Source organism: Tursiops truncatus, chromosome 5 (genome assembly GCF_011762595.2).
Source record: "Tursiops truncatus isolate mTurTru1 chromosome 5, mTurTru1.mat.Y, whole genome shotgun sequence".
NCBI lineage: Eukaryota > Metazoa > Chordata > Mammalia > Artiodactyla > Delphinidae > Tursiops > Tursiops truncatus.
In genome coordinates, this window is record NC_047038.1 from 134,083,455 (window position 1) to 135,201,421 (window position 1,117,967).

The 1,117,967-nt window shown below is 42.2% G+C and overlaps 8 protein-coding genes, 4 long non-coding RNA genes, 1 other non-coding gene and 2 pseudogenes across 63 annotated transcripts; 4 read left to right on the forward strand and 11 right to left on the reverse strand.

The window, feature by feature from the left end:
• Positions 1-299: 299 nt before the first annotated feature.
• Positions 300-130,122, reverse strand: LOC141278717 (uncharacterized). The gene is made up of 3 exons (XR_012331786.1): positions 128,058-130,122; positions 127,715-127,903; positions 300-468 (listed from the first exon to the last, which is right to left on the reverse strand). It is a non-coding gene; the product is annotated as an uncharacterized lncRNA (long non-coding RNA).
• Positions 130,123-151,902: 21,780 nt separating this feature from the next.
• LOC117312455 (uncharacterized) lies at positions 151,903-245,027 on the reverse strand. Its single transcript, XR_004526795.2, has 7 exons — positions 244,860-245,027; positions 219,278-219,350; positions 218,009-218,132; positions 206,442-206,504; positions 202,528-203,619; positions 201,808-202,036; positions 151,903-153,365 (listed from the first exon to the last, which is right to left on the reverse strand). It is a non-coding gene; the product is annotated as an uncharacterized lncRNA (long non-coding RNA).
• A 27,615-nt stretch (positions 245,028-272,642) lies between these two features.
• RAPGEF2 (Rap guanine nucleotide exchange factor 2) lies at positions 272,643-517,667 on the reverse strand. 9 transcript variants are annotated; one of them, XM_019926378.3, is made up of 30 exons: positions 517,537-517,667; positions 437,311-437,381; positions 431,529-431,585; positions 416,655-416,738; positions 390,813-390,888; positions 388,777-388,944; positions 386,461-386,478; positions 328,127-328,258; positions 318,417-318,594; positions 312,353-312,489; positions 311,567-311,725; positions 305,203-305,355; positions 304,771-304,935; positions 302,096-302,203; positions 301,800-302,003; positions 301,591-301,699; positions 300,858-301,104; positions 295,955-296,112; positions 295,127-295,367; positions 292,381-292,764; positions 290,378-290,589; positions 290,165-290,288; positions 289,546-289,569; positions 288,272-288,495; positions 286,632-286,826; positions 283,124-283,276; positions 280,326-280,551; positions 278,780-279,339; positions 276,187-276,459; positions 272,643-274,720 (listed from the first exon to the last, which is right to left on the reverse strand). In XM_019926378.3, the coding sequence occupies exons 1-30, from the start codon at positions 517,603-517,605 to the stop codon at positions 274,695-274,697; spliced, it is 4,935 nt and encodes a 1,644-aa protein (XP_019781937.2). In that variant the 5' UTR covers positions 517,606-517,667; the 3' UTR covers positions 272,643-274,694. The 9 variants fall into 9 exon arrangements, with proteins under 9 accessions (XP_019781937.2, XP_033713299.1, XP_073661706.1 ...); XM_033857408.2 differs by having other exon boundaries at positions 386,461-386,553; XM_073805605.1 differs by lacking the exon at positions 517,537-517,667 and adding an exon at positions 456,343-456,474.
• A 385-nt stretch (positions 517,668-518,052) lies between these two features.
• On the forward strand, positions 518,053-711,523 carry SPMIP2 (sperm microtubule inner protein 2). 20 transcript variants are annotated; one of them, XR_004526792.2, is made up of 8 exons: positions 518,053-518,640; positions 519,019-519,162; positions 521,419-521,567; positions 540,829-541,003; positions 541,131-541,450; positions 580,946-581,079; positions 631,109-631,167; positions 642,320-646,280. XR_004526792.2 is itself a non-coding variant. In XM_073805614.1 (5 exons), the coding sequence occupies exons 1-5, from the start codon at positions 581,324-581,326 to the stop codon at positions 708,177-708,179; spliced, it is 585 nt and encodes a 194-aa protein (XP_073661715.1). In that variant the 5' UTR covers positions 581,088-581,323; the 3' UTR covers positions 708,180-711,523. The 20 variants fall into 20 exon arrangements, 2 of the variants coding, with proteins under 2 accessions (XP_073661715.1, XP_073661714.1); XR_012332207.1 differs by lacking the exons at positions 540,829-541,003; positions 541,131-541,450; positions 642,320-646,280 and adding exons at positions 651,171-651,329; positions 656,517-656,643; XR_012332206.1 differs by lacking the exons at positions 540,829-541,003; positions 541,131-541,450 and having other exon boundaries at positions 642,320-642,786; positions 643,697-646,277.
• TRNAG-UCC (transfer RNA glycine (anticodon UCC)) lies at positions 607,583-607,655 on the reverse strand. The gene has a single exon. It is a non-coding gene; the product is annotated as a tRNA-Gly (tRNA).
• Positions 651,798-787,760, reverse strand: FNIP2 (folliculin interacting protein 2). Of its 13 annotated transcripts, XR_012332201.1 has the most exons (20): positions 751,166-751,922; positions 729,402-729,528; positions 726,397-726,525; positions 723,416-723,516; positions 722,375-722,446; positions 720,318-720,418; positions 720,061-720,150; positions 718,467-718,538; positions 707,085-707,214; positions 695,515-695,716; positions 695,129-695,217; positions 692,837-692,983; positions 692,549-692,718; positions 687,615-688,719; positions 686,655-686,811; positions 671,994-672,194; positions 668,321-668,436; positions 658,794-662,517; positions 657,880-657,998; positions 651,798-656,317 (listed from the first exon to the last, which is right to left on the reverse strand). XR_012332201.1 is itself a non-coding variant. In XM_033857414.2 (18 exons), the coding sequence occupies exons 1-18, from the start codon at positions 787,542-787,544 to the stop codon at positions 666,359-666,361; spliced, it is 3,192 nt and encodes a 1,063-aa protein (XP_033713305.1). In that variant the 5' UTR covers positions 787,545-787,760; the 3' UTR covers positions 662,918-666,358. The 13 variants fall into 13 exon arrangements, 10 of the variants coding, with proteins under 10 accessions (XP_033713305.1, XP_033713304.1, XP_033713308.1 ...); XR_012332202.1 differs by lacking the exon at positions 668,321-668,436; XR_012332203.1 differs by lacking the exons at positions 668,321-668,436; positions 671,994-672,194 and having other exon boundaries at positions 751,166-751,924.
• On the reverse strand, positions 782,262-787,166 carry LOC141278830 (uncharacterized). The gene is made up of 2 exons (XR_012332216.1): positions 787,040-787,166; positions 782,262-782,502 (listed from the first exon to the last, which is right to left on the reverse strand). It is a non-coding gene; the product is annotated as an uncharacterized lncRNA (long non-coding RNA).
• A 583-nt stretch (positions 787,761-788,343) lies between the features above and the next one.
• LOC109548523 (uncharacterized) lies at positions 788,344-807,652 on the forward strand. Of its 3 annotated transcripts, none has more exons than XR_002174604.3 (4): positions 788,344-788,569; positions 789,233-789,375; positions 791,259-791,351; positions 806,718-807,652. It is a non-coding gene; the product is annotated as an uncharacterized lncRNA (long non-coding RNA). The 3 variants fall into 3 exon arrangements; XR_012332218.1 differs by lacking the exon at positions 806,718-807,652 and adding an exon at positions 800,514-801,007; XR_012332217.1 differs by lacking the exon at positions 806,718-807,652 and having other exon boundaries at positions 791,259-792,767.
• Positions 807,653-808,484: 832 nt separating this feature from the next.
• LOC117307528 (mitochondrial carrier homolog 1 pseudogene) lies at positions 808,485-810,352 on the reverse strand (annotated as a pseudogene).
• Positions 810,353-819,779: 9,427 nt separating this feature from the next.
• Positions 819,780-840,400, forward strand: PPID (peptidylprolyl isomerase D). Of its 3 annotated transcripts, XR_004526796.2 has the most exons (11): positions 819,782-820,030; positions 821,326-821,466; positions 824,393-824,499; positions 826,713-826,901; positions 827,746-827,868; positions 828,033-828,139; positions 830,025-830,166; positions 831,851-831,937; positions 837,310-837,361; positions 839,262-839,304; positions 840,034-840,104. XR_004526796.2 is itself a non-coding variant. In XM_033857418.2 (10 exons), the coding sequence occupies exons 1-10, from the start codon at positions 819,946-819,948 to the stop codon at positions 839,537-839,539; spliced, it is 1,155 nt and encodes a 384-aa protein (XP_033713309.1). In that variant the 5' UTR covers positions 819,780-819,945; the 3' UTR covers positions 839,540-840,400. The 3 variants fall into 3 exon arrangements, 2 of the variants coding, with proteins under 2 accessions (XP_033713309.1, XP_033713310.1); XM_033857418.2 differs by lacking the exon at positions 837,310-837,361 and having other exon boundaries at positions 819,780-820,030; positions 839,409-840,400; XM_033857419.2 differs by lacking the exon at positions 837,310-837,361 and having other exon boundaries at positions 840,034-840,400.
• Positions 840,401-840,738: 338 nt separating this feature from the next.
• Positions 840,739-875,857, reverse strand: ETFDH (electron transfer flavoprotein dehydrogenase). 7 transcript variants are annotated; one of them, XM_073805618.1, is made up of 14 exons: positions 875,678-875,813; positions 869,105-869,240; positions 863,849-863,993; positions 863,077-863,306; positions 861,024-861,105; positions 860,460-860,578; positions 858,148-858,225; positions 851,094-851,240; positions 849,754-849,894; positions 848,421-848,564; positions 844,862-845,030; positions 843,028-843,210; positions 842,528-842,749; positions 840,739-841,112 (listed from the first exon to the last, which is right to left on the reverse strand). In XM_073805618.1, exons 3-14 carry the CDS (start codon positions 863,976-863,978, stop codon positions 840,949-840,951), a joined length of 1,809 nt encoding a protein of 602 aa, XP_073661719.1. In that variant the 5' UTR covers positions 863,979-863,993; positions 869,105-869,240; positions 875,678-875,813; the 3' UTR covers positions 840,739-840,948. The 7 variants fall into 7 exon arrangements, with proteins under 7 accessions (XP_073661719.1, XP_073661718.1, XP_019781910.1 ...); XM_073805617.1 differs by having other exon boundaries at positions 869,105-869,247; positions 875,678-875,812; XM_019926351.2 differs by lacking the exon at positions 869,105-869,240 and having other exon boundaries at positions 863,853-863,993; positions 875,678-875,857.
• LOC101325376 (protein Hikeshi pseudogene) lies at positions 866,619-869,094 on the reverse strand (annotated as a pseudogene).
• A 200-nt stretch (positions 875,858-876,057) lies between the features above and the next one.
• Positions 876,058-879,648, forward strand: C5H4orf46 (chromosome 5 C4orf46 homolog). Its single transcript, XM_019926358.3, has 2 exons — positions 876,058-876,546; positions 877,913-879,648. The coding sequence occupies exons 1-2, from the start codon at positions 876,346-876,348 to the stop codon at positions 878,066-878,068; spliced, it is 357 nt and encodes a 118-aa protein (XP_019781917.1). The 5' UTR covers positions 876,058-876,345; the 3' UTR covers positions 878,069-879,648.
• A 3,178-nt stretch (positions 879,649-882,826) lies between these two features.
• On the reverse strand, positions 882,827-978,971 carry RXFP1 (relaxin family peptide receptor 1). Of its 2 annotated transcripts, XM_019926350.3 has the most exons (18): positions 978,672-978,970; positions 946,750-946,887; positions 925,943-926,041; positions 922,003-922,108; positions 921,240-921,311; positions 917,902-917,973; positions 912,664-912,735; positions 912,503-912,574; positions 911,850-911,924; positions 903,402-903,473; positions 901,467-901,538; positions 897,559-897,630; positions 894,462-894,533; positions 893,370-893,441; positions 891,321-891,550; positions 888,823-889,233; positions 887,906-888,124; positions 882,827-884,931 (listed from the first exon to the last, which is right to left on the reverse strand). In XM_019926350.3, exons 1-18 carry the CDS (start codon positions 978,718-978,720, stop codon positions 884,630-884,632), a joined length of 2,277 nt encoding a protein of 758 aa, XP_019781909.3. In that variant the 5' UTR covers positions 978,721-978,970; the 3' UTR covers positions 882,827-884,629. The 2 variants fall into 2 exon arrangements, with proteins under 2 accessions (XP_019781909.3, XP_073661716.1); XM_073805615.1 differs by lacking the exon at positions 946,750-946,887 and having other exon boundaries at positions 978,672-978,971.
• LOC101318701 (large ribosomal subunit protein uL14-like) lies at positions 953,132-953,590 on the reverse strand. The gene is given in 1 exon segment (XM_019926349.3): positions 953,132-953,590. A coding segment is annotated over 1 exon segment (423 nt). The 5' UTR covers positions 953,555-953,590.
• Positions 978,972-1,117,967: the final 138,996 nt, after the last annotated feature.

Below are 1,117,967 nucleotides of genomic sequence, written 5' to 3' on the forward strand. Positions count from 1 at the left end.
CAATGAGTGAGACACAGTGCCTCTCCTAAAGAAACACACAGACTTACGGGGATGGCACACGTTGGATTGAAAAAGGCCTGTTTCTCCACCTAAAGGCTATCGTAGTGCTCTTGCTATAGAAACAACAGCTCCTTCAGAGTTGATCCTAAGTGAGGAATATAAGGAAGCCTTGACAATGAAGACAAGATTCCAGCTAGGATTTTTCAGGCTAAACGTGAGTTTACTAAGGGAGAAAGAGAACTAATGAGAGAGTAAAGAGTCTGTACAATGACACTAAATAAAAAATGGGGCTTACCTGGTGGCGCAGTGGTTGAGAGTCCGCCTGCCGATGCAGGGGACACGCGTTCGTGCTGGGAAGATCCCACGTGCCGCGGAGCAGCTGGGCCTGTGAGCCGTGGCCGCTGAACCTGCGCGTCCGGAGCCTGTGCTCCGCAACGGGAGAGTACACGGCAGTGAGAGGCCCACGTACTGCAAAAAAAAAAAAAAAAAAAATAGTCATGTCCTCTTGGCCTGTCTGGGGAGCAGACACATGGGGAACAAAACAACTTTAAGAGCGGAACTGGTTCTCATTCAAATGTCTTGTCCTTACAGAGTGGGTGTTTTACATGTCACTCTGAGGCTGCCCAATGGTCCAATCACATGGCCAGGCCACAACCTATAGCCCGTGAGTCTAGCAGGCTCACAGCCTTCCATATGCCCATACCAAAGTGTCCCCGACTGCAGCAAGCCCTGTCCCAGCACGACGACAAAGGCAAGCAGGAGTGTGTATAGGTAATGCATCGATACCAGTAACACCGCAGCAGTCGTGGGCGCCGTAACAGTGGAGGCTCAGAGGGGCCCACAGGGACCCGCCCATAGTCAGACTTGGGCAAGGGTCCCAGTGGTGATGGCCTCAGACCCCAAACCAGACAAAATTATCTGTTTTCTCCTCATCCTGGTGCAGGGGTTGCAGGGACCACACACAGTCACTTGTCTGCCAGTATCTAGTAAGCCCAAGAAATGCATTCTCCCGCACCTACCCTCTGAACTCTAACCTTGGCATAGGGCCTCTGGTCACTCCTGGGGACTGAGAGCCATCAGCTTAATGTTTATTATTAAGGGTTTATTTTCGAAAGCCAAGAGGTCTGGACAGAAGTGAGTGAAGTCCTCAGACTTATTCCCAGGCCCCCAGAGAAGGGTGGAGAGAACACCCATTTCAGTTACAGGGGCCACCTGTCAGGATGTGGCCACCAGTTCTGTGGGCAAGGGAGCCAGTGGCCCAGCCACTGGCCCACAGAGGCAGACAGCTTCTTCAGTCTGATGTCGCAGGGCAAGTTGGTTTAGAGGAGCCCCTGCTTCCCCAGTGGGGGTGCTGCCCAGGAGGCAGTGGCCACTGCTTGCATGCTGTTGTCTTGGAGTGGCTGCTGTCAGGGTGTTCTGAAGAGAGAAGGTCTGTAGTACTGTGACCCTCTCCTTCACTAACTGGCAAAATTACCTCCAGAGGGGATCTGATTAAGTCTTTAAGGTCTCTTAGGGACCACCGTGCAAAGCAATCACAAAGAGTTCTGCACTTTTGTTCCCTTATGAAGTTCCAACAACTTTCTGAACTGCAGAGAGTGCACCATGCCCGGGATGTGCTTAGGGTTACTCAGCTCATGGGAACCCACTGACCATCTCCAGCCCCGCTGGAGGAGGCTTCAGGCAGTAGATGAGGAACTGCTTCCATAGCTTTTTCTGAGCCCTTCTCTTGTATGCCTGATCTGACTCACTGGGCACGTTCAGCCAGGATCGAGACTGAAGAGAAGACCAAACGTTCCCCCCAGCACCAAAAACACATGTGCAAGTGCCCTAGCATCCTCCAAGAATGGCACACAGCTTCTGCAAGCACTTCCCAGGACCCTCTGGCAACATGTCTACAGAACCCTCGAAGTCTTGCAGGCAAACCACAAGCGTCCCTCTAGAATGCCCCGTGGACTCGTCTAGCAGCCCACAAAGGTGCCCGCTGGGACTGTCAGCCTTTTTGGTCTTTCTGAACGGCCTTATGCTTAATCCCTTCACGAAGTCAATTCATCGGGCGAGGTGATCTGGAAAGAGCTGAGCTTTGCCGTGTCAGAGTAGCCAATCAGAAACAACGAGCGAAAACGGAAGTATCAGTAAAGCCTTTCATCGTTGTGAGAGTGTAAGAGGCTAAAACCAGAGAAAGGGCCAACTGTCCCCCTGCTCCGTTTCCTCCCATGAAATAGCGTCAATCAAGGGTCAGGTGGCTCAGCACGGAAGTACAGGTTGTCCCCCTGTTGAGGGAGCCTTAAACAAAAGGCTCCTGCGTATTTCTGGACCCAGAAGGGAAGCGGGAGGGGGAAAGGCAGCAGTGGAAAAGTACTGAGTATTGAGTGAGAGCGGGGAAAATATCTTCTAGTTTCCCCAATAAGGTGAGGTCCAAATGTAGGCACCTGGGATAGGAATGCAGACAGCATAAGGATGTGGCCCGCCAGGGGAGGCCTGTGTCCTCAACGGCAATGCATTGATTATAAACCAAGCTTCCTCTCCGAGGCCTGCCGGATCAGGACTGAAAAATCACACACATAGGTTTTCTGGTCAGGAACCAGACTCTTCAATATGGTTTGCTAAGAAATTAAATTTTTATCCTATAGGTAATAGCAAGCCAAGAGTTTTCAAGGTGAGAAATGCCATGGGCTGCTTTGATTTTGCTTGTCTTAATTGGAATTATGAAGCATAAGATGAAGTGGAGAAAAACAGTTAAGCAAAGAGAGACATTTGCAATAATCCAAATTCAATTCTGAACCATGACTGTGATAAGACGATATATAGAAGTATTTAGGTAAACAATTCAAGAATGATTTCAAGGACCACCCTGGTGGCGCAATGGTTAAGAATCCTCCTGCTAATGCAGGGGACACGGGTACGAGCCCTGGTCTGGGAAGATCCTACATCCTGTGGAGCAACTAGGCCCGTGTGCCACAACTACTGAGCCTGCGCTCCAGAGTCTGCAAGCCACCACTACTGAAGCCCGTGTGCCTAGAGCCCGTGCTCCGCTACAAGAGAAGCCACCGCAATGAGAAAAGCCCACTTACTGCAACGAAGAGTAGCCCCCCGCTTGCTGCAACTAGAGAAAGCACGTGCAGCAACGAAGACCCGATGCAGCCAAAAATAAATAAATAAATAGAATGAATTCAATAAGAATGAATCCAACAATTGGATATGGGAGATAAAAAAGGAGTGAATAAATAGGTGCTGATACCAAGCATCTCAGCTTAGGCGATGGGGTGCTGGGGCTCTTTAGTAAAGATGGAGAGCATCAGACCAGCAGGTTGGGAGAGAAATATATGATTGGGTGAAAGCTAGTGCAATGATCTCTAATCGTTTTGACAGCCAAATAAATATTCCGCCTAAGGCCTGGAGTTCATATGAGAGTCGGAACCTATAAATTGATCTGGGAATCTACAGAAAGATGTTCACTGGTTATATGCCAATTATCCACATAACTGAGTGAGAGACAAGCGTATGCCATTCTTATCTGAATATTTAGAAAAATCTAATTTTCAGCTTGAATTTTACGAATAGTCACATATTTCTTCATTTTAGCTATTGGGGTTCAGGGTGGGCCTCCTCCAAATATGCCACAAAATCATACTGATTACTTTGAATTAAAGTCAATTAAGAAATGGCCAACACAAGAGGGACACTCTGACCCTCCTTTCTTCCTCCCTGAAAGCAGGAAATAAACCTCCCCTGTGAAAGGTGATCTCCCTGCGTCTAGAGGTGGAAGGACATCCTTACTGTCAGAGACAGGGAAATTGGGTGGAGAAGCCTGTATAAACAAACCATATTTGTTTTTAAATTTATTATCCCAAACCCAAACACTGTTCAGATTCTTCACTAATTGAGCACACGAAGCCTAAGTTTCTTTGTCCTGTCAGTTCCTCACAAATGTATTGTTTCTTTGCTTAAAAAGTATGAAAGCTGCCTTCTTTGACCACTTCTTAGGTTCCATTTTTATAACACCTCCATGAGCATGAATTAAAATTTATTTCTTTTTCTCCCATTAATCTGGCTTGTGTCAATTTTATTATTATTCCAGCCATAAGAACTCAAGAAGCGTAGAGAGGGGAATTCCCCCCTTCCCATACTATGTTCACAACAACTTTAGAGAGAATGACCATCTAACTATGAAAATGGCTCTCGACAAGAACTGTGAATCATTATTATAACATATCTGTAAAGTAATGGAACAGATTTACTGGCCAGTGGTGATAAATAGATGATAGATAGATAGATGTATAGATAGATGCATACAATGTGTGTATATATACACACAGTAAATACTACATTCAGTACGCATTGCATACCATGGCATCAGCCTAACCACTTACCAAAGACATAAAATTGATTCAAGAAAAAATTTAAGGGAGAGAAGAATTGTTTCCATGATTTACTTACATTTTACATTGCTTTAACACAGAACTGTACTTTCCAGAATTAGCCAATTACTCTGAACAACCAGCAATGACTTACTTGGGTGGCCCGGTTCTAGGCTTATATACCCTTCCTCCTAATGCCAAAGCTGTCTTTGCTTCTTACTTGGCTTACATTCATCAGAATGTTCTTTTCTAACAATTGTAACTATAACTTAATAATCCCCATCTTAATTTGCTCAGTTTTCTTCTTTCTCAGTCATCAGTTTTTCTGTAAACCATGCTTTCCTCTTGTGGCATCTTTAGTCTTGTCAACCTTTGAACTTGTATATATCAGCACTTATACTTAGTGTCATGTGCTACCTGAGGGCAGAGATCTTGCCTTATTTACTTTGTATTTCCAAAAGCTGGGTCAAATAAGTGTGAATAAATGAATGCAGGATCAACAAATTAAAACTAAACCAGGAGTTTTAGATTCTTAGCTCAAGATACTGCTTCTTTATTTAAAAGTTGAATTATTTTTATTCAAATAAAATCCATGTGCTGTCTTGCATTTGGTAACTTGGTCATACTTTTGGAGGATGGAATCCGAAAATTATTCCTTAATTCTGAAATTAATATACAGATACCAGATTTAGATTAACCTATATCTGAAAAATGTTATCAAATAAAAATCATTAAAGAGATGCTTTGTATGTTTTTCTTTAAAAGAAAAAAAAGAGAAATGGCCGTTATATTTTTAAGAGTGAATAGTACTGAGATAAACTAAGAAGAGGAAGGCAATATGTGCTTTAGACTGTTGTTTCCGATTTCTGAAATAAATTTTATTCTCATAATCCAGGAATTAAAACTGTAACAAACTGGGCTTCCCTGGTGGCGCAGTGGTTGAGAGTCCGCCTGCCGATGCAGGGGACCCAGGTTCGTGCCCCGGTCTGGGAAGATCCCACATGCCGCGGAGTGGCTGGGCCCGTGAGCCATGGCTGCTGAGCCTGCGCGTCCGGAGCCTGTGCTCTGCAGTGGGAGAGGCCACAACAGTGAGAGGCCCGCGTACCGCAAAAAAAAAAAAAAAAAACTAACAAACTGAAACTGATTCTGCCTAAGCAAAACAAAACGGTATAAATAGTTCCCCTACCAAAAAATGTTTAAATTTTTCTTTCACCTTCACATTTATTAATGTTCCTATAAAATAGATTCTCAACCTTTGAGTGTATTGGTGTTTAATTTACCTTGGAAGCTTATGTATAAATATTCAAACAGTAAGAGAAAGAGAGGGCTTGTGGGATTTGGATGTGTGGTAATACAGCATTAACCTTACAATGGAGTTTCAGAAACTTTCTTCCTACAGCATTTCATGGTGGTTATAACCATCAAATAAAATTGACAGGTTGCCAACACTGTAAAAATCCTATACAAATATAGGTCATGGTATTCAACCCCCAGTTATGTCTCTTGATAGCAATATTTCTGAGCTTTCAATTGGTTTAAACTCTGTTTTGGAATGTCAACCTGGGTTGGCAGACACTTAGAACAGCCTGACATAGAAAATCAAAGCTTAACAAGACGACTCAGAAAGCAACAAACCACAAGGGCCTCATTATCGCACCAAATATGTAACTATCAATTCCTCAGCAGAGGCCCTTACCTGATATGGTTTTGAACAATTTCCTGGGGTCGATAGGGCAATAAAAGACTCTGGGTCTATGTTCCTAAACCAAGTTTCCCACGGAATAGTAAAATGACCCCATTTATCATTTGGTCTGTTTGTCACCCACTTAGAATATACTATAATCAGACACCCTTAGTCTACTACAAGAAACCCATTCTGCACTCCATCATGATGAATGGCTCACCCTAGACTTCCCAAGCTTTCCTCTCTTGGATCAGAGTCACACGCATAGTTGCTCTCAAATGGATGTCAATTAATCTAGCGAGCGGGGGAAAATAACTATCAGTCAGTTTGGGGGAAAAAAAAAATCAATTAACCAAGAATTTTAAGCATCTTTTAAGTGCTGATCTTGGTGTAAGGCGATGCTGAGAGAGAAAAATACAAGTTTTAGATACAGTCCCTGCCCTCCAGAAGCTTATAACCTAACCGAGGAGAAGCATAAAATAAAAAGCAAGGTAAGTGCTAAACTATATGATACACAAATAAGAGTTAAGCGAATGTGAGAAGAATAATAGTAAAACTACGAGACAGGCGATTCCCAGAACAGGAGGATTCCCTACAATTCCATCTCCTTTCCATTTTCCTGGCTTCCGTGTTATGCAGCACCACAGCATGTTTGTTTTAGAGACTGCCCGGTGGTTTCACATCTACTTACTGCTATTATTTCTAATATCTTAAAACTGAAGCACTTTGAAACCAAAAAGACTTACATTTGTTTAATTACATGTTGACAGGTTGTGGTTTTAGAAGATAAATATTTTCTTTATAAGTTTTAGTTTAGAAATTTTGAATAAAAAGTAGCTTTAGTCAACAAACACTGAGGCACCTTTAGAGTAAGTCCTAGGCAAAATGAAGGTGGTAAAAGTCCGCTCTGCTTCCTGGAAACAAGGCATATTAACAGACAGCTGAGACTAACGACAAACGTCATCTACTCTGACATAAGCCAGAATGGATCCAAATTGGCTGAAGACAGATGACACTCATTCAAAACGTTGAAAAGAAAATTCAGTCCACAAAGAGAAAACGCCTGTCGGGCCTTATAAATCCTGTTTCTAGAGCTTAAAAGGAAAGTAACTCAAATGGGATTTATAACATAGGTACGTACATACAACTCCTCAAGAGACTGCTTCTAAGAAAACTTTTTCAGCATTACACAGATGCAGTTCCAAAACTACCAAAACTCAAGGCCATTATTTCAATTAGGATTTGATATTTAATTGAGAAACTGAAACACCAAAAGAGGTTCTTGGAACTGAGTTGATTATAGCCAAAGGGATGGGCTATTCACTAATTTAGTCAGTGGTTCTTTGTAAGTATGTGTTTCTGTGTGTGTAAACTTTTAATCATTCTGAAACTCCAGTTATAATCATCCAACAATGGGATTTAATTTTAAACAATGGCAGATATTCAGTTAATGGTTTCTTTGTTAAAATAGTGTGAAATTACACAGTAAATTTACATCGTAGATTCTAGGACAGCATCACAATTTCAGTGACCTCTTATGATGAAGATAAAAAAGGCATTCGAAAAAAAGTTTAGATATAATTAGTATTATCATCATCATTATTATATTATTTTGGTCCACTAATGTTGAGAATTGGCGGAACTCCTACTAAATTGTTGCTCTTTTCCAAGGGGAAGGTGGAAGGACTTCCGCACAAATGTTAAGCATATGGGTATTTTGAGAGGATCAGTGTTAACAGTGGGCTACAGAACGTAGGTAGACAATCCGGCTTCATTCAAGGCAGTGATCTGGGAACAAAACGTCTGAAAACTTTCCTAGAAAGCTAAAGTTTCCCAAGAGTCAAGGAAGGGTCTCCTGGTTTGTCGATGTTAAACAAAGTTCTTCTGGAAGGAAGCAGAAGAGAAGGAGCTAACATTTAATGGCAGGAAACGAAAACAGAGCTGGGGCTAGAAGCGCTAGTGCAGATGTGAACACCTGACATTGGGGGAGACTAGGACTTATTCCCGCTAAGCAAGACCTCAGGGAGTAGCGTAAACAGGTGGGGTTTCCAAATCCCCTAAGAAATTCCTGCCCCTGTTAAAGTTGGTTCAAGTCAGTTACTGCATGCACCACTTTTTTTTTTTTTCCTTTACTGTGGGATGGCTATAGCCAGAATGTCTGTGACCACATGAAAATTAAACCCTAGTAGCAAAAATGCTCCTTTCTGTTTGGGGGAGCAAAGTGCAAAGGCCTCTGTGAAGCAAATATCTTTCTATTTTAGTTTGGGAAATTCAGCCATCATAAATCTCTATCTAGTTACCCAGAAAGTGAAGTTGGGGAAAAAAGTTAGGGCAGGGGGTGGGGTGGAACCCTCTTTTAAAAAGAGAAATAAGTCCAATAGAAAAAAAAACCTATGGTTACCAAAGGGGAAAGGTGGGTGAGGGATAGAATAGGAGTTTGGGATTAACATAGACACACTACTAGATATAAAATAGAGAACAAGGACGTACTGTAGAGCACGGAACTATATTCAATCTTCTACTAGCCTATAAGGGAAAAGCATCTGAAATATATATATGGAAGAGATGAATAGGACAGGCATTTTCCATTTATAGTTTATCCTAGTGCTGGAAGATTATGAACAGTAGTAAGCACTGTTTCCTAGAACAGAGAATGTACGGCAGAAGATGTGGACTGGTCCCTGCTTTTGTTTTCGGTCTTATTTAAATCCTCTCAAAGCTGCATCTCTATCACACAAGGCATATGAGAGACTTCTGGGCATTCAGCAGGACCTCTGTCTGAGGCCCAATGGGAAAAGTTCACCCCCGGAGCAGGTGGGCAAGCAACTCTTTCCAGGAATGAGCCTTAGAACTGAGCTAAGAAATTATACTCTAACTAAGGCCCTCATGGAGTTTCTCCACACTTTCAAAGCAGGAGATTTGGGAATTAAGTCAAAGGAGACCTGAAAACTCTGGCTTTCCTGAGATTCCCCAGGTTTAGTCCTGAAATTCCTAGGTCCCAGGAAATTCTTCAGCCCTGGGCAACCCGGGAAGGTTGGGTAGGGGCGTGTAAGTTACCGAGTTCCACTTTGTGCCTGGATCTCCCTCACCTATGATTTAAGCGGTGGTTTGTGAAACAGTTTTGAATAAGGATGCAACACTTTTTTTTTGCTATGAAATAATATGGAGAAAGCAGTATTGCCCAACTAACTATTACTAAAACGATCCATCAAGAAAGAGCTGTCTTATTATGAGAAAAAATGCCATGATTTTGTATCAGGGAGTGATAGAAGGTGAGCCTTGCTCTGCTACACCCCTACTTCAGGGGCTTTGGAAGTTTCAGTGTTTAGATTCTTCTCCTTTATAAAGGGATGAGAATTTGGAGTAGAGTGTAGGTGGTGAGGGGAGCAGACAGCCAGCTGAAGGTTACAAAGCTGAAGGATGTGGCCCCTCTGTGAACACCTCCCCATCCCCAGTAAAAACTCCACTGATCAACGCGTGGTGAGACCTTTGTTCTTGTGAATCTGGAGAAGCGGCTGAGTGTGAAAGCCAGCCAGCCCTGTGGAAGTCAAGATCAAAGACAGAGGAACCTGGGGAAGATAGACTCACACCTGAGGACTGGAGTGTCGGCCTCCACAGGCCAGTGAATCTGTGTCACTCCAAGAAGGCTTTTGCTCAAAATGTCATCTTTCAGCGATCTATCTCCTTATAACCGGATACAAAATAGCCACCACATATTCCCCTCAACTTCTGTCCTTTTAACCTGTTCTTATTATTCTTCCCGACACTCTTCTCCACTTGACATATAGGGAGTTCAAAATGTAATACCCAATCCTTATCCTCCCACGTTTAGATCAGATGGAAAATTAAAGCAAGGAAAAAGAGGATCAATTTCAAGACATCAACTTTAGTGCTGATGAAGCCAATAGTGGGTCCTCTGCTCACCACCCCAGCAGGCAGCTGGTTTGGATGTTTTGTGGAGCTTACCTGTCCCAGTGGCTGCTGCACAGTGCTCTGCTGCAGGGCAAGGAAAAGAGCGAATCTCCACTGTGGAGAGAGGCCAGGAAAGTCACACGGGCTTAAGCTCACCCGTGGAAATACGTAAATGGGAAGGAGGTTACAGCTCCCAAAACATTGTATATTCATGACTTGTTTAAAATGTAAGCTCCATGAGGAAAGACTTTGTTTTGTGAACTAATGAATCCCCAGTGTCTAGAACAGGGTTTGGCATTTGCTAGGTATTGGATAAATTTTAGTTGAATTAATAAATTCACTGGAGAGAGTCTAATTAATTCCAACCAAGGGGCAGTGAAGACCTCAGATGACATCAGGAAAATGTGAAGTTGACTTAATTAAGAAACATTCACATTGTGACATGGTGATGTGCTACCCAGATCCTCCCTCAAGGAGAAACTAGCTCCCCAGCTGCAGAGAATGCTTTCGGCAGACAGCCTGCAGCCATTAGCTGCTTCACGGTCGGCCTCGGACAGCCAGAATCAGTCTTCCCAATGCGGCTCACATCTAGCAACTGAGCAAATTGGGAGTCTAAGAACCTGCTTATTCTGAGACATTGCAGATCTCCTCTGATGGGCAGTAATTGCTCTGCAGCATCCCATCGGGTCGGCTGAGATTTTGTCAGCCTGCACCGCGGTCCAACATTTCTCTCTGCCCAAGCCTTCCTCCCATCCCCTCCTCTCATAGGTGTTGAGGCTTAATGATAACTTTACATGCCTAATTCAGTTCTCTGCATCTGCTTCTGGAGAATACAACCTGTGACTGCAGAGAAACAGACACGTCAGTGTGGACCCTGAGGAGAGACGTCTAGGCATGGAGAAACCTTTTTGGAAGGGACTGCCATACATGGACACCAAAACCCTAAGAATCCATGCTGTCCTCTGGGGGAGAAGAAGTGTAGGAAGTGAGAATAGAAGTAAGAAATAGCAAGAGAGAATCTGAGGAAATACCAACATTTAAGATGGAAGGCAAATCCACAATGTAACACACTGACCCAGGAAGATAGGACGGAAAAATATACACCATATTTGGCACTTAAATGACTTTGGCATTCTTGAAGAGGGGCCATATTTTAGGCACTGCACTGCGAACTGCGTGAACAAGTAAAATGGACAGTTAAGGGTAACCTTTATTCTCAAGAACTCTGGAGGAAAGAAGAGATGGCTGCTACAATGGGAACAAACAGGTGACGAGAGTGTTGCTGGGCAGAGAAGAAACATAACAGTGAAAAGCAGATGCATGAGGGAACAGAGATAGTAGCCAAGATCAAAAACAGCCACGGGAAAGAAAGTGACAGTCTCTGCCAAAAGTGACACGGAAGAGAAGAGCGGAATGTCGGCCGTGAGAATTCAAGGGGGAAAACAAAAACACTTCTGTAAAGTAGACAAAATCAGTAACAACTTATAGAAAGAACCCCTTTAGGAAACAAGCACTGTTCCATCCTATGGAATATACCTAAAACAGACTTTTTTTCCTAAATGGAAAAAAAAACCCAAGGAGCTATACAAATAGGGCATCATCAAGCCGTGGAAACATTAACCGGCTGCTGGTCTACTGGTGCAGACACTACGTCTAACAAAAAGGTGATATTTTGTGGAGAGGTCAAAGTGCACTGGAGATGCATCTGTGTATCACCTCTAAATGTCACGATAGGCATCTGCTCCTTGATTTTTTCTTTCCCTTTTTCTTCTTTTTATTTTCTGTCGACAGAATTTTTTAAATATATATTTAGTTACATTTTATATAGAGCAGTGCACAGTTTAAAGTTTTAATGTTTGGAGAACAATTTAACTTACCATCTTAAGCTGATCGAATCACATAATTAAATGTGTAATGCTTCAAAATGACCTGTTTCTTTAACGAGGTATGGAAATGTTAGCCAAGTATAGTAAAAATTTTGTATATTACCAAATGTGTGATCAATTTTTATGTGGGACGGATGGTGGGAAGAGGGGAAGAGACATATTTTAAATTCTTCAGGTGCTTTGTTTTTTCTTCAGTCCCCACAGTTATAGAAAATATAAAACTCTTTTTCTCTGAAAATTGGATTCTTTTCAAAGAGTTCCTTGTATTCTTCCCTCTGTTGCCTAATACCCCGAATAAGCTGTTTTCTTAGGTAGCATTCAAAAGGTGTCCCCTCCAAGACTCCAGTCACCTGACTACTCAGTCAAAACTAATTTAGATGCTGCTGTGAAGAAAATTTGCAGATGGAATTGAGGTTACTAATCAGCTAAGTATAAAAATAGAGAAATTAACCTGGGTGGGCTCAGTATAATCACTTGTGCCTTTAGGAGCATAACGGGAAGGCAGAAGGGTCAAGCCAGACAAATGCCGCAGGAGAGGAAGTGGACAGAGGGATGAGGCAGAGGGAGTCAGAGAGATAAAGTGTGAGAAGGACTTGGTTCGTCATCGCTGGCTTTGAAGGTGAAGGGGACCATGAGGTGAGGAGCGCAGGAAACCGCTACAAACTGAGAACAAACACCACTGACAGCTGCAAGGGAACCTCAGTCCTACAATCACAAGGAACTGAATTCTGTTGATAACCTGAATGAACCTGGGACAGGATTCTTCTTTAGAGCCTCCAGAAAAGAATGCTGCCTGGCTGAAATCTTGATTCTGGCCTTGCGAGACCAAGCCAAGAGACAGCTGAGTGAGGCTGTGCCCAAATTCTGACCTGTGGAGACTGAGATAATAAATGGGTGTTGTTCAAACTGCTCAGTTAGTGGTCGTTTGTTACTGCAGCAATAGGAAACGAGTGCAGCTAATGACCAATTAAATAGCATTGCAATTTTTACTCCCAATTAAGTCTTTCCTGCCCTGTAGGTGGACTCTTCATTCAATAGTTCTTGATTTCAATCTCAATTTGTCTAAACTTTATTATGCACCACACATAATGCATTTAAATTGACAGGTGTTGTCTCTCCCTTCATAACATAAGAAAATCACTGTCTGTGCAGTGCAGAATAATGAAGTTCTATCACTGATACCATTGGAAGAGCAATGATCTATGAATTGAAAACATAATTGAAAACATTAAGTGATAAATATGAATACCAGTTAAATGCAGCCCACCATACTCTGCATGGGATTAATTATGAGTTTATCAAGCACCTCTGGCATCACTTAAAATTCCTTGGAATCCACTAAAATAACCCAACTTAAACGGAACTGAAGTATAATCTGTAAAAAGAGCAGAACTTATAATGAGAGTACAGCTTTTATCATTTAAGCAAAACTTTAATTTTTAAGGTTTTAAAACACTAAGTGGTTTTCTCACTCCTTGGCAACAGAGGTGAAACATTTTGCATGAACACGTTGAAAGAGAAGCATTACAGCTTGAAAATGATGTGTATAATACTTCCATTCTGAATGCAAGGAGATTGTTCCATGACTGTTCAGTTCATTCCAGGGTTTCCTATCTACCTTTAGTTTTTGTTAATCTTCTGATTCTTGATTCTAAATCCAGGATGCTACTAAGTATGATAATCTCTTAAACATAGTCCATTAATATCCTAGTGGCCACTAGAAGATGAAAATGCTTATGTTATTTCTTAACCATCTTGAAAGAAAAGAACAAATGATGTCTGACTCCATCTATTTGGAATTAATTGACTGTCTAATGAGCCATTCTATCTTTAAATATAGTTCACTTTGGGCTGATGGCAAATAATTAACATGATTTGGTCTATAAATGTCAGCATTCCACATTCTCTCATATTCTTGTGTTTCATTCCAATATAACAACTTGCCTCAGCTACATTTTTTTGCTGACTGGGAAAGTCACGGCCCAGTGTTGCTTTTGCAGCACACTTAACTCTTTGGTTTTGAATAAATATTAGTCATTCCAATGGGAGAGCATAATGACAATGCTAAAGGCAACTGCAAATCAACTATACCTTCTCTGAGCAGTCAAAAAATAGTTAAGATGGTTCTTCCTTGGTGCAACAAGATAGACACTGATTAAAATAGACATTCCTAATGAGCTTCAGATGAGCTGCCAGGTGAAGCACAAGGTCCTATTATAAGATATTATATCCTATTTGGATATGATGTGAATTTCCTTGAGTGAAGGGCAGTAGGATGTAATGAGAGCTGACATTGGCAAGGATTCAATTGTTAAAATACCGGATTTCTTAACTGTATGTTTAAACCATAAAAGATGCTGCCAAAACATTGAATCACGAGGTTTAAAAAAATCAGCTCGTTCCATTCTTGGTCTTTATCTAGGAATCACAGGGCCCTGAAACAGTGTGGATAATGGTTAAAGACTTGGGCTAGGAAGCCAGTCCCATCCAGGTTTGAATCTTTTCACCACTTTCATTAGCTGCATGATAATGGTCAGCTTATTCAAACCCTCTGGGCTTCAGTTTTCTTGCATTTAAACCAGGATGGTACCTCCTGCTTAGGAACGTTATGAGGACTAGATAAGACATGGTGTATAAGGCACATAGCACCATACTTCGTACATAGTACCTGGAAAATGGTGTTTTTCAACACTGTGATCATTCTTACTACTATCATGCTGTTGTGACAGAAAGAGAATTCTTTTAGGAGCTGAGTCCTTTAGCCACTTGGAATATACCTTTCCATCTCTAAAAAATAGTAAAACCACAAAGTTGACTGTGCAATTTAAGTGACATAATGTAACAGGTGCTCAGTGAATGTTAGTTTCCTTATTTTTCTCCTCTGGCTTTTTTTTTTTTTTAATCAAGGTCCATCATTGATGCTAACGTGGTACTTGGTGGTGCATGTTCCCTCCGAGGTAATGCAATTGCATTTTTTCACAATAGAAATATTGGGACCCAATTCTTAACCAAGCAATGGTTATGCTAGTAATTTATGCTACTATGGTAGATTTCATGACTCATATATTTGAGGGATCAGTCCTTTCAGAAATTCTTCCATGTTGCTTTCATGGATTTGCCTTTGGTAATTTACACACTTTCTCCAAAGAATTTTTGCCATTGGCTAATAGTCCTTTCCACTTACCCAACACCTCCTACCTTACCAGTCAACTGAAACATTCCTGTGAATCAGTCACTTAGGATCTGTCAAGGAGGGAGAAATTTCCCTCTACCCTTCTAAGTTCTTCTGGATGATCTAAGAATTCAGTTGACATGAGACAGATTAAAGGGAGGAAGTCAAAGTTCAACACCATGTGTACATGGGAGAGACCCAGGAGAACTGAGTAACTCGCAAAAATGGCCAAAGCCCTCACCTTAAATACCATCCTCAGCTAAAGACAAAAGAGGATGTTGATGGGGGGAGGGGAGAGCCAGTTATGGGAGGCGACCCGGAAAAGCACAGTAAACAAGGGTATGGTTGTTACACAGCTTTCCATCATTGCCTTCCCCACTGAAAGGAGTTTCTACAGGTTTGGTCACCTGCCTCTTCCTGGTCCATCAAGGGAGATACCTTTACAAATGGAGATTTCCCTTGTAAATGTAAATGTTTCTTACAAAAGTGTAACTCCTACTTGGTTTTCAGAGTTTTTCCCAAGTCTTCTGTTTCTTAGAACATAACTAGCTTAAAATAATTAATATGCCACAGAGACATATTTGGGTGGCAGATTCTGTGCCGCCACAGATTCTAATCCTACGGTTGTTTGACCTGTTTAATTCCAGTGACTTTCAAACTCCATTAAACACACACACACAAACACACACCTCATCTGGTTTAAAACTAACTCATTCTTTTTCTTCCCAAACCTACCCCTCCTGCCACGTGTTTCTTCTCCATTAATATCACCACGCAGTTGCCTGAGCCTGGAACTTTGGAGCCATCCTTAATTCTTCCACCACCATCCTTAGCATAACCAATGAATGACCGAACATTATCAGACATTTACAAAAATTAGCTCCCAAATCTATTCTCTCCTTTTTATCACCTTTGCTACTGTCTGAGGTTGAGCTTTATTATTTATTATTTGTTTTTGTTTGTTTTTAACCTCAACTACATTTAAACTGGACTCACTACTTCAACGGTCAAATTCCTAAGAACCACCCTTCACATAATTAGAGAGTATAACTTTGGACCTTAAAACTCTTTAGCAAATGCCCATTAACTTTAGGATAAAATATTGCACAGTATACAAAGGCTTCACAACCGCGTCATAACCCTTCCGCTTTCTGTTACCATCTCTCGTGAATATCCTTTGCTCCTATCATGCTGAATCATTTCCTTTCTCAAATATCATTGCACTTAAAGCATCATTACTTGGTAACGTGTATAGTCTATTCCTAGAGCATTAGCTCTTTAGAACAAGACCTCTCTGTCTCTGTCTCTGTGTGTCTCCAAATATTCATGATACATAAAGCATTTTTAGAGCAAATAAGTGAACTATTAAATGAATATATGAATAGATGACTTTTAGTAGCCTATGGTGTTATACAATAATAAAAAGACAAGGTTCTTTGCTCTTCCACGTATTATTTTAGAGATTAGTAAGGATATACATTAATCTTTATTATAAAAGATGAAAACTGTCTACTGAAAAAAAATGCACAATGTGAGAGCTGTGAGTTCAGTTTTATTTGGGGCAAAAGGAGGACTAGAGCCTGAGAGACAGCATTTTAGAGAGCTCTGACAAACTGCTCCCAAGAGGTAGGAGGGGAAGTCAGTACATATTATATATGATCTTGGTGAAGGGGATACATGCAATTAAGCACACATCTCAGTAGAAGTTTGCTGCTAGTCACGAGGAACAGATGTCTCTGTTAATGATCTTAGTGCTCTTTTGGGTATGAGAAGATGCAAGAAATTGGGTTCATAAACTCTTCTCCCCAAAATATCTAACATCTGAAGGCCTGTTCTGCCAGTGTTCCCAGAGAACAGAGGGCCTTATTCCTGATCTCTGCCCTGAACTCCTTTCAGGGGGTGTTAAAGGTCAGCAACTGCAGTGGTTAATGACCTAATCCTTGTAGAGCCAGATGGCGACTAACATTCTTTAGTTTGCAAAAGTAATAAGCTCCAAATGATAGATATAGATAAACTGTCAGAAGCTTGAAAGGAGAGACTGTTTACTCTTTTCCTGGAAGATAAAACGATGAGAGCAGAAAAGATTTTGGAATGAGATATTTGCGTTCAGCCTTGAATGCGACATACACTTTGATCATTAAAAAAAACAGGGGTGGGGCTTCCCTGGTGGCGCAGTGGTTGAGAGTCCGCCTGCCAATGCAGCGGACGCGGGTTTGTGCCCCGCTCCGGGAAGATCCCACATGCCGCGGAGTGGCTGGACCCGTGAGCCATGGCCGCTGAGCCTGCGCGTCCGGAGCCTGTGCTCCGCAACGGGAGAGGCCACGGCAGTGAGAGGCCCGCGTACCGCAAAAAAAAAAAAAAACGGGTGGATTTTTCTAGCATGACCCTGCGCTCCCTCACCCTCCCCCACTGTTTGAGGAGAGTGGATACTCCGTTGGGTAAATGCGGTATTGAAATTGTAGAAGAGCAGTGGGCTGTAAGGCAAGTTGGGTTCAGATTGTGGATTCCATTCAATTTTATGCTAAGGAATTTGAACACTTTTAGGCAGGCAGTTAAAATAGCTTTATGCCTCATTCTGACAAACATGGCAGTTTCTCTGAAGGAATCAATTAAATGACACGGTAAAAAAATGTATAGTTTCGCACTAATCGATAGCCTAGCATTCTGTAATAAACATTTTGTCCCTTGAAATTCATCTTACTGCTTGTCTCTGACAGATAGGGACTGTTTCAAGTGTCTCTTTCCTCCCAGACTTTCTGGGGACTTTTCTTCAGTTAACTTTTATGGGGTACAGAGGATTCGACCCCAGTAAGATTTCTTTGAATTTCATACACAATTTTATTCCAAATACACTGACACCAAAAGCACCATCCGGCTTTGTTTGGGACTCAAAAAGCCTAAGTGGTTGTGTTAAAAATCAGAAAGATGTTTGTATTCTTCATGCCTAATCCTGCCACTACCTTTCCACTACCTTGGATGAATTCAACCAGCTTCTTAAACAACACTGCCACCTCCATGACCTAAGTATAATTCCTTTACAGCATGTCGGCTACATGTCTTAGGTGAACCTGTAGTGATTAAAATTTCATGTGTATTCTGTCATTTTATTCATGTCTTCTTTCTGTTTAATCAGTCTGTTACATTTTGATGTTGAGTAAGTGAATAAGATGCTGCGTTATTAATATTTCCCAGTTCGTCAAGCATTCAAAGTGCAAAACGAATTCCAGCTTGCAAATCCAAAAGAAATACAAGACAGGCTGACTGCTGGAAATGGGGCTCTGGGATGGGGGTCAGTGGGAGGAGGGGAGGTCTTTTAACTCATGTTCTACTAGAGCCCAGAAGCTTGGAACTTAATTTCCTGAATGATCGAACTATATTTATAACAATAACTAACATTTACTAATTCGTATATACCTGAAACTAGTTATGTTCTTTAAATTCATTGTCTTTTTAACACTCATTAATTCTAAGATGTGGGTACTATTTTTAGACTAGTAACCAAGGCTTGATTGTAGAGTGAGTTTTCCCAAGGATGCTCTATATTTATATCCCCCTGTTGATGCTTAGAGCCAAGGCCCCCAAGACCTTGTGGAAACCAGGTTAGAATTTTTATGATTCCTGCTTCTTATATCTTTTGCCTTTCTATCCTTGGCTTTGAACCAAGATGCAAAAGGCTACAAAATATTAATATATTGTCTGAAAGCAGATGAGTTTTCAACAGACATCAGGCAGCCTACAAGGCAAACCTACCAAACAATGACGGTTGCAGACTATTGCTTTAGCTACTATTGGAAGGAATTCCAAATGTTATCAGTTTGGAAATAAGATTAGTGCTTCCATACTATCTGTTGAACTACATGTGGAAACTTTAACGCAAAGCCTTATATGACATTAAAGTGCAAGCGTAGGCACAGGAAGAGGATGAATGGCAGACACAAAGTGACCCCATCCACATTTAATAAAACCAGAGCAGGCTGAATGGAAGTCTGCAGTTCCCAGTACCTTCTGCAGCTGGGAACAGGTGTCTCTTCTTTTCAGCACTCACTTTCCTTGCCTCTGTTTCCCCTACAAAGCCATTTGGCAGATATATGTGTTGCAGCATCGAAAGGAGCTAAACCAATTTCTGAAGATTATACGGTATGAGGGGGTTCCAGATTATGACCATCACTGACTCAAGATTTGGGTGTTAAGATGCAGTAAAAGGTAGTACAGAAAGGAATTATTAAAGTAGGGTAAGTCTAATGGTTTTTGTTCTGTGATATAAAGAAGATTCTTTATCAAGTTCATTAGGCATGTGAATGATAGTTGTAGGATGTAGATCTAGGTTCAGAACAAATAAAGATGTCTTTGTATTTATCAGTTATCTATCTGGAAACATCACATATCCAGATATGGAGGTGAAAGTCCTGAAAATTAGGTTGTAATTCAATGACGCCAAGATTTTTTCCGTATAAAGACATTTGCATCTCCAATAGCATACTGATATTTTTTTCTGGCACTTTTAAATGCAGAGATGCTAAAAATTACAATTACACTCTGAAAAAGAAATAGGTATAAATCAGAAGCAGTTCAAGAATGAGTCAAATTCAAGCTCCAAGCCATCTTTCACGTCACTTTCATTTCTATTTTAAACTCATTGTTCTTTCTTAAAGACACAGTCATTCACATAGATCAGCTCTCTGATGAACCTGCAGTGTCACCGAGTGCAATATGACCAAGTCTTAGAAGAGTTCCTTGTGTGAAGTTTATCACTCAATGAAATATTTATATATTCAATTACCTGTGTGATGGGTTTAATTAAACCTTGCAGAACAACTAGAATATCTTGTCTTCTTTTGCCTTTTTGGTGATATTGATGGAAGTTATAAAAATATATCATACCCCAGAAATATTGCATAAACACTTCACATATATTCAAGTTAAGGTGGTCCTAATAATGCAACTTATTGACTATATACATACGTGTCCTAAAATTGCTTTCATAACCACCAATATAAAGTTAAGTAATTATGTAGGCCTCCTTAATACTTTTCTGTCCTGGATAAATTTAATTTTGCCTGTCTCAAAGAAAAATGTTTTACTAAATTAAATTCATTCATGAAAAATGATCAAAGCAAGAATATAATTCAATTACATTTCTCAACTTTTATAAATAAATATATTGCATTGCATTTATTTATAAATAAATATATATGCATTGCATTTATTTTCTTCTAACAAATGTTATCACTATAGTAGAAAAGTGTACCTCCAAATATTCAGTTTTCTCTTATATTCTTTAAAAACCTGTAAAGATACAAGCCTGTTGAAACCGTAAGCCTTTGATGGATACCAAAAGTCAGCTTTTATATTTTAAATCACTGATGAGTAACTATACATCGTCTTGTGTATTGTTTGACACATTCATCTCTTCAGTGGAAAGAAACAAAAAGAAGGTAAGCAGTGAGTAAAAATGGATAGCAGAAGATTTGGAGATTTCAAAGCCTGAAATCTGTCTTCCTGACACAATTTTAAAACTCTGTTCCTCAATTACTGTTTTAGAAAGTAAGAATAGTCATTTTGAAACTAGTATTTTGTGAAAACTCGGGCAAAACATCTATAAAGTGATTTCTTTCTAAAGATAGTCTCATTTGCTAGAGGTGAGAACTTTTCGGCAGAATATTTTTACGGATGCCTCTATATATGGCCTTAAGATTAAATTCAGAGGCCCATGCCTCTGGATTGTGTTACACAGGAATTACGAGGAAATCCCAGTGGTACTTCTAGTAATTTAACCTGTGAAAATGGTTCAAGATAAACCTGTGCTACAAAGCTGTAAATTCCTGAACTCTTAAATGCAGTGTCTTTCATCACTGAATTCTGGTGCCCAGATTCTCAATAATTGTTAGTAGTGTGTGTTTCTGTTGTTGTGGTCGTGTTGGTGGTCCTTACATAGAGTAACAACCATTAAGTACTAATTACGTGCCAAGGACTAAAGACGTTTTTCTGTGTTGTTTTGTTTGACCTCTCTAATAACAATACATGGCAATTAGATACTATTATCCCCACTTTACTGATGGTGAAACTCAAAGAAAATAACTAAATTGCCCAAGTCACACAGTTTCTAGGCAGCATAGCACAAGTCAGCCTGCCTCCATAGGATGCTCTTTCCAATGCATCTTACTGAGTTGATGCATAAGGCCACCCTAGTAATGCTCCAGTGTAGATGAGACAAAAAGAGTTTGTCATTCTGATTAAGTATAAAAAAAGAAAACATTTGAAATAATCACCAATAAGCCCTTAGAGCCATGCCTTAGTGAATCAAAGCCATCTACTCTACAGTAGACGTGAACCTGATTAATTCCTCAGTAGCAAAGGCTAAATCATGCCCTGTTGCTATAACAGAACTAATACCAGCCATAAGGATAAACAACAGTCTTAAGTAAGGACAAGATGCGGTATTAACTGATTTCACCATGGCGCCTCTCTGGAATCCATAGACAAAGGCTAAAGGGAGGAGGTGGTGAGGTTTAGTAAATTAATAAAATCTAGCTCTACTGCATTTCAGCCAAAGCTGAGTTTGTCTCCCAATCCGGTGAGAGCCATTGTCACCCCTACGAAAAGCCACACTCCAATCACTTCCCACATTTGTCTTCACACGTGCACCCTCTAACTGACGATCTGTCAGCAACATCAAACTTACTCTGACCAGATCTGTGAGTTTTATAAGAGACTTCAGAGATTTGCTTATTTTTCTAAGGAGACCAGCTTCAACTCTGCTGATAATGTGTTTTCTTTTGAAAATGAGCAGACAGGCTGCTGGAATCGTCCCAGAATCCACACCAGCTGACAGCTCCAACTTTTTAGGTCCACAGTGCCCACTCTCCAGCAGGTTTAACTTCACGGCCAGCTCGGGCAAGTAACAAACAACTGCAGAAACAGTGACAATGCGGACGGAGGGCTGCGGGAAAAGGACTTCACAAAAATGAGAAAACTAGAATGAGGATTTAGAGGCAATAGTAACTGAAAAGGAAATCTTAAAAGATATGACTGAGACAGGTCTACATAGAGTTACACACACAAAAATTTCTTGAAGAAAGCCATTCAGAAAATCATATTTTAAGGTTTCTTTCACAAGAAGTAAGGAGACAATATTTTAGGACTGATCTTGTGGTCAAGCAGCAGAGCCTCAGAATCCTTCTGAGCATTTTAGTCCTGGAAACCATGATGCACTGAGCATGGTTAGTCCTCAAAGTACTAAAGTGCCACATTTCCTCTTTCCCATCTGGCCCACTCATGCCTGAAGTAGACCTACAATCACTTTGCTCCCTCCCTCCACATAACTAAAATACCCTTGTATGTGCACAGCTCTGAGACCTTAGCCACCAACATTCAATAGCAGATGTATAAAAGGTCAGATGTCAAATTATCTTTGTCCTGAGACATGACTTCATCAGTTCTGACCACAAATGCTGTTGTCAAACCAATTTTGGGTCTGCTCACCCGACACGTAGCAAAGCAGATCTACTGACACTGGGCTGTGGTGAAGGAAAGTACAGCGTTTATTGCAGGGCCCAGCAAGGAGAGCAGGCAGCTCATGCTCAAAAGCCCCCCAACTCCCTGATGGTTTTCAGGGAAGGGGTTTTACAGTCAGTGTTAGAGAGAGGGTCATGCGGTGTGTGATCAGCTTGTGCTCAATTCTCTGGTTGGTGGTGAGATAACAGGGTGGTGTTTCAGGAATCTCAGTCATTAACCTTCTGGTTCCAACCTATCTGGGGTCTACCTGCCAGTGGTCAGCATGCAGTTAACTTCCTCCACCTGGTAGGGGTTTCAGTATCCACAAAACAGCCTAAGGATATGGCTCAGGATATTATCTACAGCCCTTCAGGAGGAACTAAAGTTCTTTGACCTTGTTTTATGGCTAAACTGTTATTATTTTGTCTTACTTTTTTCCCAATGTTTCTGAATTTTCTCACCAATCTGATTAAATTTGCTCTTCGGAACTCAGGGAAGACCTAGGAGGCTAAAGCTTTCCTGCAAAGAAGAGGCAGGGGACCTGGGATGTCTGTCCCCGAGAAGGCCCCTCAGGGTCCTGCTTGGTTCCAATGCTACAGTTTTCCATCTCAATCTTGCAGGACTCTCTCTCGCTGCTGCTCATTTGACAACCATGACATTCTTACGTAGTCTAAATGATACCAAAATCAATATCTCAAGAAGTCTTGAAGAGCTTAAGAAATCATAAGGTGTTCCTTTGAAATCTGAGGGGGTGTGTACACTTGTTCCCAAAGCAAAGGAGTGGTCCCACCGCCCTCTGCTATAGCTCGGTAGTGGTGGGAATCCGTACAGACTGTTCTATGTACGTCAGCACCATGTATTTTTAGGCAACACCTGTAAGGCCCCTTCTTTGCTGTTGGATATTGACTCCCACAATCCTTCAACTTCATCCCTTTCCAGTCCTCTTACAGCATCCCATCAACTATTATAAGCTGAGTTATTAATACTTTGTTTTTAAATTTTATTTAAGTTTCCATTTTGCATGGGGAAAAAAATGGAGGAATTTCGCACAAAAATCACTGAACAGGGAGAGAAGCACAGAAGATTTCAGACCCTGCCTCCACCCCGATGTAGGAAATGTTTTCCAAGTCCCAACAAAGTGAAGAATTTGAGGTACAGACTGAGGGATTTATTCCCCATGGATTCTGTGGGTAAAATAGACACATTTCGGAACCTTTGAAAGAATTTTAGCTCTGGGATCATTTCAACCTCAGGAAACACTGGGAGAGAGTATCCTGATTAGGCTGCCACCAAGAGATGAACATGGCAACAGCCAGGAGGACGTTTCAGCGGTCCTTTCACCCGTGGACGCTAAGGACAGAGCACCAGCGTCCAGGACTAATTTAACATAAGCAACAGACCCTGAGGTGGTGACTAATGGAAATATTGGAATCGGTGTATTGCAGTTCCTGAAAGAGTATGTACAGGCTTCATTTAGGGAAATTTGTGCTAGGCTGACACGTCATCTAAACAGCTACTATCCTAGACAAAAAAAACTTAAAATTCCTTTTAGCATTTAAAAATGAAAGTGAATTTCATTAAAAGTGAATTTTAATTCCCTTTTGCACTCTCCATATTGGTCTCATTTACACTTGTTATTGTTTCCGAACCCATCATACTTTATCAGAACAAGTTAGACGTTAATAAACCCTCTAATAAAGATTGTTTAAATGCCAACTTGATTTAAAACGAAGATCAACGGAGAAAAGCCCACCACCGGCACCTGGGTTTTGAAAGTAGTTGGCAAAGACAGATTTAATACCACAACTGTGGAAAGCAGGATGGTTATGCTTCCAGGTCCCATTTTGCTTGTGGCCAAGAGAAAGCACAGAGGGGTTATGCAATTAGCCCAAAGTCACACAGCCTGTCAGTGTCAGAACTCAGATGGCCTGTGTTTAGCCCACCGGGCTGTACTCTCTGCCACTGTCATGATTTACTGCCCTTTTCATTCTCTCCGCCAATTGCACACCAGAATGGCTAGGTCTTGGTCAAGGACCAGCCAGCACTGCTATAGGTACTGCTCTGTGAACTTGTTCTCTTTAACACTCCAGGGAGAAAGAGGAAGTTTTCATTACTATTGATTTGCTCCTTTGCTGGGTGATGTGCTGTCAAGTGAAGAGAAAGGTACGACCAAGAGTAAGGACTCAATCATTTCAACCCTGGCTCTGTCTGGGGCTTGGGGCAAGGGCCTCCACATTACAAAGCTTCAGATATAAAAGGAAACTCAGAATGCCCATGTCAGCAGTGCTTGAAAACATCGGGGATTTTGTAATATTAAATTGGAAAGGATTTATCAAGGTTAAATGGTTTCCACTTATTACTCGTATTATTAGTATCCTGACGCTTTAATACTACGTTGACTGGAAAGCAGTGATTTGAATTCTTCAAAGAATTTTAAGTCATTGAAGCAACATGCCTATGGATTCACCGAATACTCCTCTTTTTTTGCTTAAGAAACAAAGCATTCTTGCGAAGACACATGTAAAGGTATTTGCTTCAGTTCGGAAGAAAAAGGCTTTCTAATAAGATGCCAAAAAGGTAAATGAGACAACCCTCAGAAGTAGACAGAGATTTATTGCCAAAAAGAAAGCGGTTCTGGCTTGGGTATTTTCATTTTCACGTATGGGTCAAAGTGCTTTCCAGCTTCCTAAATCAGAAGTGCTAATAAAAGATGTAAAATCCTTGCTTTTATGACTACGATGGTACTTTAGCAAAACTCTTCCTTGATGCTTGCGGAGGTGAAAATTCTTCTCTTCAACTCTAAACATGGTTTTAGATGTCTCTGATTATTTGTAGATGTGGTTTTGTGTTCATTTACTTTTTATAATTCATAAAAAATGTATAGAAACCTAAAACCCTTACGTTCGATTCTTACATCCAAATGGACTCCTTTACTGCCCGCTCAGTCTGTGAAAATCGGCTCCCTTGGCCGGGCACCTGCAGTGAATATTCACAAAGCTGCAGTTCACCAGGCCACCATGAAATGGGTCCTAGGCAGGATTCCATTGCAAAATAAGCCTTGACTCCCTACCAGCCTGTCAGCGCAAAAAGTAGTGAGCATTTTTAGGTGCGGTGACAGGACAGCAAGAAAAAAGAACCTCAGACGGTAGCAGGAGAATCCTTGAAGGATAGCTGGATTAAGAGTCTGAAATCGGGCTTCCCTGGTGGCGCCGTGGTTGAGAGTCCGCCTGCCAATGCAGGGGACACGGGTTCGTGCCCCGGTCTAGGAAGATCCCACATGCCGCGGAGCGGCTGGGCCCGTGAGCCATGGCCGCTGAGCCCGCGCGTCCAGAGCCTGTGCTCCGCAACGGGAGAGGCCACAGCAGTCAGAGGCCCGCGTACCGCAAAAAAAAAAAACAAAAAAAGAGTCTGAAATGTACTGCTAATGTTGAGAGTCTCCCTCTGCTAAGAGTATTCTTAAGTCCTCAGTGCTATTCTCTTATTTCTTCCTTCTTTAGTTTGTACTTTTCATGAATAAGATAACAGAAGTCAGGAAAAGAGGGTGACGGTAGAGCTTTGTTTTATTGCTTTTTTTTTCTCTTTTTAAGAAAAAAGAAGTCCTGTTAGCCTTACCCCCTTTGCCCAATGTCTGTTTGTCCAACTGCAATACCCAGGATCTAATAACTCCAGTGAGTGAATTTAGAGCTCCAGCAAACATACTCTCCTTCTTGTGCGCTTGTGGAGCAACTGTTATCAAATGAGCCCAGTGCCATAAACAAGACAGATAAGTGCCTTCCATCCCCCAATTACCCAGGAGTAGGCGGAAAGCCGAGGGCCAGCAGACCGGATGGCAATCCTAAAGGACGATTTAGAGTCAGGTCACAGAACAGAGGGCTCTGGAGTCATTCGTAACTGGACTTGCTACCAGGTAGCCATAATGGTTTTTCATCTTCTGTCAGATATTTCAGGGCAAATTACAAGAGAAGTAATGTCTTTTAGTGGCGCATTTCTGCTTGACAGGGTTTAACGTAAGTGTTGAATATAGTAAGTACTCAGATGATTTTTTTCATCAAATCAGTAAAACTCTTCTACCCGACTTTCCAGCATCAGTAACTTTTCTATCCTACCTCTAACTGACCTCAATGTGTAAATAGATTTTCAAATTTGAGGACCCAGATTCTCAGAATTGGGCGTCTTTTTTTATTCTGGTCTATGCCAAATTATTATTTACGTACCAGTTGGAAAAAACTCCATCAAAGGTCATGCGATCAAACTAGGAAAGCAGGTATGTAACCAGTCATCTAGTCTTGTGTGTGTGTGTGTTCATATACGTGCATGTCCATACACATAAATACATTATACACGTATATGATATGTTATGATATGACAGTCCGCATATACATGTTATATATACACTGAACACATTTATATATCCTTCCCCATAGCCATGTCCCTCTTTCCTCACAAGGAAAGCAAGAAAGCCCAACTGTAACACTTACCCACGCTACACAAACTATATGTTCCTTACTTCACTTCCTTAATCTTTGCGTTGAGAGAGAGGTTCCATCTTACCTTCCATCTGTCATGTTAATAATATATAAGCAAAAGATATGTTTGATCTGTTTCACTCTCTCATGCCCATTCCTGGGAGGCCATTTTCCTTCTGCTTTGTAAAAAGCCAGCTTTTCTTCTCATCTGTTTTTCTGTGCAAGAGAGACTGCAGCTTTTTACACAAGATCAAGGCTGACCAAATCATCAGTATGAAGAAGAGGCGTGTATGAGATTGCTGGTGTTTTTTCATACAAAGGAATTCTGAGTTTCGGGAAGTACCCAGGGCCCAATAACACTTTCTACCTTTTCCAGAACTGAATGTATATGATGTTAACAACTAACACCTATTAGTTAACAACTATTTCAGCTTCGATTACCAGTCATAAAAATGGCTTGCATATGCAGAGTCAGAAAGACTTTGCTTTCACAGAAGGGCCGTCACCACTCATCGTTGGTAATGGTTTCAAGTGGACCAAGTGTATAATTTGTAGTGTTATCTGCTAAAAAGAGAGCAGACATGCGAGGTTGCACAGGGACAAGATTTCACTCCAATCAGCATGTGAGTTGGATACATCCTAAAAGCCCAAGTTGATGTAGGGTGGTCCATCACTCATATCAGCATTCCAGAAAGTCATTGAGATTGTGTTTTTTCTTTGAATGGGCCTCAGACAATGAGTGGTTCAAGGCAAACTGAAGTTGTGAGGGTCCATACCAGATAAATTATATTGAGTCACAGAGAAGCTGGTTTCCAAGGTGTCCTCAAATGACTATTGCAAAGTAATCAGAACTCACTGACAAGAATAGTTTGATTTGATCCTGAAAATAAGAGCTTGGGAACACAGAGTGGTTTATGGTTCCCAAAAAGTTGGCCCAATTTTATCCACCAACTTCGTACCAAATCTCACCTGAGATACCAGATACATCTACATTTCTGGCACTAGCAACTCTGGAGCTTAAAGGGAAATCTGCAACTTAGAGAGAACTTTATCAAAATTGGTTAAGAGCATGAGTTTTGATATGGATGTGAATACCATCTTTGCTGTTTCTAAGTTATGTGATTTCAGTCGTTTTTTAACTTGCCTGTAAATCACATACTAAAATATGGGGCAAAATGTATACCCAGTAAATGGTAACTCTTATAATACTGTTTTAAATAGGTCTGTTTTAAATACCCCTAGTCCAGATCTAGCTGCAATACTAAGAAAATCAGAACAGTGAGACTTTAAGATGTAGTTACAGACTATCTAATTTTGCAGGGAAATACATCTTATCAGGACTTCTTTGTTCCATTTAATAAAAAGGAATTATAAACTTACTCTAAAGGAAATTCTGTTTTATTGATCATCATCATCTTTCCTTCTTCATCATTGCCCTCTACTGAATATTCAGTAAGCACTAATATACATTATCTTCTTTAATCCTTACAACAAACTGATTAAACAGGTATTTTTACTCACCTTACATATGAGAAATTTGATGCTTAGAGAACTTAGCTCACTTGCTTAGGAAAGCACAGTTATTAAGAAAGAGTATAAAGATCTTACAACCAAGCATTTCTCAATCCAAAGACCAAACATCTTAACTATATAAGATACAGTCATCTCACTGTATCCGTGAGGGATTGGCTCCAGGAACACCACCTGCCATACCAGAATCCACAGACGCTCAAGTCTCTTATACAAGATGGTGTAGTGTTGGCATATAAACTACACACACACATCCTCCTGTATACTTTAAATCATCTCTATATTACTTATAATACCTAATACAATGTAAATGCTATGTAAATAGTTGCTGTTGCACAGCAAATTCAAGTTTTGCATTTTAGAACTTTCTGGAAATTTTTTTTTTAAATGTGGAATATGGAAACTACAGATCCAGAGGGCTGATAGTACTTTATCCAGTGGTGTGTTACATATCATGAGAGAGCAGAAAGTAACTTACTGCAGATAACGTTAGGTCTTTCTTGCCTAAAGGATGATGCCTCTACCTTTTTCTTTTCATTCTCAAGGATTTTACTACCCATAATCCATGATTTCTTTTGTGTGGAATACATGTATCGAGAGAAAAAATATAAGGGCAGTGTTTCTTTGCCCAGCACAGTTGTATTTTCTTTCAGTAACTGGACAGTGCTAACCAGCCATCTATTCAGAAGTAACCTTTTTCTAAAACACTGGCATCTTGCACTAGCCTAAAGGTATGGCAGCCCTGAAAGCAAGCACCAAATCTGAGAAGTCACTTGTTTTTATTTGTGTTTTCTCTTCAACTGGCTAACTCTTAGTGGGAGACAGAGGGGCTGTTCAGTTTCATTATGTCAAGACTGGGGGCACAGACCTGCTCATGGCTTACTCTTGAGTTCTAAATTATATTCGGTTGAGGAAGGGTAAGGTGGTGCGGGGAGGAAATGCCCACTCCTCTTTTTGTCAATTTTCACTGCAACATCAAGCATGAGGCAAACAGTTCTAAGTAGGTTCTTTGTCATTTGCATACCAGTAATTCTTCTTTATGGGTAACAGAAATGCTGAGCTTTCAGAATCAGGGAGCTTTTCTTTCCGTCACAGGCAAGCGATCTATACTACCTTATTGATTTTCCCAACCAATTAATCCATTGATTTTTCTCACCTATAAAAACAACAGCAACACAAAAGCATGCATGTCTAATGGGAAAATATGACAAAAATTAAAAGTCAGCTATAAATAAAAATAATTAACAAAAAATGACACCTACTGATATTTGCATTTTCTCAGTAGCTTTTTTTCCCCATGTTTTTCCAACCGAATAGTTCACAGTATGTTGCTGAGGCATAACAAAAGTCATGAAAATGATATAAGAAACTCCTTGGTAAGAAATAAAACTACAGAACAAATAAGAGTTTTTATTTGTGTACATTTGGCTTCTAGTTCAAAAGTTTATGGTTTTCTTTTCACATTCAGTTGACGCACAACTATATCTCAGGCTGAAAGATCTAAACTACCGCCACTCATGAATTGTGAAGGCCAAGACGTTTGGAAATTTTACTGGATTTATGACCTAGAAAAACAAAAATACAGCAGGACAAAGAAATGAATGGAACTATAAAGCAGGTTTGAATCTATCTTGTAGAAAAAAGGAATGAACTAAAAAGTTAGAAGATTCTAGAAGTTAAAAATTCTGGGCAATGGTGACTGACCAAGTGGTTTAGGTGAATGAATGTGTCGATTCATTTCTGACTAACTAGTTGTTCTGTTTATCTTGCAGCTTTGCTTAAGGAAGATAGTGCAGCAAGAGTTCCAAAAAGGCTTTGTTCAAATGTCAGTGTGTCACACATGTAAACTATAAGGCAAAGATCACATCATCAGAGAAAAATATGTTTCTTACTCTAGTAAGCTCTTCCATCTTAATGATCCTTAACTACTAAATACCACACTAAGCAATCTAAAATTTTTAATCTGAAATAACCCTGGAGGCATATATGTCAACTTCATAGTGATTATCCGTCTTGTGTAGGAAACCCTACATTACATGAAACATCAGAAACTAAACAATTTTAATGGTCCAATCACAGAGATCTTCTACTAGTTATTATCTCAAAATTATAAGATATTAGAAGATAACTGGCTTTCATAGAATGAAATGCCCATTGATTAGAAAGGCCAGTGTAGCTAAGAAACAGTTCATGCCCGATCTAAAGCAGTACCCACAGAATTGACAGGAAAATCTAACAGTAGAAATGCCATACAGCTAGCATCTTTGGATATCGGTGATTAATTGGACCTGTGGACAGTAATGTGGACTAGTGGAGGAGTGCAGAATGACTCTCATTATTCCCGTTTAGGTGACCAGGTAGACGGCAATCATATTTTCTGAATTAGGTCACACAAATAGAAACAGATTGGGAATGGAACATAATAATTCATTTTGGAATGTGCTGTGTTTGAGCCACCTGTGTGACATATGGGCGTGAAGATGTGCAGTGGGGAGCTGTCTGTATCAGTCAGGAGCCCAGAAGGAAAGTGTGAATTTAAGACATGCATTTGAATTCATCAGCGTATGAGCAGTATTTAAGTCACAGAATTGGGTAAAATTGAACAGGGAGAGCACGTAGACCAAGAAGAAAACAGGCTAAAGCCACACCACCACCACCAACAAACACCTGGAGAATACCAGCATTTAAAAACAGAGCATTTAAGGAGACTAAGAAGAAAAGTGAGCCAAAGAAGAAAACAGGAAAGTAACAATGAGGAGGGGACAGGAAGAGGACCAGACAGAGTACAAGAGAGGGAATAAACCTGTGAATTAATTTAGTGATTGTCCTAATCTTCTAGGACTGCTATAACAAAACACCACAGACTGGGTGGCTTAAACAACAGTTATTAATTTTCTCATTCTTGGGCTGGATGCCCAAGATCGGGGCGTTGACAGGTTTGGTTTTGGAGGCTCCCTCCCTGGCTAGCAGACGGCCACCTTCTCATCATTGCTCACATGGACATTTCCCTGTGCACGCACATCCTGGTGTCTCTTCCTCTTCTTATAGAGACACACGTTATATCGGATTAAGGTCCCATTCTTATGGCTTCATTTAATCTTAATTACCTCTTACTTACCTGTAAAGGTCCTATCTCCAAATACATTCATGTTGGAGGTTAGGGCTTCAATATATGAACTGAGGGGACACAATTTAGTCGACAATAGTGGTCAAACCTTTATCGAATGCTATCGACAATGCTTGTGTCCCACCAAAATGCATGAGTTGAAACCTAATCCTGAATTTGATGGTACTTGGAAGTGGGGCTCTGGGGAGGTGATTAGGTCCTGAGGCAGAGTCCTTATGAATGCAATCAGTGCCTTTATAAAAGAGGCCCCAGATTGCCCTCTCACCCCTTCCACCATATGAGGTTATAAGGAAAGCATCTTGAACCAGGAAGCTGGCTCTCACCAGACACTGAATCAGTTGGCACCTTGATCTTGGACTTCCCAGCCTCCAGAACTGTGAGAAATAAAATTATACTGTTTATAAGCCACTTACACTATGGTACTTTGTTATAACAGCCCAAATGTACTAAGATACTGACTATTCATGGTTTATAAAATAAAATCCAAATTCCTTAGCATGGCATAATGATCGTTTACTAAATTGTCCCAATCAACTTTCCAGTCCTGTCCTCCATACTTTCCCTACTTTATATCCCATAGTTCAATTCCACTGGAGAAATTTGCTTTCTCCTGATTATACCTTATGTCTTTATGCCTCTGTACTCTTTAGGGTCATCTTCATTCTCTACATGAACAAATCCTAGTTCTCTTTGAAGATCTCCCTCAATGTCACTTCTTTTCAAAATACTTTCCTTATCCTTCATAGCAAGAAATGCTTCTCACATCTATGCTCCTTCTTCATTTTGTTCCCATGTCACAAAGTATTTATTAAATTCTACTATAATCACTTAGCTCAGCTAAGGCAAACTATTGATATATCTTACTCATCTTTTATAAATGTGTCCTCTAGTGTTCTTCCAGATATATACCAGGTGTTTATTAAACATAAGACAGTAAATAAATGAATGAATAAAAAAGAATAGTTAAATTAATGAACTGCAACACTTTCCATAATGAGTTATTTCTCTAATTTTGATGTTATTAAATAGAAAAAATACTCTGTGCAAATTTTCATACAATATGAGATTAGTGTTCAACTGCTTTAGATAGTCACAATTTATTAAATATCCACAGTGCAAAAACAAAATAAATAAGTAAAGCAAAAATACACTGTGGTAGGGGTGGTAGAAAAATTTAGAGATTATCACACAAAACAAAACATGATCTGAACCTTAGCAGATTTATACATTAAAGGAGAAGTAAGTCAAATTGCATGCTGGGAAAAAAGTACAGGACCAAATTGTATTATTTTAGAGCCTACTTCTTCCATGTTTAGTTCACCCTGTTCTGTTACCCTGAAAGGGAGCATTGAACCTGATGAATTTTAGGGAGAGGTTCTGCCTGGGTTAATGATCTATCATAGTTCTCCTCAAGTTCTTCAGTATAGGAGCCCAAAAACAGGACAGCATCACCCAGTTTAGCAGAAACCAACCTTTATGTCCTGACTTTAAAGCAGTTACGAAGCTTCAGCTACCTGTACATACTCTATTAATTAGGGATGGGATTATTTATCCTTCCAGGAATGGACACCATCCATGTTCCACACTGTTGAGGCAACACCTAAAAGGTGTAACAGTACAGGAGAAATCCAAGGTGGAGGCCCAAGGAGCTCATCTCACTCAGTCCCAGAACCGGGACTCAGGAAACCCCACTGTCCTAGTCACTATCCTAGTGTCCCAAGTCACTGGCTGTCACCTCATGTTCTTGGAGATACATTCACTCTCCAGGCACAAGAGCACAATTACTTCTTATACCAGCTGATTTCCAATTCCAGCCATTAGCTCTGATGTGATCGTCTCAGAACAACTGAGACAAGACTAAAACCATGCGTCATTTTCTCCAATAATCCTCTCTGCCTCTTTGATTATTTTAATGACAGAGCATTGAGGCTCAGACCACAGAATTTGCTAAAAACATCCTACTGAAGAATAGCAGGACTTCTCCACTGTTATTTTTAATACAGTACTATTCAAGTCATTCTGAACTTCAAATAAAATGCTACATATCAGTGTCTTGTTTTTACCAAAGCTGAGCAAATTTGTCAGCAGTGATTTTCTTCACAGCTGCCGGAGTAATCATTCACTCTCCTGTTCAAAACACTCTCACCATGTTGCATCTAAACTCCATGTGGGCTGGAAGGCACTACAGGCTCTGTTACCTGTCCACTGTTCCCACCATCACCCCTTACTCTGCTCTAGGGTCATTGGAGCAGCTCTTCCAAGATGCCATGCTTATTCTTACTAGGGGTCCCCACTGCCTAGAACCCTTTATCCTTCAAGCTTTATAATGCTCATTCCTTCACTTCCTCCAAGTCTTTGTTTAAACATCACTCCCCCAAAATACCCATTCTAAACATCCTGCCTAACACACACACACACACACACACACACACACACACACACACAATCATGTCATTCCCAGTCATGCAATCTGCTTTTATCTTCATAGCACTAAGCACAGTCATATTACATATCTCTGTACTTCTTTTTTTTTATCTGTCTCCTCTTCTAGAAGTAAGGTCTTAAGAGAGCAAGGCCTAGAACAGTGCCTAACACATGGTAAACACTCAATATTTTTAAAATAAGTAATGAATTAATAAGAGAATTTGTGCTTCAAGACAAAGAAGTCGTACAAATTTGTCCAAAAGTCATGCTCCTTCAAAATAAAATCAGAAATATGTACAGTGTTCTATGAAATTTGACATTTTCCAAAGGAAAAGATGGAGAACACAACGAAAGCTCACATCCTCCGTTGGGGTGTAGTGAGGAGTCAGCATTAATAAGACCGTGGCAACGATTCCCCCAGGAGACAACCAGCCTATTGGCTTAATCAGAGTTTTTGAACATTATTCTATTCTACATCCATGTAAATGTATAAAAGTGCCACATGGTCCTGTAAATCAGCTTTAGGTAGCAGAATTGTGGCAGCCATGAACAACATCGTTTCTGTGGAAGAGTCTTTTCCTGCTCAGAGGGTTGGAAGTTTATGGCTCACTGAGGATTCTACTCATTATCCTCTGGGTGGTCTGAAATCCTGAATTCACTAGATAACGAGTCAACCCTGATACCATCCTGGGGTTGTCATATCAGCAGGAATGTGTGGAAATCATAATCAGAGAATCCTTTCTCTCAAAAGGACCAGAAGTGGAATTTGCCTTGGAAAACATATCGACCTTATAGACCTTTAATACGTTCTTAGTCCTCTATTTTCTCCATCTACCCTCATAGCAATATGATCAGAGTTGACCTATTAACTAAGGCTGAAATATCAGAGGCACCTGATGACTGCTATTCTCTCTGCCTTCCAACCTCACCAAAACAATGTCAAATTCCATGTGTCTCTCAGGACAACCCCACCACATATCTCATTATACAACTTGATTTTGCACAAAATACATTGGCCACAACAACCTAAGCACCCACTTTAGGAAACTAAAGAACAAAGCTCTAAAACAATCAGAAGAAAGGAAATAATGAAGAATTAGAACAAAAAATCAATGGAATTGAAAACAGTAAAACAATAGAAAAAAACTGATGAATCCAAAAACTGTTTTTTTGAAAAGATCTATAAAATTGATACTTCTATGTGGGCTAAACAAGATAAAGAGAAAGAAGATATATATTACAGCAAATAAAGAGGGGGGTTATCACTACTGATCCCATGCACATTAAAAGGTTAATAAGGAAACACTATGAACAACTCTATACCCACAAGTTTCATAACTTGGATAAAGTGAAACAAAAATACAAACTACCAAAATACATGCAAGGACAAGCAAATAGATATGCCCATATCTATTAAAGAAATTGAATTTTATTTTAAATCCTTACAGAAAGAAATATCCAGGGACAGATGGTTCAATTGATTAACACTACCACACATTTTATGAAGGAATAATACCAATTATCAACAATCTCTTCAAAGAAATAAAAGAAGAAAAACTTCCCAAATTATTTCATGAGTCCCACATTACCCTAATATCAAAACAAAGACATTACAAAGGACCAATATCCCTCATGAACAGAGACAAAAAGTCCTTAACAAAATGTTAGCAAATCAAACCCAGCAATATATAAAAAGGGTAATACATCATGACCAAGAATGCAAGGCTGATTTGGCATTCATAAATCAATCGAGGTAACATCTCATTACACACTGAATAAGAAAAAATATACAATCATATCAATCATTGCAGAAAACCATTTGAAAAAATTAATCAACTATAATAAAAACTTTAAAAGAAAACTAGAGTATAATGACTTAATAAAGGTTATAAATATTTAAAAAAATAAAACCTTATAGCTAATATCATATTTTGTGAAGAGAGACTAACACTTTCCACATAAGATCAGGAATAAGGCAAGGATATTCTCTTTCCCCATTCCCATTCAACATTGTACTGTAAGTCCTAGCTAATTCAATAAGACAAGGAAGAGAAAAATAAAGGTATACAAAATTTAAAGGAAGGAGTAAAACACTCTTTACTCAAAGATAACATGATTTTCTGTGTAGATAGCCTGAAAAATTACCAACAGAATGGGTAGCCAACAAAAAAACTCCTGAATGTGAATGTGAATACAGCATGGTAGCTGGATATAAGGTCGATTTTTTTTTTTTTAGAGTCAGTTGATTTTCTATATGTCAGCAAAGAAAAATCAGAAAATTAAATTTTAAAATACCATTTACAATTGTACCAAAAAGATAAAACAACAAAATACTAATGAAAAAAATCAAAGAAGATCTAAGTAAATGGAAAGAGATTTTGTGTTCATGGATTGGAAAATTCAACATAACAAAGAAGACATCTTTTTTTCCCAAATTGATATATCGATTTAATACAACCCCATCAAAATACCAGCAAAATTTTGGTGGTAACAACAAACTGATTCCAACATTTATAGGTTAGTAAAGCGAACACAATACAGGAAAAGAAGAACAAAGTTGAGAGACTCACACTAGCCAATTTCAATATTTACTGTCATGCTATAGTACTCAAGAGAGCACAGTAGGTGAAAGAACAGACACGTAGTTCAATGGAATAAAATAGAGAGCTTAGAAGATAACCTCATACAGGTAAAGAAAACTGATTTTTGACAAAAGCAAAAAGGCAATATAATATATATAATACAAGGATAGTCTTTTCCATAAATGGTGCTGGAATAATTGGCAGTGCATATTTTTTTAAGACTGAAAGAAAGAAAAAAGAAACTAGACATAGACCTCACATTTTACACATATATTAACTCAAAATATACCATTGACCTAAATGTAAAATGAAAAGTTATAAAACTTCTAGAAGACATACAATAAAATCTGCATGACCTGCAGTTTAATGATGAGTTTTTAGATACAATTTAACACCAAAAGCACAGTCCATGAAAGAAAAAATTTATAAGTTGAAACTTATTTAAGTTTTTAAAAAATTGCCCTGCAAAGAACACTGTTAAGAGAAGGAAAAGAGATCTCACAGACTAAAAAAATTTGCAAATCACTTATCAGATAAATGAGTTGTATCCAAAATATACAAAACTACATAATAATAAAACCTCTTAGACCTTAATAATAGGAAAACAACTTAGTTTCATAATGGGGAAAAATAGTGAACAAGCAACTCACCACTGAAAATATACAGATGGTAAGTAGACAATGAAAACACCCTCAACATCACTTACAATTAAGGAAATGCAAAGTAGATAATAATGACATACTACCGCACACCTACGGGAATGGCTAAAATCCAAAATCTGGCAGTATCCGTTATTCATGGATATATGGAGCAACAAGAACTCCCATTTATTGCTGGTGGGAATGCAAAGTGTTATAACCACTTTGAGAGCTATTTGGAAATTTCTTATAATGTTAAACATAACTTTACTGGCAATCAACTCCAGGTTTACCTAACTGATTTGAAAACTTATATCCACACAGAAAGCTGCACATGAATGAATTATGAATCAATTTTATTCACCATCATCAAAAACTGGAAACAACCAAGATGTATTTGAATAGATGAATAAATGAACAAACGATGGTATATCCATATAATGGAATACTACTCAGGGATGCAAATGCATGAACTATCAACCCACAAAAACATATTACTTAGTGAAAGAACCTAGTCTGAAAAGGCAGCATAGTTTATGAGTCCTTTTATATGACATTCTGAGAAAGACAAAACTATAGAGAAGGAAAACCGGTCAGTGGTTGTCAGAGGTTTGAGGTGAGGGAGGGGTTGACTGGGTGAAGCAAAAACGAATTTTTAGTGCTGTAACTATTTTGTACGATACTATAGTGTTAGACACATGATGCTACGCACTTGTCAAAACCCATAGGATTTTTCACCACAAGAAGTAAACCTTAATGTATACACACAAACAAATAAAAAATCAAGGAGATCAGGGATCCCAAGACGGAATACGAACTGTGGCAAGAGCATCTAGCTCTATCACAAATGTGTGATATGGTTTCACTGATGAGGATGGGGGAGATGTTTCGAAGTAAGTAACTTTGGAAGTGAGTGGAGGAACAAGAAACTGTGTGTAAGTACTGTATTCCAGTAGCTAAGATTGTTTCTTACGGGGGTATAGGTTAACAATCCTAAAACTGTAGATGTATGCTGGAATTGAACAGTAAGTACGTAGATGGCAGATGGTGGAACCAGGAGCCTCGTCATTGGAGGGGGAGTTTACAGAGAAGTAAGGGAGAGGTTGGAAGGACACATGTGGTCATGGATTACATTTCGTGCTGTCAGTATGAACTCATGTTTAATTTAATATAAATAAAGATGGAGAGATATAGGAATATATACGTATATGTATAACTAAACCACTTTGCTGTACTCCTGAAACTAACACAACATTGTAAATCAACTCTACTCCAACATGAAATAAATTTTTTAAAACAAGAATAAATAAACAAATGGGTGAGAATAGACAAATGTCCTATATAGAAGAATTCCAAATAATTTATGTAGATATAGATACTGCCCCCTCAAGGGGGTGGAACATCACTCCCTGGTCTTTAAGTGTGGATTGTGCATAGTGACTTGCTTCCAAAGAATACAGTAGGGAAAGGAGACAAAAAAGGTAACTATGGTGGAAACTACTGTGGGCAAACACTACCTGAGCCCGGTGATCAAGGTTAGCATCAAAAGTGATAAGTCATGTTGAGAACATGTACCCTTGGTGTGATTTGATGCAAGTGTCACTTAATCTCTATGATCTTTCTCCCACAACACATATCCCCAGTCTATTCATGGGAAATAGAAAAGTAAGACAAACCCAAACTGAAAGGCATTCTACAAAATATCTTAGCAGTACTTCTCATTGAAAACAGGGCAAGTCTAATAACAGGGCAAGTCACAGCCAAAACTATCTCATGGAAACGTAACTACTAAATGTTAACATGGTATCTTGGTTTGGATCCTGGGACAGAAAATGAAAGAAACTAAAGAAGTTCTAAAAGTATGGTCTTAGGTTAATAATAATGCATCAATACTGGTAGGCTAATTATGACAAATGTTTCAGACCAAGCTAAGATGTTAACAATAGGCAAACAAAATGCAGAATGTAAGAGAACTCTCTATACTGTCTTTGCAACTTTTCCATAAATCTAAAATTTTCCTAAAATAAAAAAGGTTATTAAAAAATACATTGCCCTTATATCCAGAAAAGATGAAAACTCTAATTTGAAAAGATACTTGCATCCCAGTGTTCACAGCATCAATATTTACAATAGCCAAGACATGGAAGCAACCAACTGTCCATTGACAGATGAATGGATAAAGAAGATGGTGTATAGATATAGATATAGTTATAGATATAGATATATAGATATATATAATGGAATATTACTCAGCCATAAAAAAAGAATGAAATAATGCCATTTGCAGCAACATGGATGGACCTAGAGATTATCATACTAAGTGAAGTAAATCAGACAGAGAAAGGCAAATATCATATAATATCACTTACTTGTGAAATCTAAAAAAATGATAGAAATGACCTTATTTACAAAACAGAAATAGACTCACAGAGAGAAAACAAACCTATGGTTACCAAAGTGTAAAGTGGGTAGGGATAAATTAGGAGTTTGGGATTAGCAGACACAAACTACTCTATATAAAATACATAAAAAGCAAGGACCTACTGTATAGCACAGGGGACTACATTCAATACCTTGTAATAACCAATAATGGAAAAGAATCTGAAAAATAATATATATAAATATATGTGTGTGTACATATATACATATATATCTGAATCGCTTTGCTGTACACCTGAAACTAACACAACATTGTAAATTAACTATACTTCAATTTTAAAGATGGTTATAAAAAATTCATTGCCCCACTGGTGTTCTTAAAAGTTAGGCACAAATTCAAACTCAACAGAATATACCTCCAATTTTCTAGGAACCAATTATTCTCATTCTCTTTTCCAAGTGAATTATTAATAATAATTTGAACAGAGGTTTAAAGAGTTTTACCCTAGATGTCTCTTTTGTTTTAACTAGGAAACTCAAATATGCACACATATGCACAAAATGTTATACATAGTATATTCTTTTTAAATTATTATAACAGGTGTGTTTAAGAAGAAAGAGTAAGAAGTCAAATCTTATCATTTACCTTGAAGAAATGCCCTGATTTGAAGAGTTCTCTCAGAGATATTTTTTACATCGTGTACTGGGTTGTATATTGTCCCCTCAAAATTCATATCCACTAGTAACCTCAGAATGTGCCCTTATTTGGAAATAGTCTTTGAAAATGTAATTAGTTGAATTAAGATGAGGTCATCCTGGAATAGGGTGGGCCCTAATCCAATGATTGGATTCCTTACAGGAAAAGGAAACAGACACACAGTGAGAAGAGGGGAGTTAAGAGACAGAGAGAGAGGCACAGAGAGAGAGAGAGAATGCCAAGTGACACTGGAGATAGAGATTGCAATGAGAGAGATTGCAATGCAAGCCAGGAAAAGGCAATTGGCAACCACCAGAAGGAAAAGTCTTTCCCTAGCAGCCTTAGAGATCACCACTGTCCAGCCAATCTCTTGATTTCAGAGTTCTAGCCTCCAGAACTGTAAGAGAACAAATCCCTGTTGTTGTAAGCCACCTAGTTTATGGTAATTAGTTATGGTGGCCCTAGGAAATGAATGCATACAGATGCATACGGATTTGCAGGGTGGGCTGTATACCAGGATGAAAATGGTGCTTCTGTCTTTCTCAGAGCTCATTCCTGTGTTGTATTTCTTTTTCTCCAGCAGTTCCAGACTGCTGATGGCTGCAGGAGTGTTGAAATGAGCACCGATTCTTGATCTCAGGCAACATTACATTATCATTATCTTCTCTTATCAGGCCTATCTCGGCTCCTCATCTCTGACAAGCAAATGGTGCTGTTTGGATGAAGACACTTCCATTTAATTAACAATTCTTTTCATAAGTGAATTCTTTTCTTTTCTAAGCCCAAGAGCCTAATTTTAGCTGGTTAACCTCATTATCTCCACGAGATCACTTTGGTGAAATTCTAAAGCGTCTTTCATTTACTCTCTCGACAAAAAGTAAAAATACACACCAGACAATCATATTAAGCTTTCTCCTCTGATTAAATCTTTTATCTGAAGTTAATATGGCTTTTACTTCTCCGGGAGTATATAAAGGGTCTTTTGTCCCCGTCTTTCTGACACGATATTTTATTTCTCAAATCCATAACGTGCTCCTAGTATTCCATGATAGTCTGCTGGAAAAAGGTCAAACCTAATTTTTCAGTCCTCAGAAAAGAAGGCCTTGAGAATTGCCGTACTTTTCCTCACCCTCATTCCTATTCCCTTGCCTCTGGAATTGTAAGATATATTAAGATAAATAGGAAAGAAATGAGTTTTTAACGGTGAGAGAGCCTTTTCAGCAAGGTATTTGAGTTCGTACAGTAGAGAAGAGATTTCATAGCTTTGCTGAGACAGAATCACTGGAAAGTACAAGTCCTCTTTTGATTCGAGGTGGGAAGCAGGCTGTAATTGCCTTCAACCAGAAACTATGGAAGGTAAGTAACAAGGTGACATTAAGATTCTCAGGAATGCTGGCCGTTAGTTTTACAGAAAAGTAATTGCAATAACCTGCTTAGCATTTTCCTCCCAATCTTCTTGAGATTGACGCTAACAAAATGAGACCTGACAAATAAGTGATACCCTTAACAACTCCAAACTCCCTAGATAACAACCTTACTTTTGCTTTCCAACTCTTTTCTGAATTGCTCATATTCATGACAAGCCATAAAATAATTCGTTTTTCACGTCCCACGGTTCAACATTTATTTGGTATTTGTATACAACAGAATTCAAAGTAAGCTGTAAGTGTTTGATATTAGAATACAGGTAGGATATGCATCAGTAAACACGAACAACCATACATGGGCTAAGAGTAAGCATCAGAACTCATTTCTGTGTACGCTTGGAATAAACATATGCAAGTAACAGCAATTACCATCTACTATGCCTGTGCAGAATCCGATGGGAATTATTATTTCCACCTCTGTCAATAGTCCACTCCACTGTTGTTTCTGTTTTAGTTGGGGTTCCCAGAAAACAGACTTTTAGAAGGAAATTTGCTTATGGGAGGTTTACCAGTTATTATTACCAGGGGAGGAAGTGAGGCAAGTGGGATTGGGCAGAAGGAGACATTGAGTTCTGATGCAGTCTCAGAAACGGCCTCGGCCAATCTCACAGAGAGCTCTCAAGTAGGTCTGGCCCTTCGAAGATGCCCCAAGGTGAAATCAGGGACTTTGTAACCCTATATTAATGCATCAGTAGAAGTGGCTGCTCCCGGGTACGTGGTTTAACCCCAGGCGAGACAGCTCTCTTTCCTTTTTCAAAGGCAACTGGCAGAGTGGGACTCAGCGGAGGGACATCGACACCTGGAGATGAGGCTCACCGCCCTGATGGGGGGACTGGACGGGGAATCTTTGCATCTACCAGACCTTCCCATTGGTTCCCAGCTTTTGTATCTTTCTGTTTACTTAATGCCACTCCCATATCCTATTCAGCTGCCCTTTTCTCTTAAATCCAAACACCCTTTTACAAGTCTTGGTCCTGATGGCTTACTGCTTATCCATGTCCCTAAATACTCGCTGACCCTGCCAGTCCTTGCCCAGGACTCTCATTTTCTTCCAGCTGAGTGTGGTCCATAAGGGACCTGGTGCATCCCTAGAGGCGGGGAAAGAGGAGGTCCTGTGACTGTAGTGGATGCAGCTCGTGTCCCACCTGTAAGCCCTCATCCCTACCATTTCACTTCCCATGGGGTGAATTCCAACTGTCAGCCCCGTATTTTCATTGCCTTATGACTTTCTCTGTTTTCCAAGAGCTCATTTTGCCCACCTGTATGCAAACCAGGGAGGCCCAGGAGAATCTAAACCAATGACTGAGGAAAACTGGAATATAAAATACCTCAGATCTCATGTTCCTTATCTGGAACCGTGCTGATGTGTATGTCCTGCCCTGGCTGTCAGATTTCCCCAGTGGGATCAAACTCCAGTTACCCACAGTGGTGACTTGGTTATACACTCTTTGTTGGAGGCCTTCCCTTCCCTGTCATACTTCTGCATTCCCTGATGAAGTTTTCTGGGATCCCCTCCCAAATAAACTACTTAAGTCAAATCCTTACATACAGGCCTGGTTCATGGATAGGCTAACTCAAAGACAGTTATATTAGTTCAAATGCATGCACCCAAAGGGACAAATTTTAGGTGATGACGGAGGAGAGGAGTAAGGGGAAAAATAAGGAGATGAGGAATTTATAAGTGAAGCTTCAAAGAATGAAGTTAAGATAGGAAAAGATGTCAGAAGAGAAAAATACCAATATTTCAGAAGATTGATGATTGATATATTTTTTTCACCACTACATATTTTGGTTTAGAGACAGCATACTCCTCAAGTAACCGTTATAATGAGATTTACAGACATCGTCATTAGCCACCATCTCACCACCAATAAATAAATAAATACATAAATAAATAAATTTTGATGTATATGTCAGTTGCAGGTATCCCATGGTCAAGAAACAAAAAGATAGATCTGTGTCATAAACACGTGTTGTTTATTAACTGACCAGCCTCAAACCCTCCCCTGTTAGTGCCATTCCCTCTCTTTTGGGGGTCTTTGTGTAGTATCTTGCAGGGTAGCTCCCACCTCCCACTATGGAAGCAATAGCTTTCTCTCCCAGCTCTGGCACAGTTACTGAACAGGCTTGTCAGAAGCTCTCTTCCTAGACTTTGAACCTTGAGTCACCACACTGATGTCTTGGGGCTGCAGGTCACATTCATCACAGCGTCAGCATTTGGAACACAGTGTTTCCGCAGCGTGACCACACCTGTGGATCCTGCATTGAGGACTTCCCAAGCTCCTGCCTATTCTTCCAATGTAGCTTTCAGCCTCCAACCAATTCGACAAATTCCTAATATCCATTCAATAAATGGCATTTTTGCTAAGGGAGGTAGATTAATGCAGATGTACCAGGACGATGTAGCAGCCAAGAGTCCCTCAGTAACATGGGGAGTTTGGGATTGGTTGCCTGACCATGATGGAGAAGACCATGGAACTCCTGTAAATATTTCTATGAGACCATTTAGAGCTCCCTGATATATGTCATTGCCAAGCTTTGATCTTCATATCCTTCCAACATATTCCCTTAAGGTGTTTATTTATTGTTCTCAATAAATATGTATTAAATCTCTCAGAGAAATCTAATACATATTTTAAGTTATAAATTTATATGAGTTTTATAATTTATCTACATCTAAGTCCACATGATATTTTTAAATAATTCTATTAAAAGTAGTTATTTGTGTAAACCTGACCTGAAGCTCAAATTTTTTAAATTTTTTTTGAATATTATTTTATTTTATATTTTTTTATACAGCAGGTTCTTATTAGTTATCTAGTATATACATGTCAATCCCAATCTCCCAGTTCCTCCCACCACCACCACCTCCGCCCCCTCACTGTACTCCCTTGGTGTCCATACCTCTGTATGTCTTTGTGTTGCCCACCAGAGAGTTAGCAGAGAGAACCAGAATCTAGACCTGTGGGATAAAATGGTCACTTGTTTGTTTGTTTCAACTTTTCCCACCTTTATGCACTGTGAGTTCACATGACACCTGTGGTTCCTTGCCAACGGTTTTAGTTCACTATATCCTCTTGCAAAATCTCAAATATATAGGGATTATTAGCTAGTATCTGCCTTCCTATGACCCACCTTATTTCCCTCTCATAGGAGTTTTGTAGGTATACTATATACACAATAAATGAACAGAACTAAAAATAAGTAAAGAGCCAATTTAGACCTCCAAGTAAGTGGAAACAATGCATCCCATTAAAACAAGAAAATGTTGAGAGAAGAAAGAACGATAGTTTACTTTGGGTCAGAAATGGTCAACAACCTCTCTCCCACACCCACCCCCAAATCAAGACCTAGAATTGGTGTGGGGTGAGCAATGGGGCTTCACTGGAGAGATTTGGAAGAATCCTCTTGGACTTCAAATTCTTAATGAGTCTCTCTACGCTCTAGTTTAGGCTAAGAATGTCCTCTGTCTTTAGGAAGTTTTCAACCCAGAAACATGGACGGTGAGGGCGGAGAGCAGAAGAGAGGAAGCAGAGAGCAGAGGGCTGCATCCTCTGGAGACTCAAAGGCAGAAACAACCTTGGCGGTTCCTTTCAGGTCTCGGGCCCAGCTCAGCCCATTAAATAGAACAGGAGGGGCAGTCAATTTAGGTGAAGGTTGCCTTTAGAAAAAGGCATCATGCTGCTGCCTGCGCTGCTTTTTCTACCCAGAACACAGCCCACAGCACCTCGTCTTCAAGACTCAACTGATGCTGCATCTTTCTGGGAAATGTTCTCTTATCCCTCTTTGTCTTGGTTAAATGTCCCTCCCGAGTGTCTCCACTGTACCCTACTTAAGTATCAATCTTCTTTTAAATATACAGACTTCACTCCTTGAGGACGGGGACTACATCACATCTTTTGTTTCTCTAAGAACTAATGTAATCGTGGATGATGTTTTTATAATACAACTGTATTTTTATTTCCTAGTCTCCCTTTATACACCTTCAGCCAGGGAAAGATTTCTCTTCGCCGGAATGAAAACCCTGGTAGAACTTATGGCTTTTTGCTGACTCTCAGACGAACTTAAGTGAGAATTATTTCAGTACGTTCATTAAAATATACATCCAGTGCAATAATAAAAACTTTGAATGTGAGCTGCATTTAAGCCTTCGCTCTTCTAGCAGCTAGGTCTAGGCTCGGGCAGGCAGCTGCCTTCTGCAGAGGGGCATAAACAGTCTTTCGTTGTCTGCTTTCCTCGTCCGACTCTCTGTCTACACCTTCTGTGTCCTCTACAATTTGAGCGCAGGAGAACAGAAGGAAACATTCTGCACAGAAAGTTTGACCGGCTTTGTATTCTCTGGGCACAGTGGGTTTAAAGTGGACTTTTTCTCTCCTAAGTGATTTCATGGGTTTGTGGACATGCTCCCTCCCCCACCACAGAGGCCCTCCAACTGCCTCTCTCCACCTGGCTGTTCCCCACCAGCTCTTGTCTTCTTCAACTTCTGGCTTTTTGGTGGTCACTGCAAAGAGTACCTGTCTGTTGCAATCTCCTTGCCTTCTGGTAGAAAGTTTTGAGGGGAGAACACCCTTTAAATTGAACCAGGGCTGGCATTTCCAGCACAGCATCCCCACTGAAAGAGAGTGGAGTTTCTTCAAGTGTGACACCAGCTCCCTCCTACCTGCCTCGGCCTTAGACTGATGGCGGCAGCCTCCTGCCTTGAGATGGCTCCGCCGCGTCTGATATCATCCATCCCTCTTCCATAACACCTGGAGACACCTACCAGCTCTCCTGGAGAGCACAGGTTTAGAAATACACCACCATCACCCCCACCACTACTCTGAAAAATATCTTCAAAGCTCCTTCATTCAATATCCATTCTTGATAATTTTATGAGCTCAAAGTCAGTCAGACATTTCAAGTGTATGCAATTGAATCTTGATATTGCCTCTAAAAATTCTCTTTTTCACCTGGACCTTTACATTGGAATGTAGATGTGGTATCCCAGTACCTCAGTCAAATGTCCAATTTCTCCTGCTCACCAGCAGAGCAAATGGCACCTAGTAGGCACTACTCATTTCTGAATGAAAAGGTGTCCATTGTATAACACTCTTTAGAGCGTATAAGTTGTCTCCTCTAGATTTTCCAGAAAGGACCTTCTAGATTTAGTACTTTTTGCTGAGTTAATTAACAGGATCCGTATCCTATTATAATCGACTTCTTCGCAAAGGCACCTAAGAGTCACTATCTTTTTGGAATAACTGCAATCTTTTCTTACAGCTTATCTCCCAGCAAAGCCAATGCTACAACTTTTGCTTCCTTTTCTAAGTGATGACTGAGCGACTTCTTTACACAGACCTTGAGCCTCACTAAATCAGGCAAAACCAAGGGCAAGGGATTGAATGTGTACAGGATATGCAGAGGAGAATTTGAGGTTGAGAAGACTGAGCAGATGACAACTTTTGAATTTAAATGTTTCCAACCAGAACAGGCTATCATGTGCACTGAAGGCAGATTCATATGCAACCCCTTGAACTTCAGAAACTAAAGTTACCTGCTAACCCAGCATAACTTATATATGGCGCACTGAATTCATCGGCACGTTGAAATACCTTTTAAGATCTCTATTTTTTTCATATATTTTCTTTTGAATAACTTAACATCTGTACCAAATTTTCCCCTGTTCCTCCTAATTTTATGTTCAATGTGAATGCCTAGTATAAGGAGGCTATATTTAGAAAATTCTGAACGCAATTATCTCCTTTTTCTTTGTGATTACCTTTATGAGTATCTGATCTTTATCTATTCAGCCAAAGGCATCCATTGGCCTATGGAATAAGATGAGAACTTTTCAAATAAAGAGTCTAAAGGGGAGAGGGGAAAGCCTCGGCAATACTTTGCCTGTAAAACAAAATAGAATTTTGCAGGAAGAAAATGTCTTACAAAGTGTGATGTTGGGTGGTTGTTTTGAGAAAGGATTTTGAAGATACTCTGATTCCTTCCCCTTTAGCAGCGTAATAACGCTTAAGCCTGGAAAGACACAAATCACCCTATACTCTCCTAAAGTAGAGAAAGTACCCCTTATTCTTGGGAAAATGAGACCATACGTGTTATCCTACAAAATAAGGTAACTAGAAAAGACGTATGCCTTCTTCTGTTTCAAGGAGATTATTAGAAAGAGAGAGAGAGAAGAGAAGGGAAAACAAGTTTTCAAATATCTTCATCCAAGTATCCTTCCCTGGGATTTCATTTCGGTGAAAGGGAAATGTCTTTGATGGTTTGGGAGGTATTCATGTAGCACCCCCCAACCCAACCTTCTATCTAAGAACGTGAAAAGACACTCCCTTTCAAACTGCTCTAAACCAACCCAAGGGGCAGCCATTTGATTCCTTTTTGGGTGGATAAAATCCAGAAGTATCAGCTTAAGGAGGCAGCTACAGAGTCTATCTTAGGAAAGTAGAGTGCTTTACAGCAAGAGCTGCATAAGAGAAACCTATACCCCTACCCAGGCTTGGGCTGAAAAGAAGTAACAGCAGAAGTTCACAGAGGCCCATGTTTGAGGTGCGATGGAGCTTTGCCCAAACTGAAAGTGACCAACTCACAAGTTACATCATCTGCAGAACTGAACTGCAGATGCCAACATGACAAACGTCAGCCAGGTGGACCTGGTCCAGGAGACAGAAGGCAGCAGTCTATCTCCCACCCTAGGAAACAGAAGCCACAACCTCTCCACAGAGATTATTTACTCACCATTCTTAGAGATGACGAAAGGTCATCAATTCAGAGGTTTTTTTTTTAAAAAGTGGGTCTAAAACACTATTTCTACCACTTTTCTTTTATTTCCTCTAGGTTCTTTCAGAGTTTTTCATGGTTACAAAGCATTTTAATGATTACAACTGAACTGGATGACTATGTTTATAATTAGTTAAAAATTGACCTATTAAATCAAAAGACTGTGGTCAATTCATGTATTTGAAGACCATCAACCCTCCTATCGCTACACAACTGTTTTATAATAGACTGTAAAGAGTAAACAAACAAAAAAACATCAGGGTCAATTGCTACTGTTTTAACAGGACTCTTTACACTCTCTTATCCTACAACCAAGATTTGAGAGAGGAACTCACGTTCTTTTAGCTAACTTTTACTGAACATGAAACTGATCAGGACCTTGTGGAGTTCCTGGGCACAGAAGCCTTTCCATGTCCCCTGTCTCTTATTTGTAGGGAACAGAGTCCAGCTTCCATGACCTTCCCTGAGTTCCAAAGGGCAGATTCGAACAAAGGGCAGACTGCTAATCAGGGAAGGGAAAGGCCACAGAGACAAGGGGGTTGCAGCTACGAAACAACAGTGCAGCCTTGGGGCAGGGTCCTGGTTCCACATCAAGGGATACACAGCACGATATCTTGAGCTCATGACAGAACTAAAACCCCCAATAAATGGATGATGCTAGCATTTTTCAGTCCAGAGAAGACCACCAGTGACCAGATTAAAGGAACCAGAGAAGCTTATCAAGAGACCACCTGAGACCAGATTAAAGGAATTCAGGCCCTACACACACCCTAATTTTATCAGCAATCCCAATTGAACCACTGCTATAAAACTCCTCACCAAATCCTCCTGATTGCGACACAGCTTTTGAGGCAGGGGTCCACTGTGTCCCCCCTTTGCCTGGCAAAGCAATAAAGCTGTCCTTTTCTACTTCACCCAAAACTCTGTCACCAGGCAATGGTGCACAGATGTCAAGTTTTCAGCATCAAGCACTTGACATAAACAGGACACTGTGTATTGCACTTTCCTTGCATATTCTCATTAAATATACTCATTCAATATATATTTTTCGATATCAACTATATGCCAGGGACTGTGCTAGTTACTGGGTAAAGTCCTATACTAGATAGTATCTAGTCAGATGCTATTTCTGTCTTCATTTGGTTTCACTTCTCGTGGAGAATACAATCAAAAAAGAAAGCAAACTGATAAATAATAAAATAATTTCAATTATAGGTGTTATCATAGAAACACACGTGAGACAAAGAGAATCCCACACTAGGGTCTTCTTTATTTAGGACAGTCAGGGAAGGGCTCTGAGGAAGACATCCTTAAACTGAAGTCTCATGTTAGAAAACCACATGGAGAGCTGGGGTGGGTGTGTGGCAGGGAGTGGGAGAAAGCATGCCATGCAAACATCACAGCTTATGCCAGACGGTCAAGGCCAGAGAGACCATGGAGGGTCACAGAACTGAAAGAAACACAGTTGGCTTGTGTGCAGCGAGCTTGAAGGGGTGTAGCAAGACATAAATTTGAGGGACTTCCCTGGTGGTCCAGCAGTTAAGACTCCATGCTCCCAGGGGGCCCAGGTTCAATTCCTGGTCAGGGAACTAGATCCCACGTGCCACAACAAAGATCCCACGTGCGACAGTGAAGATCCCACATGCTGCAACTAAGACCCAGTGCAGCCAAATAAATAAATAAAACATTTTTTAAAAGACACACATTTGAAAAGATATGACCCAGAGAGTCATAAAGAATCCTGTGGGCCATGGTAAGAAATATGTATTTTATATTAAACTCAGGGGAAGCCCTTAGAGAATGCCAAGCAGAATGTGATCCAGTTTAGATGCTAAGGGTCTCACAGCTGCAACAATCTGGAGTCTGCATAAGAGGGACACAACAACAGGAAAAGGCAGGCTAGACTACAGACGCTGAGGGCAATCTAGGCAGGAGATGACTGTGGTTTGACAAATGAGCTGGTGTTGGAGGCGGAAGGAGAGAATAGAGTTGTATTTTGGAAATAGAATCAGGACTGTTAATGGTTCAGGGTCGGGGTGTGAGGGGAGGGCATGTTACCGAACTGAACTTGGGTGCACTTGCCCAACACACAGCAAAACTAATCCACTGACCCCAGGTTGTGGTGAAGGAATGTGCAGCGTTTCTTACATGCACCAAGCAAGGAGAACAGGCAGCTCATGCTCAAAAGACCCCAACTCCCCTATGGCTTTCAGCAAAGGAGTGTTTAAGGCAACATGTGGAGTGAGGCCTGCAGGGTGCATGATTTTCCTTTGGTTGCTTGGTGGTGAGGTCACAGGGTGATGTTTCAGGAATCTTCACCATCAACCTTCTGGTTCCCACCAGTCTGGAGTCTACATGCTGTGGTCAGCATGTAGTCACTATCCTCCACCTGGGCAGGGTGGGTCTTAGTCTCTGCAGAACAACTCGAAGATATGTGTCAGATTGCTATTTATATCTCTTGAGGAGGAACTAGGACTCTGTTTTACCTCTGAACTATTTTCATTACATTTCTTGCCTTGTTTCTGCATTCTCTCACTTCCCTAATTAATAACTGAGTTTGGAACTCAGGGAAAGGCTAGGAGACTCAAGGCTTTTTCTACAAACAAGAAATGGGGGAAATGGAGGGGTTTTTGTACTGGGAGGGCCTCACAAGGTCCTGCTTGGTTTCCATCCCACTTTTTCTTTGACACTCCTCAATCCTGTGGGGAACAGGGGCAGGACAAGAGAGGGAATAAAGTTTCGGATAGACGTGTACACATGTTATATTTAAAATGGATAACCAACAAGGACCTACTGTATAGCACAGGGAACTCTACTCAGTATTCTGTAACAACCTAAATGGGAGAAGAATTTGAAAATGAATAGCTACATGTATATGTATAACTGAATCACTTTGCTGTACACCTGAAATGAACACAACATTGTTAATCAACTATACTCCAATATAAAATAACAAGTTTAAAAAAAATCATAAACTCATTTTAAAAAAATCATGAACTCGGCAGGGGAACTCAGTTTTAGGGGGACTCAGTTTCTGGAAGAATCAGGGTGAAAAACAAAGAGAAATTTGTTTGGTATGGTAAATTTTAGGTATCTGTGAGAAACCCAAGTGAAAATAAATAAATTTAAAAATTAGCGATGCAAGTCTAAAGCACAAAAGAGAGGTATGTTGTGGAGACATCATCATTATCTTAAAGACGGGATTAAAATCCCTGAAAATTGATGAGATCCCCAAAGAAGCGTCAATAGTAAAAGAAAGAAAATAGAAACATTGCCCCAAACAACTCACGATCCTTTGAAATAGGTATTGTTATATATTATTTCCATATCACAAGATGAGGAAACTAAAACTTGGTAAAGGTTATGTAGTTTGCCCAAAGGTTCTGCAGCTATTAAGAAACCCAAGGCACATTTCAGTCTACAGCCCAAGCTCTGATTCAAAGTAATTCAGACCTAAACTCCAGCTGAACAAACAAACAAACAAAACCAATCAACCCCCATCCACTGGCCTCCTAATTCTACCTTTCTCATATAATTTGATTACAATTTACCCAAAACTTCTTAAGCATTACGGGTTATATATTTAGTACACTCCCTAAATTTAAATCTGTACATTCCAGAAGACAGAACCATTTGGCTCTCCACATTCATCTATGGAGAAACCCTACTTACTAGTTTGTTACAAAGTGAAAGAGTTCATTTTCTATAGAGACAGCATATGTGGTTCTAGGTATCACTTTATGCAGCTGCCACTATATTAATGATGAAGTTAAAAGACGACCATTGCTGTTTCTGGTTTTTTTAATTAAAAATTAGCATACAGAGAGTGATTATTGACTTGTGTTTTGCAGAAAGTTGAATAACTCATCATTAAAATTTCGAGCCAGTCTAACTTAAGTTTAATATATACAATGGATTGCACACATTTGGTATTTATTTCTCAAATGAAATTTGAGCAAACATGAAAAAGGTCTGCAGTTCTTTTTCTTTAATTCACAGAAGTTAATAAGGTTTAGAAAAGTTGTAAAAAGGTCAATCGTGATTTTAATTGGAAGATTTCATCCCCATCCCATTCCAAAACCCAGTTTAGTATAAATGTAATTCTGCAGGCAAATCTTGCAGAACAAGAATCTGAAGGAAACTCCGCACAAATATTCTTCAGTTTTCTGAACAGAGGTGCCACAATCACACTCCTACCAATTCTCATCAGTGTAAACACAGGCCACCTCATGGGTGTAAGAAGGTATAAAGATGTACTGCCTTCTTGACATTTGGAGGACTGAATAGAATCACATGCGCAGGACTTCTTTAATGTACAATGCTGCCTACGATCGTTTATAAAAATCTGTTTCCCACCGTATAATAAATCTATAAATTTGAAATATTCAGAGTTGTATAGGTATTATAAAAGCTCCAGAAACTGAAAATCTGGTGTTTGATCCAACAACTTTCATATGGTTCGATGAATGGCAACAAGTACAGTAAAATACGAGCATTTTGGCCCCCAAAAGGAAGATGGAAAATGTTACTAAGCCTGAACCGGTCACATGGGTACACGCAGTAACCTACTGTACACAGGTAACACATCTTCAAATGCAATCCAGTAGACCCACTCTGGCTCTGTAAAATGCACATGCACAGGAACAAATGTATCACACTGGAAGCACAATGCATTATTCACAAACACACCCCAAGCATTTCTTACAGATTTATGGGGTAATGTATATGGAAACATAGATACATCTCAACACTTCCATCCCATTCCAACTACCTTAAACTCACATCACTCTAACCAATGTACTCTAAAGAGTCAACCTAAGACAAGGAAAATCTCTATGACTTATTGTTTAAAAAATAATGTTTTCCAAAAGATGAACTCAACCTTATTTAGGTAGGCAAAGATTTTTAATATGGCATTTGAGCAAGGTCAATCTTTCTTGTAAAATTAAAATCTTTTGCAAATATTAAACTTAGTACTTACAATTTCCACCACCTCCCAAATAAGAACAATGTATTTATGTCTAAGGAATTTTATTAGTAAAAGTAAGTAGAGCAAAACAATAAAAGGAAAGGATTAAGTTCCTCTGACTCAAGGTAATGCAACCGTGTTTAACAGCAAGTGAATTGATTTTAATTTTGTTTTTGCAGAGGGAGTGATGACTTCTCAGGGCATTTCAAACTTTAACAAGAATAGTACATTCAACAAAAAGAATATATTTGTATCTCCTCATCTGAGATTTCTATACATATCATGGGATCCCTAGCTGAAAGAGTTTTTATTTTATAATTTTAGAATCACTGTACATAGGAGTTAAATCTCATGCCTTTTCAAAGCTTTAGAGACTCTATCAAGAAATAAAGATGAAATACGTTAGAGATGTGTCGAGAGTTTGTACCACGCTTCTGAGAGTTGTGTATATTGCTTCTTATAATTCAGATTCAATGTAAAGAAACACTTCCTGATACTGATTTCTTTGATATAAAAAGTATTCCTAAAAACAAGCAGTGGATTTCTCACTCTGAAGCCTTCTAAACACACTATTTTTCTTTGTGACTGTGTACAAATGGCCTTGTCGATGGACAAGGAAATTACTGGATCAGTCTCTAAAGTAATGAGAAAACTCCCTAGTCCAATTGCCACAAACTATGTTATTATTTTATAGTCCCAAGTGATTCCAGGTGATCTTCCCTGGTTCTTTTAGAGTTACTATGCCATTGTAAAAAAGAAAATGATAGTTCAATTATTACGGATGTTTCTCTTCTATTTTATTTTTTTTAATTAAAAATAATTTATTTTTTTACAATATTGCTTCTGTTTTATGTTTCGATTTTTTGGCCGCAAGGCATGTGGGATTTTAACCACGCCCCCTGCGTTGGAAGGCGAAGTCTTAACCACTGGACCACCAGGGAAGTCCCAGATGTTTCTCTTTTAAAAGCCGTCTATTATCAGATGTTGCAATCACAGAGAGAAATGATTGTCTGATTCAGTTTTTCTTTGTTTTCTTCTCACAATGATATATATAGCATGAGATCAAACCTGAATATTGTTATTTCCTCCCACCCCCAAAAAAATTACACACAAAATAAAATTGATAAGGAGTGTATTTATCTGTTCGAAGGGGGGATAATCATTCTGATGGTTAATCATGTGAATGATGTTAAGAGCTTAAAAATGAAGTGAGTAGAAAAGCCAGAATTACCCTGATTTTTGAAACATTAATACTTAAGTCCACATGTCATGCATACAGACTCCATACTGAGCTTTGTTACCCCTTTTGTTCAAAATCCACTGTTTTGTGTAGAAAAAGAGCACAGTGATGAGAGTCATATATTTACAACACCTTTCTGGTCTATAAGACTTGAACAAATGGGGGATTCGAGTCGAATTTGAATCAAATAGAGGATAATACAAGTTCCTTAAGGTCTTAGGAACAAGGAGGTAGTGAATCCATGGATAGAAAGTGGTTAATGCTACTATAGGGCTATGGGGCATCAGACTCAAGAGGATGTTTAGTCAACCCCCATATTAGTGCCAATAATTCCTGAAGTAGCCTATAAATAAGAAAAGTCTCAAAAGCAAGACATTTCACTTGGAGGGAGGTACAGAGTTTTCCATTTGAATAATAGTTGGTTCTGCTACATTATACCAAAGATGAATAGAAGGACATGGATGCTTTGTGGCTGAACCATCTAGAAAAGAGATTTTCATATTTTGAGTGGAAATTCAAACTCCAGGGTTAAGAGGACCCTTAGCATCTGTGCTGCTGGCACCACCAAACTGAGAGTTAGCCTGGGCGGTGTCTTTTAAGTGGCTTTGGAAAGGCCCTCACCCAAATTATCTCCCAGAAGAATGATTCTAATAGTTCAAGTTCTAGCAACACAAATCCAATCTCTGCTACTCACTTGTCGTGTGACCTTGGGCAAGTGACCTAAATTCTTTAACCCAAATGACGTTAAGATGAAATGAAATACTGCATCTGAAGCACTCAGGAGTGCCTCGCACATATTAAGTATTTTAATAAGTGTGTTAATAATGAGATGTTAGTAAAACTCCATTCAGCAGAATGACTCTCCAGAGAGCAATCAATTTTGATAGAAACAGTGGGTAATGATCAGAGTGGAGAAAACCAGAACAGACAGACTGTAGGAGGAAATTAAGGGACTAAGGAGAGGGCAAAAAAATAGAGAGAGAGGGAGACAATAAAACGTACTAGAAAAGAAAAGCTGGGCACATAAAAGGAGAGACAGAAAACATGAACTACTAGATTTAATCACATAAAACTCAAAGGTTTTTTTTCTGAAAATACATCATAAACAAAATTAAAAGAATTATAGATGTTCTCAAACTTGTATTATGTTATTAATAGATAATGTGCATTTCCAGGAGATAATAATAGGATACAGTGTATAAGAAAGAATAATTATATTCTTAAATTCTATTCATAGGTTTTGGGGACTTTTTCACTGTCTTCTCTTTGTCTGTTTTGTAACACAAACTCATACACCTCCTGCAACAGTGTTCTATAAAAAATGAGTCTGGGAAACCACGTGGTAACATAGTGGTCTGCAAAGCACTTTAATTATACATTCATATCAATGAAAATATTTGAACATGTTTTATTTATATACTTTTTAATGTATTTGCTTATTTATTTATTGTATTTGTCACAGGAGGTTAAAATGAGATGCTGTCTCAGTCTCAAACTGAAGACCCAAAGACCAAACATAGAACAGTCTGGTCAATTACTTCCATATTCCACAGTGAAGCCTAGACCAAAGAGGCAGAATCTTAAAGGAAGTGATCAAAAACCATTCTCCCAACCTTTACCCCTACCACATGTTGACTAAAAGAGACTTCAAGAGGATCAAAAGACAATGTCCTATTGTGGTTTTGACTAGCATCTGCCTGATGATTAGTGATGTTGAGCACCTTTTCATGTGTCTATTGGCCATCTATATGTCTTCTTGGGGAAAATGTCTATTCAGATCCTCTGCCTATGTTTTAGTTGGGTTGTTTGGTGGGTTTTTTTGATATTAAATTGTATGAGCTCTTTATATATTTTAGACGTTAACCCCTTATCAGTCATATCACTTGAAAATATCTTCTCCCATTCAATAGGCTGCCTTTTCATTTGTTGATGGTTTCCTTCACTGTGTAAAAGCTTTTAAGTTTGATTAGGTCCCATTTGTTTATTTTTGCTTTTGTTTCCTTTGCCTAAGGAGATAGATCAAAAAATATACTGCTAAGGCTAATGTCAAAGAGTGTTTTCTTCTAAGAGTGTTACAATTTCAGGTTTCGTATTTAGGTCTTGAAGCCGTTTTGAGTTTATTTTTCTATATGGTGCGAGAAAATAAAAAGGAATGAAATTCTGCCATTTGCAGCAACGTGGATGGACCTGGAGGGCATCATGCTGAGTGAAAGAAGTCACACAGAGAAAGACAAATACTGTATGTTTTCACTTAAGTATGGAATCTAAAAAATAAAACAAATGAATATAACAAAACAGAAATAGACTCACAGACACAGAGAACAAACTAGTGGTTACCACTGGGGAGAGGGAGAGAGGGAGGGGCAAAATAAGGGAAGGGGATTGAGAGCTACCAGCTATTAGGTATAAAATAATTAAGCTACAAAGATGTAGTGTACAGCACAGGGAACATAGCCACTATTTTATAATAATTTTAAATGGAGTATACTCTATAAAAATATCAAATCACTGTGCTGTACACTGAAACTAACATAATATTGTAACTCAATTATACTTCAGTAAATTTTTTTTTTTTTTTTGCAGTACACGGGCCTCTCACTGCTGTGGCCTCTCCCGCTGCGGAGCACAGGCTCCAGACGCGCAGGCTCAGCGGCCATGGCTCACGGGCCCAGCCGCTCCGCGGCACGTGGGATCTTCCCGGACCGGGACACGAACCCGTGTCCCCTGCATCGGCAGGCGGACTCCCAACCACTGCGCCACCAGGGAAGCCCTTCAGTAAACTTTTTTAAAGCAAATCAAAAGGTAAGTTTGACCTTGTCCCCAGGAGTTGGTGGAGTCACGTACTAATGCCAGACTTAGACCCACGTCTGGGAATTTTAAAGGCAAGTGATTGGGGGCTGGTTAGCTGGTTCCTGATTAACAAGGTGGCCAGGGCATCACTGGAAAGCAGCTGCAGCAATGGTAAGTTAAGGGAGCATGTTTATCCAGGGCCAAATTCTGAATCCACACAGGGTGCCAGCCTGGGGCTATGGGACCTCAGTACAAACGGTGGACAGCCTGATGCCCAGGGCCTGAGGGAGAAACTGTAAGCAATCAGACCAGGAGACCTGATGTTCACATCACAGGTAGTACAGAAGAGTCTCTGGGAAACCCATAAAAGCTCCACAAGAGAGAAAAAGAATAGCTTTGAACACCCAGCAGCCCAGAGAGCATAAATGCCAGAATGTAACAGTCCACAGGTAAGTAAGATCTTTGCTGATTTCCACCTTCCTTTCCTCATCCAGCTCTGGGCTCCCTTCTCCCACCCAATCCTGAAAGATCCAGAGGCGCCTCCTTGGGGATGGAGGAGGGCTGGTTGATGAGAAAGGCGAGATGGGGTGTAATAAAGGGTCCCTCAGGGGACCATCTCCTTCTCAGGTTTCCAGCTGAAGCCACCCTGAAAGGGGGACGGGGAAACTCTAAGTTCAAAAGAAGTTGAAAGGGTATTTATTGACATCGAGCTGGATGTTTTAATTACTGAAGTCAGTATCTGTTGAGATTAGAACTGATCAGAGAAGTTTCTATTACATAAAGAGCTACCAGAAAACGATAGAATCTGGTTGGAATTCCATCCAGGGTAGACAAAGACGTGACCCACAGAGCAGATTCAAGGAAAGAGTGGGCAGGAAATAAAGTTGCTTCTATGAATGTGCCTCTTTCCCACATGTACTAGTGTTTTAATATGTTATATTTATTTTAAAATATATACACACAAGAGAGAAAACATAAAGGAATAAGAATGACTATAAAACAATGTTTTAAAAATAATTATCTTATTTAACAGTATAAATTGAGCACTCATGACAGTTTTCAGTGACAGAAATATGATTGAAAATGTTTTATTTTGGGCTTCCCTGGTGGCGCAGTGGTTGAGAGTCCGCCTGCCGATGCAGGGGTCACGGGTTCGTGCCCCGGTCCGGGAAGATCCCACATGCCGCGGAGCGGCTGGGCCCGTGAGCCATGGCCACTGAGCCTGCGCGTCCGGAGCCTGTGCTCCGCAACGGGAGAGGCCACAGCAGTGAGAGGCCCGCGTACCGCAAAAAAGCAACAAAAAATGTTTTATTCTTTTAGTAACTTTGGCTTAGCATTTTACAATTCGGCAATTCTGGTTGTAAATCCAGTTTGTTTTCATTCTAGGTTTGTTAGCAAGCATAGCTGAAAAGAATAACTCAAAATCTACAAGTGGAAAAAATACGTTATTATAGTAAATCATGATATTTTTCCATCTCACCTATCTTTCGAAAGTTTTTGCTGCAATTCAGCAAATAGATTTTCTCTGATGTCCTTCAGTGGTCTGGCAAGCTCATCATAAATTTCTTTATTTAATCAAATGGTCATTGAGCACCCACTGTACGCCAGGTGCTTGCTTGGTGCTGGAGATACAATCGTGATTTTAAAAAAAAAAGAGTCCCTGTCACCATGGAGTTCACGGTGTAGTGAAGGAGATGAATATTAATGAAAATCATCTGTAAATTGTCCGGTGACACCTGTGAAGAAGCCAGAGCGGAAGATTTGTGTTTCTGTGAAATCTATCTTAATTGAGATGCTCGGGAGGCCTCTCTAAGGATGCTTGAGCTGAGATCTGAAAGAAAATCGGAAGAAGAATTAACTGAGCAAATGCTGTTGTCATAGGGGGACACAACGGTCCCATATCAAAAGGAATGCTTTTCATTTGTATGTGTTTTTTAATGTTTTAAAATACACTGAAAAAGCTTTATGCAAGCTTTAAACAGTTAAGAAAGACCTGTTTTTACGTTTTTCTTTAAAGAATGAAGAGAATTTTTATAGGCAATGCCATCATTTACAGGCAAAGAAAATCACATAATAATAGAAACATAAATGGATGAAGGATAGTTATGATTGACCTGTTAATTGATATTCTCCTCTCTCTCACCCTCTCTTCCTTTCTCTGTCATTCGTCCTATACTTATTTTCTTCTCGTCCCCCTCACTATCTCTCTCATGCTTACGCCACGGACTGTCCAGAATACTAAGTAGTCTCAACAATCAGTGTTAAAACAGCCACCTGTCACCCGGGCCCGAGAGGAGAGTGAGTGATTCTCTCCTCCGAGATCTCAGTTTGTCCAAGGACCACAGCAATCATCAAGGCAACAAGACAGCCTGAAGCTAAATGAAGATTGTTTTCTAAAGGCTGAAGAGGAGTGAGGCCAAATAAAAGGCTCTGAAACAAGACACCAAACCCCTGGAATGAAAATTTGACATTATAGACTTTCACAGTGTTGTAAAAATTTGCAGACACTGATCCGTCCTACCCAAAGCTGCCGAATTAATCTTGCAAAAGTACCACAGGGGTATCAGCGCTCTGGGCTCCCAACAAGAATGATGCGCTCTGTCCAGGACAACGCACGTGAAGAAGAATCTGATAACTGGATTCAAACAAATGGAAGTGAATTCTGGAGGGACAACTCTGGAAGGAAATAGGAAAGGCTTATCACGCTAAGGACAGGGGACAAATCTGTAACTCCGGAGACGCACAGGAGAGGCAGGTAGTTTAAAGAATTTTTTTTTTCATCAAACTAAATGGAGTAGCATATTACTATCCATCCTTATTTTATAAAGAAAAGTGCCCAGTAAATTAGAAAGCTATTTGTGTTGAAAATTGATTGTAATTTTATCATTTAACATATGGTTTGGATTTCAATTTGTTTTTAGAGAACCCATAAGCATGACGTTTGTACTTTTTCTCAAGTGGTATAAAACGGTATTGTGGCAATGCTGTCCTGAGGAAGCTACTTATCTGTTCTTTAATAGAGTCTGTCTTCTAAAATTCCAAATACAATCACTGTTTTCCTTCCTAAAAGATATGCTTGTGTTATCACAGTGCTTTAATTTACCTCTACCAAATTATACTTTAATTTGAACCCCATCAAAATCTTCACTGCCTCATTTTAGTTTTATTAATTATACTTTTCCTTCCATTATCCACATAGTCACTGCTTCTGAGGCAAGTCAGAGGTGAACCCGGCTTACAATGATGTTCTCATGAAAAGAACAGGTTATCGGTTGTTAACTCATAAGAAAACTACGTCAATAATAAATAGAACATTGATTTATCATCTCAAACCAATCAGAAAGGCCATCATCTAAAAGTTTACAAATAAATGCTGGAGAGGGTATGGAGAAAAGGAACCCTCTTGCACTGTTGGTGGGAATGTAAATTGGTGCAGCCACTATGGAGAACAGCATGGAGATTTCTTTTAAAAGCTAAAAATAGAATCACTAAATGATCCAGCAATTCCACTCCTGGGCAAATATCTGGAGAAAACTCTAATTCGAAAAGATACACACACTCCAATGTTCATAGCAGCACTATTTACAATAGCCAAGACCTGGAAACAACCTAAATGTCCATCAACAGAGGAATGGATAATATGCAATGGAATACAACTCAGCCGTAAAAAAGAATGAGATAATGCCATTTGTAGCAACATGGATGGACCTCGAGATTATTATACTTAGTGAGGTAAGTCAGACAGAGAAAGACAAATGTCATATGATATCACTTATAAGTGGAATATAAAAAAAAAGATACAAATGAATTTATTTACAGAAGAGACATAGATTCATAGACATGGAAAACAAACTTATGGTTACCAAAGGGGAAAAGGGGGAGAGGGATAAATTAGGGGATTGGGTTTGACCTATACACACGACTATATATAAAATAGATAACCAACAAGGGTTTACTGTATAGCACAGGGAACCCTACTCAATATTTTGTAATAACCTATAAGGGAAAAGAATCTGAAAAAGAATAGATACAGGTATATGTATATGTATAACTGAATCACTTTGCTGTACAGCAGAAACTAACACAACATTGCATATCAACTATACTTCAGTTAAAAAAAAACAAAAATAAAACTTCATTCACCACACGCAGGCCAAGTAGAGAAGCATTTAACCATTGCGCACCTGCCCTTCACCTTTCACTTAGTTTGAGTTTTTTTTTTAACTGTTCTTTTTGTCAGAAAACTCAGCTCATATTTTTATTGCTTCCTGCCTTCCTTTGACCATGTTTCCTCGCCTCTGTCGTGCTGAAATTCACTGCCCTCTTACATTCAGTCATTCATCCACATCTAGGCACTCCTGTTCTGCCTGCAAACAGGATTTTGCTAACATTTTCTCCTTAGGTTCCATCCATTATTGCAATTATTGCTCAATCTTCTTTCTGCATCATTTTCAATGTCTTTAGAGTTCAGTACCCATTCATTTTCTCTCAACTTTTCCTAATTGCTTACTTTCACGAGAAAAGTAAGGGAAGGAGGATTTTTATTGTTGTTGGTTTCTTTTAACAAAAAAATCAGTTTTTACGGAGGATTTGTATTTCCACTTTGATGTACAGCCAGACAGAGTGCCCTATTGAAACTGGATGTTTTTCTATAAAAAAAGAGCACACAAAGCTACACTTTCTTATGAAGAGAATCAGAATCTACTAAACTGCAGAATATTCAAAACCGAGAGACCTCGAATGACCTTTAGTCCTACGCTGCTATTTCACAAATGAGGGCAAAAGAAAGCCAACAGCTACTGATCCTTTTTGTGTGTCAGGCTTTGTGTCTTGTGCTGCTCTTGTAATTGTTGTTGTTATTCTTTTGTACTTGTTAACAAATATATCCTCATAATCATCCCAAGAGTTAAATATTCAATTTAATACCAGAAATATTTACGGAACACCTCAGTGTCTCGTCCTAAGGAGAAAATAAGAAACCACCAGGCAAGAAGCACCTTTTATTTTCCACGTGCTCGATACCGCATTTCATTTGTCACACTTGGACACACACATTATTGATCCATTTTGCAGAAGATGAAACCGAGCCTCAGGGATATGTAGTCACTCACCAAGGATCACAAAGCTACGAAGAGGCAGAGGGAGAATCTAAAACTAGGTGTGTCTCAAGCCAAAGTCTGTTTTTGTTTGGTTGGTTGCTTTTTGCTTTTACCATTCAGGGCTGTCTGCTCAGAATAAGCACAACCATGTCCATTTCTCAACCAGATGACGCGTGGCTGAAGAGGTCCCAAACCAAATGACAATCTGACCTTCTAAATTCTGACCTTCCAGCTTTGCCACCTGCTTACCTTCATTATATGGACCATTGTACCTGTGTTGTGACTGGTGGGGCATCCGCTTTGTGTGGGTGTGATATGTTTAATTAATGCATTGGTGATGTTATCAAAACAGAAGAGAAGAGGAAACAGATTTGGGTAATGAATTTTTAAGGACCCCCCCTTTTTAAATTAATAACTATCATTATTATTTTTAAAGATATAGCCTGATACTTATTCCACTAAACAAAAGTCTCTCTCTTTTGTAACTTTCCTTCTAGTGATTTTAGTTACTTTTACCATTTTCTCCACTCCCTCACTCAGTAACATGGGATTCATCTTTCTGATCCAAGAATGTCTGCTGCTTTTCCCTTAACAACAACTCACTAGTGTTAATGACATAAAGTCCAAATGCTTCGCTCCTTTATTTTTTGGAGAAAAAGAATAGCAAACCATTACTTCAAACTTAAGAAGTCTCTTAAACTAGATAATACTCCTTGCGAAATACCTATCAAAAACAAAATCCCACACATTTAGTTTAGGTCTTGAACCTCTTGGTAGTTAAACATTATTGACTCAGTTCTGTCGTATCTACTCTGCCTGTGATATTAGATCAAGACAGTTGGGTTAAAAGATTTTCCTCCTACGTGTTATCAGTCTCAGGCTATTAAGTTGCATTGGCACAAGTGCTTCATCCTGCAACCACGTGAGAGAAGGTGTACATACACACTGATAAAAAAACAAAAGACACTTAGATAACACAGTTGTTATCTGCTCAAGGAAAACATTTCTGTTTACCTTATCCTGGTCAAGTGGGAGTTCCCTGAGGGAAAGGATTTTGTTTTAATCATTCATACCTGCTACTGCTATCATATATTATTTTTCACAACTTTCAGGAACTAAAGAGGTTGAGGAATGAATAAAAGCAGAAGGGAACTAACTTCACTCATTTAATGCTTTTTTTTTTTTTTTTTTTTTTTTTTCCGGTACGCAGGCCTCTCACTGTTGCGGCCTCTCCCGTTGCGGAGCACAGGCTCCGGATGCGCAGGCTCAGCGGCCACGGCTCACGGGCCCAGCCGCTCCGCGGCATGTGGGATCCTCCCGGACCGGGGCACGAACCCGCGTTCCCTGCATCGGCAGGCGGACTCTCAACCACTACGCCACCAGGGAAGCCCAATGCTTATTTTTTAGAATCTACTCTGCCTCAGAAACTATGCTATGAACTTGACTTACATGATATTTTTTGTCTGCATAGCAAGTTTGAGTTGGGTTTGGTTAAACCACTTTTGAATAGGAAACCAAGTCTTGGGATGGCTTTGCAACTATTTCTAGGTCATACACTTAGAAAGTGGTGGAGCTAAAATTTGAAGCCAAGCCTGTCTATCTCAAAAGTCCATGCTTTTCCCATCTCACCAGGCTCCTTCATGCAAACAAACAAAACCCATAAATGTAAATTACTTACTTTATATTGATAAACAATATAGACCCTTATACAAACCACTTACCTAAAATTGCATTACTGAACACCGTTATATAACTAACAACTATAGTCTGAGGCACTCAATAAAATGATAAATTTATTAAAGGCTTCCGTCTTGCTGAGTCTGTCTCTGTCACCTCATATACATAACAGTCTGCAGTGAAAACTGTAACAGCTTGAAGGCAAAGAGCCTGCACTTACAGATACCAGAGTTATTGCAGGAGCTAAATCCAGACACACGTTTCCACAGGATAGACAGATCTCCACCCTCTCCCCTAAGACAGGAACCAGCCAGGCTCTTCACCTATCCTTGGGCACTGGAATAATATGTGGTAGCAGCAAACTTGCTTAAACAACACACTTTTCCCTCAAGGGTAACACCCAATTGAAGAGGGCCTGCAATGGCATTTTATAGCTTACTTGCTCTAGCTTACTTGCTCTCCCCAGGAGTGAATACAGACGCATCAAGTTGACTTGTTTATTTTAGGAAGGAAGTCGCCCTATAAATACTGGGATGGTGGTAACACAGTCCTGGGTCTGTCCCAGGCATCCTCTGATGCAGGCGGCCAAGGGCCCAGAGGAGGGACGGGTTCCAGGGAAAGGCTCCTGCAGGAGGAAGACAGTATGAGATTTGAAAGAGGGCATAGAGAACATCTTCTTCAACACTGATCTTTCACAAGAGGAAGCAAGGCTTAGAGAGGTCAGTCGACTTTCCCAAGATTGTTGACACGTACGAGGCACAGTCAGTTCTCAGATGCCTCCAGCTACATGAAGCACCTGAGAGAGCTCAGGGGAAGGTAAAGCTCAAAGCCCAAAACCCAAACGGAGACACTAGCCAGAGCCAGGTTACTGAGTCTAGCTGATCTGATTGGTACAACTCTACAGAAAGCCAAAACAATTTCCATTAATACTCCAGAGGTTTTCAATAGTTCATGAGGCATTTTTACTTTTCAACTGACTTTAGTTTACACATAGTCTGTTTTTTATTTTTCACTCTCCTTCTGCTTGTTTGTTTTTTAACAAACCAGACTATTTTTCTGATCCAGGGTCTGCACACCCACATTTCTCAAGAATGTACATCCCTGTTTGGTTTCCTTTCTTACAGAAGGGCTCTATGGAGAATATCAATCTCAAAGAACGAAAACTGAGTCTCTTATCCCAATGATATATTCATCTAACGTGGAGAATACAATTTCTGTTGAAACTATTCAAAATAAAAAGTAAGAAAATGGAGAAAATGATATCAAATGGCATATCTTATATTTTTCAAAACTGCCTGCTATTGAAGTGAACTGAATTAACCATGTGTCTATTATCTTTTCTCCAGCTTCATCTTACACTGCTCTCAAACAAACATTCTGTGTGATTGTAAATTATCTGCACCTTAAATGGATATATTTGTCTTTCTCAAAAAGAATTGAAAGATTTTTACTTCCACATCTATGCTCATCCTACACACCCCACTCCAGCTGCTCCACATTTTTCCAAAATCCATTGTATCTACCCCATTTCTACTTCCATATTTATGCTCGTTCCATGCTCTGCCCTGAAAGACCAATCTTTTAAATAGCCACGTCCTACCCAAATGTTACTGAACACGTGGAAGATGACTTCTTTTCTACGGCCTTTATCAGACTCTCAAACCACAGAAACCCCTCCTTCCTTTCTATATCAGTAGCACTTATCATTTCTGTCATTTAATTGACGCTTAGGAAATTCTACCTGAATTCAGTAAATACAGGGGACATAGCCCACAGGATATACTTTGGCCTTTGACATCAGTGTCAGTGTCATGGAGAGTATCATTATTATAGTTATTGCCTTTGGGGTAAACAGTGATATGAAACATCATTACAGTCAGATGGAGCCAGAGAAGAAAAAGACAGTAAATGCCACTTGGTAAACAAGGAGTCTGTTTGTTCAGAGGAAAGGAAGTTGCTGCTGGGCCAGAAATCTGGTCATCCTCCTGGACTCCTCCAACATTGTCATCAGGATGCAATTAACCATGGCTGCTTAGTATTTCTCAAACCTAAACCCCAAACTCTTGCCCCACTGGTAGCCATGTTACTCATCCCATCATTCAAAACATATTTATTAAGCATCTACTGTGTGTCAGGCACTATTCTAGACGCTGGAGCTACATGGTGAATAAAAAAATTAAAAAAATAAAAAAATAAAATGGTTGCCCTATTGGGACTTATATTCTAATGAAAGGAATCAGATAAAAAATAATAATAATAGCAAATTATAAAATATATGGGAAGATAATAATTTCTAAGGGGGAAAATGAATCAAAAGAAGATAGTGCCTACCGAGTTCAATTTCTCACTAGGATGGCTGGGTAAGAGCTCTCTGAGAAAGTAGAAGTTCAGTAATTATGGGAGGAGCCAGACCAGCAGATATCTGACAGAAAAGTATCCAATTCCAGACAAAAGGAACAGAAAATACAAATGGCTAGAGTTGAGGACAAGCGTGTCAGGTTTGAGAAGCACGTGGAAACCGGTGCAGCTGAGAAGTGATGAGCCTAGGAGGAGGTGACGTCAGAGGGGAAGTGGGGGAGGGGGAGGGGTCACTAGAACTCTGCGTCTACTCCGACTGCAATAAGGATCCACCCCAAGATTGTGAGCTGAGCAACGATGCCATCTGACTTGTATTGTTCTCTAGGGAGAACAGACTGTAAAAGGGTCTACAGTCTGTTGTAATAGATTAGGTAATTCAGAACAATCTTCCTCCTGAGAACTAGAAGAGCAGGATTAAAAAAAAATCATGGGGCTTCCCTGATGGCGCAGTGGTTGAGAGTCCGCCTGCCGATGCAGGGGACACGGGTTCGTGCCCCGGTCCGGGAGGATCCCACATGCCGCGGAGCGGCTGAGCCCGTGAGCCGTGGCCGCTGAGCCTGCGCGTCCAGAGCCTGTGCTCCGCAATGGGAGAGGCCACAACAGTGAGAGGCCCGCGTACCGTAAAAAAAAAAAAAAAAAAAAATTCTCCGATTTAAAAACAAAGACTGTCAGACTCACTTTTTTTTTAATGCAACTATATGCTGCTTAAAAGAGATGCTTTTAAAGTATATGAACGTAGAGTGGCTGAAGTAAAGGTAGAAAAAATATATATCATATTTTCTGGTTACCTATCAATCACTTCTCACATTTAAAAAATCCCCTTCTACTTCTACTCTACGATTACGAGGCTGGGATCCCGCAAACTACATTTCTGGACTGCCAAATGGATTTCTGTTAGTTTTCCAGTAAGAGTCACTAGAGAGAATTTGCAAGGTCAAAGAAAGGGGGAAAGGGCTGACTTCCCGTATTCCTATTTGCATTAAGAGTGACCAGTGTTAGATGGTTCCGAAGTGGCAGGCCAAAGCCGTCAGCTTCCACGGACTCTCCCAGAAGCAGCCTCATCAGGACCCTCAGCAGACCGGAAGGTGCTGGGAGAGCTGGATCTGGGGTCTGAGCAACAGCTCCACTGACTGCTCCTCCTTTCCTGAGTGGCTCCATTTCCCCCCAAGATCTTAGCAGCAGCATCTCTCCAGGGCTCTTCCTTTCACCTCAGCTTTGTTTGTTTGTTTGTTTGTTTCCCAGGCTAAGAATAGTAGCTGCTTCCTACAGGTATCATCTCTGGGTTACCTCAGTATTCCCTCTAGCACGTCAGCTCTCTAAACCTATGTGACCAATTCCCCTCACTAAATCTCTTGCTTGAACTATCTAATGGTTTTTTTGTCTTCCTGACTGGAAAATTGGTACCATGAAAACACTAACCAAAGGAAAGCCGGTATAATAACAGATGAGGTACACTTAAATGAAAAAGCCATACTAGAAATAAAGAGATATTTTATAAACAGTAATGCACTACTAAAATATTACAATTCTAAATACATATATAACATGTCCTCAAAACTTATAAAGCAAAAAAGAACTAAGGAAAAAGCTAGGCAAATCCATAATTATAGTGGTAGGTTTTTTTTTGTTGTTTTTTGGGGCTTTTTTTGCGGTACGCGGGCCTCTCACTGTTGTGGCCTCTCCCGCTGCGGAGCACAGGCTCCGGACGCGCAGGCTCAGCGGCCATGGCTCACGGGCCCAGCCGCTCCGCGGCATGTGGGATCCTCCCAGCCCGGGGCACGAACCCGCGTCCCCTGCATTGGCAGGCGGACTCTCAACCACTGCGCCACCAGGGAAGCCCTAGCGGTAGTTTTTAACAAACCTCTTTCAGAAACTGCTAAGAAATAATTAAATATTGAAATGAGTTGGGCAACACAAGATCAGAAAGGTGGGAGCAGGAGGAAATGACAGAAAAGCGAACTTGGGGTCCTTTGCTGTGTCTAAGCAAGAGATGATGGAGGAAAGCTTTAGGGCTGTAGCTCGTGGAGGTTAAGAGAAGTGGTTGGTCTCTGTGTCTGTGAGGCTGTTTCTGGTTCATAGATGGGTTCGTTTGTGCCATATTTTCGTTTCCACATATAGTGATATCCTATGGTATTTGTCTTTCTCTTTCTGACTTACTTCACTTAGTATGATAATCTCTAGTTGCATCCATGTTGCCTCAGATGGCATTATTTTGTTCTTTTTTATGGCTGAGTAATATTTCATTGTATATACAAACACATCTTCTTTATCCATTCATCTGTGGATGGACATTTAGGTTGTTTCCATGTTTTGGCTTTTGTGAATAGTGCTGCTGTGAACATTGGGGTGCATGGATCTTTTTGAATTATAGTTTTGTAGGGTTATATGATCAGACTTGTGGTTGACAAGGGGGTGGGGGGAGGGAGTGGGATGGACTGGGAGTTTGTGTTTAGTAGATGCAAACTATTACATTTAGAGTAGATAAACAACAAGCGCCTACTGTAGAGCACAGGGAACTGTATCCAATCTCCTGGGATAAACCATAATGGAAAAGAATATTAAAAAAGAATGTATCTATGTGTAAAAGTGAGTCACTTTGCTGTACAGTAGAGATGGGCCAGCATTGTAAATCAACTATACTTCAATTAAAAAAAGAAAGAAATTTTTTAAAAAAGAGAGAGAGAAGTGGTTGGGTTCTTGATATATTTCAAAGGCTGAGCCATTGGTTGTAGACTGTGAGAGGAAGAAAGGGGTAAAGATGACATGTAGGTAAATGGAAGGATGGATTTGCCATGGGGTGAGCTGTGGTAGACTTTGTGATAGTAGGTTTGGGAGAGAGGATGGGAGTTCCGTTTGGACATTTGCATTTGAAATGTCTCTGATTTCTTTCTGTATTTGGTCCCTGCTTCCTCTTCGGTCTTCCCTCTCACCCCTCAGTCCCTTGCTCCTTGCTTTTGCCATTCTGAGCTAGTTGCAGCTCTGCAGCCTCTTTCTTACCTCCAGGTCTTTTGCACACCGTTCTTTATACTTGGAATATCTTCCCTCTCTTTGCCAGCACAAGTGGATTCATCTTTCAGCCAAGTAATCGTATTCTCCAGGAATCTTTGCATCCTTTTATATGCTACCACGATCCTTACGTTTACCACTGTTGTACCACTTATTCTATATTTTAATTTCTCAGTTATTTCTCTGTTTCACACACAAAACCAAAAGCCTCCTCAGGGGCAAGCAGCAAGACCTGTATGCACGCCTGACCCAGAGGTGCCTGATACATTCCTTAGTGCTATGAAAAGCCTTTTCTATAGATAAATTCTCTAGTTAAGACACAGAAACACTACTGTGAGGACATATGGCTCCCCAAAGACTGGAAAGCACAGCTTTAAATCTCTCTTTGTGTGTATCCTGGAAATTTAATTCTGAGGTATGAAGCTATCACATAACAATTGAAAAAAAAAACTCACTGAAAGCCTAGGATACACATTAGCTTTTGAATTGGATACACCTTGTACACTGTCCCTCCACGTGTGGATTCGTGGCGACTCCTACTAAAAACGTGCAAAAATGTTCTTTACTTCCTTTGGTGTAAGGGATGTATAATGTTTTCTTCTCAAGCGTATGAAAATAAGGAAGCTAATTATGAATAGCATTGTCAGAAATTTTCTCCTACAGAGAAATAAAGGATCCCATCGTCACCGGAGTTTGAAAACTGAAGTTTACTTTCCTGACACGGTTGGTTTCCGACGTTCCCGTAGAACAGCACTGCAGTGATGCCTGCTGTGTTGACATTTTAAGAAACAGGGGTCTTCTCTTTCTGGCCACTGCTTCAAATCTTCCCATTTGACCACAAACCTGCTTCATCTTTCCTAGGTAAGGCTTGCCACCTAGATTCCATCTAACCAGCCAATGTTTCTCAGATTCAGAGAGGCTGTAGCTACCTACTTCCTTAGATGTGAAAAAAAGATGAATCTCCAAACAGACAAGCACACTTGAGTTGACGCTGAAGGAAGGGGCTTTCACATCTAAGAGTCTCAGATTTGGAAGAAACCTTGAAATTAAACTTTCTATTTCAGGAAAAAAAAAACTACTTTCAAAGCTAGTACATTCATTTTTTCATCTAATTCATAACCCTAATGATAGATGTAAAGGGGAAAAAGCAACAGATGTTATCCAGAAATTAAACCTAAACCTCCTGTTCTTAAAAGCTTATATAGCTATGCTTCATAATTATTTTGTATTTTTTTACCGTATATAATTTTAAAACCAGGTAAATGGCCTGTATCAGTCTAATTACTGCATGCCTCTTGTTACATTCACCCCTTTGGGTAAGAATTACACATCTGGCAGAGGTGCGCTCCTTGCTGGCTTTATACAAAACATCTCCAAAATCCAACATTCCTTTGATGTTGGTGTTTAGCTTTGTGTTAGAGAGCTCAATGCGAGGGAGAGAAAGAGGTAAGACCAAGACGAGTCCTAACGGAAGAAACCTATCTCACAAGAGTCTATAACAAGAAGCAAAACAGGTGTGTTGCTAAGCAAAGTATTTTTTCTACTGCCCTATTCATGCCCTTTTCAAACATCTCATTTATGAGTCCAAAGCAGATGCCACTGCACTGTTTTGTAAGCCAGAGCTTTTCTATTTAGTCTCTCCCTGCTCCTTAGAGATCTACATGTTGCTGGGTTTTGTTTTGTTTTTTTCTCCTTAACATACTAAAAGCATAATACGGATATGGAACACTTCTTAATTAGAACATAAAGATCTTTAATTTTATATGCAGATTATTTCAGCAATATACACTTATCCAAAGAGTAGACATTTAGTAAAAGATGTAAAGTCACTGAAAGAGAGGAAGATACTGTCTTTAACTATTAAAAATTGTTCAGGGCTTCCCCGGTGGCGCAGTGGTTGAGAGTCCACCTGCCGATGCAGGGGACGCGGGTTCGTGCGCCGGTCCGGGAAGATCCCACATGCCGCGGAGCGGCTGGGCCCGTGAGCCATGGCCGCTGAGCCTGCGCGTCCGGAGCCTGTGCTCCGCAACGGGAGAGACCACAGCAGTGAGAGGCCCGCGTACCACAAAAAAAATAAAATAAAAATTGTACAAAGGCAAGAAGGAGAGTAAAAATGTATTAATGTGTGCCCTAATGAACATTTAGAAGAAACTGGGGGAGGAGGCATGGGAAGGTAATGATCAGGAAGTAAAGGCTGGCACCAAGCATCCCTCTCTTGTGGACCAAGAATTCTCTCTGCTCACATAAGCCTAGATCAGATTTCCGTTTCCTTTGTTTTTTTAACTTTATCATTCAAGATATTTTTAACAGATTGCATACAATAAATTTTTCGGCCACTATCAATTTTCTGCAGCCAGGTGATTACACATGGTATAAAATAAATGGTAGAAATAAATGTTTAAATTACATCTCGATGTTTTTGGATATGCTGCTTTTATCAACATTTATATTCTATTAGGAAAAATTGTAGAAGCATCTGAAAAGAATTCTAAGCCCCAGAGTTCTTGTCAATTCTATTATTTCAGTCAAAGGCGATGCTCATTAGAATTACAAAACAAATTTATGCAAAAATAAGTTTAAATCCATCCAAAAAAAATCTGTTACTGAACCTAAAATTGACTTGCCTATGTTCTGAATTAAACATTTCAGTCAAGTCGTACAAGGCCTGTTAAAGCAATACATGACCAGATCTGTCATGTTATTATGTCAAATACAGCAAAGATCTATAGGTCAGTCATCGGACTGTTTGACTTCTATTTTCTGGATAGGTGAAACCTCTTAACTGAATCCTACACTTAATTATCCCCAAATCCCAAGCTATATCTTTTGATCCCTATCTCAACTTAAAATTAAATTCATTTTCTGGAGTTCCGTGTGAGTTTGCTTCAGGCTTGACTTCAGGCTTTATGAAGAGCATTTACTATTTGCTTGCTGACCACATCAGTGTTTCTGATCCCTGTGGGTGATTTCCACAGGCTGGAGGTGTGCTGGGAAGTAGGAGAGCGAGGTGGACTGGAGGATGATTTCATGCAGCAAAACTCAGCACCCACACACTTGAAGCCAAAACAAATATTTTGAGTAAGAAGTAACCTCCTGGATTCAAGTAGCGCATTTGATGTGAGGATACAAGGATGTCTGACACGCAGGCCGTTTCTAATCTTCCTGCAGCAGTCTACTTCTGGACTAAGTGCCCCTACATTGCAGAGACAAAACTTGATGGTGGTGATATAAATGGTGAGTCCACCCTCATGTACGTATGTATTTATTTTGGACAACACTCCAACTGATTTTTTGCTGAAAGTGAATTGTTTTCTCGGTTGAAGTTCATGTCCAGAAACAGAGAATGATGGCAGCAAGCCCTAATCAAAGCCCTCCAAGGGGAAAGGGTGGGGGAGGGATAAATCAGGAGGTTGGGATTAACATACACACTACTATGTATCAAATATATAACCAACAAGGACCTACTGTAGAGCACGGGGAACTCTGCTCAACATTTTGTAATAACCTATAAGGGAAAAGAATCTGAAAAAAGAATATATAGAGATAGATATATGCATAACTGAATCACTTTGCTGCACACCTGAAACTAACATGATACTGTATATCAACTATACTTCAATTTTTAAAAAAAGTAAAAGAAAAAATTTAAAAAAGCACTTCAGCATTTTTTGTATTAAAAGAATGGGGGGAAGGAGGTAGCACTGAAAGGAAATAGGTCTGCGTCACAGAGTAGAAAACTGACCAACAGGCTGTAACACCCAGTAGGAATTAGTTACCCTCCATCCCCAAAGTTTAATGGTCTCTGAAATTTCCACCACTGCGGATGACGCTCCCTCGGCGTCTGGAACTGACACTGCCCTGCTGTTTCCTACCATTTTCGTTACCTTCCTCTGCTGGGTGCTAATCAGAATCCCTGGATATAGAGTTTGAAAAACTGTATTCTCCTATGCTACCAAAGCGCGATTTTTATCCAGGAGAAAGAATCTGTGCCTCGAAAGTTCTTGTGCCACATGTTTCCTCTCTCTGCACGGTGAGGACAGCTGCGTGCAAGGTGGTTTTCTCCAACTTCCACTTAAGTATGTGTGAACCACAACTCTCTCTGTCCAGCCCAGAATATTCTCCAGGTCCACTTTATCAACATTCTACTAGATACCTGCACTTACATGTCCCATTGGAATCATAATCCCCTAACACAGGGGTCCCCAACCCCTGAGCCACAGACCTGTACCTGTTAGGAACCAGACTGCACAGCAGTAGGTGAGCAGCGGGTGAGAAAGCAAAGCTTCACCTGTATTTATAGCCGCTCCTGGTCGCTCTCGTTACCGCTCCGCCTCCTGTCAGCATTATGGTGAGTGGTATAATTAGTTCATTATATATTACAACGTAATAGTAATAGAAATAAAGTGCACAATAAATGTAATGCGCTTGAATCATCCCGAAACCATTCCCGCCCCTCGTCCGTGGAAAAATTGTCTTCCACGAAACCGATCCCTGGTGCCAAAAATGTTGGGGACCGCTGCCCTATCACACACACACGCACACACACACGCACACACTCAAATTTGTGTTCGTAATTCATAGTTCTTGTCTCAGACACTAGCAGTGATACCTGCCCATGTCACCCATTCCCTACCCTAGGAGTAATTTTAGACATTTCTTTACTATGCTCAATGAAGCATGAAGTTCAGGTAATTCTATCTTTTGACAATCTGTATTTAGTTCAGGATCTCACAGATTCTGATTTGGATTTACTGAAGGATCCTTCTAACTGGTCTCCCCAATCTTGAGCAAGGGACATCATGGTACTGTAGGAAAAGTGGTCACTTCCTCTTTGACTGGCCTGGGTAAGTGATTTAATTTTTCTCCTCCTGGAGGAAAAATTATTAAAGTAGGTAAGCAGGTAAAGCACCTAGTACTGTACCTAGAAAGAATAAATACTTGCTTTTTTGTAAATCAACTATACTCCAATAAAAATTTTTAGTTAATTAATTAACTAATTAAAAAAATAAACACTTGCTTTTTTGACTTCAGAGTGGGGAAGCCTTCATGCTGTTTTCAAAATGATTCTTCTAAAATGCAAATCTTACTTTATGCAATTCACAGTGATGTCATTTGCTTATAAACCTCTAGTGATTGTTCAAATGAAGCTAAAAATCCATAGCATGGCATTCAAGGCCCTTCATGCTCCACTCCTGCCATTTTTTTCTCATGGCCTGTCTTTACACCAGTTCTTTTGCAAATGCCATCACTTGTTTAAGAATTAGTTGGATCAAACTCCATTTACTTGTGCATGGTAAGGCTACCTTTGTTGTCTGCTGCCCCCTGCCGGCCACGAAGGGGAAGAGGCAGCGCTGGCTCCTACCCAAAAGGACACACCTTTATAATTAATTCCAAGCAATGATCCGCTTCGTATAAAAATGTATTGGAACACACAGGGCTGATTTTACACATACTTTTCAAAATTTTTCAAAGTGACATGAGCAGAATAGCAGAATGAATTCACAGCCAAGTTTTCTAAGCCATTTAGTACTTTAATAATGACGAAATATGTCACCAGGGCCTCAGCCTTCATCAGAGTTCTGTCTGTTCATCTCAGAACAGGACTGAGAAATAAAACCCTGCTTTTCTTTACGTGCACCCCCTAGCGCCTTGCCACTTAAAGGCGAGCCCCAGGACAGAAGAGAACGTTCATCTTGAAACGTTCTATCTTTGGGGTTTGTTTCCAGAGGAGCTCCTGGAAGCTTTTTGCTGCTAGAGACTCCGTTAAAAAAAGGAGCCCAGGGGCTTCCCTGGTGGCGCAGTGGTTGAGAATCTGCCTACCAATGCAGGGGACACGGGTTCGAGCCCTGGCTGGGAAGATCCCACATGCCGCGGAGCAACTGGGACCGTGAGCCACAACTACTGAGCCTCCGTGTCTGGAGCCTGTGCTCCGCAACAAGACAGGCCGCGATAGTGAGAGGCCCGCGCACCGCAATGAAGAGTGGCCCCTGCTCGCTGCAACGAGAGAAAGCCCTCACACAGAAACGAAGACCCAACACAGCCAAAAATTAATTAATAATTTTTTTTTAAAAAAAGGAGACCAGACCTCTTCTTCCCAAGGCTTTCAGGGTGTCCTGCAGGGAGAGTTGCACCACCCTTATACAATGTGTTACATATAACCTTCTTTATCATACTGAGGTCGAAAAAGATAGGCCGGTATAAAAACTAAGCAGAACCAATTTTTTTCTGATAACATTTTGGTTTGGCTTTTTAAAATAGCCCTACTCATTCATTTGAATTTATGATGGGACCAGATGAGAGATCCCATATGAGCAGCATGTAATTATTGTATTAAAAAGAATTTTAGATTTGCCTTAAAAGGGATTCTGATCACATAAAAGTATTTTTTAATTCTACCCACGATCCATAAAGTCTATTGATAATAAATGTATTCAATAATCCATCTTTCACAGTCAGGTAATCTAGATGTTTTCTTCCTATGACGTCAGTCTACCAAATGCTAGGTTTCATTGCTCATGTAGCAAAGTAATATTTCTAAACGTTAATCTGTGCAGTTTACATTTCTCATCCTCCCAAATTCACTGCCCACTCTCCCATTAGCCTATTTCCTGCTTATTTCCTCAGATGAAGGATGTGAGGAGCAGAGGTCAGAGAAAGGGGCAGTACTCATTTTTTTCTAATTTTTGTTTTTGAAATGACAAACTCCTTAGAGGAATGTGAAAGCAAAGACAAAATATTTGGGGGCCATATATTTTTTAAAAGATTCTACAGGTGAGCTGGAAGCAGGAATGGGGAGGGACAGGAAGAGAAAGGGATAGAGAGGAGGAATTTATAACAGCACAGATGAATATGGTTTCCAGATAAACACTTCATGAAACCTGCCCCGCCAGGAAGACAGGATAGCTGGAAATTAGGGTCTGAGACCCAAGGGCATAGAAGGCCAGAGCATCTTCCCTGGGGAGAGTCCTCATAAGCAAGTGTGACTGGAAAATATATTCAGCTACGCTGGACCTATGTCACTAACAAAGCATGAGGATAGTGGAATGATTCTGTGTCTCCAAGAAGAAGAAGCAAAGAAGCCAAGACGTAACGGGACTGGGCAGACGAGTCCCAGGGACACCTCAGCGTGAGCTTCAGAATCAAAGATCAAGGTTCACATGGGACAACTGATATCTCACTAGATCTTTGCACAGGCAAGCACCCTCCCAAATTTCATGGAATTTTGTTAAGCCACTATCATTTCATTTCAAGAATTTAGATATCTATCCTGAGTGGAAGATTCTGGAATTGGCTAAGATTAAGTTTTTCCCACTGTAGTGAAATAGGTGTGTGAAATAAACATTAGGTTAAATTTTTAAAAATAATAAAAAGTAAATCTATTTTTATGTGAATTTGCAACACTTACAGTTCATTAAACCTTCTCCATTCATTTGAATCCATTCAACATTCTCATTCTTTGTTAGAACTCATCACCATGGACAGAATTTGTCGTCATAGCAGAAATATTCACTTTGCGTAGGACATTGAGGATATGTTGAATCAGATGACCAGAGTCGCAAGTTTTATGCAATGAAATGTGTTTCTAATTTTTTAGGAGATTTAGGGAAAGAGAATATTAAGGGAATAACATTCTCGTAGAAATCCATCCATCTATAACAATGCATTTCTTCCTGAGTGTCAGAATGAACATATGGCCAGCTCAAATTTCTTCAGATGACTGAAGTGATGAATATTTGAAACAAATGTGTAAAAGCACTGCCACAGCTTCTGGTCCTGTAAGACAGGACTCATGGAGTCCAACTAATTGATCCAGTGTTCACATGCATATCTTCTTTGAGCTTTTAAAAATGCCGGAAGTGTTTCAAAGTTTGAACCACTTACTAAGCATCCAAAAAAAATACTAATGTTCCACTTCAGAAATGATAATTAGAATGATATTCTACCTTAGATTGCACTGCTGTTCTCCATCTCAGTATCCTTAGATATTTCAAAATGTTCAATATGTTAAGAATGAACAAGAAGCTTAGGTAGGCTGGCACAGTTTGCAAGTAAGACTCACGAGGGCTGCTTCCTCTTTTTAGCTACAGACTCTTTTCTTCCACAAGGGGAGAAAAGATCTATTTGACACATTGCTCAAGGATTCTTTTATTCTGTCACTTTTCAAGCAGAGAGTAAAAACTACCTTTCCTCTTCCCCTACTAATATATTTTGTTATTTTTCCATCAGCCCAGGAGTCTGAAAATCTACTGAAAGTTGCTTTAGTGCAACCACATAGGAAACTACATTTTCGTCCTGAAAGGAAAAAGAAAGTTCATTTCACGGTGAAATATATGCTTTATATAGAGGCATATACTATATATATATATTTTTTAAGATATGTATATATTCTATATAGTGTGTGTACAAATATAAATGTAATATATATACACAATACATGTTTGATATGAAACTTCTAAGAACAGATATTTTAACATGTAAAGTAAGGAGAATAATGCAAGAGAAGTTGGAAAGTGAGAACACAGAAGGAAGGACTATATCCCAGATTACATGTTTTGATAGACATTTGTACAATATCAAATAGCATGCAAAACCCAAATTTTAAAATCAGAGCTTTCTATTTCACTGAATGATATATCCAGATCATGAAAATATTTAAGGCTTAAAGTTAGAGACAATTTAGTTAACATCACAGCAAAAAGGCTTGAAAATTACACTAGCAGAAAGAACGAAGTATGATGCTTTGGTGGAATATTGACAAAAACACATTAATAGCCTCATAATATATGGGTTTCTTTCTGGTACAAAGCAGTCAGCAAGGAGTTTGTATTGTAAACTCTTTGTAGCAGATTGTACAGCAGGAGCAATAAAAATTCAGAAGTTTGCAATAAAGAAGAAAATATTTCCAAACTCATTGCTAAAAGCACATTGTGGATTTCAAAAGAATATAAAAGATCAACACATCCTGACAGCAGAGCTTTAAAAGCCCATGTCTTAGAGGAGCCCTGGATTCCTGGGGCTATTCTAAAGGCCTTCCTTTTATTGTTGATTTTCACCAATATAATCAAAATCTTGTGCCAAGATTCAAATTTTGTTCAGTCCAATCCCTTTTAGCGGAAACTGATAAATGTTCTAATAATAAATGAAATGTGAGGAAGTACCTAATTAATATATTTGGTAAAAATATCTATATTTTATAAAAGTAAAAAAATAATAATTTCCAGTGGTTCCAACGGTTCAGCTTTAACATTTTTGTTCCTCTCAAATATACAAACATAGCCTCTTGGTAATATACAATCCTGAAAATATTACCTATAACCCATACATCCTAGTGATGTTAGGGAAAAAGCCTTTAGTCCACTCTATTTTTTAAGTAAATTATTCAGAAGGTTCAATATGTTCTAACTATTATCCTTACAAATTGTGCTTCAACTGCATGACTAATTTAAGACTGAGCACAATGAAAACATAACAGTGAGTCATGAAGTAACCCTAGTACAATTATAATCCACTCCATGAAAATAAAAAATGTCACTGATCCTCCTTCCTCAAAAGCTGTACAAATTGAATACTAAAAAAATTAACACATCAAAATCTACCACTTTTACTAGACAAGTGACTGTCTACCCATAATTTATGAAGGGCCTTTGGTTTAGACCTATTATAAGAAAATATAACCCCTTCAAAACTTCCCAAATTAAATAGCACAAATATTTTGAAAGATATTTAAGCATTAAAATCTTCTCAATAACCACAGAAAATAAAAACAAAAACACGTAGAGCTAAATAATCTGACTATCCCATTGATGAAAATGCATTTAAATAAGAAATTCAAAATGTACTTCCTTAATCTCCCTTAGCAAATTAATTGAAGTAATTTGTTGTTAAATAGAGAAATATTACCATTTATAGTAACCTCCCACCATTTATAGTAACCTCTTCTCTAAATAGTAGAAATAATACTCATATATTTAGAAACAATGAATCGAGAATTAAATCAATGTTTCAACATAAAGACACACTTTAAATCTTAATTTTTCAGAGTTATTTTCCTAATTTTAATCCATATGTAATTATTTACAAATACCTAATGTCATATTAAAACAATTATCAAAAGTTTTTTACAGCTTAATATTTGAGATTTTTTTTCATAGCAGCTTACTGTTTGAGTCACCTTAGTTATTCATATGAAATATCGCTTCTTTTTCATTAGATGTGCTTGCAAGAAATTGTTCCTAAGATTTCAGTTGACTTGTAACTCTAAAGCGCTAATTTTTCTCAGCTTGACAAGTAAACATAAAAGTCTTTTCTTACCGCCTATTGAATTTTTTGATAGGAAATAAAACATAAAAACAATTACATGTTGCTCCAGGCAATTTGGAATCAGTTCAGTGGTTCATTACAGACCTGAAAATCCCCAGAACTCCAGATGAGTAGTGTATATCTAGATTACAAAATTAAATACAAACTTTAAGGGGTCCGTCTATGGAGATATGACATCAAGCTCTTGATATTGATCTGTGCCTTAGATCATAACAGTTACAAACTAATTGCTGTAGTACTTCATTGTCACTCATGGATGTTCTAAGAAAACTTACTCAAGTGGAAATTCTAAAATTTAATCTACCATAATGTATATATATTTTTTTAATATTTATTTTATATTGGAGTAGATTTACAATGTTGTGTTAGTTTCAGGTGTACAGCAAAGTGATTCAGTTACACATATACGTATATCTATTCTTTTTCAGATTCTTTTCCCATATAGGTTATTACAGAGTATTGAGTTCCCTGTGCTATACAGTAGGTCCTCGTTGATTAGCTATTTTATATATAGTAACATGTAATATTAATCCCAGCCTCCTAATCCCATAATATATTAACACAAATATCTCAAGACAAGACCTACTCTCAACTTATATTTCACTTGATAAGTAAGGAACTTATACTGATCACATAAATGCAAATCTATCTGTATGGATAAGCAATAATACTGTATGACAAGAGCTACAATAGCTATAATTCATTCACTTTCCCAAACAAAATAAGAATTTTCTCAGATTTAGAGCTGTCCCTGAGCCCCTACCTTTCATCTCTCCATAAAAACAAACATCCCCCCGTATAGACTCATCCCTGAGTCCTACTGATTCCTCCACCCTAATGACTCTCCAATCCATCCATTTGGCTCTGCTCCTATTGCTTTATCTTAGTTCTACATTACCTCTTGCTTACAACATTGCAATTGTCTGGTTTCCATGCCTCTAACTTCTGCACTTCCTGACACTGTTCATAATTTTAGTCAGGGTGAGCTTTCTCTGACCTCAGTTCTCTCCTTCAGTTTCTCTCTGCTCCTTATGGTATCCAGATGCCTAGAACAAAATACAGTAACATACAAAGCATCCATGATCTGGCTGGTCTCTTCACCTTTATTCTCCCCAAAACCATTTCATCTTGTGTTCCATATTTTAGAAACTACTTCTATTTTCTTGAACATTCCAGACCACATCATGCTTCCAAGTTTATGTTGCATCGTTTGCCTATAGAATTCTTCCCTCTCTATTCCATTTCACCCACCACCATCTCTCTGAGAAATAAATCCATTCACAACTGCTCAAGAAATCCAGAGTAGAAGTGATCATCCTTTCCCAGTAATGCCCACTGTGCCCTGTACATATGCCTGCCAGAGCCTCAGTAACTCTGAACTGCAGACTTGCAGGTTTTGTCTCCCTATAAGTTCCTTGAGGATGGAGACTGGGTCGTGTTCATCTTTGCATCCAAGGACCTGGTACAGTGCCTGGACCACCACACTGAGTCAGTGTTTATTGAATGAGCCACTGAATCGATAACACAAAAGTTTACTCTGTCTTTCTGAACAGATATCTATGCCAAACTACATATAGAAATATCTCTCAGAACTACACACTAGCTTAATAAAGAATGATACTGGGCTTCCCTGGTGGCGCACTGGTTGAGAGTCCGTCTGCCGATGCAGGGGACACGGGTTTGTGCCCCGGTCCGGGAAGATCCCACATGCCTCGGAGCGGCTGGGCCCGTGAGCCATGGCCGCTGAGCCTGCGCGTCCGGAGCCTGTGCTCCGCAACGGGAGAGGCTGCAACAGTGAGAGGCCCGTGTACCGCAAAAAAAAAAAAAAAAAAAAAAAAAAAAAAAATTGTGAACAAATGAAAGCCCTCGTTGACTTCTGAACATTACAGTAAAATGGGAATTATTGGCATTACTTTACACGTGCTGATGCAGAGGTTAAAATAAGTCATTTACTCAAGGCTGAGACAGCAAGAAAGGCACACCGCCCCCCCCCCCAAATCCTCGACTGCTGGACTCAAATTCTGCATTCGTTCCATTATTGCACTTGACTCTTACTTAATTTGAAAAATTACTATAACTGAGTCTTAGTAGTGCCTTCTTATAGAATATTATTGAAAGATTGAAGTAAAGTCTGTTCTATGCCATGAACTATCTATGTGTCCCCAGGTATATAAATACTTACCAGGAAGTTTCCTCACCTAATCAATAAAGTGTTTAGATTAAATGAGTGCTATGACTTCCTCAAATTCTATTTTTTAAATTGTAAGATCGGATAAATCAATGCAAATGTTGATAATAAAAGAACTTAACTTTGAAGGTATTGCTATTGGATCACAAATTTCATTAGAAGACAGGAAGATATAACTGAAGTTATTCATAACATTATATTAGAAAATGAGAGGGCAAGTTATATCAGGCTAAAATTTTGGAAACAATACTAAGATATATTATCATTATTTCCTTTTAGCCCATTAAAAACATGAAATTACACTGACTGCATTATTATGAGGCTGTTAATATTAAGATTATATTTTGTCTTTAGCCAGCATAATTTTGGTGATTATTGTTGCCACTGCAAACACTCCTTTCAAACTCTAAATTTCTTTTATTGTTGTAGCTAAGATTCTGATTAGCAGTCTTTTCCATAGGATAACTGGAAGATCTTGGCTATTAAAGAGGAAACTTTTCACTGTTTTTACATAAACTCATTGTTATTCTCTGAGACCCATAGAAGTGACACAGTAAGTCCTTATTGGAAGGTCTTATATTTAAAATAGATAGTTATACTTTTCTCCCTTGATAATTTAAACATGTTATTTAAAAAAGCAAAAACCGAACTATTTATGGAGCAAATTTTTCCCCTTTGTTTCAACTCACCAGCTTCCTCACCATGCTGAAGAGAATCAGGCTAATGGTACTAGGTAGCAGCTATTTAATAAATAATTGTTGAATAAATTAGTAAGTAGGTAGCACAGAAAGAAAATATACTCCAGGGAACTAAATTAGTTCATCTTCTAATTTAGTACCAGTAGTTTAGGGAAATTCATCAACCTCTATTTTTCTCATTCATTCATCAATCCATTACTTCATTCAACGGTATTTTCTCATTATCAAACCAGAGGGCTCAGCCCTAGAAATAGACAGAAGAATAAAATAGAGGTTCTTCTTGGCTTAAGAAGGTTACTCTTAAGGCAGAAAAATATGAAAACACGATGTTACAATTGCTATAATACAAGTATGTAGTTTCCAAACATAAGTGTTATTAATACTGCTTCTGTGAGTGTCAGAACACTTAGGAAAGACAAAGGAAGAAATAGTTGAGCTTGCTCTTGGAAGGAGAATCCTACATGAGGAAAGGGGAGAGAATTCTGGACAGCCGGCAGAGAGGGTGCAAAGACACAGTATTGTGCAATAATAGTGGCCAGAAATTAACATTTGACCTTAACTGACGCTTGCTTGGGACCTGATGCATTAGTCTTCTCCAGCTGCCATAACATCATACTGTAGACTCGGTGGCTTAAATAACAGAAATTTGTTTTCTCACAGCTCTGGAGGCTAAAGTCACAAATCAAGGGGCCAGCCAGTTTGGTTCTTGGTGAGAGCTCTTTTGGCTTGTAGATGAACACCTTCTCACTGTGTCCTCACAGGGCAGAGAAAAGCCACTTACAGTGCCTTTTCTGTATGGGGATCAGCGCCCCACCCTTATGGCCTCATTTAACCTTAACTACCTCTTTTTTTTTTTTAAGGTTTTGTTTTGTTTTGTTTTTTGCCCGTGCCACGTGGCTTGTGGGATTTTAGTTCCCTGACCAGGGATCGAACCCTGGCCCTTCAGCAGTGAAAGCCGGATCCCAACCACCAGACCGCCAGGGAATTCCCAACCTTAACTACCTCTTAAAAAACCCATCTCCTCATCCAGTCACATTGGGGGTCAGGGTTTCAACATATGGATTTTGGGAGAGACACAATTCAGTCCATGGCACGTGGCGTGGAAGAAAAGTGATGCATACTGTAACTCGAAGAGGAAACTGGGGCTGGACTGTGAAAGGCTTAGCTTCCATTTTTATTTAGCTAAATTTGCCAGTTGGGTAGACTTAGCATGGCTGAATGTCTGGGAGGAAAAGAAAGTCCACTCAGAGGCAGATGAATAGGCTGGGGAATGGAGATTAAGGAGTCATGAAGGAGGCAAGTTCGGTGGGACTGTTCACGGCTTGTGAGAAAGACGCACACTGAGGACGATGCCCAGGTTACAGCCTGGCAAATGGAGGGGCTGATGGTGATGCTTTTCAGTGAAGCAGCAGATGCCGGATGGGAGCAGAATTGAGAGGGAGACACTGAGCAAGTTTGAATATGATGACCCTGAGCTAATGTTGGAGTTTACCAGATCAGCGTATCTTATGGACAACTGAATGTACTACTCTGGAGATCCCAAGAGAGAAGAACCAAAGACAGAACTCTGTGGAACATTTAAAGTATAATAAGAAAGAGGAACCTAAGGAAACTAATTTGGAGGTCCTGAGACGTAGGAAAAGACCCAGAGAGAGTGGTGGCATGAAGGTCAAGGAGAGCCCCATTTCAAGAATGATGTCTATCTCAAATGCCTTAAAGATGTTACGTAACACAGTGGGAGAGTCCTTCCACTTCCTCTCTTGAGGTCTGCCTAACTGCAGGGAGTATATATTCTCTCCTTCTTCTTCATGTTCATTCAAGGAGAAGTGGCCTGCTACGATCCAGCATTGGTGCCTGGGTGGGGAAGGTGTTCTAACTCAGAAAGGAAGTATTAGCAAGTCCTAGTTGGTCTCACAATTAGCCATGCCCTTCAGTACCTGCTTCATCTGTATGTATGTTGATATGTTGATCCCTATTTGCCTAATTTCCATTTCTCTCTCTCAGATGGTTACAGACTTGGATGAAAAAGAGGGGTGCTCTTTAGTGGGTCGTCTCAAACCTCCAATTTTAAAATTGAGAGAAACAGGATTTGTGGGAAAAGTGATGCTTCCACAGCAAACCTCAGGGAACCCAAGGGAATACTGAGGATATTTACAAGGAGTTAATTAATAGGTGCACATGTGGCGGCAAAAGCACTTGGCAGAAGCCTTGTGTTTGAATGCATCACAGAGCTAATCCACTGTAAACAAGGTTGATTTAGCTTTCAGAAAGTATTTTAATGGGATTTAGTCTTATGTGAGCTTCCTCGTTGAGAGCACTAAAATAGGTTCCTTTAAGAATTTACACAACTGATGTATATTTAGACGGACTCGGGTAAGGTTTTTTAGGTCACTTTTAAAAGACGTATCCTCCACACACCCTTTATTGTCCCTCATTCACGCTCTGAAGTCCTGAAAGTGTCCTCAATTAGATTTCCAAACAATACTGTAACCAGCATATGTCCCGAGTGAACGCATTACACGGTTTGCCAGGATCTCTGAACAACCGCCACCAGCCCGCTGGTTCACTTAGGACAAAGGTGCGCTGCTGGGAGCTTCCTTTCCGACACAGTGAGTTTGAGTTCTGACTTCCAAACACTAAGCTGACAGCTTCAGTCCCTTTATTTTTTCCCCCCAAATTTAACTCACACATTGCTCATGAAAAACAAACATTCCACCCTGTAAGGAAAACAAAAAATCCCTCCAAATAAGCTGCCTATTCTCTGCCTCCACTTTGAGAAGCTACTTTAATTGGATTCATTTCTTCTCTTTCTAGAACCCATGTCTTCATCTTTGTGCTGCTTTCTTGCTCTCTCTCCCTTTCTTCTGTCTTTAATTATATACAAACTATCTCCCCTAACAAACTGCCCTGGGCTTTTCTGTCCCTCTAACTACTTGACTGTTCTGTCACTTTCCCTTTGTTCTTCCAAATTTACCCCAAATTTGTTGTCTATATCCCTAGCTACAAATAATTCTCCAATTATAATTCTTCCTTACCTGGTTTCCACTTAGACCATCAGTGTGTTATCATTCTTTGTGCCAAGTAGATGCTCAATAACTATCTATTAATTACTAGGAATTATTTTTTCCTAATCCATCCAAACGGGGTGATATAATTTAGGTTAATTACATTTTGGCATGAATACACCTTAAACTTACACAATGTCATTTGTCAATTACGTATCAATAAACCTGAAGGAGTGAAAAAAGTAATTAAACATTAAAAACACATCAGTATAAATTGATACAGCCACTATGGAGAACAGTATGGAAGTTCCTTAAAAAACTAAAAATAGAACTACCATATGATCCAGCAATCCCACTACTGGGCATATACCCTGAGAAAACCATAATTCAAAAAGACACACGCACCCCAATGTTCATTGCAGCACTATTTACAATAGCCAGGATATGGAAGCAACCTAAATGCCCATCAACAGACGAATGGATAAAGAAGATGGGGCACATATATACAATGGAATATTACTCAGCCATAAAAAAAATGAAATTGAGTTATTTGTAGTGAAGTGGATGGACCTAGAGTCTGTCATACAGAGTGAAGTAAGTCAGAAAGAGAAAAACAAATACCGTATGCTAACACATATATATGGAATCTAAAAAGAAAAAATGGTTCTGAAGAACCTAGGGCCAAGACAGGAATAAAGATGCAGATGTAGGGAATGGACTTGAGGACACGGGGAGGGGGAAGGGTAAGCTGGGACGAAGTGAGAGAGTGGCATGGACATATATACACTACCAAATGTAAAATAGATAGCTAGCGCAGGGAGATCAGCTTGGTGCTTTGTGACCACCTAGAGGGGTGGGATAGGGAGGGTGGGAGGGAGACGCAAGAGGGAGGAGATGTGGGGATATATGTATAGCTGATTCACTTTGTTATACAGCAGAAACTAACACACCATTGTAAAGCGGTTATACTCCAATATAGATGTTTAAAAAAAAGAAAATTAATGACTCTCATTGACTAGAAAACTGTTATAAAAACAGTTGAATCTAAAAAGGTGTGTGGCACAAAGTAGATGCTCACTGAATCAATGGGCATATTCATGATGGACATGATTTAGCACACTTCTTAGCCAAAGTGCTGAAGGACTTGTCCCAGCCTCACATTTCTTCATGTACTTTGTATTCATTGATGGTGAAAAAACACAGTCTGTTCATTTGTCTGTACCACATCAAATATGAAAGTGTTTTCTTAAAGAAAAAAAAAAAAAACACTGAGATACATTCACCATCTTCTTCATTATTAGCCTGCATCACAAGTGACCAGGCTGTTGGGTACACAGTAAACATGGAGACCAGACTGACCACTGGGAAAGCTGGTATGTGGACAGAGATGTCCAACAGGGTCATCAGTTCATGAAACAGGAACAGGGTTATTTGGGGGCCCCATCACAATCTGATTACTGACACCAGAAAGGGTTTCGCAAGTGAGAGAATTTGTTGTCGGCCAAAGGAAGGCGATCAGAAAACTAAGATCAGTAATTAAAATAAACAATGACCAATGAAAAATTAAGACAATTACCTAAATAATGCAGACAAGCTAATATTTTTGGCAAAAAGGAAAAGAAGAAGTTCAGGATTGGCTCTCTGCAATCGGCACAGATAAATATTCAACTTCGAGGCCTATCTATAAAAATAAAACCTCAGCTTTTATTTCCAAATGAGGGTTAGGTCCCCTGAGGCCACTTAGAATCTTTACAAAATTACAATAATAATTATTAAAACAAAATTTTGATTTCCTCTTAAGAACTTCTTTAACATGTCATAAGTAGTTATAGTCAGGGTGAGTAAAAAGCCACCGATTTTAAGTACATCACAAATGCAGTATCTACTCATTCATTCAGTAAGTGTTGCCAGAGCGTCTCCCGGGACGAAGGGCTGTGCTGAGAGGGAGTATACAGACATTAAGACGCGTACTTCTTTCCAGGCAGATGGAAGCAAGAAGACAGGACCCATAAATAAGAGCAACACATGGAATTTTCTAGATCAGAGGAGGGAGGGTGCTTTTCTCCCACCGTGGCAGCTACAGAGGTGGGAAAGGCATCACTGGCGATTTAAAAATTGGATTTGTAGAGGAGTTTAAAAATTAGTAAATATTTAAGCTTGTAAAAACCTGGAGGTGGATATTCTCAGCAAAGGACGCAATGTGAGCACTGCGAAGGTGGTGGAAACAGAGACTGTGTGTTTACCCAAGGCGAGCCATTTTTCCTGGAAGATGGAATTGGAGGGAGCGGGCTTGGGGCGTGTGGGAGCGGGTGTGCCATAGGGGCAGAGCCCGAGGACTCACGGTGCCTGAAATGGCAAGCTCCTCAACGGAACGTTATTTACATACAGCCTCGAAAGGTCAGAAGTCTTTGAGCAGAAAAAATTAACTAGATCAAATCTGTGTTCTTCCTATGCATGCTTTTTAAGAATCAAGGTTTCTTTTCCAAGTAGTGTTGCTAAATCTTAAGATTCAAAGAAATAAAACTAAAACAGGAAGAACGACATATCATTGTGTTACTCTATGCCAGGCACAGGGCTAAATCCATTACATGCATTAACCCATTTAATCTTCATAAAGCTGGAAGTCTTCGTTGGTTGGTCCCATTTTTCAGATCAGAACGCAGAGGCAACAAAGCTAAAAAGAACATGCACAGTTTCACCCCGTTAAGTGGCTGAGCTGTAATTTGACTCAAGGTCCGTCAGACTCCAAAACTCATGCCCTTATCCACTATGACACACTACTTCCCAGTGTTTTCATTAGGTAACATAAGTAAAGATACTCGGAAGATTGATACTTTTCTACCACATTTAATGGAAAGAAATGGCTGGGCTACTTTCAACCATCAATTTTCCATGTAACAATTTATGTGACAACACTGATATATATCCTCGAGACTGCTTACAAATATGTCTTAGAAATAATTTCCCTAAACACACATTTCCTAGACTTTTATAATGTATTTGAAAATTAAAATATTGATTTAATTCGTGTACCTTGATGATCATCTTGCTTCACAGAACTGCAGTTTTAGAATGCATAGATTATTCTTCCTCCAGAGGGGGATATCTAATCAAGCAAAGACCTCTAGCCACACACAAATTCTATTTGGTTCCTTTTTATATTTTGAATAATAAAAATAAGGTATATGTTCTGGAATAACTAAACTTCTAAAAAATTACATTTTAAAAATATTTTCAAGGTGCCTCCTGTTTCTCAAGCATTCACTATTACCAATTAATCAGAAAACCACAATGTACCTTTCTGCTTTATCTGAATTAATTCTAAAGGTTCTGTACTGCTTTACAGCATGTGATCAGTTTACTAATGTAACCACATTGAAGATTCCCATATAAAAGAACCAGAAGTAAAATATTTGGGGTGTTAATGAAGTAACTAGATTCTAGTCATTTTTATATTCTATATTAGAAAAACAAGAACCTTTTTGCCGAAGAAAAAAGGTCACTTTCTGTGTCTAATTATGAGACGCAAGGCACAGAGATGATGACAGTCAATGTGATAAGTGATGAGTTGTGTGGCATGCCATCTGCTGGTCCCCTATCCCTAGAGCTTTCTCACTGATTTTTCCCCATTTCCTTGGGAAATTCCCCAACTGTAGGTTTCACCAACTCCCCTCTAACCACAGCTTTTTGTGTTCTTTTTGTTGCCTAAGGGAGCTGTGCTGAAGGTTGCACCAATCGATCTTGTTTCTACTCAGCAGAGAAAAGACAGCTCTACAAAGCACCGCTGCTGATTTGTTCTTGTGATCTGCAATTGGCTTGTTTTCTGATACATTTCTTGTTTGTCAGGGCCTCTGTCAGACGTTTTGTATTTATAGCCTCTGGGGTGACCAAGTCTAATACAGTGTCTTCTGCTAAATTTTGAATCAAGATCACTCCTGACATTTACTTAAGCATGGCACTGTCCAATACGAAGCTCATGGCTCTGCCTTTTGTGATAGAAAAAGGAGGAGACAGCTTTATATTTTATTAACATAACAAAGGGCCACGATTTCACTCCTCACCTGTGCCACCTTTTCTGGTTGTAATGGACCATAAGCTGAATCATACGGAGTTCCTCCTTTGGGGAGTCTGAAAAGAGTATAAAATAGACTCTGCTACTTTTAATGTCATTAAGAACCTGCAGACACTGATAACTACTATTTAAGCTCATGATTTGAAAAACGAATACAAAGTTAACGTAAACAATGTATTCTCATTCCTGGGTAATACACATACCTCCTACACCCTGAGCTAATCTATTTCATATTGTAAAAGCAGTCTTTAGCAAGTTCAAATGCATCCTTATAGGAGGCATAAAACAGATTAATAAAGCCCTCTGGTAAGTGACGATGTTGTGTCATATTTCAAAGCAAACAAAGCTTTTCTTGAAATTCGAAATTTATTTTCCCTTCCTGGACTGATCGATTTACTTAGACCATATTTCACCTCACTAGGATATGAGAAGACACTTGATTAAAAGTAAGAACACATAGTTGTAACACTGCAGTGGTTTGAAAATAAGAAGCCTGAATGTATAAATAGGATGCGCTGTGTCTTGGACAAACAACTCATCTTTTATAGAAATGCATATTTTATGAATATATTATATATGTATATATGTGTGTAAATATACATAAGACAAAGGGATAAACATTTACAAGAAAATGAAAATCAAAGATTCACATTTGCATGATCTGTTCACTAAGAATTGGACATGAAGTCACTCTCTTAAAGAACACATTCTAAATATATCCTTTACTTTTAAACATTGTTCTCTTAATTTTTTCTTATTTACTTTTTTTTTGAATTTTTGAATTTTATTTTATTTATTTTTATACAGCAGGTTCTTATTAGCTATCCATTTTATACACGTCAGTGTATACACGTCAATCCCAATCTCCCAGTTCATCCCACCACCACCCCACTTTTCCCCCCTTGGTGTCCATACATTTGTTGTCTACATCTGTGGATTTTTTCTTATTTACTTCTATGACACACTATGTTTTTTCTTGAAGTTGTTTTCTAAACCTAAGCAATCTAATCACACGTTCTCTGTTGTCTCTAAAATTGTGTAGTGTTTGAATGTAACAAAATTATTAAATTCAGATCTTAAACAGCATATCTACTAAATAACTCTTCATTTGCACAATTGGTGCACACCAGTTGGAGTGAAATAGAGGTCCTTTGTTATGTTAATAAAATATTAATTGAATGAATTTTGACACTTTAGTTATTCATTTCATTGGAAGCTTCATTTCTTCAGCAAATTTCTACACTACTTTATGCCATATATTTTCCAAGTGCTAAAGTTAACGAAGTTAAATATTATCTCATAACGTAAGGAAATGTAACTGTTATATAGGGGAAAGATTTTTTATTTGTGTATATAAAAATTGGTACCAACTTCCTATAGTCAAATTCTATTCGTTGTACTTTTGTGAGGACAGTATTAAATTAAGCCAACCTCTTCTCAGCCCCAAGAAACTAAAAACCTCACAATTCTTTGATATAGTTAAAAGCAGGAGAAAACATTTAACAGTAAAAATAGTTGTTTGGACCAACTTTTGGCTAGAAAAATAGTTGTTTGGACCAACTTTGGGAAGAGAAATATTCTTCTATGCCCACAATCCATAAACATAAAAGTCCTTAAATTTTCAAAGTATTTTCTGATGGCAAGAGAGGAAAAATAGAGGGGATACCGCAGAATGACATTTGGGGAGAAAGGATTTAATTGTTACATTTCTATGAGAAAAAGAAATTCTGCTTCTGTATCAAAAGAAACACTTCCAGCTGTTCCATTCTGCCTTGTGAGCTAGCTAGGCAAACCACCCACCAATTAAATTGGAAAGTAAGATGGAATTGACAGAGAGCAGTAGTTACCTGCCATGGTGTATTCTAGAAGATGCTTTTAAAAAATGCTGGTGCTTGGGCCCCACTTCAGAGCACCTGAATCTTGGAGGCAGGGGGTGGGCATCAGCATTTTAAAAACCTTCCCAGGTGATTAGTCTCAACTGACCACTCCCTAAATCCGCTCTTAAAAACTGACAAAGCATCCAAATACCATTTGATATCACTTATATGTGGAATCTAAAATATGACACAAATGAACTTAACAATATTTACAAAACAGAAACTGAGTCACAAACATAGAGAAAAGACTTGCGGTTGCCAAGGGGGAGGGGGGTGGGGGAGGGATGGAGTGAGAGTTTGGGATTAGCAGGTGTAAAATATTATATAGAGAATGGATAAACAACAAGGTCCCACTGTATAGCACAGGGAACTATATTCAGTATCCCGGGATAAACCATAATGGAAAAGAATATGAAAAAGAATGTACATATATGTATAACTGAATCACTTTGCTGTACAGCAGAAATTAACACAACATCGTAAATCAACTACACTCCAATAAAAGTTGTTTTTTGTTTTGTTTGTTTGTTTCTTTTTTTGCGGTACGCGGGCCTCTCACTGTTGTGTCCTCTCCCGTTGCGGAGCACAGGCTCCGGACGCGCAGGCTCAGCGGCCATGGCTCACGGGCCCAGCCGCTCCGCGGCATGTGGGATCTTCCCGGACCGGGGCACGAACCCGCATCCCCTGAATCAGCAGGTGGACTCTCAACCACTGCGCCACCAGGGAAGCCCCAATAAAAGTTTTTTTAAAAAATTTACAGAGCGTCCAAAGCAGGGAGGACAGCATAGCCAGTGTCCGTAATACCCAGAAGATGAGCGCATGGACTTAGCAGCTTTGCAAGAGATAATGGAGGGAAGATACAGGGAATCCTGGTGATCTTAAGGGCCCACGAATTTCATTTCATGTATATTAAAAAAAAAAAAAAAAAAACCCAAAAGCAAAGACTCTACTCTGAGTGGAAAAATTAGCAAACATACTTGAGCACAATCAGAAAAGGCTGCATGGACCCCATCAGGGTTTCTAGGGAGACCCGAAGATGCTGCAGCCGCCTAAGCCCTCCCCTTCAGCATCTCAGAGACACCCGGTGTCATCTCCTTCCAGAAAGACAGAAACCCAGCCTGCAGGGAAACACCTGCAGGGAATAGAATTCAAATTGAACAGGTCAGGAACATTGTCAAGTTCATTGCTGGATGTGAAGGGGGCCGAGAAGGTGGATCTCAGGTCTGAGGACACATCTGCACAGAGAGGCCATGTTTTCAAACTTTGGGGTAACAACCGATGAGAAAGTCCTCAAGCAAAAACCCACATCTGCCCAGGAACCTGCTCCTGAGAATACAGCAAAACCCATCACGAGCCATGAAGAGAAGGGAGTATTCCCACCCAAACACATGAAATGATATCCTGAGAACAGAAGGAAAAAGCCTTGATTGACGTGCTAACGGACAATGAAAAGACCACAGTAAAATATGGCTGCAATGGAGAAGAAAACTGTAACCTAATATTAAATATGAGATAAAATGTTAACAAAGGGGTAGAAGTCATGAAATTAAAGCATAAATCAAAAATAGAAAAGATAAGAAAAAAAAGTGCCTAAACATCAGGTAAGGGTGCAAAGGGAGTTGACAGAGCTCAGAAAATAAAGTCATTGCTTAAATGCTTTTTAAGGTTAAAAAGGAAAGAAAAATAGCCTGACTGGAATTTAATAAAGGGAGAGGTTGTTCCTCTTCTATTAAAAATGAATCAGAATTCTGGAGAGGGTGTAGAGAAAAGGGAACCCTCCTGCACTGTTGGTGGGAATGTAAATTGGTGCAGCCACTATGGAGATCAGTATGGAGGTTCCTTAAAAAACTAAAAGTAGAGCCACCATATGACCCAGCAATCCCACTCCTGGGCAAAAAAATCCCAGAGAAAACTATAATTCGAAAAGATACGTGCACCCCAATGTTCATAGCAGCACCATTTACGATAGCCAAGACATGGAAGCAACCTAAATGTCCATCAGCAGGTGAATGGATAAAGAAGATGTGGTAGATATAGATAGATAGATAGATAGATAGATACAATGGAATATTACTCAGTCATAAAAAAGAATGAAATAATGCCATTTGCAGCAATATGGATGGACCTAGAGATTATCATACTAAGTGAAGTAAGTCAGACAAAAACAAATATCGTATATCACTTAAATGTGGAATCTAAAAAAAATGATACAAATGAATTTATTTACAAAAGAGAAATAGATTCACAGACATAGAAAACAAACTTATGGTTACCAAAGGGGGAAGTGGGGGGGAGATAAATTAGGAGTTTGGGATCAACATATACACACTAATATATATAAAATAACCAACAAGGGTCTACTGTGTAACACAGAGAACTATACTCAATATCTTGTAGTAACCTATAATGGAAAAGAATCTGAAAAAGAATAGATACATATATATGTATGACTGAATCACTTTGAAACTAGTACAACATTGTAAATCAACTATATTTCAATAAAAAATAAATAAAAATAAATAAATAAACCAGAGACAGTCAGTAGATAGCCTGGGTTAGCAATAAGGCTAGGAATAGAACGTCCCCTTTCAAGTAGTTTATATTAAAAGGGCTCTTTTGCCCAGTTGGAATCCATAAATCGCCTATATTATGTAGCACTGGACACACCTGAGGGCAACAGTAATAAAATTAAACAATAACCATGATTAAAATATTCTAATAGCTCCCCTGACTGGGCTGATTACACAGCTGAGCTCGAGGCTTTGCATACGTTATCTCACTCATTCCCCGCAGTCACCCCTGAAGCCCATTATTCATACTCGTTGTACAGAAGGAGAATCTCCATAAAGAAAGTGAAGTTTGCATGTCTTGAGCCTGTTTGTTGGTCTTTGTCTTTATATTACTATAAAATATCTGGATAGATTTTTAGGACATTTAGTAGGGCCAGGGGCTATGTCATGCACACAAATTTTATTCTGGAAGACCCTTCAAAGCAGCTGACAATAAGGTAAACAGGCAGACCTGAGTATCTACTGGCAGGAGAGATGCAGTATTTGTATTAAGAGAGTGACGCCGAGAAAATTAATGGGGATTTCAGATCTGAGCCCTAAATCAAAAGTCACAGACAGACACAGTAAGGCAATCACCTGCAACTGAGTTGCTTCTCAGAGGGAGTCCGTCTAGAGTGCTTCAGGCTGAGTTGCCACCGAGATTTACCCAACCACAGATGGCTAATGAATTTCTAATGGAAGGCCAGTTAGACCAGCTAGCAAATGCAAAATCCTGGAGGAGAAGTGTTAACATGAATACAGCGGTTGGTGGTTGAGGTGTTCTAGCAGCTGCTACTGTAAATGTGGTCCCTGGGAGTCAGCACATGGCATCAGCCAGGTGCTTGTTAGAAGTGCAGGGTTCCAGGCACCACCTCAGATCTACTAGAGCTGACTCTGCACTGTAACAGGATCCTCAGGCAATTCAGGTATCTATGAAATTTTGAGAATCACTGTTCTAAAGGACATAGGCGATTAGGTTTGGTTTTGTTTTGCGATACAGTGAAAATTTTCACAATAATCAAAAAATGGAGTGTTCATAATTTACTCATCCATTCAATAATTATCCTTTTAAGTGCTTACTCTGTGCCATGAACTATCTGAGATGCTGACAATAGAGTACTGAAAGACAGGTAAGCTTTTTGTGCTTATAGAGTTGAGGATCTAGGAGATAATAAAGAGATGAATAAAAAAGTTGAAAGGATAATAAATGCTGTGAATGGAGAAATACAGGAATACATAAAAGCAGGACCTACCTAAACTCAGTTTTTCTCACCCAAATTTGGGAAATAGTTGCGGCTTATGCAATGTTTCTTGGAGGTACACGGGGCGGTCTGTCTGAAACCAATGCTGCTTGATTTCGCTTCTAAGTCAGCAGGTCAGTTTCACCTCTTTCAACCTCTATCATTTGACATCACCAGGACACAATCAAGTAAGAGACTGGGCGGGCACATCCCAGGCAAACACTGAGGGAGCCTTCCATTCTGAGAAGCATGGTTAGAACAACAATACAGGAACTAAAGGATTAGCCACCTCTGGTGATACAGAATGAAAAGGAAAATGCCTTCAGATAGCTCTTACAAATAGGTAGCAGCATGGCCTACAGCAGCGGCAGTTTTGTATTGAAATTTCCTTTGGCTGAAGTATTTACCAGCCACACTTTGAATGGTATCCCACCTAGTGCAGTAGGCTGTGTGCTCTACGGGTTCTCTCTGTGGATGCGTGCTTCTAGCAGGCCAAAAAAGCAGCATGGAATTGAAAAAAATCTGAGCTCACTTGTGCTGTGTGTAAGCTTTCAAAAATGACCTAAACTTTCTAGAGAGGAATCAGTGAATGAGTGTTTACATAAAATAACCATTTTCATCAATTGCTTCCCTTACATTGTTCAACATGATGTAGAAAGACTTAAAGGTAGTTGGATTTTCATTTAAAGCTCCAGTCCCTTTTTTGTCAGCTCTGTGATGCTGAGAATGCTACCTATCATCTCTGAACATCATTTATTTATATCTATAAAATGTCAATAATCCCTGCCTCCTGAAATAGTTGAAGAAACTAAGTATGAATAAAGCACCTTTTAAGTACCTAGTACAAAGTCACAAAATCAAGGTGGCTTTCCACTGCCTGTCACCTGAACTCGAGCCTGGCATTTCCAACCTCCCTAAACTAGCTATCTGGCTTTTCAGAGAATTCCCCCAACTTTGCAAAAATTCAGTTGAATTCAAGCCCCAAGTTCAATTTATATGTCAAGAATTCTGTCAAGTACAAGGAATCCAATGATCAATATTCAAAATGACATGGTTCCTATTCTTGCACAGTTTCTATTTTAGTGATGAAGACAGAAATGCGAATAGATAATGTCAATAAACTATGGAAAGTGCAGTGATAAAAGTATAATCAAGTTTCTATGAAAGCAGGGACGTTAAACTCACCGAGAAACTCACTTAAGGAAAGTGTTCTGCACAGCAGGTGATGCTTGAACCAAATTTCTAAGGATGAGAGAAAAGTAACCAAGTAAAAACAGATGTGGGAAGGACTTTTTTAGATAGAGGAAAAACACTAACTAAGATGGTGTGATACAAAACAGCACAACGCATGCAGCCAACAAACACAGTGTTACTGGAGCACACACACCTTTGGGGCATGTGTGAAAGATGGAGGCAAAGGGACAGTGGGCCAGATTTGATGACACGTTAAGATGCATAGACATGAGAGAAAACCACTGAATGATTTCTACGAAGGTGGTAAAGCCAGATTTGCATTTTGCATCTATCTCCCGAATGTCCGGATAGAATACCCATCCCCGATTCCGGCATTGCAATTCACAGATGTGTCTCCAAAACGTGAAGGCATGTCGAGAGTTATTCATTATTCATAAGGTAGGAACGTTTATGAAACCTTTTCTTTAAAAAATTATAATAGAGCAAAGTAACCATCCTCTCAATTATGTCTCAGTAATTCCCTTATTTTCTGACACGTTTTTCCAATTTCAAGTTGGAAGTCATTGCTAATATTCGTCATCATTTTTCACTTACCTTCTGATATGCTTCTCCAGTAGGGAAAGAGAAGGGCAGGCTCAGAGCTAACATGAAATTTGCATGACTCTGGGTAAAGCCCTGAGAACATGTCCTAAAAATAATGGTCTTTGTGTGTCAAGGTGGGGAAAAAAATTTGAGGGCCATTGGTAGTTGTTATGGAGAACGAGTGAATTGCAGGGCCAAATTTAGAGACAGAAATTATTCTAAGAAATTGTAAATCTTCCACAGTTCTCCGTGTGCTTGTCCCAGCCTTTGCTTACGTGGTTCTCCTCTCTGTACACACACTTCAAATGTTTTTCCCCTCCTCCTGACACTCCAAGCCCTATCGACCTTTAAGGCTCAAACAGTAATCCTTCTACCATTATTCCAAAGGTACCAATATTTTCTTCCTTGTGAGACAAGCTACAAAGTCAAGCGTATTATCATCAGACAGCACATTTGCTCTCCATTTGTTCTGTGTGCTTTAATCTCGTCTCCTCAGCTAGGTTTTCAAGTAGTGTAATGTTGGAAATAATACTTCTGCTTCTTTCTCAAACCTTCAAAGGGCAGGCATTGTCCAGAATCAATGGAAATTCCATTTGGCCCTTTAACCCTTTCACCTTTTCTCATAATATGATCTTATCATTTTTGCTATATGACAGAAAGACAGAGAAGATGGATGTGGAAGATTGTGTCCAACTAAGACATTCCATAGCTCAAGAATCTTTCAACCAGCAACTCCCTAGACGAAAAAAACGGTATTTGTAGGGGATCTGCTTTGCTTCTGTAGGTGGGGGAGGAAAATATTTATTTAGTTTTGGCTACTGCTTGTTTGTTTTGGCAACCAGGATTTATCCCTACCACTGTCTACGTTCTTCCTTGAATGTCAGGGGCTAGAAGCCCAGGAAATATCTTTCTCCTACTTTCTTGGTTCCAGAGCCTAAATGCAATTGACATTCTGCCAGTGAGGTAACTTTATGTGAGATGTGGGAGAAGAAGAGAAACAGAATCCATTGCCTTTATCTTCCAGAAGCAACGGTGAAGGGATGCATGGACTTTAGCAGATGTGAGGGTTTACACGGCCTTCAGATGTCACCTGTTTAAGTTCCCGCCTGATAGAACCCACCTGGATGTGAATGGGAAACTATGAGTAGATGAGGGAGTTTCCCAGTGATTCCTGAAGATAGTACATCATCAACTTCCTGATTTTCAGACCATACCGAAAGTTCATGCCACCTTCGCTGACATTCCCTACTCTGGCCCTTCCAGTGGTTTTACAAGGCTTTCATTCACTCTATTAAATCCCTTTCTGCTTGAAATACCTACAGTGGCTAATCCTCACTGATTCACAGTCATCCCACTAACATAATAAAATTCTCGTCTTGATAAAATCATATTTGCAAGGGAACCAGTATGGATGGCTTTATGAGTTTCACTAGGCAACTTTTTGATCTCCCTTAATTTCCAGAATTTCTTGTATTGTCTAGTTGTGCAATCCCCTTCCTTGAGTAATTAATAGGGAAATCCCTAAAATGGATAGAACTTATAAGTATGTACTTAGAAGGGCAACTGAAATAAGGAGCTAAAGTATTGTCTTCCACACTGAGAGCAGCCTTGGGAGAAACAGAAAACAATACATAGAGAAATTAGTGACACCACCAGAGCAGAAATGGGTAGATGGAGGCTCTGGGACCCAACCAAGAAAGAAAGGGCAATCGTGGCAGCTGGCTGTGCTTGAGAAGGTACCTCAGCGATGAGTCATCAGCATGCCTCGCCCCTGGAACCAGGCGTCTTATGAGTCAGCATCCAACCCAAGGCTGGGTATCTCTACTATCCCAGAAGAGTCCTTCACAAACTTCATTTCTTCATGGGGACTCTTTCCTAAGGACTCTGATTTTAATGTCGCACACTATTCTCCCCTCACTCATTCACTCCTCCAACAATTGGTTACCTGTCAAATGTAAGTGTCGTTATAAACACTGGGCACACTCTGGTGAGCAGTCTTGACAAAATCGTTGCCCTTATAAAGCTTGTATTATGGTGTAGAAAATAGATATCCCACAGGTAAACAAGTAAAATAATTCCAGAATTTAGTAAATGATGCAAAGGAAACAAACCAGATGATAGGTTGATAGCAGGGTGGGTATGAGAGGAGGTTAATTTAGGTGTGTGGTCTGGGAAAGCCTCTCTGATGAGGTGATATGTGAACTGGTATCTGAAAGGTAAAGAACCAGACGTACAAGAGTGGAGGAAAGAATGTTCCACTCTTCGGCTCTGGACAAACAGCATGAATAATATCAAGTGAAAGGCCCTTGAAAGAGCCCAAACTATGTTTTAAAAGGAGGAGAGGGCTTCCCTGGTGGCGCAGTGGTTGGGAGTCCGCCTGCCGACGCAGGGGACATGGGTTCGTGCCCCGGTCCGGGAAGATCCCACGTGCCGCAGAGCGGCTGGGCCCGGGAGCCATGGCCGCTGAGCCTGCGCATCCAGAGCCTGTGCTCTGCAACGGGAGAGGCCACGACAGTGAGAGGCCCGCGTACGCAAAAAAAAAAAAAAAAAAAAAAAAAGGAGGAGAGCATAGTAAGTGAGAGGTAGAGTGTTGTGAGAAGCCAAATAGGTAAGGAAAGCAGGGTCTTTATCATGTGAAGTTGCAATGGTCATTGTGCAGGAGAGACTTGCATGCATTTGCTTTTTCACACACACACACACACACACACACCCCTTCACATTCCAAAGCCAGTGCTATGCTTCTATCTCTGCAAAAACAGCAAATAAATCCAAATAAAAGTTGCTCTAACACCACTTCTGGTGCAAATCTCACCCCTGTGCAAGGCAGCCAAAAACAGTCTACATCAAGACAAAACTGGGAAGGTTTATACGTGAATGCAACTGAAAATTACCAACCTGAGCAGTAGAAAACAATACATTTGTGAATTCCATTATTTCATCCAGGCTTGGCAGGATCTCACCCTTTGTGACAGGGAGTCATCGGCAAGACCGTATTGCTTAATAATGGTTTCCAGTGTGTCCTTTGTGTATTAGTCGTCTTCAAAAGAAATACTTTTATATCATTACTACTATATTTTATTACAAGATAAAAAGTCTTGTGGCCCAAGTGGGTCTGACTAAGGCCTCAGTTCTTACGTCAGGCGTCAGAAGTCACCAAAGTGCTTTAAGCAAGGAACTGACATGATCTGATGCACAGTTTTAAGAAAATCACTGTGCTGGGTGGAAAAGACTGGAAGAGTGTAGTCTAGTTTAGAGAATTTTCCAATAGTCTAAGCAATGGACAAATGTTTCCTGGATTAAAATAACGGCCATGGAAGTGCAGCACAATTTCTATTTTAAGTAGAGATGACATACGATTGTTTGGATATAGAAGGCAAGAAAAAGGAGTAATCAAGCATGACTACTAGGTTTTAGGATTTTCCAAAAGGTGGGATGATTATACCTTTTGCCAGGATGGGGACGGTTAGGGAAGTGTAGGGAGGGCTGAGAAGACAGAATATCAAGAGGTCTTTTTTAGATATGCTCCATATATTAGCGTGGTGTGCTAGCAAATGTTTGACATTTGTCAAATCCTCCAGGTAGAAGAGCTATGCAAATATATCTCAAACACAAGTTTATTATAAATTTTACTCCCACAAAAATGACAGCTTACAATTTGCAAATAAAAAAATATAAAATACCATTTACTGTAAAGACCATACAGTGTTGTATGCTTTTTATTTTAAAAAATTACTCGGCTTTTACAGGGCAGCCACAGAGAAGGTAAATAATTTGATATCAATCACGTTTGGGATTTTGACAGTTGAGGAAATAAAGGAAGAACAAGGCAGAGAAGTTTAGATCGTTGCAGAAACTATACTGTGGACGCTCTGATGGACGCGAAGGAAGCAAAGATAAGAGGAGGAGGATGGGAGAGCGCTTTAGGATGGCGGAGGAGTAAGACGCGGAGATCACCTTCCTCCCCACAGATACACCAGAAATACATCTACACGTGGAACAACTCCTACAGAACACCTACTGAACGCTGGCAGAGGACCTCAGACCTCCCAAAAGGCAAAACACCCCCCACGTACCCGGGTAGGGCAAAAGAAAAAAGAATAAACAGAGACAAAAGAATAGGGACGGGATCTGCACCTCTAGGAGGGAGCCGTGAAGGAGGAAAGCTTTCCACACACTAGAAGCCCCTTCGCGGGCGGAGACTGCGAGTGGCGGAGGGGGAAAGCTTCGGAGCCGCGGAGGAGAGCGCAGCCACAGGGGTGCGGAGGGCAAAGCGGGGAGATTCCCGCACAGAGGATCAGGGCCGACCGGCACTCACCAGCCCGAGAGGCTTGTCTGCTCACCCGCCGGGGCGGGCGGGGCTGGCAGCTGAGGCTCGGGCTTCGGTCGGAGCGGAGGGAGAGGACTGGGGTTGGCGGTGTGAACACAGCCTGCAGGGTGTTAGTGAACCACGGCTAGCCGGGAGGGAGTCCGGGAAAGAGTCTGGACCTGCCGAAGAGGCAACAGACTTTTTCTTACCTCTTTGTTTCCTGGTGCGCGAGGAGAGGGGATTCGGAGCGCTGCTTAAAGGAGCTCCAGAGACGGGCGCGAGCCGCAGCTAAAAGCGCGGACCCCAGAGACGGGCGGGAGACGCTAAGGCTGCTGCTGCCGCCACCAAGAAGCCTGTGTGCGAGCACAGGTCACTATCCACCCCCCCCTTCCGGGGAGCCTGTGGAGCCCGCCACTGCCAGGGTCCTGGGATCCAGGGTCAACTCCGGGAGAACGCAGGGCGCGCCTCACGCTGGTGCAACGTCACGCCGGCCGGCGCCTCACGCTGCTGCAACGTCACGCCGCCTCTGACGCCGCAGGCCCGCCCCGCACTCCGCGCCCCTCCCTCCCCCCGGCCTGAGTGAGCCAGAGCCCCCGAATCAGCGGCTCCTTTAACCCCGTCCTGTCTGAGCAAAAAACAGATGCCCTCAGGCGACCTTCACGCAGAAGTGGAGCCAAATCCAAAGCTGAGCCCCGGGAGCTCTGAGAACAAGGAAGAGAAAGGGAAATCTCTCCCAGCAGCCTCAGGAGCAGCGGATTAAAGCTCCACAATCAACTTGATATACCCTGCATCTGTGGAATACCTGAATAGATAACGAATCATCCCAAATTGAGGCAATGGACTTAGGGAGCAACTGTAGACTTGGGGTTTGTTGTATGTGACTGACTAGTTTCTTATTATTATGTTTATCTTAGTTTAGTTTTTAGCACTTCTTATCACTGGTGGATTTGTTTATTGGTTTGGTTTCTCTCTTCTCTTTATTTTTAATTACTTTTTTATTTTAATAATATTATTTTAAATTTTATTTTATTTTATTTTACTTTGTTTTATTTTTTCTTTCTTTTTTCCCCCCTTTTCTTCTGAGCCGTGTAGCTGACTGGGTCTTGGTGCTCCGGCTGGGTGTCAGGCCTGTGCCTCTGAGGTGGGAGAGCTGAGTTCAGGACATTGGTCCACCAGAGACCTCCTGGCCCCACGAAATATCAAACGGCGAAAATCTCCCAGAGATCTCCATCTCAACACCAAAACCCAGCTTCACTCAACAACCAGCAAGCTACAGTGCTGGACACCCCATGCCAAACAACTAGCAAAACAGGAACACAACCCCATCCATTAGCAGAAAGGCTGCCTAAAATCATAATAAGTTTGCAGACAGACACCGCAAAACACACCACCAGATGCGGCCCTGACCACCAGAAAGAAAAGATCCAGCCTCATCTACCAGAACACAGACCCTAGTCCCTCCACCAGGAAGCCTATACAACCCACTGAATCAACCTTAGCCACTGGGGGCAGACACCAAAAACAACGGGAACTACGAACCTGCAACCTGCAAAACGGAGACCCCAAACACAGTAAGTTAAGCAAAATGAGAAGACACAGAAACACACAGCAGATGAAGGAACAAGGTAAAATCCCAACAGACCAAACAAATGAAGAGGAAATAGGCAGTCTACCTGAAAAAGAATTCAGAGTAACAAAAGTAAAGATGATCCAAAATCATGGAAATAGAATGGAGAAAATACAAGAAACGTTTAACAAGGACCTAGAAAAACTAAAGACCAAACAAACAATGATGAACAACACAATAAATGAAATTAAAAATTCTCTAGAAGGAATCAATAGCAGAATAACTGAGGCAAAAGAACAGATAAGTGACCTGGAAGATAAAATAGTAGAAAGAGCTACTGCAGAGAAGAATAAAGAAAAACAATGAAAAGAATTAAGGACAGTCTCAGAGACATCTGAGACAACATTAAATGCACCACCATTCAATTTATAGGGGTCCCAGAAGAAAAAGAGCAAAAGAAAGGGACTGAGAAAATATTTGAAGAGATTATAGTTGAAAACATCCCTAATATGGGAAAGGAAATACTCAATCAAGTCCAGGAAGCACAGAGAGTCCATTACAGGATAAATCCAAGGAGAAACACACAAAAGACACATATTAATCAAACTATCAAAAGTTAAATACAAAGAAAAAATATTAAAAGCAACAAATAACATGCAAGGGAATTCCCATAAAGTTAACAGCTGATCTTTCAGCAGAAACTCTGCAAGCCAGAAGGGAGTGGCAGGACATATTTAAAGTGATGAAAGGGAAAAACCTACAACCAAGATTACTCTACCCAGCAAGGATCTCATTCAGATTTGACAGAGAAATTAAAACCTTTACAGACAAGCAAAAGCTAAGAGAATTCAGCACCACCAAACCAACTTTACAACAAATGCTAAAGGAACTTCTCTAGGCAGGAAACACAAGAAAAAGAAAAGACCTACAATAGCAACCCAAAACAATTAAGAAATTATAATAGGAACATAGATATCTATAAATACCTTAAATGTAAATGGAATAAAGTCTCCAACCAAAAGACATAAACTGGCTGAATGTATACAGAAACAAGAGCCATATATATGCTGTCTACAAGCGACCCACTTCAGACCTAGGGACACATACAGACTGAAAGTGAGGGGATAGAAAAAGAGATGCCATGCAAATGGAAATCAAAACAAAGCTGGAGTAGCAAATCTCATATCAGACAAAACAGACTTTAAAATAAAGACTATTACAAAAGACAAAGAAGGACACTACATAATGATCAAGGGATCAATCCAAGAAGAAAATATAACAATTGTAAATATTTATGCACCCAACATAGGAGCACCCCAATAGATAAGGCAAATGCTAACAGCCATAAAAGGGGAAATCAACAGTAACACAATCAAAGTAGGGGACTTTAACACCCCACTTTCACCCATGGACAGATCATACAAAATGAAAATAAATAAGGAAACACAAGCTTTAAGTGATACATTAAACAAGATGAACTTAACTGATATATATATATATAGGACATTCCCTCCAAAAACAAAATACACTTTCTTCCCAAGTGCTCATGGAATCTTCTCCAGGATAGATCATATTTGGGGTCACAAATCAAGCCTTGGTAAATTTAAGAACATTGAAATCATATCAAGTTCATTTTCCAACCACAATGCTATGAGACTAGATATCAATACAGGAAAAAATCTGTAAAAAATGCACACACATGGAGGCTAAACAGTACACTACTAAATAACAAAGAGATTACTGAAGAAATCAGAGGAAATCTAAAAATACCTAGAAACAAATGACAATGAAAACACAGTTACCCAAAACCTATGGGATGCAGCAAAAGCAGTTCTAAGAGGGAAGTTTATAGCAATACAATCCTACCTCAAGAAACAAGAAATATCTCAAATAAACAACCTAATCTTACACCTAAGGAAATTAGAGAAAAGAGAACAAAATACTCCAAAGTTAGCAGAAGGAAAGAAATCATAAAGTTCAGATCAGAAATAAATGAAAAGGAAATGACGGAAATGATAGCAAAGATCAATAAAACTAAAAGCTGGTTTTTGAGAAGATAAACAAAATTGATAAACCATTAGCCAGACTCATCAAGAAAAAAAATGAGAAGACTGAAATCAACAGAATTAGAAATGAAAAAGGAGAAATAACTACTGACACTGCAGAAATACAAAGGATCATGAGAGATTACTACAAGCAACTATATGCCAATAAAATGGACAACCTGGAAGAAATGGCCAAATTCTTAGAAAAGCACAACTTTCCGCAACTGAACCAGGAAGAAATAGAAAATATAAACAGACCAATCACAAGCAGTGAAATTGAAACTGTGATTAAAAATCTTCCAACAAACAAAGGCCCAGGACCAGATGCCTTCACAGGCAAAATCTATCAAACATTTAGAGAAGAGCTAATACCTATCCTTCTCAAACTGTTCCAAAATATAGCAGAGGGAGGAACACTCCCAAACTCATTCTCTGAGGCCACCATCTTCCTGATACCACAATCAGACAAAGATGTCACAAAAAGAAAACTACAGGACAATATCACTGATGAACATAGATGCAAAAATCCTCCACAAAATACTAGCAAACAGAATCTAACAGCACATTAAACAGGTCATACACCATTATCAAGTGGGGTTCATCCCAGGGATGCAAGGATACTTAAATATACCCAAGTCAGTCAATGTGATACATCATATTAACAAATGGATAGATAAAAACCATATGATAATCTCAATAGATGCAGAAAAAGCTTTTGACAAAATTCAATACCCATTTATGATAAAAAAAAAAAAACTCTCCAGAAAGTAAGCATAGAGGGAATGTTCCTCAACATAATAAAGGTCATATATGACAAACCCATAGCCAACATCATTCTCAGTGGTGAAAATCTGAAACCATTTCCACTAAGATCAGGAGCAGGATAAGGTTGCCCACTCTCACGACTATTATTCAACATAGTTTTGGAAGTTTTAGCCACAGCAATCACAGAAGAAAAGAAATGAAAGAATCCAAATCAGAAAAGAAGAAGTAAAACTGTCACTGTTTGCAGATGACATGACACTATACATAGAGAATCCTAAAGATGCTACCAGAAAACTACTAGAGCTAATCAATGAATTTGGTAATGTAGAAGGATAAAAAATTAATGCACAGAAATCTCTTGCATTCCTATATACTAATGACGAAAAATCTGGAAGAGAAGTTAAGGAAACACCCCCATTTACCATTGCAACAAAAAGAATAAAATACCTAGGAATAAACCTACCTAGGGAGACAAAAGACCTGTATGCAGAAAACTATAAGACACTGATGAAAGAAATTAAAGATGATACAAACAGATGGAGAGATATACCATGCTCTTGGATTGGAAGAATCAACATTTTGAAAATGACTATACTACCCAAAGTAATTTACAAATTCAATGCATTCCCTTTCAAACTCCAATGGCATTTTTCACAGAACTAGAACAAAAAATTTCACCATTTGTATGGAAACACAAAAGACCCCAAATAGCCAAAGCAATCTTGAGAAAGAAAAACAGAGCTGGAGGAATCAGGCACCCTGACTTTAGACTATACTACAAAGCTACAATAATCAAGACAGTATGGTACTGGCACAGAAAGAGAAATATAGATCAATGGAACAGGATAGAAAGCCCAGAGATAAACCCATGCAAATATGGTCACCTTATCTTTGATAAAGGAAGCAAGCATATACAATGGAGAAAAGACAGCCTTTTCAATAAGTGGTGCTGGGAAAACTGGACACCTCATGTAAAAGTATGAAATTAGAACACTTCCTAACACCACACACAAAAATAAACTCAAAATGGATTAAAGACCTAAATGTAAGGCCAGACACTATAAAACTCTTAGAGGAAAACATAGGCAGAACACTCTATGAAATAAATCACAGCAAGATCCTTTTTGACCCACCTCCTAAAGAAATGGAAATAAAAACAAAAGTAACTAAATGGCACCTAATGAAACTTAAAAGCTTTTGCACAGCAAAGGAAACCATAAACAAGACAAAAAGGCAACCATCAGAATGGGAGAAAATATTTGCAAACAAAGCAACTGACACAGGATTAATCTCCAAACTATACAGCAGCTCATGCAACTCAATATCAAAAAAACAAACAACCCAACCCAAAAATGGGCAGAAGACTTAAGCAGACATTTCTCCCAAGAAGATATACAGATTGCCAACAAACACATGAAAGGATGCGCAACATCACTAATGATTAGAGAAATGCAAATTGAAAGTACAATGAGGTATCACCTCACATCAGTCAGAATGGCCATCATCAAAAAATCTACAAACAATAAATGCTGGATAGGGTGTGGAGAAAAGGGAACCCTCTTGCATTGTTGATGGGAATATAAATTGATACAGCCACTATGGAGAAAAGAGTGGAGGATCCTTAGAAAACTAAAAACAGAACTGCCATTTGACCCAGCAATCCCACCACTGGGCATATACCCTGAGAAAACCATAATTCAAAAAGAGTCATGTACCACAAGGTTCACTGCAGCTCTATTTACAATAGCCAGGACATGGAAGCAACCTAAGTGTCCATTGAGAGATGAATGGATAAAGAAGATGTGGCACATATATACAATGGAATATTACTCAGCCATAAAAAGAAACGAAATTGAGTTATTTGTAGTGAGGTGGATGGACCTATAGTCTGTCATACAGAGTGAAGTAAGTCAGAAAGAGAAAAACAAATACTGTATGCTAACACTTATATGTGGAATCTAAAAAAAAAAATTTTTAAATGGTCTAAAGAACCTAGGGGCAGGACAGGAATAAAGACATAGATGTAGAGAATGGATGTGAGGACATGGGGAGAGGGAAGGGTAAGCTGGGACAAAGTGAGAGAGTGGCACTGACATATACACTACCAAATGTAAAATAGATAGCTAGTGGGAAGCAGCTGCATAGCACAGGGAGGTCAGCTCAGTTCTTAGTGACCACCTAGAGGGGTGGGATAGGGAGGGAGGAAGGGTTATGCAAGAGGGAGAGGATATGGGGATATATGTATATGTATAGTTGATTCACTTTGTTATACAGCAGAAATTAACACAACAATGTAAAGCAATTATACTTCAGTAAAAATGTTTAAAAAAAACAAAATAGAAGGAGGATGGAAAATAAAAATGGATATAAATGTTATTTTATTTTTTTAATTAATTTTTATGGAAGTATAGTTGATTTACAATGCTGTGCTAGTTTCAGGTATACAGCAATGTGAATCAATTATATATGTTCCTATATCCACTCTTTTTTAGATTCTTTTCCCATATAGGTCAGCACAGTGTATTGAGCAGAGTTCCTTGTGCTATACATTAGGTTTATTAGTTATCTGTTTTATATAAAGTATTGTGTATATGTCAATCCCAATCTCCCAGTTTATCCCTGCCTCCCTTACCCCCTGGTAATCTTAGGTTAGTTTTCTATATCTGTGACTCTATTTCTGTTTTTTAAATATGTTCATTTGTACCACGTTTTTAGATTCCACATATAAGCAAAGATGTGGTATATATACAATGGAATATTACTCAGCCATAAAAAAGAATGAAATAATGCCATTTGCAGTGACATGGATGGACCTAGAGATTGTCATACTAAGTGAAGTAAGTCAGACAGAGAAAGACAAACACCATATGATATCACTGATATGTAGATATGAAATTTTGGTTGGATTAAAAGATTTTGGGAATTGGGAAGTATACTAGAATAACTGAATTGGAAGAACAGGAACTGCTGTAAGTATGCACATGGCAAGGTCTAGGCTATACATGACCATGGCAGTGGATGACCAAGGTAGGTGGAGAACAGACCTTTGGAAATGAGAAGAGTTATGATTTGGAAGACCAGGCTGTTGAATGGCTTCTCCATGTGAATGTGGAATTGACTGTGAATAATGACTGCATTAAGAGGAAGATAACAAAGAGCTGGGAGCTAAATTTTTCAGTGAATGAGAGGAATCAGGAGGTTGTTAGACGTTGTGGTTAGTGAGTGTTGTAAACTTCAAAGAAACTAAGATATTTGAAGGAGGAAGGAGGAAAATGAGATGCATGTGACACTGACAAGCAGATATAATATCTACTCCACCTCTTGACCCTGGGAGTCATAGAACATGAGAGATAGGTAGATAGGTGGGCAGATAAAGTGACTGATAGACAAATGTGTTTCTTCTGATGGCAACTTTGTATTGTTGGTACAACAGGCTGAGTGATTTCTAATGATGGTGATGTATAAACCTTGTGGGTTACAATTCATCACTGGATAGGCTGAGAAAATTTAGAGTGCTAAAAATATTTAAAAGCTTACAGAAAACCTTCTAAACTATAAAACTGAGGAAAATGGAGTTTGATTTTTCAAAAGCAAAATGTTTCTATATAAAGATTATTTAAAAGTGCTCCGCCACAAAGGATAACAGAAACTGAATTACAAGTGTCATGCGTCGTTTATAAAATCAACCTGAGGCACTATTATCATAAAAGGTAAGGAACCAGTAGAATACAATACAAAAAAGGATGAAATAAGATTATAATTTGAAAGCTTTTGAAAGGTAAATGTTTATACACACTTACAAGGTCACGACATTATTATGAAATGCAAATTGAATATGAAAAAAGGGATTAGCCTTCTGGCACTTTCTTCTCTAGGTATATTGTTTATTTCTCAGCTCTAAGCTCAGGTTGGAACAACAATCTGTCAAGTATTTAGGGTCCCCAGCACAGCGGGGTGCACAAGTATTTGCAAAAACAGGTTCTGCCTTTCTGAGGTGGACTAATTCTGTACAAAAATTATTAGAGGGAAAAAACCCAGCCTGTAGCCAACTACTAAGTGGTGTGGTAAGACCACAAGCATAACACAGATTCAGAAAAGGTAATAATCATTAGAAGTCAGAGTGAAACTAATTAGATCATCCTTACACTAAACTTTGCCCCTCAGTCTAATGACTTATTTATGTGACTGTCATTAGTAAGAGCTCTTAACACGTGAAAAAGAAAGTAAACAAAACTAACTAGAAAAATACAAATGAAAGCACATTTTATCACTCTTCTGACAAAAATGTCCCTCTGCAGAGTTTTCTGCTCAGAATACCAACAGTAACTGATTTTTAAAAAAGACAGTCCAACTAGCAAAACAAAATATCAATGATTTGCACTGTTTTAACTCTCACACCAGTAACTGAGAAACCTTCCACGATCAACCATTAATTCACCCCAAAAGGATTTATTGAGTACCTACTTCATACTGAGTATGAAGTATTTCTGGTGATACTCATTCAGCTTAAGATACAACCTCTGCCTTTCAGGAATTTAGAGTCTAACTGGAAAATATGATTAAAACAGATGAAATGTGCAAGACAGTAAATAAGCAGGTTTTCTCTTTTTTCAAATCTGACGCCCAATAAACTCACGGTACAGCGTTTTGTTTTTTAAGAACTGAAAAGCAGGGGAAAGACCTGTAAAGCCTAAAGGACATGAGGAAGGCTTCAGGGAAGAAGTAGAGACGAGGTTGACTTGATTTGGATAAGCGAGAAGGCAAAAACAACACATAACACAGAAGAAGTAAACAGTGAAGAGACCAACTTCTCAGCCAAAGATGGTGTCCTCCATGAAAAATGATAGGGAACGCGTGTGAGTCCTCAAAAGTCCACAAAATAAATACGATGCCTATTCTAGACTTTGACTGAATGGCAAGTGATTTGCAATTATTTTTTAGGTGAACACAAGTATGTTATGGATTATAATGCAAAACGTGTGGACATTTTATAAATGACAGATGAAAGCTTGTTCCTTGAAATCATCTCAGAACATGAAGTAATGGACCAGGAACAATAAGGCAGTGTGTCAGAAAATACTGCAAATTACTTATCAGGAAAGATAGAATTGGGTCCGGCAGTGGTCAAAGTATACGTTTAAATGAAGGAGATACAGTGATATGTAAGGAAAGAAGAAAAGAAACTGAGTAAGTAGATCATTGAAGCCAAATAGAGGATTTTTGCGTCCTGGTACTCTGCCAGCTACTCCCTGAATTACATTAGATTTAATGTGCTAGAAATGTGGAAAAATTTAAAGTCTCCAAACGGAAGATATAACATAATGGTTAATCTGTCTCAAATGTACAGGACAGAATAGAACTGGCCATGGAGGTAGGGGTGCCTTGGGAATGCTACAGTCTAGAAGATTATTGCAGTCGTCTGACCTTCCCCTGGTGAAGACATGGCTTAAAGTGACTCACACAACAACAATAAAGTCTGAAGAAAACAGGGATAAGAGCATTATGAGATAAACATGAGGACTAATTATAATAGAATTGTAAGTTTTATATAAATCTCTCAACCTTACTAATTAAAACAGCGTCAGGTAGTAGGAGATAATGCAGCTAATTAGATGTTGCATTTACATAATTCAAAAAGATACATGCACCCCAATGTTCATAGCAGCACTCTTTACAATAGCCAGGACATGGAAGCAACCTAAATGTCCATCAAATGAGGAATGGATAAAGAAGATGTGGTACATATATACAATGGAATACTACTCAGCCATAAAATAGAATGAAATGATGCCATTTGCAGCAACATGGATGGACCTAGAGATTATCACACTAAGTGAAGTAAGTCAGACAAAGACAAATATATGATATCACTTATATGTGGAATCTAAAAAAAATGATATGAATGAACTTATATACAAAACAGAAATAGACTCACAGACATAGAAAGCAAACCTATGCTTACGAAAGAGGGATAAATTAGGAGTTTGGGATCGACATATACACACTACTATGTATAAAATAGATAACCAACAAGGACCTACTGTATCGCACAGGGAGCTATATTCGATATTTGGTAATAACCTATAAGGGAAAATAATCTGAAGAAGAATACACACACACACGTATATAACTGAATCATTTTGCTGTACACCTGAAACTAACAGAACATTGTAAATCAACTACTTCAATTTAAAAAATACAGATGTTGCATTTATACTTTCTGTCTCAGCAATCTCAAGCAAGAAACATGTAAACCTAAGACATCTCTACGGCCCCTTTGACATTTCCACTAGATTTCCATGGACACGTGTATCCTCACCAGAAGCCAGAGGTGGGAGCCGGAAGCAGGCACTGCTGCTTGAGGTTGGTTCTAGGAAGAGGGTCACCGCTCGCACAGGGCTGGCAGCTCATTAGGGGAAGGAAGGAGAGACGGCTGGTCTCCCTGGTCAGCTCTGGCCGCTGCATTTAACATATTCCCTGGTGAAAAAGGGGAAGTAACCATGGCCTGATGGTCCACACATAGGCCAAGGCTATGAGCCTGTCAGGCTGCATAATCCTATTAATTTTGAAAGTGAGAGCTTAATGGTCTGCTGCTTACCACCTGTGGTTGATGTCAGTGCTTCAGTAAAGGAGAAAAAAGTCAACCTGGGGATACTGATCTTGAAGACTGTGGCTGCCTCCAGCTGGGCCCCTTAAAGAGAGTGTTGACAATTTTATTATAAACCTCTCCTGGAGGGGTTTCTCATTTTCATCTATAATTTGTCACATATTCACAGTAATGTGACTAATAATTTGCTTAAATCACTTTTGCCATATTTTTAAAACAGAGAAACCGAAAGTGGCTTTTTTAGAGCAGCTGAGATCACAGGCTTGTTTTTTGGCATAAAAGCAGTGGTGGGAAACAGGGAAGAGAGACAGAGAGTGATTTCAGCAGCTTTTCACCAATTTATAGGAGCCTGAGCCTTCAGCAGTGTAAAAAACATTTGGTAAGACTTTTAAGATTCAGTTGTATAATTTCTCCTTCCCCTGTGAATCTCACTGATGTCACACTCATACTTCCTCTGGCAAAACAGAGGATGAATCAGGACCTTCTCCCCTCCAGGCATAATGAAGCCAAGACCATGGTATATACCAGCATATACTGGAGAAAGAGTAGGGTTTGATTTAACATTAGAAAATTCACCTGTCATGGAAAATAATGACTCATGTCACATGAAGGTCAGACAGGCAGTAGGTCCAGGGTAACACTGAATTCCAGCATCTTTTACAAATCATTTGATCATTGAAATAAAGTAACTATTTATTTACTTTATTTAATAGTAAATAAAGTAATAGACTGTTTCTATTTAATTCCCCAGTGTCTTCCCTCATCACTCATCCTTTCTGTCACCAAACTCTGGACACTGTGACTTTTCATTGGTCACCTAAAAGGTCCTTTCTCTTTCCTGCCTAGAATACTCTTTGTCTTTCTTAATTCCTTTTCATCTCTCAGGTCTAAGCTTAAATGTTATTCCCATACGTACTTTTCCTGATCTCAAAACCTAAATAAAATCCCACCCCCATCCAGCTTTACTAAAGCATAATTTACAAACCATAAAATTCTCCCATTATCAGTGTGTCAGTCAATAAATTTTAGTAAATAGATGTAGTTTTACAAACAGCACTCCCATTCGGCTTTGAAACATTTCCATTTCCCCCAAAAGTTCTCATATATCCATTTGGAAGCAATCTACATTCCCAGAACCAGGCCACCATTGATCTTCTTTCTGTCTCTATAGTTTTATCTTATCTAGAAACTTCATATACTATACTGAACCACTTCATGTGTTTTCTTTCACTTAGGATGTTTCTGAAGTTTACAGGTGTTGTTACATGCAACAATATTTTGTTCCTTTTAATTGCAAATAATATTCCCTTGTAAGGATATGCTTCATTTTGTTTATTCATCAATTGGATATGGACATTTGGTTTGTTTTCAGTTTAGAGCTATTTTGAGCAATGCTACTATCAACATTCATAGGGATGTCTTTGTGTGGATAATAGTTTTCATTTTTATTAGGTAAATACCTAGAAGTAGAAATGCTAGATAACATGGCAAGCGTATGGTTAACATTTTTAAGACATGATACATCTACTTTCCAAAGTAGCTCTGTTATATTACCTTCCCACGAACTATATATCAGCGTTCTAATTATTCCATGTTCTTGACATCACTTGCTATTTTCTTTTTAATTTTAGCCATTTTAGAGAATGCAATGGGTATGCCATTTTGGCTTTTTTTTTTCCTCTAATGACTAACAATGTTGAGCATATTTTCATGTGCTTATTTGCTACCCATATGTTGAAATGCCTATTCAAAACATGTGTCCATATTTTACTTGGATTGTTTTTCTTCTTATTGAATTGTAAGAGTTTTTCATATATTGTGGATACAAGTTCTTTACCAGATATACTCAAGATAGATCAATATATTCAAGATATACTTTCTTGAATTCTCTGGCTTTTCTGCTTTCTTACTAGTGTCTTTTTAAGAGTAAAACTTGACTCTTTAATTTAAAGTCCAGTTTATCATATTTTCTCTTATATATTATGCTTTTGATGTTATCATATCTAAAATTTCTTCGTATAACTGAAGATTACAAAGATTTTCTCATATGTTTTACACTTACAGTGCTTACATTTAAGTATGTGATCCATTATATGTTAATGTTTGTTATTGGTGAGTTAAGAATGTAAATTTCCTTTTTCGTTGTTGTTTTTTCTCTTTTTCTTTGCATATGGTAACCAATTTTTCCAGCATCATTTGTAGACAAGTTCCCAAAAGAACTACCTCGCACTTTTGCCAAAATCAATTAACTGTAATAATGATAAGTCAAAATCATGGACACCTATATATTCCGTTTTGTAAATAACAATTACTGATAAATGCAAGACATTTATAAATGCAATACAAGCAGACATTAAAATGTGTATGTATTACATTTGTTCAATAAACAAATAATTGGTGTGTATTTACAATGTAGGCAATCTTGACAATACACAGGCAAATCATTCATAAAATCTGCTGTCAAAAACATACCATCTAGGCTCAGAAGTGACAAGGGTTTCAAGAGGACAAACATGAAGTGGATATTCAGGCAGGAAGAGGCTACCTTTAACTGAGGATATCTGCATAGGCTTCTCAGAGACAGTGACCTTCAAGACAGAACTTGACAGATGGGTGGGATCTGATTCTGTGGAAATAAACTGAAGGGCTTTCCAAAATGAGGATCCAGCCTGAACACAGGCAAAGAGACAAAAGAGTAGGGAAAGGGGTATTTGGGTGATATATAGGAAATATCCAAAAGAGGCAGACAGTAACATGGGAAAATAAATCTGAAAATGTTAGCCCCAGGCTAAAGAACTGGATTTTATTTTCTGAGCAGTAAGAGTTATTTAAGGTTTATGAGCAGAAGAATGTTGTGATGACACTCATAGCTATGCCTGCACTAGTAAAATGAAACTGTTAAAAAAACACCTACCATCTTTTCTAAAAGTATTTAATTTCACTAGGAAATACTGTAATTCAGTTCCTGCTCTAAAAGTTCCTGTGCTTATTCTTATCTTGACACCAGTTAAATTAGATTAAATGAATTCTTTAGGTTTGAGCATTCTTTTTTCTTGAAGTGTACTCATCCATTCATTTAATATGTATATAGACATATACATTATATATATTACTTTAAAGATATGTGTAAGTACCTTCTATATGATGGGTTATGGATACATATTGGTTTAAAAGGGGGGAAGCCTGTTCTCAGCCTTCATGAAGCAAATTTACACACACACACACAAATTTGCATACATTAACTACATTAAGAGCAATAACATATTTAAATAGACCTTAATATTTTGAAGACTTCTTTCACATATACATTAACTTATTAATCCTCTGAAAACCGTTTTAGAACAGTATTACAAGCCTCACTTTACACAAGAGATCATTGAACAACACAGGATTAACTCGTTCAGGGTCATAAGGCTGGAACATTAGAAAGTCAGTACTCTAACCCAGATCCTTCTGATTCTAAGCCCAGTAATCTTGCCACGGTGTTTAAAATTTTTAAACTATAGATTTGCTTCTAAATTAACATGGAGAAATTTCAGTGTCTGGCTTAATCTACGGTATGATGTGCAACACGGAAAAAATAGTCTGTCCATTTTGGTATATGTTTTAGCCAACTTATTCTCCATACCCACACACCCCAGCCCAGCTCTCCCAGCCCTGCTTCCTACACACGCTATAGGAGGATGCTTAACAAACACCACTCAGGTCTAATTCTGACTGCTTACCTCTGGGTCACACATGAAATAGCTCCTACTCTGAGCAGGGAGAAGATTTGATCTATTAACAGACCAGTCATCTGTCAGAAAGTCTGGGCTCAGCCCAAAGCCTCTCAGGATAGAGAGATAAGAAAGACAGAAAGAATAAAATGAAAGCCAAGAAAACCTGGAGAGGTCTGTAAATAGGTCAAAGATTTTTCATTGCTTCCAAACTGGTGAATTTGGCCCAGACATACATCCTTAATTCAAGAAGATCAGTCTCAAAGGAGATTCATTCTAGATAAGTGCCAAAATGTCCAAGTTTAATGCTTTCTAAAATAAATGATCATTTTGCAAACCCACAAGTTTACTGTCACCATGATACTGTGATTCAAAGTCAGTCTTAGGGAAATAGACTTTTTTTAGGTAAACCATTTATATTTTGTTAGAAACTTTTTAAGGAAATTTCTAGCAATACCAATGGTATTACATGAGAAATTTATTTTTAAGTAAAGTTAACCTTTCCACAAAGAATGCACTAAGAATTCTGCCAGGATCATAAAGTCTATACGCAAGTTGTCATGTTTCTTCATTTTTCATTTGTACTATTTTGAAGTATTCTTAGAAGCAGGATCCAAATAGCATAATCTAGATCCAATGGAAAAGAAAAAGTTAAAGGCTACACCTCATATGTGACGTGGAAACAGAATCCTAAGAAACTATTAAGTGAAAATTGTCATAGACTATTTGACACATTAAAAGGCTTAAGAGGAGTACAGATTCCTGAAGAAAATTATTTAAATGAAACTTTTTTGCATGTAACACTTTCATATCTAATAAGTGTGTTTCTTTTGATATAATTATCATAACAATAACAATAGCCTCTAAATAGAGGGGGATTCATCTAATCTAATCTAATCTCTTCTGGGAGATTAAACTAATTAGCATGGCGTGATCTCCAGGTAGAAATAGGCACATCAGTTTTGGGGTGTTTTTTGTGTGTGTGTGTGTGTGTTGTTGTTGTTGTTTTTGCCATACGCAGGCCTTTCACTGCTGTGGCCTCTCCCGTTGCGGAGCACAGGCTCTGGACACGCAGGCTCAGCGGCCATGGCTCACGGGCCCAGCCGCTCCGCGGCACGTGGGATCTTCCCGGACCGGGGCACGAACCCGTGTCCCCTGCATCAGCAGGCGGACTCTCAACCACTGCGCCACCAGGGAAGCCCGAACTGTTTGTATTTTTATTGCTGGGTTTTCAGAGTTCTTTATATATTCTAGATACAAGTTCTTTTTTTTTTTGGCCACACCGAGTGGCATGCGGGGTCTGTATTTTCCCAACCAAGGATCGAACCTGTGCCCTCTGCAATGGAAGCACGGAGTCTTAACCACCGGACCGCCAGGGAAGTCCCTACAAGTTCGTCAGATATGTGGTTAACAATTATTTTCTCAAGCACATAAATTTTATAAAAAATAAAAAATAGGAGAATGTTGACATGACACATACATAATTACATTATTTCCTCCAGGAAACATCCAATCTAATCAATAGTCAGAAGTTCTGAGGAGAAATACAGAGACCCACTGGGACTCACATGGAATCTCAGGGTTGGAAACAATGATAAAGAGCATTTTAAAGCTGAAAAATTCCTACCACATTTTATCATCATTCCCAAGTTTAATCTCTTTGTGGCACAGTGACTAAAAGCGTCAAGCACCTAGGAAAGCTTGTTTCTCCATCCCATTCCTGTGAGTGATATAATGTCAGGAGGTGGCTCTTTCGCTGAAATGTGTTTTCTAGATATGACTCCATTATATCTGGTTTCACAGAATACCTTAAGTCTAGAGAGAGTAATATTTCCAAACTTCTTCTCATGACACAATGTAAATATTGCTGTTGCTAACGTCTTCTGACTTTGTTACAATCACTAAAAATAAACCAACTGAAATTTTACATCAGCTAAAACTGTATTTCAAAATGGCATACTAAGTCATAAAATCAATTTAAATTCTAAGCTCTACCTTAAAATCCTGTAACACTTAAAATATAATTCAAAATTAATCTCTTTCTTCAAATGTTATTGTGAAATAAAGTCGACTTTTAAAAGGGTTGGAAAGCATAAAACTCTTGTGGTTCCGTTGAAAGAGCACTTTCACTTTCCTTTTTGGTAGAGAATTCATGCATGAGGAGATTATTGGACGTACACTGTCAATGTATGTCCTGTCATTGCCCCCCGTCACTGTTTTTGACATTCAAATTCATATCCCCTTCACATAAATGATAGGTTAAAGAAAAATTATATATGGAATAAAAATGCAGTTTAGGTAGAAGGGAAGTTAATACCTTGCTTATATAACACTATTTGGTTGAGAAATGTCATGAAGGAAACTGGTTTTCTATTTATATACTTACATTTTATTTATGTGAGTGATGCTATTAGGTAGATTCAGCACAAAAATGCCAGTGAATGATTTTAGAGCGTGTGTACGTGTATATCAAATTTATTAGGGTGGAAACAGTGATATGTTTGCAAACAATTGACATAGAATGTCTGAACATCGAGGGGTGTTCACAAGAATGTGAGTCAAAACAAAGTAGCCAAAGTCCAAGGCAACTTCAGAATACAAAGAAAACAATGAAAAAAAGAATTGGAAAATTGAATGGTTCTTGCATCTGGGGACAGGCACCTGTGCTACCTGGTGACTAAAAACCAGGGATTGTTCTAAAACTGAGAACAAATAGTGGCAGTCTGCCATCTACAGGCAATCAGGTGATTTTCACCAGTTTGATGTATTTGGAGCTAGTCCCTGACTCCAGACCCACAGGGTTGGAAAACCTTCCCTGCAATTCAACTTCTATAATTTAAAAAGGGGGAATCCGGGGAAGGGAAGTGGTGGGGGTGGGATTACCAGATGCAAACAATTATATATAGAATGCATAAGGTCCAACCATATAGCACAGGGAACTATATTCAACACCCTGTGATAAACCATAATGGAAAAGAATCTGAAAAAGAATGCATATATATGTATAATTTAATCACTTTTGTGTACAGCAGAAACTAACACAACATTGTAAATCAACTATACTTGAATAAAATAAAATTTAAAAATAAAAAACCCATAAATAAACAAGTTAGAAAATATAAAGGGGGAGTTTTTTCTTCTGAGAGAGATTAAAAATCCTTGGGTAGACGTCAGGAAGGAAACCGTATTCTAATACGTGACAAGTATGGAAAGAGAGCTGTTGCAGGCTAAAAGCCAAATTTTATGGTATGATTGTCTGTGTCAAGCAAAATTCAAGCCAAATAAAAACATCCAGAATTAGACAATTCTGTGGGATTGAGTTTGTAGATGTACTTGACCTCGTTAAAGTCGAACAAGATGGGAGGTAAAGTGCAGCCTGGAGAAAGAGCCACGATGATAGTCAAGAGTTATTCTGTATTTCGTTTAAAATGAAAACAAGATTTTTTTTTTTCCCGAGACATCTATGACTAAGCACTCTCAAAATGCTTTTAAGGTATAATTCTACAAGATGAACTGATCTTTCTACTACTGAAATATTATAGTTTTAGTTTTAAATTTCCAGAAACAATAAGGAACACCCACATGTTTCACTGTTTCCTGTGTTTTGTTTGACATTGTTTCAGTTATTCAGATCAATAAAGAAACAGGCTGAGGTGAGCAAATGTGATAAAATGTAATTCAAAATATAGTTTAACAAAAAACTGAAGTTTATTTCTTTCCCATTTTACTATTTCTCACTTGGCATTAACAGCATCCTGTGTCCTAGAACAGAATAAATAGGATGTGTTCACACAAACCTGACAATTATACGGTGACAAAACACGTCTAGTGTGTCACCATTCACAAAGACATTCTAGGTGGTGTTTTTGCTAAAAATTATCACTCTAGGCAGTCAGTTTAAATACATAACATACAAAACTTTTAGGGGAAAAAAAACTAGGAAGAAATCTTTAGTACCTAGGGCTAAGCATTCTTAGATTTGCCACAAAAGGAAACATCGACGAATTAGACACCAAAATTAAAAACTTTTGTTCTGTGAAACATTCTGTTTAAGAGGATGAAAAGACAAAAGGCAAGCTACAGACTGGGAAATGTATTTGCAAATATCTGAAAAAGAACTGGTATCTAGAATATGTAAGGAATTCTCAAAACTCAACAATAAAAAGAATCCAGTTAGAAAATATGCAATAGACATTTAACCTAAGATGATTTAGAGATAGCAAATAAACACATAAAAAAATGTTCAAAGTTATTAGACTTTAGGGAAGTTAAAATTAAAACCAAAATGAAGTAAAACTGCACGTCAGAATGGCTAAATTTTTTTTAAAAGTAACAACAATAAATGCTTGTGAGGATGTGGAAAGACTGTATCTCTCAAACTTTTCTAGTGAGAAGGTCAAATGGTACAACGATTCTGGATAACGGTTTGGTAGTTTCTTATAAAAATAAGCGTGTAATTACCATAAAATGCAGCAACTGCACTCCTGGGCATTTACTGCAGAAAAATGAAAATTTATTCTCCTGCAGAAACTTGTAAATGTTCATAGCAGCTTTGTTTGTAATACCCCTAAACTGGAAACTACCCAAATGTCTGTCCATGTGTAAATAGTTCAATAAACTAAGGTACATCCACACCATGGAATACTACTCAGCAATCCAAAGGATGGACAATTGGTACATGCAACTTGGAAAGATCTCAAGGGAATTAACTGAGTGAAAAAAAACTCAACCCCAAAGTTTACATACTATATGATTCCATTTGTGCAACATTCTTGAAATAACACAGTTATAGAGATACAGAAAAGATTAGTGGTCACCAGGGTTTTGCGAGTGGGAAGGTGGAGGGGAGGTGGGTGAGGAGGAATATAGGTGTGGTTTTTTGTTTCGTATTGTTTTGTGGTACGCGGGCCTCTCACTGCTGTGGCCCCTCCCACCGCGGAGCACAGGCTCCGGACGCGCAGGCTCAGCGGCCATGGCTCACGGGCCCAGCCGCTCCGCGGCATGTGGGATCTTCCCGGACCGGGGCACGAACCCGTGTCCCCTGCATCGGCTGGCGGACTCTCAACCACTGTGCCACCAGGGAAGCCCCTAGGTGTGGTTTTAAAAGGGCAGCATAAGAAATCATTACAGGGATGAAACTATTCTCTATCTTGATGATGGAGGTGTGGTAGTATGAGAATGTACACATGTGATAAAATTGCATAGAACCAAAAGAGACATACACATACACACACACACACACAAATACATGTAAGACGGATGAAATCTGAATCAGTTCTGTGGGTTGTACTCAGTCGATTTCCTGGTTATGATATTGTACTATTGTTTTGCAAGATGTTACCATTGGGGGAAACTGGGTGAAGGGTACATGTGATCTCCCTGTATTATTTCTTACGATCACATCTGAATCTACCATTATCTCAAAATAAAAACTTTAAGTATCAAAAAATAAATGAATAATAAAAACAACTAATAAATCACATAATTCAATAAAATAAAAAATATAGTATATTCTGAAGCAAACTCTCAACTTTCTTATGAAATGTGCAGGACTCGAGTTGGAAAAAAATGTAGCAAGACTATAGGCAACCTGTAGAAAATATATATGTATACTTATTTTCAAAATCACACTCTATTAAATCTTTAAAAGATTTACTCAGGGCTTCCCTGGTGGCGCAGTTGTTGAGGGTCTGCCTGCCGATGCAGGGGACATGGGTTCGTGCCCTGGTCCGGGAAGATCCCACATGCCGCCGAGCGACTGGGCCCGTGAGCCATGGCCGCTGAGCCTGCGTGTCCGGAGCCTGTGCTCCATAACGGAAAAGGCCACAACAGTGAGAGGCCCGCGTACTGCAAAAAAAAAAAAAAAGATTTACTCATAGGAATTCGAAAGGATTCACCTCTTCTACTTTTCCCTATTTGTTGCTTGAAAGTTACTAAAATGGGACAAACTATTAATCACCCACACAGTGGGGAGGAAGAGACTTCCTATGCAGTAAAGACAACCCCAGGTCTGAGCTGAGACAGCTCTCTACGCTTAGAAACGTCTTTTTGCAAGGTCGGCCCTTGGCTGGCATCTGGGAACTTGGGTTTCAAGAGTGTTCCCATGATTCTCTAGAGATAAAGGTGGCATGCTGAGCCTAATCTGTTTGTACAAACAATATGGTTTGTGCAGGACACCTGCTTTTCTCCTGGCAGTCTAGAATTCAGGTATGTGCTCAGCGGAGGGTGACCTTGTGACCAGCACTGATAAAAATCCTGGGCCCTGAGTCTCTATGCAGCTTCCCTGGAAAACATTTGATCACCACTCAGTGCTGGAGGAATTCAGCATGTTCTGTGTGACTCCTCTGGGGAATAACCCCTGGAAGCTTGGGCCTAGTTTCCTCTGGCCTTTGCCCAACCTTGCAAATAGATATTTCTAAGCGTAGAAAGCAGTCTCAGTTCAGGCCTGGGGTTGACCCTTTACTGCATACTAGGTCTCTTACTCCCTACTGTGTGAGTGATTAATAGTATGTCCCATTTTAGTAACTTCCAGGCAACAAATAGGGAAAAGTAGAAGAAATGAATCCATTTGAATTCCCATGAGTCAATTGCTTAAAGATTTAATAGAGAGTGCTGTCAGAAATACGTATACATATATATTTACTGCAGGTTACAGCTAATCTTGCTACTTTTTTTTCCACTCAACTCCTGCATATGTCATAAGAAAATTAAGAGTTTGCTTCAGCGTATACTGTGTGTTTCCTCTTTGCTTTGTAGCCTTTTGCTCTAATAAGTCATACCCTGAGTATATCCTGAGTCCTGTAACTCAGAATAGTCTAGAATCACTGAACCTGGTGGTGTTGGGGACCTCTGACTATTTGGATAATAAAGAAAAAACCCTGGATAATCTTTCTAATCTTGTTGGATGGCTAGATACATTCTGTTAATAAACCAGATTTTCTACTAAAAAACTCCCATGTTGAAGAACCTTTTGGAGAATATATCAACATTCATGAGCTTTTTTTTTAAGTGGCCATATTATCAATCAGTGCTTTGAGGTGGTGTCTGCAGTGGGACAAACCCATATAAAGAAAGGGACAAGCTCTCCCTTATGACCTAGAGTTCTCAGTCCAGCAGGGCCCTCTTCCAGTCTCCAATTTACTGATCTGAGATGACACCCTGGTAAGAGGCACATCAACATTAAAAATGTGTTTGTGTAAATCTTACCAAGGCTGCCTAGGGATTAGATGAAAGCCTCCCTATGAATCTCAAAATAGCCTTGCCAACTTTTAACTTTGCACGTAGGGATGCGACTTTATTACTTAAGCACTTGGTTAAACACACCCTCTCATCCACATCAAACACGGCTTTCAAGCACCTTTCTTTGACCATCTCTCCTCTTATCTCCAGGTGGCATGGAGTTCACAGTCAGAAACAGTTTTGAAGAAGGGCAGGAACAAAATACATTTCAAAATATATAGGACTAAAGAAAAAAACATATAAGACTGGAAACAAATGATTTTTTTCTTTACGGTTATTACATTAGAAGATGTGTGGGGTAAAAAGGAAAAAAATACACAAATCCTGGTGACCTTATCTATAGAATAATGTAAAGAAAAACTGACCCTTACACTGACTTCATGCCTGTCCCGAGATTTCGGGAAAATGACAAATATATTTGAAAACAAGTCCAAAACTGTGCTGGAAAAACAAGGGAGGATGTTATCAGCGGATGAAAATAAACACTGGAGAAACCTACATCCAAACACAGGGAGAGTCAGGGGCTTATCAGAGATGCTTCCTGGTAGTTTTGGGAAATAGTTGGGTGAGCGGTGACGACAACCCACGTGCACACTTTCTCCTAATCCCGCTGCACCTGGTAGGGAAGCTCCAGAGACTGGAAGCTCCAATCCAGCTTTAACAGCAATGAAACAAGCATTTTTTTTTTTTTTTTTTTTTTTGCGGTACGCGGGCCTCTCACTGCTGTGGCCTCTCCCATTGCGGAGCACAGGCTCCGGACGCGCAGGCTCAGCGGCCATGACTCACGGGCCCAGCCGCTCCGCGGCATGTGGGATCTTCCCAGACTGGGGCACAAACCCGTGTCCCCTGCATCGGCAGGCAGACTCTCAACCACTGCGCCACCAGGGAAGCCCAGAAACAAGCATTTTTAATGAGCATTTTTAACTCCTTCATAGATTTCTCCATTCGTTCAGAACCTATAAAAAGAATCAATGACTTTGAGATCTGTGAGTCTGTTTCTGTTTTGTGAATAAGTTCATTTGTGTCATTTTTATTAGATTCCACATATAAGTGATATCATATGATATTTGTCTTTCTCTGTCTGACTTATTTCATTTAGTATGATAATTGCTAGGTCCATGCATGGTGCTGCAAATGGCATTATTTCGTTCTTTTTTATGGCTGAGTAATATTCCATTGTATATAGATACCACATCTTCCTTATCCATTCATCTGTCGATGGACATTTAAGTTGCTTCCATGTCTTAGCTATTGTAAATAGTGCTGCAATGAACATTGGGATAGGAAGTGATAAATTAGGAGTTAGGAATTAACAGACACACACTACTATATAAAAAATAGGTAAACAACAAGGACCTACTGTATAGCACAGGGAACTCTACTCAATATTCTGTAATAACTTATATGAGAAAAAAATCTGAAAAAGAGTATATATATATATATATATATTTATATATATATATATATATATAACTGATTCACTGTGCTGTACACCTGCAGCTAACACAACATTGTAAATCAAACATACTCCAATAAAAAATTTTTAAAAAGGATCAATGAGGTTGGCAATCACACATCACACATTCTCTCCATGCTTTACACGGAGCCCACACAGCGTTACACTTACAGAAGTGTAGTAAATGCTAAATGGTTGACAAAAAGAACTTTAATTCTTTCGTCAACCATTCAAAAAATGGTCACAATTGACATTTTTATATGCCTGACTTCTCAACATACATCAATAGGCAGGCCGTGGCTTACAAAATATTTTTCTAAATTATTTTAAACACATGATTAGCTTACATGTAAAAAATTGCTCTAAAAAAATAAAGTGATAGTGTTAATCATAAAGTGTGGTGGATACGAATGCTACGATTACAACTGCATTTTTCATATAATTCTAATGAAAGTAGTTTTACGTATAATAATCTCAAAGAGCCACAAACTCTTAGCAAATAAAAAAATATTCTTCCTTTCCCTCTGGATATATGAGGAAGATAAAGAAGAAAGACCTCTTTTTCTTTCTTTTCTTCCTTCCTTCCTTTCTTTTTTTCAGTAAGCCATCCAACAAACAAAACAAATATTTTGGCATCTTCTTTATAGCAGGCCCTGTTCTAGGCACTGGAAGACACCATGAGAAAAGTAGATAATGTCCTTGCTGCAGGGGAGTTTTCATTCTTGAGAAAGGTGTTTTAACTAAGATTAGGTCTGGCCTTGAATGACCAAAAGAACTAAAAAAGTGGAAAACACAAACTTGTAAAATGTGTTTGCAGTCCAGGACCAGTTATGGTGTGGTAATTATCAAGCAGGTCTACCAAGTATGGTTGTACAGGTTCTGCACTGCATGATTCTGAAGAGTGTCATTCAGATCATAGACACGGTAGATTTTTATTAACAGGTTTACACAGATGGAAGCAGATTTCCTCAATGAGGTATGCCTGCCATCTATTTCAAATTCCCAAAGGCACCGTCTCGGGTAATGAAGGACCCATGACACCCTCATCTTGTGTCACTCCGGCCAGCTCTACAATTCAGCCCACAGGAGAGAACAGGACACACTCCTCCCTTTAGGCACACTTGTGCTCACGTCTGTTTATCAGAACTTAGAGACATAACCCCATCAAGCTACAGAAGAGACTGAAAATGTGGTTTGTTCTAGGCTGCCATATGTTTAACCAAAGATCACAATATTTTCTGGTTCCTGTCAAAATATGAAGTAGAATAGCTGCTACTCTCTCCCTGAAAATAAACCATGGAGAAGTTATACACATTCATAAACTTATACATGGCAGATCATCAAGTTTTTAAATTGTATTTGAGAGTGCACACTTAGGGATAGCTTTATTTCTCTGTGTTGCCTACAGCACTGTGCAAAAAATAAGCACTCAATAAATATTTGATGAAAGATTGACCAATTCCACCTCCTACTACATCGTACTAGAAAGAGAAAAATTACGCTGCCTGGTAATTCACCATACGCCTGAAGACTGACATCGTCACCTCTCAAATTTATCTTCTGAGCCAACTAACTAATCCGCTTTCCTTTATCTCTCCTTATTGATTCAGGTGCAGACACCTTAATTACCTTCTAGGCATTGCTACAGACTCTTTCCACCCGGACCACATGAACAAATATGATAAACCCAAAAGCCTATTAATCCGTAACATAGATTACCAGATTGCATCAACTGTCTCCAACAGAGGGAAAACTCTGTAGGCATTTGTCAGCAAGGACCTGGGATGAAATTTGTTTTATCATTGTTTTAGGGAGAATATATGTGGGTAGAAATGTAGATTGGTGCAGCCACTAGGGAGAACAGCATGGAGGTTCCTTAAAAAACTGAAAGGAGAGTTGCTATAGGATCCTGCAATGCCACTCCCGGGCATATATCCAGACAAAACTATAATTCGAAGAGCTACAGGCACTTCTGTGTCCATGTCAGCACTATTCACCACAGCCAAGACATGAAAGCAACCTAAGTGTCCATCAGCAGAGGAATGGATAAAGAAGATGTGGCACATATAGACAATGGAACATTAGCCATAAAAAAGAATGAAATCATGCCATTTGCAGCAACATGGATGGACCTAGAGATTATCATACTAAGTGAAGTAAGTCAGAGAAAGACAAATATCATATGATATCACTTACATGTGGAATCTAAAAAAAAAAATTACAAATGAACTTATTTACCAAACAGAAATAGACCCACAGACATAGAAAACAAACTTATGGTCACCAAAGGGGAGGGGGGGCATAAATTAGGAGTTTGGGATTAACATATACACACTACCATATTTAAAATAGATAACCAACAAGGGCTTACTGTATAGAACAGAAAACTATACTCAATATTTTATAATAACCTATAAGGGAAAAGAATCTGAAATATAATAGATGTATATATATATATATATATATATATAAATAACTGAATCACTTTGCTGAACACCTGAAACAAACACAACACTGTAAGTTAACTATACTTCGATTAAAAAATAAAAAGAGCATATATGTTCAATGAAGGTTTTTGCTAAATTCTTTCTTAGAACTTACTTGCTTTTGGGCTTCCCTGGTGGCGCAGTGGTTGAGAGTCCACCTGCCGATGCAGGGGACACGGCTTCGTGCCCCGGTCCGGGAAGATCCCACATAACGCTGAGCGGCTGGGCCCGTGAGCCATGGCCGCTGAGCCTGCGCGTCCGGAGCCTGTGCTCCGCAACGGGAGAGGCCACAACAATGAGAGGCCTGTGTACCACAGGAAAAAAAAAAAGAAAAGAAAAGAGCACTGAGTGAGGTGGTCACTTAGATTTCTCAATAGCTAGAGACCATTTTTTTCATACCAGCAAGAGACATTGTGAATCCAAACTGCATTACAACTAAAATACAGAGTATTACGTACCATGAATTTTTACTTGGGAAGAGTTAAAAGCTTAAATTTAGGGCTTCCCTGGTAGCGCAGTGGTTGAGAGTCCGCCTGCCGATGAAGGGCACACGGGTTCGTGCCCCGATCCGGGAAAATCCCACACGCCGCGGAGCGGCTGGGCCTGTGAGCCATGGCCGCTGAGCCTGCGCGGCAGGAGCCACGCCCACTGAGCCTGCGCGGCCGGAGCCACGCCCGCTGAGCCTGCGTGTCCAGAGCCTGCGCTCCGCAACGGGAGAGGCCACAACAGTGAGAGGCCCGCGTACTGCAAAAAAAAAAAAAAAAAAAAAAAAGAGACCCTTGTCATCATAGAAGTGAAATGAAATTCCCAATCATTCTTAGCCTCCTTATCCTTTATGAAATGCTACTTTAGTTTAAGATAGACCCTATGCTTTACTGTATAAGCTTTGTTGGCTGAGTTGGAATTCCTGATCTAAAATACAAATATGTACATTATCAAAGATTTTTTTTTTCTTTCCTCTGGGTCACTCATGGCTTTAGCTAAAATAATGTATATGAAACCAAAAATATGAAACTTCCAGGCAAAGCGTAAACAGGATCTTAATTTATACTTACTTTCCGACGCTTGTAGGAAATTACACTGAAACAGTGAGAATGATCTCACAAGCCATCACACACCCACACATACACACACACACACAAACCCAACACATTCTCATATCTTTAGAATTTCCCACTTTATTAAGTACTTAACTATGTCATGTTAAATGCATAGTTTGAAATATAAATACACCGTTTGGACGCATTATTTATGTTCATCTGAAACATTATATCATGTTATTATGATAGCTAGTAGGTAACTTAAGGGTGTCCTGTCAGAGCTCATGGGTGTGTGTGTTGAAACACATATAAGAAAGGTAATATTGAATAAGGAGAGTTAGCATTTAGTTCCTTAAATGAAATTATCCAAAAACAAATAAAAAGTAGCTATAGATACATATTAAAACTACAGGGTCACCTCTTGTGTCCTTTGCATTTAAAAAATATATATGCCTGCTGTTATAAACTCTCATGTACAAAGTAGCCTTCTGAACTGTGATTACCTACTTTTCCTTTTAATTATAACAAACATGTATTCACATATTTAACTTTTTTTTTTTTTTTTTTTTGCGGTACGCAGGCCTGTCACTGTTGTGGCCTCTCCCGTCGCGGAGCACAGGCTCCGGACGCGCAGGCTCAGCGGCCATGGCTCACGGGCCCAGCCGCTCCGCGGCATGTGGGATCCTCCCGGACCGGGGCACGAACCCGCGTCCCCTGCATCGGCAGGCGGACTCTCAACCACTGCGCCACCAGGGAAGTCCTAATTTTCTTTTAAAATTTCACTACCAACAAGTTTAAATAGATACTTGATTTCAGCAAATAGTCTCTTATTCCATTTTCCAAATTGTCAAGCATTGTACTGTCCAACTCCAGAGCAGTCAAATAATATCACTTCAGGCTTATTGTCTTCCAATCTGCTTTCACTGCTTTCTGCTCACCTACTGCTTCAGCGATATGTTGTAACTGGTTGCTCTTAGGCAATAGTTTTTCTTCTCATCTTGTCATCATGAGAACAATTCAGTGTACCAAGACACTAGAAATTGAAAGACTTAGAATACAATGGTATTGTAACAAAGAAATGTGTTTATATAGACAACCCAAAGCCAAACTGCCTGTGTTGAATCCCAGCTCCTCTGTGTAAAAGCAAGTTTGCTGGGGGCTGTCCATGGTTCTGTCTCTTCACCTGCAAAAACAGGAATAGTAAAAGTATAAACCTCATCGTGGTATTATGATGATTAAATGAGTTAATGTTTTCAAAGCACTTAGAATACTGCCTGGCATTTTAAAAGTGCTATATGCAGACTCACAGATGTAGAGAACAAACCAGTGGTTACCAGTGGGCAGAGGGAAGGAGGGAGGGCAAGATAGGGGTGGAGGGAGAAAAAGGGTTACTATGGGATTATATGCAATCATGTGTGTAAAACTTTTGAAAATTGTACAGCATTACAGAATTGAAAGAATCTTTCAGTCAATTTTTTAAACGTTCCAATAAATGAATAAAAATTAAAAGTGCTATGTTTAAGTTAATCATTTAAATGGAATTAAATTAATAAATAAACTAAAACTGTGCGACATCACCTTCATGTGCCTTCCTTCCACTTTAAATGTACACACACGCACACAGTCAGGAAAGTGTTTTACCAAGAAAAAAATTATAAGTACTTCACTAACAATCTCTATTAGTTAAATATCAGTGAGTTATTGGCAGAATTCCTTCCTCGAATGGCACCGGATGACAAGAGCGTGTAATTTGAAAAACCAAGTACTATTTCCAATGCACGTCAGAGAGATTCCACCCTAGAGTTGGATAAAACCACAGATGGGCAGAGCTGCAACTATCTCTTCACACACACAGCAGGAATTTATGAGCAAATTTGCTGGCTTTTTTTTTTCTGTTGCTGAAAATTCATGACACAGTAGGAGAGATATTTTTTACTTTAGTTAATGATTTCTTTGTGCACCAAAATGTAGACTAGAAAAAGAGAAAATATGTTGTGATCAGTACTAACAGAGTAGCAGCTATGAATGCAGCCGTAAAGAGTCTAGCTACTCAAATTCAAAAGTCTGTTCCTTAATGCCAATTACCACATTCCATTAATCATAGAGAACAGTTGACACTGCCTCCTAATCTTGATTCAACATTAAAGGAAATTGTGAAAAATGTGAATGAAATGAGATTGCGCCCCTGAGCATAAGTATTTTCAGGCTGCCCAATAAAAAAAAAATAGACAATGATATGAGATCCTGCTTTTTCCTGTTAGAGTATGCTGGCCATTAAGAGAAAAGATGTGCATACAGGTTGGGGAGTGAGGGAATAAAACAGGGTGTATACATACACACACACACACACACACACACACACACACACACGATGAATTCCCTTGAATAGCCTAAAAGTTGTCACTTCAGAATAGAAAATATTAATAATCTCAAGGCTAGAATATACTAAGCAGACTGGACTATAAAGAAAATATTTACTTACTCATTAGTGAAAGTAACCAACGGCTAGTTACTAGGCGTGTTTCTCAATAATTTCAAAATGCATCAGAGAACACGAAGAATGCTTTCCAGAGCCAAATCCATTAGTTTTGCTTACAAAGCACTTTCCTATTACCTTCCAGGTTGAAAACCATTCAGGGCTCCAGGTGTGATGTACTATAGTCATCGTCTGTCATAGAGCCTAGAACCAGAAGTGTCCATCCACAGTATTCAAAATTTGGGTCCATCGATTGCTTCCATAAATGATGTCCTTCTAAGTTAGCTTTTCTAACTTTGTAGCAATAACTACATGTGGCAGATTCAATAATTGGCCACAAGACTTCACCCCTCTCTGCGTCCAACCCCCTGGGATGGCCTCATTTTGGGAGAGGAGGGTAAATGTTTTATTCTCAGCCCTTGACTTTGGTCTTGACCCTGGGACTTGTGTTGGTCAAATAAGCAAGAGTGTGATATGAGCTCGTCCAGGGAGGCACTCCTTTTTGCATGTCTGCTGTCTTCACAAGGAGAGCACAGGATATCCACCTGCTGGCCAAAGGAAGATGGAGAACACATGCAGCAAAGCAACCCCCGCTGACCCAGGGAGCAAAACACCTGTAGCAGATCCAGATGCATAAACTGGTGGCGAACAAAAGACTTATCTGGTACACCACTGAGGTTTTCTCATTGCATGCGCCATCATTGTGGAAAGAGTTTGCTAGTGAAAACGTGCCATTGGAAGATCTTTCGACCCTGGTTATGGCTCAGCAAACCGAAGCAGGTATTTTGTTTGAAAGATTAAAAGCAGTATAATCCCTCTAACTGATTTTCTTTTTTTAGTGTTTCTCTGTCTGACTTATTTCACTTATTTTTTTTTACATCTTTATTGGAGTATAATTGCTTTACCGTGGTGTGTTAGTTTCTGCTTTATAACAAAGTGAATCAGTTATACATATACATGTGTTCCCATATCTCTTCCCTCTTGCGTCTCCCTCCCTCCCACCCTCCCTATCCCACCTCTCCAGGCGGTCACAAAGCACTGAGCTGATCTCCCTGTTTTTAAAAAGCAATTATTATCAACAGTATTTTAAATCTTGCCTTATTTTATTGTTTTTAAAGTGTGATCATTTTTTTTCAATTCACCATGTGTGTCAGCCTATTAAGTAGTACAAAATTACTCAAAGTATAAAAAAACACTGAATTTAAAAGTTATGTCAAGTATAACTTTAAAACGTATAAAAGTCAGGTACCTTTTGTGCGTGTGTGTGTGTGTGTGTGTGTGTGTTAGTTTCAGGTGTACGGCAAAGTGATTCAGTTATACATATATATGTGCTTTCTCAGATTCTTTTCCATTATAAGTTTTTACAAGATATTGAATATAGTTCTTTGTGCTATACAGTAGGTCCTTGTTGTTTATCTATTTTATATACAGTAGTGTGTGTCTGTTAATCCTAAACTCTTACTTATCCCTCCCCTCCTTTCCCCTTTGGTAACTGTAAGTTTGTTTTCTATGTCTGTGAATCTGTTTCTGTTTTGTAAATTAATTCATTTGTATCATTTTTTTAAGATTTCACATATAAGTGATATCATATAATATTTGTCTTTCTGTCTGACTTACTTCACTTGGTATGGTAATCTCTAGGTCCATCCATGTTGCTACAAGTGGTAATATTTCATTCTTTTTTAAAAAGTCAGGTACGCTGAGTTGCTAAGTTAGCAATCTCTTTTCATACACACACACAGAGTATTACCTTAAATTGTTAGGAGGAAAAAATTCCCAAGATTTTTCCTGTGCATATATCACCCTTATTTAATGCCGTATGTTAATCTTACTTGTGTGTGGATAACCTATTTTTACGTGAAAACTGTCCTAAACAATTCAGAATTACTCCTCGGAAATCATACAAGCAACCTGATTCCATTTTTGTACCTGCTGCTACGGCAATGCTTTTATTCTGTCTTCCAGTGTGTGCTCTACAGCTAAGTATATAATTGAATTTATTCTCTCTACCACATGAGCCAAACTGGCTTTGATGGTTCAGATACTTTATTGAAGACATTTGATGTAACCATATGGGATATCAAAAATGACTAGAGTAACAGTAGATATTTCAGACACTTCAGATTTTGCTGTATTTTCACATTATTCCTGATGTATTTGAAACCATGTTTCATTTTCAGGAAGCTTAATTGTTTTGTAAAGATTTATGTAAAATGCAGAGACCAATTATTCTTCATATTTTGTTGTTTTCTTATATTTATTATGAGTTATTCTTGGTGATGAAAAGGGAGGAGAGTAAAAAGTGATGTTTAAAATCTTCAAACTCTCGACTGTATGAAAATTCCAAAATATATTTTATAGCTACAATAAAAGTTAACATTTTCAGTGGTATAAAATCCAATACTTGTTCTGGAAAAAATATCACTCAAAGTCTGACTTCACTCAATTAGACACATCCTTTATTAAAAGTTGATCATTTATCCCCAGAATTTGTTCCACTACATCCACAACTCTGAACTACCTAGACCCTAGATTTATTGCTGCTGTTAGTGGTGTTTTTAATCAATACAAGAGGGCAAAAGCTCAGAACAATTCAAAAATTTTTTTTTAATTTTTGCTCTGTAACTCATTTTATCAAGTTCAGAAGACACTTAAACAAATTGATTGGGAATTCCCTTGTGGTCCAGTGGTTAAGAATTTGCCTTCCAATGCAGGGGGTGCAGGTTCGATCCCTGGTTGGGGAGATAGGATCCCACATGCTTCAGGGCCAAAAAACCAAACCATAAAAAAGAAGCAATATTGTAACAAAGTAATAAGGACTTTTAAAGTGGTCCACATCAAAAAACTCTTTAAAAAAAACAAATTAATTGATTTTTCTGTGTTCACTAACATGTACAATATCATGATATTCTATCATACCCACCCACTGGATTGTGATATATGATACATGTATTTGGTCTAAGACTGGGATGCCAGGAGGTACATTTTTATCAAGAGATTTTTTAAATTCTTTTCACAAGGCACCTTCCCAAGCACTTTACACTCCCCAAAATCTATGAGCTGGCTTGTTTATCATCCCCATCATTTTACAGACAAAGAAACCGACACTCTGACAGGTAAATTTGCCCAAATTCAGATGGCTCACGGGTATAAACCCAGGCAGAGTGCAGTTCTCCCCTGCACTCTGCTATACTGTCTCAAAAATAAGAACAAGAAGATTAATAATAGCTATGTGATGTGTTAGGTATGGTTCTGAGTGTAGTACAGACATTCATCTTCACCGTAGGTATACTTATTATCCCATTTTAGAGACGAGAAACTTGCCCAAACTCACATAACTAGAAAGATAATTCTGTGGGTATGAATTGCTGTTTTTCTCTTGTGTTTTCCCCCCTTCCCTTTTTCCTGGAAAAGCAGTCTCTCCTTAATGCGCCCTTTCCTATTTGCTTATATTATAGGTTGAAAAGTAGAATAACCTTGATGAGGGGAGGGGGTTTCCTTTGTTTTGTTAGTTTGTTTTTTGTTTTCAAAGGGTAACCCCAATGAGGAGATTACTAGCTCAGTAGTTCTGAGGTAGAAAGGAGAAAGACAAAAAGAGATGAGAGCAAGGGACTTTTCACAACTGGGAAAATGAGAGAAGACTGTGGGTTCCCCAGAAGGGGAAAACATCCTTTCATTCCCACTTGGGGTCCTCAGGTACACAAGTACTCAGAGAGAAAAGAAATAGCATGTGATCAACTGAGGGACCCAGAGAAGGCTGAGCAGAGGCTCCCGCACGCTTAGCCCTGACAGATGTGCCCACCGAGCCCCCAGCATGGCAGGCCTCTCATTTTCAAGGAATCATGGCAGCTTGGACATCACTACCCATGTCTAAAGCACAGAGGGACCTCCTCTTCTGTAGGACTCTGAGTAAGACCTCTAGTAATTGTCCCATGATTAGGTTGCAGATAAAGAAAGAACTGAGCTTGCATTTCCTATCATTTGAAGTTAGATTTACTTAGTTTTAGAAAAAGAGCATGATGTACTATGACTGGCACACTGAGGTTCTGGAGGAAACCATCCCAGCTGAACTTAAACTGTGTCCACGTGAGAAACTGTGATGGGTGTTCCAGCGCTTGGGTCCAAAGAGAGTGTCTTTTCTTACCTAAAATTATGAACATGTATTCTGATTTCTGGACGCATTTCCAAAAATCTGTGTAAATCAACTTTTTATTTCAGGAGTCCACTGATTTCTAATATTCCAAAATGCTCATATCTATTCTCCCTAACACCATTTTGAGAGAAAGAATTTGAACTGTAGTGAGACTTTTTAGGAAACCATTTTGCCAAAATACAAATTCCTGCTTTTGAAGCAAAGAGCCAGGAACAATCCTGCAAGTAATTCTAGACTTTAACCTGAAGGTGTAATAGCATAACAGTAGAGTTTTGATTTTAACTGACGATAGAAATGATGAAAATGCCTGCATTCCATGTGTCGTCTATACGAATAAGCTCCCATAAAAACTGAAAAACTACTTTTTTGTAACTCTGCCCCCTGACATACTGGAAAATGATCTATCTATAATTATCTTCTCTTTTCCCCCAACCCAAACAACTTTATGATTTTTTAAAAGCCAGATAGGAAGAAAAAACTTTAATATTGTTGCTTCTTGGTAGAGTTATTTAAAATAATTATGTACAAAGTTTTTAAAATGATGGACAGATTAGGCACACTGCTAGAGCAGAATATGTGATAGGGATAAATGTTTCTTTGTTTTCCTGTTGAAGATCTTTCTCCATGACAAGACACAGCTGTCAAGGCTTCAGCAGAACTCTGTGTTTTTGGCAGGGAAAACAATTACAATCTGAGGTTTGCTGACTCCTTTCCAAATATATAGCTCCCTCTTCCATAAAGGTAGCTGACACACTGCAGAAACTCCAAACTGAAAACCAAGAAGACACCTCTTGTTTCTGGAAAAGGTATGTCAAGACATCAATTTCTTCAGTCAGAAACTCTCAAAGTCAGTTACTTAAAGAGATGCTTTGAAACTCATGATATGTTTTTCAAAGGGCTAGGAGACACAATGGTTTCTATTATAGATCCATGAACAAATGTTTTTTTTTTTTAAATTTGTTCCTAAGCAAAGATACACATTTCTAAGCCAAGATGACAAACCTCAATTGAGGGATGAATTATGAAACAGTTGTGATACATTTGTTGTCACAAATCCATCAAAAGTTATTATGCTTGTGTGTGTCAAATATCTCCAAATGTACTTATATCAATAATTTCCATCAGGCTATGAAGTCCTTATGTGCTGAGTCTATTTTCAAGGTAAAGTGTTAATTATCATTTAGGTGATGGCGCCCTGTGTTCTAAGTCAGAATCATGAGTACCTGGTGGGGAAGTAGTTTAGTATTCTTAAGTTTAGATGGTTGTTTTTGCTTTTGTTTGCCTGTTTTGCATCCCTTAGTGGTTTAGGCACATGGACATAGGGAGAAGTGGCTGGAATGTTGCAGCGATTAAGAAAGTCTGGATGGAGGGCTGTATATCACTGCCATGGACCACAGCAAGGTCTCGATGAGAAAGATGGGATTCTGGGTGGTAGGTATGTGGTTTGCTTAATTGATTTTGGTTTAGTTTTAGTTTTAAGTTTCTTTGTTTGGTGGGAGTGAGATGAGATAAAAGAGGTTTTAAAACTCTACTACAGATCTATTCTCTATTCTAAGCAGGTGGTTGAAGTTATTCTCCACTCAGACATTTCAATAGTCTGAGCTGCTTCAATATCTTGTTGAAACTGATGTTAGCTAATTGAATTTCTATGGCATCCATGCAGAGAGGTTTTCATTCTGTTGCAAAGCAAACCAATTAGAAGGCAGAATCTGAAAAGCTGGCTTTTTGGTAGTCTAGTAAATCCCAACATTTGGAAGAAGAATATATCTGATAATGTTTAACTTACATCTTTTTTCCTGATTCTTAAATTGGATTTGAGTTGGCTTATAAGAAAGGGTATACTTATTATAAGGCTGTTAAGAACTATACATATAAAACTCCAAGCCATTATATATAGGTAGAAATAAACATGGTAACCATGAAATCGAATGCAGTAACTCTGAGCTAGCATGACATTTAGCTCTGAACTTTCCCTGAAGACAAAGCAAAATTAGTAATGCAGCCAATTCTGTGTGTTTTATTTATTATTTGATAGACAAAAGCATTGTGGTCCTTTAATAAAGAGAATTTTTCTTTACGTTAACTCCTAAAATCGATTTCATGGAATTCTTGCCTTTTAGGATTCCAGGAATGGCATCATATATCAGTGACCCTTGTCTTGGAATCAATAGGAAATTGACTTATAAAAAAGTTTAATGGTCTCTTATATCATTTGAATATACCAGATATTTGCACTGAAAGAGACAGAGAGAAATATCAAAAGTGAATTTATTATTTTCTTGGAATATCATGTTGTAGATGTTTAGATTCACTTAAGCACCTAAGAATGGGATGTACCCATCCCAGAAGCAAAGTGAACGCTATGCCTACAACGATCCCGTTTCTGCTATGCTTTTCTTCCATGAAGAATAAACTCTCTTGAGCCACTTCAGGAGGGAAAAATTCATGTAGAGTGCTGAATTGAGCAGTGATTTGGAAAGTAATGAATTATTGAAACCTCACTCTGTTCAAGTGTATTTTGAAGACCAAAATCGTCATGGATATCTCACCTTACAGGGGGTAGGGTGGGGAGACATGGCAATAAAATAATAATTGTTTACCAAATGAGAACTTTTCAGCTACAAAAAAAATGAGGCAGGGCTTCCCTGGTGGCGCAGTGGTGGAGGGTCCGCCTGCCGATGCAGGGGACACGGGTTCGTGCCCCGGTCTGGGAAGATCCCACATGCCGCGGAGCGGCTGGGCCCGTGAGCCGTGGCCGCTGGGCCTGCGCTTCCGGAGCCTGTGCTCCGCAATGGGAGAGACCGCAGCAGTGAGAGGCCCGCGTACCGCAAAAAAAAAAAAAAAAAAAAATGAGGCAGAAATGGGTAGAAGAAAAATTTCCAAGAGTATTTTTAATAAGATGTTTTAATATTTGGACTCCTCACAAATGTCTCAGCTGACTTTTTTGTAAGGAAGCCTCAGTACCCTTAAGTGTGTCACCAGCAGACAGCCCTGGCATCTTTTGTTGACATCCTAGGTGTACCACCTCACTTCCCGGTTATAAGACTCTGGACAAGTTATTTAACCTGTTGGTTTCCTCACCCATAAGATGAGAAAGATTACTAGCTCCTCAAAATTGCTGTAAATATTAAATAAGATAATATACAGAAATCACAGGGCACACATTAGGTGATCTATATATTTTTGGTTTTTCACAGATAAAGCTGGAAAATCAACTTTGAACACCAATATTCTGAACTATCTTTCATGACAGATCACAAATTATTTTGTGACAACCTCACTGAATACAAAATTTTTTAAATACCTCCCTCTTCTCATTTAAAAAATCCAGTGGCTAAACAAAGGACTCCTTAGTAGATGAAACCAGAAAACAGATTAACAGTTTGGAAAACAAAATAAACGTGAGCTTCATTACATATAACACACCAAAATAATTTTTACGGGAACCATCCATAAGGAAAATATCTATCAATGAAAAAAAATCTTCTACAAATTGATGAAATAGAAGAAATTCTAATTGATAGATCTAACTGTATAAAATTGTAAACTTTGGATCAAAAAACCAAAAAACTAATTAAAATGAAATAAATTAAAAATAATTAAGCATATATTTCAGCTCCATATCTATCCTTAATATAAAAGGCATTCATATAGCAATAATAACAAATTTAAAACCCACATAGAGCAACATAATAGGCATAGACTGATGAAAAAGACCAAGGTGGGTTCCTAGCCAGCATCTTTTTCCCTCTTCTTTCTTCCCGTATTATTGTGTGTCTCCTCTGTCTCTTCAGAAATTTGTGTTTTGAGGAAGGCTGAATCTATTTCCAAATTTAGGATGGATTCTGACTAGTCTGAGCACACCAAAAGCTGGCTTTTTGTGTCTGCTTTTGTCTCAGGAGTGGTCTATATAAATATGTTATGGAGCTAAAATCAATGTGTCCACAGGACTGGTTCATTAGAAGTCTCCAGGGGAGAATCCATTTCTTCGTCTTTTTCCCTTTCCTTCTTTCTTTCTTTCTTTCTTCCTTTCTTCCTTCCACCATTTCTTTCTCTCTTTCTTTCTTTCTTGGAGTATAGTTGATTTACAATGTTGTGATAGTTTGAGGTGTACAGCAAAGTGATTCAGTTTTATATATATAATATATATTCTTTTCCAGATTATTTTCCCTTACAGGTTATTACAACATATTGAGTAGAGTTTCATGTGCTATACAATAGGTCCTTGTTGGTTATCTATCTTATATATAGTGGTGTGTATCTGCTAATCCCAAACTCCTAATTTATCCCCCGTCCCTCCCCTTCCCCTTTGGTGACCATAAGTTTGTTTTCTATGTCTGTGGATCTACTTCTGTTTTGTAAATAAGTTCATTTGTATCATTTTTTTTAGGTTCCACATGTAAGTGATATCATATGATATTTGTCTGGCTTACTTCATTCAGTGTGATAATCTCTAGGTCCATCCATGTTTCTGCAAACGGCATTATTTTATTCTTTTTTTATGGCTGAGTAAGTATCCCATTGTATATATGCGCCACATCTTCTTCATCCGTTCATCTGTTGATGGACAGTTAGGTTGCTTCCATGTCTTGGCTATTGTAAATAGTGCTGCAATGAACATTGGGGTGCATGTATCTTTCCTTGTCTTTTCCAGCTTCTAGAAACCAGCTTTGTTCTTAGCTTGTGGCCCCTTCCCGGCGTCCTTCCCATCTCCTGCTTCCTTGGTCACATCTACAATGGGCTCTGTCCTGCTCCCTCTTATAAGGACTCTTGTGACTGGAGACATCAGGTCCACCCAAATAATCCAGGATAATCTCCCCATTACTAGATCCTTAACTTAATCATAGCTGCTAAATCCTTTGTACCATGTGAGGTAATATATTTACAGGTTCCAGGGATTAAGATGTGGAAAATCTTTAGGGGATCATAATTCAGCTTACGACACTCAACTATAAGAGCTTTTTAACAATTCATATGCAGAAAGATCAAGGGACTTTTCACAAGGCACCTTCCCAATCAGCTAGAAGGACCCCCGAGCAGCAGCCCAAGCTTATCAGAAGGAAAAGAGGCATTTGCCTGGCTCCCTGGTGCTGGTCACCTAAGGTATTCAGCAGTTTCTCCAAGCAGCTTCTACTACTCCGCTAAATTCAGGCACCCTGTACCAGACACCACGGAGCTTCTCCAGCTCAGGGTCCAAGACCCTTTTCCTCCTGCTTCCAGCACGGGGACCTTCTCTGCCCTGCTCTCTGCTGGATTTAATGCAATAGTGTGAAGTCCACACCCTGCTTCCTTCACGGCCTCTCTTTAGTTCATAAGAGTCTTTCTTCTCTTAACAGAATTCATATCTTGCAAATCAAAGTTTGCTTTTTCAAATCTAGTTTTTCTAGCATGAGTTTCAAAAGCCTACTTCATGCTTTACGGACATCCCATTTTGTCACACAGGGTATTAAAAAGAAAGATATTCAAGGGTCGAAGTTTAGTAAAATTAATGCTTTTTACTGCCTCAAAAAAAAAGTCTACTTTAAAAATTAAAAGAACAAGCTGAACGTTGTTTCTAATTCTCAGATCAATCCTAATGCCTCTGGATAACTTGCAGGGCTATTTACGAAGAGGTACAAAAGTCCACGGAGCTCTCACTCTATGTCAGGCACAGATCTAAAGTCAACGAGAAAGAGCAAAGCCTAACGTTATTCCAGAACGTTCTTTACCTTGGTCAATTTTGCGTCTCTGTCAAGATCATTTTCTCTTATATTTGTGCTAAATCCCAAGAGCTAATAACAGTGCATCCCATTTGAGTAAATTCAGTTTAGGAAGATATTTTTCATCCAAATCAGGTAGCGGAAAATGAAGAAATGACTGATTTTCAAAACTCTCATTCTTGCACGTTCTCCTTCCCCCTCCCACCTAACTCTGAACTCCTAGGGAGCTCTCCCCTTCATGCGTTTCTTGGCTGTACCAGCATCGGAGTACGAGGGTCTTCCCAGTGACCCCTTGCACGAGGTGATGGGGGACAGGGAGGCTATGCGGGTCTTCCCAGCGACCCCTTGCACGAGGCGATGGGGGACAGGGAGGCTATGCGTCTGCTTCATGTTCATCCCTGGCTGCCTACCACCACCAGTCTACTCCTGTCTGGCCGCCAGTCCCAGCAGCCTATGACTGGCTCTCCAATGAAACATTCGACGGCACAGCTTTCTGGGATGGGTAATGCCATGGGGGCAAGGCCACCGCCTTCCCTTTGGCCTCGTCCTTGGTCTCCACGCAGCCCACCGAGGCTGATTTTTCTTTCGTTTTGTCAGTCTGCTGTGGTGACAGCACGCCCTGCCTCCTCTAGTTCCAAAGCTCACTGCCTACTCCCAGGCAACCCCATCTACCCTCATCCACCTGCTGCTGTGGACTCAGGCTACTCCAGCTACGTTCTCCCCAAAGACCAGCGTTGAACCCCCACACCGTGAGAACGGGCCTTTGGGACACCTCTAGGCCCGGAAGTGGGCACCATCCCCTGGGCTTAAATTGCTCCCAGTTTTCCTGAGAAATACTTTGGAGCACTTCTTCGCAGCAGGAAGAGTTGAAAGCTGCCCTCCATCGTCCAGTGGCTGGGCGGGATCACGCTCTAGCACTATTTTTTCTATAATCCCTGCTTTCTGGAAAGAACACTGTCTTCCAACGAATTTTCTATTTATGCTCCAACTTGGGGAGGGGAGGGTGGGAACAAACGTGGATCTCTCTTACTCAGTTTTATCTCAGGGCTCAAAAGGGGTCACTGAACCCTACCATCGCTTTTCTCATTTCTTTGTGCGCAGTAACCCAGAGTGCAGGATGGTTACAGAGAACTCAAAGCAAACACAAGAAATTAGCATAGTAATTAAGCCATACACCAATTAATTTTACGCCTTTGTTAATATTTTTGACTTTTCAGGCTATTGAGGTTGTAAACTAACACGTTATAGAGAAGAAAGCCTTGCAAAGCCCTGAATGTCCCAGGAATCACTTCTCCGACTTACCCTCCTTCTCCTACATGTACTCCCAAGGTGAGCTTATCCAGAATCAGGCTTTAAATCCCAACCATACAGTGGCAGCTCCTGAAGGCCCAGACTCTCCCTTGAAGCCCAGACTGGGGTGTTTAAAGACCTATCTTTCATTTGTCAATTAGTTCAGCAAATATTTATTGACACTTACTTTTTGCAAGTCACAGTTTCCACACTCCTAGGAAGAGATTGATTGCTTTACAGTCATGGTAAACAGTAACAACCAGAACTGGATTAAATTTGTTTGCTCAAATCAATGACGACTCACATCAACAAACCTGCTTCTGAAAGCCAGCCAACCAGGGCCGTCCTCCCGCCTTTTACATCCAGCCAGTGAGGGACAGCCTCACGTCAATGAATACATTTCTGGAACTCAGCCTGTCAGCGACATCCCATCCCAGTGACCAAGCTCCTTGACACTGAAAGTTCACCAATGCTTGAATTCCATGCTTCTCAACAATCCTATATAAGATCAGCAGTCTTGTTTGAAGAGACTTTGCCTAACAAACATAGCTCTCCCTTTCTTAAGTAAGTAATAAAGTCAGCTTTTTGATATAGAGCTGAATGCCGATCTCATACTTCAGGAGTTGAATAAATGATTGAATGGTGACACATTAGCTATGCAGAACCAACATAGGATCAACATAACTACTACAAAGATGAGAAGGTACTACTAATTACTCTCTCCTAATGCTTTTTAATAAAACACAGAAGGAGTTTGAATTAATCTCAGAGTGCCTGATGGCAAAATTCAAGTTTATTATGAAAGTCTTCCTATATGGCGACATCTAGAGCACACTGAGTGTATTACAGTATGGGGCTGCCTTAACAACGTATCACAGACTGGGTGGCTTATCTACTAGAATTTTATTTTCTTCCAGTTCTGGAGGCTGGGAGTCCAAGATCAGAGTGTGGACTGGTTTGGTTTTTCCTGAGGCACCTGCCCTAGAGGTGAGAAAGGATCAGTACCAGGTGGCCAGGTACAAATCTCTTCCCAGGGAACCAGCCGTAAGAGTCTTCACTTGCTTGACATTAAATTAGTGTTTTAATGAATTCAACCAGGTGCTTTCTTCTTGAAGTCACATAACAATTACTAGACAATGGACTCATCGAGGAGAAAGAAAAGCCCTCGGATCCTACATGATATGGGCAAACCTCGGACTTTGTCACTAACAGGTCTGCCATTCAGATCTCCAGAAACAATCACCTTAACCGTCAGGCACAGAGAGTATAAGAAGTGTAGAAGGCTGTCATGCTGAGGTCACGTATCTAAGGGCATCAGTGCTTCATAATCCATCTGTGCTGGAAGACCAGTTTTGTTTGCCTTTATGTTCACTTCGTTTTTGACATGGGTGAACTCATATTTTTGGTCTATATCATGTTCAAGATGAGTCCACTCGTATGCTAGGGTGTTTGAACAATGTCAGATTGCCATAAAATGTTTCTATTCACTGGTTCTGAATCTCCCCACTTATCTTACTGCAGACTGGTAACTTATCTTACTGTGGACCAGCCCGGGTCCACAGACTTCACTGTGAGTAGCACAGCTCTGTGTAACCAGTCGCCACTGGAAGGAGGGTGAGAACCTTACTGCATCCCACGTCTGTCTCACCACAGAACAAAATGGAAATAGGTGAAAGCCTTTTATCTCACGGGGGTTTAAACACTTAAAACCCACCTCCCTGACATTAGCAAAGATTAACATGGCAATCTGCCCTTATCTCTCAAGTTTTTTTAAGAATACATCTGAAATGGAAAGGGATATAACTCTTTAACATAAAGAAATTCATTTTCTGGGACTTCCATCGTGGCGCAGTGGTTAAGAACCCGCCCGCCAATGCAGGGGACACGGGTTTAAGCCCTGGTCCAGGAGGATCCCACATGCTGTGGAGCAACTAAGCCTGCGCGCCCCAACTACTGAGCCTGCGCTCTAGAGCCCGCGAGCCACAACTACTGAGCCCGTGCACCTAGAGCCTGTGCTCCGCAATAAAGAGAAGCCACTGCAATGAGAAGCACATGCACCGCAACGAAGACCCAACACAGCCATTAATTAATTAATTAATTTTAAAAAGAAATTCGTTTTCTAAAAGCCATCTCTTTTTGAAATTCTGAAAGACGTGTTGGTGGGTCAGCGTTAGCTCAGCAAGTACTCATTTAGGACATACTACACGTTCTAGGTTCTGCACCCGACCTTGGACTGGCTTAGCCTGTTGCTGAGGCTTCCCTACTTGAAATCCCACCCAGCAGAAGAGCAGAAGGAGAACTCAGTCACTAGAAGAAAAGTCCCAAGGTCCCTAGTAGGTCTGCGAGGATCGTTCCTACAGCCACACTACCAGTGGGAAATAATCGATTGCTGAACTGCAAAGAACCCGTTCCCCCAGCTGCTGTGAGCCAGGCTTTACTGCCATCGTCCTGTGGGAGCACATCAACCTTCAGGTTAAAACTGCAGGCAGGGCCCTGCCTTTGTTCTGTGCAACGCACAGGTTTAGACAAACAACTTGAGATTTCACAGTGCCACATATCACATCCATGGATTAGTGAAGTGTTTTCGCAACAGGGGCCATATTTTTAATTAAAGAAGGAACATTCTCCTGACCAGCTCATTTGCTTGAAGTCAACCGATCGCTCTTTCAAACTGTTTGTCAGTTTGCTGGCCAATAACCAGTCTTGTGCATTTCATAAAGATGAGTTGTTTTTTCTGTTTTGTTTCGTTTTTCATTCTATTTTCTGGCTGCACCACACAGGATCTTACTTCCCCCATCAGGGAACCCAGACCCCCTGCAGTGGAAGAGCAGATTCTTCCCTGCTAGGGAAGTCCCAGGATAAGTTGTTTTTGTAGGTATAGTAGTTTGTATCTGCTAATCCCAAGCTCCTAATTTATCATGAGGATGCGTTTTGACTCTCAGATATTTTTTGATGACCAGTCATAATTCCAAATCTTTCCTCAACGATGGAATAAGATAAATGATAGCCAATCATTTGTTTCCGTGGCACAGTCTACAGGCTGGCTATTTTTAAGGAGAGTAAAAAGATATTGGTATAAAATAACCAAAAGTTAACTCCATATATAGAGACATCTTGAAGGGGAATCTTTCTGAGAATATGTGATAAATATTCTTAAAGAAAAGCCATGTGTGCTATATGTTTTTGGCTAAAATGAAAGTTTTCAGAAGTGGGACTTCAGGATGGAATGCATGCGTAGCTTAAATTTTGCTTTAACAAATTTTAAATAACTTAAAATTGCATAAAGCAAGAGCACCCAATTAGCTACTTAAGAAAATGAAACAATGACAGAGTCCCAAATTTTAAATCACACATGAGTTGCCCTAGATAAAGTAAAAACCCATCCACACTTAGAATATTATACAGACATAGACATGGATTTATAATGTTTGGTATGTTGGAAATACCATGAGAAGATTCTTGATACAATGTTATGAAGAAAAAGCATGATAAAAGTATCTATTTATAGGACAGTTGCAACAAGGTTAAACAAAATGGGATGAAATATGCCAACTTAAGAGCCAGTGCTAATCGCAGATTAGAAGTATTCAGGGTTCAACACTATTTTTTCCCTTAATAGTCTACCCTGCATATATTATTTTTATATAAGGGGGGAGGGGAGGAAGGGAGAAATGAACTTCATTCAAAAAAATAAAAGCAGAAATTATAAATTGGTAAGAACAAAAGCTGAAAAGGGAATGATAATCTTTTTTTTTAATTGGCTAGGAAATAAAAACCTAAGTAGACTATAATTGTTTTTAAAAAAGCAGACTAATTGGGCAGTGTCAAGTTTCAAAATGTAACTGTGTCCCGTAGAGGAATCCAACTAACTTTGAGCAAAGTTTCCAGTAGTTCTTAGCTTCTCCCCACGTGGTGCCTTTCTCCCAAGTCTTAGGACACTGTTGAGAAGTTTTCCTTTGCCAATCTTTCAATAGAAAAGCAAATTAAGAATTTGGTTTTCTAAGCCCATATACTAATCAGCAAATATGCCTTAACAACCTTCAAATTGGCTTAGATGGACTTCCCAGGACAGGGTCTAAGGAGCACAAAACTCCCACTTTCCTTACATTTCCCTCAACCAGGAAAAAAAAAAAACGTTCTCACACTGCGCTTCATTTTCATATTTCAACTAAAGAAAAATACGTTAATAAGTCTGAATTTAAACTTACTCTCCGTCATTTAGATTTATCCTCTCCGCTTTATAGCACATTCCTAAATGTAACTTGTAATCCTGATTCCCAAAGAATGCTTAATATGTTTAACAATATTCCCAGAGTCTCTGGAAATCTTATCCTTATATTTAGATTAACTGGCATGAAGCCATTTTATGTAAATTCAATTTATATTTAAATCAAAAGAGACTATGAATCATATGAATAAAACAGGTCTTATAGTAATGCTCTGATATTGGCATAAATAATACTTTGGCTAATGCTTGATGTGTTAATAATAATAAAATCTATATTAACAAACACTCTCTCCATGTATCAGATGTTCAGTTAAAGGTTATTTCAGTCTCCTGCCAGAATCCTTTATGATATTCAATATCAATTATTATGGCAAAATTGAGATTACAGATAACGAGAGAAACAGTGATTCTGTCCTGGAGACACTGAGCCCCTCTTAGTAGTGGTGACGTGTGTTCCCTGGCGCTATCTTTGAAGCAGGATCAGACTTTGAGCGGGAGATAATCCAAACACCTGTCTCCCATTTAAACACTGAAAACCATTTACATACAGGGTGACGACTTCTCATTAGAATATCCCTGTTTGAGCTGTCAGATGATTGCACTTTGACAAGGAAAAGTGTTACCCTAAAGTAGCAGTGTCTGTAAAAAAAAGTCAAAATCCAAGATAATTTAAAGTAAAAATGTCTACCTATTATTTACAAAAGAAAGAAAGATCAAAAGACTTGCAAGAAACATTATCACTCAGGATTATTGATTTCTGGGAGAAATGAACAAGCAGTTTCATGACAGAAAAGTGCTCTAACAGTCTAAAGCCAGATTTAGTGTAGTCTGTCAATTTAAACAAGTACTAGTATCAAATTTGTTATTTCCCTGAGTTCTAATAAGCATAACAAAAAATGTGATTTTTATTAATACATATAGGTATATGTATTTTTTGCTACTTCATAATAGATCATGTTCAAAACTCCTATAAGTAATGAGAATTTAAAAATTTACTGATTAAAATGCAGTGAGTTAACAAATCAATTATATCATAAATGCAAATTGGTAATAATAACATTTTCTAAGTTATATATATGTTTTAAAAGCAATCACTTCCACATACACATAATAGCTAATGTAATTTAGTCTTCATAAAATGTAAAAGAAGGAATCATGTCCAATGGTCCCGAATTTCCCTCAAGAATAATGTGTCTTCTGAGAGCACTTCCCAGCCCTCCATTACTAATGCTTTACCCCTTGTTGTATGCACAGGGCACTTGGCCTGTCCCTGGGTGAATAGCTTTTCCCTTCTCTTGCACTTCTGCCTTTGCCAGAGAACACATCCAATCCAGCCTGCTGGAGGCTGAGAAGCTCTTGTTGTAGGACTCAGTCACCCTACAGCCAGCGTAGATCAGCCCCTGAACATGTGAGAGATCCCAGCAAAACCCAGAAGAGTCGCCTGCTCTACCCCTGTCTGATCTCAACGCACGAGAAATAAACGCTTCATACTGTGTACGTCTGGCCCTTTACTGATCAATTGCTAAGACACCAAACTACTAAACAGGTGAACATTTCAGAGACCTTAATACTAAATATTAAGGAAGTCTTATCTTCCAACAAATTACAATGAACAAGTAAAAGGCTGACATTTTCTGTGTCCAAAGCGAGAATCTGGTATTGTCTCCTAAAAAAAGGAATATCCTTTACATAACGCAATATTGCAATAATTATTTTTCTGTTCATTTCCAGCTAATCGTGCTAGACTACTGCCTCCAAATTTTATTATTCTTTACATTAGTTAAATTATAGGCCCCTGTGAGGGAGCCTTTATATGTGTGTGTGTATATATAATATATATATATATTATTCTTAAGGGAGGGAGAGTTATTATTTTATTGTAATTCTATGTATTCTTGATATTAAAGCAATGGGCCCAATATGATTAGACTTCATCAACTAAGTTATGTAGAACCAGCTTGTTTTCCTATTTTAATGTCTATTTTGTTTGGTTTGGGCACAATTCTGTCTGAATTAGTTGCTTGAGCAAAAGATCATTCCATTTTGGGTCACTGGATTTCTAGAGGCGTCAGTAGGGCTGCTAATAGATTTAATATTTTTAATGCTCAAGACAATAAATCTATGCAACTGAGTTTAGAAATTATTTCAATTAAATACTTTTGGTGAATGGAGTATGTACGTATATTTTTATATAAACCTGTGTACCCACCGACAGTCTTATTTGTATGTACACCCTTAGAGAGCCCCTTGGCTCTGAGGGTGATTAATAGAAATCGTTTGGGAATATCCTTTAGGCACCTCAAAAGCAGCATATCCAAAATAAACCACTTCCTGCCATAACTCGTTTCACGTCTCCTTTTGTCAACTCAGTCGTATTACTATCTTTTGGGCGCAGAAGCCTCTTTCTCTCCACAATTCCACACCATCGAAAAGTCACAGATTCCTGGACACTGCCTTTCATCCCTCTCCTATGGATCCCTAGCTCTTTATTTCCACTTGTGGAGTATTAAGTCAGTGTCTCATCATTTCTTTTTTCTCACATTTTTTAAAAATGTTATTGAAATATAGTTGATTTACAATATTGTGTTAGTTTCAGGTGTACAGCAAAGTGATACAGTTATATATACATTCTTTATATATATACAGTTTTTATATATATAGTTACATATATCTAGTTTATATATATATTTATATATATATATATATATTCTTTTTTAGCTTCTTTTCCACTATAAGTTATTACAAGATATTGAGTAGAGTTCCCTGTGCTCTACAGTAGGTCTTTGTTGGTTATCTATTTTATATATAGTCCTGTGTATACTCTAGTCCCAAATCATCATTTCTTACATAATTCTCCGCAATAATTGTTTCCAGATTTCCATGATTCTGCTTTCCCACCCCTCTCAATCTTACCCCCACTCTAAATCACAAACATGATCGAGCTGTCTTGTCACATTCTGAAAACCCTTCAAGAGCTCTCCATGGCTTACCCTCGCACTGACGTTCTTTATAATCTCCCAGCCTGTAGTATATGTATGACACGACCTTCTACCCCTCACCTCTCCCTCCCCTCCGTCCTTGGAAATTACCTATCCACTGCACTGCATAATTCTAGTCCTTAGGTCCTTGTCCTTCCACATGTGCCAAACCATCTTTCCTGCTTTTTCATCTAGTCTCCCCCAGCTCCTACTGGTACACCAGCACTCAGTGGAGACATTAACTCCTCCGTGGAAACCTCCCTATGCATTCTTGGTCAGAGACAACTTCCTTCATGCGTCCCACAGCATCCTCTAGAACAGTGGTCACATGAAACAGTATCTTTGAAGGAATGAACACTCTGAAGAGCAAAACGTTGTACATACAGCTTTCTTCAGCCTAAAGGTAATTAAAAATCATCATTTGTTACCACAAGGATGTTAAAACTCAGATAAATACAGCAAGGACAGCAAAACAATCATGACAAGGAACATGTGCTATTTCTCAGGCTAAGTGCTTTACACAGATTATTTAATTCTCCAATACTCCACTGAGTCTTACTGTTATTATCCCCACATTATAGATGAGAAAACAAAGACTCAGAGAGTAAGTCTGATAACCCATCCAGATAAGCAGAGCTGTTGGCCATTTTCTCAGGAAAAGACTCACCGGTATTCCCTCTGACACTCAGGAAGGACAAGGATGTTGTCTAACCTTAAACATCACAGCAGAAGGTCTCAGCAGGCTGCTTCATGCCACAGGCCTTGTATTTGACCTTTGGTGCCTCAAGAAGAACAAGATATATGAGGTCTATGAGTTCGCTTCACCTACGCACTTTTATCATCAAAACCATGGGTGAGTCCCATCAGGGACTTTGAGTCAGCGTGCTGTTCAGTGAAAATGAATTTTGAATGAGTTTGTCAATAGCTCAGAATGAAACATAAATCTTTGAACCTAATGCAACCAGTTCTGATAGAGATAGAGTAGGATAATTAAATAGTTTAGAAATCCCACTAGTGGATTAAAGACAGAAAGGGAATTTTAAGGAATTTTGGGAGACTGTTCTAAGCTAGTGACCACTCAAGAAAAGAATCCAGTAACGTAGCAACAATCTACACTACTTTGAAGGAAGACCAGTGCATTCAAGCACAAGGCACACTCAAGCCAAAAACCCTGATAGTTAAAACACAAGACAATAGACATGGGGTCTGAATCTTGTGAAATGAAGTCAAGGAGTTAACTGTCCTTGAAGAGTAGTGTTTCTGCATGTAGCCAAGACAGGAATACAGGTGAAAGGGGAAAAAAATCAGGTGAAAGGGGACATTATACCAAAACATGAGATGAATTACCATATTTTAGTCTACTTCACCATCCTTTTGCTAATATACATATCATTTAAATAGCACCATGACGATCCTGGTTAGACCATATAGGGTCAAAGGAGAAACTAATGATGTAAACCTTGACGTCTCTCCCAAAATGAGGAAGAAGGTGGTCTTCTCCCTTCCCCACTTTCTCTTTGATTGTAAAAATGTAGCCCTCTTTGTTCTCAGGGCTGTGCTCCCCTGCCTGCCTGCTTGTACCTCTCACAAGCATCCTACGTTAATAAACTCACTCTTCGCCCATCACTTTGCCTCGCACTGAATTATTTCGGCATCGAGACAAAGAACCTGAGCTTCAGTAAGTCCTGACACCAGGTGAGCAGTTTCAATCAGACTTCCCTGGTGGCGCAGTGGTTAAGAATCCGCCTGCCAATGGAGGGGCCACGGGTTCGAGTCCTGGTCCAGCAAGATCCCACATGCCACGGAGCAGCTAAGCCTGTGCACCACAACTACTGAGCCTGCACTATAGAGCCCACAAGCCACAACTACTGAGCCTGTGTGCCACAACTACTGAAGCCCACGCACCTAGAGCCCGTGCTCCGCAACAGGAGAAGCCACGGCAATGAGAAGCCCGTGCACTGCAACAAAGAGTAGTCCCTGCTCACGCAACTAGAGAAAAGCCCGCATGCAGCAATGAAGAGCCAACGAGCCAAAAATAAATTTGTTAAAAAAACAAAAGACTGTGGGTTCAAGTCCCAATCTGAGGTGCGGCTGGGTTTGAGTCCCATCCAAGGAGTGCATTTTTAGCTCTGTATTTGTCTTACTCTCGATTGATATTTTTATTTTTTATGTATTTTTTATTGGAGTATAATTACTTTACAATTCTGTGTTAGTTTCTGCTGTACAATGAAGTGAATCAGCTCTATGTATACCTCTATCCCCTCCCTCTTGGACCTCCCTCCCCCCCCCATCCCACCCATCTAGGTCATCACAGAGCACTGAGCTGAACTTCCTGTGCTATACAGCAGGTTCCCACTAGCTATCTACTTTACACACGGTAGTGTATATATGTCAATCCTAATGTCCCAACTTGTCCCACCCTCCCCTTACCCTGTGTCCACATGTCCATTCTCTATGTCTACGTCTCTATTCCTGCCCTGCAGATAAGTTCACCTGTACCATCTTTCTAGATTCCACATATATGCGTTAATATATGATATTTGTTTTTCTCTTTCTGGCTTACTTCACATACCTAGAGCATGACAGACTCTAGGTCCATCCACATCTCTGCAAATGACCCGATTTTATTCCTTTTTATGGCTGAGTAATATGGTGGGAATGTAAATTGATACAACCACTGTGGGGAGCAGTATGGAGGTTCCTTAAAAACTAAAAATAGAATTACCATATGACCCAGCAATCCCACTACTGGGCATATGCCCTGAGAAAACCATAATTCAAAAGGACACATGCACCCCGATGTTCACTGCAGCTCTATTCACAATAGCCAGGACATGGAAGCAACCTAAATGCCCATCGACAGATGAATGGACAAAGAAGATGTGGTACATACCTACCATCGATTAACATTTTTTAAATGTACTTTGACTACAATATTACAGTTGCTGCTCTGTGCATTTGTCTGTATTCTATTGAGACAAATGCATTTTTTATTTATTTTTATAGTTATCTCTTCCCTTCTTCCTGTGAATAAGTCGAATCAGGAGACCAAAAACCTCCCAGTTTTACTCCGTTCAGCTGAAGCCCTTCCATCTGTTGTGGCTTTAAAACACTCCAAGTGTTTTCTAGTCACGGTCACGATACAGCAGAATGATACACCTCATACACCTCAGCCATGCAATTTTAAAAAGAGAGAGAGCAAGAAAGAAACTGCATATCACGTTTCTATTGTCAGATGCCTTCAATGTGATGAACACATACTGCACACTGGTGAGCTTCAAACGGTCACTGAATAGAAAGCTTTCTTCTTCCTTTTTTCCTGTTCAATATGGCATTGCAAGCTCATAACATTAAAGTTCCAGCGATGGCCTTTTATTCATATACTCCTCCATTTCTTCTTTCTTCATCATTCATTTCTTTATTCAGAAATTCCAAACCAGAGTGAGATAATCAGTAAATGAGTTCAGCAGGGAGAAGCAAGGCTACCATTTGAAATAATCGTTTTAAACAGTCACCAGCCACACTTAAGCCTCTGAGTTTTAACAAGAGCTTCAGCTCCACAAAAAAATCAGCTTGACTTCATCATTATATTTTTACTGTCTCGGTGCTCTCAGGTCCCAGCTTAATGAAAGACAAGAAATAACAAGGCATTTCTTGGGAAAGCCAGTCCTCATTTTTGCTTTGCATATGAAAGCTTATCCCAGAATGATGGATCAGCAATTGAGGCTGGAGACGGGCAGAGGGGCTCACGTCACACTTTTGAAGTGCTCCAGTGCTAACCCAGCCTCAAACATCCTTTGATATGATGTGGCTCAGAAGTTCCTTGTTCCCTCTCTCTACGCTCAGTGGTATTTTATCCAGGCTGCTCTGTGGACTCTTCATCCCGCTCTTCTCAATACCTGCTGGAAATGAAAGGAAGCGATTGACTTTTCCACGAGTCAAACTGCCGTCTGTTAAGGGTGTTCTTACCCCCTTTAAACCTGCTTAGGAAGCCAGTCTGCTGCTTCCTGCTTTCTTCCCCAAGCTTAACTGGAGGCATTAACTAAGCCACGAGGCTTCATAACTTCAATCTGATAGGCTGCCAGGACAGAACAGGTAGAGAACAAGAAAGTGAACCACAGCAGGAAAGTGGACAGAGTCCAAGTGTGAGAACACTTCCCCAGTTGGCTGGACCATTCACATCCAGCAGAAATAGATTGTAATCATCATAAGAACAATGTCATCGTCATATTCCAAACTGTGCGTGACAGCACTACCTTTTTGCTATAAACTCTCTGTTGGCCACATTGTAGCTAGGAAATCATCTCTAAATTTGCTCCTTCACTGCAGTCGACCTGTCAGCCACACGGCTCAGAAGAAAAGGGAGGAAAAAAAGAAAGAAAGAAAAATACAATACAATAAAATAAAGTTATTAAAATAAAAATGTTTTAAAGATTATTAAAAATAAACAGGTGAAAAAAAAAGAAAGAGAGAGCAACCAAACCAAAAAACAAATCCACCAATGATAGCAAGCACTAAAAACTATAGTTTAAAAAAAAAAAGGAAAGACAGAACCCTAGGACAAACGGCAAAAGCAAAGCTGTACAGACAAAATCACACACAGAAGCATCACATACACACTCACAAAAGGAGAAAAAGGAAAATATATATATACATATGTAAAAAAGGAAGAAAGCAACAAATCAATAAACAAATCTACCAATGATAATAAGCCCTAAATACTGAACTAAGATAAACATAAAACCAGAAACAAATTAGATGCAGAAAGCAAACCCCAAGTCTACAGTTGCTCCCAAAGTCCACCTCCTCAATTTGGGATGACTCGTTGTCTATTCATGTATTCCACAGATGCAGGTACATCAAGTTGATGGTGGAGCTTTAATCCGCTGCTCCTGAGGCTGCTGGGAGAGATTTCCCTTTCTCTTCTTTGTTCACACAGTTCCTGGGGTTCAGCTTTGGATTTGGCCCCGCCTCTGCGTGTAGGTCGCTGGAGGGCGTCTGTTCTTCGCTCAGACAGGACGGGGTTAAAGGAGCCGCTGATTCGGGGGCTCTGGCTCACTCAGGCCGGGGGGAGGGAGGGGCGCGGAGTGCGGGGCGAGCCTGGCCGGCGTGACGTTGCACCAGCCTGAGGCAGGATGTGTTGTCTTGGGGAAGTTTTCCCTGGATCACGAGACCCTGGCAGTGGCGGGCTGCATAGGCTCCCGGGAGGGGAGGTGTGGACAGTGACCTGTGCTGCCCACAGACTTCTTGGTGGCGGCAGTAGCAGCCTTAGCATCTCATGCCCGTCTCTGGGGTCCACACTGATAGCCCCGGCTCACGCCTGTCTCTGGAGCTCCTTTAGGCGGTGCTCTGAAACCCCTCTCCTCTTGCACCCCGAAACAATGGTCTCTTGCCTCTTAGGCAGTACCAGACACTTTCCCGGACTCCCTCCCAGCTAGCTGTGGCGCACTAGCTCCCCTCAGGCTGTGTTCACTCAGCCAACCCCAGTCCTCTCCCTGGGATCTGACCTCCAAAGCCCCAGTCTCATTTCAGAGCCCCCACTTGCCCCAGCAGGTGAGCAGACAAGCCTCTCAGGCTGGTGAGTGCCGGTCGGCACCGATTCCCTGTACAGGAATCTCTCCGCTTTGCCCTCCGCACCCCTGTGGCTGCGCTCTCCTCCGCGGCTCTGAAGCTTCCCCCCGCCGCCACCCGCAGTCTCCACCTGCGAAGGGGCTCCTAGTGTGTGGAAACCTTTCCTCCTTCACAGCTCCCTCCCACTGGTGCAGGTTCCGTCCCTATTCTTTTGTCTCTGTGTTTCCTTTTTTCTTTTGCCCTACCCAGGTACGTGAGGCGTTTCTTGCCTTTTGGGAAGTCTGAGGTCTTCTGCCAGCGTTCAGTAGGTGTTCTGTAGGAGCTGTTCCACACGTAGATGTATTTTTGATGTATCTGTGGGGAGGAAGGTGACCTCTACGTGTTACTCCTCCGCCGTCTTGAAGCTATTCCCTGCAGTTTTCTTAATGGAGACTGCTCACTTCATGAAGTGTTAAATAAAGTTTGTTTGTATCTCCTAAAATATCTTCTTTAGTCATTTTTTAACTCCTTGGACCCCCTTTCTTAAGAGAGAGGGAAACTTCCACAGAGCAGGCCAACAAGCCTCCCTAGCCATGCTTATTCCTGAGTCATTGGCAAAGGGAATAGAGCTATCAGTGTTGTCTTCTACTAATCAGAATGGTGCTTGGTGCCGAGGAGGGTACCCCTCCTGCTCTCCCAAGCAAATGGAGGTCCAACATCTGGAAAATTTCAAAGTTCTGTTTGCAGGGATGGGAGACAAGGGGAGCTTGATAGTCAACCAAATGAAATCAGTCCCATGTGTACTTTTTCTCAGATTTTCCCATTTTAAGGAATTGAATCATAATTGTAATTGGTGGTGGAAGTTCACTCTGATTAGGTAATTATCTTCAGCAAGAGCAAAAAGAATGTTTATTTATTAATTTAATCAATGCCTTAAAAATGAGCTAGGTGCTAGAGTAACATAAATGATGGTCCCTGCTCTCACAGAGTTTCCACTATAGTAGAGGAGATGGAGAAAATGTTAGCCAACACATGAGAACATAAACATAATTGGGATGAGTGTGAGGGATATGAAAACATACATAGTAAGAGGATAATATGGGGAGGAAGCCCTGGAATTCTGTGGTTCAGAATTCTCTGGGGAGTTGAAGATGAAAGGAAGTGAATAGAAAACAGTATGCTGGGCAGAAGGAAAAGCATGAGAAAGTCTTGACACAGGACAGAGGGTGTCATGTGTGAGAAGGGACACTTTCTCTTCTGACTCAAGAGAGAAGAAAGCAAGAATGGTTCCAGGTGTAGGTAAGTGGCAACAAGCTGAGAGATTCCCCTTGAATACTGTTGGGAAGGAAAAAGTTTCCTTTCTTCCCTTCTAGGATCTCTGGCTGGTCTGCTAATTAAGTGACATAAGACAGATCAACAGGAGAAAAACAAATTTAACTATATCCATGTGAGAGCCCCACAGAGACATGAGACTCAATGGTAGTCAGCAACTAATGTTTATATACCACCCAGAGCCAAGGAAAAAGGGGACACGGACCTGAGGCTGCAAAGAGGAGGAGGATAAGTCACAGGAAGATGAGAAAAGCAAGCGTTTCGTAGACCAGTGTTTGCCCTGCCATGCAGGTAAGTTCTTCTGATGCAAGAAGTTAGTTCTTCTGATGCAAGAGCTCTGGAAATAGCTCTCTTTCTGGTACAGACCCCCCCCGTCTAAATTCTTTTAGGCAGTTAAGGGAGAAGTAACAAGCTTTCCCTGAGTCTGCTGGGTCTTAAATGCCTTCACCTCATAGCAATCCACAAGCCAACACGGCACATTTTAGGGTGGCGCAGTCTGCTTCCCCTCAGTAGATCTTATCTCTTTCATGAAGATATTGGGTGACTTGCCTTAGTTAGCAGAAACCAAGACAAACCGATTTTAAAAGGAGTATCGTAAAGCTCCTCTGTGGGAGGAAAATATCTTTTCCTCTCTCTTCTTTAGTTCTCCACTGGGAATCCTGTAGCAAGAGACAGATTAACAGCATACAAATTTATTTAATATAAGTTCTACATGACATGGGAGTCTTTATAAGGAAACAGAGACCTGAAGAAACAGTTAAACCTGTGTGGTTTTTTGCTAGGCTTGATCAAGGGGGGAAAAGTCATAGAAAGATATGACAGGACAAAACTGAGCTAACTGTAGTAAACTGGGAGAACGTTAGCATGGCCTGTTGGTTCAGATCCTGTTACCAAACACAAGTTCACGTGCCCCACACAGAGTGAGGCCAAACAACCCAAAATGTCAGAGTTTGGAGCAGAGAAATATTTAGTGCAGGGCCACGCAAGGAAAACGGGTGGTTCATGCTCAAAATCCCCAAACTCCCCAATGGCTTTGGGGGAAGGTTTTTATAGGTAAACTTTGGGGTGAGGGCTGCAGGGTGTGTGGCTTCCTTCTGATTGCTTGGTGGTGAGGTAGTAAGGCAGTTCTCCAGGAATCTTGAGCTCAGCCTGAAGTTACCGTCCTCTACCTCGGTGGGAGCCTTAGCTCCTGCAGAAGAACTCAAAGCTATTGTTATGTATATCCCTTAAGGAGGAACCAGGATCCTGCTTTAATAGCTGCACTATCGTTTCTTGATTTCTTCTCCTTTATTTCCGCGTTCCCTTACTTCCCTGATTAGTAACTGTTGGAATCTGCTCTTTGGTACTCAGGAAAGTCTAGAAGGCTGAAGCCTTTATCCTGCAAATCAGAAACTGGGGACCAGAGAGGTTTTTGTGCTCAGGAGGACCCCACCGTGTCCTGCTTGGTTTTAGCCCCTCCCTGAGTTCCTTTTCTTCTTTGGAGATAAGGATGCTCCTTTCTTCCGGGCATAAGAAGGGCATCTCTCGCATGAGTGTTTCATGACTTGATTCAGGGGAAAGTCAGAAAGTCCTTCCTGCACCTACCACGTCTCAAACTCTCTTAGCTCGAAATAGTCAACATGCCAAGTTGCCAGACATTAGGGTAATGTGTCCTAAACCCCATCACTCTTGTGGTAGCCACAGAATGAGAAGTGCTCCAAGAAAGCAGGGCAGCCCTGAGGACCTCCAGGACTAGAGCTAGGAATTTAGAAAGTATCAAGACTCGTGGGCTAGCCGGGACCTGGGCATCAGGTTCACTCTCTCAGGGTTTCTCCTTGTGAAGGGTGACATTGCTGGAGGCATGTCTGCAGGCAAAAGCTTACAATCCCACAAAAGAGAGGAAGTGGATAATTCCCCATCACTTTCATCCAGAAGACAACCTAGCTTGGCACATGACTGAATCAATCACTGTGGTCAGGAAAATGATACTGACTCACTGTGTCACTGTGTCATGAAGAAGGGGTCTGCCACCCGAAAGGAGGGAAGGGTTTCATTACAAACAGTCTTTTCCAAAAAACGACTCCAGTGTGGCTGATAACTAGATACACTCCATATTAAAAAATTATTTACAATAAGAAAAATCCTCTACAATTCCTGTACTAAAGTTCTAAGTCATCTCACAAAGGAAAAATCGATAAAGCCTTAAGCCAGTCTCAGCTTGGAGAAAAAGATTCTTTCACTGTGTCGGTCCTATGATGCTAATTTGTCTCATTCTGTGTTCCAGTAGATTCCATATCCCACACCAGACTTTATCCAAATTCTCTCTCCTTGTGCTTATCTGCAAATGCTCAAAAGTCCACACTTGGTTTCTTTTTTTTTTTTTCGTTACGCGGGCCTCTCACTGCTGTGGCCTCTCCCGTTGCGGAGCACAGGCTCCAGACGCGCAGGCTCAGCGGCCATGGCTCACGGGCCCAGCCGCTCCGCGGCACGTGGGATCCTCCCAGACCGGGGCACGAACCCGCGTCCCCTGCATCGGCAGGTGGACTCCCAACCACTGCGCCACCAGGGAAGCCCCACACTTGGTTTTTACTATAGATATTGCTGCTCTTAATTGTCTGCTCCACAAATTGCAAAATGGAACAGGACGAAATTATACATACGATTACGGATGGTCAGCCTTGATCTTTATCATTAAATTTGCTTAGTTTTGAAAGTGTTAATAGCTTTTCTAACAGAAAAAGACCCTGTGACTAACTATAAAATTTAATTTCAATTGAGATAGCACCACCTGCCGAGTCATTATGAGACGATGCAATTCAAAAAACCCAGCAAGCAAAAAAAAAAAAAAAAAAACCAAGCAGGCGTAACATTTACTTGGAAGAGTCAGAGACTGAAGTAAGAGGTCAGATTCTCACTTGTTATTTTTTTTTCAGCCCTGCCTTCACCCACTGTATTGCAGTTTTCCAGAAAATGTCAACGTCTATGGCTTCAACATTTCAAATGTATTCACAAACCTTGTAACATAAAGGCTTAGCTTAAGAATGTAGACTAGAACGAAAATATATTAAAATATTTTACTGCTTATCCTTTCATGTGTCAATGAAAAATTAATCAGCCTAAGAAAGAAATGGAAAACTTTATTCAAGCCGAATTTGAGAATTATAACCCAGGAAGAGCATCTCAGAAAGCTCTGAGAACAGTTCTGCCTATTAAGAGTCAAGGCACAGGTATATAAGATTTTGGAGACAGAGTGCTGTACATCAAAAGATGTGTTACCGGCAGTTTACATAACCCACATCTAATCATCATCGTGGTAGGTCATGGGACCCCTTACAAGATCAGGAAAGAATGTTGTCTCTTAAGGAGTCATCTTGTTGATGCTAGGAGAATGTTGCTAGTTATGATTGAGCAAAGGGCAGAGAGGAATTTATGTTTAAATTTTTTTTTTGTCTTGCCATAAAATATGTTTTATTTCACACGTGCTGCATGACTTTCTTTAAAAGTTGACAGAAGTATTTGCACATTTGGAGAAAAGTCCAACAAAACTTGAACAGTAGAGAAAACATGTGACCACATTCTAGAATTAAAAAGTTGTTTTTCCTTTCTTCCTAATTATTGCAAATTCACAGTGTAGCTCCACCCAGTCTCCAGGAATGGTTAAACCTTTTGGCTAAGGGAAGTATTTAATGGTTGTTCTCTACAGCACATTAAAAATGATTCCCTACACCTTTAACTATTAGCTCAAGTATTTGGTTCAGAAACCACAGCCCTGTTTAGTGTGACCTCACTGGTATGGCATCTGGGCAATTATCTTTGAGATAATGAGCCTTTTCATCCATAACTGAACAGCAGCCTCTCTCGTTTGGATTGCAAAAGATCAGAGGCAATCTACTGCACGCCAGGGTGCCTGCCATCCCCTTTGTATCATACCTTATTTTCAAACTAACCTTTCATATTCTGAATTAACGTGTCTTCAGGTTAAAAATTAATGAATTCACTTTAGCATCATTTGGGGGGATAATAGGCACAAAATATCATCCAGACAATGCTTTGCATCCTAACACCACAGTCTAAGGGAAGGACAACAGTTCCATAAATTCTTATGGAATTTTCTGACGCATGTCAGAAATGACGCATGTCATTGGCAGATCCTGATTTGGGTTACTCAGGAAAGCAAAGTCTCGCGACAGATTTAATGATACAGCATGCTAAATGCTCAGCTGGCATTTTGATGTAGTCTCGTGTTGTTCAAAACTTAATTTGGAGGTTACCAAGTGTTTATCAAGCTGTGATAATAAAATCCTTAACTTTTGCCATCAGCCACTCCTCTCGATCCATTGCTGCCTTGCAATCTCACCTATTCCTCAACGCTAAATGCGTCTTACCTTCCTAGGTAACGCTAAATGAACATGAAACACTTTCCTCCAAGGGTCAAGCACTCCTCCCCAGAGATCTGTTGGAAACTCATTTCTCTAAAAGACTCTCTTCGTGAGGAAGCTTGAGATGGATACATTCCATGTAGGTCTCTAGTTAAAGAAAAAATTATTTAGATACTTTTTAAAGATGGTACAGAAGGTTTTATTCAGGGGGATCCTGCAATGGGAGTCCTGCAGTAGGGGATAGTACCAGAAGGGGGACCCCTTCCAGGACCCAAGAGTGGGCTCTTGTGTAACACTTGAAAATGAACTGTCCAAGGAGACACACGTGCTGACAAAGCAGGAGACTTTATTGGGAAGGGACTCCTGGGCAGAGAACAGCAGCGTCAGGGAACACAGGAGGACTGCTCTGCCACATGGCTCAAGTCTCAAGTTTTATGGCGATGCAGTTAGCTTTCCGAGTTGTCTCTGGCCAATTATATTGCCTGTGCCCATATTTGGTCTGATTCAAGGCCCTTCCTGGTGGTGCTTGAATCTCTCAGTCAAAATGGTTTCCAGCGTGAGGGTTTCTGGGAGGTTGGCAGGACATATTATGGGCTGTCTCTTCCCTTCTGTGGCCCTTCCTGAATTCTCCCAGTTAGTTTTTGGTGGCAGCGGCATGTTTCTTATGGGGACTTCCTGTTGCGAGACAACTCATGCAAGTAGTTATTATCATGCCGGGCCAAGGCGGGCAGTTTCAGTCAATGGTTCCCTAACAAGGAGAGACTGAGCTCAACTCTGAATAGAACAAAGGCAAGAGAAAGAGAAGACTTACCACCAAGGAGCAGTGTAAGGCCAGTGGATGGAAAGTTACTAAGAGGAAACATCTAGGCTAGAAGGATCCTTACTAGACTGACTCAACGTTCTTGTTGAAAGTAGATCAGAGTGGGAAACCACCTAGGGTGGGGGATGAGGAATTTGATCAGATACAGAGGATGAGGAATTTTTGCTGAACTGATTTAACAGAATTCTTGATGAACCTGAACTAAGCCATCCAAGGACAGAGCCCAAGTTCATGGCCTAGTCAGTTGAGGGCTCAGAGAATCCTGACTCAAGCTTAGTCAGAGGAGAGAGTTTTTGTCAGTATTAAAACTTCTTCAAATAACCTTGAAATGATACAACAATCGGTTCTCTTACTGTTTTTTGTTTGCCTTGACTTCGTAAGAAAGGAGGAACGCCAAGAAAAGGGATGCTATCCACTCTGTCACTATTCCCTTTGACTTAGTCAAGTTACTTTTGGTTGTAAGACACAGAAATCCACTCAAATTAGCTCAGTCGCAAGGAGGAATTTTCTCTAACAGGACTTAATGTAACCAAGCCTCATAAAGAACTAGATCCAAGACCTGGGAAGAGATCAGAAAGCAAAGCACCTCTCCCCACCCCATGTTGTTTTCTACATGTTGGTTTTTGTCTCTAAGAGCAAACCTGACTTACCCACTACGGTCTGCTATTCACTACTGCTCTGAGCTGCTTTTGCAAAGAAAAGTGACAACATGCTACCAAGATGATCGCTGTGGCCCATATCTATGGTCAGGAAGGTAAGGATTGATTCTCTGAGAAAGGGGTCGTGGCCCAGGCCACCAAAACAAGCTGTCCCACTGCATACGCACAGTCTGCTTTGCGGCACTGAATGCCTGCAAACCACTGGCACTCAGCCTAGCAGATCCAGCATAAATGATGAAAATTCAGGCGTGCCAGAAGACGAAACATTAACAGATGACCATATATATGGCCGCAACTGATATACTTTTATGCCACCTATAAAGACGGTTTGTTCCTATACCCAACTAGAAAAATATTTGACACTGATTTCGCCATTGATGAGCTTTACATTTCCTAAGGAAGGAAGTTGGAAAGAGGAAGCAGAGAGAATTTTGCTCTCTCCATATCCAAGAGAGACCTATTGCTATGAGTCTCGTACATGCAAGCAAGAATTAGGTGTTAAATTCAGCTGCAATGATGGTAATGCATCTTAAAAATCACACCCAGAAATCTGGCTGATTAAGTCACATAAAATTCACGTAACTGGGGCTTCCCTGGTGGCGCAGTGGTTGAGAGTCCGCCTGCTGATGCAGGGGACATGGGTTCGTGCCCCGGTCCGGGAAGATCCCACATGCCGTGGAGCGGCTGGGCCCGTGAGCCATGGGCGCTGAGCCTGCGCGTCCAGAGCCTGTGCTCCACAACGGGAGAGGCCACAACAGTGAGAGGCCCGCGTACCGCAAAAAAAAAAACACGTAACTCCTTTGCCCTTTTAAGAAAACTTGTTTCTGTCAACAGCTAATCTAATAAAAGGTTTTTGCTCACATTAGAAGTTATTTATATGCTTATTTTATAATTCTAAAACATGTGGCAGTAAAGTACAGGCATAGCCTAAAATAACTAGAAAATGTTAATAGTTGATTAACCATTAAATCTAGAAAGAGAGCCAGGGAAGAGAGATTCTATTTTAATGCAGTCAATTTAGAGACTTCACTCTGTTTCATTTCTTCTTTCTTAACAATAAATTACCGCTTTGGGCTATTACTTTTAAAGACTGTTGAGTTGAACCTTGTAGGGGTTATAACTTGGCATTTTAAGAGACTTTTCCTTTGAGGAGGTCAAAGTATGGGAATTAATGCTTCACTCACTTACAAGAAGCTAAGCTGTAAAGGAAAGATACACACTGAAGTCTCAGGAAATTCAAGGTCCGTGGCTGAATGCCATGTACACGTGATATGGGGGACACGACTACATCTGTTTTATACGTGATACCAGGTTCTCCTACAGGTAACTTTAGCTTTTACAGGAAAAAATTGATTGTATGCAATATGAAGTCAGATTAATATTCATTCTGTGACATTTCCACAGTGGGAAATATTGCACAATTATTCCAGTCCCACCTTCTACGGCTTTCCAACCCTTGGAGAAAACTTGGGCTTTGAAACCCATGACATTCGTGAATCATTCCAAAATGTAGATCCCATGGTTATGGGTCAAAAGCACAGAGTACCAATCTCATGCTGTAAAGCTAATTCTTTAGCTTAGTGGTTAATAAATAATTGATATTGTGTTAGAGTTCCTGGACTCGGTACAATGCTCACTGGGAGTTTATAAATCATTACTTTCCAATTGCTGGACATTGCACGAGTTTGTTGAATAAGCCAAAAATGCCACATTCCCATTCTTTCCACCACCAATCAAGGAACCTCAACCTGACCCCATCAGGTTGAGTGTGGTGTTAGAAAAGTGTAATTCTGCTATAATAAAAATGGCAACTTCGGAGAGCAGTGTATCATATATTTGACAATGGCTATGCAATCTTAATGTAAATATTTGACAGTGATGAAAATTAAAATATCCCAAGCTCTGAAAAATCTCTTTATTTGGGGGAAAATTTTTTTTAATCTTTTTGGCATTCTTTAAGCAATCAGTATTTAGTACTTCCTTTATAAACTATGTTACTTTCATAGTTACAAGGAAGGATGATCATTTTTTTGTTTTGTGTTTTTTTAACTAATCAAATAAGTAGCTAATTTATATTACTTGCCCCCTGCAGGCATTTCATTACCACATTGAAAAGGTGAGAAAATAAGTTATTAATATGCATGGATGCTTTCGTTAAGCAATTTAGAAGGGTATATACAACAGGAACCCTTTCCAGATCTCCACCACCCAGAAGCTAAGCAATTATATTGAAATTCCGCTATTTAACCTTCATAAATGAAGTAACCCGCATAGCTAACGTTAAATGTTTGATTTAATTTACTTGCACAGGTAACTCACTGCGAAGGCATTTAACCTTAAAGTTAATGATATCAGATCTATCCCACAGTGTACGTGCCTCCAATTGCCTTCTACAGCCCTGCACAAACTAATATCATGTCCTCATTTTACTACCATCGGTGGGCAGGAGGGAGACATTACCCTCAATTATAACCTGCATAACACCTTTGTCAACTTCAGCCGCCTTCCACTTCAAGAACAGTAGATGAGGGAAGCAGGGGCAGGACCAGATGACCTCGGAAAGCAGATTCAAGGAGAAACCTCTCAGAGCCAAGCGGGAAGGTCTGTTTCAATTGTGTCTGTGCCAGAAGGGCTTCCTTTTTCCTTTTGATATTTGTACCTCAACCACCTTTAGGAGGCGTAGGGTTTTGTGGGGGGGGGGGGGTTTGGTGTGGGGGGGTGTGTTTCTAAAGGAAGGGAGTGACTACAGAAGTACTAGACATCTTTGGAGAATTTACCATCATCTCAGAGGGGGAAGACCTTTCTAATCATGATTTTAAATCTCAGAAGTCCTAAGGTTGTTAAGTGGATACATCTAGCTACCTACATAGCAAACACTTCTGCATGGCGAGATTCACCAAGCAAAGTGAAAACACATGAAAAACTGGAGGAAAAATACAACAATGTCATAAAGGTTTATCTTCCATTTAATATATGGAATTTCTATGAATCAGTTTCAAAAATCTAATAAGACATCAGAAAAATGGCAAAAAATATGAACACACAGTTCACTTTCAAGAAATAAATATCACTCTTAAATGAATGAAATAATGCCCAAGTTCACTCATAATAGAAATATAATGGTACTGAATAAATACCAGTATTTATTATCAGACTGGCAAGGATCCAGGGGTTTAATAAGGTAATGTAGGTGGCACAGAGCAACAGACACTCTCATACAGTGCTGATGAGTCCACATTTTCAAAAGTTATAGGGGGATAACTATCAGAATCAAGATTTGAATCCAGATCCGTCTGCTCCAAAATGTCTTCCACCACCAGCTACCTGATGCTGAATACATAGAGCCTGAAGGTGACTCTGAATAAACCTCTTGTCTCTAAGCACACATTAATTACCCAGTTTGATTAAGGTGGCTTGAGATGATCTGTACCAAGTATTCCAAAGCACTTTTGTTACTGAGTCCAAGCGCACTCTGCTTGCTGCAAGACAGGCCAATAAATCGGGAGATGAGATGTTGAGGCAGGGAGTAGCAACTTTATTCAGAAAGCCAGGCGTCTGAGAGGATGGCTGACTAGTGTCCTAGAGTACCATCTTATCAGGGTCTGGGTGCTAGTTTCTTTTATAGACCAGAGAAGAGGGAGGAGGTGAGGAAGTAAAGTAAAAAGACCATAAGTCTTGCAAAACATCTCCTGGTTTGACCAGCCTTGGGAAGCGGATGTATTAATTTCTCCTTTCTTGCAGCCATTCACAAGTGGGCAAGGGTCAGAATGTTTCCCTGTGGGCTGAACAAAGGCACTTTAGTTTAACATTTAGGCAGAGGAGCAGAGTTCCCCGACAGAGGCCATTATATATGCCAATAGCTATAGACAGCATCCTTTTAGTGATTATAGTAACGAAAAGCAACAGAGAGCAAAGGTTAAAGTAAAAGAAACAGATCCAACATGGAGTCAGATTTTGTTCTTCCCTGTTACACTTTCTCTTCTGAAAATAGAACAATGTCCAATCTAGTAAAAACTGGTTATTTTCTCTTAAATATTTACTCTGAAACTGCACAGACCTGTACTCTGTTATTTGCTACGTTTTTACCTTTAAATCTTACCTATCTGCCAAACTAAACATAAGGCAGCACATACAAATCCAGGAACAGTACGAAGACAGAGCATCAGGACCCCGGAGAGCTCCATCGAGTTTCTGCTCGCCTTCTGCAAGCTGCAGAAAGCTCTTCTCCCAAACAAAGGAAATTTTCTACATTACGGTCACCCTGACCCACAAATACAGAATATGTCCCACAGGTCAGTGAACAGTTAAAACAGGGAGATACAAGGTCATCTCATTTTTTTTTTTCTTTGAGAAACAAAATGAGGGGAAAGTAAAGGAAGGCAAATGCTAATTGTGCTGAAGAATTAGAATGCAGGAAAGTTAGACATGAAAAGTTATGCTTCCCCTAGTAACTATAACTTGGCCTATTCTATATAAATATAACAGCAAATGTAGTACATAAAATACTGTCATGTGTGCAAGGAATGAATAACCGTAGCTGGGAGGATCATAATTTTGACTTTCTTGACTTTTAGGAGTTTAAATTCTCAGCCACAATGGTGCATTAATACATACAAGTTTCTTAACCAACATCGACTTAATTTTTGCCACTCTCTATGCAACCGACTTCCGATTTTTCTTGGCACTATGTAAGCTAAAGCAGTCACATTTGAACACTGACCTTCCAAATTTGATTCTGATTCAAGTCTTGACCTTTAAGGGAAAAATGGAAGGAGAGAGTATTTTATCCTGGGCCTCATTAAACAAGGGAAAGAAAGTGAGGGCAAAGCTTTCAGCTGTGCGTGATTGTTAAACAGTGGGGGAATGCAGAAACTGCTAAATGAAACAAGTCACGCATTGGGCCAGAAACAATGCTGAAGCGTTGTCGTTTAAACCTGCACACTGCTGTTTTGTATTTAATGCTGAGGGGTGTTTACAATGCTGTGATTGCTTGAGAAAGGTTAATCCAGATGCGTAAAGGAGTAGCAGTAAATGAGCTCACACCAGCTCTTTGCAGTGAATATTTTAATAACCATTGTGAATCCGTGTCAGCAGTGCAACCATCAAATGAAACGGGAAGGAAAGCAAATACTACCCTAAAGAATGAATTTTGATTTAAAATCGAGGCAGAGGCATTTTCATTGCCCTCTGCTGTAGTGATGATGGGGTGGGAAACCGTTTTCATCAGAGGAAGGTGCTGTTTTTGAGCTCCTGTGTTCTCAACTCACCATCCTATTTGTGAACTTGAGAAGTAGGGAGGAGTGAAAACCTCCACTCATTCTCCTTCCAGTTTTCATTTAGTTTCTTTTCCCCCATGAGCTTCACACTCTAGTAGCAATTCCCTCCTTGGAGAGTAATACCTTGCCTCTCCATCAGCTTATGTCAAAAACTATTCAATATTCTAAACACCTCCAACAGGGTGCATGTTCTTGTCTTATTTCCTTCCCTGGAAAGTATCTGTATTGATCTCTCCAAAACCTTGAGGCCAAATGAAAATAGCAGGAAAGGCATTCTATGAGGGGGAAATGCAGATTTGTACTGTCCCCTCCATTTTTATCTTGCTTTCCAGAATATCAGAGCAGACACAGCAATATTGGAAATTCAACATTAGTTTCTTTCTTCTTTCTTCCCCGAGGCTATGTTAATAGCAACCATTTGTGTTCCTGCCTTTATAACTCCAGGACCAAAGATCAACCAAAGTCATTGTTTCGACTTTTTCCTTTGAAAGAACCACTGCCCAACCCATTTGTAAAATGCAGATTCCCCCCTCTGTTGTTCCGTGATTTCTGTGAATAATTACTTCAAATTTGCTTGAGTTCAATTTTTTTTTTGCTCAGTTCATGATTTTGAACTCTGTTAAAGAAAAAATTATTCAGACACTTGTTAAAGATGGCAAGACAGACTTTATTCAAGGAGGGGTCTGGGAGTAAAGCAGAGAAATTAACCTCAACTCAAAACACAACAAGGACAAGTGGAGATTTATAGCCAAGGAGCAGGGTGAGGGTCAGTGGATGGAAAATTACTAAGAGGAAACATCAAGGCGAGGGGGATTCTGGCTAAACCGACTTGATAGGATTTTTGCTGAAGGCGGGTAAGGATGATAGGATACCAAGAGTGGGGCTTAGGAATTTGATCAGATCATCAAAGGTGAGGAGATTTTCGATGAAATGACCCAGCAGGATTCTTACTAAAACCTGACTAAATGGGCCAAGGACAGAGCCCATGAGCAGGTCAAAAAGAGGACTTAGAGGAGCCTAAATCATGTTTGGTCAAAAGGGAAAGTCTTGGGGGGGATCTTGAAGATGGCGGAAGAGTAAGACGCGGAGATCACCTTCCTCCCCACAGATACACCAGAAATACATCTACACGTGGAACAACTCCTACAGAACACCTACTGAATGCTGGCAGAAGACCTCAGACCTCCCAAAAGGCAAGAAACCCCCCACGTACCCGGGTAGGGCAAAACAAAAAAGAAAAAACAGAGACAAAAGAATAGGGACGGCACCTGCACCAGTGGGAGGCAGCTGTGAAGGACGAAAAGTTTCCACACACTAGGAGCCCCTTCGCGGGCGGAGACTGCGGGAGGCGGAGGGGGGAGCTTCGAAGCCGCGGAGGAGAGCGCAGCCACAGGGATGCGGAGGCCAAAGCGGAGCGATTCCCGCACAGAGGATCGGTGCCGACCGGCGCTCACCAGCCCGAGAGGCTTGTCTGCTCACCCGCTGGGTCGGGCGGGGCTACGAGCTGAGGCTCTGAGGCTCGGGTTTCGGTTTCGGACGGAGCGCAGGGAGAGGACTGGGGTTGGCCTGGAGTTGGCGGCGAGAACACAGCCTGCAGGGGGTTAGTGCACCACGGCTAGCCGGGAGGGAGTCCGGGGAAAAGTCTGCACCTGCCGAAGAGGCAAGAGACTTTTTCTTACCTCTGTTTCCTGGTGCGTGAGGAGACGAGTTTAAGAACGCTGCTTAAAGGAGCTCCAGAGACGGGCGCGAGCCGCGGCTCAAAGCGCGAACCCCAGAGACGGGCGCGAGCCGCGGCTAAAAGCGCGGACCCCAGAGACGGGCGGGAGACGCTAAGGCTGCTGCTGCCGCCACCAAGGGGCCTGTGTGCGAGCACAGGTCACTCTCCACACCCCACCTTCCGGGAGCCTGTGCAGCCCGCCACTGCCAGATTCCCGGGATCCAGGGATAACTTCCCCGGGAGAACGCACGGCGCGCCTCAGGCTGGTGCAACGTCTCGCCGGCCGGCGCCTCACGCTGGTGCAACGTCACGCCGCCTCTGCCGCCGCAGCCCCGCCCCGCACGCCGTGCCCCTCCCTCCCCGCCGGCCTGAGTGCGCCAGAGCCCCCCAATCAGCGGCTCCTTTAACCCCGTCCTGTCCGAGCAAAACACAGACGCCCTCCAGCGACCTACACGCAGAGGCAGGGCCAAATCCAAAGCTGAGCCCCGGTGAGCTGTGAGAACAAAGAAGAGAAAGGGAAATCTCTCCCAGCAGCCTCAGAAGCAGCGGATTAAAGCTCCACAATCAACTTGATATACCCTGCATCTGTGGAATACATGAATAGACAACCAATCATCCCAAATTAAGGAAGTGGACTTCAGGAGCAAGATCTATGATTTTTTTCCCTATTCCTCTTTTTGTGAGTGTGTATGTGTATGCTTCTGTGTGAGATCTTGTCTGTATAGTCTTGCTTCCACCATTTGCCCTAGGGTTCTATCCGTCCATGGTTTTTTTAAAAATTTTTTTCTTAACAATCAATTTTAATTTTAATAACGTTATTATACTTTACCTTCATTCTTTCTTTCTTTCTTTCCTTCCTTCCTTCCCTCCTTTAGACAACGAATCATCCCAAATTGAGGAGGTGGTCTCTGACAGCAAGATTTATGATTTTTCCCCATTTACCTCTTTTAGTGAGGGTGTATGTGTATGCTTCTGTGTAAGATTTTGTCTGTATAGCTTTGCTTCCAACATTTGTCCTAAGGTTCTATCCATCCCTTTTTTTTTTTCTAAATAAGAATTTTTAATTCAATAACTTTATTATACTTAATTTTATTTTTACTGTATCTTCTTTCTGTTTTTTTTCCTTCTTTCCCTCCTTCCTTCCTTCCTTCCTCCCTCCCTCCCTCCTTTCTTTCCTTCCTGCCTTCCTTCCTTCTTTGCTTCTTTCTTTCTTTCTTCCTTCCTTCCTTCCCTCCTTTCCTTCTTTCTTTTCTCATACTTCTACTAATTCCCTCTACTTTTTCTCCCTTTTATTCTGAGCCGTGTGGATGAAAGGCTCTTGGTGCTCCAGCCAGGAGTCAGGGCTCTGCCTCTGAGGTTGGAGAGCCAACTTCAGGACACTGGTCAACAAGAGAACTCCCAGCTCCACATAATATCAAACGGCGAAAATCTCCCAGAGACCTCCATCTTAACACCAGCACCCAGCTTCACTCAACGACCAGCAAGCCACAGTGCTGGATAACCTATGCCAAACAACTAGCAAAACAGGAACACAACCCCACCCATTAGCAGAGAGGCTGCCTAAAATCATAATAAGGCCACAGACACCCCAAAACACACCACCAGATGTGAACCTGCCCACTAGAGAGACAAGATCCAGCCTCATCCACCACAACACAGGCACTAGTCCCCTCCACCAGGAAGCCTACACAACCCACTGAACCAACTTTAGCCACTGGAGACAGACATCAAAAACAGCAGGAACTACGAACATGCAGTCTGCAAAAAGGAGACCCCAAACACAGTAAGATAAGCAAAATGAGAAGACAGAAAAACACACAGCAGATAAAGGAGCAAGATAAAAATGCACCAGACCTAACAAATGAAGAGGAAATAGCCAGTCTACCTGAAAAAGAATTCAGAATAATGATAGTAAGGATGATCCGAAATCTTGGAAATAGAATGGACAAAATGCAAGAAACAGTTAACAAGGACCTAGAAGAAATAAAGATGAAACAAGCAACGATGAACAACACAATAAATGAAATTAAAAGTACTCTAGATGGGATCAATAGCAGAATAACTGAGGCAGAAGAACGGATAAGTGACCTGGAAGATAAAATAGTGGAAATAACTACTGCAGAGCAGAATAAAGAAAAAAGAATGAAAAGAACTGAGGACAGTCTCAGAGACCTTTGGGACAACATTAACCGCACCAACATTTAAATTATAGGGGTTCCAGAAGAAGAAGAGAAAAAGAAAGGGACTGAGAAAATATTTGAAGAGATTATAGTTGAAAACTTCCCTAATATGGGAAAGGAAATAGTTAATCAAGTCCAGGAAGCACAAGGAGTCCCATACAGGATAAATACAAGGAGAAACAGGCCAAGACACATATTAATCAAACTGTCAAAAATTAAATACAAAGAAAGCATATTAAAAGTAGCAAGGGAAAAACAACAAATAACACATAAGGGAATCCCCATAAGGTTAACAGCTGATCTCTCAGCAGAAACCCTACAAGCCAGAAGGGACTGGCAGGACATATTTAAAGTGATGAAGGAGAAAAACCTGCAACCAAGACTACTCTACCCAGCAAGGATCTCATTCAGATTTGATGGAGAAATTAAAACCTTTACAGACAAGCAAAAGCTGAGAGAATTCAGCACCACCAAACCAGCTTTACAACAAATGCTAAAGGATCTTCTCTAGGCAAGAAACATAAGAGAAGGAAAAGACCTATAATAACGAACCCAAAACAATTTAGAAAATGGGAATAGGAACATACGTATCGATAATTACCTTAAATGTAAATGGACTAAATGCTCCCACCAAAAGACACAGGTTAGCTGAATGGATACAAAAACAAGACCCTTATATATGCTGTCTACAAGAGACCCACTTCAGACCTAGAGACACATACAGACTGAAAGTAAGGGGATGGAAAAAGATATTCCATGCAAATGGAAACCAAAAGAAAGCTGGAGTAGCAATTCTCATATCAGACAAATTAGACTTTAAAATAAGGACTATTAAAAGAGACAAAGAAGGACACTACATAATGATCAAGGGATCGATCCAAGAAGAAGATATAACAATTGTCAATATTTATGCACCCAACATAGGAGCACCTCAATACATAAGGCAAATACTAACAGCCATAAAAGGGGAAATCGACAGTAACACATTCATAGTAGGGGACTTAAACACCCCACTTTCACCCATGGACAGATCATCCAAAATGAAAATAAATAAGGAAACACAAGCTTTAAATGATACATTAAACAAGATGGACTTAATTGATATTTATAGGACACTCCATCCAAAAACAACAGAATACACATTTTTCTCAAGTGCTCATGGAACATTATCCAGGATAGATCATATCTTGGGTCACAAATCAAGCCTTGGTAAATTTAAGAAAATTGAAATTGTATCAAGTATCTTTTCTGACCACAACGCCATGAGACTAGATATCAATTACAGGAAAAGATCTGTAAAAAATACAAACACATGGAGGCTAAACAATACTCTACTTAATAATGAAGTGATCACTGAAGAAATCAAAGAGGAAATCAAAAAATACCTAGAAACAAATGACAATGGAGACACAACAACCCAAAACCTATGGGATGCAGCAAAAGCAGTTCTAAGGGGGAAGTTTATAGCAATACAAGCCTACCTTAAGAAGCAGGAAACATCTCGAATAAACAACCTAACCTTGCACCTCAAGCAATTAGAGAAAGAAGAACAAAAAACCCCCAAAGCTAGCAGAAGGAAAGAAATCATAAAAATCAGATCAGAAATAAATGAAATAGAAATGAAGGAAACAATAGCAAAGATCAATAAAACTAAAAGCTGGTTCTTTGAGAAGATAAACAAAATAGATAAACCACTAGCCAGACTCATCAAGAAAAAAAGGGAGAAGACTCAAATCAATAGAATTAGAAATGAAAAAGGAGAGGTAACAACTGACACTGCAGAAATAAAAGAGATCATGAGAGATTACTACAAGCAACTCTATGCCAATAAAATGGACAATCTGGAAGAAATGGACAAATTCTTAGAAATGCACAACCTGCCAAGACTCAATCAGGAAGAAATAGAAAATATGAACAGACCAATCACAAGCACTGAAATTGAAACTGTGATTAAAAATCTTCCAACAAACAAAAGCCCAGGTCCAGATAGCTTCACAGGCGAATTCTATCAAACATTTAGAGAAGAGCTAATACCTATCCTTCTCAAACTCTTCCAAAATATAGCAGAGGGAGGAACACTCCCAAACTCCTTCTACGAGGCCACCATCACCTTGATACCAAAACCAGACAAGGATGTCACAAAGAAAGAAAACTACAGGCCAATATCACTGATGAACATAGATGCAAAAATCCTCAACAAAATACTAGCAAACAGAATCCAACAGCACATTAAAAGGATCATACACCATGATCAAGTGGGGTTTATTCCAGGAACGCAAGGATTCTTCAATATACGCAAATCTATCAATGTGATAAACCATATTAACAAATTGAAGGAGAAAAACCATATGATCATCTCAATAGATGCAGAGAAAGCTTTGGACAAAATTCAACACCCATTTATGATAAAAACCCTGCAGAAAGTAGGCATAGAGGGAACGTTCCTCAACATAATAAAGGCCATATATGACAAGCCCACAGCAAACATCATCCTCAATGGTGAAAAACTGAAAGCATTTCCACTAAGATCAGGAACAAGACAAGGTTGCCCACTCTCACCACTATTATTCAACATAGTTTTGGAAATTTTAGCCACAGCAATCAGAGAAAAAAAGGAAATAAAAGGAATCCAAATCGGAAAAGAAGAAGTAAAGCTGTCACTGTTTGCAGATGACATGATCCTATACATAGAGAATCCTAAAGATGCTACCAGAAAACTACTAGAGCTAATCAATGAATTTGGTAAAGTGGCAGGATACAAAATTAATGCACAGAAATCTCTGGCATTCCTATATACTAATGATGAAAAATCTGAAAGTGAAATCAAGAAAACACTCCCATTTACCATTGCAACAAAAAGAATAAAATATCTAGGAATAAACCTACCTAAGGAGACAAAAGACCTGTATGCAGAAAATTATAAGACACTGATGAAAGAAATTAAAGATGATACAAATAGATGGAGAGATATACCATGTCCTTGGATTGGAAGAATCAACATTGTGAAAATGGCTTTACTACCCAAAGCAATCTATAGATTCAATGCAATCCCTATCAAACTACCACTGGCATTTTTCACAGAACTAGAACAAAAAATTTTGCAATTTGTATGGAAACACAAAAGACCCCGAATAGCCAAAGCAATCTTGAGAACGAAAAAAGGAACTGGAGGAATCAGGCTCCCTGACTTCAGACTATACTACAAAGCTACAGTTATCAAGACAGTATGGTACTGGCACAAAAACAGAAAGATAGATCAATGGAACAGGATAGAAAGCCCAGAGATAAACCCACGCACATATGGACACCTTATCTTTGATAAAGGTGGCAGGAATGTACAGTGGAGAAAGGACAGCCTCTTTAGTAAGTGGTGCTGGGAAAACTGGACAGGTACATGTAAAAGTATGAGATTAGATCACTCCCTAACACCATACACAAAAATAAGCTCAAAATGGATTAAAGACCTAAATGTAAGGCCAGAAACTATCAAACTCTTAGAGGAAAACATAGGCAGAACACTCTATGACATAAATCACAGCAAGATCCTTTTTGACCCACCTCCTAGAGTAATGGAAATAAAAACAAAAATAAACAAATGGGACCTAATGAAACTGCAAAGCTTTTACACAGCAAAGGAAACCATAAACAAGACCAAAAGACACCCCTCAGAATGGGAGAAAATATTTGCAAATGAAGCAACCGACAAAGGATTACTCTCCAAAATTTACAAGCAGCTCATGCAGCTCAATAACAAAAAAACAAACAACCCAATCCAAAAATGGGCAGAAGACCTAAATAGACATTTCTCCAAAGAAGATATACAGACTGCCAACAAACACATGAAAGAATGCTCAACATCATTAATCATTAGAGAAATGCAAATCAAAACTACAAGGAGATATCATCTCACACCAGTCAGAATGGCCATCATCAAAAAATCTAGAAACAATAAATGCTGGAGAGGGTGTGGAGAAAAGGGAACACTCTTGCTCTGCTGGTGGGAATGTGAATTGGTTCAGCCACTGTGGAGAACAGTATGGAGGCTCCTTAAAAAACTACAAATAGAACTACCATATGACCCAGCAATCCCACTACTGGGCATATACCCTGAGAAAACCAAAATTCAAAAAGAGTCATGTACCAAAATGTTCATTGCAGCTCTATTTACAATAGCCCGGAGATGGAAACAACCTAAGTGCCCATCATCGGATGAATGGATAAAGAAGATGTGGCACATATATACAATGGAATATTACTCAGCCATAAAAAGAAACGAAATTGAGCTACTTGTAATGAGGTGGATAGACCTAGAGTCTGTCATACAGAGTGAAGTAAGTCAGAAAGAAAAAGACAAATACCGTATGCTAACACATATATATGGAATTTAAGAAAAAAAAAATGTCATGAAGAACCTAGGGGTAAGGCAGGAATAAAGACGCAGACCTCCTAGAGAACGGACTTGAGGTTATGGGGAGGGGGAAGGGTGAGCTGTGACAGGGCGAGAGAGAGTCATGGACATATACACACTAACAAACGTAGTAAGGTAGATAGCTAGTGGGAAGCAGCCGCATGGCACAGGGATATTGGCTCGGTGCTTTGTGACAGCCTGGAGGGGTGGGATAGGGAGGGTGGGATAGGGAGGGTGGGAGGGAGGGAGACGCAAGAGGGAAGACATATGCAAACATACGTTTATGTATGACTGATTCACTTTGTTGTAAAGCAGAAACTAACACACCATCGTAAAGCAATTATACCCCAATAAAGATGTTAAAAAAAAAAAAAAGAGAAAGTCTTCATCGACTCACTTTTTTAAATTAACTGCATAATTTTAGAAAATAAATGGAAAATATGACCAGGCATGTTCAATATAACATATTACTCTGATGTTAATATGCATCGCAAGCAAATGTATTTTTGCTACTATGATACTATTGAAACAGGAGGGAAGGGGGCAGGGCACAACCTTTGAAAGAATGACATAGCCGGAGGACATGACATAAGCTGATATGAACAAAATGGGTCCAAGATAGTGGACAAGTCACTTCCACTAGACCCTGAACCTCAGTATACCCTCGCCGTAACACATCAGCAAGCTAAATGACACACCACAGGCACCATGACAGTTCCAGGACCGATCATAAAGATCAAAAAGTGGGCGGAGGCCCAGTTCCTGGAAATCCCCGCCCCTTCCTGAAATAGCTGGAATACTCTTCGCACTCATTAGCCTATGAAATTACCCACACCTGTTAAAACTGACAACCCCATACCCTGGTGCCTTTGTCACCTTCTGAGATGGCCCATACTCTGTCCGTGGAATGTGTTTCCCCCAAGGCTGCTCTCACCTTCTGAGATGGCCCACAGTCTGCCTGTGGAGTGTGTTTCTCTCCAAATAAACCCACTTCTTACATATCACTTTGTCTCTCACTGAATTCTTCCTGCGATGAGACATCAAGAACCTGAGCTTCATTAAGTCCTGAAACCAGGTGTGTGATCTCAGTTGGAAGACTGTGGGTTTTGGCCAGATTCGAGTCCCAGTCACGTGGGTCCAAGTCCCAATCTGAGGTGCACGGTTTCACTATGATTTTTATATCCATGATTATTTTCAAAACACATTTTATTAGTAAAAACATTCCAATATCTCCTATGTAAAGCAATGCCAAAACTCCAGGGAAAGAAATAAAACCCCTAAGCAAATTAGATAATTGACTTATTATCTGAATAATAAATTAATAAAAGCTTACACTTATAAAGTGTTTTATATTTTATTTTCACATACCTAAATACTACTAATTACTTACACTTACGAGGTATTAACAAGGGTCAAGCCCCCTACTGAACACTATAAATATTATCTCACTTAATTATTTTTAGATAGGCACTATTATCATCTTCATTCAGGGAAAACTGAGGCTAAGAGTATTACAGAAATTAGAGGTGTTAGAATTAGAATCCAAATTCAGACGTGCAGTGGGTTACTGAAACTGAGCAGGACCCTGTGGGGCTCCCAGATACAAATCCTTTCTGTGTCCCTCATTTCTTGTTTGCAGGAAATAGGCTTCATTCAGCCTCCTTGACCTTCCCTGAGCTCCAAAGGGCAGATCAAACAGTTGCTAATCAGAGAAGTGAAGGAATGCAGAAACTAAGGAGGGGCGGTCAAGAAACAATAGTGCAGTGATAAAGCAGGGTCTTGGTTTCACCGTCAAGGGATACACAGAACAATATCTTTGAGCTCTTCTATAGGAACCAAGCCCCCCACCCAGGTGGAGGGTGGTAACTTCAGGCTGAGCACAAGATTCCAGGAGCACTGCCCTGTTACCTCACCACCAACCAATGTAAAGAAAGTCACACACCCTGCAGCCCTCACCCCAAGTGTTGCCTATAAAAACTTTTCCGTGGGGATTTCCCTGGGGACTTCCCTGGTGACACAGTGGTTAAGAATCCACCTGCCAATGCAGGGGATGGGGGCTTGATCCCTGGTCTGGGAAGATCCCACATGCGGCAGAGCAACTAAGCCCATGCACCACAACTACTGAGCTGCATGCCACAACTACTGAAGCCCGCATGCCTACAGCCCATGCTCTGCAACAAGAGAAAACACTGCACTAAGAAGCCTGCACACCACAACAAAGTGTAGCCCCCCACCCTTGCTGCAACTAGAGAAAACCCCGCGTGCAGCAACGAAGACCCAAAGCAGCCAAAAAAATAAATCATTTTTTAAAAAAAATTTTTCCCTGAAAACCATTGCGGAATTCAAATTTTTGAACATGAGCCACTGTTCTCCTTGCTTGGCCCTGCAATAAATCTTTCTTTGCTCCAAACTCCAACGTTCTGGTTTGTTTGACCTCACAGTGTGTCAGGCGTGCAAATTTGCATCCAGTAACATCACTGTGGTTTAACACACATTCGTAATTTCGTTTGATCTTTTGTACATTCCTACAATACAGTTAGAGCAAATCTTATTTCTGCTTGACAGATGTGCAAACTATAGAAAGAGACAGAATGACATAAAAGTTCATCCAACTAATATAGATAAAGACTGACATCCAGGTACATGATTCCTGTAAATACACTTGTCTTTTAACCATTTCATGTGCTTTAGCTATGCATGGTTTAAAGGTCCTTTTAGTCATAACTGTGAGTTCGTATTTTGAGAAATTTAACTTCATAACAAACCAAAAAAGGGAAAGTAAGATAAGCTACCATTGCCTATCAAACTGATTCAAATACTAATCTCATCCAGAAACGCCCTCACTGTCACCCTGGAAATAAGGTTTCATCTGTGCACCCCATGGCCCAACCAAGTTGACTGATGAAATTAACCATCACAACTCCCGAAAGATGACAGAAGACTTTGAATTCCTAAGCCACACTGGAACTAGAGGAAAATGGTAGCTTGCACTATATCCAACCTGGACCTTGTTTTTGTTAACAAGGGGCTCCTTAGAACGGCTTATGGGCTCTCAGTATCCTCCACTCTCTCTGCACAGAGTAGACTGCAAGCCTGGGGAAGGCGGTTTCAGGTCCTGGGTATTTTACACATGACTGCAGGGTATTCCGAAGTCCTGACTAAGGGAAGCACAGGACTGCTCCCTGCTCAGAGCTCACCCCGCACACCTACCTCCTCAAGGGAGAAGAGCGCTGACATGTAGTGTCAGAGACAAAGAACAGCAAGTCCTCCCAATTCTACTTTCAAACAAAAATCCCCCAAATCCCAAATCTGACCTCTCATCACTTCTTCCACCAATACAATTCAGATCAAAGCCATCATTCCTCTCCTGGATTTCTGTAAATACTTTCTATCTTCCTGTTTCTGCCCTTGAACCCATATCATCTAATCTCAACACGGCAGCCAGTGTGTCCCTTTAAAATATGTTCTATGATGTCATTCCTCTGGCGAACATCCTCCAATCAATTACCAGCATGTTCAGAGTAAAATCCACAGTTTATACTAGCTTTCAAGGTTCTCTGTATCTGCACCCCACGTCCTTCCTCTCTAACTACCTCTCCTGAACTCCCCTCCTAGCATCCTCTCCTTAAGCCACATTGGCCTCTTTCCTCTTCCTTGAACACACCAGGTAGTTTTCTGGCTCTGACCATCGAACCGTGGTTCCTACCCCCTGAGGGGAACCCCTTGCTCCCTCCCATAGCTGCAGGCTTGGTCCCTAACTTCCATCAAGACTCACCCGCTCTCCTCAAACAAAACAGAAAGTACCCCGGCCCCCGGCCCCCCCAGCCCTTGTCACCTCGCACCGTGCATCTCCCTCACCTCACTGTCTTGTTCTCTATTCCCTTTATCACTATCTGCGCTTACATATTTACACGTCCGTATGTTTACAGACTGTCCACTAGCCTAAAAGTTCCGATAACTATTTGCTGACTGAATAGAAAGTCTCTAGAAAAATGCCATTGCCTCCATTTCAATATTATTTCCACTCACCCTCTACTCCCGCTTATACCCGCTTCTGTATGAGTAAGCCTCGTTGCAGCAATCGGTCTAGGTATCTCTGAGCCCGTCCCGTGCTTCAAATTTTTCTTTTTTTGCTTTCATGGCCACCAAATATTAACAACTCTGCATGCCCTCAGGGAGCCACCTCTCTCCTCATTTGATGACACAGCCCTGCACACAAAAGGAGCTCCGTTACTATATGTAAAGTGACTGAAGATGGCAGCTTGCCAGCATGTGCTAACGAAACACATCTCCTGTCCCTCCCCTGCAGCCCGCAGTTGACAGGGCATCCAGGAGACCTTGCACCGGGCCTGACACAAAAGTTATTGTTGAAGAGGAGGCTAAGATGAAATTGGATGAGTTTAGGCTCAGGGCAGGTGGTGTGGAGGGAGGACCTTGCAGTACACCAAGGTCATTTATGAATGCAACTGTCTGAATCACTTATTCTACAAAGACTGTGCCACTGGGCTCTGTCATGCTAATGGGATCCTATTTGTAAGAAACAGGAATGAATAAATTCTGCAAAATAGTACACATCTGAGAACATTTGCTCTCTTGTCCTCACATGGACAGAAGCTTATCCTGGCCCAAAGAAGTAAGTCCAAGAACAGAGGTGTTTCACCTTTCACTTGCATGGAAAGAAAGCACACAACGTTTGGCTAACTTTTACAGAAGCTTCTGCTTCTGCTTACAAGCTGGATATTTGATGTGTGCAAAGGTTATTGCAAAATAAAGAATATGTCATGAAAAGGAGGCTCCTGGAGAAGGGTTCAGAAATACTCTCAAATACAAGCACACACGCTCTATTAAGTCCTGCGGACGTGCTGTGCAGACTGTGTCTGCAGTTAACACATCTGTATTGTACACTTAAAAGTCTGTAAAAAAAAACAAAGTCAGTGAAGAGAGTCACTGCTGATGGGAAAGTAAACTGGTGCAGCCACTATAAAGAGCAGTGTGGAGGTTCCTTAAAACGCTAAAAACAGAACTACCGTACGATCCAGCAATCCCACTCCCGGGCATATACCCAGAGAAAATTATAATTCGAAAAGACACACACACCCCAATGTTCATAGCAGCACTATTGCCAATAGCCAGGACATGGAAGCAACCTAAGTGTCCAGTGAAAGAGGAATGGATAGAGAAGATGTGATATGTGATGTACATACAATGGAATATTACTCAGCCATAAAAAAGAACGAAATAATGCCATTGGCAGCAACACGGATGGACCTAGAGATTATACTAAGTTTAGTAAGTCAGACAGAGAAAGACAAATACCATATGATATCACTTATATGTGGAATCTAAAACAAAGTGATAGGGAATTCCCTTGCGGTCCAGTGGTTAGGACTCGGTGCTTTCACTGCCGGGACCTAGGTTTGATCCCTGGTGAGGGAACTAAGATCCCATAAGCTGTGTGGTGCAGCCAAATAAAATAAAAAAGATACAAATGAACTTATATACAAAACAGAAATAGACCCACAGACATAGAAAACAAACTTAAGGTTACCATAGAAGGTGGGGAGGGATAAATTAGGAGTTTGGGATTAACATATACAGACTACCATATATAAAGTAGATAACCAACAAGGACCTACTGTATAGCACAGAGAACTATACTCAATACTTTTTTTTTTAACATCTTTATTGGAGTATAATTGCTTTACAATGATATGTTAGTTTCTGCTTTATAACAAAGTGAATCAGTTATACATATACATATGTTCCCATATCTCTTCCCCCTTGCGTCTCCCTCCCTCCCACCCTCCCTATCCCACCCCTCTAGGTGGTCGCAAAGCACCGAGCTGATCTCCCTGTGCTGTGCGGCTGCTTCCCACTAGCTATCTATTTTACGTTTGGTAGTGTATATACTAGAGAATGGACTTGAGGATATGGGGAGGGGGAAGGGTAAGCTGTGACAAAGTGAGAGAGAGGCATGGACATATATACACTCAATACTTTTGTAATAACTTTTAAGGGAAAGGAATCTGAAAAAGAATAGATCTACATATTGTTTGTATAACTGAAACACTTTGCTGTATACCTGAAACTAACACAACATTGCACATCAACTACTATACTTCAATAAAAATTTTAAAAACCTCATTAGTTAAAATTAAAAATCTGTAAAGAGGGTAGATCTCATGTTAAACATTCTTATAACAAAGTTTTTAAAAAAGGACACATGATTGTGGGTCCACAGGTGCATGTGATTGTGTTGTTAATAGTAATTTATGTTGATTAAAAATTCTGGGGCTTCCCTGGTGGCACAGTGGTTGAGAGTCTGCCTGCCGGTGCAGGGGACACGGGTTCATGCCCCGGTCTGGGAAGATCCCACGTGCCGCGGAGCGCCTGGGCCCGTGAGCCATGGCCGCTGAGCCTGCATGTCCGGAGCCTGTGCTCCGCAACGGGAGAGGCCACAACAGTGAGAGGCCTGCGTACCGCAAAAAAAAAAAAAAAAAAATTCTGTAAAACAAAATTAGTTAAGTACTTCCGTTGTTGCTAAAAGAAATTTTACCAGGGAAGAAAATGTGGATTCTCAAAAACTCTCTGTATTGCACTGGGAACTATAAATTCCAGACTGAAAAATCATCTAATACACAGAAAATGGGAAGAATAGGGTGAGAAAGGCAAGTAACTGCTGAAGAGGGATCTTAAAACTGCTTTGACCTGAAAAGCATTTCAAAAGCAAAGCAAGTGACTTACAAATGTCAAGAATACAAATGTAAACACGAATGTAACAATATATTTGGGTCATCTATTTTCCTCGATCTTTCTGACGGCAGTACCATCTGGAGACTCGGTTTGACCAAGGACGTGAGATCTTAAGGAAAGTTAGACACAGACACCGAAAAGGCTGTTCATGAAATTATTCTGTTTCTTTCATGATTCTTATGCTGTTTTGTCATTGCAGCAAAGAGGCGACTGAAAATTCGAAAACTGAAATTTTCTTTTAAAATTCTAGGTGTGCAAAGTTATAATAGAGAAAATAAATTAAAGTGTATAAGATTCTAGTGTGAAGTATGGAGCAGTTAACATGTGATTTGTTCATTCAGAGGATATTATTGTAGGAGAATCAAGAAAATACTAATAATATATTGCAATCATTCACAATAATGCTAGTATTCCTAGGAGTGTTCTTTTTTTTTTTTTTTTTTTTGCGTTACGCGGGCCTCTCAGTGTTGTGGCCTCTGCCGTTGCGGAGCACAGGCTCCGGACGCGCAGGCTCAGCGGCCGTGGCTCACGGGCCCAGCCGCTCCGCGGCATGTGGGATCTTTACGGACCGGGGCACGAATCCGTGTCCCCTGCATCGGCAGGCGGACTCTCAACCACTGCGCCGCCAGGGAAGCCCTAGGAGTGTTCTTTTTTATTGAAGTATAGTTGATTTACAATGTTGTGTTAATTTCTGCTGTACAGCAAAGTGATTCAGGTTTACGTATATATACATTCTTTTTTTAATATTCTTTTCCATTACGGTTTATCACAGCATGTTGAATATAGTTCCCTGTGCTCTACAGGAGGACCTTGTTGTTTATCCATCCTATATATAATAGTTTGCATCTGCTAATCCCAAACTCCCAATCCATCCCTCCCTCCACCCCCTCTCCCTTGGCAACCACAAATCTGTTCCGTAGAAGTGTTCTTTAATTTATAAATTTGAAATTACAAGTAAACAGATGTGCTTCTAACCTCAGCACAAGTAGGATCAAGAGACTTGAGAAGTAGAGAGCAAATGTAACTCAAGTTTGCACCCTCCTTCCCTTCACCCAATCACAGAGACTCAGAACAGCCTCTGAGAGTCCCCTGAAAGGTGTCACAAGTGTTTGCAGAGACTCTGGGGAGCACCCCCGGGTACCAAGACCACATCGTCTTAGTGCCCTGGCTCCTCTGGGCACGCTGCCCCCTCCACAGTGAATAGCTCCCACGTCACCTCTTGCTTTGCTAGTCTGCCCTGAAACTCCCATGCTGTCCACCGGGCATGGCTGTCATTTTCCAGAAGGCAAGGCTGGACATTCCCATCACTGGCAGCATGGGCCCCTCAAAATGCAAAACTTGAGGGGCAATGGGTGGCAAAGAGGAGGGGATGTCTTCACCTTCCTTTTGTGCCACATTCTCCAAGACAGACCTCAAAGCACCACTGTTTTTGCCCAGACCTTCCAGAAAAGTCCTTCACCCAAAAGTTCTCCAGGCCCTTATCCAAACAGACCCTACACTTTCCAAGCTGCCTGTCATCTTTCTCACACAAAAACGTCATCAAGTGTCTGGGGTCTGATCCAGGGAAAAAGTAAGAAAGAGATCCCACTGATACCAGAGCTGTGAGTTATCAAAAGACCTCCAGATATCTAAGCGATGCTGAATTCCTCATGGAAACTAAAGACTGGCCTTCTCGTGCTTTTCTACATGTTCCAGTTTTAACATAAGTACCAAGAATGTGTTGATTTACATACCAAATGTCTCAGAGAGATTTTAGTTAAAATAGCTTTTTCTGATTTAATTTCTTTGTAGATTTTTTTTTTTAGCCCCTCTCTCCCTTGGGATGTGTCCATTGGTTCATGCGGCATGGCTAGAGGACGCATATTCCTGAGGGAACCCTGGCTGTTCTCATCAGGGCTCACCCCTATTTTCATCCCCATTCGTTCCTCACTGAGCCAGGCTATCGAGCCAGCTTCCACATTTCACTCCCTCTTCATCCAGTAGCAGAGATTCCTTTCATTTGCAAAATGCTCCTTAATCCCTTACTTGAATATCCTCCTGGCAGGTCCCCCCAGCAGACCTCCAGGCACCCCTCACAGTGCGAAGGTGCGATCCTTAGATGGAGATATCAGATGAACCACACAACCCGTTAAAACAAAAAGGTGCAATTCGTCACATTCAGAGAAATATTTGAAGATTGAAGATTCTGGGTACTTTGGGGCTTTCTGAGGATTATAAAGTCTTGTTATTTTTAAGTGACCCATCCGATCTATCGAGAGTTTATCATACCAAATGTGACTGAATTTTTATAGCCTATCAGAGAGAGAGGAACAGGAAAAGCAGAGCTGACAGGAAGTTAAAGTTGGGACACAAGGGTTCTGTGTCCACCGATGCCACTAAGAAGTTCTGAATGTGGGCAAGGCTCTTACACTCCCTGGTCCTCATTTATCAATAAAAGGGTGGGGCTGAGTGATTGTCAAGGGCCTTTTTAGTTTTAACAATTTATGTCAGTAATAATATATGGTTCTCTACCGAGAACCTGGAAAAGGGGGCTGGTCGTATATAAAAGATAGAACCAGAGCTGTTCCTCAGCTGGTGAGATGATTGTACCCAGCGGGGGATTTGGGCAAAAGGCAAAGTGGTTTTCGAGCTGACAGTAAGAGTGGGGAGGCTCTCAGCCAGCAGGAAGGCCAGAGAATGCCATTTCAGTGCAAAATTTATCTTGGTAACGTGAAAACTGACACACTGTCCAAACAATGGTACTTCACTCTGTATAATCCATTTAAATCAGATCAAGGCACTTTCTCAGAACTCTAAAATACCATGTGTATGTTAAAATTAGCTTCAGAGATAACATTACCAGTATGTTCTTTGAGATTAAAGGGCAGTTTAGAGCGATTCCAGCTAATTTTAAGAAAGAATGCATCTGACTTCGTGTAGTTTCCTATTTGGATTAGAACGTCCTTTTCTTAAAATGTCATCTTTTAGGCAATGGATTTTTCACTTAACCCCAGTGAATGCCAACCATGTAGGCAACTGCTAAAGCCAACTCGACTCAGCCTTGCACGTGTAGGAAGCCAGCAATTGAAGGGCAGGAGAACCAACACTTAGAAAGCGGTAACGCTTTGGGGGTTTTGTGGAGGAAAAAGTAAATTCCTTGGGTTTTGTGGAGGGAAAAGATACACGTATAAGCACGCACACATACGCACACACACGCACACACACACAGACACACATTCTCGGTCTTCCTGAAAAATGTTTTGCTATTCTTCAAGGATTCTAAAGAGATCTCTAGGGCCTAAGGTGGGAGTATTTGAACCAGAAAAAAACAAAATGAGTCAAAGATCTAACAGGGCTGATAATTAGCCTCATATAGGCTTGTAAACCTTAAAAAGGCAAAGATGTGTTTGGATTTATAGTAACACGTACATAACCATCAAAACTGGGAAGTCCAGACACAATGGTAATTTATGTGGTCAGATTTGCCTTTACTCTTCAGAACTCTTTACGGTTGAGGAAAGAAAATTGGGATTCAAATGTGAATTTCATGTTTTGTGGCACCTTATTAAAATTATAATGAAAAATTAAATGCCTCTTCTTGGAACTTCAGTATATAATAAATTGCATAAAAGGACAAAAAAGTACACGGGAGAAAAAGTGCAGTCCGGGGTGAACACAATTCTATGATCACCGGTGTCAGATCTTGTAGCATTTTCTCTACCAAGAGAGCCTCTAAGAAAATTATCAAGTACTCCCACATAATAGAAAACAGCATTTCATTCAATCCATCACCCCCACGGGTCAGAGGTGGACAGAGGAACCTAAACACTTGGTATATTATGCATCTAGTCGATCACAAGTTATCTGCAGAATATCCCTTTTCTGACATTTCAGAAAGGTCAAAATTCTCAAGAGCTTAATGGGAATGTTAATGTCTTTTACAACTGTATGGCCACTCGGTTATGCTGAATCCTTCAAAGGTCCCTGGGACTATGGAAAATGAATGACAGTGACCTTGAACATCTGCTGGACTCTAGTCCAGAGAGTAAGGATAAGAGAAAGGGAACAAGACTTCTTGAATCTTTCAAGAAATTATATAGTTGCTGTTAGTAATATATACAGTGCTCTGTTCACATCTTCTCTACCTTGAGATGTGTGTCCTAATATGCGATTTTATTACATTGAAACATTTATGTGCAACATTTCAGTAGTCTTCTACTCAGGTGTTAAGATGCGGTGTAATTACGATAAACATTGGCCAGTGCGACACCTGCCTGGAATGTTACACATGGAAAGGCTGAGAGATGCAATTAGACATTTGACTGCAAAACGTGAGCAGGATGAATGCACATTTTTGCTTTTAGGGTTTTTTTAAATTTTTATTTTGAGAAAAATAATTGTTTAGCCTCTTTACCCAGATTCTCATCCCTTTCACTCAGGTCTATAATAACCCTCCTCCACTTCAGAAATACAAAGCATCCGATGTCACGTATTCTATGAACTCATAACTAGCAAAATAGATTAGGCAAATTTGTTTCAGTTAATGTGCATATCTAAGCTTTGCTGTAACTATTGTTGAATGTTTCATTAGATAACAAGGGAGAATTTTACAATGTCATTTTAGACTTTCCATATTCCAACTGTGATAGGCGGCCACTGGTATTTAGAGAACCTTAAATCCTGCTTTCTTACTCCTGACCTCTGTCCCCATTCTCACTTCATAAAACAGGTAACCAACGAGGACCTACTGTATAGCACAGGGGGCTCAACTCAATATTCTGTAATAACCTATATGGGTAAAGAATCTGAAAAAGAATAGATAGATAGATAGATAGATAGATAGATATAACTGAATCACTTTGCTGTGCACCTTGAAACTAACACAACGTTGTAAATCAACTATACTCCAATAATTTTTTTTTTAAAGTAAGTCAAAACCAGTTGATAGTATATTCCTTTCTAGTCTCTGAGAAGAAACCACTGGAGCAACAAATTAGTTACCTGATGTAAATAAATAAAAGTGAACTTTGGACTTCCCTGGTGGCACAGTGGTTAAGAATCCACCTGCCTGAGTTCAGAACTATTGTGAGCAAACAAGTCCTGTTCCTTTTCTCAGAAAGTCTGACCTCTAAAACTTCCACCATTGGGGCTTCCCTGGTGGCGCAGTGGTTGCGAGTCCACCTGCCAATGCAGGGGACGCGGGTTCATGCCCCGGTCCGGGAAGATCCCACATGCCGCGGAGCGGCTGGGCCCGTGAGCCATGGCCGCTGAGCCTGTGCGTCCAGAGCCTGTGCTTCGCAACGGGAGAGGCCACAACAGTGAGAGGCCCGCGTACCGCAAAAAATAAAAAAATAAATAAATAAATTTCCACCACAATGTGTGTCCCTGAAGAAAGCACTGACAACCCAGAGGCGCTTCCCATCCCACCAGGCAGTATCAACAGGAAACGCTGGCCTTTTCAGCATAGCGTTATTCAACTTTTATTCACAGCTGTCAACTACACTGTACTGCAATGCGGACAGCGTTTAAGTAACCTATTTTTCTTGCCTTGTCGAATCAAATTGTGAGTGAAATTGTATTGAATTTTGAAATGTTCTTGTTACCCACATGTCGTTTAAACTCTGTGTAATTCGTATGATGGTCATGAAAGTTTAGTGAAAACATATGGAGGAAGAAAATTGTTTCCATTTTTAGGACTTCGGAACTATTTTATTTTTAATGAAACCATGAATGTTAGGAGTGTTTTTCCTCTTTCACAAGTCTCTCCAATGTGCCAGAAATAAATGATGAACAGGTAGAAAGTAGTTGTTTGCTTCTTTAAGTCTCCTAACTAAACCAAATTATTGCAGCAGATAAGACATTCTGCTGTTGGTTGAGTATACAAGTTAATTAATTTCTGTACGTCTTCAAGTGCAGTTTGCTGCACAGAGGTAGTATTCTAATGATTTGAAAGAGTTAATACAGACACCTAAAACTCAGAGGGAATAAAATACCTGTTGTGTTCCTACTCTACAAGCTCTGAAGTTACAACACTCAACAAGGAGATTCCCACTAACAAGGAGACCATTCCTGTAGCAGAGATAATCATGTAAACAAAAGTTATATTGTGATGCACTAATAGCTGCATATAGGGTAAAATAATACATATTACCAATTTAAAGTAATGTCAAGCAGCGCTATGTGTGTTTTAGATGTATTAACTCATTTAGTTTTCAAAACCCACTAAGAATGTACTATTATAAGCACCATTTTACAGGTGAGAAACTGAGACCAAAAAAAAACAAAAAAAAAGGTTTAAATAACTTGTCAAAAATCACAGCCAGCAAGGGTCAGAGATAGAATTTGAGCCAAGTGGTTGGATACCAAAGTCTTACTCTTTACCACTGCTATAGCTGGTGCTCACTGATGCTGTTGAACAAATATTGAAGTTGGAAACACGGGCTTGCTTTGGCCAATGATAAATGAGCAGCAGTGATGTGTCATTCCCACTGGAGACTTTGGGAGACAGGTGATCATGGACATGTATACCAAGTAAAGCTTCCATTGCGAGGGTGCCTGAGTAGTTACAATGAGCAGAAAACTCCTGGGAACCAGCATTTGTGTCGTATAGGTGAGAATTAAAGACTTATTACATTAAGCCTATTGAGACTTTGTTTCCGGTGGATTTGAGGTTATTGATGTCTCACTGCAAAAAGAATTCAGTGAGAGACAAAGTGATAGGTAAGAAGTGGATTTATCTAGAGAGAAACACACTCCACAGACAGAGCGTGGGCCATCTCAGAAGGCGAGAGAGCCTCGAAGTATGGCGTGGTTAGTTTTAATGGGCTGGTAATTTCATAGGCTAAAGAGTGAGAGGATTATTCTAATTATTTGGGGGAAGAGGCAGAGATTTCCAGGAATTGGGCCACTGCCCACTTTTTGACCTTTTATTGTTAACCTCAGAACTGTCACAGCGCCGGTGGGTGTGTCATTTAGCTAATGTGTTACAATGAGCGTATAATGAGGCTCAACGTCCACTGGAAGTTAGCTCTCCTGCCATCTTGGACCTAGTCCGTTCTAACCAGCTTTTGTCATGTTTTATGGCTATGTCATTCTTTTAAAGGTTGCGCCCCTCTCCCTTCCCTCCTAATAACTTTGGAATTATTCACTACTACCACCCTGACACAGACATACTGCCTATACAATTATGAGGTTCATTCAGCGTCACTTAATCCAGTTTGGAGAGGGGATTCAGAATGCATATGACTTACCCATGGAAGGCAGGACCCAGGGAGAGAAAAAAGTGTAAGCAAAGACCCAAAAGCAAAAAGAGCATGAAGCTATCAAGAACTGCAAGTGGTTGAGAGGACTAAAGATATTCCCATTAGGATAAAGCCATAAAGTGCACAATTATTCCCATATAATTTGACTTGTTTAAGAACTGATTTTTTTTCTATAATCCATTTTTTAAAGTCATGGTAAATAAAGAGTTCTAAATTACTTATTCATTTCTATACTTAGTGATGTCAAAGAATCCTTCATTTCATTAAGACAAGTGTTGGGGGCTTAATTCTGTTTCGTTGTTGTCACAGAATCACAACAAAATTTTCCAATGAGACTAATTCTAAGCGGTCATGCCAGCTGTTAGTGGCGGAGGATAAACTTGCAAGGTCTCCTGATTCCCAGTATTTTTTGCTTCTTCCTCGTTCCACTTTTAATTTTTATTTCAAATTTGTAGGTGAGCCAGAGTAATTTGGTATATTACTTTAAGGACGTATTATTATTATTTTAAGGACGATTATATTATTTTAAGGGTGATTCACAAACTGTTAAAATATTCGCTGATGGTATAAATACAAAGGAGCCCAATATCCCACCAGGAGGCTTAGGGTTCCAAGTTGTAGAATAATTCCCGTTGTTCTGCAGGCTTTGGTGATTTTTTTTCACTTTGTGTGACAGGTAATGACATTATGAAAATTGCACTCATTATTTCTACATTTTAGGTACGTATTATACCCTTTGATAAAGGCACTTTTTGTCTGATTAAAGATGGACATTTACTACTTATTTTTTCATATATGGAGACCGACATTTCTTTCTCAGTTGGTACAAATCACCTATGAATTATTTAGAAAACTTTGCCAGGATAAACTACCTTTGCTAAACAAACATTGCTTTGAAATGGGGTCACCCATGGCAAATTGTATTGGGATGATGTGAAAGACACGCGTGTTTACAACAAAAGGGCAGGTGTAATCTAAGGGTGATGAAAGCCAGCAAGATCTACTTTTTTCAGCAGCAGAAAGTTTTGTTGAAATCTCAACTTGGGTCAGAATCTGAATCTATCTCTACCTCTCTTATGTGCAAATCCAGCCCTGTAATTGCCTATACTCTGCTATTGCCTTCCTGGAAAATTGGAGAATTGATGCGATGTTGATGGAAGTTCTACAAGGTGAAAAAAAAAAAAGAGTTAAAAAAAAAACAGTGAAAGTTTCTATGAATATAGAAATTCTTTCACCATAGGTTTCTTGAGAGTGTCACTTACCCTCCTAGATAATGAAAAGCTGTTACGTATTCTCACACTTTCTCTGCATGTTGCCATCAGTATTACTACTCTCCCTCCCCTTCACACCCTTCCCCAGACACATGCACACATGTGCATCACTTTTTGTATTTTGCACATCACACAATACTTTCATTCAATCACATTTCCTTTATAAGAGCTTCTTCAAACAATCTCTAATTTTACCCATCTGGTCATGCAGTGTGTCTAAAAGTCCATACAGTTCATTTTTCAGAATGTTGACAGATTCTCTTCCATTTCAGCTGACTTTTTTCCCCTGAGTCAGCATTTCCCCTCATCTATGCATGAATACTGTCCAGGAAGAGAAGCTGTGACTACAGCCTGTACAGAGCAGCCTTAGGCTCTTCCTTGGGAGTGAGTTGGACATAAGAAAATTTAAAATGTTCGTGTCTTTTAGCATATAATACTAAATGATCCATTTCTGGTCATTCTACTTTCTGATTCAGTTTCTAAAGGCACGTTGCTGTGAAAAACAAAGAAAGTTTATAAATAATGTGCCTCATTTCCTTGCATCTCAGCAGAGAGAAGAAAAGATTGAATGAAACTTCTTCAGTTCTAAGGGAAGAGTAAGCCAGGTATCCATGTCCGTAAATTCTAATATTTGAAATTTTTCATTGAAGGAGTCTCCCTCCTCTGAGATCCTTCCTCATTTCTTCTTTGTCCTTCTCTGTCTTGCTCCTACTTTGGGAACCTGACGGATATAAGATTACATCACCCTGGACAGCTAGCTCTTGCTAGTTGACTTTTTTACTTTTTTTTATTTTTTAATTGAACTATAGTTGATTTACAATGTGTTAGTTTCAGGTGAGGAGAAAAGTGATTCATTTTTTTTTCAGATTCTTTTAGCTTATAGGTTATTACAAAATATTGAGCATAGGTCCCTGTGCTATACAGTAGGTGTTGGTTACCTATTTTATATATAGTGCTGTGTATATGTTGATCTCAACCTCCTAACTTTTCCCTGCCCCACCCTTTCCCCTTTGGTAGCCATAAGTTTGTTTTCTATGTCTGTGGGTCTCTTTCTGTTTTGTATATAAGTTCATTTGTATCATTTTTTTCCAGATTCCATATAAAAGTTATATCATGATATTTGTCTTTCTCTGTCTGACTTACTTCACTTAGTTTGAATCTCTAGGTCCATCCATGTTTCTGCAAATGGCATTATTTCATTCTTTTTTATGACTGAGTACTATTCCATTGTATATATACACCACGTCTTCTTTATCTGTTCACCTGTTAATGGGCACCTAGGTTGCTTCCATGTCTTGGCAATTGTAAATTGTGCTGCAATGAACATTGGGGTGTATGTATCTTTTTGAATTATGGTTTTCTCCAGATATATGCCCAGGAGTGTGATGGCATCATATGCTAACTCTATTTTTAGTTTTATAAGGAACCTCCATACTGCTCTCCATAGTGGCTAGCTGACTTCTGATTGGGTTCAAACAATGGGCTTTATTAGCAGAAGGAAAAGAGGTTGAGGTATTTTGTCCCCTACCTACACATTCTGGGCCACTTTTACAGCAGTGGTTGCATCATTTCGTGGGCTCAGCTACTATCTGTGATTCCGTTTCTTTAGTTCCATCTCACGCTGGGCTCTGTTGATACTATTTCCTCTCCTTGCCAATTCAAAACTAAAAATGCTATTACTGCTGTTACTAATGTCTTGGTATCTCAACCAAGTTCTTTTATTTGGGTTCTCTCACCCGTACACCCAAATACACACATCCCTGTAAGTACTCTCTCCATTAAAATATCTTGCATCACTTAAGTTAAATTTTGTTTTCCACCAGGTGCTGGCTGGTATAATCAGCTTACTTGGTTACTGTGTAAATTACAAGTGTCACTCCAGTGGAAGCTACTGCCAGACAATCATCTTAAAAGAGTAAAGCAGGGCTTCCCTGGTGGCGCAGTGGTTGAGAGTCCGCCTGCCGATGCAGGGAACGCGGGTTCATGCCCCGGTCCGGGAGGATCCCACATGCCGCGGAGCGGCTGGGCCCGTGAGCCATGGCCGCTGAGCCTGCGCGTCCGTCCGGAGCCTGTGCACAAACACGGCCTGGAGACAGATTAAAATGAGCAAAGGACTCGCCCACATCCAACGAAGATGGCAACACTTAATATTGATACTGGTCCCTTATCAGCAAAGAACTTTTCACAAGAATGGAGTGGGTGGAGAGGTAGGTAGGGATTGAAAGGAAGCAAAATTCTGTTCCTGGGTGATGTGACGTTACAGATGATGACCAGGTGAACAAGAGGGTGTTGCCTCTGGAACATAAAGGTATTAGCAACACAATAGTTACATTGCACAGTGTGGAGCTGGCATGGGTGAAACTTTCTCCCTTCAATCTTTAAAATTCTTTCAGTTTATCAAGGTTCAGTTCAAAGCGCAGTCCTTTCTGAACTTTTTCCTGACTAAATAAATCTACTAAGCACACAGCACAGGTGAGAGAGAGACAGACCAACTATTTTTAAACTGAGACATAATTGGATCTGCTGCTTCATGTGGCAGCTTTCAAGGCAGAGCCTTTTGGGGAAATGTTACTAAATAGAAAAATACTTGTGGCCATGTGGGAGTTCATTTTGAGCCTGCCCCCGAGGTAAATATCACCTAAAGCTCAAAATTGTGAGGCACAGATCATATGTATGTAGAAAAAATTCTAAAAGTTCCTCCAATTCTCCTCTTAGCTGTACTTAAAAATTAATTGGTAGAGTAATGGATAATTTTTGTTATTACAGTCAATTCATCCAACAGATAAAATAACCAAAATAACCAACGTCCACAAAGAAAAGTAAATGCCTACAAACAGACTAATGAATCACGTTGGATCAAACTCGTGGCTTCAACTGAGGGTCGGTGTAACCCAGGGCAGGGGTACAACCCTGGAGCCAGGTGCTTGGGTTTGAATTCTGCCTCAGCTGCCTCCTGGCTGTGTAACCATGGGCAAGTCACTTAACAGTTCTGGGCCTCAGTTTCTGCATATTAAATAGCAATAATAACAGTATATGGTCCATTTGGCTATTGTAAGATCAATGAGTCTAAATTATGTAAAGTTCTCGAAACCCTGCTCAGCACGTACTAAGTGTTATATAATTGTTAGCCATTATTAGTAGAATCATAAAAGTAAACTTTCTAATTTAAATGATTAAGAGATGGGATAAAAAAATCATTCAAAGGTTCACTTTTTTTAGGAGTATGGAGAACTGGATTCAAGTCCTCTGCCATGCTTACACCTATGTGATCTGAAACAAGCCAATCTTTCCTTCAAGTCTCTTCTATAAACATAAATAAATAATAAACCTGAATGATAACTTCTACTGTGCCATGTGTAGGATAATCTGTAAGAGATAAGACCGGTTGAGGGGTATACGATTTAGGAGGCTATTTGAAGACAACCCAAAGGAGAGATAAGTGTCGTTTGAACCATACTATTGGCAATTTAGATGGTGGGAAGTGTTGGGATTCAAATTTGGGGGATTTGTGGAGGGGTTGAACAGGAGAAGAAGGAAAAGAGAGCAACCCAAGATATTCTTTCGGTGTTTGGCCTGAACAACCTGATGGATGGTGTTGCCTTTAAGGAAGATGGGAGAGAAGCAGCTTTGGGGAAAGAGAAATCAAAAGTTCAGTTCTGGACGTGCTCATTTGAAAGTTCCAATTCACACGGACATGGAGAGCAGACTGGTGGTTGCCAAGGGGGATGGGGTGAGGGAGGGATGGATTGGGAGTTTGGGATTCGCAGATGCCAACTATTATATACAGAGTGGATAAACAACAAGGTCCTACTGTAGAGCACTGGGAACTATAATCAATATCCTGTAATAAACCATAATGGAAAAGAATATGAAAAAGAATATATATATATATGTATGTATGGCTGAATCAGTTCGCTGTGCAGCAGAAATTAACAAAACATTGAACATCAACTTACTTCAATTTAAAAATATTACAAAAAAAAAAGAAGAAAGTTCCAATTCAATATCCAAGTGGAGACTCAGGCAGAGAGTTGGATATGTGAAAATGAAAATCAAGGCAGAAGTCAGGGGTCAAGTTATAAATTTAAGAGTTATCAATATTTAATGCTTTCCCAATATTTAGTTAGAGAAGGTCCAAAAAGAGAAGAGGGTCAAAGACCAAGCACTGACTGAATCAGTCCGACATTATTAGAGGTCCAGCAGAAGCCGGCAAAAAAAAGTACTGACGAGAAATAGCCAGGAGAGTGTGGTACCACAGAAACCAGGACAAAGACATTTCCAGAAGCAGCAACACTCCAGCTCTGGACATCAAAGAGTCCCTTCTTGAATACAAAAGAATGTCTGTCCCCATCCTAATTTTAAAACAGCCAATTACACATCATTTGGTCAATGAAAACAGTTAGCTAGATCTTAAAAGTTAGATATGTGTTGTCAAGTGAACGAATAGCTATTTTGGTTGAAAGCAGCTCACCATTTGCGTGTTGAAGACTGATTGATGTAACAGAATCCCACTGGAAAGAGGCGTTCTTCACCATCAGGACAGAGCCACTGTGAGTGTGACTGATACAAGGAAGAGCCAGGAGTCCACACCCTGAATTCCCCTGCAGCAAGCACAGCTGCTTCCCCTCTGCTGCGTGTTCCGATAGTTTCCAGCAGCTTCCAAAACCATTTAGGAACCCGCAGTAGCCAGCAGCTTCCAAGATCACTGCCAAGAGCAGAGCAATTCTGTCTGAACCAAGCACACAGGAGGATTGGGCAGAAACAGCCCCTATCTTTATTGGGCACATCCGGCACAATTCTTATGGGAATGTGCAACTCAACTTGAGAATATAAGTTTTGTTTAGAAAGATAAAAGCAAGTAAAGATTTGCACTCTGAGGAAGCAACTTTTAAACAGAAAGGCACTGAAACACTGCAGAACGTGCATGACAGACTCAGGAGCCCAGGACGCAGCATTAATGATGCTCTTATGGCCTCATCTCTTTCCATTTGCCTCCCTTCTTGGAGCCAGACCCCTAACACGATCTGCTCTGTGGTTTAAGCAGTGTGTCTGCAAAAACGACGTATCCTGAGGCCCTGTGTTCGTGTCACTCGAGAGAGATTTAGCGGACTGGATGGGCACACCGTCATCCACCAGAGGGCTGATGGCAGTACTCAGCATTTTTGTAGCTAAGATGTTAAATAAACAATAACTAATAATAATGTTGCCAAACTCAGATCCAGCTGCTCACTGCTCAAAAATCAATGCTTAAGAGGCAAGTGTTGGGAGAAAGGAAAGTTGCTTTTAATCAAAAAAGCCCCACAGTCTGGATGGAAGGTGATTCAGTGTCCCCCAAAACCAACTCTAAAGATTCTGCTTGGCCATTAACCTTTTTAAAGGGAAAAAGTGAAGTACTCTCAGTTAATCATTGAGATACGGGGTCAGAGTCGTCACCATCTCCCATTGTTTGTAGACTTGTCAACCCCTCGTGATTTTTCTTTATTATATCTTTTTTTTTTTTTTTTTTTTTTTTTTTGCGGTACGCAGCCTCTCACTGTTGTGGCCTCTCCAGCCACTCCGCGGCATGTGGGATCTTCCCGGACCGGGGCACGAACCTGTGTCCCCTGCATCGGCAGGCGGACTCTCAACCACTGCACCACCAGGGAAGCCCTATCTTCACTCTTGACTCAAGCTCAGAAGTGGTATGTGGGGTTGGTGTCGGTAAGTCAGAGTCCACAGAAAAGGTGACCGGGGCCTGTCGCTCCAGCATGTAGCACAATGTGTTTTCCACCAGCGATGCCGTTTTGGACGAATGCCCTGGCACAAGTCAGCAGCATGGATGTCCCCTGCTCTGCTTAATCACTTCAAGCACCTTCTCCAAAGGGCACCATACTCTCCCAGGAAATATGGTCTATTTTAAAAGCCAAAGGAAAGTGAATTTTCCGTATGGGTGCAACTGAGAGGGAACAGGCCTGCCCAAGGCCAGACCAGGGCAGAAAAAGGCTCTGTGTTTTGTTGTGATTTGTTTTCTCCGCATAAGCACATCCGTCTCAGCATGCTGCACTTTCATTCCTACAACCGCAAGATCTTTTCAACCAAAAACCAACCATGCATGCACGCTGGTTCCTCTCTCTGTCTCACACACACACACACACACACACACACACACACACAGACGAAACGTGGCTCTGACTCCTCTTGGCATAAATTTTGGTTCAGCTTCATTAGGCCAACCATCTGGGTCATTTCAATTCTGTTCCCAGTCCCGAAATAATTGCAGCATCTGAACAGCCGTTCCCGCAATGCCACCTCTCCCTTTCCCCCTCCCCACAACCAGCTGCCCAAGCGTAAAACTTCGTCAAGATAATGTTTGGGGAAGATTGGAGACGTTTTTTTAATCCACCTAGGATCAGACAGTCAGAGCTCACCTCCATGTTGGTCAGAGCAAAGCCCGTTCTGTCCCAGAATAATTACTAGGAACCGTGTATTCTCCCCCCCCACCCCTGCTCTGAACCCTCTGAACTCTCGGATGTGACTAAGCTCATAATTGGGACGGCATCCAACACATAAAATGTGAGTGCAATTTCACCTGCATCCATCCAAATTGTACTGAAACACTTGCGAGGGCCTTTGGCCTCTTCCTGACTGCTGGACTTTTTATGCCAAGGGACATGATGAGAGTTTAGGTTAACATAATCACTTGCAAGGCCCTAAGACTCCCTAAGCTTGCAAAGGATAAGTGCTTAATGTATATAGAAATATAATTGTTGGAAGACACAATCTATGAAGTCCTTCTATTACTGAGCTTTTAAAGTGTGGGATTTTAAAAGTTGCAGAAAATAAAGACGGGAAATTCGTAACAGATTCACCAGCCAATTACTACACCTGACCACGGCCAAGTAAAAGTTGTCTTCAAAGATGTAAGTAGCAAACGTATGTATACCAAGGGGGGAGGGGGGTAGGATGAACTGGGAGAGTGGGATTGACATATATACGCCGCTGGGTATGAAGTAGTAACTAGTGAGGACCTGCTAGTTCTGCACGGGGAGCTCTACTCAGTGCTCTGTGGTGACCTAAATGGGAAGGAAATCCAAAAGAGAGGGGCTATATGTATACGTATAGCCGATCCACTTTGCTGTACGGCAGAAACTGACACAGCGTGTAAAGCAACTTTACTCCAATTAAAATAAGTCAAATTCAATTAAAAAATAAAGATGTAAGATAAAGACTATCAGAAGTAAAAGGGTTTCATTGTTTTTGTTTTGCTTGACTGATTTCTTAAATATCTTTGCTTCTTCCTGCTGCCTCATTTATTCATTTATCCAGCCAATATTTATTAATTTTTCCATATTTGTTACCACCTGCTAAAAGCTAAGGAGAAACTGTGAACCAGCCAGACACAACCCCCACCCTGACAGAGCTTATGGCCGAGTAGAAGATACAGAACAGTAAGTAAGATTTTACGATATAGCGAAGTAACCGTGCGAAAGTGAATACAAGGTGTTATGGAAACTCTTAGGAAGAGTAACCAACCCAGTCTCGGGAAGTCATAAAAACATCTCAGGGGATGAGAAATCAAAATCAAAATCAAGGATTTTGATTAAATTGGCATAGTCAAGACCAGGAAGATAAAGTGGACACACGGTCAGTATATCTCCAGCCCTTGTCTTAACAGGCGAATGAACACAACTTGAAACACAGGTGACCTATCAGATAAAACACAGGTACCTATCAGATAAAACTTGACGGATGGAGAGAATTGTAGCAGATAGGCTTGTGTCTGTGTCTGTTCAGGATATAACAGAGGACCATAGACTAGATGACTTAGAGAAGAAACATGTCCCACAGCTCTGGAGGCTGCAAGTCCAAGGTCAGCAAGCCAGCCTGGTCCACTGAGGGACCCCCTTCCTGCTCACAGCCTCCCTTGGCCTTCCTTGGTGGGTGCACAGAGGGAGGAGATCTCATGTCTTGTCCTCTTTTTGTAAGTGCATGAATTCCTTCACGAGGACCCTACGCTCATGACCTAATCTAATCCCAATGACCTCCCCAAACCTCCACCTCCAAATACCATCACATCAGGGCTTAGGGTTTCAACATGTTAATTTGGGGGGATGCAAACATTCAGTCCATAACAGTTGGGGAATAGGTATTCCAGGCAGGGAAAACACTGTATGTGCAAAATTCAGGAGGTTGTAGAGATCAAGGCTCATTCCAGGAATTAAAAGTGACTGTGGGCTTCCCTGGTGGCGCAGTGGTTGAGAGTCCGCCTGCCGATGCAGGGGACGCGGGTTCGTGCCCCGGTCCGGGAAGATCCCACATGCCGTGGAGCGGCTGGGCCCGTGAGCCATGGCCGCTGAGGCTGCGCGTCCGGAGCCTGTGCTCCGCAACAGGAGAGGCCACAACAGTGAGAGGCCCGCGTACCGCAAAAAAAAAAAAAAAAAACTGGAGAAAGCTGACATTCAAGAGATGCTTGTGAGATGGAACTTGGCTAATGACTGGATATTGGGGAAGACAGATTTCTAGGAAGTATTTAGAACTTTAAACATCTTTTTAAAGAACTTTCAGGAAGCATATTTTTTTTATCAAGACTTGGTCATCAGTTGGACCTAGAGATGATCATACTAAATGAAGTAAGTCAGAAAGAGAAAGACAAATACCATATGATATCACTTATATGTGGAATCTAAAATATGACACAAATGAACTTACCTGCGAAACAGAAAGAGACTCACAGACATAGAGAAAAGACTTGTGGTTGCCAAGGGGGAGGGGGTGGGGGACTGGGAGTTTGGGGTTAGCAGGTGCAAACTAGTATATACAGAATGGATAAACAACCAAGTCCTATTGTATAGCACAGGGAACTATATTCAATATCCTGTGATAAACCATAATGAAAAAGAATATATATATGTATAACTGAATCACTTTGCTGTATAGCAGAGATTAACACAACATTGTAAATCAACTATATGCCAATAAAATTAAAAAAAAAAAAACTTGGCCATCAGTGAGATTAGCTGGAATCTCACAGTCTCTCTTGTGTTTCTGAGAGACTTTCATGAATTCTAGTCTGTCAACATCGTCAGTAGCACAATGTTTTCCCAGGGAAGACAGTAAGCCCAACATGGCGGGTGGGGACAAACCTAAGGAAGCAAGAGGTATTTGCTTCCCTCACCCTCCACATCGTCTAGCTCTCGCTTTGCCTTCTGGGGCCCCCCACCCTCTAACCACGGAGGGTCTGACACTGACGCTGGGGTCCCCGAGCTGCCCTCCAGCCTTGCTGTCTTGGACAATCCCCGACTCTTCCGTGCTGCTCACATCTGTTCAAAGGCAACTAACTCTCCCCTCAGCCAGCTGCTGGGTGGGAAGGAGAGCTAACATCAGCCCCACAGGTGATAGCACTTTATCCTTATACCACAGTTTTAAGTCCATCGCTGGCTGACGACGATGTCACTTTTATCTGAACCTACGTTTGCTCATCTAAAAAGTTAAGTCATGGAAGTAGATCAGAGGTTATGCGTTCACATGCCTATGGGGGCTGAGTGTGTCCTGTGGATGAGCTATGCAAACCGGGAGTCAGGTACCGGGCAGAGGCGGTCTCCTCAGGGACCTCGCCAGTTCCCACCAGTATTCAGCTTCAGTAGACAGCTGTCCTGCAGGCTCAGTGTGGACACACCTCCACATTTTGTCAAGAGAATCTGGATATGCAGATTTTCTATGTAATTATCCAATTTCCAAAAATTTGGCAGTGTAACTAATTCAAACTTCTAAAATTTGTGAGCCAGCTCCGTGGAGGCCAAAAAAAACACAGCTGTCGGCCAAAAGTGGCCTGGGAATGACCGGTCGGCACCCTCTAGATTGGACAATCTCTGAGGCTTCTCTCTAGCTCTTTAACTGTGGGGAAAATCTGAGATGTTTTCACCTTCAGGAAGTAATCCTTAAAACTGTGGAATTCTAGACTCCAGAGCAGACCAGAGGTAAACGTAAGTTTGAACTATCAGGTTGCTCTGAGTGTCCTTCAAATTTCAGCAAATAAATACTTCATCAATATATATGATTCACTTCATTTTTGTAAGGTTTGAACCTGTCCAATGTGGTGAAGGCTGAAAGTGGTCATTTCTAAGACTAAATTGTTGCTTTTATCTTGACCCAAATTTAAATAGAGTTTAGCTATGTTAAAATTAATATCATCATATGTATAACTGAATCACTTTTCTGTACACCTGAACCTAACACAACATTGTAAATCAACTGTACTTCAATAAAAAATCATATAAATTAATTAAATTAAATCAATATCATCAGGGTAATGTTATATTAAAACAATGTGCAAATAGATTTTTTCCAGTTATGAAACATGAGAATAATAATAAAGGGTCTTTGTTAAATTACCAAGCTTTTGTTACTTCTCACATTATTTATTTGCTTTGTTTTATTTTGTTTTTTAACAAATTTTACTCACATACCCTGTCATAGTGAATTTTAAAAGCCTCTGATCTTAAAGATCATCTATAAAATGTGAGAAGTGCTAAATATTCTTTATTTGATGCTGTATGTAAACCACACTAACATTCCTTTCCTTAAGTAAAAGGCAATATTGTAGATCGAGGATTTTGATTAAATTGGCATAGTCAAGACCAGGAAGATAAAGTGGACACACGGTCAGTGTATCTCCAGCCCTTGTCTTAACAGGCGAATGAACACAACTTGAAACACAGGTGACTCTTGCTCTGGTCTATGAGACAGTGAAGGGAGCTTCTCAGTACTTAAATATATGTGTGGTCATTTGTTATTACTCACCATCCTCTGGGTTAGCTGGGCAGTTCCTCTAGTCTGGGCCAGCGGGGCTAATCTCTGTGGTCAGCTGATGGCTCTGCTGAGGCTGGATGGTCCAAGATGGCCTCACTCTCACGCCTTGTGTAGACAGGCAGTTTGGTCTCAGGGCCTCAGCTGGAGGCTGCCTCTGCTCCATACGCTGTCTCACCCTCCAGGAGGCTCACCCATCCTCCTTCCCAGACTGGACTCAGGGCTGCAGAAGGAGGAAGACGGGGCAAGCCAACTGGCTCATCCTAGCTACACACCAGCCCCTGTTAGTATCTGCATTTGTAACTTCTGAGCTACTCCAAGTTCTCTCCTGGTCTCTGATTAGGCCGTGTCTCATAATGTCCCATTGGCCTGGACCTCAGACCTGTTCCCTCTCTACCCCACACCCCTACCCCCCTCCCCAGACCTGTCAACAGCACAAATGACCCCTCTGCACCACCTCAGGAACTGTGCAATTTTGTGAGACCTTCACTACTTCAGAACACACATCTTTTTTTTCTTCTTCTTCTAAAGCTGCCTGTGTGGTATGAGGCACCTGGTAAGGCTCTCTCTTCTCTGGATTTCATGTGGACACAGGTCTCTATTTTGTTTGGATGTCCCTCAACTTATCTTCGGTTTTGACCATCACATAGACAGTCTTGTTTGAGACCCAAAGAGCTACGGCACTGGATTCCTTCTGAGAAATTCAGGCCTCACCTGCTTCTATCCCTTCTATCCTTCTCTTTTGATCTTCTCATGTCAGGAAGGTCCTTTTCTTGACCAGCAGGAAAATTTTCTTAAATTGTATTCTCCACCTTCTTTTGCTCTGTGCGTTAAGCTCTATAATGACTCCTCCAAGCATTGGCTCAATAGCTTTCAATTCAAGTCCTGAAGAAGGTCTGTTCGCAATGGGTCAGCATGAGGTCTAGAGGTCAGGCTCAGAGCTTCAGTGTTATGACCATTCAAGAGCTCAGACAGGAAGACCTTATGACCGTTCTCTCTCCACCAGAGGTTATCTGATAATGGGGAAGAATGAAGTGGTCATTTTCAAGATAAGCTAATCATGGCTTCTATCTTGGCATACGTTCAAATGGAGTTTAACCACATTAAAAATTAACGTCATCTGGGTGCAACCATGTGCAAATAGATTTTGTGCACTTATGAAATTTGAGAATGAAAATATAACGCCAGGTGTTTTTTTTAATGCCTATAAAATGACTCTAATAACTTTGAATTGACATCTTAGGCGGCCTCAGTTCAGATTGTTTGCATATATTCGTAATGCTCTAGAGTCCCTGAGGGAGAAAAAAGAAACATTTACTCAGTCACCACTTTGCATGACATGGTGTTTAATTCTGTTTTCCAACTTGTTCAAAACACTCTCTTGGAATAGCTGAATAGTTTCTCTAAATCATACTTGTAAATTGTTCCTAAGAAGGCAAAGGCTTTAGCATGTTATTTTTATAATCTATACATCTAAAGTTATTTAAATATGAGTGTTATAAAAGCATAGAGGTAACTGGCCAGGAATTTCGTGTCAATTTCCTAAACTTTATGACTTCAACCCAGCCTAGTGTGTGCACCATAATTTGTAAAGCACCGTTAGCACAGATGTTATAAGAAAAGTCAAGGAATGTTTCAGAGGTGGAATCCTACCATTGAATACCACTGAGCCTAATGTTTACTAAAACATTTTTGCCTTGGGACTTCCCTGGGGGTCCAGTGGTCAAGACTCTGTGCTTCAACTGCAGCAGGCACGAGTACCATCCCTGGTGGGGGAACTACGATCTCACAGGTCGCGCGGCACGGCTGGAAAAATAAAACATTTTTGCCTTTTGTTACATGCCATCACTAAGTTATTTTTCATCATATTGTTGTGTGTTTTTTTATCTGGTTATAAGGACCCAGAAATAAAGCATCATTTCTGGGAAGTAAAGAGAAAATACACAAGAAGCAGGAGGGAAAAAAAAAAAAAGCAATCCAAGGGTTTCTTAGAAAACAGGCATCCATAGAAACATAGTATCTTGAAAACAGAGATGACAGACCTGCTGTATGCTGACCTCAGATCCACTCTGGGGACCACATGTATGGTGGTGACCATGAGGGTCATTCAGATGGAGGAAGGATTGAAAATGATACCACGCTTAAAAAATCAAAAGACCTCTGAGAGATCGCAATGCATTTAAGAGAGGAGACTCAGAGTGTGGTGGTTAATTTTATGTGTCAAATTGACTGGGCCAAGAGATACCCAGATAGTTGGTAAAACATTGTTTCTGGGTGTGTCAACAATGTTTTAATGTTTAATGTTAACATTAATGTTTTGATGGCATTAGCCCACTGTGTCCCACTTTGCCTGGCAAAGCAATAAAGCCATTCTTTTCTACTTCACCCAAAACTCTGTCTCCGAGATTCAATGTGTCGGGGTACAGAGGCCAGACCTGGCTTTAGAATCAGTAGACTGAGGAAGGAGTATCATCCTCACCATTAGGTGTTGTGGGTGGATGACATCTAATCTATTGAGGGCCTGGATGGAAGACAAAGGGGCAGGAAGGGGTGATTCGCTCTCTCCGAGCCATCCATCTTCCCTGCCCTCAGATATCGGCCTTCAGACTCCAAGACCTATACCGTCCGCCCCTGATTCTTGAGCTTTTAGGCTTGGACTGGAACTCACACCACCACCAGCTTCCCAGGGTCTCAGGCCTTCAGCTCAGACTGAACCACACCACCAGCTTTCCTGGTTCTAAGCTGGCAGACGGCAGATCGTGGACCTTCTCAGCCTCCGTAATCACGTGAGCCAATTCTTACAGGAAATCTCCTATGGGTCTGTTTCTCTGGAGAACGCTAACACATGGGAAATTCAGAATAACGCCCTTCAAATGTGGGAAGTACCGTCAGGGGAAGAGAAATCAGTCTTCCTTTATTGACCCTGTAGGCACAGAGGTTTTTTCCAGCCAGCCGTAAGGCATCTCTTACAGGTGGAGACGTAGAAAGACCCAGGGGTCCCCATCACGGTAACGTGCAGCCCCGGCAAGGCCACCAGCTGACAGAGGTGCCGTGGAAGGAATCTGAGCATCAGACAGGTGATAGGAACGGTTGAGTTTTAAGTTCCTTTATGTCCTCTGGCCTGAGATTTATAGTCAAACAGCACGGGTGCTGGGAGCATACATCTACCAAACCTGGGCTCTGTGAAGCCCAGTTTTACCCTCATCCTTAAAGTGCTGTCCACATCAGAGGGCCCCTTTGTGGGTTATCAGACATTCACAGAGTCAGTGAGCGCTCAGGGCAGAGGCAAATAGAGCACATTCGCAGGAAAGTTCCCTGCTGCCTTTACGACGAATCCATCCCCTTGAAGGTCCCTCAGAGAATGATTCAGGAATCCAAAGACAAAGCATCAATGAGGACACACCTGTGTTTACGGCAGACGTGGAAGAGCAAGAGACTGCAGAGCAGCGGCAAGAAGAGAAGAATCATTGTTAAAAAAACCCGGCCATCTGAACTTTTTTTTTAATGTTTTAAAAATGCATTTTACAAAAACCTTTGAAACACAAGGGGTCAGGAATCGTTTTTAATGTTCTGCGCTTGAACGTGGCAAAGGCAGCCTAGCTGGAGGCTGGGCTCTCTGGTTTGCGTCTCTGAAGTCGGATCGATGGCATCCGACGTAGCAGAGAGTTTCTCCCCTTCTGTCTCTTCCATCCTCGTGGACCCCAGTTCCACCGACTCCATGCAGGGCCCCAGAGTTGGGCCCAAGGTTTGCCCCTTTTATCCAGAGGAAAACGTCCTTTCTGAGAAGTGCATTTCTGTTTTTCGGTTTTGAGTGAGGGTTTTGAGTGGGTTCTGTGTGTCCCCGGAGGACATCCTGCTACCTCGCATGTGAGCATGTTCGGCCCGGCGGTTCTGCCGCCGGAACGCACGCGCCTTCTATTCGTTTTCTGGTTGTCGAGTGACCCCTGCTGGTCACTGGGAGATGTTGCCGCCTTCCCTCATCTTGTTTCTAGTTAAATTCAGTCATCCGGCTGGAACTGCTCGGTTCACCTTTGTTTAGTTGTGATAGCTTCTATGAATACCTGTCGTGCTATAAATGTCATTTTCATCGCATTAAACTCAGGGTTTTGAAAACCGCTCCCCATAAAATGGTGAAATTCACAGCAAAGGAAAACATCTCTGTGCTGGTGAATCTTAACGATTCAGTGATCTCATGCTGACAGAGGAGATGACAATTTTTATATTTTCTTGAAAAATACCAGTCGGCAACAGACACGGGGACTGATACGTTTTGAAGCCCAGCTGGCGGCACAAAACATTTGCTGAGCCTCGCGCGGTTGCTCCCATCGATGGAACATCTATAGCTACCCAACCATAGAGCAAGGTAATCTACGGCTTACGCAGCAGAAAGGATTACAAATGAGGCTAAAAACATCCCAGCATTTCAGAAGTCAGCAGCCTAGCCTCCCTGGACCTTTCTGTCTGTAAAGCCATTGGCGTTTTTCTATTGAATAATGTTTTGTTTAGTGCACCTACCGTGTAAAAGACTTGAAATAGGGCAGGGAAGAGAATGGGTAATAAACAGAAAATAGAATACCGCCATAGGTTAGCTGCAACAACATTAAATCTGTATATTTTGAGCCTCTTACCTGCTCGTATGTGTTCAATGATTTATTTCAGTGGAGGTCAGTGTCTTCTACTGAGATTCTCCTCTGTTGTACAGTGAGAGAAAAAGCGATAGCATATACTTAATTACCTTAGTATCGTAATGACCAGCAATCCCCCTCCAATAACTCACTGTGAACAAAGCTACACCTTTAAAAGGATTGTACTGTATACTCTTATGGAAACTAATAGCAGCTCACTTTAGCCAGAGCTGAGATGGGCAAACTTTAGCTCAGCCAATGACGTAGGTCCCTTAAGTCTCTTTGGAGGAAATACGAGCGGCGACATTTTCAGTAGTCTCAGAGGTCAAAAGGAAAAGAAGATTGGATACTCATTGGCTACATGGATGTGTGTGTGTGCATGTGTACAAATGTTCCGTATACACAAATACTCACGCATAGATGTCCAGACCCTAACGTGAATGGAAGAATCGTACTGATAACTAAATACGTTTATGGGATTTGAACGAGGCGTTGCCTGTTGCCTTGTGATTTTCCTCTGTTAAATTTTAGGCACGTATAGCATATCACCTCCCTCTCTTTAGACTTTGCAAACCAAGCTATTATTTCTTCTATTTATTAGTACTTTCTCTTGAAAGGCCAATCCTCCACAGACGCGGAAATACTTTTGTTGTATTTTTTCTTTCCTCTGAATTCTCATCTCTGTTTGCCTTCAACCTGGCAGTGAAATGCCTCAAAGTGAATACAATACCCCAGGCTTTTTAAAAAGTCTTCAGGACTTTCTAATAGTAAAGACCTTGCCTGGGTTTGAAAATCAGCCTGTTTAGAAAACAGTAAATTCATAGCTTTATCCATTGAAAGTCTTATCACAACTCTCCTTTTTATTTATTGGCATGGCTTTTTCTCTCTCAAAGATCTCGTTACTTTATGTGGTTCTTACAACATCTTGACCCTTTCAGTCGATGTTAATTTAACTAAATATTTCTGCTTCTCTGTGTATTTTCCCTTGAAGTTCTCATTTTTTGTTGATGTTCTTTCTGTCTTTTAACTGTTCCTTTTGTTCCATTTTCCAATACTGCAGGGACCCTTAGAGCTTGGAGGAAACATTTGCAAATTTACACTGACTTCCTGTTTATTTATGGCTCTTTCAGCAATGTTCTTTTCTTTGCAAGGAGCTCAAATTCACCAGCAAGAGCTAAGGTCATACTCAAAACATACCTCTGATTTCAACCAAAGAATAAAGGGAGAATAAAAATTGAAAAATATTTTAAGAATCCTAAAGATACTCTGACTCGATTTAAGGTATACATTATAAGGTACATTGTTCTTTTTTGCAGTGAAATGGTGTGGTCTCTGGATGTATCTCTTTTTCCACCCAACTTGAGAATTTAAACTTTGTTCAGTTTCACAAGATGAGAATTCTCCAAATATCGTGGAATTTACCTTAATAAAAAAGAAAACAAACCCTGCTCGTTCCTTCATTTTACAGTTTTTTCCTTGAGGGCATCACCCGAGGACATCATCTAGAGTATCACCTGAGGGCATCACCTGAGGACACCATCTGGAGTATCACCTGAGGGCATCAGTGGAAGTCTGCTGGACAGTCCGTATTGGTGGCGCACCTGACTCAGCCTGGACAGTGGCTAAGTGTCAGTGCTGTTTTAAGGCTTTGGCTGTTTTCTTCTTCTGACTAAGGTACAGCTGTTTCCTCATCTTAGCTATGGCCAGGCTTTACAAAGTCTGTATCATCAAGTTTTCACTTTTAGTGTAAAAGTATCTTATGGTTGATGCCATTGTCTGTTCCTTTTATCTGGCAGATGCCTAGGTAGATAAGCTCCTGAATCTGAGGTCACCTGCAGACCATCCTGTGCCTTCAAATACCGGGTGAGTGGAAAGGCAGTTGAGTCATCTCCACCCACTTCTGTAGATGATTTAGTGTGAACTCCAATCATTATCTCCATGATGGTCTTCACGTCTCTACTACTGGTTCCAAACACCGAGATAGAATCACAGACTTGCACAGCTAGAATGGAGCTCAGTCCAACCCCTTTACTGTATAAAAGGACTAAAAAGTAGCTAAAGAAGTTACGGGATTGTCCGTGGTCATGAACGTTGGCCAATGACATAGCTAGAAAAGTATCAGGTCTTTGTGAATTTATATGTATGGGTGGGTAGATGTTCGTGCAGAATTTACCACAGACAGCAGACAGTCTGAGCTCTTCACAAATCTTGGCTTTTATAACCCTTATAGCAGCCTTCTGAAGTAGATACTCTGATTATCTATCCAATTTCAAAGATAAGGAAACTGAGGTTCAAAGAGGTTAAATAACTTTTTCAAGGTCATGTAATAGGGAAGAACCTTTATGTTCTACTGCAAGTTCATCACTAAAGGGATGTTGCCTATAAGCTTAAATTATACATAGTGGCCCATCTCTGGGACACCTGCCTCCCAGATAATAAGCATGAAGCTAAAATACCTTTGTTTAGCTCACAGGAAACACCCTGACCAGGCCCACCTGTGAATGGCTGCAGGAAAAAAGAAGTTCACACATCTTCTCTGGAGTCGTGCCGGAACCAGGAAATGTTTGATTTTACTGCCTCTCCTTTTAGCTTAAAAGAAGCTTGGGGGGGGCGAGTCCACGAGGCGGGCCGCGCGCGCCGGGAGTGTTTCAGTCCGGCCCCCGGCTCACTGTGCTCGCCTCACGCCGGCCCGAGTTCGCAGCAGCGCTGGGGGCCCCGGGCCTGTGACCACAAAGTGGGAGCCGGGGGCCGGACGGGAGCGCGGCGGCGGCAGCTGAGGCCCAGGCCAGGCCCCCTCCCCTCAGCCTCCCGCCTGCCCGTCTGCCCCGCCCCCGCCGGCGGCGCCGCGCCCCTCCCCCAAGCGCCAGACTAGCGCGGTGCGGGGGCCGCGCGCGCGAAGACGTGGGGGAGAAGCTGGAGCTGAGGCTGGAGTCGCTCCTGGGGACGGAGCCCGCCGTCTACCCGTGGCCGCTGCCGGTCTACTTTCCTGAGTTTCTGGGAAGGCCTGGTTTCCCCAAAGGAACGATTTCTTGTAGAAGTCTGAAGGTCTGACCCAAGAAAAACAAATCCAGTACAGCCGATGAATTGAGGACAAGAAGGTTTCCAATCAGATTTTTTTTCCTATTCTGGAGCCATGTTTTTCAGGTGTCAAACAATTTTCTAAGTCCTTCTCCAACTCCTAGTCCCTAGTGAGTGTGCTTTTACTGTGACAGGGTTGAACAGCCCAGACAGCAAGGTGTCTGAAGATGAAGACCATCACATGGTTGAGTAGATCAGATACGTGAAGGAAATAAGTAAGTTTCCTGAGTTTCAACCCTCAGATTGGGAGAAAATATTTGCAAATGAAGCAACTGACAAAGGATTAATCTCCAAAATTTATAAGCAGCTCATGCAGCTTAATAACAAAAAAACAAACAACCCAATCCAAAAATGGGCAGAAGACCTAAATAGACATTTCTCCAAAGAAGATATACAGATTGCCAACAAACACATGAAAGAATGCTCAACATCACTAATCATGAGAGAAATGCAAATCAAAACTACAATGAGATATCATCTCACACCAGTCAGAATGGCCATCATCAAAAAATCTAGAAACAATAAATGCTGGAGAGGGTGTGGAGAAAAGGGAACCCTCTTGCACTGTTGGTGGGAATGTAAATTGATACAGCCACTGTGGAGAACAGTATGGAGGTTCCTTAAAAAACTACAAGTAGAACTACCATATGACCCAGCAATCCCACTACTGGGCATATACCCTGAGAAAACCATAATTCAAAAAGAGACACGGACCACAATGTTCATTGCAGCTCTATTTACAATAGCCCAGAGATGGAAACAACCTAAGTGTCCATCATCAGATGAATGGATAAAGAAGATGTGGCACATATATACAATGGAATATTACTCAGCCATAAAAAGAAACGAAATTGAGCTATTGGTAATGAGGTGGATAGACCTAGAGTCTGTCATACAGAGTGAAGTCAGAAAGAGAGAGACAAATACTGTATGCTAACACATATATATGGAATTTAAGAAAAAAAATGTTATGAAAAACCTAGGGGTGAAACAGGAATAAAGACACAGACTTACTAGAGAATGGACTTGAGGCTATGGGGAGGGGGAAGGGTAAACGGTGACAAAGCGAGAGAGAGGCATGGACATATATACAGTACCAAACATAAGGTAGATAGCTAGTGGGAAGCAGCCGCATAGCACAGGGAGATCAGCTCGGTGCTTTGTGACCGCCTGGAGGGGTGGGATAGGGAGGGTGGGAGGGAGGGAGACGCAAACGGGAAGAGATATGGGAACATATGTATATATATAACTGATGCGTTTTGTTGTGAAGCTGAAACTATCATACCATTGTAAAGCAATTATATTCCAATAAAGACGTTAAAATGAAAAAAAAGAAGCTTGGGGGGCTTCTCTGGTGGTGCCATGGTTGAGAGTCCGCCTGCCGATGCAGGGGACACGGGTTCGTGCCCCGGTCTGGGAGGATCCCGCATGCCACAGAGCGGCTGGGCCCGTGAGCCATGGCTGCTGAGCCTGTGCTCCCAAAAAAAAAAAAAAAAAAAAAAAAAAAACGAAGCTTGAATTCTAACTCAGCCAAGACGATTCTTTGGGATGGTAGTCCACCATCTACTGGGTCTACTGGCCTTCTGAATAAGGTTGCTCTTCCTTGTCCCAGCACCTCATTTCTGGTTTTATTGGCCTGCTGTGTAGCAAGCAGTACAAGCTTGGACTGGGTAACAATCACATACCTGGTAGGTGGCAGAGCAGGGAAGGAAACCCAGGCAGTCTGGGTCCCAAGCCTGGTCTCTTAATCACTATCTTTCACGAAGGTCAAAGTCAGTTACATGTCATCAAGGTGTCAGCCTGTTCCAACTGATGCGTAAACTACTGAGCGCAATATGAAATTAATCAGTGACGTAGCCACTCAGGGGAGCAGCCCTGGATTTTATGTCCTGAACGTACTGCTAACAAATCTACTCTGTCCCTTGTGTACACATTTCATCTTTCACCACATTCCACTCAAGAGCATTATTTTTCTTCCACTTAACCCCTCTTTGTCTCTAACATATTCTCTCTCTCTCTCTCTCCCACCACCAACACCTCACCCCCCAACACACAGTCTCTGTCAGAGAGATACAGGGAGAATCTCTGCCCTCATCTGAGGAAACTGGCCTCCAAACCTAAAAAGAAGTAGTGAAAAATCTAGTTAAATGTAATATAATGTAAGGTAAGCTCTCGGACCATTTCTAAGTATAAATGGAAATTAGTGGAAAACTAGACTTTTGTGACTTCTTACTGCTGCATAACGAATTACTTCAAAATTCAGCCATTTAAAACAGTAAACATTCATTGTCTTGCAGTTTCTGTGGGTCAGGAATTCAAGAGTAACTTACCTGGGTTGTTCTGGCTCAGGGTTTCTCATGAGGTTTTAGTCACGTTTCACCTGGAGCTGCAGTCACCTAAAGTTCTCTGAGAATTTGTCTGAAATTAGATTTGACTGAGGTTCACTTATAGAGCTGGTGAGTTTGTGCAAACTGTTGGCAGGAGGCTTCCGTTCCTCACAAAAGGACTTCTCCGTCGGGTCTCTTGAGTGTCCTAACGCAACCGTGGCTGGCTTCCCCTTGGGTGAGTGACTCAAGCATAAGCAAGGCAGAAGCACTATCTTGGATGACGTGGCCTTGGAAGCCATTCACCATAACTCCTGCTACATTTTCTGGTTGAGAAGAAAGTCACTAAGTCCATTCACATTCAGAGTAGGAGGGTGGCGGGATTAGACTTACCTTTAGTAAGGAGGGTTAAACCTGTCTATTTAGTAATAAGCTCTATTGAGTAAATATTAAGCATATATGTTTAAAACACTATTTAAGCTCCTAGATTTTAAATATTCCTATCAGCAGTATATGGTTTTCAAACCTTGGCTGCTAATTCCTCTCTCCAATTTTCCATAACTTTCCCCATTCCAAGTGACAGAGCGCTGTTGAAAAATGAATCTCCTGGGTAATTTGGGGTTCAGCTACACAGCACAGTGGCTCCTGAATTGACATCCATGAAAATCAATTTTAATCCATTCATATGTGGCTAAGTAAAATATTTTATGAGGTACTAGATCAAACATCTGTTCCATTTCTTTCAACTACGACTTCAGTAATTGAATTATTTTTGGAAAAGCAATCACATGAGTTTCTCGTAATTATAGACTGTTGATTTGTTCATATTTCATGTCCCTTACAACACTTAAGTGAGCAGGTTGTTTTTCCTACAAAGCACTTGTTCCATTATTTTACTAGAAGCTAAAGCAATCTTATGTACCCAAGTGACTTGCTTCTCAATTGAAATCTGTTTCTTAAGAACAATGACAAACTAAGAGTGTTTGTCTTATTGTTCCAAAACTGAACATGTATTGCTCTTCTGGTTGATTGATTTTCACTGCTAGGAAACAACAGCAGGCGTCCTCAGAAATGTTTGTTTAAGTAAAGCAAGAATCCACCAAACAAACATCATTCAGATAAACAGAAAACACTGCTTCCTCTTGCTGCGTCCCCAGTTGGGTTAACAGAATAACAAAAGTCAAAGAGTCAGTGTATCTAATTAGATCAGACAACGTATTTCAGTGAAAAAGTAATCAGATCCGATGTTTAGCTCATTTGCTCACTCAACAAACATTTGTTATATATCTGCAGCGTACTGAGGGGGAGAAGTCAAGATGGTGGAATAGGAGGACGTGGAATTCGTCTCTCCTCACAAGTACATCAGGAGCACATCTACAAATGGAACAGTTCTCACAGAGCACCTGCTGAACATTAGTGGAAGACTTCAGACACCTAAAAGGACAAGAAAAATCCCCTCGCCACTGGGTAGGATGAAAGAAAGAAACAAGAAAAGAGGAATCGGGAAGGGACCAGCAGCCCTGGTGGGGAGCTGAAGGTGAGGGGAGGTCCCCGCGCTCAGAGAAACCCCTCACAGCAGGGGAATCAGCTGGGACAGAAAGGGACCTTCAGGAGATTGGAGGGGAGTGCAGGAGATGGTCTGTGGAAGACAGGACAGAGTAAGAACTGTACACATGGTCTGTGCTGCAGCACTGCACACCCCAGCCTGTGTCATGAGTCTCCCGGTGCGGAGGGGGACTGGGTGCTGGAAAGTGGGGTGTGGAGTGTGGACCCAGGGAGGGGACAGCTGCTGGCTGTGAAGAGGCAGCCTGAAGGGACAGGAGTAAGGAGCTCCACAGTCAGGAAAGTTTGCGGAAGCAGCCTGGGACACCACAGAGGCAAGGCATCACTGTTGAGTGGCTCGCAAGGGGTGGGCCGCCACCACAGCCCCCTTCCCCACCCACTGGCCTCTTCAGCCTCCGTGGGCACTGGGAGGGACTCCCACCAGAGCAAGTGCGCCCCGGTCTGTCACAACTGCCTGATAGTCCCCACCACTGCAGCAACTCGCACACACACCCCTCGTGGCCGCCGTACCCCTGCCCAAACTGAGCGTGTAAGCGTGCCCCAGTCAGCCGCTGCTTATGCTGCTTCTCGCCTGGGCGTGGAACAGACACCTGAGAGTGGTGCACATGCAGAGGTGGGGTCAACACCGAAGCAGAGCCCCTGGGGCAGCGCGACTAAGGAAGAGGGACGGAAATCTCTCCCTGCAGCTGCACACGCCGTGGATTAAATCCCCGAGACTGGCTTGGTAAACCCTGCATCCGTGGAATATCTGACTGGACGGTGAGTGCCCTCACAACCAAGTCTCGTCTAGCCTCAGCAGCAGTGGACTCTGGGGGCAAGTACACGTGGGGGTTGGGCCACGTCACAGTCTGAGCAGCCCCCACCGTGCCCACAGCAGGTCCAGACACCAACCTAGAGACATTGGAGGGCCTCCTGGGGAGGCGGGGGCTGGCCGTGGCTCACTGTGAGGACAAGGACACTGGCAGCGGAGGCCCCAGGAAAAGATTCTTACTACTGTTATTCTTTATTTTGTTTCTTTCATTTTGTTCAGTTGTTGTTGCTTTTATTATTTTCAATTTGTTATTTATTTATTCCTTTTTAAATTCTGTAATATATTTCCTATTTTTACTTTTTTGTTGTTTTGTGGCTTTTTCCTGTTCTTGCTCTTTGTTTTTTTGTGTGTGGGTTTTTGTTGTTTTTGTTTTTTGATTGTTTTTCTGTGGTTTATGTTTCCTTTGCTTTTTCATAGCTTGCCTTCTGTTTTTGCTTTGTTTTTTATTTTTGTTAGTTTAGTCTTTATTGATTGTTTTCATTTTGGGGTTCTTTGTTTAGTTGTTCTCTTGTTTTTAGTTTTCTTTGCGTTTTTTTGTCTTGTTTAGTTTTTTGTTTGTCTGTTTCTTTATTTCTGTTAATTTGGCTTTGTTTTTATCATTTGTCTTGGGTGTTGTCTGTTTTCTTTTTTTGTGCCTTGTTATTGTTGCTGTTTGTTTGTTTTAGTTTTTGCTAATTGTCTTGAGTTTTGTTTGTCTATTTCTTTCTTTTCTTTTTTTTTTTTTTCTTTTTCTTTCTTTGGCCATGCTACACAGCTTGCAGACTCTTGGTTCCTGGGCCAGGGGTCAGGCCTGGGCACTCGGGGTGGGAGCACTGAGTCCAGGATGCTGGACCACCAGAGAACTCCCAGGCCCAGGGAATATTAACTGTCATGCACTCTCCCAGAGGTCCCCATCTCAACACTAAGACCTGGCTCCACCCAACTGCCTGCAGGCTCCAGTGCTGGACACTTCACACCAAACAACCAGCAAGACAGTATCACAGCCCCATCTATCAGCAGACAGGCTGCCTAAAGTCATACTAAGCTCACAGACACCCCAAAACACACCACCTGATACAGCCCTGCCCATCAGAGGGAAAAGACTCAGCTCCATCCATCAGACTGCAGGCACCAGTCCCTTCCACCACAAAGCCTACACGAGGCCCAGGACCAACCTCACCCACCAGCGAGCAGTCAACAGAAACAAGAGGAACCACGACTCTGCAGCCTGTGGATAGGAGATCACAAACTCAGTAAGTCAGACAAAATGAGACAACAGAGAAATATGTTGCAGATGAAGGAACAAGGTAAAAACCCACAAGACCAAATAAATGAAGAGGAAATAGGCAGCCTACCTGAAAAAGAATTCAAAGTAATGAACATATGAATTTGGGGACACAAACATTCAGTCTATAGTACTTTTCCTCTAATGTCAGAACAAGACAAGAATGCCTATTCTCACCACTTCTATTCAATATAGTACTGGCCAGTGCAATTAAGCAAGAAACGGGAATAAAAGGCATCTAAATAAGAAAGGAAGAAGTAAAATTATCTCTACAGAGGACATGATCTTATATGTAGATAACTCTAAAAAGGCCACACACAAAAAAAACCTATTAAAACTAATAAGTGAATTCAGCTAAGTTTTGGGATACAAGATCAACAGAAAAAAATCAGCTGCATTTCTTTTCACTAACAACAAATTATCCAAAAAAGAAATTAAGAAAACAATTCCATTTACAATAACATCAAAAAAGAATAAAATACTTAGGAACAAACTTAACTATGGAGGTGAAAGATTTGTACACTGAAAACTATAAAACATGGATGAAAGAAATTAAAGAAGACCTAAATAAATGGAAAGATATCATGTGTTCATGGATTGAAAGACTAGATATTGTTAAAATTTCCATATCATCCAAAGCAATCTACAAATTCAGTGCCATCTGTATTAAAATTCCAATGACATTCTTTACAGAAATAGAAAAAGCAATCCTAAAAATCACACCATGAAAGACTCTGAATAGCCAAAGCAATTTTAAGCAAAAAGGACAAAGCTGGAGGCATCCTTTGTTTCAAAATACATTACAAAGCTACAATAATCAAAACAGTATGGTATGGCATAAAAACAGACATATAGGCCAATGGAACTAGAGAGCCCAGAAATGAACCTGTACATATATGGTCAATTGATAATTAACAAGGGTGCCAAGGATGCACAATGGAAAAACAATAGTCTCTTCCACAGATGGTGCTTGGAAAGTGGATATCTACATGCAGAGGAATGAAAGTAGACACTTATCTTACACCAGACACAAATATCAACTCAAAATGAATTAAAGATCCAAATGTAGGACCTGAAAATGTAAAACTACTAGAAAAAAACATAGGGAGAATCTTCTTGACATTGGTCTGGGCAATGATTTCTTGGATATGACACCAAAAGCACAAGCAACAAAAGCAAAAATCAACAAGTAGGATGATGTCAAATGAAAAAGCTTCTGCACAGCAAAAAAAAAAAATCATCAACAAAATAAAAAGGCAACATACAGAATGAGAGAACATATGTGCAAACCATATATCTGATAAGGAGTTAATCTCCAAAACATGTGAACTCCTACAACTAAAAACCAAAAAGATAAATATCTTGACTTTAAAAAATGGTAGGATTTGGACACGCAAAGGACACATAAAAGGCTAGTGAGCATGGGGCTAAGAATTCCTGACATAGTGAATTCATAAGAAAGGGGATCATATTTTAGAATAATCTGTCACAGGATATGCATGACAAACACAGAATCATTTTTGCTTGGCTAGGCTAAGAGCAAAGAGTTTTGGAAAGGGAATACGAGAAAACTAAAAGAGAAAAGTTGTGAGATCAGATCGTGAGGCTAAGGAGTCTGGGCGTTAGGCAATGTCCACATTTTCCAGCAGGGAAGGGACGTGCCAGAGCTCTGCTTCTAGAAAAGTTTATATGGGAACAAGAAAAGACTGGCGAGGGAGCCCAAACAGGAGGTCGCCGCAGAAATAACAAAGACCTAACACGGGCTTAGTCACCTGGGTGAGGAAGTAAGTATTTCAGTCAAGGAACCAGACTGCCCAGCGCGTAGGAGGTGCGAGGGCAAATAAAATCAGGCAGATGAGAAGCATTGGAATAGGGACAGCCTGAGAAGGTAAACAGACGAGACAGGCTAAGAGCGGCCCCTCCACTATCCAGATGAACCCCTGGACCTCCCTGGATCCAGAACCCCTTCATTTATCAGAGAGAAGTGAGGCAGCTGGGACATTTACCTGGCCTCCCACTTTGCATCTTATGATTTAATATGATTGCCCAAGGGCAAGTCATTGTATGTTCTTGAGCAGGGAAACAATGAGATGAAAGGGATGGTTTGAAAATATGAGCCTGTCAGCAAATACCTATTGTAGGAATTACTGTGTTGATAACACTCTCAGCACAATGTCTTCCGGGTCGTATTTTATATTCTTAGGGAAGCCTTTGATACACACTGACGATGAAGCATCTATCAGTGCTGAGGATAAGCAGGACGTTTCTCTTGTAGAAAGGATAATGATGTAATTGCAAAATGGATTCAGATGAGAATTTCAAAAGCGGCACTTAAAGGCAGGGAATGGAAACTACACTCGTGAACCATTCAACAATCTCAGAGATACGGCTACTCTTCATTTATTCAACATATTATTGAGCGTGGCTTTGGGACAGACGTAGTGCTGGGTGAGGAATCCGGTGCTAAGTCAGACGGATAGGGGCTTTTCCACTGTGGAGCTTACAATATGGGAGAGACAAATAAACATACCTATTCAAGCTGCCGGCAGCACCGTGAAAAAACACCACGATGATGAGCAGTCGGCGGATCTGATTTAGGTTGGGAGGTAGACATTGGCACATCTTCCACGAGAGAGCAAGGTTTAGGCTGAGACCTGAAGGATGAGAAGGAGTCTGCTCGACCAAAGTTAGGGAGAAGAGCTGGGAGAGGAGGGGAGACTGACGGGGAGTGTGTCGTGCGGAAGGTTGCTTCCAACCTCGGCTGCGTGGGGAGGTGCTGCGCAGTTCAGCTGCCCTAAGCCTCTGCAATCACCCGCAACCCCCGCGGGAGGGTCCGTAGAGGGAATGCCATCGCCGACCCACCAACAAGTGGGACTGCACCCCTGACTCCTTCTAGATCTGATGGTCCCCACAAAACTCCTCCCCCCCAGTGTTAACATGGAAGTTACCTGGATCTTGGAATATTGTTTTCATTCATTCCTTTTCTTAAACATCATTTTGAAAATAAATAAAAAGTAAAAAACACCAAAGTAAAAGAATCTCCAAAAACAAAGAGTATATACATGTATGTGTCTAACTGAATCACTTTGCGGTACACCTGAAACTAACACAACATTGTAAATCAACTGTATTCCAATTTTTAAAAAGCTAAAAGTAAAAATGAACCAAAGTATTTGTACACTGTTTAAATATTATACAATGTAGGTATCGGAAGTCTTCCTTTTCCATACCCTTTCCCTGACATTCAATCCTACTTCTACAACCCTCTTTCCTGTTGACACATTGTGCATTTCCTTGTCAATTTTTTTACTGTTTACTCAGACCTGATTTTTTTTTTTTTTTACAAATGACTTTTCACATCACCTTTCAAATATAAAAGATTGTCTTTGTGCATTGTCCCAAGATGTATATACTATATCACTTATTTTCAGAAAGGGAGACCAGCCACCACAATTCAAGGGAAAGAAGTTCTGTTATCAGCCCAGTGTCTTCCTCACCACAGATTCAGAACCAATAAAAGATCTACTTAGACTGGCAGCAAGATTATCGGCAAGCAGCAAGGTAGACCAGAAACCAGACATCTGGGACAGATCAGTTTCTTGTGGAATAAACTGTCCTTAAGATAGACATATAATATTAAAACCCGAAATTGTATTCAGAAAAGTAGAGTTTAAGTTTTAAAATGCGATGAGTATTATATTGTGATGATGTGTTTGGAAAAGAAAGAGAAATTTAAAATATCTTCGTGTAATAAATGGTTGAGTATATAGCCTTTGCTTCATAAAAAATGTTAACATACCTGGAAGAGTTACGGCACGTGTGGTGAATGAATGAAATAAAGGCATTGGAAATCGATTCTATGCCCAGTATACCTAGTAAGAAACAGGAAAAACTTAATTAGAAATTTCAGCATGTGAAAGAACAATGCGCAAATAGTGATGGACATTTGTTGTCTATTAGCAGGGAAGAAAAATGAGAGAGACATAGGCCCAAGTATGATTAGAAAAAAGTTAACAAGCAAACCACATTGACTGTCAGGCTAACTTTAACGCAGATAAGCTCACAGGTACACAATGCTTTACATGCGCTTTCACATACTTCTCCAAATCCCTCTCCTCTTAAATTCTCACTGTCCAAAATCAAACTAGACTGTACTGCACCCTCCCCCTCTCCACACCCTCGCTTGTAACCAAGCAAAGCCACTTTAATTGTTCAGTTCCTCAGGAAAGCGGAACTTCTGGTATATTGGGGGTATGTATTTATCATTTTACTTTGAGAACAGCAGGTCTTGGAGTTTACACGGCGAAGTTAATTCAGTACATCAGGGCTTACACTCAGCATTTCCGTGAATCACGAGGAAATAATCTGCGGTTGCAGGAAACTACCACCAGAGGGAGGGTGTGAGCCATTAAAGAAGGGGCTGAGTCCCGGAGAACCCCTTCGTTATTAAAAGAGCAGCTGGGGAGCTTCCCTGGTGGCGCAGTGGTTGAGAGTCCGCCTGCCGATGCAGGGAACATGGGTTCGTGCCCCGGTCCGGGAGGATCTCATATGCCGCGGAGCGGCTGGGCCCGTGAGCCATGGCCGCTGAGCCTGCGCGTCCGGAGCCTGTGCTCCGCAACGGGAGAGGCCACAGCGGTGAGAGGCCCGCGTACCGCAAAAAAATAAATAAAAATAAGATGGCTGAATAAGTGGTGAGGGTTTTGATAGGTGGAAATGAGGATGCCTTAAGTGGGTTCTCCAGTAAAGCAGAGCCTGAGGCAGGGAAGTCCTTGTGCACTATTATTCTATTATTGCTGTATCCGGGAGCAGAAGGGAGGGGCGGGAGGAGGAAACAGGGAAGGGAGGGGAGCCCGTGCGACGGTGTTGTTGAGTTGACCACTGCTGTGTGCAGCTCCTTGCCGCACCTGTGGGGCAAAATGCATCTGAGGTCAGTAGCGTTATCTTGCGGAAGTGGAAAGGGGATTCTGATCTCCCCTTGGTCAAAGGTCCACCCCCAGGATGTGAATTTCCAATTCCACCAGCATTTCCCGGTCGCACAGGCATTTCTAGGAGATGGCAGTGACTGACAAGTATTGTTAGAGTTTGGTTTCAACGGGCTCGTGGATTTGTAGCTTGACTCGGTAAGCACTGGGGAACTCCAGGGATATTTTGAAAAGAAAAGCAGCATAGTCAGAGGGGACCCTTCCCCGGTTGTATGATTTCGCTGTAAAATCTCATTATCTGCCGAAGTGAAATATCGGCGCAGATTCCCAAGCCGGCCCTTGACTGCAGTAGTGGTCGTACAAATCCACATCTCGTGAGCACCGTGCTTTCTTATCCATGATTTCATCCGCCTCTGTGCAGCCCGTGCGACACAGGCATTTCCATTTCCAGAACAGGCAGCATCAAGCAGGACCCATGGAAGATAGTGAGGTTGGAGTGTCAGAAGCTAAACTTGCACAACGCATGAGACTGGCCTGGGAAGTTTTGTTCAGGTTGAGGTCACTCTCCTTTCTCTGGGTTGGGCGGGGGGGGGTTATTGCTTCTAGGAAAAAACCAGAAGGATAATATTTTGGTCTCCCTTGGGGACTTGGGGGTTCTGTATTTGGAGGTTCTGCTTTCCCTCCCACCCTCTTATCTGCACAGGTTCCTGGGGTAGGTGTCAGCCTGGCATGACCCAGCCAGACGGCTGAGGCATTTGCTGCCAGCATCTCCCAGGGGCATAGGACAGACTTGTTCCTGCCCACGGGTCTCTTGACTACCTTCAGTGTGGAACAAAATCAGGGGAAATAATACATACATTTCATTTGTACAGCAGTTTATAATACAAGCCACTTGTCCAAATGTTTCCACATTTAATCTCCGCTGCTTTCTAAACCATTCTGATTTCCTAGCCCCATATTCCTCTCTGCTGTCAACTTAAATTACTTACATTTGGCTCCGTGGCGTAAATGAAAAAACTGGAAAAGGCAACAGTCCTGACAAATAATAGTCCTTACCTAAGATTGTTGAGGAGATTTAATGAGATAATATATAAGAAGTGCTTAGCGTAGTACCTGGCACATAGAAGGTCCTCAGTAAATATTAGCTACTATTTTTATTATCATCATGGTGTTGCTGTCTTCGGATAGTATCCTAATCTTTAGCCATAGTCGTCATAGTAGTTGTATCGTCAGCATCATCACTGGTCCCGTTGCAAACCTTCTAGAACTAACCCTAAATGTTAGGAACTCATATAAAGTGTCTTTCTCAGTATCTAGTATAGAGCGGCTGTCTTAGTCTGTTTGGGTTGCTGTAACAAATACCATAGACGGGCTGGCTTATAGGCGACACACACCTGTTCCTCGCAGCTCTGGCAGCTGTGCTGTCATGGAAGCTGGTGTCGGAGTGCCAGCACGGTCTGACTCTGGAGAGAGCCCTCTTCCGGGTCACAGGCTTCTGACTTCTCACTGTGTCCTCACACGGCCAAAGGGAACAAGAGGACTCTCAGGTCTCTTTTAATGAGAGCACTAATCCCATTCCCGAGAGCTTCACTCTCATGACCTCATCACCTCCCAAAGGCCCCTCCTCGGAATACCATCCCAGTGGTCATTAAATGCCAACATATGAATTTGGGGGGCGGGGGAGGGGACAAACATTCAGGCCATAGCAGTGGCAATATATGCTCCAGCCACCTTTCTCCTCAGTAGGTTCAGGTGCTCCGCGGCGTGTGGGATCTTCCCGGACCAGGGCTCGAACCCGTGTCCCCTGCATTGGCAGGCGGATTCTTAACCACTGCACCACCAGGGAAGTCCCTACAAATGGCCTTTACAAAAGGATAAAAAGGGACTTCCCTGGTGGCGCAGTGGTTAAGAATCCGCCTGCCAATGCAGGGGACACTGGTTTGAGCCCTCTTCCGGGAAGATCCCACACGCCACGGAGCAACTAAGCCCGTGCGCCACGACTACTGAGCCTGCGCTCTAGAGCTCGTGAGCCACAACTACTGAGCCTGCGTGCCACAACTACTGAAGCCCACGCACCTAGAGCCTGTGCTCTGCAGCAAGAGAAGCCACCGCAGTGAGAAGCCCTCACACCACAACAAAGAGTAGCCCCCACTCACCGCAACTAGAGAAAGCCTACACTAAGCAACAAAGACCCAACACAGCCAAAAATAAATATAAAGAAAGAAAAAAAAAAGCTTGTGATAGCCAGAATTCTAAAATGACCCTAGACTCCTGCCCTGTGATATACATAGCCTTAGTAATCCCATCCCCTGGAGTGGGCATGAGAACTGTGAATTTGATAGGATAGCCATTCCCTTACATAAGTTACATTACAAAGCAAAGATGATGGATGGTCCCTCCCTTGGTGGCAATATGTTCCCTAGGACTCTATCCATGCAGAACGAGGTGAGCCATTCTCCTGCCGACTTTAAGTCAGTAGGCTACCGTGTGGTGGGCCACGTGGCACAGAATGGCATGGGTTCTGTGACCTAAGAGGGTCTCCCAGCTAAAAGGCAGCAAGAGAATGGTGACCTCAGTCCTACAAGCGCAAGGAACTGAATTCCGCAGCCTAAGTGAGTCTGGAGGTCAGCCCTTCCCAGGTGAGCTTCCAGATGAGAACACAGCCCAGAATCCACCTCAGTTCAGGCTGGTGAGACCCTGGGCAGAGGACTCAGCCCACCTGTGCCCAGATGCCTTATCCATGGGAAGTGAGGTCATGGATGTTTGTGGCGTGAAAACCACTAAATTGGTGGTAATTTGTTATAGAGCAGTAGAAGCGAATACAATGCTCAACCTCACTCGCAAAAAGCGAGTGAGCTTTGGGGCTTTAGAGCGTTAGAGCTCTATCAAGATACTTATTTACTTGTCAGCTTGGCAAAGAGAAAAAAAATAAAAAATATGCTATGTGAGTAAGAATATGGGAAATAGGCATTCTCATAGATCAGCAGAGACAGATAAATGAGTATAATTTCTGTGGACAGTGATTTTAAAATATCTAGCAAGATTTTTTTTTAATACATTTATTTTATTTATTTATTTTTGGCTGCGTTGGGTCTTCGTTGCTGCGTGCAGTGCAGGCTTTCTCTAGTTGCGGTGAGCGGGGGCTACTCTTCGTTGTGGTGCGCGGGCTTCTCATCGCGGTGGCTTCTCTTGTTGCGGAGCACGGGCTCTAGGAGTGCGGGCTTCAGTAGTTGTGGCTCGTGGGCTCAGTAGTTGTGGCTCACGGGCTCTAGAGCGCAGTCTCAGTAGTTGTGGCACACAGGCTTAGTTGTCCGCGGCATGTGGGATCTTCCCAGACCAGGGCTCGAACCTGTGTCCCCTGCATTGGCAGGTGGATTCCCAACCACTGTGCTACCAGGGAAGCCCCTCTAGCAAGATTTAAAAACACATCCCTCTCTTCCATCAAGTTTGCTTGTAATTTATTATGGAATACATCCACAAACACGGGAAAAGGTTAAGATACAAGCTTCTTTACTGCAGCGCTTGTTTGTAGCAACGAGATTAGAATCACCTATGTATTTCTCAACAAGCACCTGGTTAGATAATTTTGGGTACATCCGCAAAATGGATACCCTGAAGCCATTAGAAAGAAAGAAAAATTATTTAAGTTTAGATATTGAAAATATTCAAGATGTATTTCGAAAGAGAAAAGAAGCTATGTTTAATACAGGGTGTAGAATAATCTACCATTTTTGTGGAGGAAGAAAAGGAGAGGCGAGAATATATTGGCTTACATATTACAGTAAGTCTCCTACAAACAAAAGAGTTGTTCTGAGAGCGTGTTTATAAGTCCAATTTGTTCGTAAGTCCAACAAAGTTAGCCTCGGTACCCAACTAACACAATCAGCTATGCAGTACTGTACTGTATAGGTTTATAATACTTTTCACACAAATAATGCATAAAAAGAAAACAAAAAATAAAGAAAACACTTTTCATCTTACAGTACAGCACCTTGAAAAGTACAGTAGTACCAGCTGCATCACCACTGCTTGCTTCAAACATCCTGGGCTTGAAATAAAGATACTGAACTACTCTATACAGTACTGTACAGTAAAGTACACAAAAGCACAACCACTTGTAGGAGATGCACGCACGTGACAATGTACGCCAGACACGTGAACTAACTCACATGGTTGGACATGAGAACACACATTCTCATCTTTGAAAGTTCACAACTTGAAGGTTCGTATGTAGGGGACTTACTGTACATAAAATATCTGTGGAGGGCTTGCAAGAAACTGATATCACTGGTTGTCCCAAGGAAGTGAATGGGGAAAGGGTGTCATTGCTGCAGGAGAGGAATGAAGAATGTTTACTATAGGCTTTTTTATACACTCTAGATTTTGGAATCATGTGAAGGTATTACCTATGAAAATATTAAAAGACTTGGAAAGCAATATGCTTTTGTTGACCGGTCCCCTGGAGAAGAAAACCACACACCTAGAGAGGCCAGAGCCCCCAGAACAACGCAGCCCACGAGCAGTGAACCATACAAAGCCTCTGTTGATGAATGGGTTTTTCTTCTAATCATTAAATATTGAAAAACTCTAAGCAAATTATGCATTAAAATGGACAAGGACATGGGCAGCTTTTCAAACACCAGTCACAGTGAATAATTAAAGTTCTCTTGGATCTGCTAAAGCAGATGAGCCTACCCTGGATCTGACCGGTCCAACATGGGAGGCATTTCCCTCGTGAACAGCACGAACCACCACCCTGGTAGAGTCTGTTCCCTAAGGTGAGGTCCAAGGTTGTCTGTTCCTGATCATACAAAGGGAATTCACAAAGCTTTACTGAATCGGTGTTCAGGAAGAGGGCCATCCACAGGGCAGGAGAGAGAGAGAGAAAGCTTATTAGAAATTTAGAAAATAAATCAAAAGATGTCAGTTAAATGCAGAAAACAGAGCCTGAGGCCCCAAGGTGAAGGTCAAGACCTTAATGAAGGCTTTTCCATGGAAGTGTTCACCTAATGTGTCAGTGTTCACCCAAATCAAGGGTATGATGTGACAGGCCTGGGAGGCTTGCTCTGTGTGTGTGTGTGTGTGTGTGTGTGTGTGTGTAAAAGGGAGATATTTTTAGAAAGAGACATGTTGGCAAGCTCTAATTCTATTCCAGTGGAGAGAGGTTGCCGGTACTTAGGACGATCAACTGTTTAAGACAGCAATCGTGGCACAGCAAGACCTAAAACCCCACATAATAATACAGCGCATAGTAAGTAATCATATACATGGTATTACTTTAACAGAAAACACGAAAATAGCTGTCTTTAAAATTATTTTGATTCTATAGTATTTCCTTTTCTACATTTACATAAATGCTAAATTATAAATTATTGAAAGAAAACAATAGGATTAGTTAATAGTGGCGATTAGTAGAAATTAAGAGTAGGGCTAATGAAAGAAATAATATGCATGAGAAAAACATGACAATGATTTTGTGTTTCTGTCCTCTGCTACAGCAATTCTCTTTTTTTAGGTATTTAAATTTTGTAGGTAAATTACTGTGTGGTTTTAAGATACACGCGTGTACGACTTTTTTTTAACCATCTTTTTTTTCTTTTTTTTTTTATTGGCTGCAAGGCTTGTGAGATTTTAGGTCCCCAACCAGGCATCGAACCTGGGCCCTCAGCAGTGACAACGCAGAGTCCTAACCATGGGACCGCCAGGGAATCCCCACATGTACAACTTTTAAAAAGGAGATAATAAATACAATATGGCAGTTTCCCATATTTAATAAAAAACAGCAAGGACATGTTTCTTTCTGTCCCATGATACCACAGGAGCTTTACTCTTTCTGTTTCCTTTTCCAATAATACTTTTCTGAGCTGCCCGTGGCCTTTGGGACATTCTTCTTTCTCTTTTAGGTAGTGATGAAAATAGGGTCAAATTATACTCCAATAAAGATGTAAAAAAAAAAAGAAAGAAAGAAAGAAAATAGGGTCAAATGCACAATTCACTTTGACTTGCTTCTCTGCTCCTACCAAGCCCACCTTCCACTGATTCCTCGAATGAGTCTAATGTGAGCACATTCAGCTGAATAGCCTCTTGACAAACACATCTGAGTAGAGAGAGCTTGGGATTTTGTCTACTAGCAGTAGCAGGGTTTTAGCTGTAGGAATGCGCTTCCAAATCTCCAAAACTGTCCACCCACTTTGTATCTACAGGGTCGTGTAGGTAGCCCAGGAGTTTGCCAGCTGGGTCCTTTGCATCTACTAATTTGTCATACAGGCTCTTCCAGGTCTAAAATGCCCTTCACTGTAAACACATAGGCACATCAGATGTCACCATAAGTGAAACTCCTGTTTCTCAGGAAAAATGGCTTTGAAGCACAGAGGTCCCTTGAACTTTGGATAGCAGAGTCGGATTCCAAGTAAGTTACAGTTTTAGGGAATAAATCAAGAAGGTTCTGCTTAACTTGGCCGTTCTCTTCTGGAGACTTCATTCTGAGTTTTGAAGCAATATTTTTTCCAAAGAAATCAGCCTTTTGGGTTTTTTTTTTTTTTTTTCTATATGAGTTTTGGTTTCATCCCACACAGCACTGAACACCCAGGTGCGGTCAGCTCATCCTTATTAAAGCCTCTCGTGTGCTTTGGAGAAACAGCACATACGTTCCTCTTTGTAAAATCCTTTCTCCTTTTTTACCCTCAGTGTATTTCCCAATTAGAGGAAGACACTCTTCTTGACCCAAACTCTAAAAAGCTAAAGTGGAAAATGTGCTGATTTCACAGCAGACCGATAGTTTTACATTTTCTCTGTGGCCAACAACTCTGACACCTGCTTGTGGACACATGTCTGAGGGGCTAGCTCCTTCCGTTTCTGCACAAAATCTCATGAATCGCTTCTGTGCATTTTGAGAAACTGAAGAGTGACCAAAACCTTTCATTACAAAGGCCTCAGTGTCACAGGAAAGCAAAGTACAGCCATCTTATCGGTGTTATATACAAGGTGTGCTGGACGTTTAGCCGGTAAGAAGTTTATGGATTGAACAGAATTTGCCAACGTTTACATTTGCGCTGTGGAATATGCAGACGAAGGAGCAAAGTCTAGTCTGTTTTTAGGCAAGGTATCAATAATCTTTTCTTCAATATTTTCTGTGGTTTCATGAAGGTGATCTTATTTGCAAAGCAGAAATAGAGACACAGACGTGGAGAACAAATGTATGGATACCAAGGGGGAAAGCGGGAGGGTGGGAGGAACTGGGAGATTGGGATTGACACATATACACTATTGATACTATGTATAAAATAGACAACTAATGAGAACATACTGGGAACAGGGAACTCTACTTAGTGCACTGTGGTGACCTGAATGGGAAGGAAATCCAAAAAAAACGGATATATGTATATGTATAGCTGATTCACTTTGCTGTACCGCAGAAACTAACACAACATTGTAAAGCAACGATACTCCAAAAAAAATAATTAAAAAAAATCTTTAAAGAGTTTAAGAAGATTTGAAACTCCATTTTCTGAATCAAAGTACCTAAGTGGTAGCAGGAACATTTTCTGTTGCCATGGTTCAACACATGACGTGATACACTGTAGAAAGCATGATTGTTGGTGCAATCTGACAGAATCAGCTCTACCCTGTAAGGGGTCAAAATATCTGTTACCAAAGTTTCCCTTTTTGTTCAACCATTAGACATTTTAAGTTGCAACCTCCACTCTGGAAATGTGATTTCACTGGGCTTCACAGAACAATCAATGGAACATTAGCCATAGTGTTCACTCCTGTAGAACGCCCAAGCTAACCCAATGGCAAATATTTTCTCATGAGCGTTGGTGCCTTTGGGGGAACTAATCAAACTTTTCATTGATTTAGAAGTACTTGCACAGCTTATCCCAGACTTGTGAGAATGGAGCTCCAGATGGGGTTTGATGAAATAAAATTTATATTTTAAGGCAGGACAAGAAAAAATTAAACATAAAATTCTCTCTGTGTGCTTGTTTGGACCCCCTCCCTCCCCATGTGCAGGGGGCCTCTGCATTACACATTACCCACAGCTCCTCAAAGATGCGGGTGCCTGATGACCTTAAAGATCAATTTTTTTTTCCTTTCTTTGATGCTAGCAATGTAACTTCTTAAAAGAATAGCCTTTAGGGCTTCCCTGGTGGCGCAGTGGTTGAGAGTCCGCCTGCCGATGCAGGGGACATGGGTTCGTGCCCCGGTCTGGGAAGATCCCACATGCCGCGGAGCAGCTGGGCCCGTGAGCCATGGTCGCTGAGCCTGTGCGTCCGGAGCCTGTGCTCCACAACGGGAGAGGCCACAACAGTGAGAGGCCCGCGAATCGCAAAAAAAAAAAAAAAAAAAAAAAAAAAAAAAATTAAGCTAGCTCTATCTCAGTACAAAGCATAGTCAATCCGAAATCAAAGATGGACAGTTAACACTCACGATTACACACAGTTATGTTTCACACTGTCAGAAGGAAACAAAGCTGGACACTAGTTAGAGTAGTGTAGGGCAGATTTAATTCAGTAATTCTACAATGGGGGAGAGAACTCAGTCTAAACTCAGCTCAACTCTGCCAAAACAAAAGGCAGGAGGCTTCTGAAATTCTGGGATGAGCTAAAGGAAAAGCTTTGAGGGTTCAAAAGGGGGAAGTCCATGTGATTAGCCACCTGTGTGCTTACCAAATTCAGGCTCCCACCCTCCACAGAGGCTCCTGACGCTTACATTTCAAAGGGATGACCCGGGTTCTTGAGAAAGACGTCTCTGGGTTGTAAAAGATATATTGCAACAATAAAAAAATGGTTGTGTTCAAGGATGAAAAAAAAAAAAGATATATTGCAAAAGGATAGAGAAAGGATTTATGATTTCAAGGTTTTTGTTGTTTTTTTTTTTTTAAAGGAAATGCTTCTAAGAAAAGGGAGGTCAAGGGTCCATAGGGAGGTATTGGCTGGAACAGACAGTAAATCCTTTTGACAGTGCTGGGCTTTCACAGGCAGATTCTTAAGGCAGCTGGAGTCATCATCTTAGGGACGTGACCTTGAGCTGTTAGAAACTAGACTCGTGTTTGTTCACACGTCCTAGTGTGGGGACTGGATGAAGCCGCTGGTGCTGAGAGCCTGCAGTTCTCATGGGCCAAACTGAGGCCTGGTCAAGAAGAGGGGGCAGAGGAGCCCGATCAGTTTGGTCAAGGAGAGAGTCTCTGTCGCCACTTCTTGTCCCACAAATCATGACTGTGACAGCAATTACGGGAGACGGATAATCCGCGCCACATCTGTTCAGCACTGAAATTATGTTGTTTTCAGTCCCTATTTGGGGGTGGGTTTTGCGCTTTTCTCCCAACCTGCATACCCACTGCGGAAAACCAGGACTTTTGCACCCCAGGGAGGGGCTCCAGGGAATCAGGAGTGTCTGTGCTATAACCAGGACAATCCCAGGTAAACGCCCCCTTGCCTCACAAGCCAAGAGGGATTCAAAAGAAGATTGATGTCACGTAGGATCCTGGGTGATTCAGTATCTGCCTTGGAAAATGCAGAGTAGAGATTCAACGAATGAGGAGTGGCTGCTTTGCATGCCCTACAGGAAGACACTGGGGCAGAGAACATGAATTTATTTACCATAAAGCGGCTGGCAGAAGCAAAGAGGCATTAGCCTGGGTCAAGGGAGCTGCTGGTGAGAAATCCCAAGAGACGGAGTCCAGGAGGGACCACGAGGAAAAGAACAAGCTTTGAACTTGGGCCAAACCCAGAGGAAACCAGCATCTGATCAGAATGCAGACCCTTCCTCTCTCCCTGTCTCCTGACCACATCCCCTTTCCTTAAGCAGGAAGAACTCATTTAGTGTCAGTAGAATTGAAGTTTTACTATTAATGCAACGGGGCATTTTAGTTATGGACCAGGGCTTCCTGGTGGTGCAATTGTTAAGAACCCGCCTGCCAATGCAGGGGACACGGGTTCGAGCCCTGGTGCAGGAAGATCCCACATGCCGCAGAGCAACTAAGCCCGTGCGCCACAAGTACTGAGCCCACAAGCCACAACTACTGAGCGCACACGCCACAACTACTGAAGCCCGTGCGCCTAGAGCCGGTGCTCCGCAACAAGAGAAGCCACCGCAATGAGAAGCCCACGCACCGCAACGAAGAGTAGCCCCCACTCGCCGTAACTAGAGAAAGCCCGTGCGCAGCAATGAAGACCCAACACAGCCAAAAATAAATTAATTTATTTTAAAAATGTTAATTAATTGACTAATTAATTACTGACCAACCAACATTTTATTCCCTGAGTGCGAGGGGAGAAGGTATGGGAAGTGCCCTAAATTTCATTCGGTGGGTAAACTACTTCCACTGAGTAAATTCCCACTAACAATGAGCAACAAACATTAATTTGCTTTCCGATTTGACCGACCCCCGAGAAGGCTGCGAAAATTACAGAGAAAAGGTGATTTGTTAAGGGGCAAGAGACAACTAAGGGGCTATTCTCATACAATAACCCTCACAATGTCACATGCATAATTCATTCAACAACTGCATAATAAGCACCACAGTCACTTAACATTGTAACAAGAGCGAGGGATGTAAAGATGGAAAAACACTGCTCTCAAGGACCTTAAGGGTAGAAAGGGTGACATGCAAATATCATCATCCTTTCCAGCAGTGGCTCTGCGACAGTCCAGTTTTTATTGTTATTCCACAGATTTAAAGTTCCTAGTCGGCACACACTGCTTCCCGCCCCCCATCCCTGCTTCTCAGGAGGGCAAGGCTGAGCAGAAGTGCTGGGAGATTTGTCTCTATTTAACTCTCTCCATAAATGGCCGGAAGATCCAGCCTGGAAAGCATGCCCTTGGGCACCACAATAACTTGTGAGGAGTTTAGCATTTTGCCAAGATTTGCAAGAACAAGAATGCAAGAGCGTAAGACTTTACCGTTCAAGCCAGCAAAGGCCAGCTTGGAAAATTTTCAATGCAGCACATTTCATATAAAACGAAACCTATGGCTTCAGCAGATCATCAAGCCAAGAGCAATGTTTCCTCAATTAAAGAGGATTGTTCTGGAGCAGATGCTTACACTGATGAAACAGGCTCCTTTCGTACTTTTTATTTATTGTGAATTTTTAAAAGTTTTTATTGTTATGTGCTTGACATTAAATTATTTTAATGCTATTTTAATTGTTTTCCCCTAACCCTCTGTTTTCTAATGGAATTTAATCTTGCCAAAGAAAAAATTACCAGGTACTCTATTTCCTAGAAACCCAACCTCCATACCAGCTAAGAGAAGGCAGCTTACCGTATATTTCCAACCACAAAAATTCTTGGATTTTATTGACAATTATATTTTCACTCTATTTGCAAAGAGCCCAGCCCAAAAATCTTTAGAGCCAGAACTACCTCATTAATTTAAGACAACAGCTTGTATGTTTGACTATCGTGTTTTCTTTTTTACAAAATACAAATCATCAGAAAAAACTGTACAACGATTTTTTTCCTTTTAATTTGAGTCAAATACTGTGAGTCAACTGATGCCCCTAAATTCATAGTACTGTGTAGTTACCGAAATGACCAGTCTGATTTAGGAGACTCTTTATGTTCGGATACTTCCCAATTTTACGGCTAAAAACAGTCGAACCATAGACCAAGATAGTCCCTGTTGTTACTGATACTTAATACTCCAGACACAGTACCGTAATGTCGAGCATCCTCAAACCTCTTTGGCTTCAAGGCTCTAAAACTGATTCAACTCTTTATTGTGCAAAGAAAAAGATTCTGAAATGATGAAATATCAGCGCTCAAGGTACAAAATGTCAAACCCAGCTCAGTGAAGCATATTATATATACGTCACGTAAGTGATCTAAATGGTTATATTATTGGCTCTCAACACTTTTACTGACGGTCTACTGCAAGCAGAGAATTACATGTAACTGTTCTGCGGAGAGCGAGATTATGAAGAGGACACAGTCCCAGTTGCTACAGTTCAGTGAGGGATACAGACATGCGCAAATAATTAGAATATGAAACACCCAGAGTTTGCACGGCAGTGCAAAAGCAATGAGACTGGAAATTGGAGTAGGCCCGGCTATAGCAGTAACCAGCTGTATAACAGTGAACCTAATTCAGAGATTCTCTGTAATATGGTTCCCTAAGATGCCAAATGAGGTGCTGTATGGGCTGTTCCAGTGGTCTCCAAATATTTTGAATTGTATACATCCATCAATAAAAATTGTTTATATCACACCTCCTGTATTTATTTATAATGATGTGTATGTGGCATTTTAATTAGCTTGGGAGGTTTTTTTGTTTTGTTTTGTTTTTAAAAGGCCAGGATCCCCACCAAATGAATTATATCAGGATACCTGGGAGTGGGGCATACACATAGGTATTTTTTTTTAAGTCCCCGAAGGCTAGAAGAAGACACAGATAAGCAAAAAAGAAAAATTAGTGTAGACTTTCAAATGTGTCGCAAGTGCTATGAAGAAATTTGATGGAAGTAGCAAAAATAAAGTGGAGGTGCTTACTTAGATAACCATGATCCCAAAAAGATGACGTTTGCAGGATGAGAAGAGGCTACCCATTAGGACCTAAGCTGTGTGGACTGTGGGTGTGTAGGACAGGGGATCGGACAGTAAGAAAATTCAAAACAGAGGGAAAAGCATTCAGACAAATAACAGGAGAAAACATGACGGAGAGAAGGAATTAGACACAGCCTGGTCCTCCAGGGCCCTTTAGCCAGACCCTGCCTATCACATGAGCCGTAGAGCCGTGTGTGTTAGATGTAAAGTGGGTATAAGGTGTACGGACCGGAACTGGATCATTTCTCTTTTTCAAAAAATAATTCTGATAATTCAAAAAAGTATCTGTAGCAATGATGGCACAGATCACTGAAAAGTAGATTTTGATATTGTGAAAATAATGTGGTGTTTTTTTTTGTTTTTTTTGCGGTACGTGGGCCTCTCACTGCTGTGGCCTCTCCCGTCAGGCTCCGGACACGCAGGCTCAGCGGCCATGGCTCACGGGCCCAGCCGCTCCGCGGCATGTGGGATCTTCCCGGACCGGGGCACGAACCCGTGTCCCCTGCATCGTCAGGCAGACTCTCAACCACTGCGCCACCAGGGAAGCCCCAATAATGTGTTTTTTAACAAAGAGATTGGAATAAAGCTTACTCTAACGCTGAAATTAACACACATTCATTTTAAAAGAAAATATTTAACATAAATTGTATCAGTGTTTATGAATAAAATGCAAAAATGATTGTTAATGATTGGTGCTCTTCAAGTGAGCTTAAAAATGATCTAAGACCTTTATCCAAATGTGTCCTGGAGTAATAGCTATATTAATAGATTGCTGGTGTCTGAAGATCTGAAGTGTCAGTAGAATGTATTCAGCCATTTAACACATGGTTTAGACATTCAGGATTATGCATGTAGAATTTAAGACTATGTTGAAAATTAAATATTAATTTTAATATTTGGTTTGGAAAAGTATGTTATAATGTTTTCACTTTCAAAAAAACTATAAAAGTGAGTCAGTGGGCTTCCCTGGTGGCGCAGTGGTTGAGAATCCGCCTGCCAGTGCAGGGGACACGGGTTCGAGCCCTGGTCTGGGAAGATCCCACATGCTACGGAGCAACTGGGCCCGTGAGTCACAACTTCTGAGCCTGTGCGTCTGGAGCTTGTGCTCCGCAACAAGAGAGGCTGCGATAATAAGAGGCCCGCGCACAGCGATGAAGAGTGGCCCGTGCTTGCCGCAACTAGAGAAAGCCCTCGCGCAGAAACGAAGACCCAACACAGCCAAAAATAAATTAATTAATTAATTAATTTAAGAAAAAGCGAGTCAGTGAGTGTTTCAAAAGGTGAGTCACATGGCCTGATGTTCATTCAAAGAAAATATTCTACATATACTTAGCTTGAATATAGGCAAACCTTTTAATTCATCAGTTTTGAAACAGGAGGGAAGGAGGCAGGGCACAACTTTTGAAAGAATGACAGCCCGAGGACATGACATAAACTGATTAGAGCCAAATGGGTCCAAGATGGCAGATGAGTCAACTTCCACCGGACCTTGGGCCTCAGTATACGCTCACTGTAACACATCAGCAAGCTAAACGACACACCCCCAGGTGCCATGCCAGTTCTAAGACATCAAAAAGTGGGTGGTGGCCCAGTTCCTGGAAATCCCTGCCCTTCCTAAAATAGCTGGAATACACCTCCCACTTAATAGCTGATGAAATTACCCACCCCCATAAAAACTGACAACCCCATTCATACCCTGGAGCCTTTCTCCCCTTCTGAGATGGCCCCCAGTCTGCCTGTGGAGTGTGTTTCTCTCTAAATAAATCCACTTCTTATATATCACTTTGTCTCTCACTGAATTCTTTCTGCGATGAGACATCAGGAACCTGAGCTTCATTAAGTCCTGAAACCAGGTGTGTGATCTCAGTTGGAAGACTGTGGGTTTTGGCTGGGTTCGAGTCCTGGCCCCGTGGGTTCAAGTGCCAATCTGAGGTGCACGGTTTCTGCTTCACTCCTAGGTATAAACCTAACAGAAATGTGTACATATGATCTCCAAAAGGCACGTGCTAGAATGTTCATAACAGCATTCAAAGTAGCTGAAAACTGGAAACTACCCAAATGCCCATCAACAGTTGAGGGGATAAATAAACTGGTGTATTCGTGTAATGAAACCCTATACACTCACGCCACCTGACAACCGACAACTACATGCAACAACACTGATGTTCATACAAACATTATGTTGAGTGAAAGAAACCGGGCATAAAAGAGTAATACTATATGGTCCGTGTCATATAATGTACAAAAATAACTCTTCACCTGAGAAAAGGGGTCAGGGGGTATGGTGCACAGGGCATTTGAAGCCCAGGTTGAGAATCAATGATGGAATATAATAGATACTGTAAAGAAACAGAATCTCTCAAGGCTGTATTTCTGAGTGTAGCTAAAGCAAAATATTTTCCTGTATGGATACAGACATAGATATATATAGATCATATATGGATACAGATCATATAGTCCTATTTAAGAGAGTGTGTTTTCAAAAGGAAAAAAAAAAAGGGTGTGTGCTTTCAAAGGATTAACACCTAAGGGCAGAATAATTCTACCCAGAGATTTTAAAACTCTTCTTTTAAAATAAAAGTGTTTTTTGTTTTTTAATACTACGTGCCTGGATTCCCAAGAAAAAACCAGAGTCGTCAGAAAGGGCTAGCGGAGGTACCCGCAAAGGAGGTTCAGAGAGGAAAGTCACAGAGGCCGAGGAGTGTCATAGGACTGCTGGCAAGGCTCTCTGTCCTGTGAGACCCACTCAGCTCCCTGATGAAAACGAGGCTTCTGCGTCCAAGGCCGACTGTAGGAGGGAAATTGTTGGTCTGACCTGAACATTCCTCCACCCCCTCCCAGTGTGTCTGTTACGTCTGTTCAATGGACAGTCTAAATTTATACTTCCATCTTTGTAAGCCAAGTAAATAGTAGATTTTTTCTTAGAAAATGTCCTTTCGTGTGCTTGCAAATTAAGATTCTTAGTTCACAAGGCTGCAGGTAAACCCTGGACCGTGCTGAATTTACCTCGGTGAATATATTGTTTCATCAAATCTGTTCACCATCCATTGCAAGAGGCACGCCTGCACTTTAATAATGCCTTTGTTTCTGGGGTGGAGTGGAGCTAGAAGGCTAGCAGGGGAGAGAAGAAACACCACCATGATGTGAAACGTACCCAGCCATTGTAAGCTATGTCTCAACATGTGCAACACTGAAATATGGAAAAAAAAAAAAAAAAAGTACATCTTAGAATCAGGACGACGAATTCCTTGCAAGCCCCTTCCTGTTTCTTTGTCTGGTGACCTCCCATTGTTTGGGCTTCCCTTTCACGTGGTGTCACCCCTGATCTCTCTAGCAAGGTCTCTCAACCTTTTACAAAGATTCAAAGAGACTGCTTCCCTGGGCAGGGATCTTTTTCCTCTTGAATGTTTCCTCTGGTATCCACTCCCTCCAAGAGTCCCTGTCAGGGCGCCAATGCTGCTGGGCATCCACTCTAAGGCGCTATTTAGGAAGGCTGCCCGCAGCCCCGCGGAGGAAGGGCGGGGTGGCTCGTCTGTAGTTGGAGGGGAAGAAATACAAAGGCTTGCTAAAAAGTCCTTACTGTGGATACGGCCTCCTGGGACGCAAGGAAAGCAGGCAGATGAACCTGGGTGGAGTCACGAGAAAATGGAACGGCTATTTTTAGCACAAGTGCCTGGCATTATAAAGGAGCTGCAGACAAAGACTTAAGCGGGGGGAGGGGGAGGACGGTGGCTACAACTGTGAGCTGTGTAACACAGGGATGGAGGAGAAAATAACTGCTTCCCACGTGTAACACACAGACTTAGCAGGATCCTTAGCTATTACCCTGGCGAATCAACTATTTTTAACCACTGCATTGAGATCAGTATTCAATTGTTTAGTGATTAGCCAGGATTGCAACTAATAAAATGTCCAATTCCACACTGTCCATTTGTCAGTCCTTGTCTAACCAAGAAGGACCTTGTGGGGCTCCTTGGTACATATCCTTTCCGTGTCCCCCATTTCTTGTTTGTAGGAAACGCGCTTCATTCAGCCTCCATGACCTTCCCTGAGCTCCAAAGGGCAGGTTCAAAGTGTTGCTAATCAGGGAAGGGAGGGGCAGTGAAGAAACAATGGTGCAGCCTGGGGGCAGGGTCCTGGTTCCGAATCCTCAAGGCACACACATAACAATATCTTTGAGTTCTTCGGCAGGAACTAAGGCTCCCATCCAGGTGGAGAGGCCAGGTTTTAGAAACTGGCCGCTTCCTCTTCCAGTCTCTTCAGACACTCACTCTTAGAACCCAGCCACTGTACTGTGAGGAAGACCAGACCCGCTGGATGGGCGCACGTCTATGTCCAGTTTACAGACCTAGCTGAGGTCTCAGCAAAGAGGCAGGATCAACCGCCAGACATGTAAATGAAGAATCTTCCATATGGTAACAGCCCGAGCCATCAGGTTACCCCGAACCTTCACATCTTTCTGATTGAGGCCCCAGACATCATGGGGTAGAGGCAGAGTATCCCCATGTGCTCTGTACAGATTCCTGAGTCATGGAGTCCATGAGTAAATTATTAATCCACTAAATTATTAATTAAAGGTGGTTTGTTAGCAGTGACAGAAAACTGGAAACTTCCCTATATTTCTCTAGTCCTTTGAATCCTCCTACTAACATCACCCTACACACACAGACACACACACACACACACACATAGTCACTAACATCACCCTACACACACACACACACACATGAGAAAAGTGAGAACTACTTTTCTCACTCTCAGGAAATAACCTTATTTCCTATTTTCCATAAAAATAAAAACATCAGACTAGAACCCTCTGCCTACTTCTACCAAACATACCACATTATTTACAGCTCTAGCTATCCTTCTATTCGAGCTGGAAAGCTCTTCTCCAAGGTAATCTGAGCAGCCTACAGGGGAAGAGTGGAGGATGGAGATTCAGACTTACTTTATCTTGAATTCAATCTTTCCCTCCCAATTGAATCCTTCCCCTTCCTATTTAAACATGTCCAACTAGTTCTCATTAAAACTAATGCGCACACCTTCCCAGAGCCTACACTCCAGCCTCTGCCCTGTCTCTTCCTTCCCAGAACCATCTCCCTTCTATCTTCTCACTCACTTTCCTGACATCTCTAATCTGGGTCTCACCCCATTATCGCTTTTTTAAAAAAACTTTTTATTTTATGTCGGATTATAGTTAACAAAGTTGTGTTAGTTTCAGGTGTACAGCAGAGTGATTCAGTTATACCTATACATGTGTCTATTCTTTTTCACATTCTTTTCCCAATTAGGTTGTTATAGAATATTGAGCAGAGAAGGTCCTTGTTGGTTATCTATTTTAAAATATAGCAGTGTGCACATGTCAATCCCAATCTCCCTAACTTATTCTTTGTTATTGTTATTGGTTTTTTTTTTTTTGCGGTACGCGGGCCTCTCACTGCTGTGGCCTCTCCCGTTGCAGAGCACAGGCTCCGGACGCGCAGGCTCAGCGGCCATGGCTCATGGGCCCAGCCGCTCCGTGGCATGTGGGATCTTCCCGGACCGGGGCACGAACCCACGTCCCCCGCATCGGCAAGCGGACTCTCAACCACTGCATCACCAGGGAAGCCCCCTAACTTATTCTTTGGAAGGATTCTCACTAATGTCACAAGAGACCTCTACTCTGCAAACTCCAGTGGATGTTCTGGGCCTCCTACATGATACCTTGCGCTGCTGCAACAGTGTTGAGCATTCCGTCTTAGTCCGTTCAGGCTGTTACAACAAAGTACCGTAGGTGGGGTGGATTAAACCACAGACATCTATTTCTCACAGTTCTGGAGGCTGGAAGTCCAAGATGAAGACACCTACAGAACCGGCGTGTGGTGAAGGCCCATTTCCTGGTTTGGAGATAGCCATCTAAGAGGCCAAGAGAGCTCTCTGGGGTCTCTCTCTTAAGGACAGTAATCTTACTCACGAGGACTCCACCTTCATGACCTCATCACCTCCCAAAGCCTCCACCTCCTAGGTCCGTCACGTTGGGGGTTAGGATTTTAATATACGAATTTTGGGGGGACACAAACATTCAGTCCATAATACCCTGTTTCTTTTTTTTTTAATTAATTTGTTTATTTTTGGCTGCGTTGGGTCTTCGTTGCTGCACGCGGGCTTTCTGCAGTTGCAGCGAGCGGGGGCTACTCTTCGTTGCAGTGCGTGGGCTTCTCATTACGGTGGCTTCTCTTATTGCAGAGCACGGGCTCTAGGCGTGCGGGATTCAATAGTTGTGGCACGTGGGCTCAGTAGTTGTGGCTCGCGGGCTCTAGAGCGCAGGCTCAGTAGTTGTGGCGCATGGGCTTAGTTTCTCCATGGCATGCGGGATCTTCCCGGACCAGGGCTCGAACCCGTGTTGGCAGGCGGATTCCTAACCACTGCACCACCAGGGAAGCCCTACCCTGTTTTTTAAAACATTGTTTTCCACTCCTGATTTTCCTCCAACTGCCCTGACCACCCCTTCTCAGCCGTATTTCCTGGCTCAGTCTCCTCTACGGAGCCATTAAATTTTGGAGTTCCTCTCTTGGCCGCTCTCCCTCTCACTATATACTCTTTTCCTGGGAAATCTCATCCACACCCTTGGTCTAATTACCATATAAAAATCATAAATTCAGGGCTTCCCTGGTGGCGCAGTGGTTGAGAGTCCGCCTGCCGATGCGGGGGACACGGGTTCGTGCCCTGGTCCGGGAAGATCCCACACGCCGCGGAGCGGCTGGGCCCGTGAGCCATGGCCGCTGAGCCTGCGCGTCCGGAGCCTGTGCTCCGCAACGGCAGAGGCCACGGCAGTGAGAGGCCCGCGTACCGCAAAAAAAAATCATAAATTCACATCTCCAGCCCACATCTCTACTGTAAGATATAAACCCTTAGATCAACTGCCTATTTAACACCTATATTCCCCTTCAAACCTGGTCCTCTTCCAACATCTCTTGTCTATGTGAATGTACGACCATCTGTTCAATTATCCAAGCCCAGAAACCTAGCAATTATCCATAATATCTTCCTTTCTCCCCTCCCCCCACTATATTCAGTTTCTCACCAAATCCTATCTTACCTACTAAATACCCCTTGTAGCCTTTATTTTTTAATCTACCACTGCTCCATTCCCCAGAGCCAGAGGGATCTTTTCAATGAAAATATGATCAAGTCTGTATAAAACAGCTTTCAGTACCTCTCAATATAAAAAGCAAACTCTTGACGTGGTTTGCAAGCCCTGTATGGTCTGTCCTATGCTTCTGGAACCTTGCTTTACTTTCTCCCTTCTGCTGGAACCACCCTGATGTTTAAGCTTCTCGACATTTCCGTCCCTTCTACCACAGGGCCTGTATTCAGGTTTATTTATAGCTTCTGCCCAGAACATTCTCTAAATCCACACCATCCAGTTCTTCCTTACTCAATAGACTACAAGCTTCAACAGGCAGAAGTCTTATCCTTTTACTTGTCACTGCACTCCTAATGCCCAGCACAGTATTTAATAGATGTCTAAAACATATCTGTCAAATGTATAAATACGTGTGTTTGATCTGGTAAAACACCTATATGTCAAGAGATACTAGGCAGTCCAAAATGCGAGATGGGGCCCAAGAGAGAAGTCAGAGCCGGAGAAGTAGGTTTGGGGATAACCTCCACGGAACTGTCCTCTGAGGAAGGGAAATGTCCACGATTCCCTAGGGACAGTGCAGAATGAAAAGAGAGTCAAGAACTCACCCTTGAGAAATATTTTCATTAAAGGGTTGGGGCGAAAGGCCAGCAAGGCGATTGCCATGTAGTTTTGTCATGAGAGCAAAATAAGACGAGCGGAGGAGTGAACAATTCAGGAAGGAAAGTGTAGTTAGGAGGGTCAGACACTATGATGAAGCATTGAATACGAGTGCTGAGGTATTGGACCTGGAAATTAGGAGGCGGGGGACCAAGTAAAGGGTGCCAATGAGAAGTCCCCGTCAGAGTCCTAAGAAAGGGGCATTAGAAATAGTACAAATCTAACACTCTGTTTAAAGCTCTAAGCTATGCTAATCCTTCACTATAACGTTAAACTCTTCTCATCCTTCGCGTATTTTCTTTAGCAAAATGCTAATAAACACAAGTTCCTTGTATGAGCACATGGGGGTGTAGAAAAGGAAAAAAATATTTTTCTCTCTACCCTCAGAGGTCCCCCAGCTGGGGCTTTATAAATTAAATGGACAAAAAACAGATTAACAAAGAAACAAGCAGAAGTTTATTAACATGTGTATGGCGCATACACGTGGGAAAACTCGGCAATGGATGGATAGAATCTGGGCTTATCTAGCATCTTAACAAAAGAACAGTAAACGTTTAGAGAAGTGATGAGACAAAGGACTCGGGCTTCCCTGGTGGCGCAGTGGTTGAGAGTCCGCCTGCCGATGCAGGGGACACGGGTTCGTGCCCCGGTCCAGGAAGATCCCACATGCCGCGGAGTGGCTGGGCCCGTGAGCCATGGCCGCTGAGCCTGCACGTCCGGAGCCTGTGCTCCGCAATGGGATAGGACACAACAGTGAGAGGCCTGAGTATCTCAAAAAAAAAGAAAGAAAGAAAGAAAAGGACTCTGAGTGTCTAGGATGGCAAGTTGTGGAAGGTAAGTACATGTGGAAACTAAGGAAAGATAAGGGCTTGTTTCAGCCAAGTTTGTTATGTAGATTCCTCTGATGCCATCTCTGAGCTGATGAGGGTCTAGAATTGTCTCCGGTGTTTAAAACCTCTGTCCTTCCTAGTGGGGCGGGAGGGCACCTTTACAAATTGATGTCCCACTATTAGGCAGATAAGGGGAAGGCAGAGAGTTTTTCTTATATCTGCTTCCGAATTGCCTTCAACGCAAAAGAATCCTAATGTCAAAGTGGTGTGCTTTGGGGTGGCCTATTCTGCTACTCTTCAGGGGAAATGTAATAAAGGTCTCGTCAATGAAAAATGAATCCGTCGATCTAAGAAAGAAATGGAGAATTTTATTCAAGCCAAATTTGAGGATTACAACCCAGGAAGAGCATCTCAGAAAGCTCGGAGAACTGTTCCACCTGTTTGAAGCCAAGGCACAGTTATGTAAGTCTTTTCACACAGAGGACTGCACATCAAATGATGTATTTACTGACAGCTTACGTGACCCAGATCTAAGCGTCATCGTGGTGGGTCATGTGGCTCCTTAGAAGATCAAGAAGGAATCTTATCTTTAAGGAGTTGTCTTGTTGATGCTGGGAGAATGTTGCTGTTCATACTTGAGCAGGTATTCCTGCTGATGGGGGAGGTCTGGTCCAAGCATAAGGCAGACACACAATGCACAGTGTGGGGAGAGAGGGGGCCAAAGGGCAGAGAAGGATTTTTTATGTTTACATGTTTCTTGTCATGCCATTAAATACGAATTTTATTTCACAGATTGTATTTGCTAGGGTGAGGGCAAAGCGGCTGTAACAAAGATTCCAAGAGCACACTGGCTGAAAGGCTAACTAAGTTGATTTTGTCCTCATGTAATAGCTCTATGAGCAGCCAGTTTGGGGAGAATAGTTCGGTTTTTTTCAGTCTCACTGCTCCATCATCCCTTACACCATTGTCAACCCCTGCACAATCAAAGATGAATCGACCTTCAGACTAGATTCCAGCAAATGGGAAGGAGAAGCAGAACGTAGGAGAGGCCCTGACCAAGAATGGCTCACGTTCCTTTGGCTAGAACAGTTACATGTTAACAGTCATTGTGAACTTCAAGGAAGGCCGGGAAATGTGATCTAACAGGCCAGCAGTGAGTGTATCATACCTGCCTGAATATGGAGAAATGGATAATGGATGTTGGCAGGTGGCTGGTAGTCTCTCAGAGCCCAGCTCTCTGGACATCCACATTTCTGTGTGTTACAGCAGGCAGGAAGCTAGATGTGAGCAGAGAAAGGGGGGCAGGGGCCAGACGGCAGGAAACCACTCATCTTGTAAACAGCGGGGGTCCTCGGGAAGACAAAGGAAAGCAGGAACCTCCAGACTGACAGGAAACCACACATTGTGGGATGATAAGTGTCCCGGAGACACGCAAAGAAAGGTGGGGAAAGGCGAGAATCTCCAGCGCCCGATTGTAACCTGTTACCCTTTATGTTCCCATTACAGTGACATTAACCTTGCAGATAAGAAGTTCCCATCATGCACCGACGCCATGACACCTCTGATCAAGTCTAAATAAGGACAAAGTCCCTCCTCCCCTCGGGAAGGTGGAGCTGGATGAAAAAACCCAGGGCAGCGGTCCTCACCTGTCTGCCCCCTCTCCCTCTGACAGCATATTCTTTTTTTTTTTTTTTTTGCGTTATGCGGGCCTCTCACTGCTGTGGCCTCTCCCATCGCGGAGCACAGGCTCCGGACGCGCAGGCTCAGCGGCCATGGCTCACGGGCCCAGTCGCTCCGCGGCATGTGGGATCTTCCCGGACCGGGGCACGAACCCGCGTCCCCTGCATCGGCAGGCGGACTCTCAACCACTGCGCCACCAGGGAAGCCCGAATTTGAGGTTCTTGACGTCGCGTCGCAGGACGAATTCAGTGAGAGACAAAGTGATAGGTAAGAAGTGGATTCATTTAGAGAGAAACACACTCTACAGACAGAGTACGGGCCATCTCGGACGGGGAGAGGCCTTGAAATATGGCGCGGCTAGTTTTTATGGGCTGGGTAATTTCATAGACTAATAAGTGGGAGGATTATTCCAACTATTTTGGGGAAGGGGCGGGGATTTCCAGGAACGGGGCCGCCGCCCACTTTTTGACCTTTTATGGTCGGCCTCAGAACTGTCAGGGCGCCGGTGGGCGTGTCATTTAGCTGATGTGTCACAATGAGCGTATAATGAGGCTCAAGGTCCGCTGGAAGTTAAATCTTCCGCCATCTTGGACCTAGTCGGTTCTAACCGGTTTCGTTACGTCCTAGGGCTATGTCATTCTTTGAAAGGTCGTGCCCTGCACCCTTGCCTCCTGTTTCAGGGGGGCAGGAAGGGGCGTGCTGAGCCAGATAAGAATGTTGAACTTTATGGGAATAAGAGTCAGAGTCAAAAGGATGCCCTGGAGGACTTGGGCTTCTGGCCTTGGCGGTGACTGAAGCGAGCAGGGCAGAAGTCCGGAGGGATCTGTCCTGGGGTCTCCTGTGGGCATCAGTTCTCCCTGCCCCTCCTTTGCGGGGCGATCTCTTAGGTGACTTGCAGTGAAGACAAGGGTTGGGGGATGTTATCAGAACCCCTGGATCCTTATAGCTCAGGCCAGGAGGGGGTCAGAGCCCCTCCACACTCCCACCCTCCCCACGCTGCCAGCTGTGAAGAGCGGAAACAGAGGAAATGGGGCTGGGGTAGAGCGCGGGGGACGGGCAGGATGTGTAACTTTGAACGGCGCAGGATTTTACTAGAGAAAAATACAGAGAACAGTGAAATCGATGTCCCCTTAACTCAAGCGTATGGACAGCATAGCCAAAAAGGGAGCAAACCCAGCAGAGCAGGCAACGGGGCGTGGGGAGAAGGCGAGGACAGAAGGAAGAGAGGGTGGAGTGGGAAAGGGGGTGGGGGGGACACGAAGGCCCCCCTGCTCACCGGACCCCGCGTTCCCGGAGACCCTAGAAAGGCCGGCTCTGTGGTCTGGCGGCCCCCGCCCCATAGCCCACATCACAGTGACGGTCGCCTCAGTGCTGAGCGGTCCCCACGTGCTCTGCCTGCCCCCGGGGCCCACTGGGACCTGAGGACCCACCTTCTGCTCACACGTCGGGCGGCCGGCTCCCGTCGGGGTCTCCCTTGCCTGCCCGGCGGAGGGATGTGCACGGACGACTTACGGCCCCTGAGCTAAATCCCTCCCCATCCACGTTGCCTCAAAGGAGCGGGGCGTCTCCCCAGGCCCTGCAGCCCTTTCCCACGAAGCCACCTTCTAAGCAGTGACTTACCTGCCTCGCCAGCCCACACCCAAGGCTCCAAACAGTAATGGTGACATCTCCAAAGTCCTCACTTCATTCCGAGCCATTTCTCAGCATTTACAAGTGTGGTAGTACGCAGCAGCTGTTCTCAAAGAGATAGGCGCTACCGGGGTCCGCAGCCGCTTCTGGAGGGGAGAGGGCGAGTTAGGGGCACAGCCGCGCTCACAGGAAACACCCCCAGGGCACACATTCCCCCTCCACAGGTCCCCGCGTGTTGGGAAAGGCATCAAAATCCTCGGGGGAAATTTCCCTGTGATGAAAAACGGCTGCCTCATCCAGTGGCATCTCTGCCTGAAACAGGATCTAGATTTTGTTAAAGGGAAAAAAAAAACCAAGCCTGTGAAAGGGTTTCACGTGTTAGTCTAATTTTAGAAGAGCATTTGACACAGTTCAGAGGGAAACAGTTGACACTTGCTAGGGTAATTCAAGTTAGTTTGACGGCAAACAGATTCCCATTATGCTGGGAAGTCAGACAGCCCCGTCTCAGGCAGAGACAGGCAGTTAGAGTCTGTCCTGAGCATCATTCCCATCTCCACACCCTCTACTCAGCACCGGAGCTGGCAGGACGGCCCCTTCCGCACCTAGACCGCGGCCGAGTCACCCAGGGTCTCCATCTTCCATTCAAGGGAGTACAAGCCCGTGGACGTGAATAGCTCAGTCCGCAGACTCCCTTTGGCTTGGAGGCATCATTATCTAGTTTTTTCCTTTAATTTTTAATGGACTATAGTTTATTTACAATGTGGTGTTAGTTTCAGCAAAGTGAACCAGTTAAACATATACATATATCTACTCTTTTTTAGATTCTTTTCCCATATAGGTCGTTACACAGTCTTGAGTAGAGTTCCCTGTGCTATACAGTAGGTCCTTGTTGGATATCGTGTGTATCTGTGAATCCCAAACTCCTTGTTTATCCCTCTATTCCCCCTCTCCTTTGGTCACCATAAGTTTGTTTTCTATGTCTGTGGGTCTATTTTTATTTTCTAAATAGGTTTATTTGTATCTTTTTTTTAGATTCCACATACATGTAATATCATATGATATTTGTCTTTCTCTGTCTGACTTACTTCACTCAGTATGACAATCTCTAGGTCCATCCATGTTGCTGTAGATGGCATTATTTCATTCTTTTTATGACTAATATTCCATTGTATATATGTACCACATCTTCTTTATCCATTCATCTGTCAATGGACATTTAGGTTGCTTTCATGTCCTGGCTATTGTAAATAGTGCTGCAATGAACATTGGGGTGCATGTATCTTTTCAAATTAGAGTTTTCATGTTTTCTGGATATAAGCCCAGGAGTGGGATTGCTGGGTCATATGGTAGTTCTATTTTTAGTTTTCTAAGGAACCTCCATACTGTCCTCCATAGCGGCTGCACCAGTTTACATTGCCACTCACAGTGTAGGAGGGTTTAAGGAGAGACTCTTGTCCCTAGATTTGCTCAAGAGTTATTGTGCTGAGACCAATCTAAGGATCAGTGGATCAGCCAGGCTTTGTCTCTCCAGAAGCGCTTATGGCAGAGAAGAGCCGGCGTGAAGGCGCTGACCGGCCTGCGTGTTCAGGGTGTGTCTCTTCTGAGTCTCCAGCTGTCTATGCTCATGATGTGTTCTTTTAAACAAGATGACACTTCACCAAGGTAGGACATGGCATCTAAGTTACAGCTGAGGTGAAACACGCTTTGCCTCTTTCCGGGAAGCTTAGCCCCTCATCGCTTTCCCGCTCACGGGCAGCAATGGGCAGCGATGGGTGACGCCAGTGTGCTGCAGACCTACATCTGTCTTGTAACTGTCCTCAAGCTTGTTCTCCCCAGAGCCAACATCTGCTCACGTCCAAGAACGTGAACTTCCAAAAGCCAAAGTCAATAAATAAAAGAAACCTTTCTCCATGGCTCACAAGTGGATTTTCCCAGCTATAAAAAGATATTTCAACGGACAGGAAATAGTTTCCTGACTGACACACTGTCTCCTGAGAGGAATTTTAACTTCTCGTCTCTCCACATTTCAAGTCGGCTGGAGAATCATCCCACCATCCTTAGGCCTCCTAACGTGCTTCTCATGGGTAATTAGATGATAAAATCATGAACACCATGATCTAATCTGAACCTGAGGATCCTTTTAAGTCATCCAACCCCTGGGAAATCCCCATCTTTACCCCTAATTAGAAATGTTGTTTTAATTAGCTCAGAGAATAAGGTCCAGGTATACTTGGAGATCGTTTTCCCCAAATAGCTGCTAGTAGTTCAAGTGGCAAAATATTTTTCAGTATTTGGTCCATCTCAAAAAGCTCCGTTTAATTCAACACGGGTATTCGTTTCCTAGTCCTGCTATAACCAACGACTACAAATGTAGTGACTTCAACAGCACAAGTTTATTCTGTTGTGATTCTGGAGATCAAAAGTCTGAAATTCATTTTACAGTGAAAGGTTGGTTCCTTCTGGAGGGTCCAGGGGAGAATTTGTTCCTTGCCTTTTCCAGAGGCCGCCTTGGCATCCCCTGCTTCAGAGTCACAGCACTCCAAACTCTGTGCCTGTCTTCTCATCACCTTAATCCTCCTTTGACTTCTTACATCCCTCTGATAAGTGCCCTTGTGATTCCATTTAGAGCTCCCCCAGACCATCCAGTACATTTCCCCATTTCCAGATCCTTACCTTAATCACTCGGTAAAGTCCCTTTTGCCATATAAAGGAACGTACACAGGTCCTGAGAATTAAAAAGCAGGTAACATTGGGAAGCTGTTATTCAGCCTCAGACATATGGCTTTCATTCCTTTTGAACAAGGTGGACCAGCCTGCACTATTTTTTTTAAACAATGTCTTGTTTCACACATTACAGCATGGGTCGATTGATAAAACCTAGTTTTCGCTATCTGGCGGGCAGCCTGCACTATTTTAATCGCTAACCTGAAATCCTGTCCTTTACTCTGATTTTCCTCAGTCACTCTCCTCTAGGACCCCAAGACCTCATAACAATAATTCACTCGTCATGGCAAATTGTTCCCGTTCACAGAAAACTAGTTGTGTTAATCAGAACTCTTTCGGTGGCCAGTGTAGCTCAGTTTACACTGGCTTAAGTTAAAATCCTAATAATAAGTATTGGCTCACAAAACTGACAGTGCAGGGGTAAGGATGGGCTCAGGCCCAGAGGGAAGCAAGGACTCGATTACATTTCCAGGAATGTCTTACGTGCACCGTCTGTTTGATTTGCTTTCTTCTGGGCTGGCTTTTTCTCAGGCAAAGGCTAATGCTTCTCAGTGTTTGCCAAAAAGTGGCCACCAGAAGTTCCAGGCTGCAGTCTGCCAGCTTGGCCACCCTAGCAAAGTGTTACCAAACACAGGCTTGTGTGCCCAATGCGCAGTGAGGACAAACGAACCGAAACGTCAGAGTTTGGAGCAGGAAAAGTTTTATCGCCGGACCATACAAGAAGAATGGGTGGCTCACGCTCGAATAAAACCCCAAACTTGCTGAAGGGTTTCAGCAAAGCATTTTTAAAGGCCAGGTGAGGGAGGGCACCCCAGGGTATGTGATCAGCTTGTACACAATTCTCTGATTGGCTGATGGTGAGGTAATAGGGCAGGGTCACAGGGGTTCACACTGTCAATGCTTAGGCACCAGTAGGTCTGGAGACTACTGGCTCATGATCATAAGTAGTTAATTTCTTCCATTTGGTGGTGGTTTTAGCATCTGAAAAACTCAGGAAATATGCATGAGATACTATTATCTGGGTATTTCAGAGAAAAACTACAACAGAGGATATGGGGGAGGGGTCTGTCCCAGGAAGGTCCCATAGGGTCCTGCTCTGTTACAGAAGAACACACTACCTTGTTACTAAAAGTTCCAGAGAGAATTCTCCTGGACCCGGCTGAGGTCACAAGCACATCCCTGACCCAGTTCATCACTAGTGGGTCATGGTGCTCTGATTGGCCAGGCTGAGTCATGTGCCCTCCTTAAAGCCTAGGGTGAGCATATATATGGTCCAGGTCACATAATAGAGGGGGATGGATTCCCTCACCCAAATGAAGGTGCAATGAATAGGAGACATGGATAATGGCCAAACAAAATTAACATGCCCAGTACACCCGTGTCGGACCCAAGTGTCACCCTCTATGCAGAGCATCTAATGATATATCTAGACAGTCTCTGAAGGCAAAATAGCCATTGCTTCTTCTTCTTCTTTTTTTTTTTTTTTTTTTAGGTTTCAGGTGTACAACAGTGTGATTTTATATTTTTTATGAAGTCTAGTTGATTTTACTATGTTAGTTTCAGGTATACAGCATAATGATTCAGTATTTTTACAGATTACATTCCAAAAAAAGATATTACAAGAAAATGACTATAATTCCCTGTGATATTCAATATATCCTTGTTGCTTATCTATTGTTTACACAGAAGTTTGTCTCTCAACCCCATACTCCTAATTTGCCCCCTCCCCTTTTTTCTCCCCTTCAGTAAACACTAGTTTGTTTTCTATATTTGTGAGTGTTTGTTTTGCATATATACTTATTTGTATTATTTTTCAAAATACACATATAAGTGATATCATATAGCATTTGTCATTTTCTGTCTTATTTAACTAAAAATAATATTCTCTAGGTCCATCCAGATTGCTGCAAATGGCAAAATTCCTTCCTTTTTTTAATAGCTGAGTAATATTCCACTGTGTATGTGTGTGTGTATATATATATATATATATATATATATATATATATATATATATATAAAATACATCTTCTTTATCCCTTCACCTGTTGATGGGCATGTGGGTTGCTTCCATATCTTGGGTATTGTAAATAGTGCTGCTATGAACACTGGGGTACATGTATCTTTTCAAATTAGTGTTTTCATTTTTTTCCAGATAAATACCAAGGAGTGGAAATGATGGAGCATATGGTTGTTCTATTTTTAGTTTTCTTAGGAACCTCTATATTGTACTCCATAGTGGCTGCACAAAATTACATTACCACCAACAGAGTACAATTGTCCCCTTTTCTCTACATCCTCTCCAAAAATTGTTATTGGTAGATGTTTTGATAATAGGCATTCTGACAGGTGTGAGGCGATACCTCACTGCTGTTTTAATTTGTGTTTCTCTAGTAATTAGTGACGTTGAGCATCTTTTCATGTGCCTGTTAGCCATCTGTATGCTTTCTTTGGAAAAATGTCTATTCAGGTCTTCTGCACATTTTTGATTGGGCTGTTTTTTTTTTTTTATATTGAGCTGGGTGAGATGTTTATATATTTTGGTTATTAATCCCTTAGGCAGATGAAATGATATTTTATGTAGAAAACCCTAAACTCTCCACCCCAAAATTATTAGAACTAATAAATGAACTCCGCAAAGTTGTAGGATCCAAGAGCAATATACAGAAATCTGTTGCATTTCTATACACTAATAATGAACTATCAGAAAGAGAAAATAAAAAACAACCCCATTTAAAATCACATCAAAAAGAATAAGATATCTAGGAATACATATAACCGAGGAGGTGTAAGACCTATATTATGAAAACTATAAAATATTGTTGAAGGAAATCAAAGATTATACAAAGAAATGTAATGATATCCCATGCTCTTGGACTGGAAGAATTAATATTGTTAAAATGACCATACTACCCAAAGCAATCAACAGATTTAATGTGATGCCTATGATAATACCCATGACATTTTTCACAGAACTTGAACAGATAATCCTAAAATTCATATGAACCACAAAAGACCCCAAATCACCAAAGCAATCTTGGAAAAAAAAGAACAAAGCTGGAGGTATAAAGTGTCCAGTCTTCAGACTATACTGCAAAGCTAGAGTAATCAAAACAACATGGTACTGACACAATCACAAATACCTAGATCAATGGAACAGAATAGAGAGCCCAGAAAAAAACTCATGCACCTATGGTCAATTAATCTATGACAAAGGAAGCAAGAATATGCAATGCAGAAAAGAGAGTCTCTTCAACAAGTGGACAGCCACGTGTAAAACAATGAAATAAGAACATTCCCTCAAACAATATACAGAAATAAACTCAAAATGGATTAAAGACCTAAATGTAAGACCTGAAACCATAAAACTCCTTTCTAGGCAGAATACTCTTTGACATAAATTGCAGCAATGTTTTTTTTTTTTTGGATCTGTCTCATAATGCAAAAGAAAAAAAGGCAAAAATAAGCAAATGGGACTTATTTAAACTTAAAAGCTTTTGCACATAAAGAGAACCATCTAGAAAATGAAAAGACAACCTATGGAATGGGACAGAATATTTGCAAATAATATAACCCTAACCATTGCTTCCTAAATCCAGATCCTTACCTCTGTCTTTAAGCTACAGTGTCAATCCGTTGTTTGTGGAGTCTCAGATAACACTGGAGTGAGGAGGGAAATGATCTTTTCCCATATGCCTAGGGCTGAATCATGAAAGGACTATTGTTTTACTAAAATGACCAAATACTCTAGGATTGCAAAACCACATCACAAAAATCTTAGCCCATAGTCAGATCTGTAAACCCTGGGGATATTTAAAAGAAAATAAGCAATTCAGTTGTCCAAAAGATCAAATAACAACAATGAAAACATGATGTTTAGAGCACAATACTCTCATTTCCAATAAGACAGAATGGTATGAGTAATTGAACCAAAGTCTCTTGATTTTCAAAACTCACCTTACTAAATGAAGTAAAAAGAAACCAATAAAGCTTTCTATCCCATAGCCTTTAAAGGCCTTTACAGTTGATCTTCACAAACTAATCCTTAGACTCTTGAAGTCAAAAAACTATTTCTAGATAAGGTATTCTCTTTTCATCCAAGAGTAGATATATCTTCTTAGTTTGATTTAAATTTTTCTCTTATTCAGAAAAGATGACCTAGAGAAATAGGAAAAAATTATTACATGGATAAAGGAATCTGCAAAATCACAGTCAACACATTTTTCATGTTGATATTTGTTATTTCTATTATAAAATTATAGTCTTGGTTTCTAACCATTTCTTTGTTAAATGATCATAACATGTAGTATATAATCAGTTACATCAAGTGTCTGCTGAATTATGGAGCCAGGCTGGAGGAGTGCTGCTTCCCTCATTTTCCTGTTTTGAGTGACAGAATTTTATTGCAGTTTTTAGTGGGGATCTAACTTGCCCAGTGGGAATAACTATGAGAATAACAAAAGGAGTTTTGTAATGAGCGTATCGTATAAACAACTGAAAAGTTAACAAAAATAACTAAACCTGTATTACAAAATGAGAATTATATATAATTGTAATTAACTCAAGTACATAGGATGAACAAGAAATAATAAACTCTGAGATTTTGATATTCCAGCTCTTCTTAAGAGCTGGTCAACCTGTGACACAGTTAAAAGTATTTTACTCTTTTCTGATTGAATATTTTCTCTTTCTTGTTTTGGGGTTCTTCTGTTTCTTTCTAATTTTAAAAGAAGTCTGCATTTTTTAGCTTACAGTTGCATCAACTTGTAATTTTAAATATGAGGTATTTATTCTCTATCTAAATAATTTAAAAAATTTTTATTTTATATTGGAGTATAGTTGATTTACAATGTTGAGTTAGTTGCAAGTGTACAGCAAAGTGATTCAGTTATACATATACACATATCCATTCTTTTTCAGATTCTTTTCCCATATAGGTTATTACAGAATATTGAGTAGAGTTCCTTGTGCTATGCAGTAGGTTCTTGTTAGTTATCTATTTTATATATAGTAGTGCGTGTATGTTAATTTTTTTTCCCTTCAAAACATTGTGTAAAATCCCTGCAATGACCTGTCTGCCACTGGGAGTGGTCCTTCTCTGTCACACTATGGGAAACCCTAGTAAAACAAGGGGGCCCTTGTTGTAGCAGGTTTCTGCTCAGAGTTGCAATTCAACCAGGAAGCAAGATACTTTTTAAAGGGAATCCAATATTTTCTTTCATATATTGAATAATACTGAAAGAGACTAAAGACTAGGAAACTCAGCAGCCGAGTTAAAACAATCCCCAAAGGGCAAGGAATAGTAGATCCTTTGCAGAGAAAAACAAAATTTTCTGGAGCCAGAGAGAGGTAAATGGGAGAAGGGAACAAGGAATATTACACAGCACTGAGGCTTGTCCGTCATGTTTCTACAACTATCGACACTGGTGTTGCAGCACATTCTGCTGTTGTTTCTTGTTCGAGCCTGTGAGACATCAAATAAGACAGGATTAGAAGGGGTTTTACAGCCATCTGCTTTTTGTGAAGAAAAAAATAACTTCCAAACTGACTCTGAAGTAAAGAGTCTTCCCCATTGACCAAAAATCACGTGTGCCAAGGCAATTTCAAGGAAAGCCATTTGTGCAACCTTTTTGGATGCAGCAATTCAAACATTTACTGTTTAATCATTCACAGAGCAATGAGTCAGAGCACAGTCTGGAGCTAGCCTGGCTGGGTTCACATTCTAGTTCTAAGCAGTCTATCTGCAACTTCAGCAACATGCCTTCTTTTCTGTGTCTCAGCGTCTTCATCTGATAAGTGGTGAGAATAATATTATGTCTCACAGGCTTGTGACAGATCAACTTGTCCCTAAATGTGACTTGCTTACCCAAGTGCCTAGCACATAGGAAAGGCTCAGTGAACCTCGGTTATTACCATTCATGTCCACTCTCGTGGAGGCTACATAGACACAGTGCTTTTGGACGTTAGGATGTTGTCTACTTTTAGTATATTCACAGTGTAGAAAGATTTCTATAGGCTCTAATACACATAACATTGTGCATTTCTGGGTTCACAAAAAAGTATTTACTTAGGCTAGAAAATCATTGTAACGCTAAGAGCCTCCTGCCAGCAAAAGATTGCCTCTCCTAAGACAAAGGCTAATGTGCATAGATGTTGTGTCCATAAATACCCAGGGTAAATTTTTGATTGACTTTACCATCTGACAGACGCATAGCTGGCCAGTGGTCTACTTTTCCCAAATCTGAAGCTGCTGCAGTTCCAGGCTCTGGGAACATGGGATTTGGTGCTTACATTCCAGTCTGGAATTCCAGTATTGACCCCAGAGCTGTGTTGGGTCAAGACTCAGGCTCCATGGTCATCTGGTCATGGTCCTGTTGGCCCAGGTTGCCTCCTTAGACTGCTTGACATTACCAGGTTTAGAGCCTCATTCAATGTTACCACAGCATCAGATGCATTTGGTTAACTCCAACTTGCTGGTTCTGAAAGTGGCCATGTTTGTGGACTTTAATGCTTTTATTGCTCTTGGAAGCATCTGTAGTCTCTTTGCTTGTTTTCTGCTCCAAATTTGGACTTCGGTTTTTCCCTCTGCTCCAAGCCTTCCATCCCAGGTAACAGCCTCACACTTATCTCTTATCTCCAATAGAAAGTAACAGATAATATGATGAATTAGTGTTCTTAATTTCATTGAGAAATGGTTAACGTAAGAGTCTTGTATAGGTTCCATTCTATCACCAAGTGTGGGTAGGTCAGTCCACGTTTTGAAATCATAGTTTTCTTATCTAAGGTTTGATGCAGTTTTGAAAACATACGCATTTCCTGCTTTTTCACCAGGGTGAGGGTGTTCCTGTCTATTTCTATATTTCTGAGAGTTTTTATCATGAAAGGGTGTTGAATTTTGTCAAAATGCTTTTTCTGCATTAATTGATATGATCATGTGATTTTTTTATTGTGTCTGATAATATGGTAAAGTTTGCTTTATGACTGAAGATATGGTCTGTTTTGGTATATGTTCCATGGGTACTTGAAAATAATTTGTATTCATTGCTGTTGGGTGGACTGCTCTATAAATCACCAAGTGTGATTGGTGATTTGATTATAAATGTTGATTAGATCCTGTTGGTTGAGGGTGTTCAGTTCTTTTCCATCCTTGCTGAATTTCAGCCTAATTGTTCTATCAGTTGTTGAAGGAGGGGTGTTGAAGTCTCCACCTGTAATTGTGCATTTGTCGCTTTTTCCTTTCAGTTCTATCAGTTTTTTCTTCATGTATGTTGAGGGTCTGTTGTGTGGTAGACACCTGTTCATGATTGCTGTGTCTTCTTGGTGGATTGATTCTTTTATCGTTATATAATATCCTTCTCTGTCTCTGGCAATTTTATTTGCTCTGAAGCCTACTTATCTAATATTAATATAGTTAATCTTGCTTTCTTTTGATTGGTGTTTGCATAGCATGATGTAAATTTTCCCATCTTTTTCTTTCAACCTGTCTATATTGCTATGTTTGAAGTGAGTTTTTTGTGAACAGCAGATAGGTGGATCAGGTTTTTAATGCACTCTGCCAATCTTTATTTTTTAATTGGTGCATTTAAGCAATTTGCATTTAAAGTAATTATTGGTATGGTAGACTTTAAATCTGCCATTTGTTTTCTGTTTGATCTGTTTTTCATTTCTTGGTTTTCTTTTTCCTTCCTGCCTGTGTGTTACCTGAACATATTTTAGTATTCCATGTTGGTTCATCCAGTGTTTTTGAATGTATCTTTTTATGTAATTTTTTAGTGATTGCCAGGTATTACATTATATATTCATAACTTGTAACCATCTCCTGGTATCATTATTTTACCAATTTGAGAGAAGTATAGAAACCTTATCTTTATGTCATTTTACTCTCCCCCATTTATAAATGGCTTAAATCTTTTTCTGTATTCATTCAGAACCACATCTAGCAGTATTATGACTTTTGCTTCAACTCTCAAATATAATTTGGGAAAAACCCAAAATCAGAAAAAACAATGTTTTACACTTACATCATATTTACTCTTTCCATTGTTCTTTCTTCCTTTCAGATGTTGCAAATTTCCTTCTTTCCTCATTTTGTTTCTGTTTTGAGAACTTCTTTTAGCTGTTCTTTTAGGGTAGGTCTATTGGTGAGAAAGCTTATTAGTTTTTCATCTGAGAATGCCTTCTTTCCTCTTCATTTGTGACGGGTATCTAGCTGAGTATAGATTTTGTGTTGACAGTTCTTTCCTTTCATCACTTCAAAAATGTTGAGTCACTTCCTTATGGCTTCCATGGTTTCCCATGATAAATGTTATTCAGACGGTTTTTCTTACACAGTTAGGATACCATTTCCCTTTCACTTTTCAGCTATTATTTCTTTAAGTGCTTTTTCAGCTCTGTCCTCTTTGCCTGCTTCTTCTAAGGACTCAGATGACAAGAATGTTAAATATTTTGTTATAGTCCCAGAGGTCGCTGAAGGTCTCTTTACCCTTTTCCAATCTATTTTTCTCTCTTTTTCAGATTGGGTAATTTCTCTTGCCCTGTCTTCAAGTTCACTGATTCCTTCCTCTATCCCCTCTATTCTGCTGTTGAGCGTATTCACTGAGTTTTTTATTTTGGTTACTGTATTTTTCAGTTCTAAACGTTTCATTTCTCTTTTTATGTCTTCTGTTTCCTTGGTGATACATTCTACATTTGTTTGTTTCAAGCACATTTGTAAAGCTTATTGAAGCATTTTTATGATGAATCTTCTAAAACGTCTATCAGATAATTCAAACATTTTTATCATCTTAATGTTGGCACCTATTCATTGACTTTTTTTCATTCAGTTTGAGATCTTCCTGGTTCTCGGTATGAGTGATTTTCTAGTAAAACCTAGACATTATATAATGGGAGTCGGAATTTCTTTAAATTTCTGGTCTAGGTAATTTCTTGTAGAAGGGCAAACAGAAATGGAGGTTGCACTGCCTCCTTCTGGAGATGGGGTGGAATTTCAGGTTCCCACTTGATCTTCATTGACACCTGAGGGGAGGGGCTCCTCATTACTGTTGGGAGTCCCTTTCCTACACTCAGCCTCCACTGCTACCTCCCTGTGAGAGGGGTCAAGGGGCCTTGTTACTGCTCCCCTCATGGCCTCCACTGACCTCATGGCCTCATTACTACTGGGTGGAGATAAAAGTCTCAACTCTCCAGCCAGCCTCCTCTGAAAGCACCCCAGCAAGGAGGGACAGGGCATCTCATTGCTGTCCATACTGCCAAGTAGGTGTGGAAATCTACGTGGTCCCCGCTGACACTGCCTGGGAGGGAGGAAGGTCCCAGCTCCTGCTCAGTTTTCTCTGGCACTAGACCAGTGGGGGTTTTAAGGGCAGGTTGGTGCCACTGCCATTACAGCCTGACAGCCTGAGTTACAACAGTGGAAACTGGCTTCCCACCTCAGCCTTTGCTGGCATGGGTAAGGCGGGGCTCCATTTTTTCTGCAGTGTTTCCCTGCAGCAGTGCGGTTACTGTCTAACAGTTTTCTGTCTTGCTAGTTGCCCATTTCTTGGTTCTCTGGCTACAGAGCAGGCTTGTTTTGTTTGGTCCGGAGTCACTGGCAATTCTGGGTTGCTGACTTCTTTAGCTCCAAGTCTGGGATATGTGAGGCAAAGAGAAAACACCAGGGGCACAACACCTCTGGTCCTGAGGTCTCAAACCAATCTGGTCCTGAGAAGAACCAATCATCTGTTGGTTTTATATAGAATGTCAGGGTTTTAGTTCTACTTGGTGGAAGGAGTAAGGAAAACACATTTATTCCATCTTCCCAGAGGTAGACTTTAAAAAAAATGAAACTGCAGTAAGCTACTATAAACACTAGAGGTCTCTTCTAACATACTTATAAAAAATTTTTTTTTTAATTGAAGGGAGGCCAATTTTCAGCATTCTCAAACATAATTCTGAAGGACTAAATTGGTGTTTTATTTTCAGTTCTTAAATATCCAAATTTTCTTAAATTTCATCTTGAAAAAAATCAGCTTTATCTAATTATTTTCTCAAGATTACATTATTCAGTGGAAGAGGTTATAGGCCTGAGTAAACTGTGGTTTTATTATTATTCATCCACATTAATCAGTTTATTTTTGACATGTTATGTTCATTAAAATCTTTGAAGTAAACACATCACTGCCTGTAAAGACATTACTATCTGAAACTACAAAGTAAAACTTAAAAAGGTTTCAGAATTTTGAAATTAGTTCTATTATTTATGTATCTTTCATCAAAAAACATTCATTGAAAACCTAAATTATTCCCACAGCTTGAAAAAGGCAGTTCATACACGCACACAAAAACCTTTCCCATTTTAGCAAATCTTGTCAGCTGGAGTGGGACAGCAGATGTCACAACACTTGGATTTCTAAATTTTTGTTTACCAGATGCAAACCAAAAAATGAGTTAAATATTGCATCTAGGAAAACGGAATTCTTGGAGCTATTCCCATTGACTGTCAGCTCCCACTGGCAGTGTTGTCTGCTCGTAACCTCTCACCCACATTCTTTCATCTTCTTTCAGAATAGAGTGATCCATCTTTCCAAGTGTCACCACAGAAATTCAAATGGGAACTCTTCATGCCTTTGGAAATGCAGATTATCATTCCGGTTCAAGTGTAGGTAGAGGTCATAAACTGCTTCTCTAGCTGTGTTCTCTATCAGCCTTTGGCCGTCTAAAAATTTAAAACCAATTCTTCACCTTCAGATAGAGGTATTCCCATGATGTCTACCTGGACCAGTGGGATTTTACTATTAAATCTCTTCCATATTTAGAAACCAAAAATTACAATAACAAAACACAGATGCCATTTTAAACCAAGCTTCCCTGAACTTTTGACCTGGGTGCTTTTGTGAGTGAAGAAGGTGAGGGAAAAACTGACCTTCTTCCAATAGAAAACTTTTCAGTTGCCTATTATTTATAATGAGTGGTCAGTCTTGACAGCTTAGGAAAAAGCAAAGTCAGAACGCTGCATAATGAAAGACATCCCCGGCGTTCACTGAAAATGATACACGTGAAACAAAGGCAGATGCGCCTTATGCTCAGGGAGCTCCAGAATGCACCTGCTGGAGTTTTCCAGTGTCTTCTCCCCCTACTTCCTGCTGACTGACTGCTACCTGTCACTCATCCACAGAAGCCAACACCTGTCTCACCTACTTCACGGAGAGTCTGGAGGAAGGAATGAGATAAGAATGAAAGCAGGATACGGAAAGTCCAAAGTAATATCCACGCTTTCTCTGTGAACAGACTGTGGTCATTGTACTCTGTCAGCTACTTTTTTTTCAAAGCTGGAAGGGACATTGCTGAAGCTTGGCTGGCAGTGTGGGGGAGGGAAAAATAGAACAACATATAAAAAAGCACAGAAGTCTAATTTAAAGCACTGAAGGAAACACAGGTGGTGTTCGTACAGAGTAAGAGGAGAGACTGAAGAAAGAAACACGATCCAGGTCCTGAGTAGCCTAGTTTATTTCAAAAGCAGTGTTTTCTTTATGCGTTAAAGACAGGAGGCCACAAAGTGCTTCTAAGCAGAAGAGGCAAATGAATCGATTTACAGTTCAGAAAGATCTTGCTAATGGTTCTTGGGGGAGCAGCTGACAGTGGTGAGACTGGAGGTCCCGAGATGCATTGGAAGCCCATCACCAGAGTCCAGGAAGGAAATGTGGAGTCCTGAGCTAAGGCAGTAATGGTGGGAACAGAGATACTAGGGATGTTGGGTAGAGAGAACTTTGGATGCTGGTTCTGTTTAGGAGAGAAAAGGCAATTGAGGATGACTCTCAGATTTACTGATGTAGAAACTGGATGGATGGTTTTAGGTGTTTTGTTGTTGTTTAGCATTGTCTTCTCATAAACCTCTAAGAATAATTTTGATGTCACAGTTTTCCTAAACTGTGTGAAACCAAGGCTCCGCTATGCACTTGTGCTTATGTGAAGCTGTAAATCACCTAAGCCTGATGTTATCTATAGGATAGACAAAATTCAGCATTCAAAAATAACTGAAAAATGAAAGCACTTTGTGTTAAAATGACATGATGTCCTGAATTTTCTTCAAAAAAATCCATCAAGGGAGCAGGAGTATATGGGGTTAAAAATGAAATAAGATTACTTATCTGTTAATAATTGTTGAAAATGATCCTGTGGAAGAGTGGCAGAATACTATCCTCTCTATCTCTCTGTATGTTTAAAAATTTACATAATGAATATTTATTTTAAACTAATTAAAAACAAATTAAACAGATGCACAAGTTTCTTAAAATTTTCTGAGGAAATTTTGTTGCAAAAAAAAAGCAAGAGACGGACTTCCCTTGTGGCGCAGTGGTTAAGAATCCACCTGCCAATGCAGGGGACACGGGTTTGAGCCCTGGTCCAGGAAGATCCCACATACCACGGAGCAACTAAGCCCATGGGCCACAACTACTGAGCCTGCGCGCCACAACTACTGAGCCCATGCATCACAACTACTGAGCCTGCACTCTAGAGCCCACGAGCCACAACTACTGAAGCCTGTGCACCTAGAGCCTGTGTTCCACAACAAAAGAAGACACCGCAATGAGAAGCCTGTGCACCACAACGAAGAGTAGCCCCTGCTCGCCGCAACTAGAGAAAGCCCACACACAGCAACGCAGCCAAAAATAAATAAATTTATTAAAAAAAGAAAAAAAAAAAGCAAGAGAGAACTTCCCTGGTGGTGCAGTGGTTAAGAATCCGCCTGCCAATGAAGGGGACACGGGTTCGAGCCCTGATCCGGGAAGATCCCACATGCCACGGAGCAACTAAGCCCGTGCACCACAACTACTGAGCCTGTGCTCTAGAGCCCACGAGCCACAACTACTGAGCCCATGTGCTACAACTACTGAAGCCCACACTCCTAGAGCCTGTGCTCTGAAACAAAGAGAAGCCACCGCAACTAGAAGCCTGCGCACCACAACAAAGAGTAGCCCCCACTCACCGCAACTAGAGGAAGCCTGTACACAGCAACGAAGACCCAATGCAGCCAAAAATTAATTAATTAATTATTTTAAAAAAAAGCAAGAAAATACCATTCTGGTAATTAGGTAGTAATGGCAGTTCAGTATTCTAATCTCTCTGAATTTCCCATTAAAAACAATCAGAGCAACCAAGAAGCAAAACCAAAGACAAGGATCTACTAAGTTACTGTTGATGAGTCCCTGAAAAGCATGGTAGACTATTCTGAGAACAGCGGCAGAAATGGAGGGCCCTCTGCAGGCCCCACGGTGCAGAAGGTTCCAGCAGGGCTGCAGGAAGACTGAGGATTCTGGATCCATCCAGGAGCTGCTGCCTATGAATCCCTGACGGTGACAAACCGGACCAACTCTCCATGGCAAAGCCCTGCACTGAGGACAAGATGCTGAGAGCAGAGTCCTCACTGAGTAGGGCAGGAACAGTAGGGGAGAAGGAAAGGGGAGGTCCAGATGACATAGGAGACAGATGGGCTCCAGGTTAGACATTTACAGCCAGCCTCCTGTTTACACTTCCAGATAAAAATAGCAACAGGAGCAGGGTAGATAGCTGGACTTGGCCTCCTGTGGACCCTTAAAGATAACAGTCAGGGCAGGGGCGGAGAGGAACCGAGTCCTGCTCATATAAAACATAAAGAGACCACATATTTCTCATTCTCAAGGTCAAGGAGACCTTCCCAACTACACATGTGCAGAAAGTCTCCTCAGGGGTCAAAAGGGAGGGGCACCACCCCATAGTAAGTGATGTCAACCTACCCACAGGCCTCTTCGCTAGGATCCATCTTGACTAAGAGATGTGCTCACACAGGGGAAGACCCTGAGATAAACCAAATATAGACTCAGAGCCAGACAAAGGAAGATGACTGGCCAGAGGAAACCCAGAAGAACTGCCCCATAAAAGTGATTCAAACTACCAGGGGGGCGCGACTTTCTCTCGAGTCCAGCCTTGTGAGCCTATTCACAGGTACTCTTTTTCTTCCTAATAAACACTTTACTTGTTTCACTACTTTCGGTCTCTTTGTGGAAATTCATTTCTATAAAGCCGACAGGCCAGGGCCTTGTTACTAGCCACTGGCCCTCGTGGTCTAGTTGTTAGGATTCAGCGCTCGTACTGCTGTAGCCTGACTTCAATATCTGGTCGGGAACCAAAATCCTGATTCAAGCCCCTGCAGGCTGAGGCCACCTGAGATCACAGATAAGATCAGGGGAGAGGAAGTTCACTTTCTGAAAACAACAAAACAGAGAGATCTAGAGTCATGAAGTTAGAAAAGCTATCCTGGCTCATTCATCCCTCTTAAAAAGACAGAAATACTCCTGTCACTTCAAAATGAGCTGCAGAAAAGGATTTATTAAATCTCAAACCAAGATGTTATTATTTGAAAAAGAGAACTTGGAGTATATTAAATCCTTACGTACTGTGAAATAATGCCAGAAATTCAAGCTCATGCAATGAATAAGAACTTCAACTTACTATTTCAAAATATCTTAAAATAATATAAGGAAAACTATTATAAGCTTTGATAAAAACATCAAAAACCAGAATTTTTAAATTGCATAAATACGAGTAGAAAAAAAAGTGTTAAATGAAAAGTGAAAGAACCCAGAAATTATTTTGAAAAAAATCATTTGAGAAACAACGATAAACCAAATGAAACACAATAACAAATACAACACAAAATGCTTTAAGGGAAGCAGAAGACAGCAAAGGAGGTTATTTTTAAACATCAAAAGGAAATGAAGAAAGAGACAAGAAGGATTTGACAGAAAGTGGTAGCTACAGAAAACAGCAAAAGAAGATCTAATGTGTATTACAGGGGGCCTCCGAAGAGGAAAACCAAATAATTCAAAAGAACAAATGCTGAAATCCAAAATTTAACAGAACTTTCTTTAGGGAGGATGTGAAACTACTGAATGTGCCCCCTGCTTGTATGAAATAGTAGCCAACAACTCACAGTACAAGATTTTTTCTAACAAAGCTATAACTTTTCAGGGGGGAAAAAAGTATTTTAGGCATCAATGCAAAAAGACCACAGTATAATCAGCCCTCCAAACCCAAGGGTTTCACATCCGCAGATGCAACCAACTTCGGATCAAAAATGTTTGGAAAAAAATTCCAGAAAGTTCTAAAAAGCAAAACTTGAATTTGTCACACACTGGCAACTGTTGACATAGCATTTACATTGTATTTACAACTATTTACAAAGCATTTACACTGTATTAGGTATTATAAGTAATCTAGAGAATTTAAAGTATATAGGAGGATGTGCTGAAGTTAGATGCAAATACCATACCATTTTATATTAGGAATTTGAGCATCTGTGGATTCTGGTATCCAAGGGGGGTTCTGGAATCAATCCCCCGTGGATACCAAGGGACAACTGTACTTAAAAGGAAAAGAAACTCAGTTTATCATCAGATTTTGAGTTAGTACTACGGTATGCAAGATGATAATGGCATACTCTTTAAGACGCTCAAGAAAAGGGAGCTAGGGATTTTAGATTCAGTCAAACTAAAGCAAGGACTTTCCCCATGAATCTTTCCTAATGAACCTTCTAGAGAACTAACTTCAAACAACCAAAATGACCAGAGAAACAGTATTATAAAGATGGTGAAATATAGCTAAGATTGTGAGCCTGGCTCCTACCTTCCAGGAAAACCTCTATTATTTTGCACCAGACCACAAACTTCTGCCTATTTCAAGCAAAGGATTGTTTGCTTTTGTGGTTCTGACACTTCTAGTTTAGATTCAGACAACTAAGTCAACATTTACCAGATTTCTAGGGAAAAACATTTCTGGAAGGTTCAGGACACATTTCAAAGAATGAAAGTAACATTTTAGCAAACTGTAGAAAATTAATACTTACTGCTGCCCAATAAATTACTCCTAAAACGTAGTAACATAAAACAACAAATAGTTTCTGTGGTCAGGAATCTGGGAGCAGCTTAGCTGTTTGGTTGCCTCTCAGGCTCTCCTGCTGCTGCAGGCAAGTTGTCCACCAGGGCACCAGGCACCTCAAGGCTTCCGTGGAGCTGAAACGTTCTTCCAAGCTCACTGGCGTGCCTGTCGGCTTCACCACCTGGGCCTCTGCCGGGGCTGCCTGAGTGGCCTCGGGGCCTGGCAGCTGGCTCTCCCCGAGAGCTGTGTGTGCTCCAAAAGAAAAGCAAGAACTCAAGACAGACGTTGCCGTCTTTTATAACCTAACCTTGGAAGTTACATGCCTTCACTTCTACCATATTCTATGGGTCAGACAGACCAACATCCATCATAGAAGGGGACACAAGGGTATAAGAACCAGGAAACAGAGATCACGGAGGGCTGTTTTGGAGACTCAGAGATGTAAATTTCTCAAAGTCACATAACTGGAAACGGGAAGATTTGGGTTTTAAACCAAGATCTATGTGATACCAGGAACTATTCTATTTATAATATAGTCAAACCAAGGTGGAATGTGGATTGTTAAGGTTCTAGATCTTCCTCTTATAATGAGACAACAAGAAAAATGGAACTAACTTTTCTTAAGAGTCTCATATCTCTACTTTCCACAGATCAATGAGTTTCACCTTGTCCTCAAGTGACGCTGGATGTCCACACTCCTTCAAATTCACCCTAACAGCTTAGCTGTTCGTCATTTTCAAGTAGAAACTCATAATTTTCATGTGTGACTTCCGTCTACTTGTTTTTAGTAAGGAAGGATCAAAATGGTCTGGGTAATAGGAGCCCAAGCTAAATTTTAAGGAAGTGGTTTCCAACCTTTTTTTGTTGACACATTTCATTATATGTCTCAGTTTGGGCTGCTATAACAAGTTACCATAGATTGGGTGCTCATACACAACAGAAAGTGATTCCCCACACTTCTGGAGGCTGGAAGTCTGGGATCAGGGCAACAGCCTGGATGAATTCTGGAGAGAGCTCTCTACCCGGATGCAGACTGCTGAATTCTCGCTGTGTCCTCATAGGTGGAAAGCAGAGAGAGGCGGCAAGCTCTCTCCCGACTCCGACAAGGGCACTAAAGGCATTCAGAGGACCTCACCTAATGCTGACTGCCTCTCACAGGCTCCTCCTCTTAATATCATCACAGAGCAGAGTATTCATTTCAACATATGAATCTTGGGGACACAACATTCAGTTGATAACGTCCACTATCCAAATCCGAATAAGCAGTTATTCTTTTGGAAAAAAGTTATGTTCCATGGAAAAAAAGCAGCTGGTTACACTTATGCTCCAACAACCCAGAGTGCATTTTCCTTTTTAAAAATCCACTTTAGGGCTTCCCTGGTGGCGCAGTGGTTGAGAGTCCGCCTGCCGATGCAGGGGACGCGGGTTCGTGCCCCGGTCCGGGAAGATCCCACATGCCGCAGAGCGGCTGGGCCCGTGAGCCATGGCCGCTGAGCCTGCGCGTCCGGAGCCTGTGCTCCGCAACGGGAGAGGCCACAGCGGTGAGAGGCCCGCGTACCGCCAAAAACCAAACCAAAACAAAACAAAAACACAACAAAATAAAGCATTTTGTGAAGCTGTAAAACTGTGCCTGCTGTAAGCGTCCACTGTTTCCTTTTTTCCCTTTTAACTTACCTCCTTCCCCCATACCTCGCCACTCTATTTACGCCCATTGTTCCTCGCCTGCGCTCACACACAGAAACACACACCTCGTCTTCTCTCTCACACTTAAGCCGCATCAAACACATTCACTGCTCTTCCTGCACAGCCAGGAGCTTCTCAGAAGACAAACACCAGTCTGATCTGAGAAAGTAGTGAATTAACTTAGTGAAACGGCGATGCCCATTGCCTGTAATTGTTTTAAAGGGGGAAGGACAACATCTTATTTTGTTGGTGAGATGGAATGAACTTTCTCCAGGCTTCTCTGCGGGGTGATGAGAGGAGGTCTCGAGCAAGAAAGGACGGCCACACGCTTCACCTGATTTGGAAACGCTGGTGTCAAAGACTCTGAAGACTGGGCAATAGAGGATTCACACTGAGCCTGAGGAGTTCATGTATTTACACATTTCTCTGACGAGAACCACCCTTCAGTAAGACATGGCTCAGCACCAAAGATTCCTGAAAAAAGGAACTATTTTCCTAAGTCAGGGTAGGGGGGCGCTGAGGGGATGAAGGAACTATTTTATGGTAGAAATAAATGAATAGAATATTCAAAAGAGAAAAAAGCACCACAATGGTTAATATATATTATTCATTTCTAACCCACTTGATTCCAAAAACACATTTAAAGTGCTGGTTTGCAATCCCGCTACTGGGCATACACCCTGAGAAAACCATAATTCAGGAAAAGTCATGCACCACAGTGTTCACTGCAGCTCTATTTACAGTAGCCAGGACATGGAAGCAACCTACGTGTCCATCAACAGAGGAATGGATAAAGAAGATGTGGCGCATATATACAATGGAATATTACTCAGCCATAAAAAGAAACGACATTGAGTTATTTGTAGTGGGGTGGATGGACCTAGAGTCTGTCATACAGAGAAAAACAAATACCGTATGCTAACACATATATATGGAATCTAAAAAAGAAACAAAGGTTCTGAAGAACCTAGGAGCAGGACGGGAATAAAGAGGCAGATGTAGAGAAGGGACTTGAGGACACGGGGAGGGGGAAGGGTAAGCTGGGACGAAGTGAGAGAGTGGCATGGACATATATACACTACCAAACGTAAAATAGATAGCTAGTGGGAAGCAGCCGCATAGCACAGGGAGGTCAGCTCGGTGCTTTGCGACCACCTAGAGGGGTGAGATAGGGAGGGTGGGAGGGAGACGCAAGAGGGAGGGGATATGGGGATGTATGTATACGTACACCTGATTCACTTTGTTATACAGCAGAAACTAACACAACATTGTAAAGCAATTATACTCCAATAAAGGTGTTAAAAAAAAAAAAAAGCAATTCAGGTCCTTCCCCAGAGTCACACAGGAAAAACTCAAAACCAGGCAGTTCAAATCCTTGTACCCAAGAAGAACGGTGACAGGACTGTGAGAGAAACCTTGGTATCTATTCACTTCAAAGCTACTTTTTTGAAAAAAAAAAAAAAAAAAAAAATTTTTTTTTTTTTTGGTTTGTTTTTTTTCGGGAACCTGCATCCGGCAGACTCGGTCAGGTCCCAGGACTCTGGAAGTGGTAAGGATTTTAGCAGAGGACGTCTGCCCTGTCTCCTGGCTGGCAGAGGGCACGACAGCAGCACATGGAAGGTGGGATCACCAGTCTATCCTCCCCTGCGCCCCCCATACTCCCCGTCAGGAAAGTTCCCGGGAGAAGGGACCCTCAGAGAGTCGGGGCTCTCCACCCGCAGGCTTTCATCCTCCTGGAGTGCCTTTTTGAGGTGAATCTTAGAAATTCCTCATAGTAAATGTTCTTTTCTGGCCTCGTTTTGCGTGCCAGGAAAGAATTATACTTTTCTTAAAAAAAAAAAAAATTATAATTGTGTGGGGCTGTGGCTTAACCTTCCTACTCACCTTCCCTGTCTGGCTCTTTCCATTCTATGTACTCACTCTCTGCTTGGCTATTTTGTTTCTTCTATGCTTTTGGTCTCTCAAAGCGCTATAAAAAAAACAAACTCCCCAGCTGATCCGAGATCACACCAATTCTGTCATTGAAGAGAAACCCTGGGGTCCATATGGCTAGAAATAGCTTGGTTGGATGTAGTGATTTGAAACCTAGACAGTGACATAGAAGAATGAATCAAACATGTGCTGGCAAATGCAGTGGATAAGCCACACGGCCTCACCAGGGACTGTACCTCGTAGGGTGGACACCCCTTCCTCAGCGCATGCATCCCTTCCCCACGGATGCGGGAGGTGGAATGGAGACCACTTGGGGCTTTGAGTCCCTGGACAAGAACCCTTCTTGACTTGGTTTTGAAAACCAGTATCATCTTCTCTTTTCTTTTCAATTTTATATTGGAGTACAGCTGATTAACAACGTTGTGTTAGTTTCAGGTGTACTGCAAAGTGATTCAGTTATACATATATATGTTGTTTTTTATTTTTCGTATTCTTTGCCCTTATAGGTTAGTACAAAATATTGAGCAGAGTTCCCTGTGCTGCACAGTAGGTCCTTATTGGCTATCTATTTGGAATATAGTAGTGTATGTTCATCAAACTCCTAATTTTTTCCTCCACCACTCTACCTCTGCCCCCCGTTTCCCCTTTTTTAACTGTGAGTTTCCACATCTGTGAGTCTGTTTCTGTTTTGTAGATAAGTTCATCTGTATCATTCTTTTTAGATTCCACATATATAAGCAATAGCATATGGTATTTGTCTTTCTCTTTCTGACTTACTTCACTTGGTATGATCATCTCTAGGTCCATCCATGTGGCTGCAAATGGCATCATTTCATTCTTTTTTATGGCTGAGTAATATTCCATGGTTCAAATGGATACATGCACCCAATGTTCACTGCAGCACTATTTACAATAGCCAAGACATGGAAGCAACCTAAATGTCCGTCGACAGATGAACATAAAAATCAGCATCATTTTCTGCAATGTCTCCATCTTTGTCAATGTAGCTTCTTCCACTTTACGCACTCTGATTAGGAATTTTAAGTCTCTTAAAAGTCATTTTTTTTCGATGCCGGGGGAGGGGCTTGATTTTACCTTTAATTTCTCATGTCCCGTTGGACATCAGGTTCTACTGATTTATATTTCCCTTGAGCCGTCTTTGTTCATCCCTCCCGTCCCGACCCCATGCCTCCCGGCCTGGGTGACCCCCTTCTCCCTCACTCAGCTTTGCGACCTGTACTCCAGCTGAATCAGATCTTCCCTCCAGACCATTATCTCAGCACAGATCCTTTCTTCTGCTCTTTCCCTTCCTTTTTCCTTTTTATGAACATTTATCAAGCCCCTAAAACAACAAATACAATCTCTGTAAAACATTTTTGTCCTACGTAATAGCACACTCCCTTGCTCATTCCAACCAATTTCTCAGTGTCTCCAAATCCCGAAGCCTGTCTAGTTAGGCGTGTCTCCTCGACGTCCAGGCATCGCGGAGACCTCAGGGGCAGCCAAAGACTCTCCCCTGGATAACTCAGCCTCTGTCCATCTTCCATTCATCTTCAGCCACACAGAATTTAGCTCCTAGACAGTCTTTTATTCTTTGCTCCCTTTTGGTTAATCGTAAATCCTTGCTAGCCTTGTCGAGAGTCATTTATTTGTCCGCTACACCTCAATAAAGAAAATAGAAATATGTTCAAGTTAGTTGACTTCTGAATATTCACCAGTACCGGGCACAGTTATAGACGCCCTTCAATAAATGCATGTTGTAGAATGTACACCCCTAAGAGTGAACCTAACGTCAACTGTAGAATGTGGGTGATAAGGACGGGTCAAGGTTGCGTTATCCATTGTAATAAATGTACCACTCTGGTGGGCGATGTCAAGAGTGAGGGAGGGGAGGGGTATATGGGACTCTGTACTTTCCACTCAAATTTGCTGTGAACCAAAACACTGTCTAAAATATAAGTGCTTTAATAACAAATACATGAATGCATGTTGGCTGATTTTGACTGTCCAATCTATCTATAACTGGGCCCTCTAGCGGCCCCGATAAGACGCTCATTTACTAAAACCTTTAACACTATCCCAGGCACTGTTCTAGATGCTGAGGACAGTGCTTACAGGAGAGGAATGGCTCTCCATTCGGGTTTCAGGAACAACAGCCCAGAGAGCCCAGCTGCGAGGACAGGTTCTGAGGCTGCACATTCATGCTGGGGCAACGATGCCCCAGCACTTGGTTGTTCCCCAAGAAACAGGTGTCTGCTGTTCTCGGCTTTGAATGCCCCTGCCGTCGACCCCTCACTCTCCCGGCCTCGTGGCCCCCCTCTCTTCTTACTCATGCTTCTTGCACTCTCATCACTTCTCTTGTCACACAGCTTCTGCACCCTGACTGGGTGAGCCTTTGATCTTTTTCACCTTCGCACAGAAATTCCCCAAAGAGAATGTGATGAGTTCAATTTGGTTTCCTTTCCCTACCGGTCACTGTGCTCCTTTCTAGGACCTTCTTCTAGACGGCTAGCAAGCCTGGACTGGCAGCTTGTGGGCCAGGCATCTCATATCTTCGATCTAGCTGTGATCAAGGCTGCTTGGTAAGGTACTCATTTATGATCCTGGGATCCCTCAGTTAAGTTTTCCCCTCTCAGGTCTGAGAAATGGGAGACCTTCAGCCAAAAGAAGGCTATAATTGGAAGGCACTTTGGTTCACTTTAGTGATATCTGTAAGTACCTGGCATCCAGAAAAGTGCCTGGATCACAGGAAGTGCACACGAGTGAAATTAGCTCATTAAACCACACGTGGTAGGTTTGTACGTACTTTCATCTTCATGCTACACGTGGCTAAATCAGTTTTATAGTCTTGTTTGAAAAAAAGGTTCCCATCTATATAAATTAAGGAAAACCTCAAATACTGGGATATACTTTTACTTCATTGGTTCCCATCAGACCACACCGCATGTCAACGACTTGGTCAGAGTTAATATTATGAAAAGTTCCTAAATTTTATTAAACTAGCTACGGAAAAAAAAAAAAAAAGGAACTAGCCTTGACTTTTGAAGTGTTGAATACCCTACGGTGAATTTAGTTCACTAGTTTTTCTCTTCTATAAAAATTGGTCGTTTGTAAATGTACTTCAGATACTATATTCTATGCTTAATTTTTCCCATAATGAAAATGGTTAGGATCGTACTGAGTGCCCATAAAATAAAGCCTCTTCTAAGATTCTTTAACCTTGCATGCAATGTTTTGATCGCTTCTATACATGTCCCTGTTACGTGGCCATGGCTCTGTAAAAATTAACTGGGCAAGTATCATTTCAAAACATAGGCAGGAGTCTTATTGCACTTGCCTTGTCCTTGGCTGAGATATGAATGTGGAAAAACGTGCAATTCACAAATTATTGTTTCGTTCCAGTCAGTGTTTTTGTCTCCCTGTCGGCTGGGTAAACCCTCGTTCACTGTAAGATCTTTCTGAAGGGCCCTGGCCCCTGGCTGCAGCCTGTCCTACTCATTTACATCCATTACTGCCCCTTTCAGCCTCCACTGGCCGACAATCTTGTGAGTATTTGCAAGATCATTCGCTTCTCCAATCAGCAGCTTGACCCCCTCAGCGCTACACTTCCTTTATTCTTTGAGTAACAGGGGATCAAGGACTCAGAGAGCTTCCTCTTTTTCTTCGGCACGAATAGAAGTGAGAAACACATTCCTTGAGAAATACATCAGCACACAGACCTACCAGGTGTGTTGATACACACCTTTTCGGCAGCCTGCATCCTTTGAGAACATTTTGAGAGATTATCAGTGGCTTGGTGATCAAATATATTAAAGTACAGATGAGCATGAACTCTACACCTCCCAGAAGAGGGAAGGAGTTAAAGCTGAGGAAAGTATTTGGAGGGCTTTAACCTGCATGTATGGAAACAGAACCAGGTCCGTTTATAGTCTTTCTGATTAGAGAGGAGGGCTTTCTGCCATATTCCTACAACGTGGCAAACGTCTGTTATTAACATGACACAGAGTAAACTCTGTCACTACCACTGATCACATCTGATGAACACATACTTCTTACAAACCTGGAGTGGAGTCTTTGCTACTTAAAGGTAACCTAAAACATAATCGCGGAAGAACAGGCATCATGTCTGATTTGTCATTTTCCTTTATTTTTAGCAGAATACAAAAAGTGATGAAGAGGTAATTCCTCAAAACATCAGATCTTTAATATTTTTCAAAACACACTAGAGAGGGCTTCCCTGGTGGTGCAGTGGTTGAGAATCCGCCTGCCAATGCAGGGGACACGGGTTCGAGCCCGGGTCTGGGAGGATCCCACATGCCGCGGAGCAGCTAAGCCCATGTGCCACAGCTACTGAGCCTGCGCTCTAGAGCCCACGAACCACCACTGAGCCCACGAGTCACAACTACTGAAGCGCGCGCGCCTAGAGCCCGTGCTCCGCAACGAGAAGCCACTGCAATGAGAAGCCTGTGCACCTCAATGAAGAGTAGCCCCCTCTCGCCGCAACTAGAGAAAACCCGTGTGCAGCAACGAAGACCCAACTCAGCCAAAACAAAACAAAACAAAAACAAGCTTTTTCAATGACAGAAATTTAAGGAGAGCACGGGTTGCTGTTGTGATAGGGCTTCCCTGAGCGAAGGGTTTTATAGTGAACAGATGATAGAGGCAGACACGTGGGAACACATGTGTCCACACGGGGCACCTGCCTTCTGAACAGGTACAGCTGAAGCTACAGGAATGGTTTTCATTCTCCAAATGGTTTTGGTGGCCAGATTATCAAAATTTACTCACCAAGGTAGCACAAATGCCTCAGGAAGAGTTTTAAGTTTGGCCATTTTCCCTTTAGCATCAGGACTGAACGCCTGCCATCCTTCTAGACGCCTTCTCATTTCCTCACATTTCGTGCTCGTGTTTCCACAGCCTTGCCACTCCGCCTTCTGTGGCTTCCGGGTGGGTGATGGACGGGACTCTTATTAACGCCTGCTTGAGGATAAGAAACAATCCTTGATTTCAAAATGTGCTCGACAGGGTTGCTGCTTAACTGATTCTCACCTTTTTAAATGTAAGTGCCCTTCTCACAGACCAAAATATTATTCAGACCTATCACGCATTAGGACTCGTAGACAGAACAATGATATTTGATGTACAAGTTCCAAATCACTTGCTAGATTGTACTCTTAACTTAGCGGCCATGAACTTGAATGTATATTGGGAATCAAAAATATTATGTCCCATAGAGATGTTTATTGGAAAAGAATTGGGCAGAGACAGATGCTACGTATTCGATAGATACATAGTGATATCGTAACTTTTCACTGAATCTCAAACACTATGAATTCTGGACACATGAGTGATATTAATTTCTGTTAACATGAATGATATCAATTTCTTTTCTCTGAATCAACAGAAAGCTACCTAAAAGAATAGGCTATTTGGGCAGTTTTAGGCGACATCGTCGGTCTACCCTCAGTGCCCTGTGGACTCGCGCCTGCAGTGAGATCCAAGGGCTTTCTTACGCTTCAGTACGAAAAAGCATGCACGAGTCGTTAAGAATATAGGCAAGGCATTATGTTATATTTATTTATTTTCCAGCTTGTACAAACTGGACGTAGAAGCATAAACATAGTACATTTCTACCATTTTCAACAAAAATATAACCAATATGTACAATTATTGTATTAAAAATACAAAAGGGATACAGACTCCACCAATGTCTTTCTAAAAGACATACAGGTACAAGTAGTATCAAAAGTATGAGGAAATCACCAGTTAATTGTACATTCTGCACTTGACATCACAGAGCGAACTGAGGTTACAGTCCTATGTTCTACGGTGACTTAATGCTTAGATAACATTTGTGCGACTTGTGTAGAGCAAGAGTTCTGTCTTTCTAGATGCACGTGAGGTCCACGGCCTAGAGGAGAAAACTGGCAAATAACGCATCTTACATGTAAAATTACAAATGCATCATTGATAATGTCATATATAAGCAGGTAGACAAATGCCATGATACAGGAGAGAATTATTAAATAAAGCACTGACATTGCTTTGATACAGTGAAAAAACACTGCAATTTGACTTTTAAAATTGGAAGCTATTTACGTTTATCTACTGATCAATATGATCAGCTGAATTTAATGGAAAAAAAATCCAAGACCAGCAGTTCCTCACATCTGAGTACTACTCGGATTGGCAGCCTTCACTTTTCCGGAGTCTGTGCAAAAACAACACAAAAATAGACTGGAGGGGTCATCTCAGTCCTTCTGGGGTTAATAGCAGCTGTGAACACGTGGTTGCTACACTCAGGCCTTCTCCGTCTCGGCGTCCGTAAAGCCACTTACGGGTCAGTCTTCGGCGACCAACCCGCCTTGCAAACAAAGGCTGGCGGACCGCACTGGGTTCTGGATCTTTTGATCACCTTCACGTTAGAGGCTTGTTTATTCCCTCATGGCGACTGATCGATACGGGGAGGCTGTCTTGGAAGAGCAGTATGAATAGCTGGCCTTCGCGCCAACACCCCGAGCTGCTTTCACTGCAATGCTATCCAGTTATAAACGTGGCTCTTTGAAAACAAGCAAGAGAATCCCTAAAGCTAAATAAACAGAAATCAAAGAAACATAATTTAAAAAAACATGGGGTTTGCCGTCTGTCTCGATGGAGCAGGACACGCCCTCGGGTGACACTGCCCTGTGCTCCACAGGCTCAGACACAGGACGCAAGAGTCCCAGTTCCCTCCCCGGCCATGTGCAAACAGTTGTAAAGAAGAGCCCCAGCCCCTGGGGAAGGAGGGGCCGGGGGCCTTAGGGTCTAGGTAATTGGCTAACATCTCACGCTTCCAGGATAGGGCGCTTCCCAGGCCCGGCGGGACACAGGAAGCGGGGCTGTGGGCCGGCCTTCCCTCTCCCCGGTGTGACCACACCCTGTCCGGCATATTTGGTTTTTGAGAAACCCCGGCTGGCAACCCTACTTAAAGGTTCAAAATAATACTGTAAAATCATTAAATGGATATAATATTTACTCTCTGAACACAATCATTAAACTCATTTAAAAGAAAAGAAAAAAAAAACCCAAAAAAACGGAGGAGGGCACTGTAAACAAGCGGACAAGCATTTGTACTCAAAGGATTTCATTGTTTTCCTTTGTCTTCCTTGGTGGGTTAAAGACCCCAAGCAGTTCCATGGCTGGCTTTTCTCCCGATTCCAATGAAACCAAGTGCTAGGACTGGATTGAAATCTAAAAGGAAGATTTTTTTAAAAACTCCTTCCAGGCGTGGAGAAATGCAGCCAGAGTGACTCATGGGTGGTGATGACCTTGGAGTCTGGAATGATGCTGTGTGACGTGGCAGGCGGCCACAGGAGCTTGGAGACGCTGCGCTGTGCATTCAAGCAACAAGGCGGAAAAGTGCCAGGGCGGTTTCTTCACAGTATTTCACATGCAAAGGGGACAGGAAGAAGGAGGGAAGGAGCCCCATGCTGCTTTTAAGGCAGGGAAGGAGGCAAACGGGTCCACCATCCTCAGAGTGTGAGCTCCAAGGCTCTGACGCTAGGGGACGTCTTCTTGTGCTCTCCTGTGGGTGGCCAACACGGGTGCAGAGGAGCCCGTGCCTCAAACCGCAGACACTTGTTCATCTTCTGCCGACGCAACCACGAAAGAAAGGAAGAAACAAAAGAAAAATCAATAAGCGAGCAAGTCGTTTTCTTGTGCTTAGAGAGAACGTGTTCACCGACGTGCTAAATAAAAATACCACAGCTATGTTCTCTTAGTATAGGTCACCTAAGATCCTCAACTGTTTTTCTACCTAATGATTAATCATAATAAAAAAGTTTAAGGGGCTTCCCTGGTGGCGCAATGGTTAAGAATCCACCTACCAATGCAGGGCACACAGGTTCGAGCCCTGGTCCGGGAAGATTCCACGTGCTGCGGAGCAACTAAGCCCATGTGCCACAACTACTGAGCCTGAGCTCTAGAGCCCACGAGCCACAACTACTGAGCCCGTGCACCACAACTACTGAGCCTGCGCTCTAGAGCCCAGGAGCCACAACTACTGAGCCTGAGCTCTAGAGCCCACGAGCCACAACTACTGAGCCCGTGCACCACAACTACTGAGCCTGTGCTCTAGAGCCCAGGAGCCACAACTACTGAGCCCGTGCACCACAACTACTGAGCCTGCGCTCTAGAGCCCATGAGCCACAACTACTGAGCTCGTGCGCCACAACTACTGAGCCTGCGCTCTAGAGCCTGTGCACCCCAACTGCTGAGCCCGCGAGCCACAACTACTGAAGCCCACACGCCTAGAGCCCGTGCTCTGCAACAAGAGAAACCACCGCAATGAGAAGCCCGCGCACCACAACGAAGAGTAGCCCCCGCTCGCAGCAACTGGAGAAAGCCTGTGTGCCGCAACAAAGACCCAACACAGCCAAAAATAAATAAATAAAATAAATAAATTTATAAAAAAAAAGTTTAAAATAAAGTATATGGGATGCACATCTTTAAATATACATACCCACTATAAAAATACATTGTATATTTACTGACTGGAAACTCATGAATGATAAATTCATTGAAAAAAGTTATAAAACAACACATGACTTCTTAAGTAATGTACACGTGTATACATATAAAAAAGTCTAGAAGGATATTTAACAAAATGCTAATGGAAGTTATCTGCAAGTGGCAGGATTACAAGTAGTTTTCATGAATTGTGTTTTGCTTCTTCCTATAATGATTATTTCCAGAATAAAACATGTTAAACTCAAACCTTAAAAGCAGGAGGAAGGAGGGGGGCATGGTCTCCCCCTTCAACCTCACCCCAGCACGGCCAGCTGGACTCGTACAGAGAAGGCAAAAGAGCTCTAGAGAAGTGGGTTTTTCCAACAGACTTTCATCTGGGACTCATAGCATTTCCTCAGAAAACCGAGGATTAGGAGGGAAATGCACCCATGCCCACACGGTATTACAGGGGACCCCTCCGCAATCTTTAGTTATTTCTCCAGCCACTTCGGAAAGAGCAAAACGCAACCCAACGGCTGGCACCAAGGCCTGGGGCGGGCGTGGAACCCCGGGCGGGAAGCAGGGCCTCTGGGGGAAGCGCATGTACCGTCCTCCTCGGTGGCAAGGCCCGGGGGCGCGCAGGGGCCGGGGCGCGGGTCGTCGCCGGGCCGGTGCCACTGCGGCCGCGGGGTGGGCCTGGCGCCGCCCGGGGCGGGGGTCTCGGCCGGCCGGGCCAGCATCCTGGACCGCTGCAGCGCCACGGTGTAGTCCGGCGGCTTCCGGGCGGGGTGCGGGTGGGCGTCGGGGAAGTCGGTGATGGGGATGCCCACGTATCCCGGCGGGGTGGGCGGCGGCTCCCGGTAGCGGCCCTCCTTCCTCGCTGCGGGAGGGAGAGACAAGGCGCCGCGGTCAGCATGGGAGGGCGGGGGAGCGCATCCCAGGCCACGTGCGCTCATCGGGAAGGAGGACGGACGACCAAGACGAACAGCGCCCACGGTGAAAGGCGTGTGGGGCTGTGCGCAGGGCGGGGCGCACCAAACCCGCCACGCACCGGGTCATCTCCGGCGGCACAGGCAAAACTAAGCAATCTAAGTACCTGTAACTCTCACCGGGTCACCGCAGAGCGACTCTACCTGTCACGCAGTAACCAGGCTAACGCCCAACCCTGGGGTTTACTGGAAACACGGAGCAAAGGGAACAGAAAGGTACCCAGTCCCACGCCTGCAACACGGGAGTGGTGCCTGTCAGCGGTTCCCTCCGATCTCCCTGCCCCGGGGGCCAGGCGAGCTGTTCTTCTTTGCTGGGCCATCTACCCTCACCAGGCAGAGAATCAATCCCAGGTTACTTTCAAGTCTTGGGCCTCACTTCGGAAAATAGGGAATCACAATAAATTTGGAAGAACAGTACAAAAAATGATGCAAATTTCAAAACTTAAAACCATGTGCATGTGAGGTATGTATTTTTCTTGAAGTCCTTTTATATTAATTTCATGACAAAACATGAATCTGTAAAGGCAAGTAAAAGCAAAGTTTTATTATCTTCAACTTTCTAAACTCAACTGTTAGGAACTTAAATCATTCTTCTTGCCTTTGCAATAAAAATTCTGTGTATTAGTTTGTTAAAAGAAAGTGCTTTTCTATTTGCAATTGCCAAGACGTGGAAGCAACGCGTGTGCCCACCGACAGATGAATGGATACAGAAGATGTGGTACATATATACAATGGAATATTACTCAGCCATAAAAAAGAATGAAATAATGCCATTTGCAGCAACATGGATGGACCTAGAGATGATCATACTAAGTGAAGGAAGCCAAACAAAGACAAATGTCTTATGATATCACTTATACGTGGAATCTAAAATATAATACAAATGAATTTATACACAAAGCAGAAACAGACTCATAGATTTATGGTTACAAAGGGAAGAAAAGAGGGGAGGGATAAATTAGGAGTTTGGGATTAACAGATACACACCACTTTACATAAAAATAGGTAAACAAGGATTTACTGTATAGCACAGGGAACTATATTCAATATCTTGTAATAACCTATAATGGAAAATAATATGAAAAAAAAATATAATTGAATCACTTTGCTGTACACCTGAAACTAACACAATATTGTAAATCAACTATACTTCAATTAAAAAAAAAAGTGCTTTAAAAATTGCAACCTAAGAATAGGTGTTAACTGTCTTCTCCTTATTCATCTTGAAAAGATATTAAACTCGACATCCACCCATGACTGCGTGATAAAATAACTACAATTTCCCTACTAATGAAAGTGATGTCTGTGAAGATTATATTCCAGAATTTCTCACTCTGTATCCTATGACGTATCCCTACACTTTATACAGACATTGAACGTGCCATAGAGAATATATCCCGATAGCACTGAAGGAGCATAAGAGACTTCACAACAGAAACAGCAGCAGCGAAGTGATAGTGTCTTTCATCTACTTATGAACTGCTAACTAGGCACTAGTGTTTTGCAGAGATTTCGTTTAAACCTCATAGCAACTGCACTGGTAGAAATTATTAAATTCATTTTACAGATGAGGAAACGGACACTGTTTAGTGCCTTGCCCAGTGTCGCAAAGCTAGGAAAGTGGCAAAGCAGGGATTCAGACCCACAGCCTGCCTGACTCCCAGGCTCTTACACACTACCTTATCTCTCAGCACCCTCCTCCTTGTTCTATCCTGTGCAGAGGGAATCTGTCTAGCACAGAAAAATTTACCTGCATAACAAACATCGACAGAAGATTTTTAAATATGCAAAGGGTAAAGTTCTAAATATACAATTCAAGGGAACAAAATACAATAGTAAAACATTTAGAACAGTTCCAATTAAACAAAAAAATATTCTTCCTCTAGAGAGAATGGCCATCCTTCCTGATAATTTTCAGCTGAGAAGATCAACGTCAGAGCAGGTAACACCCATAAGGACAACCTACTGATCCCGACAGCTACGGTGCATGGAAGGTTGACTGTTGCAGGGTATTTATAAGCACCTGACCACAGAACCTGGAGTCTTAGCCACCATTCATTTCAAAACCTGAGTGCACTGCTAACTTGGAAGGCCTACACGGCAATGGGTGGGGCAGAATGAGGAGGAGAACCGCAAACACATGCTTTTACTTTTGAAATAAGTCAGGGTGCAGCCACGACCCAGACAGGACAGAGCCCGCGGTCAGCTTACCGATAAGCCCCTTGGTGGCGCTGGGCGGCACGGCCACGTGGGCAGCCATGGCGACGGGCTTGGCTTCTTCGGCGCTCGCAGACATCATGCTGCTGCTCTCAGCTTCGAGGGAAACGTCCTTCCCCCCCCTGCGCTTGATGGTGCCCGTGTCCCCCTCCGAGTCTTCTCCCCAGTACCCCGTGGAGGAGGCCCAGCTTGCCCGGGACTGGGCTTGATCGAGACTCTCTCGGCTCTGACTCTGCCTGTTGTACTTTGTGCTGTGGTCGGAAAACATGATTTGGTCCACGTGGCTGCTCGAGGCCCATAACCCTGCGGCGTCCCCTGAGTAATCGAAGTGAGTGTGCCCGAAGGGGAGCGTCTCCCAGCTCCTCTGCTGCTGGATGGTCTGGATGTTGTCGTGGGAGCCGCTGGAGCACGACGTCCAGCTTCCTCGGCCGCTGTCGGCAGCGTCAAGTGAGGCTCGGTCCCCCTGGTCTTGGGAAAGCTCCTCTGTGCTGGGAGAAGAGATCACTGTAGCTGCAGCGTACAGGCCCCGGCTCTCAGACAGCGGTGCACAGGACCTAGGCGGCCAAAGGGAAACAAAGAAAAAAAAATAATAAAGAGAAGAGGAGGGGAGGGGAGGAGGGAGGGGGGCCAGAAAAGAGGGGAGGGGAGAGGGAGGGGACAAGAGAGTAGAGGAGGGGAGGAGAGGAGAGGGGAGGGAATGGGAGGAGAGACGGGAGGGGAGGGGAGGAGAGACGGGAGGGGAGGGGAGGGGGGAGGAGAGGGGAGGAGAGGGGAGGGGGGAGGAGAGGGGAGGGGAGGGGGAGGAGAGGGGAGGGGAGGGGGAGGAGAGGGGAGGGGAGGGGAGGGGGGAGGAGAGGAGAGGGGAGGGGAGGGGGAGGAGAGGGGAGGAGAGGGGAGGGGGGAGGAGAGGGGAGGGGGAGGAGAGGGGAGGGGAGGGGGGAGGAGAGGGGAGGAGAGGGGAGGGGGGAGGAGAGGGGAGGGGGGAGGAGAGGGGAGGGGAGGGGGGAGGAGAGGGGAGGGGAGGGGAGAGGAGGGGGGGGAGGAGAGGGGAGGGGAGGGGGGAGGGGAGGGGAGGGGAAAGGCCAAGATTGTTAACTAATAATTCTGTGCTAAAACGCAACCACTGTTTGCTCGAAAGGCGGCCTCCTTTCCTTCCAGAAAGAGGATTAGGCCCCACCAGACTGAGCGACAGTGGCCACTCGGCCCTGTCCAGTTTCCTCCCCTGTGACGTCACCACAATATCAACACGGGGGAAAGGAGCACTGACCTGCTTACAGTAAAGGAGCACTTTCCTTACAGTGTTCACTACAATCTGACTATTTCGGGAAAGCAGCTCATTGGACTGAGTCGCCCCCTGCCCTCAGCGCAGAGCAAACGTGTCCCAGCGCAGGACGGACCTCACTGGGAAAGCAGTCTGCATGACGCTTCGTGATCGGGAAATGGTGAGCGTCAGAACTGGGCTGGGAGAGCACCCCTGGGCGTCCCGTGAACAGCCCCGCACACGTGCAAGAGAGGAGCGAGCACACGGACGAGCCCCTACCCCAGGCTGCACTGGTCGGGCTCCCCCGCCGGCCGCCTCTCCGGCCGGCCTGCGGCCAGGCTGGTCTCCACAGTGCCGACCGATGGCCTCTGGCGCCGTTCGTCGGGCAGCGAGACGGGCAGCGAGTCGAAGGAGGAGTTGCTGACGATACTGGACCGTGAGGAGATTTCGCTGTGGCCGGAATCTGAGAAGTTATCCACGGTGCCACTCGGAGCCAAAGTGTAGCCTGCGTGGGAAACACATCAGTCCTTAGACACCGAGGGTTCACGGCGTCCAGCTGACGTCTCCTCAGTAGCAAAACCAGAATGCAGGCCATAGGTGCCACCGCGGAACTGGGGAGAAAGCACTCTACTTGGGGACTGAGCTACAGTCAAGTTTTACTCAATTGCAGTTTAGTGTGTTTGATGAAAGTTTAGAGAGGAAAAAAGAACACACTGTCGTATGACCCAGGAATGGATGCAGACGGGATCACGGCACGACTAGACGCTGCTCTCTGAACTATAACTTATACTACATTAGTCTATGTAAACGAAACTATGAAGAATGACTAGGATGATATTTAAAAGTATGGTTTTCTTCTCAACCTGCAAAGTCAGTAGTAATTTTGTTTTCAATGGAGTTTTCACTTTTAGAACTTTACAGCATAGAATAACTCCACTGGAAAGATCTGCATTGTATTTTTATTTTTTAATGTTGGGTTTTTGTTTTTTTGAATTAATTAATTTATTTATTTTGGCCACGCTGTGAGGCATATGGGATCTTAGTTCCCAGACCAGGGATCGAACCCGTGCCCCCTGCATTGGGAGCACTAAGTCTTAACCACTGGACCACCAGGGAAGTCCCTGTATTATGATTTTTTTTGGCGGTACGTGGGCCTCTCACTGCTGTGGCCTCTCCCGTTGTGGAGCACAGGCTCCGGACTCGCAGGCTCAGTGGCCATGGCTCACGGGCCCAGCCGCTCCGCGGCACGTGGGATCCTCCCGGACCGGGGCACGAACCTGTGTCCCCTGCATCGGCAGGCGGACTCTTAACCACTGCGCCACCAGGGAAGCCCCCTGCATTATAATTTTAAATGGACACGTATGAATAAGAAATAAGACTTGAAGAAGATATCTTTGGATTTTTGCCATTTGATTTTTCAGCATTAATAATATATTGGCTAAATCACATGAAAGCCAATTGTTTTGAAGGACATAATGTACAAAATCTCCATTTTTCTCCCTGGACCGTCACTATGTCTAAACAGATGTCCATTTTTTGGCCTGAAGGACCCTTAACTCTTTGTTGCTAAAACTGAAAGTCACAAAGGAAGAGAGGCTTGTCTTGACATCTTTAACAAAAAAATCCAAATACTCCTTTCTCAGTATTCATTTATTTTTTACTGATTTTATATGATTATATGTACCCAATGAAAACCTAATAAAACAATGCCATCTAGAGCACCTAAATGTTGCTGATTTACTCTCTGAAGAGTACTTCCCCATCCTTTCAGTAAATTATGAATTCCTGATTTATTTTTTTAAAAGGTTGCACAGGTCTTGATAAGATTTCACGTGTTCACCTATGAAATGTCTTCTTATAAACCACGCTGCAGGTTCTGACAGACAAGATTTCAAACCCTCCCTGAACAGTCTACGCCCCACTCCGCAAAAAACAAAATCTCTAGAGAAATAATCCCTCAGGTGGAGCATGTGGCATGGGGAGGAATCGTCCCAGTTTCCTCAGCTAATGAGATGACCCCTTCCCGTTTTTCCTGCTGGCCCACCTATCCCGTAGGTCCGTGGTGCACTGTTATTCTTGCTACTGTTCTCGCTTCCACGAGAAGATGGGGAGCTGGTTTAGTCCAACTGCCCGCAGCCAAACGATCTCAGCTGACTGCCACTGCCACCCAACGACGGACGAGAGAAGAATTCAGACGCACCCACTGAACAAGGACTAGAGACTGATACCCCCATAGAACGCACACATGTCTGAGACAGCTGAAAAGTAAAGCAGGAAAGATACTTGTTGTGCCGGTGAAATCTAACAACGGATTAATCTCTTTGGCCTCGTCTAGTGAAAACTGTCCTGGCCGTTTATTACCGGCTTACTTACGCCCATTCAATTATAGGGTGGGGAGAAAGTAACCCCGAGGTTATGCAGCAGAAAGTGATCTAGTATTTTAAGATAAGAAAGCATTAATATCAGAAGGAGAGTTTGAGTGCCTAAAATTTAATCTCCTTAAAAATAAAACAAGATAGCAACAAAAAAGATAATCCAGACTCATGTTAACACAATGAAAGATAAATCAGGAAGATAGTAGTTTTTCTTATGTTTTTATAGGCCTCTACTCTGTGATGAATGCTATGTAATTATATTTAGTTAGAACAACTGTTAGTATAAAAAGAATTATTTCCACACTTACAATCAGTAAAAAAATGAATTTTTGAAGGGGCTTATATAGTTATATAAGCTTGACACTATTTATTTATAACTATAATATTAAAAAGTACCAAAATTCTTCCAAATTTATAAACTGAGGAGAAAAAAAAAATCCATTGGGTGTTACATATCGTGTCTTTTTTTTTTGGCGGGGGGGGGGGGGCACTTGTGTGGCTTGCAGGATCTCAGTTCCCCGACCAGGGATCGAACCCACACCCTTGGCGGTGAAAGCATGGGGTCCTAACCACTGGACCGCCAGCAAATTCCCAAGGTCATTTCAAACGACTCTAATGTCAGAAGTGATGTAATCTCTAACTAGAATTGATCCAGCTGAAAGCACAGGTCCCCATGAAGGAGAAGAGGGGTCACCCAGTCACCTTTCCTTGGCGAGCTCTGCGGGGAGGTCGGCGGGGAGGAGAACCGGGAGGACGCATCCGATACCGTGTCTTCTGCCGGCCTCTTGTGGCGCTCAAGGCTCCCTTCTTCAGACAAAGCAAGAATCTTCTTTAAAGCTTGTGGAGAGTTTATACCTGTAAGAGAAAGAAAATGATTTCAACATGCATTTCCAAGACTGAAAAGACTACCGTGAAGAACAAAACCACTTTTTTTGTGTTAAGATTGAATGTCACATGTCGTGGCAGGTTGTTTCCAGGCTCGATGGTCTCTGTACTCTGCCCGTGTAAACAGTGAGATCGCGGGGGCACCAGGTGCCCACCGTGTGTCTGCTGACACCTGCCGAGGACCAGAAAGGCTGCTGCTGCCATTCCACTCTGGGTTCCAAACCGCGACCGCCACCCTCTTCAACAATACATCAGGCAGCGATGAAGAAACAAAGAGATGATCTGGAAATACTCTGGGTTAGGGTGAGAGCGGCGCAGCTCAGAAGATTTATCAGAACTCAAGTTTGGGTTGGGAACAGGTATTTTGGTGGTGTTGGAAAAGTTAGCTCATGGGACGTGGGAGTGATGGAAGGAAAGCCAAGAGCCCAAAGGAAGTAGCGAGAAAACAGACTGATGGAGCGCTAAGAAATCAGGCCAGTATTTGATCAGTAAGCGGATGACAGAGAAGGCAGGAGGGGACCCAGAGAGTGCCGGGTCCCAGAAGCGTCCTGCAAGCCACCGGGGAGGGCTCCCAGGAGTGCGGTAAAGGGGCGCGGAGGGGGAAGCCATCCAGCGCAGCGCCAAGTGCACGATCTAGTCGGATGACGTAGGGCGGAAGAAAAAGGATTCCATGTGCCAATACCAGGTGATTTTTCCCCTAAAATTTTACTTTCAGGAATGAGGGAGTCACATTAAGAGATGTTTTCTAAGCCTCATTATGAGGCACTCTCAGTTACCTCATTCTGAACAACAAAGAGACCGGAGGGAAGGCATTACAGGTTGACACTACCTCAGTGAATGTTAGCTTTTATGTTCTCAGACTTAACAGAATCCATTAAAAAGGAGGCAATGAAATTTAACGGAGACCTAATTCTTCATTTCACCTCAACACCTGTAAGTGTGCGATACTACTTTAATACAATCTTTTAAAAATGGCTTTTCAAGCAATCTTTTAATTACGTGTGCAGATACTGATATATACAGGGTACATGAAAATACCAGCTACACTAAAGCTACACGAATGAATAGCCTTGATTTGGAAAAGATTTCCAAGCCAGCATCATTCACAGATTCAAAAAGTGCTGCCTTCAAACAGTGAAGATGGATGTGAAGATGCTATGCCTCAGAAAAATCTGTTCCACTTCAAAAGTAGCTCTAGGGATGACGAAGACACTGAAGTGAAAAATACAGGAAGTATTCAGACAAAATTTATTTCATGAATGGGGGTGGGCCCAGCATCTCTAAGTTACTATGTTATATTCTGTGACTTTAAATGTGAAACTATCCTAAGAAGACACATGACTATCCCATCCGCATTTCTAAAGGTCATAAATTCAAATAGGCCTAAAAATATTGGAGAGAGAGTCTCTCTGGGGAAGGGGGCTGGGGATGGCTTTCCATCAGGTACACCTACATGGGGGTTAACAGGCTGTGTCCATATCAGAAGCTCGACAGAAAAGAGGCAGTAGAGGTCGGCTTACGGGGGACTTGGGAATATAAGAATATTAACAACACAGTGGAGAGACTTCCCTGGTGGTCCAGTGGTTAAGACTCCACGCTTCCACTGCAGGGGGCACGGGTTCAATCCCTGGTCGGGGAACTAAGATTCCGCATGCCGCGCAGTGCGGCCAAAAAAAAATAATAATTTAAAAAAAAAACCAAAACAGTGGACAAAGGAACACTAATTCAGTTCACTTGTGATAGGGGGAACAATGTAAGTATTTTTTTATTTTTGGCTGGGTTGGGTCTTCGTTGCTGCACGCGGGCTTTCTCTAGTTGCGGCGAGCAGGGGCTACTCTTCACTGCAGTGCGCAGGCTTCTCATTGCGGTGGCTTCTCTTGTTGCGGAGCACGGGCTCTACGCGCGTGGGCTTCAGTAGTTGTGGCACGTGGGCTCAGTAGTTGTGGCTCATGGGCTTAGCTGCTCTGCGGCATGTGGCATCTTAATTCCCCGACCAGGGATTGAACCCCCATCCCCTGCATTGGAAGGCGGATTCTTTACCACTGGACCACCAGGGGAGTCCCTGCTTTGGCTCCTTTACATTCACGAACTGACTGTATTTTCCTCCCAAGTTACAGAATCAGTGATTCAACAAATGAGAGTTCGCCTCCAGACGAATCATTTCACTTAAAAATATTCCGCCTAAATTCCAGCAACTCACTGATCATAAGGCAAAGCTAGTTTAAACAAGGTATATGGACAAAACAGCCTCTGTACTTGTTAAAAATTAAATGAGTAATAGCATAATTTCCCCATGGCATGCCTTGCCTCCACTGCTATGACAAACGAGCATGATTAAATGAGATGCTCTATGAAAACAGTCCTTCTCATGGGTAAAAGTAAAGTTTAACTCTGTGAACATTAATGTCTTATAAAGAGGGAACAACCAGAGGGACATTCAAGTATACCAGACGAAGTTACCCGTGATAAGTATCGCTTCCTAGTCTGAGAAGCAGGCAGTGAATGAACAGCACCAAAAGAGGGTTGTGGGTTGTTTGTTTTTTTGTTGTCGAATTACACGAGCCGTCTGTATATTTTGGAAATTAAGTCCTTGTCGGTCACATTGTTTGCAAATATGTTCTCCCAGACCAAAGGTTGCCTCTTCTTTTTTTTTCTTAATATTTATTTATTTGGTTGTGTTGGTATTAGTTGTGGCAGGTGGGCTCCCTGGTTGCGGCTCGGGGGCTCCTTAGTTGTGGCATGAGAACTCTCACTTGCAGCATGCAATGTGGGATGTAGTTCCCGGACCAGGAATAGAACCCGGGCGCCCTGCATTGGGAGCGCGGAGTCTTAACCGCTGTGCCATTAGGGAAGTGCCCACGGGCTGTCTTTTCGTTTTGTTTACGGTTTCCTTCGCTGAGCAGAAGTTTGTAAGCTTCATTAGGTCCCATCTGTTTATTTTTTGCTTTTATGTCCATTGCCTTGGGAAACTGACCTAAGAAAACACTGCTACGATTTATGTCAGAGAATGTTTTGCCTGTGTTCTCTTCCAGGAGTTGCATGGTGTCCTGTCTTCCGTTGAAGTCTGTGAGCCATTTTGAGTTCATGCTTTTGCGCCGGCCGCGAGGGCGTGTGTCCTGACGTCACTGATTTGCATGCGGCGGCCGTCCAGCTTTCCCAGCACCACTCGCCAAAGAGACTGTCGCTTCCCCACCGCATGTTCCCGCCTCCTTTGTCAAAGATTAACTGACTGTAGTCACACAACAGTGTAATTCAACTCTACTTCAACAGAAAGTAAATTAAGAGGGGAAAAAAAAAAAAAGTGTGCGCGAACTTAGTCACCTACCGAAAGGCGGGAGATCCCGTAGGGGCACTTTCTTCCGCGAAGGATAGAGGGGCACGGCGGGAAGCTGCAGCCCCGGGCTGGGCCTCTGTGACGGCTGCGGAGCCTGCGGCGGCGGCTTCGGCTGCAGCCCTGCCCTCGGGGCCACCGGGGAGGTGTCGGCCTTGACAGGCTTTCTGTCACCGGGATTCTTAGGCACTGGTAATTGTTCGGTGTGAAAACAGAACGAGAAGTTTAAGAAGTTAGTGGCCACACACGGGATACTTTTACAACCGCACGAGCATTTCCTACAGTTAGAACACTGAAATATGTATCTTTTTTTCCCCTGTGGCCCATAGATAAAGGAGAGAAACAGGGGCGGGCGGGGGGAGAGCCTCCGTCACAGAAAGAAGGCGCGACGGAACCAAGATTCACTTTATGAAACAAGCCGTCTCAAGAGATGATACTGTTTCAAGTACCACATTTAAAAAGAAACGAAAAATGTGGATAGCTCAGTACGCTGTACGTATGTCTACGAAAAACACAAACCTATTATACAAGCTACAACAGGAAGACCACTAGGAATTATTTTTCTAAAATGACACCCAAAATGTCTTGACATATATGAGCTTAGTTTTAATTTAGCAGATGATACTAGCTGCAGTCTTGTCACTATCAAATTCTCTCTCCAATGGGGTAGAATTATCTATGTTGCTAATAGCAGCCAATACTCCTTGAGCACTGTACTGAGTGTATAATTCCACGGCAGATGGAAAGCAAGCCAATTTAACAGGGCAATTAAATGCTGTATTTTAAGTGTATTAATATTGAAGACAACTCAATGACTTCCTTCCCCCATCTTACACATAATGGAGCTCAAGTAACCGGCCTAAGGTGACACTGTTAGTACAAGGAACAAACAGGATCTGAACTCAGACCCCTCTCCCTCTTGAGGACAAACTCTTCACCATGACACACGGTGCTTTAAGAGTGTCCTGGGTACGTCTGATAACCTGAATCTTTCTCAAATGACCTAACATTTAAGTCCTATAGAAAGTATCTTCAAACTTGCCCATAAAAGACCCCAAAGTGTCCTAAACGGAAGACGCCTCTGTCTTACAAATACGGATGCCGAGAAAGAGAACGTAGCCCCCGTTTCTGGCCTGGCCGGACTTTCAGAGGCTGGGGAGCTACACATTAGGCTGAGCTGTGGTTCCCTGTGGAGAATTCCTGCCTTACACGTAGCTGAACTCATTGCCAAGTGCCGGCCGAGCTGAGGGGGTCAGAGGCAGCCAGCGCACCTAGCTCTGTGCCGCTCCCAGGCCGCCCATCACGTGGCAAGTATCTTTGTGAGAGAACAAGGGATGCAAATGGGAGCTGCACCTGCCCCTGTGTCCCCTGACGGCACTCTGGCTGCGTCGGGATGAAACCAAAGCCGGTGACCCCGAAGAAGCCTACGGTGTCGTGGTCCCCATGCGAACCCCGCTGGGCACGGACGGGGCTCAGCCCAGGACGGCGCCGCGCGGTCCCCAGAGCCGCCTTCAAGGGAAAGGCGAGCGTGTCTCAGGATGCTAGCTCCCCCTGGGCCCAGCCCTGCTTTATCCGCACAGGAAACCAATCTGCATTCCAGCCGGACCCGGCAGCCACCTTAAGGAGAAACTCACATGTGTTGGTGGCCGGCTCGCACTGCAGGGATAGCGTCTGGAGGCTCTCCTCGTCCATCTCCAGCTCCAAGTTGGACAGGTACTGCTTCACCTTTCGGGCCATCTGGGCGTCCTCGTACAGCTTTTTGGCATTGAGAAAGGAGCTACGACGCACCCGCTTTTTGTGACCACCTGTCTGAGCAACGTCTAGCACTGTTGCGTTTGTACTACCCTGGCTGAGAGACCTGGAAGACGAAAAGGTAGAGCTGCAGCTCGCCCCAGCATGGGATCCCTGTATCTCCTGGAAACGTGCCGACACGCCTACAAAGAGTCTACGTTCAGAAGGCCACATGCCTCATTCTGGTAAGTAAACTTTACAAAGGAATAGAGAATCATACAGATCAAAAAAATTTTCTTCAAGTTTGAGAAGAATCCTACATACACTCTACATACACATGTATGTTTGGCACTTGTTCTGTTCCAACTAGAAAATTCTACTTTTCGCCTCTATAGAGCCTTCAAGGCAGCTCTCTCGTAGAAGCCAGCAAGTAATAATGATTATATGTCAAAGCTCATGCAAGAATAAACACACAGTTGCAATCATTAAGAGTGACATTAATCTTTTTTGTCCTAAAGAGGATGTCTTACATAAATTTAAAGAAATTACAATGTTCACGATTGTTTTCTTATTGCTTGGGTTAAATGTAGTGAGTTCGTCAAGTAATATGGTCAATCTGTTAATAAAATGGTCATGCAAATGTGAAAACACATGTATGGAAACTAGCACATGAGGTGTTAAGAATTATTTTGGAAAAGAGTCGGTTTATAGGATGAAAACAGTAGTTAGTTGAGCTGTAAAAAATTTAGTTTTAACACCGAGGGGCACCTTTTGTACGACATAGATTTACTTCTCAAAAATCTGTGCAATAGCGTTTAAACTGCACAATTTTTCCTTCTGACGTCCTTTCTCCCCTCACCCCAGGTTAGATTTTTCTCATTTCAGAACACACAAATTATATTAAAATGAAGTCTTTCTGAAAGCTCAGGAGTAGGCCTGGCCTACTGCTCCCCAGAACAATCATCAATCATTTCACAGCTCTCTTGGGTCATGACCTCGAAAGCAAAAGCCCCAGTAGCTGAAACTTGAAGTCAGTTTGCCAACTGAAATTCTGCTAGAGCAAGAGGGTTAGGAAAAAAATGCAAAAATGCAAAGCATCAGAAAACACAGCAGGTAAGAAAACAATGCCACGAGCGGGACGAGAACAGTGTGGGTGTGCAGTGTCCCCGCCACTTACCCCAGACTCCTCCACTTCTTCTTCCTGTAAGTGAGAGCCGTGGAGGTTGAAGCATGGGTGTAGAGAGAGACAGAGAGATCACAAGCTCAGAAAGAAAGGACTAGACTTCTGGACAAGCAGTACTAGAAGCCCACAAACCTCCTCACACAAACAACTTGACCAGCAACGGTTTTCTGGCTCAAAAGACAAACATATGTAAATATTTGCTTCTAAAGACTTCTGTTCTCTCCTTCACTGCATTCATCGTTCTCGGCTACACTGACGGCTAAATCCCTTGTGTGGGCAGTGAGACAATACTGTTCGGGTTGTTACATATTTTAGTTCATACTATCCATTACACCTTTTAGCTCTGCAAGTCAGCGTTCTGAAAAATAAAAATAGCTGTGCCTCACGGTCAATGAAAAATGTCAGAGGGACCAACTGTTTTCACGACAGCCCACAGTGCACTGGATGTGGGATCACAGTCATTCCCAATCAGAGCTCGACGGAGATTCCCCACACAGCCTGGTACATGTCACCATGCTACAGGCGGGCCTATTCAAAATCTTCTCGTTTACTAGGAAGCGCTAAGCTCAACCTTCTCTAACCCCGCGAGCACTGCTGAGGGGGACACACTCACCGAGTCCTGAACATGAGGGCAGGGTCCATGTTCACAGAGGCCATTCGGCCAACGTGACGAATTTCTTTTGCAATCATTCTTAGCTTCTCAAAATTGACCAGCCCGTCAACTTTGGAGTCGTTCCCTGTAATTGGCAAAAAGGAAAAGGGAATCACATGGCATTTACCCGACGCCTCCACAAGTGGAGACAGAAATCCTCCAACTTACACTTACCCTCGTGAAGGAACGTGAGGTCCTTCTTGATCACCGGGAACAGGGGGATGATGGGAGGCTGTAGGTTTTGACTGTTGAGGACATTGCGGTATTTTGCCATGTTTCTGGAAGGATCAAACAGGTCTTGGAGATCCTGAAACAGCTTTTCGTATTTATTGGGAAGTTTTTCCCAGGTGGTTCGCAGTCTTGCCACCGGTGCCAGGTTTAGGCCGCTGAGGCGGAAAAAAGAAAAGCGGTCTAAAATTACATGCCTCATCCTTACGAAGTAAGCAGAAGAGCATGCTGTTTATTTCTTAACATGTAACAGCTCTGTGTGAGTGCTGTGTACGCAGAGCCAAGTACAGGATTCATAAGAGTGTTAATGACTCTGGGTAATGAGACCTGAAGCTGGAACCAGGGACAGGGCCGAGGGGTTTTACTCTTTTTCCCTTTACACCCTCCCGGTCTGTTTACTGTGGGCAGAACAACTGGAATGCCAGGTGTCCTGAGGGCAGGGCTGTGTTTCGTTGCTTCCTCTCCGTACGTAAAGTGCTTGGTGCCAAGCAGCCGTCTGATAAAACAGACGGGACAAATATCCTAGAGTTGTAACATGAAACAAAAGCCATAAGAACAGCAAGAGTAACAGATATCGTACATTGACACATATATGTGGAATCTGAAAAAACTGGTATAGACCATCTTATCTACAAAGCAGAAATAGAGACACAGACGTAGAGAACAAATGTATGGATACCAAGGGGGAAAGCGGGGGGAGGGGAGGAATTGGGAGATTGGGATCCACATGTAGACGCTATTGATATTATGTATACAATAGACAACTGATGGGAACCTACTGTAGAGCACAGGGAACTCTACTCAGTGCTCAGTGGTGACACAAATGGGAAGGAAATCCAAAAAAGAGGGGATATATGTATGCGTATCAATGATTCAGGTCGCTGTACAGCAGAAACTATCACAACATTGTAAAGCAACTATACGCCACGTAGAAAAAAAAAAAAAAACCAATAAGAGCATGATCAAACTCCTAGACAGAAAAAATGACTAACTGAATCATCACCATCAACGTCAATATTGCTCATTGTTTCGGTCTGCACTTTCTTCCAGCCTCAGTCTAAGCACTTAAAAGGGAAGAAAAGTAACATCTACTAGGCATCCCCCTGCTGTGTGCCGGCTGATGGAACGCCACATACGTTGTGTCATTTAGTCTACTTGATAACTCTTTGGGTCACTGTTATTTTATAGAGAAATAAACTGACTTTCAGAGAAGTTCAAATAATTTGCCCAAAGTCACAGAGCTAAAAAAGTGGTGAATATAAGATTTTCTGGGCTTTAAATTAGCATAAAAGAGAATGTTTTTTGAAGTACAGCTGATTTACAGTGTTGTGTTAGTTTCAGGTATACACAGCAGAGTGATTCATCATACACACACACACACACACACACACACACACACACACACATCTATATATATCTATTCTATCTATATATAAAAAGAATATATCTATTCGTTTTCAGATTCTTTTCCCTTATAGGCTATTACAAAATACTGAGGAGAGTTCCCTGTGTGGCACAGTAGGTCCTTGTTGGTTATCTATTTTCTATATAGTTGTGTGTATCTGTTAATCCCAAACTCCTGATTTACCCCTCGCCAACCTCTTCCCCCTTTGCTAAGTATACATTTGTTTTGTACGTCTGTGAGCCTGTTTCTGTTTTGTAAATAGGTTCATTTATATATATATATATATATTTAAGATTCCACATATAAGCAATATCATATGATATTCGTCTTTGTCTGGCTTACTTCACTTAGTACGATCATCTCTAGGTCCATCCATTACAAGAGATTTTAAATTAAGGATTAAGATTAGGATTCAGAGAAAAAGAATCGTTCCATATGATGCAATTAAAAACTACTACACTCACACAGAGTCTATGGCTTTCAGGGATTGATGCATGTTTAAATCTGCAAACTGAATCGAACCTCACGACAAATATGCTCTTACCTGATGATTGCAAACATGGAGTTAAAATTCTTGCACTCCCTGCAGTGCAGAGCGATCTTGATGAAATGCTTAATGGTCTTCATCCTCTTCAGCTGGTTCGTCTCCCGCAGAATCTCAGAGGCTACCCAGAACGTCTCCTGGTTAATGACCTCCTCGAATTTCTTCAGGTTGGCACAGCTGGTTTTCGATCTGAGCTTAAATAAATCATCGATATACTCAGTGGGTTCGATGTTGCGGAAGAGCTCAAAGTTCCGCATGGAGAGCTGCGTGGCCACCTCTACGGTGCTGAGCTGCAGCAGGGAGATCTGACTCTCTCTCAGCAGCTCCTGAGCATCTTCATCCGAACAAAGGGTCTCTGTCTCCATGTTGTTTTTCAAGTAATACCTGTGAGAGACACAGAATTCAGAGCCTGAGCAGCAGTCTCACGATACTCCTTGAAAGAACGATGCTGTCTGCTGAACGGTGGTGAGAACACTCCACTGAATGACGGAAGGACAGACAGAGAAGGCAGCAGCTCCTCGGTCACCAGATCACAGAACCCGGCCCAGAGCCACCGACAGAAACTGACGCATCACATGGAATTGCATCTGTACCAGGTGCAATCCATTTTGTCTTGTCCTTCCCTGCCTTCTAGATTACCTTTTTTTTGCTAAAAAGGACAGAAAATAGCTAAATTTAAAAAATTTTCAGTTTAAATAATGAAAAAAGCTCTACGGAAGGAAACAGGAAAGATTGATCAATCCAACCTATTTATTCAAATACCAAAGAAACCTGTAAGCTATCTCCCTCTATTTGATCCTATGAGGAGAACGATCCTAAAAATAGATTTTAACGTTCAAATATCTGATTTTCATGAAAACCCTCCAAGTAAGTGGGACAGGTATTATTCCTATTTGTCAGATGAGGAAACGGAGGCTCCCAGAGATGTACGCCAGCTGTAGAGAGAAAACTCAGGGTTAGCGCTCCTTTCCCTCCGTTAAGTGACTTGACAAAAACAGAATCCAGATGTTTACCCTGTGATTTTTTTTTCCCCGATTTTATACAAAGATGCTCTCCTTAAGCCAGATTCCATAAAGGAAGAAACAGAATGAGCAGGGTGGTCCTGCTAAACTGGCCTTCTGCATATATCGCCGAAGACACAGACCTCGGGACCTTGACACTCACAGATTTCACGTTCTCAATTTTTTTTTTTTTTTGGTGGTATGTGGGCCTCTCACTGTTGTGGCCTCTCCCGTTGCGGGGCACAGGCTCCGGACGCGCAGGCTCAGTGGCCGTGGCTCACAGGCCCAGCAGCTCTGCGGCATGTGGGATCCTCCCGGACCGGGGCATGAACCTGTGTCCCCTGCATCGGCAGGCGGACTCCCAACCACTGTGCCACCAGGGAAGCCCACGTTCTCAGTTTTGATTACTCATGAAGCCCACGATGTGAATCCATTTGCAATTTTCTTGAATACTGACTGTGAATCATGACTCTGCACCTCAATGAGATTTGGAGAACTCCACCAAGATCACACATAGGTCAATGCATATTCAAATGATAACGAGACAATGGGCCTCCTAAAACAACCCTACCCACTAGTGTCAGGGCTGGAAATAAAGTGAAAGTGAAGAAGACAAAGGAAGTTATAGTTGACAGCAAGAACGCAGAAGCTCTGAATGAATTAAACCAGCTTTAGATGCATAACACGAAGAAGTCAAGAATACAATGAGGGCTTCCCTGGTGGCGCAGTCGTTGAGAGTCTGCCTGCCAATGCAGGGGACACGGGTTCGAGCCCTGGTCTGGGAAGATCCCACGTGCCACGGAGCAACTGGGCCCGTGAGCCACAAATTCTGAGCTCTGTGCGTCTGGAGCCTGTGCTCCGCAGCAAGAGAGGCCGCGACAGTGAGAGGCCCGCGCACCGCGATGAAGAGTAGCCCTGCTTGCCACAACTAGAGAAAACCCTCGCACAGAAATGAAGACCCAACACAGCCAAAAATAAATAAATGAATAAATAAATTAAAAAAAAAAGAAGACAATGAAACACTCCGTATGGCAAGAAAAAAAAAAAAAAACGTGACTTATGAAAACAATTTTCAGTAAGTGCCGAATCTAGTCATTATACGAGAGCCAAAACCGAACTTTTTCAACTTTCCCTTATTTGTGATTTGAGGCTATCAATGGAAACACCATTCAAGAGGCTGACAAGACCCCATACGATATTTTCCTACGAGTACTGTGTGACAGAAGCGCTCTGAAGACCAAGCAGCAGCAGACCACACTCTGAGGCAAATGAGCTTTGGTTCCAGAGTTAAGAAGGGTTTTTCATAGTGTTATGAACAATAACAGGCAGTTTCAGCCAGCCACACTGTCACAGACATCTCCGCGTAAACAAACGAAGTTCCTGGAAAAGTCCGGTAGGCAGGAGCGGGTGACAGAGGATACTAGTGGAAGATGTGTTTGTGAAGGTGCGTCTGCCAGGAGAAGGGAGATGCCCTCCTGCGCGTCCTTATGGGAGCGTGAGCGCTGGCCGGCAGTGACAACGGTCAGGTCACAGCGCCCTTGTTTTGCACGAGCTCCTAAGAGATCCTTGCGAGGGGTCCACAGTCTACTGTGTGCATTTCCTTTGATACGGCAATGCTTGGTGAATGGGGAAAATCTTGCTTTTAATCTGCAACTTATTTTAAAAACCCTTAGAAAGCGTTCACCAGACTCTGGTGTGGGTTTAAGGACGGGGTAAAGAAATCCGACAGGATAGATGACGTCTACCTTCCACTCAGCTGTATTCTGTCGGCGAGTTTGGAAAGCTGATCCGGAAGTCTCCTTTGTTTGATCACTCCCTCTGGTGTGACAGAGACCTCACAGAGTGAGTACTGATCCGGGGTGGTGGTCACAGCAAACTCTCGGATGGCCTGAATGACCACCTCCTTCGCCGTGGTGTCCTTACTGATCATGATGTATCTGCTTTGCTGGTCAGCCTTGAAAACCCTTAACACTTGATCTGGCAAGTCTGGGGGAAAGAAGAGCCAGGAGAAAGGATTTCAGGACCTGGCAATACAATTAAGGAATGCAACCTGAAAGCGTCTCCTCAGAGAAGATGATGCTAAACTGTCATCTCTCCCTTACTTCAACCCTCCTGCAAAGATTCACTTAGTCAACATACAGGCACGCTACATGAACACATCTGCCTAAAGATAGTCACATTACCCAGAGACAAAGGCAAACAGATCAGGTCCCAAGAGCGGCATGCAGGGTGGTCAGGCTGGCATCTTTATTACACTGAAGAGCCCAGGAAGCTGACTGAAAATATGCCTCTGAACTCTTTATTTAACATGACCTGGTGATACCTGCATGGTACGTGCTAACTTCATTTTAGGAAAAAGAATGCAAGTTCAGAGAGATTCATTTGCACGTGGGCATATCAGATTGGTCTGAAGAATAAAGATGAACCGGTTCCAGCTGTTGGAAATTTACATTTTATCCTGACGTTTAGCATCTGATAGAGTCCATGCCACGCCGAGAGAGATACACACAGCATTACCGTTATGTCAGGGGAAAAAGAGACGAGAAAACAAAAGCAGTGTGGGCCACGCTTACCAGGAGTAGCACTGAAGTCTAAGATGCGATGATGGGACTGCAGTAAATCAGGGTTACTGGATGATAAGGTTCCACTGACGGGCAGCGCTGTCGGGATGTGCTTGGTCTGCCTTAATCCGACTATGCTGTCATCCTGAGACTGACCAATCCCGATGTCACTGAACCAAGAGGAAAGGTAAAAGGTTATGACTCATCAATAGATAGTGTGCACGGACAATGAATAAACCGTATTTCAGAAAACCCGCAGTTAACGTACAACTATCATTAATAAATTCGGTTGCAACTTGCAAAAGCAACTACTGCTTAAGTGTATCCAACTCATGTTCTTAACTGCGTAGCATGTTTCTCTAAAACCTTTGCCTTTTTAGCTTAAGACAAATCATAACAAATATTAGTAGTTTCTGAGTACAGACATATATTCAGAAAAGATAAGCCCTAGTAAGTCATGGAAATAGATTTAAGAAAAAGCACATTTTTAAAAAGGCATTCAGTCACTCAAATGATGACTTCTGCCTCAGAAGGGTAAGTTGTTTTATAATCTTAAAGAAATGAAGAAATTGAGTAAAAAAATGAATAGAGAAAAAAACATCCAAACTGTCCCAACTTCATTCTCCAGTGTTTCAGAGAAATAAATGAGATCATGATGGAGTCAAATGTAAAGAAAGCTTGACACAGACATTATTTCTTAATTATACAGAGCCTAAAAAAGCAGTGGTGCATGGTGACATTTCTTGGCATCAAAAAAGAGGCAATGGAAACCCAATGACTCACTTTCACTTTGAACTCACTACTCAAAATTTCTAGTTCTACGTTTAAGCTCCCAGAGAAATACTACTTACTATGGATAGCTACAAACTCATTTCCATTTATAAAAGCCTGGGGACAACTCTTGAAACATGGTTTAATAATACATAACATTATTTCTAGATTTGAAGGGCCAACTGTTTCCAAAACAAAACATCAGAATGAATCGATAAGCACAAACAAACACGAAAGAAGTAGAACACAAGCGAATGGTTATAGCTCTGACCAATCTCTATAAATACCTTGAACAAGGAGAAAGAAGATCATACTAAGGTTGGGATACCAACCAAGGTGCCATAATTAAGACACTTAGAAATCAGTTAGGCTTTCGGACATGACAGCTTGATCAAAATAACTACCAAAATCTAGCAGCATTCGTCCTCTTTATTTGGGAGGGAAATGGAAATTACAGAGGCAAATAAGCAAGCACAAGACCAAAGATGATTTTAGTGTAAATTTTTCAAACTTCATAGGTAAATATCATCCAGCGATCCCACTCCTGGGCATGTATCTGGAGAAAACACTAATTTGAAAAGATACACGCACCTCAGTGTTCATAGCAGCACTATTTACAATAGTCAGTTGTGGAAGCGACCTAAGTGTCCATCAACAGATGAATGGATAAAGAAGACGTGGTATATAAACAATGGAATATTACTCAGCCACAAAAAGGAATGAAACAATGCCATTTGCATCAACATGGATGGACCTAGAGATTACCATACTAAGTGAAGTAAGTCAGACAGAGAACAACAAATTATCTATGATATCGCTTACATGTGGAATATTAAAAAATGGTACAAATGAACTTATTTACAAAACAGAAATAGCCTCACAGACATAGAAAACAAACTTACGGTAACCAGAGGGGAAGGTGGGGAGGGATACATTAGGAGTTTGGGATTAACATATACACACTACTATATATAAAACAGATAACCAACAAGGCTGCTTAGCCTGAGGAACTATACTCAATATCTCGTAATAACCTATATGGGAAAAGAATCTAAAAAGTAGGTATATATAAAACGGAATCACTTTGCCGTACACCTGAAACTAACGCAACACTGTAAATCAACTCTATTGCAATTAACAGTTAAAAAAAGATTCAAAGGTAAGTCCACAACAAAATTAAATTTCCATTTAAGTGCATAGAGGCATGTATCTACAGACAAAAAGGATTCATGTGCTATGCAACATTAAATAAAACCTTCACATTTTTAGCGGAATTTTATTTTTCATCCATATAAACCAGGCTTTACTGCCAAAAATATTAGATGTCATACGTACATGAGACAACTGCTATGGACTCAGACCAAAGACAGAGCCAACTGGGCCTTTGCTGGCCCAGATGCTATCAATCCTGGCGCACTCGAGGCAACCCCCAACGAGCAGCCTTCTTCCGAGCTGTTTCTCAGCAACGTTTCAATACCAAGCATGATGATCTAACGCTCTACTATCAGCTGTATCTCTGCCGTCCACAGAGGCAGGGTTACTCTTGGACTGAAACTACTTTATATTAAAGGCTTAGTTCAGAAAGGTCCACATCCGAGCACATTCGCTTGTTGCTGGACCTCTAGAACTCTCTCACTGCTACTGAGATTTTTTGTCCTTGGTTAACTTTATATGTAGTCTGTTGGTTTATTCTCTCTTACCTCAGGGTTCTGCAGTCTTTCTCCACTTACCCGACAAACAGACCCGAGCTTTACCAGCCTCCTGCCCACCCACCCCATAGTCACATCACTTTTCCGGGCCTGTCCTTGTCAGGCTGCCACCATCCAACATCTTAGGTTCTGTGATACTGATAATGTTTGAGAGAGAAAAAAAAAAACAACAGTATATCTGGAAGATTCATCTGGGACTTCCCTGATGGTCCAGTGGTTAAGAATCCACCTTCCAATGCAGGGGATGTGGGTTCGATCCCTGGTCGGGGAACTAAGATCCCACGTGCCGCGGGGCAACTAAACCTGCATGCCACAGCTAGAGAGAAGCCCATGTGCCACAACTACTGAGCCCGCGTGCTCTAGAGCCTGCGCACCGCAACTACTGAGCCCGCGTGCCACAGCTACTGAGCCCACGTGCTCTAGAGCCTGCGCACCGCAACTACTGAGCCCACGTGCCACAACTACTGAGCCCGCGTGCTCTAGAGCCTGTGCACCGCAACTACTGAGCCCGCGTGCCACAACTAGAGAGCCCGCATGCCACAACTAAAGAGAAGCCTGCAACGAAGAGCCCACATGCCGCAATGAAGACCAGCGCAGCCAAAAAATAAAAAACAAATTTAAAAATTAAAAAATAGAACGTACTAGAAGATTCATCTGCTTGACTACTTTGGTAGCTTTGTCAAAAAAAAAATCTTTCTAAACAGATGCTTATTTCTAGGAGAGAAAAGTTTTAGTAGTAACTAGTATTAAATAAAGTCTATCATACCAATATAATAGATCCTACAGTTTACTGAGCCTTCTTTTAAATATAACTATTCTTTTCATTTCAATTACATTACATATATGGATTATTTCAAATAATTTTCATAATAATATTTAATATTTCATAAAAAGACTTAAATGAGTCATCTATGTTCTTCAAAGCAAATTTAAGATGTTTCCTCAGTGCTTTAAAAATCATCATGTCTAATTATTATCCTTTTTTCTTTTCTCTTTTCTAGCTTTTGAATATCTTTCTAAATACACAGAATAACATTATACATAGTATTCTCATCCTGGGTCCTTCGCCAGCACCCTGTACCGGGGATGGATTACGTCCCAGCTCTGACATGTCACGTTTCTATTAATACTCGGCAGGGTCATGCTGACTTGTGTTCGATTGTTTTAAAGGTTCATATTTAACTCATGGTCAACTGACTCTAAGATTTTTTTTGTTGCCGTCCTGCTAATAATTCTACGTTAAAGTAACTGAAGTAACTTTTCTTATCTACTTAAAAATGAGCTTTTCATCAAGAAGGGTCACTTAAAAAATCGATTCCTATTTTCTATAATGCCAGCAGGCCTAATCCACTGTCTCTTAGAAACTTACTTGGTACAATCATGCTCTCGAGTCTATAAATAAAGCCGTCTTACTCACTGCTTATCCTCAGGACTCTGCTGTAGCAGTCTTTTCTAGCTGATATGAAACCACCAATCATTATAGTTTAATGGGGAAAACACAAGTTTGACACTCGACCCATCAACAGCACATCCTAGACCATATCTCTCTAATCTTTGGATGAAAATTTTATCTGAAGTGGAATTAAAAAAAAATGCTCGATACACTCCTGAATGCTTACATGTGCTGCTCCTCTGTAGGACCCATTAGATTATCAAAGAAAGAAAATAACCTTTATGTTTTCAGGTTCTCTCTTACACCTCTGTAGTTTGAGGAATCAATAATAAATGAATTTGGGGCCCCCGTGTAATTTAATACTTTAAAGAATTTTGGCTGATGGTAACTGGGTTTTATAGAACACCCACAGACCCAGAAGGAGCTAAAATGAAGACAAAAGCAAGCAGACAAGCAAAGCTAAAAAAGTGCGACACCTGCAACTTTGTCTGGTATGAGCTCCTGGCGTAAGTAAACAGCTAAGAAGAGATTCAAGAATACACCTGACATTCTGACTGCAGAGCCCACTGGGAGGAAGGAAAGGAGTTCTGTGCTTGGTTGGTGATGTCTTGGCAACAGTTAAATAACTGAAAACAGGAGAGAGAGGAAACAAGAGAATGGCAAGCGTGAACGGAACCAACTGGGAGCAGCCATGACCTGACTGGCACACAGCAGATGCTGATGGTGGAGAAGACACCCAGAAACAAAGAAACAGGAGCAGAAATGACGCCACACCATGGCGGAGACAGGAGCAAACACACATTCTTGCCTTTTAAAAGTCCAAATGAGAAACAAAATATTTCAATGAAGATCGGAGTGGGCAAGTAAGTGGCAAAAATGGGATTAAAACAAACTTAATTGTTCAATATCGCTTCTAAGATAGCTCAGCCACAAAAGCTTGAAAACATTTTTTACACTCATGTGCAAACACGTTACATCACCACCTCTGCACGTCATATTAACACAATAACATAATGTACAGAAAACTTATACAGACACTTACTTATATGGTTTTTGTGGCAAGATACTAATCCGAGTCTTGTCCAGTATCTTTTTTAGCTTGTTCCTTCCCCCAACAGTGTTGGCTTTACTTTTCTTATTTACTTTTTCAAGTCCTATCACCTGTTCTACGTCTACAGCGAGATCTGGAATGGAGTAGCGACTGGCCTTTTTGATGTCTCCAATTTTAGGGAGGTGAGGGGCACCATTTCTCTTCTCTTCTGACAATCTTGTTAGAAGTTCTTTAAATACTAAAAAGGAAACAAACACCGCAAAACGCCCATTATAAGAAATCTGAACAATTCAAAGGCGATTGTAGAACTTGGAAATATTATCTAAGTGCAGACTTCAGCTACCAAAATGGTAATCTTGTAGAAAAACACTACTCCAATGAACAAATGACACCAAGAATCTGTTTTTCTATGTCTTCTGTCACTTCTACTCAGATTAAGTTAAACTAGTACACTCTTTAAATGTATAGATATTTGAAATATTTATCCATAAAAACATCGATAAAAATAATGTTATGGTCCTCAAGTAAGTAGATTTTGATTCAGATCTAATTATACACTTACATAATTCATTCCGTATCTATGCATTTTACTATAAATTTTCAATTCTTATGATGTTTGAATGATAAACATGACTTTTTTCATGATTAAGACCTAAATGTTAAAAAAAAAAGACCAAAAAAAAAAGGAGAAAAATGAAAGTATGCAAAAATGTAAACCACTTACCAAATAAATTGGTTTTCACAGTGATAGATAAGTGTGTGTTATTTCTAAGAATTTCCATGGCTTTTGACAGCTGAATGTTTTCAAAGTTTTGACCATTTACTTCTAATATCTAAAAATAAAGTTATAAGATTAATTTCAGTTTCCCAGTTGACTGAAGGAGAAAAAGACACCAGTATTTACCCTTATGTTTGCATTCAGAAATACCATACCTGGTCCCCTCGTTTCAAGCCTGCCTCGGTTGCTTTGCTACCTGAATCTACACTGTCAACAAAGATTCCAAATCCTTTCTCTGAGCCTCCAAGCAAGATGAAAGGCAAGGGAGCTTCTCGGGATGGTTTTGTGAGTGTCATCAATCTTCTTTTCGCTTTAGCAGCACAAGCAATATTTAACAGCCTTAGATGTCCACCCATTTTCTACAAGAGTTCAAAAAGAGTGGTTTCAAAGATGGGCTGAATCAAATGAACTTAAAGCTGATGGTTTATTTTTTAAAAATCCCCAATATTACCTCTCTTTCCAGATTATTTTCAAATTCTTCTAGAAATCGAGTCATCGCAGGATCCCCTTCGAAGTCATTGAAGTGATTATTCACCCACAATAATACTACCCGTGTAACCTGCAAAATCAATGATTTTTAATAGGTTTTCTTCTTTCTAGTGCTAAAAATTTACGATTAAAGTCATTTCAAAAAAGTTATCCAACAAACAATTTACCTAATAACAATGAGCAAGAAAGGTAACAATAAAACTCTCAGATTTCATTCATAAGAGGATGACCTTCTAAAAATATACAGTAAGACTTTGAATGTGGACTTTACGCTGTTTGACCGAGAAGGGTTTTGAATCTGTGAAGGATGGTAACTAACTTTTATCTTGCTTCATCTCAAAATATATTTGAAATAGGTCACAACAAAAACTATAATAAAATCAAAATAATACAAAAGAAGACAGAAACTTTAACATCTACAATTGTGCAGGGAAAATGAGTAGCCTTTTCTTACCCTGCACACATGTTTTCACTGAGCCCTACACTGAACTTTATACAGAATACACACACTCACAGCTGTGGAATATTAGCTTTGTACCAGCAAGAACTGTGTGACCGTCATTAGACTATAAGTTCCATGAGGATGACAACTTTACCTGTTATGTTCTAAGGGCATCCTTAATATTTATAACAACATCTAATTCTCAGTAAAATTTTACTATATGAAGTGAGTATAACTGCAACTTTAAATATAAAAGTACCTGTTTTATTTTATATGAGTTTAATGTTCTATATCTTGAATAACAAGATCAAAGAAATTTTCCATAGCATTGTTTTCAAGCATTAACTAACCTCTTAAAGTGGGAAAATTAAGCATGCCATTCTAGCAGTAAAGAAACAGAGTAGACAGTATACAGTTAATCTTCAAACTGCAGTTAAAATACTGCTTATAGTTAGTACGCTGTGACAAATTATAGTATATAACCTGACTAATCACTCAGGAGTCAACTCTTGATATTTATATTAATTTTTATCATTTATTTCCACTAACGTCCATTTTTCAAGTTTAGGAAACCCAGATGACCATCTCCCCTGAAACTATATCCTTAACACCTGACCTTTTCATAAAATTAAAAGTTTGTAGCTCAGAAGCCAACTTAGAAGTCTACTAGCCATATTCCAGGTTAGAAAAACGAGATTCGTAAATCATAAACTGAATACTACCAACTACCATCACAACAGCTTTAAGATGCACTAAGAGACTGCTGGGAGCCAGGCCCTACACGGGTATTCACCTTCACAGCAACCCCAAAAGGAGGCTGATTACTGTTTTACGAGTAAAGAGATGAGTAGCAGGAGGGTGAGATGACACAGACGGTAAATGGCAGAGGCAATGCTAAGGCTAAGGACCTCGGCTGAGGTCTTCCATGCCTGTGACCCTCAGATTATGAGATGAAGAGCATTACTGTCCAAACGATTGCTCTAGGGCCATGGGTGAGTCAGCGGAAGGGCCAGCACTGGAGCTGGAGGCCTTTTTTTTTTTTTTTTTTTTTGCAGTACGTGGGCCTCTCACTGTTGTGGCCTCTCCCATTGCGGAGCACAGGCTCCGGACGCGCAGGCTCAGCGGCCATGGCTCACGGGCCCAGCCGCTCCGTGGCATGTGGGATCTTCCCGGACCGGGGCACGAACCCGTCTCCCCTGCATCGGCAGGTGGACTCTCAACCACTGCGCCACCAGGGAAGCCCTGGAGCTGGAGGCCTTTTGCTAGTGCCCAGTTCTGGATTTGTACGCGCTGACTCTCCTAAGTCGGCCTCATGGAAACCAGGCCGTCACGTGGAAGGAGAAATGAGTACAGGCCATGAGTAACTCTCAAACCTCACAAGACTAGGTACTTTATCACCCACTCTGGCCTTGAAAAAGAGCTTGACTCAAGAGCTGCTGAAGAGGGTTTGTTCAGAATTACATGCCTGGGGCCTACCTGCCCGCGATGGTTCTGAGGGGATGCTGCTCGGGTGCCAACTGAAAAACTGTAACTTATGTGGTGTACACTGGCCGTCCACTGAACCAGAGGATGCAGATTCCCGTGGAACCCAGGTGATTGAGGGCTGTGTTTTAACAGAATTTGCAACGGAACTAAAGTTTATAAACATTTGCCGGGGGGGAAGGGAATCAAGATGGCGGAGGAGAAGGACACAGAACTCACCTCCTCCCACAAATACATCAAAAATACATCCACACAGGGAAGGATTCTCACAGAATACCTGCTGAAACATTTGCTGGCTTATGTATCGGCCTTGGCGTTAAAAAGAAAAAAATTTCTAGGGACTTCCCTGGCAGTCCAGTGGTTAAGACTCTGCACTTCCAATGCAGGGGGCGCGGGTTTGATCCCGGGTCGGGGAACTGAGATCCCACATGCCACATGGCGCGGCCCAATAAGTAAACAAACAAATAAATAAATTGCAAGCCCAAGAGGCAAGGCTTTACAACAAAAAAAAATTCTAGGGCTGAACTTAGAAATCTATAACAAGAACTGCTATGTGTATCACCTTGTTTTTTTCTTTTGGCTTAAGAAGTACATTCTCTTATCCCATCAAAATATTTTGAACATAAGTGGCATGACAAATATACATTAAAGTCTCTTTAACTTTGTATCTGAATGTTTCATAGTTGAAAGGAAACTAAAACGCAACTTCCAACCTTATCCCTGAGGCTCGGGTCATTAAACCACTCCAACAACTTTTTGCCCACTTCCATCGGGCTGCAGAGGAAAGTCCTATAGGTCAACAGGAAGTCCTCTATAAACGTCGGATCCACCACCGAATGCTCTTCCACCAAATGCATCGTTAATCTTTCTGAGGTGCCCTGCAACAAACCAAAGGCGTCACCAGCATCCCGCATGAATGGCATCTATATGGTACCTTGATTTCAAACCTTCAGCCTGAGATGAACTGGACGGTAACATACACAATAATGACTAAGACTGCTGTTCTTCAGGAAAGATAAAGATTTTTTATAATTGCTAACATTTAAGAGAAGTTACGCCTAAAAACGGAGTGGGGGCATCTTACACTGTCCTAACGGGTACTACCTAAACCCTCCTGCCATGGGGCAGAGGCGTGTTTGTCTCACCTTGATGACGATGTGCCCCTTCCTTGTTCCCGTTCGATCGAGCTCTCGGTGTTCCTTCACCATGACGATCTCTCCTTCCTCTTCAACTTTTTGCATGTTCTTTTCTACTTGGTTGAGGATACGGCAGTAATCTTGCTGGGCTATGCAGACAAACTGGAATAAAATGTAAGTCACATGCTAATGATAAAGTGCTTGCGAGAGACCTATAGCAGCGCTAATGATTCAGTGTTTTAATTATTTAACACTGACATTTTCCCATGTCTCTCCCATACTTTCTAAATGAGGGCAGTAATGAACCTTAATCGGACTTCTCTACTTTTTAATGTATTTCCTCCTCGGTCAAGAAAAGTTTCATTTTTAGAATATTTATATGTAGTTTATATTAAAAATCCTAACAATGAAAAATATCGGAAGATAAAATTAGAATAGTTCTTTCTCACCACTCCCACCCCCCAACCTGTGACACTTAGAAAACACTGGGGGAGGAGAGTGGACTCTTAGAATAGATATTAAAAAGAAAAAAAAAAAAAGATTGGCTATATGTACATGTATAACTGAATCACTTTGCTGGACACTGTAAACTAACACAACATTGTAAATCAAGTATACTCCGATAAAAATTAAAAAAAAAAAAAAAAGAGCACACACAACTGTGGGCAGAGCAGCAAAAAAGCTCTGGAGAGTCTATACGTGGTCGTTGAAGTATCTGTTAGAATTATGGCCCTAGCAGAAAGGAAGAATATGAAAAGAATTCAGAATAGGATGATGTTAATAATGGATTGTAATCCACTCCATCAGGGTAGCTGCTGGGTGGTCTTTCTAGTTTAAGACTTGCAATGTGCAACCTGAATCCAGGGGACTGAGCTAAGGGACCACGCCTTGTTTTAGACTGTGATTTTTTGCTATACTATCAGGGGGCAGGTACAAACCTGGGGCTCTCTGGCGCTTAGGAAATCCGAGCATGCTAACAAAATTGCTTGTCAGAAGAAATTCTCTTACCTGCCCCAACCCTTCCTGCCTGTGGCTTCTAGGGCCAGGCGAACTGATTCAAACCCCAGCTTTACTACCTCTCACTGTGGGATCCTGGGACAATCACCCGGTGGGCCTCATTTTACCATCTGAAAAGGTGAGATGGTCCTAAGAGCACCAGCCTCATAGGATCCTTGTGGAGGCTGAGTGAGATAATCCAGGTAAAACTCCTGAACTGTGCTAGGTATACAGTATGTGCTCAATAAATTCTATTATTTAAAAAATAGATATTAAAACATAATTATCATTTAGTGGGCTTTAAAAATTTGAAGACTTTCAGAGCAGCAATTTAAAAATAAAGATGATCTTAATAAAAGATAACAAAATTCAAAGATACCCAAGCAGTAGATATAACAAATTTGCTAATTATAATTGATAAAAGAAATCATTTTAGAAAGTCTGTTCCAAAAAGGTCCACAAAACAAGCCACATACTTGTTAAGCTCAAATCATTATTCCTCATAACTGGTATGAAGGTTAATCCTTGCTCTTTTAAAGAAAAAGTTAACAGAAATATGCACATGAAGCAATTACTCCTCCACGACCCCAGAAATAAAAAATTTCAGGGCTCAGGGCAAACCATTTAATTACATTTCTTAGTAGTTTTAAAGAAAGTTATGAATGAATTCTAGAAATCACTTGTTACACAGATTAGCCAGAGGCCAGTGAGAAAGCAACAGTAGATTCGTAAATAAAAATTACTGTTTTCTCTGAATTTTGAATAATTTATTCTCATTTTAAAAATCTGTTAGGAATGAAGAAAGGATGGACATTTCTTTTTCTCCTTTAAGGTGAAAAGATGAAAAGAGGGAATGGTTAAATTATAATGTACGTAAGATAAAAGATGCTACAGGCATCTAAAATCATATTTTCATAGGACGTTTAGACTTCCGGCTCAATATTCATGATAACACATTAATTTTTAAAAAAAAATTTAAAACCAAATATTGTAATAATGATTTTAATGACAATGATGACATTATTATCATCATATTGCAGTAGCTTTATAAGAACTTTCTCACTTTATCCTCCCAACCAGCCCATGAGGAAGGTACTACTATTATCCCCGCTGTACAGATGAGGAAACAGCTGTGCATTCGGCATGCTAACGTAACCAATGTCTCATAAGTACATGCTTGCTAATTAAAAAAAATTATACATGCATATCAGAATCCTGGCATCACAAAAGGCTAATAATGATTATTTCTGAGCAATGCCATTTACAAGTGACTTTCATTGTTTAATATACTTTTCTATATTTTCCATACTTTCTGCATAATCAGTAAAGCTTTTTTACAGAAGTAGCAGCAGCAGTTCACACTCAAGAATGAGCATACTATGATATTAAGTTTCTTCCATCAAGTTGATTGATATCATCTCACTAATTTTTCTATTAAGAGTTTAGAATCAAAAAGTTAAAATTCGAAAAGCATAGGCTTTTGTTGTAAGCAATTATGGATGGTTTAATAAAATTTTTTTAATGCCAAAAAACCCCCTACAGACTCATATCCTTAACACTGACGACAGGTGTGTGTATGTTTAAAATCTATGGTCCTTAGTTTCTTGCCTCAAAAATATTTTAAACTTTTTTCTTTTTACAGGGTGGCAAAATTGTTCCCCAGGTCTCCAAATAATTTTAGGTGTTCTTTCTTATACTCATTTTTAGAGAACATAATTCTATCATTTATCTCCTAAAAAAGAAATGTATCCCTGAGTTAAAACAAGTAAGTAGAGAGATAAAAAGAAAATGCTTTCTGAAGAGAAATGTACTAAAATTAATCTTCTTGACTAAGGACTTAAAGAAATTAGAATTAAGTTTGATTTGAAATTCTTAGTGTCTAGACAGACATCCTTGGCATTTCTTCTGCAGCAAACTGAAATACCATCCAAAAAGGAAAAAAGAAAGATGCCCAAACTGAATTTCTAATATGGCCATACAGAACTGATATCTCAAAAGAAATAAATTTTACAAGAAAATATTTATTTTTTATTAGCAAATTTATTTTTGCTTTAAGAAGTTTTTAGGTATAACAGGAAATTTATAGGAAAAATGTAATTTTTAATTGGTATGATGAAACCAGTTGAAAATTTGTGAGTTATACACATAATTGTTTTAGTGAGGTTTTATACTTTCAGACAGGTGTTCACAGGTGAAAGTCCTGTATGATCTTGGCACTCTGATATGAAATAAAAATTCAAGCAAGATTTCATCTATAAAAGGACAATGATTTCATTTCATTTCTTACGTCCCAGGATAATTTTCTTTTGGGCACATGACCTCACAACTTTTATTTAGTAAAAATATTAAAAATGATAAAAGAATGAAGTAAAGTTAAACTTTTATCAACATACAAAACAGTCAGCTTTCACTATATCCATGCAATTGCTTTCTCCTCCAAAACTACTGCTAAAATTCAAAGCATCACTAGCTCTCATGCTCTCAAGAAAACATGAGTCTAACAGATTTACCTTAAGATATTAGATCTGTTTAAACTGGTACTTTGCATCTGCAAGGGAGTTCATACCTAATTGTTCACACAGGCATCCAAGTGTTCCCTCCCCGCTGAAGGGTGCAGGGCAGGGCGAGGCCATGCCTGGGTGTCACTGGCAGGCCCTAGATGTAGGTGGTGGAGAGAGGAAGGGGAGACAGAAGTAGAAGAGCGGGAAAGAAAAAGAGGGACAGGCAGAGGGAAAAAGAAAAGGAAAAGGCATGGATGGGGAATGGAAAACCAATCACCTGGTACCAAAGGACATCTATGCCTGGCCCTGCCCTTGTCCTTCAAACCCAACAGGGAACAAGAATGGGAAGAGGAGGGGACTTCCCTGGTGGTCCAGTGATTAAGACTCCGTGCTTCCACTGCAGGGGGCGCAGGTTCAATCCCTGGTTGGGGAACTAAGATCCCACATGCCGAGTGGTGTGCCCCACCACCCCCCCAAAAAAAAGAGAGAAAAAGAAAAAGAAAAAGAGAATGGGAAGAGAGGCACACAGAAGGGAGCAGGGCAAAACACAGTGCTGAGCACTGAGCACATCACAGGACCCAAACAGACAGAAATAAATGTCAAACTGAATCCACTCATGCTGTGTCCTCAGGCTGAACTTGGGCTCGACTCTATACACTACCCAAGATGTATTTTGGGAACCCACTGAACTGTAAGGAAATGAGGGCCAAACCTAGCCAAGGTTGCTTCCTCTTGGTAAAGGGAACACCACTTTCGTTCATTTCATTCAGTAACCTTTGATTGCCTACAATGTGCTCAGTACAATGACACCCTTGTGGAGATCACGCTATGGACAAAGATGTGATTCTCACTGTTTAGTTCTCCCAACAAGAGGAGGATGTGGCACGCGCACTTCCTGACAAATAAATGACATTTTAGCAGCTATACGCTAAAATGCTATATAATTTAATGCAAACAAGCATTTGCATTAAAATATCTAAATTCATTCTCCATGCCTGTTCTAATATGGAGGGGGGGAACGCAGGGCCTGAGATGGGTGGGAATCACAGGGGTGATTCTTGAACCCCTGATTTCACGTTCCTTTTACAACGTGTGGAGAGGCCTGCAGGGTGAGAAGTGTCTGGCAGACGCTGCACCCTTGACCCTCTTTGTACATCCGGGAGTCTCGTATCAGGAACCACAGGAGCCTAATACTACCTCAATCAGAGTTTTCGTTTTCAATTAGCGTTTTCTCTTGGCGTCTACCTTGATGACTGTCACTCTGGAGTTTCCGCTGATTCCTCATCCAGCAGAGAGATGAACTCTCTTCCTTACATCTACCTCCTCCTCCTTTCCCAGGACTCCCAGATAAATATTTAACGTTACCTGCTACATCTGACACTACTTCAGCACTCTTGGAATATTAAGTCATAATATTTTTATCAATTATTCTGAGACATTTCTATGCCTCCTATATCACTTCAGTCCCAAGATTACAAAATTTCTAACAGAAGGGGTTGGCCAATTATGAGGCGCTAGTGTAGTAGCTGAATCCTCAGAAATAAAATCGCTTTTACTCGCCCTTTAAGGACAGAAACGGACCCAGATGCTCTAGTGATCCGGACTTGCAGAAGGGCCCAAGGAGAGACTGTGAAGCAATAACAGGACAGAGAAACCTTTAACAATTTTCCAGTTCGTTTTGACTCAGTTTGGCTTTATTTTTTTTGGAATATAATTCTGAAGCTGAAATATCACATACGACCCCTTTTAACATTTTGAGGCCAAATATAGACTTTGAGATTTATGTACCATTCTGTTTTCCTCTATTTTGCCAAATAATTGAGAGCTGGCTATATTAAGAAAGCTCTTCTGGCATTACATATTCAAAAACTGAATTTATAGCCTTTTTTTCCCTCTCTCTATGGTGCTCACTGGAGGAATTATTTAGCAAAATTATTCTCTAAGTAAGATGATTTTATTTATAGCCATGGTCATTTTTCCTTTTAGTAAGTAAAACGCTTGAAATGAAAATTTAAATGAGCACTATTTTATATTTATCAGACATTATAAAAATTCAATGATGTTCTTTTAGCATAAACTATATTCAGATGACGTATTTTAGACTGTAGACAAATAAGTACAAGGACCACTTAACATTAATTAGTCTAAGTCAACTCTTTTGGTTTATTTATATTAAAATATTTTATCTTTCAAGGACAATTTTTTAAGACATAAATTATAAATACTTAATAATGATAAAAGCATCTTAAATTTTTTTTTATACTAATATAGAGGTTACCTGTTAGATCGATCTAATTAAATTTCACATTTGGTCTCAACATTCTCTCTATTCTTTTATTAAATGCTTTTAAATAATGAATATTAACATAACAGCAATACTGACATTGTTCTTTTTATTAGCAATCATTTCTTTACTATCAAGTGTTTCTACTGATTCATACCATGATTAATTTTCATGACTTCTAAAATCAATTCCATATCTTCCATGTATTTAAATAAAAATACTGTGTAACTGTATCACAGCATCTTTACTAACCTACATATAATTTCTTTTCATCATGGGCATTTTTACTTCCATATTTTTTGTTGACTAGACTATAAATTATTATTGATGGAAATTAAAAATACTGTATTTATAGAACACCTGTTTTTTAATAGAACACATTTACAGAATGCTTAGCTCTGTGGAGTCCAGGTAACTTTAGGGGAGATTTGTTTTTAATTTCCTGGAGTGTGATAACACTAAAAGTCATAGTTCTACTTTAAAATCTTCTTTATAAATCTAAAAGATGACCTGTTTATACAGGATGAAAAATCTTACCTCAACTGCATACGTAAATTCTTTATATTAAGCATAGAATAATGACAGTTTATACCTGGCAGTCATCCACCTTTGTCCTCATCACTCCTTTCATGTATTCCTTGTCCATAGTAGGAGAGACACCGAAACTATTTCCCATACATAGTATTTCTGCTTTTCCATCTGGGTAAGTCACTTCCACAGAACCATTCAGAATCACTGACCAGGAGTCCAGCTAGTTCCAAAAAATGAAGACAAAGCAGAAAATATAACATCATGATCGTGAAGCTGTAAATGCTGGAACGGTCCCTAAAAATGATTTACATCTTTTATTTTTTAAAGAGGGAACAAATAACCCAAGTACAGCTGACCGTTGGCCAAGTTCACAGAACCAGAACTAAAGCACAGCCATGGACCCACGGGTTTCCAGGTGCCTGCACAGCACTCCGCTCTCCTAATGACTCTAGCTGTTCCTCTCTTAAACGACACTAGGGAAAAAGTGTCTTCTGTTCCCCAAAACACATGTAAACAACATAAAATGATCACCACAGCCTTGATAAGAACAGCACTGTGTTCTGACAAGAGGCATACTATTATGAACATTTAAGTTGCAAAATCTGAAAAGTTAAAATGTCAAAAATGTTTCTACCAGTATCATCTGGAATACCGCAAATAATAGAAAATAAAATAATGAACTTGGAAGACTCTGACACAACGAGTGCATCATAATTCCCGAATGATTGAAACTTATTGCTGCCCATGGTTTGTAAGGAGGAAACAAGAAGAATGGGGTTTTTGTTCGTTTGCTGCATCGAGCGAGGCTCACATAGAGACGTTATAAGTGGCAGAAATATTTCCTAACCTCTTCACCGTTGTTTAACACGATGGTCCCGGCTCTTTCCACCACTGCAAACACCATCACAGCACAGAGCTCCCGCCTCACCGACATCGTCATGTTGGCAAAAGCCGGCAGCTGGTGCATGAATTCAAGGAGTTGTTCTGAAAAGCAGAAGGCGTGTGAAAAAATGACAACTATTTCCCCAAACAAGCATTCAGAAAGAATGCTCTACGCCTCTTTCTTTTTAAATGTCCTACAATTCTGCCTGGTGAATAGTACAAAGACTTTAAATTATCTTCAGCACACGCTGAATTTCTTGCAGGTACACGAAGAATTCTGTCACTGTGGAAATGGTGACATTTCCTTGTTGATTCAGGAGCAACAGGACACAGTGCAGTTCAAATTCCAGTGGGAATGAAGAAATTAATAAACTTCAAATGGGGAATTTCTATTGAAAATGAGCTGTGATCTTATTAAGGCTTATTAAGGGATGAAATGATACGCTGAAATGAAACAGAGCTCTGACAATTCTCTAGAAAGTCAGTAGGTCCATTCCGGTGCCTCTGGGGCGAGGGGATGCCCCAAACACACAGCAGAAACAACCACCTTCACTCTAAAGATGCTCCAGGATTTAGAAACCAGGGAATATCCTTCTGTGGGTCAGACAAATCCATAAAAACTAATCCATTAACAAGTTTACAACATTCTATGATAAAGGCGAATGAAAATGGATATATTATCTCTGATCCCACAGATGGACGAAAACACAGTTTGCTCACTCTTCCTATGGGCAATGCTGTGGACAAACAGCTTCTTCTTGGTAAGAATTCCTTACTAAGTTCTTTCCTCACTCCTCACCATGGCTGTAAGAGATGCATGGTTTCTTTTTCATTTCACAGGGAGGAAACCGTGTGGCTCAAAGGCATACAATTAGGAAGTGGCAGTGACACGATTCAGGACTGTGTCTCCATGCTCAGGCTGGGCATCACAGGTGGTGATAAAGACCACAGGGCGTGTGTCAGCCTGTGAACACTTACTAGCTGAATTACTTTGGGGAAGATGATTCATTTCCTTAAGGCGTGTTTCTCTCATTTGGAAAAGAATGAGATAATACCCACCTTACTAGACAGTTCTGAGGATCAAAAGGAATGAAGATGATAAAGTCCTCAGCAGAGAGTAGATACGCAATACATGAGAACTGCTGTTATTACCATTATTATTATATTCATGGTATCGTTCAAACTTTTGGCTAAGTAAAAATTCTACTACATTTTTCTTGTCTGCACATAATGATACTGTCCCTGTGCTCATTCCTGCTCTCTATTAGGATTTAGTGACAAGTTTTATGTTGTTGGATATAGTTTGTTAATTGCAAAAACAATGTATAATATAAAGATATGTTCTGTGAAAACATGACTTTTCCACAAGGTCAGACTAGGCGGTGTTTTCTGGTCCAGGTTGGTAACGTCTGTTCTGCTTAGGCCCTACGTCATCCCTCCTGTACAAGACTTTTCATTACGGGGGTGGCTCTGGTAATCAGAAAGAATAACAGTGATACGTGGTACCCAGGGATTCTGTCCAACAAGACAGCGTTCTTCAACTTGACCCAGACCGATGCGTCAGGACATCAATTTACTGTTGCAACCAGCATTTTTAAAAGAGTAGGAGCGAGAGTATCAAAGTACATCAGTTACAGAAAGAATAAGTTCTGTTGAGTGAAACTTTCATTTCTGGAATGAGAAGATGTGTTGGTGTCCCGTCATAAAATATGTTTATGCCTGAGGGCAGCTATAAGGCAATTCTGAATAGCACCGCAAGAGATGACCCATACCTACTATCTGCGGGAGGTGCGACTCAGTGTTTTACAAATGCACTGGCTTTTTGACATGAAACGTAAAGGCAAATGAACAAATCGTGGTCCTCTGGCTGGCACACCCCCGTTAGTTCTGCTGTTACCAGCCTCTGTTCTCTTCGGCTGTCACACCCCACACTCCTCACTGTAAGGTATTAAAATACTAGCTATAGGTATTAGAACACCATTTCATTTTTTTCCTCTCCTAGTAAGAGCTAAATTTCCTTGGACAAGAAGAGATGCACGCTCTTAAGAAAAATACGAGACCAGAAATTGTCAGAAATGTTCTAAATTTAACATGTTTAGCCAGTAACAAAAGTCAAATTACCACCACACACGATAGGAGAATATGAAGCATATGAATATGAAGTATAAAACGTATTCACTAATACTTGCAGCAATGATTTGAAGTGCTTGCACGGACAGTTGTCTTGCTTTCTCGCAGTTTCCTACTCCATTAGTGGGTCATGAAATCAATTTGTGATATGTGAGTAATGATTAACATTAAAAGATACAACAGAACAGAAAATATCTGTGTATCACATATAAGGATAAATAATAAAGGAGACAGAGAAGATAGAATAATAGTAAATGTATATAATTCTCCAGGCTCAGTTGAAAAATTAAAAATAAACAAACACTTAACCAGACAACATCCAAGTATTTTTAAAACTCTCAAAACTCAATAATGGTATCACTGGTTTTGTGATAGCTTGTACTCTATCATGTATTACACTGGAGGACTACAGCAATTAAAAAAAATAAAGAATTTATATCACCAATCTTTAAAAAAATAATAAATATAAAATGGAAGCATTTGACTACAGCAGCTCAACATAAACCCTGATGATGCCCCAGGAAGCATAGAGTTACAGGGATTATGTCAGCCAAGAATTCAGAGCGTGGAATGAGCACTGAGATAGTTCCCAGGACGTATGGAGAGAAGCAGTGTGGAAGGGAGAAACAGGACAGCTTTATTCTACACGGCTTGGAAGAATCTGTCTGGATAATACATTAATGTGATCTATCTTACTTTGTTAGGGAAGAAATATTCCTGTTTATGAAAAATATTAGACATCCAAAAAAACTTTTTTCTAGTCAATGTAACACAAAGAAAAGTTAAATAATCAACTTACAGACACCAGAAGCTTTAGTCAATTCAGAAAATTCTTATCTTATTGCTTTGGTTTAATTTTATATAAGAAATAATTAATATTAAGATTTTTTTAAAAAACCTGTGGATTTGTATGTGTGTGTGGTACACCAAGTGGGGAAAAAAAAAGGAATTCTTTGAAAGGGATCAAAGTAGTTCTCTACCTTAATGTGTAAAGGCCTCAAAACCAAAAATATTAAATTTGGAACCATTCAATAACTGAGTACCTACAGAGTTACGAGTTGAAGCGCAAAAATCAATAATGTCCCTTTCTTCAAAGTACTGAAACAAAGGTATACCCAAGAATCTGTGGGAACCCAAAGGGAATTCCTGCAGTTTTAAAAACATGATTAAATATTAGCAATTTTTAAAAATTTAGTTATTTATTTTTGGCTGCGTTGGGTCTTCGTTGTTGTGCACGGGCTTTCTCTAGTTGCGGCGAGCGGGGACTACTCTTCATTGCGGTGTGTGGGCTTCTCATTGTGGTGGCTTCTCTTGTTGCGGAGCATGGGCTCTAGGTGCATGGGCTTCCGTAGTTGTGGCATGCAGGCTCAGTAGTTGTGGCTTGCGGGCTCTAGAGTGCGGGCTCAGTAGTCGTGGCGCACGGGCTTAGTTCCTCCGTGGCATGTGGGATCTTCCCAGACCAGGGCTCGAACCCATGTCCCCTGCATTGGCAGGCGGATTCTTAACCACTGCACCATTAGGAAGTCCCTAGACCTTATCTTTCGTGATAATGATTTACTATTTTAAATAAAAATATATTTTATAGGAGCAAGCATCTGAGTTATCACTGTTTACAAGCGTATTGGCAGTATTCAACTGTAAGTAATTCATCCAGAGATTATATCGACAAGCACACTAAAAAAAAAAAATAGTGTGGTGTTCATTTGTAGGAATCAGCATAGCTCTTGCTTTCTAGAAATTCTGAGAGAGAAAACTTCTCAGATATGAAGTGAAAGTCTTAAATTTCCAAGAATAACATGCTACATGTATTTGCATAATCGTAATTTTCTTCCATAACGATACTAACATGAGCATACTCAAAAAAGGATAACCTCCATGTCAATCTGTTCATAAGCAGTGTTCAATCTAAGTTTTTAAAAACCATATGAGCAAGGATTCTTAAGATGGGAAACCAAACACACTTCCAATTTCATTCTCTCTTTACAATAAAGCGATTTTGAAAAAGAAGTAGAATCTTGAAGTCAAACATGTGGTTGCCGAAGGGGAAACATAGGAGGGAGGGATAAATTGGGAGACTGGGATTGACACACACACACACACACACACACACTACTGTATATAAAATGGATAACAAACAAGGCCCTGCTGTATAGCACAGGGAACTCTACTCAGTACTCTGTAATGGCTTATACGGGAAAAGAATCTGAAAAAGAATGAACATACGTATATGTGTAACTGATGCACTTTGCTGTGCACATGAAACTAACGCAACATTGTAAGTCAAATATACTCCAATAAAAAGTTTTTTAAAAATGAAAAAGAAGCGGGCAAGGACAAAGAGGATAAGGGAGTGGAATAAATTTTGGACAATGGAAATCAGATGAACGTGTGGTATCAGTCTGGAGGAAGCTAAACCCTACGTCTTCAGGGATGCAACAGGACCACTTCACTTCATGCTGCGGAAGCCTCAGAAGACTTGTGTCTAAGAGCACGTCAGGACCGGGGAGTGGACCAGGTGGAGGAGGGGGTGGGCTAACCTGAGGAGGCACAGGGATGGGCATGTGAGAAGCAGCTACGTCCTTTCCTCCAACAGAAATCTAGAGGTTAATGCCCCCGGAAGGGTGACGGCAGAGGCACTTCTGTGCTGGGGGTGCAGGCGCGGCTGGCTTCCCACCACCTCCTTCGGGTCTGAACTTCTAAAAGGGCATTGACAGTCCTTCCTTCCTAAAACAGCCCCCTGTTCGCTGCACTCCCCGAAATATCTCCCCCACTTTATTCCTCAGACCCCAGCAGGACCAGGGCTCCCTGTTTTGTTCCCACTGGTCTGCCAGGACCTAGGAAACCTTCAGGCCACACAAGGCGCTCAGTCACATCCGCCGATGACCGAATGCTCACTCCACACAGCAGTCATCTCTAAAGAGCTAGCGATTCCCATCAATGGCTTTACTTATATTTTAGATACCTAATCCAAGGTTCTGGTTTTCCATCTTTAATTCCCTAGCATACGTGCAGTGCTTAAACGGTACAAGGGCCTCCTCATACATGATATTGGCTCCCTTAAAACACAAGCAACCGGCCACTCACAGACGATGATGCCCATACTGTCCTATATCTAATCCCACTAGACCCAGTTCCTTGAATTTCTTTCAAATACGTATTGGCCCCAAAAGAGCCAACGGTGTGGAAGAGCAGACAATCAGTTTCCAGAACTACGGAGCAGAGATGCTCTCAGAGGAAGCTGCTCTCACTGCCCCCGGAATCTAAGGAAGGAGCAGGGCCCATCAGGCAGGCATGAATGCTACGGCACCATTACAGTCAACTGTTGCTCTGACGGCAAAGCCGGGTAAAGGCGACCCCGGGGAAGGAAAAGTGGACACAAAGCCACTTAGACTCTTAACCTGAGGGCGCACTTAAAGCCTCAACCCCCAGGTTCACGCGGGGCTCACTTGACATTCTGCTCTCTTCTTCCCCTGAGGCTCACCTTCCTACGGAACCAGAGAAGAAGAAAAGTCATTTGCATGACGGTTTTCCCGACCACCACCCGACTGATGTTCACACAAAGAAAAACTCGAGCTTCCTAGAAATAGTGCGCGCAAGACGATTAATAGAAGTAATAATGTTTGGAAGACTATGTTTATTTTTTTTGTCCAAGAGTAAGCCAAGGAACGGCTCGTGTGGAGGCTTTTATTAGCAACTTTTATTAGCTGTAGTCTCCTGAAGCTATGGCCTGAGTAAAATTAATTGTTTCAAAAATGTTTTCAACAACAAATGCCAAGGAACACTGACTGATACATTAATGACCTTTCAGAGCCTACTATTCTTGGGCTCCGTTGTATTACACAGTCTTACCTCTGAATTCTTTAAATTGCTATGAGATTCGTTTTCTCGCCCAGACTTACCGATGTCATCGTCTGTCCTGTCGATGGGGTCTTTCTCCAGGCAGTCTCGCACGATGTCCCTGCTCATCAGAGGGTCCGAGGCTCTCTCGATGTCCTCTTCGTCATCATCATCTTCAGAGTCCACTGCTGTCTCCGGTAACCCACTCAGGTCCATCTCACCAGCCTCACTTTCTGTGGCCTTAAAACAGACCCCAAATAAATAGATAGATGTATAGACAGACAGACAGACCAACTTTCTTAAGGAAATCTTTTGTGCCCAAAAGAAATAAAAACAAGTCTAGTTCGAAATATTGTTTTTTCTCATATTAACTTTCCATAACTAAGTTACACGTATTCAATGTTAACAAACAGTCGTGCACTAGGCACTACAGAAAAGAATTACTTCAACAAAATATGAGTGATTTTTATCACTGCTGGAATTTGTAGTTAGGATTAATGACTATCAATAATTCTGATTACCTGTCGTACGGCATTTGAAACATCGTAGAATAAGAAAAAGGCAGTATCTGTTTTCACTCCATTTTTCAGAGAATGGCTTAAGCTAAGAGCTTAAGGGTGACAATTAATTCTGAACAATTCCTTCCCCCAAAGAACAGGTGTAGACTTATTAATGCCAAGAAGACTGAACCACTTCTCTCTTATTAGACAGTCTTTGTGAAAAAGTGAATCCCAAATCAAAGGTAACCTGATAACTATGCAAACAAAACATTAATAATTACTTTGATGACCCCAGTGTCCACCCTCCAACTATACATCACCAAAGGTGTGAAAGACCCTACATGCCTGTAGGTGACACAGTCTTTCTTCCCATTCCTCAACACCGCTGAGTGCAGCACAGACCGAATGTCAAGTCATCAAGATCAAGAAAGAATGAGGCAAACGTAAAATTAGCTCAGGAACGTCTGAAGGAACCAGGTATAACAGGAATGAAGAGAAGGAAGGAAGTCTAAGAATGCTGCTGTCTTTATTCATAGCTGCAAATCTGTAGCTACTCTCTAGTGCTGAAAAAATGTTAAATAAATGCAATGACCCAATCTCTTAAATTTTTTAGAATTTGTTTTTAATTCTGGAAAGAGACTCCAAGGCCTGTTATGGTTCTGTGATTAAAAACAAATATTTAGTCTGAATCAAGAGTCACAAGTTTCAAAATGGGCTCTTCTGCTGAGCTATCTCAAGTACAGATGTGCTATCCTTTCTAGGCTATTCTATATGCTTTTGTAATGATCATCTCAACCATCATGTACTATGTATCATATTGGCCTCATCTGACATATGTACCCAGAATTTACTAACTGCTTGTTAGTAAGCAGTAAGCACACTAAGAACGAGTACAATTAAGTATCAACTATATCCATTTTGAACATCATAAACGTGGTTTTCCAGATAAAATAGTAAACGCTTAGAAACGCTTTACTATAAGACTATTAATTTTGTAGAAGACATAAAGTTGACCAACTTCAAATAACTCACAGTCCACATGATTTTCAAAGACAATAAAGACATCTTATTTTGAAGAATAGGCAAATACAGATTAAAATAAATAAATGAACGATGAAAATATAAAACGCTGAACGTAATAACAGAAAGCCAACACCAAATACTGACAATGTGCCAGGAGCTCTGCTCTGAGTGCTTCACATGCATTGACTTGTTTAACCCTTCAACAGTCCTATGAAGTGAGTCACTGACTTTTACTATTCTCCAAACATATAGGTAAAAAGAAACTATTTCTCCAAGATCATGTTGCTGGTAATTGTGGAATCAAGAACAGAGCCAGGAATTCCAGCTCCAGAGTCATAACTACAACCTAATCTGCCTCTTTGTAAGAGATACTTAACACATGAGTGCAGCTTATAGAAGGATCTATACTTTTTCTATCATTTAGTTTAAATCAATGTTTAAAGAATAAATTGTATTATTTAAAAAATTTTTTTAAGAACACATATATTTGTTTGTTTTGGCTGCTCTGGGTCTTAGTGGCGGCATGAGGGATCTTCGCTGCCGCGTGTGGACTTCTTAGGTGCGGCATGCAAACTCCTAGTTGCGGCACGCACGCAGGATCTAGTTACCTGACCACGGATTGAACCTGGGCCCCCTGCATTGGGAGCATGGAGCCTTACCCACTGGACCACCAGGGAAGTCCCATATTATTTTCTTATCAACAAAGTTTCAGCTTTCTGAAGTCTTGGTTTATATCATAGAATATTTAATTCTACATTTTGAAGCAATACAAGTATGTGTTAATATTTTCTGAAGTTTAACAAAAAGAATTTTAATCACATTTCAGTTCCTTACGTACGATTTCCTGAACATACATTATACCGTACGTTGTAAGAATTATCACACATTATAAGAAAAACCTATGGGGAAAATAGTTGAAGACAGAATACCTAATGAAGACAGCATGAGTGAAAATGGAAAGTCTAACCTCTACAAAAGCTCTTTCAGCAGTGGCCTTAGTGAATACTGCTGCTTGGGTAGGACCACGGTGAGCAGAGATGCTCCAGGTGGGACAGCAACATGGCCTTGCAGCCAAGGCCGGAGAGTTAATTAATTGTGGCACACTCAGCAGCGCACCTCTCATTTATGATTTTTTTAAAAACCGAAGTATAGTTGATTTACAATGTTGTGTTAGTTTCTGGTGGACAGCAAAGTGATTCAGTTATACATATACACGCATATTCTTGTTCATATTGTTTCCCATGATGGTTTATTACAGGATGTTGAGTATAGTTCCCTGTGCTCTACAGCAGGACCTTGTTGTTACCTATTTTATACACAGCAGTGTGTATCTGCTCATATCTCTAACTTAAATCGTCTCTAGATTCCAGAATGACACTGAAACAGCACTGGATGTGATACGGTATGCCAAGGCTGTGAGCAGAGAAACTAGGCCAATATTATTGTTATCACCACCTTATTTCTAACGCCTACAAATGTGACAATTTGCTAATGGTTGCTATGAGTACATTTTCACCTCAGTTTCATCTTAACATCAAAGATTATTATTCATCACCTTATATTTTCAAAGATACAATCAGTCCTCTATATCCACATTCTTTAATATTAGCCTAGAGTGAAGAGGAACTACTGAAGATAAAAATAAGAACAAAACACTTTTAAGTAATATAGCGATATAGCTTAAGGTTTTTCTTAACTTTTAAACATCTAACGTATGGTAAGAGATGAAAGATATATTTTACACCATCCCAAAGAAATCATTCCTATCATTTAAATGAATGATATTTAAGTCTTAAATAGAACAAAAAGATTTTCCAATGTGAGTTGGATTAATCTCTCCAAAACTGAACCCACCACCCCATCTGTGTAAACAATCATTAGTTGTTTTCTATTCCTGTTATGTGTATTCCATTGCTTAAGAAACTATTCATAAAATAACATTTATGAAACCAGTAACTTAGAAGATTATTTTTATTTAAAATAAATACCCATGTTTTAGAGACACAAATGTAGAGTACAACGTATGGACACCAAGGGGGGAAAGCAGGGGGGTGGTGGTGGGTGGGATGAACTGGGAGGTTGGGATTGACATATATACACGAATATGTATAAAACAGATAACTAATAAGAACCTGCCGTATTCAAAAAATAAAATAAAATTCAAAATAAAATACCCATTTTTATTTTAAAATACTACAGAATTTCTTTTAATAATACATCTTAAATAGAACTCAATGAACAAGTTTTTGGGAATCTACTAATTTCGTGAACAATGAGACCCTTGGAGACTGAGTGGAGTCCAAGGTTTAGTGAGCACTGACTGGTCTGTGGCGGGTGGGGAGAGGGCTAAACCTGAGCGCGCGGAACCTGGGACGCACTGGATTTACATCCGCTGAATGAACAGACAAAGCAGAGGTTAGTGGTTCAAATCTCAGCTCTAGCATTCATCAAGAGGCTTTATCAAAGTCGCTGATCCTCTGTAGACCCAGTTTTGTCACCAGGAAGCTGGAGTTACATTTCACCATTCATAGGATTGTTCTTGGATCGAATATGGGGAAAGAAAGCCAGTTAACAGGCCACATTAAAGTCCCTTCCTCAAGGGGACACGTTTCCACCTCTGTGCCGGCATCCCTCTACCCCAGCAATGAGCCTTGCACGCAATTTACACTGGCAGAATTTGCCAAAACACTCCCCCCCAACACTCTGTTAAATATCCCAACCCCTTACACACTGTAAAAATTTCCCTCAGGCTAACTGCACCCATTAAGTTCTGGCTAAATGGCTCACACGATAATTATAAAAACAGTGATTCTATATTGAATGACTACTGTGTACCTAGCACCACATTTGATGCTTTTAGTACATAATAATCTTCATATCAATTCAGCAAATTAGGATTATTACCACTATTTTCCAGATGAGAAAACACGAAGGGAAACTAAATAAATTGTTCAAAACAAAACAAAACCTAGTAATTGTGCCAGGACTCAAAATCGGGTCCAACCAACACAAACTACTAAATACTTTGCACTATAATACTTCACCCAGTTTTCCAAACAGACTGTCTTCATAAAGAAAATAGTTAAAATATAATAAAGTAATAAAATGTGTCTTGCTTTGCTAAGTCATAAAACATAAAATTTACATTTGTATATAAACATAAAACACTTGCTACTTTCTAGCTTCCACCAAAGTACAATATTACTGAGATAATGCTAGACTTTAAACCCTTTCATTCTCAATAAAGATATGCACACACTTTATATTTAAAAGGTATGTAGGTAATGTGGGATTAACATATACACATTATTATATATAAAATAGATAACAAGGACCTACTATATAGCACAGGGAACTATACTCAGTATTTTGAAATAACCTATAATGGAAAAGAATCTGAAAAAGAATATAAATATATAACTGAATCACATTGCTGTACACTTGAAACTAACACAATATTGTAAATTAACTGTACTTCAATAAAAAAAAAAATAAAAGGTATAGAACAATGTCATTTAGGCAAAGAACTCCTGTTCTAAATTAATTTACCTTCCACATATATAACATAACATAGATTTAGGTGCACATTACAGCTAAATAGTATTATTCTCAAAAAAAACTATTAATATTCTCAGATCAATGCTGAGAGCGCTATGATTTATTTAAATAAAAAGGGACTAAATATAGTTTGTTATTATGAATACAGTTCTTAAAACCAGTTTATTTGGCATTTTTAAGGATATCAAGTAAATGAAGAAACTGAGGAAATATTAAATGCCATAAAGCGCTAGTGAAGTGTTAATTTAAAAAAAACAATGTAACTACTACACGTTTATCATTAAGTACTTAAAAATCATTTATGAAAAAGCTTTTTGCCTATTAAATATCCCACACCCACACATATCCCCATGTTTAGGAGGGCTGCTTTATAAGTAATCTTGAAACAAACTTTGTGCAGAATTTCAAACATACGTATGTAACCCAAATAGCACCTGAGTCAGACCCTGATATAAATTTAGGCTAGAAATTTATGTTGAAGGCTAACGCTGATGCTAATTTAACTGAGACAACAAAGTGAGTAGGCACTGCAGACAAAGCCATATATATGCATAAACTATGAAAATATATTTGGAAATAAGTATAATGCTTGCATTAAATCCAGTTTGTGTATCATAATTTGTGCTCTTCCTAATTTTACACTAGGAATTTTTTTAAAATTTCAATATAGGATTTACCTAAAAGAGAAGAACAATTCTTTAAAGCTTTTAATGTAAATTGTTAGGTTTCTTTCCAAAAGCTACAATCCTAACAGGTATAAGAATGTCTATCTATAAATATTATAAGAAAGTCTGTGCTAATTTGATAGGAAAAATAGTTTCATATTTAAATCCCCATATACTCACTTATGTCTTAAATATTTATTTAAGGTATAGACACGTGCATGTTCTCTTCTGCAAATTACCTACCCTTGTCCTTTGAATATCGTTATGCTATGAGTGAAGTATTTTTCTTATAATTTGCATGAGTGAGTTAAAAGTCTGACTTTAAATCTTTGTCTCAATTGCTCTTTAATTATTAAAAGTTTTGATCATTCATTACACCATTAAGAGTTTGCTAACTCCTGGGAATCCCCGGGCGGTCCAGTGGGTAGGATTCGGCACTTTCACTGCTGTGGGCTCAGGTTCGATCCCTGGTTGGGGAACTAAGATACCACATGCCCTGCGGAGCAGCCGTAAGTAAGTAAAGTAAAATAAGTAAGTAAGTAAGTAAGTAAGTAAGTAAATAAATACTTTCCAAAAAAGAAAAAAAAAGTTTGCTAACTCTTTATCTGGAATTTAATCTTAATTATGATACGAAGTATGGTCATTAAAGTGGGCCCCCCTCCCCCAAAGACCATTTACTGAATAATCCATCACTTCATTGATTTGAGGTTTCCTCTATTCCATATTGCATGCTTACACGTGAATTTCGTTTTGCTTGAACTCGGTTCCATCAGTCTGCCTACTTTCGTAGTTGTTTGCAGTCCACCCAAGTCACTGCTCTGATAATCACGCCACTTAACCAGGGCCTTACCGTGACTGGAAATTGCATTGTCTCGTGTCACCAGCTTAGGCACTCTGCTTTCTGTCACCAGTAGCCTCCCGCTTTTCAGCTTGCTTTCCTTGCCTTCCAAGGCAGCCCTTTTTCAAAACAAGCATGTTCCTCAGTCTTCCAGGCTCTCTGAGCTTTGTGCCTGGCTCTCACACTCCAGCTTCTGCCCCCTAGTCTAACACCACAGTCCCATTCCTTCCACGCGTCTTTCCTGAAGGCCTACGACTTCCTGGCCCTATTCCAGGCTCTAGAGAGAAGACGAAGACAAGACAGAGAAGTCCCTGCCTCTTGAAGCAGTCATGCTGGGGGACAGACCTAACTGAGAAAGTGACAATCACTTCAATTAAAGTCTAAAAGACCAGCCAGGGACGGGACCAACATGTAGGACCTGCGTTTCAAAGGGTAAGAAGGGAAGAACTCTCTGAGAAAGCGGTCCTTGGAAACGAAGGCCGAAAGGGATCAATGAAGGCCGAAAAGGAGAGAAAATTCTGGACAGAAGGCCTGCAAAAACAAAGCCCTGCGTTACGAGGAGCCTGGCGTGCTGTGCTGCTCCGTCTGTCTTTCCACTACACTCCTTGAATCAAGAGGCGGTCCCGGGGGAAGCCGAATCTTTGCTTTCTTTGTGCTCACTGTGGAGAAAACTACTTACCAGGGCAGAGGGAAATCACTCTGTATTTGGGGGCACCTACCCAGCTGAGCCTCCGATGCTCTGGTCAATTTGCTCCCCTTCTCTCCAAAATTATGATTCCAAAATGTGTCTCTCCTTGAGACTCTCCACCTGCCAACCCTCTCACTCTTTGCAAAGAAGGAACTCAGAGACACCAGGCAGAAACTCGCTCAACTCCCAAACTCCCCACTCCAAATCCACCATCACATGCCCCTGTTAAAAGAGAGGAGGTTTCTTTTCTTAAATAAGCTAGTGATTCCACTTTGCTCTTGAATTCCTCTCCTCCAACTCTCTCAGAAAAATTATTCAAACTTTTTCTCTCCGGCACATGGCATTCCATGACAACCTCTTTGTATCCGTCTCCTGAGCATTTATACTCGCTCCAACGTGACAGCTTCCTCGAAGTCAGAACTGGATGCATGAGAAAGGGGTCGCCATGGGAGACAGCTGCCCATCACTGGAGCCGCTCAAGAATCAACCTGACTGACAGGAAGAGAGCAGAGGATTCAAACACAAGACTGGTCGCCAAACCAGGCGCATCTGGCAGATTTCTTCTCACCTTCAGAATTTCTGATTTAAAGACAATAGGGGATCTCTAGTCAATGTTAGTCCTACAGTCAGTAACCAAATCCTTAGTTACATCTATGGATTTTTCCTTAGGAAGGATACAAACTTACCAGGCTACATGCCTGTCATCAAGTTTGAAATGGACAGCTGTGAAGCTCAACTAAAATGAATCAAAATACGCAGGGGTCCTCTTTTCCAACGACACCCCAAGATAAAGCCGGACTGCAGACTGCAAACTCCAACCCCCATAGAACCAGGTGGAGTTCTCACCACGGTCTGGATCCTCAGACAGCCTGATGGGGGCTGGGGACAGCCAAAGTACCATCAAGAATCTCCTCACACCCTTCCCCAACCTACCCAAGGTCATAACACATAAAGCTAAAGTTTCCCTCAGAATACGCCTCCATAACGTATACAAACGACTCACTTCATTCTTATTATAAATTTACCTTCTAGCAGGCTCCATTCAGCCTGGAATTACACCCGAAGAACAGCAGGGGTAACTGCTACAACCTCAAGCTGTGTTCCTACTACAGGTCTTTAAAGCACGTGATCATCTCAAAGTGTAGAAGACAAAGGCTCTATCATGATGTTTCAATTAACAGAAGCTAAAGCACAACTTTTACTTCTACCGTTCATTGTTCTATTATAAGGGATACTCTTGAATAAATGTTCAAAAAATCAACTTCTAAAAACAGGCATTATGCAAGGCGGGGGGAATAATTTTACCCTGATCCACCACCTTTTCCTCCTCGAACATTTGAAAATGGGACTACTTCCTACCGATTTAATTACAAGTTAACATTTAATGCCTCAAAGTAGAAACTTGAAAAGTTACTTTAAAGAGCCAGATCATTATGTTTCTTTTTGCAAAATAATAAAAAAAAGTTCTTAATCAGCTGAGAATCTGCAAATAATTGCATTTGTGGCTACCACTTATTAGCCAGTGAGCTCTCCACAACACCTGAATTATAGAAAAGTGGGTGCCTAATGCCTCCTGAAAAGAAAATTAACTTTCTAAGATCTACTAAATTTAGGACTTAAACAGACATGTTTTGCCCTGATGGTATTCTGTTTAGATACTTTTAGGAATTTTTTAAAAAAACAGAAACTGAGCGCTGCCTGAATGTATCAATGATCCTGAAACGCTGTAATATTGTTAGAGAAAGGTTTTATTGCGGTCATCTCCTATCACGATTCCTAAGGAGCCTAGAATTATACTTTGCAAAGTGAGTATTACATTCTTTTTGTTTGAAACCATCTGAAATCCCGTATTAGCTGTAACAAAAAAAAAGGACCTTTTTTTGCATATTCCACTTTTCCTAAATCTGCATTTTCTAAGCCAATGAACTATTCCTTAACAATTAAAATTATTTTGCTTTAAAAACATTTTTGAAATTCCATAATTCTAGTTTTTCTATCCATCACTATCATAAGAATTTATTTGAAACATGTAAGTCTACAGGTAATAAAAATAATGCAAGAAAAATAATTCAGCGATCGAATCTTAATAATCTCTTCCTTTTGTCACACCCAAGACCTTATTAAGAAAAACTTAGTATGGAAGCATAATTCTGAAGTCTTCCCCTACAATTTTGTTCAAGAAAGGGTCATCGACCTAGTACACCTACAGTCAAATATATTTACAGTCCGGGGACACATTTCCATTGTAACCACTCCATTTAAAATTCTGGTAACTGGTAATAGCAGAGGCAAATGCATTTAGACTGTCGTTCGACTTCCTAAAACAAACATACAACATACTACATGTCTGTGTGAAGCATAAACATTACCATTTTATGCCCATGTGTGCACATATAACACACACACACATATTTACCTTTAAGATTCTATCCATGAAAAATCAGAGAACTCCTCAGAATACATGAAAATGAAGCGAATGACAAGGAAAACACCTTCCTACCTGGTAGATATCAGAAAGACTGCTGCTTCCAGAATCACTGGTGATGCTACATCCTGAGTGGCTGGAGGAGACGTGAGTCACCTGTGGGTGGAGACTGTCGGTGAGGTGTAGCTTTGTGAAATCTGCAGGAAGCTGGGGAAGGATCAGGAGAAACTGCGTTACAGCTGGAACCGAGAACGCCAAGCAGGCGTCTACAAATTGTGTCACACTCTACTCCAGGCCAGGAAAGGTCCTTCATTTCTTAAATTCACCATGACTAAATACTGTCCTATTCACCAAAAATCACAAAATGAATTTGTAAAGTTTATGGGCATTCAATGAGCCTTAAATCATACTAAATTCAACGCTTAAGTAGGTGGGTTTGGCGGTTAAGATTAACCTGGTGAGCACTGAATTCAATGAGCTACAACTTTCAAATTATACACCAATGAGCAAATTAGTCTTCTACTATTTGTTAGCCAGCAAAGTGCAACTTTGTGGCAAGAGACAGCTTAAATAAGAAAACAGATTTGAGGTTCATGTATGCCCAAATGATGTTTAAAGGTTAAAAAGATGAGCATCTTAGAACAAAGTGTATTGTTATACAAGTAACTACACAGGCACTACGGAGAAAACAGGAAAGTATGCTCTCGGAGAATGCAGAGTCGAGAAGGTTATGGACAACATTTACCTATCACAGACACACAGATACTACCTGTTCACGTTTAAACTCCAAATAAAAATTGCGTCTATTGAACAGATTCCCTCAGCATCCCCCAAGTGCTTCTATCACCCCCCCATACAGCAGAGAAAATGCACTGAAAAAGGAAACATTCACCCATTCAACAAATATTTACTGAGCCCTCTTCCTCTTACTATGTGCTAGTTAGTGAATGAGATGCTAAGAAAACGCTGCCCTTAAAATCTTACACTCATAAGTTATTAGCAATTCTTTTGAATTCAAAAGGGCACTATGTATCTATAGCATCACACTTAGAAGACACTACTGGCCAATAATAAACCTGACATTTCAAAATATATGCTGACACCCTGCACACTGATATCTTTCTTTCCTGCTGGCATACTGATCCGATTTGGCTGCTGAATAATAAATAATAAAGACTAACTGTTAAAATCAAACTTAAGGAAGAGCTTGCCTTGGCAATACTGCCTTCTCTCCCGGGACCCTCATCCCTCCTCCCCTTCCAAAACCAAGATGCCACTTCACAGTTTAGAGTAAGTCCCACAGGGGACGTGATGCAGGTTCCTGACACCCACAGCCATTCAGACCTGACTCAATAAACAGATTACGACACTTAATAGTACTGAACACACGGATGGACTTGGAAGGCATTGTGCTAGGTGAAATAAGTCAGACAGAGAAGGGCAAACGCAGTATGACATCAACTACATGTGGAATCTAAAAAAGTATAACAGGGCTTCCCTGGTGGCGCAGTGGTTGAGAGTCCGCCTGCCGATGCAGGGGACACGGGTTCGTGCCCCGGTCTGGGAGGATCCCACATGCCGCGGAGCGGCTGGGTCCGTGAGCCATGGCCGCTGAGCCTGCGCGTCCGGAGCCTGTGCTCCGCAACAGGAGAGGCCACAACAGTGAGAGGCCCGCATAATGCAAAAAAAAAAAAAAAAGTATAACAAAGTAGTGACTATAACAAGAAAGCAGCAGACTCACAGATACAGAGAACAACTAGTGACTAGTGGCTGCCAGTGGCGGGTGGAGGAGAGGGGTGGGTATGGGCTGGGCTCAAGGATGTACTGTACAATGTGGGGAATATAGCCTATATTTTGTAATAACTGTAAATGGAAAGCAACCTTTAAATTGCATAAAAAATAAAAAAAATTAAATTAAAAAAATTAAAAAAGTGAAATTATACCCCTTCAGAAAAAAAACCATTTAATATAGTCTGCATAGAAATAATATTTTTAACATCATGGGAGACAAAGTATACAAAGAAAAGATTTAAACATAAATTTATTGGAGGGCATATAAACAGATGCTAAATAAACAGATAAAAAGGCACATGTTGGAGAAGCTCAGAGAAGTGAGATGTTTATGCAAATGTGTGAAATCATTGCAAGAATGATGTATATCTCACTATGAATGTTTTTTTAACTGATAATTGAAGATGATTTGAAATAGATAAAAGTGGGAAAATAACAATTTCCCTGCAAGGAACAGATAGGCGAAACCCCCAAATTTGAGAATTTATATATTTTATTCACAATGTAGAATAGCGAAATATTTCCAGGATTTCTTCAGGAACAGTCTGAAGACAAAAGTTTGCCAAGCTGTATTTTACTTGTAGCTGAGTGATACACGTCAGATAGTAAAACAATGGGTTCAAAGCCAGGATAAACACCCTTCCTCATCTTGGCTACGTTTCGTTGAATGCAGTCACTCACCACAAAAGGCAACTGAAGAACCAAGACTCCATAGCTCAGCGACTTTAAAAGGCATCAGTCGATACAGGTACTTACAGAACAATAAACTGATTTCTACTGATTATCTTTTATAGAGATGACTCAGGTCGACATGTGCCACACAGTGTGATTTTTAAAACTTAACTTGAATATGTCAAATAAAGATGTATCCATCTGATGAAGTTTTACTCACCAGACAGTTATTGACTCAAGTCTCGCAGGACAGTGTCCGTCAACTGGTCGTCTTTCCTGACTAAATGCACTGTGGGGAAAGCACAGCAGCCTTCGAGCTCTAAAGCTCTAAACAGATTGTGGAGTGTGAACAGACAGTCCACAATCTATTCATCTACGCTCACTTAGACCCCAAAGAGCAGAATTATGTGGCTTTGTTAAGCTAAGAACCATAAAGTCTGCGTGTAAAGAGAAAAGAAGAAACACTTTCATTCTTAAGAATTCAATTCTACTTTAGAAATACTTATTAAGTATCTGCTATGTCAGACACTCTGTTAGGTACAGGAAATATCAAGGTGAGTAAGACACCCCCAATTCCAAATGTAAATTCTACTACCTAAAAAGTCATTGTAGTAGGTGTCAGGCACAATAGAAAAATAAGTCAAACATTGTTTGTTTTTGGCCACGCTGCACGGCTTGCAGGATCTTAGCTCCCTGACCAGGGATCGAACCCCGGTCCCCTGCAGTGGAAGCGTGGAGTCCTAACCACTGGACCGCCAGGGAATTCCCTCAAACATAGTTCTTTAAACGTGACTTTTTATCTCCCCACCACCACTTGTGTTCTTTGCAGACAATGAAATGATGTTAAAGTTAATGCATATAAAATTCAGTATTAGCTAAATATCTTTTTGTATGAGAACAGATGCCATGCTTGAGAAAGCTTCGCATTTCTCCCCATAGATGGGGATGAGAGTCCCATGATTAAACGCTATCAACAGGCCACGGCGGCCAAGGCGGCCAAGGCGGCCAAGGCTGTGGAATGGGAGGGGTGTGGAGCTTGTCTGCCGCAAGAGAAGAGGGCCTGAAATGCACGGGTGCGGCCCAGCCTCATACTCTGCAGACTGGAGACCTGAGCCCAGGCCTAAGGGAAGCGGCTCTTTCAGAGAGAAACGAACCAGCCGGGAACTGGGAGTCAGGGTGCAAACACAGGCACAGGCACCGCGTTCAACCTCAGGGCAAAGGGGTAACACCGAACGCTGGGAGCCAGTAACTCACTGTCGGAGCAAAACATACCAAAGCAGGGGGCCACACGCCAAGGACAAAAGACTCACTTGTCCCAGCTTTTCTACGCTTGATCCAGGGCCTTTTTAAGTTACTATCACCATGCTGTTCAATCAAATTTCCGATTAAATGGAGCTGGGAATTATCTTGCGGCTCTAGCCACCACTTATAACAGAAATTCTGCTCAACAATAAGAAAATTTTTTGAAGCTGGGGCTATACGCAGTAGCTACCTGAATAAAATTAAATAATAATTAAATAAATTAAAGGGGAAACTAATATATTTTATACATTTTGACCTTAACACCAATACATTCAATATTTAACAGCAATTCATTACGAACGCAATTCAAGGAAATCTCATATTTTTCTTGTTGTCATTGAAATGCTTTTATTTTCCTATTTGATTGTATGAATATATCACTGCTCACATTTTTCCTGGGTCAAGCAATCTATATTCCTAAAGACAGGGCACTTGTGAATCACAATTGTAACAAACTAGTGTCAGGCAAATGACTGAATCACAGCTTCACCAGAAACACTATTAATTACATAAGAAACAACAATGGTAATACGTATTTAAATCAGATTCTTAAATGCGTAAAGTAAGCATAAACAATATTAATCCCAGTTTTGTAAAATCTGGGTATCAATTAAATGGTAGCTGGTTTTGTTTTCTTTTTTGGGAGAAACGGGGTGCTCTAACAATTAGCTTTAAGTAAGAAGTACTAGAGAAGACTTAAGGCTCATATAGGAACAGGCATTTGATAGCCTTTGGTTTATTAATTAATCTAATGATTGGCATTCATAAAAGTACCGGCTAATAAATGAACTCTGTTTTGAACATAAATTCAGTGAGTGAGGACGCCTTGGAATCTCTGACACCGCTAAACAAATACTTTGCTGAACTGGTAAAATTCCTCAAAGTGGTGCTAACATAGTAGAGACCAGGGCATTTCCCTTCTTCCCCTTCCTTCTCTCCCCCCAAAAACTTCTTAGGTTTATGTTTTCCAGCTCTACAGGAAGGGCTGGTATACCACTGGTAATACATTGGTACATTACACTGGTGATGTAATGGAAACATAGTAGAGTTGTATGTCCCATGATGCATTAGCATCGTAGGACTGCTGAGAAATCCAACGGTTCAAAACTAAACAAAACAAAAAAACACTGTCACCATCAGTTGAAATTTACCTCACTAAAAATTTCCCAACGAACCCCAGAATCACTTTTATTTCAAGAAATTGCTACAACAGAACACACAAGGTTTGGGGTAACGGTTAGAATCTATCCAATCCTCCCTGACAGTTCACCTTGAGTAACAACAGTACTAAGGTAAATTGAGTATCACACTCAGTGACTGAACGCCAGCTTCGTGTTAAGACACAACACTAAGAATTTACCCAAATGAGTGCTGTTCTCCCCAGGTCATCCCTGGAGCTCTGTGAGCGCTTTCCACACTCATATTTTTAGGCTCTGAGGGGAGGAGCTGGTATGTTCCTGGACACATTGCCCATTTTTTCCTGAGGTGCCAGTGAAAATACAGCCTCCTCTATTTCCCATTCATTCATCATTTATTAAAGACCTGTGTGGTGAGGATTAAGTGAACGACTGGGTAGAAAGCACTCAGAGGAGAGCCTGGCACCCAGAACCAGACAGAAGGGTGTCGGCCATGAACCACCACGTGCAGATTCGCGGAAGACACAGGGGCTCCCAGCTGTGCATTCCTGCATCTGGAATCTAGTCTGGATGCCAGCAGGGACGGAGCTGCTCTCAGAAAGGGCCTCAGGGGCCAGTCATCACCCAGCTCCAGACACTGTTCCTTCAGCCACGGTGGGACTCAGGTTGTACTTTAAAAGCAAGTCATATTTTCTCTCTGTGTACACACACACACAGCTTTTCTTTTACTAAAACTGATCTTTTCTAATACGACGAGTTCCGACACGCTCTGACCTATTTCTACATACAGCTTGCATAGGCAGGAATATTATTTGGTAGCTCGTTTTAAAGACCACTTTATACTGTGGTCAACTTTTATTTCTCTACCCCATAATATTTCTTTAGGAACACCAGAAAAAGTAAGCATTTGGACTCCTGAATATTATTCATCAGAAATCATTTTTACTTCTCTCACATCCCATTAAGACGTGCTCAAGACCCAGGACTCATCCTTGAAATAATACTTCATCCATCAGTACTCCACAAAGCAAAGAGAAAGATTTCTGCACAGTATACAATTTCTTTTGTTTGTAAATATACATAAAGGCAAGAAACAAAGCTTTCCCCAAAGGGTCATGAGATAATAATTTAATAAACTGATAGATTTAATAATATTTCTCATTAAAATACATGTAGACATTTTTAAATATTGGTATGACTATGCTTTAAAGGAACGAACGGTTCAACAAAAATTTGCTTTATATTTACTGGAGAAACTTGACAAAAGATTAGCAATTTGTAAGAACTTAATATTCTCCCAGCTTCCTGGCAGGCTCAAAAGACGTAAGTCTCATTGTACATATCAAGTTATCTTCTGTTCAACTTCCTGCTAAGTCAAGCAACCCTGAGCAAGTTGATTAACTTCTGTGCACCTTAGTTTCCTCTGTAAAATGAACGTAACATTGTCCAGTGACTAAATGAAATAACTTGTAGAATCCACCTGCAGCTGTCTCTCTCCCTTTCCATTCCCTCTGCCATTTTTCCATCTTAGGTCAGATAGTTTCCAAATTCAATGGAAAAAAAAAAAAAAAACTAACTTATTTTTGACACTCTCATACCTAATACCACCATTATAGTACTTTACTTATTATATATATTTCCCCAAAAACTCTACATATTATATTTTATTTTTTAAATATTTTTTGATGTGGACTATTCTTAAAGTCTTTTTATATGTTAGAAATATCTCGTGAAATGTGGTGGTGACCCAGCCCTCTCCCCAGGGCAGAAAGGCTACCCGCATGTTTTTTAGGGTTGGTAACCTATGAATGAACCATAAACTTCCTTGGCTACAGTGGCATGAATTACAATCTGAAATTTAATCCCTACATTTATGAAATAAGGATAAACGGAACACAAACAGAACAACTCGGACCCCTGTTGAGGAAAATAAATAAGCAAAACTAGTAAATTGACTGAAAGGCTGTCAGTCACACGACTGATGTTTTCAAGCAAATACCTTTAAGAAGCCTTTTCTATCGGACATTCATAGAAAGCACTGAATAGGAAACTCATGTGAACTTCACTTCAAAACAGAAAAGTGGAATCCTTTAGTATGAGGAGAAAGTGTATGATCTAAGTACCATCTATTCCAAGATGTAAGGCTGTGTAAGGCAACAGTAAGGTCACCTGCACACCAGTCCTGTTCTTACAAGAATCTCATGAAGTAGGTTATTATTATGACTATTTTTATTTATTTACTTATTTATTTATTTTTGCGGTACGCAGGCCTCTCACTGCTGTGACCTCTCCCGTTGCGGAGCACAGGCTCCAGACGCGCAGGCTCAGCGGCCGTGGCTCACGGGCCCAGCCGCTCTGCGGCATGTGGGATCTTCCCGGACCGGGACATGAACCCGTGTCCCTTGCATCGGCAGGCGGACTCTCAACCACTGCGCCACCAGGGAAGCCCTATTATGATTATTTTAGATAAGAGGAACTAAGACACAGAAAAGCTATTTGCACCAAGATCACACAGTGAAAAGGTGGCAGAGAGAGATTCCTGGCTGCCTGGCCCTGTACTGAATACACTTAAGCATTGAACTTTACTGTATTTATGGACTTATTGGTTGACTTGAAAACTCTCATGAATACTGATGAAACTCTGAAATGTCTACTTATATCAATTTACTAATGTAGTTTCTTGTACAAATTTCAAAATCATATAGAAAAACAGTCATTTAAAACAATTTCTCACTTTCATAAAACAAATTAAAACTTGACATCTGCATCTCCAATGTCAACGATTCTGACATCACACTGCCACTTTCTGAGTCATCCAATAGAGTTTTCATTCCTTCTAAGTTGTTTGAGATGCACCACTTTTTGCATCTCTTTGTGATATACTGTGCAACGTTAGTGAGGTTGATTTTTCATCGTCTTGTAGGTTCTTTACAAAATCATTTACTATTTATAAGCTAACCTTTAAAATGTTATGGTAGTAACCAGTATTTGCAATTCTGAGATCACATATCCAAGAATCATTATTAAATCTGTGTAAAACTTCTTTAACTCCCTCATCCCACGTTCCACGATATGACCCTTACAACATTCCAAGCTAGCATTGTTTGAGGTCATTACTGCCTTATGTTCCTTACTGAAGAGTACTTTTTCTGTTTAAAAAAAAAAAAAGGTAAAATGAATTGAGAGAGAACCTCATAATGTAAGAGACAAAAGCAACTCCTTCTCTGGTAGTTAACTCTTGCAGAACGAAATCTTGCCTGATATATTATACAATACCCCTAACATCTGACAATCAGAGAAAAAGTATGTGGGTGCAGGCACACACACAAATAAGTTAGTCAACTAATGTCATCACCTTAAAGAAAGACACCTGGCACAGTGAGAATAGTTCTATAATAAATATCAGAACCACTAAAAGTTTGTCCTCTGAAAGACAATTGTAGTTTTTCAAAATGAAAATGTTTATCTGGGACCTAAAATAAAACAAACTATATAATCTTCCACAGAAATACCGAGGTAGTTAATTAACATGTATGTATCACCAAAGGAAATGTCCTGTATCACCAAAGGAAATGTCCTGTTGTCTGTTAAAAAAAACACAGTTTTATGATGGTTTTCAAGTGACAGGCACTCCATTCTCACTCCAAACACACACACACACCCCCCCCATATAATCCCTTTTCCTTTTCAGTTTATTTGCAGCTATCAATAACCAGTGATCTGAAAAGCACACCTTTTTCTGAGGAATTTCAAAAAAAATGTCTAGATCACTTAGTCCAAGATTTTTTCAATAAAATACATGGCAAATTTTGGCACTGAGTCAGGTAACTGAAAAGTCACCTTCTGGGTAGCACTTCACCTACAGAAATCCTAACCCTATGTGCACACTCTCCTCACGTGAGGAATAATTCCCCCATTATCTGGGGCACACGTGTACCTAATGAGCAACGTGGTGAACATCTGATGCCTCTTTGTTCCGATACTTATAAAGAGCCCAGATACTGCACTTCACGGACGGAGAAACAGAAGGTCAGACAGCTCAAGTGGCTTGTCCAAAGCTCCCAGGTCCATGGCTCCAAAATCTTCGCCCATTGCACTCTGCATCTGGACTCTAGAAATGTGTTATTTGGGGCCATATTCTAAGCCAACTGTGACACCCATCTGCTCCCTGATTTAAACAGGAAATATCCTAAGAAACTTTAATATCACCATAGCTTCACTGTCTAATACAAAAACCAACCCAATAAATATATTTTTTAGCAAAATTGGTGATTATCCATATAGTAATACTGATCATCATATTCTACAGTTACTAAAACTTGAGTTCTCGTGTTTTCCAGGACCACATGGGATCGGTGCTCTGGAAGTGGAGACCCCTGGAGATGGAGGGGAGCCGCTCGTGATAGGAGAAGGCAGTTTCTAGGACCAATTAGACAACAACTCTGATGAGCTGCAGAGGGACGGTGGGCAGTTATCCCAGCTGTAAGAATGCTCAAGGGAGCGTGGAGGCGGAAATGAGCCTTTAAAGCCAAGGAAAAAAGATTCCTATGGGATCCACGGATGATCCTAAGCTGCCTTCTTTTTGAACAAAAATAAATAGTTGGTTTGGCAAGAAAGCCTCACTCAGAATTAAAGACATTACCCCACAAGTAATGTTTAACTCTTTAAAAAAAAAGTTATAAAAGCCACGTGACATCCAAACACAAATGCACTTAGGTCTCCATACAATAAAATGCCCAAAAATGGCTGAGACTGGCGAGCTATTCACCAATGTCCTCCTCTTCCAGGGAGTACAGCTGGATTGCATTTCCCAACTTCCCTTACAGTCACATAGGTGCCCATACAACTGACTTCACGCCTTCAGGGTATGAACAAACAGAAGTGATGGATGCTGTGCCTACGCCCTCCTTACATGCATCTTCTACAGACCCGCTGAGACCTTCCCCTTGCATCAAGAGTCTCTGTCGGAAGACAACAGAAGCTTTGCGCCGAAGGTTAGACAACTGAGCCATAACGTGGAGGGGCCTGGATCCCTGGATCCCTGCTTAGAGGAAAACTGTCCACTAAGTGATCCAGAGTACTTGCTTCAGATCTTATGCAAAAGAGAATAAACTTCTATTGTATTTGAACCCTTGTGTTTTGCTTGGTTTGATACAATGGCTAGCATTATCTTAACTCATACAGATACAAATATGATGATACTCTTTTGTGACCTGTCTGCAAAAAATCTTCCACAGTGAAATTCTCAGTTCCTTAAGGAGAAGTAGGTAGGGCTCTGATGACACCCTGACCTCACAGTGCTGTGTGCAATTTGGATAAAATCAACATTAGAGCTCCTTTAGTCAGTCAAACACATTTATTAAAAACCCACTTTATGCCAGTATGCCAGGCACTGGTCCCAGTTTTCTAAGCCAGCAGCAAGTAAGATAAACTCCCTGCTCTCACAGATCTTACAAATAGCGGGCAAGATAAATAATAAAAGATTAACGAAGAAAACTGTCAAACAGTGATAAGTGCTGCATTCAGCAAAGATTAAAAGAGACTGATGTGACAGAAGGATGATTGGGGGGACTTCCCGGGTGGTCCAGGGCTAAAGAATCCGCCTTAGAATGCAGGGGACACGGGCTCGATCCCTGGTCAGGGAACTAAGATCCCACATGCCGCGGGGCAACTAAGCCCGTGCGCCACAACTACTGAGCTCGAGTGCCTAAACTAGAGCCCGCGTGCCGCAAACTATAGAGCCCACGCACTCTGGAATCCGCACGCCACATCTACAGAGCCCACGCACCCTGGAGCCTGTGCACCACAACTAGAGAGAGAAAACGTGCACGCCACAACTAGAGAGAAGCCCGCACACCACAACGAAGAGCCCACGCGCCGCAACGAAAGATCCCACATGCCTCAACAAAGATCCCGTGTGCTTCAGCTAAGATCCAATGCAGCCAAAGATAAATAAAATAAATAATAAATAAATCTTTAAAAATAAAGGGATAGCCAAGAAAGACTGAAGATGTGACAATGTGATGAGAAAACTGGTTTTTATATTCTCAGTTATCTCCTAAAGGGATAGTTTTAATCATACCACTTTATTAGATATATATACTAGGTATATATATATATACACACACACATACACCTTATAGATCTATATCTTATACACACAGACATACATACAAACTATATATTAACACATACTTATATTTCATATATTTATGAAGCATATGTTATATTTATATTTGTCTTTATGCAAAATTGAGAGAAGTCTAGTATATCCCTAAGTCAAAGAAATCCAATTACTAAACATTTTATGAAAAATTATTGGGCTCTTCATGCAGCTTCAAAATGAAATCAACTAAGTATCACAGTCCCTTAGGAATCAAAGACAGTATAAAACAGGTTTGGATTTGTTCACTGTCCTATGAGTCGGAGAGCACTCAGTCAAATTTCAAGATGCAAAATATTACACAATGGAAATATAAGGCTTCCAAAATAATTATTTGTCCTCCAAAAGTACCGCTTAATAGGTTCAAGGGAAAATTAAGTCTAGAAGCCACCTACTCTGTCAACTGATTTTGAGTACAGTACTCAAAAATTTATTGAATAGACTGATTGCTCAGGAAAAAAACATTTCTATTGCAATGTAAGCTATACTCTTTTGAAAAACAGGAATTCATGGGGCTTCCCTGGTGGTGCAGTGGTTGAGAGTCCACCTGCCGATGCAGGGGACACGGGTTCGTGCCCCGGTCCGGGAGGATCCCATATGCTGCGGAGCGGCTAGGCCCGTGAGCCATGGCCGCTGAGCCTGCGCGTCCGGAGCCTGTTCTCTGCAACGGGAGAGACCGCAACAGTGAGAGGCCCGCGTACCGCAAAAAAAAAAAAAAAAAAAAAAGAATATGTCACACAGAGATAAGTAATTTGAAAACTAATAAAGCAGGACACGGGATATAGAGGGTAGGAGGTCTCACTGCTAAGGGCTAAGGTGTCCTCTGAGCAAAGACCTCAGTGGAGTGAAGGCCTGCACCTTGCAGGTACACATGGGGAAACGGGTCCCACGTACAAGGCCATCAGGGGCACAAGCCGAAGACACGGTGGCCTTGGCGTGTTTTAGGAACAGCTAGGAAGTCAGCACCAGCCCTGAGAAGCCCAGAGGGAATCAGAGCAGAGAGAGACGCCACGGTGAAATCATGTGGGCAAGCTGTGGGACTGACGCTGGATCTCATCCTGAATGGGATGGAAAGATCGGGGGTTCTTAGCACTCACAATACATTCATCACGAAGTTAAAACATTTTCCTAAAATGCTTAATGCAGATATATATTACCTTTTGGAGAAATATTCAATAGTAATTCCACATAACTTGAGTAAAAGATGTTCATTACAACTTGTACCAAGAGGCCATTGACAAACAAGGACCTCGTAGCTCATCTTACTTGATGTCCCACAGGCAGTGACTCAACTGTGAAGCCCTGTCTGTTCTAAGTCATGGTTTCTGGGTACACTGGCTATACAACTTTATTTACTGAAAAATCCCACCCTGTTCCTCTTATATCTGTGTGAGACACACACACACACACACACACACACACACACACACACACACACACACACACACACACACACACACACACACGAGACTACCTAGAATTCAAATGACACCTCAGATTCCACCGCTAATGTTTCCATTTCTAGATTTCACTCAAACACAACCACAACTGCCGCTTTTCCAGTGATGAGTATTACAACTTCGCTAGACAATAATCTTTAAATCAAAAAATAATTATACGTCATCCCTCTTAAGTTACTCACACAAAATAGTGGGCATTAATTTTATGTGTCTAGAATATCAGCTTTTCCTTTCACTTCAGTGATAAACATATTCATTTTGGCATTTATTTCTAAGGACTTCAGTGATAAGACATCTAATTTAACGTCTACTTTCAAGGGCTTTGTGTGTCAACCCGGGCACACCAGATAATTTCATTGCTTTAGCTCTGTCTAGAGGGCACTGGGGGAGAATTAACTGAACATCTGTGGTGCATTACTCATTGCCCAGGGCCATCAAGAATATATCCCGCATACACTGCATAAAGGCTAATAGATTTTTCTTTTCCTCCGCCTTTCCTTTTTGGTTTGCTTGTTTGCTTAGACTGGTAAACCTCAGACACCATATCACCTGGTGACGAGTCTGAATGACTAGGACACAGTTGAGCGCGTGTGACCTCATAAGGAGACTCCTTGGTAATACCCTCACTTCTGTCAATGTGCCAGCATTTCTCGTGACCTTCTCGTCATCTCCAAGGATTTATTTACCTAATCAATTGATCAACTGTCTCAGGTAGCACATTCCTCCTAAACAAAGACCAACATCTAGTATTCTAAAAAGCTTTTACTTTCCTTAAACTTCAACTGCTTTCTCTGAACTTTTAAGCACGTATGTGTATGCATATTAATTTATTAATCCCAAGTTTAAATCAGGGAAACAGAATCACGTTAATCAAGATACACTTAGGGAATCTTACAACGGGTTTCATATAACCTGTGGTGTCATCAGTGCGTGCATGCGCGTGTGTGCCCACACACGCGTTAACAACCTGAAAATGTCCTCTACTATAAACAGTTTAACTTCCGCAGCCTAGAAGTTTCAAAGGCTCGATTCACCTTCAGCAGAAACGAGAACTTAGAAAATTAGCCAAGTGCCCACTGTGCGTGAGACCCTCTGATGGGGATTTACATACATTCTCCTACTTCATCTAATGCCACTGCACCACCATCGTCCTGTCTTGCTTCCTACAACAATCTCTTGTTTCCCTTTTATTTCTCCACGTTGCAGCTCAGTGAACTTCTGGAAGAGGATAGAAAAACTTGCACCTGATCACGCCAATTCCTGGCCAGGAGCCTGTCAGCGACCCTCTTTACCGCAGGGACAGGTTCACACCTCCGACCACTGCACGCACCTCTTCTCCTTGTGATCTCTGCACACCCCTCTCAGCTCATTCTCATGCCACACCCTGTCTCTCTCTCTCCTCTGCCTCTGCTATTACTTCCTCCTAGCAGGGCGCCCCTGGGCTGCCTAATTCCTGAGCTCCCCTCCTGGAGGTGAGACGTTGTCGTCAGAGGTTCCTGTGTCACCCAGAGCTCAGCCGCCCCTTACAGCAGCTGCTGCTCTGAACATCCCAGCCTTCCCAGAGTTAAGTCCAAAAGGGAGCATGGCTGCCTTTCCTTCACCCTTTCCCTTGCCTCAAAGGGCCTGAAATACAGTCTGTGCTGAACAGACACACACGTCACTGAACGATTAAGCTGAGTTCAGAGCTGAGGGTACTGAGGCCGAGAGAAAATGAATCAGGATGGCCTCTCCTGTCCTAATTCAACAGCCACTCCTTTCCGCCAGCAATTACAGGTAAGACTGCCAGAATAAAGCGAAATGACAAGGAATAGAAGAAGGACGAGATTATACTAAACCTAGGCTAACGGTAAGCATAGTTAAGCAAGGTATTCAGTTTGGATTTCCTCCAAGTCAGGACAAAACTTGTGGACTCAAAACTTTTTGAGTTCCTGTCTGTATAGATTCCAACAGAGAAGCCTGGCACATGAAGAGTGTCTGAACTCTCCTCAGAATTGTAAGGTTCATTCATCTACTCAATTATTTAACAAGTATTCACGGACCGACTGCAACGAGCCAGGCATAGTTATAGGAGCTCGTTATCAGGCAATGATGGGCACTGGCAAAGCCCTGCTCCCTGGAATTTTTCCTTCTGGAGGCAGGAGGCTTCAGGGTGGAAGGTGAAAGAAGCCATAAGTAATGATAAACAAATAAAATAAATGTAGATATCATCAGTACTATATAGAGAATACTAAAGGGGGCGGGGGGAGTGATGCAATGGACCGTGATAGCTGGGACTGGCGAGACTACTTAGACGGGGCACTGGGAAGGCTGCTCTGAGAAAGTGATATCCGAGATGAGAGGTCAATAAACACAAAGGATCCAACCAAACGCGATCCCGGGGAGAGCCCGACAGATGGAAGGAATAGAGGGCAAAGGCCCCGAGGGAGGAAGAACCTGGGGATGCTCAGGAAACGAAACCAAGTTCAAGGTTACTGGAGTGCAGAGGGGTAAAAGCAAGCTCAGAGTAGTAGGAACCAATCCTACTACAAAGGAGGCTTGTTAAGGGCAATGGGAAGCCACTGGGCTTTTAAACAGGAAACTAACAGGATCCAGTAACGTTTTCCAAATTATTCTGGCCAGTGAATGGATAAAGAAGATGTGGTACGTATAGACAATGGAATATAACTCAGCCATCGAAAAGAACGAAATAATGCCATTTGCAGCAACACGGATGGACCTAGAGACTGTCATACTAAGTAAGTCAGATGGAGAAAGACAAATACCATATGATATCACTTATATGTGGAATCTAAACTATGGCACAAATGAACTTATATATGAAACAGAAACAGACTCACAGACTTAGAGAGCAGACTTGTGGTTGCCAAGGGAGAGGCTGGCTGGGGGAGGGAAGGAATGGGAGTTTGGGATTAACAGATGCAAACTATTATATATATATATATATATATATATATATATATATATAAAATAAACAACAAGGTCCTACTTATAGCACAGGGAACTATCCTCAATATCCCGTGACAAACCATAATGGAAAAGAATAAGAATAAGAATGTATATATGTGTATGACTGAGTCACTGTGCTGTACAGCAGAGATGGGTACAACATTGTAAATCAACTGTAGTTCAATAAAATAAATTTCTAAAGAAAGGTAAATCATTATGTCCAGGTGGTGGGGAGGGAGAATAGAGACGGGGAGAGAGTCAGGATGGAGTGGGCTGTGCCTTTGGGACCACAGCAAAACAAACTTAACAGCTTTCAAAACCTAACCTGGTCATGTTTACAGGGGCCTCTGCAATCAACTGCTTAACTTTCTCAAAAGATAAAATCCCATCTACGTAAAGTTCCATCAGGGCGATCACCTATGTGTCTCTGATTGCTACAACACTTTAGTAATTAGTTCTGGCCTCCTCTAAGTTATGTGGGTACCTGACGAAATTTCCCAGGTACAAAGGGTCAGATTATAAAAATATTCAACTTCTTACAGAGTGGTAATTTATTAAATATACTAACAAGATGAATACTTATTTTGACCAAGTTCCTAACCAGCGATTCGCATTAGGAGGTCATAAATTATAATATGAAATTGTAGAAACAATACATGGCTATATGCAAGCCGTTTGTGTGACCCAAGAAATCATCGTGATTCCTTGTAGCTTAATTTTCTCACCAGTGTGGAGTAGACATAACAAGGTCTATCCTGCCTGTCTCACAAGGCAGCTCTGAGAACAGACGACCAACGTGAAAGAACTCTAGTAATATAAAGCATTATGCAAATGCAAGTTTTTGTATAGTACAATTATAGACCTGGAAGGATTTTTAGGGATTTATTTAGCATCATCTCATTTCTCAGTTGTGGGAATTGATGTCAAGAAAAATGAACTCGTTATGGCACTGTCAAAACTTGAATCCAGATCTTACTTTCATATAATAAAAAAATTAATTGGAATATTTTCCAAATTTTCTACAATGTAAATTGTGGCATTATTATTTTTAAACAAGTATTCTGAAAAATAAATACTAAAAGGGAAAAGTAAATTGGAATTCATTATTAATGATCTATTATGTTGCATAAACCAAAATTAATTTTAACCTCAATTCCATGATTTATGTATATTAAGACAAACGCTCTTAGAAAAGCGTGTAACTTTCATAATGTTAGACAGTCAAGGTCCCACCATGTAAAAACACAAGCAAGTACCTTGACCTGGTTTGGGCACTGAATTATACTGAAGGCCTTCAAAGATAGTTTGATCTTTCATATAATCCATATTAATATTCCTTCTAGGTAGAATGTCCAAATGCCTAAAACTTCGTATCAGCCAAAATTCCTAAACAGTTATCCCAGAAAGTTTTAGCTGCTTAGGTGAATAATATTTATTTCCTTATTTTATGTAAATGTTAAAGAACTACATGACTTACTATAACAAAATGCTGATAGTTAGCAATGTTAATTCTAATTTATCATTACGATTGCTAATGTAAATATGCCTTCAGTCTTTAGACCCTATTCAGTTTCATCTAAGTCTATCTAGCCATAGGGGGGACAATATCTTCTCAAGGGGAAACAATTATCTACTCATTCTGATGTTTGTCCATATCTGCCTTACTGTACTTTTTAGTAAATCATCTCTCACACATTCAGTAAATATGTACTAAATGGCTTTTTCATGGTAAACATATCCTAGACACGCCAGGTTAAGTGCTGAATCTCATGGATGAAGTCCCTGCTTTCATGAGGCTCACGCTTCAACGAGAGACACTTAATAAATAAGCAGTAAAAACATAAACAACAGCAAGAACAACATAAACATAATAATAAATGCTAGGCGGATACTTCTTAAAATGTGCTGTAGGGCTTCCCTGGTGGCGCAGTGGTTGAGAGTCCGCCTGCCGATGCAGGGGACGCGGGTTCGTGCCCCGGTCCAGGAAGATCCCACGTGCCGCGGAGTGGCTGGGCCCGTGAGCCATGGCCGCTGAGCCTGCGCGTCCGGAGCCTGTGCTCCGCAACCGGAGAGGCCACAGCAGTGAGAGGCCCACGCACCGCAAATACATAAATAAATAAATGTGCTGTAACAGAAATGCCTGCGTGGCTACCCCAGACTGGCCTGGCAGGAGACTCCCCTGCACCTGGGATCGGAGCGTCTAGGTGCAGGCCAGGTGAAGGCCACAGGAGACTGAATTCGGGCAAAAAAGAACAACCTGTGGAGACTCCATGGCTTGGTCCGTTCTATGAACATAAGGAAGGTCGAGGAGCTGAGGGAAGTGGCTAAGAGAGGAGACCAAGATGAGCCCAATTCATGCACAGCTTTGCAGGGAGGGCGGATTTTATTCTAAGCACTGGAGAATTTTAAAAGAAATGACATGGTCTGGTTCTGCTTTTTTAAGATACGGTGGGTTGCTTTGTGAAGAATGGCACAGAGAAGGGCAAGATTAGAAGTAAGGGGGACGCCAGGAGTCAGCGGGAAGCGTCCAAGCGAGAAGGTGCTGATAGCTTGGACCAGGATGCTAACGATGGAGGGAGAGCCACCAGCAGGAGGGAGGGATAAACAAGACTTGCGGAAGGGCACGGAGTCTGGGCCACCCGAAGAACCAAAGATAATTCGCAGGTCTGGGGTCTTCATCTCTCGGTAAAGGGTAACACTAAGGACGGTGAGGGGAGGAAACCTGGAGAACCATGAGTGTCTGCGGCCTGCCTGGCTGGTTGGGTTGGTGGTTGGGAGAACACTGAGAAGTCATATTTTGGCTGTGTCGAGTCCGAGGTGACAACTCTACTCAAGGCTCTGTAATGGCCTATATGGGAAAAGAATCTTTAAAAAAAAAGAAGAGTGGATATATGTATTATACGTATAACTGATTCACTCTGCTGCTCCCCTTGAAACTAACACAATATTGTCAATCAACTCGACTCCAATAAAAAGTAAAAAAAAAAAAAAAAAAAAAATCCGAGGTGACAACCTCACAGTATCTCGTGGGCAATGGAATAAACAGTCTTGAATTTTGATTATAATCAACCAGCGGATGTCTGGTTTGTGGGGGGAAACTTTGTAAAAGTTTTCACCTGCTCGTTAAGTGCTTCCAGGTTAATATTAGTACATACAAAAATAATAATAAATGATGATCAAGATGGTTATGATAATGAGGAAGAGGATATTTTGATCCATCCTGTGATGAGCTGATGATTCTTGAAATCAGCAAACAGATGGGGTAATAAGAGGTAAAAGGTCTCAAGTTTTCTGTCCCTTTTGAGCTAAGCCATTAACTGTAAAGGTGTTAGATACATACTAGCAAAAGCATGACAAAAGAGCCCCACAGGAATGTAAAACAAGAATTCAATTATATTTTAAAGTAAAGTTAGCTTCAACATCTAGGATTTTGCTCATAGACTCTTTTAAAGAACTTGAGAAACACCTAGTGGCCTCCTCCTAATGTATGAACCTAATAAAAGTTCAGCTGAGGTATGAACTTGGTTAGATGTTTGCCATCTCACTTAATGTGCCCGTATAAATGAAATCAGTTCCTTAATGCCTTCGGTTTTATCAACAGGATTAAGAAACCTCCTGAGATAGAAATCTACTTCCTCTCATGTATCAATTCAGAGAACTCACTTGAAGATTAGAGTCGAGAAACACGAAGTAGTAACCAAGACACCAATGACAAAACCTATCGAGCAAACCAGATAAACCCTAATTTCTCTTGTGTGGCCTCCTGCCTTGAAAGCCATGGTCCTCTCCGTTACTCTCTGATGCATATAAGCTAGATACCTTCCCATCGAAGTAGATATATGCATATCCTAACATATGAATGAACAAGGCTTATTCTAATGTATTCTACCAACGATGGGAAACTGGGGAATGAGAAATATATTCCAATTATAGAAACGTGGAGAATAAACCATGAAGTTTTGGAGGTGAAAAATCATCTCTAGTCCATGCAGAAAGAGTGAATTAAGACATCTTTAATTCCAAAGTGAATAAGTGACAAGGCGAAAGGAAGGGAAAGGTGACACATGACACAATGGCCAAGAATTCCAGTTACTGATGGTTCAGATCTTATAAGACGTTTTGAAAGGAATGGAACAAAACAGTAAGATTTAATCACCTTTAACTCAGGGGAGGGGGGATGGGGTGTCGATCTGAATGAACACCTGAGAAGTCAGGTACGACACATCCCCATAAGGACACTGCTTCACTAATCTCAGTGCCAATGACTGGCGGTGTGTGTGTGTGTGTGTGTGTGTGTGTGGCAGGGATGGGGAATAGGGTGACAATTGACTACATCCTTAATATTTCCAATCTGAATCCTCCTTAGGGTGGTGAGAACCACCAGGTACCTTAGGAAAAAGTCTTGAAGTGTTCTATTTCACAGTTCCTGAAGGCCCCCTGGGGTGATGTGTGTAAGCAGCAGCTTATGTAAGTGTCTTCCTCGAAGTCAGGGGTGGGACCGGAAAACACTGGCGACGTGAGGAGAGCATGTTTAGCTGATACGGTTAATACACTCCTGCATCAGAAGAAGGGCAGGGCCCTTTCCCAGCTGATTTGGGGAGAACGGTTCTGAAAGAACAATGGCTATTCTGGTGCAGATGCTGTGGGGAGTAAGAAAAGGGGCCAATAAAGCCGGATTCAGGAGATTTCATGCCACTTCCCAGTAAAGAAACTTTAGCCTGAAGTTGGTCACTTCTCTTAAATTGAAATATCAGTGATTCCACTGAGGAACAGCATGACGTGCAGTGTATCACACTTAGCATATAAGAATGGCAGTGCTCACACCTCCTCTGGCACTGAGTCTCAATTTTGATGGCATGCAAATTTTGGGGAGAGGGAGAATGAACTCATGGCTCAAGAATCTGGCAACTGCTTGGATTTCACTGTAAAGAAGCATCATTAAGAAGCTAGGAATCTGAGTCACTTAATATCAGGCTTCAGCTAAATTCTTAAATGGTTACATAACACCACTAATTTTTAAGAACAAGAAAGGGTTTTTTGTTTTTTTTTTTTAATGTCAGGGCTTTAGGATTTCCTCTGTTTTTCATACTACAAAAATGTCCTGTCTGACCCTTCCATATATGTAGATATTGCTTATTGCTTTTTTCTTGACGAATGAAAGCTTTCTGCATCTTCAGATACAACCCATCATTAACCTGACTCTCCAAGCTCACGACTTTCTTTAGGTTAAGTAACTCATCTCTCTATGATAATACTTCATGTTTACAAAATCAGGGAAAATATGAAGAATTCCACTGCAATAATTAAAATGTCACTGAGATCCCAGCTGGTTCACACACTATCAAAAAACTGAATTAACAATTATAAACCACGCCTCAAATCCTGGAAGCTTCACAACACACAGATAACACATCTGAATGAATAACAAAAGTTTTCACTCAAGCTGTGACATGTTGACATGAAGTAGAAATAGATTTTAAATTTTGGAAAATGAATAAAGGAAATTTTTGAAAATTCATTTAAAAAATCTTTTGAACTTCTATATGAATATCTTCCCAAAATTAGCTATAGTAAAATCAGAAAAACAAACATATCAGTTCTATGCTTATTAGTAACCAAAGGCATCCTTTCTGTGAGAACAAGTAACACAAACAACTAACATTAATTTGCTTAGGCTGCAAGAGCTTCTTTTCCCAGAATTTTTAAAAAGATGAAAAAACAAAACAGATAAAAGAAGATATCATAACTTAATACATGACACTGTCTAGAGCAACCAGAGCAAATAACCATGTTCTTCTTACATACTCAGCATTAAATTATCTTTCACAAAGCAAAAGGCATTTTTTGAACCGATAAAGCAATATGTACAGTTAGAGGGACAGAACTCCCACATCCTGGCCTTTAAATTGTTCTTCTTATGAGACAGCAGCATTTATGAGCCCATAATGACTATTTTAAATCCCCTGAATCACATCGCAATAGAAAAACACTGTGTAGCATGCTGTATAATGGCATATTTAAATATGACCCAAAATTCCACACTTGTATAATCTATATTAAGTTGTGAGCAAATACAGGCATTTCTACCTTGATCGTTTCTCTAAGCAAAGGTTAACTAGAAGGGCCAGCCTTAGGAAGAAATAGAATACATACCATGATATAGTCTCTTTCGTTAGAAACGGCAAGAAGAACAGATTTAAATTAAGACTTGGTGTATAAAAGCTGAAAGCATAGAATTTGTATCCACATAATGAACTGATGTCTCCTCTAAAGACGTCAGATTGCTGTTCAGCTAAACTATCTAAAAATACCTCGTTGCAAACACAGACACACACACACACACACACACACACACACGCGTGCGCGCGCGAAATGACTACAAAGACAGGTCTTACTAAGCAGCTCTGCTTGCACAAAATCACTTAATAAGTGGGGAAAATTTTTTAAGTACTTGTGAAAAATTGAACAGGAATTTTTCTTAGCAACGATGATCTTTTATGAGCTATTTTGAAAACCAGTACCAATTTGTAAAAAGTAGTTACTGATGGACCTTAAAGCAAATCATAATTGATCTAAAGATGTCCAACAGAGAATCATGTTCTATGAACTTAAAATTAGATAAGGGAAAATACACGTCTGAATCACTGTCAACATTCTATTTAAAAACCAAAAAAGGGAAATCTTCTGGCTGGAAAAGTGGGAATCTAGTTCACGGATGCCACTGTGTACAAGGTCCTGTGCCATATATGGAACCCCCCAGAAGCAACCTGAGGTAGGCGTCATGAACAGCGCTTTACGGACTAGGAAAATGGTTCAGAACATTCAAGTCATCTGTTCAATGCCACACAGCTACACAGAGGAGATAGGTCTCCAACCCACAAAGGGCTGACCCTGGAGTACTATAATCTAATGTCGATAACTGACACCCACATAGGCTTTAGAGTTTGCAAAAAGACTCTGAAGACATTAACTCTTTTTATATTTTCCTCCTTTAAACCTCAAGTTTTTCATCTGTAAGACTGGGAGAATCTCACCTGGCTCCTAGTATCATTTTGATGATTGAAGAAAATAATATATGTAAAGCACTTAGTAAAATAATGTAGCTATTACCATAATCATTTAAATTCATGCTGTGGGGAGAGTGGTATTATAATCATGATCTCCGCTGTGAACTGAGAAAACAGGAACTTCAAGACGTCAGATGACTTGCCTCATGCTGCAGAGCAACTAAGCCCGTGCACCACAACTACTGAGCCCGCATGCCACAACTACTGAGCCCACACGCCCAGAGCCCGTGCTCCGCAACAAGAGAAGCCACTGCAGTGAGAAGCCCACGCACCGCAGCGAAGAGTAGCCCCCAGCAGCCCCTACTCGCTGCAAACTAGAGAAAGCCCACACGCAGCAACGAAGACCCGATGCAGCCAAAAATAAATAAATACATACATACATACATACATACATAAAATTTAAAAAAAACGACTTGCCTAGTAGCTGCGCAGCTAGTCAACATCAGAACAAGGACTCAAAGCAAGGTCTTGGTACATATTTTATTGTTCTACTATCCAAAAAGCTAGCTGAAGTAGTTCCTTCCTTCCTAGTACTATGGGGAAAGGCTCACAGTTGAAATGAAGGGGATTTTGCTTTAAATGTCCTTATCAGCACGCCTGACGGTGTCAGGCACTGGGCAGCGGTCATAAGTGAGTTTTGCTGCACGTGACACTTTCGTGTGCCTCCCTTTTGCTCTCAGGCTCAGGCTAACACTTCAAAGACACTTGTCAACTTTACTATAAAGCAGTTGTCGGCAATATCTTTTTTCCACAGCATCTTTGGATGACACTTGAAGGAGGGAACAAAATAGAGAGAAGCACTAATACGTAGTAATGAATATATCCATGGCTAACACAGCCAGTACTTGATACATATGCCTTGAAGGATGCTCTCTAACCCTGCCTGGGATGAGGAAGCCCCGCCCACCCTCCTCCTTACAAAGGATGGCTACTGAACCCAGGGCCAGTAGCAGAGCCAAGACAAACTGTTCTTTTTTTTTTATATTGGAGCACAGTTGATTAACAATGTTGTGCTAGCTTCAGGTGTACAGCAAAGTGATTCAGTTACACATATACACGTATCTATACTTCTTCAGATTCTTTTCCCATATGGGCCAGCACAAAACATTGAGTAGCGTCCCCTGTGCTATACAGTAGGTCCTTGTTGGTTACCTATTTTAGATATAGCAGTGTGCACACGTTAATCCCAAATAAGTAAGTAAGACAAAGACAAGTATCATATGATATCACCTATATGTGTAATCTAAAAAAAGAATGATACAAATGAACTTATTTACAAGACAAGACTGTTCTTTTTTTTTTTTTTTTTTTTTGCGGTACGCGGGCCTCTCACTGCTGTGACCTCTCCCGTTGCGGAGCACAGGCTCCGGATGCGCAGGCTCAGCGGCCATGGCTCACGGGCCCAGCTGCTCCACGGCACGTGGGATCTTCCCGGACCGGGGCAGGAACCCGTGTCCCCTGCATCGGCAGGCAGACTCTCAACCACTGCACCACCAGGGAAGCCCCAAGACTGTTCTTAATGCAAGGAGAAGCATCATCACTGGATACCAGGTCACTTCACGATGGCCGTGTGAAGTACAGCCCCCTACAAGTCATAGCTATGTTCCACAGTCCCAAGGATATGTGTTACAGCGATAAAGGCTAAAGAGATGTCAAAATTGTAATAAAGATGGACCTAATTATTATTCACACCTGTATTTTAAATGTCTAAGTGCTGCTAAGTCTGTCTGGCTGAGAAAACTCTTTCATCTGGCTATATGCTAAAATTAGCTCCTTATGAATTACTTATCTACCTGGAAACAAATGAAGACAGCAATCATATCACCCAAACAGTAAGTCAGAAACAGGATTCTTTTCTATAGTCAAGTCTAAAAACAGAGTAATTGTGAAAGACCTCTGGAGAACCACACAGATGGGAAATGTCAGATAAGCATGGTGACCTTCCTGTAAAAAGTTGCATTAACAAGAGAAAACTTTCATGTAAAGAGTTATTCTTCAGTACAAAACTGTATTCTTACCATTCTGGCCAAACTTGAAGGGTTTATTTCCTTCAACATCAAAGCACTCTATATTCTATGGTAAGAATGGTAGTTACTACATCACGCATAAGAAATCCCTTTGAAACTTACACTAAAGAAAATCAACTGGGAATGTAGGGGGAGGAATAACCTGTTCTCAAACTGTCTGATGAGAATTATAATCCACGGGACACACAGAAAACAAGGAATTGGTCCAATCCTCGGCAATGATGTAGGATAAGCAAATTTAGGTATTTCATGTAGCTTCCAAAAATAGATCTGCATGGGCACACGTGTGTGGGTGTGTGTGTGTCTGCACGTACAAGGAGAGACTGCCACTGGCTCCACCATGTATTAGCTGTATTACTTTAGGAAAGTTACTTTACCGCTCTATGCCTTAATTTCTTCACATATAAAAAGGGGATATACTTCTATTGTAGAACATCGCCTAAGAACACAGAAAGCCTTCCACTTTAGCTAATGACATTATTGCTACTGTTTTTTTACTCTAATATTGAATAATCAACGGAAGGTTGCTTGCTGAGTATGGAACTGTAGAGAAAACAAAGCGAATCAACTCAAGGACACGTCGTCTAAGCAAAGGGAAAACCTAACACACAGTCTCTGACCCACCTGCGTGACAGATTTGATTCTCCTTACCTTCTGGATAAACGACATCTTTAAAAGACCTAAGAACTGTGCCTGTGATGGGCCATGCATAGCTCTAAGCCTTTACAGATTTTACCTCTAATCGTCACACAACCATTTATCTCCATGTGACAAAGGAGGATTCCATGTAATAGAAAAGCTAAACACTTAGCCAGCATCACACAGCGAGTGGCGAAGCCAGAACATAGACCCGGGCTCCTGGCTCTGCAGCCTCGCTCTGACCATGAGGCTACAGTTCTTATTAATCCCTTCCCTTCGTGTAACGAGGGTTACAGCTGGTCAGATGACAGCCTTCATGATCACAGGTACAAACTATTTCCCACACTGGGTTGTGTGTACAGACAGGTCTCTAGGAGCAGCATCGTCTTCTCACTGAGAACCACCCCCCCCAACCCAGCCCCTGATAAGTCCTGGGAGGTCCCGCAGATCCCTGGGTAGTTATTGGGTTGGCCAAAAAGTTCGTTCGGGATCCCCCCATAACGGCTGGGGAAACCCGAAGGAACTTTCTGGCCAGCCCCAATATTTCAGTGTATTTCAGGATTCGGTAGGTTCCTACCTACCTACCCTCTGGGGTAGGACCAACAGCATTCTATCAATGATGAGAGTGTGGCATTGAACATGAGAGCAGGGCACCTCCAACCCCGCTTCACCTTGGGCTTCTACTCTTCTATCAGGATGACTCTGGTGCTCCACTTAAAACCTCCAAATCCATCTGCCTGAAACGCCCTTGCCCCCCACGTCCAACCTTATGCACCTGGTGGGCTCCAGCTGCCCGGCACATTCCCTGCCCACCCCACCCCCATCCATAAGACTCCGGGCCTGTGTCAGCGGGTCGCTCTCTGCTACTAGTCTGTGAGCAGGTCTAAGACAGGAGCCAAGACGTCCTCACACTCAAATACTCGAGACCAAACACAGAACACAGTTCCCTCCAACAAGTCATCTGGCATATCTAGTTCCACAACTGTAAGCCCACTACTCTTACTGTAATATACAGATATGGCTACATTAAGCACACCATTATACTAACGCAGCTAATAGTACATTTCACAGATTCTAAGGTGCACAGCTTCTTTTTAAATTTTAACATCTTTGAAACCGGGATCCGTCTTACAGTCAATGAAAAGAAGATCCTGGGTCCTTGGAAGTCAAGTGAACTAACCCCCAGTGCCTTGCACTAGCCAACTATGGGCAGATTAAGAGATGGTGTGACTACCAGCCACCCTAAAGGAAGCCCTAACACAAAGCCCAGACTTCAGAAACCAAAATCGGGAACACGGTTATCCCACATCACACTTTTACTTCCTTACATTTTACTGTTGATGGCTTTCTAACTACTACATAAATCGACAGCATGAGGCCAAAGCTCTCTGACTTGACATTCAAAGGCCTCTGCTTCATCAACCTGCATCTCCCAGCTGCCCCTCCATGCCGGCCACGCCAGCCATACCGATCCACTCACTGTTCCTTTCTTAAAAAAAAATAAATTTATTTATTTATTTATTTTTGGCTGCATTGGGTCTTCGTTGCTGCGCATGGGCGCACGGGCACATGGGCTTTCTCTAGTTGCAGTGAGCGAGGGCTACTCTTCGTTGTGGTGTGCGGGCTTCTCATTGCGGTGGCTTCTCTTGTTGGGAGCTCGGGCTCTAGGCACACGGGCTCAGTAGTTGTGGCACATGGGCTCAGTAGTTGTGGCTCGCGGGCTCAGTAGTTGTGGCTTGCGGGCTCTAGAGTGCAGGCTCAGTAGTTGTGGCGCACAGGCTTCGTTGCTTTGCGGCATGTGGTATCTTCCCGGACCAGGGCTCGAACCTGTGTCCCCTGCACTGGCAGGCGGATTCTTAACCACTGCGCCACCAGGGAAGTGCCCTACTCACTGTTCCTTAATTGTACACAGACACTTTCGATTCACTGCTTTAGCTCATTCCTCTTGCCTTGCAAAAAGCCCCGTTTTCTTTTCTCTTTACACCTCGCTTGTCTCCTACCCCTGTTTGTGGCACAGCTCAATTCTTATTTCCTTCTTCATCTACTTGAGTCACAAATGACATTCCTGCCAGGGGGCTCCTATGTATTTTTTTGGTCCTACTGCTCACCCAGCATTTAAATATATGTTACTTCCAACCAGAGGCAAAATTTTCAAACCATATTTTTAAATCACTTTTATAGAAATCTAGATAAAACCCACAAGAAAACATTCAAAATATATTGTTTCATTATTAATTTTCTCTTTTCAAAAGGCAATAGGTAGAATATATAATTTCAAAATGGACAAAATTAAACTGAGATTAAAAAAGGACAAGAGTAACGTTAATAACTTTCTGTAATTTTTAATTAATTTTACACTAATTTTTAATGTATTTCTTTTAATCCACAGACTTTTCATATCAGTACAGACTTACTTCTTACTAGCTACTAATTTAAAAAGTACTCAGTTTATTTTGACACTTTATTCCACTAATATTGAAAGACACTTTTGTTAAATGAGAACTACAGCCTCTATTCTCCTCTTCTATTCAAAGACAGACCTTAAGTAGTTTCTTGCTCTGAGAAAAAACTGAGAGGCATTTAGGTTACCCACAGCTCTTTTTCTAGAACAAAATGAACTTTTCATTTAATATCACTACTATCAACTTCTGTGATGTTTGCTTCTTCAAAGACATTCTTTAAATCTTACTTATATCAGTTTGTTAATTTTTTTCGGGGGGGGGGGGGCAAAACGAAAACAGGATAATGAAGGGGAAAGAAGTCTGGAAATATGCCCAACCAGAAGGAACACAAAGGATTTCAGTGGTAAAAGACATGCTATCCAGTGGAATGGGAAGAGGAAAGGAATGTTGTCACAGGTGTTTATATCAATATTTTCTTTAGCTAAGCTATTTGAAAGTTCACTTCTTTTTCTTTTGACATTTTAATGTTGACTTTTTGTATCTTAAAATTTTGCATCCACTTCAAGAAAAGCACAATGGTATGACTACAGTAAACTTTATTAAAATCACACTGGATTCTTTCTTTCCCATATTGGAATGGAATTCTAACAGTAACTAAAGAAGGTTTTAAGTAAGTAACTTTTCCCTTAATTTTATGTATATATTATATATACTACATTATATATAATACATATATCATGTTGTATATTAATGTATATTATATGGCAAACTTTAAAACTATAAAGTAGACAAAGCGGTTCATGATAGTTACAACGTGTCTCTTAAATAAGTTGTCCTTAAATATACCTTCTACATATATTTGGGGGTTGGGAGAAATCTAGAACAAATATCAGTGCCAGATTTTATGCTATGGTATAATGTAAACAACATTTCTGGGACTTCCCTAGTGGCCCAGGGGTTGGGAGTCCGCCTGCCAATGCAGGGGACACAGGTTCGAGCCCTGGTCCGGGAGGATCCCACATGCCGCGGAGCAGCTGAGCCCGTGTGCCACAACTACTGAGCCTGTGCTCTAGAGCCCATGAGCAACAACTACTGAGCCTGCGAGCCACAACTGCTGAAGCCCACGCGCCTAGAGCCCGTGCTCCGTGACGACAGAGGCCGCCGCAATGAGAAGCCCATGTGCCACAATGAAGACCCAACACAGCCAAAAATAAATTAATTAAATAAATTTAAAAAAAAACATTTCTACAATAAGAGGCTATGTATCAAAATGTTACCAATAGTTTATCTGGGTAGTAAAATTGTGATTCTTTTTCTGTCCTTGTCTTCATCTGTTTTCTAGTTTTTCTTTAATAAACACATGTATAGCTACATATTTTTTAAAATTATAACTAATGAACAAAACTAATAAGGGACAAACCACAGACCAAACTGACACCTTAACAGCCATAACACAAAACAAGCACTGAAATTTAGCTTAGCTATTCAAAGGGTAACTCTTTAAATAAAATAGTTCCATATTTAGGTAAATTTTATCCCTAAAGTAGTATGATTTTGACATTTGATTGTTTCCCCAAGTGGAATGAATTTCAGTAAGAAATAGGAGGCCTTATACGTTAATATTAAGGTATTATATTCATATTTTTAAATTGCCATTTAAAATAAGCAAAGTATACTTTTAAGAAAACAAGTAAGTCTAAGATTAATTAGCCATAAAGAAAAAGTTAATTTCATCCTTCACATTCTCAATTACTGGAAACCTGACATGTAAATTGTGCTCATCATTCAACTTCTGCCAACCTCGCTCCATCCCCACCAACCCAGATGCTGTAGGTCCAGTGACCACAGAATCCTTCCAGATTCTTACTGACAACTTGAAGCAATCTTTTTCACCAATATTAAAGGTACTATGAACGTCTCGGTTTCAGAAAATTCAGAAAAACTACATGCCACGGCACTCCCACTTAACTCCAAATTTTTCTTAATTACTGAGAAAAGTAAAAAAGAGAGCGCTTTCACTATTAAAACTTAGAGTAAAAATGTCAGGTTGAACCCATTCTTTTTTTCCTAGCAGAATAGAGACAATCAAAGGTTACAATTCCACGCCTTTTTTACAGTCATGTTTCACTGTCTTTTATTATGAAAGGTGTGAAGTTGTGCACTAGAACTTAAAATTAGTGAAATGTTCACCTATCGGAGATAACCCATAATAAGGTGCTCCCTCATAATCTGTATTTTCAAGATCTTTAAATTAGAGCTGTAAGAAAATAAAATGGTTATCAGAGGAGGTTACACATATTTTCAGATATCTCTGAAAATTACCCTCTACCAATACATAACAGAATTCTAGCTTTTTCTACATACCTAAATTAGAGATGAGATTCTGGATTAATCATGTTTACACACACACACACACACACACACATGCATGAAATACATGCATACCTAAGGGGGGTATGTTTTATTTTATAATCAAACCAAGTCAATATTATAAACCAGTAATGTACTTCTTCGGAGTTCACGAAAGAGGAATATGTACCTTACTAACTCAGAAGTGTTTTTCAGATTGTCACTTTATTGATCAAAAACTGTAAAGTGAGTCCATGCCTATGATGTCTCTGAGAACAGCCTTTGTAATGAGCAGGTAGTGTAAGTGATAAAGAGGATGTGGTATTACTGATATGAAGTGAGGAGATTTGAAGCACGTGGGAAATATCTGTGTAATGACTTTACAGAAGAAACACTGATTAGGGCTTGACCGGTACGTTATGCGGATATGGCATGATCACAGACTGTACAAGTAAATAAGATCATTACGTATCATATACACACACGCCATGTGTGTATGTGTGTGTGTGTGTGTGTGTATATATATATAGAGAGAGAGAGAGAGAGAGAGGGAGAGAGAGAGAGAGGGAGAGAGAGAGAGAGGGAGAGAGAGAGAGAGGGAGAGAGAGAGAGGGAGAGAGAGAGGGAGGGAGAGAGAGAGAGAGGGAGAGAGAGAGAGGGAGAGAGAGAGGGAGGGAGAGAGAGAGAGAGGGAGAGAGAGAGAGGGAGAGAGAGAGGGAGGGAGAGAGAGAGAGAGGGAGAGAGAGAGGGAGGGAGAGAGAGAGAGAGGGAGAGAGAGAGGGGGAGAAACACAGCATAACATAAAAGGCCCATGCTGGAGGTTTGGTCAACAAGAAGAAATGGCGGAGGTTGACAAGTGACCAGTTCTGCGTGGCCAGGGTGTTTCTAGACCGGCAGGGCCCAAGGGCCCAAGAGGCCAGCGTGCGTGCTACACTCTACGTGATTCAGTGCGGGTGCTCTCTTGCATCACCTCTTTACGTGCTTTAGCGTGTAAATGTGCATTTATGGTCTCTTGTATGTTTTTGAACAAGCTTCTTATCTATGTTCCCCAAAATAGACACTTTTACTTAACTCGTTCTGTGTAACGCCTAAGATAGTACTAACAGCCCTGGCATTTTAATACCGTACATGGAAACAACCACAAGCATGTGTCAGTCAGACCTCCGAAAATAAAGACCATTTCTTAATGATGAAGAGAAATGAGGACGTCAGAGAAAGCAAAGATCTTAGGACGAGGAAATTGAACAGAGACCTTGAGGAAATTTACTAACTTTCATTTAAATCACACACACACACACACACACACACACACACACACACACACTCTTGCACCCCGCTCTCCCTCACGAGTATATCTCTATGTATATAACAACACTCATTTTCTTTTGTTTAAAAAAATTTTTAAAAGCTCATAACTAAATCATAATCCAAATAAAATATATGGATAAAGATAAAATGGTCATTTGATCTAAGTAGAAAAAATTTTCAAAAGTTTAGAGAAGGGGCTTCCCTGGTGGCGCAGTGGTTGAGAGTCCGCCTGCCGATGCAGGGGACACGGGTTCATGCCCCGGTCCAGGAAGATCCCACATGCCGCGGAGCGGCTGGGCCTGTGAGCCATGGCCGCTGAGCCTGCGCGTCCGGAGCCTGTGCTCTGCAACGGGAGAGGCACGAGGCCCGCGTACCGCAAAAAAGAAAAAAAAAGTTTAGAGAAGATTGCTACAGACCTGACAGTAGTAAGTTGCCTTTTTTTTTCACTAGGTACATAAAGTAAGCACTAAAAGGTACTTCATTAAGGATTTAAATTAAATAAAAATAATTTTTACATGATTATTAAGCACAGGAAAAAAGAAGGAAACTCAACCAACACTCTTCAAAGAATTCTTAAACAGATTACCTGAATAAAATATTTAAGAGTATGGTCAGGTCTAAAATCAAGGAAATGGACTAAAGAAATTTCAGTTTATATTTCAGGGATAATTATATCTACATGACCAAATTTACAGAGTATTTATTTTGGTTTAAATTTAACATCAGTATTTCAAACATATAAAGTATGATATTTTAAATGAGAAATAAAACTGTAACTTTAGTCTTACTATGGTTAAATAGTTAAAGAAGAAATACTTGATATTCTAATAAGATGCATTTTGAGCATTCTTTTTTTAATTGATCATTCTCTTTTCCAACTAATCTTAATTGATTTTATTTTTATGTAGTCTATATTTAAATCGATCATTACCAAACAATGTTTACAAGCAAGGATGGAAAGTCTGCTTCTTCTTTTGACTAAAAGTAAGGATTGTTCTTTAATATGTCCTACAATGAGATAGAGCTTTTTTCAATCTTATACACGCAAGTTGTGTATGCAATGCGTCGGCAAGTTCTTAAAATATATTTCTTTACTTCTAACAGGGTAAAAAGATCTATTATTTGTTGCCAGGGTTTCTTGGCCCAAATCCAAGGCAAGATGACCTTGTCCTTGAATAAAACAATAGGATATTGCTTCCTCTCAGGCCTCTGTTAGGTAGCACAGTGGAAAATCTCCCCAAGAGATAGTAAGAGATAGTTTATTTCATCTCGGGAAATATATCTGTCATAATAGACAAAATAAAGATCAGATAAAGAAGAGGTAGAGTCTTAACCCAAAAGAGGTGTAACTTAACACCTATGATTAATCTTGGTGCTATTTTCTACCCTGCTAAGGAAAATGCGTCAATCAAATTATATTAAAAAGACGCTCTACCCAATGTTTACAGACAAGGTCAGATTGTCATGGTAGGATGAAAGCAATTTTTTCAAAATTGAGTTTCCTTGAATCTTTTCTAGTTAAAGACAGGAGGAGGGTGGGAGGGAGAAGGAGGTTACACTCCTTCGCTGGATCTCCATATTATAGTCATTAATTTGTCAAGTGTCCTAACACCTTCCTCTCTGTCACCTGTGTTGACCTACTCTCGCTGACATAATCTATTCCAATAGTGATGATCTCATAACCTTCTAATTCCTTATATCTTTGGACCCTCACTTGCTATTCTTCCATCCTACAAAAGCCTTCTCTATTCTGTACTCTTAACAGTTGATAAAGAGTTCTGAATTCCAACCATATTCTTCACACCTGGTATGAGGAAGGGGGAGACTTCACTCCAGATACGATGTCTCATCTAACCGCAGAGACCAAAGCAATTACCACAATTAATAAAATGAAGAATTACATATTAAGTGGCACTAAATCATTATTCAGAGGAAGCAGAGAGAAATATGAACAGAAACAAGGAGCAAATGAAAGTCAAGCACAGAGCACTGTAGGCTGAAAAATCGGAAAAGAAAAGGGGCCCTTAGCATCTGTAATCAGAGCACCTTGTCCTAACCGAAAAAAGCACAGTTGGGAAAAAAATATGCTCCTAAGCGAGAGAATGTAGATGACAGAGGTCCTCGGTGACCAACAGGAAGTCCGACTCATGAAACGATGACTTGTGGCTACAGACGAGCCAGGGCCAGTGTGGACTTCAGAGAGGTGGTCGTGAGCAGAAGTCGGGCTCCATGGCAGATGCAGACTCTACCAAAGCAGAAATGGGGGCGTGGAACAGCCAGGCTCAGGGCTGCCCACGGAGCACAGGTGGCCACGGTCAGGCCGTCTGAAGTTACAAAGGGAGCAGAGGAAGTTGAGGCATCAAGTTTATGCTTAAAGAGTTAAGCAGCAATTAAAAATGAGAAGGTACTGGGCTTCCCTGGTGGCGCAGTGGTTGCGAGTCCGCCTGCCGATGCAGGGGACGTGGGTTCGGGCTCCGGTCCGGGAAGATCCCACGTGCCGCGGAGCGGCTGGGCCCGTGAGCCATGGCCGCTGAGCCTGCGCGTCCGGAGCCTGTGCTCCGCAACGGGATGAGGCCACAACAGTGAGAGACCCGCGTACCGCAAAAAAAAAAAAAAAAAAAGGACAGAAGCTTATTGACTGCATCTATCAAATAGTTTTATAAAACTATTTTTTTAAGTTTGTAAAATAATTTTGATCATGATATTGTTGCCCTTTTATATGAACTTGGAATGTCTGTCACACATACCAGGAAAAACAAGAGTAGCCAAAGAAAAGCAAGCATGTTTTTCAAGTCGTGTATTCCAATAATTCACAGCAGCTCTGATAAGTAGACAATCCAAACACCTGATTTAGACTAAATCTAGCCACAGAAGGAGAAGCAGTACAGGGTGGTGGTTAAAGCAGGGCTGTGAAATCAGACACACCTGGGCTCCAGTGATGGTTCCACCACTTACAGTCCTGGGAAAAAGGTAGTTTTCAATCTCGCTAAGCCTCATTTTCATCATCTCTGAAAAGGTGATGATAAATCTTTCTTTAAAGGGTTGCTGTGATAATTCAGATAATATGTAGTACATAGTGCCTGTCATACAATAAGTGCTCAGTAAATGATAGCTATTGTTGTTTATTCCCTGCATTCAAGTAGGCATTTTCTTACATGAACCACTTTTTAAAAGTCATCATTTCATCACGACTGAAGTCTCATTTATTATAAGTACAGCGCACTACATATATCAATAATTTCTATAAAATGTGCAAAGGAAAACTAGATGATCAGTTTGATAATACCAAGTTGATTTAAGTGATTCATGTAAAAAATTTACAAAGTTTCTAAGTCATCGTATATCGCACAACTTTCAAAGGCACGCTGAAGGCACCCTCCTCCCGCCAGTTCATCTGAGGTGGGCAAAAAGGCGGGGGGGCGGGTAGAACACGGAACAGCTGGTAAGTGGAGCAATGGCCCTTTCCTGTCACCCCCAGGTTTTCCGCAACTTCTTAAGCCTGTGCAGCTTTTCTTGTGTAACATCTATGAACAGTCTGTGCCACTAGTGTTCCAGAGCAGTCTTTTTGAAATGGAGTTTTAGCAAACATTTTTTAACGTTAATAATCTCCTTTTATTGTCGAAAGCCCCCAAATCACAAGGCTCCCCTGGAGACGGACTGAGCGCCAGGCGGCACTGAGAACAGAGCCCAGTGCTGGGGGCCGTCTTGGCGACGCACAGGTGTTCACACCTGGCCAGGTGGAACCGCGACAGGGAGGAGAGGTGACAAAACGTATACAAGGCACTAGTGTAAAGGGTACATGGGGCTTCACTAACCCGAATTCATTCAGATGAGAAAGTCAGCAGTGTTTACTGTGCACCTATTAAGCGCCAGCAGCTGAGAGAACGCACGGCGCCCGACAGGGAAAGAATAAAAGCCCGTGAGATCTGAAAGATTCTCACAAAGTAGAAAAACTGAGTTTACCCCTGCTCAACCACAGCTTCAAAAAAAGCCCCCGATTCAATGTCGTTCCTTTTAGTATCTCACTCACTTCCGCAGTCAAAGCCACTTAAAAAGCCACAAACTTCTCCAAGAGGCGAAAATGGAAGTTATCTGTGACGTTACCAAACTTCACGCATTTAAAATGAGCTCTGACATTTCCCTCGTAAAGCCTCATAGGTCAGAAGAGGGGTGTCCCACTCATGTTTGCTCAACAGCTCTTTACTGAGTCACCTATTATGTGACAGCCAGGACACTGTTCTCCTGTTCACCTCCTGCATGAAATTAAAGTCTTAAAGGTCTGCTCGTTAACCAGCAAAGTCTACATAACCAAAGGCCTCATCAACAAGGACCACGCAGCAAGATCCTGAGGGTACCAACTGACAACCCTGCCCCAGAGGATGATCTGGGCGGCGAACTCCAGGACCTCAATTGGTAACAGAAATATGGTGGGAGATACCACTGACACGCTTTCTAGATATCACTTGACTCAAAGCTATTTTATGGCTAGGGTTACTTTTGTCAAAGCATTACCCTGGAATTCACTAAAACGTAAAGCACGTGTCAGGAAATAAATACGCTTTACGGGACAGGCATCCACACACTATTTGGTATTACCTGGCCCAACTGCTCCTTTTCATAAATCTAGTCCTACTTTTTCCTCCCCCGCCAGTAAACTATTTTCTTTGTTCATTAAAATTATATTATTATTAATTTCAGTACCCCCCTCCTCCCATTCTGAGAAAGGACATGTGAAAAAGGTAAACCAAGAGCCTGTGATTTGAACTTTGCTTCTAAGGTTCCTCAAGTGCAGTGTAAGTAACACACCTCACTGGTCCCTGAAAAAATCCCGAGTGCAGAGGAGCTTCACGTCAGAGGCCCTGTTACTAAAGTCTAACTAGAGTAGAACTTCTCTATAACGACCTTTCTTATTAGTGAAATTAAGTATAAGGCTGGTCTGCTTTTGGATCTGATCCGAAGAGATTTAATTAGCGAGGTACCACAGGAATCTCATTACGAGGGGGCTGGGCTCCAAGCCCCGCATCATAACATGCCTGCAACACAGCCACTGCCCGGGAACATCCCACCACTCTCTGGGCGTGCAGGGCGATGCCTCATGGGTAGCTTCATCTAAGAAAACCTCTCGGATTTAGTTAACAATTTTGTTCGTGATGGTGAACAAAACCAAATTAGATCCATAAACCTAGGCATCTAAATATTCTAATTCATGTCCTTCTGTCTATAAATTTTCAAAGCCTCAGCGATTTATCTCCATTTTCAAAGTTTAACATCTCAATCTTTTTAGCATACATAAAAGATAATTCCTGTACCCTAACAGAGTACTTGCTAGAGGCCAGAATATAAAAATAGGCATTTAAAAATACTTTAATTACTATATAAGCTGCCTAAATATATGCATTTTCATTTGGGACATTTAAATATATATATGAGACACACACATATGAATTAGTGTGATGGCAGAAAACTTCCAACATGGTGGTATAAAGGCAGCAAAGTGAGAATTCACATTCCTAGAACAGGAGGCTCGGACTTGGTATTAACCATAGAAAAGTGTTTCTCACAAACAGCAGTAGCTGCCTATGGGATTTCAGCGTGACAAATGCAGAGCTGACTCATGGGATCAATTATAAAGAAGCAATACTTGTGGCATGAAAACAAACAAAAAAATTCTGTGTTCTCATCACCTGTTAATTCCTGTGAAGAAGTCAGATGAGTCCCACTGATGGTTTTATTACCAAATCAATAACCGAAGCTCTCCTCCCTCCTTCAAGCCTACATGTGAATTCCGTACCACAGACGCCTGTGCCCAATAACCTTTTCATGATCTCTCATTAAATTCAACGATACAGATATTTTTACGAGACTATTCAAGTGCTGAGTTAAAGCTGAATTGCCAAGTTTTAATCTCTGATTATAAAAATCAGCCGTCCGGTGTGTCACAATGTTTGTGATCTTGCTTTAAATGGACTGCTGGTCTTGTTGAAAAAAATGGTTAAATCACAACAGAATGGGAAGAACAAGCCAGCTGTAACTTACCCTCCCTCCTCCAAGCAGACTCTCAGACCCTCTAGAAAACATGCCTCCCCTGAAGAGACACAGCGATCATCCCCATTTTAAAGCCGTTCCCTATGACGCAAGGTGGAAGCACAGCGGCATTTGAGGTACTTACTGAGTGTTTCTCCTGCTGGCCCATAACTCCATGGTTAGCTGGGATTGCTAGTGGTTTCATAATGAAGAAACATATGCTGGACTGAACTTACACATCATGTACCAGTCTCTCATGGATGCCAAGTCACCCTTGACAGCACTGAATTAAAGGAAAAACGAAGAAGAAAGAAAGAAAAAAAAGAGGAGGAGAGCCAGCTGCAGCTTCAAGTCTCACTACCGGTGAGCTGAAAACCCTCATACTTGTGGACCAGAAAAGGGATCCGCACGACCCTGCCGGTCTCCATTTTTATAACGCTGAAACTCTAGCCATCTCCGGCTACGACGAGACTGAGGAAACCTTATCCAGCTCTCAGTCCTCCCGGAGAACAAGATCATTTCTGAGACCGAAGAACGAGAGGCAAAAGAAAAGGGGGAAAAAAAAAAGCTAAAATGGCTGACTGCACACAGACTCCCCTCCAAAAGGCTTCCCAGAGAATGATCTCGGTCAGGGTGGTGGAGGAACCGGTCTTCAGCACTCAGCCAAGCATTGTTAATACTCTTGTCTCATTTGCAATCACACATACGGACCCCTTCGACCAAGGAAGAAAGGAGAAAGAGAAAGAAAGAAAGAACCAGGGCAGAGCGTGTGAATCGGGACCTCCTCCCTGGCTGCCAGTGATGCTGACGGAGCGGTGACCAGTCATCTCTGTCCCACTCCACTAACCAAGTTTGCACAATTAATCTCGGCGGCATGACACTGATGGACATTTGATCTAATGATGTCTGTCCCTTACACTCAACACAAGCATGACTGCCAGCAAGAGAGTCACTAACAGAAACACGGCACATGCACACACACAATCTTGAGAAGCACGAGTCTGAATGCAATACACCAATATAATTACATTATTGTGCTTACTTTGGAGGACCATGGCTGCAGGCAGTTGGCATAGCAACGCACAAGGAAAGCCATTTCCTGGGTAGAGAGAAAGCTTCCTTTTCTAAATAAAAAATTCCTCTTAGGAAACAGGCGGCATTGCTGCTTCCTGCAGAAAGCAAGACACTGGAGTCTGTCTCTTAACCTGCAAGGCTCACACTCAATGCAGTTCTAGTGATGTAAGTGGATTTCTCTCTCGCCCTCCCTCTCCCTATATACACTGAAATATTCAGCTCAAACGGTACACACATTCCTTAAGGCTCGCCCCCTCCTCTACTTAACCATTTCACTCATTAAGGTAGCAATGGACAATTCAGATAAAGTAACGAGCTCTTGCCTGTATTTTATCAGCGGCTGTAGGTTAAGCAAGTCTCAGAGGGATGGAATCCATTGATTGCTGACTCCAAATAATATCTCTGAAGACAGGGTGGGAGAGCAGAGCAAGGACTCACTTGAACAGCTTTGAACTAAAATATGGTTTTTCACCAAGGGGAATAAACAGGGATGGCTGTGACCTCGTCCCCACCCTCGAGTATCACCGTGCTGGAGGAAACAAGTACCCACCAGAAATTCACAAAATGCAAGCTTTGTATAAATTTAGAAGGTGTGATTTTTCACAAACACCCATACACACACTCGGGCACACACACACAGCACCTTGCAAATTATATCAAAATAAACCCACTCAGGTTTTTTTTTTTTATAAAAACCAAATCAAACTTCTTTTAGAGGTAGAAAGTTGAAATTTAATAAGGTTGTGTAATGCTACCACACTGAATTCCACCCGGGTTAGTAGGTTATTGGAAAAGACAGCATTACTGTTGACATTTTAGCTTGGAAGCCCTGGTCCGGTTCTCATGGTCGCATCTATCTATAAACGGTATCCATGATCGAAAACAGCTATGGAAAATCTAGCTACTTGAGTACCTGACTTTGGAGCTGCCCGTACCCGCTGCTCCCTAAGCTGGCTCCCACACCACCTATTCTCTTTCCTCTCCCTGCACACCTGAAGGCAGCCAGGCCCTCCACTTCTCGATCTGGCATCCTTCTACCCCAGCATGCCCCTTCCACAGACTTCTTATATCATCCACTCAACCTCTCGGCCACAACTAGAGGTTCTCCACTTTTCTTTCTTTGCGGTACGCGGGCCTCTCACTGTTGTGGCCTCTCCCGTTGCGCAGCACAGGCTCCGGACGCGCAGGCTCAGCGGCCATGGCTCACGGGCCCAGCCGCTCCGCGGCACGTGGGACCCTCCCGGACCGGGGCACAAACCCGTGTCCGCTGCATCGGCAGGCAGACTCTCAACCACTGTGCCACCAGGGAAGCCCTCCACTTTTTAATATGTTCAGGTCTCTCCTGTCTCAGAAACAAAACCAAAACCGGAAACCTTGCCAAGATCCTACATTCTCCCGTGGCTACTGTCTGACCTCTTCCCCACTTCACACCCAAACCTCTGAGGAATCACCGACTTTGGTTCCGTCACTCCCTCACCGCACCGCCCTCTCAAATGAAGGACCACCACGGTCTTGTTATAATGCCTGAGACGTCGACCAGTCACCCTAAACACCCTTGTCCACATCCGATCCGTCACAGTGTCCCACTAATTACGTCTCTACCTTCCCTACAATTCAGATTTCTCTCCATCTCCGCTGCTACCATCCCACTCCAATCATTATTTTTTGCCGCGAAAACTGCAAAAGTCTCCTTACTGAACTGTCTGGATTCAGTTCTAACCTCGTCCACTCAACCCATTTGACAGACTGCCTCTGAGATCTCTGAAAAACTAAAATCTGGTCATTTCATCTGAATCCACTGAGCCCCCTTTTCCAACCCAGACACACGCATGGCTTCCCACTGCTCTCAGCGCACAGACTACAGCTCTTGTGGTATCTGCAAGACCTGCGTGTCTTCAAGACTCACCCCACACTCAGACCCTCAGGTAACCTCAGCGGCTCTTGCTTCCTTGAAGGGGCAAGAGGACTTTTCACGTGTTATTTCTTCTGCCTTGAACTCGCCCTCACCCTCCCTTTCCTGATCGCTCCTACGCCACCCCTCAAAACCCACTGGTGAAATGCCCTCAAAACTACCATCATGTTGTATATCACTCTCCTGTCATGCCGTGAGTTCATGCTTAATCACGAACTTATGTGCAATTAGTGTTTGCTTTTCCCCTGCTACACACCCCTCTCCTTGATGGCTGACACCATGCTTGCCTGCGTGCCACTAGACTTGCAGTGCGTAGCACGCTACGTGCTGTATACAATCAACACTTTTTGAATGAATGAAACCCCCAGCGACTGGGAATGGACATTAGCAACACCATATTTGATCCTGTAAACCAGTCCCTAACAAAAAAAGTCCCAGATATTTTTCTATAACAGACAAATGAATTATTTAAAAGTAAACAGTGCTGTTCTTTGACAAAGGGAAAAGGCAATATGATAGAGCAAAGAGAGTCTCTTCAACAAATGGTGCTGGAACAAATGGACATCCACACGCAAAAAGCATCACATCACCTAGAAACAGGCCTTACGCCACCCACAAAAATTAACTCAAAATGGATCACAGACCTAAATGTAAAACGCAAAACTGCAGAACTCCTACAAGATACTGAGAGGAAACGTAGACAACCTTGAGTACGGTGACGCCTTTTTTGATACAACACCAAACATGATGCGTGAAAGAAATAATGGGTAAGTTGGATTCACTAAAATTAAAAACTTCTGCTCTGGGGCTTCCCTGGTGGCGCAGTGGTTGAGAGTCCGCCTGCCGATGCAGGGGACCTGGGTTCGTGCCCCGGTCCGGGAAGATCCCACATGCCGCGGAGCGGCTGGGCCCGTGAGCCATGGCCGCTGAGCCTGCGCTCCTCAACGGGAGAGGCCACAACTGTGAGAGGCCCGCGTACCGAAAAAAAAAAAAAAAAAGGTAAAAGCTAGAAGCAACTCAAGCGTCCATCTATGAATGAATGCATAAACAAAATGTGGTATATACATATCAATACGATGGGATATTCGGTCTTAAAAAGGAACAAGATTCTCTAACGAGCTACAACAAGGACACGCCTTGAAGACACTGTGCTAAAGTGAAATGGTTCAGTCACAGAAAGACAAGCCCTGTACGACTACACTTGTATCAACTTCACAGACAGAAAGGAGAACGGTGGTGGCCAGGGGCTGGGAGAAACGAGGAGTCATGTTTAATGGGTATGGAGTTTCTTCTGGGAAGACGAAAACGTTCTGGAGATGGATGGTGGCGATGGCTGCATGATGAGGTGAATGTACTTAAAGCAACTGAACTGGACCCTTAAAAACGGTTAAAATGATCCATTTAAACGTTATGTGTGTTTTACTACACACGCAAATAGAGCCAATGGCAACTCAAGAACTACGTGATCAAGCGGCACAGCTTTCCCCCATCCAGCCCATGCCCCACAGGCCCACGCGACGGAAACCTGTCTCCAAGGTGAAGTCGGGTCACCTCCATGCTGATGGCGGCCGACCTTTTAGGGGAAGATTTCGCGTTGCTCGTCTTTGCAGAAAAACCTGTCACCTCTCTGGAGGAGGAAACTAACCTCATCGGGGACCCTGAGAGATGAGGTCAGAGTCGCACATCCTCAGGCACTGATGCTCTTCTGTGCTGAGACTGGTGAGATTCCTCTCCCAACCTGGCTCCCCGCCTACAACCTACACATTGCAAAACTCATGACTGCAGTACTGAAATTTTACTATCCCTACTACCTTGTACAATGAAATACAATTATACCAGGTTATAATATGCCAAACATAAAATACGAACTGACGATTTAAGAGAATCCCATATTACAGATTTTACACAAATAAGAAAAAAATCACCCTTAGGCTGATTTTGGTTCTATTTACCCTATTCCTTAACCATCTAGATTCAGCAAATAGCATTAAATAGATCCAGCTAGAAAAAGGACCACGTAACAGCTTTCTGCCTAAGAACTTCTAAATTATCAGCAACAGTGACCCAAAGGATAGATCATAACACAATTCAAGACGTTACTTAAGCCTTTCCAGGCTAAATTTAAACCCATCATATTCATTTACACTTTTTTCCACCTAAAGTATGCCCTTTTTAATGACTATGAAATTGAGAAAAATGGTCTGTTCTTCTCAGTAATTATCAACCACATTTAGGATTAATACGTGTTTATTTATGTAGGGCATCTATAGTGTTTATCCACAGATCTCCAAGTGCTTTGCAAACATTTAATTAAGCCTGGTCAGCACCCAAGGAAGCAGTAAAATAATGTATTCGTCCTTTCCCAGAAAAATTAAGTGTATGAGATTATAGAGTTAGTAGTTTGGAAGAGCACAAAATAGAACTCCAGGTTTCTCATATAATTTACTTTATCCACTATACGTATGCTGATTGCTTTCCCTCTTCTCCCTTCCCCAGAGGAAAAACTACAGAGGTTGGAGAAAATCTCTTGGAGAGGCAAGAAGAATTTATTCTTCAATATCTGGAAACATAAAATTTTACAAATTTGCACCCTAATGTTTTATTGTTCATCAAAGAAATGACATTTTAAAGTGCTATTTTCTACACCACACCAAACCCACTGAGCACCAAGCCAATGCAAAACTGTGCAAGGTACGGTCAGAAGTTTCACTTCTCTTTTCCTAAACCCAAAACATCCCATTAGTATTAGGATTTCTTTCTAAACAAAACAAAAAACAAAACAAAAGAAAAGTTGATCATCTGACAAATTCTTTACACTGTAATTCATCCCTACATTTCACATAATCTGTTTCATCCTCGGGTGAACTTCAGACAGGTCCTCCCACACACCCTCCTCACAGAGGAAATTGGGGCTAGAATTTTTATTTTTTCTACTCTGACCAATAAAAAGGTACTTCAGGTTCTTTATTTAAAATAATTTAATTACGAAATAAAATGAGAGACACCAACACTGTGCCTGATACGTAATAACTGTTGAATACACATCTGAGTTTAATTTAAATGAAGGCTTTAGAAATACTAGGAACCATTACTTGAATTAGCACTTAAAAAGATCGAATTGTGAGTCCAAAAAAGATCACCCAGATATACTCTAAAGATATATTCAAAGAAATCTTTAGGCTATGTCTTTAATTAAAAAAACCTGTCTGACAACAAACTGCTTATGTTGCACCTGACTCATAACTGGAGAACTAATGTAACCTGTCTATAATAAATATGCTCACTATTTACGTGGGCCACGTTAGAAGAGAACGATTAAAAGATGGCATGAAATGGGGAGTTCCCTGGCGGCCCAGCGGTTAGGACTTAGCGCTTTCACCGTCATGGCCCAGGTTCAATCCTTGGTCACGCCCCCCCCCCCCCCCCCCGCCAAAAAAAAAGATGGCATGAAATGGAGACATGCAGAAAAACAAAGAAAAATAAAGAAGGCTGTAAGCGAGTAAGAAATTCCAACATACAGAACGGGGCTTTTCAAAATGCACAGACTTTAACAGCTGATTTCGCAAAGCTTACCTCATTCCCAAGAACCTGTTTTAACGAGACCAGACTTCACCTCAAAATGCTCAGCCTCAGAGGGGAAGTCCTTGTACACTGGTTGCCAATCATTTCACCGCTTTGTCTAAGGACGAGGCCTGAAAGTGGGCTCCTGACTTCAGTATTTCATAGAGTACCACTCCAAATATAAATAGCAATTACTGGGCTTCCCTGGTGGCGCAGTGGTTGGGAGTGCGCCTGCCGATGCAGGGGACATGGGTTCGTGCCCCGGTCCAGGAAGATCCCACATGCCACGGAGCGGCTGGGCCCGTGAGCCATGGTCACTGAGCCTGTGCGTCCAGAGCCTGTGCTCCGCAATGGGAGAGACCACAGCGGTGAGAGGCCCGCATACTGCAAACAAAAAAGCAATTACTATCTTTATTACTAATTTGGCATGTAACCTATTCCCTTATGTTCCCTTATGTTTGCACGAACACAGCAGTTAATTATCACTCTTATTTTTATTTAACAAAAAGAGAAATACTGACCACAAACTGGAATGCAAATTAGCTGAAAGCAGGGACCATACAACATTTCATCTCATATTGCCAATGATAAAATGTTTTGTCTCTCGTACTTAACACACAGTAATTGCTCAAAGAATAAATGCATAAGTAATTCCACTTACACATTTTCAAGAGTAACCTGTGAAGTAGTATAACACCAGCTTTATTTTAAGCTGAGGAAGCAGACATAGGATAGTTGTGCAACCATGAAAGATGTCCAATTTGCTTACTGACAGAATGAGGTGTTTTAAATAACGTGACAGGTGAAAAGAGTAGATAAAAACCAGCAAATCTAAATTTAACAGTGTACCACGTGTACCATCAAAGTGTCACTCTTACAAGTACAGGAGAGGGAAGATCAGGCTGGAGGAACAATTCGTAGCGTGGGGGGGTGGGGGTGGGAGGTGGGAGGGGCTATCTGTAAAAGGGAGCTGGCCCAAAGCTCCAAGGTGACTGAAAACCCTAATAAAATCTCAGGTTACATTATCAGACACAGAAGGCCCAGAGGGAGGGGGACAGGAAGCTCTGCTATAGCCTATAGCCTGCATGTGGTTTACAGCAACCCATTCTAGACATCATGACTTAGGACAGATGATGAGTAACTGTAATGTTCAAACAGCAGAAGATCAAGATGATAAGGTGTTCAGAAGAGTTGTAAGAAGTTAGGAATGTGTAACCTAGAGAAGAGGCTGAACAGAGCAGGGTCTCATTAAATATCTGAAGCACACTTACATGGAAATGGAACACGAATATTCATTTGTGCTGCTTTAAGAGATACCTAGAACCACAGACTAAGATACAGACAGGCAGATTTCACTAAACATAAGGGAAGTTTCTTAATAATTAGGCCTTTCCTACAAGCAACGATAACTGCTATGATTTACAAAACCCTTTCTCTGTACCAGGCGGTAGGGTACAATTTTGACACACGTTACGTATGCACTGTCTCACAAATATCAGTGCTAAGTGTAACTAAAAATCTTAAAGCAGAGGATGAACGTCAGTGATTACATAGAAAAAAATAAATTTTATTAAGTGGTTTGACTGGCAGATTCCTACAATCCTTTTACGTTCTTAAAGTTATCCTAACTATATGGCTGGTCCCAAACGTTAGCTAGTAGCAAGATGGGGGTAGAGGGGTAGTATTTCCATTCAGATGGTCTATCTTGGGATAAGATTTCCTGGTGGTAACTATCCTTTATCCTGAAATCTTTATCTTCCTACTTTGGCAGCCAGAGAGGAAATATTAAAATGCCCTTACTTTTTAAAAATTATAGTGATAATTGGACAATAGTTTAGAGGTTTTCTTTTTAACATCGCTTACTCTGCAAATTAAATGCTGTCAAACTTAGAAAAAAAGGTTAAGTAAAAGGTGTTTTTCTTAATGGTAGCAATAATTTGAATTATTAAAAGTCCTACATAACTACATCATCAGTTTTACAGAAGGTTTATAAACCCCCTGATATTATTTGATATACATTTTCAATATTCTTAAATACTACCAGAACACTTCCAATATTTTCTGGTGCAGAAGTTAGTAATTTTGTGGCGGTGTTTTTTTTTTTTAAATTTATTTATTTATTTTTGGCTGTGTTGGGTGTTCGTTTCTGTGCAAGGGCTTTCTCTAGTTGCGGTGAGCAGGGGCCACTCTTCATCACGGTGTGCGGGCCTCTCACTGTCGCGGCCTCTCTTGTTGCGGAGCACAGGCTCCAGACGCGCGGGCTCAATAGTTGTGGTGCACAGGCTTAGTTGCTCCGCGGCATGTGGGATCTTCCCAGACCAGGAGCTCAAACCCGTGTCCCCTGCACTGGCAGGCAGATTCTCAACCACTGCGCCACCAGAGAAGCCCACTGTGGTGGTGTGTTTTTACCTCTAAAAATGATGACTACCTTTAGACAACTGTAAGTTGTTTTAGTTCGTTAAAAAGTCATACTTACAAAAGATCTTCTGGCAAGATTTGGCTTGTTACTTACAATATTAGTGGACCTAACTTTTAAAATACACTAATTACATAGTTATGCTCTGTTGTGAAACAGTACTGATGGCCAGTGAAAACCCATTTCTGTATTGGAATGAAGCTAGAAAGGTTATTTAAATGGGGGGGGAATGCTGTGCTTTATTGATGAGGGATGCATGGTTCGAGAGGGGAAAACACCCAGTTGCAACAAAAAAGACTGATGAATCAACTAAAGCCTACTAGAATGGACATTCTGTGCTCTGGCCTCTTTCCTTTAAAGGTATTTAAATTGTAGGCATTTAAAGTGGGTGAATTATATGATATATATTATATTTCTTTTAGATCAAATTTAAAGTTTAAGTAACATAAAAGCAATATATGTTAAATTCATTTTTAAAAATAAATAATGTTCTGTATCAGGGACAGAGAAGACCTATGTCTTTATTTGATTCTGTGACCATGAACATCGAACACATTACTTGACACCTTTGACCTTAGGAGGCTTATCTCCTAACAGTGGAGATGCCATCACCAAACATTCAACGCTGCAGAAAAGTCTGATTGACGAAATACACGAAAAAGCACGCTGACGACTGGTATATGTCATAAGGATGCAATAAGGGTTGATTTTATTCCTTCCAAGATATTCTAAAAATTCAGCTGCACTCAAGGTTTGGGCAACCCATTAATTAATGTTGTATTGATGTGTTAATGCAGGTGGATCTGTGATGCCTCTCCTAGAAATGTTAACTAACGCTAATTCTGGGAGTTTGATCGACACCAGCATGGAACCAGGACACTGCTGAGGACCTACCGTAACAGCAATACACACTGTGCAAAAGGTATACAAAGGCATACGTGATACTGTCTGCTTCCAAAGACTCTCCTGACTCTTCAGGAATTTAATTTTAACAAGCATATTTTCATTTTTTAAATCTGAGGTTTTCAAATAAATATGTATAAATTTTCATAATGGTTCAATAATCTTCACTCTAAACAAAAATAACAGTATTTATAAGCAGCAGCATTCATCAGTGGACTTCACGACCAGGAATAGAACTGTGACTGCCCATCTGATGTAATTAAATATACTCCAGACAGGAAATGCTTCCAAGTAAATTTGCCTGGAAAATAATTAAATATAGAAGAGACTGTCTCAATATAGAAAATATTTTAGATGCCACAGAAATTTTTTAAATGTTCCCTTAGAGAAGAAGCCAGCCTCCCACCATGACCACATGAGTTTAAGATGACAATATTCAATCTTCCTTCTCATAAATAAATGAATAAACAAACAAAGCCCAAACCACCCATCTAATTTCTCCCTCTCCTTAAAAGCTCTGAAAAGGCAAACAGAGTATTTCACCCTATTCATATTTTAGTTGCGCTTTGAAATGGTCAATTACTACCATGCTGGTATTTTTAAAGGACAAGACTAGAATATTTCACTGTATGTCTCAGACAACTATAATTGTTAGAACTGCTCACAACTGGCCAGATGAATCACAATCACGGAAGATTATACCTCCTGATTGTGCCATAAAGTAGCAGTTCACTGTATTAACACACAACCATAAATCTATAATGAAACACTAAACAGAATAAGTAGCATTCACTCATTCATTCTACACTTAACCCCCAAGACAAAGTGGGACAGGACAGGAATACAAGAAATCAGGTATGACCTTCAGAAATCATCCTGGTTAGTTCAATAGTGTGGTGGACATAAGCAAAATGTACTGTGCATCACATGAAATGGTTACTAAAAGGCTGCCTTGGAGCAAATGTATAATAAAACCTATTTTTCTTGATGGCTTGTATTTTATAGGTAATGCTTTTTCAAGGAGGTGAAGCCAAAAAAAAAAAAAAAATCTGTTGGGCCAAAATTTTACAACCTACCATTCAATTCAGTGGACTTTTTAAAAACAAAAACCAAAACTAATAATGCCATTTGCAGCAACATGGATGCAACCAGAGATTATCATACTAAGTGAATTAAGTCAGAAAAAGACAAATACCATATGATATCTCTTATATGTGGCATCTAAAATATACCACAAACGAACCTATCTACGAAACAGAAACAGAATCAGGGACACAGAGAACAGACTGGTGGTTGCCAAGGGGGAGGAGGGTGGGGGAGGGATGGATTAGGAGTTTGGAGTTAGCAGATGCGAACTAATATATATAGACTAGGTAACGCCAAAGTCCTACTGCATAGCACAGGGAACTATATTCAGTATCCTGTGATAAACCATGACGGAAAAGAATATGAAAGAGAATATATATACATATGTATAACTGAATCACTTTGCTGTATAGCAGTAATTAATACAACATTGTAATTCAACTATACTTCAATAAAAAATGAATTAAAAAAATATCATACACACTACCAGAAAGCATGGTATTTACAATAAAGATAAAAATGCGGTAGGGAAGAAAGTGAGACAATCACCTAAAGGGGGAATTTCTCTAAGCGCGAAGGGATGCAGGAATCTATAGTGACCACTGACCTCATAGAATGTACAAGTGGACATTTCAGCTCTTACCAGGGCAAACTTATCATCTCAAAGTTGGGAGCGGGAAAACTTCCAGTCCCTTCCCCAAGGCAGCGCTACCCTTTCAGATATTCTGCTGCAGTAGCTGATTACTGAAGCACACCGAATCTCAGAGCACCATTATGAGAAGTAAACCACATGTTGTGATGACAAAGGAAACCAACCACTGGTGTCTTAACATAAGCAGGACAAGTGGAAAGAGTGAAGGCAGCATATTTATTTAGACCAAAAAGGAAAAAGGGAGCCAGTAAAAAAAGAAAAAAAGATACTCAAACTAGAGGATAGCAAAGATATAATTCGAGAAAAATAGTAAGAAGGTTAGAGAAGTTTTAAATACATTGCGAGGTACTGTTTATTTATTTCGCACTATCAAACTGAAACAATTTGTAATACATTACATTATCCTGAATCTAAAGTATTAATCACGCACAGGAGGCTGTTGAAATTACTCCTGGTGAGGATCTTTTTTTGAGGGTATGGGAGTGGGTGAGGACACCAAAAACTAGTCTTATCGGTATTAGCATAAGACCAAAAACTCAGCTTTAAAGGTTGTCTCGGGTTTCCCTGGTGGCGCAGTGGTTGAGAGTCCGCCTGCCGATGCAGGGGACACGGGTTCGTGCCCTGGTCCGGGAAGACCCCACATGCCGCGGAGCGGCTGGGCCCGTGAGCCATGGACGCTGGGCCTGCGCATCCGGAGCCTGTGCTCCGCAACGGGAGAGGCCACAGCAGTGAGAGGCCCGCGTACCGCAAAAAAAAAAAAAAAAAAAAAAGTTGTCTAACACGCTCTTTACAGTTATGATTAGGTCATACTTTCATATCACACAAATGTTTGCATAAAAAGTTTAAATATTTTATAATTCCACATAATGGCTCATAATTGTCTTAATAGGGAAGAGGAGGCAGAGAACTTTCTGGGGGGAAAAGGGGCTCCAAAGATAAACTTCCTAAAGAGAAACACTCTCTAAATGAGAAATGCTAAATAAATTAAGTAAAAATACGTACCTTTAAAGATTACTACAGTAACTACAAAAAGGACTGCTGGTGACCATCCAAACCAATTAATTAATATATTTAAAACCATTATTTAATATAAGGCATTTTAAAATTCTTCTGATTCCATCCCAAGTTAGCTTGAGGGCTTTCCATTTTCTCCTTGTATCTATGAGGAGATTAAGCAGCCAAAAGGAAAAGGAAGTAAGGGGAAGAATCACACAGGAAACAAGGTCGGGGCAGCCTCATAGGTTTGCAAGCTCAGCCGTCTGCAGGCCCTGCTCTCAGAAGGGTCCTGCACTTGGTTTTTTCATGGAAAGCTATTTCTGTGGGAAAGAACAAAAAATGGACAAACTGTGGTTACTGAGACTAGGGTACTTGGCCGATATTTTCTTGAAAATGGACAAACTGAGCTTGTCACTTCAAGGAAAACAGCTGACAGCACTTTCCCAAGGATAAAATTTTAGCTTTCAAGTAAAAATTAGACATTAGGAAAACATGTCCAATCCCATAAGCTTGACAGCTTCCCAATAATTAAGGCCTTTTGACATGAGACTGGTAGTGATACTAACAAATGTGATTTTTTTTTTATATTGCGTAACAAGCCAAAATTTGGAAGACCTAAATTCAGTGACGAATGCATGACGTTATAAAATCACACATGAATAGAAAGACCCATTCGGCGTGTAAGTAAGGCGGATGGGTTTTAATAAAAGAAAAATTTTAAAAGCTGACTGACAGAGTGTTATGTCCCTCAACACAACAGCAGGTGTAAGGAACTACCGTTTGTCAAACTTTGGTGTAGTGTATCAGGAAGATTATTTGAAGAAGCTGTTAAAACTCTCCTCCCTTTTCCAACTACCCATCTGTGTGAGGCCGTACTTTATATACTTCAGCCAGAAAAGGACATCACAAAAGACTGAATACAGAAGCAGATATGAGAATCCAGCTGCCTTCTACTAGGCCAAACATTAAACATATTTGTAGAACTATAAACCACCACCACCCTTCCTCTCACTTTTTCTGTTTTGAAAATATAGCTACCTCTCACTAAAAAAACCTTTATGTTAATGTATAATGGGTTTATTATGTTTAATTAACCAATGAATACATATTTTTAAGTTTCTCAGTTTCAATTTTTAATATGCCAAGTAATGATGTAGATAATTCATATAAACAAAAGCTGTTGGAGCCCTCAAAAAGTTTTTTTTCCTTAATAAGTGTATTTATTTTTTATTTTTTTATTTTTATTTTGCGGTACGCGGGCCTCTCACTGTTGTGGCCTCTCCCGTTGCGGAGCACAGGCTCCAGACGCGCAGGCTCAGCAGCCATGGCTCACGGGCCCAGCCACTCCGCGGCATGTGGGATCTTCCCGGACCGGGGCACGAACCCGTGTCCCCTGCATCGGCAGGCGGACTCTCAACCACTTCGCCACCAGGGAAGCCCAGTGTATTTATTTCTTTATTTTTGGCTGCATTGGGTCTTTGTTGCTGTGCACGGGCTTTCTCTAGTTGCGGCGAGCGGGGGCTACTCTTCGTTGCGGTGCGCACGCTTCTCATTGCGGTGGCTTCTCTTGTTATGGAGCACGGTCTCTAGGCACGCCGGCTTCAGTAGTTGTGGCACACAGGCTTAGTTGCTCCGCGGCATGTGGGATCCTCCCGGACCAGGGATCAAATCGGTGTCCCCTGCATTGGCAGGTGGATTCTTAACCACTGAGCCACCAGGGAAGTCCCTCTCAAAAAGTTTTAAGAGTGTAAACAAGTCCTGAGATGGACAAGTTTGACAGCTGCTGCTCTGAGATGAACCAGAAAATGATCAGCCTCTTGGCTCTTTGTAAAAACCCAGTTGTCGGCTGTCCTTAGATTCCTTTAAGATAAAACCCTGTGAGGTCCTACCTCAGCTGAACCTTCTAACAGCACATCCACTTGCAGGAAGGCTAGCTGCTCACACCTTCCCCATCTAACTAAAGTTAGTACCCAAAGTTAGGCAAACTTTCATGCCGAGGAGGAATAAAAAGACTGCAGTGCTTGTTAAGAATGCCCATGACCGTCAAGGGCATCGAGGGCATCAAGACTATTGCCGAGGCCCAAGTATTCTCTTCATCACACCTGGTTGGGATGTGCATACTTCATAAAGTAACAAACGGCAAAATGATCTTTTTCTTGAAAACGTTCCTGAGTATTCCAAAATTCCTGATGATTCAAACAGGTTTTTGAAGGTTCGGTTTAAAATTTCGGATAAAGAAGTGGACGGAAAGTAGACGTACACGAATAATTAGTGCGAGGGAAACGCTACAACTTACTTTGAGATTTTAACCTTATTTTCTAACACTCCTAATGCCTTCCGGATCGTACCAAAGCCACAGGTGACCAATTATCACTGTTATCCTCACAGACATCTGAGTAAAAGTCAAGACAGCCTGAATACTTTCTTTTTCATCTTCAAACCTTTCCCTTCGGAATTCCTCCGCCATTTATCCCAATTAGCGATTCATTGCTCAGATCCGGCCCACTCTGTGGTCACATCATTTCTCCTCTAGGCTAGCAGTTCTAAACTCTGCGTCACATCCAACCACCGCCAATATTCCACTTGAAAGTGAGAAAGGAAGACACAGGAAAAAATAAAAGGCTACTGACCCCATACTAAGTTCATAAGAAATTGCTCTAATACAATTGTTCAGTAAGCCTTTTATTTTTTTCAATAGATACTATAATTATTTTTTTTCCTAACTATCTTAAAGTTATTTTTCAGCCTATGTGTAATTTAAACTATCACAAAGGCTGTGAGGTACACCTGTGAACTGGGTATGTTCAAGTCAGTCATTACTACTGATATTCTTACTACTACTGAACTGTATACTTAAAAATGGTTAAGATGGTACATTTAGTGTTACATATTTTTTAATAAATTTATTTATTTATTATTATTATTATTATTTTTGGCTGCATTGGGTCTTTGTTGCTCCGCGACGGCTTTCTCTAGTTGTGGTGAGCGGGGCCTACTCTTCGTTGCGGCGCGCGGGCTTCTCACTGCGGTGGCTTCTCTTGTTGCGGAGCATGGGCTCTAGGTGCAGGCTTCAGTAGCTGTGGCACGTGGGCTCAGTAGTTGTGGCTCGTGGGCTCTAGAGCACAGGCTCAGTAGTTGTGGCGCACGGGCTTAGTTGCTCCACGGCACGTGGGATCTTCCCGGACCAGGGCTCGAACCTGTGTCCTCTGCATTGGCAGGCGGATTCTTAACCACTGCGCCACCAGGGAAGTCTCAGTGTTATATGTTTTTTATAAAAGAAAAGAAGAAGAGTTGAATTATGCACTTTAAATAGGTGAACTGTATGGCATGTGAGCTGTAACTCAATAAACCTGTTATTTCTTTAATCTGTAGTTTGTTCTTAATTAGTTTCTGTAAAAGAAGGGGAAAAAAAACTTTCCTACTGAGATACGGATAATGACTACTTTTTGAGAGGATAAGGAGGAAAATTTATACACAAAAATATGTACAAAATCTAGTAGACATTTAAAAATTATTTTAATATGAATCATTAAAATTTTCCTTTCATGAGTGATGTCAACCTAGCACCCATACATCGAATCACATGCTAGAGTTTCTTCCAGAGGTTGGTCAACAATATCTTCTAGCTAATAGAAAGGTATTTCAGAGTTAATAATGTTTTAACACAGGATTCAAAATCAAAAGAGAACACTTCTAGTCACCCAATGTTTCAAATAGTGAAAACAGACAACTTAGAATGGATCAGTTAATTGTAAAAAAGGTCAGTTCAGCACTGGTAGGAAATAGGTCTGAATATCAAAGTAGATTTTTCCAAAGAAAAGAGACATTTTTCAAATCAGTGTGTAGCACTGCAAAATCTCATGGCAAAAAAAAAAAAGAAAAGGAAAGAAAAGAAAAGGAAAAATCACATAAGAAATGAGATGGCTGAAGATGAAAGGATTGTTGCTATTGAGACTAAAAGTTAAATTTTAGCCAAATATATTTAAAACATGAACAGGCACAGAGAGAGCCACCAGTGTTCACAGTTAGAGGCAGGACAAAGTGGCAGTGATCTTTCTGACAAATAAATTGCTTGAAATATTGCCATGACATGCTACACAACACCCCGATTACTTTCAATTTCCAAGTGCAACCAAAAGATGGGTCCAATTATGACATCAATACAAGCTTTCTTTCAGAATGGAATGAAAGAACAGTAAATCCCAGTGGCCACGGGAGTTCTGCAGCAGCGATGATGTCATATATAAAAATAGACATCCTCTAACAGAAGCTGAAACTTGTGTAAACAGCACACTGCACACTATTCTCAACTGCCTTGCATGAATTTGCAATGCATGCTGTTAATAGCACGAGATTAATCATTTCATATTTTACACTATTTCCTGATTTACATTTCAATTTCTAAACAGACTCTATGGTGTAATTTCTCAATCTGTATAAATTAAATCAACATAAATACCTGATTATAACTGCAAGAAAGAGAAATGGTCCCCCCAAAGCAAGGAGACAGAGACCACCGCAGCAGCTCTAACAGGCTGCATTTTGCCAGGAATGCAACGCTCTTATGTCCACCTATTGTTCAAAGACCTTTCCGCAGGAAGCTTTCGGCAGGATTTTAAAATGCAACATGGTCTAGGTGAGGAGGGGCTAGTAAACCTGCTGAGAATAAGCATGAAAAGCAAAGGATACTTTTGCCACTTCTCTTTAAAAGACTCTCTGATGCAAATATAAAGACTTCGGGGTATACATACAACAGTATCTACCACAATGTGGGGAGGGCAGGTTTGTATCTATCACTCCTATCAACAGTCTATCCACATCCCCTCTTTCCCTTCTTTACTTCCCAATTCATTTCTTTTTCACATTTCTATTGGGCTTTCTTGGATTAAAGAAGATTTTCCTTTGAGCAAAGACAGTAAGGCCATTCAGGAAGCCACGTCGGATTCCTCAAGATGCCTGGCTTTTGAGCCTCCACGGTACCTGGATTTCCCTCTATCTTAACTGCCGTCGATTTATCTGTATTTTGTGCGAGGCCATAAAGTCAACGGGGGCAGATTCTGCCTGTCCTGTAGACCTTTACAGCCATGGAGTCCGGCACAGCCCTGAAACAAGGTGGGCGCTCAATAATATTCATTAAAATAATAAAAACATACAAATGAAAATACTGAGCTTTCCTCCATGATACAAGGAACAGAATACACAGATTTTCTGAAACTCCATCCTATTCTAATTCACAGAGAGGGACTGAGGACCACACTGAAGACAACGGCTTTTGATTTAATTAAGCAAACAAACGCCTGATGAAAGATGAAGAATAAAAATATTCAAGTAATTAAGAAATTTCCCCATACTTGAATAATTTCTGTATATGCACATAAACAGATTTTAAATATCATCACTGAATAAATTAGTCAAGTGGGATATGAACTGTTATAAGTTAAAATCTTAAGACCTTAATATTCTAGGAAATTTAGTAGACACACAAGTCACTGATACACAACACATGCTCTTACTGTTAAGTAGCATATATTGGATTAAAGTAGGAAGACCTCAGTGAAAAAGTAAAGAATAAGTGACAAAGCAAAGCCGTAACATGAGGGAAAATATTGCCTATTTCTAATGCGAGAACAACAGCTCATGTCAAAAAGTCTAATGTCAAATAAATGTGCATAATCACACAAACACTGTAATTTTCTCATGTTTCAATATTTAAATTTTTTTGAAATTAACCTACTAAGAAGTCCTTAACTGAAGATGAAACCAACTTAAATCAAATCCATCACTTAAAAAAAAGTGATAGATTATATTCAGAGATATATAAGATATATATAACTTAGGAATGATTACCATTAGAAGAAATAGTACTTGTCTTATATTATGAAGAATAACCTTATTAAAAATAGGACTCATTTTCATACGCCTCATATAAGAATCAACCTTATTACATTGGTGCTACGTTAAAGATATTGTATTATCGCTGACTATGATAAAAAAATTAATTCCATGATGTTTTTGTAATATTACATTGTATTTGACTTAGATTATATTAACTTACTTTTATGCAGTATTTTTATTTCTTTTGTACACCTGCACCAAGAACTTTAAACTAAGCCTGACCTACAGAAAAATTCAATACATAATTATTAAACGGTGCCCTGAAGTGTATATTCCCATTGTAGAAAAGGATTACTAACAGAATGTGTGGGAAATACCTTTTTCTATGACCGATGGGTTCTCCTTATTAAAAGTTTGCACTGATTGGAAACTTTATAAATAAGTTTTATGTTATATTGTGTTTGAATCCTCCTAATTCAAATTTGTATAAAGTAAAGCCACACTTTGGGGGGTAAGTAGGAGTGGAGGTGGAAAGTCAATCGGAACCTCAAAGAGTGGAGAGCATTTTAATTATGCAACCAGCCCTGGAACGCTGCAACAGTAGGAAACGTCAGTCGGTACACATCACCTCCACAGTTTAGACGGGACAACTTTTCCTCAGTCTTCAGTCTAATATCTCTGTACAATTTTCACACTTTCTAAACGAGGAAGAGAGCAGAGCTGTTTTTTTCTTTTTCCCATAAAAAAAAAAAAAAGGAATAAAAAGATGACAGAACAGGTATGCGCAGGTACGTGCCAGCTTCCCCATCCCGGCATCCAGGTGAAAGTAAGAAGGCCCTTCTTCCCTTTTAAGTCCTCTCCCTCTCCTCTCCATTCTTATTATGGAACTCACATTTCCCTACCCACCCAAACTTCTAGAATAAATTACACATCAATGCAGACGGGGCCTGTAATTAGGGGTAAAATAAACAGGTTCCCCCCCCCCACCCTATTCCGAGCCTGTCGACAAGGTAAACCTGTCCAAAGTCCCAAGTCAGTCTAGAAATGACCCCGAATTCCCCAGCCTCCGCCGGGAACCTTAGCCAGGACCTGACTCTGCCACCTGCCTCTCCCCACTCAAAGACTGAAAATTCGTGCCGCATCCTGTTTTCTGGCAGTCTTAAACACAGCCTCAACCCAACTCATCAAAATGTAAGAAAATGCTAATGAAAGCCATCTCCAATCTTGCCTTCTCACTGCATTTTAAAATGCTTATTCTCTGCAAACCTCACACACTTGCCTTGAAAAAGTGACCTGAAAGCACTCTGCATGGACTGTGCGAGTATTCGTGTTTCTGAAGAAATTACTATCATCTGTCTTAAACTGCTGCAACACGTCTAATTTTTAAAAGCGTACATAAGGTATACATCATAACCCAGTGCACTTTAAATTCAATTCCTACTTCTACATGGGAATTAGACTAACCTGTCATTTCTCATACTGAACAAGAGGACTAATTACATACCGGTGTACCTTTTAAAATATTAAAGTTATATACGTTTTAAGTATACATGTACTAGATAAAAGCTCAAAACACTGGCACAATTTAAAAAATTTTTATACAATTTTACAAGAATCTTATCAAATTTAAAAACTATCAACATTTTTTAGATTTACCACATCACTGAAAAATTAGCAGCGCTTCTAAAATAAAATACAGCTATTATGTCACCTGTGACATTTTAATATGCATTATATTGTATAGAACGTAAAGTAATGGCCTTATTTTAATTTGAAAAGTTATACAAATATTTCGTGTTTTCAGGCGAGGTTACTGTAATGGCCAAAGACATTACATTGACAGTAGCCTTCCACTAATGTGAATTAAATTATTCATGATCTTTTTCCTGGGCAATAAGAAGACACAACCATAACATTTCACTAGTTACTTAACCAATTAGTTTCCAGAGATAAATGAGTTTTTCTTCCCTGACTCCAAATTCCCTGATAACCCCAAATTGGACCCAAAATTTCAAACGAGTAATGCTGAAACCGTAAATTAGTCATATATTGGCATGAAACAAATGAGCAAAGATATTATTATAGGCCTCAATTAAAATACAGAATGAAATAAAAGCATGAAATCTGGTTAAAAATCAAGCGCAAATAAGAAAACGCAAGCGAAGTGTAAATTCTTATTTCCTTTTTGACAAAGCCTTTATTCTGACTAAAATTTTACCAGTGGTCTCCCAAAATGCTCTCACACTGGGATTCCTGAAATTTAAAGCTTTCACCTCTAGCCTTTAAAATGTAGATGTCTAATGGATTTCCCATAAAACTTACACACAAAGAGCAGTTAAACACCCACGATGCCTATCTGCCTGCCTTTCTCTCTCCATTTCTTTATGCGCCAAGCAGGTTAGGTAAGAACTGTGCTCCACTCATTCTTAAAAATACGTAGTCTGCACTTGTATTCGTCCCTCAAAGAAAGTGAGCAATTTGTCCCTAGGTCTGCACAAATAAAGCAGCCTGTGACATCAACCAAACCACTGACCGTTTCAAAGTTGTAAGGGGTTTTACTAAATCAGGGCAAAATACAAAAGAACAAGACGAAGCAAAACACATCAATGTTATAAACTCATTAGTTACAATGCAAATTCACAGATGAACTGAGGTTAGTATTAGGAGACCACACACAGATTACAATACCTGAGATTTAGTGCATTCCTTTGAGCCAAAATGAAATGAGTGCCATAGAGGAGGAAAGGAGAAGATGACATTATCAGACATGCTACAGTACATCTGCCAAAATGAAGATCAGGTTAAATCAGGTTAAGAATGACCATACAGCACTGGCTACATGTATGATGTCCTTTATGTTCCTTAGCCATGCACCTGAAATGCACCTGCAACCATTTAGGTCGCCTGTGAAGGAGGACCATGCACCTTCTCAACCAACTTTGCACCCTGGCTCCCACCTTACTAGGGTTCTTGCAAAAGGAGTATTTCTGCTCAGAATAAGTAAATGTGACTTAGGGCTAATTGTGTTGTTTTCGTATGTTAAAATCATGTACTTAGGCAAAATAATAATTATATAAATAAAATTAAAACACAATTTGCATGAAAAGACGGGATTCAATATTTAGAATTATGACACTTGTTGCCCATCTGAACTCACTTAGAAAAATTAACACCACCATGTCACGTATTAGCAAACTGGTACCTGATCCATCAGTGAGCAAGTGAAATTTTTCACCCTAGTACTGAATTTTCCCTCATAAAAGTACCTGTTGACCAGGTAAGACATTTTTTAAAACCACTAAAAAAAAGGAATTTTGAATAATTTTTAAAAACTACACGTTTACAAAAAAATCAGATTAAAAAGGGGGAGTCATGTAGGGGAGGTGGGTGAAGTATTACATAAAGGGGGAAAACATGGGGCTAGGAGAGAGAAATAATTATAAAATGACACCCCCCAACTTAAATGGGACAAATATAACTATAAAATCAAACCAATCAGCTTGAACGCTAAATCTTTAGTAACCCACACTGCCGCTAAATATCTTGGTGTAGAATCTGACTTGGAAACATAATTCCAAAGCAGAAAGAGTATTAACAATATTAGTAGGTTGTACTAGTAATGTGTACAACTATTTTTAACCCATAGTTCCTTCTTCCACGATGCTACATCGACACTAAAAATACTACCTTCTTGTATAGACAATGGTAACAAAAAACCTTTCATAGGTTTTTTTTCAAAAAAATACCAAGGCTCTGCAGCAGGCAAACAAAGCTGACTTTATGATGAGCAAAAAGCAACCCTTTGCAAATGAGCTCAATGAAATGATTCAACTATGAAATTCATGTGAAATTAAAATTGTGCGCATGGGCAGTGAGAGGAGCAGGCTGAGAGCTGGTGGCCAAAACTGCTTGAATATTCAAATACAAAGGGCTCTCAGAAATAGAACACATCAAGTGCGGGTATAAGATGCATCCCTCCAAGTTACCAGAAAATTAAGTACATAGTTTTAAGTCTATATACATTTTCCCATGCGGTTTGCATTTATACTTATTTGCAAAAAGAAAGAAGAGGATACGGAAGACAAACAAATAAGAAATGTAAAATAGTTGTCGTTTACCTATTTTTATTTTTTCATATGTTTATTTTAAAATTAATTTCACGAATGAGTGCTCATTTAATGGTATTGTAAGTATAGATGAACCATATTTGACCTTATTATGACATATGGAAGAATTCAAGTTACGTTCTTCTTGAAAACAGAAATCCTCAAATATATTTGCCACTATTCTGGGTGGGCCACCGGGGGACATGGACACAGCACAGCTGAGCAGAGAGAAATGAGTGAGAAAAATAAGGCTCCCAAACTGACTACGCTGGGGTCTTGTACAAATCAATCATTATCTGTGCCTCGGTTTCCTCAAACATAAGAAGTAGTTTCTTCACCTAATATTTACGGAATAAATGACGATCAAGTGGTGAAAGTATTAAAGAGGACCTCTGAACCTGTTAGAAATGCTTCAGACCATCTTTACACTGGGATTTACAGAAGCATCATTTCAAATTATGCTCTCACTTCATCATATTAAAAACAAAAAATTCTCAGATAATATTCTCACAATGGTATGAAGATAATAGGTAATTTTTAAATATCTAACTTTTGAATAAAAAACAGGTATGATACCCGTCACTGGGGACGGTGAGGGAAAGGGCAACATTTTAGATTAAGATCAGAACCTAAAAATATCCCAGTTACAACTGTACATGATGACCACAAAGCTGATCCTCAGAGACCGTGTTAAGAAATAAAAAGGCTAAACAATGCCTTTTGATACCTTATTTCAATGCTCCTTAAACTATTCATATTATGTGTTTCCAGAAAAATCTGCACTTTGAGTAAGTATACCACAGAAAGGAATTATTCATCAAAAATGGAAAATGTATGCCCTTTCACAAAACTCCCACCAAAAAGCTATAAAGATAATTATTATACTTGTGTAACTTACCGTATGATAGCCTCTAGGCAAAGGTGGTTTGCCCACAGGATAAGGATCCACAGTGTCGATAATCGTTTGTCTTTCCCCTTTCTGGTTGATTTTTCTAAATCTCCTTCGAGACTGTCGATGAGAAGCTTGACGCTGAAAATATTCTTCATTTTCATCCATATAGTCTACCTGAAATAAAATCCCCCAAGATTTCATTTCTTCAAACACCATGTTCCATATTAAGATTAGATGCAGAATAAAACTTACGGATAGTCTACATTCATTCACTGTGCAAAGACATTTGTAGACAAACTATCTCGACAGACTTCAGATGTTTCTGAACTTCCCTAGAACTAACTGGTTCTGAGTAACTTTTCTTTATAAAAGAGAAGAGGCATTTTCAGTTCCACTTAGGACAATATGGGTAACTCCTGAATTTCCTGCAGTCTCAAAGGGAAGGATATTTTCAGTAGTCTTTGTTCTGATTTATTAATGAAAGATCTCACAGGATACATCACCATGCATTATGAAAGCAACTGCCCCATTGTCTTAACTAAAGCACAAAAACTCTCATGAAGTAAATCTGTTTAAAAAGAAAAAAAAAAAACACCCAAATCCCAAATGACTCAGACACGACTACTGGCAGAATGACTTTGGTAGATTACTTAAGAGCTTCTCTTCCTACTTTCATTCTACGGATTCAGTTTCTTTTTTCTTTTATTATAAATAGCATTGTTCTCAAAACATAATTTCCTCATTTTAAACATTTAGAAAGTGATGAATGGACTAACAGAAGAAAAGTTACGTTCGGTTAGTCCCCGTCACACTTACATAATGTATTGCTCACAAAAGCATATTTAGATTCTAAGATGGTTCTCACACTGACAAACCTAGCAGTTAGCATCATATGGACAAGGACAAAATCCTCAAGGAATTTTGGAGATCAAAAATCCTTCAGATCAACACAAAATAGCAGTAACAGAGACCAAAATCTCGAGGGAATATCTAAAATGCTTTTCAAGACCTGTGGCTGGAAAGCCCAACGTATCTGCCTACATTTTTCCACTCCTAAATCTTTACTCACCACCATGCCACTTTCTCACTTAACAGTACATTTTGGGAAATTTTACCAAAAGTTTTCACTAGCTTTGACGAGGAAGTTCCCATTTCTGACAAATTCCTCTCCTCCATCATAGGGAAAAAACCTACATCTCCTCTGAAAATAGATGTATAGGCATTTACCAAATATTTTATTAAATATGAATAAAAAGCCTCCATCATCATCTATTTTAGGCCATCATTTATTCAAAAAGTTTCCTTGCCCAGATAGATGCTGGATGGGAAATATTATGCACATCAGCCAACTGAATGTCTCTACTGGGCACTCCCTCCAATCTTATTTTTGTTGCTGATTTTTTTAAGGGGTCCATAGTGTCCCGTCTTAAAATCATTTTTATATAGTAAGGAAGAATGTGACAGGCTTTTCTTCAAGCATCAGTAAAAATAATTATGTTGCTAATATCTCTTCTAACGTTATGTTTTTTTGCATATGTCTTACCTCAATATATTTTTTAAATCACACTATTCAATTAAAAAGAGATAAAAATCTCAACAGAGTATTTAACCAGCATAAAAGTCCTCCAAATTTCTTTCAGTTAGATAAAGGAAGTGAACTGATTTCCTTATGTCAATTGTTGCCTGAATATATATCACTGTGTCTCATTTAAAGTATCTCACTCATTCCAACCAATATTTGGAGAGCTAAAATCCTGCAATTCCAAGATTCTCTCCAAGTTTAAATTAAATGGCATTTTCATAGACTGATTTATAAAGTTCAAACACCAAACATTTAGGTACGTGACCCTTTTAAACTTTCTTTTTCATTATTTGAATCCCGTAAATAATTATAATGATTATGAATTAAAACTCAAAAAGTTATGAAATAAATATACCTAAAGTTATGAAATATATAATACACTATTATAGGTAGTTTGTGAAAATACTTTTATTTCATAACTTTTTTTAAGGGAAAAAAGTCTTCACAGAAGTGTTCTTACCACAATCATTTCAGAAGGCTCTAACACAATGCATTCACAGCCACGCCTAAAGCTTCCTGCAGAACGCTTGCCAAAACTAGAAAGAAAAAAAAGATTTAAGTAATACAAATTATGAATTTAAGCTAACCCTTCAGATGAATAAAAACAAGGAAGAAAACAACTATAAAAAATACATACTGAAGAAAGAGAGCTATCTCAAACCATTATTACACAGAATGACAAGGAACCATTCAAATTTTTAAATCTCAGATATATTTTTCTGGAAAATTCCAATATAACGTTTTTGAATTCATAATGTAAGTAATGAAGAATCATTATGAATGTGTTTGGGGTTAGGCTGTTTGAAACCACACCCAGGCAGGTGAAGATTTAGAATATTCTAACAGGGGTGGGAGTTGGATCAGTGGCAAACTATAAAAATATCCAAAGTATAAAATGCATATAATCCTCTTCTATAACTTAATTTGCTTAGGTTAAACATTTCTTTCACTTAAAAATGTAGTTATTTTTCAAATCAACTTATTCAAAATCAGTTTAAGGAAAAGGTATTCAACTCAGGGCTTTCAGCTACACAGTGACTTAAGTGGACATGCATTCCCAAAGCCCCTTTCCGCGTGAACACTGCACTGCCGACTGCAGACACGGCACCTCTGCCCCATCTGTGGAAATACCCACTAGAGCAGATTTATTCTCTCTGGCATAGCTATATGCCAACTAGAGCTATGAAGAGTTCTAAGTAGTCATGACTTGTTCTGCTAACGTACCACCTACCTCTGCTCATTCACTACTCCAAAAGGCCTCCCTTCCCTCCAGTCAACATCTTAGTACCCTTTTTTTTTGTGGCCACACCGTGCAGCATGGGGGATCTTAATTTCCCAACCAGGGATCGAACCCGCGGCCCCTGCAGTGGAAACGCGGAGGTACGGAGTCTTAACCACTGGGCTGCCAGGGAAGTCCCAGTAATCATTTTTAATCATTTTTGAGAAAAATATGAGGAAAAAACGCTTCCAAAGAGCTATTTTATCAAGCATTTTTTCCCCAAATCAATTAGACATTTGAGCGGCTCCTATGGACATTCTCATTCCTTTTATAACTCTCTCTACGTCATGGTAGTACACAATGTTTCACATATTAGAACCCAACTTGGATTAGGAAAAAAAAAAAGTCATGTAAGATGAAGAGAACAAGAAAGTCAACGTTCTCAGTCTATCAGCCTGTGACCTCTAGCAAACCAACTTGACCATCCTCATAGTCTAAACTGTACTCATTTTTAAGGTTATCGGGTGAGCCCAGGCCATCACTGAAGTCATTTCTTGCTCCAAAATTGTTTCTATGAAAATCAAAAAGAACCATACTTAGCATATCTGAAAAATCCTTCAAAAAATATTCATACATACATATTCTCACAACCATACATATTGAAGTGCTTTTTTTAAGTGGAAAAAAATCTACCAAGAAAAATAAAATAATCTTATCTTCTTTGTCATGTTATTTCACATGCAATTAAAATGACCTAAATTTTTACATATTCTCCTCTTAGTTTACAATTAAAAACCACTAAAGTTGTGGAAAATTCTCAACACACACAAAAATTTGCTTCTGGTTTTTGAAACTACCTACTTGCAATTTAAGTTTTTACAATGAAGCTTATAATTTAATGATGCACTACAAACTAAGAAATAATCTCAGTGTGTTAGTAAAATATGTAGCAGGTTTCATGCCATCATTGCCCGTTGAACCCTGTTATAGGACTAGGTAAAAACATATATTGTATGTTTAAGTTTTATCACTAAATAAAATAGCATTAAAATCTAAAGAAAATCATGTGACTCTTAAGTTTTTTCTTATTTTATTAAATTACAGAACCAGACAAGCTTCATAATCATAATGATCGAGTGGTTTTCCTTTTTTAAAATTTCATGTAGTAAAAAAAAAAAAAGTCAAACGTCTATAATGCATACAGTGTTCAGATGACAACTTAAAAGATAAAAACTGCTAGAATTGAGTTGCTCACAAATTTTAGCAACAAAAGTAGTGACATCAACACGAATAAACTATGTGGTATTTGTTTATTTTATGCCTAATTCTAGTACCAACCACTCCGTACTCCAGAATTAAGGCTGTAAAACCCCTTACCCATCAGCCATTAGTTCAACAGAACTTTACGGCTGAGAAGATATTCATGTACTTAGTTGCACTCACACTATTACTCTAGGGATGAAAAGTGTGCATCCCCTAAGATGAGCTACAAAAAATATCTCTATGCCTTTTGCAAAGTGAGCTGCACTAAAACCTAACAAAACTCTCTTTGAAGCCCCAAAAGACTCAGGTTCTACTGACCATCACAAAGATGTGAACCATAGGAGAAAAAATAGACTCTTGTCAGGTTAATTCTTTGAATACATTGAGGGGGAAAAGGCAAATGCCCAGAGAACCCACTCCAGCAAAAGGGAGAATAAATTATTTCATTTATCCAAAAATCCACTGTTTCGAACACAGCCAAGAACCCAGAAGGAAAGAGTGGCCTCAGAAGAGCTAAGGTGCAAGTCATGAACGCACTCGCTGGGGCCTAATGACAAGGTCCCTTGGCTCTTAGCTTACAAACCAGAAGCTGTAAGGTAGGAATGGTCAGGGAGGAATCAAAAACGTCACCTAGAAACCCATTCAGCCCACAAAATACTTCTGCTTCTACTCTCTGATTCTTTGAAACAATAAATATAGAAACAAAGGTTAAGTAAACACCATTATTTACTAAGTTTTAAAAAATCTCTGACCAAGTTCTATATAAATAAACTGTTTTAAAAATACAGTCCTGGACTCAAGGCTCTGGGGGGACCTAAATGGGAAGGAAATCCAAAAATGAGGGGCCATATGTATACGTATAGCTGATTCACTTTGCTGTACAGTAGAAACCAACACAACACTGTACAGCAACTATACTCCAAGAAAAATAAATAAACACATAAAAAAATTTTAAAAATACAGTCCTGGAAAACTTTAGAGATAAAAAAGGTAACTGGATAGAGACATACAGCAGGTAAGATCTCCCACAGATGATATTAAGACCAAATTTTTAAAATATTTTAGATGATTTAGTAGGAAGAAATGGAGAGAAATCCTCAGGTGTACAAATGACACAGAGACGTTTAGATAGTAAAGCACAAAACAAAGCCAGTAAGAATAAAGTACAAGCCATTTTTATAAAGTTTTATGTGCGTATAAAAAAGCAGGAAGGACCCAACCTGCACAAGGAAATATTCTACGTGAAAAGTGATCAAATGCACAAAGTGTGTAAGATAAGATTAAACAGCAAAGAGTTCTCATGTTTCAATTAAAAGTCAAATGAAAACTAGAAGTCTTTCAAGGCATTAGCACAGTAAACTGCTAACATAATAAATAACAAATAATAAACAGAGATACACCTCAAAAGGATGGACACACTAGGAGAAATTAAAAATGAAAATTACTATACATACCCTTATAGAAAACCACATAAATCGACAATAGAGCACTGCCCCAGAAAAGTTTCTAAGGGGAAAAACACAAAGCTAAAAAGTTTCCACCAAAAAAATTAAGGGTAGCCAAAGGGCTTTCTGTGAAACCAGAGGCACAAATTGAAAGAACACTTCATTCAATCTTATTAACAGCAGCTGAAAGTTGGTATCATTTAAATTTCTAAAACCATGACTTAAGGAATTGTAGAAATGATACAGATTAAATAAGAACTTGGTTAACTTAAAAAGTACACCTACAATCCTTGAGGGTTTTAAGAAAAGTCAGAAATAGATAAAGATTGTTCCAAAGCCATTTGCCTAAATTCTCCTCCAAATGTTCCTTGGTGCCACTGTCAGAAATGAAGTTAGTCCTATCAAATGCATTCTTTTTTATTATTAAGTCTTAGAAGAGACTACAAAAAGTGATCTACAAATTTGATGCAATTCCCATCAAAATACCCCAAAAATAGTTTTTGCAGAAAAGGAAAAACCAATCTTCACATTCATATGAAATTGCAAGGGGCCCTAATTAGCCAAAACAATCTTGAAAAACAACAGTTAGTGAACTCACACTTTTAATTTCAAAACTTACTACAAAGCTGCAGTAATCAAACCAGTGTGGTAGTGGCATAAGGATAGACACATATGGACCAATGAAATAAAACTGAGAACCCAGAAATAAACCCATATCTATGGCTAATTTTGACAAAGGTCAAGTTCATTCAACGGGGGAAGAACAGTCTCTTTAACAAATGTGCTGAGACAACTGTATTTCCACATGAAAAAGAATGAAGTTGGACCCCCACCTCTCATGACATACAAAAATTAACTGAAAACAGATCACTGACTAAATAAAAGAGCCAAAAACCATAAAACTCTTAGGGGGATAAAAGAAGGGATAAATCACCATTACCTTGGATTTGACAATGGACCCAGAGATGACACCTAAAGCACCAGCAGCAAAAGGAAAAATAAATAAACTGAACTTCATCAAAACTGAAAACTTCGGTGCATTGAAGGACATTATCAAGAAACTGAAAAGATAATCTACAGAACAGGAGAAAATATTTGCAAATCATATATCTGAGAAGGGTTTAATATCCAGAATACACGAAGAACTCCTATAGCTCAACAACAAAAAGACAACCCAATTAAAAAAGAGGCAAAGGACTTGAATAGACCTTTCTCCAAAGAAGATATATGTATCAACATCCTTAGTTATTAGGGAAAAGTAAATCAAAACCACAACGAAGCTACTCACTCAAGTTGCCCACTCTCCCCCCAAGAGTGCTTAATAAATCCTTGCTGTGCTTCCTCAAAATAAAAACAAAACAAACAAAAAGACAACAAAAAACACAACCAGATACCATATCACACCTGATACTAGATGTGAATGAGATATTAGGATGGCTATAATTTAAAAAAAAAAAAACGCAAAGAATGCAAAAAATGTTGAAGCGGATCTAGAGAAGCTGGAACCCTTGAATTTTGCTGTTCAGAATGTAAGATGGTGCCGTCACTGTGGAAAAGAGTTTGGCACGTCCTCAAAAAGTTAAACACAGGATTAATATAAGACCCAGCAATTCTACTCCTAGATAAATACCCAAAAGTATCAAAAACATGGACCCAAACAGATATTTCACTGCAGCATTATTTGCAATAGCCAAAAGGTGAAAACAACACAAGTGTCAACTGATGAGTGGATAAACAAAATGTGATATATACAATGGAATATTATCCAGCAATAAAAAGGACGGAAGTTCTCATATATGTTATAACATGGACAAGCCTTGAAAGCATTATGCTAAGTGCAAGAGCCAGTCACAAAATGACAAATATTGTAAGATACCACTTATGTGAACTATCTAGAATAGGTAGATTCATAAAGACAGAAAGTAGACCTGAGGTTTCCAGGGGTTAGGGAAATGCAAAGTTACAAAGTTTCTGTTTGGAGCTATGCAACGTAAGTTGTGGAAATAGGTAGTGATGATGGTTGCACCACAGTGTGACTGCAATTAACGCCACTGAATCCTACACTTTAAATGGTTAAAGTGGCATATTTTACGTTATGCACACACATGCGCATATCCACATTTTTTTTTAAGTATATAAGAGAAACTTATCAAGAAGATTTGTGTGTTTGTTTTAGTGGTTTTGAGTATTTTGGCAAAATTCAGGACTGGAATAAGAAAAAGGAGTGATTCCACTTTGACCAAACAAGAACCAACCTTAGGGGCAAAGGAAGAGTTAAGTTTGATGACTGAGCTATACCATTGATTAACTTGGAACCAATCTTTTTCTACACTGATTTAGCAATGAAGTGATAGAGGTCATGGGTGAAAGAACTAGGAAGATACAAAGACATGGTAAACAAGTATTACTGAAATATCTGAAATCAGTTTTTTAAAATTTTTATTTTATATTGGAGTATAGTTGATTTACAATGTTGTGTTAGTTTCAGGTGTACAGCCAAATGATTCAGTCATACATATACATGTATCAATTCTTTTCCCATTTAGGTTATTACAGAATATTGACCAGAGTTCCCTGTGCTATACAGTAGGTCCTTGTTGGTTATCTATTTTATATATAGCAGTGTGAATGTGTCAATCCCAAACTCCCAGTCTATCCCTCCCACCCACCCTTCCCCCCCTGGTAACCTGAAATCAGTTTTGAAGAGTCAATTATACCTACATTTTCCTCTGATCCAGCATTATCCCATTTTTTATTTTATCCCCGGTCATAAATGAGGGCGTCTCCCTGCCCCGCGTCCACATATATATGAAGAGAGAGGGAGAAAAGAGAGAGAGATGCACACACACATACAATTTTGTTTCCTATCCCTCTTCCAAATACTCACTGGACACGTACTACAGAATCAACATGAACTATGTAATCAATACAGAGCTTACAAGAAGCTCACTAAATATAGCCCCTATTCTTAAATAGTTTGTATTCCATGGAAGATGACCACACAGAAAGTTGTGATAACAGGCAGAACAGCGAGCGCCAAGAGTTTAATAAAAAAGAATGTCATATTTGCTGCCTACAGTGCATCTCAAAAACAAAATGCAGGCTTCCCTGGTGGCGCAGTGGCTGAGAGTCCGCCTGCCGATGCAGGGGACACGGGTTCGTGCCCCGGTCCGGGAAGATCCCACATGCCGCGGAGCGGCTGGGCCCGTGAGCCATGGCCACTGAGCCTGCGCGTCCGGAGCCTGTGCTCCGCAACGGGAGAGGCCACAACAGTGAGAGGCCCGCGCACCGCAAAAAACAAAATGCATTTCTTGAATGTCAGAGCTGAGAAAAAACTTGAAAATCATATAGTACAGGGTCTCTTGGCATTTTTTCCTCCAGCTTCTCACCTGAAAGTATGTCAGAGTCCAATGTGCTACATCAAAAGCCCTCAAATATTTCTATTTAGGAAAAGGCCCCCAAGTGCTTGTAATATGTATGACCCACCATCCTCCTCTTCCCACGAGAACTGTCCCTCCAGTTCAATTTTCATTGCGTAAGTGGAGAAACTAAGCCAATCTACCTAAGAGTAGGTTAAAAGAGATGCCCCAAATCACCATCAGACTCCATCAGCCAGGGTTCTGGGATCCCACACCGACCTGACCCTTCCTCTGACTTTCTGCTATAGCCCTTTTCCACACTCAATAATATAAGAACTCTGGTCTTTGGTAAGCTTGCCATGTACAGGGAATAATTCCCAGACCTCCTCAGGAACATTGCTATAGTGCATCTCTTATACCAGTCAAGCATAAACCCAGTGACAAGTGGGGAACAGAGCTCTGTGGGAAGGTGGATTCTCAGAAGCTTGCTCACTCACTGGCTAGCTGAGTGAAAAAGACAAGTCAGCTGCTGTAATTCAGAAGGCAACTCGAATTCAGCAGAATTACAAATGACCATCAAGAGCCTGAGGGTCACCCTGGGAGACTCAAAGATTTAAATGTCAAATCTATAAAAACCAAGCCTCTTCAGGCAGCTGCCGCCAGAAATTCAACTACTAGCACATCTGCTCCTTTGAAATGGCACTCAGAATACGACGCACCAAGATAAACAAAGAGACTTTTAAAATTTAAACTCAATCTTTAAAGTGACACAGCTTTTTTTTAACTTTGAATTTAAACGTAAAAAAAAAATGATCCCTGTCTTCTGGTAATTTCAGTCTTTCTATGTACATGGGCATTTACATATAAGATACAAATATTAAAATACATATATAATAACTGTCTTTCAAAAAAAGATGTAGGTAACAGTTATCAGTGAGACGGTCTGAATACTTAAAAACCTGTTAGCCCTTCCTCTACTTGATGCCAGCCTTTCACAAAAGGCCAGAAAGTTAGAAAGAGATGCGGAGAAATGGAGAAGTACGGTTTGTGTGTTTTAAGAACGCTGACAGGCTTCTGATTCTACAAGGTGTGAACATTTAATGACTATAGTCTTTAAATCCTTCTAAATTGTTTTGTAAAGGTATGGTGTATAGCTTGGCTTTCAACTATTAACCTCAATGCAATTTCAGAATGTCCCGATAATCTTACACCAAACAACCAAAGGTGACAACTAAAAGTGACGCAGACTCACTTTGCCATCAAACTATTGGTTCTCTGCGCTATTTAAAAAAAAAAAAAAAAGGTTAATAAACTCCCAGCAACTGATTAATGAAAAGACCACCTGCAGCACAACAGAGTATTACTAAATGCTCATATTCCCCCAGTAAAACTAACTGAGGAATGGTTGCTCCAAAGACAGTTTAACAATCCAGATTTTCACTCCCATTAAGTTATTTTAACGGAACAAATTAAAAATTAAGAATTACAAATTGTTCCTAAAAGTGAAATAAACTAAGTTTAATATTTTTACAGGTGCAAAATGGAATGACTTGATAGTACCCACAATATGCAGACAAAAAATTTACTGAAAGTAATTAGTCTTCTACATAATGTAAAATAGAGAAAAACATTAACAGCCTGATAAACTTTCAAGTTCAAGGCTCACAGGAAGACAGCACCAATGCCTGCAAATATAAAATCTTACCTAGTTTTCACAAATACCCACAGGCTGTGATTCACCGGACAGGGTTTTGCAGGCTCCTTCTGAGGGAAGGCCACCCTGTCCTGCGTTCCTGTGACCACATTTTCCCCATCCAAGTTGAGTCATGAGCACTTGCTGTGAGTGTGAGTTTCCACGAAAGGCAGTCGCTGAGCACGGAAGCCTCTTCCGTCAGTGGCCCTAAGCTTGCCCTTTGTATGGGCCTCCGCATTCCTGTGGTACGTCAGAACTGCCCAGTGGAATGCAACTCCTCAGTATTGGAATGTAAACTTTTTCATGTCAGGCTACATCCAGAGAGGGAATACACAGCAATCACACCGTGACTACACTGGTAGGCAATCCTAATTTACAAAATGATTGAAAACGTGATTCTCCGAGATATCCATTTTTCATATCTTCATTTCTAGGAAATGATAAGCAGTTACTAAAACCTAAAAAATGTCTGGCCTGATGCTCCTAAACCAAAACCAATTCATTTATTTAGGACTTACAAAAAATACTCACATGCCCCTGTCTTCAGATAGCAGAATAGCAATACACATTAAGAAAAAAAAAAAATCTAACGAGTAACTGCTGATGCAATCGATTCCATTCTCAAAAATCAGTGGACTCCACAGGAATACATTTAACAGAAGAGGACAGTGGCTTTAAAGACATCATAAAAATGCATTTAATCTTTTAAAAATATGTTGTCCTCACTCATTAGTTTAACAAGCAAAAAAAAAGTAACAGCTATTTAAAACAAAAACATACACACACCAAGTACACACAGAAGCTGTGTGTGTGAACAGGCTATTTCAGAACTAGTTGGGAGAACTGAACAGACAGTTTCTTTCAAGGCTCATTTAGAAGTATTCTAACAGTCATCACCCTGCACAGACGAACAGAGATTGGCTCCTCTACACAGCGAATCTCCACATTTTAACCTTCGCTTATAAAAACAGAGCGCAGGAAAAAAAAATGACAAGCGAAGCCTCAGAGCTATGTTTTCTCCCCCTCTGTTCATTCCTCAGTAGCCTGTGATCTAAGTAACTACAGAAGTACTAGCCATCTGATACTTATGCTGTTAACATTTCAATCCCTTAAAACCAATCTAACCTGCACTGGCTTCCATATCTTTGAAGCAGCCGCAACAGTGCTGCCTCGCTGTAGAGGAGTTGGGTGTCTGCAGCCTCGAGCCCGCCCCATGGCCCCCGTGTTTTCTCCGGCTGAGTCCACGCGGCTGCAGCCTGTGCTCGGAGCCTGCATTCCGCCTGATGGCCAATTTCCTGCTCCGGTGACCCACCCACCCTCCGGGCTGCAGTTCTGAGTTACGCGTGTTGTGCGGGCACTGTTTCCGCATACCAGCCTCATGACCTCAGCGGCAGCCTGACAGACACTCTTTATCAATTTCTATTCATTACCCACTCTCCGAAGCCAAGGGCACGTAGGGAAATCTGCCATGTCTGCTCTCCTCTGAGCCTTCAAGGTCAAACGCCTAGGTGGGCTCGGCAACACAATTTTGTTATTAAAATGTACCCGAGCTCTACTACACACACGGCTCTCCACCACCAGAGGGATGCTGAACTGTGCACCTGGCTGGAATGATTACCGTGGAGAAGACGAGCATAAATTTATATCAAAGCAACATGGGAAAAGTTGCAAGAGGCTGCTTTTGCTCTTATTTTTCCCTTCTAGAGAAAAAAGGTGGCTCTTACCTCAGCTGTACCGGGGTGAAGGGAGCAAGCAGTTTTTGTCTCTTGCCACAATCTAAGCAGCAAAGGCCAGTGGTGTGGTGATGACTACACTTTGGTGGTGTCTATGTCCTCGTGACCAACTGCTGGGGAACAGCTCAGCTAAACTGATGTGCTGCTATCAGTCTACTCAGTGGCACAAACAGGCCTCTCTGCTGATGACAGTGCTTTGTACACAGATGGCAGCTGATCAGTTTGCAGAAAAGTTATGGTCCATAACAGCTTTCCCATCAGCTTCTGGACACATGCCTTATCCAAAATGCCTTTGTTAAATCTTCCCCGTTTCATTGTGCAAAGCACACTGTGGATGAGCTGAAGAGGCGAGGAAGCTCAGCTCTGAGGTCTTATTTTAAAATAACCTGATTTTTGGACTTCCCTGGTGGCGCAGTGGTTAAGAATCCACCTGCCAATGTAGGGGACACGGGTTCAAGCCCTACTCCGGGAAGATCCCACATGCCGCAGAGCAACTAAGCCCGTGCACCACAACTACTGAGCCTGTGCTCTAGAGCCCAGAGGCCACAACTACTGAGCCTGCATGCCACAACTGCTGAGCCCGTGCTCCACAACAAGAGAAGCCACCGCAGTGAGAAGCCCATGCACTGCAATGAAGAGCAGCCCCCGCTCACCGCAGCCAGAGAAAGCCTGTGCACAGACAGCAACAAAGACCCAACGCAGCCAAAAATAAAATAAACACATTTATATAAAAAATAATAATACAATAAAAGAAAATAACTTGACTTCTGTAAAATTCATTAGAGGTAAAATAAACAATTACATGAAGAAATAACTGAACAGACCTATGTAACTTGTTAGTGAGAAAAATGGTAGATGAATTCAAATGAATAGTTCAGATTCATCCTAACCAGTAAAAACCTGAATTGATCTCAAGAATCAAACATTCAAATAATGGCAACAGAAACATCTGGTATTCTTTAAAGGCTTATACGAATGGCACCCAAACCCAGCCACCAGCCTCCCCCAAATCTGGTATATGTCATAAAAGATGTTGAAATAGCACACATGTCTTTATGAAATAGGACCTAAACAATAATTCAGGTCACTTGAATTAATACTGCATTCACAAAATTCTTGGAAGTTAAAAGAACACATTTCCAAGAAAGGAAAAGCATAAATTCACACATATGTGTGATTTCTTACAAAGATATCAAGTAATAAAATGTCAATTTATTGAATTCAACTGCATGGAATGTGGACATTTTTCACAAACCAAACTTATCTTGTTTCCCCTTGTTTTGTAAATAACCGTTCCTTCTAATTCTACCAACAGTAACCCTGGCAATATTGTTTAACCTGTTTCAGATCTGTTCTTATAGACTGAGGTAGTTAAAAACCTAGTATGTATCATCAAAAAATATTTAGGAATATAGTTAATGAAGGCTGTGTATGACCTGTAAAACTACAAAACTACAAAACTACTAAAAACTACAAAAGGGGATGCAATCCTACAAAGGAAAATAATAGAAGATCTAAACAAATTATGAGCTATACCATGTTCATGGTTTGGAAGGCTCAATATTAAGGTAGTAAACCTTCCCAAACTGATCTACAGATTCAATACAATTCCAGTCAAACCCTAACACTGACAAGCAGATTTCAGAATTTATATGGAAAAGCAAAGACATAGAAGAGCTAAATAATTTTGATATAGAACAAAAGTGAGGGATTTATACTACAGGATTTTTACTATAAAGCTACACAAATAAAGATAATGTGGTATTGGTATAAGAACTGACATGTATCGATAGATCAATAGAAGAAAAGAAAGAGTCCAGAAACAGACCTGAAACAAATTTGGTCTACTGATTTTTAATAAATGTGCCAAGGCAACTTAATGCATAAAAAATGTTCTTTTCAATAAATAGTTCTGGAACAGACGAATATCTGTATCAAGAAACATAAGCCAAACCTCAACCCTTACCTACACCATACACAAAAATTAAATCAAAATGGATCTCAGGCCTAAATGGAAGAGCTAAAATTATTAAATTTCTAGAAGAAAAACATGAGAAAACCTTTCTGACATCAAGTGAAGAAGAGATTTCTTAAACAGGATACCAAAAGTACAAACTATAAAAGAAAACACTGACATAAATGGACTTCATTAAGGTGGAAAGTTTTTGCTTTTAAAAGACACAGTTAAGAAAAAGGCAAGCCACAGATTGGAAGAAAATTTTTGCTAAATATATCTAAAGAAGGAATTGTACCCAGAATACATAAAGAACACACTCAAAAATAAGACAGTCAATTCAATATTTTTTTAATGGGCAAAATCCAATTTTTTAAAAAAACTGTTTGAAACGGGTAAACTAACGCTTCAAAGAAGATATGTGAATGGCCAATAAACACATTAAAAAATTCTCAACAACACTAGTCTTCAGAGAAACACATAATAAAACCACAGTGAGATGACCATCACATATATGCTAGAGTGGCTAAAATTAAAAAGACGGACAATACCAAGTGTTGGAGATGACGTGGAGCAACCAGAACTCTCAAAAACTGCTAGTGGGAAGGGCAAAATGTTACAGCCACTATGGAAAACAGTGTGACAGCTTCTTATAAAGTTAAACATCCATTTACCACATAACCCAGCAATTCCACTCCTAGGTATGTATTCAAGAAGTCATGAAAACATACGTCCACACAAACAGAAGCCCAAAACTGGAAGCAACCCAAACCATCAGTTTCAAACTATGTTTTGTAAAAATTAATACTACCTCACTTACAAAATTCAATAGGATTTATAATATCTGGCATCCCCTTTATATAAGAATTGGCAATATATTGCATGACTTGCTTCAAAATAGGACTGGAATGGGCAGTAAAGCACAAGTTTAGTTGTCAAAGTCTGTCCCTATAGCCTTCTGACATGATAAGCATCTCTTTTTTTGGCTCTGTATTCCCCCTATTTACCTGCCCCTCCACCCTCCCCTCCCCTGCCCTCCCCTTCCCCCAAAGCTTTTCAGGTGACTCAATGCCCAGATCATGTCTTCATATTCCCTGCAGCTCCCCTGTCTGTCAAAGCACGAACCATAACCTGCCCTAAAATCAAAAATACTCATTTCACCTCTAATATCCACCCACCTCAACCCTCTGGATTAGGCTGTAGCTGTCAAATGCATCACACTGCCAGACACGCAAGTTCAAAGCATCTTTTAGTCAATCCTCTCCCTTATCTATAATTTCAGTCACTAAATTCCATCATCAGTCCTCCTCAACTACTCTCACATCGAATTCTACTTCCATGAAAACACTGGTCAGGCCCTTGACCTTGGCTAACCAAGGCCACAGAGATGGGGTTCCTATCTCCAGTCCCAGCTATATGGCATCTTCCAGGGTCCCCTCATTCACTCATCTTAAAACTCCAGTGCTTACACATTGGTTCCATGGTCATTAGCCCAGCTGCTCAGTTCAGATCTGACTGACCAACTGCTTGTAAGCTTTGAAAACAGGAGTATAAAGTCCAGCCCAGATCGTAGTGACTGAAAACCTCCAGAGCCTGGACCTCAGTGCCGTACCCATTCTAAGCCAGGTGAATCCAGTAACAGGCCCAGTTCAGTCAAACCTTTCATGTTATCTCCCAAACATCTTTATTGCCAAATACAAGGACTCTAAACAAGGTTTTTTCTACGTTTTGTTCCACAAGCACATTCTTAGAAAAGTTAAAAAATACTTCTCAGGCTTGAGAGGTTATCAGGCAGCTCTTCTCCATTTACTCGAAGGACAATAATTACTCTGTACTCTGACATAAATAACCAAAAAAAAAATCTCTGCTTTTAGCCACAATGATGCTTCCATACACAAAATTAACCATATATATATATATAACTATATATAATATAAACTACATATAACTATATAAATTAACTATATACAAAACTAACATACAAAAGTTTACTTAATATATGTCAATATTACCTCAATTCTTTTTAAAGTTCACTTAAATAGGATAATGATTATAAAACCTTGAAGATCCTATGCATTCTCTGTTTCCAAAATTATATATTAGTTAAAATCCAAGATGAGGTGACAAAGTGGTAAATTGAAATGGTCTCAAAATTCTGAATAAGAATTAATTATTATTATTATAGACTATAAAAACTACCATGGCAGCAGAAAATCTCTGATACACATACATACATACTTATATACATTCTGGATATGATTTAGACTGATGAAAGAAAATAGTTTTCCTATTTGTAAAACTGAATTAAGTATGAATACTTAATGGTGGTTTTCTAACTGCACCCTAATGAACCAAAATATAATAATAAAAAAAAAATACAGGAAAGTGTTGGACAGATTTTGGCCATGGCCCTAATTTTAAAAATTATCTGAAAATGTTTAAGAAATAACGAAGATATCTTAATGAAACCGACACACTAAGCAGTTTACAGAATTAAAACGTAGAGTGAGTCATCAGTAAAAGATAATGTAAAAATTATCCTTAAATGTCTGACTCAAAAAAAAACTTTGAAAAGCAGAACTAAAAAAATCCAGTTATTTGATGTTTATGTAGATCTATATAACACATGAACATTCAATACCAGAAATTATATTTTATATTTAACAGCAAAAGTATCCAACACCTATAAAGCCATAAATGTGTGGCAAAAATATCTAAGGAAATAAATATTTTTAATATTTTGAACTTACAGTTCAATATTCTAATCAGTAATAAATATTAAGCTGGCAGCTTTTAAACCCACATTATATTTAATTAAATTCTAACTTTTATAAAAAAGGCAGTGATATACATGTCTAAGCTATTATTTCACTTTATTTAAACTATTTCTTAATTCTTGAAGTACTTAAAAAATTTTTTAGTACATCTAAAAAATAAAGTGGGGTTCATAGTACAGAATAAATTCATTTTCTTTAACGTTCAAATATATGACTGGTGTTGTCTATTATATATAACATGTACCTATATATGTAATTTTATAGTCATAATAATTTTATAGTCAATGTAAAATAAAATAGAAGGTCCCTGAACTATGGTTAACTGGAAATTTTATTTTAATAGATATTCCAGTTTTACCAAGTATAATTTGCTTCTTCTATGAATCTCTCTCTTAGCGACAGCCTTACTCTCGTCATTTTCTGTCAGTGTCCCCAATACTGAAAGCATATTTCTTTAAACAAAACCCAATTTAGTTGCTATGTATTTTAAGACACTTTGAATTCATACAGGTGAAACAGTAATTCACACACCCCTCCAAACCAACCCTTCCCCAAAATAAGTGTGCACACACAAGGGTTGGGAGTTCCTTTACGCTTAGCAGCAAACAATTCCAACATTTTACAGAGAAAAACAATACTGTATTTCATTGACGCATGCATGTCAGACTTGAAAACCTTTATGAAATATAATATCTACTTTTGCAAGAGAAATCCAAACATCACTGCAAATACGGACTTCCAGGATGAAATCACACACTCAGTTATACGAGGACCATAGATGACTAAACTCCCCGACTGAAGACTTCAAGCATCAGCTGACCTGTGATACCACATCATCTCTACACACAAACACATCAGAGATCTTCCTTTGAAGGCTACTTACTTTGTTAGGACACCACCAACGCCAGTAGTCCAAGGACCATGGAAGCCTGACTTACATGTACCGCTCACCTGCGAAGCTGTAGTTATAGCAACCAAATTCCCAACTGGACCCAGCCACCGAGCTCCCTCTCTAGAGAACAGTACTGCTCTGAGGATCGGGTATCACATCGGAGTATGGTCTAAATGATGCTAAAATCATGTTAGCTGTCCAAGATGAAGATGCTGTGTACTGGGGCAGAAAGTATAGCTGATACCCAAAGGGGGAATGCTTTGGTATATCCCACTGTATCTTTTAACGTATTTTACCCTATTCCTTTAATTTATACATCTACCTTATTGCAAATTTAACACAGCACTTATTTACATCAAGTGCAACTAAACTCTCCCTTCGACAGCATCAACTCTAGTCCAACCAAGCTCACATTTATTTCAAGACGTATTTGCCTTATTTGGAGCTCCTTCCCGGCGCTTCCTTAAAATCTTTAATATATATGTTTACCTTGTGTGTGTGTGTGTGTGTGTGTGTGTCCTGGGAATACTTGGACTTGAGTCAACCTCAGGTAGGACAAGTGGAAGTTACAGATGATGTAACAGCTGAAGGAGAAAGGTACAGGGCTGAGCAACAGACACCTCTCGTAAAGAAAGGTAACTGACAAACTAAGAGAGTGTGAGGGAGACTAAAGAGGCTGCTGGCTGTCTGTTCCAATATCCATTCTCCTCTTTCTCCTTAGAACGATATTTTTATGTTATTATTTTCAGGGGCATAATTCATCTCAGAATAAAAGACTACATGCCTCAGGCTCCTGGGCGACCAGAAGCGGCCATATGACCACACCTGGAAAATGTGATGTGAAGAGAAATGTTGTTTCAAAGATGGAAGTTAACTTTTTTGCTCGTCTGCCTCTCCCCTGCTTCTAGCTCCCACTGCAGACGTGATGGCTGGAGCTTGGCAGCCAGCCTGTGCCCTGAGTGGAAGCTATGAGCCGAGAAGAAGGATGGGGACCTAGGGCTGTCCTGGCCGTGGACCTTCAGGGTTCTCTTACGGGAGAGAAAAAGTAAGTAGCTCCTGCTATGCTCGTACAACTGTTTTATGCAACCATTATTAATAATTTCACTGTAATTAATACAGACGGCGAACAAACGTAAGATGCCAGTAAGATGCCATCCCAGTAAGATGCCGTCTGCCCTTTCCCCCTCCCACGCCCTGCACGGATGACGCGGTACCTCCACCCCGGGCTCCCTGCACCCGTCCTTCCGACACACTGCAGCCCTGTTCCCTCCCAACTCTTCTCCTCTATACTAACCTGACTTCCAATAAATCATAGCTTATTACAAGTGATTTCTAAAGGCATTAATTAGCTTAGCATAGTATTGCTAAGCTCCTTTTTAAAGTGATTTTTTTAAAGGGCACCTTAAAAATATAATCCTGAACCAGTACGATTCAACGAATATTTACTGAACGCCTGCTCTGTGCTAGGCACCGGGGAAGCAAAGATGGACAATACAGCCCAGGCCTTTAAAGACTCTCACAGTTGAGAAAGCATGTGGTTTTCACAGGTGAGGAGGGGTGAAGTGGCCGTCCCAGCAGAGGGAGCAGCCTGGCACGTCCTGAGCTGCCCTGCACACCTCGCTGCAGAGGCTGGGTTTTATCTGTTTGGCGGCTGAATGTCACTTAAGCTCCTTAGGCAAGGGATCAACAAGCAAAGCGTGAGCTTTTAAACGATGATATGGCTTCATTCGGAAGCAGTCCTGAGGGCAGGTGGGGAGGTGCTCTGACAACTTAACAAAGGCCCTGGCGGTGGTGACCGAGGCAGGTGACTTGACAGGTACGGTCATTCCTAACTCTGAAGGGTTACTTGCTAAAAGAAAATGAAAAGCAACTGTCAGGAGAGAAAAGAGAGGCCAGAACTGAGACTCAAAAAAATTTCTAGAGTAGGTGACAAGCTGTTTATGAAGCCATCAGAGATGGAATTCCAGACACATATCCTCAGTCCCAGTGCCTGGGCGCACCCGTAAGCCCTGCTCCCCTGGCCCCGTTACCGCGTCCCTGGCAAAGCACAAAGCCAGCAGTGCCCACACCCACCTGCTCCACACCTGCCCCCAAACACCTGCTGGGCGGTGGGCGGAACATAAACGACCACATCTCAGTGACCACTGGATTAAGTGGGCACTCAACACTCCCTTTGCTTCACCACCTCCCTCTCTGTCAAAACCCCTCAGCGCCCACCACTGGGCTCCCACACCCACCCACGGATCTGTGGCTCTGATCGAGAGCACATGAAAGGGTGCAGCGCTCGCCCTCCCTCCAGAGCCAACACCTGCCCCGTTGCAGGCTCCAGCCACTTCTGCAACAAGGCCCCTCCTTCCTGTGCGAAGCCCTCTCTGCTGGGTCACTGCCATCCACCCACAGACACGCTCTGGCTTCTTCTGAAGAGACAAGTCCCCGTGGACCTACACCTACCACCCTGCTTCCCCGGCTCCTCTGTACAGTGAAATTTCTGGAAATAATGCAACTTCTCTTTCTCCAGTGCTCATCTGCACAACGAGCTCTACCACTTGACTGAGACGGGCTCACTCAGGCCACCTGTGACCTGCAGGTTGTTAAACCCAAAGTCACATCTCCAGTCTCACCCTACTGATGCTCCGTGAAGCAGCAGACGAGCAGACCGCCCCCGCCTCTCTGCGCACAACGCCATTATCCCTCGGCTCTGGGGACCCACAGCAGCGTCTCCGTGTGTCAGCACCACGGTCCAGGCAGGCACGTGGAGGCTCGATTACATTTGTAGGGTGGCTGAGTAACACAGAAGGAGACGCATATAAACACCAGCAGCGGAGCCACTCAGGACAGAGGGCAGGACGGAAAGGCTCACTCGTACTAGCTAAGCATCCAGCTCCCTCAGAGACACAACGAGTAGCCGAGGGTGAGGTTTGATTCTGGACATCAGCTCCAGTCATTTTGCTCTTCGCTATTGATCACCCTCGTGGCAAACATCCTCCTGAGATATGAACGTGTTAGGACACTATCCCTCCTAGGGATTAGGTATAACAGATTAATATTTAAAAGAACAATACAGTCCCCATTTACTCTTGATAACTCTCTGTTTAACTTAATAATTACTTAACCTATGAAGTAGAATGCTTTGGTGATCTGATACAGATATGTCAGCTTAACTGCTGCTGGGCTGGATGTGGAGGAAATAACTGTAGAAGCTTGAGGGAAAACAGTCAAGTCCCAGAGGACCAGCTCGCTCTCACATTCTCTCTCTCTCTCTCTCTCTCTCTCACACACACACACACACACACACACACACACACACACACACCCCTTTATGCATGTAGGTGTATATTTTAATCCAATTATACATTCAGCTATACATATGTTTCCATGTGCAGATCAAATCGAACATTTTTAAGTTAGAAGTTAAAATAAAAGTACATTTCTGTGACTCCATGCCTAACCAACTATTTCATTAACTGGTCAATGACAGGTCCAGTCACCTGCTTCTGCAAAACAATGTGATAACGGACTATACAAAATAATGGCCGAGATAAGTAGCTCCTATTAGCCTTACTCTGCTGTTAATCCACTCACTTTAGGTCACTCCAAATAACCATTAAACAGTCTTATGGTTTCTCTTGGAAGTAAGGGAGGGAAGGAGGGAGGGAGGATGTTTCCAAGAAATACAAGAAACTTCTAACAGCAAAGAAATATAAAGAAAACTAGAAAAGCGTATTATCACCTCATTTAATCCTGTTATAAGTTACTGGTGTCTCCCCATGTGAGAAGGCATCTTTTATCTTATCTCCTCATTAAGACTCAATGAGGCAGTTTTCAGATGATTCCGTTTTCCCTTTGGCTTTCTACTTTTCCCATCCCGTCTTCCACAACCACGCTCTCCCTCTGAGCCTAATCTGTGCCGCCACTGTTGGGATTTTGCCAACACCTGGAGGTAAACCTCACCTGTAATGGACAACTTCCAGAACTGATCCCCGCTTCTCTTCACACCTTTCGGACACATGCCCAATGAGGGCGCCCTTCCACGACACGCGAGTGGTTTTTAAGACGCCATCGTCCATCTCCCATAGGGCATCACGTGACGAAACGAATTTGTGCCCCTTCCAAGCATACGATATTCTAATCCTATACAGCCCTTTACGTGGAATAAGGAATATTTAATTGTGCCTTCAGTCCCTACCAGAGAGACAGAATCATTCTCCCACCGTTTCACCTTCTTTCACTCCTGCGAACAACTAGCGAGTTCTCTGAGCAATCAATTAACCTGCCATGTCGCACGGGCAAGCAGAAAGGAGGCCTGCGATGCTTCATCTCGAGCAGCTCATTGTTTGTCATGTGAGTCAAAATGAGGAGAGTATTTCAGCCTCTCAGAACTGATTAGTTAAATGTCTTGTCTCCCCACTTATCCTCATCATAGCTGCCAGCTCTAATTTAAAATGTGATTATCACGAGTACCGTGACAAAATTTTAATTTTTAAATTGTGGGTGTATTTGGTATCGGCGGCAGAGGAACACTAACCGTAGGGGGACACAGCTACTGCGGTGCAAATCAATGCTGCACGCCCTTCTCCGACGTGTGCCAGTGTTATCGGAGACCTAAGGGACCAGCGGCCCTGGGCTTTCCAGCCACGCGATGCAGCTTTGTAAACTGGGCTCTCGTGAACGGCACCATCGCTGACGCTTGGCAGCTCTCCACGCCTGGAGCGCACATCTATCCCAGACAAACAGTCCTCCTCTCGTGGCCCTACTCGAGCTCCTACACATCTTTGCACTGGCGTTCTTGACGCCTACTTCCGTGCTGTCACTCATGCTCTTTACTATGTTCAGATTTCCTTTCCAACCACTGCCCCACAGTCTGAACCATCAACGCAACCCAAAATTCACTTCCTCAACAGCCACCCTCGACTACCATCCACATGCATTAAAATACCCCTGTCTTTGGGGGGATTTTGCCTTCGCTGTGGCCTTTGCTACACCAGTTCACGCTGTACCGTTTAATGACCCCTGGGCAATTTTTTCATGTTGCACATACGACGGCCTCGTCTCCCCAGATCTTCCCCTTCAGCCTCACAGGCCCTACCCTGGTACTGCATTGCTATGAAGGGGAAGAGACTGCGTACTGATTGCTCTGAATGTGAAAAATAGAGACAGTTTTTGACTGTCAGAGCAATAAAAATATTATCTACTTATGATTAAATATGGTGTGCACGATCAGTTCTATTAAAAGGCCTTCCTTGGAAGCCTCTATGATAAAATTGATTCTACTGAGAAAATCAGATTCAATGTTTTAGTAGGAGTGTTTTTTTTTCAAGATTGTGACTAACATAAATTCAAGAAGAGTCTGTCTAACAATAATGCTTCACATCTAAAACATCTAGTGTACCCTTTTTTTTGCAAATAAGTATAAAAATGATTGCTATATTGGTAGAAAAAGATTCCAATTCCATGAGTTAATATGCAACCTAGGTAAGGGAATTTCCCGGTGGTCCAGTGGTTAAGACCCTGCGCTTTCACTGCTGAGGGCCTGGGTTCAATCCCTGGTCAGGGAGCTAAGATCCCGCAAGCCGTGTGGTACAGCGAGAAAAAAAAAAAAAAAACAGAACAACACACTTAGGGAAGCTATTTCCTTCTCTAATAAACAACCCAAACAGCAAGTTGAAAGGTTAGAAACACAGTCTGGGCCTATCTTTACTACCTACATTATTGCATAGAATTATCAGCCTTTCAAAGAAGTCAGCAGTCAAAAAATAACATTAATCTAAGTTACTATGCTGTGACTTTGCTATAAATAGGCTTCAGCACTGTGGGGCACTTTTGAAAGTGAGAAGATTTAAGAATATAATAATGTCTATTACACTTCCTTAAATACACTGATTTAGAGCACATTAGGGCAATAAACAGTATTAGTATTTTCCTGCCCATTGTGTACAGAAAACCAAATGTTCTTTTAAAAACGATTTCTAAACCTGCACCTTCAGCTAAGATAATTTTCCTCTATCAGTTCCCAGCCCCAAGGCTGCTGCAAATGATGCCTTTGAAAAACTTCTTCAAGACACTTCGCTACCCTCTGCCCGTCACTGTCTTAAGACACCCATCTACATACCACGACTGTGGACGTGAACAGCAGGGCACAGCCTGGACCACAACTGCTAACTGCTCTGCTTACAGGCTTGGAAAAACACCTACCGTTTCTCCCATTTCTATGTTCATCTATGGCAAGTGTCCACTCTGGCCTTTTCCTCAATGAGAATGAGAATAGCCTCTGCTGCACTGCTACCTCACCTTTGCTCACCCGCCTTCTGCTCATGCAAAGACACTGAATTGTAACAACGGCATTATACGCAACACTGTAAGTGACATGACAGCCACCTGTGCAAATATCCATGTTTCACAACTCGGTAAATTTCTAATAGGTTTACAGTAAAACTCATAAAACATCATCTTCTCACTGACATGGCGTGGACCGAGGCAGAGTGAGTAGGTTGTCACTGACAGTCACAAAGGAATTCATAAGCTCCACAAATGTTAAAAATCTCATCAAGGAATAATATTCATGCTTGAATAACCAAAATACAGAACAACCTTTACCTGTCTAAAAATAAAAACGAAACCATAAAATGCTGGCCTAAATGTCAACTGAGGAATTCAATAAAGCTCATGAAATCTGGAAGCCAACCTGCAGCGTACACCACCCTTCCTACTGGATGATATCACATGTCAAGGCAATTTCATGAGAATTAGTCAAAAATGTGAAAATGCTGTCCAAAGTGCTTTGATCCAAAACTAACTGTTCGGGGTGAATTGCCCGTCAAAATGAGTTGAAACTTTCAAGAGAATGGTCAGGTTACTTATTATACATAAGGATAACCAATTTCCAGGCTACCATGGTAAATGGAGAGAGTCATCTGTGAACTAGTTGTTTTATAAAACCAGACTGCTACTAACACCTCGTCCACATGACGCTTCAATCAAATCTCAGTGTTTCCTGGAGGAAAATACGTAAGAATCACTGATGTTAACCTTTCAGGTAGGACCAGCAGAGGGCCCTTCTTACGAAAACAATCTCAGGACTGTCCCTAAGGCAACATCTCCAAAGGAAACAAATAACTCGGACGCAGCAAAGGTCACCAGGCGCAACGTGAAGAAATAACCTATAAATAGCGCTGGCTTGTCATTCAGTCAGAAACACCATCCCTTCTTCACCCCATTACAGCCCTGACTCGCCGGCATTTGACAGACAGCCAGAGAAAGAGTAACGCATGACATCTTTGAAAATAATTAGACGTGGACAGCCAACGTATTCATCAAACAGGCCTGAACTGCAAGTCCTCTTTCTTGTAGAACAGCAGTTTTCTGAACACTGGGTTCCCGTTCCACGAGTTAGGACAAGCTGTCACTTGAAGCTGATGACGGCTGGTAGTCAGGAAAGATGGCCACAGGCTCCTGTGCCGTTCTGGGGACCTGGTCTATAGATTTCATTTGTACAACAGACCTTGTATCACGACGTCGCTAACCTCGGTTCTCTCTAAGATGCATAAACTTCAAATCACATTCCTTATACCATTATTTATAATAAAGAGTATCAAAAACTTACTCTTTACAATTATTAACCAAACCGTGGAAGGTTCAAATAACTGAACATTAAACAGACATCCTAATGCGTAACGAGTAAGCCTTTACAAAGAGTTTTTGACATTAATGAGTCAAGCGAATACATACTCTTTAATTGAAATTAGCAAGACATTAAGTTGTTTATAAAGTATGCTCTTAAGTATGTAGAACACATACATGTAAGGCTAGATAGGAAAAGACTAGACTATTAAAGGATGATTACCTTGGATGACGGACTTCAGAGGGTATTTTTCCTTACCTTTCCCTTTGAGCATTTATATAGCAATTATCATTGCTTTTTACATTAAAATTATATGTAATTTTAAAAACATGCCTATGCTTAAATATTAGCTGCCTCTACCCACCTCCAAGTTTGGAAATAGAGTCAGAGCCCCCAGAAAGAGAGCAAATAGTAGGTCCTGTGTTTGAAGGAAGAGTGTTCTATTCAACTCCTCTGGGAAACAGAATCCCTGAATGACCGGACTCATTCCCAGGGTCACACCAAGCCTCCCGGGCAGAGTTCGAGGATGGAAAACCACCCACCAGCCTACACTGCCAGAGTTTCCTCTGTTACAAAACGCAGGTAACATCTTGCCAAAAATGCAAAACCTCATTCTAATCATGTGAGCACATCACACAAAACCAAACTGAGGAACATCATAAAAAACACCTGGCTCTTCGAAAATATCAAAGTCCTGAAAGATAAGGAAAAACTGAAGAACTGCCAGAGACTGGAGGGGACTACGGAGCAATAAAAAATAAATGCAAGGCGGGATCCTACAGAGGAGCTTGGAACAAAGTCGGTGAAATTCAAAGATCTGTAGATTAGCTCACAGTACTGCACCAAAGTGAATTTCCTGGTCTTATTCACTGTATTGTGGTCACACAAGACGTTATAATTTTAGGAGAAGCTGGATGAGGGGGTATATGGGAACTCTACTATTTTTTGGCAATTTTTCTGTAGGTCTAAAATTAGTTCAAAATTAAAAGTTTAAAAAAGAAATGCAGGTAACAACCATACCTACCTCAAACGACAGTCATGAAATTAAATGATTTATATATAAGTAAAGCTTTTCAAATGATGCCTGGCAGACAGAAAGCACTACCTACCAAACCCTTAGCTACTGTTCTCTCATCATTTTAGTACCACTACAACTACGACTTCTGTTTACGACTACGACCGGGGCTACTACCATCCTGTAAGTACTGCTACTGCAAGAGCAACAAACAAACAGGCAATGGCTCTTCCCTCCCTCAGGGGGCCATTCTCCAAGCAGAATAATGCTTGCCGAGCTGATCTGGGAGGAGGACGAGAGTGGGGAGGCCTGGGAACCACGCCGGAGGCTTCTCCCATCGGAGACGCCACCTCGGGCCTCCTTCCTGCCACCCGGGCCCATCCTGCACCTCGGCAGACCGATACAAATGACCTCTCCCCGTCTCGCTTACTCTTCTTACAAAAATTTCTAAAACACATTCTTCACATGTCCCTGACCCATTCTGAATGATTTATCAAGAATGTATCTTAATATTTTTATGAGAGGGTTAGGTTATAGAAGGTGGGGAGCGGAGGGGCATAGATTGCGATGCTGTGATAAATTTAGTCAATTTATTTACTCAGTAATTTTAAATAAAGATACTTAATCAGTTAAAATCTTTAAATCTTTAGTCAAAATAAACATACTTAATTGTGAAACACACACAACGAGGGGGAAAAAAATCACTCCCGAAACTCAGTGGTTCCAGGGACCCTCAGGAACTCGCACAGGGGCAGTGCGCTGGTGGCAGGGGAGCCCTGACCCTCTCTGGCCACAGCTGCTTGGAACTAGGTAACCGCTGCCCCGGCCCCACCAGACTGTGGCCTGAAGATCCGAAGAAAAGACATGGGCACGGCCGTCAAATGGTGCAAGCTTTAGGGACACAGGCCATAAACCAACAGTCAGCACCCAGGAGCCAAAGTCCCAGGGAGAACGTCCCCAGGGGTGACCTAGCCCCTGGTTTCTGTTTCTAGTCCCACGTGGGCCCAGGGAACCCTCTCGGACTCTCTTTAGACGTGTATGAGAGGCAGTTTTCATTCCCTCTGAACACACGAGTCCTCAACTAGCCGGGTACGTCCACGTAACACGTCACCAGCACGTCCTTTGTCCTTGCCCTTCGTTAAAGAGGTTGAATCAGTGTTTACAACATAGAAGAGTCCTTTCTTAAGATTTATATACCAACACCCCAAGGTGCTGCCTTGCTTTGTGTCAGCAGAACAGGAAATCCGACGAGAGAGGAATTCGGGAAGAGAACTCATTCTGCAAAAGGGTTTCAAGCTCCACGGAAACTCTACTCCAGAATGTCTATGCGATACCTGCTTCGTGGCAGAAACATGGATTCCTTGATGAACACGGAACCAGAGAGGAGGATGTACCAGCAGGTCCCAATATCATCAGGACTGAAAAGAAAAGATAATAACATCAGATGATTATCTCCAACAAAAAAAATAAAAATCATAACATACAAAGCACACAGTATCCATGTTACTCGTACAATCCTGAAGAACAATGACATGTCACAAAGCACACACCTAAAATACCATCCTTCAACTACTGGAATTAAAAATTATTTTTCACACCTAAATAAGCTAAAGATATTTATCAGCAAACTTAAATGTTTTAAACGTTCATTAGACCTATAGCACCTACCATTCCAAGTTTTGGGTTTTAGTTTCATTTTTTTGAGCTGAAAATACTTTCCCTTGCTTCACAAAACAAAAATACAAAGAGGCAAACAGCGGACCTGAGCTTTCCCACCCTTTGCCCCGTCTCCCAAGCCCCTACATTTCTCCACCACACTCGCTGGCATCTTTCAGAACTTCCTCATGCACACACAGGGATGGACATACATTCTTACCCCTCCGCCCTCTCCTTTTTACAGAGAAGATGGCACGCGCTACAGAGCTCTTGCCTCTGTGCTAACGCAGAGATCTTTCCATCAGGAGACGGCCGTCTCGTTAGATGTGCCTTATTTGACTTAAGCAAGCCCCCACTGCTGGTCATTTCAGTGGTTTCTCGTGTATGCAGTTATTTTAAAAGAACATGAAAACTGTGATGAGTAAGCTTATAGCTCCAGGAGTAACCTTGACTAGAAAACTAGACCTGCAGCTGCTGAGTCAAAGGGCACAGACACTGTGACTCTGATAAATAGCGTCGCGGTGGTTAGTTAGTAACTTCTGTGCCTACCACCTTCCCACGGCCTTGCAAGTAGAGTCTGTCTATTTATTTAACAAATGTTTAACAATTTCAGGATGAAGTCTGTTCTAGGTGCTTAGGATACTTCAGGAAACAGCAACAAAGATCCCCACCCTCGTGGAACTTGTATTCTGGTGGGACAGTCCCCATAATAGACAATAAATATAACAGATCAGTAAATTATAAATCCATGCTCTGGGAATAAGTTACCATAGGGCAAGGAAGATAGGGGTGGGGTGTTATAATTTTAAACATATGGTGGACAAGTCTCGTTGAGAAGAGCAGATCTGAACAAAGGAAGCGAGTAGACAATGGCTCCCGAGGGACGAGGATTCTCGGCCAAGGGAAGGGGGATGCGTGCGGAGGCCACAGGCCAGGCAGCTGGGCAGGGTGGCCAGGGGTGCAGTTGAAGCGAGGGCTGAGGGGTGTTCCTTCCCTGAAGCTGTCTATCACACTTCGGGGTTTTTGCCAATCTGCTCGATGAAAACTGTATTTTAGTGTACTTTTTTTGGGCTGCGTTGGGTCTTCTTTGCTGCACCTGGGCTTTCACTAGTTGCGGTGCGCAGGCTTCTCATCGTGGTGGCTCCTCTTGTCGCGGAGCACGGGGTCTAGGCGTGCGGGCTTCAGTAGTTGTGGCATGCAGGCTCAGTAGTTGTGGCTCACAGGCTCAGTAGTTGTGGCTCACGGGCCTAGTTGCTCCGCGGCATGTGGGATCTCCCCGGACCAGGGCTTGAACCCGTGGTCCCCTGCATTGGCAGGTGGATTCTTAACCACTGTGCCACCAGGGAAGCCCTCTTAGTGTTCTTTTATTTTTCTTCTTTATTGTAAAAGCAACTTTTTTCTTATGCTCATGAGGCCTACCTATTTCTTTTTCTGTGAAATCAGTTCATAACTTTTAACCAATTTTCTAGAAATCATGAGACTTTTTCTTATCTAGAAGCACTTTATACAAATTAGCATTTTGAAGCCATGAGCTGTGACAACCTTTTCCCCAGTTCGCTGCTTCTGTTTGAACTTTACCCTGATTTTGCCATGTCTTACGTTGTTTTATTTTATAGAGGCAAGTTTATCAAATTTATTAGTCAGGATACAGGCTCAGCTACTATGAAAACAAAGCAGAAAGCCCGACACAGCAGTGGCTGAACAATGGAGGAGCCCATTTCTCTCACACGTGTAGTGACAGCCTGGTGTCGGGAACCCAGGCTCTCTCCCTGTGTGGCTCGCTCACCCCGGCCCGTGGCCTCCATCTCAGACTCTAAGGGGCAGGTCCTAACCCACACCTGTCCGCATTCTAACCACTAGCAGGAGGCACACAGCCTACCCCACCTCTTCTACGAGGACAGCCTGGAAGCTGCAGCCCAGCAAACCACATGTGCGTTGCAAGGCAGTCTTCCGCAACCTATGCCAAACCTTTTTACTCTCTTTTTTCCTTTTGGCACGTGGATTCCAGAAGTTGCCAAAGACCACCAAGTTGAATTTAAAATTCTGAATAATTAAGTTATTTAACACACTAATCAATATCACCTAATCACTTTCATTGCTATCTGCTTCCAGAGCAAATCAGCAGCAAGTCACTGCTTCCTCCCAAGCCCGTTCTTTACCAATTTCACAACTGCTTAGTCCTCAATAGCAAAGCCTCAAGAAAACATGAAGGAAAATATTGTCAAATAGACTTTAGTTCCAACGAAACCATCAAAGTAAAATGATTTCTCAAATGAAAATGCAAAGTACTTCAAAAAATAATTTATACCCCTTTCTCTCTAGTGCTTAGTCATGAGCTTTTACAATCAACAATCATTCACCTAGGACTTCCCTGGTGGTGCAGTGGTTAAGAATCCACCTGCCAATGCAGGGGACATGGGTTCGAGCCCTGATCCGGGAAGATCCCACATGCCGCGGAGCAACGAAGCCCGTGCGCCACAACTACTGAGCCCGCATGCCACAACTACTGAAGCCCGCGTGCCTAGAGCCCGTGCTTTGCAACAAGAGAAGCCACCACAATGAGAAGCCTGCACACCGCAATGAAGAGTAGCCCCTGCTCGCCACAACTAGAGGAAGCCCGCGCGCAGAAACAAAGACCCAACACAGCCAAAAATAAATAAATAAATTATAAATAAATAAATTTAAAACAATCATTTACCTAGCTTAGGGGAAAAAGTGTACTTGTCTTCCTTAACATAAGGTCACAGCATAATTATTCATTCTGATTTCTGTCAAGTAAAAGTGTCAGATGCAAAAATAGTTTAAATTTTTTTAACAAGTAATAAAACACTGAAATAAAAAGAAGAAAAAAGGAATTATCTTGTAAACTTTTAATCTACTGTTGCACTTACCACGTTCCCTTTATCACCAAAAGATTGGTCAAGAGAAATGAAATCTAGTAGGAAATCAAGGTTGATCACCACTAACTAGACATGTGAGCAGAGCTGTACAGAGGCTCAGTAAACACCAATGACCAGCCCGTAGTTGTTATCATGGTAAGAAGCACAATAAATGTCACCATGGTCCAGATGAACTGTGACGCAGAGAACATAGCAAACATTCCCTGGCTTTTTAGTTATTCAACATCTGTCCTTTTTGAAAGTAAAATTACTATGGACAAAATGAACACAATGTAAACTCAGCTTTCCTGGAGCTGAACAGAAAACACGCGTGAAGTCAAAGGCAACCCATGTCCAAAATGGATAAAACACTTGTGACAGCAAACAGTCTGGCCCCCCGAATACCCACCGATTACCCTACAATTAGGGCTGACTCTTCGTCTCAGGAGAGCCTTGGTAAAGATTTAAGGAAGTGAAGAGAAGAAACTGGTCCCCCATCTCTGTCACTTACTATAATTTCATTTGCCTGTTTCTCTCCCTTTTCCAAAAAATTCAAATCTTAACTCCCAAGAGCTGTGTCTGCCGGTGGAGGCATCTGCAGAGAATGACCATTCGAATGCTGACTGGATCTGGTGAGCGTCTACTACCTGCCATGCCAAATAAAAGTCACGATGTCTTTATTAGTGAGGTGTCTCTTTTAAAGATTCATGTCTTGCAAAAGCAAACTAATTAGAACTAAGAATACAAAAACAGTGAGTCTCATTTTAAAGATGCTCTGGAAACAGCTGTAAGCTAGAGAAACACACCCCCTCACCTTTCACACCCACACCCCACAGGACTCAGGTTTGGTTTCTGTTCTGAAAATTCCTCGTTGTGAGATACCATCATAAAATCTGTTTAACTCAGTCTTAATCAGCCAGAAAAGTGTCCTGACCTCATCTGAAACCACTGTGCTATCTCATTTAGCCTGTTCTGTGCTTTCCCCTCTCATGTATAATTACACGTCAGGCAGGCAAGTGTTTCAGCATGAGGCACGACCCTTCCCTTCAAGGTCTGCAAATACGGCCCTTCTCACAGGGCACCTGTCACCTGTGGGGCTCTATAGGTGCCAAGCGACGACTGTTCGTTTTTTTAAAGAAAAGATGTAAAGGAAATTACCTAGCAGTAACAGCATCAAACTTGTCTACACTTAGAGGGGACGCAAAATGAATCCGAGATCTTGCTTGCAGACACACTGGCGATGAAGCTGGCTAACAGAAGACTGATTAGTGTAATAATTATTATTGTTCATATTACCTACGACTAATACTGAGACTTGATTCTGTCTAGTGGTCCTCAAGCTTTAACGTACACGAGTCCCCTGGAATGCGAAGTAAAAATGCATGTTCCCAGGCTCTACCCATCCCGCCAACACCCCAGAACCTGATCAAGGGTGGGAGAACCATCACGATGCCGTCTAAACAAACATTCCAGGGGATTCTTATGCGTGGGGGCTTGTCAAGTTGAAAAACCATGAGAAAAACTGCCTAGAACTCAAGCCCCAACTGGAACAAATGGCAGGGGAAAAAAACCCCAAAAAATGACAACTCTGTCAACTGTCGATACGACGTTTCATTCGCTAATGGCATTTAAATTTTTCTCAAACAGTTGTTTTATGTTTTAAAACTATGAGCTAAGGAGTTCCATCAAGGGTTGTTGAAACAATAAAAGGTGAATCTTGGAATAACTCTAACTGACCATTTCCAAGTAACTTTAGTCCTGTATCACCAGTAACAGGTAGAGAAGAGAAGCCTAAAGATTAAAGGGGTACATCTAGCAAAACAGGACTTGCCAATCTCTCCCATCACCAAAATGACACTTAGAGACGACCTGCAAGTGTCAGACGGAGCTAAGAACTCCAACGGACAAATGATTTGTGACACCAGCACCTCCCCGCGCTACAGCTGGCAAGATGAAGCCCAGAAGTGCGGCCCTCTGCAAAGCTCCTGTTCTGATTTCATCCACAGGGACGCAATGAATCAAGGCAAACGAAACAAAACAAGCAAACAAAATATAAACAGTCCATCATAAAATGATCGATGCGCCGTGCGATCAGAAAGAAGGACCCTGAAGCCATCGAGACCGTCCAGCCCTGCCGCCCACTCCTCCCCGGCTAAACCAAAACGTCCCGTGCAGCCTGGGGACGAGAGGCCTACGTAACCTGCTCCCACGCTCTCCCGCCTGCCTTGCCTCTACTCCTCAGCCCAACCCCCCTCCTGGGCGGCACCTGCCCACCTTCTAAGTCACCCCACACCCCGAAGGAATGGCTCCAACACCACTTCCTCAAAAGGTCTTCTCACTTACTGTTTCCCACACTCCAAAATGCGTGTTCAAATTTAGCCTGTTCTGGGTTTTCTCTGTCGATTTCTCATCCCTGAGCTTCCTAGGGGTCTCCCTCCACCTGCACGGGGGGCTGCAGCTCGTGGGAACGGAGCAGATCTCAGCAGCATCTGCTCAGGGAACTGAGACCAAGATACACCTCCGCTTATAACCCTCAGTTCCTGGACCGGAGGAAGCCCAGCCCCACTAGCCAGCACCTGGAAGCAGCAGTTTGTTGCCGAGTAAAGAGCCAAGGTTTGGGAACACACGTTCTTTCACACCAGCCGTGCGGTCCTGGTGACGTCAGCCCCTGGGGTTCTGGTTCCCCGACCGTAAAACGGGGATATTAGTCCCTCTTCACAACGTCACTCTGATGTAATGACACGGTACGTATCAAGCACCTTGCAGAGCAGGGACATAAAACACTGCTTCTCTTCCTCTCTTTCCCTCCCTCACAACCCACCCTGCAAGGGTCAGCCTACACCTCTACTCTCTGCTCCGAACCCCAGCAGATCCTGGGCTTCAGACGCCCTGCTCAGCCGTCCTCCACCTTTTCCTCCACATAGGCCTCAAGGCCTTTGAAAAAACTTGCTGTTCCCACTCCTAAAGGGTACCTTCTGCCTAGGAAACGCATCACTCGCCCTTTGAATTCCAGGTTAACGACCACTTCCTCTGAGAAACGTTTCCGTATCTTCCAAATAAAGTGAGTCTCTCTGTCCTGGGTTCCCAGACACTCTGGATTTGCTCACACGAATCGTTTACCTCGGAAGCCTTCTCCCGTTAGCTCTTAAACTCCTCTAGCGCCCCAGTACCCCCAGCAGACACACTAGGTATGGCTCGACTGGCACTCAGACATTGTATTAACCAATGTATTAACAGCTGAATAGACACCAACTCAGATATGGTGTTAAAATGACTGAAAGTCAAAGACGTGAGTTTCAATTTACCAGGGACTGGAGAAATGAAGCGAGGCTTAAAGAACGTCCTCAGCAATACCCTAGAGGTGCACAGGGTGGCAGTGTCTCCCCACGAAAGGGCTGCGTGTGCAGCTGCGCGGTCCCCGTTAACGAAGCCGGGGGAGAATGAACACGAGGGACCAAGTCCAAGTTGACAAGGGGGTTGAAAGGATAGTAAGATAATACATCACAAGAAAACAAATTAAGTCAGCAAAGGCGATTATGCGAGCGCAAAAAAGCAACTTGGGAAAAAAGCTACAGTTGAAAAAAGTTATTCAGTTATACTGAAAAAAGTTATTCAGTTGTTAATACAACGTGAAAACTTAAGTGGAGCCCAGTTGGCTAAAAGGCTGCGGGGGGGTGGGGGGAAAGGCGGGGGAGGGGCTCTGGGCAAGGGCACACGTGTCCTAGTGGACGCGGAGCTGACACCCACCTCCTGCCGGCCACAAACCGACACCTAACCCACGTCTCTGCGTGTGTGTTTGCAGGGGGGCGGGTGAGTCAGCCAACAGAAACTGAAGGAATGGTCCCCAAGCAAGAAAACCCAAACAGTCTGGGACCAGAAATCGGTGCCCAAGGAGGGCGTCGCGGGTACGGGAAGGAGTTCCTCCCGGTGAGCAGATGAGGGGCAGCACGGCATTGGCACGGCACAAGGGCCTGTGGTAGAGAGCACCCTGCGGCGCTGCATGCCGGCGACAGCTACGGCGGCAGCAGGGCCCGGAGACGCACGAGGCGGCAACCGCGTGGGAACAACGGCGGGCAATACGGGCGGAAACGCCCAGAAACGGTGGAGAGGACGCCCACTCAGGGAGAGGTGGGGGCACGCAGCCGCGTGGGCCAACACGCGTCAGGACTCGGGGAGGTTTAGAAAGAGAGGCTGCATTCTATTATATATACGACCCAGATGCCACGCCACGTCCAAACGACAAAGCCGGCGGCACCTGGGAGAGATGGGAAAGGGATTCTTACCACCCGGGCCTACCGGCTCCACATCTCGAGCTGAGAAGCCAGATGGGCAATAAAACGAGGACCATACAAAGTTCCACGAAGTAAGTGGAGCCCGCTAGCAGGGAACCCAGAGGGACAGCCCCCCGTGACCACGGCTAGGAGAGCACCCGTCTCTTTCCCTGTATCTGCTGTCCCAGCAGCGTCATCCAACGGAAGGATAAAACCAGAAAACAGAAAGTCCGCCTAAATTTCTCCCTCCGCACAACCCCCACCCCATTCTGTGGGCTCCGCTCGGAAGCCTCTGCTGAAGTTCACGGCCTCGGTCTTGGCCCCCTACACTGTTACTAGACTCCTCTCACCGGCACAGACTTGTACTGTCAAATGTACAGTTATGCCGATAACCAAAGCAGGAAGAATTTTACCTGTTGACAATAAATCACCCTCTACCCCTTTCCTGGGAATCCAGCAGTTGATTCAGTAGGACGTGGCGAGGCCCTTGGGACAGAAGCCTGTCCAGCCCTCTTCCCACCCTAACGGCTACTGCAATGGATCCGAGCCGGATTTCCTATGAACGAAGTGTTCCAGGGCTTAAAACAGAAGTCCTAACAATGGCCACCTTCCAAGATGCAGATGGCTTTTCAGATACACAATAACTGTACTCTTTTTCACAAATACATGACATCACTTCTGCTACTGGGTTTATCAAAAAGTTTAATAATTGTTTTTCTTGCTCCTCTGATGGGGCTCTAAGCTTTAAGCTCAAAGACAGAACATGCCTTATGTATTTCTGTACGGCCAACGGCACAAAGTAAGCTCACAAGAAAAGTTAATGCAACATGGCAAGTGTGGGCCCTGACAACACCAGGTCACGGTCAAAAGAAAGGTGAAGTGCACACACCCGCAGGATGTACTCAGGCATGAAGTGTAGAACGTATGATAGAAAGAGCTCTATGGAGAGTTAAAATGTACATTTCTGACGTACAGAATAGCAATACTGTACTACAAAATTATGCACTTCATAATATTTCATCACAAATTCTCACACTTATGAAAACAACACATTTTAAAAGTGGAGGGTAACTTTTTGTTCCATTTCCTGAAAGTTCTACATTGTAAGGAAGTTACTTCACTTTTATCACTTAAAACTCTGAAGGAAAAAAGCATCATTTTAACATGAAGTTTTTCAGAAAGTTCTTAGCCTCCTCTCAATAAATTATAGGGGCTAGACCAACAAACAGGATAAATCAGTAACATCAATAAAAACTCCAAGAACTGATGGAAATACTGAGGCTATTTCAGCTTTATTTTGAAAATATTTTATTTTGAAAATATTAAAGTATTTTGAGAATATTTTTGTTTTGAATAAATTAATATTTTGAAAATATAGGGGATAAGTGGACATAATTTTTTTAACTGTGATAATTCACTTAACAAGCAGAGGGAACAATATAAAGAACAATACTAAAGAATTAGTAAAGCCAAAGATTCTATAGACTCACTGTGCAGTCTTTCTTAAATTTATAAAATCCATTTTAAAAATGAAATGAGGGAGTGATGTCTTGGGAGTTATGAAGTTACTCAATAAACTTATTTTTGAATGAAAGAAAAAAACTCACTACAGATTACATACATATGGCAATCCATCAGTCAATGATTCAGCTAGACTGAGGGCAGAGGGCTACACCCAAGGGCTCGACGATTTCTCAAATTTAAGACAGCAGCCCAAATGAACTCTTCTGAAAACTACCAATGGGTCACGAAATTAATTCACAAATCTGCATCTTTCAGTTACACACTGCAGTTTCATTTGCACGACAAACCTGTCCCTCTTCTACAGAAAACTGGCACCCGAATTGCTAAAGAGAACTCGGACATCCAGAGACTGACCAAATTCACACCAAATCCGCCCACCCACTGCCAAGGTCCCAGGTGATGGGAATGGCACTACCAGCTCACAAGCACCGTGACCCGCAATGACTAGAAAGCATAGGGAGAGAGCTACATGTTACTATAAACACCTATAGTTAAGAGGAGTTCAGAGGTTTTTATTCACTAAGTAGTTTCACAGAGAATTGATAGGAAGAACCGAACACCTAACCTGCAGTCGGCTGTTTTACCCAGAAGTCAGGCCATAAAGAAGGTCTCTTCCTGCTGATCTAGCAAAGGAATATATTCCTTGAAATAAATGCAAAAAATGACAACAGAGAACAGACAAGATGCAAATGTCTACGCTGGGCACGGCACATGTAAATCTGAACTAAACACAGTCCCTGCCCTGATGGAGTTTACAGACTAAATACATTTGTTAATGTTTTTATTTTACTACTCTTTCACTCACCACAAAAATAAAACATTTTCATTCAAAGACTAACAGTAAATATAAAAATATCATTATTGGCAAGAAAGCTTCAAGTATCGCCATATGTACGTAAAACAATCTTAAGTCTATTTGTGGGTATGCGCGTATCCACGCGTGCCTATTTGAATTGTCATACTTACACAGAGCACACGTGTACATCACAACACACCAAGCTCAGGGCTGAGCACCTTTATCCTACAAGTCTGTGCAAAGGCTAAGTCTTTAGAGTGTCATGCCTTCAAGTCAACGAAAACCTCAGGTTTCACCTTTTCCTTATACACACGCACAAGCACAGTAAACTTATGGAAACATGGACACTCCAAATAGTGGTTACATATTGCTGGGGAAGAAAGGAAGGCAGATTTGAAGTATTTTGTCTCCTGAGGGAAAATAAACAAAAAAAGCAAAGCAACCTAGGTAGTAGGTAGTGCTTTTGTAAAAATTTTCTTAAAAGACTACGATGCAGATGGCATCCCTGGTGGTGCAGTGGTTAAGAATCCGCCTGCCAATGCAGGGGACATGGGTTCAAGCCCTGGTCCGGGAAGATCCCACATGCCGTGGAGCAACTAAGCCCATGCGCCACAACTACTGAGCCCGTGAGCCACAGCTACTCAGCCCAGGGGCCTAGAGCCCGTGCTCTGCAACAAGAGAAGCCACCGCAATGAGAAGCCCGCGCACTGCAACCAAGAGTAGCCCTCACTTGCTGCAACCGGAGAAAGCCCGCGCGCGGCAACAAAGACCCAACTCAGCCCAAAATAAATTAAATAAATTAATTAAAAGTAATAAAAATTTTAAAAATTAAAAAAAATTAAAATAAAAAGACTACGATGTAAAAGTAAATAAAAGCTTGGCCACATCCGAAAGGAGAAAGCAGTACAATAACTGGGTATGGGCCAGAGCCCAGGAGAGCTTCCTAAGGACGGAGACACGGCACCTCACCCCGTGTGGGAAACAGGGCGGGACCCAGGGGGTAGGAAGAGCAACACTGCAGGGAGGGCAGCTCTCCCTCCAGGAGGGCAAGGGGACAGGAGCACAGGCAGCTCTGAGCCCAGATGGGCCACTGGAGGAGGAGGGGCACGCGGAGCGGACAGGGCGCGCTGCAGTGGAAACAGGAAACCCAGCCGTGGAGTGAAGAGACCAGTAAGCGCAGGCAGAGGGGCAGCTGGGCCGGAGGTTCGGAGGTTACAGATTTCAGTGAAAATGCCTGAAAAGACTCCACGAGCCTCCACGCAGCTTCCTCTGAAAAAGGAACAATTTCCTCTCCTGCAATAAGGGGAGATAAACCCCGTAACAAAGTGCTCTGAAAACTCTTCTGGAAACCAAAGCATTCAGTCCGACCCGTGCGTGGCAATCGGGCCCACGGTTCAGGGATACCCGTGTTTAGAGAGCGGCTGTGTGTGCAGGCGTAAAAAAGATATATCTGAATGGTCGAATTTCTGATCTAAAGGTTTTTAGCACTTTACATGTAACTATATATTAAACTGAAATGGTGAGGATGGCTGGCCATTAAAGAGAAAGTAAGGAAAACGAACGCACTTGTTTATCTCCTTTCTTAAATTCTCTAAAATAAGTGCCTCAGGTGAAATGAGTATTATCTCACTTAGTATTTCCAAGCTAGCAAAATACCCAGCATCTAACAGATAGCAAATGAAAGAAAGGCAGAAATTACCTGATGTTCCTGTCCACTGTGTAAAGCTCAACTAATCGTACCTAATTAAATGGGCAAGTCTACACTTTAAAAATTCCGTTTTATCAGAACCACAGCTCTCTCCTGAATCACAATATAATTTTAAAGGGCATACTGTTTGTCATACTGTTCCTGTTAAAACAGTAACACCAGGGGAATTAGAACAGTGCTGTCATCATTCCTTCCTAAAGAAAGTTTAAAGCAGCTAAAACACTGGGAGAACAAAACGTAAATTACCAAAACAGTGAATGGAGTGAGAACGCTGCCCGCGGCTGACATTCCTGTGCGCCGACCATGTGCGCCCTGCTCTACCTCCTTCACACCGAGCCCTGCATCTCAGCCTCACGCCAGCCGGAAACACTGAACCCTGTGATCACTGTGTCCCCACTTTACAGGTAATAAAAAGGAGGCACAGAGGTGGATCAGAAGAGTACTGTATTTACCTGGTGAAATTACTGGAATCATAGACTCGGAAGTCACCAGCACGCAAACATAATAAGGAAAATGAATACTCATCTCTTGGTCATAAAACAAAATTCTGAAAGTCTTTGGTATTTCAACTGCACTGTTGTTCTCCAGGCTCAAGCACAGACTCATTTCCCCCTAAGAGGTCATGACAACAGGTCCCAAAAAAGAGGGGTGGTATTACTAAGTTATTGCAGATTTATATACACCCCAAATACAAGAGTTCTTTAAGTTTCAAAACCGCGCTTACACCGACTGTTCAGAGCAGAGACAAGTCTGTTCAAGGATCACAGAGGAAAATCCTCCCACTACCCTTCAACACAAGCTTGGTCAGATACTAGGAATCTGACTGAGGGTATCTGCACTTAGTCTCTGAATTTTTGGTCATAGGAAATCATGATCTACCAAATACCCATAGATTCTTCATTGCTTAGGAACACTGCCACCTCATTCTCATTAGTCCAAAACAAACAATTACTGCAGTCAACTCTTGCTGCAAACTCCTGAATGCATTCAATTTAGGATTATCCAAGTCACGGCTTTGCATGATTCGCAGGGCTCCTATTCACCGTCTAAACTGACTTTAAAAAGAGAAAGCAAATATGTTTAAAACACTGCAATCTCCCTTCCATTTAAATGAATAATAATTAATAATTGTCAGGAAGCCGGCACAATGTGGGCAGAAGTGCTGGTGGGTTTCAGGGGCCGCCACCACCCCTTGGGGAGGCCACCCCAGGGAGAGATGCAGTCCTCGCACCTGCATGCACACAGCATCATTTTCTACAGAGGCATGAAGAAGGCTGGGAAATGCTGCTGTGTGGGGGGCAGCTAGGGCTGCAGAGTCACCAGGTCTGGGCACAAGTCCAGATCCCGAGTTGAGCAGTGACACAGGCCTCAGCACCTCATATCTAAAACGGGGGTGATGAAAGATCTACCTGCAAGACGGCTGCAAGGAGGAATGAAATCAATGCACACAGAGCACGGATTTGAGTGTGTGGGACGGACGAAGGGCTTGTTACACGTTTGCTATTGCCTCGTCTTCGACACGGCCCAAACCATGTTTCAGAGGGAAAGGACTGAAATACACGTCAGTAATATTCATCAGAGATTGCCAACCCTGACAGGTGTACACCCGTTAAACGGATAGCTTTTAATTGCTCCTGAAAGAGGACAAATAGTCTTAAGTTATTTACATCATGATTCCTTCAAGGATAAATATGTTAAGGGCATTGGCCCCTGGTGTGAGTTTTCTCATTACCACTTATGTCTGGGTTATTTACTGCTCTTATCTATTGCATGTATATTCTCTGAAGCCCTAGATGGATACTGACAGCCAAGAACCATCCTGCATCAGATCCACCCATATCTTCTACAATCCATCCGTGATGGCCCCGTCCCTCCATCTGCCCAAGTTCAAGCACTGTCACCTCAGATGACTGCAATTCTCTCCTAAAAGATTTCCCTGCCCGTCCACTCAACCTAATCCACCCTTTGAGGGGATGTGTGGGGCTGGGAGGCGTCTGGTCACAACATTTTGCTGCTTGAAAACTGGCCGCCTACCTACAGACTAAAAGAGACTTAAGAAAGATAAACAACCAATAAACAACCTGTACCAAAAACAATTTGAGACAAAGAAATTTGATTATTTTCATGATATGAAAATTATTTCTTAAGGTTTGATGATAATATTGTGGTTAAGTGTTTTTTTTTAAGTCTATCTTTTAAAGATAAAAACACATATCAAAACAATGATGGCTGAATTGATATGTCTGGATTTACTTCAAAATAATCCACCGGAGGTGGAGGAAGAGATGAAACATCATTGCTTGTCAGTCGACAACGTGGCAAGGTGAGTCCACGGGGGCCCGTTTTACTACTGTCGCTAATACTGTGAACATCTGTAATTTTCCAGAATAAAATGTAATTGAGGAGGAAAAGCACTTATTTCCAGTTGTCTAAAGAATCGAGGATGACTTTTTCAACAACACATTCACACGCAAGTGTGACTGTGGCCTGCCCCTTCTCCTGACTCCACACACCCCACGCCATGCGCTCTAAACTGGCCGCACCGTTCAACACGTGACGCCAGGCCCCTCCCGCTCTGTCCCTGTACACACAGTGCCTCCTGCCAAGAAAGTCCCACGAGACCACCAGACATGCTAGGAGATCCAGGGCAAAGGGCCCCTTCTCCGAGACCCTCCCCTGCACCCCTCCTGTACAAACCTATAGTCTCAGCTATTCTGGTGGGTTAGTTTTCATTGTTGCTTTCCTTTTTTCTATTTCTAACTCCCTCAAAAGATTATAGCCACCCTAAGGGCAGAAGCTGTATTTTATTTATTTCATTAAAGAGTCCCTATAATATGCATGGAAAATAGTAATTACTGAGTGAGTGCCTTGAAAAACAGGAAGGAAAGTCAACAGAACAACCGTCATTCACAGCAAACATTAACAAAACAATATGTCTAGTAAATCAGAGCTTAAGTATCTGTAACACACCAATATTTATCTACTGAATGTTTATCACATTGCTTAAAAAACTAGTTGCCATTTTTTCAAGGAGTATGTTACAGATCTTAAAAGGAACATCAATATGATTTAAAGAAGAAACTTTCCTTTGGAAAGACTCTACACTATTTCTCATTTCATAAAAGTCAAAATACTCCATAATGTGAAACACTATCTCCAGCCACACGTGAGTAACATATAGATGCTGATGTGAACTTATCAGCAAAGGACTGAAATAGTTGAAATGCTTCACATTTCTAAATTATGCAATAAAAGTTAATGCAAAATTAAGGCAGTGCTGACTTGACAAGGTGCCCCTAGTACTTCTTTGATACTTTAAGGACATCATCTAGCCACTGCATTACACATTGTGCAAAGACAAAGGAAACACCTACTAGTATAAAACTTCATTGGCTTCATGTCTTTCATATCTCACAGTTTCACACATTAACCTGTAAAACAAAAAATAAAGACACGAGTTCATCGTTTGTCATGAAAAAACATACTAATAGTTTAAAAACATAAATGAGACATTATGTAGAAAATTAACATTACTTTTATGAATTGTCACATTCATTGGCCTCAAGATAAATATTTGTGGTGCCTAGGTTAACAAAATAAAATGAAATCTGGTAAAGAGATGCTAGAAAAGAAACATTTTGTTAGATGTCAGCTTCACCTAGTTTATTTCATAGGGAACAAAATTGTATGTGTTTTATACTTTGTAAATGACATGTGGACAAATTAATGTTCTCCAAGGTAAACAGAAAGTGAGAGAGAACCTGAAAATTAGAAAGGAAAACCTACTAACTTAAAAAGTGATAACATAATTCACAGTTTAACATTAATGTTACTTAACAGTATGGAATTTCAGACAAAAGTAGGCTTTTATTAAAGTGCGTTTTTTTATGACTAAGGACTAAATGAATGCTTTACAACTTAAAGATTTATTTACTTCAAATGATTCATCCCTGAGGAAAATAAACTATGAAAATTATAGAAAACATGAATAAATGTTTAAATATTCAAAATTACCTCAAGAGCAGCATCTTCAAAAAGCATCTTATTATATTAAGCTCATGTAAAATTTCCCAAAAGTTACAGAAATGTAAAAGAGAAAAGGATTATTCTTCTTAAGAAGGAACTAGGAAATAGAAAAGGCTGGCTGTAAAAGTGACTGTTTCGGGCTTCCCTGGTGGCACAGTGGTTGAGAGTCCGCCTGCCGATGCAGGGGACCCGGGCTCGTGCCCCGGTCCGGGAGGATCCCACATGCCGCGGAGTGGCTGGGCCCGTGAGCCATGGCCGCTGAGCCATGGCTGAGCGCGTCCGGAGCCTGTGCTCCGCAACGGGAGAGGCCACAACAGTGAGAGGTCTGTGTACCGCAAAAAAAAAAAAAAAAAAAAAAAAAAAAAAAAAGTGACTGTTTCAACAGCAGTGCCATTTTGGTCAGCGGGGCTACCAGTCCCCATCTGTGAAAACACTGGGATCAACACACATCCACCTTTCCGCTGTTTGCACGCTCTTGATTTTTCACTTGAAAACGACCCTCCTGGGTTCTCTTTTGCCTTGAAGCAGCACCCTGCTTCAAAGGCCCCCTCAGCCTCTCAATCCCTTACCCGAAACTTCCACTCAACTCCAGAAGGTAGCATCGAACCTTGAATACACATCATTAAACAAAGTTTTAATAGACTGCATCGTACCAATTCTTCCTAGGAAAGGATGAGAGACACAAGGAATGGGTCTAAAAATACCAGGTGTTTAAATTATGTAACCGACTCTGCCCTGTTTCCTGTTACACCCTTTTCACTGGATCCTGGTCCTTCTACGGTTGACCCTGTACTCCTGCAGGCTCACCCCTCCCACACCATCATCCGTTTCCCCCTCTCTCCTAAATCACTTCCTTAATACACAAACACACCTTATGCCCACTGTGTGGGGAAGGAGACATGCTTGGCCCCATATCCGCCTCCAGCTACCATCCATACTCCGCTTTTCCCGCAACAGAAATTCTCCTTTTAGAGCTGTCTACGGGAATACACCGTCTCCATTCTCTCGCCCTCCTCCCTCTCCTCCATCACTGGGTCCCTGAAACTCAACAAAAAGGGGGGTCGGGGGGAGCTGCTGGCGGCCTAGTGTGTAGGACTCCGCGCTTCCAGGGACAGGGCCTGGGTTCAATCCCTGGTTGGGGAACTGAGCTCCCACAAGCCGTGTGGCCAAAAAACAAAAACAGCTCTGAGAGTTGTCAGCTTCCTCTGTGTTATCTAAATCTTTTCTGACCTTGCATTAATGCCACTTCTCAGCAACACATGATGACTCCCTTTTCCTTACAGCATTTTCTGCTCTAAGTCTCCTGGTTTTCCTCTTATTCGTCATTTTTTCAGTCTCCTTTGGACTCTCTGCCCCTCTCACTCCTCTACCTGACTCGAAATGCATCGCCTCCAGGGCCTGTCCGCCCTCTTCTCCTCTGCACCATGTAACATCATCCAGTTTGTGATTTTTTTTTTTTTTTTTTTTTTTTAAGTACGTGGGCCTCTCACTGTTGTGGCCTCTCCCGTTGCGGAGCATAGGCTCTGGATGCACAGGCTCAGCAGCCATGGCTCACGGGCCCAGCTGCTCCGCAGCATGTGGGATCTTCCCGGACCGGGGCACAAACCCGTGTCCCCTGCATCGGCAGGCGGGCTCTCAACCACGGCGCCACCAGGGAAGCCCCAGTCTGTGATTTTTAACGTAATCCGTAAGCTGATGCTCCAAAGCCATGCCCCACACCTAACCTCTCACCGTGACACCACGCATCCAAATGCCTACTCGGTGGAATAACCGCTCCATGTTCAAAACGTCCAACAGATCTTAAATTCCTTCCCCCCAAATCTGCTCTCCCACAGTCAGAACCCAATCGTCTAGGCCAAAACCTTGGAGTCGCCATCCTTGACTCTCCTCCCTCTCCTTCAAATCCCATCTTTCCGCCACGTTCTGTTTCCAAAATCCACCCTCCCAGGCAGACCACGTTCACCACCTGCCAGTGAAAACCCAGTCTCAGCCACCATCCCACTGTCATCTCCTACCAGGACCACACAGGTAGATTCTGAGTCTGTTCTGCACACCTGTTGTCCATTCTCCAGACATGACGTCACATCACCTCGCACCTGCTCTTTTTAAAATTTATTTATTTATTTATCTATCTATTTATGTTGGCTGCATAGGGTCTTAGTCACAGCACGCGGGATCTTTCTTCCTTGCGGTGTGCGGGCTTCTATGTCACACCTGCTCTTAATCTCCACTGCCTTTACATGAAAATCCAAACTCCTATCCTTGAATACGCAGCCCTGCGCTGCTGACTACACTTAGCATCCTTAAGTTACTCTCCCACGGCCCCTGCCTGTTCCCCCCGTGGGCATCGGGGGCCCAAAGGCACTGCAGGGCTCTCCGCACAGCTGAGCCAACCCAAGTGTTCCCTCCTTTCAGCCACAAAGTCAAAGCAGCCGAGCGTCCATTCTTACCACGCCCGACAGGCTCACATCTAAATCCTGTCTGCCCCACTAGGAACAGCAGGGGCTTGGTCTAGTTCACTGCTGTTTCTTCATGGCCTGCCTGGATGTCTAGCAGGTAGTAGGACTGCACTGGATAACTGCTGACTGCATAAAAGAACTAACCTAGCGCCACGAGAAAATCACGATAAAATCGTCTATAGGACAATGTTCTAAATAAATGGCAACAGTACCAAAATGCTTTTTTTTTCTTTAAACATTGTTAAGGAATGTTTCATCACAAGCATACTGATCTTCCCTGAATTCCTAAAGAATATACTAGCCAGATTTTAGTTGTTCCTTAAGGTCTAAAACTGCCTGTATAATAATAATTACGCTCATCCATAATGCTAAAGAATCTACATGTATACAAACTCACATACATAGAACCATATATATGTTATACTGTATATAGGTAGTGTACATATATATATATCCATGTATATGCACATACATATAACCATATATGTTATACTATATATGTGTAGTATGTATACACGTATAAACACACACACACATAACTCAGCAGGCTCTTGCTTCCCGCACTGAGTGGCCCCAGTCACTCTGCTCTTTACAGATTCTTGGGCTCCACTCCCACTGGACCTTCCTCCTCCCCTCTGCAAATATGCTGCTTCTGACCCACCTGTATGAAGGGAGTAAACCTTAGAAAAAAAATGTTGTGTGGAAAAGACGTACAGTATGTCAGTGAGGACCTGGAAACCTTTCCATTGTATAGAGTGTGTGATCTTACAGTAACACAGCCAATTAACTGCACGTCACCAACTGCTCAGGATCAACGCACTGCTTGCATACGGACAGCCCCGCGGTGCACAAAGTGAGGCTCCCACAGTGGAAAGCCTCCCCTCCTTCCTAGGAGACCAGTGTTCCATTGCCCAGCACTCAATAAACAGACCTGGACAACCTTGAGGAAGAGCTTTTTTTTGCTAAAATTGGATAACTGTATTGTGTGGAAGTCTTAACTCTTCTCTATTAATCCCAGGGGTAAAATTTTATTTATAAAATTCAAAGGAAATAACTTCTCTAAATTAAGACAAGACGTACTTTTCCCAGAAAGGGTAGTTATTACAAAGCAGTTTATCCAAGTCATCGAGTTTATCTGTGCTTCTTTTCTTGCTATTATTCATTCTGCTATCCTGATCTTCTTCTAAAAAAGGACTCAAGTTAGTTGATGTCTTGCATAAATATGAGAAACAAACGACTTTTTGACACAAGCAGAACAAGAGACACATCTTAAAGGTGACTCCTTGTAAGTTCACGCCAACAAAGCTGAATTGTCTCCAAAATAGACTTCTTTAAGGTCTAAGTCTGCTAAGCTACACTGTTGAAGTTGTCAGTTGTTTCTAACCAAAATTTACTTGTGAAATAGCAGAAAATGGTTAGTGGGTGTACAGGGCTTTATTGTATTACCTCTACTTTCGTAATCTTAAAAATATTCATAAGATGTATTAAAATTTTCCTTTTTCTATTGCACCAAATTACTATTACCTAAGTAATTTTATAACTACATATATAGACACACATTATATAATCGATATATCTGAATATTATTGAAATATTATCCATGTGTAGTCATATGCATATGGCAATGTGACATTTATATTTTCATATTAATTAATTCATTTGCGTTTGCAGGTTAACTGCGTTCAATTAAACAGACAATTGGCACTATAATTTTTTCCTAGGATAGCTGTCATCAAAAAACATAAAATGAAAGTTACATACTTTAGAAATTATCCTTGCTTTAATTTGAGCCATCTTCCAAATTCCCAATGGTTTTGCTCTTTCTAATAAAACTTTAATTTAAATCATTTTCATTACAAATTCAATTTTAGAAGTATTCAATCCTCTTGACACTTTTTTCAATTAACAACTAAATATGAAATTGACATGCTCACAAATTAACTAGTATTTAAAGAGTAAAGGGGAAATACACAGAAAACGTATTCCTTTCATAATTAAAAACTGCTGGTATCAAAAGTAGCTGGAGACAACAAAACTTTCCCATAACGTCCTAGTTGGCGTTTATATGTAATGCATCTTCCTAAGGTCCTTTATTTTCTATTCCAGTTAATCACTGGATTATACAAGATGTTTCTGATCTTTTAATGTAAGCCCAGATAACCATAAATAAGGTTGCTGTATCACTGCACAAGAGAAGTGGTAAGATTTTTATATGAATGGACTATATAAAAAACAACTATGGTTATAAACTGAATTTCCCAGAAAAGGGCAGTCAACTTAATGCAATAAATATGTTATATACAAAGACCTAGAACATACTAAAACAGTGAACTGAATCATTCTTGGAACAGTTAAACACATTCTGGTTTCTTATGTAGCTGAGTGCTAGGAAGTAGATTTTTATTTGCCAGGATGGCAAATAATGCTCCTTCGGAGTATTCACCAAGTGGTGTTTATTACTTCAGGTGGGGAGGGCAGGGAGAGGGACGGGAAGCAGAGAGGCGATCACTACGGCAGAAACGTCGGAAATTATTATATGGATGTAAAACTTACAAGGCCAGATGAGGCAGAGTTTTCACAAGTCAGTCATCTTTAATCCTACTTCTAAACAATAATAAATAATCACATAAAATCCAAGCATGCTACTGTTATTCAGATTAAAATGCCTTACCTAAGCTGGTGCTCCCTCAGGTTGGATAAGGCTTCCATACCATGTAAATAGGAGTACACGATTTCCAGATCCTGTTTGAAAAAGAGGACAGAAATTATTAAACTTGTCGGGAAAAGGGGCTTCTAAAATAAGGCATTATATTAACAGACCAAATTTAAAATAGCTTTTCTTTAAATACAAGCTTTTAGACATCAAAAATCACATTATTCAGAGAAATGCTGGACTGCACAAAATGTCATGCATCACAACTGCCTTTGGGATACATAGAAAGGCCATTAAAATATAAACTAAATTGGCTCAAATTTACAAAAATAAATTCCTCATAAATTGTTATCACCTATTTCCCAGCTTTTACATCAAAATATCAAATGCCAAGTTTTAATTTTAAAGTATAAATATTTACCAATTCCACCATTAAATGATTTTCTTAGTCAATATAAAATTAATGCATGTTATTTCATGCCTACACTTAAAAATGAGCATGAATTCAATTGTTTTCTATTTTTACCAAATGACATTTCTTATATGCAGAAATATTTAAATTTAAATATTCTCTTTTAGAAAAAGAGACATGCCTTGCTTTTCCAGATCATATTACAATACATAGAAAAAAGATTCATAGTTATTCATGAACGTTTAGAACAGGTAAAAATTCAAAATCCTGTTTATATTCATTTATATGCAAGTCAGCAGGGAATTAGTATTTTTTTTAAATTAAGGTATAGTTGATGTACAATATTATATAAGTTTTGGATGTACAAAAGTTAGTATTTTAAGACTCCAATGAGGGGGCATCCCTGGTGGCGCAGTGGTTAAGAATCTGCCTGCCAATGCAGGGGACATGGGTTCAAGCCCTGGTCCGGGAAGATCCCACATGCCGCGGAGCAACGAAGCCCGTGCGCCACAACTACTGAGCCTGCGCTCTAGAACCCACGAGCCACAACTACTGAGCCCGAGTGCCACAACTACTGAAGCCCACGCGCCTAGAGCCTGTGCTCCGAAACAAGAGAAGCCACCGCAATGAGAAACCCGCGCACCGCAAGGAAGAGTAGTCCCCGCCCGCCGCAACTGGAGAAAGTCCACGAGCTGGAACAAAGACCCAATGCAGCCAAATATTAAAAAAAACAAACTTAAAAAGACAGACTCCAGTGAATATCTAGCAGTTTCTGATCTCAAGAATACAAATCTACATTTACTCCGCCCCCAAATCTTAGCCAAAATGTAAAACAAATGTATTTTAAGAACTTTGTAAAATTACCCTTTTAAAATAATAGCTCTACTGAGATATAATTCACACATCATTTTCTTTTCTTTTTTTCTTGCAGGGGGCCACAGCCGCACTGTGCACAGGACCCAATCCAGGAAGTGGGCATGACCCTCCCTGGCCCCTGGCTCCACCCGGGCTGCCGGACTCGCCAGAACTCAAGATTTGTCACTTGTGGATAATTCCGTGGTTTGTGTTCGTCCATCACCACCGTAATTCCTGAACATTTTTACCACCCAAAAGACAACCCCGCACCCTGTAGCATTCACTCCCCATCCTCCCTTCCCCCAGCTCCTGGCAACTGTTAATCTGCTTTGTGTCTATGGATCTGCCTATGCTGGACATTTCGTGTAAATGGAATCTCACAAGGGAAACACACGACCTTTTGTGACTGCCTTCTTTCTCCTGGCCTAATAGCTTCAGGGTTCATCTAGGCTGCAGCAGGTAACGATATGTTCCTTTGTATCACCGAATAGTACTCCATTATAGAGAGACGCCACAGTTTATCCGCTCATCCACTGACGGACATTTGGGTTCTTCCTACTTTACGGCCGGTACGAATAATGCTCTTGTGAATTCTCATGCATACGTTTTTGTTTGCACATCCGTCTTCAGTCCTGATGGGTATATGTATACCTGCGAGTAGAACTGCTCATTCGTATGGTAACTCTGTGTTTAGCTTTTCAAGGAACTGCTGAATTGTTTACCTAAGTGGTTACATCACTTATAATCCTATCGGCAAGGTCTAAGGACTCTTAATTTCTCCACATACATTCTTGTCAACACTAACGTCTGTCTTTTTTATTTTAGCCTTCCCAGGTGTGTTTGAAGGTGTTGATTTGCATTTCACTAATGACCAAGGGTGCCGACCATTTTTCATGTGCTTATTGGCCATTCGTACATCTTTGGGTAAATACCTATTCAATTCTTTGTTCACTTTTCTTTTCCCCCAGGGGTTATTTATTCTTTCTTTTCTTAACATCTTTATTGGAGTATAATTGCTTTACAATGTTGTGTTAGTTTCTGCTGTATAACAAAGTGAATCAGCTGTATGTATACATATATCTCCATATCCTGTCCCTCTTGCGTCTCCCTCCACCCTCCCTATCCCACCCCTCTAGGTGGTCACAAAGCACCGAGCTGATCTCCCTGTGCCATGCAGCTGTTTCCCACTAGCTATCTATTTTACATTTGGTAGTGTATATATGTCCATGCCACTCTCTCACTTCGTCCCAGCTTACCCTTCCCCCTCCCCGTGTCCTCAAGTCCACTCTCTACGTCTGTGTCTTTATTCCTGTCCTGTCCCTAGGTTCTTCAGAATCTTTTTTTTTTTAGATTCCATATATATGTGTTAGCATACAGTATTTTTCTCCTTCTGACTTACTTCACTCTGTATGACAGACTCTAGGTCCATCCACCTCACTACCAATAACTCAATTTCATTTCTTTTTATGGCTGAGTAATATTCCATTGTATATATGTGCCACATCTTCTTTATCCATTCATCCATCAATGGACACTTACGTTGCTTCCATGTCCTGGCTATTGTAAATAGGGCTGCAATGAACGCTGTCGTACATGTCCCTTTTTGAATTATGGTTTTCTCCGGGCATATGCCCAGTAGTGGGATTGCTGGGCCATATGGTAGTCCTCTTTTTAGTTTTTTAAGGAACCTCTATACTGTTCTCCATAGTGGCTGCACCAATTTACATTCCCACCAACAGTGCAAGAGGGTTCCCTTTTCTCCACACCCTCTCCAGCATTTACTGTTTGTAGACTTTTGAATGATGGCCATTCTGACCGGTGTGAGGTGATACCTCACTGTAGTTTTGATTTGCATTTCTCTAATGATTAGTGATGTTGAGCATTTTTTCATGTGTCTGTTGGCCATCTGTATATCTTCTTTGGAGAAACGTACGTTGAGGTCTTCTGCCCATTTTTGGATTGGGTTGTTTGTTTTTTTGATATTGAGCTGCATGAGGTGCTTGTATATGTTGGAGATGAATCCTTTGTCAGTTGCTGTTCAGTTTTTAATTGGGTTATGTATCTTTATTATTGCATTTTAAGAATTCTTTATGTGCTCTGGATAGAAGACCCTTATCAGGTACATTATCAGTAAACACTTTCTCCCTCCCTGTGGCCAGTCACCTCCCTTGGATGGCGCCCCTTGAAGCACGAAGTCCCTAATTTTGATGCCGTCCAGTTTACCTACTTTTTCTTTTCTGCGTATGCTTTCAGAGTCACATTTAAGAAACCATGATCTAATCCAAGGTCACAACAATTCATTAATATATTTGCTTCTAAGAGCTTCTTCTTCCACAGCTTTAGCTCTTACGTTTAAGTCTACAATCCCTTTTAAATTACTTTCATATTCAGTAAGGTAAGGGTCCAAGTTCACTCTCTTGCGTGCAGATATCCGGTTATCCCATCACCCTTTGTTAAAAATACTATTGTTTCCCCAGTGAATTGTACTGGTGCCCTTGCTGAAAATCAGCTGACCATAAATGCCAGTGTTCATTTCTGGACTCAGATCTATTCCATCGGTCTGTATGTCCATCCTCGTTCCACGACCACTGTCTCACTTATGCAGCTTTGGAGCAAGTGTGAAATCAGAAACTGTGAGTGTTCCAGCCTTATTCTACTTTTCTGCGTGCCTTGTGTTCACATTTGAATTTTAGAATCAGCTTGCGCATCTCTGCAGAAAAGCCAGCTGGGGTTTCAATAAGGGTTGCACTGAATCTGACGATCAGTTCAGGTAGTACAGCCATCATAACAGTATCAAGTCTCCCAATCTATGACATGGGATGTTTTTCCATTGAATTAGGTGTTCCTTAATTCCTTTCAACTATGTTCTCTACTTCTCAGTGTACAAATCTTGCACTACTTTGGTTAAATTTAATCTTCTCTTTTGATTAAGAAAAAATTTCTGCAACCTTAGGGATACCTTTGAGAATAGTTCAAACTATGTGTGCACTTAGATTTCATGTATCAAGGGCACAGGGAAGGGACAGTGGCTCACAGAATAACTAGGTAAGGAATTCAAAACCTTCCTAAGAGGATTCCAAGAAGGTTTTCAGCCTAAAATATAGTATTGTACACCTTAAAACAATATTATGATGTGTTAAGAGGAAAAAAATACCTCATTTATAATTCTCAATTGTCCCAATTTAAAATTTATTAATACTAGAAGTTTAAAGTGTCGCCCTCTAATGGTCAACTTTCAAATAAACTGATGGACTTTAATTTTATTCATCTGTAGCTTTGTTATTTCCCATAAGTCTTTTAAAAGCTATTTATAGATTGAAATCTAAGTCTAGACCTAAAAATGCAATACAAATAAGAAAGCTAAAACGAAACCTTCCCCGCCATCCAGTTACCAGAGTGCATTCCTAAAGCTAATAAATCCCTTCTTTAGACGCAGTCGTACCCCAGTCTTAATATTCTACTTGCAGGTAGGGAAAGCCAACAAAAATGTCCTAATTAATGAGTTTTCTTTAATACTTACAACAGAAAGTCCTTCTGAATAACGCTAAGGTTCACATTCTCTGTTAGGTATTACAAACATGTGCTACTGCAGTCCTTACATAGTACAGAAGGCCACCCTCCCATTTCTGAAGAGCTTATCATCTGAATCTAACACGAAAGTCTTACACTTTTTTCACTGAAATACCAATCAGCCCCTTACAAGCTGTCCAAGGCCCACAGTACTTCCATCTAAGCAAACAGACAAGACGATTATGTTCATTAACCTTCATCGGGCAAATATAATAGTTACACTGACCAAAAATGTCTATTTAGGAAAGGAGTAGAAAGAAATAGGGGTTTTCGAAAGCTGGGGAAGGCAGAAGTCTGAAAGAAACCTGAAAGGAACAAGAATCTGGAAGATTCGAGTCAGAGTGGAGGAAAAGAACAGCCCTAACCTTTCAAAGACAACAGGCCTGGACGTAACCGAGTGTCTTCTCCTTCAAACCGGCAAAGCAGAAGCCAAGTAAAGAGGCACGTTCCTTGATGCTGCAGCACTTCATATTCATCTGTCGCTCTCTAATGTTATGGGGTTTCCTAGCTGGACGAGGGCACCTTCCTGGATAAGTTATGATGTCACGCCCATTAGGAGTGTCAGCACTGCGCCCATACACTTAGCAACTTTGAGTATGAATGCATAACCTGCGTGATTACACAGAATCTATCTATGAACAATAACTACTACCATTATTTCTTCATCTTAAGACAATATGCGTAACTAAAACCTGCATATTCAATACGGCTGTTTATTAGTTCATAAAAACGTGCAGGACCACTGCGTGCCCTAAGTGACAGGTCAGGAAGCTGTTTCAGGGCCTGTAATATGCACTGAGCGTGTGCGTTACACCATTACTGCAGGAGCAAATTTAAAATGCAGTTTGTCCTTCTGTCTGTGTGTAGCTGCATAAATAAAACACCTGCACCGCACATAATCCTGATGTTTGGGGGCAGAGTAAGTTTAAACATGTGTCTGTCAAGCAATACAGAACCAAAGAATCTGGTGCAACTGTGTCGCGTATTTTAGATGTGTGGCCAGACCATGAGCTTCTTCAATGAACTCAACGATTACGTCCAGAGTTTCTCTATTACTCTTAGAAGAAGTCATCTCAAAGGAAACTTTTACCTGGTCTATGCCACGAGGAGCCTGGAAACTCGAGGCGCAGACGTCATTATTCTAACACAAAGCCTTCACGCCGAAGGCTGGTTCATCTAGCTGGAATTAGACGACTTTACAAATATATTCCACCTCAACCTGAGATCTCTTCTTTGTAACTAACAGAAGGAACAGTAAGAAACTGACATCTAGACGGCAGGCAACAAACAAGTCCATGCAATGTTTCACTTGGGACCAGCACAGGTTTGGGTAAGTAGGAAAGCTTAGGAAACAGGCATCGGGAAATCTCTGCTCTCAGACTCCAAGGGATGAAAGACAACTGAGCAGAGATGAGCCGGGGAGATTGCAAACTAAAGGAAGGCCGGCCGTGTAGCCACACTTCCCTGCAACACAGAGCCTGGTGGCCAAATAGCAGGTTTACCAGTGATGAGGGATTGCAGGTGACGTGAACGACACTGGAAGGCAAAAAGGAACACACGTTTTCTTCTTTCCTAGGGGCAAGGTAGATTGGGCGGTATTCTGAAATAGGCAAATATGGCCTTTTGAATCTTCTTATCAATTTTTTTCTACCCTCTCCCCAGGTGTCCAGCGACCTCGCATCATGCCGTCACTCTGGGCGCCCTGCCTTGGTCTAGAAGCTAAAGGGAGATGATGTGAACACAAACGTGAGTGCTCCCTAGGGCTTTGCCGCATCTTCCCCGGGGACCTGTTGGTCAGCATCTGCATTTCCACAGTCCAAACAAATCTCTAGGTGGTAGGAGATTTCAGAAATGAAATACACCGGGGACGCGAGGAAGGAGACCCGGGGACAGAGGCTCTGCCGGGAGCTGCCTGGCCCCTCCGAGCTCGCCCCTCACGCTTCCTCCACTTTCCACGTGGAGGTTTCAACCCTCATCTCCCCTTTGCGGTTGGCCTTTGTTAGAATAACCCAGGAGTTGGTAAGGAACGGCCTTCACCCAGCAAGGGACCAAAAAGGCACAAGGGTGGGTGCTGAGGAGTGCTGCTGCTCAAACCAACCCGGTATCTGCCGCGTGGGCAGCATCTCAGAGCAAGCTTCCTCGTAAGGGGAACAGGGAAGTGCGTGCCCTTCAGGGACTTACACTCCTGGGTTCTTTTTTTGTTTCTCTCTCTACACAAATGAGACATTCAGAGTGAAGTTATGTTTCAACAAACTTGACTATAGGGGAAAAAAAAAAAAATGCTGCAGCACTACATCACCTAAAGCATCAAACTGTGTCGTTTCTGTCCAGAAACCATGACCTGCAAACAACTTGCAAACCTCCCCACTGCACCTCCCAGGGCAAATAAAACCCATCTGACTATTACTATTTTAAAGGGCCCTCAAAAACTATAAGCTATTTCCCGCCCCCCCCCCCCAATTCTCTAGTCCTGGATACAAACAGGAACAGATTGCTTTAACCAGGAAGCAGCGTTTTTCAGAACAATAGGCCTTTTCTAGAAAGGACATCCTTTTTTAAAAATAGATGTTATTTGAAGGCAGAGAAAAGTCATAAAACCACTGTAGCCCAGCAGACAAGAACACTGACCGGCCAATTGGAATGCAGTTTTCCATGAAAAAGACTTTTTTTTTTAGTCCCGAATGTAAACAATGTATCTGAACCCAAAAGCATCCTCTACGTCGTTTGCGAGAACGACTGTTCACAACCTAAAGGATCATCTCGCCCAGAGCGTGTAAACACAGCCCAGCTCAACCGGAAGAAGCCAGGCACAGCTCCTACATCTTGGGCACATTCTCCAGCACCTCCTTAGAGGCTCACTGAGGGTATAATCGGCTTCAGAGCAGACTTACAATTCACCGAAAACCAGGTTTTAATTTCCTAGCTTAGCAGCATGGGGACTGGCTAACAACTTACGGTCTATTTTAACACGATCTTTGAAGCGCTGAAAGAGGAGACGCACCCTCCACCCCCCCCCCCTCCACAGACGCATATTTTGCACTGCACTGTGAGAAAGAATATATCCTTTTCCTTTAAAGTGAGTTTTGTTTCACATTATGGAGCTACGTATTTGAACTATAACCAGAAGCGAGGTGGTCAAAGGTACAACCTTCCGGTTACCAATTTTTTAAAACAAAAAACAAGTACGGTTGATTCCTTTAAAAAGACTGTATCTCAGGCTTCCCTGGTGGCGCAGTGGTTGGGAGTCCGCCTGCCGATGCAGGGGACGCGGGTTCGTGCCCTGGTCCGGGAGGATCCCACATGCCGCGGAGCGGCTGGGCCCGTGGGCCATGGCCGCTGGGCCTGCGCGTCCGGAGCCTGTGCTCCGGAAGGGGAGAGGCCACAGCAGTGAGAGGCCTGCGCACCAAAAAAAAAAAAACCCAAAAAAAACACTGTATCTCAATCACATAAAAGAAGCGAAGGCCAAGCCCGCGCTAGAGCTTGCAGCCTATGGAGGCCCACGCGGTGAGGGACCTGGGCGCCCTGCCTGCCCCGCCGGGACCAGGAAGCATGCTACTGAGCCAACTGCTCTCCCTCGTCAAGACAAGAAGGTACCGCAGCCTTCCTGGCCAGGGACCACTAGCAAGGAATGAGAGTTAGTTCTGAACGATATTAACAAGGAGGTTAAAAGCTAGACTATCCAAGGCTCGAGCTCAAGGCCACGGCGCACGGGGGAGGGTCAGAAGGGGGAGAGGTCTGCACACTTTGCTGTGTCTACCGACACGGGGGTAAGCTGAAAAGTTTTACCTGGGAGAGGCCACACTTCTTTATGCTGAAACACGTAAAAGCCATCCTCGGACAGATAGTGGAAAGAACATGAGCGCTGGTGTCAAATGGAGCAGAGCCCAGGCCGTCCTCCCCACTGCTGCCCAACGTGAGACACTGCACGTGCTACCGAGACTCTGTCCGCACACCAGCATGACTCCACCTACTTGGCTGGGCTGTGTCACCAAAATGACATACCGTTTCATAACGACACACGGCACATACAGACCCTTGAAAAGTGGGGTAGCTGATTTCCTTACCTATGAGATCTGCAGACAGGCACACAGGAACGCCAAGAATTACAAAATTTTAAATATCCCTGAAATTTATATACATCAGATTTTGTATAAATCACTGCATCCTTTTCATATGTATCTCTATCCAAAAAAAAAAAAAAAAAGTGAATTATTCATGAAACATGTCAAGGGCCCCTGGATGGCCTGCTGTATCAATCCAGCTTTTACATCCGGTGGGACCGGAGCGGGGGTGCCAGCCGCCCGCAGAGCACAGACCTGCTCGCACTTCTGAAGCTTGTCGCCGCCTGCCTCCAGGGCTCCCCTGGCTGGCTTCCCAGGAGAGCCCCCCGTCACCGACCCTCGCACCCCTTCCATGCACGCGGCCGGCAGCGCGTGGTGCAGGCCAACACAAAGCCCCTCACACCCCCTGCCTGCAGGGACCTCCCTCCTGAGCCCTCACAGCCTCCCGGGCGGCAAACCCGCACGGGCACCCCACGTGCGCTCCGTGCAGCCGTTTCACCTTCCGGGGGCACCTGTTATCTCCTCGGTCAGAGAACAGACACCCCAAAGTCACTGCTTTCTTTCACACCTCTTTCTCATCTCTGCAACAGGGAAAGGTGTTCTCAGCCCCGGTACCCGGACAGACTGAGGCAAGCGTGCACACGGCCACCAGGCGGCAGAGCGGACCGGCGGTCCCTCTAGGCCTGGGTCTCACAAGGCGCGCCCACTGCTCGTGCACGTGTAAGTAGGAGACTGGACCTTTACAGCATCCCTGAGGGTGGCTCAGAGACCACGACCATCCTTTCTCCTCCGCTCCTAATGAAAGGGGACGGGGGACAGGAAACGGGCCCACCAACACTCCCATTAAAGTCACTTCATTTCTACCATCCCGAGCAGGGAGAAATCTTATTTTAAACCGGGTACCGCCCTCAACCCTACACACCCTGGGAAAGAACCAGAGCGTTTAAAACAAAGATGTCCAATCACTCCACTGCTGAGCTGTCTGGGGCCCTCTTGCCTCACACCCCAGGAAATTACATCATCACATAGTTCAGGGAAATGTAAGGAAAAATCCATGGTGGAGTGCATGACTTTCAGTAAAACTTTTTTTTTTTTGACGTGTCAGTACCAGTTTATTAAATGTGACAAGTGTACCATCCTTGTAAAATATTAATAATAGGAAAAACTGTGTGGAGGACATACGAGAACTCTCTGTACTATCCTCTCAGTTTTTCTGTAAATCTAAAACTGTCCTAAAAATAAAGTTTTTTTCTTAAGTTTTTATTGGCGTATAGTTGATTTACAATGTTGTGTTTTAGTTTCTGCTGTACAGCAAAGTGATTCAGTAAAACTCTTAAGTTTGTTCTTAAACAGCAATTTCAACCCTAAATCATATGAAGGCTGTTTCTGAGCTTACTAATTTATACCCGAAAGGAAGACAGTCCCCCAGAGCTTTGATTTCATTCAAATGCACATATCAAAATGCAGAAAAATAAAAATGTTAAAAAAACAAAAACCGCAGGAAAACCTGGTGATTATATTACTGGTCATCTAGACTCAGCCTGGATACCTTCCTTCAGCCCCAGGCTCTTGAGCGCTGCATCCTTACAAGACACGTGGATGAGGAATCCCAGGAGTAAAACATACAGGTTCAAGCTATTGTTTGTCCAAAATTTCCTCAGATGTTCCTATATCTTTAAGAGAGAGAGTGTTTGAACAGTTCCTAAACTTGAGACAGGGATAATTATAAGGTAAGTACCTCTTGAATTAGCCATGAAAATTACAAAACAGACCTCGGGGTTAAGCAGAGCGCAGGCTGCCACGCCTCCTCTGTTTCTAGCTGGCAGCAGGGAGCCCAGGAGCCTCACACTACAGGGGAGATGAGCTGCAGAGGCAGAGGAGTACTTCCTACATTCTAAGGAGCAGAGGACGTATCGCACGTAATCCTCACCCTCACTGAAGAAAACGTGAGAGTTAAATGATTCAGCAACAGCAGCCATCCGGTGGCAGCTCTTATGCTCCTAAATGGGCAGCGTCCTGTTTAGCAACCGAGACACTCGTTACGCCCTTGCACTCACCGCCGTGTCCGAGGGGAAAAGAGCAAGTAAGTTTGGTCTGTGAAGGTTAAAATTTCTCATTAGAAAAAAATCAACAATTTCATTGTAACTAAAAACTCATCGGGCGGACAAATAAGAAAAATATCAAGTGTCTAAATCAGTCCACAATTCCTGTTTTCAAGGGTCAGTATGTGTATTTCCACTTCAGAACAATGCCCATGACCAAGCTGACACCTCCCCCGAATCCACATCTGTCTGGCAGCGGGAACAAACATCACAACAGATCTTCACTGTGAAGTATCTACTTTATTTTAATCCCTCAGACTGCAAAATGTGTCGTCAAATTTGAATTGCACGGACACAGATGAACGCACTAGAAAATGATTTGCCGTGAACTGAATGCCAGTCTGGTTTTTGTTCTCCGTGAATAAGTGAGCAGGCAGTGAATGAGCACATTTTAAGTTAACATTTAAACATCTGATTAAGTACAACCGGAAAGGTCAATCAGCTGTATACATACACACATGTGCGCGCACGCACACACACACACACACACACACACACACACACACACACACACACACCCCTTCCGCCCCACCCCCACCCCCAACTAGGATAAAATGATTCCTGGACCATCTTCCCTTTCAATTTAAAAAAAAGAAAGAAAAAAAAAAGCCAAACATGCCCCTTCCACCCAGTTCTCCTCTAAGGACACAGTTACAACCTTGCGCCCAGTGTGGCACTCGTTCCCCAGGGATGGTCTGGCTCGGGTTAAGCCCTGCAGGAACCGAGCGGGTGCGGATGGGTGGAGGGGGCAGAGCCCACCGAAAACCTGGGCAACAAGGGCCCAGGGCTGCAGAACTACCCTCAGGACGCCCCCAGTTCCAAAGACCACCTAACTGCAGAGGCTCCTTGAAAGGTGTGCATTCGGAACCATTCACTGTGCCAGCCTGAGCATCCCTACAGGACTGGGTTCGCACAGTCCTGGCATAACAGAAGCAAAGCAGAGCAGGTCACTGAGGACACGGGCTGTCCACAGCCTCTTGGCAGAAAGGAAGCACTCCCGTATGAAAGCAGGTTTTAAATATAGAAAACGGCATTGCTGCTATTTTTCTAGGACAAAAGACAAAAATAATTTGACATATGTTTTTCCCATCTTGAATGTTTTACCGAGGAGTCAACCACCAAGAGCATTACTGATTCTCAAACTTTTTTTATTTCTCAAGCGGACAGGAGAAGCACATGCGAATGTTCTACCTAATCAATGAAAGCCTTCCAACTATGTTCATCAGAAATGAACTAAACGCTAAAGACATTTTAGATACTGTTCGAAATTGGTCTCTTTCAGATCTGTCCATAAATAAATAATTCTAATCAAGTGCTCCACTGGAAAGCACAGCAGGTGGTAGTTTCTGAAGCATCCTACCTTTCAATCATGTTTCAAACTCTCCTTGGAAGTTAACATCTAACATCATTACCTTATAGCTGTCCTACTGCCCCCGACTATACAGGATGTACCACGTGCGTCTGACAGCTTAAATTTGTGGATGTGTATATTTGATCTATACACTGGACTCCATCACATTCATAAATAAATATCATAAATCAAGAGCCCTTTGGCCGGGCTTCCCTGGTGGCGCAGTGTTTGAGAGTCCGCCTGCCGATGCAGGGGACACAGGTTCGTGCCCCGGTCCGGGAAGAACCCACATGCCGTGGAGCGGCTGGGCCCGTGAGCCATGGCCGCTGAGCCTGCGCGTCCAGAGCCTGTGCTCCGCAACGGGAGAGGCCACAATAGTGAGAGGTCCGTGTACCACAAAAAAAAAAAACAAAGAACCCTTTGGCCATCAAAACAGCAATGCTCACACACACACACACATACACACACACACACATCCCCGGAGACCTCGAGCATCATACCAAGACCCTCCAGAAATCAGGAGGAGACAAAGAGCCCTCGGTGAAGTCGGTTATGATGGGGGAGCCGTCACAGCCGGAAGGGGGATGAGAAGGAAGGTGGGAAGGCGGCCCCCAGCCCCATGTTTCCTAAACTGCTCAGAACTCAGAATGCCTGGCACTCCAGGGCCAGTGCGATAAAGGGGAGGTGGCTTTGCTGATCAGCTACTTCATCCTAGAACCAGAGGATCCACACAGGAAGAAGGAAAAGGAAGCTGTGAAATTTCCTTTTCCTGGTAAAGGACAAATTTCAAAGAAGCCTCGAGGAGGGGTTCCAAACGTAGGTCCACACGAAGGCCTTCTCTAGCATGTGGCAAAGTGAAAAAACAAGGGTGCTGTACGAGGTTCTGGACGAGCCAGAGGGGCTCAGCTTAAAGAGCTCAGCTTTGGGGATCATCGCCACTTTCACATGCTTCTTTTTGCTTCTATAATGTCATCCTTTGAAACCATATTGATACTAGGTGACGGTAATTCATTGTTCGAATATCGTTAGTAGAAGAAGTCTGTTGTAATTGCCCACATTATGTCGGCACCTCAATTTCTGAGCGGTGGTCAGGAGGGTCAAGGGTCTCACTCGATGAAACCTAAGAACCTGGGGCACCCACTTAGGTGAGCCTGCCGCTAACGCGGGAATGAGGGGTGACCGCAAATTCCCCAAACTATTCACCTCTTACTTCCAGCTCTCATTCTCAAAACTTTCCGGAGAAAAGCACACTAGGTATTTTGATCCTCCCCCCAAAAAGAGATTTTTCAATAATTTTTATTAAAGAAATCTCTAAACATTATAATCTTCTGGTGGAATGCCGGGCCTTGGAATAGAATGGAAAATTTGCAGAACATGTAGCAAGATGCTCTGGGCAGGGCAGGCGACGGGGGTGCACCCTGCGGGCACCTCTCCTCGGACCCTCGGCTCCCCAGTCCTGGCTCTGCGCTCCCGGCAGCCACTCAGCCTCTCTGTGCCTGTTTGCTCACCTGCAAACTGGAGAGGATGATGGTATCTAAAGGAAGATTCACAAAGCTCCGAGGACCGAGCCTTGGCAAAGAGCAGGCACCTTCTGAGCCCCAGCTACCATATTTATCATCCACTTTTAACAACAACGATGGCAATCTCAGGCGGTCGGGTGCCACAGGGCGAAGGAGGCATCAGGAATTCTCCGGCCACGCTGCAGAGACATCCAGGCGACATACTCGGAACAGCACTGTAGTTTTTCCTTTGTGTCTTCTTAGGCGATTTCGGGTTTTAAAGTACAACACAGTGCTGCAAGAAGTAGCGAACAGCTGGACTTGAAAATAAAGAATCCTAAACACAGCTCGTATTTTTCCTAATACCAATGACAACTGCTATTGAGTCCCAAATTTCAACAGAGAATGTGGGGAGAGAAGAGCCCCAAAATCTGTTTGTTTAGACGTTACCCTTCCCCTGGCTCACAGGGAAAGCCCAGGCATGGAAGACTCGCTGTGCACACAGCCCCGCGCCGGGCGCCGTCCTGGAGACAGTTCAACCAAATGCTGGTCCTCAAAGACACACTACGATATGCAACAGATAACTAATCAGAACCTAGCGTATAGCACAGGGAACTCTACTGCGATAAACCAGCATCTATATACTGTGGTATATCAATATTCTGTGATAAACCATAACGGAAAAGAATACGAAAAAGAATAGATACATGTATCTGTATAACTGATTCACTTTGCTGTACACCTGAAGGTAACACAACATTGTAAATCTACTATACTCTGAAAAAAAAAATTTTTTTAAAGATAATCAACAAAGAAACAAGAAGGAAAAAGAATGACACTCCATCTGTTAGGACCCATAAACTCCCTCACAGATGACTACAATGTGAGATAGAAACTCAGTTGTAAGCCACAGGCATCAGAAAACAAGTTTTCTAATGCCCAAACTCAACAAATGCTCTGCGCCGCTCCATCACCACTGCCAGCTGTTCATCAGAAGGTTTATCTACACCACATCACACACATTCTCCTGGGGGCCCGGGACCCTCACACAAACACAGTGAACTAATGAACCTCACCCTTCACGACTTGCCACTGAGTACCTACCATGCACAGGAACATGTGATTAGACCCTGCATTTAGCTTCAAGTCCTTTGAGCACTAGAAAAAGCAGTGTCATTCCCAAAGTAGATCTTTATTGAGTTATTTAAATTTATTACAGCTCAATGATAAATTATACAGCAATGCCCTCTGACAAAAAGTCAAATAAATTTGCACGCCTCTGGGGATGAAACCCAGCTTGACAGAACCACCGGCTAGGCTGAACTCGGGGGGCCTGAGCCCCCCACTGCCCTGCATCCAGTCTACTGTCAGAGCCAAGTGTCAACAACAGGATGAACTGGGACCGAGCCAGGCAGAGGAGAAGGGGAGGCGGGGGCATAGCCGCTCCCTCTCTGGTCACAGGCCGTGCACCACCATCCTCAGTCACTCCCAGCAGCTGACCGTCCCCAGAGGCTACATATGCTTGAAGAACATCTGTGTGGCCAACAGGCACATGAAAAGATGCTCAACATCACTAATCACGAGAGAAACGCAAATCAGAACTACAGTGAGGTACCACCTCACACCAGTCAGAATGGCCATCATCAAAAAATCTACAAACAATAAATGCCGGAGAGGGTGTGGAGAAAAGGGGACCCTCTTGCACTGTTGGTGGGAATGTAAATTGGTGCAGCCACTATGGAGAACAGTACGGAGGGTCCTCAGAAAACTAAGAATAGAACTACCATACGACCCAGCAATCCCACTACTGGGCATATAGCCTGACAAAACTATAGTCCAAAAAGATACATGCACCCCAGTGTGCACAGCAACAGTATTCACAATAGCCAAGACATGGAAACAACCTAAATGTCCACCGACAGATGAGTGGATAAAGAAGATGTGCCATATACACACACACACTCACACTCACACACACTCACACTCACACACACACACTCACACACACTCACACTCACACACACACACACACACACACACACACACAATGGAATATTACTCAGCCACAAAAAAGAGCAAAATAATGCCATTTGCAGCAACATGGATGAACCTAGAGATTATCATACTAAGGGAAGTAAGTCAGACAAAGACAAATACCATGTGATATCACTTATAGGTGGAATCTAAACTATGACACAAATGAACTTAACTACGAAACAGAAACAGACTCACAGACATAGAGAACAGACTTGTGGTTGCCAAGGGGAGGGATGGATTGGGTGTTTGGGATTAGCAGATGCAAACTATTATATACAGGATGGATAAACACCAAGGTCCTACTGTATAGCATAGGGAACTATAGTCAGTATCGTGTGATAAACCATAATGGAAAACAACTTGAAAAAGAATGTATCTATATATGTATAACTGAATCACTCTGCTGGACAGCAGAAGTTATTTAACACATTGTAAATCAACTATACTTCAATAAAATTTTTTAAAACCAGAATATCTGAAAACACATTCTTTTTGCATATTATCACTAGCAGTTATTTCTGGGAGCTTTTGGCTTTTGAGAACATCCAACATTCACCCAGAACTACGCCTAGGGAATGAGTTGGCCATATAAGCTCCAGCGGGATCAAACATAAAATACAATTACATGAAGTAAAGAGGTACCTTCCCTGTGGGGTTCACTAAGCAACTCTAATAACACCACCATGATATGGTCTAAAAATGTTCCGAGCAACAGCACGGGTTTTCATAAGAACTGTGTCACTTGGAAATGTGACAAATGTTAAGGATATTATTTAGATATATTAATCCCTGCCTTTTAAAAATTTCACTTCATTACAGCTAACCCTCATTTGGAGTGGAAAACGTCAGTAACTCAAACATTAGATAATTATGGAACTAAATCTACTACATTAGACTACTTGTCCCTGTGTATCATTTTCCCCTCCTTAACCTTACGGCAGATAAAGACTACCTGTTACATTTCTTATTCTTCTGGGCCCAAGGCGTTGTTTTATTCGGGAAGGTAATTATTAGATGTCACTGAAGTGACCCACATGTAACCTTTGAAACCCCTTACTTCATAATGCCGGTGGGGATTCCACCAGCTACGCATACAAGTCTTGCCCAAGGGGGCCAATTTTACCTTGTGAGTGAAGCACTGAGTGCACAAATCTGAAACGCAGAAAACAGTCTGGTAGCACTGATCACACCCCCAAACACTCATGTCCACCCTGCCGTCAGTATTAGCACCCTGAGCGAAAATGAAATGTTTACACATTTTAAAAGAACGGAAAAAAAAAAAACCCAGAATGAATACTTTTTCTGCTTCACCACCCCTTGTGTCTTTTCTGAAATGAGTAAGCCGTTCAAACGTCCGCACGGAATCACACAAGCAACAACCACACCCCCAGATTTTTCAGCTCTCAACACTGTGCTCTCCCCACCCCCTCCAATTCTCTTCTTAGAAACGCAGAGGTTTCCCACTGACCCTCCTTCACCTGACCTTCCAAAGTCCTCACAGCAGCAGCTCTGTTTCCCTTCCAAGGTTCTGGAGTGAGAGGTTCATCCCTCTTACCCCTTTTCTCAACTATCCAGTTATTACACAACCTTTTAGAATCTGATCTTTGCCCTTCACTTTGCTGAAATCCCTTTCTCAGAGATCACCAAGGATCTCTTTCAAACAAATTAGCATTGCCTGTTCCACCCCGTGCCTAGCACTGTTCTAGACGGTAGGGATTCACCAGTGTACAAACCAGGCAAAACCCCCTGACCTGTGGACATGCGGGTCCAGTGGGAGCAAAGGGACTGACTAAGCAGAGTGTCGAAAGTGTTAGACAGTGATGAGCAGTCAGAAGGAAAGACAGCAAAGGGAGGAGAGCATGACACGTCAGGGGCGGGACAGCACTGCCCACCCCTCCCCCTGGGTCTCCCGGGCCCCTCAAGGGGCTCTGCAGGCTGCACGGGTCTCCCCAACGCCAGGACCGGGCTGGTCCTCGAACCTCACTCTCCTGTATAAGAAACCGTGTCTGCTCTCGGCCCATCTTTACAAGTAACCCCGCGACCCTGACTGCTCTTACAAACCACCAGTCACCCCCCGATCGGTTACCTTCTGAAGCTGCTGGAGCATCACTTCAAATGGTAGCTGAAATCCACATCATATTCACCCCCAAAGACTAGCTACATCTGACCTCCCCTCTTCTGCCACAGGTTCAAGGGGCCCAGCTCTTCCAGTGAAAACCTGAGAAGCTATCTTCCAACTTGTCCTTGCTCCTTGTAGCGGCTCTTTTCTCTTTTTTCACACATTTAATTAGTTTTTTCAATCCCGTGAAGCTTCCTGTCACTCTTTTTTTCCGTTCTATTTCCAATGGCATGGGCAGTTTCAGGGCTTTCTTCCCTTTTATCATGCATAACACAAACAAAATAAGGGGCCCTGGACAGCTTTAGAGAGGCTGTCACCTCCACCAGGGGAACACTTTCCTGGATCCCCGATTTGCATCTTGTCACACAAGCGGGTTGGGTGCCCCCCAGGTCCCACTCCAGCCTCCTCCCACTTCCTCTGCCCCAGCCTCCACTGGAGGCTGCTCTGTCTCCCAGCCTCCTGCCCGCCATCCTGATGGGCACCTCCACTCACACCCCCCAGGAGGCCTTTTCGGGCCACTCTGCTGCACGCTCCCCTCCCCTCTTCTCAGTCATAAGCAACTGACCAGATACGTTCGTTTGTACCATTGGTATTTTTCAACATACACATGAAACACCTGCAGCAACAGGGCAGTACGAGCAATACTGGGTAAGGCCGTATCCCGGGGAGGGACCCTATCTCGTACCTCCCTCCTACTCGCCTTCGGCCCCAGGAAACGGCTAGAAGTGCTGGATTCTGGAACCCGAGCAGCAGAAGGCCCCGTGGCCAGCTGCTGGGGTGAGGCTGGTCCTGAGGCTCAGATCGCTTCACAGCGTGAGGCACCGAGGTCCCGATGCAGGAGGAGGAGCAAAGGCGCGTCTGGTCACCGCTACCTGCACAACGCACGCGCCTCTCCTCCGGGGGGCACCCTGGACCTGTGCACACACCCACCTCCACGTGCCTCCTGCCAGAGCTGCTAAGGCCTCCAGTTCAGGCCTCTGCTCTTCTCCCGACATCCCTGGAGGACTAACCCATGACTGTCCGCTCCTACTACCAATTTCTTACCTTGCTTTCTTCAATTCTTTTGTTTGTGGCTGTTTTCTTATCCCCTGTGATTTTTTTTTTTTCAAATCTCCCACAATATCCACTGCTTACGCAGTTTGGCGGTACAATGGCCAACATGCTAAAAAACAAAAACAAAATACCTGCTTCTATACTCAACCTGACATGAGTTCTTCACTGATGATAACCTGAGTTTGAAAAACTTCAGACAGAGAGCGGATACATTTAATTCTATTCATGTATACATATATAATACAGAGAAAATCACTGCTGAAACAGATCTGAGCCCTACATTTTCCTCTGAGTTAAAAATATACTGACTTTAAAATAACAGCTATATCTGAAATTCACATGTAACCAGGCCTCCTGCAAAAAAAAAAAAAACCAGCTACACCGGAAAGAATTAAAACTTTGCACCAGGTGGCCCATTTTAAATGTCCTATTTGAGGCAACATTAAACAAGACTCCTTCACAATAAGTCATCATTTAATTAATATCCAAATACCTTGAGAGCCAATAATAGTTCAACAAAATAGCTGGAAATCAAATATCAAATATAATTACTCACAGCTGGCTTTATTCAACTGATGTCATATTAAATAAACTTATCCCACAGACCTTCTCCCCTCCCCCCAAAGGGAAACAAATTCCTTCAAGGAACATAGAAGGCTCTTTGTGTTAGATTTTTTTCAAAGTTTGCAGAATATATTCTAGTATTAAAGATTTTCAGCAGGAGTACATAATATTAAAGATTTTCAGCAGGGTACACTTGTTTTCTGTACCATTCTGTGTGTTTGCAATATTTCAGAGCTTTGGAGCCTTGTTTTCCTTAAGACTAATACAAAAATAGCAAACCAGACTAGGTCACAAAACACAATGGACATCTGTACTTTTATGATCTAGCATTCAATTTACTGTTTGGATATTGGGCTGCATTATTTTTGTAGAGATGTTATGTCTCTACAGCTTAGTAATAAAAATTACCAACAATATTGGTTTCAAACCTATTGTTTCAAGGCATTATTTAAATCATTTGACTGTACCACCCATGTTATATGAAGGGTAACTTATTCCTTACGAACAATAACAACTATCTATTATATGCCAGGCATTGTACTGTATGGTCTGCATCTATCATCTCTAATTTCTGTAACAATCCCACATGCAGATACTTTATATCTAACAATTGCCAAAGGAAAAGAAATCAAAGATAGTGTGCAAACTGCTAACCCCACCTCACACATACACACACAAACTCCACAATAAGCGAGATGATTACATATCTGCTACAGCAGAATTTTCAAATCCCAAACAGATATTTCCATACTCATGCCTCTCATTCAAATTCATTATCATATTCCCAGATTCATTCATATTCTCTCCCCCCTCCCTCTCCCTTTCTTTCCCCTTTAAGAAAGAAAAAAACAGAAAGAAAGAAAATTACGGGGAGTGACACATGGTATGGTTACCTAACCAGCAAACTTAAAACTAAAGGAATACGTACTTTAATGAAAACTTACCATTAGTCCTAGTGTTGTTTCAAACTATGATATAACCTTCCAGAAATCTAAAATTAAGTGCATGCTTGTAGCATTTTGTATTTAGAAATACAAGTCCAATCACAACAGATCACTTTTAAAAAATGTTTGTCACTTTTAAACTACTATATATCTTGATGCAAACCAAAGTACTACTAATTATACTCAAAGCAAGTGGCACCCTCCAGGGCCTAAGGTTCAAGCTTTGGTCATCTTACGTGTCCTACTGCTGCTTCACACTCACCCGGACGCCCGCCACGGCCTCCACGGTTCTCTGTCCACTCTTTCCACATCCTCTTTGACCGTTCAGCACATCCATCTCTACATCTTTTTAAACTACACAGCATTTAGCACATAATATGCCCTCAATTAAAATGTGCTGAGTCAGTGAACAGAATGTTTCTTCCAGTGCGCTGAAAAAGGTAATTCTCGTTTTCATGCCCACTAAATAATTTCAATAAATTAATTTTAACACCAAATTTCCTTGGATTGCCTTTGACAGTCTCACTGGATTGATTCAACGCATGGATTTTAAGAAGAATGAACGTCATTTTTAATCAGATATTTCATTTTTGCATGTAACACCAAACTGTTTTCTGCAACATATAATGTAAAAAATATGGACTTAATGCAGCATTATTCACAATAGCCAAGGTATGGGAACAGTCTAAGTATCTGTGGATGAATGAACAGATCAAGAAAATGTGAAATAGATATACAGGTGTGTATATATAATCACATTTTATATCTACATATATCTATATCTCTCACATATGCACATACATATATATAATGTGAGATTTTATTTATCTATGTGTAATGGAATATTATTCAGCCTTTAAAAAGAAGGAAATCCTGTCATGTGCAACAAGATGGATGAACCTGGAGGGCATCATGCTAACTGAAATGAGCCAGAGAAAGGCAAATGCTGCACGGCACAGTATCACTGACATGTAGAAACAGAAAGTGGCAAAGTGGCTGCCGGGGCTACAGGGTGGGGAAAATAAGGAGAGGATGGTAAAGGTCCAAACTTGCAGTTATAAGATGGATAAGGTCTGAGGATCCAACACGGTGGATAATGGCTGACAACCATAACACGGTCCTAACACGGTGACTACGGCTGACAACACTGCACAGTCATGCTCAGTGGGGGGTTGGCAGGGCGTGGTAGTGGCTGCAGGACCCCCGCAGGTACTAAATCCAGAGATGCTCGAGTCCCTTATATGAAATGGTGCAGCCCAGTTGACCCTTAACAACAGGCGCTTTCGCTGCACAGGTGCACTTCCACTTGGATTTGGTTCACTAGATCCGTACTACAGGTCCACAGGCTCTGAGGCTCGTTGAACCCGAGTACGTGGAGCCACAGGTGCGGGGGGCTCCGATGGAGGGTGGGCACCCCTAAACCCCTCATCCTTCAGGGGTCAACTGTATTTGCATATAACCTAAGACTAAGCCATCTCTAGATCACTTTAATACCTAATACGATATAAATGCTATGTAAATAGTGGCCACCACTAGGCAAACTCAAGTGTTGCTGTTTAGAACTATCTGCAATCCTTTTTCTGAATATTTTCTACCCTTATTTGCAGAACCCACAGATACAGAGGGCCGACTGTATGGCATAACTGAAATGTGTTAAGAGTAGAACTTACATATTCTCAAAAACAACAAAAAAGATACAGATGTGAGATGATGGACATGATAATTACCTTATTGGGGGAATCTTTTAACATACAATGTGTAGGTTAATCACCAGCATTTCAATTAACATACAATGTGTAGGTTAATCACCACCATTTGTTTAAAAAAAATTTTTTAAGATAAAAAAGTAAATTCTAGAAAAAAAGTATAAATTTTTTTTAAAAAAGTATAAATATTTTTTAAGATAAAAAAGTAAAATTCTAGAAAAAAAGACCTACATTTTGAATGCTCTTTCACATTTTTATTGAACTTCTACAATCTTTCTTTATTTGCATTATTCTATCAACAAACAACCAATCTTACCCCCCCAAAATAAAGTAAGCATCCACAAGCGAAAATAACCATCAAGATAAAGCGCTTATTCAATATTCAATGTTTACACTTCACAACAAAATAACATCTCCATGATTAACTCTCATTATATGAGGGACTAACAGGGTGTTATTGGGGTTTTGGGGGAGGGAGAGAGAAATTCCACTACAGTTTTATACATCTGTAAAATAGGTAGTGATGACGCACAAAATTATCTGAGTAGAAGAAACAGTTTTGCCGTAAATAAAAAATTACTGAACCACTTACTTCAAGCACTCACATCTTCTAGTAATTAACCACCTTTTCTGGAATAATATGGTACAAAATGTTTTAAATTAAAAAGAAATTAACTACTTTACACAGCTCACCGAGTGGTGCACAAATCATCAGAAATGCTTCCTATTTGAGGGGGTCTTGGGGAGGCAGAGGGCAGCAGGGAACAGAAAAGATCAGAGTTCCAGGCCGCTGCCTACATGCTGACATTTCAACCATTTCTTCTCTCCCTGAGTCACGTGATGAGACAAAAATATTACAAGGCTAACAGAAGCGTCTGCAGGAATGCGTACTTGAATGTGCCTTGCAGGCTGGCGCAGTGGGTGAGAGACGGCCCTGGTGCCAGACGGGTGCAATCCACAGCTCTGCCCCGCACGTGACTTTAACTGTGGACAAGTTGCTTAACCTGAGAAAGAGTTCCATTTGAAAACATGGTGAGAAAACTAATACGTACTCAACCCACAGGAGTTCTGCGAGGATTAAATGAGACGGTGCCACCCTTAGGTGCTGGGTCCATGGCTGGGAGCACAGTGTACACGTGTGGGCGGTGTGTCCATGGCTGGGAGCACAGTGTACACGTGTGGGCGGGATTTACGCAGGCGCTGGTCCAGGTTCATTCCTCTATACAACCAGCCCGAAATTTAAGGGCAAAGACTTAGGTGTATGCCTCCCTGGAGGTTGAAAATTATCTTCTAATAACAATTATGATAGTTATCATAGAGGAATTTTTGCAATATACACAGAGAGACCCAGATTTTTCATAAACACTTAAAAATTTGTTGAGACAGCATAAAAAGGAGAACGAAAGGTTTACAGTTGTTTGCATGCTGAGTTCTGAGGGTTTTTCTCTCCAGAATTTTATAACACTTGCTCTAAAAAGATGAGGAAAGTTTAGAACATATCTGGGAGATAATCTGAATTACCATAGCTCTCAAAAAACAAGTCTTAACTGCCTCTATTAAGCAACGATTAGATTTCTGAAACAGATCACCATCCTGATTTATTCATCAAACCTAACCACACACCAGGGATCAAATTTATTATGTACGAGATAAGCTATTATGCAGGGCTATGATTAACGAACTACCACAACCGCCACCACACCTAAATTATTTCTTTCAATCAAAGAACACTTTCACAGAAAGAAAAACTACCAGGGAACTACAAATTCTGTATGATCTGAAAACATAATTTAACTATGTTAAAAGAAAACTATCTTCAAATACAGCTAAGATCTCTTCTAACCACTTGCTTTCTGAAAGCAATATCGCAGAAGAAATTCATTACAAAATTCAGTTTTTCTAACAGAATCTTTCATTCATATTAAGTAGTCAATCCCTGAAAACAATTGAAAAAAAATCTATCTCAAAATGTTTAAAATGCTACACAACAATCCACTTTTTAAGTTTACCCCCAAGATTTGTTTAAACCATATACTTAAAAGAATGTCCTCACACAAATGGCTATCCTTTTTTCCTCTTTCACGTCCTTTCTCCCCACATAATTTATATATTATCTTTGGGGGGAAAAAAGCATTTATGCATTCAAAACCTATAGCTTTAAAGAACTTTAATTTCCAACTAGTTCCAAATATGTGAGCACAAGGAATCAGCAGAAGACTAAAAATGTAGCATAGGACAAACTATAGAAGAAACTGTTGCACTATTTTTACCTTTTAAACCTCAATATGGGTAAGTAAAACCAACTTGAATATGAATTCCTGCCTTGTACTCAAAAAGTTTCATTGTTAAAGAGAAAAAGATGATTTACAGGATTACGTAGATAGAGCCTACATTCCAACTTCACTTAAACCAAGTCCACTTCCTTTTGGAGTCACTGCTTTAAAGCACAAAATAGCAGATGTTCACCCAGACAGCTTGCTACCTATAGAAACAGATGCATTACACACATATTAAGGATATGCACCTGCCTCTAGTCTAAGCTCTGTGGGCTGCATTGCAGTCCACTGAAGCAGACTTTCTTCACGTATGCGCTGTTAGAATAAATGCAATGAACACCTTCCAGCCATAGTCCCAGCACTACAGGGATGTCCCTGTGTCATGAATGGGGCTTTAATGACATGGGTCTGAGGCTTGGTTCTACCATTACTAGCTGTGTGACCTTGGGTAAATTCCTCAACTTTCCTCATCTGTAAAATAAGGATAACAGTTATGTCCTTCATTCGGTTTGAAAGAGGGTTAAATCTGCCTAAATATTAGCTATTGCGAACATTTCACATAGCCATGACTATCAGAAATTGATGCGAAATAACAAGGAAGAATCAGTCAGTAAAAGGTACATGTCATAAAATAAGTAACATTTTAAAATGAGGATAGACAGACGTGTCATCTACGGTTTACCTGACACACACACACAAAAAGACTCTTCAAAGTCTGCCCAGCTAGAATACTAAAATAATGTTGACAGTTTCTTCCTGGAAAAATCCTTTTCAATTAAAAAATAATGTAAGTGCACAATTACTACGAATCCAAAGCCATATTTCATACTTAGGTATCAGAGTTAAAAGGGATTCTCCTTAAAAAAAAAAAAAAAAAAAAAAAAAGATAATGTCCAAACACCCTATATACAATGGAATATTATTCAGCCGTTAAAAAGAATGAAATAATGCCATTTGCAGCAACATGGATGGACCTAGAGATTGTCCTACTGGGTCAAGTACGTGAAGTACATCAGAGAGAGACAGAAAAATATTGTATGATATCACTTATATGTGGAATCTAAAAAAAAAGATACAAATGAACTTATTTACAAAACTTTAACAGATTCACAGACTTAGAGAATGAACTTATGGATACGGGGGGCAGGGGGGAAGGACGGGGGGAAGGGATAGTTAGGGAGTTTGGAATTGACATGTACACACTGTTATATGTACAACAGATAACCAACAAGGACCTACTGTATAGCACAGAGAACTCTGCTCAATATTCTCTAAAAACCTAATTGGGAAAAGAATTTGAAAAAGAATAGAAACATGCATATGTATAACTGATTCACTTTACTGTACACCTGAAACGAACACAACATTGTTAATCAACTCTACTCCAATATAAAATAAAAAGTAAAAAAAAAAAAAAAAAAGGAGGGGGGATTCTCCTTCTTTGCAGATGGATAAAAGTCTGACCAGAGGGAAATCAATACTACCTGTGTTATCCTTGTCTCACAATTTCCACAGAAGCATTCACCTGGGGATCTGAAAACAATGGGGTTCGTTCCTCCTAAATTAAGAAAAAGGAAAAAAAAAAAAAAAAGAAAAGAAAAAGGATGCAGCTGCTTCCATCCGGGACTAGGATGCTGCTATACAAGTTCAGAACACCATTGTTCACGCTGTCAACTAAAATTACCCCCATGCTTCTAATGAAGAGTTGAAGTTGTAGAATTTTTATATTCTGCTAATTTTCTTAAAAAGTAGCAAAACTGGGCTTCCCTGGTGGCGCAGTGGTTGAGAGTCCGCCTGCCGATGCAGGGGACGCGGGTTCGTGCCCCGGTCTGGGAAGATCCCACATGCCCGCGGAGTGGCTGGGCCCGTGAGCCATGGCGGCTGAGCCTGCGCGTCCGGAGCCTGTGCTCCGCAACGGGAGAGGTCACAACAGTGAGAGGCCCGCGTACCGCAAAAAAAAAAAAAAAAAAAAAAAAAAAGGAGCAAAACTGTTTAAGCCATGAGAAAGTACCTAACAAAAGAGCAAAGTAAACCACAGAAAGCAGTGAAGGGTTGATAAATAAATGGGCTGTTCCACCACGGCCCAGCCAATGCACAGATCCTTTTTAAATAGCAGATCATTAAAAACTCTGAGACTGGAACATGTAATGCCTCAAATTTAATTTGTCATATCACAAACATAAAGAATCTTGCAGTGGTCAAACTTGATTCCGGAATATCGTTTTTAAACAGACCCTGGGACAACAAGAACAACACTGTGTGTTCTCTTGGAAATCTCCATAAGGTTGACCCCATTACGAGTCCTGAAATCAAAAGAAAAGAATTTTCCCCACACAGATTCAGGCAACACGTTTTCCCCAAGAGAATAATAATGACGCCATGCCACTTCTGCCATATAGTGGAATCTGAATTTACGAATTCTTGTTTGTCAAACAGAAGGAGGACGGTGCAGAATGGAAACAGCTACATGACCCAGAAGGAAAAAGGCTGAAGGAGACACTGCAAATGACAGAGGTGGCAGAGGGTAACAATTAAGAGGAAGTACCTTGGCATCAGAACCCAGCTGCAGTCCTGGGACTTACCCAACTGGTAAGACTTACCCAACAACTCTAAGCTGAAGTTTCTGTAAACTGAAGATAATACCTACTTGACAGTGCAACTGTGAAGATGAAATAAGTTATATAAAGCACTTACACGTTGGCTATCTTATAGCTGTTGCCACTGTTTCAAATTTAAGGGAAAAAAGGATTAGACAGACTCCACAGTGCCAAATAAGACTGAAACCTTCCAGCAAGATGCCCAATGACAATTTCTGGTTCCTTTAAGATCCCAGGTCCAATTTAGCAAATACTGCTAATAAAATTTCATCCTTCTCGGATTTCCCTGGTGGCGCAGTGGTTAAGAATCCACCTGCCAATGCAGGGGACACGGGTTCGAGCCCTGGTCCGGGAAGATCCCACATGCCGTGGAGCAACTAAGCCCGTGAGCCACAACTACTGAGCCCACACACCACAACTACTGAAGCCCACGCGTCTAGAGCCCATGCTCTGCAACAAGAGAAGCCACCGCAATGAGAAGCCTGCACACCGCAACGAAGAGTAGCCCCCGCTCGCCGCAACAAAGACCCAATGCAGCCAAAAATAAAACACTAAATTTTAAAGAACAATTTCATCCTATTCGGTAAGATTAAAATTGTACAAAATGAGCAAACTGAAAAGACTAAGTTTTGTGTGCTTTTCAAGCTACTTTTGATGCTCACGTGAATGACCAGTAATCTCTGCTTTTTTTTTGCAACCACCAAGGGTTGCCATCAGTACTTACTTACCATTCCCTCTCCACAAAGAAGAGAACGTTTGCACAAAGTGTCCAATAAGGAACTGTGTAAACGACAGGTGTCCTGTACTTAAAAGTAGAGGGATTTAGGTAGGAAATAGTTGGATACCACTGACAACCTTTTAAGTGCTTTCTTAAAAAGCAAATGACAAGGTAAAGGTGTCATTTTATTGACATAAAAGGTAAAGGTAAAAGGTAAAAAAGATGGTTTAGGTACTGCCCTCATGGAAGAGTGGAGGTTCACTAGATAGTCGTCTTTTTTTTAATATTTATTTATTTGCCTGCACCAGGTCTTAGTTGCAGCACGCAGGATCTAGTTCCCTGATCACGGATCGAATCTGGGCTCCCTGCCTTGGAGGCGTGGAGTCTTAACCCCTGGACCACCAGGGAAATCCCCACTAGACAGTCTTCAAGACCTGCAGCTTCAGGGCACAAGAAAGAGAACCAAAGGACAGTTAACATGCTTCCCTTCGCTTCTTGTCCAAATATACTCTGTATCTGTGTCTGTATTTACACCTAAGTAATAATGTTTTCCCAGAAAGGAGAACAATGAGAGAGAAAAGAGAACTGAATTGCAGCTCCTAGGAAGTTTTGTTGGGTGGGGAGTGAAGGGAGCAGAGGATAAACAGGAACTTTCCCTCTACCCACTTTTGGCAAAAATGCAACACAGACACTCCTAAGAATAAAAATTATAAAGACTTTCTGTTTTACGTGTATCCCTTTTAAGAAGAAAACATTACGCACGTTCAGTATAACTCTGAAACACTGGATAAACAAACTGGGCGAACAATCACTTGGGACAATCAACTTTCTAAATGCAACGACTACACGTACGTACTCTTTGCTATTTTTACTACAGAATTTCATTATGCTCTGCTGTCACTGCCCCTGCCTCTTTCCACACCCCAACTCCTCCAAACCCCAGGTTCCCTACCCTACCCTTCTCACCACTGCCACTGACACAAGGAGGAAAGGAAAAACGGGGTGAAGTGGCTTCAACTGCCTAAGGGATTGTCCTAAGAAAGGATTCCTTTCTTAGAGAAATGCATCTCTAGCAGTAGACATATGTGGGAAGGTCTTTTAAAAATTCCAGATGGAAAAGCTGACATTTGAATGGACAGGGAAAGCCACTGCAACACAGAAATTTAAATTATTTCTTAAGTTTCCCCTCCATCCTAAAAAACGGACTTGGTGAAAAATTCCTTTTCACAAGTAGATTACAGACACCAAGTGCAACAAAACTGGTAGTCTTGTAAAACCTGTTCTTCCAAAAAGCCATTCATTCGTCTTGGTTAACAGGTACAGTCAAGTTAAGTCAAAGGCATGACTCTGAAACCCTAGAAACCACTTTAAAGGGTCATCGGCTTGCAATTCCCAAACTGGAAAGTAAAGAATACAAGAAACACATAATTCAGCAATACAAGGAGTATCGGCCATCACGGGCGAAAAACAGGAATGCTGTCTCTCTCCCAGGTGCTCAGGCACCACCCCTGCACTGGAACACCCTCCAGGCCAGCATTCTTCTCGCTATTACATCCTGGTCTCATTCAGGCTCACTCAGCTACAACCACCAGAGGTCCTGACGAGAACGGGGAAGCTGCAGTCCTCACCTCATGGTTCATGGAGTCTGCAGAGCTCGCCGACATTTACAGATCATGAAGTTCCTCATGAAGATGTCTTTCCCTCACCTTGAATGGACAACGCAAGAATCTTAACCGGCCAAATAAGGTGGACAGCCAATGAACCAAGCTACATGCCAAGTGGGAAAGATGGTTCCTAAACTAACTGATCATCCATCAAAGTGAGCTTCTCAAATAATACATACACATGCCTGAGCCCCTCTCCAGCTGCGCTAAATCACGGACTCCAGAGAACTAGGGATCCATTCTTCTCACAAGCAGAACGTGTCTCCCCCAGACACCCCGTCAAGGAATTCTTGTCATCAGATGAGTTTGGGAAAAACAGAAGGGAACACTTGAAGGATCACTGGCTTCCTATTATGTGCAATTGGGTTCCTTGTCAAAAGCACCTAATTATCACTGTCCTTGATAATCTTATGGTGTTGGATGGCATTTTGAGGGCAGAATTTTCATCTTCCAAACAGGGTATAAAAATCATGGTTTCTGTTTATGGTAAGTTAGTTTAATAGCTATGATACAGCAACATGAATAACCAAAGATGCCATAAACCAGTTAAACAGAAAAAGCGTAAAACATCTTAAGGGTTATAGCGAGCTCCTGCCTAAATTTCTGGAATAAATGTATGTGAGTATTTGTCAGTCCTTCAGGAGAACAGATACACAGCATCTTACAGCATGGTAACAGTAGCCTGACTTGAGAATCTGAAAGCCGGGATTTCAATCTCAGCTTTCCTACAAAGAAGCAAATTACCAAACTCCTCTTGAGTCTCATTTATAAAAAGGGGTAATAATGATTTCAGAGTTTTACCGTTACAATTAAGTAAGAAATAGGTGTACCATTAATAAAAAATGACTTAACATATTTGAGCACTTACCTTATACTAGACACTATTCTAAGCTATTCCAGCTACTGTTTGAAGCAATCAAAAATGTGTATCATTAACTTGAATTATTTGTTTATAATTTCTCCTCAGCTCTACCCAGGTCTTCGCAAGATAAAATGCAGCCATCATCCAAACTCAACACTGCATTCGACAGCGTCAAAAATCATAAAAGCCACCTGTTTGAAAAGGATCATTTTCAATCTTCAGAGCAGTCTTAGGAGGTAGGTTCTTTCATTATCCCCTATTTTACAAATGAGGAAGTTCAGACAGGTTAAGTAACTTGCTGAAGATCATAGAGCTTGTAATCTAGCGTCCTTAACCACTATGATAAATTAAGTCTCTCCAGCATACAACACTCAGAATAGATTTTAGTCCTTTCTCCCAACCTCCACTAATTCAGGATCCTGGGTGGTAAAAACAGATCTCATGCTTCCAATTAGGTTTAATACACATATTTCTTCCCCGGAACATTCAATGGAATTGTCTCCTTAAGCCATTTACCCTCCGCAGCTGGTTGAGCAAGGATACCCTGGTGTCTCTTTTTAAGTCTATGTAAGCCTGAACTGCAAGCTTAGGATGCTTTCTGCCAGTGTTTACTTACCCTTTATTATTAATAATTATAATTTATATTTGTAATTAACATAATCACCATTTCGGCTGGACTACACTCCACTAATGTTATACGAAGATAGTAGTAATAACCTAAGAGCAAGCACAATTACTCTGCCTACTTCTGCAATGTTTACAGCGCTTTAGATGACAGCAATTCTCAACAGGTGAGTTTGATGCTATTGAATCCAAAAAATGAATTTGGATGATGGCTTCACTCTTGGGAAGAGTTGAGTAGACCTGCAAAGGGGAAATTATAAACAAAAAAGAATTCAACTTGATAATATAAATTTTCAATTGCCTGAAAAAAATGCGAATGTATGTTTTAATGAAGTAGACCCTTCTCAAAGGTTTCAGAGTGAGGAAGTTAGAAAGTGACCATTTTCAAAGTAACTATTTAGCTCATCGTCACTTTGTAACAAGGTACATGACAAGGAAAATATTTATTGTTTTTCAAGATCAATCATATTGCTCTTACTTTTAAAAATGACTCAACCTTGAAGTATAAGGATGCCTTTACTAATTGAATGTCAGGTCTGCCAAGACACAGAACAATACTCTTTTATTCCTTGAGAAGGAATCAAAAGACGTACTTGAGAATTGTCACATCTTCTGCAGTACTGCTCAAACTAATTCCAGGAGTTTCTGCTGTTCTAAAGAGAGTCAATTCAGGTGGGGAACAACAGAATACTGCCCAGTAAGAGCCCTACTAGAGAAACAGATAACATCACCCGTGTTCCGCTACCTGGAAGCATCTCACAAAGAAGCCCATTATCTTTTTTCCATTAAATATACTTCTTCTCAAGATGGAATTATATTATTGAACACTCCTACCCTTGTTCAAGGCCAAAGGGAAGAAGAAATGCCTTAACATTTAATTTTCTAGTCCTCTTAGATCTTGTCAAAACAAGGAAGAGGAAATAAAAAAGGTGCAAGAGGTTGATTGTCCGTCAAAATGGAAAATTAAAACTGCTCAGCTGGAATTCCATATTGGCTTTACGTGCCAAGTTTCTCAACTTTTCCCCACTCATCTACACTTCTGGAAAACTTAAAAATCTCGCTGACTCCCCTACTATATAGTTTAAGACTGTCCCCTATTTCCAATTTGAGAACCACTGTAGCCACAGTTTCCCCGTGTTAATTTCTGCAGTTTATGTTACGGAAGTTATAGGATTATTGGAATCCCAAATATCAATTTTTTAAATAATGCTGAGTATTTCACCCCTAAAAATTATTGCTTTAAATAAATACGTAGGCTACTGAAAAGCAGTGTGTACCATATACTTATAATAGATTATACAAGTGGTTGGCTCTCTAGGCAAGCAGAACTGTAACTATGGCATGTGGATTACCCTCACACATTACTATCAAAACTGAACATCTGTCTCCACCTCCTTGGTCTAACGTAGAATTCTTGTGAAGCAGTGTGGTGACTTGCAAAGGAATCTGACTGAGATCCAGAATCAAATCTGAGATCCTGAGCAAGTCTTCAATTCCCTCTGGGTCTCCGATTCCAAACGTGTCTTTCATAAATGGTTAAACCAAGCGTCTCTAAATTCTAAACTCTCCTTAATCACTAACTCAGCCTCCTACCCATCTCCAGAACGCGTCCTGTACAAATTATCAAGTACATTAACATAGCCAAACATCAATCACTGGATCTTTCTTAAATGCCACATGCTGTCACCACTTTCTGAAGCAACATGAATTAGAAACAAAGAAAAAACAAGAAACGAAGGTAACGCGAGTGCAATGAGCGATTACATAAGAACGTGATGGTAACCTGAGTTCAAGGACATGAGGACACTGCATTCTCCAAAGCGCGAAGACAACTCTATGAGTGAAAGGATTTCAAAAGATGGAGACGCAGACAGGACGGTACCGGTTAGGCAATACTATAAGGTGCCTTCTTTACCTGTGAGGAGTACTCAGGGGTCAGGTAGGGAGAGAATGGGCCTCTACTGCTGTCCTTTCCAGACCCCACTGCTGCCTTTGCACCAGGGTACTGAAGCCCACTGGCACTTCTCGTGCTAACTCTAGGGGGCAACCCGCTAACCGGCTGCTAAGACAAACTCTCCTCTGGGCTTCCAGGAGACAAAATGCCACTTACTTACAATTATACCACCATGTGTTCATGGTTACAGAATCATAAAATACTAGAATCTCTCCAGCTCCTCACTTGATAAGCAAACTAAAGCTTAAAGACATTCATCAACTTACTGAACACGGATTCCTTACCTAGCCGGCCAATCAAGGCAAATATCCTTACTGGCTACAGTATTATGGACTCAGAGGCAGAAACATGTTTAAAAGTTAAAACACACACATACAAATTAAGCATCTACTGTATACCATGCCAAGCACTGAAATTTATGTGTTTCTTTCCAATCTAAGGTTAACTAATTCACAGTTTCATTTAAAACATCCATTACAAATTTGCACAGTACCCCTTCCTTGAACAGCCTACAAGAATTATAGAAATAATTTCCATGGAATGGACATTTTCTCAAAAAAGAGCAAAGATCCGATTTCAGTAAGTTTAAAGGAAAAAAAATGCAAGGGCAGAGAACGAAATGCTACACATGCCAGAGAAAATCTAGCCAGTCCTGTGCTGATGTGGAAGCCCTCACCGTAGAAAACTGTGAAGAGTTCAGCTGAAAGAAGAAATGAGACCCCCTATTTTTGCTACACTTCTAAATTATTAAAGCCACCAATATGGACATCTACTTTAAGACTCATGCTGGGACTTCCCTGGTGGCACAGTGGTTGGGAATCCACCTGCCAATGCAGGGGACACGGGTTCGATCCCTGGTCTGGGAAGATCCCACATGCCCCAGAGCAAGTAAGCCTGTGCGCCACGACTACTGAGCCTGCGCTCTAGAGCCCACGAGCCACAACTACTGAGCCCACGAGCCACAACTACTGAGCCCGCAAGCCACAACTACTGAGCCCGTGCGCCTAGAGCGCGTGCTCCGCAGCAAGAGAAGCCACCGCAGTGAGAAGCCCACGCACCGCAGCGAAGAGTAGCCCCCGCTGGCCGCAACTAGAGAAAGCCCATGCACAGCAACAAAGACCCAACGCAGCCAAAAATAAATACATTTAAAAAAAAACTCATGCTAAATGCACCAATTTCATTCATGATTTTGGATCCTCAAAGCAGAATCACCTGGTAAGTCTGGGTCTTACTGTATCTTGTTCACAGAATGAGGAACTGTAACAGTAGTTCTCCAACCTGTCCACACATTAGAATCACCTGGGGAAACTTTTAAAAATCCGGTGCCAACCTAAGGCAGTGTGTCAGGATGGACCGGGTTGTCACTATTCTTTCATGTCAGCGGGAAGATCTGTGATGGGCACCTGGCGCCTGGTTTGTAGCTGCTTGATCGACCCTCTTTAGAACTCTTGATTCCAAACTCCAGCCGGCTTCCCTGGGTGGAGACATCTGACACATGTCTCTGTAGTTTGCAGCTGGAGAGAAATGCATGTTCGTGGGACTCATGCAAGGAGGGGTGACTTGGAAGCCTGAACCCCAGCTCTCTAGCCCTTGCCTACGGATACCTCTCCTGCTTTCCCTCAGTATGTCCTTTGCTGTAATAAACATTCACCATGATGATTTAAAAAAAAAAAAAAAATCTGGTGCCGAGGCCACACTCCAAATCAATTAAATCAGAATCTCTGGAGGGGGGCTTCGAGTAGTTTTTTAAATCTCCCCCAGATGTTTCCAATGTACAGTCAAAAGAACCAGATGATGGCTAGGGTCAATCTAGCTCCAAAATTCTACATCTAAGTCAACTCTGATAATTCTAATGCTAATAAAGGCTAGTTGCCGTAATTAAATCAGCTGTTAAAGACAGATAAAAGATTACTGAAAAGCTATAGTAACTCATCAACATAAAAGTGTAAACAATCAAAGTGAATGGCATATAACAAGCATTCAAATATTCACTAACCACCTAGATAGCAAAACCTAAAATTAGAAAGTGAAAATAGAAGACAATTTGAGACAAGAGCACATTTAAGATATATAACACTTATGAAACTTGATTATAAATACATGAGTCCAATGGTAATTTCCCTAAGTTTCCCTAATCAATAAATACTGTCATAAGACCTTAAAAAGACATACCAAAGAATCTTTCTCTCAATAATCTCCTACCATAGTTGATGTTGAAAATAAAAGTCTTAGAGATGAAATTCTGTGCCTCCTTACCAACATAAAAGTTATACAAAAGCCCTAGTGTTGGGCTTAACTTTTCTCATCTTCTTTATGGGTTTTCATTGTTAATTCATGCTACTCTGTAATTTGTCCCTCATATCCCCCAAAAAGGAATAAGAACAGCAACAAGAAAATTGAAACGATGATGTATGGTTGACATGTTTTATTCTGGTTGATCTTTTCTTGAGCACTAGGTCAGAAAAAATATAAAATGTATTCTATCGTAATGCTTCCTAATCATAAGCATTAATACCTGCTTTTGCAAAATGAGACACATTATGTTCAGTAACTGAATTATTTTAAAATGAAATAAAATAATTTATTAAATAAATAAATAAAATAAAATAAACCAGACGACTGCACTATAATAGTGTGTGTGTGTGTGTGTGTGTGTGTGTGTGTGTGTGTGTGTGTGAAGAACTAGAATAAAAGCCAGGCTGTCTAGATGGTTTGTGGTCCTGATCGAATCCATTAACTATTCTGGGGAACATGGACAGGACACTTAACTTACATTGAGCTAAATTTTCTTACCTGAAAAATTAAATAGAATAATACAACTTCTTAGCTCCTCTGTCACACATAAAATTTAAGCAATGCATAAACTATGTCAGAAAGCCTGGGCAATTTTACTTAAATGGTCACCTTGAGGAACAGAAGCTAAATAACTCCTCTATTGCATTCTACCTTTGCCATTTCTTGTCACAGGGCTGAAAATATTCCTATTAAATCCACAGGTCCCAGAGATGGTGTTTACTGCTTGGGTTTAGGACCACCTGGTAATTAAGATGGGAAACAGAAAGGGAAATAACCTTGGGATCATTTCCCTATTTTTATTATAAAAACATCATATAAATAATACTTACACTAATAGTAGTTTTATTTAAAGGAAGAAAACCTACAAGGTCCTTCATCGCCGTTCACACTGAGCTTGTTTGTGGTTTCCCACATCTATGACAATAAGATAATCAAAGTAATTCTAATAACACAGTAAATAACTTTCAAAACTAGTTCCTTGAAAACTTACATCAAATACTATTACATTGTTAGAAAACTGCCTTACGCTAGAAATTAAAGTTCTCTATTTTTATTTAGAAAAACATTAACAGGGTATCTTACGGTCCAGAAGTGATGATTAACTCTTCAGTTTGAATATCTCTTCTTCTGAAAAATTATTAATATTGTGAGTGCAAAGGCCAATGTGGAAATCCATGCATGTGAACTCCCCTTTCATAATAAACTAAAGAGCAAAAGAAAATTACCCCAGCTTGTAACTTATTAAACCCCAAATGACAGATATTCAAACATCTCTTCATGCATGAAAAAAAAATAACTATTCTTTAGGGCAGCAAAAAGGTGGGCCTAAATTTTCATACCAGGAGAGTTAACAGTAATAAACATAATAACTTTATATGTTTGTAAGAAAGAGGAGACTTCGGGGCATGCACCTTGTCTAATCTACCTACACAACTTACAGACACTCACGTCTGCGCCTAGAGAGACACCAATTTGCCTGAGGAGCATACCTTTAACATCAAAATTTTAAGCTTCACACACAAGAACATTAAATCTTTTGATACAACACAAAGCTATACCTATGTACATCAGTACGCATACACAGGTATTTATATCCCAGCTCTGTCCGTGAGAGGACCTAGAGGAAACACCCCAGAAGCAAGGAGCACACCCAGCACCCAGATCTTAGTTTCTCCAATAAAAGGAACCAAGGGTCCTCAAAGAAATGGCTGATTCTAAGACGGTGGGGAAAACACAGGATGCACCTGGAGCGTTCGTAAGTACCAGAAAGTAAGAAAGCACTCAAGAAAAAAAGAAGATGAAGTCATGGCAAATGAGCACAAGCGCTTCAATGCCGAGCAAGAAAATAATATACTATTAAATTATAACCCGAAGTATAAAATCAATATCCCTGAATCCATACTGACATAAATAAAGGAAAAAAGAAATATAAACGAGGGAGAAGAGGTAATCTTCCTTAAAGAAGAATTCCAAATTATTTACTTAGATGCTTCCTCCATGGGCGGGAAATGGGGGGGGGGGACAGTTAACAGCAGAGAAATCTGAGGCATCACCCCAGCCAGGTTATCAAGGTCAGCATCAACTGTGACAGGTCACGTGGACAGGACGTACTCTTTTTTTTTTAAACATCTTTATTGGGGTATAATTGCTTTACAATGGTGTGTTAGTTTCTGCTTTATAACAAAGTGAATCAGTTATACATATACATATGTTCCCATATCTCTTCCCTCTTGCGTCTCCCTCCCTCCCACCCTCCCTATCCCACCCCACTAGGTGGTCACAAAGCACCAAGCTGATCTCCCTGTGCTATGCGGCTGCTTCCCACTAGCTATCTACCTTACTTTTGGTAGTGTATATATGTCCATGCCTCTCTCTCGCTTTGTCACAGATCACCCTTCCCCCTCCCCATATCCTCAAGTCCGTTCTCTAGTAGGTCTGTGCAGGACGTACTCTTGATATCACGTGAAGAAACAGCGCTTTTCCTCCGTGGTCTTCCTCCCAGAAACTCAACATCCACAGTCCAGTCACGAGAAAAACATCAGACAAACCCAACTGAGGGACATTCTACCAAACAACTGACCATTAGTCCTCAAAAGGATCAAAGTCATGAGGAACCAGGAAAGAGCGAGAAACACAGGTCAGAAGGGGCTGAACCCCGAGTGGGGACTGAGTGCAGTCCGACGTCCTGGCTGGTCCTGGAACTGGAGTGGCATTCGTGGGAAACCAGCAGAACGCGAACGAAGTGGAGAGCTGACAGTAATGCCCCAGTGCCGGTGCTTCGTTTTCACAAGTGCATCACAGTAACCAAGAGGTGACAAAAGAAGAAACCCAGTGAGGCATACACAAGGGCTTGCTGCACCGCCTCTGCAACTCTTCTGTAAACCAAAGTTATTCCAGGATGAAGAGGTTACTTCTGAAACAACTGTATCCACGTGGACAGATGGATCCAAAAACTACTTCATGACACAGTTGAAGAGATACAACAATGCAAAAGGACTTCGTAGGTTCAGGCCATGGACACCTGGCCTCGGAATCTTTGCTTCTGGACTCTAGTTTGGGAACAATTTACAGACTAGAAAGAAACAGTCATCATTTCAGAGACCTAAAAGGTTACACCACAGACCCTCTCCTTTCATCTTAACCACATCAGGGATGGAGACCTGGTGATTCCTCACCCTCAACACGGCCTCTTCCGTGCCTTTAGGGGCAGAAACTTGTTTCCTAAGTTAGTCTTTTCCCACCCTGTCAATTTCACACAACTGCTATATCTCTGAAACACAAAACCTGAAAACCTCTGATAACACCCTACTTTAAACAGACACCACTCACACACACACACACACAGTAATAGCACAGAGTAATAACTGATCTTTACTTACCTCACACCTTCCCCAAACATCTTAACTCTCTACCCAAAATAATGTTTCCCAAAGCCCACAATACTTTGGGGGTTGTTTTCTTTGTTTTTTCAATACTTTTTATCCTGGATGGGATTGTGAGCTCCCCCCAAAAACAGAAAAGAGCAGTTCTTATTTATTCAGATTCATCCTCCACCGTCTAGCCGTGAACTTTATGGATAACAGATACCTAAAACGTCCTTTAATTTTCTTTAAAAAAACAAGTTTCCACATTAAATCAGTTTGAAAATCTCAACAACAACAACAAAAAAACTTCTCAACAATCAGTTAACATGTGCTCTGTTCAGACCGCATTCAAATCATCTTTTCAACTTCATATCAAATCAGATGAGCAGCACCAAACTGAACGAGACGCTGTAGGTAAGCCAGTATCTCCGACTGCAGCTGTGAGCAACTGCAGGGCCACAGGGAAAAAAAGAAGCCAAACAGCCACATGGTAGAACTGAGCGCGCTCTACAGCTGTCATGGTGTGGTCGACCTTTGGAAGCAGTATTTATGCTCCATCATAAAGACGCTCACACCCAAGTACAGGGAACGGGAAAAGAAAGCACGGGATAGATCTCTGATTTATCTTCCAACTGTTGGCAAAATCAGGAGCAAAGCCAAGGCGTAGTTCCACTGCCTGCTCAGATTTCATTACTTGACGATCACACCCTGTTTTTCTTGCCTACCAGAGTGGCAGCAGCCAGCCCACACCTGACAGCAACCTGCCAAGGACCACAGCACCAAAGGAGGAAAGGACGGGACGGGACGGGCAGTCAGCTGCACAGCAGCCCAGCAGACCTGGCCCTGAGCTCCGGGGCCAGCACCAGATTCCAAAACAACCCGCACACCCTTGACCTTCATTACTGGTGGGTCCACGTGTGTAAAGTCGCCTAACTGCTAAACTTTATCTGTAACCCCAAATTCAGTCCTCGAGGCCCCTTCACGGTCATTCAGGTACACGTGCAGGGCAGTGAGAAACGTGAGTCATCCTCTGTGCAGGGGGGGAAGAAGGCAATGCTCCCCGCCTTCTCGCGGCAGCTCCTGTGCTGTGCACAAGAGTCCTTGACGAGGTATGTCTTCTGTCACGGTTTTCCAATTTTCGTGCCGTTCCTATTGGTGATTTCACAGTTTACAGGCCCCCAAGCAGGATGCTGAAGTGCTATCTGGTGATCCCAAGTGTAAGAGAGCTGTGACATGGCTCAGGGAGAAAATACACGTGTCAGGTGAGTTTCGCTCAGGTATGGGTGCCTGCAGTTCACTGCTCGTGAAGCAACAAATTTATATCGAGTGAGGAGTCTTTAAACAGAAACACACAAAAAAGGTCAAACACTGATCAGTTGACGGAAAGGTGACCAGAGGCTTGCAAGAAGCTAGCCGTGTATCTACTCCGGGAGCAGCAGTTCAGTACTGGCCAAGTCAGTGTTCTCTACGGAGTCTAGCTCCCGTGAACACCAGATACATAAATACTACCCATAACAGTAACAATATAACTAGTAGCAGTAAAACCAAATGACAACGAAGAATTAGTGCTACCTGATGAACCTGCTCCTAGGATTTGCAAAATCCAGGGCAAAAACAAATAAAAGATTCTAAGTAAAAGGACTAGGATTACAGGGGCAATTTTCTAGATCCAAATAACACCTCCCCAACTGCTTTTAGAATAGCATTCATTTTATAAAGTTTTAAAGTTATGTTCTAAGTGACACCTGTTTGCGATAACAATTCTCCTATGAACTTCTATTATGGTTCTAAAACAAAAAGGGGCAAACGTACCAGATCCTAAACAATTCTGTTCTATTGTTTCCACAAAATTAGACAGTCTAACACTTAAAGCAAGTTTTGAGCACTCATATTACCCATACACATAGAAATGACCTGTTTAGGGGAAAAAATATAATTCTCTAGTTCTTTTTCATAATTTACGTAAAACAAGTCTCTTATTTTTTTAAAAAAATGAGAGAAAAGAGGGACAGATGGTAGAGGGAAGAAGAAAAACTACAGCTGAAATTTTAACTAAATTTGCATTTTTTCTTTTTTTTATTTCTTTGTGGTAGGTGGGCCTCTCACTGTTGTGGCCTCTCCCATTGCGGAGCACAGGCTCCAGACGCACAGGCTCAGCGGCCATGGCTCACGGGCCCAGCCGCTCCGCGGCATGTGGGATCCGCCCGGACCGGGACATGAACCCGTGTCCCCTGCATCGGCAGGCAGACTCTCAACCACTGCGCCACCAGGGAAGCCCTAAATTTGCTATTTTTTAAATGTTCACAATACAGTTTTAAGAGCCAATTTTACTTTATTCAATGGGTAGGTATTCCAGCTCTTTTTTCCCTCCTCTGCTCTCCGTATTTGTCCCAGAGTGTGTTCCACAATGCTTTGCAAAGGGGTTCCTAGTCACGTAAGTTTAGGGAACACGTACTCTACCCTCTCCCATGGTAGAGAGGCAGGGTGCAGACTTGAAAATCAAGGGCTCCAAAAATGCTGCAGGAAATAAATTTGTTTAATCCAAGTTTAATTCGGACCCAAAAAATAACTTGATCACAACACCCTCTTTTTAAGAAACATAGTAACAAATGTCTTAAAATGTCAACATTTGATAAAATAGACTATAGGGAAAATTATATAAAATAAAACAGTATGTTCTTTGAATTAGGTTTACTTTTGTTTCTTCTGCACTTGTTCTTGACAGTCCGACAGAATACAACCAGTAAACGGAAAGATGCTCATTCCACTACCGAGAAAATCGAATATGGAAGCCAGGTTCATTCCTGTACCCCAATGCCCAAGTACAATCAAGAGAACCATGAAAAACTACAGTGAAATTTCATTTTAACTGGAAAGAGTAGGCATTCAATAGGTAGTTATTAAACATGGACCCCCATATGTTTATTAGTTGCTTCAAAGTCTTTAGAGGCAAAATGGAAATAAAATCAGGAAAAATAACTGGAAGCAGCATTCATTATAAGTAACCCCCCAAATTAGTAAATCATCTTATAGTTTGACTTTCTCTTTATTAAAATATAAGGATGATTAAGACTAAAAACTTCCCTGAATGTAAGTATAAGAAACGAGCATTTACAGTTTTTAACATCTATTCTTTCTTTATTGAACCTCACCTAACCACCTACTCTAAAATTAAAGAATAAGCTCTAGGATTCAATAAAATCTACTATTTTTATAAATACTATTAAATGTAAATGCGGTTTAATGGCTGTTTTTCAACACTAAATGAGTGATTCTCTAAATTTTCCAATTCGGTAAAAGCAATGTAACATTTTCTGATATACATCTCATCTAACACCTATCTTTTCTGTCTTTAAAATTTTGTAAATTAAGCATTTCTAACCTTTTTTTTTTCAATTCACAAAACACGTCTATTGTAGAAAAATGTATATAAGGATAGGAAAAAATAAGAACGTTTAAATTATCTGTAATCCCTTCATCCAGTAATAAGATTTTTTAAGGACTTCTGAGGGGCATTTATCAGGTACATATGCCAGGCACTGCAAAGAACTCTCTGCTTTTCATGTAGTTCAGTCATCCAACTACCTGTAAATTGGCAACGGAATGTCTGTAAACAAAACTGAGGCAGGAAGAGGTTAGGTGTCTTGACTAAAGTGACACACCCAGCGAGGAGCAAAGCACAGACTTGAACACAAGTCTGCCGAGGTGATTTCTACTCCCGTGTACACACGAGCGTGTGAGTGTATTTTTAAACAAAAATTCGCGTACAATACACCTTCTGTTTTGTAATCAGCTTTCATCACTGACATCTACTATAAATATCTCAGGAGGTAAAAGACCACAAGATCATCTTTCACTCCAAACTCTCTATTCCCTCCATCAAGCCACTCATTTCAGTTACTTAAGCACCTGCTGTCTTCTTGACTTTAAGCAATTCTGCAATATTCATCTGCCACTTGATAACATGTGACCAGGAGCAAATTAGCTGACCTTTCTGAGCCTCTTAAGGGTGCTCTGAAAATTACGTAAATTTAAAGCAGTAGCTGGTGTATAAATTAACCCCTAAATGGCTGCTTGTTCAAATATCCTTAATTGCTATCTTACGATAAATGTCCAGAAAGAAAAAAGTTCTTGAGTCAAAGGCCTGTATATGTTTAAGGCTTTTAGTGCATATTAACCAAGGACCCTCCAAAAACATAAAATTGACAAGCCAACCATCGCTATAGAAAGTACCTATTCCTTAAAACCTCCAAGAAAACTGGGTATTATCCTTTTTCCAACTTTTCCCCAATTTCATGAACAACAACAAAAAAATGCTATTTCATGCAAATTGCATCTTTAATTTCTAGTGAAAATCATTTTTTCATATATTTTAGGCCATCCTTATTTCTTCTTTTGGTATTTTTCCTTTTCTTTCATTCACTATTGACGGGTCTGCCTTTCTCATTGAGTTCTTTAAGGACAGTATCCTTAATCTTGCAAATAATACTCCCCAATGATGCTTACGCACTAATCTTTAGTTTCAGATATAAAGAGTCTGGTTAACAGCCCAGTAATGTGGAAAAGAAGAAAAAAGAAAAAAATTCAGATTAATGTTGTAAATGGTGAGTCTTTAAAAAAAAAAACAAAACACTTTACTTTGGAACAGTTTTGGCAGTTTTTGGAAAAGCTGCTATAAACATACACGTGCAGGTTTTTGTGTGGACATAAGTTTTCAGCTCCATTAGACAAATACCAAGGAGTACAACTGCTGGATCGCATGGCAGGAGTATATGAGTTTTGTGAGAAAACGCCAAACAGCCTTCCACACCAGCTGCACCACTATGCTTTCCCACCAGCAACAAACGAGAGTTCCCGTTGCCCCTCATCCCTGTCAGCACTGGACGTTCTCAGTGTTCTGGACTTTGGCCACTCTAACAGGTGCATCGTGGCATCTCACTGTTCTAATTTACATTACCCTGATGACACTGATGTGGAACATCTTTCCATATGCTTATTTGCCGTCTGTGTATCTTCTCTGCTGACTAATACTTCTTAAACTTGTATGTTCTATACTTGCACTATGCAATATGGTAGTCACTGGCCACATGTGGCCACGGAACGCCTGAGATGTAGCTAGTCCCAGCGGAAATACACTGTCAGTGTAAAACGCACGCTGGCTTTCTAGGAGTTGCCATGAAAAGAAGTGAAATCTCTCGATTTCTCCATTGCTTACATGCTGAGATGACAACATTTTTGGATACACTGCTTAAGTCACATTTATGGCACCTGATCTGTTTTGAAGTTTTTAATGTGGCTACTAGAAAGTTTAAAGCTACACGTGTGGCTTACCCATCAGACAGCACTGGTCTACATATACACTGTATTCTGACAACTGTATTAGGCAAACACTGAGTCCCTCAGCAGTACTTTCTGAATAGTATTACAATAATAAGGAAACAAGAAAACAAGTTGTTATCACTAATTATTAGAGAAATGCAAATCAAAACTACAATGAGGTATCACCTCACACCGGTTAGAATGGCCATCATCAGAAGATCTACAGACAACAAATGCTGGAGAGGGTGTGGGGAAAAGGGAACCCTCTTGCACTGTTGGTGGGAATGTAAATTGATACAGCCACATGGAGAACAGTATGGAGGTTCCTTAAAGAACTAAAAATAGAATTACCATATGACCCAGCAATCCCACTACTGGGCATATACCCAGAGAAAACCATAATTCAAAAAGACACATGCGGTCTTCCCTGGTGGTGCAGTGGTTGAGAGTCTGCCTGCCGATGCAGGGGACATGGGTTTGTGCCCTGGTCTGGGAAGATCCCACATGCTGCAGAGCGGCTAGGCCCGTTAGCCATGGCTGCTGAGCCTGCGCTCCGCAACGAGAGAGGCCCCAACAGTGAGAGGCCCACGTACCACAAAAAAAGACAAAAAAAACAGACACATGCACCCCAACGTTCATTGCAGCACTATTTACAATAGTCAGGTCATGGAAGCAACCTAAATGCCCATTGACAGACGAATGCATAAAGATGTGGTACATACATACAATGGAATATTACTCAGCCATAAAAAGGAACGAAATTGGGTCATTTGCTGAGACGTGGATGGATCTAGAGACTGGATGGATCTAGAGTGAAGTAAGTCAGAAAGAGAAAAACAAATATCACATATTAACACACATATGTGGAACCTAGAAAAATGGTACAGATGAACTGGTTTGCAGGGCAGAAATAGAGACACAGATGTAGAGAACAAACGTATGGACACCAAGGGGGGAAAGCAGCGGGTGGTGGTGGTGGTGGTATGAACTGGGAGATTGGCATTGACATGTATATACTAACGTATTAAATGGATGACTAATAAGAAAATAAATAAGTAAATAAGAAAACAAGTTGTTTAACTAAGTAAAACCACCAGTGAAACTTGAACAAAAGTATTTAAAAGGTTACAGTTTTGCTTTCTCTATAAATCCTAGACCCGCCAAGATGTTACAAGCAGTTTCTTGCAATAGCCACGCTGTTACTGATAATCTTCTGCAAAGATCAAGAACGTCCTGGAATCTGGCCAAGCTACAAGTAGCTGGGTAAGATGTATCACAGGTCAGTTTCACTAGGTTGAAGAGCTGAAGAAAGAAATGACTGGAGGGTAACTAAAACAATTTTTTAAAATTTTAATTTAATAATAAGATGAACTGAGTCTATTAGAGAGAACCAGAGAACAGATTAATGACAGCATGAGACCTAGCTTTAGCCAAGTCGAAATTAAATCAAGCAAGTATTTATTGAGTTCCTCAATAAATACTCAACACTCAACAACGTGGCAAATGAAGAGTTACAGAGAAATAAAACAGAAGAACATGCTAAGCATCCACTGCTAAGGAACTAGATTAACGATGCTACAACGGAACTCTAGACACCAACTCAAATAAATGGACCAGATATACGTCCACATGAAGAGACGCAAACACTACGGCTGAGAAAAAGGCAAGTCGCAAAAGGATGTGTGGACAAAACACCAAATCACAGCTTGTAGAGATACACATGGAGCAAAAGAAGAAAAACGTGGGTTCAAGGACAAATTCTCAGCAGTGTTGGGTCCTCTTCTGAGAGAAAGGAATATGAGACCAGAGAAGGAAAATAGGGTCTTTCCCTACGCTGTTCCACTGCTTCTATACATGTCAGACAGACACACACACACACACACACACACACAGGAAAAAAGAACTCAAAGGAAAGAAGGCTGCAGAAGAGGCCCACGGGCTTCTGACTACTGTAGAACAGTTTCCTTGAACAGACTCTACACATCTGGACCGCCCTCTGCTCCCACAGCCCCCCGCACACAACCCAAGGCCATATTCTCCGCTGGAACTGGAGGCTGCATTTATAGTGTCTAAAGGTCTCCATGGCAACAACACGGTCTGTCAAAAAGGGACACATTTGTTCAGAGTCAGAGAAAATACTTTCCCCCCAAAGCACCCTGCCCATCCAAAAAAAAAAAACCCAGAAACACCAGCTCCATATAACTCACCCCCATCAAATACTAACTTGAAAGCAATCATGTAAGATGTGATGGAGCGCTACGTATTATACGTATATCCCTGCAGCTGTAAAAAATTTATAAAATTAGATCTGAGCCCTGAGTCAAGATAAACCACTATATCATATGGTTCTTACAAATCCCCCTTTTATTAATCAACTAGTTATAGGCCCAGTGGAGTATTTTGTGCCAGAAAGTATATTCTCCATGAGTACACTGTAAGATGGAAAAAATAGACATTCCAAACATCTATTTTTTAAGTCTCTCTCACTTTTATGGGTTTCCATTTAGTGTGGGAGTCCTCACATAATCTTTGGGGCCCGAACAAGGGAAAATTAAGATCTGAACCTAGAGCAGCACAAATACCAACACTTTTCACCAACAAAATTAGAAGAAATGGGTATTTATTGCAGAAAGAACAAATGTCTTCTTAATCCTTGAAAAGCACTCAAGGAAAACTGTTTAACATTTTAAAACAAACAGGTATTTATTTTAAATTCACAAATTACATATACTCCTCATGATGACTAACTTGGATACAGCCTAACACAGTGCTTGAGAGTGTAAGTTCTAGAACCAGAGTCCCTGGATTCCAACACCAGCCCCATCACCTACAGTGTACACAGCCCTGACAAGTCACTGCACTTCCAAAGCCTCTTCCCATAATGTGTCCTTTACATAGTGTAGGTGACGTGTTTTACACAGGAAGAATTCAATAAATGTTTGCTATCAGTTATTACTACTTCTAAGCTACAAGACTTTTTAGAACTAACCATTGTTTTCTGTAATTTAAAATACTGAGACACTGAAAACCAAAAACAGGGGCTCTTTTTAAGAATCTATGTTTTAAGTGATTTTTTTATTTATTAGCAGTAAGCTCGCTTGGTTTACCCTTTTATGGCCACAAAAATTTCATATTCTTTTTCTTTTTTTTGGTATAAACCATGAAGTATTCTGATAAACCAACCCTTCCTCCACAACAGCTGTTGTGTGAAACCGACTCATGAAATGCAGGCACAAAAATGAAGTATCTGATCATCTGGGTCCATCCACTTGCCAATGTACCAGGAGGATTTTTCCATGCTACAACTTGTCTTCAAATACTGCAAATAAATTACTTATTGGTTTTGTTAGAAATCATTCATTACGTATGAGAAAAATGTTCCTCATTTTGTAAAAACTGTAAATCCATTAAACATCTGATTAGAACAAAAAGGAAAGAATACAAGATACTACCATGATTTTTAATGTTCTGAATGGCGTTAAGGCATCTCTTTTTGCTTTTCAAAGAGAAAAATAAATATCCAAATTAAGTCATATACTTCAATTGTTCTAGATAATGTTTTTTGTTTCAAAATAAGAATGCAACTGCTATTCCTATGATCTTAGATGTACAGTGTGGAAAAATGCTTGATCACATATATTCAGAAGTTTACAGAAAATTCTTTCTGTCTTCCATTCTGCACATATACCCTAACAACACTGATACAAGCACTTCTCTTACGTTACATTTTTATGCTATGTTATATTGTCATGTTAGCATTTCTCCTATGAGGTGCTGGCTGGGCTTTCAGGATCCCATAGTTTATTGAGCCTGTCTCCCCTTAGTAGTAAGCGTTTCTTATTGACATACAGGTAAAACTGATTAAAATTACTTTCCAATACTAGCCAGCAAGCACACACAAAAAAGTTCAACTTCACAGAATTAAAGAAATGTTGTCTAAACACTACAATACAATTTTTCACTTCTCAGATTGGCAAAATTGGAAAAGTTTAATGGAACTCCATTGCTGGCATGGATTTTTATACACTGTAGTGGAAATATAAACTGGTGCAGCTTTTTCAATGAACCATTTGGCAATATCTATCAAAATGTTAAGTAACATATACTTGGACTCCGTAAACCACTACCAGGAATCTAATCTAACGTATCTACTCAAAAAAGTATCCACAAACACATATACGCACAGACATAGGGATGTTCGCCACAGCACTATTTGTAAGGGGACATGCAAACTGGAAACACCGTGAATGTCCAACCTGGGGGAACTAGGACATAACTGAGGATGCACAGGGGCATCTGTGCATCCCCTGAGCAGGAAACATTGTTTAAAAGAAAAGGCAAGAACTGTGTGTACAGACGACTCCACTTGCTTAAATTAAATCTTTTAAATCAAAATATGCTGTGGGATCATAAAGCTTTTTTTCCAAGTACATAAAAACTTATTAGAGACTTTGGGACGGTGGTATCCAGGAGGGAGACAATTTTACTTATATCGTTTTAAATTAGGGTCTAGGGTGTTTGCATTTTTTTTTAATTAAACAAAAATGCTTCCAGGGAAAATAAATCTGAGGTACAAAATTTATCCTGCATCACTGCTTACAAGATCTTCCATTAGGTGTTACACTGGCATTATCCATGTTAGATTTTCTCCTCCCAGCCCCCATCTGCTATCCACCACGCTGGTTTTGATTTCGTTTTCTCCTTATCTGCTACAGAATCAACACAGAGCCCATCCTCATATGGACACACACACACACACCCCACCCCGCACCCCGCAATGAGACGAGTCCTCCACAGCACTCCCTGGCCATCCAGTTCTCCACTGTCCCAGCCCACAGCCAATCCTGAATCCTCTGATATTGTTCACACTTAAAGCTGTCACTGCACAACGTAACATTTAGCAATTACAAAAGAAACATCCCCCCAATATTTTAAGAAATAGCAATATTACTGGAATTAATACGTAGCTTCCAAAAACAAGTGTCTTAAAAGAGAAAGGTAAATTCAGGTTTGCGTGCTCTGTACCTGCTGGATTTCCAGGGGCGGGGGGCCCTTTTTAAATATAACAGCTGGCATTTTCCTCACTTTCTTGAATATATATAAATATAAAAACATGTGGTATACTTGACTCTATGAAAGTATACTAACCATTCTAAATTATACCAGAACTATCTCTGCCTAAAATGAAAAAATATCTCCTTGCAGCATAAAGTGTTGAAAACATGGCTGAACACCCCAATGGATTTCATCAGCGAAAATCCAACTGAATTAACTTTCAAACCTTTGATCTGCAACATGCAATCCTAGCAAAGATTTATCATCATAGTAGTGAGGAAGAAAAGACCACCTGACACTGTCAGATCCAGCGTTCGCAAAAAGATCCTCCTAATGGTGAAATACCCCGTTGAAATTTGCAGAGCATGGGCCTCCATTTCCCTTTCAAAAAACCTGCATGCATTTCCTGTTTACTGGATTTCATTCTTCCTGTTTAATGACTCCCCCCCACCCCTGGTGTGACAAAACCAAAAACCTGAAGGAATCTATTTTTAGCACTGACATTCACTTAGGTATTTTCTATGTGATCAACAGGATGCAAAGCTGTTTATGCCTGACAAAAATCTGCCTGCTTTGTTCACTATCCACGTGCTGATACTGAACAAAGGAAAATCTTTCAACAAATCTCATTGAACAAAAGATAACTTGAGAATAATTTTGAGCTTAATATCCCTCCAGTGTTATAATTCGGAATTTTAAATTACCGGAATAGCCTGTAAGGAAAAAATTACAAGTGCTCTGTGTATATTGGGCATATATGACAGTTCAGGAAACACTGCTCAAAATGCTTAGTAACTTCTTTCGTCATTCTATGCTCTAAATGTATGTACGCTTTACACTGGGTAAGATGCTCTCTCAAAGCCCTAAATACTACAGGATTAACTCTGAAACAAGATTGTAGTAAATGTATACAAGAGGCCACTTTCGATAGAATCCTTTCGATAGAAGGAACTCTGGAGTCTGTGATGGGATACCTGCCCGTTCAAGTTCCTTCTCTCTTTTCCACGCCACCTCATCACCAGACCCCCAGCCTGTCGTACGAATTCTCCTCCTATGGGCAACCACCCTCCTTGGGCCGTGAGCGCCCCGCACTGTGTCTCCTGCACCTGCGTATCCCGACGCGCCTAGCGGCACAGTGCCACGCACACACATGTGTGCTCTACACCTGGCATGTGACAGGGTGCCTGGAATGCACAAGTGTGCGCCTCGCAGAACTTTACGGTTACGACTTATGATACATTCAACAAAAATGCTGCTCGTCCAGGTGCACCAAACCGCTTGAGACTCAACGTCCTGGAAACTGACAAGGCTCCTCCGCCACACCTACTTCATCGCATGCTTCTCTGGAAATCCCCTTCGGGTGGGCGTTCTGTCGGGCGTCCTTGCAATGGAAAATACGTGGACTCCCCAACGTAGGACCAGATGGCTGGTACCCTGGTCCGGTTATCTTTGGTTCAAATGGTCTCAGAGAACAGTAACAAAGGGAAGAGATACAGCTTGAGAGTATTACACTGCTTTTCCTAACACTTTCAATCAACCAAGTCAAAACATAAATTCAGAATCCTCTTACCTTCATCATTTAAAACACATATGAAGCTGAGAGGAAATTTTCCCCCAAAATGGAAATTCTATTCCTTCACATGCATCTTTCCACTTCCCACATATTGTTAACGAACCCACCACAAGGGGAGTGAGTCCCTTTACTCTCACTGGCATCCTAGAGTCTTTATTCAACTCCAGATTTGAACAGAGTGGAATTTTAACAACAAAATTTGGCTACATCCTAAGGTATGAACTTACTCTTACTTCTCCCCCATACCTGCCTATACTTCAAAAGCTGAGAAGAGACAAAATTTTATTCCATGCAGCAGTAAAGGGACTTCCCCATGGTCCAGTGGGTAAGACTCCACGCTTAAATACTCTAGAATGTAAGCACTTCAGAAATTTAAACTACCCTTCCCAGTAAACCTAGATCTTTGCATTTGTTTTTCACAAATTCATTCTCCTTTTCTAGAACGACGCCTCAGGTACAAATACCTTTAAAAGGTGTGTTTTTTGTTTTTTCCACACACAAGGGAAATGCAGTGTAACCCCAGTATTTAGAGAGGCAACCATGGTAAACGTCATGAACTGAGCTGTGTTCCCCCAAAATCCATATGATGAAGCCCTAACCCCACTGTGATGGTATCTGAAGATGCGGTCTTCAGGGGGTAATTAGAGTGAGATGAGGTCATGAGGGTGGAGCCTTGGTCCAATGGGACAGGTGTCCTTATCGGTGAGGGAGAGACACCAGAGCTATCTCTTGCTTTCTCTTTCTCTTCCCCGCCCCCACGCCCACTCCCAGCCTGCGTCCCCACAGAGGAAAGCCCATGGAGGACACAGCAAGACGACAGCCCTCACCAGAAACCCAATCAGCCGGGCCCTTGATCTTAAACCTTCAGCCTCCAGAACTATGAGAAAACGAATTCCTGTTGTTTAAGCCACTCAGTCTATGTTATCTTGGTGTGCCAGCCTGAGCTGACTAATACAGTAAGTTTCTTAAATCCAGCAAAGTCAAGCCACAGTAAGTTTCAAAAGCACATGAAAAAAATAATATATTTGAACAGAACAGAGCCAAAATAGTTACTACAAAAACCCTCACTTTTTCCAATTGCAAATGACTTATGATGCATATACAGTTAGCTTCTTCCACCGTCTAAGATTAGAAACCAGCGGCCATCAGGGACCAGAAGCTGGAGTTGAGGTCAGCACTTTGGATGCTGGCCAGGAACTGAGGTCGTGAGAGGCAGCATGGACACCCCTGGCTCAGCTGCACGCTCTCCCCTTTAATGCTACTTAGTCCCAGAGACCACTGCATAGGAAGGGTTATCAAACCTCCTCATGGGGCTTCCCTGGTGGCCCAGTGGTTGAGAGTCCACCTGCCAATGCAGGGGACGCGGGTTCGTGCCTCGGTCCGGGAAGATCCCACATGCCGTGGAGCGGCTGGGCCCGTGAGCCACGGCCGCTGAGCCTGCGCGTCCGGAGCCTGTGCTCCGCAACGGGAGAGGCCACAACAGTGAGAGGCCGGCGTACCACAAAAACAAAACAAAACAAAACTTCCTCATGACTTGATAAAGTTACACTATTATACTAAAGTTCATTTGAAAGAAAATAATGTACACTTCAGATCCCAGAAACGATTATTACAGTCAAACCTATCACTAGAGAAAGCAGCATTGAGATTTGCACCTCAAATCTACTCACCAGGTATTTATGAAACACACTCCCCAACGTGTGCTAGGCACTCTTGTCACTAAGAAAGTACGAAGATTTTTCTAATGACAAAGATGTCAGGTGTGAGTCAAACAACATCAGAGCTTTAAATCTCCAGCCCTGTGAACTCCAAACTACTTCCTTGACGACAACTCTGGGTCACAAACACGCATCCCCAACTCTACTCGTGCCCAAACCGAGCTCCTGATCACTATCTCCTCAATCAACCTGACCTTCCCCAAGTCCTCTTCGCCAATAACCATCATCCCCATCCCCCCAGGAGATCCGAAGTCAGGTGTGAGGCCCCTCGCTCTCCATCCAAATCTAACAGCCCTGGTCTGCCCTACTTTCGTCGTACACACACCGTGGCCGCAAGACCACTTCTGCCTCCCACCACCTGCAGCGACGGCGTGAGCCCCGGACTGGCCTCCCTGTGCCCACTGCCTCCCTTCCGCTGACCTCCGCCCCCCACCCCGCGCCCAGGCGGACCCCACCACGCCTCTACCCAACGCCCTCCCACAGCCCCAACAAGCTCAGAAGGAGCCCAGAGTTCCTGCACAAGCCGGCCTCCTCGCCAACCTGACGTCAACACCTTCCGCGTGTCACTACCTCCCGGCTCCAGCCCCGAAGTCCCCACCCTCGCCCGCGAGATGCCCCCTAGAAGGTCTCTGACGTTTCCCCTCTCTGCCCCACAAGGCCGACTCCGACTCCGTCCTGCCACTCAGGCCCTCCTCTTCAAACAGCGCTTCGTCATCGGTGAAGCCTTCCACACGTGGCCGCGCTCACCCTAATTTTTCTCTATGATACTTCGCAACACCGCACCTACCGTACATACAGTCTCTGGTTTGCGAGCCTCCCCTCACTGGCGCGCGAGCTCCGTGTACCAAGCAGAAAGGTTTTGCTGTTCCCAGCAGCATCCTCGATGCCTGAGACAGCGAGTGGAACACAGCAGAGCCCTGACAGACATGTGCTGAATTAATTCATTTCTATTACAAGGACTCATAGGAGTAGTGGATGTTTACTGGTATCTGTTAAGGTAAAAATATTTCTGCAGTGGGTTCACTGTAAAAGGAAAAAACTAAAATTTAAAAAAAACCTGCCTCAATGCAAAAGGTTCCTGGGCCAGACCTCCTGCCCTTTCCAGGCTTTCTGTGTTGCCACATCCTGGTGTTGCAAAGGGCCTTTCCCTAAGTTTGTCAGAAAAATCACATTACACAGGGAGCATTTCAGCAATAACAACATATTTTTCTGAGAACATATCTGCAAAACTATAGTGGAATCTGGGGAAAATACAACCTTCTCACACTTCTTAGAACATATCCATTTGTTACATAAATGGGGAAACTACAGCCCTCTAATGTTATATAAATTAAATCAGCATTTAAAAATATACTGATTTGCATTTAGCCAAAACATTAAAACGAGGAATGACTCTGCTACAAATAAAAATCATTTAGGAGAACTTTGCAAAGGTACAGAGTGGCATTCAATCTGATAAAGAACTTGTATCCAGAATACAGAACTCTCACAACTCCAGGAAAAACACCTAATTTTTCACAACGATAAATGCAATATGGTATCCAAGATTGGATCCTGAACAGAAAAAAGACATTAGTGGAAAAACTGGTAAAGCACAAAATAAAGTCCATAGTTTAGTGAACAGTGTTTTTCCAGTATTAATTTCTTAGTTTTGACAAATATACCATGGTTCTAAAAGGTGTAAACAGTAGAACCTGAATGACAGGTATACAGGAACTCTCTACTATTTTGGTAACTTTTATGTAAATCTAAAATTATTTCAAAATAAAAAGTTAAAATGGGGTGGGCAAAATATTTGCAAAGACTTACCAAAGAGATGTGGATGGCAAATAAGTAAATGAAAAGATTCTCATCATTAATCATTAAGGAAATGCAAGCTTGTACATGAATGTTTATAACAGCAGTACTCAAAACTGTACTTAGAAACAACCCAAATGTCCATCACCTGATGAATGGATTAACAAAATGTAGTATGATGCACTATGATTTGGCCAAAAAAAGGAATGGAATGCTGGATACATACTACAACATGCATTAACCTTGAAAACATCATGCTACATTAAAGAACCCAGTCACAAACGTGGAGTAACTAAGCCCGTGCACCATGACTACTGAGCCTGAGCTCTAGAGCCCACAAGCCACAACTATTGAGCCCACATGCCACAACTACTGAAGCCTGCATGCCTAGAGCCCGTGCTCCACAACAAGAGAAGCCACCACAATGAGAAGCCCACGCACCGCAACAAGAGTGGCCCCTGCTTGCCGCAACTAGAGGAAACTCGTGGGCAGCAACGATGACTCAACGCAGCCAAAACTCAATAACTAAAATAAATTAAAAAAAAAAAGAAAAACCTACCAAATAAAGAAGCCAGGCACAAAAAATTACATATTATTCCATTCATACGAAATATCCAGAATAGGAAAATCTATAGAGACATAAAGTAGATTCACGGTTACTTAGAACAGCGCACAGTGAACCGGGGGTGACAGCTAAAGGGCACAGGGATTTTCTTTCTCAGGTGATGAAAATGTTCTAAAATTGTGATGACAGTTGCACATACCTGTAAATATACTAAAAACCACTGACTGTATACTTTAAATGAGTGAATAGTATGGTATGTGAATTATGACTCAATAAAGCTGTTTTTTAAAAAACATAAGATAGCACTACCTACCTATTAGATGGCTTAAAAAAATAAAATCGACAAATCTAAGTGCTGACTAAGATGTAGAACAACTGGAAATTTCATGCACTGTGGATGGAAATACAATACCACACAGCTGCTTTGAAAACAGAGTTTGTCCGTATGGACACCAAGGGGGGAAAGTGGTGGGGGGGGTGGGGGGATGAACTGGGAGATTGGGATTGACATGTATACACTGATGTGTACAAAACAGATAACTAATAAGAGCCTGCTGTATAAAAATAGATTAAATTAAATTTTAAAAAAAGAAAAAGAAAACAGAGTTTGTCAGTTTCTCATAAAGTTAAACAAACATCATATACCCCAGGAATCCCACACTTAGGTATTTGCCAAGAAAGATAAAATGTATGCCCACATAAATACTTACACATGACTGCTTATAGCAGCTTTATTCATAACTATCAAAAACTGGAAGCAACTCAAATATCAACTGGGGATAAACAAATTTTGGTACATCCATACAATGAAATACTACTCAGCAATAGAAGAAGAAACTATTGATACATGCCACAGCATGGCTGAATTTCAAAAGCATTCTGAGTAATGAAGAAGCCATACAAAAAGATGACCCACTATACGATTCCACGTACGTGACGTTCTGGGAAAGCAAAACTGCAGGGAGAGACATCAGACGAATGCTTGCTGGAGACAAGGCTGGTCAGAGGGGACCGAGTACAGATGGAACGAGGGAACTCTGCAGGGTGATGGAAATGTCTTTACGTTGACTGTGGTGGTAGTGGTGTGATGACACACGCGTTCAAACTCTTTACACTCGAAAAGGTTAAATCTTACTATCGATAAATGATATCTGACTTTTGTAAAAGCTGCATCCAACTTAATTGCAAGTTTTTTTTAAAATTCCTAATATAATGTTGGCAGGAGTGTAAACTGCTACTACAATAATTATCGAAATTAGAAAACGCAGTAACCCTTTGGCTCAGCAGAAATTTACCATGTCACATATGGAAGGAATATTTGTCACAGCATTGGGAATACTCTGTACCGGTTAAACACACACACAGACACACATACTCACCCTCCAAGGGAGCTCTTCATGTACTGTTCTAGAAAGATCCCCAAATTATATTATACTTTAAGTAAATAGGCAAGGGACAGTGTGTAGGTATGATTTGGGGGTTGGAGGAATATATTTTGTATGGGTTTGTACATGGATCTCTAAAAAGAAACCTTTGGAAGAATAAACAACTAAAATCACCCACTATCATTAGGGATTAGGAATCACGCAGATGTGGAACAGAGGAGGGAGTTAAGACTCTCCACTGTATACCTTTTTATAATATTTGATATGTGAACTATGCAGAAAACTAAGTAAATAATATTTAAAACACTGATTTTTAAATATATGAAAGTACAAATTATGAACACTTCTGGAATGCCGAAAACATCCCAGAGACAGAACATGTTACCACGTCCACTTACAATGCAAGTTAAATTTCAATCACCAGAAGAAAATGAACAATCCACTAGGAGACTGTGCACTTAACCTTTCTTTCTGACCCCAGTACCTCTCAAAAATAGAAGAAAATGAGGAGTCTAAGAAACAGTAAAGGATGTTTTGGAAGGAAAAGATATGATTTTTTTTAAAGGAGCTGTAAATGAGAAAACTCAGATTAAAAACAAAAACCAAGAACTTGTTATACCTTTGAAAACCTCCTACCTTTCTGCCCTAGAGTGCTGTGCTCTTCCATCCTTAAAGTAAGGGTATTTCCTACATCTTGTAAAGACAAAGGGGAACAAGCGGGGCTTACTGCCACAGACACGAAGTGACCAGTCTCTGCAACTGAATGACTTCAAGACATATTTTAACACAGATGCACTCCCAGCACCACCAGAGCATCTGGATTTTAGCATTTCAGAAGCACTTAAGACTCCATAAGATCTCACATTCCAGAATCTATCAATCTGTCTTTCATTATATAGTCGAGACCATGAAGTACAATCATAAAATGGTGTTAGATGTCAGAGAAGGTAAGTAGTATCTCTGTGCAAGATACAGGCTTATGAATTAGTTCTTAGCATATCTGGATAATTTCTGAATGTTTCTCAATTCTGATCAAATTCCAGTTTGATTATCCCCTTTCTGAAATAGTGTAGCCAGACAACAAAACTCACTTATGAGCTAAGACATCCTCATGGCAAGTTAGAGAAGCAGACGTACCAGGAATGTTTTAACCTTCAACTTGCTAGTTCTGAAGACTGTAACCCATTCAAATCCTGTCCCTGGTAGCAAGCGCCCAAACCTTTCCCCTACCTTTGCCAGCCAGCACTGAAAACCAAGGCTCCCAGCTACGCTCCCAGATAGAAAGGCTATGTAGTAACGTAATTCCGTGTGGAAACTTCATGAGCGATGGAAATAAGAGGTATGTCAAGTCTGTGTTTCTGACAAACCAGTAGACGCCTGGCTGTGCTACTGCTGAGAAAAACTGGTTTCTCCTCCCTTCCCCACCCCAGTACAGAACAACTTGAAAGGCATCAAGCTAGCCCACACCAAAGCATTCCTCATCAACTGGCAAAAATCCTAAATAATGTAGTTGATTATTAAAAACAAAATGAAAAAACGGACCAAAAAAACTAAGAACCAAAAACCCACAGCAACTAATCAGAAGAAGATATCAAGATCATATGTTTATCATGTTATTATGTCACATGTTATATAAACTGGATGGAGTACTGAAAACGAAGAAAAAAGATAATACGTTTACATCCTTAACACAGTGTCCAGTGACAAAACTGTCAATAAATATTAGATGCTATTAAAACCATCATATGAAATTCTGTATTATTTCAGATGAACCTGGCGATTAAGACAAGCTACTTAAAAGAAAGAGTTAACATAACAATAGCTAACATTTACTGAGACTTATCTATTTGCCAAGTACCTGGATTTGAGTTAAAAGTAGACCTGCCAGCCCCACCCTACTAATTCCAATTATTTTAAAAATTAAAATTATCTACTTTTTTTTTTGGCTGCACTGCACAGCTTGCGGGTTCTCAGTTCCCCAACCAGGGATCGAACACGTGCCCCCTGCAGTGGACGTGTGGAGTCTTAACCGCTGGACCACCAGGGAAGTCCCAAAGTTTTAATAAAATTAGATTTTAGACCTGAAGCTCAAATCTGAAGTACAACTAACCAATTCAAGCATTTTGAATAAAGAGAAAGACCTTAAGCAAATCGCAATTTCACTTCGTAACAGTCCTTACTGACGACAGTACAGACACTGACACCCAATCCTACCGCAGGAGTCTGGTAGAGTGGAAAAGTATGGACTTTGAGATCAGACAGTTATGTGTCCTTAAGCAAATGACTTAATCTCTCTGTATCTCAGCTGCTTCTTCACTGGTAAGTTGAGGACAGCATCTCCTGCTTAATTGGGTTGATGTAAAAACTAACTAAAAAAGTGAGAAAAAACCTAGCTGACTCTCTGGCACATAATAAAGACTTAATAAATGTCAATTGCTTTTACATATCTTCCCTCAGTTGTTCTTTCTGAGTTACATTTTCCCTAAATATAAATGAAGAGCAAACAACACACCTCAAAGTATTATGTATTACTACACTGATGACAACTTGAAGTCACTAACATGGGACTTTCAAAGGGGCTGCATCACAAAAGTAACTCTTAATTAAGGATAACCAGAAGTGTAAAGGTCCATTCACTGTTGCACCTTTCAATGGGGAACATTTATATTATGAAAGTAATTCCAATTCCTCTTCGAATTCTTCAAAAACAGTCATGATATTTCTAGTCCATATTCTTATACGTGTTAACACTCTTATGCAAGTTTCTGGCTATAAGTCTAAGTTCACAGAGCATTCAAATGTAAATACACAATGATGACAAACTTCAATAATCAGAAAAGAAAATCGTATCCATTCATAGCACTTAATTATAAAGCTTTTATTCCAAAAATATGTATTCTGATAAACACTCTTAGAAGAGAATATATATACATGTTCCACATATGGAAAGATTTTGCCACTTTTGAGTACTTTTGAAAGTGAAAAATTTTCAGTTCAGCTTTTTTACTCAACATAAAACAATCAGAACGACTTGAGATACATTGGTGTAGATGAGTTGTTACACAATGGTTCTTTGAAGTCTGAAAATGGTTCAACAAAGAAAAGCTCTTTAGAAAACTCAACATGAAGCCTATGCTTCTAAAATGATCCAGATAACTATTAACCTGGACAACCAAATAAAGAAATAATTTGAAAACATGGTTTTACTGCCTCACTCACACCAAAAAGAGGCATACTTCTATAAATACTACTAGCCAAATAGCAAAAGGATCTTAGTCTATTAGCTTTAAAGATGACTCACAATTTCCACTGACACTAATACTTTTGTTGTGTCAGTGATTGTAATGTCTTACACATTACTGTAGACTTCTCCATTTGAGAGGCACTTTCCTCATATCTTATGCTCATTTAACCCTTAACAGACATCCTGGAAAAGAGGTAAGGCAAAATAGCGTGCTCTGTTTTACAGACCAGAAAAATGAGGCCCAATGAAAGTTGCCAAGGTCGCTCATAGAATAAAGGCTATCACACCAGCCCTCTCTCCCAGCTAGTCTTCCTCATTTGTTTTTTCCCCTCTTGGATCTTACAAGAGATTAAATATACAAGTTAAAATACTGTCGGGGGGCTTCCCTGGTGGCGCAGTGGTTGAGAGTCCGCCTGCCGATGCAGGGGACGCGGGTTCGTGCCCCGGTCCGGGAAGATCCCACATGCCGCGGAGCGGCTGGGCCCGTGAGCCATGGCCGCTGAGCCTGCGCGTCCGGAGCCTGTGTTCCGCAACGGCAGAGGCCACAACAGTGAGAGAGGCCCGAGTACCGCAAAAAAAAAAAAAAACAAAAACTGTCAGATCTGACTTAAGAAAGGTTACCAGGTTACAAAAAGTTCAGAATCCAGTAACAGCAAATGCATACATACTCCAATAAAATCCAAGGCAACAAATTGAAGTCCGAGGCTTAGGAATACATAATGTCATGTCTAGAATTCAGGTTTTTACTTTTGACTTGCTTCTGCGAATGACCAAAGTCATCGTGACTAAGTAAAATTTGAATCACTATTACCTAACCAAGCAATACTAAGAATCAACTGTGGCTCTGTCTTAAAATAATCACAATCCTAAATTACGTTATGCTCAAATAGTAAAAAATAACTTCCTAGGAGCTAAATTTTAAAATTGTACCAAATTGTGTTGTGCCCCAACAGTACTGCTTATTGAATTATAATAAGAACGTCTGACACGCACTTCATATATTTAACTATTTATGGAACGTTAAGGTATTATAAAACACCTTGGAAACACAAATGTCAATAAGATAGTTTCACCTTCAAGGAACTCTGCAGTTTAAAATAGGGGACAAGGTACACTGAAAACTAAAAACACTGATGAAAGAAATTGAAGACACTTATAAATAAAATGGAAAGATATTCCACACTCATGGATTGGAAGAATTAATGTTGTTAAAATGACCATATTATCCAAAGCAATCCACAGATTCAATGAAATCCCTATCAAAATTCCAATGACATTTTTCACAGAACTAGTACAAATAATTCTAAAATTTTTATGGAACCACAAAAGAGCCCAACTAGCCAAAGCAATCTTGAGAAAGAAGAACAAAGCTGGAAGTATCACATTCCCTGATTTCAAAGTATATTACAATGCTACAGTCATCAAAACAATATGGCATTGGTATAAAAACAGACACACAGATCAATGGAACAGAATAAGATGACAAAAATAAAACCACACATACATGGACAATTAACTTACACCAAAGGAGCCAAGAACATACAATGAAGAAAAGACAGTCTCTTCAATAAATGGTGCTGGGAAAGCTGGAAAACCACATGCAAAAAAATGAAACAAGACCATTATCTTTCACCACACACAAAAATTAACTAAAAATAGACTAAAGACTTGAATGTAAGACCTAAAAACCATAAATTCCTAGAAAGAAACACAGGCGGCAACCTCCCTGACACTGGTCTTGGTGATGTTTTTGGATCTGACTCCAAAGGCAAAGGAAACAAAAGGAAAAATTAAAAAATGGGACTACATCAAACTAAAACCTCTGCAGTGAAGGAAATCATCAACAAAATGAAAAGGAAACCTACTGAATGCTAAAAGATGTTTACAAATCATGTATCTGACAAAATATACAAAGAACTCATACAACTCAACATCAAAAACAACAACAACAAAAACTCACAACCTGATTGAAAAATCAGCAGAGGATTGAACAGACCTTTCTCCAAAAAAGAGAAACAGACGGCCAACAGGCATGTGAAAAGATAATCAACACCACTAATCATCAGGGAAATGCAAATCAAAACCACACTGAGATACCACCTCACATGGGTCAGAATGGCTTTCATCAAGAAGACAGCAAATAAGTGTCAGCAAGGATGTGGAGAAAAGGGAACCCTCATGCACTGTTGATGGGAATGTAGATTGGTACAGCCACTGTGGAGAACAATATGGAGATTCATGGAAAAATTCAGATTGGAACTACCATATGATCCAGCTATTCCACTCCTGGGTATTTATCTGAAGAATATAAAAACACTAATTTGAAAAGATACATGCACCCCTGTGTTCACTGCAGCGCTATTTACAATAGCCAAGATGCGGAAACAACCTAAGTGTCCACCAATGGATGAATGGATAAAGAAGATGTCGTGTGTGTGTGTGTGTGTGTGTGTGTGTGTATACACTATACAAACTATATACACAATAGAATATTACTCAGCCATAACAAAGAATGAAATCTTGCTATTTGTGACAACACAGACGGACCATGAGGGTATCATATTAACTGCAATAAGTCAGATGAAGAAAGACAAGCACTGTATGATTTCACTTATATGTAAAATCTTTAAAAAATGAACAAATAAAACAAAACAAAGACAAACTCACAGATACAGAGAACAGACTGGTGGTTACCAGAGTGGAAGGGAGGTTGGCGGGTGGAGGGGCAATGGGTGAAGGGGGTCAACTCTATGGTGATGGATGGTAACTAGACTTACAGTGGTGATCGTTTTGTGTGTAAACAAATATCAAATTATAATGTTGTACACCTGAAATTTATACAATGTTATATCCAATTTTACCTCAATAAAAAAATAAATAAAATAGGAGATAAGATGTGTATTCCTAATAATTATGAAATAATTACCAGAGGATAAATGCCTTACAGAGAAGTATAAGTTAAAATCAGTAAGAATCTCATAAAGAAAAATTCAATCTCTAGCTCAAGTGACCAGAAAAAATCTTTACGGAGGAGGAAACATTCAAGTTAGTCCTTTTAAAATACCCAGGATAGGTCTGAAAGGAAGGAGAACAGTGTGGAATAAAGTGTGACTAGCCTGGGTAAAAAGGAAGGAATCCAAAGCTTTGCTTGTGGGACACAGACAAGGGCCTGAGAATGAGGGCAGTGAGAATGAAAAGAAGATCTATGAAGAAAAATAAACGAATGTTTTCTTTCCCAAACTCCATGCTTAGCTTTTTACAAAATTAATTCAAAACATAGGAGTTTACCCAGAAGATATTGCAAGATTACTGTTCTTTGTGGTTACAAGTATCACTCTTGGAAATTACCATCCACATGAATGGGTTCTACTTGATGATGAGAAATGAGGCCTTAGGTTATTTTCCTCTGACATACCACCCCTAAATAAATAGGTCCACAGCAGCATTTCTTTTCCTGTACTCTTGATCTTCTAATCAACTGAGAAAAGTAAAAATGAAGGGAAACATATTAGGGCCTAGCGCAAAAGCAGAGGGGAAGGATAAGCATGGGTTCCTATTAACATTTTTTAATGTGCTCATTTTCACAATCAGCAGAGGGGCGTGTTTGTCTAATAAATTAAGAAAATTCTGAGAAATTCTCAATCTTCTGAAAGAGTTGATAGAGAGTAGCCACTTTTTTTTTTAATCCTTGGACAAGGGAGAGTAAATGACATTTTACAATAAAAGTCATTTAACCAGGACTCCCCTGGTGGCGCAGTGGATAAGACTCCGAGCTCTCAATGCAGGGGGCCCAGGTTCAATCCCTGGTCAGGGAACTAGATCCCACACACATGCTGCAACTAAGAGTTCGCATACCACAACTAAGGAGCCCACGTGCTGCAACTAAGGAGCTTGTGAGCCACAACTAAGGAGCCCAGGAGCCACAACTAAGGAGGCTGCCTGCCTCAACTAAGACCTGGCCCAACCAACCAAATAAATAAATATTTTTTAAGTCATTTAACCTATTGAAAATATAAAGAAAACTGTAAGATATACAAAAGGCCAGATTTTAAGTTATGGATGAGCTCTTTCTTCTTACTTCGAAAAAATTTCACCCAGCTTGATGAGAAGTATGGCGTGCTTTCTACCAGACTTTTAAAGATATCTAGGAGATGCTAGTTTCTTTTCTCTTTCCCCCATGCTATTTTGTATTTTCTTGCAACCAATTTGAAGGTAACTATTGTTTTCCTAAAAATTGATTCAATATGTTTAACATCTACTCTCTTCCTTAAAAAAAAAAAAAATCACAAATAGAAATATTCAAAATACTGTACAATATGCCTGAAGTTTTAAATGAGTTTTCAGACCTTTCCAGAAGACCACATTAACTGTTTTCATAGACAACTGAGGTGACATCTGACAGTACGAAAATCGATTATCTTCTAAGGATAAGGAAGGAAGGAGAGTAAACACTAGGAACATTTCTATTTGGGAGTGAGGAGTTCTGATACTGTATATGTTGATACACTGTAATAAGTTTTTCATTAGCATTTTCTACAAAGTTTCGCTGAACACTGGCAAGACTGTTGCAGTTTTGGAGCAGTCAGTGTTTCTCTCTTGAACCATGATGAAAGCACATCCTTTCAACTAAGTAATTTCACTTCTAACCCCCGAAGGCTCACTGGAATAGTCTCTTTTCTTTACTCACATTGATATAATTAATTACCATAGATGTACAGGTTATCATCTGTTAACTAACTGTTATTTTGTAGCAGTAAAATCATTCTTGATTGCAAACTCAATGGAAATGAGGGTATCTTTGAGCACAATGCAAAGTTGATTAATTAAGCAGAGCACCCAGCGTGTGCCAGGGACTGGGGACCTGGTGTAGCTGATGGGCTTAAATAATTCAGTTTTGTTTTATTTTAATAACAAAAGCCTAACTCAGGAAGAGGAGTTTTCTTAAAACTTCTCATCTAACTCCAGATTTCTTGAAAACCTAGAAAAAGATCACAGACACAGTTTCAATAAAGTCAGGCTGGAAAACTGATGACAACAACCTATACCATAATATGTCCTTCCTGGGAGCAAAGTTGTGTGACTCAGAAAAACAATACTGGATGAATATTAACAGATGAACAGTAATAAAGAATTATACGCAGTGCCTTTAAGACTTTTTATGAATAGTTATGTTAACGTCATTGTGGAATTCTTTCAGAGTGTATTTGTAAACAGCACCAGGAGATAACTTTATTAGAATGACTAAAGTCCTAGTTCTTCTCTGGCTACAGCTAGAAGGAAAAAAAATAATTGAAATGGACAAAACAGCTTTGTTTTTGCAGCATTTAAATAACAGTGAAACTAGGCTGAGGTGAGTCCCCTCCACTTCATTCCTTTCTGTGTAAAGATACCTCCTCAGTGAAATGATTACAGACTTGCAATTATAAAAGGCCGATTAAATCCTTGAGCCCTGAAATCAGTTGGAAGCTCTCAGAAGTGAGAGTCTAAGGCAAAGGACAAACTTGCTGTAAAGACCCAGACAGCAAATGTTTTAGGCTCTGCAGGCCATACTCAGCCTCTGTAGCATGAAAGCAGCCACAGACAACTCGTAAAGAATGAGCTTGGCTGTGTCCCAATAAAACTTTATATACAAAACCTGGCTACGGGCTGGATTTGGCCCAAGGGCTACAGTTTGCTCACCCCTGATCTAGGGGATTCAATTTTCAACAGTTTGCTGGCTCTGTCCCTGTTGCATGGGGAAATTCACCAACTACTCTTGGTATTTATTTCCTCTACTCAGGAGTCTCAAACTAGATCAGGAATTTTCAACATTTTTTTTAGTAGTAAATCTCCTTTTTCTAATCAAAATTAACGGTGGAGGCTAGGCTAGATTTCCAGGACTTCCCAAAGGCCCCTGAAAAGCCTCCAGGTCTGTGAGACGACGACAAAACCACCGGTCACCTGATTCTAAGGTTCCACTCGGCACCGAGAACCAATACTGACCAATCTGTTTTCCTCAAGGTCTCTCCCTTCAGGCATCAACAGGTGAGGGAAGCAGTCTATGAATTACAGGCCTTTCAGATGCTCCACAAATCACACCATTCCCTTCCGTAAAGAAGAACGTTACGTGACAAAATTAAAAATTACAAAGTACAGGTGAAAAGCAGAAAACAATGAAGTTAGATTCTACTCTATACATGTATTTAATTAAGATGTCTTTTCCTACAAATCTGTAAAAATTTTACCCAGAATGAATTTTATTACAGCTCCCTCTTTTCTAAAGTTTTATATATAACCAATAAGTAAGATTTCGGTGGAGTATATTTAACCTGTTTCAGAAACCACCCCTCAAGAAGTTACTATATTTGCATGTAAATCATTCTACAATCTATATAGTCATGTCTATTAAAATGGGTCTAGGCTAACATCTCTACTTGGTAACAGTTAATCAGAAAATTAGTTCTAAATACTAGAATTCAATTTAATTTTATAATTTAAGTCTGTCATTAATTTAAACTGCTGTCCCTCACCATAGTCAAAAATCTCAAAGTTAAAAAAAAAAAAAAAAAGGTACTGCAGGGACTTCCCTGGTGGTCCAGTGGTTAATAATCCACCTTCCAATGCAGGGGACGCAGGTTCGAGCCCTGGTCGGGGAACTGAGATCCCACATGCCGTGGAATAACTAAGCCCATGTGCCACAACTAGAGAGAAGCCCGTGTGCTGCAACTAGAAGAGCCTGCACATCACAACTAAGACCTGACACAGCCATAAATAGATAGAAAAATTTAAAAAAAAAATTTTTTTTTAAAGGTACTGCGTAGTAGAACAAAGGTGTCACAGGAGCTCAGAGGAAGAATTTATACTCTGTTAAATGACAGTGAAATATCACATAAGTAACTGTTCAAAATACCAGCACCAAAGTGATTAAACTTATGGGGAGGTAACTGTCTGATACTCAAGAAAAAACAACTTTGTTCCACAAAGTTACACGTTTCTATAAAGGAGGACTTCAGTGTGACAGAAACAGAACCAAAAATTACCGCTCCTTTCAGCTTTTATCCAATTCGCTATTAATGTGGAAGTATATAATTACTTTTTCTGCTGTATCTCAAATTCTCAGGAAAAAAAAAAAAAAAGATCTAGTCATTAACCAACATTTATTAGCTCCAGTTCTGCGCTATGCTGTGCGCCAAGTCATGAGCCTTAAAGATGAATAGCAAGTCCCAGCCCAGTAAGCTCTCTAGTGAGGCAGACAGACACCTCGCAAGTTAATCCATTTTAAATGAAATCGAGGTCCTAACTTAAGACTCCAAATTCAGGCATATTTTAGCCCCCAGCATCCCCCCCAAAATACATCCTACAAAAAAACACAGAATGTTTTAAAATGACAAATACCCTGACTCTTTCCAATAACATTTCTAGCCATTAGTTTCTGACAGTAAATTGTTTAACTGGCCCCACTACACATAAGAGCAGTTTATCTACGTAAATCTTGACTGCTATCATAAAAAGCCCATAATTAAACATAACGAATGCTCTAAGGCAGGACACAGGGCATACTTAAAGTTTTAATATCAAAGCTAGCCTTGTATAACATTCAATATGAAACCACTTTTCTCAAAGACATAAGTTTATGATACAAGTATGAATTCAACTAATTACAGAAAACTCTAAACAGCTATCGTTCACAAATACTTTACATACAAAAGTATATTTACTTATAAAATGATGATGATTCAGCCTGTGGGAGGAATGACAGTTAAATTGAAAACTTAAAGGTCCCAGAAAAATGACAAAGTATTACTACACACAGAAATATCAGAACACAAAACTGGAGCACATAAGAAATGAAATAAAATTTTAAAATAGAGTAAAACTGAAGCAAAAAGAATTTATAAAATATAAACCTATGTTTTACTTTAAATCAATAGTTACCATTTAGAAATATTTATATTCAAAAGTTACACTGTTATATTTATATATAATGTTCATGCAATGCTATTTTTACCTCTATTTTCAAAGGAGACTGTGCTTCAGAAAATTAATAGTCATACATCTAATCAGTGAACTAAGAAGTTGAATATATCTATATGACTCCAAAACTGTAGCTACAGTAATGTAGCTCTATACATTACTGCAAGACCTCTGAAAGTAAGACTTCCAAAGAGGTCTCCTGAGAATCGCCACATACACTTATTACAATCATCTGTTCCCTATGCAAAGTAAGTTGGACAAATACTATGGGCTCACAGCACTTATTCATCCTCATCTTCTTTCCTGCCTTTCTGCAATATCGAGGCTTAACAGCAAAATCCTCACATTTCCAGCCTCTTTTGCAACTAGAAGTAGCCAGGTGACCAAGCTCTGGCCAAGGACAAGTACCTGGAGAGGGTTTTCCTCCAAAAGAACCAACTCTTACCGAGAAAAGCACTCTCGGCCTCCTCCCTTCTCTCCTGCTTGGGGTGCAGCCATCATCTTGGGACTTTGAAAACCAAAATCACTTGCCAAGTAGAATGAGCTAGTTTCCTTAATGACATCCTTGAACCTCTGTATCAAGCCTGCACTGCCTAACTTCAGATTTCTTATTATGTGAGAAAAATAAGCCCACCGTTAAGCCTCCATGTGTGCAGTTTTTGACAACCTTCAGACTAATGCAACCCCCGCACAATCAAGTCTATCAAATACTTATATATAAACCACTTTGGTGAATTCATCATAAGATATACGAATGATGAAATATTACCTAAGGGACAAATGAATACCAACTGCTGAAAAATAATAACTTAATAACAAATATTAAACACTCCAGCCAGAGACTGTTACAGAACTTAAATGTACAAGAACATATTTAACCTTTACAACCATTTGAGGTTGGTAACGTTACCACAGTCGCCCACGGTAAAATTTTAAGAATCCTTGACAAAAACAGAACAATATGGTGAAACAGAGCTAAATTTATTTATTCTGAGATTGTGACCTATTTTTATGATATTAAAATGTCCTTTCTTTTATGAAATGAGAATAGTAGAGAGTTTACATCCCTTTTACATTTACATTACATTCATTTTAACATGCTGACTTGGCAAAATAGGTGACAAATCAATATCAGGACCCCAGAGTTTTATGATTTTTAAAAGTCCCTGAAATCCAAAAGCCTGAGACCCACTGAAGTTAAGTAACCTGCCCAGGAGCACAAAGCAGTCTGTGGTCTGGACACCAAAGTCCAGGGTCGTAACCACCAGGTTAGATAAAGGAAATGCACTAAGTAAACTCAGACTTAAAGATACAAATGTATAACTACGGAGAAAAAACAGCCATCCCACAATATATCAAGTGGGAACAAGGACTTTTAAAGTGAAATGATTTTACCATGCTGCCTCTCCCCACCACAGACACAGAGTTTCCTCTAACTGATGGAGATTTAAACCACACCAGAGAAAACGGAATCAAGATAGGAATTCTCACCCATTCCAACTTAGATGACGTTAGGTTTGGAGATTCATATTTGGGGATAAAGAACTTGTGGGTCGGGACTTCCCTGGTGGTGCAGTGGTTAAGAATCCGCCTGCCAATGCACTGGACACGGGTTCGAGCCCTGGTCCGGGAAGATCCCACATGCCGCGGAGCAGCTAAGCCCATGCGCCACAACTACTGAGCCTGCGCTCTAGAGACCGCAAACCACAACTACTGAGCCCGCGTGCCACAACTACTAAGCCCACGAGCCACAACTACTGAAGCCTGTGCACCTAGAGCCCGTGCTCCGCAACAAGAGAAGCCACAGTAGTGAGAAGCCCGCGCACCACAACGAAGAGTAGCCCCCGCTCGCCGCAACTAGAGAAAGCCTGTGTGCAGCAACGAAGACCCAACGCAACCAAAATAAATTAAAAAAAAAAAAAAGAACTTGTGGGTCTCTGCATACACTGCCTGCCTCTAAAGAAGTCTTGTGTTTTCCCAAATTGAAGGCGCAGGGCAACGCGTGATAACATCTGCCCCTAAAGCTAGCCTGCCCCTTGGTTTATTCCAGCTCTTACAAAAGTAAGGGGAGCCGACACGAATGAAGACTAGAAAAAACTGAAATGCAGTCAAATTCTTCTTCACCTCAATTCTTGGCATTTCATGCTACTGTGTTTCAATTTCTTTAACTCATGAGTTTTCAAAATCCATCTCTAGTTGTTTGCAAATGTATAAACTTGATCAAGCAGTTTCTTAATACCATAACTAAATAATGTTACTTAGCCAAATATTTCCAACAATTTGACCAAGAATTTTCTAAAATATTTGAGTGTGCTTAAAAGAAAATGGAGTTTGCAAGGCTACATAATGTAGCTTACGGAAGAAATCAGAGATGTATTGCCTTGAAGACTTCAAATAGTTACTTATATACAGAACAACTGGACAGATGTTAAAGTGTTAATAGACACCTACACATTTTCACTTTTTCTATTTTATAAGATTTTAGTTACTTCAAAGCCTGGCCAGCTCTTTTCTTTTCCACTTGTGCCCGCAAATGCAATTTATTACTGAAAACATCAAACAGAATAAAAAAATACATTAAAATATAGAAAACAAATGGTTTTTATCTTTATAATTGAAAATAGTAAATACCTCCCAGCTTACATTTTATTTATTGTTATCTCAAATGTTAGGGCCCATAGTTTTTAATCCAATCTTCCGGTACCAATTTCAGTTACAGGGGAAAAAAGTACACACTATACAGAAACAACATGCATTCTTCAGAATTTACCACACACAAAAAAAGAACGGTAGGTGGCTATGGGAGGAGTGGGGAGGGCAGCTGGCTTTATAATTGAAATGCAAAGGCATTTATATATATACATGGAAAAAAGGTTTGTAGAGATATTTCTACCTTGAACTGCTTTTAATGAAATGCTGCACACACAGCTTAGGTCTCCCCATCTGCAGCTGTAATAGTGCCTCCGACCAGCCTCCTTCAACACACCCTGCCATCCCCTTCCCTCCCTTCCACCCCCTCACTCCTACCAAAAGTAACAACTGAAAGGTTTGTTAAGTTCACAGGAAAGGAAAAGGAGGGAGACTCTACAAACTTGATTTCACCTAGACTGACTTCCTTAAACTACTATCACAATTTCTTTCCTACTGTGCTTCATTGTATCTCCTACACATTTTTTTCTTATACCAAATATTCCCATTTACTTACATTCAGGATCATGAAACCGTCACACCTGGTAAAATACACTGCATTTTTATGTGAATATCTACAAGATTCAGGTAGGAATAAAGGTGAGTTAAATGTTATTATTTTAGCTCTTCTTGTCCATTTATTTATAAGCTTGTGTGTATCTAAGCTTCCTCTAATATATTGTTTCAGTCATGTCACTAATGGTCCAACATACGCAAAATATTTAGCTGAAAGGTACTGAGCTCTTCATTAAGATTAAATCAGGAAAAAGATTATTTTCAAAAATATCTCAATTTGGTGGCCCCTTGTCAGAGTCACAATAAAATTCCAAAAGCTGGGTTTGTTTGTTTTTTTTACTTTTAATTTTGAAATAACTTTAGACTAAAAGAAGTTATTAAAAAAAAAAATAGTTCAGAGATCCCACAGACTCTTCATCCAGCCTACAATTCATCATCCGAAATAACCGCAGTAAAACTATCTATTCAAATTCACCAGCCGTCCCACCGTTTATTTTCTGGTCCAGGTCCTAATCCAGAATCTCACAGCTCATTTGGTTATCATGCTTCCTTAGTCTCCTCCAATCTGTGACTGTTTCAGCACTTCATCCTTTCATAAGGTGAGCACTTCTGAGCACTAGCCATTTTGCAGAGTGTCCTAAAATTACGTTTGTCTAGTGTTTCCTGACACTTCAGTTGAAGGGTTTTTTAGTGAGAATACCACCTCAGATGCGCCCTTCTCTGTGCATCATGATGTGGATATGTCTTGTGACATAACTTTGATCATCTAGTTAAGTTGGTGTCTGCTAGTTTTCTTCACTTTAAAAGTACTGATTCCCCCCTTTGTAATTAATTACTTAATCTGCTGGGGGAGACACTCTGAGACTATGCAAATATTCTGATATCTGACACATACATTTCTCATCATACTCTCACCCACTAAGTCTGGCACCTACTGATTCTTGTTTGCAACAATTATCACTGTGAGGTTTGCCTACTGGTGATTTTCCATTTCCATCATATCTTCTACATTTTTTATTGGAATTCTACCATAACAAAGAGCTGTCTCTTCTCCCCTATTTATTTATTGGATAATTTACTTATATTGGCATGAGCTCATGGATATTTTTTCCCCCAGAGGCTATAATCCGTCTTTATTTTGTTGTTCAAATTGTTCCACTGGGACTCCTTTGTAAATACACTCACTAGACTTCCTTCTGAATTGTAAAACGCCACTTCAGTTGGGGAAGATCAGGTAGTTTCTTTGAATGAGGTATGATCGATGGTAAGACTACCTTTACCACTTACATCATGAACAACAACAAAATCTATGGAAGAAAACTGTATATACTGACATATCCCCAGTGTGTTACACCCTCACAACTCTTGCTCATCCAAGACCTAATGATCTTTGGTCTTCATTTTACACATATTACTACGGAATTTTCTCATCATTGTCACTGTTTAAATCCACCTAACCTTGTGCCACCCCCAATCCCAAATAACTTTGGTATTTCAAGAACACAGCCCAGGGCTTCCCTGGTGGCGCAGTGGTTGAGAGTCCGCCTGCCGATGCAGGGGACACGGGTTCGTGTCCCGGTCCGGGAAGATCCCACATGCCGCGGAGCGGCTAGGCCCAAGAGCCACGGCCGCTGAGCCTGCGCGTCCAGAACCTGTGCTCCGCGACGGGAGAGGCCACAACAGTGAGAGGCCCGCGTACGTCAAAAGAACACAGCCCAAACCACTCAGAGACAACAGTAGCTACATTCATTTTAGCCAAAAGGTAAGAAGCCATAATTATGCCGAGTGAAAAAAGCCAATCCAAAAGATCAAATAGCGTACGATTCCATTTACATAATATTTTTGAAATAACAAAACTGTAGCAATGGAGAAGAGATTAGTCCTCCCCAGAGGCAGAGTTGGGGGAGTAACTGTGTCTATAAAAAGGCAACAAGAGGAATTCTTGTGGTGATGGAATTCTTCTGCATCTAGACTTTATCAATGTCAATATCCTCATTGTGATATTACGCTACAGTTTTGCAAGATATTTGTAATGGAAAAAACTGGGTAAAAGGTTCACAGGATCTCTGCATTATTTCTTACAATTGCGTGCGAATCTACAATTATCTCAAACTAAAAAAAGTTTTTTAAAAAAGATAATGCGTTTCAACTCTAGCGTGAATACTCAGAAGAGATAAGATCATCACCATCGTTCCCTAACCCTTCAGATCCACCGATTGCTAGCTGGCTTCTAGGAAAGTGACTTCCAGGCCTCCCTAGAATAACCAGCCAACAGCTAATTCTTCTTCAGGGTCTCTTCTTTTCCGATTAGCTTTTACATTGGGAGGGACAAATACCACCAGCTGGAGAAGAACACAAAGTTGCCAAGGGCCATAACTGTTGGTTTGTCAACTGAACTACCAGCAGTTAACAGGGTCAACATGTAAAATCGGATTTCAATTCATTTAGCTCATATTCAATACTTGAGAAGTTCTAGATCACTTTCAATGTGTAGGAGGCGAGCAATGAGAACTGCGGGAAGAGGGTTTTAGTTCCAACAACAAAACAAGGTCCTTTTTCAAGTCACACCAACCCCTCCAAAACACTTTTTACTGCCTAATGGGGGTGAAGGCACAAAAATAAATGGCGATACCAAGAGAATCTAAAACGCACTAAACCTCCGGCTCTACAAAAACGAACCCGGCCACCACCAACCACCCCAATTGACTGAAGAAGAAAACACCTGAATACAGCAGGAAACATACTTCGTAACAGTGCAGTAAGTCCTAGTTAGTTAGCAAGTGAGACCAGAGGCGTTCTTTTCCTGAAAAGATAAACATTCTAACAGTCAAAATAACGTGCCACACGTGTACACGCACACACGTGTACACAGGATATGTTTCCTGAAATCCACCGAATCCTGCTTAAACCATTGACTAAAACTTGAATTCAAATTAGTTGTCCTAATGCTAATGAGATTTCTGGTGAATCACAAATAGTTTGAAGCAGGCCTGTGTTCCTTTGTAGCCACCAGTCTTTGATTAGTAAAAGGAAGTAGCTATTCTTTCTGATTCCCTAGTTCTTTGCTATTTAGAGTACTGTATCTCTGTTGTAGAATACAGCTTGGTACCTTAGATTGAAAAACTTTTTATACACTAGCTCTTTTATATAAAAGGCAGAGACAGTCATCCTAACAGATGTGTTTCTGATATTTTTCTGTACAAATTTCACATGTTGAAACACTGTTACGCTTTCATATAAATGGGTGCTCTATGCAATAAACTTTGCAGGTAAAGCAAACAAGAAAGTAATAATAATGAGCCAATCAGCTTACTTTCCCCCCACGAAGGCTGACATTATAACCACTGAACATATTTTTACTGACTGTATATATTCCAGCTCTGACAAAGCTACAAAAGACCAATTACATGTACTACAAATTGCTTCTCCTTCCTCATTTCAACATTAATTTATGTAAACAAAAAACGATGTAGGGGAATAAGGAACTGCCCTCACAGACTCGCTACAATCGTTACCTCGTGCCACCACAAGTCAACTGTGAGCTTCAATTCAGATGTTCCTCGACTCCTGCAAAGGATGGAATGCTGGAAATCCCATTATCATCACAGATTAAGAAATACTAATACACTTAGCATAATGATATGAGAAATTAGCTATTTCATATTAGATTCCGGAATGGACATGGAAAAGACATCAAAGTTTAAGGAAAAATAGTGTAAGTTGAAAAAATCTTGAAAATTACGTAAATTATGGGGACTTCCCTGGTGGCACAGTGGTTAAGAATCTGCCTGCCAATGCAGGGGACATGGGACCGAGCCCCGGTCTGGGAAGATCCCACAGGCCGCGGAGCAACTAAGCCCATGTGCCACAACTACTGAGCCTGCGCTCTAGAGCCCGTGAGCCACAACTACTGAAGCCCGTGCTGCGCAACAAGAGAAGCCCGCGCAAGGCAAGGAAGAGCAGCCCCTGCTCGCCGCAACTACAGAAAGCGCATGCGCAGCAACAAAGACCCAACACAGCCAAATATAAATAAATAAATAAATTTATACAGAAAATTATGTTCAACAACTTGGACTTTTCTCCTATGAACTGAGAAATGGCCATCTCCGCCAACTGCCGTGACTAGGCTGCACTGGCGTAAACGTGTGCACGGCATGACACGATGAGCAGCTGACATGAACGTGCACACGTGCAGCCGGCCTGTCCAGCAGAGTGGATATCTCCGCTGTGTAGCTCGGGCTCTTGACCATCTCCACCCTGGAGGTCAGACCTCTGCTTTAACAGAACTCCAGTCTCCTCCCACTCTCCACAAATCGCAAGCTTCTAAGGGACACGTAGCGTCACTTTCCATCCCCCACTCAACCCCTTGGCTCCAGGCGCACTGAACAAAGGTCCACACTTATTTCCTTACAACCACCTGTGCAGCTTCTGTGACCTTGGGTTCGCCTGGAAAATCCTTCATAGCCTCCTGGTCCACTGGTGGGTGAATTTCTACTCCCCTAAGACTTAATACACACCCACCTAGGAAGTCCCCAGACTCAATACACACCCATCTAGGAAGTCCCCAACCTCAGCAGTGCTGGCCTAGGACAGCTGTCACAGCACTAATGAATCACTTCCTACTTATGACATGATAGATTGGTGAGCTGCTTGAGGGACAGCCGTCTCAATGAACCCCCAAGGCCTGGTAAGTAATACGTATTTCATTAAAATGTGATAACAAGAACTATTATTAGGCACTGCACTCAACAGTAAATGTACGTTCTTCCATTTCATCCACAAAACAACTTCAAGAAGCTATTACCCACATTTTACAGATGAGGAAACTGTTAACCAAAAATGGGGTGAGAAGGAACAGCCCATATAATACAGAACTATCACCAGCGGCCACATTTCCATAACTCTACACTAGTCTAGATCAAAGTTCTTTGAGGCAATTACAGTTCCTTTTCACTACATATTAAACTTACAGAATATGTAACAAAGCTAAAAAAAAAAAGTTTTCAAATGAGTCAAGAAGGCATAGTCTTTCTGTGTTTTGAAAAGTTTACTGTATCTTTATTTCAAATAGCTCATTTAGGTTGGAAGCATATGCCACTATTACTTTACATAATATGACTTTAAAAGACTTGAATTTCAAACATCACCCAAGGCAGACCTTATTGTGTTCATTTAACTCCCCCCAAAATCCACCTGGATAAAGTTTTTTCAGGGCAACAGTAAATTTTTAAAAAACAGAACAGACTTGTTTCAAGGTGGAGGGGGGTAGGGGAGGGATGGATTGGGCATTTGGAGTTAGCAGATGCAAACCACAGAGAACGGACAAACAAGGTCCTCCTCTATAGCACAGGGAACTCTATTCAACATCCTATGATAAATCATAATGGAAAAGAATTTTTAAAAAAGAATTTATATATATGTTTAACTGAATCACTTTGCTGTACAGCAGAAGTTAACACAACATTGTAAATCAACTATACTTCAATAAAAAGAAAAAAGAAGCATGGCGAGTCTTCATAAATAAGCTAAAATGACAGTGCTAGGAGGTTATAGCTGGTTTTGTTTTTATTTTACGTCCTTTTTCGAGAGGAAGAAAACCGCCACAAGTTGGCAACCAGGAAGTCCTCTTAATTTTTTTTTAATTTTTGTTTTTTTGGTTTTTTTTGAGTGTCTGTGAAAGCCCGGGGTGGGGTCTGGGAAGGACTGTGTTAAACACCAACCTCAGGAAGCACTGCAGTTGGAGAGATTCATTTTGACCCTCAGCCAAGATACGCAAAGCTAATTATGGAACCGTTAATTACTAAATGTTTAAAAGGTTATTTGAAGGTGACTAAGTTTCCACCGATATTGCAAAAGAATGTTAATAATTTTTACCATAAATTCAAGTCCTCGCTTGTTCAGAGCCACATGCTAATACAGTTTGAAATTGGTTTTTCAGACATAAATGTGTATTTTTTTAACCTCCAAACTCAAATATCATTGTTACGAAAGCTAAATACGTGTGGCCAGTCATTACCTCGCGAGCCATGCTTTTCAAAAGTGCACCCAGACCATTTAGTTGTGTTTTACGAACAAAAACTACTTAAGGAACAAATTATTTATTATTAGAGCCCCCAAATGAGCCAAAATATAATCAAACTGTAAGTTGTCAGATGAAAATATAAGACTGCTCATAAACTATGATAAAAAAGAGATGGAAAACTTATGTCATAGACACAATTCTTCCACTGGATTTGAAAGTTAAATATTCATCAGAGATACTCTTTTGTGCAGATTCTCATAACTTAAAGTTCTCTGGGCTAAAGGCACTTTTCAGCCCTCTCATTATGACTCAAGACACATGCTACTGAGTGACTTCTGCAAACAACTACGTCTTGCACTGTTAAGAGCTCTCCAATGACAAATTCATGATTTAGCAACTAAATCACAAGGTGTAATAGCCAAAAAAAAAATTTCAGTCGTGAAGAACAAAGTAATATTACTAGGAAGGGATGAGGCAGCAGATTTTACACAAGCCATTTTAAAAAGTAACTTTTACAACTAGCTAAAAACACATCATAGTAAATCTTTAAAGTAGAAGAATATTCTGCAATAGATGTTTCACCTGAAAAACTAAAAACAGGCATTTATACACTCTACCTAAGCAATCTGAAAGGGTCTGAATCCAATAAGTTAATAATATGGTTTAGAAAAATCATTTTATTGTTTAAAGACTTGGGGGGAAAGCTGTTTGTAATTTATTTACATCTTTCACTTCACTTAATTGCTTAGGTGACCAAGCTTCCCATTTAAGTGATTAAAGACACAAACCCCAACAGTTTAATAAAGCAGTTACTTAAGAGTCCTGTTTTTCAACAGAGGTGCACTGAAAAGTATTAATAGAACATTTAGTGCTCCTTATTTTCAAGGAGGTTTGTTATTGAGAATACAGTGCCCCACTGACTAGAACTTAGCCACTTTCCAGACACACAATATGGGACACACATTGGATTAAAGATGGCTTTTCTTGTCCTCTCAGAATATCAGGTGAAATAGTGACAGCCCCTGAAATATGAATATGTGAGATTTAGCTAAAAATTCGAGTGACAATTTTGTTTCTCCTTGCCATTCCCCCTCTAGTGACGTGCCTAAACAAACGGGAAAATGGGTTTCCATTTTCCAGGTGGGCATGAAAAGCCTCCTAATTTCATAACACTCTTCAAAGTTCCTGTGTTTGCACTGAGGCTCTCCCCACCCCCCAGATTCTCTTGGAGCTAACCTCTTAGGTTACACGAGTGACAGCACGATTACTTATAGGCAACTGAGTGACCTTGTACAAAACCACATCTTCACAGGGTTTGGGAGACAAACTGGGTTGGTAGGGTTAAAAAAAAGAAAAAAGAAAAAAGGAAGAAAATGAATTTAACAAAGAATATTTATACATTTTCCTCTTTTAAGGCACCTTTCTCTTGCCTGCCGTAAGAATCGTACAAACTCCTTCACCATATCTATCCTGCGAAACAGAAGGAAGCATGACAGCAAAACTCCCCTAATTCGTATCCGTCTGTCCGTATCAAGTTTATTTCATAACTTGGCTTTTATATTACAAACTTCTAACCCTCGAGCACTCAAGAGAAAAGACAGGGCAGAAAAACTTCCGGCCCTTGCATTCACAAAGCACTCAACAGAAAAGGCACCTGCCACCAAAACATTTTTTTTTTTAACTTTTGAGTAAATTTCAAACTTTCAGAAAAGTAATTATTTTTGACAAGCCAGGTGAAGGTGGAAAACATTCACATTTCCATCTACTTTCTCTTTAAAATAATAAATAAACACGTAGGTCCGCATTAGTAATAACCAAGGGAGCATCAGTGTTAATAGGGTGGGTACTTATGAATGTTCCAAATGTTTGGTAGGCTTCTCTAAGGTGACTGGTTCTCTGAAGGTTTGGTGGGGGAAATGTGCTGCTTTCGGACGGTCAGCGAAGCGTTCACGTTGCGGTGTCAGTAGCAACTGGCCCACTTCTGACTCGGGCCAAGCTCTGTGCTGGTCGGTTTTCACTCTGCTCTCCACAACCGGCACGTCAACAGGGAAATTTAACAGCTCATTTCTCTGGCACAGTCAGCACGCGGTCACAGTGGAGGTTCTGTCTCTTCCAGTTTTGTTGGGGGACACACACCCCCCTCCACCCACCTGATAGCAGGTTTGGAGTCATTGCTATTCTAATCAACCAACCGGAGATTCCACTTCCCGGCTCTCTAACTTCCACTCAAGGCCTCTGACATCATTTTCCGACCTGCCTTGCTAGGTTCTAATATTCTCGGCATGTGTGATTTCACTTGGCACTTCAAACACTGAAAGGGATCGAAACATTTCACTGAAATGGGCTCCTCCATCACACTGTGACTGAGAACGTGCGTTTTCAGCTGCAGAAGACTGACTGACTGACAACTTAAAACCGACAGGAGATGCAGAAGGCACATGAGAAGCAGTGCAACAAGAGCAAAAAGCAGGACCTTCCTCGTTTTCGATAAAGTAATCCTTTGGATTAGGAACTTTCTGGAGACACTGTGAAATGAATTTGCCTTGCAAGATTACCACCCATATTCCACAGTCTGGTAAACGAGTGCAATCTACCTACGATCCCCAGATGTGCCGGCTCCATCAGAAAATAAATGAAAAACCAAAAACCGCACCAGGTGCCATTCCTGGGCCTTGTCCAAAGGCAGCCAGTGGAAGCGTCTATTTTATTCTCTTTGCCCCGCATTAAATAATGACAATCAACAGCAGAGGAGGAGAGCCTTTGGCTCTGAACAGATGGCATCCAACACCTAACAAGCGAAGCAACTCTTTCAAGCATTAGATCCTAAATGTCTGATGGTCCCAAGGATCAGTAGGGCTTATTTGTCTTAAGACGGTTGGCAGCAGGATCCCCTGTAGTCACCATCCCGACGCTTAGGAGCATGCGTCATTATCCAGTCAGCAGCTAAAAGCAAAAAAAATCAAACCACCACATTTTTATAAAATTTCCCCCTCTCTAGTCCAACTTGAGACGACCAGATCCACCACCATCAGCAATTCCTCTACTTAAAGCCAGAGAAAAATAAGCCTGAAGGTAAACGAACGTATGAAGGTTAACAAACTTATCTAATTTTGACAAGGTTGTGCAACACCAAAAGAATCCGCAGGGTACCCTTCCCGGGGCTGTATCTGAATATGCCTGCTCTGCAGTTCTGTCTGCAGTTGAAACTAAAAGCACTAACCTAGCTATTCAACTTCCCCCCCACCAACCCCTTCCTTGCAAAGCGGCATCACTTTTCCAAATAAAAAAAAGGAAAAGAAAAATAGTAAACACACAAACATGTCAACCTTTTACTTTAGAAGACCAGCACGGGTTCGCGTTCCGCAGAGCCCTGCAAGTTTCCTCCTACACCTCTGCAAACGCCGAAGAACTCTGTAGGTACCAGGGGCCACAAGCCGGGGGAGGCAGGGCGCCTGCGGCCGGGGTGGGGGTGGGGGGCAGGAGGGGCCGGCCGAGGGGAGGTGACTGCCCCCCGCCCCGAAAGGCTCCCGGGCCCCGCGCTAGGCTGGGCAGAGGGGACGCTCGGGAGAGACCTCCCTGCCCCGCGGGGCAATCGCAGGAGAAGATCGGTACGGGGAGAGCAACGAAAAGGAGGAGAAGATCCAGAAGGGGGAAATAACGCCAGGACGGCCAGGGAAGACGCGGAGACGCGAAGCCCCTGGAAGCTGGGGACCTGACGCGAGGCGCGGGCGCGCGGGGCGAACGACGTGGGCAGGGAGCGCGCAGCCGACGCGGGGCTCACCTGGGGGGTCCTCTCGGCCGGGTTCTTCATCACCGCCTGGCGGAAGCTGTTATCCACGTAGGACGCCATCTCCCCCCGCAGCCCGGGCCGGGGCCGCTCCGCGCCCTCGGCCGCCGCCTCCCGGCCCAGCGCCGCCGCCGCCGCCGCCTCCGCCCTGCGCGCTCCGCCCGCCTCGGGCCAACCAGCCAAACCGCGGCGGCGGCGGGGCGGGGGGCGCGCGAGGCCCGAGGGTCCCCGCGGCGCCCGGCTGCCGGGAGCTCCCGCTTCCTCCGCCTCCCCCGCGCCGCGCGGCCGGGAAGGCTCCCCACGGGCCCGGGCTCGACACGCCTCCCCGGCTCCTCTCGGGGACGGCGGCGGCTCCTCCCGCCCCCCGCCGGCCTGAGTTATTTTTAGGGAGTTCGAGCGGCGGGGAGGGGTTGGCTGGGGCGCACGGGCCTCGCGCTCCTCCGCGCGCAGGGCCGCCCCCTCCTCTCGGGGGCTCCGGGAAGCACTCGGGGGCGCCGCGGCCAACGTCCGATGACCGGCTCAGGTCAGGGCACTGCGAAGCCGGGTCGCCTCGGCCGCCGTCCCCGCCGCCGCGCCGCGGCTCCGTTTACTGCGCTTGGCCGAGCCCCCCGACGGCTGCTGCATCCCCTCGGGCCGCCCCGCCGCCGCCGTGCGCTCCGCCGCCGCCCCCCATCTGCACGCGCGGAGCGGCCAGAGCGCTCCCGGCTGCGCGCTCGGCCCGCTGGCTCTCGGCAACTTTGTTCCCGGGCTGCGGGCGCGGAGGGAAGGGGCCGCGGGCACCGGGTCCGGACTCCTGGCGGCGGGCGTCGCGCACAGCCCCCCGGAGAGTGTTTGGGAAGCGGCGACTCCCCTCCTCTTCCCCGCCTCTTCCTCCTCCTGCGCCCCCGCGCCGCCCCGCCGCGCTCAGGGAGGAAGCGGCCTCCGGGGCCGGGCGCTTTGTGCTGCAACCATGGTGAAGAGCGAGTGACGGGCCGGCGGCCACTGGAAGCGCGCCGCGTCGGCGGGGGCGGGGCGTCCCGGCGCCGGGTCCCGCCCCCGCGCCGCCCGCCCGCCAGCCGGCCGCGCCCTCGCTCCGGAGCTTCACCTTCGGCGGCCCAGGTGAGCCGCGCGCCGGGCGCCCGGGGGTCGCCGCGCCCGGGCCGGGCTGGAGGGGGCCCCGCGCCACCTGGCCCCGGGGAGGCGGCGCGCCCCGGCTGCCGGGCGGAGGGCGCAGCTTCCCCTCTGGTGGCTCACGCCGCGCCGCCGGCCCACACCCCACGCGCGTCCCGGGGGACCTGCAGCGTCGCGTCGCCCCTCCAGACTGCCCCTGGCGCCACGCCTCGGCCGCCGGGGCGGCACGTCGACCCGGAACAGAAGCCCGGCCCGCAGCTTGGGCCGCCCTGGGCAGTCGTTTTGAACCCAGGGGTTGGCTCCGAGTCGCTCCAGAGGCGATCAGTCCTCTAGGGATTTATTTGGCTTATCCTTAACTTTCTGCAGGGACAGCGTTCCTCTCCTGCCTTCCATGCTCAGCAGGGCACCTTCAGACACTTAAATGACCAAGAAAGGAGGGAGATGGAAACGTGCCAGTTCAACCCTAGACCAAACACCACCCCCAGACGGGCGAACACTCCAGATTTAAAGGTGAGACCCGGACAGCAAGTTATGTGACATAAGCAGAAACACTGGCAGATGTGGCTTGGCACGAGCCGGGTAAACGTCCAGACCCCGGATCCGACCCGGAGTCACTTGGTGCAGAGGCACTAGGACAGAGCCCTTTAAGATGTCACCAGTCCTGCTGTGTCCTCCCCCCTCACACGCCCACCCGCGAGCCAGGTCGAGGTGTGTAAGGCCAGCCAAGCAGCGGGAACAGCTCTGGAGTCCTGGTCCTAGAGCTTGATTATTTTTTTTATTTTTTTATTTTTTGGGTACGTGGGCCTCTCACTGCTATGGCCTCTCCCGTCGTGGAGCACAGGCTCCGGACGCGCAGGCTCAGCAGCCATGGCTCACGGGCCCAGCCGCTCCGCGGCATGTGGGGTCTTCCCAGACCGGGGCACGAACCCGTGTCCCCTGCATCGGCAGGCGGACCCTCAACCACTGCACCACCAGGGAAGCCCCTAGAGCTTGATTTTCATCTGGCTCCCCTTCCCCACCGGCATCAAGTTCGTGCTTTGCTGCCTCTATGGAGGCCGCACTCAGAGGAGGATTGCTACTTTGAGGACCTACCACGCTGAACACTTTTCAAATTTTCAAACATAACTTTTTCGACATCTAGTTTATTGTAAACACTTGGAATAGGTTATGAAACGAACGTTTTAGGGTCCCGAAGTCACCTGTGTGGCATTAAACAGATTGTGTGGCTTCCAAGAGATGGGACCGTCCTGGCCGAACCTCCTGAAACAATCTTACAAATTATCTCTCTAGACCCTTGATGTTACCCTGTGCTCCAATGCTTCCCCATATTTCTCTCGAAGCCCTTAGTTGAAACCCAGCATCCAATTCTTTATGACCTAGAGCACCACCACCTTGAATAAGTGCCATTACAGCTCTGTGAAGAGAGAAGAAAAGTCAGATCCAATGAAGTGAAAAAACATACCTGACATCTCCATCTGGTGCCCGGTAGACATCTCAGAATTCACCTGTGCAAACCAGGCTCCAGATCTCCTGCCCCAGACATGCCCCAGCCACAGACTTCCACATTCCTACTAATGGCATCTACCTCTGTCACCCCTTGCCCAGGTGAAGAGCCTTGGTTTCTTTCTTGACTCTTTCCTTTCTCTTACCAACCCCCCCACCCCGGGTTTCAGTAAACCTGTCAGCTCAACCTTCAGAGTGCCATATCTGGAATCTAACCTCTACCCACCACCTCAATGGCCATGACCTTGGTCCATACCAGCGTCAGCTTTTGCCTGAGCTTTGCAGTAACCACTTACCTGGCCTCCCTCTTTCTGCCCTTGCCTCCAGCACCAGGGAGTCGGGGTGAGTCTTTTCACTCCAGCTCCTGTCATTCCTCTGCTAAAAACAACAACAAAGGGCTTCCCTGGTGGCGCAGTGGTTGGGAGTCTGCCTGCCGATGCAGGGGACACGGGTTCGTGCCGCGGTCCGCGAAGATCCCACATGCCGCGGAGTGGCTGGGCCCGTGAGCCATGGCCACTGAGCCTGCGCATCCAGAGCCTGTGCTCCGCAACGGGAGAAGCCACAACAGTGAGAGGCCCACGTACCGAAAAAAACAAAACAAAACAAACAACAACAACAATAAAAAGTCCATTAGCTCCCCACCACTTTTTTTTTTTCAAGGTCCTTATTTATCATGGCCTAAATGACCTATACACCTGGTTCTCCTTCCCTCCCCACCCCCGCCCCTTTATCTCTCTGACCTCATCTCCTACTATTCTACCCCCTCCTCATTTCCCAGCCACACTGGCCTCCGTGCTGCTTCTAGAACACAGCAAGCAAGCCACAGTCTCATGGCCTTTCCTTCTGCTGTTCCGCTGCCACCTGAATTAGTGACCCACTCCCCTAGGCCACCAGAAAACCAAACCAAACCTCGAATGGTGTTCCCTCGCCTCCTTCATGTCTTTATTCAAGTGTCACGTTCCCTGTATCTCCACATGCCCTGGTTCTCTCCCTTGCTTTGCTTACCACCATCTGACATACGACGGATTTTACTTACTTGATTTATTTATTGTGTCCCCCCACCATAACGTAAGCTTCCGACGTCAGTGATTTTTTTGTTCCTTTTGTTCACTGCTGCACCCCACAACGTGATGTAAATGAATGAATAACTATAGTGCTACCTTGTATGTGTATGGAACTGATACGTACATTATCTCTGTTGGGGAAGGGGAGGCTAGGAGAGAAACGTAACCTCTCTGAGCCTGTTTTCTCTTCTTTTAAAAGCAGATGAAGATGGCCTACCCTGAAGATTTTCGAGGATCCAGGAGAATCCACGCCAAGTGACCGTGACTTGTAAAGCGCTTGAACCACGGTGTGTGCTCAACAAATGGTGGTTATTTTTAAGATCGTCCTCATCATCCCAACCCTCTGAGGTTAGTGGAACGGTTATTATCATTCCTGTTTACAGATGAGGTAACAAAGACTAAAATAGGTTATGTGACTTGCCCTAGTTCCAGGCCTGCCTGGAAGTTTGGAAGGGCCCAGGGCAAGCTAATGTAGACCCCATCGTAAATGCCTAAAGCTGTAAATTAACTGGAACACAGTGTGGCAGTGACTATTGGCGTCCGGCCTGAAACTCACCCCATTTTCTTCCCATCTCTGCTCCATCATGTATTACAAAAAGGCTCATACGCGCGAGGACACCCTAGCCTGCGCACCATACCCCTCACAAAAGCTACCCCCTGGCGATTCCTCCAGCCTTGGACAGTCAGGCCTGGAAGTGGCAGGGCAGTAAGTTCCAGGGCCTAAGGTGTTCTGAAAGCATGGAATTCCTTGTCCCATGGGGAGGGTGAAGCCGGAGCAGGGCCCCTCAAAGCCTAGGCAATGGGCAAGAACTCAACTCACCCAGGCCGCACAGCCAGAAAGCTGTGACTTACAGATGCAAACCCAGCTCTTTTTGTTCTGAGTGCTCTGCTGTGATACTGAATTGCCCCAGTGACCTCAGGCGAGGCCTAATAGTATGTCTTGTCCACCAACAAAATGACTAACTCGCTGTCAACCTCTAAGCTATCATTTAATTTCAATTAAAGTTAATTTTCCCGCTACTTATAATTACTTATGTAAGTACGTTAATAATGCCATTCGGCATCTAGGACACCTGGTACTTGGCATGCATTGCTTTGTTTTATATATTTTATATAATATATTTTATATAATAAAATATATAGGCTAGGTGTTTACAGTCATCTTTTAAAGTGAGTAGATTTTTTTTTAATTTGTTATTTTTTTATTAACATTTGAGCACCAACAGTATGCTGTGTATACCATGGGTGACAGAATTAGACACAGACCTGCCAGTTTGCCAGTTAGCCTAAACCAAACTGCTCCGGTAACCATAAAGTAAGCCATTTATTATGCTGCTTCATAAAGGCACGTATAAAGATGATAGCTTCTTTGTTCTGTTTCTACAACCATCATATTATCTAGAAAGTCCTTAGGGGATAGAGAGACAGAACACTGTGTTTTAAGTCTAGAAATGCATTTCAAGTTCTGGCCTTAATACCATTCGACTTGTAACTTCAAAAAGCCTTGATGATTCCAACAGTAAAACCTAATATTAATACATCTCTAAATATATTATATAGGTTAGGTGTTTACAGTCATCTTTTAAAGTGAGCAGATTTTTTTTTTAATTCCTATGGGTCCAGCTACAACATAACAGTAATACTGATACATCTACATCTATCTATCTATAGTCATTTTGTTCAAAAAAACGCCTTGAACGTTCACTGTTCCGTCAATAAATATTGATATTTATTGCATGCTGTCTACTAGGTACTGATCTCTATGTTTGGAGTACCAATGGTGGATAAGACAACCGTGCTCCGTTTCCTGGCCTTGTGGGAGCTGACTCTGTGTGCCAGGCATTTGCCTCATTTACTCACCTCATCTAGGAGAATGGCCAGGGCACTAGGATCTCTTGTCTGAGAACAATCTGCACTGTTCTAAGACAAGAGATCCCTCTCGTTACCATCTTGTCCAGCTGTTACCACTGTCTGAAAGCAAGGTTTAGAGCTGAGAGGGGTGGAGTTCTAGTAAAGGTGTTCCTCCCATGAATCGGGCTCCTCCCAGACAATTTTTATTCACATTGTTTTGCAGTTACTTGAATCTCAGGAGAGTGGAAGGCTATAGTTTAGACACTGTATCGCTTTCAACAGAGCACACTCCACTAGGAAATATTGTATCTACCTGCAAATAGCATTCCAGAGTCCCTGGTAGAGAATACAGTTACAGAGCCCAGGGAGAGACAGTGAATACATAGCAGAGAGCTCATGAAACAAGTTAGATGAAGTGTATCGAATACACAATTAGACTCAGACTCTTAGGTTTGATTTTATAGGAATCCTAATAAATTCAGAGCTGAGGATGTTGTCACATGAGTAAGAACGATGCTAAATCTCGATGTGTAGATATTTTGGACTTGATTCTAAAAGAAGAAACCATTTTTTCCTAATCTATCAATATTATGACCTTGGTTCTGCCTTGGCCACAAAATTAAATAAAAATATAAGTCAGAAATATATATTTGAGCTAACAAATAAAACTGTTTTATCCGGTTACACGATTGCATCCTGCACCCTGACATAACCACTTTCTTCTGCTGATATGTTTGCATTTGAACTATTGGACCAGTGGGAAAGCACAGCCTTCTTTAGTTCCTGATTGTGAGAAAGCTGATGCGACATTTCTTAAAGGAAATGCGTTGTTAAACTTTTGATCCGCTGTCAATTCCTTCCATTGTTGCCTAGTATTTGGCATTTATTTTTATGAATCGCCCTGTGGAACTGTAGTGCAAAATCAGTCTGCCAATTTTAAGGAGACCTCTAAAAGGGTTTAGGTAAAGTCTGCAGATTCAGGGGTTTTTTGTTTGTTTTTTTTAAGCCTGAAAATAGGTAAAATTAAGGACTTCAGTTCAAAACCTAACGATGTAATTGCCACTACACAGTCAATGAGTGTTTAATGCATAGATTTTAAAAGCCCATGCTGGATATCATGAATGCTTAAATTAATTATGCAGAGAGAAAAAAAAAACCCTTCCATTTCAAACATGCACAATGGAACATTGTATAAAATTGTATCTGGGTTTCTCCAGTTATGTTAAGGTGGTTGCATACAACTGAAATTACATCCACAAGCGCACTGGTATGCAGTGCAGAATTTGTAAATGTGTTCCAATGAAGAAAAGCAGCTACAATTATCACCAGCTCTGGTCTCCAAGTGGTATTCAAGGGGAAAGCAAGTGTGCTATAATACAGCTGTCTGCTGTAAGAGCTACAAAATCAGACAAGGTCTGTGAGGGGGGGAAAAAAAAAAGCAGTATTCTTGACCAGCTGTGATTTTTTTAAACACCAATACTAACAATCATTCTGAAGTCATGATTATTTAATATTTGTTAAACCCAAGACTAGTGCTAGACACCATATGTACATAAACAAAGACCGAGAGAGTCTGTGTGTTGAGCTTGCAAATCTAAATTAGGCAAAGGAAGTGAAGGGCAAACAAGGGCGTGGGAAACATGCACTAAGGGCCCGTTTGGAAAAGGAGGCTATTTTGTTGCATTGTATGTTAGTTTTAACTATCAGAAGGTGCGTTATTTCGCAGCACAAAAATTTAAAGGAGGGAAGTCCGGAGTGGGGAGCGGGGAGCACATTGCCTTTATGGGGGTTGAAGGAGGAAACCTTCAATATAAAGATATATCAAGTTAGAGACCTGAAAGAGGAAAGCACCAGTAAATGGCAAAAAACAAGACAAAACTAAAAGCAAAAAAACTCTGACCATTGGCTGGGATCTGATACAAGAAGCAGTAAAGATAATAGGTGAGCTATAGCTCAGAAGAGAACCTTCCGAGCCCTGGAGAGGCACATCACGACGGCCCTGCCCATCCTCAGTGTTCTTATATGAGCATTTTACTTATCACATAAGTATGACCAGTGATAAGTGCTGGTAAGACATTTAAGACTGAGTTTGCTTCCGTCTCATGCTTACCTCACCTACGAGGAATGAGCCTGTGGCATCATAGCTGTCTGTAAGAATCCAAAGGTAATTAAGTCAGGGTAAAGACCGAGTAAACTCACAGTACTCCACCCACACCTGGTTGGGTGCGTCAGGGACGGGGCTGTTGACACAGAAGATAGCATAGAAGTGATTGGACTAACAGAACTTTATCACGTTGCTGCAGGGGGAAAAAATGTCATCTTTTTCCCAGTGGAGTCAATAAAATGCAGCTTTATAAGGGCGGAGCGGAATATATGATATAGTGGGAAAACCTTAGAATCTACTATCACACAACCTTGAATTTGAAAGCCTTTTCTGATAGACATGAGCTCTGTGACCTTGAGGAAAGAGCTTAACCTCTCTGAACATTAGTTTCTACCTTTGTAAAATATAGTTTAAAAATATCTTTCTTGCTAGATTACTAAGACAATGACTCAAAACAGGATTTATAAAAGTAAATATTCAGGAATTCCCTGGTGGCCCAGTGGTTAGGACTCTGCACTCTCACTGCCGAGGGCCTGGGTTCAATCCCTGGTCGGGGAACTGAGACCCCACGTACAAGCTGTGCGCTCCAGCCAAAAAACCATTTTTTTTTAATTTAAAAAGTAAATACTCTTTCTCATCTCTCCCTTCCCCTTAAAGGAATAGCTTTAGTCAAAGAATATTTATATGGCCCTTCAAATTTCTAGGAAAGAAAGATTTTAGGTTAAAAATATATTGACCTAATTGACTTTACATACAGAATTTTGAACTTAGAGATAGTTCTTTTATTTAGTCTATTTTAGTAAATAAACTTTAATTACTTATAGCAGGTAGCCCAGAGCCTCAAAGGTAGATAATGTTTTACCTGGGGCAGTGGTTCCTAGCTGGGGATGATCAGTAGTTTCACAAGGCTAAGAGTGCTGGCAGAGCTAGGCAGGGCTGCTGCCTCCAGAAAGAAAGCCTTCCGCGCTCCACAGGGCGGAATAGGAGCTGCTTCTCAGATGCATCAAACCCAAGTCTGACGGCATCTCTGCTTTTATCAAATAAATGAAAAACCAGAATTGACTCTTACAAATATTGAATCTATTGCCAGGTTTATGTCCATCTCAAAAAGCAAGGGATGACTGCCATCTACTAATCTGTGTGTTATTGTCCCATTTTTTTATTGTCCCATTGTTGTGTCAGAATTATTGTTTCCAAATATGAACATGTGAAAATCTGCACCTAGCACTCCAACGACTAAATCTAAAAAATATGTGTAAAAAATTAAATGAACCAGAGATCCCATTTAATTACAGACTAAAATTCACAGTGGTATTTTTTTTAATGTATTTTATTGAAGTGTAGTTGATTTACAATGTGTTTATTTCTGCTGTACAGCAAAGTGATTCAGTTATACATATACATATTCTTTTCCACTATGGTTTATCACAGGATATTGAATATAGTTCCCTGTGCTATACAGTAGGACCTTGTTGTTTATCCATTCTATATATAATAGTTTACATCTGCTAATCCCAAACTCCAAGTCCCCCACCCCCTCCCCCTTGGCAACCACAAGTCTGTTCTCTACGTCTGAGTCTGTTTTATAGATACGTTCATTTGTGCCTTATTTTAGATTCCACGTATAAGTGATACCATATGGTATTTGTCTTTGTCTGACTTACTTCACTTAGTATGATAATCTCAGGTATCCATGTTGCTGCAAATGGCATTATTTCATTCTTTTTGTGGCTGAGTAATATCCCATTGTATATATGTACCACATCTTCTTTATGCATTCATCTGTTGATGGGCATTTAGGTTGCTTCCATGTCTTGGCTACTGTGAATAGTTCTGCTATAAGTATTGGGGTGCATGTTTCTTTTTGAATTATAGTTTTCTCCTGATATATTCCCAGGAGTAGGATTGCAGTATCATATGGTAGCTCTAGTATTAGTTTTTTTAATATATAAATTTATTTATTTTCGGCTGTGTTGGGTCTTCCTTGCTGCGCGCAGGCTTTCTCTAGTTGCAGCGAGCGGGGGCTACTCTTCGTTGCGGTGCATGGGCTTTTCATTGCAGTGTCTTCTCTTGTTGCGGAGCACAGGCTCTAGGTGCGTGGGCTTCAGTAGTTGCGGCATGCGGGCTCAGTAGTTGTGGCTCGTGGGCTCTAGAGCACAGGCTCTGTAGTTGTGGTGCATGGGCTTAGTCGCTCCGCAGCACGTGGGATCTTCCCGGACCAGGGCTCAAACCCGTGTCCCCTGCATTGGCAGGCGGATTCTTAACCACTGCGCCACCAGGGAAACCCCTATTATTATTTTTTTAAGGAACCTCCATACTGTTTTCCATAGTGACTCCACCAATTTACATTCCCAAGTGGTATGTTTGTGACAGTTGCAATTCGCATATTTTTAACAAATTTTCAGATCAAATCAATCTGTGCCTTACCTGGCCCATCATGGGCCAAAGAACGATGCTCCAGGAGCTCTCCATGGTCTCTGCCCAAGGTTAGTGGCAGGGTTACAAGCTGGTAACCGAGTAGAATCTGTGCAAACTTAACTTGAAGCATTTCTTCCACCCATTTATCTTTATGGTGATTTTAAACACACACACACACACACACACACACACACACACACACACATCAACATCTATGGCAATTTGTGAATACAAAAGCACTGCAGAATTTTGAGAACAGATGCTAGCAGCAGCACTGACCCCGGGTCCTAGGCCAATTGGTTTTCTCCCGACAATAATACTACAAGAGATCTCAGCAGAGCACCTGTTTAGCTCTTTGTGTGATGAAAGCATCTGCGGTCTACGCTACTATGTCAGATGCAAATTTCTCTGTGAGTCTCTTTCCTGGGACCTGTCAATATTAGAGTGCATTCCTTTTGCTGGCCAAGATATTCCTTTGACCTTTCTTTAAACACAATGAAATGGGAATTGGAGAAAATAAAAACTTTCTGAAAGGGTTTCAATTCTTCCTCCCCACCCCTACCCCTGGTCAAACAAAGTGCCAAACAATGTCCAGACCATCCCATTGTCACTACACGATTTCTGTCCTTGCCGAGAAGTGGGATTCTTTTGAAGGACTCTGGGTCCAGGGTTGGGCCAACTCACGCAAAGCTGGAGACAGACTAAACCGGGTCAGTGACCTCTGTGAACGAGGCTAGGCAACCACTGGTGGTAGGGAGGGATAGGAAGCAGGGTATGAGTGCCGACCACCTTCCTCGTCTTCTTTCAGAAAGAAATTGCGAGTCCATGGCGATATCCAGTCACAACTCTCATGGTTAATTCGGGAAATGTTGGAAACACGAATCAAAAGGCACTAGCAGCCCTGGTTTCTAAACAAAGAGCTTTTCGGCAGGGAATGTCAGATGCTATATATTCTTTCTCATATGCAGCTCACCCTCGGGAGGGGGGCACTGAGTCCTGGGCGTATATTGTGCAAGAAAAATTAACACAAGCAGTGAATCCCATCTTTTCTTGTGGAGATCAATAGTCATTACCGAACAATGCCAGGACTCTCAAAGACCATTAAGTTTTTTCCGAGGGATTTCCCCAGATGGGCTCCTGGCAATTCACTTATGTAACTAATAACAGTGGCTGACAGGTATTGAGTGCTCGCCATGCCAAGCACTGTTCTGTGTCCTCCGGATGCACCGTCGTAATCGATTTTCCAATGACCCTATGAGGTGGCCACTGTTACCGTACAGGCGTTACAATTAGGTGGAGCTGAGACTTGAGGTCCCCGAGCCAGGAGCTGAACACATGCTCTCGGGTGCCGAAGCGCACGTGTTCAGCCCTCATTGTGGGGTTCTCAGATCTTCCTTGGTTTACTTCTTAAACTTAGAGCAAGAACCAGAATTAACCATTTGATGGTAATTAAGATGACTTTTAATCCTCAGCCCTATTTTCTTCTGTCCCTGGGAAATGTGACATTCATGACAAATGTGATGATACCAAACCTGAATTCCAGCCCAGACAATGCCCCAGACCTCCAGGCTTGCCCACAGGACATCTGCATAAAGATGTACGCAGATACCTCAGAATAGGCATGGCCAATAAAAACAAATGAAGTACTTAGGGCTACATAGCAGAGCTGTATGCAGAAAACTGCAAAAACTCTGATACAAGAAATCGAAAATGTCTAAGTAAAATAGGGAGGAATACCATGTTCATAAATCAGAAGACTCAATCTTAAGATGTCAGTGTTTCCCCACTTATTTTATTGAATCCGTGCAATGCCAGTCAAAATCTCAGAAAACTTTTATGTAGGTATTGACAGTCTGATTCCAAAATTCACATGGAAAAGCAAAACACTTCTTTGGTCATAAAAAATGACCAAAGTTGAAGGACTCACCTTACCCAGTTTTAAGACTTACTATAAAACAACATTCATCAAGGTGAAGGATAGGCACATAGACCAATGGAACACAATAGAAAAACCGGAAATAGACCTGCAAAAATATAATCAACTGATTTTTGACAAAGGAGCAAAGGTAATTCCATGGGGAAAGGGGCCTTTTCAACAAATTGGGCACCCATGTGCAAAATCGACACGTTCAAATTCAAACTCAGTATCTTTCCTCTGAAATCTCTCTCCAGGTGTATCCGTATCTTGGAGGATGACATAACCTTACACCTAGTTGCTCAGGCAAAACCAGGCATCATCTTTGACTCACTTTCTGACTTTCAGTCCCTGAGTTCAATCCTTAAAATTATGTTGAATCAGGGAATTCCCTGGCAGTCCAGTGGTTAGGACTCCATGCTTTCACTGCTAAGCAGTGGGTTCTATCCCTGGTCGGGGAACTAAGATCCCACAAGCCGCATGGTGTGGCCAAAAAAAATGTCGACTCCCTCATTAAATTATGTGGAATCGCAATGCAATCCTCCCTGCCCCTCTACTGCCATTGACCTAGTCTGGGCACTCGTTCCCCTGAGCCTTATCTCCTGTCTCTGATTCCTCCCCCCGCTGCACACACACACACACACACACACACACACACACACACACACACGCATACACACGCAAACACACAATGCCTCTGAAGGAGCAGCATGGGAATTTCAGAGTATTCCCACGCAATTAGCAGAGGAATCTATTGCTTTCCTAGCACCATTTGCAAAAGTGATACCTATTCAACATTTTTTAAAAGAACATGTTGCCATGATGCTTTTTATGAGAAAGATGAAAAGACATGACAATTAGTCATGTTGAAAGAAGGACCATAAGTTGTATAGAGAAGTCAGGCAAGGGTAGGACCCCTTTACCCTGCAGCTGCCTCCGAAGTGCAGGCCCCATCTTTCGGTGGGTACCCAGCCAGTGCCTGGCTCTTCCCCCTGGCTTGCTCCCCTCCTGTTAGAAACTGCCTGGGCCTTTGCACAGACGGATCTTTGAAAAAGGCAAATCGATCGTATAATCCCAAAGCTGAAAGCCCTTCCTTCAGTGGCTTTCTAACACTTACTCCATAAGATATAAGTCCCTTGTTTCTTATTCCAGAGCCCTGTCAGGTTTTCTCCTCCGCCACTTTCCACCCACATAACTTCTATTCCAATCATTGCTAACAATAGGGTCTACAAGGATTTGCCAAACTCTCTTAATTCCTCAATGCCTTGTGTATTCACCTCTCACCCAGAAGTCTCTTCCCTACAAGGTTCACCTGCAAAATTCTTACTCCTCTTCAAGGCCTTCCTAAGCAAAGGTCTGTGGGCAGGTGACGTTACATAGCAAGATGGAACAAGTGTCCAAGACGCATGAGTCCTAACCTAGATTCTGTCTTGCTACATACCAGCTGCTTGTCCAGAGGCAACTCACATGCCTCCCATGAGCCTCAGGGCCTATTTAAATGGAGACAGTATTAGCTAGATAACATGAGCAAAGCACCTGGGAAGGGAGTTTATGGCCATGGCAAAATGTTTCAGCCGGGCAGACCTGTTAAAATATTTTCCCTGAGATTTGTATTGATATGTCCAGGCACCTTTCCTACTAGTAATTTGTTTGACTTCTGCCAAATCCACCGTCCTTTACCCCTGCTTAAGTATAGCTGTTGTAGTTAGGACTTTCCTGGTCTAGGACCACTGTTGTTCTTGTTGCTGTGACCATCATTGTTTATTATTGTATCATTATCCCCTGATTCCTCACCGTTCCTCCGCACACACACCAGGTAGTGCAGGGCTTCTCACTCTGTGCTCCCAAAGCAGCTTATATGTACCATACTTACAATACATTTTTTTTTTTTTTTTTTTTTGGCGGTACACGGGCCTCTCACTGTTGTGGCCTCTCCCGCTGTGGAGCACAGGCTCTGGACGCGCAGGCTCAGCGGCCATGGCTCACGGGCCCAGCCGCTCCGCGGCATGTGGGATCTTCCCGGACCGGGGCACGAACCCGCGTCCCCTGCATCGGCAGGCGGACTCTTAACCACTGCGCCACCAGGGAAGCCCACAATACTTTTTACATTATTCTATAATCATGTGTTATACAACTACCTCTCCAGGTGACCCTGAACTCCTTGAGGACAGAGCCCGTGTATTTTGTGTGTGTTCTGAGAACACTGGACCTGGCTCAGAGTACGCCGTCACTAAATTTTTAGTAATTGGATGAATAAAGGAAGAAACTATATTTTATTGATTGGGAGAGAATAAGAAATATTGCTTTATTGATTCCTAGCAGTTTCTGAGCCCCTAGAAAGCTGATGTCGTAGAAGAAATTCATCAAAAGAAACCAGTTAGCTGGCTTTTAAAGGGCTGGACTTCCTCAGAAAGCAATGGGCATTTGGCCAGTGCCTTCTAGGGCCGACTGAACTCAGGTCTTCATGTGTGTGTGTGCCTAAATCCGTTTATCTGAATGATCTAAAATGACTGAAATGATCTTCAAAGCTTACATTTCTTTGATGAATCTAATGAATTAAAGCTATAGTCCTCCAGCTATCTTACAGACCACGGAAAACCCCCAATCCTAGCTCCATATAATATCAACTGTGTTTCTTTTGATTCTTGGCATTCTAGTTTGAGTGATTATGTCGTTTCTCCCGTATGGAAAAGTTGAAAAAACAGTACGTATTCTACCACATTTTTGTCACATTTTGAATTTTCTCTCTAGCTCTAGCTCTGTCTTTGTCTCTCTCTCTCTCTCTCTCCCTCCCTCTCTCCCTCTCTCTCTCTCTCTCTCTCTCTCTCTCTATATATATATATATATATATACACGTTACACACACATTTTTTTTTTTTGCTGAACAATTTGCGAGTTACAGACATCATGACAGTAAACCCCTAAATATTTCAGCATACACTTCCTATTGATGAGAACATTTCCTATGAAATCACAATACCAGTACAATTCCTAAGAAATTTAATTTGATTATATCTAAAATTTGGTCTCTATATTCAAAGTCTTTCGATTGCCCCTAAGATACCTTTTTATTGTTGCCAATGCTTCCAACCATTATGCATTTCATTTGGTTTCTTTTCCCTTTTGAAGGAAGACTAAAGGAGCGGCAGTGGACGCATCTTCATGTTTTGAGTGAGCAGAGACATTTAGACATATTATTGCTATTTATACTAGAGATGGTTTGTAGGGGCTCCAGCAAACTGAGGACATTTAGAGGTGTGTCCATTACTAGGGAGTGTTGAGTAACAGAATAGACAGACTAAACAAGTACATATTTAGGGCACCAGCATAGCAGGGACATTTAAAAATATATATTTTGAAAGAATTCAAGAGAAAGAAAGGGGAAAATGAAGGAAGGGAGGGAGGGAGACAGGAGAGAAGAAAGAAAAAAGGAAAAAGTGTCAGAAGGAAAATCAGAATTTGTTGGACTCTATCCTATAAATTAGTGGGTTTTTATTGTTACTGTTGTTTAGAATCACATATGGGGATGAGGCACTGTGGGTTTTTTTCAGTGTTTAGGATTTTCTTTTTTTTTTAATTTAATTTTTATTTGATATTGGGATATAGTTAACTTACAATGTTGTGTTAGTTTCAAGTGTACAGCAAAGTGATTCAGTTATACATGTGCATATATCCATTCTTTTTCAGATTTTTCCCTTATAGGTATTACAAGATATTGAATATAGTCCCCTGTGCTGTACAAGATTATTTTATATATAGTAGTGTGTATCTGTTAATCCCAAACTCCTAATTTATCCCTCCCCCCAACCTTTCCCCTTTGGTAATCATAAGTTTGTTTTCTCTGTCTGTGAGTCTATTTCTGCTTTGTAAATAAGTTTATTTGTATCATCTTTTTACATTCTGCATGTAAGTGATATCATATGATATTTGTCTTTCTCTGTCTGGCTTACTTCATTTACTATGATAATCTCTGGGTCCATCCATGTTGCCGCAAATGGCATTATTTCATTCTTTTTTATCGCTGAGTAATATTCCACTGTGTGTATATACCACATCTTGTTTATCCATTCCTGGTGTTTAGGATTTCTAAGGGTCTGTGACTGGGGTCTGTGAAAAGACAGCCCAGCATGATCTGGTGGCACCTGACCTAGCCAGGAACAATGATGTGTGGTGACCACATTGGGAAGATGATATCAGCCAAAAAAGTGTCTAAGTTCAAATATATGCTTTTAAAAAAACAAAATATAATTTCTTATACGACAGGATGAGTGGTAGGTTGTCTCCAGGTAGATGCAGGGTGAGTTCAACCCTGTTTAACCTCAGGTGTCAAGCATTGTTCTGGTTTCTATGAGTAAGTTTTGTAACTCAAAATCCATTTGATAGCTTTGCCCTGCATATATCCAAACTATAAGATTGCTTCACCCCCTATAGAAATAGCGCATAGGGCTTCCCTGGTGGCGCAGTGGTTAAGAATCCGCCTGCTAGTGCAGGGGACACGGGTTTGAGCCCTGGTCCGGGAAGATCCCACATGGTGTGGAGCAACTAAGCCCGTGCACCACAACTACTGAGCCTGCGCTCTAGAGCCCTCAAGCCACAACTACTGAGCTCGTATGCCACAACTACTGAGCCTGTGCACCTACAGCCCGTGCTCCACGACGGGAGAAGCCACCACAATGAGAAGCCCACGCACCGCAACGAAGAGTAGCCCCCACTCGCTGCAACTAGAGAAAGCCCGCACGCAGCAATGAAGACCCAATGCAGCCAAAAATAAATTAATTAATTAAAAATAAATTTAAAAGGGAGATAACCTTCTAAAAAAAACAAAAGTGTACAAACTTTTGTAATCGAACCTCTCCTCTAAGCATACCTCTTCATTCTACACAAAAAGATAATTCATCCTCACTTGTTTTCTTAAATTTGTAGGTAGCTAACTAGTTCATAAAACACGGCATATTGACAGGACCTAATCCTTAGTTTTTTGACCAAGCAGCTTTGAGTAACTTCAACGAGTTCCTTAAATCAAAATACCAGATTTCCCTTGCGGTCCAGTGGTTAAGATTCTGCACTTCCACTGCAGGGGGTGCAGGTTCGATACCTGGTCAGGGAAATAAGATCCCACATAGTATGGCCAAAAAAATTAAAAATAAAATAAAATAAAAATACCATAGTAACATTTACTGCACTTATTGTATGTAACTGCGTAGTTAAACTGGGGAATGTTGTCCCCTGTGGTTCCAGAAGCACTTTAAAAGTAATGGAAATTACAGTGCACTCTGGAGAGATTGATGAGAATGTTAATTAAAATCAACTTGTCCTAGTATTCATTTTTCCAGAATTGAAAAGGATGATGAGTATGGGAAACTGACATGTTTTCAAAATGTGACTGCTTCTCAAAGCTATGCTTTTAAACAAAGTCTAATGAACCTTCAGAGAAGATGATTTCTCTGAGAACATCACATTTTTACCTCAAAAAAATTACATGATCATTTATACTTAGCATACATGAGGGTCTCCGCTGAATTAATGAAATATGAAAGAAAGAAGGCAATTTCTGGCAGTGTCTGTGAAATCTGTAGCATTTCATCTCCCAAGGCGTGGCCTAGTCATAGTTTTACTTTGATGCACACAATACGTATTAACATTGACAGGAGTTAAGCACACAATTTAAAGGAGAAAATTGTACCATTTTGAATCCATCTCCCAGATGATTAAAAAGCATCAAAGAACTACATTTAAATAGAAATATGAATATAACTTAAAATACCAGGAGCCAAGAAATTCAGCTCTGATGATGCTGTCAGGAAGCGGGTGGGGTCACGGAGATTCACAAGTTTCATGTCATAGCTAGTCAGCGCTTGAACTGCGAAATTGCATCAGTTATTTACCTGCCAATTCACAGCCAGAATTGTTCCTGAAACCTGGTTTTCCTTACGAGCAGATTAATTTCATTTAGGAAAATGTAGTTGAAATTGTTTTTACTAAAATTATATGTATTTTATTTGAAGATAATATTTCAGCACTTCACCAAATACCATTCTTTTTTTTAACCTGTTAATTGTTTTATCTATTAATATACATGAATTATATAAATGTATTATTAAATAAAATGATTGAAAAGTAATTGCACAGATAATTCAAAGAGGAGAAAGCACATATAGCTGAAAAATAATTGTAAAAATTTTCAGCCAACAGCATATATAGTTCGTCCTTCCAAATTTGCCGTCTTGCTGCAAATACTAGAATCCGAGGATGCCCAAGTTCCTTATATAACAGGGTGTAGTATTTGCATAAAACCTATGCACACCCTCCCTGATACTTTATGTATATATATATATTTTTTTTTTTTTTTCTTTCAAATACCGTTCTTAACTTCCCAGTCCCAGTCCTGAGACCCTTCATCTTTTCTGAACTCGTATTTGGTCAGCCCTCCCCCCATAAGGTCCAAATACAAAACAAAGCAAAACACACACACACACACACACACACACACACACACACACACACACAGAGGAAAGGTGAATTGTCAGATTTACATTCTCCTTCCTTCTGCTCGATTTTTTTCTTCAGGGTTTTTTCTCCTCAATTAGAGTAGAACAATTTTTCAAGTGTGCTCGTGTAAGCCAGGTGCATTACTTGTCTGTGTCGTGTCTCAGTGGGGACATGACGGGAGGAGATGGGAAAGTCAAGATTCTAGCATGCTGCACACTTAGAATCCCAGGTGCTTCTTGAATCATCATTTCATTTCTAGAAATTGATTATTAGGAAATAATCATGATGAATTGGGCGATTGGGATTGACGTGTATACACTGATGTGTATAAAATGGATGACTAGTAAGAACCTGCTGTATAAAAACATAAACTAAAATTCAAAAAAAAAGAAATAATCAAGAGTTATTTGCAGCACTGTTTACAATAGTAATAAAAAACTGATAACAGGGAATTCCCTGGTGGTCCAGTGGTTAGGACTCGGGCTCTCACTGGGGGGGAAGGGGAGGTGGAGTGGCCAGATTCAATGCCTGGTCTGGGAACTAAGATGCCACAAGCGGTGCAGCACGGCCAAAAAAAAAAAAAAAAAAAGTGATAACAATCTAAGTATTCAGCAATAAAGGGCTTATTAAATAAATTATGCCAAAGCAATACAATAGAATACTATGCAGCTATTAAAATCAGATTTTCAAGGTTTATTAACATGAGTATATGCTCACATTGTATTTAGTGAGAATAAAAAAGTAGGCTCCAAACCTAAATTTACAATGATCTCCCAATTTTTAAAATGGGATAGATAGATAGAGACATAGAAATAGAAACAGGGGCAACTTTCAGGCACTTCCTTATATAGAACATCAGATGAAAGCAGAGCCTAAAATGAAATTCAGTATTCCCAAAAGTGTGCTTTAAATGCACGGTAGAGCCCTGGCTGGTAAAACCAACCAATTTACCAACCAAAGGGCAACCACAAAAATTCCAAGTCTTCTTGACGAAAAATCAATGTTTTAATGCATCCATTTGGCTTTTAGATGACAAATTGGTTTATCAGTTGGAAATATTGATCTAGTAACGAGGTCCTGTTTGAATTGTGTTGTGACCGGCTCTGTCCCCGCAGGGAATGTGAGGGGTTTGTCTTTTTACTGCCAGCCTCTCCCGTGGTGTCCTACCCATGGATCCCTCACGCTTTCTTCACCTCTTCATCCCCATCCATCCTCTGCTAAAAATTGCCAGGCTTGGAAAGGTTCTCGAAAATTCATTCAGCCTAAGATAAAGTGCTGACTAGCTTAAGTACCTTCATGGCAGGTATTTGCATTTTAGTAGGGGAAGAGCCCTGAATCCCTCAAAGTTTCTCCACTGGGGCACTATTTGCATTTGGGGCGGGGCTATTGGAGGGCCGGTGTGAACGCCCCACCCCATCACCCTGAAAACCACAAAGTTCATGTAGGTCCGGGATCATCGTGTTCTATTCCGGACACTGGCTGATTGCCTAGGAGTTCATTTGTCTCAAGAATATGTACTGGGGACGCACTCCAGGCCAGACACCGTTCTGGGATTTCAGAGCGTCCTCTGGTCCTCACGATTCCTGCACAGGAATCATGAAATAAAACACATAAGACACTGAAGACTTCATTTAACAGAAATGATTCATACGCTGTTCACTCTAGTTTTTTTTTCTCTCTAATTTTTTGAAGCAAAAATTAAAAACAAAGGTTAGATTTAACTTGGAAAGCTCCACCTCACCAGGCTTCTGCTTTCGTTCACATTTAAAATAATATTTTTAGAGATACCTTGACTTTTGTGCCTTGTCATTTACCTGTGGACTTGAGACTCCCGATCACACCCCCTCTGTAAAATGAACAAGGAAATTAAAGCGCCACCTGCTTGCCACCACAATAGATCATCTGCGTATCTCGGTTTCAGTAGTGCATTTGAGAGGATGACGCTTTGTTCCATTAAATTGGAGCCTCTGTTTTTTTTTTTTTTTTCTTTCTCCCAGATGTTAATAACCACCACTCTGTTACTCAAGAGGTTTTGTCTAGGTAATTAAAGATCTCTTCACATCATGGTTGAATATAAAATCCTGAATGAGTCATGCAGTGAACTTGGGTCTTTTGAGTTTAATGAGGTCAGTTTTAATGAAGGAAATTATTTTTTTGATAAATTTTAAAACTGTAAAAGAAAAATTCAATTATACATTCCTAATATAGCCACTTAAAATAGAATTTAAGCTTATTCAGTAATGAGAATAATTTGTAAAAACTATTACAAACCTCAAAGTTCAGGTTAAAAAACAAAGAAGAATCCCCCTAGAAACACTCTCCTGAGAGAAAAACTCATTAAAGGAAGACTGTTTATTTATTATTGTTCATATGTTATCTTTTAAAAAAATGGACATCTGGATTTCACCCCAATTTTTTTTGTTTTAAATAGTGAAGTGTATTCAATTTGGGGATGAAAATAATGTTTATTTTATTTTTATTTTTTAATTAATTAATTTGGCGGCATTGGGTGTTTGTTGCTGCGCACGGGCTTTGTCTAGTTGCGGCGAGTGGTGTCTGTGCTTTGCGGTGCGCGGGCTTCTCATTGCGGTGGCTTCTCTTGTTGCGGAGCACGGGCTTGTAGGTGCACAGGCTTCAGCAGCTGTGGCTCGTGGGCTCTAGAGCACAGGCTCAGTAGTTGTGGTGCTGAGCTTAGTTGCTCCGTGACATGTGAGATCTTCCTGAACCAGGGCTCAAACCCGTGTCCCCTGAATTGGCAGGCGGATTCTTAACCACTGTGTCACCAGGGAAGTCCAATAATGTTTATTTTAACATTTTAGCTGTTTTCTTAATATAATGGTTGTTCCATTAATATTCTAGCGATGACACATTACATTCGTCTTTCAACTGATAGAAATAAGAACAATTATAAAAATAATCCAAAGTAACTGTGAAATCAATTACAGCCTGCTGTAAGCTGTATAATAATAACATAAACATATTGATCCAGAATTAAAACAGTAGGTCAGAAGAGCGATCTATTGGGAGTCAATATTCTATAATCATCAGGACAAAGTTCGGAAGCAGACGGGCTGGAATTTGAAAATGGGCTTAAACACTTATTAGAAGTGTGACCTTGTTTTAATAATCCCCTCTGAGCTGCAGGTTGTTCACTTGTTCACTTGTAAAATGGGGGCAATAGTACCTAATCTTTGAATCCAGTTGTTGTGAAGAATTCAGTGATGCTGGCAAGAAATGCACTAGAGAAGTCCCGATCCATCCATATATGTGTGAAAATCGATGGAACTTTTCATCATCAGAAAAGCCTCTATTGAAATTCAATATATGCCCTGGGACGTATTTTGGACAAATTCTTAGTCCAGATCATTTCCCAGAGGGGAAAATGATCGGATTGGGAGACAGCGTATGGCAGTGGGGTGTGCAAAGAGGGGAGAGCTTTGCTTTCTTCTCATTTTTAAATTAGCAAGTGTGGTTAGGTATCAATGACTAATAGTGGTGTTTTGGTTTTAATGCTTTTAATGTACTGTTAATGCCCTGGAACTTCACTTATTTAATTGTTTGGTTGAGAGAGCCTGAATGAATGTGAAGTAGAATAATAGAAGAAAATTTATTTTTCCTAAACATAGTACTTCAAGAAAAGTACAGAGGCAGCACAAGAGACAAAAGGGGCATTTATTCCATCATAAGAGCATCCCACCTGCCGCCCCCTTGGCTCTGTGTTAATAGTATTTCCCTGGCAGCACCATTGTGAGGCTAACTAACAAAGCCCTTGAAAAGATAGGAAATGGTGTGTAGCTATTAATAACAGTTTATTTTCCTACATTTAGAAGTAGTAAGCCAACACAACTCACCGCTTTTCATTGTAATTATCAAAGGACCTCTTTTCAGTAAAATTCTACGTGTAGTTTTAGAGCATTTATATCATTATTGATGAAGTGGTTCTCTGGAGAACTTGGGACACGGAGTTTATAGGATTAACAATGAGCCTCATTAAAACACCGTAACAGAAAAGACAAGATCGAGAAATAACTACAAAGGAGGGTTGGGGAACATTGGGAAAATATTCCCCAAGGAGAGGATGGGCAAGGGAGACATCCAAATCCAAGTTGTCCTCAATCTACCAACTGCTGTTTTTACTCTTGAAATGGGTACTTGTGAATTCACTTGGAATTTACAAGAAAATATTCCTAGGGAACCAACGTTAAAAATGGTGGTTAGGTCTCTCGCAGGCCTTGTGAAACCACTAACCCCCATGTAGCTGCACCAAAGAACACTCCTTCCCTGCTGTTCCTGAGGGCTAAATAGCGACATTCCAACCTGCTGCCAGGATGCTGGAATATCTCCCAAGCTGCCAACCCCATAACCCCCCTAAAGTAGTTTCCTCCAGTCTCCTCTCCTACTGGGCCAACACAGAAGAAGAAGTCTTTGGAATTCCCTGTCGGTCCAGTGGTTAGGACTTGGTGCTTTCACTTCGGGGGCCCGGGTTTGATCCCTGGTCGGGGAGCTAAGCTCCTGCATGCCACGTGGTGTGACCACATTTAAAAAAAACAACAACAGAATTCTTTCCCTCGTGATGACAAAAGAAGAAAGAATTCTCAGGCAGCCAGTGTTAACAGGAAGGGGTAGTGACTGACATTTTAGGGATGTTCAAAGTTTGTTTTCAGGGCTTCGGAAAGGCCCACACCAGGGACTTGCTTCACTTTCTTTTACAATAAGTGTGTCATTGCTGCCCTGTGTTTGGTTGAGTTTATGGAAATAGCTGCGTTGCTTGTTGATCGTGAGAGGTGGGCACATAATAGCATCTATAAATCCCAGGCTACCCCTCTGCCCAGCCCTCTGTCCTCTGCAGAGCCTCAAGGGGAAGGTCACCCTGGACCACTTGAACAGAGAGGTCCCACCAGCCACCTCACAAGATCCTCTGATGACACAGCCTAACACAACCTCCTTTACAGTATTCCAACAACAACCGAAGTCAGAAATAACTCGGACATAACGCTAAAAAATAAAGTAAGCATCAAAAGCTTTTCTTTTTCTCCCCTCAAAACATTAGCATGCAAATGAGTTAGCTAGTAGTCACTAGTAGCTTTTTCCCTGCAAAATTATTGGCTAATTATACCAATTATTACATTCTCAGCCTATCAGGCCATGCTTTGTTCATCGAGAGGCAAAAATGTTCCCTGGAGCCGATCCACAGGGCAACAAACGAAGTCTGTTTGGGTGGTTCTTTCTTGCCAGGCGTGCTCATGGTCCGTGCTGACCACGGAGGCCTGGCCTCGGTCCACAGTGAATGGTTACAGCTCATCATTCAGGGTTCTTCAGAGATGAGTCCTCGTTTGGCATCTCTCCCTTCTGAAGCATCCATAAAAGGAAGCCATTGCCGCATGAACGTGGACTCTCCGACGCACAGAAGGATCGCCCTTATCTTTCAGGACGCTGGAAACCCTGATTGCATGGGTATGGACACATGTAAATGACAGAGCATCCTTCCCTATACACTGTGCTACATTTCATACAGTCATACTGAGGGCAGTCTAACCAGATTAATGTCTTCAAAGTTAGCAAAATGCTCACACATCTGTCATTTGGTTGATATGAATAATGTCCAGGCATTAAAACTTAATCCCCATTCAGAAAAGTTTACTCCATATAGATCAAAGCTTAGTGAACTATTAAAGCTTTTTTAAACATAAGTTTAGGGTGGAATTGTCAAGATTCTACCAGACAATATGATGGGACTATTAGAGTGAATTTCAAAAAAATAACTTAAGACATATTTACATTTTATCATTTGCCAGTGTCTATATTATTTTAGAATCAATTAGACACTTGATGACTTTTGATGTTCAAAGTTTTCCTGACTCCTCTGTATTCACTGTATTATAAGTGTAGTCATCATTACATTGTGGGTTTTTTTTTTTTTTTTTTTTTTTGTGTGGTACGCCGGCCTCTCACTGTTGTGGCCTCTCCCGTTGTGGAGCACAGGCTCCGGACGCGCAGGCCCAGCGGCCATGGCTCACGGGCCCAGCCGCTCCACGGCATGTGGGATCTTCCCGGACCGGAACACGAACCCATGTCCCCTGCGTCGGCAGGCGGACTCTCAACCACTGCGCCACCAGGGAAGCCCTACATTGTGGTTTTAAACCATTTGATAGCACAACACACTGTAGATTTTTATCTCTGATTTTCTTCCTCTCTCACAGTTTTGGTACAAATGTTCTGTTTATGGTCGGGCATGGTAATTCAGTTTTGAGGCAGGTTGTAACAAGAACCATCTGTCCTTTTCCCCTATCTGAGTCCTTCTGTCATGATTAATTGTTGTTACCAAAAAAAAAGTACCACCTCTTTGCTGGAGTTTTGCAAGAGGCTGCAGCCACTGCCTCTCTTTAGAGTAATGGAGCTTAAAATATGACATGCTTTGTTCCCCGTGGCCTTAAACACCCAGTGTCTGCTATCGTGGTTCCCAAGGCTTCCAGTAGATTGAGAGAGACGAGAGACGGGTGGAAACCACTCTTGGTAACATCAGACAATAACAAGATGGAGACAAAATTGAAATCGTTACTCAAGGATGTTCCGCTTTGTATTAGGCATTTTGGGTGTCTGCCTCGTAGGGAATAAAAAACAACTGAAGAAAGTAATATACGTATCATGTTCACGTTGATACAAATGAGCTCCTGAAGAGGATGAGAAAATGCTGATATGAAATGCAGCATGGTATGTCAAGGTTTGGTAGAAGTTAAGTTAAAAACACAAATCCACATTTCCTAAAGACCTCTGTTGTTGCTTAATTTCAAAAGCATCTGAAGAGAAAGAGAAAGGGGCCAGAACTAGGATTTCATTTTTATTAGAAGGAGATGCACTCTAGGAGGGACCAGTGTGGGAGGGAACCAAGGAAGAGAAAGGTCTGCTCAGAGGTGTTGCGTCATTCGCCCTGCAGCTCCCGCTGCAGTTCGAGTGGAAGAGTGCTGAGTTGTGGTACAAATTCTCAGAAACGCTGCCCATTTCCTAATTCAACCAGCATTTATCCAACCAGGATTGGATCTAGAGAAGGGGGAAGAAGATGCAAAAGGGATGGAGGATGTTGTTGCTTTTGTGTTCAGTCGTCAAGGAACTTTAAACAAGTTGGGAAACAGACGTGAAACCTAGGACAACCATCTCAGCCTCTAGTGATGTGCTTTGTTGGACCACAAGGCTCCCTCCCTCTTTCCCAGAAATCCCCTTTCCTTAGTCTGCCCATCTTTCTGAAGTCCTCCCTGTTAGAGCCATCGTTCCTACTCAGGCTTTCTATGTAGGAAAAGATGTAGAACACACACACACACACACACACACACACACACACACACACACACACACTGAATCCCCATAAAGCCCCTCTTACAATATAAATATGTTACTTACAAGGGCTCATACAGTTCCAAACATTTTAGTCTTGGTATAATGCCAAACAAGGTTCTCAGGAAATGAGACACAAGACGTGAAACAAAAATATAGGTAAAGAAAGAAAACCAGAGTAGTCCAGAATAAGATGTGGGAAGTAGCCAGGGGGAGTCATGAGATTGATAGAGTGAGTTCAAACTACAGCTCCAGGGCTTCCCTGGTGGCGCAGTGGTTGCGAGTCCGCCTGCCGACGCAAGGGACACTGGTTCATGCCCTGGTCCGGGAGGATCCCACATGCCGCGGAGTGGCTGGGCCCCTGAGCCATGACCGCTGAGCCTGCGTGTCCGGAGCCTGTGCTCCGCAACGGGAGAGGCCGCATCAGTGAGAGGCCTGCGTACCGCAAAAAATAAAAAAAACCCTACAGGTCCAGTATACAGGAGCATTTCAGTGCCAATGTGATAAAGCTGGACTTTGGCTTATCAAGGGTGAAAAGGCAAAGGAGGCGATTACCAAGAAGAGAATGTTAAGAACCTGGCAGTCACCTTCAGACTGGATCAGAAGAGGTGGAGACTGCGATTAGAGAAGTCAGTGAGGAGGCTCTTGACTTCTTCAGGAACAGAGAGACAAAAATACCTGAATTAAGTGATGTTATCATAAGAATAAATTAATATTTTGAATAAGTGTAATATGCTGCAGGGACAGATTGGATATGAGAATTGAGGTTTCCCCTTGGGCAATGATTCCCAAGTTTTAATGTTAGGTATCTGTGAACTGGTGATGGTGCTGAAAGATACAGGACACTGGAAGAGATACCTAATTTGGTCAGTGGTGGCAGCATGGTGAGATGTTACCTTCCTTTCTAATTACTTTTTTTTTCTGCTTTTGTTGAGATGTAGTTGATATACAGCACTGTATAAGTTTAAGGTATACAGCACAATGACTTGATTTACATAGATTGTAAAGTGATTACCACAGTAACTTTACTTAACATCCATCATCTCATATAGATACAAAAGAAAAAAGAAAAAGAAAAGTTTTTTCCCTGTGATGGGATCTCTTAGCATCTACTCCTGAAAACTTTCATATGTAATACACAGCAGTGTTAATTATAGCTATCATGCTGTACATTACATCTCCAGGACTTATGTATCTCATAACGGGAAGTTTGTACCTTTTGACACCTTCATCTAATTCCCCCTCCCTCTCCCCTCCACCTCTGGTAACCACACATCTCATCTCTTTTTCTGTGAGGCAGTTTTCTTGTTGTGTTTTTTAGATTCCACATATAAGTGAGATCATGCAGTATTTGTCTTTTTCTGGCGAATGTTACTTGAAACACTTCTAGTCACATAAGCAGCTGGACATTTCCTGTTGCCTTAGGACCCAGGACTGAGTTTTCAGTGAGATATGGAGCAAAAGAAACATGAATCTGCAAGCCACAGAGATTTGAAGCCTTGAGAGTAAATGACCAGCAAGACCAGAGAGCCGAGGACAAGTTTCCTTGGAATGTTCATGGGAAAGGACTGAGTCATCATAACTGAGGGGAAATGGATAATCAGGGAGATGGAAGGAAAGTGAGAGCAAGAGCTTTAAGTAGGGTAAGATGATCAGTGGTATGAAAGGCTCGTCTAAAACAGTAATTTTTTTCTCACCCTATAATCGTTATCTCCAGAATATAGAATTCTGACAGATGGTCTCTTAGTACTTTGAAGTTATTCCACTGTCTTTGTCTTCCATTGTTACTGTTAAGAAGTCCTGTGTCATTCTATCCATCACTTCTTTGTGGGTAATTTGTCTTTTTCACTGATTTCTTTTAAACTATTCTCTTTGTTTTTATTCTGAAATTTCACTGAAATATATTTTTCCTTATACTGCTTGGGACTCACTGTGAATTGTGAGTCTGAGGATTATGTCTTTAGCGATTCTAAAAGTTTTTCAGATATTATCCCTTTAAGTATTACATGTCTCCCATTCTCTTGATTCTCTCTTTTAAGAGATGCAGATGTTTTCTAAGGGTAGTTGTGAGTTAGGCCTTATCATTTTCCTCTTCATCCCACTTTCTGTCTCTTCATCTCTGCACGGTAGAGTGTGGGTCACTTCCTCAGACCTGAATTACAGTTTACCAAGTCTCAGTTACGGTCTTTCACTTTCCCATTGGTATTTCATTTCAATTCCTTTTGTTTTTCATATTTATAGAGGCTGTATTTAATTATTTCTTCCCAATCTATGTGTTGGATTTTCATAGACTCTTATTATTTTCTCATATTTTAGAGTCTTTCTTTTATGCTCTTAATCACATTATGTCTATATTTTTGTCCCTATTTAATAGTTCTGTGTTAGCTGATGGTCTTAGGAAACTGAATCCTTCTTCTTGTTGTGTCTGCTGACTCTCAAACTTGGTGAGCTGTTTCCTTGTGTGCACTGTATTCAAGAACCTGTGTTCACCTTCAGCAGGGGAATCCCTCACATCCTGAGCGAACAAGCTGTCCCTTCCAAACAGCTTTATGTTTGTTTCTTCCAGGAGCCTTAGGTGACCCTGTCCAGTGGAGCCTATCACTGGACAGGACCAATTTTTACATCAAGTTTTCAACTTACAGATACTTGGCCCAGGCTGATGGTATATTGGCATTCAACAAACTACCGTCTCTTTTTGTAAATAAAGTTTTATTGAAATGCACACATGCCCATTTGTTGACATATTGTCAACAACAGCTTTTCTTCTCCAAGGGCAGAGGTGAAGAGCTGCAGCAGAGACTGTATGGCCCACAAGTTGATAATTTACTATCTGGCCCTGTACAGAGAATGCTTGTCAACCTCTGGTATAAATTCAAATCCTAAACCAGAGTAAGAGCAGGTAGAAGGTTACAGAGTCTCAGGGGAGAGACTAATTTTTTCCACTCAGAGTCCAAGCTGACGAGTTTCTTTGTTCACTGCATGTGCTAGTTGGGAGGTTGCCTTTGTTTTTGTTTTTACAGTCCATACTTTCACTAAGAACATAGCTTTTCAAGGTCCTGAACTCATGCAGATTTATTGATTCTAACTCTCTCTCTTGTATGAGTCTAGAGCCTAAGGGCCTCATATCCTGAGGACATTTAAATCCAAATTCCTAGATGCGGGACGGCACATTTTCCTGCCACACCAATGCCCCTGCACAGCACTGCTCCACTCACAACTCCTATCCTAACTGCTCAGTTTTGACTCCTGCAGATATTACTTATAGATCAGCTCTGTATTAGGGGGTTTTTTTTTTCCAGCAGTTATGGGTGTTTTATAGCAAAATATTTCTCAAATTATATAACAGGTCATATTTCTGAGAAATAAAAGTTGTGTAAAATGTAACTGGAATCTTGGAGGACTGAAAATTTTTAAACTTTACTAAAAAATTTAGAATATTGAATAAGACTATTTCTGTGGAATCATAAAGGTGAAAGCCCTTTAGGAAAACTGAGAAAGGAGTGAGCAGTGAAATAGGCACCTTGGCACAAGGATCGGAGGCCACATGGCAGAGGGGACCCTGATATCAGACTTGCCCCAATTTGAATCCTACCCATGTAACCCTTAGAAGAGGTATTTAACTTCTCATAGCCTCACTTTCTTTATCTGTAAAATCAGGATAATAAAGTCTATAGCAAACTATCAATATATGACCCTTGCAATGAATGTGAGTGTGTTACAAAGTCTTTAGAATATTAGTCACTCTTCAGAATACCCCTCTCCGGCTTCAAAGGAAAGAAAGAACCATGTGGCGTATGTAACAGCAAGTATTTCGAGCTGAATTTAGCCACTGTCATTTCCATGGCAACTACTCTGAGAAGAGGGGCAAAATACATAAAGATGCTATCGAAGATTTATAGTCACTTATCTGGAGTCAGCTTCGTAATTCTCAGGGCTCTGAGGGAAGGCATTATCTCAAACGTGTGGTAGTAAAAACTTATAGTTATCAGTTCTTTCCCTTGGAAAGCTACTTAGTAATTTCCAATTGTTTAGCAATCTGGCCTCATTTTTTAAAAACTTAATTATTTATTTTTGGCTGTGTTGGATCTTTGTTGCTGCGCATGGGCTTTCTCTGGTTGCGGCGAGCAGGGGCTACTCTTTGTTGCGGTGCGCGGGCTTATCTTGTTGTGGAGCACGGGCTCTAGGTGCACAGGCTTCAGTAGTTGTGGCTTGTGGGCTCAGTAGTTGTGGTTCGCAAGCCCGAGAGCACAGGCTCAGTAGTTGTGGCACACGGGCTTCGTTGCTCCGCGGCATGTGGGATCTTCCCGGACCAGGGCTCGAACCCGTGTCCCCTGCATTGGCAGGCGGATTCTTAACCACTGCGCCACCAGGGAAGTCCCTGGCCTCATTTTTTAATCATGCCTATGCTACTGTCTTAGAAGGGTATCGGATTGGTATAAGTAATCTGTCTGAGTCTACTCATTAGGTGGGCAACGGGAAGGGAAACTTAGCCAGAAAATACAGGGTGAGGACGGAGGAGATGTTAGGGCTTGAGCAAGGAAGGCAGGGTGCTGGTTCAGACTGTGGTGGTTGGGAAGTGTGGTCCAGCCTAGAAGGAGTAGCATAACGGGGGGGAGGGAGAAGAGGAGACCCTTTGTCCTGTGCACAATGCAGCCCAGTGCTATTCTGATCGTACGAGGGGTGCAGAGCCAGTGTGCGCGCTTTGTTTGCATCTTATTTATCCAGATGGAGCATTTTTCTCTCAGTAAAGAAAGTGGTGACTCATTTCTCCAATAAATTCTTTAGCTCGACTTTGTTTTCAGGCAATCTTTTCTGATACGATTTTTCGTGGTGTGATGCAACTCACAGAAGACACCACAAATCATTTTCCCAAATGAGTTTTCTCTATCTTGCAGTAAGTTAATCAATCAGTAGTTCTGTTTTTTAAACCTTAGACTTGTTTTCAGTTAGAACCTATTCAATTATAATGAATACAAGGATACAAATCCCCTTTGGTTATATATTTTGTCATTTCTAAACACATAATTAACATGGTGTAATTTCACTTCCAACCATGCCAAGAGAAACAGGAAAGCAATATAGTGCTTGAATACTTTGTCTATAAAATACAAATACCCTCAATCGTTATGAAGCTTTTGTTCTGTAGAGAAAAATGCCTTTCAAGAAATGGACTACATGAATAAATTAATTAAGAATATCAATTTTATTTACTATGAAAAGATATTCTTCCTCATGGTAGGAAATGTAGGTTATGATGAACTTATCTAGAAACATCCAAGACATCTACACAGAAGGTAGAGAGTGACTTCCACCCACCCCACCCCCCTGTTTTGTTTTTTTTGTTTTTTTGCGGTACGTGGGCCTCTCAATGTCGTGGCCTCTCCCATTGCGGAGCACAGGCTCCGGACACGCAGGCTCAGCGGCCATGGCTCACGGGCCCAGCCGCTCCGCGGCATGTGGGATCTTCCCAGACCGGGGCACGACCCTGTGTCCCCTGCATCGGCAGGCGGACTCTCAACCACTGTGCCACCAGGGAAGCCCCTCACCCCCTTGTTTAAAACAGGTGCTGCAGCTGCGTCTCTACTCAGTGTCAGATACTCAGAATCAGCTCTGTTTGCTGCAGACTGAAGGCTTGTGCACCCTCACCCTAATTCATATGTTGAAACCCAATCCCCAATTCGAGAGTATTAGGAGGAGGAGCCTTTGGGAGGTGATGAGGTCTTGAGGGTGGAGCCCTCAAGAATGGGATTAGCACCCTTATAAGAGAAGATGAGCATCTATGAACCAGGAAGCAGGCCCTCCTCAGAAACTCAATCTGCCTACTTATCTTGGACTTCCCGGCCTCCAGCACTGTGGGCGATAAGTGTCTGTTGTTGATGAGCCATGCAGTCTACGGTGTTTTGTTATAATGACCTGAAAAGATTAAGACAGAGTTCTAAAAGAAAATCTGCTTAGTGAGGAACCAGCAAGACACCTTTGTCAAATGGCTCAGCGCTCTGTACTAGAGAGCGGGTGAGTGCAGGGGTGGCCTCCGTTTACATGAGCAGGTATAAACTGAAACACTCTCAAAGGGCCCCTGACCAAATACACCTTCCCGAGAAGGTAAACTTCTTTTTGCAAATAGCTGCATGCATTATTAATGCAAAGATACAGAACCAAATAGGAAACACCATGTTGTGTTACATGAATGTAATTTGAGAGGTAATCAGTGCTTCCTTTTAGACCCTCGGTACAGATGTGTATCTCTTCCACGTGTAGGACTTGATTTGAAAAATCTATACAACTTCACAGGTGAAAGAGAGTTATCTCAATGGAATTAGACTAAGACATTTTAATGAAAAGAGCTTTAAAGCAATATACATGTCTAAACATTTAATGTAGTTTTTGTAAATTTGGAGGTAGTTTAATTTTTTCAATATGATTAAAATAACAATTTGGGGGAGGAATCCCTAAACATTATAAATGTTAGAGAAAAGGTTAACATTGTTTCTTTGTTTTATTTTTTTCTTTTTTTGTTTTGCGGTACGCGGGCCCCTCACCGCCGCGGCCCCTCCCGTTGTGGAGCACAGGCTCCAGACACACAGGCCCAGCGGCCATGGCTCACGGGCCCAGCCGCTCCGCGGCATGTGGGATCTTCCCGGACCGGGGCACGAACCTGTGTCCCCTGCATTGGCAGGCGGACCCTCAACCACTGCACCAGCAGGGAAGACCCTAACGTTGTTTTTAAAACAATCCTGCCAGTAACCATATTTGAGTAAGATAAGAGGGAAACTATTCATCTGTGTTTCAAACAAGAAACAGTGAAGAATTTCAAGAAGATCACTGACACCAGAAGTAGAATTTTCCTTAGAAATTATTTTCTAGCTTACTTCTGTCATTTTTCTGAATAAAATAGAAGACGTGCGCTTCCCTGGTGGCGCAGTGGTTGAGAGTCCACCTGCCGATGCAGGGGACACGGGTTCGTGCCCTGGTCTGGGAAGATCCCACACGCCGCGGGGCGGCTGGGCCTGTGAGCCATGGTCGCTGGGCCTGTGCATCCAGAGCCTGTGCTCCACAACGGGAGAGGCCACAACAGTGAGAGGCCCGCGTACCGCAAAAAAAAAAAAAAGACGTAATGGAGAAATTTCTTTTAAACACTAAATGAGCATTGAGATAGAATAGCAGTGAAGCTACTTTTGTTTCCATAGCCATTTCTGTCTTTGAAATTTTAGAGACAATTTACTTGAAATGTTTTAAAATGTTCTAATACATTTTTCTGTTTCCACGTGGTGTTTTTGCCTTGGCAAAATTTGAAGGACGCAAACCCCTGACACATTAAGCATCAATCACCCTCTCCTAACCATTTCTCAAACCAATTTTGTTGATTCGAAAATATTCACTGTTCATCTTGGTATTCAATATTTATTCACCAACTCTTATTAATAATACACAGTCATAAATGACAAATATCCAAGTTAACGCTCTTACGGCTGTCTTTTGACATTATCCCTGTAAGCACCTAAGTAAACACCTAACAGCTAAAGCTTAAGGAATAAACTTCAATGAAAAAAGGCAAGGAAAATGCCACCCTCCTAAAGACAAGTTTATTTATTTTTAGAGTACGATGAAGCTGAATAACTACTACCCTCACATCTTTTTTTAAATATAAAAATATGTATATATATAACAAAACACAACTAATCTGGAAAATGGTGAATAATCTAATTTACATAATAATTTGTAAACATTTTCAGCCCAGCTTTCAGGCTGTAAACTTCTTATTTTTTCTCAGTACCTTCCCTTTTGTTGATCTTTGAAACAAAAGCATTGAAACTGGCTTTGCAAAGCTACCCTCACATCTTTTTTTTTTTAATTTAAAAATATGTATATATATAACAAAACACAACTAATCTGGAAAATGGTGAATAATGTAATTTACATAATAATTTGTAAACATTTTCCACATACAGTTGCATGAGATAAAGGGTAGACTTTGAAAAAAACAATCACTCATATCAATGTTAATAAGCTACAAATAGGATTAAACTCCTTTCATCATAAAACAGTTGTTGAACCAACAATTTGAGGAATTTATTCCTTAGGTATCTTTTGGGTAAACTGTATTTTTTTTTCCCCCCCATGATGATTTTTTTTTAACATCTTTATTGGAGTTTAATTGCTTTACAATGGTGTGTTAGTTTCTGCTTTATAACAAAGTGAATCAGTTATACATATACATATGTTCCCATATCTCTTCCCTCTTGCGTCTCCCTCTCACCCTCTCTATCCCACCCCTCTAGGTGGTCACAGAGCACCGAGCTGATGTCCCTGGTCTATGCCTACCCTCACATCTTATGCTGCAATTATCTTTGTGGGGTTGAGTCATAAATAGGTAAACTTAAACCAAATGGTAATTTTTCCTACATTTTTATCAACTTTGGGGGGAACAGACTATTTAAAATGTAATCGGTCTGAATGAACTGAACATAAATGGATCAATAACAGATGGTGAATCAGTTTTCAAGACTAGTCAAGACAGTGCCCTGAGGTACAGAGTTTACTGGGGAGAAGTTAAAGGAGAGGGTAGTGGGGGAAAGGGGTTCGGGAAAAAGGCACCAGACATGAGTTTGAGTCTCAGTTCATCTGCATGTCAATTTCCTTGCCTAAAAAAGGGGGATAGTTAAATCTTTTGTGCGTGTATAAATGGCCTGTGTATCATAATGACTAGCATGGAACAGATGTTTTAAAATAGTGGCTAATGCACTATGGAAAACAATCTGGGGTTTCCTTAAAACATTAAAAATAGAGCTACCATATGATCCAGCAATCCCACTCCTGGACATATAGCCAGAAGAGAGGAAAATTCTAACTGGAAAAGATACGTGCACCCCAGCGTTCATAGCAGCACTATTTACGATAGCCGGGACATGGAAGCCATCGGCAGATGAATAGATAAAGAAGATGTGGTATATAGATATGTGTACACATGATGGAATATTCCTCAGCCATAAAAAAGAATGAAATAATGCCATTTGCAGCAACATGGATGGAGCTGGAGAGTATCATACTAAGTGAAGTAAGGCAGACAGAGACAAATATCATATGATACCACTTACATGTGGAATCTAAAAAAGAAAAAATTGATACAAATAAACTTATTTACAAAATAGAAATAGACTCACAGACGTTTGGGATTAACATATACACACTACAAGGTATAAAACATAACTAACAAGGACCTACTGTGTAGCACAGAGAACTATATTCAATATCTTAGCCTATAATGGAAAAGAATCAGAAAAATATATATGTATGTGTAACTGAATCACTTTGCTGTACACCTGAAACTAACACAATATTGTAAGTCAACTATACTTCAATTTTTAAAAGAACAGTGACATTATTAATAAGAAAAAATACAACAATTGAAATTGCTTTTGCAACTAAAGCCTATTATCTTGGTTTCAAATCCGTGTAACCCAAGCTTTCTAGGCCAGAGCAGCCCGGCAGGGGACAATCAAGGGATAACTACTGCAGAGGTAATAAAATAGCGTCGTGTTTGCCGTTCCTCGCACTGCAGCCGCCGCGCCTGTTTCTGTGCTCTGGCAGGACCGCTGGGTGGCCCCGTCTCTCCTTGGCAGGCAGCTGTGGTCCTACTCTCTGCACATACACCTGCGTGGGTACTGCCCTGGTGCCCCTGCTGATGTGTTCTGTGCTTCCCCGCTGTTGCTGGGCTCTCTGGTCATGCCAGCCTCTGTGCCGTCGCGTGTCTGCTGACGTTGGGTCCCCTGCTCTCCATGCTGCCATGCTCCCCCCGTCAGTCATAGACAGTCACCATTTCCCAGAGGGAAGGCCTCAGTTTCCATGAGGCTCCTGGTGTTCGTGCTCAGTCTTTTAAGCGTTCAGTTCTCTTACAAGCCTGTCATCCTGTTCAAAGAATTCACGGAGGACCCACATCTCTCCCTGCCCACCATGAACGGGGCGTCTTGGGATCCAGCCTAGGGCCAGCTGTGGCCCCGGTGTCAGGGTGAGGCAAGTCGCGCCTGAGGGTCTGGAGGGGAATGGGCAGAGCCACTGGGGCCTGGGGCTTGGGCGGTGGTGGGACCCGCCCAGCAGAGGCCAAACTCCCCGGCCCTGCCTCTGGTCTGTGGTCCTCCGGCTGCATGCCTTTTCCCCCAGCTTGCCCTGTGTTGTCAGCGCACTCAGATACCTTACCTGTACTTAATACTACTCCACGAGAGGAAGTTTGGGGGCAGGACTTACATCCGGCCAAGGCATCTCACGGCTGAAGCTTATGTTAGTTGGTGTGCTTTGCGCGGGATGTAACCGCAGGATAACCTGCACCTGCCGCCCCAAAGTCCCTCCGGTTTGGAACTGTTAACAGCCCCGTCCAGACACAACTGTTCAGAAAATGCTTGTCTTCCTGGTCTACGTTTTCTTAGCCGCTCTTCCTTGTTCAAGCTGCCATTGTTGTTCGTTGTTTTCCCCCAGCGTCTGGGGCATAATCTCTTCCCTGTTTGGTGCCGGGCTCTAAACCCTGGGCTTTGGGTTCTGGCTCTGTCCGTCTTTGTCCCACCCTGACACTGGACTCCTCCCTGAAGGTCCAGCCCAAGTCCATTTCCCTCTCTGACCTGGCTGGCAAAGTTGGAAGTCTGTGTTAATCCCTTTTACGGCAGCTTGGGAACGTACTCGATTCCTCCTGGACATTAGCTTGGCCCGCCCAGGGCCTGGCGCCCTGTGCAACAGTCGGGCCTGGCAGGGTTCACTGTGCCATGCCCTGCACGCCTGGGGGGCCCCTGAACCCCACCTTGGTTCTGCATGGGCCTCGAAACCACTGGAGAGGATGCTCATGCTTGGTGCCCGTGCTGCCTCGCATCCCAAAGGCGTTGGTCGGCCCCTACAGTCAGGCACTTGCACACCTCCCGTGGGGAGGGACGCTGCCCCTCCAGTCCCCACCCCGTCTTCTGGAAGCTGTCAGCTCTGTCTCCTCAGTGAACCCTGTGATGGTCACCCCTCCCAGCTCTGACGTTATCTCCCCACGGATGCCTTCACAAAACTCATCTGCCTTTTAAAATCAACTCTTAACCTTCACAGTTTGATTTGACCCCATATTTTATCAGCCTAGATTCACAGTCATTCCTTAGGATATGGAGCCTCAGGAAAGCTTGCTCTCTGGGGTCTGTGACAAAGAATAGACTTGGCCCTCAGACTCTCAGAGGATTCCAGTGCCCAGGGAAGTGTCACCCTGCATTGTGTATCGTGCAGACTCATATGTGTATCTACTGGCAGCTCTCTTACCCCTGCCATTGTCTTTTCTCTCTGTTCTCCTTGTGCTGAGCTGTCCGAGGATCTACGTCTACATTCACGTTACCCCTTTCAGAACATAAACTCTCACAGATTAGGTCTATGTTCCAGATGTGTTAGGCTATACATGTGCAGCAACATGGATGGACCTGGAGATGATCACACTAAGTGAAGGAAGCCAGACAGAGAAAGACAAGTACCATATGACATCACTTACATGTGGAATCTAAACTATGACCCAAATGAACTTATCTACAAAACAGAAACAGACTCACAGACATAGAGAACAGACTTGTGGTTGCCAAGGGGGAGGGGAGGAGGGAGGGATGGATTGGAGTCTGGGGTTAGCAGATGCAAACTATTACATATAGAACGGATAAACAACAAGGTCCTACTGTAGAGCACAGGGAACTGTGTTCAGTATCCTTGTGATAAACCATAATGGAAAGAATATGAAAAAGAATGTATGTATACACACACACACACACACACACACACGCACACACACACAATTGAATCACTTGGCTGTGCAGCAGAAATTAACACAACATTGTAAATCAACTAGACTCCAATAAAATAAATTTTAAAAGATGTATTAAGCTATAGGGCATCCATCACAATGACATTTACACTTAGATTTTAAAAAACTGCCGTATATTCATTATAATCGCTATCCTAAAATCAAATTGGGAGGCAAATTAAAGGTATTATTAGCCATTTGTGGGTCAGTATTTTACTTTACATAAAACTATGAAGATAATGGGTAGGAGCGTGCTTTGTAAAACACTGTTCAAGTTATTCAGTCATTCCTATACCATTGTTTTTTCATAAATGTGCCAGTTAAAATGAAAAAGTATACTATCCTCTTTGTTATAATTATGCTTTTAACCAGAAATAAGCCACTCTTAGCCATGTTTTCACTATTTTCTTTATAGCTGTTCGTTTTCTTTATCCTGTAATAGCTCTGGTTCTGCAATGATAGTCATAGACTCACATGCCTGAAAGAGAGTTTAACGTTCTTACCCTTTTCTCTAAGTTTAGGCAGAGCTGCCCTTAAGCCTATTCAGAAAGAAGAAGATATACACCGTTGAAAAAAAATGTGAAGTACATGTTTTCCTGCTTATAAGTATGAGGCATACATTTTTAAAAAGAAGTTCTAAAAATTAAAAAATAAAAATAAATAAAAAGAAGTTCTATACCTTCCCTTCATTCAATACCAGACATTTCTGGTTTAACAGTATAAAGAAGGATCAAAGACAAAACAAAACAAACAGAAACTGTATTTCTTTTGCTTGTTCTTAGCAGAAGAAGCGCTGATTGTGGTTTGACACGACTCACCCTAGTTGCCTCTGGCTACAACCACGACATTTAGAAAATAATACCATTAGAAGATGTGTGCAAAGCAAAAAACAAGAGTTATAAAGAAAAAAAGCCCAAGGCAATACAATGACCCTTTCCATGTTATTCTCCTATGCTTACTAATTGAACTAGTGACTTAAAAAACTAATTACTAGTTACTTAAAAATTATAATGATATACTCAGCTTTTTTCCATATAACATTGCGTCATAAATATTTCCATATTCTGACATGGCACTGGTATCTTTCATTTTAATATTAACACACAGTTTGCTTCAATTGAAATAGCATCTTTTTAAAATTTATTATTTATTTCTGTTTTATTATTATTTTGGCTGTGCTGGGCCTTCCTTGTGGTGTGTGGGCCTTTTGTTGTGGGCTTCTCTAGTTGAGGTGCGTGGGCTTCTCTCTAGTTGCAGTGCACGGGTTGAGTTGTCCCGTGGCATGTGGGATCTTAGTTCCCAGGGATTGATGTCCCCTGCATTGGAAGGCAGATTCTTTACCGCTGGACCACCAGGGAAGTCCCTGAAGTAGCATCTTAATCTGAGTTTCCAAAAATGAACATTTTCAGGACTAGGTCTGTAATTTCAAATTGCTTTTCTAAATGATTCTCCTAGTTTCTCTACCCTTAGCCAAGCACAGGTGCTCCAGCACGGAATGTTTCAGTGATTTTCATTTGCACTGAGTTTGGAATAGGTGTCTCTGATGTGATTAATCTTTTGGAAACCAAATAAGAGGGAGGAAAATGTCACCTCAGCTGCTGTACACATCAGATTATTTTAACACTCAGATTAATTTCAGATTATTAGAGAATGATGTAAAATCTTTTATGAGATCATCAGTTATCAGATGTCGTAAAGGGCAGTTAGGAAATGAGAACACTGCTCCTTGCCTGCTCACGGCCCCGTCTGAAAACTTTTCTCTGGAGGCCCTTTGATAAACATAAGAACTGAACACCCTAAAGGTTATTCTGTCTTTTCTGATTACTGTATTTCTCCCTTGTTGAAAAAACCTTCAGTGGCTCCAACTGTCCATGGATAAATTCCAAATCCTGAGACCTGGTTCCGAGGCAACAGAAAGGACACAGGGACCGTGGAATCCCCAAAGGAGCACAGGCCACAGACTCAGAGGACCCAGATTCACGTCCCACCCCTGTGCTAACACTTAACCTTGCAATTTACTCATCTGCACAGTGAGAATGATAGTATCTATTTTACAAGGCTCTGCAGAAGATTAGATGAGAATTCATTTGAAGGACCTGGAATGAAGGGCCTCCTGGACGGACATGAATTCCTTTCTTTCCTCTCCAGTCTGGGCTCAGCCTTCTTTATCCCACCCATGGTGGATCCCCGAGCCCACCTGTTCCTTTGCTGCTTCTATACATCTGCTTTTCCTCATGGTTTCTCCATCCAATGCTTGTTCCTCAGATCTCTACAATCCTACTTAAGACCCATGTAGGAAGTCTTCCCAGGCTTATCTCCCCAACTGAAATGGACTTGTCTCCTGTAACAGCGTCTGCCTCCTAGCGTTTATCAAGTTCCTGTGTGATGACTGTACACAGGGCTACACGTGCCCCTTGGAAATGGAGCCTGTGTCTCAGACCGCGATACCTGTGTATCCCTTCATCACCTTGCATAGTGCCTGGTAAATAGGTGTCTGTTTACTGTTGGCTTTATTTACTTCTATCCTGTTATATTCCATGCCGTTTTCCCCTGCCCTCCTGTCTCTGCCTTTATGCCTTATATTTCATATGCAGGGACATTCATCCCAATAAGCAAATGAAATGACGGTTGTAAGAAAGGGAGGGAAAAGAATACGAGCCTTGTCAAAGAAGCGGCTTTTACGCGCCTAAACCTGTCTGCTTTGGGATGGGAGCCAAAGTCAGGGTGCCCAAGACTGTTCCAGTTCTTTTTCATTTATTTATTTTCTCATTAGTCATCCATTTTACACACATCAGTATATACATGTCAATCCCAATCTCCCAATTCATCACACCACCACCCGCCCCCTGTGTTCCCCCCTTGGTGTCCATACGTTTTTTTCTCTACTACTGTGTCTCAATTTCTACTCTGCAAACTGGTTCATCTGTACCGTTTTCTAGGTTCCACATATATGCGTTAATATACGATATTTGTTTTTCTCTTTCTGACTTACTTCACTCTGTATGACAGTCTCTAGATCCATACACGTCTCAACAAATGACTCAATTTCGTTCCTTTTTATGACTGAGTAATATCCTATTGTATGTATGTACCACATCTTCTTTATCCATTTGTCTGTCGATGGGCATTTAGGTTGCTTCCATCACCTGGCTATTGTAAATAGTGCTGCAATGAACATTGGGGTGTTTGTGTCTTTTTGAATTATGGTTTTCTCTGGATATATGCCCAGTAGTGGGATCACTGGGTCATATGGTAATTCTATTTTTAGTTCTTTAAGGAACCTCCATACTGTTCTCCATAGTGGCTGTATCAATCTACATTCCCACCAGCAGTGCAAGAGGGTTCCCTTTTCTCCACACCCTCTCCAGCATTTGTTGTTTGTAGATTTTCTGATGATGCCCATTCTAACTGGTGTGAGGTGATACCTCACTGTAGTTTTGATTTGCATTTCTCTAATCATTAGTGATGTTAAGCAGCTTTTCATGTGCCTCTTGGCCATCTGTATGTCTTCTTTGGAGAAATGTCTATTTAGGCCTTTTGCCCATTTTTAGATTGTTTGTTTGTTTTTTTAATATTGAGCTGCATGAGCTGCTTATATATTTTGGAGATTAATCCTTTGTCAGTTGATTCATCTGCAAATATTTTCTCCCATTCTGATGGTTGTCTTTTCGTCTTGTTTATAGTTTGCTTTGCTGTGCAAAAGCTTTTAAGTTTCATGAGGTCGCATTTGTTTATTTTTGTTTTTATTTCCATTACTCTAGGAGGTGGATCAAAAAAGATCTTGCTGTGATTTATGTCAAAGAGTGTCCTTCCTATGTTTTCCTTTAAGAGTTTTATAGTGTCCGGTCTTTCTTACATTTGGGTCTCAAATCCATTTTGAGTTTATTTTTGTGTATGGTGTTAGGGAGTGTTCTAATTTCATTCTTTTACATGTAGCTGGCCAGTTTTCCCAGCACCACTTATTGAAGAGACTGTCTTTTCTCCATTGTATATCCTTGCCTCCTTTGTCATAGATTAGTTGACCATAGGTGTGTGGGTTTATCTCTGGGCTTTCTATCCTGTTCCATTGATCTATATTTCTGTTTTTGTGCCAGTACCATATTCTCTTGATTACTGTAGCTTTGTAGTATAGTCTGAAGTCAGGGAGTGTGATTCCTCTAGCTCCGTTTTTTTCCCTCAAGACTGCTTTGGCTATTCGGGGTCTTTTGTGTCTCCATACAAATTTTAAGATTTTTTGTTCTAGTTCTGTAAAAAATGCCATTGGTAATTTGATAGGGATTGCATTGAATCTGTAGATTGCTTTGGGTAGTATAGTCATTTTCACAATGTTCATTCTTCCAATCCAAGAACATGGTATATCTCTCCATCTGTTGGTATCATGTTTAATTTCTTTCATCAGTGTCTTTTAGTTTTCTGCATACAGGTCTTTTGTCTCCCTAGGTAGGTTTATTCCTAGGTATTTTATTCTTTTTGTTGCAATGGTAAATGGGAGTGTTTTCTTAATTTCTCTTTCAGATTTTTCATCGTTAGTGTATAGGAATGCAAGAGACTTCAGTGCATTAATTTTGTATCCTGCAACTTTACCAGATTCATTGATTAGCTCTAGTAGTTTTCTGGTGGCATCTTTAGGATTCTCTATGTATAGTATCACGTCATCTGCAAACAGTGACAGTTTTACTTCTTCTTTTGCAATTTGTATTCCTTTTATTTCTTTTTCTTCTCTGTTTGCTGTGGCTAGGACTTCCAAAACTATGTTGAATAATAGTGGTGAGAGTGGACATCCTTGTCTTCTTCCTGATCTTAGAAGAAATGCTTTCAGTTTTTCACCATTGAGAATGATGTTCGCTGTGGGTTTGTCGTATATGGCCTTTATTATGTTGAAATAGGTTCCCTCTATGCCCACTTTCTGGAGAGTTTTTATCATAAATGGGTGTTGAATTTTGTCAAAAGCTTTTTCTGCATCTGTTGAGATGATCATATGGTTTTTATTCTTCAGTTTGTTAATACGGTGTATCACATTGATTGATTTGCATATATTGAAGAATCCTTGCATCCCTGGGATAAATCCCACTTGATCATGGTGTATGATCCTTTTAATGTGTTGTTGGATTCTGTTTGGTAGTATTTTGTTGAGGATTTTTGCCTCTATATTCATCAGTGATATTGGTCTATAATTTTCTTTTTTGCAGTATCTTTATCTGGTTTTGGTGTCAGGGTGATGGTGGCCTTGTAGAATGAGTTTGGGAGTTTTCCTCCCTTTGCAATTTTTTTGGAAGAGTTTGAGAAGGATGGGTGTTAGCTCTTCTCTAAATGTTTGATACTATTCAACTGTGAAGCCATCTGGTCCTGGACTTTTGTTTGTTGGAAGATTTTTAATCACAGTTTCAATTTCATTACTTGTGATTGGTTTGTTCATATTTTCTATTTCTTCCTGGTTCAGTCTTGGAAGGTTGTGCATTTCTAAGAATTTGTCCATTTCTTCCAGGTTGTCCATTTTATTGGCATACAGTTGCTTGTAGTAATCTCTCATGATCCTTTGTATTTCTGCAGTGTCTGTTGTAACTTCTCCTTTTTCATTTCTAATTTTACTGATTTGAGTCTTCTCCCTCTTTTTCAGTCTGGCTAATGGTTTATCAATTTTGTTTATCTTCTCAAAGAACCAGCTTTTATTTTTATTGATCTTTGCTATTGTTTCTTTGTTTCTATTTCATTTATTTCTGCTCTGATCTTTATGCTTTCTTTCCTTCTGCTAACTTTGGGTTTTGTTTGTTCTTCTTCCTCTGGTTCCTTTAGGTGTAAGGTTAGATTGTTTATTTGAGATTTTTCTTGTTTCTTGAGGTAGGCTTGTATAGCTATAAACTTCCCTCTTAGAACTGCTTTTGCTGCATCCCATAGGTTTTGGATTGTCATGTTTTCATTGTCATTTGTCTCTAGGTATTTTTTGATTTCCTCTTTGATTTCTTCAATGATCTCTTGGTTATTTAGTAACGTACTGTTCAGCCTCCATGTGTTTGTGTTTTTTACGTTTTTTTCCCCTGTAATTGATTTCTAATCTCATAGCGTTGTGGTCAGAAAAAATGCTTGATATGATTTCAATTTTCTTAAATTTACTGAGGCTTGATTTGTGACCCAAGATGTTATCTATCCTGGAGAATGTTCTGTGTGCAATTGAGAAGAAAGTGGAATCTGCTGTTTTTGGATGGAATGTCCTATAAATATCAATTAAATCTTTCTGGTCTATTGTGTCATTTAAAGCTTGTGTTTCCTTATTAATTTTCTTTTTGGATGATCTGTCCATTGGTGTAAGTGAGGTGTTAAAGTCCCCCACTATTATTGAGTTACTGTCGATTTCCTCTTTTATAGCTGTTAGCAGTTACCTTATGTATTGAGGTGCTCGTATGTTAGGTGCATATATATGTATAATTGTTATATCTTCTTCTTGGTTTGATCCCTTGATCATTACGTAGTGTCCTTCCCTGTCTCTTGTAAACTTCTTTATCTTAAAGTCTATTTTATCTGATATGAGTATTGCTACTCCAGCTTTCTTTTGATTTCCATTTGCATGGAATATCTTTTTCCATCCCCTCACGTTCAGTCTGTATGTGTCCCTAGGTCTGTAGTGGGTCTCTTGTAGACAGCATATATATGGGTCTTGTTTTTATATCCATTCAGCAAGCCTGTCTTTTGGTTGGAGCATTTAATCCATTCACGTTTAAGGTAATTATCGATATGTGTGTTCCTATGACCATTTTCTTAATTGTTTTGGGTTTGTTTTTGTAGGTCCTCTTCTTCTCTTGTGTTTCCCACTTAGAGAAGTTCCTTTAGCATTTGTTGTAGAGCTGGTTTGGTGGTGCTGAATTCTCTTAGCTTTTGCTTGTCTGTAAAGCTTTTGATTTCTCCACTGAATCTGAATGAGATCCTTCCTGGGTAGAGTAATCTTGGTTGTAGTTTCTTCCCTTTCATCACTTCAAGCATATCATGCCACTCCCTTGTGGCTTGTGGAGTTTCTGCTGAGAAATCAGCTGTTAACCTTATGGGATTTCCCTTGTATGTTATTTGTCGTTTTTCCCTTGCTGCTTTCAATTATTTTTCTTTGTCTTTAATTTTTGCCAATTTGATTACTATGTGTCTCGGCGTGTTTCTCCTTGGGTTTATCCTGTATGGGACTCTGTGCTTCCTGGACTTGGGTGGCTATTTCCTTTCCCGTGTTAGGGAAGTTTTTGAGTCTAATCTCTTCAAATATTTTCTCTGGTCCTTTCTCTCTCTCTTCTCCTCTGGGACCCCTGTAATGCGAATGTTGTTGCATTTAATGTGGTCCCAGAGGTCTCTCAGGCTGTCTTCATTTCTTTTCACTCTTTTTTCTTTATTCTGTTCCACAGCAGTGAATCCCACCATTCTGTCTTCCAGGTCACTTATCCGTTCTTCTGCCTCAGTTATTCTGCCATTGATTCCTTCTAGTGTAGTTTTCATTTCAGTTATTGTATTGTTCATCTCTGTTTGTTCTTTAATTCTTCTAGGTCTTTGTTAAACATTTCTTGCATCTTCTCAATCTTTGCCTCCATTCTTTTTTCCGAGGTCCTGGATCATCTTCACTATCATTATTCTGAATTCTTTTTCTGGAAGGTTGCCTAACTCCACTTCATTTTGTTGTTTTTCTGGGGTTTTATCTGTTCCTTCATCTGGTACATAGCCCTTTGCCTTTTCATCTTGTCTGTCTTTCTGTGAATGTGGTTTTTGTTCCACAGGCTGCAGGATTGTAGTTCTTCTTGCTTCTGCTGTCTGCCCTCTGGTGGATGAGGCTATCCAAGAGGCTTGTGGAAGTTTCGTGATGGGAGGGACTGGTCCAAAATTTATCTTTGATGCTACAAGTCAGGGTATTGGTTACGCTTGGAAGCAGGGCAGTGCATGGAAGGGGACAGAAGGAGCTTCTGGAGTGCTGGCGACATTCTACTTCAGATGTCTTCACTATATTCCCCACAATCCTGCAGCCAGTCTTCAGTCTTGTTGATTGGATTCCCTAGAAAAGCCAGACATCAGATCACCGTGGAAATTCAACTGTTCCAGTTCTATCGCATTCCATTTATTATTTATACGGTGCATATTGCTGCAGTCTCTGAGTGCTTTACAATGAAATACAACGTACCTCTGGGAGGGAAAAAGGAAATGAGGAAGGGGGAGGGAGAGGTGCTGGAACATGGGTTATCTCTGTGAGCTGGAGAGATCTAAGCTGACACGAGCGGGCCCTCCCTGTGACACAGGTGTGAGCAGTGTATTGGTCACTGTCAGTGGCATAAACTCGCATCGGGAGCTGGAAGCTAGCCTCTGCAGAGCAAGCTTTCTTTATCCTTGGCTTGAAAAATGCTCGGTGCTCAGGAAGGGAGAGACCCCTCCTTCCCGGGTACCCACCTGAACTTCTGAATCTGGTCAGAACACAGTTGACACTGACGCTTACCGTATAAAGCTTACCCTCCGAGAATTGTTTTTATTCCTTGTGGCAACAGAAACTACAAGGACGAAAGCTTTCTTCATACGGTGCAGTTTCGCGTGGCCTTTGGAAGTCCTCAAAGGGAAGAAGGGAGGGGGTCAGGTGGTGGCACCAAACATCACGGACACCCACGTCTTGTCATTCCTCCTGCCAGCACACGCGCCTCGGGGCTCTAACGCTTGTCTCCCAGCTGAATCCTTCACGAACCCCTGGTGATGCGCCCTTCCTTAAGGAGGTCGAAGGGCATTGCTCCTGAAGTAGGAAAGCATTCAGACGCTTTGACCCCAGAGCCCCACGCTTCTGATGGCTGTAAATGTGGCCATCCGGCAAACTCAAACTCTGTGGGGTGGGAGAGGCTTCGATAGGCCTTTTCAGTCCTGCAGATTTTCTTGGGGAAGCCTTGGACCTGGGGAAGAAGTTAAATCGCGATGGTTGGTGCAGGGTGTCCAGTGTCGTCTCGAAGGATTAAAAATGCTGACTCCATTGCTGGCAGAGCAGCGGCTGTAGAGATTATTATGGTGTGAAGCATTTTCTGGAGGAGTGATGAGGGCAGGGTGGGAGGGGCCAGGGAACCAGACCAGGAAAGACGTCAGGGCCTCCAGCGAGAAGCCAGGAGGGTCTGGGGATTCAGCCACTCAGCTGGACAAGGACAGAGGCGAGCGGGCGCAGCGCTGAGAAGTGGGCGGCCTCTGTGCTCCACATACCAGGTTTTCAGAACCCACGTCTCCAGTGGTTTCCCACGATGTGTGTAAGGTCCCTCTGTAACTGCCCACCTTTCAGTAAAGAATGTCAAACACGCTGCTTTCTGTTCGCAGTGCATGCAGGCAGGTTAGGGGAGAAGGCATCTGTGTGTGGGGAAGTGGACTGGAGAGAGAGGGGTGTCAGCAGAAGAGGAACAGGCTGCTTGTGGTCCGGAGTGAGGGGACAGTGCCAGCCAGACGGGCCTGTGGAGCCTGGAAACAGGATCCCTGGGGTCTCGGGATCGTGAGGAGTTAGGGCTGCATTTCCGCATCGCTGTGAGATGGGGGAGGGATGGGAGTGAGAGTGGATCATTATTATACAAATTTTAGAGTAGGAGTTGAGCGGACATGGTGATAAACTGGAATAAGAATGGCTACAGTACGGATCTGTTTCAAATCAAAGAAAAGAAAGAAAACAGGAAGGAGGGAAGGAGGAGGGAGGGGGGTAAATCTCTGCTGGCTTTGCTCCGGTACCATGCACGGCTTTAGTCTGTTGAGAACGAGCCCGGGGCAGGGAGAGCCTGTCCAGGTCTCCCAGGAATGGCTCTAAGCAGTGGGGAGTGGAGAGGAACTCAGAAACAAAGCACACCTGGAGCTTTCGGGAACGATGCTAGATCCCTGGAGGGAACCTGAAGGGGGACGTGTGGGCCAGGTGAACCCACGGATGCGAAGTGCTGGGTCCCGGGTCCTGGCCATCCTCGTGTCCTTCTAGGTGCTATTACGAACTCAGAAATCAATATATTAATGATCCATCCACGTCTGTTTGTATTTTTAAAAGAGGGAGCGTACAGCAGATAACACTTAACACCACAGAATGACCAACAAAATGTTTGGGCAGCCACGCAGTTCTGCCGTTCTGCATGGACTCGGTACCTTCACTCGAATAGTTAAAAAACAAATGATCCTCATGACAACCCTGTGGGGACGGACGGCAACATCACCCAACCCACACCAAAGGAAGGTCAAGGCTTACATCTGCAAGGTTACACGTTTAGAAAGTGGAGGAGCCCAGTCCTCAGCCCCATTTTCAGTCTGCTTTACCCATACAAATGCGTACTTACAGTCTGTGGCACTGGGTAGATAGATCCTTTATTATGTGCAGAAGATGTGTGTGTGTGTATGTGTGTGTATATGTACACACGCATGCATGTGTGCACATGTGCATGTGTGTTTATGTCTGCATGTGTGCCTGTATGTGTTTCATGTGTGCCTATGTATGTGTGCGCATGCATATTGTGTACATGTGCGTATGCCTGTGCGCACGCTTGTATGTGCGTGTGTACACGTGTGTGCGTGCATATGTGTATATGCGTGTGTGTACATGTGTGCATATGTATGTCTGTGCATGTGTACGTGTATGTACGTGAGTGTTTGCGCGTACTCCCCTGGGAGGCTTCTGCCTTCAGTCTGTGTCCCTGGCCCCTCTCGGAGTTCCTCCTGGTAAAGGGGGTAAAGGTGATGCCCCGAGTCTGCACCCCCTGCCCACGCCTTTCTCTCCAGTGGACTCACCTAGTCAGGATGTTTGCCCCGGATTCCTCCTCTCTTTTGCTGCTCTCCCTCCACCTGAGTCATTTTCAGTCTTTGGGGGAAACGCTGGGAACTCAGGTGGAGGCCAGGGAGGCTTTAACATCCTGATTGGGGGGGTGAGCTGGGTGGCAGGTAGTTAGAGGGGGTGGAGCAGGGAAGGAGGAGGAAGGGTGAGGAAGCTCCCGGCAAAGCACCGCCCCTGAGACAGGAAATGAAAGGATGGAGCTGACACACTCAGTACATATCAAACAGCAATGAAATAGCGAGGAAGAGGCCACAAAGACGTGGCGAGAAGCGCTCGGTGGTCTGCTGTCTCCTGGCACACAGCGGGGGGCTAGGGCTTAACACACCTCTGCCGACACTGCCTACGGCTTTGCTTGGCTGGGAGAAGAACCTGAGTAATGAATCCAAGGCCGATGTTCTTGCTGTTATGGAAACAAACAAATGGTGGAATAAAAATGACAATAAAAGAAAGATATTCTCTGCATCATTCTAAATAGATGTTACATCTCATGGCAGATAAGATTTCATTAATTAGCAGCAATAGATTTTGGAAATAGCCACGGTGTAAATGGTCTCTGCTCTGCATTTGGTAATGAAAGTGTTTTTGAATGTGACACTTTAGTCATTCAGGCAACAATATTTCTTAGCTCCTATTGTGTACCCTGGGGGGGAAGCAGGGAAATGGTAGAGGTAATCTTTTTTTTTTTGAGCAGCTTATAGTCTACTGGTATTAGTTGTGCAAGGACAAAGCTCCCCCCCGCAAAAGCCCATCTCAAATCTAACAGTTTCAAGCAAAAAAAAAAGAAAAGCCTTTTCCAGAAAACATAGCACTTTGCATTCATCTGAACATAATTCAAGCTACATTTACTAAAACTCTTGCTACCCTGTTATACAGCCAGTTGGTTTTATGTTTCTGCAAGAAAATTCAAAGAAGAGCATTTTCTTGGAAGCCTCTTTAAGATTTTAAACAGTAAATTTATACTTATGTGATCTTAAGGCTGAGTCTGGGCTGGAGGTTTCAATGACTTATACACAGTGATCCTTGCTCCTAACTCACATGTCTCTTTTCACCACCCATCTTTGTTCTGATTATTGTCCTCACACTGCCATGAATTGCAAACATATTTTATCTATTAAAAATGGGATCACTTCTCTCTCCCACTCACCAGGCCAACACTTAAGTTAGGTAGTCACACCTGTCTGCCACTTCTCAAGCCTGCCGGGGTTACCAGTAAGCACAGATGGTCAAAACATAAAACAGAGCAATGGTAGCGCTAACCCAGTAAGAAGAATGAAATCCAGATGCTGCCAAAATTAAGAGAGGTTTAAAAAAAAATAGGCTTGATTAATGCCACTGTTAACTTTAGTTTCACTGCCTTCCCAGCTGAGTCAAAAAAAGCTGATGTGCTGATACCAAGGGACATCTTTCAGCAAGGCACAATTTTTAAAATAACGTCTACGTTAATTGATGTGTTATCAAAAGACTGTCTTCTTTCACCAAGAAGCTTTAATCCTAGGAGTCAGAAGTAGCCTATACCCCAATGCACATTTCCTACCAAGGTTTCTCCAACGTTAAATCTACTTTTGTCTCTTCTGTGACAGCTAAAATAACAGGGCTGTAATGCAGTATATATTTGCGATCTCCAGGGCATCTGTGGAAGTCAGACCCTATTTTCCAGACAGACACAAAATTCATGTGGCTTTTAACTCATTTTTAAGTAGATCCTGACCTAATATAAAAAATTGAGAACAGGTGACCAATATTCCCAAAGAATCATAAAAATTCAAAACATTCTAAAGAATAAATACCTTCAAGGAAAGTTGACTGAAAATCCTAAGTTGGGATCAAATTTAGTGACTGTTTAAAATCACTTGGTCTGCATTCCATTCTTTAATCAATCTCTCTGAATCTCGATATTATCTATACATTTTCAAGCTTCTTTCTTACATCATCTCAGCGATTTTCAAAGCTATTTATTGTGGTGCTTTCAGGAAATCAAAAATGCCCGAGACTTTTGTGTGTAGTGAAAGAAAACACAGAAACAAAAAGCTTAACAGGTCCAGCTGTGCCTTCTTGTTTGTTGTTTTTTAAAGCTAATCTGTGTTGAATGTAGACTCCATTGAGATATGACAAATTGATGTTACTTTATCTTTCTTGACAGTGGTTTTTTTCAGAAATCCCTATCATTTTAAAAAAAGTTACATTAGAAAACTGTTGTATTTTCTTTCTGTGAAAATTCGTGATGGATAATATTTTGTTTGTTTGTTTTTGTTTGGTTGTTTTGTGTTTTGCGGTACACGGGCCTCTCACTGTTGTGGCCTCTCCCGTTGCGGAGCACAGGCTCCGGATGCGCAGGCTCAGCGGCCATGGCTCACGGGCCCAGCCGCTCCGCGGCATGTGGGATCTTCCCGGACCGGGGCACGAACCGGTGTCCCCTGCATCGGCAGGTGGACTCTCAACCACTGCGCCACCAGGGAAGCCCGGATAATTTTTTATAAGTATAATGAGCAGTAAACTTTTGACATCTATATTTTAAGGAATTCGAATCTTGTATTTCAACCTAAAAGCTTATGTTTTATATTCTGACATTAAATAATGTCTTGAACTCTTTATCATCTGGTAAATTATCTCAGTTCTTTTTTTAATTGAAGTATAGTTGATTTACAATGTTGTGTTAGTTTCGGGTGTGATTGTCTCAGTTCTTAAAACTATTAGTTATTGTAAGGAAACTTCTTTGACAGTATCCTCATAAGCAAACCTAAGGCATTCTCAGTGAGGGTCCTTCTGCAGGTTTAATTGGGGGGGAGGCTGGGGGCGCCCCCTCCCCTTGTCTGCCTGAACGTGGCTCAGAAATGCCTGCGGAAGGGAAGTCGGCTCTGAGCTTGGTTAAGGACAAGAAGAGAAAGCCCAACACTGCGGATGGAACTCCTTTAGGACCCTCTCCAGGGAACAGGGCGTTTGGGATGCCCTGCGTAGGAAGCCCGCTCTGGAGGAGCAGCGCAAGGACGCGCCGCCCTGAACTTGCACTTGGGCATCTGCTGGCGTCCGCGCTCACCAGGGAGCATCCCTCCCGCCCCTTCGGGCTCAGATGGGACGGGCATCTCTCCCGTCTGAGACAGAGGCCAGGTCTGTCCTCCAACACCACGCTCTGGCGGATGGAGGAGGATGTCCGAGGGTGACCTGAGCCAGTTCGGGGTCGGGGTTGGCGGGGGCGGGGAGTGGAAGAGAAGGAACAGCAGTTCCTCTCTGGACCACAAACATCAGTTTAAGAAGAACAAGCGTCTGTGCTGCAAGGTAAGCACACCAACGGGTCAGCAGCATCTTGCCCACGTGTTGGGAATTGCAGGACTTTTACTTTTCCTCTTTGTTCGTTTCTCTATGACGTGCTGTCATATCATGGTTCTCACGTGTGAAACCCTCTCTTGTACGTTTTAACTTATTTCGGATCATGCAAACCTCAAAAAAAGGAGGACAAAAATCACAGAACATCCCGTAGCAGGGCGGGCACACTGTGCTTTAAACGCCCTTCCTGTCCACGTGGGCTCCACCCTGGTTTTTCCTGCAGGGCTTGTCTGGCAGATGCAGGGACTTCTCACCAGGATTTTTAGTTATCTAGGAGCATCTTCGTATTTTTCAGATTACCAAGAGTCTGTTGTAATGTGACTCCGTGACATGTTAAAGAGACCAAGACAGATCGCTGATGGAGGCTGCCTAGGAATGGATGATAAGCATTGGCAGATAAAAATGCAATCCGTCAAGTCCTGGAACAAGGCAGGAATCAGAAGAATGCTTTTCAATTTTAAAGTCTAGTGTAAATTTTGGAGAAGATCAGAAGGAATTTTTAAACTATACAGTTAAGGAAGAAAAATATTGCTTAAATAGATGAGCAAATGGTTTTAGACATAAATACGTGCATGTATGTATCTATATATTGGGGGAGGTTCCTTCCTTATTAGAATTAAATAACTTTTAGTGTGTATTTGGAGTTATTTAGGAGTTGATTACTTAGTTGGTCAATAGTAACAACCTACTTTTTATAGCTCTTAAACAATTACTTTAGCTGTACACCTGAAACTAACACAACATTGTAAATCAACTATACTCCAATAAAATTAAAAAATTTTAAATTAAAATGTACAAGAATTGATGCTTGCTTTAGAAAAACATGAGTGATGTTGCTAGCGTTTCTAAATGGCAGGTTCCAGAATACTAGTGGTCTAACAGGACTGATAGGATCCCGGTCACTAAAAGTGGAAGGCTCCAGAAGGCCCCAGAAAGTACAGGAATGAAAGAGTGAGACAAGCAAATATCCAAGTCTGGATAACTTTCAACTCTCTACCCACCAACCCCTGCCCTCCCACGCCCACCTCACCCCACCTCTTCAGCGGTGAGTCAGTCTCCCAGCCCTTGGTATTCGTACCCTTGTGGAGTGCCCTACCCTTCAGGGTGGCTGGGCTTAGTGACCCGTTTCTAGCAGATAGAATGTGGCAGAGGGATGGGATGTCACCTGTAAGAGTGGGTGGCACAGTGGCTGTGGTCCCTGTCTTGGGTGCTCCCTCTGTCTTGTGGTCCATCTGGAAAGAGCCAACTGCCACGTGAAGAGGCAACAAACACGGCCCCGGAGCCCTTGAGGAACCAAATCCTGCCCTCAACCGTACTCTTAACACCAAGTCTTCACCTGAGACCTCAGCCTCAGCTGACACCTTCATGGCAACCTCCTGGGAGACCTTGAACCAGAGGCACCCAGCCAGGCAGCTCCCAGGTTCCTGACCACAGAAACAGCAAGATACTAAATAGTTGTTGCTTTAAGCCATTAAGTTTTGGGGTCGTTTGTTATGCAGCATCAGAGCTAATAGCCTGTTTGTCCCTATCCAGCTTCCACCTTCTCTAGCCCACGTCTCTCCCCCCACCTCCCGCCCTGTCCCTTTTTGGGCTCCCCTCACACATTCCTTTACTTCTTCTGTGGGACAGTTTAAACCATCTCTGCTTCATACACCCCTTCGGGCCTCACCCTCAGGGCTTCCCCTTCCTCACCTGAAATGGCCCCAAAATTATAAAGTACAAGAAACTCTAGTGCAGGCTGCTGTAAGCATGGTTTTCAGCTTATGTATTTTTCTTTTTTCAAATTGTTTATTTATTTTTTTGGCCATGACACATGGCATGCAGGATCTTAGTTCTGTGACCAGGGATTGAACCCACGTCCCCTGCAGTGGAAGCGCAGTCTTAACCACTGGACCACCAGGGAAGTCCCCAGCTTATGTATTTTTTAAAAATTTTATTTTATTTTATTTTTTTATTGAAGTATAATTGATTTCAGCTTATATTAAGAAACTGTGAATCACGCAAAATAAATAATGTATCTGTGATTTCATCAACTTAAAAATACTCTCGCTTTGGTACATTTTATAAAGTTGAGATTAAAACACCTGATGACTAAATAATCAATTCCCTGATTACTTAAACTTTTTATAGTAATAAAACAAATTATTTTAAAATATGTTAGTTATTTTTGGCCTGCCATTTGATTTGGGTTATTGCTACATGTTACTATGGGGTGTCTGTACCCCAAATCCTCAGGCTTGTCAGCCTTCTGGGCTCAGCGGTTACTTCAGTACCCCCAGTAAAATGTCTTTAGATACATAAAATAAAAGGCCTTTATTTAGATAAATTAATGTTATTTATCATAAATTATAAGTTTATAAGTTTTAATTTATAAATTAAAATAAAATTAATTTATTAAAATTATAAATTACGAATTGAATAAATTAATACAATAAAACATTTAAATAAAATAAAATGCCCCAATAAAACCCCTTTCCCTCAGGTTGTGGACATCCTTCTCTCAAGATTTCAGAGGACACCCTGAAGGTTTACTTTCCCATTTGTCTTGTCTCTCTGGAATTACCCCTCCTCTGCAGCCTGAGGTGCATTTCCTGCTGAGTTTTGCTCTACAAAGGGCCCTGTCCTGCTTTCTTCAACTTCCCCCAAAGGCCACCAACACAGGCTGCCGAATGGAACTACAGCCAAGCACAGACAATAAACAACTTAAAATTGAAACGAGTCATTTGCTGAAATCAGACTTCACCAGTTTCTCGGACAACCAAGCACGTGGAAGCATCACCACTGCCCTTCTGGGCGCGTGCGCCCCGCCCTCACTGGCCTCCCAGACTAAAAAGCCTTCTCTTCCAGCTTGTTGTTGTTTCCTCTAGTCCAAGAGCCCCCAGACCCACTCCTCACCACAACTTTCATTTTCCTTGACACAGGGCATTTTAGTTTGGTGGTGTTCCAGCTTCTCCCATCTAGGGTGTGTGGGAGTAAATTTGGGGTTGGGTTCAGCTTCTACCACAAGGAGTTCCCAAACCCACCACGTGTCCTTTCCTCGAAGCTGTCATCCTTCTCCGCTCAAACTGTTCCTAGACATTTTAAACAACATTTTTAAGTGTTACATTAGAGTTTAATAAAAAGATTAAGCTAAAAATCCTAATAAAATATACAAGAAGAAAAGTTATTTTCCCATTGACATCTAAATGGGATTTGCTAAAAAATGAAGTTTTTCAAAGAAGTAGGGTTTTTTCTTAAGACTATACCAAACACTTGTACTATAAACCAGTGTATAATCCATTTCAAGTGAGAGATAACAGCTATTTTTATTATTAAAAAACTTTTTTATTGAAGTATATTTGATTTATACAGTGTTTCAAGTGTACAGCAAAGTGATTCAGTTACACATATATCTGTTCTTTTTTATATTCTTTTCCATTATGGTTTATTACAGGATATTAAGTATCGTTCTCTGTGCTATACTGTAGGTCCCTGTTGTTTATCTATTTTGTATATAGTAGCATGTATCTGTTAATCCCAACCTCCTAATTTATCTCCCCCATGGTTCCCCTTGGTAACCAGAAATTTGTTTTCTATGGCTGTGAGTCTGTTTCTGTTTTGTAAATAAGTTCAATTGAATCTTTTTTTTTTTAATTCCACGTATAAGTGATGTCATAGGATATTTGTCTTTGTCTGGCTTACTTCACTCAGTATGATAATATCTGTGTCCATCCAGGTTGCTGCAAATGGCATTATTTCATTCTTTTTTATGGCTCAGTAACATGCTATTTTTAGATTATTTCTAATTATCAGACCCTCTTTGAGGATCCATACATTTGAATGCTCTTTCTGTGTCAGGGCAAATGATTGGCAAATACTAAGAAGCTACGTCGACTTTTTCAACATCAAAGGTCAGACATTGGGGCTTCCCTGGTGGCGCAGTGGTTGAGAGTCCGCCTGCCGATGCAGGGAACACGGGTTCGTGCCCCGGTCTGGGAAGATCCCACATGCCGCGGAGCGGCTGGGCCCGTGAGCCATGGCCGCTGAGCCTGCGTGTCCGGAGCCTGTGCTCCGCAACGGGAGAGGCCACAACAGTGAGAGGCCCGCATACCACAAAAAAAAAAAAAAAAAAAAGTTCAGACGTTGAAACGAATCTTGGATTGTAGAACTGCTGTAAATGATGCTTAGTCTCCGGAAACTAGATGAAAATAAGACGCTGAGCTTCAGACATTTGTCCAGGTTTAGAAGAACCTGTGGAAGCACAGATACTCTCGATGATATTTCATTGCTTTCCCCCCAGTAAGTATAAGTACTTACAGTCCATTATAGAAATACATTTGCTCGCAAAGGTAAGAAAGGTAGGTTCCTGGCTGTGCTCTGGGGAAACCACCCTCTGCTGCTGCCTTGTCATTGCGTTCAGTGTTTTCAAAGGGAGCTGCGACTTTCTCAGGAAAATAACTGGCGAACTGGATGAAGGATAGGAAAAATGGAGCTGGGTGGAGGGAGGGTGCTGATGGAGGGAATTTTCTACAGTAGATTTGTCCCGGCAGGAGGAAAGATTAAGTACGGCAATGCCCTGGATTCGACAAAAGACCAGGGGGGCTGGAGGAGTCTCCAAATCACAGTGCCGCCCCCCCAAAACCCACCCAGTCAGTAGTGTGCTCTGAAGTCATCAGAAGAGCTGTCACCCCAGATTGTGTTGCTCTTTGGGGCCCAAGAAAGTCTGTTGGAGGCCTTCCAAGGGAACATGTCATAGAGGAAGGGACTCGTTTCCTTCCCCCTGCATCCAGGAGTCTGGGTCTGAGTTGCGGTACAGAGAATGGCATGGCAGCCAGGAGCCCACCAGTGGTTGACGTTGCTGGGGAGGGAAGAGTAGAATCCCACTTTGGCCGGGGCCACTGTGGAGAGGGACGCCTGCTTGCACAAAAATGATCTGCACAAGAGCCAAGGTAAAACGTAAAGCCTGTAGGAGCGCAGAGAAGGGAGTGTGGGCATTTGAGGACCTCTGGAGACCTGTGCTGGTGGAAGGGGAAGAAGAGAACTTTGGAAGGGGGTTGATTGTCTTAAAGGCAAAGATGGGAAGGGTATTTGCCAGGAACATTTAGGAGGGAATGCTACTGTTACAGGCTGAGAAGCTGCAATAGCACCCAGATGGGAGAATTTCACTCATATTCAAAGTAACCATATTCATAATTCTGATAAATATGTTTATTTATTTTTCATTTGAAATCCTTATATTGTGCTTTTTAAAAAAATTTTATTGACGTATAGGTGATTTACAATGTTGTGTTAATTTCTGCTGTACAGCGACGTGATTCAGTGGTACCTATATATACATTCTTTTTCATATTCTTTTCCATTATGGTTTATCACGGGAGACAAATATGTCTATTGAAGATCAAACTTAGATTTCATTTCTACAACTCAGAAATAATTAACCAGATTTGGAACCCCACATTCTCTGTTATGCACAACTGGACCAGACTTTGACACTAAACTCTCTGGAACACACCGACCTCCACAATAAACCAGGGATAATAATTTTGTGTCATAGCACTGTTGTGCAGACAGTGAAAAAACTTTGGAGTGAGAGAGAGGCATGGACATATATACACTATCAAATGTAAAATAGATAGCTAGTGGGAAACAGCCGCATAGCACAGGGAGATCAGCTCGGTGCTTTGTGACCATCTAGAGGGGTGGGATACGGAGGGTGGGAGGGAGACCCAAGAGGGAGGGGATATGGGGACATATGTATATGTATAACTGATTCACTTTGTTATAAAGCAGAAACTAACACACCATTGTAAAGCAATTATACTCCAATAAAGATGTTAAAAAAAAAACAACTTTGGAGAAAGTGTTTTGCACAGTATCTGGCATGCAGTTAAGTGTCCAGTGATATTTGTTCACTGCTCAGTGAAAAAGTCTTCACCAGAAAGTTGAACTAGTGGCAGAAGGAAGACCGCATAAACCATTAGAGCAGAACTGCAAGGGCTGTTGACATCCACAGTGCCACGCACGAGAAAAAGAGACGACAGATTCTTGTACAAGGTGGAGCAGGGAGAAGAGCGCCCTGAATTGAAGACCAGGCGGGTGGATTCGTCCTGGCTCTTCCTCCGGCGCCCCTGCGCCGTGGCTTAGCCCCTCAGCTGGCCTCTCCCACGATCAGATTGCTCGAGCGGAAGCCGAGGGGCTCTGTCTCAGGAGTAGCTACGGTCCCTTATCACAATAACAGTTCACACATTTGTAAGGTATCACCCTATGGTTGCTAAAGCACTTGCTTTAATTATTTATTGTTTCTCCATGTAGAGTATAGCAGTTAGGGGATGGCAATTCTAATGTGTTGTGGTTTTAATTTTCTAAACGGTGTTTTTATAGAAAAGGCATGTATACTATAATCCCTAATTATATTAACTACAACCGTGGGAGGTCAGGTTGATTGGACGGGCAGGGAATAGCATCTCTGGTGCCAACTTACCCGAATTCTAGCTACATGAGTAAGATGAAGAATACAGACACTTTCGTGAGCTGGTCTTGAAAGCCCAAATATAAAAAGAAAGGTTATGATGGTCACACTTTATTGTTTTATTTACTTATTTTCATTATTTATTTATTTTATTGAAGTATAGGGGTTTTTTTAAACATCTTTATTGCAATATAATTGCTTTACAATGGTGTGTTACTTTCTGCTGTATAACAAAGTGAATCAGCTATGCATATACATACTTATAATGTGTTAGTTTCAAGTGTACAGCAGTGATTGAGTTATGCATTTATATATATATAATATATATTCTTTTTCAGATTCTTTTCCATTATAGGTTATTACATGATATTGAGTAGAGTTCCCTGTGCTATACAATAGGTCCTTATTGTTTACCTATTTTATATATAGTAGTTTGTATCTGTTAATTCCAAACTCCTAATTTATCCCTCCCCCCTTCCCCCCACTCCTACTATCCCCTTTTGTTTGTTTTCTATGTCTGTGAGTCTTTTTCTGTTTTGTAAATAAGTTCATTTGTGTCAACTTTTAAGATTCTGCGTATAAGTGATATCATATGATATTTGTCTTTTCTGTCTGACTTATTTCACTTAATATGATAATCTTGAGGTCCATGATGGTCACACTTTAAATGTATATTAGTCACATGTATTTTCTAAGGGAAGAACGGGGAGAGGCCAAGGTAAGGGGGAGGTGATGAGACTAATATTACAGAGAATATTTACTGCATACATACTACATAGTGTGTCAGGTATTGTGACAAGCATTTTATATACGTTATTCCCTTTGCCCTATAGGGAGGGAGGCACAATTATTCTCATTTTACAGAAAATCAACTTGCCAGTGTTACACAGAAGACTGTTGGGATTTGAAGCCAGGTCTGTATCTCTATTCCGTGAGTTTTCCAGATTGTTGCCTAAAAACAGGAATGTAGGGAAAGGACCTAAAATTATTTGGCGCTTAAAAGTATAAAGAAAGATTTACTGGTATAGGGGTGGCAAAGCTCCCCAGTTTGCAAAGTGTGCTTAGTAATAGGGTATTTGAGCATTAATTTTAGCAAGTACTGACCCTATATTCACCTGGAGATAGGTTCCGTTGCTGCATCATGGGAGTTTCTAGTTTGTATCACTTTCCATCATTAACTGTGTAGCTGGATGCGTTCCCAAACACTGGAACAGGCGTTTTTGCAGCGCCTGAGCACTGGACACTGGCCTGCACAGCTGCACCGTGAAGCAGTTTTCAACTCTCAAGTAACTGTTACATTAGCAAAGCAAGACAATAGCCAACGTTTCATTTGTGCCGAGCAGTAAACCCTGAGCTTCATCAGAGGAGGTTGCGGCTGATTCATAAACAATAGGGATTTTCTCTAATTGAAGAGCATCTGCTGGCCACAGGAGATCGTCGTTAATCCCCTCTAATGAGTTCAGAAGCTGTCGCAACTTCTGATGACAATATGGGCTTCATTTTAACTGCTTGGTTATCCTGTCAGCTCCACACCGAGTTAACACCATCGCTTTACCTACTGGCCTTGGTTTTCTCTCTTTCTCTTGTTTTCCGTGTTTTATTTTGTGACCCTACTACTCACGGTCACCCAGGCTGGATAACTGGGGTCCTCCTGATTCCTTACCACCTAGATTCAGCGTGTTTCCCGAATGCATCTCTTCTCCGCTCCCATCACCTCTGCCTTGGCCTCACCTGTACTTGCCTGGACCCCCGTCCCCAGGCTCTTCTCCTCAATTCGGTCTCCACCCAGCCAGGCATCTTCCATTTAAACCCAAGACTGACCAGTCTCTGCCTGTTTGAACCTTCAGGGGTCCCCGATGCCTACAGAATAGAGTCCCTGCTCCTGGCATGCCTGGACGAGCCCCTTAGGCCTCCTCTCCCCTCTCCCCTCTTAGCCATGACCGTCAGCAATGCTGAACTTGTCTTTCTGCCATGTACAGTTCTGTGGGCTGTGTCTCCCCTCTGGGCCGTTTGCTCAAGCTGTCCTCTTTGTTCCAAATGCCCTTTCCGCCCACGCCATCCCCCAACCTCCCATCCCTTGCCTGGGTCCTCATCATTCTTTGAGACACAGTTCAGACGAGAGCCTCGCCTCTGTCCCAGGAACGGCAGGTGACCCTCCCCTCTGTCCCCATGTCTCCAGGAACAAACTAGGTGTTAAATGTATTCCCGTAGCCATCACTGCCCTTCTGACACTTTACTGTGATTCTCTGTTGGTGTGTCTGTTGTCCTTCTTTGGAATGTTAGCTCATTCTTGTAAAAGTAGACAAAGCTCGGCTCCTGGTAGTAAATTACACAAGAGGGATGACCAGAAGGTCTTAGAAAATCATGCAAATAGCTCCTAAATATACGAAAGGATGTTCCGTCTCGCTGATAGGAGAGGAATGCCGATTACTGTTTGACCAGTTCTTACCTGTCGTAAATCCAGAAGTTTGACAACATACTCTGTGGGTGGGGTCATGTGGAAATAGGCATTCTCTGACATTGCTGGTTGGACAACAAAATGGTACAGACCTATGGCGGGGGGGAATTTGGCAGTATCAAGCTAACGTATATATGCCTTACCCTCTGGTCCAGGAATGACACTTCTAGGAATCTATCCCAAAGATGTACTGCAAAATCAATGAGAACATGTTTGCAGAAACCTATATTTTATAGTACATTTTATAAGAGCAAAAGATTGGAAACAGCCCATATAACCATTAATAGAGGTCTCGTTGAATAAAGGGAAGGTGGAAGAACACGTGTTTAGTTTGCTACTCTTTTTCTGAGAAAGGGGAGGATATGATTATAAATATATTTTTCTTTTAGTTTTTACAAGTTTTCCTATAAGGAGAAAGAAGTAACAAGATGTAGATGACAAAGATAAAAGCTAGACTTCTGTAAATATCCCTTATTTTAAGAATTTTACTTTGAAACCATGTAAATATTTTACTTAATTACACAAGAATTTTTTAATCCCTAAAAAATGAAACAAAACTAAACAAATGAACCTAAACATGTACTGAGTCGGTGGAAAGATGTCCCAAAGTACTAACTCTGATTTTTTCTCCTCTATTTTTCCCTTCCCTCCAGCCTTTTGCCATCAGAATCACTGACCCTAAGCCCACAACAGATTGAAAAGTTTGTAACAGTCTCTGAGGCAAAGTGGAAGCCTGCGTTCCTCAGGATGGGTTAAGGGGAGGTCCTGGGCGAAAAGCGAGATCTTTATTTCCTGCTTATTTTACTAAAGAATTTCTTTTTGTCACTCAGGTTCCTCCTTCCTTCTCTCTCCGCATCACAAAAACTGCAGTGAGAAACCAAAGGGGCGGGCCCCTGACTTCCAGTAGGAGGTTTCACACTTGGAAAGTGGTAGTTCTGAGGACACAAATAGGGAAATTTCAGAGAGAAGCCTAAGGCTGGGGCTGGAGAGCCCTCGACCATAGTAACAAGAACTGGTTAACCCCAGAAAGGGTAGGAAAGCTTCTGACACTGCAGAGGTAAAGAAGAGTGCCATGCAGGGCAGATCAAAGAAGACCAGTAGACTTGCCCATGCTGGGGGAGTAGAATCAGCTTCTGGTTAGAGGGTTGAGGGGTAAAACAAGAAGCCTTCCTGTGTAACACGTTTGCGACTGGACATGTTACCCAGTCCAAGGTCGTACCGCTCACCACACAACAGGCCAAGAAATCGGGACACAAGGTGTTGGGGCAAGGAATAGAGATTTTGTTCAGGAAGCCAGAGAAGATGGGGGACTAGTGTCCCCAAAAACCACCTGCCCCAACTTAGCAGTCAGGCTGCTTTTATACTAAAATGGGAGTGGGCGTGGCTGATTGTTGGAAACGTCTTGGTGCCGGAATCCTTTGTTCACAACTGTCATTCTCTGTTCTGCAACATTTTATCTCTGTATGAATGGAAAAGTGTTTTACCCTTAAAGGTCAGAGCCTTCAGAATAGGCTCTCCTGTATATTTCAGGCTAGAGGCAACATTGTTTCACAAGGTGCAGAACCCGCAGGACTCAGCACAGGCAACAGAGCACAAGGCTTAGAGCTACAGGGATAGACCTGATGCGGAAGCAGGTTTGCTCTTCCCTGTTACACATCTGTGCTGTCTGGCCACCACAAGTCATGCCCTCCAGGAGTTGGTGGGGGGCAAGATGGTTATTTGGGATCTATGCCTGTGAACAGAAAGAGACTGAAGCAGGATTGGGCAGAGGAAGAAGCCGAACTGTGGTGAGGGCTCAACAAAGCCTCCGCTCACCGGGTGAAAAATGGTCCCATGGCAGGTGGAAACATCTGGACTTTATCCCCTCACCTTACTGAGTCTTCTGACCATGCTGCCCCGAGAGGGCTTGCCTCAGAGAGAGACACCACGAGAGGGACACAGCCCGCTGCAGCTAAAGCAGCCCCTGAAGGAGCTGACAGCTGCAGGCTGTCTACTGATGGTATTTCCTGCAGCTGGGGCACAAGTCTTTCCTTGGAGGGGGACTTGGGGGTTATATCCCTTTGCCACCAGGCTAGCAACCCTCTTCATAGTTAATGTAGAGTGTTTTTACTGTAATTTCTCTCAACAAACAAAAGGCATTACGTTTTCAGTAAAGAACTCCATATATTTAAGGTTGAATTCAAAATTGCTGTTAGAATCTATATTCCATGGATTATCAGGTGGTCAATATATTTCTGGGCAGGCTGGAATTAGCTGTTGGCTCATTTATTCATCTCATAAACATTTCTTAAGCATCTATTGCATGACAGTCTCTGGAAATTGAAATATGAATAAAGATGCTTTTCCCCTGAACTGGGAGTGAGATTCTAGTAGGGAGGCGGACAAAATAGATAATTGAAACAACGTGGTAGCAGTTTAACAGGTAGGTATAAACAAGACGCCGTAGAAGTTAAAGGGGCGTGAAGGAGCCAGTGGTCAGCTCTGTCTGCAGGCATCCTCCTTGGAGAGGAGGCACGGGCTCTGACTCTCAGAGGACAGAAATATTCACATAAGAACATTATCGGAAGAGCAAATGAATGGGTAAAGGCTCAGAGGAACGAAAGAGCATCACACGTGATGGGAACCACAGATAGATTAATATGACCAAGGTACAGATTGTGTTTAAGGACGTGTTGAAATACGGGGCTGGGAAAAATGCATAAACAATGATCTTATTCATTTAAAATATAATTTCTAATTGTATTTTGTCTAGCCAGCGCTTCTCAAATGCCTCTAACCGTGGTTTGTGATTTTTGTCTGTTCGGTTTGTGCAGTGACAGCCCTCTGCAGAACATTCCTTGGGATATGTTGGAAGACAGTGTTGACTGAGGCTGCCAGGTCTGTGGGGACGTACGGCTGCTCTAGATCTAGAACCTGAACAGGTCTCTTCTGGACTTGATGTTGACAGGTAAGGAAAAGACTGGATGCCGCTCCTGGGGATGCTACAGCTGTGTCTTGTCTGTTCCTGGAGGCTGGAACACTGAGCTGTTAGAAGGAACACCCTGCCTTCCTGTCATAAAGAGTCCCTAGCAACCACCTAGTTCGGGTCACAGACAGGGAGAGGAGAGACAGCAGAGTCTTTGGCTGTTTCTGGTGCAGATAAACTGGTGTGAGGAAGCTGAGAAAGAAAATCCAGTAGCACAGCTACAACCATGGCAGGTGTATCCTTTCAAGAGCCAGTACCGACCACAGTGGGGAGGCGGATGGTTTTTACAGGTAAAGGGCTTTTGAGTGTCTTTCACAAGGAGAGTTAAGCTTTCTTTACCCCTCACCTATATGACGCTCACGTGACAATGGACATGAGAACGAAAGAAACATGTTTATTTTACACGATTCTGTTACTCTTATGCACTCAGTCTGGGCGTCGACACCAAGCTGCCGTGAACAGCTGTTCCCGTTCTCACGACATCTGAGCTAACTTCCACAAAGGAATATTTTTGTATCATAAAGTTTATGTTTTGTGTAATGGGGGCTGCTCCGATGTTGATAAAAAGTATACTTGTGATCAAATTTTCATTATTACTGATTTAAGTTTCTTGCATTTTTATACGCTTTGACATATTTGGTTGATAAAAATTTGATTAGCAGGACGTGTAGTAAGCTCAGTAAAATTGTCGGCTGGCATCTTGTTCCTTCAGCTTGCTTTAAGTGATTTGGGTGGTGTGTGTGTGTGTGTGTGTGCGCAATTATGTGTGTGTATAACTGAATCCCTTTGCTGTATACCTGAAACTAACACAACATTGTAAATCAACTATACTTCAGTTTAAAAAAGTGTAGTTAAATAGAATATGACTAATTGTGATGTCTGTAAGAAATAAACCACGTTTAATCTCATTTCCTTTATATTTTAAAACCACAAGCCTATTTTTAAGCATGCCGCTTGCTCATCTGTAAATTCCCCTCCAATCATGAGAAGCCTGGCTCCCACCCGTTGCCATCCGTTCACTTAATTGTTTAATTTTCAGTATATGTATATACACGTATCAGAATCGTTAACCAGTTCTCCAGGGGAGAAAACCTTATCAACCAGAGTACGGCGCTTCCTTGACGTCCTCTTGCCCTTGGGCTTACAGGCTCTGCTCGTTTCCAAAGTTACTTGGGTCGGGACATTTCCCCAGCCCCTCCAGTGAGGCTGCTTCATACACCTGTAATGCAGTTAGATTCTCCTGTCACTGTCTGAATTGTCCTGGAATTCCCTAAACTCCTAAATGATTTTTTTTTAATTTATTTTATTGAAGTATAGCTGATCTACAATGTTGTGTTGATTTTTGCTTTACAGCAAAGTGATTCAGTTATACATATGCATATATATTCTTTTTTATATTCTTTTCCATGATGGTTCATCACAGGGTATTGAATATAGTTCCCTGTGCTCTACGGCAGGTCCTTGTTGTTGACCCATCCTGTATGTAATAGTTTGCACCTGCTGACCCCACCACCCTCCCAGTCCATTCCTCCCCTATACCCCCACCCCCTTGGCAGCCACAGTCTGTTCTCTATGTCTGTGAGTCTGTGTCTGTTTCCTAGATAAGTTCCCTAAATGATTTTTTGAAATTGTATACATCAGGGTTTCCTCTTTGTGCTGTGAAGTCTACAGGCTTCCACAACTTGGTAAGGCCGTGTACCCACATGACAGTATCATACAGAACAGGTTCACCCCTCTAAATGTCCCTGTGCTTCACCGACACACTCCCCACTTTTCTCTCCCTGAGACCCTGGCACCACTGATCTCTTACTGTCTCCATAGTTGTGCCTTCTCCTGAAAGGCCTAGAGCTGGAACCACACAGTGTGTTGCCTTTGCAGACTGGCTTCTTTCACGTGTCAGTAGGCACTGAGGGTTCCTCCATGTCGTTTCATGGCTTGGAGTGCTCATTTATTTTATCACTGAATAACCTTCCGTCGTATGGTTGGATCATAACTGTTTACCTAATCATCTTAGTGTCTTGCGGTTTTTGGAAATTCTGAAAAAGAAACTTCTATAAGGCTTTTGCATGGGTATGTTTTCAACTCAATTTGGTAAACACTTACTTAGCAATGGGATTGCTGGATCACGTGGTGAGACTATGTTTAGCTTTGTAAGGAACTGCCAGACTGTCTTCCAAAGCAGCTGCACCACTTTGTGTTCCCACCAGCAAGCAGAGAGCGAGAATCCCTGTTGCTTTGCACCCTTGTCAGCATTCGGTGTTTCTTATTTTTTACCTGTAGCCAGTCTAACTGGATGTAATTACATCTCACTGTTGTTTTAATTCCCTAATGACCAATGATCATATACTTACTTGCCATCTATATGTCTTCTTTGATGAGATGTCTGTTCACAATGTTTGCCTATTTTATAATTTTTTTCTTATTGTTGAGTTTTAACAGTTCTGTATATATTTTAGTTACAAGTCCTTTATCAGATAAGTGTTGCTTGATAGAGCACAAGTTTTTAGTTTTAGTAAAACACAAGGAATCAATTTTTTCTTTCATGGATTGTGCTTTTGATGTTGTGTCTAAAAATTCAAAACCAATTCCAGGGTCCCCTAGATTTTTCTCCTTGTTTTCTTCTAAAAGTTTTTACTGGTTTGTGTTTTCATTATATCTATGATCCATCAAGGTGATTTTTGTGTCTTTTATTTTATTTTTAATTTTTGTACTATTTATTTATTTATTTGGTTGCTCTGGGTCTTATTCGAGCAGGAAGGCTCCTTAGCTGCAGTTTGCGGGCTCCTGAGTCATGGCATACGAACTCTTAGTTGCGGCATGCATGTGGGATCTGGTTCCCTGACCAGGGATTGAACCTGGGCCCCCTGGGAGTGTGGAGTCTTATCCACTGGGCCACCAAGGAAGTCCCCTTTGTCTTTTAAAGTTTTCGTTTCCGCCAGCTAATTGATTTCCTTTTCGCTTTAAGCCAGTTTGGGTTGGCTTTTCTGTCACTTCCAACTGTGAAAGAGTCTTAATTGATACTTGAAATTTCTTCTAATCTATGTCAGTGTGTACTTAGTTTCATGTATTTACGTAGCTCAAATTCTTGTCACCTTTGATAGATTTAAGGTTTTTCATTATATTGATACAAAATAATTAACTTCATATTCTCCTGTATTTTATATTTAGTCTCCAAATTTTCTCTTATAGTAAAGCTACATGAAAACTTTTGGGTAAATTATTTTTCCCTTTCTGTTATTTTCTTGTGGTATATTTACAAAGAGTGGAATTAGGTGGTGAAAGGTACAGACTCCTGTTGAGGCCACGAACTTCAGAGGATTGTATAAAATACTATGAACAATGTATTTGTATTAAAAGCCTGCAAATAGTTTTAAAAATCACTTTTACTTATTTATTTTTAAAATATTTATTTATTTGGCTGCATTGGGTCTTAGTTGCAGCGTGTGGGCTTCTCTCTAATTGTGGTATGCAGGCTCCAGAGCGCGTGGGATCAGTAGTTGTGGCGCGCGGGCTTAGTTGCCCTGCGGCATGTGGCATCTTAGTTCCCTGACCAGGGTTTGAACCGGTGTCCCCTGCATTGGAAGGTGGATTCTTTTTTTGTGTGTGTGTGTGTTTTTTGCTGTACGCGGGCCTCTCACTTCCGTGGCCCCTCCCGTTGTGGAGCATAAGCTCCGGACGCGCAGACTCAGCGGCCACGGCTCACGGGCCCAGCCGCTCTGCGGCATGTGGGATCCTCCCGGACCGGGGCACGAACCCGTGTCCCCTGCATCGGCAGGCGGACTCTCAACCACTGCGCCACCAGGGAAGCCCTGGAAGGCGGATTCTTAACTAATGGACCACCAGGGAAGTTCCCCATTTTTATTTATTTTTGATAATGGAGAGGTATATATCAATCTTTTTTTGATACAACTTTTAAACAGTTTGTTATGGGGCTTCCTTGGTGGCGCAGTGGTTGAGAGTCCTTCTGCCGATGCAGGGGACACGGGTTCGTGCCCCGGTCCGGGAAGATCCCACATGCCGCGGAGCGGTTGGGCCCGTGAGCCATGGCCGCTGAGCCTGCGCGTCCGGAGCCTGTGCTCCGCAACGGAGAGGCCACAACAGTGAGAGGCCCGCATACCGTAAAAAAAAAAAAGTTTGTTATGACTCTTTTAAAATATATCCCACTTACCTGTTACTTATATTCAACAATTTATCAAAATGTTTCCACATTTGATCACATAGCTTTTTTCTTTTTCATTTGCTGAAATATTTTAAAGTGAATTCCAGATATTCTATTGATATTATTTCACTCCTATATGTTTCACTGTGCATCTCTTAAAAAAAGAACATATTCTTACATAGCCACATTGATATTATCACACCTAACAAAATTAACAACTGTCCTGTGACATTATGTAATAACTAGTCCGTGGTAATATTTCCCTCATTGCCTCTAAAATGCATTTTTATGATTGATCATGAAAATACAGATTCAAGCTAGGTCCATACATTCATTGCATTTGGTTGTGTTGTCTCTTTTGGTGTCTTGTAAGCTGGTATAGACTTCTTTTTTTTTCTTATTGCAGAAATTGTGTCAGTCATCCAGTAGAAATACCCAACATTCTGGATGTGGCTACTGTCATGTCATTTAACGTGTTCCTCTATCCTCTGTATTTTCTGAAAATTGAATTTGGCTGCTGAGTCTTGATTTTAGTAGGTTCAACCCTTTAGGGAAGCTTGTTTCTTGAATGCTGCTGTGGTCAACACATCACACATTAACTTTTACGCAGGTCAGATGTTACAACGTCAATTTCTCTAAGGCCCATCACTTAGGACCTTTCTAAGTTATTGGAACTTAGCCTCTTTTCCCTCCAAGTTTGGAACTGATCTCAATGGAAAGTCCATGTTCTTATAAAAGTGTTGGCAAAAGTGGGTATGTACCCTGGTTAGGCAAATGAAAAGTGGATTTGCTGCATATTTTATGTCAAATATTGCATAGTTGCAATAAAAACATAGAAAATATTTTGTCACTATTAATAACTAATGTAAAAACAATAAAATATCATGAGAAATAGTTTAAACAATTACCTCAAATGCTGATACGTAAGGAAAAACTAACCAGATTATAAGAGGATGAGAAAATAGCTGAGAAATTTTGCAGCAACTTTGAGGGTGATTTCAGAGCACTTTTAAGAGTTTTATAGTGTTTTTATTAATGTCTAATTTAATTTAAAAAATCAAATTTTCCCTTTTTTGCCATAAGTGTAACACTCCTCATACTTATCATTGGTAGCTATAATTGTTTTAATTTCAATTTCTTTCATTTCTAGTGAGGTTCCATTATTCCGTGAGACAATTCACACTGTATATTTACTCAGTGTACTGTGACTACCGAACTAATCTGACCACTCATCAAGTTTTATTTTTCTAACCAATTTTAATATTTTTCTACCCAATTTTAATATTTTTCCCTTTAAAACATATTTCAGAAAAAAATTTGATTCTAAATTTTTATCATAGAGATTTGAAATCCAGTGTAACAAATAGAAATTGAATCCCTATTGAATACTAAAAAGTTGTCCACAAGCTTCGGAGGATACAAAAATGAACAGGAATAAGATGTTTTCTGTCTTCTAGAAGCATGTAGAACATTATAGGTTATCCTGTTATCTTATTTAATCTAAATATCCATCACAGGTGTCCCCAGAGTGTAGTGTGACATTGAAAGGAAACACAAACCCAATTCCAAAGGCCTTGAGTCAAGTAAAAGAAGTGGGAATGGAGGACCATTACCTCATTGGACGCTCCACAAGCTACGCCCTGTGCTTTGTTTTCTTTTGTCTCCTACTCATTTCTTTTGACTGTCATAATTAGAGCACAGATTGTCTCCTCCATGATGGATAGATCTTAGATTTTATTTATTTTGCAACTAATAAAGGGATAGAGATTCAAATGTCCGTGGGTCCAACTTTGAAAACTTTAAAAAGTTGATATGTAACATATACTCTAGTAAGTATGTTCGTCTAGTGTTCAGCTTGATAATGTTTTACAAAGTGAACACACTGATGCCTTTACTTTTTAGATCAAGATCGTGAATATTTTCATCATCCTAAAATGTTCCTTTATGTCACTTCCCAGCCAATCCCACCAAACTCAAACTGTTTTTATTTTTATAATCCATATGTTTTTGATAACTCTGAGTTTAATCTGATAAGGTAAATTATTGTCTGTATTTTTAAAACATTTTATTTGCTGGCTTATTCTTTCATGTAAGTTTTATTATCACTTTGCTAAGTTTTATTACATAGTGAAGAGATTTTATAGATAATGTTATTTTGGCATTACAAAGGTCTTACTATGAAAACTAATATCATAAACAAAATTCTGAAGAGATCTTAAAGTATTTTAGAGCATGGTTATGTATTTTTACAACATCTGTTTGCAAACAAATGATACTGCTTACCCAATTCCAGGTCCCATGCTGCTTTAAAGTTACAAAATTACATTTAAAAAATACATTTTTTTCATTCAGATTTTTAAATGAATTCCCACGTGGTCCAAATTGAGAGATTGATGGGATTATTACTATGGGATGTTAAATTAAAAAGGCACGTTCCTAGAGGGGTGGGATAGGGAGGGTGGGAGGGAGACCCAAGAGGGAGGGGATATGGGGACATATGTATATGTATAACTGATTCACTTTGTTATAAAGCAGAAACTAACACACCACCGTAAGGCAATTATACTCCAATAAAGATGTTAAAAACAAAATGGCACCATAACAGATAATCTAATTTAACCCATCATTTTTCAGATGACAATACTGAGGTTCAGAGAGCTAAGTGACCTGCTTCAGATCACACAGCTTTAACCTCAAGGTCACACAGCCTTGATCAGAAGGACGGAAGCCTCTGCCTGCTTCTTGTTTATATGATGTATTTATGTGTGTTATATCCAGATTACTGACTAAATAAATATATTAATGTATTTTTTTCAGCCATCGTAGATCTACTAGAAAATCTGCATATGTAAACCAGGAATATTGCAGAATTCCACCTTATAAAGGAGTGATCACAACATGGGACTTCTGTTAGAAATATATTAGAATTGGAAATACTGTCTAGGAAATGGCCAAAAACCAATATGATGAATGAAGCTTTAGTGATGGGAGAAGTACATAAACATGTATGTGATTATGAACAGCTCGCTCCATTAGTCTGGGTTTCAGACCCATTTATTCATCTTGGTTTTTGCCTTGTGAAACGGTCACACTCATAGTCATGTCTCAAATTCAATTATTTTAAAAATAGAAAATGACTTCACACAGAAATGCCAGTGGTTTCCTATTTGAAGAAAGAATCAGATAGTCCTGCAAATTCAGCTTAAGTCTCATCCCTATAATTCAGGAAGCAAATACGTCCCGTTTTAAAAAACTAATTCATGACAAAAGCTTACACATTTTAATGGGCTGACACACTTGGCTAATCTGCCTTTTATTCTGTAGTCATAGTGTGTGATTTGCCTGAATCATAATTTATCTACAAGTGAAAGCAGTTTCAAGTCAGTCCTACCTTAAATTACTGATCATGTGAATCATCACCAGTGTGACTCGCAGGAAAAAAATATTAGTTGCTGGCATCACTTTGAAAAGCATCTAAACCAAGCCCTTAGAAGAGGACTTCTAAGGACAAGCTTTGTCTCATACTCTATTTTTCTGTTTTGGGGTTTTTTAAGACAATATACACCTTTATTGCATGAAGTAAGAGGGAAAGGAGAAGAATTGATTAGCCTTTCTGGGCTTTGATTTGATTTTCCAAAGTTGACACTTTGTAGGTTACATTAGTATCGCTTCCTTAAATCAGGGAGAAATGCTCAGGATTAAGCAAAAAATGTTTTTTGCTTTTGAGACAGGGCTTGAAAAAATTATTTTGTCAAAGATCAGTGGATAGTTCTGTGTGCTAATGTGCTACCTGTGAGGAAATCAACATGAGAAGCCTGCTTCAGGAAGCAGGGCTGTCAGGTTAGCTGTCATCTCAGCTGCTTCTCCTAACCCTTTTTCTTTCTTTCTTTTTATTGGAGTGTAGTTGATTTACAATGGTGTGTTAGTTTCAATTGTACAGCAAAGTCATTCAGTTATACATACATATATATTCCTTTACAGATTCTTTTGCCATACAGGTCATTACAAGATGTTGAGTATAGTTCCCTGTGCTATACAGTAGGTCCTTGTTGCTTATCTATTTTATATATAGTAGTGTGTACCTGTTAATCCCAAACTCCTAAATTTTTCCTCCCCCTACTTTCCCTTTGGTAATCATAGGTTTGTTTTCTGTGCCTGTTTGTTTCTGTTTTGTAAATAAGCTCATTTGTACCATATTTTTAGGCTCCACATGTAAGTGTTATCATATGATATTTGTCTTTCTATGTCTGACTTACTTCACTTAGTATGATAATCTCTAGGTCCATCCACATTGCCGCTAATGGCATTATTTCGTTCTTTTTTATGGCTGAGTAATATTCCACCGTATATATGTACCACATCTTCTTTATCCATTCATCTGTCAATGGACATTTAGGTGGCTTTCATATCTCGGCTGTTCTAAATAGTGCTGCAGTGAACATTGGGGTGCATGTATCTTTTCGAATTAGACGTTTCGTCTTTTCCAGATATATGCCCAAGAGTAGGATTGCTGGATCATATGGTAACTCTATTTTTAGTTTTTTAAGGAACCTCCATACTGTTCTCCATAGTGGCTGCACCAATTTACATTCCCACCAACAGTGCAGGAGGGTTCCCTTTTCTCCACACCTTCTCCAGCATTTAATGTTTGTAGACTTTTTTTTTTTTTTTTGGCTATGTTGGGTTTTCGTTGCTGTGCGTGGGCTTTCTCTAGTTGTGTTGAGCGGGGGCTACTCTTTGTTGCGGTGCTAAGGCTTATTGCAGTGGCTTCTCTTGTGGTGGAGCATGGGCTCTAGGTGCGTGGGCTTCAGTAGTTGTGGCACACGGGCTCAGTAGTTGTGGCTCGCGGGCTCTAGAGCACAGGCTCAGTAGTTGTGGCGCACGGGCTTAGTTGCTCCGCGGCCTGTGGGATCTTCCCGGGCCAGGGCTCGAACCCGTGTCCCCTGCATTGGCAGGCGATTCTTAAGCACTGTGCCAACAGGGAAGTCCTCGTAGACTTTCTAATGCTGGCCATCCTGACAGGTGTGAGGTGATACCTCATTGACGTTTTGATTTGCGTTTCTCTAATAATTAGTGATGTTCAGCATCTTTTCATGTGCTCATTGGCCTTCTGTATTTCTTCTTTGGAAAAATGTCTATTTAGGTCTTCTGCCCATTTTTTGATTTTTTTTCTTTTTTTTTTTTTGATATTGACTTGTATGAGATGTTTTGTGTATTGTTAGTTGCATAGTTTGCAAAAACTTTCTCCCAGTCCATGCATTGTCTTTTCCTCTTAACCCTTGTGACCGCGGTCTTCTTATCGGTAATTTGAGGCTAGTAGTGCCTGCTTCATAGCATATTCTATGATGATCTAATGAAAGTGCTTGCATATAATAAGAATTCAGTGACTTTTTTAAAAACTAATTTATCCTATTTATTTTCTTGAGAAGCTGATTATCTGAAGGGGGTAGGAGCTAGGAGAGGACACAAACATCATCTTAGAATCCTATTTTTTTTTTCGTAACAAACCAGCCAAGTACACATTATTTCCTAAAGTCTTAAGCCATAGGTGGGTTTTTAATGGGCACAGAGAGAAATAATCTAAGACTATCTAAGCCGTGGTTTCTAAACTTCAACGTGCATGAGAATCGCGTGGGGAGTCTTGTTAAAATGCAGATTCCGAGTCCAAAGGTCTGGGTGGGCCTGAGAGTCTGCATTTCTGCCAAGCTCTCAGGTGATGCCTGTGCTGCAGGAACCATACCTTGAGTGGTGAGGGTCTGAACTCTTCTGGCTCTTACTGTTGTGACTTTGGACTAGCTGTTGGACTAGGACCTTGGACTCTGCGCCAGTTACACGGTCTATAAAATGGCATTATTAGTATCTACTTCACAGGGTTGCTGGGAGTTTTAAGTGAGTCAGTGCGCAGAGAGTACTTAGACCAGTGTCTGGCACGTGGTATTCTCCATATCTGCATTAACTATTATCATGTGACATAGATCACTAGCAATATAAACTAGTAAACTGCTGGCTATGGGCCCAGAACACAAAATATATTTTTTAAGCTGCCAACGATTGGCCTTTGGGATTTTCCTATAAACCTGATGTAAATACTACTAAGGAAAACAAGTTCCATTAAAACAATGTTGTGATAGAATGGCAGGTTTTAAAAAAATGAATTAGTTCATTAATTTTACTGAAGCATAGTTGATTTACAATGTTGTGTAATATAGAATGGCAGATTTTGGAATACTACCTTAAACCACATGAATTCACGGGACCTTGGTTTGGAAAACAACCCAGCATCCCGTGGTCAGGAAGGATAGAAAGGTCCCCTTCGGGGCCCTGGGTGGGAAGTCTTACCCTTTGTCTGTCTCCCTTGGGTCTGTCCCCCTCCCCTTTCCTGTCTGCTGCAGGAGGAGAGGCAAAAGCACCTTCCGAGGCACCTGCCCTGTGTGATCCTAGTTGATTTCACTCACAGCCAGTGAGAAAGGGTAAAGTTCCTGCTCTCTAGCTGACCCCAGCTGCCAGCAATTATCTCAGAAACGGTGAAACCTACCAAAGGGCCCTTCTGACCACAGATACCATCTTTGAGAAAAATACACTCCAGGGAGGAGTCTGAGACAGATTGAAGACTGTCCAGGCTTTTAAGAATAATAGCACTGAAAGAGGCCTCAAAACGCTTCTGTGGTCGCATCATTTCTTTGGGGCAGCACTTTCTAAAATAAAGGAAATAATTTCTGGAAGCTACAGAATTGCAGGCGAGGCAGTCATTTGAGAAGAGGAAGTTCTGTATCTGGGGTTGAACTCGACAGACCTGGCAAGGAGCCCCAGCACCCCACTTCCAAGCGGGGGGCTAGCAGGACTGACCTTCCCAGACAAGGACCTAGAGCAGCCTGAGGAAAGCTTCTGGTGGAGGCAAGGCGAGCTCTGGTTTCTTTCCAAGCCTTATTCTTGTCAATCAAGGGAACTGCACTGGGGATGGAGGCGGGGAACCCCGAGTGGCTGGAATGAGTGCAGCACCTCCCAGGTTTGCTAAACAGCGATCAAAACTCACCAGCCCGTAATTGGGGGAGGGAGGGGGCTGCTGAGGAACTGGGGAGAAACAGTGCGCCTGGAAATAGGAAGCAAATCCGCTTTCTGCCAGCAATACTAAGACCTCCCCGCTGAGGACTCTGAACTAACCAGTCCCAGATCTAGGGCACCGATTCTCAAAATGCAGTGTGCAGAAGAACCGCTTATGGAGACGTTTAAGGATGCAGAATGCCCCAAATTCTGAGTTAGCTTTTCTGGGGCCTTGGAACTTGCACTTAAAGAAGCACGTGGAGAGACTAAGATGCAGGTGGTCCACGTGACACTTTGTGGGAAACACGTAGACCCTTGGGCAGCAGGCACTGTACCTGTTCTACCCCAGGAAGGTCACAGGTCCTCCAAGGCTGGAAGGTCTAACTGGACTCTAGTCAGCACAGAAGACTCAGCTCACGAACATTGTTGTGTTCTTTTGTTTTTGTTTTATTATATTGGAGTGTAGTTAGTTGATTTACCATGTTGTGTTCGTCTCAGGTGTACAGCAGCAGAGTGATTCAGTCACATATCCATATATCTATCTACTCTCAGATAATAGGTTTTTACAATGTAATCTAAAAGTTTTTCAATGTAATTTAAAGGCTCATAATTTTTTTTAAAAAGCTTGGGAACATTTGTATAATTCAAATTCGTGTGTGTTATATCATTCTGTAAATGATCGTATAAAACAAAATATGTCTTTCAGCCCAGTGGATTATGGCACTGATGACAGGATAATTAGGAATCTGAGTAGTCAAAACTTATGCAAGCAAAGCTATCTGAGGTCAAGATTGTTGATGGCAATCGGGTTAGATGAATTCTTTGTTCATAGCAAGGAAATAATACCTCCCATGTCTCTTCCTTTTAGAGATACCAAACTCTTTCAAACTTCAATTCACAAGCTGAGTAGCCACCCTCTTTTCATAATATGGAAGCAGAATGAAGTAGGCATGCTAATCACGTGGGCTACATAAAGATGTTAAAAAGCACAGCCTTTGATTCTGCGATCCTAGGGACTGACGCAGTAGATCTCGTTCATTTCCTTTCCTGGGGATTGTGCAGCTGCTTAGGACGCGGGCTCCACTGCTGGACCACACTCCCTCCCCATCACCTCCTCTGGGAACACATGGGGGCTGGGTGCACACCGACATCCACACACATTCTCAGCAGAACTCACCCGAGGACTGGCAACCCCTCTTATCTGCAGGGATTAAACAAGTTACCAGTTCCAGATCACAGCGATTTCTTCCTTTCTTTTCTCAATTCCAATGTCTTAGATTTCCTTGAAATGCCCCCCTCCCCCAAAAATGATAGCTTATCATTGACCTTGGCATATAATTAATTACTCAGAAGAAAAGACTGAAATGACAGTTTGTGGTAAATCCCCAACTTTGTTGGAGGAGAAGTGCTATGGAAATACCATCTGATTGTATGGATTTCTGGTGTAAGGACTATAAAGTAGGAAGTTATTTACACTAGTCTGTATATTGGTCAAGAACCCCATTAATCATTGTGGTATTTTTAAGAATATTTTTTATAAATTTATTTTATATATATATATATATATATATATATATATATATATATATGTATAGGCTGCGTTGGGTCCTCGTTGCTGCATGTGGGCTCAGTAGTTGTGGCTCGTGGGCTCTAGAGCGCAGGCTCAGTAATTGTGGCGCACGGGCTTAGCTGCTCTGCAGCATGTGGGATCTTCCCGGACCAGGGCTCGAACCCATGTCCCCTGCTTTGGCAGGCGGATTCTTAACCACTGCACCACCAGGGAAGTCCTAATCATTGTTAAATAAATAGTTCCTGCTGCTCCCCACCCAGAGGGCTCTGAGGATGCAGCTCGTCCACAATCAATGCGGGAGATTGAAAGACTCTGCCTTTGTGATTTGGGGTCTGAGCATCTTCATGTGGCTTTCTTCAACTGAGAGTCACATGCCTCTCGTTACACTCTTGTCTTAGTGGCCTTGGAGGATGGCTTTGGAAGACTCAGATATTCATACACAACAACCAGCCTTTAAGTCTATCTTTAAACATTATCTCCAAATTTGGGTGGGAGTTTTTCCAGCCATTTTTGTGTGATGATATAACGTAGACAAAAACTGTATGTGTAAACATTCACTTCATCGCTGTGAATCACCTAAAAAAAATTGTGATAAAATGACCATAACATAAAATGGTACCCTTAAAATTAAAAAAAAAAAGGTAACTATTTTAAATGTACATTTCTGCAGCATTAAGTACCTTTACACTGTTGTGCAATGGTCACCCTCATCCATTTTCAGACTGTTTTCATCTTGCACAATTGAAAGTCTGTACCCACGAAACACTCGCTCTGTTTCCCCCTCCCCAGCCCTTGGCAACCACCATTCTCCTTTCTATTTCAATGAATTTGACCACTTTAGTAATCGCATATAACTGGAATGAGATAGTATCTGTCTTTTTCTGACTGGCCTGTTTCACTTTGCATAATGTCCTCCAGGTTCACCCATATAGTAGCTTCTGTCAGGATTTCCCCTTTTTAAAAGGTTGAATAATAACCTTTTGTGTGTCATTAGAGACTGGACTGTTCTGCCACCAAATTCATTTGTTGAAGCCCCACTCCCCAATGAGCCTTCTCTGGAGACAGGTCCTTTATGAAGGTAACTAAGGTTAAGTGAGGTTGTAGGGTGGGACCCTAATCCCGTGGAAGTGGTGTCCTTATAAGAAGAGGGACCCCAGAGCTCTCTCTGTGTGTGCAGAGGAAAGACCGCATGAGGACACACAGAGCAAGGGGCCTCGCAAACCAAGGAGGGAGGTCTCACCAGAAACCCACCCTGAGGGCACCTTGACCTTGGACTTCCAGCCTCCAGAACTGTGAGAAAACACATTTCTGTTGGTTAAGCCACCTAGCCTGTGGTATTTTGTTATGGTAGCCCTGGCAGGCTACACACACACACACACACACACACACACACACACACACACCACATTTTGTCCATCTGTCCAGCCGCTGATGGACACTTAAGCTACGTTACCTTTTGGCTGTTGTGAATAACGCTGTTATGAACACGGGTGTACAAACACCTGTTATGGTCCCTCCTTTCACTTCTGGTATACACCCAGAAGTTGAATTGCTCTGCTGAATTTTTTTTTAATTTATTTATTTATTTTTGGCTGTGTTGGGTCTTCGTTTCTGTGCGGGGGCTTTCTCTAGTTGCGGCGAGTGGGGGCTACTCTTCATCGCGGTGCACGGGCCTCTTGCTATCACGGCCTCTCTTGTTGTGGAGCACAGGCTCCAGATGCGCAGGCTCAGTAGTTGTGGCTCACGGGCCTAGTTGCTCCACGGCATGTGGGATCTTCCCAGACCAGGGCTCGAACCCATGTCCCCTGCACTGGCAGGCGGACTCTCAACCACTGCGCCACCAGGGAAGCCCTATGTTGAATTTTTTGAGGAATCATCATACTGTTGTCTACAGCAGCTTCACCATTTTACATTCCCACTAGCAATACACAGTGTTCTAATTTCTCTGTATCTTTCATTTTTAAAACATCTAAGTATGATATTTTGGTTACTGGGAAGAAGCCGTGACCACTAAGTAATAATCATAGGCCTGGGACCACTGACCACCTATTCAAATGTGTCGGTTAATTTGCTTTCCTGGAAGAAGTAATGCAACAGTACACAGTATTACTTTCGAGGGAGGGTTCGAAATAAACGGGAACATATGGTGCCATGTTACGTCAGCATTGCTTCATCAAAAACTGTTGTAAAATTCTGCGGTGCTGTAGATTCCCCAGGGTCGTTCGTGTTAAAAATAAAAAAGTCACACACACCCCCCTTCCCCAGCAGTGGCTTCATCTGTGTCAACAGAAACCTATTTTCTAATCTTTCCTCTCCGGGTGGTCTAAAGGTATCCGATCAGATACCATCTGGGACTTCCCTGGCAGTCCAGTGGTTAGGACTCCGCACTTCCACTGGAGGGGGCGTGGGTTCAGTCCCTGGTGGGGGAACTGAGATCTCGCATGGCGTGGCCGAAAAAAAAAAGCTCAGATATCATTTCAGAAACCATCCCCCGAACTGAATGATGGTGTTTGTGATCCTGATAATCTCTGCTTTCAGCGTCACATTTCCCATGATTATGCAGCTCATAAACAGAATTTAGGAATATGTTTCTTCATATAGCCCGTAAACTCCTCTATGCCGAGTAGAACGTCTTTATAAAATATTTCTTTATCATTTTCAATTTTCATAGATCTAAGTGGCCACTGGAGGAGTAATTTTCACAAACACAAAAGTAATTAACTCGTAGGAAATGGAAAGAACCAAAACTTTGTAGTCATGTGTTCCAGTATAGTATCAATACCCACTAAATCCTTCAGCGAATCTGGGATCACGATTAAAGCTTTTAATTATTCTATACCATTCCTAAACTGCCTTTTTCTGCACCCATTGAAGAATGTGGGTATGTATTTCAAATATTTAATAGCTACCGGGGAGTCTGAACGTTCCCTAGGAATTATTTACAGTGACTGCAGCATCTTTATTTCTCAGGCTACTTCAGCTGAAACGCACTGAGGTAAAACTGGTGAGCGAGAGTCAATATTTAACTGACACTTCACTTGGACATTTTATTCTAGTTTCAAGCTTTGATGTTTAATAATTGACTGAGGGAGGGGGGTAGGGGTTAGCTCATTCTGTTCAACAGTTTTCTGAGTGATTTAAATAGAGGAAGAGCACACTGTTAGGTTTGCAGAAGGCATCAACCTCGGGAAAGAGAGAGAGAGTGAAAATTCGATGACAGTTTGGGTTGTAAACGATAATATTTTAGAATTAGGGCTGAAATGAACAAGACTGTAATTTGACAGGAAGACATATGAACCTTGCACTTTGGGTTAAAAATTCCGTAACACAGGTAAAGACTCGGTAAATCGTGGTGTGATTGGTTGGTGCGGAGTTTGTAGCTGACTGTAAACTCAGGGTGAGCCCAGAGGTGAGCCCAGAGGTGAGCCTGGTTGCCGACGAAGCTCGCGTTATCACGGAGGTCTCTGTTCCACAGACAAGGGGGTCACACGTAGCCTCCTTTTCAGTGATGAGGACCACGTTTTAAGGCAGACGCTGATGAATGGGGCGGGGGGCGGGGAGGCATCTGAGCGTCATGTCACGCGAACAACACCGGAAGGAACTGGGGAGCCCGATTTGCAAAAGAACCTAGTACGAGCCTTTTCCCGTGTCCGACAGATGGTCCCCTGAGAGAGGGATTAGCAACTGAGATTCAGATTTCAGACCAATGTGAGACTGTTACAGAAAAGGCAGATTTCAGCTCAACAGAAGAAAGGATAATTAGACCCGTCCAAAAATAGAATGTGCTTCTGCTGCTGGGACAATTCTGGCAGTTGGATGAATGCCAGCAGTGGGAGGGAGCCCTACCTAAGGATACAAGGTTATACCTGCTGACCAGTCCCAAGCCCCAGAACTCTCTGGAAATGTGTGCCTCTCGGCCAGTACTGTGGGTGCCGTAGCTGGCTCTAGGGCTGTAGTAATGGGACTGCCAAAGCTACGGGCAACCCAGGTGGATTGATATATACGCTAATGCAACAGAACATCTCTTTATTTTACACGGGAATGTTGCTCTGGTCTCCACGGCAGAAGCCACCAGAAATCACAACCAGTAGCACTTAACGATTCATTCTCAGAGCCTCTGAACAGCAGCTGAAACATGGAAATATTGGAAGATGGGTTACCTTTCCCATCTTCCCATGGGAGTAGTAGCTTGGGGTCCTTTCTTGATTCCAGGAATATATGTTACAAGCTCAAAGGCTCTTAGATGGCCCTAAGAATCAAAACACCATGTTGCTGCAATGGCATCATTTCATTCTTTTTTATGGCTGAGTAATATTCCATTGTATATATGTACCACATCTTTTTGTTGTTGTTGTTAGTTTCTGCTTTATAACAAAGTGAATGGACCTGGAGATGATCATACTAAGTGAAGTAAGTCAGACAGAGAAAGATAAATATCATATGATATCGCTTATATGTGGAATCTAATCTTAAAAAATGATACAAATGAACTTATTTACAAAACAGAAACAGACTTACAGATATCAAAAACGAACCTATGGGGCTTCCCTGGTGGCACAGTGGTTGAGAGTCCGCCTGCCGATGCAGGGGACACGGGTTCGTGCCCCGGTCCGGGAAGATCCCACATGCCACGGAGCGGCTGGGCCCGTGAGCCATGGCCGCGGAGCCTGCGCGTCCGGAGCCTGTGCTCCGCAACGGGAGAGGCCACAACAGTGAGAAGCCCGCGTACCGCAAAAAAAAAAAAAAAAAAAGAATCAAAATACCAATATTGTTAGTGTCAGCACACTAGCTAATATATGTTAGAAGTTACTGAGCTCCTCTGCTTCTTCAGAAACAACAGCCTGGTGTAAGGCAGTGGTTCTCAAAGCCCAGCAGGCGTCAGACTGGCTTGGAGGGGTTGCTAGGACACAGAGAGCTTGGCACCACCTTCGGAGTTTCTGTTTCAGACCATGTGAGGCGGGGCCTGAGATTTTGTATTTTTACTAAGTCCACAGGTGATGCTGCTGTTCTTTCCAGCTCTGCATTCATTGACCTCAGATTGGTAGTTTGAAATTGGCCACAGTGGCAATATTTACACCACGGGAATTGGTATAAATTCTGAGAGCTGGTAGTTCAACGTTTACCAGTAAACCATCCCTGTAGACTTAGAGCAGACAGAAATTATAGGATGATCGAATGTCTAATGCAACACTGCTCAATTCACTTCATTCATGGATTTAATGAAGGTTCCCTGAGCCCTGGCTACGTAACCAGAGCAATATTTTTTTAAGCAATATTGTTTCAATTATAATGCGTTGCAAGGATTTACCAAGAATGGAGTTCATGAAATAAAGCGTACTCTTGGATTAAAACAATGAAATATGGTTCCATATATTAATTACTTGCTGTAAGAAAAAGTCAACATTTGATCCATTTCATAAACGTGTATTAAAATTATAAGTGAAAATGAACATAGACTAGTGATTCTTAAATGTACATATCGATTCACCATTATCATCACCATCTAATAACACTCACTGACTCGGACTCATAACCTGCTCTAAGTTTATGATGATCTCATTTAATTCTCATAAAAATCTGTCATGTAGATACTGTTACACCCGCCGCACAGATGAAAACCCAAGTCACACAACAGACCCATGATGCTTGTGTGTCAGTGCGTGTGGAGCCTCAGGCAGTCGTGGGTCAGGTGATCTCACGTGGAAAGTCCTGGAAATCTCAGATACAGCGTTTCTTGTGTGTGTGACTTAATGAAATTTTTTAAATTTTATTTTATTGAGGTATAGTTGATTTACAATGTTGTGTTAATTTCTGCTGTACAGCAAAGTGATTCAGTTGTATATGTATATCTATTCTTTTTCATCTTCTTTTCCATGATGGTTTATCACACGATATTGAATATAGTTCCCTGTGCCATGCGGTAGGACCTTGGTGTTCCTCCATCCTATACGCAATAGTTTGCCTCCGCTGACCCCAAACTCCCACTCCATCCCTCCCACCCCCGCCTTGGCAACCACCAGTCTGTTCTCTGTGTCTGTGAGTCTATCAAATACAGTTTACTGATGACAACTATATTTTTATTATACAATCACTATATTTTTAATACATTTTAGAAGAAAACATTGCTAGCATCAGCGCTTCCACAACACACTCCTAGAACACTGGCATTGCAGGGGAAGCTATGTAAACATGGGCTAAATGGCATTAAACTATAATAGCCTGACCATCCTACGTCTCCTCTTTAGAGCTGTACCTCCCAAGAGGAGACCCCTCAGCCCTCTTCTGTGGTGTGTGGGCATCATCAAAGTGTGCCACTCTGACTCCTGTATCTCTATGCTACCAGCAGGTTCACCTGCTGTGCTTGACACATTTTTTATTTCTACATCCTTCTGAGGTTATTATCAGTCTCTGATAATCGACTGACGTTACCATATCAGGCTGACTTCAAAACCTTCTGTCTTTAAGATCCTTTTGTGTCTGTTTGATCCCAATGACTGCAGATCCTGGGGATTTCTGTTTGTCACCACCTAGATTGGCTACAATCCGTCCGTCATGCTCACTGCTTCGTTCAGAGGCATCATGTGACCTAACCCGAGTATTATGTGGAGTGAAAACCTAGATGCTCTCAGGCCGTGAGCATGTACAACATGTCCTGTCGGGAGTGTAATCTCACTTTAAAAGGATCCAACTGTGAGCAGTCAGCCACAGAAACCTGGGCGACAGGTTTGAGGGATGAGCAAACAAGTCTAACTGTAGTTGCAGGGACAGGGCGTGGTCACATAGCCGCGCAGCCAAGCCACTAGCCCTTCCCCTGCAGAAACACGGTTGCTCACTGCAGTCTCCTTTTGGTCATCTGAACAGACGCTTCGGGACCACGTGTGTCTGACTCTTCAGCCAGTTATGTGCCCTGAAGACCTCGCCCTCCCTAACAAACATTGCAACAATTTCCCCAGTCGCCACGCTTACAATGATCCACCAGCTTACATACCATAGAATTTCACAGGTTTCCAGACTCCACACCAGCACTGTTCAGTAAGAATCAAATGCAAACCACATACGTAATTCAAAATGTCCCAGTAGCCACAATTTTGTTTTTGTTTTTTTAATTGGGGTGTAGCTGATTCACAATGTTGTGTTAGTTTCAGGGGTACAGCAACGTGATTCAGTTATACATACACATATATATCTCTTCTTTTTCAGATTCTTTTTCCTTATAGGTTATTACAAGATATTGAGTACAGTCCCCTGTGCTGTACAGTAGGTCCTTGTTGATTATCTATTTTGTATATAGTTTTGTGTATCTGTTGATCCCAAACTCCTAATTTATCCCTCCCCCCATGTTCTCTTTAGAGAGGAGTATTTTTCTGTCCACCTTGACAATGGGAAGAAGATTGTAAGGTCTCTTTTGTAGAAGAAGAGTCTTTTTCGTTTTTAGAGTAAGATTAAATCTGATGTCCATCTGTTTGGCACCATGATACTTCCTGTGTAATGTCATTAATCATTTCTCAGTATCATAGTTCAGGGCGTCACATTTCGTTATCTCAGGCCTAATCTTGTATATTAGCATTAGCAGAGAGGAAGATAGGGCAGGGCAGAAGGTGATGGAAATAGCAGAAATGGGTAGAAGGTAGACAATATGATAATAGCCAACCGCCAGACATCTGCTGTGTGCCAGGTTCATGTATAGACACGGCTGACCTAGCCTACGTACAATAGCTCCGAATTCTTACAACAACTGCACGAAGTCGTTAGACGTAGTTTCATTTTTCAGATAAAGAAACTGAGCCTGAGCAGCAGTCTTTTGAAGAAAGTGACGAACCTAGTCTGAAATAGAATCCAGATGAAGTATGGCCCGTTCTCTTCTCCCCACACCATGATGCCTCCCAGTAAAGCAAAACAAATGAAAGAGGAAATGGTTTGCTGTTAACCAACTGCAAACCGTAAGACACATTGAATGAAAGGGCAGAGCGTGAATGACACAGAGCGTGATGTAAACTTGGTGCGGAGAAATAAAGCATTTCATCACTTTCCTGAGCGACAGAGACGAGGGAACAATTGAAGAGGCAGTGAAAGCAGTGGTGTCCTGAGGTGATGACAAATACGCTTCCACAGAAAATGAAGTTTCAGAGGAACAGTGAAAATGGAAGAAGTAGGAAGGACTGAATGTGTACAAGTGAGAAGTATGATTAAGAGACCAAAGCAGACAGAAAAAAGTAATTCGGGTGACCATTACATCAGTGGCATTCGAAGTTTTCTGACAGCAGCCCAGAGTAAGAAATATATTTCACATAGGGACCCAGTTAACTAACACTGTGTGTGTGTGTGTGTGTGTGTGTGTGTGTGTGGGTGTGTGTGTACCACTAAAACACAGGTGCAAAGGGAATTCCGTGGAGAAAGGATAGTCTTTTATTTATTTTTTCATTACAAATATTTTTTTAAAGTTTTTTTGTTTTTGTAAAATAAGTTTTTACATTCTTTTAAAAAATACTTATTTAATTAACTTTATTGGCCGCGTCGGGTCTTAGTTGTGGCACACTGGGTCTTTGCTGAGATGCCGGGCTTCTCTCTAGTTGTGGAGCGTGGGGTCCAGAGCACGCGGGCTCTGTAGTTTGAGGCACGCAGGTTCTCTCGTTGAGCTCAGTAGTTGTGGCGGGCGGGCTTAGTTGCCCCGCAGCATGTGGGATCTTAATTCCCCGACCAAGGATGGAACCTGCGTCCCCTGCATTGGAAGGCAGATTCTTGACCACTGGACCACCAGGGAAGTCCCCCATTTCAAATATTTAAAAAAAAATTTATTTTATATTGGACTGTGGTTGATTTATAATGTTGTGTTAGTTTCAGGTGTACAGCAAAGTGGTTCAGTTATACATATACATGCATCTATTCTTTATCAAATTCTTTTCCCATTTAGGTTATTACAGAATATTGAGCAGAGTTCCCTGTGCTGTACAGTAGGTCCTTGTTCTTTATCTATTTTATATACAGTAGTGTGTATCTGTTAATCCCAAACTCCCAATTTATCCCTCCTGCCCACCTTTCCCCTTTGGTAACCATAAGTTTGTTTTCTATGTTTGTGAGTCTGTTTCTGTTTTGTAAATAAGTTCATTTGTATCATTTTTTTTTAGATTCCACATATAAGCGATATCCTATGACACAGTTAGGAGGATAAAAATACAATGACAGACTAGAAGAAAATATTTGCAAAGTGCATGTTGATAAATGACTTGTATCCATAATATGTAAATAACTCCCAAAACTCTCCGTAAGAAAACAACCCAATTAAAAAATGGGCAAAAGACTTGGACCCTTCATCCGGGAAGATGTACAGATGGCAAATCAGCACAAGATGCTCAACGTGATTAGTCATAAGAGAAGTGCAGATTAGAATCGCAATGAGATAACCACCACCCACTTATTAGAAGGGCAGAAATTAAGACCAACTCTATCAGGTTTGGGCATGGATGTGGAGAAAGCTCTCAGAACACTGCTGGTGGGAATGTAGAATGACGTGACCACTGAGGGGAGGCGTGTGGTAGTTTCCTAGGCTGACGCACCTACTGCATATGATCCAGCTGTTCCACTCCTAGGTGTTTACCTGAGAGAAATGAAAGCATATGTCCACACAGAGATCTGTACACAGATGTTTATAGCAGCTTTATTTGTAACCGCCCCAAACTGAAAACAACCCAAAAGTCCATCACCAGGAAAATGAATAAACTAACTACTGCGTATCCATACAAGAAGATACTATTCAGCAGTAAAAAAGAATAAACTATTGGTACATGTTATAATAATATGGATGATCTCAAAATAATTATGCTTAGCGTCAGTAGCCAGACAAAAGAGAGTGCATGCTGTTAGGCAAAACATTCTCTGACATAAATCGTACCAATGTTTCCTTAGGTCAGTCTCCCAAGGCAATAGAAATAAAAATGAAAATAAAGGGGATCTAATCAAATTTACAGACTTTTGCATGGCAAAGGAAACCATAAACAAAATGAAAAGACCACCTATAGAATGGGAGAAAATATTTGCAAATGAAGCAACTGACAAAGGATTAATCTCCAAAATATACAAACAGTTCATACAATTCAACAACAACAACAAAAGAACCCAATAGAAAAATGGGCAGAAGACCTTAATAGACATTTCTCCAAAGAAGACATACAGATGGCCAACAGGCACATGAAAAGATGCTCAACGTCACTAATTATTAGAGAAATGCAAATCAGAACTACGATGAGGTATCACCTCACACCAGTCAGAATGGCCATCATTAAAAAGTCTACAAATAACAAATGCTGGAGAGGGTGTGGAGAAAAGGGAACCCTCCTGCACTGTTGGTGGGAATGTACGTTGGTGCAGCCACTATGGAGAACAGTATGGAGGTTCCTTAAAAAACTAAAAATAGAATTACCACATGACCCAGCAATCCCACTCCTGGGAATATACTCAGACAAAACTATAATTCAAAAAGATCCATGCACCCCTATGTTCATAGCTGCACTGTTCACAATAGCCAAGACATGGAAACAACCTCAGTGTCCATCAACAGAGGAATGGTTAAAGAAGATGTGGTACATATATACAATGGAATATTACTCAGCCATAAAAAAGAATGAAATAATGCCATTTGTAGCAACATGGTTGCAACTAGAGATTATAATACTAAGGGAAGTAAGTCAGAAAGAGAAAGACAAATACCATATGATATCACTTATATGTGAACTCTGAAATACGGCACAAATGAACTTATCTATTGTACGAAACAGACACAGACATAGAGAACAGACTTGTGGTTACCAAGGGCAGGGGAGGGTATGACTGGGAGTTTGGGATTAGCAGATGCAAACTATTACATATAGAATGGATAAACACCAAGGACCTACCATATAGCACAGAGAACTATATTCAGTATCCTGTGATAAACCATCATGGAAAAGAATATGAAAAAAGGATGTATGTATGTGTATAACTGAGTCACTTTGCTGTACAGCAGAGACGGGCACAATGTTGTAAGTCAACTATACTTCAATAAAAATTTTTTTTAAGAGAGTGCATGGTATATGATGCCATTTATATAAAATTGTAGAAAATCCAAGTTAATTTACAGGAACTGAATGCAGATAAGTGGCTGCCTGGGTGTAGGAAAGGGCAGGGAGTGGGAAAAGGTAGAATTTCCAAAGGCAGGTGAGAAAATTTGGGGGCGATGGATACGCTTTTTACCTTGATTGTGGTGGTATTTCGTGGATAGGGCTGCCAGATTTAGCACGTGAAAATATAAGGCACCAACTAAGCTTGAATTTCGGATAAAGAATATTTTTAGTATAAGTATGTACCGTGCAATGTTTGGAACATACTTATACTAAAAAAAAAAAACTTAGTGTTTATCTGAAATTCAAACCTAACTGGGTGTTCTGTATTTATGTGGCACCCTGCTCATGTGTGTACATGTTTGTAAGACTTAAACTGTACACTTTAAATACATGCAGTCTATTGTATGTCAGTTGCACTTCAACAAAGTTGTTAGAAGAAGAAGAAGAAATTGTATTAACCGAGGAAGATGTGAGGATTTTCCTAGGTCCTCTCGGCGTGGCAGCCATGCCAAGACCAAAGTCCCAATGTCACTGTCCTCCTGTCCAAGGGCTGTCCTTGCTGCACCAAGTTGATTCGAGAAGAAAAGGTTTGCTCGCAGGGAGGGGAGAGTAGATCCCCAAAGTAAGGACATGCAGATATGGACAGATAAGGAAATTTAACTTAGTTTTTTTTTTTTTTTTAATTTATTTATTTATGGCTGTGTTGGGTCTTCGTTTCTGTGCGCAAGCTTTCTCCAGTTGCGGCGAGCGGGGGCCACTCTTCATCGCGGTGCGCGGGCCTCTCACTATCGCGGCCTCACTTGTTGTGGAGCACAGGCTCCAGACACGCAGGCTCAGTAGTTGTGGTGCACGGGCTTAGTTGCTGCGCGGCATGTGGGATCTTCCCGGATCAGGGCTCGAACCCATGTCCCCTGCATCGGCAGGCGGACTCTCAACCACAGCGCCACCAGGGAAGCCCCTTAACTTAGTTTTTAATGTATAATCTCTGCTCTCTGGCTTTGTGAGTCTAGTATTTCACCTGTTCACAGACCCATTTTAAAAGCAAAGTGCCACAATGTAGTGAATCTGTTCTTGGAATAAACGAGGACTTGTTTCATTTCAATCCCCTTAACTAGTATCTGGGAACACTGCCAGTTCCCTGGCTGGCTGAGTAGAAAAGGGTAAAGGTATAATAAAAAAGATACAAAAATGTATAGAACGGGTAACTAACAAGGCCCTACTGTGTAGCACAGAGAGTTATATTCAATATCCTGGGAAAACCATAATGGAAAAGAATATAAAAAAGAATGTGTTTATATGTATAACTGAGTCACTTTGCTGTACAGCAGAAATTAACACATGTAAATCAACTATACTTCAATACAAATTGTTTTAAAAGATACAAAAGTGTAAAGAGTACTTATCTGTTGATTACTGCTTACCTGGTTTTTTACAATTAAACATTTCTCAATAATCCCAAAAGCGAGTTCCCATGTTTTTCTTACATCCTACTTTCAGCCACTTTAAAGCCATTTTTACTCACTTATTATATAATTTACAAGGTGGAGAAACACCACTTACTAGTCTGAATTGCCCTGGTCTAAACTGAAGTCACTTACTGCCATCTAGAAATAAACAATCCTTTCCTGCTGTCCTGTTTATCCAGGGGATAGAGAAGGAAATGGCCATATTTCATGAAGGCTAAGAAGTGTTATTTTCATAAATTACATGTTAACTTGTCTGTGATGTGCCTTGCTGTCAATGCCTACATTTAAAGTAGTAAGTTTCTTTTCTTTTCTCTTTTTGAAGCAAACCTAGTATTAAGTCGATGGTGCATTTTACAATCCATAGCAGCTGTTTCCACCCAGCCCAGAGTTAGTTAAGCTCTTCTCTCTGGATTAGGTGGTAATTACCATCATTACTCAGAGCACGAACAGAGCAACGCATACCCGTTTAGCAGTAAACCAGTGTCATTCTTACCTCGTGTTTTTTTTTTGTTTTTTTTTTTTTCCTGCGGTACGTGGGCCTCTAGCTATTGTGGCCTCTCCCGTTGCGGAGCACAGGCTCCGGACGCGCAGGCTCAGCGGCCATGGCTCACGGGCCCAGCCGCTCCGCGGCATGTGGGATCTTCCCGGACCGGGGCATGAACCCGTGTCCCCTGCATCGGCAGGCGGACTCTCAACCACTGCGCCACCAGGGAAGCCCTCTTACCTCGTGTTTTAATTTCCAGTGTATCTGTATCATTTATCATCCCACCCACTTTTCTATTTTTTATCTGCACTGGCAGGTTAACTATATTTGCATCTCCTCACTGGTCACTTACACAACTCTAATAATACGAAAATCAGTGATCACAGAGTCAGAAATGAGATGGGCCAAATTAACACCAGCAGAGTAGAATAAAGCAACGCTTTCTCTGGGACCTTTTGTACAAATAAAAGGTAGGCTTTTGGATGCAAAATAGTGCATTTCAATGAAATACTAATTTTTGCAGTGATGCACTCAACTCTTTGACTCTAACAAACGGAGAAGCTTTCTGTCTAAAATACGCATGGAGAAAGTGTCAAATAAAAGGCAAATACGAGACACACTCCAGATCAGAGGATAGTCAACTATGCCCCGTGGCATGCAGGGTCTTAGTTCCCCGACCAGGGATCGAACCCGTGCCCCCTGCAGTGGAAGTGCAGAGTCCTAACCACTGGACCACCAGGGAAGTCCCTATGGCTCGTTTTTGTGCTGCAAAGACAGAGCTGAGTTGTGGTGACAGACAGGCTAAGGCCCCAGAGTCTGAAACATTTACTCGCTGGCCCTTCGTAGCACAGTTTGCCCACCTCTGCTCTAGCTCAGAGGGCTTGGGAGCAACACGGCCCTCTCTCCCCTGCATTTTGTGAAGGTGAGTTCTGACGGGGCCCCTGGCTGGCCTTCATTTCTCTGTTTCCGTGTAAAGTCATATCCTCATGCGTGAGAGCATAAACACCAAATGAATTATAATTCAGCATGTGATCGAGAACCAGATGGTAGTGACTTCAAATCATTGTATGTGGTATTAAAAGTAGATTGTAAAGCAGTAAAAAAAAGTCGCATTGGGTGTGTGGTTTCCTTTTTTTCTGTGAGGAGTTTCCCTAAGTGCTCTGTGTCAGACGAGTCAGGGGCCTCACATCCCACTCCTTTCCAGGGAGCCACCGTCTTGTTTGGTTGCATAATTTGGCCTCATATGACTCAGGGTTAAACCCTGATTCATTCATGCCAGGCTCTGAAACCCCAGTCCTCTTCCAGTGCTTGGTTTTAGGAAGAGATAAATGACTCAGTTCTGACCAATAAAATGAGAGACGAATTCACCTGTTGTTTTCGAGGAAGGGCTTCTCCACTGGTGAAACGCACACAACCCCTCTTGGGCATTATGGTACCTGCATGATGATACCTGGAGCTGTGACAGCCTCCTTGGAGCCTCAAGGGGAGCTTGCCTGAAGGCGACCTGGTACCCTGAGGATGCAGAGCACGACCTGGGAAGAGTCTATTCTTCTGAGGACATCGCTGGGCATTAAGCAAGCCCAGCTTCCTCAGACCTCAGATCTTACAGTATGACACAATGATTTTTCTTATTATTTAATTCATTTGTGATGACTTCCTGTTACTTGCAGTGCCCTGGTGGGTTTTTATTAGTTTTACATACGTACATCTTAATATTTTTTCTCATGGGAACGTCTGAGGACTGTCTCCATGAATGGTAAAGAGTTCCTTATAATAAATTGACTATTTTACACACATTTATACAGGAAAATTCCAAGTCAAAACCAAACCAAAACAATGAAACCTATTTATTATTTTTTTTTTGTAAATTTATGTATTTATTTATCTTTACCTGCACTGGGTCCTCGTTGCTGCGCGTGGGCTTCCTCTAGTTGTGGCGAGCGGGGGCTACTCTCTGTTGCAGTGCACGGGCTTCCCATTGCAGTGTCTTCTCTTGTTGCGGAGCAGGGGTTCTAGGCACGTGGGCTTCAGTAGTTGTGGCATGCGGGCTCGGTAGTTGTGGCTCGTGGGCTCTAGAGCGCAGGCTCAGTAGTTGTGGCCCACGGGCTTAGTTGCTCTGCGGCATGTGGGATCTTCCGGGACCAGGGCTCGAACCTGTGTCCCCTGCGTTGGCAGGCGGATTCTTAACCACTGCGCCACCAGGGAAGTCTGAAACCTATTTATTATTATCTACTTAGATTTTGTCTTCAGGTGAGATAAACATGTAGAGAATCACCTGGTTGCAGTTTTGTCAAGATGAGTCTGTCAGCTTTACTTTTCAAGTAAAAGTCCAGAGATGTTTACAAAACTTTTTGATCCTGCCTTTTTTCTGTGTTCCCATGGAAAAGTACGGAATTTTATACTTTTGGATTACATCAGCAACTTAATGTTAAAGTAGTCGATCTTTCAACGAATATTACCAAGCATTTGCTTAGTGCACTGCACCGCCCAGGATACTTTGGAAGCTTGAAGCAAATAGAAGACAGTTTGAGTCTCTAAGGGACCTAACCCGGGGCTGCTTGACAAGCAGAGAGACAAGACACGCTCCTAAAATAGCTGGGGACCCTGACCTCACACATGAAACACGGACCAAGCTGTACTTCACCGCTTCAGGGAATAATAATGTCTGTCCCGAGAGCAGACAATGCTGCTGGAGGAGGAGAAGGAGGTCTCTTTAGACTGTATGGTGCACCTGTCTATTTGGGATTATCCTCTCATCTAGGGGTCACCCACCTGGGGATGCTGTGTCTCCTTCCTTTCCATCCGTCTGATTGAGATTCCTTCTTTACATCTTTAGTCGTAGACGATCTTTCCTGCTAGCCTTCTGGTCCTTTGCCTCCATAGTTGCTCTGTAAATAGTGGTGATTTTGGCGTGCTGGTGGTGGGGGGAGGGTAATGAGATCAGGGCCTCCCTACTCCGCCATCTTCCAAACGCATATCGACAAACTAAGTCTTCCAGGTCATCCGATGGTTAGACCTATTGAATAATTGCACGAATTGCATTGGAATACGGAGTTTAGAACTGTTCCTGTCCATGAGTCCACTGTGCGCCAGTTCTTAGAAATGGAGAGTCCCGTGCACATTAGCAGTTATAACAATTATCATCTCCTCTGCTTTCCCCACGTGCATATGTCAGATGTGTCCCTGAGAGTTTGTTTCGTATTTCACATCCCTCCCTCTGACCTTTGCCTTGTCTGCTTCCCCCGACTAACCCTGTTGTTCTGCACGGCACGTCTGTAATGGCCAATTTATACCCGTATTGTCAACATGTTTTCAAATAAGCGTGTTAAAACACTCACTGCCGTGTTCCACTCGAGGCCTGTCGATTTATTTCCTTGGTGTGTTTCATTTGGGTCACTGAAGTGGAGAATTGGCTCATGAGGCCGTATTATGGGACGAAGTGATATCGCCGTGAGCACTCATCCTTCTCTGTGCCGCCAACTATTCAGAATAAATGTTGTGAAAAGCAGCCCTTTCTCTGACCTTACCCTGAACTGTCGAATCATGAAGTCCAGACGAGGAGGGTCTAAGGCAGCTCTGGAAATGAGGTTGCCTATAGATATTTAAAGAACCGCTCGTTTCTCCCTCAGCATGGCTTTATGTACTTCCCATCTTATGATGGAATTCTTTAATTCACTTATTCAACAAACAGTTCTCTTCAGCATTCAACACATGCTTCTTGAGGACCTACTATGTTCCAAGCCTTAAGACTTTACAGAGATTACATGTGTGTATATATCGTATCTATATATATAATTCAACCATGAGAAAGAGGACAGCTGCCATTTGTGACCACACGGATGGACCTTGAGGACATTATGCTTAGTGAAATAAGTCAGACAGAGAAAGACAAATACTGTATGATCTCAGTTATACGTAGAATCTAAAATGCCACACACTTAAAGTGTAGAATGGTGGTCACCAGGGGCTGGGAATTGGTGGCATAGGACAAATGTTGTCTAAAGGTACAAACATGCAAAGAGTAGCAAAGAAGCCTAGAGCTCTAATGCACCACATAGCGAGTAGGGACAACAATATGGTATTACTATCATCAGACTTGCTAAGAGACTAGTTTTAATTAGTCCAACCACTAAAAAGAAATGATAGATGTGCTAATTTTCACTACAATGGCGATCATACTAGAATATATAAATGTATCAAATCAACATGTTGTATACCTTAAATGTACACAATGTTATATGTCAAATCTATTTCAATTAAAAAAAGTTTTTTAGGTGTTCACAGAGATAAATAAAATATACCCTTTACCCTCTAGGAGGTTACAAATGGAATAGATCCAATAAGTATGATATTTTTAAAGGTGAAATAGACTCCTGTGAACGCAGCATGTTGAGTGTCTAATTTTTTTTTTAATGTTTTTTTTTCGTTTTTTGGGTTTTTTTTTTTGAGGTACGCGGGCCTCTCACTGTTGCGGCCTCTCCCGTCGCGGAGCACAGGCTCCAGACGCGCAGGCTCAGCGGCCACGGCTCACAGGCCCAGCCGCTCCGCGGCACGTGGGATCCCCCCGGACCCGGGCACGAACCCGTGTCCCCCGCATTGGCAGGCGGACTCCCAACCACAGCGCCACCAGGGAAGCCCGAGTGTCTAATTTTGACTTGGGATTAGGGATGTTTTCCAGAAGAGGTGGCACTCACAATAAGCCTTGAAAGATGAGTTCTGATTGTAAGGAAAGGTGAAGGAAGGTAAGACTCCATCAGTAGGCTTGGCTCAGTTTATGAAGACACTAGTCAGAAATCCTAGGAAATTTGGATGAAAACAATTACAGGCACCATTATAGAAAACCATTTCATGATTTTTAGGAGAAGAGATATGTTCTTTTACCTCCATTTTAGATTCCTCCCGGCAGCAGCGTGGAGGATGGATTGGATAGGAGAGAAGCTAGAGCTAAGAGTAGTTAGGAGGTTACTGTGAGAAGCCAGATGAAAGAAGCTGAAGGACCGTTTACAAGTATCACCGGCCTCTCAAACACAAGAGAAGCTCCTTGAAGGCAGGGTCTCGGCTTTGTTCGCTGCTCTATGCCCAGCACTTGGAACGGTGCCTGGTGTACAGTTCAATAACTATTTGTTGAAGGAATGAATCAATCGGTGAGAGAATAAAGGAATGAGTTCGTTAATTAATTGAAACACTGCAAATGCAGAGGAGAGAAGTCAGAAAGAGACATCTGCCTCAGGATGGAACTTTCTTTTTCTATTGACACATGCCGCGGCCCGGCCTTGCCGAGTGTTGGCAACAGGTGACGCTTGTTGGGAAGCCGCCAGGATTCGCCGGTCTGGCCTCTTCCCACCCTCCGTGGCACCTGCTGCCTTTCTGTCCACCATCATCAGAGGTTGGCAAACTATGGCTCCTGGATCAAATTTGTCCTGCCCCCTGTGAGCAAAGAATGGTTTTTACTTTTTCAAATGGTTGGGGGGAAAAGCAAAAGAAGGATAATAGTTTGTAACATGTGAAAATTACGTGAAATTAAAATTTCAGTGTCTATAAATAGACTTTTATTGGAACCCAGCCACTCCATTTGTTTACATAGGGTCCATGACTGCTTTTGCCCTAAAGGGCAGAGCTGAGTAGTTGAGACAGAGGCTGTATGCCCTGCATGCAAAGCCACAAATATTTCCTCTCTGGTCTTTTACAGGAAAAGTTTGCCAACCCCTGATCTAGAAGAGCTCTCAGGAAAGGCTTGGAAGTTTATTCACAATAAGAAATAAATCATTTATCAGTGAAAGCTCCTAAAATATATTTAAAAAAATGTAACCGGTAAGACAAAGCATCAAATTAAAACAAGAAGCGAACAGACAAGAAAGAGGAAGAGACACGAATAATAATATTGCTGTATCTTATGTGCCAGATGCTCAGATAAGCACTTCTTTCAATAAAATTATTTCCTCTCCTTCCAGCAAGGCTACCAGACAGGCATCACTATTCTTTTTTTTTTTTTAACCATTTAAAAAAATTGAAGTATAGGTAATTTACAGTGTTGCGTTACCTTCAGGTGTACAGCAAAGTGATTCAGTTATACATACACACACACATATGTATATATTCTTTTTCAGATTATTTTTCGTTATAGGTTATTACAAAATATTGACTGTAGTTCCCTGTGCTCTACAGTAGGTCATTTTTGGTTATCTATTTTATATATAGTGGTGTGTATCTGTTAATCCTATACTCTTAATTTATCCCCCCCTTTCCCATTTGGTAATCATAAGTTTGTTTTCTATGTCTGTGAGTCTATTTCTGTTTTGTAAATAAGTTCATGTGTATCATATTTTAGATTCCACATATAAGTGATATCATATGATATTTGTCTTTCTCTGTCTGACTTACTTCACTTAGTATGATAATCTCTAGGTCCATCCATGTTGCAGCAAATGTCATTATTTTGTTTTTCTTATGGCTAACATTCCATTGTGTGTATATAATACGTCTTCTTTATCCATTCCTCTGTCGATGGGCATTTAGGTGGCTTCCATGTCCTGGCAGTTGTGAACAGTGCTGCTATGAACACTGGGGTGCGTGTGTCTTTTTTCATTTTAGAGATGAGAAGCCTAAACTCAGAGGCTGAATGATGTTCCCTGGGTCACAAAGCACAAGACAAAGCCAGGATTTGACCCTACGGTAGTTTAGCTTCAAAACCACATCTTCGACCGTAACTTGAGAATTTCAGACACTGATGAACAAGCCACGCTGGGCACTTACAGGGGAGACAGGATCTACCCGCTGGCCGTGAGATCACAGTTTCTCCAGGGCAGGAAGATGCAGAAATGAGGACCCATGAAGCCTGGCACAGATGTAAATGGAAGTACCTCTCCTTCCCCCATCGTGACGTGGCTCCCCTGGCAGTAGACCAGTGCTGGGCAGCTCTGTTTCAGGATTACAGCTGTGGGTTGTCCCCTTGGAGCTGGTCTTCAGGTGTTGACAAGAACTCCAAAGCAGATGGGCACATGAGGGTTTTATTAACCCAGGAGCTGTCAACTTCATGGCTGGCAAATGGGGGCCGGGGTTTTGGGGAAAACAATGAACGACCCAAGAAAACGTGCCATAAGATGAAAAACAGCTAGGAACACCCTAAGGGACGTAGCAACAATCGTCGAACAGAGATGATAGCTCTTAAAGGAAAAACAAAGCGACCGTGGATTGGACAGGAGTTGGAAGTTTGACCTTGAAGCAGGGAATCGGATCCAGCAGAGAGTCTCTGGAGGTTGAGGGTTAGGGGAGGGAAAGATGGGTCATTTAAAGCCAAACACCCGTGGAACTGCCCATCAGGGAAACCCCATGTCTGCATTGCTGGCCGCGTGGTGAGAGTGGATTTTTTGGTTAGGTGAGCATCAGGCCGGCTCCAGGGGACGGCTGTGAACCTGGCCCACTGCAGACAGTGACTCTCAGCTGCCTCTGCTGTATAGGCGGGTGCCTGCGTCAGCTATGCAGCCAGGGATGGATGTCCCAGAACTTCCTGTGCCATTCACGCTGCATCACGCTATTTCTAAAGCACACAGGAGTACATGGGGTTTCAGGAAAGTCCAGTGACTCAACTGAAATGCCACAGGGAAGCTAGATTCTCTGGGGAGCTCCTCTCCCCACCCTTGGCTTGTAGAGCACGTTCACTTTCTACGATTCTGTCTAAAACGAAGTGTTTAGACTCAGCTGTCAAGTAATTGCTCTTTTAAAAAATGTGGTCTGCAGAGTGACAAGGAATAACTACAGATATACGTCTGCTCTCACTTTTGCAATAGTGTGAGGTGACGACAGAATTTTAGCAACAACCGAAAATTACATGGAGGATCAATATTTTCCCAAATCTGCTGGTGTCTGCAGGATGCATACAGGTGACCCAACGAGGAAAAGGATCCATGTTTAGATAAGTTTGGGAAACGCTGGATTACATAATTGCAAACAGGTTAATTTACCGCAGGATTTCTCAGAACTTTTTTTTTTTTTTAAATAAATTTATTATTTATTTTTGGCTGTGTTAGGTCTTCACTGCCGTGCATGGGCTTTCTCTAGTTGTGGCTGAGCGGAGGCTACTCTTCGTTGCGGTGCGTGGGCTTCTCATTGTGGTGGCTTCTCTTTGTTTTGGAGCACGGGCTCGAGGCGCGCGGGCTTCAGTAGTTGTGACACATGGGCTCAGTAGTTGTGGCTCGCGGGCTCAGTAGTTGTGGCATGTGGACTCAGTAGTTGTGGTGCACGGGCTCAGTAGTTGTGGTGCACAGGCTCAGTAGTTGTGGCTCATGGGCTCAGTAGTTGTGGCTCATGGGCTCTAGAGCGCAGGCTCAGTAGCTATGGTGCATGGGCTTAGTTGCTCCGCAGCATGTGGGATCTTCCCGGACCAGGGCTCGAACCCGTGTCCCCTGCATTGGCAGGCAGATTCTTAACCACTGAGCCACCAGGGAAGCCCGGATTTCTCAGAACTTTTAACACACTTTCATGTGCTGGGACTCTCTCAACAGCAAACGGATAGTGTTCTCAAGTGTATTTGACAATAGAGAACCCCCAGTTCACGCCTAGGCTTTGTCATGGTCACTCACAGGAGCAATATTAGGGGAACATTTGGGAAAACACCAGCCTCAAAATACCCTGAACTTCCAGCAAGACTAATACAGTTGTAATTTCATGCTGTTTGGAGGAGATTGCAAAATTTTCCTTATGGCAGGAGTTTTGTAGGTGAGCGCTCAACACCCGTCACATTGGGAGAGAAAACAGTTTTTCATGCTTGGGCCATCCTATACTTTACCTGAGTGAGAACCTGGGGCCACGACGGGTCCGTCACGGGAAATGAGGCACAGTGAACATGCAGGCGTCATGGGAGCCGCGGTGACTGGGAAGCTGGGGCAACATCTGCCCCAAGCCTGTGTCTGGGGAGCGATTTCTCACATTTTCAGCTCCCTTGGAAAGCTTGGATGATGTTTCCAGGCACAGACTTGTAACCACACCGACCACTGCATCGGAGCATGTGGTCAACCCCCCGCCCACCTGTGCTCCCTGCAAACCCTGAGCTCCACGACCCAAGACAAAATGAGAGGGGCCACGGGGTCAGGAAGGGCCAGGTGACACCGTGACCACAGCACAGCCTCTGCCTCCAAGGTCTGGGGTTCACCTTGGGTAAGAGGAGTGACGTTTCTTCTTTGTGTTCCCCAACCTGCCCAGACAATCCTGCAGCCACTTTGGTTCCGGGACTTCCGAAACTCTTCCTGGGCCAGCAGATCACTGTCTGTTCTAATCAGGACCATTCTGGCTTCTCTTCACATGTTCACGTCATCAGCTCTCAACACCAAGTGTATGGAAGCCATCTTTTCCCACACCTCCTGTTATTTTTGCTTCACCCACTTCCACAATTCATTGATTCCTTTGTTCATTGTCTTACATTTAAAATACCGATGTTTATTAAATGCCCCTGCCTTTGGGCATCATCCGTTATGAGCTGTCCTCATCTGACAATTCTCTCCATCTTCCCATGGCTTCTAATACATTTGGGGAATTTTCTAATCCTCATTTCAGGATTTTATCTCTCTAGATAAAACATCTCGATGTCTAAAGACCAACATCCTGCAAATGTGGTATTAGTGAGGAGTTTTAGTGTAAAGACTGTGTCTCCTATTCGACAGCCAAGACATGGAAACAGCCTAAATGTCCATTGACAGATGAATGCATAAAGAAGGTGTGGTACATATATACAGTGGAATAGTACTCAGCCGTAAAAAGAACAAAATAATGCCATTTGCAGCAACATGGATGAACTTAGAGATTATCATACGAAGTGAAGTAAGTCAGACAGAGAAAGACAAATACCATATGATATCACTTATATGTGGAATCTAAAATACGATACAAATGATAAACTTATTTACAAAACAGAAACAGACTCACAGACATAGAGAACAGACTTGTGGTTGCCAAGGGCGAGGAGGTTGGGGGGGATGGATTGGGAGTTTGGGATTAGCAGATGCAAACTATTACATAGAGAATGGATAAACAACCAAGTCCTACTATAGCAGACTTATAGCTATAGTATAGCACAGGGAACTATAGTCAATATCCTGTGATAAACCATCATGGAAAAGAATCTGAAAAAGAATGTATATATATATTTATATATACATATATATGTGTATGTATAAGTGAATCATTTTGCTGTACAGCAGAAATTAACACAACATTGTAAATCAACTATACTTCAATAAAATAAATTTTAAAAAAAGAACGTGTCTGTATTAAGTTGGTTGTAAAGAAAACCATGAGACAGCCTGTCAGCTCATTAGCTGTGACTCTGGACAAGTAACCAATCCTTCTGGGCCTTGTTTTCCCCACCTATAAACTGGGGGAAATAATACTCCCAACTTCACTTGGTTAATACAAGGAGTAATTGAATTAACATATCTAAAAGGCTTATGAGAGCACCTAGAATGTAGTCAATGACATACAAGCATTAGCTGTTATTATTTCCACCATTTAGAATAAAGCATCTTAGAATAAAGTGTGGAGATTTTTTCAAAGTGTTTTTTTCTTTCTGTTTTAAGGCCCAGATTATGTAAAGGACCATCTCCCTAAAGTTGCTCAGCATACTTCCTATATAGGAGAAAAGCGTCCTGCATTAGAAAAAACGGGAGATCTCAGATATTTACAGAGGCCTGCCTCAAAGAGAAGCTTGCCGGCCAAATATAAACCTGAGTATGTTGGTGACATTGGTTGGGGAATACCCGTGTGTGATTTTATCAACAACACCAGGCTTCAGACTGGCCTTCACGTTAAGGTATTTTTCTTAAATCTATGCTCCTCCTTGCACATTGTTTTCTGGCTTGAAAGCTTTCTGAGTTTGCTTCCGTAGGAAACGTCATGTTCTCGACCTGTCCTTGAGAAGCAATGGCATTGGAGTTTTTGCAGAAACATGAGTGTGTGAATAAAGGTACTTGCTGCTATCACTCCCTTCGTCCCTTAGTGCCGGCAAGGAGAGGTGTGAAGGGAATGAAGCCGAGGGCACTCCAAGAGCATTTGCACTTGGCTTTGGAATGCATCCAGATTCCCATCTACGCTGTGACATTCACACACGCTCCCCCATCCTTGCAAGGCTTGGTGAGTGGGTGGTGGTAAAGCAGCAGCCTGTGCTGCACTTCATCCACCAACCTAGAAACCAGCCCCAGGGCTTTAAAACCCGCTGTGTGGCTCATGCCTTTAAATCAGACCATCCAGGGCACGTAGTCAGAGGGCTCTTAGAAAACCTGTCTGTCTCCGTTTGGTGATGTGGATGTGGGCGTGACCCCACACGTTCTCCTCTGAAACAGGAGAGAGCACGGATGATTTTAGAAGCAAAATCTGAGAATTCAGACTTTATTCCCAGGTGAGACTTGGCCTGAAAATATGTATCAACGATGCAGTAACTGGATTTCTTAAGGCAATATAGTACAGCCTCATATAGTAAAGGTTAATAAAGGAAAAAGCCTTTTTCTGGCCAACCCTCGGCAAGTACAGGAGAGCAGCTGAGAGCTCAGTCTTTGAGGTCAAGAAGGGTTCCACTCCTGCCTCTGAGTCAGGTCCAACTCTGCGACCCTGGGCTTGAGTTCATCTCCCTGGGTCTCCATGCCTCCTCTGCCCTGTGGCAGTGTTCGAGTGCCCACTTCCTAAGACCACCTGAATTCCTATCCCACTCCTGCCACCTGCTAGCTGTGAGTGGCCTTGGCCAGTTCCTTGACCTCTGTGCCTCTTCATCATGAATCTGAGCATTTGCTTTATCAGGCTGTCGTGAAGAAACATTTGTAAAGTGCTGGGCACCGTGCCTGGGACACATCAAGGCTCTATGTCTTTTATGGTTCTTAACTTCCCAGCATAAGGTTTTCCTAGTTATGTACAAAACCCAGAAAGTGAAAACCCTTTTAGGTTAAGTTAGGAATAAAAGAGAACTTTCCTAATCTGACAACCTACAAAAAAACAAAAAAAGCCTATAACAATAGCAATACTGAATGATAAAACATTGAAAGCATTTCTCTTTAAGATCAGGAACAAGACACAGATTCCCCAAATCATGATTTTTCCATTCGGCTTTGTACTGTTGGTCTTAACCATGGCAGTAAGGGGGAAAAAAAGTATAAAATGTGTAAGGATTGAAACGGAAGAAGCAAAGCTATCATTATTTGCTAATAATATGCTTGTCCATGTAGAACACCTCAAAGTATAAGAGAATTTGGTAGTCAACAGGATACAAAATCCAGGTATGAAAATCAATTTTATTTTTATATATGAGAAACAGACAGAACATGCAATAAAACAGGATACTACTTACAGTGTCATCAACAGATAAAAAGTACGTAGGAATAGATCTTAAAAAGGGATCTGCTGGCACAACATTGTAAATCGACTGTACTTCAACAAAAAAAAAGATGTTCAGCACACGGAGAAAAACGATAAAACTATTGAAACAAGATCTACATAAATGGAAAGATATATCATGTTTATGAATTGGAAGATTCAATATCATAAAGATGTCAAATCTATCAGATTGATAAAAGTAATTCCCATGCAATTACAATAAAAATCCCAATTTTTTTTTTCTGAAAAAAAAAGACTCTGTCTTAGCATGATTCTTCTTATGGCGTGACTTCTAAATACGAGGGCATGAGGAACACGCTCTGCATGGTGCCCGGCACGCAGTTGACGCCCCGATTTCAATGACTGGGACTGTGGTTTTGTACTTAGTGCCACTCAGGGCCAGTGACACAGAATGAGGGCTCAGGTTCCTAAACTGGGTCTTACTCCACTCAGGCGATAAAGATGAAGATCAGAAACCTGATTCGATATCAAAAGTGGCCACCAGTGAGAAGAGGACAAACGCAAAGCGAGGCAGCCAGTTTGAACAGAGTCCAGAACATCTGTTGCCTTGTTGCTTCTCTCCAGTGACGCCGGGCTTTTGTGCACAGCCCTTGATCTGTTGCCCATCTTGAGTGTGTGCAGCTGTGAATGCAAGATTCCCATCAGCCTCAACTTAGCCTTCCAGGAAGGGATTTATTCGGTTTCTTTTGATGGAATTTCACAGACGGCTCTAAATCCCCGCTCTGCGTGATAGCGCGGGCCTCTTAACCCTGGTGGGACTGCGTGTGAGGCATACAGAGACCTCCACCCCGCCACCCAACCCCGTGGCTCACACAGAAGCTGGTCTTGTTTGGCATGGGCTCTGAGGACTTGTCATCTGTGCATTTGCTTGGCCCCAGCATTTTGACAGTAATTGTTTTCAAAGATGTACTTATCTCAGGTAACGATCTTAAATCTTAAAGGATTCCTCGGACTTAGAACTTTATCATGAGAGCAAAAAGATGCGCTGAGAATGACTGTACATACAGGTCAGGAACCACATATGATTTACCCACCAGCTAAGGCCTAGGATTTGTCACCAAGACTGCTCACCTCCCCCAACCCTGCACCCAGGGCCCGCTTCCATCCCCTGCCCGTCAAGGTCAGCTTCTGAGTCAAGCCCCAGACTTGGATACCTTATCAACGCAGAGCTCCAGGCAGCCCCTTCCAATCAATGAGACTCGGCTGGAAGTGACGTTTGAGCTGATAGATACACAGACACTCCATGCCTTGAAACAAGCCCCTAATCACAAGTAACACGTGAGCACCTGTGCCATGAATTCACACCTCCTCGGTAGGGAGCTGGTCCATTCCTCAGTGCGATGTAACCCAGGGCGACGTCTGCATCCGCGTCCTTTTCTGTCTCTGGCTTCTTGTCCTTGGTAGCCCTCGATGCCATCCCCATGACGTCTGTGCCTGTAAGAGTCCCACCAACGTGGCACTTTGTTTCTGTCTAACCTCAGAGATTCCCCGGTGGCTCCCACCGCGATAACTCAGAACTTTGATTTTAAGCACAAACCTTCACCTAGTGGATTATTATAGCCAGAACAGCTGCTCTTCCTAATTTCCTGCTCTAGGTTCCAGTAAGACCGGCAGCTAAGGAAGCTCGGGCACCTGCAGTAGACTCTCGGTAACATGCCTGGGGCAGCTGCTTCCTGCCCGGGAATGGTCTCTCCTCTCTGGGGCACTGGGAAGGGGTCTATAGATCATCTGGATTTGGGTAGAAAGATAGTAACTTCCAGGCTGAGTGACACCTGAAAAAGTTCCCACATTGCAGTGGACAGTGAAAATGACAACATCGGGTCTCTCTTCTGGGTCTTTCTATGTTTGGCTATTTCCTGCTCGGATGTGGGGCTGCAGTGCAATGATGATACACGCATAATGAACCAGTAAAGATCACTGCTTTTGTTACTGTCTCAGATGTAAGAGCAGTACATTCTTCTTTTTCTTTTTTTTAATGGATTTGGTCTCTGCCAAACTATGTGTGTTGTTTCTGCAACAGTATATGGAGACCAGTGAAACAATTCCTTTGGTTTCAGACTGAGGAGCGTGTCTAAGTGGTTCGTAGCTGGGTTCGTAGTGGTTTGTAGCTAAGTGGTTCGTGTCTCCCTCCCCTGGCCTTTCTTTAACCCAGGTCTCCCAATGCCTGTTTTCTACTCCTGCATCTGACCTCAGGGCCAGATGATTTGACACTTGGTTTTCCCACAAAAACAATGCGATACTGGACTTGAGGACTGACTCTTCACAGGTGTGGTCCCAAAGACAATATTAAATCAGTGAATCATAACAGCTATTACCACCAATATATCACACGGTATAATACCTTGAGCGATGTGTAGAAGATAATGAAGAGAACCGTGGGGACGCGCCAATAATATATTTATGTGGGATACAGTGTCATATCATAAAAAGGAAAGTTTTCGAGGCTTTGAAACTCCTGCCTCCTGTTTATCTGCCCCAAATTCCCATGTTATGAACACAGAGGGCTTCTCTGAGTTTCATGGACATGGGAACAGACTTCCTGATGGATGTCGAATAAATCAATCCAAGGTCGGCGGCTTTATGAGACATTTTTCTCACTGCGAATTTATTTAGAGAAAGTAAACATAAAAAGAGCTCTTGCTGTGGGAATGTAAATTGGTGCAGCCACTATGGGAAACAGTATGGAGGTTCCTCAAAAACTGAAACTACAGCTACCGTATGATCCTGCCATCCCACTCCTGGGCATATATCCAGACAAAACCATAATTCAAAAAGATACATGCTCTGTATAGCTGATTCACTTTGTTATACAGAAGAAACTAACACACCATTGTAAAGCAATTATACTCCAGTAAAGATGTTAAAAAAAAAAAAGATACATGCAATGTTCATAGCAGCACTATTCACAACAGCCAAGACATGGAAACAACCTAAGTGTCCATTGACAGAGGAATGGATAAAGAAGGTGCACGTATATGCAATGGAATATTAGCCATAAAAAGAATGAAATAATGCCATTTGCAGCAACATGGATGGACCTAGAGATTGTCCTACTGAGTGAAGTATGCCAGACAGAGAAAGACAAATATCATATGATATCACTTATACGTGGAATCCAAAATATGGCAGAGAGACTTCCCTGGCGGTCCAGTGGTTGAGACTTGGTGCTTCCACTGCAGGGGGCATGGGTTCGATCCCTGGTGTGGGAACTAACATCCCGCATGTCGTGCAGTGCGGCCAAAAAATAAAATAAAATAAAATATGACAGAAACGAGCTTATTTATGAAGCAGAAACAGACCCACAGACATAGAAAACAAACTTTTGGTTACCAAAGGGGAAAGGGGGAGGGGGAGGGATAAATTAGGAGCTTGGGATTAACATGTACACACTACTAAACAACAGGGTCCTACTGTATAGCACAGGGACCTATATTCAATATCTTAATAATAAACCGTAATGGAAAAGAATATGAAAAAATATACATAACTAAATCATTTTGCTGTACACCAGAAACCAACACAAGTGTATATCAACTATACTCCAATAAAATAATTTTTTTTTAAAAAGAGCTCCCGTTGACTATTTACTATGTGAGGGAGGCACTGCGATCGGTTTCATCTTACAGAGGAGGGGTCGGAGATATTGACAGCTGAGGCCCCTTGCCTGAGGCCGTACAGCTGGTCAGGGATGGAGCTGGGATCTCAGCCCAGGCCGGGAGCTCAGGGACTTCGTGGGAGCCCAGCGTGTGTGAGAGGAAGTGACAGGAAACGAAGTTGGAACACGGGGCTGGAGCCGCTGGGTGAGGCGCTCATCAGGGCGAGCGCTTTTCCGCGAGGCAGTGTCCGCCCGGGTCAGTCCCGGTTGCCTTGTCTCCTAAGGGCCCGTCCTTTCTTCACGGGGCCTCAGGCCTCTCCCTGATCCCCACCACTCTGCGTCGTTTGCACACAGATGCTGCATTCATCATAGTAAAATGAATCATCGGTAGTGGATATACCCACATATTTGACATAATAAGAAAGGGCTTAGTAATAGTTATTTTCTTTTTTGTTTCTTTATTAAATCTTAAAATTTTTGGGGGGAGTATAGTTGATTTACAATCTTGTGTTAGTTTCAAGTGTACAGCAGAGTGATTCAGTTATACATACATATATATCTATTTTTTCCAGATGCTTTTCCCTTATAGGTTATTACAAAATATTGAGTGAAGGTCCCTGTGCTATACAGTAGGTCCTTGTTGTTTATCTGTCTTATATTTAGTAGTGTGTATATGTTAATCCCAAACTCCTAATTTATCCCTCCCCTCCCCTTTCCCCTTTGGTAACGATAAGTTTGTTTTCTATGTCTGTGAATCTATTTCTGTTTTGTATATAAGTTCATTTGTAATTTTTTTAAAGATTTCACATATAAGTGATATCATATGATATTTGTATTTCTCTGTCTGATGTACTTCACTTAGTATCATAATCTCTAGGTCCATCCATGTTGCTCCAAATGGCATTATTTCATTCTTTTTATGGCTGAGTAATATTCCATTGTATAAATGTGCCACATCTTCTTTATCCATTCGTCAATGGACATTTAGATTGTTTCCATGTCTTGGCTACTGTAAATAGTGCTGCAGTGAACACTGGGGTGCATGTGTCTTTTCAAATTATGGTTTTCTCTGGATATATGCCCAGGAGTGGGATTGCAGGGTCATATGGTAGCTCTATTTTTAGTTTTATTATTTTCCAGTTTCTGTGTAATAAGCACTCTAGAGTGCTTCAAAACATATCATTGAGTATTATCTTTGGCATTCTGGAAAAAAAAAAGCAGACAGTAAAGTTCCCCCCCTAAACTGTACCTTCTTTCCAGCCCCACCCTGTGCATTCTCCCAAACCCACTTCCACACGACAGCGTCCCGGAAAATTTTCAAAATCACCTAGAAAAGAGAAGTATTGTTGGTGTGGAGTTGATCAGTATGTAGACCACCAGTCACACATTTTAGAATTTCTGGGTGTTTTTCTCCCCCAAGCTTCTCATTTACCTTTGGGTTCATTTGGGCGAATCACAAACAGTCTCATTAAAATTCCTAAGATCTCACACTCCTAATCTCCAGATGTTATTATCAATATAGAAGACTTTTGAAAGATAATAAAGCTTCCTTTTCCAACCAACCTATAAGAGCAAGATAGAAAATAGCTTTCCTAACATCAGGAGCGCCTTGGGGTGGCTGCTGTTTCTTTCCCAGACGGGTGTGTGTTTATCTCTCACTTTATATTTCTTAGAGTTATTTGCATCCTAACAGTTTGTCATTTAATATAAAAATAATTACATTAGCACCTTTCATCCTTAAGTGCTGTGTAAAGTAATGGCTTTCCTGGTACCACGGGAAGCCTCTAGTAGGGGAGGGCCACATACTGACCGTCTATGAAGGAGAAGAAGCCTTGGCTACAGAAGCCAAGTAACCCTCCTTTTTCTTGAAAATAATATATTAACGTCATCAACCCCCTTGTATGCAGGTGTTATATCTTCTCCATTTTATAAAACCTGGCTTTATATAGGATTCCTCAGATAAATGGAAGGAACTTACTTGTATCCGAACTCCCGGAAAATAAGTTTTTAAGTTTGATGCCTCCTTTCTGGAACAGACCATGAAAACAACAAGCGAGGCACGTATCACTGAGATGCACTCTCCGTGCTGTGTTCAAAGCCATTCCGTGAAGAATAGCGGGTTTGGAAGGAGAAGCATCTCTGCTGGTAGCTGGGGACACTGCCACTCCACATGTCACCAGGCATCCCAGCCCCAGCCAGATGTGGGCTTCCTCCTTGTGGCTGTGAGTTTATGGACGATTATTGGTGAATTGGAAAAAAAGACATCCTAATGTTCACATCTTTTGTTAGGATGTGGAAATGTGAAAAGAAAGAGAGAGAGAGAGAGAGAGAGAGGGAGAGGGAGGGAGGGAGGGAGGGAGGGAGGAAAGGAGGGAGGGAGGGAGGAAGAAAGGAACTCAATGTAATTTAGAGTCTAGTGAGTGATTTTATTCCTAATTAAGGAAGGCTGAAAATACACCATGGTGGTTACTAGCTTTTGTAAGTCTTGACATGCATCTTGAGTTTGCATCTCAATGTAAACATCACCTTTTTAAAAAATTACACTTCTTAAAGTTAGTATTAAGCATATGCCATAGGTTTTCAGCGCATAGTATTTGATGATGATAGGGAGATAGAAAGCTAAGAAAAAGTTGTATAAATTAGAATGGGGTCTAGTAAACCTGACGTTGGCTCCACAGCCAGGGTCCTTTAAATTTACTGTCAACAATTTGGAAACTTGCGCGTGATCTAATACCCCAAGCACAGGTGGCTAAAATACCAGGACGTATGTTTTCTAAATCTTGGCTCTTTAAGATCTTTGGAGGAAACTCTAATAGCATTATAAATTTAGGATTATACTTTTCCCTACTATTCATATACACCACTTCCGGGGTACCTCCGCTGCTTTGACAAAAACGCATAGAATGCATAGCAGTCTGGAGATATCTGTTCTCTTCCCAGGACTGAACCTAGGATCCAAGAAATCTTCATTGAGCAAATTGAAAACAGCCCATTCAATAGAGGGGCCCCTGGTATGTGGTCCCCCGGTCTCTGGGCACAAAGAAAATGGCATTGAACATAAGTGCTTTGGAAGCCTTGTGGGCTCCTGCAGCTGGGGAGGAATTCGTAGGAAGTTTCTCTGTGCTGTGATCGTTGTTGGAGTTTTTGGTGAGACAGTTGGTCTCCACAGTGCCAGCCACATCCCAAACGGCTGTAAGCACCTTCAGGTCTGAGGGCTGTGTCTCATTTGGCTTTATACTGACAGCATCCACACCCTCCGTGCAGTGCTTAGCACAGGGTACATGATCATCAAGAAATGATGGGAGACGGAGACTGAAAGCCCATTCTTTTCTCATTCAGAGTCTTTGTTAAGAGACCAAGTTGCAGAAGGGGGGGGGAGATGAGCTTTTAAGCGTGTGTGAGATTGAGAATTCTTTTCCTCCTAGCTTATTCAATAGTCATTTGAGAACTACTTAACCTATATTTTTTTTTTTACTGAAACTTAGTTATACTGTTATGTTCACAGTGCCTGAGCTACCACCCCCAGTGTAATTCTGTGTTGTAGAGCTAATTGGACAGTTAACTTGGAACACTCTTCCTAACCTTTGAATTAACAACAGTGCCAACACATTAGGAAACTCCAAGGGTAAGAACAGTCACCAACCAGGCACTTGATTATAGTTCAGAAACTGTGTACTGGGCACAAGCAGAGACTCGGGAAGCTCCCATGTCGCTTTTCTGTAGGTTGAAGAGTTGAATCCACTCGTATTTCAGACCCTGGTAGGGACCTTCTGCTAACTCTGGATAAAGGGCTGGTAGCAGAATGATTGGTTACTCATCACATATCCTAACAATTCCCAACAGAATAACTTCTAGTCTTGCTTTAAAATAAAATTCTAGTGTATCTTGAATTATCACGTGAATAAGGAAAACATGAATCTCTCTGGGGAAGTGCAGAAAAAATAATAGAAATGTGCCTTCTCTCTGAGAGTAAGTGAGGCAGCGAGGATTCATAGTGCTTTTCAGGGCAAATCTATGCCTTAATGAAAAACCGAATATGCAGAAGTAGCCACTTGAAGAAATTTTCATCTTCCCTCTTTTCTTTCTTTGCATGCTAGTCTGCCTACTATTCTTTATAATGTCTCAGTTTTTACACCTATAAAACGGGCATTGCATTAGTTTTCTGTTGAGCATGACCCAATACCACATAGCATCTTAAAGCAACACCATTTATTTGCTCACAGTTCTGTAGGTCAGAAGTCCCGGGGAGGCCTGGCTGGGTTCTCTGCTCAGCACTCACTAGGCTGGATGCAAGGTGTTGGCTTGTGGCTGTGATCTCACCTGAGGCCTGGAGGCTCTTCCGAGTTCATGGGGTTGTGGCAGCTTTCAGTTCCTTGTGGTTGTAGGACTGAGGTCCCATTTCTCTGCTGGCTGTCAGCCAGGGACCAGTCTCAGCCTTGAGAATCTGCCCACATACCATAGCTGTGGTGCCCTCCATCTTTAAAGCCAGCAACAGACGTTCTCTCTCACGTCCAAATCCCTCTCATTCTTCAAATCCCCTTTGCCTGGAAGAGCCCGGATCCTTTCAAGAGCTCACCTGGTGAGGTTTGGGCCACTGAGGATAATCTCCCTTTCTTATAGTCAACTGATTTGGGATCTTAATTACATCTGCAAAATCCCTTCACAGCAGTACCTAGTATTTGGTTGAATATCTGGGAGAAGGTGTATATACCAAGGAGTGAGAATCTTGGGGGTCTTTAGAATTCTGTCTTCCACAGGGATAATAACAATAACTTAGAGTGTTGTTAAATGGATTAGGTGAGATGTGTGTAAAGCGCTTAGCCTAGTATCTAGTACAGACTCTAGTACAGTCTCAAGAAATGGGATCTAGTATTATTAATGTCTCTATATACTGTATTTTCTTGCCTAATGGATTTTTTTTTTTAGCTCACTTTATTGTTTTTTTATTTTTTGGCTGCGTTGGGTCTTCGTTGCTGCACACGGGCTTTCTCTCTAGTTGCAGTGAGTGGGGGGACTCTTCACTGCGGTGCATAGGCTTCTCATTGGTGGCTTCTCGTTGCGGAGCACAGGCTCTAGGCACGTGGGCTTCAGTAGTTGCAGCATGCGGGCTCAGTAGTTGTGGCTCACAAGCTCTAGAGCCCAGGCTCAGCAGCTGTGGCGCACGGGCTTCATTGCTCCGCGGCATGTGGGATCTTCCCGGACCAGGGCTTGTACCCGTGTCCCCTGCATTGGCAGGCGGATTCTTAACCACTGTGCCACCACGGAAGTCCTGGATTTTTAAATTATGTTATGATAAGCACATTAGAAACATAATGGAATATGTTTCTCATTATCTGGATACTCCACAGAAAACATACTGGGGCCAGAGTCAAGGAACTCATGAAACTTAATGTTTAGTCTGTTTGCTGAAAGTTGACGTACTAATTCAAGTTAAATAAACAGTGCAGTAAAAAAAAAAAAAAAAAAGGGAGACCAGGATATAGTTCACGTTGGTACTGAACTCAAGCTCACATACAATGCGGCATAAAATGAAGTATGAGCCACTGCCTTGTTCAATTTTTGTTTTTTAGTGAGAAAAATGCATCACAGAATCCATGCCTTGAGCACTGACATTTTTCAGAGAGAACTGTTTTGTTTCTACTCCTACTCTGAATATAAAATGAATGCTTCAAATGCGCCATGTACACAAAGGCTTGAAGCCCCCCTTTCTCCCTTCAATAGTTCCAGTCTAGAATAGGCAGCATTATGCAATTTGGTGACCCAACGCCAGCAATGAGAATGCTTCTCACTGGCTGTGGGAAGAAAGACACCTAAGCGGTTAACAGTAATATTTTGCAAATGGAAGCAAGTGAAGAAAAAATTACATTAGCATAAGAAAAGGTAGCCTTAGGGGATTTTCCACTCCAATGTTTGGTACTAAGAGCTCTATGTTACAAAGGAGGAGGATGGCGAAGAGAAACTCTAGTGTCCACACATTCTTGAAACGCATTGCCATTGTACTCATTCTGCTGGCGAGAAAGACCTCATCGTTACAGAGATGGAAAACGGTCCTTTCTAGTAAGGAAAGTCAAATTGGATGTATTAGGGAAAACTTCCTGAGCTAAGTATAGCAAGAAAGCAAGAGGATTCCTCAGTGATGGCAGTTCTAGACTAGAGGTGATTTGGGATTAAAAATGACATTTTTAAGCAATGATTTTCATTGTTAACTAGAATGGGCCCCAATGTCTGTGATTAATTTAACTCAAATTTAACAGCTCATTTCAGAAATTGTGTCACATTCACAGTACCTGAATGTAATTACCAGACATATCCCTTTAAATTAATACCTAGACTTATTTAAAGGTTGCTTAATAGGGAATATCCAGTTTCAAGTTATGATTATTTTCGCTAGTTGAAAACAATCTTTTTTTTTTTTTTTTCAGATTCCACATGTAAGTGATATGATATTTGTCTTTCTCTGTCTGGCTTACTTCACTTAGTGTGATAATCTCTAGGTCCATCCTTATTGCTGCAAATGGCATTATTTCATTATGGTTGAGTACTATTCCTTTGTATATATACACCACATCTTCTTTATCATCTGTCAGTGGTCACTTAGGGGGTTTCCATGTCTTGGCTACTGTGAATAGTGCTGCTATGAACACTGGGGTGCGTTTATCTTTTCGAATTATGTTTTTCTCCAGATATATGCCCAGGAGTGGGATTGCTGGGTCATATGGTAACTCTATTTTCAGTTTTTTAAGGAACCTCCATACTGTTCTCCATAGTGGCTGTATCAATTTACATTCCCACCAACAGTGCAGGAGGTTCCCTTTTCTCCACACCCTCTCCAGCATTCGTCATTTGTAGACTTTTTAATAATGGCCATTCTGACTGGTGTGAGGTGATACCTCATTGTAGTTTTGATTTGTATTTCTCTAATAATTAGTGATTTTGAGCATCTTTTCATGTGCCTGTTGGCCATCTGTATGTCTTCTTTGGATAAATGTTTATTTAGGTCTTCTGCCCATTTTTCTATTGGGTTGGTTGTTTTTTTGATATTCAGCTATATGAGCTGTTTGTATATTTTGGAAATTTATCCCTTGTCAGTTGCCTCATTTGAGTTTGCTACTTTTTGATGTTACGAATATAGCATCCTGCATCAATGTAAAAATGCGTTCCAAAACTGAAGTGGAGGGCTTCCCTGGTGGCGCAGTGGTTGAGAATCTGCCTGCTAATGCAGGGGACGCGGGTTCGAGCCCTGGTCTGGGAGGATCCCAGATGCCGCGGAGCAACTAGGCCCGTGAGGCACAGCTACTGAGCCTGTGCCTCTGGAGCCTGTGCTCCACAACAAGAGAGGCCGCGATAGTGAGAGGCCGGCGCACCGCGATGAAGAGTGGCCCCCGCTTGCCACAACTAGAGAAAGCCCTCGCACAGAAATGAAGACCCAACACAGCCAAAAATAAATAAATTAATTTTAAAAAAATAGACAAAACTGAAGTACTTTCGATAATCCTTATCACTGTTTCCCAACCCTAGTATGGAAAATCGAGAAATGATTAAGGCCCCAAACCCTTTTCAGTATAAATTTGACCCCCCCATTTCCCATGTTTATGCATAAAATGTGTCCTCCATTGACAGTTCCTGGGGAAAAAAGGCCAGTTTATAGTCATCTATTCAGTTATGAGAGAGAATTTCTATGCACAGGGAAGGGCACGGGGATATGTTTTCATGTGAGAACTAGTTCTAAACAACCAAATATTTTATCGGTGTTCTGTGAAGCTTTCTGAAAGGAGCATTCAGAGCTAGACTGCACCACAGGCTGTCTGTCACCCGGCTCTTTCCTGTGCTCTAGCCACCACATTTCCTAATTCTGTGAGGGCAAGGTGAAGTGGAAAGAGCTGAGCTGTTTGAATCTAAGTGCTAAATTGTGGTTTTGCATGCCTGCTGGTGTAGACACAGAATCATTAGGAGCTTAGCGACTGGGGATGACACTCTTCTTGGGACCCAGCACCTGTCCTTTGACAGAGAGGGAAGGGAAAGCACAGAGGCTCAGAGTTATTTTACTTCTTATGCCTTTTCCTCTCAGTTCAAAAATCAAAAGACCATCTTCTTTCAACTGAACTTAGCATTTCCTGTTTAACTGCTCAACCTGACCTCCTTTTTGACCAGGAACCCAGACTCTCAGACATGTTTGTGCCCAGTGACATTGGAATCAGGGGACTTAATTCATGTTCTTCCTTTTACAGTATGAAGAGTTCAGTCAAGCTGCCGTTGAGAAACTAAGCCACAGATACCAGAACCCATGGTAAGCACATACTAATACATTTTACATCAATTAATTAATGTGTTTCCTTCCTAAATTAGGAACAGGGTTACTATTTTAAAACTTTTTATGTCCTATAGGTTTCTTTGTATAATTATGAATTTTTATTCCTCATAAACAAAATGTTCACTATCTACTAGGTTTTCATTAAGGGGAGGAAAGAGGTGGGGCAAGCATGGTGAGAGCACAGTGGAGAAAAAGGAACCAGCCTGTTAAGAACAGCCACTGGACGGGTCCGGTAGCTTTAACTATATAAATCTTTCTGTGGAAGAACAAGAATATAATTTTTTTGGTTAAGAAAAACCCTTATGAGACTTCCCTGTTGGCACAGTGGTTAAGAATCCGCCTGCCAATGCAGGGAACATGAGTTCGAGCCCTGGTCTGGGAAGATCCCACATGCCACGGAGGAACTAAGCCCATGTACCATAACTACTGAGCCCACGTGCCACAACTACTGAAACTTGAGCACCTAGAGCCCATGCTCTGCAACAAGAAGCCCACGCGCCGCAACGAAGAGTAGCCTCTGCTCGCCACAACTAAAGAAAGCCCATGCGCAGCAACAAAGACCCAACGCAGCCACAAATAAATAAAAATAATTTAAAAAGTAAATAAAAAAATAAAAATTTAAAAACCCTCATTTCATGCTGTTGGCCTAGAAACCATCATAACGGGTCATGCTGGTTAATAGACGTAGCCCTACTGAAGTCACAGCATGGCTTGAATTGACACTCTCTTAAAGCAGCTGGTAACCTAAATTAAACATGCCTAGTGCAAGGTATGTTCAATTACGGGAAAAGCAAAACCTAGGCGTGTCATCTAGATGGAACATATAATTCAGATTTCTAAGAAAGGGATCAATCAGCATTGCTCTTAAGGACTGCAGATTCAATAATGTCTTTGTTCTCCTTAGACTTTTGCAGGTCAGGGTTTCTGGAGCCGACTTCACCTCCTTTTTAATCATTGAAGATTCCCGTTATTAGCATGGACAAAATTAGTGGCTTTTAGTCTGTTTCTGCTGTATCACCACAACATAAGCTGCACCAAAAAGAGACAAGACCATAAACCCCATGTCAAATGTCTATTAGTTACTACGATACGATCCAGGACAACAAAAGATATCATTGCACAATTCCTACAACTTACAAAGCCTGTCCTATGTTTAAAGCCATGGAGAAATAGTTACAATTATTGCATGCAAAGCACATGTTCTCATTTAAATATTCCACTTCATTTGTTCAAATAACATTGCAAGCACCTATTTACAAATACCCTATCAAATATTTCTAAGCAAAAACAACAAAAATAATGAAAGGCCATTGAAAATCACAGTAACTTCAACAAGCATTGGTGATACAAGTGTGAACATCTGCTCGACTTATTTAAACATAAAAAACTTGTTGGAAAGAATCTGAGGAATATTGACACTTTGAGCATTTTCCTTGGATGAAAGAATGTTGGCTGCATTCACTTGTAGGGAATATGACATGGATTGTACCAAGTCGTGAGGATGCAAAATGTTTATGAGAAAGACCTTGTACCGAGGGAATTGTGGATTCAGTTGGGAAATTGTAGATAAATATACAGATCAAAATTATGAAACCAAGCTGCATATGGTGAGTACTAAATTCCTAATGAAGATAATTATAATTAGAAAATTATAACTAGAAAAGTTTTAAAAATTTAAATGTAATTAGAAAATGATAAGTAGAAAAGTTTAAAAAATTAAATACAATTAGAAAAGTTACAAATTTTTAAATATAAAAAATTTAAATATAAAGTTAAAAATTAGATTTGCCCACAGCCTCTGGCTCGGGTCCTGTTTCTAACTAGTCAGGTGCCAGTAACCTGAACGCTGTCCTCTCGAGACTAAGCACAGCTGCTGCTTAAAAGCCTTCCAGGCCCCACCTTCAGGCTGGGGAGAGGATCTGGAAGAGAATGCTGACTCTGACAGGCCCAGGTGTGCCCACCTGCTTGCGTTCTCTCAGCTGGACCGAGGGCCATCTCCATCCTGGGCAAGTTTCGTGCTTAGCCTCCCCGACGGTTTTCATGTTCTGTCCTCTCAGTCAACTGCATTGACTCTATAAATCTAGCGCCTCCTGTGTTCAAAGCACTGCTAGATCCTGCAGCCACAGTGCTGAACAAGACAAGCCCGGTATATGCCCTTCTTGGAATTTGTATTCTAGGGAAGGGGAGAGACATTGAACAACTATGTCATACTGTCTTTCATGCTTTTAAATAATTTTTTAAATGACAGATATAATGCATGCTTATGGCAACAAATAAAACAATATAGTGGTATATTAAAGAAAAGTTAATATCCTGCCCTATTCCGTCCAGTTCATGATAAAACATTTCATTACAAAGAGTGTTTATGGGATGGAAAGAGAAGGTTTTACCAGGGACATCGACCTGGACTGAAGGTCAGAGAAGTGTTCACCCAAGAAGTAATTATTAAGTTGGCTTGGGAAGGTGAATATAAGATCATTCCTGGCCCAGGGAACGGCCTGAACAGGGCTCAGAGGATGGAAAGAATGTATCTAGTTAGGACCAGGGTGGCAATGGGAGGGGAGCAAGATGAAGGTCAGATTTTGTAGAACCTTGTGGCCAGGTTAGGTGGTTTGAATTTTAACCTGAGAACAAAGAGAATTCATTGGAAGATTTAAAATAGAAAGCAACGTAATCCAATTTCTTTAAAAAGATCCCTTGGAATGTTGGAGTGCTGTGTGGAGAAAACAATTGAAAAGTGACAAGACAGTTGTAGGAAGCTGAGCCAGGAGACAGTTTCATTGTCAACAGGTCCCTCTTGAGTTTTCAGTGTGCTTTGTAAACAATCCAGAATAAATTGTGATGATGGGGTCTGTGAGAAGGGAAGGATTTGAGCTGAGCTTTCAAAGACATGCAGGCTTTAAATAAAGAGAAAGGAGATGATGTTTGCTGTGACGATGGGGAGCAAGAATGTACTCGGCGATGGGATGCAGCGGATTTCAGCATTAGCGTGATTGTACAGGTGAAGGAATTGAGCTTCGGAGGCTAAGGTGCATGAAAAACAGAGCTGATATATCGGTCCAGCTGGACTGATGCTGTGGATCTGGGTTGGGACCTGGGCTTGGACCTTTTCCAAGGGCTCCCCAAGCCCTTGATTCTGATGATCAGCCAGGGCTGAGCACCACTCATGAGGACCGAGAGAGGAAGGGGAGGAGCCTGGGGGGCCGGGGCGCCCACACAGAGGACAAGGTGATGAAGGACCACAGAGCCTCAGAGGCAGGACCCTGAGGACAGCAGGAGGCTGGAAAAGCCAGCGAAGAATTCAGAGGAGGGTTCCATACGAGGAAATGGAAATCCCAGAAAACAATAACAGACAAATATTTGGAAGTTATCAGCGGTCTCAGAAAAAGCACTGGAGGAAGAGGAGGATGAGTTGAGTCAATACAACCAACACTAAAGAATTTTTGTCCATTGACTTAATAGAGGCAAGAGTCCACCCTGTTTTCAAGACCAGAAGTCCAGTCAAAGACAATGACAGGATTTCCTCCATTCTGGGGCATACTTTTAAAATTTAACTTTCTTGAAATCAGGATGTGTTTTATAATAATTGTTTATAGATGTAGGTAGGGCCTCTTTTTCTCTTCCCATGTAAAGCTGTTATTAAATCAGTGGTGTGTTCTCCTGTTTATTGCATCTTAAAGACCAGTAAAGATATACTTCAACAGACTTGAGATGAAGACCTTAATTAATAAACAGGGTCCTTGCTGTCAAGTAGCTGACAGACTCTCAAGACAGAGAGATGTAAACAGATTTCAATGCAGTATCCATTGATGGAGAATGATTGCAGTAAGTGGGTGTGGGTTTTCTTCTGAATTAAAGGAAACATTCTCTTGCTTTAAATACAGAAGTTTCTCTAGACACGTGACCTGATGACTAACTCATTTTTCCGTGGTCTCTTCTGTTTGCAGTTGGGTGTTTTCCAATATATACAAACAGTATGCTTAATTTCAATAAGAAGAATAAAAAGCACAGATAGGAGATGGGAGAACAGTTTACAGTCAAATTAAAAGAGTCAAATTATAAGAGAACGCACTGCACATAGTGAATGGGCGGGGCTTTTTGTTTTGTTTAAGGAGTAAGTGAAATCTGTAAGGATTTATTGCCCCACAATTATTGAAAATTGTGGGGCATGGAAACATCTTGCTTTCCTTTTCTCTTCCTTACATTTAACACAGAGTGTGGCATACACGGGTACTCAGTACATATTTGCTGAATCGGTGTAAAAGACAAATCCCAGTTCTTCTTGTACTCCGCATGGCACAGATTGGTATAGCTCAGGCTGGAAAAGCTGGATAACTTCAGGTCATGAGGACTTCCTGAGAGAGATGAAATGTAAGCTGGATTTAGAGGGAGCATTTTAGGAAAATCGATGGCTGCCTACCTGGGTAACCTTGTTATCCATGCAAATGAAAGTCTTGCTGAGATTATAAAATCAACAATCATTCACAGGCAAACCTCCTTCCAGAAAGGAGCTGCTGATATGACTCTGCCCTAATGTCACTACCAAGTTGCCTCTTTGCCACTCATTTGCCGATGTATAGATTTGTCTTGGGACTAACGTCTTAAGGACTGGTTCAGGTTCCCATGGACAGCCATTGTCAGTAGATGGTGGGGGTCAGGGTGTGGGTGTCAAGGAGGCTGCAGATTCTGAGGTGACAGTGATCAGACTAGGTGTCAGCCGTGCAGAGGAGAGCACTACGAGTTTTAAAAATCAGAATGAACTACAGCCTCCCCTGACTTTTCGTTGACTTGGGGATCACAGCTCTTTTCAGAGTGTAGGCTCTCCTAGTCTGCTTTCTTGTTTTCTGCCTTTTCATAATCAAGTGGTTTGTTAGCCAGTTCCTATCCTCAGGAGGTGCACAGCACGGCACAGTCTAAAGAGTGTGAATTGAGAATCAAGACAGCTGGTTTCACTAGGAATTTATCCTCCAGGAAAATAATGAAGGAGGTAAAGAAAGGTTTACCTAGAAAGGAGTCCCAACAGTGTTTGCAGTAATGCAAATTCAGAAATAACCTAATATCCCCCAAATAAGGGATTGTAAGCAGTGATGAAGTGGGATCTATAGTGGTTAAGTGATGTGGTACATATATACAATAGAATATAACTCAGCCATAAAAAAAGAATGAAATAATGCCATTTGCAGCAACATGGGTGAACCTAGAAATTATTATACTAAGTGAATTAAGCCAGACAAAGACAAATATCCTATGATATCACTTATATGTGGGATCTAAAAAAAATGATACAAACGAACTTATATACAAAACAGAAATAGACTCACAAACATAGAAAACAAACTTATGGTTACCAAAGGGGGAAGTGGGGGAGGGATATATTAGTAGGTTAGGATTAACAGATACACGCTACTATATATACAATAGAAAACCAACAGGAACCGACTCTACAGCACAGGGAACTATACTCAATATTATGTAATAACCTATAAGGGAAAAGAATCTGGAAAAGAATATAAATATATATGTATACATACATATATGTATAAAACTGTGCTGTACACCTGAAACTAACATGATATTATAAATCAACCATACCTCAATAATAAAGAAATAAATACAAATATTAAACAAACAAACAAATATAGTTGATAAAGAAAAAAAAGTGTAAGGCTCTGAAGCAGACTTCCCGCATTCAAGTCCCCACTTTACCACCTGGTAGCTGTGACACCTTGGATGAGTTACTTAAAGGATTTATGCCTCAGGTTCCCAATCTGTAAAATGATTAGAATCTACTCCGCCTGGTTGTTGTACAGATGTGTTGTTACACATACAGCACTTAGAACAGCACTTGGTACAAACTAAGTGCTCAGTAAATAGTGTGACCATATATTTTATCACCCAAAATAGGACACTTTTGAGAGTGAAACAGGAAGCTAATGGAACTGATCACTTGGACAAGAGGCTAACCTGAAGGTATCTTGACCAAATCAGGCCACTCTGTTAATAAACATTATCAATTAGTTAAATAAATGAAGTACATTGAAGTAATGTAACAAAATGCATTTATTACAATTCCTATTATATTGTTAGCAAAAAAATCAGTATAGAGATTCAGTATAGGAGAGAAATTTCATGCTATGTAGTTGAGTTAATCTTACAAAAGTAGAACAAAAAGTCCAAGAGACAGAAAAGAAGAAAGTGAAAAATACTAAAGTAAGAAATCAATTAAAATTAAATTAGTCTAATATCTGACTAATAGGAGACCTCAAAAGAGATCAGAGAAAACAGAAGAAAGAAAATCAATGAGAAAATTTCTCAGAAGGGAATAACATGAATTTCCAGATTGGAAGTCTCCACCAAAGCAAAATGACCACAACAACAAAACAACTGTGTCAAGGCATGTCACTGTGAAATTTCACTGCTGGGATGAAGCCTACTGTTAAGCCCTCCAGAGGAAAACTAGGACATATATAAAGGATCCAGAGTCAATAAGGCATCACACTTCTTGACAGCAATACTGGGCTCTGGAAGACACTTGCCAATGACCTCCCTGTCTGCCAGAAAGTGACTTTCAACCCGGAATTCTATACCCAACCCAACTATCAAGTGGGAAGGTTGAAAAGAGACATTTTCATGTATGTATGTACTCAAAAAAATGCATTTTTTCCTAAGAAGCAACTGGAGAATATTATCTAGCAAGACAATAGGGGGAAATCCGGGAAAGAGAAAGGAATATGATCCAAGAAACAAGAGAACTAACAAAGGTGACAGGCAAAGGGGATTCCCAAAATGGTAATGGAGAGAACCAGGAATGTGGCTGTACAGGGGCCCAGAGGAGGAACAGGGCAAGTGGGATCTCTCCAGGGGGCATTTACTGTGTACAGATATTGGGTGAAGTTCCAGAAGAAGCAAATGAGCTAAAAGTGGGTACTTTGGAGAAGAGAATGTTGGGACAGGGAGCAGGGAGAGACAGGGAGTATTTTTAATTATAAGCATTTTAGTACTATTTATTTATTATTTACATATTTTGTTGAAGTATAGTTGCTGTACAATATTATATGTTACAGGTGTACTTATATAGAGTAATCGTCACAATATTCACTTTAGTACTAGTTACATGTACATGTACCTAAATGATTGCATTAAAATGGAAAAAAAATATTACTACATTATGTACAAGCATTTTATCTTGATAAAATTGAAAATTAATTATAAAGTGGGAGAAATAGATACTCAGTCAACTAGAGTTTTAGTAGTTAGGGTCCTAAGTTGAAAATATTTCTAATACTAGGGCTTTCAGTACTAAAGAAATAAGCACTGACCTGAATAAACTGGGCTTTCTGTTTATTCAGAAAGGTAGAAGGTGTGCCTGTATTTGGCATTAGTTAAGGGTTGTGTAGAAAATTGCCTGTTTTATTTCATAATGAAATACTGCCAAAGCCAGTTGTTGAACGAGCACAGACTTAATGACAGCCACTATTTAAAAATATATTGGTACATAAATGCTTGCTTTTTCCTTGGAGTTGTTTTCCTCAAAACGTCCATAAATCTTGACAACTTTCTATTTTTAAGGCTATCGGTGACTGGCACATTGGGGGGATTTCAGTGAACCTTAAGGAGCAAAATGTTACAATTTTTTCAGAAATTTATTTTATTGAAGTATAGTTGATTTAGAATGTTGTGGTAGTTTCTGCTGTACAGCAAAGTGATTCAGTTATACACATATATACATTCTTTTTCATATTCTTTTCTATTATGTTTTATCACAGGGTATTGAATATAGTTCCCTGTGCTGTAGAGTAGGACCTTGTTGTTTATCCATTCTCTATACAATAGTTTACAACTGCTAACCCCAAACTCCCAGGCCATCCCTCCCCTACCTGCCTCCCTCTTGGCAAACAGAAGTCCATTCTCTATGTCTGTGAGTCTGTTTCTGTTTTGTAGATAAGTTCGTTTGTGTCATATTTTATTATTTTTTATTATTATTATTATTCTTGGTATGTGGCCTCTCACTGTTTTGGCCTCTCCCATTGTGGAGCACAGGCTCCGGACGCGCAGGCTCAGCGGCCATGGCTCACGGGCGCAGCCGCTCCGCGGCATGTGGGACCTTCCTGGACCGGGGCACGAACCCGTGTCCCCTGCATCGGCAGGCGGACTCTCAACCACTGCGCCACCAGGGAAGCCCTGTGTCGTATTTTAGATTCCACATGTAAGTGATATCATATGGTATTTGTCTTTCTCTGTCTGACTTACTTCACTTAGTGTGATAATCTCTGCAATTGGCATTGTATCACTCTTTTTAATGGCTGGGTAGTATTCCATTGTATTTTTTGAGATCATCAGCACCTGTTCCTCCTTTTGGCTAGTTACCTAAAAACTGCCTTTGTACTTCCTCCCCTGGACCCACCCACCCCCAGCCTCCTTCCCCAGCCACCTCTCCATCATTGTAGTGTCGGGCGAGGGCTCTCAGGAAGCTCAGGTGCAGTAGGGTCAGCGCAGAGCTCCCGTGCTGGTCACTGTTGTGTTGCCACACAGATAGTGGAGGCCCATTTATTCTTTCCGTAAATATCCAACTGCCAGCTCCATGCCAGGCACCGTGCTAGGCCCAGGGATTCAGGAGTGAACAAGACAGATAATTCCTGCCTTCCTCATATTCCATCAGGAGAGACAGGACAGAAACAGCCTAATGTCTGACTGATCATTTCATTGTAGGAGGTACCACATGGAGAAACACAGGCTGCGCGTAAATGTTTCTTGTTGATTGAGTAGATATTCCTCATCCCAGGGTGGAGCATTTATAGCAGAAGGATACCATGCAGCTGTTATTGAAAGGAAAGCCAGGGAAAGAAGAGTCAGTGCTGTTATTCTTGAGAAGAAAACTTCCTGGTCGATCACTTGATGTCCAGGTGGGGAAAATTCAGTTCATGTCAGAACGGGGCCCTTCGCGGCAAAGTACCCTCTGTGGAACTTCCGAAAACTACCGAAGCCTGAAGTGTGTAAGAAAGAGGCACTCGCAATTCACTGGCCTATGATCTTCCCTTTCTCAGCATTTCGGATGTCAGAACGGTAGCTCTTAGGGCCTGTTTCGGGAGACAGGGTCTCCGAAAGAACAGCTGCTGGTCCTAAAGGAATAGGTTATGGTCTTGAAATCCAAGCACGGCCTGCAATCCAATACAGATGTTAGGCCCAGGCAAAGACAGTTTATGTGCTGCAAAGACGGCAGAAAAACAAGGACAAGATGTGTTACCGGTGTTTGGAATGTTTTATTTCGCTATCTTAGATTCAGTTTTTCAAAGCCATAAACATGCCCCAACCGTGGTCGTTTCGAACATGCTTATATTACTGTTTTTGGTGAAACTCGGTCCTTGTCTCCTCTGAAGAAAGAGTTCGACAAAGACACCAAGATTGCAAAGCAGGCCCAGCATTTATCAGAAGCACAGTACGTGTGGGAGAGCACAGGGACAAACTTGCAGAGTGAGGTGCACCTCATAGGGGCAGCTTAGGTTGTTAAAATGGGGTTTAGATGAGGGTGACTCCCCTTTCCTTCCCCTATGATCACATCATCTGCAATTCCTTATTTGGGCTTCCACCAGGCACCGTTTTGAATCTTTCCCGTGAGCGTCCAAGTGAGCGTCCATGTGGGGAGGGGGTCAAAACCGCAATGCTAATGGTATTATAATGATGTTACAACGCAGCCCAGATTACTAGAGGATGACTTGGGACCCCTTCTGTGCATGTGTCAGTCTGGGAAGTCCTCTTGACCACAAGCATGAGGAGACTGCGGTGGGCTGCTTTGTCTTTCACCCAATCAGGGCGAGTCGTTCCTGTTGATAGTTTATCTCAAAGGGTCAGCATGAAACTGGCTGCAGCAGGTTAACCCGAGGCCCCTGTATCTCTTACCTCATTACCAACATCTATGGAAGTGGTTTACAAAAGATCAGTGATATCATGTGGCCTCCATCTGTCCACATGACCAGATGAAGCAAAGAACAATAACCACACAGTCCATTTGATGTGCACTCTACCATTCTCTCTGCTTTTCACTATTTCTTTCACTTGTTCTTTTAAGCCTGCTCATAATGCCAGGTTTTCTGCAGCTGACAGAGTTGGGCAGAATTCCTCCATCTTGTGAAACGTAGATGCTCTCGGACCTCAGATCGCCTAAGGGGAAACAGTAACACCTGTCTCGTGGGGCTGTCGTGAGGATGAAGTGTGAGCGTGTAAGGCATCCGGAATGGATCTGACACACAGGAGGGTAGCTTCTTTCCCCGTTTTAAGAAAGTCTCAAAATGACTGTAGGATTCGCCACAACATGTATAGAATATGCTGCAGCGGTCACATTATGTTTTATGCTCTGAGGGTACAGAGGTCAGACGGTAGCGTTCAGCGGCGTTGGGAGTTTACGAGGATGCTATCCATCACTTTCAAAGGTGGCCTCGTCCTTATAATATGATCCTCAAGAGGATACTGGGTTTAGCCTCTGTTATTCTAATTCTATGTCCAATAGTATCTCTTCTGTTCTTTATTCCATCCAAACTGTGGACAAGTGTGGCCCCGAGGAAGGAAGACACAGTTCCTGCCCTCAGAAAGCTTGTCGAATAGCTGGGGGAAAGAGACACCTAAATGAATAATCATACTAGAGTATCTTTGGATGCAGTGATAGAAATATTAAATTGTGCCTGGCACCATGCTTTGTGTTTTAGATACTTAAAGTGTAACAACTAAGTGCAATGCCTGTTACAATAGGAGTGAGTATTCTAGTGGGTGTCATGGAAACAGATGTCGGGGAATCTAAACTTTGGGGCGACATCAGGAAGGCTCCATAAGGTCCCCTGAGCTTGAAGGATGGGTGGAAGTTGGCTTCTAGAACAGTTATATTAATTAATTAATTTTGTTTCCATTAAAACTCCTGTATTTGTTTTATTTTAAAAAAATATACTTATCTTTCTTCTTTTACACTATGCTTTATTGTTTTATTGAAGTATAGTTGATATACAGTATTACATTAGTTTCAGGTGTATAGCAAAGTAATTCAAAATTTTATTGATTATACTCCATTTAAAGTTATTACAAGATAATGGCTGAATTTCCCTGTGCTGTACAATACATCCTTGTTGCTTATCTATTTTAGATAATACTGCTATATTTAGATTCCAAGATGTTATCACGAGATGGAACTTCACAGATCCAGACAAACTACTTTGGAGCGCATAACCATATATTTGACAAAACCTTCTCATTTCTAGCCTGTACGGCAAAGTAGAAAGATGGCCGAGTTTAAACAGAACACAGCGGCTGTTTTCTGTCTCGCAGCCTAAAGGCTAACGCATTAAAATTCAAAGAAGAATTACATGGTGGGTGGCAGAACAAATGTTTTCTTCCCTAAGGCCTTCGAGACAGATTCTCCCAGAATCGGAGTCACCCTTTACAGCTGTTCAGTAAGACACGATTCAGGCATCACCTCCTCCTCCAAATCCGCCACCACACAAAGCCAGCCCTTCCTCTGGCTTAGACACACAGGGCGACGAGAGAAACAGGAGAGCACTGCTGACGCCTCGCTTGGTTTGGCTTTGAAACCATGTGCGTGTCTCACCTTACGTAAGTCATACAAGACGTGCACCTCATATCTGAGTTCTTATTTATAAAATAAATGTATTTAAATATAAAATGAAAAACAAAACCCCTAAATATGTACCCAGTTGATGGTTTAACCCACAGGGAGGAAATATTCCCAGGGATTGTAAAGCACAGTGATTTGAGTACAAATCTAAGGACAGAAAGAGCTGCAGAAAGCTTGGTGGGCGTGTTAGCTGTGCGAGTCTGACTCTGCTGTGCGCGTGTCGTGTGTGAAAGCAAATGGACAGCAACGTGGGGTTCTTATTTAATCATTCCTGCTGTGGTTGAGGCCAGGATTCTTGGAGTGGGAAAGAGGAAAGACAGATGTTAAGATAAAGCAAACCCTGAATTTGATTGGGATTATATATGTACACATATGTATGATGCTGGAGGTTTACGTACATCTGGTTCATAGTTCGACTCACTATAAAGGCCTAGATGTAGAAATCAACTCAGTAGCCGTGAGCTCCCCTAGTGCTCAGATTCTGCTCTTCAAGCACCTTTTCCACTAAAAGGAACTGGAGCTTCTCGGATCTGGAGAGGAAATGGAAAACATGAGCCTGGTACATCATGCCGTACCAGATAAGGGAGCTCTCCAGGACTACCGCAGTCCTGTCTGAGGGACTTGCAAGCCAAGCTTGCAGAGACTCCCACTGGCCAAACATAGGACAACTTGAGGGAAAGGTAATAACTGCAGTGGATTAATATACATCACACCTTCATACACACAGACGTGAACATCCGTGCGTTCACAGTGTCAGTTAAAAAGCCTCAACAAACTGATCGCATTGGAGGATTCCAATGAACCAACCTATTATTTTGAAAATGAGTAAATAAACGAAAAGGATCAAATATTAATTCTGCCTTTCTAATACAAACTGTACCACTGCAGACCAAAGAGAAGATGAATCAACTTAAAAAAAAAGAAAAAAAAGGAATCTAGCTAATACATAAAGAAGTAACAGCAGAATTAGGCTGTCACCACTTTGCAAACTCAAGTGATGAATCTAGATATTGATCATGAGCGACCGCCAAACCCACAAAAAGACAAACGAGCCGATATTGTATATACGTCTTGATGGAAGGGCACACAACTACCTGGAAAGTTATTATGGACTGACTTGTTCACTCCCGAAATTCCTGTGTTGAAGTCCTAACCCCCCAGTACCTCAGAATGTGACTGCATTTGGAGAAAGTGTCTTCAAAGAGGTGATTAAATTAAAATGAGGTCATTAGGTTGGCCCTAATCCAATCTGACTGGTGTCTTTATAAGAAGAGGAGGTTTGAACACAGACACACACAGAGAAAAGACCATGTGAAGACACAGGAAGACAGCCGTCCACACACCAAGGAGAGCGGCCTCGGGAGAAACCAGCCCTGCTGACCCCTAGATCTCGGACTTCCAGCCTCTGTAATGGTGGATGCTACATTTCCGCTCTTCAGCCGCCTGTCTGCAGCACTGTGTGATGGCAACCCTAGCAAACTAACGCGGTGGTCTTGCCCCCAAAACCCAGCCTGACTTAGATCAAACCTCTAAATCCAACCAACACTGTATAGGAAATAAGATGATGGCGGAAAATATTAAATGACGACTTGGAGAGGTCAGTGTGGGAAATTTCATAGGACAAATGGAAACACCATTTTTATAGAAATTGTGTTTCTTCAACAAATAATGAGAAGGAGAAAGACAAGGAGGAAGAGGAGGGGGAGGTAGGTAGAGGAGAATAGAGATGGAGAGAACCTATGAACTAAAGGAAACGTGAAAGCCTTAAGCAATTACAGGTGTGAAGCTTACCTGTCTTCTGTTTCTAACAAACAGGCTGATAAAAAAGTCATAACATTGATGAGCTAGCCAGAATCTTGAATGCTGAATATTTGGTGAAAGTATTAAAATTTTAGGAGAAATAATGGCATTGTGATGATGTTAGCAAAAAGAGTTTTTATATCTTTGAGAGTCGATGTCTTGGCGGAGGGAGGATTAGTAAGTAAGATAGAGATTCAATAAGACTGGCTATAAATTGATAGCGTTTGAAGATGGTGATGGGTCCTTGAGGCTCTTTTAACCATTTTGTCTGATTTTCTATATCCTTAGATTCCAAAGGAACTAAGATGAAATTCTATCAACTTTATCCTTAGTTAATGAAGGTCAGGCTTCACCATCTGGACAGATAAGGATGTCCAAGACTAAATTGAGTCAATACTGTTATATTCTCCCTACCAGCCTGCCCCAGGATTGCTGCCACACAGCTGAAGTACATGTTGCTGCCCTTTCTTCCCCTTGTGGTTTTCTGATCTGGATGCAAAAAAAGCAAGTGTCACCCAGGAAGCACCAGCATGGAGAGATGCCCCGTGCTGCTGAAACTGGCAGGACTTCCTGGATGTCCTACAAAAAATCGCCCACATCTCCAGCAACATCAGGAATTCCATTCAACATTCCTCACAGGTGACCCCAGACAGTCTAACACGCTGCATTGCTGAAAGCTTTTGGACAGCTGCCTCTGAGTGAGCACAAGTGACAGTCATTTCATATAAATCATTTAAAATACTGAACGAAAATCAGTAAACTCCTCTGTGTAGGTCCACGTTGTGGAACAACTCTTGGCAACAAGAAATTTGTGGAGTGTGTTATTAGGCACAGGAAGACAGCATGTTTGATTTCGACGGCATGACCCAGGTGACTGGAAGCCCAGCTGACATCCGTAAGTGCAACCAGCCGTGAGCTCCACATTCTGGAGCTCGGGGAAGACAAGCTGGCAAAGCAATGAAGAAGTGTTTGTCCGCTGAGGGTCATGCAAGACCTCTCTTGTTCCAATAAATTCTTTACTCCAGCCGAGTGGTAGAATATTTAACAAGTCTTTCAAATAAAGTGGTTGTGTTTCCTATGGAGTAAAAGCAATAAATCAAATCAAAATAATCACACTTTGAGGTCTGAAGCATATGGTGTGTGTAATTTTACAGAACTGCACAAGCCTTAGATGCTCTCCTCCTTGAAGAGAGCCCAAGAGAGTGGGTTTTTTTCTACTTAAAGGAAAAATAAATATTCTTACATTTAGTTATCTCTTTCTGTCTTTTAAAAATAGCATTCAAGCAATGTTCTTATGTCTGAAGTAGTTAATGGTGGACGGTGGCAATTTGGGGATGCATCTCTTGTGTTTTCCCCAACATTTCTTTGGGGAGCAATTTCATTTTCATCCTTGAGGTGGTATGTTTCATGCTAATGTGAATCACACAGTTTTGTTTATAAATATAAATAATTGTATCTACTTTGCAAAATAGTTTGTGCCCATAGATATGCAGACCCATTTAATAAGTTTGTTTTCGAATTGTTAATGGTGTAAAACTGATCGTAGGCATTTTTGTTATTTGGGCAAGGAGAGAACTACTAAACAAGATTAAAGATTCAAACAGGCATAAAAATGTTCTTCTGGGCTTCCCTGGTGCTACAGTGGTTGAGAGTCCGCCTGCTGATGCAGGGGACACGGGTTCGTGCCCTGGTCCGGGAAGATCCCACATGCCGTGGAGCGGCTGGGTCCATGAGCCATGGCTGCTGAGCCTGCGCGTCCGCAGCCTGTGCTCCGCAACGGGAGAGGCCACAGCAGTGAGAGGCCCACGTACCGCAAAAAAAAAAAAAAAAAGTTCTTCTGCATTTCATCATGAATGATTAACATTGGAAGTGTATTGCAATCAAATAACTTCTTAGTAGCTGTTGACAGGTACAGAGGTAAATAAGCAATTGTGGATTCATGCACTGATGTTTTGGTCCCGTGCCATGTGTCTTTCTTACATACGCTGTTAGCCTTCTGCGCGGTCTCCAGGGACCTGGGACACGGATGAACACATACTAATCTCTGTTCAAAAAACTCGGGTTCAGACTCTTGTTGTCTGAAGACTTGACCAGTCATGCAGGCGGCTTCTGCATCTTTGAGGCTGTACATCTCCACACATTGTCCTAATCACTCAGTTACATTTAACCTTGGACCTTTATTGTAAACTGGTTAAGTTATCACTCAGAGGTAGAACCTTGATTTTCCCAGCATCTTGAAGACTGCACATTACAGAAGGAAGGTCGGCATCTTGTAGACAAGTCTTTATAGGCAGCTTTGGGTATGAATTACTAAGAATTAGCTTTTTTTTTTTTTTTTTTTTGCTGTATGTGGGCTTCTCACTGTTGCGGCCTCTCCCGTTGCGGAGCACAGGCTCCGGACTCGCAGGCTCAGCGGCCATGGCTCACGGGCCCAGCCGCTCCACGGCATGTGGGATCTTCCTGGACCGGGGCACGAACCCGTGTCCCCTGCATCGGCAGGTGGACTCTCAACCACTGCGCCACCAGGGAAGCCCAAGAATTAGCTTTTTAAATAAATCTCTTTCTCTTTCCACTCAACAAGACTCTCCTGGGCAACAAACAACCTAGGATAAATTCCAGTTGCGTTAAAACTTATATTTTAAAAATTGCTAAATATAGTCGTGCACTCACTTTGTCCAAACATGAAACATCAAGATAATTTCATGCTTTTTAATCGTCTCCATGACAGCTGCTGATCCAGGATCAAGTCATTGTTACCCGAGGATTAAGACGGTGTCTTTTGAAAGTGAGATGCAACGTCCTCACGTATGATTCTCTAGGGCATCACGCATGATTCTCTAGGGCAGGGAGAGAAGGAAGGTCAATGGGTCAGAAATGAGGTCTGACGTAACTAAATGATGACACAGCTAACACCGACCTGCAGCCGCCCCAGTCTCCCCAGGTCCGCCTCTGTGGCCCCGCCCCTCCAAGATAAGTTCTCTAGAGAAGGCTCAGGGGATGATGCTTTATACGACCTCTCCCGACTGTGTGCTCGGGAGGAACCCTGGTCTCTGGCTGTTGTCTGTCTCTGAAATCATTGGACATATGTGGCTGCCAGTGTCAGCAGTAACACCCACTCCATCAATGCAGAAGGCCAGTTCGGAAGAGAAAAACACAGTTTTAAGCATCATGAAAGCCCTCATTGTATCCTTGGCGGATTCTGACTTTAGGTGTGGACTATACCATAAATGCAGAGATCTTTAAGAAACTGGGGTCTTATTTTCCTGCAAATGTTCTATAGAAGGCCTGTTCTCCAAGAAAGCAAGGATCCTGCCAAATGGTTTCGGAATGTGTTTCTCAGAAGTTTCCATTGAGCCATCAATGGCTTTTGAGTACTTCCGGAAATGGAAAGAGCAGAAATCAATGACCTTGCAAGAAAGCACACATTTAGGGGAACCAGCTTGCTGGGGAAATAAGTAGTGGTGCTTTTAAGTCGCTATACGGATACAGCCCCAGGCCTCTTCACAGGCTAGAAATGCACAGGGTTACATCACTTTACGATGCTGCAAGGAGAATGCTGAGCCCAGCAGGGAAGTTTCCACATCGTTCTCTGTTGAAACTCTAGTGAATAACTGTCGCCAGGTATGTATAAGGCAACCAGACCGACTCACTGGGGCTTAAACAGTTAGCGATTTGTTTCCTTAACTTTGGAATCCAAAAGACAGTAATTTTACCGCTTATTAGAACAATCTTCACTCAACCAGAGGGAACCCAGATGTCCAAACAGTAGAAAAAGCTTTGCTCCTGGACAAGACTGTTGGGTCGTGAATCCAGGTGGCTGCCCTGGAGTCTCCTGCGGGCCCAGCTCACACAAAAAGGTGGGAACCCAGAAGACCAAGCAGAGCACTGCCCTCGAAGGGCTGCTCTTCAGCCACCCAGAGTATGTTTTCTGGCACAAGTGTCAACATCAAAGTTCAGTTTGTCCCATCGGCTTTAGACAGTTATATAAGCAAGTCCCAACCAGTCATTTCCTAACTCGGTGCTGGAGTCTGTTTTATCTTCTGACCCTATTTCTGTGTTGTCCGGTCTGCTAGGAAAATTTTGATCATTTTCCAAACAACCAACAGTTTTTAAGCAACATTTAGACATCTTTTATTATAAAAAAAAATTACAAGCTCACAGTTTAAAAAATTCAACTAGCAAAAGAGAGTGTGAAGTTGAACTCAATCCCACCTCTCTGCAAACCCTCCAACCCATGCAGTCACAGGCTCTCTGCCTTGAGGTAACAACTGACCATCTTTGGGTACCTTAAGAGAAGCAAGCAAACTCGACTGGAAACGTGTTCTATGTCAGGAGCTCTGCTAGACACTGAAGACCCAAAAAAGTATGACAGGGTTCCTTCCCTTTCAGGAAGACGCCAAGTAAAGTAGGAGTGAACAATGTGTTAACAGTGTTGAAGGTCAGATAGCCAATCAGGAATGTTCTGTAGGAGGGGTAGCTTGAGCTGCATTTTTAAGGCTGGGTAGGAAATCAAAAGGTGAGCCTGGAGGTGGAACCAGGGAAGCGATCCCATCCATAAGAAGAGTCTGTCCTACAGAGTGAAGTCAGAAAGAGAAAAACAAATACCGTATGCTAACACACATATATATGGAATCAAAAAAACAAAAAGGTTCTGAAGAACCTAGGGGCAGGACAGGAATAGAGACGCAGATGTAGAGAATGGACTTGAGGACACAGGGAGGGGGAAGGGTAAGCTGGGACGAAGTGAGAGAGTGGCATGGACATATATACACTCCCAAACGTAAAATAGATAGCTAGTGGGAAGCAGCCGCATAGCACAGGGAGATCAGCTCGGTGCTTTGTGACCACCTAAAGGGGTGGGATAGGGAGGGTGGGAGGGAGGGAGACGCAAAAGGGAGGAGATATGGGGATATATGTATACCTGTAGCTGATTCACTTTGTTATACAGCAGAAACTAACACACCATTGTAAAGCAATTATACTCCAATAAAGATGTTAAAAAAATATAAATGGAACTAATAGATGTGTTTGGTTGGAAAATTCAGACAATACACAAAGGAGTAAAATGAACAGCTGAATCTCTCTTCCCCCCACCCCCGTCAATTTCTTTCCTTTAAGTTTTGTATGTATCCTACTTGTGAAAAAATATGAGTATCCCAACCTATTATATGTATGAATCTTTTATTATTTACATAAAAGCCATCATACCATTAAAAAGGCTCGGAGGAGTGAGCCTTGCTGGTGTGCAGAGGGAAGCCCGCCGTGCGGCTGAAGCACAGGGCGCTGGTATGGGGTGTGACAGGAGGTGAGACTGGGATGCAGTACAGGGGCCGGGTGGTGCAGTGTTTCGAATTCCCGACGAAGGTTTTGTGCTTAGTTCTGTAGGCGACAAAGCGTTGTTTCCAATTGTTAAGTAAGGAAGCGATATAATTAAATCTCTGTGATAGAAAGAATGCATGGCACGTAATAGCTGTTGAAAACTGTTCGCTGAGCGGGCAGAGCAGAGAAAGGAGAGCCCGAAGAAGAAAGGCACGTTAAGTAAAACTGGAATAATCACACCGATGGGAGCCCGGGTGAGAGACGGGGATGGTGAGGTCGTTTAGAGAAAGGTTCCACGAGGCTTGGCAACCAACAGAATGTGGGTGGGTGGAGGAGATGTGAAAGTCCAAGGCAGCTCTGATGTGCCTCTCTGGGGGTGGCTGGGGAAACGGTTACGGCATTGAACGAAAAAGCGAACGCAGGAAGAAGAGGGTCTATTTGGGGGAAGAGAGAAAACAGGGAGATGGCAAGATGAGTTGAGAGGCAGCATCCTATAATCAAAATACAAATGGCCAACATTTTATTGAATTTTTACTATGGGCCAGATACTAAGTGCTTTCTAGGTATTTGACTCATTTAGTCCTTATGAAGAGTAGGTATTGTAATATGATCCCCATTTTACAGCTGAGGTAATTATATACGTTTAGAGTCAGACAACTCTGAGTGCAGATCCCAGCTCTACTGCTTTTTAACTGTTTGATCTTTTAGATCTGTTTGATCTGTTAGACTAAATTACTTAGTCTACCTTCAGAGGTAAAAAGCAGGAAATGACGTCTATCACGTTGGACTGTAATAAAGATTAGAGAGAGGTAATACACATCGAGCATCTAGCAGAGTGTCTGGAACCTCGTGTATCTCAATGAACGCTAGAAACAGTTATCATTGTTAGTAATGAGATTCCCAGTACTAGGTTCAGTGAGAAGCTGGGGATCTGTACTTAGATTTTTAGAGCTGAAAGTAAAAAATTTACACGTAAGTATACTGATGTTGGTTGGATCATCAGCTAGAAAGGCTATTTCCCGATTTGGAGATGGGTGGTTGTATATTGGGAGATGAGAATCAAGGATGGAATCCGGGGGAATACCAGTGATAAAGGAGCCAAAAGAATAAAAGATTATTCCAGAAGAAAAGTAGAGGAAGTAATATGAGAAGTAAGAGGAGAGACAGAAAGAAAAGAGCTTTGAAAGCCCAGTAGAAAGCCAGGAGGAGGACAGTGTCCACAATCACAAATGCTTCTTGGAAGTCTTACTAGAAACTCTGAAAGGAGGTGATGATCTCAGGAAGGAGGCTGCTGTCAGCTGGGGTCAGAACCATCACGATGAAGTAAAAGCAACACCAAGCAGCATTTGGAGCAGGGGCAAATGAGTGGAAACAGAAGGCACAGACGATTCTTCCTTAAATAGTGAGTCTTTGTTTCATTTTAAAATAATTCAGTTTGGAAACCACTTCAGGAATGGTGCAGTAAGGACCTCCAAAAACATATTTCCTCCATAAAAGAAATAAGAACGGTGGCAAAAATTGTCAAAATCACCTTTTTCAAAACATTGGAAATGAATGAACAAACGCTTTCAGTAATCCATGGAGCAGTATTTAAGAAAAATGGCTAAATCTTAGAAACACGATCTTTGTGACATTTTACATTTAAATTAAAATTGCTCTATTCCCATCCTCTCTTTCCAGCTCAAGGTAGCCTTGAAAAAACCAATAGCCTCACAACCATGGTAGCTGTGACAACTAGCAGCTGACCAGTCACTGAAGGGGAAACACGAGTTTGAAGCACCTTGAAAAGCTTCCTACTCAGAGAAATGTTATATTTGATTTGGTGTCTGTGTGTGTGTAACTGGTTGGGTTCAAATCCCAACTCCAGCTCTTTATTTTTTTAACTTTAACTTTTAAATTTTTTATACAATTTAAAAAGTTAATTTCCATTTACAGTTATTACAAAATATTGGCCATATTCTCCGTGTTGAACGTACACCCTTGAGCCCACCTTACACCTAATAGTTTGTACCTCCCACTCCCCCCCGACCTCTGTATTGCCTCTTCCCTTTCTCCCCACTGGTAACCACTGGTTTGTTCTCTATATCTGTGAATCTCCTTCTTTTTTGTTATTTTCACTAATTTCTTGTATTTTTTTAGATTCCACATATAAGTGATATCAGATAGTATTTGTCTTTGTCTGACTTATTTCACTGAGCATGATGCCCTCCAAGTCCATCCATGTTGTCACAAATGGCAAAATTTCGTTCTTTTTTATGGCTGAGTAATATTCCATTGTATATATACACCACATCTTAATCCATTCATCTATCAATGGACACTTAGGTTGCTTCCATACCTTGACTATTGTAAACAATGCTGCTGTGAACATTGGGGTGCATGTATCTTTTTGAATCATAGTTTTCTCCAGATATATGCCCAGGAGTGGAATTGCTGAGTCCTATGGTAGCTGTATTTTTAGTTTTTTGAGGAACCTCCATACTGTTCTCCATAGTGGCTGCACCAATTTACATTCCCACCAACAGTGCAAGAGGGTTCCCTTTTCTCCACATCCTTGCCAACATTTGTTATTTGTTCTTTTTTTAACATCTTTATTAGCGTGTTCTTTTTAATCATGGCCATTCTGACAGGTGTGAGGTGACAGTTCATTGTAGTTTTGATTTGCATTTCCCTGATGATTAGAGATGTTGACCATATTTTCATATATCTTTTGACCGTCTGCATTTCCTCTTTAGAAAAATGTCTATTCAGGTCTTCTGCCCATTTTTTAATCAGGTTGTTTGTTTTTTGATGTTGAGTTGTATGAGCTGTTTATATATGATGGATATTAATCCCTTATTGGTCATATCATGTGCAGATATTTTCTCCCATTCAGTAGATTATCTTTTTGTTTTGTTTCATTACTCGATCTGTCTTGAAAATCCCTGGAAAATCTCCATTCTCAGGGCTTGTCATTATTTGACCTGACTCTGTATGAACATCTCTATCTCACAAGCACCCGTCAAAAACAACAATCATTTAATATTACAGTCACCTGGGGGGAGGAGGGCAATACAAGTTGGGGCAAACAAGAAGCTGACCAAAAATCTTTAAGGAAAAAACTGGGAAATGACATGTTTCTAGAGGATTTCAAAAAGCTCTAACATATGCCTAGAAATCTAGAAGGCTGTGCACACATGCAGTGCTGTGCACATGCCCAGGCAAGGCCCCAGAAGGTCCTAATCTCTGACCTTTGGCTAACCTTGAAGCTCCATGAAAGCAGGAAACGAAGGCTAAGGCAGAGTTGTAAACTGTCTGCTGGGGCATTGAAGGTATGCCTAGACACAAACAAAGACCAGAAAACACATGGATTTGAGGCATTTAAGGAGATTTCTGTCCAATCATTAGCTGACCACTAAGCTAACCAAGCAGAAAATTCAGGGGGCACACATGACAGACTTTAAACAATTAGTCCAGGAAAGTAAACAACAGCAACATCACCACCACCACCGAAAACAAACAAACAAAAACAACAACAAAGAGAAAAACAAAACAAGCAGGAACAACAAGCCCTGGGGAGAGGGAGAAAATCTCATTTCCAGAATTGGCACAGTATATTATTTCAAATGTCAGTTTATCAACAGAAAAATTATGAGGAACAGGAACAGGAAAGTGTGGCTGATACACAGGGAAAGAAAGCGATCAACAGAAACTGTCTCCAAGGAAGCACGGCTATATTTAGCTGACAGAGGCTTTAAGTCAGCTATTTCAAATAGGCTCAAATACTAAGGGAGACTGCTTCCACAGGTGGCTAGACTGTGCCAGAGGATAGAAGAGAATAGAATAGAACATGAGTGTGGCCAGAGCTAACAGGCAGGTGCATGCCAGCCAGGGAAGAGGCCAGTGCATGACTCAAGGTCACTGAGAGCAGACAACAGGCGTGCAGGCTCAAACGGTACATTGTGTACCGACCTCAAGAGGAGAGAGTACACAGGATCCACCTCCTTGCGGTGTGGCAGACCCCCATGGCTCGTGGGTCCACCTGGCAGCTGCAGTGGGCAGCGTGGCTGCATTCGCCTCACTTTGTGCCGTGGTAGAAGGACCCCAACTCTTACCCCTTAGAGTCTGAAATACACAAAGTTGGGGGTGTACCTGTGGGCCATTTACGCATGCATAGCTAAGCGGTTCTGAGAAAGTTTACACGTGCTCCAGATAAAGGGAACAGGTACGTACTGACTGCGCTCTGAGCTCTTTTCATGCAGTGCGACTTGTGAGCTTGTCAGCATGTCCTGTACTGAGCACAGAGAGCTTCTTGGGAACAGAAGGGAAGGCATGGACTGAACTTGGACCCTCCCCTCACAGAAACCATGTCTAAAATGTTAAAGGAAAGTATGAGAACAAGGTCTTGACAAACAGAATATCAATAAAGAGATAGAAATCATACATATAAAAAAATAGAAATTCTGGAGTTGAAAAGTACAATAACTGAAATGAAAAACTCACAATGGGAGCTTAATAGCAGGTTTGAGCTATCAGAAAAGAATCAGTGTACTTAAGTATAGATCAACTGAGATTATACATTCTGAGAAATGGAAAGAAAAAAGAATTTTTAAAAAATGCACAAGGAACAGAGCTCTGAGACTGTGTACCAACATAGCATAATGGGAATCCTAGAAGGAAAAGAGGAAGAGAGGAAGGAGCAGAAGGGATATTTGAAATAATGGCCAGAAGCATCCCAAATTTGATGAAAAACAGTAACTGACACATTCAAGAAGCTCAACAAACTCCAAGTAAGATAAACTCAGAGACCCACACTTAGATACATCATAGTCAGACTGTCAAATGGCAAAGACAAAGAGAGAATCTTGAAAGTAGCAGAAGAAAAATGAGTCATTGTATACAAGGGATCTTCAAGATGAACAGCTAAATTCTCAGCAGAAATAATGAAAGCCAGAAAGCAGTGGAATGATATATTCAATGTGCTGAAAGAAAAACAAGTTAGCCAAAAAGTTCTATATCCAGCAAAACTATCCTTCAAAAATGAAGGAGAAATTAAGACATTACAGATAAAAACTGAGAGAATTTTGTCCCTAGCAGACCTACCCTACACTAAATGCTAAAGGGAGTCCTTCAGGTTGAAACAAAAGGACAACAAACAGTAACTCAAATGCACAAAATAATTAACAAGCCAGTGGTGAAGGTAACCGCATAGGTAAATGTAAAAGTCAGCATTAATGGGGCTTCCTTGGTGGCGCGGTGGTTGAGAGTCCGCCTGCCGATGCAGGGGACACGGGTTCGTGCCCCGGTCTGGGAAGATCCCACATGCTGCGGAGCGGCTGGGCCCGTGAGCCATGGCCACTGAGCCTGCGCGTCCGGAGCCTGTGCTCCGCAACGGGAGAGGCCACAACAGTGAGAGGCCCGCGTACCGCAAAAAAAAACCAAAAAAATAGTCAGCATTAATGTATTTTGGTTTTTAACTCTTTTTTTCCTATATGATTTAAAAGACAACTGCATAAAATTATGCAGCAAAAGATATGAATAGACAGCTTTCCAAAAAAGATGCACAAGTGGTCAATAAACCCATGAAAAGATGTTTAACATAATTAGTTATGAGAGAAATGCAAATGAAAACCACATGAGATACTACTTCACACTTGGATGGTAAAATAAAAAAGGCAATAACAAGCGTTGATGAGGATGTGTAGAAATTAGAACCCTCCTACGTCGCTGGTGTTAGTGTAAAATGGTGAAGCTGTTATGGAAAACAGTTTAGTGGTTTCTCAAAAAGCTAAGCATAGAATTACCACACAACCCCACAGTTCTAGTCCTAGGTAGAAAAAAAGGTGGAACCAACCCAAACATCCATCCACTGGTGAATAGATAAACAAGATGGAATATTACTTGGCCATAAAACAGAATGAAGGTCTGCTTCTTACGTGAAGGTAAGAAGGTAAGAAGCCCCACGAGCTCTCTTGGGTGACAACAGCCTTCCAAAAGACATGGCAATCCTTATCCTACGATCCTTCTTGTCCTTTCCCCCAGACCTGGCCCTTTACGATGGGGAAGCAGTCCTCAGATAATATTCTAATTAAGGGGAGTTGGAACGGAGACCGTGATTTCACTGGGGAAAGAGAGTGAAGCCTGGATCTTTCCTCCCATGCACTGTCCAAAGTCAGATTCTGTCATCGCCAAGCTGGCTTTTCTCTGAATCCCCCGAAGTCTCAAACCCGACAGGCGTGTCCTGCAGGAGAACTCAAGGCCTCAGGCTGCCCCCAAATTCCCAGCATCTTGCCTACTCGGCTCTAAAGGATGCCAGGAGCAGTCGTGGTACCAGGGTGATGTCATCAACAAGCTTCCTGGATAAGTGTCCACCTGTGCAGGTAGTTCCCTGCATCTCCAGCAGCTGGATGTCTAGGGAAGTGGAGGGGCAGAGTTCAGAAGCTTCTCAGGACACTGGCTGAGGGCTCAGGGCCTTAGCTTTCCCAACCTCCATGGCTAGAAATCATCACAATCACAACAGATGCAGACGAATCTCAACTATCTGAAAACTGGTGGCCTTATTTCTAACAATTTTCCAATTTGAGAACCAACCGATTTGTTCCTATTTCAGGCAACCGACTCCTTCTGTTATGGACGCAGAAGGGAGCTTCAGTCGTGGTTTCATTGCCTGGCATATGGGTGATTATGAGGACACCAACCAAAGGAACTCCAAACGGGCCGTCCTCCTCCGGCAGAGCCAGGTAGCATTGCCAAGAGTTTCCAGACCACCTAAGCTGTCAAAGCTACCAAAAGAGCAGGAGGTACGATCATTTGCTTTTCGGAATCGTAGAAAAAGTCAAGCTGTCTTAACGTGTGCATTAGAGAACGCCATTTAATAGCAATACTATGAATAATCAGTTTTATAGCTCCTTTCAACCTATCAGAACGTTTTGTAATTCATAATGGATTTCCACAGTGATGTCCGTATAGTGACTGGGTGGGTATTATTCCCATTTTATAGCTACAGAAAACAGAAGGTGAGGGGCTCAGTCCTTAGAACTGCTTATTTACCACATGGTTTAACCTGGAGAGCACAGCCATCTGCTCAGTTTCCAAAACCTGAGAAAACTCAGTCTGTGAGATGGAGGTAACTCTATAACGCTTCTTAAAACCCCACAGACTGGGCTTCCCTGGTGGCGCAGTGGTTAAGAATCTGCCCACCAATGCAGGGGACACGGGTTGGAGCCCTGGTCCGGGAAGATCCCACATGCCACGAAGCAACTAAGCCCGTGTGCCACAACTGCTGAGCCTGTGCTCTAGAGTCCACGAACCACAACTACTGAGCCCGCAAGCCACAACTACTGAGGCCGCGGGTCACAACTACTGACCCCACGTGCCACAACTACTGAGGCCCACGCACCTAGAGCCCCTGCTCTGCAACGAGAAGCCACCGCAGTGAGAAGCCCGCACACCACAACAAAGAGCAGCCCCCGCTCGCCGCAACTAGAGAGCCCGCGCGCAGCAATGAAGACCCAACACAGCCACAAATATAAATAAATAAGTAAATAAATGTATTAAAAACAAAAACACCCCACAGACTGCCTAGCAGAGTAAGAATATACCAGTTCAAATTCAAGGTTTTTTTCCCCATTACTATCTATGGAATCTTGAACAAGTTGCATATTTCCCGATGTGGGTTTTTTCATTAGTAAAATGGGGATGTTAGTATCTGTCCTGAATATTTTGTAGAGTTATCATGAGACTCAAGTAAAGAGTGTGTAAGCATGTATTCAAATGAACAACTATTTCCTGAGGTCCTTCTGCATAATACCACAGCGAATCCACTCTGTAGTCATCCAGCGTTTCAATATTGAGTGTGACAACAAGCTTCCAGGATAGAAAAGGGAATACACTCAGAGACTCCTGTTCCCTACATGGAGAGAGGCTTCTTGCTCCGCTGGAGAATCTTGCCACTGCCCTAGAATATTGCTTACCCTCTGTCGCCAGAGATCTGTTCATCAGGAGATGTCTGACAGTTAACTGTATATCCATCTGAAACACTCTGCGAGGAGCCGTGGACGTCCTCCGTGGTAGGTCCTGCCCCAGGGATGCTCTGTATTGAAGAAGGTAGCGTTCAGCTGCTGACATTCCTATGTGGTCTGAATTTTGAGCTGGGTCCACGTGAGATTTATTGCAGTGTGTGTGAAGGAGTCTTGGATTAGTTATTTTCCACCTGAACTAATTTTGTGTAGGATTAGAGAGATCATGGATTAAACCGTCCCAAATTCCTCCTACTATCTATCATTCACTAAATCCAATTGAGATGTCTTTGTGCATTAAAAAAAATCTGTTAAAAGGCTGATTTTGAAATGATTTCAAATTTACAGGAGCACAAGAACAGTACTAAGTGAACTGATAGACTCCTCACTCAGAATCATCAGTTGTTCATTTTATCCTAATGCGTTCTTTCTACACACACACACACACATGCGTGTGTGCATGCGCGCGTGCACACACACACAGACACACACTGGTTTTTACTGAACCATTTGAAGGTAAGTTGCAGACGTGGTTTTGCTTTACCCCTAAATATTCATGGTGCATTGCCTAAGAACAAGGACGTTCTCGCACCTAACCATGGTACAATGATAAGATCCAGGAAATTTAGCACTGATACAATATTACCTTATCTATAGTTTATAAGCAAATTTTATTAATTGACCCAACGATGTCCTTTGTCATTTTCCTTGATCCAGGATCCTATCCAGGACCAGGTATTACGTTTAGTCCTCAAACCTCACTAGTCTCCTTCAATTAGGAACAGCTCCTCAGTCCTGGTCTTTCATGACACTGACATTCTTGAACAATTCAGACCAGTTCTGTAGAATACCTCTTAATTCAGGCTTACCTGCTATTTCCTCGGGTGATGTGTTTTGGGCAGGAATCCCAAGGTGAGTGATGCCGTGTCATCCTCAGGGTATCCCATCAAAGAGGCACTTGACGTGAGTTTAACTCATCATTGGTGAGGGTAACTGATCACTTGGTTACACCTCTTCCCTTTCAGAGATAGACAAAATACTGTATCATTCAAAATAAACTTTTTTATCAGCTTAGGCTTTCTTTTCTTTCTTTTTTTTTTTTAAACCGAGGAGCTCTAGCGCCGCACCGCAGCCTCGCGCGAGCACGTACCGGGCGGTGAGGGAGCGCGAGGGCGGGGCGCGCGACCGAAGCCTAGCAACCCCCTGCCACGCGAGTGCCGCAGCAGCCAGTCCCGCTGCCCGCTCCCCGCGACGCCCGCTTCTGCCTGCGTCGGCCGCCCCGCAGCGCGCCGCACCCGTGCACCGGCTTTCTAATTCCAGAGATACCTTAGAAACTTGTTCCCCAAGTCCATCCTTTGGATCATCCCACAGGGTTCTCGTGGCTGACACTTCACTAAGTACTCAAGCCCTCCCCCCTACTTTACATAAATTCTCTTCGGGGAAGATAACTCGGAGCAAATGATAAATTCAAGCTTCCAGCATGAGCGTCACACCGGCCACCTATGCGTGGCTGTTACTGTACTCACCTGAGATGCAGCCCAAATGCCGTCCTCATGCTGCGAGAATCAGAACCATGCACTGGAAGCAGCCTTGGAAAAACAAAACTTTGCCAATGGTATTGGGGGGGTTGGGGAAAATTTTAAACACATAAACCAACCCACAATATCGCAATGCTTTCTCATCAACATAGATAGTTGAAAATGGGGATATTTTATATTCACGTTGTTGAGTTTGGATTTATTCTTATAAACCTAAGTTTAGAGATTAATTTCTAAAAGTTTCTAAAACTTTCTAGAAGTGCAATTTATGGTATTTAACAGTATGTGTAATTCTTGTATACATTACCCAAAATGCTCTTAGAAATGTTTTTGGAAATCAGTTGGGCAAATTTCTAAACTGTTTTTCTACATTTCCCCAAATTTCTTCCTTTAAGTCACAAAATGTCTCTGAAGTTCTATCTTCTATTACATTTGTTTTCCCTTCTTTTGGCTGACCTTTTTTCTCCACATAAATAATAGCTACTTAAGTGTTGTGAAATTTATGTGTATGTGAGACAGTTTCAACATCGTGATCCATTTCTATTTCATTTCTTTGCTTGCAGATATCTTCATTGCCCCCCTTGCTTCCAAAACATGGACATAATCTCAGTAATTGATATGTTCTTTCCCTCACCCACTCACTCACACTGGGTGTGGGAGTAGTGATTCTCAAGGTTTTAGTGTGCATATGTGTCATCTGGGGATCGTATTAAGGTGAGATCCTGGTTCAGTCGGTCTGGGACAGGGTTTGAGATTCTGCACATCCGTCAAGCTCCCGGGTGAGGCAGCTCTGGTCGATCCAGGGATGCCGAGTAGCAAGGCGCTGGCGGATTTGCCCCGAGCTGCATTTTGAGCCAGAACAGGGGGAGCCTTGATGGAGCAAAAGGGAGTGGGAAACCAGGACGAAGGACTGACAGGGTGCAGGCAGTGATCAGCTCGCGCCTTTAGGTAACCAGCAGCCTGCAGAGGTGGGCGTCCGGTGCTGAGGCCAGAGGAGGGGGCTCAGGTGCCGAGGAGCTTGGATTTTCCTGGGCCAACTTTTAAACAAAAGTGACAGGATTAAACTTTCATTTTGGGAAGGTTGGTTAGACATCAGCCTGGAGGAAGATTGGTGAGAAGTGTTGCTACAAAAGGGAGGTGAGTTTGGAGGGCATTTTGGTAACTCGGGTGAGAATGAGGAAGGACTGAAAGAAGGAAAGAGCAAGGAGAGCAGGTGATGCACTCGGCACCCAAAGAGTGCAAGTTCAGCAGCTCTGGGTCCCGACTGGACGTGGGGAAAGACCTCAGTAACCATGGGAGGAGCCACGGGAGGCTGACAGACATGACCTTGTGAGGTGAGGGGTGGAGGCAGGGGCCTAGGAGGAAGGTCGGTAGACTGAGTGCTTGAAGGTGAGAGAAAGGGATGATGACTGCTGGCCTGAGGTCCCCAAGAACACAGAGGGCAAGGCACAGCAGTGGGGATTAATCTCCTCTCTCCCACCACGAATGAGCTGGTACCTCCTCCTCTGTTGTCTCAGAGGTTGTCCTAATTTAGGCTCTTCCTGTTCTCCAGCACCCCCTTTGCATCCCATGTTCAGAGACTATGTGACTTATCTAAGCGGAAACTATGAAGTCTGTACTCTCTCTATGTTAAAGATCTTTGCTTCAAAGTCAACCTCCAATAACCTGGTGTGACAACATTCTGACTCCCAACTGCTTTGTTGGGTCCTCATGGATGTCACTGGACCGATATCTTAAGTACCTATGTTAGTCAGGGTTCTCCAGGGAAACAGACTGACAGAATGGATGGATGGATGGAAAGACAGACAGATAGATAGATGAATAGATAAAGGGACAAATGGATGGGTAAAGGGACAGATGGATGGATGGATGGATGGAGAGATAGATGAAATGGATAAAGGGACAAATGGATGGGTGGATGGGCGGGTGGATTGATGTAGAGATAGACATGAATGAATGAAGGGACAAATGCATGGATGGATGGGTGGTGGATGGATGGACAGATGCACAGCGACAGACAGATGGATAGCTTTCTCTTCAGGAATTGGCTCACATGATTGGGGAGGCTGGCAGACCCCAAATCTGCACATAGGCCAGCAGGCTGGAGACCCAGGCAAGAGTGCGGAGGCCGTGGGGAGGCCGAATTCCCTCTTCTTCAGGGGATCTCAGTCTGTTTTCTCTGAAGTCCTTCAACTGACCGGGGAGACGCCCCACCGTACGGAGGGTAACCTGCTTTACTCAAAGCCGACTCCTCTGTGGTGCTGTCCTCTAAAAAGCCTTCACGGCAACATCACACGGGCGTTAGACCAGGTATCTGGGTACCGTGGCCTAACCAAGGTGACACATAAGATTAGCTATCATACTACCCACCTCATCCAGGTGTGAGGATCAAATGAGGTGACATATATCAGGCATCCGACAGAACCAAGGAGCAATGTGGTGTGTATGTGTGTGTCAGGGCTTTCTCAAAGGCGTGGTTTTAAAGGGAACGTGAAAAACACTTGAAATTTACCTTTAATCCAAAAAGGATTTAGCAATACCTAATATTACTCCTTCCTGTAGTCTGCAAACAACAGGATTCGGTATGGGCTTATGTAGCTACAAAAGTTACACCTCAGCATATGTTTCCTGAGGCCGTATGTATCAGTGCTACATTTCATAGCACATATTTTCTAATGCCCTTTATTTTCCTAAAATAAAATTCACAAGATTCATCAGCAGAATAACCTTACACACATAACTTATAACAAACCACTATAATGCCCTAGTTGTACTATTTGACAACTTATGTTAACATATACTTTAATACACAGACATTGGGGCACTAGTAGATTAGAAAATATAATGAACGAAGCAGATACTCACTCCTGGATGGAACCTCCACGAAAGGCCACCGCTACAAGCAGAGATGATACAGAACACTGTGCTGGTGACAGACTTCATGAGGAGCACAGCTGCGGGTAATAGGGTTTTCCAAATGGATGGCAGTTCTTGCTGAAATCCTCAACCTTCCAAAGTAAAATCTCGCCGCAGTTTATATACAACAGTGGCATTCCTGGAAAATTCAGCGTATAGTAAGCTCATGAGAGAAGTGCCTTGTGCTTGTGTGTAACGCAAAATGACATTCTCAGCTTAGGTCGTTATAAACTGAGGCTCTCACCCACCTGAATGTCAGCACGATATTTGCGAGTCGCACAGGAGGCGGGGTAACTCCTCATTCCGGGGTGCCCTGCACGTGACAAGATGTTCTCCTATCCCCGTCAGCCCCTGCCCACCCTGTGCCAGGAGCCCTCGCCCATCACCGTGCTCACCAAAGAGGCCCTACGTTTCCCAGACAGCCCCGCTGAGAGTCACTGACATATACAGTGGGCTCGTGTCAGCATGAATTACCGGAAATGAGACGTCTAAGTCTGATTAAACGTAACAAACGAATCATAGGCAGTACCAGGAAAATGTTCAAGATAAATTCAGAAGGTTTATTGCACCAAATGCCACAGAAGAATGGATCAAAATGATACGTGAACAAGTTTGAAGAAAACAATTTCCATACATTGCCATTGATACCTATTTAACTGATCGAAAACATCAAGTCCTACCAATTTGTCTTCATGGAACTTCAGTAGTAACAAATCAATCCCAGAATTTTCTCTTGTAAACCACTTAAACTTAAGCACGTTGCAATCTTGCTTTCAAGATATACGGTTCACCAAAGATGGACATTTAAAAATTAACATTCAGAGGGGGCTGCTTGATTTAGGCAAACAGTATATTAAAAGGTCCCCTCCCCCAAAGCACAAGAGAAAACAAATGGTTCACATTTACCGAGAAGCTAAAGGCTTTTTCAGTTTATTGGTGAAGGTATGCATGAACAAAATACTTTCAAAAGTATGTGTTAGTGGAAAAATCCAGATATTTAAAAGAACCGTGGGGTCACTTTATATTCTTTATTTTTATGTACAACCAACTCTAGTGAGGAACCTAAAAAGCTACAGGCTGAATTTTATAAAATCTCAGGACCTAATTAGAAGGGCCTAAACAACAGTTTAGTATCGTTTAGCAGGCAGGGATTTTCCTCCCTCGAAAAAAGTTAACGTTGAAAAATATGGAAAGTTTAAAAAGTTGCGATGTGTAAACGGCAGTTCCATGGGATGTGAAAAGTTTGGAGTTACTTTCATTAAAAAACAGCACACTTCAGAAAAATGGATTGAAGCCTATACAAAAAGCTATTTAACACTGATAAAAATAAAATACTTTGGAATTATGCACAAGTATGGAAGCTACATTTTAAGTTTTCATTGTCATGTTTAAACGTACACAACGGTCTTTACATTCATATCACCCGTCAGTCTATGAAAAATAAAACCGCGACATGCTAGAGAGAGGCCCATCACGGTCACGCGGGCACACACCGCTCTGTCCTGCCTCCCAGCTTGCGTGGAAAAGCAAGATGCTACAAAAGGTGCACTCAACAGGTAAGACGTCGAAGTTGAAGAAACCCTAAAGGTGGAATCCTGTCAACTGAGGTAGTTTTCTCTATTTGTACTTTTTTTTTTTTTTAACTTTTGTTTCTTTTCTTGAGGTGGGCCTGGGCGAGGGTGGGTCCCTTCCTTGCCTCTTGGGCTAAGACAGACCCAAGCCACCAGGTGGGGTCCGGTGTGTGTCTCAACACAGTTCCATGAGATTCTTTTCCGCTTTTGGGAGGAGCTTGAGTTTAGGAGAGAGCACAGGTGGATGTCCTCCAGGGGAGGGTTTATGAACGAGCAGCAACACATCCCTGGTCTGCTGTGCAGGCGGCAGCCGTGAGGGTCGGGGCTGCCCAGGGTCCTGAGCGCTCTCCCTCCGTCACCTTCTCCCGGGAGAGGCGGGGGACAGGAGATGCGGAGGCAAGGCCAGTTTCCTCAGCTTCCAGAGGCTGGGCTGCATCTGTAATGCGTGGAGTTTAGAATCGGCCGTTTGAAGCTCAGCGTCCCCCGGGCCGGGTCTACTGCTCACCGGCCGCTACGTGCACTGATTCTGTTCCTAGTTATTGTCTGTGAAGCCCTGGAAGGTCGGGGGAGGAGGGAGGGGAAGCGCCCAGAACGTGTCAGCGAGGAGAAGGGAACCGAGACTGCGGGTGCTCGAAGCCGGTGCGGAGGGGACACTGTGACCTCACTCAGCACGGACGGGGAGAGGGTGGCCACGGGCGAGGTCCACGACAACCGCCACGATGCCACGGAGCCAAGGACTCGGCACACCCGTCTCGTGCCAGACATCAGGCAAGAGGAGACAGAAAACGTAGAAGAATGGACAACGTCACTTTTATGAGAGAAAGGCATACGATACAAATCCAGGATCTTAAGCGCCTCAACACGCCTCTCTGCATTTCACACCGTAAAAAGAAAAGGGGGGCGGAATTCCCTGGGGTCCAGGGGTTAGGGCTCGGTGCTCTCTCCCTGCGGAGGGCCTGAGTTCAGTCCCTGGTCGGGGAACGAAGATGCTACAAGCTGCCTGGAGCAGTCAAAAGAAAGAAAGAAGATTTATTAAAAAAGAGAGGGGAAGGCTGCAGTTCTGACCTATTCCTAAGAAAGGAAGAACACACCTGTGTTTCTCCATTGGTCCTGCCACTCTCCTCTTTCAAACAAATAACTCGCGTGCATTTGTCAGAGAGTAAAGACACAGATGAATGTAACTTGGATTTTGGGATCAGGATTTTATCAAGTAGAAAATACGAAGTCATCTTAACTCCTGAAAGGGAAGTCGTTTCATATTCTTAAGTGCAAAGGCTACATGGAAAGGACCGGCATCAATTCATAAAAGAGAAGGAAATCAGAGCCTGGTTATAACGAACCGACCTCAAGATCTGCAGGTGTAACAGTTCTGCTGTACTGGGTTAGCCCCCTGCCTTTCAACCCTCCATTTACCAAACAGGCTTTTCCTTTACCCTGGATGACGGTCAGTAAACTAAAGTTAACGTCAACAGAAAAGTAAGGATTTGTAAAAAGCACACGATGCTCATAAACAAACAGTGCTTCATTTTGGCAGGTTTTATACTACGGGGCAGTGAAGTTCTGGGAAGCTGTTTTGAAAAGGACATAGGGATTGGAAGGCACAGAGATGATAGTGTAAAAATTCAGCTCATATCTGGATTGTTTACAAACGTTCAAACCAATTCATGAGTCATCCTGCACTCTCGCAGCTTTCACTTCCCACCCGGACAGCTGCGCCTTTTAAAGTATAAACAGTCATTTGTATTAACTAGGATAGGAAGAAGGTGGCTTCCGCGGGAGGAGTTCAGCCACAGAACCACTCGCCGGCTTACAGAACCAACTTTGGTGAACGGCCCCGCTTGAAGGGCTGCCGAGAGCTGCGAAGCGTCTGGAGAAGCCGGGCGGGGTCGGGCCGAGCTCGCCGCTGCCACGGAACCACACGGGGCCGGGCTGAGGACGCCGCGCCGATTCCTGCCTTGATCGCACCAACGACCTGTCCCTGACCTACCCGTGGCTGCATCTCGAACACGGTAAACTGGGACAAGATGGGGAAGCAGCGGGTTCCTGGAGCTCCCGGCCCCCCGTGCTTTGCGCCAGACGGTGACGGTGACGCCGCAGCCACTGGAGCGGAGGGTGGCACGCGCGGGCTTCACTCGGCCGCTGACCCGGGGTCCCCGCGCTGACCGTCTTCTCAGGACGGTGGGACCCCTCTCCCCAGCTTGGGGAGCTCGCGCTGGAACTCGGAGATGTCTCAGCCCCGCTTCTGGGCCCCAACGTGCTCACACCACCGCCCGGCCCGGCCCAGAGCGGCCGGACCGGCTCCGTCTGCCCTGCCCGGGCCTCGCGGTCCTGGGGAGCGGCCGTCTGTCCTCCCTCCTTCGGCTGAGCGGCTGATCCTTCTTCCACGGAGCAGCTGTCCTGAGCGTCAGCTTATAAGAGTATCTGAGCGACGTACGGAGAGTGAGTGCTGGCGACAGCCGTCAGCAGGGGCAGGTCGTTGGACTCGATCCTGAAGGCGGAGAAAGGAGGGGACGTTGCTTTAAAGCAGCAGGACTTACGGGAAGGGCCCCGGCGCCGGACCCCAGGGCTGGCCGGTCAGTGCCCAGAACCGATGACGGAGTGAACGAGGCGGGGACACGGGAGCCTGTCCCTGCGACTCTACGTTCCTCGCATCCCTGCGCGGCCTCTGTGCGAGTCCCCCTCCGGCCAGCCCTCCCGGCCTGCGCCCCGAGTCTGCACCGGCTTCACGTTCGTCTCTGGGAACGCATGACGGTGGCAGCGTCTCCAGAACCCCGGAGATTTCTTCAAGGCTGACACGCCCGAGACCCCCAATGAGCACGTGCCCAACAGTCACAGGTGGGCATGGGCAGAAGGCCCCGCGTCCTGGAGAAGTCAGGACAGTCTCGGTCCTTGAAATATGTCCTAATGCTCTCCCTTGATTTCCGAAACCAAAAATTAAAAATATAACCTAAAAAGGCAGCTGGCATGAGCTCGTGGAGTTTTCCATGCCTTCTCCAGTAATGCTCCCTCCGGATCTCATTTCAGGGCAGACAAGGAGCTCCCAGCACCTTAGTGCTGCTGGCCTGACCACGGGAGGGGCTAAGGAGGGGCTGGAGGGACCCCCACTAACAAGGCGCTGAGGGGCCTGGTGACGAGGAGGTAAATCCCCCCTCACCATCCTTCTCGGGGTGCTGATGGTGGGCACCTGTCAGTCAGGGGCCAGGCAAGCGTCCTGGAAATAAAACTGCACATCCTGCCTCGGAAACCGGATCGGGTATGGGGTAGGACTACAGTGAGGCTGGTGAAGAGGTCTAAGTAAAAAGCGCAAAAGCAAACGCCTCAAAAGGGGAGAATATTGGGCTTCCCTGGTGGCGCAGTGGTTGAGAGTCCGCCTGCCGATGCAGGGGACGCGGGTTCGTGCCCCGGTCCGGGAAGATCCCACATGCCGCGGAGCGGCTGGGCCCGTGAGCCATGGCCGCTGAGCCTGCGCGTCCGGAGCCTGTGCTCCGCAACGGGAGAGGCCACAACAGTGAGAGGCCCGCGTACCGCGCCAAAAAAAAAAAAAAAAAAAGGGTGGGGGGAGAATATTTTTTAAATGATGTAAGAAAAAAAAAAAAGTGACAGGAAACGCTAAGAGCCAAACAATACAGTATAAGTCACATCCTGGGTGTGAAAGATGAAAAGTCCGACAGGAATGCAGAGGCCTGAGCCTTGAAATAATACTTCGATTGGCAGGCTTAACAGAGAATTTCAGGGTTGACGCTTTATACACGGTATTTCCTTGCCCCAAAGTAGTGGCGGGGGGGGGGGGGAGGTCATCATCACAGGTAAGGGAGACAACGCCTCATCTACACAATGTCTTTTTGTTACTTCTCTGTGGAAAATTAAGCAGAGAGTAAAACACAAGTCAGAATGTCTTCCCCCGGAGAAGTTAGGGCAAAGCCTCTGGAAAATGATATACGTTATCGATAGCATGCACGCCTCCTCTTCTGATGGGCTCATAATAAAAGGAGGAGAGTACGGTCACCCCGGGACGTGCAGACGGGCCCCCAAGTCCAGGGGAACAGCCTTCCCCGCCTCCTCCAGAAAAAGGAAAACACAGCTGCCGCCGCGTGTGTGACAGCTCGTGACTCTCACATCCTACTGCAATGACGAGAAATGGGCAGATGGGGTAGGATTACGCTTTTCACTTCAAGGATAAGCTAATCCAGGGGGAAGACTCACAAGGCGCCACTAGCTTCAAGGTCTGCATGTGTTTCCGGGTGTGACACTCCAGTATCAGATACAAGAAACATGCCGTTCACTGGGGAGCCCCAGAGGCTGGACAGGTCAGTGGGTAGAGCGCAGGGGACAGCCCCCTGCAGGGGGATGCTGGCACTCCCCAGAACTCACCCCAGAACGACACTTAATTCCTTCACGTGCACGCGCGTGTGTCCACGAAGGTACTCAGACAGCATCTTACTCTTCAGGTACATCTCCTGTAGTCTGTCTTCCAGGTGCATGACGCACTGCAAAGCCAATCACGCTCACGGTGAGGGCGAGAACTCGGACCTCTGCCAACGTCTAAGAGCCGCAATTCCCTCAATCCATTTCTAAGTGCGCTACTGTCATCTCACCTCTTTAACTTATACTTCAAGAATTACAACCCAGCTCAAACCCTACCACGAGCAGGGATGAGAACGGGTTTTTGTCATCAACAAGGACCTACCGAAAAGCACAGGGAACTCTACTCAGTACTCTGATAACCTATATGGAAAAGAATCTGAAAAAGAATAGATACGTGTGTGTACCACCGAATCACTTTGCTGTATACCTGAAATTAACACAACGTTGTAAATCAACTGTACTCCAATATAAAATTAAAAAAAATAAAAAAGAATAGGTTTTTGTAAAACAGTAAAGTTTAATTTTTCCAGTGACTGTTAAGATCTTCATATATATTTTCTGGTCTTTCTAAAAAAGCATTTGTTTCTACATAGTTAAAATCATTCTATAAGTATACTTATTTCTTGCTTTCAAAAAACTTTCTAATAATCCTTTTTTCCCATGTTATTAAAAATTCTTTATCAATATAATTTTTGACTGATTTTTCAGAATGTGAATTTACCATTACTAAAATCACATAGCCATCTGCATTTTTGTTATTATACATAATTTTGTGAAGAGTACCTTTCTTGTTGTTTTCCTATATCTCAGATTATTTTGGTGCAATTCATTCCCAGAAGAATGACCGGAACAAGGTTATTCTGAACCATTTTTTTTTTTGCTCTCAAGAGTGTATTTTAACCAGGTCTCTAGTAACAATGAAGAAAGGGCAATTTTGTTCAGAACATCTCTACCCTTGGAACTGTGTCCAGCTTCGTTTTTAGGGGACAGCAGTCACTCGTGTCTTGCACCAGAGGCAAATGCTTTTGCATTTGGCAGGGAGACCGATCCAGGCAGCTCAGTAAGTCACCTGATGGCGCTGGCAAGGGTCACTCCATCAGACATGATTTTCTTCTAGACCATTATGCCTGCTATTTTCAAGGTAAAAAGATTAACAGATGCACTTGAAAATGTTGATCTCGACCACCCGGGCTGATCAGTGACATGGAAAAAGTATCCACTCGAGATGCAATCTTTTCCGTTTTTCCTTGGCTTAAAATCTTAAGTGCATCGTGTTGTGTGGCCGAAACACAACTGGTAAGTGAGTAAGAGTAATAATCAAAGCAAGGAGGATTTCGCCAATTCTCCTGGGGGAAAATGTTCCCCCAGGAAAACAGAGTTAAGTGCGGAAAGGTCTCCTGTTCAGTGTCAGTTCCTTGTGGAGCAAATACAAAGTTTTAGTAAGAGTGTTGTAAAATATTAAAAAGAACACTGACATTACGTTGAATCCTTTATGTTTTAAAATAGTGAATTTACTGTGTTTTCATAGTCCCCAGGAAAACTGTGTGTTGCAGTGTGGAAGTAAACAGAACATTGGTTCACGTGGAATGTGCACGGGGCTTGCAATCAGAGCACTTAGAAAGCTTTTTCAAAGCCTGACTATGAAATTGAACTGTTTCGGGATTCCTCTCCCTCCTTTCTGAGATGGATTTCTTCAACTTTAACTTCTGAAATTTTAAATACCTACTTTCTCTTTTCGTACTGAAGGTCCTAACAGGCCTTTAATCACGTGTTTCGTTCAAGTGACTCTTAAGGAGAATTTTAAGCTGCAGATGAAACGTTCTTTGATCCTGATTTTGTCAGGTCATTCATATTATTAAGGGGTTATATGTAACTTATGTCTAAATGAAGTAAAAAGAATTATTAACCGTGGTAATTTACTGCTGGGATAACTAAGACATCAAACGTAGCAAGAGATATGGATTATAGAATACAATATAAAAGTTTGGTAAATATAACAGTAAAAAACTGTAAAATCAAATATCTCTCTTCCCTTACAGAAAAGCAGACTTCGGTCTCTAAATCAGCACGATGCAAGTTGCTACTAGAAGGAAAAACTGCCTAAAAATGTAGGACAAGCATCAGGTTGTAACATGCCACAGGTGGTGTCTTCTGTGTTACCCCTGAGAACAGGGCGCCTACAGTTTAAAGCCCAAATAAAGGTTTCAGTGAAAAGGTGGTGTCAGTCTTTAAAGCCATGAACACTGTTCACGCAACTGGTTCTCACTAAGTTACACTAATAGTAGCCGTTTCCTGAGTGTGTGTAACATCCAACACTACTTCAAGTGCTCTACCTGAATTATCTCACTTAATTTTTATAACCAGACAGGATAGGTTCTGCTGTGCCCCAGCTTCGACAAGGCACACGATTCAGAAGCAGAGAAGCCTGGGTCTGAGTCCAGGCCACTGAAAGCCCACGGACTGGCCACCACTGTCCACTGGCTGCCAGGGCATCTCATCTCGCCTGACCTTGGACAGGTAGAAAGCAGCACCGTGGAGGGTCCTCACACGTGCCCGTTGCCTAGGCACCACCTGCACTTTGCAGAGGAGAAAGAGATGCCCGACGAACCAACGGCAAAGCCCGGACGCAACCCCCATGATGTCCAGTGGCGCCCCGTGATGCCGTGCTGCCACCTGAGGTGACAGCCAGTGTTTCAAAGCACCTCCTCCAAGGACAAAGGAGTCCTGACCTTCCGAGGTGTGGTGCACCTGCAGATCTGGTCACGAGAGCTCAGGGGAAACCCTCCATGAGCAACCAGGGAGGTGGCTCATAGTCAGCCTCCTACTTGGTTGTCAATAGCCCTGCATCTTTTGCGGAGGCCGGAGGCTGCAAGGGAGATGCTGTTTAGTTTGGGGCTGACGGAGGGGGAGTCCAGAAAGCTGGTGAGCTCATCCCAGCTGCAGCCCCGCCAACTCGGGGGCTCTGCCCTGTACGTGCCCTTCAGCTGCGCTTCTGCTCTGGAAACCTTGCTCCCTTCCTTGCTAAATGTATTTTCTCTAGATCTCTCTGCACACAGACACACAGACACACACACACAGGAATTGGTTTTGCATCTTATTCCATGGACTCAGGGAGAGCTGCTGATCATTTTCTTGGAGTTTAGGGGGTCTGTCTACTGTTTGTATTTAATGTAACGTTATCAAAGTGATTTGAAAATCCCATTCGAAAAGGAACAGTTGATACCATCCCCTATGGCTATGGTGCTTCAGCATTTTAAGTGTTTACACGAACGATATTCTATTTATCCATAACAACTTTGGGAGGATGGTCTCTGAACAGATGGAACTAGTCCCTTCGGAAGCTGGCTGGCTTGTATTTGACCTGAGGACGGGAAAACCAATCAGTCCCCCAAAGGAGGATTTTAAATTTCCCTTTATGCTCGATCCCTGCCCCCATACCTTACCTGTTTCTCCACGTAACTTGTTCAAAAAGACCGTGTCACTCTGTGCTGTCTCCAGAAGGACTATTGCTACTGAATCCAGCCCGTGTGCTGGTTTTGTGTCACACGCTCTGTTTTCACTGATGCTAACATCCAGTTAGACTAAAATCAATACACGGGAATTCGTGACTTTATAACCACGATGCTGCGGAAAATGCTTTTTTAGCTCATTTCTCTGATGGTCTGAGAACGATACTTACAAAGTCGGCGGGGAGGTGAAGCCTGTAAAGCTGGAGGATGGACTGAAGCAAGCTGGACACCTGGCTTGAGACCAGGACGTCCTGGCCGAGTTTCGTGCTGTCTACCGCCTTCCTCTGACTCGTGGCCACCTGGACGCTCCACTTGTCCGTGTCTGCAATGATGCACACGGCCTCAGCGATGGGCTCGTCGAGCACGGGGTGCTGCGGGACAGACACACGGGGTCAACTCTTCACCATGCTTCCGGTGACATCGGAACGTCCAGAACTTTCTGTGCGGCGTCAGACTCAGGGGCAGAGGTGATGGCGGGAGCCCCGAGCCCTACAGGGACCCGAGCTGGGGTGTCATCCCATAGTCGTTTAAATGTTAACTTGACAAAACCGCACCCAGTCATTATTTCCTTCCTGCGCCAAGGGGGCACACTATAAGCGTCATCAAACATGCAGAGGTAAGCAAAAAGGCCTGTGATCTCCCTACATCCCAGGACATTAAAGCCCGTTTCCTTCTGGAAGACTGCACTCTCCTGTTATGCTTTTTGTTTTTATTTATTTCTTTTTTTCCCACGAGTCTTGTGGGATCCTAGCTCCCTGAACTGGGATGGAAACCGGGCCCCCTGCAGTGGAAGCGTGGAGTCTTAATTACTGGACCGCCAGGGAAGTCTCTGCACTCTCCTTTTAACGTGGAGACGGTCAGAAAAAGGTGTAGGAGTCTACTGCCATTCTTCCCATCACAAGGTTTGGCGGGGTAACTTAGCAGTCCCTGAAAGGTATAGCTTTAATCACGAGGCAATGTTTATTCAGAAACCGTGTGCTACACGCATAAATCAACTCCAGGACAACCAAAATCAGACGGGGCTAGAGAGCTGTGTACAAGATGAGGCCAAAAGGCACAGGTGTGGCTACCGATGAACATACTTCAAATACCAAATCCTCAGTAACTGGGCAGTGACGGACGGAGCACATAGGAAATGTGCCACGGGGCAAACAGGGTGAACACGAACGCAGTCCAGGAAAACGGCCTACAGGAGGCACGTGAAAAGACGCTCAACATCACTAATTATTAGAGAAATGCAAGTCAAGATTACAATGAGGTATCACCTCACACCGGTCAGAATGGCCATCATTAAAAAGTCTACAAACGATAAACACTGGAGAGGGTGTGGAGGAAAGGGAACCGTGCTGCACTGTTGGTGGGAATGTAAATTGATACAGCCACTATGGAGAACAGTAGGGAGGTTCCTTAAAAGACTAAAAACAGAGCTACCATATGACCCAGCAATCCCACTCTTGGGCATATATCCAGAGAAAACCATAATTCGAAAGGATGCATGCACCTTGATGTTCACTGCAGCACTATTTACAATAGCCAGGACATGGAAGCAACCTAAGTGTCCATCGACAGAGGAATGAATAAAGAAGATGTGGTACATATATACAATGGAATATTACTCAGCCATAAAAAAAGAATGAAATAATGCCATTTTCAGAAACATGGATGGACCCAGAGATTGTCATACAGAGTGAAGTAAGTCAGAGAGAGAAAGACAAATATTGTATGATATCGCTTATATGTGGAATAGAAAAAAACGGTACAAATGAACCTATTTACAAAACAGAAATAGAGTCACAGATGTAGAAAACAAACTTATGGTTACGGCGGGGGGGGAAGGGGGAGGGATACATTGGGAGATTGGGGTACATATACACACTGCTACATATAAAACAGATAACTAATAAGTACCTACAGCACAGGGAACTCTATTCAATGCTCTGTAATGACCTGTATGGGAAAAGAATCTAAGAAAGAGTGGATCTATGTATACGTATAACTGATTCACTTTGCTGCACAGCAGAAACTAACACAACACTGTAAATCAACTATACTCCCAAAAACTTAATTAAAAAAAGAAAAACGGCCTAAAACACTGAATTTCTCAAAACTGATCACAGTATAACTGCTTCACCACCAGCTCCTCTGACACACGTGTTCAGGATCCCACACGTGTGCAAATCAAGGGCACAACAGGACTGCCCTCCAGCCCCAAACTAGGAGAGAGGAGGGGGTGGGCAGGTATGCAGTGAGCCGGAGACAGACGCAACGCGCCTCGAAGCCGGCGTCCGCGAGCCCACCTTTCTGAGCCTGTCACTGAAGGCACAGCGGGCGTGGCCTCCTCCTGTCACGCAGCTCCTTCCGCTGCCCTGTGGTGGCCCTTCGCTGCTTTGGCTGCTGGGCCAAAGTTCCTCGCGCTAGGTTCGTCCTGATTCCCCTCTGGAGAAGGACCTTTCCCGGGAAAATCCTGGAGGCCCCTCCCTGCGTCACAGGGTGGGAACAGGGCCCAAGCTGGGCCAGTGAGACTCTCCCTCCCGGCCGCCTGCCTGGAGCAGGCGGCCAGGAGGCCGGGAGCAGCTGGGGTCACCGCACTCCTGCTCGACAGAAGCCGCCACGAATACCCACAGCGATTCTTGGTTCCTGCACTTCCACAGGTGCCTCGTTTCCTGCCGGCCCCAACTCTAGTTCTTCGGTCTCCTGACCATTTCTAAGAATCCCTAACATCCCTCCAGTGAAGTCCCTTCCGGCTAAATTAACAAGAGTCGGTTTCTGCCGCTTGCAGCAAAGAACCCACACAGGTACATGACCTTGTCTCGGGTGACCGAGACCCGAGATTTTTGAGACCTAACACTAGTAGTGGGAAGGCCGATGGTAGAAACCCAGATGTTTGCTGTCACGCTGTCCTTTCACCAGGCGATCTGGCTCCCTCGTTTGGGGCTTTTCCACTCAGTCTTTGTGTTCTTTGTCACAGATGGGGAAGAGACTGAATGAGAACTTTGGTGAGACCAACATTTTTTTCCTCAACTATATCCAGGATGGAAACTTTCACGTTTTAGAATATTCTTCCCATTGAAAAGAATAGCAAATCAGGCGAAGTCTAGCGGCCCAACATTTATTTAAGCACAGGTTAAGCGTGAGAAATAAAGAACATGGCGAAGCAGATTCCTGAATGAATGAAGCCCAGTTTCCCGAGGATGGCTCTCATTCTTTAAGACTTGCTACCAAACAGTCGAAATGCTCACACACACAACGACCCTAAATTCCCACTCTCACCCACAGGTGACCCTGTGAGTTTTTGTGACCCCCCAGTCCTACCCTTCTCGCACACTCTCCAAAGCAGAAAGTAAAGACCGGGCTGCAATGACTTCCCTTTACAAGTTCCTGCAAGTCCTTGCTCAATCCGTACGTCATAAATTCACAGCAAGAGGACGATGACTTGCCATCGGTGTACCTGGTCCTTATGAGCAAAGGAAATGGAAATTTGGAAATTTAAAAGATTTGTATTTTGAGCTCAAGTTCCTTCAATGCTTTGCATTTATCAGAAATTCACAGTGTGCTGGGTATAGCACACCACGGATCTATAGTGAGACCTCTTCTTCAAGGGACTCACGTTCCGAAAGTATATATATAATCATTAAAGACCAGAGGCCAACGTACGTATGGTGAGTGGAATGCATGCCAATCCCCTTTCACCCGGATTTCACTCACCTCCCTCTAGCAAGGTGTGGTAAAAGGACCCAAGCCAGGCCAATCAGATGCGCCTCCCCTGAGATTTCCCTGTGAGCAGGGGGCCAGGAGGCTGAGAAGGGTTGGGGTAAAAATCTAGCTTTTGTTGGATTGTTTGCAGTAGATAATTTGGGCCCTAGTTTCCAACTCAGCACAATTTCCTAAATGATTTCCCCAGCATCGTGACAGGGAAGGGAGCAGTGTGTGGACCCGAGGAAAGCACACAGACAGCAGCTTATGGGGCCCCGTAACCACACACAGAGCTCCGCCTTCGGAAGTGAGCCGCTGGCACGAGGGCAGCGAGGCTCACTGGGGAGGCGATGCGTGGAAGGCTGCCCAGGTCCCAGTGAGCCCAGGAGGCTGCAGACCCAGGGGTAGTAACAGCAGAGGAGGGACAGAGGGGTTGGCTCAGGTATCTTACGAGGAAGAACGAAATGGGTCAGAGAACTGTAAAGAAAGGAAGTGAGCGTAAGCCACTTTTAAATCACTGGTGGCAACCTGAGCGCACACCTAGCACACAGGAAGGCTCGGTCTGAAGGTTGGGACAAACGGACAGGAGGTCCAGAGCCCATCCCCTGAAGGAGGGGCTGACTCTTCTCTCCCTGGACTCTCAGCTCCTAGCCCAGGACCAGGCCCTCAAGAAAGGGGACAAACTTAAGATGGACCAGGTCAAGCACAGCGGTGACAGGGCAGGGAAGCACGTGCAGCCCGAACACAGCATGGTGCCCCCACGTGTGCAGGCTCCAGGGACACAGAGAACCACGGAGAGCTGTCAGGGGCGCACCTTAAAAAGGAATTACACAGGGCACGAAACTCAGTATCCTGTGACAAACCACAATGGACGCGAGTATGAAAAAGAATATATGTGTGCAGCTGACCGTATCATGGTGTGGCTGATTAGTCAATGTCTAAGCTTTTAGAATTTAAAGAACTCCATGATCCAGAAGACCATGCCTGGATTATCAAAGGAACACTCACCCACACACGCCCTCCGCCCTGCCCGGTATTCAATGGAAAATTCCTCTTAGAAAGGGCTCTACTTTTAAAAATAAATTTATTTATTTTATTTTATTTTTACTTTTGGCTGCATTGGGTCTTCGTTGCTGCACGTGGGCTTTCTCTAGTTGTGGCGAGCGGGGGCTACTCTTTGTTGCGGTGCGCGGGCTTCTCACTGTGGTGGCTTCTCTTGTTGCGAAGCACGGGCCCTAGGCGTGTGGGCTTCAGTAGTTGTGGCATGTGGGCTCAGCAGTTGTGGCTCACGGGCTCTAGAGCGCAGGCTTAGCGGCCATGGCGCACGGGCCTAGTTGCTCCGCGGCATGTGGGATCTTCCCGGACCAGGGCTCGAACCCGTGTCCCCTGCATTGGCAGGCGGATTCTTAACCACTGGGCCACCAGGGGTCCAAAGGCTCTTTAAGGCATATAGAGAACCACAATAAACAAAGGAAACACTGAATTACATGATGCTTCTTATTACTTTTCCTTATGAGCCATATCTTAACTGTAGAAGTAATTAACAGTGAAATCTGTCAGGCGGGTCTCTTAAGTTCATGATTTTATCAACTTCACGTACACACCAGGGTACACACAAATACAGACACTTATCAGCAACAACATACATGGCGCAGTGCTTTTGAGAAATTAAGTACTTTACCAAATGCTGTAAAACGTTAAGACTGAATGATTCAAACACCTACTAGAAGCCCAATCCCTCCAGCTCCATCCTTAGAGCTTGGATCTGATATTTCACCAAGGAGCCAAGGCTCCGAAGTTGGACACGATTGGGCTTAACTGTCACCTCTATCACTTACTAGTCCTGGGGCCTCAGGGTCTACGTCTGCAAAGTGTGATCGTACTTGGTTGAGAGTTTCTGTGAGAAAAATGAGCGTGGAACACGAAGTGCAGCGCCCACCGCTTGTCGGGGGCCTCCTGCTGCTTCCCTACACCACCACCTCCATGTAACCACGTCCCCCAAACCCTCGCAGCACCACTTCCCTCACCAACCCAGAACCCTACTCCAGCACAGACACCCCAACGCCCAGGCTCAGACTTGTCTCTTTCCATCCTGGAAGCTCCCGTCTGGGCCCACCGGCACGTGCACACGCTCCCCTCCAGGGCGCCCTCAGAAGAACTCCCTGCTCTGGGCAGGCAGGTCGCCCACCTGTTACTCGGGCTGTGCCCAGAATATCTTCCGGGCTGCCTGCTAAGTCTTCCAGTTCTTCAGGGGCCCAGCCTGGGTCCTCACGCCCCTGCACCCCTCAACAGGACTCCCCGCGTCCACTCTCTGGCATTAAATCACACGGTCTAACTTGCTCTGGATTTCACATCTGTTTGTCTACTCAGTGATTTCATAAGTAACTCAAGGAGAGAAATCACATTTTTCTTCCATAGTCTCGGAAATGAGCAAAACAAAAGGCAAGGCATGTGCTAAATATCTAACGCATGCCGGCTCTGTTGAACAATTCTCTATTTCTTTATTTTTAGATTCAATCCAGTTCCTATTAAGTCATCCACACAACTACTAACATACTTCTTTTCCACGTATTGCACTTAAATGACTAACATTTCACATGGTTACCTTTTTCCTTTTTAAAAATTTTTATTGAAATATACTTGATTTACAATGTTGCACTAGTTTCAGGTATACAGTAAATTGACCCATTTATACATATATATATACAAATATATATATATTTTTTACATTCTCTCCCATTATAGGTTATTACAAGATCTTGAATATAGTTCCCTGTGCTATACAGTAGGTCCTTGTTGCCTATCTATCTTATATACAGTAGTGTGTATATTTTAATCCCAAACTCCTAATTTATCCCTCTCCCCTTCCCTTTGGTAACCATAAGTTTGTTCTCTATGTCTGTGAGTCTATTTCTATTTTGTAAATAAGTTCATCTGTATCATTTTTTTAGATTCCATATATATGATATCATATGGTATTTCTCTGTCTGACTTACTTCACTTTGCATGATAATCTCTAGGTCCGTCCACGTTGCTGCAAATGGCACTAATTCGTTCCTTTTTATGGCTGAGTAATATTCCACTGTATACATGTACCACATCTTCTTTGTCCATTCCTTTGTCGATGGACATTTAGGTTGCCCCATGTCTTGCCTATTGTAAATGGTGCTGCAATGAACATTGGGGTGCATGTATCTTTTCAAATAGTTTTTCTCCAGATATAGTCCCAGGAGTGGGATTGCTGGATCATATGGTAGTTCTATTTTTAGATTTTTAAGGAACCTCCATACTGTTCTCCATAGTGGCTGCATCAATTTACATTCCCACCACCAGTGTAGGAGGGTTCCCTTTTCTCCACACCCTCTCCAGCATTTATTATTTGTAGACTTTTTGATGATGACCATTCTGACCAGTGTGAGATGATACCTCATTGTAATTCTGATTTGCATTTCTCTAATAATTAGTGATGTTAAGCATCTTTTCATGCGCTTCTTGGCCATCCGTATGTCTTCTTTGGAGAGATGTCTATTTAGGTCTTCTGCCCATTTTTTGACTGGGTGGTAGTTACCTATTTCTAACCCAAGAGTAGGAAAGTACCAGCTCCCATGTATGCTTCCTTCAACTACTGATGAGTTCATCAAACCTTTCTTGCCATGAGTACACAGGATGCAGTCCTGCTCTATAGAGAGGAACGTGAGGACAAGAAGTACAAGAGCTCATGAAGTATCTTGGCACGTCAGAAAGAGAATCTAGGAACCCATTCAAGTGCTTCTGACTTGTAGCTCAATGAGCCTGCCAAGCCCTCTACTTTGAAACCCTAGGAGCTTGTCAGGGTGGAAATCCCTCGGAAGACAAGATTGCAACAACTGGGAATGACACTTGCAACATAATGACAAGAGGAGAAAACACGGTCACCTCTATTATGACTTTGCTAAGAAACTTCCCATCTTTATGCTGCTGGTATTGCCCAATACATACTCTAAAAGTCCCTTCGGGACTTCCCTGGTGGCGCAGTGGTTAAGAACCCACCTGCCAATGCAGGGGACACGGGTTTGATCCCTGGTCCAGGAAGATCACACGTGCCAAAGAGCAACGAAGCCAGTGCGCCACAACTACTAAGCCTCAGCTCTAGAGCCCACGTGCCACAACTACTGAAGCCCGCGTGCCTAGAGCCCGTGCTCCGCAACTATAGAAGCCACTGCAGTGAGAAGCCCGCACACCGCAACAAAGAGTAGCCCCCGCTTGCCGCAACTAGAGAAAGCCCATGCGCCCATGGCCCATGTGCAGCAACGAAGACCCAACGCAGCCAAAAATAAAAATAAATTAATTAAAAAAATAAACCGATTCTTCGTGAATCCTCAAAGATGCCAGCCCACATGTGGCTCACAGGTAACAGGTGTGCAGACGGACGCTGGTACTCACAGCCAGCTCTACAATCTGCTCACTGACGACAACAGTGCAGATTGAGCAACCAGGATGAGCCACTGGGTGGCCTGTTTCACACACAAAGGGAGCAGGTGGTTTATGACTCAGGTTATGGGAAGAACCTCTCTGTTTCTTTTATTTTTCTCTGAAACATTCTGAATTATAAAACATAAGATTCTTGGGTATTATCTGAGTGTCAATTTGCTCATCACTTCCTATAAGATATTTCTGTCAAGTTCTACAACTTTATTAAACTGAACTTGAGTCAGAGAACGCGACATGACAAAACACCTTTCAAAGAAATCCCCCCGCCCGTTATGTTATAGCCCCACGACTTAACAATAGCAGCTCTTACATGGCTTCAAGTCAAGCCTTGGATTGGTCACAGAGAGAAAATGGACATCAGTGCCCTAAGGGCCACAGTCTCAGCACCTGCTCTTGGTTAAACGTCATCGGATCCCGTTTATTCTTCTTCTACCTCCGTAGGGGCCAACCCCCCTCCATGTCCTTGGAAACGAGGACTTAAGCGACCCGAGCCAGTCCTTAGCCAGTCCATCCACTTCTGGGCGGCCGAGGGCGCCTACAGGACGCAGACACGTGTGGATGGCTGGCCAGTTTTTATTAAAAACCTTCAGTCTCACATCCACGCAGAGGACAGGAACCTGATTACCACTCGCCGTTCTCCAACACTTCCTCCAGCCTACAAAGTCATCCAGGATACTAAACACTAAATGCTCAGCATGCAGGCTCTCCCGACAGCAGTTACAGAGACAGACAGACAGACAGAAGCTCCCGTGGCGGCAGAGCTGGCTCCGCCTGTGGTTAGTCTGTAGCCCCTGGGGGAGCCCGGCCCCCTCGCCCTCTCTCTGCTCATCCCCACTGTAGACGTCACCTCCTCCAGGAAGCCCCCAGGCTGTCCCGTGCCTCCCTGCCGCCCCCCCCACCCGCCCCGCTGTGGGCTCTGCTTTCACTGCTTATGTCTTTAATCACCTGTTGGAGTTCAACCTCCTGAAGGACAGGGGCCATGCCTCCTCTCTGGCTGTTGACAAGGGTCCTTTGTCTTTGATGTCCTGCCGCTCAGCGAGGGTTTGTTTATATCTACCCTACTTAGGAGTCAGTGGGCTCACTTCATCTGAAAGATCGCAGCCGTTCTTCCTTCAAAGGCTGTTTCTCTTTCCCGCCTTCTGTATGCACGAAAGAACCTTCTCACTCAAGCCTCCAGGTCTCTTACTTGCTCTTCCACATTTTTTCACGGGCCTCTGTCTCTGAGCTACAGTCAAAGCGGTAGTTCTGCATCTAGTCACTCTTTCACAAACGCTAATCCTCTCTGGCTGTATTTAATCTGCTCTGCTCTTTAACCTACCCCCGAGTTTTAATTTCCATGACTGCATTTTTCCATTTTAGCATCTCTCTTCGGCTCTTTTACAAATCTGAATAGTCGTGTGTCATAACAGACGGTCTTTTTAAAGATTCCAATTCCTTCTTTTATCACCATAACCATCTTAAACATACCTACTCAACAGTTACTCTGGACTGTTGGAGGCGGGCTAATGCCCCTGCCTGTACTGGTCACTGACCACGAGCCCATCGTGTTGGAGTTGTTTTGTTTTATGGGCTATATGTGTCTCTCGGAAACAGGCTCCATGTCGGTCTCTAAAGGCTTCCGAGTTGTGATAAGGTAGAGAAGGAGAGCGAATCGATCATTCTGGACCACGGGCACTGCTGAGGGGTCCTGGGAGGTGAGGACGTCAGGACCTGGGGCAGCGGGAGCGGGGAGGGTCCGGTGGGGGGGCAGGGTCCAGAGGAAATCCCTGACCTTCTGTGTGTCTGTGCCTGCGGACTTGTGGACACAGGGCGCAGCCTCGGGGACGCCTTAAACGTCAGGACGGTCACATGCTGAGGAAGGAAAGAGTTTAAAGTCGAGGAGCGGTGCTCAAGGTCGAAAAGGGTCATCAGAACAGTTATGGGAGGATGTGCATGACGCCAAAACACAACGTAGGAGGCTGGTACACAGATTTTTCTGCAGAGAATGGCAGAGACGTCCAAATATTTTGCATGTAATGAAAAAAATTGGGGAAAACATAAAATTAGCCATGCGCCTGATATTTACAAGATGCAAGAGAAATGATGGCTTTGAGACGTATAATAAGCATTTTATTCTCCTTTAGGTAAAGAAAAAGAACACAAAGGGCCCCAGGCGGCATGTCCAAACAGAAAACTCTTCCCCTTTATGTCTTAAAGGCAGACTCTCTGCCGCGTCTCTCTACTTTAGAAGGAGGGTCACACTCAGGGGCACAGCTTCATCTGCAGGAACACACGCTCCTCCGCCCAGCGCAGGGGGACCGTGCAGCGTCCCTGGGCACCGGGCCAGGCGCTGGACGGAGAGACGCCCGCAGGCCTGGTGGAAGAAAGATGCTGGAGGCATATCCAAGCACCGCGTGCAAAGGGCCTGGGGCAGGTTCAGAGAAGGGGCAACGTTGGGACGGGGCCTACAAAAGGCACTGGGGCTGCTTCAACAGCGCCTGAGGCAGAGGGAGCAACGCACGTGGCAAGGAGGTGAGAGAGAGGGCGGGCCGTTACAGGCTGGCACATGGTGTGGCCGAGCCGCACGGGAGAGCAGGGCTGCACGTGTGCATATGTATCTGAAACACATACAGGGGGCAGTTCCAGCCAAGGAGCCTAGACTTCACTCTCTAAAGAAACAGGCCCCTATCAGAGCAGAAGAGTGACTGACAGAAGCCATGTTTGAGAAGGAGCCCTCCGTGGCCACGTGCAAGGCTGGAAGGTGGAGGGCAGCTTAGGAGGAGAGGGGTCACCAAGATCTCAGACCGGGGTCGGCGATACCCAGAGATCGGTAGTTTTTTCAGATGTTTTTAAAACCCCCATCTGCAGTAAGAAACGCGTTTTAACGGCGTAACCCAGGGATACAGGTGCATCCACATGTACAGCCCCCAAGAGCCAGCCGGTGCTGAAGGCCCGCGCCCTGCTGTGCACGCCACCCCGCGCCGGGACGTGTTCCGTCTCGCCAGCAGGTCTGCCCCACAGCGCTACGGACCTAAGGCTGCTGCTGACTCCGGCCACCCCAGCGCTGCCCGCGCTGCTAAAGTGATGCCCTTCGGTCGCTGTGACTCGCTGTCCTTGCGTCGGCTCCCTGGCTGCCTGTGCTGCACGGGCAGTCAGGTGCTCATGGCACGCGTCCCAGCCAAGCCGTTGGCAGAGCTGCCCCGCTGCGCTGCTGACTTCTGCATGTTTCTGCAGTCTGTTGCTACTTTTAAAAAGAAATGGAAGAGGCTGCCATATCCAGCCGGTGCCTCGTTTCACAGAGCATTCTGAAGACGCCCAGAGCCCTGGAGCACAGTTTTTGTTAAAAGAAACACTAATACATGATGTTAATCTTGGTCTCGATGACCCGACCCTACAGAGCTGGAGCGGCCTGGCCGCTCCTCGCGAAGCCACCAGGGGAGGGAAAGCAGCTGCCGTTAGCGTTGAATGAATGGGTCCCGCTTCTGTTCCACCACCCCCAGCAGGAGCATCTTGGGAAACTCATTTACAAAGCGGGTGCACGGGTGTCATTGTAACAGCTACCGTCTGTCGGGCGTTCAGTAACGCGCTGGATGCTGTGTTCAACACTGGATGTGCATCATCTCACGGTCTTCAAGCAGACCTCTAACTGCCGTCACTTTGTAGAAAATGAAACTGATGCTTAGACGATTAAAGAATCCTGCGCCAGGCCACGAAGCCACGAGGGGTGAATCACGGGTCAATCTCAGGTTTGCCTGCCTTTAGAAGCCAAACTCTTAACTGCTGGGTTACGTTTTATCTGTTCCTCTAAATACATTTTTCTGAGGCTTAGCGAAGCCAATGGATTTACCTGACGACCAGCGAACAAGTGGTAACACCAAAGCGTCAGTGTCAAGTCGGTCTCCTCCACGACCTCCACTGCCCCGTAACGTAATACCTGCCCCAGCCCCCGTCAGCAGTACCCGCAGGCGGACAAGACACATGAGAAAAGAAGAGAGAAGAAGCTCCTTGAGAGTCACAGGTGCAGAGTGAAGCTGGCTCTCTCACCCTCTCTCTCCTACCTCACCATTTAAAGCCAAAAGGAAAACAGAAGAAAGAATTCGCGTTTAGATGCGGCAGGAAAAGAATGAAACTAAATATGACTTCAGCCTAAATGAAGGCAGCTGTGTAATCTCTACGTTAGAAGGCAAAGAAACAGTTCCAGTGACGGAACAGAGGTAGTATGTGGATTAAACAAGAACACGTGTTTAAATATTTAAAGACCATCAGAACCTTACCACGTGGAAGCCAGTAATAAAAATCAAAATGAGTGAAATAAAGTTGATACAGCTTCCTTTCATAAGAGACTAGGATAAGGAAACGCACAAAAAGAAACTCTTAGTATCGGAAGCTCCAGATGCAATGCCTCAGTGAGAGAAGAATCTCCACAAGCTGGCCCACCGACGCTGCACAAGTCCGCGTTTACGTAAGACAGATTTGACAATCCAATCGTGCACAGGCCTAGAGAGCAGATCAGCAATGTAGATCAACTGCTTTTAAACAGTTACTAAAATTCCTTCTCCAAAAACAATTATGAATCTCAAAGCTGGATGAAGTCTGGCATGAACACTAGAAATTATTAACATCCGAAAAACAGGTTTTCGAAAGCAAATTACAGTAAAGCAATGTATCCCGAGCCCCTCTTCCTCAGCAAGCTGTTATTTCAGCCCTGACTCTGCTCATGTACTTGTTCTTGGGCCTTTGTGTCTTCCTCTGATAACACACTCAAGAATTTAAATAATTACTAGGCTTTAGGGGCAGGAAATTCAATATAACGCACCCCCCCCAAACCTCCTAATTTACTTTTCCACAAATATTCGTCAACGGCAATTTTTATTTAAACTCTGCCACAGAGCAGAGCCCCGGTCTGAGAAGCAGTTTAAATGGAACGCTTACTTCAAAAGCCAAATCCATTAAGATGGACGTGACAAAGTGACATGAGAACTCTGCTAACGCTAATCGGACACACCCTGAATGCAGTACGCTTCTGAACACAGTTTATGCCCCTTCACAGTTTCCTCTTAACACCCAAGCCGGCTGCACGGGGCGTGTTCCCACCATCTGACACAATACAGGTTTTCATGGTCAGCAACTTTCCATCTCTCAGGCTGACTGCATAGTCTACAGAGGTGAGAACAGCTGCAGTGTGAAAACACTACTGCAAGGAAGAGAAGACGAGAGATGACAAGTCTTTACGAGTTACAAACAGAGGAAACATGGTTTTGTTTTCTTAAATATAAGAATTATAGCGCTAGATGGTCACCATGGAAACCTAATACACAAACCTCTGAACTTGTCAGCCTATGGAAGATATAAAAAGTGTCATGTATGGTTTTGCAGATAATAAGGGCAAGACGGGCTATCAGTCGATAGATGCGTGTCCACAGCGGGGCGGGCACTGAACATATTTCTCTGAGGTCACCGACGTGCGGGCCTCTGAGGTGACAGGCAAGGACACAGTGCTCGTGACGGCTACGAAGACAGAATATTAACGGCACTGCTTCCTTCCAGGGCCAGCCTGGGGAGGATGGTGGCCAAGCACAAAGCAGGGCGGGTCAGGATCGTGGTACCAACGACCACACCGGGCGGGCCCGCAGCCTCAGGCCGCCCTCTCCCCATCTCCCTCCCTCCCCGTTCAGGGGGGTGAGCGCATCTGCTTCACCACTGGGCTTTTCTTCCCATTTCACAGCAACACCTCCAGCCTGCCTGGCCTGTGCCTGATGGACGTTTGGTCTTCACAGAGGAGAAGCTCAAGGTCAAAGGCAGCACGCACTGCCGTCTGTCCACCTCTCCAAAAGGATTTGCTGGGCGAGGAGGAAGGCAGCTAGCCAAGTTCCAATTTTCCTAATGCGCTGAGAACTTTCCCTATTGCCCAAGATACAGTATGTTTCCAATGTAAAACAGCTATTTTTGCACATCTGTCCAAGAGCAGCTCAACTGAAAACAGGCCTGTCAGATTGACAGCATTTCCATCGCCGCTCAGTTCCTGTCGCGCAGCAGAGAGCGGAGAAGCGCTTAGCAGCAGCCACAAGAAAATCTTGCAGGAAGACTTGTTAATCTCTACACAGTCATTCTCATGCAGCCATCAAAGCAAACTTAATGACACATCAGTTAAAATAAATTACTGTTAGGATCTTGCAAGGAGCGGCTAAGAGGCAAACCATATGTGACATCCTTTCGGCCCTCCCCGTGAAGGCACACAGTTGTCACCATCTGTGCTGACTGCTCTGTCTGCTCCACCCACCCGCCCCCAGCCCCACCCTTCACTCGGGTGGCTCGGGAGGTGACCTCTGTGGGCCCTGGGACCGCGTCTGCATCAGCTACGACCTTGCTCTGTGGCTTCTGGCTGGGCTCAGCCAACGGGGGGCACCGAGAGAGCTCAGACGCTGGAGGAGAGCGAGGTGAGGTCCCTGCCCCTGCCGTGCTCCTGCAGCCAGGCGGGCCCCCGCCGCCTCCCCCACTGCTGCCCGCCCGGTGTGCTCACAGCCTCCAGCTGTTGCTAATCCCCGGGTGGCTCACCAGCCTCGCCGGTTCCTGCAACCCTGCCCGCATCTCCAGCGACAATCCCTCGATCGCACCTGTTGCCAAGCACACCCCTGGCCGCCCCCCCCGCCCTGGTCAGCAGCCCGAGGCGACCAGCTGGCATCGCTCACCTGGACCGTGTGGACCAGGTCGGCGGCCAGGCACTGCTTCAGCTTCTCATCGCTGCCGGTCCCGTGAAGCACCAGGTCTGGCATGTACGTGGGGCAGTAACCCGCCAGGAGGGAGCGGCCGAAGTTTCTCACGTTCGGGGTGCTGACGCTCTGAGACCTAAGATGATACCGGCCATCAGAACCCACAGTGAAAACACGCTCCCTTCTTGCACTGCAGCTGGAACAAAGCCCCAGTGGCACAGGTGAGAATAACAGATTCGGGGTGGTTCGGATCACAAGTCCTCCAGGAAGTGGGTCAGTGGTGCAGGAAAAGGAAGGGAGTTGAAGGGAAAAAGGAGTTTTCCTAACGGGGAAGAGCAGGGAAAACTGAGTACTCTGGCGGCTGGCTGCGAGCCTGGGCCTGCACTTCACACAGAGCATCCTCCAGCCACCGTGTGGAGAGAGGAAAGGGGGAGTCTGAGCGTGCCGAGGGGATCCTGGCGAAGCCTGGCTTGAGGAACTCGGCACACCTGCTCAGGGTGCAGCCAGGACCGCGAAAGGCCGGCAGGCATCTCTAGTTACTGCTTCACGGACCAAACCTCAACTGCCGGAGCCTCAGGAAGAGGGGCTTTTCCTGACGCATCAGGCTGCTCTGACCGGCAGGCAGGAGAGACCCGCAGGATGTCACCCACCACCTCCCAGGCTCGGTGTCCGCGGCCACAGATCTGCCGCGGGGACGACGGAAGATGACACCCCTGCTCCCCACTGCCCCCGCGCCCCTTAGCGTCCCCCAGGGTCCCCAAAGCTGCAAAGCCGCCGCCAGCTCCCGGCTCAGAGCTGGGCTGAGGAAGGGCAGGCCGGTCTGGGGACACTAATGCTTGGAGAGAATAATCCTGCCCTGTAGCAGCTCACAGCAGCGGTGCCGGTGGGTGCCGGCTGGACGCACATCATCTCCCCAGCCCGGCCCGCCGCCGGCCTTACCTGGGCAGCGGCAGCTCCACCTCCGGCGACCCTTCGGGCCGGTCATGCTCACTGTCACCGTCACTGCCGGGACCCAGGTCCGAGGCCGGCGCACACGGGTCGTCGTCACTGTCGCCGAGGGCGCTGTCCGAGCTTTCGTTCCTGGGGAGGCCTCCTTCCCGCCTGAAGCCGGCGTCCTCGCGCGGCACTGCGGCCGCGCACCCGCTCGGCGCAGGCCCGTCTGCGTTCTCCCCGCCCCGACCCCACGGCTTCACCGGCGCGTGCGCGGGGTCGACAGGTGCGCCCCGGGCGTCACGTGCGCCGGGCGTCTCCGCAGCCTCCTTGGCGGCCCCGGTCCTGACGCCGCGGGCCCCCGCAGATGCCTCGGGGGCCCGGGAGCACCTCGGAGCCCGCCAGTCCCGGGCCTCCCGGGCCGCGTCGGGCCCAGCCGGGGGTCGGCGCGCTGGCTCCGCACACCTGCAGGCCCGCAGCCGCTTCTCCATCGCTTTGGTGCGACTTTCAAAGTCCGAGTCCGGAGACACGGAGCTCCCGATGTGGAAGGTGACCTTCTCCCAGGGACGCCCCTCAGGGCACGGCCTGGCCGCCGAGCGGTCGGGCAGCTTCTTGGGCATCTCCCCTCCCGACCCCTCCCCGCCGGCCGGCCCCGCGCACGCACCTGCGCCGCTGGGGAGTCTCGCGGAGCCGCCGCGGGGCGCCTCCTCCGTACTCTCCTCGTCCCCACACGACGCGCCCCGAGGTCTCCGGGTGCCGCGGGCCACGGGGCTCTGCTCCGGCCCCCGGCCTCCTCGTCCGGCGAGGTGGGGACAGAGGTCCCCGGTGTCAGTGTGCGGCGGCAGAAGGGCGGGCTCGCTCCTCACCGTGACCACCACGTACTCGGACTCCTCCACCTCGCCCCTCTCCAGGGCCGTGATGATGCTGCCCCCCGCCAGCGCCTGCTCGTCTGGCCCCCAGGCCCCGCTGCACGTCAGCTGGTTCTCCTGCAGCTCCGAGCACCGCAGGAAGTAGGTCAGCACGTACAGTATGCGCTGCACCAGGTCCTTCTGCTTCCCCAGCACCACCGTGCGGGTCAGTCGCACCGGAGAGCCGATGGCCCCGTAAAGGTCGCCTAGAGGCAAAGTGGACAGAAAGAGAAGTCGTCTGGGGGAGCGTGTCAAGGGTACGTCAGCCCAAACAGGAGAGATGCAAATGACTTACTCCCAGGCCAGCATCGCTTCTTCACACGCCTGACTGAGGCACAAAGGTAATTCCTAGAAGGAACGTAAAGTTCCTTCTCAGGAATTGCTGAGGAAGTTCCTTCCTCAGCAACGTAAAGTCGGCCTGGAAGGCCTGCCAGGATCAGCCCTGTTCTGGGTGCTCAGGTGCAGTGCCTGTGTGTATCGGGTGCAGTGCACCGACAGTGCAGTGCTGGTGTATACTGGGGGCAGTGCTGGTGTATACTGGGGGCAGCGCGGTGCCAGTGCACAGAGGGTGCAGTGCTGTGTGCACAGTCCCTCGAGGTGCTTGCTGGGCCTTTCCAGGCAGCTCAGTGCGCTGGCTGATCCCATCTCCCCAAGGTAAGGCTAAAGCCAGAGCCCTGAATATGTGACCAAACCAAATAATTTATCTTGGAAACTAGAATGAGGAGATCTTTTTGAAGAATCCCAAGACAATAGGCCCTGGGGTGAAATTCCGGGATCTCTGACCAGAAAGTGCAAGTGAATCAATTCAAAACGCTTAATGAGACGGTCCGCTCAGTACACACAGGCACCAGGAAGAATCAATTTGATTAACAAGAAGAAAATCACCTGCTCAGGAATAATGAGTCTCATTTGTTTCCTATTACTTCACATGAAAGTTCTACTGGAGAAAAATGTCCCATAACTTATATCCTGACACACTGATTAAAAGCCGGCTAATGAAGCATGAACATTTGGCTTAAAGGTGGAAGAAGATAGGCAAACCTGTCAACGAACCATCAGTGCAGGTTCCTCATCACAAGTGTCTGTCCAGTGCCTATTAAAATTATGGCATGTAATAAAACCTGACGATTACACTTGGTAAGTCGCACCTTCCATATTCTGATCATCATATTATTGACAATTACAACAAAAAGCCAACACTTCCTGACTGTGCAAGCACAGTGCTGAGCGTTTTGCATGGCTTTATCTCATTTACATATCTGTATAAGCAACCCTAAGTCAGAAAGCATTGCAGGAAAAATCAGAATGTTGGAATAAATCAAAATGTGAAAAGATCCTAAATAAAGGAGAAGAGATGCATGGTTAGCAGCTATAAATAAGAACTCAGGAAGTCGGACTCCATCTGGCGGGAGGAGGAGAGGCATCTGTTAGATAAGACTAATCACACTGTTAAGGTTTAAGACTGATGGAAAAGGGACAGCACGCATCAGAGGTGCCCCCTCTAGAGAGGGTTTCCAGGGTAAGCCTCCTGAGAACAGGTAAAGGGCAGGATAGAAGTGATTTCACACAATCCTCTCTATAAAAGGACTAGGTGGGGCTTCCCTGGTGGTGCAGTGGTTGAGAATCTGCCTGCCAGTGCAGGGGACACGGGTTCGAGCCCTGGTCTGGGAGGATCCCACATGCCGCGGAGCAACTAGGCCCGTGAGCCACAACTACTGAGCCTGCGCGTCTGGAGCCTGTGCTCTGCAACAAGAGAGGCCGCGATAGTGAGAGGCCCGCGCACCGCGATTTAGAGTGGCCCCCGCTCGCCGCAACTAGAGAAAGTCCTCGCACAGAAACGAAGACCCAACACAGCCAAAAATAAATAAATACATACATACATACATACATACATACATAAAAGGGCTAGGTGAAGGCTTAGTAGAACGTTATCTCTGAGGCTTTTGCAACTGACTGAGAAACCATGCGAGATTTCAGAAAAACAACTCAGAACTGTAGTCTGATGTCAGCACAAGCACTTTTGTTTGAGTAAACTTTCTTGACTAAGAGCGTGTTACTGTTACTTCCCGTGATCACATCTGCCCATGGCTGCGGGGTGTCACGGCCACATCAGGAATTCATGAGACACTCTTGTTAAATCAGCCCCAGTGTTAATAAAGAAGATGAGATTTACATACCCAAAATCTGGCAAAAAAAACACTTTGGAAAGTCCACTCAGAATGACAGTTTTTAGCAATGCATTTAACTTTTGGTGTTGTGCATTATAATAACTAAGTCATAAATGGGAAAAAGTAAAAACAAAGAAGGTTATTAAAATACAACTGACAACAGTTTAACCTGTATGAAGCGGAGAGCTGTGTATGGAAACAGTGCTGCTACTTCAGAGACGAACTCCACAGAACAATGCATCGCTAAGATAACAGACTTAATGGACCTCGACCTTGAAGGCAACTTTTTGAGTCCAGGACTGATGAAGCTACTGATTTGAGAGTGGATGCCTTTGTTTTGCACGGGTATAATTTTACAGAATGAAGGAGAGTGGGCACAACGTGAACAGACCTAACGCTCCGAACGGCACACTTAGAAACGGCTGCGATGATAAATGTTAGGGTCTGTGGCTTCTTTTTAACCATATTACCTCCCATATCCCATGACCCCGGGCACAGGGAAAGACAGCTTTATTACCTGTGATACAGTGAGGACGCAGTACCAGGGTTAGAATGAGAGGCTAATTAATTAATACGTGCAGAAAGCACCCAGAACAGTGCTCGGCCCACGGTGGCAGCTTTCACTACTATTACAACACGCTGTTTCCCGAGATTGCCGTGCTTTTCCCCGGTCTGCCGTTATTTTCTGGAAAATGCTGCCCTTATACCGATTCCTCAAGTGTATCTTCCTTGAAGGCCCCCTCCCCCCATGCCCCACCTCCTGGTGCCTCCCCCGTATCAACATCTGCAACAGCAGTGTCGGTAACAGGGGGCTTCACGTACAAGCAGTGGAACTCCCACGGCAGCCATGAGCCATCACCACCCATGTCACAGATAGAGAAACGGAGGCACAGAGAGTTAGGGCACTTGCCCAGGAGGCTGGGATCTGGTCCAGCCGTCTGCGCATGTCCTCACCCTCTGCACTGCACTGCGTTCCTCGCGGGCTTCTGCTCACCCCAGCAAAGGAGTGATCGGGGCGTTCTGAACACGGCCCTTCTCCTCCACCGGGCAGCAGGCTCCCCAAGGCTGAGCTGTGTGTCACCTGGGCCCTGGGTCCCGCAGAGGGATGGGGCCTGGGAGAGAGCAGATGTGCAGGCCTGACGGGTCACTGCAGACTCGGCCAAGTGACAGGCCCTGGAGCGCGCCTCTCCTATCCCGAGCCCTGGGCTCGCAAGCGCACACTCCACGAGCAGCCCCGCGACACGTCAGGTCCCCGCGCCAGGCCTGAGCACAAAGCTCGGAGGAAGCAGCTAAGGGGGCAATGGAGAGAAAGACAAGGGCTCCGACCTCAGCTCAAACTTAAAAGGCGGCCAAATCCTAGAGTGTGTCACTCTCTTTTCTGTCTGACTTCCTTCCTATCCGGTCCGCCCTCTAGGGCAGTGGTCCTCAGCCAGGGGCTCTCCTGGCCCGCTGGGGACGTTCAGCATCGTCTGGGGACATTTTTCACCATCACCACTTTGGAAGAGGGGTTTTCACTGGCAGCTGGTGAACAGAGGCCAGTGACGCTGCTAAACATCCGACCAGGCACAGGGCGGTCCTCTTCCCCCCAACCCAACAAAGAATCTTCTGGCCCAGATGTCAACAGTGCCGAGTTAAGGAGCCCCACTGGAGGAGCAGCTGCGGACCTACGTGGCTTTAAAGAGCAGCACGAGGCTCTGGCGGGGGGAGGGGAGGACGGGGGCTGCTTTACAGGTAGAATCTGTGGGCCAGTCCCCAGTTCCCTGCAGCCCAGTGACAACTGGGAATCGCCGGGCCGGATGGCGGATAGCAACTGAAGAGGCTCCCGTTTTTCCTATTCTGTCCCACATGGTCTCTGTACGGTACTGACCCAGCTGCGCCCAGAGAGGATTGTATGGGTGTGTCTTGGCCAGCGTGTTGACCAGCTGAGAGGTGCGTTTCTCGGAGAAGGCTTTGATGGGAGGGTGGTCAACGGGCATGACGGTGGGCACCCAGGCCAGGTGGTAGGTTAAGACTGCGGTCAGCAAGGCAGCAAAAAACCTTGGAGAAACGGGAGAAAACACAACGGGGTGAGTCGATGCAGGAAGAGGCATGTCACCTACAGCACGTACACCAGCCTCGGAACTGGCATTCGAGGCTCCAGAGCGCCGCCGCTTACTGGTTCTTGTTGATCTGCTCTATCAGAAGCGTAAATTCCTTGAGGAAGCGCTGGCACAGCTGCGTCTTCTCCAAGGTGCTGGACATCATGGCCAGCCACACGGGCTCGGCTATCCTCGGGACGGAGTACAAGCTCCAGATGGTCGCTCTACAGAAGAGAAGGTACAGGGAACTGTCACAGATGTCACGGTGGATGACCTTTGTGTAAAGGAATCTAGAAGAAGACACTCACCTGGATCTAGGGAGCCCCTAAGGCATCCAAAGCAGAATGTTAAACAGGGGTCGGTAAACTAGGACACGACGCACAGGCCAAATCTGACCTTTTATTTATAAATAAAGTTTTATTGGCACACAGCCATGCTCAATCATCTCCCTATTATCTGTCGCTGCGTTTGCACCACAGCAAAGCTGAGCAGCCGTGGGGCACAGACCCTTTACAGGAAAGGTACACTAACCACTGATATAAATAGTCATCCTTTAAAAGACTTATTTGCACGATGCCTTGTGTCAGAATTTATGCCAATTTTCATAGGAAAAAAATAAAGGAAGAAAGAATAAACATGCTAGACTGAAAATGTGACCAGAGGGAACTCAAGTCGCCCAATTTCTGGTTAGTGCTTTTGTTCTTTGAACCAAAGCACCCTATTCACTTTAGATGAAAAAAGAACACAAATAAATTGCTCTTCTTCACCATATTATATACTAGATTGTTACACGGGCTAATAGAATCAAATTCTTAGAACTGTAAGCTGTTAGGGAAAGTGACGAGTCTGGCCATGTCACTTTACGGCTTAGGAAACTGGAGGTGTAAAGGAGTTCCTTGCGGGAGACACACACGCACTGAATGACAAGGTCCGGATGAGAGCGCCTCGTGCCGGGAACTCTGCTCCAGGCCGCGTGGCTCGTGGCGGTCCTTCCAGGGAGGAACCAACGAGCCTAGGATCTCCACTGGCACCTCTGCGTCTAGGAGACACCCCGCTTCCCGGATGGGGGTACACGAGGCCTATTCTGACCTGAGTTTCCGGCCGTGTGCCATCAAGGAGCTGGGACACACAGGATCCTGCCCTGGCACGAGGCAGAGCACCTGCTGAGCAGCCAGCAGTGACAAGTGACAGCTACGTGGACCTGGGCTTCGCTTACTGACACCAAGGTTTCCAACGCTAACACGTGATCCTGTCGCTGTTTCTGGAGCAGCAAGTCGCTGAAGTAAGGATGAGACCCGTCTATCCACAGTGAGGCCTCAGGTCCTGTCCGTTCAGATTCCGGACCTTCTACTAAATGAGTGTCCAGACCCTCCAGCACAAGCCAGCTTCGAGCCTGACTACAGCCCGCCCGGCGCTGCCCACACAAACCATAGAAGGCTCGCTAGTCACCACACTGCCATCGAAACACACAGCTTCACACGATTTCTCAAACGTGCGACGTGGGTCTGAATGATCCCCAGATAAGGACTAAGGTGCTACTTGAGTACTTTACACATAACCCAGGGTTCAGCTAAGGCTGGGTGGGGATTTTGCTCCAAGCAGCATTAGAGTTCACCAGCCTCTACCTTAAGCATCACAAAAACGTTCTAACACTCTAAGAATCGTAAACATTTTTATCCCTGGGCTAGAGAGGAACGGCTGGACTCTTAATTAGCTCGTGACGGCTCTGAAGTGCGATTCCATTCCGCACCCAGAAACTGGCCCTAAGAAGCGCTGCAACGGCCCCGCTCGGCATGGTGACCACGGATCCCAGCTACAGCCCAGACACAAGGGGCAAGACCTCCAGAAAACCGGTCTCCGGGGTACAAATATCAACAGTTAGGAGCTGACAGTGAGGACATGCTAGGGTGACCATACAACTTACTGTCCTGACCAGGACACCCATGGGAAGACACCGGGTGTACACAGGGCTGTCCTGGCAAACTGGAGTGTAACCTCCCTGACGTGCACACTCTCCCCACTTATGCTGTGGACAAGCATCTCAACCTCCAGTTTCCACATCTGTAAAATGGGCTAGGAGTGCTTACTCTTAGGGCTTTTGGGAGATGACACGAGACGTATGAATATTAGTTTTCTCCATTCACTCTGTTAGGAACAGTCACGTCAGGGACCGTCTCTCTGGCAGTCGTGAGGATTACTCAGTGCTGGTGGCTTACACTTTTTGCTCCACTGGGCCTTAGCTTCAAAGGAAGGAGCTGCTACCCCCCACACTCCCGAGCTGTGGTCTCCACGCATCCCGAGATCCACGGCCGCTGCTACCGCTGCTCACCAATTTCCCCTGCTGGGGCTGCCAAACCTTGCCAGTTTACCTGAACTCCCCCAGAGCTTCCATCAGACGGCTGACATAAAACTGGACACGGAGACTTGACTCCGCGATCTTCCTGCACGAGATCATGGCCTTCGGTGGAAAGAAAACAAGTCACGTTATGTGGAGAAGAAATCCCTTCGTAACCATCTACTGGGCTTTATTAATAAGAGACGACGTTAGAGCCCACACTCAAGCTATCATGACCGAAGTCGTCGGGGGCAGTAATTCCCTTTCCCAAAGGAATCAGGATCTGGTACCTGACTTCAGTGTGCCTAGGGAACGTCCTACCACTGCTGCAGCCGATCTACATGCCCTGGGAAAGCGAGCGGGTATAGAGAGCCCTCGACCCTTACAGCCCCGTGTGACAATGGATTGCATTCTCAGTACCTTTTCAATTGCACTCTTCAGCCTGTTCATGTGAGACTCAAACAGGGGGAAATGAGAAAAAAAGAAGTCCTGGAAGTTCCTCTGGGCTTCCTCCGTCTCGCACAGGGAAAAGATGAGGCTTATGGCAATCTTCTTCCTCCGAGCTATGGCCGGGTTGGAACTGCAAGTTTCTTCAGCCAAGCTGAACGTCTCATCCGTTGACCTGGAAGGAGAAGGGGTTTTGGGAGTCACGCTGCATCAGTGAACCACACCGAGGACGAACCGTAAGGCCAGGGCGACACCCTGGTGGCCGATCCGGGCACGCGGTCCTAACTGAGAGTGTGTCTACCGCCAGGTTGTCCTCCTGCATCAGACTCCGTCGTGAAAATGAAAACCTCTGCCTGACACTCAGTGTTAGCCTATCACAAAAAGAAACTTAAGTGAGAACTGAAAGTAATTTCAAACGTCCCCTTGTTAGACTCTTAGCCCTTTTCCCTTGGACTATGTTACATCAGATTGGCCGCATTTAGAAAGGGGTGTGAAGCATCCGTTGGCTCAAAACACAGGCCCTTTGTTTTGGCTGATAGATACCGATGGATAAGAACATCTGAGGAGAGATGGTCCTCTGTGGTATTCTGTGTGACCCAGGCATCACGTTTGGACATTTACTAGTAGCTGAAGCTTACTTTCCCAAGGTTATTAAAACCATTAGATGAAGTTACTCCTGTAAATGCTGAGATTAAACCATGCGACTGGGGATACTCTCTGGGAAACCCCCCGAGCAGAAAGACCCACCTCTCTTTTGCTACAGTCAGATCCTCGACCAACTTAAGATTCTTTGCAGAGACTCTGCTTCTAGGATAAAAGAAGCCAATAAACTCTGAATATGTATTCAGTTTGTCGTAAGGGGTAAGCCTCCCAAATATGGCCAATCCACATCTCTACTTTAGTCTGAAAAACCAGCATGTGACCACATAGCTGCTAACGGCAAGAGTGAAAAAAAGTTTTTTAATTAGTTTGTTTTTTTCTACAAAGACACCAAAGCAAAGGACATCACACTGCAAATGAAAGCGCCTAGCCTGGCACATGGTAGGCGTTCAGGGAGCCTTCTCTTTCTCACGGGCTCCACCATTCAGCCTTGTCTGTCACCAAGCTTGGGACACCACCTCCTTTACTACAAGCTACACCCGAACGGTCACGTCTGCTCACGGGGCTTGAGGCAGCCATCCTCCTTCTTGGTCTTTTTTTTTTTTTTCTTTTTTTAACCGATACGCAGGCCTCTCACTGCTGTGGCCTCTCCCATTGTGGAGCACAGGCTCCGGACACGCAGGCTCAGCGGCCATGGCTCACGGGCCCAGTCGCTCCACAGCATGTGGGGTCTTCCCGGACCCGGGCACGAACCCGTGTCCCCTTCATCGGCAGGCGGACTCTCAACCACTGCACCACCAGGGAAGCCCCCTTCTTGGTCTTTAACTTGTTCTGTAGTGCCCTGCTCACAGCCTGTAATGTTCCCGTGATTTCCAACATACCCACGTCTTAAAAACATACACACATCAGAAGATTTATGGTCAGGAAAGCTATCTTATTTTTAAAGGAAAGGAGAAGACATCTTGCCCTAACCTCAGAGGGATATGTCATTGTTTTGCTCCACTTTAAGCAAGATGCCGGAGACTTAGGTGTGGCTGGTAAATCAGTAAAAGTCCTCGCCGACAGACATGGCGCGGGAAGGACATGGTTTCCAGATGCTCTTGTAAATGCTGCCCGTTAAAATAAACCAGCATTGCTTTCTCTGAGAAATCCCTAGATCCTAATCATCTGCTCGTCAGAAAGAAATTCTCGAGGCGCTCTTACCATTTTACTTAACTTCAAACAATGCTCCCTCTTCTTCTCCAGAGTGCTCGTCCTATAACTCTGCTTTTCTGCACCAGTTTACTCCTATTCTGTAGAGGAAATTCTGAGCTTATGCGACACCCATTCTTTCTTCCAACCCTTTCTTCTTCGTTATCTCCTATTTCCCCCCTTTTGCAAAAGTAAAATGACTCCATCAGTCCACTCATCTTTGGCCACTGTGGTCCTTAATAATCAGACTGCAGTGACCACTGAGCCCTCTGCAGATGTGTGTCGGCTTCAGCTCCACCCTAGAAACAGTAGCCAACTGCACCTAGCACAGCGGACGGTGCCGTCTGCCGAATTTCTGAGAAACACCCGCAGCTTTAATAGCGTGCGTGCCTCTTACCCGCTTCCCCATGTCTCTCTGCTGAATTCTAAAGCAACTGACCTGCATTCAATCTGTCGTCTTGGATCAACCACGCAAACCAGGATAAATCAGGTCATGCGGTATTTGTAAATATACTTTTAAGATCAATCTACAATGAAAGCACGTTTCAGAACGTCTTAAAAAATTTAAGTATGCACACAACTACTTCATCCTAGCTGTACCCTCAAGGCAACAGGCAGGATACACGGACCATTCTGCAAATGTGAAAACTGGGGCAGAGTGACTAACCAACCTGCTTCAGAACAGAAAGCTTTTCAGTGACCACGCCGGAGTCACAGCCCAGGGGTTCTGTCTGCTAGCCCTGGCTCGCTGCTCGGACACTGGGAGTGACCAGGGGCTCTGGTGCCACGTCTGACCCATGCACTGGGGGGACGGGCTGGGAGCGGTCACGCCAGCTGACAGGCCTTCAAGTCAAGGGAAGACCACGCTACACACTGGATTTTTCAAATAGAATTTTGTTGACACATGAATGAGCACTTACATACCTTGTAAATACTTCAAGATCCCAAACTATTTAAATACATCTCAGTGACTTGTAATTGGCCTCAGGACTGCTCAGTCTGACTGGTTATGTCAGCTCTGAATGGAGGCGGAATCTATGGGTTATGTTGGAACATAGGAAACCGCCATTTCTGCAGGTCAAGGAACATCTCATCAGCGACTCTTTCTGGTTATTCATTTTACAATTCCGGGCCAAAGCCTTTCTGGGACGTCATACCTGCTTCTTTAGGGTTTCACCAGCCGCACTAAGGCGGGAATCCGCAGCTTCTCTCCTCCACGGACAGCACCTCTGCGCCAGCGGGTAAACTGCCCCCCGCCGACTCCCCCCACCCGCCGGTCGCCGAAGCTCCCCACGTGGCACGGGGTCAGCGAGCAACCAACCGTAAGACTGTGAAGATCCTCCCTGGCCGCCCTGCACTCTCTCAGGAACCAGGTCACTGAGTGCGGTGACTTCCTCTCAGAGCCGGAGGCGATCGCATCCCTGGTACCCAGTGTTCTCCGGTCCCGCGTCAGAAACTAATCCCCGCCCACACACCTGCCACAAGGGAGAGACGGGCGGCGACCCCGGTAATCGAAGGGTCTTCGCGAGCACAGTGACCGAAGCTGAGCGCCCGCGGCTCTTCCGTCCTGGGTGTCAGGCAAGGGCGAGTCCAGACCATCTGCGCACAGCCTGCGCCCCCCTGCCACCCCGCCTTGCGGGGCTGCTCTCAGGAGGGCCTAGGCTCGCGGTGACGTTCTCCGGGTGCTACCTTGATTCTTAACCGTGTCACCTTTAACTTGCGCTCTGGAAGTGAAGTCTGATGGGGTGATGACGCATGGGCGTGGGCAGGGCAGACACCAGGCAGCCGAGCACACAGCGCGGGGTCGGAAGCTGGGTCGCTGGCCTGGGGTCAGGCACACACCCACGAGTCCAGAACCAAGGCGGTGCCACAAGGCCCCAAGGCTGGTACCTGGGCCCAGATAGGCGGCGGCGGTGGCAGACGGCATGGCCATGGGAGGGGGGAAGGGCTGGGGCAAGGCACGGACCGAGGGGAGGCAGTCTGTCTGTCCAGAGCCCACCCCTGTGGAGTCTGCACAACACTTAGCTCTTCGTCCTGAGCCCCAGGGCAGTAAACTATCACAAAGGAAGAGCCTACGGTTCACAACACGATAAAGTACATCAGGGAGCTATTAGAATTCTTTAAAGAGTTTGTTAATATCTCGTTTTGAAAACTGCAGCAACATTGCAAAGCAAATATTCACAAGCACAGAAACAGAAATTGAATGTAGAGATTGCTGCATTGGATAAAAATACCCACAACTTTCATATGAAGCTTCAGAAGAAGAAATTATTAGTAATGAAGCCCATTTTAAAATTAAATTTCCGTATAATTGACGATGTAGTGACACAGTGCGTAAACAGGCATTCTGAATTAAATGCAGCCCATGAAGACGCTTCCAGTTTCTTGTAAGACCTCTGTAAGTCACAGGAAATGGCAGAGGAAACATTAAAATAACCGTGCATACAGATACATTTAAAATTCAATTCAGACTTACACAAAATGGACGTGTGTGGAGAACTGAATCTTTAGCAAAATGTTCCCTAAGAATCGTCTGATCCAGATGTACTGAAATTTATGTTTTTTTCTTTCTTGTTTTTTAACATCTTTATTTCAGTCTAATTGCTTTACAATCCTGCTGTATAACAAAGTGAATCAGCTGTATGTGGACATATATCCCCAGATCCCCTCCCTCTTGCATCTCCCTCCCTATCCCACCCCTCCAGGCGGTCACAAATCACCCAGCTGATCTCCCTGTGCTATGCAGCTGCTTCCCACTAGCTAGCTATTTTACATTTGGTAGTGTATATATGTCCATGCCACTCTCTCACTTCATCCCAGCTTACTCTTATCCCTCACTGTGTCCCCAAGTCCATTCTCTACATCTGCGTCTTTATTCCTGTCCTGCCCCTAGGTTCTTCAGAACTATTTTTTTTTTTTTAAGATTCCACATGTATGTGTTAGCATACGGTATTTGTTTTTCTCTTTCTGACTTACTTCACTCTGTATGACAGACTTAGGTCCATCCACCTTGCTACAAATAACTCAACTTCGTTTCTTTTTATGGCTGAGTAATATTCCATTGTAAATATGTGCCAACACCTTCTTTATCCATTCATCTGTCGATGGACACTTAGGATGCTTCCATGTCCTGGCTATTGTAAACAGTGCTGCAGTGAACATTGTGGTACATGATTCTTTTTGAATTATGGTTTTCTCCAGGTATATGCCCAGTAGTGGGATTCCTGGGTCATATGGTAGTTCTATTTTTAGTTTTTTGAGGAACCTCCATACTGTTCCCCATAGTGGCTGTATCAATTTACATTCCCACCAACAGTGCAAGAGGGCTCCCTTTTCTCCACACCCTCTCCAGCATTTATTGTTTGCAGATCTTTTGATGATGGCCATTCTGACTTGTGTGAGGTGATACCTCATTGTAGTTTTGATTCACATCTCTCTGATGATTAGTGATGTTGAGCATTCTTCCAAGTGTTTGTTGGCAGTCTGTATATCTTCTTGGGAGAAATGTCCGTTTAGGTCTTCTGCCCATTGTTGGATTAGGTTGTTTGTTTTTTTGTTATTGAGCTGCATGAGCTGCTTGTAAATTTTGGAGATTAATCCTTTGTCAGTTGCTTCATTTGCAAATATTTTCTCCCATTCTGAGGGTTGTCTTTTGGTCTTGTTTATGGTTTCCTTTGCTGTGCAAAAGCTTTTAAGTTTCCTTAGGTCCCATTTGTTTATTTTTGTTTTTATTTCCATTTCTCTAGGAGCTGGGTCAAAAAGGATCTTGCTGTGATTTATGTCATATAGCGTTCTGCTTATGTTTTCCTCTAAGAGTTTTATAGTGTCTGGCCTTACATTTAGGTCTTTAATCCATATTGAGTTTATTTTTGTGTACGGTGTTAGGGAGTGTTTTAATTTCATTCTTTTACGTGTAGCTGTCCAGTTTTCCCAGCACCACTTATTGAAGAGGCTGTCTTTTTCCATTGTATATTGTAGCCCCCTTTATCAAAGATAAGGTGACCGACCATATGTGCGTGGGTTTATCTCTGGGCTTTCTATCCTGTTCCATTGATCTATATTTCTGTTTTTGTGCCAGTACCATACTGCCTTGATTACTGTAGCTTTGTAGTATAGTCTGAAGTCAGGGAGCCTGATTCCTAAAGCTCCGTTTTTCTTCCTCAAGATTGCTTTGGCTATTCGGGATCTTATGTCTTTCCATACATATTGTGAATTTTTTTCCTCTAGTTCTGTGAAAACTGCCATCGGTAGTTTGACAGGGATTGCATCGAATCTGTAGATTGCTTTGAGTAGTAGAGTCATTTTCACAATGTTGATTTTCCCAATCCAAGAGCATGGTATATCTCTCCATCTATTTGTATCATCTTTAATTTCTTTCATCAGTGTCTTATAGTTTTCTGCATACAGGTCTTTTATCTCCTTAGGTAGGTTTATTCCTAGGTATTTTATTCTCTTTGTTGCAATGGTAAATGGGAGTGTTTCCTTAATTTCTCTTTCAGATTTTTCATCATTAGTGTATAGGAATGCAAGAGATTTCTGTGCATTAATTTTGTATCCTGCTACTTTACCAAATTCATTGATTAGCTCTAGTAGTTTTCTGGTGGCATCTTTAGGATTCTCTGTGTATAGTATCACATCATCTGCAAACAGTGACAGTCTTACTTCTTGTTTTCTGATTTGGATTCCTTTTATTTCTTTTTCTTCTCTGATTGCTGTGGTTAAAACTTCCAAAACTATGTTGAATAACAGTGGTGAGAGTGGGCAACCTTGTCTTGTTCCTGATCTTAGTGGAAATGGCTTCAGTTTTTCACCATTGAGGACGATGTTGGCTGTGGGTTTGTCACATATGGCCTTTATTATGTTGAGGAAAGTTCCCTCTATGCCTACTTTCTGGAGGGTTTTTATCATAAATCGGTGTTGACTTCTGTCGAGAGCTTTCTCTGCATCTACTGAGATGATCATATGTTTTTTCTCCTTCCATCTGTTAATATGGTTTATCACATTGACTGACTTGCATATATTGAAGGATCCTTGCATTCCTGGGATAAACACCACTTGACCATGGTGTATGATCCTTTTAATGTGCTGTTGGATTCTGTTTGCTAGTATTTTGTTGAGGATTTTTGCATCTATGTTCATCAATGATATTGGCCTGTAGTTTTCTTTCTTTGTGACATCTTTGTCTGGTGTTGGTATCAGGGTGATGGTGGCCTCGTAGAATGAGTTTGGGAGAGTTCCTCCCTCTGCTATATTTTGGAAGAGTTTGAGAAGGATAGGTGTTAGCTCTTCTCTAAATGTTTGATAGAATTTGCCTGTGAAGCCATCTGGTCCTGGGCTTTCGTCCATTGGAAGATTTTTAATCACAGTTTCAATTTCAGTGCTTGTGATTGATCTGTTTATATTTTTTATTTCTTCCTGGTACAGTCCTGGAAAGTTGTACTTTTCTAAGAATTTGTCCTTTTCTTCCAGGTTTTCCATTTTATTTGCATATAGTTACTTGTAGTAATTAATCTCTCATGATCCTTTGTATTTCTGCAGTGTCAGTTGTTACTTCTTTTTCATTTCTAATTTCATTTCTAGTTCTGTTGATTTGAGTCTTCTCCCTTTTTTTCTTGATGAGTCTCGCTAATGGTTTATCAATTTTGTTTATCTTCTCAAAGAGCCAGCTTTTAGTTTTATTGATCTTTGCTATTGTTTCCTTCATTTCTTTTTCATTTATTTCTGCTCTGATCTTTATGTCATCTTTCCTTCTGGTAACTTTGGGGTTTTTGTTCTTCTTTCTCTAATTGCTTTAGGTGTAATGTTAGATTGTTTGAGATTTTTCTTGTTTACTGAGGTAGGATTGTATTGCTATAAACTTCCTTCTTAGAACTGCTTTTGCTGCATCCCATAGGTTTTGGATTGTCGTGTTTTCATTGTCATTTGTCTCTAGGTATTTTTTGATTTCCTCTTTGATTTCTTCAGTGATCTCTTGGTTATTTAGTAACATATTGTTTAGCCTCCACGTGTTCGTGTATTTTTACGTTTTTTTCCCTGTAATTGATTTCTAATCTCATAGCGTTGTGGTTGGAAAAGATGCTTGATACGATTTCAATTTTCTTAAATTTATGAAGGCTTGATTTGTGACCCAGGATATGATCTATCCTGGAGAATGTTCCATGAGCACTTGAGAAGAAAGTGTATTCTTTTGGTTTTGGATGGAATGTCCTATAAACATCAATTAAGTCCCCATCTTGTTCAATGTATCATTTAAAGCTTGTGTTTCCTTATGCATTTTCATTTTGGATGATCTGTCCATTGGTGAAATTGGCGTGATAAAGTCCCCTACTATGATTGTGTTACCGTCGATTTCCCCTTTTATGGCTGTTAGTATTTGCCGTATGTATTGAGGTGCTCCTATGTTGGGTGCATAAATATTTACAATTGTTATATCTTCTTCTTGGATTGATCCCTTGATCATTATGTACTGTCCTTCTTTGTCTCTTGTAATACTCTGTTTTAAAGTCTATTTTGTCTGATATGAGAATCGCTACTCCAGCTTTGTACTGACTTCCATTTGCATGGAATATCTTTTTCCATCCCCTCACTTTCAGTCTGCATGTGTCCCTAGGTCTCAAGTGGGTCTCTCGTAGACAGCATGTATACAGGTCTTGTTTTTGTATCCATTCAGACAATGTTTTGGTTGTAGCATTTAATCCATTTACATTTAAGGTAATTATCGATATGTATGTTCCTATTACCATTTTCTTAATTGTTTTGGGTTTGTTATTGTAGGTCTTTTCCTTGTCTTGTGTTTCCTGCCTAGAGAAGTTCCTTTAGCTTTTGTTGTAAAGCTGGTTTGGTGGTGCTGAATTCTCTTAGCTTTTGCTTGTCTGTAAAGGTTTTATTTTCTCCGTCAAATCTGAATGAGACCCTTGCTGGGTAGAGCAATCTTGGTTGTAGGTTTTTCCCTTTCATCACTTTAAATATGTCCTGCCAGTCCCTATTGGCTTGCAGAGTTTCTGCTGAAAGATCAGCCGTTAACCTTATGGGGATTCCCTTGTGTGTTATTTGTCGTTTTTCCCTTGCTGTTTTCAATATTTTTTCTTTGTACTTAATTTTTGACAGTTTGATTAATATGTGTCTTGGCATGTTTCTTCTTGGATTTATCCTGTATGGGACTCTTTGTGCTTCTTAGACTTGATTAACTATTTCCTTTCCCATATTAGGGAAGTTTTCAACTATCATCTCTTCAAATATTGTCTCAGTCCCTTTCTTTATCTCTTCTTCTTCTGGGACCCCTATAATTCGAATGTTGGGGCGTTTAATGTTGTCGCAGAGGTCCCTGAGACTGTCCTCAATTCTTCTCATTCTTTTTTCTTTTTTCTGCTCTGCGGTGGTTAGTTCCACTATTTTATATTCCAGGTCCCTTATCCGTTCTTCTGCCTCAGTTATTCTGCTATTGATTCCTTCTAGAGAATTTTTAATTTCATTTACTGTGCTGTTCATCATTGTTTGTTTGCTCTTTAGTTCTTCTAGGTCCTTGTTAAACGTTTCTTGCATTTTCTCCATTCTATTTCCAAGATTTTGGATCATTTTTACTATCATTATTCTGAATTCTATTTCAGGTAGACTGCCTATTTCCTCTTCATTTGTTTGGTCTGGTGGGTTTTTACTTTGCTCCTTCATCTGCTGTGTGTTTCTCTGTCTTCTCATTTTGCTTCACTTACTGTGTTTGGGGTCTCCTTTTCGCAGGCTGCAGGTTCATAGTTTCTGTAGTTTTTGGTGTCTGTCCCCAGTGGGTAAGTTTGGTTCAGTGGGTTGTGTAGGCTTCCTGGTGGAGGAGACTGGTGCCTGTGTTCTGGTGGATGAGGCTGGATCTTGTGTTTCTGGTGGGCAGGTCCACATCCGGTGGTGTGTTTTGGGGTGTCTGTGAACTTAGTATGATTTTAGGCAGCCTCTGTGCTAATGGATGGGGTTGTATTCCTGTCTTGCTAGTTCTTTGGCATAGGGTGTCCAGCACTGTAGCTTGCTGGTTGTTGAGTGGAGCTGTGTCTTAGCGTTGAGATGGAGATCTCTGGGAGAGCTTTCACCCATTGATATTACGTGGAGCTGGGAGGTCTCCGGTGGTCCAGTGTCCTGAATTCGGCTCTCCCACCTCAGAGGCTCAGGCCTGACACCGGCCAGAGCACCGAGACCCTGTCAGTCCCACGGCTGGCTAGTGTTGGGGGGTCTCCTGCAGAGGTGGGGGGTGGCTGTGGCTCACTGAGGGGACAAGGACACTGGCAGCAGAAGTTCTGGGAAGTACTCCTTGGCGTGAGCCCTCCCAGAGTCCGCCATTAGCCTCAAGAAAGAGCCTGTAGCCTCCAGTGCTGGATCACCTCAGGCCAAACAACCCAAAATTTATATTTTTAAGGTTTATTACAAATTTATCTCAATGTTGTTATAACCTATAAAGCTCCAGTAACAGCTTCAATGCGCACAAAGAACTTTCCCAAAATAAAAAAGTTATCAAAAATTATTTATCAGCTTGCATTTGCCAGGAATGATTAATGCTGCTTTCAGTTATGTCGATTGACGTACACATTTTGATGACCTAAACAAATGAATGTGCAGAAAAGTGAGCCAGCAAAACCTTATGATGAATGAAGATAGTGACTGAAGTATTACTATTGATTATATTATATAAAATTTTTACACCAAAACATTTTAGTAATTTATAACTTTGTGATAATAGTCACGTATCACTATTATTTCTATTATATTTTGTAAGTAAAATATTTTTAATGGAAAAGCCTTACATTCATTTTATAGATTATTCTGAAAATGCCTGAAGCCCTGGAACATAATGTTTTTTTAAATACAAACAAACAAAACTAACACGTGATGTTAATTTTGGGAGAAGGGGGCCAGCAGCCCGATGCCCTGCACACGCCTCGGCTCCCCCGTTTCTCAGCCTGTGCTTTCAGGTGCCCCCCTTCACGAAGGCTGCCCAAACCCCAAGACCTCCCGCGAGGCTGCGCCCCGCCCCCGAGCCGCACACCCCCATGCCCGTCTGAGCGTTTAGCACTTACCTTCTTCACACCACTGTTTACGTGAGCATCGTCTCTGTGAGCTCCTGAAGTGCAGGCCTGCAGCCAGCTCTTTACCCCTTCTCAGAGCCGACACATGCCGACCTCTATTCACTTACTGAGGTAACCAACTGTCATGTGGGTTTTTCATAGGTAATTAATTCCTTCATTTCTAAATTCCCTTTTAAGTTTTTGGGTTGTAGGAAGAAGAGGTGGGAAGGTACTGATGTAACATCATCATAAGCCAAAAACGTGAGTTTTGCAACATAACTAAACTTTAGATCTGAAAACCAACTGAGATGAAGGCAGAGAATATCTCGATGCTGTCTCTATTCATAATCAGACTGTTGACTGTTTAAGAATTTGTTTCACCAAAAATTAACCATCCTTGAGTTCATATATTTTCAAAGACCACACTGGTGTGAGTCACCGTAAGCCATTCCAGCCTTCTAACTTACAAAGGCTACACCTGGAAGGGACCCAGTGCAAAGAGAGCACACACTCACTTTCAATCAATGTCAAATCTACCCAGGTAGTCCCGGTGTCTTTCCCGGAACCTCTCACCTGTGAACTTCCAGGCTGAGCTGAAGCCGAGTGGAAAGCTCCGGCCCGTTTGTGCCGACAGCAAGTGAGTGCAGTGTCCGCCAGCATCGCTGGGCCGCCCGCCCCAGTGCCCTGCACAGCCAGGGGAACCCAGCTCACCTCCTGGGAATGATGCCGTTTTCCAAGCTCGTGGTCTGGCTCCGAAGCCAGCGGCGCTGGTAACTGCTGGAGGAGGACGTAGAGGAGCTTGGAGACGGGAACGGTGTGATCAGAAGGCTGCTCAGGGAGGCTGCGGGAAGAAGATTGGGAAGTTGAGAGCTGGGCTCCAGGAGCCCACGTGCACCTACGTGAAAAATATCTATACAAGCCCTGGGACCTAACCGTACAGGTTCTACCGGCCACAGCCAGCAGGGGGAGCCCTCTCAGGCTGTGGTACAGCCAAGAAAACACCCTTTAAAACGAACAGGGGTCGCCGAAGCGGCAAGGGCATCGGTGACCAGGCACCAGCCCCACATTCCAAATGTAAACAAACATTACTCATCCAGTCAGAGGGCAGCCTGCAGATTTCGGATACCACGAAGAGTCCACGGAAGTACTGCTACTGCTGCCCGGGAGCCGGTGCCGCACACGGAGCCGGCTCGCGCGCGTGTGCCCCCTTGACTGCTTGGTCCCCCTGTGTCTCGAGGTGGAATCCAGGCAGAAGGGTACTTGCCCCGCAAAGCACCCTCTCCCGCCGCCACCTCCAGATACACGGCACTTCCGCCCCTCACGACTCCCTCGGCTCTGCAGGAGGCACATCTGCTCCTAGACGTGCTTTCTGCTTGGATGACTCTGCCCTCAGCCGCTCTGCGGCCGCCGTCGCAGCGTGTCCCTAGGTGTGGCCGACGCCCAGCCCCACCGGTCCCCGTCAGGGCAGGCAAAGGGCTTCTTTCAAACCCCGGCTGCTTGGAGGAGCTCTGTGGGTTTGGAAGAACAGAGGGACGAAACAGATGTTTTCCCCTTTACCCCCCAGGGTCAGGGAATCAGGACACTGAAACGTTACTCAGTCGGGGGCAGAAGGGAGTGGAATGCGCCAGTCGGCTGGCTGATGTTTGCACAGGCGGATCACAGGGCACCAGGCCGACTTCAGGAAGTGCAGTATACCATGCTCATGGACACCCCTCGGAAGGCAGCTTCTCCACGTGAACGGTCGCACTTCTATTCACACTCTTACAGGCAGATGGAAAGAAGCTGAGTCCCCGACGTGAGTTCTGAAATCCGACTTGCCTGGCTGCCAGTCAAGTGTCTACAATGTGCCAGGCGCTGTTCAGCGCACAGGGATCCCACACGGAGCTGAAGAGCTGTGAGACCAAGGAACCCCCGGCCACAAGGTGAGATGCTAACAACTCAGGCTTCCTTCTGTCCACCGTAGAGGTGCTGTGAGCATCCACAAGATGCTTTTCTTCTGATCCAGTCAACATGCCCAGGACATGTGTCCAGATTCCCTGTACCCAGGACAGCGCCTGAGACACAACGGACAATTGATAAACGTTGGCTGAGGTACGGCGTTTCTGCGCTGAAGTGTCACCAGGTGAGGCTGGCTTGTGAGGCTGGACTTCAACCTCCAAAATCAAATCCTGGTTTCAAGTATCAGTGAGTAGGTAATTTTACTGAGAATTTTGAAGGGAGATAGAAGAGAGTTTTTCCTCAAAGTCACACAGTACTACTTAATAATAAAAAAAATCCTAATTAGACATGTCTGCCTCACCCCCAAGTTTTCAAAATCCCTTATAAGACCAGAAGATCCTCACCCCCTAGTCCCAAATCTTCAGGGTCCCATCTCTCTCCCGATCTTATGCTGGGCATAACAGCTCCTTCTTGGCAGGTAGAGGACAGAGGTGAGTTACAGTACTTGTATTATAAGTACTTTTTTTTCCCTGATCACAGAAGCAAGATGGCGATGACCCTGAGGACTACTTCCTTCTGGAAGTCGTATTGCTGCATGATTCAGTTTAGTAAACCAAGTAAGACCCATGCTCTTGTTCAAATCCCAGCTCCACCACTCACCGGCTGGGCCACTTGGGCAGTCCACTTAACCTGTCAGCTTTCTCATCCGTGAAATGGGGGGCAAAAAAGGACCACACCACAGTACTTTTTGTGAGACCTGCAACCTGCTAGTGGGCTACGAAGTCTTTAGCGGATCAAAACTGGTATTTTAAAAAAGGAGCAGAAAAGAAAATAGAGTAGGTTGCAGCGTTAACATTAATTGGTGACACTTTTGTTTGTTATATATAAAGATGTTTGTTACTGGATCATGATGACGAAATGCATTAGCGTGGGTTGCAGACAAAAGAACACTTTGAAAACCACCGACCTATTTCATATGGTTCCTGTGAGGATTAAACAGATCAATACGTGTAAAAATATGTGTAAAGCACTTACCCCAGCACCCCATACAGTAAATGCTAGCTACTCACTCTCTCTGATAATTCTTGGAAAAGGTGGACTAGGTAAGATATTTCAGAGTACTGAGAGGTCATTAATTCTGATTAATTATGAAAAGAACCAAGAACTTGTAACAGAGACATGAAAAAGGCAAAAAATTAAAATAATAAAAACCCAAGGAGGATGTTCCCTTTATCCCTACTATAAAATGCGGAATAATAATTTTTACGAAATATAATCTAAAGGACTGGCTTAGTGCTCTCCAGCATTTCCTCAAAAATATTTTAATATCATGTAGTAAGGTTTCTATGTAAAAGTACTGCGGTATATGTCGTCAATCAGATATTCTAGGAAACAATACAGCTACAACTCTCAAATGCAAGAAGAGGCCTAATTTTGGCTTGTAACCTATTGCCATTTTCACGAGAAAAGGGTGGATTCAATCACCACTTAGTGCGCGTGACAGGCCTGGGCCGTGGTCTTCAAGGCAGTGCAACGTGGAGTGGTGCTGGGGCCCTGGTGTACGTCCCCGTCGCCAGGGCTGCGTCAAGCGTGCCCAGCTGTTTCCCTACCTTTGCTAAGGGGACTGGTACCTCCAGGACACCGAAGCGCTTCTGCATGAGAGTTACATGGGGTGGGTCCCAGCTTCGTGAGCCAGGTAGAGAAATTCTCCAGCTGGTGCCACAGTTGTAAAATGTGCGGCTTTCGGTTAAATTACACCTCGGCTCAGTTTCAGCTTTGAAAGTGCTACGTCTGACACTCCTTAATATTTTTAGTATCACTTTTCTTTTTAGAATAATTTTACAATTAGAACAAATGTTAATGCATACAGACTGCAAAGACTTTTGGAGTTTTGTACATTAATAAGAAAATAATTTGAGCTTTCATCCCCACCCTCCTGACTGAGGGGGCTCTTCAGCGAGCATCTATTTATTCCCGCAGAAATTAGCAGTAAGAAAAAAGAATAAGTCTAAAGGCTTAAAAGTGCTGATCGCTGGCTCTTCTTGGCCCATGTCATTCAAGTTCAAGATAAATGTTTAACTCTCTCTGGAAATACGTTTGCTGTTTGGAGAGTTTACTAGAAACACCGTACTGATGATCTGACTACAGGATTTGGATTTGAACAAATGGTGCCCTGAAACTCTTAAATCAAACCCATTCCCTCAACACACACTTTCTGAGCACCTACTAAGAGCCTGGTACCACCTAGGCCTGGGGCAGAAAGTTACAGCATAGAGACAGTCTCTGCCCTTAAGAAGCTCACACTTGTGGAATAAGTAAACAAGATGATTTCAGACGGTGATAAGTTCCTGTGATTTTCTTTAAGCAACTAGGGCAAAGGTTTACTCTCTCATCAGCAGTCAGAGAACACCCTTGTGAAAACGGGACGTTTCAGCTAAGAGTAAAACGCCAGCAAGAGGCATCCATGGAAAGCGCATCCCAGATGTTCCCTAGGAAAATAACTAGATCGTCTCCGTAAGTCTTTAAAACAATCCATGTGTACTCCTCCTGGTACACATGGGGGACATATCCCCCCGCCTCACTCAAACATCCACTGAGCATCTCCTATATGCCAGGCGGGATTCACGCTGCTGGGGATGGAGCAGTCAGCGTGGCACAACAGGTGGGTCTCTGCCCTTGGGGAGCTTCTAGGGGAGGAGAAACAAAAATCCCCAAGGAGCAAGCCTGACACTGGAAAAGGAAGTGCGAAAGTCAAGCGCTCAGAAGCTGCTATAATTCCTTCAACGGGAAGAATTCTGAGGTTGGCTTGTTTGTGTATCTGGAAACACTGCCACCAAAATGAAAACAGGCTAATGTGACCAGGCCCCTATTCCTGCCCAAGCTCATCGTGCACACTCCCCTCACGACATCCAGCCTTCCTCTGTTCCTGGTACACAACGGTCTTTCTGCGCCCCACACACAAACCTGCAAAGCCTGCTCCCACCCCCGGGCTCTGCCCCAGCGGCCCGCAGGCCTGAGATGCTCTTTGCTCTGGCTTCACCAAGCCAGCTACCAGGGGCACTCAAGTCAGCTGAAATTTCAGCTTCCGGGAGAGGCCTTCTTTGAGCACCCTGGTGGTGATGAGTGCCTGCCTACATTTTATAGTCTTTCTCTGTGTCCCCTTTATTGAATACAATTCCATGTCTAGTTGATCACTGATCTATCCCCACATCTGACAAAAATGTCTGGCACATAAGACGCTTAAGAAATGTTACCGTATGAAGAACGAGAAAATGATTATGTGAAGGACAGTGATGCCTGTCTTGATCGGCAAGCATGGCGGAAACAAAGCATTAGAATACAAATTTCTAGAAAGAGTTCAAAGCCTGAATTTATTAAAAAGTTTCCTATGGTCAAAGCTGTATGCAGAGCATGTGGATTTTCTCTCCCCCCCACCCCCCATTAAAAGAAAATCTTTCTTCTGTTTGGTGGTAACGTGAAGGTGATGGTGGTGGTGATGATGTTGGTGAAGGTGGTGGTGGTGATGATGGTGGTGGTGGTGATGGTGGTGGTGGTGGCGATGATGGCAGTGGTGGTGGTGGAGGTGGTGGTGGTGGTGGTGGTGGCGATGGTGGTGGTGGTGGTGGAGGTGGTGATGGTGGTGGTGGTGGCAATGATGGCGGTGGTGGTGGAGGTGATGGTGGTGGTGATGGTGGTGGTGATGATGGTGGTGATGGTGGTGGAGGTGATGGTGACGGTGAAGGTGGGGATGGTGGTGATGGTGATGGTGGTGGGGATGGTGATGGTGGTGATGAAGGTGGTGGTGGTGATGGTGGTGGTGGTGAAGGTGATGGTGGTGGTGGTGATGTTGGTGAAGGTGGTGGTGGTGATGGTGGTGGTGGTGGTGGTGGTGATGGTGGTGGTGGTGAAGGTGATGGTGGTGGCGATGATGGCGGTGGTGGTGGTGGAGGTGGTGGTGGTGGCGATGGTGGTGGTGGTGGTGGAGGTGGTGATGGTGGTGGTGGTGGCGATGATGGCGGTGGTGGTGGAGGTGATGGTGGTGGTGATGATGGTGGTGATGGTGGTGGAGGTGATGGTGACGGTGAAGGTGGGGATGGTGGTGATGGTGATGGTGGTGGGGATGGTGATGGTGGTGATGAAGGTGGTGGTGGTGATGGTGGTGTGGTGAAGGTGATGGTGGTGGTGGTGATGTTGGTGAAGGTGGTGGTGGTGGTGATGAAGGTGATGGTGGTGGCGATGATGGCGGTGGTGGTGGTGGAGGTGGTGGTGGTGGCGGCGATGGCGGTGGTGGTGGTGGTGGTGGTGGTGGCGATGATGGCGGTGGTGGTGGAGGTGACGGTGGTGGTGATGGTGGTGATGATGGTGATGGTGGTGGTGATGGTGGTGGAGGTGATGGTGACGGTGAAGGTGGGGATGGTGATGGTGGTGGGGATGGTGATGGTGATGAAGGTGATGGTGGTGGTGGTGAAGGTGATGGTGGTGGTGATGATGTTGATGATGGTGAAGGTGGTGATGGTGGTGATGGTGGTGGTGCAGGTGGTCATGGTGGTGGTGGTGAAGGTGATGGCGCCCCTCTCCAGAACCAGGGGGACAGAGACCCCCATGCTGGCCCGCCCGGAGCACCACATCCCAGGGCCCTCTCTGTCCCGTCTCTCACAGGCAGCCTCACTCTGTGGGTCATGAATCTCTCTTTGCCCCCACTCCGTGTGTGTGTGCATGTGCGCGCACGTGTGCGTGTGTGCCATCTGTCTTCACACCCAAACGGCAGAGTGGCCAAAACTCGGGTCCTGTCTGAACACCATGACGACGCGTGCTCTTGTCCTGAAGGCTGACCGTAAAGCACTTAATAAACGTGTCTGAACATACGAGCTAGACGTTCTCCTCACACTGATGGTTTTACTACTTTCCAGGGCACAGAGAATGAAGACATTACCTTCCTGCCCGTGGTCTGAGTGTGCTGCTGGGGGAGGGAGTCAGCAGCTGGACGGAGGTGATGGCTGACCAGGCTGGGAGGCGGGTCCCAGCCCCAGCTGCCTGGACCTTCCTCTCCCCCTCGCCACGACCGCCAGATTGCAGCTTCTGCCCCACGCCTGTCCTCTTTCTGAACTACAGCTGACTGCTCATGGCTGGGGCACTGCGGGCACTTGTGACTGAGATACTGGCCCAACACCCGTCTCCCCAGGCGCCTCCTCCCCCGGTATGGGGCATGCCCGCATGCCCCACTCGTCGTCCTGTTAGAAACTGGAAAGTCGCCCTTTGTCCCCCCGCCATGCCCTGTGTCCCATTAGTCCCCGAGCCCCTCCAGGACCACCTTCCAGCACGGCTGAAACCCATCCCTCCTCTCTCCCGAGACCGTACCTGAACATTCCTAAGAGCAGCCACTCAAATAACCTCTTGAGAATGAATTTATCTTTCTGATTCATATACGCACAGGGGACACATTCACAGTGTCCAGAAAAGAACGAGAATGCACTCCCCCCATCCCTGTCCCGGGGGGACCCCTTCCAGACACATGCGATGAACACGCTTTTCTATCTTTATATGTGGAGAGAGATCTTGTATATGCCCTTTTGCTCTTGAAACATAAATGACCGTTTACTGCAACTCACTGCTGATCAACTTTTCTTTTTCACTTAGAAATATATCTAAGAGAACTGTTCTATTTCGAGGCCTGCTAGGCTGCCGTGCCCTTCCAACCGCCGCGTGGGGCTGCTCTGCGGGACGAACGTGACGTAAGCAGGCCCTGGATGAACATCTAGGTCCCCTCCAATGTTCTGCTAGTGGCAACAGCTCATCGTGTGAGTTTCCTACTCCTACTTTTCACCCTCCACACAGACACTAGAAAAATGGTTCTCAAACTTGCTATAAGTAAAGTCTATGAAGATGAACATCAGATTTTATAGATGTCTCCCTCACTTGGCTTCCTTAATACAAAAAATCAGGAAATAAGGCAAAGACCGTTGAGTAAACTGCTAATACTCTAATGTAAAAAGCACTGTGAGCTTGGTATTGAGTTTGTTCCTTTACTGAGGAAGTGTCTTTAAAAAAAATAGGTGGATATAGTCTAACCCATTAAAGCAGTAAATGGGATATCCTTGTTATCGCTCTATTCCTTATTGTGCGTGTGTGACAAGCTATGTAAAGAGACACTGGGGCACTTATCGTGAAGGGTAAAATGCATGAAGGCACAGCTCAGAATTAAGATTTGATTTCCTCTCTTATTATAGTAAAGCTACTGAATAACCCAGAAAAAAAAGTTGGCTGTTCTTCTCAGGTACTATTCTAAAAAGGGAAAGGGGAAAAAACCCAATGAACTGTTTTTAAAAATTTTATGCTAAATCAGATAATCCTTTTACACTAGCTTTACAAACACATGCGTGTGCACGCGCGCGCACACACACACACACACACAGAGCGGTGAGTTCGGGGGAGAAAAAGTTAATGGGAAAAAAATCTGTCTTCTGCCCACCTCCCTCAGTCCTGTACCCCCTGCCCAACTGATCTACTTTAGCAGCGAATATATGGGTGCAGTTTTTTCTGGAGCAGTTGGCGAGGCACCAAATAGACCTAAAATATGGAGCCAATCAGGTTCCCCCTTTAGCTGCCCCGAACAAGACTAAGTCCAAGGGCTCACAGGGCGCCGGTGCCTTTTGTGATGAGGCTCGCCCCCCCCGCCCCCCAGTCCCTGACGCTGCGGGCACATTTTACCCGGGCAGCCCCAGGACCTACACCCCTGCGCAAACGAGCTTCCGAAATGGCGCTTTTGCTCGACGCTGATGCAGTTCTTTCCTCCCTCCCAGCTGTCGTCCCTCGAACACCCCCATCCCAGGCGCCACCCCCAGGCCCCCGGCTCCCACAGGGCGGGTGAGGCAGCACTCTTCGCCCGCTGTTTTAACTCTGGGTTTACGTGGAGCTTCCTGAGGGCGGGTGCTAAGGGTCACTCATCTTCTACATCGCCCCAGTTCCGGCAGAGCCTGCCAGCCTAGGGGGTACAAGATTGTTATTCAATAAATGTAATAAATGTGGCTTCATGGCCTGACTCAGGGCTACCCTGACAACCCCTTCCCTTCACCTCGACTGTAGCAAACTGGCCCAACTGTGGAAGCCACCACAGTAACTGAGCTCTCCTACAACAGAGGGCCCTCGGGAGTGCAAACCCAGACAGCGCTTTGCAGCCCCGGGGCACACGGTGCGCGAGGGGCACGCGGTCAGCACCCACAACATTCCTCCCTGGCGCGGGCGGAAGACAGGTGCGGGGAAGGGGCTGGCAGAGGGCGACAGAGACCCTCGGTGTCTTGTCTTTCTGCCGGGGAACCGTACTGTGTGCTCTCAGACTCTTCATCCGGATCGAGTTCCCCTCTGTAGAGGATGATTTAAAAAGCAAAAAACAAACATAGAAGCTTTTCTAAAGTTACTTCTTTACTGAACTACTGGGGAAGAAAAAGACTCTGAGGTCACTCTTCAGATGTGACTTGTGTGTTCAGAGCTTTGGCGCAGCCGCCATGCAGCCCGTTCATCATGAAGATGAACTGGTGTCAGCTGTGACTTCAGAGCTTCTGCTGGCCTGGTACTGACAGCTGCAAACATTCCCCATCTCCAAAGGCGCCAGCCTAGGTAACCTTGGCAACGAGTGACGTCTGCGGGACAAAAGGTCAGAGGAACTGCACACAAGCACTGCTCTCTCGTTTAAAAAAGGCGTTTCCCACAGGAGCACTGGGGTAAGCACCCTGACGCTGCTGTGTGTGCCCTGCGATGAATCCATTACCTAAACGCGCGGCAGGCCGGGAGCCGGGTGTCTCGCCACGGGGGGCGGTTTGCAGATAAGCCGGGCGGGGAGGGTGGGACGGCCCACGGGCTCACAGATGGCGGGCAACACGGAGAAATCCGCAGCACTCACGCGTCGATGAACGTAGGTGCGGGCGTCGCCGACAGCAGTACGCACAGACACGCAGACACACAGCCGGCACAAACCCACACTCCTGCTTGCTGGCATCAAGGTGCAACAAGCGTATCTGGGGTCCAGACCCTGGGACCTAATTCCGTCTCCAGTGAAAGGACAGGGCAACACGGAGACACAGCTGATTCTAGGGATGGGGCAGGACATACATGAGGCACGTCTGGAGCATCCTGCAGTGCCAGAAAGCGAGGAAGCGCTCCACACACACACACACACACACACACACACACACACACAGAGTGAGAGACGTTAAAGAAACACTGGAGCCAATGGAAAGCGCTTCCACGGCCAAAGCTGGAGCCACGTGAGCGACAAAATAAAGCAGTTCTGGGGTGACCTGAAGGGTAAAGTAAGCACTCTGAGTCCATATTGATATGAACGACTGACTGGCTGGACGGATGAGGAAGGAGGACAGGCTGCCGCGCAGAAGAGCTCCAAGCCGCTGACGCAGGGCCCTGCCCGCAGCAGACGGGGAGAGGCCACACAGACACCGTGCCAGCCAGGTGACCAAGGCCACCATCAGCGGTCCTAACTTACGCTGACAGCACATACCCTTGGTCGGGGGCAACGAAAGTGTCACTGAACCTCCGTGACCTCTCTTCCAAAACGCGGTCCACTCACGTGCGGAGCATTGAACAAATTCCCACAGCTGGCTGCTACTTCCGGAGACTGTCACGGTCGTCACAAAACACAGCGAGTCTGAGGAACTGCCTGAGCCCAGCAGAGTCAAACAGACGTGACAACTGACCGCCCCGTCTCACGGGCTAAGGTGTTAATGACGGGGGGCTGTACCGCAGCTCCCCACGACCGTCTCTATTGCTCTGCAAACCTACCACTGTTCTGAAAAACAAATCTATTGAAGATATTTGCCCCGTCTCTCAACTCTGCAGACAGGAAGTTACAAATTACAGAAAACAGGAGTAACCGTGGCTGTAATTTCTCTCCATCTTCCACTGCGAATTCAGTTCAAACAGTCATTGTCGCTGCTCTGCTCCAGGACGAGGACCCTGGTCCACACAGTGCGGGCGATGTGAGGAACCAGCCACAGCGGGCACACGAGCGGCCTTTGGTGGAGGGTGACCCTCCCAGGGCTGACCCGGGGGTTTCAGAGCTGCTCCCGGGACAGAAGGGGAGCAGAAGGCCCCCAGGGGCCCCGTGCAGCCAGCCCCCCATCTGCGTGGACTCCCAACAGGAGGGCGGGAGCCTCAAAGGAGACACGGCGGGTTCAGGGGCCGAGCTGCCAACAAAGCCAAAGTTCACATTTGCGTCACGTTCACCTCTGCCCCCTCCTCCCGAGAAAGCGTTCAGATCCGTTCAGATCCGGCTGCTACTGACCTTTCACTTCAATGCCAACGCGGCCCTCAACTGTCCCGCTTCTCAAAGGGCAAGGGACACTCGTCTTAGGAGCAATTTAGAGTGGAACCTGGGACCCTCTGCTGCAGGGTTTGCACCTGGACACACCTCTCCTCCACCCACAGATACAAAGAAACTATAAGGGACTGAAAATAACTGGGGGCACGCACAGTTGGGGCACATTATGGACAAAAGATACAAAGAGACCAAAAAACCCAACTGCCACTTCTGAAGAGGCTGGAGCAAAAACAGGGGTTCAGGAGCAAAAGCAGGGCACTGCACACGCCATCTGCACTCAGCACCACCTAAGGGGCGGGCAGAACACCTAAGCCGCCCCTCTGGCCTGACCCCTGGGCACACCCCTGCCCTCACGCCTTATAAGGAACTAGCTCATCCCCGCTCAGGAAGCGAGCCAGCAAGGGAACCTGTCCTTTGGTCTCCTTCCCTCATGGTGCAGCAGGGGCCCCAATAAAGCCTTGCCTCAATTTCTTGTCTGGCCTCTAGTCAATTTCTATTGCTCAAGGAGGCCCAGAGCCCTGACATGAGGAGAGAAGGGGTACAGGAGACAAAATCTAGAGCGTCCCGACTCCAGGACAGAAGCAGGTCAGCGGACAGCCCCCATGGTCACAGCCAGAGGGATTCCCATGCACACTGTCCTTCCCCTGGCTGGGTGCTCAGGACCCAGAAGGTCCCAGGGCCACTGGCTCAAGGAGGCTCCCCCCTTTTTAGCGGCACGCTGCTTGATGTACGTTCGTCTCGCGGGAGCCGTCCCTGTGCACGTCACACCCAGATCTCAGAGGAAGGGCTCGCTCCACGGGCGCTGCCAGCAAGAGGAAAGCACGTACCTGAGCGGGCGATGCCGCTGTCCCTGTCTTCGCTCTGCCCTCTGCTCGGCATGTCGACCGGAGTGCTGTGCACTGCAGGAAGCAAGGAGACCTGGTCACGGGGCTCGCAGAGGCGGGCTGCTCAGACCGCCTGCGCTCGCTTTATGCCCGCTGGCGGTGACCGCACGAGGACACACAGGGAGGGACGGGAAAGCAGAATGCAGTTCAGAAAAGACGGGGGAAGGAGGGGGCAGAGGCCAGCGACCACCTGCCCGTGCCTGTCCCCCGGCAGCACTACAGAGGCTCTTCCGAGGGCCTCTCGCCTCTAAAAGAAGCCGAGTCATCAGCTGTGAGGACACTTCATACGACGAGCAGACATCCTCGAGCAGACGCTTTCAGCCATTTTCCTCATTAGTAGTAGTTAAATAGCATTTAAGTATTTCAGTAGTTTCAATGTACTGAAATACTGCAAAATATTAATAAGTACTTTCAAAATGCTTTATAATCAGTTTCAGCAGTAACTACAGGCAACCTCGAGAAGAGAAAGGCTTGAAAACCATTTCAGGAATTTAAAAAACCCTTCTGTGTTTTATAAACCCTCTCTTGGCAGACAGAAACACTTATATTCATTTTCAAATATCTCTTCCTCTGCCTCTTTTCCATATACACCCGTACACGACACTACTGCAGAGGTGCTAGGAAAACACTCTAAAGGACTGCAGACTTCCAGGAATGCTTTACGTTGGTCTCAACTGTGTACTGTTGAGCTAAACGGTAGCTCCCACGTTGCTACCGTAAGCGTTCTGGTGCACGAGAAGCCCGCCGCTCTGCCTGATTACTACACTTGCCAGCTACTCTGTGAAGCGTGTTTATTTTCACAATTTTAAAGAGAGTATATAAACATGCTATCCTCACCTGGAAGTAGGCAGGAGGCTGTCAGTCAGTTAAATAGGGTGCCTAGCATAGTTCGGCTACGGTGAAAAGCAGAATGCAGAACACCGTCTGCGGTAAACACAACCCCTAACGTTAGCAATGAAGGCTCCCACGCTAGTTAATCACGCCAGCCTGCGGCAGACATTCGGCAGCCTGGGCTAGACGGCCAGGCCGGTCTCAGGATGTACCTACCCAGAGATGGAGGTGGCTACACCTGTAAAGAAGCTGGAAAGTACACTTGAACTACTTAAATGCTACGGACAGAGAGAGGGAGGGGGGAGGGAGAGGCCCGTCTTCCATGCTCTTGTTAGAGTGACTTTTGAAGAGACAGTGCAGGTAAGGGTGCAGGTGAAAAATGGATCAAAGATGCCACGGCAAAGAGAAACAGTTCACGGCAGCGGAAGAGGCCGAGGAAAATCGGAAGATGTTATCCTCTTAGAAACACGAAGGGCTCATTTCAGATCCAAACCGGCTTACGCCGCGGGGGTATTAGCAGAGACGTTTCCAACAGGGGTTCTGGGGTGGAGGTTTCAGAACGCCAGGCGCTCGGCAGCATGTGGAACTAAACATCTCACGAGCCCCTTGGATTTCTAGAGAGGCGCCCAACAGATTTGTTTCTAAGAACCTGCCCAGGAGTTACTAACGTGTGCAGGTCGCACCATACTCAGCATTCCACACAAACCTGCAAAGAAAGAGGCACTGCGGCTGAGCCGGAGCGGTCCTCCTTCAGCCGCCCCCGGGGGCAGTTTGCTGCCGCATCCCTGCAGCACACCTGGGGCGGAGACACACACGGGGGCGGACAAAGTACACACACAGAAATAAACGCAGATTAAAGATAATGCCACAGCAAAACACCACCACAAACTCAAAGAAAGCAAAACGGACACCCACGGCGGCGGGACCCGGAAAGCAAGGCCCCGCTTACGTGGCGGAGTTTACCTAGGTTACTTCCAGTACGACAGGGGCCCAGGTTATTCTGATTTGTGTTCAGTTTCCCCAGGTTAGGATCTTGGTTGATGTATTCGAAGCTGTCTTGCAAGCTAAGTCCAGAGAGGGAAGGAAGGGAGAGAGAGGAGAAAAACATCAAGGGACGAACAAAGCTGTTTGCTAACAGACAACTTTTTCTTCATGAATTAATAATGTCTCACATCTACCGAAGAGACTTAAACTTTAGGGGAATTTGTTGCAGGAAAAGACAAGAGAGGCTCTGGGAGGGAGTTCAACCTATAGAACTAAATGACACATTCCAGACAATTTCACAGTATTATGTAATGAGGGACACCGAATTCTAAAATCTTCCTCTGGTGACTGATACCTAGGATACGGCTATTCATTTCAAGGGTAATTTTACAGAAACCCTCAAAATGAAATTCATTTTAACCCTTAGTTAACATCCATGAGCAATTCAGCAACCTTTTTCAGGAGGAGCATATAACAGAAATTATGATTCTTACAGGAGTCTGATTTCACAACTTCTTAAAAGTTAGAATTACTCATAAACACACGTGAGAGAAGCAGCTTTTAATAATTTATTGTATTTGTTAACAAATGAAATAAAGATGTCGAGGATAATATAGCAAAATGAAGCCAAAATACTTTTTACTTCAATCTGAGCTTGAGATTTAATTAGAGGGAGTTAGTATAATAAATGTTCAGGTAATATCAAGGGTCAGAAAAATAATACCTCACAAAAAAATAAATATCAATTCCTATACTGGCTTAAGTCATGACAATCCAGCGTTAAATGCTCAAAAAAGTAAATTCATTATTCTGTTGAAAAGTAAGCAGACTTACTCAAAGGTACCCAAATTTGAAGAGGAACATACTTTTAATTTCTTAGGATTGTAAAAAATAGCAGCCTTCATTTGACCCCTAAGAATACCCCTTTAATTTACAATAAACATTTCTTCCAAACTTACCCAAGTGTAATAAATGTTCTGCTGTTTTATTCAAAAAAGAAGTACGTGAAATATTTCTGCTTGAAAAATTCAAAATATATGAACAGTTGTGCCAGACTAAGAGTTAAGTTAGACATTTAAGTATTCTTAGTCGACACAGAAGTGTAAAATTAAGAGGGGGAAAAAAACTCGGGAGTGGGCTTCCCTGGTGGCGCAGTGGTTGAGAGTCCGCCTGCTGATGCAGGGGACACGGGTTCGTGCCCCGGTCTGGGAAGATCCCACATGCCGCGGAGCGGCTGGGCCCGTGAGCCATGGCCGCTGAGCCTGCGCGTCCGGAGCCTGTGCTCCGCAACGGGAGAGGCCACAGCAGTGAGAGGCCCGCGTACCGCCAAAAACCCAAAAAACAAACAAACAAACAAACAAAAACTCGGGAGTGAAAATCAAAATATTGCCTGGCCTGAGTCCTCACCGACCACAGAGGTTACACGGATGGCTCAGACAGACGATCCCTCCTGCCATTCAGGTGCCTCTCAGCTTGGGAAACTCACCCTGTGCCTCATTCCTTCAGAAATAAATAAACGAGCAGACTGACAGGTGAGATTTTTTTGTTTAGTTTTGTTTTGCTTTGGTTTTGGTTTTGGCCGTGCCACGTGTGGGATCTTAGTTCCCCGACCAGGGATCACACCCGGGCCTCGGCAGTGGAAGCGCAGAGTCCCAACCACTGGACCGCCAGGGAATTCCCAAGATTTTTTTTTATAAGATGAAATAATATCCTTTTCCCCTTCACTTTTCATTTTCCAGGGAATGAGAACATGGTGACTGGCAGTAGGAACAGAGTGGGTTAACAGGTGAAGACCCCCAATATATGTATGTAGACCATCACTTGTCTTTAAGGCCACCTGCTAAGGTCCAAGGCCTCTTCATACTCACTATGTATTGGACAAAGGCCACCTTGAAAACCCCTTTGTTAATGTGGACTCATCCTGCTTCTAACTTCAAAAAGCCTTATGGCCCTCAAAGAACGACTCTACCCAGAAACAGCCACTTGGAAAATTGGGGGGGGGGGTGGGGAGGGGAGGGGGAAAATCCCGCACTTACTTATTTGTACTCCCACAGAAGCTGCCCATTCTGGCGGAGAAGACTTTACTAACCATCAGCTGTGGAGGAGAACTGGAGAAAAAACAAACGGACAGAAGAGGGAGAGATGCATGGGGGTTTTTTTGTTTTTTTTTTAACTTTTTCTCAAGCTTTTATTCATTTCTATATCTTATTTTACAGAAAATGAGATGTGCATTTTTCAAATCACTGTATCAATGGGGTGTCTAGATTTTTTTCTAATTTTATCATTTTAAAATCCCAAGAATGTTAAAACCCTGAGAGAGAGCTATGGAGACACTGCCAGGGCCGTTTTCCTTGGGAGTAAATATTTCAGATGTACAAACTTCGCTTCGCAGAAATATTGCAAAGCAGAAGTTTGTTTTTTTCTCAGGGTATATTTTCCACCTGCCATGTGGCACAGATGAACAGACAGAAGGTTATAAGTGCAGGATTGGGAAAAGGCTTCCTTTCACACATCGTAGAGCTTGTGCTTCCAGCGAGTTAAATTCTATCCTGACATGCAGATAAGGAACGTGTTCTTTAATGTCGTCACATTCTGCTTCTTGCAGAAACTTTTATTCTAGACACCATTCCCTAGAAACAAAAATAAAACTCGGCATGCGTTCAATAATTTGAAAAAATATGTATCTCAGTACAAGGAAAAAATCACGAGAAACTTTAATCTGAAAATGGAAAATTTGTGAAATTCTGACTTTTTAAACTTAAAATATTTGAATAACTCTGATTAAAAATATTGCTATTACTAACCTAGCAGATACTCAAAATGCTTTGGTACGCATTTTTCAATTACGGTACTTAGCTAAAGCTTAGGATTTTGTCCTGCTAAGCTGATTCAAGGTCAGAGTGATGTAGAAAATGTCAGACTATTTGAACTGCTAAAGATATGCAAAAGGTATCAAGTGCTAGCAAATACGAGATGACAAGGTTTAGATTATTATTTTACTGCATAACAGTTTTGCGCATGTTTGAATGGAGTCATCATCCCCAAGCCACGTCTCACGAGCAGGGGACGGAACTCACCGTATGTAGTGAATCTTCAGGGTGGAGCCTTTGTAGCTCATGGCGACCGAGCCGAACATCATCTCCCCAAGCATGTTGACATCAGAGGCGGGGCGCGTGTACTACCAGACGTGCAAGAAACCAAAATCGTGTCGAGTACAACACGATAGAAAATAATGTGCAATTTTGTTGGTAATTAGAACCATTTCTCAAAGCAGCAACTGATCAATTTACAATCTTAATCTACAATGATGACTGCCTACTCTTTTCCCCAAATTATCACTAATGTTCACGATTTCTTCTTTATACACTATATCCTCGTACAGGATGCAAGCGCTTTACCAGAGTTCACTTTTAATCTGGTTATGAGAAACAATGACTTTCATCGTCCCCATTTACAAAGTCTAAATAGAAAGATTAAGTGACGGAAGAGGCAGAGTAACTCCTCCTGATACTAAGAACACATCCTGAAATGAAATATAGCTCAGGGTTATCCAACCAAAATCAACGTGTGGAACAAAAATGCCAGTCGGTGTGGGCAGGGTTTCGTGGGTCCAAAAGATAACCGACAGTCTGGTCACCCCAAAGTTTGACTGAAACATTTTTAAATTTTTTGACCCCCTAGCTTCTGACCAGTCTTCGGCGTCCCCTTTATCACCGCAGAGGGTGGACGGCACCTTCCCCCATCCCCCGCTATTCAAACGGCTCCTGTCACAGCCAATGGGCGCTTCCCAGTTTGCTCTATTAAACGTCTCACGGTATCTGACGCACATAATTGCTCTCCTTTTTATATTTTTTAAATTACTTTTTTTTTTTTTTTAGAAAGGCAGACTGCCACGTGCAGCGCCTCATTTGGATGTGTCTGGAGTCTTGGAAGCTCGACTACCCTACGTTCTCCCACAAATGGACCTTGAGAGCTTGTCTGCAGGTTCTAGCAGGGGAGCGCAGCTACTTGTATACCCCTGACCGAAGAACGGTCCTCCTCTATCGCGGAAGGTCGTCCTCTCCGACCGAGCGCGCAGCTTCGGGAGGGATGCACCTGGAACGGTGAGGGAGGAAGGGGACACCCGCCTAGCCAGCCCGATCGGCCGAATCAACCCTGGCGATCAATGGGGTGACAGATGTCGCAGCCAGATCGCCCTCACATCCTGCTCTCCCTTTTATTTTTTATTTATTTTTTTGCGGTACGCGGGCCTCTCACTGCCGTGGCCTCTCCCGTTGCGGAGCACAGGCTCCGGACGCGCAGGCTCAGCGGCCATGGCTCACGGGCCCAGCCGCTCCGCGGCACGTGGGATCTTCCCGGACCGGGGCACGAACCCGCATCCCCTGCATCGGCAGGTGGACTCTCAACCACTGCACCACCAGGGAAGCACTGCTCTCCTTTTTAAATCTCTACCTTCTCAAGTCATCCCTTGTACAAGGTCACTGTCTGCGTCCTCAACCGCTGCTGTGATTCCAGTTATTCCCGACGGGAACCCCCATACCTTCATCTCGGGGCCTGGACTCCCCTGGAGCTCAGGCGGCTGGAAGCCAAACGCCCTCACTCACATGACGTAACACTGTGCGTACTGTGAACATATGATGACACACAGGTGCATGCGTTTGGATACAGGATGCTCAGCTCCCACTGTAAGTGGTGGTGATGCACACTGAGGATGGATGTGAGTGTCAACCAAACCAGTGCGCATGACACCTGCACGGCCTGACTGAAACCGTACCTCCAACTCCTGTGACCCAGGCCACCAGCCAGACTCTCTGCTGCCTCGCTTTCTACCCAAGCAAAACCATGGCAATCAGCCTTTCAACTCCAAATCCACACGCATACACGTATATATCCACACACACGGACACACATATACACACCTACTTACACCTGCTTGCAAAGGAGGAAAGAGGAGCAGACATCTATCCGCCTGATTTAACGAGCCTGCTACCAACCTCTTCTCGCTTCCTGCAGACAGAAACTAACAGGCTTTCACCTTCTTTATGAATAACTTCCACCCATCACCTCCATTTCTGAACCTGCTTTTTCTTGGGGTACAAGGTCCACGTGCCAACTGCAATTCTCAACTCGCTGAAAATTTCACTCTATGCTGTTGTAACCACATACTGCTTTGAGAGCCGGCAGCTCTGTGGAATAAGGGCAGACGCACAGCAGCGATCCTGACCGTGAAACGAACAACATTCTATACACCTGTGGCTGCTGGTATACACCTCCCTGGCTTTGCTGTGTCAGCGACACGGCAGACAGAATTCCTCATAGCTCCGAAGATAAAAATAAACACTCATATATCCTCCATCAGGTAGTACCCTTCTGCTATTCAATATTTATGAAACCTCTTTCCTTGCGCCCAGCTGGCCAACACTTCTCAGTATACCAGCCCTTCACACTTGCCACTCCAGTTGGGTCTTGCCTTCCCAGCTGCTCCTATACAAGCCTTTCTTCCTTCCACGGCAAGTGCTACTTTCTCAGGATGACAATATTCATCCCCAGAATCCTCAGAGCTCTTAGAAAAAAACCTGGAAAACACATGCGCATTAATCTGGTTCTGACCACCAAGGAAGCAGAACAGGAGGGTTTACCTCCTTTGCAACATTTCTCTTCATTCGGTGTGTGTTTCACGGGATCATTGCTGCTCCGTTATAGTTTTTATCAAGAGATAAAGCCAAAGTGTGAGCACAGCACTGGCCTGAAACACCTAAGAGCCCGTTTTGGGGGGTTTTTGTTTATTTGTTTGTTCCATTTTTATTGGAGTAGAGTTGATGTACAGTGTTGTGTTAGTTTCTGCTGTACGGCCAAGTGAGTCAGTTACACGTTATACACACATCCCCTCTTTTTAGATTCCCTTCCCATAGAGGCCATCACCGAGTCCTGAGCAGGGTTCTGGATACGTAGTCTCCTATCCCAGGGACGGGGCCCTCAAGCAGCCATTATCCCCGAGGAGAAATGGCAGTAAATGGCTCCAGCCTACGGGGCATTCCGCACGCAAGGGTGGTTGTACCTGGTACTTTGGAAGCTGCTCCTTGGCGTGTGGTAAAGATCCCCCGGAAGAGCCGTGGGAAGAGAGGCTGCCGCTGCCACCGCCTTGACAGCACTTGGCTGGTGTTTTCGTGGGGACGTCCTCCGCTTTCTGGGTGAACAGGGAGAGGAGGGTAAACACACCGCCCCCGCTGAGCATACCGGGCTCCCCAGCACACGCTCACTGGGGGCCCCTTTCTCACATCGCTCTGTTCTGTTGAGCCTCAGCTGCATAGAAAAACCGGGACGTTGTTGTTTTCTTTTTAACGAGGACAAAAGAGTGGTTCCTGTGAGTCTATAACATTTGGAAGAGGAAGATGCTGAGAAGGGTGACAGAGGTGGTGGGTTATGTATTAAGACTGTTCTCTTTATTTTTTTATTATTATTATTATTATTTTGGCAGCACGGCTTGCAGGATCTTAGTTCCCTGACCGGAAACTGAACCCAGGCACGCTGAACTGGAAGCACAGAGTCCTAACCACTGGACCACCAGGGAAGTCCCCAAGAACACTTGACGTTTCAATTCATATTCTAAAATCATCGATGAGCTCTGACCTCTGTTCTGGTTGTTAGAGGGTTTTTTAGTACTAGGTAGAGTCATAATCTATAAAATTGATGAGGATACAGACATTGCTTCAAAGTTAAATTTTCCCCAAGCAAACGGAATTGAGAAGGCAGAAGCATTTATTCATTTGGAAAGACCAGCACGTGCTTTAATGACACACCTCCCCCCGCACGGCTTTAGAGAAAGTCATGAGGTCAAGCTTGTGAAAGATGAGGACAAGATGCTGGAACGGGGGCTGCTGTGATTACACAGCATGTGAGGCAACACGGCCTTCAAAGGTCACGGCTTGTAGAGGATTAGCTACTACACGTTCCCTTCATGGAGTTCATGGCAGATTTTTATGACAGTGACACAGAGGCATAAGGATACACCTTCACTAACGTTTCCCTTCCTCCTAGGCCAAGATGCACTACTCCCTGCAGAAGCAGCCTGTACCCTCCGTGATGCGTTGTTTCTATCCTGAGTCTTCTTTGCTTTTTTGTGCATAGATTTGCTTGGAAAAACATGAATGCAAGTGCAGCTTGTCTGATCTCCAGTGTGACAGTCACACTGATGGTCGAATGCAAATGCCTGCAGTCACGTGCCTGCTGCTGACTCCTGACATTTCGTGCCTGCCCATGGGGTGGGGGGCTGAAGATGGGGGAAGAACAGAAGGGGAACAGGAAGCCTGCCCCTAGCGGTCGCGGGCGGGATGGCGATCCACGGCCCTGCAGGGCCCGGAGTGACACGCGGTCCACACCCGCCCCACACTGCTGGGCCCACTGGCCGCGCCGTCCACAACTGGCGACAGCTCCCGGTACAGTGAGCAGAGCCCCCGCTGGACTCCCTCTGCAGCCTTGGGCAGTTTCCAAGCCTCCCCGGGCCCAGCTGCCTCTGTGAGGAAATGAGTGCGTCCATCCCAGGAAGCTTCTGTTCCAGACTCCGGGGTCATCATTGCTCCTACAGACAGGATTCCGGTTATTTTTGCAAACCGGTGAGAATTTTTTCCCTCCACCTGCTACCACCATCAGGAACCCTAGTGACGGAGCGTGGGTGTGCAACTATACCATCTGTGCAAGGCCTTGGGGAGACAGGAAGTGATGTGGGAAAACAGGGGGAAGCCGTGTGCGGTCCACCAAACAAAGGGCCGAGTGCTGGCTCACCTGAACTAATACCAATCTACCATGGCAGCCTTCGCTGAATCACCGAGAGACTTCTCATCCCCCCTGCTCCAGCCACCCACCTAACAAGCCCAGCAATGGCTGTAATGATTAGCTACCTGGCCAGCTTCCACGTGAAAGCACCACGGGATCTGCTCAGCTAAACCGCCTTTAACCAGACACTTCCTTCCCGCAGAAACAACCGTATCAGAAGCAGGACGAGACCTCAGCCCTGACGAGACCGAGACCCTGACATAAACTATTCAGCTACTTAGCTGCACATTCTCTAAACTGCCAGGATTCGGTCAGTACAGGTATCAGGTTACTGAACATGAAAAGAAGGAACACAAAGGGATTTATTTAAGTTGTAGACATCTGAATAACTGCTGAAAGGCGACAAGTCAGAAGTACACTGGATGGCCACCCTGAAGACTCACAGGAAGGACTAGACCCTGCTCCTGCCTGGACACATCACTCTACCTTTCCCATTCTGGCTCCAAGGGATCAAGAGCTGCTCTGTCCCCACTTTACCCACCCTCAGACCTCCACGCCCCATACCACCACCACCAGCACTACGACCACCACCATCACCTCTGTCACCGCCACCATCACCTCCATCACCATCACCTCCATCACTTCCATCACCATCGCCTCCACCATCACCTCCATCACTATCATCACCTCCATCACCACCAACACCTCCATCACCACCACCATCACTTCCATCACCATCATCTCCATCACCACCCTCACCTCTACCATCACCACCACTACTACCCCCACACCGCCCTCCACTATAAAAAGGAAATAAAACTTCCTTGGTCAAACAGGCTTGGGTTGCAGGCCCTTCTGCAGACGACAGTGCATGTTAGCACCCTGCAGCCCCGTGGCCAGGAAAGCGCTCCAGTTCTGTCTAACCCCGTGCTATGTATCACCTCTTACTATCTATGGGTGATACCAGACCTTCCCTTCAGGCGAGCGCTTCATGAATTTTAGCATTCTCAGTCTTCCCATTAACGGCACACACTTGGCATCAGAATCCTACTGGATTGCAACTTACCAGCAAAGTCACTTCTGGTAATGTCTAAAGTACGATGCTTAACATCTGCACGATGACTCGCTAACAGTCTCACCTGTGTATATTAATAAGAACGCAAATGGGGTGGGCGGAGGGACCTCTGCCCGTGTTTCCTCTGAACCACTGACGGCGCTGTGCAATTCAGCCCAAAGAGCAGGCAATGGACGAACAAACAAAAAGGACGAAAGCGAATCCATAGTTCCTACCTGAGCTGCCGCCTCCTCGATCTTGTGAACAGCTTTAGAGTCAAACAAGACTTGTCTGCCTCTCCTCTCACAGTCCTGGTAAACTATCAGGCGAATCTCGTTCAGGTCCAACTCCGAACAGGACCAACTGTGGATTCACAAGAGAGAAAGAAGTCGTGTTAGCGGCGACGCTCGGGATGGTCGCAGGCAGACAAGTCTCCCAGCCGGTGTCCGCCTGCACACGGAAGCCCCAGTGTGCAGAAGGCGTGATCCCCACAGACCCGGGCACACGGCCCTGTCCGTGGACTCCGATGGGCCAGTGCCCATGACCAAGGCTGGGAAGGCTCCTGAGATGATAAACCACTGGAGAGAAAGCTTCTCCTTCCAAAGCAACTTTGGGCAGAGACATCAGGCAGGAGCGGCCAGGGCTGCGGAGGGAGCTGAACCCGGCGCCTGGGTTCTGGGGGCGTCACAGCTGAGGTCGGAGGCTCTGGAGCGTTCACGCCTCTGCACCATCGGGCCAGGAACCTGCAGCCTGTCAGGGGAGCCCTCGCTTTTCCTCTCCCACCCACCCAGGCTCAGGACAAACAGAGAGGGCTCACGTGTCCTGAAACTTAGCCTTTTCTTGTATCGTGGCTGGTCTGACACAGAAGTTTGGAAAACCAAGTGCATCATGGTACAGCGTCTGAATGGCGGAAAATGACCATCGGCGATAAAGCCAACCCAAAGCCACTGGGACAAAACTGCTCCGAACGCAGGTTCGTTCTCGAGCAACAAGTGAAATCAGAACGCGAGGACTAAGAAAGGGCAACCATCAAGATGCTCTGCTTTGGGCCTCTTAAGTTATGTGTCTGTTAACCAGTCGACACAGATCTGAGTGCCTGCTGTGTAACCGTCACTGTGCTCGAAGCTAGAGAGCGAGCAGTTGTTTAACGAAGCAGACTTTGTCCCTGCCCTCAGGGAGGACACAGTTCAGTGCGGAACACTGGGCGAGTCCTCACGTGTAACTACAGATGTCCAAGTGCAAGAAAGAAAAGGATGTGGTAAGACTCATATTTTCAAGTTTAAGCGGTGCTGGGGAGCGGCAGGGAAGTCCCTAGGATTTAAGGAAGGGACATTTAAGCAGGACTTGAAGAAGCAGGAGTTAAAGAGAGGTAAAGTGTGGGAATGAAGGACACAGCAGGAAGAGGACGGGATGGAGGAGATGCAGGAAAAGACAGGCAGAGGGAGACAGCGAGCTGCGGAGGGCGGTGGGCAGGTGGCAGCAAGGGCCAGCTCATCCCTGAGCGCAGGCGACCAGGTCGGGAAACTCAGCCTGCACTTTCCCAATTTGCAGCTCTAAGGAAAAGAGGGCTGGGGCGGATTAAGACGAGAAGCAGGAGGGCCAGGTAGAATTTACTCTTCAGAGCTTGGGTCCTTCAAACCGAGGCTAGAGTGACGGCAGCCGGGGGGAGGAGAGGGGATGGGTACCGGCGGCAGGTTCATGTGGATAGAGGCCGGCGGGCGCCAGGCGCTGCGAGCACAGAAGAGGAAGGTGGTGGCAGACGGAGAGTTAGAGGACAGACAACATCACACTGTAAAACTAAGAGATGGTGTAACAGACTGAAGTCACACACATGTGGATACAGATACACATCCTCTGAGATCCGTTTCTCCAATAGTGCGATGGACATATTAACACCAAGCTCGCAAAGCTGCCGTAGAAACTAAATGAAAGTGCTTTACACAGCGGCTGAAGCAGGTAAGCGCTCCGAAATGCTAATAATTACCGAAAGAACTGTTCATGCTAACGACTTTTTAGAAACATCGCTACAGCAGCTGGTCCCCAACCACGAACTGCGCATCACTGGTCCTCTCCTTTTCAGGCTGTGGTAGTCAACACAGAACACATGCTTTTCGGGGAGCAGATCTGTTGTCTTAAATCCTAGCCTCCAAAACATCAAGTGCTGGTTGCACCTTCTCAACAGCCTGTGCTCTAAGCTGCCAGGCCCGGCACCCTTGGTGCTGGTTTTTTTTTTGCGGTACGCAGGCCTCTCACTGTTGTGGTCTCTCCTGTCGCGGAGCACACGCGCAGGCTCAGCGGCCATGGCTCACGGGCCCAGCCGCTCCGCGGCATGTGGGATCTTTCTGGACAGGGGCACGAACCCGCGTCCCCTGCATCGGCAGGCGGACTCTCAACCACTGCGCCTCCAGGGAAGCCCTGGTGCTGGTTTTGCTACAACTCGGCAAGTCTGTTTCAGAAGTTGGTCGTCTCCTGCTCTCGGTCCAGGCCCGGCTGGTTGGACACGTCCCCCTAACCCACACTGGGCTGCGCAGTCGGGGCCTGTTTTATAGCCGTCGTGAGCTGAGAGCTGACCTGAGAACCGAGTCACCAGAGGAAGCAGAGGGGAGCCGTCAGCCAGCTCTCTGTCACCCCAACCCGACAAAAGTCCCGAAGGAACCCTGACATTTTACACCAGGTCATTAAAAACACCCTCTGCGATTACTAAAGCACAGTACACAGGTCGAAGTGATTAACATCGAAAAAGCGACAAAGATTTCATGGCTTTTTGTTTTCATGCTCAATCTGTTTTGCCCCAACAATGACATCTTGTCAAAACAGCGTTATCATTTCCAAAGCAACCTGCTCAGTCCTTATTTCTGAGGGTTAACAGTGACTCAAATGTCAGTCGAACTGAGGACAGCCCCTCTGGAAGAGCTACAATTTAATAATGATCACAACACCCTATAAAACATTTCACGTGATTTTTCAATTTAAAAAGATGAAAAGAAAAGACGTGGGAAAGGAAAACCATGTATGTCAGATGGTCCAACTTTTTGACCATCCGAATACTTTATAAAGCATTTTCTAAAATACGAGGAAAACTCTATTTTTCTTCTTGCACATGAATAGCGTCACTGATTTAACACCTAATTGTAATTCTGGCGTCCCCCGTCTCTGACCTTAGAGGGAGTCACAGTCCAGTCACCCGGGACAGGAAATGCAGGCGGTTAAACGATGCTTCCGAAGGAAGCAAGCTTGGGTCCCCCCTGGGCTCTGGCCTCGCCGCGCGGCACAAGGACGACAGGCGCTCAGGTGCGGCCCCCCAGCACGCCGCGGGCTCCTCCGTGCCACCCTCGAGTCACCCGTGGCCACAGCCGTACATATTCCCTTCGTGCCCACACTCACCCCAACCCCCAGACACCGTTCCTGGAGCTGTGCTGAGGGCGACTCTCTGCAGGATTGCAAGAGGCTGAAAAATGAGCCTTGGGCCTTTGCCGTAAAATATCTGGCTACAGCTGTAGAGACACTTACTCTCATCAGAAACACCCTGTGTCTTGGCTTTTGTTGAAAGCAAGGGAAGATCACTGCCCCTGGCATCGGGGGACACGGCATTATTTGTCTACTTTATGGTCACAGCTGTACGACCTGAGGCAGAAGAAAGTAAGACGGTTTGTCTACCCTTCCCTACTGTAAAATTTCAACGGAAGTACTTAGATAGACCCTTTCCAGTTTTAAAATTCCATGATGTGAAGATTTGCCCGGTTGGAACTAAACCAGATCTTGTTTCTGGAACTGGTCATCAAGAGCGCAAAGTGAGGAACCAAAGTCTCAATCACTTACCTGAAAGGTGACAAGCAATAATCGTTCAAATGATTGTAAGTAGAGAAAACAGAATCGTCTTTAAGGTAGATATAGCCATGTGCTGCGGCTGAATTGTGTCCCCCCGAAAGAGATGTCCCGTTCCTAATTCCTGGTACCTGTGAGTATGACCTTGTTTGGAAACAGGGTCTCTGCAGATGTCATCAAGGCGAGGCCATCCTAGATCAGGCTGAGCCCTGATCCAAGGACTGGTGTCTTCTTAAGAGGGAAATCTGGACACAGACACAGGGAAGATGGCTGTGTGATGTCAGGGGCAGAGATCGGAGCTGCGGGCTACAAGCGCAGGAAAGCCAAGGAATGCTGGCCCTCGGGGGGAAGGGGGTGGATACTACAAATAAGAAATGTCCTTATTCCTAAGAACTTGAAGAGGCAGGCACGTCGGTGACCAGAGAAAACAAGAGGACAAGGAACAGGAGACGTGCCCGGGAGAAGCAGCGTCTGGACTGGAAGGAGTGAAGGGTGGCCAGGCTCGGGCGTGGTGGCGAGTGGGAAGTCGCTGCAGGCCGAGGGCAGGGCACAGGCCCACGGTCGAGTGGCACGGTGTCCAGGGGTGGGGCGGCTAGGCTAGGGCTCTTGCAGCAGGACCGCACAGAACTGGGAAGTTCAGGACTTCCGGAGCAGGACCCTGACTGCTACGTCAAGGAACGTGTGTCCGCTCCACAAGCGATGGGGTGTGTGCCATTCCAGCCTCCTGAGAGAGCGACTGACACGATCAGACCTGTGCTAGGAGAGGACTGAAGCTGCCTGAGAAACCATCTTCTGGGAAATGCAGAGGGGCCCTGACCTGCGCACCCAGGGTTTCCAGGCCTTGAGCTGGCAAGGACCAGGCCAGGAGGTGTCAGGTTTGCTGCAGTGATTTGTCCCCCGGGACCTGCAGGGTGGGCGTCGGATTCCTCCCCTGAACATTTGCAGGAATCAGGCTGGAAGTGGGCTCAGTACGTCCGGTGGAACCACGGTCTATGAGAGAAGAAGACCTCAAAAATATTCTTCCTCTGGCTCTCATGCAAGGAAACAAAAATCGTCAAAGTCAAGTTCACGGGAGGAGTTGAAAGACCGTCTTGTGATCTGAGAATGTGAATGTTTAAAGAGTCAGGTATGCTAGGGAACTTTAAATGGTCCAAGAAAAAGGAATATGAAACACCACAGAATCAACAAAACCGACAATGACGGTCACAACAAAGACTGGCAAACACCATCCATCCATCTGCCCAGCAGCTCCAGGCCCTGGGTACGGCCACTGCTCCCATGAACTCACTGTGCTCAAGGTGACGTTTTCCCGCCATGAAAATAAAGGATCAGCAGGGTGGAGGAGAAAGGGAAGTTGTGTTTGATGAGATGGCGATCAGAGCTCACCCCGCCAGCACAAACGTGTCAGCACAAATGGGTGCTACTTCCCGCCCAGTAGCAAGCTATTTACTGCAAGAAAAAAAAATTACGTAGATACATGGCAGTAACATATTTGGAATTCTTTGTTTCTTTTTTCCTAGGTTAGTAGCTCAGGAAGATGGCTAGCAGGAAAAGTAATTTGCAAATGAGCTGATTTGTCTTTCTTCCTCTATTTTGCACTGGTACAACTTCAGCTCCACAGACTGCCTGGTTTCTAGTTTCAGAAGACCTACATAAAAATTCACCTCTGAATTGCTGTCCTGGGGTCAAGAGCATAGTGAAAAAGTACTTAAAGATTCAGATTCTCATCAGGGGCTTTAATACATAATAAGAACCTAAAGGTACAGTTTTTAAACGATTCCAATTAAACGCACCCCGCTGTTATTTTCCCAGAAGAAATTTATATTGGATATTGGCTGCAACTTTTTTTTGTCTTTAAGAAAGCAGGTGATAGGGCTTCCCTGGTGGCGCAGTGGTTGAGAGTCCGCCTGCCAATGCAGGGGACACGGGTTCCAGCCCCGGTCCGGGAGGATCCCACATGCCACGGAGCGGCTGGGCCCGTGAGCCATGGCCGCTGAGCCTGCGCGCCTGTGCTCCGCAATGGGAGAGGCCACAACAGTGAGAGGCCCGTGTACCGCAAAAAAAAAGAAAAAGAAAAAGAAAGCAGGTGATAAATAAAGGTAAATCCTTTATTGCTTTTGTAAAAGAAACGTGGACTGAAAGAATCAATCCCCACTGTCGGCAGCCTGGCTTGGCAAAAAGCACTGTAACCTGAGCCCCAGTGACCACGCCTGCATCCGGCCTGACCAGCTGCCATGAAAGACACCGGGGAGCAAAATCAATGAGATCGGTGCCTACCTCAAAATGCTTACAATCCGACATGGAAGGGCCAACGCACAGACCAATCGGTAACGCTACTGTCACGGGGATGGAGATAAACATCTACAGAAGGAAGGAGAGGTCAAGTCTGCCTAGCGGGGGTGAAGCGTGGGGCAAGGTCACAGACGACGTGACACCTGGAAAATGGGTGACCCTCTAGGGTAGACTGAGCTCCCAGCTCCAGCGCGGCCACTTTCACCCCAGGTGACTCTGGGAAGGCACCGACTCCAAAGCTCAGCTGTCCCCCAATGCAGCCCTTACCTGCCTCACCAGGCTGCTGGGAAAGACAGAAAATAAGGATGAAAGCACTTTCATAACTGTAACGCAGGCCTCAAAGGTGAGTTCAGATACACGGTCCCTTAACTGAGATCCTTGGGTCCAGATGTTTCAGAATTCGGAATTTTTTTTAATTTTAGAAAGAAGCTTATACCACATATTATATAACAGCTCCTTTAGGGCCTGAGGTGTAATCAAACCCCAACGTCGAACAAATTAGAATCTCACCAGCCCAAGGGATGCATGTTTATGCTAAACGGATTATCAAGAGACTATTATGAATAGTTCAGGTCAGTTTCAAATTTTTTTTCAGAGGTTTTAGGATTTGGGGGCTGTAGGATAAGAGGTTGCTGCCCAGTGTCAAGGCCAGAAGTCCCCTCTACATCATCCCAGATATGAGCAGTCCTAACGAGCTGGCGGTGGAGGCTGACGCGTAGGGAGGCCGCCGGTGGCCGGGAGCACGGTTCCCACCGAGACAGCGCTATGAATGTCCACGCCGGTCACGAGCTCACACCACACAGCCTTCATGTAATACGTTCACACAGCAAAGAGAGAACATCATGAGTCAACACACAGCCTGAGGTTTGGGAGCTACAAACAGGGAACTGTGAAACACCGAAGAGGAAAGATGGATCCCACCCATCATTCCTGAGCTCGGGGTGACGTCGAGTAGGACTCGGAAGCAGGTGGAGTCTGTGTGGCGCTCCCGGTCCCCACAGCCCCTGGCCGCGGCCAGGCTGCATGCCAGACACCTGGCCCCCTGCCCGGACGAGCATCTGACCCCAGTGCCCCCTCCTCCGTAAGAGACGGACTGCGGCCAGAATGACCTCCAAGGTCTCAGCCTTCCGACTCTTGACACAAACCATCTACTGGGTGTGCAGAGTACAACTCAGAACAGGTGACCTCAGCCGGGTACGAAGAGGACAGCCACCTTCGTGGACCAACTTCCATCCCTGCGTGGTACCCCTCGCCTTCCTACAGGGAGTCTGCACTGTGATACGGAAGCAGCACAAACGCACCTCGAATCGGCAGAACGTTCAGAGATTGCTGGCAAAGTCTGAAGGGGAAAAGCGCAAGTTCTCTCGAGGCAAGAGTGACGCTGAGTGGGCAGGTGTCCCTGAGGGGCACTGCACCAGCCAGGACGCCGCCCTCGCTGGCTTCCCAGGTTCCGTTGTGGTTATCAACAGGTTCTTCCCTTTCTCCTCTTTAAAAACGTACAGAATTTCTAACTACGGCTCATATTTTCCAAAAGGGTTCCTTGAATTCTTAAAAGAGCACTACTAATTCTTTTCCTGTGTCTAGAAGCTATTTTTTTAAAAAGCAGCTTTGCGATCCACCTCCACGCATGCGTTAATTCACTATTCCCTGAGCTAGTTCTTTCACACTCTTGTCGGCATAACCCAAACCATCGATATGCATCCCTGTATCCCAGGACGGCTGAGACGTAATTTTCACCTCCGCTCAAAGCTAACTTGCATCAACATGATTCCACAGCTTTTCCTGAAGGGAAGGTTTCCCAGCCTCTCCTCCACCCAGGGAAACTGTCTTACTCATAACAGGTAAGTGAATGAATTTCGAAGTAAACATTCAAGACACAGCCTCATACATGAGTTGATTCTAGATCCATTTAACTTGCACACAGATAAGGTCATGATTCTTTTTCCCTAGAGGTTTCTAGAGGTCAGTTTTTCTAGAGGTTTTCAGAGGTTAAAAGCATGATTCTTTCCATAAGATCTTGTGTTTGCAAAATGGGAAAGTCAAACTAAGTAGAAGCTGTACCTATCTTTGGTCGTAAACTATTATCCCTAGAAGAGATGGGTACAGGCGAGCAGGCGGGGGAGGAGTGGGGAGGCAGTGCTGCAGGGCAGGGGCCAAAATAAGGAAAACAGAGAGAGAGTGGGAGAGAGAGAGAGAGAGAGAGAGAGAGAGATGGGTACAAACACACATACTCACATACTCTTTGACCCAGCAATTCCACTTCAGGAATTAATCCTACAGATCAACTTACATCGGTCCAAATTGATTACGCACAAAAAGGGATCCACCGCAGCACCGTTTGGAGCAGTAAAGGACTGGAGCTAAGTGTCAGCATGGGATGGTACATCCCTACAATGAGGTGCTACACGGATACAACCCCGAATGGGGAACTCTCCTCATGTGATGACAGAATACGCGCTAGGACATCACTTTAACTGGAAAAAAGAAGTATAAAACGCTGTGTATAGAAAGCTACTGTATGTATTTTTGAAAAGGAGACACAAGGAAAAAACTCTGGATTTTATTGTATTTGCACAGAGTGTGTCTAGAAAGACATGTAGCTGTAAGCCTGGTACCATCTGGAGCAGGGGGCTGGGTTGTTGGGAGAGAGAAGCAAGTGGGCCCCTCCCTCCAGGGCACAGGGAGAGGGCTTCCTGACACCACCTGATGCACGTCTGCCAGGGCCGCAGAGCAAGGGAGCTGCAGGCTCGGGCCGGGCAGCCTGCGTTTGCGCCCTGCCTCTTCCCAGCCGTGCGGCCTGGCAAGCACCTCCCTCTGTGCTCCTCGGCAACCCCCCACCTGCAGAACGGGGATGACAGCGGGACCCTCCTCACGAGTGCTGACTTGAGGGTTAACTGCAAAGTGCTTATCGCAGAGCCAGGCCGCTGGTCAGCGTGCTGCAGGGATTCACTGAGCCTCTGCGGCTTTGGGGGCTTCCCTGGCGGTCCAGTGGTTAAGGCTCTGAGCTTCCACTGCAGGGGGCGCGGGTTCCATCCCTAGTTGGGGAACTAAGATCCCGCATGCCTCTCGGCACAGCCAAAAAAATAAAAATAAAAAAGTTAAAAAAAAAAAGACACTGTGGCTTTTGAATATTTAACCGTATGACTGTACTCTCTCTGGAAAAATTAAAAATAAATAATGAAACTGAGGAATACAGCAGGAACACTCTTTCTTTAAATCCATCCAAGACTCAAGTATTGTCTTAAGACAAACAAGCTCAATGACAGTTTGCTCCAAGAAGCTTCTGAAGCTGAGGCCTGAGGCAGTGGGTGAACTCCCTCAGGGAAACGACCTTAATGGATCAGGGCCTTCAGATTCCATTTCAAACCCGTAGTTCGGCCTCAGACAGTGACGTTTAGTGAGCTTCCTTCTCAGCATCCACACGCCACATTCTCCTGCCCCTTTTCACCCCCTGCTTCCCCCAAAGACACGATGATGTTTCTAAGAAAGTGACGCCTCTTCTCATTTATCCAACCTACTTACAGCTTTCAGTTTGTGATTACCATTCCAGGACTGTACTGAATTGATTTCCACCATATTAAATAACTGTCCATTTTTACCGCATAATCTCAGAGACTAGAGATGCTAGTTCTAGAAGGCCTGACGTCTGGGTGCAGGCTGGGAGGCTGGTGGTGAGAGCCACAGGGCGCCCAAGAAATACCCACCTAACTCCTTTCCAGAATGCACCTGAGCTGGCGTCCACAGATGCCCTGTGAGAGCGGGCACTACACCACGTATTTCATGCTGCAGTTAGGAGACTTTAATAAGGCTGGAACCAGTAAGTGGCAACGGCGGGACTCGAACCAATGTCTCCTGACCCCAAACTCTGCTCTCCCCGCGCTGCTGGGCCATCACCTCCACACCACGAGCAAACCACTCAGCGTCACACGCTCTGCATCCCAAGACCTCACTCTGCGTTTCCCTCTCAGGGTCTAAAGAAATGCTACATTTGAAAAAGAAAAATGCTGATGATACAGTGTTAAGACTGAGAAACAGAACACGGGATTATGTATAGAGTATGACCTCAATTGTGTAGCAAAAATGTGATCAAGCACTTTTTGAAAAGTTCACAAAAACGTCAGCGACTCGTATCACAGACAAAGGATTAATCTCCCTAATAGATAAAGAACAACCAGAAATCAATAAAGATTTGCAAACCAATGGAAAGGTGGGCAATGGACACAGACAGTTCACAGAAAAACAAAAATAAGATGGTCCTTAAACACAGGAAAAGATGCTAACTCTCACTCTTGGAAAGAGAAAAGCAAATTAAAGTCATGCCCCTATCAGATTGGCCAAGATCCAAAAGGTAAGACAGCCCACACGAGAAAAATGCAGGCAGAGGCGCAGATCCGTGCAGGTTCAGACGGAGGGTAACTAACTGGTCACAGCTCTGAGAGTCACCAGTATTGTTAACCTTGGAACTCCGATCCCGCTTCTGGAACTAAACAGACGCAAACGTGTGACTGTAGCTTGTGAGCTAAAAGGAGAGAACTAGAAACAACTGGAGAGAACACAGGCGGGGCAAATTCAATCCCTCCTGCTGGAGGCACCCAGCAGGACACGGTTGGGGTGGGGGTGGAGAGCCGGGTCCCACGGCCAAGTCCACACAGAGGGAGCAGACCCTGGGGCACACACTCCTCCTCCTGTGGAAGAAGGAAGGATACATATTCGTATTTGCTTACTTCCACACCAAAGAAATGTAAAAAGATTCAGTTTAAGCAAAGTGAGTTTTTAAAAAGTAGGAAGGGGAAGAATAGTTCTGACCTCTGATTGCAAAACTCACTAGAATATTCGGCTCACCCAGGTAACAAGCGACCTTAGTTTATCAGGAGTGGGTGTTTGCTCCATTGGTTCTGCAAGGGAGTTCCAGACCTTGTGGTCCACGGCCAGCCATGGACAGGAGTGGGAGGAAGCCAACAGAACAAGGCCAGGAGCTGGCCCCACACCTCCTAAGCCTGGTTGTTTAACTAAAAGGCCAAGACGGTGGATGAGTTGGCCTGGAACTGCCGTCCCTGGCTGGGTGGAGAAGACAAGCTTTGCACAAGACAGCACTGGGTCACCGTCCTCCACAGGCCAGCAGTCGGGACCTGAGGCCGGAACACGCGTGATCGCTGCGGAAAGGCCTTGCGGGGGAAGGGGGAGGAAGGGCTCGTGCTCCACGGGGGTCGCCACGAGGTCTCCGTGACTCCACGACGTCGGTGGGGAGGCCCTGAGCCACGCTGGCCAAGGGGGCTGGAGAAATGGCCCCCTGCCGCTTCTCACCCACCCGCCCGCCTGCACCAGGGGGACGCCTGGGACCTGTGTCTGCTGTTCCCGGCATCCAAACTGTCATCTCTTCATCCAAAAAAAAAAGTCCCTATAAAATCTGTCCAGGAATCTTTAGAACAGCACCATTCATGAGGCCCAAAACATGGGAAAAACCTCACGTCCCTCGCTGGATAAATAAAATCCGGCCTATCCACTCGACAGAATACGATTCAGCACTAGAAGGGAACGAAATGCCATTACATGCCCAGAACACGGGTGAACCTTGAAAACATGACGTAAACGTAAGAAGTCAACCACGGAAGAACATACGACATGATGGACTGTACGCTGCTGCTTACAGGAAACGTCCAGAACCAGGCATCTACAGAGACAGACAGGGAATGAGTGGCTGCCTAGAGCTGAGGAGACCGGGGGACGACAGCCAACTTCTGTGGGGGGTGGTTTCTTTCTTTCAAGGGCCGTGAAAATGTCCCGAAGTTGATGTGGTGATGAGTGTATAACCCTGAGGACACAGCACATCCACTTAAGTACGGATAGACTTCAAATGGGTGGATTGTAGTAGTGAGTGACATCTCGATAAAGCTGCTTTAGAAGAAAACGAGATTCCACTTACATTCCCCTTTAACCGACCCTGCGCCAAGGGTGGTGTGCAGTGAGGACGACCACGCACTGCTGGTGGGAAGGGAGTCGGGCACTCACTTCGGAGAATATTGAGTAAAGCCAAAGGGTCACATTTCCTAAAACTTAAACTCCATTTCTTTCACCCTATGAAATCCATGCAGATGTGCAGACAGGGACACATGTGATACTACTATTCACTGCAACATTGTTTATAATAGTAAAATTTGTAAAAAAAAAAAAAAAAAGAAAGGTTCATTAATAGGCTAACAGATACATAATTTGTAGCATATTCACACAGTGGAGTGCTATAGTGATTTTGGAATTAACACACTAGAGGTACCTGGAGTTATACAAACGGATCTCAAAAACATACAGCTGTATAAAAAAGTAAGCTTCAAAATAATACGTACAGTATGATATCCACTTTAAAACGTTAAATACGTGTAACCCAGTACGATTTATGGATACATCCCAGCCAGTAAATGACAGATATGCAGAGGAATGCGAACTACCATATTCAGACCGTGGTTACCTCTGGAAGGAAGGGAGGGAGATGGGGCCCAGGAAGGATGATGCAGGAAGCATCATCTACTTCCCTAATGTTTTAGTTCTTTTTTTAAAAAATCATACATGTGAAGCAAAAGTGGCAAAATGTTAAGATTTAAGAAAACTGGGCTGTGGTTACACATATGGTTAATATAGCATAGTCTGCACTTTCGGTATGACGAATATTTCATAATAAAATGAAAGTGTTACATGGCTTTTAAAATGAGAAAAAAAAGAAATTTATAGCAAACTAATAAAACTGATTACCTGAATGGGATGGGGAAGAAAAAAGAGGTAGGAACAACAAGATTCAGATGGATATTTTTTGTTGTTGAACCAAGTGAATGTATTATGTCTGAAGACACGGAGATAAAATCCTCTTCAAGATGTTAAGGAAAAACGCTCACGTTCATACCCTTTAAGAAGTGACTTAGGAACCTAGAGAAGACGTTAGGGCTGGAGGCCTGCTTATCTTTGCCTCCAGGTTCCCAGCAGAGGCCCAGTTCTGACGAGCCCGCCCACTGGCCTCCCGGGGAAGAGGAATCAATTCTGATGGACAACTTGCCTTCACTCTTTGGCATCCACCTGCCTGCAGAGCACACATGCTGACCTGGTCCTCAACTCCCGGCCTCAGGTGCACGGGGCGCGTCCCGCGTGGCAAGGCCGGGGCGTCCGAGAATGCTGAGAACCAGTGAGCAAGCGGTGCTGACTCCTGAGCGTCGACAGGCCACGGCCCCTTGTAACCCACGCTGCCTGTTTCCCACCTACCTGACCAATTTCCGTGTCTCAATTTTCAAATTCTGTTGGGGAAGGAAAATGGGTCTCCTTCAGACTTCCTCCAAGGAAAATCTCCAAGGAAAATGCCCTCCCAAGGAGACCATCAGATATTTGAACACAAATAGGGTTGTAACGTCAAAAACTGGAAACCTTCACATCCATTCAGAACATACCCAAGATTTTTGAGGCCATCAATTTCAGATACTACAAAGTCATTAAAAATTGTCTTAAAAATGTTTTATTGGGCTTCCCTGGTGGCGCGGTGGTTGAGAGTCCGCCTGCCGATGCAGGGGACACGGGTTCGTGCCCCGGTCCGGGAAGATCCCACATGCCGCGGAGCGGCTGGGCCCGTGAGCCATGGCCGCTGAGCCTGTGCGTCCGGAGCCCGTGCTCTGCAACGGGAGAGGCCACAGCAGTGAGAGGTCCGCGTACCACCAAAAAAAAAAAAAAAAAAAAAAATGTTTTATTGACATGGGGAAAATGTCGTGGTATAATAGTAAGAAAACAGATTTTATATATATATATGTATTATATATTTATAATACATATATATGTAAAATACATATATATCAATATATGGTTTAGTTAACACAGTGCAGCTTACATCCATGTACCAAAAAGGACTGCAAGGAAATAAATCAAAGTATTAATAGGAGTAAAAAGTTGTGTGATAGCACTGCTAGTAATTTAGGTTTTCATTTTTATATTGGCTTGCATTTTCCAAATGCTTTGTAACAAAATTGTACCATTGTGATAATCAGAAAAAATGCTTAAGAAAAATATTAAAAATAAGTTTAGTAACAATATAAAAGAAAAAGATGGAGGCATTTAAAAAGGAGAATGCAACTAGCCTGACATGAATGCAGCCATGTTCTGAAAAATATACCTGTTAAAATATTTTTTAAATATTTCATATACTGGCAATTAACAAGTGGAATTTAAAATTAAAAACACAATACTACTTATACTAGTATCCCCCCACCAAAAGAAATAGTTAGGTATAAATCTAACACAATGTATACAAGATCTATATGAAGAAAACGACAAAACTCTGATAAAGGAAATCAAAGGAGAACTAAATAAATGGAGAGATATTCCATGTTCACGGGTGGAAGACTCAAGGCGTCAGTTCTTCCCAAGTTGGTCTAAAGATTCAATGAAATCCCAATCAAAATCCCAATAAGTTACTTTGTGGATATCGACAAACTGGTTCTAAAGTTCACGTGGAAAGGAGGCACAGCACCCAGGACAGCCAACAGGACATTGAAGGAGAAGAACAAAGTCAGAGGAATGACACTACCCAACTTCAGGGCTTACTCCAGTTACAGTAAACAAGACAGCGTGGTCCTGGTGCAAGAACAGACAAATAGATCAACAAAGAAGAGCAGAGGACCCAGACTCAGAGTCACACACACTCAAATGACCTTCGACAAAGGAGCAAAGGCAACACGTTGTAGAAAAGACAGTCTTTCAGCAAACAGTGCTGAAACAAGTGGACACCCACACTCAGAAGAAAGAATCTCGACACAGACCTTAAATCCTTGACAAAGTTTTAACTCAAAATAGATCACAGACCCCAAATGCAAGACTTTAAAACTCCTAGAATAACACAGGAGAAAACAGATGACCTTGAGCATGGTGGTGACCACACAGAAAGGCACGTTCCATGAAAGAAACAGCTGATGTGCCGGACCTCATCAAAATTAAAACCTCTGGTCCGTGAAAGACAACATCAAGAGAAGAAGACAAGCCTCAGACTGGGAGAAAATATTTGCAAAAGACAATTCCGATGAAGGACTGGTATCCGTAATATACAAAAGACTCGTAAAACTCAACAATAAGAAAACAAACAACCCAATTTAAAAACGGGCAAAAGACCTGGACAGCTCACAAAAGATGTACAGATGGCCAATCAGCACATGAAAAAGGTGCTCCACAACATATGTCATTAGAGAAATACACATCAAAACAACGAGATACTACCACAGACCCATTACAGTGGCCCACATCCAGAACACTGACAACAGCAAGTGCTAAGAGGCTGTGGAGCAACAGGAACTGTCGCTCGCTGCTGGTGGGAACGCAACCTGGTGCAGCCACTCCGGAAGTTTGGTGGTTTCTTACAAAACTAAATAAGCTCTCACCTTACAACTCAGGAACCATACTCCTTGACATTTACCCAGAGGAATTAAACTTAGGTCCACACAAAACCCTGCACGTGGATGTCTACAGCAGCTTTAGTCACAACTGCCAAAATGTGGAAGCAACCAAGACGTCCTTCAGTAGACGACTGGATAAATAAACTGGTACCTCCAGATGATGGAACATTATTCAGTGCTGAACAGAAATGAGCTATCGAGCCATGAGAAGACATGGAGAAGACTTTAATGCATATGACTGAGTGAGGGAAGCCAACGTGAAAAGGCTACGAACTGCATGATTCCAACCAAATGACATTCTAGGAAAGGCAAAACTATCGAGACAGTTGAAAAGATCAGGGCTGCCGGGGGGTTAGGGGACGCGTGAACAGGCAGAACACAGAGGATTTTTAGGGCCGTGAAACTACTCTGTATGACACTCTATTGATGGGTACGTTTCATTACACGTTTGTCCAGACCCACAGAATGAACGCCACCAAGAGTGAACTTCAAATGTAAACCGGGGTTTGGGGTGATGATGATGTGTCAGTTGCAGGTTCATCCGCTGTAACACATGCTGACGGTAGGGGAGGGGTGAGTGAGGGGCAGGCAGGAGACAGGGGCTCTGAACTTCCTGCTTAACTTTCCAGGGCACCTAAAACTGCTCTAAAACATAGAGTCTATTTTTATAAAAATTCAGTGGTCAAGGGGACTTTTAAAATATAGGAACTGAGTAATAAGCACTGGTTTTAAGTTTGCAATAGGATTATTCTCTGAAGATCATTTAGACTGCTAGAGAATTCCCTGTGAAGACGAGAACCAAGGACACGTTCCTTGAGCTTGCATGCGGCCGCCGAAGTCTCTGTCCCTGGTTCAGCAGAAGCGCAGGCCGCCTCCCCTGGGGCCCGTGCGCCCACCTCGGAGGAGGGGGGCCTCGCACCGGGCTCTGCAGAGCCTACCGTGGTCCTCCATCAGCTCTCGTAAAAGCAGTTCACACGAAGGCAGCAGTCACTGCCTGGAGAGAACAATGGTTAGACACAAAGAAAAGAGGCTCCGTGGCAGGAATGTTTGTTCTCAAGCAAAGGCCAATGGGCGAGAGGCTGGGGGGCAGGCAAGCTGCGCCTTCCTCTCCCACCGCAGTGCGCAGCTGCAGGCCCGACCGCCCACTCACGGGCCCGCGGAGGACCGCGCACTGGCTGCATCCCTCGGGCATCGCCCAACCGCCCACTCACGGGCCCGCGGAGGACCGCCCACTGGCTGCATCCCTCGGGCATCACTGGTTAGGGTGCACGCCAAGCATGTTCCTGCCTTAGGAGCTCTGCACTTACTCCTCCCTTTCCTGAGAATATGCTTCCTCAAATGCCCACGTGGCTTGCTCCCCAGGTGAGACGGTTATGACTCCCTCGGTTGCCAAGGTCCTCACGTCTGTCGGACATCCCTGGGTCCTGTCGGTTCCTAACAGACAGTCGGCATGTTGGAGCTGGAGGGGCTCAGACACCCCATCTGGTGGTCCCAGACCCGACTCTTCACTAGACCTAACCCCAGAGGCTCTGCGTGTTTGTTTGTAATGAACAAAGCTTCCCAGGCTCCACTTCCAGGAATTTGTCCGGTGGATCTGAAGTGAGGCTCCGGAATCCACATTTTAAGAACACACCTTTGGGGATCACCCGCCCGGTCCACCACTTTAATTTCTTTTAGAAGAGAAAACAGAAAGACAGAGAGATGAGGTGACCACCCAGAAGACACAGCGAGTTCCAGCGAGGGGAGATGAGCCTGAGATGGTGAGATCAAGGCAGAGCAGGTCCCAGATCAGAGGAGCTTTCCCTAAACCTGGTGCCACATTCTATGTTCTCACATGTTAGGAGTGAGTTTCTTTAAAAAATCACTAAGTGGAAAAACTAGCTTAGCTCTACCAAGGTTTTGGGTTTTTTTTTTTTTCTTTTGTTTGCCTTTGGGGAGGGGGAGGCATGAAAGTGAAAGAAAATGTCATAGTGAGAAAAAAAAAAAAGACCGCATTTTAATTCACATCTGTTCTGTGAAGACCCGAGAGTAGTGTTTTGTGGGTTATTTTTAACCTTTCTGAACTAAGAAAGGTCAGAGAGTAAGAGGAGGAGGAAACGCTTCAAGATGTAAATGTCTGATGGATGCGCAACACTCCACATAAAGCCGGGATCCCACGAAGGGGAGGCGCGTTGCCGGGAATCCCCCGGCTGGGTCCCCCTTGGTGAGGTCTGGCTGGGAGTCTAATGACATCAGGCGGGTCACGGGTTATCGCTCTCACCAGCTCCCACGAGGCCTGCTTCCCCTTGTTCAGCGGTTATTCAGCTTCTGTTACTGTAACAATAAGGCGATAAGGCGAGCCTCAGCCTGACTCACAACAGGACTCACCAGGAGACCCAGGAGCCGTGGCCATGCACCCCGGCCAGCAGAGCTTGGGGAAAAGCCTTCGGCTGCCGCCCGGCGCCTCGCTGTGGACCCCACAGCTGGAGGGACCTGCCTTCTGCCTGGAACACTGTCCCTCTCCACACGGTTCTCTACGGTGACGAGTAACAAGGGCTTCACCCTGCCTGTCGTCGATACTTATCAGAATAAGAGCCAGACGGAGTGTCAGCCAGTTGGCAGCTTACATGCGGCAGCCCCCGTACGGAGGCTGCTCTGATTCATCCCTGAGAGATGCGGCCTCAGAGATGAATGTTCTCTGAATCTCAAGCAGCAGGGCTCTGCAGCAACTTCTGCATTCCTGCAGCCATTCACTCATCCTCAGATGACACCTCGAAATCCCATCCACCAACCAGTGCAAACAGACTCTCTTAACGAGGCAGAGAAAACCTCGTGGCACAGGAAGTCAGTGAAAAGGGAAGGCAGGCAGGGAGGTCAGGGAACGTGTGGGGCAATGCCCAGGCATCTGGGAGAGTCCCCCCGCCCGCCCCCGCGTCTGCAGCCCCCTGTGGAGTGGGTCACCAGCACGGGGCTGTCAGCTGGCCCGGGCGGGGCTCTGCCTAGGCCCTGCACTCAACCTGTCCGGCAGCTCCATCTCCTAAGCAGGAAGGTTTTCACGGTGTTTCTAGGTGGAAAGCACAGTGAACACCCCCCGCCCCTCCCCACCCCAGCCTGCCTGACCCTCCCTTTAGTAGCCTTTTACTAAAATCTTCAGAACCCCAAGTACCCTAAACAAAGACGGTGGTGCAGTCACGGGCAGCGTATCTCCGTGAGGCGCGCACCGAGGAAAACACAGCCCGGTTTCTGTATTTGTCTTCTCCGTAAGATCCTTGCACAGACAAGCGAAGGCTCTACCTTTTTCAGTAAAATTAGCTCATCCAAATCGTAGATCAATCAGGGATCTACACTCATTACTTCTGCTCCCTCCGTCCTGGTGACCGTAAAGCAGTACAACGGATCTCTTCTGAATCTAAATGTCAAGATGTGAAACTTCAGGCACCACTGACTCTGAAGGGCTGTTTCACTTCCTCCTCGGCATGTGTGGGGTACACTTTTCAGGGCCAAGATGTGTCGAATTTTCTCCTGCCATCAGAGAAACAGCAGCTCACGGATAAACATGGCAAATCCTCCCAGAGTCCGCATATAAGCAGCCCTATGGATGTATCTAACTTGCTGGGAAAGCTGGGAAAATCAAGTTATTAGCAGCTTTAAGAAAGCAGATTGGAAGCAATTACATTTGAAGCCCAGCATCGTAGTTCGGAGTTCCCAGGTCTGAAATGTTTCATTCCACAAGAACCACGGAGGGAAGATCGAACGTTTCTCTCTCTGCCCTGCACTGCGCCAGGTTTACACCGTGCCACTGTTAGGTACCTGGCACCTCTCCACCGTGTTTGTGGTATCTTTCTCTTCACCTTTGCCTAAGTGGAAAATCATGAGGAGAGAAGGAAAAAGCGAAAAGAAGAAACTGCTCATCAGCATGCTCGGCTAAGACGACCACCCGAAACTGTGGATTTAAGGTAACCCAAGAGCAAAGCAGGCGTTGGGAGTCACACCTGGCTGGCTGCCACCTGACCTGGACACACAGACAACTCGTGAGCACTTGGGTGCTCAAGCGCCTAACGATGATTCACTCCATCCTGAGACCAACCCGAGTCCCAGAGAAACTCAGGAAACCAAGCACAGTACTGCACACAACGCACACCTTTTCCAGGCTGTACAAAGGGGAAGAGAAAGTGGGAAAGGGACCAAGACAACTGGTCCAACGAGAGATGAATTCCAACTAAATGACACACACGTCACCACGGTACAGAAGTCTAAAAACGTCTCAGCACCTGAGAAGTAAATCTAAAGGAAATTAAGCTAAGGAAAGGAGCTAATGGATGTGAAAACTTCTTGTTAAGTTAAAAGTACTGTTTACATAAAAATGATTAAAATCCTGCCTCAAATAGCAAATTCACTGAAAGTGAGAAGCAGAAGTTCATACTGAAAACTTTAGAAGTTCTGTAAGAATTGGTGTGGCCCTGCACGTCGCCACCTTCTCATGTGGGTGCCACCCCTGGAACCCCAAATACCTACTTGGGGGAATCCAGAATTGCCTGAATAACAGGAATAGGAAGTTCAGAAGGTCCTGATGTTACCCTGTACAATCTCAGAGAAGGAGAGAATTTCAGAAGTAGTCTGAACCAGCTACACAGCTGAACAGTTGAGAGTGAGACCCAGGAAAGGAGGGGACTCGCCAGGGTTACACGGCCTCCGTGCAGCAGAGCTGGGATCAGGGTCGGATCCAGGTCAAGACTCGAGACGACTGAGTGTCAACCCACCACCGGCTCCTCCTGCCACTCAGCCGTCCTTTCTAGATGAGACACAGACACGGAGAGCACACAAGTGGAACTCGTATCTGAACACCACGCGAACCTCTGTGACCGAGTGGACAGCACGGGATTTTCAATCTGTGAGCGCCTACCCTGCGGGGGACTATATACCATTTTACTAAGTTTCCATTGAAGAAATACAACAATTTTTACATGACAGAAATCATATGCTGATTACCTGTCAACCAAGAACGACCTTTATGGGATAAGCAGTTTATGAGTCATAGTGATTTTGAGAAAACTTGTACAAGGAAAAAAGCAGAAACATTTAAGCGAATTTAGAAACTTACACTAATCACGAGAATCAGAGCTTACTCTTTGGCCCTCCTCACTGTCTATCTAACTAAAATTTTGGAATGAAATGCACTTCCCAAAGAACTTTTCTGTTTCACTGAATGCACTAAAATTCTTTACAAGTAGTGTTTCAATTAAGAGCTACTACTAATAAAATGAATGAATTCTTCCAAAATGGATGAAATAATCAACCTAAAAGAATATGGCAAGTCATGGAAGCAGCCTAAATGCCCACTGACAGAGGAATGGATAAAGAAGATGTGGCACATATATACAATGGAATATTACTCAGCCATAAAAAAGGAACGAAATTGGGTCATTTGTAGCGATGTGGATGGACCTAGAGATTGTCACACAGAGTGAAGTAAGTCAGGAGAAAAACAAATATCGTATATTAACTCACATATGTGGAACCTAGAAAAATGGTACAGATGAATGGGTTTGCAGGGCAGAAATAGAGACACAGATGTACAGAACAAACGTATGGACATCAAGCAGGGAAAGCGGCTGGGGGGTGGTGGTGGGATGACCTGGGAGATTGGGATTGACATGTATACACTAATATGTATAAAATGGATAAGTAATAAGAACCTGCTGTATAAAAAATAATAAAATAAATCAACAAAAGTACAGAATGAAAACCAAAATAAATAAATAAGTTATATGGGCAAAAAAAAAAGTATGTAATTACTGATTACCAAAGATAAAAAACAACGTGTTTTTCTTCCCCCAAAAGGTATTATTAAATTTACGGTGAAGTAATTGAGAAATATGTACCACAGAATTAGCAGGAGTTTGGAATAAAGCACTATCTGCACATCAGGAAAAGAGGAGAATACAGCCAGAACAATGCTATTCCTTTGATGGGCTGCATCAGGAGCCCCGGTTCATCCCAGCGCCTTCCTTCCTGCCCGTGGAAAGGATTTTCCAGAAGAGGAAGCCCGGGCTCTCCGTCACCACCCACCTCCAGCTGGAGACGCCCAGCCCTCCACACACCGTCCAGACTGAGAAGTGAGGCCCCTGGCCCCGCGCCCCATCTGTCAGCGTGCCGATCCTTCGGCGCCGCACCTCCTTTCCCCGACAGCCCCTGTGGGACCACAGCTCAAGCTTCCACACAGGACAGGCGGCACCGCTGCTTGCAGGCGGCTCCAGCAGCGGCAAAGGAAGGGTCAGGAGGAAGCACAGGGCAGCAGAATCCAAACAGCCACTAGGAAGTGCCCATCCTCTACTTTTTCCGTAAAGGGAGGACGTGTCTGCACACCTACCAGCCACCCCGTGCCTGTCTGCAAACTCAAGTTTCCCATCAACACGCTTTTATCTCCCTGGTGCCCAGTGAATTACAGAAACATTTCTCTGAGATTCTGAGACAGAACTGAAGTTTCAAACCTGTTGTCGAGTTCCGGGGGATCGGTGACCCTTCCCACCGCGGCGCACTTGCAAATCCTCGAGCGCGCAAGTGTCCCGTGCGTCTGCCCATCGCTCACACCCCCAGCCGCGTCCCGCCGGCCCCCCGGCCGGGCTGTGGTCCTGGCTGAGCAGCCACACATCTCCTCGGCGGGCCAGCCCTCTTCTGGGTGGTCCTGACTCTCCGCGTGGACCTGGAAGGTCCCGTTGTTGGAGGATTTCCTCAGTGACCAGCTGTGCTTTAAATGACCCCTGCGCTCCCCGTACACGAGCTCCCCGGCTGCAGCCTACTAATTTCCTCTTCCAGAAGTTACACAAAAACAAAACAGGAACATTCGCTTGTTAGGTAAATTAAGCCTTCCGATGATTTGGGAAGTCAGATGCATCCCTCACACTGTAAAACACGCTCTCAGCAAAGCCATTACAATCTGACAAGTCCAAGTCCCACTTCCTACTTCTGTTCCTGGGTTTGTGCTCCGGTTACAAAGGACAAAAACACTCAACCGGCTGAGCAGCTCAGACTGACTCATTCCATCTGTGGCCCTGCTGGGGATGACGTCGTAGCCAATTAATTCATCACAAGACCTCTGAATATGGCTCACAGGGCTCACAGGGCTGTGAGAGAAATGCAGTGACTCGCCTTCAGCTGCAAGGTTGTTCTGACACTGGCCACCACCCTGTGAATGGATCTCCTGTGACCAAGTGTCAGCTGACAGGTCCTACTCTGCAACCTTGCAAAACGGCCCAGAGCAAGGGAGAGAGATGGTTACCCTCAGCAGACGGACGTAGGGCTTAATGCACAGGGGGTGACATGGGGGCGGGTGCGCAGGGACGCATTCTGGCTTTAATACCAGTATAGAATTTAATTTATTTATGCAAGAAAAGCAATAATAAGCTGAGAAGCCATAAACCCTCACAACTCTTGCACTGGATTCTTAATTCCTAAGCATATTCAAGCTGAGAGAGCCCTGAACTAGCAGAACCCAAGAACAAAAGCAGTTCAGTTTTGACTTCTGACATGAATATACTTCAACTGTAAAATGAGAGTAACACTATGGTATCATATATCAATATGATATATCTGTGATATATTGATATATACTGATATATCACATACTTCAATATTTTATATGATACATATTTTATATTTTTGTTATATTTTAAGAAATATTTTATATGATAGTTATATTTTATGCATTTATGATACATTACATATTTCCATATGATTTTTATGATACATATTTTACATTTTTGTTATATGTTGTGATATATATGCTATTTTATGATACACGTTTATATTTTACACATTTTATATGACATATCGATACACATATCAATATGATTTTTCCATAGTATTGTGAATTCATGGAAAAAATAATTTTCTCTTTTAGAAGAAATAAAAAGCACTGGTCCTTAAAACACAGGTCAAGTCTTGATACAAAAAACTACAAGGGTCTGTCCCAACTTGTTTTCCTCTTGTCATCCTGGAATCTGGCTGAAGAAAATATTAACAGAGCCCTAAAATCTGATGAGCCCTCAGCTGGGTCTTTAGTTTGAGGAAATAAAATCCATACTTCATGGCAAGACAAGAAAAACTTAAAGATAAAATGTTCCTCTGCCCGTCTGGGCCTCCTTGCTCCCCGCCGGCAAGCTCCGTGTGTCCGCGCTGACCACACCTCCTTAGGAGACTACATTCCTTCTTAATCCTGTGCGGGGTCTGGATGACGCTCTACTAACTCTGCGTGCAGATCTGGGTTGTGTAAACTGTCTATACGTCATCCGACGGGTAACCCTTTGTCTCACAAATGTATCTAGCTGTGCCGTGACCTCTAACGGGCGGGGCGGTCCTCACAGCTTTCTGAGAGACCGTCTCCCGGGTTATAATCCTCAGGTGGGCTCGAATAAAATTTTCTCTTTCTTTCTTAGATCGACTATTGATCAATCTTTCATCGACAGGCTTCAGAGGGCTTTTAAGTGCATCGACACACGGCAGCCACACGTATCTCACTCTGCAAGCGTGACGAGGTCTAACGGTCTCGTGGCAGAAGTCTCAGTTACCTGAAGACTTTACTGTATATGTGCCCCTAAAGTTCCTCTGTAACAAACCCACAGAAGATCTTAACTACCCCCTCCTCTGAGAGAGAAAGACTGCAACACACCTACGATGGTGACCGGCTCCTCTGCGGCACAGGCTCAAATGACAGACAGGACCAGGTTGGGAGAAAGTGAATCCATTTCTCCAGGGAGGGAACATTTGGAGCTCAAGGCTTAACTTCAGCGGCCACGGTGAGCTCACGGGTTCCTCTTTTCTTCCTCTGAACTGTCTGGAAAACCACTCTCGCTTTTTTACAAGAGGAACTGAGAGCACCTCAGCAGCTCTAACCTGTCCACCTCGGCCCAGGCAGCCCAGCAAGCAAAGGCCAGAAGGAACCCCCTGCACCATCACGCCCACCTGACAGGAGGCCCAAGCGAGGTCCCAGGCGGATGCCTCCAGCTCACCAGGGCCTGGCTGGCCTTGTCTAAAATCACGGCAGAAATGAAAGCATCGTTCCATGCGGATGGGGGCAGGGCCTTTAAAAGTGCCCAAGTAGCTAGATTCTATAAAATCTGTAGAGGAAACGCTGGGGGAACACATCCCACTTTCTATGTGTAAAAAAACAAATTCACTTTTAAAACTTCAGTCTCTAAAACTTATTTATCCAGGCCCTGATGAAAGGACATAAAGCCTTTCTAAATATGTACTCTGGACATACACCTTCCTAGCAGTTAGCCGCAAAGCCGTTCAATCATTCTAACATTTTACATCGTCCCAAGGCTTCAAACACTGTTATAAAAATGCAATTGTATCCCCTATCCAGACGATGCGAACACTTTTTTTTTTTTTTGCGGTACGCGGGCCTCTCACTGCCATGGCCTCTCCCGTTGCGGAGCACAGGCTCCGGACGCACAGGCTCAGCGACCATGGCTCACGGGCCCAGCCGCTCCGCGGCACGTGGGATCTTCCCGGACCGGGGCACGAACTCATGTCCCCTGCATCGGCAGGCGGACTCTCAACCACTGCGCCACCAGGGAAGCCCCGATGCGAACACTTTTAAACGACAAGAATAATAAGAAAATGACGTGGTTACAAAGGACATTTGGATGAAGTAAGGATGGAACTGCATTGGGAAAGAATCCCCTTAAACAGAAACTGAGCTGACTGGCAGGGAAACTCTGACCCACACTCAGCCTTCAACTAACGTGCCAGGGTGAGCAACAGAAGGAATCAGGATGGTGCCCGGTAGTCTTTGTATCGAGACTTAAGCTGTGTTTCAGTGACGGGTGCTTCTCCTTTCTTCATCAGTGCTTCTCCCTAACTTCAGCCAGCACAGCTTGAGCCTCCATTTCCCTCGTAGGTGGTGCTCAAACGTCACAGGCTCCTAAATGCCCAGTGATGGGCCAACCCCACCCCCGGTTTCCAATTCAGCAGATCCGGGGTGGAATCTGAGAATGCGGTTCTAACTAGTTCCCAGGAGCTGCCGCTCCTGGCCTGGGAAGCACCTGCTGGAGAACCACTTCCCCAGTGAACAGCCCAGCTTCCCCGTGAAGACGTCCCAGGCTTGAATTCTGCCGTGATCTTCCAAAAACACACTTTTAACACTTAACACATAACTGCTTGGCAGTAGAGAAGTATCTGCATCTTATGATGCTACCCAGATCATACATTCTTTGAGGATAAAAACTGGGTCTCAAGACCAGTTCCCTCTGTGCAGGTCTCACACATGACCTCTTAATTGGGTTAGCACCACTGAGTATTTACATTAAAACTAGGGCATGAATCCAGCCACAGAAAGCTGCCTGCCTCTTGACAGTGTCTTCTGAGCACAGGGCGCCGCGTGCGCTCAAACTCTCCCTCTCTCTCTTACTTCGCGCAGCAAAAGTTCCTTTAGAAGCTTTAACATCTCGCGTTCACTCCAATCAACGTGACTTGTGCTATTTCACCATTTAACGTTTCCATTTAATGTTTCCCCCTTAAGAACCCTAATTCCACAGTCCAAAATCTGATTGTATGTAATAAAGTAGAGATGTGCATCAAAACCACTACCACTGTACTCAAAGGGGATGCCACAATATGGCTCTAAACTGCTTTACATTTAAATGGGAGCTTTAAAATTTCTTCAGTAAATGGAAAAACAAGTAATAATGATACTGTCATATCCATTCTTCTGAGACACGAGAGCAGTGCGTGGAGTAGGTGAGAGAAAGGTAACATCCTGTTCAACCTTGACCCCGCCTCCCGTGACCTCCTTCTTCTCTTTCCCAAAACGGAATCCTCTCCTACGGGCTCCATCGCTCGTTACCACGCTGGATCCCCTGCTTTTCCACAGAGGGTAACATGCACGCGACCATTCATCGCGGCCCCTCCTCACGGTCAAGCTCTCCATCTCCCCACACGGCTCAGCCAGGCTCACATGCTGGGAGAAGGGTCCCCAGTCACCCACTGGCCCCGGCAGCCCACCCGCAGCTCTGCACGCTGGCTGGAGCAGCTGCCGCCCTCACGGACACCGCCCCGACGGGCGAGCTGTGTCACAGGCTGGAAGGGAGGATGGAGCAGCGTGGCAGCGTGAACCCATTGGCCACGTGCGCAGAAGGCAGGCTCCTGGTTCAGGTCTGTGAGCTGCATCTGCCGCGCTTCCAACCTCACAGCCCAGGACTGGACCCAATGGTCCCGGAGAAGAGCAGAAGCGCCACTTAGACCACACGAGGCAGGTTCCTGGCACTCGGGATCCCAGTCCAAGCCAGGACCTCTCTCCAGTCCTTCCAGCGTGGCGCTCCGGGGCCACCTCCAGCCCCCAGGACGTGGCGGCTAAGGACGACTCCATCCCCATCCCTGACTCAGAGTTGGGAGAATTAAAGTGTCACTCTTCAGGTGACAAAAAACAGTGATCACTGTGTGTAAAGAATAATCAACTCAAAAGCCACAGCTGAGACGTGGGTTTGCAGAGAGAAAACACGAAGGCCTAACACAGTGCCCCCAAAAGTCCAGGCTCATCAGTCTTATCTAATGACTCTGCCTCTTCACACTACCTTGATGAAAAGAAGGGAAGCATAAATGGAGAGGAGGGGTGGCGGGCAGGGTTTAGGACCCACAGCCGCGGCAGCGGACCCTCTGACGGGCTCATCCCCTCCCACCCTAATGCCTTTCCCACACCCAGGAATGACTGAGAGCAAGCCCTCCTACCAGTGGCTCTCGAAGCGCGGTCTCCAGCAGGAGACACCAAGGAAGTCACAGGATGCTCGTAAACTCCTTCTTGATCTGGGCACTGCTGCTGTGACCAGGCAGCCAGCAGAACACGTACATTTCCTGTCTGTATATTCTCGCTCAGTGTGAAGTTAAAAACACGCCTCCAACAAACACATTAAAGGACGCTCAGCGTCACTAATCATCAGAGAAATGCAAATCAAAGCCACCATGAGGTACCACTTCGCACCGGTCACAACGGGCATCATCAGAAAACCTACAAACAAGAAATGCTGGAGAGGGGGTGGAGAAAAGGGAACCCTCTTGCACTGCTGGTGGGAATGTACACTGGTGCAGTCACTACGGAGAACAGTATGGAGGCTCCTTAAAAAACTACAAATAGAGCTGCCGTATGATCCAGCAATCCCACTCCTGGGCTTATATATCCGGAGAAAACCGTATTCGAAAAGATACATGCACCCCAATGTTCATTGCAGCACTGTTTACAATAGCCAGGACATGGAAGCACCCTAAGTGTCCATCGACAGATGAATGGATAAAGAAGATGTGGTATATATACACAATGGAAAATTACTCAGCCATAAAAAAGAATGAAATAATGCCATTTGCAACGACGTGGATGGACCTAGAGATTGTCATACAAAGTGAAGTAAATCAGACAAAGACAAATATATTATATGATATCACTTATATGTGGAATCTAAAATATGACACAAACGAACTTGTCTACGAAACAGAAACAGATTCACAGACATAGAGGACAAACTTATGGTTACCAAAGGGGAAAGGGGGAGGGGGAGGGATAAATTTAGAGTTTGGGATTAACAGATACACATTACTACATATAAAATAAACAATGAGGACCTACTGAATAGCAGAGGGAACTACAGTCAATATTTTCTAATGACCTATAAGGTAAAAGAATCTGAAAATGAATACATATACGTATGTATAAGTGAATCACTTTGCTGTACACCTGACACTAACACAACATTGTAAATCACCGACACTTCAATGAAATAAGTTAATTAAATTTAATAAAAGTATCACATTTGAAAAAAGAAGGCCTCCTGCTGGGCTAGAGCTATGGACTCAGGCAGGGGGAGGCAGCATGCTTTCGGGGAACGGGCTTGCAGACAGATGCGGGACGAAGACCACGTCTGCCAGGACGTGGCTGCTGGAGCCTCCGCCCACCCTCAGGATGGCAGTCAGTGGGCGGCGCCCACCGGACCTGCGGAAGCCCACCAGACGAGCTCGCACTCGGGAAGCCCGGCAGCGCGCAGCCAGCCACGCGGGCAGTGACAACCCGCTGGCTCGCCGGTCACAGGGAGTGAGCGGCACTGATTTCTGCAGCAGACGGGCCAAGGCGCCAACCGCCATGGGCCGGGCAAGCCGGGATTCGGGGCACCCTTGCCAGTGCCAGGGGAGCCATGCCTCCCCCTGGCCGGCCTCGGTCCTCGGTCCTCAGGGGCGGATGTCCCCTCCTCCATCCAGGAGGAGGCTGAATGTCCCCGGCTCGACAGTCATGTCCGAGTCTCTCTCCTCCAACTCTGACCCCGGCCCCGACACGTCCAGATTCTCACTCACTCAGTCCCAGTCTGTGCACTGCGGTGACCAAGTCTCTCGTGGGACACCTCGCCGGCAATGAACCCTGCCCCGAGAACAGTCCCCGCGCAGGAGCACCCCTCCCGGGCACTGCTCCGCCCTCCTCTCCCGACCTACCCAGCTGAGGCTCGGACTCCTAAACGGAGGGACTTTGATCCATACCAAGTTAGACGGAATGGACAATAAAATCAACCGATATGACTGCTTTGATTTAAAATGAGGAGGCAGCGGAGAGAGAACTGAGCTTTCAGATTCAGATCAAAGCTATTTGAAAGTTCACAGCTCTGTGCAGTCCCGATCATGATCCAGATTATTCCCACTCCCGTACCCCCGGACTCTGAGGACAGAACACACAGCGCCCAGCATGGAAGAGGCTCTCAGCCACTGAAAGAATGAATGCATGTGTCATGCCTTCCTGAAATCTGTGAAACACAGAAAAATTCTGATGTTACAAAGCCGAATAAAAAGAACCGGATACAACACAAAATGGTGGAGGCACTCTGATAACTAGCGTGAGTCCAGAAAACCAAATGCAGAAAAAGGAACCAAAAAGAAACTTCAGAACGGCTGTGCGCAGCGAGACTCAGAATGCTTTTCCTGTTACAATTCTCCATTTTCCATTTTTCAACAACAGCTATGCCTTACTTACAAACTACGGGGAAAACGACTTCACGTTTTTAAACTCTTGCTGCCAAACCAGTAATGATCACTTCACTTCTCTGTTCTATAACAATTCTGAGGGCTTTATTGTAAGGAAATGGTCAGAGTCAAAACAATCTCAGATGGCTGGAAGGAAAAGCAAAGCACGTACACTATGAGACTGCTGTACTACTCACACAGCTTTTCCTTCCGTGTGATTGCTATCAGTAATACTTACATAAGCCAGCAAAGGTAGAGCGCTGCAGCTGTAGACTCCTTTAAAGCACCTAACTAAAAACAAAACTCCCCAATTTCCCTTTATTTGGAGACTCAGCTTAGTACCTAGCAGCAGCACAACGTGCATTAACAACGAGAGGATTTCTTTTTTTCTTTTTTTTTTTTTTGCGGTACGCGGGCCTCTCACTGCTGTGGCCTCTCCCATTGCGGAGCACAGGCTCCGGACGCGCAGGCTCAGCGGCCATGGCTCACGGGCCCAGCCGCTCCGCGGCATGTGGGATCTTCCCGGACCGGGGCACGAACCCGCATCCCCTGCATCGGCAGGTGGACCCTCAACCACTGCGCCACCAGGGAAGCCCCAACGAGAGGATTTTTAAGCTGCACACAAGGAAAGGAAAGGTGAGACTCCAGGAGGTCCCCAAGCTTGTTAAGTGAACAGGTGGCTCTGAGGAGGCTCGCAGTGAAACTGGGGCTCTAACTGCTTTGTACCTCAACCTTAACAGCAAGGGAGACGGCAGCCAGGCTCGCTAGGGCCGGGTCAGAGGTTCTCTGGGGTGACACTCTCCACCCGCGAGAAGGAGCACTGCTTGTTTTGCCATCGCAGTGAAGTGATTCACTCTTCCTGGAGTCAGCCTGATAACCGGCAATTCAGAGACAAGCTTCTGTCACTTTTTTAGGCCCAGTATCAGACCTCGATCTACAACCCTCCCTCCCTATGACTTTTACAGCCTGGCCCGGCCCCCCTCCCCCGTTTCTCAGAAATTAACGACAACCAGGATTACTTTTAAGACTTCCAGAAGTTAGAAACACACTGGTGACAACGGATTACACAACTTTTAAAGTTTAACTCTGACTCCGGGCCAGGCTGCCACTAGCGTGTGGACCTGAGCAAAGTGTCAGCGGGCCGGGTCGGGGAAGAGGTTCGGGGCTGAGCTCCAGGGCCGGGGTGTCGGCCCGGGAATCACCCTCTGCAAAGCATGTGACCGGGGCACACGGTGACAGAGTCAGGCGGAAGAGTCAAGTCCTGTCCAGCACAGCGCCTCACTCGACTTATTAGACCTCAAGCAGCTCTGCGGGATGGCCAGGTTTCAGGGGTCCCATCTCTCCTTTCAAAACTGCCTTAATTCTCACCCAAACTGTGTAACTCACGAGAAGTAAGTTTTGAGAAATACCTAGGAAGGGGCTCCCCGTCTGTCTCCGTCTCTCTTCTGTTGAACATATAGCTATAACATCATTAAACTTTTCCGTTGATGCTTTGAAGCAGATGCTGGATTGCTCGGGGTACAACGCAGAGCTGCACGAGCAAAGGCATGTCCTAAGGTGCTGTCCCTATTGAGACACGGTAGCTCACACCCCCAGGCCACAGCCGAAGCTCCAGCCCCCCTGGCTGAGCACACAGACCCCCTTGCAGGAGGCCCTCCCATCGTTCTGGAGCCCCTCACAGGCCTTGTGCTATTCAGGTAAACTACACGCGTGTGTCGCACGCTGGACTGGTCTCTGATCTCCCTGGAGAAGAACTCTGTTGTGAAAAGGACTTTCCCCCCGCCCACTCTCTCTTACATTTATAACATTTTTTAAAATGCTTTGAAGCATTTATAATTTTTTTTAACATTTATAATATGGGGATACAGCTATTTATCTCACAGAGGAATAAAGAATTCAATCAAATTACTGTTAATGGTATCACACCAACAACTATTATTATTCTAACTATTATAGCCATTGGGATAATTTTGTAATTACTAGGAGCTACCAATTAAACCGTGCTGTAATGAAATGAACCACCAAATAAGATGAAAAAAAAATAAAAAGCAATTGACGCTCTTCTACAATTTATCAAGATAATCTCATTGGTTTTGCAGAATAATTGGTGACCTTGCCTTGGAAACACGCTCTCTAACGACGAGGGCTCCATTCATTCACCCCTTCAGACGCTGATGCGCCAGGCCCCGTTCAGGATGCTGACGACACAGAGGAAAGTGGCATGAGTGTGGGAACAGTCTCGAAGCAGGTGTGCGATGGGTGACGGGGCCGTCCGTGTCCTGGGGGGTGGGAGGGGGAGAGAGGGTCTTCCTAGAAGTACCCAGAGTACCCAGGCCCGCTCTCCCCTCCCCACTGGTGATATGGAAGCTAGGGAGGGAGGGAGCTGCACGTGGCGCACGTGGCGCTCCTGGCCCCCTCCTGACGTCGCCCCCTCACCCCCCAACCACGGAGACAGGGCAGCCGCATCACCTCCCCGGCTACACCTCGTCCGAGCCCCGGGCCCACCAGGACTATGGCAACAGCTTTCTTACTGGCAGCCCTCCCATTCTCGGCCGGCTACAAGTCCAGTCAATGGAACAGTCGACGTACACAGCAGGATAAAGGTAATGAGAGTAATTCAAGGAACCCGACTAGAGGTCAGGTTAAGAGTAAAGTTAGTGACAGAAGGTGCTTCTCGCCTGTTCTTCGGTCTGGTTTAACAGAGCCGCAACAGCAATGCCACCGTAACAGAGCTAACTAAAATGCAAAGCTTCTCATGTTAAGTTTATCACTGGCTAATTAAATGCACCGGAGTCCCCAAGCGCTCTGAGAGCTGTCGCAGCCACAGGGACTGAGGGGGCTGCTTGGGAGTCGGCAGAAGTCAGTTACACGCAGAGAGAGCTGGGAAAGGGTGTGAGCTCTGATCAGCAGACGTGCTCCTCCCGACTCAGTTCCTCATGACGAGGCTGGGGACCAGGCGGCCCAGCAGCCCGAGGGCCAAGCACGGTCGGTGGGTGTCACATGAGGGGAAGGACCGCGGTCTGGGGGGCCCTGGGCTGTGTCCGGCTCCGGGCCCCTCACTCAGGGGCCATGTGACTCTGAGCCTCCGTCTCCTCAACTGGAAATAAATGGTGACGGTGAAACTCACTCTGCCCTCCAGGAAGGTGGATAAGGCTGCTCGCTGCGAGCGTGCGAAAGCCCCCCTGAGAAACCGTACCGCTCAGACAGATGTGGTGCATCCTCCTTTCTACACGCCCATCCAAAAGCACTCACTGTCCTGTCTGAGTGGCTAAGCTCACGGACGACTGCACTGCATTCATACAACACGAAGCCAAGAGAAATAACTTCGGCCACAATGACATCTGGCAAATCATCATTTTATCCGAGACAGTCGCCTCCCACCCGCCTCCTCAAACAGGGCCAAGTCTCTGGAAGCTGCAGGCGATTAAGCCTTCCAAAGCAAACTCACTGCAGAGCCCCTCGGGAACGATAAGCTCTAGAACAAATTAGTGCAACAGTTGGGAAGTGAAATCTATGAAATCATTAGCTTTCGAGTGAACATAAGGCACTCTTGCTTCCACGGATCAGTTTCTTTTCCAGCTCCTGGGTCCCTTCCACCACCCCGACTGCGCCCCCTAAAACACCCTGTGTGTCTAACTCTCTGAGCCAAAGCCTCCGGGTTCTTCCAGGACCCGAACCCAGGGCCATCTATGCTGTAAACGCTCCCCACAAGGACCCTTCTCCTGAAGATGCTCCAACATCTACAATGGGAAGACTGGACTCACAGACAGACAGAGTCCCGAAGGAGGCTGGCTGTTTCCAGCAGCTCAGAAGCCCTCCGACGCCCTTGCTGTAACCTCCCCCTCGGCCGCACCTTGAGCCACAGCCCCTGCGTCTCACACAGGGCCACGGTCCCGCTGCTGGCCACGCACAACCCCCGAGAGAGAACACACGCAAAAGCGGTGCTTACTCAGAGTGACCCTGAATCTGCACTTGGTAATGAACAGTTGTCAGACTGCAGTGCTTTAGCTGCTCCATGTCAGGTATTAATCTCTCCCCAGCAGGACGTTAGAATGTCCGCTATGAGCTTCTAAACCAGACGATGAGCTTCTTGAGGACGTGAGCGTCATGTCTTTCACTTCTTTTGTGTTTCCCTTGTGTTGCTAAAAGCTAACACCGAGCAGAGAGAATGCACTCGGAAAGTGGTTCTGAAGTTAGAAATAACCCCTCTTCAGTCATACTCACTAAGGCTGCCTCACACACAGCTTGTTCACCCAGGTTCCGAAAACAGTCACTCTCTCAGGGACAGGGAAACCTCATTATGGCTCAAGGCGGCATAGAGTCAAGTGCTCCTGTGAAAAATAATCACGCATTTAAAAATCCGACTGGACTTAGTCCAAAACGTGAGCTAACGCTAACATTTATTTCGGTTACGGTCCCCCCAGTACAGATGAATGTTGCCTGTGACACCGAATTACACAAGAATTTCCACAAGAAAAGAGCAAACTTCTTAGGAGAATTTTTTCTCCGCCGGGAGATTTTTCGTCTTCACGACAGTACCTTTTGTTTACAAGAGCTACATTCAGGTACGTTGGCAACTTCCGCGGAATTACAAAGACAAGTGGACCTAAGAATTTGGTCTTTAGAAGTAGTACCATGGAACAGCGTTTTCAAATTATTCCTAGAAATTCAAAGGGAGCAATGAAACACTGTCCCGCAGAAATTTACGGGGAGCCACACGTACAATTTAAAATTTTCTAATACTCACATTTGAAAAAACACAAAGACGAAATGGACGACACGTGAATTTTACCCTCGGAGCACAACTCCGTTCGGGCTGGCCCCGGGCGGCCGGTGGCCGCGGCCCCAGGCATCCCCGAAGGAGAAGGCCAGCAGCGTGGACGTGTCCCACCGGCGGCTCCTCCATCTCCAGCCCGGAGGACAGTTTGGCAGGGAACGCGGTGCAGGGCAGGGGGGACGCCAGGAAGGCCGGCCTTGCGCAGGAACCTCTCAGAGCATCAGAGGAAGCTGCTCAGCCCCACCCCTCGCAGGAGAACCGAGGGGAACGGCTCCCTCTGTACCGAACCACAGGGTGCCCGCCGCCAGCCTCGGGCCGGGCCAGCAACAGTCGCAGGACAGGGGAACTGATAACGGAGGGGCCGTGGGCGCCCGCGGAGAACAAGGGAACTGCAAGCGAGAGCTCCCTCCGCTCTGCGGAAGGCGGAGCATCTCAAGACCGGCCCTCACTCCCTCCCCGCCCCCCCAACCTAACCCGCACACCTGGCTGACTCTGGGTCCCTGTCCCACTCGCCCTGGCAAAGGGGGCGGGGCTTGTACGCCGAAACAGCACACGTGTCTGTGCAGCGAGACCCCGCCCCTCCTCCAACGCCTGCAGGGGCCTCTACGCAGCCGCGTCTACACCGCAACTTGCCGGGTTCCACATCTCGCCTGAGGGTGCGTGGAACCTCTGGGAAGGCACCCACGGCCGCACGCGGGGGCCCTGGCATCGCCTCCGCACCCGCGGGCTGCCGGCGGGGCCGGGTGTGCTGTGCCGCGGGCGCTGCCTCCCCGTCTGCGCCGCAGCTGTCCGGGCCCTCTGCCTGCGGCCCCCCACCCAGGCCCACCCTCCGTCGACAGCATCCACCCACTGTCTCCCCGTGCCAGTCCATGCGGGCTTCGCTTCTTTACCTCCAAGCCCTACCAAGCTTGGCTCTGAGGCCACCTCGTCAGTCCTTCAGCCGGAACAAGCCCAGGGCTCATTCCAGGAGCCGGGGCCCACTCTCCGCCTCCCGGCGCCGGCCGCGTCCAGCGCGGTGCACGCGCGCTGTAAACGCCCCAGGAAGACGGACTTAGCCAGCGCGGAACCGCTGCTTTCGGGGGAAATACAGGGTCTGGCCACAGGCCTTTCATCGGCCGATGAGCACTTAGCCTTGTTTCACGCGCGGTTCTGTCACTGCACAGGCGCCGTTGCTTCCTTCACACTGAACTCGCAGCCAACAGTGTCAGAGCGCAGGCCGGGCTCGCAGCGCATCCGCACGCCTTCTCCGTCGGGCCGTGCTGCCTGGGCACACTGGACAGCGCGCTGGCACCATGCTTGGGGCCGTTTCCACAGCCGCGTCACCAGCGAAGGGCACAACAATGCAAAGAGAAACCCACCTCGACAGGAAAGAGGCTGCGAAGAGGCCGTGTGTCTGCAAGGAAGGCAAGCGCTACCTCTGCCCTCAGCTGGGAGGTGCACGTCGGGTGGCGGCAGAATTCTGACAGCCTGCCCGCGGCCCTGATCCACCATAAAAGCGGCCCGAGCACTGATCTGAGGGTCACAAACCAGTTTCAGGGAGTAGGCGAGCTTGCACACACGGAATCCACGAGTGACGGGGGATGACCACCTGGCACCCGGGCCGGCTTCCAGGACCACTCCCTCTGCCCTCCACAAGCTCCAGAGAAGCAGCTCGTGTCTCTGTCCTCCGGGGGTCCCAGAGACACCCCCCCCCCCAGTTGCGGGGCGAGTGCCAGTTAACCAGAGCCCTGCCCACAGTCACCTGCGCCTCCTCTAGCGAAGGGGAAGGACTAGCGGCCCCTGTTACCTGGGTCTCAGTGTCTGCGACCTGCTCAGGCCCCGTCAGATGCGCACACACACACCTGTCACCCACGTGCAACCCTTCCGTGAAAGGCCCACAGAGCACGGAAGATGGCAGACGTGCGCGGCCCTCACGGTTCACCCCACGCAACGCAGGGGGCACGTGGGACGCGGAGCAGGACACAGAGGGTCACCGCCGAGGTCGGTGTGGCGGGCGGGTCTGGGAGGCCCCACGGAAGTGGCGACTTTGCAAAAGCATTTCCTGCATCTGAACCGTCGCTGGTCACAACTGGCAAAATTCCTAGTATTGCAAACGCACCAACAGTGAGAACGCCCTACGGGCTCTCACTGCAGAAGAAACGTCTGAAGCCTGGAGTATCTGGGGACCCTGAACAGAAAACGAGGACAGATACGGGACTGGAAGCAACTCAGCCTGAGGGTCTGGGGAGAAACCGCAAAGTCCTGCAGGAAATGCCACGTCCCATCCACTGCCACTCCTCTCACCTAACACTCACCCCACACTGTCCAGCTCCCTGAGTCAGGTCTGCAGGGAACTAGCGGACACATCTGAATCACGTGAACTTGGCTTTCACTTTTAGTAAATCATCTGCAGATGAGATGGAAGGACAACAAGGATTTAAAAACTATGAGCTCAAATATCAAAACGACTTATATATATATTTAGTATCTAACTCTCCAAACGGAAAGATAAAAAAGAAAATCTAAGAAAGTGCTGGAAAAAACAACAACCTGAAAAATGAAGGCATCTACCAAGCTTAGAGACCTTGATCACGTAACAGACATTTACTGGGCGCTTCTGTAAGGCCCCCGGCCTCTGCCTCATGGCGCACTGTTAACTCCTGTTACACCTGTTACAACGGAACCGTATGGAATGAACCTTCGTGGGCTGAACTGCTCGGGGCAGTGATGTGCCTCATTCAGCCCTGTATCCGAACAGTTCGCTGTACCTGGAATATGGAAGACGTTCAACAGATGCTTCTGAATGAAGATTTACTGTGCAGGGTCCTGTAAGTTCACCCGTGACTTTCAGAGCTCAGAATGCACGCCAGAAGCATCATTATAAGAGGTGGTCAGAGTACTGGCCATCCTGCCAACCCCCCTGTGATATACCCATTATTCTAAAAGTGCATGAACTAGCTGCTCTCCGTAACAGAATAGCATGTTTACCATCTTAACTATGTGAAAGTCGCTTCCACGTGGTAAGAGCCTGCTGCGTCTCTCTCTCTCACCCACCCCAGTCCTCCCCTTCTGGAGGCTGAGGGCCGGGCAGGGTGGCAGAGACTCTCAGACCCCGGGGCTGGGGAGCACCTGTGGAAGGCGGCGCGTCTTAGAGAAGAAGGATGAAAGGAGCTGGGCTGCCGTGAGCGTGTCCGGTCCCTCGAGCTCTGGGGGCAGCTCAGCGAGGTATGAGAGACAAACAAAGAGACGCAGGAGCAATGACAAGGCGGCCAGGTGCTTGGGAAGGCAGAAGGACAGCGCTCGCGGCCCCTACTGGCAGAGGCGCAGGTAAACGCCCCTCATGAGCTTCCCGGCAGGGGCTCTGAGGGGTTCCGTCCACCTCCCGGGACACCAGTCCCAGCCAAGGATCACGCCCAGCGGGGGGCAGCACCGCACGTGGGACCGCTCGCTGTGCTAACCCGGCCTGGCATGGTACCGCGCTCGCACCGTCTCATCAGCAGGGATTCTATCTCCACCTGAAGATACGCAGAGACAGGAAGCAACCCACCCAGAGTCACATAGCGGATGAGAAGAGGTGGGACAGGCGCGCATGCGCACACACGCACGCACACGCTCGTAATCGCACCCGGCGGGCCACACGGACAGTGCGCAGAGCCGTGGGCGTGCGTGGCCCATCACTCCACCAGGGCAGGGGAGGTGGAGGAAGGCTGGACACACTCAGAAGCGGGCCCTGTCCCACCAGTGGCTCTGCCCTGAAAGCCCAGCCTGCAGCTGGTCTTTGCTTTCCACCACCGCCCCTGAGATCCGAGAGATCTCACAGCAATTGATCGCCGGTATCACTCTTCTTAGCGGGCCGAACCGCCAACGGCTTTGAACAAAGGAATCACGGCGGCCCAGCGAGCCCCGTCCTCCCCCCCTTGCCCCTAAGAAAGGCATTCTTTTCACCGAGAACACCCCACCACGGGGTGGCTGCCAGGGCGAAGCCCCATCTCCACCCTGGAGCAGAAAATGCTTCTCTCTCGTTACTTCCGGCCAGAAACTCTTCTCCTCTTGCATCAGCTTCTCCCTCTGCATTGTCTTCCTTCCTGACTAAGGCCAAGTGGCTTCCAGGCTACACGGTGCCCAGAGCATGCCTAACGGCCGACAGAACCCCCCAAGCACGGGTTTAGAGCCGGGTGGCGCGGCCGTGACCAGAACGAGGGGATGCCAGACACGGCCAGCGCGGACCTGGCGCTCCCCTCGAGTCCAGCCTGCTCCAGCCCAGTGAGCGGAGCCCACTTCAACCCTGGCTCCGAGGCCACGGCACCTGTTGCAGGGGCCTGTCGGTATGCACCGCCTCTTCCCCAGGGATGAAGCGCCCAAAGCAGCAAAGTCCCAACCCCAGAAGCTCCCAAAAGAACCCCAGGCCCAACCAGGAGGTGGTCTTTTCTATCACGTCTCTCCTCATGCAAAGCCCCCAACGAAAGCTAAAAAGCACTTCACAGAAGGGGAGGAAAGCTGAGTCGAAGGCATTCTGCTTACAGGGCCGTCGCTTATTCATTTATTCAAATGTGCCTACACATGTGTCGTGCGCCGTAGCCCCCCATGAACACATGGACGCGGCACGTCACCCCTGACCCTGTGGGGCCGTGGCAGAGTCAGGCACAGGCAACGCTGACCCAGCAGGATGGGGTGCTGAGTGCAGTGATGAGCACAAAGCAGCCGGGGCTATCCTGTCCTCTGGGGTGTGGGTGCCCCAGCCCCGGAGCACTTACCAAGGACCAGGCGCTGCTCTCACTCTGCAAGGGCAACCCCGCGTCAACCTCCTGGCCGCGTCACCAAGCGCTCGCTACGCTTCCCACTATACCGACGAGAAGGCAGCAGCCCAGCAGAGACGCTCAGGAGCGCGCGCAGGACCACACGGCTGCGTGACGGTGATGGCAGCAGGACTGCAAAGCCGAGGTCTGGCTGTGGAGCCCACGCCCACTCCGGCCCCATACTAGGTAGGAGCCGGGGGTTAGCGGAGGAGGACGAGGCAGGCCCAGGCAAGGAGAGCTTCACAAAGGGAACAGGTTCACTCTGACTCAGGGAGAAGCGAGACCCGCCCACCACGTGGGGGAGTCCAGGCCTGACTCTTAGGGCCACAGGTTACAGCGCTGAGCACCGCAATACCAGACAAGAGCACAGACCTCACGTTCAATGATGCTCAAAAGAATGCATTTTTACGATGATTAGAAACTATAAAATGCATTTTAGTTACAAACTCATAACAATTTTTAACAAGTGCAAAACAAGGGAACTGCTACAAACAATACGTGCCGGAGAGGGTGTGGAGAAAAGGGAGCACTCCTGCACTGCAGGTGGAATGTAAACTGGTGCAGCCACTGTGGAGAACAGTATGGAGGGTCCTTAAGCAATTAAAAATAGAGCTACCATATGACCCAGCAATCCCGCTCCTGGGCTTATATATCCAAAAAAACCCATAATTTGAAAAGACACATGCACCCCAATGTTCACTGCAGCGCTATTTACCATAGCCAGGTCATGGAAGCAACCTAAATGCCCATCGACAGAGGAATGGATAAAGAAGATGTAGTAGATATATACAACGAAATACTACTCAGCCATAAAATAGAATGAAATAATACCATTTACAGCAACATGGATGGACCTAGAGATGATCATACAAAGTGAAGTAAATCAGAAGAAGACAAATATTATATGATATCACTTATATGTGGAACCTAAAAAAATGATACAAATGAACTTATTTACAAAACAGAAACAGACTCACAGACATAGAAAACAAACTATGGCTACCAAAGGGGAAAGCGGGGGAGAGATAAATTAGGAGTTTGGGATTAACATGTACACACTACTATGTGTTAAATAGATAATCAACAAGGACCTGCTGTAGAGCACAGGGAATTCTGCTCAATATTCTGTAATAACCTATAAGGGAAAAGAATCTGAAAAAGAATGGATACACATATATGTGTAAGTGAATCACTTTGCTGTACACCTGAAACTAACACAACATTGTAAATCAACTATACTCCACTATAAAATAAAAATTAAAAAAAAAAAAAGGGAATCGGCCAAATCTGTGGGGGTGAAAACTGTCCACAGTGCAATGCAGGAGCCCAGAGGTCTGTGTTCCCGACCCAGCCCTCCCTGCACGGGCACCCAGCACCCTGGTCAGGGGGCCCGTGACCTGCTGTATGAAATAAATGCAACCACTTTGGAAAAAAAATCCACGTGATGTGAACTATTACAGTTAAGTCCGTCTCATCAACGTACTCTCTGTGAAACACTGGTCCTTAACGCCCAGCAGCACGTGTAACCAATACGCACCTCTCTCTCATCCCAATTTTTAGAAAAGAAACCCATGGGGGACATTGGTTTACGTGGCAATGTGATTCCTAACTGCAGCACTCTAAACCTCCAGCACGGCTTGTTTCTACTCTGAAACCATCACCACTACATTTCCAGGGCTAAATAAGTCTTTGTCTTTGCCAAGGAAAAGAAATGATTCGAGTAAGAGGACCTCAGGCCAGCTGCACTCGGTGGGGGGGTGTGTGTGTGGGGGGGGGTACTTTCTCAGCAACGTCGAAGTACAAGACGCTGCAATGCCTGTCGCTCTCCCCACCTCCAGGCTTCTGGAGCCACAGGTGCTCCTGTGTCAGATGTAAAGGTCAAATCACAGACTTAGGGATTAAAAGAAACCTTCGGGCCTTGAGAAGCAGTGCTAAGAAAATCATCTCTCCCCATTGTGTCTCCTGTGTCCACACCCCACTGAGAAGTTACCACATCTGAGTCGATAACATGGCAAATTAAAGGTATAGCATCATGAGGAGGAAACCACAAAAAGTCAAAAGGAGACGGAAAGCCCCAGAGATTAAAACTGCAATACCAGGGGCTTCCCTGGTGGTGCAGTGGTTGCGAATCTGCCTGCCAATACAGGAGACACGGGTTCGAGCCCTGGTCCGGGAAGATCCCACATGCCGCAGAGCAACTAAGCCCACGAGCCACAACTACTGAGCCCGTGAGCCACAACTACTGAGCCTGCGCTCTAGAGCCCACGAGCCACAACTACTGAAGCCCGCGTGCCTAGAGCCCGTGCTCCACAACAAGAGAACCCACCGCGATGAGAAGCCCGCGCACCACAACAAAGACCCAACGCAGCCATAAATGAATAAATAAAATAAATAAATAAAAAAAAAACCTGCAATACCTCTGACACCAGGGAACTTGTCACTACTTTTTTAAGAGATGGAGCAAGAGTCTCAAGGAATAAAGGCCACAGAGGGCGACTATCAGAGCTTCTTCCCAAACAAAGCTGTGCTCTCTGGGAAGTAAAAACCACTGTCAACTCTCACCACTATGTGAAGACAGCCACAATTTATGGGTGAAATAAACGCTCTCGGGACTTCCCTGGCGGTCCAGTGGTTAAGAATCTACCTTCTAATGCAGGGGACGCGAGTTCTATCCCTGGTCAGGGAACTGAGATCCCACATGCCGCGGAGCAAGTAAGCCCGTGCGCCATGACTACTGAGCTCACGCACCTCAACTAGAGCCCACGCGCCCTGCAGCCGGCGCGCCACAACTAGAGAAGAGAAAACCCTCACACCACAACTAGAGAGAAGCCCGAGCGCTGCAACGAAAGATCCCCATGCCTCAGCGAAGATCCCGTGTGCCGCAACTAAGACACAACGCAGCCAAAAAAATAAGGAAAATAAATTAAGTAAATAATTTTTTTTAAAAAAGAAAAAAGAAAAAATGCTCTCAAGTCCTAGTTGGCCCTCTCATTTCAAAACTGACATCCACAAAATTCAAATGGGAGGAACAGACGTCTGTTCCTGAAGCTGCAAGTGTATATAACTCATGCACTAGTAAACTTAGGTGGCTTGTGTTTTTAAACTGGGGCCACGAGAATCCAAAACAAGTGTCCCTTTATGCATCCGAGGGCCACCTGCCATTAACGTTTTCATTCTACGAACCACAGGTATCTGGTCACTTGTTTTTACGAGGATAAAACAGTGTGAAGCCAGTAAAATATTTATCTTGGACAGAAATCTGGATTAGGACGAGAAAACAGAAGTAGGCATAAACAAACATTTCTCTGGACGGAGAAGTATAAACAGAGTGGTCTTTTCAGTGATGCGTGAAGAGTGAACTCAACATTTTCATGGCTGATCTGAGGGAGAGGCTGGCCAGGGATAGGGCCACGTGTATCTATGGCACTAAACATTTCCAGCAGGAAAATGCCCAACTAAAGCGGAACACACAGTAAGTCCTTTCAGGTTCTTTGAACAAACAAACAGATAAGTAAATGGTACACGAGTTTTAGTTTGAGCAAAGGTCTGATCAGTTTAGAGAATGACGGCATTCAAGCTAGTCTTATGACAAACCCAAGCTCTCAAAAAAGTATATTCTTAAGAGAATACATCATACGTTTCTGGGCAGTGAACCTCAGAAATCTAAACTGGAACTAGCATAGAAAAAGATAAAACGGTCTATAGGTCTAAGGTTGAAGAAAAATTACGTAACCCTGTAACTGAAAAGAAAGAAGGAAAAGGGGGTAAACACAGTCAGAGGCACGACAGGGTAAACACACTTACTGGTTAAATTCTGCAATGTAAGTGTGGGGAGATGTCCTTAAAGCTTTAAGGAGGTAAGTTTATGCACAAAAAGGAACTTTATATAATGGCTAATAAATTTATATTCCTCTAAGTAGTGATACTTGCTGAGAAAAAAAAAAAAAAAAACAGGCTCAAATAAATATATTTAAACATGACTGAGCTCCAGTCAGTGTTCTCAGTGCTATGCAGTGCATGCACTACAGGGCCGTACATCGATATATCCTGCTCCCTGCACTTACCGTATAACCTGGCTGTGTTTGGTTAATTAGAATACCAGCTGGTAGAATGCTGTCGGTGTCATAAAGACGAAACAAAGAGACAGTAAGTGCAGGAGCTGGGAGGGTGAGCCCTCTCGGGGCTCAAGACAGTCGGCGGGCATCTGAACTGTGTCGGGAAGAGCAAACAGAATTTGGACAAAAGTAACTTTGAGGGAGGGAACAGAAGAAGAAAAGTCTTGTAATGTACAGCATGGTGACTACAGTTAACATTGTACTGCATATTTGAAAGTTGCTAAGAAAACAGGTCTTAAAAGTTCTCGTGACAAGAAATTTTTTATAACTACGCAAGGTGACGGATGTTAACTAGACACTGTGATTGTTTCACAATATATATAAATAGAGAATCATGTTGTACACCTGAAACCAATATAATGTTGTAGACCAATTATACTTCAATTTTTCCCCACAATTTTATCTTTTTTATTCTTTATTTTTTATTTTTTGGCCGCAGGGCTGGCGGGATCTTAGTTTCCTGACCAGGGATCGAACCCGCGCCCCACGCATTGGAAGTGCAGAGTCTTACCCACTGGACCGCCAGGGAAGTCCCTCAATTTTTTTAATTACACACACACAAAACGGAAAGAAGAACAGTCTTAAGAGCGAGATGTGGATTTCCTAGGCCCTCTGGCAAATACTGGCCTAAACTGTCCCCTGAACGTCATTACTGGGGTGTCCAGCTGCACCTCAAATTCACGCGCAGAAACAAACATACGCGTTCCTTTTTTCAAGTCATTTCTCCTTATAACTGCCGTACTTGCATTAACTATGCTACTGTTTGCCCCGGTTACTCTGGCTCAAACCCTGGAAGTTATTTTATATATTATATTGCTCCTTTTTGAGGACTCTTTACTCTTTTTGTTTACAATTCCCTGTCCCTCTCACTTCCTGTCCCTTTGTCCTCGGAAACATGCCTGATGCACAGTCCTCCATGCATACCATTTAGGCCCCCCGGGGAAACTACCTGCAGAGAACGCAGTGGAGGACAGACAAACCCAGAATTACTTGCTGAGCTTTGACGCCCGGTCTCAGCCTTAAATCCTGGGACGCTGGATTGCACCGGGCTCAGAACAGATGGAGAATTCCAGCCGTGAGGATCTCAGAGCCTAACCCGTGTAGGTCAAAGACCTCTTGCTCTGCCCCCCAAAAGGCCACAGGGAATTAACCTGATGGTGAGGAAGGACCCTTACTGAGAATGTGGGCTGGCAAAAAAAAGAACTGTGAAGCCTGCCCGCCCCAATGCCCAGAGCAGAGGTGGTCAAAGTCCTGCACCCCAAATATTTCTAGGGTGGGAAGGAAAGGTGAGTCTTCTGAGCAGAGGGGTGATAACTGACAGTTTAACAATACTTTGGGATTTGTTTTGAAGGACAGCAGCGATTCTGTTATTTTATCCTCGGGGATAACTATGCCTCCACCCCCCGACGATGTCTCTGGGGTCCTGGAAGCCCAGGGCCCTGCGCACAAAGGTTTCTAAAACACAAGGAGAGAGCTTGGACCTAGCATATGATGGACAGCAAGATTGTCACCCCCAGGATGTCACCTGCTACGGCCTGCTGATTGGACCACAACCATCAAGTGCTCATTTTGACGTAATTCTGAAATGAACCTTCCTGTTAAACAGCTACTGAACATGCTAGCAGTCAAGGCAAGCTCAGGCCAGCTCACGTGGCCACCACCATGTTAAACACACTACTGACCTTTACGGTCCAGGCCGTAAGGCTCCATCCTCGGTGCAGCGATCTGAGCAGCGGGCAGTCATCGGCTGTGAGAGCGAAGTCCAGCACCGCCCGGTCTGAAGGGAGGCGGCGTGGAAGAAGGAAGACCGATGCTGAACGCACTGTGAAATGCGGGTGCGGCTGCACCTGCAGGAACCAGGCGGCCTTTGACAGCATCAGCTGCAGGAGGCGGAGGGCGCGGGCTTTCCGAACTGCAACCCCCCAAGCCCGCTACAGTGAGGACCAGTGCTTAGCGCTTCAGTTCGATGAGATTACGGGATAGCTGCAAGGTTTCCCTTCGTCTAGCTTCTGAGACAAACGCCTCTCTCTCTTTTCCCCTTGCTCCCCCTTCCTGTTTGTGAAAATCTAACTCGTGTTCAAGCTCAATCTCCTCTCCTTGGTGCAGGCCTGCATTTCAGGAAACCATTCATCAATACAGGAAGCAGAGCTACCGGGAAACTGCTTTGGGGGAAAAATGGAGCTCCTGAGCTATAGAAAGAGATATGTGGGGGTTGGGGAGAGATGACGAGGCCGGGCACAGAGGGTTGTCAGGACCATGAAAATTCTCCGTATGATGTTATCATGGTGGACACGTGTCATTACACATTCGGCCAAACTCACAGAACAAGAGCGAACCAAGAGGCAACCCCAAGGTAAACCAGGGGCTTTGTGTGATCATGGTGTGTGGAAGCAGTTGGTCATTGGTTAAAAAACGGACCGCTCTGGTGAGCTTGCTGATAACTGGAGAGGTTACGCATGTGTGGGGCAGGGGGGACAGGGGAAACCTCGGGGCCTTCCTCTCAGTCTTCCTGGATGCCTAAAACTGCCCTAAAGAAAGTCTTTATTTAAAAAGAGAGAGAGCGCACTCCCTACATGTGCTAGGCTTACCAAGTATGGGTTCTGCCACGGGCTGGGAGGGGAACCACACAGGTGACATTGCTGGCTCGGATCGTTTTGGTTTTCTCCCTTTGGAGATAAGAGAGTCCTGGGATTGCGGATGAGGGGAGACTAAGGAATACCATACACAGTAAAACTGCACTAACTTGGATCCCAGCCCCCAAGTTAAGTGAAGGCGTTGGTGCTGCGCTGCTGCCCAGCCACCCACGCTCACGCCTGCGGTGGCTCCCCGGTGCCTGCCGCGAGCGAACGCCACCTCCTGAGGAAGACAAGCCGCTCGCGGCCGCCATAGGCTCGGCACCACCCAGAGTCGGGGTGAACGCAGGGAAGCAGCTGGAGGAGCTGCGCGCAGAGGCACGGAACGCTGGGCCCTGAGGGTTACGAGACCCGAGGCCCCGCAGGCACCGAGCGCTGTGCGCCAGGTGTAACTGACGCGTGTAATCTCCAGTCCTCAGGACCGTGCAAGGAAAGCCGTTTTACACCCATCTTACGGAAGAGAACCCTCAGAGACGACATGCCCTACGTGGTCTAAGTGGGAGAGCCGGCTTTGACTCAAGAATACAGACCCTACCGGAGTCTCTACTCTTTCTATTAACCCTCACAGTGTAGACCGAGGACGCTCACCTACTCGTCGGGGCCACCTAAGTTTAAAACTGAGCAGGGGTCTTCCCTGGTGGCGCAGTGGTTGAGAGTCCGCCTGCCGATGCAGGGGACGCGGGTTCGTGCCCCGGTCCGGGAAGATCCCACATGCTGCAGAGCGGCTGGGCTCGTGAGCCATGGCCGCTGAGCCTGCGCGTCCGGAGCCTGTGCTCCGCAACGGGAGAGGCCGCACGGTGAGAGGCCCACGTACCGCAAATAAAAAAACAAAACAAAAAAAAACCTGAGCAGGAATAATGCCTGCGAGGCCCTACACAGTCCGGCCCCAGTGGGCCCTGCCTCCCAGGAACACTCTTATTTCAAAGAATCCGGCCCATTCCCTGACCCAGGAACACGTCCAAGGTAAGAGTTGTGTTCATCCTCTCCACCCGAGTCCTACCCATCAGATCCCAGCTCCTGGGTAAAGCCTGCCCTGAAGCAGCCAGTCTAAAGGGCCCTCACCCCTGCCTGGCATCTCAACAGGACCGTAGAGACTTGGTCCTGAACTCCTTACTGCTTTGTCTTATCAGTCAGTTTTTTAAACTTAATACCTATCATTTGCACAGTTAAAATGGAAGCCCCCTAGAAATAATAGTTAGACCTCATACTTCCTTATAAACCCCACAGAACATCAACCTCCTAGGAACTTCAAATGTTCACTGGCAGAGAGGGAATACAGACCACGTACCGACTTGGGTTTGAATTCCCAGCACCACTAGTTACCCACACAGTGATCTCCAGCAAGCCTCAGTTTTCATCTGTAAATTATTACAACTTTATACCTATAAATTAGCTAATGAAATACCCAACCTCAAAGGGTAACTTCGAGATGATGTAAGCGAATGCCACGCGGCGCGGGTGCCTCCTCCACAAACACTGCGGGGGGGCTCCGTCAACACTCTGGAGAAGCAGCTACTTACAGGCGTCTTAAAAGACTGCAGAGACGCTGTTTACATACACAGCCCATAACACGTCCACCAGTTAATGAGGTTCACAACATGAAAATACATCTTTAAAGTCACAAACGGCTACTTGCATTACAAAAGAATTTTTTCTCATTTTTTATTTTTTGCCCACGCTATTTTATAACAGTAAACAAATTTTTTAAAAGGATATTTATCCACAAGTTCATTACCCCAGCAAATCAACTCTTGTATTTTCCTGTTTTCCTTTCTAGTCCTTGGTCATACATTTATATATTTTACTAACATATTCATCTTGTAGGTACCAATTGATTTGGGGTTTTTTATTTACCATATCAAACATTTGATTATATTATGTTATATTAAATGTGAATATATTAATTATAACAGTATATATGTATTACATTATATATGTATATTATATAATATATATGTTATAATTAACATATTTTAACATATAGTATTTAATGTATTTGTTGACATATTAAACATATATAAATATACTTTCTATATTATATTAAAACACAATGTGACTATATTAATACAGTCTTCATAATCATTTAGCCATCATATAGTATCCTACGAAGCTAACATCACAGTTTAGCTACTTTCCTGCTGTTAGACAACTATTATAATTCTTTTTAGATATTTATCATTATAACAATCATGTCTAAAGAACATCTCCATGTGTGAAAGTTTTTTTGCTTTTTTTTAACATCTTCATGCAGAGAACTGTTTTCTTTTAAATCTAGAACAAGCTAGACAAGGGGTCAACAGCTACCAAGCGAGGGGTAGGGCCCGAGTTTCACCACCAGCCACCAGCACAGTTTCCTCCGGTCACTTTAAATCACCTCCACTAAACAGCCACTCACGTGATGCTGCCAGGAGTGTAAGTAGGTACAGCATCTCTGAAGAGCGATTAGGCAGAAGTTCCACCCTGGGTCCTGACCCTAGAAATATACTTGAGCTTATGAATAAGCATCTTCTGACCGGGAAGTTCACCATCTCTAACAAAAAAGCCTGAAAACGATCTAAACATCCGTCAACAGGGGACTGGTTAAACTTAGTGTAGTTGTCTGCCCACTAAAATTACCCGGGGGGTGACAGGTAATGACAGGTAATGACAGGTAATGACAGACCTGTAGGCAACCCGGATCAATGAGATCAGGATCTCAGAGAATGGTCTGGGCATTTAAACCTTGCTGGGTCCCTGCAATGTCCAGCCAGACTTGACAGCCACTGAGTTAGTCTTCCACACACATTCACTCAGTGGAAGCCGGGCACCTATCAGCAACACGCTGGATGGTGTGTACAGCAACTACCATTTCTGTGAATGAAAGAGAATGTTTTTTCTTGTATGTGCATCGAATATTTCTGGAAGGATACACTAAAAGAAACTGGTATAATGAGGGTGGCCCTTGGGAAGAGAGATTAGGGGTGTGAAATGAGAGGCTTATATTTCAATGTGTATCATTTTATACTGTTTGAGTTTTAATCAGGTGCCCTGAAAAGTTAATACTCTTGAAAAAAATCATCATTTGTGAGCCGTTTCTCAAGGCCACGTGGTACTGGCCAGTGCCCGTGCTCTCAGGGTCTCCACGGAGCCCTGCACGCACGGAAGGGACCAAGTGCCCTTCTTGGCCTTGTGCTCACTGCTGTGGCCCTGGCAACTCCCTTACTCAATGTGCCAACCTAAAGCAAACAGTCACCGCCCGATACGCCGGGGAGATGTTTGCCTGTGGCTTCCCTCCTTGCCTCTGAGGCCATCACCAATGACACGTGGTCTGGGCCATCTCTTCCTAAAGAACATGTCAGATTTACAAACCCATTTTTAAGTGAGTTTCTCAGCTGCAAAGCAGCGACCATTCCATCCTTTTTCTAAAGCGCTTACTTCAGGTAGCATGCAAACGCCGTCTCTGCGGGATTCACAGGACCAACATCGTTTTCAGAACTAAGTGAGCTGCATCTTCTATTTGAAACAACCGCTTAGCTAATTTCATTCCATCATGTATTTCAGTTCAACAAGCCACACAAAAATTCAAGGAATCTAAAAGGTATAGAACGCAGTTTTACAGTTATCAACACACAGCTGATAATTTCAGAGGTTCGCAGAGATTATTTAAATAAAATACTTTTTTCTATATGTTGCTTTCAACAGCTGTGGGAGTTTATAACTGAGTCTCAGATATATTACTTAAGTGTCTTTTTTAGGTGTTTTTTTTACTTTGAGGAGAGGGCAGGTTCCTTTAGAGTGTTTACCTTATGATTTTGATACCAAAAAGAAATTCATTCATATTAATGGAAAGAAGGAAACTGTGTGGTCTATAACAAGATTCCTTTGAAAAATGACAATACACATGCCAGAAACATCAAGAAAAAGAATAATATAACGAGAGGTCAGATTCTGGAATACCAGAGAATCTTTAAGGATCGTCTGTTTGCAAAACTCTTAAACATATTCATTCATTCATTCATTCATCGAACAAGTATTTACTAAGTGCAACCTCCTGCCAAGCCCTGCACTAAGCACTACAGCCACGACAAGAGGGCTAGGATTAGAAGAATTCCCATATCTAACCACAACATGGACATTTTCTTGTTTCATTCAGTTACCCAAATGTATGCTTCAAGCGGCAAATTTAAATGATACTCTTGTTGTATTTCTCAATCATGTTTTATAAGAGAACTTGAGTAAATGAGAACAGTTAATTAAGAGCTAAATGCAATCAAATACACTACATTTGTTCCCCATCACCCCAAAGGTTTCAACTGTAGGCTAGAAAAAAGAAAATGTCCAATTTTCTGGGTACACCAGGGAACCACAGTTGGCAATCTGAAGTATTTATAAGGTGTTAAAGGCAGAACACATTAGACTACTGCTTCCTAACACATCCTAAAATGAAACACCTGTTTCATCTCTGGAGGAACAAGCAGGTTAACGTCTAACTTGTCTCCAACTTGTGAAGGAACAGAGTTGCCATGACAACTGAACGAAAAGTTTAGTGAGCAGAATTTACCAATGAAATGCAAAATTCCACCCAATTCCATTTAACTGGTATGTGTGTACTTGTAAGCAAAGGCTAGTTTTCTGTTTGTTAAACCATCAGAATAAATGATAATGTTCTGTGAAAAGTTTCATGGATAAAATGTTTAAAAACACACACTCCTTTTTGTCAGAGTAAGCCACAAATAAATAAAATTGAACAATGACTGTTTGACAAGTCAATATTGGCAATGAGGCCTTTCACATGACAGGGTCTCGAGTATACTTAAATCAAGGAAAACCAGATACTTCTAAAGTTAGTACCTTTCTTAGGTTGTGTTAAATTGTCAGGTAAATTCAGGGACATGTTTCATTTCTACTGATATCCATTACACAATGTCACCTAGGGTATATTCAAATAAACAGACTATCAATTTTCCTAGAAAAATCCTTCTATCATAAACACACAGTATATTTAGGTTGTGCACACATGCTGCACGATTACATTATTAACGTCCAACATTATCCTCACTGGAAACTAGAGTGAGGTCCCCATCAGATACGCAGGTTTCCCATCCGCCCCCGTCGGCTTTGAGGGCCGAATTTCTACTGCCCCAGTGACCGCCCTGCATGAACTGGTGGTCATTTTCAAGTAGACATCTGTGAATAATCAGACACCAGTGGTCACTGATTTAAAGATGTATTACTTCAAACACAGAAATGCTCTTATTTATGGTTAAAAGGTCTCAGGCGTGGTGATAAAATCATCTTCGTAAAGCAGACACGTATCTCTTTACAACACTACACTGGACACAAATTCTAGAGCATGATGTACAAATTAAGCAAGATTCAGGGGCAAATAAAAATATTCCAAATGTACATATGAATGAGAAGCGCATGGTTAAAGAGAGGGGAACATGATAGCCGCGGACCCAGACTCGTGCTAACACTAAAATCCTATGTAACAGAAAGCGCCTGCCATGCAACACATCCCCACAACATCAGAGTATTAATGGCTGCGTTTAATGGCTGCGCTTATTGCGCTTAATAGATTATACTATTTTGGCACAAACAGAAAGTGTGCAGTAAGAAAAACGTATGTACGTGATGTGTGAGAAGGCACACTGTCCCTTCCATAAGTCCATCACACAGGCAGCTGGACAGCTTCCGGCTGAACACAGAGGGTCGGCAGCCCACCGGCTTCCATCCCCCCCCCGCCCCCCGCCCCCGCCTCCCACCGAGCACGCCTCACAAGGGTGCCTGTGCGGCTTGAGCAGTGAGTCGTGGACGTTCCGTTTACAGAGGGGTGGGGTTGAGGGAAATCGCCATTCCATGCCCAGTAAGCTGGAAAAGTCCGTCCTGTTTTTCCTCTTCTCCAGAGTAATCATTTCTCACGGACCAGAGATAAAAAGAACGCTTGGTAAGTAGGAGCTCACTAAATATTTCAGCACTCTTCCCCGCAAGGGAAAGACTGACTTTTACAGCCAAGGACACGATCTCACCCTGAGGGCCTAACCACTCACGCCCGCCAGGGACTCAGACAAGCGCGATGAAACATTTGCTCCTTTGCGTCCACACCAAGAAAACCAGTGGCTGGGGAAGTCAGCGCGGTCCCAGTTCCCAAATCAGACTCGCCCGCCAGGAGCTCACACTGGCAGCCGGAGCATTTCACGAGCGCAGGGACGACCTTTTACACCCCCTTGGCCGAGGAAACACAACTGCAAAGGCTTCCTTAGGCTGACCTCACAGGCAGACCATGAGAACCACAACCCAAAGCCACAGCGACAGAAACCAGCGCCCTCGCTACATCCACACTCTGTGCATTGAAACACCACGGGCCCGGCCCACCTCTCAAGACCACCTACTCAGTCTAATGACAACGTGTAACATGACTGACTCGGATTTCAGAACCGAAAATTAAAATGCCTGTCTCAGCTTTCAAAGCAGCCAGTCCGAGCCCCTCAGCGTACCCAAGGTACCCCAAATCTCAAAGGTCGTGTCACCTTTTTCCGTATATTTCAAATAAATCTTACCTAGGTCTCTCTCGATCGCCGACTGGAGAGCTGGGTGCAGCTCCTGAGCCCTGCTGGAGACCAGGCTGCCTGAGGCTGGAGGAGGGCCGGGACCCTGCCCCGCCGATGAAAACTGTGCACACAGATACCGCCTACGCTCACCAGCCTCCCCGGTTACACTGGCCTCCTGAGGGTCGTCACGGACTTCGGTGTTAAGTACATTAAAGTTCACAGCATACTGCTCTCCGTAACAGGGACTACCACTTATTTTTACGAAGAAGAGGAAGTCTCTAGAGAGTTGTTACTCAAATCAGGTCTCTCTGCCAGTGTTACACTCAGTCCCTCCCTCACGATGCAGAATACTCCAAAGACTACTTAACATTTAAAATAACGTGGTCTTTTAACGCACGGTGTGTAGGTGTAGAGAGGCGCTGGTTTCTGTCGCTTAAATCAGAGGCAGCACGAATTTGTTCGAGCAAAATCCAAAATACCAACAAAATATAAAACACAGAAGAGTCGAATGAAAGCTTCACCCTCCGGTTGACCACCCCTGTTAAAATGCTGGTGTGCAGGGCCGCTCACCTTCGTACAGACACACACAATCAACCCCACACGCCCATCTTCAGCATCTTCAACACATGTGTGCATGTGTGTATATACATAAACACACATGTACGTGTGATATATATAAATATATATAAACAGACATAAAATAAAGATTTGGTGGCTGCAGAACATCAGCCATTGTGCAGCTGTGTCACTTCACTTAACACATTTCTCCTGCTGCTTAAATAAGATTTTATTCTTGGTAGGAAAAACTTGCAAATAATTCTGAAAAATACACCATACTCCTAAAACCATTCCTGACTGTCCAGGCCCCTCCACCCGGGTCTCAGTGACTGGTCTTAACGCTCCTCTGAAGACTCAGTCTGTTTCATCACGGACACCATCCAAGTGGAAAAAAAAAAAAAAAAAGTAAAATCACGTGGCTTCTGTTCCGTCTCAAGTCTCCCATCTATAGAAAGAGAAAACAGTTCAACGTCCATAAAGCCTCAATATGAATGATACTGAATTCCATGACTTAAAAGGCTCTCCGTAATACTTAAAATCGTTCTGTACTGCATTTTATTCTTTTCACAAGATTTTCAAATATATTACCTCCTCACCACAACCTTATTACACAGGACGGGCGCGTTACAAACGCCAAAACTGAGGCCCAGAGAAATGGACAGACATGTGGGTCCCATGTCAACATGGTGCACGAGACAGGACAAAATCGACGGCCTCCGCGATGAAAAGAACCCACGACGTGAGCCCGGACCGGCCCCAAACCCCTAATACCCCGCCGGGACCCAAGGCACGGGTCAGGACCAGGAGATGTGATCGGGGCAGGGGGGGGTGTGCTCACAGATCCAGAGCAGCGTGCAAGGAAGCCTCCAGGAAGACTTAGGAAGTAGTAGAAAGAAAGCAACAGGGGCCTTCTGCACAGCACAGGGAACTATATTCCGTATCTTGTAATAACGTATAATGGAAAAGAATATGAAAAAGAAGATGTATGTACAGATGGATAACTGCGTCACTGTGCTGTACACCTGAAACTAACACAACATTGTAAATCGACTGCAGTCCCGTATAAAATAAAAATTAAATTAAAAGAAGATAGTAAGCCATGATTCCTTTCCTCATGTTCTCACTGGCTAGGGAAGGAAAACTCAGGCACGAATCCAGACTCAATTCAGACCACCTTTTGGGTTATCACGTGTATTGCAACTAAATAAAGAGGCTCTCCCCACAGCAACGCCAAAAAAAGAAATGAAACCTGTGATTTCTGTGTCACGTGTCTTATGTTACAGTCAGTAAAAACGTGAGCGTAGTGGGGCTAATCTGTGTTTCTTCCAGAATATCCCCCCGACCCCAGGACAAGCTCATTAGAAATGCTAGCGTCGTGGGAGCTGGCAGTGGAGACTCCTCTGGGAGGGAAGAGTGAATCCTCGGTCACAGCAAGGGTGAGAACAGTGCATCCTCCATGTGTGGTACTTAACGCAGGGGTGAACTCCTCATCCGCGTCGGAATTACCTTCCTGTTATAGTTTCCAGTGCGTTCTTTGCTGTGCGTGCATCTCGGCGTAGGACCTGCTGTCCTCAGACTGTCCTACCTTGGTCTGTATGGGCGGAGCGCAAAGCCACAAGCCCAGGAGATGAGCATCAGACGCCACTGGATAACAATGGTAAGTGGATTAAACCATACTTACATAATACTAACCCTGGAACGGGTGACTTATTGTTGTTCTAACAGAACCGTTTGGATTAGCACTAACTAGGCCCTGTGGCCTCGGATATTCAGGACTGGAGAGGCGCAGGGGTGGGGTCTCTCCTTCCCAGCATTTACACAGCCACCTACCAAGCGGCTGAGATGCTCTCCTTTACCCCTCACATCCCAAGCAACACGCATGCTTACTCGCTTCGTCTAACTGGTCCCAAATAAGACACTGCCTAACCGGTGACCTCTTCCGCCTCCCTCTTGCATACACATTTGAGGTGGAAACTGGTCCACTAATTTACCAGAGACATTAAAAAAAAACACCTTAAGATAAAGCTTCAAACTTGAACCAGACATGCAGCTCAAGAAGTCAGTGGGGGTCTTCCCTGGTGGCGCAGTGGTTGAGAGTCTGCCTGCCGATGCAGGGGACACGGGTTCGTGCCCCGGTCCAGAAAGATCCGGGAAGATTCCACATGCCACGGAGCGGCTGGGCCTGTGAGCCATGGACTCTGAACCTGCGCGTCCGGAGCCTGTGCTCCGCAACGGGAGAGGCCACAGCAGTGGGAGGCCCGAGTACCGCAAAAAAAAAAAAAAAGAAGTCAGTGGGCACACCTTGGCTTTTAAAAGTTCCTAAATGAACATGCTTCCCTGAGATGCAAGGGAACCAAGAACCCAATTCTACTTGTTTGAGCCTCCAGACAAATAACCTCATTTTGTTCTCATTTATCCTTCTGGAAAGAAGAGTTATATCACACACACATGTATGTGTGGATGTGGATGTGGATGTATATATCAATTAGGTGAAAGTGAAAGCACTGTAAAGACCAGCAAATAGAGAATTCTCTCAAATTTCAAGACCACGATGCAACTTTATAACTTTAGAGCTTACACTTCACGAATACCATAATCGCAGAGTGTCCCATCTCCTTCTCCCAAACTTGAAAATTCAATCTCTTCTGATTCTTTTTCTGTCTTCCTAGCAAGCTCTTTCCTCAAAGCTATGAAAAGGGCTTCTTGTCGAGATCCTGAAAAAATACACTTAAGAAGGAATCCCAACTGTGATGACCCTTTGCAGGTGGAACGCTGGGAAGCACAAAGATCTGAAAATGACCTGTGAGGTAAGCTACTTACACCAGGCCTCAAAGTTCCTCTCTAATCAAGTCCAGTGAGTGTAAACTGGAGGGACGAGTGGACGGTGAGGAAGTTGGGGAGGTGACAGGGCCGGGCACAGGGCGAGCAGAGCACCATCCAGGGCACGACTGCAGAGAAGGGGGGAAGGGCTTAAGATGACTAGTGGAAGTCCACCACTGAGAGGAGAGAGAGAGAAGAACTCTAAAACAAAAAGATGTATATACAAACTGGGTCTTATTTTTACTTAGGCTTTTCCCCAAAATGCATGGAGATCTATGCTACAAAACCGCCCAAAAGCCAGCCTGAATCTTCCTTTCATTCTCGAGATCTACAAGGTACTGCCTGTATTTAAAGGCACTAAAGAATACAAAATCAGGGACTTCCCAGGCGGTCCAGTGGTTAAGACTCCGCACTTCCACAGGTTCCATCCCTGGTCAGGGAACTAAGATCCCGCGTGCCGTGCAGCGTGGCCAAAGGGGGGAAAAGAAGACAAATTTCACAGACACAATTTAAAAGGATACAAATTCCCGTTAGGCGTGCTAGAGGTTCAACCTCAGCGTTGCACCCCAACTTCTGAAAATCTATTCAGCTACGAAGTGGGCCCCCAAGGGCAGCTCACTGCCTGTCTGAGGTACCCCTTCCCCCAGAAGCACATGCGAGCTCCTATTTCGTTAAATCTGGATAGATATGAAGTGCGAGGTCATCATTCTGTAGGGCGAGAGAGGGAAATTTTCCACTCTCCCAGGAAGGCTGCACAGCATCTGAGAGTTCAGCCAGGTGAGGAGAGCAGGAAGAAAGACTCGCCCGGGTGCCCTTGGTCGACGTGGTGTGACACGGTTGATTTGGCTCTCATCTTCCTGAGTCTTTACTGCATTTCTTTTTCCAAGGGAAACCCTTAGCAGGGACACTGCTGAAGGGCCCTGAGACCTCCAGTTTTCTCCTGGGCATTCACCTCCCAAACTTGCAGAAAATCCTAATGAGGTCAACAAAAACAAACCTCCAAAACCATTCCCTGGCCCAATTTTGTGTTCTTCACTAGACACCAACAGGAAGTCAGAACACTACACTGAGAATGTTCCCACAAAGTTAGAATCAGTTTCCCTAATATGGCCAGGCCCTAAATATAGCCACAGTTTTTTTGTTCAAAAGACACTCCCTTACAGTTGTAGATGGAGGAAACGGTGGTGGGAAAGTGAGCGTAGAGCACAGGAAGCCACGACCGTGCATTCAGAGGGCTCTTGTGTCCTTGACAAGGGCTGCCCAAGCAAAGACACCTGGAACACATGCCCTGTCCTCTCCAGGCTTTGTTCCCTCCACCGAGTCTGGGTTACCAGGAGGGAAGAGGAGAAATTACACACCCTGGGCCAGAAGTAATTCTACCGAGTTCTGAGAAGCAACACAGCATCACTAGTACCCAAAGCAGTGAAAGGAGTAGAATTCCCTGCTTGAATTGTAACGATTCAGTACACCTACAGAACACACGGGCATTTAACGAAGGTGTGTCAAGCCTTCACAACTTACCTTCCAAATAACAACACACACCCACACACACCCACGGTCACAAAAGACTGGTAACGTTCACGTAACTGCCGTGAGGGGCTTTGGGCGCTTTCAGCGAATGGGATTTACGCGGAGCAAAACCTAGAACACAAAACTTGGCCCAAAATGCAGTCAAAGTTCCGCTTGAAACTTTTGAAAGGTTAAGTACCCTGGGTCTACACTTCAATTATAAACTCCTTCTGCAAGACATTTTAGCCAAAAAGCACCCAGCAGAGTGTCCAAGTTGGAAGTAGATGCTCAGTAAAACACCTGCTGGGAAAAAACTGTTACAGGCAAGTAAATGAACTTCTCAACACAAGCGTGCTGAAAGGCAATACAGGCCGTTTTAAGGCCCCGTGTTAAAGTTAGCCCAGGAGGGCGGACGGGCCTAGAGCGTTCAGGCTGGACTGTGCGCTCAAAGCGCGCAGGTCAAATGCAGGGTCTGTCGCCCCCATCTGTGGGTCGCGCTCTCTGCGACTTAACGTTCCCTCGGCCGTGAAAGGGGGATCGGATCACACCCGGCGCCCAAGACTGCCGGGCGAGCAACCGGGAGAAAGCAACCGAAGGCACCCAGGATGCCAGCGCGCCGCCCGCGCGCGCGGCGCGTCTCCGGAGGCGCGTACCGGGAGTCAGTCCGTGCGCACACGCACCAGCTTCGCTGCGCGGGCACCTCGGGCCCCGCACACGCCCCGCGCAGCCGGCGCCCCGCGGCGGGGAAGCGGCTCGCTGCCAGGCACGCGTCCGAGAGCCGGTCCCACGGCGAGGAAGGAGGCGGTGCCGCGCTCGCGCCACGGCGTCTCCCACACAATAGGCTGCAGCGGCGCCCCAGGCCCCCCACGACCCGCGACCCCCGGGCCCGCGGCGGGTACCCCCGGAGCCCCGGCACCTCCAAGCGGGTGGGGGGGTAGCGCCGCGCGGCGCCTGATTGGGGCCCACGGTGCCGGGTCGGCGGCGGCGGCGTGCCGGGCGGGCCCCTCCCCTCGTCCCTTCCCGCTCCGAGCCCCTCCGTCCCGCGGCCCCTCACCTGAAGGCCGGCCCCTCCCGGGGCGCCCGGCCCGGGGCTGCCGCCGCCGCGGAGCCGCCGCCGCCCTTCCTGTTGAAGAGCCTCTGCAGCAGGGTCGGGGCCATGGCGCTGCGGCTCGGCTGCGGCTGCGGCTCCGCGGCCTCGGCCCGGCTCAGCGCGCGGCCGGGGGCGGCGGCGGGGCCATCGCGGCGCGGGCAGCTGTGCTCGGCGCCGGGGCCGCCGGCCGGTCATATGACGGGGCTGGCCCGCCGCCGCCGCCGCGCGCTGACAGTTCTCCCCGCGGGAGGAGCCGCCGCCGGCGCGGGAGGAGCGCGGCCGCCATTGGCCCCGGGACCCCGCCCGGCCCCGCATCCGGGGGCGGGGGCCGCGGGGGGCAGGGGGCGGGGCGAGGCGCTTAAAGGGGGCCTGGGGAGACACGGGGGGGGGGCCCCCGCTGGGCGCTTAAAGGGGGAGGGGGTGGGGCCTCGGGGAGGCGGGGGCAGGGCACTTAAAGGGGGAGGGGGCGGGGGCGGAGAGGGGCGGTGCTTAAAGCGGGGGCCCCGAGGGCGGGGTGCGGGGCCAGCTGGGTGAATGCCCTAGTGGGCAGGGGGCGGGGACCCGGGGGGTAGGGCTGGGGGCTGGAGTTTGGGGTGGAGGTTGTGGTGTTGGTGGGACGGGGGGCGGGGCCCGGTGGTGTTGGGGCGGAGGGGCGGGAGGGCGCTAGGACGCTGGGCGGGGGAGCGGGAGGGCGCTGGGACGCGGGGCGGGGGGGCGGGAGGGCGCTGGGACGCGGGGCGGGGGGGCGGGAGGGCGCTGGGACGCGGGGCGGGGTCCCTTGGGGGGCCGGGGTGGAGGGGTGGTGCTGGAACTGGGGCCGGGACCCGTGGGAGGGGGCAGGGGGGCGCGGCTCCGAAGGCGGCGGGGGTCCCCGGGGCGCTGCGTCCCTCGGAGCCCCGGAGAGCTGCAGGGCGGGTCTTTGTCGCGTTGAGACAAAGCCGCTGAACCTGGGCTGTCGCCTGTGCAGGTGCGCGGGCTCGTTCGCGGGAGGCGTGCGCTGGGGGAGCGGGCTTCCTGCACGAGGTCGCCGCTCAGGGGTTGATTGGACGGAATCTCGCGACACCCCAGGCACTGGCGCTTGTGCCGGATCCACGTGAGAGTTCTCCGGGTTTGCTTTTATGAGGTTTTGGGGTTTTTTAATATTTGGTCGAGTAATTTGCTGTTTGGCATCTTGGGCCACCATCCCATAGTTACGTAAAAAGTTGCACGTGGAATTCACTACGTAGATTTAGAAACTTAAGCTATTTTAGAACAAGGGACTGCTTTCCTAATCATGTAACAGAGCACATCCTAACCTGATACCAGGCGGACGCTGTTTGGTGTGGGGAAGGGAGGTCTTACCGTGGTACCTGAGTTCACTCACCTGCCAGCCCCTCCCTGGGTCTGTGAGAACTCCCGGCTGCGGTGTGAGGGACCAGCCTTCCAGCGCTGGCTGCCCAGCGTTTACTCGGTGGTGAGATCCCGACCCACGCCATGTCCTGCATGAGCCGCGGTCACTGAGCGCTTCACCTGGATTCTCTTAGACTTGTTGGAAGGAGGACTCTTGGAGACTCAAAAAGGCAAATGTATTTCCATGAATAGAAATATAATCCAACATATCTCTTCTGGGCCCAATTTAGTTTGCATTATCATTTTTTATTGCGTAGGTTTCTGGCCTTGGTGGGAAACTAGCTGTGAGTGAAGATGTGCTGAAATTTCACAAAAGTATGGGAAAGGTGGTAGAAATTGAAACGCAGTCATTTTTTTTTTCCTTCAGATTTTCACCATTAAAATGGTGAATTAAATGTTCATGCTGGTTCATCCTTTCCCATGATGGAGTGTGCACAGAACCCTGATTTTCAGCTCTGCTGTTTCTCTCTGTTTATTGAAAGCATCTACCTCACAGGACTGCCAGTACTGGTCAGTATCCTGTATTTCAGGTATTGGTCTCATCTGTTATGATTTTATTAAGACAAGGTCCTCAGTCATATTATGGCCGGCCACACACCACCATTCCTTACCCCATCCTTGGTCAGAAAATATCTTTTATTCTTAAAACTAAAATCTGCATACTCGTGGTGTGCCTATAGCAGCTTTTGCAACAGCGTACCAAAGAGGAATTTGGTATGGTGTCCTTGGTTCCTCACCTCCAAGAGCTGTTCCTGTCCCACCCCTGTCCAAGTCTGTGGGATCATCCACAAGGGACAATTAAAAACTCAGCCTGCCCCGCCATCTTTCTCAATTTTGGACCTGACTGGGCAAAGGAAAAGTGTGCATTTACAACTACAGACAACACTTCAGTTAGGGGAGAAAAAAGGAACTGAAATGGTGCCCTTCTCCCACTTTGCTTCCTCTCAACTCCACGTTGTTCCTCATCCTGGTTCTGGCCACACCTTTCTCGCTTTGGATTTTAAGTGTTACAAAAATCCTAACCCACCGAGTTCTGGGAGACAGCTCCAGACAGCCCTTGCACCCCAGCTTCACTGTTTCTCCTCCTGGCTGTTCCAGGCCTCTGCAGAAACCCCTCGAGTCCCCTGGCATCCGTTGGTCACTGCTTCAGCCCTGAGGCTTAGCGCCGTCCCAGGCTCCAGCACTGGTCCTTCCATAGTCTCATACACCTCATCCTCCATCTTGGACAGTAATCTGCCGGCCGCTCTTGCAGGCGGCCGTGGAAAGGAGGAGGAACCCAAACAATATCCTGAGGGTCTGGAGACGCAGAATAGGTCTCAGATGGGGAAGGCTGACTTCCTGGTCCTATTCCATTCTGAGTCCCGGTGAGCGTTCCCTCCAGTCTGAGTGTGAGTTCTGCAAATTGCTTTAGGTGTTTTGCTTCCACAATTAGAATGTCGTGGAGCCTGTAGCCTACCCGATACCTGTTACCCCCTTCTTCCCAACAGAAGCCCAGTTTTGTTCAGGTGTCCATTCCTCCCTCAGGCCTGCGCGCCTCAGGGAAGACCGACACTGTCCCCAGCCTGAGTCTGAAAGATCTACGGGAAATCCCGTTGCTTTTGCAAGGTGGTAGCTCAGGAATGAGCTAATGGAGAACAGGGGGCAAGAGGGAAAGGAGCTGGAGGGGAAGGAGGTGTTCTGGAAGTTTCTGCACTCTTCATAGAGAGCTATAAGGAGGGAGGTGGGGTTTTCCCTTCCTTTGGAGGTTGTATGTCTACGTGTAACGCGATAGTTCTTTTGCTGCAGCCTGAGCATGAAACCAGCCAGAGCAGGGAGGTGTGTCCCTCAATAACATTGAGCCACAGTCCCTGTACCCCGGCTGACCTTCCCCATTCAGTGAGATAATTTGCTAGTATCTGAAGCCAAAAGCAGTGTATAAGAGAGGGTCCTGTTTTCTGTCCTCAATTGCTTGTTATTTGAGGCAAGTAAACCCTACCTGCTTAACTTTCAGTGTACCAGGGGAACAGTCATCACCAATGGACCTCCTCTATTGTTTTCATATTTTGATGTCATTTTGCAAATCGTTTATAAGAGGCAAGAATAAAGGAATGGTGAAAATAATTTTTAAATTAATTTTTATTGGAGTATCGTTGCTTTACAATGTTGTGTTAGTTTCTGCTGTACAGCAAAGTGAATCAGCCATACATACACATATATCCTCTTTTTTGGATTTCTTTCCCGTTTAGGTCACCGCAGAGCATTGAGTAGAGTTCCCTTTGCTATACACAGACTAGGTTCTTGTTAGTTGTCTATGTTATACACAGTTGTGTGAAAAATAATTTTTAAATAAATTTTAAAAAGAATTTAAACATAGCAAACTCAATTTTTTATTGCATATTTTCCTACATTTGAAGGAGCATTACCCTAACTGGCCATGAATACAACTATTGACAGGACCGAGGATTATGGATTTTTGCATCTCCAGCTCCATACGTGGATTCTGTGAGGTAATCGGTAGCAGGGATGTGGGGTTTTTTGAACAAATTAAATGTAAAAATGTTGATCTGATACTGTTACTTCTCAGTTTAAAAAGCTGCCCACAGGACACTCCTTCTTCCAAATTAAAAAAAAAAAGTTTCTTTTCAGGTAATATTTACCTATTTATTAATGCCTCTAAGGTGTGTAACTTTGGTCCAGGCACTTAAATTCATGCACATATTTCAGATTCTGTGGACTTTATTTCACCTCCAGAGGCGAGGTCTTGGGAGCGATACAGAAACCCTCTCCCACACATTCACACTCAAACACAGTGCATAACATTTAGAGGATGCAGGGAGGTACAAAGATGTTATGGTCATGTGTCCATCTGCAAGCTGGGTAAGTAGAAATAGCTACACATAACATGTGTGTGACCTTCCTTCCTTCCTTTTTCTTTCTTTTTTTTTTTCTTCTTTGTTCACTTGTTCATTTGACAGGGATTTTATTTTGGGGGTCTGATGACCGCTTAAGTCAGTAGTTCAACAGACATCATACTTCATTGCTCTTCAATCGTGAATTCTACGTGAATTCATCCAGTTCTCATATTTAGCCAGTAGTCATCTGGTGTGCCAATGCCACCTGTGCCCTAGCCACTGACTCTTCCCTGTTTGTTGCACAAAAATTACTTTGGAACTCTGCTTCAAACTGGGACTTGCCCACCCACATTCTGCCCCACCTCCCCTTCCTCAAAGCCCACTAAAACGACAGCAGAGGAATAAGAAGGTGTCGACCTGCAAGGAACAAGGACAAAGGGCAGGAGAGATTTCCACAAACATTTGGCCAAGGACAAGTGTTTGCAGGTGGAAAGTGGATGAAGGAGGAGTAACTAGTTGATCAGAGAGGAGTTCAAACCCAAGAATGAAGATGCAGGCCAGCCCCCCCGAGACTCTGAAGCCTCCGCACTTGGGAGGTGAGGGTCCCTGAAGGATGGGTGAAGGTCTACACGTGAACTAGTTAGACCCCAGGGCCCTTCTCTCCTCACCCTGCACTACCAGGCACCATCTATCCATCCGTGGGCCAAAGAGGGGCATCAGGTGAGTGCCTGGCCAGAGGGAGAGGATGGCGGCAGACAAAAGCTCTCCAGACATCTGCCGTGGCAGGAGCCCAGTGGAAGGCCGGTCCTCTACTAGAGCACCTGCTTGTGGATTTCACAAATCAGTACTCCACACAGAGAATTTCTTCTAAAATGCTTAGAGTCTCACTCCTCAGTATGAGGGGCAGTCCAGGAATCGGTAACCATGTGATGAACACCTGCAACACGGTAAGGAAAATACACACAGAAGTGAAAGGGAACTGGAGCAAACAGACAATGCAAGGAGAAAGGGACTTCAAAGCTGTAATTGATTAATAGCATCAAAGGGACAAAGTAAGATATGCCTGTAACACAGAAACAGGAAGCGATGAAAGAAGAACACTCAACAAGAAAGCTCTCTTGAAAATTAAATATATGATGTAAATAAAATATTCAGTGAAAAGAACTGAAGGATAAAGTTGGGAAAGATGGAAAATAGAAGAGGAAAGATGAGAATGTTGGTGAATCCATCCAGAGAATTACTAATAGGAGCTTCAGAAAGGAGATCAGAGAAAACAGTGGGGAGCAAATCATCAAAGAAATAATAAAAGAAAATTTCCCATAGCTGAAGGAGAGTTGTCCCCATATGGATAGGGCCTGCCCAGAACAGGACATGTCCTTGAACTTCAAGGCATTTCATCATTAAATTTCAGAACATCTTGGATAAGGGAAAAAAAACTGTAAAACCTTTCAGAGAGAAAAGCTAATCAAAAAATGGAGCAGGGGGTTTCCCTAGTGGCGCAGTGGTTGAGAGTCCGCCTGCCGATGCAGGGGACACGGGTTCGTGCCCCGGTCCGGGAAGATCCCACATGCCGCGGAGCGACTGGTCCCGTGGGCCATGGCCGCTAAGCCTGCGCGTCCGGAGCCTGTGCTGCACAACGGGAGAGGCCACAACAGCGAGAGGCCCGCGTACCGCAAAAAAAAAAAAAAAAAAAAAGGAGCAGGACTCAGAACAGCATCAGAGCCGTTTCTAGCTGCTCTTGATGGTGGCAGACAACAGAGCGGCACCTTAAACGTTCAGAGGGAAGACTGTTTTCATCCTAGGATCCTGGACTAAACTAAACCATAAATCAGTAGTGTAGAATACACACACTTTTAGATACACAAGTTCTCAAACATTGTACCTCCATTCTTTTTCAGGCAGCTGGAAGATGTACGTATGTTAGCAAAATAGGGGATTAAAACAAGAGAAGGGAAGATACAGGCAACAAGATACTAGGAAAAAAAGCAGCTAGGTGGCAGGAAGGGCGACCCAGGACCTCTCGAAAACAACAGGCTAGGGGCAGGAGAAGGGAAGGGGCTCCAGAGGTAGCTAAGGAAAACAGAACCAATATTCGAGTGTAAGGAGTATATTATTAATAAGTATATGGCAGAGGTGCTGGAGCATTGGGGAAAAATTAACGATAGGTAGCTGGAAAACCAAACAAATGATAAAATGAGGCAATTATTAACTTCAGAAAAAAAGCGTGTGCAGGAAAAGAAAAAGTGGTTGCAATGCGTTAGTTGGCTCTTGGTCACTGAGTGACCGATATTTATATAGTCTCACTAATGTAACGTCAGCTATTGATTTAACAAAAATTATACGTAACTATGCTGGGGGAGGGAAGAAGAAAAGTGGGGTCGGGGTAAGGGAGGGATAGTCTAGTATTTATTCACAATGGCGGGAAGTCAAGAGACAAGGACTTAAATAGGCAAATCAAGAAACAGTGACAGAAGCGTATAACTTTTTAAAGAGATGGAGGAAGATATCAGTGAAGCTAGCTAGAAAAGTTGAAGGTGGTAACCTGTAGGGCTGGGACTGGCTGTGGGGAAGGGTGGGGCAGGAGACCCATGTTTGTTTGTTTTTTAATTTATTTATTTTTGGCTGTGTTGGGTCTTTGTTTCTGTGCGAGGGCTTTCTCCAGTTGCAGCGAGTGGGGGCCACTCTTCACCGCGGGGCGTGGGCCTCTCACTATCACGGCCTCTCCCGCTGCGGAGCACAGGCTCCAGACGCGCAGGCTCAGTAGTTGTGGCTCACGGGCCCAGTTGCTCCGTGGCATGTGGGATCTTCCCAGACCAGGGATCGAACCTGTGTCCCCTTTACTGGCAGGCGGATTCTTAACCACTGCGCCACCAGGGAAGCCCCCGCTGGGTTTTATTATAAAGCCTTTTAGTACTATTTGACTTTTTATTTTATTTTTAAAACATCTTTATTGGAGTATAATTGCTTTACATTGGTGTGTTAGTTTCTGCTTATAACAAAGTGAATCAGCTACAGGTATACATATATCCCCATATCTCCTCCCTCTTGCATCTCCATCCCTCCCACCCTCCCTATCCCACCCCACTAGGTGGTCACAAAGCACTGAGCTGATCTCCCTGTGCTCTGCGGCTGCTTCCCACTAGCTATCTATTTTACATTTGGTAGTGTATATATGTCCATGCCACTCTCTTACTTCATCCCAGCTTACCCTTCCCCCCTCCCCGTGTCCTCAAGTCCATTCTCAACGTCTGTGTCTTTATTCCTGTCCTGCCCCTAGGTTCTTCAGAACCATTTATTTTTTTAGATTCCATATATATGTGTTAGCATACAGTATTTGCTTTTCTCTTTCTGACTTAACCTCACTCTGTGTGACAGACTCTAGGTCCATCCACCTCACTACAAATAACTCAATTTTGTTTCTTTTTATGGCTGAGTAATATTCCATTGTATATATGTGCCACATCTTCTTTATCCATTCCTCTGTTGATGGACACTTAGGTTGCTTCCAGGTCCTGGCTATTGTAAATAGTGCTGCAGTGAACATTGTGGTATATGTAGCTTTTTGAATTGTGGTTTTCTCAGGGTATATGCCCAGTAGTGGGATTGCTGGGTGGTATGGTAGTTCTATTTTTAGTTTATTAAGGAACCTCCATACTGTTCTCCATAGCGGCTGTATCAATTTACATTCCCACCAACAGTGCAAGAGGGCTTCATTTTCTCCACACCCTCTCCAGCATTTATTGTTTGTAGATATTTTGATGATGGCCATTCTGACCGGTGTGAGGTGATACCTCATTGTTATTATTATTTTTTTAAAAGAAGATGTTGGGGGTAGGAGTTTATTAATTAATTTATTTTTGCTGTGTTGGGTCTTCGTTTCTGTGCGAGGGCTTTCTCTAGTTGTGGCAAGCGGGGGCCACTCTTCATCACGGTGCGCGGGCCTCTCACTATCGCGGCCTCTCTTGTTGCGGAGCACAGGCTCTAGACGTGCAAGCTCAGTAGCTGTGGCTCACGGGTGTGACACGGGATGCTCACATCCCGCGGCATGTGGGATCTTCCCAGACCAGGGCTCGAACCCGTGTCCCCTGCATTGGCAGGCGGACTCTCAACCACTGCGCCACCAGAGAAGCCCCTTCACTGTAATTTTGATTTGCATTTCTCTAATGATTAGTGACGCTGAGCATCCTTCCATGTGATTGTTGGCAATCTGTATATCTTATTCGGAAACTATTTGACTTTTTAAATGATAGATATGAATGTGCTTGTGTGTGTGTGTGTTTTCCTTTGATAAAAAGTAAAGTTTGTTTTTAAACAGTCTCACTTGTGGACATTGTTCAAGTCCTATTTCTGGGCCTGATCTTGTGAGATTCCAATCTAGTGAGAGTGGGACTCAGGAAATGAACTTTACGTAGAACCTCAACAAATTCGGATGCGAGGACTTTCCGGTGGTGCAGTGGTTAGGAGTCCACCTGCCAGTGCAGGCGATACAGGTTCAAGCCCTGGTCCAGGAAGATCCCACATGCCGCGGAGCAACTAAGCCCGTGCACCACAACTGCTGAGCCCACGTGCCACAGCTACTGAAGCCTGCACGCCTAGAGTCCGTGCTTTGCAACAAGAGAGGCCGCCGCCGTGAGAAGCCCGCGCACCGCAACGAAGAGCAGCCCCTGCTCGCCACAACGAGAGAAAAGCCCGCGCACAGCAACGAACACCCAATTCAGCCAAAAATAAATAAACTAATTAATTAAAAAAAAAAAGAAAACTGGATGCAGATGGTTTGTGGACAATACTTTGAGAAACATCACTCAGATCCCCTGAAATTCTACACAAAGTCTTGCAAGAATGTGCAGTTTTTTGGAGAAAGACCATACTTTTAAGATTCTCTTTGATGCCCCCAAACCCAAAAAAGTTTAAGCATTGCTGTTCTCTGTCTGCATTCCTTCCAAGAATAATTGAGATTCCATTCATTAATTAAGGTCAAAAGCACAGCTAATTATTGTTGTAGTGAGTTAAATACTTTGTAAAACTCATTAATGTTATAGACTGGAAAGCACTGGCTGAATTTTCAGTCCATTGCTTAGCACTGCCAAGGCGGATAGCAGTGCATTACTACTTCAGTGCATTGAATATAAATCGAGTGGCTTGATACGCTAACACAAGTGTAAATCAACTATACTTCAATTAAAAAAAAACCAGTGGCTTGAAAAAGTTAATGTGGATCCATTGGCACCTACCAGTGATGTTGACCAAGCCTATAGTTAAATTTTATTCAGTTGGAAAAAACGTGCATATGTTGTCATTCAGTGGTACCTTTATATAATAATGCCACATAAATAGTGCTGGAGTCCAACTAGAAAAGTTAATGCAGGTATTTTGACAACCTTGTACTTTTATTCAACATTTTAGTAACTTTATGGTGTAAACCAGCCTTTCTCAAATTTATTTAACCTTTCAACCTTTTAAAAATTGTTTTTGTCTTTATAAAACACAAGAGGAGTTCATGAGTTGTGATTTGGATTAAACTAGACAGCAAAATATGATTTCAGATTAATTGCTGGAAGGAATTAAATTTGGATTCATACGTTTCCTTTAAACCTTGTTATACATTAAGAAGTTAGAGCAGTTACTTTTTTATTTTAGTGACTATAAAAAGTATAAAATATTTTTAAAAGATACATCACATAGACCAGCACAAACCAGTAGCCAAGTTAGTATTTGTTGAATGAATAACAACATATAGCATGGCAATTGTTAGTTATTTAAGCAGACTGTATGCCAATTTGCATATCAAATGTTTCTTATTAATAGATCAGTCATCTCTGATATTCTTAGGTGTGGCACACTATTTCTTAAAAATAATAGCAAGGCCATCCGTAACACTTACTGTGTCCCAGACCTTGTCCTAAGCATTTTCTTGTTGTTAGTTCATTTAACCCTGGCAACAACTCTATGAGGGAAGTAGTATTATCACTCCCATTTTACAGATGAGAAAACTGATACACGCAGTTAAGTAGCTGTGCACAGCTAATGAAAAGCCAAGCAATGATTAGAAACCATCAGTCTGGCACTAGAATCTTATCCTTTTAACTACTCTCACAAGACAAACTATTACAGAAAAACAATCACATAAGCAATTATATCAATATACTGTACAATAAAATATCAAATGAAATCTGCATGATACCTCTTGTTTAACAGGCAAAGATTTTGCATCATTCTTTGATAGCCTTGAACTAATATTTCTATTTCACTTGTCCCACATAATTTTATCTTAATGTAAAACAATCTGTATACTTCAAAATCTTTGATTATTCAATTATACTCTGTAACAAAATATGTATATAAATTTAATTTTCTGGGCTAATGAAGCTCTAAATTAAAATATCCTATCATTCTAGTTCAAAATTTATCAATATAACAAAAATTTATAATTCTTAAACATAAAAAATAAAATTGTGCTATACATGCATTTCTCAATGACAGATAAAGCTAAGATTCACCTTATTCACTCTTATGGATAAATATTACTCATTGCAAGAATCAGACAGGTTCAACATTAATTCATACTTTTCCTTTGTTGTTATAGACGTAAACGCTGAGAAACTGTATTTACGTAAATAAGTAGATGAGAATGGAAGGAATTTTGTTACAGCATTATAATTTTTTCCAAGTCAAATTTTAAAAAAAATCACTGTGTTCTAAACATTAAATATTAGACTGGTGTCCAACATATGAAAAACTCACTGTTAGAAGTTAACATTAACTTCCAACTGTTTTTCATGGACTTTCTATTCTCTTCTACGTATTTGTTTTTTCCTTTTCAGTCAATTATGAGACTCTCGTCATTATAGATTTAGAGGATATTTTGATTTCCTCTAAATTTTCAAGGGCCAAGTCCCTCACTTACTCTCATTCTCATAAAAAATTTTTTCTGGCTCTTATTTACCTTTCCCAATCATTTTTATATCAACTTGTCAATTTTGTAAAAATCTGGGTTGGGATGTTTACTGAAGTGCACTGCATTTTAGATGAATTTGGGCATATTTGATATTGTTCCAATACTGACTCTTCCCATCCAGGAACTCAGAAAGTCTCTCCACCTCTGCAAGCCTTGTATCATGTCCCACAATGAAGTTTCATAGTTTTTGTTTCATGGGTTTCGCATATTTTTTTCGGAATTTAAGATACATATATTTTGACCACTTCAAAGGCATTCTTCCTTCCTTCCTTCCTTTTTCTTTTTTTCCTCTTGCCATCCCAAATAGATTGCAAACCCTTGTGGGATTGGAAATGGACTGCCTTATAACCTCCTAAGTGCCTAGAACAAAGCTGTGCTGGAACGGTTAAGGAAAGAAATACTTGTTGAAGAAATCAATGAATGAAAGTCCTGATTCATAAACTAGAAACGCGACAGGAATGATCTGGGAGAGATTCTTGGAAAGGATTCAAAAGAATTATAGTTCCTTAAAACTGGATGATAGTGCGGCTTGATTCTACCGCATGGCAGATTTGACAAGCCGTTTGATATATTTCTTTTAACTAAAGAGACAAAATGACCTGGATATTGGACAGAGTCTCCCAGTGTGGGTTCACTCAGGGACCCAGAGGACATAAATATTTGCTTCTCATTTCCTAAGGCTTTGAGAAAAATGCTCAAGTTTTTCCCCCTGTGAGGGTTCCAGAAACATTATTTTCACTGAACATTAAGGATCATTTAAAATTTTCTTGTAAGAAGGATGTCTGGGGAGTTCCCTGGGGGCCTAGTGGTGAGGATTTGGCACTTTCACTGCCGTGGCCCTGGGTTCAAGCCCTGGTCGGCGAGCTGAGGTCCCGTAAGCCGCGTGGCATGGACTTGGGGTCTCCTTCCTCCTCGAGGCCACTTTCGAACTCCTCCCCTCCCCCCATCCCCAGCTTTGAATCTCACGTCATCAGATACACCACCTCCTGTGCCTCACTGCCCTTTGCCCTTATTTCTCAGAGATTTTAGCAGCTGGCGCCCTGTCCTCGTCTCCAGGAAAAGTCCTGTCATGATTCTAAGTCATTTCAATATCCGTTTGGCTCGGGCTTCTGCTTTCCAGCCCTCAGCCCCTTGACTTCCTTTCTTCCTAGGCTTTTGCCTGGGTCAGTCATGCACCGTGAGATCACACCCTAGAGCTTGACCTCATAGTCTCAATGGTCAGCATGCTCTGGTACCACCACTGCCACCCCCGGCGCCTCTGGTCCCTGACACCCTGTTCCTGTGCTGAGGTCTGCAGCCCCTCGACCCACCACCTCCCAGTCACGGCTCAGCCCCCCGGACCCCCTCTCTCCTCCTTACCTAGCATACTTTCCTTGGTCAATTACTATTTCACTCCCTTGCAGAGAGTTCTAATTATCCACCTGCCCTATCCATCCTCCTTCCTTCCAAGATGCTAGAATTATAGCTGAGCACACAGCTGGCCATATACACGACATTTCCTGGGCTTCCTTGATTTAAATGTGGCCGTAGGACCAACCTTTTACCAAGGGAATAAGCGCCTAAGTGATGTGCGACCCCTGCAGGCTGGGCCCTTAAAACAAGCGCAGTGCTTTCTCCTCATGCGTTCTTTCCCCTCCTGATAACGGGTAAAGATGTGCCTGCTTCCCAGTACCCACGATTCAGATGGGAACAAAGCCCTATCACGAAAGACAAACGAGAGAGAAAGCCCCTCCCTCTGCCCCTTAAAGGATCCTCTGAAGCTGAGACCCAGTAACCTGGAACGGTCACTTCGGTCTGTGGCTTGAAATAGACATAAAATCTGCTTTAAGTCTCAGAATTAATGTTGGATTGCTTTGTTACAGCAGCCTACCTTGACTCTAAAGAATACAGCTCTCGGGGCTTCCCTGGTGGCGCACTGGTTGAGAGTCCGCCTGCCGATGAGGGGGACGCGGGTTCGTGCCCCGGTCCGGGAAGATCCCACATGCCGCGGAGCGGCTGCGCCCATGAGCCATGGCCGCTGACCCTGCGCGTCCGGAGCCTGTGCTGCGCAACGGGAGAGGCCGCAACAGTGACAGGCCCGCGTACCGCAAAAAAAAAAAAAAAAAAAAAAGAATACAGTTCTCAACGCCCTTGGTTGTCTCCCGTCTGAATACTCCCCTGGCAAGACCACAAGCCTGGTTGAAATTCCACCTCTCCCTCCCCTGAGCTCATCCATGGTTTCTGGCCAGAGAAAAACTCTTGCCGATCAGGCTCACTTTAATTTCTGGACACTGAACTCCCAGTAGGCTTTGAACGCTGCCTGGTAATCACACCATCCCTCCCCCTCGCCCGGCCTCCGGGACAAACCATCCTCCTTGCCCAGACCTCCCACAGGGCATCCCCAGCCTCACGCTCGGCTGGTGACCCTGCGTTCTATTTCCCTGAAGGAACTGAAAGCTCCAGGATTTCAAGGCGCGCCTGTCTCCTATGTCCCGAGCCTCTCGCACCCGTGCCCACCTCCTGTTACTGTGGGTGACCGGTCCGTTCTTCCACGTTTGCACCAGATCTCAAAAACTTCTTCTCTATGCAGAGACTTTACCCTAGCCATTCTCCCTTCTCTCCGGCACCATCGCATTTTCTCTCTCTGCTTCACCTTCCCCATAGCATACAAATGTTCCTTCATTTCTCCCACCTAGAAAAAAATCTAAAAAGCCTTTCAAGAGCCCTCTCCTTATGGCTATCCCTTCAGCACTGCTGCTGCTTTTTTATATGTCTTGAATTTAGCTTTTGCCTTTTTGTTTTAAATTATTTTGAAAAACTTCAAGCATACACAAAGGTAGAAAGACATATATCATTACCCAGTTTCAAAGACTGTAAACATTTTGTCAATCTTATTTCATGCACCTGCCTTCCCTAAATCTGGAGTATCTTAAACCAAATCCCAGACGTCGTATCATTCACCTGTAAATCATCCACTGTACATCTCTAACACATAATGACTCTAAAAGATGCCAGTCACAATACCAGTATCATGCAACAAACCTACAATAAATACATGATCAGGGGTTAAATTTCCTAGTTTGTCTCAAAAACATCTTTCTTTTATAATAGATTGGCTCAACTCAGGCACTCAACATGTTGTATTTAGAGGTGGTTTTTCGTCTCTAACAGTTTCGCCCCCTCCCCTTTTCATGCCATTTATGTTTTCTGGTTTTTTATACAAAGCTCATTTTCCCCGTGGAAGTCCCCACGTTCTGGATTCGGCTTACTGCATCCTCATGACTCTTCCAGCATGTTCCTGTCTCTCCTATATTTCCTGTAAATTGATAGTAATAGCTTTTCTTTTTTCCATTTTTAAAAATCAAAGTTGATTTACAATGTGTTAATTTCAGGTGTACAGAGAAGTGATTCAGTTATATACATATAGAATACATATAATATATATATTTTTCATATTCATTTCCATTATGGTTTATTACGGGATATTGAATATAGTTCCCTGTGCTATACTGTAGGTCCTTGTTGATGATCTATTTCATATACAGTAGTGTGTGCATGTTAATCCCAAACTCCTAATTTATCCCTCCCCCCCTTTCCCCTTTGGCAACCACAGGTCTGTTCTCTATGCCTGTGAGTCTGTTTCTGTCTCTTAGACAAGTTCATTCGTGTCCTACTTTAGATTCCTCATATAAGTGTGATATCACATGGCATTTATCTTTCTCTGGCTGACTTCCCTTAGTGTGCTCATCTCCAGTCCATCATGTTGCTGCAAGTGGCATTATTTCATTCTTTTTCTGGATGAGCGGTAGTAACATCTTGGGGCTTGATTCTCTGCTTCCTGGAACCCACCTCGGTCTCGCATTCACCCTCCCACCATCTAAGACTGTGTGTGGTCAGGCTCCTTAATGACCCACATCGCTACGACAGACGGAATGGCCTGTTCTCAGGCCCCTCTTCCCGCTCCAACGGCAGTGTGGGAACTTGTCACTGTGCCCCCTGGGTGACCTCCTATGTCTGGCTCGCAGGACTCCATCCTTGGGTTCTGCTCTTAGCCTCGCTTGTTGCTCCTTCCCCGTCTGTTCTGTGGCTCCTCTGACCACTCCTACCTCTACGTGTTGGTGCACTGGAGGATGCTTTTCCATTTCCCTTCTCTACATGCACTAACTTGATGCTCTCATCCAGCCAGTTCTCAGGCTTTGCTGACCATTTTACATGTGCTGACTTCCTAATTTTAGAGCTTCGGCCCGGGTCCCTCCCGCAAACCCCAAATTCCCATAGCCAGCTGTTGAGCTGGTATTTCCATTTGCGTGTCTAACGAGCACCTCCGTGTGGTCCTGCCTGTGATTGGACACCTGAGCTCCTTCCCAGTCTGCTCCCCCTTAGACTCCTTCATCACAGTTCATAGAAGGTCACCCTTCCAGTTTTTCAGGTCCGAAATCTCAGAGTCATTCTAGACTCTTTCTCTCAACCCCAGGTAGAATCTGTCATAAATCCGAGTGACTACTTTCACAACACACCCACAGTCTGGATATTTCCCACCACCTCTGCTGCTGTCATCTTGATGCCACCCTTTGTCATCTCGCGCCTCACCCCATCGCTCCTAACTGCTCCATCCCGCTCCCTGTTCTTAGCACAGCAGTTGGGGGAGCTTTCAAAAGTGCAGGTCACCACCTCACTCCGGTAAGCATGGCCATCATCACAAAGTCTACAAACAGCAGATGCTGGAGAGGGTGTGGAGAAAAGGGAACATCCTTCCTCCTGCACTGCTGGTGGGAATGTAAATTGGTGCAGCCACTACAGAGAACAGTATGGAGGTTCCTTAAAAAACTAAAAATAGAGTTACCATATGATCCAGCAATCCCACTCCTGGGCATATATCTGGACAAAACTGTAATTCAAAAAGATACATGCACCCCAGCGTTCACAGCAGCACTACTTGCAATAAGCAAGATATAGAAGCAACCTAAGTGTCCATCAACAGAAGAATGGATAAAAAAGATGTGGTACATATATACAATGGAATATTAGCCATAAAAAAGAATGAAATAATGTCATTTGCAGCAATATGGATAGACCTAGAGATTATCATACTAAGTGAAGTCACACGAAGAGAAATATCATATGATATCACTTATATGTGGAATCTAAAAAAAGATACAAATGAACTTATTTACAAAACAAACAGACCCACAAGCATAGATAACAATCTTATGGTTACCAAAGGGGAAGGGGGAGAGGGATAAACTGGGAATTTGGGATTAACGGATACACACCGCTATATATAAAATAAATAAACAACAAGGACCTACTCTACAGCACAGGGAACTATGCTCAATACCTTGTAATAACCTATAACAGAAAAGAATCTGAAAAAGAATATATATGTATATATTCAGATGTGTATACATATGTGTGTATGTGTGTTTCTGTCCTGCTCCCCCAAAACTTCTCTGCCATCTCCCGCATGGTCTCCCCCTTGCTCTCCCGACTCTGGCCACACTGGCCCTCCTGCTGTCCCACCACCCGCCTGCCTCTCCCTCCCCGTCCCTCTTCCTACCACCCCTGCCCCCCTCCACTCATCTTAGCTTTAGGTGCTCTGACTGGGCTGGTCTTTCCACTCCATCAGCACAGCTCACTCCCTCACTTCCTTCAGACTTTGCCTTTCCATCGAATCCTTTCCTGACTACCCTCTTCAAACTTCCATTCCCCTAGAAGTAGAATTGGTGGGTCAAAGAGCATAAGCATTTGAGTTTTCATAAATCCTAAATCTGACCAAATTACTGTCACCAGCATGAGCATACAAGTTTCCCCTAGAGCCTGGCCAATTGAGGCTGTTAACAGCTTTTGAATTCTTGAGACAGTGTAGTTTAATTTGCCTTTCTTTTCTCACGTGAGTTTGAACATGAGTTTAAGAGCCATCTCTGGCAATCTGTATATCTTCTTTGGAGAAACGTCTATTTAGGTCTTCTGCCCATTTTTGGATTGGGTTGTTTTTTTGATATTGAGCCACATGAGCTGCTTGTATATTTTGGACATTAATCCTTTGTCAGTTGCTTCATTTGCAAAGATTTTCTCCCATTCTGAGGGTTGTCTTTTCATCTTGTTTATGGTTTCCTTTGCTGTGCAAAAGCATTTAGGTTTCATTAGGTCCAATTTGTTTATTTTTTATTTCCATTATTCTAGGAGGTGGGTCAAAAAAGATCTTGCTGTGATTTATGTCAAAGAGTGTTCTGCCTATGTTTTCCTCTAAGAGTTTTATAGTGTCTGGCCTTACACATGAAAAGATGTTCAACATCACTAATCATTAGAGAAATGCAAATCAAAACCACAATGAGGTACCTATCACCTCACACTGGTCAGAATGGCCATCATCAAAAAATCAACAAACAATAAACGCTGGAGAGGCATTTATTGGAGAAAAGGGAAGCCTCTTGCACTGTTGGTGGGAATGTAAATTGATACACCCACTGTGGAGAATAGTATGGAAGTTTCTTAAAAAAACAAAAATAGAACTACCACATGACCCAGCAATCCCACTGCTGGGTATATACCCTGAGAAAACCGTAATTCAAAAAGCTACATGTACCACAGTGTTCACTGCAGCACTATTTACAGTTGCCAGGACATGGAAGCAACCTAAGTGTCCATTGACAGATGAATGGATAAAGGAGATGTGGCACATATACAATGGAATATTACTCAGCCATAAAAAGAAACGAAATTGAGTTATTTGTAGTGAGGTGGATGGACCTAGAGTCTGTCATACAGAGAGAAGTCAGTCAGAAAGAGAAAAACAAATACCGTATGCTAACACATATATATGGAATCTAAGAAAACAGTACTGATGAACCTAGTGGCAGGGCAGGAATAAAGACACACATGTAGAGAACGGACTTGAGGACACAGCGGGGGATTGGGAAGCTGGGATGAAGTGAGAGGGTGGCATGGACACATACACACTACCAAATGTAAAATAGATAGCTAGTGGGAAGCAGCCGCATAGCACGGTGAGATCAGCTCCGTGCTTTGTGACCACCTAGAGGGGTGGGATGGTGGGGTGGGAGGGAGGCTCAAGAGGGAGGGGATATGGGGATATATGTATATGTGTAGCTGATTCACTTTGCTATACAGTAGAAACTAACACAACAATGTAAAGCAATTATACTTCAATAAAGATATTAAAAATAAATGAAAATAAAATACAAATGCTACTACATTAAAAAAAAGGAGCCATTTATATTCCCATTTCTGAAAGCTGTAAGTTCATATTCCTCAGCCACTTTTCTAAGGATGTTGGTCTTCTCATTTACTTTGTAGCAGCTCTTTGTGAACTACAGAAGTAAGTACTTGCCTGTGATAATAGTTGGAACTGCCAACTACAAACTGGCACTTGCCAGCTCCCTCTACAAGGATTAAATCATGAGGCGCAGCAGCTGCTGACCTTCAACACCCCCTAAAAGGAGTTCAGGCTGGAGAGCAGGAATGAGGCCCTCTGTGCTCTGGGAGAAACTGGCAGAACAGGTCTTCAGATAGTTAGATATTTTCAGGAGAAGATTTTATGAACCCAGTTTCTTGCATCTTCTCATACCTAGAAAAGCACTAAAATCCTTCATGGTAACATCTGCTCCTCAAGACTAGCAGCAAACTTCTGCCAAAATGTGTGCTTGATTGCACGTCCCCCCTTCACTAGAGTCACGTACATACTGACCTCCCCCCTCCCCTCGCCTCTTTGGAGCATTTTCTCAGAGCTCTCTGAAATGCTGTCTCTCAGGCCCTAGTCCTCCTTTTGCCCCAAATAAAACTTAACTCACAACTCTCACATTGTGCATTTTTTTTTTCAGTCTACAGAATAAAATGTTCCCAGCTTGTCATCTTTGACTTTATGATTTTTCTATGCAGAAGTTTTAAAAATTGGAAGTCTATTTCATTAATATTTTCTTTTATGGGTTCTGAGTATTGTGTCATACTATAAAATCCCTCTCCCATCTGAGATAACTTTTTTTCTTTTCCATTTAAATCTTTTATGCATCTGGAATTCATTTTGGTACAAGATGTGCGTTACATGTCCGACTTTATTGCTTTTACAGATGGTCCCCCATTTGCCCCGCACCGTTTGGTGAATGCTCCATGTTTTCTCCGTCGACATGAAACGCCTCCCAGGAGATTCTTGGGCAGACTTCATGGCTTCTGAGCTGAGCTTGTGGTGACAGTGGTTCCTCTTTGTGAAACCTCTCCAGGCAGGCAGAGACCTCAAACACGCCACTGAGAGCTGCAAACAAGTCAAACCTGCACCAGTACCGGCGTATGTGAGGTCTCCAAATTGCAGCCTGGAATGATGTGAGCGCATGATTCCCATCTAGTTGGTTTCTCCACTCCACATACCGTCTCTCCAATAAAGTCAGGAGGTGACAGGGAATAGTCACATGGTTTTGGTTGTTTGATTTGCAGACTTTACTCCGTCAACATGTGAGGAAGACCTGAACTTAATATTTGCAAAGCACTTTGAACTATGGAGAAGAAAGGTGTTATGTAATCCTCGTGTTATCTTTTAGATTTTGAGCATGTTACTGTGACATCAGCATCCTAGGCTTAATGAAGTTTTATTTCAGCTAATATAAGTTCATCCTTCTGTGTTCAACTAGCTGTGAAACCAAGCCACTGGGTGTGGATTATGAGGGCTGAAGCCTTGGGGAGTGCGGTGAAATTTTTCAGAATTCGTGACAGCATATAAGACCACTGAAGCCGGTTTACCTGCCTTCTATCTACAAGGATGCTTTTTAAACTAGGACACACGTCTATTGTTCAGTGATAATTATAGTGATAATGCTGACACCAAGATACTGCAAAATCCTGCTGCACCTTTTGAATTAAGTTCTGAATCATCAAAAATAATTATAATATAATTTAAGTTTCAAGACAATTTGGCTGTGTTCCTTAATGGTTAGGAGTTTTGTTTAAGACACAGACAAGGGTGAATTTAATCTTGATTCTTCCACCTTTTATCTGAGTAACTTTGAGCCAGTATCCCAACTTCTGTAAGCTTTAATTTCTCATATAGAAAATGGTAATGATAATAGTACTTATTGTTATAGGGACTAATAAGAAAATCCATTTAAAGCAAAATAAGGCACTTCCTGTCTGACTGGCAAAGATCAAAAAGATCAATAACACCTCTGGAGGTGACTGTCTGGTGGAGACAGGTATACTGCTCAAGGGGGTGTATATCGATATAGCTACCACATAAAACAGTTTACAGTATCTATCAATATCTATCAAATGCACACACATACCTCTACCAGCACTTCCTCTAGCTGGAATTTATTGAACAGATGTACTTGTAAATGAGCAAACTGGTAACTGTAGCAGGTATTTATTGCAGTGCTGTTATAGTAAGAATAGAGTGGGAAAAGCCTAAATATCCATCTCTAAGCGTTTGTTCTGATGGACTCATGCAATCACATACCATGCTGTAATAAAGAGCAAGGAAATGTTTATGCCATCGAATGAGATGTTACCAGGATATACTGCTAATCAGAAGAAGCAAGGTGTAAACAGTGTGTAAAAACAGGGGATGGAAATATATCTATATAGATATATAGATATATATATATATGTCTGTATAATCACAGAAAAGCTCAAGAAAAACACTTAAGAAAATGGTAGCATTGATTTCCCCTAAAGCTGGAATTTCCTGGTGGAAATTTTTGAAGTATTTCTTCAGTGGCCAGAAAGCTTTTCACTCTATACCTTTTTCATTTTTTGATTATATTCTTTGAACATATAAATTATTTCTTAAAAAGCAAATTGATATAAAGTATATAGAACACTGGTGACACATCAGCATGCAATACGTATTAGTGCTTAAAATTTCAGTTTAATGGTAATTGATTATCTTCCACTAAAAGATATGTAGAGAATTAAAAAAATCAGCTGTTTAAAAATTAAATACTATAAATTTTATAATATACAAATAATTTTAAACAATAATATTTGCCTTACTATAAATTATAAAGGCATTTCTTTTAGCCCATGCAGTCCCACAATCTGGGTCTGTTACCATTTACATTTCTCATAAATGTAACACCTTTTATGTTCTCATAAAAGGTGTTAAAAGACCTGGCAATTTTATTTTATTTTACTTTCTTCGAAATCACCACCAATGCATTTATTTGAGGGAAAAAGGGTCAAATCTTATTAGGAACTTCCAACTGGATAGGACTAGAGACACTGATCTACCTAACATCTGGGTGTTCACAGCCGCACAAGTAACCATATCCTGCACGTGAGGCGTCACCACGAAACCGACGAGCATTTGACAAGGGGGACATATTCTGAGCAGTCACACGGTTTCCATTTAGAAGGTGCTTCCTTATCAGAAAAGCAGTGTTGAGAAAAACGAAGACAGCCTCCTAGCAAAGGCCTGGACATGACGGTGGTTCCTGAAAAGGGATCACACCCTATTTACAAAGCTGGAGAGCAAAGCTCCCAGCTGAGCTGCAGGATAAGAGGGGGGCTGACCTGAGGGCTGTGAATGGGGGCTGGGATCTGACCTCACGAGCCTTTGCTCATCCAACCTCAGGCTCCACGAGCCATTCTCTGGCCCCCTGCAGGAGGCAGACTCGGGAAATCTGCAAAGCCAGGGGATTCTGCCCCACCTTCCCCAGGCCTAACAGTGACCAATTCACTGGACGCAGTCTCATGCCACCCAGCCCCTGCATGGCACCTACGGAAACTGAAGCCCAGCTGGCCTGGAGCACATCTAGGTCTTGCTGGGCTGGTCATCTTACACGTGTCCCACGATGGTCGGCCTCACCCACGGTGTCCTGGCCGAGACAGTGTGTTTTAGGTGATTCAGGTTACTCCAGGGCAAGGTATGATCCTGATGACACCCGGCAGAGGAGGCTGGAGCTTCGGAAGAACTGGCCCTGCACACTCGGGTCCTTCCAGCAGCGGATCCGGATTCGAACACTGAGGAGTGAGGCGGCGGCCCAGCCTGCAGGTGTTCACAGCCATGAGACCGCCCACCAGCAGGAAGGGGTAGGTCAGTACGCTCACTGCCATCCCCATCACATATCTGGGGTGGCTCTGGATGGCTAGGGCCTGGCTGAACTGGGAACCTGGATTCTGGTCGTTCCCCAGCCCCCCTGGAGTGTCACCCACCAGGTAGGCACTGAGGAAGCGGGCCAGCAGGTTACAGCCCCGCAAGGAAACCACACCTTCCAGGAGGTGAGGGATCAAGCCGACAAAGAATCCCAGCAGCCCCTCTTCTGTGAAAATCTTCCCAATGGAGCTCAACTTTCCGCTGTACTTGGCCTTCCTCCCATGAACTGGACCACGCAGTGCACTGAGATGACACGCAGCGGGTGGGCCAGCACGTGGGACATGCCTTGCATCATCATCATCAGGTAGGAGATCTTCTTCACCACCGTCGTCAGAGACGTCTTTGTGCCAGGCTTGACGGAAACCTGCTCCGTCTCCTCCGGAGGGAGAACCTTCTTCACGGTGCCTGGGTCACGGTGCAGAGGGCGGTCGACGCCAGTCAGGGGCTCAGGCCTCGGCACAGCACTAGCTTCCCACCCACTGCGCAGTGTCCTCGGCTTGGGTGGAGACGCTCGGTGGGGAGAGGACTTCCTCTCCGGCACGCCAGTCCCAGTGGTGGGGGGCGGGCAGCGGTTCGCGACCCCCTAGGATGAGCAGCTTCGCTAGAGCAGCGGCTGTTTGAGCACCGTCACTCCCGTGTGCAGCCCAACGGAAAGAGCCTTGGCGGCCAGCACCATCTCCGGGCCCCAGGCCCGCGGCTCCCAGAGCCCGACCCCGCCTGCTGCCACTCCGCCCGGCTTGGCTCCGGGTCCGTTTCCACCTTTCCCCAACACTGATGTCCGGTAAGTTAAAAAATCTACTAAGTGTCTGTGGACAGAGGAATGGATGAAGAGGCTGTGGCACATATACACGATGGAATACGATTCGGCCGTAAAAAAGAACGAAATAAGGCCATGTGCAGCACCATGGATGCACCTAGAGACTGTCATACTGAGCGAAGTACATCAGACAGAGAAAGACAAATATCATATGGTATCGCTTATAAGTGTAATCTAAAACAAATGATACAAACGAATTTATTTACAAAATAGAAATAGAGCCACAGATGCAGAAAACAAGCTTATGGTTATGGAATAAGGGTGGGGAGGGATAAACTGGGAGATTGGGACTGTTACGGACACACTGTATACATAAAATAGGGAACTAATAAGGACCTGCTGTAAAGCACAGGAAACTCTACTCAATCCTTTGTAATGACCTCTATGGGAAAAGAATCTAGAAAAGAGTGATCTATGTATACGTAAAACTGATTCACTGTGCTATACACCTGAAACTAACACAACACTGTAAATCAATTATACTCAAATAAAAATTAATTATAAAAAAAATTCTACTTAGGCAAACAACATGACTAGAAGGAAACGTTTTCCATATACAAATGAAAATGTCTCATGAGTTAGTCTTTGAGCAATTGAAAGTTTTGGGTAGATAATATGTGTCATTTAAGCGTCTCTCAAACATTCTTAGATTTTGAATAAGGAATGAAAACACTGAACGTACTCTAGAATTAATAGTCGAGTTTTGCTTACAGTTCTGAGTTTGGAGCAAATCTGGATGAACTGTGAATACATGGAGAGTTCTTTTTCTATTTGACTTTCATGTATTTACACCATCAGGATGCACACTACCTTTTTCCTCAATAAACTGAGAATCTAGGTCTCATTCTTATCAGATGTTCTACCATTAACATTCCATCTTGTTCTCCCCCATACTTTGGGAATAACAGCTTTTCTTTCACTGGTTTTTAATTTTTAATTTCTTAAACAGTTTTTAGGCCATGCTATATGTATAATATTAACAGGTGTCTGCTGGTGAAGTATTTTCTGGAATTTAAGAAGACTTAGATCAAGTGGTGTCTCCCCTATAAAATTGTTAGAGATCTCCAAAGCTGAATCTCCCATTCTTTTCCCACGTATTGAGTATTATACATGTTATTATGTATACGCATTATTATACACAAATTATACATATATTATAATGATTTGTCTCTTTTGTAAAACAGTGAACTCCTTAAAAACAGCAAGTCTATTTCTCCTTATAACTGTATGTCAGGCCTGGCAGGTATTAGGTACTCAGTTATGTCAGCTGAATAAAGACAGTTTTTCTCAGTAGATGTTATACTACTAATGGAAATACTTCAGCAAGTATTATCACTTTATCATATCTGAGTATTTTCCTAGATATAAAAGTAAACTGAAATGAACAGAGTCCTCATCCAGCATGTCTCAAGAATCTGAGTACAGAGGAATTCTGTTTTCCTAGATCCCATTCCAATTCAACCGTGTACTAAATAATTATGATCTAAATTCTCCATTTGAAGCTTAAAAGATTTATTTACTTATTTATTTAAATTTTATTTATTTATTTTTGGCTGCATCGGATCTTCGTTAATGTGTGTGGGCTTTCTCTAGTTGTGGTAAGCAGGGGCTACTCTCTGTTGCAGTGCGCGGGCTTCTCATTGTGGTGGCTTCTCTTGTTGCGGAGCACGGGCCCTAGGTGCGTGGGCTTCAGTAGTTGTGGAACGTGGGCTCAGTAACTGTAGCTCACAGGCTCAGTAGTTGTGGCTCGTGGGCTCTAGAACGCAGGCTCAGTAGTTGTGGCACACGGGCTTAGTCGCTCCGTGGCATATGGAATCTTCCTGGACCAGGGCTCAAACCCGTGTTCCCTGCATTGGCAGGAGGATTCTTAACCACTGCGCCACCAGGGAAGTCCAAGATTTGTTATTTTTTAATGACCTGAACACACAGCCTCCTTCCAACAGCATGGTCTAGTGGTCACTTTTAAGGGAATACTCAAGAAGCAGCTGAACCGGCTGGCTAATTTTTTCTCAAAAGCAACAATGATAAAACTATCATCACTAATGATAAAAACAAAACCGTTTTATTGGTAGATGTTCCCAAACATCGAGATAGAGAAAGAGCAATGCTCTTGCTGACCTAGCCAGCATGTTTCACGGCCTGCCAGCTCTGACAACATAGCCTTGGGACATATTCTTTAGCTTCTTCTACCTGGTTTCCTCCTCTGTGAAAAAGGATTCAAACACCAGCCTCACCGCTTTTACAGTCAAGGTTGACTTTTTTTTTTTTGGATGATGCTTTGTAGTACAGATTTCTGGGGCAACCAGCAGAGTTCCAGGACTTAAATAGATCCATTGTTGCGATTTGAGGAAAGCCATAACCCTCTCTGAAACCTTTCTTCTTAGCAAGGTGAGATATTCCTTTCTGTGGGCAAAAATACAAGCTCATTTCTCTGCTTCACACTGGTCTGCTATCCAGGGCACTCGAATGACTCTCCTATCAACAGCACAGAAATCCTTCATTTCACATTGTCACTTGTCATCTCAATGATGGAGCCACAATTCAGAGCCTGTTAAAAGCCTAGCTGATACCACATAACCATCAGCAGGAATTGCAAAAAGAACATGATAAGCACTAAGCCCTGGTTTCGCTAAACATAGCCATCCTTCGAATTTGAATTCTAGAAATCTATACCCCTCAATAGACAGTACTATTCTGGCCACCTGTAAAAATGACTTAACAATATGTTCCTTTGTATACTTTTTTTTTTTTTTTTTTGGCGGTACGTGGGCCTCTCCCATTGCAGAGCACAGGCTCCAGACGCACAGGCTCAGCAGCTATGGCTCACAGGCCCAGCCGCTCCGCAGCATGTGGGATCTTCCCGGACCGGGGCACAAACCCGTGCGAACCCGTGTCCCCTGCATCGGCAGGCGGACTCCCAACCACTGTGCCACGAGGGAAGCCCCTGTATACTTGTTTTTGAGGGTCAATACAAGAAAAAGCCTTGGGGAGTAGTAGAGTCTGTGTTTTGGTATCATCAGGAACGCCATCCATCATGTTATTTAATGCTCCTCTTATAAACTAGAGGGGAACCTAGAGATGGCAGACCCATCAATGACAATTCCATCTCAGTGTGAAAGCTCCTGAACAGGAGGGAGGTGGCTTTGAGAATGTTATAAAGAGAAACGGACAGATTGTGACAATGAACATTTCTGAGGACCGGCTGCCTGCCAGACGCTTTCTGCTTCTGCAGAGTGAGAGCTTAAATATTTCTAGCCCATGATACTTGTTAAAAAATAGAGAAGGTACGACACGAGGAGAACGTAATTTGAGTGTGGGGACTTGCAGATGAGAGTTCAGTTTTGGACACAACAACTTTGGTGGGATGTGGTATAGGAAAGAGGACTCAAAACCTTCCATGTGACAACTCACCTTTTTGAACTTCAGACTGTCACCACCAGCCATCAGTGTTGATCTACAATGGTTGACATGGACGCTAGGATGCAGACGATGCTTACAAGGCATGTGAAAGCATCAGGCACACAGCAGATATTCAGCAATGTTAGTTCTTTTAATTCCCACAAACCATTCTGCCAAAGGAACTGGATCATGCTGTGGGAAAAAAACCCTCTTTTTCCAAAGACGTTTAAATGTTTACAGGAATTCTATACTGTACTTATCATTTTCAGTAAGTTTAAGGACATTAAAACTAATGTTAAGATTATTGGGAATAAATGTTACTACCATGAATTATTCCACTAGAGATGTAATACCATTGATTATTAATGCCAGAGCAAGGTCATCAGAGACCTCCGTGGTCACTATATTCAGTGGATGTTTTCAGTCCTCTTTTTACTTGACCTCCCACATTTACCTGTCAACCTGTTTTTCACTTTCTCCTTGAAACATTCTTTCTTTCCATGATACCGCACTGGTTTTTTTTGGCTGCGCTGCACAGCTTGTGGGATCTTAGTTCCCCGACCAGGGACTGAACCCAGGCTCTTGGCAGTGACAGCGCGGAGTGCTAACCACTGGACTGCCAGGGAGCTCCCAGACACCACATTCTTTCCTTGCTGTGTTTCTGACTTTTCTTCTCTGCCTTCATTTCAGACATATCCTTCTCTCCTGGGCCTTTAAATGCTGTGGTTCCTCAAGGCTCTGCCCTGGGACCTCTTCTCTACTCACCCTCTGCTCTGTTCCCCCCGAAATCACACCTGTCCCCATGAAATTGTCACCCGTATACTAATGACCCCTAAATTTCCATCTTGATCTTAGACCTCCCCCATGATATATCCAATTAACTATTCAACATCCCCACTCGAATGTCTCAAGGGTACCTCAAACTCAACGTATCCAAGACCAGACTTAGGATATTCCACTCAAATATTATCTTCTTCCAGTTTCCCACCATAAATCGCAAATAGCCTTCCCATATCCAGGTGTAGTCTGTCCCTCATCCATTCTCTGTCACATCCCATATCCAATCCATTGCTTGGAACTGTTGATTTCACACCTCCCTCCCCATTTAGCTTTCTCATCTATCAATTTTTATCCATCTTTACTATCAGCATCGTTGCACAAGCTAGAGTCACCTCTCACCACTACTAAGTGGTGCACAGCCCTCCTTCCATCTGTTGTGGCTCCTTTGATTTTGTTCTCCATGCTAGAACCGGAGTAATCTTTAAAAATGCAAATCTTTTAATGTTAACCCTGCTAAAAATCCTACGTTGCCTCTTTAGAGATAATCCTAAATCCTCAACATACCACAAAAGTCTCTGTCAATCAAAAGGTCCTAACAGACCTTCTCTATATAGATGTTTCTACTTAGGGTAACCCTTCAGTCAGTCACCAGGATTTGTTACTTGCATGTCTATTAGTTTCTTTTGCCTTCAATCTCTGCCCCGAATTAGGGAAATTCATGGAGACGCTAGAAGACTGGCACCAACTCTCTAATCTCTCTGCGAAGTGATTAGGAGGAAATTTTATTATTGTTTTCTTTTTCTATGGAAAAGTGTTTTATTTGCCTCGGTTCACATTCTATAGATAATGACTTACAAAAGGTATAGAAGCCTAAACTGTTTAAGATGCCAGGTCAAAGCCAAGTTATAGAAGGATAAACCAAGTCCAGTGCTGATGTCACAAGGAGCTCGGGGCCCTTTAAATATCTTGGAGTTTCTTACACAGTGTTTAAATCTTATAGGTTTAAAGATACAGTGTCAGGTTCCATCTTTCTAGTACATAGTGAATTGGCTTAGGAGGCCACATCAGGCAACTTTCGTGACCTCGCTAGCACTTATTTGCCTGGTAAGTAAAACAGGATGTTAAGATCACCTATGACACAGTTATGTTGAGGATTAAATAACATTAATTATGTAAAGCACTCAGCATAGAGGCTGGCACACAGCAATGAGCAGTAGGTGTTGGTATTATTTCTGTTTGTGATAATTATAAAATCCATTTTGAGGAAGTCCTTGTAGATGAATGTGAACATTTTTCTTCAGAGAGAAGGAATACTAAGGATTTCAACAATGGTTTTTTGGGTTCACATTAGTGTATCATTGGTTTTGGTCTATCAGAGAAATACACATTTTGCAATGGAAAACAGTTAGAATGAATCTTATTACTCCTCAGGAAAGGAGTAGACACAAACCCTCTTACTGGTGTCACTGTGCACCGGTCATCCAATACCCTTTTTTGTTGCATCCCCTCCAGCTCCTGGAGGATGGATCTTGTCATGGGGGTCCTCAGGCCCAGAGCGCATGGCACCATTTCTGTCTGTGGGATGATTTCTGCTCATGGCAGAGACTCTGCTGTCCCCTGGTGGCATCTGCGGTCTTCCGTTGGTTCAATGTTCCCACCTGGAAGACCTACAATTATCCTTAGAGAGTCACACATCTAGCAGGCAGAGCCTGCGCGCTGCCTTTCCACTCTAATGTTTAACGATTGACCTTGCACTGGAAGCAGCCGTTTCTCTGAGCGGCTCAGAGCAGGGGTCCTTACTGAGGACCTTCTCCAACACCTTGCCACCTCATCCACACCAGCGCTCCTTCTAGGAGCAGAGTCATGTTGTCTCCTTAGAGAGCTGCATGTGGACCTCTTCCCCGAGTTCCGACTTTGCTGTCAGAGGCTGACTCTTAACATCTAAGGTCCTGAAGCTTTCTCCCCAGTCCCTGGTGTCCTTCCTGATTTCTTACCTTTGACAGTGGGGTTGGGTGTTACTTCAAACTGGTCTGGGTCCTTATCACAGCCTATTCCCATGTGAAGGTACAAACACAAGTTTATTTTTCTATAACTCACCTTAATTAAGTTCAGTTTTGAACTGCCTCTTGCAAACGGTTGGTGATACCATAATCTCTGCCAATTCCTGGTATCTCCCACCAACCCCGCAGCTGGATCTAAATTGGAGAATGTCTAGTTTGGTGACGAGTGTTTAGGTTGGGAGCCTCTGGTTTCCAATGCCATCTGTCTACATGGGCATCCAGTGAGAAACACAGCATCTTAATGCAGTCATCAGTTTCCCCAGCCTCTGCTGGGCTCAGAGTTCCCTTCTGCAAGCTCCCTTGAAGTGTGGACGTGTCTTTCTTCTTCCACAGCACACCTGGATATACAGGGACACCGTTTTGCTCGCATTCCACGTTAGGGCCCAGAAGGTCTTTAAGAGTCCATCTAGTTGCCACCTACCTACTCACACCAGGCGTCCCATGAGTCCATATTCTCTCTCTGGGCCCACTGCCTTCCTGGGCGGTGCTCAGGTCTCTGGGCACACCTTCCTCCTGCTCTCGGATCTCACAAACCCAAATATGGAGGTCTGCAGTGTCCCAAGGATGGGACTGGGGAGCTTGGTTCAGACTCCCTATCTCGGGGACAGTGGAGACCGGCCCCCACTGCCCCCCTCCTTCTCTCTTGCCTGTACCACTCACAGCCTCCTTGGTCCCCAGCACAGGAGATGGGTTTGTTTTAGTTTTTTCTGCGAGTAGAAAGCCAGGCTCTTACAAAACATGTTTTATCCAAATCTCTTGCTCTGCCAGGAGTCTTTTTTGTTCCTGTAAAGCCAAGCCTTTTGCAACACCAAAGCCAGGAAGGACGCTTTCTTTGCTGTCACATCTTCCCTTAAAGCAATAAGCACAGAATGCCTAGCTGCTCATTTGGGGTGGAGTGATGCACAAAAACATCGAGAGAAGAGGACAGTGGCTGGAGGAGGCAACCTGTTAATATTATCCTGCCACACTTAACGAAGAACAGACAGAAACAGTAATAGGCTCTTCGGAATAATATTCTTCCCTCTCTTGGGATGAAATTGTGTCCTTAGTCTTCAGAGATAGTGCATAGTCTTGGCTCTGTTCTAGCTACACATGGGCAAGACTTCAGAACTCAGAAGCCCTGTCTTAACTAAGCAGACTGACACGTTGTCTTCTAGGAGGATTTATCTTCTCACTGGAGATCAGTTCTGGAGAGGTTTTCAAAGGTATGATTCTGTTATTCGGGTTGGTTCGAGGAATATGACAGTTTATTTAAAGCTGTTACTTTACTGTGAAAACTCTAGACACAGTGAGAGTAACATTTGGATTAGTCTCTTACACCCAAAAACCTGTATAACAGGAAGAATCATGTTCTATTTTCTAAGAATGCAGAGGCAGCCTCAAAGCACCTTTGCAGTTTTAACTTCATTTTAAAATATGCTGATATTAGTAATTATTATAATAAAGTATTGGCTATTTATGGTTAGTAATTGCTTACACTTATTGAGTACTTACTGTGTGTCCGATACTAAAACACCTAGGTAATTCACTTAATCCTCATAAAAGCCTTAAAATATACATATTGTTACCCAGATTTAGATGAGGAAACTGAGGCAGAGAGGCTACGTAATTTGTCCAAAGTCACAGGATAGTATCTATTAGAGATTGAATTTGAACCCCCCAAAGTCTGACAGCCAAGTAGCAGTGCTTAGTTATGCTGCCTAGTTAATCAGGATATTCATCTTGGTAAGAATGGTTATGAGGTTACGGTGTAAAAGTGACAATTTTTGGAATAATAAGCTAGAACCTGCTTTTAAGCTAGTAAATCAGAATAAAAATTTTAATTATTATGTATCCTTTGATATTTGGAGGCAAAGTCAAAGTTACCAGCTTGCAGCCCGGAAATGAGACTGGGTTAGGGAAGAGTTTACTTCAACTGTTATTTATCAAGGGGCCCAGAGGTTATGTGCTGAGCCCTTCTGGATCTTCAGGGAAACAGAACGGATAAACACCATGAAACCGAAAGACATCAACTCATAAGAAATTAACATTTTACAGTAACTGTTTTTCTTTTTTTGGCTGCGCGGCGGCACGTGGGAGCTTAGCTCCCGACCACGGATGGCACCCGCGTCCCCTGCACTGCAAGGCGGATTCTTGACCACTGGACCCTCAGGGAGGCCCCTACACTAATTTTAAGGCGCTGGAATTTGAAAAGGTCAGCGAGAGAAGCTGATGGAGCGGCCCTTCTGGAGTTGTCCATAAAGGCACATGGAGACGAACGCTCTTGCTAACATTTTCTCATAAACATTCTCAAGGCCAGACACCGGGAGAAGCGTCGGGGACAGAAAGAGGAAAAGAAAAGACAATTCTTGCCCGGGGTTCCATTCTAACGGGAGGTGACAAATGAAGCAGGAAGTTAATAAGCAACGAGAACGCTGCGAAGTGCTAAGGACCACACCACCCTTCTCCAGAATTAGGCTGCACGAAGAGGCGAGGGCGTGCTGCCCCGCGGCGGGGCCAGAGGCCTGCACACACGCCCCTACGGGGACCCGGGCGACAGCAAGGCCGCGGCTCCGGGAACCCTCCGCCCGGCCCCCGCCTCACTCCCACGGCCGGGCGAGAATCGAAGCACAACACAGCCGCCAGGCTGCCCCAAACCCCCGGACCTTGGCATTTCCTGCCCCGTTTCCCAGACAAACGGAGCTTCACAGCAGCGGCCCCTCGCTAGTGAGCGGGACCCGGAGGCTGGAAGGGGCGTGGCTGTCCGACACGCTCTCCCCCACGCCACGACGGCAGGAAGAACCATAAAGCTCGAGCGACAGGGATAGAAATACCTGGGGCTGCGGCTTCAGTGAGCGAGAAAACAGGGCAGGCCGGGGGCAGAGAAAGCACGACCAGGAGAGCACGGCCGAGAGCGCAGTCAGACGCCGCCGGAGGGCGGGAGGAGACGCCGGAAGTCGGGCGGAGACGCCGGAAGTCGGGCGGAGACGCCGGAAGTTGGGCGGAGACGCCGGAAGTCGGGCGGAGACGCCGGACAGTCGGGCCGCGGCCTCCGGGCTCCTGTGGGAAGCTGGTCGCCAGTGCCGCCGTTCTTCGCAGACGCAGCCGGTTTTGGGGTTCGGGCTGCGCGGCGGCCACGGGGTGTTCCGAGGAGCTCGCGAACACGTCTGCGGGCCACAATGTCGCACCCGTCCCCCCAGGCTAAGCCGTCCAACCCCAGTAACCCCCGAGTCTTCTTGGACGTGGACGTCGGAGGGGAGCGAGGTGAGGAGGCGGGGCTCCCGGGGTCGGGGTCCCAGAGGCTGGGGCGGGCCCGCGACCTTGTACCGGTGCCCTGGGGCGTGCGGAAGTTTCTGGAGGTTTCTGTTCGGGGGTGGTGGCGGCCTTTGGGTCTGTCTCGCCCGACTTGGCCGCCCTTCCCCGCCACCTGCTTTTATGTTTGGGGGACATTCAGAAAACCCCGGATATGCGTCTCGGGGGCTCCCGTCGCCTAAAAGTTCCGGATTTTTGTTTTATTTGGTGGACAAAACTGAGGACGTTAAGGCCGGGGTGCAGCCTGGCAGATAGCTCTGAGGACTGCTCTGAAGGGCTAAGGGAGGAGCCGGGATATATAGGAGTTTTTGCAACAAAAACCAGGTCGTGGGAACATCAAAAGATGACCGTTAACAGAGGAAACCAGGCATGTCAAGTTAAGGGACGTAGCGCTTTTCTGTGTATAGGGAGATGCAAGAGTCCGGACTCACTGAAACCCTTCCTTGGACGTGCACCTCGGCTGCCGGGGCCAGCGTCCTGTGCTTTCTCACCCTGAGTCTCCTCAGGGGGCACCTTTGGGCTGGCTGCAGCGGCTGAGGGCTCGGTGGGCTTGGCACTGGGCAGCCCGTTTGTCTTTATGCTGAGCTCCCGCAGGGCTCACTGTGCAGGCGGCTGTAATGAGAGGGCTCGATGGCTGCAACATCCTTTGCTTACTGGTGGGGCAGGTGATCCTCTTCCATTGACCGCGCGCGCATACACACCCCCCCGCAACACACAGACTTATATGTATCAGTACTTTGATTTTGTTTTGAAATTTAGTGCCAGGTTTATCTTTTACCTGCCTTAGGAATTGTCTAGAATGTGAACTTTTTAGCTTTTGCTTCAGAGGCAGCACTGGGCAGGTTCCACAGAGCACAAAGACTACAGCTGTACCTACAGCATGGCCGACGTGACCCCTCAGGATGTTTCATTTTCTCCTGTTGGTTACTTGGTGATGGGAAGTTATGAGCACATGTCAGAGAAATTAATCAAATGAAAACCATTCCTAATTCATGGTGTCCTTAAATGGTGCTACTCTTCTGGCTGCTGTGTTGATGATCTTTTGTAAGATGTAGTAAAATAATTGTTTCAAATTCATCTAGATACATGATACTTAACATGAGGTAGACTGAATTTGAATATTAGAAAACTGACCAAAAAAGAGAACTCGGTATTTCAGTCACCATAAAATTACCAACTCTCCTTTTACCATTTGCTTATTTAGCTGGTTGTTCTGCATACTGACACAGTTTCATTTTTTCTTTCAGTTGGTCGAATTGTCTTGGAATTGTTTGCAGATATTGTACCCAAAACTGCAGAAAATTTTCGTGCATTGTGTACAGGAGAAAAAGGCATTGGACCCACCACTGGGAAACCTCTACATTTCAAAGGATGTCCTTTCCATAGAAGTACGAATGCGTTTTCTGAATCTGGTTTTCCTTATAGGTGATTGAATCCTGTTCTTTAGGAGTTAGGGAAGAAAACACTAAGTAGAGGGTGAGAGTTAACAATTACATATATTGGATTATTATTCAGCCATAAAAAGTAATGAAGTACTGATACATGGTACCATGGGGACAAACCTCGAAAATATTATGCTAAGTGATAAAAGCAAGACACAAAAACAAAAGGTCACTTGTTGTTTAACTTCATTTATATGAAATATCCAGAACAGATAAATCCATAGAGACAGAAAGCAGATTGGTGGTTGCCAGGGGCTAGGGGTAGAGGGATGGGGAGTGACTGCTTTTAATTTGTACAAGGTTTCATTTTGGGGTGATGAAAAGAACTTGAAACTAGACAGAGGTGATAATTGCCAATACTGTGAATGTACTAAATGTCACTGAATTGTACACTTTAAAATGGTTAGTGGTTAATTTTATGCTATGTAAATTTTACCTCAATTGAAAAAAGTCCTCCAAACTGTATGAACCAAAAAAAAAAAAAAATTACTGTTAGTTTCCAAAAGGATGCTTTGAGATCTGAGATGATAGCTTAGTTTCATAAAGGTTGGTCTGTGGAAGGTGGAATTAATTATGGGAGGGTACTAAGGTTTATTTATACAGAAATGGACTACCTTAGCTTCACCAGGGTGTGGCCATGGTAAACAGAGCTTGGGTAGCTTGACTACCTGGTGACAGAAAGTTATGCCTACTTCTTGGGCAGGATTGCTTGGGAAGGCTGCAGCCAACTTAAAGATTCTGTGTCTTGGACACCTGGTGTGATGTGTGATCAAAAGGTGACTTTTCACACTGTGTAGTCATACCTTTGTTCAGTGATTATTTGATGGCTCCCCCAATAGACTGTAGGCTCCATGAGTTCAGAAACTGTATCTTCTCACCATTTTGTCCTTAGCATCCAGCATAGTTATTGAGTAGGCCCGCAATAAATATTTGTTCAATGAATAAACAAATGAGTTAAACTATAATTATGAGTATTTAAATTCTTCTAAAACTTGATTAAGAAAAAATTAACAGTGATTTTTTTTAAAAGAAGATGTTGGGGGTAGGAGTTTATTAATTTCTTTTATTTATTTTTGTTGTTTTGGGTCTTCGTTTCTGTGTGAGGGCTTTCTCTAGTTGTGGCAAGTGAGGGCCACTCTTCATCGCAGTGTGCGGGCCTCTCCCTATCGCGGCCTCTCTTTTTGCGGAGCACAGGCTCCAGACGCACAGGCTCAGTAGTTGTGGCCCACGGGCCTAGTTGCTCCACGGCATGTGGGATCCTCCCAGACCAGGGCTCGAACCCGTGTCCCCTGCATTAGCAGGCAGATTCTCAACCACTGTGCCACCAGGGAAGCCCCTAACAGTGATTTTAAAATACTTAAACTGTTGATTTACTTTCACGTTTAATAAACTACCAAAATATAAGCAAACCATGGAGATATTGCAGGTTCAGTTCCAGTCCACTGCAATAAAGCGAATATTGCAGTAAAGCAAGTCACACAAATTTTTGGTTTCCCAGTGCATATAAAAGTTATGTTTATACTGTAGTCTATTGTGTGTAATAACATTATGTCTGAAAAAATAGTATGTACCTTAATCTAAAAATACTTTATTGCTAAAAAATGCCCAAACAATTATAGTAGTAACATCAAAGATTACTCATCACAGATCACCATAACAAATAATAATGAAAGTTTGAAATATTGCAAGAATTACCAAATTTGACACAGAGATATGAAATGAGCAAATGCTTTTGAAAAAAAAATGGCACTGATAGACTTGCTCTATGCAGGATTGCCACAAGCCTTGCAAGTTGTAAAGAAAAAAAACACAGTATCTGCAAAGCGCAATAAATGGAGGAGTGCCTGTGTGCTAATAAAGGGTGTGCAGAAAAGAGTTAACGTATCAGGCCTGAGGCTGCTGGCCTTAGAAGAGTCTACTTGCAAGGGTGGCCACTGCCTGGAGTCAGGGAGCGTGGCGCTTGAACCTCTCTCTGAATCCTGGAGGTGATTTACTCTGCCTAGACTCTTTGTGCAATCTGATTTATGCTGGACAGTGCTCTCCTTTGGGAGTCTGGAAGTTTGCTTCCTGCTGGGCAGACAGTGCCTGCAGGATCAGCCCCAGCAGAGACCTCGGGTGCTGAGTCTCTACAGGGCTCTCCTGGGGAGAAACACTGTGCACATGTTGCTGCATTTCTTTGCTGGGGGGAGGAGGAATGTGCCCTGTGACCGTTCATGGGAGCGAGGGAGCATAAGGGAACACCTGGATTCCTCCAGGCTCTGCCCGTATCTTCTCTTCCTGTCATCCAGCTGTGTCTTCTTACTTACTACATCCGTGTAATACAAACAGATACCGAGTTCTGTGAGTCCTGGGAAATCTCTGAGCATGCGGCAGTGTTCTTGGGAACCCTTGCTACTAAGTGATAATATTTGCTGAAGTACTTGCATTACAGTGTAACAAACCTCTTGGGAATAATTGGTTATTCAGTAGCATTTTTGAGTAACCATTATGTGCCCTGCCATGCACATGGTTACCAAGGAGGAAAAAAGGAGTTGCTGTACGTAATTGTTTGCCGGGAGAGACAGATCATTATGATACATATGATAAAAGGGAGGTAGAATCAAGATGCTGTTGGAGAAAAATAAGGAGTTCCAGTTTTGGGGTCTGACAGTTCTGTAGGGGAGGTGCCACGCGGACTGTTCTTTGAGTGTTAGTGGGCCATCAGGGAGTGGGAGTAGCTGGGACTCAGACTGGGAAAAGCCTTTTAAGAGTTTGCAGTTGTGGACGGGGGCGGGGAAGGACAGGAGAGAAGTTGTCCTCATTACGACATATCTGTTAGTCAGCATTGCTGCCGTCATCTGTAGCTTCTAATGGTGATTTTCCTTTTTTGTAGTTATTAAGAAATTTATGATTCAGGGTGGAGACTTCTCAAATCAGAATGGGACAGGTGGAGAAAGTATTTATGGTGAAAAATTTGAAGATGAAAATTTCCATTATAAGGTAAAGTAGACAAAAATGCGTGTTTTTGATAATAAAAGTTATGTGCCTGGGATACTTGTTGAATTAGGATAAATGCCTCAGATGTGCTCAGATCTCCTTTATTTGTGAAAGGTATCATATTTGTAAATATACATCTTTTTTTGGTTAATAAATTTATTTTATTTATTTATTTTTGGCTGTGTTGGGTCTTCATCGCTGCGCGCGGGCTTTCTCCAGTTGCGGTGAGCGGGGGCTGCTCTTCATTGCGGTGCGCGGGCTTCTCATTGCAGCGGCTTCTCTTGTTGCAGAGCACGGGCTCTAGGCACAGTAGTTGTGGTGCGAGGGCTCAGTAGTTGTGGCTCACGGGCTCTAGAGTGCAGGCGCAGTAGTTGTGGTGCAGGGGCTTAGTCACTTCGCGGCATGTGGGGTCTTCCCGGACCAGGGCTCGAACCTGTGTCCCCTGCATTGGCAGGCAGATTCCTAACCACTGCGCCACCAGGGAAGCCCCATAAATATACGTCTTTAATGCACAAAAATTTCATCCAGTAGTGATTTTATTGGCAAGAGTGCAACAGCTATTTCATTGTGATCCAGGTTTATATACTTCAGTAAAGCCAGTGTGTTTTTAAGGGTGGCCACCATATGGCAAAACTGTTTCCAGGAGAAATGTGCTCATCAGAGGGATGGTATGCTTTATGCTTAAATTTGAAGAGCAACAAAAGCATCGCTAATGTCTGGGATGTCAAGGGATTTGCACACTAGCAGATCTGGTTAACGTCCAGGCTCCTAAAGGACATTAGTGGTGCCTGTGCCTTCTTATCTTCCTGGTCCCAAGATGTCCCCGTTGGGGTATGTTGCATCATTCAGGTTATAAGAATGGACATGTAAGTACAAAAGTAAAGTGACTTTTTTTGGAAATGAGGAATATGAGCAAGGTAATTAGGATAATTTGAGAATAAAATGTCATCAGTCTTTTAAACAGTTTATTGCCTGCAGCTAGTACTGTCACTGGCGCCAAAGAGTTTATAAAAATGAAACGCCTTCATGATAAGGAATTAAAAATCTTGCCAGAAAGACAAGATTAAAACACATAGGACAACTGGAGAATAATACAGTAATACGCTAGTAAATGCTAAGTTGATTGTGACTTTCTGTGTATGCTGTAGGAAGAAAGTATGATACATATTAGGGAAGACACTGAGGGGGAATGGGTACTTAAGCTGGGCAAACTGGACCTCACAAGGTGGCTGAGAAGGAACTAGAATACAGATGCCAGTTTGAGGGAGGGATGTGAGTGAGGAAGGACAAAGGCGTGAGGAAATAAGGTTAATAATATTTAATATCGTGGGAAGAGCACCAAACTTTTGGAAGGGAGAAAGGGAAGCTACCAGAAGGATGAACACTAAGATCATGTGACGGACATGTTGAGAAGAAGCAAGGGGGCCTTTTGCAAGGGCATCTGGTTCTTCTACACGCTTGGTGGCCTTGAAGGCAGGGCTAGATTTAGGTTGAGGGGTAAAGGCACCTTAGGCGGGAGGACCAGCATGAGTGTTACACGTGCGGCCCAACAAGGAGTGCGTTTAGGAAGCCTTAGGGTCAGGTGGAAAGAGGAAGACAGTGGGGCCACGGAGCCTTTGAACAGGCTGGGCCAAGGTAGGTGTTGCGTTTCGGGAGGTACGCAGCAGTTCCTTTTGGGCATTCTCTCAAGAAGTGCTTCACCGGATGAAAGCCATGATATTTGGCTTCCTTGGAGAGTAGGAAAGGACCTAACGGAACTTCCAGTCTAAACTGAATGTCCCTCGCTGTTCTCAGTGTAAAGAAAGAATCATAAAGGAAGAATCATAATGTAGGCCTGAGAGCGGGAGCGCTGTTGAGTGCTTTTCAGAAAAAAACGCCCCTGTCATAAGAAAGGGCAAAGCCGAGTCACTAGGTCTCCATCTTAAAGACAAAGCGTAAGCACTTTCTCAATACGGCCGGTTTAGAAGTGCCACCCCTGCCCCCCATGATTATTTCTGTTACTTCATTCGGTTTCATAAGCTTTTCTTAAAGTTTAAAAAGGGATTAAGTATCCCACGTTTTGTGAATTAAAGGTTACAGTTGGTACAAAGTAAGATTACACTACACGGTGTGATCTAAATTGTATTGCAGTCCACCCTAGTTTTGTGAATGGTTGGTAGAGAGTAATTCAGACAATAACTCTAACCTTGGTTTTCTTTAATGACGTATTCCTGCAGCATGATAAGGAGGGATTACTGAGCATGGCAAATGCAGGCCGCAACACAAACGGCTCTCAGTTCTTCATCACGATGGTTCCGACTCCTCACTTGGATGGCAAACACGTGGTGTTTGGCCAAGTGATTAAAGGAATGGGTGTGGCAAGGATTCTGGAGAATGTGGAGGTGAAAGGTGAAAAACCTGCCAAAGTGAGTACCAAGTGACAGGGTAAGACCCTCGTTATCCTAGCTGCCGTCTTAGCAAATGTAAGTAAAAGGCTCAGATGATGGTTAGCTGAAAGACGTTAGGACGGCTCTTGTTAAAGAAGCCTGGCCCTGCCGCTTTTTCTTCAAAGCTCTTGTGTACACTGGGAGAGATGAGGGCAGTTTGAAAGGAGGTTGTTATGATTTCAGCATCAGTCTTGCTGATTTTGGTAACTTAACTCTTCTAGACCTGCAAAACTTTGAGTCAGTGTGTATACGAGTACAGAGAGAGCAGGAAACCGGGAAACCTTGGTCTCCTCTCTGCCATTTAACTTGTGGTTTAGGCGTGCTCTTGTTATTTAACTTTCCTTGGCCCGTTTCCTCAGCCTACATAAATCATTTAAGGGTTTAGACTGGATTATGTCACTCCCAGGAGGCTTGTGCTGTAAATGTGTGTGACTCCACCCTCACGGGCAGGGTTGTGAGTGGAATTGGAGACTCAGACCTGCAGGAGGGGGGCTGCCACTCTGTGCGAAGGAAACAGCAGTCAGTGAGTCGAAGGCACGTGCCCACGTAAGGAGAATCCCACGGGGAACGATGAAACTTCCCACGTAGGCTGTGTGCACGGAGCTCCTGGACAGCAGCAGCAGGCGCGTGTGCTGCGAAGTGACCCTGCTGTGCTCCTCGGGGTGTGTGCAGAGGTGCGCCTCCCGACGCCAGCCTGTCGCATCAGAAGCAGCTTGGACGCTGTTGCTCATGCCTGGCGGCTGGAGAGCTTTTAAGCCCAGACTCTTGTTAAAGTCGTCATTAATATGGTAGACGCTTCTACAATTGAGGGTTGTTTTTACAGTTGTGCGTTACTGCAGACTGCGGAGAACTGAAGGGAGGGGATGATTGGGGAATATTCCCCAAGGATGGATCTGGTGACAGTCATCCAGACTTCCCCGAGGATGCAGACATAGATGTAAAAGATGTGAGTACTTTCACGTGGGTTAAAGTTTAAGTACTTAAACTGCTAAAAATGTTTAGCCCTAAAATTTTGATCTTTTTATATCAGTCTGTCTCAATGATAGAACTTAGCACTAAACCGCGTTATATACTAAAACCCAACATATTCGTGTTCTTTCTTTTGTACAGGTAGATAAAATTTTATTAATAACGGAAGACTTAAAAAACATTGGAAATACTTTTTTCAAATCCCAGAACTGGGAGATGGCCATTAAAAAATACACAAAAGTTTTAAGGTAATAAAATATTTTTAATAAATTGCTGTAAGAACTTGAAATTGAATTATAAACTGAAATTCAAGAGTTGTTTTTTCTATTTTTGGCATATTACTTGCAGAGTAGCCAGGTATATTGAAATAGGTGCATTTCTTTGGTTGCTTCCAGATTCTTATTTTGAAAAATTTCAAAACACAGAAAAGTTAAGAATAGTACATGGATAGCCATGTACCTTTACCTGTGTTCACCAGTTTTTAAGTTTTGCCACACTTGTTTGTTTTTTTTTTGTTTTTTTTTTGCGGTACGCGGGCCTCTCACTGTTGTGGCCTCTCCCGTTGCGGAGCACAGGCTCCGGACGCGCAGGCTCAGCGGCCACGGCTCACGGGCCCAGCCGCTCTGCGGCATGTGGGATCTTCCCGGACTGGGGCATGAACCCGTGTCCCCCGCATCGGCAGGCGGACTCCCAACCACTGCGCCACCAGGGAAGCCCTGCCACACTTGTTTTTGCAGAATCATTTTGAAAGGAAGTTGCAGATACCATGACACTTTACCCCTCAATATTTTAGCAAGCATTTCCTGAGAAGCCAGGACACACTTCTACTTAGCCTTAAGACTATGAAAACATCTCCCAAATATCATTATGTCATCCACATTCAGAGGTCCCCAGTTGTTTCAATTTTGTTTTGTTTTTATGCCAGTATCCATTATATCCTTTGGTTTTATGTCTCTAAGTCTCCTCTAATCTTTAATCTCCACGTTTTTTAGTCATTTGCATTTTGTGGCGTCGAAGCCCGTTGTCTTACGGAATACCATCTGTGTGTTTATTGCTTCCTCAAGGTTAGTTTGAGGTTACATATTTTAGCAAGGACTTGAATAGGTGACGTGTATGTTTCCTATGATACCGTGTCCTGAAGGCACGTGGCAGTTTCGCCCGTTTTGAGTTTTGGCACTTGGTTGAAGTGGCGTTAGCCACGTCTCTGTTAATGAAAGTACCTTTCCCCTTTGTAAATAATAAGTCCTCCGTGAGATGATAACTGTGAGATTTTGTGAACATCTCATTCCTAGCCTTTCATCCAGTGGTTTCAGCATCATTGAAGCCCTTTGCCTGAATCAGTTACTACACTGACGCTTGCAGAACTGCGATTTTCTCAGTCATTCTGCAGTTACGAGCTGGCATTCTTCTGTTTGAAAGACCCTCTACCCCTCCTTCTTTTAAAGTATTACTGTAGTATTTGATCAATTCAACGAATTATACTATTACCGTCGTTCTTTCTGATGCTTGAAGGCTTCCCGATTGTCTGATGGGAGCCCCTTTCCTGTATCCCTTTGACTGTTCTGTTAGTCTGTGAGCTCTTGCTTTCTGCCACAAGATGGTCCAGACCCATCTTATACTTAACCTTGTGTCCAGATCTGAGTTTCTCCAAGGAGCCCTGATTCTTTTCAGTGGGGGACAGACTCTAGAAATCAAATTCTGGGGGCCAGGCCCTTTTCAGTAAACAGCTAGGAACTACAGTAAAAGACAAGTCAGAATCACCACCACAGGGCTCTTCATCTGTCCCCATTCCAGTCCCTGTCCCACAATGACAGCCTTGGTTCCAAACCTAATTACACTGGAAAGTGGGTGATGGAAACCTGAGCTTTACAAATAGAAGTGTTCCTTACTGTATGATCTCTAGGTTTGGGGATTGTTCTTAAGTTGTCTTCTTTGAACATTTTGGGAAAGAAGTTGGAACAAGTAAAAATCTTCTAAAGGAAAGCATTTAATAAAAAGATTGTGGTCATTAAGAACATTAATATTAGCATGTGATGAACTTTTGTATCAGAACTGACGCAGCACGTTTTGACCGAGTGGAGGAGAGCAGAGTTAAGTCTTAATGGGGGCTGCTTGTACCGATGTGTTCTCCAGGTATGTGGAAGGCTCGAAGGCTGCTACTGAGAACGCAGGCAGAGCAAAGCTGCAGCCTGTCACTTTGAGCTGCCTGCTGAATATTGGAGCCTGCAAACTGAAGCTGTCCGATTGGCAGGGAGCAGTCGACAGCTGTTTGGAGGTAAGTCTGTTGATGTTACCTTTTTGAAAGAGTTGGATGATGACTTACTACTTTGAACAAAAGCAGTTTTATGTGACACTACTGTTATCTTATTGCGGAGGACCTAGTGAGACCCAGTGAAACATAATCTAAGTCACTTTATCTCTGAGTATTTTGGACCTCAGTTCTTCCTCTCAGACCATTCATTTAGCTTATAACACTACATCACTTAATTTCTCTGAAGACACTTTCCTCCTCAGCTCATTTATTCACTTAACAGTTGAGTGCCTGTTATGTGCCAGGCATTGGAAGACAGAGCCAGGAATGACTGCGACTGTGGCCGGCGAGGTTGTTAGCAGAGCATCATCGCTTTGCCATCTTGAGCAAGTTCCTACTTGCAGAGTCTGAGTTTCTTCGTACGCCAAATGGAAATACTGCTTTCCTCCTGGGATTGTTAAGACCATGTGTAATGCACGTAAAGCGTTTAGTGCAGTGCTGGGAGCAGGTTAAGCAGCTAACAGACACTTCGGTGTTTTAATTGAAAGACCCCCCCCCTTGAGGAGCTTTTTTGGTGGGAGAAGGAGTCAGTTTCAACGTAGGGTCGTCAGGACTTGTACAGGGACAGTGCGTGCTGTTGGGACACATAGGAAGGTGCCCTGCCTTCACGGGGACGTCCGGGAGTGCTAACGACAAAGCTGGCAAGGTGGCAGCCTGCCTTCCTTAAACAGAGCAGTTAGGACTGCCTCCCTCTTGCACAGTTTGTTTGAACAGTTTTCCAAACTAAAACATATATTTTAGAAAGACCGCCTCTAGTAACATTTATGTATATTGCACATTAATCTAGGTCACAATGATCAGCTATGCCCGAGCAAGTGGAAATAAAATGAGGTCCTAATTTAGTGGGGTAGGTGGAATAAGGAATAAGAATGTGTTTATTAGGAGGGAACGTGCGACAGAGGACGAGATCGCTCTTCACTCTGGATCGCTTTTTGACCTTTGTGAGGCAGGTAATATACACCCTTTTCAGTAAAATCGAAATATTGACCTCTAAAAGATGTTACTAAAGATGTCACTATTTTTAAAATGTTTCAGAGGATAAACCTATTAAAAGTTACTTATGCTCCTGAAAAACCCCTAGATGTCAACCAAATGAGTGTACCCAAATTTCTATCCAGAATGTTTTTCTCCTATCAGCTAGGGCCCAATCAGGAGATAGACACCACACAGTAATTCCAACAGAGAAAGGTTACTGTCAGATACACATAAGGGGCAGATTGGAGTAGCGAGGGGTTGGCTAGGAGAGGGAACGCTGAAGGATCTGGGCATTGCAGGGTATATGTGTATGTATATGTGCAGAGACGTGTGTGATGCAGGAGCAGCTGCTCCCTCTGGGGTGCATGGAGGCCCTGGGCCAAGACCCAGGCGTGACGGGGAGGGGGGCTGGGCCACACTGGGTGCCCCGGAGCTTGGGGGAGCTCGCGGGAGGCTCTCAGGGACCTGGAAGGGAAGTGGGTCCCTCGCCCGTGGGCACTGGGCGCCCTCTGCTGACAAAGCAGCGTGTAACCGGAGGCTCTCAGGGCCCAGCGCCCTTATCACAGAACAGTGAATGGCTGGTTTGGAGCTAACGGGCAGTAAATGGAAATCCAGCATGTATACTTAGTACTCAGTACTTAGATAAAAATATTAACTGTATAACTTTCTGTAGGCCCTTGAAATAGATCCGGCAAATACCAAAGCACTGTACCGTAGAGCCCAAGGATGGCAAGGACTAAAAGAATACGACCAAGCATTGGTAAAGTTTTGTTTTAAATTTTATTTTTTAACATCTTTATTGGAGTATAATTGCTTTACAATCGTGTGTTAGTTTCTGCTTTACAACAAAGTGAATCAGTTACACATATACATATATCCCCGTATCTCTTCCCTCTCGTGTCTCCCGCCCACCCTCCCTATCCCAGCCCTCTATGTGGTCACAAAGCGCTGAGCTGATGTCCCTGTGCTATGCGGCTGCTTCCCACTAGCTATCTATTTTACGTTTGGTAGTGTATATATGTCATTGCCACTCTCTCACTTTGTCCCAGCTTACCGTTCCCCCTCCCCGCATCCTCAAGTCCATTCTCTAGTAGGTCTGCATCTTTATTCCCGTCCTGCCCCTAGGTTCTTCATGACCATTTTTTTTTTTTTTTTTTTTAGATTCCGTATATATGTGTTAGCATACGGTATTTGTTTTTCTCTTTCTGACTTACTTCACTCTGTATGACAGTCTCTAGGTCCATCCACCTCACTACAGACAACTCAGTTTTGTTCCATTTTATGGCTAATATTCCATTGTATATATGCGCCATTTCTTCTTTATCCATTCCTCTGTTGATGGACACTTAGGTTGCTTCCATGTCCTGGCTATTGTAAATAGAGCTGCAATAAACACTGTGGTACATGACTCTTTTTGAGTTATGGTTTTCTCAGGGTATATGCCCAGTAGTGGGATTGTTGGGTCATATGGTAGTTCTATTTTTAGTTCTTTAAGGAACCTCCCTACTGTTCTCCATAGTGGCTGTATCAGTTTATATTCCCACCAACAGTGCAAGAGGGTTCCCTTTTCTCCACACCCTCTCCAGCATTTATTGTTTGTAGATTTTTTGATGACGGCCATTCTGACTGGTGTGAGGTGATACCTCATTGTAGTTTTGATTTGCATTTCTCTAATGATTAATGATATTGAGCATTCTTTCATGTGTCTGTTGGCAATCTGTATACCTTCTTTGGAGAAATGTCTTCTGCCTATTTTCGGAGTGCGTTGTTTGTTTTTTTAATATTGAGCTGCATGAGCTGCTTGTAAAATTTGGAGATTAATCCTTTGTCAGTTGCTTCATTTGCAAATATTTTCTCCCATTCTGAGGGTTGTCTTTTCATCTTGTTTATGGTTTCCTTTGCTGTGCAAAACCTTTTACGTTTTCTTAGGTCCCATTTGTTTATTTTTGCTTTTATTTCCATTTCTCTAGGAGGTGGGTCAAAAAGAATCTTCCTGTGATTTATGTCATAGAGTGTTCTGCCAATGTTTTCCTTTAAGAGTTTGATGGTGTCTGGCCTTACATTTAGGTCTTTAATCCATTTTGAATTTATTTTTGTGTATGGTGTTAGGGAGTGTTCTAATTTCATTCTTTTACATGTAGCTGTCCAGGTTTCCCAATACCACTTATTGAAAAGGCTGTCTTTTCTCCACTGTATATTCTTGCCTCCTTTATCAAAGATAAGGTGACCATAGGTGCGTGGGTTTATCTCTGGGCTTTCTATCCTGTTCCATTGATCTATATTTCTGTTCCTGTGTCAGTACCATACTGACTTGATTACTGTAGCTTTGTAGTATAGTCTGAAGTCAGGGAGCCTGATTCCTCCAGCTCCATTTTTCTTTCCCAAGATTGCTTTGGCTATTCGGGGTCTTTTGTGTTTCCATACAGATTGTGAAATTTCTTGTTCTAGTTCTGTGAACGATGCCAGTGGTAGTTTGATAGGGATTGCATTGAATCTGTAGATTGCTTTGGGTAGTAGAGTCATTTTCACAAGGTTGATTCTTCCAGTCCAAGAACATCGTATATCTCTCCATCTGTTGGTATCATCTTTAATTTCTTTCATCAGTGTCTTATAATTTCCTGCATACAGGTCTTTTGTCTCCTTAGGTAGGTTTGTTCCTAGATATGTTATTCTTTTTGTTGCAATGGTAAATGAGAGTGTTTCCTTAATTTCTCTTACAGATTTTCCATCATTAGTGTATAGGAATGCAAGAGATTTCTGTGCATTAATTTTGTATCCTGCTACTTTACCAAATTCATTGATTAGCTCTAGTAGTTTTCTGGTAGCATCTTTAGGATTCTCTATGTATAGTATCACATCATCTGCAAACAGTGACAGTCTTACTTCTTGTTTTCTGATTTGGATTCCTATTATTTCTTTTTCTTCTCTGATTGCCGTGGCTAAAACTTCCAAAACTATGTTGAATAAGAGTGGTGAGAGTGGGCAACCTTGTCTTGTTCCTGATCTTAGTGGAAATACTTTCAGTTTTTCACCATTGAGGACGATGTTGGCTGTGGGTTTGCCATATATGGCTTTTATTATGTTGAGGAAAGTTCCCTCTAGGCCTACTTTCTCAAGGGTTTTTATCACAAATGGGTGTTGAATTTTGTCGAAAGCTTTCTCTGCATCTATTGAGATGACCATATGGTTTTTCTCCTTCAATTTGTTAATATGGTGTATCACATTGATTGATTTGCGTATATTGAAGAATCCTTGCATCCCTGGGATAAACCCCACTTGATCATAGTGTATGATCCTTTTAATGTGCTGTTGGATTGTGTTTGCTACTACTTTGTTGAGGATTTTTGCATCTGTGTTTATCAGTGATATTGGCCTGTAGTTTTCTTTCTTTGTGACATCCTTGTCTGGTTTTGGTATCAGGGTGATGGTGGCCTCGTAGAATGAGTTTGGGAATGTTCCTCCCTCTGCTATAGTTTGGAAGGTTTTGAGAAGGATAGGTGTTAACTCTTCTCTAAATGATGCATAAAATTCGCCTGTGAAGCCGTCTGGTCCTGGGCTTTTGTTTGTTGGAAGTTTTTTTGTGTGTGTATGTGTGTGGTACGCGGGCCTCTCACTGTTGCGGCCTCTCCCATTGTGGAGCACAGGCTCCGGTCACGCAAGCTCAGGGGCCATAGCTCATGGGCCCAGCCGCTCCGAGGCACGTGGGATCTTCCTGGACCAGGGCACGAACCCGTGTCCCTTGCATCAGCAGGCGAACTCTCAACGACTGCGCCACCAGGGAAGCCCTTGTTGGAAGATTTTTAATCACAGTTTCAATTTCAGTGCTTGTGATTGGTCTGTAGATATTTTCTATTTCTTCCTGGTTCGGTCTCAGAAGGTTGTGCATTTCTAAGAATTTGTCCATTTCTTCCAGGTTATCCACTTTATTGGCATACACTTGCTTGTAGTAATCTCTCATGATCCTCTGTATTTCGGCAGTGTCATTTGTTACTTCTCATTTTTCATTTGTAATTCTATTGATTTGAGTCTTCTTTTTTTTTTTTGATAAGTCTGGCTAATGGTTTATCAATTTTGCTTATTTTCTCAAAGAATCAGTTCTTAGTTTTATTGCTCTTTGCTATCGTTTCCTTCACTTCTTTTCCTTTATTTCTGATTGGATCTTTATGATTTCTTTCCTAATGCTAACTTCGGGGGGTTTTTGTTCTTCTTTCTCTAATTGCTTTAGGTGTAAGGTTAGGTTGTTTATTTGAGATGTTTCTTGAGGTAGGATTGTACTGCTATAAACTTCCCTCTTAGAACTGCTTTTGCTGCCTCCTATAGGTTTTGGGTCATCATGTTTTCATTGTCATTTGTTTCTAGGTATTTTTTGATTTCCACTTTGATTTCTTCAGTGATCTCTTGGTTTTTTAGTAGCATATTATTTAGACTCCATGTGTTTGTTATCTCTTTTTCCTGTAATTGATACCTAGTTTCAGCATTGTGGTTGGAAAAGATACTTGATGCGATTTCAATTTTCTTAAATTTACCAAGGCTTGATTTGTGACCCAAGATGTGATCTATCCTGGAGAATGTTCCATGAGCACTTGAGACGAACGTATATTCTGTTGTTTTTGGGTGGAATGTCTTATAAATATCAATTAAGTCCATCTTGTTTAATGTATCATTTAAAGCTTGTGTTTCCTTATTTATTTTCATTTTTGATGATCTGTCCATTGGTGAAAGTGGGGTGTTAAAGTCCCCTACTATGATTGTGTTACTGTTGATTTCCCCTTTTATGGCTGTTAGCCTTTGCCTTATGTATTGAGGTGCTCCTATGTTGGGTGCATAAATATTTACAATTGTTATATCTTCTTCTTGGATCGATCCCTTGATCATTATGTACTGTCCTTCTTTGTCTCTTGTAATAGTCTTTGTTTTAAAGTCTGTTTTGTCTGATATGAGAATTGCTACTCCAGCTTTCTTTTGGTTTCCATTTGCATGGAATATCTTTTTCCATCCCCTCACTTTCAGTCTGTATGTGTCCCGAGGTCTGAAGTGGGTCTCTTGTAGACAGCATATATATGGGTCTTGTTTTTCTATCCATTCAGCCAGTCTGTGTCTTTTGGTTGGAGCATTTAATCCATTTACATTTAAGGTAATTATTGATAATGTATGTTCCTATTACCATTTTCTTAATTGTTTTGGGTTTATTATTGTAGGTCTTTTCCTTCTCCTGTGTTTCCTGCCTAGAGAAGTATCTTTAGCGTTTGTTGTAAAGCTGGTTTGGTGTTGCTGAATTCTCTTAGATTTTGCTTGTCTGTAAAGGTTTTAATTTCTCCATCAAATCTGAATGAGATCCTTGCTGGGTAGAGTAATCTTGCTTGCAGGTTTTTCCCCTTCATCACTTTAAATATGTCCTGTCACTCCCTTCTGCCTTGCATAGTTTCTGCTACAAGCTCAGCTGTTAACCTTATGGGGATTCCCTTGTGTGTTATTTGTTGTTTTTCCTTTGCTGCTTTTAATATGTTTTCTTTGTATTTAATTTTTGATAGTTTGATTAATATGTGTCTTGGCATGTTTCTCCTTGGATTTATCCTGTATGGGACTCTCTGTGCTTCCTGGACTTGATTAACTATTTCCTTTCCCATATTAGGGAAGTTTTCAACTATAATCTCTTCAAATATTTTCTCTTCTTCTTCTCGGACCCCTATAATTTGAATGTTGGTGTGTTTAATGTTGTCCCAGAGGTCTCTGAGACTGTCCTCAATTCTTTTCATTCTTTTTTCTTTATTCTGCTCTGAGGTAGTTATTTCCACTATTTTATCTTCGAGGTCACTTATCCGTTCTTCTGCCTCAGTTATTCTGCTATTGATAACCTTCTAGAGAATTAATCTCATTTATTGTGTTGTTCATCATTGTTTGTTTGCTCTGTAGTTCTTCTAGGACCTTGTTAAACGTTTCTTGTATTTTCTCCATTCTATTTCCAAGATTTTGGATCATCTTTACTGTCATTGTTCTGAATTCTTTTTCAGGTAGACTGCCTATTTCCTCTTCATTTGTTAGGTCTGGTGGGTTTTTGCCTTGCTCCTTCATCTGCTGTGTGTTTCTCTGTTTTCTCCTTTTGCTTAACTTACTGTGGTCTCCTTTTTGCAGGCTGCAGGTTCATAGTTCCCGTTGTTTTTGATGTCTGCCCCCAGTGGCTAAGGTTGGTTCAGTGGGTTGTGTAGGCTTCCTGGTGGAGGGGACTAGTGCCAGTGTTCTGGTGGATGAGGCTGGATCTTGTCTTTCTGGTGGGCAGGTCCACGTCTGGTGGTGGGTTTTGGGGTGTCTGAGGCCTTATGATTTTAGGCAGCCTCTCTGCTAATGGGTGGGTTTGTGTTCCTGTCTTGCTAGTTGTTTGGCATAGGGTGTCCAGCACTGGAGATTGCTGGCCGTTGGGTGGAGCTGGGTCTTGGTGTTGAGATGGAGAATTCTGGGAGAGTTTTGCTGTTTGATATTATGTGGAGCTGGGAGGTCTCTGGTGGACCAGTGTCCTGAACTTGGCTCTCCCACCTCAGAGGCTCAGGCCTGACACCTGGCTGGAGTACCAAGAGCCTGTCCTCCACGCAGCTCAGAATAAAATGTAGAAAAAAAAGAAAGAAAGAAAAAGAAGGTAAAATAAAATAAAGTAAAATAAAGTTATTAAAATAAAAAATATTAAGAAAAAAATTTTGTAAGTAATAATAATAAAAAAAAAAAAACCGGACAGACAGAACCCTAGGACAAATGGTAAAAGAAAGCTATACAGACAAAACCACACACAGAAGCATACACATACACACTCAGAAAAAGAGAAAAAGGGAAAAAAAAATATATCGTTACTCCCAAAGTCCACCTCCTCAATTTGGGATGATTGTCTATTCATGTATTCCACAGATGCAGGTACATCAAGTTTATTGTGGAGCTTTAATCCGCTGCTCCTGAGGCTGCTGGGAGAGATTTCCCTTTCTCTTCTTTGTTCGCACAGCTCCTGGGGTTCAGCTTTGGATTTGGCCCCGCCTCTGCGTGTAGGTCGCCGGAGGGCGTCTGTTCTTCGCTCAGACAGGACGGGGTTAAAGGAGCCGCTGATTCGGGGGCTCTGGCTCACTCAGGCCGGGGGGAGGGAGGGGTACGGATGTGGGGCGAGCCTGCAGCGGCAGAGGCCGGCATAACATTGCACCAGCCTGAGGCGCGCTGTGTGTTCTCCCGGGGAGTTGTCCCTGGATCCCGGGACCCTGGCAGTGGCGGGCTGCACAGGCTCCCCGGAAGGGAGGTGTGGATAGTGACCTGTGCTCGCACACAGGCTTCTTGGTGGCGGCAGCAGCAGCCTTAGCGTCTCATGCCCGTCTCTGGGGTCCACGCTTTTAGCTGCGGCTCGTGCCCGTGTCTGGAGCTCATTTAGGTGGTGCTCTGAATCCCCTCTCCTCGCGCACCACCTGCCTCTTCAGCAGCTCCAGACTTTTCCCGGACTCCCTCCCGGCTAGCTGTGGTGCACTAGCCCACTTCAGGCTGTGTTCACGCCGCCAATCCCAGTCCTCTCCCTGGGATCCGACCAAAGCCCAAGCCTTAGCTCCCAGTCCCCGCCCACCCCGGTGGGTGAGCAGACAAGCCTCTCAGGCTGGTGAGTGCTGGTCGGCACCGATCCTCCGTGCGGGAATATCTCTGCTTTGCCCTCCGCACCCACCCCTGTGGCTGCGCTCTCCTCTGTGGCTCCAAAGCTTCCCCCCTCTGCCATCCGCAGTCTCAGCCCGTGAAGGGGCTTCTAGTGTGTGGAAACCTTTCCTCCTTCATGGCTCCCTGCCAGAGGTGCGGGTCCCATCCCTATTCTTTTCTCTTTGTTTTTTCTTTTTCTTTTGCCCTACCCAGGTACGTGGGGGAGTTTCTTGCCTTTTGGGAGGTCTAAGGTGTTCTGTAGTTGTTCCATGTGTAGATGTAGTTTTGATGTATCTGTGGGGAGGAAGGTGATGTCCACGTCTTACTCTTCCGCCATCTTGAAGCTCCTCTCTGTTTTAAATTTTAATTAAAAAAGAAAACCACTTTCATAACTCATAACCTAATATTTCTTTAATTTTTTTTCCCAATTAAAGGCTGATCTTAAGAAAGCTCAGGAGATAGCACCAGAGGATAAAGGTAAGTTGGCAGTTTCTGTAGTGCAAGTTCATTTTGTCCCTTAAGAATTGATCCTCATGAACTAGCATACGCTTTGCCACTTAAGAGGTTGCCTTGTCCAGCAGATACTGCAGAGCGCCTGTTCCAGGCCAGACTCCAGGCATGCTGGAGAAAGCACAAGTCAGGGTCCTGCCTTCAGCTTACACTGCAGCCACTGTCCACGTGTCTGAAGACTGTGTGCTCTGCTGTCCTGTAATTCTAGATGGAAGAGCAGCTTTAGAAGACACAGTATTTAGGGCGAATTTAGTGTTTGGGACCATTTCTTAAGCTGAACGTGGCCATTACCTAAGTATTCTAGCTACTGAATATGTTTTAGGAAAGTTTTGGAAAGCTGTGACAAAAATAAGCCTGTTTTTCAAATAAACCAAGTATACATGGTGATTCTAGGTCTAGATGTGGACATAGGTCTTTGGGGAGGCACTTCAGTGGGGTCCCCCCTCTGATGGAAGGGAGAAGGCGTATCTGTGTGTAATTCAGTTAGTTCTCTCGGTGGACAGTCTCCTAAAATTGTGCTCTGTGGTTTTTATGTTTGTGTGGTTGCTTTCTCCAAGTAAAATACACTGTTAATACGGCTCAGTTACCCTTCGAAGAGTTATATCATTTTTTATCACACTAAAGCATGAGTTTGCTGGCCAGCCTAATTTTTTGGATGTTTTGAGAAATAACTCATATTACATATTTATTTTGCAGCTATCCAGGCAGAATTGCTGAAAGTCAAGCAAAAGATAAAGGCACAGAAAGATAAAGAGAAGGCAGCTTACGCAAAAATGTTTGCTTAATAAGGAATTCAGTTTTGCTTAAGTATGCATTGAAGTGAGACAATTAAAGGATCTTGTCTATTATGTATGATCCCTAATGTGTTCCCTCTGAGAATTCAGTTCCCATTGTTTGCAGTCTAGGAATACAGGTAGGGATTCACTCTTAATAGACCAGTGTTACAAAATATGCTGAAGTTGAACTCATTTTAAATGGTTCTCTGCATTACAAAGGATAATGGTGTCCAGTGTATTTTAAACTTCTAGACACATCTTGTTTGAATAAACAGATGAAAAGTTAAGTATGTGTGTTGTTTCTCTCAGTTCTTTGATGCATCTCTCTGTGACGTGTGTGCAGGGCTGGCAGACGTCTCTAAAGGGTCAGGTAGACATTACAGTCTGTCACAGCTACCCAGTTCTGCACTTGGAGCTCAAAAGCCCCCATCGACAGTGTGTAAGCCAGGAGGCACTGCTGTGTTCCAGTAAAACTGCGTAAGAAGAGTGGTGGGCTGGACGCCAACCTCTGGTCTAGGAGATACACTTCGCTGGAAGTGCTGAGCCTGATGAGGCAAATGTACACTGGAGGCCAGTGGTGCCAATAGTGTTTGACTCTCGGAAGACTTGGAGAGAGAAGTAGATGCTACATCACTTATAAAGTTTTATTTAAGAGAGATTCATAATATGGGACAGTTTTAGGTATAGTATAAAATTATTTCACTGATAATTACTTTATGAACATTCTGATTAAAAATATATTTAAGCTTTTTTTGACACCTGTGAACTTCCAAACATTTGAAGTTAACTTGCCGTCCATTTTAGAGACACTGGCACGGGTGAAGCCGGCTGCAGTTTACATTCCATTGTATGCTGGGCCTCCACCGCCTTCGGGTACCACCCAGTTAATATTCTGACTTGGATCCTTAATATCACATGTTTTACAGTGCACACAGTTCTGAGCATTTATCTGTAGCCGAAATCCATCACCTTGTTCCAAAGGTACAAATTCATAAACTCCTGTAAGAAAACATACGCAACTCTGTGCAGTAGCTGCCTTTAAAGCAGAGGCTAAAGTCCTGGAGAAATTAGCCACAGAAGCCCTCAGCGTTTATGGACTGAATGTTTACCCACAGAATATTACAGAGATCTGGGTGTGTGCATTTGCTGTTGTATAAATTAAAAATGATAAAAGCAGAAGGTACAACAGCATGTGGCTGAGTTGGTGTTACCAACAAGGGAACTCGAGGTTGAGCAGTTTTCGGGTGTGATGTTATATACGGACATACTTCAGAGACCCAGACGCCGCAATAAAGTGAATTATCACAATAGAGCAAGTCATGTGAATTTTTTTGTTGCCAGTGCATATGTAACAGTTACATTTACGCTACTTTGCAGTCTGTGAAGCGTGCAATAACAGCATTATGTCTAAAAAACAATGTACATGCCTTACTTAAAATACACTTTATTGCTAAAAAATGCTATCTGAGCCTTCAGCGAGTCATACTAACATCAAAGATCACGGAGCACAGTATCAAATACAATAATGAGAAAGTTTGAAATTTTGCAAGAATTACCGCATGTGACACGTGGAGTGAGCAAATGGAAAAATGGCGCCAGTAGGCTTCTTCAGCACGGGGTTGCCAGGGACCTTCGCTTTGTAAAAAAAGCAGTATCTGCCAGGTGCAATAAAGTGAGATCTTCCCGTATACATGTGTGCCACGACTGCACAGACAGATTAGGTCAGCCCTTACCCTCAGCTTACAACCCAGTGAGATGACAGAAATGGTGAAAAGATAAAGTCAAGACAGTCAAGGTCCCTCCCTCACAGAGCGTATGTTCTAGTTCCTGTCCAGAATGTACTGATTTTCACACACCTGAATGCTGTTCTACCAGCACTCGAGACCCAGTTCCTACTATAATTCTAGTTGAAAGCTCAGCACTGGAAGATACTGTATCCATGATGGATTTAAAGTCCAGGACGATTTCCCTGAGCTGCATGTGGCCAAAATCTAGTATTTTAGGCTATGTACACATATATAATATATATGTGTGTGTGTACATGAGCATACATATATACAGACAGGAGCAGCCATGACAGAAACGATTTTTTTTTAAGTCACGTGAACACGGAAAGAGGTGTTTGGTGCTTTTCCCCGTAACCCCTAACCTCGCGCTGAGGGTGAAAAGAGAAAGGCTGCTTTTGAGAAATGCCATCTGAATTAGGCTTAACGAGAAATCCCTACTACTATAGCATTAGAGTAGAAACATAAGAATAATGAGTTTTCAAAAGGAAGCTGGAGATGGGAGTCATTCACAATTTCCAAGCAATAGAAGGAGAAATTTCTTTAAAAAAACGGAAGCCTATTTCTAACGTGTTTCAAGCAAATCCTCCTATTGACGTTTCAAGAGTGGATGGAAATGAGTGCACTGACCTGCAGGGCAGAACCGCTGCTCAGGCCCGTCGTATATGGTCAGGTTTCTGTTTACAGGTACACTGTCATCTTTCAAGGTCAGATGTGCCGGCTGGTCGTGTTCATGGTTGGTGCCACTCAGAGCCACGGACGACAAAAGGTCAAAACTGATCTGCCCGTCTGGTTTTGGATACTCAATAGGTGTGCAGTCCTTGGCTGGCCTGAGCTGATCGGAGTCAGAACCTTCCCAAGTTTTGAGGAAGGTTTTTAGTAAAAATGTATCTAATTCTAAAGTACTTCCTTAGACATTTTAATAAAAACCTGTAAATACTATACTGAAGAAATAAGACTTTAGCCCTCTTTCAACAATGATACCCTGTCTTCCTAAAGATACTGAATTCATCATCTCTCTAAGAAAGCAAGTTTAAAACAGTAAAGTGTAGAAGGTCACCTTTTTTCCCTACTTATTGGATCCCGTTTCCTGAGTTAAGGACTAACATTCATACTCAGGCCGGAATTACCTTTATGTTTTAGGGTCCAGGGCTCCATCCCTCTGAATATCCAGTAGAAGATTCCAGTGTAAATCATCCCTCCGTACACACCCAGGACGCCATGGCAGGACGGTCTGACGTTCCTGATGGCATATAGCTCTTTCCACACCCATGATTTCTTCAAATTGTCCTCATACTCAGTTACATCAAGTCCTTTTTATGAAAAACATGAAACGTTAAGTGAAATTGCCTCAAGGAGTATAAAACACTTTATTGTCAAGGTACTTTGCTACCGAAATAACAGATGACTTTTACATAGTTAAAAAAGCAGGTGGTCATATGAGACCACACTTGAAGAACGTTTCACGTATAAATGCTGACATCTTCCAAAAAGATACCCACTTGACAGGTTGTTTAACAGGCAGTAAGGCCATACTGGTAGCATGGAATATTAGTTGCAAAATTCAGTAAACCTGAAAAGGAAGCTAAGAGAGTTTATGCTACCTATGGAGCTGATCACTGAAACACTTCCGTTACGGGCTGAACCGTGATGGCCCAGAGAGGTATTTTCAAGTCCTGACCCCTAGTTGTCTCAGAATCGGTCAGAAGAGGGTCGCTGCCGGTATACCGAGTTAAGACGAGGGCATGCTGGAGCGGCCTGGACCCTTGGTCCAATGACTGGCGTCCAGGAGACAGCCAGAGGAGGACAAGGCAGGGGCTGGCGGTGCTCTGCCAGGAGCCCGGGGCCCCCGGAAGCTGGAGACTCGGACACAGCTGTGAAGTGCTCGCCTGCAGAACTCCGAATACCTTCCTGGTTAAAGCTGCCCAGCTCATAGCGCTCGGCTGTGGTGGCCCTAGGAGGTGGCAGCACCTAAAGCTTGGGGCCCTGCACTTAATCTCCAACAGGACGTCCTGGTTCTCGTGACCACCCTCCTCCTGGTGCCGGTGACCTGCCTGCTCCGGCCCGACCTGCGCGGGGCAAGCGGGCTGGCGCCCGGTGGGACGCGGACTTGGTGAGGCGGTCTGAGGCACCGGCCCTGCCTCTCCTGTCCCCGGGCATGCCTGAAGGTACAGTCCACCTGGAGGAGCGTGTCACCCGACTCTACGGAACGCGGCTCATCTATCGGGTATCTACGGACTTGCTCCTGGTGTTTGCGTCCACAGGGAGCCAAGCCCCTGCTCTGGGAGGAGTGTTCCGTCCAAGGAAACGAGGTTGATCAATAAGTACGTTAAACAGTGAGCCGAGCCGGAAGGTGGAACACACCGGAGAGGGAACGGCGCGGTGAGAGGGGCTGGCAGGGCTGTGTGCCTGTGTGCAGTGCAGATTCACTGGTGAGGTCCGCGCGAGGCCCCCGGAGAGAGATCCGAGCCGAGGTGCGGGGAGCTTGGGGGCCAGCCATCAGCTGGGTGCCCCCGGGACCCAGGAAGCGTGTCTGGGATGGAGGGTGACAGGAGGTGAAGGTGGAGGCGGGTCCGCTGCCTGCCCTGGAGTGAAGGTCTGGGGGCGCCTGCAAGGGTCCACCTGGGCCTGTGCGATGTGAGGCGGAACCCTCACGTTGAACTTGTTTCCGGGGGCGGGACACCTCGGGCTCGTTCTACTTTCCATTCATGAAACGGCACGTGGCCGTAAAAACCTCACGGCGAGCAGGCTGCAGTGTGCTTTGCCCAGCAGGCATCTCGACGCTTTGTGTAGAGGGACAGTCACACTCTGCATCTTTCAATGCCCAATGAGATAAACATACAAGACCAGCAAGATTTCTAACTGTATCTACTGTCATCCTCTATCCGTACACTGAGTGTATGTTTAAATAGCTTCTTTTTAAACATCCCCATGAAGAACCTGAGAATAAACGGGAGTTCTTACCTATCGTCTTTGATTGGAGATTCTCACTAGTTAGTTGATTAAAAATAGATTCTGCTGCCAAAATCCCACTTTTCATTGCTGTGTGGGTCCCTTTGATCTTGGGAACATTCATGAAACCAGGGCTACAACCAATTAGTAAGCCCCCAGGAAAGGTGAGTTTTGGTATAGACTGAGGAAAGAAACAGTCAAAGTGCATCTGTTAGTTCAAATTAAACAAACAGAACCGAATACTCCAAATTATAGCCCTTTGAAAGCTGTAGGGAAGAAACGAAAAAAAAAAATTACATGCAAATGAATACGAGTGAAGAGAAAAATCAGAGCAAGGGCAGTTTTTCTCCTCCTCTAGAAACAAGGATCAGAACTATTGCTCTGATCTCTTTTCCATCTCCCTCCCCATGACTTACCTGCATGAGACAGACGTTAAGACCAGAGCATTAACATTTACATAAAATGTTTTTATTTATACATATCTATGTCATAATGAAAAGAATATTCTCTAAACCTGAACGTCTATTATCTAAATTGTGATCTGCTTTTACACGCATTGTGGGTAACACGTGATTTACAGAGGATGTTATCATAACTCTTCATACCTCCTTGTTTTACCTTGATGTCCAGGGAGTTTCGGAAACCTAGGTTCTAATCATGGCATCACCACAATTAGCCACTACCTTAAATAATGTATTTTAATTAACCGAAGAATAAACTGAATTTCCAAAATAAACTTTAAGATGGTTGTTTGGGCCTCAGTATACACTTCTGACGGAAAACAACGTACTAAAGGGTGGGTGACGGTTTTGGTTTAGCCCCACGATGTAGCAGCTAAGTTACCGACTGCCTCCCTCAGGAGACTGTACTGTAACCTAGAGTGTGGAGAGGAAGAAAAGAGAGCTGTGGAGTTGCTCTTTCCTCCTGGAGGCTTCCCACAGTACGCCACAGGTCTTTGTTGAGAAAGTGGTGGGTGGCTGACAGTGTGGCCGATGGGCGGAGAGGGACCCTGAGGAGAGGAGGTCAACAGGGAGCCCGCCACCATCAGCCGCCACGCCGCGGGGCTGTGGCCGCGCTCCCGTGTTACAGAGTTCTAACTGCACGGGAATGGTGGTGAGAAGCAAAAGCAACGCTGGTACAAGAAGGCTCGGGCCCAGGGGTGACTGCTGTTCTCCAACCAAACTCAGCATCAGAAACATGCAGATAAGAGAGCGTGAAATCAGGGCCGCAGAGCAGACAACAAGGGGAAAGGGCTTTCTGGAATGCCAGGAGCTGCAAACAGAGATAATGGTTAGGAACCTGGATCGTGACAATGCTCCTCTCAAATCAGGCTGTGGCCCTGCTAATCCTAAGTCTGATTCAAGAGCCAGAAGACTGACGTTTAATAAAAGGACACGGACTGCTGGTGCAAATTCTTCCAAATGGGTGCTTAAGTCCTAAGAATAAAAAACGTCATGGCCCAAGGGAAATGTGTGTTTTTCAGTTCTGCGAGGATCCTACCCTGTGCGGGCAGCTGGACATCTTGTTAAGGACCTGGGGGACCCAGGAAAAGTCGTACAGAGAGATGTATTCTGGGACATCCATTAAACGGGGGTTAGAGCTTCCCTGGTGGCACAGTGGTTAAGAATCCGCCTGCCAATGCAGGGGACACGGGATCGAGCCCTGGTCCGGGAAGAGCTCACATGCCGTGGAGCAACTAAGCCCGTGCGCCACAACTACTGAGCCTACGCGCCTAGAGCCCGTGCTCCACAGTGGGAGAGGCCACCCACTGCAGTGGGAGGCCTGCGCACCGCAGTGTGGAGTGGCCTCCGCTCGCCGCAACTAGAGAATTGCCGCAACTAGAGAAAGCCCGTGCACAGCAACGGAGAACCAAGGCAGCCAAAAGTAAATAAAATAAATTAAAAAAACAAACAAACAAAAAAACGGGGGTTAAAATGAGGAACCAGGCCGTATCACTGAAGAAGATGGGTATGGCCTGGAGTAGTTCTACAGTAACAGATTTTACTCTTCCACCTGACAATTGGTAAAATCAGTCTCGTAACTTCCTTTTCCTAGGACTTTTCTGTAACCTAATCTATTTCTGCACCAAAATAAAATTACACTTCCCTGCACTAAAAGAAAAAAAAAAGAACCTCCCCCCCCCCAAAAAAAACCCCACAGGGGTTAAATACTAGAAACCCATCAGGAAAGGGGAGCTTTGGTACAGACTGAAGAAAGAGAAATAAAAAGGCATGTAATACTTGTTGGTGCAGAATAAAATTGGATGTTCCAAATTTTTGTCTCTGAAGGGTCTTCAAAAACTTAATGGAAGTAAGTTTCTGAATCTTTGACTAATTAAATCAGAAAACTTAGGTAAAAAGTGTATTGTGTGTGTGGGGTCATCTCTTCCTGCTCATCTAAAGATCATCTGAGGTGCTGAAGCACACAAGGCAGGTGTCATAAACTCGAGTCTGCATGTACTACTGAATATACAGAAGCCTTTACACTATAAATTAAAGAGTAGAATTAGGCTGGCAATAGGTATTATGCACATTATTCAAAAAAGTTTAATGGGCTTGAACATAGGAAATTTAGCAAATATTATTGCAAACGAATAACTGCTCCAGAAATAAAAACAACCTCATGGGAGGTAACTCCGCAGCAATGGAATTTAGGGACAGTGTTATTTTTAGGGTTCTAGTGATGACATTCATAATTTAGCTGTGATGTACTTGACTTTACGAATGTATTTAGAACTTCACTTTAAAGGTTAAGTCAACTTTTCTCCCCAATTTTCTATGATCTATTTGTTACTTTTACAACAGATTAAAAACAAAAAGATATCAGATTTCTAAAATATCAACAGTTCTAGATTCCTAGAATATTAGAGACAGAAGGGATCATCTTTATTTTACAGATGATCCCTTAACGCCCGAGGAGTTAAATAACTTGACCAAACCGTTTGGTATAAGTTTTAGAGCTGACTTTTAGATCATCTTACCTGTCGAATACTATTTCCAAAACAGTTCTAATAGCTTTTATCATAGCTAGCCATCTAGCTCTTATTTCACTGTTTAATAACTAAATACTTAATAAATTATTTCATTGTTTAATAACTAAATACTTAATAAATTAACTGCATTTGATAGTATTTATTTTGAACATATACTAAAATAGGACAATTAAGGGTAAAAACTTAACAGAGACCACCTAAAGGGCATGGATGACACTAGGTAGTTGAGATTAATTAATTACCTTTGCTGAAAACTACATCTGTCCTTGAGTTTCCTGGCAGCAAAGGAATAAAGGAAAAGATCTTGGATCACATAGTTTAAATTCTCTGGTTAAAGACAAACCAATAAACAAAAAAGCCCATGAATTTTTCTCTAGAAATCAATATATCCTTAAAATTAAATTCATGGTGTCATTTAACTCTGGTGTGGTACAGTTTTATAAATACTAGGGTGCTTTGCTTAGTTACTTAAATTTTCTTCCTGAGATAATCTTCTATCCTTTATTTAAAGTTGTTACCTTATGTTTCAACGTTGAATTTATAATACAGAAATAAGGATTAAAAACGCGGAAGTGTTACCTGAAAGCCACCTTCATTGAGGGCTCTGGCTCCATATGCAACCCTTTTCCCGCCTTCCAACGTCGGCTGGATGCTAGGGTGGTGTTTCCACCTCTGGAACTCTCTAAATGGACTTAGGTACGGATTTTGATAGTCTAGACCAACCTTAAAATGTTTATATTTAAATGAGACATCGTTATTTCAAATTATATCAGGCTGAAATGTGAGCAATATTTACCAGAGAACATGTACATTAAACTGCTTGTACTCAAAGTACTTAGGGAAAGGTATGCAATGACCCAAATTTAAATAAATAACCCAATAAAATCTGTTTGGAAAAGAAAGGGTAAACAAAAGGATGCCATGTGTTTAGAATTGGCAGAACTTGAAAACATTTAGAATGTATTAATAAATCATTGTGCTTTGTAAATCAAAGTCCAAATTAGAAAAATGTTTGTAGGTAAGTGTTACACATTATGTTTCTACAAAAGGAGTTGTAATAATTTATCATTCATTTCTCAATACCAACTCCAGAAATAAACTAATAAGCTCGATGCAGTACTACTGAGGCAAAAATGAAGAAAAAGAATGTAATCGCACTTATAAAAAAAGAAGGTGAAAAACATTAGAGATTACATTTTTACCAAAAATGCTGAAATTAATAACCAAACCCTTTTTGCTTTGAAAAGATTAAGTCACTATAAAAACTAAATCAAAGTGATGGACCGAACACAATAATACATAAATTTAACGTGTCATGGACAAGTCTAATCATGACATTGAACTATAAAGCTGCAACTGCAAGGTGCAGTAACTCATATCACTTTTCCATTCCTTGTAATGTTCAAGATGTAATTTACTGTAAGGATGTTTAAGCGACCAAAAGGGAGGAAATGGTCCTGTTTTAGTTAGAGGTTCAAACCCAGTACGGACTGCACTTCCTGCAGTGGCGTGCCACAGTGGACATGGGCTTCAGGTCAGACAGGTTCGGGCATGAGTCCTGCCTCTGTCACTTAATGCGTGTGTCTGGGAAGGCTGTTTAGCTTGTCTGGACTTCAGTTTTCCCACCGGTAAAATAACGCTAGACCAACTTCACAGGATTTTTATGGACCAGGATTCCCAGGGAAGCATCCAGCACAGGGCCTGGCGTGTAGCAGCTACTGTACTACAGCTACGTGAGCTGAAGCAGACCACTGTCTACAGTGGCCATAAGCACTTCAGATGTGGACAAAAGCAGAGAGGACGCTTTAAATGAGAAGCCTTTTACATTCTCCAGATGCAAAGCCCTGGATTTGTGACACTGAAGACCCAGTGGCTCTCAGAGTGGAACTTCCCATCACGGAGTGTAACTTACCACGAAGCCGAGCGCTACGAGGGGCTCCCCTTCATTCAGGTGATAGAGGAATGAGCCCCCATACGTGTGTCTGTCCAGGGGCCAGCCGACAGTGTGATCGACTCTCCCGGGTTTCCACTTCTTCTCATCGATAATCCATAACTTTAAAAAAAAGTCCGAGAGTATTATTTATGTCACCACATGTATAAAACTTTATACACCACATGTATAAAACTTGCTAAGTTTTATGTCTTATTTATGAAAGTTACAACTGAAAAGCAGAAATAAGAGAAACACACAAAAAAGTACTTCAAATATCCCAGAAAATGACATCAAAATGCAGCAGGATGATCGGAGTAAAGAAACAGGTGAGGAACTCTGTAAGACATTAATTAAGTTCTCAGATGGGTAAGGCGTTCGTGCGGTTGTGGGAAACACCACTGAAGAGATGGGGTGCTGGGAACCACCTACACCTTGACCCGGGCGATGGCCACACGGGCGTGTTTGCCTCATGAACGTGAGCTGCGCCCTGCACTTCGGATCTGTTACTTTATAGGACAGATGTCATTCTTCAGTAAAAAAAAACAGTGTGCTCCCTCCTGCACCACCTTCTCCACGACTGAAGCTAACTGATCATCCTGTTTTCAGAATGGTTAAGTTTTAAATTGCAAACAACAATTTCCACAGGAAATATTATCTAAAAATCAGATATGACGTGCCACCACATAGAATTATGTACAGTCTACCAAAACAATTAAGCCCTTACTCACAATATAATGAATCTAGTTATATATAGAATTTGAAACTTTCTGAGCTTTACCCTAAAAAGATTCTTAACAAAAGAGTTATGATGAAACTTTTGCGCTAATGGACCTAAGGTTTGGATAAACTGAGAAAATATACAACACTCAGCCTAATTAAATTTTAGGCTGCAGGTCAATATACTACGGCTGAGTGTCTATTGCATAAACTAAATTATCTTTACGTTATAATTTTGAATAAACAATTCTTGTAGGATGTGGTCATTTTACAAAGAGCATTGGACAACAGGTCAAATCCTATTAGGGCAGATGGCATTACCATGAAAAAAATCAATATCACAAATATTTTCAAATTCAAGACTTCAATCAACATCTGATAAAACAACTAGAACATGCAGACACAATTTAGGTAATAGTAAAATTTGATTAGTAATATTCTCCAGCCCCTTGAAAAATATCCCTAATGTTTTCAGTCATTATGAACATTTCAGGTTAATGAAAAATATAACTATAAAATTAAATCAATTTATAAACCACACAATGCAAATGAATGTAAGCTTCATCTTTTCACACGAAAGTCACACCGGCAAACTCGAGTACCTCCTTGAGCCCGATCCCGTACGTCTGGGGCTCGCAGTTGGCCCTCAAGTCGAACTTCCTGTACAGCTGCTTGGCCAGGTGTCCGTGGCAGCCCTCTGCAAAGACTGTGACTTTGGCATGTAGTTCCAGCCCCCGCTCAAAAGTTGTCTAAGAAACAGGAACACGTTAAATTGCAATGTTTGACAATTTTAAAAATATTCACATTCTGGTCAGTTTTGAATTGATCTATGATTCAGGTATAGAAGAGAAGGTGCAGATATATAATTTTAGTAACAGAACTAAACACTGTTGTAAGTGGAATCTAATTTAAATTTTATAACGTATCTTGTGTCTTTGTCATATTGATCGAATGGTTAAGTCTGTATGCATTAAAAAAACAAATAAAGCATGCTCATCCCCCCACGAAAAATTATCTACAAATGAATGTACAGTGAGAAGTGAAGGGGGGCGGCCGAAAAATGAGTGAAGGGGGTCAGTGTGTGGTGATAGGTGGTAACCAGGCTTGGGGTGCTCACCACTGTCTAGTGTATACAGATGTCGAATTATAATGCTAGACACCTGAAACTTATATAACTAAAAGAAAATTTTTTTAAAGTGAAAGGCCATTTCCCCATTGTTCCTGATTTTCTAGTCCCATGATTTGAAGCAAAAAACACCATTAATAGATTTCTTGTGAATCATGCCAGAAATTTTCCATGAATAAAAAAACTACATGAGTCTATTTATATCCTTCTAACACAAACAAGATCATCCTAAACATACTCTTCAGCTACTTGCTCTTTTCACTTTAATTTTACTTGTTCTCTATTGCTGGATATATACTGTAAAACTGAAACTTGTTTTTTCCAAGGGGAAAAAATAAGCTACAATTAAAAAGTCTTTCTCTCTCTCTTTTGCTCTCTGTAATTTGCACTTATATCCGGCACATGGTAGGTACTCAGTAAAGCTCCTGAATAAAGGAATGCAGAATAATAAGGAAAGTCTCTTATGAAATACATATTTCCCGATATTTCTCCATTCATATGTTTACAGGTATTGTGTGTATACAGAAACATTCATACAAAAAAATGGTTTACACGGACAAAGCATTTTATAACTGTTTTCACATTATACAATATAAAGTGATTTGCCTAAGGCAATATATACCAAATTAAACATTCATTTTTTAATTAATTAATTAATTTTTGGCCGCATTGGGTCTTCGTTGTGCGCCAGCTTTCTCTAGTTGCAGAGAGCAGGGGCTGCTCTTCATTGTGGTGCACAGGCTTCTCACTGTGGTGGCTTCTCTTGTTGCAGAGTACGGGCTCTAGGCATGCAGGCTCAAGTAGCTGTGGCTCGCGGGCTCAGTAGTTGTGGCTCACAGGCTATGGAGTGCAGGCTCAGTAGTTGTGGCGCATGGGCTTAGTTCCTCCACGGCATGTGGGATCTTCCCAGGCCAGGGCTCAAACCTGTGTCCCCCGCACTGGCAGGCGGATTCTTAACCACTGCGCCATCAGGGAAGTCCGAAGCATTCATTTTTAATGCTTGAATAGATTCCTACCTTCTCAATCAGCTCTCAATAACTGGACGTTTAGGTTATTCCAGGCTGTTTCACTATTATAAGCATGGCTCAGATTGATATCCTTGACGCGAAATATTCTCGGTCTAAGTGTAAGAACTATTTCACTACTGATTTCATACGTTCAGTCACTAGAGAGTCTGAACATCTTTCACGTTTGTTGGTGACTCTGTGTTTCTCTGTGCAGAGCTCACCAACGTCATACACGTGCACACACGTCCTATAAGTGACTGTGCTGAGTACCTTTGGATTTGTTCCCTTCTCCTTCCTCTTACTATACTTCACTCATCCATAAACCCTGTTAACAGCCTAGCACGCCAAGTTTTACCCAAATATATATACATACGCACCTGTGGACTGAGGTATTTACATAGACACCTCAACTTTTTTGGTTCCTGATTCATTTCACAATGGTAGCATCATATAACACAGACTTTTCTGTATCTTACTTTTCTCACAATAATACTTCATGGAAACCTTTCCAAGTCACTATGTGGCTCAAATCTTTCTTTTTAATGGCGGGCAGTAGTCCGTGTGGGAACACCGTAGGTTATCCAGCCATTCTGCTAATGGGTAATAGCCATTCACTGTTCCAGTTTATTTGCTATGATAAGCAATGTCATAAAACATACACCCTGTATATGTATCCTTACAACATTGGTGCTTTTATTCCTGTAAGCTAGGTTCCCAGGAGTGGCACTGTACAATCAAAGGGCACACCTACTTTCATTTTATGAGATGTTCCCAGACTGCTTTCCCCAAAGCCTGAACAATTCACATTTCCACCCACAGTGTATAAGAAGACCCTTTTCCTATTTCTAGCTAGTGACAGTATAACTGTTCCTTTCACGGTTTTGCTAAGTGTAGAGCTGGCTAACTTACTGCTATTTTAATTTGCATTTTCTGGATTACTTTTTTTTTTTAACATCTTTATTGGAGTATAATTGCTTTACAATGCTATGTTAGTTTCAGCTTCGCAACAAAATGAATCAGTTATGTATATACATATATTCCCATATCTCTTCCCGCTTGCGTCTCCCTCCCTCCCACCCTCCCTATCCCACCCCTCCAGGCGGTCACAAAGCACCGAGCTGATCTCCCTGGGCTATGCGGCTGCTTCCCACTAGCTATCTACCTTACATTTGGTAGTGTATATATGTCCATGCCTCTTTATCGCTTTGTCACCGTTTACCCTTCCCCCTCCCCATAGCCTCAAGTCCATTCTCTAGTAAGTCTGTGTCTTTATTCCTGTTTCACCCCTAGGTTTTTCATGACATTTTTTTTTTCTTAAATTCCATATATATGTGTTAGCATACGGTATTTGTCTCTCTCTTTCTGACTTACTTCACTCTGTATGACAGACTCTAGGTCTATCCACCTCATTACAAATAGCTCAATTTCGTCTCTTTTTATGGCTGAGTAATATTCCATTGTATATATGTGCCACATCTTCTTTATCCATTCATCCGATGATGGACACTTAGGTTGTTTCCATCTCTGGGCTATTGTAAATAGAGCTGCAATGAACATTTTGGTACATGACTCTTTTTGAATTATGGTTTTCTCAGGGTATATGCCCAGTAGTGGGATTGCTGGGTCATATGGTAGTTCTATTTGTAGCTTTTTAACTTTTCAGCAACTTTTTCTTTTTGATTCAAGAAATATTAACTGAGCACCTCTGGTGTGCCAGGTTGTATGCTAGGCACTGGGGCAGAGATGACAGAAAAACACTGTCCCTTTCCCTGGGGCCAGGCATGCAGGCAGAGCTAAACATAAATAACTACGCGGGCGTGCAAGGACTAGGTGTGACTGTGTGCCGTGAGGAGGGCTGGGGAGCCGGCACAGGAGCCTGGGCCCCAGATAAGAGGCATCAGAGGACCTGCCTCCTGGCTAGTGGTTACTGCTCGCCAGGATCTGCTCTTCATTTTGTAAGATTCTGCCCGTTTTTCTACTGTGTTGTCTTTTTTCTTGTCAATGTAGAAGTGCTCTTTGACATCACGGGTCGTCAAAAATTTTCCCCCGATCTCCTGCTTATCTGCAGACTCACTAGTATTTTTGGTATACAGAAGTGTTTAATTTTTAAATAGTTAAAAAAGGCCTGCCTCTTACAGGTTTTTAATTTCTTGCCTTTATAGGATGGTTTATCTACCCTACACCTAGGTTGTAATTATAACCTAGATTTCTAATTTTTTTATTGTTTTAAGAAATCATCAGAATTAAAATAAAATGAAAGTCTAACTATTTGCTTCCAGATGGACATGCAGTTTACTCAGCACCACTTATAAAACAACTCGATCTTAATGGACTAAAATATTCCTCTTAGAGGCAATATGCTCCTTAGTGTGCAAGGGGCAGCTCGGGAGCCTCTATTCCAACCCCAGCTCCACTACCTAACAGTGGCCTGACCCTGGGCAAGTTACTTAACCTCCGAAACATGAAAACATCCACATCATAATTCTGACAGTAAGGTGCCTATTAGACCTAAGATTAGAGCTACTGAATGAGCAGCAGGACGCAGGATTCTGGGACTCAGGGTAGACGTGTTTCAAGCCCTGTCACTGGATACTCAGAGGACAGGGCGCAGAGGAAGAGCAAGCAAAGGCGGCAGGAGGGGCCCTGAAACACCAGGAAAACCAGGAGAAGGTGGTGTGAAAAGCCAGGTCCAGACAGTGTTTCAGGAATGAAAAAGTTATTCAGCTGTGCCAGCACTGCCCACCAGGGGCCAAGTGAGAGGACAGAGAACTGGGTACCACCAGGCAGAGGTGTCTGTGAGCGACGAGAATGTTTCCGTGCAAGAGCAGGAGGAAGCCTAACCACGCCGGGATCAACGGAGCCAATTGGCGAAGAACAAAGAATCCATCACTGCTTCTCCTCACCCCACCGGCCGTATGAAAATAAACTTGCATGGGCTTCCCTGGTGGCGCAGTGGTTAAGAATCCACCTGCCAATGCAGGGGAAACGGGTTTGAGCCCTGGTCCGGGAAGATCCCACGTGCCGCAGAGCAACTAAGCCCGTGCGCCACAACTACTGAGCCTGCGCTCCAGAGCCCACGAGCCACAACTACTGAAGCCCACGCACCTAGAGCCCACGCTCCACAACAAGAGAAGCTACCGCAATAAGAAGCCTGCGTACCGCAACAAAGAGTAGCCCCTGCTCACCACAACTAGAGAAAGCCCACGTGCAGTAACAAAGACCCAACACAGCCAAAAATAAATAAAATAAAATAAAAAAAAGGAAAGAGGGACTTCCCTGGTGGCACGGTGGTTAAGAATTTGCCTGCCAATGTAGGGGACACAGGTTCAAGCCCTGGTCCGGGAAGATCCCACATGCTGCAGAGCAACTAAGCCTGTGTGCCACAACTACTGAGCCTGCGCTCTAGAGCCCGCGAGCCACAACTACTGAGCCCATGAGCCATAACTACTGAAGCCCGCGTGCCTAGAGCCTATGCTTCACAACAAGAGAAGCCACTGCAATGAGAAGCCTGCGCACAGCAACGAAGAGTAGCCCCCGCTCGCCGTAACTAGAGAAAGCCGCACGCAGCAACGAAGACCCAACACAGCCAAAAATAAATAAATTTTAAAAAAAAGAAAAAGAAATTTACAAACTCAAATTACTGAGACTCCACTATACTCTTCTATGCTTTTATATCTATATAAATACAATATATGAGTGTTTTTACAACTACAAAGCACAAGACACAAAAATATACATTTGAACAAATACCCTGACAATATACACACAAAAAGAACTATCAGAATGGTAGAATTTGCATGCTTCAATGTTGCTGTAATATTAAATACGGACATTTTTAAAGAATAAAATGCAATTTATAATCAAATGATCATAATACAGAAAAGAATAGCCATAACACAGGAAAGAATATAAGAAAGACAGTATTCTTTTATCATCACTGAGTTCCCTTAAGCCCGAGCTCCCTTACTGAGTTCATGATTCCTCTCCACCCAGAACTCTGTTCCCTTTCTGTGCCCTCTGACCTCATCCTGTGCTCACTCAACACCAGTCAACTAGAGTCCAATGACTACAATGGCTGTCACTGATAACATAGTCACTGTACTAAAATGGCTCTTGTAGATCTCATCACTAACGTACAAACTCAGGCTGTTTCTCCAGGGCAAGATGAGCCCAGAGACCCCCGAGGTGTGGACCACCCGGCCAGAGCATCGTCAGTCAGAGACACCCTGACCCCCGAAACAGAGTAAGAAATGTCACGAGATGATGATTCTTCCCAGCTTCTTTTTCTTCTGCTTTAAAACACCCCGAACCCAAAGACCGGGTGCAGTGGATCTGCGAGGCTTGTCTCACACCCCCTTGCTGGGAGCCCCGCAATAAACTCTTACTTTGTTGCAAACTCCTGCTATCAGAGTCTGGCCTTCTGTGCTGAGGGTACAGGTCACATTATAAGAAGCAGGATGAGATACCAGGTGTTGCAAACCTGGCTATGCATCAGAACCCCTGGGGCTTGATACAAGACAGCTTCTCGGGCCCTGCCACAGGACAGGCTGAGCCCCAAGGCCTCAGGCGATTCTGGGGCAGCCAGCCAAGCCACTAGGAGAACCACAATGCAGGTAAGACTCGAGAGCTTTGCCACTTGCTAATCTCTGTGCAGGAAGGATTGAAAAGCAGGACGATCTGCTGGAGGAGGCTTAGACTAGATGCCCAGCTCTGTTCTAGAATGGCAGAGAGGACTAACTAGGAGTTGACAAATCTCTACTGAGGCCCCGGCACTGCCTGGCACTATGCTAGCTCTGGAGTAACCCTCCATGATCTCTGAGGTTCTAATCTAGTTGAGAAATTAAGACAATTAACAAATAAACATGAATAGGCAAGTTAATTTATCAAGATGTTAATTTGTATTTTGCTCTTGTTATCATAGGAAAGCAAGGTATTTTTTTTCCTTGTCCTTTCCAAGGGAGCTCTTCTTTTACAAATGCAAAAATAACAAGTTTTGAAAACCAGAAGGCCATTGAAGCCTATTTTGAAAGAGATGAGGTCAATCAGTTTTGCATTTACCAAAAGATGTCAAAATCCTGTCAAAGACTCCATCAGCATTACTGACAGTAATAATGCAAATGACTCTTGTCCACAGAAGTGGAAACTGTGGAGGTGGCCCAGCTGCTGACCCACGTGTGCATGGTTTTTGATTCTCCTTGAACTGGTTGTAACATCTTACTGATTCCCTCATTAATTAACGAGTGAAATAAAATCTTTGACCCATGTTTGTTTGATATTTGTATGTCATGTTTTTTCTTTTAAGAAAATCATTGTTAAACATGTTATATCTACTTGCCTAAATTACGGTTAGTTCAAAGATGTTTCTCTATTTTTTAACAATGAGAAAAATTCCACATTAATAACTAATGTTCTAACATGCACTTAATTAATGTGCAGTTTGTAGCAAGACTAAATTATTGGGTGTGAGTTGATTCTTTCTCTTTCACTGTCAGTTTGCGAAGCGCAGAACTGTTACGTGCATACCTTGGGCGCACCATCCTTCTGTATCCCTACGTCGTTGGTGGCAATTCCTTTCACGCTACCGTCTTCATGAAAAAGGATCTAGAATGAAAACACATTTGGTTATCACCTGGGGATTCACAACCGCTTGCAAAGAAACAAACAGCCTTCGATTTTTAGAAGGTGAGCTTGTTCTCAATGTTATAGAGACAAAGGCTTAAGAATGTTCCAGCAAAAAAAGGGGATGTGCTTCTAAGCTACTCCCTTCTAGACAGAACACAGCTCAAACAGCTGGAAATGAAGGAAATGCCCCGACCTGGTGAGGAAGAACAGGGGGAGCTGCCAGAGAACAACGAAGGAGCCGGGAAGATGCAGCAGGAAGCCCTCTGCCGAGTTCAGGGGTCAAAGGCATGTGCACAGAACTTGGGGTCAGCACCCGTGACAGGCTGGACCATCAGGTGGGCGGCTGAGGAGAGTGTCGGGAAAGCCTCTGTCTCCAGTGAGCCCAGACCCCAAAACCAAAAGACCAAACAACAAGACAAAACAGAGAGGGGCTGAAGGCAGTCCAAGTTATTTCTGGACCACAAAGAAAAGGGAAAACTGGTCAAAGGTATGATTCTGAAGATGAGCAATAACAATTCTCTTATTTGGTTTGTTTCCTCCGGAGGAAAATGCTCTTTTGACAGGAAAGAACAAACTGTACACTAGAACCTCACAGCAGAAAGCACGGGAGAGGAAAGGCGAAACAAGAACCAGCAGCAATGGATGTGACACCTTGAAAACAAATCCACAGTAGTATGTGACTGTGGCCTGGACCCGAAAACGGCCTCGGTGTACAAAACCTGGGGAGGAGAGGAGAGCTGCAGGGGACCAGAGAGAGAGAGAGAGAGACACGGAGGGAGAGAGAGCGCACGCGAGCGGGCATGTGTGCAGATACACTCAAAAAGAGAAAATCATGGATGCTACAAAACATCTACTTGTGACTTTGATTCCTGTTGAACACAGTTTAATTGGGAGAAATGCAAAACCAAATGCATGTGCATGAACTGGGAAACCAGAAATCAGTAGTGGCAAGTGTAATGCAGGGACCATGTATTTTACTTGGTTTATATACTGTAAAGGTAAAAACAAAGTTTTTCAATTTTCGCTTGTGCCAAAAACAAGAGCACTCCCTCTCTCATCCAGATTTTTTTTAGCATTTCCTTTAGAAAACTTAACTGTAAACCCTTTCTCTGTCTCTCTTAGATATATGGGAGTCATGTTAAAAGCTAAGTAAGACTCCTGCCAGGTCTGTATCTCAGCAATGAGTTTCTTGGGTACTCGGGGACACACCTGAGATGTGACCATGGAGGAGGACGGTGGCCGGTCTCCCTCTCTCTGGGGGAAGAGTCTGGGCTCCGTGCTGGCCTCCGCGTTGTCACTTCCCACTTGTCACAAAGATACAGGACGCTTTATTTGTCCTTTGGATAGAGACGATTAACGTGCATGTAATGGACTGTATCTGCCTGACTCTGTAAAAGGGTGAGATTTCTTTCTGTTTCAGCGACCTCCCTAGCAGATGGCCTGTAGCTGCACTGTAGTCTTGGCAAGAAAAAAACTGTTTCATTCTTGTTTATAATATGTAGAGGTAATTTTTCTGGGCTGGCAGGAGATTTTAGTTTTAATAATTTCCCCAACGGTATTCAGTGAGAAGCTACAGTCCGATGTGGCCGCCAAAAGTTATTTTGAGGAAATTACTGGGAGAACAGTTTCTAGAATGAAGAGGGGAACGGCCCTGCTGTACAGCAGGCTTGAAGTAGTGCAGACATTCTGGGTGCCACTTAGAAAGGGAATAAAAAGGGAACGTGGTCAGAGGAGGGCAAGGAGAATAGTGAAGGGACTCAAAATATTTACATATTATATGGTGGCTGTAAGAATGGAGGCTATTTAAGTGGGAAGAGAAAAACCACCTGCGAAGGCGGGGAAGGAGAGCAGGACATAGTTATAACTGGAGAGTTCTCCCTGGAGGAGGGCACAGATTCGTTCCACACAGTATAAAACAGTAAATAAACGTCTCCTCAACTTAAGGAAGAGAGTATCACCAACAAACCAAACATCGGAGATATTTTTTCATCCTTGAAGGTGTTGTCCTAAGCTGGACAGTCACATGATGTGGTGACAAGGACTTCAAGTACCCTTTGCGTGAGATCTTGCTAAGATTTCCTCTGATCTTGCAATTCTAAAATCCTATGGCTGTTTGAAAATATACATCTATTTACCTCTGTACCCATCTTGGTTGCTTTTCAGAAGAAACAGAGACCGCGTCCTATAAGCACTAAGAACAGGGCCGCACAAACCTCTGCAGCCGCGTAGCCGGGGTACACTTCCACACCCAGGGCTTCCGCCTGCTCTCCCATCCAGCTCACCAGATGTCCCAGGCGCACTATGTAATTGCCATGATTGTTCATCGGGAGACCTACAGATACATGCTTGGTTTAGAAGTCTGACTTTTTATGGGTAAAACATCTCAAAAACAGAAATACTTAATTTAGGAATTCTAATCAATGTCTAATTTCTACATAAATACACACACATCATCTTATGGCCATAATTTCAATTTATTTTGTAACAATTCTGGTCTAGAGTTCAAATTATTACATTGAAAACGACATTACAGACTAAATTAAAAATTCCTGGTTGCCGTACAAGACTATCTCAATTCTTCTAGACTGGAAGACAAAAGCACTGGGCTCTAGGCCTGCTTTCTTCCCCACAAGCTAGCTGTGAAATTCTGGTTAAGTCCTTCGAGTCTCTGGGACTTAGTTTTCTCATCTGTAAAAGGAAGGGATTCCACCCAATGAAATGCAGCTCCTTCCAGCTGTGGAATTCTGTTAAGTCTACGAGTATTTATCATTCCTCACCTGGGAGAATTGGCACAGGAATTCTATATTTCTCTGTCAAAATTCCAAATCTATCTTCTGTTACGGGAGTGTTAAGTGGAGCCTGGAAACAAAAGGAGGAGAGAAAAGGACTTTAGTTCATACTTGTGAGGTAAATACAAATCATAAACTACTGTGTCAAAAAGGAAAGGGAATTATCCTCCTCACTTTTCTTCCACCACTTCCTTTGGAGAACTTGACGCCGTAAATCCTTTGTCTCTTTGAGATGCATGGGAATCTTTTTAAACCTAAATAAGCCAGTTTGCATCCCAGGAATGTCTTTGCTGGGGGCCTTGGAGCCACCTTTGAAAGTGAACATCAGGGGGGCTGTCTTCCTGTCTCCCTGCCTCTGTGTGAGGTGCCTAGGCACCTGCTGTAACTTCCTGCTCCATGGAAAGAGAAGAGTTTTAGTTTTCCTCTGGATAAAGGCAATAAACAGGCATGGAAGGGATTGGATCTGCCTGGCTACATAGGCTTTGATGTGAAAAACTTTTTCTATTAGAATTGATATTGTGTCAATAATAATTCAGTGATACCTATTTTTGATATAACATTGAAGAGAGAAAGTTAATTAGGCATAGTTACAGCATTTCTAGTTCCAAGGAGTTCACTACTTTAGAAAGAAGAGCATCGTCCCTTGTGCTAAGCCCCACGTCAGCAAACCCAGCCCTGACCTTAACCTCATTCAGTTCCGGCCTCTCCAAGGAATGTAATCTTACGCGTCAGCCTCTCCACCAGTCCTCGTGAGGCACCACCTGAAGCCTCGCCTGGTAGGCAACAGTGCCTGAACTAACCCTTTCCTTCCCCCCTTTTTTTTAAATCGTAGAGTCCTAACTACTGGCCTGCCAGGGAATACCCTGAAATAACCCTTTTGCTTATGACTTCCATGCCCCACCCCCTTTCTGCCTGTCAAACCCTTTCCTTTCCTGCTGCTCCTTGGAGCTCCCTTCTGTTTGCTAGATGAGATGCTGCCCAGAATCACTGAATAAAGCCAATTTGATCTTTAAATTTACTCAGGTGAATTTTGATTTTTAACAATCTTTACAGAGTATGTTCACAGATACTAAATATTCTAACACTGAATACCTTGAACAGGAGTAATAAAACCCATCTTACAGGGCTTCCCTGGTGGCACAGTGGTTAAGAATCTGCCTGCCAATGCAGGGGACACGGGTTCGAGCCCTGGTCTGGGGAGATCCCACATGCTGCAGAGCAACTAAGCCCATGCACCACAACTACTGAGCCCATGCACCACAACTACTGAGCCCGCATGCCACAACTACTGAGCCCGCATGCCACAACTACTGAAGCCCGTGCACCTAGAGCCCTTACTCTGCAACAAGAGAAGCCACCACAGTGAGAAGCCCGTGCACCGCAACGAAGAGCAGCCACTGCTCGCCGCAACTAGAGAGCCCGCGCGCAGCAACGAAGACCCAAGGCAGCCAAAAATAAAACAACAACAAAAAAAAACCCCATCTTACAGAAGAAAAAAACTGAGATGCATAGAGTACAATATTTTAACCACGGTCATACAAATGATGACTGCAGTAAAACTAGCACTTGATTCTCTGTGTATCATACCAGTGACTTTTCTGCTTACGTTATAAGGGGTCTTATTAATGTATTTCCTTAGAAAATTAGATTAAATTATCCCCCTTGGCTTTAGATACTGCAATGTCCCAGGAAAGTTATAGAACACTTTATTAAGAACAATGATATAAACACCTATGGAACAAGTTAGGAAATACCCTCAAAATCAAAAAGCTATATTTATTCAAAGATCTTCTCAAGATAATACCTTCTCATAAATCCAGTACACAGATACCATATACAGAAGGCATTAAATGAGTTAATAGCTTAAAATTTTAACTATATTTGATATGATTCAAATGTTTTGGCCCTTTTACAATTAAAAATCTATCTACAAGTATCCTCTAAGAGACAGAACTGGGTGAAAAGGTTTTCCACATTCCTTTCATTTGCAAATAGAGATGCAATAAAGACGAGACTGGGTATAAAAAACTACTTTTCATACTCCCTTCTCCTTCCAGTCTGGGAACAGCTCTTGGAGAGCTCGTGGGTCCAGGCAAGCCCCTGAGAGTGTGTGCGTGCCTATCTGAGCAGCTTTCTCCACCAGACACACGCGGATGTCCTTCTCGTGCTGGGCCGCCAGCTGCTTGAGCCGAGCGGCTGCTGAGAGCCCCGCAGGGCCGGCACCCACGATTACCACGTCTGCCTCGTCTGCAAACCGCTCCATGTTCACCCCTGGAGGGGAGAGGGTTGAAACATATGTAACATCTGTAACTCCATTTCTGCTTTGCGAAGAAGTTCATTTGTACCATTTTTTTAGATTCCACTCACTTTGCTGTAAGGCAGAAAGTAACACAACACTGTAAATCAACTATACTCCAAAAAAACCCACATATCAATTCTGGGATGACTATTACCTGATAAAATTACAGGCTGGGTTACAAGTACCCACTATCCTTTAGAGCATTATTTATAGAAATAACCCCTCTGCTTCCCATGAGAATTATACTAAGTCCATTACTGTCTTAGTTTATTCTCTTAGGTTCTGTTCGAGGACGTATCTTATTTTAACTTCCATAATCCAACTTTTATTACTGAGATTTATTATTATAAGTTTGCAAGCATTTGCTTATCTAAATATTAATATGTAACAGATTTTGTAAAGTTATAAAATATTATTAGATGATTTTACACTATCATGAAAAATACAGTATTTACCTCCACAAAATGATACAAACTGTCTAGAAAAGTCTCAACAATTTTACAGAAACGATTACTTACCTTCCCATCGCTTGTCCTTATCCCGGGGATGAACAGTATAGTGGGTAGTGATTCGAGGTACAGTAGAAGTTGAAGACCATCTTGTAGCACACAGAGGTAGATAATTTTTCTTAATTTGTAAGGCATGAAAGCACTGGTATGCTGCATAAAAATCATGAACAGTATTATTTTTCTAATTAGTTTTTCTCAGCAGTAGATTGAAAAAAAATTTTTTAAAGCAAAAAAAAAAATCTACGACTGGGGATCAGATCTGGCTTGTTTGGTTTTCTGTTAATTACCCTAAACCCTTAAACAGATCACTTAACTGCTTTAGATTTCAGTTTCCTCATTCAAAAAAGTAAAGGGCTACCAGGTGATCACTAAGGGACCATCTTTTTTTTGTTTTGGGCCGCACCACGCAGCTTGCGGCATCTTAGTTTCCCAACCAGGGACTGAACCCAGGGTCACAGCAGTGAAAGCGCTGAATCCTCACCACTGGACCGCCAGGGAACTCCCCCACTGAGGTACCACCTTGACCTGAAATTTTATGAGTCCACGTGATACCTTCTCTTTGGAAACATGTATATCTTCTGGACACGTCAACACTGCGGACTGTCAGTGAATGGTTACATCTATGCTGCAGAGCCCTTAGCTGTGAACTGTCTTTCCTAGGTGAACAATTCAGCTGGCTTTTCCTCAGAAAGCAGTGCTTTCAAATTATAACATTTTAAAAGTATCTAATAGGGCTTCCCTGGTGGCGCAGTGATTGAGAGTCCGCCTGCCCATGCAGGGGACACGGGTTCGTACCCCGGTCTGGGAAGATCCCACATGCCGCGGAGCGGCTAGGCCCGTGAGCCATGGCCGCTGAGCCTGCGCGTCCAGAGCCTGTGCTCCGCGGCGGGAGAGGCCACAACAGTGAGAGGCCCGCGTACAGCAAAAAAAAAAAAAAAAAAAGTATCTAATAAACTAATTTATTCAATTTACCTCATGTCAAGCTTCATTTATAAATAGGATGACCATATAATTTATCACCTAAACTGGATACTTTGAAAGTAATAAGGGGCAGTTACTAATGGTTATGCCGGGACAAGGTGGCAAACTGCGTTTCAGCTTCCTTTTAAATTAAGTGGACCCTGCCATATAGCAGCATCTTCTGAGAGCCTCAAAAACGTATCTATTCTCTGAGTTAGCAAACAGGATTTTATGGAAATAAACAGAAGTGTGCAAAGATTTATCTGCAAGAATGTTCATTAAACCTCTGTCGTCCTTAAACCTTCACCTCTATCTCCTCCCTCCCTTACCTGAAACCAAGCACATCAAACCTCACAGAAAGACAGAAGCAATCAGGTGGGAACTGTCTCAATTCCTGGCAAGAACCTCTAATCTGTATTGTGTCCATCCTTTGTTCATTCTCTCAGCTTATAATAAAGAGATGTCTTTTCTCCTCACTTAGAGTAATCCTTCCACCTGGATGACGAGGCTAACCCTTCCCATCTTCTTAGAGACATTCCTACGTCAAAGACCCCCCTAACTCCTGTATCTTCAATTTCTCACTCCCTTCTCTGGTACTCCTCTCCATGGCAATCCTTCCCGTAATAAAAGAAGGGCAGAGAATCCTCCCTTGGGAATAGCCCTGAAAGATATAAAAACTTATATTTGTAGCTTAAATAATTAAAATCTGTTATGGGAGAAGGGATGGAATAATCAAAGGAACAGAATAAAGAGTTTAGAAATAGACGGAATACACTTAAGGATCTGTCATATGATAAAGACACCATTTCAAATAAGGAAGAAGAGACAGCTCGTCATTAAATGGTCAGAGACAGGTAGTAGAAAATTTGGAAAAAAGTATACCTCTCTCTTTATATGAAAATGAATTCCATTTGATCAATGATTTTAACAGGAAAAGTCAAAGTATAAAAGTTTATGGTGACAACTTCCCTGGTGGCGCAGTGGTTAAGAATCCACCTGCCAATGCAGGGGACACGGGTTCGAGTCCTGGTCCAGGAAGATCCCACATGCCGTGGAGTAACTAAGCCCGTGAGCTGCAACTACTGAGCCCACGCGCTGAGCCCATGCTCCGCAACCAGAGAAGACACAGCAATGAGAAGCCCACGTACCACAACGAAGAGTAGCCCCCACTCACCACAACTAGAGAAAGCCCGTGCGCAGCAACGAAGACTCAACGCAGCCAAAAATAAATAAATTAATTAATTAAAAAAAGATTATGGTGATAGATCCACAAATTATTTGACTCTCTGCTTTTGAGTGTGGGCTGAACTTAAGGATTAGCTTCCAACAAGTAGAGTGCGGCAGGGAAAAATACTAGCTTTACAGTAGAGAAGTATGACAGACACTTTACCCAAGTGATCAAGTTTACCATTACCAGCAACAAGACATCCTGGCATCACACGATGTAATGTCATGAGAAGGCCTCCTCACCTTCGTGCTATGCCTCCCCCAAATCCACAACCTTAGTCTAATCGAGAGGAAGCAGCAGACAGACTCGGATCGAGGGACCTCCTACAAAGCGCCTGACCAGCGCACACTGCAAGTGCCAGGTCATGAGAGACAAGAAGAAACAGTGGAATTACCACACTGAAGTGGACTTGATATGAGAAGACGTGACACCTGAAGCAATGTGGGGTCCTGGACAGAAAAGATCTGAATAAAGTCTGTAGTTTAGTTAACAGTACTGCACCAATGTTAGTTTCTTACCAATTGTTCTACGGATATGAAGTTAAGCTGGGTGAAGGGTGTATGGGAACTCCTCAGTGCTATCTCAAAAAAAAGAAAAAGAGTGTAAATATTTGTGACCTTGGATCAGGCAATGGCTTCTTAGCTATGACACCAAAAGCACAAGCAACAAAAGAGAAAACAGATACACTGTCCTTCATAAAAATGATAACTTTTTGTTTTTAAAAGATACCAACAAGAAAGGGAAAAGATAACCCATGGAAGGGGAGAAAATATCCGCACATCATATATCTGATAAGGGATTTGTATCTGGCATATATAAAGAACTAATTTCTAATAACAAAAAGACAAACAACCCAATTAAAAACACACAAAGAATCTGAATAGATGTTTCTCCAAAGGAGATAAACGAATGTCCAATAAGCACACGAAAAGATGCTCAATATCATTAACCATCAGAGAAATACAAATCAAAACCACAACACGATACCACTTTATATCCACTAAGACGGCTATAATCAATAAGACATAACAAGTGCTGGAGAGGATGTGCAGAAATTGGAACCATCGTGCACTGCTGGGGGTGGGGGAGTAAAATGGCGCAGCCACTTCGGAAAACAGTCTGGCAGTTCCTCAGAATGTTAAACATACAGTTTCCATATAACTCAGTCATAGGTATATACTTTCTTTTCCATTAAAAATTAATTTATTCAGATTATGTTTTCCAAAAGAGAGGGTTCTGTGCTAGTCATCTTTGAAAGTTTTCATACCATTTCAGAACCACATTTGTCGGAATGAACATTTCAGATGGACTTGGTGTCATCTGGGCCTGAGAGACATCAAATGAAGCAAAACTGTAGGAGCTGTCCAACATCTTTTGTGGGAACTGAGTAAATGAGTCAACTGAAGACACAGCAGCATTACCTACAGGAGTCTGCTGAGCCAGACTGTCCAATAATTCCACTGAACTTCCAACGTGAGCAACAGATGGAGTCCGGACACTATTCATGGCCCCAGAAGGGTGCTGGCTTCCTCCTCCAGGTTTAAGACCTGAAGTTTTGAAGATGGCACTCGGTTTCCACTCGCGACAAATCCTAGGAGTTGCCGTACTGGCATTCCATTTGAATCAGGACAGGAGAAGTAGACAGATCCTCCCATTCCCTCAGGAAATGGGACTGTTCCCAGCATAAAAACCACAGCACGGTTGATATTTTCATTATCAGGCAAGTCAACAACAAATTTATCCTCTGCCACTTGCTGTGCAGCTGTCTGCACCAGCCTCCCCGCCACCAAGCGGCCAAACATGGTGGCGGCTCCACTCAGCCAGCACAGACCCGAAGTCCTGGTGCTACTGCCCTAGTCGAGCCCAAGAACCTTCCAGAACGTGGCGGCGGATGCCTACCCCTCTGCTACACAGCAACTAGGCCAGCGGCAGAAATGCCTCCTGCCCCCGTGACCTCTGACCTCTCCTTCCTCAGGTATATACGTAAGATAAAAGAAAACATATGTCTGCACAAAAACTTGTACATGAATGTTCATAGGTACGTTATTCACAGCAGCCCCACAGTGGAAACGACCCAAATGTCCATTAGTGGATGGATAGTTGTTACCTAGGGCTGGAGGGGCTGGGGAGTGATGGTTAATGAGTATGAGCTTTCTTTCTGGGATGATGGCAACGTTCTAAGACACACTGTGGTGACGGCTGCTCAACTCTGTGAATATACTAAACACCACTGAGTTGTATCCTTCAGATGACGTGATTGTATGGTGTGTGACTTGTATCTCAATAAAACTCTTGCTTAAAAAAGAACATTTACAGTCACACACAAAAAAGATTATGGGGAAAACAACTGTAATTTTTTTTAAAGAAACTTTGATTTGGAAAGCTTTTTCTAAGTGTGGCAAAAAAATCTCAAAACTCATAAGATCACTTAACTAAAAATTTAAAACATCTATATGACCAAAAAATGATATAAACATAACTGTCTTTTTTTTTTTTTGAGATTTAAACACTTAGACACACCGGCTGAATTGTGGTAGAGAAGTGAGGTCAAAAAGTCCAGTGAACTCATAACATCACCATATAAAATCACAGATGGCAATTCTATGTCCATCTCTGATGCCAGTAGTGCTAACACCAGGCTATGAAATGGCAATGATTTAAATACCCAATGAAAATAGAAATGGTAATTTGGGTGGAATTTGGATAGCACTTGACCCAAGAATGATTTCAACTAAATTAAGAGTAGGGCAGATAGTGTCCGATTTACTTTGATATTCCAAAAAACATAAAGCAAACTGTGGACAAAGAATGTCGCCTGTCATCTCAGTAAACAAAGGATGTTGAGGCCATGAAGCCCTCAGCCACTGCAGCTGCCCCCAAGAGTGCACCCTGAGGGGATTCAGGATGGAGAAAAGCAGGATACTGGCCCTAGATGGTATAGGTGCACATCAAAGGAATAATTTCAATGAGCCCAGACTCTTGCATCTTCCCATACAGGGAAAAGCACTAAATTCATTAACTTGAGATTTTTAGTTTTCTCTAATTAGCAGTAATCTTTTGATGTTCCAACTACCTGTTTTTTTTTGTTTTTTGTTTTGGTTGTTATTGTTGCAAAAACTCTCCAGATCCTGGCTCTTCCCTTATGTCTCTGGAGCAGTCCCTCAGAGCCGTCTCAGAGGTGGTCTCCCGGGCTGTAGTCCTCAGAATGCCTGTTGACTAAAACATAATTCTCAACTTTTACATTGTGTTCTTTTATCCCCCAGGTGACAGTGTGGTGACCACTAAGGGACCTAGAGCTGACTTCTCTCCTTCACCTGAACTCTCTGAGGAACAGAAGCCTTGGTACCAGCAGAGGCCTCTTCTGTCCACCTACCTCCTGAGAGACTCCAGACGAATCTGGGTGAGTCTCCCCTGGTTCTCAGAGCTCCAGATTATTGGTTGATGATCCAGAGTTTTATGTGGCGGTGTGTAACAGGCACCTGGCTCCCAAGCTGAAAGGTACTGGGGGTGGGGGGGCCTAGCTAAAAGACACTGGGGGCTCTGGACTGGGTGATGAGGTGTGAGGCTGGCCTAATATCTTTGCCTCCAACTAAGACTCCAGCCAGGTTTATGTACGTACAAACCTTACACTTACAAGTACTTACTTAATTGGGAATTAAAGGAAATCTTGCCTCAAAAATGACAAAGATGGGGCTTTTTTATTGTGCACACAGTTAAGTTAGAGAAAACCGGCTTGATAAGACACCTTTTCAGAATTCTGACCTTAAAGTAACAAAAGTCCTTCTAGGGGGAGCTTGCATTTCCCTTCCTGTGTCTTTGAGATGTAAACGTTCTACCTGATCTTCGGTGCTGTGTGTGTTTTTAAACTTGGTCTCTGCCATCCGGAAGGTAACATACGGTGTACATCTGTCAGCCAATCGAACAGACTGGGATTCCGAGCAGTCTTCTGTCTGTGCCAACTCTCAGGCACTTTTTTTGCCATCTTAACCTTCATCGTGTCAGCCTGCTCAACGAAGGCCTTTACTTTCTTAGACTATTTTTGGGAGTAAACCTTCTGGATCTTGTTTAGTCGGCACCCTCCACGCTCTCTTATTGGGAAGCCTCTTGCATTTTATTGGTTTGAGCCACTATTAAGATATACCTCATTAAGGGCCAGATGATGGATCCTGTAAACTGGAGATACTTCTAAACTGGTAAAACTTTAGAGCGCTCTCATAGTGAGCAGCTGTTTTATTGGCACCCATGAAAAAAAACAAATTAGAAGGTGGAAAAGGACATATATAATGATTAACCTAAGAACTCCTTTAAAACAAACAAAGAACAAAACAGTTTGGGAAGACTTATTTGTGGTCTCTGCTTCCCCTCAATGGGTCTTACAGATGCTAATAAAAGCATTAGGCTAATTAATGTTAACTAGTTTAACATGGAAGTTAAAAAAAATGGAGGGAAAAGTCTAGAGACTTCTTCCTGACAAGGTGGAAATTTTAGAGACTAGTACCCCCCAAATAAAGAAATCTACAGATGGTTATTAATAAATGGGATAAATAAAATGGATGTTAGTGGGATTAAAACAAAAGGTTTTGATGCAACACTACCTATGGATGATGGGCCAAAGGGACACCCTATTGGTTCCCAACATTAAAGGGCCCCAAACAAGTCCACTCTACCCAGTTTAAAAAACATATATATTTAAAAGGCTGGAAGAAAATTACATTTAGATACCTGACCAACAGTTACTTGGGGCAACAGGCCAACTAATCAAATGAAAAGACTGACAAAAGGGCCTGAGTCTCTTGGTTCAACCCCTCGCTAGGGACCCCAGAGCCTTTTAAACAAAATAGATAAAATGGTTGGGGAATGAAAGAAAGCTTCTAGGACTCCTTGTATGACCAAAGCTTGTTGATTGGGTCCTAATGGGAACCAAAGTTAAAGGTATAAAAGTTGACAGAATTGAGATGGAAGTTTATAAAAATTGGTATATTTAAATAGGCTTTATATAAGATGTTTACATCTCTTTTGCTGAAATTGTGGGATAGACATGTTTCACTGGGATAGACATGTTTCACTGGGCTTGTGGGATATTTATTGTGAGATAGACATGTTTCACTGGGCTTCCTCTACTTGGTATTATAAGACAGGGCATATGAATCTGGCCCTCATGAACTATTAAACATATGAAATGAAACCAGTAGGGTTACCTGAGCCAATACAATATGAGGTAAAAAATGGGAACTAATATTCAGGGGTCAATAAAAATAATAATAGACATTTTGCTCTGGGTCTACCCTGTGCACTCAAAAAGAGGGCCATTGTTAATGCCTTATGCAAGCTTTTGAAGTCATGATAAATTAAATCCTAAAGTTCTAGAAAGTGGAACTCTTGATTTTCAGTTTAGTTGGAAATCATCTCTCTGATACAAAAGCAAATAAAGTAAGTATAGTTGGGCAAATCAATATTTTAATATCATTTAGGTGGCAGATCAGTTCTTCGGAGAATTAGGAGCAGATGTACCTTTCAAATCTCTACAAATCAGAAATGTAAATACAGCCCACAAAGACCAGAGACTGAGCCTAATTAGCTCAAACAGGTAAAACCTGAAACCAAGGGGAAAAAAAGGGAAAAAAGGCCTTTTTAAACTCAAACTGTTGGAAAGGTTTCCTCACCCAAAATCTAATTCATAGCCTCCTTAAGGGTTTATCAAGGACAAATACAAATCTTAAGTCTTTTCCACAAATAGTGAAGCCTTGGTCATCTGAGCAAACAAATTTAACTTATTCCAACTGTTACTTATAAACTAGTGAGTTTATATGGTAATACCTGATTCATAACTAAGCTTTTAGAGTGAAGCTGTGCAATCTCTAGTTTTGTCTGTTTATATGTCTGGGTGTACATTACATATGAGATGTCTCAAACTCTGGAAAATATTATCAAAATTAAACTTATAAAAGAGCTCTATTTAATTGACTTAAAATAAGCACTTACAAAGTAAATATTTCTAAATATAAAAGAAACTGGCCAGAGTGAATTTTGGGTTCACATGATCTAGGAAATATTCAATATTAAATTAATATCTGATATTAAAGCTATCTTAAGCTTGTTGGTTTAGTCAGTACAGACATGTCTTACTTTTATTGTACCTAGGTTTACTGAAGGTCATAAGTTCATGTTATTTGTAACAGTTTGTCAACAAGAAAAAATTAAATAGTACCATTTTCATAAGTTACAAAATAAAGGTAAATGAGATAAGAGTTTTTAGGTGAACTCTTCAGGAATAATTATGTTGTGGGTATGTCTATCTTAAAATAGTTTCTTCAGATTTTTGGTAATTTGAGTTTTGACAAGTTAAAAATGATGGGAATTTATTGAATATCCAGGTTATTTCAAATAAGATAAAATACTGGAACGTTAATTGCTAAACAGGTCTAAATCTACCTACTTTTGTCTCCTTACGAGAGGGAAACTACAGATGTTTGGGTTTATTGGACACATGTCTTGTACCACACTGAGGAAAGAAATTATGCTATGAGAAGATGTATGTTTCTAGAGGTTTTAGAATATTCAAATCAGGAAATGCTGTTTGTGAACAAACAGTTCATAATCACTTGCTCCTTTTCAGTTTTTGCTAAAGATTAAGGTTTTTAAGGGTTAAAACTGTAATATGTAATCAAAGCTACTAAAAATATCAAGGGAAACATTTCAGTGTGCTAGGAAAGTAGGATGTATGTTCTCAGCAAAAGAAGATATGAAGAATAGAAATGAATTTGTTGGAAAAAGAAGGGTGATTTTGTCCTAGAGACATTTACTTCTCCTTAGAAATATTCCTTAAAAAAATTAAGGAACAAACTAATATGAACACAGAAAGTTGTAGAAGGTTTGCAGAAAGGGAGCCCTGAAAAGGAGTTCTGGACATGGTCAGGCTGGGATTAGATTAAATTTAATTAGGTAAATGGATTTTGTTATTAAAAATAGGCTGAGGTAGGAATGGACTTGGTTCCTCTCTCTGTTAAGAGAACAAAGTTTTCACTGCTTTGGATAAGAGATTGAGTTTCCGTGACTCTAAGTGATCTGTTTTTGCTTTTGAAGTATTTTGTCACTTTCGTTAAGTGAATTAAGTGTTGTTTCACAGCGACCTATGATCCTATTTGACCAAGTGTTTTGAAACCTTTCTGGTACTTTTGACAAACTTCCCAAATCGAAAATTCTAACTAAAGTTCTTCTGACCCCCAGCTAACTCTGAGATGCTTCAAAGGAATCCTGAGATATCTTGAAGAGAGATATTCAACTAAGTTTATTTATGTTAACGTACATGGGAAACACTGTCAAATAAGTGGTGATAATACCTTCTAAGGTTAGATGTCATTCATATAGATATTCCAAAATTTGTAAAGAACTCCTAAAAGTCTGATATGTCCTGGTATAATGCTATCAGTCATAATTCTAGTTATTATCTTAAAATGTTGTTTGTCACAGAAATATCCAAGTTTCTTGTCAATTGCATTGTAATCAGATCTTTAACCATGCCATATTAAGTCTTTTGTCGTTTTTAGACAATCATTCTTTTACTCTGATGCTTTTATATAATGAAGATCTTCAAGAAGATTTACAAAAAGGACTATTTGACAAATACAAGTTTCTGACAACTTTTAGATCATACCACTGAGCTGGAAAACCTTTCCTCTTACACTTACCCCAAGTTGATTAAGTATACCTTTGTAAACAAAGATGAAACATTTCTTTTTCTCTCTACCTGATCCCTCCAGAATTTGGCTTCTCCAGCTGGCTCCCCTGGGGACTTGATGGCTTATTTCGACCAGATTACAACTAGTTATACTAATCATTGTTTTAATTTGCTCTCTTGTTAGTTTCAAATTACTTATGACTTGGCCCTCTCTCTGCTGCACTCTGACCTTACTAATGTTATTAGCTCTATTATTTATATCCTGTCTACTTTATAAGATTGCTTTCTCTTGCATTACCCAATGTGTAACCAGGCCTCCAACAAAATCAATGATGTCTTAAGACAGTTGATCACATACATAACTCTAGAATAATTGCAACAGTGCAACTTTAGATATGGGAAGAAGTAACAAGGCAAAACAGCTCCTGGATCATCATCAACTAGTAAGACAGGCGCTGCAGAGAATTTTAGATTACCAACAGGGCCCAATCCCCAAAATAACCCATTGGGTGGTCTCTCAACAGAATCTTCGCCTGATCTAGGAATGAGCTCTCCTAGCGCCGTGGGACAAAAACTGGTCATGAAATGACTCCCAAACATTGGTCAAATTTATGAGTAAGAGGAGGCACTGTGGACAAAGAATGTCACCTACATCTCTTGATGTAGAGCCATCAAGCCCTCTGCCACTGCAGCTGTCCCAGCTGTGCATCCTGGGGGGATTCAGGATGGAGAGAAGCAGGACACTGGCCCCAGAGAGCAAAGGTGCACATCAAAGGAATGAGTTCAATGAGGCCAGACTCTTGCATCTTCCCATACCGGGCAAAATGCTGAATTCATTAACTTCAGATATCTGGTTTTCACTAATGAGCAGTAATCTTTTCATGTTCCAACTACCTGGCTTTTTTTTTTTTTTTTTTTTTTTTTTTGCTTGTGTTTGTTTGTTTTTACAAAAACTCCTCTGCATCTTGGCTTCTCCCTGACCTCTTCAGAAGAGTCCCTCAGAGCTATCTGAAGAGGCTGTCTCCTGGGCTTAAGTGCTCAGTGTGTCTGCGAATAAAACGTAATTCGCAATCTTTAGGTTGTGCATTTTTTTTTTCAGTCAACAGTACATACCCGTTAGGTGTAGTAATACACGCACGAGGTATAGAAACTTTAAATGAAATCCTAACTATTTAATCCACGATGGCCGAATTTGACAATTCTAATTTAATGAAATTCGTTGACTTTGCAATAGGTACACCTGTTTATTCTATAACCACAAATTAATTTAAAGAAACTAAAGATAAAAACTAAGTCCGTTGTGGGAGAATTCAATATCCTGAAGTAAACTTTTTTTTTTTGACTTTTTAACCGTTCTTTTGTTTTTAAGTAAAACAAAACAAAACCAAACCCATCCCGCTGCATCATTCTACTTTTTTTTCTTAAGTGAAAGGAGGGGCGGGTAATGAGGTATTTTACCAAGTCATCCTGACGGCTCTAGGGGCAACCATGACACGACAAGCCCTAGAGTTAATTTCAGGCAACGCAGAAAAATTCCTGGCCCCAGATCCACTCTGGTCACTTGGGCAGCATTTGAAAGTTACTGCTGGTGGCAGAACGGTTCAAATTCTTAAGAAAGGAGTAGGACGACTGCCAAGACGCCAGCCAGCTGAAGACCAAGGGGAAAAGCTGTGCAAATGTTAGTTTACCCATTTCCAACTCGGCAACAGACTACGCCTGGGCTTCGGGAGGGGGCTCAGCACTGGCGCTCGGGGAGATTCCGCGGCGGCGCCGTGCTGACAAGTTTCCTCCGCCCGTGACCTCTGGCCTAGTTAGTTGTCAACTCTGCAGCTGGACGAGCCGGGGAGGAAGCCGGGGAGGAATCCAGGGTCCGCCGGGCGCTGACCGCGCGACCTCTGCCTTGGTTCCACCCAACGACGCGGGCCCGCGACCTCGCTCCCCTCACCCGCGCGCCCAGACCCCGCTCACCCGGGCAGGCCAGCCTGGCCAGCGGCACCTGCATGTTCACTGCAGTCGATACGCTGGCGGACGCCGCGGGAGGAGCTCGCGCTCGGCTCGCCCGGGCGCGTGACCTCTAGGCCACGGGGGGCGCCATCGCCCGCCTGCACGCGCGGAGTCTCCGCCTCCCTCCTCAGCGACTGCTCCGCCTTCATGGCGCTCCCGCCTCCCTCTTGCTGTGCACTGGCGCCGCGCGAGACGCGACGAAGGCAGTGCTTCCGGGTCACGGACTGAGGGGGCAAGGGAAGAGACTCCAAGTCCCGGCGCTGCCCGCGGCTGCAGGCGACGCGGCCTCTCACCGGGGCGCGGCCTCTCACCGGGGCGCGCGGAGGCCGCCGGAGCTCTGGGGGGCCGAGACCACCAATCCCAGGGCGCTTCGCGCGCGCAGTGCCAAGAAGGTGGGGCGGAGCAGCGCGCACGGCACCCTGGGAGGTGTTGTCTTCTGCTCCGGGAGCGCAGAGCTGCCCGAGGCGCACTCACTGGCACCTGATTGGCTGTCCCGAGAAAGTGACAGGGCTTCGCGGCCCAGGGCCGAGAGCGGCGAGGAGGCGGGCCAGCTGGGATTTAGGCGCGAGCGGTTGAAAGTCGGTTGGTATTAGTTCGGCCGCCGAGGTGCCGTCCCACCCCCAGCCCTCTCCATGGCGGACCCGGAGGAGCTGCGGCTTTCCCCGCAGCCGCTTCGGCTTTCCCCGCAGCCGCCGCCCTCCTCTGCCTCGTCTTCAGACGCGTCTTCAGCATCTTCCCTCGGCACCCCGGGGGGTTTGGACCGGACGGTTCCGAACAGGAACAGCGGCCGGCCGGTGGACCTGCTGGAGGAGGTGGAGCTGCAGATCGGAGACGTGAGTGCGGCCGGCGGGTCCGGGCTGGTCCCGCCCGTGTTCAGGATTCGCGTCGGGAGTCCCGGGCATCCCTCCCGCGCCGCGCCGGCGGTTCTTCGTGCTCGGCTGCCGGGTTCCAGTCCGGCGCTGTAACCCGAAACCGCGCAGTTCGCGTCGCCCGCCCCACCTCATCTGCGGGGCTGAGGGCCAGGCCGTGATCCCTCTGCCGGGACTTAAGGCGCCCCCGTCCCGGTTGGCCGCCTGCCCAGAGCCCGCTGACAAGGCGATTATCTGTACGGGCGGACCCAGTCAGGACGGGTCACTCCCCGCCCGGTGGTCCAGACGGCTTCCACTAACGGGGCAGAGACCCCTCCCCGGGGTGTCTGCTGGGACGCCGGGTCTGGACGGCTTCTGTTGAACCTCCAATTTCCAAACCCCTCCTCCCCGAGGGGTCCCGGTTTCACGATTTAAGGTCAAGTGTAGGGTGTGTCTTAACTGGGAGACCCTCCCGTGCAGATCAGAAACTGCGGAGTGAACTCCGTTAATGTCTCGTTGCTCAGTCGGTATTTGTTGTTCTAGAAGATGGCGAGAGTGCTGCAGCAGTTTGTCTCTGCTGAGCAGGCTGGTTCCAAGTGAGTGCGTAGAATGCAGTGCGGATGTGTAACTTGAGGGTCTGTTCTTTGGTCTGTACGTTTTCACGGTCTGCCGCGTTCACAGGTAAAGACAGTGGAGCACGGCCCTTGGTACCCACGTATCGGTAAGAGCTGTGTCATAAGAAGACCTTCAGATACTTCTGGTACTTGGTGTCAACGGGCCCAAGGCGTCTTGTTGAGCTAAATGAGACTCTAGTGTATTTTCAACGAAAAAAAATGCTGACTGCTCATGTCTCATCCGTCATGGATTATCTTTCTCGCAGACATACTTCCTCAAAGCTTCATATAGAAGAACTTCTGGGACTTCCCGGGTGGCCCAGTGGTTAAGAATCCGCCTTGCAACGCAGCGGAGGCGGGCCTGAGCCCTGGTCTGGGGACTAAGATCCCGCGTGCCACCTGGGCATCTGAGCCGCGCGCTGTAGAGCCGGCGCCGGACAGCTAGTGAGCCCGCGTGCCCCAGGGACGAGCCTGCCTGCTGCAACTAAGACCCGGTGCAAGCAAAGAAGCAACTAAATTTAAAAAAAAAAAAAGAAAGAAAATTTCTTAGGTTCCACGAGCTGATCAGTTCCAAGAGCTGATGTTTTAGTTTGTAGATTTTTTTACTTTGAAAGAAAATAACTTGGGCATTGGATTCGAGGTTCTAAGTTATTTTCAGGTTGGTTTATAAGATGTGGAGAGAATTTTTTTAAAAAAAAGCTTCTATTCTTTGACTTTTTTTTTTTTTATAATTTCAGGCAGCATTTTCATTAACCAAACTTCTTGAAGCTGCATCTGCAGTATCAGCTCAAGTGGAAGAGCTTGCCTTCAAATGTACAGAAAATGCACGTTTCCTTAAAACATGGCGGGACCTCTTGAAAGAAGGCTATGATTCCTTGAAGCCTGACAACTGATTTGACTGTAATAATCCATGCCACCTCATTTATGATGTGTGCACATGTACCGTGTGGATAGGATAACCACCAGCAGTTCTGTATACAGAAGATGAAATTTTTCTTGGTTTTCTTCATTTTGTGAAAACAGAATATGATGTTATTTTTGATGCTGCCCGTTTATCTTTAAACATTTTCTGTTCTCTAAACTTTCAAAGATTCTTCTACGGAAGTTAATTTAATCAGTAGATAATATTAATAATGCCACAGTGCTACCAGTAGCAGGTGGACCATTATTCTCTTCAGTTTGCAAGAAGATACCAAAACTTGCAGAGTTTGAAGTCGAGCTTTATTATATGGACCAATGTTAGATTCAGCTCCATTAGGCTAAATTCCCTAGAACCAATGATTGTGTCTTATTACTTATATATGTCCAGCAGCTAGAAGTCTGTTACACAACAATCACTAAATGTTTGATGAATAAGAGTTGACAACATAATTAAAATCTGTTTTTTCTTCCTATTTTTAGCATAAAGATTATAATTGTTTCTCGAAAAGATATTTGAGTCAGAACCTCATTGACCTGAAGGAAAATATTATCTTTTTTTTTTAAACAGGATTTTGAACTTTAACTGTTGACAGCTTTTTATAATATATGATAAATATTTTTCACCCTTCTATGATGCTTTCCAAAAAAGCGTTTACTGAAACCTGTCTTGAAAGAATGCCTATTTTTTTCCCTAAGGTTAACTGCTTTTATGGATATTTCTCATATTTGATGTTGTTATATGTTTGCTCTCTTTAAAGTGCCTTATCAAAATTGTGGCTCTGTATTATTTTGGAGCTTGGCAAGTAATAATTCTAAATATAATAATTCTAAACAAGTTACTTTTTTTTTTTTTTTTTTTTTTTTTGCGGTACGCAGGCCTCTCACTGTCGTGGCCTCTCCCATTGCGGAGCACAGGCTCCGGACGCGCAGGCTCAGCGGCCATGGCTCACGGGCCCAGCCATTCCGCGGCATGTGGGATCCTCCCAGACCGGGGCACGAACCCGCGTTCCCTGCATCGGCAGGCGGACTCTTAACCACTGAGCCACCAGGGAAGCCCTAAACAAGTCACTTTTTAAAAATGCATCAAATTTAAATGGTGTAATTATTTTCCTATTATTCGATCTTCATGACAGTGTTCTATTTCACTTGTCCCGTATCTTACGTTGCGCTCCCTCTCTCTCTCTTTCTCTTTTTTGGTGGGTTTGTGTCGTATATGTCAGTGATTGAACCAACTAATTCTCTTGCTGTGTAACTTCTGGATGCCTCCGATACAGTATCTTACTTCTCTGTAGGTAAGGAGGTATGTACGGAACTATATTCCCAAGCCCCACAATGGGCCTGTGAAAGGGGACACATGGATGGGCAAAGGATAGTTTTGTTTAGCATATTAGGTCATGGTTCTTGATTAATTTTTTTAAGTTAAGGATAACACATATGGTGTGTTCCTATACCAAAGAGATGCTTGTTCTGATATTAGAAAACTGTTTTTCTTATGTGTCATGAAAATTGCAATTTTTAAAATGTACAAAAATAAACTTTTGTTCAAACCAAATGTTATTTCCATTTCTTTGGGTTCATTATTTTAAAACTTTTTACTGAAATATTTCAAACCTAACAGGAAAGGTGAATGATTTGAAGAACACCCATGTATTCTCACCGTGTGGATTTACTGAATTAGCAGTTGGTATGTTTTCTTCAGATCTATGCATGTATGTAACTGTTAGATGCATTTGAAGCTTGTTTTGTTACCTCTTTGATCCCATCCCCTTCTTCTCTCCCCAGAGATAACCACTGTCCTAGAGGTGGTGCATATTCTAGTTTGCGTTCTTGTATTTTTAATACGTATACACGTTTTCATAACACTGCAAAGTACTGTCCTGAAACTAATACTGTAAATCAACTATACTTCAGTTTAAAAAAAAAAAACACTACTATTTTGTGTATGTAGTACAGCCTCCAGAGGGCCCCAGTGGTCTTCTCTCGCCTGAAACCCATGGCCCTGTAGAGTCTCCCACGTTGAATAGTGCTGACTTGTGTGAGTACCAGCCTATTGAGGAAATGCAGTGTGATTTCCCAGACCATACCTTTTGTCCATTTTTCTGTTATGTTTTGTGTTTCCCTTATGGATTTGTAGGTATTACATATTTTGAATACTAACTAATGATCCATCATGTATGTTTCAACCATCTTTTGTAGTCTGTGGTTTATTTTTATATTTGATTATAGAGTCTCCTTGAATAAACATTTTTCATTTTAATTTGATCTCACCAATCTTTCATAATAGTGTTTTCTGGGTCTTGTCTAGGAAATGTCATAAAGATGCTCTCCTATATGTCTTTCCAAAAGTTAAAAAAGTTTGTTTTTAATGTTTAGGTGTTTAATCCACCTGAATTTCTTTTTGCTTATGGTTTAATTTTCGGGTCTTGTTTTGTATGTGTATAGGTGTTCCTCCAAATACCATGTTTCAAATGCTACATGTCATTCGATTGCCATATAAATGCCTCAGTCTGAGCTCTCTATTCTTTTGATCTATTTGCTTGATCTCAAGCTAAGATTCCCTGTAACTTCCCCTGTTTTGGCTGTATCATGAGTGTGATCTGTACTACTTTGGTTTTTGTGTGAGTTCCTCTCCCTGCCTCCCCCATGTATGTTTTTTTTAAGTTAGAAAAAGCATGTTAGTTGATTTCTAATTTTATTTAATTGCCATCAGCTTGGGCTAACCCTGATTTCAGGCACTGAGCCGTCTATGGACACTTTAGTTAATTCCTCTACCAAACTTATAGCTGCTAATGTTGGAGCTCACAGGCCTGCAGCTCCGCTCTGCTTATAGTTTCTGTTGCCCGGTAGGGTCCACAGAGAAGTTCATCTTATTTTCAAGAGTGGCTTTTAAAGAAAATCATCCCGTTGTATATTTCTTTTTGCTCTGCTTCATGGGAGAGATTGGGGAAGAGCTCAGAGCATAAACATTTCTTAAAGACTTCAGAAAAAAATTTAAACTTAGTAGCTCATTGCCAGCTCTATACAAACCTCAGACAATTTATTATTCTGACTGATGTAAACTTTTAAAAGCCTCAAGAGGCTGAAGTCAATAAGATGGAGTTTTTAGCATTAAAATAGTGTATTTAGTTTCAAAAGTTCCTAGTATGAAATATGTATCAGACAGTATGCTGGGAGCTTTATAGACATTATTTCATGTAACCATATTAGCTCTCTGAGGAAAGTGATATTATTCCCATCTACAGAATAGAAAACAGGCTGAGATGAAATAATTTGCCTGAGGGCCTCTGACACCAAAACTAATATGCTTGTCTATAACATACCTAGCGACCTAGCTTTTGGTTAGACCTATTAATATTCAAGGTTGTGATTTTATTTACTCTTCCCATGCGATGGTTTATGTGTCAACGTGGCTGGACCACAGGGTACCCATATATTTTGGCCAAACATTCTGGGTGCTTGTGTGAGAGCATTTTTGGATGAGATTAACAAATTGGTAGCCTGAGTAAAGCAGATTGCCCTGCATAATCTGGGTGGGCCTCATTCAATCAGTCGAAGGCCTTGGAAACATAGCTCTTCCTGCCTGATGACCTGTGAACTGAGACATTAGCTTTTCCTGGTTCTACAGAGCTTCTGGCCTTTGGACTTGAACTAGGACATTGGCTCTGCAGGTTTTTGGACTTGCCAGCCTCCATAATCACATGAGCCAATTCCTTATAATAAATCTCTTTATATATGTAAGCAAATATATATATATATATACACATTTGTTGAGAGCCTACCACATTCTTCATGTGGAAAACATTGGTATCATTCCGTGTAAGAACAGAAATGACTCAGACAAGGCATATTTTTAACAGAATTAAAGTTCGGGTAGTTTATTTTCAAAAGAAATCTATATAATTATTCAATAAATTTGTTATGTTTTTGATTCCAGTATTTTCATGTTTCAGACATTTGGGGGGTATTTAAAACTACCTGAAAACATTTTATTCCTGTGTAATGTTTTCAAATTATGAAAGCAAAAAATTTCAATAGCTCAGAGCTAAAAAGTATCTGATGAACTTGCCGACCACATGAACAGAAGGTAAATTCATCCCCTGATGACTTTCTCTGTAGAGTAAAAGTGTCCTATAGAGTAAAACATGTGGATCTTTTCCCCCTGAGGTTCAGGTCCTGAATCAGTGCATTATGGCCCTTTTTTTCTTTTCCCTTAACTGCTTTATTGAGATATAATTTACATACCATAAAATTCACCCATCTAAAGTGTACAATTCAGTGGCTTTTCATATAACCGCAGAGTTGTTTATCTACCACTACAATCAATTTTAGAACTTCTTTTTGCCCAAGAAGATACTCTGTACTTCTCAGGCATCATCTCCCCAACCCTCCCACCTCAGTAACCTCTGATCTACTATGTCTCTATGAATCTGCTTATTCTAGATATATAATGTAAATGGAATCATACAGTCATTTGAACTTTTTGTGCCTGGTTTATTCGCGTTCATCGTGTTATAGCATGTGTCAGAATTTATTCCTTTTATGGCTGAATAATATTCCATCATATGTATACACCACATTTTGTTTATCTCTTCGTCAGTTCACGGGCACTTGGGTTGTTTCCATCTTTTGGCTGCTGTGAACAATGCTATGATGAGTATCTGAATACAAGGATCTGAGTCCTGTTTTCTTCTGGGTTTATACCCAAGAATGAAATTGCTATATCATATGGGAATACTATGATAAGTTTTTTTTTTTTTTTTTTTTTTTTTTGGTACGTGGGCCTCTCACTGTTGTGGCCTCTCCCGTTGCGGAGCACAGGCTCCGGACGCGCAGACTCAGCGGCCATGGCTCACGGGCCCAGCTGCTCCGCAGCGTGTGGGATCTTCCCAGACCGGGGCACGAACCCATGTACCCTGCATTGGCAGGCGGACCGTCAAGCACTGCGCCACCAGGGAAGCCCTATGATAAGCTTTTGAGGAATCACCAAACTGTTTTCTACAGTGACTGCATCATTTTACATTCTGACCAGCAATGTAGAAAGGTTTTCAATATCCACGTCCTTGCCAATACTTGTTATTTTCTGTTTTTGTTTTTGTTTTTCTAAATTATAGCCCTCCTAGTACGTGCAGTGTTATCTCATTATAGTTTAATTTGTATTTTCCTAATGATTAGTGATATTGAACATGCTTATTGGCCATTTATGAATCTTCTTTGGAGAAAAGTCTATTCAAGTCCTTTGCACATTTAATAAATTGGGTCGCTTGTCTTTTTTGTTGAGTTATAAGAGTTCTTTATATATTCTGGACATTAAACCCTTCTCAGATATATGAATGAAACTTCTTTCATTCTGAAGATTGTCTTTTCACTTCTTTTAATAATGTTTGTTGATGCACAAAACGTTTTAATTTAGATGAAGCCCAGTTTATCCATTTTTTTTCCTTTTGTTGCTCATGCTTTTGTTGTTATATCTAAGAATCCGTTGCCAAATCCAGGGTTTGGAAGATTTCCCGTATATTTTCTTCTAAGTGATTCATGTCATATTTATGTCGTCAGTTCGTTTTGAGTAAACTTTTGTATACGGTGCAAGGTAGGGGTCCAAATTCATTATTTTGCATATGGATATCCAGTTGTCCCAGCACCATTTGTTGAAAAAACTGTTCTTTCCCCATTTGATTGTCTTGGCATCTTTGTTGAACATCAACTGACTGTTAAATATGAGGGTTTTATTTCTGGACTCTCACTTCTGTTCCACTGATCTAAATGTCTATCCTTGTTCTAGCTTTTCTGACTCATTCCTTTGCCATACTTTTATTCTCTTTTTATGATCTCATATAATGGTGCTTATTTAAAGCAAAAAGACAACTGGGAAGGAAGAGACAGAGAGGTGCTGTTTTGAGTTAATATCAGAGCTCTTTTTTCATAGTAATAAATATGTTTATTGGCTCTCAAGTATACATACTTGAAGAGAGGTAAGATGAGTTCTTAAAACAAAATGTCTGTACTTTGCTAATAATCAGACATTTTTTCTGATGCTAGTATACTGATTATTCCAAAACCATAAACCTTTATTTAAGAGTGTCTGTGATTCTCACTTTTGCTGGTAAGCAAGACAGACAAAGCTCTACCTTAAACTAGGAGCTGCAGATGGACTTTTTATATTCTTGTAGTTAAATACAACTTAACATTGCAAATTGAAAAGATTCTATACTGTCTACTCCCAGGAATTTACTGCAGTGCCATGCACACAGTGGGTACTCAATAAATGCATGGTAAAAGAATGAATGAACCTTGAAGTAGATTTCTCTTAGTTTCCTATCCAAAATATGTACCAGTTTATACACATTACCAATATAATTTATTTCCCTTTACATGGGCATCAGTCATTTTGATTTTTTCCCAAACAGCCTCATGTCCATGTAAGCTAATTTATTTTAGCCGTTATTATAAATTATTTTGTGGAATTTATTTTATCCTAATAAATCCATCATAAAGCATCCCACAATATTCTCTGTGTAGAAATAGGTTTCAGTCGGTTATGAATAGGAATTGAGTCTAGTTGATTGAGAAATGAGTGATAGTTCACAGGGGTCTGTGAAAAGAGCTGGCTTCATTAGCTCAGAGGGCATCTCCTGCAGGGGCCACATTTCTACCCAGATGAACGATGGAGCGTATGTCTTCTGACTTCCTTTGCTGTCAATAGATCTTCTCTGTCTGTAGTTATACCAAAACTGATGGATCATTTCTTTGAATGGTCTTGTGGTCAGAGTATAGAGAATTGGGTTCAAAGCACTGTTGATAGGCAGAATAAAAATCACTACCCAAGACGTTATGGTACCTGGAAGAGAAAAATGAAATTCCTTGAGTGTTTATAGATGTTTACAAGGTATGGAGACACCTTGTCCTTGTTTCCCCTAACCCCCCAGCCCCCCACACTGACTTCTGAGTCTTATTTTTTTTCCCCTTGATGTCATATAATTAAATACCAAGTCTGTATGTGTTTCCAGGACGCCAGTGTTTGAGGGAGGTGCTAACACTATCAAAAACCAGGTTTTTTTGCTAAGTAGCTTTTCTCGAATACATCAACAAAAGTATTCTATTGGGTAGAAATGTGTTTTACCAAGTGATTATATATTACTCAGATATGATTCCATCTTAGGAAAAACAATATTGTTTAGTATTTGAATCATACCTTTTCAAGTGTTTTAATTATTAGATAGTACATGTAATATTTCTCAGAATATATAGACTTAGCTTTAATAGATTTCTTTTCTGCTATTTATTTGGTTTGAAAAACACGTATGCAGTTTTAGGCTTTTGACTAGATATTTATTGCAGTGAAAACATCTTTGGCTAACCTTATCTTAAAATTACTGCAGTATATATGCAACTACCTAATACTCAGATTTTTATTATAATTTAATTTATGCTGTCTTCCCTCTTTTACTTATAAAATGTAAGGCACTATCACCACCAACCATGGGATAAAGCAAAATTAAAGTTGTATGTTTATAAATTTTTAAAGTATGAATATATATTGCAGTATACATACAGTTAACAGGATTTTATACATTTTTATTGTGGTAAAATATACATAGCATAAACTTTTCCATTTTAACCATTTTTAAGTGTACAGTTCAGTGGCATTAACTACATTCACGTTGTTGTACCACCATCCATTTCCAAAACTTTTTCATCTTCCCACACTGAAACTCTGTACCTTTAAACACTACTCCCTCCCCCCTCCCCCCCTCCTCCCCCTAATCCTGACAACGCCATTCACAAACTTTTCATCTCTGTGACTCTGACTACACTAATTACCTCATATAAGTGGAATCCTACAGAATCTGTCCTTTTGTGACTGTCTTATTTCAGTAGCATCATGTTTTCAAAATCTATCCATGTTGCAGCATGTATCAGAATTTCCTCCCTTTAGAGGCTGAATAATGATCCATTGTGTGTATATAACTCATTTGCTTTAAGCCTCCCTCCGTTGATGGACCCTTGGGTTGTTTCGCTCCCACATTTTGGCTACTGTGAATAATGCTGTCATGAACATGGGTGTATGAATGTCTGTTTGATTCCCTGCTTTCAATTCTTTTGGGTATATACTCAGGAGTAGAATTGCTGAGTCACATGGTAATCCTATGTTTAAGTTTTTGAGGAACCACCATACTGTTTTCTACAGCAGCTGTGCCATTTTACATTCCTACCAGCACAAGAGTTCCAATTTCTCCACATCCTTGCCGGTACTTGTTATTTTCTGTTTTTGAGAACAGCCATCCTAATGAATGGGATGCGCCTTATTTTTAAATATCAAGAGTGCCTCTTCTGTCGTCTCTCACACTCTGGGGTAATGTTCCCTAAATTGCTATGTATTTCAGGAAGAAAAATTTCTTATGTTCTAAAAAAAAAAATGAAGTAATTATTTGATGATAATTTTGACCTGTGTTCCTTTCTGGTCATCTTAAGCATGGGATTATCAGAATTTCAACACAGTGAGTATAATTTATTGGAATCATTGTTCCTTTGTTCCCATAGTCACTATGTTTTTTGGCATTTGTGGAAAAAATTGAACACGTGGCAGCCTCCAGCTTGCACCAGGAGAAGCTGTAGCCCCCGCCATGCTCTGGCTCCAGCCCCCCAGCCCTCAAGGCAGCAGCTGCCAGTGGCCCAGGAGAAGCCCTGGCTCACATGGGGCTCTGACTGTAGCCCCTTCGTCTCCAACCCCCAAACCCCCACCAAGGCGACGGGCTTGACATGCCCCAGGAAAACCCTTGCCCCTTTTGTTTCAGATTCAGCCCTCCCACCAAAGCCACTGGGCATGTGCAGACCGCATAGGGGTGCTCCCACATAAGGACACAAATCAAGCTCAGGATAGGCAACTGTTTTGCCTAATTTCACAGAGACAAACAGAGAAAGTCAAACAAAATGAGGTGACACAGGACTATTTTCCAAATTAAAGAGCAAGATAAAACCCCAGGAGAAAAACCAAAAGAAATGGAGATAAGTGAGTTACCTAACAAAGAATTTAAAGCAATGGTCATAAAAATGTTCACCCGCCTTGGGAAAGGACTAGAGGAGCACACAACTGTAACAAAGAAACAAAATGTAAAAGAGAACCAATCAGAGCCGAAGAATACAATAACTGAAATGAAAAATACACTAGAGGGTATCAACAGCAGAGTAAGTGATACAGAAGAATGAAACAGAAGAATCCTTAGCAACCTGGAAGACAGAATAGTGTAAATCACTCAATCAGAATAGCAAAAAGAAAAAAATAATTTAAAAAAAAATGAGGATAGTTTAAAGGACCTCAGAGACAGCGTCAGGTGTACTAACATTTGCATTATAGGGTTCCCAGAAGGAGAAAAGAGAGAGGAAGGGGGCAAAAAATGTATTTGATTAAATAATGGCTGAAAATTATTTAATTTAACCTGAAGAAGGAAGCATCTGATCCAGGAAGCACATAAAGTCCCAAACAAAATGAACTCATATTTCCTGAGGAATACCTCAGGAATACCTGAGTATTGCATATTTCTTCCTGATGCACTATTTTGCAAGGTATTCCATGCAAATGGAAATCAAAAGAAAGCCAGAGTAGCAATACTCATATCAGACAAAATAGACTTTAAATGGAAGACTGTTACAAGAGACAAAGATTGACACTACATAATGATCAAGGGATCAATGCAAGAAAAGGATATAACAATTATAAATGTATATGCATCCAACATAGAATCACCTAACTCTATAAGGCAAATATTAATGGACAGATTTTTAATTTCTTTAAAGGACGAAAAAATTCATACCTGGTATTTCTACCTGAAGCAATGACAGGAATTTCAGTATAAAGATGGGTATCCAGCATAATGCATCGGTAAAAACAATAAAGAAAAAACGTTTGGCAAGGATCATCTCTTTCCTAACTTGATTCCGTACTTCGGTTGCTGTTATGGCACTTTGATGGATGCTGTAAAACATGCTTCCATATGAGAAAACGATGATGATAAATGCTGCTAAGTTAATACCTATGAAGAACACAGAGATGATGATTAATGAATAAGCACATTCTTTCAGAACAAGCAAACATACCCTGAGCTGTTATTGTAAAGGAGAAGATACAAAGACCACAATGTGTTTTTTGTTCTTTGTAAGAATTACTAAGGCACAAAAATCATTAATTAAAAAATTCTAAATATTGTTGAAGCTATAAGCATGATGAACTGTTTATTTTTAAAATGGCGTATTAAAATTAGATTATAGTGATTCAATGACTATCTTGGGCTTATTAAATTAATCTGTCTTGTGTTAATTTTTTTGGTAATTCAATTACTTTGTTATATTTTGAGAATATTTTTCACAAGAGGACATACTTGGTTGTCTGCTCCCAAGCCAAAGACTTGTGTGGCTACTTTGAATTTGTTCATATTATAAAGGCAAAGAGTTAAAATATGTTTTGCTTAGTATTATTAGGGTGATTGCATGAAATGCAAGTGTTTAGCATCTTGTCTTTTATTCAAGTGTATCACATAAGAATTAATATGATGAACTGGTAATTTAGAAAAAATAATCCCTTTAGGGGATTCTGATACAATCCACCCTCAGTGTCCATTCTGGTTAGAAGATCTGAAATAGAAAATTGTAAATATTAAAAGGCATAATGAGGTTCAGATTGTGATTTATTCTAGCATTTGAATGAAAGGGCTTCTAATACAGAGTTTCTTACCGAGAAAAATTGCCACTGAATAAATCTGGGCTCCAGTACTTTCTGTATCTTCTGAATGAAGAGGGAAGCATACCCCATTGGTGCCGTAGTAGTTTTTGAAAAATTCTTTATTGCTCAGTGGAATGAAAGCCACGATAAAACCGATAATCCAAATGAGAATCAAAACTGTAATGGTTCTGCCTTTTCCAGGTCTTAAACATCTGAAAGGATATACAATGCAGATATATTTTTCCACTGTCAGAAATGTTAAAAGTAACACTGATACTTCTGTGGACAGAATGGCCAGGGACCCCAGAAGCTGACAGTGAATGCTCTCCATCCACAGCTGTGCGTGCTTGTTGTATTCTCCTCGAAACTTCAGGTCAAAGGCTCCGATCACAAACAAATAGATTCCCATCAGGCAGTCGGCACCTACAGGGATCAGTGAATTTCACAAATTTAGAGAAATGAATAGGTAAGGTGGAGTTATCATTAAGCAGAATTTTGTTAAAATTTATATATCTATTTGTTTTTGGCTGCTTTGGGTCTTCGTTGCTGCGCGCGGGCTTTCTCTAGTTGCGGCGAGCGGGGGCCACTCTTCGTTGCGGTGCACGGGCTTCTCATCGCGGTGGCCCGTGATGTAGCGGAGCACGGGCTCTAGGCGCATGGGCTTCAGCACTTGTGGCTCGCGGGCCCTAGAACACAGGCTCAGCAGTTGTGGTGCACGGGCCTGGTTGCTCTGCGGCATGTGGGATCTTCCCGGATCAGGGCTCGAACCCGTGTCCCCTGCATTGGCAGGCAGATTCTTAACCACTGCGCCACCGGGGAAGCCCCAGAAATATTTTTAATATTAGCCCCAAATAGCCAAGTTCCTTGTATCTTGGGGGCGGGGGAGGGAAGTTTTATTCTAAGAGTTCATTTATGGGTAAGGACCACTTCATCAACTCTTCCTGCTAAGCACTCTTAGAGCATCCTCTGCAGCCAATTATGTAATCATGCCTCTGTTTTCGTCTAACACACAGTCTGTAAGAGCAGGGATCTTGTCTGTTTTGCTCTCTGTTCTAGTCCCGTCACCTAGCAGTGCTGAGTAAATGAGTAAAATGCATGAGCATTCAATTAGGGACAAGATTGGGAAGCTATAATTTGGTTCATCTCTTGCATGGAAATTCTCCCAGCTTAAGAAACTTAAGTCATTCAAAATCCCAGAGAAAGTAATCCAGAAGTTGCTATGACAGAGTAATGACTATGAATTTTGAGGTCTGTCATTTTGAAGATGTGAATAATTATGAAGTGCTCTGTAGTCAGTATAATTCTGAGGGGCTTCAATGAGTCACCCAGGGGTGGTCGAAGCAAAACTGTTCTCTCTGATTCTTTCTTCCCATCTTTCTCTGTCTCTTTCAGACTCCTCCATCCCCCACATCAGCTGTTAATGTGATACACTTCTTGGTGTATTTGTTTTTTAAGCAAATATTACATATCAGAGAGTAGGTGAGATTTTTTTTTGACTGTGCAAGCATTCTATACAACGTTCCTGAAGTCACATCACGGTATACATCGTAAGGCTGGCCCTAATCTTTAAACACCGAGGTTATATTCTAGCCTTTATCAGGGAAATTGAGCAAACTCAAAATTGTGTAGCTAACAATACAAAGTAGTAAACCATTTCTGAGTTCTGCTTCTTGGGTAGCTTGCAATGAAAAGACAGTTCGACATTATCCTTCGAGTGAGGGCGAGGGTAAGACATGGCACAGCACTTGTAAAGAAGGAGAACATCGTATAGATTGATTCCTGCTTGAGGTAGGATGGGTAAATTATAGGCCACTTGACCAAGATTATAAACACCCTGAGGACTGGTTTCTTGCTTTTATTTAATTAATTTATTTTTGTATTCCTCATTTAACATAATACCTTGCAATCACGTTTCAAAAACTTAAAAAATTTAATACTACCTAAACCACTTTCTTATTTAAATATTTCAAATTATGAATGGAAAAGAATGTAGAAGCTCAGAGACCAGAAAAACAACGTTTGAAGTCAGCATCCATGAACTGGACATTCAAACAAGAAATAAACACAGCTCTGGAACCATGAAAGGGTCCAATTTGATTATAGTAAAAGATTTTATATGCTTTGATAAAATATTATTTTATTAAATAATAAAGATATTATTTATAATATCATAATTTTAAATAAATTATTTAATAATATTGAATTCGCTTTCTTCTTCCTTCAGAGAAGAAAGCAAATGAACAAAAGCTTCTTTATGAGAAAAAAATTAATGAATGAGCCCTTCATTAATCTGTGTAAGGTGACTGAGTTTTCTTATTTTAAAAACTTATTTTCTTTCTTATCGCTAAAGTAATTTTATTTTCATTGTAGCGAACGTGAAAACAACATATAAGCAAAGGGGAGAAATTTTTAAAATCTCATAGTTCTACCGCTCTCGTTACTTATTGTCTAATAGCAACGCTTTCACATATTTTGAAACTGTTATTCCTCTTCAGCCAGGAGATACTCACAGCAGAGGGAAATGATCGACATGGCATGCAGCTTGTTCTCAGATCTGATATAAGGTCGCATACAGATGACAAAGATGTTTCCAAAGCATGTAACTGCAGACACAACCCAGACGAATACTCTCTGAATAATGCTCGCCAAGAGATCCTCTAAAGATGAGATTCCATCCGTGTTTGGTTTACAGCTGCGAACATGGGGTGCATAGCCACAGTACTGGAACTTCTTAAAATAGCTGACGTGCAGAGAGAAGGGAAAAGAAGATTTTAAACTGAAGTCAGTGTCACTCTACATTCATAGCTATTTTCTACATTCTCTCAGTAGAAAGAAAACGTCTTAATATAAGACTCAGAGGAATGAATGTAAAACATTAGGGATACTGAAGATTTAACCTTAAGTTTAATTCTCATTAACTTGGTTTTTAAAAGAATGTGTGGGTGAGAGCCGCAAAAAGGCGTAATAAACATACAAGTGTTAGACATGTCTTAGAATATAAGTCAAATGTTAGCATGTGATCAGGACAATCCGCCCAAGGAAACTTGTTACTGGGTTTTCAGCGTTTAGTGCATGTGTTAATAAATCCACCGTTACATAACTCCTACGGTTGCTGCAACTGATTTTTCTTTTTCAAACCCAGGGGAAGAGAATTTGTCCTCTGTGTTTCTATGGCTTTTCTAGTATAGCATTTGTGTGATCTGTAGCTACTTGCTAACAACATGCTTATCCTCACACTAGAGTTTGGTACATAATAGGGTGTTCGATAAATGTGTGTTGAGTGAATTCTTTCATCAGTAGAGAGACCTCCCTTGTTAATAAAACACCACCGGGATAATCAGTAATTACTACTGTGCTACCACTAACACCAGCACCGTTTATTGAGCATCTCCCAAGTATCAAGAATAACTTCTCAGATCAGCTCCATGAGGTTGATGTCAGTATCATCATACAAGAAGATGACTCTTCAATGGAGGCAATTATCTGCTAGGAAATTTTCTAATAAATGCAGAAATTAGGATTTAAATTAGATCTTTCTGCCCCTAAAGGGGTGGACTCTGGCAAAAAATATAAGTGATCTTTATAGTATAAGGAGTTGTAGTAAAATACAAGATAAAAACTTGACAATTACAGTATATTGTCCTGTTGTTTATCTCTTGCTGCCTGGATCCCAGGATCTGCCGTGGTTTCTGCTCACTTCGCTTCTGCTCCTTGTTTCTTGGGTTTTGTGACGTACACCATTTTCTTCCGATAAACTCTGCTTTGCTTAATTTAGAGTGTTTTATGTTGTGTGCAACCAAGGTTATTTTATAGGCATGCTCTCTGAGGAATTATGGGAAAAAAACTCCCAGTATCCTCTGTTAGATTTAAAATACAAGCAAGATTATAGAGTGGTGGTGACTGCCATGACACTTTCTAAATGATTGGGAATTAATTACCTTGGCATGGAGACCATTCGAATATATTTCATATATATACTGCTATATATTACATTCAATTAAAGAAAATGTTTCTGAAGCATGTAATTGATGGCATGATGAGACACACTGTTTGAATAAAAGATTTTTCATGGTTTACCATTTTATCCATACACTCTTGCACATCATGCCCTGACATTGTGGGCAATTTTCACTGAGGAGGATTTCTCTCTTCCCTTCCTCCATTTACATGAATTATTTATAATTATTTTATGTTGTTTACGTAACTTCTTCATCTGGTCGCATTTGTGCCATGTGCACAAATTACTAGCTGAGTGGACAAACTTGACCATCAGTGAGTGGCATCAGGGCTCGGGCGAGTTTACAAGCCTGAGTGGGTTCCCTCCACACTCCTGCTGTCTGACATGCAGACAAAACTCCTTTCATTCTGCCAGACCATGGAGAACTAAAAATCACCCCACCCAGTACCAACGCTTTAAGAGTTAATTATTGTTTAGGCAAATTAATCAGTAGAAAATGTTAATAGATTGGACGCATTGGGTATGGAGGTGTTAGCACAATACACATGGAAACGTAACAGACTAAAATCAAGGTGAAGAACAAGAAAAAACATCTGCTTACATGTGAGAGAGATTCGTGAGAGGTCTAAACATCCTTTGTTGGATATTTGAAATTTCAATTCCTTCTAGGCTGCTAAAAATATCAAATTAATTATCAAAAAATATGTTATGCAGGGTATAATAAAATGAGTTTTCATGACAGACAGTTTAATAAAATGCTTTTAGTTAACACTTATTTAGAACCAAACATTCGTACTTAACCTTCCCTAGGCACTTCCCCAACTCCTTTAAACATTTTTTTATTAAAAAATTTTTTTTATTGAATGAAATATTCGTTAAATGCTACAGTGCTTTACAATTTTCAAAAGTTTCACACACATGATTTCATATGATCCCATAATAACCCATTTTTTTCTCCCAATGCCTTTTTGATTTTGCTATTTATATGTATATATCCTGCTTATTTGAATTTTTTGGCTTCGAATAGAGTGGAACAATGTTTTTTGCATAGTAACTACTCAATATATATATTTGAAATAAATGAACAAGCATTATCTTTTAGACAATATTGCAATAGCAGAGGCATTTTACATTCTTGAAGTTTTTCTAATAATTTTAAATAATGTTTTTCTAATAAAATGCCATTTTACTGAGGGAACACTTAAAAGAACTGAAGCTTACCTTCTTAAGGCAATTCTTAGACCTTAACATAATTTGTGTGTGTGTGTTTATGTGTGTGTGTGTTGCAAGTAATGACTTATATCATCTAGAACATTCCATTTTGGGATAACGATGGTTATAATAAATTCTTAGATACCCAGTGTTAATGAAGGAATAAATATGCATAGATGCCTTCAGAGGATCAAGCAAACAATCCAATATAAGCTTCTGGTGATTACAGAAATATATGAAATGATTAATCATTATCTAATTTGTAGCTTATAAATACGAAAGATTAAACTAATAGCTATCTGCTTGTAGCCCAGCAAGCACCCATCTTAACCAATATCCTGGGACTAAAGCTTTTAACCAATATCCTGGGACTAAAGCTTCTGATTTGAGATCCTATCAATTTTATTTTATAGAATTTATTAGCTATTAGTATGTAAATAAAAATTATGTCATAAAACCATCCCCATAGGTGTATACTTACAGAGACTTGAGTTTGACAAGGTAATCAAATTGGTTTGCTTGAATTTTCTGGATTGGGTTATAGGAGAGATTCCTGTTTTAAAAAGAGAGCAGAAATAGGTCAATTCTTAAAAAGTATTTGAGTAAAGAGAAAGTGTGTCTCTTGACTTAGGGTTACTTTTAAACAGTAACAAAAAAAGTACAGCAATGTCAATTGACCCCTAGGGCTAGTTGGACATTCAAATGGATTAATGGAAACAGAACTCTTAGGCCAGTGCACGGCTGTCAGTAAGTGCGTTAATGACAGAGCTGAGAGAACATAAGCGCGAAGGTGGGGAGGTCCAGAGAGGGTCCCACCAGAGGAGCAGCAGGGTACCCAAAGGGAAGCCACACCACTTTAGGTTTTGCCTATCATCAGGTGTGGTTTAAATGAAAGAAAGAAGAATCTCATTTAGTCAAAACTTGAATTAGTGAAATCACATTGAATGCTTTTTACAATAAATCATGTCAAAGAGTGGCATATTGTGTCAGCAATTTGTGAGGCATGAAATGAAAAGTAAAAGGCTCTATAGTTAGAAACAAAGAAACAGAGGTCAGAGTGACAGTGTAGCTGAGTGTAAATGGAGAAAATTTCAGAATCTTTGCAAAACAACACCTCGAAACAAGAATTGTTGATTAAAGGGACCTTCTCAGGTGCAGGTTCACTTTTTAAGAAACTTATTGCAGATTAGACCATTAGTTGGGTGGGGGAGGGGCAGTGACTACAGAAAGAAGGGAAGAGAGGAAGGATGACAATAAGAAATGTGTTGTATGAAAGAAGGGAAAGGGACTCAACAATCTATGAACAGAAGGAAACGACCTTAACATAATAAAAGCCATATAGGAAAGCCACAGTGAGCATCATAGCCAATGGTGAAAGGCTGAAAGCTTTTCCTCTAAAATCAGTAAGAAGACAAGGATGCCCACTTTTGCCATTTCTATTCAACATACTACTGGAAGTCCTAGCCAGAGCAATTAGGCAAGAAATAAAAGGCATCCAAATTGCGAAGGGAGAAGTAAAATTATCTCTGTTCGCAGATGACATGATTTTATGTGTATAAAACCGTAACGATTTCACACACGCATACACACAAAAACTGTCAGAACTATTATAATAAACAAATTCAACAAAATTGCCATATGTGAAACCAACACATAATAATCAGACAATAATCAATAATCGAATGCATTTCTATACACTAACCATGAGCAATCCATAAAGAAAATTAAGAAAATGATTCCATTTACAATAGCATCAAAAGAACAAAGTACTTAGGAATAAACTGAATAAAGGTGAAAGACTTGCACTTTGAAAACCAAATGTTGCTGAAAGAAATTAAAGAAGACATCAGTTAAAGAAGACATTCTGTGTTTTGGAACTGGAAGACAATATTGTTAAGATGTTAATACTACCCAAAGCAATCTACAGATTCAGTGTCATCTCTGTCAAAATCCCAATGATTTTTTTTTGCATAAATAGAAAAATCCATCCTAAAATTCGTGTGGAATCTCAAGGGAACCTGAATATCTAAAACAACCTTGAAAAAGAAGAACAAAGTTGGAGGTCTCACTTCCTGATTCAAAACTTACTACAAAGCTACAGTAGTCAAAACAGTGTGGTGCTGGCTAAAAGATAGTTGTATAGAACAATGGAATAGAATGGAGAGCCCAGGAACAACTCTTTGTATATATAGTCAAATAATTTTTAAAATGTGCCAAGATTGTTCAATGGGGAAAGGACAATCTTTTCAACAAATAGTGCTGTGAAAACCAGATAGATATCCACATGAAAAAAAAAAAAAAGAGCTTAGACCCTTAGCTTCCACCATGTACAGAATTAACTCAAAATGGGTTAAAGGCCTAAATAGAAAAGCTAAAACTTTAAAACTCTTAGAAGAAGTCATAAGAGAAAAGCTTCATGACATTGGATTAAGCAATGACTTCTTGTATATGATACCAAAAACATAGGTAACAAAAGAGAAAAAAAAAACAAGAATTGGACTACATCTAAATCAAAAACTTTTGTGCATCCGAAAACACTGTCAACAGAGTGAAAAGGCAACCTACAAAATGGGAGCATACATTTGTAAATCATATATCTGAAAATGATTTAATATCTAAAATATATACACTCCTACAACTTAACAGCAAAACCCCAAACAACCCAGTTTAAAAGCGAGCAAAAGACTTCAACAGGTGTTCTCTAAAGAAGTTACATGAATGGCCAATAAGCACATGAAAAGATGCTCAACATCATTAATCATTAGAGAAAAGCAAATCAAATCCACAGTGAAACACCATTTCACATCCATTAGATTGGCGATTATCAAAAACTATAAAATAACAAGTGTTGTTAAAGAGGTAGAGAAAGTAGAATCCTTGTGCACTTATAGTGGGAATATAAAATAGTGTAGCCACTATGCAAAAGAGTACGGTGTTTCCTTTAAAAATTAAAAATAGAGTTGCCGTATGATCCAGTAATTCTACTTCTGGGATTATATGCCCAAAGAATTGAAAGCAAGCTCTTGAACAGATATTTGTACACCCACATTCATAGCAGCACTACTCATAGCAGCTAAAAGGTGGAAGCCACCCAAGTGTCCACCAATGGATGAATGGATAAACGCCGTGTGGTACTTACATACAGCGGATTATTATTCAGAATGATAATATTCAGAACTTCTGACACATGCTACAACCTGTGGATGAACCTTGAGGACATTATGCTAAGTGGAATAAGCCAGTCATAAAGGGACAAATATGTATGATTCCGCTGATTTATGAGGTACTTAGAGATGCCAAATTCATAGAGCCAGAACAGAGTGATGGATGCTGGAGGGGCAGGGGTTGGTGGGGAGTTAGTGTTTAATATGTATGGAGTTTCAGTTTGGAAAGATGGAAAAGTTCTAGAGATGGATGGTGGTGATGGTTGCACAACAATGTGAATGAAGTTAATGCCACAGTTGTACACTTACACATGGTTAAAATGGTAAATATACATACTTATGTATATTTTAATCACAATTTTTAGAAGTAAAATAAGTTAAAAAATAAAGATACAAAATTCGTATCAGTCTTACAACTGTGAGAGCTCCTTCAGATCCTTAAAGACAAGTGATGAAAGATTTTCAATCTTATTACTTCCTAAATCCCTAGGGAAACAATTGCAAATGTCATATTATTTCCTTAAGACTTTACTCATAGTTCTGTAATTTATTAAAAAAACATTAGACTACTTTCAAACAATGCCATTAGTGAGTTATATTAATTAATAGAAGTCAAAACTTTAAAAAGGAAGTGAAATGGTAAAAGATAAAAATACTTTATCCCATTTTATTGCTCACTCAGAGACAGTACTTGGTGGTATTTGATCTAGTTCTAATAGATACAATTTTCTAATTCAATTAATATATGTGTTGTGCCCTTCTTCCTTTCTCTTCTTCCTCCCCTTCCTCCCTCCCTCCCTCCCTCCCTCCCTTCCTTCTTTTGCTAAAGTAGAAATATGCTTTGGAACCTTAATTTTTTCCTTTGCTTGGGTGTATTATAATTTTCAACTGGAAGTGGATTATTTCAGTTTCCAGTTTCTTCCACAGCTGATATGCACCGGATCTCATACACACCTGGGGCAGGATATTTTGTAAGTTACTTCGTGTATGTATAGAGGTTGGGCTGCCTAAAGTGGTATGAACTTGTAGCTTATTTGTGAGAAGATTTTGGACAGTAGCAGCTCTTCCGGTAGCTTTGACAGCGGCAACTCTCATGAGAAAGGCCTCAGATTCTTCTAAACAAGACAATCTTTCAATAGGCTTGAGTTCTTCAATGTCATCAAGAGATACTAAGAGAAAGCCTAACCACTTTCCCTGTCCATCTCCAAATCCTATTAGTTGCTACAGGGAGAAGCATGGGAATAGATCTATTTGTTATTGCAGTGCTTATAAATCAAAAGTTAGGTTATTCAACTCGGAAGGGCAAGATAGATTTAGACTGAGTTTTTAAAACTAAAAAGTAGCTAATGTAATCAATACTATAAATGACTTTGCTGTAAATGTTTTATTTTTATACTGTAAACTGAACCTTGAGGCTGTTTTTGTTATTTATGTTTTCATGGGTGAATTGTCTGTGAAGATAGATGGTCTGATTTGACAACAAAAGGAATGTTTATAAAATTTCACCCCTTAAAATCCTTCAATAGCTCATTGTTGCATAGAAGATAAAATCAAAACTTCTTAGTGTGATATAAAAAAGCCTTTAAATATCTTGCCACTGTCTAGCTTTCCAGCTCAGTTTCCTACCACTTTCTACTCAGTCAAAATGACTTTCACCAGGGCCTGAAGGCGTCTCAGCATTTCAACCTCCGGGTTTTTGCACGGGTGCTTCCTTCTGCCTGGAATAAGCTTTGATTCTTGTCCTTCTGGTGAACTCCCTATTCGTCCTTCAAGATTCTGCTCAGATAAACAACAGGGATTTACGGTACAGCACAGGGAACTATATTCAATATCCTGTAATACCCTGTAATGGAAAAGAATCTGAAAAAAGAATGGGTATGCATAACTGAATCACTTTGCCGTACACCTGAAACTAACACGATATTGTAAATCAACTTTACTTAAAAAAAAAAAAAAAGATTCTGCTCACGTGTCACTCCTCTGTGACCAGGGAGCTTAGGCGTTCTCTTCTCTGTTCTCCTGTATGTAGCATGTATAACACATACAGCACTTATAACATCATATTAAAACTGTTTCTGTACATACGTTCTCCTCTTCCGAAGGATGTGATCTCTTTCAGTGCAAGCCCTGTACCTATTCAACTTGGGCTCTCCAGCATCTAGCTTAATTTTTGGCTAGCTATTCTTTGTATCCCTACCTAGAAGACCATTAACAGACTCGACCTGCTTCATATGTAGGTAAAAGTGGCGGCACAATTCCAGTTCTTTGTATGGGAAGCCAAGTAAAAGATGGATCATGTCAGTGAGGCAATGTGGAAAACAGATTTCGAAGAGCCCACGAGGATATTAAGTCTTGAAATATCATGTTCAGCTGTTTCTGGTGGGAGTGTGCTGTTTTGGCTATTAGAGCCAATTCTGACATATAGTTCTTTTTTCATGAATCACGGAATGGGGACCATTTGGCCTAGACCCTAAGTGATGTGTAAAAAGACCATTTTCTCAGTTTCGTTTTAGGAAAGTTGGTCTAAACTTAGCTGGACTTGAGGTCCATTTCTGAATGGGTTCAGGAAACACATTATCACCTAGAGTAGTTGACTTTAAAAGCACACAGTAAATCAAGCCTGTAGCCAAGAGTTTCTGCCATCAGAACTAAAGTCTACTGTGAGAAGTCAATCCTGATTATTGCCAATTTATTTGCCCTCATTAACTCTGTCAGTGGGATCCAGCCAGGAGAGGCACAGAGTGTAGTCCAAACCCTCTCTCAAAGGGAGAGTCACTCATTTGAGGTCTAGACCCACCCATTTAAAGCCATCACCTCTTAGAAAACATGCCATTTTCATCCCTGTAAATCCGATTTTTCAAGCCAGCGTTGGGTATGGGACTCGGCAGGGTTTAGGCAGGACTAATTCTTGGCCTTGGTGCCCCTCTCTGCCCCTTTGTTGCTCTTTCCTTTATCTCTGAACCTGCATTAGCGCTGGTTACGGACCAAGCTGTTGTGTTCCATGCTCACTACTGGTTACTGATACTTAGAACCTGCACCTCAGCGCCACCATGCAAGTCAGGATTGGCAGAAATTACCTTCTGGTATTCAGATCGCGGTGGCAAGTAGGATAAAACAAGGAAAAGCATGGACCCCTCGACGAGCGTGTATTTTCATGGCTAGATACTACCTTTCGAGTCACCTACACGCACCTCTCCCTACTACTGAGAATAAAATAATTTCCTGTGTGTTGATGGTATGGTTCACTTGCCAGACACTGGGAGCTGTTACAGCAGGTGCTTGGTTCTGATATCTATTGAGATTTTCTTGTGCGTTTTGTGAATGATTGGTACTGTCTACTGAAAAAGGTTTCAAGCTAATGGTCATGGAAAAACGGGGTTTCAGTGGCTTGTTTATTGATGTTTTGGAGCACAATGCTTCATTGGTTCCCGAGGAACGTTTCTGTCTGTGGCATGTGTATTCCCTCCACCTGTCCTAGTTTGCAGGTAAGGTGTCCCGAGAAACAGTTTAGTTACACTCTTTAATTTTTATGGACAAGTTTTAATGAATCAAAGTTCTTCCCAGTTAATTGTCAAACATATACCTTCTGTCCATACTCCAGATTCTTTCTAGAACTCACAAAATCAAACTGGTGGCTAGCCTAAACTTTAGCAAAAACCCAATTGAAGAAATTAATGGTAAAAAATAAAAAATTGTCTGAAGGACATGTACTTCATTTGTTGTCCTGTGTATATTTTATTTGGACAATCAGCTCCTATGTGCTTGGACCACAAGGCTTTGATTTATCAGAGAGTTGTCTTAATGTCCTTTGGAACTGTGTCATTGATCTTAAAAAAGGGACGTTATAAATAGCTCTCTTTTCCATTATTATAGACTGGGATGTTACCCATGGTAGTGTCTAATTTCCTTATGGATCCAAGATTATCCTTTGGTTTCAGAATCAGCAGAGTGGTGTCTTTTTATCTCCTGGTTTTTAAATCCTAACTCTCCAGGAAACTTAAAGATAAATTTGCTATCCCTCTCCAGCAGTGGGTTAGAGTGGTGCAAGATGTATTTTATTTATCGATCTCCCCAGACTTTATTCTTTCTCCACAGCTATGTTTCCCTTACCTCACTTTCCTCAAATATTTATTTCATAGTTTTCCTTTACACATATTTTTTTAACTATCAGAATTCCTTTGTGGCTCAAGGTATGCAGAAATAGTGCTAGGAAGAGAGAAAAATAAATCTTTCTTAAATGTATAAAAATGTATACGTGTAACAACTATGAACTGGAACAGTAGAAAGAAAATTCTTATCAATATATGTGTAATCGAGCTTACAATTCATCTAGTTTCTGGAGCGGTGCAAACGCGTTTTCACTGAGGTGATTAATTTTGTTTTTCCTCATTACCCTGAAAGTAAAAAGAAAAGGATGTTGTAGCTTCCAGAGGTAACTGATAGGTGAGTTATTGGAGAAACAAAAATAATTACGTGGAGTGCACTTTTCACGTCAAGAGAGGTTGAGGTAGCGTGATAAATTACCCAGTCTGTAATAACTTTAATCTTAAATTTCCCAGATCTTTCAATGATGATAAAAGTAAAGTAGTGTTCAAATTTCTAAGTGATTTAGGGAAGAGCTCCACAGGGGAAGAGTGAAAACCTTGACTCCTGAGAATACAGACTGAGCGTCAGCCCAGGGAGCTGCCTTAGGGTCGCCTCTGTAGGCTTCATGGTGTGTCCGTCGAACAAAATACCTCCCACACAATAGCACTGGTGCACATTGGGCGGTTGATGTGATTTAGGGTGGAGATGCTGCAGGAGGTCTACTTCAAGCTGGACCAACTCAGAAGATCTCTAGTTTGGGATGCTGAATGAGACTGTAAGTCCTGACACTTCATCTCTGCCCTGACGTCGTGTTATGAGATAGCATAAAGGACTAACTCACAGGAAACCTTTAAAAGATTTCCAGTTCTTGAGGCATTGTGGGACATGCCTGGAACCTGGCCTCATCCCATCCTTAAGTATTTATTTCCTCTCAGCACTCCAAACCGTTACCACTTTCTCCCAGCATCCTTGGACCAGAAAAACACAAGCATCTGTGAAGAGGAAACTCACGAATGATTTCTTCATACAGAGGGTTCTCTAAAAACAAATACAAGTAGAATAGAAAAGAAGGGCTACATTTTTTGGATATTTATTTGGCCTGTGTCCTTTAAGTGCAATTTGGTTTCCTTTGGGCAATTACCATGAACTGTTTTGCATGACTGATAGAATCCTGCATCTGAAGACTGCTAAACGCACTGCAGAAAAGTTCACACATTCAGTGGCTTTGAGCCCACTGGAATGGGGCGGAGGGCATAACTGGGTAAAAATGTTTGTTGTGTCAGTGGTAGCTATTGCATTGCCCGTACACAGGGGTCCTGTATATCTTAATATGATGATTTTCAAACTTTTCACATGGTAACCAACAGTAGAAAAATGCATTTTGCATTGGGACATAGTATACACCCACACAACCCAAGATTCACGGAACAATACACTTAATCATCTGAATTGTACTCTGATGTTTTTATTCAATTCAATTCTATTCTTTTTCATTTAAAAAATGCGGCTCGCATTGCTTTCATCACCTGCTTGTGTGTTTCAACCCACAATTTGAAAAATACTCTTCTGGAGGAATAAACTGCAAATGAGGCAGTTATACTTTTATACTGAAGGAAGCCCCAGTATCCCTCACTGTTACGGAAGAGGCACCCTGAATTTAAAGTAAGCCAGAGAGGAGTATAAGGAGAAATTATACTCGATAACTTTCTAAGGTTTATCCTGGTGTCCGCAGTTACATCCTCAGGGGTGTGAACATTCTACAGTTTCTAAAAGTCATAATTAATTTCCCCCACAGTCTTTGCAGTAATAATTTTTATAGATTAGGACTTTAATTTGGTGTTTCTGAAACTGAGATCCAAGGGCAGATTCTAGGTGGTTTATGAGAAATGTTTTTTCCCTTAAATTGGGTCTTGCTTGTAAGGTTGAGAAAAGCAGGTCTCACGTAAGATAGTACCATTGTGATGACCCACGCATGTTGTGAATCTGTGGTTATGCCTGGTTTGAACTTCAGTAATTTTGCCAACGTGCTTCCTTTTCAAAAAACTTCAAGTTGAGGGGGAACATTTGCTGTAATTACTATGCATGTTTATGCTAGATTCTGTTCGCATAAATGATTCATTTTATTTGTAAAGAGATAAAACGATACTTCAAAAGGACAAAACGTTACTTACAAAACAGTTAAATTACTGCAGGAAATAAAAGTCAAATTCCTTAAATTATGGATGTGGTTGCCTTCAAAGTCCCTGAAATATAAAAATAAAAAATGATAAAGCTAAATTTTAATCACACACAAAAGTCGGTTAAGAATGATTTGTTTTCTAGTAAAATATTCTTTTCCCACATACTGCTGATTTTATAGGGATTCTCACATAATGTAAGTGTAGCCACTTACATAATAGCCGAAATGATATATTTATATATAATGTTTCTGTTTTTCTGTGTTAATAGTAAAAATGTTTTGAGTTGCGTAGGTATGAGGTGTTCGTATGGGTACATATGTATCGTAAGGAATGTGAAGAGAATGAAAAAAGGTACATGGACAGCTTTTGTTGTGGTAACTACCAGCTATATAAACAGAAAGCACGTAGTGATCCGCATTGAACACCCATCCAGAGGTACCACTGGCATTTCTCTGAGTGGCGTGACTCTATCTGCTACAGCCCACAGAAGATTCTACTATTGCTGCAGAAGATGCTACCGCAAAGCAGTGTTTAACCTCTACCTCCCTTGCCTAGACACTCCCAGAAAAAATTCTCCATAGCCTTTTACCCCTGAGAACACGCTTTCTTACTTTATTATATGGCCACACAGGCCAGTGCAGAGGGAGACCCACAGCTGCCCTTGGCTCTCCACTCCCGACTCAGGGCGCTGCTTGCAGACCTGACTTGAGCTCCCTTGCTGTTTAATTGTCTCTGCTTCCTGGTTTTCATGAAAGCGTTCTTCTATTGCCTGTCTTTTATCTTGTCGTAGGGTTTATGGTGGAAGTTCATAGAACAGAGTTAGCCGAGCTCAGGGATACACTTTCAGAAGCAGATGCTGGCTCTTAGATCTACTCGTTTTACCCCAGCACTTAGCTTACCAGTCACCATACCACGTAAAGCCATTCAGGAACAATTGCCACTAAAATATATGAGCTGAAGTCTGACACGGCTACTAAAATCTATGCGGGAAACACGAGTGACATTAATGGACGTGTCTATCTTTTCTGCGGGAGAGGCTGTATCTGGGACAGTCAGTTTTATTGTGGCACTGCAGTAAAAATGGCTGCGGACAAATCAGTCTGTCTGGAAGCTCTGGAAGGCCAGCATGTAAGCGTTCTAGAAATCAAGTCAATGGACTAAAAGGGTGTATTGACCACAGAGAAGAGCAAAGAAGAGAGAAATATTTGAAGTCAGGCTTAGGGCTTTTCTCTGTTGCATCAGACTGCAAAATCAGATTTACTCGTTGAAGGACACAAAACATGTCAAATTTAAGCTCACAGTCCATGGTGTCCAGAGAATAAGCTTCTTCTTACTATAGTGATCTAAGAAGGGCATATACCATAACAAGGTTTTTGTAGACAGGATCTCTGTACATATGGAATGTTGTGTTAAAATCTTAAATCTTGATTCTAGATCACCCTTCTAAAGAAAAACTTCTATTATTCTATTAAACTGGAAATAAAGCACTTGTACTATCTTCTTTTGATCATTAGCCTTGGCCAAGGCTTTGGCCTTCCATAACGAAGGTTATCATTGACACAGACTGTTCTATTTCCTTTTCCTATTTTGTTGTTGTTACCAGGAATCTACCACCAGGGGGTGACGTTCTCCTAAGCCTCACAACATTTCTTGATGTTAGTTTCTTGTTAGTAACACCTGTAACTTTTTTTTTCTATTAAGGTAGCAAAACTATTTATGTTAATATTAATTTACTATTTGTAAAAGTCAGTAAGAGGCATAAACTAGGGACTTTTGATTAAATTGTTAAATTCAATGTTGAGTTTATTTTAATCTTTATTTGTGAATTTGCCGTGGCTTTCTTCCTAAAATTAGAGGTTTTAGTTCTTGATGTGCAGGGGTATGGCATACAAATCTGCTCCTCGTGCCAGGGCTCCAAGTTCTAATGGACCTGAGGGGGTGTTTTGCTTACTTAATGCCTGGATCACTTTTCCAACTTAATGATCCTCTGAATATAACCACTTTATGTTTCCCTCTATACATGGCAGAACTGGCTGAAAATGAAAATTTCGTTCTTGGATCTGAAGAACAATAACAGAAAACAAAAACACCAAGAATCTTGCCCTCTCAATTCCCTCTCTCATCCCCTAGGGGCTTTTTGTAAACACGCAAATCTCCTCTCCCTCTACTTCCTCCCGTACTTTTCTGGCTCCTATCTCACAGAGAAAATTGAGGTGATGAAGGAGGGGAAAGCCTTCGCCTTTCTGCCCGACATCCGTGATTTACCTGTATGTGCACCTGGTCTCCTACACCCAGGATGCGATGACCCTCCTTCTGCTTTAGGCTAATCCCGCGTTTTCTGAGTTTTGTTTGTGAACGTGTATGTCCTAAAATACATGGTCAATTCTGGTGAATGTGTTTTGGGCGTTCTTCACTTTCAGTTTATATCTATTAAGATTAAGCACAGGTACATAGAACAGAGACCCAACTATAACAGCATAACTATACAAGGATTTAAAAAAAAATCTAGGGTTGGGTAGTCCAAGGCTAGTCTGGTAATTTTACTAAGTTGTTAGAAACCTAAGGTCTTTCATATCCACTGTCCACAGGTCCTTGTCTTTGTGTTCCAAGATGTTGCTAAAGCTTGAGCCATCATATCCATCTTTTCTGGATAAGGAAAGAAAGGGAGGTTCTTCCTGTTTCTCTTTAAGGAGGTTGCCCAGAAGTTCCACACTATACATCTTCCTCCTTATTAATTAGGGCTCGGCCACGTGGCTCTGTCTAGACGTGGGGAAGTCTGGGAATGTAGTATTTTAGCTGGGCACTTTGCCGCCCCAAATAAATCTGTTCTGTTATCGAGAAGGGACTTTGCACTTTGATATGTACCAGTTAGAGTTAACTCGTTAACTATGTTATTTAGTTCTCCATATCCTTTTTTTGGTTTTCCTTGATCTTTCATGGACTGAAAGAGGTGGATTATTATTTCTTACCGCTTATGTATGTCTATTTTTCTTTTGTTTTGGTTGTTATATGAATCTATTTGGTGCATATATATACTCCTAATATAATATCTTGTATTGGAAATTGCACACTATAGCATTTAAATGTCCTTCTTTGTACTGCTTAATGCAAATTGGCCGAACTTCTACCTACTTAGATAAAAAATGATGCCTACTTTCTTTGGTTTGCATTTACATGGCATACTTTTGAGCAGTCTTTTATTTTTAATCTTTCTTAATCACTTAGTTACAGCTGGCCTTTTTTGTACATAGTACTGAGTTAGATTTTGCTCTGTGATCCAACTTGAAAATCTGTTTCTCTTTTTAGTAGGTAATTTTAGCCCACTTATGTTTATTGATCTGACTAATGTATCTTACCTTAGTCTGCTATTTAAAAATATTATTATATGGTTTTATAGATTAAAAAATCTTTCAACAAATGGCTTAAAAATTTTATTTATTCTAACATTGAAAAAGGCTTGTATATTCTATTGGTAACCTTTATAACTACAACTTTACCCAATACATCGTATCTTCTCTTTCTTAGAGAATAACAATAACACTTATCAATTTCCTATTATAAGAAATGATGGAATGAGTATGTATTGTCTTCCTGCCTTTTCTTTCCTCTCTCTCTCTCACCATAGGATTTTGATCAATTATATGCTATTTATTAATATTCACCTTAGGAATATCAAATAGCCACATATTGGTAGATTTCTTAGTTTTAAATGACATCTCTTGACGCCAGGCTATTTTTCTTTATAGTGTTATGGTTTCACTTTATTCCTTTGAAACTGCTTACTCAGTTAAGATTACTGTGGCTCTTGCCATATTGAGCCCTGTATCATTCTGTGATATTTCTCTTTATCCCTGGTGATAGTCTTTGTTCAGAAGGCTATTTTTTTCCAGTGTTAACACAGCCCCTCCATCTTTTAAAAAGAATTAGTGCTGCATTTCTTATCTTCGTTTTACAGCTTGAATATCTCTGTTTTCTCTGGTTGTCTCAAGCTTTTTTCTTTGCTTTTCTTTATCTTTGGTTTTCAGCAGTTTGACTATGATTTGTCCAGTTTTTTTTTTTTTCTTTTCTACTTCTGCTTGTTTTCTTTTCTGAGTTTCTTAGATTTTTTTTTGGTTTTTTGTATTACATCATTTTAGAAAATTCTTGGTCATTATCTCTTCAGATATTTCTTTGAAAAATGAGCAGGACCCTATGTCCCCCACCTCTTGTTTGTAGAAAAGCTTTAGCCTCTTAGGCCTTCTCTGAGTTCCAAAGAGCAGATTTAATCAGAGAAGTGAGAAAATGGTGAAACAAAGGAAAATAGTCAAGCAAGACAAAATACTAATAGTTTAGCCATAAAACAAATTCAAGGTCCTTTAGTTCCTCCTCAAGGGCAATAGATAATACCCTGAGCCATATCCTTGAGTTGTTTTGCAGACACTAAAACCCTCACCAGGTGGAGGAAGTTAACAGCATGCTGATCACCAGCACGTAGACCCCAGGCTGGTTGGAACCAGAAGGTTGATGATTGAGATTCCCGTAACATCACCCTGTTACCTCACCACCAACCAATCAGAGAGTTGTGCACAAGCTGATCACACACCCTGCAGTCCCCTCCCTCACCCTGCCTTTAAAAACCCTTCCCTGAAAACCATCAGGGAATTTGGGTCTTTTGAGCATGAGCTGCCCATTCTCCTTGCTCGGCACCTGCAATAAATGCTGTACTTTTCTTCACCACAATCTGGTGCCAGTAGATTGGCTTTGCTGTGCGTCTGGTGAGCAGACTCAAGATTTTTGGTAACATCTTCTGTCCTATTGTCCTTCTCTTCTTTTGCTGTGACCACTTTAACGCATTTTGAGACACTTTTATATTATCCTGTAACTTTTGGATTCTCTGTTCTATCTTTGTTTTATGCTCCGTTCTCATTTTGATTCAAATGAAAGCTTTCTATTGACCTGTCTTCAAGGTCATTGATTCTTTTGTTAGCTGTGTTCAGCCTGTTGAAGTAATTCTCTGATTCTCTTTAAAGCTTCCATCTCTTTGCAGACATTTTCCATGTGTGCATGTTTTGCCCACCTTTCCCATTTGTATTTCCCAAATACTTATGATTAATCATTTAACTGATTAATCATAAGTATTTTAATTCCCTTGTTTCGTAGTTGTAACATCTGAGTTATCTCTGGGCCTAGTTCTGTTGATTGCTTTATAATTTGATAAGAATTGTTTCTCTTGCTCTTTCTGGGATGGGGCTTTCTCAGCATGGTTGTCCCACATGCCCCAGAAGCCCCAACCCACTTGGCAACAGTGCAGGATCCTGGGCTGGAGAGGTTTGTTTGCCCCTGTTGCTGGAGTAGAGAGCTTTGGCTGCTACCGCTCCTTTGGAAGCAGTGGATCTATGCACAGTCCCTGGCTGCAGGAAGATTTTCTGTCCCTCTCCCCATGGTGTAAAGCTTTTCCTTCCTAAGAGGGAAGAGTCTAGGGGAGAAGGTGGGGTTTGTGCCTGCATGCCACCAAAGAAGACTCTGTCTGGTTTCCTTAATTACTCCCAGCTTTTTCCATGAGCTGGTGGAGGCCAGAGAAAAAGAGCCGGTTAGGAATAGCTGACTCCCTTGAGTGTGGGGTTCCCAGTATTCCAAAGGGTTACACTAGCCCACACTTAACCTTTACAGGTTTATTAAAATTTTAGCAGTTTTCTTTGTACCTGCTCTATGAGGGTCAACGCTTCATCTTGTGCTCTGCCAAAGGTGAAATACCGTATATGTCCCGTCTCTCTTGGTCACTCCTTAGAATTGTTTCCCTGCTTGCCTTATGACTGACAGGCTGGAGAAAATTAAGACTGTGTAGATTGTAAAGTTCTTCCTCATTGGTAGAGTGGGAGCAATATTGTCTTGAGGCTGTCTACAGCTTCAGCACAGCATTGTTGGAATGGAATTGTCATATATAATATGTATCCTTCCGTGACTTTTTCTTTATACTTCATATTATGATCTTGAAATTGTGCCGTGTCGATTGGAGCAGGGCAGGTGCATTCATCTTTATTGCACCTGTGTGTGTATTCCATCTTATTTGTCCATCCTTTCCACGGCTTCCAGGACCTTGCTCCATAATGTATCCTCACTGTTTTCCACGTTTACAAATCCTTTACATTAGCTTCTTCTGCCTATATATAAACTTGCTTTGTCTCATCCCCGGATAAAAGTTTACTTTACCCTCTTGCTCTTTAGCTCATCTTTGGCTATTGCCCCATCTGTTCATATGCTTATTTATTAGTTATATTCCTTCCTTTTTGAATATCACATCTTTTAGTGTGGTGTTTATAGTTTTTTTATTGCTTTGAAAGAACTATATTAAAAGTTTTAATCTGTTGTCTGTTGTATATCTTGCAAATATATTCTCCTGGGCTGTCATATCTCTTTTTGTTTTATTTCTATTTTTCTACTTAACCATAGTTAAACAAATGTTTGCCGACACATCCAACAGATTTTCTAGTTTGTACTTTGCTAAATGACAGTTCACGCACAAGGTAAAGATATTGCAATTAATTTTAAAAAATGAATACTTACAAAGCAAAAATTATTACTAGCATTAAAATTGGGACAACATTCACTCTCAGGGATGCATGTGGAGTGAGTTGTTTTGGATAGCTAAAACTTAAAGATTATAATTTTGGTAACAAAAATTTAAAAAGTCCACGTCTTTAGTTATAAATCCTAATCATTTTTTATTTTTATCTGAAATATACATTTGGCTACCTTTTTAAAAACAAAGGAAAGATTTCTTATTGTATGGGCATAAAATCTCCCACATTTACTTCTGGTCTCAATGCATGAATTTTTAATTTACTCATATAAATATTAATCAGTTTTACTTCATTACTAAGTTTGGATCACTGAGCATGTAATTACCATTAGTGAATTCTTTTGAGCCCAAATTTAATCACCACAAAGAATATCGCACTTAATTTGCCCTTTCCTTGATGACTTAGTTCGTCATTACTGAGGGTACTACACTGTCATATCAAGATGCCCTCTGGACTTACTAATGATTTGGGGGATGTTTCTCTTCCCCTAGATGGTTCCAAACTAGTGTGTTTTGACCAAACTTTTGGGAATTCCCTACAAATAAAAGACAGAGGGGATTTTCATATATAGAGTATATGCAGGTTATTGACTGAACATTTAAAGAAATATTTTGGATTTATTTCTTCATTTTTGCCTGTATTTTAAATAGACACATTTACTGGGTAAATGAGTTCTGCATAGGTAGAGTGATGCTAATTACCACAAACAAAACTACTGTGTGAAAAACTCTGTGGAACATATTCTGTTGTGATGAGACTTCAAAAATAAAGCCTAAGTATCATAGTCTTATTACACAGAATTTAGCAATGAAACTAAAGTGGCTTAGTCTTTCTGTACCAAATGAACAGGTGAACAGATTGACAGGGGGGAAGGGGTGATGTTACATAGATATCATAACATTCCTTCTGTCTTCCTTCTTCCTGCCTCCAAAGTATGTCTTGTGTTTTGGAGATGTTTTATTTTGATAAGAGTTTAGAGGAGTTAGTTTAGATAATAGGGATGTTTAATAAGAAAATCATGCTAAAAATATTAACAACTACCATTTGAAAAAACCTGACATCTGAAATGAACTAGGCAAAACCAGACAAGTTAGTTGTCTTCTGTAAGAAGAGATAGAGAGAACCCTCCTACACTGTTGGTGGGAATGTAAATTGGTGCAGTCACTATGGAGAAGAGTAGGGAGGTTCCTTAAAAAACTAAAAATAGAGCTACCATATGATCCAGCAATCCCACTCCTGGGCATGTATCTGGAGAAAGCTCTAATTTGAAAATATACATGCACCCCTTATGTTCATAGCAGCACTATTTACAGTAGTCAAGACATGGAAGCAACCTAAATATCTATCAACAGAGGAATGGATAAAGAAGATGTGGTACCTCTATACAATGGAATATTACTCAGCCATAAAAAGAATGAAATAACACCAGTTGCAGCAACATGGATGAAGCTGGAGATTATCACACTAAATGAAGTAAGTCAGAAAGCAACAAATACCATATGATATCACTTATATGTGGAATCTATAAAAATGATACCAATGAACTTATTTACAGAACAGAAAGAGACTCACAGACATAGAAAACAAACTATGGTTACCAAAGGGGAAAGCGGGGGGAGGGATAAATTAAGAGTTTGGGATTGACATATACACACTACTGTATATGAAATAGATAACTAATAAGGACTTACTGTATAGCACAGAGAACTCTACTCAATACTCTGTCATGACCTATATGGGAAAAGAATCTAAAAAAGAGTGGATGTATGTATATGTATAAGTGAATCACTTTGTTGTACACCTGAAAGTAACACAACAGTGTAAGTCAACTACTATACTTCAATAAACATTTTTAAAAAGAGGAGATACAGCAACTTACAGCCAGTGCAGCCTGGGCATGTGCTGACAAAGAGGTTTGTCAGGCAAGCGGGTAAGGATGTTATTCATCAGTGCTCTGAAAAAGAGAAACAAAAAGGAGTCTGATTTCTCTGTTTCTTTTCTCAACTGAAGTCAAAACGTGGTTTTATCATTATTCTTATGAAGTCATGAACATCTACTAAGTTCGTTGTCTTCTCACTCAAATTATTTTCTGTAAGTCTTGATATATTTAAGTGCTTGTCAGTAATAAAATTGGACAAACGGTAGCCATCATATGGAGGAAGCAGTAACATTAGCAACTGAAGAAAAGTCCTGTGCCCTTCAGTAGTGGGTACTGAAAAGGAGGTGATTTTAAACAAACGTATTTTTCTTTACCAAGATTAATAGAGGATAGTACCGGTGTGCTTAAGAATATTTCAATAAAGCATGGCAGTGGGGCTGTGTTCAGTTTTGATGGGCTGACATTCTAGAAGATGGAAGATCTTATAAAACTGTTACAACTACAAAACAGCCTCATAGGATATGACTAGGAGATGGTTTTTAGTTGAAAATTCCATTTTAGGGTTTTAATTCTAAATGTCATGTTGTTAAACCCAATTTTTATTCATGCCTTTTCCTTCAGTTGAAATATTTGCATAAATTTTTAGTACTTACAGGAGAATAAGAGAATTTAGTCCATAAAATGTTAGTGGGGAAATTCGACTGAGATGATTCTCTTCAATTATCCTGCCAGCCAGAAGAAAAAAATGGGTTCATTTACATATTTTTCGAACATAAAGGCTAGTACTATAAAATGCCACATAAATTAAACATACAGCCACTCTAGTCTGTGGAGATCTTCAAAAACACCCGGCTTCAAGAAGGTTATTCTGTTATGACTGAGATACCTGAAAAAAGAGAAATAACTACAGTAAATTTGATACCTTCTTGATATCTTATAACAAGGAAAGGAAGAATAATAATTGTCCATCTTAAATTTTCTTATATGTTGTTCTCATCAGGCCATTTCCCTGCCCTCGGAGCCCTGAAAGTTCTCTATCACTTACCTTTTCACGTCTAGTTTTTCATTTCCCAATAATCAACCCACCATCAGCCAATCCCTCACTCCCTCTGTCTATTCATTTGTTCATCAAGTTGTTTTGAGCCCCTACGCTGCGGCATTGTGCTAGGTGTGGAATCGCTTTCTCCGAGGGGCTTTGCATCTAGTAGAAGACAGCATGTGAGCAGGTAGTTATTGCAGCAGCAGAGGGAAAAGAACAAGAACATACAGTTCCTCTGACTTTTCAGCGGAGGAGGTGTCGGCCTCTGCTGGGACTGGGGAAGCAGAGCTTGGAGGGGAGAGGGGACAGGGAGTGTTAAAGAAAGAGGTCTCTATTCCTGCCCTGCAAATAGGTTCATCTGTGCCATTTTTCTAGATGCCACATATATGTGTTAATATACGATATTTGTTTTTCTCTTTCTGCCTTACTTCACTCTGTATGACAGTCTCTAGGTCCATCCACCTCACTACAGACAACTCAGTTTTGTTCCTTTTTTATGGCTGAGTAATATTCCATTGTATATATGTGCCACATCTTATCTTATTTGCAAAGCATAAATAGAGACATGGATGTAGAGAATAAACGTATGGACACCAAGGGGGAAAGGAGGGCGTGGGATGAACTGGGAGATTGGGATTGACATATATACATTATACTGTGTATAAAATAGGTAACTAATGAGAACCTACTGTAGAGCACAGGGAACTCTACTCAATGCTCTGTGGTGACCTAAATGGGAAGGAAATCCAAAAGAGAGGGGCTATATGTATATGTACAGCTGATTCACTTTGGTGTACAGCAGAAACTAAGACAACATTGTAAAGCAACTATACTCCAATGAAAATTAATTACAAAAAAAGAAAAGAAAAAGAAAGGCTCTTCTCAACTGAGCCTTGGGTGAGGTGTGTCATTCACAAAGCAAAGCATGGGTGGGAGTGATTCCAGGCAGAGGAAATGGCTTATGCAAAGGTGAGAGGTGTGACGGTGACAAGGTGAGGGGTCATGGTAAAGAGGCTGTGAGGGGATGCAGGAGATGCCCCTGGAGGCAGGTATGGACCTGCTCTGGATGCCTTGCTGGAGAGTCAGACCCATTGTACTTTGACCCGACTTTACTTCTCACTCTTATGCAGAGTGAACCAACTCTTCCTTCTGTTGTGCTGATCTCTTACGTGTTTATTTCTTTGTTTTCTTCCAAAAGCAAACACCAGCTTTTAACAACTTTCAAAATCACCTCTCTTCTTTTATAGAGGCCTTATTTATTTTTTAAAAAAATTTATTTATTTTATATTTTTGGCTGCGTTGGGTCTTCGTTGCTGCGCGCAGGCTTTCTCTAGTTGCAGTGAGCGGGGGCTACTCTTCGTTGCAGTGCGCGGGCTTCTCATTGCGGTGGCTTCTCTTGTTGAGGAGCATGGGCTTTAGGCATGCGGGCTTCAGTAGTTGTGGCTGGTGGGCTCAGTAGTTGTGGCACGTGGGCTCAGTAGTTGTGGCACACGTGCTTAGTTGCTCTGCAGCAAGTGGGATCTTCCTGGAGCAGGGCTCGAACCCGTGTCTCCTGAATTGGCTGGCAGATTCTTAACTACTGCACCACCAGGAAAGCCCCGGCCTTAGAGTCTTTATGTGGCCTTTTCTCTTTTTTTTTCTGAAGAAAACTTTTGGTCACACACACAACCACACACAGCCCAACAGCAGCTGGTAAAGCAAGGGAAATATTTGGAAAACTCTAATTCCACTTCACTTTGTCCTTTGGTTTGGTAAAGTGGAGGTGAGACTCTCAAAATACCTAAGGTTGCCAATGGTAGCAAAAGCACTGGACTCAAATGTGTGCAATATTCCTTTCCTTCCATTTTGTCTTAAAATGGCAGAGAAATTGTCTTGCGTGTTTACTTTTGTCTCAGTTTCTCTAATGCAGCAACTCACTGCTCTGAATCTGCTGTCAGACAGTTTGGTTCCTGGCTTCACTACTTGTTAATAGTGTGACCTGAAACAAACAGCAACTTCAGAAATCCTTAGTTTCCCCAACTCTAAAACGGACATAACACCAATACCTAATTCACTGGGCTGTTGAACATTTGAGCCAGGCATGTCAGGAACACTAGGTGCATATTAGTAGAATGAGGTCTCTGTTCAACCTCCCATTTCAACTTCTTTCCTGTTCTTTTTCCTCATTGCCTATGATTCTCATGCAAGCATTTGTTCAAATTCCTCTTCCCCTGATACACGGACCACACTGATTTCTCTTTTTGCTACTCTGACAGCTCTTAGAGCTGACATCCTGTAAAATCTGTCCTTCCAGGAATCTCCCCTTCTCCATCAGATTTGACTTTTCTTGGGGGTAGCAAAGGATAAGGCCCCATATTAGAGCCACTTCCTTCCCTTGCAAGCCTGGAGCCCCAGTTGGGCACAGGAAGATGTTAAGAATCTCTTCAACAGTTGCCCTGAACACTCACGGGTTCCCTTAAGAGCCACTAGAAATCCTCTAGAAAGGGACTTGATCCACCCCCCATGCCCTGTGCTGTCTGATTTGCCCCGTCCTATTCATTTTCCAGAGTCATCCTTCACTGCTCTGGACCCAAAATAATCACTCCTTTTAGGGAATCATCTTAGCAGTTGTGGTCTGAACCACATAGGTTTAAGTCTTAGTTAAGTAAACACCCTTGCCATTCTCTAGTTGTTGTGTATATGTTGGCATTGTTTCCCCACCGTAGACTGGAAGCTTCCAGAGAGCGTGTGGGTGCCTCTCCCCGGTGGAAGCACAGGGTTCTACCTGCAATACTGCAATAAGGAGCTAGAAGGTAGCAGGTCTGACTTCTCTTTCTATGCCCCCCACGGTGTCTCGCTGAAGACCTTGCACACTGTGAGGGATAATGAGTGTCTACGGATGAATGAAGAGCAGTATCTGATGTTTACCCATGAAAGACCAGAACCGTGTGACACTTTAACAGCCAGACAATATTCTCGCGCCAGGAAAAAACCAAGGTGCAGATGGAAGACACTTAAGTTACTCTCCAGTCTGTGCCATCTTTCAAGAGCCTCCTGCACACCCATTGAACATTAAACCAAGCAGACGCTGTTCAGCAAGTTTTGAATAGATTTGTGAGAGGCTGTAGAGAAAGGTAGGCAGAAGCATGATGAGGACGACTCCAGTATTGACTTTGAGTAATTTGCTAACACACGAAAGAGCAGGAAAGGGGTAGACACAGCCACAGGGGTTACTGTTGAGACTTTGGGTCTCCGGTGACCTTCTCTGCTAGTAAATGATTAGGTGGCCTTCTTTTTTTTTTTTTTTTTCTTTTGTGGTACGCGGGTCTGTCACTGCTGTGGCCTCTCCCGTTGCTGAGCACAGGCTCCGGACGCGCAGGCTCAGCGGCCATGGCTCACGGGCCCAGCCGCTCCGCGGCATGTGGGATCTTCCCGGACCGGGGCACGAACCCGCGTCCCCTGCATCGGCAGGCGGACTCTCAACCACTGCGCCACCGGGGAAGCCCTAGGTGGCCTTCTTGACTCAACCCCAAACTCTGGTACAGCCAGTGAGGAATCTGACCGGAAAGAGTTTCTTGGGTTAAGGAGTAAAAGGTGGGGTAGGATAGAAGGCAAGGGGCCAGAAATAAAATACAGGGAGTTGTTTATTAATGTGATTTTTTGGTTATATTTCCATTCAGTAACTTCTAGGTGGTAAGTTTCAGCTGCCTGGTAAAACGCAGCTGAAATGGAATGGAACTTTGAGAAAGACTGTTTTAAAAAGCTTAGCTCTTAACCACAATGAGATGCTACTTCACACCCATAAGGATGGCTGTTATTAAAAACAACACAATACAAAACAACAGCAAAATCCCAGAAGGTAAAATGGTGCAGATGCTGTGGAAAACAGTATGGTGGGTCCTCAGAAAATCAAAACGTAGACCTGCCGTATGACCCAGCAATTCCACTTCTGGGCGTACACCCAAAAGAATGGAATGCAAAGACTCAAATATTTGTACACCAACGTTCATAGCAGCATTATTCACAATAGCCGAAAGGTGGAAACGACCTAAATGTCCATCCATCAGGAATGAATATAGAAAATGTGGTATTTTATATATATATACACACAGTGGACTATTATTCAGTCTTAAACAGGGAGGAAATTCTAATATATGTTACAACATGCCTGAAACTTGGAGGCATTATGCTAAGTTTAAGACGTGATGAAAAAGGCCTGACACTAAAGGGAAAATATTACCTGATTCCACTTCTGTGAGGTCCCCTAGAGTAGTCAGATTCATAGAGACAGAAAGTACCACGGTGGGTGCCGGGGCCTGGGAGGGGCCGTGGGGAGTTAGTGTTTAGTGGGTGTGGAGTCTTAGTTGGGAAGGTGAACAGTTCTGGAGATGGACAGCTGCACAACAGTGTGAATGTACTGAACGCCACTGAACGAGACCCTTAAAAAGGATTAAAATGGCAAATTTGTTATATATGTTTTACCATAATTTAAAAAAAAGCTTTGTTCTTTTAAACGTATCGTGCTTTATGTATTTGTAAAAGCAGAATTAGTGGGAAAAGAGTAACTGGAGAAGTCTTTGGGTTTTTTCCTTCATAAATTTTAATCATCACCAGACTTTCTCATGTTGATAAAGTTCATTCAATCCTCATTCCCGTCACCACGGCTTATGTATATTGAGTTCCTGCTACGTGCCCGGCACGGTGCGCCCAACTCTTCCCACGGATTTTCTCATTCGTTCCTTACAACAATCCTGAGGTAGGTACTGTTGTAGTTTGCATTTTACGGTAGAGGGAGCCGATGCTTAGAAAGGAAATTAAGTTCTCAAGTTCACACACCCAGCGAGTGGTGAGGTAGGACTGGGACGGCAGCCTGTGTGACTCAGGGTCCCATGCCCTTGGCCCCAGTGCTGTGCTCACCGTCCACTGTCTGCATGTCCCGTGGGCACTGTCGTGGGCGGGAGGGCCGTGGTGGGTGGGATGGGTCGGGCTGGCAGGCCACCACGGAAGGGCAGACTAATGGGCGCTGGTACTCACAGTTTAGTAAGACTGTGGAGTCCTCGGAAAGCATAGACGGATACGGATCTAATCTTATTGTTTTGCAGGCACCTGTGAAAATGATGATTAAAAGGAAAACGTAAGGAAATGTAGTTTCAGTTTTGCAAGACGAAAAGAGTTCCGCGGATGGCTGACGGTGACGGCCCTGCAAAGATGCGGGCGGATGTAAGGCCTCTGAACGTACACTAAAGGGTCAAGCCAGTACATTTTATGTTGTGTGTATTTTACCACAATATCTTGTGATAACCTATAATGGAAGAGAATGTCGAAAAAGAATACATATATTTATACGTATATGTATAACTGAATCACTGTGCTGTACACCTGAAACGAACACAACATTGTAAATCAACTATACGTCAATAAAAGTTAAAAAAAAAATGAAAGAGGAAATGTCAAAAAATTCTTAAAAATTAAAAAAGGTAAACATAACAAAATAATTTAGCAGAGCTGGGTATCATGTCATTTTGTTTCTTGATTAAGTTCACATATGATTAGGCTAGTTTTTATTGGGAACTTCTAGTTATAAAGGTAGGCGCACGAGAGCTAAATTTTTTTTTTTTTGCGGTACGCGGGCCTCTCACTGTCGTGGCCTCTCCCGTTGCGGAGCACAGGCTCCGGACGCGCAGGCTCAACGGCCATGGCTCACGGGCCCAGCCGCTCCGCGGCATGTGGGATCTTCCCGGACTGGGACACGAACCCGCGTCCCCTGCATCGGCAGGCGGACTCTCAACCACTGCGCCACCAGGGAAGGCCGAGAGCTAAAATTTAATGTTTGAATTTTTAATGAGTGAAACTTCAGTTTTAGTGTATGGTAATGCACTCACTAATCAAACAAGCCTAGAAGCCTTTTTAACTTTTTAACATTTTCTGCTATAATTCTACAAACTTGACAGTATTCAACACAGTGTTGGCAAAACTACAAGGCTGTGACGTCGTTAAGACCCCAAACCATATTTCATGTAAACCACAAACTGGCCAAGCAAGTCAACTTGAATTGTATTAATTTGACACCTAAGTTTCGCTCCAAAAACTGTTTGAGGAAACTTACCAAGAGTATATATGACAAAAGAGAAAAACAGAAATAGAAAGAATCAGGTGGACCGAGAAGATCGACAACATTCCAGAACGTAGAGGGTGGGACAAGTTTCAGGGGAAGCATATATTAGTATCTTATTTTTAGCCTGGAAGAGTCCCCAAACTTCTGAAACCAGAAGTATAATTTTTGCTAAAAGAAAATTTCCAGGAACAAGAAGTAAAAACAGTGACACTTGGTTTTCATATTAAAAAACAAACAGCAAAAAAGGATCAGGTCTAGAAGAAGATAAATTAGCTTGGAAGGCCAAGGAAGTATGCTGGCTGAGGAGTTCACTGAGGTCATGCTGGAGGTTGGGTCTGGAGTTAACAGGAGGTCAAAGGAGACAGAACCTGGAGCACAGGCCGTTGCATCCCACACACACATTTAAGCTCTGCACATCTACGTACACTGGCCCCGGGTTGTGAACAAGGGCAAAAGTAAGGGCTTCAACTCTTATATCTTCTACTGATGCAGGTCACCATTGTTCTTCAGGGTTTGCTGAGTTTATGTATAATTTTCACAGATTTTAGGAGTGATAAGGGACAAACCAGTGTGGGCCAACTCTCAGTTAATTAGAAATTTTGACTAAAGGAGAGTCCCTGTTTCTCCAGCATGCAAGAAACCTAACTTTGATTGTAAAATGTTAAGTTTGTTATACACCTAACACTCTCACAGAACATGCTGTGGTCCAGTCATTTACTAGGCGATGCATCTTTCTCACTAATAAACAGAAAAACTTTGACAAGTATTTATTCATTTATTTCTAAGTACTGTAATTTTCTGTTAAGCAACAGATTATATTGCCTGGAGGTGGAGCCAATCACCAATCAGAACTTTTTTGGTAATTAGGCTATTTTGATCTATTACTTGGAACAAATTGGTCGTTCAAGAATTAATTCAGTGTTCACTGTGTAAAATTGCTAAACTATTGAATCCTGATGCTTAGAGTCGAAGCCCCGACTCCTTTTAAACCATGTGGACATAAGGTGGTGCTAGAGATCAGAAAAATTCTTCCTACTCCAGAAATCAGAAAATAAAGTAAGGAAATATCCTCTTGAAGTTTGTGTATCAGGTTTAATTTTGAAAAGCTCTTCTCACTTGATTGATAAATGTCTAGAATACAGTTCTGAAGAGTCATTTTTATTAGAATTTAATTTTCTGATGTGAAATATTTTTCTGCAGGTAATCCGAGCTTTGAGAACATTTCATCAAACAAAGTGGATACATTTTTCTTCTGATTCTGCTCTATCTTTATTATCTTAAAGAAAAAGTACAGATAGATGATATCTATATACTAGGGGTCTCTAGTGTAAAAACAAATCCCAAACCAGTGTAGGTGTGAGAATGAAACTGGGAATTCTGAGACGTCTTCTAGATAGCGTGATTCAGGCACAGAATATTTAAACCCAACAGTTTAAGCCTATGACAATATGATTTAGCCACAAAGTTGACCTAAATAACAGATAACCATCCCCTGGGCCATCATAGATTCTGTGAGTACGTAGGTAAACTTAGACTGAAGAGAAGCTAGCATTTCAGATAAAACTCAACCAATGAGGCAGATGTGAAAATGGAATTAAGTCCCTAAAAAACATGCTTGGAGGTTTCAAACTACAAGGACTTTCTATCTTAGGTAGAGATTGAATTTGCAAACATATGGAAGAAAATTCTTCTCTATCTAATCTTTTTTATTTTTTAATATTTATTTATTTGGCTGTGCCAGGTCTTAGTTGCAGCACAGGGGATCTTCGTTGCCACGTGCAGGATCTGTAGTTGTAGCATGTGGGATCTAGTTCCCTGACCAGGGATCGAACCTGGGCCCCCTGCATTGGGAGCGTGGAGCCTTACCCACTGGACCACCAGGGAAGTCCCTTCTCTATCTAATCTTGAGGGCAGCTCTGGTAAGGGGTCATTACATTGTTCTGTAAGATGGGCATTGAAATGCAGAGAGTAAAACCTCTTGAGTATATTCACTTGGGGGCAGTGTGGTCGGAGGGTTCATAGCACACGTACTCTGGATTCTTTAGGGATAGGTAGCTGAGATTTTTCTACGATAGCTTCTAGAATTACTCAGGAAAAAAAGTGTTACCTGGTAGTCTCCAGCTAATGGCTAAATAATTCCCCAAAGAGGGGTTAGACTTAAGCAGTGGTGCAGTGTTTGTCTCTGCAGAAGTGGGAAGAAACAGATAGGCCAAAAAATGTTAGTCAATTCAACACTAAGAATTAAAATTTTCCTTACAGCTTCTGAAGATCATGGTACTTCTTAAAGCCATCAGGAGGAAGTTTTCTTATTAAGTTCCACTTGAGTGACCTGAAATAAATGTAAATTTTGGTGCTTACTTAAAGGTTTTTTCTTTACTTTTAACAACATTATGAATAATTATAAACTTTATTTACTTTGACACTAGCTTTCAGGAAACATTTTGCTTCATGATGTCACTCTTGTATTCATAATATCATTTAAAAAATTTTAGAGAGATTTTATTTGAGAGGTATTTTTATTTTTATTTTATTTTTTTGCGGTACACAGGCCTCTCACTGTTGTGGTCTCTCCCGTCGCGGAGCACAGGCTCCGGACGCACAGGCTCGGCGGCCGTGGCTCACGGGCCCAGCCGCTCCGCGGCATGTGGGATTTTCCCGGAGCGGGGCACGAACCCGTGTCCCCTACATCGGCAGGCGGACTCGCAACCACTGCGCCACCAGGGAAACCCAGCACATACACTTGATTGCATCTTTTGTTTAGATAAAATGTGGCGATACTAAATACTTCATAAGATTGTTATGAGGGACTAACTAAATAAGTGAACATATAGAATAGTTTAGAGTCAGATCTATCATGTAATAAATGCAAATAAATATCAGCAATCATTATAACTGACCAAGGAACAATGATATCATCTTGTGACAATGCATTATTAATAATGACAAGTACACCTGAATTATGGTACAGTTTCACAGGGGCTGTTCTGGCTGTCAAGATGAAGCCGTTCTTTTCTACTTACATTAAAGTCACATTTGAAGAAACTGATGGAACGGCTCGTAAATTGGTCTCGTCACAATCGAGCTCTAAACCTCGGCAAAGACATTGCACCGGCACAGAACCGACCACTGAATAAAGAGGAAGCGGTAAGGAATGGGGATGATGAGGGACCAGGAACAGGAGGGTAATGAAAAGAAAGAAACAAAAAGCTATAAGAAAATCATACACAAAAATGTGTCATATCTTACGTACGCAATTTGTGCAAAGCTTTAAATTAAGGTTCCAAAGTTTTGCTTTTAACATTAAAATGATGCTAGAACTTGAAGAAAAGGAAACATATACATTTACCAGCCCATGCATTTAAAGAAAAAAAAAAAAAAAGCAGCCTGCCCCTCTCCATTTGTTGCAAAATGAATGAAGTCATCTGCTCTTTCTTATCCTTGGAGAGTAGCTACGTCCCAGGGTGACAGGACAGGGTGTGATGGGCGTTAATGTCCATATTAAAGCTGTTGTTTAAGAATAAATTATTAATAGTTTTAATGGAAGGCGAAGCCCTTTTTAACTAGCAAGAAAGAGAACTCAACTCTGAACTATAGTGCTGGGAGATTTTTTTTTTTTTTAATTCAGGAGTTCTTCAAAAGACTTCTTTTGGCTTATGTAGGGATGTAAGGATGCCTACAGCTTCACTTGAGGAAGTGAATATTTGTTATGCATAGCCATTCTGTTCTCACTGATGAGAGTTGGAAAGAGAGAGGAAATGGAATGTATGCCTTTGATTACCTTGTGGGGCTATAGCGGTAGTCTTAAAGATGTGACCTGATATTTCTAAAGTCTGTTAGAGACTTGCAGTGGGGTGTTCATATAGCTAAGCAACGAAATGGGATTATTATTCAGAGTAATAGACATCATCTGACTGCTGACTTGACGGGGAATGGACGATTCCTGGGAGCAATGAGGTGTGTTCTTTTCTACGTTTACTTTGAAACTCTGCACTTAGAGCAGAGGTTACAGCCTCGAATATCTACAGGGGCAGGCAAAGCGGGTAGAGACTGCACCCAGGAGTCCCAGTGCGACAGCTTCTCCGAACTGTTGGCCTATAATACAACAGGAACATCTGTGGCCAAGTCAACCAACTTCCTCAAAGAAGCCAGAAAGACAATGTTTCGTACTATATAATTACCTACTTAAAAATAATAATGCCTAACTTAAAACATTTTACATCATCGTAGGACAGACACAACTTCCTGTGAGAACTGTCTGTTTGCAGACTTTTAGTCTATAACCTTTACAGTAAAGCTTCTGAAGAGTAGAAAGTCATCGTGATGGCAAAGCAGACACGCTGAGGCAAAGCCGGGGGGTGACAGAGATGCACACGGGCGGCTCCAGCCTTGGAAATAGTCACGTGTCTCTTTGCGCAGCTATGAGGCCACAGGTGTTTTCCCTCTCCTCCCAAATAACTCTGCAGACTCCCTACAGGATCCTGAGAGCTCACGATCGATCGTAATTTAGGTTTTGTGTGTTTTGTAAACAGAGTCTGTGCCAAGAACTTTAAAACAGGTTTATGGTTGTAAGTGACCATTCTGGCGATGGAGCTCTGGAAACTGATTCTCTCTCTCTATCCTCTGCTAATGTGAATGTTGTGAGGATGGGAGGTGCAGGGTTAGGGTGGAACAGGAAGGTCCCGAGAGGGACAGTATGAGAGGTAAAAATGGAGGGCAGTGAAGTTGGCATTAATCCAGTGTGTCTTTTCTATTATGCAGACTGAATTCAGATAATCCATATATGCTGATCACAAGGTTACCTGTGATAGGGAAAGATGAAAAAATGACACCTAAATATCCAGCCAGGAAAGAAGGAGGAAACAAATTGTCACTTACAGAGTATTTTGAAAAGTGTATAATATGGATATCTGATTATGCTAAAATGCTACCTGAAAATATGATAAGAATGGATTGCATAGAAAATTTCAACTATGTTCAAATAAAAAAAGATGAGTAGTGCACCAGCAAGTTAATGCTGGTAGCTTCTGAGTGGTGAAATTATGGCTGAGTAAACAATTCTTTCCAAATCTCCATACTTTCCAAATTCTTGAAATTTAAACTTTATTAATATATTGGTTAGTGATGGATGTGTTTTCCATGATATTTTTCTTGAGAGGTGACTTTGTAACTGTGAATTCCTCACATTCTTTCATCCAGCCAAAAAGTATTATAAGCCATTTTCAGTTAAATTTCCAATAAATCCTTATTATGATCTGATTTAAATAAAGCGGTACAAAAAAAATAATAAAGCGATACCATAGGAACCTTTATTTAAGTTTCACCCCTTAATCTTACGTTACACTTCCCATTTCATTTTTACACTGCTTTTAAGCTTGAAAAAAGACATTGAATTATGAATTGCCACCCCTCCCCCATCTTTCTTGAAAACTCTAATTAAAAATTATATATTTGTTCATTACTAAGAATTGATAAAACGTCGCCTTTGTATTTTTTGAAACTTTTTTTTTTGTGTGTAGCTGCATTCCTCTTATGTAAGTATACTTAGGACACATTTCTCCCAGAGTTCATCATCGAGCAAAAATTTATTTCTCTTGCTAACTTGATCTGTTTTCCCCCTTTGTTTATTTTTGTTTTACAGACCAGACTATGAAAAAGTCATGTAGCCCATTATTTTTCCTCTTTGACTTAATGACTACAGAATTAAGAACTAGGCAGTAAATTTTCTTAGTGAGGATTTCCTTATCTAATTTTTCTTCTCCATTCCTTTTCCCACTCACCATGGAATTTTTGTCTCTTATGTCATGTTAATGGGTTAAGTCTGTTCGTAGCCATATTTTTATTGTAAATTGCCTAACACCCTTTTGGGAATAACGTGAAACATAAAAAGATTAAATTAAAATTTAAGAAATGAAAAGAAAAGGATGTACAATAAAATAAGAAAATAAAAACTACATTTTGAGATCACATGGCTTAATCCATTCGTTTTTTGCCTTGTATTAGTAGTTAAATTATACCTGTTAACTTTTTCCTTTCCCCAAAGCTTTTAGCTCTCTAATGATAAAGCAATCTGATCTCCGTATTTGACAGGGAGACAACATGAAGTTGAGAGAGATTGCTGAGTGACCTGTGAGACTTACAGGAGGGACGTATACCCCCTTAAAGTGGGGTTTGCTAGCAGGTTTTTTTTTAGTCTCTTTTGAGTAATGAAGACAAAAAAAATATTTAAAAAATTTTAAAAAGCTGTACTTTACAATTTGTGGTAGAACATGAAGGGAAAAATACAGTGAAGTATCCTTTTCCCCAACGCCTGCTTTTTAACCAAGGTTTTGAAAAGCCAGGATTAAAATTACAACTTTAAGACACACATTTACATTTGAATAATTTATCAGAATAGGCAACATTTATTTAAAAGGAATTATGTATATAGATCTTTCTGATCTTAAAAATTATAGCTTACCCTCAACGTTATACCCTCCTACAGACCCTTTCCAGGGTTTTTGTAAGTTTTCGGTATGTGGCTAAAAGTAGCTGATTTTAATTAATAAGGCTTTTTTGGTAGCTGTGAGGTGTGGCTTAGACTCCAGAAGCTTTCTCACTTACAAACGTTAAAATCCAAACAGCTTCTCTGCTCTTCTATTTTCAGTTTCCTTTATATCAGAGTTGCTTTTATATCAGAGTTTATAATGATTGTGAAAAGGGGGAATGAAAAATAGCAACCCTGACGGACTGACATTAATCTTGTTCACAACAATACCCGGCATGATTTATTACCGTTGCACTTATGATCCTTGAGTGATCGTAAAATAAAATCCTCAATTTAAGGCTGCGTGTCTACTAGAACATTATAATTTTGCAAATAGGAAACTATAAATTTTTTAAAATGTTGGATCCAACTTTTAAGAACATGGTGTCTTACTATGAACCTATAGGCAAGGACCATCATTCCCTCTGATTACTTACAGCATTCAGATGTTTCTGCCACAAAAGGATACCAGGAAGTCATTTTGTAGTAATTGGCAAAATATTTGTCAAGTTGCATAGACCATCCATTGTTGTCACCTAAAATAAAGATCACAGAGCCGAAAAGTTCAAGAACAGAAATATTCTGTTGTGTCGGGGAAAACAGGTCCTCTCTTTAGAATAATTGAATGACCTATATGAGAATAGAATCTAAAAAAAAGTGGATACAGGTATATGTATAACTGATTCACTTTGCTGTACAGCAGAAACTAACACGGCATTGTAAATCAACTCTACTCCGATAAAAATTAATTACAAAAATAATGAGTGATTGACAAACAGAGGAACGTCATCTGGGAGCTCGTCACAACATTCTCCAAAAGGAACACATTATCTGTCTCCATATAAACTTGCTATTCCTCCTAAATTCTCTGGATTGGTGAATGGTCCCTACAATCTATCAAACTGCTCAAAACAGAGAAATTAAGTTTTTTGGAATATGCTCATATCTGATTAAATATAATTTGTACAATTTTCCTCCATCTCCATGTTATTTTCTTATTTTTCCATGGCTCATTAACTCTTGCATGAAGATTACATTTGGGGAAGGAAAGGTATTCTAACATAAGTGCTATGTATGCTTGTAAGAGTATACTTCCTATTACAGTCCCACTAAAAACAAACTGGAAAGAAGATAGACTACTTAAACATTGTATTTATAGCAGTTTCCATCCTTTAGTATTAACTTCTTTATTACAGAAGGTTTCAAAATAAATAATAAAGGTTTTAGTATTAACTTCTTTATTACAGAAGGTTTCAAAATAAACACCAGTAGCAAAGTAGTATGATGATATCTCAAAGATATTATTATATCTCAATGATATCATTATGATATCTCAGAGATGACTGATGGACCTCAAGTTTACCAACTGCAGATGTCAGCCTGAGACTCCAGCTGAGTGCCAGTAACTGGGTGGACAAGAGAAGCACCCCAGAAACAGGAAATCTCAGCTTCTGAACACCCAGGAACCAGGTCAAGGTGCCTCCCCGACCCTTGACATTGTAAAGAAGGTGGCACCTTAGGTAGAGAAAGAGGAGGAAGGGAAGGAAATCTGAAAGAATGGGCTTGTTCAGGCAAATAGAGATGGTAGCTTTTTGTGACTGTGGGATTTAGTGCATGTTTGCTCCCTCTGCATTCTATCTTCGGTTTAGAATGCTTTCTTGTTCTTCAGAAGCTGGTAACGTAGATCTATGTTGTCCAGATCCCAAGCAGCTCAGGTTCTTGTTATAGAAAAGCTTCTACCGAAGGGACTCACTCCTGCGAGACTGGAAGTTTGTAGACACCAGTCTTGTGGGTACCTAGCGGAGGTGGGGCAGTTATCGTGGCCAGTCTCAGGTTCCAGCTCCCTGGGTGAAGAGCTGATGAGCAGTAGTAATGGGGCAGATGCTTGCAACTATGGTGGTGTTTTCCCCACCCCTGACTCTTGCTTCTATTGTCTTTATAATGATTCTATAAACACATTCTTCTCTGTATGAAATCTCTTTTTTCTTAAGCAAAAGCAAAAAAAAAAAAATCTAGAGTGGTTTCTCTTTCCTCCTTCCAGAAGGGATTGCAGATAACAGAATCTCAAGGATAGTAAGGTTGGGCTGTTTATCTGACCTGGATGGTTTTGAAGATAACGGTAGTCCGGTCACCATTACAAAATGGTACTTTCATAGTTTATGGCACACAGCAACCAGAAAAATTTGCTTCAATGATCACTCTTGGCTTCCTGGATTAGGAGCCTCTTGGAAGGATAGACTCTGGCAAAGTGGATGCTATGGTAACTCATCAGAATGAAATGTCAAGGGCTGTGGAATGAGATGACTACGGAGATGGCCCCAGAGAGATTAAGGAAAGAAAATGACAAGCTTAGGGTATGATGTCCTCAGCTCAAGAAAATTCAGAGGACCAGGGAGCTGCCATGACTACCCTAAGATAATCTTTTATCTCTTGGGACCTCAGGACTCAGATAGAATCTGATCCAATGGGTTGCTAAGGTTACAACATAAGCTGAATTCACATTTTGTCCTGTCTTTTAAGTGCACATTAGGACACTGATTTGGAAAGAGAGGGACCCTGCGAATTGTAATGGGACTTTTGAACGTGTTCGGTTGAATTTGCAAACCCTAAATCCTCATCCGACTGAGCCTTCCTGCCCAGCATAAATGGGTCCCTTCCCCTGTCTGACGAGGTTACTTTTTTGTTGGAGGCCTGCTAGTTACTTTACTTGACAAAACTAACTTGTCAACTCTCCTAGTAACTCCATTTCGTCATTATTGTGAACTCTACTTACAGATGGAAAAACTGATTCTGAGAACTTTAAGTGATTTGACTAAGAAACAGAATTATTAAAAATAACCAAAGAATTAAAATAATACCATTATTTTAATGTTTTCTTTTCTAGCTCCAAAGATGATTGAATCAGTTTATACTCCTCTTATAGAAATTCCAAATTTTATATGACATTGTCTTTAAATATTTAGCTGTTACCTATTTATTGTTCTATTGCCTGTTTCATTTCCATTCTTGAGGCTCTTACATGAGCATTGTGTGAATTATACAAAAAATTATTTAACAACCAGAAGGAGTTATTAACTGGAATTTAAGCTTATCATTATTATTATTATCCATGGATCAATGGAAGTATTGTGAATCATTTGTAAAAAAAATTTAAAAATAAATTAAATTTCATACTAATGTTATGAATTTTTATACATTTATAAACGTTACAAATGAAACACGTGGTAAGAGAAGTCTTTTGGCTCTGGGTATGTTGAGGCACTGATTATTTTTACAGACGAGTTTTTGTGTATCTACAGAGCGAGGGTGGAAAGGTCTGAAGGACTCAACCCCGCAGGCTGCCAGGGCCTGGTTGGGGGGCGGGGGAGAGGGCGCCCATGCTCACTTTCGTGTCCTGACCCATCCTCCTGGACCTCAGAACACAGCGATGGGACTCAGGCGAGGTGCTGCGTCGCAGGGCTGGGCCTGTATCCGCAGGTGGTGTCTCACTGCTGCTGTGACATTCATGAGACAGAGTGGTTGAGTGACCGCCGGAAGACGTTGCTTTTCTTTCTCTCTTGTTCTTCAGCAGGCCCTGTATTTAACTGAGCTTTTCAAGTGAACTGTTGCAATTTGCTGCATTCTTACCATTAATAGGTGGTGCAGTGCTTAACATCTGTTCTAAAGGGGTTCACTATACCTGGTGTAGTTGCAACACTTTAGTCCAACAAATCCAAGTGATGTAGTTATTTATGCTACTTCTCTGTCTCTTTCTCAATCTTATTATTTTCTCTCCTTTTCTACCTCATTGTACCTCAACACACACACACACACACACACACACACACAAAGACACAGAGTTGAAAAGAGAGGGAAAAGAGAAAGAGAGGTGATGGGGAATTTGAGAATGCAGAAGGAAACAGGACAAGACGGCTTATAGCTCTCCAAGTGAGAGCATATGTTTTGCGGGGAGATCTCTTTTTAAATAGCAGCATCTTCAAACAAACAAGCTTCTTTGCAATTAGCATTTACCTTCTTCCCTGCCTTCCCAAAGCATTTTCTTCTTCCCACCCATTACTTCCTCTCACCAGAAAGCAGGAACACAGAACATAGAAGATGTAGCCAAAATTGCAAAGTTGGAAAGTTAGCATTTTTAAGAAAACAGCTTTTGGAATACGTGTTTCTATATCTTAAATCCCATACCCTTCATATTTCAAGGATGTATGGGACAGTGGGCAGAATGGTTTTTCATACTTTGCTTGTGATCCCACTGAAATTTGACTCTCTGAGTTTTCTCGAGGTATCACACAGTAGAGAGCACAGTACAAGAGGGTATTGCGTTAGGGGATGTGGTTCCTAGTGTGTGTTGCTAGTGCTGTATGAACAGCATTAAGTATATATATTTACTAAAAATAGGTTTCTTTAAAACTAAAAACATGTAATGATGCTGTGAATAAGAATGAATGACGCAGACCAAGAAAAATCTGGTCTTGCGTACTGCCTGAATAAGTATGTGCTAATTCAATGAATGAATGAATGAATGGGTCTCTGTCCTCAAAGACACTTCAGAGAAAACCCAGTCTCCCTGATGTTATAATAAAATTTGGGAACTGAGGCACTTAACAAAAACACAGATTTCCAGGCTCCTCTACCGGAGCCTCTGATTTATTTGGCCAATATGGGGTCTGGAGGTCTATATATTCCATCAATGCCCTGGGGGAGTCTTACAACAAGTTTTGGAAGAACTGCATTATGGGATTTTCTCTGACTAGAGCCCTTCTCATGTTGCAGTGGAGGATGGCTAGATTTAGCAGAAGAATCCTGTCAATCAGAAGGATCAGATGTCTTTTCCTTAGTAACGTTGCTGTTAACAAGATGAATGCAAGTGGTCCGTAATTTAAGGGCACTTTGCTCATATATCTTGTTACACTTATTATAATCTGCTTCATACTGTGCCTATTTATATATGTATTTTATCTCCTTATGAGAGTACGATAGGAATTAATCTTCTTAGCTTATGTATTTTTATTGCCTCAGCGACTTCTAAGGTACTTTTAATATAGTTAAAACATGACTTTTACTAGCTCTCATAAAGTATATAGAATAGTAAATCATTATTTCATTTGCATCTAGTATTAGTTACAATTTATTTTATGGAAAGGTGCGTTAGACACACCAATCTGAATTCTGGAGAATGCATCTCTCTTCTCCATGCTCTCACATTCCCCGGCATTGGCGCCGGGGGTGGGTGTGTGGCGTGTCAAGGGTTGACGTCTGGATGGGAATGGGAAAGGTCCAAGTTTCTTGAAGGCACTGCATAGTTGTGACGGTGCTATATTAGGCTTTCCTCAAATTGCTTCCCAGGATTCTTCTTGAGAAGAGAGTTCTGTGGTTAAATATGCTTGGGAAATGCTGAATCCTGTATCCCCACTTGGAATTACTAATGCAGGCTAGTACGATGAAAGGAGAAATCAGCCTTAAAGAAATAGCTTTAATTTTGTTTAACCCTTTTATATGCCATCTTTTAATACATGTTGGGAACTGTTTGCTTCTGTATTTGCACAAGAAGACTCACAGACTTAGAGAACGAACTTACGGTTACCAGGGGAGACGGGTGGAGGGGAGGGAGTTTGGGATTGACGTGTATACACTACTATATTTAAAATGGGTAACCAACAAGGACCTACTGTACAGCACAGGGAACTCTACTCAATGTGATGTGGCAGCCTGGATGGGAGGGGAGTTTGGGGGAGAATGGATACATGTATATGTATGGCTGGGTCTCTTTGCTGTGAAACTATTACAACATTGTTAATTGGCTATACTCCAATATAAAATAAAAAGTTAAAAATAAAAGTCTAGATGAGTGGTTTTCAAAGTGCAGATCTGGGACAAGTAGCATCAGTATCACTTGGGAGCTTCACAGAAAAGCAAATTCTTGGGCTCCACTCCAGGAGCTTTCAATTAGAAACTCTGTAGATGGGGTCCAGCATTCTGCATTTTAACAAGCCCTCCAGCAGATCTGATGCCTGCTAACGTTTGAATTAATCACTCTGATTAATCACTTTCAAGGGGTTCTGAATTTGGTAATAAAATTGTCTGCGTTGGGAAGTGAATCATTTCAAAACTTTAACAGGTGTGCTACTCACCCACTGTGTTAAAATGCAGATTTCTGGGCCCCATTCTTACCTACTAGATCAATGTTTCTGGGGGTGGAGCTCAGGACTCTGCACCTCTCACCAGCCAGCCGTGCCAGAGCACGGTTCCCAAACAGCCCTGTAGGTTTGCAGGGGCCATTCCTGGACTCCTTTCATGTTTGGATTTTGAGTATTCAAAGTCGAGGGACTCATGCCTCTGTCAGAGAGGAAGCCAGGACAAAGAAGGGTGCCATGATGCTGTGTGTTAAATACTCTACACTTTCATGAAACTGAAGGCATAAATCCTATTGGCTACAATATGGTTAATTTATAAAGTGTGGATTTATGCCAAGCAGAGCATCCCTGATTCTCAGATATTTCCTCAATTCTCAGCGCCCATTCTTGGGACACAGTGGAACATCTCTTTCTCAGAAATTAATGATCGCCAGAGTAGAGGTGTCCTGGGCCATTAAAATAGACCTTGAGGTGTCGCCTGGTCAGACAGACCAATTCATCAGACCAGTAGTGTGAGATCTCCTTGAATTTGAATGACAATAGCTGTTTGCTGACGGAATACATATGCCTCTTTCTGGGTACTTTTATTTTATTTTTTAAATTAATTTTTATTGGATGTTAGTTGATTTACAATGTTGTGTTAGTTTCTGCTGTGCAGCAAAGTGATTCAGTTATACATATACATATATCCACTCTTTTTAAGATTCTTTTCCCATATAGGTCATTACACAGTCTTGAGTAGAGTTCCCTGTGCTATACAGTAGGTCCTTGTTGGTTATCTATTTTATATATAGTAGTGTGTATATGTCAATCCCAATCTCCCGATTTATCCCTCCCTGCCTTTCCCACTTGGTAACCATAAGTTTGTTTTCTACATCTGTGACTCTATTTCTAGTACCTTTAGAGGCAACTCTGAAGAAATTAAGGCTGTGACATTTTAAAAGAAATTGAAGCCACTACAGAAACTGTCTTTTGTGTCCTATCTCATAGGAAACGTTCCGAGCTGAAAGTCTTTGTGGAGTTAACTCAAACATCATTGAAGCATTGTTGGATAAACATATTTGAAGTTAAAACGAGGTTTGTATTTATAGAAAAGCCAGGGGTTCAGCTACATGCATTTTTCCTACTCTATTTTGAGAATAATAAATAGAAAACCAGTCATTTTTGAACGTACAATGCATAGTCGTGTATCAATACACATATTTATGACTTGTGTCACTTTCCCTCCTGTCTTTTTGACCTTAAAAAAGACAAACTACCAACTTTAGTGGAATATTCTAAAATGAAAACAGGGGAGTTCTACATCAAACTGCCTGGCACTGCCATCATCCTGACAGCTGTGTAAAAGGAAATGAAAGGATATTTAGCGTTCCAGAATTTTAAATGCAGGCCCAATTAAAAATTAAAAGGATCCTTGAATACACTTCAAACATTCTTATAATCCTATTAAAAGATATGTACCATCACCATCATACCCGTAAATAAATACTGTTTGTCTAATTCTCATAGATTAGAGACAGGCAAATAATCGGGGTTATTAATAAAGTTTCCTTTCCCTTGAATTCCTTGCACTCTGCCCTTTTCCTATAGCAAGAGGCTAGAATTTTCCACTTTCATTGCCTTGGAAAAGGGATGACACAGATGTCTGCAGATAACAAAAGAATCAAATTCTTAGTATTTGATTGTCAAAGGCCCAGGTTTGAGCACTGACAATAGATGTGGAAAAACAAATAAAGAAGAGCTGGGCTCTGCTGTTCCCAGACCAGACAAGAGACTTGGACCAGAAAGGGAGAGGGGAAAGGTCTGCCTCGGCTGAACCAGGGGGAAATCAGAAACTCCTCACCTTCATTATATTTGCAAAGACCCTATTTCCACATAAGGTCACATTCTGAGGTTCTGGGTGGACATACATTTTTAGCAGATTCTAACTTACTGCATCACCCAAAATGTATTAGAGGAAGCTTCCGTTTTCCCTGTGGATCAAAGGAATACAAATATGGAAACAGAGGAACCAATGTCGTCATCCTTTTCCTGTAGACAAGGATGTTAAAGTGCAGAGCAGGGTGATGTTCAGAGGCTGCCGAGGCGAGCATCTGAACTTGGGTCTTCATGGTGGAGTGATTCAACCTGCCTCCAACTGGGATGAGGATAGGTTAGCATGACTGTGATGGGGAGCCTTTTTCTGCACGGCCATTTGTTTATAATACAGAAGGAGTGCTAGCAAATTCTAATCTGGAAACTCAAAGAGTTCCCTTAAAATAAAAGCCTGGATGTAATCAACAAATTTCATAGCATTTGAGAATTTAATGGTACTTTATTTTATTTTTTAAATACATATACATATATCACCATATCTCCTCCCTCTTGCATCTCCCTCCCACCCTACAAACCCCACCTCTCTAGGTGGTCACAAAGCACCGAGCTGATTTCCCTGTGCTATGCGGCTGCTTCCCACTAGCTATCTATTTTACATTTGGGAGTGTATATATGTCAATGCCACTATCTCACTTCGTCCCAGCTTACCCTTCCCCTTCCCTGTGTCCTCAAATCCATTCTCTACGTCTGCGTCTTTATTCCTGTCCTGCCCCTAGGTTCTTCAGAACCCTTTTTTTTTTTTTTTTTTAGATTCCATATATATGTGTTAGCATACGGCACTTGTTTTTCTCTTTCTGACTTACTTCACTCTGTATGACAGACTCTAGGTCCATCCACCTCACTACAAATAACTCAATTTCATTTCTTTTTAAGGCTGAGTAATATTCCATTGTATAGATGTGCCACATCTTCTTTATCCATTCATCGATGGACACTTAGGTTGCTTCCATGTCCTGGCTATTGTAAATAGTTCTTCAGTGAACATTGTGGACATGGTTCTTTTTGAATTATGGTTTTCTCAGGGTATATGCCCAGTAGTGGGATTGCTGGGTCGTAGTTCTATTTTTAGTATTTTAAGGAACCTCCCTACTGTTCTCCATAGTGGCTGTATCAATTTACATTCCCACCAACAGTGCAAGAGGGTTCCCTTTTCTCCACACCCTCTCCAGCATTTATTGTTTGTAGATTTTTGATGATGGCCGTTCTAACTGGAGTGAGGTGATACCTCATTGTAGTTCTGATTTGCATTTCTCTAATGAGTAGTGATGTTGAGCATCCTTTTGTGTGTTTGTTGGCAATCTGTATATCTTCTTTGGAGAAATATCTATTTAGGTCTTCTGCCCATTTTGGATTGGGTTGTTTGTCTTTTGGAGATTGAGCTGCATGAGCTGCTTGTAAATTCTGGAGATAAATCCTTTGTCCATTGATTCGTTGACAAATATTTTCTCCCATTCTGAGGGTTGTCTTTTCATCTTGTTTATGGTTTCCTTTGCTGTGCAAAAGCTTTTAAGTTTCCTTAGGTCCCATTTGTTTATTTTTGTTTCCATTTCTCTAGGAGGTGGGTCAAAAAGGATCTTGCTGTGATTTATGTCATAGAGTGTTCTGCCTATGTTTTCCTCTAAGAGTTTTATAGTGTCTGCCCTTAAATTTAGGTCTCTAATCCATTTTGAGTTTATTTTTGTGTATGGTGTTAGGGAGCATTCTAATATCATTATTTTACATGTGGCCATTCAGGTTTCCCAGCACCACTTTTTGAAGAGCCTGTCTTTCCTCCATTGTATACTCTTGCCTCCTTTATCAAAGATAAGGTGACCATATGTGTGTGGGTTTACCTTGGGCTTTCTATCCTGTTCCATTGATCTATATTTCTGTTTTTGTGCCAGTACCATACTGTCTTGATTACTGTAGCTTTGTAGTATAGTCTGAAGTCAGGGAGTCTGATTCCTCCAGCTGCGTTTTTCTTTCTCAAGATTGCTTTGGCTATTCGGGGTCTTTTGTGTTTCCATACAAATTGTGAAATTTTTTGTTCTAGTTCTGTGAAAAATGCCATTGGTAGTTTGATAGGGATTGCATTGAATCTGTAGATTGCTTTGGATAGTATAGTCATTTTCACAATGTTGATTCTTCCAATCCAAGAACATGGTATATCTCTCCATCTGTTTGTATCGTCTTTAATTTCTTTCATCAGTGTCTTATAGTTTTCTGCATACAAGTCTTTTGTCTCCTTAGGTAGGCTTATTCCTAGGTATTTTATTATTTTTGTTGCAATGGTAAATGGGAGTGTTTACTTAATTTCTCTTTCAGATTTTCCATCATTAGTGTGTAGGAATGCAAGAGATTTCTGTGCATTAATTTTGTATCCTGCTACTTTACCAAATTCATGGATTAGCTCTAGTAGTTTTCTGGTAGCATCTTTAGGATTCTCTATGTATAGTATCATGTCATCTGCAAACAGTGGCAGCTTTAGTTCTTCTTTTCCAGTTTGGATTCCTTTTATTTCTTTTTTGTCTCTGATTGTTGTGGCTAAAACTTCCAAAACTATGTTGAATAATAGTGGTAAGAGTGTGCAACCTTGTCTTGCTCCTGATCTTAGTGGAAATGTTTTCAGTTTTTCACCTTTGAGAATGATGTTGGCTGTGGGTTTGTAATATATGGCCTGTGTTATGTTGAGGTAAGTTCCCTCTATGCCTACTTTTTGGAGGGCTTTTATCATAAGTGGATGTTGAATTTTGTCGAAAGCTTTTTCTGCAACTACTGAGATGATCATATGGTTTTTCTCCTTCAATTTGTTAATATGGTGTATCACATTGATTGATTAGCGTATACCAAAGAATCCTTGCATTCCTAGGATAAACCCCACTTGATCATGGTGTATGATCCTTTTCATGTGCTGCTGCATTCTGTTTGCTAGTATTTTGTTCAGGATTTTTACATCTATGTTCATAAGTGATATTGGCCTGTAGTTTTCTTTCTTTGTGACATCTTCATCTGGTTTTGGTGTCAAGGTGATGGTGGCCTCGTAGAATGAGTTTGGGAGTGTTCCTCCCTCTGCTATATTTTGGAAGAGTTTGAGAAGCATAGCTGCTAGCTCTTCTCTAAATGTTTGACAGAATTCGCCTCTGAAGGCATCTGGTCCTGGGCTTTTGTTTGTTGGAAGATTTTTAATCACAGACTCAATTTCAGTGCTTGTGATCGGTCTGTTCATATTTTCTATTTCTTCCTGGTTCGGTCTCGGAAGGTTGTGCATTTCTAAGAATTTGTCCATTTCTTCCAGGTTGTCCAGTTTATTGGCATACACTTGCTTGTAGTAATGTAGTACCAGTTGTTACTTCTCATTTTTCATTCTAATTCTATTGATTTGAGTCTTCTCCCTTTTTTTGTTTTTTGAGAAGTCTGGCTAATGGTTTATCAATTTTGTTTATTTTCTCAAAGAATCAGCTTTTAGTTTTATTGATCTCCGCTATTGTTTTCTTCATTTCTTTTTCATTTATTTGTCATCTGATCTTTATGACTTCTTTCCTTTTGCTTCCTTTGGGTTTTTTTTTTGTTGTTGTTGTTCTCCTTTCTCTAATTGCTTTAGGTTTAAGGTTAGGTTGTTTATTTGAGATGTTTCCTGGTTCCTGAGATAGGATTGTATTGCTATAAACTTCCCTCTTGGAACTGCTTTTGCTGCATCCCATAGGTTTTCGGTACCTTGTTTTCATTGTCATTTGTTTCTTGGTACTTTTTGACTTCCTCTTTGATTTCTTCAGTGATCTCTTGGTCATTAAAGAGTGTATTGTTTAGCTTCCATGAATTTGTATTTTTACAGATTTTTTTCCTGTAATTGATATCTAGTCTCATAACGTTGTGGTCAGAAATGATACTTGATACGATTTCAATTTTCTTAAATTTACCAAGGCTTGATTTGTGACCCAAGATATGATCTATCCTGCAGAATGTTCCATGAGCACTTGAGAAGAAAATGTATTCTGTTATTTTTGGATGGAATGTCCTATAAATATCAATTAAGTCCATCTTGTTTAATGTATCATTTAAAGCTGGTGTTTCCTTATTTATTTTCATTTTGGATGATCTGTCCATTGTTGAAAGTGAGGTATTAAAGTCCCCTACTATGATTGTGTTACTGTTGATTTCCCCTTTTATGGCTGTTGGCATTTGCCTTATGCATTGAGGTGCTCCTATGTTGGGTGCCTAAATATTTACAATTGTTATATCTTCTTCTTGGATTGATCCCTTGATCATTATGTAGTGTCCCTCTTTGTGTCTTGTAGTAGTCTTTATTTTAAGGTCAATTTTGTCTGATATGAGAATTGCTACTCCAGCTTTCTATTGATTTCCATTTGCATGGAATATCTTTTTCCATCCCCTCACTTTCAGTCTGTATGTGTCCCTAGGTCTGAAGTGGGCCTCTTGTAGACAGCATATGTACGGGTCTTGTTTTTTTATCCATTCAGTCAGTCTATGTCTTTTGGTTGGAGGATTTAATCCAGTTACATTTAAGGTAGTTATCGATATGCATGTTCCTATTACCATTTTCTTAATTGTTTGGGTTGGTTTTTGTAGGTCTTTTCCTTTTCTTTTCTTTCCTGCCTAGAGAAGTTCCTTTAGCATCTGTTGTAAAGCTGATTTGGTGGTGCTGAATTCTCTTAGCTTTTGCTTGCCTGTAAAGATTTTAATATCTCTGTTGAATCTGAATGAGATACTTGCTGGGTAGAGTAATCTTAGTTCTAGGTTTTTCCCTTTCATCACTTTAAATATGTTCTGCTGCTCTCTTCTGGCTTGCAGAGTTTCTGCTGAAAGATCAGCTGTTAACCTTATGGGGATTCCCTTGCATGTTATTTGCCGTTTTTCCCTTGTTGCTTTTAATATTTGTTCTTTGTATTTAATTTTTGGTAGTTTGATTGATATGTGTCTTGGTGTGTTTCTCCCTGGATTTATCCTGTATGGGACTCGCTACACTTCCTGCACTTGATTATCTCCTTTTTTTCAACTATAATCTCTTCAAATATTTTCTTGGTGATTTTCTTTTTCTCTTTTTCATCTGGGACCCCTATAATTCGAATGTTGGTGGGTTTAATAATGTCCCAGAAGTCTCTGAGACTGTTCTCAATTCTCTTCATTCTTTTATCCTTATTCTGCTCTGCAGTAGTTATTTCCACTATTTTATCTTCCAGGTCACTTATCCTCTGCCTCAGTTATTCTGCTACTGATTTTTTCTAGAGAATTTTTAATTTCATTTATTGTGTTATACATCATTGTTTGTTTGCTGTTTAGTTCTCCTTGTTAAACATTTCTTGTATTTTCTCCATTCTATTTCCAAGATTTTGGATCATCTTTACTATCAGGACTGTGAATTCTATTTCAGGTAGACTGCCTATTTCCTCTTCATTTGTTTGGTCTGGTGGGTTTTTACCCTACTGCTTCATCTGCTGTGTGTTTCTCTGTCTTCTCATTTTGCTTAACTTACTGTGTTTGGGGTCTCCTTTTCGCAGGCTGCAGGTTAGTAGTTGCTGTTGTTTTTGGTGTCTGCCCCCAGTGGCTAAGGTTGGTTTGGTGGATTGTGTAGGCTTCCTGGTGGATGGGACTAGTCCCTTTGTTCTGGTAGATAAGCATGGATCTTGTTTTTCTGGTTGGGCAGGTCCACGTCTGGTGGTGTGTTTTGGGGTGTCTGTGACCTTTTTATGATTTTAGGCAGCCTGTCTGCTAATGGGTGGGGTTGTGTTCCTCTCTTGCTAGTTGTTTGGCATAGGGTGTCCTGCACTGTAGCTTGCTGGTCGTTGAATGGAGCTGGGTCTTAGCGTTGAGAGGGAGATCTCTGGGAGAGCTTTTGCCATTTGATATTACGTGGAGCCGAGAGGTCTCTTGTGGGCCAGTGTCCTGAACTCGGCTCTCCCACCTCAGAGGCACAGGCCTGACAACTGGCCAGAGCACCAAGACCCTTTCAGCCACTCGGCTCAGAAGAAAAGGGAGGAAAAAAGAAAGAAAGAAAGAATAAAATAACATAAAATAAAGTTATTAAAATAAAAAATAACTATTAAAAAATTAAAAAGTAATTTAAAAAAAGAAAGAAGAGAGCATCCAAACCCAAAACCATATCCACCAATGATAACAATTCCTAAAACTATACTAAAAAAAAAAAAGAAAAACAACGGACAGACAGAACCCTAGGACAAATTGTAAAATCAATGCTTTACAGACAAATGACACACAGAAGCATACACATACACCCACACAAAAAGATTAAAAGGAAAAAAATATATAGCTGCTCCCAAAGTCCACCTCTTCAATTTGGGATGATTCGTTGTCTATTCAGGTATTTCACAGATGCAGGTACATCAAGTTGATGGTGGAGCTTTAATCCGCTGCTCCTGAGGCTGCTGGGAGAGATTTCCCTTTCTCTTCTTTGTTCGCACAGCTCCTGGGGCTCAGCTTTGGATTGGGCCCCGCCTCTGCCTGCAGGTCACAGGAGGGCGTCTGTTCTTCGCTCAGACAGGACAGGGTTAAACGAGACGCTGATTCGGGGGCTCTGGCTCACTCAGGCCGGGGGAGAGGGAGGGGCACGGAGTGCGGGGCGGGCCTGCGGCAGCAGAGGCGGCGTGACGTTGCAGCAGCGTGAGGCGCCGGCCGGCGTGACGTTGCAGCAGCGTGAGGCGGCGGCCGGCGTGACGTTGCACCAGCGTGAGGCGCGCCGTGGCCGCGGCTCGCGCCCGTCTCTGGAGCTCCTTTAAGCAGCGCTTTGAATCCCCTCTCCTTGCGCACCAGGAAACAGGTAAGAAAAAGTCTCTTGCCTCTTCGGCAGGTGCAGACTTTTCCCCGGACTCCCTCCCGGCCAGCCGTGGCGCACTAAACCCCTGCAGGCTGTGTTCATGCCGCCAACCCCAGTCCTCTCCCTGCGCTCCGACCGAAGCCCGAGCCTCAGCTCCCAGCCCCGCCCGCCCCGGCGGTGAGCAGACAAGCCTCTCGGGCTGGTGAGCGCCGGTCGGCCCCATCCTCTGTGCGGGAATCTCTCCGCTTTGCCCTCCGCACCCCTGTGGCTGCGCTCTCCTCCGTGGTTCCGAAGCTCCCCCCTCCGCCACCCGCAGTCTCCACCCGCGAAGGGGCTTCCTAGTGTGTGGAGACCTTTCCTTCTTCACGGCTCCCTCCCACTGGTGCAGGTCCCGTCCCTATCCTTTTGTCTCTGTTTATTCTTTATTCTTTTGCCGTACCCAGGTATGTGGGGAGTTTCTTGCCTTTTAGGGGGTCTGAGGTCTTATGCCAGCGTTCAGTAGGTGTTCTGTAGGGGTTGTTCCACGTGTAGATGTCTTTCTGGTGTATCTGTGGGGAGGAAGGTGATCTCCGCGTCTTACTCTTCTGCCATCTTGAAGGTCTTCAATCCTTTGCTATTTTTAAAGTGCTTCAGGTTATAAGATTCCACCTTCCCGGCCAAAATTCTATTTAGCGCATACTATAGACCATCATGAGATCGCAAAGCACATTCATTATAATGTTGCTGACCTCCGTTTTCCAAGAGTAGAGAATGAAGGCCGAGAGAAGTAAGATGTGAGGGTGTCAGACGCAGGGACGGAGTCCCACCCCTCTGATGCTATTTTAATATTTCACTTTTACTACCAAGTTGGCACTCAGTTTGAAATCGACAAAGATAATTCCTGAATGAGAGTCTCACACCTTTTTGTAATCAGGTTCCCTTGGTATTTACCCAGACATATTCTCCCAAGTATCTAAGAGTTTTAGCTGAAACACTGAATGGTCCCTCCTTTTTCGGTTCGTCATTGTCACACTAAACACTACTGTAATCACTCAAAGATTTCTTTTTTGGCCTCTTTTCTGATTGCATCTGTGATAGTTCTGCATGGAGATGAATAAATGGGTTGGTAATATATGGCAGAAACATATGGGAATTATATCAAATGGCATAATTCGGGAAAAATTTGTACATTTCCATATTGGAGTTTATCAGTAAAGATCAAAGTTATAAAAACGGTGCAATCAGTTTTGACCAGGACTTCCCTGGTTTGGAGTTCAGTCAAATGTAAACAATTCCTGGGATAGAATGAAAAAGATGTGAACTCCAGAGTAACTGCCTAGTAGACATATAGATATAATTCTGTATTGCCCAGATATTTTAGAAAGAAGGAATCCTTGTGAATGCAACTGAAAACTTTAATCATTTTATATCAGAAACTTGATTTAAACTTTTCCTTGCATTGTGTCCATAAAAAATGTTCAGTGATTTGATACCTTATGCTTTTTGTACTGAGATATTTTACTTTTTAAAAATATTTTATATTCTTTTGTTTTCTATGGGTTGTCTAAGAGAACTGGAAAATTATAGTCAAATTAGACTACTTGTTTAAGATGTCTGTGATAATACAAAAGTAACAGTTCTTTCTAAATATAATTCGTTTATATTATAGTTCAATCCATGGGGAGGCAGTTTAACTTATTTGATGGTGTTTCATTTTTTGTTTAAGTGACTTCCTTAAATTTTATTACCACTATTTCCGTTTGACTTTTTTCTCCACTTTAATAATTACTATTGGTGTCAAAGTTAAGTAGCTTAAGGGAATAAGGGAGAGCTTTTTGGAGCTACTTTTTTTAGGATGTATCTTTTAAAAGGTCTAACCAAGAAAAAAGTCCCCCCTTCCTTTAGAAAAAGATTTTTTATTTGACAATATACTAAGCTGTAAATGATCACTCTGAAAGTGATTTTTAGCTCTGGGTTTTCCTTTTATATCTAAGATATTGTATTTTATGTGATTGCAAATATATTTAATGCTGCTTATTCAAATATGCATGAGGTTGACATATTCTGAAAAGGACCAACTTTCTGACTTGGTCATTTTAGACCAAATTTAAATATGGATGTCTTAAAAATGAACAGCTGGGGGAGCATAAATTATCCAGATACTATAAAATGAAGGAAAAAACCACAGCTAGTGAAGGAAATTAAAGTAATGAGAAGCAGGAAGGAATAACTACATCTCATAATTTTTATGACCTGGACTGTAAAAATGGTGTGAAATTCTGACATTCCTCTTGGGAAGTTCCAACCCTTTCATGCATGAATAGCAGTGCATCTCAACTGGCCACCTTTGAGGTTTTGAGCGTAGTTCAATTTTTTGGAATTTCCAGATGACTGCCACTAGTAGAGTGTCAATTTTTCTTATAGAAACAAAAAAATTGATAATAATTGTAATAATGGAGTTTGGTAGCAAGTTAGAATGCTTGCATGCCATACTGAAGTCTTGATTTAAGTTTAGTTCTGCTGTGGCTACTATTTCGCGTGCATCCCTTACTTCCTGCGCACTTGGGTTTAGGTCAGTGGTTCTCAAAGTCCGCTGTGCATCTGAATGACACAAAGAGCTTATAGAAACTGCAGGGCCAGTGGCAGAGTTTCTGAGTCCATAGGGCTGGGATGGAGCCTGAGAACCTGCATTTCTAACAATTTCCTAGATGCCGCTGATGGGTTTGACCCTGAACTACATTTGGGGATCTGCTCGTCTAGTTGAATTTCAGGAGAGTTATGTGATCCTGGCATAAGAAGACCAGGAACAGTTTAACATAATATTTGTTACAAAGGCATGTCTTCCTAAGAGTGGATTATGATTTTCCCCATATTTCCAAAATTGGACGTGGGGATTTTTAAATGTCAACAATGGTGAATAACAAAGATTTTAAAAGAGCATACTCTTTTTCGTTTTTAAAATATTAATTGCTTTCCAAATGTCCCCTGTATTTTTAATAATTAGTAATAGTTGATTAAACAAATGCTGTTTATTTTCACATGCTAATATTTAAGGTATTTATACGCACATGTAGCTAGAACTTAAGTTATTTGATCCGTGCTCTGAATATTTCTTTTTCATAAAAGTTAGTAGTACACACCATTCCCTGCTCATGTCCGAGATCCCTAAGATGATATATTAGCAAGATCTTGGGGACAGATTGCTTCCACCACCTTGCCTCAACTTGCTTCATACTTCCCTTCACACCTACAAACCAGTACTTCCCTGGTTTGGAGTCCAATCAAATGTAAATGTTCCTCGGATAGAATTTCAAAGAGGTGAATTCCAGAGTAACGGCCAAGTATGGTAGTCAGGAATCTGGTCTGCCCAGATTTACTGCGTGCCCGTTACAGGACAAGCATTTCTACCCCTGTAACTCACCTAATCTTCACAATAAATTTATTACTCCAATTTCACAGTAAGGAACGGGACTTAGCACAAAGAAATGATTTGCTGAAGTAACAACAGACAGAAAGAGGCCCTTCCAGGATCTGAGCCTGAGCCTTCTGATGCCTGGTTGAGGAATCTTGCTACAACTTTGTTTCTATTTTAAAAAGAAATCACAGGGAGATCAGCTCGGTGCTTTGTGCCCACCTACAGGGGTGGGATAGGGAGGGTGGGAGGGAGACACAAGAGGGAGAGGATATGGGGATATATGGGTATGTATAGCTGATTCACTTTGTTATACAGCAGAAACTAACACACCATTGTAAAGCAATTATACTCCAATACAGATGTTAAAAAAAAACAAAAACAGTAAGGCCGACTTAAAAGTTGCTTCAAAATTTAAAAGGCTAGATCTCATGTTAAGTGTCCTTACCATAATAAAGTTTAAAAAATTTAAAGTATAATGTTGGTATTTAGTATACATTAAGTGCTTAATAAATATTAGTTCCTTGTCAAAAAAAAAAAGAAAAATCAAAGAAGGTAAGGGAACGTTGTTGCTGTTGCGATTACTGTCGTAAACTACTCACAACTACTGATTTTATATGGACAGATTTAGGGTGCTAGTTGGGAGAAACTGATTCCAGCTTGGATGAAATTGTTTTTCTAGATTTCTGTTTTAGCCAACGACAGGAATAAGGAAGCTTTTTGCCTTTTAAAAACTCTAAACGTTTTGCAGAGCTGTTGAGTTACGAACACTTTTCTTGTTGAAAATGCACGTGTACACAAATGCACAACATTTCATAGTTTTCAGGGGATTTACAGACCCTGCACTATGCCTGAAGATTTTCTTGATTCTCAGAGTCCACTGACCATAAGATAAAAACCACCCTTCTGGGCAACTCAGCCCAAGGGTGGGGTAGGCGTGGCAGGAATGTTTTTACAGCTACTTGGAAATTAAAAGCAACTCCTTGGATTTTTTCTTTGGAAGTAAAGGTGTTAAAATCTGTATAATGAGCAGCTTATAAACTTAATGGAGTGAGCTAAATAATCATTAAAATCTAATTTGTGAATACTGAGGTGGATTTGATTTGAAAAAGAATGGAGGACAAGAGAAGGATGAAAATAAGAAGGCGAGTTGAGAGAGTAAAGGAAGGAATGCGGGTGGGCAGCTAGAGAGGAGGAATAGAAGGGGAGACACATGGAAATGACTGACAGGACAGAGAGGGAGAGGCTGTTCACAGACCTGCAGAGAGTGGAAAACACTGCAGGAAGGGGAGGGGAAGAAGAAACAGTTACGGAGGATGCATCTCCAACCTGATTTTGCTTCCCATTAAGTACTGTTTCCACAAGAGTCATGCCCATGCTTGTCATCAGAATTCAATTCTAAGTTGGAAGAAAGAGACCTGACTGCTTTCCTAGTGTTATATTCTCTCTATTAAAATTCACCAGGATTCAGAGTAACGAACATCTTTCAGGACCAAATAGAAATCTGCATAATTTATCTCGCCCCCAAATAAACTACAGTTACATTTTCAAGAGGTGGGGGAAAGCTTACCCACCTCCTGAATAACTATCCCTGAATCAAGAGGACACATACACACACACACCCCTGCATACACACATAACTACAAAATCAAGAGTGTAGAAAAATATCACTTCTTCAAATATCGGCTGCTGTTTCAATAAGATAAATAAACAGACAAATCGTGGTTGCTCCTGGAAATATTTAAATTAAGAGACAGACCTTCCTAAGGTCATGCAGGTGGGACTCTTTGAGTCACTGTGAGTTAATATTAATGTCTGTGGGAAAAGCAAATGTAATACCAACTGTGTCAAGCGTGGCTGCAGCCTGCCCTCCCTCTGTCTGAGGTCCTTGCACTTAACTTTGAGCTGCTCTCTGCAGGAGGAGGGCTCCATTTCCCCTGCTGGAACAGGGCTGGCCTTGTGACGTGCTTTGGGAGGGATGTGGCAGAAGGGCCAGTGTCCCCAGCTGTCTCAGCCCAGGTTGCAGGCACGGGGACAGAGCCAACCCACAGAGGCCTGCAGAGGCATCGAGAAAGCGCAGCAGAGGCAGGAAGACCGTGTAGCTGATCTCAGCTGAGCCCAGCTGGGGTTGCTGCCCCACAGAATCTGAGCTAATACACAGGAAAGAATGGATTTTTTTTTAAAAAAATGGAAGTATAGTTGATTTACAATGTTGTGTTAATTTCCAGTGTACAGCAACGTGATTCAGTTGTACATATATATGTCATAGTAAGTAAATATATATGTATATTTTCTTTTACAGATTCTTTTCCATTATAGTTTATTACAAGATAAAGAATATATTCCCTGTGCTGAACTCTACTCAATACACTGTAATGGCCTATATGGGAAAAGAATCTAAAAAAGAGTGAATATATGTATATGTACACCTGATTCACTTTGCTGTACAGCAGAAACTAACACAACATTGTAAAGCAACTATACTCCAATAAAAATTAATTAAAAAAAAGAATATATTCCCTGTGCTATACCTAGGTCCTTGTTGTTTATCTATATAGTGGTGTGTATGTGTTAATCTCAAACTCCTAATTTATCCCTCCTACAACCCTTTTCCCTTCGGTAACCATAAGTTTGTTTTCTATGCCTGTGATTCTGTTTCTGTTTTGTAAATAGGTCATTTGTGTCATATTTTAGAATCCACATACAGGTGATATCATATGATATTTGTCTTTGTCTGACTTACTTCACTTAGTACGATCATCTCTAGGTCCATCTATGTTGCCGCAAATGGCATCATTTCATTGTTTCTTACAGCTGAGTAGTATTCCACTGTGTATATATTATGAATACACACACAAACATATATATGTATAAAACTGCATCTTCTTTATAAGAATGGATATGTTAAGCTAGTAAAATAAATGTAAGATTTCCTTAAGCGCCATATATTTTGTATTTCAACTTCATTTTCTCATTTCTCTCTGTACCGAGAGGTCTCAGCAACTTGACCCTGGTCCTCTTTCCCCTGGTGCTACTGTGACCCGACCCCCATCCAGCTGTGACTCGGGGCACGCTCACCACAGTTGTCCTCGTCCTCCTGGTTTCCACAGTCGTCCACACCATTACAGTGGAGCAGCTGAGGCAAGCATTTGGTGGTGTTGCCGCAGGGGAAGTAGCCCAGGGCGCATGCGACATCCTGCCCGCTCCCGGGAGCAACTGCGAGGAGGGAGGGGAGAGAGGTTTACCCAAGGCACTGCAAAGAGCGGTTTCCGCACGTTGCACAGACCTTCCTTCTTGTCAGCCTGGCAGGCACCACCGTCCGTATGCAGCCTCACCCTGCGCACCAGCCTGACGCCAACTATTTTCCAAGAACCTCCACCCCTAAAGGATGTTCTTTTCCGTGTCCCCAGAAGATGCCCGGATTCTCTGCTCTTTGCTTTTTCTCATGTTTCCCACCTGGAATGTCCTCACCATCCCTCTTTTTCTATGAAATGTCTGCCCATACTTTACAGTTGAGCTCAATTCCCCTCTTCTCTTTCAAAAATATTTCATCCAGTCATTTTAAAAATCAAGACTTTCTTGCATTGTTACCACTGGCTTAGAATTACGGCTGGTCTGATACTGGGGGAAGAGGAGGGGCGGAAACAGGAAAGCACAGCCCATGCTCACTCATATGGGGGGTAGTTCCCGAGGGCAAGGTCCTGCACAAGACACCATGCTGTAGCATCAAATAAAATAGTTCCCGACCCTTTCACATTGGCTTCCTTTGCTAAGTAATATGCATTTAAGGTTCCTCCATGTCATTCCATGGCTTAGTAATTCACTTCTTTTTAGGACTAAATAGTATTCCTTTGTCTGAAGGTACCACAGTTTATCCATTCACCTAAGGAAAGGACATCTTGGTTGTGTGCAAGGTTTGGCAATTTTTAATAAAGCTCCTATGAACATCTATGTGCAGGTTTTTGTGTGGAGGGACATAAATTAACTGTCATTTAAAACCTCAGATTTGTAGGATTTCAAAGATTATTGTAGAATCCAAGATAATTCTGTTGCTTATTAACTTTACTAAGTTTGTAAATCATTGAGACCTTATAGAATAGTAATAATTATAAAGAAAAAAACAGAATAGTTTGAACAGTCGGTAAAGCTTATTGTGTAAAAATGTATTTGTGGTCTATCATCAAAACATGAAAAGAATAAAAGTGACTATTTCCTTTGTAAGATACAGTGGAACATTTTGATAACAAGGCAGGTGACATTCTCCTAGGGGAGAAATCCATCTATGTCAGGTTTTGAGTGTCCTTACTTGTTTCAGAGAACATCATTTGATAAAGGAAATAGTCAAACCTATTTAATAGTGAGCCTTTTACACATAGTGTTCTCACTTGTGAAATTATTTATCAGTCTCTTCTCAACGAATTGATTAGAACAGAGTCAAGACACAGGATCTGTATACCACAGGGTGTCATTGGCAGAACACCACACACTTCAGAGGCCTGCCGTGTGCATGTAAATACATTGATCTGTGTTGAGACTGCTTTATGGATTCATTAACTTTTTAAGAACCAACTTTAAAAATCAAGGGTTTCAGAAGAATTCTTTGATGAATTGTCAGGCTTCAGTCACAGAGACTGTTTGAAGGCATTTTAACTAAACATACCTGCCTGTGTTTCCATCCTGCTGTTTTGAAAATTCTTCTCTAACTTACTTTTATGAATATTGTACTTTTATGTCCTGTCTTTAAAATTTATATTTAGAAGCAGGTATAGTTCTTTTAAAACATTTTAATTTATTTATTTAATTTATTTTTTGGCTGCCTTGGGTCTTTATTGCTGCGTGCGGACTTTTCTCTCTAGTTGTGGCAGGCAGGGGGCTACTCTTCGTTGTGGTACGCAGGCTTCTCATTGTGGTGGCTTCTCTTGTTGCGGAGCACGGGGTCTAGGCATGCGGACTCAGTAGTTGTGGCTCGTGGGCCCTAGTGTGCATGGGCTTCAGTAGTTGTGGCACATGGGTTCAGTAGTTGTGACTCACGGGCTCTAGAGCGCAGGCCCAGTAGCTGTGGCGCGCGGGCTTATTTGGTCCATGACATGTGGGATCTTCCCGGACCAGGGCTTGAACCCATGTCCCCTGCATTGGCAGATGGGTACTTAACTACTGCATCACCAGGGAAGACCCAGAAACAGGTATAGTTCTTTAATGATAGTGTCATGAAATTAGTCCTACATTTTCAAATATTATGATTCAGTAAATAAATTTGGAATCTTAGAGATATTTTAAAAATAACTTTTTTATTTTGAGATGATCTCAAACTTGAAGAGAAGTTGCAAATATATTATTAAGAATGTTTTTCCCCTCTGAACAATTTGAGAGTAAGTTCCTGACCATGCTCCATCCCCCTAAAAACTTCGGTGTGTATTTCCTATAAGAAAGGACATTCTCCTACTAGAAGGACATTCTGCACACTAGAACCATCAAAATTAGAAAATGAACATTGATCCCTTACTGCCATTTAAATCTCAGAACACATTCAAGTTTCACATATTGACCAAAAAATGTCCTTCATAGTGAGAGGATCTAGTTCACAGTCATTCCTTGAATTTTGTTGTCACAGTCCTTTAGTTTCCTTTGATCTGAAATCATTTCTCAGTCTTTCCTTATCTTCAATTATTTTTTAGAGTGTTCCTGAATTTTGGTTTATTTCATCATAATTAGATTTAGGTTAGGCACCTTCGGCAAGAAATTCACAGAAGAGATGCTCATGTCAACCTGTCAGGTAGTGCAAGATCTACTTTGTCCCATTCCTGGTGATGATCACTTCGGTCACTTCATCAAAGTAATGTCTCCCACACTTCTCCATTGTAAAGTTAACCTTTGTGATTAATAAGCATTTTGTAGAGGGGGTCTTTGAAGCTATGTAAAAATCCCTTCTCCAGGTGAAGGTATTCCCCTGCTCTCTCCTGAATCAGGAGGAGAACAACCCTTATCACTAGAGAAGGAAAGTTGTCACTGAGATGAGTCTGCACAAGCAAACTACTAAAACAAGCCTCTCTTCCACTGGTTTTCCCATGGGTTTACCTGCCCACAACTTACCACCTACAGAAGCCCAATCGCCCCCTTCCCTCTCTTGTCACTTACCCACAATTTATCATCTTTGTTAAAATAGTATATAAGCCCTCAACTCTAACCACTTCTTTGAGTTTTCACTTCTTTTCTATGGAGACTCCATGCATGTACAATTAAATATAATAACATCAGTAAAATTTGTAAACTTTTTTCCCTGTTAATCTATCTCTTGTCAGTTTAATTTGCGGGTCCTATGTACAGAATACAATACTTTCTTTCCCAACTCCCTTGCTTCTCAGTGGCTAAGAGGCACAGCTCTGGCAGTGAGACACGGGTGTAGCCTGCTGAGGAAGTCCTGAGGGGTTAGCTGTCCTGACACAAGAATGGATGGAGCAGTTGCCATGCCTTCCACCTTCTTCCTGCCTTTCACATGATGTAATGTGTGGAGCTGCAGCAGCGGTCTTGCAGCTATGAGGAAACAAGCAGGCTTGTGAGGCCAAGAAAACTCACAGGGATCTGGGAAATGCCAGCCCTGAAATCTTCGGGTTAAGCAGCATCCTCCTTACGTGAGAAAAACAAACACATCCTTGTTTAGGCCATGGTAGGTCAGATTTTCTCTATTTTGCAAAAAAAAAAAAAAAAAAAAAAAGAATGCTTTCCTAACATACGTCGAGAACTTAAAAGTGTCTTTTCTATACACACACAGCCTCTTTCCAGATATGAAAAAAATCTCATGTTGGCAATTTATTTGCAAGGATGGTTGAATGAGTAATTGAAAGACTGGTGGGGGCCTGGTGGAGGGGGCAGTACAGGAGGCCGCGCTCCCTGAGCCTCAGGCATGAATAACCTACACATACCTTCAGAGTTGGCGGGGTTAGTGTTCTCTGCTGGGCTGTGTAGATTAACTGGGGATAAAAACATCACAAAGCTATCAAATCTTTCCCTGGCAGCCAGTGTACTGAAAGCTCCAAGGGAGATGACTGGGGAATAAAAAGCCAGTTTAGGGTAAGGAGACATTGTTGGGACTTCCCACAAACATTATTTTAACTTTCCTGGACTAGGGGAAGGAAGCTTGTCTTTACTCTTGAGGAAAGAAGCCCTCGATGATGAAAATAACTTGTATGCATTTTATAACTTGGCTTTACATTAATGTATATCCATAGTTCTGAGCTTTCTCTGACCTGGTGGTAAGCAGTTTAATTTCATATATCAAGTTTTTTGCAATTCACAGATATCAGTGCAACAAAGAGAGGTGCTTGAAAAGTGGGTGTAGAATTCTGCAAGGATATTAATTTGCCATTGGAAGGACAACTCTGTGTCTTAGCATGAACAGATTCTTGCCTTCTTAGTTTGCATGATATACTCTTGCACTTTCATATTAAAATAGAAAAAAATATCCTATTTTGTTGTTAATATGCAAATCATGAGAGTAGAATTCATGGCCACTTGTTTTAATACAGAATATGTAATTGGTACAATATATAGTCCTTCTCAGATTCTTTTCCATTATAGCTTATTACAAGATTGAGTACAGTTACCTGTGCTATACAGTAGGACCTTGTTGTTTACCTATTTTCTATATAGTAGGGTATATATGTTGATCCCAAACTCGTAATTTATCCCTCCCCCACTTCTTTCCCCTAACCATGTTTGTTTTCTCTATTTCTGTTTTGTAAATAAGTTCATTTGTATCATTTTTTAAGATTCCACATATAAGTGATATCACATGGTATTTGTCTTTCTCTGTCTGACTTACTTCATTTAGTATGATAATCTCTAGCTCCATCCATGTTGCTGCAAATGGCATTATTTTTCTTTTTTATGGCTGAGTAGTATTCCATTGTATATATGTACCACTTCTTCTTTATCCATTCGTCTGTTGATACACTTAGGTTGCTTCTGTATCTTGACTATTGTAAATAATGCAGCTATGAAGATTGGGGTGCATGTATCTTCTCAAATTAGTGTTTTCACTTTCTTCAGATAGATACCCAGGAGCAGAACTGCTGGGTCATATGGTGGCTCTATTTTTAGTTTTTTGAGAAAACTTCATACTGTTTTCCACAGTTGCTGTACCAATTTACATTCCCACCAACAGTGGAGGAAGGTTCTCTTTTCTCCAAATCCTCACCAATGCTTGTTATTTGTGTTCTTTTTGATGATGGCCATTCTGACAGGTATGAGGTGACATCTCATTGTGGTTTTGATTTGCCTTTCCCTGGTGATAAGTGATGTTGAGCATCTCTTTATGTGCTTGTTGACCATCTGTATGCCTTTTTTGGAAAAATGTCTATTTAGGTTTTCTGTCCATTTATTAATCTGGTTCTTTGTTATTTTGATATTGAATTGTATGAGCTGTTTATATATTTTGGATATTAACCCTCTACTGGTCATATCATTTGCAAATATTTTCTCCCAGTCAGTAGGTTGTCTTTTCATTTTGTTAATGGTTTCCTTTGCTGTGCAAAAGCTTTTAAGTTTAATTAGGTCCCATTTGTCTACTTTTGCTTTTGTTACCTTTGCCTGAGGAGACAGTTCCAAAAAAATATTGCTACAATTTACGTCAAAGTGTATTCTGCCTATATTTTCTTCTAGGAGTTTTATGGTTTCCAGTCTAACATTTACGTCTTTAATCCATTTTGAGTTTATTTTTGTGTATGGTGTGAAAGAGTATATATCTTTTGTGGCTGCATGAGAACCAAGACAATTTGGTCCAGTTCTATTATTTTTCTGTAGTTATTAAGAAAGGTATAAAGAATGGCTTTTCAAAATATAAACTTATAATACTGGAGCTGCTCTGTTAAGCCATACATTCCTTACTCTGTCTATCCCTCAATCCTGATAAGCTACTCTTCACTGAGAATCTCTGTTTAGATGGTTCTATGTTGTTTGGCTCTAAATAAGGAAGATTCAGTGATTTCTGGATGTGAGGCCTAAATGGAGTAAGCAAACACGTTTCCATCTCTCAGTTTATGTTAGTCTTGGGTGTGTGTGAATTTGCAAACACGCACACAGCAGGCATCGAAGCAGGAAGGAAGAGAACAGCAGCAGGAGGACAATGAATGGCTTCATTTGAATCGTTTTTTTTTTTTTTTTGCTTATTTTTAAATTAAGTTTGTTTAGTCTTAAATGTGATAGCAAGCTCTTTTAGATAAGGAGTGAATAGATGAGACAGAAAAGTTTAAGAATATGGGATTTAGTGCAAATGTTGCTAAGCTTACCTCATACGTGGCTTAGGAGTAGATGCATTTCTGAATAAGGTTTTTTTTTTTTTTTTTTTTTTGCACTGGGTAGTTTTATTTTACAGAGGGGGTGAGGGTTAGGTGGTGTCAAGAAGAGTGACATGGAGCAAGTAATTTTTATTCTTATATTTTTCTTTTACAAATACACTGACGCATCATGCAATGCTGCCAGCATTGGATGCAATCCTGGGCCACAAGTCGGCACATTCCTTTGCAGCTGGTCCTGTGATGGCAGAACCTTTCATCTCGCCTTTATTGTTTACTATGACCCCTGCGTTATCTTCAAAATAAAGAAACACATCATCTTTTCTCCGGTATGACTTTCGTTGTCGAATTACCACTGCTGGATGTACCTTCTTTCTGAGCTCTGGTTTGCCTTTCTTGACGGTGGCCATCACCATGTCACCCATACCAGCAGCAGGAAGTCTATTTACTCATCCCTTGGTCCCCTTCACAGAGATGATATACAGATTTTTGGCTCCTGTGTTGTCAGCACAGTTGATCACGGCTCCAACCGGAAGACCCAAGGAAATCCGGAATTTCGCACCAGAGGACCCACCACGTCCTCGCTTCGACATCTTGAGTGCCAGGCTCTAAATAATTTTTCGAAGGCTTTCTGACTACAGTAAATCAAGTATTAAATATATCTGGATATACTTTTGCAGTGGGAATTTGTAAGGCACTGGTACCGGGAAATTAATAATTTCAACAGAGAATGGGTAGCAACAGACTCAGAACTGAAGTAAAACACTTAGCAGAGCCCTCGTGATGCAGGGGGCAGTTGACGACGGTGACAACATGGCAGGGATGAGGCACTGGCTCTGTCAACATGGTATAAGTTAGTACTTAATGTTGGCATAAGTGCATCTTGCTTTTAGTGATACTTGAATTAAAATTTTTGCAATTACAGTTTGTTTTCATTTGAATACTCTCATATAAAAATCACTCATAATTTAAGAAATTTATAAATTATTATTTTTTAGAAAGCACCCTAACTGAAAAGTTACTCCAGTGCATAAGAAGTCAGGTAAATATTACAGTCAAAATTTGAAGCAATTTGGAAAACTTGCTTAATAATTTTTATCGCAACAGCAGAAATATTTTTGGATGAAGCACTTAAATCTCTTTCTTCTCCTGGAAATACTTTGAGATTAAGTGGATGGAAAAACAGATGAACAGTTACATGTACTGGTTGCCAAGTGAGACACAGTACTGAGTGAAAATCAGTGGCTTTCTTTTTTTCAGCTGGAGGACAAATTATTGTCATTCCCTTATAACTAAAACATACGTATCTGCATTTCGTGGGTCTGGGGGAACTGTAGTGCACAGAAAAGGGAAAGACGGTCCAGACTTTTTGCAGTGATCATAGCTTCTCTTTAACTTAATCGGGTGCCAGAGTAATTCAAGGGCCAAAGCCAAAGAGGAAGTACAGTGAAGCATTTTAATAATGTGGTTTTGAGGAAACTGACCTCATTAACCATATAGTGAGGTGATTATGCTGGGGCTGGTTATCATTTTTGGGGGGAGACATGATCTGACCTGGCTTGTGTCCAAATCTTGAATCCCTCTTTCAGAACTAAAATCTTAAGGGTTTCAATAGACATATCTTGGAAGCTAAGTTCCTAGGGATTTATCACTAATGGAATAAAACTGGGCTTTTACTTTTTGACAGACGTTGACAGAAGCGCACAAGCACTTACGAATGTGTCTAGGGAACCCATTTTCTATGGAAAACACTAACTCAGTGAAATTATAACCCTCATTCTGTAACAACATTAAACGTTAAAATGGAAAATGTCAGCATGGTTAGTCTGGAATCAATGCAGTCACTGCTTAGAGACAGTTCTGCTAACTTAGGTTCAAATAAAGGAGGTGAGTGTTGTTTAATGGTCTGTAGTGTTTCTGAATAGCCATGGCTTTTGCAAACACTAAGATAAGAGTCTCATTGGATTCTATGACTTATTACCAGCATTTGAAATCCTTTTTATAGTCTATGGAAAATATGCAGTATTCTTATTTTCTTGGGTAGCTACCCACAGCATAAAATGTATAGAGGCAGTTTGCTAAAATACTTTGTTAGGAAGCAAAATTTACAAAAATAAAATATGAAAAACCATGTACAAAGGCAAACTTTCCCTATATTTAACCCACTTATTTTATAGTTTCTATTTTAAATGCTAACTATCAATAAGTATTTCAGATATCCAACGACAAAATAAGTAAAAATACCAGCAGTAATAGGGGGTTATTAAATAAATATATAATGTAATTATAGAACTCTGCATTCTCGTATAGATATTCAGTTCAACAACTTGGAAAGTGATGTAGATATACACCTACGAATAAGATATTCAGTTCAACATTTTGGAAAGTGAGGTAGATATACACCTACTAATATAATAGGATATTCAATACATATCACTGAGTTACAGAAAGTATGTTGAACAACAGCCTATATAGTCTGGTTTTATTTGTATAAGATATATATTTATATCATTTATAAAATTCTGATATACTAACAAGAAACTATTGCCAGTGGTTGTCTTTGGGAAGTGAGACAATAATGGTAAGAGAAAGGGGTGATTGTACTCTTCAGTTTATATCCTTGGGAAAATTTGGACTTTTTTTTTTTAAGTGACTATTCTTTAATAAAAATAATCTGGAAGAGGGATAAATTGGGAATCTGGGATTAACAGATACACAGTACTACATATAAAATAGATGAACATCAAGGGCCTACTGTATAGCACAGGGAACTATATTCAATATCTTGTAATAACCTATAATGGCAAAGAATCTGAAAAATCAAATATATGTATATGTGTGTGTGTATAACTGAATCACCTTTCTGTACTCCTGGAACATTGTAAGTCAACTATACTTCAATAAAAAAAAATAATCTGAAGCTATTTACAGATGATTCAAATGCATGAAAATCTGGTTTTGGGGCAATAGATGAAAATACACTGATTGTAATTAGCTGGTTTTCTTTAGACCTTTTGAAACGAGGTAGGACCAAGCCAGTGGCTCTCAGTCAGGGATGATTTTGCAGCCAAAGGGACATTTGGCAAAGTCTGGAGATACCTTTTAGTATCACCACTTGGGGGTGTGCTACTGGCATCTAATAGGTAGAGTCCAGTGATGCTGCTAAGTATCCCACAATGCACAGGACAGCTCACCCCGCAAAAGTTTTATCGTCCTAAAGTGTCAGTAGTGCCCAGGTTGAGAAACTCAGAATTAGGCATTGGTGAAGCACCAGTGGGAAAGCATCCCGTGTCGGCGGCCTGTGAACACGTGCGCTCGTTTGCAGGGCAGGCAGTTCATTACGTCTGTGGCTTGTTTATCTTCTAGTGGAGATTTTCTAATTGATTTCACGAGATCTTAGAAGTAGATGGACATTACCAAGCAGGCGGACCCGTGCAGCTGTTGTATCTCTTGAAAGGCTGTGATTGCTGTTGGTTTGGCAGGTAACACGGGGAAGAGGCTGCCGTTTGTCCTGTGCTCTGATGCCAGGGACGATTTTCAAGTTAGTTATAAGGAATCGTTTCTTAGCTACAAGGATCATTAAACAATGGATTGGGTTACTAAGAGAATCTCTGGAGGTTTTGAAAAATTGGATAGAAAATTTAAGGATATTCTGCCAAAATGAAGGGGATCAGCCACAAAATATTTTCAGGCTGCTTGAACTAGTTCCATCAATCTATGAATAACATAAACAGATGTTTCAAAGAAGTTACCATTTAAAGGAACATTTTAGACTTCAAATTTGAGATTTTGCCATGTGTGTACTCTGATATACACAGAAAACCTTGAAAAATTCAATTGTCTTTACCTCAACAAAGCTGAAAAAAAAAAAACCAAAACCAAAACAAAACAAAAAGAAAAACACACCAATGTCCTGACAAAATCCAGGTACTCAATATCCCTTTGTGATCTTGTCTTAGTCCAGTTTCTCCCATCTGACTGCAGAACTTAACACAGCATTGACCCATGAACAGATCTGTTTGTGGTCCCCAGCTGTGCCGTGCACACTGCTGCCTCCTTCCAATGAGAAGGGAGAGGGGCCTTGATGCCACTCGGCAGTGTTCTCTCTCCCATGCACTCTTCCATCTCCTAGACGATTCTTTCCTTCCTTCTCTCCTCGAGCCTCCAGCACCTCCTGAGGCCACCCGAGGAGCCTCACAAATCCCCGCATGGACCCCCCCCCCCCCCCGCCCCGTGAGCTCCACCTCTTCCATGCCCCCTTCACGTTGTCTAAATCCAGTCCCGCCCCTGAGCTCAGCCTCCATCCCTCTCTCCTGCTCAGGACGGATCCAGCGGTTCTCCCTTCTCTCTCAGCATCGTCCATCTTCACCTCTTTCCTGAAACATGCTCTTGGGTCTCCCTTCTTAAAAACAAGCCAGAAGAAAACACACTTCTTTCCCCATGCCAAGTACATCCTCATTTCTCATCTCCCATTTTTAGAAAAACTTGTCAGAAATTCTATATTGGTATCTCTGATTCAAGTTTTGGGTGTAGCTTTACTTCTAAAGATTTGGAGATCTATTGAACACAAGAGTAAACTTCTTTTATGAATTTGGGTTATTGTGTTTGTAACAGGGAAGAACAAACCTGACTCCATATTGGAGCTGCTTCTTTTACTTTAACCTTTATGTTCTATTGCTTTTGCTACAAGTTAATCACTAAAGGGATGTTGCCTACAGCTTAAAGCGTCCACAGTGGCCCATCTCTGGGAACCCTGCCTCCCATGCCTGAGTGTTAAGCTAAAATACTTGTGTTTAGCTCCCAGGAAACGTCCTGACCAGGCGCACCTCTGAATGGCTGCAGGAAGGAAGACATTAACACATCTCCTCTCCAGAGTCTGGTTGGACCAGGAAAGACTTACAACAACTTGTCACCATTTTCCCTTTACCTCCTCACCTCTCCCTCTTTGCTCTGTAAGATAAACTAGCATCCAAACCCTGGGCAAGATGTTTCTTTGGGACATGAGTCCACTATCTTCTCTGTCTGCTGGCTTTCTGAATAAAGTCACTGTTCCTTGTCCCAACACCCTGTCTCTCCATTTATTGGCCTGTCGTGCAGCCAGCAGTATGAACTTAGACTTGGTAACACACTGATGCCTTAGGGGCTTTGAAGGCACTCATGTCCTATAACTTTCACCACAGACTCCTGTGCTTCTGGAGTCCTGTCAAATTTTTATGGTTTTTCCTCCACAATTCTTTATCAGCTGTCACTTCAACTATCATTAATCTGTCTGCTCTATAGAGTCAGTGCTCTGATTATCATTTCTAATTTTTTACTTAAATCTGCTATGGCTAAAAATGCAGATACTCAGACGTTATGTGTAGACCTGTTTGTGAAATGAGCAAACGAGCTATGAACGAGGGCCTGATAAAGGACAAGATTTCCTTCTTCCTCTTTTTTAAATGCCTGGGTTTTCAAGAATCAAAGTTTTGGAGATTCTAGGATGAGTGGTCTTTAGTTGGGTGAGATGTTATTGTAAACATTGCTTAGGGTTTAGTATTCTGCCATAGTAAACATCCAGTGAGCATATATTGAAGGAGTGCACATGCTTCCCAACACACAGAATAGCTGGAAGTTCTAAATTTTGTATTTCTACATTTCCAGCATAGGCCTCAAACTATGACACAACTCTTTTCACAACTGTCCAACCATCCCATTTGATTCCTTCTCAATTCATAGATGACACTAGTAGTGCAGCCAAGAAATAAAGACCATGAATCAGGGGCTGTTGTACATCTTCTTAACAGGCTTTCCATCCAGCAGTGCCTTTCCACTCCTCCTCTCCCAGCTGTGATTCCAGTCTGGATTAGCTCATGTCTGGCTGGTACACTTTTAATGGCTTCCTTTGGATTACACTTTAGCCTTAGAGCCAAAGCCTCCACAGCTGGCCACAATCTACTTTCCTAAACCTAAGAGTCCAGTGCATTGACCTTTGCACTCTGATCAGTAGTTTTTCCTTTCATGTTTTAAGCATTTACTATATTTGAGGCACTAGCGTGAAACACTTTACATACCTTATTTTATTTCATCCTCGTAACAATGCCACTGAGTAGTTATTAATATTATCATGATCTTACAGCTTAGAAGGTAAGGCATAGAGGAATAACTTGCTTGGGGAATCACAGAACTAGGAAGTGGCAGAACTGGGATTCAGACTCAGGTCTGTCCGACTTCAGAACATGTGTTTTTACCCACTGCCCTCTACTGGTCCCCCACCGCCTCCGCTGACCTGCTTATAAGACCCCTGAAAAACCATTCATATTTGTGCTTCCCTTTCTTGGCTTGTGACAGTTTTGCTGCATATCTTATTATCAGCTAAGTCTTACCCTTCAAGACCAAGGTCAATTACACCTTCAAACTGACTCCCTCTCTGACTGTTTCTATTCTGGGTGCGCTGTCACCCTTTTAAATCTTTCAGTGCAGGGATGAGATGCTGGCTGCTTCATAAAGGTATTTTATGTTGTGTTGCCCTGGGTGTCCCAAGATGTTTCCCAATGAGGCCAAAGACAAGAATGGTGCATCTAAGTAGACATGGTCCCATTGCTACTTGGCAGACGTGTTAGAGATGGAAGCTCTACAAATTCAGACTCAGGGTTCAGAGGAGCAATGAACCACTTCTCCCTCCTTCATATGTAGAGAGTAAATTAAAAAAGTAAAAGGGAAAAATACGGTTTTCTCATTATTTTTCCTTTTTGGAAAAGTTTCCAGAAACAAACAACTGGATTGATGAAGCCTCATGGAGAATTTTATATTTAATGTCCAAGGTATGGGCAAGAGGGTCCAAACAGAGCAGAGAGGAACATAGGCACCATGTATTCTGAGCGGCAGATCTGACAGTGCTGATAGTAGAGTTATGTTCTATTCTTGGGTGTGCCTCTCAACTGATGGGTGAATTTGGGCAAGGGACTTCACCTTGCTGGATTTCAGCTCTCTTCACCTGTCAAAGGTGGAGACAGTACCAGTGGTTGTAATATTATTTGACTCTAGGAGGAAGATGAAGTGATAATAAAACTGTGTGAAAGTTCATTTTTCAAGGGGATGTAGAAGGGAGAGAAGATAAATGAAGAAAAATTGAGAAGGCACCTAGAATAAAATTGAGCAGGAGAGAATGAGTAAATCTACGTAGCGTTGGAGGAGCCAGAGAATCTGTATGTTGCCCACCTGTTGTCCATCTCCCCTTTGCCTCTCAATGCCTTCAGTTCCGGCTGAGGAGATGTCTGGCTTCAACAATAAGGTTACTCTTGTTTCCCACTTTTCCTGCTGCCTTGGCAATTAAGCACGGCTCTGGGACCAAATCCTGACCAGTGAGATCTAAGAAGCAGAAGTCTTCTAAAGGAATTCCTGGGAAAGCTAACCGGGAAAGATGGAGCTACATGCCACCCTTCCCTTTCATCCTGCTTTGAACATGGACTTGATGTCTGGAGCAGCAGTGGCCGTCTTTCCATGAATTAGGAGATAAGCCTGGAACATAATAACCAGCACAAAGGACGGTGGACTGGGAAATACAGGAAAAGATGAGGACCCTAATGGCATGGCTGGACAGCTGATCTGTTGTCAGCAAACACTTTCTGCCGGACTGTTTATGTGAGAAAAATAAATTCTTATTTGTTTAACCCACTGATGACTGGTTTTTCTCTTTGTTGCGTGTAGAGTGCATTTCTCACTGATAGAGAGGGGATGGATGAAAACAGCAATGCAGGCTCCCTACCTGGAGGGGAACATCAGAGCTCCGAGGGTGAAGGAACCCTGGAAATGATTGCCAACCAGGGAAGGGGAAGTGCGGGTTAGGGTTAAGGCTACAGAGATGACCTTGAAAGTTACGATAGATAAATGCAAGTCTCTGAAGATTGTCTGAGGACAACTAGAAGAATAAGGGACAGGTTAAAACAGGAAGTCCCGTGAGTCACAATTTTAAAGAAAAAGAAATGAAGATGTGAGGAGATGCTTTACCAAGAGATCAGACCCCAAACATAGCAGGTAGCTTTCCTCTGGTGTATTTCTTTTTTTTTTTTTTTTTTTTTTTTTTTGCGGTACACGGGCCTCTCACTGTTGCGGCCTCTCCCATCGTGGACCACAGGCTCCGGACGCGCAGGCTCAGCAGCCATGGCTCACAGGCCCAGCCGCTCCGCGGCATGTGGGATCTTCCCGGACCGGGGCACGAACCCGCGTCCCCTGCATCGGCAGGCGGACTCTCAACCACTGCGCCACCAGGGAAGCCCCCCTCTGGTGTATTTCTATGACGACTTCTGTAACAGTCTTGTGTTTACATCAGACAAATCCAAATTGAGGAATATTCTATAAGACAACTGGCCCATGTTCTTCAAAACTCACGTCATTGTCTCCAGATTAAAGGAAGCTACAGAGCTGAGGATGTGATCCTGGCTGGAGCCTGGATTAGGAAAAAAATATTTTTTTCTATAAAGGACATAATTAGGAAAATTGATGAAATATGAATATGGATGTTATATTAGATAGTCTTATTTTATTAATGTTAAATGTCTTGAATTTAGTCATCGTATGGGAGCTAAGAGAATGTAGTTTTTAGGAGATCCAGGCTGAAATGCTTATGTGGGAAGAGTCATGATATCTGCAATTTACTCTCAAATCATTCAGCAAGAAAACATATGCATGTGTGTGAGTTTGGTGAGAGAGAAAAAGTAAATGTGGGAAAATATTAATGGGTGAATCCAGAGGAAAGGTATATCGGTATTCATTGTACTACTTTTGTAGGTTTGAAATTTTTCAAAGTACAATAAAAAAGCTTGGTACATATTTTAATCTTTTAAACTTATTGTAGCTGAAATGGTTTGTAAAGTTTCCAGGTTTTAGATTTTATTTTTTGGCTGAGACACGTGGCTTTCAGGATCTTAGTTCCCCAACCAGGGACTGAACCTGGGCCATGGCAGTGAAAGCGCTGAGTCCTAACCACTGGACTTCCAGAGAATTCCCTAGAATTTTTATTATTTGAAGAATATTTAGCTTACTCCCATCTGCCTGGTATTTGGACACATACCCACACGGTTTTTAAGTAAATATGAAATTACCTGGACACCGAGTGTGTGATGCATGTGTGCTTTAAGCTTTCTCAGAATCATGGGTGTGAGACACAAAGAATTTTAAATGCCAGAAATGTTATTTATAAGGTATGTCATTCCATATCATCTGTGTGTTTATGACTTGGAGTCTAATTTTGGAGTGTTATTTTTTTCCATCTTTGAAAATATTTTTCCAAGTGATATTTTTTTCCATCTTTAACCCAAAGGACAATTTCAAAGGCCTTTACAGGCTATGAGGGTTGGACAAAGTTTTATTGGGCGTGACACAAATGTCTCACGATGCATAGTGGGGATATTACCTTTTGGGGAGGATATACGATAAGCAGGCTTCTAAATGCCATTATGGGGCAGCTCAGAGCAGGGACTGTTAGCCAACCGTCCATCTGCAGATTAAGATTAAGTGGCCACTGCTCCCATTGTAGAACTCCCACGTGGCTGTTATTTTGTGAATGACATATACCATGGGCTTAATTTGAATGCTTTTCCCTACAGCTACGTATTATTCAGCAAAGTCAAACAGGCTCATTTAAATCTGAAAGTAGTGTTCTCCTGATTCTGCCTTTTCTTGGAGTTACCACAACTGCAGACCATAGCAGTTCCCAAGGCTTGGTGCCTACACCTGCACCCCCATGTCCAGCACAGGCTGAGTGTGCCTGCTGCTGGGCAGGGAGGGTGTCTTGGAAGTTCCCAGTGTGCCCTTGTGGACTCTCAGTAGGTCCTGTCACTTTTCAGTTCCCTCTTCCAGAACATGGGGATTAGTAAAACTCCCTCCCAGGGTTTTTGGTGTGATTAGACAAAACTAATGGAGGTGAAAGAGCCCCTTGCTGCCTTTCACAGAAGTCATATGTATTAAATGTGAATTCCCCTTCTTTTTAAGTCCACTGGTCTTCTTTATTTTATATTGGAGTGTAGTTGATTAACAATGTTGTGTTAGTTTCAGGTGTACAGCAGAGTGATGCAGTTACACATATGCATGGATCTATTCTTTTCCAGATTCTTTTCCCATTTAGGTTGTTACAGAGTATTCACCAGAGTTCCCTGTGCTATACAGAAGGTCTCTGTTGGTTATCCATTTATCCACTGGTCTTGATTTCCAGGTAATTTCTATTGTAAGTAACAACTGTGTTAAATTATATTTAACAGAATCTATACTGTACAACCCATGAAATTGTAAACAGCATGGGCCAAATATTGGCAGAGAAGCTGAGTCATGTGTGGTCCGCTTGAATACTGACACTCTCTCTGAGATCAAGTAAAGGTTGCTTATGCTTTTCTTTTCTTATAAAAGTCTATCAGGAACTAGTAAATACTCCACTTAATCTTTTGTAGAGCTCTCCCTTTCTCAAATCATTCATGATCAAGTTCTAATGAACATAGGCCACCTAAGGGTACTTTGTTTGTGTTGCCAACTGCCTGAAATTTTATTTCTGTTTATGCTGCCATCTGAAATTAAGAGTGAAGCCTGTGGAGGTGGGGTTGGGGGAAGGGGCGTCCCTCGGTGTGGGAGCTCTTCTCACCCTGCCCTGGACGGTGCCCCTGGAGCATCCAGGTCATCCCTCAGGAGGCTGAGGCAAAGCGGTGGCATCCTTTCCTGTTCCCAGTGAGCCCCTCGGAACCCAGTGTGGTGCTGTGTGGCTGGCAGGGTCTTGGTGCTCCGGCAGGGTGTCAGGCCTGAGACTCTGAGGTGAGAGCCAAGTTCAGGACATTGGTCCACCAGAGACCTCCTGGCACCATGTAATATCAATCGGTGAGAGTTCTCCCAGAGATCTCTCTCAATGCTAAGACCCCGCTCCACTCAACAACCAACAAGCTCCAGTGCTGGACACCCCATGCCAAACAACTAGCAAGACTGGAATATAACACCATCCATTAGCAGAGAGGCTACCTAAAATCATAATAAGTTCACAGATACCTCAAAACACACCACTGGACATGGTCCTGCCGACCAGAAAGACAAGATTCAGCCTCAACCACCAGAACACAGGCACTAGTCCCCTCCACCAGGAAGCCTACACAACCCACTGAACCAACCTTAGCCACTGGGGGCAGACACCAAAAACAACGAGAACTATGAACCTGCAGCCTGCAAAAAGGAGACCCCAAGCACAGTAAGTTAAGCAAAATGAGAAGACAGAGAAACACACAGCAGATGAAGGAGCAATGTAAAGACCCACCAGACCAAACAAATGAAGAGGAAATAGGCAGTCTACCGGAAAAAGAATTCAGACTAAGAATAGTAAAGATGATCCAAAATCTTGGAAGCAGAATGGAGAAAATACAAGACACATTTAACAAGGACGTAGAAGAACTAAAGAGCAAACAAACAATGACGAACAACAAAATAAATGAAATTAAAAATTCTCTAGAAGGAATCAATAGCAGAATAACTGAGGCAGAAGAATGGATAAGTGACCTGGAAGATAAAATAGTGGAAATAACTACCACAGAGCAGAATAAAGAAAAAAAGAATGAAGAGAATTGAGAACAGTCTCAGAGACCTCTGGGACAACATTAAATGCACCAACATTCAAATTATAGGGGTCCAAGAAAAAAAAAAGAAAGGGACTGAGAAAATATTTGATGACATTATAGTTGAAGACTTCCCTAATATGGGGAAGGAAATAGTTAATCAAGTTCAGGAAGTGCAGAGAGTCCCATACAGGATAAATCCAAAGAGAAACACACGAAGACATATATTAATCAAACTATCGAAAATTAAATACAAAGAAAACACATTAAAAGCAGCAAGGGAAAAAAACAAATAACATACAGCCGAATCCCCAAAAGGTTAACAGCTGATCTTTCAGCAGAAACTCTGCAAGCCAGAGGGAGGGGGAGGACATATTTAAAGTGATGAAAGGGAAAAGCCTACAACTAAGATTACTCTATGCTGCCAGGATCTCATTCAGATTTGATGGAGAAATTAAAACATTTACAGACAAGCAAAAGCTATGAGAATTCAGCACCACCAAACCAGCTTTACAACAAATGCTAAAGGAACTTCTCTAGGCAGGAAACAAAAGGGAAGGAAAAGACCTACAATAACAAACCCCCAAAATTAAGAAAATGGTAATAGGAATGTACATATTGATAATTACCTTAAATATAAATGGATTAAATGCTCCAACCAAAAGACACAGACTGGCAAAATGGATACAAACACAAGACCCATATATATACTGTCTACAAGAGACCCACTTCAGACCTAGGGACACATACAGACTGCAAGTGAGGGGATGGAAAAAGATATTCCATGCAAATGGAAATCAAAAGAAAGCTGGAGTAGCAATTCTCATATCAGACAAATTAGACTTTAAAATAAAGAATATTACAAGAGACGAAGAAGGACACTACATAATGATCAAGGGATCAATCCAAGAAGAAGATATAACAATTATAAATATTTAGGCACCCAACATAGGAGCACCTCAGTACATAAGGCAAATGCTAACAGCCATAAAAGGGGAAATCGACAGTAACACAATCATAGTAGGGGACTTTAACACCCTACTTTCACCAATGGACAGATCAACAAAAATGAAAATAAATAAGGAAGCACAAGCTTTAAATGATATATCAAACAAGATGGACCTAATTGATATTTATAGGACATTCCATCCAAAAACAACAGAATACACTTTCTTCTCAAGTGCTCATGGAACATTCTCCAGGATAGATCATATCTTGGTCACAAATCAAGCCTTGGTAAATTTAAGAAAATTAAAATCATGTCAAGTGTCTTTTCCGACTACACCACTATGAGACTATATATTAATTACAGGAGAAAAACTGTAAAAAATACAAACACATGGGCTTCTCTGGTGGCGCAGTGGTTGAGAGTCCGCCTGCCGATGCAGGGGACGCGGGTTCGTGCCCCGGTCCGGGAAGATCCCACATGCCGCGGAGCGGCTGGGCCCGTGAGCCATGGCCGCTGAGCCTGCGCGTCCAGAGCCTGTGCTCCGCAACGGGAGAGGCCACAGCAGGGAGAGGCCACAGCAGTGAGAGGCCCACGTACCGCAAAAAAAAAAAGAGCAGCAGCCAACTTGTGTTGGCCGCAGCCGCTTCCTCTTTAGAGATGGAGAGCAACCTCCACGCTCCTTGAGGGCTTGCTTTCAGTTTCTTACATCCTAGACTATTTTGGGTAAGTTGCCAGAGTTACTTCCTAAAGAAAGAAACTCTTTCTATCATGCTGTGCAAAACCTCCCTTCCAACTGCTTATGCCCTAAGTCTGAAGTCATTCTTGAGTGTGGCTCACAAAGGCTTCCTGGTCTTTCCAGGGAGCTCCTCCAACTGCACCTCCCAGCCTGTCCTCAGCCCTACTCTTAATGACTCCACCCAACTCCTAGTTTTCCCAGGTCTGGCCCCGCCCACCCTCCACCTGTGCCTGCCCTGCCTCCACCTCTTCCCCCGGAAGCAGTAAGTGGCAGGTCTGAATTGAGTTCAACTTGCTTGGTCAGTTTGCTCATCTGTCCCGTAAAATGAGAGATAATATTCATAACTCTGCGCCATGATTTTGGTGTTAGTATGGCGAGTGGAAAGAACTCAGATAAACGTGAATTCACGTCCTGCATTAAGCACTTAGGAGCCTGTGATCTTGGCTTTGAGACTGAGTCCCTCCTCTGTTGAGGGGAGGAACCATCGCCCTTCATGGTTCATGGGAGGATTTAATTAGACAACACTTTCAAGTGTTATCATTTAATCAGAACGTCAATACGGTAACTGGCTCACAACTGTAGCAATAAGATAGCATAAATAATTCATGTTAATCATCAGACTATGGCAACTTTGGCCTAGCACATTTCTTGTATCTAATCACATTATCAGTCATATTAAAAATTTGCAACAATTTCCCCAGGATGAATTTAAAAGTAGTTTAGCTTCCTGGGAGCTCTTTGGAGACGTGTGTTTGTGATGGTGCAGCTTCTAGGTAGGATGGGAGCATCATGACAGACTACTCTTTGTTCCTCTTATTTATCACAAACTCTGTTGTTTAAGACATTCCATCAGAAAGGATTTGTGGAAGAAAGTTAATAAACAATTTTTCACAATTTGAATGACATTTCTATATTTTGGTGTTTTCGTCTATAGTATTGTAATTAATGTAGGTTAGATCAACAGGAGAAGAAAGCACTAGGTAAAATGCAGGGAAAAGAGATTGAAAACAAAAATCACACAAAAGGTAGGTGTAAGTGAAATAAGAGGAACCAGTCTGGGCAACAGAACGGAAAGTGGGAGGAAATAGCTCAGAAGGAGCATAGGATTTTGAGTCAGAATCCGAATAGGGTGGGCACTTTTTTGGGTGATTAAAAAAAAAAACTACCAAACAAAGATACCCCTCTGATAAAGTGAATAACCATACTTACTACCATTATGAAAGTTTTGCAAATTCTGATTTTTTCCTTAGAAATTTCTTAAAAGTGGGAGTAAACATGTTCTTCATTAGTGTCCACGTAACACGGTTGGAAATACAGCTAGATGTTTCATATTATGTATCTTGCGTATTCTCAAAGAGTTCATATTTTACTAATGTATGTCGTTGTAATTATTGTGTCAAACATCTGTGGCTTTGCGTTTATAATTCCTACTTGTCAAATGCTCCATGCTTTTAGGATGTATCCAAATATACTTCCTTCTTGGTTATTCCTTTGTTTTTTTTAACCCCTCCCCACTCATAGGAGGCAGGTGGACTGTACTTGATTGCTCAGGGAGTGTAGAGCTCAGAAGAACCTTTGTAGAAGAGTCAGCTGCCAAAAATAGCCAATGGCAAAAGCCAGATGCTTGAGAGAGAATAGTTTTGAAACTTGGTATGCTTTTTTGAATTTGAGCATCTTGGCTTGACTATCAACACCAAATACTGAAGGACACAGAGCATTGAGCCTTTCCACAGCCTGTAGGGAAGGTCAAGCTTGCTTCCCTGAACTTGGTGATGGCTGTGTGTGACAACCTCCTGTCCCCTTGGAATTTAGAGCTCCTTAGGGGAAGGAGGAGGTGGGGATCATTAGAGAGTGGGGCTGTCAAGCAGAGGTGGTTAGAGTCTTAGATTCTAACGCGCAGCCCAAGGAAAGGGCGTGACTCTGGCAGAAGCCACGTGCTCTGCATGGCACCGGGGCCCGATGGCTGTGGGTCTGAGTCACCCCATGTCTCCCTTGCTTCCCGACACAGGAGGAAGGACCCTTGAGGTTTCCTAGGCTCTCCTGAGAAGGCTGGCTAGGAGCAGACAGTCCATGTGAAGCGGCCTCTTGCTTGGGTGGGAAACATGGGTTATCTGGCCGGGTAGCCGGAGAAGGCGGAAGTGCTTGGGTAGGTGCCGATGCCCACGCCCAGAGGAACGAGCTACATCTCACGAGAAGCTGGCAAAGTTACGTAGATAATTCATCTCTCTACCTGCCCCCTCACGTGGATGTTTCCAAAGCTGCCCTCGAACCTAAAAGCTTTTGGGCAGAATTGGAAAAGGGTGGAGCAGGTAGACAATTCTTAAGTGATTAAGACTGTATTTTTTTAAAAAGTGCCTGATTTTTAAACCAAGCGATTTCGAATTAGCAAGTTTATCGTCCTGCTATTTTATGCAGGAGTCACGAGCTCTGAGTTGAGTCACAGCAACATAAAACTTCATTTTCTGCACATCTGTTGAATTAAGTGAACAAGGAGCCCCTTAAATGGAGGTGGCCCTCAAGCCATGGCGGCAGACGTAAGCAAACCAAAACCTAAGCCCATAAAGCCCTCAAGGTCATGAAACCAAAGAGCTGGGACAACCGATCAGAAACAGCTGACTAACCTCTAAGCAGTAGCCAAGCGACAGTCTCCTCACTTGGCCTCTGCAACTTTCTCTGTATGTCTCCCACTTCCCTTTCCAGTTTGGTGCTGTTCAGTTCAAATCCATTTTGCTCACATAAACTATTAAAATTTTTAATTTGCCTCAGTTGATCTCTTAACATGAGATTTGTGGCCTAAAAGTATGGAAATTTGATATTATATACGATATCTGGTTTGGGTATACTTAATACTAATGATGGAACAAAACTGTTGGAGTGTGTGTGTGTAATAGTTTATAACATTCCCCACCACCCTCAAACTTCATGACAGAGAATGCTGGCATTGCCTTTTGACCTTCCTCTGTGAACTCCTCCTCTACCATAGGTGTTCTGAGGGGAAAAAAGGCAAAGAATGTTTTCTCCTGAAAAATGAGTCAGAATAGAAAGGAAACTTTGTGCCCAAGAACAGCAGAGGAGTGTAGCGGGAGTGGAGGCTGAGTGATGGGGAAATGAGAGGAAGATGGGGGTCCAGGTGGCCTTGGATTGGACAGAAATTGGGGTATAAAGAGGCAAAGGCTCCTGAGCATGGTAGACAGATGGACAAGAAGGGAGACCGTGGGATTTGATAAGACTCCTTTTAGGAGATCATGTGTAAGGGGCTTTCTTTAGCTCCTTTCAGAGGAGTTAAGGAGGAGTTGTTCTAGATGAGTGTCTTTACCTGCGAGCCCACTCCAGGCCCGTACCACATATAACGGCTTTGAAGGGTTACACTAACATCATCGCCAACACATACACCTTGTCTTGTTCCTTCCCCTGTCTACATCACGGCCAGCTGGGTGGTTTCATCTCTGAGGGTTCGCTTTCTGTCTGCAAACACGAGTTTTATTCCATACCACGTGGCATCATTCTTTCTTTGCTCTGTAACATGCGCCTTGTTAAATTCCATTCTTGATCAGTCCTACATTCATCCTCCATTTGTCTATTCAGGCATTCATGATGACTATTCCACAGGCAAACTGTTGAGGGGATACAGTAATAGTAACATGCTTGGCCTTGACCTATCTGTTCTCATTTTAATTTAATAATTCTAGCTCGTGTTTATGCATGTCTATCTAGTAAGATATACATTATATCTGTCTTAGATTCTGAACTAAGGAACTTCGGAGGTAATGACTGAAACGGATCATGAGATTATATGGACGCTACATAAACTAGCTTAGAAACTTTGAAAAAAGATGCCTAAGAGCCAGAAGCACTACAAAAGGCTTTGTACAGGTTTTTTTTTTTTTTTTTTTTTTCTGATTATACTGAATTTGATGAACAAATGAGTTGCCACATTATTTCAGGTCAACACTGGGGACAAATGCTCAGTTGCTGAGAAAAGTTGCTGAACTTCAACAAACAAAAACTATCCCTTTTTCCAGGGAGCACAAATTGTTGTGCTGTGAGCTCAGAAGATCAGGGGTAGGGACTGCAACCAGAAGGGCAGAAATAAAAATCTATATTTAATGTAGCCAAACCAGCCACCTCTCCTGATCTTAACACAAAGAGGGGGGTTAAGTGGAGGTCAGGAGAAGCTAACAGACAGCCTGACTGCTGACGTCTTCTCGTCTAAGTTTGAAATGTGTGAGAACGCAGAAACATTTCATGAGGCAGTTTTGCAATTTCCAACAAATCGGCCACAGCTAAGAAAGTCAAAATGGCAAATCTTCTAGACCATTAAAAATCAGTCAAACATTTCCAGCCTGCTCTGGGAAAAACCTACTAAAATATCAAAAGGCTGGGGTGAGCAGCAGAGGATGAGAGAAAAGGTTGAAAAAGAAAGAGGAGGATCAGAGGCTTTGTGAGTGAACTCGATGGTGGCGTGATTGGTGTTCTCAGCGCCCGACACACCTCAAAACTTAATCAGTAATTTCACTAATTTATACTTGCAGTATGTGTCCTGCGCGAAGGCTTCCAAAAAAGCCTTTCTCAGCTTCTCTGATTTCTCCCAGTAGATCCAGGTACACACATTTATAAATTTTGTTCAGAATGTGTCAGTTCATGTCCATCTGCATATCTTGGTCTGTAACATTTTAATCTGAAATCCGTAAAGAAAGATGTATCTGTTGAAATGGCCGCAACTACAGAAATTTGCAGGGTCGTAACTTCCTTAACACTGCAAGGATCAGGTATTGGAACCATCTCACTAAATACTGCAAAATTAGCCAAAAATGTCCATGAATCCCGGTAACTAACTGCAAAATGCGGTGGGAGGATGGGGTATAATGTGCATATTGTGTGTTTAATAGACAACTGTCCTCTGTGGAAGTGCGAATTCGTGAGGAGGGCATCTTAGGGAGAAGAGGTGGGTAGAAATAAGAATTCTGTGCAAAATTTGGAGCCAAGAGATTCTTTCGTGTGGATTTTGTCAGGAGGGGTGGTGAGCCTAAGGAATGGAGAGGACGGTTCAGATAAAAAAGGGGAGAAGGAAGAGCTGGTTGATTAGATCTGGGAATCAATATCTGGGCCACTCGGGGGCCAGGAGGGGAGGTGCTGCTGGGATTCTGTGGGAATTTAAAGGAGGAGAAAGTGAGCACAGAGCAGGACCAAAACTTGAAGGAAGTGGGAGAGTGCCCGAGGAGACTTGCTTACCTTCCACTTTATCTCTCCATGCCTGGAGCCAAAATGCAAAGACAGTCTTACCCCACATGAAAAGTAGGACGTCGGACTGGCTTGGTAGCCGAGAGTTTACTACCAGCGTGGGGTTTACTTGCTACTGAAGAGTGAAATGTGAATACCTTTGGGGAGCATCAGGCAGCAGCGAAGATGCCTTGCACAGCTTGTGTCAGCGTCCCTTCAAGCCCCACGATATTGGAAAACGCGTGAGCCCATCTCAGGAGATGTTGTCTGTGCTGCGGTGAGGCAACGGAGGGAAGCCAGTGTAGGGGCCTCTATTCATAGGAGCAGAGTCTCACCTGCACCCCGTCTCTCTGGTACCAGCCTCAGCGTAGACGCAGAGACAGAAGACGCAATGATTTGGGGGGTGGAAGGGAGGAAGGAGTTATGGGAGGGGTTAAGCACATAGGTATTTGGTGCCCAAGCTATTGGAGGGTAAGACAGAGAAAATAAAGCACCTGTCTTGAAACGAGAAGCAGTGAGATTCTGATCGTCTACCAACTAGTCCCGGGATGTAGACAGTTTTCTCCTGGGCCCCTGCATGGCAATCTCAGTCTCATCCCAGCAGCACACGCCCAAGGCCTCTTACACTTTAGCGGGACACCCCAGGGGCCCCATTCATTCATCGGCGTGGCATGTGATGAAAACGCTCAACTTTAAAGACAAGATAGTTGTCTGGGGAGCAGCATGGGAGCGAGGGATGCAGAGAGTGGAAACATCCACGGGCTCTGAATTTACTCTGACAATTTGAAAAGCCCCTTTCCTTAAACTTGGACCTGAGTGCAAGCATGGACTTGGGAAGGTGTCAGCAGGACCCTTCTCTCCTCTGCCCAGTCTATCCTTGGTTAAGATAATGTTTGTCTGCCAGGCAGGGTGTGTGAAACATGATAACACAAGGTCAGTGTATTGCGAAATCTTAATTTTTGAGGCTAGGATTTTGGTGGGTAATAAATGTAATAATCCAGGGTTTAATAACCCCAGTCTAGGTTCTTTCTATTTAAAGGTGATGTTTTACCCTTCTGATTTTTCTTGCCTATCCTGTCCGTCCTGTCCTACATATGAAACTGGAGACCCACTTTTAAAAGTGAGTAAAGGATAATAAAGCTGAAAAGAAAAGGGAGCACAGGTATCTGGCCTCAATTTCTTCCTACATGAAAAGTGAGGGTGTTGTACGCTGTGAGCTTCACATTTCCTTTGAACTCAGAAACGTCTAATTTTATAAAACTTAAATTTAAAAAGTACTTGACAGACGTAAGAGGAAACTGTTTCATCAAGTCGCGATTCACTGAGGACTCAGACTGCTGGAGACGGAAAAAGAGACTTCATATAATGTTTCTTTAAATGAATTAGGTAAGAATCAAGAGAAAAGACTGTTAGGGGAAAATAGTGCAGTGAAATGGTTTTTCAGTGGATTCGAGCACGTAGTTGTGTGACCTTCAAGCAGACGCTCAACCCTCTACCAAAAAACAAAAAGGATGATTTAAAATCTCAACTGCCTTCTAAAAGGAGTGAACCTTACTATTAGAGAATGTATCAGATTATCTGCTGTCCCTTTTCGTAGTAAATCATGTGGGCACCTTGACTAAAGGTGGACCTGGATTTTGGGTTTAGAGACAGGGGCTAAGGAGAGAGGTCTGTGTTGTTCTTCACTATAGAATGAGAACTTGAGCTCCTGGGGCAATGTGGGTAGGGGGCAGGTTGAGGAGGAAGGATAGGGAGGGAGAGGGGGACAGAGGAGCTGGCAGAGTGACCAGAGGTGACCAGAGTCCAGGGCTCCGTGTGGCCTGGAACAGCCAGTGAAAAAGCCGAGGGTCCCCCTCCCCCAAAATAATCTTCACATTTTTGGGGGAGCACTGAATATTTTAAAAAGACATATTCATTATTATAGAAGGCGTAAGAAATAAGGTGGCTTTAGTTAATTCAGGTAATGTTGAAATAATTATAAAACAAATCTATTTAACAGAAAATCAAATCTCCAAATTATTATATAAACTACCACTATTTTACAGGAAAATGTCAATTCCTAACACAAATAACCAGAGATCCCACTTAATACTGTCCTCTTTTTCCGCTCAACATTTACCTTTGCCGTGATAGAGAATAAAAACTGAATTTGAAATACTCACAACTCACCCCTGTTTGTTTCCAAAGAAGGAAACGGCTTTTGGTTTCAGTGACGGAGCCTAGTTATTCCGACCAGGGTGATGGGTGGGGGTGCAGAGCTGAGAAGAGGAGAGAGTGTTGGACCACTGCGCGTGAGACAGGAAATAGGGCTGCTGCGACTGTGGACACAACGAGGGGGGAAGATATCCAGGGGGCGGGAGAAGTGAGCTAAGATGAGAATGAAGTCACTATGTACTGGTACTTCCTGTGGGTAAAGCTCTGTGCCATGGGCTGTAAGCAAAAGTGCTTTCCAAGCAAAATCCTGGAACCAGTACAGGTTGAGTCTAATTTTCTATTCATTCGCATTAGTTACACATCTATCCTCATTCATCAATCCCCGGTGCACGATGAGAAGTGTATGTAAAGCAGATGGTACCGGCCCATAGGAGGACATGCATGAATATGGAACATGGATTTCTCAAACTTCCCTGGGGTGAGGACAGCCTGCTCTAGTGGAAACTTTAAGTGTGGATTTACCAGTTCTGTGACCTTGGGCTCGTCAATATTTCTCTATTGCTTAATCTCCAAAATGGAAAAATATCTAACGTGCTTCATTAAAGGCCAGTGGGCTAGATGAGGGGATCTGTTCAGGTCCGTTTTAATTCTAAGATATGGTAGCTTTAGAAAGCATTAGCATTGAATCATGTTTTACTAGCGTAGGCCATTCAAGGACACAGACTTGGATTGAAAACTCTTTTGCAACACTTACTAAGGGGTGATGCCAGGCCTGTGACTTAGTATTTCTCATTTTCTGTTTCCTATTTTGTAAAGTGAGAATATCCCTTAAGGTTGTTACAGGGATAAAGTCAGATCATGTTTGTAAAGCATTTAGCACAGTTTGTGGTCCATGGAAAGCTCTCGATAAATGGGAGATACAATGACCACCACATCCATAACCACAGTCCTAGAACTTGACACTAAAGTGGTACAAATGTGTACAGTTTGTTTGTTGGGAGATTTTTTTTTTTTTTTTTTTGCGGTACGCGGGCGTCCCACTGCCGTGGCCTCTCCCGCCGCGGAGCACAGGCTCCGGACGCGCAGGCCCAGCGGCCATGGCCCAGGGGCACAGCCGCTCTGCGGCATGTGGTATCCCCCCGGACCGGGGCACGAACACGCGTCCTCCGCATCGGCAGGCAGACTTCCAACCGCTGCGCCACCAGGGAAGCCCCGTTGGGAGATTTTTGATTACTGCTTCAATCCCCTTACTAGTAACTGGTCTGTGCAGATTTTGTTCATTAATGTATGAATGCATAAAGAAGATGGGGTACACATCCACAACGGCTACTACTCAGCCGTGAAAAGAGAATGCAGTCCCGCCATGGATTACATTTACAGCATGGGTGGATGTGGAGGGCATCACACTAAGTGAAGTAAGGCAGATGGAGAAAGTCAAATACTGTATGATTTCGTCCATATGTGGAATTGAAAAAAACAAAACAAACAAATGAAGTAAAACAAAAACAAACTGATAGATACAGAGATTAGATGAGTGGTTGCCAGAGGGAAGGGGGTTGGGGGCGGGTGGGTGAAATGGGTGAAGGGCGTCAGCTGTATGGTGATGGATGGTAACTAGACGTGGGGTGGTGACCACTCTGTAGTGTATACAGACGTTGAATTATAATGTTGTACACCTAAAAATTATATAATAAAAAATACTTATTTTTTCAGACAAAAAATAAGCCTAACTAGAATACCCAACTCCAGGCATTTCAGTTTAATAGGTTTGTTCTAATGTGTGAAATTAAGCTTGCAAAACGATTTAGTTCACAAATGTAATAATTTGTTTATACAGATGATGGTGCTGCATTTGCACAGACTTGTTAATTTTCTGTTTGAAACGTAAAGATGTGATTCCAAATTCATAGTAAGAACAATATAAAATTGTTAGCAACCTTAAAAAATGTCAGGTGAACTGTTATATACTCTGTGGTCTGCATATTGGAAAGTTTTTTCTTCCATCTTTTGGAGGTGGGTAAATATGCCAGTATTCTCCTGTTTCATGTACTAAAGGTCTGGTTTTTGTGTACTGATGGTTAGTTCAGGAAAGGCTCTTCCTGTCTTCTTCCTCGTGGTTAGAGAAGACAGTTGCTATAAGATATGCCAGTACCGGGACCCAAGGCAAAGACCAGGTGGTCTTGTAAGTAGCCACTTGGAATCCAAAAGTGAGGACCTACCCAGATGGGTTGGGCCTTGGCAAAATACTAAAATAGATCAAGTTCATATCTGGGCCCTTCTATGTCCTATTTCCTTACTTATTACCTGCCTAAACAAAGTGTTAAGTAAAATGATTGTTTTTTGCTTGATGATACCATTTAATTAATGAGTAAAGCATGTGCTGATAAAGACTTAGGATACAATTCTTCCAGGGGATTGTTCTATAACTTTTAATTTTGCGCTAGTTTAGACCCACAAGAGGTGGCAGAAATAGTACAAGAGGTCCCATGTACCCTTCGCCCAGCTTTCCCTAATGGAACCATCTTTTCTAACCGGAGTACATTATCAAAACTCAGAAATTAACATTGGCACAATACAGCTAATTAGACAACAGATGGAGGAATTTTTTAAGAATAAGAAATTCTCAAAGCTGAAAGGAAATCTTTTCTGAATCTTAATGTCACCCCTCTCTGTGCACCCCTAGGCTTTTGCCCTTGTCTCACAGTTTGGTGACCCTAGATAACTTTCCCTCTCCTCCACTCTAACCCTTCAGAGCGGGGACCATGCTGTAGACACCGTTTAGTCTTATTGCTTAGTAAAGTAACTGGCATTCGATAAATATTTTTGGTTAAAAGGCTGACTGATAATTGCTTAGGTCTATAAAGGGCTTTCCGTTTTCAAAGCCCTGTGGTATACATGCCCTCTACTGAGAATGTTCACGGTCTGGGAGAGAGTGTAGACTACGAAAGCATTCAAATCGTGGCATTTATTAGCTTGAGTCTTGTGACAAGGTACTGAATGTCCTTGGTCTTTCCTTCCTCATGTGCTTAATTGTATCTACATAATAGAGTTGTTCTGAAGATCCAAGGAGGTCACTTAATGTAATAAAGAACCGGACACAAGGGCTCTGGGAGGTAGATAGGGTAAAAGACTTTATTGCCATTTTACAAACTAAGGCTCAGAGGGTAAGTCATTGTGGAAAAGTATAGAGCTAGTACAGGGCAGTGCTGTCAAGCCCCTTCAATCTTCCATGATAGCACACTGTCCTTTCAAGGCAACAGGAGAGTGGCTTAACAAACAAACCACTAACAACAACCATGGAGTTAGTTACGGAGATTTAAGACGTTGTCATTATGTGGTTGACTTCTTCTGCTATATGCCCAGGAAATCCTCTCACTGGTGGGGCTTGATGATGGGATAAACTAACTGGTGAGTCATGGGTGTGGGCTGCTGGGTTGGGGGCCCCTGTCAAATGCCCCTCCAGCCCACCCACCCTGTTGACAGCATGTAGCCAGGAGTCTTGCTTGCCCAATTCTGCTTCTGGAAGGCATGGAGGGAGGAGGTTGACAATGCATTATCAAAATTTTTTAAAGGTCCAAAGATAAAGTTAAAATGTTGGAGGGTTTGAAGATTATCATCTTCATCACTATTACCTATTTTCTGCTCATGAAGATAATTTTTTATTGACAAAAGAGAACATAGAACTTTTTTACTAAACATAGAACATTTTTACCAAATGACTGGTTAACACATTAGCCAAATTGCTTCTCTACCTGCCCTGAATACCTTTTCCATTCCCTTGAATCCCTCATCCTAGAATGCCTATTTGGAAGTATTCCTTTGGCTTATTCAATCTGCTCATTTTATTGAAATGGGAGAGGAGATAGAAAAATATGTTATGGATTTATGAGGGTGTTGGCTGCCAAAGTCAAAACACTTGGATTATATTAGAAACATTCAGTTTTTGGTGATGGTGTGCACTTTGACTTTTCATCCTCTAGTTAAAAAATGGGAATGTCAGCAATAAGATCAGAGACGGAGAAAGCTAGGACCTAGAATGTTTCCAAAGGATTTGGAGTCATTTCCTTGGTTACATGCAACCCCACATCTTCGACTGACAAGGTGAGGTGTACTAAGAGGTCAGGAAGACTGGAGATAAAGGAAAAAAATCACTTTGGTGCAGTGCATGCCATCAGCATTGAGAGAGTTAGGACTGAAATTTATTTTGAGGTATTCTTCAATAGAATGTTTTAGTGTAAATAAACTTCTGCAAACTTTTAAGAGACAGAGAAATGGAAGCATGCCTATGAATTCTAAATTTGTTACAGCTTAATAATTCCCAGCATCACAATATGAAAGGGACCCAGAACGTTTTCTTTCTTGATTTGCTTTGACTTTCCTCATCATGTATTACCTAAGAAACATTTTATTTCTATTTACCTAATAAACTTTCAAAAAGGTTTAATGAAGAACAAACTCTTTCCTTTGATTAAAAAGCAGATTTTCTGAAAATAAAACATGTATACGGAGAGGAAGCAAAAGCTGTCATGATAGCCAGAGTAAAATGTCCATTTGGGCTCCTCATGTGTCTGTGGTTTGCATCGCTTTCTGCTTTCCCTGGTTTTTCTTTCAAGGAATAGTGAGAAACCGTGCTAAAAATAAAAAAAGGAGTTTTCTGAATGCATCTTTCCCTAAGGAGGCGTACCTACGATACAAATCACAAAGGGCTAGGATAATGAAGCGTTATAAACACACAGGAGCCGGGAGCAAATGTACAGACCTCCCCAGGATGTGCCAATGGGCACATTCCTTGAACACAATGTCTTTAAGGACCACTCCTCTTGAAATATACCATGGCTTATAAAACAATTGTTAATATCAAACCAATCGGTTGTTACGAAGCATAGGTTTACATGGCATGTTAGTATTCTGGTTTTTCCTATAAATACCAGAAATGTATTCAGAGGAATCATTCTGAAGTGAGATAACAGTTTTATCAGAAAAGGCAGTTGCACCTTAAAAGCATTCATGTCAGTAATAAACATTCGTACTTTTGATTATTTCATAAAATCCTAAGGTAGACAAAATTAAATGCTGAGCATACTTACAGTATTTTCCAAAAATCAAGATGTAGAGGAAGACAGGACCGGATGTCATTTCCTTCCCTCAGAGAAACTGATTAATGAAAGTGAATACAATTTGATCCCGGCTTCTGAGTCGCATCGGCTCACGGTGGTTGTGTGCTATTTCTGTCTGCAATCTTAGCAGCTACAAAGCAGCAGCTCCCCCCTCCTCTCCCCTTGACTCTCTCTCTCTCTTTCCATTCCCTCTTTTTTCTTTCTTCCTCTCTCAGAATCTCTCCTCCCCACCCGCCTTCTCCAAAGTCTTAATATCCTTCTTTACACACACACACACACACACACACGCACGCACGCACACACACACGCACGCACACACATGCACAGACAAAGCTGAGCAGGGATGAAAAGTTTCAGACAGAGAACACACAGGCTCTTCTTGTTGACTCCAAGCATCATGCTTGCATGCCCTGTGACAGTCTACAAAGGAGGGTGTGTATGAACTCTGACAAACGTCTGAACTGATCAAAGTCATGCAGAGAGACAGACATCGAGCTTGGAGGTACATCAGAAGCCCAAAGTGTTCTTTCCCCTACGACGGGGGACTGGGAAATGGACAGAACTACACAGGGCAAAAATGCCTTTGTGGAATTAGCTATAAGGCAAGAATTAAAGAGTAACTTCCAGCAATCTTTTATGAGCCGTCTGAGTTTAGGCATTTGAAGGAGAGGATATTGTTCAAAGAACAATCTAAAGGGATGACGAAAAAATCTTAAATTTTCTCAGACTTGTGAGTTTTACTACGGTGGAGACCACGCTGGGTCATTGGCTGTGGAGTACAACCTTCCTGGGTTTGAGTCACAGTCTGCTTCTTGAGAGTTGTGGAGTTGCTAATTCTTGGCCAAGCCTTACCTCTCGGGAGGAAGACATCTCTCCAGCCAGGTAGCTGTGATGATCAGCACACAGCACACTGAATGTCTGGCATGGGTTCTAGAGCACTGTGGGTGGTTACTAAATGGCAGCCGTTCATAGGACGATGACTGTTATTATTTTTAGCAGTGGGGGGAAAAAGCATGTAAATGTAAAGAACATTTGCATGGAATGCATTTTCTTTTTTAATTTTTATTGAAGTATAGTTGGTTTACAATATCATGTTAGTTTCAGGTGTACAGCACAGTGATGCAGTTATACCTATATGTGTATATATGTATATACATACATATTCTTTTTCAGATCCTTTTCCTTTATAGGTTATTACAAGATATTGAATAGATAGGGGCAGGACAGGAATAAAGACGCATACGTAGAGAATGGGCTTGAGGACACGGGGAGGGGGAAGGGTAAGCTGGGACGAAGTGAGAGAGTGGCATGGGCATATATACACTACCAAATGTAAAACAGATAGCTAGTGGGAAGCAGCCGCATAGCACAGGGAGGTCAGCTCGGTGCTTTGTGACCACCTAGAGGGGTGGGATAGGGAGGGTGGGAGAGAGGGAGACGCAAGCGGGAGGAGATATGGGGATATATGTATATCTATAGCTGATTCACTTTGTTATAAAGCAGAAACTAACACACCATTGTAAAGCAATTATACTCCAATAAAGATGGTAAAAAAAAAGATATTGAGTAGAGTTCCCTGTGCTATACAATACGTCCTTGTTGTTTATCTATTTTATATACAGCAGTGTGTATCTGTTAATCCCAAACTCCTAATTTATCCCTCCCCCAAGCTTTCCCCTTTGGTAACCACAAATTTGTTTTCAATGTCTGTGGGTCTGTTTCTGTTTTGTAAATAAGTTCTTTTGTGTCATTTTTTAAAGATTCCACGTATAAGACAAACATCATATGATATTTGTCTTTGTCTGGTTTACTTCACTTAGTACGATAATCTCTAGGTCTATCGATGTTGCTGCAAATGGCATTAGGAATGCATTTTCTTTAAACTAGGCTATACCATTCTTATTTTGCAACGGGATCACTTATTGCTAGAACAAAGGGTAGCACTTTGACATGAGAAATTTGTTTGTGAAGTTAGTCTCCTAACCACTCTTCATGTAGAATCTATTTAAATTACTTGACTTTATATCATTGACTCCAATATATCATTGACTCCTATTTCTACATGTGGCTCTACGGTTACACTGACATTGCTTTTCTTTTTTCCTGTAGAAGTAATTAACACCATGAAACGAGAAATGAGGTATACGAATCCTCACAATTCCTTCTTCATTCAGCAGATTTATTTAGTGAAAACCCCATTCTTTTGGTAGAAATGTTTACGGTTAACTGGATTTGAGTGCTCATTTCATGTTCAATAAGTGTTTCTTAAATGTTTATTGTTTATAATAATACTAGAATTGTTTTAAGTGGTTAATAATTTAAACAATTATTCTAGAAATAGTGCTTCCTGGAAGGATGCTGTGGGACATGTCAAGGGCAGACCCATCAGAAGCTTCTCAACAGTGAAGCTGAGGAACTTGCTTGGGGAAGTGTCCGGCATAAAGTCAGCTGTTAATACAGAGGTTTTTGATGCATTGCTGATGTTATTTCGTCAGCTTTGAACATTTTGCCTGATGTCACAGACTAACACAATTGACCAGCAGCCAGGGAATACTCTTCAGCAATATATACTTGTGACGTATTTTTAATCTCAAATTATCCCTGCAAAGCTTCAAAATAATTTCTCATTTCATTAAGATGATATTAGATTTTGGTAACATAGCTATTTACCCTGAGGAACAGTTTTAGACATTTGATTTTTCAGGATAACACTTTTTTCTTATTTCTAGCAAAGACAGTGAATCTGGAATATTAGTTTTATATAGGCATGTTGGTGGAAAAAAACTGAGCGTATCAGAGACACATTGCAGCAGACGCTATTTTTTACTTAGGGCCAGAGAGTCCTTTACTGTGAAGGGCTGTCTTTTGCCTTGTACTGTAGTCTGTTAAGCAGCATCCCTGGCCTCTACCCACTAGGTGTCGATAGCACGCCCAGGTTGTGACAATTAAAAATGTTCCCAGATATTGGCAAATGTCCCCTGGGGGCAAACTTGCTCCTGGTTGAGAAGAACTTCACTGTAGCAAAAGACTTCCCTGAACAATGTTTAAATATTGATTTTTACCAGATAATTGAAACAGAATTCTTCTTACTTATATTTAAATTAAAGTGTTTTCTCACTTTCTTGTTCTGCCGTTTTTAAAAATTTAATTTTATTAAAAAAATTTTTTATTGGAGTATAGCTGATTTACAATGTTGTGTTAGTTCTTGTTTTGCAGTTTTGAAGACATACTTTAAAAAGTTTTAAAAACAAATAGATGTTGGTGGGGAGACGGATAAATCGGGAGCTTCGGATGAACACACACACTACAATATATAAAGTAAATAACCAACAAGGACCTACTGTATAGCACGGGGAACATATTCAGTACTCTGTAATGACCTATATGACCTATATGGGAAATGAATCTGAAAAAGAATGGATATATGCATATGTATAACTGAATCACTTTGCTGTGAAGCACCTGAAACCAACACAACATTGTATCAACTGTAATATAAAATAAAAGTTAAATTAAAAAAATAGAGAACAAATGAAGCAAAACAAAACGAAAAAACCCAAAAAACCCAAAGAGACATTGTCCCTGCCTTGCTTTCCCTTCCTGCCCACGTTGTTCAATGATCAACATGCGCTGTGAGCCCCATAGAACCTGTGATGTCATTGCCTCTGCTTGGCTGAGCGCATCCTGGTTTCCACTTCACGTCTGTAGCTGACACAGGCTTATAGAAGTCAGCAACTTTTGTTACCTTGGAACTTCTTCTTGAAACCTTATTGCGGCTCTCTGAATAGTAACAAGATCTTCTGTTTGAAAATTACTTCTCAGAACAACCCAGCGAGTCAAGCCAGATGAGCATTATTAACCTGTCTGTACTATGCAGATTCAAGTTTCTAATCTTGTGGTTTTTCCATTCCGCTATGACTGAAGGAACACTATAATAATGTTCTTCAGTATCATATTTTAAAATTAGAGAATGATATTTAAGGGCTTTGGTCCATGCTTCTGAACCTATTTGCCATCATCATTTTCGGCAGTAGAAACAGTCATTTTATAAAATGTTTGTTTGATTGTAGACCTGGGAAAGTCCCAGTGAAAGAGGTTGGTAAAAATCTTAATTAGGGCCTCATGATGTAGAGATATTCAGATAACAGTAAGCCACCCCATACGTTAAAAATAAGTGCAATCCAAGAGCTGAAATGTATGCTGTCACATCGTTCATCCTATGGATGCATTTCTAATAGACAGCTGTCAATCAGGCAACACTTCTGAGATGCTCATCATTGCTAAGCCATATCAAAAGACAATTTTAGCCATCTCAATTTAGCATTAATTAAACGATTCTGGAATGAAATGACTTCTAGGGAATGATATCAAGCAAAATGTGCACCAGGGACAGAGCAACGGATAGGTACAGGTATTTCAAAATATATTTTGTACAAAGTCTAAACAATTTCACCCTAGATGGAAATGATCTGAAGCTATTATGTCATTTTAGCAGAGAATCAATGATTAAATGGTAAACCAAGTCCCATGTGGATTCATGTGTTGCCTTTGAGGGGTGTAATAGGGACACAACAGAATTAAGTGATCCTCTGCTGAACTGACAGTGTGAAGATGAGGACAGTGTTAGCTAGCTCAACACCTGGTTAACTATTATCTATTATCTATCATGCATCTATCTAATCTATCTCTCTCTAATTATCTATCTATCATCTATCCTGTATCTATCTAATCTATTATCTATCTACCTAATCTATATATCACCTATTATGTATTAGGTATCTATCTAATCTATCTAACTAACCTATTATCTAACTACTCTACTATCTATCTTATCTATCATCTATCTGATCTAGCTAGCTAATCTAATCTATTTTATCTAATCTATTATCTATCTTATCTATATATCATGTATCTAATATATCTAATCTATTATCTATCTAATCTATTCTCTATCTTATCTATCTATCTATCATCTATCATCTTAGTAAATACCAGTTGATGACATTTGTTAAATGCAAACTATCTCCAGAGTTTAGTATTATTAACCTTGCCTTACTTAGTTCTCTCAGACTATTGTAAATGAAGGCACTCAAGTTTCAGGCTCATTCTACCCAGATTGAGCCTACCTAATGCAAGATGAACAGAATGAAAGAAGCAGTACAGTGCAGCTGATTGAGAGAAGGGGTGGGATCTGGAAACTGGACTTGCTGCTCCCTGTCTGGCCACCTGCCCTCTCCCTGAGCATCCTTCCTCCTCGCCTCTTTCCTGTAAACCCTTTGTACATGCTCAGTCATCAGAGTCCAGCTTCAGGTTTCTAGATTGCATTCAGCTCCCCTGCAACCATAGCAGCCTTGCCTCTAACCCCAGCTCACTTGCCTGTGATCTGGCTTGCTTTTCACTCCGTGGGGTCAGCTGTACAGGAGATTAAGTGCCCTTAGGCCTAGCCTAAGAATCCCAGTCTGTGGCAGATACCTCTGCTTGGTGCACTTGAGACTACTTGATTTATGCAAGGGGTGTCTCCCACATGCTGGAAGGAAGAGTAAATGAGAAAAGTAAAGGTAGCTTGTTCCAGCAGGACCAGTAGAAGATGAAGTTACAGTCCCAGTTTTGCCACTGATGAGATGTGTAAACTCTGATCAGTCACTTAAATGCTCTGGTCTTTACTTGCCTCATTTGGAAAACAAATAGTTGACGTTTTAGATGCAATATAGATGTGTCATTTCATGAAATGTAATACTCTGCTTCAAAGTAATTTATAGGGGTGGAGTCAGGATGGCGGCAGGGAAGGACGTGGAGTATGTGTCTTCCCACAGCTAGGGCGACTGCCTGACACTGGTGGTGGACCTCAGTGCCCAACGAGATGGGAGGAACCCCTGAACAACCAGATAGGACATGGGGGGAGTAAGAGGGGAGAAGATGTGGAAGCTGGACAGGACCAGTGCCCCTGAGAGGTGGCTTGGAGGGGAGAGGGGCTCCCACACCTGAGGGACCCTTGGGGGCTTGGAGGATTGGGGGGAGTGCGCCTAGCATTTCCCCTTCCCAATCCGACACTGGAAAGCCTGTGGGGCTCCAGGGCCTGGTCCTCCCTTCTCCGGGGCCCCCTCTGGGCCACATTGGTCCTGGGGGTGTAGGAGGGAGGGGGCCACCTCTGGATCGGAGAATCAGGGGAGGCACGGTGGGCGTTTCCCCCACCCACTCGGCCCTGGGAGGCCTGCTGGTCTCCCAGGCTGGGTCCCCGGCCCTTAAAGTCCCCTTCTGGGCTGCATTGGTCCTTGGGGCATGGTGGGTGGCAGGGAGAGGAGGAAAGGCAGAGTGTGGGGGGAACCTTCCAATACTGGAGGATCGGGGAGGCACCATGGGTGTTTCCCGAATCCATTCAGGCCCAGTGAGCCTGCTGGGGTCCTGGGCCTGGTCCTCTGCCCTCCAAGGCCAGAAACACACCTGGGCCCCTCCTGCTGCGTTGAGCCTAAGCCCCAACAACCCCCCCGCAGAGCATTTTCCAGCCCTGTGGGTCCTAAGTGTAGGTCCCTTCCACTGGCTAAACCCCGCCCCTGCCTAAGCCCCAGCCCCCACAGCCAAGGCCTTTTCCTGCTTTTTATTTCTTCTCCTTTTCTTTTTTTTTTTTTTTACTACTGTGGTTCCGTTTTACCTTCTGGTTGTTGTTTCATCTATATTTTTATTTTTTTATTCTTTCTAACATATCTCTTAATTTTCTAAGAGAAAACTTGTGGGATCTTGGCTCAGAAGCTGGGCACTGGGCCAGAATTTCTGCAGTGGGACCTCCGAGTCCGAACCACTGGGCTAAGAGAGTACCTTAGACCCCAGGGAGTATTCATGAGAGTGAGGTCTCCTGGAGGTCCTCATCTTGGCACCAAGAGCAGGCTCTACCTAACAGCCTACAAACCCCAGTGCTAAAGCCTCAGGCCAAACAACCAGTAAGACAGGAACACAATCCCACCCATAAAAAAAAAGACTGCAAAAAAATATGGCACAGATGAAGGAGTAAGGTAAAAACCTGCAAGACCAAATAAATGAAGAGGAGATAGGCAATCTACCTGAAAAAGAATTCAGAGTAATGAGAGTAAAGATGATCCAGAATCTCAGAAATAGAATGGAGGCATGGACTGAGAAAATACTAGAAATGTTCAACAGAGAGCTAGAAGAATTAAGAACAAACAAATAGAGATGAACAACACAATAACTGGAGTGAAAAATACACTAGAAGGAATCAATAACAGAATAACTGAGGCAGAAGAATGAATAAGTGAGCTGGAAGACAGAATGGTGTAAATAACTGCTCAGGAGCAGAATAAAGAAAAAAAGAATGAAAAATTTGAAGACAATCTCAGAGACCACTGGGACAACACTAAACTCATGAACATTCAAGTCATAGGCAGTCCAGAAGAAGAAGAGGAAAAGAAAGAGTCTGAGAAAATATTTGGAGACATTATAGTGGAAAAATTAAAAAATTAAAGTTATTTTTTGTAACAACTTTTTTTTCTTATTAGACCTCTAGAATAGTCTACAACAGTTGTTCTTAGAGCCTGGGCCTGGGAACTGGTTAGAAATAAAAATTCTCAGGCTGCAGCCCCATCTGCCAAAGCAGAGACTTAAGGGTGCAGCCCAGCAGTCTATGGTTTCACAAACCTTCCAGGTGATTCTAATACACACTCAAGTTGGAGAACCACTGGTCTAGAAGGAGTGGGATCTTTCTTGTCTCATTTAAAAAAAAAATTAAAAAAATTTTTTTGGCTATGCTGCATGGCATGTGGGAGCCTAGTTCCCCGACCAGGGATTGAACCCATGCCCCCTGCATTGGAAGTGTGGAGTCTTAACCACTGGACCACCAGGGAAGTCCCCTCTTGGTTCACTTGAGACATGAAAAAATAATGAAGAATTTGTGTCCTCAAACACTGGTCCCGCTCCTTCTTTGAGTGGATAAAACCCAGTTGCTAAAAAAAACCATCAACATGGAGTGCTAGACAAACAATGGGAATTCCTTGTCTGGTAGCTTTTCAAGTTGGCAGTTTGGAAAACAAGCCACAGTAATAATGCAAGAAGATCTCAGGGGAAAAGTATGTTCATTTAATTTTCAGAAAAATGAATTTTTGAAAGTGGTTAAAAATTGTCACAGGGCTTTGTGCCAGGTGCTAACCAGAAACCCAGGTGGTCTAGAAGAAGATCAATCAGTGACATAAAATAAAACTATTTTATCTTTTTAATTGCTTATTTTGGGAAAACTTGTCTTAGGAATCTGAAGGGATTTGAAGCATGTTAAATGTTCTTTTTAATCACAGCATAGGGACCAGTGGGAGAAACTACATATGTGTACAAGAGGCTAATTTTACATTGCTTATTTTTGATGTTAACAAGAAAATCTTGCATTTTAAATGGAATATTTGAGGCCCAGTGATTTTAGAAAGTTCTGCTATGAAGACCTAAAGCCAAGCTCTACTGTTGGATCCAAGCCTGGACCTTCTGTATCTTTAATTCCAATTTAAACACCTGTTTTTAGGTCACATTGCCACTTTAAGTACAGTGAAGCAAATGTCACTGTGAAGGTGTCTTGTAGAAGGACTTTAATAGTTATAGGAGCAAGGAATATTGCCAAAGGTCATATTGCATCCAGGTGAAGTATTTACCAAACAAATTTACCTAAACTGATTTACTTTATTCAAATAATGTACATAGGTCTTAAGGCACTTCCAAGTTAATGTGTGGCTTCTTCCACTGAACTACTGAAAGTGACTTCTTTTGTATAAATAGGCTGTGATTCCTAGCTGAATGCATTTTCTTTGTTTAACAGCAAATGATATAAACAATAGTTACTGTATGTCTAGTGTATAAGGAGGTTTGTCCTTGCTGACTTCTGAACTTTAATTTAAATACCTACCTATGCTATTTAAAAGAGTTTTCAGAATTCTGCACTTAAAAGAATTTGTGTGACTTGGGATTTAATTTTAAATTGTCTAATTTGAAAAGGTAAGAATAAATAAAGACAAATACTGTATGATATCACTTATACGTAGAATCTAAAAAAAGCCAAACTTGTAGAAACAGAGAGTAGAGTGTTGGTTACCAGGGTCTGGGGTCTAGGGGGGTGAGCGGAGTGGGGAGATGATGTTTAAGGGTACCAGCTTGCAACTAGAAGATAAGTAAGTTTTGGAGATCGAATAATGTACCGCATGGTGATTAGGGTCAATAATATTGTATGATATACTTCAAAATTGTACCGAAAATTCATGTTCCCCTTCCTTAATATATAGTTTTTGCTAGCAAGTGGCTGCCAACCAAGTTATTATATTTCTTGGCTCCTCTTGCATTTTAGGTGGCAGCACTAATTCTTGCCAAGGACCCAGAGTGTAATGATGTGTGATAATTCCAAGTCCAGGTGGTAAGAAGCAAACATACTTTCTCCAGCGTGCTGGCTGAATGTCTTATTCAGGGGTGACCTTGGAAAGCATATGTTGAAAATATTAGGTCATCTGTTAAACTATGTCCCTGAATGACTGTTAGAGTAGAACCCCTCACCTATCTTAAGAACACTCAAGTGATGGAACTGTATTAAACCATTGAAATATTGGTGTTTGGACTTCCCTGGTGGTGCAGTGGTTAAGAATCCACCTGCCAATGCAGGGGACACGGGTTCGAGCCCTGGTCCGGGAAGAGCCCTCATGCCATGGAGCAACTGAGCCTGTGCACCAAAACTACTGAGCCTGCTCTCTAGAGCCCACGAGCCACAACTACTGAGCCCACGTGTCACAACTACTGAAGTCCATGCGCCTAGAGCCCATGGTCCGCAACAAAGAGAAGCTACAGCAATGAGAAGCCCACGCGCCATAACAAAGGGTAGCCCCCGCTCGCTGCAACCAGAGAAAGTCCGCGCGCAGCAATGAAGATACAATGCAGCCAAAAATAAATAAAAAAAAAGAAATATTGGTGTTTGTTACCAGCAGCCAGTATTGCTCTGATTATTGTTAATAACTAAATATCTAGTTCCTTGGTCTTCCCCTGTCCATCTTCTTCACTTTTTTCTTTATTCATTTTAGATTCCTTGGCTAACATTTTCTTGCTAATCTCGAACCAGGTGAACCTTCATCCTTATTTCTCACCTGCTGGGAAAAACCACAGTTTTGGATCACTCTAACCATGTAACTATTTTTCTTCTGTCTCTGCTCTTCGCTGCTGGAGAATATTGCATAACTATGTAGATTTTCACCAGGACATATTCAGGGTCTCCAACTTCACATGGATACTCAGAGCAACTCCAATTAAAAAAATTTTCCAAGTCAGTTTGCTCTCACATTCTCTGTAGTGGTCATTTCAAACATCCACCCTCAACTCATTCTCCACCCCACTGCAGTCCTTACTCACTTCCATAATCCCCTAAACCTTGGAGCAGCATGGCTGTGTTGACCCCTCCCTCTCTCTCGGTTTACCTTTCCCTTGTCTTCTGTGACATCCCGTGCTCCTGGTCCCTTTCTGCTTTTCTACCTTTTTATAGAGTCCCTTTGAGGATCTCTTCCTCCACCCATTTCTTGAAGGTTGCTATTCCTTTAGGTTGCATGTAAGTCTCTTCTTTATGTAATATAATCCTCATTAAGTCCCATGGCTAAAAACTGGTTCCCTATGCAGATGACTCCCCAAATTTTACCTACAATCCTGTGTTGTTCCTAAACTTCAGAGACATATCCAACAGCCAGCTAAATATTTACATTTCTATCATCACAGCTCCTAAAAGTCAACATGTCCTTGAGTGATGACATCATCTTCTGTGCTTGCTTGCCTCTTCTTCTGTAAAACATTGGAAATAGCACAATCACCCACCTACTGCCAATGTTAGAAATTGGGTATTTGATTCCTCCCTTCTTTGTACAAGTTGTTAGTTTTCTGTCCTATCAATATATTGAGTCTACTCTTTATTCCACTGCCCTTTTCTTATTGAAGGCACCTCATCCATTGTGTGGATTATTGTGTCAGCCCCCACGTTGGTCTTCCTCTATGCAGTCTTAACTCTTTCAATCCATTCTCTATATTGCAGCTTGAGTGGTTGTTCTTAAATGCTATTTTTTTCATATCACTCTCTTGCTTAAAAGTCTTTAAGGTGTCATGACCCCCAATAGCCAAAGCAGTCTTGAGAAAGAACAAAGTTGGAGGCATCATGCTCCCTGATTTCCAACTATGTTACAAAGCTGTAGTAATCAAACCAATATGGTATTGGCATAAAAACAGACACATAGATTAATGGAAGAGAATAGAGAGCCCAGAAAGAAACCCACACATATATGGTCAATCAAGTTATGACAAAGGAGCCAAGAATATACAATGGGGAAAGAATAGACTCTTCAATAAATGGTGTTAAGAAAACTGGACAGCCACATGCAAAAGAATGAAGTTGGACCACCATCTTACACCATACACAAAAATTAAGTCAAAATGGATTAAAGACTTGACCATAAAACCTGAAACCATGAAACTCCTAGAAGAGGAGGCTCAACCCAACAAAATTAAGGCTCAATCAGGGAAAATATGTTTTGCATGTATGATTCCTTTTCACACATTTTCCATTTTATTAACCTCATTAAATATTATTATTTTGCAAACCATCTTTAATTATTTCATAAGAGCCATAATATAATAACAGAGTAACATAGAATAAATGCTTGCGAAGAAAATAAAAGAGGCTTCCCCACAAAACTTATAGAAAATAACTCCCAATTGCTCAAAGCATAACCGTGAAAATTGACTCACCAAAAGAAATTATTAAATTTTCATCTAATGAGTATTATATATTTTGAATTATTCCATTTACTATGTTAGAGAAGAGATGAGCAAGACATGGTCCTGGGCCTCAAAGAATTTAAAACTGAGAGAAGTGTAAAAATGTACATAAATAATAACTTTGTGATAAGTCGTGGTGACCTTTGCTATTACAGAGAGGAAGCAAAGTTCTGTGGAGCACAGAGAAGAAATTGTGAGGAGTTGGTATTTGATGTGGGCCTGGGAGAATGTGTGAGATTCTGACAGATGGGGAAGAAGTCACCAAGTCACACGGTGACCTCTATGCAAAGTAAGCAGCATCTGAGGATTGGGGGAAGACCAGTCATGTGAAGCGGGTCATTATGTTAGCAGAGGAGACCATGACCCAAGTAGGGGAAGAGGGTTCCACAGAGCTGAATTCCAGAGGAGACCTCACAGTAGCTGAGAAGTAGCAGAGAGTTTCAAAGCTACAGATCTAAGCTAAGCCAAAGACCAAGTGGCATCAGCTCTCAAAAATGTGCTCTTACAGTGGGTGGCGGTGTGGTGGTGGTGGTGTGAGTGTTTGCAGCTGCAAGCAAGAGGACAAGACAAGTTCTGCTGGCAAAGGAAATGGTGCTCCAGCTGGATTTAGTTGTCTTCAGCACCAAGTAGAGCTCCTCCACGGCACACGTGAGGGAACATAGGCTGATTGATGAGTTTCTGTTGGATAGTCAATTTTGGTTGCAGCTAGTTTTCATGAGAGAGAAGGAGAAAGAGAGAAATGAGAAATAAAGTGAGACAAACAGGTTGGGAGTAGAATTTTACAGACCTCATTATGGTAAAATTAAAAAAAAAAATTAGGGAAAACAAAACATGTGCGCAGTTGATAATCAAAGAGTAGCTAAGGGTTTGTAAAGAAAAGCTCTCGGTCACACTTCTTCCTTCCCAGAGGAAGCTACTTTTCAATGCTTCCTTCTCGAAGTTTCAGCCTTTCTGCATATAGAATACACGTACCATTAACACTTGATTTATTAATTTTAAATATGATTTAGACACTTGATTTAATTTTAGACACTTTTCTGCTATAAGAGATAAAATTCAGCTCACTTACATAATTTACTCAATTTCCTTTTTACTTTATGCCAATATAGTTATTATTTTACTTTTGTTCCTCAAGATAAATTTAAATTATGTATTTTTCATTGAAGTATAGTAGTGTATAACATAGTGATTCATAATTTTTAAACGTTATACTCCATTTATAGTTATATAATATATTGGCTATATTCCCTGTATTGTACAATATATCCTTGTTGCTTATTTTATACCTAATAGTTTGTACCTCTTACATTCCTACCTCTGTATTGGCCCTCCTCCTTTCCCTCTCCCCACTGGCAACCACTAGTTTGTTCTCCTTATCTGTGAGTCTGCTTCTTTTTGTTATATTCACTAGTTTGTTGTATTTTTTAGATTCCACATATAAGTGATATCAGACAGTATTTGTCTTTCCCTGTCTGACTTATTTCACCTAGTGTAATGCCCTCCAAGTCCATCCATGTTGCTGCAAATGGCAAAATTTCATCCATTTTTATGACTGAGTAGTATTTCATTGTGTGTGTGTGTGTGTGTGTATATATATATATATATATATATATATATATACACACCACATCCTCTTTATCCATTTTTCTGTTGATGGACACTTAGGTTGTTTGCATATCTTGGCAATTGTAAATCATGCTGCTATGAACATTGGGGTTTCTTTTGGATAAATACAAAGCAAGGAGTGGTATTGCTGGGAATTGCTCTGTCTTTAGTTGTTTGAGAAGTCTCCACACTGTTCTCCTTAGAAGCTGCACCAATTTACATTCCCACTAACAGTAACAGTGTAGGAGGGTTCCCTTTTCTCTACATCCTTGCCAACATTTGTTATTTGTGTTCTTTTTTTTTTTTATGATGGCCATTCTGACAGGTGTGAGGTGATATCTCATTGTGGTGATTTGCATTTCCCTGGTGATTAGAGATGTTGAGCATCTTTTCATCGTCTGTTGGCCATCTGCATGTCTTCTTTGGGAAAATGCAAAATTATTTTCTCCCATTCAGTAGGTTGTCTTTTTATTTTGCTCACAGTTTCCTTTGCTGTGTGAAACTTTTAAGTTTAATTAGGTCCCATTTGTTTAGTTTTGCTTTTATTTCCTTTGCTTTAGGAGACAGACCCACAAAGAAAAGTATTGCTACAATTTATGTCAAAGAGTATTCTGCCTGTTTTAAATAATTAATTAAATAACGTATTTTAAATTCTTGTTGCATACTATAGGCAATAACTCTTACTCCCCACATTGGAATGTGACTTTCCTTCAACTTTTATTTCTCTTTTTCACCAAGTTTCTGGCATTTCACTTTAAATTGTTAAGGTTGATAAGATATAAATTTTATTTAGTAATTATAAGTAATTCTTCTGCTTTTATTTAGTGATGGATTCTGAAACTTGAAAATCAGCAAATACTATTTACTTTGTTACGGCTGTGTAACTACTTTAGCTCTGGCTCCCATTACGCTTTGATTATATTTCATTATTTTAGGCATCTTTTGTTTTTTTTCCTGAAGATTTTACTTATGTTTCTAATTTGCTGCATTTGTTTTTGTTACACTCACAAGTTCTTAATAATTTCTCAAGAATAATATCAAATCTGCAATATTTTTCTGAGATAGCTTCTTCCTGGAACTCTGTATCTTCCAGCTACAAGGTTTAGCTATCTATTTTACATTTGGGAGTGTATATATGTCCATGCCACTCTCTTACTTTGTCCCAGCTTACCCTTCCCCCTCCCCGTGTCCTCAAGTCCATTCTCTATGTCTGCATCTTTATTCCTGTCCTCAGGCAGGTGTCTTTTAAGCTACCAGCATTCACAAAGCAGTCGGGTGTCAAGCCAGAAGCTGAAAGATGTGAGTGCATACTAATGGTTCCTCCTTTGATAATTTTGGCATTCTTGTTGAGTAAATCCTTTAGATATTTTCCTGTTGTCTACCTTGATAAAATTGTGAATGTTTTTAGAGGTCTTTCTTCTCATCTCCAAAGGTGCTGTGAACACAAAGTGACATGCTGTAGAACCCAAGAGGAAGATACAAATGTTTTCTAGGTTATAAATGTCAGAATTGACTTATTAAGTTTCAAAGATGTGTTTTATAGACAATATCTATAAAAGTGAATAACAGGTGACAATGAGTGGATGGCTTCGCTATTGACAATGGCAGAGTATTAAGAAATAAGACACTAGGTTATAAATGTGGTTTATGTTATATTGGCATTTTGGTCTCTGTAGGAAAATATTTACAAGATGATGGACTCATGGAAGTAGGGATACCATGGTCATAGTGTTGCTGAAAGGATCCTTTATGTGACGTTGTTGTCCGTAGACCCTGCAGCCTGCACTTGTGGAGCTGTGGAGAGTCCCCAGGTGAGATTCCCAATGACCAGAGGTGCTGCTCTTCACTGGGCATGTGTTCTTCTTACTGGAAAAGGCTTCCTATTTCTCATTTCTGTTCCTCTACTGCAATTGCTATGCTCCTAGAATTACAGAGCTAACTTTAAAAAATTACCTCTTGAAGTCACACTATTGACATCATCTATCCAGGGGGATCATACAGAACATATGTGTTAGTGGGTTACCTTTATGGTGGGCTCATTAGCCTGGGAGCAGGTAATCTATGAGAAAATTTTAATGTTAATAAATTTTAATGTTTAATTTTAATTTTAATGTTTTAATCCCATCTCTTATGTTGGTGCAGATAATTAACATGGTTTTCCTGCTCCAGGAAGTCATCTAAACCTAGTTCTTCTACTGTAGAACTGGGAGAGCTACCAAAACACAGCCTTTAACACAGGGTATAAGGGAAAATATGCTACAGGTAAGTCCCCTACATAGGAACGAGTTCTGTTCCGAGAGTGCGTTCGCAAGTCCAATTTGTTCATAAGTCCAACAAAGTTAGCCTAGGTACCCAACTAACACAATCGGCTATATAGTACTGCAGTGTAATAAGTTTATAATACCTTTCACACAAATAATACATAAAAACAAACAAACACAAAAAATAAATATTTTTAATCTTACAGTATAGCACCTTGAAAAGTACAGTAGTACAGCACAACAGCTGGCATACAGGGGCTGGCATCGAGTGAACAGGCAAGAAGACTTACTGACTGGAGGAGGGAGAGGAGGTGGGAGATGGTAGAGCTGAAGGAGCCTCAGCAATAGGAGACGGAGGGCCAGCTGCCATTTCACTCACGCCTGGCGCTGACGGCACAGGTTCTGGTTCCTTGCTGGATTCAGTTCTATCTACCCTCTTGAAAAAACGATCCAGTGGTGTCTGGGTAGTAGCTCTTTTTCTCTCATCATAGATGATGTGATAACACTGGATTGCATTCTGAACGGCTGCTGCAATCTTTGTGTACCGTTCTACCTTCAGGTCCTGTGCCTGAAGAAACTAACAGTGTCCCCTCAAATAAAGAAAATCCCCTTGCCATTTCCTGCATCGTGAATCTCTTCAGTTCTTCAGTTACTTCTTCCTCTTGTCTCTCTCTTCATCCTTTCCCTGGGCCTCCTATTCCCGGTGCTTCTTAGCAGTACCAGCCACTTCACCGCTGCTTTTGCACTTGCTTCCAGACATCCTGATCTTGAAATAAAATACTCTATACAGTCCTGTACAGTAAAGTACACAAAAGCACAACCACTTGTAGAGGATGCACACACGTGACAATGTACGCCGGACATGTGAACTAACTTATGTGACTGGACATGCGAATGCACGTTCGCATCTTTGAAAGTTCGCAACTTGAAGGCTCGTATGGAGGGGACTTGCTCTACAGTCCTGTGTGAGTCAGGGTTCTCCAGAGAAACAGAACCAGCGGGGGGTAGGGAGAGAGAGAGAGAGAAAAAATATATATATAAAGAGTTTTATTATCAGGGGATTATGGAGGCTGAGAAGTCACACAATTTGCCATCTGCAAGCTGGGGACCCAGGATTTCTAGTGGTGTAGTTGAAAGGCCTGAGTGTCAGAGGGCCAATGGTGTAGATACAAGCTGAGCTGGAAGGCCTGATAACCAGGTGTGCCGAGGGCAGAGAAGATCAATGTCCCAACTCAATCAGTTGAGCAGAGAGTGAATTCAACCTGCCTCTGCCTTTGTGCTCTCTTCAGGCCCTCAAAAAATTGAGGATGCCTTCCCACGATGGGGAGGGTCACCTGTCTTACTCAGTTCACCAATTCAAATGCTAGTCTCCTCCAGAAACAACTCCACAGACGCACCCAGAAATCATGTTTCACCAGCTCCCTGGGCATCCCTTGGCCTAGTCAAGTTGACACACAAAATTAACCATCACAACTACCCAACCCAAGAGTTTGAGATTGACATATACACACGGCTATATTTAAAATAGATAACCAACAAGGACCTACTGTATAGCACAGGGAGCTCTGCTCAGTATTCTGTAATAACCTAAATGGGAAAAGAACTGGAAAAAGAGTAGATACATGTATATGCATAACTGAATCTCTGTGCTGTACACCTGAAACTAACACAACATTGTAAATCAACTACACTCCCATATAAAATAATAATTAAAAAAATAACGAACAAACAAAAAACCCAACAACCCAACCCATGAAGCTGCCTTCTCTTTAGAACTTGACCTCAGTTCCATGTAGCTGTTCATCTACTCACTACCTCACGTTACACAGTTAACTTTTCATAGCTTTCCATGGCCATGTTTGTACCTCTTGTCCTGGCATAGATTTATGTTTATTTTTCACTATCTCTCCCTTTCTAATCAGGATAATGCCACCTGCCTTAGCCTGTCCCATGAATTCAGCCTGTAGTCTCTTAGGCAAGGCTTTTTTTTAATCACTCCCAACTTGGGACCTACCAAACTGCAAGACAAAGTCAGGTCCTTGAAGAACCAAAGGGGGTCTAGTAAGAAACCAATGGCATGCTTCTGAATATCAGGTCATTCATGTTATTCGTGTTTATTATTCCAGCTAACATTTGTTGAGTATGTGCCCTGTGCCAAACACCAGAACCAAGGGTTTTCCATGTAATGGAAATTAAGATAAGGAAATTCAGACTTAGAGAACTAAGGAACTTGCTCAAAGTCACAGAGCTTCAGTGGCATTTAAGTGGTTGGGATTTGAAACTAGTTCTGTCTCAATTTGCAGTGTGTGCTCCTGACAAGGGAGATACTCATTGTCTTCGTTTTCATTACATTTGGGAGATGGTGGCCTCAGTGCCGCCAGAGAGCAAATGTCTCAGCAGATCCCTCAGAGGATGGTCAGTAGCTGCCTCTAGAAACTGAGCGTCCTTCCTCAGATTGGTCTTAGACATTTATTTAACTCTGTCTCATCTTCTTAGGCATATTTCCTGTAAATGTTTCCAGTCTGAGGTTGACTGTCCTTGTTCTATGTTTCCTTCAAAGGTTATAATGCCAGTTTGATGTGAGGGAGTGATTTTTGCCTTCACATTCCTGCTACAAAAGAATAAAGAGACAGCTGAGGTTTCCTTACGCAATTGCTGCATAACCTGCCCTGGCCCTCGCCCCCATAAAGGATGTAAACTTGCATGACCCTGGTTATTATTCCCAGGGCGATTTGAGAGTTTATGTGTGCCTATGTGTGTGTGTGCATACACACTGGGAGAGCAAAGATGAAACGTGATAAATCTTTTTTAACCTTAAGATCTCTTCCTTTTCTTTAGTAGTTGCACAAGAATCACATGTGAAGCTAATTACAGAAGGTCACACTGAGTAGTGCACCAGTTAAAATGCTTTGGGTTTGCTTTGTTCATTAAAAGATTGAATATGGGGGAAAAATAGGATTTTTGTAAAAGTTATTTCCAAAAGAAGTCAAATAATTCTATTTAAAATCACTAGGTTAGGCATCCTTCTATTTCAATGAAATGAGTCTCTGAAAGATGCACATCTCCTCTTGTTTATGAAGATCTCTAGTGTATTTCGTTTGGCCTTTTCTGTCCACTCCACTCAACAAATTGGCTTTTACCCAAATGTTTTATACATGCTGTATTATTTGACCATCTGTTGTCTTTGGCACATTGTTTTTCTCTTTGGGTTTTATTTATTTATTATTTTTAAAGTTGTCTCTCAGTGAGTTACTCATTTAATTATTTATTGAGATATTCATGTTAGCATGTGAAATAAAGACCATTTATTGTCTTTTAAAGGGTCACCACTGCCCTACTTGGTAAATATGCACAATTCCCAGCTTGTATATAATATGTGTTTCACGTACAGCTGTCAGTTCTGGGTGGTGGATTGCAGTGGAGATTGGTCAGGAGAAAATGACACAGTATCCAGAGAGCTTGTGGAGCAGACATGAGAGGAAAGCATGAGGTTACAAGCTGGAGAAAGCAAAGTGAGTTACACTGAATCTGAGAAAAGCAAGTATCATAAATTCAGAGGATGAAGCTGACATCAGAGTCAAGGGATGGTGACATCACAGTCAAAGATGTCATGGGAAGTTCTACCGAGGACCTGGAGGAGAAATTTGGAGGCAGGGGTGTGATTAGGACAAGAGGCCAGGAAATAGGATCTAACAGAACAGAAATACAGAGACCAGAAAGGGGTCTTACATGGATATAACTCCTCATCTCTGGAAATGAGAACGCTATGTCTAGAAGTTGGGTGGTACTTCCCAGCCTAGAGAAAGGCATGGCATTGAGCTTTTGGGTAAATCATCTCAGTAGGGGGAAGACTAAGTAATCTTGGGTGTTGACTTCTTGACTGGCATAGTTTGAAAAATACTGATATAATATTGGTAACTGGTAAAGATCACTTGGGAATTATGGCATAAAATAGATATCAAATGCCAGTCTTTTTTATGCCAGATACCAGCTAAACTGTCTGATCAGGAGTTTCAGTTATAGATATTTGCCCATCTTTTAAATATTACTATATTGGGCTTTGTTTTTTGATAATCTTAAAATATATCTCTACAGCACATAAAGAAGAAAGCATGCAATTACTATAGAAATTCCAGTTTGAGGTTAGTATTCTCATGAAAATAAGCAGTCCATTTTCCCTAGACAACCCATTCCTAATCAGCACACATCACCCTTGCTGTGTCAGAAAACTCCAATTTTGACAGCAAGAGTTACCAACCACTTGAAGTCAGCAGTATGATTCATGGATGCAAAACAGGCAATTTTGGGAAAGGCCAGGTGCTGGTTTATGCGACTGGCCTGATGACAGACACAGCAGATGGCTCAGAAAGGCAGACTTGGGAACACTACATGTGGATCTTTCCATAAACATGAATCGTTCTTGAAAAATTTGTTCGGTTTATTGGATATGGAAGTCTTCTTCCCCATCAGGGGTGAATGTTTCCACTCACCAATGTCAAAAGACTAAATTTCACCATTAATTTTGGAAATCTCAAAGAGGAGAGCTTTGAAAGAGGTACAAGTGTTTACTTTTTTTAAAGAGATAGTTGAAACCCTGGCAAGGATCTTGAACAATAATTTGTATAAATTGGGATGCGCTCATGGAAAAAGAGGTTATTATGATAACTACTGGGATTCTGGGATACTGAGATAATGTCGGTATTATAATACTAAATTAGTAAACTTACACTTTATTTGAGTCATTTAATGTCTTTGTACCTCAATTCATCCTTTGAAACTGTAAATTAAGTTGACACACAGTACAGATAAGAGTTTATGTCTAATCCCTGGAATTTAGGTATTCTCTATAAACTAATGACACTGTCTTCCAAATGAATTCATAAACCAATGAGATTTCATAAGAATCAGACATGGGAATGGCAAGCCCTGTTTACTCTTTGAAACTGACACATGACAGATAAAGGAAATTTACTATCCATTGACCTTTTCCCCCTAATGTAGCAATTTTCTTGAGCAAAACAGAATTACTCCTTATTTCAAATTATTTTTCAAGACTCATTTGAATTTGCTCATTGTGTTTTCATTCTGAATAAATCATGTGTTTTTAAATAGACCCTCCTTCTAAATATTTTATAAACAAATTTTGCCTTTTAGATTAAGTCTGTTGTCCTTTAGAGTAATGATTTGGCTCTGAGACTCCTGTCTAAAATTTAAACCAAGAGTATAATATTTGTCAAAAATCATCCTGAATAAAATTAATAATAAAATGTTTTACGGAATTTCACTCAATTTACCATGGAAACACTAATTCGGGATCTCTTGTTAGTTTAAGGAAAAGGAGATATCAGTAGAAAAAAGAGCACACATTACTAAGAGTGATCTTTAAGTGAAATCATTGATTGATTGGATTATTTTATTCATTCTGTAATGAGATTCTTGATTCAAGTTACATATAACTTAAAAATAATTTAATTATTTGGTTTTAGGTGACGCTAGACATCAAATTTGGCTGTTTAATGGGAGCTTAAAATTTGATGCATAGATCTTTCCTCCAGATATTCTGATCCAACTGGGCTGGATTTGGCTTTGGTCTTGGGAATTTTAAGAGTTTATAAGGTGATTCTAATGGGCAGCCCTTGCTCTACAGACAGGACATGACTCTGTCATCAGCTTCTGACACCACAGCCTATGAATTTCAGGACAAGATAAGAGTAACTTCACTCAGGTGGTGACTGAGAGTGGTGAAAATACCAAAGTTTTGGTCAGTTGCTCATGTGTGGGGATGACCAAAAGGGGGAACTGTTAAATTAATTAAACAAGGAGGCTGTTAGACCTATGATGTTCTAATGCCATGGTGGCCAACATAAACAACCTCAAATCTAAGCTTATAAGTGCAAGGTTACAAAATTGAAAGCTAAAGACAACCAATCACAAATAGCCAACTAGATTGTAAGCTATAGCCCATCAATAGTTGGCTTTCTGTGCTTTCACCTTTTCTCTATAAAACTCCTTCTTGTTGGTGGAGCTCTCCTAATCACTTGCAGTTTGGTCCTGCACACTTAGAATTGTTTTTTACTCAAATAAACTCTTAGAAAAAGACATCAGCTCCAACAATAATCTTCATTAAGTAGATAATGTACCTCAGGATACAAGGTACAAGATAGTGGGTAAATATTATGTCTACCACACCACCTCTAGCTAAGATGAATATTCAAGGTGGTAGATTCTGTTTTATTCTTCTTATCTAGAAGATTCCACCTTGTAAAATATTGCCTTGGGTTGGCAGTTATGAAATTGTCCTAGATTTCTGGAGTGTTTACCTGACTAATTCTCTACTGTGTACTACTTCTCTGTTATTGTAGTGATGGGTATAAACCCATTCTTAAACAATGGAAATAAACTTTTGACCATTTCTAATCACAGTCTTCGGACAACAATATCACAACATAACAGAAGAATAAAATCATTTCCTAAGACTCCAGTGTGATTTCTCTTTAGAAATCTTTGAGAACAATTTAAAAAAATATAATGAAAAACCTTGCTTTCTTCTTCATAAATATTGAATGGTTACAAGGGCCTGGGAGACCTTTGTTCTGGACAGACTTTGAAAAATTTCTGGAGAAAGCTGATTGACTTTCTTATATGCATAATTATTCAGAAAATATACCAGATACCTTCCTAGCCAATGACGAGTCAAAGCACTGCATCCTTTAATTAAAATAAAGGCTGCTACTCTAGGAAGTGAAGATAGGAAAGATGACATAACTCAGTGTATCTACAATCACAAATGTCACCTAGGTGTTTTGTCTGGTGTACACCTGGGTGACTGACTGTCTGCCTATCCCCCAGCCTCCTGAGTGTAACTAAGTAAGATGATCATTGCTGATTCCCAATTTGGAGAAATTTGAGTTTAGAGTGAACTGCAACCGAGGTTATCTATGAAGGTGATGATGACACATCTGTACGGCAGAATTTACCTCTAAATTGCTTTAGTTTCTGAGAAGCTCAGGAAGGCTCATCATGATGACCTTTCAATATTCCTTTGGCTGAGAATTAAACTATTTTGTTAATTATGTAACTGTATTTAGAAATGATTCCAATACCATCACTTTCCATGTTAAGCTGACTCAATGGAAAACTAAACTAATTCATGTAATAAAATGGAAACTCTTTAAGCAAGATCTGTATGAGGGAAAATATAAAATAATGCAAAGCAGGGAAGAAAGACTGTAAACATGCAGGTAGTAGTGTTTTACATAGTTACTAAAGTTGAGCAAAAAGTGTGGTTCTAAACTTCCTGGTTTTCAAAGAAAAAGGGGAACAGGAAGATTACATGTGTTGTCTATAAACAGAAAACACACTAGTTCTCAGGGAAATGGTCACATAAATCTCAGAAAAGAGAGACAAGTACAATATCCAGAAATCATTGTCTGAAGGAGGAGAGCGTGAGCGTACCCTTGTTCCTATTGGGTCAGTGAAATCTCTAGATGATGTCACTTTTGTCAGGACCGTTGAAAAGGCCGGCTGTTACCTCTTGGTGCTCAGTGGATGCAAAATGTGCTATCATGTGTTTTCAGTGAGGCGTCATCGTCAACCAGGCCTGAGGATTTGTGAGGAGTTGTGTTTACATCAACCCACCAATCCCCATGGAATGTCTGTACTACTGTTACACACATCGCAGTTGTATTCATTTCTGGAACTAAAATGACATCTGTGTAAACCATTTGGATCCCTGTTGCTTGTAATTTATGTACTATCTATCAATTGTTCAAGATAGAAATTAAGACAGGGATAGTTACTCCTAGCAATGCTTCAGAATCTCCTATGGAATAATGTGTAAATATTCCCAGACCCCATATGCGTTCCACAGAATCAGCATATCTGTGGGTAAAGGTCCAGCATCAATATTTTAAAATAGTTTTGCAGGTAATTTTGATGCAAAGCCAGGATTGAAAATCACTACAGTTGTAGTTGCTGCTGTTTGCCAAAGAAAATAGATTTATGTGAGGAGGAAGAGGAAGGGGGGGGGAAGGCAAGGAGGATCTATTAACAACTAGCTTAAAAATTGATTGGCGTTAAATTCTGTATTTCATAATTGCCTCAGAATAGAGCCAATTCCCCATAAAAATCTCTTCGTGTGCTATTTATAAAGAACATGGCATTTAAAAACTATAGCAGCATAGCTATTCATTATTCCTCTAAAACATTAAATTAAAATTGACCTCTTAATATGTTGAAACTTCCGTAATAATAATGTGATCCCAAATAGAGGTCACCTCTGGCTACCTGTGTTTCATGCACTGATCTCGTATATATTCATTTTCTACTCTCCACTTACATTAGATTGTTTGCTTAAGAGGCTCCAAACAGTATGAAGTGGGAGAATGTGAGGTCAAATGGAGTTAAATGGCTTCCAGAAGTTTCCTGTTCGTACATCTTATTTCTGTAGTTCCCATGGCCTGGAACAGATGGCCTGTGAAACACAGAGGCTGTATGCAGTGTGACCTCAAACACCTCTGTTGAGGTAGTGGTCCAGACAGGTTATTGACACAAATAGTTTTCAGTGTTTGATGTCTAGCTTATCTCTGTAGCTAGGCTGTAGTTTATGCTTGTCATGAACTTTATTAGTGCTTCTTTTATATCCAAGCCTCACACACTATTTCAGTGTGACTCTGACAAGTTAGACTGTGTTTTAAATAAGAAAACTCATTGTGTAGTTTAAACCAAAAGAACAGAAAACAATCCCATTCACCATCGCAGCAAAAAGCATAAAATACTTAGGAATAAACCTACCTAAGGAGGTAAAATGCCTGCACTCAGAATATTATAAGACACTGATGAAAGCAATCAAAGATGACACAAACAGATGGAGAGATATACCATGTTCTTGGATTGGAAGAATCAATATTGTGAAAGTGACTGTTATTACCCAGAACAATCTTCAGATTCAATGCAATCCCTATCAAATTACCAATGGCATTTTATACAGAACTAGAAAAAAAATCTTAAAATTTGTATGGAGACACAAAAGACCCCGAATAGCCAAAGCAATCTTGAGGGAAAAAAATGGAGCTGGAGGAATCAGACTCTCTGACTTCAGACTATACTACAATGTTACAGTAATTAAGACAGTATGGTACTGGCACAAAAAAACAGAAATATAGGTCAAAGGAACAGGATAGAAAGCCCAGAGGTAAACCCACACATCTACAGTCAACTAATCTATGACAAAGGAGGCAAGGATACACAATTGAGAAAAGACAGTCTCCTCAATAAAGAAGTTGTGGCACATATATACAATGGAATATTACTCAGCTATAAAAAGAAATGAAATTGAAATTAGAACACTTCCTAACACCTTACCCAAAAATAAACTCAAAATGGATTAAAGACCTAAATGTAAGGCCAGACACTACAAACAATAAATGCCGGAGAGGGTGTGGAGAAAAGGGAACCCTCTTGCACTATTGGTGGGAATGTAAATTCATACAGCCACTAGGGAGAACAGCATGGAGATTCCTTAAAAAGCTAAAAATAGAACTACCATACGACCAGCAATCCCAATACTGGACATACACCCTGAGAAATCCATAATTCAAATGAGTTATGTACCACAATGTTCATTGCAGCACTATTTACGATAGTCAGGACATGGAAGCAACCTAACTGTCCCTCGACAGATGAATGGATAAAGAAGATGTGGCACATACATACAATGGAATATTACTCAGCCATAAAAAGAAATGAAATTGAGTTATTTGTAGTGAGGTGGATGGACCTAGAGTCTGTCATACAGAGTGAAGTAAGTCAGAAAGAGAAAAATATCGTACATTAATGCATATATGTGGAATCTAGAAAAATGGTACAGATGAACTTGTTTGCAAGGCAGAAATAGAGACACAGACATAGAGAACAAACGTGTGGATACCAAGGGGGAAAAGCGGGGTGGCTAGTGTTAGGATAAATTGGGAGATTTGGATTGACATATGTACACTAATATGTATAAAATAAATAATAAGAACCTGCTGTATAAAAAAAGGTATTTCAGTTCACATGCTAGGGATGAACACGTGAACTTCTCGTGACATTGGACATCTTCAACACAGTTGCAATTGCACTTAAAGAAATAGGATAGAAACATCAGTATCATATTTATTAATATTTACATATTAAATGCTCATCTGTACATGACCTGGAGCAAGGAGATGTAAAGCCTGAGAAGTCGTGTAACACAGGTCCCCACTTTCCAGGAATTTACAGTCTGATTGGTTAGAAAAGACAATAAACTTTACAACGGTTAGAGAATTCTGTACATTTAACGTGGAGCTTACCCACTTCTTCATTGTTACTCCTGATATTCTGAATGTTGGTAGAAAATCCTACAAAAGCATAACGATTGACTCCATGACACGTCTGTGAATTCCTATTTTATCTGGGTCTTCAATAGCACTTTTACTTCTAATCAATCCCTTTTTTATTTTTCGCAACAACTGTCTCACGTCCTTCACCCCACCCCAGGCATTTGTTCTTCATTATAAAAACCACTTTAGTGAAGTAGGATTGACATAGAAAAGCTGTACATATGTAATGCATACAACTTGATGAGTTTGGAGATAAGTATACACCTGTGAAACCATCACCACGCTTTATGCCATAAACACATTCATCACCTCTAAACTTTCCTCCTGTTCTATTTACTTATTGATTAATTAGTATTATTTTTGTGACTAATTCTTGGGTGCATAATCCTTGTTTCTGTCATTCCCTGAGGTTGGATTTGTCCGTCTCCATCTTAATGACCCGGGTCTGCTCTTTGTCTAAATTTGATCACCATCAGCTTGGTTCACTTGGGTCATTCTGAGGCTTGTGTTCCTTCATTCTGACCCCAATCACCTTTTGTACCCTTTTCTAGCCTCTGTATTTGTCTTGCAGTTTTGTTGTCTTTCCGTGGTTAGGGCTTTTTTTTTGCTATGAGTTTTCTTTTTGTTCTTGGATATGCTTCCCTTGAAAGTCTCGGTCTGTCTCTGTATGGTAATGACTGCTCACTATCTTGTCAGCACTCCAGTCCTGCCTGTCCCTTCAGCTATGACATTGCACTAAACACACACAATTTCCTGCGCGAGTAATGCATGATCTTCCGTGTATTGGCTTCTACCTGCATTTCCATCTGCTCTCCAAATGCACGGTTTTTCTGCCGTATTGCGCTATTTATTGTCACCCCAGCAGGCACCACTTGAGAGAGTTCAGGCGTGGTCTGTGCATTCTCACCCGAGGCGAAAGGGAAAACAATACAAAGCCATAATGAAATAATGAACAAAGAACATGGAAAATTCTTTCAATAAAGAAATATGAAAAAACAAACACACACAGAAAACTGTAAAATACCTAGGTAGTCAAGCGATGGTACTGAGAATAAAACCTCAATTTCGGCTATCAAATTGATACAAAATTTAAAAATGATAAATCCCAGTATTGGTGATGTGTGATTGTTTTAATGGTACCTGGGATGTGTGTTGAGCAGGTATGGTAAGACATGCAGACACAGAAATGATGGCTGTGAAGGAAGAAGTTTCCATTATACTCACAACCCCCTACAAACGGGAGGCCTGGCTGCCATGTGAGGTCACACGGGAAAGCACCAGGGCAAGATGAGTAGACAGAGAGAGGGGAGAGGAAGTGCTGGGTAGGAGCCCTTATTGTGGTTTTCATGGGAAGGAATGGACCAGGTAAGCAAGCTAAGCAGGTTTGGGAATGGGTATTTTGAATGATTTTGGTGGGTTCGGGGCTGCTAGGGTGACCCCTAGTTGTCTAGTAACTGGCCTTGGGGTGATGGGGCATGGGGATAGTGTTCCCAGACAGCAAGAGCCCGATAAAGTGAGGCATATGGGTCTATGACTCCAATTGATTGGATTTCATATCAAAGATATGCTTCCAGGGCTTCCCTGGTGGCGCAGTGGTTGAGAGTCCGCCTGCCGATGCAGGGGACACGGGTTCGTGCCCCGGTCCGGGAAGATCCCACATGCCGCGGAGCGGCTGGGCCCGTGAGCCATGGCCGCTGAGCCTGCGCGTCCGGAGCCTGTGCTCCGCAACCAGAGAAGCCACAACAGTGAGAGGCCCGCGTACCGCAAAAAAAAAAAGAAAAAAAAAAAAGATATGCTTCCAGGCAAGCCCTTTACTCTCTCTAGGAATTAGCTAACCTGGAATTAGTGGCTCCTTCCCATCAGCAAGGCTCCAGATGCCAGAGCATCAAGAATACAGCAAATTGGGACTTCCCTGGTGGCGCAGTGATTAAGAATCCACCTGCCAACGCAGGGGACATGGGTCCGAGCCCTGGTCCTGGAAGATCTCACATGCCGAGCAGCAACTAAGCCCTTGCGCCACAACTACTGAGCCTGCGCTCTAGAGCCCGTGAGCCACAACTACTGAGCCCATATGCCACAGCTACTGAAGCCCGCCTGCTTACAGCCTGTGCTCTGCAACAAGAGAAGCCACCGCAATAAGAAGCCTGTGCGCCGCAACAAAGATAGCCCCCTCTCACCACAACTAGAGAAAGCCCATGTGCAGCAGTGAAGACCCAACACAAGCAGCCAGAAAGGAAAAAAAGAGTACAGCAAATAAGAAGATATAGATAATACAAGGAATATGTATAATCTTGTATACATACCATGAACAATTATTATCTCTCTTGAATCATCGATTTTCTCTCTATATAGAGGGGAAAAATAGAACTTAGAATTGTCAGCAGAGACTTGCAGGAGAAAAAGTTAGAGGACTTTTCAGCATCTGATTTCATGAATTACTGCAAAGCTACAGAAATCGAGACAGAGTGGTACTGATATTAGGATAGATAAATAGATCAATGCAACAGAATGGAAAGTCCCCAAATAGACACCCAGACATCAATTGCTCTTTGAAAAGTTGCCAGTTCAATTTAATTCAGTGGGCAAAGAAAAGTCTTTTCAACAAATGGAGCTGAGATAATTGGTAAATATCTGGGAAAAAGTGAACCTTGACATTCATCACACTCTGCACTTCAAATTGAGTGAAACATGCACCTAACTTAACAACTAAAATTATAAAATTTCTAGAGGAAAAGGAAACTTCTTCCATAAAAATAAAATCTTCTACAATATCTTCATGATCCTGGGGTAGGCACAATTTCTTAGGGAGGAACAATGAATCCACTAACTAATAGAAAGAAAATGAAGAGCTCTCCCTCATTGAAATTAACATGTAAAGAACAAAGTAAAAAAGATGAACAGCACAATAAAAATGAGCAAATCTCTTGAACAGACACCTCACTAAAGAGGTTATTCAAATGGTATATACTCAACCTGACGAGTTACCAGGGAAGTGCAGATCAAGTCCACAGTGAGTTCCCGCTCTGCTCCCACTGGAATAGCTAAAGTTGAGAAGACTGGTAACACCAAACAGTGATGAAGAACTCTCACTTTGGAAGTCTGTGAGTGTTGGTTTGAAACCTTGGGAGTTTCCCAGGTGAAATTCAAAGCTGGCCCCTGTACACAGAGCTCAGGGGGAGGCTGAAGGACGAGGAGGGCCCCTCCACATTGGTAGACGGCAGCTTTAACGAACAAGGGAACCTACATAGGAGGCAGTCTTGGGTGCCGCAAGATGAGTAGGTTTCCTCAGTCTCAAAGTTTATAGGGAGGCCTTAACGGGGTTCACTCATATATTCAGTCTGACAACAGTTACTCTCTCAAGGCTGCATCCTTGAAATGGCCCTAGTGTAGGAACAGTGGGCAGAGCCTACATTCCAAGGACAAGGGGCAGGAGTGAGGAGTCTCCCATCGTCCGAGTCCGGGTCTCAGGTCACCTGGTGCTCATATCCTCTCAGTGACCTCCTCCAACAGGTAGCTTTATATAAAATTAAACATAGGTTTATTTTATGATACGTTATGACCTGATAATTCTACTCCTAAGTATTTACCCAAGAGAATTGAAAAGACATGTCCACAAAAAGACTTGCATAAGAATGTCCAAAGCAGCATTATCATAATAGCCTAAAACTAGAAACAACCCAAATGTTCATCCACAAGAAAACAGATACTTACACTGTGGTCTACTCACACAATGGAATATGAATCAGCAACAAAAAGGAACAAACTACTGATGTATGTAACAACATGAGCAAATCTCAAAAATCTTGTGTCCAGCAAAAGGAGCCAAACAAAAAGCGTACATAATGCTTGGAAGTGACAGGTGTCAGTTCATAGCCCATTGGTCAAAGCAAAAGTGTCTCCACCTGTGTACAACAAGCCAGGGGATGTATAATTATCCCATAGGAGGAGGATTGAAAAATAATTCAATTTATCACACTTAGATTATGGTATAGGAGCAATCTCCATATTATAGAAATTATTGCTTTGTGTTTTGATAATTTTGGGCAAGATTTTAATTTATCTTTTCACTAAGTTTTGGCGATGTAGACGGAGAAAATAGTTCTTTTGTTCTTGGTCCTATACTTAAGTGGAATCAATACTCAATCCCAATCTTTCTGCAGTAATTTTTCTATTCATTACTTCAGATAAACTGAAGTTTATCTTCTAGCAGTTTCTTAAGGAAAGATTTATGCAAATTTTGTTCCCTGGGTTTTAAAATATTTAAAAGTATTTTTCGGTTGTCTTTATGCTTGAATGACAGTTTGTCTGTTTATAAAATTCTTGGGTTGTACTTTCTTTGTTTGAGAACTTTGTGAGTGTTATTCTACTGTCTTCTAATGATGAATTATTTTTTTCTACAGAAGTCACACCTATTCAGAATTTTTACTACAGAGGTCACTTGATCATTTTGCTTAGATACCTTTCTGTAATTCAGTTTTATTACAGTTGTAAAATGCAGGTAATGATACTGCCTATCTCAGTGTTGTGAGGATTCAATGAGGTACTACCTGAAAAACATAAATATAAATGATTATTGTTATTTATTAATATGGCTCCATTTTCTTGTAGAAATGTTCTTTTCAATCTGTGATTTAATTCTTTTGTTTCTGGAACATTTCCTTAATTTATGTCTTTTTTTTTTTTCTCTTTCTCTTCTAGTCCTTTGATTTTCTTCTTTGGTAACACTATATATGCAAACGTTGGATCTCCTTCACCTGTCTTCCTAAGCCACCATTTCCTTTCTAATGTTTAAAAATCTTAGCTCTTTTTATTTTACTCAATTTTTGTGTAACCATGCTCTAGTTTCTTACTGTGCGTATTTTTTGTTGTGCTGCTTCCAATTTGATTCTCACTTCTGTGATGACATTTTCTCCTTGCGCTTCTTTCTTGAGCTGACCTAGCTTATTTTCCACCTTCTATTGTTGTTTTGCTGTGACTGCTCTGAGTTCTAGTATCTCTGATTTGTGTTTTTGTTTTAAAAAGGCTCTTGCTTCACCATGCTTTTCATACATAGCACAGTATGTTTGGCTACCATTTTTATTTGCTCCATGTCATTATTTCTTCAGTAATTAGTCTACACGCCATTTATTTATTTTCCTTGTTGCCTGCCTCCTTTTAAAAAATAGATCTTATGTAGTTTTCTTTTTTCATTATTGTTTTTATTTTTGAATGAATTTTTCCTGAATAATCTTTTTTCTTTTTCAGGAGAGTTTGATAAGGAGAATTCTACTTATGACATAGGACTGAATACATTCTTTTAGCTTTTATTCCTCTCTAGTCAACTCAAAATGGCACTATGGTCTGTTTTTAATCATCCTTGCCTCCCACTCAGATGGTTGCCCAAATATAGCTCCTCTATGTGTTTCCTAACTTATCTCTACTCCATGAGATATTTTACACTTGATGGCAAATAGGATCCAGGGAGCTTTCCACTATTAGTCTACATGCTTCATTTATCTTGTTTCAAGTATGCAGTAGTTCCTAAAAATATCTCAGGGCATGCCACTCACTTTAGAGAACTGAGTTTTTGCTGGCGTTTTTGAGCTTTTCAGCCACAATTGTTCTTTCCTCGTATCTTCCTGTACCTCCTGTCTGACCTTCCCAACTTTTTGTACGCTTCCTTTTGTTTTATGATTTGGAGGCTCAGATTGCTCTAGTTTAACCAAAGGTAGATTCATATTTCTGTGTCTCACCTTGTTTATGGAGGGAGCAATGCTTCCTTTATTTCATTATGCTGAGGTCGAAGTTCCTCTGGGCTCATATGTATAGAGCCCAACCCATAAAGGTGCTCAGTGGAGCAAAAGGGTGTCAGTTTTACCGTGCTTGGCTCAGGTTGGGCTGTAGTATGTTTTTACGTAGCAAATTTCTTTTCTCCTCATCATGTATATATGCACATGTCCAAATCAATATCTCTGTGTGTCTTTATTTAGGAAATAAACTGGGAGGGAAAATTCTAAAATATTGGTTGAGATTCTCTGTGCATGAAAGGAAGCAATGAAGTCCAAAGTCTTGTAGGTGTACCAGAGTCTAAGAAATTTCTAACTGTCTAGCGGGTCACAAATACCGAATGGGGGAGGTATAGTAAGGAAGTCAGGGTGTGGAGCAGAAGCGTAGGGACAGGCAAGTCAGGGGTGAATTAGTGAGCAGTGTGGGAGGGACATGAGGCCGAGAAGCTCTGTTTATCTCCAAACTTGGATTTCTGAGCCATGTGGGAAAATTGTGTGCGGGTGTTTTGGTCTGATTTAAAGGCCAGTGTGTCAGGAGGTACAAGCTTGCCATACAGTACGTTCATCCCTCCATGCTATATTCACTCTACCAGCCTGGAAAGTTCTTACTCGTTCTTTAAGGTACAGTTCGAGGATGGTCAGTTCTCTCTGGCTTTCCAGGCTCCTCTCATCTCCCCAGTCAACTTGGATTTCTTCTTGCTTCTCTTAGCTAGTTAAACATGTCTCTATTATAGGACTTAAAAGGTGCATTTAAATTATGACTTGTTTGTCTGCTTCCTTTTTCAGTTATTAATTCTCGAGAGGTGAGGATTTAATCTTACAATTTCCAATTCCTACTACACAGCTTGAGATACATTGAATTCTTAATAAAGTTCATACGTTTCATTGAATCATGTTTTCTTAAAAATTTTTATGGCGGTATAGTTGATTTACATTGTTGTGTTAGTTTCCGCTGTACAGCAAAGTGAATCCGTTATAGGTACACATATATCAGTTTTTTTTTTTAGCTTCTTTCCCCATATACATCCTTACCGAGTACTGAGTAGAGGTCCCTGTGCTATACAGTAGGTACTTATTAGTTACCTATTTTATATATAGTAGTGTATATATGTCAATCCCAATCTCCCAGTTTATCCCTTCCTCCCTTCCCCCCGATAACCATAAGTTTGTTTTCTACATCTATTCATTGTTTATTTATTAGCATTAATTGTCTTGGCATGATGGATGACTTAACAGTTTGATAATGGCTAGTTCAAAAGTCTTCAGTGCATCAGTTTAAAATTTGTATTGATGTTTAAAATATCTGTCTACATTTATAGTTTCTATGACTTAAGTACCTAGAAATATTTAACATATCACAAATATTTTGGTTATAGAAACATGATTCATTCATTGCAAGTTTTCCTGACCATTCTGTGGAAAAATTCTAAGTTTAAGGAAAGTTATAGAGAATAACATCACAGTGTGTAAAACTTTCATTGCTTGCCCTTCATGAATTTTTCAATTACTCTGAGGAATTTTAACTCTACTAAGCCTGGACTAAAATATGTTGTGTCTAGTTCATGGCAACAGACCCACTGCAGAGCAACTCTGAGTTATTTCCCAATGTCTGGATGATCTTTGATCTGAATATGCTGTGTGTATTAGCCAAGACTGAAAGTGTGATTTGCTCTACTGTTTTAATAAATAGAATTTATTGAATACTCACTATTGTCAGGCACTGTGTTAATGCTTTACACAAATTATTGACTTTAATTCCCCATTTTATTGATAAGAAAACTAAATTTGGGGGCTTCCCTGGTGGCGCAGTGGTTGAGAGTCCGCCTGCCAATGCAGGGGACACGGGTTCGTGCCCCGGTCTGGGAGGATCCCACATGCCGCGGAGCCGCTGGGCCCGTGAGCCATGGCCGCTGAGCCTGCGCGTCCGGAGCCTGTGCTCCACAACGGGAGAGACCACAACGGTGAGAGGCCCGCGTACCGCAAAAAAACAACTAAAATTTGGAGAGGTTAAACAACTTGTCTAACCCCACCCAACCAGCAGGCAACTGAAACATGTATCCCCAAAGCCTGAATCCTTAGCCACTGTGCTATTCCACTTCCATAGGGATAACTGAAAAATAGCTACTGAATTTGACTCAAACAGATAAAAAATTGTTCTGTAATCCTTCTGGTTTTGCTTATGCAGACTCAAAGTCAGGTCTAGAGAGACTCAGAGGTTTCTTGGCAAATGATGCAACTTAACAGGATTTTTCAATTACTATGCAGAGTATCATGGAACCAGCCTCAAACTCATCTGATTTGTGTGCTCGAAATTCCAATCCCTTGTGAAATGGCCACAGGGATGTTTTAAAATTGGAAAAAGCTTCGGTAGTATGGCCTTCCATGACCTCTTTTTCTGCCTCAGTCAGAATGATGATGTGAGACTTGGGAGAGCACGAAGGTGGAGACCATCTCACATCATAGCAACAAGGTTATGTGGCTGGCACAGTGTGTGTGTGTTGAAAGTCTCTCATTCTAATAAAACACATTCAAAAATGCTTAGCTCAAAACCAGAAAGAGAGGCATGAATTTACCAAGAGCATTTTTTACCTCTTTTGCTTTGTAAATGCCAGTAAATAGAGAGTCTCAGAGTTAGAAATGGGTCAGGTGTTTGTGGGAAGGATGATATCGGTTCACAGATTTATATTTGTGATAAAAAATTTAAAAGTATTTCTAACGACCAAAGTGTTTTTTAAAACTTGGAAACAAAAGTCTCCTAGAACACTCACATCCCCAAAAGTTAATTTGAACACATGGATATGGCCTTTTGCAATTTCATACATTAAATGTGAAACGTAATTTTTTGATATAAGGCCAAGGTGAAAAGCTAATCAGACAAACTGATGGATTTTTTTTGAAAAATGTAACATACGTTTTCTTAGAAACAAAATAAACCAACACATGAGCTATAATGAATGACTCTGTATATACTGCTTCTCCTTCTTTTTACTCTATAAATTTATGTTGTTCCTAAACAGAAAAGGGAGGGAATGTGAAGCGGGGGAGGGAGCAGAGCACAGGTTATGGTAGCAGATCTTGTCTTCAGATCAACACAGTACCTGGGGTGTGCGGTGAGCAGCAGAGAGAAAGACAGGTGATTTCCCACCTCTTGGGAGTCGTTTCCAAGGTGCAGAGAAGGAATAGCAAGTCCCTTGGCTAGTGGCAAAGTAGGCACTTGATATAAAAGAATGACAATGCAGTGAATAAGATAGTATAAAACCTACCATAAGATTAGACCAGAATATATTTCTACCTGTAAGTATGCAGAAATATAAGCAAGAAATATAAGTGTGTGGAATAAACTGGAGTACCAATTTATAGGAGAATTATTAAACCTGGAGGGCATTATGGTAAATGAAATAAGCCAGACAGAGAAAGACAAATACCACATGGTATCACGTAAATATGTGGAATCTAAAAAAAAAGTCAAGTCCTAGAAACAAAGAATAGAAAAGTGGTTGCCAGGGGCCGGGGGTTGGGAGAAATAAAGGGAGGTTGGTAAAAGGGTACAGACTTTCCTTTAAAAGATGAATAAGGTCTGAGGATCTAACGTATAACATGATAAATACAGTTGATAACACTGTAGTGTATAACTGAAATTTTCTAAATGTTCTCACCAAAAAAATAAATATGTGAGGTGATGGATGTATTAATCCCCTCACAATGTATATGAATATAAAATCATCAGGAGTACACTTTAAATATCTTACAATTGTATTTGTCACTTATTCTTCAATAAAGCTGAAAAAGAAGAATAGCCAACAGGAAAATTTGTAAAAAAAATAATTAAAAAGCAAAAAAACCCTCCAAGCCCCTTAGGAGTTACTGTAGTACCTAAGAATGGGAAATATTGTGTATCCCCCCTGTATATGAAAAATATGAATCATTCAATCAATCAGTTGCTATTTCCTGAGTTACTGTTATGTGTGTTTTGATACGAGGGATGGGTTCACTCTTGAAACCGTTTATGAAATCTGAAAGAGGAAGTTTAGCAAAGTGATGGAGTTCAGGTTCAAATCTTGTTTCCAGCACTTACTGGTTGTCAATCTTGGGCAAGTTTCTCAACCTTTCCATACCTCAATTTCCTCATTTGCAAAACGGGGATGATACCATTGATCTGCTAGGACACATGTCTGACCCCACCACCTGGCTAGCAGTGATTGTTTGTATGCTTCTTCCTGACTTTTGTTCCTGTGCGCTCTGTGCACCTTTATTCTCTCTTTTTTTTAAAAAAATATTTATTTATTTTGGCTGCGTTGGGTCTTCGTTGCTGCACGCAGGCTTTTTCTCTAGTTGTGGCGAGCGGGGGCTACTCCTCGCTGCGGTGCACGGGCTTCTCATTGCGGTGGCTTCTCTTGTTGTGGAGCACCGGCTCTAGGTGCGCGGGCTTCAGTAGTTGCAGCATGCGGGTTCAGTAGTTGTGGCGCATGGGCTTAGTTGCTCTGCAGCATGTGGGATCTTTCTGGACCAGTGATCGAACCCATGTCCTCTGCATTGGCAGGTGGATTCTTAACCACTGCACCACCGGGGAAGTCCCCTTTATTCTTTCTTATACCCACTTCAGGCCAGCAAACTCCACATTTTTAGGAAGGTAAAGCTCTGTGTTTTCTGTAACATTTCTTCTACATTATTGAGAAGGAGGCAAACTACACATAAACTATCATTTCTTTAATTGTTAGGTATTTATCACATTTTAAAAGTGTGCTATTTTAAATAAATTTTATTAATGCAGTGCTTACAAAGTTGCATACTTTTTGAATCGTCTCTTTGAATCCTATCTCCACCATAAACCCTGCTAGTTTTAGTGCAAAATTTTGCAGAATGTGATGTTTTTCAGGAATGTGTATATTGCATTTTAGTATCTACTTAGTTATTAGAGTATATACCTCATAGAATTCTTTTTTGCGGATCAAATGGGTTAACACTCTTATAATCTCTGATGATGTCACCACCACTTACTACGTTTTCAGCACTGTGTTGAACACCTAGCATGCAAATGTTAGTTGAAGCTGGTACTCCATAAATATTCACTTTTATCAAAGGAAACATTTAATTAATTTACATGCTTATGGGGACCTGACTCAGGACCACAGGTTATGCCATTACATAACTCAGGGGTGAGGGGTATACACACCAAAGACGCTGCACGCATTATTATAATATACTGGTGGATGGCAATACAGTGTCTTGCTTTAACAAAATCATATCTTAATGATGGTAATAAACTGTCTTGAAGTAGAGGAGCCCTTTCTAAGTAGTATAGAGGTGCACCAGCAAAGGACTGGCCATGAATAGTCTTTTTGGCAATTATGAATAAAGCCGCAATAAACATCCATGTGCAGATTTTTGTATGGACGTAAGTTTTCAATTCCTTGGATAAACACCAAGAAGCACGACTGCTGGATCAAATGCTAAGAGTATGTTTAGCTTTGTAAGAAACTGCCAGACTGTCGTCCAAAGTGTCTGTACCATCTTATGTTCCCATCAGCAATGAATGAGCGTTCCTGTTGCTCCATACCATCATTAGCGTTTAGTGTTGTCAAGCTTCTGGATTTTGGCCATTCTAATAGCTGTGTAGTAGTATCTCATAGTTTTAATCTGCAATTACTGATGACATAAGATGTGGAGCATCGTTCCATATGCTTATTTGCCATGTGTATATCTTCTTTGGCGAGGTATCTGTTAAGGTGTTTGGCCTATTTTTAAATTGGTTGTTTGTTTTCTTATTGTTGAGTTCTTTGTGTCTTTTGGATAATGACCTTTATCAGATGTGTCCTTTGGGAATATTTTCTCTCAGTCTGTGGCTTGTCTTGCAATTCTCTTGATATTGTCTTTTGCAGAGCAGAAGTTTTAAATTTTAATGAAGACCAGCTCATCAATGATTTTTTCATTGATCATGTCTTTGATGTTATATCTGGTTATTTAAGTTTTCTCCTCTGTAATGGTCTAGGACTTTTATAATTTTGCATTTTACATTTAAGTCTATGATCTATTTTGAGTTAATATTCATGAGGAGTATAAGGTCTGTGTCTAGATTCTTTTTTCTTGCATTTGGGTGTCCATTAGTTCCAGTACCCTCTTGAAGAGACTATCTTTGTTGCATTTGCTCCTTTGTCAAAGGTCAGTCGATGATACTCTAAGTGTGAGTCTATTTCTGGGCTCTCTATTCTGTTTCATTGCTCTGTTTGTCTGTTCTTTCACCAATACCACATTGTCTTGATTATGTAGCTATATAGGGAGTCTTGAAGTCAGTTAGTGTCAGTCCTCCAATTTTGTACTTCTCCAACGTTATTTTGGCTCTTCTGGGTCTTTTGATTCTTCATACAACTTTATTTAAATTTTTTTTTATTAATTAATTTTTATTGGAGTATAGTTGCTTTACAATGTTGTGTTAGCTTCTGCTGTGCAGCAAAATGAATCAGCCATACATATACATATATCCCCTCCCTTTTAGATTTCCTTCCTGTTTAGGACCCCACAGTGCATTAAGTAGAGTTCCCTGTGCTATACAGTGTGTTCCCATCAGTTGTCTATTTTATACATAGTACCAACAGTGTATATGTATCAATCCCAACCTCCCAATTCCTCCCACCCCACCCCTTTTCCCCTTGGTATCCATACATTTGTTCTCTATGTGTGCTTCAGAATCTATTTGTCTATATCCATAAAATAACTTGCTGGCATTTTGATTGAGATTGCATTGTATCTATAGATCAAGTTGGGAAGAGCAGACATTTTGACAACACTGAGTCTTCCTGTGTATGAACATGGAATATATCTCCATGTATTTAGTTCTCCTTTGACTTCATTCATCAGTCTTATAGTTTTCCTCATATAGATCTTGAACATATTTTGTTAGATTATACTGACATATTTCATTTTGGGGGTGCTAATTAAATGGTATTGTGTTTCTAATTTCAAATTCCACTTGTTCATTGTTGGCATATAGGAAAACAATTGCCTTTGTATATTAACCTTGAATCCTGCAACTTTGCTATAATTGCTTATTATTTCCAGGAATTATTTTGTTGATTCATTCAGATTTTCTATGTAGATGATCACATCATCTGTGAACAGAGACAGTTTTTACTTGTTCCTTTCCAATCGGTATACATTTTATTTCCTTTTTTTGGTTTTATTGACTTTTCCTATTGATTTTCTGTTTTCAATTTTCATTGATTTCTGCTCTAATTTTTATTATTTCTTCTACTTAATTGTATTTAATTGCTCATTTTTCTAGTTTCCTAAGATAGAAGCATAGATGACTGATTTTAGATATTTTTTCTAGTACATACATTCAATGCTATAAATTTCCTTCATGCATTCCTTTTGCTGCATCCCACAAATTTTGATAAGTTGTCTTTTCATTTTCACTTACTTCAAAATATTTTAAAATTTCTGTTGAGATTTCTTCTTCAGACCATGCATTATATAGAAGTGTGTTGTTTAATCTCCATATATTTTGGGATTTTCCAGCTCTTTTTGTTATTGATTTCTAGTTTAATTCCATTGTGGTCTGAGAGCAGACATTGTATACTTTTCAGCTTTGGAGATTTCTGTTGAGATGTCCAGTCTACTTATAAGCCCATCAAAGGCATTTTTCATTTCTGCTGCAGTTTTTTTGGCCTCTAATATTTGTTTTTGATTCTTCCTTAGAATTTCCATCTCTCTGCCCACCTTGCCATCCATTCTTACATGCTGTTTACTTTTTCCATTAGAGCCTTTAGCAGATTAACCACAGTTATTTTAAATTCCTAGTCTGATAATCCCAACATTCCTGCCACATCTTAGTCTGGTTCTGATGCTTCTTCTGTCTCTTCAAACTGTATTTTTTTTTGCCTTCTAGTATGTCTTGTAATTTTTTTCTTCTTACTGAAACATGATTTCCTGGGTAAAAGGAACTGCTGTAAATAAACTTTAAGTAATTTATTCATAAGTTGTGAGGGGAAGGGAAGTGTTCAATAGTCCTGTGATTAGGTTCCAGGCCTTTAGTGAACAATATTAGCTAAATTTAAAAATCATATTGTTCTCTACTCTAGAAATAAGCCTCAGTATAGTATATAAATGAAAAAAATGATAATAGTAGCAAAACTGTGAAATATTTCAGAATAAATTTAGTGACTGACAAAGCTAGTGTTTTGGGGCAGAAGGTTAATTCTCTAATAAAGGTGCTGATGAGATTGGGGATCCATCACGTATAATAAATTAAAAAGTTAAGTTTGAGAAATAAGATAATAAAACGCCTACAATAAAATCTAGGATACATGCACTGTCTAGGTTTGTTGAAGATCTTCCTAAGAAAGTCTAGAAACTTAGCAGCTATGCAAATAAAGATAGACATATTTGATTAAAAGATTATAATTAGCAAAACAAATAGATAACCAATATAATGGTTCATCTATTAATGTAAGAAATAGACACATAATATGACTAGGTCATTAAGAACAAATCCAAATGCCCAACAAAAACTGAAAGATGGCCAAATTAACTAATAATCAGAAGAAAGGCAATTTTAAAGTGATAACCAGATACCACTTCTCATGTATCATATTGACTAAACTTAAAAGGACTGCTAACAGCGATTGCTGCTGGGATACAGAGAACATAAATTCTCAAACATTCTTGTGAAAATATCAATTTGACAACTTTTGGAAGAAGCAATCAGGAAATATCTATTAAAAATAAAAAATACATGTGCATTTTAACTCAGTAGTCCTTCACTTGGGAAGCGTCTCATAGAATTATGAGTCTCAGTACATAAGCGTATATTTTCAAAGATATCTACTGCTGCATTATTTGCTATGGCAAAAATAAATGAATAAGCAAATGAATAATGGAATAAATGAATGCACAAGTAAACAGAGCCAAGTACACGTTTATCAGTAGAAGAATGGTTGAATAAATTATAGTATAGATACACAATTAAAAATAATTATAACTGTACTAATAGAGGTAGTGGAATTTTTGTGAGCTGTTGTGTGAAAAAAGCAAGAAACGTGTGTGTGTGTGTGTGTGTGTGTGTGTAATGAGATGGTTATGATTTTATTTTACACAGGAGTGATATGTATGATATATATGCTACGTGTGTGTGTGTGTATATGTTTGTGTGTCTTGTCTAAACTTTGAAAAATGTAGATGATAAATTTTGATGCCAACCCCTGGAAGTGTGTTGCTGGAGGCGGGCACGTGGTGTGGGCTGAAGCCCAGGGATGACAGGGAATAGAGGAGTGTGTCAAAAAGGAAAAGACTGAAAAAAATGAGTGTTTTAAACATGTGTGAATGATATCATCACATTCATACACTCATGTGACAATTACAAATACGTGTACATGTAATATTTGAAAAGTACCTTGAAGGATCTACCCAATGTTATAAGGTAGCTAGTGGCTAGTCAAGATTGGGACCCGGATAGGCCTGATGCTATAGCTGTGGTTCTTTCCACTAGTATAGGCTTTCTTAGTTTACAAATATGATTAGACATATAAACAAATACATTGTTTTTTGGTAAGTAGAGGGTTTGGGCAAAGTAATGCAATGATCTGAGTGATCCTTGATGAACTTAAAATTTAACCATCCTTTAAAACTTCCACCAGCCTTTCTGTACTTAGCAAGGTCAATATCAGTGATAGGTATGAGGGATTCTTATTGATTGTATTTTCACAATTCTCACCTTTCCCACACTTTTTTTAACCCCATGGACTCAGATTTTAAGATCATGCAAAATATTTTGGTTATTTGAGAAAATATTAGTTGCTGTATCTGTGTCCAAAATTCACCTCCTGGATGTATTCCAGTGGAGGGCTTCAAGGTACTCTTTGGGAATTGCAATTGTAAAAATAACGAATTATATTTAGAGAGAAATTAGTCACTAACAAATCAGAGAAGAGCACAACATTATTTACATTGTTTATTGTTACCTCACGTTTATAATGTGAGATATTAGGTTGGATTTAAGTTTTCTGGGGTGGCAGGATGTAACACAAAGGCTGGGCTAAATGAACTGCAGGACTCTTGGTTCATAGACTCCAAACGAGCGAAGCTGCCACTCAGGGTCACATGGCAGATGCACGGGGATAGGGTAAGAGCAAGCTGGAGCCATGGATGGCAAGCAAGGTGAGCTAGGCTGGGTTCCACGGGCTCCATATGGATTGGCTAATTGGAATAATTTCCAGTGTGCTGCTGGCATTGGGGCCATCCCTAGGTGTCCGGTACCTGGCCCAGGTGATTAGGGTGGGTGCATAATGGCCCTGAGTGTGAAAGCCCCATAAGGTAAAGAAAGAGGTTGGGGTATGGACTGAATCCACTCCTCAAGAAGGGGAACTGGCCGGCCTCTAACTAGGGCCTCACAACTGGGTCAAGACAACATTTCAAAACAGAACAGAACAAAACTATTTTATACTTTGTAATGTCCAAAGTATGAGAATGCTTCCCAAGGAAAAGTCTGGTTTAATCTTTCCTTACCTTTGGTTCCTCCAATCAGTATCATTCTTGGCTTATAGGGCTAACTAACAATTTATTTTAGTAATAAATTTCATTTGCATAATTTCTGAATAATCAATAGGGAATATTTGTATTGCTTTCTCAGTAATATACAATTCGTTAGATCAAGGTTATGAAAGGGTTTCTTTTCTTGAATTTGTACAGGTGTGCTAAAAATTATACATTTGCCACAAACCATGGGGCTTTAAATCACTTTCTTCTTCTAGCTCCTTTCTGAGAGTTTCCTTCTGTAATCTTCCCCCAAATTGTGCATTCAACATGAAGGATCGTGCTCTGCCTATGAAATGATCCCTGAAGCTGAGAATCAGAGTAGCATACAGCACCGTAAAAATGGCTTAGGCTTTGTTCCTCTGCCAAATAAATTAAGGAAACACATTTGGATGCCAAAGTTGCTTCTGAATGCCATTTCCATAAGTAAAAAGCACTGCTGAAATAAAGCATATTATACATGTACCTAAGTACAATGCATTGAAAACAATATTATGTAATGTTAATACTTCTTCCTTTGTAAACCCGCTTTTAAAACTATTTTCTTTTTAAAATATCCAAAGATATAGCAAATCTTCAAAATAATAGACTGAGCGCTGAACAGATATTATAGGCATAAGACAGAGAACATGTGTGCGGACATATTTGCCCCGATGCTTAATAGTTGAGTGTGGAGGGAGGATGTAACATTGGCTGGTGCTTACCCCGTGCCCAGCACCTGCCCTGTAGTTTTGCAATCATGCAAACATCGCAGCCACTTTGAACAATTGATATTATCTCTATTTCACAGTGAAGGATACTGAAACACATGGACGTGAGGTAATCGGCACAGGTCACATTACCGGTAAGTGCCAAGGCAAAACTTTTCACTATAAGAGTGTTTAGTTCCCAGGGATGCACAACATGGTAACCGTCTTTATCTTTAGAGTTATATATTTATTTGAATATGTTGGAAAAGCTAGGACAAGCACAGCTAGCTTGTGATTTCACATATGTTATTGCCAGGTTTTGAAAGTGAATCCGTTGTAAAGATAAATGTTACATAACTAATAGTACAAATAGTATGTGGACATGACAACATATTAGAAATAAACTTGCCCATAACTTTTTGTTCCTTCTTGCCTCATTTATCTATCTATTTATTTAATTATTTTTATTTTTATTTTTTGGCCGTGCCGCACGGCTTGTGGGATCTTAGTAGCCCAACCAGGGGATTTGAACCGGGCCCCGGCAGTGAACGCTACGAGTCCTAACCACTGGACTGCCAGGGAATTCCCTCATTTCTTTTTTTACTAATAATTTTATACCATAGTTATCTACAGGATAAAATCCAAAGTTTGGCATTATTCTATACAGCTAGCTCTAGCCAGCTGGCCTCAACTTATCCCCAGGACAAGATGTTTATCACTGTACATCAAGGACAGTGAGAGTAGAGCTCACTTGGAATGTCCACCACAACCTTTCCATCTATTTTTCTATTTCAAGATCCACACTGTATTTCTTCCACTATGATGCCACATAACACAGACTCAGGATGGTCTCATTTCTCTTCATTTATAGAGTTTATTTTTAAAAAATCAATAACTTAAATGTTAGGTCTGTATATTTTGGGTAATTAATCCATAAATATTTATTAGGTACCTCTGTATCTAAGGCACTGTCTTCTTGCCTTTATATAATCTTATAATATAATTGAGAGGCAGATGATCTACTTATGAAAAGTGAACTTATAAAAAAGTAATAATAGAGACCATAACAGTTATTACCAAAGGATAATAGGATTCATTGGAAAGGTCACACATTAGAATTAGACACCTGGATTTGTTGCTTATTAGCAGCAAGTTCGTGGGAACTTGGGCAATTTACTTATGTGCTCTGAAGCTTGCACATTGTAAGATGGGAGAAAATCTATTTTGTAGCCTTACTGTAAATCACAAGATAATGTTTTGTAAAATGCTTAGTAAACTTCATAGAGATCTGCGAGCATATTTTTATTTGCCACAATGTTTTCTGTGACAGAAGCATATTACTAACAGGAATTTCGAGATTGAATTATGAAAAACTGGTGACCATGTGTAGGCCTAGAACAACAATACATTTAATAGAGTCCAAAGAAAATATTGCATAATCACAAAATCCCCCCCTTTGGAGTTACTAAAAAAGAAACTATTCTAAATAGGAAAGAACTTATTAGAAAAGGTTAATTTGTTCCACCAGACTCCAAGACTTTTTATAAAATGATGGTAATTAAATACGCATGAATTTGATTTCAGGAGATGCAAATAGATCCCACAAATGCACACACGCAGACACACACACACACACACACATTTGGAGTATGAGAGAGGTGCCACTACAGATCAGTGGGGGTAAAAGACTGTTAAACAGTGTAAAGATTGCCAACTAGGTGGGAAAAAGTACAATTAGATATCAGTCTCTCACTCTCTGTAAAAGTACTAAATATGTTCTGGTAGATTATGAAAATCTAACCCTTAAAACGTTTGAAAGAAAATTTAGGAGAATATCTATATGACATCAGGATAGGAAAAGACTTCTTGGGACAAATGAAGTACAAGTCATCAATAAAAATTGGAAATCTTTGACTACACTAAAATGAAACATTTCTGTATGACTCCAAAAACCATAAACAAAATTAAGAGCCAGATCTTTTACTGGGAGATTATATTGTCAACATCATAACGAACAAAAAGTTTGTGTCCAGAATAAAGAACGGATACAAATCAATTGGAAAAACACCTAAAATAGAAAAAACAGGTATAGAATATGAATAGACAACTCACAAAAGAGGAAATATATTTGGCCAATAACCATATGCAAAGATACTCAACATCTCAGTAATCTGGACAATGCACCCCTAAGTCAGCAAAAATTGAAAGTCTGACTAAACTACCTTTTGGTGAGGATGAGAATCTGACATCGCTATGGGAATGTAAATTAGCACAAATATTTTGGAGAATAATTCACAATTGTCAATCAAGTCAAAGATGCACATATACTATGTATTGACCTTAAGTAGACCCTTGTAGGTGGACGAGGTGAAAGGTGTAAGAATGTCTGTTTCAGTGTTGTTTGTAATAGTGAAAATGATAAATGTGGCATCGGCCAAATTGTCAGTCCATAGACACATGAATAAGTAAGCTCTGGTTTAGTCTTACAGTGAAAGCTCACTGGCAAAGGCAAACATACTGTAAAGGTAGGAAGTCATCCGTGCACAAACATGATATCAGAACCAGCAATCGTGAGAAGAGGAGAGTACGAATGCAGGATATTTGAAATTAAGAGATCAGCAACTTAAAAAAATTTTTTAAAATATTAAAAAAAAATATATATATATATAGACTGCAGTATCTAAATGTCATGGTAACCACAAACAATGAAAGGTTTAGTTAAAGGAAAAGATGAAATAAAGAAGTAAAGAAAGTTATCAAAATGACTACATCTCAATAATGTAAGGTGAAAAAAAGGAAGCAACAGAATATGTTTCTATATAAATTCTATCATGCTTAAAAAAGGTATACATAGTTTATAATTTTTGGATATGTACGTGCTTAAAATATGTTTGAAATGGCATGATCCAACTTTGGTTTCATGTTACTTCTTGTGATGTTGGGAAACTAGCTGGGGTAGAGAATTAGCCGTATCAAATGTTTTCCTCTTTAAAAGAAGCCATTTGAAGCAAACAAGGGGAAATGTCGATGTTTTGAAAATCAGGATGGTAGGGATACGAGGATGAAGAACTTTTTACCGTTTTGTAAAATGCTTTCTGTAGTATCTGTCAAATTCATATATATTTATGAATATATATATTTAATGATCTAGCAGCTCTCCGCCTAGGTATCTATGAGAAATGAAACATATATCCACAGAAAGACTTATATGAGTGTGTTCATAGTAGCCTTATTCTTATTAGCTCTAAACTTGAAATAATACATATGTCCATCAACATGGGGAATGGTATGGTTATCCAGTGGAATACTCTTTAACAGCAGGAGGGAATGAACAATCTCTATACATACAACATGTATGTATCTCATAAAAGCTTTATGTTGAGGTTAAAAAGACACACAAGAAACAATATTATGAGATTCTGTATATGGGGCAGCAGGGCCGGCCACATAATTTGAATAGCCCAGTGCAAAAGGAAAGTGTGGAGCCATTGTTCAACGAGCAGGGAAAAGTGCCCTTAACGGTATTAAGATGTAAAGCTCTTTCTTTCTGCCACTTTTGAATTATCATGACATCTTTATTTGCTATTTGAATTATCATGGCATTTTACTTGCTATTTAATGTTGTTCAAAGTAAGGAAAAATTAACAACTAAAATGGCTAAATTTAAATTTAGTATTCAATATTCAAATTTATTGTTCATCTTTACATTGTTCAGTGCCAGCTCTAAATGCAAATAGAAGAACATTTATCTTACATAACTGAAATGACACTGTTTGTGTTTTGTAGCTCATACATGCATCTGTCTTTTGTTCTTATCCAAACAGTGGAAATGCACAAAACTAATTTAACTGATTTAATTTCATTTCTTGACACACAAACATTCCACCAACACTCTGTATCTTAGGCTTAATGATGAGTAAGCTACACTCTGCCCTATCTTCCCTTTCCTTTTAGAGCACCCTTTTCAGCATAAGTGGTTGGCCAATGCAGGGGAGTCACAAAAATAGGAAAGGATATGACATTTCCTTCCTTGGTCATTGGTGTTTCCTATAACACGGTTACTTCCTTCCTGTGTTGGAAGCAAGTTCTGATTGGCATGGGAATCGTGGCTTCTGAGGCTTTGGTGCCTGCGTTTGTTCGTTCCAAGAGGTAAGGTGCTTCACCTGCCTTGAGTTTCACTGAGCTGAACTCCCACTCCTCCTTTGTCCCCTGGAATTTTGTCCTCCTGGGGCTTTGCAAAGGCCAGATGCCAATGGGGTAATAAGGAACCATAGACGCTCGTCTTGTTCTATTTTCCAAACAGGCCCTATTTATAAAACACAAGATCAAAGATGAAATTATTAAGAGCTTCAAGATAGTAGTAGTAGCAGGGCACTCAACTAAATGTGGGCCCCTTTGGAACACAGTTACAGGTGTATACATTTCAGTTATATGGATGCATACGTTTCTCAAAACTCGGCAAACTTAAAAGCTGTGCCATTTATTACATGTAAATTGTAAGTAAATAAAAAATAAAACAACAAAAAAACACCACCATGGTCTTCTCCTAAATGTAAAACTGCAGACATTTTTGTATGTTATTGATTTAATTTTTCTGGTGACAACTCATGGAACAAACAAGACAGATCTATGACCTATTTCTGTAGTTACTTAAAATTGGCAAAACTATTAGACTGTCACAGAGGGTGATTTTTTGTCTTGTTCCATATTTTTTTCCAAAGAAAGCCCAGTTGTCCCTTTGAACAGTACAATACCTGAAAGAGAAGATTGTAATCATTCGTCTACAATTTCAACTCAACAATGAAGCATTGCTTGCTTCTTTCGTGTTTCATAGAATACGTAATGTGCCTGCAATTCATGGGAGATTTACATGCATTTTTCTCTGGGACAGTATAAGCCCCTAGAGAGAAAGGCTTTGACAGGGGTAATGATATTATGTCTCCTGGACTCATTTGCTCTGGTCAAGGATATGCGTTGAAGGACGTTTCCCTCGGGGCCATGATCTCGCCGGCAAGAAGGAATGAACTTCAGTTTGGCTGGACTTTTGTTCATCCTTAGCCATTATATCTGCAATGCAACCAAGAGCTTTAACATACCGTCTTAAGATTTTAATTTACATTTTCCCAATGACTAATATTCAGAAGGATGGTGACTTATTTTCACGTTTGTCTGTAATAAAGAAGCTAACATACGGTCTGATTACTTCTCAGTTCGTGGAGGTGACGTCTGATAGAGGCACATCCCTCTTCCCCCCATCTTAGTGCTGTGTGATTTGTTAGGAGCAAATAGCATTTCTGAGTCTTGCTAGATTGAAAAGGAAAGGTCCCTTTTTAAGTTGAACTATAGTTGATTTACAGTGTTGTGTTAATTACTGCTGTGTAGCAAAGTGACTAAGTTATATATGTGTGTGTGTGTGTATATATATATATATATATATATATATATATATACACACATTCTTTTTCATATTCTTTTCTATTATGTTTTTTAAAAATTTAATTTAATTTATTTTTTGTATGGCGGGTTCTTGTTAGTTATCTATTTTATACTTATTAGTGTATATATGTCAATCCCAATCTCTCAATTCATCCCACTCTCCCCACTTCCCCCCTTGGTGTCGTAGGTTTGTTCTCTACATCTGTTCTATTATGGTTTATCCCAGGATATTGAATATAGTTCCCCGTGCTATACAGTAGGACCTTGTCGTTTGTCCATTCTGTATATACCATTTTGCCTCCACTAATCCTAAACTCCCAATCCATCCCTCCCACATCCCCCAACCTCGGCAAGCACCAGTCTATTCTCTATGAGTCTGTTTCTGTTTCATAGATAGGTTCATTTGTGTCATATTTTAGATTCCACATATAAATGATATTATATGCTATTTGTCTTTCTCTTTCTGACTTACTTCACTTAGTATGATAATCTCTAGCTGCATCCATGTTGCTGAAAGTGGCATTATTTTGTTTTTTTTTATGGCTGAGTAGTAAAAAAGGAAAAATCATTTTAAGAAAATACTACAAATTGAAAAGATTTTAGACATGAAAAATATTTTTTAAAAGCATATCACAGGCCAACAAATTTCCCAGTGCCTTTACATGTTGCCTATATGAGGCAATCCTCAGGCTTGGGGTACAGCTGGGGAGTGAAAACCATTTACAAGCCTGTCCAGAGGAAGAACACGAAACATGGAAAACACTTCCTGAATCTCCAAAACCTTTACCTGAATTATTATTGTCTGAGTTACTATTACTTACTATCAATTCAATTTGTTCTTCCTTCTGTTTGAAAATGATGCTGCGTATTTGAGCATGTTTCTGCTCGTATTCTGAATACTATTTGATATTCTGGATGGACAGTCTATATTGTTTTCTCTCTGGATCTGAATTCAGCCTGTCTGGATCCCAATACATCATTCTCCTCCTGAAACCAACACTTCCTTTTTCTTCCTTAATTTTTTTTTTACCGTCCTCTTGAAGATCCAGCTTTCAGTCATATTTGACTTCTTCCAACTTTTCTTCTTCCCTTACATCCAAGTTGTGAAGATGTTGTCTGCAGGGTGCCTCGAGAACCTCATTTCTCTTTTCCACACCTGCTCTACTCTGATGCTGCATCATCACTCTCGTTCTCAGACTGTTGCAAGAGCACACGTCCCCTTCCTTCCTTAGTTTTCCCCCTTTCTACTGCACCATGTATAGCTGCAGCCAGATAGGCTTCTTAAAACGCAGTTTCCAATCTACAACTTTTAAAGGACTCCGTTAAGATAATTAGTCTTCATCAAAAAGTCTACTAATAACAAATGCTGGAGAAAAGGGAACCCTCCTACGCTGTTGGTGGGAATGTATGTTGGTGCAGCCACTATGGAGAACAGTACGGAGGTTCCTTAAAGACTAAAAATAGAGTTACCATATGATCCTGCAATTCCACTCCTGAGCATATATCTGGAGAAAATGATAATTCGAAAAGATACATGCACCCCAATGTTCATAGCGTCACTATTTACAGTAGCCAAGATATAGAAACAACCTAAGTGTCCATCAACAAAGGAATGGATAAAGCAGATGTGAGAGAGAGATATATATATACAATGGAATATTAGCCATAAAAGTGAATAAAATAATGCCATTTGCAGCAACATGGATGGACCTAGAGATTATCATAGTGAGTGAAGTAAGGCAGACAGAGAGAGATAAATATCATATGATATCACATATGTGGAATCTAAAAAAATGATACAAATGAACTTATTTACAAAACAGAAACAGACTCACAGGCATAGAAAACAATCTTATGGTTACCAAAGGGGAAAGGGGATGGGAGGGATAAATTAGGAGTTTGGGATTAGCAGATACACACTACTGTATATAAAATAGATAAACAACAAGGACCTACTCTATAGCACAGGGAACTTTACTCAGTATCTTGTAATAGCTGTAAGTGAGAAGAATCTGAAAAAGAATATGCATGTATATGTATATGTATAACTGAATCACTTTGTTGTACACCATAAACTAAACAACACTGTAAATCAACCATACTTCAATTTAAAAAATTAAAGAAAAAAAGATAATTAGTCTTCAGAGGAAGACTGATACTGAGAGGACGACTTATTAGCTACTCCTCAACACCATTTGCACTTGATGAACTTGGGTCAGACGTGTAGTTGCACAGGAGCCCTCATCAAGGGGTCCCAATGGTCAATATTCTTCCTGGTGTTGCCAGCCCTTGGGATGTAATGTTGGGCTACGGAGAATTGGAGCTGCAGGATTCCTTTGTGTCTCTCTGACCCCCCAAATGTCCTAACCTTCACTCTCAAAAATAGTCCCTTATAACCATTTTATTTTTAACATTACGGAGTACATAGAAAAGTTTAAAATTACAATGTGCAATGAACTGCAGTAAACAGGACGGGATCTGAAGGCAATTATACCATGTTTAGTGAAAAGATCAACTAGACTTATTTTATATGATATACATATATTCTTTATAGATATTCAGTATCGAATGTGCTTAAAATTTCCAAATACAATCTTTTAAAGGAGAAACTTGTACCTGCTTTCATGAACATAATATTTAGTATTAGGTTCTATGCTTTCGATGGTTGTATTTAATCCCTGATGAATACTTTTGGGGGATGATATCTTCACTGCCTTGATGGTCACCATCAAAGAAAAATTCTGATCACATAGGTATATGATTTAAAATATTAAAACTGTTTTTTTCAACCATTCCAGTAAAGTATTTGTGACAGTTGAAATTGTATTTCAAGCAGCCCTTCCTCTTTTCTTTCCCTCAGAGATGAAACATTGAAATTATTTTTACTGTTAATGGATTTTTGAATCTACTTGAACTACTTTGTATCAGAATTTCAAACTAATGATGAGGTTCTAATTTTCAGAATGTGGGTGTGTTTTAAAGGCCATCACCTGGAGCTGGTTTGAATCAGAAAAGCAGCAAATTAGTCACAGACGCACAGAATAATTACACATCTGCGAAAGCAAAGGTTGAGAGCCACTGCCTAGGTTATTTTCCCGCCAAGAACTTATCTTCCTCCCTGTCCCCTTCCCACTCCTGCTAGGACACTTAGGCTGCCTGCTGTGCTCCGTGGGCATCTAGGACATGAACTCCAGCGGTTCTGTAGCTCCTCGTCCGTGATGGGCAGACATGACGCTATAGCTGGCGGCTGAAAGAGACACACAGGTGCTGGCACACCGCTCACCGGTTCACTGCTCCATGGGGACACAGCAAGGGCAAGCTGTAACACATCACGCTCACTGCTTGCACTGGGAGGGCTGCCGGGCCAGTCATCACTCTGCTAGGTCACCTCCTAGGGGCCCTGGATAGAGATGCTCGCGGCCTGAGGCAACTGGTCTAGGAGCTCCCTGACTGCCAGCGCACAGCCCTGTAGCCTTGGAGGATTAATGTCTCAGCACCCGAACCCCTTTCAAATACACCAGCAGGACAGCCTTGCCGTGGAGCTCTCTTAAATAAGGACGTTTCAAGGCTGAACGGATTAGGATGTCCTGCCCAGAGATATTTTCCCAGGCTGGACTGGATAGTTTGAGATCTGTCTCAGGCTTCTCAACCTGAACCTGCAAAAAATAGACCTCCAGCATCACTCTCACGTCACTGGCGATGATCCCCTTGGGAACTAATTAAGAATAAATTCCACACCATGGAAATCATGCCTCTGCCGTGTTCCCTCCCAGGTGTTCCCCTCCCAGGGGTCCCCCTCCCAAGACCCCCCCTCCGAGGACTTCCCCTCCCAGGACTTCCCCTCCCAGGAGCCCCCTCCCAGGTGTCCTCCTCCCAGGAACACCCCTCCCAGGCCAGTTTGCTGCTAATGTGCCTGGTTCTCAGATTGACAGGTGCAAAACCTCCTTCGGAGCCTCATTTCCAGGCTCCTCTCACAGCTGTGTGAGACCCAGCTCCTACCGCAAATCCAGATTCTGTAACATTCACGGTGACTCTGCTGCCCTGTTGGAATCCTGTCTCATACATCTTGTTCTCCATATACCTCTATTTCTCTAATTTCCTTTCCTTGCCCTGTGTCTTTCACCAGAAACTCTTTCCCTGCCCATTTGTGAATAGGAGAGATCCTATCCATCCTTTGAAGAGTCCCTTCCAATACCAATTCCTTCCTGAGGTCTTCCTGGTCATCCCAAGTAGACCATCCCAAATGGTCATCCCTTTTCTCTTTGCACTCCTGCACACTTGTCCTTTTTACATCCCCCTCTCCCTCTCAGGTTTTTAAGACCAGTCATTTTATTCTTCCTAATAGAAAGCAAATCTCTTCAGAAACAGAAACTGTGACTTAACCCTGTTGTATCCTAAGGCATTTCATCTGTTATATACTTAGCACCAGTGAATATTTGTTGAATTGAATTGAATATAGATACAGAAGTAAAATCTCTAAGTTTAGTGATTAGGCCAAAGTCATGATGGGAAGCCAGTTAATCTTTTAAACATATTTGAGGAAAATCTGGTATTACCCAATAGGCAAAGGTCACTAATAAAGTGATCAACAAGCCTATGCTCTCAATGTGTTATTCCAAGATTGTTTTCATAGTGCGGTGCAGATAATGCAGAGTGGAGTATCTAATTTCCATTCTTCAAAAACAATGCTAAAATAAATTTTCAATTAGGTGCAAGGTCATTCAAATTCAACTGATTTTTAGTCTTTGTTGCTCAATCAGGGAATTCATGTATATTTTTCTGCGCATGAAATTTAATTTTCATTGGTTTTTTAAAGATTTTGTTTTATTATTATTTTATTATTATTTATTTATTTTTGGAGGGGGGCAGCGCTGAATTCGGGATCTTATTTCCCGGACCAGGGATTGAACCGATGCCCCCTGAAGCGGAAGTGAGGAGTCTTAACTGTTGGGCCACTAGGGAAGTCCCCTGGAGCACAGTTTGAAAACTGCTGCCGCAGCATGTTGGTTTCTGAGGGTTAAATCTCATTGTGTAAAGACATGGTATGTCCGTCATGCAGACTCTCAGGCCCCATCCGCCACTTACTGGGCTGGACTATGCTTTTTAGGAAGATTCCCAGGTGACTTATACACACTCAAGTTTGAGAAGCACTACTTTGGAGGATTTGGGGAATGTTAGGATAGGAAAGGCGACAAAGTAAGAATTGATGTACAGTAGACATGGGTAATGAGACTGAATGAATTGCACACATACGGGAAAGTTGTGCTGGAATCTCCTTTCCTTGTGATTCTGGGCTAGGTTTGGCCACAGGAGAAACGGGTGCCACGTGTGCGAGGTTAAGAGAGCCGCGGTGATGACACTGGGAAGGTTCAGTGCAGCCTCCAGGCTCTGCTGCAGCCCATGGTCTGCGGATGTACCTGGGGGCGGGGCGTCCTCCTTCAGCTTCAGCGCAGCCTTGTGGTGAAGGGTGCAGGTATCTCTGCGCATCTCTGGAGTTGCCATGGGGCAGAGGCACAGTCCTGCTGGTTCTGGTGGGTTTCAGTTCGTCTTTGTGAGTTCCAGCTGCTCTTCATGGGTTCGAGTTTTCCCTTGATTTCTCCAGTTGAGCAGCCAGATTTTTCTCTCTCTCTGGCTCAGCCGAGCTACGGCGGCTTCAGACTCGCGGCCAGATGCAGACACACAGCTTTGCACAGTCCAGCTGTCTCTGTGTTCCTGGGGACTGACGCTTCTCTGATTCCCCACGCCTACCTTCTTCTGGAGTTTTCTTTCCCCACCTTCTCCCACTGTCGTTAAGTTTAATCCCAGTGATGAATCCCTTATTCCCTATTAGTCGTCGTGGTCCTGATTCTCTAGTTAAACCCTGACTGACACGCTTACTGAGTCCACAAAGAGCACATGCGTGCTGCTTGCAGCTGTGGCTCCGTCCACCTGCTACTTTCTAGATCATCCGTATTGGCTCAGTGCAGGGTTTTCTCCATGACTTGAAAAGGGAGATTACTTTTTCTTTTCTTTTTTTGTAATTTATGGTAAAGTCAATTTTTTCAGTGACTTTTTTTTTTGTTTTTTTTTTTGCGGTGCACGGGCCTCTCACTGTTGTGGCCTCTCCCATTGCGGAGCACAGGCTCCGGACTCGTAGGCTCAGCAGCCATGGCTCACGGGCCTAGCCGCTCTGCGGCATGTGGGATCTTCCCGGACCGGGGCACGAACCTGTGTCCCCTGCATCGGCAGGCGGACTCTCAACCACTGCGCCACCAGGGAAGCCCTTCAGTGACTTTTTAATCGAAGTATAGTTGATTTACAAATGTCGTGTTGTTTATACACCAGAGTGACTCAGTTATATATGTATGTGTATATATGTGTGTGTGTGTTACAATATTCTTTTTCAGATTCTTTTCCATTATACCTTATTACAAGATATTCAGTAGAGTTCCCTGTGCTATACAGTAGGTCCTTGTTGGTTATCTCTTATATATAGTAGTGTGTATCTGTTAATCCCATCTCCTAATTTATCCCCCTTGCCAAGGGAATTACTTTTTCTGGAAGAAGGTTTAAAACTTGATGTGCTTAAAATAGCTTTTCTATTTTGGTTTCTTGATGAGACCCAGAGGATCGCTAAGATGCTACTTAATGCCTCTCTTTCATATGTATAAGTAAAAAAAACCTACCAACCAAGGAGCACTAAACCAGAGGAGAAAGATCAAGAGAAATAGGTTATTAGGAGAAAGACAAAAAGGGCTGTTGGAAAATGTAATAGGATAATAAACTAAAGTTGTTTTGTACCAAGAAATTAATCATCCCCCTGAGTCAGCCTCTCTTGAATGAGCACTTCACTGCTGTATCCCTGGTGCCCAAACAGTCCATGGCACACAGTAGGCGCTCAATCAAGATTTCCTTTGCTGTTTGCCACACCTGCTTTTATGCACACAGTCATCCTTCAACACCCATGTGCATGACTTAGGGAAGGAAGTCCGGACAAGCTGTGGGGGGGATGAAACACTGAAGGATGGGCATATGGTTTGCTGCTTCCTAACTGGTTTGCATGTTGGGCTGTGGTGTTCTCCATGCGTTCTGTTGCTTGAATTAGAAGCATGCTTGCCCGTGCCCATGGTAGGCTAAATTATCCTCCATCCCATGTCTACATCTTAATCCCTGGAATCTGAGGATGTATCCGTATACGGCGGAAGGACTTTGTAGGTGTGAGACACTGAAGCTCTGGAGGTGAGAGGAGGGTCCTGAATTATCCAGGTGGGCCTGATACAATCACCAGGGTGCTTACAAGAGGCAGGAGAACATGTGAGTGTTAGTACATGGAAGGAAGGGCTTCCCTTCATCTTCGTGACATAACCCCCTGCTTCTTACCAGCTGTTATCCGACCTGACGACTCCCATGAATGGCTGCCTCTTGCCATACCGTTTGGCAGCCTTGAGTTTAGCTCAGCCTGGCAGGAAAGCTTTGACCCTCATACCAGATACGAGCTCACAGGTACGATCCACAACCCGGTCCACCACACGCACACAGCAGGGGCCCGGCTTGAAGACTTGTCACCCTTTCCTGGGAACGAGAATTCAGATCCTTATTACCAACGCTTTCTAACAAAAGACTGTGTATTAAAAGTTCACCTTACTGGTTTATTTTTAACCTGGGGGGGGCGGGTCAGGATAAAGTAATGCAGTAAGATTACCTCCTTCAGAGGTAGATAGACTTGAAATCAAACGTCCTTTCTGTTGTCTACTGATTTCACCCTGAGCGAGATCAATTAACTTCTCTAAACTTGTTTTCTCGTCTGAAAAACGAGAAGGTTAATACCTACTTTTAAAAGGTTGTTGTGAGGAAGAAATGAGATAAAAACTGGAAACTCATTATGGAAGCAATTATAGACATACCCCAATTTATTGTGCTCACTTTGTTGCACTTTGCAGATACTGTGTGTCATTGTTTTACAGACTGAGGGTCCTTGGCAATCCCACATCAAACAAATCTGTTGACACCACTTTCCCAACAGCATTGGCTCCCTCACTTCACGTCTCTGTGTCACACTTCGGTAGTTCTAGTAATGTTTCAAAGTTTTCCATTTTTATTCAATTTGTCATGGTGATCTGGGATCAGTGATTTTTGATGTTACTACTGCAAAAGATTATGACTCCCGGAAGGCTCAGATGATGGTTAGCGTTTTTTTAACAAAAAACCATGTTTAGTTACAATTATCTATTTTATGTATATCGTATTGGCCGCTATTCTTTTTTATTTTCTGCGGTACGCGGGCCTCTCACTGTTGTGGCCTCTCCCGTTGTGGAGCACAGGCTCCGGACGCGCAGGCTCAGCGGCCATGGCTCAGGGGCCCAGCCGCTCCGCGGCACATGGAATCTTCCCAAATCGGGGCACGAACCCGTGTCCCCCGCATCGGTAGGCGGACTCTCAACCACTGTGCCACCAGGGAAGCCCTGTCCTATGTCTTTTTGAATCTCAGAAGACGTTCAAGTTCTCAGACAAGTCAAAGACATAAAGGTTTATATATTTTATTCGAATGTCTCCATTTTGCCAATTTTCTGGTAAGATTCATTTAACTTTCAGCTAGCATTACTGTCAGACACAGCAATATGTGTGCCCAGCAGGAGTTTAAAGATAATTTCCAATCATTTTTCGCTGTGAAAGTTACCACCATCTCTCTATGTCTTCCTCTGGAGATAGGAAGTAAGTTTTCTGTGTAGAATGTCAGTGTGTGGTGCTGTCGTGTGACTTTCAATCAAACCCAGTTTCTGTCTCTTACTGTCACTGTAATACGTTGCAAACATTATGTTACTTTTTAAAAAGTTTTACAAGTGCTTTTCGGATATGACACTTTCCTTCTGTTGTGGGTTAATGAAGCCAGGCTTCCTGTTTGGTTTGTGAATTTCACCTAAAAATGTAATAGAAGAAACACGTAAACAAATCTCTTAATTCTGTCACTGACCCAAGGCAATAAAAATATCTTGCTAGTTGATAAAAGCCCTTTTGGACTGTTTTGCCAAAATGAGAAGTTTCGCTTAGCCCAAAGGAATAATAAACTGCATTTCAGTCAGCTGTAAATGTGTGTAAACAAACCTAGTGACGAATTATCTTGGCAGCGCATGGTCAGCTCTTTATCTGGAAGATTTCCTTTTATTTCCACATGACAAACTTAGATGCTGGTGCAGTTTGGGCAAGTGCTTGCAGTGAAATGGATGGAAGGGAAGCTTTGGCAGAGAGCATTTCTTCCTATGATGGTTTCCAGGTGCATCAGGAGCTCCCTGGAGGGCTCACGTCTACATGAAGACATTCGCTGGGCATTCAAGCCCCATCATGGGAATCAAAGTTCCTGGAGCCCATTCACTGCAGACAAATACAACCATAGCTCATAAGCAAATGCTGGTTAGAATGATGGCCAATACTTTGTGAAGAAGCACACTTTATTTCATTTTAGTTCTTGCGATCTGCCCGCCAGACACCTCCTTGTTATTTTAGTCACTGTCTGCCAGAAAGCCACTTCACCAGTGAGGGGATGATTTTTCTGCTGAAGCCTTCAGGTTTTTCTAGATTTGCTGCCACTAAATTTATGAGTCTGATTTTTTTTCCAAGGAATTCGCATTAGGTACAGAGAAGCAGGTTTCTTACCAGAAGCATTTAAATAGTTAAGTACCTTTAGATATGGTTCCTTAAGGAGAGGTTTACAGTGGGGCAGCTCTGGCCTTAGACCCCTGGGTGCCATCCCCCTCATGGGGCCAGGGCACCTGCCACCAGGAGCTCCTCCCTCTTGCTTCTCTCCCCACCCCCAGTTCTCCCTGTAGAAATTCACAGGCTGGCGTTCAAGCTCCAAGCCTGCCTTTGATGCCCACTCAGGCATCTTCCCCAGATGGATCACTGCAGGCTCAGCTGAGCTTGAGTTGCTCCCCCTGTGGCTGCAGGGCTGAGGGCCACTGTTAGGGGTGTAAGCAGGGCATGGAGATGTGGCCTGGCTTCTCCCCAGATGTGCACTGAGACCCCTTGGGGTACCAAGTGGATCTGGGTGGTGGTGGTGAGTGGAGGCTGGAGAGCATAGGGACCTTGGGTTGCATTCTTCCTGGGCTGTAAATGATAGGGGAGGGCCTTGGGTGGGGAAGGAAGAAGACATGAAAAGCTGAAGTGCGTGCAGTTTTTCTCTAAGATAGTCTATACACAATGTGTAAAGGGAATGAATAGCGCTGAGTTTAAATAAAAGTACAAGGACCTACTGTAGAGCACAGGGAACTCTGCTCAATGTTCTTTAACAACCTAAATGAGAAAAGAATCTGAAAAAGGATAGATACACGTATATGTATAACTGAATCACTTTGCTGTACACCTGAAACTAACACAACATTGTTAATCAACCTACTCCTATACAAAATAAAAATTAAAAAATATACAATGAGAAGATGATAGTCAAGTCAGCGGTCAAGGGCAAGGGGTCTTTAAATATGCTCACTGGGCTTGCACTGGTGTCTCCTCCTTCCGTGCCGTGGAGACCCCACCCGAGAGCATGCCGGGCTGCGGTGAGGAAGAGGCTAGAGGACCATCCCTGGGCCACCACCATCCCACTGGAGCAGGAGTGAGACTGGCCATTCATGGCGTTGGGAAGCATCGTGGAATTAACTGAAGGGAATCAAAGGTTCCATGTCCATCAATGGGGAGAGGACAACCAAGGCTCTCCCAGGGCAGGTGCTCGTTTTAACCTCAGAAATCAAGGAGAGAGGCCTTTTGTAGTAACAGGGAACTGGATTTAGCCTTTTGCTTGAACACCAAAAACTGGACCTAATACATGAAATAATGGCTGCTCAAGACGTGGGCCATCAAGCAACAGAGGACAAGAATCCCTGAGAGGGGAGAAACAAGTGAGGTGAGGCCTGCCATGGCCCTGGTTCACTGCCTGAGAGAGTTTGCAGGCCGTGGCAGAGGCAGAGGGGTGGCCAGGTGGAGGTCATGGTACCCTGAGTTGAGGAGATGGAGATTGAGTAGGCTGAGGCGTGAAAGTTTGGGGGCGTTGTGCATGGTGAGAGAAGTCAGACAGAGAAAGACACATACTGCAGGATATCACTCACTCCTGGAATCTAAAAAAGCTGAGCTCGTAGAAACAGAGACTAGCGTGGTGGTTACCAGGAGCTGGGGTTGGGGGAGATTTTGGTCAAAGGGTACAAACTTGCCACTAGAAGGTGAATGAGCTCTGGGGATTTAACGCACAGGATAGCAATTATCATCAACATCACTGTATTATAAACTTCAAAGCTGCTAAGAGACTATATCTTAATTTTTCTTACCACAAAAGAGCAATGATAATGATACGATGTGGCAGAGGTGTAAAATAAAGCCACAGCAGTCATCATAGTGCAATATATAGATGTGTTAAATCGACACGTTGTACATCTTGAACGCACACAGTGTTATATGACAAGTATATCTCAATAAAAAAATTTACAAGGCAGAGAGAAGGGAGCTTCAGAGAACTTCAAAGATCTGTAGAGGGTCCCCTAGAGTCTTCCCCTGAGAATAGACCAGTGCGTGTGTGTAAGAAAATTACCTGAGGCCAAGGGCGAAAAGAACACCCTAAAGGTCCCGAAGGTACAATCCCCCAATAGTCGAAACGCTCCCATAAAAGGCAGAAATTTTCAGATTGAACAAAGAAGCATGTGTTTGGTTTTATATCTCTTAACGTACAGGCTCCTATAGAATTCAGTTTTTAACTTTTTTTTTCACCTCAGCAAAGACATTGAGTTTACATGAAATTTCTTTTTATATCACCTGCATCTCCTTCATGTTGAATCATTTTATAAATACTCATAAAATGATTCTTGAGGACATGTTTAAAATTTCAAAATATTTTTATGTCTCTTTAATGACATTAAAAAAGCAGCAGCTCCTAGAGTTGGTTGCGTTGGAAATTTGAAGTAAATATTTTTCAAACAAAGTGGGTCCTCTTCAATGGCAATATTGCCTCCTAGAAATATTTCATTTCAGTTCTAAATCTAACAGCTGGCCTTTCCCAAGTGTAAAAATTAACACTTTTAATAGGGGCCTGTGAAGTTTGGCCAATTTTTTCTTTATCTGTACAGAATGGCTAGGTATGAGAGTTGGATTCGATTTCTCAATACTTATTTGGCTAGTTAATTCCAACAACATATCCTTTTGGAACATACGTTAGAGCTATAATTAGGTGAATAAGCAAATGATCATAGGAGCTTGTACATTGAGAGATATAAAACCCCCTTATGGAGCTAAAAGAAGATACAGGTAAGCCTCGTTTCATTGCTCTGCACTTTATTGTGCTTCACAGACACTGCCTTTTTTTTTTTTTTTTTTTTTTTTTACAAAGTGAAGGTTTGTGGCAACTCTTTGTGTTGAGCAAGTCTATTGATGTCATTTTTTTCCAAGAACATTTGCTCACTTCATGTCTCTATGTCACATTTTGAGAATTCTTGCAATATTTCAAGTTTTTTTATTATTATTATATTTGTAATGATGAGCTGTGATCAGTGATCTTTGATGTTACTACTATACTCATTGAAGGCTCAGATGACAGCTAGCATTTTTTAAGCTATAAAGAATTTTAAGATTACAAAAAAAAAAAAGCAATGTGTTTGGAATGTAAAATGGTACCATGAAAGAACAATTAAATACGTCTTAAATCCAAGCTTCTTTGCCTGAATTTTTAAAAAATTACTTTAAGTCTGTAATGAAAACTGATTCATGACCATTGGGAAGATATGTATAATTTTGTAAAACGTATCAAAATTAAAATATAGTTGTTTCAATTATATCTGTGTTCTGACAAAACTAATCACATACACGCGATGAACATTTTTTTTCTAAATTTCTTCAATTCTCATCCAAAATTGTGGATCAATAAATATATGCTACGAAAATTCTCCATATCTTATGATGCCATGAAACTTACTGTTTCCATCGTGGGGATGTATTTTTTACTGGTAAAAGTCCTACTGAGTTCTCAGTAGGGTCTGGAAAAAAAAAAAAGATTTGTTAAATCTTTCCAGAGTCTTTGGAGTCTATGCTTAGTTTTCTGGATGAATGTTAGTTTATGAACCATATTAAATATTCAGATATGTCAGGGCATTAAACATCAGTGGAGAGTTTGCTGTAACCCAGGAACTTTCCTAGCATCCTCACAACTCAGTGATGCAGGCCTATTATTACCATTTTCATCTTTACAGATGAGGAAACTGAATTCCAGAGGAGTTAAGCAATTAACCCAAGGTCTTCAGGAAGTGGCTCAGTGTGAATCTCACATGTAGTGATCGAAGAGCCTTATTCAATTATATCGTATTGGCACTGTATTTTTTAAAAAGTTTTATTTTATATTGGACTATAGTTGATTTACAATGTTGCGTTAGTTTCAGGTGCACAGCAAAGTGATTCAGCTATACATAAACATATATCTATTCTTTTTCAGATTCTTTCCCCATTTAGGTTATTACAGAATATTGAGCAGTGTTCCCTGTGCTATACAGTAGGTCCTTGTTGGTTATCTACTTTAAATATAGTAGTGTGTATATGTCAACCCCAAACTCAGCACTATATTTTTATTTCCATCTTTCACAGTAGTGAGGAAGGTCTAAACCTCTTATATTTGAACTGAATTTGTTTGTCAACCAGTACGGCAGATAGATTCTGAATGAATCTCCTCCCACTGTGTGCTTGGTTCCAGCAGGTTTTGCTGGGTCAGCACTAGACTCACATGACCCTCAGACAGGGAGCCAATGGAACATGACCATCTCTTTTTACTTAGATATTCACAAATTATTCTAGAATAATATATTTTTCTTCTTGTGCCTTGTTTCTAAGTGTCCAAGGATTCCACTCAAAGTAATACACCTGTATTTCTATAACAATACACACACTTATTTCAACATTGTAAAAACCTTTCATTGATAATAAAAGTATGTGGAATGCTGTCTCAGTCAGCTGGGCTGCTGTAACAAAATACTGCAGACTGGGCAGCTTAAACAACACACAGGTATTTCTCACAGTTCTTGCGACCGGGATGTCTGAGAGCAGGGAGCCAGAGCGGTCATTTTTTGGTGAGGACCCTCTTCTTGGCTGTGGGTGGCCACCTTCTCACTGTGTCCTCACATGGTGGGGATTGAAAGAGAGAGAGCGCTCTGGTATCTCTTCTTATAGAGACGTTAATTCCATCACGAAGGCCGCATTCTCATGACCTCACCTAAATCTAATTATCTTCCTAAAGTCCCATCTCTAAATAGCATCACATTGGGGGTTAGGGTTTCAACATGTAAATTTTGGGGGGATACAAGTCAGGCCACAGCGGTGCCTATATTATTTTTTCCCACCATTGTCTTCTCATATAAACTACCTTTAATTTGATTGTAGAATTTTGTTAGTCAACAAGAATTTGGAAAATAAATTCATTTTTTACTTGAATTTTAAAAAGATTATTCTGCTTTCCGATTTTTTCTCAGTGAAAAGATTTCCCCTTATTCTAGTGATGCTACAAATAGTGGGTTGGAGAGAAAAACAGACACAGGAGGCTCTTCTTAGCACAGTTATCCCTCAGTATCCATGGGGTGGGGGGCAGGGAGTGGTCCAGGACCACCCCCTACTCAGTTACCAAAATCCACAGGTGCTCAAGTCCCTCGTATGAGATAGTGTAGCATTTGCATATGACCTATGCACATCCTCCTGTGTACTTTAAATCATCTCTAGATCACTTATAATACCTGATACAATGTAAATGCTGTGGAAATAGTTGTAGATACGAGGCAAACGCTATGGGAATAGTTGCCAGCACATGTGGCAAATTCAAATCCTGCTTTTTGGAATTTTGTGGAATTTAAAAAATTTTCAAGTATTTTTGTTCTGTGATTGGTGGAATCTGTGGGTGAGGAACCCGCAGATATGGAGGCCTGATTGTATTAAGTGTGTTCTTAGGTCAAACTTTGTGACCTGAATCCTTGCGATTTTCTCATTTGCATAAAAAGAGGTATGCATTTCAAAAAAAACGGTCGATCTCAGTGGCTCCTATGGACAAAGCAATCTGGAAAAATGTCACATGGTAATAGGACTTCTAAAAAAAAAGGAATACTGCACCAAAAATGGTGTGGTGCCTGAACAAAAAATCCCATTACAAAGTGCAACGCAGCAAAGGAGAGGAGTGCCGTCCAGAGGATGGGTAGTGTGTGAGGCAAATGACAGACTTACTGATCACAAGTTATGCTGTCAAATGTTTTCTTGGAAGTTTTCTCCTCCTCCATCTCCCCCTCCCCCTCCTCCTTCTCCTTCTACAGCATTTAAAATAATTCATGGATGCGTCACAGCAAGATCCTTTTTGACCTACCTTCCAGAGAAATGGAAATAAAACCAAAAATAAACAAATGGGACCTAATGAAACTTCAAAGATTTGCACAGCAAAGGAAACCATAAACAAGACGAAAAGACCACCCTCAGAATGGGAGAAAATATTTGCAAATGAAGCAACTGACAAAGGATTAATGTCCAAAATATACAAGAAGCTCATGTAGCTCAGTATCAAAAAAACAAACAACCTAATCCAAAAATGGGCAGAAGACCTAAATAGACATTTCTCCAAAGAATACATACAGATGGCCAACAAACACATAGAGGATACTCAACATCACTAATTATTAGAGAAATGCAAATCAAAACTACAATGAGATATCACCTCACACCAATTAGAATGGCCATCATCAAAAAGTCTACAAATAGTAAATGCTGGAGAGGGTGTGGAGAAAAGGGAACCCTCTCGCACTGTTGGTGGGAATGTAAATTGATACAGCCACTATGGAGAACAGTATGGAGGTTCCTTAAAAAACTCAAAATAGGACTACCATATGGCCCAGCAATCCCACTACTGGGCATATACCCAGAGAAAACCACAACTCAAAAAGACACATGCACCCCAATGTTCATTGCAGCACTATTTACAGTAGCCAGGTCATGGAAGCAAACTAAATGTCCATCAACAGATGAATGGATGAAGAAGATGTGGCACATAAATACAATGAAATATTACTCAGCCATAAAAAGAAACGAAGTTGAGTTATTTGTAGTGAGGTGAATGGACCTAGAGTCTGTCATATGGAGTGAAGTAAGTCAGAAAGAGAAAAACAAATGCTGTATGCTAACACATATATATGGAATCTAAAAAAAATGGTTCTGAAGAACCTAGGGACAGGACAGGAATAAAGACACAGACAGAGAAGGATAAAGACATAGACAGAGAAGGGACTTAAGGACACAGGGAGGGGGAAAGGTAAGCTGGGACGAAGTGAGAGAGAAGCATTGACATATATACACTACCAAATGTAAAACAGATAGCTAGTGGGAAGCAGCCACATGGCACAGGGAGATCAGCTCGGTGCTTTGTGACCACCTAGAGGGGTGGGATAGGGAGGGTGGGAGGGAGACACAAGAGGGAAGGGATATGGGGATATATGTGTACGTATAGCTGATTCACTTTGTTAGAAAGCAGAATCTGACACACCAGTGTAAAGCAATTATCCTCCAATAAAGATGTTAAAAAAAATAAAATAAAATAAAAAAATAAATAAAATACACGTTCCCCTGGACACAACAATTTCCTTCACTGGAATTTATCCCAAGAAAATAATTGGGCAAATGCTCAAGACCAAATGTATAAATGTAGAAAAGAAAAAATAGTTTTTAAAAAATTCATGTATTCTGATTCTGTTAGAATGTATTGTGAAATTTAATAACAACTGTTTAACCGTAATGCAAGCCCTGGATTTGTATAATATACTATCGTATATTAATATTTGTAATATACAATAGTATAAAGAGTCAAAGCTACCCAAAACACATGATCATAGGATGTCACAGAGACTCAGAAAGTTCTGCAGCTGACTCAGGTTCAGAGTTAACAAGAGATGAAATATCAGCTCAGGCCTTTGACCCCGGAGGCCAGGCTTCTAACCACTGTGTTAATGTTGATTCATTCAGATGTAGTGATAAATATTTATTATGCAGGGGCAGTCCTCCAGTTTCCAGGTAGAGCTGTGGACACTGGGGCCTCGTCTCCTGTGAACTGACTGCCGCTTCTCAGCTGCTGGCTGGCTCCATCTCATGGCCTCTCACCGTGAGAAACTGGTTGGTTACGTTTTTCCTCCACCCAGATGAATTAGAGTCTTTCACCTTTAGGGTTGGTTGCAAACAGCATATTTGAAACTATAAAATACTAAGCATCAAAAGGCAAATGGTTTTGCTTATTCTGACTTGGAAACTGTCCTGGAACATACCTCCACATGACTAAAACTTCTTTATTATGGCTGGATGGGAAATTAAAGGCATAAATTTAAGGCTGATTTTAATATCTATTGCCTATGTAAGAGGATGTCGGAGTTTGACTTTCTTGTTGTCTTGGAATTGTGGCTGAAACCCAAAGCTGAAGACACAAGGCACTAAGAATTCCTAAGCCCCTAATAGCTACCAGGACTTACTAAGTGGCTTTGATTCCCGCCACCACCTCTAGTCACCATCTCTCTTCCACCCACTCCCTCCCCATCTCCATTCCCTCACGCTGTCCTGGAATTTCAGGAAGGGAGGACATCCACAATTTATGGCTGGAGGTTCTTGCCTCCCCTGCCCTTGAAGGAGGAGACAATGATGCTTTTCCGTCCATGGAACCAAGTGAGTCAGCTTCAATAAAATCCTCATGAAGATTGGGGTGTCTTAAAAAAGGGGAGACTGAAACATTTTCCTCTACATATTTACTTAGCTGCAGAATCTGCAGAATCCTTCTGTAGCTAAAAGTGTGAATGCTTTTTAAAGATACTAGAATATGCCACCCCAAAACATGCCACTTTGTCATAAGCATTATTTTGAGCCGAAGACAATCGAGAAAAAGCAAGCATGGGGTGAAGCCTCTGCCCTTTCCCTATCTGCCTAAAAGCAGGGCACACATTTCCCTTTGACGAAGGTGTCTCCCCCAACACACTGGGGTGAGAAGAACAACTCATCACTGAAGAAGGGAAGTTGACACCAAGATGAGTTTGCATAAACAATCTTACTAAAATACAATCCCCTTCATACGAACGAGTTTCATTCCGAGAGCACGTTCGTAAGTCCAATTTGTTCATAAATCCAACAAAGTTAGCCTAGGTACCCAACTAACACAATTGGCTATATAGTACTGTACTGTAATAGGTTTATAATACTTTTCACACAAATAATACATAAAAAACAAACACACAAAAAAGAAAACATTTTTAATTTTACAGTACAGCACCTTGAAAAGTACAGTAGTACAGCACAACAGCTGGCATCCAGGAGGGGCTGGCATCGAGTGAACAGGCAAGAAGACTTACTGACTGGAGGAGGGAGGCGGGTGGGAGATGGTAGAGCTGAAGGGTCGTCAGCAACAGGAGACGGAGGGCAAGCTGCAATTTCACTCATGCCTGGCGCTGATGGCACGGGTTCTGGTTCCTTGCTGGATTCAGTTCTATCTACCCCCTTGAAAAAACGATCCAGTGATGTCTGGGTAGTAGCTCTTTTTTTCTCATCATAGAAAACATGGTAGCACTGGATTGCATTCTGAATGGCTGCTGCGACCTTCCTGTACCATCTTTTCACCTCACTCCACTCTCAGTTATTTTCACTTTTGTTTTCCATCATTATTGCTTGGCGCTTCTCAGCAGTACCAGCTACATTACTGATGCTTTTACACTTGCTTCCGGACATCATGGGCTTGAAATAAAGATACTGTACTACTGTACTCTATACGGTACTGTACATTAAAGTACACAAAAGCACAACCACTTGTAGAGGATGCACACACATGACAATGTACACCAGACATGTGAACTAACTTATGTTGATTGGACATACGAACGCACGTTCTCACCTTTGAAAGTTCCCACTTGAAGGCTCTTATGTGGGGGACTTGCTGTAGCTCTTATTTTCCATTAGTTCCCCCATATATTTCCAAGTCATTTCCCTACGATTTGTTGTCCCTAAAAGGCCAAGCTCTCTTTCCTTTGTTAAAAGGATATATAACCCCCGAGTCTAATCACCTCTTTGATTTTCTGTGAACTCCTCTGCACATATATATTAATAAAAATTGTGTGCCTTTTCTCCTGTTAAATCTGTCTTTGGTTAGGTTAATTTGCAGGCCCCCAGGTACTTAACCTAAGTGTGTAGGGGAAAGGTTTTTGCTCCCCAACACTTTTCTTTTCAGTTCTCCTCCCTCACTTTGAGAAAGAAGAGGGAGATGCTTGACCGTGTCTCCTGATGTTTGAAGACACGTCATGGTAAAGTTGAAGAAGACAAGTGGCCCTTTGGAGGGGCTCTTGGTAGACTGGCAGTATTTCAGACATAGAGAGGTCCAGTGTGAAACTTCACATGTACATCACTTATGCGGAGGTCACCGTCACCAGATGGAATCAGCCTAAACTAGAAGTAAAGTAGGGACCCTCTCAACCAGCATTGTGGAGACAATTACATAAAAATGTTGTCACCCTCATTCCCATTTCCATTCTGTTTTCAAATCAGAACAGCAAATATCTGTAAGAAGGAAGAAAAGGAGGTGCCTCAGGGACAAATCATACTCCCCCTCTGCTTCAAAGACTAAAGCTTGTGTGGGGCGGGGGAAGAGGGTAAGAGAGGGCAAGAGTTTTGAGTCAAGTGTGAGATTTAACTTTTAGGAAAATGAATAGCATCAAATCCTGATTACTGGAAAAAAAGATTGTTTTAGCAACCGAGAATCATTTTAGAATTAAGACATTGTTAAGGTAGCGATCACCCAGCTGGGGAGGCAGATTTGATCCAAGATTGCTGGTGGACATGGTTGAAAGAAAAATGTCATTTTGTAATTAAACTCCAACAAATTGAGACTCCTCAATCAGCAGGTGTATTTATAAGCAAATTGTTTCCCCCAGCAAGTTTCTATGTAATTTTCTCTATGAGCAAGGTTCTGGTGGCTTTTTATGTTATCTAGACCACGGATGTCCAAAAGAACTTTCTGTGATGAAAATGTTTTAAGTACGTGCCATCCAATGTGGTACCCAGTACACACGTGGCCACTGAGCTTTTGATATGTGGCTTACAGGACTAAGGAGCTGAACTTTTAATTTTAATTAATTTTGATTTAAATTTAAATATAGATGCTATCATGTGGCTAGTAGCTAAACCATTAAACGGTGTTGGTCTAGGCTTGAAAAAAATTGGGGTAGAGGCAAAGGTAAAGATAAGGGAAATTCTATGTTGATAGGTGTTTTTCTTCTCTTGTGAATTTAATCTTTTGTAAAGGGTAGTATAGAAGCATCAGTGTGTACTAACTTGACTAGGACTTATTTTAATCTAATTTAAAGAAAATCTTATAGTTTTAAAAATGTCACATGTTTAAGGATTCATTTGTTAACTTAAGTGTGGAAAGAATGGAATGCCTGGAATCAACTCTGTGAGAAACTGAGCCATAGAAAATCTTTGTTCAAAGATGATCTCCCCATGGGTTATTTTTCCAGAAATATTTGCTTTGACCTTAGAGTAAGGTTAAAAGTCATTGCTTCTCTCTCAAGTTTATTCTGCTCCTCAATAGTGCGTCTTTCAGTCTGACTGTTTATATCAAAAAATGGCTAAACTACAGAGAGAAGGAAGCCGTGATGGCACAGGGAACTTTCTAGGGCTTAAGAATTCTTCATGCTACTCTCTCCAAAGCCAAGATGGATAAGATGGTGTTCTGATCCATTTCAAATGGAAATAAAAGAAAGCTATATTCTATTCTCTCTTCTTATTAACACAAATCAATAGTCTGACTATCGTTGTTATTTACATTAATTGCATGCTTATCCCTTTGTTACAGCAAATATTAGAAAGCAGACAAACCTCTATACTGATGATGTGGTGGTACTATCACAGATTAGCAGGAGCCCTTCTTCCTGATTGCCTGCTACTGATAAGAGAACTAAAATAGGTTTTCTCGGCTGATGAAGTCCAGTATTCAAATAGCGAATACGTGGAATATTTTTATTCGGCAAATTGGCTGTATACTTTGTAGTGAACTCCTTTTCTGTTGGCTCAACAGGAAGCATGGCTGCTCCAGATGGGTTATTGCCCAGCTGGCTTCCTACAGCCCCAAATCCGCCAGGGGCTTGGCTGCCACACTGTTGTTGTCTTTGAATGTGAAGCCTTTAGGTAAGCATCCCCAGTTTCCCACTGTTCACGCCTGGCCCCGTCACATTTAGTGACCTCTGAGTTGGCAACCTTCATTCTACCCAAACGATCTCGAAATTCCTCTATGGTCAAGGCAGCTCGTTGACAATTATAGCTGTCCTTAAATATTTCCAGGCCCAGTCACCTACTTCTTGCTCTCTGGGGCTCAGCATAGTGGTTATGTAAGCTTTTGACCAAATTCAAAGATTTGAGGTAGACATTTATCCTGTGGTCAGGCAGTGCTGGAGTCCCTAGCTTATTTAGCTCCTTCCAATTTCTGATTAAAATGAGAGATGTTGGAAAGAAGCCGTATAGGACACCATTAAGATAGGTTCCTCTAGGTTCTATCCTTGTAGCAAGTTAGATCAAAAGCCATCTACTTGGACTAGATTAGCTTTTCCTATAAAAATGTTTTTCCTGAAATAAATTTTATATCGTGCCCTTGGCTTTATGAATAAGACATGTTGGATTGGTCAATATCTTTATACAAAGACCCATGGGATACATATTTTATCCCTATTGCCAGACAAAATGTTTGACTCTCTTGAATTGATGCACTTCTTTCTATCAGACAATGAGAATTTCCTCACCTGTAATGTATTCTTTTTACCTTGGCTGTAAGAATATTAAAATTAACTCTCTTCTTTCTCTGTGTGGTTTCTCATCTCTCTTTCACCTTTAATGCTTTTCTGATGCATGCATATAAATTGTAAATAATTACAATGACCTTTTAAGAACATATGACTTAAAAACTGCAAATAAATCATTAATCATGAAACAGAGCTCTATTCAAATATGTCAAAGATTCTATGACACTTTGTCTTACTCTTTCTTGTTTAAGAAAATAAGAAAACATATGGAAAAATCTAATGTTTTAAAATATAGATATTCTTAAGGAAATAACTAAAGAGATGTACAAATACTTAGCACCAGATACATACCTTGAAATGCTGTTTGTAATAAGAAGACAAGGACATATCTATTTGTATTTATAAAAATATCGCTAATTAGCTAAATAAATTAATGTATGTCTATCTGTGCAGTGGAATACTATGCAGCCATTTGAAAAAAGTCTGCTGTACAAGTGTATTTGTTAGATGAAAGTTGTCAGGATATTGTGATTCAAAACAATAGACATAGTGTTAGAATATTTTCTGGTGTGCAGAAAAGTCTGCAACTACATATACCAAAGAGTTAACAATAATTGCTATGGGTAGTTGGAATTATAAATATTTAAACTGTATTTTATTTTTGTTTATTTGCATTTTTTCATTTTTTCTATAATAAACATGCCTTACTTTACAATAAAGGCTAATAGATTTCAAATTAAAAACAGGTCCAGTGGTTTGGGATTTTATTGTGTCGAATGTTTGAAGCGGCAGAAGGACATGGCCTGTGATCTACCCCAATCTGTCAGAGAAACATCGGGTCCAGAGAGGAACTTCAAAGAACAGCTTACAGATGAGCCCTAAGTGGTCCTTTGATCTTCACAGTAGCATCCCCTGAGCACCACTTAATAGCTCTTGGCTAGTGTCTGCTGATAAGAAGACAGGATTAGAGACCTACCTGCTCAGTAAAGTAGCTTTGATTTAGTAGAGATGGAAATCAAGGGATTTTAATAGATTTGATCCATAAAGGCTTGTTGTCCATGTTTTTGGGACAGAGAGAGGCTATAGCACAAAACAATTCAGTTAATATCTGTAAGATCCATCCCTTTTAAAAAAATATACAGGCATGTATGGATTTAGAATGAGGGAGCTTAATAGTATCTGGAAAAAAATTACTGGGTGTCTGGCAGCATGGCAGGCAGAAAAGAAGTTGCCCTGTTATGTAAGCCAGTCCTGTGGTAAGCTAGTTCAGCTATAAGCTAGTCCTTCAAAACCACCCAGTCAAGTCTTTTATTTATTTATTTTTACTTCATTCTGCTTCCTTTAAAGCATCGGGAGTTTTATAAGTTCCCTGATCTCACTTCTCCGTATGACAGTTTGCATTGAAATCTGAGGCTTCCGTTTCAAAAGCAGAGCCTCTTTTAAAGAACAGGTGTCTTGCCATCTTCCGGAAATGACAGCTAATCCTGACTCAGTCCCTTGGAACACCTAAAAAGTGCAGCTTGCCCCACAATCTGCTGGAAAAGAAAACATTATCAGGCTCGTGGATGGTGTCTGACGGATGGTTAGGGTGTGAAAAGGAAGGTAGCTATTTGGAGAGCTGCTCTGTTCATGGGAAGATTGGGAGAAGAGCTCTCCTCAAACCTGTGGGGTACCATCTGTCTGTGGGTTTATGTACTCAAAAATCAGCGAATTAGGTGTAATGATCTTTGCAGCAAAAATCTCATGTGGAAGAATCTCTCAGTGCATCTGCTCCAATATGACAATTAAGGTTCACCTTCTATGGCAGTTGGTCATTGTGTCAGGTCCTCTACTAGCTAGTGAGATACCTGAAGAGACTGCATCTTATTTAGATTTTTATTCCTTACTGTGCCTAGAATAATGCTTTTTGCCTTGTTCATGTACCATACATGCTTACTGAATTGACTCTATCAATATTTTTCATCTCTTTATGCTAATGAATAAAGACTTTCAGCTTAAAAAAAAATCACTGGTTCAAAGTCTTAAGGGATGGGGAATTTTGGGAAGATGGCAGAGGAATGAGACATGGAGATCACCTTCCTCCCCACAAATACATCAGACATACATCTACAAGTAGAACAACTCCTACAGAACACCCACTGAACGCTGGCAGAAGACCTCAGACCTCCCAAAAGGCAAGAAACTCCTCACGTACCTGGGTAGGGCAAAAGAAAAAGAAAAAACAAAGAGAAAAAAACATAAATATAAAACATACCTGTATATCTTTCCATTTTTGACACTCGTTTCCAGGTGCTCAAACTTTAATGTTGGAGACACAATATTTAGCAGAGGAACCCTGGAAATGAAAATTAAAGCCTGGATATTCACATGTATTTGACCCTAAGATATTGTCAGCTAATAATAGGGAGGAAGAATTGTAATTTTTTTCTTCCTTATGGGTTTATTTTATTCTCCATTGTATTATTAGATCTTAATATTTACTCTGGTCAAGGGACTACTGATTGGTATAAAGATAAAAAATATTAAGTCCAACTCTTACACCCCAGGGCTTCTTGTCTAGTACCTTTTTCTTAATTGGAGTAGTTGCTTTACAATATTGTGTTAATTTCTGCTGTACGGCAAAGTGAGTCAGCTATATGTATACATATATCCTCTCCTTCTTGGACCTCCCTCCATCCTACCCATCTAGGTCGTCGCAGAGCACCGAACTGAGCTCCCTGTGCTATACAGCACATTCCCACTAGCTGTTTTGCACATGGTAGTGTATATATGTCAATCCTAATCTCCCAATTCGTCCCACCCTCCCCTTTCCCCACTGTGTCCACATGTCTGTTCTCTACATCTTCGTCTCTATTCCTGCCTTGCAAATAGGTTCATCTGTACTGTTTTTCTAGATTCCACATATATGCATTAATATACAATATTCGTTTTTCTCTTTCTGACTTACTTCACTCTGTATGACAGATTCTAGGTCCATCCACATCTCTACAAATGACCCAGTTTTACTCCTTCTTATAGCTGAGTAATATTCCGTTGTATAAACATACCACATCTTCTTTATCCATTCATCTGCCAATGGATATTTAGGTTGCTTCCATATCGTGGCTTTTGTAAATAGTGCTGCAATGAACATTGGGGTGCATGTATCTTTTTGAATTATGGTTTTCTCAGGGTATATGCCCAGTAGTGGGATTGCTGGGTTGTATGGTAGTTCTATTTTTAGTTTTTTAAGGAACTTCCATACTGTTCTCCATAGTGACTGTATCAATTTATATTCTCACCAACAGTGCAAGAGGGTTCCCTTTTCTCCACTCCCTCTCCAGCATTTATTGTTTCTAGATTTTTTGATGATGGCCATTCTGACTGGTGTGAGGTGATACCTCATTGTAGTTTTGATTTGCATTTCTCTAACATTAGTGATGTTGAGCAGCTTTTCATGTGCCTCTTGGCCATCTGTATCTCTTCTTTGGAGAAATGTCTATTTAGGTCTTCTGCCCATTTTTTGATAGGGTTGTTTGTTTTTTTGATATTGAGCTGCATGAGCTGCTTGTATATTTTGGAGATTAATCTTTTGCCCATTGCTTCATTTGCAAATATTTTCTCCCATTCTGAGGGTTGTCTTTTCATATTGTTTATGGTTTCCTTTGCTGTGCAAAAGCTTTTAAGTTTCATTAGGTCCCATTTTTTAATTTTGGTTTTTATTTCCATTACCCTAGAAGGTGAGTCAAAAAAGATCTTGCTGTGATTTATGTCAAAGAGTGTTTTTCCTATGTTTTCCTCTAAGAATTTTATAGTGTCTGGTCTTACATTTAGTTCTTTAATCCATTTTGAGTTTATTTTTGTGTATAGTGTTAGGGAGTGTTCTAATTTCATTCTTTTACATGTAGCTGTCCAGTTTTCCCAGCACCACTTATTGAAGACTGTCTTTTCTCCATTGTATATCCTTGCCTCCTTTGTCATCGATTAGTTGACCATAAGTTCGTGGGTTTATCTCTGGGCTTTCTATCCTGTTCTTTGGATCTATATTTCTGTTTTTGTGCCAGTACCATACTGTCTTGATCACTGTAGCTTTGTAGTATAGTCTGAAGTCAGGGAGCCTGATTCCTCCAGCTCCATTTTTATTTCTCATGATTGCTTTAGCTATTCAGGATCTTATGTGTTTCCATACAAACTGCAAATTTTTTTGTTCTAGTTCTGTGAAAAATGCCATTGGTTATTTGATAGGGATTGCATTGAAACTGTAGATTGTTTTGGGTAGTATGGTCACTTTCACAATATTGATTCTTCCAATCCAAGAGCATTGTATATCTCTCCCTCTGTTTGTGTCATGTTTGACTTCTTTGATCATTGTTTTATAGTTTTCTGAGTACAGGTCTTTTGCCTCCTTAGGTAGGTTTATTCCTAGGTATTTTATTCTTTTTGTCATGATGGTAAATGGGATAGTTTCCTTTAATTTCTCTTTCTGATCTTTCATTGTTAGTATATAAGAATGCAAGAGATTTTTGTGCATTAATTTTGTATCCTACAACTTTACCAGATTCGTTGGTGAGAACTAGTAGTTTTCTGGTGGCCTCTTTAGGATTTTCTGTGTATAGTATCATGTCAACTGCAAACAGTGACAGTTTTACTTCTTCTTTTCCAATTTGGATTCTTTTATTTCTTTTTCTTCTCTGACACTGTGGCTAAAACTTTCCAAACTATGTTGAATAATACTGGCTAGAGTGGACATCACCAATGCTTGTTACTTGTTGTCTTTTTGATAGTAGCCATTCTAAAAGGTGTGAAGTGATATCTCATTGTGGTCTTAATTTTCATTTCCCTGATGATTAGAGATGTTAAGCATCTTTTAATATGTCTGCTGGCCATCTGTATATCTTCTTTGGAAAAATGTCTGATCAGGTTCTCTGCCCATTTTTTATTCAGGTTTTTTGGGTTTTTTTTGGATGTTGAGCTGGATGAATTTTTTGTACATTTCAGTTATTAACATCTTATCAGACATGTGTTTTTCAAATATATTCTCTCATTAAATGGCTGCCTTTTAATTTTGTTGATAGTTTCCAATGCTGTGCTAAAGCTTTTTAGTTTGATGTGGTCTCACTTATTCATTTTTGCTTTTGTTTCCCTTGCCTGAGGAGATAGATCAAAAATCATTGCTAAGATTGATGTCAAAGAGTGCTTATGTTTTCTTCTAGGAGTTTTATTGTTTCAGGCTTTACATTTAAATTTTAATCAATTTTTGGCTTATTTTTGTATATGGTATGAGAAAGTAGTCTACTTTGATTTTTTTTGTATGTAGCCATACATTTTCCCCAACACCATTCACTGAAGAAGCTGTCTTTTCCCCATTGTATATTCTTGCCCCTTTGTTGTAGATTAATAGACCATATAAGTGTGGATCTATCTCTGGACTCTATTCTGTTCCATTGATCTATGTGTCTGATTTTTTGCCAACACCATAGCATTTTTTTTTTTTCCAGTACGCGGGCCTCTCACTGTTGTGGCCTCTCCCGTTGTGGAGCACAGGCTCTGGATGCACAGGCCCAGCGGCCATGGCCCACGGGCCCAGCCGCTCCGCGGCACGTGGGATCCTACCAGACTGGGGCACAAACCCGTGACCCCTGCATCGGCAGGTGGACTCTCAACCACTGCGCCACCAGGGAAGCCCCACCATAGCATTTTGATTAGTGTAACTTTGTAGTATAGTTTGAAATCAGGGATTGTGATACCTTCAGCTTTGTTCTTCTTTCTCAAGATTGTTTTGGCTAGTCAGGATCTTTTGTGGCTGCATACAAATTTTAGAATTACTTGTTCTAGTTCTGTGAAAAATGCCATTTGTATTTTGATATGGATTGCATTGAATCTGTAGATTACCTTGGGTAGTATGGTCATTTTAACAATATTAATTCTCCCAATTCATGAGCATGATGTATCTTTCCATTTGTTTTGTATCGTATTCAGTTTCTTTCATCAGTGTCTTATAATTTTCTAAGTACAGGTCTTTTACCTCCTTAATTAGATTTATTCCTAGATATTTGATTCTCTTTGATGCAGTTGTAAATTGAATTGTTTTCTTCATTTCTCTTTCAAATAGTTTGCTGCTAGTGTATAGAAACACAACAGATTTCTGTTTGTTAGTTTTGTATTCTGCAACTTTACTGAATTCATTTATTAGTTTTAAATTTTTTTGGTAGAGACTTTAGATTGTCTATATATAGCATCATGGCATCTGCAAACAGTGAGAGTTTTAATTCTTCCATTCTAATTTGATTCCTTTTATTTCTTTTTCTTGTCTAATTACTCTGGCTAGGATTTCCAATACTATGTTGAATAAACTGGTAAGAATGGGCATTCTTGTCTTGTTCCTGATCTTAGAGAAAATGCTTTCAGCATTTCACTGTTTAATATAATGTTGGCTGTAGGTTTGTCATGTATGGCTTATATTATATTGAGGTATATTCCCTCTAGACCTATTTGTTAAAAGAGTTTTTTTCATAAATGGATGTTGAATTTTTGTTAAAAGATTTTTCTACATCTATAGAAATGATCATACGATTTTTATTCTTCAGTCTGTTAATGTGGTGTGTCACACTGACTGATTTGCTGGTATTAACCATCTTTGCATCTGGGGATAAATCTCACTTGATCATGGTGTATGATCCTTTTAATGTATTGTTGAATTTGGTTAGGTAATATTTGGTTGAGAATTTGTGCATCTATGTTCATAAATGATATTGACCTATAATTTTCTTTTTTTTTGTGGTGTCTTTGCCTGGTTTGGTATCCGGGTGATGCCAAACCAGACAAAGTTCAGAATCAGTAACTTTGTAAAATGAGTTGTAAAATGAATTTAGAATCGTTATTTGTAAAATGAGTTCAGAATCATTGCTTCTTATGCAATTTTTTGGGACTGGTTTGAAAAGGATAGATGTTAACTCTTTTAAAATGTTTTGTAGAATTTATCTATGAAACCATCTGGTCTTGGATTTTCTTGGGAGATTTTTTTTGGAGTTAATTTCATTATTGGTAATTGGTCTGTTAATATTTTGTATTTCTCTATGATTCAGTCTTGGGAGAGTGTACATTTCTAGGAATTTATCCATTTCTTCTAGGTTGTCAATTTTATTGTCATATAATGGTTCACAGTAATTTCTTTATGATCCCTTGTATTTCTGTGGTGTCTGTCATAACATCTCTTTTTTCATTTCTGATTATATATTTGGGCCCTCTCTCTTTACTCTTAATGAGTATAGCTAAAAGTTTATCAATTTTGTTTATCTCTTCAAAGAATCAACTCTTAGTTTCATTGATCTTTTCTAGTTTTTTAAAGTCTCTATTCATTTATTTCTGCTTTGCTATTTATTATTTCTTTCCTCTTACTTAATTTGGGTTTTATTAGTTATTTTATTTCTAATTCCCTTAGGTGTAAGGTTAGGTTGTTTATTTGAGATTTCATTTACTAAGGTAGGTGTGTATCACTGTAAACTTCCCTCTTAGAACTGCTTTTGCTGCATCCTATAGGTTTTAGAAAATGGCATTTCCATTTTCATTTGTCCCCAGATATTTTTTATTTCCTTTTTGATTTTTTCAGTGAACAATTTTTTGTTTAGTAGCATATTATTTAGCTTCCATGTGTTTGTGATTTTTGCATTATTTTTCTTATAGTTGATTTCTAGTATCATAGAAATGTGGTGAGAAAAGATACTTGATACGATTTCAACCTTCTTAAATTTATTGAGACATGTTTTCTGGCCTAGCATGTGATCTATCCTGGAGAATGTTCCATGTACACTTGAAAGTAATGTATATTTTGCTGCTTTTGGATGGAATGTATATATATATATATATATATATATATGTCTGTCAAGTCCATTTGACTAATGTGTCACTTAAGGTCAGTGTTTTTAAATTGATTTTCTGTCTGGATAACCTGTAAGTAGGGTGTTAAAAGTCCCCTACTATTACGGTATTACTGTCAGTTTTTCCCTTTATGTTTGTTAATGTTTGCTTTATGTATTTAGGTGGTCCTATTTTGGGTGCATATATATTTACACTTGTTATATCTTCTGGTAGGATCAATGTTTTTATCATTATTTAAGGTCCTTCTTTTTCCCTTTTAGTCTTTGTTTTAAAGTCTATTTTGTCTGATTGTAGTCTTATTACTCCAGCCTTCTTCTTGTCTCCATTTGCATAGAGTGCCTTTTAACACCCCCTCACTGTCAGTCTGGGTGTGTTTTTAGATTTGAAGTAACTCTTTTGTAGACAGCATATATACAGGTCTTGTTTTGTATCCATTCAGCCAGTCTGTGTCTTCTGATTGGAGCATTTAGCCCATTTACATTTAAAGTGATTATTTACACGTATATACTTATTGCCATTCAGTTAATTGGTTCCTTATTTTTTCATAGTTTCTGTCTATTCCTTTCTTTTTTGAGCTCTTCCTTTGTGATTGGTGACTATTACTGTGTTATGTTTGCATTCCTTTCTCTTTTTGTGTGTGTATCTATTATAGATTTTTGGCTTGTGGTGACCTTGAAGTTTATATTTAGCCACATATATATGTTATATACATATATATAGCTTATTTTAAGATGATGATATTTTAGTTCAAATGCATTCTAACAACATTGCATCTTACCACCCCCCATGCTTAATATTTTTGATGTCAACTTTTACATCTTTTTTATTTTTGTGTGTGTGTGTCTCTCTTAACCATTTTTGTAGGTATAGATGATTTTACTAATTTTGTCTTTTATTCTTACTACTAGCTTTTTAAGTCATTGATCTACTACCTTTACTGTGTATTTTCCTTTACCAATAATATTTTTCCTTTCCTTTCCTCTTAGCTTTTACTTGTCTGTTAAACTCTCTGTCTCTCCTTCAAATCTGAATGACATCCTCATGAGGCTGAGAAATCTTGGTTGTAGTTTTTTCCTTTCATCACTATAAATATATCATGCCACTCTCTTCTGGCATGCAGAGTTTCTGCTGAAAAGTCAGCTGACAGTCTTATGGTTTTTCCGTTGTACTTAACTAGTTGTTTTTCTCTTGCTTCTTTTTAAGTTTCTCTCTATCTTTATTTTCTGCTATTTTAATTATAATATGTCTCAGTGTGGGCCTCTTTGAGTTTGTCTTGACGAGGACTTTCTGTGTTTCCTGGACCTGGATATCTGTTTCCTTTCCCAAGTTAGGGAAGTTTGCAGCTATTATTGCTTCAAATAAATTTTCTGCCTTTTTCTCTCCTCTCCTCTGGGACTCCTATCATGTGAATGATAGCTCTCTTGATGTTGTCCCAGAGGTCCCTTAAACTGTCCTCATTTTTAAAAATTCCTTTTTTTCTTTCCGTTCAGATCAGTGGTTTCCACTACTCTTCCAGTTCACTGATCCGTTCCTCTGTATCATCAAATCTACTGTTGACTCTTTCTAGTGTGTTTTTACATTTCTGTTACTGTAATCCTCAGCTCTGTTTGGTTCTTCTTTCTATTTTCTAATTCTTGTTAAACTTCTCTCTGTGTTTATTGATTCCTCTCCTGAGTTTATGATCATTACTTTGAACTCTTGATTGTGTAGATTGCTTATCTCTACTTCGCTTAGTTCTTCTGGGGTTTTATCTTCTTCCTTCATTTGGAACATTCTTTGTCACATAATTTTGCCTAATTCTCTGTTTTCATTTTTATGTATTAGGTAGGTTGGTTATAATTCTCTGTCTTGGAGAAATAGCCTTATGTAGGAGACATACTAGGGGACCCAGCAGTGCACACCCCTCTGGTCACCAGAGCTATATTACCAAGTGTGCCCTCTATGTGGGTTGAGTGGGCCCTTCTATTCTGTTGTGGCAGCGTGGACTACTGTAGGTAGTGGTGGCAGGGCCAAGTGCTGTTGCAGCTGGCTGCATGGACCAGGGTCTGGGTCTGGTGCCTGCCCACTCATGGGTGAGGTTGAGTCCCATAGCAGAGCTGACTATGGGCCTGTGGGTCCCAAGGCAGCTGGTTTCAGATCTGGGGTGTCTGGGGACTGGTGCAAGCAAAATAAATTAAAGAATTGAGACAATTTTCATAAGTTTTAATGAGGGAGGTTTTTGATGTTTCCTATTATCTGCCTATGTCAGGTGTACATTTTTATTTTCCTTAATTATTTATTGTTTCTCTCCATTCTATCTGTTTTACTGGGGCCTGCCAAACATTGGATATTCTGATAAAAAACCAAAGAAGTAGCAACAAAAGCCTTTGTAATAAAAGAAGCATAAATATAGATTCCATTATTGGAGTAGACATTGTGTTAGTCTGTTTGTACTGATATAACGAAATACCTTAGACTGGGTGACTTAAACAACAAGCATTTATTTTTCACAGATCTGCAGGCTGGGAATCCTGAGATACAGGCACCAACAGATTTGATGTCATAGATGTTCAGAGATGACTGCCTTCTCACTGTATCCTCACATGGTGTGTAGAAGGAGGGAGCTCTCTGGACTCTCTTTTATAAGGGCACTAATCCCACTCATGAGGGCTCCACCCTTATAACCTAATCCTCTCACAAATGCCTCACCTCCTAATACCATCACATTGAGTTTCACGTATGAATTTTGGAGAGACACAAACATTCAGTCTACAGTAGCATGTTTCAAGACCTTGGCACAGGGAAGGACCAAGCAGAGATGAAAATATTCTTCTGGGCCCTCTGTGACATAATCACCAAACTGCATACCTGACACCAGAGCCACCACAGAAACAAATGTCTACAGTAGTGGTTAGTAAACTTAGGGTCATACTGGAACCATCTGGGAGGATTTAAACAATACCAAAGCCTGGGTCCTACACCCAGTTATTTGAATTTAATTTATCAGGCATAGGGCCTAGGTATCACTGTTGTTTTGTTTTTTTAATTGAAGTATAGTTGATTTACAGTGTTGTGTTAATTTCTGCCATACACTAAAGTGATTCAGTTACACACACACACACACACACACACACACACACACACACACACACACACACACACACACACACACACACACACACACACACACATTGGGTTGGCCAAAAATTTCGTTTGGGTTTTTCCATAAGATGGTAGTCTGTGAGTCTGTTTCATAGATAAGTTCATTTGTGTAATATTTTGGATTCCAAGTATAAGTGATATCATATGATATTTGTCTTTCTCTGTCTGACTTACTTCACTGAGTATGACAATCTCTAGGTCCATCCATGTTGCTGCAAATGGCATTATTTCATTCTTTTTTATGGCTGAGTAATATTCCATTGTATATCTGTACCACATCTCCTTTAACCGTTCATCTGTCAATGGGTATTTAGGTTGTTTCTGTGTCTTGGCTATTGTAAATAGTGGTGCTGTGAACATAGGAGTTCACGTATCTTTTCGAATTATAGTTTTGTCTGCCCCTAGGTTCTTCAGAACCATTAACATCTTTACTGGAGCATAAATGCTTTACAATGCTGTGTTAGTTTCTGCTGTATAACAAAGTGAATCAGCTATATGTATACATATATCCCCATATCCCCTCCCTCTTGCGTCTCCCCCTGACCCTCCCTATCCCACGCCTCTAGGTGGTCAAAAAGCACCGAGCTGATCTCCCTGTGCTATGTGGCTGCTTCCCACTAGCTATCTATTTTACATTTGGTAGTGTATATATGTCAGTGCTACTCTCTGACTTCGTCCCAGCGTACCCTTCCGCCTCCCTGTGTCCTTAAGTCCATTCTCTATGTCTGCATCTTTATTCCTGTCCTGCCCCAGGACAATTTCCTTTTTCTTGGTTTTAGATACCATATGACCCAGCAATCCCACTACTGGGCATATATCCTGAGAAAACCATAATTCAAAAAGAGACATCTGCCACAATATTCATTGCAGCACTATTTACAATAGCCAGGACATGGGAACAACCTAAGTGTCCATTGACAGATGAATGGATAAAGAAGACGTGGCACATATATACAATGAAGTATTACTCTACCATAAAAAGAAACAAAATTGAGTTATTTGTAGTGAGGTGGATGGACCTAGAGTCTGTCATACATAGTGAAGTAAGTCAGAAAGAGAAAAACAAATACTGTATGCTAACACATATATATGGAATCTAAAAAAAAGAGAGATCCTTAATCAACTCTGACCAGTGTACCTCAGCTGCTAACCTCCTGTGCTTGGTTATAAATCTGAGAGTATGTGGATTTCTTACCAGTTAGTGAAGAGTTATAGAAAAAATATTAAATTACTAGATTTTTTTAAAGGGATGAAAGCACACTGATTTATATTAAATGTACCTCATTATCATTAGTTAAATCAAACATCAGTTCTGGATTTTTTTTTTAGATAATACAGTATGTTTTCCTTTTCGTTCTTTGAAGTTAAACATTTTTGCAAAAGGAATGAATGCTCATTATTTATAATAAAGGTTTATATTTTTAAAAGGATGCCTCTTGGCTTCACTGTCTCTGCCCTTCTTTCCTGGTGTCCATAGACAACCATTCACAACTCCTTCAGCTGTTACCTCTGGTGTTTATTTCCATAGTTCTCAATAATATGTGCCAACAGTTATTTTTATTGTTCAATTTAAGACCTTCTCTTTAACTTCCTGTGTTGGTAGATGGAGATTCAGCTGGGTGAGTTCACCCTCCCTTTCCCTTCTGATGTAGTTATAGCAACACATCTTTAATGCCAGTTCTCACCGCTCAGTTCTGTAACTACCCAACTCCCAGGGTTCCAGATGCTTGGGGCACTGGTCCAGGGTTGAGTGAAGCATCCCCCTCTCAGGAATCCAACAACAAATCCCCTTTCCCATGCTCTCAGGGATCACTGGGAGACAAGCAGCTTTTGTTCATAAAAACTTTTAAATAGTTTGAATAAACTCCCTTTTACTGTAGCATGGAACTATTAAGCACCTTCTTAAAAGATATTCTTTCGAAAGCTTTCATTTTTGGAAACACTTGCCTTCTGAAAGGGCTACCTTCTGTGCCTCAAAAGCCAACTCCTCCTGTTCTTGGCATCAGCCTCTGATTATTCCAAAATGCCCACGCTCCCCTTGGAATTGGAGCCACCTCCAATCCCCCACCTCTGGGGGGCTGTCTGCCACACTTCCAGCCAGAGAAGGGGAAAAGATAAAGAGCTAAGTTTCATTTGTAGATGAGCATCTCACCACAATAGTAGATGACCTTCTTGGGTGGTTATGAAGAGAGACCCCTTCACTTACAGCTGCAGGTTCATTCAGGTTTGTTTAAAACCTAGTTGCATCCCTTTATAGAAATGCCTCTATACATCTTCCACACAGGAACATATAAGTGCAGGGATAAGCAATAGTTAACCAAGGTGATCTGACAACCAAAATTGAATATACTCAGCATGAAGGAATGTGAACGTTTTAATTTAGAATCTCTCTCTCTCTTTTTTGTGATGGGCTTGATTTTTTCCCTCTGTTTGGGCTAGAGCTGCTTCTCTTCTGGAACATTTTCTTCTTCAATGATGTGAAGCCATGTGTCATGTCCTGGGTATGTGGCCCCAGGCTTTCCTGGGGAATACTCAGTCGACAGCACCAAGGGGCTCTACAGAGAGGCCACCGAGACCCAGAAGGAGACCTACGGCTTCCAACGTGGCTGTTTCTAGCCGATTCTCTCCCTCTTGGCATTGCCGATTCAGATTCCAACAGCTTAATCCTCACCGTGACAAGTATGCAGATTGGATTAATTTGAATAAGGCTAACTCCCCCTTTAGGGCCAGAGAACACACGCTCCCCCTTTGCAAGGTGCGTGAGAATCCTGGAACATTGCACACCCCCTCGCCTTTGTCCTTATTTTCCCTCCACCATCTTCATCTCTCACATGGGAGTAGCCACCTCTGTGGGTCCCTCCTGGAAGTCTGGAGGGTGATCTCTTTCTAAGTGCTTTCAGGCAGAGTTTATTGCTCCATTTTCTTGTTTTGTTTTCATAACATTTTGTCCACATCTCTGTAATGGTTCTTTTTAATCCCACACTGTAATTTATTTTCTTATTTTCCGATTCCTCTAGCCACTTGAGGGAAAGGTCCAATTATTTTCTTTTCCAGAGTCATTTTATTTTATTGAAGTATAATTGATTTACAATATTATATTAGTTTCAGGTGCACAACATAGTAATTCAATATTTTTATAGCTTATACTCCATTTAAAGTTATTAGAAAATAATGGCTCTATTTCCCTGGGCTGTACAATATATCCTTGTTGCTTATTTATTTTATACACAGTAGTTTGTGTCTCTTAATCCCATACCCCTATCTTGACCCTCCCCTCTTCCCTCTCCCCACTGGTAACGACTAGTTTGTTCTCTATATCTGAGTCTGTTTCTGTTTTCTTATATATGTTCATTAAAAAAAATTTTTAGATTCCACATATAAGTGATAACATAGAGTATTTGTCTTTCTCTGACTTATTTCACTTAGCATGATACTCTCTAAGTCCATCCATATTGCTGCAAATGGCAAAATTGCATTCTTTTTTATGGCTGAGTGATATTCCATGGTATATATATACCACATCTTCTTAAGCCAATCATCTGCTGATGGACATTTAGTTTGCTTTCATACCTTTGCTATTGTAAATATTGTTGCTATAAACATTGGGGTGCATGTTCCTTTTTGAATTTTAGTTTTCATTTTCTTCAGGTAAATACTCAGGAATGGAATATCTGGATCACATGGTAGCTCTATTTTTAGTTTTTTTGAGGAACATCTATACTGTTTTCCATAGTGGCTGCACCAATTTACATTTCTACCAACAGTTTATGAGGGTTCCCTTTTCTACACATCCTCACCAACATTTGTTACTGGTAGACATTTTAAAGATAGACATTCTGACACATGTGAAGTGGTATCTCATTATGGCTTTGATTTCCATGTCTCTGATGATTAGTGGTGTTGAGCATTTATTTCACTTTACCTGTTGGCCAAGAAAAGGTTATTTCTTGAATGGTTTTGTGTTTACTATACCTATTGCAGTGCCTGAGTCAAAGCAGAGGCTAAATAAGTGTTTACTGAACAAATGAATGAAAGGCTTCTAAGATGGGTGCATTGGGAACATTCTATGATTTATACTCTTCTTTCATGAGAATATATTGCCCAGACTATATTACACTTCAGGAGAGAATAACTATCTGACCCAAAATAGCCATAGACTATCAGAGAATTCAACCAAGAGTACTCAGGTATGTTTTTGAGGAATATTGTTCTTCCAGAGACCAAGGGTCTTTCTTCTGTAACTGAGGCTGAGAGAACAGAGTAATTGTCTAGGTATCTGCTCCTCTTCCACCCAGACAGCATCAGAAACATCTCTTTCTTTGTATTGCCAACGACGTTCTCTAGAGAACCAGGGGAAATGTCTTCTCCAAATTTGCCCTTGGAGAACTGAGTGAAACTCTTTTTTGGAGACAGAGCAAAAGGAAACAATCTGAGAGATAAGGCAGGCTACCGTAAAAAGAAAAGAGGATATTTTCCAAGTAGCCTCTAAAATTTGGAGGATTATGTCAGCCACCCAGCTTCAAAACTGTAAATAGTATTGGAAGTATTGATTTGTAAATTTGTATAAGTAAAACTGCAGGTAGAAACTGGAAACTGGTGTATCTTATACACCTTGTGCGTATGAATAACTAGTTTTTGCAACTACTGCTTGTCTTACTGTTTAACCATTTGTATTAGTTTCCTAAGGCTGCTCTAACAAATTACCACAAATTTGGTGGCTGAAAACAACAAAAATGTATATTCCCCCACAGTTGTCTTCTCTGTCTGTCTCCTGGCTTCTGGAAGCTGCTGGCAATCTTTGATATCTCTTAACTCATCACACCCATCTCTTCTCCATCTTCACATCACCTTCTACTCTGTGAGTCTGTGTCTCAAACTTCTCTAATTTTTCTAAAGGATACCAGTCATTGAATTTATGGCTCACTCTAAATCCAGGATGAGCTCATCTTGAGATCTTAGCTTCATTCAAGTTGCAAAGACCCTGTTTCCAAGTAAGGTTACATTCACTGAAACCAGGGTCAGGACCCAGCCATGTCTGTTGGGGGAATACAATTCAATTCACTCCACCAGCTATGGCTTTAAAAAGTGCCTGCATTACATAAATAACACATGTTAGATTTTGCATATAGTAAGTATATGTTACAGAAGCGAAGGAAACTCAAAGATTGAGGTATCAATACTTGTCTGGAAAATTTTGGTAAAACAGTCAATTTTGATTCATGTAGTTGAATGTTTTAGGCCAAACATGCTTTGAAAACTTGTATGATGCTTTGGGCAGATTCTCTTAGTTTTAAAAGACATGGAGTTGAGAAAAAGGTAAGATAATAGCTTGGCCAAGGGAGACTTATTATAAAAGAACAGAGAGGCAAGGCTTTCAGGCTCAAAAATATTCCAAAGGTCTGGTAACTTGTGAAAATGACTTGCGATGTTATAAAATTAATTACTTGACCGTGGATGTGTTTTTATTTATTACAGTCTAGAATTTGTACTTTGATCTATAATTTAAAATATTAATTGGAGGGGGTTATTTAGTTGATATTTACCGAACTCTAGATATTCAGTTATGAGAAAAACAATAGATGTATTTTGCTCTTCTTACTAGCTTTCGTTGGTCAGTGATACTTATGATTGAATAAGATCTTGATCACTTTAGTCTCAATTACTCTTTTTTAAAAAAATATTTTCACATATCACTTGTGAAATTTATTTTATTTTTTGGCTGTGCCATGCATCATGCGGGATCTTCCCTGACCAGGGATCAAACCTGTACCCCCTGCATTGGGAGTACGGAGTCTTAACCAATGTACTACCAGAGAAGTCCTTCAATTACTCTCAGTAATTTAATGGGCCTGTGATGAATCAGTCTATTAAACTTGCATTAGCAATGGAGAACTGTATTTACATTTTTTAAAACATAGCACTATAATTTATGATACTTCTTCCATACAGTGGGTGATTTGATGAATTCTTCTAAAACATGCTTTGCTTGGTTATGGAATAAAAAACGTTTTAAGCAAAATACATATTTCAGTTCTTATTAAAAAGAGAATAAAGTAATTGCTAGTTAAGGAAATTGTACAGTAATGAGTCATTGTCTGAATAATTTGTTTTTATGAAAGTGGTGAATAAGAAATATTTAAAAATATTAATGACCAAGGCTGTAAAAAAGATCATGGTAAGTAATTTTGGCTCTTTTTATTAACGAAAACACATGGCATATTTACTGCTTTGTAAAGAAATCCATGGAGCACTTGGTATCTTGGGTTTCTTAACCATCTGGTCAATTTTGGATTAGAAAATATGAGAAAAAGTAAAATCAAAGACAGTGAAGTTGGAACAAATGTAGTAGAGAAAGAAAGTAGAATCATAGGAGCGAGTGTAAACAGTCATCAATAAGAAGTAGGGGTGTGTGTGTGTGTGTGTGTGTGTGTGTGTGTGTGTAGGAAATGGATGATTGAATTTATCTCTGGCTAAAGATAAAATATAAATATTCTTCCTTCTTACTGATTAATTTTTTCTCTTCTCCGGCTTCTAACACATTCTAAAGAGTGCTCATATTAATTATTGAAAGCAACATTTGTGCGATTAGACTGAATTAAAAGTTATAATAATATGGTTAAACAGTGTGGTAAGAGCCAACTTTAGTAGAACAGAGGAAAACCCATTACTTTTATTTTATTTTATTTTTCACTTTAAATATTGTACCAATATATTCTGGACTCCAGGGTTTCTGATGAGTAATCCCTGGCCTAAAACTTTCTTTTCTCCCAATATTTAATGGATTGTTTTGTTTCTGGCTGCCTTCAAAGTTTTCTTGTTATCTTTGGTCTTCAGCAGTTTGACTATGATGTGTTTACGTGTGATTTTCTCCATAGTTATTATGCTTGGATTTCATTGCGCTTCTTTTACTTGTAAATTAATATATGTCATATAATTTTGATATTATTATATACACCTGATGCCAGGTTTTTTTAAAAATTAAAAAAATTTTTTTTTAAATTTTTAAAAATTTCTCTCCTTTCTATTGATCTCTCTTTAAATTTAATATATTTTTCTTCTGTTAAAATTTTTTTAAAAAATTTCTCTCCTTTCTATTGATCTCTCTTTAAATTTAATATATTTTTCTTCTTCAATGATGTGAAGCCATGTGTCATGTCCTGGGTATGTGGCCCCAGGCTTTCCTGGGGAATACTCAGTCAACAGCACCAAGGGGCTCTACAGAGCCCCTTTTTTAAAATTTTTTTTTTTTAAATTTCTCTCGTTTCTATTGATCTCTCTTTAAATTTAATATATTTTTCTTCTGTTAACTAAATTATGTTACTAAGCCCATCTAACACTTTTTATTTTTAAAATTTTAGATGCTGTTTATTTCTGGTTTAATTTTTTTGTTCTTTTCATATTTTCTATTTCTGTGATGAGTGTTTTATGTTTTAAATTTATTGTCTTGTGTTTCCAACATCTAGGTTATCTCAGGATTAGTCACGTTAATTGCTATTTTTCTTATTCTTGAGTATTGGTCAAACTATCCTAGTTCTGTGTACATCAGGTAATTGTGTATTTCTTCTTCGATATTGTGAACATTATTTTGTGGGTACTGGGTTCTGCTGTATTCGTCTAAAGAGTGTATATGCTTTATTTTAGCAAACAATTAGCTTGGTTTTGTTCAAACTAGAAACTTTCATAGCTTCAGTGGTTACAGCACAGATCTTCATTAAGTCGGCTTCCTGATGCCCAAGGCATACGTGGTTCAGGCGTCATCTAAAGACTTGGTCCAAGTTTATTCACCAGATGTGGGGCTGCCCTTTCTCTGGATTTCTCCTTCCTGGAATTGCCCCTCACTGTTCTGTGACCCATGTGCTTTGGATTACTTTCCTTAGACTCTCCAGTGAGGAAGACTTACTATCAGTGATTTACTTTCCCTCGCTGTGAATGCGGATGCTCTATAGACAGAGCCACCAAAATGAGAAACTTAAACTATCTCAGGCAGTTTTCGCAAGGAAAATTCATTACTTTTAAATATCTAGTTGAGAGAGAGAGAAATTGCAGGAAAACACAACCTACCATATTGGGAAAGGTGGCGTAAGAAACCTGGGAAATGATATCTACCTGGCAGTTTTTCTTCACAGCATGTGGAAAGAAGGATGTGTAACCAAGAGACTGCGAATGTCATCTTTGTGTTCCCACCTTTGTCTTTTCTCCATTAAGCAAGAAAAACTACAAATAACTCCTAGTTAGGTTTCCAAAAAAGAGGTAAGATATGAAAAGGCAGGTTTGTTCATTAAGAAGTAAAGTATAAAGAACATAATTCTTTATACTTATCATGGTGATTTATGAATATAGAAACCAAGAAGCCCTAAGTTAAGACAGTATGGGAAGAATTAGGAACACTGGTTCCAACCCAAGAACTACCTCCCCTAATTCAGTGGGTGAGTGCTGGGAAACCAGCCCACTTCTCTGAGTCTCAGTTATGTCCTTAGTAAAATGAGGGGATTGGTGCAGATGATAATATCATAAAATGTGGCTGAACAAAAGTACTAATAAAGTCAAAATTGTGCACTCAATTTGATCGTTAGGTAGAATAGTGATATCATTAGTGTCACAAACTGGTTTTTAACTATATTCATTTTTTGAGACATTATTCATTGTTTGCAATTGTGTCTGGGTAAGACAATGAATTATCCAAAATTTATTACCATTGTTGGGAATACAGCTAAAACTTCATGACTCTCTCATTTAAGGAAGGATTGATATATTTGACTACTTAGAAACAATTGCATGGCAAATAACCATAAACAAACAAAAGAAAAATCACACATTGTGAAGAAAATATTTGTATCTTGTATTTCTAATATTTAAAGGTGGTACTAAAAATAAGAAAGAGAAAGACAAATAGAGATATAAAAATGGGCAAATGATATGATAGTTGACAAGAAGAAGTAAAAATTGAGTTTAATGATTTTTTTTAACATCTTTATTGGAGTATAATTGCTTTACAATGTTGTGTTAGTTTCTGTTGTATAACAAAGTGAATCAGCTATATGTATACATATATCCCCATATCCCCTCACCCTTGTGTCTCCCTCCCACCCTCCCTATCCTACCCCTCTAGGTGGTCACAAAGCACCGAGCTGATCTCCCTGTGCTATGTGGCTGCTTCCCACAAGCTACCTATTTTACATTTGGTAGCGTATATGTGTCGAGTTTAATGATCTTTAAAGATATTTAAAGATCCTCAAACTCACAATAGAAGAAATGCAAATTAAAACTATATTGAGGTACTACTTCTCATTTATCAGGTTGGCAACATTTCAAATGTTTGGCAGTACATACTGTTGGCAAGGTTTTGATGAACTAGGCACTCTCATATGGTGTGGTGGGAATGCAAAATGGTTATGTCCCCCATAAAAGGAAATTTGGCAGTATTTTTCCAAATTACATATTCATTTATTCTCTGAATATATTTGAATATATTTGAATATATTCAAATATTCTCTGATATTTTGGAGATTAAATTGATTCCAATTTCTAGGAATATAATCCAAGAACACATCAGTATAAATAGGACTGGTGTCAGCAAAAGATTATTCATAGTGTTATTTGTATATACAATATGTGTTATGTATGTGTAATATAGTAAAGAATCACATATTTATAAGTAAATATATACAAATGCAAATGCATATATATGTAATAATAGTAGAGAAAAAACAAACACATCCCAAATGTTTAGTACACCTCACAGTGGAATACTAGGTAGACATGTAAAGGAATGAGGAAAATCCTCTACACAACAATGTGGTGTGGATATCAGGATACATTCTTAAGTGAATAAAGCAAGGTGCAGACTGACACCTTTAAGACATATCATCTTTTGTGTAGGAAAGGGGGAGAGTGCGCATGTGTGTGTATATTTGTTTATCTGCAAAATGAAATACTGAAAGGATATGCTAAAATTTAACATGGTAAATTTTTACATGGTACCACCTATGGTAGGGGGCAACAACGTCAATAAGGGAGAGATGGAAATAAGACTTTATTTATGTTTGGTTAAATTTATATTTAGTTATAAAATTTCAACTTCAGAATTGTGTAAGTATATGTATATTCACAAAATAAAAATTAAAAAAGCAATATTTGAGAATTAAAAATACACTAAAATGAATGAGTCTAAATGCATTGCAAATTGGAGACAAAACCATTTAAAGAAAGGTGTGATTGCAAGAGACTTCAGAGCTCACTATTTTGCTTATACATACAAAGTATATTCTATGTGTTATAAGGTCATATATATATATATTAGCATCTTTATTGGAGTATAATTGCTTTACATTGGTGTGTTAGTTTCTGCTGTATAACAAAGTGAAGCAGCTACACGTATACATATATAACCATATCCCCTCCCTCTTGCGTCTCCCTCCCACCCTCCCTATCTCACCCCTCTAGGTGGTCACAAAGCACCGAGCTGATCTCCCTGTGCCATGCAGCTGCTTCCCACTAGCGATCTATTTTACATTTGGTAGTGTATATATCTCCATGCCGCTCTCTCACTTCGTCCCAGCTTACCCTTCCCCCTCCCCGTGTCCTTAAGTCTATTCTCTATGTCTGCCTCTTTATTCCTGTCCTGCCTCTAAGTTCTTCAGAAGCACTTTGTTTTTGTAGATTCCATATATATGTGTTAGCATATGGTATTTGTTTTTCTCTTTCTGACTTCACTCTGTATGACAGTCTCTAGGTCCATCCACCTCACTACAAATAACTCAATTTCGTTTCTTCTTATGGCTGAGTAATATTCCATTGTATATATGTGCCACATCTTCTTTATCCATTCATCTGTCAATGGACACTTAGGTTGCTTCCATGTCTCGGCTATTGTAAATATTGCTGCAATGAACATTGTGGTACATGACTCATTTTGAATTATGGTTTTCTCAGGGTATATGCCCAGTAGTAGGATTGCTGGGTCATATGGTAGGTCCAATTTTAGATTTTTAAGGAACCTCCATACTGTTCTCCATAGTGGCTGTATCAATTTACATTCCCACCAACAGTGCAAGGAGGGTTCCCTTTTCTCCACACCCTCTCCAGCATTTATTGTTTGTAGATTTTTTGATGATGGCCATTCTGACTCGTGTGAGGTGATATCTCATTGTAGTTTTGATTTACATTTCTCTAATGATTAGTGATGTTGAGTACCCTTTCATGTGTTTGTTAGTAAACTGTATATCTTCTTTGGAGAAATGTCTATTTAGGTCTTCTGCTCATTTTTGGATTGGGTTGTTTGTTTTTTGGATATTGAGCTGCATGAACTGCTTGTATATTTTGGAAATTAATCCTGTGTCAGTTGCTTCATTTGCAAATAATTTTTCCCATTCTGAGGTTTATCTTTTCGTCTTGTTTATGGTTTTCTTTGTTGTTCAAAAGCTTTTAAGTTTCATTAGGTCCCATTTATTTATTTTTGTTTTTATTTCCGTTTCTCTAGGAGGTGGGTCAAAAAAGATCTTGCTGTGATTTATGTCATAGTGTAAATGACTATATTTTCTGCCTATGTTTTCTGCCTCTAAGAGTTTTACAGTGTCTGGCCTTACATTTAGGTCTTTAATCCATTTTGAGTTTATTTTTGTGTATGGTGTTACGGAGTGTTCTAATTTCATTATTTTACATGTAGCTGTCCAGTTTTCCCAGCACCACTTATTGAAGAGGCTGTCTTTTTCCATTGTATATTCTTGCTTCCCTTATTAAAGATAAGGTAACCATATGTGCATGGGTTTATCTCTGGGCTTTCTATCCTATTTCTTTGATCTATATTTCTGTTTTTGTGCCAGTACCATACTGTCTTGATTACTGTACTTTTTTAGTTTTGTCTGAGGTCAGGAAGCCAGATTTCTCCAGCTCCATTTTTCTTTCTCAAGATTGCTTTTGCTATTCAGGGTATTTTTTGTTTCCATACAAATTGTGAAATTTTTTGTTCTAGTTCTGTGAAAAATGCCAGTGGTAGTTTGATAGGGATTTCATTGAATCTGTAGATTGCTTTGGGTAGTAGAATCATTTTCACAATGTTGATTCTTCCAATCCAAGAACATGATATATCTCTCCATCTGTTTGTATCATCTTTACTTTCTTTCATCAGTGTTCTATAGTTTTCTGCATGTAGGTCTTTTGTGTCCTTAGATAGATTTATTCCTAGATATTTTATTCTTTTTATTGCAATGGTAAATGGGAGTGTTTCCTTAATTTCTTTCAGATTTTTCATCATTAGTGTATAGGAATGCAAGAGATTTCTGTGCATTAATTTTGTATCCTGCTACTTTATCAAATTCATTGATTAGCTCTAGTAGTTTTCTGGTAGCATCTTTAGGATTCTCTAAGTATAATATCATGTCATCTGCAAGCAGTGACAGTTTTATTTCTTTTCTGATTTGGATTCCTGTTTTTCTTCTTCTTCTCTGATTGCTGTGGCTAAAACTTCCAAAACTATGTTGAATAATAGTGGCGAGAGTGGGCAACCTTGTCTTGTTCCTGACCTTAGTGGAAATGGTTTCAGTTTTTCACCATTGCGAACAATGTTGGCTGTGGGTTTGTCATATACGGCCTTTATTATGTTGAGGTAAGTTTCCTCTATGCCTAGTCTCTGGAGGGTTTTTTTTTAAAATCATAAATGGGTGTTAAATTTTGTTGAAAGCTTTCTCTGCATCTATTGCAATGATCATATGGTTTTTATCCTTCAATTAATTAATATGGTGTATCACATTGATTGATTTGCATATATTGAAGTGTCCTTGCATTCCTGAGATAAACCCCACTTGATCACGGTGTATGATGCTTTAGGTGTGCTGTTGGATTCTGTTTGCTACTATTTTGTTGAGGATTTTTGCATCTATGTTCATCAGTGATATTGGCCTGTAGTTTTCTTTCTTCGTGACATCTTTGTCTGGTTTTGGTATCAGGGTGATTGTGGCCTCGTAGAATGAGTTTGGGGGTGTTCCTCCCTCTCCTATATTTTGGAAGAGTTTGAGAAGAATAGGTGTTAGCTCTTCTCTAAATGTTGCATAGAATTCGCCTGTGAAACCATCTGGTCCTGGGTTTTCGTGTGTTGGAAGATTTTTAATCACAGTTTCAATTTCAGTGCTTCTGATTGGTCTCTTTATATTTTCTATTTCTTCCTGGTTCAGTCTCGGAAGGTTGTGCTTTTCTAAGAATTTGTCCATTTCTTCCAGGTTGTCCATTTTATTGGCACATAGTTGCTTGTAGTAGCCTCTTATTTTCCTTTGTATTTCTGCAGCGTCAGTTGTTACTTCTCCTTTTTCATTTCTAATTCTATTGATTTGAGTCTTCTCCCCTTTTTCTTAATGAGTCTGTCTAATGGTTTGTGAATTTTGTTTATCTTCTCAAAGAACCAGCTTTTAGTTTTATTGATCTTTGCTCTCATTTTCTTCATTTCTTTTTCATTTGTTTCTGATTTGATCTTTATGATTTCTTTCCTTCTGCTGACTTTGGGGGTTCTTTGTTCTTCTTTCTCTAATTGCTTTAGGTGTAAGTTTAGGTTGTTTATTTGAGGTGTTTCTTGTTTCTTTTTTTTTTAACATCTTTATTGGAGTATAATTGCTTTACAGTGGTGTGTTAATTTCTGCTTTTCTTGTTTCTTGAGGTAGGATTTTATTGCTATAAACTTCCCTCTTAGAACCACTTTTGCTGCATCCCATAGGTTTAGTTCATTGTGTTTTCATTGTTATTTGTTCCTAGGTATTTTTTGATTTCCTCTTTGATTTCTTCAGTGATCCCTTGGTTATTAAGTAGTGTATTGTTTAGCTCCCTGTGTTTGTACTTTTTACAGATTTTTACCTGTAATTGATATCTAGTTTCATAGCATTGTTGTGGGAAAAGATACTTGATCTGATTTCAATTTTATTAACTTTACCAAGGCTTGATTTGTACCCCAAGATATGATTTATCCTGGAGAATGTTCCATGAGCACTTGAGAAGAAAGTGTATTCTGTTGTTTTTGGATGGAATGTCCTATAAATATCAATTAAGTCCATCTTGTTTAATGTGTCATTTAAAGCTTGTTTTTCCTTATTTATTTTCATTTTGGATGATCTGTCCATTGGTGAATGTGGGGTGTTAACGTCACCTACTATGATTGTGTTACCGTCAGTTTCCCCTTTTATGGCTGTTAGCCTTTGCCTTACGTATTGAGCTGCTCCTATGTTGGGTGTATAAATATTTACAATTGTTATATCTTCTTCTTGGATGGATCCCTTGATCATTATGTAGTGTCCCTCTTTGTCTCTTGTAATAGTCTTTATTTTAAGGTCAATTTTGTCTGATATGAGAATTGCTGCTCCAGCTTTCTCTTGATTTCCATTTTCATGGAATATCGTTTTCCATCCCCTCACTTTCAGTTTGTATGTGTCCATAGGTCTGAAGTGGGTGTCTTGTAGACAGCATATATATGGGTTTTGCTTTTGTATCAATTAAGGCAGACTGTGTCTTTTGGATGGAGCATCAAACCATTTACATTTAAGGTAATTATTGATATGTATGTTCCTATTATCGTTTTCTTAATTGTTTTATGTTTGTTATTGTAGGTCTTTTCCTTCTGTTGTGTTTCCTGCCTAGAGAAGTTCCTTTAGCATTGGTTGTAAAGCTGGTTTGGTGGTGCTGAATTCTCTTAGCTTTTGCTTGTCTGTAAAGGTTTTAATTTCTCCGTCAAATCTGAGTGAGATCCTTGCTGGGTAGAGTAATCTTGGTTGTAGGTTTTTCCATTTCATCACTTTAAATATGTCTGCCACAACCTTCTGGCTTGCAGAGTTTCTGCTGAAAGATCAGCTGTTAACCTTATGGGGATTCCCTTGTATGTTATTTGTTGCCTTTCCCTTGCTGCTTTTAATATTTTTTCTTTGTATTTAAGTTTTGATAGTTTGATTAATATGTGTCTTAGCAGGTTTCTCCTTGGATTTTTCCTGTATGGGACTCTCTGTGCTTCCTGGACTTGATTGACAGTGTGATGGTGCTGGTGTGATGAATTGACATATACACTAATATGTATAAAATGGATAACTATTAAGAACCTGCTGTATAAAAAAAAATAAAAAATGGTTCGCTTTCAAAGTCCAAGGATTTCTAATGTTAGTTCATTTCACTTAAAAACTAAATGGGAAAAGAGCAAGTGATGCTTTTTAAATACACAATACCAAAGATGCCTGCAAAGTCAATTTTTCCAGTTTGTAATCATTTTATTATTTCATAGCATAGTTAACTAAATGGAGAATAGTTTTTCATATCCAGCTTTTCTATTAATATCCAGCATACCTTATTTTCTGTGTACTTAGCTTATCTCTCTACATGCAGAACAGTTTCTTTCTTACCTTTGCTCAGCCAAGCAAGATAAAGGGCTATAATCATAGAGAAATGTATCCTTTGTAGAGTCAAAATGTTCCCTGAATAAATTTTTTTTGTTCAGAAAATTAATACGACTACAATGGAAGGCAAATTTACTTTTACCTTTACCAAATTATTTATCAAAATTTCAAAGGCCATGCTGGGCTAAACAGATGTGGGAATAAAGTTGATTTCTTGTTAAAATATTATAGCTTACATCTAAAATAAACATATAAAATTTATTGACTTGGAGGAAATTTTAGTACCAGTAAAGTATGTTTTTTGTTTAGTTAAAGCTATGATTATAACAGAATACTCACATGTTTTTACATCTCATTATACTTATTGCCAGGACTCCAGAAGAGATTAGGCAATTGCTTTTCCTTATTCTTCTTATTTACTTACTCTTTTTTACTGAGCACTATTATCTCCAACAAAAAACTTCCTGGCAAAGCCAGCAGGAACAGAATTCCAACTCTACCTAAGTGCAGGTTATCCAGACGACTTATTTTTTAAACTTCTCATTTATTTACTTTGTTTCTTACATGTTCTTATCATGTTAATGTCGTAGATCAGAATTCATGCTTAGTGGTCATAAGACTCATAAAAAATTTTGGATTGTCATATTACTAGAGACCAACTTTTAATTTACCATCAATCTTGAACCCAGACAATTTTGTGATTTAGAATTTTTCTGAAAATTTCATTTAAACACAATGTCTATCTTATTTTATTGGAATTGTCAACCAAGTAACATAAAATATTAATGCAATCTCTCTTTTTGAAAAATGTGAGATAATGTGTATTATGTATAGCACATAAAAACAAAGACTATTTCAAGGCTGGTCTGGCAAGTGACTTGCAAACTGTTTACACTACTGTCACATGACACCACTTCAGCTGATAAATAGAAATGTCCATCCCTAGGTCAGCATCTTGGGAACCCAGCTATTGTTCATGGAATGGGGACTTGTATGAGGGGTTGTGGTGACCACTTTGCTGTTATTTTACCATTCACTGTTATCACGATTGAAAATATTTTTAGATGACATAAAAAGGTATCCAAATGCTGTTTAACTGGTGATACTCCTTTTAGTGCTGAAAAACAAGCTTTAAAATCAGTAACTTTGGAAAGGAAGTTAGAAGTGATGAAATACTATGAAGAATTCCTCATAATTGTCATTATACATTAGGCATAGTTTTGGAGGCCTCTACAAAAATATTAGAGGTAATATTGCTAAATTAAAAGGAGACATTAAAGCAAAAAAAAATCCCCCCAAAAGCACATTTGTTGTAAATTATTCATTTTAGGTAGATATTATCCACCCCCAACCCCCAAGTCTCAATTTGGAAAAACTAGGTTTGGATTATCAAAGTTTCAAAATATGCCAAGACTTCAGCAACTTATTGCTTATGTGAAATGTCACATTCCCAATACCAGAACAGTTTCAAGAGAAAAACAAATACTGTATAATATAGTTTAGATGTGGTACCTAGAAAAATGGTACAGATTAACTCACTGGCAAAGCAGAAATTGAGTCACAGATGTAGAGAACAAACTGTTATAGTTACCAAGGGAGGAAGGGGTGGTGGTGGGATGAATTAGAATATTGGGATTGACATATACACACTACTATGTATAAAATAGATAACTAATGAGAACCTGCTGAATAGCACAGGGAACTTGACTCAGTACTGTGTAATGACCTATATGGGAAAAGAATCTAAAAAAGAGAGGATATATGTATACATATAGCTGATTCACTTTGCTGTACAGCAGAAACTAACACAACATTGTAAAGCAACTATACTCCAATAAAAATTAATAAAAAATAAAGTTCGGAAAAGGTTGCTTGAAAGGTGGAAATTTGGGGATAGGAAAGAGGAGGGAATGAGAGTGGTTTGAGCAGACCAGTGTTGGATAGCTTTCTGCCTTCACAACTACCCTGTTAGTGTTTCCATTTCTAATATCTGCTCGGATGGAAAAAAATTGACTCAAAGTCTAGGTCAGTGGACAGGAAGAAGAGAGAGCAAGTAAAGATGGGAAACGAGAGCTCCTAACCCTGAGTGCTTTTGCACCGAGGAAGCATATACAGAGTCTTAAAGAAACTAGGAAGATCTCTCTACATTCCCTTTCATCTTCTTAACTATTCTACTCTAAGCCCTAGTTATCTCACTAGCATGTCTCTTCAACCAGCTAAGTCCCCATTTAGCAAGATTTTTGTCAAGCCCTTTAAACATGCTATTGTTGACGTGTTTCTTCATGGACATCTTAGGTATTAAAAATGGTAAGCAGTTTTCCCAATATATTCCAGACCATATTGATTAGGGGCTGACATCCAAGTCCTGTCTGATGACTATAATACTTGCAAAATATATGCCTAAGGGCCACTAATAAATTTCTGAAAATGTGTAATAAACACGAAAATTTAATTTCCTAAATCAATAATATAGCCTATTAACGTTAAAGAAGTGTTGAAATAAATTATGCCTTATGTGTCGGATGCCCTTGGATATCTGATTTAATTTAATTCTGTGTAGCAGTGGAGTTTCTTGGAGACACCTTCTAGACTCATCTCTCATTTTGTATTAGTACATTGCTTAGTTTGAATTCCTCCAAGAAATGAACCTTTGAGGGAGATCCAAGCCAATGAAGTGGGAAAGAGGGAGAGAGAAAGAAGAAAAGCCAAAAGAGTTTGTGTAGTGAGCAGGCTATTGCTGTGTGCAGTTGGGGTTCAGCCTTGTGGGAGACGCTTTCAGAAACTATGTGGAGCAACCCTGGCCTGTCCCTCTGGAGGATAGGAAGTTTGGCACATTTACCCACCAAATCTCATCCCCTGTTGTTTGAAGGTGGTCCTTGTGATCTTAACTCTTCAGCCCTCCAGTACTTCGTCGTCCTGTAAGGGTCAAAAATCAACCTCAAACATAGAAGAGAAACAGATCCTTGAGGTAGGAAGTTAGCTTCCCAGGTGTGTGGACCTCAGCTTCAGGTGCACTCACGGGGGCTGAGGGGAGAGGCGTCGACATCACATGCTACATGCATAATGCTAGTATTGGGTCAACAAAAACCTTACTGATAAGTGGTATCCCTTCACATACACATTACCAGAAACAGTCTCATCCATCTCCTTGCATAGATTTCCCTTTAGATTGATTGCTTTCCCCTGCCATCATGGCCTCAAGTCATTAAAATGATTTTCCATGGTATTTCTCAACATTTTCTAAGTGTTTTGGTCTTAGAATTCCTTTTCAGGGGAAGTTTCCAAAATGTATGCAACATCAGGTCCTAAAAATATAATATAGCAAGAGTTTTTACTGCATTGACAATAGAGTGAATTTGCATAGGGTCTTTAGAAGAAAAGATAGATGACAGACTCAATTTTATGAAGCCAAGAAGTCCTTTAGACAGGCATGTAATGCAGAAAAGGAAATCTCTCAGAATGTGTTTATTTTTAACATCTGGATTACTAAAGATTGACTTAATCTTTATTTTATGTGTTATGTGCCAATTCAATGACTCAAAATGTGCATTATAGGCAGTGAGATGGCAGTGATTGGAAAATTGGTATCTTTACTGTCTTAATTGGGTTCCATATTTAACAGCAAAGGCTCTTCTCAAGTCCGATTTGTTTATTGGAAAAATAATGCTTGTGAAATCTTTCGGCTACTAAATATTTGGAGTTATTTACTAATGATAATAAAACAAATTGACCCTTTAGATTTTGTTCTGTTCTTATGTTTTTCTCCAATGAAATGGAAAAAAAAAAAAACCCAGCCAATTCTTGGCTATACTCTGTGGTATAAGGAATAATCAGCGGAGATAGAATACATTCTCTCACACTTATTCAGTCTCTGTAGCAGGACACTGAGACGACCTGTCACACACCAAGCCTGGACCTCTCTCTTCCCTTCAGTGCATCTTTTCTGAAGCAGTTACTTAGCCAAACTCCTTACCTCTGTTTTTTTTTTCCCATTACTATTCACACATATATAAATAATTAATTATTTATACTGTTGCTAGATCTAATTCCTTACCTTTTTTTTTTCAATCAAATTATCATCAAATTTAAGAAGATGAATACTACATCAAGCCATACGTGATCTATATGATTTTACCTTGCCCATCACCCAGACTATGTCCCATATAAGATTCTGGCCACTCTCTTTTCAGACTTTTCACGTTGCAGGCTTACACATGCCTCTCTTTGCCTTGTATCACTCTGCTTCTAAAATCTAGAAGAAGCATCTTCTTCTTCTCTCTGAAGTTTCAGCCTAAGTTATGTATGTTCAATGTCATCTTCTGATAGCAGCCCACACAGATTTCTCCTCTTTTAACTCCTTTCTTGTTTCTTGGGTACTGTGTATACTGTACAAGAAGCATTTTGTACTTTTCGTATTGGCTAGTGGTTCAAGTGAGAAACTTCAGAACAATGACCCTCAAATTTTAATGTGCATGACAGTTAGTTGGGGAGCTTGATACAAAAGTAGATTCTAGAGTTCCCTCAGGTACTTCTGTTGAAGGCACTTGTGGATCGTGCCCTGAGAAATCGTGCCCTGTTTTAGTTTTTCCTTAACATGTAAAACTATAATTTACTCATTGTTTTTAGGATACATAAACTATTGCATTATCTTCTCATCCTCCCTGAGTTGGTTGATTACTTGATAAAGACCAATCTTGACCCCTGCGGGTGAACAACTAAGCCTTGACCCTGAGGTTGTTTTGGAATCTCGGAGACGCTGGTGATCAGGAGTGAAAACTACTGGCTTCCAGATAAATTAGATGCCTCTTTGGATTATAGAAAATGATGTCATTTTAGAGTCGACTCTCTCCACTGTCAAATAGATTTCAACAGATGTGTTGAAACATTTCTTCTTTCTCTCCTGTAATAATGTTACCTTTATCTCTTGATGACAAGTGTCCCATCCTGGATGGGAGTAAATTCCTCTAACGAAGACTATTCCTATCTTGTTGGTCCAAGGTTCCATTTCATAAAAATAGCCCTCCAGCAAGACAGCTCAAACTAGCTGAAGGAAAACAACGACATTTAAGGGCAAAATCTTTAAAATGCAAAAAACAGGAAACTATAAAATTAGGCTGATTTTCCTCTTATTAGATTCAAAGCAAACATTCAATATGTCCTTAATAGATTCTGGTCTGTTTATTTCTACTTTCTATTATGAAAACTTGGTTAAAATCTACTACAGCATATTTCTTTAAAAAACTATTTCAGATGATCTGTTCTTCAGGGCTATATATACACTTCAATTCTAACTTTAATTCCTCCCGTCAGCAAGTCACAAGAGGCATACAACCACCAGTAGCCTTTTTTTCCTCTGACCCTTAAATCAGAACTCACAGCTTAAGGTTTTTAATAGTAAATTAAACCCTTTTTATATAAGTTTTCTCAAATTCCTGTGTTTCCTTCTAGTAGGTAGTAGTACCATAACTTAATGATTTAAGTTTTGTTTTTTTCCATTTCTCTTATTATGTGGTCCTATAGATTATATTGTTATCCCTAACTAAGGCATCTAAAAAATAAAAATTTAAAGATATATGGTATAATTTCTATTCAGATGAAAGAAAGAAATCAGTGATCCATTTCAAGATGGAATTTATTTAAGGAAAGAAAAGCACGATGGTCTGCATCAGTTAAAATATGTATAAACCTGCTTCATGTATAGTTGTGGAGTAAGAGAAGGGAAACAAGGGCCTGTAATGTTTGTTCCAGGTACTGAATGCGAATTGCAGCATGGGAGAAATCAGTTCGGTTCTATGTTTCGTGAGCGTTGTGGCACCCTGAGTAGGATGGTCTGGTAATAGTTACGGAGTCAGTTATTCATGAAGTGGGAGCAGAGGGCAAAGAATGGGTGAGAGTGTGGCTATTGGTTGCCTGAATACACAAAAGGAGAATTAATAGTGAGATTTACATAAAGAAAGGCTAACTCTATACCAGCCCCTCCAGGGAAAGAGAAGTTAAGAAGGGAAATGGAACAGGTTCAAAAGGGAATTTAAAATATTAACCTATTTAGCAACTACACCAAGATTGATTTGAGAATTTACTGAGCTTGTCTAAGCAGATGTTATCTAATCAGTATGAAGTTGTATAACATTCTAAATGGCATTCTTGTTAACGTGTATTGATAATCAGGATAATTTTTGCAGGGCTATTATACACTGTATACTTTTATGAAAAGTTGACGATAAGGCTTGATTTCTCTCATTATAGGTTTATTTCCGTTCAGTTCAACAAAAGATGACAAAATTACTGTTGGGTTCCAGGCACTGCACTGTCATTAGAAATACAAAACACTGCTGATGAAAATTAAGACAGACCTGAATAAATGGAGAGATTTACCATGTTCATGGATCAGAGATTCAATATTGTTAAGATGTAATTTCCCCCACCCTCCAAATGACCGATAGATCCAAGGCAGTTTCAATCAAAACCCCAGGAGACATTTTTGTAGAAATTGACAGGTTGATTCTAAAATTCATATTGAAATGCAAAGGAAGAGAATAGGTCAAACCATGTTGGAAAGAATAACAAAGTTGAAAGACATAAACTACCTGACTTTAAAAGTCTTATAAATCTATAGGAATCAAGACACTGTAGTCATGGTGTGAAATAGACCTATCACTGGAACTTAATAAAGAGTCCAGAAAGGGACTCACATATAATGGTTATTTGAGGGTTGACAAAGGTATCAAGGCAAATTCAATGGAGAAAAAAATAGTCTTTTCCACAAATGGTGTTGGAACAATTGGACATCTGTGCGCAGATGAATGAACTTTGATTCATACCTGGTACAGTATACAGAAGTTAGCTCAAAATGGATTATAGACCTAAATATAAAATCTAAACCTGTAAAATGTATAGGAAGAGATCTTGTGATCTTGGATCTTTTAGCTATGACACCAAAAGATGGAGACCAAAGATTTCTTAGATACAACACCAAGAGCAACATCCCCCCCAAAACAAATTGATTAATTGGATTTAATCAAAAGTGAGAACTGCTCTCCAAAAGATACTGTTAAAAGAACATGAGCTCAAAACTGGGGAAAATATTTGCAATCACATATCTAATAAAGTACTTCTACCCAGAATACATAAAAAATGTTCAATACTTCATAAGAAAATAAGCACTCCAATAGAAATAGTCAAAAGATTTAATAGACTCTTCATCCAAGACTTATGAATGGCAAGCAAGCATATGAAAAGATGCTCATCATCGTGTAAATTAAATCCACATTGGGATACTGCTATAGAGCCACTAGAATTGCTATAATTAAAAAGCCTGTCCACGTCTTGTGTTGGCAACGATGTAGAACGGCTGGAACTCTCATAAACTCCTGGTATGAATGGAAAACAGCACAACCATGTAGGAGAACTGTTTGGCAAAAAGTTATACATACACCTACCTTATAATCCAGCCATTCCACACCTAGGTATTTATGCAAGAGTCATGAAAGCACATGTTCACACAAATATTTGAAGACAAACATTCATAACATCTTCATCTGTTATAGTCTAATATTGGGAGCAGCCTGAATGTTCATCAGTAGGTGAATAAATAAGTTGCGGTAAATCCACGTAATAGGTTAACACTCAGCATACAACACATGGGTGAATCTCAAGATCATCATCCTGAGTGAAAGAATCCAAACTAAAAAGATTACATATCACATGATTCTATTTATATAAAATTCTAGTAAGTGCCTGAGGATAGAGGAAAGGCCATTGCAGTGGAACAGGAGGGCGGGACTACCAGTGGGGCATTGGGAAACTTTAGGGAGTGATTGATGTGTTCTTTACATTGACTGTGATGATGGCTTCTCAGGAGTATAAATATGTTAAAATACATGAATGTCACTTTGAATACCTTACTGAAGCTGACTTAAGACAAAGAAAAGATATTAGAATTGTTTTTGATGTAAACAACATATTGTTTCTTGGATTATAAATGGTTAAATTATAGTCATACATTTACCACAATAAAAAGCCTATTAAAGGAGCCTCTTCCCTTTTGGATGCTAGTATAGTCACTAAATTTGAGTTTGAATTAACAAAATATCCAGTTCTAGTTTTAAAAGCTTTACCCAGATATATGTTTTCCAGAAAGAAAAAAAAATTCCCTTTGCATTTTGGAGACTAACAAGTGATTTCAGAGGGAGCAAAAGAGCTAGGGTGGTGTTCTTATTCTGGGTGCTTCACGAAACTGGCCAAAAATTGGCAGAAAAGAATCAGAGATATTTTCTATTATGACAACCAGAATCCAGTGACTATGTAGCTGTGACTCTGAGTCCCTGAGTAACTTAAAGAAATATATAGACTCTTTAGTGGGAAGACCAAAAGATTTTGTCTCATGAAAGCCCCATGACATGGGAGTCACACCAGGTCCTAGTTTAATTCTGACTCAGAGAAACAGGCTGTCGTGAAGATTTTATAAGCTTAAAAATTAAAAAAATTCCCTTCCCATCACACATCTAAATACAAACATCTGGGACAGGAGAGGGGTGGGGTGGGATACTTAGAAGAGAACAGCAAAGCCAAGTAGTGTCACAGGTTGCTGTGGCATCTCCATCTGCAGACCCCATATTATCCAATTTTAACATAAGGAAGCAAAAAGATTCTACAGACAGAAGACACAGGATGTGAGCATGGACACTCTAAAATAAGTAGCTTGAAAAGTTGAAGAAACAAAGGGAATCTAACGGCAAGATATTTGGTGTTCTAGCCCAGGGGAGGAGAAGCACACAGCGCATCATCACTTAGGGATGAAGAATATCCCCAGATATCAGCAGGACCCCTAAATGAATTCAAACACATCATGGCTCAGTATTTGAACTAATCTTTTATGGAGATAAGCTGGCTTATCTGCTATATGACACTCGCGGTGAAATAGTTTCCTCACCTTTAAATGCCCTGTGCCACACCTTTTGCTTGTCAGATGGTCGTCACACAGCAGGGTGATGCGAATTGTCCATTATCCTCGTCACAAATTATTATCTAGGGTTGGGCGCGTGAGTGTGTGGGCAGAATACACATGTGTACAGATGTGTACAGAATACTAGAGAAGAGGCAAAGGGAAAAGATGCAGAAAGGAGAGAGAAATTAATAACATGCGGATAAAAACTCTGCGATGTATCAGTTAGAACCACACTGGTCTGTGTGCTGGGTTGAGTAGGTGCTTAAAGCGTTTTGCAAAGGGTCCCCCAAAGAATAATCTGGAGACATAGAAAGAAGCCAGATAGTTTCCCCCACACATGCATGTTTTGTTTCATTTAAAAAATACAGTTGACCCTTGAACACCGTGGGGTTCCGGGAGACTCCACCCCCCGACATTTTAACTTGCAGTCGCCCTGGGTACCTCGGGCTCCTTGTACCATGGATTCAACCAGTCATGGATCAGTGTAGTATTTACTATGGAAAAATATGCCCCTACAAGTGGACCCAAGCAATTCAAACCCGTGTTGTTCAACAGCCAACCATAAGCACTTTTGCTCTTTAGTGTCATTTATTTTTTGAGCTGCATATGGTAAGAAATCATAATCTCTCAAATGTTTATGTTCTTTAAGGTTGCCAATCTAGCTAGAATTCTCAATCCACTTAGAAGCTTGTCTTGCAGGGGCTAATAGAAAAGAGGAAAAGAAAACAAATTAACTGCACCTAAAGCACTGAAGTTAAAAGTTGTTTTGCGGGGGCCAAAGAAAGAGGGAAAAGGAAACGTTCGTACGGTTGTTAGAACCTAAAGCCATAAACTTAATGGTGATTGAAGCCATCGGGACTTTTTGGCTCCATAGGAGCTGCTGACATCAGTATCTCCAGTTCCATTAACATCTTAGGCTTCATTTTGATTTAATTAATTGAAGTTGATTTATATTTTATCAAACACGGTATTTCCTTAAAAAAGGAATCTGGGCAGGATGAGCACAATGGGATACAGTGAAAAGTAAGACTCTGCTCCTCCTGGGCCCTCAGTTCCTATCTCCCAGGCAGAGCTGGAAGCCCTCCCTTCTTGTAGCCCGGCAACTTTTACCTTTTGATGCTTGAATCTAGATACGCTGGCTCTAAGCAGTCTTTGCTCTGATTGTTTTCATAGAGAATGTAAATCAAGCCACTGGTCATGGTGACCCTGCACATGTGACATTTGTGCACATTTTGTTTTCTCTTTCCTAACAACAGGTGTTGGAGACAATAAAAATTAAGTTGCCTAGAATGTTTCATGTTGAATAACAGTCCACTTTTATGTGAACCATATCCTGCCATGAATGTAAGCATTCTAGAATGAAGGCTTTTTTTTCCTTTGAAGCAAATTGAGAAAAAAGTATTTTCTAAGGTCCCTGTCCTGATGGGAGTACTGCATTTCTGGAGTCGTCTTTTTGTTAGTAACACACAAGCAAAGCAAAGGCTGTGTACTCTACACATATTTTTATAGAGCTCTTTGTGCTCATACCGCTTTACTGAAAAATTATGAAATTCTCAAGCAGAATTAAAACCTGAAAAATGTGTAAATCCATTTAAATTCTTGTGCTCAATTAAATTAACAATTAATAAGTATCTGGGCCCAGCTCTTGGACTGCTTTGGTTTCAAATACCATCCATATCCTGATGACTCTGGAATTTATATCTTTATTCTCAAACTTTCCAGAACCTCTTCCATCTGACAATCTATACAGCATCTCTCGATAGATGTCTAACGGGCATTTTAAAATGGGCAACAGGGCCTCTCAATTTTCCTTCCAAAATTGACCTTCCGATTTTCCCCATTTTTTTTTTTGCGGTACTAGGGCCTCTCACTGCTGTGGCCTCTCCCGTTGCGGAGCACAGGCTCTGGACGTGCAGGCTCAGCAGCCATGGCTCACGGGCCCAGCCGCTCCGCGGCATGTGGGATCTTCCCAGACCGGGGCACGAACCCACGTCCCCTGCATTGGCAGGCGGACTCTCAACCGCTGCACCACCAGGGAAGCCCCCGATTTTCCCCATTTTAATTGGCGGCAACATACCCCTCTGGATGCTTAAATCACAACCCTTACAATCAACCTTGACTCATTTTTCTTTTTCCTCATAAGAAAAAGTTAATCTGGAAACAAAACCCGGCCTTCAAAACTCACCTGGAGTCTGACCACTTTTCACCCCTTGGAGTGCAGTGTCCTAGTGGCTCCCACACTGCCTTCCATGTGATCACTGCAGTAGCTTCACTGGTTTGCCCACCTCCACCCCGAGTCTCACGTCTGTTCTCCATACAGCAGCCTGGTCCCGCCCCCCTCTCAGAACCTGCGATGCCTCCTTTGGACTCAGCTGGCTTACAAAGCCCTGTAGATACAATCTGCCCTCCCAAAGCTTGACGGCCTCCCAGCTCCACCTCTGCTCTGCCACGCCAGCTCCTTGCTGTTTCTTGCACACACTAAGCACACTTCTGCTAAGGACCAGTGCCCTTGCTATTTTCTGTGTCTGGAAAGTTCTCCCACAGATATCCACCTAAACTGCTACCTCATGTCCTTGAAATCTCTGCTCAGAGGTCCCTGTCACAGAGCCCTCCCTGCACACTCTATAACATGCCAGCCCCTTGTCACTGTCCTTCTCTATTTCCCACACGTGACTTCATTGTCAACAGAGTGCCCCACCTGCCGTGATGCTGAGTCTTTGTCATCTGTCTCCCCTTCGAGGAGGTCAGATGATGGAGACCGAAGCGAGGGCTTTGTGGTCACTCAACTTTCTGTGCATCATGTGTTGGGGTCCAAACCACACGCTTTGCTTGACCAGCGGCAGTGGTCTTGGGTTCAGCAAGCCAGATACCTGTGTGGGATACGATGAGCCATCGTGGCACCAGGCACACATCAGAGTCTATGGGAACACAGCATCAAGTGCGTCACCAGCAGGAGTTTCCGTGGGAACCTCTTCTCTAGCTCTTCAAGGGAAAGAGACCACAGGGGTGGGTGCAGGTACCACCCTCGCTTAGCAGGTCCACGGCCCATAGTATTTGTCCCATGAGAATGTCTTCTAGAAATCCCCAAGAGAAAGTATGCCCATTCCAGAGCAGTGCCCTCAGGGAAGCCCCGAAGCTGTGGCTTCCCACCAGGTATCTGTAGTCCACTCCCGTCCTCCTGTGCCAATATTGTTTCCAACCAGGCATCATTTTTGCCATAAATTGTGTTGACTAGTAACATAGCTGACATGTCACATTTCCAGGGAAACAGTGTGAGATGGTTAACCCAAGGTCATTTTCCCGTGGAAAAGGAGAAAGCTCTTTTTAAAAAATTTTGATTGTACTGTGATGGCTAATAGGCACCAAACACACATTTGCTGAATGAGCAATGAATGAATGACTGAAGGAGCATGATACCAGAAGGGAAAACGTCAAGACAAGGTCACGAAAATTAAAAGTCAAACTACAGCCTAGGGAAAAAAAATTATTTGCAACACATATATCTGATAGAAGACTTATGTCTTTTATTAGAACATATAAACAACTTTACAACTCAATAACAAGAAGTCAAAAGCCCAATTTAAAAACTGGGTAAGAGATTTGAACAGACACTTTATCAAAGAAGACAAACAAACACATGAATAGACGCTAATAGTATTAGCCGTGCAAATTTAAACCATAATGAGAATTCCATACATGTACTAAAATGACAAAATTAAAGAGCCTGGCAATTCCAAGTTTTAGCAGGTCTATGAGGAAGTTGGAACTCTCATACATTGCTGAGAGGAATGCAAAATAGTGTAGTCACTTTGCCGTACATTTCGGCAGCGTCCTATAAAGTTAAAAATACTGTATGACCCAGCAAGCTCACTCCTAGGTATTTACTTAAGTGACGTGAAAATATTTGTCCACACGTACACTTATATGTACATGTTCATGGAAGCTTTATTTATCTATTCATAATAGATCCAAACTGGATAATACCCAAATGTCTATCCACTGGTGAATGGATAAACAAATGTGATAAATCCATATAATAAAGGGATAAGCTATGGATACATTTAACAACCCGCATGAATCTCAAAAATATTAAGCTCAGTGAAAAAAGCCAGATACGGAAGACTACGTACTCCATGATTTCACTTAATGACATTTTGGAAAAGGCATTACTGTAGTAATGGGATGCAGATAAGTAGTTAGTTACCAGGGTTTTGGGGTGGGGGGAGGGAATTAACAATGAGAGGGCTCAAGGGAACCCCTTTGTGGTGATGGGGATTTATTTTATGTACATTTGATGGAAAGATAGCTTCCTTGGTTCAAAGAGAAAAGGCTCATTTTTTTAATGTATTATGAACGAAGGAATGTACTCTCACATAATTTACTTTACTTTAAAAATATTTCTCAGTGAAGTTTATGTCATTTGTGGATTCTAAAAGTATGTAAGTAATTTAAATGTAAGGATATATACTTTAGAAAGGGGGGCATTCAACTATGTAGTCAATAATCACAGTGGAATTAAGGTTCTCCCCACCCATAAATGTAATTTTAATTTTACTTAATTTATTCTTCCTGACATCTGGTTTCTCAGAAAAGAGAAGCTATAAAAAGTTTTCTTCTTTCCATCTTGAACATATCGTTTTCTTACTTAAAATCAAATATTTACTGTATAATAAGGTAGTCAGAAAAGGAAATGAGTGATGGAGGAGGCTTTGTCAGGCATAAGCATTTGCATCGATAACTCCTCTGTACCATACTAAATACGTGAGCTTGTCTCAGAGAAAGTAAAAGGAAAATCTGATGCACGGTGGGAGTACACAGACTCTTCCATCCAAAGAATCACGCATTATTTCTTAGTTAGTAAACTTAGAAAATACTCTTAATCGAATGAAATCACCATAAAGTTAAAAACAATTTTTATTGAAGGATAGCCTACGAGAGAAAAGTACACCAATCCTACATGTGTGCAGATGGATGAATTGCCAGAAATGAACCAAACTTGTGAACGGCACCAGGATCAAGAAACACATCACTATATATGCCCAGAAACTCCCTTCAAAGCCCCTCCACCCTGGCCAAGTCACTACCGTCCTCCAGGGGAAACATGTCTCGCATCATGGATTAGTTATGCATGGCCTTGGGCTTTACACTAACGAATCACCTAACATGCACTCTTTTCTGTACGGCTCCTTTCATTCAATGTTATGCGTTTTTTGTGTTTTATTTAAATTAATTTTTATTGGAGTATAGTTGCTTTACAACGTTGTGTTAGTTTCTGCTGTACAGCAAAGTGCATCAGCTTTACATATACATATATCCCCTCTTTTTTAGATTTCCTTCCCATTTAGGTCACCACAGAGCATTGAATAGAGTTCCCTGTGCTGCACAGCAGGTTCTTATTAGTTTTCTATTTTATGTATAGTAGTGTGTATATGTCAATCCCAACCTCCCAATTTATCTTCCTCCCTCCTTTCCCCCTTGGTAACCATAAGTTTGTTTCTAGGTCTGTGAGTCTATTTCTCCTTTGTAAATAAGTTCATTTGTACCATTGTTTTAGATTCCACATATAAGTGATATCATATGATATTTGTCTTTCTCTGTCTGGCTTACTGCACTCAGCATGACAGCGTTATGTTTGGAAGATTCATTCTTGTGTGCGGCCAGAGTTCACCCCTTCTCAATGTGTTCATTATGTTCCACTGTGAAAAATAGCACACTTGATTCATTCTGCAGTTGATGGTCATTTGGGTAGTTTTTAGTTTTGCTCAGTCGTAAATAGCAATACAAAGAATAGCAATACAGAGAATATTCTTCTCCACATTTTTGGTGAATAAGTACAAAGTTTTGCTCAGTCGTAAATAGCTATACAAAGAATATTCTTCTCCACATTTTTGGTGAATAAGTACATGAATTTCTGGTGAGTATGTGTACAACTGCTAGGTCATAAGGTAGGTATATGTTCAGTTTGAATAAATACTGACCAAGTGTTCTCAAAGTGATGTGTTAACTTATATTCCTACAAGCAGTGTACAGAAATTCTATTGCTCCATAGCCTTACCAATAATTGTTGTTTTCTGTCTCAAAACAGAAAACGGCTGAGGTCACTTGGTGGGGTGCAGGCAGGGCCTGTTAGCTGCAGGCAGGGCTCAGTGCAGGCTGGTCACCTCTCTCCAGCAGGGAGGTCCGCACACCTGCAGACCAGTCTCGACCTTGGGTTGGGTAGCAGTGAATTCGGGGGCTGGAGCAGCCCATTCACCCTGACATTCTTCCTTGGTTACGTCCTTTCCAGCAATGGCCTGCTCTTCCTTTTCCATCTCTTCAGGATATCTGTAGAAGCAGAGCTCAGGTGAGACTTCTCCAGGTGTTGACAGGAGATGGGGCTGCCCATGCAGAACTGCCCTGGGCAGTGCTCATCACACCAGACCCGCTCAGGGAGATTGCTTGTTGTTGCAGAGATGGTAGTGTCCACACAGTGCAGAGGGCAGTCTGTGCCACACAGAGAGATGACGCGCAGGTTGGACCTAGAGACTGTCCTACAGAGCGAAGTAAGTCGGAAAGAGAAAAACAAATACCGTATGCTAACACATATATATGGGATCTAAAAAGAAAAGGTTCTGAGGAACCTAGGGGCAGGACAGGAATAAAGATGCAGACATAGAGAATGGACTTGAGGACACGGGGAGGGGGAAGGGTAAGCTGGGACGAAGTGGGAGAGTGGCATGGGCATATATACACTACCAAATGTAAAATAGCTAGCTAGTGGGAAGCAGCCACATAGCACAGGGAGATCAGCTCGGTGCTTTGTGACCACCTAGAGGGGTGGGATAGGGAGGGTGGGAGGGAGACGCAAGAGGGAGGGGATATGGGGATATATGTATATGTATAGCTGATTCACTTTGCTATAAAGCAGAAACTAACACTCCATTGTAAAGCAATTATACTCCAATAAAGATGTTAAAAAAAGAAATGTCATTCCAAAGTCTGATGGCTCTTGATAAAATGGATCAAGTTGCTTAGGGACCTTTTAACTAAAATGTTTATATATAGTAAAAAAGGTTATTTAATGATGACATCATCAAGGCGTGTAAAAATTAATAAAGGCACTTCACATGACATCGCTGGCAGGACAGACCCATAGAACTCTGAGGAGCTATGAGTAAATCGCCGAGCCAATAGCAGCGGGCATCCTAGGGCATGTTTAACAGGACGAAAATAAGCAGTAACAATTTCTTCCTTTAGTTTACATTTAAATAGTAATGAGAGATCAAGGAGGAAGTAATACTTGCTCTTTCTTTTCAGTACTTATCAAATAAACCACGAAAAGCCATCTTGCTGTTTGGGAGATGCTGCTGTTTGATGAGTACTAAGAGGGCATGGCTTTGTTACCCTTCACTCAGCCGCTCTTGCTTAGTTCTCTAGTTGTCTGGGCAGGAAAGAAAGCTGCTGGGGTTTGAGGTCAGCGCGCAGAACAGAAGCTAATTGGCTCACGTGGGAGTGAATCGGTGAACACGCTCCAAACATTACACCCCACGTAAGCGACTGCAGCCTTGGTAAAAGCACGATTGAATTCTTGCTGAACTGCTGTCCTATGCGGTTGGAGTTAAGTGAGGGAGGCTGAAAGGTGGCATGTCCCTGTCCCCTCCAGCACTCCATTCTGTGTGATCAGTTAGTAGTTTTAATGAGTGAAAGAGATAAAGCTAAGATTTGCTGGGAAGCAGGCACCATGCAGATTTCCGCTCCATTCTGTGGTGTAGCCAACAATTTTCCCATTTTTATTAATGAGGAAATTGAGACACAGAGAGCTAAAGTAATTTGCCAAAGGTTATGCTCCTGGTCAGTGACAAAGCTGGGATTTACACTTGGGTCTGTCTCCAAATATTCACATGTTATTCTAGACTAAGAGTGCCCACCAGACGCACCTTTGCAGATTTAAGAAATACACATGCCTGATAAGATCCTTTATGGCTACAGAGGAAAGGGAAGGAACGGTTGATAACATTCAAATGTGGACTGTGGATTAGACAACAGTAGTGGATCAACATTAAATTTCCTGACTTTGGTAACAAAAGATAATGCTCTTGTTTTTAGGAAATACACACTTAAGTATATGTAGTCTATGTATATATAGACATTCTGTATCTCTGTAGAGATAGATAAATAAATATATAGATAGTTAGGGACAATGATAAAGTAAATGGGGCACCATGTAAATAATTGTTGATTCCAGCTGTGGAACATTGCATTTAGCAAAAATGCTGACAATAATACCTCTCATTCCATATTCTTTTACCAATATAAGGGGTCTATTTCCCCCCTCTATTTGGGTGGGCATGTCCGTGGCAGAAATGATGCTACATGACTCTCCAGGGTGAATAATAAAAGGCAGTACAGCTGTGCCTGGCTCGGTCTCAGACCAGCCGCCACACTCAGAGGTGGCTCGAGCAGGTCGTGCGGAAGCCCGCGGAGCGAGCACAGTGGCGGGGACTGAGGTCCACAGCCCAGCGCTGGCCGGGCTCGGAGTTCACGGCAGCACCAACCTGCCAGGCAAAGGAGGACCCATCCCAGAGTTGGTCCAGCTGGGTCAGTACCGCGGCTGATGCTGTCTGGAGCAGAGATAAGCCTCTCTGAGATCTGCCCAGGTTGCAGATCTGCGATCTAAAAAAAATCACTGCTCGTTTAAGTAACTAACTTTTGGGGGACTGGTTATGCAGCAAGAGAACGAGAATTCTGAATAAAGAGTAGGTGGCAGTTTTTTGTACTATTCTCTTAGCCTTCTTATAGGTTTAAAATGATATCAAAACAAAAACTGAAAGAAGTACACTTGCCCAGATCCTACTTTCAGAGATTTAACTTAGAACAGAGGCGCATGTGTATTTTGAAACAAGAAAACAAACCAAAACTAAACAAAAATACTTCTTGGGAAATTCTGATACCTCTCTTTGTTTATAAATCACCTGTTCAGCCCAAAAGGAGCAAACTTATGGCTACTATAAACAATTATATGTTTCAATATCCTGAAATTACAAAAGATAAATGCTGACATGCCCATTCTTATGACCTGTCTGTGACTTGTTTTTAGTGATCGCCCTTGGCAGTTTTGAATATGACTTGGTGGCTGGTGGAATTAAAAAATAAAGAAGTGAAAAAGCCAACACTGAAATACGCAGACATACATACACGAGAACCAGAACCGGAGGTTTGGGTGGAGTCAGCATGTAGCCACTTGAGGAGAGAGGCTGGCAGTGGCCATAAACATGGTCACTGTAATGATTTCTTTCTAGGAAGGCATACACAGGTTTGATTTTCTGAAATGATTCTAAGTATCTTTAGAGCAGAAAGATTCGGTCTCTCCTTGAACAAAACTACTGTGGGTTTATTGTTTCAAAGTTTGAGGCTGTAATGGTTCTATCCAGGGCAGTGCTGGAAGGAAATGGCCATAAAATCCCTTTCAGTGCTTTTATTTAGAAATGTAGTTTTGGCCTGTTCAATTCACTGAACTGACAGAAACCATTGGTTTCTGTCAATGGTTTCAGTTCATGACAGAAACCATTACAGAGCTTCTACCACATAAAACAATAGCTATTAAAATCCTATCTGTTGAGCTCTGTCTTATTTTCTTTCTGTGTGGGGAATATTTTTTATTCTTTGAGTTCTCTATGTTTTATCAGAAACAAGTACACTGATTTCAAATATTGAAAAGTACATAAAAATATGTATTTTCTGGGCTCAGCAAGTGCAGTCCTGCTGAGAACGTTGGGATGGTGCCTGGAATCGATTCTTCGGTGCAGCTGTCTTGTAGTTATTTTGGAGAGGGCAATTTCAGTGTCCTGTGACCTTAAGAGGAATTGCAAATAGACGTCTAACATCTAGTCATTCATCCACCAGCGCGTGTTGGGTGAGCACCCATGGTGTATGTATAGAGACTCTCGCTTAGCTTCTGGATATTCAGTGGGAGACAAAACATTCTCTTTCCTACCCTCATGGGGCTACCAGGGAGAAGGCAGACATTAAAAAAAAGACACCCACCAGCAATTAAATAATGTTATAATAAATGCTCTGAAGAAAATACAAGGGTACAAATATTAGAGTTGATTCTCACATATATTGGGATCCTATAAATACAGCCATGGAAACTCCTTCCTTCAAACCCCCAAATGACTTGCTGTCATATCTATTTATTTATTTAATTGAAGTATGGTTGATTTACAAGGTGTTAGTTACTCCTGTACAGCAAAGTGATTCAGTTATACATATGTATACATTCATTTTATAAAATATTTTTTCCATGATGGTTTATCAAAGGATATTGAATATAGTTGCCTGTGCTGTACAGTAGGACCTTGTTGTTTATTCATCTTTTATACACTAGTTTGCATCTGCTGACCCCAAACTCCCAGTCCATCCCTCCCCACACCCCTCCCTCTTGGCAACCACCAGTCTGTTTTCTCTGTCCCCGATTCTGTTTTTTTTTCATAGATTGGTTTGTTCGTGTCATATTTTGATTCCACATACAAGTGATATCACATGGTATTTGTCTTTCTCTCTCTGGCTTACTTCACTTAGTGTGATAATCTCTAAGTCCATCCATGTTGCTGCAAACAGCATTATTTCATTCTTTTTTATGGCTGAGTAATATTCCATCGTATCTATCTACCACATCTTTATCTATTCCTCTGTCGATGGACATTTAGGTTGCTTCCATGTCTTGGCTATTGTAAATAGTGCTGCAGTGAACATTGGGGTGCATGTGTCTTTTCAAAACATGTTTTTCTCCAGATATAAGCCCAGGCGTGGGATTGCTGGGTCATATGGTAGCTCTATTTTCAGTTTCTGAGGAACCTCCATACTGTTCTCCACAGTGGCTGCACCAACTTGCATTCCCACCGACAGTGTAGGAGGGTTCCCTTTTCTCCACACCCTCTCCATGTTGTCACATTTAAAATCAGGTTCAAAGTGCCTATGGACAGGTGCAAGGCCCCGTACGGTTCTGCTGCAGCTCAGCTGTCCAGTCTCCACTTATAACCTCCTCCTTCCTGCCTCACATACTTTATTCACACGGATCATCTTTCTACCCCTCACCTTCCCTGGCTTGTTTCTTCTCAGGGCCTCTGCTCCTGTGGTTCTCTCTGCCTGGATGCTTTTCCACTGGGTTTTCCCTCTGGCCTCTTCTCAACAACAGGCCTTAGCACAGTAGCCCCTCTGCAGAAAGTCCTTCCCTGATGACCCACTTTAAATAGTCTCTTATTTCCACCTGTCTTTTCACCATCACATTACGTGTTTCACCTTCTCCGTTGATCTTAGAACTATCTGACATTCTTGTTTGCGTGCGTGTGTGTGTGTGCACGTGCGCGCCTTTGTTTTCTTGTTTATTTTCTGTCTCTCTAACTGAAAGGTAGCCTCCATGAGACTAAATATGAGACCACAATACAGACCCCAGAACCTAGAATAGTGTTTGGTATGTGAACATTTTTATGACTCTATCTAGAGCCATCTCTGAGTCACATATGCTAAGTGTAGCCAAACCCAGTCCAGTGCTTTCTTAAACTTTACCATCTAGCTTGAATCCATAATCAAGTAGGAGATTCAGCTTCTCACTGATACGTATTGAGAACTTCTTGGTCAGTAACACAAACACATTTCAAGGAGGTGAAATTTAGTGCTGAGTCCTGCTAAAGTTAAATCCACTTAGGAAAAGCAATCTCTAAAGCAAGCAGCAGAGTTATAACATGGTTAACACATATACTCAAATTGCATTTTCAAAGAGAACACATATTCCCACTCCAAAACATCTCACTCCAAAACACCCGATTTCAAGTTCTAGTGTGTTTCCCAGGACTGAGAAGGAGATTAAGTTCTGAGCTTAATCTTAAAATATAGAAGCATGTTTCCTAAGAAAAACTCCTGGAGTTTGCTCTCAATCAGGGCATGTTAGTTCCTCTAAAAAATTACTTAATTCTCTATATATTGGTTGATATTAAGAACAACAAGACCAAGAACAAATGTTTCATTTTAATTGCAAAGGCATTTGTGTTAGTGGTGGATTCCTTAATTTAGTATTATGCAAAGTGTATCTGCTAACATATTTTTAGACGTCAGCCCACCTGTCGTGGACCTGTAGCTGGTTGATGTCAAAACAAAGAAACTAATTTTGGAAAAAAAAGTCTCCGTCCTATTTTACTTGATCCTAGCATTTTTAGAAGACTGAAGAAGAAAGAGTGAGTTAACATCTACAAAAAATAATTTAGAGAATGGTATCAAAACCAAATCAGTATAGAAAATGAAGGAAGAAAACCTTCTATAATTTAAAACCTTAATATTTAACTTGCTGCACACATGTGGAGAGCAGGTAGAAGGGGTCTTGGGCCCAGGAGGGTCCAGACTTATTGACTATTCCCTCCTTTTAAGGGGGAAAAAATGGTAATGCCCACTTCATGTCACGTGGCGGGAGAGCTCCCTCGGGCCTGCTTCCAAGGGTTTCTATATCACAGAAACGTGTGTGCACATCTGGGCTGGCTGCACTTCTCAGCTGCAGAAACCTAAACAACGCCAGCAGGAGTCTTGGGCAGCCTTGGTGCAGGTCCACAAGGCAGGCCAGTGGTCCCTGAAATCATCCTTACTCATTACGCAGTGGGGTTGCTGGCCTTGTCTTGATCTGCTGCCATGTGGGGGCTGGGCAGACGAGTCTCTGGGAAGACGCAGCAGCCTTGCAGGATGACACTCCTGTGCTGAGTGGGGGAGGATGGAGAGGGCGCTGAGGTGGAGTGTGAAGCATGACAAGGGGCTGAAAGGATTCTCTGTGTGAGAAATACGTTTTCACATTATCAGGAAATCCAGCAACTGGGCCTGTTCTCACTAAGTTTTGTTTATCCAAGACCTTGGTTATAGAATAAAAAGAAATGACTTTTCTTACTACAGGATGGTATAACATCTGCATCTTAACTGCAAATGTATTTGGCATAGACAGATACTTTATTCTTCCACCCAAATATGATTTTACCAGTAACAACTGTGGGTGTAGTAAGGGGAAATAAAGTACAATGGGGTTCCGTCTCCTCCCCCAGGGACCATCCGTCTCCTATCTAGGAGGTGACAAGTTAAGATCAGCTCAAGAAACTGTTTTATTGCTAACAATTCTGCTTCACCAAATTCCTAGAGGGATACTGCCACTGCCCTTTTGTTCTTTTTCAGGATATGGAAGACCTATTGGTCATGGAGAATACTTTTGATTGCTAGGACAGACTGAGCAGGTATGGGCAATCCTTTGCAAGTTTCCATATATAAAAATTACAGAAATAAATAGAACAACAACAAAACCCCCTAACCCTTGTGTATACTTGAGCTTCAAAGCAAGGAGAACCATCAGGTAAAATGATGAAGAGGGAATTCCAGCCCAGGTCAGTGAATTAGCTGACGCATGAGGGCCAGCCAAGGGAATTGGGGCTAGAAGTGGCTTTGTGCAGAGGGTTGGAGCTGAGCTCCCCACAGGGCTCAGGGCACCGAGGTGCAAACCTGGCAGAAAGCTGGTCCTAAACTTATGAAACCCACCAGACCCTTGAAAGAAGAAACTCAACATTACTCTAGAAATTCTCCCACAACACAGAGAACACTGAACTACTGCTTTTTCAACTAAAAAGAACTTTTATTTTATTTTTTTCTCCTTTGAAACATTTTTTTTATTGAAGCATAGTTGATTTATAATGTTGTGTTAATTTCTGCTGCATACATGGTTCTCCTTTATCTCTATAGTTTGAAGTTTTCATTTTTGTTTTGTTTTTTCCTTTAATGACAATGGAAATGTTTATAAGAGACTAGAAAGCAGAAGTACTGGTTCAAGTTGCTCCAAGCAGATTTAACACTGAACTACTTTGGAAAGTAAGCTCATCTCCCACATATAGTAAAAATGACAAACAACCAGCAGGAACAAGTGACATTAACAAGATTCAGAAAATGCAATAAATGGGAACATTTACATGCATAACTATTGTAGACATAAAAACATCTGAGCGACCAAGGGGTCAAAACTAGGCGTAGAGGAAAGAACAGGTAATTTTGGAAACACTCCTCCCCCCCAAAAATGTTAAGAATGGTTAAATTTACAGAAACTGAAGTTTTAAAAATGCAACTAAAAGTGTGAACAGTGTAATCATTGAATTGAAAAAGTTCATTGAAAGATTAATGATGAAAGCACAGAGAAAAATTAAGCATAGAGATAAAGAGATGAAAAATATGAAAGAGTTGCTAAGATTCAGAGAGGAGAAAATAAAAGGATCCCTAGGCATATGCTGATAAAATTCCAGGAAAAAAAGAACAGGAAGATAGGACAAAGGGTGGTCTTAGAAGAGATAATGGCTGAGAGCTTCCTAGAACTGAAGACGGCTCTCAGGTTGAAGGAGTACACCAAGATCCGGGAGGAAAGAGAAAAATAAATGACATCTAGAAAAACCACAGTGAAATTGCAGAACCAAATAAGAAGACAAAAACTTCTTCTGCCAGAGAGAAAAGCCAGCTAACTTATAAAGGAAGGATGATTAGACGGACAACAGGTTTCTCAGGGGCTGCAGTCAATACTACAAATCAGTGAAATAGTAATTTCAATGTTCTGATGTAAAAATTGTTGTTCACCTAGAATTCTACACAGCTAAACTGTAACCTGAGAGTAAAGGCAAAATTAAGACATTTTCTGCCATATAAAGATTGAGACGTGTTTCCTGGGGAGAAGTTGAATTATTATATTTTTGTTGGCAGCCTGCTGTTGGTACTGATGTTCTTATTCGGAGCTTGAAATACTGGAGATAGATTCTGAATAACAAGAGTGGACGAAGGTGGATTTGTGGACTGATGCTGACCATCATTGCTCCCACCTTTTGATGAGACGTCCAGAACCAAGGGACTGAGAAGCTAAACGATGTTTACCGGGCCCCACGCAGTTAGATTCCAGCCCTGATTTAAGCTCAGTCAGTCACACGTGCCCACAAGGGATCTGGACTGGCTGTTTTTGCTGCTTCTGTTGGCAAGCAGAGATGTGGAACTTTCTTCCCCTCGCTGGAGTGTTAGCAGAGTCCCAGGGACCATGAGGTATTTTTCTGTCAATGCTGAGGGGCAGTGTGGAGAGTGTCTTCCCCTCGCTGGAGTGTTAGCAGGGTCCCAGGGACCATGAGGTATTTTTTGGTCAATGCCGAGAGGCAGTGAGTGTGGAGAGCGTCTTCCCCTCGCTGGAGTGTTAGCAGAGTCCCAGGGACCATGAGGTATTTTTCTGTCAATGCTGAGGGGCAGTGTGGAGAGTGTCTTCCCCTCGCTGGAGTGTTAGCAGGGTCCCAGGGACCATGAGGTATTTTTTGGTCAATGCCGAGAGGCAGTGAGTGTGGAGAGCGTCTTCCCCTCGCTGGAGTGTTAGCAGAGTCCCAGGGACCATGAGGTATTTTCTTGTCAATGCTGAGGGGCAGTGTGGAGAGTGTCTTCCCCTCGCTGGAGTGTTAGCAGGGTCCCAGGGACCATGAGGTATTTTTTGGTCAATGCTGAGGGGCAGTGTGGAGAGTGTCTTCCCCTCGCTGGAGTGTTAGCAGGGTCCCAGGGACCATGAGGTATTTTTTGTCAATGCTGAGGGGCAGTGTGGAGAGTGTCTTCCCCTCAGCTGGAGTGTTAGCAGGTCCCAGGGACCATGAGGTATTTTTTGGTCAATGCTGAGGGGCAGTGTGGAGAGTGTCTTCCCCTCGCTGGGGTGTTAGCAGGGTCCCAGGGACCATGAGGTATTTTTTGTCACTGCTGAGGGGCAGTGTGGAGAGTGTCTTCCCCTCGCTGGAGTGTTAGCAGGGTCCCAGGGACCATGAGGTATTTTCTGTCAATGCCGAGGGGCAGTGAGTGTGGAGAGCGTCTTTCTTTTGGATGCAGGCTGTAGCAGCTCAGCTTGAATCTTGAGACAAGAGTGGTAGCAAAGTTACAGGGACTTTCTGTTTGTGGTGGCTTCTTGTGGGTGGTCTTTTTCTCACTGTGGTGACAGATTATAGCCGTGAAATGATAGTTCTGAAGCAAGTGACCTCCTGATCGTAGAATAGGTGGCAACCCTAGAAACGCAATCACGGTGTTTGCTGCAGTGCCCGGATTCTCTTGATTTGACTAACACACCCATGACTCAGCTGCTGTGAGTGTTGGCTACTGACAGCTCAGGGCTTCCCCTCTTCTCTGAAGAAATGCCCTGTGATGATGGTACCCAGGTCACCGGGAAACTTTTGCGCCCTCTCCAGGGGCAGTCCGCAGCCGATGTCTGAATGACAAGGGGGCACAAAAGGCCAGTCTTCTTACCTCAAGGGTAACCAACCCTATAGGGTGATTTGTGCACTCAAGGTTTCCTGTGAGATCAGGCTGAAACCACATTCCTCTTAGCGTTTTTTCCCGCTTCCTCACCCCGTCTTCCTTCCTCTCCTCATGAGAATACTCAATGAATCTTGAACAACGATCTTCTTGTCAGGCTCTGCTTCTTGGGAATCACATCTAAGACGGGTGGTACCATGCATGGGCCTATGAAACAGACCATAAAGATAGGATTTGCTTAATTTCAACTGGATGGCAAAAGGGAATCCCATTATTGGTGGTGGATGAAGTATTGATAGCCCCTAGACTGCTGTATCGATAAGATTTGCAAAGACTTTCACCTGTGGTGAATTGGGATGGGCTACAGATGAAACAGGATGTACTAGATATTGAAATTTCTTGAGCATCTGAACGGGTCGGGGGAAATTGTACCTATAAGGGTGATGGAATTAGATGTCTGCTGCTAACTGCCAATTATTTACTGACAAGAAGAAACGGCAGACCTGGATATATTAATTAACGACCTCAAGTTTAGTGTGACATTCAAAGAAGCTTTTTAAAAAATATTTTTGGCTGCGTTGGTTGCTGTGCGCGGGCTTTCTCTAGTTGCGGTGCGCGGGCTTTCTTTGTTGCTGTGCGCGGGCTTTCTCTAGTTGCGGTGAGCGGGGGCTAAGCTTCGTTGCGGTGCGCGGGCTTCTCATTGCGGTGGCTTCTCTTGTTGCGGAGCACAGGCTCATGCGGGCTTCAGTAGTTGTGGCGTGTGGGCTTCAGTAGTTGTGGCGCACAGGCTTCATTGCTCCGCGGCATGTGGGATCTTTCTGGACCAGGGCTCGAACTCGTGTCCCCTGCATTGGCAGGAGGATTCTTAACCACTGCGCCATCAGGGAAGCCCAAAGAACCTTTTTGACAATATTTCAAGAGACTTTCACTTTCTGCAAGCAGAAGTCCTGGTAAACCGTGATGTAGGCACAGGACTTAAAGTACATTTGGAAGAGATGTCGGGAGGCTGAGTTTTCAGCCCAGAGAAGTCTCCATGCCAAGGTCAGGGCTCTGTTCGGGGAGAGTGGCACTTGGGACATGAGATGGATCTGAGTAGAGGCATTTGAGAACCTTCAATCCACAGATCCCCTTGCACCCTCTGCAGAAGTGGCCTGTTTCCTCCTGTTTGAGGACAGAAGCTGCAGAAACAATGTTTGTCCTCAGCAACTGCCTTTATCTCTACCCTGAAGGTTTTGACTCTCTGGCATGACCAGTTGCAATACCTTTTAGCTCGGCACCCAGAAGACTGGAAAGCTATGCGCTGCACTAAAGAAGTAGAGGCAGAACGAGGAGGAAGGGGTGCGTTCAGGGCATGAGGAATGGTAATGTCTTCCTCAGAAGACCCGCAGGGCGCAGCTCACCAGGTCAAGAAGCCCCACTGGTGAGGGGACACCAGCGTCACTGAGAAGGTCTGTGGTGATGGGTCTTCTTCTTTTTTTCTTCAGGGATAATAAACGTATTTTAATAACATTACTTTTGACAACTATTTGTACATGTATTTAAAGGTAACTTTCAACCTCCGGGCTCTGTTACAAATTGGGTACTGAACTGCCCTGCCAGGAAGTGAGCAAAGCCATTAACATCAAAAGTTTGCAAATCCCACTGTCGGACGAGGGTTATTTTATACTTTGTTGGGAAAAATAACTAAGCATTTAAATTTCTCATTGTACACCTGTACATCGGTTTAGATTGAACGGCTCAAGTTAAAGCAATACAGAATTCATATATACAGATATTATATCCTGTATAGGTATGTCTATGTTAAATGGATAAAATGGAAAGGTTGGACTTTGAATGCATGACCCGAATCTGTTTTTCACTCCCTGCATCCCAGGTGTGACCGGGCTCCCTAGATCTCCCTGAGGGCGGGTTGGGCTTCATGGGAGGGTGAGCAAAGCTGTCCACACTGCAACTCTCTCCATTAGAGCTGACAGGTGGGGTCAGCTACAGACTAGCTACTCAGTCCCCATGGGAACGGCAGAATCCAGAGGAGCAGAGGTTAGGCAATAAAACCATCAGATGCAGCCAGAAGCACAGGAGCTATATTTCATCATCCCCTTGGCAACTACCAAGTGCAGTAGAAAACAGGAAAATCGCAAGCCAAACTTGCCTATAGTTAACATACAATCTTAAAATATTACTAAACTGGATCTGGTGATATTGGAGAAACCAGTATGTGTAGGGTAGATATTCACAACCAAATTGAGTTTATCCAAAAAAATAAAAGGTTAAACGTTAGAAAAATTAACATAAATCACTACAATAAAAATATAAAAAGGAAAATCATATCATTATTTCTGACAAAGAATTGATAAAGTACAAAAACTAGTCGTGACTAAAAAGAACAAAGAAAACCTCAAACAAATTAGGTATAAAATAAAATTCCTTTATCTCATAAGAGTAGCTACCAGAAATATTATAGCAAATATCATAGATAATGGTGGCTCTTTTTTTTTTTTTTTTTTTTTTTGCGGTATGCGGGCCTCTCATTGCTGTGGCCTCTCCCGTTGCGGAGCACAGGCTCCGGACGCGCAGGCTTAGCGGCCATGGCTCACGGGCCCAGCCGCTCTGCAGCATGTGGGATCTTCCCGGAACTGGGGCATGAACCCGCGTCCCCTGCATCGGCAGGCGGACTCTCAACCACTGCGCCACCAGGGAAGCTCCAATAATGGTGGATTTTAATAGCAAGAACAAGACAACATTACCTGCTATCACCACTTTATTCAGTGTTGCACTGGAAAAGAAAATAATAATAAAGGAAATAAGGCTAGCAAATGAAAACTGCTATTCTTTACAGGTGATGTGACTGTGTATCAATACTCAAAAGAATTTGTAGCTATGTTTTAGAATTAGTGAGAGCTGATCAGTTTTCCTGGATATAAAATAGAGCAATCTCTCTCTATATATGATTGTTTTAAGTTGCTTGTCTCTTAATTTCAAATGCATTTCCAATATCCTGCATTTGCACTCTCTTCATGATTCCTGGTTTAGATATCATATTAGGTAGGATGATTTCCTACCTTTACTGTATGCTTGCCTTTACCAGTGAGCTTTCCCATTTTGTACTTTTCTTATTTCTAGTTGTGGCCTTTTCTTTTCCACCTAGAGAAGTTCCTTTAGCATTTCTTGTAGAGCTGGTTTGGTGGCGCTGAATTCTTTTAGCTTTTTCTTGTCTGTAAAACTTTTGATTTCTCCAACAAATCTGAACGAGAGCCTTGCTGGGTAGAGTATTCTTGGTTGTAGGTTTTTCTCTCTCATCACTTTAAATATATCTTGCCACTCCCTTCTGGCCTGCAGAGTTTCTGCTGAAAAACCAGCTGATAGCCTTATGGGGATTCCCTTGTATGTTATTTGCTGCTTTTCCTGTATTGCTTTTAATGTTTTCTCTTTATCTTGAATTTTTGTCAATTTGATTACGATGTGTCTTGGCATATTACTCCTTGGGTTTATCTTGTATGGGACTCTGTACCTTTCTCAGGAAATTAGAGTTATAAATATAACACTGGGGCTCTTGCTGCAGCGATGTACTCCTATAATTTCTTTAAGATAATGAAACAAATGAGCGAAGTGATTTGACCTGGAACGTCAGTATGAGAGCGGCAGCCAGACTCGGCTTGGGCTCGGATGACCGCGTAGTTCCTGAGACACACCGTCACTCCTCTTGTAACTACAGGGGCAGGGGTAGCTGTATTCCACGAGAACCCATATAGTGCCTTTTTCGGGGGACACAGTCCACACGTGTGCTTTCTCTCCAACACAGAGAAATGCTCAGGAACAGCACTGATCTCTAGGCGATTTATGTTTGGAAATTTATTTCATTTGAGGCCAAGGATGCAGTAACATGGTGACAATAAAACAGTATTACTTGTGATATCTGGTTTGATCTATGTATTTTAATCAAGTTTTAAAGCCACTGTCTTTTCTCTGTGTGGAAGAGGTTTTCGAGTTTGCCATGAGCACAGATTCCTCCAAGAGCTGAATATAATTTTAGACCTTAAAAATTTCAACCTATGGAAATAAATTATCTTCAATACATTTGTGAAACCTAACTAAATTCACCTGTAAATTGGTACAATGTTTTGACATCTTTCTTCCCCTTTACTGAATTAAAACTATTTTCTACTGAGCCCCCTCCCCCCTCAAAAACCCTGGGGGAATGGAAGTAGCAAGTTTGTATAATGGCTTCATAGCTCTTGATTATAGTGTGCTTTATCATTGAACAGTTATATTAAAATATAATTAGGGCTTCCCTGGTGGCACAGTGGTTGAGAGTCTGCCTGCCGATGCAGGGGACGCGGGTTCGTGCCCCGGTCCGGGAAGATCCCACATGCCGCAGAGCGGCTGGGCTCGTGAGCCATGGCCGCTGAGCCTGCGCATCCGGAGCCTGTGCTCCGCAACGGGAGAGGCCACAGCAGTGAGAGGCCCGCGTACCGCAAAAAAAAAAAAAAAAAAAAAAAATACATATATATATATATATATATATATAATTAAACAATCGGGGTTATGTGAGAAAATATGAGAAACTTTAGCAAAACATGTGCCATCACTTCACAGTAAATACTGCTCTGTAAATCAGAGAGAACTCCCCTCCCCACCACTGCTGAAGTAACAGTACAACCCTTCACCCTAGCGGCGTCTGTAACAGGGAAGAACCTTTGGGCTCTATCGCAAGTTCATCACTAAAGGGATGGTGCCTGGAAGCTTCAGTTATACACAATGGCCCGTCTCTGGGGGCCCTAACCCTAACCCTAACCCTAACCCTAACCCTGCTCCCCAGGTAATGAGCATTAAGTAAATACCTTCCTTTAGCTCCCAGGAAACATCCTGACCAGGCCCACCGGTGAATGGCCGCAGGAAGGAAGGAATTCACACACCTCCTCCGGAGTCTGGCGGAACACGGATTCCCCTTTCAATATAAAAGCGTCCTGAATTCTAAGTCGGGGAAGATGGTTCTTTGCGACACGAGTCCACCATCTTCTCGGTGTGCGGGCTTTCTGAATAAAGTCACAACTCCTTGTCCCAACGCCTTGTCTCTGGATTTACCCGCCTGTCGTGCAGCGAGCGCTACAAGTTTGCACTCAGTAACACTCCTGTTTCCCAGGGAAGGCAAGACATCTCTTACACTCCTTGCCTTGTGTTTTTGTTCCCTGCAAATTACTGGGGTGCTTGTTTTTTTTGTGAATCGTGCTCCGTGCGCTTTTCAGAATCTGTGGGACAGGAACTGATTTCTTTTTTTCTGGAAGGCTCGTTTCACATGGAATCCGCAGTATACGGTCTACTTCTTTGCATTGCACTCGAGATCAAAAGCAAAACTCGGAGCCGGGGGTGCCCAGGCGGCTGCCGTGTCCGCGCGCGGCGCCGGAGGCCGGGAGCGCGGGTCGCAGGGGCCTGCGGGCTGGGCGGGCCGGGCGGACCCCCTGGCTGCCTGCCCGCTCAGGCCCACGTGGCCCTCGCCTGCACGGGCTGCCGGCTCAGCTGCGTGGACACTAGCCTCAGTGGGTGGCCTCAGTGTGGGGTTGTGTTGCAAAGGCTGGAAGAAAAGCCAGACCTGCAACTTTTTAAGCAGTAGGAACAGGGAATCTCTGTAGGAGTTCAGTGTGCCCTTGGCTTCCAAGGTTCTGAAGTTCTGCGTTCATTGGCTGAAGGGTTTCTGCTGAGCCGCGCGGGCGACGAGGTAGATTGACATCTGAACCAAGGACCAGCCCTGTTGTGTCTAGTGGTAACGTCATGGCGAGGTGACCAAGAGGTTGTAGCCGAGGTCGAGCGCTGTGTTTTGTGTCAAGGGGCAGAGGAATGTGTAAGCCGGCCTGCCCTTTGCGTGATGAAAGTACTACGGTAGAGCGTCTGGACGTGACGCAGCCATTTAAAATCATTGTTGCCCCTTAACCTGAAAAGCGTTAAGTGGTTTGGAGACTGTGAGTTGCTTATTAAGATTTTGTTTGAAATACACGTGATGCAGATGTTAACCAGAGAGGTATTTCCTATCCCCTGCTGCGGCAAGAAGCAAACTGCGTCACAGACAGTTGTTCCTAGGTTGATACTTTTGCAAGTTTCAGCCTCCCTGCAGTTTTTTTTCCCCCTGCCCTTTCTTAGGGTTCCAGGCGCTGTTACCTTACAAAGATACAGCAAGAGGCAAAAAAAAAAAAAAAAAAAAAAAAAAAAACAATTATTTCTTGTTCTTTGTGACTCATACACCCTTAAGAGCAGTTACTGCTGTAAGTCTCAAAATTGTACGGAAAGTTTAGGGTAGTCTAGGGTAGGTGTGCAAATTTTAGTGCGGTTCCTTCTTGCTTCTGTAAACATCTTTTCCGAGTGTCCTTTTGCTCTTTGTCATTTTTTGCAGTGTTTAGACACTCCCTTCTTTAACATCTAAATGTGTTAGATTCTGTACTTAGAAAAGTTGGAGTCTGTGCTGTCTTTGTGCCCGGTGTCTGATAGGTACGTCGCTTAGCAGTTGCCATGAGGGAGACTGTGGGCAGAGCATAGACTCCCAGGTGCTTCCTGACACGCCGGTTGGTTTACACACTTACGCTTGAGGCGACGGCCCTGGCAGGAGAGGAGCGTGCTTTCAGTATCTCAGTTCAGTAGCCAGGAATTTATTTCGAAACAGGCTGTGTTTATTTCACGTAGATCCAAGCAGCTTAGTTGAAGAGCTGGGGGTCATGAATGATGCATCTTTAGGAAGGTCAGCTGGTTTCTTTGAAGCAGTCTGCCTTTTTTAAAGTTAGGTGACTTGAGGCTGCAGAATGACTTACTAGACAGAATGAAATTCTCTATAGTCAAAAGATAAATGATATGCCCTTGCATTGTTTTTCTGCTGGTGAATATAAAAAAAGATCAAAAGAATAATGTTCAAGTCAGAAGATTGTTCCAAATGAAATTGGTATATTGCTAAAAAGCTCTCAGTTGTCCGGGAGAGAAGGCAAAGCTACTTTGTCGGGAAGTGATAGTGCTTGCTTATAAAATGATTCTTAGTCCAGGAGCTGAGAAAATAATTTTAAGAAAGTTTCTGCAAGGAAACATTTTAAGTATAGATGTTATGTGAAATTTAGATTCTGATAAGATTTCCCTATTAAACAGCCATAAGGATTAGGGCCTCCCAGAATCCACTGTGAATAGAATTTCGTAAGATTAAACCCAGAAGGGACTTTGAAACCATCATTTCAGTTCCAGAATGTTTCACTGATTCGTCCCTTTGGGAGAGGCTGACCTTGTTGACAGGCAGTCTCTCATGTCCCAGGGTCAGCGATCGGTGCAGTTCCTGGGCCGAGACCCACCTGGCGGCCTCAGCTTCCTCAGCCCTGCCCGTCGTCGTTCTCTGTGTTTGACTGCCAGCGACTTTTGACTCAAGAAGCTTCCTCTGAGGAGGGAGCTGCTATGTTTCCTAAATGCAAATGGTTAAATAAAATATTTTGTGCTCTCAAAAAAAAAAAAAAACAACCTCGTATACCTTCCATAAAAAAAAGTCTGCAAACACCATTCAAAAAGGAAGACCTTAAAACATTTCAACTTTATGAAACTTATGATATTCAAACATTTTGAATCAAGATGTTAAATTCTCATAAATATCTGTCAAAACTGTGAAAGGTATACACTTACAGTGACTGCAAAACATTCACTCCACTAGCTTTGCCGTAAAAAGTGGAAACAAACTCGGCATTCCCTTCCAAATTGTTTATATTTACCACAGGATTATTCAACATAAGAATTTCCCTAATATAAAAGTGTCGCATATATCTAAACATCTCTGTTGATACCCACACGTGCATGTGCGTACACACACACACACTTTGGGGGTAGAGAGAGAGGGCCAGTCCAGGCCTTAAGTGTTAGGCAGGTGCTGCAATTATGCGTTAGTTGTCTCATAGCTGTCTCTTTCCTGTGCAGTGGCTTCTGCTGTCACTGTGACCTGGACTGGGCAGGGAGCCATGTGAGGGACACACAGTGTCTCTGTGTTGGGATAAAACACCAGTGCAGGTTTTACAGATTTGCAAATTAGGCAAAGCCAGTAAGCTGAAGCTGATAAAATGCTCAGGCCAAAAAATCCCTAGAAATGAAGGTGGTTTCGTAAGGACTATACCATCTTTAGTTTTGATCTTAAAACAACCTGGCTACTTCTCTCAGGCACTTGATACCCTCAGATTTCAGTACCAGTTGGTGAGTCCTGGTCTTGCTGTTACAGGATTGACCCTGATTCCAGATCTGCCATTTATAGCTCACCCACGGTGGACACCAAACCTCTCTGAACTTCAACTTCCTATCTGCAAAATGAGGGCTCTGACTGGACTAGGTTGTCTCTAGAGCTGCTTCTCACTCCATCAGTCTCATTTTCTTACTTTGTAGCGGCCGCCCAGGGTGATACGAGATCCTGCAGGAACTGCACTGTTCCTTTCTACTCAGACTCTCTCCTCACCATGAACTCAAGGGTCCCAAACTTTTCTGACTTTCCTTGATGCCCCTATTCCTTCTCTGTCTCATTCACACTCTCCTTTCCCTTTCCAACCCCTTAAATCTTGGCCTTTCCCACAATTCATGCTATTATCCCTCTTTTTCACTCTCTCCCCGTGTGACCTCATGAGCTTGAGGCTATCACTGCGCTGTGGACTCCTCCAACTTTGAAGTGTTTATCTACTGTCCACTGTGCATCTTCCTACTTCATGGCAGCTCCAATCAGCATGTCCAGAACGAACGGACCACCTTCCCTTCTAAGTCTCTTCCTACTTGCTAATGTCATCAGCATTTACTGGTCATTCCTGTGTTTAGCCTTCACTCTTCCCCTTCCTTCACCGTTCCTATGCTATCAGTTAACTCTCGAGCATTTCACGTTTTCACTGCCCTCATGCAGGAAATCTCAAATGAACAATTGACCCCGTACCCACTTCAGCTCTCCTTGTCCAGGGTCTTGCTCTGTCGTGCAGTTCTGACCATCTCTCTCTAGGGTTTGAATGCTTCATTGACTTTTCATGGACTAGAGTAGAGTACCCAGTTTGTAGCCTATAAACCTTTGATGATATTTTGGTTAATGTTTGCAGATCTATGCTGGATGAAAAATTTGATTGTAATCTGAAAAAATATCCACTATAGAAAAGAGTATGGAGGTTCCTTCAAAAACTAAAAATAGGGCTTCCCTGGTGGCGCAGTGGTTGAGAGTCCGCCTGCCGATGCAGGGGACACGGGTTCGTGCCCCGGTCCGGGAAGATCCTACATGCCGCGGAGCGGGTGGGCCCGTGAGCTATGGCCGCTGAGCCTGTGCTTCCGGAGCCTGTGCTCCGCAACGGGAGAGGCCACAACAGTGAGAGGCCCACGTACCGCAAAAAAAAAAAAAAAAAAAAAAAAAAAAAAACTAAAAATAGAGCTACCATATGATTTAGCAATCCTGATCCTGGGTATATATCTGGAAAAAATAAAAACTCTCATTTGAAAAGATACATACACCCCAATAATAGTGCTGTAATAGCAGCACTATTTACAATAACCAAGACATGAAAGCAAGTTAAGTGTCCATGGACAAATGAATATGGGTAAACAAGATGTGTTCTGTATATAAAATAGAGTACTACTTAGCCATAAAAAGAATGAAATAATGCCATTTTCAGCAACATGGCTGGACCTAGAGAATGTTATACTTAGTGAAGTAAGTCAGATAGAGAAAAACAAATACTGTATGATATCACTTGTATGTGGAATCTAGAAAATAATACAAATCAGTTTACATACACAACAGAAACAGACTCATAGACATAGAAGACAAACTTGTGGTTACCAAAGGGGAGAGGGAGGGAAGGAGGGGCAAATTAGGAGTATGGGATTAACAGATACACACTACTATACATAAAATAGATAAACAACAAGGATTTACTGCATAGGCACAGGAAATTAGATTCAATATCTTGTAATAACCTATAATGGAATATAGTATGAAAACATACGTGTAACTGAATCACTTTGCTTGAAACTAACACAATTATTGTAAATCAACTATACTTCAACAAAAATAATAATACGTCATACATAATTACATGACTGTTTTTCAAAAGTTTGTAGATGCATGTTATGACTAGTAATATAAATAATAATTTCCTCAATTGTGGTGAACTTGTGGTAATGTTTGACATTGTGTATATATATTTTTTTAATGTTGGGGGTAGGAGTTTATTAATTAATTTATTCTTTTACTTTTGCTGTGTTGGGTCTTCGTTTCTGTGCGAGGGCTTTCTCTAGTTGTGGCAAGCGGGAGCCACTCTTCATCGCGGTGCGCGGTCCTCTCACTGTCGCAGCCTCTCTTGTTGCGGAGCACAGGCTCCAGACGCGGAGGCTCAGTAGTTGTGGCTCACGGGCCTAGTTGCTCCGCGGTATGTGGGATCCTCCCAGACCAGGGCTCAAACCCGTGTCCCCTGCATTAGCAGGCAGATTCTCAACCACCGCGCCACCAGGGAAGCCCAGACATTGTGTATTTTTAATGTATGTGAATATTAAAAGCACAGTTACCATCATGTGGAGGCCCTAAATTCATCAATGTTAAAAGGGGTTCTCACATTTGAAAAAGTTGGCAGCCTTTGACTAAATTCTAAGCTTTCTAGAAATGACTTACAGATCCATGACCAGCCCCCTATGCTCCTAGTTACCTCTTCTGCCTCATTTTATAACACCTACCTGGGACACTTAACTCTTTGTGGTCCCCCATTATGCAACATGGTATTTTTCTTTCCTTTTTTGAGGTATGTGGGCCTCTCACTGTTGTGGCCTCTCCCGTTGCGGAGCACAGGCTCCGGACGCGCAGGCTCGGCGGCCATGGCTCACGGGACCAGCCGCTTCGCGGCACGTGGGATCTTCCCGGACCGGGGCACGAACCCATGTCCCCGGCATCGGCAGGCAGACTCTCAACCACTGCGCCACCTGGGAAGCCCGGTATTTTTCTTTTATGTACCTTTACAAATGAAGAAGAAACTGAAGCTTAGAAGGCATAATGTACCAGAGTTTACCCAAATACCAAGTGGTGGAGCTAGAGTTTAACTCGGGTCAATAAAATGCTAGTCTGTTTGTATCAGTCACTGCATTGCACACCCTTTCGTAAGTGGCGCTGACGTATCTAGAAGCAAGCAACCTAATGTCACAACAAATCGTTATTCCCTGTGGCTAACTTTGGCATACAGGACTGATGACCCTTGATCTAGTATAAGGACAACTCAATTGCTATATATTAAAAAACGAAGAATCGGGGCTCAGGCCAGGCCTCCCCCAAATATGCCACAATTGCATACGGATTACTTTGAATAGAAGTTGCTGGAGAAGCAGGCAATCCAAGAAGAAAATTGACCCTTCTCTGTCTCCCAGAAAAGCAGGAAATAAACCTCCCCTGTGAAAGGTGATCTCCCTGCGTCTAGAGGTGCAGGGACATCCTTACTGTCAGAGACAGGGAATTTGAGCGGAGAAGCCTGTATAAACAAACCATATTTGTTTTTAAATTTACTACCCCAAGCCCAAACCCTGTTTAGATTCTTCACTAATTGAGCACCCAAAGCCTAAGTTTTTTGTCCTGTCAATTCCTCACAACTGTATTGTTTCTTTGTCTAAAAATTATAAAACCTGCCTGCTTTGACCACTTCTTAGGTCCCATTTCTATGAGACCTCCATGAGCATGAATTCATACTTGCTTTTTTTTTTTTTCACCTGTGAATCTGTCTTGTGTTAATTTTCTTATTAGTCTAGCCACAAGAACTCAAGAGGGGTCCAGGGGAAATTTCCCACTCCCTGACAAAAGTAAATATCCATCAGAGAAAGTAGAATACATAAAAATCCTAAATTATAAACAAGTGCTGAGATTTCATGTCTTAATCCTGTTTAATTTAGGCAGCAAAGACATCCTCTTAGAATAACTATTAATTTGATTACTAGTTACATTTATATTTCCTAGGATAATGAGGTAAGTAAAATCTCTCTCCTAAGATACTTGATTAGGGCACTGAAAACACACTAATGGGTAGTTAATGTTATAGGATGTTAGTTTGCATAATAATGTTTTCGTTTGCATTAATCCCTTGTTCCTCCAAATAACTGTGCTAGGCAGAGTTGGTATTTTATTTTATTTTTTCCACTATTTTTATTTTATTTTATTTTTTTAACATCTTTATTGGAGTATAACTGCTTTACAATGTTGTGTTAGTTTCTGCTTTATAACAAAGTGAATCAGCTATACGTATACATATATCCCCCTATCCCCTCCCTCTTGCGTCTCCCTCCCACCCTCCCTATCCCACCCCTTAAGGTGGTCACAGAGCACCGAGCTGATCTCCCTGTGCTATGTGGCTGCTTCCCACTAGCCATCTATTTTACATTTGGTAGTGTATATATATCCATGTCACTCTCTCACTTCGTCCCAGTTTACCCTTCCCCCTCCCCGTGCCCTCAAGTCCATTCTCTATGTCTGCATCTTTATTCCTGTCCTGCCCCTAGGTTGTTTTGAGTTCTGACAGGTACATCATCTTTCTTTTACCGTGACTTTGGCATGCAACTGAAATTACTTCTTCATCCTAGCTGTTGCTGCGTTTGCTTTGTCCCTGCAACCCTGTTAACCCAATTTGGGGTTTGGTCGTTTTCTGAGTTCATCCTGGTCTGATGACTGCTGATGCCATTTTGTCTCTGGGCTCATCCTCTCTTTGTGTGACCAGCCTCTGGAACTTTGCTGTCTCACAGATTGTCTTCAGCACTCTGGCCAATAATGTGGCTTCGTAATAGATGAAGAAACCAAGGCTCAGGGAGGTTAATCAAATGGTCTAGTACTACAGCACTAGTAGGTGGCAGGATCGGGTTTTAGACTTTTGCCTCTCTGATATCGTAAGCAGCCTTTGGCAGGAAAGAGCTCTCTGCTGGAGGCCCCTTGGTCTTGTCACTAACCTTAAACGAGGCACCCCCACGCTCTACTCATCTCCGGCCCTAGCACACCTTTCAAAATCTTTTGATCACACAATACCTTGCCTAATTTGCTGGTTGTTTCCATAGATCAAAGAAGTAGAAATTGAGAATAAATAATTAATAGAGGACCAGATCCCTTCCCCAGCTTCAGTAACCTCATGAACACGCTGTGTGAACAAGACAGCATCTAGAGAAAGATCACGAGAAGTCGGCAGCCTGTACACAGTGGGGGACGGCGACAGCTGTGACCCCCTATCTCAGTGATTCACTGAGATCACTTCCCTTTTTGCTTTTAAAAACCTTCACGGCTGAACGGAATCTTCAGAGTTGTTGTTTTGCAGACAGTGAGTCTGCCATCTCCCCAGACTGCCGGCGTTCTGATTTAAGGCAACTTTCCTGTCCACCAGCGTTTGCCTGTCTCCAGTATTGATTATAGTCTTGAATATGACTGCACAGGGTTTTTGATACCGACCAGGGTTCTTGGCCTCCCCCAATCAATAGAAATTGATCAGAGGCCAGACAAGAAATTCAGGCAGGGCTGTGAGAAGCTCGCGCACCACAACAGAGTAGCCCCCGCTCGCTGCAACTAGAGAAAGCCCAGGCGCAGCAACGAAGACCCAACGCAGCCACAAATAGATAAATAAGAAATAAATAAAATAAAGGCATGGATTCTGGAGTCAGACCAGCTGGGCTTGAATCCCGGCGCTCGGACTTACTAGCTGTATGCCCCTAGGTAAGTGCCTCTTTGTGCCTCAGTTGTTTAATCTGTAGAATGGAGAAACTGAGAGCAGCTATGTTAAAGACTTGCTGTGAGGACTGTGTGTTAATATGTGAAAGGCACTGGGACACAGATCGGTACATGGGTAAGCACTGAAGAAGTATTAATGACTATTGTACATGAATATGCTAGATGAACGTGGCCACTTCAATTCAAAAACCAACAAAGATATATTGAGTCTATACTGCATTTACTGAGCTTGACTCACACTCTGTAGTTTGCCCTGTGATCTTATTTTTTTCCCTCTTGCTTATGGATTTAGTAGGCCAATTACAAAACCTAGACTGACCCGTTCCCTAAGATGGGCAAATGGCTGAGAGCTGTGATGTCAAGTGTGACAACCACTAGCTATATGTGGCTATTAAAATTAATATTACTGGAAATGGAATAAAGTAAAAAAATCAGTTCCTTGGTCACATTAGCCACATTTCAAGAGCTCAATGGTCACATGTTGCTAGTGGCTACCATAATGGACAGTGCAAATACAAAGCATCTTCAACTTTGCAGAAAGTTCTTTTGTGTTGTTCTCATAGAGTTTGCTAGTGTGCCAGCTCTCTTGTTCCATTCTGACCTATAGCTAATATAAACAGCTTCTAACTTACAAATGAGATGCACACTGGAAGTTCATTGGCAAGTTGGTGGGAACGTTGAATACAGGTCCCTGTGGACCAATTATATTAAGATCATGGCAACATACATCCTATGAAGAGGTCAATGGCTACAAACGTAAGGAAATATTCAGGCTCATTGAAAATGGAAATTATGACAATGAGCTTAGGTTTGATTATCCAACTGGAAAGATTAAAATAGTGTTCAGGTTCAATGATGGTAGATGTGCAGTGAAGCAAGAATTTGTGGATGTATATTTTGGTAAAATTTATCTGTAATTTGGCAATACATTTTAAAAGTCTTAAAATTGTTTGTACTCTTTGGCCCTATAATTCACTCTCCAGGACTTTAATATAAGAAAATAGATACTTCCAAGATCCAGCACAGAGGTTCTCATAACAGGATTAATTATAGTAACAGTTGGAAACAACCCAAGTGTTTTACAAGAGGGAGAGGGTTAGGTCAGTGATGACTTGGATATATTGGAATGCTGTATATCCATTAAAATGTTAATGTTAATTAAAATGTTCTCTTTTACCATAGGAAATACTCATGTAGAAATAAATGAAAAATAATATTTAATACTGCATAGCATGATTAAATAAAATATCCTTAGGAAACACTTGAAAATAAACTAAAATGTTAATAGTAATATCTAAGTTTTATGGGATGGTGTGTGATTTCTTTTTTAATATTCTTTTATACTTTTAAGTTGTCTACAGCAGGGGTCCCAAATATTTGTTTAAAGGCTATGAAAAAGACAATAAATAAGGTTGATTTAATAGGTATACACTGAATTTAACAGTCTGAGAACAGTTATGACACCTTATTTTCAAACATCATTAAGCAGTTATAGAAATAAGATCCTATCTTAGCGCACAAAAAATTCTTCAGTATATTTTAATAAATAGAAAGAATATAGATTGCATTAATTATGTGAAAAATAGAAAGTAGAAAAATAAAAATTAAAATTTTTAACCACCTGGACATTTTTAAGTGCTGCCTTAATTATTCTTGTGTAAAGCAGGATACTGAAATTGATAGTACAGAATCCCTAGAAAATGAAAATAAAAACTCTAGACATCAAAAATTATGTGACTTGTCTAAAACCATATTTATAGAAAAATTAATAGGCCTAGGAACTTATACTTACTAAAAGAAGTAGAATAAAACATTGAATTAACCACTTAACTCAGATTAAAAATAAAGAGTATTAAAATGATTACAACAGATATATGAAAGATAAGTAGTAGAATTGATAAAACCAAGAACTGGTACTCTAAAACAATAATAATAAGGTAGAAAATCACGCAGTAGCACAACCAAAATATTTTAAAAATGTGCAAAGATATTAGATGCTCTTGAATAGGAAGACTCAATATTTGAAATTTATATATTGAATTATTTGAATTGTTATTAAAATATAATTCAATATTTGAAGTAAATCTACAAATTCAGATGCTATCCAAACAAAATACAAACAGATGTTCATTGCTGTGATATGCGTTTGCTTGGAACTTGATAGACTTATTCTAAATTCATCCAGAAAATTAAGCATGCAAGAATAGCCTGGAATAACCTGAAAGAGAATAACAACAATAATGGACAAGCTAAACAATTTTAATATATGTTATTAAGAAAATAACTACAGCACTTCCCTGGAGGCACAGCGGTTAGGAATCCGCCTGCCAATGCAGGGGAGACAGGTTCCATTGCTGGTCCGGGAAGATCCCCCATGCCGCGGAGCATCTAAGCCCGTGCGCCACAACTACTGAGCCCGTGCCTAGAGCCTGTGCTCTGCAACAAGAGAAGCCCCCACTCACCATAACTAGAGAAAGCCCACGCGCAGCAACAAAGACCCAACGCAGCCAAAAATAATATAAATAAATAAATAAGTAAAGGAAACTTACATTAAAAAACCCCCCAAAAACCAGTACATTACAACTCGGTGGTCCTAGCACAAAAAATGATTACAGGACCCACAGATTTATTCAAGTACCTATAGGAATTTGGCATTCATTAAAAACATTTCAGAACACCAGAGAAAAGCAGAATTTTTCAACAAATGGGCTGGAATAAATACCAAGTTGTCATTCAACCCCTCCACCCCCAATAAAATGCACAAAATCCTACTGGAATATATTGTGAGAGTTAATTATATATATTTTCTTACCACCTATTTAAGAACTATGTTATATTTCCATGTGAAAGCTGAAGGTTTTATTACTAAGACAGCACCTATATGTGATTTTGGAATTTCAGACCTGAGGTCCTCAATAGGAAGCGTCACAAGATGATGTAAATGAAGAGACAGGATTCTAAATGACTTCTGTTGTGTAAATGAAGAGAAATTAAGAAGATTCTGGAAAATATCTCCGTTTCTGATCTGAGCATTTTAGACATGTCCAGCTTTCCTAGCTCCGTGGAACTTGTTTCACGGTAATTTTCCACTAGGCACTTAAGAGCTGAAACAGACATCAGGCTCATTTGCCACTCCATTTACGTCAAACAGTTCACCTTAGTAAGACATCGTTCTGTACCCAGGAAATAGGAACTGAGAACTCGCCTTCCACAAGCCAGTCTACCAGTGATGGGAAGACCCTTAAGAATCCATATTTAGAATCCATCCAGATACAGCGTAGGATTTCTTAATAGCCTATTGGGAAAACATTCCTGCCTCTTGGTTGCAAAAACTTCTTCAAAAATAGCAGGGCAAATAGTCCCAGGTCTCTGTGACCTAAAATGCCTAATGAAGCTGAAGAATTATTAGAGCGTCTTAGAGAAACCTGAGGCAATTCAGCCTGACGATTTAGTAATGACGGTTCTGTCACCGGCTCAGACAATTACGAGACTTCTAGCTCAGTATTTGCTCGGCATTACTCACAGTGCTGGCAGCACGGGCTGCGAGAATTCTTCTAGGTCCTGAATATTCTAAGGCGACACACCCTTCTGTTTGAACAACTCTAGGTGTGGGTTCATTCTGTGATGTGTTCAACTTCTAGGAAACCAAATGATAAAGTCCAAATAATAAAGCTGAAAAGGCGTGAAAACTTACAGACTGAAAAGCAGACGTCACACTGGGGATCCGACTGATACATGTAAGACATAAGGCAGATAG

Coding starts and splice junctions, on each gene's coding strand:
- PPID (XM_033857418.2), top strand. CDS start 819,946: ATGTCGCACCCGTCCCCCCAGGCTAAGCCGTCCAACCCCAGTAACCCC. Junction 824,500..826,712: donor ATGAAAATTTCCATTATAAG/GTAAAGTAGACA, acceptor GTATTCCTGCAG/CATGATAAGGAGGGATTACT. Junction 828,140..830,024: donor AAATACACAAAAGTTTTAAG/GTAATAAAATAT, acceptor TGTGTTCTCCAG/GTATGTGGAAGGCTCGAAGG.
- C5H4orf46 (XM_019926358.3), top strand. CDS start 876,346: ATGGCGGACCCGGAGGAGCTGCGGCTTTCCCCGCAGCCGCTTCGGCTT. Junction 876,547..877,912: donor TGGAGCTGCAGATCGGAGAC/GTGAGTGCGGCC, acceptor TTATAATTTCAG/GCAGCATTTTCATTAACCAA.
- FNIP2 (XM_033857413.2), bottom strand. CDS start 751,326: ATGTGTGGCTGCTCAGCCAGGACCACAGCCCGGCCGGGGGGCCGGCGG. Junction 729,529..751,165: donor CCCCCGGAACTCGACAACAG/GTTTGAAACTTC, acceptor GTGAATCCACAG/TTGGTCCTGTTCGGAGTTGG. Junction 692,984..695,128: donor GAAGCTCTGGGGGAGTTCAG/GTAAACTGGCAA, acceptor TCTCTTCTGTAG/AGCGACCATCTGGAGCTTGT.
- SPMIP2 (XM_073805613.1), top strand. CDS start 581,324: ATGGCAGGTGTATCCTTTCAAGAGCCAGTACCGACCACAGTGGGGAGG. Junction 581,388..617,481: donor GAGGCGGATGGTTTTTACAG/GTAAAGGGCTTT, acceptor TTCTGTTTTAAG/GCCCAGATTATGTAAAGGAC. Junction 631,168..656,516: donor CACAGATACCAGAACCCATG/GTAAGCACATAC, acceptor TTCCTATTTCAG/GCAACCGACTCCTTCTGTTA.
- RXFP1 (XM_019926350.3), bottom strand. CDS start 978,720: ATGACATCCGGTCCTGTCTTCCTCTACATCTTGATTTTTGGAAAATAC. Junction 903,474..911,849: donor ATGCCCAGGCTGCACTGGCT/GTAAGTTGCTGT, acceptor TTTATATTTCAG/GGACTTTGAAGGCAACCACA. Junction 893,442..894,461: donor CTTGTCAAACTCAAGTCTCT/GTAAGTATACAC, acceptor TGATATTTTTAG/CAGCCTAGAAGGAATTGAAA.
- RAPGEF2 (XM_073805603.1), bottom strand. CDS start 456,459: ATGTTGGCCATTGTACCGCCAAACTGCGTAAGCAGTGGATATTGTGGG. Junction 390,889..416,654: donor ATGTTTCTGCCACGAAGCAG/GTATCGCATAGA, acceptor TTTTCTTTCTAG/TTTTGGCAAGCGTTCTGCAG. Junction 290,289..290,377: donor CCTCACGTTCCTTCACGAGG/GTAAGTGTAAGT, acceptor TGCCAATTACAG/GGAACGACTCCAAAGTTGAC.
- ETFDH (XM_019926351.2), bottom strand. CDS start 875,711: ATGCAGGTGCCGCTGGCCAGGCTGGCCTGCCCGG. Junction 849,895..851,093: donor ACGGGATCGGGCTCAAGGAG/GTACTCGAGTTT, acceptor TTTTTTTTAAAG/TTATGGATTATCGATGAGAA. Junction 843,211..844,861: donor TCTCCAATCAAAGACGATAG/GTAAGAACTCCC, acceptor TTTCATAAAAAG/GACTTGATGTAACTGAGTAT.